The sequence below is a fragment of the Pararge aegeria genome, chromosome 22 (assembly GCF_905163445.1).
Source record: "Pararge aegeria chromosome 22, ilParAegt1.1, whole genome shotgun sequence".
Classification (NCBI taxonomy): domain Eukaryota; kingdom Metazoa; phylum Arthropoda; class Insecta; order Lepidoptera; family Nymphalidae; genus Pararge; species Pararge aegeria.
The window spans coordinates 13,955,176-15,108,608 of NC_053201.1; the positions used below are offsets into that span (position 1 = coordinate 13,955,176).

The 1,153,433-nt window shown below is 37.7% G+C and overlaps 58 protein-coding genes, 2 long non-coding RNA genes, 1 other non-coding gene and 1 pseudogene across 86 annotated transcripts; 29 read left to right on the plus strand and 33 right to left on the minus strand.

The window, feature by feature from the left end:
- Nucleotides 1-316: 316 nt before the first annotated feature.
- On the minus strand, nt 317-6,564 carry LOC120633994. The gene is made up of 4 exons (XM_039904432.1): nt 6,421-6,564; nt 5,474-5,671; nt 4,307-4,471; nt 317-589 (listed from the first exon to the last, which is right to left on the minus strand). The coding sequence occupies exons 1-4, from the start codon at nt 6,518-6,520 to the stop codon at nt 375-377; spliced, it is 678 nt and encodes a 225-aa protein (XP_039760366.1). The 5' UTR covers nt 6,521-6,564; the 3' UTR covers nt 317-374.
- Nucleotides 6,565-21,708: 15,144 nt separating this feature from the next.
- On the minus strand, nt 21,709-50,152 carry LOC120633841 (chitinase A-like). Of its 4 annotated transcripts, none has more exons than XM_039904208.1 (2): nt 50,059-50,152; nt 21,709-23,505 (listed from the first exon to the last, which is right to left on the minus strand). In XM_039904208.1, the coding sequence occupies exon 2, from the start codon at nt 23,495-23,497 to the stop codon at nt 21,836-21,838; it is 1,662 nt and encodes a 553-aa protein (XP_039760142.1). In that variant the 5' UTR covers nt 23,498-23,505; nt 50,059-50,152; the 3' UTR covers nt 21,709-21,835. The 4 variants fall into 4 exon arrangements, with proteins under 4 accessions (XP_039760142.1, XP_039760140.1, XP_039760143.1 ...); XM_039904206.1 differs by lacking the exon at nt 50,059-50,152 and adding an exon at nt 26,648-26,746; XM_039904209.1 differs by lacking the exon at nt 50,059-50,152 and adding an exon at nt 26,657-26,686.
- On the plus strand, nt 49,269-49,387 carry LOC120634006. Its single transcript, XR_005659217.1, has one exon. It is a non-coding gene; the product is annotated as a 5S ribosomal RNA (ribosomal RNA).
- Nucleotides 50,153-77,778: 27,626 nt separating the features above from the next.
- Nucleotides 77,779-82,130, plus strand: LOC120633995. The gene is made up of 4 exons (XM_039904433.1): nt 77,779-77,808; nt 78,257-78,415; nt 80,603-80,785; nt 81,966-82,130. The coding sequence occupies exons 1-4, from the start codon at nt 77,779-77,781 to the stop codon at nt 82,128-82,130; spliced, it is 537 nt and encodes a 178-aa protein (XP_039760367.1).
- Nucleotides 82,131-137,516: 55,386 nt separating this feature from the next.
- LOC120633996 lies at nt 137,517-138,248 on the plus strand. The gene has a single exon (XM_039904434.1). It carries the CDS (start codon nt 137,517-137,519, stop codon nt 138,246-138,248), a length of 732 nt encoding a protein of 243 aa, XP_039760368.1.
- Nucleotides 138,249-140,400: 2,152 nt separating this feature from the next.
- On the plus strand, nt 140,401-143,004 carry LOC120633997 (annotated as a pseudogene).
- A 35,254-nt stretch (nt 143,005-178,258) lies between these two features.
- LOC120633890 (modifier of mdg4-like) lies at nt 178,259-186,781 on the plus strand. 5 transcript variants are annotated; one of them, XM_039904280.1, is made up of 6 exons: nt 178,677-178,963; nt 179,274-179,339; nt 181,401-181,541; nt 182,503-182,679; nt 183,343-183,640; nt 184,567-186,781. In XM_039904280.1, the coding sequence occupies exons 2-6, from the start codon at nt 179,337-179,339 to the stop codon at nt 184,767-184,769; spliced, it is 822 nt and encodes a 273-aa protein (XP_039760214.1). In that variant the 5' UTR covers nt 178,677-178,963; nt 179,274-179,336; the 3' UTR covers nt 184,770-186,781. The 5 variants fall into 5 exon arrangements, with proteins under 5 accessions (XP_039760217.1, XP_039760213.1, XP_039760214.1 ...); XM_039904281.1 differs by having other exon boundaries at nt 178,902-178,967; XM_039904283.1 differs by lacking the exons at nt 178,677-178,963; nt 179,274-179,339 and adding an exon at nt 178,259-178,290.
- Nucleotides 186,782-188,401: 1,620 nt separating this feature from the next.
- On the minus strand, nt 188,402-212,130 carry LOC120633639 (actin-interacting protein 1). Of its 2 annotated transcripts, XR_005659203.1 has the most exons (14): nt 211,961-212,130; nt 210,449-210,661; nt 200,843-200,990; nt 199,523-199,703; nt 198,963-199,082; nt 197,977-198,141; nt 196,946-197,147; nt 195,220-195,348; nt 194,382-194,488; nt 193,413-193,515; nt 192,768-192,940; nt 192,015-192,165; nt 190,903-191,091; nt 188,402-190,870 (listed from the first exon to the last, which is right to left on the minus strand). XR_005659203.1 is itself a non-coding variant. In XM_039903919.1 (13 exons), the coding sequence occupies exons 1-13, from the start codon at nt 211,974-211,976 to the stop codon at nt 190,982-190,984; spliced, it is 1,818 nt and encodes a 605-aa protein (XP_039759853.1). In that variant the 5' UTR covers nt 211,977-212,130; the 3' UTR covers nt 188,402-190,981. The 2 variants fall into 2 exon arrangements, 1 of the variants encoding a protein (XP_039759853.1); XM_039903919.1 differs by having other exon boundaries at nt 188,402-191,091.
- A 1,784-nt stretch (nt 212,131-213,914) lies between these two features.
- On the plus strand, nt 213,915-222,304 carry LOC120633845 (cyclin-J). Its single transcript, XM_039904213.1, has 6 exons — nt 213,915-214,332; nt 215,979-216,089; nt 217,105-217,276; nt 218,887-219,168; nt 219,631-219,787; nt 221,435-222,304. Exons 1-6 carry the CDS (start codon nt 214,222-214,224, stop codon nt 221,937-221,939), a joined length of 1,338 nt encoding a protein of 445 aa, XP_039760147.1. The 5' UTR covers nt 213,915-214,221; the 3' UTR covers nt 221,940-222,304.
- Nucleotides 222,305-223,287: 983 nt separating this feature from the next.
- Nucleotides 223,288-225,167, plus strand: LOC120633606. The gene is made up of 2 exons (XR_005659201.1): nt 223,288-224,193; nt 224,293-225,167. It is a non-coding gene; the product is annotated as an uncharacterized LOC120633606 (long non-coding RNA).
- A 7,296-nt stretch (nt 225,168-232,463) lies between these two features.
- LOC120633733 (protein tipE) lies at nt 232,464-236,207 on the minus strand. The gene is made up of 2 exons (XM_039904061.1): nt 235,741-236,207; nt 232,464-233,452 (listed from the first exon to the last, which is right to left on the minus strand). Exons 1-2 carry the CDS (start codon nt 236,175-236,177, stop codon nt 233,209-233,211), a joined length of 681 nt encoding a protein of 226 aa, XP_039759995.1. The 5' UTR covers nt 236,178-236,207; the 3' UTR covers nt 232,464-233,208.
- Nucleotides 236,208-238,079: 1,872 nt separating this feature from the next.
- LOC120633825 (tRNA pseudouridine synthase A) lies at nt 238,080-250,107 on the plus strand. 3 transcript variants are annotated; one of them, XM_039904187.1, is made up of 9 exons: nt 238,080-238,206; nt 239,117-239,228; nt 239,850-240,008; nt 240,779-240,945; nt 242,629-242,899; nt 245,467-245,566; nt 247,122-247,277; nt 248,931-249,075; nt 249,651-250,107. In XM_039904187.1, exons 2-9 carry the CDS (start codon nt 239,143-239,145, stop codon nt 249,938-249,940), a joined length of 1,374 nt encoding a protein of 457 aa, XP_039760121.1. In that variant the 5' UTR covers nt 238,080-238,206; nt 239,117-239,142; the 3' UTR covers nt 249,941-250,107. The 3 variants fall into 3 exon arrangements, with proteins under 3 accessions (XP_039760121.1, XP_039760119.1, XP_039760120.1); XM_039904185.1 differs by having other exon boundaries at nt 238,123-238,346; XM_039904186.1 differs by having other exon boundaries at nt 238,124-238,265.
- A 15,181-nt stretch (nt 250,108-265,288) lies between these two features.
- LOC120633834 lies at nt 265,289-268,673 on the minus strand. Its single transcript, XM_039904196.1, has 2 exons — nt 268,462-268,673; nt 265,289-266,810 (listed from the first exon to the last, which is right to left on the minus strand). Exons 1-2 carry the CDS (start codon nt 268,637-268,639, stop codon nt 266,131-266,133), a joined length of 858 nt encoding a protein of 285 aa, XP_039760130.1. The 5' UTR covers nt 268,640-268,673; the 3' UTR covers nt 265,289-266,130.
- A 6,241-nt stretch (nt 268,674-274,914) lies between these two features.
- Nucleotides 274,915-276,938, plus strand: LOC120633762. The gene is made up of 2 exons (XM_039904099.1): nt 274,915-275,109; nt 276,214-276,938. The coding sequence occupies exons 1-2, from the start codon at nt 274,929-274,931 to the stop codon at nt 276,918-276,920; spliced, it is 888 nt and encodes a 295-aa protein (XP_039760033.1). The 5' UTR covers nt 274,915-274,928; the 3' UTR covers nt 276,921-276,938.
- On the minus strand, nt 275,108-277,402 carry LOC120633761 (protein ALP1-like). The gene is made up of 2 exons (XM_039904097.1): nt 276,953-277,402; nt 275,108-276,153 (listed from the first exon to the last, which is right to left on the minus strand). The coding sequence occupies exons 1-2, from the start codon at nt 277,249-277,251 to the stop codon at nt 275,268-275,270; spliced, it is 1,185 nt and encodes a 394-aa protein (XP_039760031.1). The 5' UTR covers nt 277,252-277,402; the 3' UTR covers nt 275,108-275,267.
- Nucleotides 277,403-293,568: 16,166 nt separating this feature from the next.
- On the plus strand, nt 293,569-295,779 carry LOC120633832 (protein ALP1-like). Its single transcript, XM_039904194.1, has 2 exons — nt 293,569-293,953; nt 294,828-295,779. Exons 1-2 carry the CDS (start codon nt 293,670-293,672, stop codon nt 295,732-295,734), a joined length of 1,191 nt encoding a protein of 396 aa, XP_039760128.1. The 5' UTR covers nt 293,569-293,669; the 3' UTR covers nt 295,735-295,779.
- LOC120633833 lies at nt 294,011-296,242 on the minus strand. The gene is made up of 2 exons (XM_039904195.1): nt 295,781-296,242; nt 294,011-294,740 (listed from the first exon to the last, which is right to left on the minus strand). Exons 1-2 carry the CDS (start codon nt 295,956-295,958, stop codon nt 294,043-294,045), a joined length of 876 nt encoding a protein of 291 aa, XP_039760129.1. The 5' UTR covers nt 295,959-296,242; the 3' UTR covers nt 294,011-294,042.
- A 12,905-nt stretch (nt 296,243-309,147) lies between these two features.
- On the plus strand, nt 309,148-314,154 carry LOC120633561. The gene is made up of 2 exons (XM_039903770.1): nt 309,148-309,339; nt 313,696-314,154. The coding sequence occupies exons 1-2, from the start codon at nt 309,148-309,150 to the stop codon at nt 314,152-314,154; spliced, it is 651 nt and encodes a 216-aa protein (XP_039759704.1).
- LOC120633899 lies at nt 309,663-313,124 on the minus strand. 2 transcript variants are annotated; one of them, XM_039904291.1, is made up of 3 exons: nt 312,549-313,124; nt 312,392-312,460; nt 309,663-312,153 (listed from the first exon to the last, which is right to left on the minus strand). In XM_039904291.1, the coding sequence occupies exons 1-3, from the start codon at nt 312,598-312,600 to the stop codon at nt 310,175-310,177; spliced, it is 2,100 nt and encodes a 699-aa protein (XP_039760225.1). In that variant the 5' UTR covers nt 312,601-313,124; the 3' UTR covers nt 309,663-310,174. The 2 variants fall into 2 exon arrangements, with proteins under 2 accessions (XP_039760225.1, XP_039760226.1); XM_039904292.1 differs by lacking the exon at nt 312,392-312,460.
- Nucleotides 314,155-315,772: 1,618 nt separating the features above from the next.
- Nucleotides 315,773-317,833, plus strand: LOC120633562. Its single transcript, XM_039903771.1, has one exon. The coding sequence runs from the start codon at nt 315,773-315,775 to the stop codon at nt 317,831-317,833; it is 2,061 nt and encodes a 686-aa protein (XP_039759705.1).
- Nucleotides 317,834-318,473: 640 nt separating this feature from the next.
- On the plus strand, nt 318,474-320,626 carry LOC120633902. Its single transcript, XM_039904294.1, has 3 exons — nt 318,474-318,734; nt 319,076-319,167; nt 320,109-320,626. The coding sequence occupies exons 1-3, from the start codon at nt 318,494-318,496 to the stop codon at nt 320,601-320,603; spliced, it is 828 nt and encodes a 275-aa protein (XP_039760228.1). The 5' UTR covers nt 318,474-318,493; the 3' UTR covers nt 320,604-320,626.
- On the minus strand, nt 319,164-321,287 carry LOC120633901 (protein ANTAGONIST OF LIKE HETEROCHROMATIN PROTEIN 1-like). The gene is made up of 2 exons (XM_039904293.1): nt 320,626-321,287; nt 319,164-320,084 (listed from the first exon to the last, which is right to left on the minus strand). The coding sequence occupies exons 1-2, from the start codon at nt 321,055-321,057 to the stop codon at nt 319,266-319,268; spliced, it is 1,251 nt and encodes a 416-aa protein (XP_039760227.1). The 5' UTR covers nt 321,058-321,287; the 3' UTR covers nt 319,164-319,265.
- A 13,745-nt stretch (nt 321,288-335,032) lies between these two features.
- On the minus strand, nt 335,033-344,688 carry LOC120633860 (MYG1 exonuclease). 3 transcript variants are annotated; one of them, XM_039904230.1, is made up of 7 exons: nt 344,568-344,668; nt 344,369-344,405; nt 342,714-342,832; nt 342,264-342,395; nt 341,006-341,431; nt 336,179-336,319; nt 335,033-335,234 (listed from the first exon to the last, which is right to left on the minus strand). In XM_039904230.1, exons 2-7 carry the CDS (start codon nt 344,372-344,374, stop codon nt 335,072-335,074), a joined length of 987 nt encoding a protein of 328 aa, XP_039760164.1. In that variant the 5' UTR covers nt 344,375-344,405; nt 344,568-344,668; the 3' UTR covers nt 335,033-335,071. The 3 variants fall into 3 exon arrangements, with proteins under 3 accessions (XP_039760164.1, XP_039760165.1, XP_039760163.1); XM_039904231.1 differs by lacking the exon at nt 344,369-344,405 and having other exon boundaries at nt 344,568-344,688; XM_039904229.1 differs by having other exon boundaries at nt 344,369-344,669.
- Nucleotides 344,689-359,473: 14,785 nt separating this feature from the next.
- On the plus strand, nt 359,474-439,284 carry LOC120633828. Its single transcript, XR_005659205.1, has 3 exons — nt 359,474-359,536; nt 360,123-360,309; nt 438,763-439,284. It is a non-coding gene; the product is annotated as an uncharacterized LOC120633828 (long non-coding RNA).
- An 89-nt stretch (nt 439,285-439,373) lies between these two features.
- LOC120633877 (fibroblast growth factor 10) lies at nt 439,374-612,823 on the plus strand. Its single transcript, XM_039904257.1, has 3 exons — nt 439,374-439,593; nt 566,899-567,002; nt 611,980-612,823. Exons 1-3 carry the CDS (start codon nt 439,374-439,376, stop codon nt 612,466-612,468), a joined length of 813 nt encoding a protein of 270 aa, XP_039760191.1. The 3' UTR covers nt 612,469-612,823.
- A 5,684-nt stretch (nt 612,824-618,507) lies between these two features.
- Nucleotides 618,508-620,131, plus strand: LOC120633917. Of its 2 annotated transcripts, none has more exons than XM_039904320.1 (2): nt 618,508-619,058; nt 619,485-620,131. In XM_039904320.1, exons 1-2 carry the CDS (start codon nt 618,678-618,680, stop codon nt 620,034-620,036), a joined length of 933 nt encoding a protein of 310 aa, XP_039760254.1. In that variant the 5' UTR covers nt 618,508-618,677; the 3' UTR covers nt 620,037-620,131. The 2 variants fall into 2 exon arrangements, with proteins under 2 accessions (XP_039760254.1, XP_039760256.1); XM_039904322.1 differs by having other exon boundaries at nt 618,509-618,965.
- Nucleotides 620,132-620,437: 306 nt separating this feature from the next.
- LOC120633681 (calcium uptake protein 3, mitochondrial) lies at nt 620,438-724,710 on the plus strand. Of its 3 annotated transcripts, XM_039903993.1 has the most exons (12): nt 620,648-620,671; nt 667,592-667,665; nt 716,699-716,840; nt 717,459-717,569; nt 717,810-717,857; nt 718,022-718,104; nt 719,526-719,606; nt 720,794-720,937; nt 721,376-721,490; nt 722,080-722,307; nt 723,008-723,165; nt 723,588-724,710. In XM_039903993.1, the coding sequence occupies exons 3-12, from the start codon at nt 716,792-716,794 to the stop codon at nt 723,657-723,659; spliced, it is 1,089 nt and encodes a 362-aa protein (XP_039759927.1). In that variant the 5' UTR covers nt 620,648-620,671; nt 667,592-667,665; nt 716,699-716,791; the 3' UTR covers nt 723,660-724,710. The 3 variants fall into 3 exon arrangements, with proteins under 3 accessions (XP_039759928.1, XP_039759926.1, XP_039759927.1); XM_039903994.1 differs by lacking the exon at nt 667,592-667,665 and having other exon boundaries at nt 620,438-620,671; XM_039903992.1 differs by lacking the exons at nt 667,592-667,665; nt 719,526-719,606 and having other exon boundaries at nt 620,458-620,671.
- On the plus strand, nt 673,376-675,237 carry LOC120633683 (activity-regulated cytoskeleton associated protein 2-like). The gene has a single exon (XM_039903995.1). The coding sequence runs from the start codon at nt 673,800-673,802 to the stop codon at nt 674,553-674,555; it is 756 nt and encodes a 251-aa protein (XP_039759929.1). The 5' UTR covers nt 673,376-673,799; the 3' UTR covers nt 674,556-675,237.
- A 3,784-nt stretch (nt 724,711-728,494) lies between the features above and the next one.
- Nucleotides 728,495-736,309, minus strand: LOC120633802 (protein phosphatase methylesterase 1). The gene is made up of 10 exons (XM_039904157.1): nt 736,126-736,309; nt 735,324-735,525; nt 734,925-735,034; nt 734,394-734,551; nt 734,023-734,113; nt 733,551-733,616; nt 733,161-733,361; nt 732,935-733,092; nt 732,414-732,478; nt 728,495-731,368 (listed from the first exon to the last, which is right to left on the minus strand). Exons 1-10 carry the CDS (start codon nt 736,197-736,199, stop codon nt 731,270-731,272), a joined length of 1,224 nt encoding a protein of 407 aa, XP_039760091.1. The 5' UTR covers nt 736,200-736,309; the 3' UTR covers nt 728,495-731,269.
- A 286-nt stretch (nt 736,310-736,595) lies between these two features.
- On the plus strand, nt 736,596-745,243 carry LOC120633795 (zinc finger protein 436-like). 2 transcript variants are annotated; one of them, XM_039904147.1, is made up of 11 exons: nt 736,596-736,814; nt 737,184-737,442; nt 737,953-738,048; nt 738,475-738,579; nt 738,892-738,948; nt 739,861-740,020; nt 740,609-740,733; nt 741,098-741,217; nt 741,289-741,430; nt 741,891-742,035; nt 742,953-745,243. In XM_039904147.1, exons 1-11 carry the CDS (start codon nt 736,686-736,688, stop codon nt 743,247-743,249), a joined length of 1,635 nt encoding a protein of 544 aa, XP_039760081.1. In that variant the 5' UTR covers nt 736,596-736,685; the 3' UTR covers nt 743,250-745,243. The 2 variants fall into 2 exon arrangements, with proteins under 2 accessions (XP_039760081.1, XP_039760082.1); XM_039904148.1 differs by lacking the exon at nt 738,892-738,948.
- A 292-nt stretch (nt 745,244-745,535) lies between these two features.
- Nucleotides 745,536-750,235, minus strand: LOC120633771 (polycomb group RING finger protein 3). Of its 2 annotated transcripts, XM_039904113.1 has the most exons (6): nt 749,991-750,235; nt 749,062-749,214; nt 748,528-748,670; nt 748,082-748,225; nt 747,490-747,639; nt 745,536-747,451 (listed from the first exon to the last, which is right to left on the minus strand). In XM_039904113.1, exons 1-5 carry the CDS (start codon nt 750,100-750,102, stop codon nt 747,514-747,516), a joined length of 678 nt encoding a protein of 225 aa, XP_039760047.1. In that variant the 5' UTR covers nt 750,103-750,235; the 3' UTR covers nt 745,536-747,451; nt 747,490-747,513. The 2 variants fall into 2 exon arrangements, with proteins under 2 accessions (XP_039760047.1, XP_039760046.1); XM_039904112.1 differs by having other exon boundaries at nt 745,536-747,639.
- Nucleotides 750,236-762,914: 12,679 nt separating this feature from the next.
- On the plus strand, nt 762,915-786,948 carry LOC120633933 (R3H and coiled-coil domain-containing protein 1). The gene is made up of 6 exons (XM_039904344.1): nt 762,915-763,080; nt 768,963-769,984; nt 779,227-779,341; nt 781,063-781,184; nt 781,869-781,961; nt 782,704-786,948. The coding sequence occupies exons 1-5, from the start codon at nt 763,046-763,048 to the stop codon at nt 781,943-781,945; spliced, it is 1,371 nt and encodes a 456-aa protein (XP_039760278.1). The 5' UTR covers nt 762,915-763,045; the 3' UTR covers nt 781,946-781,961; nt 782,704-786,948.
- A 4,275-nt stretch (nt 786,949-791,223) lies between these two features.
- LOC120633563 (probable serine/threonine-protein kinase clkA) lies at nt 791,224-792,688 on the plus strand. The gene has a single exon (XM_039903772.1). It carries the CDS (start codon nt 791,246-791,248, stop codon nt 792,680-792,682), a length of 1,437 nt encoding a protein of 478 aa, XP_039759706.1. The 5' UTR covers nt 791,224-791,245; the 3' UTR covers nt 792,683-792,688.
- A 155-nt stretch (nt 792,689-792,843) lies between these two features.
- LOC120633797 lies at nt 792,844-794,562 on the minus strand. Its single transcript, XM_039904150.1, has 2 exons — nt 793,641-794,562; nt 792,844-793,024 (listed from the first exon to the last, which is right to left on the minus strand). Exon 1 carries the CDS (start codon nt 794,543-794,545, stop codon nt 793,649-793,651), a length of 897 nt encoding a protein of 298 aa, XP_039760084.1. The 5' UTR covers nt 794,546-794,562; the 3' UTR covers nt 792,844-793,024; nt 793,641-793,648.
- Nucleotides 794,563-799,830: 5,268 nt separating this feature from the next.
- On the plus strand, nt 799,831-800,768 carry LOC120633731. The gene has a single exon (XM_039904059.1). It carries the CDS (start codon nt 799,833-799,835, stop codon nt 800,676-800,678), a length of 846 nt encoding a protein of 281 aa, XP_039759993.1. The 5' UTR covers nt 799,831-799,832; the 3' UTR covers nt 800,679-800,768.
- A 3,215-nt stretch (nt 800,769-803,983) lies between these two features.
- LOC120633564 (histidine-rich glycoprotein-like) lies at nt 803,984-804,898 on the plus strand. The gene has a single exon (XM_039903773.1). It carries the CDS (start codon nt 803,984-803,986, stop codon nt 804,896-804,898), a length of 915 nt encoding a protein of 304 aa, XP_039759707.1.
- A 4,876-nt stretch (nt 804,899-809,774) lies between these two features.
- LOC120633821 lies at nt 809,775-812,181 on the plus strand. The gene is made up of 3 exons (XM_039904179.1): nt 809,775-809,833; nt 809,957-810,340; nt 812,047-812,181. The coding sequence occupies exons 1-3, from the start codon at nt 809,797-809,799 to the stop codon at nt 812,151-812,153; spliced, it is 528 nt and encodes a 175-aa protein (XP_039760113.1). The 5' UTR covers nt 809,775-809,796; the 3' UTR covers nt 812,154-812,181.
- A 274-nt stretch (nt 812,182-812,455) lies between these two features.
- Nucleotides 812,456-824,387, plus strand: LOC120633652 (phosphatidylinositol 4-kinase type 2-beta). 3 transcript variants are annotated; one of them, XM_039903945.1, is made up of 11 exons: nt 812,672-812,798; nt 814,781-815,000; nt 815,262-815,380; nt 818,018-818,218; nt 818,658-818,783; nt 818,852-818,949; nt 819,018-819,147; nt 819,343-819,488; nt 819,709-819,784; nt 822,065-822,204; nt 822,268-824,387. In XM_039903945.1, the coding sequence occupies exons 2-11, from the start codon at nt 814,931-814,933 to the stop codon at nt 822,353-822,355; spliced, it is 1,194 nt and encodes a 397-aa protein (XP_039759879.1). In that variant the 5' UTR covers nt 812,672-812,798; nt 814,781-814,930; the 3' UTR covers nt 822,356-824,387. The 3 variants fall into 3 exon arrangements, with proteins under 3 accessions (XP_039759878.1, XP_039759879.1, XP_039759880.1); XM_039903944.1 differs by lacking the exon at nt 814,781-815,000 and having other exon boundaries at nt 812,456-812,798; XM_039903946.1 differs by lacking the exons at nt 812,672-812,798; nt 814,781-815,000 and adding an exon at nt 812,835-813,253.
- A 1,508-nt stretch (nt 824,388-825,895) lies between these two features.
- Nucleotides 825,896-841,120, minus strand: LOC120633565 (protein FAM160B1-like). The gene is made up of 15 exons (XM_039903774.1): nt 840,860-841,120; nt 837,996-838,136; nt 837,712-837,915; nt 837,510-837,644; nt 836,703-836,957; nt 836,431-836,621; nt 836,227-836,332; nt 835,826-835,988; nt 835,018-835,139; nt 834,734-834,799; nt 834,576-834,652; nt 834,161-834,247; nt 831,019-831,334; nt 829,942-830,282; nt 825,896-828,645 (listed from the first exon to the last, which is right to left on the minus strand). Exons 1-15 carry the CDS (start codon nt 840,905-840,907, stop codon nt 828,510-828,512), a joined length of 2,388 nt encoding a protein of 795 aa, XP_039759708.1. The 5' UTR covers nt 840,908-841,120; the 3' UTR covers nt 825,896-828,509.
- Nucleotides 841,121-842,185: 1,065 nt separating this feature from the next.
- On the plus strand, nt 842,186-848,825 carry LOC120633880 (septin-interacting protein 1). Of its 3 annotated transcripts, none has more exons than XM_039904261.1 (10): nt 842,186-842,492; nt 842,977-843,120; nt 843,493-843,689; nt 844,444-844,563; nt 844,842-845,005; nt 845,076-845,460; nt 846,185-846,402; nt 846,465-846,661; nt 847,201-847,586; nt 847,668-848,813. In XM_039904261.1, the coding sequence occupies exons 1-10, from the start codon at nt 842,387-842,389 to the stop codon at nt 848,028-848,030; spliced, it is 2,280 nt and encodes a 759-aa protein (XP_039760195.1). In that variant the 5' UTR covers nt 842,186-842,386; the 3' UTR covers nt 848,031-848,813. The 3 variants fall into 3 exon arrangements, with proteins under 3 accessions (XP_039760195.1, XP_039760194.1, XP_039760196.1); XM_039904260.1 differs by having other exon boundaries at nt 844,839-845,005; nt 847,668-848,811; XM_039904262.1 differs by lacking the exon at nt 842,186-842,492 and having other exon boundaries at nt 842,985-843,120; nt 843,542-843,689; nt 844,839-845,005; nt 847,668-848,825.
- A 2,029-nt stretch (nt 848,826-850,854) lies between these two features.
- On the plus strand, nt 850,855-851,658 carry LOC120633567. Its single transcript, XM_039903776.1, has one exon. It carries the CDS (start codon nt 850,855-850,857, stop codon nt 851,656-851,658), a length of 804 nt encoding a protein of 267 aa, XP_039759710.1.
- Nucleotides 851,659-862,904: 11,246 nt separating this feature from the next.
- Nucleotides 862,905-864,928, plus strand: LOC120633764. The gene is made up of 2 exons (XM_039904101.1): nt 862,905-863,099; nt 864,204-864,928. The coding sequence occupies exons 1-2, from the start codon at nt 862,919-862,921 to the stop codon at nt 864,908-864,910; spliced, it is 888 nt and encodes a 295-aa protein (XP_039760035.1). The 5' UTR covers nt 862,905-862,918; the 3' UTR covers nt 864,911-864,928.
- LOC120633763 (protein ALP1-like) lies at nt 863,098-865,393 on the minus strand. The gene is made up of 2 exons (XM_039904100.1): nt 864,943-865,393; nt 863,098-864,143 (listed from the first exon to the last, which is right to left on the minus strand). The coding sequence occupies exons 1-2, from the start codon at nt 865,239-865,241 to the stop codon at nt 863,258-863,260; spliced, it is 1,185 nt and encodes a 394-aa protein (XP_039760034.1). The 5' UTR covers nt 865,242-865,393; the 3' UTR covers nt 863,098-863,257.
- A 9,635-nt stretch (nt 865,394-875,028) lies between these two features.
- On the minus strand, nt 875,029-881,283 carry LOC120633623 (mitochondrial pyruvate carrier 2-like). 2 transcript variants are annotated; one of them, XM_039903879.1, is made up of 3 exons: nt 881,031-881,283; nt 880,912-880,952; nt 875,029-877,197 (listed from the first exon to the last, which is right to left on the minus strand). In XM_039903879.1, exons 1-3 carry the CDS (start codon nt 881,113-881,115, stop codon nt 876,967-876,969), a joined length of 357 nt encoding a protein of 118 aa, XP_039759813.1. In that variant the 5' UTR covers nt 881,116-881,283; the 3' UTR covers nt 875,029-876,966. The 2 variants fall into 2 exon arrangements, with proteins under 2 accessions (XP_039759813.1, XP_039759812.1); XM_039903878.1 differs by lacking the exon at nt 875,029-877,197 and adding an exon at nt 878,277-879,646 and having other exon boundaries at nt 881,031-881,274.
- Nucleotides 881,284-881,701: 418 nt separating this feature from the next.
- On the plus strand, nt 881,702-883,885 carry LOC120633896 (FERM domain-containing protein 4A). The gene has a single exon (XM_039904288.1). It carries the CDS (start codon nt 881,870-881,872, stop codon nt 883,463-883,465), a length of 1,596 nt encoding a protein of 531 aa, XP_039760222.1. The 5' UTR covers nt 881,702-881,869; the 3' UTR covers nt 883,466-883,885.
- A 3,338-nt stretch (nt 883,886-887,223) lies between these two features.
- Nucleotides 887,224-890,875, minus strand: LOC120633811. 3 transcript variants are annotated; one of them, XM_039904169.1, is made up of 4 exons: nt 890,690-890,875; nt 888,577-888,639; nt 888,031-888,129; nt 887,224-887,353 (listed from the first exon to the last, which is right to left on the minus strand). In XM_039904169.1, the coding sequence occupies exons 1-4, from the start codon at nt 890,757-890,759 to the stop codon at nt 887,280-887,282; spliced, it is 306 nt and encodes a 101-aa protein (XP_039760103.1). In that variant the 5' UTR covers nt 890,760-890,875; the 3' UTR covers nt 887,224-887,279. The 3 variants fall into 3 exon arrangements, with proteins under 3 accessions (XP_039760103.1, XP_039760102.1, XP_039760101.1); XM_039904168.1 differs by having other exon boundaries at nt 887,224-887,362; XM_039904167.1 differs by having other exon boundaries at nt 887,224-887,420.
- A 12,056-nt stretch (nt 890,876-902,931) lies between these two features.
- On the minus strand, nt 902,932-903,795 carry LOC120633569 (myosin-2-like; the record flags this gene model as incomplete). The annotated part of the gene is made up of 1 exon (XM_039903777.1): nt 902,932-903,795. A coding segment is annotated over exon 1 (864 nt), but the record flags the coding sequence as incomplete, so codon positions are not given.
- Nucleotides 903,796-908,384: 4,589 nt separating this feature from the next.
- Nucleotides 908,385-909,248, minus strand: LOC120633570 (myosin-2-like; the record flags this gene model as incomplete). The annotated part of the gene is made up of 1 exon (XM_039903779.1): nt 908,385-909,248. A coding segment is annotated over exon 1 (864 nt), but the record flags the coding sequence as incomplete, so codon positions are not given.
- A 6,034-nt stretch (nt 909,249-915,282) lies between these two features.
- Nucleotides 915,283-916,134, minus strand: LOC120633757 (myosin-2-like; the record flags this gene model as incomplete). The annotated part of the gene is made up of 1 exon (XM_039904092.1): nt 915,283-916,134. A coding segment is annotated over exon 1 (852 nt), but the record flags the coding sequence as incomplete, so codon positions are not given.
- Nucleotides 916,135-923,359: 7,225 nt separating this feature from the next.
- LOC120633571 (myosin-2-like) lies at nt 923,360-924,223 on the minus strand (the record flags this gene model as incomplete). Its single annotated transcript, XM_039903780.1, has 1 exon — nt 923,360-924,223. A coding segment is annotated over exon 1 (864 nt), but the record flags the coding sequence as incomplete, so codon positions are not given.
- Nucleotides 924,224-939,674: 15,451 nt separating this feature from the next.
- LOC120633572 (myosin-2-like) lies at nt 939,675-940,538 on the minus strand (the record flags this gene model as incomplete). Its single annotated transcript, XM_039903781.1, has 1 exon — nt 939,675-940,538. A coding segment is annotated over exon 1 (864 nt), but the record flags the coding sequence as incomplete, so codon positions are not given.
- A 13,151-nt stretch (nt 940,539-953,689) lies between these two features.
- LOC120633573 (uncharacterized protein K02A2.6-like) lies at nt 953,690-956,413 on the minus strand. The gene is made up of 3 exons (XM_039903782.1): nt 955,706-956,413; nt 955,381-955,606; nt 953,690-954,882 (listed from the first exon to the last, which is right to left on the minus strand). Exons 1-3 carry the CDS (start codon nt 956,411-956,413, stop codon nt 953,690-953,692), a joined length of 2,127 nt encoding a protein of 708 aa, XP_039759716.1.
- Nucleotides 956,414-956,875: 462 nt separating this feature from the next.
- Nucleotides 956,876-957,773, minus strand: LOC120633755 (the record flags this gene model as incomplete). Its single annotated transcript, XM_039904088.1, has 1 exon — nt 956,876-957,773. A coding segment is annotated over exon 1 (852 nt), but the record flags the coding sequence as incomplete, so codon positions are not given.
- A 19,181-nt stretch (nt 957,774-976,954) lies between these two features.
- On the minus strand, nt 976,955-977,818 carry LOC120633574 (myosin-2-like; the record flags this gene model as incomplete). The annotated part of the gene is made up of 1 exon (XM_039903783.1): nt 976,955-977,818. A coding segment is annotated over exon 1 (864 nt), but the record flags the coding sequence as incomplete, so codon positions are not given.
- Nucleotides 977,819-995,389: 17,571 nt separating this feature from the next.
- On the minus strand, nt 995,390-996,253 carry LOC120633575 (myosin-2-like; the record flags this gene model as incomplete). The annotated part of the gene is made up of 1 exon (XM_039903784.1): nt 995,390-996,253. A coding segment is annotated over exon 1 (864 nt), but the record flags the coding sequence as incomplete, so codon positions are not given.
- Nucleotides 996,254-1,000,841: 4,588 nt separating this feature from the next.
- On the minus strand, nt 1,000,842-1,001,705 carry LOC120633577 (myosin-2-like; the record flags this gene model as incomplete). Its single annotated transcript, XM_039903785.1, has 1 exon — nt 1,000,842-1,001,705. A coding segment is annotated over exon 1 (864 nt), but the record flags the coding sequence as incomplete, so codon positions are not given.
- Nucleotides 1,001,706-1,010,559: 8,854 nt separating this feature from the next.
- LOC120633578 (myosin-2-like) lies at nt 1,010,560-1,011,423 on the minus strand (the record flags this gene model as incomplete). Its single annotated transcript, XM_039903786.1, has 1 exon — nt 1,010,560-1,011,423. A coding segment is annotated over exon 1 (864 nt), but the record flags the coding sequence as incomplete, so codon positions are not given.
- A 9,138-nt stretch (nt 1,011,424-1,020,561) lies between these two features.
- LOC120633579 (uncharacterized protein K02A2.6-like) lies at nt 1,020,562-1,021,629 on the minus strand. The gene has a single exon (XM_039903787.1). The coding sequence runs from the start codon at nt 1,021,627-1,021,629 to the stop codon at nt 1,020,562-1,020,564; it is 1,068 nt and encodes a 355-aa protein (XP_039759721.1).
- A 4,316-nt stretch (nt 1,021,630-1,025,945) lies between these two features.
- Nucleotides 1,025,946-1,038,516, minus strand: LOC120633580. Its single transcript, XM_039903789.1, has 5 exons — nt 1,037,653-1,038,516; nt 1,028,132-1,028,983; nt 1,026,942-1,027,643; nt 1,026,617-1,026,842; nt 1,025,946-1,026,118 (listed from the first exon to the last, which is right to left on the minus strand). Exons 1-5 carry the CDS (start codon nt 1,038,514-1,038,516, stop codon nt 1,025,946-1,025,948), a joined length of 2,817 nt encoding a protein of 938 aa, XP_039759723.1.
- A 7,439-nt stretch (nt 1,038,517-1,045,955) lies between these two features.
- LOC120633581 (myosin-2-like) lies at nt 1,045,956-1,046,819 on the minus strand (the record flags this gene model as incomplete). The annotated part of the gene is made up of 1 exon (XM_039903790.1): nt 1,045,956-1,046,819. A coding segment is annotated over exon 1 (864 nt), but the record flags the coding sequence as incomplete, so codon positions are not given.
- Nucleotides 1,046,820-1,052,834: 6,015 nt separating this feature from the next.
- LOC120633582 (myosin-2-like) lies at nt 1,052,835-1,053,698 on the minus strand (the record flags this gene model as incomplete). The annotated part of the gene is made up of 1 exon (XM_039903791.1): nt 1,052,835-1,053,698. A coding segment is annotated over exon 1 (864 nt), but the record flags the coding sequence as incomplete, so codon positions are not given.
- A 14,160-nt stretch (nt 1,053,699-1,067,858) lies between these two features.
- On the minus strand, nt 1,067,859-1,068,756 carry LOC120633756 (the record flags this gene model as incomplete). Its single annotated transcript, XM_039904091.1, has 1 exon — nt 1,067,859-1,068,756. A coding segment is annotated over exon 1 (852 nt), but the record flags the coding sequence as incomplete, so codon positions are not given.
- Nucleotides 1,068,757-1,153,433: the final 84,677 nt, after the last annotated feature.

Here is a 1,153,433-nt window from a genome sequence, read left to right on the forward strand (position 1 = left end):
TTTCATATTTGTTTTAGATAAATAGTAAATAAAAAAGAATGGCGATTGCTTTGAGAGGTAGTTGGTCACAAGAATCACTAAAAACAGTTATTAGTGCTGTGAAAAATGTACCTACCTATATTAATTTTCAAAATAAGTATCGCATCGTTCTTATACCGGAATAAGTAACATTGTTATAATCTGTACGATATCGGACACGATTATAACCTCTACAACGGTCGAGCTAAGATTAAGGCATTAGCTTATAATAACTTAATAACTCATAGTTAGCCGAAGAACTGGGTATTTCGACTTCAGAAGAAAATATTCCTTGTGAGGTTTCAAACAGTTTTAATTTTCAATAATACATTTTAAAGTCTAAATAGGTGTTCAGATCACAATATTGATTTCTTAGTACACTCCTCCAGGGGCACGCATTTGCCAGTAGCAGTATCACGCACGGTGGGCTCGTCGCAGTAGCACGCGGAGTAGTCGCAGATCTTTCCGCGAGTATCAAGCTCGGGTTTAGGGTTGGCGCAGGTTGCTTCCGGTTGCTTAAAACCACATCCGGTTGTGTACGCGTGGGTGCCTACCTCGCATTCACGATGGCCTTAAATCAAACACATATCATATATTATCGGAGTTATTAACATGCACCTAACCAAAAACGCGATCGGTGTTTGTCAGGTGGGAGGCTTCGGCCGTGGCGTGCCGCAAAGCGATATACGGATTAGAGTTATTGATTTAATACCCCTACCAGGTGAGCCCGCTACCATCTTAGATTGCCACTTGCCCCCAGTTCGGATAGTAAAGGGCTAACTTTTTTTTTTTTTAATATTCATTTAGTTCGCAAAACTGACAATCAACTGCTTACTCTAATATAAACAATAGCACTGTTTGGCATGTGTATACAATTGTGCCTTCTCGATGCGAACATAGCATGCAAATCCGTTGGGTACATGAGGCAAACAACTGAAAATAATATAAGTATATAATATAAATTATAAAAAATATTGTGGAAATAAAATTACTTAAGCAATCCTGTTGATGTTGGAAAAGAGCAACTACTGAGTTTTTTGCCGGCTCTTCTCGGTAGAATCTGCTTTCCGAACCGGTGGTAGAGTCACACTAACATGCATACTTGACATGTCAAAAGTGCTTATAAAGTAGGCCTGCTTGAAATAAATGAATTTAAATTTGAATTTGAATTGCACTAACTTGTAGTGGAATAAAAAAAAATATGCTATTTCGTAAAATATTAGTAGCTGTTATCAAATCTTGATGTCTGTTCGTGTATTGATCCCGTCGTCTGGTCAACAGAATAATAAAAAAAAAACAACCAATTAAGATAACGTTAAAGGAGTTATTGTTGGTGTAACTCAATAAGAGCACTGATACCTGACCAGCGAATTGGAGTTGCTAATTTTATTGCATTTTAGCTTTATATTTAAGGTTTTTTTTATAATTTTATGCATACCTTAATTTTTTTTTTTTAAATCCACTTTTCGTTTCTATGCAGCTATACCATGGCATCTGTAGATTTTGGTTTAGATTGATTGTTAACTTCGAGAATGTTAGAGTTGAATCTACAAAGTCAAAGATCCAATGTTCCAGCACGTTGGATTCCCAAAGTCCAACGACCCTTGAAGTTATGTAGCCTAATCTACCTTCAAAGAATTATGTCGGTATCTCTAGTTCTTATATGTAGACTGTATCATTCTGATTTGAGCAAGTCATGTTAAGCATTTTTTTTATAGTATTAAATGATGGACCAACAATATTTCTCGCCTGATGGTAAGTGAATATCTAACGCTTATAAACAGAGCAGCGTGCCAGAAACACGTCCGGTTGCTGCCCTTTTTCTAACAACCTGAGGAGAAAGCTAGTAAGTTTCATATAACTGTAAATACACCAGCAACCACTTCATTTAAACCGGAATACAGCGATGCAAGAATTTTGCTTTTCGGCATAAATAAGCATAGCGGAACTAATTATCTGGATGAGCTCCACAAAAAAGCTCTAGTTCAACGAAACATAGCTCTAAATGACTGTGAGCTTATAAAGCTTTCCAATTGTAATAAAATCAATCAGTAAGCATAGTGACCCTTCTCTTACGAGTCACGACTTCTACAAACTTATCACTAGTAATGAGTGGCATCTTCAAATTATATTGGTGATAATATAGTAGTTAAAATATAGCACTCTTAATCGTCCGCTGAGTGACTCGTGGTTCAATTGTAAAAACCATTGGAAGCGTGTCGACTCTCCTTTTTCGTGACATGGCTTATACAAACTTATCGCTAGTAATAAGTGGCCTCTTCAACTTGTATTAGTAATAATACAGTAGTTCAAACAGTATCTCTATGCAATAAAATTGTTTTTATCTTCAAAAACTTAACAACAAGTTGTTAGATATTACAATATGTTGTTGAAATGTTGTTATTAACATACCAGAAAACAGTAAATAGACATATTCTTGACCAGTTTTTCTAGGTGAGGGACAACGCCAACTTTCTAACTCCAGGCTGGTATTGACAATCTCAGGAGGACAATCTTCACTAATATTATAAAGGCGATAGTGAGTTTGTTTATCCTTTACGCTCTAACGAGGACTCCCTGGCGAAACGGTTAGCGCTCTGAATTAAAGTAGGAGGTACCGGGTTCGATTCCCGGCAGGGGCAAATTGGGAATTTATAATTTCTGAATTTTCCTTGGTCTGGTTTGGTGGGAGGGTTTGGCCGTGGCTAGTTACCACCCTACCGACAAAGACGTGCTGCTAAGCGATTTAGTGTTCCGGTGCGATGTCGCGTGGAAACCGACTCAGTGGGCAGTGACCCCGCTTGCTAGGTCCAAGGCTGTGGGTTCGATTCCCCCAACTGGAAAATGTTTGTGCGATGAACATGAATGTTTATTGTCAGTGACTGGGTGTCTTTATGTATATTATAAGCATTTATGTATATTATTCATAAAAAATATTCATCAGTCATCTTAGTACCCATAACAACGCTTACTTTGGGGCTAGATGGCGATGTGTGTATTGTCTTAGTATATTTATTAATTTTCTGCTTGGTCTGTTAAAACCTTACTAGTATGGCGATGTGTGTAATGTCGTAGTATATTTATTTTTTTATCTGCTTGTTCTGTAAAACCTTACTGATATGGCGATGTGTGCCGATGTGTATGGCGATGTGTATCGTAGTATATTTATATATGATAAAATCGCAAAGGATGCAAGGAACGGGACGTGCCGCCCTGCATCAATTATCAAGAGCCGTGAGTGTTTTGCACGCCCTTCTCACCGGAACACTTTGCCGCCAAAATAATTGGCGGCAGTGTTTGTCTCTATCGCTTATAAAAAGAGCAAGCTCCTCGCATCATCAGCCTCAGCTTTGCCTCTACCCACATACGTAAGTCCAGCAATAAAAAACAACATGTGTCGCAATGTGGGTTATTTGTTACCCGAATAGGTAATTAAATATTATAATGTTAAGATTATGTAAAAAAAAAAAAAAATCTACACTATCGCCTTAGGTTTAAGTATTCTGTAATGATAGTGTTAGAATAAGAACATAAATAAATAAATAAAATAAATAAATAAACATGCTATATTTGTTATATTCACACAATAATCAAATTATATAGACACAATATCAATAACTAGTTGTGGCCAAGGCATATTGTATAGTACATTTCTCAAACATATCTTCAGTTGAACTCATTTGGTCATATACAAGTACTTTTCAAAATCATTTACGAACAACCAACAATAATAACTTTTCCCGCGTTAAAGTTCATGTGTTTTTTTTTTAATAAACAGTTTCTGTTTGCAAGCCAATTCGAAATTTAAATTAAACTTTGACTAGTTACCTCCTTGGTTGCCATATTTCGGATTAAAAATATCGTTCCATTTTTAAATTACGCGATAGATATGAGTTTATTTTTTGCGTTAAAGTTCATTTTTTTTAAAACAAATTTTCTGTTTGCAAGCCAATTCGAAATTTAAATAACACTTTTGATTAGTTACCTCCTTGTTTGCCATGCATCGGATTAAAATATATTTTCATTTTTTAATTACACAACAGATATGAGTTTTTTTGGCCGATGAACAGATATGGATTTTCATACAATTTTTGCAGGCCGCTGTTCGCATATATATGACATATAGCAACTTCGATTTATCTCGAAGAAGCTTGTCAAAACAACTCAAATTTCCAAGCATGTTTGAGAAAAGTTACTTTATCACAACACCAAGTTATATAATACTAAACGAATATTTACTTAATCTGCATTCAGTGTCCTATTTTAGTAAAAATAAAAAGCTACTCACATCTTCCCATAACATAAATACAGCCTCTTGGGTAGGATACCGGCTCTGCCATCGATAAACCGACCACGGCGAATAAACACAAAACAAAGATTAGCTTCATTATGGTAGAGGTGCTTTTGAATCGACCGTGTTGTACGAGAGTGCTCAGTTGTGTCCAAAGATGCACTGGTCACTTGACTTTAAATACGACGCCTTGATGTGATAATGACGTCATTAATTGTTATGTCAGTAACAAGCGGTCGCTCGCGAATTCACCCAAATAATAAAACTAAATAAAAAATTTAAAAACCCCGAAGCTGATCAAGCCCTTACTTGTAAAAAAGAAAATGTAATTCAGCATTTTTTGGTTGCGGCCATCTTTGATTTCAAATTTATCATGGGGAATTCTGTCAAACTCACACACACACTCACACTCACATTCAGTGTGAATGTGAGTGTGAGTTTGACAGAATACCCCAGAGTGTGAGTCACATTATTAAATAGTAACAGATAGCTTAATACTATGTTTGAGTAAAAACTCGTACTATATTTTGTATCGGCGGCCACCTTGGACCGATTTTCAACTTACAACCAAAAAAAAAGAAATCATATTCGGGTCATTCATTCGGTAGCTACGATGTCCCAGACAGACATACTCGAACATACGCACACTGACAGGTTAAACTTATAACAACCCGTCGGTTTTGCGTCGAGGGTTGAAAAAAGATAGCAGGAAGACTGGGCTTTTCAATTTTAAATCATTTTTTTAAGGTTTCATTAAAAATAATCCTGTGGAATTAGTTCACACAAGTATGATTTTATTTATAGTTATGTTTTATATTATGTGTTTTATATCTATATCTATAATTTGAGGCTACGAAAGATTGAGATGCATATAGAGTATCAAGTCTTAGGATAAATATATGGTTTATTAATTTTTTCGCGGCATAAAAATTACGAAATATTTTAATGAAAAAAATTTTAGTTTATATTATTATTCAATTTCCGTGGAAACTAAAAGAGAAATCCAATTGAAAACTAATGTATATCTTATTCTCTCCCATACATTTATATGTTTCTTTATCGTGACGCATTTCCGTTTCATCGAGTTAAAAATCACGATCATTAAGTTTCATTTAAAAAAAAAAGTAATAAATGCAAAATATATATATCACAATATTTATTTCTTTGTACATTCCTCTAGAAGCACACATTTGCCGGTAGCAGTATCACGCACGGTGGGCTCGTCGCAGTAGCACGCGGAGTAGTCGCAGATCTTGCCGCGAGTATCAAGCTCGGGTTTAGGATTGTCACAGGTTGCTTCCGGCTGCAAGTAACCACATCCGGTTCCGTAGGCGTGGGTGCCCTCCTCACATTCACTTACGCCTGGAAAATAATGTGACATGTATTCCATAGGTTTTGAAAAATCTACCCCCAAACGAGCCAAACACTGTGATTGTCACAAAATTAAAAACCTACAGAAACCGTGTACACGACTAATATTGAAGCTTCAAAACAAGATTTGAATCTGCGATTGTAAAATTTATAAAATTCATATTTCCTCCAAGTGTAGGTACACTTTAAAATTTAAAAAAATATATATATATTTTCATTGCTTATCTTAATATATATAAAACTCCTGTCACGATGTTTGTCCTCAATGGACTCCTAAACTACTTAACCGATTTTAAATTAAATTGGCACACCGTGAGCAGTCTGGTCCAACTTAAGAGATAGGATAGCTGAGATCTTTAATTATAGTCGCAATTTTATTTTATTGCAAATTATTTGTCTATAATTAATTGACAGTCACATGTTATATATATACTACTATACTCATTTAAGGCTTAGCGATACTGAATACTTTAAAAACAATATCAAACGCAGACGAAGTCGCGGGCAACAGCTAGTATTATATATTTTAAACGCACATAACTTAGAGAAGGTGCGTGCTGGGATTCGAACTCAGATAGTGAATCCGGAGTCTTACCCGTTGGGCTATCACCGCTTCACATAAATATGGACACTTATTTTTTTTAGCCTTGCCTAGAGCTTGCTTTCATCATCCGCTAGATGAAGTATAAAACGCGCAATGAAACGTTTATTTTTATAACTAAGTTAAAATAAATACTCACATTGTCCCAATATATATCTACAGCCTCTTGAATGAGTTTCCTTTTCGGCCATCGAGAAATCGACCACAGCGACAAAACACAAAATCAACATAAACTTCATAATGATAGACGTACTTTTGAATCGACTGTATTATACGAGAGCGTTATGTGTTGTCCCAAGATGCACTCGACAGTTGACTTTAAATAGCTCTGTTTGATGCTACAATGACGTCACTGTGTAATTAAATACCTATTGACCAGATAACCTGTCTCAGCTTGCATGGGGATTATTTCCATCACGCCAATGGAACCGTAATGCGTATGCCGGCGCAAGACCACCCGTGTTAATTCAAATCAGAGCATGCACTTCATACATAAACAAAAGCACGGCCTACTCTAAAATTTTTAATTTGTTTGTTAGTGCTTTCAAGGATTTTTGTGGCGCCATCTAGTTTGGCAATGTGGAGACCACTAACTCGTATAGAAGGGGGAGGTTCCCATTTAATAAGTTATATCTACCCTTTGCTTAACGTAAATGCCAAACGACTTTCAAACAGCGGCTTTCTTCTGCAGTTCAAGTGCGAATTCTTAGTTTTTTCGGTCACGTGTCCAGACGTAATGACGTGTCCATTGAGCGACTTGTGGTTCAAGGTAAAGTAGAAGGTACCAGAGCACGCGGAAGATCACCGATGAGATGGACGGACCAAGTGAAGGCTACAATCGAGGCTCCTCTACATGAATGCGCAAGAAAGGCCACCGTTAGAGAAGAGTGGCGAAGTATTGTCAAGCGAGCCACAACACCCAGATGACGACCACGACCAGTCTGTCAAGACTGAAACGACTAAGAAGAAGAAATGCCAAACAGCTGTTCGTAAACCAAAACACGCCACTCAGTTAAATGTGCGATTGTTTAAGAAAATCATACTCATTTCATAGCCAAATGTTGTCAAACACCTCATTCGAATAGTAGGGTTCCTAGAGGTTTCTCGATTATGTGATAGGATGAGTAAAAAAGCGTACAATTGTAAACAGAGAGAAAACAGAAAATCTAACTAGTTTGCCAGCAATCATAGATTCACTTTCGAGGATCAAAATGCTCAAAAGTCAGAGTAAAATGGAACTTATTTTCATTGAGGCGTAGGTGTTAAATATATATTCCTGTAATTCGAAGGTCGATTGGCGCAGTGGGCAGAGACCCTGCTTTCTGAGTCGGAGGCCGTGGGTTCGATTCCCACAACTGGAAAATGTTTGTGTGATGAACATGAATGTTTTGTTTATATGTTTATTATAAGAATTTATGTATATTTATTGATTTATTAATTCATATGACACACCAGCAATTAATTGTAACTAAATAGAAAGAAACAAATTATGTATTAGAATTACAAATTCTGTCTAGTGCTACTACAATAATCAATTATAGGTGAATACAGCATTATCGTAGTTATCTCCGGTCACAATTTAAAAACTAGAAATAAACTAAAAACTATTATATCATTATATTTTTAACTATATATATTTTTTATTAACTATTACATATTTTTTAATAAAGTAAAAATTGGTTCATTAGTTTAATAAAAAAAATATAATAGAAATGAAATGATTCATGAAAATGTTCATCAGTCATCTTAGTACCCATAACACAAGCTACGCTTACTTTGGGGCTAGGTGACGATGTGTGTATATAAAAAATAAAATGTAACATATAAAAATATATAATTACATCGGCATCCAGGCCCTTCACACCGGAGCACAGATATGTTGATGGTAAAACCAGCCCACCTGTCTATCGGTAAGACAACCTGGCCATCAAACCTAAGACCTGGTTATCCATAATCAAAAATGCTAACCACAAGTCCTGCAAGTCAATTATCATTTATTTTCATTTGTCAAAAATAACGTACCTACCGAAACATAACATCATAATAATAGTAGTAATAAGAAAACGATTTTCTTATCGTTTTTCGAGTGCTTTTTAATGACACAATAGAAAACTACTGGCTTGCTATTATTTGATAAGCGTCATATTATCTCATCCAGTGGCGTGCACAGGGTATCTGACCAGGGTATGCATAAAGCAGGTACATGGCATAAAATGGAAAAATTCCCCTCCAATACGGGTTATATGAAAATAATTTGGGTATGCAGTGCTTTTGTGCATATATGAAGTGCACGCCACTGATCTCATCCCATAACCTAAATAGTCCCATTAAATACTCCTAATAGTACTTCTCCTATAAAATACTTCAGCATCAATCCTTCATCATCATGTCAATCCATTACCGGCCAACTACAGGGCACGGGTCTTCTCCCACAATGAGGGGTTAAGGCCGTAGTCCACAACGCTGGACTCTACGCACCTTTGAGTACATTACGTGGAAGAAAAGTCGTATTATAGTATAAAGGACTACGTAATCGATAAAAAAGCTTGGGTGCAAATTATTGCTCTAACCAGGTTGCTCTTGTAATAATTTTAAATGACATTGTGAGATGGTGATAACAAAAAAAAACAACCGGCTAAGTTTATTGTGGGCTTCTTCTTAGACCAGGACGCGTTTGGAACCCTCGTAGCTTTAGTTTTAAGTTTACGAATGTGGTTATCGCCATCATCTCACTACCGTGTTATTCTTATGTACGCATCAAAAGTGCCACCTATGGGCCTACTTGAATAAAGATATTTTTGACTTTGACTTTGACTTTGACTAGAACTCTCAGGCATGCAGGTTTCCTCACTACGTTTTCCTTTACCGTTGAAGCAAGTTATATTTAATTCCTTAAGGCACATAACTTACAAAAGTAAGAGGTACGGGCTGGAATTCAATCTCGCCCCCGATATTGAAGTCGGCGTCCCACCCACAGAACTATCTCCGCTTTACATATAAGTCTCATCTGTAAACAAACCACCCAAATTCGCCATAAACGATCCGATACCCTAGAAAGTTTTAGGAAGAAAATTGTATGTAAACTAATACAAATAATCTTAATTATAAATTTTAATTTTAATCTTACTAATCAATCTGTTTACTAGCTTAATTCATATTTACATTATTATTTTTAATAATCTATAGTTAAATACTTATTTAAGTTAGCAATTTTTTTTTATATTGTGACCGGAGATAACGATAATGCTGTATACACCTATAATTGATTATTGTAATGGTACTAGAAAGAATTTGTAATTCTAACACATATTTTTTTTTATGAATGTAGTTACAATTAATTGCTGGTGTGTCTTATGAATAAATAAATAAATAAAGAATTTCAAATTTTGTATTTGAAAATCTTCTTTCCATTTTCTATCTTCTTGTTCTCATGTGAATCCGATGTCAATAGGCAGCGTGGTGTTTTCTACCTACCTTGTGTGAGACACTCTGTGCCCAGCAGTTAGGCATTAGATAAAGGGTGATGATTAAATGAGAACCTGTGAGACTTAAAAACACTTCACAATGGGAAAACATATAACATAGCAAAAACATAGCTTCCTTATATCGTTAATTTTGTTGTTTTTGCCTCAAGTTTAATTTGCGTGTGAGTATAACATATATTTATTTACAAATCGTGTCCAGACGGTACGTTGTTGAGCTTCATAAAACAACTTAATCAATGATTTACGGAAACCTGTTTTATAAGATTGTTTATTGATTAAAATTTTATTTACTTGCATCGATGTCTTTATATAGTCATGAGGCACTGTGAGGGCGTAGCAATAAGAAGCAGTTATACCCTTATATTATTACAAATACATACAAATAGGGCTGTCTCCAGTAGATGGAGGTTAGAGTAAATATATTTTTCCCTATGAAGTGCGATTTACAACTTTCGCGGTTATTACACTAAACTTACACATAACTTATTGATAATTTAATGTATGTTTATAAAAATATTTCAAAATTTAAGAAAAATTGTGACTGCAATAATTTCAACGTAATTAGTAAAAATGAACTTGCAGGGCAATGTACTAGGTAACATAAAATTCATAATTCGTTTAAAGGAAATTGCATACTGTTTTACAATAAACTATCCTTTGGCATCTTGGAAATGTCTCCTAAAAAGTTCAAAGTTTGTATTAAACGTAAGCTTATAGAAAAGTATATAAAAGACTACGTAATCGATAAAAAAGCTCGTGTGTAAATAATTTCTCTAACCAGTTTGCTCTTCTAATTGTATTAAATGACAATGTGAAATGGTATTAACAAAAAAGAACAACCGGCTAAGTTTTTTGTGGGCTTCTTCTTAGACCAGGACGCGTTTGGAACCCTCGTATCTTTAGTTTTAAGTTTACGAATATGGTTATCGCCATCGTCTCACTACCCTGAGAAATTACACAGTACAAATTTCTCATGTCATGTATCAACTTATTTCTACTTATCATCATCATATCAACCCATTACTGGCCCGCTACAGGGAACGGGTCTCCTCTCACAATGAGAAGGGGTTAAGGCCGTACTCCACCACGCTGGTTCAACGCGGATTGGTGGACTCCACAACCCTTTGAAAACATTAAGTAGAACTCTCAGGCATGCAGGTTTCCTAACCATGTTTTCCTTCACCGTTGAAGGAAAGTGCTATTTTAATTACTTAAAACGCACATAGCTATCAAAAGTTAGGAGTGCTTGCTGGGATTCGAACCTCGGAAAGTGAGGTCGAGCTCCTTCCCAATGCGCTATCACGCTTTCTATTTATAATATAATAAAATTTAGAGATCGTTTCAGATGCGGGCAAAGGCCTAAGATATCATACTTTATAACATTTATTTATTTTCTGTTCGCAATCAAACAGGTAGAGGTACACATAATATTCAGATCGACTCGTAACTTATCTGTTCGTTTATTTACCAAATAACCGGTCATTTAACAATTTTCATAAGCTTGACTTATAAATAAGTTATAGGTACCTGATCGTTTATTTACTGAAGACCAGTCCCCGAGGTCACCCTTGGCCGGTCGGCCACGTAATAACCGGTTAGCAACTTCTTCCAACGCTTATATAAGTTTATTCACTTCACATCACACGCCTTGAACTTCCAACCAGTTTTGCTAAAACCTTTCCTACTGGTTTTTTTTAATGCACTACGAGATAGCCCTTGACTGCAATCTCAATACTTAAATGGTTTAAACCTGCTTGGCCAGTTATATAGGCTTTCATCTTTCATAAGGTAGAATAATAATTTTTTTACTCCACCCAATCTATAATAATATTATAAAGAAATTTTTATTTTGATTGTTTGTTTGCAACCAAAAGGCTCCGAAAGTTCTGGACCGATTTTAACCACTTCATCACCAAAAGAGAGCTACTCGTAACTATCACGATGTAACATAGGCTATGTTTTATTTTCAAAAAAATTGAAGATCCTTAAAAAAATTAATGTAACTCAAAGTTGCAAAATTTTCCTTTAAAATTATTTTTTTAAGGACTACCTAAACAAATCTTAATTTAAAAATGTCTTTTTAAAAATTACACCCGGCTATTTTACAAGAATACATAACTTAAAAATATGGTTTAAAAACCTAAAAAAAACGCGTACGCACTTGCGGGGCACAGCTAGTAACTTATAAATGCCAAATTGTGCTTGTCTGTTTCTGTCTTTGTCTTTCCTTTACGCCCTCATTACCTGATTTCACTACTTAATTTTTAGCATTGAGTTTTTAGGCCGTAGATTAACATAGGCTACTTGTTAATTTTTAAAACTATAATAGTATTTTTACCTACACTTGACGGCAATGTCTATTTTATAAATTTAGAATGCACATACAAATTTTCGGAACCGACTGGATTTGAACCTGCGACTCTCTGGCAATCGCGCTTTGACCACTATACCTCAAAAAATCCCCCTCCTTTTTGCAGTCGGTTGAAAACACTCAGCCTCGTAAGGTAGATATACGTTTTATATTCCAGAAGACGTGATCAATTACGCAGCGCGTGACAAATTTGTCTCCCGCCGTGTTTGCGCGAAGATATCTCTTCTTGAGATCAGGTATCTCCAAATTGAAATCTTAATGCGGGAATCGCTATTCGTTATCCTGGATGTGTCACCTTGGTTCAGTGTCGGAACTTCTGGACTCAAAGGCACTCTGTAAGCGGCGCCGCACACCGAAGCTACAAGCTATACGCAAATTCTACAATCAGCGTTGGACTACATACAGGCTACAGGGTACCAATGCACTAAGTGGGCAGATGACATAAAATGGATAAAATCTCCAGTAAAAGTTACAAAACTTAAGTTTAGTTTAGTAGTGTGTAGTTAAAACCACACATAAAGAAAACTCTAAAATTTCACTCACAATTGCGGCAATTTTAGCTATCCAACACCTCAAGTGTTGGATTGTAAAAATTGACATAAAAAGTACACAGTGACAACCATACTATCAGTTTTGCTTACATTCAAGGTTAAATGGGGTCAACTGCAAACAGCTATAATACACAGGAATTCATAGTCACGGTAGGGGCGGGGCTCCCTTAGGAGACGAATTAGCTGCCATGCGGCGAATTTACCTTTTATTAATTCCATAGACCAAAAGAACCCCCAATTTGCCAGATGCTAAGAGCAGATTGCTGGCTGCCCAAATTTTGACAACAAACCCTTTGTTAGTTGACAGTTGGGGTTAAAGTGACACGCATAAAGAACTCTCTGAATATATATGTTAATGGATTCTTCAGTGATTGCCTATTAAAGACAAAAAAGGTTACATGAAAGTTGGACGTTAGGTCTTAGGGATTGTTTACCTCTCTGATATGAATTTCAAACACACCTCCATGTGCACTCACACATTTAAAGGAGATTTAAAGTCGAGATGTTTCAGTTTTGTTTTTGCTTACTTGCATACTCAAATGAAATTTATAAGATACGTTATTTGAAATTATAATAAAATTTCTAAATCGAGGATTAGTGTCACTTCTTTATGGTTGGTGTTCTACTTCTTCTTCTTCTTATGGTGCCTTTGGAATGTGGCTTAGCAATAATTGTCGTATTAAATACAAATTATGTGAGTACAGTGTGCGGCCTGACTAAAAGGCCAGATGTATAAACTCGCGGGTAATACTTGTACCTACGTAGTATTATTATTTATTCTCTACTTGTAACAAAACACGTATGAATAGATACAATTGTAGTGTCTATCTGGAATTTCAAATTGAATTTTAAAAATAAAATCTTAAAACACGATTTTAAAAGTAGCGATGTCAGTCCATCCATTACATATACATCTTCACTCAAAATAGCAATTTTCAACATATTTAAAATATACTTAAATAATATATTTATTTTTATTATAATCGTAGGATACGCCGACTATAATATAAAGTAATTCAGCTGTTCTTATCACATAAATAAAAAATATTGTTCTCAGAAATGAGCTGAACGCCTGAATAAAAAATTATACAAAAAAATTGTTTGTGCGTGATTGCTCCTTTGGTTGTTAGGGGGCATTTTGACGTCAAAAAATAGCTTGATGTTGACGTCACTTTAAAATTAGTTAACATTTCAAATATCATGAAGAATTTTAGTTTGATGTAACTCTAAAAATTATTTGCTACACCCATATTATCTGGTAAATCAATCAAACTCAGCCAAATATCACAAGCGCAGAGTAAGGTAATCCTTTGAGGAGTTGAATAAACCCCACTTTTATAACATGATTCCAAAAGGAAATGTAAATGACATTATACTTTATTTTACAGCCATTGATGAATTCCTTAATGATTAAAATGAATATTACATACACATTTATCAAATGCGGTGATACCACGCTCCTTGAAGTTTACTAAGTTACGTGCGTTTTTAATTGAAGCAGTTAAAACATTGCTTGCTTTTTAATATTGAATGAAAACATCGCGAGGAAGCCTGCGAGCTTCTCTTTAAACTTCTGCAAGATATATGAAAGTCTACCAATCTGCTTTTGGCCAACATCCATGGATTACGGAGAGAGAGAAGACAAACATCTGCTCTATAGTTTAATTAGTTTTTATTGATTCTCTTTGAACATTGTTAGTTCATAAGCGAAATTAGCATGTAGTGTTTACTTTTAAATGGTTTTGCATACTCTGTGTAATGCTATATACATTGCACAGAGTATGCAAAACCATTTAAAGGTAAAATTGTTAAGTAATATTATTTTTATTTATGTAAAATCGCTGGTAGATATATAATATATAAATAAATATATATAAATAAATAAACAAATAAATAAATTAATAAATAAAGTGGGAAGAATAAGTCAGCGGTCCTGTTTCCATCAACTTAAGGCGTAGTAGACTGGAACACAGCATTGCGACAATGCTGCTAAGCGGCAGAAATAAGCACGGTGATAGTACTTGGACCTGGACGAAATCTGACAAAAAAGCTCTATTACTGCTAAAATAATGTCTAATTGCTTAAATTAAAACGCACGTAACTCTATATTTTCTTTATAGCTCTTGTGTCATCATATCCACCCATTACCGGCCCATTACAGAGCACGGGTCTCCTCCCACAATGAGAAGGGGTTAAGGCCGTAGTCCATCACGCTGGTCCAGTGTATACTTACTAATTAGTATCGTACGCGATTGAATATGTGCGCAGTTGTCTGGAACAATTAAATATATAATAAAAACTAGTTCGTTACCCTCCAGCAATACATAAAGCAGATGTAAGCATCTGTGGGCTCGAGTTATTGCTTTTCAAAAACAAATATTTCCACAACACGAATGCAAATAGCGATTGACAATCGCTGCTCCGTTATTCCCCTGTACCGGTATTGAAAACTTGTTGCATTTGTGCGGCCAGGAAACGACCGATTCGATTCTATATCTGTTTTAAGGAAACTTAGATAGAAGCAGGCGTTACTTTGCGGAAATCCATGATATATTATGTTAGGAGCATCCTCGGGAGATGTTGACTTAACAATGAATAATTGTTAACAATTATTCATTAATAAATATTAATTGTACAGGTGGACAGGTGGTGTAATTTTACACCACCTGTCCGCTCTCGCCCTAATTCAAAGGTTGCCTGGCAGAGATCGCTAGTAAGCGATAAGGCCGCCTTTTGTATTCTACTTCCATCTTTGTATTTCTATTGTTCTTTTATCTTCCTAACTTCATAGTGGTGTACAAATAAAGAGTTAAATAATAATAATAATGATTTTTTAAATATAGTTCAACGGGTACTTACCACGATATTATTTTTGGATTTGTCGATAAACGAGACAAATCCAAAAATATTATCGTGGTATGTACCCGTTGAACTATATTTAAGAAATGTTAATTAACCACGAAAATCTTAGTTTAAAATCTTTAATAAAAATAATAGTAAAGTCAACATCTCCTGAGGATGCTCCGGTTTCGGAGCGAAACGTTCGTAGAGGGTACATTGCCGAAGATCTGTTTGGTGTGGAGTGTAAGGTTTGAAGAAATTACCAATTACACCATACAGATTCTTCTGCCTTTCGCGGAGTACAGTCAATTAAAATTAATTTTCATAATTAAGGGAAACTTCTTAAGAATCTTTGTGATTTGAAAATCGATGAAACGAAAGTGCGTCACGATAAAGTAACAAATTCTTATTGTACATTCTTATAAATATAATATACTAGTTTATTTTTTTTTTGTTCTATTTTTTAATTTTTTTGATTTTTTCTCAGTTTAATACTGAGCATTGTTGCCCATGCAAAGTATAAGGCTGAGTTTGCGGGCAATTTCTATATTGTTAAATAATAAAGTGGTAATTGCATAGATAAAGAACTTTTAATAACAATAGAGTATGGCAATAAAGTATTCTTATACTACGCTGATGTCTCCCATCAACCCAGATAAATATATATAGAGCATAAATTTCAGAAATTATAAATCAAAAAAGTATATTAGAAAAGAAATGATCTACGTTTCTTAACTATTTTATATCTCTTAACCACTTTTAACCGCGTGATTTGTAGCCCTACATTTACATCAATATCTCGATTCAATATAGCGTGTAAACTAAATGTCGTTAAAACAAAAATATCTTACGTTACAGTTAGTATCAGCGTTACGTATCTGCAGGTGCACTTTAAACGTTAAATATTATGTAGATTCTTATTTTAAGCCAGTTGGAAACTGTAAAAGAGTTGTTTACATCATGAGAGTTCATCACTTTTCAAATTCAAATTCTTTATTTGGAAAAAATATGGTAGGCACCAAACACTTAAATATATAGATGTTAACGTTTGGTGTTTACGCATATTTTGTCGTTCAAACCGTACATTTCAAATCTTTATATATATTTCTTGTGTGCGTGTGTATGTAACCGAACTCCTCCTAAACGGCAGGGTGGCACCCTGGATGGTTTAGATTCACAAATCAGCCTGACAGAGTGCGCTGGGGTCCGCTAATAATAAGGTAAATTAATAAAGCATAATAATATTAAGTATAATATAAGTATAGGTAATTGTATACGTAAAGTGAAAAATTTTTGCGCACTAAAACTTCCTTAACTGAATAAAATGTATATTTTAACAGCCATTTCTTCAAAGCAGGTTTGAATCTTCTTAATGGTAAAATATGTAAGTATATTTTGTGGTAACAGGATGAAATTAAGTAAGATTCGATTACCGTATGATAGGTACAGGTAGGTTTCTTTTCAAACCAGGGAGCGTTTGGAACCTTCCTAGCTTTAGGTTTATTATATTAATAACGATAGGCCAGCGTTTGACGACAATCATGCCCGTTAGAAAGCAATGATGAGGTCTAGGTTGGAGCACGCTTGCCTAGAAAAAGCCTATTCACTCTAGCCTTGAAGGTACTCAAATTATACGTGGCAGGAAACACAGTTGCCGGGAGGGCGTTCCACATCTTAGCGGCACGTATCAGAAACTTGGATAAAAAACGTTTCGTGCGTGTTGATGGAATATCAACCACATAAGGATGCCACGGCTCAAGGTGTTTCGCTGTTCTGTGGTAGATCGGGGAAGGAGGAACAAGATTGTGAAGTTCCTGAGCACACTCACCGAAGTATATCCGGTAAAAACCGATAAACAGGCAACATTAAGTCGGTGCTGGAGACTATGTAATTTCGACTGTGTTAACGAATTGTCGCCTATAGTTCACCTGGCGCGACGATCCACCGAATCTAATGCTTCAAGCTGGTACTTGGCAGAGCCACCCCACAGGTGACTACAGTACAGTCAGTACTCCATGCTTGTTCGCACTTAAACACAGTGCGAGGCGTTGACCTGGCATGAAGTACCGCCTAACTTTAGTTAAAAGTTAAAGTTAAGTTAAGTTTAGTTTCGTTTAAGTTAACGAATACACAATAATAGACAATAATAGAAACCTAAACGTATGAACCTTTCATAAGTGTCTGTGATAGACCTACTTTAATAAATAATTTTTGAATTTGAATTATTACTTACGTACATAGCTCCAGGAATAATTTAAACTTCTTGATGTAGAAAACGAGGATCTCTAGGTTTCTTTTTATTATTTTTATTTTTTGCTATCCAGGTTTTCAATTTTAATTTAAACTCAACTTAGGCTGATTTACAGTTATCTTTTGTTTCTAAAACAATTTATTTTTAAATAAAGTAAAGTAAATACAGTGATTGATATATACTTGTACATAAAACAAAATGTATACTTCACATCTTATTTATTATATTACTAGCTGTTGCCCGCGACTTCATCTGCGTTTGATTTTGTTTTTTTATGTGGCATTAAATTTGGTTGTAGATCTAAAAATATTTAAAGTATTCAGTATCGCTAAGCCTTAAATAAGGGGTTTGCTGCTGTCCGCTGAGGAGTTTAGTTTGAGTTTAGTTAAGTTTGCTAAAAATTAAACACATAACATCTATACGTGTACGGAAAAATTCTTTTGAGTTTATGCTTACACCTTTAAATTAAGACCTGTGATGTATATTATGTGTAATGAGTTAATAAATAAATAAATAAAATAAATATAAATATATAACCTCCAGTACAAAAATAATTATTTAAATCGATTATAATTTGTCGGAGTTATGGTGTAAAATCGTCAAATACTCATCCCCTCACCCAAAAGAACCGAGCTTAATGTCCGGATAAAAAGTATCCTATATTACTTCTAAGACTTCCAAGAATATATGTACAAAGTTTCATGAGGATCGGTTAAGTGGTTCTTGCGTGAAAGCGTAACAAACAAACTTACATTGACATTTATAATATGAATAGGGAAGTAGGGATAGTGAGTATGGAATAAATGTATGTAATGCTGCAATTTAAAATCTACTGTTTCTGATTTAGGTAAGAACCTATTAATATTTTAACAGTTATCATTTTCGAGAAATAACATGCTTCTGCAATTTGATACATCGACTGGGCTGTTGCTCCTAAACACACTAGTAAACTCAAACTATATGACAAATAAAAAAAAGGTTTTAATTGGTAGGGTACTCATAAAACTCAGTACTATTTTTCTCTTTAATTTTTTTTTTTTTTTAATTATTAACAATTCTTAAAAACAAATTAACAAACACTATTAAAAATTTATAAAAAAAAAAAAATACTTCTACTTCTACTCAGTTATTATTATTAGATAGAAGCAGGCGTTACTTTGCGGAATTCCATAATTTTAATATATATAAATCTCCTGTCACGATGTTTGTCCGCGATGGACTCCTGAACTACTGAACCGTTTTAAATTAAATTGGCACACCGTGAGCGGTCTGGTCCGACTTAAGAGATAGGGTAGCTTAGATCCTTAAGTAAAGTCACAATTTTATTTTATTGCAAATTATTTGTCTATAATTAATTGACAGTCACATGTTATATGTATATACAACTATACTCATTTAAGGCTTAGCGAAACTGAATACTTTAAAAACAAAATCAAACGCAGACGAAGTCGCGGGCAACAGCTAGTATATTATGAAAATTAAGCAAATTAAGCTTAATATTCATAATATATATTATAACGCTTACGTATTATTGAACCGCTTTAGCTTAGCTTTTGTTTTCCTCATCCTAAGTTTGCCTGGCAGAGATTTCTACTAAGCGATAAGGCTGCCTTTTGTATACTGCTTCGTCTGTGTTTTTATTCTTCTTCTATATTTTTGTGTATGTTGTACTTAGGAATTTACCAAGCCGGTATAGGATGTCAACGCGGAACTTTTTTGCATCAGTGACTCCTTTTGGATCTCTAGGTCTTGGGTTCGAATCTCGTGTCAGGCAAAACATTGATTTGATTTGTCTATGAAAAAAACTGTGCCAGGCCGACGTTGGAAAAGCAGGGCAGTGTAGAACTTATAATAAAGGCGTGATACCATACTTGAATCACAATGTGCATTGCTGGTTACAGACACAAACAAGTAAGAAAAAACAGTGTATTGTCTTTTTCACGCATTGTTTTGTATAATTATCTTGCATTCCAATCGCATTTGTATTGTTTATTGCATTTGTTCAATCGTCATAATGCATATAACAGTCCCCTGCTGGACTAAAGGGTTCTTCTTATGGGGGGATTTGCCAAAAATCACAACTGAGAGATGAACCTTGCATTGCTTGCGTTCTCCGTTATAACCCTTAGTTCCTGGTACAACACCCGCAGGAAGAGAAGAAGGTGATAAATGTATTCCAATCTGGCATCACCAGTGGGTGCATAGAGGGTATGCACAGGGTATGCAGATGATATAAAATGAAGAAAATCTCCAGTACGAGTTTTAAAAAACTTGAGGATTGGCATTGTAAGAGTTATAAAAAGCCTACCCTTGAGTATATATAACTCGTACTGGAGGTTTTCTTCATTTTATATCATCTGCATACCCTGTGCATACCCTGTATGCACACCAGTAAGCATCACCACAAGATACATTTGTTCATTTTATTATAAGTAAAGCGGCGATAGGCCAGTAGGTGGGAGTGGGAGAACGCACCACTGCCATTTCTAAGCTACGTGCGTTTTAAGTAATTTTTTCAAATTTCACTTGCTTCAACGGTGAAGGAAAACACCGCCAGGGACCTGCATGAGTGGGAGTTCTACATAATGTTCTCAAAGGGGTGTGAAGTTCACCAAGCCGCACTGGGCCAGCGTGGTTGTCATCATCATCATATAAACCCATTACCGACCCACTACAGGGCACCCCACTCCTAACACAATGATATTACGTTACGGGGCTATGGCCGTAACAAACGAATCGGTCGTTGGCGGGCGAAGTTATCAACATCCCCTTACAATTATAAAAACATATATGTATGAACACTTCATAAATGCCTGTGATCGGCCTATATGAATAAAGCCTCCCAACAAGCAAAAGCGGTTTAATATAATTGTCATTCCACCAAAGGGCTAAGCTCGCTACCATCTTTGACTGCATTATCACATACCAAATTTTTGAAATTTTGGTTGAAATTGTCGTCAAGGCCAAACTTGCAGTAAAATTTAAAATTCTGGGGATTGAACCTGGGACCTCCTATTTATAAAACCACAGCGCTCAGTACTGCGAGGGAAGCGCACATCTTATAAGAGTAACTTCTAGGTTTTTCGTAATTCAAAAGATTTTTTAAGTTAGCCCAATATGCCCAGAAGTGGGCCAACTACAGGTAAAGGTATAAAATTATGAGAAGCGAGAATTTTTAGCTTAGATCGTTCATGCCGATGCAATGCAGGTTTGTGGGTTCTTACCATTTTAACAACATTTTCCTAAGAAGTAAGTGATACAAACCGATGTTATGCTTAAAGTTTTTGATACCTCGCTGGCGTTGTGCTGAGCGTTGTGGTCTTATAAGTGGGAGGTCCCAGGTTTGAACCCCGCCCGAAGAATTTGGGAATGTGAAGTTTATGGCTTTTCTCTGGTCTGTTCTGTTTAAAGGCTCTTAGGCCGTGGCTAGTTACCACCTTACCAAAAAAGTCGTACCGCCAAGGGATATTGCATTCTGCTACGATGTCGTGTAGAAACCGTTCAGGTTATATACTTCTAGGCTTATAACTAATATACGGCTAACTGTCTAACAGCGTAGACTGCTACCGTCTTGAATTACATAATCGCTTACCATCAGGTGAGATTGCTAACTTGCAATTGAATTATAGATAGATATACTACGACAATACACACATTGCCATCTAGTCCCAAGGTAAGCATAGCTTGTGTTATGGGTACTAAGATGAATACTGAATGTTTTTATGCATAATATACATAAATACTTATAATATAATAAATACTTATAAACACCCAGACACTGAAAAACATTCAAGTTCATCACCCAAACATTTTAATGTGGGAATCGAACCCACGGCCTGGACTCAAAAAACAGGGTCACTACCCACTTCGCCAATCGGCAGTCATTAAAATAAATATAAAAAGAAACAGGTAAAATAAAAGTGAAAAATAAATATTTACCAGTCTTTATTATAAATTAAGTTCATACATCTACGACCTACTTGAAACCTTCCTTAAAGCAAACTTACTATATAAGATCACATTCACAACTCATAGTTCAATTTGAACTGATTAATTTATGCCTGACTATTGCCGAGCCCCATGTTCATGGCGTTTAATAGATCACCATTGTCAGCGTCCACTTCCCACGCAAAGAGACCGCCTAGCTTGTTATTCCTGACATATTTACCCTTTTCGATAACCGATCTCGCGTTGTCATAGGTCACCAGATCACCAGTCGATGGCCTGAAGACGTAAGGAGCCTGGGCAACACTGTCATAATGGAACTCCCATCTGTTTTGAGCAATTTCGTTGGCAATTTCCCTATAGTCCACTACTCCATCCTGCCATGTACCCTTTACCGGCCCTGTTGCGTTTCCTGTGAAGGGATTACCATCTTTGTATCCGTTGACACCAGTCCAGCCACGGCCGTACATAGCGACACCTACAACAATCTTCTTTGGGTTCACACCTTGAGCCAATAAGTATTTAACACCAAAGTCAGTGGTGTAAGTCTCCTTTGGATTCCATGCGGGAGCATACAGTGGTGTTTGGTGACCAAGAGTGTCATTAGACCAAGCACCCTTGAAATCGTAACTCATCAAGAAAATATGGTCCATATAGTTTTGAGCTTTGCCGTAGTCTACGACCTGGATCTTGTCCCAACCGGAGCTGATAGCAGATGTCAATTCGTATTTCTTGCCAGTATCTACGGATAGTTCGTCAAGCATTTCACGCAACTCCTTCATCAGGGTGACATAGACTTCACCATCTTCCGGGCTTCCAAGATCGGGGTTAGCTCCTTTACCTCCAGGGAACTCCCAGTCAATGTCAACACCATCGAAGAATTTCCAGGTCTGAAGGAATTCTTTCACAGATCCAACGAAACGGTCCCTCTTGTCCTTAGCGGTGAAGAAGAAGAAAGGATCAGCTAGAGTCCAGCCGCCGATTGAGGGAAGAATCTTAAGGTCGGGTCTTCTTTGCTTCAATGACATCAGCTGTCCGAAATTACCCTTGTAGGGTTCGTTCCAGGAAGAGAGTCCTTTTTGAGGTTTCTGCAAAGCTGCCCAAGGATCGTGGATGGAAACCTTGAAGTCCTCTCGACCGCTGCAAGAGCGTTGTAAGGCTTGGAAACTTCCTTCAATTTCTTTCAAGCTGTCGTTGATACCATCTCCACCACATATCGGGATAAATCCGTACAATAGATGGGTAAGATTCGGAACAGGGATGCGGTCAACTGGGAACTTCCTAGGATAAACACCCCATTCCACAAAGTAAGCACCAACGACTTTCCCAGAAGTTTGCTTAAAAGGCTTATTCCTCTCGCCCATGGAATACTCTAAAGGAGGTAAATGACTTCCATCAGTGTCTGCTACCACGATCTCGGTTGGTTCGCAAGAACTGCAGCCATCTGCATTGCAGAGTTCCACTTTCATTTGATATCTGCCCCCTTTTTTAACGGGGAAGGTGGCGGAAGTTGCACTTCCCGCTCCAGACCAATACTCCTTGCCGTTCATCAGAACTTTGGCACTCGTAGCTGGGTCTCCGGACCAGACGTTCCATGTGACAGTGACGTCAGCTGCGTCATGACGTTTGACGAGCTGGTTATAAGCTGTGGCCGCTTGGTTCACTTCTACGATCGCGAATGTTCGTTCACCCCAGCCCAAGTTCGGTTTCCCGGGAGGACCGCACTCAGCAAAAGCGAGTACCGCCGCAAAGATGAACGCCTGGTGCCTCATGGCCGGTTCTAAAAACAAATAAACAAGTAAAAACCCGGGCGCGATCACCGCATTTAAGAGTCGGATGCGTACTGAACTTGCATCTGAGTGGTATCTTTTATATACAGGGAGTATAGTAGGCCAACCGCTAGCACAGAGCAAAGGAATGCCGATTCCGATTTTGAGATGCGTAATAAAAATCGTTAGCTTACTTCTCATGTCCCGGTCACGTTAGTGGGTCGGTCAAGGAGACATTATCTTTTTAATTGTCCGCGCTAATGGATTGTTTTTGAAAATGTCGTGTTAATGAACCGAGCCCGTTATGAGTAAGTGCGGTCGGATATCGGATAGATGAACCGGTGCGACAATCCTGTTCTCGTACTGAGCTACTGGTTGAGCGGTACTTCGTCCCCGTGAGAAAATAAGTACTAACTGCTGCCACAATATATGTAATGTAATATTAGTATATAAAAAAGTTGTAGGAGTAAAATAAGAGGTAAGTTCTACTACAGTTCGGAAGACTCTTTAAATGACTTGTTATGTTTTATTATAAGACCAAATTTGTTAACCTGCAATCAGGCAAATAAAGATTTGAATTTGAATTTATGATAAAGAAGTTTAGATTTAATTGATGACAGAACAAGTACGTAATTTCAATAAATTGACTCATACATTAATCTAATATATTCTATATAACATTAATGTATGAGTAAATTTATTATAGCAGTCATATTTATCTATTTTTAAGGCTCCAATGTTATTTGATCTTATTGTAATTGTTGATTATTGACCCTTTTAATTGTTTCATAGTTAATATATTTATTATTGTAATGTTTTTTCATATATATAAAAGAAACATTGTATGATCACAAGAGTCGTCAACGTGTTGATGATTGATGACAACGGATGATCGAAGATACTTTAATGATGAACTGAAATATCTGTTTATTAGTTTAGAAACGAATCAATAATATTATAACATCCTACGTCGAAAAAATGTACCGGTTTAATTTTGCATATCATTTGCATACTGTGAAGTAAAAGACTTCAACGGGTCTTTATGTACCTCTGGTACAATTTACTGGCGGGTACGAAATAATCTTTGTCCTCGTTGATCTAGTGGTTGGCTAGTTAAATGGATTAAGAGGAGCTGGGTTCGATTCCAGAGTTTGTTTTTTAATTCTCAGTTCCAGCCTGAACTCAGGAAATTTGGGGTGTTTGTTTATTTATTTTTTTCTTTCTTTGCAAATTTAGGTTAAATAAATAATAAATATAACAAACATATTTTTTCTTATTTTTATAAATTAACATATTTTTCATTCTTCTTATGGATTTAAGGTTATTAAAAAAACCGAATTTATATATCGAGTCCGAGTTTAAGAATCCCCAATACTTTTCGATCCGCCGAACCGGAGACGTAACTTGAGACCGCGCCTAACGTTGTTAAACATCACATAGAGTTCGTGAAACTTCTTTTTTCTCTAGGAATCAATTAAATCACTAGGCATCCGATTAAGTCGATTCCTTCGTTTAATGATGACGGGCATGTGCCTCTTAGAGCAAAGTAAGCCAAAAGTCTCTATTAATATCACTTTAAGTAGGTATATTTAGATAATAAATACAAGACAGGGTTTTTTTTATTACCGTAACAAGCAGATGTGCATTGGTCTTTGACGACCACTATGGCGCAGCAATGAGCGCTGCGGTTTTAAATGGGACGTCCCGTTCGATTCCCGGCAGTACAATTTTGTCTGGTTTTGATTGGTGAGAGGCTTCGGTCGTAGCTAGTTACCATCCTACAGACAAAGACGTGCCGCTAAGCCATTTAAAGTGTCGGTACGATATCGCGTAAATACTGATTGATATGACTGCCAACAGGTTAGCCCGTGACCATCTTAGACTGCATCACCACTTATCAGCAGGTTAGATTGCAGTCAACGGTTAACACGTAGTGGAATAAAAAAAAAAGTGGAAATCATTGCCTATAAAGGTTCGCAGGTTACCTTTAATTAATAAGTAAGTATTAAGACATTATTTAAACTTTAGTGCTTAGTTATCGAAAAATGTAGAGGTACTTATAATAAAACTGTAAGTTTTTTAGTTTTTATCAATTTTATTTCGTAGCTCCGTTAAATTTGAACCGTAAAAATGCAATTTTTATTTGAAAAAGTATACTATAAAGTATGTTTTGTCTAATTTTAATGAAGATCTGATAAATATTGTCGGAGATAAAGGACATAACTCTTCAGATAACAGCAATTCGCAAGGCATATGGGACAGCGATCGAATGCATGCGTACCATCCTACTATTATTAAAAATGCTACATAATAGTAATGTCTTAATTTCAATCTGTCTATGTATGTTCCGGGGGCGAGGGCTGGTTATCCTTAACACAGATAAATTCTAGCTAGGGTAGCCAGTTCGTCAACTCATTATATGTGCAATTTTGATGAAAAAAATAAACTATATTATTATTATTATAAAATGCGAAAGTGTGTGAGGATTGATGTATGGATGGATATATGTATCAACTAAAATAATGACAACGTACTAACTCAGTATACATAGTAAAATAATAGTAGGTTCACTAGACACGATGATGTTAGCATCAAATCTCATCTATTCTAGCTTCTCGATTGACTCGCGGACGAAGTCGCGAGGGTCCGCTAGTTATGTTATAAAAGTATTAACTCTAAACATTAAATATAGTAACATATATAATCAATGTTTTCAAACCATACAAAATAACAATTCTGTTCCTTTGAATAGTGGCTGTATTTACTTTCAATAAGTCAAATCTGTATTTCAGAAATCCGCCAAAGCATTCTCGGCAATGAAACTTAGACGGCCGATTGTCGTGGCCAGCGACCCTGCTTTCTGAGTCCAACGCCGTGGGTTCGATTCCTACCACTGGAAAATGTTTGTGCGATGAACATTAACGTTTTTCAGTGTCTGGGTGTTTTTTATAAGTATTTGTGTATTTACTGATGAATATTCATAAAAAATTTCATCAGTCATCTTAGTACCCATACCACAAGGTACGCTTACATTGGAGCTAGATGGCTATATGTGTATTATCGTAGTATATATATATATATATATATATATATATTTATTAAAATATATATATGTTATGTAGTTAGAAAAGACAATTGTTTAAAAAAACTTACCAAACTTACATAAAACTTTTGAAATAAATCTAAATAATACTTAATTATTTTAATTCACATTGTAAAAAACAAATAAATCAAGACATTATCGCACAAAACAATAGTTGCTAATAAGAGTAAATACAGATTAACTATCGCTTACATAGGAAGTGATAAGAATTATTATCAGAATAGATAGTGTTTATGAATCAACTTGAAATTTTCCTTCTATTTCCTTAGTTTTACATGGAAATTTAATGCAATGATTATATACTTAAGAATTTCCTTCTTGCCCGTTGGTCTAATGGTTAGCATGTTCAACTACGCATCACAAGGTCCTGGGTTCAAATCTCAGGTCGGGCCAAAGTTGTTAGTTATTATGTGTTTTCAGTTAGAAGTCAAGAAGTGTCCGGAGTCAAGAAATTGGCGGTATCAACCCCAATTCTAGCTAAACGGGATATCGCAATAATATTGGTTAATATAAATATTAATGTATATCCCTATCCCTACTAATATTATAAATGTCAATGTATGTTTGTTTGTTACGCTTTCACGCAAAAACTACTTAACCGGTCCTCATGAAACTTTGTACACATATTCTTGGAAGTGTTAGAAGTAATATAGGATACTTTTTATCCCGGCATTAAGTCGGTTCCTTTAGGAGATGGGATGAAAGAGTTTGACGATTTTACACCATAACTCCGACAAATTATAACCGATTTAAATAATTATTTTTGTACTATAGAGGTTTTAATATGTGTTTAATTTTGACCAAACTGTGTAGATCTGTTAAATGTGGTTGGAGATAGAGGACAGAACTCCTTAGCGGACAGCAGCAAACCTCTCATTTAAGGCTTAGCGATACTGAGTGCTTTCAATTATTTTAGAACTACAACTAAATTGAATGCCACATCAAAAAACAAAATCAAACGCAGACAAAGTCGCGCGCAACAGCTATACTGTACAATAAATAGTGAAAATATATTATACTAAAAATAAAGTCAAAGTCAAAAATATCTTTATTCAAGTAGGCCCATAGATGGCACTTTTACATTACACGAGAAATGTGTACATGGTAGTGAAATGATGGAGATAACTACATGCGTCAACATAAAACTATTGCTGCGAGGGTTCCAACAGCCCCTGGTCTAAGAAGCCCACAACAAACTTAGCCGGCTATTCTATTTTGCTATCACCATCTCACATTTCCATTTAAATTGTTAGAAGAGCAACCTGGTTAGAGCAATTACACACACAAGCTTCTTTATCGATTAGTAGTAGACATAGTTTTTTATACTTTTTACCTTATACCTTTGAACTTTTTCAGAGACATCTCCAAGACTTCAATGTATAGTATATTGCATATAGTAATATATAGTATATTATTGTTTTTGCTTGGGATTTCTGCCTAATCTTTCGAGTTGAATCATTATAAGGGACAGATTGACCTACTAACCCGAATATCGTATCGTTATCTCAAACAATAATTATTATTTGTGTTTGCAGAGACGGAAGAAGTCATTACAGTAAAACGTTCGTGGAATATCTTATTCGTCATAATATTTTCAAGGTTCCGCAGTAAAACCTCAAACCCACGATCTACGTCTCAAATTATAGGTATATCAACAAATACAGATAAATCATTTATACTCATATATATGATTTATCTGTATATTATGTAGTATTAGTATGTAACGTATCAATTATTTATTTTTAAATTGAATGTTGCACTATCCCGTTTTCCGTACTATACATGCTTCATCAACCAAAGGTTGTCTGGAGGAGATAGCTTCAAGCGCCTTTGCGCATATATATTTATTTACCTTTTGTCTTGTTCAATTTGTTTTATTTTCTGTATGTGCAATAAAAACTTTCTATCTATCTATCTACAGTAACCTAATTTTTCAGATGGAAGATGAATTTAGTAATGTCAAAATCAAATAGTGAGAGATGGCAATAGCTACATACGTTAACTTAAAACTAAAGCTTCGAGGCTTCCAAACGCACAAACTAAGCCGTGTGCTATTTTTGTTGTCACCATCTCACACTTTTTATTTTATTTATAAGTATCAAGATAGACGGAAAACCGTTGTCTATAAACAGAGCAACACATCACAGGGCATCCAAGGAGCACGATCTGCAACATGTCGCTCTGTGTCCATCAATTCGCGTCGTAGTTGTTAAACCTCATGTGCCTGATATAACGCTTGTACGCCCTTCAAACCGGAACAAAGGATTGCAACAATGCCGATTAGTGACAGAAATAAGCACGGCGATAGGACTTCCCCTGACGAGAATTTCACTAAAAGCTCTAATACCACTAAACTATTTAAAACTATTTAAAAAGCCACCTGGTTAAAGCAATCATTCATATCCAAGCTTTTTTATCAATGCTGTAATTTGACGGCCGATTGGCGCAGTTTGGAGCGACCCTGCTTTCTGAGTCTGTGGATGACGACGCTGACTGACTGACTGACGCTGTGGGTTCGATTCCCACTACTGGAAAATATTTGTGTGATGAGCATTAATGTTTTTCAGTGTCTGGTTGTTTAAATGTATATTCTAAGTATTTATGTATATTATTTATAAAAATATTCATCAGGCTTCTTAGTACCCATAACACAAGTTGCCTGTCGTAGTATATTTATTTATGAATAATATACAAAAAATACTTATAACACACAGATAAACATCCAGACACTGAAAAACGTTAATGTTCATAGCACAAACGTTTTCCAGTAATGGGAATCGAACCCACAGCGTTGGACTCAGAAAGCGCGGTCGATGCGCAAGAATATTCATCAGTCATCTTAGTACCCATAACACAAGTTACGCTTACTTTTGTCGTATAATCATTATTAGCTAATTTATTTATTTATCTGTTAGCGCTGTAACAACGAATTTGGTTATCAATGACACACAGATTGAAAAAGGAGGAAATAATCTTGTATGTCTACAGAACCCTACGTTACTCGGGTTCAGATACACACTTGACTGGACATTTTATTATTATTATAATTAAGAGTAGCCCTTGACTGTAATCCGCTGACAAAATTATGAATCAATTAATTTATTAATATTCATTTGTTAGTAGCTGCTGCTCACGTTATTCGTCCGGGTTGATTAGGGTTTTTTACAAATCCCGCGGGAACCGTTTGTGTCCCTGAAATAAAAACTTGTTTAGTTTTGACTTAACTTGATTGAGTAAGTATCATAGTTACTAGTAGGTAAAACTATTGTAAAGTTATTTTAATGATACATGACAATGATACATGTTATATTTATTTATGTTTTTTGTTTTTTTTTTCTTTTTTTTTGTTCTCATTTCAATCTGTATAATTTTATCAACTATGTATTTAAGTAGTGTAATTGGTGTTAACCGTACTGATTGAATTAAAATAAATAAGAAGCCTATGTTACTCTCCATTCTTTCAACTAACTCAAGCGCTGAGTCGAATCCGGCAGGGGCGATTGGGAAACATAATTTTTGAATTTTCTGTGTTCTGATCAGGTGGGTAGCTTCGGCCGTGGACGAAGACGTGCCGCTAAGCGATTTAGCGTTCCGGTGCGATGTCGCGTAAAGACCAATACGGGTATGACTACCAAACTCCCTAACCGGTTAGCCCGAAGTATTCAAAACAGTATACCCACAGCCAGGCGTACAATTATAGTATGTAAAATCAATGTCAAAATTTATTTAATTATGATTATTAATAATTAAAACAAAAGTGAAACAATAAAAAAAACGCGTGTGTACTTTCCTAGTCATTATGAAACAAATAAATTAAAACTAAACAGATTCTTTTGAAACGGTTTTTTATAATATTAGTATGCATGGAATATGATAACAGAAGCCTTTCGCTGCACCCTCGATTAATTATACAATTTAGCATTACACGCTCGTTTGGCTTGTGGCACTTTGTGGCGTTATAATTGACAGCACGGCTTCATCATGCTGACACTTCGATATTTCATTTTATGACACAGAGTGCATCACGCCTTCGGTCGAGGCTTCGGTCGTGGTAAACCATAGTTTAAAAACATTAAGGTATTTAATTAAAAGCGTTGTAAGCGTTGTGATAAGTATGAGCGTCCCGGTTCAATTTCCGGCTGGTGCAATTTGGGAGTTTATAACTTCTGATCTGTATTTTTTTTGATCCCGTCTAGCGGGAGGCTTCCCGCTACCATTTTCGACTGCATCATCACTTACTACCAGGTGGGATTGCTGGCGAGGGCTGTATATAGTCATCATCATCATCAAATTTGACGGCCGAGTGGCGCAGTGGGCAGAGAGCCTGCTTTCTGAGTCCAAGGTCGTGGGTTCGATTCCCACAACTGGAAAATGTTTGTGTTATGAACATGAATGTTTTTCAGTGTCTGGATGTTTATCTGTATATTATAAGTATTTATGTGTATTATATTCATGATAAAATATTCATCAGCTATCTCAGTAGCCATAACACAAGCTACGCTTACTTTGGGGCTAGATGGCGATGTGTGTATTGTAGTAGTAGTATATTTATTTAATAATTTAAAAATAAAAAAATCAACCGATAGACGTCCACTGCTGGACATAGGTCTTTCGTAGGGAGTTCCAAATTCCAAGGTTTTGTGCCGCTTGGATCCATCGGCTACCTGCGACGCGCCTAATGTCGTCCGTCCACCTCGTACCAACGCTGCGTTTACCAGTGCGGGGCTGCCATTCCAGCACCTTGGGACCCCAATGTCCATCCCTCCTCCGAACTATGTGTCCCGCCATTTGCCACTTCAGCTTCGGCAGTATATAGTAGTATAGTGGAATAAAAAAAGGAACCGTACGTCGCGTAATATGAAATTTTCATTATCAATTTGAAAAAGGCAAGAGTTATCTACTTCAAAATGTATTGATAAAAAACTGACTCTTTAATGGAAGGATATTATTTTTATGTCTAAAAATGATGTTTTGATATCACATCTATACTTATAAAAAAATTGGAGTGCCATGTATTAGAATATATATACGGAACATACACCGAAATAATATCTTTTACAATTTTTGTCTGTTAGTCTGTCTGTTTGTTCCGGCTTTTATTTTAACTGACTTCAAAAAGGAGGTTCTCAATTCGTCGGAATCTCTTTTTTATGTACGTTACCCGATTACTCTAAGAACCGATTTAAAAAACTTTTATTTTGTTTTAAAGGGCATACTTTCCAGGTGGTCCCATTTAAATGTTATCGAAATCGGTCGAGCTTTTATTAAAAACACAAATTGTAACCCAAAGTAGTATTTTTTTTTTTTGCTTTTTAGTTCCTGGGCGTAAGTGGAAGTGGGTTTTTTTAAAATAAAATATAAATAAAATTTTAATTAATTCGCTTATTTCTAAAAGACTAGCTATTGCCCGCGACTTCGTCTGCGTTTGATTTTGTTTTTTGATGTGGCATTCAATTTATTTGTAGTTCTTAAAAAAATTAAAGTATTCAGTATCGCTAAGCCTTAAATGAGGGGTTTGCTGCTGTCCGCTAAGAAACTCTATTCTCAATCTCCAACATCATCAGATCCACACAGTTTGGGCAAAATTAAACACATATTATAACCTCTATAGTACAAAAATACTTATTTAAATAAGTTATAATTTGTCGTAGTTATGGTGTAACATCGTCAAACACTTTCATCCCCTCTCCCAAAGGAACCGAGCTTAATGTCGGGATAAAAAGTATCCTATATTACTTCTAACACTTCCAAGACTATGTGCACAAAGTGTCATAAGGATCGGTTAAGTAGTTTTTGCGTGAAAACGTAACAAACAAACTTACATTGACATTTATAATATTAGTAGGGATTGCTACCTATATACTTTAATCTATTTAAGACCAGACCATTTTTTACAACTTGTTGTATTTCTGTATTACTGACCTTTCGCAAGCGGATAAAGCAGTACGTTTTTTTTTTTCGTTTACCATTATTTCAGACTGAAATCTAATTCTTACTGAAATTAAATAACTCTACTTCTCGATAAATACCTCAGTAATTATGAAGAAGAATTGTTAATAATGACAATGCTTAGAAAAACTGGCAATACACGTGATCAGAATAAGGAAATGTTTATCCATATTTGATAAGGATCAGTAACATCGGTGGGCTATCATCAAATTCTAGGGCAGTCGGTTAGCCTAAAAAACCAACAACCGTAAATTAGCATTTCGCGACATAGTAAAAACACATTGTTGTTAGTCTATACTAACATAACAACTGGGAATGTCTGTTTGTTTATTTCAGACCTATACGACTCAATTTTAATATCATTAATTGAATTCAAATTCAATATTTCTTAATTCATGTAGGCCTATCACAGGCACTTATGAAGCGTTCATACATATATGTTTACATAATTGTAAGGGGATGGTGATAATTTCGTAAACCAACTTAAACCTAAAGCTACGAGGGTTCCAAACGCGCCCTGGTCTAAGAAGAGCCCACAACAAACTTAGCCGGGTAATTTTTTTTTTTGTTATCACCATCTCACAGTTTGTTTATTAAGCTGTGAAGCTAAAGCAAAACACCCAAGCTTTTTTATCGTTCAGTAATCCTTAATATTATAATAGGATTTTTCTCGTTGATTACTGCCTTGTTGATCTAGTGGCTAGCATATTCAACTAAAAACAAAGAGTTCCTAGCTTCTACTCCCTGTTCGGGTCAAAAATTATTTAAGGTATTTTTTAATCAAAACATTTTCAGTAGGTATCAGGAGTTAAGAAATTGGCGGTCAACCCCCGTGCCGTAAGCGAGCACGTAAAGCCGTCGGTCCCGGTTAGTGTTACTCAATTGCGGTTAAAGCCCACCAACCCGCATTGGAGTAGCGTGGTGGGTCTAAAACCGTATTTCTTATGAGAAAACAGGCATTTGCCCAGCAAATTGTCATTAATAAGTTGCGGATAGTGATAATGATGATTATTTGATAATTATAAATCACTTTTAAATTCAAAATTCAAAATTCATTTATTTTAAGTAGGCCTAACATAAGCACATTTGAAACGTCAAGTCTGTCTGTGTGTTAAAAGTCAAAAAATATCTTTATTCAAGTAGGCCCATAGGTGGCACTTTTGATGCGTACATAAGAATTACACGGTAGTGAGATGATGGCGATAACCACATTCGTAAACTTAAAGCTACGAGGGTTCCAAACGCGTCCTGGTCTAAGAAGCCCACAACAAACTTAGCAGGTTTTTTTTTTTTTTTGTAGTGACTCTACCACCGGTTCGGAAGGCAGATTCTACCGAGAAGAAGCCGACAAGAACCTCAGCAGTTGCTCTTTTCCAACATCAACAATTTAAATATTACATTTTAAAATTCATTTTCACAAGATAGTGATAGATGAAAGCGGAGCCGGATGCTTCCAAGCAACCTTGTCATATAGCTTCATTCAACGCTAAACACAAACAAAAATACATTCCCGGAATCTTATTTTTCACAAACGACTGACATTATATTTATTCTCGACGTATTATATTGATCGAAGGTCTTTTTTTATCCTGGAAATATACCCAAAACTAATATTGATGAAATAAAGCAAATAGATAGCTTTTATTCTGTAGATATACGTTTAAGTACGGAGTACGGAAGTTAAATACGGAGAGTATCTTGTGGTTGGTCTACCGGATATCTTACGTAATCATAAAGTCCTGGTACTTCGACATAGTGCGGTCAAATATGTTTGGGTAATTTTTCTTTACCGGAATTAGAGAATTGACGGTTTCTATCACGTGCCTATGAGAGCATGTTAAGCCGTCGATCTGGGTTATTGTCATCATCATCATATCAACCCATACTGGCCCTCTACAGGGTCTCCTCCTACAATGAGAAGGGTTTATGTACGTAGTCCACCACGCTGGCCCAATGCCAGTGGCGTGCACGTCATACATGCACAAAAGCACTGCCCAACCCTAAAATTTTTATAAAACTGGTATAAAAGGAGGATTTCTGCCATTTTATGCAATTTACCTGATGCATGCATACCCTGGTAGGAAACCCAGTGCACGCCATTGCCCAAAGCGGATTGCAAGCGAGCGATTGTCACTAACATGTGATAATAATCGTTAAAACCCACAAACCCGCATTGGAGCAGCATGGTGGGACTGAACACAGCGTCTTAAATTCCCCGAGTCAAAGCGCGGACAAAGTCACAAGTTATAGATAGTGGCTTTATAAAGCTTATCGCCCATGTCGCGGATGGGTCGGGCAATGAGAAATCTGGTCCACATTAACATACAATGCGCAGTGGGCGTTATCCACCCGGTGTCGACGACCTCGCGAAGTGCAAGGCGAAATGTAAAGGCTGGTTTAGCATGGAAATTAACTTATTATCCGAACGTTAAAATGTTCTAGTTTTAGTAAGCTTTACAAATAATAAGAAGCAAAGAGTTTCTTCCCACGTGTTTTGTACGAGGCGATTAAGGGAATATAACTAATAAATAAATCCCTATACCTACTAATATTATAAATGACAATGTAAGTTTGTTTGTACAGCTATTCTTGGAAGTGATAGAAGTAATATAGAAACTTTTTATCCCGACATTAAGCTCGGTTCCTTTGGAGAGGGAATGAGTGTTTGACGATTTTACACCATAATTCAGACAAATTATAACCGATTGAAATAATTATTTTTGTACTATAGAGGTTATAATATGTGTTTAATTTTGCCCTGATAAATGTGGTTGCAGTTAGAGGACAGAACTCCTCAGCGGACAGCAGCAAACCCCTCATTTAAGGCTTAGCAATACTGAATATTTTTTTTAGAATTACAACTAAATTGAATGCCACATCAAAAACAGACGAAGTCGCGAGCAACAGCTAGTAAATAATAAATATACTACGACAACACACACATTGTCATCTAGCCACAAAGTAAGCGTAGCTTGTGTTATAGGTTGTACTAAGGTGACCAGTGGCGTGCACTTAATAGATGCACAAAAGCACTGCCTTCCCTAAAATTTATATATACCCCGTATAAGATGAGGATTTTTGCCATTTTATGCATGTTTCCTGCTGTATGCATATCCTGGTAAGAAACCCAGTACACGCCAATGAAGATGACTGATGAATATTTTTATGAATAGGATACATAAATACTTATAATATACATACAAACACCCAGACATTCATGTTAATCACACAAACATTTTCCAGTTGTGGGAATCGAACCCACGGCCTTGGGCTCGAAAGCAGGGTCGCTGCCCACTGCGCCAATCGGCCGTCAAAAATAAAAAACCAAGGTAAGTAATAAGTACCCAAATAATTTTAAATACATGAATACCAAGGACAAGTTTTCTGCACAATCGGCCCCTTGATTCGGTTTTTTTGTTGTCACAATCTCACATTGTCATTTAAAATGATTACAAGTGCAACCTGGTTAGAGTTAGCTCTTTTATCGATCGAGTTCTTTACACTATATAGGACTTTTCTATAAGCTTACGTTTAATACAAACTTTGTACTTTTTAAGAGACATCTCCAGTGCCTCTGAGCCTACCTCTTGACACCGAATTAAAAAACATATAGTCACATAATCGCATAACAAATTGAATGCGCTACTGCTATGTCTATGCCAGCAATTAGCATAGTTATCACATCAAACCACAGACACATTACAAGCTTGGTATTTCGCGTAAACCATGGTTTAGTGCAAAATTCAGCGGATCGTGATCGCGGCGATATTGACAAACAATTTATTGTAGGCCACTAATGTCACAAATGTCACATGCCTAGAGATGGGGCCACAGCTTCGTCTCATAAGCGACTGTGTTTTTTTATAAATAACTAGCGTACCCAGCCCGCTTCGCCGGGCTAGATTTTGCTTTATTTTATTTAAACAATAAACTTACATCATTAAATTTTTAATTTAAGTCTCATAATATATTAAATCATTTATTTCTCTCCGTATTCATTCTCTTCTATTCTCTTCTCGAGCGGGTGAAGATCATTATCTACACCCATGTACACCCAACAATAGAATATCATCATAGTAAATAAAAGCTGTATTTAACAGTTTGACATTTCAAAAATAGGAGTGCTCCGATCGTCACCAACCTTTACAGGATTACTCGCCAGGTCAATCCGGAGATTCCCTGAAAGTTTCATTGAAATCGGTCTAGTCGTTTCGGAGCCTATACGGAACACACCCACACACTATCTCTCAATTTATATAATTGTATACAGTTGTACAATAAACTACCAGTTGATATCTTGGAGATGTCTCTGAAAAAGTTCAAAGTTTGTATTACACGTAAGCTTATAGAAAAGTCCTTTTATAGTATTAAGGACTACGTCAACGATAAAAATTCTTGGATGTAAATTATCGCTCTAACCAGGTTGCCTCTTTAATAGTTTAAAATGAAAATGTGAGATGGTGATAACAAAAAAAAACCGGCTAAGTTTGTTGCGGGCTCCTGCTTAGACCAGGGCGCGTTTCGAACCCTCGAAGCTTTAGCTTTCAGTTGACGAATTTAGTTATCGCCATCAACTCACTTCTATGTCATATTTTACATCTAATATACGCATTAAAAGTGCCATCTATGAGCCTATTTGAATAACGAAATATTTGACATTGACTTTATAATTACAATATTATTGTATTGCGAATTATTTGTTTAGTAGTGCCTAAGAAAACCACAGCACGCGTCGCCTGGTAAAGAAGTTAGTGCTAAAACGACGAACGACCGATTTTATTTTAGCATACGTTCCACTCGAGGCTTCAACCGACTTGAAAAAGTAGGTTATCAATTCGGATGTTGGAAAGAAAGAAAGAAAATAATATTTATATAGTTTTAAGAAGCAGATATATTTTTTAATGCATAACTCCTTGATATGTAGACGGATTTATAAATTTATTTTTTGTTTGAAAGGAGTTGATTCCGAAATGTAAAATTGAATCCAAACGTGACAAACTCGTAATTCATTTGAGGTCACATTTTCAAGCTCTGAGAAACAAAGATAAACTGAGAAACCGCACTATTTAGCAAAAATTGTTACACCATGGCAATAAAAATCTATAATAAACTTCCACCCAATCTCAAAAGACTTTAAATAAAACATTTTATGCAAAACTTGAAGAAATGGTTGCAATGTAAAAATTTCTACTGCGTAGATGATTCTATCTATCTATCGATCTATCTATCTATCTATCTATCTACATAATTTCGCTAATCATTAAGCCAAAGCAGTGGCCTAGGATAATCTCGAGGATGGCCCGACCTTTCTGCATTGTGTTCAGCTCTTTTATATGTTGTTCTTGTAATTAATCGGTTGAATCCGCTTGCGTAATTCAATCGATGTTCGCAAAAAGGGCATTATTCCACTTTACTTACTATAATGTGATCCAATACGTTCTCCACATAATACTTAGGTTTGTTTTCGCGTGCGGTTATTTTAATTTGCTTTGAACGAATTTTTAATTTATATTCTCAAAGTCCAACAGTTTTATCTTTCATGATCCGCAGCCTATTAGTGTCGCAGACCTCATCTTTCCTAGGGGATACGGTTTCCGAGCGTTGACCCACCACGCTACACCAAAGCGGTTTTGTGGGTTTAAACGACTATTACAACGAGAAAGTGATAGTGTGGTTTTGTTCACCGTTTAGAAACTATTTAATTTTTTGTACGAAATTGGAAGATTTATGTAACCTAAATAACAGTGGCGTGCAGTGTTTTTGACCAGGTTATGCATAAAGAAAGAAGAAGCCATAAAATGGAAAACTCCTTCGCATTTATGATTTATACAAAAATGATAGAATAGGCAGAGCTTTTGTGCATGTATGAAGTGCACGCCAATGCTACATAATGAATCAACATCTACTCGTATATGCTATTGTATGTGTTTAACATGCCGGTCAGTGACCTAGTTATTGTATTTACAAAATGAATAATACAATATGACGTCACTGTTTCGTACGCATAAGTAAATCGCAGTGTACTAATGAGGGACGATTTGGTTTGGAGGAAGGATTTGACCACCGATTGGCGCAGCGGGCAGTGACTCTGCTTTCTGAGTCTAATGCCGTGGGTTTGATTCCCGCGACTGGGAAATGTTTGTGGGATGAACACACAGAATTAAGAACATACAGAAGCCGGGCACACGACTAATATTTTATATATTACACGGTCTCTCGAACAAACGGTTAGTCACTCCGTACCATTTAGCAGTAGACAGTCAAATTCAAAATTCAAATCCAAAATTCATTTATTTTAAGTAGGCCTACTTTATAAGCACTTTTGAATGTATGTATGTTTGTAGCGACTCTACCACCGGTTCGGAGATGAGCCGGAAAAACACCCTGTAGTTGCTCTTTTCCAACATCAACATTTACATAAATTTTTCTATCTTGGGAGATGAGAGCGAAGCTGGCTGCTTCCAATCAACCTTGTCATTAAGGAATTCATCAAATGTATAGTAATATTACTGTGTTTTTACACATTTTTTAAATGTATGTATTGGTAGTCAAGAATAATCTTAGGAATCATGTTGTAAAAGCGAATACTCAACCCCACAAAGGAATTCTGCACTTTCGCAGACGATATGCAGATATCAGTAACTATCTAAAATAAATAAATAAATATACTACGACACACACGCACACACGCACACACACGCACACACGCACACACACGCACACATCGTAATATAGCCCCAAAGTAAGCGTAGTTTCTGTTATGGGTACTAAGATAGCTGTTGAATATTTTTATGAATATAATACACATAAATACTATTAATATACAGATAAACACCCAGCCACTGTAAAACAATCATGTTAATCACACAAACATTTTCCAGTTGTGGGAATCGAACCCACGGCCCAGGACGCAGAGAGCAGGGTCGCTACTCTAATGTCTCAGCTAAATGTTCACCATAAAATGGGAAAATGGGAAAAAGTTTGTGAGCTAGCAACATTCCGCGGGTGTAAAGTGCTATATGTGCGCGGGGCGTTTTCAGTTTTTTGGACGCAATACATTTTTATTTATTTATTTGAGAATTTGGGTTAGTATACCTACAGGTCTTAAATATTATGGTTATCTCTTAACCAAATCCCGCTTGACAGCATGATACCTATAATTCAATAATGGCTGAATGAGCATTCTGTATGTTCTTCATTCTATGGATGAACATGAATGTTTTAAGTGTATGGGTGTTTATCTGTTTATCATAAGTATTTATGTATATCTATATATATATATTCATCAGTCATCTTGGTACCCATAACACAAGCTACGCTTACTTTGGGGCTAGATGGCGTTGTGTGTTTTGTCGTAGTATATTATTATATTATTATTAAAGCGGTGATAGCGCCGAGTTCGAATCCTTAATCATATCTAACTTTTCTAAGTTATGTGCGTTTTAAGTAATTAAAATATCACTTGCTTTAACGGTGAAGGAAAACATGGTTAGGAAACCTGCACGCCTGAGAGTTCTACTTAATGTTCTCAAAGGTGTTTGGAGTCTACCAATCCGCACTGGGCCAGCGTGGTGGACTACGGCCTTAACCTCTTCTCATTGTGCGAGGAGACCCGCGCTCTGTAGTGGGCTGGTAATGGGTGGATGTGATGATGGCATATCTTATAAATCAGATAAACACAGGCAATCATTTTAATATCAAATTTAAAAATTAGTCAAAATATAACACAAAAAATGTCAAGTAAGTCGAAAATAATTCTGCCAACAGAGATCTCTCTTAGCTTGCGCTGCGTAAACCGTTACAGTAAGATAAGTTATTTATGTTGGGACTGTTTCTCTTTAACAGTTTAAAAAAAACACTTCTTAATCTCACGGAATATCAAGAATGCAAAGCAGACGAAGTCGCGAGCATCCGCTAGTGTACTGTTAAATCTTTGAAATCGAGTGTATTTCTAACAAGGAATACACTCGATTTCATAGATTTGACGACCTCACTGGCGCAACGGTGAGCGCTGTGAATTTAAGCACGAGATCCCGGCTTCGATTCCAGCAGCAGCAATTTGGGAATTTATAATTTCTGAATTTTATCTGGTCTGGTCTGGTGGGAGGCTTTGGCCGTGGCTAGTTAGTACCCTACTGACAAAGACGTGCCGCTAAGCGATTTAGTTTTCCGGTGCGATGTCGCATAGAAACCGATTAGTATGACTATGTAGAGTATGATGAGTGTTCTATGGGAGTATGACTACCATACTCCCTAACAGGTTTCCCGATACCATTTTAGACTGTATCATCACATACCATCTATGGTTTTTTGTACCATGTTCAAGAAAAAAAATTAATAAATAAATAATATTGTACCTACGTACCATCTAACTGGGCTAACTTGTAGTGGAATAAAAATAAACTAAATATACGTTAAGTACACTAGTGAATTTCTGCAATCATCAATTTAATTATTAAGTTTATATTATATTAACATCACAGTATAAGTAGAGTATAATGGCAATATTTAGAATAAGCAAGTAATCGGAACTAATTACAGCGTCTTTATAAAATAGTTCATCTCAGAGCTATAAAAATAACTCCATGTGCATAACATTATATTATTATGGCACACTAAGATGATGAAATATTTATAATTGTTTATTTATTATTATATATACGAGAACGTTTCTTACTTTACTTTACATGCCTTTTTCGATATTTTTCTTATGTTTGTTTAATCCCAAATAGATTTCCCGATTAGTTAACCTGTACAATTTGATTATATTAGCTTGTCTGCTTAAAAAAACGCGTAAATATTTTGCAAAAATTGATTAATTTATTGATTAGAAATGTCATATAAAAGAGCTATGAATGAAGGATTTTTTTACTTAATAATTTTAAGCCGGACGGAATTTTTTTTCCGCTATCAATAGTCTTAGTTCGGACACTAATAGTCTAGATGTTGGTAATAAAGTAGTTCTAAAGTAGTTCTACTTATAACATACATCATAATCCGGAAATATTCGAAGAAGAGCCATTTTCTCAAAGTCTTTCTATCGGTGCACTCTTTTGAAACAGAGTGTTAGAGCATTATCTATCGTTTAAATAGTATATTTATCACTTGTTACTTATTATTCTGTATTGCATATTTTTGACCTACACCACAATAAAATCATCTTACTCACATCCTGGGGTAGCTGGAAGAGATCTCTTATAGAGCTTTCCTCTGTATTGCGATCCCCACAACTGGAAAATGTTTGTTTGATATATATTAATGTTTTTCAGTGTCTGGGTGTATGTCTGTATTTCATAAGAATTTATGTATACTGTTTATAAAAACAGCCATCTTGGTACCCATAACACAAGCTACGCTTATTTTGGGGCTAGATGGCGATGTTTTTAATGTCGTAGTATATTTATTTATCGATTTATTTATATATTATAAGCTCCAACTTTTCCATAGAGATGTCCAAAGAGAAGTTTATCTTTTGTGTAACAAAAATTACTGTAACATTTTATGACTGGACCGCTGTTTACCTATATTAACATATGTTTTTTTTTTAGTCTTTGACAAAGGGGAAGTGAATCTAGCCTTAAAAGAAAGGTTCGCCCATCAATATACTCTACCTATCCCGATCACTGAGATCATCATGGAAGCGATTGCTATATATTTCTTTAAATTTTACAATAAAAGTGTATTCATTCATTCATTCGTTCATTCATTCATTCATTCATCATTAAACACAACTGGTGGATTTTTTTTGAAAGTTTTTTCAATGCATTGTGAACGCATCTTTACCAATCAGCAAATCCATATGCCCTGCGCTCCAGTTTTCGAGTACCGTTGCGATTATCCTAACTGTTAAAATATGTCTATGTCATGCTACAAGTCGGTTAGTCCAATATCCCATACTATCATTTTCTAGACACAAATGTTGCTTCGTTATCGAATTATTTGGTAGGAATAAAGCTTTCTGTTTCAGAGCTCGTCCGGAGAAGTACTATCGCCTTATGTCGTCGCAAAGAAGCCTTGCTGACGCCAAGCTTACGAGTACATATACACAGTGGCGTGCACAGAGGGTATGCACAGAGTATGCAGATGATATAAAATGAAGAAAATCTCCAGTACGAGTTATAAATACTTAAGGCTAGGCTTTTGTAACTCTCACAATGCCTATTCTTAAGTTTTTTATAACTCGTACTGGAGATTTTCTTCATTTTATATCATCTGCATATCTCTATGCATATACATATGCCTGTAATTACACAAGCGACCTCGCCCTTCAGACCGGAACACAGCACTGCTTGGCAGCAGAAATAAGCATATTGACGCAAAAAAATTGAAACGTTGACGCACAAAGTACTCACTTTTCAGTAGAGCCGAAACAGTTATGTGATTTTAGAAAAATATCGTAAATTTTTTACGATCAAACCGACAAAGACTATATTTTGGGAACAACTTTCTGTTATAATTAGCAATAAAAAGCCGCACCAAAAATAAATTTGGACTGGCTATTTTGCATAATTTGGCAATGGTAGAATTTAGTTCATACAGCATAAACGCTGTAAATGAAATAGACATATGTATGGCGGACTCCGATTATACTTGTCTTCTAATACGTAAAATGCTTTTAAATAACAACCAAATACAAAAACTGCTACCTTTAGTTTCGTATAAACGTTTCGTTTTAATTATATGGATAACTAAAGTGTCTAAACTATTGGCCTTAGACTAAAAAACACATAATTTGGTGTGTTTTAAATTATTAATGATACAGTACTTTTCCGAATGAACTGTCACAAAAAACTCTTTTATTTATAAATGTAATATTCAGCCTTAGTTGGAACGCTAAACAATTTTGTACAGAGAAATCTCCACTATAATTTATATTGATGAAAGTAGAAAAAAAAAATTACCAAAGTAAACTTAAAAGCTTCTATTATGAATAAATTTAATAACTCAATTCAAACAGACAACTAATGACAAACAGGTGTTCACACTTGTACGAGTAGTAATGGCCTCATAAGAAAGCTCAGAATCACTCAGCGGGCGATGGAGAGAGCTATGTGGAGTATCTCTACGTGATCAAATCAGGAATGAGGAGATCCAGACCAGAGTTATCGACATAGCTCACCCAATCGCAAAGCTGAAGGGGAAATGGGTTATGAGTGGGGCACATAGCTCGGAGAACCGATGGACGTTGGGGACCTTCACCTAATAAAATATTTAATTGCTTAGAACGCACATAACTCCGAAAAGTTAGAGCTGCGTGCAGGGTATCGAACTCGGTCCCCCAAAAAGGGAGTCTAAGGTTCCCGGCTAAAATCTTATAGGAACTAATATATTAAGCTGAAGATTTTGTTTGTTTACTTGAAGGCGATGATCTCAGGAACTACAGGTCCAATTTGAAAAAACTGCATCAGCACTTAACACCGGGTAAGATTGCAGTCAAGGGCTAACTTGGATTATTTTTACTATCACCATAATTTAACTTATATAGTTATGAAAATCGTCGTATGTATTGAAAATACTGTTGCATCGCTAAAATGCAAATTGTATGCACGTGAGGTCAACGTACATGTTTATCTAAGAGCGTTGGACTTTTACAAATCACGTTTACCCTCGTTGTAAATACGCGTGAACCATATTCCTTGGATTTAAGGTTCATAATTCAGGGATAAATAGTATTTTGACAGCAAAAAGGAAGTGGCATCTTCCAGATTAAATCGAAGGGACAAATAACGGGATATGTAACGGATCATCATCAAGTAGCACGTCTAAGAGATGTCTAAGAGACTGACGTTACTGTTCATACAGCACTCTACCTTCGTAATCTTTTATATCATTCGTATAGGAGTCAACAAAACTAATTTTTGTCTACCTTGGCCAATAAACCTATGCACGCCGCTGCTAGAAAAGACTATGTCTTTTCTTAGCAGCGGCGGCGTACGTAATTTTGTATTTTATCGGACTTTTTCCGATAAAATACCTGCAATTTACACGCAGCTGCTGAGTTTCTTGCCGGCTTCTTTTCGGTATAATCTGTCTTCCGAACCGGTGGTAGAGTCACTACACACAGACAGACTTGACGTTGCAATAGTGCTTATATTAGTTGAAATAATTTTAATTAAAAAAAAAAAAAAAAAAAGAATTAAATTATATAGAAATAATAGAAAAAATATATATGTTCTACTAAAATATGATCATCATCATCATTAAAATGTTTGGATATCTTTCTTGGGCATTAAAAATTAATAGCTTATGTGTATTATGTTGGCGGTTCTTTTACGATTATAAAACAATAAGTTTTTGAAAATAACCAACGACTAAACACGCCGCGAGTTATGGGGCTGCACCGGAACAACGCAACTTTAATAGCTTCAAGCGGACGAATTTATATAGAAAACCGTAAAAAAGTATACCGAAAAGTCACAATTCTCGATTGTGATACTTTCAATTAGCTGCTGCCCGTGCTGTTCTCCCTATTTAGTTAAAGTTTTCTACATATCCTGTGGGAACCGTTTATTTTCCTGGCATAAAAAGCCTATGTTACTAGCCTAGCCTGTCCACTGCCGCTGTCGAAAATCAACTACGACATTTGTATTTAAATTTAATATTTAACACGATTTTTCAATTTAATATTTTTGATATTTAATAATTATTTTATCTTATTATTATTAACGCTATCGTATTGTTGTATTGTATTAGAAATGCATGTTTTTTAATTAGTTCATTCTGTCTGTGTTAATTGTAATCAATGGTTTGCAATCTTTGCACGCCAGCTAATGGCAATACATTGTGACTTATTAATTGATATTTAAATGGCATCTATGTAAAAGCGTGTGTTATGCAATACAGATCTATCTGATTGGATCACTTTAAAAAAATTACTGTAGCAAAAGTTTAATAGGTGCATCTGGATATGTTTAATAAGAATGAATTAGCAGTGGAAAATTAGGGCCACGCGGTCCGGAACTTAGATTGAAAGCAGAGTTCGTACAAGGTCTCATCTTCGAGCGGAAAGTCGTGATGCTTCTTGGATATGACAAAATAAATTGGAAGGAGAGTGGATACATAATATAAATTATTCCGATTAAATTGGGATTTGAGAAAAATACCATAATTTACAAAGTTGCAAATTGTTTATACTCAAAATTTACGTAATATCTTTGCAGATTACTCTGCTTCCTTATTTGAAAATGTCAGAATATTTTGTATTCAGTTGTCTGTACAAACTTTAATGCAGAAAAAGTCAACTTAATAGTAAAAGTGTATTTAGAATCATGCTGACATGTTTAACATGTTGTAAATTCATTTCTTTCCAGTGTCTAATTTAAACAACTTTTGAAACGATGAAAATAAAGCTTAATTTGCTATGCTCTACGATCCTTACACTCCACACCAAACAGAACTTCGGCAATGTACTTTACAATGACTTAGTAATTGTTATTCTTTACAATTACTAAGTCATTGACTTTACAATGACTCATTAATTGTAAAGGCAACATCTCCTGAGGATGCTCCGGTTTCGGAGCGAAACATGCGTAGAGGGTACATTGCCGACGATCTGTTTGGGGTGGAGTATAAGGATTGAAGAAATTATAAATTACACCATACAGATTCTCCTGCTTTTCGCGGAGTATATAGCAAATTAAGCTTAATTTTCATAATATGTATGTGAATTTTGAAATAAACCCCTAATGTACTCCCTTGGTGGAGGATTTTGCGAAAACACTCAAACACGTTCGCTATTCTTTATTTCCCAAAACTTCACATCCCAAACTTTAGTAATACAAAATTTCATCCCCTTTCCACTCCCTTGCAAAGCACATAGCTTATGTGTTTTACAACAAAATATTCGATATGCCGATACGGAATATGGGTTTCATATAACTGCTATAACACCTAAGAAGTTATCCTACTGCCATCTTAGACTTGGAATTACATTCAAGTGTTGACTTGTACTGGAACAAAAAAGACTAATTCCACGAGGATAACTTTTAGCTTCCAGCAAGGCTAGCATCGGCGGGAGACAATTATCTTCCCGGGGAAAGGATAAAAATGTATCTTCTCCCACAGCTTTATCAACTCTCGGAGCACTGACGCACAAGTTGATATAATATCCAAATAATATATGTGTAATAATAAACGGGGTGAAACTTCTCCTATTCCATGTTCGAAGCGCTTCGTACGCGTCCGCGGTATATCGACCACGTAGGGATGCAGATCCTTACGGTGCCTCGCGGGTCGATGGTAAAAAGGCGAGGGGGGAATTAGATCAAATAGTTCTTGAGCACACTCGTCGAAATATATTCTATAGAATACCGAAATGCAGGCAACCTTGTGACGATGTTGCAATAAAGCTATTTGTGCAGTTGCTGTTAAATAATTTATTACCAATTAAACAAATTTAGTTTAAGAAAATTAATGGTGTTTGCACAAACAGCGCGAAAAGTATAAAACGATCAGGGTTTGATCGTGTCTTTATAGTTGATCCATCGGTCTTTATAGGATAATATAGTCCTGAGACCTTTGAGATAAATCTACGATTACTGCTTCTTGTCTGCGTGCTCGTGAGTATATTATATTTACTTTTTTTTTATGTTAATAAGCCCACCAACCCGCATTGGAGCAGCGTGGTGGATATACTCTTAAACCATATAGGGCATATGCCCAGCTGTGGAACTTTAATAGGTTGTGGATGGATGTTGATGGATAATGTAGGTACGCTGCATAATTTTTGTCTGCAGGAGGCAGGAGACAAAAAATATATCCCGCGATTATATCCCCTGACATGGAATGTAATTAACGTGTCCGTCTGCTAAAATACGGGCAAATGGAATAGGAGAAGTTTCACCCCGTTTATTATTACACATATATTATTTGGATATTATATCAACTTGTGCGCCAGTGCTCCGAGAGTTGATAAAGCTGTGGGAGAAGATACATTTTTATCCTTTCCCCGGGAAGATAATTGTCTCCCGCCGATGCTAGCCTTGCTGGAAGCTAAAAGTTATCCTCGTGGAATTAGTCTTTTTTGAACACATCCAGCAGCACAAATTTGTGAACTGGGTGTCACGCGAAATGAACGCCGACGGTTCAGCTACGCAGTGGATAGGTTTTTTTATCATCGTTTCAACGATATAAAAATATTTTATTGACTGTAAAACCATTAAGAGTATGAACAAAATTTGGTCTTGAAAAACACTGCAAGCTTAACAAACTAAATCAATGGTAGTTACCTATCAACGCACAGCTCAAATCACTAGACGGATTAGGATGAAATTTCGCATACAGATAGCCTAACCTTCCTTTAAAAAATAATTCTTGGAAATTCATTCCCTAACGGGGAAATACGAGCTAGAAATTTAAATATCAATGAATAATTTGATAACGTGAGCAAAACCTTGTATTTATAAGGTAATTTATAACAGAATGCTTTGTATAGGCCAAGCGTTTACAGAATTTACACGTTTTGCCTATACTATACGTGTTGAATTGTACAAATACCCTAATGTACATTAAGTGCTGTGCAATTGGTGCTGTGCACGTGTCAGTCTTTTATCTTCAATAGGGTTGTCACAAGTAAACACATAGAATGTTTTGAATTAGTTTTTATGAAAAAAAAGAGCTTCTATTAATTTAATATTTTTATAGTATTCCTTATGAAATATACTTATGCACCATTCAACAGTATTACATAATTCGATTACACGTTGTATATATTGTTCTGGGTTTCTTACCAGGGTATGCATACAGCAGGACAATTGCATAAAACGCCAAAAATCCTCCTCCTATACGAGCTTTATATCAATTTTAGGGTAAGCAGTGCTTTTGTGCATGTATGAAGTGCACGCCACTGCTAAGCACATATGTCGATATCTTATCGGTTTAACGAACCATTAGCTAGCAAAACATTGCCACTAGTGATGGCTGGATTAATATGGCGAAGGCTTCTTGCCTACTTAACGCGGTAAAGAATAGATTTAAGAAAGGCGACGGACGTTAATATTGCAGCTTTCTGTAACAGAGCTCGTCCCGGGAAGTGCTATCACCCGCGCCATGCTTATTTCTGCCGTCAACAAAAAAGTGAATCATCTCTTAAAATTAGTATTAAAAAAAAAAAAAACAGAATGGTTCTTTCGCTTCAAAGGCCGAAGTTCACGGTGTAATTACACGCACATAAGTCTTACACCCTCAGGTTGATGGACACAGCCGCCATTTTGTAGGACATGTTCCTTGCATGGCCTAAAATTTTGCTCTGTTTATAGACGATGTTTCTTAAATTACCATTACGTGGGCCATCTTGGTTCTTCAATAAGGAAAACCTTGTATTAAGACTATAATAAGAAGAACCAAGATGGCCGACGTACAGAGAGAGAGAGAGAGCACGACATCGACTAGCGTTTATAAATCCATACTTTAAGAACGCGGCATAATTAGTTACCAGCTGACCCGTGCAACTTCGTTGCACCAAATCGGTTATTATCGGAAAACACAAATAAAATGTCATTTTCAAAAAATGATATCGCATCATTATACACCATACAGATTCTCCTGCTTTTCGCGGAGTATATATCATGGATTTCCGCAAAGTAACGCCTGCTTCTATCCAACTTTTCAAACGTCAGTAAGCCTGTGCGAAAGCAGATTCTACCGAGAAGCTGGCAAGAATCTCGGCAGTTGCTCTTCTCCAACATTTAAAACATTTAGAATCATTTTTCTAGCGTATTCATTGCCAACGTCCATACCATGTTGAATTCACCGGTTCTCGTCCGATCACCGAAGTTAAGCAACATCGGGCGCGGTCAGTACTTGGATGGGTGACCGCCTGGGAACACCGCGTGATGTTGGCTTTTTTGTTTTTTTCATAAATGACATTTAGAATTTTTTTTCGTTGATTTTTGTGTAATATTTTTGTACTTTAATGAGTTTAAGTGTTATTTTATTGACACATACAAATAACTGTCATTAACATTCACAGATTTTGGTGAGATACTTAAGATTGCAGCTATATCAGCTACAAACGTGACAACATGAAAATAATAGAACAGGTAAAAACCACCACAACCGAAGACTTCGTCAATTTTATCATTTGGAAATGTCATAAAGCCGATTTATTGAATTTTTAAGAAAAAAAAATTACCTACTATTTAATTTATGTAGGTAATGTTTTAAATAAATCGATGTTTTCTTTTGATAACGCAATGGACATTATATTCCATATTTTTTAAATATCGATACTTTTTTATAGAAGTTCCTGCAACCGCACGCTAAACGGATATTGCCATTTATGTTATAAAAGTAGTTTTTTTAAACAGATGAATTGTTTTATCAGGCTGTATGGTCAATGATCTTTGCCTGAAATGGACGGGCTTGATAAATATCTTGCTATTGTCTTTGTCACCTTTATTGTATCAGTGAGACAGCCATTTAATAGATATTTTTTTCCTAACGAAAAATAATTTTTAAATGAGAAAATGAGGTTTTGGATAAATAGGTAGGATATAGTACAAGAGATAGTCACCTTTTATGAATAACTGTCCGTTCGCAGTAAATCCCTTATAAATCCGACACACATAAGCCACCGCTTGTACTAGGAGACTATGAGAGGAGTGACATATGCGCCGGTCCTCGAAACACTAAAGTCGTATCCACAATAGAACGTCCAGGAAGACCGTGAAACAAGCCAAGGGCTCGCATTAGTATTGCGCGCACGCCTAGCGAGTGATTCCTTTATTTACGGCACAGAGGTTGTGGCGATAATTTGACAGCTTAGCTGTCAATAAAAAACTTCTAGCAAATTCATATTTCTTAATGCAATTTCAATTGGCAGCGACGCTGCTTTCTGCGTCCAAGGCCTGTTTTTGTGATGAACATGAATGTTTTTCAGTGTCTGGGTGTTTATCCGTATATTATATGTATTTATGTGTATTATATTCATAAAAATATTCATCAGCTATCTTAGTACCCAATGTCACTTGGGAACTATAAAAAGGATGAGAGTAAATAGGTTGTTTACTTACTTTCTACGTGCTTATAGTTCCGGCTCAGTGTAATAAAGTACTCCTCAGTTCGTTATTTTAGTCGAAGAACCTAACTTAGCATCGCTGAAGCTAGGAAGCGAAATAAAAGTTATTTTAGGTTATCTGTTTTTAATTTGAAAATAATACCATATATTTATTGTTGAATAAATGAATACTCTTCTATCTAAGATACTGTGTTCACTAAACCAAAGTACGGAATAGAAAACAGCGTCTGCTGTTTTATAGTCCGTATATTCGATTTTATTTTGTGTTGCTTTTAATGTGCTTTTCTATGGGCCTAGGAGCCTGAAACAAATAAAGCAATAAAGAAAAGGAAAATTGACAAATAAATGAATGGAAGAAGAAGAAAAAGGTTAACAAATATTTTGTCATAATGTGGACACAATTTGTGTACCGTACTGCGTGCATTCCTCTTTGTTCTACACATGGCGGCATTGCGATGCGCGTCGCGTACACACAAGTCGCATACAATATAATGTGGATTCGGACTTCTTTTCATCGAACACTGTCAAAAATTTAGAAAGTGTTTGACCGGGGTATACTACACTCTTACTTTCTTTTGGATATTTAAGATAATTATTATGAGTCGTTTACCGATTAAATTATTATGAATATATGTACCCAGCAATTGGACTCTTAATAAAGCTAGGTGATTTTATAGAAGAGAAGGATTATGAGTTTAAACGCTCTGCTAGATTTCATTTTGGCTTAAAGTTGTGATAAATCATATTTTTATAAGTATGTCTGTTTTGCTCTTTCAAATATAGGACGTTATATAAGCGTTGATGCGGTAATAGCCTAGTTGTAGGGGCTTCGTTTTTGTAAGGAAACCTGCATGCCTGAGAGTTCTCCGTAATGTTTTCAAAGGCGTATGGAGTCCACCAATGCATGGCAGACTAGGGCCTATACGCTTCTCATTGCAGCAGGAGACCCGCTTTCTATAATTGGCTGATAACGGGTTGATATGATGATGATGATTTATTTTATCCATGTTTTCCTTCACCGTTAAAGTGATATGTTAACTACTGAAAATCTGTCTGGTGGAAGTCTTTGGCCGTGGCTAGTTACCACCCTAAAACAAAGACATGTGGCTAAACGATTAAGTGTTAAAACCGATTAGGGGTATGACTACCATACTCGCTAACAGGTTAGCCGCTACCATCTTAGACTGCTTCACCAGGTGAGATTGCAATTAACGGCTAACTTGTAGGGGAATAAACAAAAAAAATTAATTTAAAAAGTTAGAGCTGCTTGCTGGGATTCGAACTCTGCCTTCGGAAAGCGAATCTGAAGTCCTAACCACTGGACTATCACCACATAAATAAGTAAACAGAATGTTCATTACGCATTGTGGCAGTGACTTGTCATTTCCATACAAAATTTGCGGAATTACACAATTTTGGTCTTGCGGTTTGGAACTGTCAACGGTACTGTGTACATTTGGTCAATGAAGTTCTTCAAATTTGTCTGTTACTATTATAAATACTCATCATCATCATTTTAACCAATGGACGTCCACTGCTGGACATAGGTATTTTGTAGGGAGTTCCAAAACCCGAAGTCCTGGGCGGCTTGCCTCTAGCGGATCCCAGCGATGAGCCGAAAAGTGACATAGGCTACTTTTTATCCCGAAAAAAAAGTTAAGTTCCTATGGGAAGTACGCTTACGCTTACGCTCACGATCGCGCTCGCGCTTGCTTGCTTGCTTTCTTGTAGTCTTATAACTAACATAGGATAGTGATTTTTGTTTTTTTTACTTACATTATATAAATACACCTACATTTTTATAGGTAATTTGTGATTACTTTATTATTTTTATGATGGTATTTAATTTAATTTGCGTTTCTCTTAATGTCAATTTGCATTATTATTTATTTTTTATGTATTTTAAATGTTAACTTTAATGCATATGGGCTACGCCTGAAATAACAACTTATTATCTGCTTCTGAGTGGTTGCCCTGGTTTTTGAGTCCTAGGCTGTTGGTTCGATTCCCACAACTGGAAAATATTTGCGTGATGAATAAAAATATTTTTCAATGTTTGGGTGTTTCTCTGTAAATTATAAGTATTTTATTAAGTTATTATTAATAAAAATATTTATTAGTCATCTTAGTACCCATAGCACAAGCTACGCTAACTTTGGGGCAAGATGGCGATGTGTGTATTGTCGTAGTATATTGATTATTTATTAAATAAATACAAAGTTGAATCACCCTGTACAGACGATCAAGTTATGCGGCGCGCGTATCATCGCTCCGTTCCGCGTTATTTGTGTAAAGGTGCCCATTCACAGGCAATCTATCGCAGCGATCGATTGCACGCGGATCGCAGCGATCCATAGCTTTGTAACTGCCGTGCAGAGATAATTATACAATCAGCAGCTGCGGTTGAATTTTGCATTCTGAGATAGCATGCGATCTCCGAAAACTCCTACGATGTAGGTATTTGAGTATTTTGAAGACCAGGCGCAGTAAGCTTTGGCTCTTCGTGTAGAAACCAGTGGCGTGTAGTATAGTGTAACTAATTAAATATAATAAAAGTAAAAGTGAATTATAACAATTTAAAATAAACCCCCCGCAGACCAAAAGAAGACTTTAATTCAAATCAGTGTCTAGTAGAATTGTAGTTTGAGTTTTCTTTTATTATATTTAATTAGTGACACTGTGCGAGCGTAAACGCGACTGGCTTGGTTTTACATCCACTAGTGGGTTAGGGATATACTCGTTTATTAGTGATGTCTACTACAAATTATATGGCTTATGGGCTAACTGCCATACCATCTGGAGAGTGCCGCCAAGCGATTCGACGTCACGTAAAAACCGATTCCCCTTGTCGTTTTTGACGTGACGTCGATTTAATATAACTGCCATAAGTCCTAATAGTTTATCCCCAGTGGCGTGCACTTCACACAAGCACAAAAGCACTGCCTAACCTAAAATTTTTGTATGTCTCATAAAGAAGATTTTTTCCATTTCATGCCATCTTCCTTCAATATGCATACCCTGATCAAAAACCTTGTGCACGCTACTATTTATCCCCTGAAAATTTTAGATTGCATCATCACTTACTACCAGGTGTGATCACTCGAGGGCTATCTTGTCATTAAATACCTAATAACCAGTGCAGCGATTACACATGTGGAACTTTATGGGATTTTAATTAATTTCTGAATTTTCTCTGGTCTGGTCTTACTTGCGGTACGAAGACGCAAAGAAAACGATTAGACTTTAAGGTTTAATAGACTGCAGTTGCATCACTTACGACCTCACTTGGTGTTTTCAGTTGTGGGCTTACTTGTCGTGAAGTACAGAATAACAGCGATTGCACAATGCTATTGATGAATGTCTTAATGACAAAGTTGCCTGGGAGCAAGCCGCTCCGCTTTCATCTCACACAAGATAGAACATTGATTGTTAAATTGTAAAACGATGTTGTACAAGAACAACTGCTGAGTTCCTTGCCGGCTTCTTCTCGGTAGAATCTGCCTTCCCAGCCGGTGGTAGAGTCACTACAAACAGACATGCTTGTCGTTTCAAAAGTGCTTATATAGTGGGCCTGCCACTTGAAGAATTTTGTTGTGAAATAACTTTATCAGTGAGAACGTTGCGTGGGGTAGGGATCTGGTACGTCATCTATGTACAAGATGTAATCATAAACATGCTATGTTGTGTACTGACTACTGGTAGGGTTGTGATTGCAACTGAAATAAAACAAAAAAATTGTTTTTAAAATGAATATCATTAATCTATACCTGTCACATAAAATCTGTGTGGTAATAAAAATAAAAATAAATATACTTTGAATTTTTCACCTTTGAATGCACACGTGTGGACGTTTTTGCGATCTGCGTGCAATCGATCGCTGCGACGGATTACCTGTGAATGGGTAGCTTTATTGACGTAAACAATAACAAAGGACTTGCGATTTATATTGTCTGATCTTACTGAATACAAATACGTATGTACAAGACAACACTATTTTAGTAGTTACGTATCGTGATCATTATCAGTTTACAAATGTTTCGTCGACCTCCTTGGCGCAGCGGTGAACGTTGCAGTTTTAAGTTGGAGGTACCGAGTTCGATCCTCGGCATACGATTTGGGAATTTAATTAATTTCTGGTATGGAGGGAGGCTGTGGCTGTTTACCCTACCGAAAAAGATGTGCCGCCATATATTTGGCACAGAAAATATAAAAACGATTCATTCAAAGCTTTTAACAGGCTTATTTTACTAAGGACATACTTTGTGAACACTTCAAAGGCATGTAATAAGAGCATAAGGGCGTGTGAAATTCACCAATCCGCACTGGGCCAGCGTGGTGGACTATAGCCTTAACCCTTCTCATTGTGGAATATTATTATTTACCTGATGATTGAATAAATATTTTACGAGTTTTATAAATCTTTAAAAATTTAGTTGCTTTTGATATTTTATAACCTAAATAATATAATCTTGCGCCTATTAAAATCTGTGAAACCCAGTATGTATAATGAACGTGAGGTTAATTGCGTAACGGACTCGCAATTAGCATGCCATTGTTATTGACAATTAAAGTCAAACTTTTATACTAATAAAGTTAATACTAATGACACGGCGGTACAGGAGGCCTACTGCGTGTTATTTCAAATGACTGTTCATTTGTCATACCTTGACAACCTATCAACCTATTAACGGCCCACTACAGGGCACGGGTCTCCTCCCACAATGAGAAGGGGTTAAGACCGAAGTCCACCACGCTGGCCCAGTGTGGATTGGTGGACTCCACACATCTTTGAGAGCGCTTTGTAGCACTCTAAGGCATGCAGGTTTCCTCACGATGTTTTCCTTCACCGTTGAAGTGATATTTTAATTACTTAAAACGCACATAACTTCTAAAATTTGTGCGTGCTGGGATTCGAACTCTGTCCCCCAAAAGTGAAGTCGAAGTCCTAACCACTGTGCTATCACCGCTTTGCCTTTTCTTCATGCCTTAACTACACTACAGACAATATTATGGGTGAGAGTGAGTTAAAAGGACTGAGAGTAACATAAACTAAACGTTTTTAGTCAAAAAAAAAACAAAAGAGGCTTGTATAAACCTTAATAAACGCCGACGTAAGACGCGTACAACAGCGAGTAAGGATTATAATTCTGAAACAAAATGTCAAAAATATAAACATAATATTGCTTTTTACTGCGATGGAAGTAAACTCAGAGTTCATAATTTACGCTTAACATATAAAAACTCTAGTCTTAATTCTGTTTCACTACATAATATATTTTCCATTTGCTTCTCTTTCGTCGGACGTTTGGCGCAGTGGGGAGTGACCCTGATTTCCGAGTCCAAGGTTTCGATTCCCACAACTGGAAAATGTTTGTTCGATGCACGTGATTCTTTTCCAGTGACTGTGTGTTATCTAAGTATATGTATATTAAAAGTAATTATGTGTATTATTCATAAAAATATTAATCAGTCGGCCATTATGGGTACTAAACCCATAACACAAGCTACGCTTACTTATGGCAATGGTGTGTATGAATGAATGAATACACTTTTATTGTACACCACAGAGAAAATTTACAGAGATACAAATACAACAGCACAATAAGGTAAAACGTACAATTTGGCGATTTGTGTAGTATATTTAAGGAAAGGAAAATGGTTTAGATTCACAAATTAGCCCGACAGATGGCGCTGGGGTCCGCTAGTGTCTTTATATATCAGTGTTATAGCGACTGTAACGTCCAGTAAGGACATATAATAAAGAGAGGTGAATCCACAGACCTGACTATTTCTTTGTCAGTGGGTGAATCGATTGAAATCGTTTACAATTGTAAATGCGATTAATTACGTTGCGCAACAAACCCCACACTCTGAAACAACATTTTCCAAAAGCGCGCACACAATTTAGTTAATCTCCTGACATACGGAACCGTATAAAATTGAAACTAATTGTATTAACTTCCCACGAAATAGTACATTTCTAAATGAATATAATATAAGCTATGTACCCAGCTATGCACGTATATTGTTTGGAATGAAAAGGATATTTGAATTAGAACCAATTTTATTTTAAAGACTGAACAGTGGACTTTAGGAAACAGTATAATTTTCATTTCCTTTTCATAAATGCTAACTTAGCTTTGGTAGATTTTCCGAAATGTAGAAACCGCGTGGTTTTCAGTTCGTTCTGTATTATTAAGGTATTTTGGAGCCGCAATGGTAATCCAAGCGGTGATAGCACATTGGGCTGGAGCTCGATTTCTCTTTCGGGGGGTCGAGTTCGAATCCCCGCAAGCACTATCTATCTAACTTTTCTAAGTTATGTGCGTTTTAAGTAATTAAAATATCTCTTGCTTCAACGGTGAAGGAGAACATCGTGAGGAAACCTGCATGCCTTGGATTTCTACATAATTATCTTAAAGGTGTGTGGAGTCCACCGATCCGCACTGGGCCAGCGTGGTGGACTACGGCCTTAACCCCTTTTCATTGTGGGAGGTGACCCGTGCTCTGTAGTGGGCCGGGAATGTGACGATGATGATGAAGGTAATCCATACCTATTAATAATATAAATGTGAAAGTGAGTTTGTTTTACCTTACTTCAAATACTACCTAAGCAACTTATCGACTTGTATTTTGGGCATAGACTTGGTCGAAAGGACAGAGAGTAATAAGGCTACTTTTTATCCCAGAAAACTAACGATTCCCACGGGATTTGTAACAAACGCGGGCGAAGAACGCGGAAAAAGGCTAATCGTTAAATAATTTGTTAAGGTATATAAAAGAATACATACTCGTACATTATACATAATGTAAATCCTTTGTTGTACATAATGTATGTAAACCACAGAAACTTATATACAAAAAAATATTAAAATTTAATCTTGTTTTTTTTTTATTCTACTACAAGTTAGCCCTTGTGGTAAGTGAATCAGATGGTAGCGGGTTAAACTTGTTTCGACATCGCACCGGAACAATTAATCGCTTAGCAGCACGTCTTTGTCAGTAGGGTGGTAACTAGCCACAGCCAAAGCCTCCCACCGGAACAGATCAGAGAAAATTCAGAAATTATAAATTCCCAAAATGCCCCTCGGGGAGACACGGGCGCGTTTTGAGCCCTTCCGGCTTAGTTTTAAGTTAGCGAATGCAGTTATCACCATCACTAACATAAGTGTTAACATATTAAACATATGAACACTTCATAAGTGCCTGTGATAAGGTCTACGCGAATAAAAGCTTTTTTGAATGTTTAATTTTTATCGTCGAAAGATATCCCCCATTTTAAAAAACAAAATAAGATACTTTTAAACATTTTTGCTTCATTTTAATACTCGTCAGAATACGTTACATAGGTTAGATAGACTCCAAGATGGTATCATTTTCAATAATTAATATCAAAGGTCATAACCACACATACGGTTAGATACAGGAAGTACTAAGCTTCGTCACGTACTGAAATAGAGATATAATAATAATATATCCTATTGTATTCGAATGCATTGTTATTAATTAAATTATATATATCTATCTATATACATATTTTGTTTATTTGCATGTAATATACCGCCAACCATTATGTAATCTTATCTACCGATAAAAACGACTCGCTGAATGTGTTGCTAAGTGCAAATCTCGAGAGCAGCTGAACTTATTTCTCTAATAATTTTTTTAGAATATTCCTTGAAGTACGAGGATGGTTCTAACAGACAGAAAAAATTGCATTCAAAAATTCTATTCCATACTTCCATACAATAAAAGTCAATTTGAACTCTAATACCATATCATAAAGCGTTGATGAAAAGATTCCGGAAAGGCAAAAAGTAACGACGGGTAAACAAATATTACTTAGAATTATTGGAAATAAAACTGGACCCGCTAGGTGGCGCTGAAATTAGATTGTAGTTTTATTTTTTAATATTAAAACCGGTAGTAACCGATTTAGTACAAACTAAGTTGCGCAGGTCCTCTAGTACTAATATATAAAGCTGAGAAGTTTGTTCGTTTGTTTACTTGAGCGCGATGATCTCAGGAACGACTGGTCCAACTAGAAAAATTATTTTAGTGTTGGATAGCTTATTTATCGAGGTAGGCTACAAGCTATATATCTTCACGCTAAGACCAATAGGAGCAAAGCACCTATGAATAATTTTTCCAAAACGGGGTCTTTTACCTTACGACAAATTTGTTCTCCTTTAAAAGTTCTGAAAAAAAGTCCACTACAGAATATATCTATCTTTAGACAGCCGGTTGGCACAGTGGGCAGCGACCATGCTTTCTGAGTCCAAGGCCGTGGGTTCGATTCCCACAACTGGAAAGTGTATGTGTGATGAACATGGATGTTTTTCAGTGTCTGGGTGTTTATCTGTATATTATAAGTATTTATGTATATTATTCATAAAAATATTCATCAGCTATCTTAGTACCCATAACACGAGCTTCGCTTTTGTGGCTAGATGGCGATATTATCGTAGTGTATTTATTTATATTATTTATCTTTTAAAGCTAACTTATACGCGGACGAAGTCGCGATAGACGGCTAGTAATCAATAATTGTAGTAGATCTATGCTTTTTGTTACGGAGCCCTTCCAGGGAAATTCCATGACTATTTCTGCCGAAAAGCAGAATTGTTGCAACTCTGTGTTCTGGTCTCAGGGGCGTGGTTGCCGGTGTAATTTAGTTTTAAGTTTACGAATGTGGTTATCGCCATCATCTCACTACCGTGTAATTCTTATGTACGCATCAAAAGTGCCACCTGTGGGCCTACTTGAATAAAGATATTTTTGACTTTTGACTTTTGACTTTTGAATTGCAGGCACCTTACAGGAAGTGTTCCTGAATTAGCGTTTCGGTACGTAGCAAAGAAACTACTACTGCAGTCTGCAGTCAAGGGCTAACTTATAACGTTTGAAACAAAAGGTTCTTAATCTGCTCTCTTAAAAATTTTTATGGTGTTCAGTGATGTGCACTGGATTTTTGAGCTGGGTACGCATAAAGAAAGAATATAGCATAAGATGGAAAAGTCCTTTCCTTTATGAGTTATGCAAAAATTATAGGGTAAGCAGTGCTTGTATGTAGTGCACGCCACAGATGGTGTTCAAAACTTAAAAATTGAACGTTGACTATTTATTTTTAAATTTTAAATGTATATATTTCTGATTTTAGTTTCAATTTTAACTTTTCTATTATTTCATATATTCTGTTTCTAGTCATGTGAATTTTTAATAAAGTTCTTACTTTAAATAGAAAGATAGTTAGTGTACGGTCATCATAGTTTGCGATTTCTGAGTATACATACCTTATTGTGATTAAGCACTCCATAAAATACAGGTTCTAAACAAAGTTACCCTATCCCACGGGACCACCGCCGTACAAGGTAGTACCTCTTTTTTCCGCTTCCGAGGAGGGCAGCCATCTTGCGTTGCAAATAAGCACGTCATAACTAATGGTTTGTGCTAATTGATTATTTTCTCACTACTCAGCGATGGAAGTTGTTAGATAGATGAAAATGATTCTATTCCACAACAAGCTAGCCCTTATAAATCTATATCATCATCATCATCATCACATCAACCGATAGACGTCCACTGCTGGACATAGGTCTTTTCTAGGGAGTTCCAAGTTCCACGGTACTGAGCCGCTTGGATCCAGCGGCTACTTGCGACGCGCTTAATGTCGTCTGTCCACCTCGTTGGAGGTCGACCAACGCTGCGCTTACCAGTTCGGGGCTGTCATTTCAGCACCTTGGGACCCCAACGTCCATCCTTTCTCCGAACTATGTGCCCGGCCCATTGCCACTTCAGCTTCGCGACTCGTTTAGCTATGTCGGTAACTCTGGTTCTTCTACGAATCTCCACATTTCTGATTCGATAGCGTAGAGATACTCCGAGCTCTCTCCATCGCCCGCTGAGTGACTCTGAGTCTCTCTATATATTTATAATATATATATATATATATAGCGACGCGATAACGTACCGGAACGCTAAATCGTTTACCCGCACGTCTGTCGGTAGCACGGTCAGTAGCCACTGCCTAGCATCTTTTAAAACAACATGCAAGATAATTATGTCTACCGTTACTCGTATTTTTCTAAAGAAATAGACGAGATAATCGGTAGACATAAATCTATCGTGGCGCGCTTGCTGGAACTACCTGACGCCTTTATTAGAAACCCTTTGAAAAACTAATCACCAAACCCAAAAGGTGAAATATTAAATCCGGGTTCTCACGCATGGCCTTCAAAATATTTATTACAAGGTGGATTAGTCGCCGGCGCTGAATGTTGAATCCAACTTGTCAAACGCCGGTCGGCGTAATGAGAAAAGTTTTTTGATCAACTCGCGCGAGTAATAAGTTTGCTCAAGATGTTATGGAGTTCATGCCACTTGTTCTTATTACAAATTGGTTATCTTAATTTATGACTCATCGGAGTGTTTCTCGACCGTGAAACTATTGCTTCATATATTGTTCTTTTTCTATTCAAAGAGATTTTGACGAGTATTTTAATCGGACGAATTCGAATTGAATTTCAGACGGCCGAGTGGCGCAGTGGGCAGTGCGACCCTGCTTTCTGAGTCCAAGGTCGTGGGTTCGATTCCCACAACTGGAAAATGTTTGTGTGATGAACATTTGTTTTCAGTGTCTGGGTGTTTATCTGTATATTATAAGTATTTATGTATATTATTCATAAAAATATTCATCAGTCATCTTAGTACCCATAACACAAGCTACGCTTACTTTGGGGCTGGATGGCGATGTGTGTATTGTCTTAGTATATATATTTATTTATTATTTATTTATCCGGCGCAGCGCAATGCTTTAAAGTAGGAGGTACCGCAATCGCTCCGCGGCACGTGCAATTTGGAAATTTATAATTACTGAATAATATCTCAATTATATTATGTACTTATGATCCATTTGTGTGCACTAGATTATGTAATAATATGTAGTTATTCACTTGTATGCATTTTAAAAATTAGTACCACTATAGTATATTCTCCTCTGCTTTTTTTCGATACGCGTATTGTCTTAGTATTTTTATCTATATATATATAAAAATCAATGCCACTTTTCTTTGTAATTTTATAACTCAAGAACGGGCTCACCTATCCAAACGAAATTTTTAGGCTTTGTTCGGACTATTAAATAGATGGTTTATTTGAAGTTTGCACAAAATCGTTTGAGCGGTTCTTCATTTAACACATTTTTTGTAACTATTCAATAAATGGCGGATAATTTTGTTAATGGGGGACAATCGACAAGTTTAAATTTCAGGTGGGGATTGTGCTGTCAAATTGGAACTTTTTTGACAGTATCAGCATGTTGTTATGTCATTCATGCGGTCATTTAATTTTGGACATGCTTCGATTAAAGCAAATTGTTTTTATAAGAATATGATTTAATAAGAAATTCATCAAATGTAACCTCGCTGTGTTGATGATGATGTTGATGTGTTTTTACACATTTTTAAAATTATTCATCGGTAGGTCTAGAATTACCTTAAGAATCATGTTGTAAAAGCGTATACTTAACCCCACAAAGAAGTTCTGCGCCTTTTGCAGACGATACTGTCCAGTTTTATTTCCAAACTATGTTATTTGCGGCCCGTCGTCGCCGTACGTGTTATTTTATACCCGACGCAACTTCTAAGCGATAGGTTCAATTTGAATAATTAAAAATTAATTTGCTGGTGTATAATCAAACTTAATATTTATATTATTTTATTTCTTTTGCATGCATAATATTAGTAGGATGGTACGCATGCATTCGATCGCTGTCCCATATGCATTGCGACTTGCTGTCATCTGTGAAGAGTTATGTCCTTTATCTCCGACAATATTTATCAGATCTCCATTCAAATAAGACAATACATTCTTAATAGTAATACACTTTCAAATAAAAAAAATATTATTGAAATCTGTTCAAATTTAACGGAGCTATGAAGTAAAATTGATAAAAAAATTCATCCCGTTTTAAACTTATTGTTTATCGGGATAAAAAGTATTCTATATGTTGACCCGGAATCTCAGCTACCATTATGCCAAATTTTATTTAAATCCGTTCAGCAGTCCGTCAGACAGACAGACAAAAATTAAATAAAAATCGGTTTTGGACTCAGTATCGATTATAAAGCATCCCCCGCTCAAAATTTCCAAAATATATTAAATGTACAGAAATTACAGGTATATTATAAGTATAGATTACATATATATTAGTTTTTATTTTATTTGAATTAAAAAAAAGGATTAGTTGCTAGCGCTGAATGTTGAATCCAACTTGTCAAACGCCGGTCGGCGTAATGAGAAAAGTTTTTTTGATCGACTCGAGCGAGTAATACGTTTGCTCAAGATGTTATGGAGTTCATAACACCCATAGTTCATAGCCCCCATCGAAGTGGGCAGACGACATCAAGCGAGTCACTAAGAGCCGCCTGAAGCAAGCTGGTCATCCGTGGATTTTGGACCTCCATACAAAATACCTCTGCCCAGCAGTGGACATCCATCGGTTGAAATAAAATGAAGTAATGAGTCCTTACCAATATTAAAAACAAAACGTTTCGAAAATGTTTCAAACAAAGCCACCACAATATATTTGGAGTGCGCCGGTGTTTCTGAAATAGAGCTTTAGATTTTTATTTCATAGTTTATCGTTGATTGTGGTTTGTCACCGGCAGTCTTTGTCCGCGCTTATAACGGTTTGTTTCACATCCCGTGGAAACATAAATTATTACCTTTTTATCCTAGGGCAAACCTGGGATAAAAAGAAGTCTATGTTACTCTATCTCATTGTTTTCTTTGTTAGGCGTTAGGGAAGGACAAACAAACAAACTTTCGCATTAAAATATTAGGCATAATGTGAATGTGCATTCCTGATCCTAGCGGTGCGGATCAGAAACGAAGATGCGAAGCGCTTCGTACGCGTCCGCGGTATATCGACCACGTAGGGATGCAGATCTTTACGGTGCCTCGCGGTTCGATGGTAAAAAGGCGAAGGGGGAACTAGATAAAATAGTTCCTGAGCACACTCTCTCCGAAATATATCGTACGTATATGTGTTAGTTTTATTTGTTCTTTTTTACAATTTATTTCAGGTTTTTATTAAAATATAACTCTTAGTAATAATAATAACGTTGTTTGCTCAGTTTGATACTGGAGCAGACTGAAAATCAGCGCTGAGCATTGTTGCCAATGCACAGGATAAGGCTGAGTTTGCGGCCATTTTCCTTATTGATTCTAATATATATTTTCTATTTCTTTCGCAACGGAACACTAAATCGCTTAGCGGCACGTCTTTGTCGGTAGGGTAACTAGCCACGGCCAAAGCCTCCCACCTAGCCTCTTGGATAAATAATAAAAACTAGATGCACTGCACCAGTTAGAAATACGAGCGAATAATTTATCCGCTTTACACACCGATACAGCTAAACCACAATTAACGATAAACTGTGAAATAAACATCCAAAGCTCTATTTCAGAACCACTGCCGCACTCCAAATATATTCAGTTTACTTAAAACGGACTAACGATACGTGTAATAAACACTGCTAGCTTTACTTGCTATCATTTTCTACCTCCTATTTACTTAGTGTTTATGCGGAATCGTTGGGTTAAGGTGGCTTTCCACCGGCTTCCGCAACACCGCGTTTTCACGTGGCTTAGGGTGGCGTGCTGCATTTCATTCATTGTTGCGTGTAAGTTAATTTTTTTAATGTTTCGCACTCTGACATGGTGTCGGAAACCTTCTTTGTGTGACTTTTGGTTTGAATAGGTGCCAGCTCACGATTGTCGTAATACATATTTTTTTATGCGAAGTCGCTGTCTTCTGTAGCCCTGAATGCTCTGTCAAATGATGTGAATAGTAGAAAATGATGTATTATTACATATAATCACATTTATTAAAGCGAGGTTACTGTACACTTGAAGAATTTCTTAAAGACAAGTTTGCTTGGAAGCATCCGGCTCCGCTTTTATCTCTCACAAGATATAAAAATGAAGAAGAAGAAGAAACACTTTATTGCACGTATAATATACAGGAAAAGAAACAGTAAGGAGTATACAGTACACAATGTAGACATGCAAAGGCGGCCTTATTGCTGCAAGCAATCTCTTACAGGCAACCTTTGTAGATAGGACTTACAGCAAGAGAATCGAATGGGATAGTGCCAAGAGTGTTGATAGATAAATACCAAAATGTAAATATACAAATACATATATAATTTAAATAAATATACGTAGTAATGAATGTTAAAATGTAAAATGTAAATAGTTGATGTTGAAGACTACAACTGCTGAGTTTCTTGCCCGGTTCTTTTCGATAGAATCTGCCTTCCGAACCGATGATAGAGTCACTACAGTGTTGCTCTTTTCCAATATCAACATTTCCCATAATATTTCTATCTTGCGGGAGATGAACGAAGCTGGCTGCTTCCAATCTAACTTGTCATTAAGAAATTCATTAAATGTATAGTAACCTCGCTGTAAGGGATGTGTATTATTTAAATATATGCATTGGTTGGTCCATTGCCGGCCCACTTTAGGGCAAGGGTCTCCTCCCACAATGAGAAAGGGTTAAGGCCGTAGTCCACCACGCTGGCCCAGTGTGGATTGGTGGACTTCACACGCCCTTGAGCACATTATGGGGAACTCTCAGGCATGCTGGTTTCCTCACGATGTTTCACCATATTTTAGAAAAGTTTGAGTGCTGGGAATCGAACTCAGACCGCCGATACTGAAGTCGAAGTGTGAGCGCATCAAATAAAGTCAATTTAGTAAATATTAAAGAAATTATCTTTATTTCACGCTATAGTGCCATCGTACTAAAGGTACTTAGATACTCACGAGCTGATCAAAAGTTTTCTCATCGCGCCGGCATAGTGTAGAGAAGTTGGAGCGAATACCGCAAGTATAAATACATACCTACTTTTATTTCTGAATTTTCAACTATAACTGAAAAGTTGCAAGAAAAGGCAAACTATTTTGTACTTAGATTTCAGAGAGTGCATTGGAGCAATGTTGCCTGTTTATTGTTTTTTTCACAGCTTATAATTCAGAGAAAGTGCTTTATAAGTTTTGCTTGAAATAAATAGTAAGTCGTTCATTCAGTTTATCAATTTATTGGATGTTTTGGTTATTTTGAAACATTATTTAAAAATTATTATTAGTGTTTTTACCTACGCTTGGAGGAATTAACAATTTTATATTGCGATTACGATTGAGATTGCACTGCAATAGCGATTGTGATTGTGACTGTGACTGTGACTGGGACTGGGACTGAGACTGAGACTGAGAATCAGACTGAGACTGAGACTGAGACTGAGACTGAGACTGAGACTGTGACTGTGACTGTGACTGTGACTGTGACTGTGACTGTGACTGTGACTGTGACTGTGACTGCGACTGCGACTGCGACTGCGACTGCGACTGCGACTGCGACTGCGACTGCGACTGCGACTGCGACTGCGACTGCGACTGCGACTGTGACTGTGACTGTGACTGTGACTGTGACTGTGACTGTGACTGTGACTGTGACTGTGACTGTGACTGTGACTATGACTGTGACTGTGACTGTGACTGTGACCGTCATTGCGATTGCAATTGCAATTACGATAGTGATAGGAATTGTGATTGTGATAGTGAATGTGATTGTGGTAGCGACACCGAAAGCTAAACCGACAGCGACAGCGACAGCGACAGCCACAGCGACAGCGACAGCGACAGCGCCTTATGCCTATCCAAAAAACCACGTCAATCTTAAACTCCGTTGCGCGGATTTTGAAAGAAAAATGCGTATAATAGCAATACTATCCTATAGAAGCTGTTTGCTTTTCCGGGATAAAAAGAAACCTTTGAGCTTTTGCAGACTACATTGTAGGTATCTCTGCCAAATTTTCATGCTGTGTGGCGTTAAAGCGTAACAAACATTCATCCAACTATCCATCCATACATCTATTCTCATAAATCATACATTTTAGAGCTACTTAACGAGCTTTTGTTAATTCCTGCAGTAGTTCAACCTCTAAACACAATTCATTACCAATGCCTATTTATTTGAACTTAAATAAATTATTAATGAATTCTCTATTGTATTAAAAAGTTTACCATAAAGTTTTTGAGGATATTTCCTTTGAACCACATTGATTTGCTTTTACCGGACTGGACGTTGGGGTCCCGAGGTGCTGGCACGGCGTCCCGGTAAATGCAAGTGACATAGCTATCTCCATCGCCTGCCACGCATTGTTCGAAAAATTTGGTTTTTAGGCACTGAGGGATATTGGCCAAAAGATGTGAGTTGGATTCGGCGGCTTAACTCTTTCTCGAAATTGGACTCACTTAACTGGATTATGTGTCCTTGGTATATGTACTCGTCTACATTTTCAAAAGATCCCAACTGTTACTGGGTGGAGCGGAACATGAGCGTTAAATAGAATGTTCGTCTTGCTGAGGTCATTGATTATCGTATTAAGGTCTTCCAGAGTCTCTGCCATTATGACTACATCTTCGGCAAATCGAAGTTGAGTGATGTACTCACCATTGACGGTGATACCAAGCCGGTTCCAATCCAGAAGCTTAAAGACGTCCTCTAACGCAGCCGTAAACAGCTTCGGGGACATAACATCTCCCTGTCGCACTCCTCGCTGCAATTGGATCCGACCAGTAGTCTGTTCCTGTTCAACACCTGGATATACCCGTAGTCTATTCGGCATCTCTGCAGTGACCACAGCCCAGATTTCCATCAAAACAAAGGCTTTCTCATAGTCAACAGACGCTAAGCAAAATGACCGGTGATACTCTTAGGTAACACCACATTACCTTTTTTTTAATTCCAGCTACAATACAAGTTAGCCCTTGACTTCAATCTCACCCGCTGACAAGTGCTGATGCAGTCTAAGATGATAGCGGGCTAACCTGTTAGGGAGTACATCGTGGTACACATGGTAGTCATACCCCTAACACATTTTTTCCATGATCCCAAACAGCACATATTGGATTAATCATGCTCGTTATACACGACATAAATAAAAATCGCCGCGATAAAAGTTGCGATCGCAGCGCGCGGCAGTTGATCAAAAAACTTTTCTCATTACGCCGGAGTCGCTCATTTGACAGTTTAGATCCGACGCCCAGACCGATAAGTTCGGAAAATTTTAAAATTTTCATACCCTAGTATGTTACTATTGGCGCAGTATAAATTCAAAATTCAAAATTCAAATTCAAAATTCATTTATTTCAAGTAGGCCTAATATAAGCACTTTTGAAACGTCAAGTCTGTCTGTTTGTAGTGATTCTACCACCGGTTCGGAAGGCAGATTCTCCCGAGAAGAAGCCGGCAAGAAAGCAGTTGCTCATCATATAATACATAGTAAATACTTACTATAGTCATAGTCAAAGTCAAAGTCGAAAGGCACATAGATGGCACTTGTGATGCGTACATTACATGTAAAATATGACATAAAAGTGAGTTGATGGCGATAACTAAATTCGACAACTCAAAACTATAGCTAACGTAGGGTTCCAAACACGCCCTGGTCTAAGAATAAGCACACGAAAAATTTAGCCGGTTGTTTTTGTTTATTTCTCTTCAAATCACCATCTCACATTGTCATTTGAACTATTAAAGATGCAACCAGGTTAGACCAATAATTTACACCCAAGCATTTTTATCGTTGACGTAGTCCTTTATACTATAATAGGAGTTTTCTACGTTTAATACAAACTTTGAACTTTTTAAGATACATCTCCAAGATATCAACTTGTAGTTTATCGTAAAATTGTATAGAATTTAATTTCAATGAATTACTTATTCTATAATTTAGTCTATTAAATTGCACTGCAGGTTTATTTTTGATTCTAGGCGAGCTGCCTATTTTATTACACTTCGCACAGTGCCAGCGTGGTAGACTAGGGCCTTAACCCCTTCTCATTGTGGGAGGAGATCGTTGCTCTGTAGAAGGCTGGTAATGGATTGATGTAATGATGATGATGACCCGCCAGCCCAATGTCATTAACATTGGCTGTCAATCAAATATAATTTTATTTATTTCTTGAAACCTATTTATTAATTAAAAAAGAATTACCATCACGTTTTCAAATGCTAATCAATTGAATAAAATATATGAGACATATCAAGATATATTTGTCAAAAGTTTAATTATTTAACCACTTTATGAAATTACTTTAACCATTCACACACGTTTGAGAACATAATGGAGAACTCTCATGCATGCAGTTCACTCACGCGGAAAAATATTTTCATCGTAAACAACCAATCGCCTTGAGGTAATGATGTTGATGAAGATTGTTTAGTGCAAGTTTTTCGTAACTTTTCTTTTTAACCCTATATTTTTAACCCGGTTTTAATTATAGATTTATATATTTTATTACATATATATTTTGTTATAGGTTTGAAGCGTCTGCGATTGTATGTGTGTGTGTGTAGCATCGTATTTCCCGAAAGGATAAACCGATTTTGATTTTCTGTTTGATGAAAATCGGTCCAAGATGGCTGCCGCCACAAAATGGCGGATTCCAGATTTTTTCACAACACCCTCAAAATGAGTGTCAAATTGCTTGATTGGTAGAATAATGTACACTAAATTGGCATTCAAGGGTTTTTTAAGTATTAAATTTATTACATGTACACGAGTTCAAGAAACCGGCGTTGAATAAATTGTCAAAGAAAAGGAACTAATAATTGATACGGTGTCTGACAACAGTAGGTACCTAACGGAGTAATTATTTGATTGAACTTATGATTACAGGCGGGAGCCGCTCCGAAAGTTTTCCCATTTGACAAATTGGAACAGACGCCGCTGAAGATAAGACCACGCATTCATTACGCCGCGGCCAGGACTCTGACACTGAGCTTAAGAGCAACATGACTGGATTCGATTTCAGAACACAACAAACCAAAAAGCGACCTAAAATACAACGTTGCCGCTCCTTACACTTTTCCTAGTACGGTTTTTCATTATTGCAACTAGATGGCGCAACTTCAATACCATCTAAATCTTAATTAACTTTCACGCAATCGAATAAGTAAACGTACTTTAAGACTCTGGCAAACGAGTACTAGAAATCGTGTAATTATTATTTTCCGAGCTATCGGCCCCAACTGCCCCGACCATTGCCGCTTCAGCTACGTAACTCTTTTAGCTATGTCGCTCTAGTTCCACTCATCACATCAATGCATTACCGGGCCACTTCAGAGCACGGATCTCCTCCCCAATGAGAAGGGGTTAAGGCCGCAGTCCACTACGCTGGCCCAGTGTGGATTGGTGGACTCCACACACCTTTGAGAACGTTATGTAAAACTCTCAGGCATGCAGGTATCCTCACGATGTTTCCTTCACCGGCCAGCATGGTGTACAACGGTCTAAGCCCTTCTCATTCTAAAAGGAGACCCGTGCCCTGTAGTGGCCGGTAAGTAATAGGTGGTAAGTAATATGTGGTAAGTAATAGGTGGTAAGTAATAGGTGGTAAGTAATAGGTGGTAAGTAATAGGTGGTAAGTAATATCTGGTAAGTAATAGGTGGTAAGTAATAGGTGGTAAGTAATAGGTGGTAAGTAATAGGTGGTAAGTAATATCTGGTAAGTAATAGGTGGTAAGTAATAGGTGGTAAGTAAAAGGTGTAATTATTTCTAGCTACTAAAATGAAATCCGCAGGGTGATAATGTGGATCACGCAAGGCTTGCGACAGGCGTCTATTTTTTATAAGCAATATAAATGTTAGTATTTTAGGCATGAAACACTACGTAGAAAATCTCACACTAGTTACTTACTTTGACCAAATATCACTCTGTATTTACTGGGGTGTATTTACGGGTGCTCCCCCCAATCCCCCTAGCCCCCTCGGTGAGGTATATCTACGTGAGTGGCTAGTTGCTAATATAAATGTGCATTCCATTAAAATCATATCTTCGACCGAGTGAGTACCTAAGTACCTATGCTAAGTACCTACTTTAAGTTTGTATGTAATTAGTAATTTAGTTTGGTGGCCATGCCGGATAATATTCCTCTCCCAAAATAGTCGTAACTGACGATAAGTAGTCGTAAACACACAGGGCGATATTGTGTCCGTCAACGATTCTCCCACAGCGCTTCGAAATCAAAACGTACTCTGAATTATGTTATGTCCCTTAGTAAATAATTGGTTAAATTTAATTTTTTTTTTGATATTTTGAGGAAAGGTTTTTTAATTTCTGTTATGTCGATCAGTTTTTCTGTGCTAATCTTCTGAACGGCTAAACTGAGTTGGATAGGATAAAGTCCTGGCAGGTACTTTAAACTGCAGAAAATATAAAAGTTCTGAGCAGACTTTATTATGATTTATTAATCTGACAAATAAAGATATGTGTTATAGTGAATACAAAATCATTTTCAATTTTTTTACTTCCAAGGCTTACTTATGAATAAGCAAACTTGAACATAAATTAACATATCAACGCTGATTAACCACCCTGAATATACTGGGAAAAGAAAGGATATTCGTTGTAGACATAATAAAGAAAATTCTTACGTTTCCTGATCGGTAACGCCCGCAGTGTATGCCCGTATGTTACCGCACGGAACGGTTGAAATTGTTAGCCGTAAACGTTAGGGAGACGCCTACACGTACAACATAACGCCAGCATTAATGAGAATTTGCGTTTACTACAATACCGAGTGGGGTGGCCATGGAAGGTTATGGATTAAGACATATTCGACAAAATTCAAAAACTTTTTTTTAATATTGCTTTTGTCATTCATATAAAATTCCAAGTTTGTACATATTTAAATTACTATTATTATGAGGAGATGGTGATAACTACATTCGTTAACTTAAAATTAAAGCTGGAAGAGTTCCAAACGCACCCTGGTCTAAGGGAGCCCACAAAAACTTATCCAGTTTTTTTCTGTTAACAAAATCTCAGAGTCAAATGAATATTTTGTTATGAAGTTAGAATCATCATTATCATCATCAATAATATCATTTGATGATCTCTCTGGCTGACCAGCGATATGGTCTTGTAGGTCGAGATCCAGACTAAGAATGTACTGTATTCGTATGAACTGTATTCTTTTAACTAGGCAAAAGAGATTAAACATTTGTATCTTCTCCAACAGCTTTATAAACTCTTCGAGCATTGGCGCACAAGTGAAAATAATATCCAAATATTATTTGTGTAATAATAAACGTGGTTAAACTTTTCAATTTGGCAGGTGGACACGGTAATTCTATACTTCTCTGGGAATGCAATCGGGTTATATCATTTTTGTCTCCTTGCTAGCTGTGCAGGTGATATTGTAGTCAATGAAACTAGAAGAAGAAGAATAAGAATAAAACTAGTTACATATTTATGCTATAAATTCCCAGTCAGGGGGAAAATCTCCAGGCCATGACGGACTCAGCATCGAACATCTCAAGCATGCTGGTCCTCATCTGCCCCGAGTGCTTGCGATGTTTTATAATCTATGCATAGCACATTAGTACCTTCCTGCTGCAATGATGAAGACTATGCTTGTTCCAATTGTGAAACACAAAACTGGGGACATTTGTGACAGGACCCACTACAGGCCGATCTCCCTTGCTACGATTGTTGCCAAAGTGCTTGACAGTTTGCTTGGCACCCAGCTTGACAAATATATAAGCCTACATAATAATCAGTTTGGTTTCAGACCTGGTCTTTCTACTGAGTCAGCCATTTTATGTTTAAAGCAAACTGTCAAATACTACTCAGTAGGGCGAACGCCTACTTATGCCTGCTTTCTCGACCTTTCCAAGACATTTGACTTGGTTAATTACGATATTCTGTGGCAGAAACTAAAGGATACTTATACCGAAGCATTCACCAGGATCTTCAAATTTTGGTATAAGAATCAGATCAATTTCGTGCGATGGTCCGAGACATATTCAAAGCCGTATAGGTTGGAGTGCGGAGTTAGGCAGGGGGGTTTGACCTCCCCAAAGCTCTTCAACCTATATATTAATGCACTAATAGAGGAACTCAGCAGCGCTCGTCTCGGATGTCATATCGATGGCATATGTTTCAATAACATTAGTTACGCAGATGACATGGCACTGCTGAGTGCGTCTGTCTGTGGATTGACAAAACTGTTAGGTATTTGTGAGAACTATGCCAGCAGTCATGGCTTATACTATAAGGTTAAGAAAAGCGAATGCATGGTTTTTGAGGCCAAAGGAAAGCACTGCCTGCCAGTGTACCTGTGATATCCTTTGACCTCAAAGATGATGCAGATATAGAGAGAGAGCGCAGGGCATTGTCTGTGAGGGCCAATATGATCGCGCGCAGGTTTGCTGGTTGTACAGTTCCTGTTAAAGTCACTCTTTTCAGAGCACATCCTTTTACATGAGCAGCCTGTGGATTAATTACACGCATAAACAGTACAGTGCCCTCCGCGTACAGTACAATAATGCGTTCAGGATGCTGATGGGATTGCCTCGGTCTTGCAGCGCGTCAGGGATGTTTGCCGAAGAGCATATAGATTGTTTCTACACGATCATACGAAAACGGTGTACATCCTTGGTGCGCAGGGTTATGGCTAGTTCCAGCGGCCTTCTGAGGGTACTTGCTGGCAGGACTGATTGTCAGTACCTGTGCCATTGCTGCATGGTACATGTGCTTTCCAATCGGGCATGCTCAAAGGGTTTTTATATAAACTATTTCCTTAGGCTAAGTTTACTAACAGTTAACTTTGTATTTTACTAATCATTTATGATTCAAGTCGGCCGAAATAAATGAATTTTATTTATTTATTTAATACTAACTTACTTTCAGGACATATCCTTTGAGACAGTACAAACCGTGGTCACCGTACCCCGGACCGGTATAACTGAGTGGCGTTACCGAAACTACTCGGTCATATCTAGTGCAGAACCGTTGCATGCTAACCGACATGGACAACCGTGTACCTACAACTATTTACTTACATGCTCTTTGGCGATAGGTATCATTATGGAACTCTAACCTTTCGGAGTTATGCGCGTTTTAATCAATGCAACATTCGAAATTCAAGATTCATTTATTTCATGTAGGACTACTTTATAAGCACTTTGGAAACGTCAAGTATGTATGTTTGTAGTGACTCTACCACCGTTCGAAAGACAAACTCTTCTGAGAAGAGCCGATAGAAAACTCAGTAGTTGATCGTTTCCAATATCAACATTAAACAATTCATTCATTTATCAAGTCGATTGTTTTAACTGTAATGTGATTTGTAATTAAATATCTGAAGTAAAGTTGACCTCGAGACAAACTGATGCCCTGTTAAAAACATCGACACCAAAAAATGGTTATTAATAAATACCGGATCCGGACAGAAATTGTGAATAATAACCCATTTTGTGAGAGTTGGAAAAAAATATGTAATCCGCCATTTTGTGGCGACGGCCATCTTGGACCGAGCTAAAAACACTACCGACTAATACACCTTGGAAACCAAAAATAACAAAATCAAAATCGCTTCAGCCGAGTAATATAATGCTAGTGACTGACATATACACAAACACACACACGCACGCACACACATACATACACACACACACACACGCACACATTAACACAACACACACGACCCAACTTAGGAATCGACTCCAGAGTCGAAATGTGATCCGTAGTTCAACTCGAAAACACAATTTAGTTAGCAATTATTATAATGACTTGGATACTATTTCCGCTATTTTAAATGAGACATTAAAATAACAATAACATCGAATATAATATATTCAATTATTTTATAACTTTTATATTCACTCTCTACTTATTAATAACTTAAAAATAAATGAATGTTAGGCTTCAGTTCACATAATTATTATGAAAGGTTGTCTACACACTACAAAGTTTTTAAAACAAATGTCTGTCTGCAGGGAGGCTTCGGTCGTGGCTAGTTACTGCCCAGCGATACGCTGTTGCGTAGAAACGGATTAGGCGTATAGGGTAACCATCTTTATATATATATTTCTTGTACGCGTGTGTATGTCACCGAAGTCCTTCTAGACGGCTGGACGGTTGAATAAATATTTGGTATACGTTTGGGTGACACCCTGCATGGTTTAGATTCACAAATTAGCCCGACAGATGGCGCTGGGGTCCGCTAGTTTATATTTATTTTTGTGCAATTATTTGTACTTTGTCAAGCAATCCGGACTGCACTTTTGAGATTAACATTCATCATCATCACATCAACCTATTACCAGCCCACTACAGAGTACGGGTCTCTCACTGTGAAGCAGTTAAGTCCACCACGCTGGCCCAGTGCGGATTGGTGGACTTCACACACCTTCGACAACATTATGGAGAACTCTCAGGCATGCAGGTTTCCGCACGATGTTTTCTTTCACCGTTGAAGCAAGTGATACTTTAATTACTTTAAACGCAGATCTAGAAAAGTTAGAGATGCGTGCTGGGATTCGAACTCGATTCGAAAGTAACGAAGCCTCAAATCAAAGTCAAAAATATCTTTATTCAAGTACACAGGTGGCACTTTTGATGCGTACATAAGAATTACACGGTAGGGAGATGATGGCGTTAACCACATTCGTAAACTTAAAACTAAAGCTACGAGGGTTCCAAACGTGTCCTGGTCTAAGAAGAAGCCCACAATAAACTTAGCCAGGTGTTTTTTTTTGTTATCACCATCTCACAATGTCATTTAAAATTATTAGATGAGCAACCTGGTTAGAGCAATAATTCACACCCAAGCTTTTTTATCGATTACGTAGTCCTTTTTACTATAATAAGACTTTTCTATAAGCTTACGTTTAATACAAACTTTGGACTTTTTAAGAGACATCTCCAAGTAAATGGTAGTTTATTGTAGAATTGTGTGCAATTTCCTTTAAAGGAATTAATTATTTTTATGTAACCTAGTATGTTGCACTGTAAGTTTATTTTATTACTTCTAATGTTTAAATTATTGCAGCCACATTTTTTCTTAAATTTGGATATTTTTTTATGAACGTACAATAAATTTTTAAATATGTATTTTAAAATCTTTAAATTTATCTCTCAATGACTCTCATGGCTTATGGAATCGGCCTTATATTGGCCACACAAAAGATCTTCGTTATATAAATGAAATCAGGAAACAACTGATGCATATTTCTTTAGTATTAGTCGTACGAATAGTTACTGCTGCAGTTTTTCTACAAAGAAAGTTTGAACAATATAATAATGGTTACTGAATTTAAGAAAAATCTCATATATACAGCTTTCGTTATATGCAGTGTCTCCTTTGTGATCAAACAATGTTACAGTAAAAGGGTAAGCGGTTATAAATTGTTCGTTAGTCTAGTGGTTCGCATAGTAGATTGCCGATTATGGTACTAGGTTCTATTTCTTTTAATAATAAAACGACCAAGCGGTTGGCCCAGCACGGCTAGCATGACCAGCAGGGCTAGCACGGGCAGAAGATAAATATTATATCCCCCGATTATATCCCCTGAAGAGGGTAGATAGGAGGAGTTTACCCCCGTTTATTAATACACATATATTATTTGGATATTATTTCCACTTGTGCGCCAATGCTCTGAGAGTTGATAATGCTGTGGGAGAAGATACATTTTTATCCTTTCCCCGGGGAGATAATTTGCTCCGGCCTATGCTAGCTGTGCTGGAGACAATTATCTCCTTGTGGATAGGATAAAAGTTTATCTCATCCCACAGCTTTATCAATTCTCAGAGCTTTATAATATATGTGTAATAATAAATGGGAATAAGCTTCTATTATTCCATGTTCCCGTTCTTTAGCAGGTGGACACGTTAATTATATATTCCTAGTCAGGTGATATAATCGGGGGTTATATTTTTTGTCTCCTGTCCGAGCTAGCCCTGCTGATGGTGAGTGTAAAACCATATCTTTGTAACAGAGGAAAAGTTCGCAAAGTATGCAAGTAACACATCCGGCAAAGTGCCGCTTTGTGTCCATTAACGTCGGTTTTAACGTCCATGTGCATGTATAGTCCATTCGCTTAGAAACGGTCGCCTGTGTGCCGTGCCGTCTTGGCCCGGGCCGCATTTTATTAAAGGCGCCGCTGCGTTACCAAAGGACGCCGTGTGCGGCTTCCTTTGGTTTACTTAATTTTACTTAATTTGCTATACTCCGCCAAAAGCAGGAGAATCTGTAATGTGTTATTTATATTTTCTTCAATCTTTATATTCCACACCAAACACATCTTAGGCAACATTTCCTGAGGATGCTCCAGTTTTGGAGCGAAACGTGCGTAGTACCCTACATTGCCACATCTGTTCGGTGTGGAGTATAAAGATTGAAGAAATTATAAATTACACCATACAGATTCTCCTGCTTTTGGAGGAGTATAGCAAATTAAGCTTAAATTTCATAATATTTTTTTTATGCCAAAGTCAACAAAACAGAACTTTCCACTACGGCATGGCACTTTAATATAAAATGCCAAATTCTCCTGCCGGTGTACCGACACTATGAAATTGCACAGAATTTATTTAAACCGGTAACCACGCCTTGCAGACCGGAACAAAGCAATAAAATAAATAAAAATAAATAAACTACGACAACACACACATCACAAACTAGCCCCAAAGTAAGCGTAGCATGTGTTATGGGCACTAAGAGTACTGATGAATATTTTATTCGTAAATACTTATAAAATACAGATAAACACACAGACACTGAAAAACATTCATGTTCATCACACAAACATTTTCCAGCTGTGGGAATCGAACCCGCGGCCTTGGTCTCAGAAAGCAGGGTAGCTGCCCACTGTGGCAATCTACTTCTAAAGAGCTGCAGCTTAATTGGAGAAAGCGCTCAGGCCGCGATTGCCCGAGAGTCGCAGGTTCAAATCCTGTCGGTTCCGAAAATGTTTATATGTATTTTTATTTTATAAAATTGATAATTCCTCCAAGTGTAGGTAAAAACACTAATAAACATTATAAAAATTGTAAGTGGGTAGTTTGAAATACCATCGCATCAAAATCGACGGTCAACTGCTGACGCGAGCCGCGGCTATGCCACTGCAAAGGTAACATCGATTCACATACAACTAGATGTTACAACTGAAACTGTTAAGAATAAATAGGTTATTACCTACTAGATTATAAATACTTTATTATACAAAGAATAGAATATTTGTATTTGTAAAATATTTATAGTTACTTTAAGAAAAACTATTTATTTATTCTTTAAAATAATTGTTTTATAAATATAACCTAAAATAAACTATTTAAAACTAAATAAAATCTAAAATGTCCTCGAAACAACCGCAGCGACGCACAGTTCCTTAAGATGCTGGCAGCATTGCCCCTTTGGATGGCCGAACTAATTCGTTGGCCAAGGTAACTGCCCGCTCGAGGATCACCGGTAGACTCAATAACCCTTTTCGATAATTCTTTGAAAAGAGCACTTGCGTCCGGACCCCACGGTCCCAAAGTCTCTAAAGTCTCTACGTTTCATTCTCCTGGCGCTTTCCCTATTTGGGGTTGGCCCTCCTGATACTTGTCCGCCATTTAATACGGTCTTGTGTCATTTCTGGTGTAAGGCCCAGAGTTTTCATGTCATTGAAAACGGTTCTAGTCCAGGTGGTACCTGTTTTGTACCACCTGGTCGACCTCTACCTCTTTTGCCTTCATCTATAGCCATTACTCGCTGTGTCATGTGGCTTACGGTGGCTTACGGTGCATGTGGCTTGTGGTTACTTTAATAATCATAAAAAAATAATTTCAGATGATGTTTTTTAGCATGGAGCGCCCGCAAGTCCTTTTCTTCGACAAGGAATATTATTCAAGCGTAATCTTCAAATCGAAACTCATCAACAGGAGAGATCCAATCCATTATGTCACAGTCAATTATACGTCGAAAAAAGTTATGAACAATGATTTTGAGGTAAATACCTACTTATATTATAAATGCGAAAGTAGTTTGTCCTTGCTAAGCAACCAATCTGCTTGACTTGGCACAGAGTTAGTTAGTAAGGACGGAGAGGGACATAAGTTGTTTTGTTTATCAAAACAATACGACAAGCCTACACGACTTGACGTCCTTTTATTCGATTTGTGTCAATAGATTCGCTTAGTCGTGAGAGTGTCACTGGGTAAAACCAAAATAAAGATTTTTGGGGCCAAAAGGCAATCTAAAAAAAAACAAAAGACGCGACTGCATCAAAACATGTCATCTATATACTTATAATAAAACTGTAACTGGAAGATTTCTGTACATTTAATATATTTTGAAAATTTTGCCCCGGGCAATCGATATTGAGTCCAAAACATATTTTCTGTCTGTCTCTGTCAGTCTGTCTCTGTCAGTCTGTTTGTCTGTCCGGGCATCACGTGAAAACTACTGAACGGATGTAAATAAAATTGGTATAGTGGTAGCTGATATTCCTGGTCAAAATATAGGATACTTTTAATCCCGATAAACAATAAGCTTCTCCCGGGAAATATTTTGAATTTTTTATCAATTTTACTTCATAGCTCCGTTAAATTAGAACCGATTTTAATAATTCTTTTTTTGTTTGAAAGTGTATACTATCAAGCACACAATACATATTGTGTAATTTGAATGAGGATCAGATAAATATTGTTGGAGATAAAGGATATAACTCTTCACAGATAACAGCGAGTCGCAAGGCATATGGAACAACGATCAAATGCATGCGTACCATACTTATATTATAAATGCGAAAGTTTGTGAGTTTGGATGTATGGATGGATGGATGTATGTATGTATGGATGGGCATGTTTAAAATAATCATTATTAAAAAAGTCCGGAAGGCTAAATGTCTAACTGTTAAGACACAAAAACCGCTTTTTGTTATAATTTATCAATCAAAACACGGGTACAATCTTAAGATGGTGACGTTACTATCAAATCCTGATCCAAATAAATAGCTTTTTAGTTAAATTGACGACTACCACTATGCAAATTCCTCTTTAAGTTATTAAAATGGGACCTATCGTTTAGACGTTACGACGGGTATAGAAATGCTAAAAGATATAAAATCCGATAATAGCCGATTTGATGCAGACGAAGTTGCGCGGGTCAGCTAGTATTTAATAAGTTAATTGAATAACTGAAAAGATGGAAACAAGACCCGTATCTTGTAGTGGGCCGGTTATGTGTTGATATGATGAATTTATTTGGGATTTTTTTTTATATTAATAGCGGGCAAACGAGCAAGTGGGTCGCCTGATGTTAAATGATCACGGCCAGCCATAAACATCTGCATCACTAGAGGAGCCACCGATGCGTTGCCGGCTTTAAAGGAATTTGTTTATCCGCTCCTTTAATAACCCTAGATTGTACTTTTGAGGAAACACATAAGATGGGAGAATGTTCCATAATTTGCAAGAGCGCGGTAAAAATGAACTGGTATTTCGAAATGATTTGTATAATCCTAGTTGCCAGTGTTCGCAAACGCTTATCGCGACCGAAGCGGCCTGACTGTGTAGGTATCCTGTACGGCTAGCTTGGGCAGGACCACTATATCCCCGGTTAAAGGATATAAATATATCTTCTCCCACAGTTTTATCAACTCTCAGAGCACTGGCGCACAACTTGAAATAATATCCAAATAATATATGTGTAATAATACACGGGGGTAAACTTATATTCCATATACTCTTGCTTTAGCAGGTGGACACGTTAATTATATCCCTTGTGGGGAATATAATCGGGGGATGTAATTTTTGTCTCTTGCCCTCGCTAGCCCTGCTGGAGTTATATGTTTATTATTGGATATAGGCAGGCGTTACTTTGCGGAGTTCCATGATATATTATGAAAATTAAGCTTAATTTGCTATACTCCGCATCCTCACAATAAACATTGTAAGGTCAACATCTCCAGAGGATGCTCCGGTTTCGGAGCGAAACGTGCGTAGAGGGTAAATTGCCGAAGATCTGTTTGGTGTGATTGAAGAAATTATAAATTACACCACACAGATTCTCCTGCTTTTCGCAGAGTATAGCAAATTAAGCTTTATTTTAATAATACGTTTATTTCTATTAATGGTTTTCCGGCCCTCTTATAACGGTAGCCCGTGGTTTATGACACTATATACTTATTGACAGGTAAGCTTATACTTCTACCAGCTGCTTTCAAACGTATACAAGAGAAGCTTCGTAGAAATACACTACAAGTTATGCGACGTCTTACTGAAGGACCCGATCGTCGGCGAGGCGTTCAGAGAAGGGTATTACAGGGTGCCAGAAAAGGAACGAATGTTGTCCGTACTCAAATGCCCATTTCCACCCGTGAGTTTGTTTATTTTTAATAGTATTCATTGGCTAAGCAGATTGCTCACCTGTCTTATGTAAAAAATGTGTGTGGAAAACCATCCTATAAACACTTCGCTGAGCATGAGTGGAAGTGCAGGCTGCATAAAATTAATTTAAAGGTATATCATTTTATAACAAATTACCAGATGAAATCCTTAAGATTAAGTTAATTCAAAACGTAAGCTTATAGAAAAATCCTATTATAATATTAAGGATTACATGTATGATAAAAAAGCTTGAGTGTGTATTGCTCTAACTTCATAGCTAAACATTAACTCGACTGTGAGATGGTCATAACAAAAAAAACCTGGCAAAGTTTGCTGTGGGCTCTTCTTAGACTGGAGCGCGTTTGGAACCTAGCTTTAGTTTTAAATTAACAAATGCAGTTATCACCATCACCTAACATTAGTGTTAACCAGTTCAATGTATGAACGCTTCATAAGTGCCTGTAATGAGGTCTACATGAATAAAACATTTTTGAATTTAAATTTATGTTTATAGACGCACACTTGACTGCAATCACACCTGATGTTATTGATAATGCAGCCTAAGGTGGAGCGCGCTTGCCTAGAAGATGCCAATTCACTTTTGGTTTGAAGGTACTCTATGTACTACAATATGTAGGTCCAAGGCCATGGGTTCGATTCCCACAACTCACACACCAAAATGTTTGTGTGATGAGCATGAATGGTTTTCAGTGTCTGGGTGTTTATATGTATATTCTAAGTATTTGTGTATATTATTCATAAAAATATTCATCGGGTATCATAGTACCCATAACATAAGCGACGCTTACTATCAGGCTAAATGGCGTTGTCGTAATATATTTATTTATATATTTATTACATAAGGAATCATCATGTAAAAACATTATATCAAAAGAAGCATATTTATTTTACCCTACAAACGAATTCAAAACATTCGAAGCGTTTACTTATGGCAACCCTATTAAAAATAAAAGACCGACACACGCATAGTACCTACGCGACGCTTACCTAATGAAGTGACAGGAGTCACATGATTTTTTGAGTCTCAGAGACAGTACATAATGTACCTCTTAAGCCTGTAAGTATTTCGGTTTTCATTTACACGTTGTATATAAAAAACTATACAAAATGACTAACACTTATATAGTAATATAATAATTTGCTTTCAGGGCTTGTACAGTTATATCGACATGAGGATTAGTCTGGCAGCACTCGTTGATACATTCCCGTTCCAGGAAGGCCGAGTGTATTGCAATGTAACCAATAAGGGCAGACCTACTGGACGTGCTTCTCTTGACTTCCACATCAAACCACTCCCGAAAACCAAAAAATGAACAATAAAATAAATAAATTATTCAAAATTTGTTGTTTTAACAGACTTACATAAAAAAAAGGTTCTCAATTCGTTGTTGTATTTTATTTATGTCTGCTACCCGAGAACTGTCATTTGTGAACCGATTTGAATTTTTTTTTGAACCGGTATACTTCCCAAGTCCTTTAACCAGGTTAACATTTGTTGAAGAAATCCTGGAAAAATCGAGCAAACTCTGCAAATTTTATAGGTATTCCATGCTACTATACAATGTGTGACCTAATTACGAAATACCGTTGAAGGGTGCTTTCATGAGGAATCACCCTGTAAAACCATTAAATAAAAAGAAGCATATTAATTTTTCCATACAAACTAATTAATAACACAGAGCACTCGTGCAAAGCAATCTATAATAAGCAAATGAGACCGGGTTTGAGTGAACAAAGCGACATCCTCTTTTACCCTTCAGTATGGCAGTGGCAATCCCACTTCTGATGTTGGATACACGTATGCACACGTGAAATAAACATGGATATAGAGGCTTTGTCTGATTTGACTGGGCATAAGTATGCAACTTAGAATTATGCGCGGAAGAAAATTAGGTGAAAATGATTATGGGTGAAATCTCGATCTCAAAAATGAGTTAATTATACTGCCACATATGCAGTCATGCACATTTAAGCACTCTATAATAAGCAAATGGGACCGGATTGGAGTGAACAAAGCGACACCCTCATTAACCCTTCAGTACGGCGGCGGCGATCCCACTTCTGATGTTGGAAACCTTTATATTATGCAAACGTGAATTGCTAATGAGCGACATCTCTATTCAATTGCGACATTAAAATGCTGCGCGCTAAATATTTTTGACCAACGATGCAAAAGTAATGGTGCTTAGAGGCTTTTTTGTATGTTTAACTCACCCACCGACAATGGTACCCATCGGTAATCCACTCACATGGTTGGAGGTGACTTTTAGTACGGCTGGTCTGGTGATGCGCTCGACTATAGCCATAGGGAGATTTTCCTCCGAGCAGTGTTTGTGATCGGGGACCGAGGATGAATCCGAAGATTGTCCGAAATGGTCGGACCATTCATCTTTAGAAACTTTTTATAGCGAAACCGTCAAACTTTTTATAGCATAACACTCATCACATAACTTCAGGAGGCAGGTGTTTGAAATTTTTTGGGCGCGGTAATCACATTTTGGTTGAGCCAAAATCATGAAACTCGCGTCATCGTCACTGTACGCCTTCCATGAGCTATATGTAAACTGTTTCTTAAGTCGTATAGTCAGTCTTTATAACCGACTGTGTTGTATACGTGCCCCAAAAGACAATAACTTTCGTCCACGAAAAAGCAAATTATTCGTGGTTACTAGATTTAAAACAAATAAATAAATAAATAGTACATAGATTTAGTTTTCACTTCTGTTGGCAGGTTTTAGCCGGGTGTTTTTTTTTATTATCATTACAATCTCATATTGTCATTGAAAATTATTAGAAGAGCAACCTTGTTAGAGCATTAATTCACACCCAAGCTTTTTTATCGATTTCGTAGTCCTTTATATTATAATAGGACTTTTCTATAAAAAAAACTAAACTCTATACGGATCTCCTACCGCCGATGCCGATATTAGTGTATGACTTCTTATAAAAGTCTTATAGCGACTGTAGCGCCATCTAGTAAGCAACGATGTAGTTCCACAGATTAATAGAGTAATGTTCCAAAGAATTAAAAACACACAGAAATCGTTCACACGACACACGATCACACGAACATTTAAGTATTTTTATATTCCATTTTGCAGTTGATGGTAATTATTTTGCCTCTAAACATTTACCATAAAATGGGACCGGGTTGGAGTGAAAGAAGTTCGTGAGCTAGCAGCATTCCACGGGTGTGAAGTGAGACGTGCGCGGGGCATTTTCACTGCATGCAATAATGGCTGACTGAAAGTTCTGATGTTCTTAATTCTATGGTAGTTTCGATCTTCTTTTCAAAGGGATTATGCTTTGGGGAAATGCTTCCGAGGTCAATAGAGTATTTTTAATACAAAAGAAGTGTATTCGGGCCATATGCAACAAAGGTCCTATGCAATCATGCAAGCCGCTCTTTAAATCTCTCAAATTACTAACGCTGCCAGGTATCTACATCTTAGAATCAGCATGCTTCGTAAAAAGGTACAGAAGTGATTTTTTTGAAATATGCGGAAATATAATTTGACGGCCGATTGGCGCAGTTTGCAGCGACCCTGCTTTCTGAGTCCAAGGCCGTGGGTTCGATTCCCACAACTGGAAAATGTTTGTGTGATGAGCATGAATGTTTTTCAGTGTCTGGGTGTTTATATATATATTCTAAAGTATTTATGTATATTATTCATAAAAATATTCATCAGTCATCTGAGTACCCATAACACAAGCTACGCTTACTTTGGGGATAGGTGGCGATATGTGTATTGTCGTAGTATATTTATTTATTTATTTATTTATTGTACCTTTCAATACCCGTTACCGAAATAAAATATTCTACCCACGATGTAACACAGCACTCGGTTCTAAAAGTTGTTATCATAATATGATTTTGATTTACAACATATTGCCTATAGCTATTAAAGATTTGCCATTTTTGAAATTCAAGGCAAAATTACGTGACTGGTTGGTTGATAAAAGCTATTAGTAAGGGAGTTCTTGGATAATAAAATATAATTATTAGTTTAGTTATTTTTTACTTGACATTCCATGTTTATTATTCCATACAGTAAAATTAATGAAATTTTATTATATTCAGCCGATTATTTTGATTTTATTTATTTTGATGTTTTTTTAATTATTACATAAATGAATTTGTTTAAATTAAGATTTGCATGTCATATATTATGACTAAACATGTATACCTACAATGTTTTATGCAAATAAAAGGATTTGATCTGATTTGAAGGTCTACATTACAAAAAAAAAGTGTGTGCGTGTAACATTTATTTGAAGCGATTGAAGTAAAACTTGTATTATTATTTATTATTTGATGAAAGAGTAAAATGTTCCTGGGACTCCGTCATTTAATTTAATATTCACTATTTCATTTTATATCTTTATGTATATGTTGGATCGGCGGGATTTTAACTTGATCCGTCCGACATCGTGTGGGCAATTTTCAGGTATCGTGCAATAAGAACACCTTTAAATTTGACTCGCTTTGTTCGAACACTGAATTTAACTAATATCGTAATAGCAAACTTTTAAAATAATAACCACTAAGAGAAACGTAGGACAGTTCCGTGACGACGTCTTTCTGCGTTGCGTCCCAACTAATTAATAATCCCAATCTAGTCAGTAGACCCCGTCACGACTCTGTCGAAGCGCGCCAAAACTGTTGATGCATGCTAGCCGCTAGCTGGCGCGTTTGCGTTTCATTTTAGTGTCCGTACTCATTTCCGGCTGCGACATATATTATATTTCTTGTGTGCGTGGGTAGGTCTCTGAACTCCTCCTAGATGGCTGGACCGATTTGAATGAATTTTTCGGTAAGCGTTTGGGTGGCACCCTGGATGGTTTAGATTCACAATACAGCCCGACAGATGGCGCTGGGGTCCGCTAGTTCTATATAAAATTCATTAATATCACTTTCACATTTAATAAATATTTTAAATTAAATATAATAATTGAGAGTAGAAGAATTGAAGGTTAGATCAGCACATGTCAATATTACCTTGTTGATTATTATATTATAGAATGTCGCAATCGTCCGAAAATTTATTAATAATTTATTTATTACAAAAGTAATAATGAACAAGTATATTTAGAGATTTTGAAAAAACTTTGCAATTTGAAATATTTTTTTGAAACTGTTGATTTTTGACTCACTTTGCTATTCACAATAATTGATCCGCTCAAAAATATTGGAAATAAATAATCCTAATCGATTATGATATTTGCCACTAGCTGGCGTATAAGTCAAGAAGCGTGAAGTATACGACATATACTTACGACCAATCCAAATTATTATTTTTAAATAGAAGAAACTACACAGACGTCTGCCGTAAGCGTTACTTCCACCAGAAAAAAAGTGTATTACTGCCTAGTCGTGCCTAAAGACGTTTTACTTCAAAAAATCCAAAAAAAAAAGCCTTGTTAAATATTTGTAATATTATGACCGAATTTATCCTAATTTAAAACCCCCTCAGTTTTATAGGAAGTCGGCTAAGCACATTCTTAGCCATTTTAGCGCTCCTGAAATTCCTATAAGTTGCACAAAGCGTTCGTCATAGAGGTCTCGGCTCCGAGCGAGATCCCATTACAGATAGCCGGTTTACCGGAAACCGATCCACGAGCGCACAGCTTCCTGACTGCTTTACCTTATGCCATTGTGGATGCGCTCGGTGATATTTCGCTAATCTTCGTCCTTTTAGACCATTTCTTTAAAGGCTTTGACAAACTAACGAGAAGTTAATTTAAAGATAATAAAATTTCATCACATATTTTATTTATTTATTTATTTTTCATAGGTAGGTACATGTACAAGTAAAGTAATGTAATGCAAATATAATTATTATACAACCAAAGGCGTACTTCACATCTTTTATTTCATCTACATATTACATCTTAAAAACCTGCATTACAGGCGACAGGGCTTTCCTTATCCAAGACATCCAATCCAAGACATATTTGTTGCCACAAATATGACTTGAACGATTTCAAATCAAATCAAATCAAATCAAATCGTTTATTTGCAGATTGGTATTACATTGTTGGTAGGTACACAAAACATCCGCCTTAGATGGCATGCAAAAAATATATATGATCGTACACTAATTCCTACTTACTATTGCTTCAGGATTTCAACTGAATATATCTATTCAGTTGAAATTCTGAAATCGTTTTGTCTACCTCAGCATTGTCTAATCGCCTCCACGGATTCATTGTCTCGCGGCACCGGGTGAGATCTTATTACAGATAACCGGCTCCCGGTGATCGACCGGGCCGGATAATGCCCGGTTATGATCTCCATTATATGCGAATACATTCAGCATTCGATGAATTGTCTGCTAACCCGGTTCGGCTCATTGAACTTAATATAGGTAGATATTAGTATCATTTGTATATTATCGTCAACCCATTACCAGTACACAAAATGGGTCTTTCGGAATGGGAACAGCTTTGGTCGTAGTCCACAGTCCTGGCCAAGTGCGGATGGCTGGACTAAACACGCCCTTCATAATATTATAGTGTCCGTGCCCATGCCGTCAGTTAAATGAGTGACATTATCAATGTAATTCATAAAATAAATAAAATATACTACGAAAGTTTCGGATTTTTTAAGTAATTTACGTTCACATTTTTCTTTACTTTTGCAGTTAAAATTTACCAAATCAAAATTTTGAACTTAACGTGAGCGAAGCCCCGGGCAAAAGCTAGTCTTCTTATAAAGTCGTCCCAAAGCTTCTGCACGACCAGAAAGAGATCAGGCCCAAGACCGACAGGTAACCGTGCTCTGCGAGGCACGGTGAGAATCACAGCCTGTTTCCAGACCTAGATGGAAAAACCATTAACCAACCCGACCCAGGGATCGAACCCAAGACCTTGAGATATGCAGTCGTAGATGCTAACCACTAGACCATCGAGGCAGTTAGTCTTCCCACAATTAATTAATACATCACGACAATACACACATCGCCATCTAGCTCCCGCCCCCAAAGTAAGCGTAGCTTATGTGGGTACTAAGATAACTTTACTAACTGATGAATAATGTACCTAAATACTACCTCGTCTGGGAAAGTTTTCTTCTTACCAACTGCTAGATCCGTCCATTATAACTATAAAAAAAAAAACACTAAAAACATTCAGGTTCACACCACAAACATTTCCAGTTGTGGGAATCGAACCCACAGCCTCGGAAAGGACAACCCACTGCGCAAATCGGGCGTCGAACTTACTAAATGTCTTGACTCGTTTTAAACCAAACACCATTATAACATGTAAAGTATGAAGGAACCTTTACAGAGATCGAAACTTTACGAAACTTTTGCAGCAACGTAACATATATAATTACGTGGAAAGTATATTAATACGGTGTGTACACGCGAGCTTATGATGTTTGAGTTTATTACCCGCGCGAAATTGAAAAAGTTTGCATCACTCAAGTGCTGTCACTTAGGTTCCTGGGGGTTCGGTGGAACACGTCGCTGACACATTTAACTTCAACTCTTTATGGGTTCAGTATTTTTTATAGTCACATTGACGGACAGCGCAGAATTTTTTTCTACTCTTTAGCTCTAGGCTGCAATATTTTTTTTTTTTATAAATAAATAAAAAAAAAATATTGCTACTATGACAATACACAGATTGCCATCTAGCCCCAAAGTAAGGGTAGCTTAAAGGAAAGATGTAGCTATCGGGAAATTAAGAATACATCTAAAAGTTACATAGAGGGTACTGTTTGGCAGAAATAAACATTTTCTTCGGGATTTTTTTCAATCCAACAATAGTTTTCAACTGATAAAACTAGTCTCAATCTATAATAAATATTATAACGTGTATATAAAGGAAACAATTTAGGTCGTTAAAGAGATTATTCCTGCTAACCTAATTAATCCGCTTAACCCGATAGTTCAAGTTGGCGCAAACAACATAATTCGTTTGTTGCTTTCAATTAATATTTTCCAGTTTCCTTCCCAGCTTAATGGAATTCTGCGAGGCGCTGCATGTACGATTGTGTTATACCTATGTATGTTTGTGTGCTGCGCTTTAATAGGCTAATTTATCAGATATCAATGACCTAAGATAAAAGTTCATTTGTGCTTTTTCTTTATTCAAAATCAGACTTTAAGTTATAAGTAACTAGCTGTCCCGGCGAACTCCGTAGCGCCAAAAATTTTTTTGTTGAATACTATATTTTAATACTTTTAATCTTTTTCGGGACTAAGAATTATCCAACAAATCAAATATCATAAAAATTGGCCCAGCCGTTCTTGAGTTGTAAATGATGTAACTAACAAAACTTGCTTTTATATATGTAGATAATAATTACAAAATAAAATTAATATTTACTATATTGTTGACGGCCGATTGGCGCAGTTTGCAGCGACCCTGCTTTCTGAGTCCAAGGCCGTGGGTTCGATTCCCACTACTGGAAAATGTTTGTGTGATTATCATTAATGTTTTTCTGTGTCTGGGTGTATATATATATATCCTAAGAATTTATGCATATTATTCATAAACATATTCATCAGTCATCTTAGTACCCATAACACAAGCTACGCTTAAATTGGGGCTAGATGGCGATGTGTGTATTGTGGTAGTATACTTATTTATTTATAATAAATATAAGCCGTCTAACTGTTCTCTTATGGGCATGGTAACCAAAATGCTGGCGCTATTGCCCCTTTGAATTGCTAGACTTAGCCGTTGGGCTAAATAAGCACCAGCTCTTGGGTCACCAGACGTCAAGACGACTTTTTGGGACATTTCCGAAGACCATGGGCCCAGAGTCTCAAACGCAAGCGCCGCAAAAGCGTAGTATTTACAAATAACGGAGTATTTACGGCGATTAAGCATTTGAGCAGATTCGGCAGCTGCTGCCGCTTGCTGGGACGTACTCGGCAAGTGAGAAGCTGCCAACGTATCAACGCAGGTCGCATACCACACCAGCGCTCGCCTCATCGACCACGGCCTACCATATAGTCATACCGTCTAAGATAAATAAATTAATAGACATTTGATATTATGTAGACTTACAAATTTTCTAAAAAAAAAAATTGGTTGTCTGTAAAGTCGGCTTACTGACGATAGTTGAACGTGACAACGATGGAATGGTTGCATTTTTCAAAAGTAAATTTTAATTTTATTAGTTTGATAGATATTATCGTTGCTATAAACAATTGACACCACATTCACTTTTCACTGCACTTCATCCTTGCCGAAAACATGTAAATGTATTATTGTATAGAAGCTGTCCACGCGGACGCATCGCTCACTCAAGTAGGAGAGAGACAGATGTCGAACGCGGTGACCGACTGTGCCTCTTTATCGCTCGTTCCGCGCTCTCGCTTGCACTTCAAGCCTTAAATGGAACGCCTCAGAGCGTGGTAACGCCGCACCTGTCATGTTTTTTTATGCGTGCAGCCGGCTCCATCGGATTATAAGACGTTGTCACGTCAATAAAAAAAAAAATTACAAAAACATAATTTACAGATTTCATGTGTCCGAAGGTAGCCGCACTAGGCAGGTGCCTATTTACAAATTAACCTATATGACTTTTTATATTAGTAAAGATTTGTACAATGTAGCAAGCTGTTAGGCAGAATTTGGCTGTCAATCAGTGTTACGGCTTTAATCTGTAAAACTGAAGGATTCAAATATTTCCGTCAACTCATTGAGAAATCCCTTACATGTTTTGCCCATTTAATTTCACAACTTCGGACCTGAGTAAATATTGAACCCAATATTGAATTTGAAAATCTTTCGAGACTACCATAAATAAATAAAATAAGCTGCCAATAAATATGGTATCATTTAAAACATACTTTTTAAAAAGTTTATTTAATTATCGAAATGAATAATTGTTAATTGTTATTTAACAATTATTCATTGTAAAGTCAACATCTCCTGAGGATGCTCCTGTTTCGGAGCGAAACGTGCGTAGAGGGTACATTGCCGAAGATCTGTTTGGTGTGGAGTATAAGGATTGAAGAAATTATAAATTGCACCACACAGATTCTCCTGCTTTTCGCGGAGTATAGCAAATTAAGCTTAATTTCGATAATATATCATGAATTTCCGCAAAGTAACGCCTGCTTCTATCCTAGTTTATTTAATTTAACACCTTTACAGAGGCAGTTTATGTTAGTAAAAAAAAAACTATAGTAAGTTTTTTTATTAAAACTTAAATGATCCAGCTACCTATGATGCAATAATACCGCTGTACCAGAGGGGTAATTATTAATGTCAAAAACATTTTCATGAACTTTAGGAAGCTAAATTTTAATTACAACAGAATTTAATAAATTGTCACGTACAGGGCGTTAACAAATAAAAATTGAAATTATAATTGAGTTTGCGTGGCGACCGAAAACGTTTTGTTATCATTTTAGAGAGAAAGGATTAAAGGAACTAACATTTTATGACATCATCATCATCATTTCAGCAGACGAAGTCCACTGCCAAGTAGACGTGAGGGTTTTAGTAACCAAAAACCTAAAAAACCGTACCGTACCGGGTATAAGTAGTAGGGTTTTTGTGACACAGTCAGTCGTTCGTCCAGGCACTTTCGAGTACTACCGCCCTGCACGGCTAGCATGGGCAGAAGACAATTATCTATCTGAGGCTGTGGCTAGTTACAAGCCTAAAGACAAAGACGTGTCGCTTAGCGATTTAGTGTTCCGGTGCGATGTCGCATAGAAAGCTATTGGGATTATAATTGCCATTCTCCCGGGAAGAGATCGCTCTGTCGCATGTATGTATGTATGTATGTATGTATGTATGTATAAGGCCACCAAATTATAGACTTTTTGTTAAATTTTAATTTATAACTAGCTGTTTGTAGTTGTTTTTTGATGTGGCATTAAATTTATTTGTAGTTCTAAAAAAAATTAAAGTATTCAGTATCGCTAAGCCTTAAATGAGGGGTTTGCTGCTGTCCGCTGAGGTGTTCTGTCCTCTATCTCCAACGACAGTTTGGGCAATATTAAACACATATTATAACCTCTAAAGTACAAAAATAATTATTTAAATCGGTTATAATTTGTCAGAGTTATGGCGTAAAATCGTTAAACACTTTCATCCCCTCTCCCAAAGGAACTGAGCTTAATGTCGGGATTAAAAGTATCCTATATTATTTCTAATACCTTCAAGAATATGTATAAAAAGTTTCATGAAGATCGGTTTAGTAGTTTTCGCTTGAAAGCGTAACAAACAAACTTACATTGCCATTTATAATATTAGTAGGGTTAGGGATAGGGATAGGGATTTTTCAATATAATGTTTATGTGGTGTACAATAAAAGTGTATTCATTCATTCATTCATTCAAAGCTATGCTACTACGCTACGGTACTTGCTACGGTTTTGCGCAGCGACTTCTTGACTCTTCTATTTTGTCTGTCCTCCTCGTGGAGGGTCTAAATCGAATAAAACAAAAACAAACGTAGACAAAGTCACGGGCAAAAGCTATTATTAATCGAACCTTCTAGTAGAAAGTATAGTAGTGAAGTTAATCGCAATACGATAGAAGCAGCAGCGAGCACATTCCTAGTAGTTAGCGGATAGTAACAAAATAATAGAGTCGCGAAACTCCTAATTACCTATCGGGTGAGTTGCCACTGCACGTGAAGCTACAAACAGCTCGTAAGCGTCGGATATTCCTTATTATAAATGAATATTTTAATGAATGGAACAAGAACATTGCTCTACTCTTTTCAGGCGTGGGTGAAGAGAAATTTGCATAGAGAATGTGTTTTGGAAGATATCGTAAAGGTATTAATAATTATTATTAAAAATTTAAAAGCCTTTTTAACATCCTGAATATCTAGATGAAAAACAGTTTAATTTGATGAGTTTATATTTTATGTGACACATTACAATAGAAGCTGTATTAAATTAATTTAATTAGTTTTAATATTTGTAATAAATTAACTTAAAAAAAATATAACATTGCCACAGATTCAGCTTATTACCATTGTATATGCAATATACACGTAATTTGGAATTCCGCAAAGTGACGCCTGCTTTTTTGTTTAAACATAATCCTAGTATTATAAATATTCTGGCTATACTAATGCTAATACGTTTTTATTTTCAAATAGACCTGTAACGGTTATTAAAAATAAGGAGATCTGTAGATCAACCACAGTTACCGAAGTTAAAGCTATTAACAGCCATCACCTTACTATAAAAATCTGATAAATCATTCTGTATGAGTAAAAATAAAGTAAGCGTCTACAAAAGGTGCTAGTAAAAAATAAGATTAAAAGTACGAGTTGGGATAATATTTCTGTTTCTAGTTTATAAAACAATGTTTTATAGTAAAAATTAAAATAAAAAAATGTTTTATTTTAAGTATGTAATTAATATTCATAAGTTTTATTCATAATTGCTACATTCAACACCACCATCAGTATAAAACAAAAACTTGAGGACACATAGTCTGCTAGACTCAGACACTACAACTCAATAGTGATTATATAAAATTCTATAGTGACCAACGATTCAAACGATCATTTGTCCAACGGTCCAACACCTTGGGAATATCCATTTTAGCCTTCCTACATCCACGCATTAGCTCAAGGAAGGGGAAAATTAACTAGGGACAAATTCATTCATCGAAACGGAGACTTCTCGCTCTACTGTCCTCGCCCCTGCATTAATTATGAATTTCTCTCGTTTTCTCTATTAATTATGTCTTTCTCTCGTTTTCTCTTTTAATTATGAGTTTCTTCCGTTCTCTCTATAAATTATTATTGTTCGCTTTCATCAAAGGAATCATTTTGGGGATAGCGAAAGCGTTTATTGCGACAGAATTCAGAAATTATAATTTGAATAACTTCTAGCTAGAATTGTAAAGTTGAGCGGCCAAGCATATTTTACCGCGGTTGCCGAAATTAGCAAATGCCTTTTATATCAATCTTATAGCGACTGTAGCGCCATCTAGTAGGAAACACTGCAGTTTGGATCTTTTTTAATAAGTTATTATTCTATACGAAATTAGTTTTACATTTGAATTGTGAGTATTGACGATTAAATCCTACTAATGTTATGAATGTGAAAGTGTGGATGTTTGTTACTCAAGCACACAAAAACGGCTGAACGAATTTGGATGAAATTTGGCATGCATGCTTTTGCATGACAAAGGCTATGTGATGAAAAAGGCATAGGCTACCTTTTATCCCGATTCCTTAAGTAGTTCCGAGGAAAAAATTAAAAATTGCTTACGAATTCCAAATTTCATTTAGATCACATGATAAATCAAGTTTAAGAATTTCGAGTGAAAAGCCTTTATCCTACTCATTATTTGTAATTTATCTATTTATTTACTAATCGTTTCTTCAAGTAGTTGTTCTATTTATAAATACCTATATACATTTTTTCTATATATATATTTGTTTTCTTGCTTCATTAATCATTATTTTTTATCAGATTTTTTAACTTACTAACTAACTACTTACTTCTTCTTATTATATTTAGAGTACATACTAGATGAGGGCAAAGGCCTCCGCGCTTTTTAGGTTTTTTTTTTTTTTTTGATAAGCGTGTCCAAAGTATTTACATTTGTAATAGTATGTAAAAATTTTTACGTTACGTACGATGTTACGGGAGGTTTAGACGACCTCCGTAGCGCAACGGTGGGCGCTGTGAATGTGTAAGTCCCGGGTTCGATTCCCGGTAGGGGCATTTTGGGAATTTATAATTTCTGAATTTTCTCTGGTCTGGTCTGGAGGCTATTGGCGTGGCTTGCTATCACCCTACCGACGAAGACGTGCTGCTAAGCGATTTAGTGCTCCCAAGCGATGTCGCGTAAAAACCGATTAGTGGTATGACTACCATACTCCCTAACAGGTTAACCCGCTACCATCTTAGACTGCATCATCACTTACCACCAGGTGAGATTGTAGTCAAGGGCTAACTTGTAGTGGAATAAAAAAAAACAATTGATAGTCTTCATTTTATTACTGATGCTATGTTATCAAGCAAATATAATACTTTTGATGAAGACTATCGATTGGTAACATAAATCTACCCGGTAGATTTATCATACCAATCGATAGGCAGGAATTTTATTTGTTAGTATAGCGAGTTCGAGTCCCGGTTAAACAATGCAGTATCTGCAGTTTAATTTTATTTTTTGAATTAAAATGAAGTAAATATTATCTTTTTTAAAATCAAATGTTTACTTTGTTATATATAATAACATAGCTCGGAGAACCGATGTACGTTGGTGTCTTAAGGTGCTGGAATGGCGACACCGCACCGGTAAACACAGCGTAGGTCAGCCCCCAACGAGGTGGACAGATGACAGCAGGCGAGTCGCTGGGAGCCGCTGGAGGCAAGCGGCCCAGGACCGTGGATTGAGGAACTCCCTACAAAAGAGTCCAGCAGTGGACGTCCATTGGTTGAGATCCAATATATAAACTTGGATCACGCGAATCACTTCGTGAAAAATTTAAACAAATAGGTATTCTTACAGTAGCTTCGCAATACATTTATAATAATATAGTCTTTGTGAGGCAAAATATTACTCTTTATAAATCAAAAGCTGAAATTAACAATCGACTTACCAGAAACGGTCATAAATTAGTGATATCTGCATATCGTCTGCGAAAGGTGCAGAACTCCTTTGTGGGGTTGAGTATACGCTTTTACAACATGATTCCTAAGGAAATTCTTGACCTACCAATGCATACATTTAAAAAATGTGTAATGTGTGTAATGTGTAAAAACATACATACTTGACGTTTCAAAAGTGCTTATAAAGAAGGCCTACTTGAAATAAATGAATTTGAATTTGAATTTGAAATGATGAATAACTTTGTAGCGATAAGGCCGCCAAATTGAACCTTCAATCTTACTTGGTCTATGCATTCTTGTTTTCTTTTATATTATATTATTTGTGTGATGCACAATAAAAGTTTATTTATACATTAATTAATGAAGTCTTCTTGCAGTAAAATGTTCCATCTACAATATTTAAGGTACCTACTTCCACTCCGTGTGGAATAGCCGTGGGACGTAAGATCTTAAAGACGCCAAGACGATATCTGCTAAGAGATTGGCTCTAACAACCTAAAATAAGAAGAAAAGTGTATTATTGTTGAAATCCATTAAGTTAAAAGCTAAACAGTAATTAAAACTCGTAAGCTGCATGAGCCACGCTATTCCATTGCGCAGTCTAGACCCATTCTGCTTTAGAACAACACAAATGCGATTTGTCAATGGGTACACATTAAGAATAAATCTTTCTTAGTGCCGCGGTGTCCAGTTTAACTATAATTGTGAGACGTAACATTGATTTGATTTGGAAATATAATTATTTTTAGCTCCCGAAGCAAAAACGACGGGGTGTTATAAATTTGACATGTTTGTGTGTGTGTGTGTGTGTGTGTGTGTGTGTGTGTGATGAACCGATTTTTTTTTCGTTTAAAAGGTTAATAAGTCGGGAGGGTTCTTTGCTATGTTTGATGATTTATTTATGATGGCCGCGGCCTCAAAATGGCGGACACAGATTTGTCACACATTCGAGAGAAATCTTTCTTAGTGCCGCGGTGACTTACCATTAATTTGATTTGAAAATATGATTATTTTTAGCTCCGGGGTGACTTCGGGACAGGGTGTTATAAATTTGACGTGTTTGTGTGTATTGGATAGAAGCAGGCGTTGCTCACATGAAATAAATATATCATTACTTAAATAAACTTAATGATTTACTTATACGTTATAGTTGGTAAACCATTTCTGTTCTGAATGGCTGATTGACGCAGTGCCTGCCTTCTGAGTTTAAGGCTGTGAGTTCGATTCCCACAAATGGAAAATTGTGTGATGAACATGAATGTTTTTCAGTGACTGGGTGTTTAGCTGTATATTATAAGTATTTATATATAAATATATTTGTATGTGTATTTTATGGTTTTTATATATATAAGTATCAGACGGGCCGCTTTACGCTTACAAAGGGTTTGGTTTTAATTTTGTTGGGTCAGTCGCTCGGCCGGTCGACAAACGTGTGTCGTTTTGCGAAAGCTAATTAGGACATAGCGTTATACGAACAAAATTTATTTTTAAGTTTGTTTATTCAGATCTGTTTTCGAGAATGAATAGAGAAATTGAAAATCATTTTTTTTTCTTTAACTGTAATAGACTAGCGCTTGACCACAATCTCACCTGATTGATGGATTGTGCAGATGTGGCCTAAAATATGACGCACTTGCCTAGAAGATGCCTGTTCACTCTAGTGTTAAAGATACCCAGGTTTTTTAAGAATGAGGAAACACAGAACTCGGAAGGGTGTTCCAAACCCCGTATAAGAAAAGAAGATGCAAATCGCTTCGTGCGAGTTTTTGGGATAACAACATGGGGGTGAAAACCCGCCCAGTGCCTTGCAGTGCGATGGTAGAATCTCACAGACCAAATGTTGATAACGTTTATTTTCGAAACTATAAACAGAGCAAAACTTCCCGGGGCATATAAGAAGGCATAACTATATATAGGCATAACTCTTAATGGGAAAATCCCTTTATGGAGCACTGGGTTGGTACACACTCACACACCTAGTGCTCAAGAGGGTACTTAACTTAGGAGATTCCTAATTTTATATTATTTATAGGTTTGACCAATTTTAGTTTAGAATATAGTAAATAAGATAATTGTTATTGTTGTAGCTATGGATTTTTATCTGAATTAAACGTTATTATATAAGGAACATGTCCTGCAATATGCCGCCCTGTGTCCATCAACCTAAGGCGTAGGTGTTAAGCCTCATGAGCCCGTCATTACATAAGAACACAGCATTGCAATTGCTTAACGGCAGAAGTAAGCATTGTTGTAGTGCTTCCCCGGACGAGCTCTGTCACAGAACGCTCGACTGCTACTACAATACTTAGTTAACTTTTCTAACTGTATAACAACATTTGTAATTGTATTATTGGCCTTATTAATTTAAAATGACATTATTACTTTTTTCTGATTATTGTATTTTTATTCTTTAAATTGTAATGTAATTTATAATTTACTAGCTGTTGCCCGCGACTTCGTCTGCGTTTGATTTTGTTTTTAAAGCATTCAGTATCGCTAAGCCTTAAATTAGTATAGTATTAAATTAGTAATTATATTATTATATATATATAACATGTGACTGTCAATTAATTATAGAAAAATAATTTGCAATAAAATAAAATTCTATAATCTCTTAAGTTGGAACCGACTGCTCACGGTGTGCCAATATAATTTTAAATCGGTTAAGTAGTTTAGGAGTCCATCGCGGACAAACATCGTGACAAGAGATTTATATATATTAAGATTTTTTATTTTTAAAAACATTTGCACACTGTCTGTGACAGTCGATTGTGAAGGGTCTGTTTAGTGAAATGTGTACTTGTTATGTACCCACAATTTGGCAAATAAATAAATATTATTATTATTATTATTGATGCAGGTTTCCTCATGATGTTTTTCTTCACCGTTAAACCAAGTGGTATTTGATTGACTAGTACAAATTTGGCAGTAAAACTGTACTATAGGTCCTATTGTATAGTATTTCTGCCTCAACCTGAAAAAATAAAACTCTTTAGATAGCCTATTGAATAGGTTATCTAAAGGGTAAGATGAAATAAACCAGCTCACGAACAAAGTAGTCACTTTATTATTTCCATCATTATGTTTTACTAGATTTACTTACAACACTTATAAACTTATTCTAATCGGACAACCTTCCTCCGCCAAGCCACTTGTCAGCCACACTTCCATACGTCTACGACTTTCCCAGCAATCCCACCGCCAACTCACGTTGACCAATCGGAAGAGAGCTAGAAATTAGCGGTCAACTGACTTGACTAAAGTTATACAAAAATACTAAAATTATTTCCGTTTTAAGTCAATACACCATATTAATATTTACAAAATTAAAGAAATCATTACAAGAGTTTTATTTTTTCGCGAGAAATCATTTGAAAATAAGCTAAAAAGCATTGTTAAAACTTGCTATACACGCGCCACCTGTTATTTATTTAGTAAAAGCTGTTTTAAATTTAAGCTGCTAGTTTTGTATAACACTAACTAGATAATATACTTCTCAGCCGCGCTTTGCTGTAGCTAAACATTAGTGTCTAGAGAAAAACAAAGTTTATTTTTTAAGTCAGATTGGTTTAACCAATTTTCGAAGTAGAATTATTATTTTCATATAACTTTAAAGCGGTTTTTAAATTGTTTCTTCTTGTAAAAAATAATCGGGTGTAACATTTTCAATCAAGTGTATTTTTAAAAACAACTGTTTTGTGTAGGTGAATTCGCTACTTCTTTTAAACTCGCGATAACTTCTACATTACATGTCCGATTGGAGTGAATGAAAAAGTATTTTACTGATATATAAACACCCTTAATGACAGAACTATTCCTTTGAATAAGAATTAATACTGCAATACTAACTAGGTATAATTAGTAGGTACATATAACATATACTCGTATTTCCGCGCGGACTTTTTTGTAGGTAATAATGAGTTCTGAGTATCATGTTAGGTTCGGTTAAATACGGATTTTAAATCACCGTCATCCCACATAAATTATTATTATTAATAAAAATAAAATTAAAATTCTTTATTACTTTAAGAATGTAGAACTTGTTACTTTTATTGATTTTAACTACGTCAAGAATATTAATTAGATTATTAGGTGGTTAGTTGGCTGATTTTAATGAAACCAGCCAATGACATCGATGCAGAAAAACTTCGACCAATCACAACCCGCAGTGGCGGTGGGGTGATTGGACCGACAAAAAAAAGACATCGACGTTGATGACGGGGCAGTCGGGTAGTGGATGGGAAGGTGGAAAGACGAATACAAAAAGTGTGTAATATTAGGAAGAAAAAGGAAAAATCATAATTAAAATACTAAAAGAAGAAAGTTGTGTTTATTTTCACTGACCCTTCAATCATCCATAGTTTTCTCAGCGCTTGTTAAGTAGTGAATTTTATGTGCAAAAGTTATGAAAGGTAACATTATACGCGATTTTATTAAGGACAGGATCTCAATATTTTTTTTAAATTATAACCTATGCTATGTTGCGATACCTTAGCGTTATTTTGGCGAAGGAATGGTTAAAATCGATCCCGTACTTTCGGAGCCTATTGAGAACAGACAAAAAATCTTTCATCTTTATAATATTAGAATGGATAACTGCTTATTTATGATAATTTTATTTTCTCATTCAGTGAAACCGTTTCTGTTGAGAATAAATGTCTTTAAACCTAATTGACGAAGACTTAATTAGTGGGTATTAATAACTGCACCATTACAGCCATTAATCTGACCACAGGTGGTTAGATTTGTTGAAAGCAAATCAAATTCCTCTCAGTAAAACCCCACGTTATGGGGAACAATCAAACCTGTGTTAAGGAGACATTCCAAAAGCGGCTAACGACTCACTTACTCTGAATACCCGTCTCCAGGCTTAGTGATACTAGCCCGCTAAGTACTGTATGATACAAACTGCAGTATTTGATGTTAGTATTTCTTTCTTTCTTCTTGTTTTAAAGCTCGTAGGTCCGACCCGCGGCAGTGGCTAGTTATCACCCTACCGACAAAAGACATGCTGCCAAGCGATTTAACGTGCCGGTACAAAGTCGTTTAAAACCCTATTAGTGTTATAGGGTTTTTTTTGTGTTCCTTCCTTTTTTCCTCCGACATGGTGATCGGAGACTGTTTTAGTCGGTACTATAGTTGGCTTTTTTTTTTTATAAACTGGCACTAGTTTAATATAACTGGCAGACCCCGAAAAGGTTAGCTCGTGACCACTTTAGATCATACCACCACTAGGTGATATCGCAATCAAGGGCTAACCTGTAGTGGAATAAAAAATTGATCCGCTAGGCAGGTTCAATACTCATGCAATAATTTAATTAAGTTTTTAGACTTTGCTGTGTGGTGACGGTTGATAAGAGGACAGTACTGTGGGGTGTGTCTATGTGTATGTGTGTGTGTCTGTCTGTAGCATCAAATTTCCGTACCAGATAAATAGATTTTGATTTTTTTTAAAGGTAAATTAGCCGTGAGTGTTCTTAGTTATGTTTGATGAAAATCGGTCCAAGATGGCAGCCGCTACAAAATGCCGGATTTCATACTTTACACAACTCCTACAATATGGGTATCAAAAAAGGCTTGACTGCTATAGCATTCTACTAGTCAAGCCTTTTCATTTATCTTTCACTTTTCATTTCACTATGATAAGTTTAAAATCCAAGATGGACGTCACCTAAAAATGGCAAATTTAATATTTCGGTTTTCATTTACACGTCGTGTAATATGCTCGCTAAACTTGCGAATGTACACATCGAAAGCGAACCTAAATAGCTAATTTCAATCCGATTTGCTCTCAATTAGAGCGATAGTTCTATGAATTGCGACCGAACGCTGGAATTTCTATGTACCAGTCATGTGGCTTGACTACCTAATGATGAAACCTATAGGGATTCTGTGCTTCAGATGTACAGTGACATTACGTCTTTGATAGCGCGTTACTATCTATCGTTGCTTAATATTTTCCTTTTCCATAGCGCGTAAATACACTTTTACCAATTTTACAGGAGGCTGAGACTAAACAATCAGCCGAGTTGGAAACGCAAATGAGGAGATACGTAGAAAAACTAGAGTTACCGACCCGCCTACCGTCCGTAGCTCAGCGAGTCGCAAAGCTACGGACGATAGCTAGAGACGTTGGGGGTCTTAAGGTGCGGAATGGCGACCCCGCAACGGATCGTAGGTCGGCCCCCAAAAAGGTGGATCAGGCGAGTCGCTAGGAGCCGCTGGAGGAAAGCGGCCCAAGATCGTGGATTATGGAACTCCCTACAAAAGACCTATGTCCTGCGGTGAACGTCAATTGGTTGAAATGACCCTGATGATGGTGAACTAAATATTTGAATTATCAAAAGTTTAAACAATATGTGTGATAACTCATTTATTTCATAAAGATTCTATTTCGCCATTTTGTGATGGCGGCCATCTTGGATTCTTTTCCCTTTCATGTGATACACATATAGGGGAATTGTGAGTTGTTGTTAATCAACATTTTTTAAATATAGTTTAACAGGTACATACTAGAATAATATCATTATGGGATTTGTCGATATTTCGACCACCAAACTTTCAATCGTGTGGACGGTTTTAAGTCGTACAGCTTCTCAATTAAAATGACACGCTGTCAGTGTAGTCGAACAGTTCGTGCAATACCAACAAAGAGAACACGAAAGAGGGTAGTCAGATTCTTCCCGTGACATCCTACTTGACATCTCATCATCTTGATACCATATTTGCGGACTTATCGCTAAATAGCGATGTCCTCCAGGCAACCAAATTACCTATCAAAATATAAATATATATATAGCATAGTTATGTGGGTCCGCATGGATTTCCAGTATCCATTGTTCGAACTCTCAACTGATAATCTCAATTCCGCGCTAACTGCGGTTCAAAGCGGGTTGTAAGTTCGAACCCAAGTTAAATTAAAACATAAGTCAGCCATCAAAGTTCTCATCTCGTGATCTTGGGAGTTTGTGAAACGGAATAATTACCTCGCCGTTGGCCCATGCGGGTCACTCTAACTGTTGAATGGAATATCCTTACTATATGCAATAAAGTCATAATCAAAGTCAAATATTTCTTTGATGCGTTATTATATACAAAATGTGTACATAGCAGTGAGTAGTGATGGCGATAACTACAAACGATTCCTGATAATGTTGAAACAGTAAGAATTAAAAATTAAAATAAAATATTGATTCATGATAGATTCTCAAGGACAGTTTAATTTGATGATGAAAGAGATTGGAGATGCGTCTTGAAAAGTTCAAAGTTTGTATTAAACGTAAGATTATAGAAAATTCCTTTAATAGTATACAGGACTACGTAATCGATAAAAAAGCTTGGGTGTGAATTATTGCTCTAACCAGATTGCTCTTCGAATAATTTTAAATAAAATGGTAGGGGGGTAGGGGTAAGAAATGTCGACACGTTTGGTTAATTTTACGCTTAACAATTAATTATTGTAAAGTCAACATCTCCTGAGGATGCTCCGGTTTCGGAGCGAAACGTGCGTAGAGGGTACATTGCCGAAGATCTGTTTGATGTGGAGTATAAGGATTATAGAAATTATAAATAACACCATACAGATTCTCCTGCTTTTCGCGGACTATAGCAAAATAAGCTTTACTTTTATAATATGACAATGTGAGATGCTGACAACAAAAAAAAACACCCGACTAAGTTTGTTGTAGGCTTCTTCTTAGACCAGGAAGCGTTTAGAACCCTCGTAGCTATAGTTAAAGTTTACGAATATGGTTATCGCCATCTTTATTCTTATGTAATGTAGCCATCAAAAGTGCCACATATGGGCCTACTTGAATAAAGATATTTTTACTTTGACTTTGATTTCTGAAAAATTGTTACGTCATGTGCATTAATTTTTTTAATAAATTACCAACCAACATAAATGTGCTTCTAATGCGCGTGTGTGTGAGTGGGTGCGTGCGTGTTTCGTGCTTGTGTGCTTGCGTGCGTGCGGGTGTGCGTGAGTGGGTGCGTGTTTATGTGCGTGCTTATGAGCGAGCTTGTGTGAATGCGCGCGTGTGTGTGTGTAGTTCTTTATTTAAAAGCTGAATTAGTAAATTGTACACTTTATTGACGGGGGGTTTTCTAAATTTTTAATCTATATATGGATACAGAATTTCATATTCTAACCACTAAACCAACAAGGCAGTTAAACTACATTACTAAAACAGGAGTCTGGAATTGTGAACTAAAACTTTTCTTAAACTCAGTTAAAGGCCTAATATCATCGGATGGTGAGTTAGGGAACCGCTGGCCGCGATTCTCCAACATTCCGAATCAGAATAAGCCCGCAAGCGATTCCAGATATCGAGTTGCTCTTTATCTGTTGAAAGTTTACCTTTGAGGCGACTTTCGCGTTATCAGCGAACCACTGCGGGCTGGGTTTTATATTTAAAGAACCTTACACTACCATTTTGAAGATCTTAGATTAAGTCAGTAGTAGCAAAGCCTTTTGTAAAAGAGTCCAAGCGGGGAAGTGTGCCACGCCATGCTTATTTCTGCCGCTAAGCAGCATTCCTGTTCTCCTGTCTGAATGGCGTAGTTGAGGTGTAATTACGGGCACATGAGCGGCATAAGCGGTGATAACCCAGTGGGCAGGACTTCGCCTATACTTCCGGAGGAGTTCGAATCCCAGCACGCACCTCTAACTTTTCTGAGTTATGCGCGTCTTAAGTAATTAAAATACCACTTGATTCAACGTGAATGAAAACATCGTGTGGAAACCTGCATACCTGAGAGCAGTGGCGTGCATTGAGGGTATGCCCTGGGTATGCAGATGATATAAAATGAAGTAAATCTCCAGTATGAGTTATAAATACTTGAGGGTAGGCTTTCTATGACTCTTTCAATGCCTACCTTTAAGTTTGGGCATACCCTCTATGCACGCCACTGCCTGAGAGTTCTCCATAATGTTCTCAAGGACGTGTGAAGTCCACCACTGGGCCAGCGTAGTGGACCACGGCCTTAACCCCTTCACACTGTGTTTATATGCCATGGTTTTCCACTTACCATCAGGTGGGCCATCGGATTAGTCCGTCAAATAATGCGTCCGTCCGAAAAATAAATGTAAAAATGTACATTGTTGATGCTGAAAAAGAGAAACTGTTGAGTTTCTTGCCGACTTTTCTTGGTAGAATCTGCCTTCCGAACCGGTGGTAGAGTCCCACAAACAGACAGACTTGACGTTTCAAAAGTGCTTGTAAACTTGGTCCACTTGAAAGTTCAAAATTATTGGAGGAATGAGGTGAGCTATGTTAAAACCCTCTTTACCAAGATCAAGGTCCCTTAAAAAAACAAATTATATAAATAAAAAAATAGAGTTGCATTATCACATAAGCCCGAATTTGGCTTTTATTAAAAAAATATATATCTATAAAGATATAATTGATGGACCAAGTAGATGGCCTAGTCCCGCCATATGTTAAGTTAAATAAATAATAAATAAATAAATATACTACGATAATACACACATCGCCATCTAGCCCCAAAGTAAGCATAGCTTTTGTTATGGGTACTAAGGTGACTGAGGAATAATTATATGAATAATATACATAAATACTTATAATATATACATAAACTGAAACTGAAACTGAAAAACATTCATGTTCATCACACAAACATTGTCCAGTTGTCGGAATCGCACCCACGGCCTTGGCTCAGAAAGCAGGGTCGCTGCCCACTGCGCCATTCGGCCGTCAAAAAGTTAATAAGTTAAAATTAAAAGCCCGCTCCTATATATATACTCGCGGAGTATAGAAAAATGTGGTATCGGATGTTATGATACGAATATTATTGAATATTAAAGGAATCACGAGACGGTTAAAATATAAGTGAATTTAGTTTCATACGAAGATAGCAGATAAAAAGACAGAGGTCTGTCCTACATCAAGGCTAGTTTGGGACTGCCCGTTTGTTGTATAACTTTCCTCTGAACACAAACCCTACGGCAATAAAACGATAAAATAGAAATCCTTAAGCCTAAAAATGACCATTCCACACAAATTAAGCTTAACTTTCATAATATGTTATCGATTTCCGCAAACTAACGCCTGCTTCTATCCAATTCGATACTATAAACAATGCAACACAATAAAGGCGTACGTCTTGCAATCAGTGGCGGTACTACCATGGTAGCCGAAAAGCCAGACTTATATTATCTATCGAAATTTTTAATGATAATTCGCGTATGGACCATAATCATAAAATCTTTTAAAGATGAGTTGATTTTCGTCATGAGCACAAAAAGCACTGCCTTATATTGGTCAAATGAGTCAAATTTTTCCTATATGTAATTGGGCTTGCTCTTATTCAAGACCCTAGGAACGCCACTGCTTGCAATGTCCATCACCCTGAGGCGTCGGTGTTAAGCCCCATGGGCCTGTTATCGAAGCGCAACCAAGCCCCATCAATACCGGTTGGCGGCAGAAATACGCATGGCAGCAGTACTGCCCCGGACGAGATCTGTCATAAAGAGCTGTACTAATACAACAAACAACAAACATACAAATAATAAAACTCTTCACCACTTCAGAGCACGGGTCTCCTCCCACAATAAGGAGGGGTTAGGGCCTTCGTCTACCACGCTGGCCCAGTGCGGATTGGTAGACTCCACACACCTTTAAGAACATTATGGACTGGAGAACTCTCACGCATGCAGGTGTCCTCACGATGTTTTCCTTCACCGTTAAAGCTAGTCATATTTTAATTGCTTAAAACGCACATAACTTAGAAAAGGAGGTGCGTTCTGGGATTCGAACTTGGCCTCCCAAAACTGAAGCCGAATTCCTAGCCACTGGGCTATCACCGCTTATTATTAGGATAGATTTGTGCATTTAAGAAGTTTAAATTAAACTTAAACTTTTCTTTGTACTAAGAATTGAAAAGTGAAATAAAACATTTTTTGCAATGTCTGCAAGAATTCGCCAGCAATACTAAATTGGGGACAAATACGAGGAGTATTTGCGAAAAAATCCGTAGCATTGGAACTGAAGATATTCAAACCGAAGAGCGGACCCAAATATATTGTAGTACGTGCAAGTTAATGAAATTATAAAAGACCCATTATTATATAATGTAACGTGATTTTTTTTATCATTGAACATCAAAAGCCCCTTCAATCTTTTCAATGTTTAGCAACTATAACCAACTTTAAATTTGAAATAATAATTGTTCAAAAAACATTATCTTTTTAAAATTTGCATTCAGCCCCAGCTATTCAAATATTTTTTCTACTACTGAAACGACCGAATTTATATCGCCACCACACCGCGCCGGTGATACTCAATCTAGGAAGATTTCAATACACCAAAAATTTACTTAAACTTTCCTGAAATTGTTTTTATAGACATCGCAGTAGGTTAATTGTGACCTACTGGTTCACTGTTGAAAGATGCTGTAAGGAACAACATGGATTTACAGCTTATCATAATAAAAATATTGGTATGATGGATGGATGCCGCGTTCCATCCCTAAGAGATTGAATACTACCACCTTGTGTCTACATCCTCACTGAGTCAGGTGAGACTGCAGCCACAGTTATCCTTTTCGATTTACTACAAACTAGCACTTGTTAAAAAAACAAAAGAATTTAACCAAGATTACGATATTTAGTTTGGTAAAGAGTCAATGTGTGTATGTGTATGTATGTGGGTTTCTTAAAGTTCAAAACAAGCCATAAAAAAAATATTTTACATATATACATTGCACCATAAGTTTATACAAAAACTCGACACTTTTCTTTAAGAATTTGTATCGAACTGAAAATCTAGTAAATTATTGATCAAAGAAGTGTACATGTAATTGGCGAATTAAATATACTATAGCGCATATACGCGTATAAGTTATCGTTATATAGGTTAAAAAAATATAAAGAAACTAAAAAAATATGCTGACTTGAAGAGATAAACGTTTACGTAAACGATAAATTAAGCTATAAGTATGTCAAGCGTTTATAAAGTTATGTGTATATAATGTGCTTGGTTCGACAATCACTTGTGTGCTGAATTAATTATCCTTTTACACTACTAATGTTTATCCCGTCTAATTATCGATAAAGTTTTAATGTCTTTGACTTCCTCGCATTTTATATATTATATCATACAAAGAAATATCGTAGGGGCGTTTTATGACTTAGAGGAAATTTTATGAGGTGTTTTTGAGGAGAAAAATATGGTTATATTGGATCCCTGATTTATCGGCTATCCGATTTCAACATTCCCCTTTGTCGGGTAGCGGTTTACCGTTTTCGGTAAGGACACTGTTATCTAAGTTTTTATATTCGACTCCGACCGCGTACATTTGTTTCCCCGGGATAAAAAAAATACGGCTCTCTAACTTTCACTATGCAAAACCAAGTCTTTCGGGTGATCCGTTGCTGCGTGAAAGTGGATAAAACAACACACGCTTTCGCTTATATAGTCATCAAAGAGGTACGCTTTACCCCGTGTATTTTTCCGTACTATCCCTGACAACGTGTATGCAAACGTATCGTAATAATCGGTTGAATATTTAAGGCTTGAAAGATTAACAAACCAGCCTACGATCGTTTTATAATATTAGTTGGGATTAAGATTATGAATATACTAAGTTACAATTACGAAGTGAGGCAAATTGACGAGGTAGTCTGGGAAAACATGTTTTCTAAATTAGCGGAGTTAAGATTCCACTGCTCAACGAACTCCCAACGCTGCCTCTCCCAACCGGGAGGTTCTGCCCCTAATCACCACGCTGGGCAGACGGGTTGGTGATCGCAGTAAATGGTAGTAGTAGCACAGAGGAAGCTACTGCCCGCTCTCCGTTATATTCCCTTAGTCGCCTCGTACGACACCCGCTGGTAAAGTAAGGGTGGTGACAACTGTATTCTGATCTGACGTCACCACAGCATTTATCATATTAATTTTGGAAGCGGTAATAGCCTAGTGGTTAGGAACTCGGCTACTCTTTTTGAGGGCCGAGTTTGAATCCCAGCACCTCTCACTCTTAATATTATTATTAATTGCTCTAGCTTCATATAAATTTACTGGGAGATGGTGATAACAAAAAAAATAACTTACCCGGCTAAGTTTGTTGTGGGCTCTTCTTAGACCAGGGCGCGTTTGGAACCCTCGCAGCTTTAGATTTAAGTTGGCGAACGAAGTTATCACCATCCCCTTAGAATTATGTAAACCAATATGAATGAAGGCTTAATAAGTGCCTGTGATAGGCCCACATGAATAAAGGAATTTTGAATTTGAATTACTTGCTTTAACTGTGAAGGAAAACATCGTAAGTAAACCTGTATGCCTGAGAGTTATCCATAATTTTCTCAAGGGCGTGTGGAGTCCACCAATCCGCACTGAGCCAGCGTGGTCGACTACGGCCTATACCCTTCTCATTTTAGGAGGACTCCAGTACCCTGTAGTGGCCTGGTGATGGGTTGATGATGAATATGAGCTCTTTCAGATTCATAATGCCCCGGAAAACTACTTTCCTAAGACAGCTAGTTCAGTTTTACAAACTACCGATGCAATCTGTCAAAGTATATTCAGCCAGGAAAAAAAGAATGGCCATAGAATTAAAAGGGTTTATATTAAACCATGTAAGGTGGTGATAACAAAAAAGAACATCCGGCTAAGTTTTTTTGTGGGCTTTTTCATAGACCAGGGCTCGTTTTAAGTTTACGAATATGAAAACACGATCATCTCACTACCGTTTACACATTTCTCATGTAATTAATGTACGTATCACAAGTGTCATTTATAGTTGAACAAAAATATTATTGACATTGACTTTTGACTTTATAATTACAATACGCTTGACAGAAACCGATAGAAGGTATGGATTCCTAATTAGTTTCTCATCGTAATGGAACGCTGAGTCGCCTAGCGGTACGTCTTTTCGGCAAGTAACCACGGTCAAAGTCTGGGAGACTTTGACTAGACCAGACCAGAGACAATTTTAAAATGAAAAGTTTCCATTTTTCATTTCATTTTCTTCGAACTTAGGACCTCCATATCCGTTGTTAAACCAATAATAATTTAATAACAAGAACGTAGGTACATTGAGATTGTATAATATTAAATAGAATCCACTATGTTTTACCAGTCGGTGTATGAATATTTCACATTATTAAAAATGTTACAGTATTATCAAAATTAAGATTAATTTGCTATACTCCGCGAAAAGCAGGAGCAACAATCTCCTGATGATGCTCCGGTTTCGGAGCGAAACGTGCGTAGAGGGTGTATTGCCGAGGATCTGTTTGGTCTGGAGTATAAGGATTGAAGAAATTATAAATTACACCACACAGATTCTCCTGCTTTTCGCGGAGTATAGCAAATTAAGCTTAATTTTGATAATATATCATGGATTTCCGCAAAGTACGCCTGCTATACAAATAAACAAATGTTACAGTATTGAGATTAAATTAAGGAAGTAAGTTCTTGTGTCAAAATATATGTTTTAAATAGATCAATATAAATAGATGTTAGCACGGAATTATGAATGTGCGTAAAATAAAATTTTGCCATGTTAAACTAGCTTGAAATTAGCATTTACTCGATTAAACTTCAAGGATATTTATTTAAGAATGTAAATTCAAGGAAGTAGGTCACGAAATGAGCTTACCTTCTGAGTTCACTTCATGGAATACTAAAAACATTGTTTAAATAACTTATCTGCCTGTATTGTCCTGTGGTGGCTACGAATCACAAGGGCCTGGGTTCGATTCTTGACGGACTGAATTTTACTGAATTACTAAATACGAGAGGTCAAGTTAGTACCCCCTATGGTACAACAACAATAAAAACATAATTTTCAAATTTTCGCAGAAGTAACTTATTTTCTAAGTAGAGAAAATTATACGGAATTGTGTAATAAAGCAGGCTTTCTCCGAACTATGTGCCCTCCCATTCCCATTTTAGCTTTGCGACTCATTGAGTTATTTCGGTAACTCTGGTTCTTCTACGGATCTCCTCATTTCTGATTTGATCGCGTAGAGATACTCTGAGCATCACTCACTCCATCGCCCGCTGAGTGTCTTTGAGCCTTTTTATATGCTCACAATGAACGACGTTTAAATATACTATCTCTTAATCCGTATATCCATCTCTCATTACTTGCATATATTACTCGGGTGCACGATGGCGGAATAAGGTTCTCTTCCAGATGTAAGGAAGGTAATCTCTGAAGGAAGCCGGCCCGCAAACGTCCCCTGGGCTTCCAAGGCGCCCTTCAATCCCTTTACACGGATTGTAGTGTCTGTAACACACGGTTTTGAAGAATATTTTGTTAAGGTATTTTAGTCAATGGAAAGAAAATACAAGAAACGTCTATTAAAATAATGTATCAACTTTCTTAAAACTTTTCGAAACAGGTTTAATAAAGATACGCACGTTAGTTGAAGAACAGTTTCTCGATTCCGTCCAAGATCAGATTTTTAACTACGCGGGAGATAGTATAGTTCACATATGTGTGCGCAAACACAAGGACTCTTTCAGAGAGTGAGGGAGGGAACAACCCACTCTCATAGTATAATAGGAAGGCAGCTCCAACACGCCGAAAAGATCAGACACAGTCAGTGGCGTGCATAGAGGGGTATGCACAGGGTATGCAGATGATATAAAATGAAGAAAATCTCCAGTACGAGTCATAAATACTTAAGGGTAGGCTTTTTAATAACTCTTACAGCGGCAATCCTTAAGTTCTTTCTGACTCGGATAGGAGATTTTCTTCATTTTATATCATCTGCATACCCTATGTATACCCTCTCTATGCACGCCACTGGGTACTGTACAGCTGAACGTGCTCTCCGAGGCACGGGGGTGAATCACCGCTATTTATCAACCTCTGGGCTGGCACTAAGAATTTACTAATTTCTTGATAGAAACATCCAATACTATTCCTTGGCACAACCCGGGGATCGAGTCCAGGACTTCGAATATACTTACCGCTAGACCAACGAGGCGATGAAGGAAGTTTAATTAAGCTTAATTATAAACACACTAGCTTATGCTCGCGACTGCGCCCATGTTTGTATAGGTTTAGGAACAGTTTATTTACCCGGACTTAAAATTATGCAATTTCTATCTATTCAGGATTCAGGATTCATTCTATATCTATCCAAAAGCCTTAAATCCTGGGGGTAATTTTTCCAAAAACAGTCAAACATTTATTTCTTTATGTTATTTTAAGAGCCAAAATACCAAGTTTGATGGAAATGATTTGAAAAATGACAGACTTTCGTACAAAATTTAAACCCCAATTTCGGGAAAGATTTTCATTAACTCCTTTCTTAGTTGCGTCATAAAAGGACCTACTATCAAAATTTCAAGTTTCTAACCCCTGGCGTTGGTTGATATCGTAGCTTTAGGTTTAAGTTGGCGAACGAAGTTATCACAATCCCCTTACAATTATGAATTTCATACATGTATGAACGCTTCAAGAGTGCCTGTGATAGGCCTACTTGAATAAAGACATTTTGAATTTGAATTTGAATAAATCAAATATTGGATAGAAGCAGGCGTTACTTTGCGGAAATCCATGATATATTATCAAAATTAGGCGTATTTTGCTATACTCCGCGAAAAGCAGGAGAATCTGTGTGGTGTATTTTATAATTTCTTCAATCCTTATACTCCACACCAAACAGTTCTTCGGCAATATACCCTCTACGCACGTTTCGCTCCGAAACCGGAGCATCCTCAGAAGATGTTTATTTTACAATGAATAATTGTTAAGTCATCTTAACAATTATTCATTGTGCGTAGGGGTACATTTCCGAAGATCTGTTTGGTGTGGAGTATAAGGATTGAAGAAATTATAAATAACACCACACAGATTCTCCTGCTTTTCGCGGAGTATAGCAAATTAAGCTTAATTTTGATAATATTGAATATATCACTTCAGGACTTTGAATTTTACATATATAGATTACGATTCGGGAATACTGCATAGCGGATTCTGATATAACTTTAATGGAGTACCAAGCGTCTTAACGTAGTGTTTGTGTTCTCATTTGTCGTCGTACCAAAACTGGAATACCAACCGGGATTATTTACTGCGTCAGTAGTAGTTTAAGTAATTAGGTACGCCGCGCCATTTCATAAACGCTGTCAAGACACGTAATTTTAGTCAGTGTTTCCATCTCTGGATAATTACGAGACATAACAATATTGATGATTTGTTTTATTTATCTTTTATTTAATACACTTTGTTGTATACCAAAACATACAGCCAAACTTAAAATCAGCGCTCAGCATAGTCGCCAATGCCAGCATTAGGCTGAGTTTGCAGCCATTTGCTTCATTGTTAAATAACTTGTAAATGAATAATTGGTCAGTTAGCTTAAACATTTTAGTAACATACTAAATCAATGTAATTCGATTGTTTAGTTATACTTACTAATGTGTGTCTAGCAATGAGGAAGGCGATAAAGAGATTTTATTATTATTGTATACTAAATAAACTTAAAAAAAATTGAGAAAAAAAAATGTTTGATATCTTTTTTTTTTAATTTTCAACTGTGTAAATTATAAAAGAAAAACACAAAAACACTGTTAAAAATTAAAAAAAAAAAAAAACACTCCTCCGCTTGCGGGGCTTTTGAGTACCCAAGCAACCGGCGGTCAGCACCCCAGAGTGAGAAACCTCTTCACAATACGTGCCGTTTCAAGGACTACTTGCCTTCTGTATACGACCCTTGATGACCCCAACAACCAAGCAAAAGCTTATTAAAATTTTGTTCGAAGCTTTTCGCGAAAAGACCACTTTTATTAATATTACTATCAAGATAATAATCAAGATAAATAAATATAGTGAGCCAGAACAACATCAATATTCTTACTTAGATACATAGAGAATAATACACTTAAATATACATTACATAAATACATATTTGCTCCGGGCGGAGGATAACACCCCGGCAGGGGAGGCCAGACGGGCGGGGGGGCAGGTCGACAGGCTAAGAAAGCGGCGGACTATCCTAGCCGGGTCCAGCAACACCACTTTCTGCATCCTGGCTGCCAGTGAGCTGCCACGGAACCCCAATCGCGTTAGATAGTGTGCTAGGCTCACTGGGATTAAACCATTCGCAGATATTACTATAGGGATGGTTTCAGTGGACTCCAAGTGCCACGTGTCGGTAACTTCGTGAGCTAGATCGAGATACTTACGTTTTTTCTCGGTCTCAACTCTCACGAGGTTCTCGTCATACGGCATCTTGATGTCCACAAAAAACACCCTAGACTGTGCCCGATCCATTATCACAATCTAAGGCTTATAAGCCAGGATCGTCCTGTCGGTGATAATAGACCAAATTCGGTGATAAAACAGAATTATTATTATACAATGACGATGACGATCATACAAAACTATAAAACGGTTTGTGAAAGCAGTGAGTCCCAACAAATTTCCAACGATAAGACGCTGAAGGAATTGAAGTAATATGCTCCAGAGTGCATACAAGCGCCGCACGAGTATACCATCCACATTCTACATGATAGTACGTAATCTTATACTCGGCTTTGCTACCCGTTTATTTATCTTCGCAGCAAAAACTGGTATTTTCTGAGTATAAGGGGCTAGCTTCCTGCTGATTAATCCGCGTTAACTTAAGGTCGTAACCTTATGTTCTAATGCATTAACGGGCAAGTATAGGTTATCAAAATAAAATTAAAACAAGTTAAATATAAAATCAAAACCCCAAAATTTTAAAAATAAGTTACTCATTTTTGTGTGGCGGCCATCTTAGATTTGAATTTTTCGCTCTACTAGTCAATTCCTTTCATTTTATACCCATACTAGCCGTTTCCAGCCCGCTTCGCTGGGCGAATTGAAAAAGGAAATAAATTACATTTTATGTTTCATTTTTATTTATTTTTTTCATATTTTTATTATTCTCCTTTTTTTTATTTTTGTATGAACATAAATAGGCCCCGCGGATAGAACTGTAAGCATCGATATTGTTTAGACTTACTCAAATTCCAAATTCCATCGATTTAGCCTGTATCTTTCATCCAGGTGATTTTTCTCACTAATATTCATTGTAACTTTCAATGTGCAATCATTTCCGTGCCTTTCTTCCAAAAATTAATAATAATTGACATGAAGAAAAAAATTTGAAATGAGCATTGAAAGTTTAAGTTATAGTCATTGCAAGTCTCATATGTGAAGTTGAAATCTGTCTAGGTTCAAGTGCGACGAATTTTCTGTTAACTAAAATTTTCTCCGTGACATCAATTTTTTATAGAAAATTAATTGTGCATGTTTTTTATGAATTCTATTGGAATAAGTAACTAAATTTCTTTTCCACATCTCATGTGCTTGGAAAATGCATTCATTTTAATCTGTTACATTTCCGCGATCCCGCAATAAAAGAATTCGTCGGTTATGTAGTCTGCAAAAGTAAAATGAATGTAAAATTCTTAGTCCGTTGATTGGATAGCTACATGTAAAGTTAAGTTTTTGAAACCTCTCAATGACTTTTTCTCCGCTGCCATAAAGACGATTGTTGTAAGGAAATACACGAATATCCCTACATACACGAAGATCCCCACCAAATTTGGAGTCTGTAGAAGTTACAGGTTAGAAATAAAAATTTTAGATTTTAACACCCACCCCCGCAATTCCTGTCGGAAGTAGACTTTATTGAAATCCATTTTGAGATGTTCTTTATGTGAATAATAAAAGATTCCTACCATATTTAGAATTTTTAGAAGCTATATTTCGAAATAGAAATTTTTTATTGTTAACTCCCACCCGTGATCGACCCCCGCGAACCTTATTGGAGGTGATTCATTGTAAAATCCGCTCGAAGATCATTTTTATATTACATATAGAATACTCTCACTAAATTTGGAGTCTATAGGAGCTATCGCTTGGAAATTGAAAATTTTCATTGTTAACGCCCCCGCAATCTTCTTTGGGGTGGGATATCGTAAAATTTGTTCATAAATCATTTTTACATCACTTATAGAAAATTCCTACAAAATTTGGAGCTTGTAGGAGCTTTAGCTGGAAAATTAAAAATATTAATTGTTAATACCCACCCCCGCAACCCCCTGTGGGGTGAGCTATCGTAAAATTCGTTCATAGCCTATTTCTACACCTCTTACAGAAGATTCCTACCAAATTTGAAGTCTATAGGAGCTATAGTTTAAAAACGGGAATTGTTCATTGTTAACGCCCCCGCAATCCCCTTTGGGGAATGAATTTCTTAAAATCTATTCATAGCTGACCTCTACATAGCAAAAGTAATATTCCTACCAAGTTTCACGTTTCTAAGTCTTATGGTTCCCGAGATTTCGTGGTGAGTGACTATATAGATGGGAATTCTTCGATTATCATCGAAATTTTTAACTTTTTATCGGGCTTTTTTAAAATTTTCTTACATACAAAACTTTCTCCTGACAATTCTGAAGATAAAAAAAAGCCCAATTGGTCCAGCCGTTCTCCACTACCGTGAGTAGATTCTTAGCTGAATGTAAAAAACCATAATCCGTTTAATACACTCTGTTGAAATCCATGAAAACAAAAGAATCAAGAGAAAATGCTTATCTTTTGTTTTTATTAGCGGGATAAATGTTCATAAAAGTAAAACAGCAATAAAAAAATGAAGGAATGTTGGAATTCAAAAAATAGATAGCCATAAACCATCTAGGAAAAATTTCGCATCGAATGGTGGTAGTTTCATGTCGATACGATCAGTGGTTTAGGCGTGATTGAGCCTCAAACGAAGACCATTTTCATTATATATATATATAGATTGAGGGTGATATGAAAAAAGATGTAATTCGCCATTATGTGATTGCGGCAATATTCACCTATTAGACCGATTTTCAACGAAACTAGCTCAACACACTCCCGAATATGTCATCTTTAAACCAAAAAAACTAAATCATAATCGATATATCCGTTCCGCTACGGTGCCACAACAGAACCACAAACACACACTTTTATAACAACCCGTCATTTTTTCGTTACCTCAGCATGATTTAAATAATAACTAGGTGGAGAAAATTTCAATACCTTTCTTCTGTCTCATGTAACGTAATTACGTGCCTTAAAGTGACCTTGAAATTTTACATTTCATTTTCCATCAAAACGTTATCAAACTAGTGTTAAAGAATTTTACTTTAAAAAATATATCTTTCTACTTATTTATTTATTTTATTTATTATCAATGTTTGAACCAGAAATTGTGATTACAAACAATAATATATGAAGTAAACAAAGGAAAACTTATCTGTAGAGATTGACGTGTACGAGAAATATTATTATAATATAACTAAAACAAGGTTCTACATACTAATACATAAATAATTTGAAAATAAATTACATAGATATTATTTACCTTTCATACTAAATAAATGTATTTTAATACACTCAATGTAAAAGATTTCTTTTACGGAATATTCCTTCTGTAAAATCATCCTAAGCCCCAAAATAAAGACGTGCTACAATTTGTTGATTATACAGAACCGTGTTCAATATCCCTTTACCCGCAAGATCTGGGTAATCAGGGAGAGCACTCTATGTATTGCAAATAAGTGCAAATCTTACTTTTACTTATTGCCGCAAAAAACCTAATTCCGTTCGAGGGGAGACGCTATGTCGAGATGTCTGAAAAAGTTCAAAGTTTGTATTAAACGTAAGCTTATAGAAAAGACCTAAGGACTACGTCGACGATAAAAATGCTTTTTTGTAAATTATTAGGTTGCTTCTTTAATAGTCTTAAATGACGATGTGAGATGGTGATAACAAAAAAAATAACAACCGGCTAAGTTTGTTGTGGGCTTCTTCTTGACCAGGGCGCGTTTGGAACCCTCGTAGCTTTAGTTGACGAATTTTTTTATCGCTATCAACTCACTTGTATGTCATATTTTACATGTAATGTACGCATCAAAAGTGACATGTATGTAAGTATTTAAATAAATAAATATTTGACTTTGACTTTGACTTTGACTTTGACTTTATGAGAAATGCTGAAAACACAACTTTTTTTCTAGTGGTAGACTTCTATAGCCACTTTACCGAAAAAGACGCGCTGCAAAGTTATTTTCGCGTATAATTTCGAGTTACGAAATTGGCGGTGTCAAACCCTGCACCTCGGAGAGCGCGTAAAACCGGAGGTCCCGTAAACCATCAGTAACTTTTGATATGAGTCTTTAACGCCCACCAACCCTCACCGTATCGACATAGTGGTCTTTACACAAAAACCCTGTCTTCTACGACAGAAGAGACCTTTGGGATGTTAATAGGCCGGGTTTCGGATTATATTTACAGCGAATGCTGTATTTTCCCTTGTAAGAAATGCGAACTGCTTTTTTCGACAAGAGCGTCTCCAAAACGTAGTGCTCAATGTAGCAATTTCTCAATTGAAGGCTCGTAAACACAGAAGCCAGGGCTTCTTAGATTTTTCACCCTTTCAACAAATATATATGATTGAGTAATATTCTTATTTATTTCACACCTATTACATCTATTACATAAATAATAAATAAATAAATAAACTACGACAATACACACATCGCCATCCAGCCCCAAAGTAAGCGTAGCTTGTGTTATGGGTACTAAGATGACTGATGAATATTTTTATGAATAGGATACATACATACTTATACTATACATATAAACACCCAGACACTGAAAAACATTCATGTTCATCACACAAACATTTTCCAGTCGTGGGAATCGAACCCACGGCCTTGGACTCAGAAAGCAGGGTCGCTGCCCACTGCGCCAATCGGCCGTCAGTTACATATATTACATTTATTCTGGGTTCAGTTGGAGAGCTGGGTCAGAAATTCTTGAGACTGAAATTAAAAGTATACGGAATTTACTTTGAGTTTAGAAAGTGAGACCTTTAAATTACTATTCGTTTCGTATATAAATCGTACGGGGATCATATCTAGACGACATTGGCACAGTTGTGAGCAGTCTTATGGTGCAGTCCCGGGTTCGTTGCCGACGGGGGAATTTTTTTTATAATTTCAGAATCTTCTCTGCTCTGGTTTTGGTGCAAGGTTTTTGTGCCTATTTACCACCATACCAACAAAGACGTGCTCAGCAAGTAAGCGTTCCAGTACGATGCCGTGTAGGTAAAAACTTTAGGGGTATTGGTGTCATATTTTTAACAACTTCATTACCACTTAGGTGAATGAAAAAATGAATTAAAAAAACGTTGTTAAGCTGATTTTTGTCTTATACTTGTGAATGTCGAATTACTGATTAGGTATCTAATCACCTATACAAGGTTTATTATAAAGGCAATTATTGTTTTATTGCCAAAGCTAAAAACTACAAAAAGTACCTACAGGTTCAATAGAAAAAAATCTGAACTATGAGCACCAAATAAAACGTAGCTTGTACGCCAATCGAGAATTGAAAAAAGTGAAATAGAAATTCTTGACAATTTTCCGACATCGGGAAATTTTCACGACAGCGCTAAATTGGGGACAAATACGTAGTATTGGGATGAGAAAAACTCCTGTGTTAGAATTTTTGATTTCATACAGGCAATAGTCGGAAGCTAGTGGGTTTGTTTCAGATGGTGCTTGATAAATAAAGTTAAAATAATAATTAAAAGATTTTACTACTTCTTTTAGCATATTTAACGTACACACTTATTTACACATTGTGACTTCGTAATTGATATTTAAATGGCATCTATGTAAACGTGTTTATTATGCAAATAAATATCTATTCTATTCTAATCTATTAAAACCTTCTCGTGCTGTGTATGTATATAATGATCCTGTAATAATAAGCATAGAAATTCAACGTCAATGTATAAGAATTAAGACTAAGTTACTATTATAAGTTGTTTAGCCTCATAAAATAAATTAATTAATAAAAAGCTAATAGTCAAAAATGTGGTAGTTATGGCGCGTACTCCTCAAAAGACCTTGGTTTGGACTATTTAGGTTTTTTTATAGTAATTATTATTGACCGACCAATCAGGTTAACCACCTCATGGTAAAAGCCATCTCCAATAAACAGAGCAACACGCAGGATCTGCAAGGAGCATTTAATATATTCTACCCTGTGTCCATCAACCGCAGGCTTGTTAGGCCAGTCATTATACCGGCAACCACGGTCTTAATATTTAAACATAGCAATGATGCTTGGCGGCAAAAATAAACATGACGTTAATACTTCTCCCGGTGAGCTCTGTTACAAAAATTACTACTACTACTACTACTTATCAAAGGGAGATTTATTGCTTTATGATTGAATAAACGTATTTAATCATAAACTTGTAATCCTTAATATTAAACTAACTTTATCTAAGTTGAACAAATCAGAAATAAAGAGAGTAGTCTTTACGAGAACGAGAGTTACCGACATAGCTCAACGAGTCGTGAAGCTGAAGTAACAATGGGCCGGGCACTTGACGGGAGAAAAGATTAACGTTGGGGTCCCAAGGTGCTGGAATGGCAGCCCCGCTGGTAAGCGCAGCGTTAGTTGACCCCAACAAAGTGGACAGGCGACATTAAGCGCGTCGTAGGAAGCCGCTTGACGCAAAAAAACCGTGGAATTTGGAACTCAATCAACAAAAAATTGGAACTGCAAATGACCTATATCCAGCAGTGGACTTGGATCTTCAATCTAAGTTGTGTATACTGAATAATATTTTGCGAGACTTTGCAAAAATTTGAAAATACAGAATCAATGTTATATACATCATTTATTAAGAAGGCAAAATGACAAAATATAAACTTAAATATGCATGAATACATTATGTAGACCGACCTAGGTCGAGTTAATTTGTCTCTTTAGTTGAACTACTCAAAAGTCTGACCAATCACCTTCTCAGAACTTCCCACCGGCTCTTGGAGCATAATTTATCATGTTAGGGAATACTAGTAGCATTTTATGGGTCTTAAGGAAAGTTTACGGCTTGTTTTTTGGGTACAAAATATGATTATATTGGAACATTTGATTTATTGAATTCTATATTCGAAGATTCGCTTATCTCTGAGAGGGTTTCATAGATATCTTGTTTTTGTGCAATGATTTTCAATTTCTACAAATTGTTTCGTGGTTTCTGGCGATTTGTTCATTTTCCGCTACTTTAAAACTGGCTTTTTAATATTGTATGTAAGTTATATTGTATCTAATAAAGCGTAACTGTGTGGAATTCCATTTTTTTTAAATGTATGTCATACTTTAAGACACAGAGTTCAATTAATTGGGAATGGGAAAATACCCATTTTCCAAGTATAAAATTAAAATTGATGATTTTTATACCCTTAATGGAATATTTTTCCGCAAATTTTTTAATTAAATGTCTATAATGTGAAAATAAGTTTCACTTATACCGTGGTTTCATAAAACCACACGATCTTTTTCTTTTTTGGTTTTGCAATAAAGAGTTTAAAAAAAAACAAAACGTCATGTTCATATCATAGTAGACCGCAAAGTAACGCCTGTTTCTATCTAATAAGTATCCGTCCATAAATATTTACGGAGTTCAGCCGAACATTGGGAAAACAGAGATAGTTTATATTATGAATATGAATTCATATATTTATTTGTCTTTTGTGACAACATTGCTTGATACGCGGTGTTACAAGATTTACAATCTCTTGGCTCTGTACCTATAAAGTCTTATTTCTCTGTTAACGGGGCGCCTTCAACAAAAAACCTAAAACAGTTGGTTTAACGTGCCATTAGATTTTGCGTGCCAATAGATTTTTGCGTGCCAGCGTATTTTGCGTGCCAGTGAATTTTGTGTGCCAGTAACTTTTGAGTCACCGATAAAACGAGCGTTTGTATCGCGAGGCAGCCTCGCAAGTCCGCACGGTCCATCAATATGCGGCTAGTGCTTAAATGCGATACAGTTGAAACTATTGACGGATACAAATTTGATTTTGAATCACTAATTAAATTCACTGTACATTTAATAGAATAAAATTTTGTACAAACAATTAATTTGAAAATTAATTAATTGCGTAACCGCGCCGGCGTAAGTGCAAATAATATTCACGCAATTATAATTATAATATCTGATTAATTGTGTTCCCAAATTGTGAAATCACTGACTATTGTGAGAATCTAATAAAATGACATCAAGGCTCATTAAGTTTGATTTGAGTTAGATTGGTTTAAAACAATTACCTGAAACAACAAGATGGCGCCTGTATTCATTAAAATAAGTTTTAGTACCCAAGACTATGTAGTATCATAGTATTTTCCAACGCACAGTGTAAATAATGTTCTACGTAAACCATACCTACACTGAACATAAATAAAAGCACGTTTTAATAATACATGAATGTTATATTATTAGAAAAATACAATATTTTAGCGATTCTTTGTTCATTTCAACATGTATGTCATGGTGGTCAATAGGTCACCTCCTTAGCTCTATGTTGCAGCACTTGTTATGGGGTAAAGCAGCTGATATCGAAACTATATTTATATGGCAGAAAAGAGCTGTACGATATATATATAAACTTAAATCACGCGAATCCCTCCGTGAGAAGTTTAAAGAAATAGGCATACTTACTGTAGCTTCACAATATATTTATAACAATATAGTATTTGTAAGACAACATATTAGTATTTATAAACAAAAAGTGGACATAAACAGTCGACTTACAAGAAATGGTCATAAATTAGTGTCATCTGCATATCGTCTGCGTAAGGTACAGGGATCATTTGTGGGATTGAGTATACGCTTTTATAATATGATTCCTAAGGTGATTTTGGACCTGCCAATGCACAAGTTTAAAGAATTTGTTAAAACACACTTATTACAGCGAGGTTACTATACAATTGATGATTTTTTTAATGACAAGGTTGCTTGGAAGCATCCGGCTCCGCTTTCATCTCTCACAAGATAGAAAAATGAATGTTAAAATGTAAAATGTAAATTGTTGATGTTGGAAAAGAGCAACTGCTGAGTTTCTTGCCGGCTTCTTCTCGGTAGAATCTGCCTTCCGAACCGGTGGTAGATTCACTACAAACAGATAGACTTGACGTTTCAAAAGTGCTTATATTGAGGCCTACTTGAAATAAATGAATTTTGATTTCTTTGATTTTTTTTTCACCGTGCCAGAGGTACATGCCTTTTTTTTGGCGTGGTGGAAAAGCTTTATTTATACCTCCGACCCTTGGGCAGGACGGAGGTTATGTAGGACTCCCCTCTCTAAAGGGGTATACCCAAATAAAAACCACCACAGCATGTCCCTCTCGTTGGCTTTGGTAAAGAAGGTACGTCCTGCTTACGAATACTGCAACGCTGATTTTCAGTGGGGACCCAAGTAAAGACAACTTCGCCTTATCCGTTGAGATTTATTTAAAGAGTTTATGTAACTCCAATCTCAGTTCAAATGAAGTTAGTTTCGATCGGTGAAATTGTGTAATTAGAGTTAAAGAAGCAGTCGCGGAGTTCCAAACGAAGCTCATTTCGTGCGAACTTTTGCAAGATTTAAACCAAAAATCTCATCGTAAATGTGAACTTTGTTAGCGTACAACAGCTTAGCGGAACTGATTTTCTATTTCATTGAGATAGTAAGTTAATCTAATAGTTAGTATGTACAACGTATGTATGTATGAGTGGCGCAGTGGGCAGCAACCCTGCTTTCTGAGTCCAAGGTCGTCGGTTCGATTCCCACAACTGGAAAATGTGTGTGTGATGAACATGAATGTTTTTCAGTGTCTGGGTGTTTATCTGTATATTATAAGTACTTATGTGTATTATAGTCATAAAAAAAATATATTCATCAGCTATCTTAGTACCCATAACACAAGCCACGCTTACTTTGGTGCTAGATGGCGATGTGTGTATTGTCGTAGAATATTTATTTTATTTATTTATTAAACTAAGGATCGCGGGGTTCGGAATTCGATTCCCATATTGGGACAACACTATTTTTTCTTAAAAAAAAAATTATATAGTAATTATCGACATGTGTCGTGCGGTGGTCGTAGATCAGAATACAGTTGTCACCGCTCGTTCTCTTGCCGCGGGTGTCTTACGAGGCGACTAAAAGAATACTGAATAATAAATAAATATACTACGACAGTACACACATCGCTATCTAGCCCCAAAGTAAGCGTAGCTTGTGTAATTGGTACTAAGATGACTGATAATTGTTTTTATCAATAATATACATAAATACTTATAATCCATGTCCCTATCCCTATCCCTATCCCTAGTAATCCCTAGTAATATTATAAATGTCAATGTAAGTTTGTTTGTTACGCTTTCACGCAAAAACTACTTAACCGATCCTCATGAGTCTTTGTACACATATTCTTGGAAGTGTTAGAAGTCATATAGGATTATTTTTATCCCGACATTAAGCTCGGTTCCGAGAGGGGATGAGAGTTTGACGATTTTACACTATAACTCGGACAAATTATAACCGATTTAAATAATTATTTTTGTACTATAGAGGTTAAAAATTTGTGTTTAATTTTGCCCAAACTTTGGTTGGAGATAGAGAACAGAACTCCTCAGCGGACAGCAGCAAACCCTAAGGCTTAGCGATACTGAATACTTTAATTTTTTTAGATCTTAACTAAATTTAATGCCACATCAAAAAACAAAATCAAACGCAGACGAAATCGCGCGCAACAGCTAGTATAGGTATAAAAGAAATTTGTGTTAGTTACACCATTTATAACTCAAGAACTTAATTGGACCAATTTTTAAATTATTTGATTTTTTGGATTCCTCTTAGACGGGAATGGGATTATCAGTATTAAAATATAACATACATTAAAAAAATGATCCCCGGTACGAAATTCGCCGGTTATATAAATGTATTCAAGTCCTTGGCGTACTGAAATCCAATTTTAACTTGCTTAGCTCATGATTACAAAGCCCTTTTTACCCCTTTTTATAAATAATTCTAAGCTTAAATATTTTTTTTTAAATTTGCTTCACTGCTCTGGGATTTCGCATTCTATAACCTGTAGTATTTCCTTAATCTTTTGACAAGTCATAGAAATATAACCTCTAGCATGCGTAAATTAATTACCCATACTAGTTTATGTTTTTTAATTATACGTTAAGCGTCAGTTTGCTAACAACTAAATATGCTTAATCAAACTTTTCGTCTGTAGCGCGATATCTTCCCCAGCTATCTATAATACCTACTGCAAACAACTTATGCTAATATTTTTGTTAAAAACTGCATCGCTTAACTCTCGGGGCTCAGAAGTTGAACTTCGCGCAAACTGAACAAACTTTCAGCAATATGCCGAACCTAATTAAGTCGCTACGGGGAACACATCTTTGAGATCGTTAAATGTATTTTATCAACTCTGCGTACGATTAGAGATATACCGAACAATGTTTTAAGCTGCTGAGTGCAGGCGAATGAGGTTGAAATAACTTAAACTATTATTCATATAGCAGTTAACATCAATAACTTCAAAATGTCAAGTGTGTTCTTTAGAAAGACTGCTATTCATGGTGGATCCTTAATTTTTGTACGCAATAATATAACATGTAAGGAGCGAAAAGATATAGTTAGTCTTTCTATGGAGCGCATAATTGAACTGTCTTGTGTGGAGCTGGAGCGTTTTATAATAGTGTGTGTGTACCATCCCCCCTCAGGTGATTTCAACCAATTCGAGGATGTAATGGAAGATGTCCTTAAGCGATTGTGTATGTCTACTAAAAATGTAATAGTATGCGGGGATTTCAATGTTGATATCTTATTACATAATACTACTACGACTAGGTTGTTAAACTTATTTAAATGCTTTAATTTGAATAATGCTTTCGATGAACCTACTAGAATCACAGCAACTTCAGCATCTTGTTTAGATAATATTTTTTTTAACTGTGATATCTTAGGTAAAACGATATTAAACAATTTAAGGTCAGATCATTGTGGCCAACAAATTACTGTTGTTGGTACAAATAGAAATAAACATATTGTTAAGTACAGGCCGATAACTCAGAGTAAACTGACGCGATTTGAAGGTGAAATATCAGCCAAAATTCCTGCTCTCTTTTTTGAAAACTGTCATCCCGACAATCTTTATCGTACGCTTTTCAATGAAATAGAAAGTGCATTTAATAAAGTATTTACTTTTAAATACATAGATTCTAATAAAAAAATGAGGTTTAGTGATTGGGCGACAATAGGCATTTACAAAAGCAGGGATAAGTTGTATGAGCTATATGATGAAAAACAATACAATCAGACTCCAACTTTCCTTGAATATGTAAAAAGTTACTCCAAAACATTTAAAAATGTTTGTAGACAAGCTAAGTCTCTATACATTAAAGATCGGATAGTAAAATCTGAAAACAAAATACAAACAACCTGGAAAATTGTTAATAATGAATCTGGGAAAACTAAATCTCGAGACGGAAATTTTGAATTAATTATTAATAATAATATGGTAACTACTGATACAGAAGTTGCTAGTACTTTTGAAAACTTTTTTCAGAATGTTCCTATTTTGTTAACAGATTCACTAAATTCCTCACCTACTGCAGCTCAGAATTTATTAAGAGGCAACATTAATGAGTGCAAAGTTTTATTTCATTTCAAACATATAGATGCATCGGATATCAGTAAAAACTTCAAGTTGTTAAAATTAAAGAAAACAGGTGATATATGGGGAATGTCGGTAAAGGTAATATCTCAAATTATTGACGTCATTGCTCCTCTTTTAGCCATAATTTTCAATGAATGTGTTGATTTAGGTACTTTCCCGAACCTAATGAAACATAGTAAACTCATTCCTCTATTTAAATCTGGTAATAAAAATGATATAAACAATTACAGACCTATCTCAATCTTACCAGCTCTTAGTAAGATATTTGAAAAAATTATATTAAATCAACTCTTATATCATTTTAATGTAAATAACTTACTACACCCTGAGCAGTATGGCTTCACTAAAGGTCGTAGCACAACGGACGCAGGCGCTAAACTTATAAAACATGTTTATGATGCCTGGGAATGTTCACAGAACGCCATGGGTGTTTTTTGTGATCTATCTAAAGCTTTCGATTGTGTTGATCATAAAACCTTGCTTCTTAAGCTAAGCCACTATGGTATCCAAAACGTTGCACTAAATTTGGTTGCCTCTTATCTCAGCAATAGAACCCAAAGAGTTTGCATAAATGATGCAAAGTCTCAGGGTTCAAATACCTCAATGGGTGTCCCACAAGGCTCGATTTTGGGTCCTTTTCTATTTTTAGTGTATATAAATGATCTACCGTACCATGTCAGTGGAACATGCGACATTGTATTGTTTGCAGATGATACATCTCTAATTTTTAAGACTGATAGGAGTAAAGATAACTCTGACGAAGTAAACCGTGTTATGTCGCATGTGTCGCACTGGTTTACAGTTAACAACTTACTTTTAAATGCAAAAAAAACAAAGTGTGTCGAATTTATCTTACCAAATGTAAAGAAAATTGATAAAAATATAATGATAAATGGTGAATCACTAAAAATAGAGACTTCCACAGTTTTTCTGGGCGTGACCTTGGATAATAAGCTACAGTGGGGTGCCCATATAGATTCACTAGCGGGTAAACTAAGCTCGGCTGCCTACGCAGTCAGAAAAATTAGACAGATTACTGACGTTGAAATAGCTAGGCTAGTTTATTTTGCGTACTTTCATAGTGTTATGTCCTATGGAATCTTGTTATGGGGTAAAGCAGCTGATATCGAAACTATATTTATATTGCAGAAAAGAGCTGTACGGTCAATATATAAACTTAAATCACGCGAATCCCTCCGTGAGAAGTTTATAGTGTTGTGGGTATTATTACAATAATATACTTATGAGGGTAGGCCTTAAGGTTATTCAATAAATGATTCAGTCATCTTCCAATAATGGTTTGATTTAGACCTCTTTCTATAACATGGTGTCAGGTGTGGAAATATACATTAGTGATAGTGATAAAATATTGAGTTTATGATAATTAATACACGGAAGGATTGCAAAATATCTTAACCTATGCAATGGCGTATGAAAGTCGAGGAGATGGCGTTTACGCGGCGATTCAACAGCCGGCCCCGTTGCAACAAGATGGCAACTTAGCTACGAATTGGAAAGAATGGAAAAATGCATTTGAATACTTTTTGATTGCCACGGGCAAGGATAAAGCGACTAATAAAGAAAAATATGGTTTGTTTATGCACTGCTTAGGCCAGTACGGGCAGGAAATTCTAGAAGAACTCGATTTCACCGAACATGATAAAGATGATTATAAAAAGATATGTGAAAAGTATAGTGAGTATTGCGATCCTAAGAAAAACGTCAACTACGAGAGACATACGTTTTTTGAAACCTATCAGAATGAAAATAATTTTGAAAAATATTTAGGATTATTGAAAAAAATGAGTAAAAGTTGTGAATTTGGATCTTTGAAAAATAGTCTCGTATTGACGCAGTTGATACGTGGACTAAAAGATGTCCACATGAGGGAGAAGCTATTAGCGAGATCGTCAATAACATTGGAGGAGGCCAGTGCCTGGTGTCGAGCGGCCGAGCGAGCGGGCAAGCAAGCGGCGGCGTGCGCCTCGCGCGCCCCTGCGGGTCCGGCCGCGGCGCTCGAGCACGTGCAGCAGCGTGCCCGGCCTCCGGCTGCCGCCCCGGCGCCTGCGGTCGCTGCTCGTGCCGGCTGGCGGGGCCGGCGGGGCCCGGCGGAGTCTTCATATCGGCGTGTCAGTGATAGTGCTTGCGGAAAGTGTGGGTTACGGCATAGTGAAAGTATGCGTTGCCGGGCGTATTCGGTGAAGTGTTTTCGGTGCGATAGATGGGGTCACTTTGCCAAATTTTGTCGCGTGCGGGTTGCGCGCGAGGTAGTAGAGGACCCAGAGATGCTGGATGAGTGTCAGGATGAGTACGACGAGAATGGTGAGCTTCTCATGCACAATATTTCGATCGAAGCTTCAAATGAAATGTATGGTTCATGGTGTGAGACTATAGAAGTAAACGGCATCTTTGTACGATTTAAATTAGATAGTGGGGCAGAAGCATCCGTCATGTCCTTAGGCTCATATGAAAAAGCCGGTTTTGATAAGTCTAAGCTAATTAAGTGCAATACCGTATTAAGAGAAATTAGTAAAAATAAGCTACCTGTGATTGGATATTTTAATGGGTTATTAAATTATAATAAACAGAAATGCTGTGAAAAAAATTACGTTCTAGATAATAATTGTAATAATTTACTGGGCTTAAGGGCATGTGTAACGTTGAAATTAATTGCAAGAGTGCACCAAGTGTCTCTTGAACTTGAAAAATATGAATCGGTATTTGAAGGTATAGGTTGCCTGCCTACTATTTGTAAAATAGTTGTTGATAAAGCGATATTACCCGTTGTGAGCGCCTCGCGAAAAATACCAATGAAATTGCGGCCTCGTTTAAAAGAAGAATTGGACAACATGGTAAAATTAAATATTATTAAAAAAGAAGATGGGCCTACAGATTGGGTGTCGAACATTGTCATTGTCGAAAAACCGGATAAAAAACTTCGCGTTTGTTTAGATCCTCGCAATTTAAATCAGGCCATTAAACGGAGCCATTTTCAGTTGCCCACGTTAGACGAAATGGCGAGCAATCTTTCAGGAGCGAAATATTTTTCGAAATGTGACGCAAAGAATGGGTTTTGGATGATTAAGTTAGAGGAATCTAGTTCTAAGTTGTGTACTTTTTCAACGCCGTATGGAAGATATAGATTTTTACGGTGCAGGACTGCGACACGTGTCAGCGGCACCGCGCGGCCAGCCCTCGGGAGCCGCTGGCGCCGCACCCCGTGCCGGCGCTGCCGTGGGAAGTCTTAGCGGCAGACATATTTGAGTTGCAAAATAAATACTATTTACTCGTAGTAGATTATTATTCTAAATTTGTCGAAGTTGTTAATCTTTCCAATTTAACTAGTGCGTCGGTTATAAATGTATTCAGAGATATTTTCAGTAGATTTGGTATTCCAAAAAGGCTCGTGACTGACAATGCTGGCCAATTCTGTTCGGAACAATTTAAATTATTTACTAATAATTGGGGTTTCACACATGTAACGAGTTCTCCGTTGTATCCCCGGTCCAACGGGCTCGCCGAACGGAACGTTCGGACTATAAAAGCTATGATGTGTAAGTCATACGAAAGTGGCGAAGACTGGAAACTATCGCTATTAAATTTTCGAAATACACCACTTTCTGGAGAAAAGTGGTCACCGGCACAGCTTTTAATGAGTCGTCGGTTAAATACTCGTTTGCCCTCTAGAAATACTCAGTTAAAACCTAAAACTGTTAATCCGCAGTTAATGTTAGACAATCGTGCTGAACGAATAAAACAATATAAGTCATACTATGACCGAGGAACTAAAAGTTTAATACCATTATCTCAAAACGATCCCGTTCGAATGAAACAAAATAAAATATGGGTCAAGTCTCGTATTTTGCGTCCAGCACAAGAAAAACGATCGTATTGGGTACAAACTGAAAACGGTGGCGTTTATAGACGTAATAGGCAACATTTGATGAAAATACCAAGTCGAGGAAACGATGCCGATCGAATTAGCAATTCCCCTGGCTTGGATTGGGATAGTTTTAACTTCGCGCCAACGGGTAATACCACTCCGACCACGGAGCCGAACGTGGCGCGTTCACCGCGACCACCGCCTGCCCATCGGGTAACAAGCAGTGGTCGAGTTGTACGATCGCCCATTCGTTTTGCCAGCGAATATAACTATTAGGTATCTATCTTTGAACACGTTTTAATGCTTTATACTATAAATCCAATGTAATAATCTTAGTCTAAGTGTAATAATCTAAAATATTATTTTAAAATAAATTAGTCTAGCTTTGTCTTAAAATTAAGCTAAGTTTAGATATGTTAATACAATAATAATAATAATAATAATTGGTACATATAGATTTTCATAACCTACTATGAGTGCATGACAAAATATATAATTTTATAGAAAAAGGAAGAAGATGTAATAACGATAATAATGTTACTTACCTATTTAAATATTTTGATCTTAAGGTGATATGTAATTAAATATATTAGACTTATTATAAGGGGGGAGATGTTGTGGGTATTATTACAATAATATACTTATGAGGGTAGGCCTTAAGGTTATTCAATAAATGATTCAGTCATCTTCCAATAATGGTTTGATTTAGACCTCTTTCTATAACATATAGAAATAGGCATACTTACTGTAGCTTCACAATATATTTATAACAATATAGTATTTGTAAGACAACATATTAGTCTTTATAAACAAAAAGTGGACATAAACAGTCGACTTACAAGAAATGGTCATAAATTAGTGTCATCTGCATATCGTCTGCGTAAGGTACAGGGATCATTTGTGGGATTGAGTATACGCTTTTATAATATGATTCCTAAGGTGATTTTGGACCTGCCAATGCACAAGTTTAAAGAATTTGTTAAAACACATTTATTAGAGCGAGGTTACTATACAATTGATGAATTTTTTAATGATAAGGTTGCTTGGAAGCATCCGGCTCCGCTTTCAGCTCTCACAAGATAGAAAAATGAATGTTAAAATACAAAATGTAAATTGTTGATGTTGGAAAAGAGCAACTGCTGAGTTTCTTGCCGGCTTCTTCTCGGTAGAATCTGCCTTCCGAACCGGTGGTAGAATCACTACAAACAGACAGACTTGACGTTTTAAAAGTGCTTATATTAGGCCTACTTGAAATAAATGAATTTTGAATTTTGAATTTTTAATACTAGCTGCCCCGCAACTTCTTCTGCACCGAATCGGTTATTAGAGGTTTCAATATCTTAAAAAACCTAGAAACAAATTGCAACGCTACCCAGGTCCAGTTTTATTTCCAAACTATGTTATTCGCGGCCGGGCGGCCCGCTACATTTTGTGACTTAATAGTCGGCATGACATCTTTAGAAAACTTGGTAATATTTAGCCAATTTACAGAAATAGGATGGTACGCATGCATTCAACCGTTGTGCCATATGCCTTGCGACTTGCTAGTATCTGTGAAGAGTTATGTCCATTATCTCCAATAATATTTATCAGATCTTCATTAAAATTACACAATACATGCTTGTTAGTATACACTTTCAAATAAAAAAAGAATTATTAAAATTGGTTCAAATTTGACGGAGCTATGAAGTAAAATTGATAAAAATTTTCATCCCGTTTCCCGGAAGATACTTATTGTTTATCGGGATAAAAAGTATTCTATATGTTGAACCGAAATACCAGCTACCAGTATACCAAATTTTATTTAAATCCGTTCAGTAGTTTTCACGTGATGCCCGGACAGACAACAGACAAAAATTAAATAAAAATCTGTTTGGGCTCAGTATCGATTATAAAGCATTAAAATTTTCAAAATATATTAAATACAGTAGATACAGAAATCTTCCAGTTTCAGTTTTATTATAAGTATTGATAATAAAATAAATAAAGAATAAATAAATATACTACGACAAAACACACGTCGCCATCTAGTCCCAAAGTGAACGCAGCTTGAGTTCGAATCCCAGCACGCTTCTCTAACTTGTCTAAGTTATGTGCGTTTTAAGTGATAAATATCAGATAAATATCACTTGCTTCAACGGTGAAGGAAAACATCGTGAGGAAACCTGCATGCCTGAGAGTTCTACGTAATGTTCTCGAAGGTGTGTGGAGTCTAGTCTGTGGTGGACTACGGCCTTGCCCCTTCTCATTGTTGGAGGAGACCCGTGCTCTGTAGTGGGCCGGTATTGGGTTGATGTGATAATGCTAATGAAGATGATAATACCTACACTTATATGTACATATGTATATATACATATACGATATATATGAGAAAATGTTATTGAATATGAAAAAAATATGTTAAACTCGACCATATTTCTGACTTAATGGTTGTCCGTTTTACACGATTAACTCAAATTTTCTCGATAGAAAAAAGGGCAAAGTAACCTCTATTAAAAATTTGAAGTACGAGTAGGTAGGTACGTTTATTTACTTGACGTTTCAAAAATGCTTATATTAGGCCTACTTGATTAAAGATATTGTTGACTTTTGACTTTGAATTTTTCTTTATACTTGCAATACTTCTTAACGGGTTAACCCGTCGCCATCTTAGACTTTATCGTCACTTTGAACCAGGTGAGATTGCAGTCTGGGGCTAACACGTAAAAGAATAAACAAAAAATGAAAAAAATATTTATACACTGCAGGTAATTTTCCACGTTTGAAAATGCAAACTTTTAAGATATCTCATGTTAATTAAGTCATGTTACGACATGTCAGGACATGTCTGACGAAATGTGACATGTCCGTGTGGACGTGCGCTAATGAGATGGATCGCCTGACTGTTGAATGTTTGATAAGAGGATTAATGTTACTGTAATCACTGTGAAGCTTGGAAAACAGTTATGTTCTAACATTTAGATTTTAATCTCTCTTCCATGAGAGGGGAGCTCTTTGCCCAACAGTGGGATATTAATAGGTCATGAACGGTAAACAGGCGGAGTTTTTGAAGAGAAAACTTCTATAGGCGCTTTAAGTACTTTTTGAGTACAGAATTAAGAACATACAGAAACCGTGTCCGCGACTAATATTGAAGCATCACAAACCACTCCACTTTCGTAGTGTTTCTCGAATAAACGTGAGTCACTTCATACCATAAATCTGCTTTAATAGTAGATGCCTAGCAGTAGATGTGAACTGAGTCAGGGGTAAAGTATAGCTAGAGTAAAACTAAACCTTTGAATCACCTTCTACTAGCTGACGCTGTTATTTGATATAATGAAAATAACAGACTCAAGTAGATTAATGTTTTGATAAACATTCATCTACTTAAGAGTGTGTTTTTAATTATTTATAATAACACAATCTACGAATTATTAGTAATTACTTACTGATAACAATATGAAATACCCATGTAAATATTTATTGATTACGAGCATGACACCGGGAGGTATTTTTGCATCGCTCGAGTCACACACACACTGAATATCCCGTTTAGGAGTTAGAAGAACCAGAATGATATTGTATTTTACCTTAAAATAAGCAATTAAGCTGCGGGCTACGATATGATCGGAGAAGCTTATTGGATTAATAATAAAGTATTCGAATTCCAAATTTTTAAGACATTATTCCCTACTTTTCTGTACATCGTTTGTATATTAAAGATTTTAAACTAAGATTTTCGTGGTTACTCAACATTTCTTAAATATAGTTCAACGGGTACATACCACGATAATATTTTGGATTTGTCGATATTTCTACCCAGTTGCATAGATCGTGCAACTGGGTCAAATCCCGTTGCACGATTATCGTGGTATGTACCCGTTGAACTATATTTAAGAAATCGTCTGTATGATTGATCTCATATCAGTTGGTATTATGTCTTACTCGTGTGAAGTTATCCTTCTGAAGCGCAAGTCTACTTAGACCATATTACAAGATCTACAAGCTCCGATACAATATTCTCCGGATGATTTGATTGTCTCTATCAGTATTGCATTCCTGCCTATTCTTTCCAGCTATTTAGGTATCTTAATCTCTATAATTAAAGCGCATTTTGCTTCATTTTTAGCTCTATTTCGTCACGACCGGGTTCAGTTGAAGCAAAACACTGCAACTATAGGTCTTCAGAAATAGAAAGCACAAAGAAAGAGAGAAAATCAAGGAGGAAAAGAAGGATCTTAGCTCGAAAAGAAAGAATAATTTTAATCTAAATAATCACATACTGACGGATCTCTGAACGTAGTCTATTGACTGACTTTTAGGAAGGTAGGTAACAAAAAGGTAGGTCCATAATATGGAAAATATTTTGTAACATTGTATTCAACTGCTTTCAAGCTTTCATTTATTTGAGTGTGTTGTTTTTACTGTACATAATTTATTTATTTACAAATTGAAGCACCCCCCCCCCCTTCGCATTTCTCGAATTACTTAAATGATAACAGTGAAAGTGCCGTACTCCATCATTGTACTCACATTCTCAGTGATAGATAGAACTTCTACTCTTTCTTAAAACTACAGGAATAAACTAAGAAAATGGGAGAATCAGGACTTAAATCCGTTCTTTATTTGCTGAGACCTTTAACAATTATTGAAAACTTGTTGGGAAAATTCAGATGTCGTGAGGTTGGCGGAAATATAGACATTTTAAGCAGAAGAATGAAATGTTACAACATCTTCGTAATGTGCCTCTTTGTGATAGGATATTTTATTGATTTAGCAATTTACAGCTTAAACGACACTTCTACTGGCATCGGACAAATTGTGGACTCGGTATATGGCATTGCTGCTTTATCAATGGTGGTACAATACATCATATCAACATTAGTTTTCTTGCAAAACGCCAAAAAAAATGTCCAAATTATAATACACTACATTGATGATATGCTAGATGTCTCAAAGCGTAGACAATTCTACAAGGATACTCGAAGGCACATTGAAATCAGCATATCAATTTTTGTATTCATTTATTTACTTATAGCCATTTACGACATGATTTTTGTTAATAAAGCTGAGTTGTTGAAGGAAATAATACTAACAATAATTGATTTCGAACGACACTTTGATGTGTTGTCATTTTGTGTGTTTATCAAATTAACAAAGGATCGCATAGAAATAGTAAACAATCTTCTAGAAAAGGTTGTGTTTTTAAAAAATCGTAAAAACACTTTGAATATACGGGATATTAGGAGTTTCCAGAATCAGAACGACATTTTATATGGAAATCCTAAAATAATTAACGATTCTATAATTCACACTTTAGCTACGGTTTACGATTTAATCGGTGAACTATGTGATTTAATTAATAAAGTATACAATTTCCAAATACTCAGGGCGCTGATTACTACATTTGTATTCATCATAATCACTATATGGTCATCAATCTACTATATACGAAATTCAGACGTTTCTAGTACTTTACCCCGTATTTTATTGCTGTGTATATTTGATATCATGTCAGTTTGTGTTATGTCTTACACGTGTGAAGTTATCCTTCTGAAGCGCAAGTCCACTAAGATCTTAGTGAACGAACTTATCATGGACTACGACCTTACTAGACAAATGCGTATCCAGGCGAAAGCGTTCATGGAACTAATTGAAGTGTGGCCATTACAGATATCTGCGTACGACATGTTTACTATAGACATTAAGTTAATATTAAAGTTTATAAGCGTGTCGACAACATATCTGATTGTTGTAATTCAAGTGTCACATTTTATCTAAGAACACACTTCTTACACAATATGATTATGGTATATAGGCATGCCATAGTCCATGGATAAGAATATAATAAATAAGATAATAATATATTATATAAAGTGATAGCTCAGTGGGTAAGGCTTCGGCTTACCTTTCAAGGGGACCGAGTTCGGAACCTCTTAAGTCATCGAAGTTATGTGCCTTTTTAATTTAAGCTTTTAAGTATAACTTGCTTTAGCGGCGAAGGAAATCATCGTGAGGAAACCTACATGTCTGAGAGTTCTCCATAGCATTCTCAAGAGCGTGTGTAGACTACCAATACGCACTCAGCATGGTGGACTACGGCCAAAACCTTTCTCATTCTGAGAATAGACAGACCCGAGCCCCGTAATGGGCTGGTAAATGGTTGATGACGATGATGACGATATTATGTGCACTAATAAAATAAAGCTGAATAATAACTTTCTTGTAGAAAATAATATTTTGCCTACCTGCAGTTTTTTCAAGGATGGTTTGGGATATAACATCATTGATCTAAAGAATGACTGGTCTAAAGTAAAAAGTCAACATGCCCATATTGTATATTATATTTTACACACTTCAGGAGTCCGCGCATTTTTACAAATTAGATTTTTAACGAAAATCATTCAAAAAGTACCTACCATGATTATTAATTTAATAATATTAAAAATTTTCATTTACCATCTTGAGTTAAAAATGCAGATGAACAAAAGTTGAACTTACAAATAAGATTTTACAATAACCTAACCTATAACATTCTATTTAAATTCTATTTCTGAAAACTTGTATTTGGCACTGCTACTTTATTTGTTTCTTCTACCTTCTGTAATTGGCTGTAAGTTTTCCTTACCAATAAAATTAAAAGAAAATATATAAATATGATGTGACCCGTTTTATTTCCTTGATTACATAAGGATTCAATTAGGATGTTGTGGAATAGTATTTGACATTTAAACTATTTTAATATGAAATCATGAAGCATAGTCAAATTCTTATCATACTCTATTCGAGAGACCAATAAAGCCACTTTTGATATGGGCATCCTATTTACTAGTATTAAAATATGTCTATTTAAGTTAAAGTGATTGCTGCTCATTACTCAGCTGACATCTAACCTTTATCATTAACGGTCAGTATGACAAATGGTCAGTAAGTTAACTGTCTAAGAGCAAAAGTTAATTTTCTTGAGTGTATTGTTTTAATTGTTTAATCTTTGGACCAACTCTAGGTAGGTAACATATAGGTAGGTCCGTAACATGGAAAATATTTTGTGACATTGTATTTAGCTCTTTGGCTTTCAGACTTTCATTTATTTGAGTGTGTTATTTTTACTGTCCATAATTTCTTCATTTACAAATTGAAGCACCCCCGCATTTATCTAATTACTTAATGGTAACAGTGAAAGTGTCGCACTACATCATTGTACTCACATTCTGAAACGAACCACAACAGTGATAGAACTTCGACTCTTGCTTAAAACAACAGGTATAAACAAAGAAAATGGGAGAATCAGGACTTAAATCCGTTCTTTATTTGCTGAGACCTTTAACAATTATTGAAAACTTGTTGGGAAAATTCAGATGTCGTGAGGTTGGCGGAAATATAGACATAATAAGCAGGAGAATGAAATGTTACAACATCTTCGTAATGTGCCTCTCTGTGATAGGATATTGTATTGATTTAGCAATTAACAGCTTAAACGACACTTCTACTGGCATCGGACAAATTGTGGACTCGGTATATGGCATTGCTGCTTTATCAATGGTGGTACAATACATCATATCAACATTAGTTTTCTTGCATAACGCCAAAAAAAATGTCCAAATTATAAAAATGTTTACCTACATTGATGATATGCTAGATGTCTCAAAGCGTAGACAATTCTACAAGGATACCCGAAGGCACATTCAAATCAGCATATCAATTTTTGTATTTATTTATTTACTTCTAGCCATTTACGACATGAGTTTAATTGAAAAAGCTGATTTGTCGGGTGAAATATTACTAACAATAATTGACTTCGAACGTCATTTTGAAGTGTTATCATTTTGTGTGTTTATCAAAATAACAAAGGATCGCTTAGAAATAGTAAACAATCTGTTAGAACAGGTTGTTTTGACAAAAAATCGTAAAAACACTTTGAATATACGAGACATTAAGAGTTTCAAGAATCAGAATGACAATTTATATGGAAAATTTCAAATAATTAACGAATCTATAATTCGCAGTTTAGCTACTAGTAACGATTTAATCGGTGAAGTATGTGATGAAATTAATAAAGTTTACAAATTCCAAATACTTAAGGCGTTGTTCACTACATTTGTATACATCATAATCACTATATGGTCATCAATTTACTATATACGAACTTCCGACGTTTCCAATACTTTACCCCGTATTGTGTTAATATCTTTGTTTGATATCATGTCAGTTTGTGTTATGTCTTACACGTGTGAAGTTATCCTTCTGAAGCGCAAGTCCACTAAGATCTTAGTGAACGAACTTATCATGGACTACGACCTTACTAGACAAATGCGTATCCAGGCGAAAGCGTTCATGGAACTAATTGAAGTGTGGCCATTACAGATATCTGCGTACGACATGTTTACTATAGACATTAAGTTAATATTAAAGTTTATAAGCGTTTCGACAACATATCTGATAGTTATAATTCAAGTGTCACATTTTCTCTAAGAGGTGTGTTTAAGAACATAATTTTTTTTTCAGTGTCTGGGTGTTTATTTGTATTTTTTAAGTATTTATGTAAATTATTCATCAGTTATCTTAGTAACCATAACACAAGCTACGCTTACTTTGAGGCTAGAAGGCGATAAGCGGATTGTGTTAGTATATTTATTATCATTATTATTTAAAAAAAATAACTTAGTAGGTTTGTGTTTTATGATATAGTTTAGTTTTATACATATCAAAAGATTGCATACTAACATGAAATAATAGGTGTTGATGTAAGTATATCAATGTGCTGAGGGCTGTGGGCTGTGTTAGAGAAGCCAGCCAATAATAGTCGTCAGCAATGTTTGTGGATGCTCCTAAACGCGTAGAAATTTTCCAAGCGATTAGGTGCAAACGCGCAGCGTCCATGATTCTCAGACTTGCGAACAGCACTAACGCCCTCCTGCCTCCTCCTTGGCTTGTTGATTAGACAGTCCTCACTGGAGATCTAGAAACGATTAGTGATTGGAACTAACTTATACCTATATTAATATTGTTAGTAACAAATCATGGAATTTTACTCTGAACTTAAATTTTTGTATTATTATAAAGAGGCCACCGTGTACTATTGAATGATGTATTCTTTATATGCCATAGTACATGGGTAAAAATTGAACATAAAGGATGATATGATATATTCCATAATTGATTTATAGAATAACTGGGAATGTCCATATTGTATGTAATATTGACACACTTAACTCTTAACTTAACTTAACAATTTTAATTACATTCAGAAATCCTTAAGTTTTGTCAAACTAAAAACCCCTTTTATTCAAAAATACCAATAAAGCCATTTTTGATAAATCCTCCCTTATTTTAACATATTATGTGTATGCCAAATTCCTAATTAATCCTACTATAATAATATATATAGATAATATTAAAAATGTGAAAGTGTGTATGTTTGTCACTTAATCACGCAAAAACGGCTAAATGGATTTGGATGAAATTTGGCATGCAGGCTACCTTTTATCCCAACTCCTTCAGTAGTTCCCGATGGAAAATTTAAAATTGTTTACGAGCTAAAGCGCGGGCAGACAGCCTTGAAATTTTGTGTGCATGTCACCTATGCTATGGAAAAGGACATGTACTTTCTATATCAATCTCTCAAATAGACACCGTCTCAATTCCAATCTTGCTTGGCAGACTCAACAACGTAGGTGTCAAGGATATTGCCCTGGACTGGTTCTAAAACTACCTTATGGGTAGGCCAACAATGTGTTAAAATAAATGATAAAACTAGTGACTTTGCTGACATCCCCTATGGAGTCCCTCAGGGTAGCGTCTTGGTTCCAACACTTTTCCTAGTGTATATAAACGTAAATATTACTCTGCGAAATATCACCACAATTCCGCCGTGTCTGTTGTTTTGCGGATGATACTGTCGTTTTATTCGAAGGTTCGAAGTGGGAATACCCCACACAGACCTACAAAATTTATTCTTTAGTTATAGTTTAATTTTTATTTTATTTTATTTTCATATTTTTAGCACTTAAATTTTTATAATATGTAGATTTTATAAAACATAGGTTTAAAATAAACAAGCACCCTATGTAACATCAAAGAGCAACTACTGAGTTTCTTGCCGGCTCTTCTCGGTAGAATCTGCTTTCCGAACCGGTGGTAGAGTCACACAAACATGCATACTTGACGTTTCAAAAGTGCTTATAAAGTAGGCCTACTTGAAATAAATGAATTTGAATTTGAATTTGAATTTGAACATCAGTAAGGACCTAGCCTCTGTAACACAGGTTTTCGTTCTGCAGAGGTTAGGGCATTCATGTTATTATTGTACAAATCATTTTTAGCCTGAATAAATGATTATTATTATTATTTCACAATTCCACATCTCGTACGCTAAACGAACGCTTGAAAAATTGTCTCTTATGATAAGGCATACTCAGCGTCAGCGCACGGCACGATCTTAAATCAGATTGCTCACCAAGAAAAGTGAACTTCTCATTCAAATAAGAGGGAGTTTTTAGATGGAATAACACACAGTACAGAAGTAAGTAGTTAATGCATATACCGGCGACGCCGAATAGGACTGCACTTAAGCTTTTGTCGAAATTCGGAAACATGGGCATATTTGCGATGGCCTAATCTGACCATGACATCTAGTTTGGTAACGTGGAGATCACCACAGAACTTCTCTCCGAGACTGGAAGTCGTACCAGTGACTCGTTCAGTGCTGAGGTGTATTGCGAGAATCGATCAGGGTCGACCGTCGTCAATGTGAAAAATATGACGACGGTCAATGTAATTCATCGGTCCCTGATACTATCACAAATAACTATTAGTAATCGTTTAATATAGATGTCATGTTCTTGAAAGGAGGATTAAGGACTAGGTCAACGATAAAAATGGGCACAACAAACATAGCCGGTTGTTTTTTTTGTTTGTTATCACCACCTCAATCCTTATTTAAAACTATTTAAGTTAATAAAATATTTAATAATTTTAAATGAAGATGTGAGATGGTGATAACAAAAAAAAACCAACCGGCTAAGTTTGTTGTGGGCTTCTTCTTAGACCAGGGCACGTTTGGATCCCTCGTAGCTATAGTTTTAAGTTGACGACTTTAGTTATCGCAATCAACTCACTTCTATGTCATATTTCACAGGTAATGTACGCATCAAAAGTGCCTATTTGAATGAAGAAATATTTGACTTTGAATTTGACTTTGATGGCTATTGATCAAGACCCTCACACATAATCTCAGGTATGGTACCCTCAAATATAAAAAAAATATCGTTTAATCTGACGTCAGCGTGTCCTCTATCTCCGAAAATATTCTTCAAACCTTTACTAAATGAGCGAATAAACTAAACTGAAAATAAATGCAGAAATTTCTAGTGAAAAATAATAATTACCGGAATCTCCTCAGAATTCTTGGAGTATTCGGACAAAAACTGTTTTCTTTTAACCTGAATGTTATAGTTTTTGGGATGAAAGAGTCCTCAATGTTAGCCTAGCTACAAATGAAATCAAATGAAATTTATTGTTAAAATATTAGTCATAGACAACAAAACCAACACAGCATTCTGCGTTGAAAACTTGAAATCATCCAGTAACAGTTTCATTATGAGTACATATGTATTCATAATCAACTTAATTATTTAGCTTCTATAGTTCATTTACTTAAGTGCATTATTGTTATTATTTAAAGTTACTTTAATCTGAAAACGGCTGGGACCATTAATCTAACTTAAACCTTATTGACAACAATATAAAAGGTCCGGTGTAAATACTACAATGACATTTTCAAATTTACCAACAAAGGGATAAGACTTCTGCTTTCATAACTTACAAGTCAAAGTCAAAGTCAAAAATATCTTTATTCAAGTAGGCCCATAGGTGGCACTTTTTATGCGTGGCAAAGTGCATGTGCAAGTTAAACCCGGCCAAGACATATTGACATTCAAAACGTTATATAAACACCACTTTGAGGAAATACATAAAATCATGCATCAGCTATGAAGATTTGCTTTTGTTTAAAATAAAACAACAACAGAACTAAAATAAAATGGAAGGATCAAAATTGGAGTACATTCTGCATGTACTGAGACCTTTAAAAATTATTGAAAACTTGATTGGTAAATTCACATATCGTGAGGTTGGTGGGGATATAGAAGTAATAAACAAGAAAATGAAATATTACACCTTTTTCCTCATGTGCCTCACTGTGTTAACTTATTCCATTGTTTTTGTTAATAACAACATAATATATAGTAGTATTACTGGCCTCGGAAAAATTGTGAACTCAGCTTTGGACATTACCGCTCTTACAATGGTGATACAGCATATCCTATCAACATTAGTATTCTTAAAGAACGCCAAAAACAATGTGAAAATTATAAAAACCGTTGCCTACATAGATAATATTATACAGGTTTCTAAGAATGACCAGTTCTACAAGGATTCCAGAAGACACATACAAATTGGAATATCAGTTTTTATTTTTTTTTATATACTTGTATCAGTTTACGACTTGAGTTTTAATATTTCTAAGAAACCATTGACGAATGAAATAATACTAACAATCATTGATTTTGACCGTTATCTCGGGGTGTTTTCTTTTTGCGTTTTGATCAAAATAATGAAGGACCGATTATGTGTTGTTAACAATATTTTGAAACAGGTCATTGATTCAAAAAATCGAAGACACACTTTGAATATGCGGTTTAGAAATCAGAACGAGCTTTTGCGTTTCAAATTTAAATTAAACAACGATTCTATAATTCGCACTTTAGCTACGGGCTACGATTTAATCGGTGAAGTATGTGATTTAATTAATAAAGTATACAATTTCCAAATACTCAGGGCGCTGTTTACTACATTTGTGTACATCATAATCACTATATGGTCATCAATCTACTATATACGAAATTCAGTCGTTTCTAGTACTTTACCCCGTATTTTATTGCTGTGTATATTTGATATCATGTCAGTTTGTGTTATGTCTTACACGTGTGAAGTTATCCTCCTGAAGCGCAAGTCCACTAAGATCTTAGTGAACGAACTTATCATGGACTACGACCTTACTAGACAAATGCGTATCCAGGCGAAAGCGTTCATGGAACTAATTGAAGTGTGGCCATTACAGATATCCGCGTACGAAATGTTTACTATAGACATTAAGTTAATGCTGAAATTTATAAGCGTTTCGACGACTTATCTTATAATTATAATTCAAGTTTCTCATTTTCTCTGAACTTTGTATTTCATAATATGTGTGTTTTTCTCAGTTGTAACATTGTTATAGGTAAAAAAAAATGCACAATTGATAGATAGATAGATAGATAAATTCTTTATTGCACACAATTTATAATATAAATTGAAAACATAAATACAAGAAGAATAACAATGCGCAAAGGCGGTCTTATCGCTTTAAGCGATCTCCTCCAGACAACCCTTAATGAAAGAAGAACAGGAGTATGGAAACGGGATAGTGCAATTTTAAAAATATATAACATAAACTACATCTACTATATATAACAATAATACATAAACAGCTAATACAAATACAAATAATACAGAAATAAATACATACACATATAAACATATATACAAATATATATATATATATATATATATATATATATATAAATAAATATAAATATACACAAATACATACAGAGCAAATATATTAGTTTATGACTCCGTAGATAAATAATATTCTTTTAAACGACTTTTGAAGATGCTTAATGATTTAGACTGTCTTATGTCTCTTGGCAATCCATTCCAGAGTATAACCACCTTGACTGTAAAAGAATTTCCATACGCATGCGAGTGACTGGCAGGAACATGCAACCTGTTGTCATCCTTAGCCCTCAAATAGCACTGAACATTGCTACCAAGAAAGTTGAATCGCTCTTTTAAATATGGTGGCGTCTGAGGATAAAATAAAATAGAATATAAAAGACAAAGAGCGTGCAAGTTCCTACGTGATCGAATTGGTAGCCAGTTTAACCGAGAACGATACTCGGACACATGATCAAACTTACGTATACCAAAGATAAACCGTATACATACGTTCTGCAGCCTCTCCAGTTTATCGAGCATGGTCTCTGATAAATCCAAGTAGCAAATATCAGCATAGTCTAAAATAGGTAATAGAAGAGAATTAGCTAAGAGAATTTTAGTTTTTATCGGTAGAAACTTCTTCCACCGTCTCAAGTATCCAACAGCGGCAAAAATTTTGCGACTCATTTCAGAAACTTGAGGTACCCAAGACATTGTATTGTCCAAAATTAGCCCAAGGTCTCTGACTGCACTATTCCAAGGTATAACAGTACCTTCAAATAGAACAGGTGGTAACCTGTTATATGATAGAGAGGAAAGGAAATAAGAGCTGCCTATTATAGTTACTTGAGATTTACTTGGATTTACTTGGAGACCAAATGACCGACACCAAGCCGCAATTTTATTTAAATCAGTATTAATATTATCAATGGCAACGGCAAGATTATCAATAGCCGCCGATGCATAAAACTGCAAATCATCAGCGTAAAAATGATAGGACGAAGATAAAACAGATGACACTGAGTTTATAAAAATTGAAAATAGAAGCGGAGAGAGAACACCACCCTGAGGTACTCCGGAAAGAAGTGGAAGAAAGGAAGATAGTTTACTGTCCGAACGAATACATTGCTGACGATTACATAAGTAAGACCGGAACCAGTTGACAACGTGAGGTGAAATGCTGACTGTCTTTAGAACAGCCAAAAGTAGATCAAAGTCTACGTTGTTAAACGCATTACTGAAATCTAAGAGAACTAATACGGTAAGGAGTTTATTGTCGACAGCGAAACGAATATCATCGCAGACCTTGATCAAGGCTGTTGTTGTGCTATGACCACGACGAAAACCGGACTGGAGGGGGCTTAAAATATCATATCTGGTAAGATAGAGGCTAAGTTGCTGATGGACAATACGTTCGAGAACTTTAGACAGAAACGGAAGAATGGAGATAGGCCGAAAGTTTGAAGGATTTACAGGGTTACGAACTTTAGGAATAGGAACTACATATGCTTTACACCACACGGTGGGAAATGCAGCTTAAGTAAGTGATGAGTTCAGTATGTGAGACAATATGGCAAAACACCGTCAAGCGCTGCAATTATCATTCTCCTACTTATCCCATCAACCCCAGTCGCATCAGATTTAATAGCAAAAATATGCTTCTTAACTTCATCGACGGTTGTATCACTGAACTGGAATTCAGGTCTTTCGTGTGTAGGCAATGAGTAAAGATAATTAAGCGTCCCTTGTTTAATTAGCGCATTGAATGCACATTTGGCTATAAAGTGTTTGTTAAGGCTCTCCAAGTCAATGCTTTGCGAATCTTGCTGACGCTGACGACCGATTCCCAGTGAAGCCAGAAATTTCCAAGCTTTGTCGGCATTTTTTTGATCCACTGATGAGTGAATATATTCACGCTGAGCATCTCGACAAATTCTGCTACACCGATTCCGTAGCTTTTTATATTTTGTCAGGTTGGCATCTGTCGGATTTAACTTATATTTACTTTTTGCTTTATTGCGTTTGGACATAAGCAGCTTGGTGCAGGAAGATGCTTAATTTTGATTGGCCGGAGCGGAGCGTGTATATCAAAAAGTTGGGTCAAAAGTGAATTAAATATATTAAGCTTATCATCTACAGAAGGCGTGTATATAATGCTTAATGTGTATGTAATTGATGTATATAATGCTTGTAATTTGTGACAGTTGGCAGTATTAAACTAGCTACGGAGCGATGCGGTAGTTTCATTCTCACTAACCGACATACCAACAATGCTTAAAGAGACGGAAAAATGAGAAAGATCTTTTATAGGCAATCGGAATGGGTCTAATCATAAAGGTTTGAAAAACAGGAATGCCAGGAAGAAGGTAGTATAAACATACTTATATAACCAATATATGTTTATACTATATTGTTGCTGTTTTTTAGTATAAACATATATTGGGTATATATGTTTATACTACATTCTACCTAACCACATAATTTAGAACATACAGAAATGTCCACGACTAATATTGAAGTATCAAAAACCACTTCAGTTTAGTAGTGTTTCTCGAACAGGCGGTTAGTCGCTTCATACAATTTAGAAGTTACCAGCCATTATTTTACCTCTTATGTTCTAACCGTTTGCAATATAAAAAAAAAATAAAAAAAAAAAACAAAAACCCGACTGCGTCAACATCTGCCATCTTTATTAAATTCAATGAAGAACTAAAAACAAGATTTTAAATTGAATATTTAATTCTTGTTTTGAATAATAATTTTGTCGGCGGTATAGCAACTAAATCTCGGAGTGAGATGCGATTCCTTCTTTCGCAGTCGAGTAAAATTTAGGAAAATGGGAAAACTTTGTGACCTTGCAACATTCCGTAGTTGTGTTTTTCGACTTATTTATTCTATCTTGGACAGTAATGCACTGCATGTTCAAAAATCTGTGGCTCAAACTTACCTGAAAACAATAGAAATGATGCTAAAAGTTGTGGTCTTTTAAAATTATTTTGAGAATTATTGTGCAAGTGTATTTATTTTTAAGGGTAGTTCATAATAAAACTAATACAAGTGTTGCGAATTAATGCAAGTGTGAAAATCCCTATCCCTATCCCTATCCCTACTAATATTATAAATGTCAATGTAAGTTAGTTTGTTACGCTTTCACGCAAAAACTACTTAACCGATCCTCATGAAACTTTGTACACATATTTTTGAAAGTGTTAGAAGTAATATAGAATACTTTTTATCCCGACATTAAGCTCGGTTCCTTTGGGAGAGGGGATGAAAGTGTTTGACTATTTTACACCATAACTCCGACAAATTATAACCGATTTAAAATAATTATTTTTGTACTATAGAGGTTATAATGTGTTTAATTTTGCTCAAACTGTAGTTGGAGATAGAGGCTTATTTAAGGCTTAGCGATACTGAATACCTTAACTTTTTTTAGATCTACAACTAAATTTAATGCCGCATCAAAAAACAAAATCAAACGTTGACGAAGTCGCGGGCAACAGGTAGTAAGGAATAAAAGTGTTTTTTTTAATTCAGGATGAAATTTGTTTTGAACAACATTAATTACATTTCGTTGAAATCTAATGAAAACTTAAGTATTTTTATAACTTCAGTTATTTCTTTAAGAATGAATGAATGATAGAATATACTTTTATTGCACACCACAATAAGTAAGTACATATAAAAAGTATAATAAAACAACCTATTTATTCAGCGTTTACTCGTTCACGTTATTTTTCTTACATTCAAGGGGTTTCTGAAAGAAATTTGTCCTCACGTACGTCATATAATATTTCATGTTAATTTTAATCTTTAATTGTTAATAAATAAATCTGGTTTTCGGTTAAATTTTGTTTGAGAAGTGCAAGCAGTATTATTTATAAGACCTTTCGTATCTTGAAATTTAAAAATATTACAGGTGAATAAAAGTACTGCCTACAATTAAGATTTCATTAATTTCATCTTTATATGTCAATTAATCTAAAATTCTTAACCTAACTAATATTATAAATGTGTAATGGGTTTGCTTGTTGGTTTATCCTTCCTTTACGCCCTAACTCAGTAACCAATGGAATTGATTCAATAAGCTGTAAGGATGGACATAGGCTACTTTTATTCCAGGGAAACAAACGGTTCCTGCGGGATTTGTGAAAAATCGTATTAAATGCGAACGAAAAACGCGGGCAAAAGCTAGTTATCATCAAGCTAGGTATTTGACGACCTGCCTGGCGCAACGGTGAACGCTGTGAATAAGTTTTTTTACATACTACATACAACTTTAAGTAGGAGATCCCGGGTACGAATCCCGACAGGGGATTTTGTAAATTTATAATTTTGTCTGGTCTGGTCTGGTGGGAGGCCGTGGCTAGTTAAGCTAAGCTAATGTTCCGGTGCGATGTCGCTTAGAAACCGGTTAGGGGTATCACTACCATACTTCCTGACAGTTTAGCCCGGTGCCATCTTAGACTGCATTATCACTTACTACCAGGCGAAATTGCGGTCAAGGGCTTGTAGTGTAAATAAACATAAAAAGAATTGATATTGAAACTTATTGTATTCAGAAATACACCTTTAGAAGACTCTTTTGATGTAACTATATTTTGTTTTATGCTCTACTTACACTCAAAAAAAAAATTGGTTATTCCTAACAAGATAGTGATTGTTGTGATCAACCATCTTGATTCCATACGAGCCTAACAAGAACATAGATACATCAAATAAAAAAAAAAAAAAAAAAAAATAGTTTATTTGGGTAAATAAAATTACTTTAAACACTAATGGCTGGAGCCTTCTTTTAAGGGTAGTATTACTACCCCTGTGTCAGAAGACACCGCTCTTCCATAACAAGAAATAAACATAAAAACGAGGGTAGGTATACAAACAAAAATATTTGTGTTGATATTAAAAATAATAGACATCTTAACAGAAGAAATTAAGTTAACTAAAAAATGAACATTAAAGAAAAATGACATTAAAATAAGATGATAATGATTGTTACAAATACAAATAAGATGATAATGATTGTTTATCATAATTCAATGGACTGGGCAACTGTATTGCTCCTATTTTTGTTACTTAACTAAGGCATATTCTTAACTGATTCAATTTACGTACTTGTTTAAGCTAAATAATTAAAAATGATCTAATCATACAAAGAAGTAAATAATAATAGAAACAACGTATTTATTTGTTAGAATCAATGAACATACCTACATTGTTAGCTCAATCTATAATGAACTTGCTGCTATAACTAATCAGCTTTTGTTGTTATGTTTATTATCATAATTGTTATAATTTATATAACGTCAACTAAGAGAAAATCTCTCTTAGTTGGCTTTCTTTTTTTAGAGTGTACTTATTTCGGTAAACGTTTGTCTTGCCAAACGTTATCCCTGGCATGTTTCATTATTAATGCTATGTGTCATCACCACCAGCAGTTTCATATAACCCGATAGACGTACACTGCTGGACTAAAAGCCTTCCCAAACAGCCAGTGGCACGCATGGAGGACATGCACAGGGTATGCAGATGATATAAAATGAAGAATATCTCCAGTACGAGTTATAAATACTTAGAGTAGAAATTTAATAACTCTTAAATGCCCCAAAGGTTTTTATAACTCGGCTAAACAGCACGGCTAGCACAGACAGGAGACAAAAATTATATCCCCCGATTATATCCCCAGACAGGGTATATAAATAATGTGTCCCACCTGCTAAAGCACGTCACCATGAAAAAGGAGTAGTTCACCCCCGCTTATATAACACATATATTTTTTGGATACTGTTGTATAGATATACCTATGTGTGCGGGCTGCGACCCACGACGCCCGCCTACCTTTATATTATACTAATCAGTGTGCAAATGGCTGGCTTGTTTTACTGACGTACACGTACGCCCTCCCTTGCTAGATAGAAACACAACAGATACCAAATAAATAAATAAATTATAGTAATATAATAATTGAAGTTATACAGAGGACGCGGCTGCCCACTCTCTGTTATATCCCCCTAGTCGCACGTCACAGCATTGTCATAATACCCGGCGAAGCTTGTTGTGGGCTCTTCTTAGACCAGGGCGCGTTTGGAACCCACGTAGCTTTAGGTTTAAGTTGGCGAACAAACTTATCACCATCCCCTTAAAATTATGTAAACATATAATAGGTAGGTATGTATGAACTTGTAATAAAATCTCTATGGCTATACTATTTGTATCTGGCTGGTATCATTAAAAGTTTAAATTTTACAGAAGATAATTCCAAATTCAAATTTGGAAAATGTGTGATTTTTATTTTTACTGTGAAGATGAGTGAATCTAGAAATTCGATACATTTTAAAATTTTGCTACAAAAAAGGTAAAAATGTTTTGATTTTTTTTTAAATGGTAAGAAATTTTTTCCCCGACCTAATATATATGAACGCTTCATAAGTGCACAGGCACTTATTTTTTCATTTATTTAGGCCTGTCACAGGATAGGCCTAAATAAATAACGAAAATTTGAATTTGAATTTATAGTAACATTAATCCTGTTATCAAATATTCACCATTAGACTAACCTACTTCCGTCCATCTCATTAGCGCACGTCCACACGTGTCACATCTCGTCAGACTTGTCTCAACATGGCTTAATTTACATTACATATTTTTGTGTTAGATCGCGGGAATTTCGGGAATTTGTCTCTTTTGATAACGACTGAGGTTTATAACGACTAATGTTTTTTTGTTTTCGACTTATTTAATACTATTGGCTATTGAATTTATGATTTGTTCATAAAAACATGATTGTCACGAAATACAACCTTACCTTGTGGTAAATGATGATATAAGCCATATAGGGGTATGGCTTTTCGGTTTCTACGAGACATCGTACTGGAACTCTAAATCGCCTGGCGGCACGCTTTCTCTTAGTAGTGTGACAGCTAACCACCGCCTAAGAGCCTCCCACTCCCAGACCGGAGAAAACTCAGAAACTATAAATTCCCATTTTTTTCCTGCTGGGGAAGGAACGGGGACCTTTCACTTATTAGACCATATCGCGCCAGAAAAGTCGTTGAAATTAATAAACAAATAGTAAATAAGTATAGCGATATCGAAATCCTACCACTGGGGGTAGGACTTCGACTTCACTTTCGGGGGAGCGAGTTCGAATCCTTATTTGCGATTCAAGCAATCAAAATATCACTATCTTCAACGGTGAAGGAAAACATCGTGAGGAACTTTATACCTGATAGCTCTCATAATGTTCTCAAAGGTGGGTGAACTCCACTGGGCCAGCGTGGTGGACTACAGCCTAAAACCCTTCTCATTGCTGGAGGAGACAATGCCCTGTACTAGGCCGGCAATAAGTCGATAATGCCCCAAAGTAAGCGTAGCTTGCGTTATGGACACTAAGATGACTGATGAATACTTTTACGAATAATATGCAAAATCAAACATCAAACAAACATTTTTCAGTTGTAGCAATCGAAACCCACATCCTTGGACTCAGAAATCAGGGTCGTTGCGCTACGCCCCAATCCGCCGTCATAAAGCAATTCATGAAGTTTTCCATCAATATACTCTTAGTTCACAAATATAATTATTATTTATATAATTTTCATGACATTTTTCATGTCAAAATTGGCACGTTTAGAAAATTTATTATGACAAAATAAGTACTATAGCTTTAAAGTTTTTGTTTTTCATTTTTGTTTTTATTTTTGTTTTAATTACATTATTATTATTTTTTTTTTCTTTTTTTGTATAATAATTGCTTGCTAGGTACTTACTCCTAAGCAATGTTATCGTGTTATATGTATAACCAAGTTGTGGAAACTTCATTGGTCTATGTGATACAAAAATACGGCATTACTTTTATGTATAATAATACTGTTTGTTTCCCTTGAAAAGCTAATAAATAAAATAAAAATAATGATAGTCTGTTCATCATTGTATTGAAGGTAATCTACTGAAATAATACAAAATACGCAATCACTTATTTCCTTATCAACTGTACAATATATCACGAACCATTAGGGAATAATATATTGTAAAGTCTAAAAATATTGTACAAGATTGTTGGTATGATATTGGTCCGAAATTAAAATGTCGCGTTTGTAGATATTGCCTCGTAGATCTAGTGGTTAGTATGTATAACAACGGATCACGAGGTCCTGGATTCGATTCTCGGGTCAGGTTAGAACTTGTTAGAGTGCTAGGTATTTGCGTTAAAGAATTGTAAGTAAGTCAAGTTGGTAACGCCAACCCCCGTATCTGCTACCATATTAGATTGCATCATCACATACCACCAGATGAGATTGCATGCTAGGGCTACCTATATGTGAGATGGTGATAACAAAAAAACCTGTTAAATTTGTTGTTGGCGCTTCTTAGACCAATCCAACAGGCGCTTCCAATAATCGGACGGACGCTTCATGCATCCCATTGATAGCTCTACATGAATAAAGAATATAAGAATTTAAATTTGAATTTAACTAGTAATAGAGAAAATCCCTGCGCATTTCTTAAATGACCGATTTCCGCAGCTGGCAGTGACCCTACTTTCTGAGTCCAAGGCCGTAGTTTCGATTCCCACGACTGGAAAATGTTTGTGTGATGAAAATTAACGTTTTTCAGTGTCTGGGTGTTTATATGTATGTATATAATCAGTATTTATTTATATTACTCAAAAAAATATTCATCAGTCATCTTAGTACTCATAAAACAAGCTGCGCTTACTTTGGGTCTAGATGGCGATGTGTGTATTGTCGCAGTATATTTATTATTTATTTATTTACACTTACGCAAGAACGTACGCAATACATAATGGCTCAGAGTCACTCATCAGGCGTTGGAGACAGCTATGCTATGAGTATCTCTACTTGATCAAATCAGAAATGAGGAGATACGCAAAAGAACTAGAGTTTATTTATTTATTTAAGAGATTTATTTACATGCATATTACACGTTTTTTAAACATAGCACACACACAAAACCATGGACTGATATATGCACGTCAATGACAAGTGCAAATAGCATTGACAAAGCGTCATGTAAACTTAATTTGCAAAAAATATTTACACAAAATTTAACTCACCGATAAGTGTTCGGTGAGTTTTTTCTAAAAGCTGTGGGTGAGTCATGGAAGATATCGATGCCAGGTATCTTTTTAGATAACTCGTTGTATTTCGCACAAATACGTATAATACGCGCTTGTTTAGAGTTTGTTTAGAGTTACCGACATAGTTCAGGGAGTCGCAATGTTGTCCTGTGCCCATCAACCTGAGGCGTAGCTGTTAAGCATCATTTGCCTGGTATTATACCGGAAACCACGCCCTTCAGACCGGAACACAGCATTATCACCGCTTCGAAATAATAAAATCCCTTAACAAAATGGCAGACACGCAAGATTTACGTAGCATTTAAGTCTGCGATTTCCAAGAAAGGGTTTTCTAGATTCAGCCTTTAATGCCCCGGCCTAGACGCACTGGCCCGTGGAGTTATTAATTAATTGAAATACCATCCAGCCATTGACTGAAAACCCAAAGATACGCAGCTTTATAAATGTTACTCTATAATTAAAACGACGACGTGTTACAAAATCCGGATTTTCGGCCTTAGAGTACTGAGCGCCTAGGCCAAAAGTCCGGACTGATTAAGATATGAATAAGATATTATTAATTTTAATATAATTCTTCAATTGTGTAGTGTCCTCGCTGTAATAAATGTATTTTAATGTAATAATTAATCATTTTATATTATTCATATCATATGATTCAGGGCTACTGAAGACAGCGCCACTCACGCATAAGGAAAAGGAGAAGTTAGTTAAAAAAATATAATTATATACTACGACAATACACACATCGCATCTAGCCCCAAAGTAAGCGTAGCTCGTGTTATGGGTACTAAGATGACTGATGAATATTTTTATGAATATTATATATAAATACTTCTAATATACAGATAAACACGCAGGCACTTAAAAACATTAATGTTCATAACACAAACATATTCCAGCTGTGGGACGAACGCATGGCCTTGGACTCAGAAAGCAGGGTCGGTGCCTACTGCGCCAATCAGCCATTCATAATAGATACTGTAGTTGTTTTATTGTATTTTATATGTTCTTTATGAGCCTAGTTGCCTGAAACAATTAATAATACTAGTACTTCTGTTGATTGAGTACCTCGAATCAAGAATGACATTTGGGACAATTCTTTCCCAATCATTCTTAATACGAACAATAAAACGTGATGACTTGAGGCACTGAAATCGTGAAACGTGGTCGCTTACTACGGGCCTCATAAGAAGATGGAGAACGCTATGCTTTTAGCTTATCGATTCGCGAAGCTGAAGTGGCAATGGGCTGGGCCCCAGTGACGATGGTGATGATCTATAGAATATTACAAATTCAGTTTGGACAGTAGTGTTATCTGTGCTTATACTTCCATGTACTGCGATCACCAGCCCGTCTGCCCAGCGTCCTGAGTTTGGGCGAACCATACCGCTCGGAGAGGCCTTTAGTCCAGAAGTGGGCTATTCAAGGCTATTGCTAACTAAAAATAATAAAAATATATAATAAACTACGAAATAATTAATAATAAACTTTATTCAGCTTCCACACAAAAGAAAACTAATGAAAACTAATTACTAGTTATACACTATATTACAAACTAAATGCCTTATCGAAAGGTGCTTCAGCTGAAAGGCTGCTACCTCAGCATGCTGCTGCAGTATTTGACTACTGCAGCGCTGATTTATAGATGTATAGCCTTGATTGGTCGTCACGGATTTGCCGGGAAAAGTTTAAGTAGATGCGTAGTGAACTTGACAAGGAGAGGGTGTATACGGAAATGTAAAGTTAAATAATATAAATAAAATTATCAAACGATACAATAGAACCACCACCATATAGAAAAGATAAATTATCTAAAACATATAAATACACTGGCCTGTATCGTGCCTATTAAAGTTGTGCTCACTTTTCGCTCGGTTACCTTAAGTTTTTTCAAAAATAGTCTAGCAAAAAGCACTGCAGATCCGAAAAATATTGCAAAGCAACTTTAAATATTTATTGCACATATTATTTTAATTATTAAACATTCCATTCATCGTCTTTTTTTCTTTTTCCCCAGTACCTACGATATGAGTACCATCAAATCAAGAGTGAATAGGCATATTCTAGGCAAGCGCGCTCCACCTTAGGCTGCATCATCGCTTACCATCAGGTGTGATTGCAGTCAAGCGCTCGTCTATAAACATATAAAAAAAAATAGTTCTTGTGCACTTATAATGAGACTGCAATGGTGTGGTTTTTTACAAGTCTCTCATTCCTCACAGTTTTCAGTATATCTAGGGTTTCGGATAATATCATTGTCCCGGGCGGCCATTTTTCTTAATCCCAACGTTTGGCAAATTTTCTAATTACAAGCTCCGACGCCCCGGAGGTTACTCACGTTGCCTTTTATTATATCTACCTTTTCAACCGACATTCAAAAGGAAGATGCTATAAAACAACAATAAAATAACACCCGGCTAAGTATATTGTGGGCTTCTTCTTAGACCAGGGCGTGTTTGGAACCCTAATGTTTCCGATTTTGTAGTTATCGCCATCGTCTTACTACCATGCACACATTTTCATGTAACGAACGCATCAAAAGTGCCATCTTTGCTCATTTTAATGAAGAAATCTTTGGCCTTCACTTTGGTTTAGGTACCTCTCAAGAAGGAAGTCTCTGTTTTCCGACGGGATCGATGGAAAACGATCGGGTGTTTTAAATTTGCTGTGTATGTGTGCGTGTGTCTGTGTGTGTCTATGTGTGTGTGTGTGTCAGTGACATCGTATGCTATTTTGTTCGTAAGGAGAAATAGTCGGGATACTAGCTATGTCTAGCTATGTTTGATGAAATTTGGTCCAAGATGGCCGCCGCCACAAAATGGCGGATTACATCTTTTTCACAACTACCTCAATGTGTTGACCAGGCTAGTAGAATTATGTATTCTCTATATTTAAATCTAAACTTGGGGATTAAATCTTAACTTGCTGGCCGCTTGGTGCAGTGGGCAGCGACCCTGCTTTCCGAGTCCAAGGCTGTGGATTCGATTCCCACAACTGGAAAATGTTTGTGGGATGAACATGAATGTTTCTCAATGTCTGGGTGTATATTATAAGTATTTGTGTAAATTTATATCCTAGTAGGATATTAATACTATATATCCTACTAATATTATAAATGTGTTGATGTTTGTCACTCAACCACGCAAAAATGGCTGAACGGATTTGGATGAAATTTGGCATGCATGTAGCCTTTGACATGGAAAGGAACATAGGCTACCTTCTATCCCGACTCCTTAAGAAGTTCCCGAGGGAAAATTGTTAACGAGCTAAGCCGCGGGTAGACAGCTTTGATATTTGGTATGCATGTCACCTATCCTATGGAAAAGGACATGTACTTTCTATACCGATCTCTCAAATAGTTCCAGTAGTGAGATTTAAAATTGTTAACGAGGGAAAATTTAGACCCAATTCTATAGTCCACGCAGACAATGTCACGGGCAGAAGCTAGTTATTCATAGAAATATACATCCCTCATCTTAGAACCCATTACACACGCTATGCATCTTAGGGCTAGATGGCGATGTGTTTATTGTAGTATAAAAATTCATTTATTCTTTAAAATAATTGTTTTATAAATATAACCTAAAATAAACTATTTAAAACTAAATAAAATCTAAAACGTCTTCTAAACCTCCGCAGCGAGGAACAGTTCCTAAGATGCTAGCAGCATTGCCCCTTTGGATGGCCAAACTAATTCGTTGGCCAAGGTAACTGCCCGCTCTAGGATCACCGGTAGACTCGATAACCCTTTTCGATAATTCTTTGAAAAGAGCTCTTTGTAGTAAATTGATTATATTTTAATATTTACAGTATTAGTAAACTTTCCAGGCAAACGATGTACCGGGATACAACTAGTTAGCAATAAAATGAGAGCTAACTCAATATTGTTTTAGGTTATGTGAGTAATTTCACATACTGTAATATGTTGTAAGTATGTCTGGGAACCACTCTATTCGATGTATCCCGCCCCTTGAGAGATGGTTCTAGAAGCCCAGTATACGTTAACAGTAATTGCTCAGACCACAACTAGTCAGCTATGCGTCCTTGTATTCCTTGAGCATTAAAGTCAAAAATGTCTTTATCTAAATTGGCTTATGGCAATTTTTATGGCGCAACGGTGAGCGCTGTGAATTTAAGTAGGAGGCCCCGGGTTTAGTAGTAGTAAGAGTAATTTGGGAATTTGTAATTTCTGAATTTTCTCTGGCCTGGTCTGGTGGGAGGATTAGGCCGTGGCTAGTTACCACCCTACTGACAAAGACGTGCCGCTAAGCGATTTAGTGTTTCGGTGCGATTTCGCGTAGAAACCGATTAGGGGTATGACTACCATATTGCCTAAAAGGTTAGCCCACTTTAGACTGCATCATCACGTACTACAAGGTGAGATTGCAGTCAAGGGCTAACTAACTTGTAGTGGAACAAAAAACAAAGTTAAAATATAATGTCCGAGTAAGTTTCGGTCTCCGAGAGCGATCCGTATACTTTATACACCCGTAATCATTACATAAATCATTATTAAGAAAAAAATTAAAATGGTGCTGCTGCGGTATCAAATGAATATCAAAAATATTCCAAATTTCGAAATGCAGTGGTAACATTTTTTTTTTTTTATCTCTGACGTAGCCTAGCCTAGCTGCATCACACATCTAGGCAACCTTGTCAATGATGGGTGCAGTATCAATTTCATTTTGGCCGTGGGGACCGTGCGTTCGAGTTCACTTTAAAGAGTTGTAAAAAGTGGCAGTTACCTTGGTCCAAGAATTAGTTTGGCCATCCAAAGGGGCAATGCTGTCAGCATCTTAGGCACTATGCCTCGTTGCGGTGGTTTCGAGGACATTTTTAGATTTCATTGAAGATATACTTCTTTAGCGGCGTTAAGAAAAAATCATGAGTATAAAGATATGAATGCACAAGTTTAATGTGTTAGATGAAAATGTGTTAAAGCACATTCATTACAGCAAGGTTTTAGTATTGATAAAATTCTTAATGCCAATGTTGCTTCGAAACACGCTGCTTTGCTTCTTCCGGGATCATAAGTAGAGTCACTACAAACAGGCAGAACTAACGTTTCAAAGTGCTTTTACCAGAACTACATAAAAATAAATGAATTTTTATTTAAGAGCAACTGCTGACTTTTTTGCCAGCGTTTTCAAGGTAAAATCTGGCTGCTCTATTGGATAGAAGCAGGCATTACTTTGCGGAAATCCATGATATATTACGAAAATTAAGCTTAACTTTGGAGCATCCTCAGGAGATATTGACTTTACAATGAATAATTGTTAAGGTTTTTACTTAACAATAATTATTCATTGTAAAGTCAACATCTCCTGAGGATGCTCCGGTTTCGGAGTGAAACGTTTGTAGAGGGTACATTGCCTGAGATCTTTTTGGTGTGGAGTATAAGAATTGAAGAAATTATAAATTACACCATACAGTTTCTCCTGCTTTTCGCGGAGTATAGCAAATTAAGCTTAATTTTCATAATATATCTGCCTTCTGAACCGGTGGTAGTCACTACAATGAGACAAACCTACCGTTTCAAAAGTTCTTGTACTAGGATACCATGAAATAAAAAAGTTTTGAATTTGATATCGTAAGAACCAACTGAACAAGTTATAACAACAGAAAGCAAAGTCGCAGACTCTATTCGTCGCGTTATGGAGGTAGTCATGAATTTAATTGTTTTGCCAAAATGTCTGTAAACAAGCACGATTGTTTGTGTTAATAAGGTACACATTCATAAAGCGACACAATCCTCGCATGAGGACAGCTAAGCGCAAAGTTCTACTTTGTTATTGTATAAGACCATTGGGTCTATTCAGATCACTAAACTTAATGCTATGTAAATATGCCAAAACTACTATTCCCATATTTATCTTTTAATTGTGTGCATCATAGAGTTAATCTAACTATCCATTTATAATTAGTAGTCCGTTCTCTATCTCCGAGATACTTATAAATTTTAATTGGAATGGTTGTATAAATTCAAATTGAAAACTGAAATGTAAAAAAATTTATCGAATTGGTAGTCGAGGCCTTTTATATTTTATTTTTAATGTTGCATGGAAACGGGTATTACTTTGAGGAACTCCGATGATCATTAGCATTTGGCCAAGAATTTTGCAGTCAAGATATCCGTGTAACACTCCGGTGTTTGAATGAAAGTTAAAGAGAGTAGTTTAGAAGATATGAGATGGTCCTATTTTCTTATTTCCATAGAAGTTTAAAGAAATACAATAGAGGTACCTTGTAATGTGGTTAATTTTGATGAAATATAGCTGATAACTGCCAGAAGGATTTTATTATATTTGGGAGGGATTGTATAGCGTCAGGTCGAGCGTGAAACTCAGCCAGAATAAGCCCAAGAGCTCGATAATATCAGAGGTACGTCAATCTAATGATCTCCTGGGAGTCTGGGACCTCGACATAGGGTGAACTCGAGAATAGTGCATTTAGAATATTAAATCACACATACTTATCTAGTTTTTAGATCATAATAATTTTATAAATGAGAAAGTGTGTCTGTTTGTTTAAAAACTATATTCGGCTCACCCATCAAACGAAATTAGCACAATTTTAGCTTGCATCTATGGATATAGGAAATATCTTTTAAAAATAACCCGCGCGAAATAAAATGTTGCATTTGCTACCTATGCTGCTTACTTCACTGCTTAACTATATTAGTGAAATTTTGCGTAATCGTTTGCATCCAGGCGACGCGACGGTCATAGGATACATTTTATCCCTGTAAAATAAAGGGTGCGCCTGTGAGGGTTTTAAATACCAGCTAGGAACACACAATGTTCATTGTTTTTTTCATCTTTAGTCCCAGACGCAAACGACCCGGTCGTTTGCGTCTTATAAGTTTGACGTGTCTGTGTGTGAGTGTGTGGTTGTCTGGGGCATCGTAGGTCTCGAACGGACAAACCAATTTTTATTTTGTTTTCGGCGAATCAGTACAGAATGTTCTTTGCTATGGTTGATAAAAATCAGTCCAAGATGGCCGCCGACACAAAATAGCGAATTATATATTTTTAACAACTCCCTGAATATGGGATACAAATGAAAGGGCTTGACTAGTGTATAATATATACTATGATACATTCCAAATCCAAGATGACTGCTAGCACAAAAAAAACATTTATTTTATTTATGTATTCATTTAGGCGTGTTGCTCGATATGCCAACATGTTGTTTTAGTCAACATTAATAATATATTGTTTTATTAGAGGATTAATTGTTTGTTTGTTTGTTTTTTACTATAATTGTTTGTAATAAAGCTAAGACAATATTTACACGGAACCGGACGTACAATGACCTAAGGCTAGATCTGTCAAGTGCTTATATGCATTTCTTTAAAGATGATCATCACATCGACCCATTACCAGCCCACTACAGAGCACGGGTCTCCTCCCACAATGAGAAGGGTTTAAGGTCACAGTCCACCACGCTGGCCCAGTGCTGATTGGTGGACTCCACATACCTTTGAGAACATTATGAAGAACTCTCAGGCATGCCGGTATCCTCACGATGTTTTCCTTCACCGTTGAAGCAAGTAAAATTTTAATACAAAAAAATAAACGTGTGCTTACTTATGTACACGCGTTAAAACTTATACTTCTTTGGAGTAACAAGATAAAAATATATCTTTCGCCTTAATCTAACGTTTGTTGAAAAAATTACACTAACAATAGAATTCATATTTAATACATTAAAAGTTTTATTATAACGCATTATCTAGCTATCTCATTATCGTACAACAATGTTTAACTCACATTCAAATTTGCGATTTGGAATGAGCCCGCAGACTTTGACAATTGGAAGTGTAGGTACATTGTCAAAACTTTTTTGAAAACCTAAAATGTTAACTATGCGCGCGCGTCGTAAAAATTTACTCTCATCATTTTTCCCGACGCACCAAAGAAGTATAACTTCCAAAATATAAATATCATTTATTTAAAGATAAATGTAATTTATTTAAATTATATTTATCGTTAAATAGCTGTTGCCCGCGTTATTAGTCAGCGTTTATTACGTTTTGTATATCATATGATAAAATGTAGCCTCGGTCATTTAAAGTAACTCTGTGCCAAAAATCTAGTTGATCGGTTGATTAGTTACGACGTAAAGGAAGGGCAAACAAACCAACTTTCACATTTATAATACTAGTAAAGATCCACGTGATACTAATTTGCTTAAAACGCACATAACTCTGAAAAGTTAGAGGTTTCGAGGAACTACCTGGCGCAGTTCAAAAAAATTCTAAATTCAGAATTCTTTTATTTCAAGTAGGCCTAATATAAGCACTTTTGAAACATCAAACGTCAAGTATGTCTGTTTGTAGTGACTCTACCACCGATTCGAAAGGCAGATTCTACCGAGAAAAAGCCGGCAATGAACTCAGCGTGTCGAGGTATTAACGGGGTTCAATCCCAATTCATAATTTCCAAATTATCTCTTATTTCTTTTGGCGGGAGGATTCGGCCGTTGCTTCTATACGATGCCGCGTAGAATCTAATTAGGTCCACGTTCCGAAGCGCAGAAAAATATGGGGAATATTCATTAAATTAATATTCATTGACCCTAGTTAATAAGACCGACATAATATATTAAAACCGCACCCATCGGCTAATGATAAAACTTTAATTACATTACATCTAGGTACATTTACGCTAAGTAACTCCACTATTTATTCCTCAACCAGTAAGTAGCTTTAGCACAAGATATGGTCGCTCGCAATCGAGGAGTCGATATCGAGTATAAAAATATTTGTACATCGAAGTAAAATTCTTATTCTCATAAAGCTCATATTCGCCTGAAACTCTTTAGCTCGTGTTTTTGACAGTACGTTCGAAAAACATTCGTAATTATTAAGTAATGGTAGAGCTTTTTTGCGACACAGCTTTCCGTGGAAGTACTACCACCATGCTTATTTGTGCCGCTAAGCAGCATTATCGCAATGCTGTGTTCCAGTCTAAAGGGCGTGAGTGTAATTACAGGCACATGAGATTTTACATCTACGCCTCAGGTTGATGGACGCAGAGCAGCACTTCGAAGGATGTGTTTCGTACTCTTATAAGTGTTGCTCTTTTTATAGGGTTTTCCACTTACCATATGGTGGGCTATCTTTTTTTTTAATTAATAAATAAATATACTTCGACAATACACACATCGCCATGTAGACCCAAAGTAAGCGTAGCTTGTGTTATGGGTACTAAGATGACTGATGAATATTTTTATGAATAATATACATAAATACTTATAATATACAAATAAACACCCAGACACTGAAAAACACTTATGTTCATCACACAAACATTTTCCAGTTGTGGGAATCGAACCCACGGCCTTGGACTCAGAAAGCAGGGTCGCCCACTACGCCAGTCGATTCAATTATAATTCAATTATAAATTATAAAAAAAATCGGTAGTAAAGATTTAAGACTCTAAAACAAGTGTCGTTAGGGCCATTTTACTATGGAGGTACAGAGTTTGACATGCGAAAACGATGCTCGATTGCGGGCAAATCTTATACTAAGGCTGCCAAGTACAAACCATTACTTTTCAAGATCGATCACACATCACCCTGTAGCTTTGAAATCACACGTGTTAACATTTAAATTTCAACCTTTAAGCTGAAGTATTAAAGTTGATTTTCTAATAAAACAGTCAAAGGGCACTTCATAAGTTACTTTCATTATAAAATGAACCCTCTACCAGTTTAGAATTAGTTCTATTTGATACACCTACTGATTACAACTGTTGGAAAGAGGTGGCAAATATGTTATATTTCATGTTAGAGCAGGGCGGGATGTAATAGACTTATGTAGATGAAAAGATTAAGTGCAACTGGAATACGAAGAGGTAATTTAAGTTGTACGTGACGGTACTGTCGAGTACAGAAGTGAGGCAACATTTCTTAAGAATATTCTCTAAAGCTTTTTTGGCAGTGTGTGGAACTTGTGGCCTTAATTTGGACTTAAAGATTAATCAAAGGGGGTTAACGGTGTTCAGAATATCTGGGGTAAGTCTAAGCTTAATGGCTTGATGAAGCAGAAATATATAAATGTATTTAACTACTGTTGATTTTTTGATTAGTGAGATTTTTTATTACAAGTTATGACGAAGACGTCCTGAGCAATACTGCATGCCTGAGGGTATTCCGCTAAGTTTTTTATTCCATTATAAGTAAGCCCTGGAGTTCAATCTCAGAGATGGTAAGTGATAAGATGTTAACAGGCTTACCTGTTAAGGGGTATGGCAGTTATACTAAACCATACCCCCGATCAGTTACTACGAGATAACGTACTTGCACGTGTAACCGCTTGGCGGCACGTCTTCTACGATAAGATAATAACCAGCCCAGCCGAGACCAGCCCAGAGAAAATTCAGAATTCACAATATTTTTATCAATTTGACTTTATAGCTGCGTTAAATTTGAACTGATTTTAATATATATTTTTTTAAAGTGTATACTATCAAGCATTGTCTTATTTTAATCTGATAAATACTGTCGGAGATTAAGGACATAAATAACTCTTCACAAATAACAGCTAGTCGCAAGGCAAGTGGGAAAACGATAAATGCATGCGTCCCGTCCTACTAATAATATATTATATGTTTGTGAGGATGGATGTATGTATGTATGTATAAACTGAAATAATGACAACTTACTAACTCAGTATACCACGTAAAATAATAGTAGGTAGGTACATAGGTAGCCACGATGATTATTATGTTAGCATCAGAACTAGCTTCTCGATTAGATAGCTTCTAGTGGATTGATATGATGCTATATTTACTTACTATCCCACCTGGTCCTTTGTCGGTGAGGATATTACCCAGTTAGTCTTAAACAAAGTAACCTTACATACTAAAATGAGCGCAGGCGGGAAAAAGGTTTCGTTTCTGCCCGTAACGGAGAGTTCCCAGGGGGGCCGTGACACACGCGAAGGCCGGAGTTCGTTAAAACGCATAGTTCCTACTAACTACGTAATTTCTTTTTACCGCAACAAGTTTACGCTTTGCGCCATTGATACGGAAAACTGGATTTCCGTCTTGCATGAACAGCAAAACTAGAAGCATATACAGATTTGGAAACGAGGTGGTCACTAAGACTGTATTGTTTGTATCTATTAAACAGATACACATACATTGTCTAACGTACACAAGCAGAAGGGGTAGCTGCCAATCGAGTTCTACCACAGAACAGCGAGACACCGTGAGCGGTGGCATCCTTATGTGGTTGACATTCCATCAACACGCACGAAACGTTTTTTATCCATGTTTCTGATACGTACCGCTAAGATGTGGAACGCCCTCCCGCAACTGTGTTCCCTGCTATGTATAATTTGACTACCTTCAAGGCAAGACTGAATACTCTAACTGAATAACATAGACCTCATCATGGCTTTCTAACAGCCATGGTTGTCGTCAAGCGGCGGCCTAACGTTAATAAAAAAAGAGCACTCCTGTGACGGACAAGACAGACAAATATGACGTACTCGTGACTGTGGAGTAGTGATCCAGTGAATTGTAAGTACAACCGGCCGTGTACCGGCCATTACTACGACATAAAAATAATTTCTAATACTCGCTTTGGGGAAAAGATTATATTGTTATAAAGGTTGTCAATTTCTTTTTAATTATTTTTATCATCATCATCATATTCGTTCTAAACCATTATTTGCCATACACCTAACCTTCCCTTAAGTATTACCGGCCCACTGACCACTGTAGGTACGGGTCTCCCAATTACCACTGCACCTGGGAGCTCTATACTATTTTTAAAATATTGCAACGTTAGAACAGTACGTAGGAATCTTCAGTTTCTCATATCAGCGTTTAGCGCATATAAACATAAACAACAATATTTAGCAAAAGTTTCATTGTAATGCATTCACTTTACGCCCTAACTTCGTGCTACTTAATGCAAATAAAATTTGTGATTTAAGTTTTTACCGCAGGAGTGTACGTACATACTGAGAAACGAAAATGGGGCATGAGGCCTTAGAGGTATATGTTGATTTCATACTTACACTCGTATTCCAAGCAATACTGTGTAATCTCACAGTGGAACCATATTTACGTGCAACGCCCTTGCGCTCTGGTGTTATAAGTGGGGGTCCCGGGATCGATTCCCGGCCGCAAAATTTATAATTTCCGTTTTTATTATCTACTCTGGCTGGTGGCTTTGCCCTTTATTTTTTTTATTTTTTTTTTACGACAATACACACATCGCCACCTAGCCCCAAAGTAAGCATAGCTTGTGTTATTGGTACTAAGATGACTGATGAATATTTTTATGAATTATATATACATAAATACTTAGAAAATACATATAAACACCCAGACACTGAAAAACACTTATTGCTCATCACACAAACATTTTCCAGTTGTGGGAATCGAACCCACGGCCTTGGACTCTGAAAACAGGGTCGCTGCCCACTGCGCCAGTCGGCCGTCAAACAGCATACTGACAAAGGCGTGCCGCCTAGCGATTAAGCATTCCGATGACATGCCGCGTAGAAGCGGATTTGGGGTGACAAAATGTAATATATATGCCATGACCCCAACACATGAGCCTGCTGCCATCTTGGGAAGTGGTGATACCCAGTGGGTAGGACTTCGACTTCACTTTTAGGTGGCCGATTTTGTATCCAGCACTCTCCTCTAATTTTCTTAATTATGTGCGTTTTAAGAAATTAAAATATCACTTGCTTCAAAGCATAGAATGATGCTGCAAAGGAACGGGTACAGTGGTGTTGAAATTGTATTTTACTTGGTTTTTGGAAATCTGCTAAGATACGCCTGCTTCTATCCAACAAAAAAAATGCTTAGAAATGGAAAGTGAACATAGCATTTAAAATCGCGTTTACTTCTGCAATCAAATCCGGCCATGTCACTCTCCTATAACAATAACAACAATCATTTATTTCAGGCTTTACCCATTCAAAAACAATTTAACATAGTACATCAATTAAACAGTTTACAAAATTAAATTGAAAGCAATTAAAATAAATACACAAATTTGGAAAGATATATGTCAAAAAATTAATTAATTAAATCGCATCCAAATCAACCGAATCAAAATTAAAATTAAAAACTAAAATATGCAACGCAACGTAAACGCAATAACCTATGCAACGGTCCCAAGTAAGCCCCCTGTACAAATTCTACAATAAAGCCCTAAAGCAAACATTAGTTGATTTAACACTTCACTGCGCTGTTATGACCGTTACATTATTACCAACGCGAGTTGCACCAAACACGCTACATAGCAAATCAAACACGTTATGTAGCCAAATCGCAGCCTTTGGCTTAAACTATAAGCTTTTAGGGCTCCAGATCACGTGGAAGATCGCCCATGAGATGCGCTGTCCATTACATAAGTGTACCTGTTTAGTTTCTTAATGTTCAGTTTGTTAGTTAATATACATTATATTATCATCTAAATGTTTTACTTAATTGTCTATGACATTATATTTTATACTTTATCTTTTATTTTTTACGATGTCCTTCCTTTGATCTTTATCATACCAACATCACAACAGACAATCGGGTGTGAGAAAGTGAGCGCGAACTGTTACCGCGGCCCTTAGAAGTTTAAATGACTGGTTACAAGAACTACGGTGTGGAGGCAATATTATCTTCCTCACAAGTATCAATTCTTTAATATTCTTATTTTAATTAGCCAAGAAAAGGTGTGCCGGCTGGCTTTGTAAACAATCAATTCATAGATTAAAACCATTGATGTGCTCGTGTGGTATGGTGTTGAACTGTCCCTTTTTGGTAAGTCTAAGTAATATTATATCGAATCGAATTCGACGAAGTCTGGACAGGATTTACATTAAAACCCAGCGACCTAAAATTCGTACATCCTAGCTTAAAGATATTCAACAGTGCCAGAAAGGCAGCTGCCAGAGAGGAGTGGCGACGAATAGTCAAGCGTGCTAAAACGACCACGACCGCTCTGACAAGAGCGAACCGACTGAGCAAAGAAGAACAAGCTTTTAGTAGTAGTAGTAGTAGTAGGCTAAGTATCTGTACGTCTTCCAGATGAAGTACCTGTGTATATAAACCTGAGGCGTGGATATTGCTCATTATGGTATCTTATATCTTTAAACGAGCAATTCTTGTATATATATATAATTGGAATCTCGGAATCGGCACCAACGATTTTCATGAAATTTAGTATTCAGGGGGTTTCGGGGGCGATAAATCGATCTAGCTAGGATTCATTTTTAGAAAATGTCATTTTATTCGTGTTTTCCGGTAATAACCGATTTAGTGCAACGAAGTTGCACGGGTCAGCTAGTATTTATTTATCAACATAAATGTTTCATGCATAACTAAACTGGATAACAATTGAGCTACAAGCTTGAATTATAAAATGCGATGTCGGTTTTCATTATGCTTGATCCGACAAATGTTATTATAAAAAAAGGCCACCAAGTCACATTTCAGAAATGTGGTGGATGTATGCTCACTTAACCCCCCTTTACCATGAGAGAGCAGGCGTGTACCCAGCAGTGGGACGTAATATTGAGGGTGATTGTGTTTCAAAACCATTGAAATCGCTTTAATGTTGTGACTTGTACCACACGCCGTATATCGTGGAGTCAGCGTCGTGACAGGCGCTCCTAAACTCGGCCGGATTCGTGCGAATTTCGGGCAATCCCGGGAAGTTCCGCGCTAGTTCCGGGCTAGTTCCGGGCCAATCAGTCCCGGCCGTTGATATACAATACAACAGAAGATAAATTTATAATTCGGTTCGGTGGAAACTTGGGCTATGTGGAAGACGTTGTTAAGCTTCTGAATTGGAACGGTCTTGGCATAAACATTAACGGCGAGTACGTCACTCAACTTCGTTTTGCCGATGATGTGGTAATAGCAGAGTCACCGGGAGACCTTAATAAGATGCTCAATGACCTGAGCAGAGTCTCTCAACAGGTGGTCATACGAATGAACATGAGCAAGACGACCTTCTTACGAATGAAGATTATGTTTCATATTTCGCTCCAACCTGTCATCGTTAATAGTAACACTCATTCGAATTTATTGATGAATACGTAAACCTAGGAAGCACGATGTAGTTAGGAAGGAAGATTTTTGAAAAACCGTCAGGGGTGAACCGCCGACTTCACCCCTGATGGGCAGGATTTGGGAAACTCCGTGACATCTTCTCGTCCGAAATACCTCAGTGCCTGAAGACCACTGTCTTCAAACAGTGCGTGTTGCCAGTTACGACGTATTGCTCTTGCTCTAACGTTGTTCCTAAGTATGCTCAAAAGAAGGCTCAGGATCCGTAGAAGAAACAGAGTTACCGACATAGATCAAAGAGTCCTAAAGCTGAAGTGGCAATGGGTGGGGCATATAGTTCGGAGAACCGATGGACGTTGAGGTCCCAAGGTACTCGAATGATGATCTCACACGGCGGATATCAAGCGAGTAGCACAGAGCCCGTGGACCTATGTGGCACAATATCTTGGTATTTGGAACTCCCAACAAAAGACCTATGTCCAGCAGTCGACGTCCATTGGTTGACTTGATAATGATAACATAAAAGAAAACATATTTCTAGCAGATGTAGTATTCTTATCATCATCCCTCCTACTTAGGTAGATAGTGCTCGTACGACTGTATATCGTTGCTTACGATAAATATCAATGGACCCAGCTTTAGGAGACTCGCGTCCCCGTGCAAAGTTTATTTTTAAAAGTGGAGGTAATTGATGTTTTGGACTTTCTACTCAAAAGTTGGGCGATCTGTATTGAAGTTAGTTTCCAGTAAGCTTGTGTTTAGTTCTAATGTCTAGGTTCCTATATTTGGAACTTCTAACCATCTTAAAAAAGGAGGATCTCAATTCGTTTCGGTGTGTGTATTACGTAAAAACCATTGATAGGCTAGTGATTAGGACTCTGATTTTCTTTCGGGTCTCCCGTTTTCGATCCCTCCAACTATTCGGAGTTATGTGTCTTTTATGTAATTTAATATATTCTTGCAGTTGCTTTAACGATGAAGGAAAACAACATAAGGAAACTTGCATGCCCGAGAGTGGTGGTTCGTCTACCAATCCGCACTTGGCCAGTGTGCTGGACTACGGCCTTAAACGTTCTTATTCTGAGAGGGCACCTATAGTGAGCCGGTAATGGATTGAAAATGATGGCATTGCGTAATTAATTGTGAATAATTGTGACGCGATTTAATCGATTATATTTATGAGATAGGGTATAATCTCAAGGTTTGACTTTTATAAAAAAGAAAACGTGGCATAATGGGTAGTAAAAGTTCTTATAATTTTTTAATAATAAAACATTTTATTCCAAATTCAAAGTCTTGTTCTACTTCTGATATTTCCAAGTCAAAGTAAAAAATATATTTATCCTAGTAGGCTTGTAGGTGGCACTTTTTATGCGTACATTACATGAGAAAATTGAATTGTTATGGTCCAATTCCTTTTTAAATTTTGTAATATTGTTAAGTCATCATCATCATCATATCAACCCATTACCGGCCCACTACAAGGCACGGGTCCTTTCCGACATTGAGAAGGGGTTAAGGCCGTAGTCCACAACGCTGGCCCAGTAGGGATTGGTGGACTTAATACACCTTTGAGAACATTATGGAGAACTCTCAGGCATGCAGGTTTCCTCGCGATGTTTTCCTTCACCGTTGAAGCAAGTGATATTTTTATTGCTAGAAATGTAGTTAAGTCAGAAAGTTAGAGTTGAGTGCTGGGATACGAATTCGCCCCCCCCCCCGAAAGTGAAGTCAAAGTCCTACCCACTGGGCTATAGCCGCTTCTTTATATTTTATCTGTATAATAAATTGATTATGCACCGTCAATATTTCAACAATTTAAACGTCATTGGCCACGTCACCTCGGGATCTGCAGTCGGATATGCTATTAGACCAACGAGGCATTTATATTGATATAACTTAGCAACCAGTAAACATTGTTCACCTCCAGATAGCGGTGCGACTGATGTCGGAGGTCGATCCGAGGCAGATAGGTCACGAACTCGATCCGTTTGTTTGTTTGTTCGTCATCGCGCGGTAATTGCCCGCCGGACGAGGCCGGAATTTATGATGTACACCAAAATATGTACCTTCTTGTAGTTTCGGTTTATAACTGAAAATGATTAACTAAAAACGAGAACTGGGCTGCGATCATATCGCATTTCGTTAGTTTAAGTTCGTGGAATGGCCGGATTCGATTCCGGTATGCTAAATCAAAGTTAAAGTCAAATATTTTTACTAAATTCTTTAACTTAAAACTAAAGCTGTACGAGAGTTCCAAACGCGTCCTGGTCTAAGAAGAAGCGCACAACATACTTGGCCTGTTGTTTTTTTTTTATCACCATCAAAGTCAAAGTCAAAGTCGAAGTCAAAAATATCTTTATTCAAGTAGGTGGCACTTTTGATGCGTACATGAGAATTCCACGTTACCATCTCACATTGTCATTTCAAACTATTTAAGAAGCAACCTAGTTAGAGCAATAAATTTCACCCAATCTTTTTGATCGTTTACGTAGTCCTTAATACTATAGTAGGATATTTGAACGTTGCAGTTTATTTATTTTTTACAAGTGATGTTGCATTCCAAGAGTCGTCGAGTTTTATAGTTTTTGTGTCTTAAACCTACACTTGGAGGAAATTATGAATTTAATTGAAAAATTTTAGAACGTTAAAACCTTCAGAATTGATTTTATCGCAGTGTAACGTATCACGTATGGATTAACAAAATATAGGAGTGCGCGCTCAAGTAAATAAAAAAGAGTTTTACAGAGCAGTTCTAAAATCGTATCAAAAAAGTAAAACTTGTGCTAAGTTTACTTTCCAGTTCCAGCATTATAACCTCCAGCTAATAAATAAAATAAATAAAAGGTAGCAAAATTACAAGTATGCGTTCACATATTTTTGATTACAACAACGGATAGCCTAGTGGGTAAGGCTTCGGCTTCCCTTTCGGAGTGACAGAGTTCGATCCCTGACCGTTTACTTTTCGGAGTTATGTGCGTTTTTAATTTAAGGAATTAACATGCTTTAACAGTGAAGAAAAACATCGTGAGGAAACGTGCATGCCTGAGAGTTCTCCATAATTTTCTCAAGGTTGTGTAAAGCTTACCAATATGCACCTGGCCACTAACTGCGGCCTAAAACCTGTTCTGAGAGGATACCCGTGCCCTGTAGTAAGTCGGTAATGAGTAAGCGATGATAAGCACAACAGCTAACTTTCATATCATGTAGTGTTCATATACTCATTGATTGAAACCTCAGACAAAAAATTCAAACGTCCAACCAATGAGTTCATAAACACTACCAAATAGGATGTAATCACAACATGCCTCCAAAATAAAACCTCTAACTTCAGAACACTTACTCCAAAAAGAGAATATAACCGGCCCTGCTCCTTTGGGTCGGGGATCTCTACGATGTTTATTATCACGCGGTGGTCGGTGAGGGATGGCCGTACAGAGTAATGTGAACAGCTTTAGCTGATAGCGCAAATGGCATGTCACTCTCGAGTCTCGCAGACGCTGATATATTTTATTTGCGCCGGGAAAGATAAACGGCTGGCTTTCTACTTACAAAAATATTGTCTTGATATGTTGAATTTTAAACCGTCTTCAAAAAAAAGGAGGAGTTTTTCAGTACGGTGGTATTTTCTCATGTTTGTTACCTGAGAACTTTGTCATATTTTGTTTTTGTCTGCTACGGCCGTGGCTAGTTACCGAAAAAGACGTGTCGCATTTCGCTTATCCATTACGATATGTGTTTAATATAAATGCCGTACCCCTAACAGATTAACCCGTTACCATCTTAGACTGCAGTCGACTCCCCTGGATCTTGACCTGATTAAAATAGGACCTATTTTAATCAGGTCAAGATCCAGGGGAAATCGTGGAAACTCTTTAGATATTATAGGCATACCTACAGCGATTTAAGTTACTTATGCATTTTCTTTCAAAAACCATCAGTTGGACAAGTTAAACAGATTATCAAGACCACGGATGGCCTCTTATTCGCTTCAATAATAAAAAGCCAAGGTGACTGACAGACTGACTGACAGACTGACTGACAGACTGATTTATCAACGCACAGCTCTAACCACATGACACAGAAATTTGGAACACAGATAGTTATTACAATGTAGGCGTAACGATTTTTGAAAATTCCAGCCCTAAGATGGTTTAAGGGGGGATTTGTATGAAAATCACATATATTTGTATGATATTCCTTCATTTATGATTTTATTTTTCAAGTAACATCTATGAAACTTTGTTTTAAGGTTTTCGATTAAAAATAAAGGAACTGTTCTGTACGTGTTACAGAAATTTTAAAAATTCCAACTCCAAAAGCATCAAATAGGGAATTAAAATTTGAACCAAAACAAAAACTGCCCGTGAAGCCGCGGGCAAAAGCTAGTCGCTCAAATAAAGAGCTTGTTTATTTGCTGTATACCAAAATCTTTTTTTTTGCTTTTTAGTTGTATAGCAAAATCGGTTTTATAAGACATTTTTTTTTTTATTGGAACTATAAAAGTGTTTAAAAACAAACGTTAAAACGTTAAATGTATGACGGTTACACTAAGTCAGCTGTAATAGCGAGAAATAATAACAACTGAAATAATAACAAAGTGATTATATACTCTGTAGAGATAACATCAGTAGGTCTACTAACGCGTCTACGTTTATCTAGTCTATAGAAAATTTAAAACAACAAAAAGTTTTTAGTAACACGTCGAAAACATTCTCATGCAACAGCGAGTATTTATAAAAATAACTTAATAAACTTGTCGGAGGTGAGATTCTAAAAGGATTTCCAATGTGGACGTTCCCAACTCGACATTTGCAAGCTCTTTAAATACAATGCGAGGCAAAACCCTCGGTATTGCGTGGCAGTAAGGTTTAGAGGGGGGAGTAAGTTAATTTTGTCGGGGAGCTTCGTAAATTATTCGGTCCAAAGCGCTTTGTAGTATTGGAAACGGTCGGCAGACGGCGCGGGCGTCTTTTGTGGGCTTGCCATGAATATGCATCACTGAGGATTGCTTTTTCGGGATTAGAAATACGGAAGATGAATGAATTCTTTTGAAAGTTCAACTCTAACGTTGTGTTTATATCCTCATTGGTGATTGGTAGGATACCTTAGCGTTTTTTATACCTTCTGACTCACTTGAATGTGTACTTCATTTGAATTAAGGCTTTTGGCGGTAGCTAACCTTTTACCTATTTAAACTAAAATTAATTGAATATACCTACTCCTTTAAACAGCAACCTTCAGTGTACCCAGTGTTAAAACATTCGAATATTTGAGACTGTTAATTTTAAATTTAGTAAGTCACTCTATATATCTTTAGAGTATCCAAGAAAATTGCCTGGCTAGTCAAAAAAAAAAGTTACAGTTACGGATGTTACTTTATCAATACATTTCAGTAACGCATTTGATTCCAATCATAAAAATATGTTTTGGGGAAGTGGGGGGAGTGCGAGAGCTCACCATGAGAAAAGCTCCAGAGCTCGTTCGGGGAGTAGTGGGGGACGTTGACCCGAGGGTCTTGCTCCTTCGAGGACGCGGCTCGGTTCGACATTAATCTGATTTGGTGGAGTTTTGGTCTTATTATGGTTTAGTCCGAACGCCTCCGTGACCGTGGTAAGTAAGGCTCCACGTACGTATAACTTTAGAAATCGAGACCCTCTTCTTCGCCGGCGAAAACGCTGTGTATGCTGAGTGTGTCTGTTGTTGGGACATATTGTCAGTAGTTATTTGATCGTCTGGGTCGTCAACGACGTGCTTCGGTCGCCTCCGCCTGAGCCCGACGTTGGGGACGGACTACTTTTTCAAAGTTGGACTTTGGTAATGTTTTCATGTAATGAGCTATGGTGGGAAGATTGAGGTCTCGGTGGAGATCTACGTTGCGCACGAACCACGGGCTGCCCGTGGCGACCCATCACACTAGCGGGCATAAAGGGCAGCTGCCACTCTGGTTTTGTTCTGCACCAATTTCATTATTTAAATGGATTCCTATCAACACAATTAAAAGCATTGCTTTGATTTACCCTAACTAGGTGTACTTAATGGGCCTTATAAATAAACGTGGAATAATATCGGAATAGTCATTCTAGATTATTCCACAGATGTTATTCAGTGTTTTTGTCTCGATCTGACATTTAAAGGGGCCTCCCATAAAGAGTAGAAATCGACTAGGGGTAAAGGTTTAATATAACTGCCATGCTCCTAAAAGGTTAGTGCCTATTTGATTGAACAGAACATGAACACGTTACCCCTATAAAATCTTAGAATTATGACTTAGCACTTGTAGAAGAACAAAACACAATAGATATATTTCAAATCTTTATTTAATAGAGAACTTCCCGGGTTCTGCAAAACCGTGGATACCCTAACGGTTCGCTATTTTATGAAGCTAGGCGACGGAATTTTTCCGATTTGAGAAAAGTAAAATCGAATCGTATCCACTCGATGACCGGCGTTTCTTTGGAATCCAGATTTTTCCAATGCGGCTCTTGACGTTTTTATAATATACTACGCCTGGTTTCTATTTCGAGACCTCGATGGTTTAGCGGTGTAAAGACAGCGTTACCTGAATGGTTGTACATTTGATATTCTTTCAAAGAAAACTGCGAGAATGACAATTAAAAAAACTTAAGATCTAAGTACTCTAACATAATAAAGCTCAAGAGTTTATTTTCAAAAAAGAGGGGTTTTCAATCCTTAGATTGGACAAACCATAGGGCCTGATAAGCAGACCCTAATTCTTGTTCAGGTTTGAGTGAATAAAAAACGTGAACTCAGCGAAGGTTGCATTTGACGAAGTGAATGATGTTACATTATGTATAATTTTGTGTGACAAGTTCCATTGACAGATGACGCAAAGTTCACTGACATTGACATTGATTATTTTCGTACTTGACATTCCACTATGGTTTTAAAGCGCGCCGACAATTTGGAATGTAAAAATGTTATAATATTGAAACTACAATATATTCACATATATATATAATACTAGCTGACCCAAGCGTCATCTGTCGGGCTGATCTCGGGTTGATCTGAACCATCACGGGTGCCACCCAAACGCATACCGAAAAATTCATTCAAATCGGTCCAGCCGTCTAGGAGTTCAGTGACATACACACGCAAGAAGTGAAAGAAGAAGAAGATACAAGAAAAATATATATAAAGATAATCTATTGGGGCTTCCAAAGAAATATACAAAATGACACCGTTTATTTCTTCAACAGAGTGTGAAATAATAAAATGATAAACGGTCTACATACGACAGTCGTCCGTTATACGAGAAAAACTTAGTTTTAAATCTGTAAATGTGAAAAGATAGCCTGGCGTATTGATACGATTTACCAAAACGATCTCCAACCATCAAAACCATGGCCTATAAACAGAGCAATAAATAAAATAAAATATAAATAGCCATCTAGTCCCAAAATAAGCGTAGCTTGTGTTATGGGTACTAAGATAAGTGATGAATATTTTATGAATAATATACATAAATACTTATAATATACATATAAACACACAGACACTGAAAAACATTCATGTTCTTCACACAAACATTTTCCAGTTGTGGGAATCGAACCCACGGCCTTGGACTCAGAAAGCAGGGTCGCTGCCCACTGCGCCACTGGGCCGTCAAATTATATCCTCGGGGAAAGGATATAAATGTATCTGCTCCCACAGCTTTATCAACTCTCAGAGCACTGGCGCACAAGTGAAAAAAATATCCAAATATCAAGCTTCGACCAACATCGTTCAGCTTTCGCTTGGTTGTTGGATCAAGGGTCGGATACAGAAGGCAGTAGTCCTTAGAAACCGCGCGTATTGTGAGGAGGTTCCTCACTCTGGAGCCCTGACCGCCGGTTGCTTGGGCATTCAAAAGCCCCGCAAGCGGAGGGTGGATGTTTTTTTTAAAAAAAATTTAATAGTGTTTTTAATTTTTTGATAAAAATAAAAAAGAATAAATGATTGAACAATAAACGGGGGTTAACTTCTCCTTTTCCATATTCCCATACTTTAGCAGGTGGACACGTTAATTAAATCCCGTATCAGAGGATATAATCGTGAGATATAATTTTTGTCTCCTGCCCGCCCTAGCCTTGCTACAAATTTAATACCAGTAACGTAAGTGGGTAGACGCTGTGTTTCTTTTGGCTACACGAAGTGCAGACAGTGTTGAAAAAGATACCACAGATTAGTTTTAGACATAAGAAACCCCTTTCTGTGATAGAATCTTGCCAGAACGCAGAGATACCATCGGGATTGTTCGCCGCGGTTTCAAGACTATTCGACCTATTTATCGCGCAGACTACAGTGTTGCCAGCGTGTGGTCCGATGCTTTAAAATAACATAAAGTCTAACCTACACCAAAGACACTAAAGAGAAAAGAAATAAGTTAAAATATTTTATTGCATGTCGTGACTACCGACAGTTCGGAATTCAGTTTCTACTGAGAAGCCGGAAACTCCGCCATTTTGAAGTCGGATTACATTCTATATTCACGAATTTTTGGAGAAAATGAAATAGATATCGGCGTTTAGTATTTATGAATAATATACATAAATACTTATAATAAACACCCAGACCACGCAAACATTTTCCAGTTGTGAGACTCGAAACCACGGCCTTAAACTCAGAAAGCACGGTCAATCGGCCGTCAAGTTATTATAGACGTACCAAGCGGATGGCCCACTTGGGGGTAAGTGGAAAACCATCGCTTATAAACAGGGCAACCATACATGCGATGAACAAGTTCATCAACCTGCCAACGAAGTAGGGGGTCCGATTCCCGGCAGAGAAATTTGGGAATTTATAATTTCTGAGTTTTCTCTGGTCTGGTCTGGTGACAGGCTTTGGGCGTGGCTAGTTACCACAAAAAAAAAACCGGGAACCACGCCTTTCAGACCGGAACACAGCATTGCAGCAATGCCGCTTCGCGGCAGAAATACGCGGCACGCACTGTCACAAAGCTTTATTAAGAACTTCTATTTTTGCCCATTTGATATTTGCATAATATGGTAAGAAATTGCTTTTGCGTGTCCTGAAAAGTTGAAAATTTCACTTGCGCTTTATAAAACGAAGATAAAAGATAGTTAATGCTTAGTTAGTAGATTTATTAAATTTTAATTTCAGGTCGTTTTAAAAGTTAAAAAAAAACGTTCATACAGCAAAATAATAATAAATCACAGTTTCTTCTCACCCAAGTCGATGTAGCTGATTCTCGTCAGACCAATGAGTTGGGCCACGTTTTCCCACGTTTGGGCATCTATCACTGCCATTAGGTCAGACTGCATGTACGCTACTTGCTCTAGAAACAATCATTATCATTCATTCGACGGCCGACTGGCGCAGTGGGCAGCGACCCTGTTTTCTGAGTCCAAGGCCGTGGGTTCGATTCCCACAACTGGAAAATGTGTGTGTGATGAGCATAAGTGTTTTTCAGTGTCTGGGGTGTTAATATGTATTTTCTAAGTATTTTTTTATATAAAATTCATAAAAATATTCATCAGTCATCTTAGTACCCATAACACAAGCTACGCTTACTTTGGGGCTAAGTGGCGATGTGTGTATTGCCGTAGTATATTTATTTATATTTATCATTATCATCCGCAGCCCACAAATATATATATATAAACGTCCCACGGTTGGGCACCGAATAGATTGAAAGATAGATAGAAAGATAGAAACGAGGTCATTAGCCTCAGGGTTCAGGCCACCTCTCTGGATAAATTGTTTAAAATCGTTAACCCACCACGCCACTGCATTGCGGCTCGGTGGGCTTTAACAACTTTTATCCCAAAGTCAGTGGTATTACATGGGATCGACGGCTTGACGTAATTTTCGAGGCACGGGGTTTGACACCGCCAATTTCCTAACTCCGGACTGGTACTAAAGATTCTTCAGCAGAAAATAATTTGTTTATTTATTTATTTCTTGGGCCTACCAGCGATTTTACATAAATAAAATAATATTTCTTATCATAAATACATTACACAGAGTAGGCAAAACCATTTAAAGGTAAACATTACATGCTTATTTTGCTTATGAACTTGTACTTTTTTTTATCAATAAAAAAGAAAAAAGATAATAGCAGCAGCAGTAATAAACTAGAGTAATAAACGCATATGGCCGGAAACTGAAACATAATATTTTGCGGATTTTAGAAAGACCAGAACCCTACATACATTACATATGTAAAAAAATGCTGAGAAGTACACCGAATGTTGCTCAGTGTAGGTTCCCAAAATCTGATACTATTTCATTTACATCTTATGTTTCTTTTCCCATTCTGATGATTTTAATTCCAGGAAAATAATATTTTTCAAATATAATTCCAATTAGTAAACACGTAATTAATTTTTTTCATTTTTTAACCTTGATAATAATAACAAACTAACATTAATGTTTACAAAAAATATAAGCCGTCAAAATAGAATATCTCGAAAATGCCAAGTACGACCAAAATTAAATTATGGTTTTTACCTCTCATTTGACTCAAACTATCGAGAATTTTCTTTAAATCCTCCAATTTAGCCTCAATAACTCGGATCGTCATATCAAAAAATTCTAATTTATCGTCCATATCGAATGAATGATTCATTTTTTACTTTTATCTTCAAATTGGTAGCGTAAACAGGATTTACCGCGCTGCCCTATTTTTTTTTTCAATTCGCTTTTTTAAATACTTTTTAGAGCTAGTAAACTAAAGTCTGTTCCCAAACATCCTGACAACAAAAAAAAATATTTAGAACTTCTTTTGTTTTTTTTTCTGTGCACTATTTCTATTATATTATTATCATGTCAAACGTCAAGCGAAATATTGTAATAATTAAAAATATTTAAGGTAAGTAGGTAGCTCTATGAATATTTGAACGTGGATATATATTCAAATTAAAAGTTACGAGCTCTTTTAAATCTTCAAACGTCTGTACGTCGGTAATGAATCAGAACAGTTCACAATGTTGTTTCTACAGAGAATTTTTCTCACAAAAGAATATTAAAGTGAATAAAATTTAAATTTATTTCACGTTGTTTGATCTGCCTATTCATGCATGTAGTAAACAGCGCATCAAAATAAAACAACAGCTCAGCATTTTTTTAATCCGAACTAGGTCAACGCAAAGGCAATTACCAGCAAAAAGCACAAAACTCAATCAAAAACCGTATTTAATCTGTACCCCAATAAATCAGTTTCGTAGAACAATGATGCCAATCATTGCGTCGTTACTAAATCTGTTTTTGGATTGGTTTTGGTATGCGGCGTCACTGAGTGAATGTCATTGGATTTATAAATACAATCAGCTCCAGAAATAGGTGGCTACAGGTTTTCCAGGCGTACCGACTAAAATAAAATAGCCTGGATTCGGTTAACAATAATATTGTCTTATTGTCTGCCGGGCGTTCGGGTTTAGCGCGACTCGCTTATCGATATTTCGCTATAAAACCGTAGTTTCTTTTGATTAATTATGGACGAAGATGATGCCCAACAGTTTTCTTTGCGATGGCATAACCACCAGGTAGGTAAGTATTTTATTAAAACATGTTTACACTATACAGCGTTAATACGTTCTAAACTTTTTTCATAATGTCGATGACATTCTATTTTTGAATTAGATTTTTTTGAACTATGAGTACGTATGAATCGAATCAAGGTTGTTTGTCTGTGTTTTTAAGTTTTTGTGTTACTAAAACGTTTTTTGTAATTAAAATAGCACTGAGTTGAAAATGAATGTTAAGTTTTTGTTTGATTGGTACTTAATTTTTATTGTACTATTTTGTTTTCTATTAATATTGATGATTATTGAAAATATTTCTTAATAATTGCAGATACACTGAGGACCGTGTTATCTGAAGCTACACTGTTTCTAGTCATTGGACACACCTATACAAATGGTACTAGCGACTGCAGCGCCATCTTTATATTACTATACGCTTCCGTAGAACTTTAGTCTGATATCACGCTTTTCTGGCTGTTTTTTTTTTCAAACATATGGCCAGCGTAGACCGTGCGAAAAACTGTGCGAGCCTGCTCAAGAACTTATCCCATACATAAGAATTAAATACCTTCCTTAGCTTATTCATTACCTACCTGGTTATGAGATTACCAAACAAGCAATATTTTCGAGGATCAAATTCATTAACGTCAAGTCAAAGTAAAGTCAATATTTCTCGTTCACTAGAATACAATACTGATTTTCCGTAATTTTTTAATAACATTTACGTTAATGTTAAGGCGTGTATTAAATGTACTCTTCTTTTTAAACTAACTTCTATATTATGTTTATCTAATTCTCCGGTAATTGAAGGAGTATACTCTCTAGGAGTACCATGATTACCTTATCAGGATTTGTTGACGCGAAATAATGGATAGCGAGGGAGTTCCTCAAATTTATTTTGTTTGCACAACGCATGTTTTGAACTGCCTTGAAATGAAATTAAATCTATAAATTGTCCATAAATGAGTAAGTCTCTGAAGTCAATTGTTTTTAAGGAGTATTAAATAGTTCTTTTTGACTATGACTGTCACTACAATGTTTTGATATACGTAATTTAATGAGACTGCCAGCTTACGAATTTCATATTATGAATTTGCAAATAGTGCGTTGAGATAGAATTTTATTGGTTCATTTATCACTATTTGAATGAGATAAGAAAGAGTTTTATTAATTCATTAAAAAGCGCTTAGGTATGCTCTCGCTCCTTTTCGATGCGTGTGCGCTGGCCCTTACACATCTAAACACTAAATTACGCATTCCATTTTTTAAATTAATTTACCTACACATACTAACACCATGTTTACATGATAGAACTAGATAGGTTTGGGAAAGTCCATGATCCTATACATTGCACACTAAGCTTGGTCACTTTGCAGAATTCCATGATATTCATTGAACTTTTGCCATTATGCGACGAAATTAACATCAAAATCTTTCTAGAGATTCGGCAAAGACGATGATGAGGGGGCTCGCTGAAAATCAGTGCTGCGCTTTTTAGTAGATATTTTATTGATAACGATTTTTTGATAAACTGCAATGTTGAAATTTTACACAAATATGTGACAATAAAGACGATTATTCCATCTTTCTTTCAAATCCGTGTGGTTTTCTAGGCCTATTCCTAACCCTATTATCTACTAAGCCCTACGTTGTCCGTATATCCATCAGTCATTTTTTTTTTATTTCTCTAAAAGTTAGCCCTTAACTACAGTTTCACCTGGTGATGCAGACTAAACAGCCGTTAAGGGTATTACAAAACCCATATTTCCCCCCCTAATCGGTTCCTATACAACATCGTACTGGAACTCTTTGTCGGTAGTATATCTTACCTTGGCCGAAGTCTCCCACTAGACGACCAGCTCAGCTGGCTGTATCTCATGAGCTGTAACAATAGTGTGTACTTATATTACTGCTTTTACAAGAAAAAATTAACAGGGAAGAAATATATTTCTTTAGTGTATTTTAATAATGCCAATATCAAATATTGTTTCAAATTCAACCATTGTGCGGTTTTTTTGTCGACATGTCGCTGGTTATTGAAAATTAAGCTTAAATGTTCACATTTACACAATTTTTAATTTTTTTTTGCCATTATATTGTATTTATCTGTTAAATGATCTCCTTTTTTTTGCCCTTATCTCTGCCCAACATTTCTTCTTCTCCCCCTCATCTCACTATCCCTTCCACTTTACAAGCATATTATGCTCTTTCACACAATCCATCTATCATTTACCGTCATCTAATTAATTAAATATTTTTTTATGTGACTCTGCGGCTTAGCTATTTCCATGCAAACATCTGATCCGTTGCTCCGTCAATGAGTAAAAGAATTAAAAAGTAACAAAATATTTCGCACATATAACGCAAAATCACATCGCACGCTTCCAGGCCAGGAAGACGCAAACAAGAGTTACATTTTTGACAGATGTTTGAAGCATAGACAATTTTTTTTTAACAGACAAGTGTGGTCGGCGCTCTGGGGCGGATGCTAGCGACGGGGGCCCTGAGTGACGTGACGCTAAGCGCGAGTGGCGCCTCGCTTCGAGCTCATCGACTCGTGCTAGCGGCTTGCAGTCAATACTTTGCGCAATTGTTTAAGGTAACATCACAAACTTCCAAGCATCACTCTCTTCAGCAATTTTTAAGCAATTAAAATATCACTTACTAGAATGGTGAAGATAAAAGTCCTGAGGAAACCTGCGCGCCTGAGAGTTCTCCATTGTTCTCAGATGGGCCTGAAGCCCACTTATCAACACAACTGCAGCGTGGTGGACTCCCGCCTAAACCTTCCTAATTGTGGTAGGAAGAGACCCCTGCCCTGCAATGGGTTGATATGATGTAAAAGGCACGAACACCACTTTCTCTCAGCTGATCTATCCACCGGCATATGTACAGCAGTATATTACATTGAGTCAGGTCGGCCTCCAGCAATATGGCAATAAATAATGAGTGCGGTGCGGGGGAGTGCGGAGTCCAACCTTTTGCCCGCATCACCTGCGGTTGGGTGACTTGGCTTTGCTTGCGCGCCGATACTTTCAATGAGTATACAGAGTGGTTGACGAACTATTATACTCACTACGCATATGCCACGGGGCTGGCTCTGTCTTTTTTTATATTCCACTACAAGTTAGCCTTTGCATGCAATATCACTTCTAGGCTAACCTTTTAGGGATACGGCAGTTATACTAAACCATACCCCAGCCGGTTTATATGCGACAGCCTCCTGCCATGGCCCAACCAACCTTTCGGTTACATAGGCCGAATCGCGGGAGGGTGCCTGATTCTTGCTCTTGGCGTGTTTCCGGGCCGCGTTCTTAACTCCGAACTCTCAAGTAAGTAGAGTCGTAGTCCCAGAAGGGGTTCTAGGACGTCGACTCTACTTCTACGTCTACTTCAGAAAAGCGAGATTTCTGCTGGCTGTGTGTCCAAGTCGATCTAATAACATCGCGCTCCAAGCTGTACAAAAAATTAAAAAAAAAAAAAAAAACCCCTGCGAACCCGAGCCGAAAGCCACCACTGCGCTACGGAGGTCGTCGCTTCTATAAAGTGTACCCGTGCAGGAAGTGGAAACCGACAATCACACCCTGGTGGTGGTGCTGGGCTGCGACGCGGCGGAGCTGCGGTTGCTACTCACGTTCATGTACACGGGCGAGGTGACGGCGTCGCGCGAGTGTCTGCCGGCGCTGCTGCGGCTTGCGCACACGCTGCAGGTGTCCGGACTCACGGACGCCGACACGGTAAGCCTCAGTTGTACGAGTGGAGTCATATAAAAGCAAGAGGTCACGTACTCAGAATTAAGATCATCATCATTTCTACCAATCGACGGCTACTGCTGGCAGTGGCGTGCATAGAGGGTATGCACAGGGTATCCAGAGATATTAAATGAAGAAAATCTCCAGTACGAGTTATAAAACCTTAAGGATAGGCATTGTAAGAGTTATAAAAAGCCTACCCTCAAGTATTTCTAACTCATACTGGAGATTTTCTTCATCTTATATCATGTGCATACCCTGTGCATACCCTTTATGCACGCCACTGACTGCTGGATATACGAGTAGGTCTTTTGTAGGGAGTTCCACAATCCACGGTCCAGCGAGGCTTGCCTCCAGCGGCTCCCAGTTTAAAAAAAAGTAGATTGTAGAACTGTAGTTTCTTGCCGGCTTCTCCGCGGTAAAATCTGCTTTCCAAACCGCTGGTAGATTCACTACAGACGGGCTTGACGCTTCAAAAGCGCTTATAAACTAGCCCCTAACTGAGCAATCAATCGACTTGATTTTTGCATAGTTAGTTGAAAGGACAAGAGTTACAATCCCAGGAAAAACTAACTCGTATAACCGATTTCGTAATAAACGCGGACGAAGAGAGCAGGCAACAGTTAATAAAGAAATGTTTAATTTCAGAATAACCTACCACAACCTTTCCAAGAGCCAAACGAACCAGAGTCACCTATCAACCTTGAAAAGACAAATATTCCTCCGCATCATGCCAAAAATGAAACAATCGATCCAGAACTCGATAGGCCGTTAAGTGAAACACAGAAAGCATCGGAATATTTCCACGAAACAGCGGGTAGAAACGATAAAGACAAATTAAGCAAGCTGGATCAGATAGTTCAGAATTTGTACAGTACCCATCGAGTTGGAAACTTCGTGGGAACACTGGCAGCACCGACGCTTCCACCAATATCAAGTTTGGGAGGTAAGAATACTCTTTTTCTTATGACAGAGATCTGAAACTTATCAGCTATAGGAACGGAATGTCTTTACCATCGTGTTTTAACAAAAGTCGACTTAAAAATACTGTATGATATGGTTTAAAAATAAACAATACCAGTGCCTATCTATACTATCCATATATAATAATACTGATTGCCAGATATTTGAAACTAGTCTTCATCAGTATCTAAAAACGTACAATATTAATTCTGTAGGAAAAGAACTAACAATAGCGGGTTTTAGTCCGTAAAATAGTGAACTTTATTGTTTGTTACTTCTGTTTATTATTTGGCCAACTCTCTTGGGACTTCAACAAAGTAAAGTCCATTATCGCCCTAGACTTCTGCACAGTTTCCCCGTGTAGACATGAATCTCCTAAAAGCTGATAATATGTCTGGAGATGTCACTTACCGCTTCAACTGAACTGAACTGAACTGTTCTTGTTTTCTTGTAAATGAAAAATCTTTGTGTTAAATTGATACCATACAGTCACTAAATAGCGTTTAAATGCAGCCTCTGTGACCTAAAACCACTTTCTTTAGTTATTAGCATTTGTATCGAAGCAACATCTCATATTTAGATAATTCTTTAATTTAAATAATTTTCCTGGACAATATTTTTTATCCACCAATCCACACTGGGCCAGCGTGATGGATTACGGGCTAAACCCTCCCATGTACAGTCTTCTCATGTAAAGGAGACCTGTTCCTCGATGCGTGCTAGCTTGGGCTGTTAATGGGTTTATAATATATGTTTTGTCCCCATTTAAAGCATTTTTGTACTTGGTTCAGCTTTTTGTGGCAAAGCTCCTTCGGGGAAGTCTCCGTGCCATTATTGTAATAGATGGCGTTCTCTCGATTCCGAGTCGCCTTAGCGCCAGGCGCCGGCTGTCACCGCGTAACGTTGCAGAGCCGCCGGACGAGCGGCGCTGGCGCGGCTCGGAGTGCGGCGTGTGCCACAAGCGGCTCAGCAACCAGTACAACCTGCGCGTGCACATGGAGACGCACGCGGGCCGGCGCCACGCGTGCCGCGCCTGCAGCCACGTGTCGCGCTCGCGGGACGCGCTGCGCAAGCACGTGGCGTACCGGCACGCGGCGCAACACAAGATGTGACGTCACGCGCGCCTGGACATGTTTACGTCTCGATCACAAAGTGGATAGCAAAGGTGGGAATCTCCAAACAAACCTCTATTCCGGTGCCATGTTTACCATACTCTCTCAGAGGTTTGCCCAATGGTTGAAATGTCTGCTCCGATCCGAAGTAATAAAGTAATAAATATTAATTTTCAACGTAGTTTCAACCGCAAGGTAAGTCTAATTAAAACCTCGTTCCGAAACTTGTATATATATCCCGTATGATTGTTCATAGTAGCAATGCAAATATGCCAGGCAGTAGATTAATCATAATGTGGAATAGGCGTTCTTGGCTGAATATTCTTACTGACGCTTGTTCACAACTCATTGGCGCTGCGGTAAGTGCTGTGGGTGTATGAGCACGATGTATTGGATTCGATAACCTAAGCTAAGCAATGAGAAAGAATACCGGTGACTTTTAGTGGTATATTATTTACCATCTTAGACTGCATCATCACTTACCACCAGGTGAGATTGCAGCCAAGGGCTAAATTGTAGCGGAATAAATAATAAATAAAAAGAAACGGCCAATTTACCTCTCTAAGTTCAATCTCAAAATGAAACCCAGATTGGTGAGTTTCAAAGATGATTGTGTTTGTGTTTGATTATTGCTTGCAACAACTCGGACAGCGTGACGTGCTCTCCGGCGTGAGAAACGTACACTATAGAATAAGTATTTTATCTAGTAGCAGCCTTAATGACGGAGCTATTAAATAGTTGTTAATTTTTTTTATTTTGGAAAGCTGTATATGGACCTATTGATGGAAGAAAAGGCCTTAAAGAATAGGTTGGGAAAAAAATCTTTTTTACCCCTCGATGAATGAACCAATGAAAATTTAACAAATATTTAATAGCTTCTTCATGAAGGCACATCTAATGATAAGGATTGTCGATGGGGTTACGTGTAACCCGTGGTAACCCGACTAATTCATAATCCCCCATATAAATAAATGAGTGTGAATCGTTGGGATTTTTCTTTCCCCGTCGAGTCACACCTGGTACTCGTTGGAAGTATTTTTAATTACCATTCCCATAGTCTGTCCCTTGGGTGTGGGAGAAATATTCCCAACGACTCAAGTGTGTCACGATTGGGTGCGACTCGTTGGGAACTCACCGGAAAAACCTATTCCCATATCACATCAAATCAATATTATATCAAGCTATATCAACTAAATAAATATTTCAAGGTCCCAAATAAAATCACAAAATCACTAGATCAGATGGCATGGCGTGCATCTAATTTTTTTAATAATTTTGACCGTTTTATCATATTCCCACTGGACTGTTTTATTAAATGTTTGTTCTGTAACCCGAATTGTAAAGATAATGTAAAAAGTATTTAATGTAAGTTAGTTACGCTATAGTTTAGTATGTAGGTGCCTTTAAATCAACTGTTCAATTTACTTCATCAATAATAAAAGAAAGAAAAAGTATTCAATAACTTTTGCGTAGTAAGGATTATTTGCTAGTCGTGGTCCAGAAAACGATTAGAAACACTATAACGTCAAAGTAAAATGTAACTTATGCATATTGTTTTAAAGCTCAGATTCAGCCTGCGTTCTTAGCGGACGGTAAGCTAAATAAGAATCAGCAAGTACAGAATTTGCGACATTAAAACCAGTAAGGTTAGGTCCATTTTACTCTGACGATAGTGTTTCGGCTACGCCTGCGATCGTCCTATATTCTCTATTGTTTAAACTTGTCTGATAAGGGTAACAAAATTTTCTACACTTCTTAAAGTAAAGTATAAAAAAGTGATATAAAATAATTTAAAAAATTAAACTGATATTTTCTCTATGTTTTTATTACACAACAAAACAAGACAAGTAAGAAAAAATAACTTTATTACCAGGTAGAGATTGCTGTTAACCGATAAGACCGCCTATTGTACCTTTTCTTTTTGTTTTTTTTTGTTCTAATTCTTTGTATTTGGTGTACCATAAAGTGTATATTGATATGATTTGATACTTAAAGGTACTGGTCGTATTAACTTTATTGCGTTTATTATGTTATTTATTTTGTTTTTAAACTTCATAATTACAAAAAGAAAACATAAAGTTTTATTATATAGGTTTAAAAGCATCTTAAAACAAATAGCAAAAATAATATTTATTATTTTACTACCATAACAATATTCTAGTCATACGTTTAAGATTTTAAAATAAAAGACAAAAGCAATTAAAAGACTTAATTTCAATAAATACTCACTTTTTTTTTATTGAGTTTTATTTTGCCGCCCATTCTGCAGGTGTATGCCTGTAATTTCACTGCTCCAAGCATTTCCACCAATCCGCGCTGGGTTTAGGGTAATGTTTTCATATAACACGTATTATATTTGGATTTTATTTCCACCATCTTCCACCGATGCTCTGAGTTGAAAAAACTGTGGGAGAACAATTCGTTATGGATTTTCTGACGAAACGGCGGCGTCATCCTATCAACCCACGGTGGCGTGCACTTCATACATGCACAAAAACGCTGCCTACCCTAACAGTTTCATATAACTGGTAACAGAGGAGGATTTGGCTATTTTATGCCATTTTACTTCTTTATGCTTACCCTTGTCCAAATTCCTGTGCACGCAACTGTCAACCCATTACCGGTCCACTACTACGATGAGACGTGTTTTGTTCTTAGTCTAGCACGCTGGCCCAATGCGTATTGGTGTTCAAAGGCGTGTACTCCACACGCCTTTGAGAACAATGTGGAGAACTCTAGTGCGTGTAATATTCTCAAAGGCGTGTGAAGTCTACCAATCCAAACTTGTTCAGCTTGGTGGACTACGGCCTAAATCATTTTGTATGGCTATTACTTTGTACAATAAACTTCCGGACTGTCACAAAAATTTACCATTAGTAAAATTCAAGCGAGCCATTTTTGATACTCAAAAAAAAAAACTACTATAGTGTAAAAGAATACCTTAGTGACAGCAATATACCTACTTAGTTAATTTTTCTAACTGTACAACAAAATTTGTAATTGTATTATTTGCCTAATTCATTTAAAATGACATTATTACTTATTTCTGATTATTGTATTTTTATTCTTTAAATTGTAATGTAATTTATATTTTATTTTTATAAACATTTGCACACTGTCTGCGACAGTAGATTGTGAAGGGTATGTTTAATGAAATGTGTTCTTGTTATGTACCCACAATTTGGCAAATAAATAAATATTATTATCATTATTATTATTATAAACCCTTCTCATACGAGGAGTAGGAGGAGACCCGTGCCCTGTAGTGGGCCGATAATGGGTGAATATTTTTTTTTTAATAGTTCATGTGTCACGGCTTTTCCCACACACTGTTTTGAGATATCACCAAACTCAGCTATTGTTAAAATGATTTTATTTTTTTTAATTATTTATTAAAATTTATTATTTTTTATAGTTCCATAATGAGGATGTTTTATTTTGTGCGCCTATCTCACCTATCTACTTTAACTAGCTAGGTTAGGGCGCAGGCGTCGTGACAATTTTTTTTATACAATAAATATGGGAACCTCGGGCTATAACGATGTCTTCGTAAAAAGGAAACATAATAAAACAAAATTAGTATCGACATTTGTAGTGCTTAAGGCGAAAAATGACAATTAAACATCAAAAAATATACAAGTGTACACAATTTATTCATTTTATCACTTAAACAACTATAATTTTAGTAGAAACCATGTAAAAAAAAACGACAAAATCCATTAGAAAATAAGGTCGTACAAAAATACAGACTCCGAAGTTTTAATTTTGTTCTTAGCGAGCTACGATCTGAGTTTCAGCATGAGAATAACTAAAACGTGTATAGAGAAGTCTCGGTTTAAAGTCTTTTTTCTATACTTCTGCCATCGGGAGAGATTGCAGTAAATTAAAAAATCAAAAAAAAAAACCGGATATATGGGGAGTCATTTTTTTTATAATAATATATAAAATAAATAAGTAAGTCAATATGATGCACTCAGCAAATGGTGCACGTGATAGTAAGTGGCAAACCATAACCTAATAATTATGTTTTGGTGCTTAAAACAGATTACACTCTACATTTAGTTATTCTCATGATTTTAGTTACAATAATAGGACAAGCTTAAATGCGTTTCACACTTTGGCCACAGACTAAATGCAAATGATAGACGGGATACTCTTTGTCAGATTAAAACCAGTTAAATAATGATACGTCAAATAAGATCATTCGGTGTGACTGAGACTAACATTGTTCAAATCGCTGGGCGCATAATATAATAAAAAACACTTCACAGGAAGTCTTTGAATAGATTCAGAACGCAAATTTGAACATCACCATTTTTTTGCCTTCTCTTACATCTCCAGGAAAAATAAGAACTTTGCAAAACTTTTTTACCGATCCACAATTCGTGGACTACAGCCTCATTTTAAGAGAAGACCCGTGCCCTATAGTGGGCTGTTAATTGGTTGTTAATCTGATCTTTCCTAATTCTTAGGTCAATCAGCTATTGATTTCATTAAGTTTGCCATTAAAAGGCGTATAATATATACAAAACGCAACTAAAAATTTTAATAATTGAATTCGATGAGTTATAAAATATGTTATGTTGTTTAGTAAAAAACGTGATATTCCATATTATGAGATATAAACAAAATATGCAATAGGATTCTTTTAGAGGCCGCTTTATCCCGTATTATATTATTATTTTTCCCGTCTATCATTCTCCTTTAGTCTATGTCGTAACCTAATAAATATAATTAGATACAATCTAAATCTCATACAAAATCGTTTATTTTTATACTTAGTATAATATTAATTATATCAATACTCAATAGGTATTTAACGATAGGACATATCCAATATTGCAAATACTTTAAGCTTCATTCGTAGGTGCGTATGACCGATGTTTTAATTCATTTATTTAATATGAGTGACGGCAGATTAGGATACAGTTTGTCACCATTCTCTTAGGATGTATACGAGGCGACTAAGGGAGAGACTTTTAGTCCAGCATTGGCCAGTTCTATAAAAGTCATCATCATATTGATTTAGCAATAGATAAAATAATTTATTGGAAACATATGCGATTTTAAGAATTTTTTATTATAAAAAGAGTTGCGATAAGTGAAACCCAAGTTAAATTACATGTTTGACACAACTGCCATCTGATTTTCAATACAAGCGGATTTCAAATAAAAATAAAAATGAATATATTTTTAAATAATGTTAGTAAATTACTAAAATTACTTTTCGTGTTGATGTTACACGATAACTTTTGAAATTACCGACTAAGAAAACAGACCGATTGTTAAAAAATCGGTCATGCGCACCGACATAGAATATATAGACTATAAAATTACAGTATCATACAGTACAAAATTTTTGCATCAATAAAGTTAGCCGCTCAGTCGCTAAAATTTGTTGTTAACTTTATAATAAACTACGCTAATTAGTGCGAGTTATCTTTAAGATAAACCAGCCAGATAACTGTTTCGGGCTGACTTGCGCACGACGTTGCTGGCACCATTTAATTAACCGTACAAGTTGCCAGTCCGAGAAAAATACAATCAAAAAGTGGCTTAAGCTATTTTAGCCAATGAGCGGTCAGACTTCAAGAGAACTACTTTTAAATACACTTTGACTTTAAATACAATGTTTTAAAAAAATGTACGCTAACGAAAAGTTATTTGCGTACACATTAGTGAAACTTCTCTGTGTATATATTCATAAATAAATTAAAAGTCACCAAGACCCACTGTCGTACAGCGTCTTAAGTGCTTTTCACTACCAATAAGGTTTGCCCTGTTCCTAAAGGAGTTTCACTTTTTAAAAAATGCTTTCGATTCGATATGTTAGTATCGCGTACAAACGGTTAAAAGTAACTTAACGTGTAAGCAAAATAAATATGTTAGTATATATTATATAGGCTTATAAAACTCTGAGTTTAAACTCTTTAAGGAATCGTGTCACTTTACGATTTATTTCGTTATGCGGCTAATGGTTTACAAAGACTTCAAGTAGTGTGCAGCTTTAATAAAGCCTTTATTTTCTTTATATTGGATTGCGGCTAGACTGCAATCTCACCTGGTGGTAAGTGGCGATGCAGTCCAAGTCGTGAAAAAATCCCAAGGGCCGTTAAAAAAGGGGCATACTACTGTAAAGTTCCCGTGTACATATCGTAAAGTAACTGGATTTCTTGTGAATATTATGAAATAGTTATATGATAAACGAATATCTAAGAAGTTGGCAGGCTCCATATACGCGTGTTGGCGTCCTGCCCCACTGACGACAGGGTCTCGTCGTCCACCCAGGCCAGGCCGGTGATCTGGCTCTGAGGGTGCGCGTCTGTGGAAAGAGACGAGTATTAGTTTGGGTGAAATGAACGTTATATGTGAGGGGGCCACACCAGTGCCTGATTAGGAAAACGCGGGGCCCGTAGCAAATTCTTTAAAAGAGCCCCTGATCTGCTATGGGTTCTTGAGTATAAAGCGGTAAAAATACAATTCAATTCTCAATACGGGCCACACACAATATTAGTTTATGAAAAGACGAAATTAGTAAGTGAAAGACTAAATATTAGTTTTGGGAAAGACACAATAATAGTTGGTGAAAAGACTTAATACCAATGGGGAAAGAAACAGGTTAGTTAAGTTAGTGTAGGGAAATAAACAACTTAAGTGTGGGGACGGACACATTAATAAACAAAGTAAAGTTTGGGAACGAAAAAAGCTATATATACGCATAATACCGCTCTTTAACCGATCGCCTGTAATAGTAAATGATATAAAAGATTTTGTATGCTCCTTAATGAGACATCGAACCCAAGCCGTCAATCAACCCAGTCAATTTTTGCACCCTAATTATCTAAACCCTTTTTTAAAAAGGTATCCTTTACGGTCATTCACTAGAGCGCCATGAATTCTGGGAGCATTGCCAAGGAAGCCCCACTCTTTATCATGACTCTGTTGCCTCTCGCTTGCATATCTCTTGCCTATCTCTTGCCTATCTCTTGCCTATCTCTTGCCTCTCTCTTGCCTGTCTCTTGCCTCTCTCTTGCCTCTCTCTTGCCTCTCTCTTGCCTCTCTCTCTTGCCTCTCTCCCTTGCCTCTCTCCCTTGCCTCTCTCTCTTGCCTCTCTTCTGCCTCTCTTCTGCCTCTCTCTTGCCTCTCTCTTGCCTCTCTCTTGCCTCTCTCTTGCCTCTCTTCTGCCTCTCTCTTGCCTCTCTCTTGCCTCTCTCTTGCCTCTCTTCTGCCAGTTTTCTCACTTACTTTTTACAGCGACGTGCTTGGCTGGCTGCTGCACGCTCCACACGATGATGCTGGTGTCGAGCGAGCCGGAAGCCACCCGCAACCCGTTGGGGCTCCACGCGACACAGTTGACGCGCGCCGTGTGAAAGCCCCACTCCTTGTTGTGCGCCAGCTGGGAACAGTATTAATAATATTTATATTATATATTATTAGGTATCATCCCACTACATGCCAAGGGTCTCGCACCACAATGAAAAGGGTTTAGGCCGTAGACCACCACGCTGGCGTCTTGCAGATCGGTGGACTTCACACGCCTTTTAGAACATTATGGAAAACTCTCAGGCATGCAGGTTTCCTCACGATGTTTTCCTTCACCGTTGAAGCAAGTGATAAAATTTGAGTGTCTATTTGTAATATTGAAATAACTGTTTTTACTCCATGTACATATATGAATATTATATATGTATACGGTACACCAAAATAACATTTTCCAATTTTTGTCTGTCTGTCTGTTTGTTCCGGCTAATCTCTGAAATGGCTGGGCTGATTTTGACGGGCCTTTTATTGGCAGGTAGCTGATGTAATAAGGAGTAACTTAGGCTACGTTTATTTTAGTCAAATTTTTCTATATCATCGTGAGATTGAAAATATTAAGGACACCTAAACAAAACTTAATTCGAAATGTTCTATTTAAAAACAACAATACATAAGTTATGCTTTAAAACAAAACAAACGCGGAGTAAGTCGCGGGCAACAGCTAGTACTAAACAATACCTTATATTCTTCTGTGGTGTACAGGATAAGCTTCCTGTTAGAGTCGCAGGCGACCAGGTAGGTGGAGTCGGGGCTGTACCGCGCATCAGTGATGGCTCCAAGGTGGGTCAGCTCTGTGACCGGGGTGAGCGAGGTCCCTTGGAGGGAGTATATGTGGACTTTGCTGTCAGCACCTGGAAAAAGGTATCATATTTCAAAATCCCGTCTTGGATTGAGTTATTTTTATATTCATATATGTTCAAACAAGATTTTTATCTAATGCAAATTATTAATGTACCTTCCGAAATATAAGATCCGGTTTTTTCTTCCATCTCAGAATTTAGATTAATTATCTCAAGAAACCTCAACATTTTTCCTCCAATGAACATTTTTTTTACTTATAAAATAATATAATATATAATAATAATAATTTATAGAAAAAATTAACAATGATCTAGTTACAATACTGAGAAACTGTACTGCCACTAGATGGCGCACTTTCGATACCATATAAATCGTAGTCAACTTTCACGCAATCTAATAAGTAAACGGAGTTAGAAAATTTCACACTTGGGACTTTTTTTGTGATCTTTTCTTTTTCTCAATAATATTATAATAATTTACATGTATCGATGGAGTGTATCAAGAAGTATTGAGCAATCTTACCACCAACGGCTACATGTTTGGATTTGGGGTCAATCGTAACGCAGCTGGGTTCGTAATTGATTGGCAGCGTGGATTGCTTGCTGGTGCCGACGATCACTGCTAGCTGAAATAAAAAAAATATATTATGGTCGTTATGTCGGCTTGCCATATGTGGAGAAACAGTTAGGCCGGGACTTGATGGGGAGCGAGTGCTAAATAAAATATGTTATACGTGTGAATGAAAACCGAAATAATACTTCACAGGCTTCAGAGGTACATTATAATATACTGTCTCTGAGACTTATCTGTGAAACTTTTAAGTGGCTCTTTTTAACTTTCAGGCTTTTAAGTGGAATGTATAACATTATGAAACAAACAAGTTTTTGTCGGTAGGTAACTCCCATAAGACCAGACCGGAATCAGAAATATAAGAAAAAATAAATTGCTGAATTGCCCTGTTGCGAGTCGAACACGGAACCTCTAACATTGAAGACACCACTGCACCAGGTCTAGCATCTGCTAGACTTATAAATACGACGTTATAAATAAACAAGAGTCAAAAGTCACAGCCCTAAAGTCTCCTACCAGACCAGATCAGACCAGAGATAATTCCAAAATTATAAAATGGTCCCTGTCGGGGTTAAAACCCGGGCCCTCGCTCTTATAGGATACCTACTACGTGGACACGACTAATATTGAAACATCAAAAACCACTCCACTTTAGAGTAGTTTCCAGAACAAACAGTTAGTCACTTTATATCATTTAGCAGTTTAAAGTAAGTTATTTTACCTCCAATGTTCTAAACGTTTACCAAAAACAGGAAAACAAGAAAAAAATTGTGAGCTAGCAACATTCGAGTTTTCACTGTTTTTGAACACAATGCACTGCATACAATAAAGACTTAATGAGGATTCTGTATGTTCTTAAATCTTTGACCACAGCACAGTCCACCGTGTCAGAAAGGTCGTCAATGAGGGATGACAAGTTACCTCTTTAACTGTGGCCACGATGGTGAGGTCCTCGTCAGCGAGGTGGTCCAACGCCCTCGGCTGCGCGCCCAACGGCGTCGCGTCGCTCGTGTACGACGGCACCTCGCCTGGAACAACAGCGGTCTTTACTAAATCATGCTTGGGAATTTGAGCATTATTTTAATAATAATAATAAATCTTTTATTTGAGCATTAGAAGTTACAGTTCTTTGGCGTATCAAGACAACAATCTTTACAAAAATTGTATCTTTCGCCGTATCCTAAAACGCCTTCGCCTTCGCTTTTGTAGAAAAAAACGACATTAACAATATAAAAAAGTTTTGTTATAAAGCATTATCGGACCACAAGTTAACTGAACTTTAAAATTTAAGATTTTTGAACAATTGACTCAATTCACCGGTATGAGCCCGCAGACTTTGACAATTGAAAGTGTCACTGTCAAATTTGTTAAAACAAAAGAACCACCATACCTGTATAGGAAATAAGTTTGGCGTTTACTATAGCGCCACGATGATGGTGATAAAAACACATTCAACACATCGAGGTTACTATACTATTGATGGATTTCTTAATGACAAGGTTGCCAAACATACTTGACGTTTCAAAGGTTAAATTAGGTCTACTTGAAATAAACGAATGTTGAATTTTTCGATTTGTATTTTGTAAATTAACTGTATAAAACGTTAAATAAATCAGGACGAAAATCCTTATTAGATTTAATTCGAATAATTTATCTTAATACTTTGTATTTTTACGTCTGTCGGTTGAAATGATGATGGTGATGGTGATGGTGCTGGTGATGATTATACTTAAAATGAAATGATATTTAATATGTTCACCTTCGGCGCTGGCCACGGCCCTGCGCAAGGTGTCGTCGATGCCGCAAGTGAGCAGTGTCCCGTCTTTGCCGGTCCGCATGCCGTTGACCTGGTTCCCGTGCCCCTGACCCCCGACCCGGCGACCTTCGCCTGAGGGGAAGTCAAAAGCTCAAATAAATAAAAATATAAATATACAACGACAATACACACATCGCCATCTAACCCCAAAGTAAGCGTGGCTTGTTTTATGGGTACTAAGCACGATAGCTGATAATATAATACACATAAATACTTATTACATGTATACAGATAAACACCCAGACACATTTTCCGGTTGTGGGAATCGAACCCACGGCCTTGGACACAGGGTCGCTGCCCACTTCGCCAGTCGGCCGTCGTCTTTATCCTAAGGTTGCCTGGCAGATAAGGCCTCCTTTTGTACTCTACTTGATTAAAAAATGATTAATGATTTATTTTCAATGGTCAAAACGTGGGATCTCAAGTAGTATTTATATGCGTACTGAATTTTTACACGCTTTTCATAGCTTTACCTGTATGTTTGTTTTTAACCAACTCCTTTCGGCTTGATTTTGACCGGCAAACGGTCTGATTTCGCTAAACCTTGTAGATATATCGATGACCAAACAAAATGAATACTAAATAATAATTTGATAAGATTATTCCATTTTACAATTAGCAAAATAAGATTTTTGTAAATTTACATAATTTTCATCAAAAGTCGATATGGAATGATCTTAATTCTAATTTCCAACCATTCTTTAGCCAATTTCTTTTATATTACCAAATTTGATGGTGAATGTTTTACCGATTAATTTTGCTCTAATAAAATAATAGTTCAAGCGCGTTTTTGAGTTTTTCGGACTGTTCATTTATTTTTTATACGTAGTCGAAGAAGTGAAAGACGGAGACAGCTCGAACAGGACGTGAAATTTTCATTCCCTGAAAAGTGTTGCTCTGCGTTGCTCTCTCTGTACACAACGTGTAAGGGATTTACGAAATACTGTTGAAGGATGCATAAGTATATTTCAAAAGGAATCACCATGTAAAAATATTAAATCAAAAGAAGCAGAATATATATATTTTTCCATACAAACTAATCCAAACATTCTTAGTGTTTACATATGACAACCCTATTGAACATAAAAGGCCGACACGTGTATAGTACCTACGCTACGCGACGCGTAGCACATAAAGTTACTTGATTTTACTTTTGCATGTGATGTTAGGGCTGTATCAGATTGCTTTCAGTAATAACTATGGCAATAGTTAACTTACAAACTATTAGCGTTTCGGTTTCACAAATAAGTTTCAGAGATAGTGCATAATGTACCTCTAAAGCCTCTGAAGTATTATTTCCACGTTGTATTAACTTAAAAACAACAGCAGGATGTGTGAGAAATTGGGTTATGGAAGATTAAAAACGACTCGATGGATAGAACTGAATTTAATATTATCCAAAAATATTATTATTATTTTATTATGTTAGGAAGGTAAGTAATAAGTCTGTCACCTAGCAAACTGTGAACAAGAATGAATGAGATGGCGCTGGTACATTACTTTTATAACATGTAACATTCGAAGTACCTTCTCAAATATAATTAATAAATGAAGATTAGTTTTTGTATCTATTTGTAACATAAACCAACAGGATGCAAGCAACTCTGAACAAGATTTCATAATGACAACTGACAGACATTATACCCTTTTAGCCGATAGATGCGTGTACCTGTATCGACATCCCACAGAGTGACAGCGCCGTCGTGGCTGGCGGTGTACAGCCCCTTGCCCCGCAGCGCAAGGCACGTGATGGGCTTGTTGTGGCCGGTCAGCACCCGATGCGGCGTGTCCGGCGCAGACACGTCCAGGTAGTTGATGTCCCCGGACAGAGACACGGACAGGAGGTGCTTCCCTTGCCACAGACAGGACACCTGGAGCGTGAAATGCGGATTGTGATTGACTCATTTTTTATTCTTTACACGAAGTCGTAGTTGACACATATTCTACTAAATCCGATGTCATTGGTGTTACACGGTCAAAATTTGGCAGTGAGACAACTGAGGCCGGTTACAGTTACAGTTTAAAACCTTTTAAACTATTTAATATGGTATATTGAAATTATTGCCAAACATTGGTCTTACAACGATTTAAATGTAAAAGCGAGAGTGTACGAAAATTTATATGACTTTTATTATTTAGTCAATCTGACAGATTTAGTCAACCTGACTAATTTAGTTAATCTGAACAATTACGTCAATCGGACCAATTTAGTCAAGCTGACTTATTTTTAAAACCTTACCAATTTAGTCAATCTGACCAATTTAGTCAACCTGAACAATCAAGTCAATCTGATAAATTGAGTCAATCTGACCAATTTAGTCAACCTGAACAATAAAGTCAATCTGATAAATTAAGTCAATCTGACCAATTTAATCAACCTGACCAATTTAGTCAACCTGAACAATAAAGTCAATCTTACCAATTTAGTTAACCTGAACAATGACGTCAATCTGACAAATTTGGTCAATGTGACCAATTTAGTCAACCTGAACAATAAAGTCAATCTTACCAATTTAGTTAATCTGAACAATTAAGTTTATCGGACCAGTTTAGTCAACCTGACTAATTTGGATAATCTGACTAATTTGGACAATCTGACGAATTCGACCTGAACAATTTGGTCAAGTTGCCCACATCAATGGTTGGCAATCGGACTAAATTGACCATGTTTGGTAATACAAGATGCGAGGTTGCGGTCACCTGCTGGTTCTCGACCGCGACGCCCATGTTGAAGGTGGTGGCGCGCTCCCGGGTCTCCACGTCCCAGATCGCGCACGTCTTGTCCCCGGAGCACGACAACAACTGCTTGCCGTCCGGCGACCAGGCTATGCCGTACACGCCGCCCTTGTGGGCCGGAGAGCCGATCTGACAATTTAAAAAAGATATATTTCAGAATCACCGATTCACCCGACCCAATTAAACTTAATACGCCGTTATCCTGGCAATGATCATTGGTGACAGACGAGGCGAAAACGTGGAAAACAAATTAACTTAGTAGGAAGCACCCGGCGCCGCTTTCATCTCTCACAAGGTAGAACAATGAATGTTAAAATGTGAAAAATGTGTTGTTGGTAAAGAGAAATTTGGGGTGTAATTTATAATTTCTTCAATCCTTATACTCCACACCAATTAGATCCTCGGCAATGTACCCACGTTTCGCTCCGAAACCGGAGCATCCTCAGGAGATGTTGACTTTACAATGAATAAGTCATTACGAATTGTACGAGGAGAATCTGGCTCCTGCTTTTCGCGGTAAAAAGCAAATTAGGCTCAATTTTCATAATATATCATGGAATTTCGCGAAGTAACGCCCTGTTCTATCCAATATCTAATATAAGCACTTTTGAAACGCCAAGTATGTCTGTTTGTAGTGACTGTGCCACCAGTTTGGAAGGCAGATTCTACCGAGAAGAAGCCGGAAAGAAACTCACCGAACACTTATCGGTGAGTTTTTGTGTAAATGACGCATTTAGTTTACATGACGCTTTGTCAATGCTATGTGCACATTTCATTGACGTGCATATATCAGTCCATGTGTTCGTGTGTGTGATATGTTTAAAAAAACGTGTAATATGCATGTTGTTAGTGTTCTAAAATAAATAAATAGGCCTTTAGACTGGAATGGACTGGACCGTTCAAGTCTATTGATTGACGTGTAGAGACTTATGCGCCCCGTAATGTCCTACCTCTCCCTTCAGCTCCGAGGTGGCGCCGTCGTAGAGGAAGATCTTGCCGTCGAAGCCCGCTGAGGCGAAGAGACTGCCGTCCGGACTGTAGCGGACCGCTTGAGCGAAGCGAGTGTGATCCTGCGATAAACACATGTTTCAAAGAGAAAGAACGAAAAAAGAGAAAAGAAAGTAACTTTATTGCACACCAAGAAACACATGCAGCAACCAGGTTTCAGACATTAACCCCGGTATTGGAATCATTACGGTTTCGGTTTCGGTTTTTTTTTAACCCGGTTTTTATTTAATTTCACTCAATCGATTGAAATTAACCGGTTTTAGTAACTTTAGTTACCGTCATAACCACTATGCCCCGTGGCGCGGTGGTATCCATGAGGATTTCCCCACAAAAAAAAAACAAAATTGTTGACTAGCTAACTTCAGGGTGTCGGTTTTTCGTGACGGTGTTCCCGCGCATCGTAAAAATTTACTTCAAAAAAAAGGAGATAGAATATATTCCGTACTAGGACATAGGTTACCTTTTACAAACCGAAGTAAGAAGTTAATCAAGCACGTCTCACCTGCTTGGTGCACTTGAACTTGAAGGGCGGTCCCTCGAACACGGCGATGGTGTTGTCCTCCGAGGCGGTGACGACGCGGAAGGGCCGGCTGGGGCGGAAGTCCACAGAGTTGATCGGCTTGGACTGGCCGCTGATCTCACCCACCGACGTGCCGGTCTCCGCCATGAACACGTGCCCGAATCTGGGGCAAGCGACTTAACGATAATAAATAAATAAATATACTACGACAATACACACATCGCCATCTAGCCCCAGAGTAAGCGTACTCGTGTAATGGGTACTAAGATAGCTGATATGAATAATATACATAAATAATTTTAATTTACAGATAAACATCCAGACAATGAAAAACAGTCATTTTCATCACACAAACATATTCCAGATGTGGGAATCGAACCCCAGAAAGCAGGGTCGATGCCCACTGCGCCAGTCGGCCGTCATCATAATCTCGTCACACTTCCCACAATGAGAAGGGTTTAGGCCGTAGTCCACCACGCTGGCCCAGTGCGGACTGGCGGACTTCACACTTGAGAACATTATGGAGAACTCTCAGGTATGCAGGTTTCCTCGCGATGTTTTGACCGATAAAGCAAGTGATATTTTAATTGCTTCAAAACTTAGAAGTGCGTGCTGGGATTCGAACTCGCCTCCCCGAAAGTGAAATCGAAGTCCTACCCACTGGATCTTGTGCTTCAAACCACGAAGATATGATAACAATAAAAAGCTTTAATAACCACAACAATTATAAACATTTTTGTTATTTTATAATGCATATAATAATTTTCGGAACCGACAGGATTTGAACCTGCGACTCTCGGACAATCGCGGCCTGAGCGCTTTATCCAACTAAGCTAAGGCTTTCCAACCGCAAATCGAAATTAGAAAAGGCCTTTTATATCATTCCTATAGCGGCTGTAGCGCCATCTAGTAGGAAACATTGCAGTTTCGATCTACTTTTTTAAAGGTCCATATTACAATATGAAGGACAAGAAAAACCGACATAGCTCAGCAAGTCGCTGAATGAAAGTCTGCTGAAGTGCCAATGGGGAGCCGATGGACGTTGGGGTGCAAAGGTGCTAAAATAGCGACCTTACGCAGCGTTAGTAGACCCCTGACTAATATTGCGCGGAGCCGCTAGTCCCAAGCGCGAAAGACCATGGTATTTGGATATCCCTACAAAAGACTTATGTCCATGAGTAGATTGGTTGACATCGAGTTGAAGATGATGATATCGATGTTTCTTTTATCATTACTTTTTGCCACTTTCTGCTTCTCTTAGTGGCACTTCGTCTCCTGAAACAGAACAAGAAGGGAGTATACCTTTCTCTGCCTTCCCCGACCACGACCATTCTCTGGCTGTCCGCACTCCACGCGATGTCCTTGATCGGTCCACCGATCGGCTGGAACTCATTCTTGAGGATGTGCTCCTTGTTCACCGTGTCCCAGATCCTCACCTTGCCTGACACATCTGAAAACGAGGCAATAGGGAAATTAGATTACAATGTTTCATCATGGATTTCCTGACGGATACAGACAGACCAGACCAGATTACCAGTCTGTCAGTCTGTCTGACTGACAGACTGGTAATCAGTTTTAGTAATCCTTTTTGACAATATTTTAGTCAATCCCAACCGATTCTTATAGCAATATAAACTATTGCCCGCGTTTATTACGTTTTTATAATCCCGTTGAAAACATTTGTTTTCCCGGGGAAAGTAGCCTATATTCGTCCTGCTCTGTCACCTAACTCAATGCACAAAATTAGCTTAGTTAGGGCGTATTATGAGGACAAACAAACAAATAAACAAACACCCTTCCGCATTTATAATATTAGTATGGATTTATTTGCAACTCAGAAATAGAAACAGATAATACCAGTTTTTAATGAGTGACCTTGGATTGTAGACTTTCACTGGAGTTTACTATTCAAGTTCACTGTCACATATTCGCAACAAAATAATCAATACAGTAAACTTCAGATGTCAGATTGAATTTAGTAGTGCCATCCTTTTCCGACTCTGTCCTGTAGATAAGGATAGCGCTACAAAACTCAATCTTTAATCTTAAGATTTGCATTAGACCTTGTAATGCGTTAACTTAGCTCAGCTACGCAGTCAGTAAAAATTGACTTTGAAAGAGCATTGCATGTTTATATTGCGTACTCACTTTCAGTGTTCTAGAGGATCATCGTGTGACATAGATAGTGTTTTTACTTCAAAAAAGGAAGTTTAACTGTTCATAGACACAATCCAAAAAGCGCGCGTATTTTATGCAATACTTAAATAAAAATTATCATCGTCATCATCAACGCATTAGACCGCCGCACTGTAGGACACAGGTCTTCTATCAGAATGAGAAGGATTTAGGCCGTAGTTCACCACGCTAGCCAGGCGCGAATTAGTGGACTTCACAGAGTATGTCATGGAGCACTCTCAGGCATGCAGGTTGTGGAGCACTCCTCACGACGTTTTCCTTCACCGTTAAAGCGAGTAACATTTAATTCATTCCAAACAAAACAATCACGCTCGAATGAGGAACCGGTTAAAACAAAAATCAATTAGTGGACAGTAAAAAGGTGCCAAATATGTTTAGGTTGGTGACTCGGCCCCGGAGTCAACGCCCTTTATAATAACATGCACTGATGAAAAACTTGTCCTTGGTACCGAAATTATAATATAAAACGACCAACGAAGCGTGTCCGAGTCTGCAACAATATCTGTAACGCTAGTTGGTTCCCCGCATACAATGTCTGAAAGTTTCGTATATGAACTTTATTCCACTACAAAACAATGGCGTGCACTTTTGATAATTCACTTTTTATGTCATCATCATGTCAACCAATGGACGTTGTGACGGCCGATAGGCGCAATGGGCAGCCACCCTGCTTTCTGAGTCAAGGCTGTGGGTTCGAATCCTACAAATGTTTGTCTGATGAACATTAATGATTTTCTGTATATTATTAGTATTTATGTTAGTTAGTTGATGGGATAACTAAATTCGTCAACTTAAAACTAAAGGTACGAGGGTTTCAAATGCGCCCTGATCTAAGAAGAAGCCCAAGAACTGATACGATGCCGTGTAGAAACCTATTAGAGGTCCGGGTTTAATACAACTGCCGTACTCTAGGTGAGATTTCAGTAAGAGCTAACTCGAAGTGGATTAAATATTGGATAGAAGCAGGCGTTACTTTGCGGAAATCCATGATATATTATGAAAATTAAGCTTAGTTTGCTATACTCCGCGAAAAACATTAGAATCTGTATGGTGTAGTTAATAATTGGACGGCCGACTGGCGCAGTGGGCAGCGACCCTGCTTTCTGAGTCCAAGGCCGTGGGTTCGATTCCCACAACTGGAAAATGTTTGTGTGATGAGCAATAAGTGTTTTTCAGTGTCTGGGTGTTTATATGTATTTTCTAAGTATTTATGTATATATAATTCATAAAAATATTCATCAGTCATCTTAGTACCCATAACACAAGCTACGCTTACTTTGGGGCTAGGTGGCGATGTGTGTATTGTCGTAAAAAAAAAAAAAAAAAAAAAAAAAAATTTATTCCATCCTTATACACCACACCAAACAGATCTTCGGCAAAGTACTCTCTACTACACGTTTCGCTCTGAAACAGGAATGAATAATTGTTATGACTTAACAATTATTCATTGTAAAGTCAACATCTCCTGAGGATGCTCCGGAGTATGAGGATTAAAGAAATTATTAATTACATTACATACAGATTCTCCTGCTTTTCGCAGAGTTTAGCAATTTAAGCTTAATTTTCATAATATAGCTGCTTTAACGGTAAACGAAAACATCGTGAGGAAACCTGCATGCCTGAGAGTTTTCCATAAAGTTCTCATACCCGCATTTGGCCAGCGTGGTAGACTGCGGTCTTCTTCTCCTTCTCATTCTGAGAGGAGATCAATGCCCTGTAGTTGACCGGTAATTGATTGATAGTGATGATGATGTTGCGATCTTTGGAAAACGGGGAAAGCCACGGGGAACAGTCAGTCCGTACATAAAATTTAACACCTCGGGAATCTAAACATAGTTTAATCTAACATCGGTCCATTTGGCCAGCATCCAAGCCGAGCCGTATCATTACACGATTTCTAATATCTCGGGTGACAAAACCTAACGCCACGCTCTTATGAAATGGCCCAGCTTGTAACTATTACAAGTGGCTCGTTGACTCAGTGGTTAGAAACTTCGACACACGAACACAATTATGTACTTACGCATAAAAAATATTTTCGCGTTAAAATATAACTTTCCACCAATGTGAATATAATTTTATATCAGGTAATGAATAAAGACTAGATTGGAGATAAAATAGTTCCATGATTTACCCAGATAAGCCAACCGACAACACGAAAATATATAAAATCTTTTGAATTATTTATCAACAAACAGACAGGTTTAGTTTTCAGTAAAAGTTAATAGTCAATAGTTATTAATACATAAACATTAATATTATGCGATACAAATTAATTATCAGATAATGAATTTTCTAATACAAATGCATACGAATTCATAAATTCATTAAAATATTTTACCTACAATAACAAATAAAAGTCAAGTTTTATAATATTTTGTTTTCCACGAATTCTATTAACTGTAGAAAGCCTTATCTACCAGCTAAGTCTTCGTTTTTTCTGAAATCTATTATCATTTGTTGGATTTCTTATACAATCAGAGATCCATGCCTGTTACAGTCTGAAGTCTTTCAAAGGTTGTGATATTTGGATAGCGGTCTATTGGGATGTCGTAGGTAACAATGACTCCATTACATATTAGTGAGCACGGTTGAAAGCGTTGATAGCCCAGTGGGTAGGACTTCGACTTCACATTCGGGAGAGCGAGTTCGAATCCCGGCACGCACCAATAACTTTTCCAAGTTATATGCGTTTTAAGCAATTAAAATATCACTTGCATATCAGGGCCCCAAGTCTGCTATTACAATTGTGTGTCAGTGATCGATCAGTGACTTCATAATTGTCAATTTTGGCATATTTGGTAGTCTGCTAACACAATGGTGTCATTATGGTGTCATTATGATTTTCCGATGGAAAACCACTGACACTTCAATGAACATTTGCTAGTCTGCTGCACAATGACAATTCAATGATCGCACGAATTGGTAGTCTGCTAATATTTTGACAGTTCTATTGATCATTGTGAGACCATTGAGACGCAATTCTGCAGTCATTGCCTTTTAGCAATATTATTGTTGATTACAATTAAATTGTGAAGTGTGAGATCATAATATTCAGATTAAGGTGGAATATTTTTAAGTTGGCTAAGACTATTGATGTTCTTCAATACCATTTGATTAAGCGTAGCAGGCGCCGTCGAGCCCGCAGCTTGCTAAGAAACAATGTAGACTACTTTAGGATATTCCCGATGCGGAATTTATAAAAAAAGGAGTTGCTTGGGAAGCAGACTGTAATGAGTCAAGTGTGGGAGCTCGCTCCACTTAGGCATTCCCAAACCACGGTAAGAAAACAACTTTAATTTTCGTTGCTTTTTAATTAAGTATAGTACCTATATCTCAGAATAAGTTATGATGGCATGGCTGTAATGCTGGTATTTCTGTTGCAGTTACTGGTAGCACTAGCATTTTATGCATCTGGCTCTAAAAAACGATTAACGATTGGGCAGAGAGCCCCCCACAATGTTTCTCAGATCACTGCCTCAAGAGCTGTGGGACAAATAACGGAGGTGCTTAACACCAAATTTAATAAAAAGTGTTAAATGGCCAGAGTGATAAGGATGCTGAAGTGGAGTGATGGATGAAGGAAGAAATTATATTTTACCAGTTATATGCGTACTTTACCAAGAAGAATGCTTTTTCAGCTTCTATGAAAAAAATTACTTCAGATATCATAGATGGGACACATGTGGCAATAATAAGGCCAAATGTTCATGAAAGGCACGATTATAACACTAAGGTATTCCATTCCCTAACTGTTATAATAGTAACTTTAATATTGAACTCATATTTTAATATTATGTGATATATCTAGCCAATAATCTTCAATTTATTTAACAATCTGTGACGCAGATTTAAATATATTGTGCCTGCAACCCAGGCTCTGCTCTTAACTCCAATGTGTGGCAGAGTCACCCACTCAGCCAACACTTAACTCCATTAAATGATAATGGGGCATGAGGTTTTTTTTAGGTATTACTTATTTTAGGTTTTTTTAATTAATTCCAATATAGATTTTTAATTGTCAAGGTTAATATTGGTTGGATTTTCAGGTGAGTTTTTCCTCTGTGGAAAACTATGATGACCACAACTTAAATACTATAGAGGGGAGATACACCACACTACTCTATGCATGAAACTTGTGACTGTATGCAATACAGTAGAGCGCTGTAAAAGTATATTGGAAGAATGTTTCAGGTAAAGTAAATAAAATGCTTTAGATAGCATGTTAGGGTCTCCTAGATTGAAAACTGTAATAAATCATGTACATAGTTTGATGGTCAAGTGTTTTATTTCCAAATATCTTTTTCTGGTAATTGTTTAGAGCAAGTATGCATTATAATGCATACTTGCTCTAAACAATTGCACTGCTGGCAAGATTGCAGATGCATGTTGTGTTTGGCACAATATAAAAGCCACAACACAATTAAAGCAATTCTTCTGCAAGAGGCATTTAACTTTTGTGTGTTATTAAAATTATTTTTATAAATCTATGAGGAGACAAATAATACGAGTTAATAAAGATAAGACACTGAACAATGATTTTTATTTACAGTAATTTAGTTTACAAATGAATACATGTAAAAAATGAAGACTCTTCAGCTGGCTTCCAATAAAAGCAGGAGGATATAATTTCATTTTGAAATCCAAACCTTTATTGTTACCCTTTTTATATTCATTGCAAGAATTATTTATTTTATCTGATGAAGTTCCTTATAGATAGAGGACAGAATTCTTCAACAGATAACAGCAAATCACTTTGTTCGCAATTAGAGCCGAGTTGGAAAGGTCTATCTCATAAGGACTTGGTTCACAGAGACTTCAACTAGTAAACCAGGGTCTGCTTGAAGGTTGGGCACTGCAGCAGGCTCTTGTCAAAAGACTGTGGACAAAGGCATATATTATGAGTATATGTGTTCCAAGGGTTAAACATAGTGTTTTGTCCTATTAATCTATTGTTTTTAAATATTCTACAACAATTTTTTACTCTGTTACAGGGATGCTGGTCACAATTTGTGCAATACCTTAAATGGGTCCACAAGTTAATAAAAGATAAAATTTTTAAAAGAAAATAGAATGGAATGAAAACCTCCTAGCTTTAGTTTTAAGTTAAAAAATGTAGTTAGCACCACCATGATAAGTACAAGTTCATTAGCACCTGTGACAAGCGTACATGAATAAAGAATAAGAATTTTATTAAATTTTTGATTACTCCCCATATTTGTTTTTTTTAATTAAATTACCAGAGATACTGTTGGAAACACACCAATTTGATGCCTACTTAGACTTCATATCATGCTTAAACAGTACAAGATTGCATTACTTACTTTCGCTCTTCAGTGGGAATTTATTTATAAAATTTGAGCGTAGGTACGCAACCCAATGTCGCTTCGCCTGGCAACGTCCGTTATTGGTACAGCTGCAGTGTCCAGGCTGATCTGTCTAACTCTCCAAAAGCAGCGACGAAGTTTGCTCGATGAGGAGCATTTTGTTTGTTTTGATTATAATTTATATATTTTCACTAGCACAAAATAACGTCAATGAAATTTAATGTCAATTCGACAGTTACAGATTAAAAATAATTATTTTTGACAAAATTTGGCACACAAAATATTTGCTTTTTGGGTTCCTTCGATTGTTTTACCAAATGTGATACAAAGTTCGTCTTTAGAACACAAATCAATAACATTTAAAAATATTTCTAATCAAAAATTCGCTTAATTGGACATTATTAATTAATGGTAGTTTTTTTAATTTTACTTCTCAAACACAGTTTGACCAAATGGCAACACTGATTCTCTTTCTACCACAATGCAATTATCATCCAATTACAATCCAATTGTAAGACCATTGTGAATTTAGTAGACTAGCGACTTTGGGCACAATGATAATTGGATTGCAATGGAATGGTGTCATAATGACAAATCTTGTAAAATAGCAGACTTGGGGCCCAGGTCTGTCACTTTCATAAAATATCATGGATTTCCGCAAAGTAACGCCTGCTTCAATCAAATATCCCAGCGAGAGTTCCGGTCCACCATGTCGCGTAGAAACCGAACAGGGGTATGTGTTTATTATAACTGCCATTCACCAAACAGGTTAGCCCGCTACCATCTTAGACAGCATCATCGCTCACCACCAGATGAGATTGCAGTTAAAAAAGTTGGCGCAGTTTGCAGCGGCCCTGCTTTCTGAATCCAAGGCCGTGGGTTCGATTCCCACAACTGGAAAATATTTGTGTGATGAGCATGAGTAATTTTCAGTGTCTGGGTGTTTGTATGTATATTCTAAGTATTTATGTATATTATTCATATAAATATTCATCAGTCATCTTAGTACCCATAACACAAGCTACGCTTACTTTGGGGCAATATGGCGAGTTGTGTATTGTCGTAGTATATTTATTTATTTATTTATAAAGCATAACTAAAAATTTCCACTGGATATAAACCAAAACCACCTGCAGTCTGTTCTCCTCTTTTTTTTTTTTAATTCTAAGGTTGCCTGCCAGAGATCGCTGTTAAGCGATAAGGCCGCCTTTTGTATTCTACTTCTTCTTTCATGTTTCTTTTTTTGTTTATTGTATATATTCTTTGTGTGGTGTACAAATAAAGTGTAATTTATTATTATCTTTTTAGTACGGCAGGGCCACTTACACTAACTAGATATAACTACATAACTTATGGATAAGACAAATTAATGAGAGATGTCACTACACATTTTAAAAGACATGATATTAATATAGTGTACTATAGTGATACTCTAAGAATAATCAAGTAAAGGTTATTCAATATTCTCAGAGTATCTCAACAGTTCACGGAACAATGCTGTCCACCCGTCATGGAATAGATCCCATTGACCAGTGCTGTCCAAGAGCGCATTGAATGAAGACAACGAACGCGGTATAGATGCCATGCTTCGTGCAACAGTGTTACAGGAAGGGACTACGAATAATTGGTTTTATTATTAATAACTAGCTGACCCGTGCAACTTCGTCTGCACCAAATCGGTTATTACCGGAAAACACGAATAGAATGACATTTTCTAAAAATGAATCCTAGCTAGATCGATATACCGCCCCCGAAACCCCCTGTATACCAAATTTCATGAAAATCGTTTGAGCTGATTCAGAGATTCCATTTATATATATATATATATATATATATATATACAAGAATTTCTCGTTTAGATATAAGATAATAAAAACTAATGCGACCGAATTCGCTGGCGCAAACTAGTTCAACAAAATAATGTTTACTAATACAGCATTGCAACAGATAAGGTGATAAACAAGGTGATTCACACTAAAACCTTGGCAACACCTTTATATGGTCATATTTTCTTTAGCCAAGTGTTTTATGCATCAACTGTTTTTCTAAAGGTTAGATGTTTATTTGGCACCACCAGAAGCCTGTGGTACATTTATCAATGGATTGAGCCTATATTTACTAATATTATAAAGAGGAAATATTTATTTGTTTTTTTTGATACATCACTTAGATAACTGATGGATGCTAGGGTCTTATACCTGGATATTAGAAAACGCAGCTTTGGCTTACCCTCCCAATTTATATATTACTAGCGTACCCAGCCCGCTTCGCTGGGCTAGATTTTGCTTTATTTTATTTAAACAATAAACTTACATCATTAAATTTTTAATTTAAGTCTCATAATAAATTAAATCATTTATTTCTCTCCGTATTCATTCTCTTCTATTCTCTTCTCGAGCTGGTGAAGATCATTATCTACACCCATGTACACCCAACAATAGAATATCATCATAGTAAATAAAAGCTGTATTTGACAGTTGACAGTTCAAAAATATGAGTGCTCCGATTTGACCAAACTTTACAGGATTACTCGCCAGGTCAATCTGGCGATTCCCAGAAAGTTTCATTGAAATCGGTCCAGCCGTTTCGGAGCCTATATGGAACATACCCACACACTCTGTCTTTTATATATATACATAGATAGATATATTAAGTATTCATATAACTTAAAAAAATTATTTTGATGAGGTGATAACTGATAGTGCTGATAGCAGTGGGAAAGACTTCACCTTCATTTTCGGGAGGAAGAGTTTCAATTTGAAAATTTGACAGCACAGACAGCAACCCTGGTTTCTGAGTCAGTGAGTTTGATTCCCACAACTGGAAAATGTTTGTGTGATGAACATTAATGTTTTTCAGTGTTTATTTGTATATTGTAAGTGTTTCTGTATATTATGCATAAAAATATTCATCAGTCATCTAAGTTTCTATAACACAAGCTACACTTACTTTGGGGCTAGATAGTGTATTGCTGTAGTAAAAAAAAAATTCAGCATGCAAGCACCTCTTAAGTTATATGAATTTTAAGCAATTAAAATATCTCTTGCTTCAACAGTGAAGAAAAACATTGAAAAAGGTGTGTGTAGTCCACCAATTTGCACTGGGTGGATTACGGCCTTAGCCCCCTTCTTATTATGGGAGTAAGCCGTAAACCGCTTGATACTATGATATAAATTAGGGAACATATTAAGTTATATAGCCTATAGTTATTCTCAACAGTTGGGTTGACAAATGCAAAAATTAATTACAATCCAACCACTAGTTCCAGACAATATTATTATCCAATTAAAAAAAAATCTTTAGCTTTATTATTTGCATAGATAGTCATTTAAATTGTTATGATGTAAATGATTATAATATAAAATGGTACAAAGAAAAAACTTACCTCCGGAAGCAATATAGAAACCGCTTGGTGAGTATTTAGCTACATTCACTTGACAGGAGTGTTCAGTGTACACGTCGGATATTGCTGGATTCTCAATGTCCCTTATAATAACTGAATTGCCATTTGTGTAAAGGAAATTTTTCCCTTTAGGATCTCCACCCAGCACTAAAGGTGTACCGCGCTGCGTCCTAGGCAGTGCCGCAAACGTATACTCTGGAAAACAATAACATTATCAGAACCATGGAACTGAATTAGAATTATGTACTATTAAAAGAGAAACTGCCAGGATGAATAAGATGCACACCATGAATACACAACAAAGGTTGCCTGGCAGACATCGCTACTTAGCTTAGGCATTCTCTTTCTATTTTTATGTTTCTTTTTTTCTTGTATGTACTTTTACTTTATGTGGGGTACAAATAAGGAGTAAAAAAAAGAATAATAATACACAAAAGTGCACTATTTAAGGATGCTTTTGTACAATACTTTGTTGTGTGTCTTTCCATTAACAGCTAAGAACGAAACCAGGCAACGAAAGAAGTAGATGGGACACACACATTCATTGAACATGTCATGTGTAGCTGAAAGCACATCACACATATTGATGTCTTTCCAGAACTTAAAGTAGCCTATGTCCTTTCAACTAACTCTATGCCAAAAACAAAATGATCGGTTGGATAGTTAGGGTGTGAAAGACGGACAAACAAACAAACACACTTTTTTATAATGTTAAGTCTGTTAAGTCTGTTATAATGTAAGTCTTTTTTCATGGCTATACTATTATATAGTATTCCTCTTACTATCTAATAGCTATCTACTATATAGCCTCTTACTATCTTAACCCTTTATATATATATATAATAGTGGCCATTGCCTCTGAACAGAGCAACACTTGGCATACAACAAACACATCCTACAAAGTGCCGCTCTGTCTCAACTTGAGGCTAGGAAGTTAAGCCTCATCTGCCTGTGATCACACCCGAAACCCACTTTAGACGCTAATTTGGATATTGCCATGAATTGATTGAATAGTACTTCCCCATATAAGCGCTGACAAAAAAAGCACAGAAACACAAACTAAAACCCCTGAACTTGAAATTATTCCAAGGAGGCCTACTTAATGAGCACTTTTTAAACGACAAGTCTGTCTGTTCATAGTGACTGTTCCACCAGTTCGGAAGGCAGATTCCATTGAGAAGAAACCGGTAAGAAACTCAGTCTTAAGAAGTCTACTACTAGCCCGGATGCCAGGTTATCGATATTTAATCTGTCAGAGAATGTTGAGCCATCTGAATTCTGAGAACGAATGGATACACCTACAACCATTTGTCGGTTATTAGCCCAACACGGGACAGTTAGACAGATTTATCAGGAGGCTGACTGGCATTAGCCACCCCATTATTCCCCAACAATTTTACTCCGCCATATAGTACCGTTTCATATTTTAATGTTGAATCTACCCATCACGCTTTCGAATTCACAAACGCACATAAAAAGTCAATTAACACTTACTATTTGAATATGACATTTTAATTACACGTATAAATAGTTATTTCACACACTGACGCCGACAAAAATAAGTTAGAATGAGTACTTTTTAGTTTAATTTTACGAAAACAAATTCAGCCGATACAATCCATAGCCTCCCGAAAAATGACGTGACGTGAGTCGTGACGTCCCGGCCAGTGATGAAAACTTGAGAAGACAAACGATGGATACGATTAATCAAATCGATTTTTGTGTTGTTCAATAAATTGACGTTTTAGTTTATGATGGAAGCGTAAAATCCTGGAATGAGTAAAGCAATTAATTGAAATTGACACACTTAATGTATACGTAGCATTGTACCGGGGTGCTGAGTCACTTGGTCGTACGTCAAAATTATTTGCAACCCTCATGAAAGTGATCTTGAATTGGTACTTAGTTAATACTTATAATATAGATAAATATGTAGGTATGTGAGTGGAGATTCAGTACTCGTGACCAGCTTAAACCTGTAAATTTTCATAGCTTAAAAGCTACAAAATAATAAGTTCTACTGTTATACAATTCTATGAAAGCAAAGTAGGCTCACTTTACGAACCCTTAAAAAACTTAAGTCTGTCAGTTTGTACTGCCTCAGATTGGAAGTTAGTAGCAAGATATTCTATATACTCTTTTCCAAACAGCATTTTAAAAATTGAACATTAGTTATTTTTTTGTTCGAGAGCTGTAGTGGAGTCGGCAATGATTGCATGTTGTTTAGACGTCTTATGCCTTGCTATGTCCAAAATAATCTTAAAAAACTAAAACTATAGGAAGTATTAAGTACCTGCATCTTATCCACGAACGCATTCACGTTATCTAAGTTTATATTATATTGATCGTACACCTCTTTTTGTAAACTAAATATTATAGGGCATTTGAGGGTTCCCCGCAGACAGGGTAAAGATCAAAGAAACTGGGACTGGGAAAATTCACGATATATAACGCACCCTTTTTTACCTTTTTTAATATTGCCCAACAACACGTTGTGAATTTAATGTTAAAACCGATGATAAAAATAAAATCGATATAGAATAATAACTTCAAAAATAAAACTCGTCGGTATGCACTAGTGGAAGTGACAATTTATCGTCGCTATGTTGGTAGCCCATTATTTCACGAAATGCCCATATAAGGGTTGGTCCTTCTTGGTGATAACCATGAATGATGGAATTAGTCTGTACTTATGTAGGTATCGACAACAGGAAAGTTTACTCTCAAAATTCCACCCAGAAAACTGAACATTAACGATAGTAAGACTGATTTTATTTAACCAAAAACTTAAAAGCAGCAGCCCTTTTTTTTTCGGCTCGTGAGTAATCTAATGCATTTTTTTTTAAACTGATTAGCAAATTGCTCAATGTCTAATGACTGTTTAATTTTACTTTGATCTTATGCCTGATTAGATAATCCGTATTATTCAATTTTATTTAAAATAACATAATAGTTAATCATTATAAATCAAATTTGGATGGGCATTTTCTAGACAAGCTGACTTCATTATCATTATCAGACTTATTATTCGTTATTATGCGTATATTATGCGTGCGGCTAGAACAAAGAAAATTCAGAAAATATTAATACCCAAATTTTTCTTGCAGGGATCGAACCCGGGACCTCCCACTTGAATACACACGGCGCTAAGTTAAGGAATTCGTCAAATTAATAAATTAATTATTATTTTTTACATAATCTGTAGTAGTTCATAAGTATTCTAAGAGTGTGCGCTAATTTGTTTTGGGTATATTTTAGGATATTGTAGGACCTTCGCAGAATTTTTCATTATTAAACCCATAATTATTAAAAAGAATACTTTAATAAATAATAATTTAAACGATAGCCATTTTTGAACTCTAATTCGCTGTCATTGTCATCTGTCATTCCTCTCGTCAAATCGAAGTGTCATTCATTCCACATTTCATTTCGCTTTTGGTCGCTGTGTTGAATGCGTTGAACTTTTGTACCAGTGCAATGTCAAGCATGTCTCGGAAATTTCATAATGAAAATTCACAGAATTTGCTTTAATGGTGCAATTGCTGTGCAATAAAGAAGCAAAACATGATGAGAAACGCCTCGAGATTGCATGAAGATTGTTTCTTTCTCAAGTTGTGATATTAATTAGCGTATTTATTTGACATTCGTTTCCACGTGGTACCTACATGGAGTTGCTTTAGTGTCATAGCGAAGTCTACGTGTCTAAAATATCGTTTATTTTGTGTTATCATCCGGGATTACATTTAAAGCACGACATGGAGTCGTTAAATATGGCTAAACTTAACCTGTCCAGTGTTAGGAACAATGTGCCCGCAGAAAATGCGCCACCAAAACAAGAAGTTTCCGACTCAAAGTTAGAAACCAGTGTAAGTTTACGATGCGTATCAAAATAATTAAAATAATTTTAACATAAAAGTGTGTTGTACACAAATGAATGAATAATGCAAAGTTTTCACGTGCTCCCAAAGTTGAATTGTGTTTAGTTATGTATGATATTTATTTTGCAATATTTATGTTTCTAACCTTGTTTGCTTGTATTTTTTGGCCAAAATTGTTTCATCATGTCCAGCTAAGCTTAAAGCATATGGTTCGGAAATATGTGTAGTTCATAAAAAGTTGAAGGTTTTGTTAGTTGCATCACATTTTTGCAATGCAATAAAACTTTAATTACTTTAATTGGCGACAACAGGGCAAATCTATATGGTGTTGTTTATAATCTGTCGATTCCTGACTTACAACATGTGCTATGTAGTTGATCAAAATGAAAATAACAACTAAAACCAATTATATATTTATTAAATTTCTCTGAATTCTTACTAATATAATAAATGCCAAAGTGTATTTGTTTTCATCACACCAACTACAAAATTAATTAACAGTTAACAACATTTAATTACAGAAAGAATCTATTGGCTATTTAAGATGAAATGTTTTTGATACAGGTTCAAATAATTGTAGGGTTTATGTTGCTGTTAAAATTTGACATATATAATTGAAAGGAATCCAAATTGTGCTAGCTTTGGGCAATTAGGGTCTTATAAGGAAACTTGGCAAAGTTTTGAATACTAATGTTTTTTCATACTCTGTTAAGTAAAATGTGTTGTTAGTAGAATAGTGGCAAAATTCTGCTAGGCCATAATTTTTTTTAAAATATACCATGTTGGGTCCTTTTGGTTTAACTACAGCTACATAATTACTAGGCTTATATACTATCTATGAGTAATTGAACTTGTGACGATAGATCAGAGAGTTCTAAAGATCCAGATGTTTATTTCTTGTTTTACCATCGGGTAGGGCTAAAAGTTTACAAGTATTGAGCTTTTAAACTCCAAAGTTTTTATTAGCAGCCCATTAGTTGGTTGTGTGTATATGTAACCTCAGTTCATTGGAGATCAAGTTAGATAGCCTCTGTTGTTATCATGTAACATGTAATACTATTCCTTATGATTTAAATTCACTATGCAATGTTGTAACTTGCATTTTTTTGCATTCTTTATATATATATGTTGTTTTTACCAATACTTGAAGGAAATATCAGGTTAAATCAATAGTTTGAAACAATTAATACAAACAAAATACTTAGATAAGTCTCTTTATATTGTATTTTTTTTTATTTTAAATTTTTTTATAAGGAACTCCCATACTTTTAATTTTCATTGTAGGTTAATTTTTTATTTTTTTTTTGCATAGAGGGTATAAATGAGGAGTATAACTTGAGGGTAATTAATAGTTTAACTTATTTCAAATTCTTTCTGAAGTACTCCAATATATAATTGAGTATTCTGAGCTCTTAATAATATAATTATAAAATGCACCTCAGAACAATGTTCTATGAATATTTCAAACATTGTTTTAAATAGGCAGTCTTTCCAATATTTTAGTATTAAGTCAGTTTTTAAGTCTTATAGTATATTATAACTTATTTTTTGTAGATGTTGATTAACACTGCAGGTTGTGAAATGGATAAAAAAAATGAAGGAAAAGAAATTAAACTGTAAACTTTATGTTACAGTCATTGACTGACCCGGAAGAGGATTATCATTGTGAATATCGTGAGGATATATGGAAGACGCTACTGGAACAGGATGCTGAGAAGCCAACTATCCATCTACAATCTCCACAGGTAAATCCAGGTTATCTTTATCTTTAAATTGTGTAAAACCAGGCTGTTCCCGCCATTTGTACGCTTAGATCTTTTAAACTACTTATCAAATTTTAATGCTGTTTTCAGCAATAGAGTGATTCAAGAGGAAGGTTTTTATGTAGTATACATGCATATTACAGGGAAAAAGCCAAGAAATTCAAAGCTTTCTTATGTGATGTTGTAACAAACATATTTTTGTGCGCTGTGGCTTAAAATGGGAAGTCACGGGTTCAACCTCCTTTTGATTTGGAAATTTATTATATCTGAATTTGTTTTAGTGTGGTGGATGGATTCTGACCTTTGCAGCTTACCACTGCCTATCTGTGCATCCAACCCATTCAGTATACACCCCTAATAAAATAAATCTTTATTTTTGTCATAAATTTTTCATCAATTTTATTCATAAAAATGCCAAAATTAATTTAATTAACTTTCATTCTTTCTTTGTGTAGCAAACACAAGTTTTGTCTTTAACTGTATTGATGACTTTATCAACATACTTATGGAGTAATTGTTGTGAAATAGTTAATGCTGATGCATCATGCAATATTACATTAAGTTTATTGTTACATAAGACTAATTTATTAGATTACACACAATTTAATTGAAAAAACATCACTATTGCTATAGTAAAAACAAACTATTTTAAAACTACTTTAAACAGTTATTCATTTTAATATGAATGACAGTCTAAACACAACTTATGGATATTTTCCGTTTTTTTTTATATGTATCATCATATTAACCCGATTCGTAGACTTCACACGCCATTGGGACTTCACACGCCATATTATATGAAGAACTCGTAAGGCATGCAGGTTTCCCCACGATGTTTAACGCACATATTTCCGAAAAGTCAGGTACGGGCTGGGCCTCGAACTTGGTCTCCGCGAAAAGAAAGCCAAAGCCTTCCAATATCCACTAGGCTGTCACCGCTTCCCTAAGACCCTTAGTAGACGGTAAACAGCTAGTAATAATATATATCTGTTTGTAGTTGGAGTTCCGAGGTGCCTTAGTTCAGCAACTGAGAGACGTGACCAAGAAGCTCAGTCTCACGCTTGCCACACTGCACTCGGCCGTTGCGCAGTTAGACTTGTTCATGGACGCACATCGACTGAGAGCGGACAGACTCACCCACGTTGCCCTGGCCTGCCTGAGTCTTGCTGGTAAGTGATAAAGCCAAAAGCATATCAATATTATAAATGCAAAAGTGTTTGTGTGTTTGTCCTTCCTTCACGCTCTGACTAAGGAGCCAATCAACTTGATTTTTGGCATAGAGATAGCAGTAAGGACGTAGAGCAACTATACTCTACTTTATATCCCAGGGAAAAAAAGGGTTTCCATAACGCCCGTGCCCTACTCTACTCTGCGTGTCTTTTATGCAAGTTTAGTACGTCTCGTATAAAGATCGCAAGTGTCGTTTATGCAAGTTAAGTACATCTCGTATACAAGTCGCAAGTGTCGTTTATGCAAGTTTAGTACGTCTCGTATAAAGATCGCAAGGGTCGTTTATGCAAGTAAAGTACATCTCGTATACAGATCGCAAGTGTCGTTTATGCTGGTTTAGTACGTCTCGTATACAAGTCGCAAGTGTCGTTTATGCAAGTTTAGTACGTCTCGTATAAAGATCGCAAGGGTCGTTTATGCAAGTAAAGTACATCTCGTATACAGATCGCAAGTGTCGTTTATGCTGGTTTAGTACGTCTCGTATACAAGTCGCAAGTGTCGTTTATGCAAGTTTACTACGTCTTGTGTAAAGATCGCAAGTGTCGTTTATGCAAGTTAAGTACATCTCGTATACAGACCGTAAGTATTGTTTATGCTGGTTTAGTACGTCTCGTATACAAGTCGCAAGTGTCGTTTATGCCAGTTTATACGTCTTGTGTAAAGATCGCAAGTGTCGTTTATGCAAGTTTAGTACGTCTTGTGTAAAGATCGCAAGTGTCGTTTATGCAAGCTAAGTACACCTCGTATACAGACCGTAAGTGTTGTTTATGCAAGTTTAGTACGTCTCATGTCACAATGTCACAAGTGTCTTTCATGCAAGGTTGGTTCTTCTCGTAATCAGATCGCAAGTTTTTATGCAAGTTTAGTGCCTCTCGTATGCAGACAGAAAGTTTCGTTTATGCAAGTTTAGTACGTCTTGTATACAGCTCGCCAGTGTCATTTTTGCAAGTTTGGTACGTCTCGTATACACAAGTGTTTTTTATGCAAGCCTAGAATTTTATTCGGCCGAATACGAGTAATCAAATAACTTAAAATTCCACTTCTAGTGCAATCCTAACTGCTAACTTGTAAGTGATGATGCAGATGGTAACGGGAAAACCTACAGTTATACTAAACCCCTAAGACTGTTTCTACGTCTTTGTCGGTAGGGCGGGAACTAGCCACAGAAGCCTCCCACCAGACAGGTACAGAAAAATCTTGAAATTGAATATTCCCTACGTAATTTCACAGCGCACATTTTATATGTGTCAGGAGACTCCGGTTACGGAGCGAAACGTGCGTAGAGGGTACATGCGAAGATCTGTTTGGTGTGGAGTATAAGGATTGAAAAAATTGTAAATTACGACATACAGACTTTCCTGCTTTTCGCGGAGTATATTATAGCAAATTAAGCTTAATTATCATGGAATCCCGCAAAGTAACGCTTGCTTCTATCATTCTTCGTTTAGGCGAGTCATGACAGATTGGTCGGTAGTCAGATTCTTTGGGAATGTTTTCGTTGAGGGATTAACCGCAACCTTGCAGGTAATATATCCCTTTGTATTTACAGCAAAAAGTGAAGAGAACTTCAGCAAGGCGCCCACACTCAAAACGCTAGCTAAAGTGAGCGGAGTCCAACTGTGTGGCAAGACGTTCAGGCAGCTGGAGTGGATGGTCGGCCAGCACGTCCGGTGGAGGCTGCTTGCGCCAACCCCCGTCACCTTCGCGTCCCTCCTGGCTCAATATGTGGTGGCCGACTGCGACCTCACCACCAGGCACCCCAAGTTCGTGAGGCGATTCCGGAGGGACGGTGCTAAACTTTTGGAAGCTTATTTGGACCTCACACTGTCTGGTAAGAAGGGGGTACATGATTTATTAATCTTTTTGTCTGAAATTAATTCTGTATTTGGAAAAATCGTAAAACAAGTTACATAAATACTAATAAAATGTAAAGATACAAATACTTAGATAATTTAAATAAAGTTACGTAATATTGAATTAAATGAAGTTTTTATAATTTTTTATTAGTTTTTTTACCTACACTTGGAGGAATTATCAATTTTATAAATTTAAAATATAGAAATGTTCGGAACCGACAGGATTTGAACCTGCGACTCTCGGGCAATCGCGGCCTGAGCGCTTTCACCAATTAAGCGACGACTCTCCTACCGTCGCTGCCAAAAATTAGTATATGCCTTTCGCATCAGTGTTATAGCGAACTGTAGCGTCATCATATATGCATTTTAAATTTATAAATGAAGTTTGAATTTGGAATGTGGTTGCCAGCGTGCGTGAGCCTCTCGTTTGCCCGCAGACGTGCGCCTCAAGGTGGTGGAGTGCGTGGACGTGGGCTGCGCGTGCGTGGCGTGCGCGCGCGCCGAGCTGGGGCTGGGCGCGTGGCCCGCGTGGCTGGCCGCCGCCGCCGGCCGCGAGCGCGCCACCGTGGCGCCCATCGCGCGCCTGCTGCAACGGTAACCGCCTCGCCCCGCCGGCCTATCCCCGGGCAGCGTGCATGCCGTATGAGCACAAATGCACTGCCTACCCTAAAAACTTCATGTAACTCGAACGGAAAGGGGATTTTTACATTTTATACAATTTTATACCCCTCGCAATTTTTCCAGCTTTAAAAAAAAATACTACGGCAATACACACACCGCCATCTAGCCCCAAAAGTAAGAGTAGCTTGTGTTATGGACACTAAGATGACTGACTATTATTTTTTTATGAATAATATACATATTTACTTATGATATACAGATAAACTCCCATACATTGAAAAACATTTATGTTAGTAACACAAACATTTTCCAGTTGTGCGAATCGAACCCACGGCCATGGACTCTCAAAGCAGGGTCGCTGCCCACTGCGCCACTGCATCGGTCGTCGGTAGCTTTATGCGTACCCTGGTCAATAATCTTGTGTACGCCACTGCTGACAAGGAATATAATTAACTTGTCCACCTGCTAAAGTATGGGGTGTTTTAAGTTATCAAAGTTAATTATATTACATTGAATAGCAGAAGTTTACCCCCGCTTATTATTATACATATAACACATATTTGGATATTATTTCCACTTGTGAGCAAATCCGTTGATAATGCTGTGGGAGATTATAAATTTATATCCTTTAACCGGTGGTATAATATGAAACACAATTTTAATGAGGAGTCGTTTTAGACTATGCTAGTTTTGAGTACCTACCCTACCCCACAGTGATGTTATTGCAGTCTAAAGTAACCCTTTTTAATTAATAAACGATTTTTAATAATAATTTTAATTTATATTTAGTTACATGGGAGGGTAGTAGTCATATGGCTAACATTATGTTTCAAAATTTTAAGATGGTTATTCACTAAGGACTCACAAGGGATGGTTAATTAATTCCAACATAAAATTACCCATATAGAACGTCACTTAATTTAAATGTCTCCGTAAAACAACGTACAATGTTCACTACGGACCCCCGCTCTTCCGCCATAAAACGTCCTACGTTGATATGAAACTCACTATCTCGTGAAATAATTAAACAAGAAATATATACTACATAGCATTTAATTAGACTGGGGTGTAGTTACTACATACCAAAAAATCTAAATTTTAAGTCACTGGTTAAGAATTACACAAGTCCAAAACTTCTCTTACTTCTACTGAAAACTATCAATCCTGCAGATAGGACTCAGTTCAGTGGCGTGCACTCCATACATGCGCAAAAGCACTGCATACCCTAATATTGATGTATAACTGGAATAGGAGGAGAATTCGTGCCGTTTTATGCAATTTTCCTATTGTATGCATACCCTGGTAAGAAATCCAATGCACGCCACTGACTCAGTTCTACCGCTGAGTCGATATGTTATGAACGCACCAAATATAATTTATTTTATAAAATTTATTTAATATAATTCATTTATTTTGTTCTTAAAAACTCACAATAAGAATGTTTAAACTTTATATGATGAATCAAAAGGCCTATAAGAAACGAGAGTCGATATCCCTTTTGGTGAGGTCCTCTCACAATGTTTATACCAGCGAAGCGAAACTGAAACTTAACAAAACAGCAAAAAACTCAAACTCCTTGTAAATAAATAATTATAACCAATATTTCTCCGTAACTTACAGGATGATGCAAATATTGAAGTCCCGTGACAACCACGATTCAGAGCTAGATCAAGGGTACAGCAGTGCTAAAACATCACCAAACGTAACACCCTGCACGTCCCCGAGCCACCAGATATCCCCATCAAGTTCCTGCAGCACATCGTCCCGTATAAGCATCATCGACACATCATACCGACAGCATCCAGTAAGGCAAGATATACCAACTACATTTCTCGACCAACATCCCCGGAGGCAAGATGTAACATCAACATTTCTAGATGTCACCGATACCAATTTATCTGATATACCCAATACGGAATACACAAATTTGTACAGATTACCCGTAGATATGACCTGTCAAAGGGTCAATAACCCCGCTGATTACAGGTTCTGTAGGTCAAGCCGGTTGCTGGAGCCGGGGCAGCCGTCCACCAGTGTTGCAGTTAAGCGTGGTTTAGATAATAATGTAGAGTTAGATAGGAAGAGGTATCGTCTGAGTTCACAGCTGTCTCAGGTTGTTCTATGATTGTTTGTGTGTTTGTCTCGTCGGCGACTGTGGTGCTTTGGATGACAGCTGTTTTGTTTTACTTTTTAAACTTAATCGGCAAAATAATAAGAGCTTCCAGCTTTGGTGCAACGCGTGCTTGAGTCAATTCCAACTATGTAAATAGATGTGTCGTTGATAAAAAACGCGCTCTTATAACCAATGTTATTTTTGTAAAGTACCATTGATTGGCTGGGAGATAAACTATGTGTATCGAGGTGACTTAAATCATTTTTTCGGAAGTTTCATTACATACAGCTATGCTAATAACAATAACTTACCACCAAGTGAAATTGCAGTAAAAGGTTAGTTTGCCGTGAAGTTAAAAGAAAATCTATTTTATGTTTGTGACTTAAAAGTCATGAACAAAACAAACGTTCTCGATATTTGATGATGTTGAAAAGGAGAGAGAGTTTCTGCCGGCTCTTCTCAGTGGAATCTGCCTTCCGAGCCGGTGGAAGAGTCACTGACTTGACGTTTCAAAAGAGCTTATAAACTGGAGCCGCTTGAAATGCATTTTGAGTTAGCACTGAATATTCCTCAAAAACCCTCTTTAAATGTGCCTTGAACAGCTGTCATCAAATTTCGCCACAGTCAGACAAAAAGTCCACATTAAAAAAAAGTTTATTTTTATTTTTCTTCTCTGTTTATTGCATTTCGTACTTGCTACACTTTCTTTTTGTTTTTATATACTCTGTTATTTGTTAACGGTCCTTATTTCATATGACATTCAAATTCTAATATACACGACAATTTTTGACTTTTGTGTATATTGAATTTAACGCCACAATGCTTTTTTAAATTGTGATTTCAATGACGTATGGATATAATATAACCAAGGTCAGTGATATGTTATTTCTAGAACTCTAGCGATCTTGACATGTTACTGGCCGAAGATCTAGACGTGGGCTTTCGGCTATACCATTAATAAAACATATTTAGCATTGTTTAGATTTATAAGCTAATATTGAACGTTAAATAAAAAATCGCAATAATTCGGTGTTAAATACGAGGTACTTGAATGATTGAGAATACAATTTTTAATCAGTATTTAATGAATTTAAAAATTAATAAAGCTTTACTGAATTATTGCGATGCGAAAAGCATAATAACTATGACAAAATATATACTTCTAGTTATTCTAATTAGGACGATGATAATTCACTGTAGGTGTAATGATTATACTCTGTATATTATGTTGTTTGGTTTCTGACAGTGTATCAAGCATCTGGTAGCAATCGTGTAATATCACTAATCTTATATCTTTAAACGAGCAATTCTTGGATATATATAATTTAAATATACAGGGGATAAATCGATCTAGCTAGGATTCATTTTTAGAAAATGTCATTTTATTCGTATTTTGCGGTAATAACCGATTTGGTGCAGCTAGTAACTTTAATGCTAAACAAAGCATGATATATAAGAAAAGCAAATAAAAATATGTATCCCAAAATTTTAATAAGATTATTTAAATAAAAAAAGTAGTATCTGTCAAATAAGAAACGAAATAATGGACAGAGTGTAATCACAATTCGCCTTTCGATATTTATTAAAGACTTGTAAAATGTTGACTTTTCAAGTTTTGTACGACGTACTATTGTAGTGTTAGATAGAAACAAATTAGGTCGAATTCACAATCTTATAAAAATAATCATCATATCAACCGATAGACGTCCACTCCTGGACTCTTGTAGGGAGTTTCAAATTCCACGGTTTTGCTCTGGTTGCGCGGGATAGACCAACGCTGCGCTTACCAGTGCGGGGTCGACATTCCTTCCTTAACGTGCATCCGTTCTCCGAGCTATGTGCCCCGTTCATTGCCACTTTTTTTTCGCGACTCGTTGAGCTATGTCAGTAACTCTGGTTACTTATACGGAGCTCTTATTTTTCGGATTTGATCACCGAGAGATACTCCGAGCATAAATCTCTCCGTCGCCATAAAAAATGTATTTTCCTAATACTAAGCTAATTTTTGTATAGTAATGCCCCCATATACCAAATTTGAACAAATTTTGATGTTTTTCAAGTAAAACTTTCGGAACTCAAATAGAACCATAGAAGGCACTTTAAATACGTATAAACAATCAAAATATATCACAGTGAGTTGATTGCGATTAGTAAAAACCTTTTGTTAATAGAAGATTGTGTATTCGACTCCTGTGACGTTGAGAATGGGACGTAGGTCGATTTCAAAATTGTAGGAATTGTAGCAAAACCTTTTACAGCATAAAAGGTTTTGGAGGACAAACGAAAAGCGTACGTTTACGCCTGTTGCCTCATAGACTAAAAACCTGTATGTATAACACAGTTGTCCTTTCTCCATCGTCAGAAGCTTAGTACACCGTTTGCATTTGTACGGGTCGATTTTTAATAAAGGTAATTTTAAACTCATAGTTAGCTTCATAGTTAAACATTTCTATACAGTTCGCTCTTTTGTCTTTGAATTCGTCATTTTCACGAAGTTATAAGGATAAACTTTAAATAGTTTTATTTTGCGATTTGCGTTTCTGTTTCCGCAGTACAGATGTAAAAAAGTTCAATTCCAAAGGAATGTCGTGCAATGTATTTATTGTACTGCTATAATAATAATATACTAACACACAACATGGCCTAGTGAATAAATTAGCATACGTTATCAAGTCTACGCTCGCTCAAGAGCTAGCATGCAACTGCGCAACTGGAAGGAATACAGTTGCGATGAGCGGCGTCTTAAGACTATTAATGTTACTAAATGTCAATAAGATATCTACCATTATTAATTTCTTTAGTGTCCTTTAGAATTACCATCTTATTCTTCTTCGTCGTTTTCTTCATTACTAAAGGTCTATAGCTACCGTAATAGGGAGGCGATTTGAGCGACGGTCAAACCACCGACTAGGCGATCGGCCGCGTGGTATTCACGTGGCGTCCTGGCAGGCGTCGGGCAAAGTGACGAAAGTAGCGTAGAATATTTTTGTAACACAAGGTACAAAACCTGGTGTCGATACGTAGCTGATTCAGGATAGATAGTTATTTTTCTATTAACGATCAATGGTATACTTAGCATGAATCCGACAGAACATTTTTAAAGATCTTTTTTCACTGTAAAAGAAAAATCGATTCGTCATAATGTAAACGGAGTTAAATTTTTTTTCTTTAACCTATATCCCTATTATCTATGCGTTTCGAATAAATTAACTAACTTAAAGTTATTGTGTAATCGAAATAGTACTGCCGTAAATATTTAATATAAGCTATTTTATATAAAGTTAACATATTATCTGCGTAACGGGCCTTGTTTTTGTTTGACATTTAAAACGCTGCTCATTTGTATAGGTCGCATATAAAAAGTGAACTGGCATTAGGTCTGCGCTCGAGTTTTTTTTTAATAATTAATTTAGTAGATCAAAATGATTGCACAGAACATCAATAAACAAATCTTGATGAGCAATGGATACAACAATAATTTCACTTGTGTATCATATCAGTCTGAATATATCGATATTTGCCTCTTTGTATCGATAGGGGGTTTAAAACCACTGCCATACCCGTGAAAGGTTAGCCCGCTACCAATTTAGACTGCATCATCACTTACCAGCAGGTGAAATTGTTAACGAGTATTGGAATAAAAAAAATCCTGGGCCCGGACTAGACGACCTATATCGTGAGGTGGGTTCTTATTGGTAGAATTATAATTCAAATTTTGGGGATGTCAAGATATTGAGTCATATAAAACTGTTATTTTATAATAATGTAATAATCGTCGCTCACTTTGCAGAAATAGTGCTCTTTTCATATGATATGACCTAATAAATAATTCGGTAAGTAAGCCAATTTTGACAGTGTTGATATTGGCGTCACAAAATGGTTTTAGTGTTAATGCGATTATTAAGTCATACAGATCAAGGCCCAGATGCAATGTAAGATTTAAGACTGAATGATAAATGAATGTGCGTTGAAAATGCAATGTAAAGCTGGGCGTGTACACCGTTTTTTACTACGTACTAAGCAAAAAAAAAAACACGCGAAAATAAGATAATAAAATTATCAAAAGTTTTCGCCGTGTAGTAAAAATAAGTTATGCGCGCCTGGCTTAGTGATCAAGAAAATAGCGATAAAAGTGTATTAAAAAAAAATTAATCGTGTAATAAAAATAAGTTATGAGTGTATTACGACTTACTGCTTACGTTAATATTTTTCTTGTAACTCGAAATTTTGTATGTTTGTTCGATAGATGGTTACTGAACCAACTAAGTGCCTTTCCATATAAGCGTTTAAAACGCGCAACAAAAGCGCTGCTAACTGTATTTGTGAATGTAAGCTACGGTGCGCGGGATGACCTTTTTTGAGAGTAAAAATAATAATTAATATTTTATACAATGAACATTAAGCCTAACTATATAATCTGTGAAAACCAGGGAAATCCTTTTTCCTTAATGTTCTATGCTTCTATCCATATAATATTTTATTTATTATTTTTAGTAGCATAGTTGCTACTGTCGCGATTTGTCATCTGATACAAAACGATTCATTAAAAACAAAATATAATAATCGCATTACTGATATAATTGGTATCCACATGACCTTTAGCGTAAATATCGTTGGACTGACTCCTGTTCTACTAAGTACATAAAAGCTAAATGTAATAACCGAGTAGCAACAGCAACTGTCATGTAATTTATAGAGTTATATTCTGTTGCGCAACAGTATCACGTTTGCAGCGCATTTTCGTTGCGTTCGATTTCCTCCAGATAGGGTTGCCAGATGTACCATCGTCTTATGACATTTGGGACCATTTTTAGTTCTTTGATATGTATTCCGTATGTTACCGTTAAGTTACTTCCTCCCGAGAGGAGGGAGAGAATAATCTCTCCCTCCTCTCTCACTCACTCTCTTTCTCAATCCGTTGCCGAGGGCTGCTGTGCCTTGATAGGTATTTATCCAGACCTGTCAACGGTCTCAATGGCGTACAGCATAATCTTAGTCCACCAAAAGAGAGTGGATCACCATGATGATGAAAAAAACACAAACGTATATGTATTTTTAAAATGTTAATTCCGGAACTTTCTCGAATTTACTGGCCATTCAGCAACCCTACCTCTGGACGGTATAACGTCGCACAGTCTAATATGTGGATTGTGGCCAAAGCCGATTTCTTGATGGTATACGTTTATTATTAGATTATTTTTTTTACCCTTTGTTACGATGTTAAGGTGATTTTTTAATTATTACGAGTCAAACTGTGATTTTAGCAGAATTTTGTAGGTTTAGCAAACACTATAATGTGCATTTGTTTTACTGCTGTCAATTTAGTTTTATTGCATGCTCATTCTAAACCTTTAGTTATGAAATAATAGTTACTGTAACCTACAACGGTGAAGCTCGACGTCTGTGGTAATTAAGTCGAATGTCGATTACTCACAGTGTGTGTGTTTTCAACATTCGTATTCTCTTATGTGCCCTGAGTGTAAGTTTTCATGTAAACTAACGTCACAATGTTGTTTTATTAACAGACGTCAACAATTGGCAACTCCATGCAATTTGACTGATTTTACTTACCTCGCGTGTTAAATTGGTTAGCAAGAAAATTTACATTTGTCAGCGCGGTTCGTTAAATGGTGTCAGCAGCGTTTTTGAAAACTTCGCAGTATGACTAGTTTGTCGTGTGTGTCGTGAGCCGTTTAGTTTATTGTTGGGGCTGTTTGTAGATCGCAATATATTCAAAAGGTTAGGATAATAACTAAGTAAGGCACGGAGGCTGCGAGCAAATTTGCAATTTATCTCTGCGCTGTTCCAGGAGCTATCTCAAAAACGAAAATAGGTAATTTATACAAAGTAAACTTAATCGACAGCCAGTTAAGCACGAGTGTAAGTCATCTAAAGGTTTCCTATTAACGGAGTGAGCAATGTTAATATTAAATTCTAAGATTGAGTGAAATTGAAATATAATGTATTTCAATTTCAATATGGTCACTATATATTGTATTTAGTTTTGTAAAATAACAGTTTGGTTTTAGCTCATTTGTTTTCTTTTTTCAGTATTTTTAATAGTTCCAAAGTTTTTAAATGTCTTTATCTAAAACATCACCTTAATATTAATTTCTTAGTATATAATAGTTTAATTTACCTACATAACAGATGGATTATGTAAAATTGTAAATATTGCACTAGATAGTTGAAGTTTTGTTGTTATTTTCATGTGTCTACTGAGACTAGAAGAACAAGATAGACGTTAGAAAGGGCATCATCAGACAAACAAAATTACTCCTATTATTATATATATAAATATATATACTGTTTTAGTATCCATACTAAGGAAAAGTTTCTACATAAACTCTGATCTCAGATAACGAGTGTCGACTGCTGCCAACTTTTCAGTTTGTTTGTGTCGAAAATTTCTGTTACCGACCGATTTCTATCCGCCGTTGCAGGCTGCAGTGATATCGAGTAGCCTAATAGGATGAACTCCGAAATTCGCTATTAGATGGCACTGTACTCGCAGCGATGGGGGTTCAAGTCCAGCCGGTTCCGTCATTTTTGATATATATCCGTCTGACTAAACGAATAACCTCAAACTAAAAGCTTATATTATATAATGCTATTCTTCTGCAGTTGTTGGCCTAGTCTTTGCGTATGCATATTTCGATCTCAGTTACTTGGTACTTTGAGTCTTAGTTTTCTAGAATGTGAGCGCAAATTTACAAAAGGTGTAAATTGTTATAAAATTAAAACGAATACTTCTTGTGCGATACAAACCTTAGCGAATTGTAATAAATTAAACACATTTATTTATTTTTTTAAGGATTGTTTTTGATAACGGGAGCTTTTGAATAAAAAACGTTGATTGTATTTATTTTTATACAGGCTAGTTTTATGCACGGTTAAAGGAAAATTAAAGGAAAGGAAATTAAACGGTATAACAAAAAATAAGTTCGTTATAATATAAGTAAGCACCATTAATGTGCAGTGATCAAAACTCAATTTACCAATACAATTTTATGCATAGAATAAATGTATTAAGTGTGTGAAATAAATAAGTCGGATGTTTTATGTAACGGCCCAAAGGGTCATGTTTATTTTTCGACTTGCACTTAATACCTTTTCATCATCTTTTTCCTTTACAGTGATTTAGTTTATTATAATATAAAATAAATGCAAGGAAATAAATTTTCTAATATTTTTTTTTTTCGTCAACGTTACTTATTTGGCTACGGTATCGCGTATTTATTTATTTTACAAAGGGTGTAGCTATACCGTCTACTTAGTTTACATTGTTTACTCTGTGAAAATATTCGTCCAAAGCTAAACCAATAGAACGCGGCAAAGAATTTAAACTAAAGTTAGATGTTTGCGTGTTATATTATAAGTTAAAAAAAAGATAATCCATCAAAAACATACAATATTATGAAAAAGCTAATAGTCCTGACAGTTTCTTTTCACTCGCACGCAATAACGTCATAATTTGTTTTCATTATTTGTCTCGTTTTGTCAGCTTTGCTTTGACTTATTAATTTGCTTAAAATGTACCTTTTTAACTTTTTTTAACCGCCAGGAAAGGAGTTCAGCTTAGTCTTACTAAACAGTTGTGTACTACAGTCGATCAAATCAATTTAATACTTAAATAATGATTAACGGTAGTAGCTATATCCCTTTATACAGGCTGTTTTTTTTTGGTTTATTTATATCATACTTAAGAATACTGTAAGAGTTTTGTTATGTAAAACTGAAAATACTTTTCTTATTATCAAGTTACCATTGTAAAATTTATTGTAATGTTGATCTAACTTCACCTGTGTTTTATCAAATGCCTGTAGTATAAAATTTGCTTGCTAGCAATCAAGACGTAGCTATCCAGATAGTAAATATTTACAGTCGAATTTTCTGTACCGCTGATTTTTATTTTACACTGTATGCTCTGCGTTAACTAAGAGATTTTATCATGAAGTCATAGGTCACAGTCACAGCCTTTCGTGAGATTTTCTACTAATTTGCACTTTCTCGATAGCAAGTATGTAAATTCTATACTAAGGGTACTGTTGTAATGTATGGTCAGCAAAAAAATATATAACTAAGGACATCGTTATCAATTCGGTTTTTACGCAATTTTTTTAATTCTTTCATAATGTATGGGAAACGATACTGTCATTTTTAAACTTTCAAAGTGTTATTTACATATTTGTGCAGGTGCAACAGGATTTGCGCTATAATTTATTATTCATTTTTTAAGTTAGTCTGAATAGTTCAACTAATGTTAAATTGGAAATATTTTTTTTTGCTGACAGTACTTTTTTAACCGGTTGTAAATTGAAAATAATTATAAGGTGCTTCCGATATTAAAAACTGTATTCCGAGTAGCGGTTGCACACTTATAACAAGGTAAGCGGCGCGTTTTTCTTATATTATTTGACCTAACCTTATAAGTATAAGGTACCCTTAGCAAATTGCGATTGCAAACATGGCGTCAAATCTGGCGGCAAAATTTTAAAAAATTTATCCCGAAGCGCTTGAGCTCAAGTTTTGCATGCACGTTAGGATGTAATTCCAAATGTTTATATGGCGGAATCCCAAAAATGGCCGGCCAATTAATTTTTCAACAACCCTTTGGTGTATGAAAAATTCATATAGGTATCAATCTGCTGAGAAGAACGCAAAAAACTTGTTTAGAAAAACATTCTGCACAAAGCGCTATCTGTAGATATGTGTGCAAGAATTGGAGCTTTAAAACAAGTTTTATACGCTCAATTTTTAAGCTGACTTAGTGTCTCGATACTCAAAAACGAGTTTAATGTACTAGGGGTACAGAATTATAAAACAACACCCGACTCAAATTCGCGTCGTATGTTTGAAATGTGGCCGTGTTAACTTGTTGTATGTGTGTGCTATATTATATAGATAGTTAAACCAAATAAAGCTGATTTTTTGTACTTAACTCCGTTGTTTTTTCTTTTACAACAAATTTTAAATGGTCTCTAATTTTAAAAAGGAAAATTATTTGATGCGTTCATTAATGATGTTTATATTCTCGTGAGAATTAAGTGATAACTACATTCAAATGACTTGACTTAAAATGAAAGCTAGGTATCTAGACGCTCTGCTTACTACCATCAGAATCACTAAATACTGCAATTGTTGCCCTTTCATTTTCTATTCATTAATTTAAATAATACTTATTTTGATCAACTAAGTATAATTTACAACTCTCATTTCTGACGTCCCGCTTTTCATAGGCTGTATGACGTCATGGCAAATCCAATATGGCAGATATCATAGACAAATAAAGAAAATATATTGTATTATAATTCAATATCTACATGTAAATCTGTAACATTTATAGAGTGGTATAAATAAAACAATAATTTATTTATTAATATATTTTATTTTCTCTTCACACAGTAAACTTTTATGTCACATAACTATAATAGATAGGTAGGTACATTTCGGCGCCAAAAAATTCCTGCTCTGTTCTAGTCTTATTACAAACATTACAATTTGACATTTTAAAAATAGAACTTTGTGTAAATTTGGTGCCACAGAATATATCTACTCTGTGATTGGTGCAATGCAATACATTAAGTGAATCTGAACTTCCAAAGTTCAGATTATTCACTGTTTATAGTTCAGAACAATGGTGTCCATTTATTCAGAGTTTTGTAGGATATGTAGACTAGGGTTGCCACGCACAAAAATTGCAATAAATAGATACGCCTTTGCCCTAAGTTCTAGCCGGCAAAAGGTTTCCTAAGAGAAATGCGTGAGCTAACTCATTTAGAATTAGTGCGCTTAGCAGTGATCGATTTACTTAGACAGTAGTAAGCGTATTTACTAGGAACGCAGCCTAGTAGGTATCTTTTTACTTATTTACATTAATCGTTAAAGCAGCGATGTAGGTTTTCAGTTTCACGGCCAGGACATATCTCCGTTAAAAATCTATAGTTATCTACTAAAAAAATAGGAATTGAAGATTCCCTCTTAGAACCTGTTTACTCCTAAGGTGTTTGGGTGTCCACTCGGGGTCTGGATTATTTTCAACCGTGTTGGCTGACAAATTTCTTTATGATAATAAACATGTGTATGTTATGTCATATGTTTTTTTGTATAAAAAATATTAATGCAATTTCGCCTTAATTAAAATGAAAAGACATGACACTATTTATATTTAGTTGTGCTCAAATCACTTAATAAGTTATTAAAAAATAGTTTTTTTATTTATCCTTTTTATGCTACATCTGTGGCAACCCTAATGTAGACTGTACGCGCTAAAAAGGTGAAAATATAGGATCGTTTATAAGCCTTCATTATCTGTCTCATAATGTAAGAAACCTTTCATTTACCAACTTTTTAACTAGCTTTTATTAGCTTTATATTACTTTACATTATTGCTAAATATGTTTTGAATACATAAATAGTTAATTACATAACACAGAAAATCATTATTTATTTTAACATACTTGTTTATTCTTTTTTAATACAACATAAATTCAATGAAAAGTAATGTTGTTTACATTTTAAGATAGGTAAAAATAAATGGACTTCTTGCATTGATCGAAAGTCATTTGCTGTTTGTTCGTTTAAAGAAATCTTGCTACGGCTAACAGTTTTCTTTATTTGATTAAGAAACTCATTTATCATATTTCATTATTTTTTTTTGGGAAGGAGACTCATTTAAATTTTTGCGCAGATAATCTATGGTATCATTTTCAGCCTCCTCTGATGGGACAGCCCTTGAGCTGTCCCGTGTGAATATCACGTTTGGCAGGTATCCTAGCTAAATCTGTATTTTACCTAATGGAAGATTGTTAGCCAATCGGAAGTTTTTCAATCGATTTTTGCATAGATTAATTATTAAAGCTCGGGAAATACAGCTTGATGAGCGTGACAAACGTCATCGAATATGAACTGATATGATTTGGGATTTCACTTCTAAAAAAAACAAACGTGGACCCCCCTATACTCATCTGATCACCACTATATATATAAAATATACAACTATCTATCAAATAGGATAGTTATTAGCATCAACAAGATCGATGATTAAAATTTATAGATAGTTCTACGAACGAATTTCCACATCGTGCCAACCCTAGGGATGCCATTCTGAAATCTACCACGTTAGTCTTATTTCACAAACTTTAACTACCTTCAAAACATTGGTGCTTTTCGCTAGACGTCATTGAAATCATGACTACCGAGTAACTACCGCATTTTGTGACGTCAAGAACGAGTTCTTATGAGAACTTTGAAGTCACAAACGTTTTGTTCAAATGCCGAGTTATCCTAGCCGGTAAACCGCGGTGTCGTCAAGCGTCAGTGTCGGCACGCGTGGAGGTCTGCGCGGGGGACGCCGGCGACGTCTCGGCCTACACTCGCAGTGTAAAGCACAGAGCCCTATCCCTGCACAGCCAGACAGGAAGAGCGGTATTGCTAGAGTTCTGGTAACTGTCGCCACTTGTTCTCCTCTTGACCATCTCGGAACCACCACTTTTGTATCAGCCCGCGACCAGTAGCACGGATACCTGGAGAAAGATCACACGTAAGTTATTTCGTACTTCTATATAAATCTTTCCTCTATATAACATTATATTTTATTAATTTAGAAGTTTACATTAATTCAAATAATAGGAAATAACTGGTTTTTTCCGTTTGTTATGCCTTAACTGAACATAAACTCATGATTCCTTTCTACTGTACACCACGAATTACAGTTGACAATGTACATTAACGTTTAGTTGGCATAACCGTCACTAGATGTCGCTGTGTCGGAAAAACTACAAGGTATCGTTGTGTTCACTCCAAACGTATAATACCTCGAATATGCCAATCAGCTATCAAAAAAGTCCACTGCTGGACTAAGTGCTATTTTTGTCCCCTAAGTCACATGTTGACTATGGGTGTTTAAATGTATGGAACTATTATTAATGTTATATTAATATTGTTATCATTATTATTATTATTCCTATATTCTACGCAATTTACATGAATGATTAATATACATAACCGGCAATAGATGTCCTGCTCTTAATAAATACAAGCTATCGTTGTGTTTACTCCAAAATATCTGATCGATGCTCCAAAATTATAATATATCGAACATGCCAACCGATGGACAAAAGTTTACTGCTAGACTAAAGTTTTATTTTTGTGACTCGTGCTACATCCTGCTGGCGGAGGGATAATATCCATCATCACCATATCAACCCATTACCGGCCCACTACAGAGCACGGGTCTTCTCCTAAAATGAAACTTGGTTCAGGCCTTAGTCCACCACGCTGGCCCAGTGCGGATTGGTGAACTCCACACACATTTGAGGGATACTATTGCTACTTATGATTTATATCTACTATACTGGCAAGGCGTCTTAGTTGACGATGTACATGAAAGTTTAGTGGTCATAACCATCAATAGATGTCGCTGTGTCGGAAAAAATACAAGGTATCGTTGTGTTCACTGCAAACGTATATAGGTACCTAATTGTAAGCGAATATTTGACAGTCAGATTAACGTCGAACCGAGCCGAGGTCCGAGTCCTCGCAGGAGGCACCCTCGGGTCGACGTCTCCCATACTCCCCCCGATGTCGTCGAGCCCTGGGGCTCTTCTCATGGCGAGCTTTCGCGCTCGCCCCACTCCCCCGGTGACGCCGTAGCAACCCCTTAGGAGGTTATCGGCAAGTGTCCTTCCGAAAAAGCAAAAAAAAAGCGAATATTTGACTCCGATGTCGTCGAGCCCTGGGGCTCTTATCGTGGCGAGCTGTCGCGCTCGCCCCACTCAGGTGGTTAGCGACAAGTGTCCATCCGAAAATCGAGATTTGTCGTCCTGATACTCTATATCCATCTCAGTCTCTTGATAGGCTACTTTTCATACCTAACAGTTGTAAGACGCTTAATTATATACGCTGCACTTATTTCGTGGCCAGTACCTACTCTTCTTAAAACTTAAGAGTTCAATAAATAGGACTTGCCTTTTTTCCTACACAACGACCTACCTTTAGGGGAGACCAAGTTCGGTCTCTGAAATGCGCTTCTAAGGTTTTGTGTTTTAAACGTCATAAAACCTGCTTGCCTGAGAGTTCTGCATACTGTTCTCAAAGTCGTGTGAAGTCCTACTAATCTGCACTTGGCCAGCGTGGTGGACGAGGACCTAAACCCTTCCCATTTTGAGAGGAGACCCTTAAGGCACTAGTTCACGTACCATATTATCAAATTCTGATGAATTCATGATACGCGCTACGACCGGTTCGATGTCGACTAGGTTTTTATCCAACCATCAAAGAACTGGTCAATTTGAGGATATTATGCAACGGAAAAGAGACCCCAGTGAGATCCGGTACAAGTTGCAACTGATGATAATGTGATCTAGTCGAGCCAATGATTCGTATCTGGACCCGGCTCTACAGGATCTGGTGACCCTGACTATACCGGACTAGCACAACCTAGCAACCTAGCACTCACTAGCAAACCTGGCCACACTCAGTCAATGATAATCACTTTCGGAAACAGGTAGAGGAGCTGAAATCAGCTTAAAACCGCGTTGGATTCTACTAGCACGGATAGCATGGGCAGGAGACAATTATATCCCCGGAGAAGGGATAAAAATTTATCTTCTCCCACAGATTTTTCAACTCTCAGAGCAATGGCGCGCTAGTGGAAATTATATCAAGATAATAAACGAGGGTATCCTACACCTTTTCCATGTGCCCGTGCTTTAGCAGGTGGACACGTTAATTATATCCCTCATCAAGGGATATAATCGGGGGATATATTTTTTGTCTCTTGCCCTGCAGTAGGAGACTAAAAAGGTATTACCTCGCTCCAACGTATCCGTAACTGAGGGTGAAGTTCTCGCAGTTCACAAGAGGCGGGTATCCACAACCCTTTATGTTTACATACAGCACAGCAGGGCGCCAGTCTTCCGCCTGGGCCTTATACTTCACGTGGAGCTGGATACATTTGTACGCGTCACTAGTGCAGCCTTCTCTACAAGATGCCCAAGTACAGTTGTCCAGGCCAAGTCTGTCGTCCCGCCTTTCAGTCACGCACTCAGCTGGTATTGGGTCGAAGTCAGCGGCTAAAGCGCTTAGCGCCGGATCAGCGTAGAGTGGCACCAGGAAAAGTAAAGCTGAACCACCACCACTTAAAAGCGCTGCAAGCATCACAGTGATGTATTTGGTTAACCGCGCGCGGGCATCGCCTCTTCGGCGCGAAGATCGCACGACCAAACGCTCGGAACTTCCACCCCTCATGGTTTGGTTGCGTCAACCCATTGCCGATGTTAAAACCTTGTCCCAAATACTAGTACCATTATTGGGGAACTAGTACGCCTGCGCGGCATTTTTAACGCATGCGCTGTTAACTTATTAAACGCTTTGTTAAGTTTTTTTTACAACTGTCGCTATTGGCAGAAGCGTGTTGGTTACATGACATCGGGGTTTCGGTAAAGGAAAACCATTAAAAAGTTAGCATTTTTTTTTTAAAAGAAGTAGGCACAAGATTCATATTCAACGGAGTTACAGGATATCTCTATTTCATTTCTGAAGATCGCAGTTCGTGAGATCTCAGTCACTATAGTCAGCAATAAAGAGACAAAGTTTTGTATTGCACGGACCTAAGTATTTATTTCTTTTTTAATTCTTATTCGTATACCTCATAGATACTCCAAAATACTGGATATAATTATGTTTCGCTTCTTTAATAGATTACCGTCAGGTGATATTCATTTTACAATAATTAAATGCTTTTGGAACCGATGCTAGAGTCACTACAAACTGACGTATTTGACGTTAGAGAAGTTCTTTAACTTGTAGGCTACAGCTTGAAATACGGAAATTTAATCGCATGAGATCAGTAAGTGTGTATAGTTTGGAGCTACTGATTTCGCTTTGACCCCTTATTTATGATTCAGTAAGCAGAGAAGTCTTCGGTGGTACTATGTATTATCACTATAGTCGTAAAAATGTAATAGGCCCGTTTTGACAAAATCAATTATATACGGTGTTTTAAAAAATAAGTAAATTTTTTTGGGACGTTAAATAATATTAAAGAATATATCGCGAGTATTCTTTTTGCGCTTACTTTATAGTAGCATGCAATTTGTAATTGTTGCGAAACGTTCCGAAAACAGTTACGTTCTCAGTCTTTTTTTTTATACTACAGCTGCTTTACTGAATATCGAAAATAAATTTTGTGTAGTAATATTTACTGCAAAGAATGTGCTTGGTTCTCAAAATGGGTTCTAAATAAAGAGTCTGAGTTGATGTATCTGACCAAGCGGCACATAACTGAAGCGTCCCCGCGCGCACTGCGCAGTTTTCGTTCCTCATCTTGTAAAGTTGACTGTGCGCTCGTTTAAGTTTGATATATATTGTTTAATATTACGTTAACTATGGCTCTTCTATTTTGGACATAAATTTAAACATAGTGATTTGACTCGATTTTTGTGTTTGTTGTTATATAGTACTAACTCTGTTTCATCATGTTGAAAAGTGGATGTATAATCAACAGCCAGACACGCGTATTGGTTGTGAAGTTAAAGGAATATTTGAACGAACGAACACTTTACAATACATAATAATATCAATCAAGTACTGATACAAACTTGAATTGATTTATTGTGAGTATCGAGTACCGAGTCTTATGGTTCCATAACTAGTTACGTCGCGATGACAAATGTCAAAACGGGCTTATTACTTTTTTACGACTATAACACCTGAAGAAGTTCGTAAACAAAGCCAAACTACCAGCTGCTTTGGGGCAGCGTAAAATCCATTCTTTATCATTGTAGCTTTTTTTAAGTAATAGTAGAGTTTCGTTTGGTAGCAGAAATTAGAAATTTCCTTGCATTCTCTGCGAAGGGTTGCTTTGCTTAGTCCGTCAATTATAACTATAACAAAGTTAAAAGAACTTAAGATAAGCTACTACCCAGGAGGAAAGAAACCCTACGTTTTTATAACGATTATTATTATTAATCAGTTTTTGCAATCTATGTTTAATACATAGTTATTGTATTAGATTGTTCGAATTCTGAGTGGTACTCAGTGTTTAATGCTGACCTGAGACAATTGTGCAGACTATGCCGGCTCTGAGCTGCACTGATTTTTATATCCATGGCTGGCTGCATCTGTGCAAATTTTTGACTTTCCGGTAGTGCGGTCGTGCTATCAAGTGTCAAGAGTCTGTCATATGTCAAATGCACACAGCATGAGCATTGAGCACAAGTTAAAAGATGGCGCTCGGTGTACGAAATTCAAGCTAAGCTAACAACTTCTGTAAAGTGTAATTGGAATTAGTTATTTTTTGTTAGTAGTATCCACATAATTTTTGTACGTATTTAGGTATGTCTGTTCAATTATTTAACTTGCTTGTTAATTCACTTAAGCAGAGTTTTCCCCGACCATCTGATATAGCCAGATCAGGTACGAATTTTACAACAGTTAAAAACACGTGCAATTTGATGCGTTTTTGTTTATTTCATCAGTAATTTCAATAAGTATATATTTTTCATGTGCTTAAAACGCAGGTATGTATTTAAATATTCTTGAACCTTATCGGATGTTCAATACATAACTTTTTCTTACATTAATCAATCTTTCAAATTAATTACCTAACTTCTCTTGTCAGAACTCTGGCCAGATTACCTATCCGCAGGAGTGCTGCCATACTTATGTTACTTTGTTATTATCCATCAAAATAACATCTCAGGTTCAGGTGGAATAATTTAGTCGTACCCTATCACCTCTTGGTATTCTTTCTGTTTACTAGAAGCAGTTATAGCCTAGTGGTTCTTCGGCTTAACTGTCGGGGGGACCGAGTTCTACTACCGGCACGGACTTCGTAACTTTTGGAAGTTATGTGCTTTAATATCACTTGCCTTAACAGTGGAGGAAAAAATCGTGAGAAACCAGCATACCAAAAATCCCTCCATAATGTTCCAAATGTTTTTCAAGTCCACCAATCCACACTTGGCTAGCATGGTGGGCAGCTTCAACCCTTCTCTATCTGGAAGGGGACCCGTGGCCTGCAGTAAGCTGGTAATGGGTTGATAATGATGATACTAAATCAATTGTAAGTCATTCCAGTGCAAAAGTAGTTACATTGAACATTTCAAGTAACTCGAGATAGGTAATAAAATTATTCTTACTTTGTTGAAACAACATCTTTTGAACTTTGATATTTTTCAATACAGGTATACAAATAAGATCAATAGCTGTGATGGAGATGTTAGGAGAGAAAAAAGACGATAATGAAACTAAACCTGAACCAGTGAGGACCAAAAACCACACTAGGTACAAACGCAGGTAACTAAAAGTTATATTCTTATTAAACTATAAGCACTTGACTGCAATCTCACATCATATATCTATTATATATCTGTCACATTTAAAAATTTACAATTAAAATTGTTTGGTCATATATTTATATAGTATATATATATATATATATATATATAATAGTATTTAAAACAAAAGACTTTTCCCTTTTACTGTGTATCATTTGGACAAATGATTAAAAGCATTTTCTTCATATGCATTAACATTACTTGCCAGGCAAGTTTATTTGCTTGAATGGTGTCTGCTCTGCTGAATCTGGAGATAGCCTGTGTGTTAAAACATACTGTGATTCATGAAATAAATAAAAAACAAAACATTGTGCTCTAGAATTAACCTTATCAATTATTTTAAATGACAGTGCACGATGGTAATACAAAAAAAACATCTGGCTTAGTTTTGTGTAATTCATAGAGCAGGGCTCATTTAGAACCTTTGTAGTTTTAGTTTAAGTTTATGAATGTAGTTTTCGCTATCATCCCACTACTATGTACAAATTTTATTACATAATATACGTGCCTATTTGAAATATTGGCTTTGATTTTTGACTTTGATAAAGTAATTGGAAATCTTATAATTTATTTGTTACAGATTTCTGAAACGCCAGTGGGAGGAATCGAATGGGGATAAGAATGAAGATGAATCAAGCGGTGAGAAGAAAGTGTGCGACACACAGTTTGAAAGGATCAAGAAAAAGAAAGTAGCAATGCTCTTGGGCTACTGTGGGGTGGATTACTATGGAATGCAACGGTGTGTAGTTTTCATCTAGATTTTAGAATACAGGTTAAATGCTAGTCCTATTTTAGAATCTAAATAAGGATTATAATTCTGAAAATAACAATAACCTAATCTATAGTCCTAACCACTGGACTATCACCCTGGGCTACCACCGCACCGCATATAACATAGTGAAATATTATTAATAATTAAAACTATTTTTCCTTATAATAATTAGTTAGGTAATATTTAAAAACATGACGTTTCTGTGACTGTTTTCATGAAGGATCTTAAAGTGGTTGTTCTATTAGCATTTACAGGTCTCTCACAGAAACATAACATATTATATGTATGAACGCTTCATAAGTGCCTGTGATAGGTCCACATGATTAACAACTTTTTGAAAACATACCATTTTTAGAACCCTTTTTGAAAAGTTATTGTGTACTAAGTCTAGGACACAAATACAGAAACATTCATGTAGTTCTTCTTAACTGGATGGCACTCTGCTTTTACCTGTATGTAGCTATCAATGAACAAACAAACTGGCACATTTTCATATTTAAATAAATAAATATACTAGAAAATACACATATCTAGCCCCAAAGTAAGCGTAGCCATCATGGGTACTAAGATGACTGATAAGTATGTTTAAAAACCCAGACACTGAAAAACATTCATGTTCATAATAAAACCATTTTTCCAGTTGTGGGAATCGAACCCTCAAAAACTTGACTCAAAAAGCAGGGCCACTGCCCAATACGCCAATCGCCCTTATTTATAACATAAGTATGGATTTCTAGGAATCCTGGAGTTCCAACCATAGAGGAAGAGCTACTGAAAGCCCTGTACGACGCCAATTACATTACCAAGGAGGACTTTGCCACACAGCAGGGCGCCCACTTCCAGAGGAGTTCGCGCACAGACAAGGGCGTGTCGGCCGCCAGACAGGTTGTCTCTCTTAAGCTACGTTAGTATTTAATGTTTTAGACTAGAATAGTTTTTTTGGGCAGTAAATTTGTTGGCTACTCCGCTATTTGTATGCCCTTTAACTCTTTAGCGGCCCACTACAGGGCACGGGTCTCCTCCAACAATGAGAAGGGGTTATGGCCGTAGTCCACCACGCTGGCCCAGTGCAGATCGGTGGACTTCACAAACCTTTGAGAACATTATGGAGAACTCTCAGGTATGCAGGTTTCCTCATGAAGTTACCCTTCACTGTTGAAGCGAGTGATATTTTACTTGCTTAAAACGCATATAACTTTTAAAAGTTATAGGTGCTTACTGGGATTCGAACTCGCCCCCCGAAAGTGAAGTCGAAGTCCTACCCACTGGTGTATGACTGCCGATTGGCGCAGTGGGCAGCGACCCTGCTTTCAGAGTCCAAGGCCGTGGGTTCGATTCCTACAACTGGACAATATTTGGTGATGAACATGAATGTTTTTCAGTGTTTGGGTGTTTATCTATATATTATAAGTATGTATGTATATTATTCATAAAAATTATTCGTCTGTTATCTACAAACTACACTTTGGGGCTAGATAGCGATGTGTGTGTTGTCGTAGTGTATTTATTTATTTTGACTTCCGATTTGTCCATTAATCTGCACTTGTCCACCAATCCGCACTGTCCACCAACCCGCACTGGGCCAGTGCGGTGGACTAAGGCTGTAACCCCTCCTCATTGTGAGAGGAGACTCGTGCCCTGTGTCTGTAGTGGGCCGGTATGGGTTGATGTGATGATGATGATGATAATGATGATAATTATGATATCTATGTCCATTTCTCACCAGGCTAAATCTCATAAACAAAAACTACTAAAAACTGTTTTTTTTGTGCATGCATAAAATAAAATGTAAATGTAGTCTAAAAGTTTGTAAATTAAATTTTAATATCTCTATTTATGTGTTAACCTTATCATTAACATGAAGTATTTTAAAAACACTTTAAAAATATATCAGTGTACCTTAGTACTTAATAAACAAATTTGAATTAATTACCAATAAAAACCTCAAATTATTTAATGTAAAATTAAATTAAAAATAACATTTTACATGAATTAAATATCAAATGAATTTCCATTTTTTTTTCAACAATGCTATATTTATATACAGTAAACTTTTTGTTAAAAGCCTACTTTCAAGGAAACTAAAAGTACAAGGCGTCGAAAAGAATAATGCACGCTAAACACACATGGAAAAGTCTACTTTTTATGCAAATGAAAAATAATAAAATACATTCTATGTATCTTGACATTCTTATGAAAATTGGACTTAATTTGCTATATTCCGCGACAAGCAGGATAATCGATATGATGTAATTTATAATTTCTTCAGTCCTTATACTCCACACCAAACAGATCCTAGGCAATGTACCCTCTACGCACGTTTCTCTCCGAAACCGGAGCATCCTCCGGAGATGTTGACTTTACAATTGTTTATTGCTGACTTTACTATTCATTATAAAGTCAACATCACCTGCTTTTCGCGGAGTATAGCAAATTAAGCTTAATATTCATAATATATCATGGAATTCCGCAAAGTAACGCCTGCTTCTATCCAATCCTTGACATCCTTTACAAATTAGCCTGGGATGGGTGAACTGCAAACTTTTTGACAGAATGAACTGTATTCTAATCTACGCATTTGTTACAGCTCTCGAAGTGAACTTAGATGAAATAAACAGTAGACTGCCCTCTAGTATAAAGGTGTTCAGTATAAAACGCACCACCAACAAGTTTAACTGCAAATCAAAATGCAACGCGAGAACGTACAGCTATACCCTTCCCACCTATGTGTTCGAGCCGAGTTTGAGTGAGGGAGACAGGAAGATGTATAGGATATCCGCTGAGAAGACAACTAAGGTCAATGAAGTGCTCCAAGTATATAAAGGGACGAAGAGTTATCATAATTTTACGGAGAAGAAGTTAGTATATATTTTTTTTTTTAACAAAGTAAAGCGTAGGTTGGTTGGGCTGACTGTTCATCGGAAACAAACACAGTTAAAGGGCCTCTTAACACGTTGGCTGCTGAAAACACAACGTTTGTGTTTGAAAACTACGTAACGCGTGTGCGGCTCGAACACGCTAGGCGTGTTAAAATAAATGTACCTACAAGGATGCGGCCGAACACGCTGGGCGTGTTTTTCCGGCGTTCTGCGAGTGCGGCAAACACAAACGCTGTGTTGTTTAAATATACTGTTAGAGCGGCCTTTACGCAACAAGTGTGTTATACGTTACCGCAAGTACGTTTTATTAAATATTAGTTAAACGTTAACGCAATTACGTTTTATTATATATTAGACAGTATACCTACTTAAAATTCGTTGTTTTGTGAGTTATCTAATCATTATACATGAGTGTTTTTCTTAATAATTCCCATGCCATCGAGAGAATCGACCATCACACGTATAACTAACAAGTTCATATAAAAAACATGTTTTAGACCAAATATTTGCAACAATAGTATAATACCATCGATCACTAAATAATACCCACCTAGATAATTGCATTGTTTTAAAATATTTTATAGGGACGCGAAATAGATATTGATATCGATATAGGATCGTCGTCCTATATTTTAGCATACTCTACAATGTTTTTCTGCAATAAAGATATCCGCAACATAAGTTTGACGTCTATTTGTATCTTTTTTAGTATTTGTACGCCTGAGTTCGCCTGCACTATTTTCATTGGTATCGGTATCGTCAATAATTTATTTTATAAATATCGGTTTGCATTCCATTATACCGACAGAATTACAAAACGATGCATCCGCATCCTTATTTTTTCTTATCGTCTTAAATAAACGTTATCGGTGCGGCCAGCGGTACCAATGAACTACTCAGGAATGAGTTACTATTGTTTCGAATTTAAAAGTAAATTTAACAATGGTTCTGTATATTTACTGGAAGGATTATTATATTTAAAAAGCATATTATTTTAAAATTTGCTTCTTTGTCGGCAATCGGCATTCGTATGTAAGTAGGTATTTAATACTGTTTTTTTACTTATTTATTTATCATGATTCGTAAATGACATTCACAAGTTACACACAGGTTGACGTTGCCGCGATTTTGAATATAGTAAAATAGTGTACTTACCAGATGTAAAGCCACTATATTTAAAGCTCTTTAGAAAATGATTATTTTTGAAAAAAAGAAAATCTGTGTTGACTACATTAAAGTTTTATTCTATTTTATCCAACAAAAAAATACAAATTGCTATTCAAATGCGACAAGTGTTGGGTTTTCATGTTGTTCAATAAATAAATGAGAAAATACGAGTGATGTAATAACACACCTGTTGCGTAAAGGCCGCATAGCTGTCGCGATAAGTTTACACACGCCAGGCGTGTGGGGCCGCATGCTCGTAGCGCCTGTTTCGAATACGCTTCACCAGTGCTGAAAACACGCCTAGCGTGTAATCCTGCCGCACTCGTGTACCGTATTTGTTAATGTTAGGCAGCAGTCAACGTGTTAAGATGGCTCAGAGTCACTCAGCGGGCAATGGAGAGAACTATGCTCGGAGTATTTGTATGTGATCAAATCAGAAATGAGGAGGTCCGTAGAAGAACCAGAGTTGCCGACAGCTTTGCGACATAGCTCAGTTAGTCGCAAAGCTGAAGTTGCAATAGGTGGGGCACATAGCTCAGAGAACCGATGGACCTTGGGGTCTTAAGGTGCTGGAATGGCGACCCCGCACCGGTAAACGCAGCGTAGGGCGGTCCCCAACGCGGTGGACAGACGACGTCAGGCGAGTCGCTTGGAGCCGCTGGAGGCAAGCGGCCCAGGAACGTCGATTTTGGAACTTCTTAAAAGACCTACGTCCAGCACTGGAGATGAATATCATAAAAATAACTAATTACTACGACCGAAACGAACCTAAAATGGCTTTGCAGTTAGTTTATACGCAGTAGAAGTAGGCCAGTAGGGTAGAACCACTACAAGCAAGCCTAGTTCTTGGCATTGCAAGAACAAATATATTATTAAGTCAGTTCCAGAGATTGTGCACTTACAAATACACTTTTATCGCCTTATTTACAAATTTTTGTAATGTGAAACATGTATTTCACTAACTTCATTGTTAACCTTAATGTTCATAAATTTATCTTGAAAAATTACAGACTTCCACACAAAACATTCACCTCGTGTTTAGGGGGGAAATTTAAAAAATGTTAGCTTTATAACTTATAGAAATTAAGTTAAAATGCAGAAAAGATCTTTGTAAAGGTAGCTTCCGAGAATGAGAGATTATTGGTTAAAGATACTAATATAAAGAACTATAGTCTGTAAACCTTGAACGAAATGTTTCACTAACAAATTCATATTTAATATAAGTTTATATAAGTTCATAAATTATATTTAAATCAAATAAGAATTTTTGTAATGTACATCTGACACTGACTTAGTATACGTTTTGGCGAGCTTTAAGTGGCTGTACTGAGGATATAAATAATTAAATAAATAAATTAGAGAATATTAAATTATTTCAGACATTATCAAGATCCATCCTCGCTAAGGTACATGCTGGACTTTCATTTGGAAAGAGTGTTCATTGAATCTGAAATGGAGTTTGCGGAGTTATTAGTTAAGGTGAGTTTTCTATTTTATAACAACTTCAAATAAAGTGGGTCAAGTTCGCGCCCTAAGAAGTCTGTTACAAACATACAAACGTACATGTGAAGCTAATATAAAGCGTGTAAAAAGAGTTTGGATTATGTACGTTCGGGCATATCCGTCATAGACGGATAACCACGGCTAACATTTCGAAATACTGCATAAGGGTGCATACGTATATTTCATAAGGTAAAAATATTAAATCAAAAGAAGCATATATATTTTTCCATACAAACGAATTCAATACATTCTTAGTGTTAACTTATGACAACCGTATTGAAAATAAAAGAGCGACACGCGATAGTACCTACAGTGACCGGAGTCACTTGATTTTACTTTTGCGTCTGATGTGTTATTATACAATTGATGAGTTTCTTAATGACAAGGTTGCTTGGAAACATCCGGCTCCGCTTTCATCTCTCACAAGATAGAAAAACTAATGTTAAAATGTAAAATGTAAATTTTTGATGTTGGAAAAGAGCAACTGCTGAGTTTCTTGCCGGCTTCTTCTCGGTAGAATCTGCCTTCCGAACCGGTGGTAGAGTCACTACACACGGACATACTTGACGTTTCAAAAGTGCTTGTATTAGGCCTACTTGAAATAAATGAATTTTGAATTTTTTTGAATTTTGAATTTTTGTTATGTCTGCATCTAATTCGTTTCACTAAAAACTATGGCAGTGGTTAACTCAAACACCATTAGCGTTTTGGTTCCACAGATAAGTCTCAGAGACAGTTAATAATGTTCTGAAGCTTCAGATTATTCTGATATACATATATCAGATTATTTCGGTTTTAATTTACACGTTGTATTTAAACGATAAATAATGTTCTGTCGTTAATAAAACGGCAATTCAAGGTTACAGCGCCCATAAGATAAAAACCGCTGAGGAACGCTTTTTATTCAACTGCCTAATAATACCAAATAATAATAATTTAAGATGGTGATAAAAAAAGGACACCGGGCCACGTTTGTTGTGGGCTTCTGCGACCAGGGAGCGTTTGGAACTCTCTCACTCACTCTCTTAGTTTTAAGCGTAATGTTGTAACGGGAATTAACTTTTATCTTTTCAAAAAAAGATAATTAATTACACTGAAAATAAAAGAAAGATATTCACTAGGTAGAATGTTTATTCACTTTTTACATACACACTTGACTTTTTGGCAACCGAATAACAACCCTGTTGCGGTTGTGGTCAATGAAGGACTGACGATGATTCCCGTCGCAGTCTTAGCTTAGATGGAATGTGCTGATGTGCTACTTCGCATCAGCCCTTTCAAATGCAAACGAAAGGTATAACAGTACGAATGTAGTCATCAACGTCATCTCACGACCATGTACAATTTTTTATGTAACATACTCATCAAAATTGCCATCTATGGACCTACTATATTTGACTTTGACTTTACCAATTAGGTTATATATCTCTACATAAATAAGTTAAAATCACTACAAACAGTACTTGACGTTTCAAATGTGCATATAGAGTAGGCCTACTTGAAATAAATAAATTTTGAATTGGTGTTCTAGGGTCAGAGCTTCATGCTGCACCAGATAAGGAAGATGGTTGGGCTGATGATAGCCGTGATACGGGGACACACGGACATGGGTATAATGGACAAAGTCTTCGGCAAAGAGAAGGTCATGATACCCACAGCACCCGGCCTAGGGCTGATGCTCGATAAGGTGACTATCCAGGTTTTCTTACCTGTCTCAAAAAATATTATGATAACGTCGGAATGATGAACAAAACCTTCGGCAAAGACCAGGTATTGACGATGTCCCTGGTACAGTGAACTCTGTGGTTTTCAGTGGAATGTCCCGGGTTCGATCCCCGGCAGGGGGTTTTTTATTTCTGAATTTTCTTTGTCTGATCTGGTGGGAGGCTTCGGTCGCGGCTAGCACGTGTTTGTCGGGCCGGCTAGCTTCGGCCCGACAAAGACGTGCCGCTTAGCGGTTTTGCGTTCCGGTATAATGGGTTTCATGATACTACCATACCCTAACAGGTTAGCCTGTTACCGCCTTAGACGGCATCAACACTCATCATCAGGTTAGATTGCAGTAAAAGGCTAACTTGTAGTGGAATAAAAGAGAAAAAAAAAGTTATTATACCCATCATCACCTTGCCTTGGCTGATGCTCGAAGGTATTCATGTCTTCTTTTATTTTAGGGAAGTGTGACCGAATAATACATAACTATTTCGAAGTCACGCTACTTTTATTTGTGAGGCCCCCCGCATAGTACATTTTTATACAAGTGCGGAAAGTTGGTAGTTCCGCACGAGTCTCGAGCTCCCGAAGACAAGACTTTGGACAAATTCTTTTGACTGATAAACGACTTTTTAATACATTTAAGAAGGAATGCCAGCCTTCGTACATAACACAGGCTGCATACATTGGTGCAGAACTCCTCTGCGGGGTTGAGTATACGCTTTTACAACATGATTTTGGTCATAAAAACATTTCTAAATTTAAGAAAAAATATGACTGCAATAATTTAAACATTAAACGTAAAGTAAGAATAAACTTACAGTGCAATATACTAGGTTACATAAAATTCATAATTCATTTAAAGGAAATTGCATACAATTCTACAATAAACTATCCATTGACATTTTGGAGATGTCTCTTAAAAAGTTCAAAGTTTGTATTAAACGTAAGCTTATAGAAAAGCCGTATTATAGTATAAAGGACTAACTAATCGATAAAAAAGCTTGGGTGTGAATTATTGCTCTAACCAGGTTGCTTTTCTAATAATTTTAAATGACATTGTGAGATGGTGATAACAAAAAAAAACACCTGGCTAAGTTTGTTGTGGGCTTCTTCTTAGACCAGGACGCGTTTAGAACCCTCGTAGCTTTAGTTTTAAGTTTACGAATGTGGTTATCACCATCATCTCACTACCGTGTAATTCTTATGTGCGTCAAAAGTGCCACCTATGGGCCTACTTGGATAAAGATATTTTTGACTTTGACGGTAATTCTTGACCTACCAATACATACATGTGTAAGAACACATCTAATACAGTGAGGTTACTATACATTTGATGAATTCCGATTTTAAGCAGCCAGCGTCGCTCTCATCTCCCGCAAGATAGAAAAATGATCGTAAATGTTGATGTTGGAAAATAGCAACTACTGAGTTTCTTGTCGGCTCTTCTCGGTAGAATCTGCTTTCCGAACCGGTGGTAGAGTAACTACAAACATACATACTTGACGTTTCAAAAGTGCTCATAAAGTAGGCCTACTTAAAATAAATGAATTTTGAATTTTACTCAATACTCGTTGACATGTATTTAAAAAAAAAAAAACTAAAAGAAACTAATAAGATAATATTTCAGGTGCACTACGAGAGATATGCCGCCAAGTTCAAGGACTCCCACGACAGCTTGACATGGGAGTCGGAGGACGAGGCTGTTGAGAAGTTCAAACGCGCGGTCATATTCCCCAACATCATCAAGGGGGAGATCGAGGGCAACTCCATGGGTAAGTACATCCCTTACAACTCCATGAGTGAGTGTTTTTAGGGTTTCGGTAACCATAGGGTAAAACGGGACCCACTAAGACTCCACTGTCCGTCCGTCTGTCATGCTGCTGTTAGCTACTATATACTATAGCAATAAATAATTGAAAGGAAGGCTTGAGGGGGCTTCTAAACAACAGACATGTAATTTTTGCCGTTCAATAGACAATCGTACGTAACCCGTCATACGCGGGTTCGACTCACACTTGGCCGGTTTTTTTTATACTTCTAATTCACGGACTAAGCATATGGCTCACCTTATGGTAAGTGGATAGCTTTCAACTAAGTTGTCTAAAACCGAAGCAACACTTCTTAGGGCATGCAGGGAACTGTTACTACACCGGCTGCCACACCCTTAAGACCGGAACACAGAATTGCAACAATGACGCTTGGCGGCAGTACTTTCCTATGTAAATAATTAGCGCCGTCACAAAATGCTCTACTAGAAGTGCGATTCCATTTAACACGTTTCCCGTCACATACTAACAGGTGAACCGCAGATTCATCAATGCAATTTTTGAATATACTCATATTGTAGGTTTGTGGGTCGAGAAAATGAAGAACCATTCCTTCGAACCCTCTGATAACATTTCTGACGAGAAGAACGATATCGGTGAAGCTGGCGGTGACGATGATGATGACGATGACGATGATGACGATAAAGAAACTAAAAAAGGTGTTACAGATGAAGAAACTAAAGATCTTAAAGATATCAGCCAAAATGATTCAGATGTGAACAAAGTGGAAAATTTGGAAACGTTAGAATCGAAAGATACAAGTGTAAATCTACAGTGTGATGTGACGACGCAGAAAGATGCGACCTTATAAATAATAATTCTATAGGCATGACATTAACAAAGAGTAGCTGAAATATTGTATTTATCTAATGATAAAGGGTTCATGTATTATGACAAACGTATTTTTATTTATATTGTAAGCTAGATTGGTAATCATATTCATTTTCAATAAATAAAACAACATCTGCTTCCATCTAATACCTGTAAGTTTTTAGCTCCTTAAAACCCTTTACCCTATATAAACTGGAGTACGTTTTAAACTGGTAATCATTTGCTATAAAATAAAACACAAAGTACAGAAATCAGCCTTATATTTTTCAAAAAAAAAATTAAAAAACAATTATTTAATTATAATTAGTTATTGTTTTATAAAACAATAAATAATTATAATTACATATAATCACAGCCTTGTAAGGTAATTACTTCTTAATTAGTCTTCTTCATAAACCTGACTAAGATCAACACAATTCTTATTAGTAGGTAGATTATACCAAAATGATTCCCCGTTGTATGGCATAGCCGGGCATTGACAGTCAGTTTATTGCGTCAGTCCAGACGTAAAACTGTAGCGTCACTCCAAATGGTTTAGGCCAACTGAATTTCCCCACTCACTGGCGTCACTCTCGGGCTGTTAGAAGGTGTACAACCTATTTGGGCCAAAAAAAATTAATTCTGATTCCGAAGAAGAAACATTAATTGTTGCTTTGTTGCCATATACTCACCAAAAAACCAAGAAAGAATGCTATAGATGAAAGAATGGCTTAAAAAAAGGAATCGATTCACTCGTGTCAATTTATTAAATAAGTCATTGCTATAACCAGTGACTGGCGAAATTATTTAAGGATGGATGAATCTACATATTTGAAGCTTTAAAACTTGTTACTCCATATATTGCTAAACAGGATACTAATATGAGAGAAGCTATTAGTTATGAAGAATTAAAATTGCCAAATGCAATATCTCCACAGTGCCTAGGAGTCATCATTCCAGAAACATGTGAAGCAATACTCAGTGTACTAAAGGATTACATGAAGGTACTATTTAATATACTATTCAATTCTTTGACAAAAACTACGCATTGCGAGCGAACTGACGCCATTGGAGTGACTATCGCACACTCACGGGCAGTTTGGCGTGAAACGCCGGGTTGGATTATGGTAGTCACGGAAAATATCCCGGCGGTCTTCAGTTAAAACTCTGGATTGATGATTAGGTACTCACGATCAAATTTTGGATGGACGTCAGTTCAACTGACGCGTGAAATTGACCGCCCGGCTTAAGGGTTTCAGTTTATGTATGATTGCTGACTTACATTCTTGAGTCTATCTCCTCTTTCTTTCTTTAGTTTTGGAGGCGGTATCCCATATTATATATTTTTGAATCTGAGAAAGTCGAGTGAGTATACTTCATTATGGCTGTCTTGTAATGAATGATGTGGACACCTCTGACGAATGTCACTTCACACATATCACCTAACTAGGCTCTAGGAGAAGAATTTCAAGGTCGTCATCCACATTAACTACTTTCACGGTAATATTCGTTCTCCGATGTAGAAGCGCGGGGCGCGGCGGCATTTGCAGCGATTAGCGGATCCTCTCCACTCATTTTAGGGATTTGGAGTTTATTGTTTGGAGAAAATCTTCAAAATCCTACATGTTTTTTTTTCCTTTTCATGGATTGCTCCACTTGATGATTAAATTCTTCTGCTGCCATGTGCGCGTGACCAACTTCTAAATATTCTAATATAATTGTTTCAAAATTAACTTGGTCTGAACTCACAAGATAGAGTAAATAAGAATAGAACGTCCAGTTTTTATTTTGCGCTGCACAGTTATCTAACCACTACACTATTTGTGACTACATTTTTTAAGTCTTTATTGAGGGCAAATAGCCCTAAATTCTTCGGTTCGTGGTTGCAGAATTACTTAATCTGAATCAGCTACCAAATACGCAGTATCTCAGTTAATGTTTGCGTCATTTTGTTTTTGAACATCTCTTATATTCTTGCCAGGCTGATATCTATTTTCCAGGAAATTTCAGTCTTTTTTCCTTATAATCCAGATTAGATTTGAAAGTAAAGTATTTTTCACACATCTCACACTCTCTTCATGTCCAAGTTTTGTAAAACATACACACACCGGCATATTTAGCGGAACACAAAAAAAGGTTTGATATCAGTATCATTTAAGGTTGCTGGCTGATTTATACGTCATTTAATTTAAAAATAAATATTTTCAAATTAAGAAACAACTGAACATCAAATTTTATGCAATTGTTTTAATTTTATTCAAATAAACCTTATCTGGAGTGAACTTCGAGAATTTCTTATTAAATTATGTCAATTTATTTTTATTTAAATTAAAAAGTTCGCGTTTATTTCATAGGTTATTTTATTTAACATATAGGTTAGGTTATAATAGGATAAATGTTCCATAAAAACATCTCCCTTACTAGTGGATGGTTCCGCATCCGAATCACTCTCTTCCCAAAAAATATCCAAATCTTCTTCATCTGATTCATTATCGCTCACGTAAGTTATTATTTTTTCAGTTAGGTCATCTATGATGTCATCACTTTTCTCATTTTCTTCATCAATATTAATAACTTTGTCGCATAGTGCAGTCTACTCCTGTTCACCCATGCTATTTACTTTTTCCTCCACTAGTTTTACAATATTAGTTATATTATTTGTGACATTTTTTTTCTCCACGTAACCTTTTATGGATGCCCGTGCCATTTCAAGTCGGGATGGTAAGGTGGAAGCCGTAATATTGTGTGATTCTGTTCTAAAATTTTATCAATATTAAATTTTTTGAATTTTTCTTTATGTATAGAAATAAATTTATACAGTTCTGGTTTCAGCATGTCAGAACTGCAAGGGATATCTTTTGCCCTAAGCCATGCCACCATTTTTCTGCCCTTTTGCTATTTGACGTCGGCGCTGCATCCTCTAATTTGTTATGATAGGGTGCATTATCTATCACAATCACTGATCTCGGTGGGAGATTCGACAGAAGTTGTGTGCGTATCCGTTTTTCATAATTATTATAATTCATGTTATCCGGTAATCTCCGGTTTTCGTACCTGCTTTAAACATCAAAAGGCCGTTGGGTACAAATCCTGATTTGGATACAGCATGTACAATTACGACACGTTGACCTTTTGATATCTTTTTTTTTTTAAACCTTTAGTGCTACCATCACTCCATGCCTTCGAAGTGGTATGCTATGAATCGGCATACGATTCGTCAATGTAAACTATCGGTCTTCCTTCTGCGCGATATTTCGTTATTTCACGCAAATATCCAATTCGCTTACAGCTAATAGTTGTATTTTCAATGAAAAATTTGACGAAAGCTTTTTGCGAAACAGGATTTGAACCTGCGACTCTCGGGCAAATCTCTCAGGCCGCGATTGCATTTCCTATTTCGCTAATCCTAAATTCCTAATCCGCCTATTTCATTATTAAGACCGTTTACGAAGAAGCTTAGCGCGGTTTCTTCGGTTGTAGCCATGCGACCTAGTAGAGTGCCATCTTTAATCTCTGCATTGAATTTTTCTATTATTTTGCTACGACACCAATCTATTCTATGAAAATAATCAGTTATGCTTTCTCCTGGTTTCTGAAACATCGACTGTAGTTCCAGATTTAAATGAGAAATTGTTTTCACATTAGAAAAATTTTCTATTACGTATGACTTAAGGTCCACCCATGTAGCATGTTGTTTACAGTGTATGTCAGGTACACTTGGACTTATAATGCTATTTATTGCACAAACTAATAAGATTTGTGTGTTTTCGGGATCTGCTAAGGTAAATGGAGAGTCGCAGGATCTAATGAATTTATATATTTGTTGTGATTGTGTAGTATCAAAGTTTGGGATATATTTCAATAGTGTGCTAATGTCTAGGGACATCTTTCTGTTAGTTTTGGAATCTGAGTTAATGGATGATGAGTTGGTGAGTGTAGATATGCTAGGGTTTTTTTTTTTAGATTAGTTTTTTTTTGGTAGGAGAGGAAAATTTAGCAAAGACAAGTTATGCCATAGGAAATTAGCAAAGACAAGTTATGCCACTTACCACAGTAACACGAAGATCAGGAACATTCTTCGCAGATTCGGCGAATACTATTAAAAGCCTATGGCTACCGTCTTTTTTCTCAAATTTCACGTTTATATTCGTCTTTTAATTCGCGAATGAAATCCTACCGACTGCGTAGAAGGTTGACAAACCCCGCCTCATCAGCTTCGAACTCGCGTGTGGCATCTTCATTTGTGACGCCGGTCTCACCATCAAGAATGAAGGAGTCTTTCCATAGGGGATCATGTTCAGGTGACCAGACTTCCACGACTACAGGAATGTTGTGCATAACATCAGTGATGTACTCTTGTTGCGGGCGTACATCTTCAATTGGCACTGCTTCACCTGCTTAGCAAAGTCAATTGCTTCTTGCACGAAACGGTCTCTACTTTCCACTAAGAAGGTTTTATACCTTTATGTATCCGTATTTCTCAGATACCAGTACAATGAATGGGGAGGTGGTAAGACGCTCTGTTATCATGATAGACGGAACGTGAACTTTAGGGATATAAGTAAGGATAAAGAGCTTTAATTCGTCCATGCACTACAGTCCGTAACGCATAATCCTCTCCTTTGACGTATGGAGATAAGGCGTTCTTAACGCGCTTAGTATCGACACATGCCTTTGTGAAAATATAAGGCAACACTTCACAGAGAGTAGGCAACAGTATGGCCTTACTGTCTGGGAATTGAAATTGCCATCTCCTAGAAATAAGGTCTATCGCCATTTCATCATAGTTAGTCAAATCTTCAAACGAAACAGTATTAACACGTTGACTGCTGCCTAACATTAACAAATACGGTACACGAGTGCGGCAGGATTACACGCTAGGCGTGTTTTCAGCACTGGTGAAGCGTATTCGAAACAGGCGCTACGAGCTTGCGGCCCCACACGCCTGGCGTGTTTAAACTTATCGCGACAGCTATGCGGCCTTTACGCAACAGGTGTGTTATTACATCACTCGTATTTTCTCATTTATTTATTGAACAACATGAATAGCAATTTGTATTTTTTTGTTGGATAAAATAGAATAAAACTTTAATGTAGTCAACACAGATTTTCTTTTTTTCAAAAATAATCATTTTCTAAAGAGCTTTTAATATAGTGGCTTTACATCTGGTAGATACACTATTTTACTATATTCAAAATCGCGGCAACGTTAACCTGTGTGTAACTTGTGAATGTCATTTACGAATCATGATAAATAAATAAGTAAAAAAACAGTATTAAATACCTACTTACATACGAATGCGGATTGCCGACAAAGAAGCAAATTTTAAAATAATATGCATTTTAAATATAATAATCCTTCCAGTAAATATACAGAACCATTGTTAAATTTACTTTTAAATTCGAAACAATAGTAACTTATTCCTGAGTAGTTTATTGGAACCGCTGGCCGCACCGATAACGTTTATTTAAGACGATAAGAAAAAATAAGGATGCGGATGCATCGTTTTGTAATTCTGTCGGTATAATGGAATGCAAACCGATATTTATAAAATAAATTATTGACGATACCGATACCAATAAAAATAGTGCAGGCGAACTCAGGCGTACAAATATTAAAAAATATACAAATAGACGTCAAACTTATGTTGCGGATACCTTTATTGCAGAAAAACATTGTAGAGTATGCTAAAATATAGGACGACGATCCTATATCGATATCAATATCTACTTCGCGTCCCTATAAAATATTTTAAAACAATGCAATTATCTAGGTGGGTATTATTTAGTGATCGATGGTATTATACTATTGTTGCAAATATTTGGTCGAAAACATGTTTTTTATATGAACTTGTTAGTTATACGTGTGATATTCGATTCTCTCGATTGCATGGGACTTATTAAGAAAAACACTCATGTATAATGATTAGATAACTCACAAAACAACGAATTTTAAGTAGGTATATTGTCTAATATATAATAAAACGTGATTGCGTTAACGTTTAACTAATATTTAATAAAACGTACTTGCGGTAACGTATAACAAACTTGTTGCGTAAAGGCCGCTCTAACAGTATATTTAAACAACACAGCGTTTGTGTTTGCCGCACTCGCAGAACGCCGAAAAAACACGCCCAGCGTGTTCGGCCGCATCCTTGTAGGTACATTTATTTTAACACGCCTAGCGTGTTCGAGCCGCACACGCGTTACGTAGTTTTAAAACACAAATGTTGTGTTTTCAGCAGCCAACGTGTTAACGACGTGCTGAATACTGTCCATTGTCGCTTCAAATAGCTCCAATATAGCTATTATGCTCATGGATCCTATTTTGGATCCTAATCTAGGTTCAATCTTCCGGACCAACGAATATTCTGGATGATGTGGATTATTCCAATAGTGTTAGACACAAGTTATGCTGCGTGGGATGCCTGGTTCTGTTAACGCTAGACCCAGCATTAAGATTTCTATTAAATTTTTCTCGCTATCATCGTGCTGAGAATATTCGTTCGAGACAGCAGCTACATACTCACGGTGTCCAAAGAAATCACGTGCGACAAAATCCAATTTTAGGAACGAGATTCCTGCACGCCAGATATCGTCATGACTATTATCACGCACAAAATGAGTATTCCAGCACGCTGGTTCCTTGATATGTCGAGCGCTCTTTCAAATAGCCTGCACGGCCTCAACGGGAGTCATCCTCAATGGAAAGAGGATATTACAATGAGCGGCGCGCCTCCTGGATCTGGGGGCGAGGGGTTCACCTCCACCAAAATTCTTATCAAAGAAGGTTTTTATCTCCTCTCCCATGTGGGCTTACGTCACGCACTGTTTGAGGAGGCCACCAATCACTGTCAAGCATAGGACATGCTCCTTAGCTTTCAAGTAATTATATACTAAGAGACCGGCTTTCATCCCTGCTACCCAATCCTCAACACTATGCCATAGTTGAGGAGAGCAACGTTCGAGGCAAAGCGAGGTTAGGGCGTCTGGAACTAAAATCTCTCTAACCCAATGGTTAGACCCTTTAATGGAACGACACATTTATTTCCGCGAGATAAAGCTCGCGCTAACTTTCGCAAAATTAGCCAATATCTTCATCGTGAACATCCCTAAAGAGACATTTCCATCAAGATACTCTATTACCATCCTAGCTCCATGCCCGGAAGGAGACATAAGCTTGCTAGCTATACAACAACAACCGGAATAAACAAAGCAAAAAGTGCTTCAAAAATGTAGTAAAAGCCGGAGTATCAGGCATAATTTACAATTTTTTATTTTAAAAAAATTACAAATACATGGAACTAAAATTAGATTTTGAAAGAAAAATTAAAATAAAATTATCAAAATTTAAAACTAAGCGTTAATTCCGAAGAACTTAATGTTCCCTTCCAAAGGTACAAAGCTGCATTCTACCCATTCCCCTCCGTTGAGCGTTTCCCAGCTTTTAGTACCTGCATTCAATACCTTCTCAGAATCTTTATCATCCACCAAAGAATCTTTAATTTACTGCATGGGATCTGAACTATAATTGATAGCACTTTTTCCTGTCGATAGATACGAAAGAAATTCTTGTGTAAATGTTCTTTTCCTGAACCCTGAAAAAGAAGGTTTGCTTGTCGATACTGGATCAATGTTTAAACTTTTAGTCAAAAGCGCTTGTGCCATTTTCGACACATATTTAAATTGTATAGGAGCAATAAATATAGGATTTTTCTCACTCCTTTTCAGGAATATGCTGTTCATGTCCTTTCTTTGGTGGAATTTAGGATGATTGGTTATTTGCTGCAGAATGCTCTCTGCGAATCTTCCAAGTATGTACCAAACAGCATGGAAGATAGCTTCTGATGTTAATAAGGGTGATGCTCCTGACCTCATTCTGAATTTGACATCTTTTGCAAAACTATTGTACAACTTTAACATAGGCGATCCAGAAAATCTCCATTGGAAACCATTGCCTTTCTTGGACCACATGTAGAAACAAAGAAGTAGTGGAAAATAAATCTTCTGTGTTGCTCTGGCAGTGGTTATAAGCAATATGTCGCCCAATTCTTTTAGTACTCCTGAGACACTTCCTGGACTGTTTGCTTCTTTAAGGCATGAAATGATTTCGGAGGCCATGGGCAACATTTGGAGGCTTGTACTTAATGCGCTATTGAGTTTAGTAAAGTATTTTTCTTCCATCACCATGAGAATGGCCTGAGCCAACGGACCTAAACTTCTTAACACACCTGTTCTTCTTTCTGGAGGAAACCTAATGCCTTGTAACAAGGGAATATGATGATTAACAAGACCATACTGCGTAATGTTTTGAGTGGTCTCTTTCTCATTGACTTCTATTTTGATCCCTGTAGATTTTATTTTGTCAACCACCGTTTGAATGCTGACTTCCCTTTTGTTAATTGTAGCAACACAACCCAGATATTTTTGGTGGCCCGTTGGATCATTTTCCTTTTTTCGCATACAAGTGAAGACTGTCATTAATACTCCTGATAACTCGTCAGAAATATCAATATCAATGATACCTAATAGAGCATTTTGTGAACAACTTCTCCCAAACCGGCTTCATCCACTATAATTTTTGTAATTTCTATAAATTTATTTATTTCATCATCCCTCACCTTGCTAACATCTACTTATTGTACTCCCTTACTATTTGAGGACAGGCAACATCTAACTTTCGCTTTTCTACCTTACAATATCTCTTTATTTTATGCACAGGTGTGCATCCAACAAATGAACTTATCAGGGTGACAGGCTTATTGTCGTTCCAGCGAACGAGAGCCAGCTTGGTTTTGTCACATACGACCTGTGAATAAGCTCCTCTCTTTTTCTTTTTCATTGCCTTTTCACTAGGCAAAATAGATCCAGCTTCCCTGGTTCTATTGTTACGAATCGTGAAATAACCTTCTTAAAAAAAAAATATACAAATAATTTCTTTGAATTTAACTAAGAATCTAGCTTAATCCTTTATGTTTAAGTGTGATTTGTATTTTTGGCCCTACAAATTACAGATTTTGCTAATTTTTGGTTTTTGTGGATCTCGTTTTTTGGGGATAGATGCCTACCCGTATGGATAGTTGACCCACCATGAAAATACGAGGAAGGATTTTCTTCATTCATTCTATATACCTAAACGAAAAACTCAAACAAACTTTATGAGTTTTGAGGCCAATTGGTGTTTTAGCAGTAGAAAGTTAAATAGAAATTGTTTGAAACATGGGCCTAACAATAAAAAGCAATTTGCAGTTTTAGATTTTTTTTCAATTGTCATCCTTAGCATATAATTCATAATTTTGATCAAATAAAATAATCATACTTAAATTCTAAAATTTTTTAAATCCGGTCATAAAAATGACCTTAACAATTACAGGCCTATTTCAATCTTGCCAACTCTTAGTAAGGTCTTTGAAAAAATTATACTTTATCAACTTTTAAATCATTTTAATGTAAATAACTTACTTCATCCGGAGCAGTACGGCTTCACTAAAAGGCGTAGTACAACGGATGCAGGCGCAAGACTCATAAAGCATATTTACGATGCCTGGGAACGTTCGCAGAATGCCATTGGTGTTTTCTGTGATCTGTCCAAAGCATTCGATTGCGTTGAACACAAAACGTTGTTATTAAAACTAAGCCACTATGGCATCAAAAACGTTGCACTCAATTTAATTGCCTCTTATCTAAGTGATAGAGTTCAAAGGGTATGCGTAAAAGACATAAAGTCTAAGGGATCATCTGCCTTAATGGGTGTCCCACAAGGCTCAATTTTGGGTCCCTTATTGTTTCTGGTGTATATAAATGATCTGCCACACCATGTCAGGGGCACTTGTGAGATTGTACTGTTCGCAGATGATACATCTCTCATCTTTAAGACTGATAGAAACAAAGATAATTTTGACGACGTAAACCGTGCTTTGTCACATGTGTCAGACTGGTTTACTGTTAATTACTTACTTTTAAATGCAAAAAAAACCAAGTGTTTGGAATTTGTTTTGCCTAACGTAAAAAAAATTGATAAAAACATAATAAATGGAGAAACACTTAAAATAGAAAACTCCACTGTTTTTCTAGGAGTGACCTTAGATTGTAAGCTACAGTGGGGTACCCATATAGAAAGCCTAGCGAGTAAACTCAGCTCAGCTGCATATGCAATCAGGAAAATTAGACAGCTTACCGATGTTGAAACAGCTAGGCTTGTTTATTTCGCATACTTTCACAGTATTATGTCCTATGGGATCTTGCTGTGGGGAAAAGCTGCAGATATTGAAAGTATATTTATACTACAGAAAAGAGCCGTACGATCAATATATAAACTTGGATCACGCGAATCGCTTCGTGAAAAATTTAAACAAATAGGTATTCTTACAGTTAGTCCGGTCATTTTAGACATAAAAATAGTGATCAAATAAAGAAAATTCCGACAGAGTCAAATCTTTGTAGAGACCTTAGGTTTACCACAAGGAATAAAGTGTCAAAAGTCCCCATCAGTCCCATGTGAGCTTAGGGACTTATTCGGGGCCCAAGGTCAAAATTTTAGGTTTTTTGGATTTTTCTCGAAAACGGTAAGTTTTATCGAAAAAGTACCTCGGAGCAAAGTTGTAGATCTTAAAATTCTCTATAAAAATGGTTCCCATGATTTTTTCTCTAAGACCCACTATTTCCCAGATATTGCGCTTGTAAGAATCAAGTTCTACATAATATGCACACATTTCCACACCACCTGTGAGGTAGTGTACTCGGCGCATTTTTTTTAACGTGGTATCCCCGGTAGGCCTATTCCACGAACCTTTATGACGTTATTTTCAGGAACAATAATTATTTAATAGTATGAAGATTATTGATATGGGTTACTGAGTTTAACTGTCGTTCTAACTTTTTTTTATTACTTTAATCTGACTCATACTCTTCATATTCAACTTCAACAATCATGTTTTCTTCAATTTCTTCTTGTTCTTCTTCTTCTTCTCCTTCCTGTTGATGAACGCTTAGAAATTGTTCAAATGAAGATGAATCAGTTGTCTCTTCATCAAAATCACATGAATCTTCCTCTATTGTATTTAATTGAACATTTGAGCAAGAGACACCTTGGCAATTGGTACACGCTGGAGAACACTGCAATCCTACTTTTTTACAGCCCCATTTGGCACTACAACCTTTCTTGCAATTGCAAAAAATAGTGTTAAGAAGTTTTTCTGGAGCAGGGGGCAGTAAAGTTCGAATCGGTTCCAATGTATTATTTATCAATTTCCAACCCCAGTCTTCAGGGTTCAGTTCATTGCCTTGCCATGTCTGAACTTGATAGTATACTCGAAACAAATGTTGAGTAGCAGATGCCGATGTTGGAGGAAGACAAGATAGCTGTACTTGCTTTTTGTTTCGTGTATTTTTTACGAATGTTAAATATCTGTACGTATCTATGCAATCATTTTTTTTTGGAGCTCCATAAACCGCAAGAAGAAACCGAATTCCTTTAGTAATTAGTATTTGAGGTGAAGAATTAATTTCTGTAAATACTTTTGCGCAGTCAATCAAATCATTTTTTTCAAATAATTTTAATACTGAATTTTTGCCCCTTCTAAACATTGCTGACGTAGTATCGCATCCGGTTATCGCATGTAAAAATAAAATAAAGTTTTGGCATTTCGGATAAGCTGATAAACTTTTTGAAGAATATATTTCTGTCCGTTGCTGCGCCTTCCCAGGTTTTAAAAAGTAAATAATTTTATCAGATGGAGTCCTTGCAGTGAGTAGTACTAATAAATCAACATCTTCACCCACTACAATAGCTGTATTTCTTGCATTAAATTGTTCTATTGCTGTTTCAATTATGAGGACATCGGCGTCATTAGGAGCTTGTTTCACGGCAATATTTTCAGCTGTTAATTTGTTACTCAACATAGAAATAAAACGAGATTTATTATTAATGTTTGCAAAAAAATGTTGTTGATTAACTGGAACTGTCATAAATTCGTCAAACATTATGTCGGTACCTGAGGATGTTTTTGTAGCACGACGACGTTGTTCTGCAGCTTTTATGTTCTTTGTTGTGTCACTGTAGCCATCAAATACTACCGTAACTGTATGACCATAATGTCTACGTAAATACTGAACATATTTTTCAAAAATTACGTTAAAGGTGTCTTCTCGATCCCACACAACGTGATGTAGTAGATATCCCCCATCAATAACGTAAGCAGCGTTTGTACAATCAACCTCAGCATTGACTGATTGAAAGCAATCGTAAAGAGCCGACTTCATTGTTTTACGCATTCCAGCTGCATCGAAGAGTGACAACGGGTAAGGAGCTAAATCATATGCGAAAAATGTTTTGTCAATTTCATCCTCAAAAGTCTTAGTGACACTCATACGTTGAAATAATAATACTGGGTCTATTGGTACTTCTTCGTCGTGAACTTTCACAGTGCTACTCACAGCTAAAAGAGGAAGTACTTTATCTGTGCGTTTCAATTTTATATGATTGAAAGTTTGACCAGTCATTTTAGACATCGAGGCAATCCCAACTTCACGAGCTTTATGACAATTAATCTTATCGTCACCAACGACTCCTGAAGCAATAGATAAGATTTTGTTAATTTCGGGAAAAGGATCATGTGATGAAAACCAGTCAAGAAGTTTTTTAATATCTTTAGCATCTTTCTTAACTCTCGAATCGCTCGCATCTACATGTTGATCTGTCGTGTCCATTCGAACATTAGCAAGATCTTCCAACTCGTCACACACTGTGTTCATTGCATGCATTCCGTAAACCCATTTGCTTATTACACTTTCTTTTGTACTTCGTCCTCGAGAAATACCACCATCTGTTTTCATGGATTTCATCATTGATTGTCCGATAATCATATCTGTTGAAGTTCCACAACTGAGTTTATCAGAACGTCGAACAGTGAAAAATCCTTCAGTAAACCTTCGATAAACACTAGGATCAATTACCTCCTCTAATTGAAGCATATCCTGCAAGTATAAGTGCGCAGACTTAGCGTAAGGTAAATGCCCCGATGCATGGAAATAAGGAAGCATTTCTTTAACGCAGTTCAAATGAGCTTGCCAATCTCCCATACGTTCAGCTCTTATAAATTCTTTTGCAATGGACACCATCCGAAAATACTGTACCCATAATTGTGCAGTTGGTCCTCGTTTCTGATATTCCATTAACTTTTTATTAAATAAATCAAGTAAAAGTTCAGATATTTCCTTATTATCATTTTCAATGTCATAATATAAAAGAGTTTTATCGAGGATATTTTCCACTGTAATTATAAGATCTGCATCCATAAAATCATCAATAGCTAGTTCTTTTAATATTGTTAATGCTAAAGTGAGCTGAAGTAACGTGTGAGCTCGAACTGCCCTCGCGTAAGCATGGCCATTAAGCATTTTCTCTAAAGACTTAGGAGCATAAATCTCAGAAAGCACTTCTTTTAAACCACTTCCTTGCATAATATAACCTATTGCGCCGAAAAATGACATTAACAAATGAAATCCTCCCAGTCTCACTATAATCTTTGATAATTCCGATCCTTCAGGTGCAGCAGATACAATTTCGCGAGCTTTCGCAAACAGAGGTTGATCAAAAGTAATTATGCAAACTGTATGGTTGTGACGTTTAGCATCTTCTAAAGCACAAAGTAAAGTTGTGTATATCGTATTGTAATTACTTGCAGGCTGTTGAACAAATGGCAGAAATGAAATTTTTGATTTTGAAAAGTCTACAATATTGCTAGTCACGTGTTCAATATAACCATTCCAACCAGGTAAAGGAAAAGCTTTGCATTTTCCATAGAACCATATCACATCAACTTTTTTTAGAAAAGATACTTTTGTTTCATTTTCGTATTCAAAATTTCGCACATTTATTTTGCTATATCCTACTACGCCAGTATTTTGATAAACCTGTATAGGTACATGAGCCTTGGCTGCAAAATCTTTAGCTGAAAGGACTTCAGTTACTCGCGGCATCGGCTGTTCTAGTAATACTGAATCTTTGGGAGTTACAATTTGTATAATACCCATGATATGAAGCGTATTATTACCGTCCAAAGTATTTACATTGATATCAGCATTATCTGCAACATATTGAACAAATGTGGCAGTTTCTGGTGATAAAATGTGAGGTGGGCGACTGAAAACTGCTGCTGCTTCATACTTCATTGTTTCACTGTAAGATGCGCATAAACCAAACGATGAGAAAATTTGTATAAGCCGTTTTGAACCAAACCGCCGATGGAAAAAAACTGAAAGACCCAGCTGTAATTTAGACTTGAAGGATCTAGGCCGAACAGCAGTCATTATGCTATGACTAATATTTGTGCAAACTAACTTTAAATGATCCAAATTATGACGCTTATTTTTAAGAATGATTTGTCCCAAAAAAAAAGATAATGATTCGGGAATATCGTTATTTATATCTTCAAACATTCTACCCGGTGGCGGGTACATAGTATTATCAAACACACAAGATTGAATATCTTCTCGAATAATTTCTGCCGCAGCTTTTAAAGTTTTCCACCTTTTTTCCTTTTCATTCAAGTTTTTGTTATCAGACCAGGCTTGACTTAAAATGTCTTGGTAATTGTCTACAAAACAAATAAATGTTAATTTTCCAGGCTTCTCTGTAATAATAATTCTACTACCATACTTTAATTTCAATCGTATTTTTATAATCCCGTTTTCTAAAGCTACATTTTGGCAAACATTCTTCAGTTCATCTAACGAAAACTTGCAGTCATCGCTACTTTCGATGAAATTGAAAATTTCCTCCATTGCAGAGTTTATAGCCTCACTTTGAGGACGGCCAATTTTACCGCCAGTATTAGGTCTCAGGAAGGATTTGTAACAACTGTCATGGTATTTAGCGTCAGCAGCAACTAAATCATACTGAAAATTAATACGCGCAAAGACCGCTTTTGACACATCATCAGAACGATCTTTAGCTAATTTTAAAATGGAATCTTTGAATGTAAGTGTAGAAACTTTATGAATTTTTCGGCGATAAATCTTCACTTTCTTCTTTTCTGCTTCTTCATCCGCTTCATCGCCACAAAATAAGCAGTTGTTTTTAAAACAAAAGCTGGATTCACTTATTCGCGCTCTAGTATGAGGTGGACTTACTTTTGAAGTACTGGCCTGTTCTTCCTCACGTTGTCTTTTTGATGCAGAGATTGAAGTTTTCCGGGTGTATGATTTTCTGCAATCCACGTGAATTGTAACGGATTTTTGGCTTCTTAAATAATCAACAAACTCATCACTTCTCGCGACGCTTGCATCGATTAAAGTTGGCATTCCACGACTGACCACAACAGTTTCATCTTCAGTAAAAAGTTTATTACAAATAAAGCAAAATTGTGATATTTTTTGTTAAATATTAATCAGCACTAACTTCAATAGTAGACGCTTGTAATAAATACGTATAGTCACTCGAACTGCTCGTTCAACACTAAGGGCCGAAACACATAACGCAAACTGCTTATTTTTGCGGCGCCGCAACGCCAAAATCGGCAGTTGCGTTGCCGCGTTGCGGCGTCGCGAAACAGGGCATTATGGTAGGGTAACCATTTTCTCGTGATTTTTGAGTGTGGATAGACGTCTCTCTGCGATGGATCGTAATAAACTTATTGCTTATTTGTTATTAAGAAGACATTATTCTATCTTAAAAATACGGCAAAGAAGATACTGGATACATCCATTAAGTAAGTGTATGAATCCAAATGGCGAGTTCTTTTCTAAAAAATACGAAGCATTAAAGATAGACGAAAAAAAATTTGTTGCCTACTTTAGAATGAGTATATCATCATTTGAAGAGCTATTAAGCGAGTTATCAAAATATATACAGAAGAAAAAAAATAAAGGAAGGAAACCAGTTACTGCTTTGGAAATGCTGGGCTTAACTTTAAGGTAAAACAAATAGGTTTCTTATTTTTTTTTTATTGATGTTTATGGCACTCGGAATCAAATGTTTAGTTTTATTTGTACCCCTGGCTTTATACACCTGTGGTACTAGCGGGGTGTCGATAAAAATTTTGCATCACTAGTGTTCATGGTTTGGGGGTACCTAGTGGTACAAAGCCAGGTTCAAATGAAACAAGACAGAATCAAATTAAGCTTTTTGCATTATACAATTTTCTTACTTTAAGAATACTTTAATAGGCCTTAAAAAATGTAATGATCAATTTAAGAAAAATCAAACTCCTCATCTTGTGAAACATAGGAAGTAGCTGACGTTTCGTCCAGTAAAAATGGTGAATTTATTGGACGTTGTTGGTTTGATGATGAGGTAGTCCTCTGTTCAGTAATCGAACTTCTAGGAGTAGAAGTGTGGTAGCCACTCTGAACCGTATTATCGTATCTCATAGTTGAATATCCTTGATTATAACCCTGATGCTGATATTCTTGATTATAGCCGTGATGTGTATTTTGATGAATTGAAGGTTGAAGAATGTCCGTTAATATTTGAAGCACCCGACTTTGAAATATCAATGTTTGATTCTCATTTAACGATTGTAGAGATGGTAAAATCCCCTTGAAAAAATGAAAATGTCTATTCTCCGGTGTTTTTAATATTGCCAATAAATCTTCTTCAATATCATCCTTATCATCTGCCTTTCGTTTTCGTGGTTGACTTTTATAACGAGGCAATGCCGTTATTTCATTCTCAATATCTCCTTCCGCTACACATAAACTGGAATCAGTTGCATTTTGTGAAACCTTTTTCAAAAACTGTAATTGTTTATTCAAGTGATATTCTTTAATTTTTGCAGCTCCAGCTCCTGATCGATTGGCATCTTTTAGTTTTTTTTGATATTTAGCAAAATTATCTTTTATGGCCTTCCACTTCTTGACTAAATCATTACCTGCAACAAATAACTTCACAAGTGAAAAATAGTAATAAAGACTAAAATTCCCTAGATTCCATTTATACTACATATAAAATTACATATAAAATTTGATATAACTTTCATAAGTACTTTCGGTCCATCCAATTTCATATAAATGGCTGGCCGCCGAAAAAGAACAATTTTCTGCTTTTTCTTGACTTAGGCAAGTTAAAAACTGATTGACTTTGCCTAGAACAACCATAATGTAAAATATTTCTTGAGTACTTCTTTGAAAAACTACCTGTCTATCTTTGAAAATCTATTCCTTTGGCAACACTATTACCTGCGCAGTTTGAGTTTGATTATACCTACATTTGTATTATTTTATTATTTGCCTACTAATTATTATTTCATTTTAGATTTCTAGCAACCGGCAGTGACTTTAAAACCATGCATACGAATTACTTCCGAGGAGCAAGTACAATAGCAAAAATTGTAAGGACAGTTTGTCGCGCCATATGGAAACATCTATCAAGTCAAAATATACCTCCTATAACAAAACAGGTTCTAGAAGATGTCGCTATTGAGTTTGACAAGAAAGCAAATTTTCCTAACTGCATAGGAGCTCTTGATGGTAAACATGTCCGTATTACATGTCCTGCGCACAGTGGATCACTGTTTTACAATTATAAGGGCTATAATTCAATAGTTTTATTAGCTCTTGTAGATTCTAGATATAGATTCATTTTTGTCGATATAGGAGCGTATGGCAAGGAAAGTGACTCTACCGTTTTCCAGAACTCTAAACTTTATGATTTGATTATGACACGCAAATTACCTATTCCTGTACCAAAGCCTTTACCAGGTTCTCAAAATGAAACTCCATTTGTTTTTGTAGGAAATGAAGCATTCTCAATTTCGAATAACGTCATGCGCCCTTACTCAGGGAAACATTTGTCGGTACAACAAAGAGTTTACAATTATCGACTGAGTCGTGCCCGAAGATATGTCGAGTGCGCTTTTGGCATCCTAGCCAATAAATGGCGCATATTTCATCGATCTATGAATGTGCAATACGAATTTGCGACAGACATTATCAAGGCATGTTGTGTAATGCACAACTTTGTTTTGAATCGAGATGGAGTACAAGCGACCGATGACATTATCTTTGATGATTCTGATCTGCAAATGTTGCATTTGCCCACAGCAAATGAAAATAATTTAAGCCCACATCTAATACGGAATGATTTTTGTAATTACTTTTCCAGTGATGTTGGCGCCCTAAGTTGGCAATTAAACAAAATATGAATGTTCGTATACCTACTCAGTTCAAAATACAAATAATACCTTAATACATTTGATTCAAACTATTTAACATGTTGTGAACTGCGAATAAACAATTTAAATGGCAATTTGGTTTTATTTATAGTATTTGTTTACCTTTTTGAATAAGAGCGCGAGAAAAAATATAATTTTAACTTAGAGAAAATCTTTTGCATAGGGCATTAAAATAAATGGTGTATTTCATATGATTAAAAAAAAAAAGATACATGCTACTTACATTAAACTACAATTTTTACAATTTAAACCGCGGATCAGATTTTTACGTTTTTACTACAGTAAAAATTGTAGTTTTATTGTGAATAGTGATCGCGTAAACCTAAGAAAATACTATGTTACTACTTACCCAGTTTTGATTTTTCGGTTGAGTTTTTTTCCTTGTAATCAACATAAACGATCTCACAAATGCTTTTCCATGCTTCTTGTTTTATAAATTTGTCTTTATAGGTTTCGTCACTAGTATCCCACAAACAACGGTGTTCCTGAACCGAAGATATAAACAGATCGACGTCAACGTCAGACATTTTAATTTTAAAACTGCTTCTCGGTTGACACGTGTTGTTTGCAAGAGTGTTATAAACAAACTGCATCCTTGTCAACAAGTATGACGTCATAACGCTGGAATTCGCGTCGTGCGTTGCGGCGCCGCACCGCTATAGCGCACTGCCGATTTCAGCGGCGCGGCGCCGCAACGCGCTTATGTGTTTCGGCCCTTAAAGAAGCAGGTATACGTGAACGACACCACATGGACAAAAGAATAGGCAGATGTTTTTCAAGGCCAGATGTTATTCAAGTAGAGGGGATTCGGTAAGGGACCGGCGGTCATTTTAGAGTAAATTTTCTTAGAATAGTATAATGTATACATAGAAGAGGCACGAGTAGGCATTTTTGCTTGCTTGAGTACCTAAATATGTATATACGTGGCATATGTGTGCATACTATGTAGAACATGATTCTTACAAGCGCAATATCTGGGAAATAGTGGGTCTTAGAGAAAAAATCATGGGAACCATTTTTATAGAGAATTTTAAGATCTACAACTTTGCTCCGAGGTACTTTTTCGATAAAACTTACCGTTTTCGAGAATAATCCAAAAAACCTAAAATTTTGACCTTGGGCCCCGAATAAGTCCCTAAGCTCACATGGGACTGATGGGGACTTTTGACACTTTATTCCTTGTGGTAAACCTAAGGTCTCTACGAAGATTTAGCTCTGTCGGAATTTTCTTTATTTCAAATGTCTAAAATGACCGGACTAAGTAGCTTCGCAATACATTTATAATAATATAGTCTTTGTGAGGCAAAATATTACTCTTTATAAATCAAAAGCTGAAATTAACAATCGACTTACCAGAAACGGTCATAAATTAGTGATATCTGCATATCGTCTGCGAAAGGTGCAGAACTCCTTTGTGGGGTTGAGTATACGCTTTTACAACATGATTCCTAAGGAAATTCTTGACCTACCAATGCATACATTTAAAAAATGTGTAAAAACGCATCTAGTACAGCGAGGTTACTATACATTTGATGAATTCCTCAATGACAAGGTAGAATGGAAGCAGCCTCGCTCTCATCTCCCGCAAGATAGCAAAATGATTGTAAATGTTGATGTTGAAAAAGAGCAACTACTGAGTTTCTTGCCGGCTCTTCTCGGTAGAATCTGCTTTCCGAACCGGTGGTAGAGTCACACAAACATGCATACTTGACGTTTCAAAAGTGCTTATAAAGTAGGCCTACTTGAAATAAATGAATTTGAATTTGAATTTAAATTTGAAAAACATTTGTTCAACCAAAATAAAAATTATAAATTCTTCTTATAAAATATTAATTTTTACAACAACATACATAATAACAAAAATCATTATTTAAACAAATTAAAATAACACAAGAAAGACTTAATTTTGTAATTCTAATTAAATCATATTTAGCCGGATAGTGCTCTCAGTTTTCCACTTCTTGAGCAATAATTTTTGAAAAGTGTATAGTTTCATGTATGTATTTAATCCAGTCGGATTTAAGGTCGATTCACACATATCATGGTGAACCCACAGTTCCGGCACAGTACCGCATCAGTGATAATTATTCTTTCAAACATTCTCCATGGATGTATTCACACTTGTCAGTGTCAGTGTCGTCTCAGTACCGTCAGTGTCAGTGCCGGCACCGGCCATCACGGACGTGATCGGCGACGACGATATTTTATCACGGATCACTGACGCCGCTGCATCGAAAACAAAATGGAGGAAGAGGTGTTGATTGAATTAGTTCGTGAGAATACTGTTTTGTATGATTTATCTCATGCAAAGTATATGGATACAAAATACAAAAACAATTTGTGGAACAAAATATGAACACAAATGAATGTAGACGGTAAGTCAAAATTTACTTATCTCCAGTGCTATTGTAAAGAGGAAAGATTAGATTATACATCAGTGCATCAGTCATTCACGTTTTTAGTGCTCAACCACTAACACTTCTCAAAAATTACGCGTAAATTTATCGAAAAAATGCCTAAAAGGAAGTCTAAGGACAGTGAGGTCGATTATATTAATTATAAAATAAGAAAATTGGAACGAAAATTGGACATATTACGTACACGTAGAGAATCGTCGACCTCTTCGTCATCATCGGAGTCCCTTATACTACAATATAATAAAGGTAAGATTTTATACAATTCACATTAGAATTGGGATTTACTTACCCAAATCATGATAATAATAGAACGAAATGCGAAGCCTTTTTAATTGCCGATTTTTTATTTATATATACTTTTGCGCTTATAGGAAGTCTTCAAATTGAGGTTTCTTATTCACACCTTTTATTATAAGAATTGGTTGAAGAAAATTACAATAGAATAGAAGAAGATAAACCTTCGGCGTGACTAATAGAAAGCTCGGGATTTCGGATTTGCACCATGCAGCTCAAGCCATTTCGTTTTCATGGTCAAATTATGTTTTAGCTCAAGCTTTTCAGCAAATTGGTAAGCTCACATACGTTTGGATTGTCTATTTGGGGAAAATCCTGCATCTCTAAGCTTTTGAATGTGCTTTACTAGACTTTTTTCGTTGTCAAAATCAAAGATAGCATGTTTTCCTGCGAAAAAAACTACGTTAATAAATCTACGTATTGGAAACTTACAGCAATAAGTTCAATGTTTGTTTTTAAAATCCTGTATAACATGACCTTTTATACATACCCAGTGTCTGCTTCTTTGTATTTTTAGCAGCATAACGTCTTCTTAATGTCGTTGATAGAATTCCAAACTGTCAGGATATTTCGTTTATTCGTATGGTTTTTCTATCCATTTCGTAGAGAACTGACTGCAATTGTTCTGTAGTCCAAGAGTATTCCGCAGACCGGCTCAGGGCCAATTTGCTTCAAAATTCAAAATTCCAAATTCATTTATTTCAAGTAGGCCTAATACAAGCACTTTTGAAACGTCAAGTCTGTCCGTGTGTAGTGACTCTACCACCGGTTCGGAAGGCAGATTCTACCGAGAAGAAGCCGGCAAGAAACTCAGCAGTTGCTCTTTTCCAACATCAAAAATTTACATTTTATATTTTAACATTCATTTTTCTATCTTGTGAGAGATGAAAGCGGAGCTGGATGCTTCCAAGCAACCTTGTCATTAAGAAACTCATCAATTGTATAATAACCTCGCTGTAATAAATGTGTTTTAACACATTCTTTAAACTTATGGATTGGTAGGTCCAAAATTACCTTAGGAATCATATTATTCTTCTCCGAAGCGCCTGTTTTTGCAAGTTCATCGGCCTTTTCGTTACCGATGATACCGTCATGGCCTGGAACCCAACGAAGAATGACCCTGTTAGTTAATGCCCGGGTATTCAGGAATTGTCTGCAGTTTTCTACCAACTTTGAGTTCAGAACCTCAGAAGATAAAGCAGAAAGTGCTGCTTGACTGTCCGAATGAATATAAATGGTTTTGTTTATGTAGTCTTTTAGCAGACAGGTTTCCGCACATTCAATTATTGCGAAGACCTCCGCTTGAAATATGGAGGCGTAGACACCCAGGTTACGGTGAAGCCCTACCCTGGTAGTCTCTTCAAATATTCCGCATCCTATGTTTCTTCCCGACTTTGAGCCGTCTGTGTACCACTTAAGGCTCCCCGGTTTCCAAGTGATCCGATTAATACGATTTGGAATTTCCACAGTATAATGGTCTGAGGAAGTTGATTCTTGGAGTTATTGTGTCCGTTGGCATCCCCAAAACAGGTATCCCAAGAACTGAGTTATGAAGATGCCTCAGTTCCTGAGAGAGTCAGTTTCCTACACCCTTGCTGTTGAGCCTGTACATGCAGGCCTTCGCCTCCTTCTTAACATGTAGGTGAAGAGGAGGAATTTCAATAATTGCCTTGGTGCAATTGATGGCAAGCACGTGGTAATTTTTTCGCCCCGTAAATCGGGATCACAGTACTTTAACTACAAAAAAACATTTTCATTAGATGTTAAAATAAGTACCGCCAAAAAAATTGTAAAGTTAACAATACCAGCCCTGTCCTAATTATCTAGACGGAGGCTTGCGGCTGCACTTGGCCAAATTTATTTATTTTTTATTTTTATTTATTTATTTAAGTACATATACATTAGTTATACATTTAACCCACTTACAGCCAAGGTTATACAAATTAATTTATATACACGTAAAATTTTTACTTAAAAAGAATAATTGGCCATATGTTAGGGTGAATATTTGACTCCTAACTAGATATCTGTGTCTAGGATATCATAATAAATCAACCACGAACTTTCGGCTTATAAGTACTTATTATGTGTATTTTTTGTTGTATCTAACCTGAACATTTAGTTATGTATAAGCAAATGCAAGCACTAATTACCTATGTTGTACATAACATGATAGACCTAGCTGCTATTAAAAAACTAAGAAGACATTAAAATGTGCAATGACACTACAAAACACCACACAAATAAATTAATCACTTTTCTATTACAACACACCAAACGCTCCGAAATTACCCATAGGTACATTAATAATGATGTGTGCTTACCCGCAAATTTTACGGCGAACAGTCGGCGCGCGCGTAGTGCGCCGACGTACAGTGTTATTGTTACAAAGATATAGGGAAATTTTGCAGGAATTGACATGAATAATGGAGATTGAGCGTACTATATAATTTAAGTAATATATGTTTAGTGAATTAAATGAGTTATCCTTATTGTTACATATTAAGGTGTTTTAATTCTATAAATAGAGTTTTAAGTGTATTATTATTATTTTTTTTTTTTTTTTTTTTTTTTCTCCTTTTACTTGTTTAGTTATTCTTATTCCTTCAGTTATTGATATTGTTGTTTGCTTGGTAATAATATAATAAATGAGTTGTGATGTTTCTTATTCTAGAATAGTCAACAGATTTTCAGTTTGTTCATAATCCAGGGCCATTAAGTATTTGTTTATGTATTTTTTGGCTACTGCTTTTGTTTTACCAAATATATCAAGAGATATATTTAATCTGTTATAAATTATGGGTCCAGTGTCACTTTAGGTATAGGACAAACATGTCGGGTCCTTCTTTTTCCTTCAAATTGTTTTGTTATTTCATTATAATCCAGTGTCACGTGTTGTTTTATAGCGATGTTACATATGAAAAGTTGACGGACAGTCGGTAATTTACATTCTTGGTACAGTTGCGCGGTAAAATATCGGTAGGGTTTGAATAGCGAAACCTTCAGTAAGGCACGCTGTGCTCGTACAAGTATTAAAATAGTAGATTTTCCCGCTCCACCCCAAACTGTAATACAGTAAGTAAGTACTGATTGAACTAAAGCGAAATATACTTGCTTTAGTAGTGGTTTGTCTGCGACATGGCGCAGGTTTTTGAATATAAATATAAGCTTTCTTATCCGCAGTGTACCCTTACACCTTATTTATATGGTTTTCCCAAGTAAGGTGTTGGTCTAACTGGACTCCTAGGTACTTTATTTCATTGGTCTATCTAATTAGGGGACAACAGCATTCTCAGCAATCTTTGTTAAGTATATTTGTGGTTGAACAGGAGTGAATCTTTAACTGAATATCTGGCTGAGGGAATTTAGAGTAAGTAAATGTTATGAATTTAGTTTTGTGAATATTTAAAGTTAATAAATTATTGTTTAGCCATTTTCGTGTTTCAAGTGTTAGGCCAGTTTCTGCGTCTGCTAAAAGTTGTTACCATGAGTTACCTGTAAAAAGAATAGCTGTATCATCAGCAACGTTTAGCGCTTTGTATATTAATATTGCAAAGGTCATTGATATATATCTGAAACAGAATGTGCCCTAACACACTACCTTGTGGTACTCCAAACATAACTTGTTCTACATTACTAGTATAATTGTGTATTTTAACGGATTGTGTTCGATTTGACAAGTAACTTTCAAACAGTTTTAGTGGTAGGCCTCGGACCCCACACGATTCCAATTTGGCGAGGAGTATAGGTTTTGTAATTTAGATACCGTGTCGAATGCATTGGCTAGATCTAAGGGCCGCCGTACACGGACTGCTTCAAGCAGTTGAGACCGACTGCTTAAAGCCGCGACCGCGCAGTGAACTATAGTCATTCATTCGCTGCCGTACACACGACTGCTCGAGCAGTCGCGACCGCTTCAAGCCGTCAACTGCATGATGAAATTCCATCGTGCCGTCGACCGCTCGCGAGCGGTTGCGAGGCATACACCGACTGCTCGAGCCGTTGACTGCGCTAGAGCAGTCGACAGCTCTCCGACTTCCCTCTCCCCCCCGCCCTTTGCGGCCTCGCGGCGTCTGTTTTCTCATTTGCCGGCTGTTTTTTGAACATGGAGGGCGTGTGCGATAGTGATGCCCTTATTAGCGCAATTAAAACGCAAGAACTTATTTGGAACTATAAACTTAAGGAACACAGCGACAAAATAAAGAAGAACAATGCATGGGCAATTATTTGTGCCCAAGTAATTGAGAACTTTGATGAAAAACCAGTTGAAGAAAAAAATCAAATCGGTAAGTAAAAAAGTCAGTCATTTAACACACACATTTATTATTTTATTTATTATTAAAAAACAGACTGGTAACAATATAATAGTTGTTTTGCTTCTTATTATATTTTTAATATTTAAAAGAATACAGAGGCTATGTTATACGGACGGCGCCCTTTTGATTTATATCATATTCCATTGCCAATCTAGTTTGCCTTCTTCGCTCACAAAGTAATTAGCAAATTCTTCACGGATTGTTGTTAACATAGGTCCACCTGGACGAACTTGCTGGGTTGAATGTATTATAGAATAAGGAAGACCCTCAAACGTATCCTCAAATTTATTTCCATCTCGTTGTTTTACGTAGTTGTGAAGAACACACGATGATTTTACTATATCCACTGCGAAATCAACGTTGACGTTGAGTGGTCTATGAAAGATCCGCCATTTATTAGCTAATATGCCAAACGTGCATTCAATATATCGCCTCGCACGTGATAACCGATAGTTAAAAATTTTTTTTTTCTCTGGTAAATTCTTGCCACCATATGGACGCATTAAATTTTCCTGCAAGCTAAACGCTTCATCCCCAATAAACACATTCGGTAATAACGGTCCATTTTGTGATATTGCAGAAGGTGGAGGTATATTTAACTTTTTTTCTTGTAACATTTTATATAGACAACTCTCTTCGAAAATAGTCGAGTCAGCGTGCCTTCCATATGAGCCTATATCCACGAAAGTGAACATATGATTACTATCACATACTGCTAGAAGTATTATCGAAAAATAATTTTTATAGTTATAATATGACGATCCACTTTGCGCGGGTTGTATTATTCTAATATGTTTGCCATCAACGGCACCGAGGCAGTTCGGAAACTGAGCATTTTTTTTGAAACCATTTATTATGTCTTTCCATTTATCTTTAGTTAGTTGTTCCATACACATATCCTTCATATGTATCCATATATTTCTGCAAACATCCCTCACTATCTTACCTATTGTTGTTGATGCTATTCTAAAACTATATTGCAAATCCATAAATGTACATCCAGTTGCCAAATACCTGTAAAACATATTTATAAATCAATCAATTATACTAACTTATATTTTTTTGTTGTTACAGCCATGTTAATACAGAAAAAATGGAAAACATTAAGAGATGGATACACCAGATATGCTAAAAAAATTAAACCAAAGAGTGGTTCAGCAGCCCTCAACATTCGGCCATATGCATATTATCAGCAGATGTCTTTTTTAAAGGCAATAATAGAAGATAGACCCGACAAAACAAATAGTTTACAAGAGAGTGAGCACACTGAAATTACGTCCGGAGAAACCGAAAATGGTCAAAATAAAATACCCAGAGAAAGAAACAAAAGAAAATTAACTACTAAAATCACAGATGAGAACGTCTTAATTGAAAAATTATCCAAACGTTTAGATGAAAAAACGCAGAATTCGCGCATTGATAATGAAGATGAAGATAAATTGTTTTTACTATCATTAGTTGGCGAATTCAAAAAAATTAATGAGCATTATAAATTAGATGCTAAGACCGAAATACTTAACGTAGTGAAATACTTTAAAGGGATGACAAATCACACATATCCTTCGAGTTATGGTGACAGGGGATATTCATCGTTTAATGATTATCGTGGACCATGGGGTTATAATACTGGCCCCTCTACCTCTACATCAGTGCCTGGTCCCTCTAGATCAGCAACCGGCCCCTCTACATCAATGGCTGATGACCAAAATTCTCAATTTGAAGACCTTTCATCATGTTCTGTAATGTCCGATGATGTAATTTCCAATATTTTTAATGAATAAAAATTTTAATAATTACTATATATTTTTCTTACCTCAATGTTACTGCTAGTCTTTCTTCAGGTTCGATACTTCTCCTCATAATTGTGTCTTCCCGTTTAATGTGAGACTTTAGTATATTATACAATTCATCAAACGAAGACTTTGACATTCTAAAATAGTTGAAAAATTTTTCTTCATCACTTCTAAGTTCCATAAACAAATGATGGAATTGTCCACGTTGTTCTCTTAATTGCAAAATTGGATGAACCCAAAATTTTCTCTTTTGACGTCGCCGCCGTCGTCTCCGCCTGAGCAGGAGCAGCAAAAGCAGTGCTTCCTCGTCAGAATCCATGACTCGACTGTGGTAGAAAATCAACTGCTCGAGCAGTTGAGTCGTAGCTCGAGCAGTCAACAACCGACAGCTCAAGCAGTCGACGCCGACCGCTCGAGCGGTCCGTGTATTTCACTCAGCCGCTAACTGCTCGAGCAGTCCGTGTACGGCGGCCCTAAGAAAACTCCCAAGCATTTTTTACCTTTATCTAGATTAATATTTATTTCATTAGTTAATGCTGTCACCGCATCCTCGGTTGATTTTTTCGATCGAAAACCAAATTGGCTATGAGAGAGCACCTGATTGCGCTCTAAGTAAGATATTAGTCGAGAATGTAAAACCTTTTCAATTATTTTGGATAGGGCAGGTAAGAGAGATATTGGTCGATAGTTGCTTAGTTGATCTTTATCCCCGTTCTTATGGATTGGATGGATGATTGATTTTTTAAGAGCAACAGGGAAGATTCCAGTAGTAATGCACATATTACATATGTGCGCAATTGGAAAAGAAAGTTCATTTATTGCCATCTTTATTACTATCACTGGAATGCTATCCCAACCTGCAGCAACGTTTTCATCAAGAGAGGTTATTATTTTACGTATTTCATACTCATCAGTAAGTGGGAGGGATAATTGGCACCCTTACCAACTTATTAAAGCCACAGCGCCATTCGAATGCTTAAGCATCGATTTTAAAGGCCCAGTTCCGACTAATACGAATAACCGATACATATTAACAATTATTGATGTATTTTCCAGATTTCCGTTTGCTTTCCCTTGCTCTGACATGAGTGTAAAGACAGTAACTAAGCATTTGAACAACGTTTTCATGATATTTGGGATGCCTAGCTATATACATTCCGACCGAGGAACTTCTTTTTTATTCAATGAAGTAAAAGAATACCTCCATTTGCGCGGTATCGCTACAAGCAGAACTACAGAAATCGCTACAGCTTACAACCCGCAAGGAAATTGACAAGTCGAAAAGCTTAATTCTACTTTATGGAAAGCAATTTAGCTAGGCTTACGCTCACATAATCTGCCAATAGAGTGTTGGAAAAAGGTACTCGACAATGCATTACATTTAATCAGATCTTTGTTGTGCACCTCAATCAATTGCACACCGCATGAACGAATGTTTAAACACACACGCAAATCTCCAAATGGCGGTACTATCCCGACATGGCGTACAAGCGCTGGACAAGTCCTCGTCAAACGCTGTGCTCGAGCAAACAAGTACTTGCCTTTAGTAGTAGAAGCTGACGTAATCGAAGTCAACCCAGATTATTCAATCGTGAAACTGAGCGATGGAAGAGAGACAGCTGTGTCTAACCGACATTTAGCTCCAATAGGTGAAGGGGGAGAAAGAATACGAGACGAACCGAGTCCAGCTGATTATGCTTCAGGAAATCTCAATGGTCAGAAGGCAGAACCTGAGTTACCTGGACCTTCTCAACACAATCCACCTAGAACCCCCGTGCATGAACCGGAACCACCAGAGCCTACTACGCCAATGCGAGAACCAGATAGTCCAACAGTGTGGGGAACACCTGACGCTCCTTCAAATTCAGGGTCACCTGAGTCTCCGCAAGAAGTAGCTACGCGGAGATCTTGTCGAACAAGACTAGTGCCTCAATACTTGCAGGGCTATACCTTTTAGTGGCGGAGAATGATATGAAACTCCTTTGTAATATTAAGTTCGACTCTGTTGATAGAACTTCACAGTAGTTTCTTCTTCATCTTCTTTGAGTTAATGGCTTTTTGTCATGCCTGTACGGCACAGTTTACTTCGACAATGACGGGTGGGTAGCTTGAAGAAAACACAAAGGAGGATGATGGAATTGTCTTGAGACTATTTTAGTTCGCAAAACAATAGCAGGGTTGCGTTTTAGTAACTGTTAATATCAAACATTACAATCTTAATATATATAAATCTCTTGTCTATACAACACATATATTTTTTATATTACATTCAAAAAATATATGTGTTGTTATGCATAAAATGTATTGTATGTAATAGACTAGTGTATTTACAGTTTAATGTTGTTACGTTTAATGAATCTGCATAAGAATTTAACATACGGACTAAACACAAGGATTAATAGACATTTGCAAATTTTGAATAAGTCCATGTAAAATCTGCCGAAGAAATTTCATAGTTGTCCGTAACATCTAAAACATTTTCTATCTGAACTGTTTTTAATCCATCAGAGTTTTTGTTTTCAAAATGTTTCAGTTTCACGAATCCAATTTCATCTATTTCTTCAGAAGATGGAATCTGTTTTAATCTAGGGATGCTTTTCTTTGAAGTAACACTAGACGCCGGAGTAACAACCATTATTCCACCCATTGCATGGAAAGTATTTTTGCCATCAATCGTGCATGCATTATGATCGACATTGTCAAAAACGAATTGAACATATGAATCTGGAGGAACAATATGATTAGCAGGGTCCTTCATAATCGACGCTTCAAAGCGCAAAGTTTCTTTATATGAGGAACACAAACCTAAATTGGATAATGAATGAGTCGATCAATCCTTTCGAGGCATATTTTTTGTAAATCATAAAATCATGTGAATCACAAACCAAGTAAAATTGGGGATAAAAAAGAACGGGGCCTTACAGATTTGATGATGCAATGAGACATTGTGGCCACTTTTTAATCCATCCTATACTACATTATATTTTGTACTTTTTTTTTATTACTCTTACACACAACATTCAAAAAAACTTGCAAAGATTTAGGAACATCCTTAAAAATATTGCCTTCGTCTATATCAAAAGTTTCGTAGTAATTTATATCATATACTTTAGAACGTATATCTTATACGTTCTAAAACAATTATATTATACGTATATGATATAAAACAAAATCAGCAGCCATTTCAACAATTCTAGTTCGTTCGTCTTCTTTACTTTTGAATCTTTTCTCGTACCAGCAGTGCATAGTTTCTTACTTTCAGTACAATTTTTGTATAAAATAATCATGTCCCTTTTAATTAAATGACACTCGATATAGTTTTGAAAATGCTCTTTCAATTTATTTTTAATAGTTGTGTAGTCCGGAAGATCTCCTTATAATCCTTCTTTTATTTCATTTACAGAAAATTGACATTCTGTTTTGTTGTCAACGATATAATTAATAAGATAATTAATAAAATTCTTAGTGGGACTGAAAAAAAGATGGCGCGAAACAACGTTGATTTTTTATGCCGCCAAATATATAACTCGAATGGGTCTAGTAAGAGGAGTTCCTGTTGAATGGCACCTGGACGAATTTGTTGAGTCTCTTGATCTCCCTTCCGGCTGTGGAGAGGTGCTCAAAGCCAGAAGACTTAACCGTAAGCAAATAACAGAAGGCATTGTTGACTTGGGTTCCAATCCAATCGGTAGTCGTCACATTTAGAGGACAAGTTCTTCCCAATAAAATTTACTCTTACCATACATCTCTTCCAGTAGAAACGTACTATTTCCCTTCCATACAATGTGTAAATTGTTGTAGATTTGGTCATACAAAAATCCAATGCCGCTCAAAACCTAGGTGCTACAAGTGTTCACAGCAACATACCGGAGATACTTGCAACATAACTATGGATGATGCATTATGCATACTTTGTTCAGGAGGGCATTTAGCTACTGACAAAAACTGTTCTGAACATACACGCCAACAGTCTATTAAGCAGGCTATGTCTCAAGATAATATATCCTATATTGAAGCTTCTTCCCGTTTCCCGCCTAGCCACCCTTCTTATGCCGAAATATCTAAGCAAATGTTTGCTTCATCTAATAATCATGACTCTGGTCATGAAAATTTCCAGTTTAAATCAATTCCTACACGATCTTACCGAAAAACGGTTATTAGCAGTCCTCGTACTAGACCTAGCCCAGGAAAGGGATACGACCATTAAAAAAGCTCATAAAAATATCATTGGTAACTGTTCATCTTCCCTAGGCAATGGCTGTGCCATTAATCCCAACCATGATCACTCCTACTTTACTAATTCTAGTGACAATGATATCCCTGTTTTAAAAACATCCCTAATTGATCTTTTAGAAAAGATTACTACCCAATCATTACCGTCCAACGTTGCAAATATATTGATAAAAATCATCTCTCTTCTTCATAATGGACTTAGTCACAATTCTACAATGGAACTGTAAAAGTCTACGTAGTAAAAAACATGAATTATCTTTACTAATAAACGAATATAAACCTGCCATTCTTGCCATCTCTGAGTCTTGGCTTAAGCCAGTTTCCCATTTTAGGGTCCCGGGCTTTGCTTGTCTGAGGGATGACAGGGATGATGGGTATGCGGGAAGCGCTATCCTAGTCAGGCGCTCTCTCATCTATTCCTCCATTCCTCTTCCCTCCCACAGTAAAAAGTTCAATGCTGTAGCTGTTAAAGTACTTAATATATATTTCCTCTCTGTGTATATTTCACACCCACATTCATCACTTATCCCAGAGTTGAAATCTATACTTCTATCACTAAATTCCCCTATTGTAGTAATGGGAGATTTTAACTCTCACCACACAGCCTGGGGTTCCCACTCATGTGACGGGTTTGCCATTTTTTTGATGGAACTCTTTGATGAGCTTGACATATGTATTCTCAATAACGGATCTCCGACAAGAAGAGTATACCCAGATCAGAACCCTAAGTCTGCTTTAGACCTATCTCTTTGTTCTCCTTTTTTAGCCTCACTTATGTCTTGGCAAACCCTCCCAAGCTCGCACGGCAGCGATCATTTCCCTATTCTTCTCACTTTGGCCCAAAGGTCGATTCCGTTCAAAGTGTCTAACCCGCTACTTAAGTATAAGCTAACAAAAGCACAATGGCCTGCGTACGCAGATTCCGTTGATAGGTTTATTGATTCTCTCTCAGCTGCTGGAGGTGGTGATTGTTTAATTTACTATGAGCAATTTGTTAAAATTCTGAAATCATCAGCTAACCTCCATATTCCTATAAAAAAGACTGAACATGACTTTTACTCCTCCACCATGGTGGGATGACGAGTGTACAAACATGATTAAAAAACGCAAGGAAGCTGAGTCCTCTTATACAATAAATATGACTCGTAGCAATTTTCTTGATTACCAGCGTACTAATGGTATAACTAGGAGACTTATGTCTAAAAAGAAAAAAAACGGTTGGGTAGATTAATGTGAATCCTTAGATCCCCGTTCTCCCTCGTCCTCAGTCTGGAATAAAATTAAGCGTTTCCGGAACTCTGTAGATAGATAGAGAACTCTACAGATCCTTCATCGAACGATACAAATATCTGGCTTGAAGCCTTTGCAGATAAACTTGCTCCTCCGTATGTCCCTTGTGGAAGTAGCTTTACTCCTTCCTCATCGTTATTATCTGGCAATGAAATGGATGCCCCATTTTCGTTTGATGAACTTCAAGGAGTTCTTTCAAATCTTAAAGATTCAACCCCTGGGGCCGATGGCATACCGTATTCCTTTTTGGTAAAACTTAACGAAAAAGCGAAACATTTTTACCTTGATTTGATCAACAGTTTTTTTTTTAACAGGAATAGTCCCGGAATCTTGGAGAACTCAAGTCATAATCCTAATACGAAAACATGGTAAAGACTCCATGGATCCAAACTCTTACCGTCCCATAGCTCTTTCCTCCACGTTAGCCAAAATTATGGAGCACTTGATAAAAATCAGATTGGAATGGATAGTAGAAAGTAGAGGTTTATTGGCCAAGTCCCAATTTGGCTTCCGAAAGGGACTCGGAACAATGGATAGTCTTGGAGTTATTACGACAGATATTCGAACAGCCCTGGCTAAAGGAGAGTATCTCGTGGGTGTATTTCTTGACATAGAATCAGCGTATGATAGTGTTCTCCTTCCGCTTCTGAGACATAAACTGCATCAGCTGAATATTCCGCCGAGGTTAACTCAAATCATATTAAATCTTCTATGAACCCGAAATATTCTGGTGAAAACCCCTTCTTCTTTTCTTCCCCCCAGAACCATCTGGAGAGGTCTCCCTCAGGGGTCTGTCTTAAGTCCATTGCTTTATAGCATTTACTCCTATGATCTCGAACTGTCTGTCGTAAGCTTTTGCAATGTTCTACAATATGCTGACGATATCGCTCTGTACGTTAGCTCCAATTGCATGGAAAATATCACAAGTAACTTAAACTCTGCATTGTACTATTTAGGCCAGTGGTTATTAGATCATGGTATGTCTCTTTCTATCGATAAGTGCAAGGCAGTAGTCTTTACTCGGAAAAGAATCATTCCAGATGCTAATATTATTTATTTTATTTATTTATTTATACTCTTTATTTGTACACCACTCAAACAAAGAAACAAGACAAAAAAGAACAAACACATGAAGAATGAAGCAGGATACAAAAGGCGGCCTTATCGCTAAGTAGCGATCTCTGCCAGGCAACCTTAGGATTAGGAAAACTAAAAAGAAAACAGATAGGTGGGGTACACTATTTAGTACATACATACAAATATCTACATACTAATACATAAACCAGACTACACAAATAAAAAAAAATTAAAAATACTATTGATAAATATAAAAAAATAAATATACTAATACATATCTTAATATACCATAAATACTTAAATATGAGTTTGAGTAGATAAATAAATAATAATAGTCGTCTTTACTGAGCGAGATAATGAGCCTTAACAGCATTTTTAAATATGCCCAATGACTTTGACTGCCTTATGATCAATGGGAGTGCATTCCACAATTCAGTAGCTTTGACAGTGAACGAATGCTTATAAAACTTCGTTTTGTGGAACGGCATGCTCAAAGTCAGCGCACGACTCGATCTAAGTTCAGACTGCACTCCAAGAAATTTAAACTTCTCCTTAAGATAAGAAGGAGTCTTAGGATTAAATAACACACAGTACAGAAGTGAAAGTACATGAAGATCCCGGCGACGGCGGATAGGGAGCCACTTAAGCTTCTGACGAAATTCAGATACATGGTTTGCGTAATCCAAATATGAACCGAATAGCTAGATTTTGAAGACGCTCAAGTTTGTTAAGATAGTCCTCGGTCAAATTAAGATAGCTTGCGTCCGCATAGTCGAGAATAGAGAGAAAAAGAGAATGTGCTAACATAACTTTAGTCGGGATTGGAAGAATGGATCGCAGATGGCACAGCGACCTAAAAGTGCCAAAAGTCCTTCTACTCAAATCCCTGACTTGCACAGACCACGATAACTCTTTATCAAGATGCAAGCCAAGGTCCTTTACAGAGGCACAAAACGGAATTGTGACACCATTAAACTCAACACTAGGTAGATTTCCCCAATCAACCCTTGACCGCATACCAGGGCTTCCAATAATAATAGCCTGAGATTTAGCTGGATTAACCTTAAGTCCATACTGCCTGCTCCACTCAAAAATTTCATTAAGATCGGTGTTAATAGCAGCAACAGTAGAACCAAGGTTATCAAGGGTTGAATGGCGATAGATTTGGATATCATCTGCATACATGTGATAGAGAGAAGAGATACGTTTGGAAATTGAATTAATAAAAATAGCAAAGAGTAAGGGAGATAACACGCCGCCCTGAGGTACCCCGGCCGCAACATCACACCAGGATGAAGAGGTCTCCTCAATCCGAATGCGTTGCCGACGACCAAACAGGTAACTCCGAAACCAATCTATCACCGATGGAGATATGTTAATGGAGCGCAGGATACTCAACAAGATATCATAATCAACTGAGTTAAAGGCATTACTGAAGTCTAGCAGTATCAATACTGTGAGTTCCTTATTATCCATCGCCCACCGAATATCATCAGTTACTTTTACTAGCGCTGTAACTGTACTATGACCAGCACGAAAGCCGGATTGCAAGGGACTGAGAAGTAAGTTTTTATTAAGGAAAAGATGGAATTGTTCGTAAACTAGCTTCTCAAGAACTTTAGAAAGGAACGGTAAAATAGAAATGGGACGGAAATCAGAGAAAGAAACAGGATTGGCCTTTTTAGGCAGAGGGGTGACTTGTGCATTCTTCCAAGCTTCAGGAAATTTGCTAGTCAAGATGGAATAGTTGAGAATATGGGTAAGAAAAGGGGAACAACATCGAGAATGGGAACGATCATATTACGGCTGACGCTATCAGTACCGACTGCATTCGAGGCGATGGACAATATGCTCTTCTTAACATAACATTCAGTGAAAGTCTTGAAGGTAAAAGATAAAAAGTCAGGAGTTGATGGCGAAGAAAGAATACTAAGAGTACGCTCCTTATTGACACTATCAATTGTATCAGAAGTAGAGAAATGTTTATTAAGGAGTTCAATATCAATGTTGATAGAAGTCTTAGGGGATGATTTACCAACTCCAAGTGACTCAAGAAATTTCCAAGTCTTAGCGGTATCACCGTTCTCGACTGACTTATGGATGTGGCGACGTTGGGCATCTCTACACAATGTATTACAGCGATTTCGTGCTTTATGATACTTTATACGGTTAGCATCGGAATCATTAATTTTATATTATGTGTAATGGTCAACGCATTACCCTCGAAAATAAGGCCAAATTTTTAGGTGTTGTACTTGACTCAAGACTCAATGGCGCGTCTCATGTTCTACACGTCAGTAAAAAATGTGAAAGTGGCATTAAGACCCTCCGTGCATTGTCAGGGGTGTGGTGGGGTGCTCACCCCTACTCCCAAAAACTTCTTTATAATGCCATAATCCGCAGCCACATGGACTATGGGCTCATGTTCTTGACCCCATTAACAAATTGGCAACTGAAAAGCTAAACAAAATACAATACAGATGTCTAAGAATAATACTTGGTGCCATGAAGTCATTTCCCACCAATGCACTGCAAGTGGAATGCGTTGATCCTCCAGTTCAGATAAGAAGCCAGTATTTATCTGACCGCTTTATCTGTAAAGTTTTAGAACTTTCTGCGCATCCGTTATTTGATAGCCTTCGACGTCTATCTTCTATCTTCTGTTGTCAAAACAAACCATGACCTCCCTTTTCTTTTAAACAGTTTTCGTAAATTCACATCTCTTCCTCATCCAATTCAGTCATCTCCAATGATATCCCTTTTTTCTACACCATTCAAAAGTTTGACTTATAAACCATCCATTGTTAATTTAAATATACATAACGATATTATTATAATTGAGGCCAACCAAAGGTTCAATGAAATTATCCATAGTAACTGGCCCGAGTACCTTACCATCTATACGGATGCCTCAAAATTATCTGTCTGGTTGCGTTGGCGTAGCATGTTGGATACCAAAATACAAAATTGGTATTCAATTCAAGTGTCCCCCACAATCTTCAGTATTTACTGGAGAGTCTATAGGTATATTGGAAGCAATCCTCTTTGTGGAAGCCCATAACATAAAACGAACATTAGTACTGACTGACTCCTTAAGCTGCTTACAAGCACTAAAGGATAATCCGTTTCGCTTTAAGATGAGAATCTCCATCATATTAAGGATAAGAGAGGTATTGCAAACATGTCAGCAGAAAGGCCTTACCGTTGTGTTAGGATGGGTTCCAGGTCACTCAGGCATCATTGGTAATGAGACAGCTGACGCCTGGGCTAAACTTGCAACCGAATCGGGTTCTATGACCTATTTTAAAATCCACCCGCAAGACCTTCGTTGCTTAGCAAAATCAGACTTGGAGAAATCTTGGAAATCAGTGTGGGTCGAATCAAAATCGGTTAAAGGAAAACAATATGCTTCAATCCAGCCTAATATCCCCCGAAAACCTTGGTTCTTTATTCATAAAAAATCTGTTCGCTGGGTCACGTCAACTATTAGTCGTCTACGGATTGGACATGCTTGTACCCCAGTACATTTGACAAAAATAAGAGTTCGAGATCATTCTCTGTGTGAGTGTGGCCTGGACGAAGGATCAGTCTCACATATCCTTTTTTCCTGCCCGAAATTGCCCTTTAATCTGTATGATATACTTCCTTCTAAAATTCCTCGACCCTTAAATGTCGAGTGTGTGTTAATGTCAGTGTATAGTCGGTATGTTAAATATCTTATTAAAATAACAAATTAAAACTATGATTTTTATTTTGGATATAAAATTTGAATTCTATTTTATCTTCAAATGATTGTTAAATTCATGCGTACTTAGTTCATTTCACTAACAACTACTATTGCAGGTCGAAGTAATGAAATAGACATTTCTTTTTCTTTACTGACCACTCTAGTTCGTGCCTTTTCCAAGCTACTTGACACTGGCAAAGTACATTGTGCTGTTTTGGCACTACGAAAAGCCATAAATCAAAAGAAGAAGAAGAAGAAACTTCTTAGTGTTTTCACATGCTGAGGTACCCCTTTTTCTTTCTGTTCTTTTGTGATAAAAATTAGCCATACAAACAGTGTGATAATGCGCTTTTACTGCGACTAGATCAGGCACATTTTGCTCTGTATGTTTTGATGTACAATGTTCATATTACAGAGCTTCCCCCTTGTCTCACTGTCTAGTCTAAATTACTATTTGAATTAATTATAGTACTAAAACAAGAACTAGGGTCAATAATAGAAATATTGCTGGTACTTGAAGTACAATATGTAGAGGTGTCAATAGACTTAGTTGCAATACTTGTAACAGTATCATTTAAGTTGTAAGCTAGTAAAGATGCCAAGTGGTGCTTACTTTTCTTAGATGAACTAAAACTATCTCTAGACAATAGGGATGACATGGATTTATTGAGGTCAAAATAAAAAACTGCGTCACTATGACGGCATGTCAGGTTACAAATTAATAAATTTAAATTATATATATGTTCATTCTGCTTTGAACTAAATGTGCCACAGTAAGGAAAGGCACACATAACGAATTTAAAGTTAAATTTAGTTTCAATATGTAAAGCTAGTAATTTATCAATGCATCTAATAATTTGATGCTTTTTGATATTTAAACTGTCTCCTATCAAGAGAACAATATATTTATTTACATCTAAATTGTCACTATTCAAACTATTAATAAGATAATCTAAACTAGCCCCCGGTGAACATCTATTAGTCACTAAGTGATCAAGGTAATGGGTTCATAATAGGTCCAAAACCTCTACCTAACTTGTCGGAAAATATAATTGTCTGTTTTTAGGCATACTTTTAAATAAAGGTGAAGGTTCTGATATGACAGTTGTGAACTGCTCCAGGCATGTTTGTAATTGGTTGGAAGATAATGTATCACATAATTTTAAGTTAGTCATAGGTATCTCACGAGTACAGTTACATTTATTTGCTAAAGACTCAAAGCAACAACAGATTTATATATGAATACACAATGTCTGTAAACCCTGAAAGACCTATTAAACGTAATAAAGAATTCAACCTCCAAGAATTCGGCAAGACGCTGAAGGACGAGACTCAGAAGGCTCAAGATTTTGAAGCACCAATGGGCAATTGGGGACCAGGTTCGACTTCTCTTGCATTACCAGCCACAGTCCAGAAAAGACTAAATTAGCTGAGAGGTAACGGTGATCAAGATGAGGATATAGAGTATGAGGTGAATGAGCCTGAAGAAGAAGTGACAGAATCTGGGGAATCTCCGGGTGTTCAGGTTGACAAGGCTTCTGATCATGACTCTTTGGAAGGAGATAACCTCCTAATCCGATCGAATGATCCAGAGGTCAAGAAGAAAGTGAATGCTATAGTTGACTCAATCCGTAATCAGTTTGACAACAAATTCACTTTGAATCTGATGAAACCAAATTTTATGCCGCTGAAATTGCTCTTTCTGCAAGCCACTCATGTTTTATGTACTGTGTTCGTACATCGGGAAATATTTTTCCAATGAATCTTGCGAATCAATTTTTCAGAAATCAATTGTTCAGAAATCGGTCGGTAATTTTACCCATCCAGTTTCATCTAACTTTTCAGCGGATGGATCTTGAAGCTTTTAAACGCGCATATTTACTTTCAGCTGTACTTTTACAACATTACGCCACAATGGCGATGATTTTAAGCAAGCGTTGATCTCATCAGCTTATGTCGAACGTGGAATGACGGAAAGTTTTTATCTGAAATCACCTGAAAGGACTAACAGAGTGCCGCTAAATAAATTGTCGTTGTTTTTAATATCTTTCAATGTTCATGTTCAACGCCTGTTTTTAAGTCAGAATTAGGTAAACAGGTGTTCAATACAGTGTGTCCGTGTGGATGTGAATTAAGAAATAAGACGATATTATATCCAATCTCATCGCTATACGTAAATGTTTTTGTGGATTTTGATTTACTTTATTTGGTTTTGGTGAAGGAACTGATAGGATGAATTAGTTTAAAGACACTGAACCCATTACACACCTTAGTGTGACGGTAGTTTTTCGAAACATATTTTCTTCTTCCATATTCATATTTTTTTTCCTAAAAAAACTACAAGAAGTCACAGTGCGCACAAAACTGATGTGAAAATAAGAGCGCCGAGAAGAAAGACATGCGGTTTCATTAATGACAGGGTGCCGACTGGCGGTGCGGAAAATTGTCTCAGGTGGGGGTAGCGGGGGAGCTGCCATTTCATAGACCGGTTATCTAGCTAATATAAACATAGTTAACGAGACACGAAATAACGAGTTTCGGTTACAAGGTTACAGTAAAGAACGTGTTGTGCGTACCGACTCTTGCGACTAACCTACTATCAGTCAGTGAATTGATAAGAAATGGAAATAGTGTTCGTGTATGAACCCGACCGATTCATCATAAAAAACAGATTAGGCAATTTAGTTGCGGAAGCTGAACTTAATGTACGCAAGTCTATCTTGCAAAATGAGACTTGCTTGTTATCATCATCAACAGTAGATGGACAAACATGGTATAGAAGGCTTGGACACTTAAACAGCACAGATATGAACAAGGTTTAGTCAATGGAATGGATTACTTAGACAAATTTGTGACAAGTAAGTCTAGCTGTCAAATTTGCTGTGAAGGCAAACAGGCAAGATTACCATTTACTAAAGGTACACGAGCTACAGAAATCTTGTAGATTGTGCACCCAGACAACTGTGTACCGATGGAGTGCAAATTCATTGGTGGTGCAAGATATTTTTTGCTATTCATTATATTTTTTGACGACTTCACCAGAATGACCTTCATATACTTCTTAAAGTGTAAAACTTGAACACTGACTTTTTTTTAAAGAGTTTAAGTCAATGGTGGAGAACTTTCAAAACAGAAAAATAAAAATATTGCGCACAAACAATGGATGTGAGTATTGCAGCAATGATTTAAGAGATTTTTTAAAACATGAAGGGTTAATTAATCAAAAATCAAATGCTTACACACCAGAGCAGAATGGACTCAGCGAAAGAAGCAATTGCACCGTTGTAGAGAGAGCTAGATGCCTACTTTTTGAAGTAGAATTAGATAAAAAAAATTGGCATAAGCTGCAAATACCGCAGTATATCTCAAAAACATTTCTACAGCTTCAGGTATTGAAAAGACTACATATGTGATGTGGTTTGCTAGGAAACCAGATTTACAACATTTACGTGTTGGGAGTCCAATGATGGTGCACACACCAAAAGAAAAAAGAGCCAAGAGTCAAGAAAACATATACTGGTTATAGTGATCATGTCAAAGGTTACCGACTATACAGTAAAGAACAAAGTCACCATAGGGATAGAAAAACTCAAGCGTCTAGAGACAGTAACTGTTTCTCTAGAAAGCACCGATTCAGTGGGGGAGTTGGTAGTGGAATCTGTGGTAAAACATGAACCCTTGAACAAGTCATTTCCCGAGCACCACGCTCCAGGAACGGACAGGTACGGAACCAGGTCATCGCCTGGATCATCGGAGAGCCTGGATGAGTCTATCAGCCGCCTGAGTACCTCGATGCTCGCATGCGCTATGGAGCGCGAGCTCAACACCTGCGGGGCATCGCGCCACACCACCGGCGGCGCCCGCCGAACGTCAAAGGCCTGCTACGTGACCTCCTGGACATCTAAACAAACGCTTCCTCGCCGCTGGCTGATGGGCGCTTGCCAACTTACACTGGTAAGCTCGACCACGCTGAGCGGCGGGCGTAAGCCCCCCTCGGACATTCCAAGCCGCCGCAACATCGCTGATCACCGCGACACATCGCAGGCTTGATGGCGCTGCCGCGACACTACCCGGACATGACACCACGGACCCAACGGTCCCACCCAGTGTCCCGTCTCTAGTTGCAGACGGCGTTGCCACCACCGAAAAAGGCCATCGCCCTGAGCGGTCACCCCGAGCCCCATTAGGGACTCCGAAAGAAGACTAGAATGTTCGGACCTCGATCCCCGAGCACGATTACTCGCACGGAGTAAGATCTTATTGTTACGGTCGAGCATATTTGGCTAGAGAGTGACAGACGTAAGAAGTTTTCGATCCCTTCTGATCTAATTTTTCGAGCATACCAATACCAAGGTAAGGACTTAAACTTTTTGGTGTTTCTTTTTATGCTTGTCATAGTATATTGATGGAAGCATTTTAAATTACCAAAATACCAAAATATTCAATGTATTAAAGGAAAAGAATTAGAGATTGAATTATTTTTAAATCAGTTTAATATTAATATTTTATGTATAACTGAACATTGGTTAAAAACTCATGAATACATGTTTAATTTTGGTAACCATCATGTTGGTAGTTCGTTCACCAGAGTTACTGCAATACATGGTGGCTCATTAATTATATTAAATAAAAATTTGAAATTTAAAAATAGAACAGACATTGTGAGCCTGTCTGTTGAACGAACAATTGAACTTGCCTCAGTGGAATTAGAGCAATTCATTGTTGTTACTGTATATAGACGACCACCCTTATCAAACTTTGAACTTTTTGATCAGGTTATGGATGAAGTATTATATAAAATATCTAAATCGAATAAAAACATTATTGTGTGCGGTGATTTTAATGTCAATATTTTAGAAAGTAGCTCTCAAAGTAGTAGGTTATTAAATCTATTTAAGACCTACGATTTAACTTATCAAATATGTTTATGGAGCCTACAAGAATAACTGCCACTAGCGCCACATGTTTAGACAATATCTTCACAAATATCAACCGAATCACTAAAAATATCATAAGTAAATTAGATTCTGATCACTGTGGTCAATTAATCCAGTTCAAAAATTGGGAAAAAACATTGTCTAAACATAAAATAACTTTTGTGCCTGTGACATCGGACCGACTGGAGAAAATGAGAATAGGCCTTGTTAAGGACCTTCCTTTTTTATCATCTACAATTGGCCCTAACGCAATGTACACTACTTTCTTCAGTAAATTTATTACAATATTTAATTCCATTTTCACTAGTAAGTCTGTCATGATTACTGATACACTAGTTTTCAGTAAGTGGGCTACGACTAAATTGCATAAAAGTAGATAAAGGTTATATGATCTGTACGCGATACGAGAATATAACACCAGTGATGAGTTCAAAAAAAATGTGCAATTGTTTTCCAAACAATTTAAACGCGAATGCATTTTGGCTAAATCAATATTCATACAGAACAAAATAAAAAATAGCAGTAATGTTATAAAAACAACTTGGAATATAATTAATCAGGAGACAGGAAGAGTAACACCTCGAACTAATGACATCAAACTTGATGTAGATAACAAATCAATAACGTCAGCTTTCGAGGTTGCAACTGCTTTTGAAACGTTCTTCACCAACATTCCTGTCTCCACAACAAAATCATTGAAATCATCACCGGACACAGCTCTCTCTTTGTTGAAGTTTAATGTGCCTGAATGTAACGATACTTTTAAGTTCAGACACGTTAGCAGCTCAGACGTTATTAAGGCATTTAAATTATTAAATAATAAGAAAACAAATGACTTGTGGGGCATTTCCGTTAACGTTGTAAAGCCTTTGATTGATATAATTGCACCTGACCTATCATTCATATTTAATAATTGTATAGACTGTGGTGTGTTTCCTGATTTAATGAAACATAGCAAACTAGTTCCGTTGTTCAAATCGGGTAGTACTACCGACCCCTCTAACTTTAGACCAATATCTGTACTACCTACTCTCAGTAAAATCTTTGAAAAACTTATATTAAATCAATTACTTCACTTTTTTAATAAGAACGATTTATTGCACGGGCAGCAATTTGGTTTTACACGGGGTCGCTCAACAACCGATGCTGGTGTTGAGTTAGAAAAAAAAATATATTTGAAGCCTGGGAGAAGTCACGGGACGCACTTGGCGTCTTCTGTGACTTGTCCAAGGCTTTCGATTGTGTACAACATGAAACATTAATCAGAAAACTACACCACTATGGAATTCGGGGCATAGCTCTAGATTTAATGATTTCCTATCTTAATGATAGAATTCAAAAAGTTGACGTGAACGGAAAGCGGTCTAAGGCCGGGTTCCCACTATGCCGGACCGGCAGATCTGCCGGAAACCGGACACCGGACAGAGTGTTCACATTTAAAGCACCTCAGTTGAATTTGGACCTGTGCCCACAATGGACGACGAAATTGTTGTGTTGTGGTGGTGGTGGTACAGAAGGCAAAATAAAAGAAGAAAGTATTGGGTACATCCTATTTTACGGGAAAGATTTACACTAGGGACATTTGAAACATTGATGGGTGAACTTAGAAGTGACGGATCAAAGTTCTTCAATTATTTTCGAATGACAACAACCACTTTTGACGATTTACTGGGACGACTTTCACCAGGCATAAGAGTACGAAATACAAGTTTTAGAGAATGTATTTGCCCAGAACAAAGATTGGCCATTTGTTTAAGGTAAAGTGTGTGTGTGTGTTCTTTTGACAATAAATAATTATTAATTAAAAATGCAAATTAGTCACTTAAGTATTTATTTGTACTCAAATTTAAAACCCTTCAAAATCTAAATATTCTGACTCTTGGGAGTATATGGAATGAGTAGATGCTGTTGGCGAAACTGGATTCACTGGAATTTGGGAAGAAGTTGATGGTATAGGTGTTGTAGAGTATCCAGAGTGTTGATCTTGCGTAGGTGTCGCCTGTTGATTAGGATGTGTGTAGTATCCAGAGCGAGTATACTGATCTGGTCCGGTCATCTGATTATAATGACGCCAATGTCCGTAATTCTCTCTCTCATAATTCCTACTTTTAATTTTTTGCAACATTGTCAGGACGCTGGCTTGAAATTCTAAAGTCTCTTCGATAGTTAAAGTGTTCAAGACTGGTATAATGCCTTTGAAAAAAGAAAGATGATGGTTTTCTTTTTCTGGGTTCATTCTGGAATCCAAAAACTTTGACATCTTCTCATTTACTTCTTTATTATCAATTGTTCTTTTATCTTTAATTAAAGATGAACGAAAATCTGATTCCATGCCTACTTCAGTCTCGGTTCTTGCTTTTTTTGAACCCGACTCATGAGGCGGTCGAGGTTCGGAGACCTTTTTCAAAAACATTAATTGCTCGTGATATAAATAATTTCGTGTCTTTTTGGCCGAAGATCCAGATTTAGACTCATCTTTTTGTTTTTTCACCGTCTTAAGCCATGAATCTCGTATATTATTCCATTTAGTTGAAACCAGTTTTCCTGAAATAAATAAAAAAATATCAGAATTGAATTTATTTATTGGTGACATATAATGTAATATGTAGTAACAAAATATACTTTTTTCAGATATTTAGCTTCAGGATGTTCATTCAAAGAAATACATTACTCATACAGAGTAGGCGTTTCGACAATAAGTAAAATAATAAAAGAAATGAGCAACGTCATTTGGGAAAGCCTACAGACAGATTTTCTTAAGCTGCCTGATACTGAGAGAGAATGGGAGGACATCGCTTTAAGATTCGAAAGAAAAGCCAACTTTCCTCACTGTATTGGAGCAGTAGATGGCAAACATATTAGAATTTTGAAGCCAGCCAAGAGTGGTTCTATGTTCTTTAATTACAAGGAATATTATTCTTTTGTATTAATGGCAATTGTCGATTCAGAGTACCGATTTATTTTTATCAGTGTGGGCTCGTATGGCAAGGAATGCGATTCCACTATATTAAAGGATAGTATATTTTGGAAAAAAATCAATGATGGTACTTTAAATGTACCAAAGCCTCGACCACTTCATACAAACATGCACGAGGAATTACCGTTTATACTAGTTGGCGATGAAGGCTTTGCTTTAACACCTAATCTCCTACGTCCATATGGAGGTACACATTTGAATAATGATAAAAAGATTTTTAACTATAGATTAAGTCGAGCACGAAGGTACGTTGAGTGCGCTTTTGGTATTCTAGCAAATAAGTGGCGAATACTCCATCGGCCTATAGATCTGAACGTAGACACAGCAATTAAAGTAATTAAAGCTTGTACAGTCTTACATAATTTTGTTAGAGAAAAAGACGGTATAAATTTTGAAAGTTACCAAAATATAGAAAATGGACAAGAACAAGAAACGAGACCCGTGGATCGAAATGGGTCGACTCGAGGTGGCCCTAATGCCAATGCTATACGAACAGCATTTACTAATTATTTTGTTTCGGATATTGGTTCCGTTCCGTGGCAGGCAGCAGCTATAAATTAAAATTTGTGAATGCATTTTTATCAATAAAAATATTTAAAAAACTCACCGTACTGTTTTCTTTCTTTTTCTTCCAGTTCATCGAAGTTTGGTTTCAGTATTAAACATACTTCACGCCATGCTGCTAACTTTAAGTTTTTGTCTTTATAGACATCTTCGGTCTTGTCCCACAGAACAGGTCTCTCTTGGACAAGCGTAATTAAAGTTTCTATTTGTATGTCGCTCATGCTACACGTCTACTTTACTCAGAAAATGCGAGCCGAATGAAGTGCGGGGAGAACGGGCGGGGCGGGGCGGGGAACGCGGGTCGAACTGGTTCACATTATTCCGGTCCGGTGATTTTGCCGGCATTTTGTAGTGACAAAACGCTCGGTAAAAATGCCGGGCTCGGCGAAAAAGCCAGACTCGGGATCATGTGAATAGCTTCATACAATTTGTACCGCCACTAGGCCTTCCGGCAATTTTACCGGACCGGGAGATCTGCCGGTCCGGCATAGTGGGAACCCGGCCTAACGGGTCATTTGTGCAAATTGGTGTCCCCCAGGGATCTATATTAGGACCCTTCCTATTCCTCATTTACATGAATGACCTTCCTTACCTAGCTGAGGACAATCACGGGATAGTATTGTTTGCTGATGATACATCATTGATGTTTAAAATTAAACGTCGTGAAAAAAATCTTGACGATGTAAACATATGTCTCGCTAAAGTAGTACAATGGTTTGAGGCTAATAACTTAGCTCTTAACGGAAAAAAAACGAAGGGTATTAAATTCACACTACCGAATGTTAAACAAGTAAAAACCACGACAATCTTTTTAGGAATAAATTTAGATGCTAAGCTTCAATGGGGCCCACATATAAATAATTTAGCGAACAGACTTAGTTCTGCAGCATACGCGGTAAAAAAGATTCGTCATATGACAAACATAGAAACTGCTAGGCTTGTTTATTTTAGTTATTTTCACAGCATTATGTCCTATGGCATTTTATTATGGGGTAATGCTGCTGATATAGATTCTATTTTCGTCCTGCAGAAAAGGGCTGTTCGTGCGATATATAAAATGGGCCCAAGAGAGTCATTAAGGGATAAATTTAAAGAAGTTAAAATAATGACGGTGCATAGTCAGAACATATATGAAAATTTAATTTATGTCCATAAAAATATATCAAAATTTAAAAAGAAAATGCACTGTAACAATATATAAATATTAGAAGCAAAAATAAACTCGTTGTGCAGTTTACTAGGCTACACAAAATTGCAAATTCATTCAAGGGCAATTGTATATTATTTTATAACAAATTACCAAATGAAATCTTTGAGTTGTCTCTCAATAAGTTCAAAGTTTATATAAAACGTAAGCTTACAGAAAAATCCTATTATAACATTAAGGATTATTTAAACGATAAAAAAGCTTGGGTGTGAATTGCTCTAGCTTCATAGCTTAATTTAAATTTACTGGAAGATGGTGATAACAAAAAAATAAATTTACCCGGCTAAGTTTGTTGTGGGCTCTTCTTAGACCAGGGCGCGTTTGGAACCCTCGTAGCTTTAGATTTAAGTTGGCGAACGAAGTTATCACCATCCCGTTACAATTATATAAACAATTATGAATGAACGCTTCATAAGTGCCTGTGATAGGCCTACATGAATAAAGAAATTTTGAATTTGAATTGTGATTTCAAACTCAGTTTGCTAATATTGCTTAAATTATTTTGTCAGGATTGTTTTTTTCCCGTTTTCCGTTATTTATTAGGACTTTCATTTACAATATTAACAGATTGTAACGCGCTGAGGGCTACTTTCACAAAAAGGGACCTTTTACCACGAGTTGCGCGTTGGTGGCTACAATTACAAGAATACGATTGTAATATAATTTATAGACCAAATAATAAAATGGTTCACGTGGATGCTCTTAGTCGAAATCCTGTCCATTCCAGTTATAATGAAAAATCAAATACACGTGTTTTGGCTCTAACTCAAGAAGAAGATTGGTTGTACAGTCTATAATTAACTGACCCTAAACTATGTCATATCCGTGAAGTTTGGTTAGATAGTAAATATAATGATTTAACAGATATCAAAGAAAATTTTCTTCTAAAAAATAATAAATTGTTTCGTAAAGTAAAAAATGAGTTTAAATCGGTTGTACCTAGGGATGCTAGATGGCAAATTTGTCAAAAGAATCACGATGAGATTGGTAATTTTTCTGCAGAGAAAACCCTCTCTAAAATAAAATTGGACCTCCCCAAAATGAAAAAAAATTGTAACTAAGTATGTAAAGGCGTGTATACATTGCGCGTACGGAAAGGAAGTATCTAGGAAAAAGGAAGGTTATTTACATCCTATCCCTAAAATAGATATCCCATTTCACACTGTTCATGTTGACCACCTAGGGCCTTTTGTGAAAAGTAAAAAGGGAAATCTGTATTTACTAGTCTTAGTTGACGGATTTACAAAATTTTGTATGCTTAAGCCCCTACGTAACTTGAAATCAAATCAAACTATAGCTGCACTTACTGATGTTTTTTTTTCTGCATTTGGATTTCCTGCAAGATTAATTTCTGATAGAGGTTCAACTTTTACATCCAAAGAGTTTGAACTATTTTGCAAATCATCTTATATTAGGCACATATTGAATGCCGTGGCTTCACCCAGATCCAATGGACAGGTAGAACGTTACAACCGAACAGTATTAGACGCGTTAGGCTCTTATGCAGATAAACTGGGTGAAACTAAGTGGGATCAAACTTTAGGTAAAATCCAATGGGGATTGAATAATACACTTAATAAAGGCATAGGTAAAACACCGTCTGAAGCTTTATTTGGTAGACTTTTAACACATAGTAGTGAAAATATGTTCAGTGAGACGTTTACAGACACACGAAACTCTACTCAGGATATAGATAAAATTAGATCCGAAATCAGTAGTCATATAAATAAAGATCAAGAACAACAAAAGAAACGGTTTGATGTAGGAAGAAAAGAACCAAAAATTTACTCTGTAGGTGACTTGGTTAAAAAGCAAATAAATTGTAAGGAAGGAAAAAGTAGAAAGTTACTACCCGTTTATTCTAGACCGTATAAAATAACAAAAGTGGTAAAAAACGATAGATACGAAATATCCAGTATACCAGGTTTAAATTTAGGCAAGAAAGAATATAGCAATATATGGGCAGTAGATCAGATACAACCATGGATTAAGACACTCATTGACTGCGACAATGATAGTACAGATACTCGTAGTGAAGAAACTTAAGCAAATTAATTAAAACTATTGCAAGTTTAAAGGAAATCCTAGGTATGAATAAAAAAAAATATATGATTGTTTTAATTAATGAGCCTGAAGAAATTCCGGGCAGACTTGATATAAATATGTGAAAGCCTGAAGAAGTTCCGGGCAGATTTAGAAGAATGTATAAGCCTGAAGATGCGTACCGGGCACTGTAAAACAGTGTTAATTATTTTACATGATTGAATAAATAGATGATTGAGATATAGAATATAAATTTGAATTTTGTGATTAAGTTTAGTAGGATACATATTATGTCATGTAATTAGGTTAGACTAGTTTGAGGACAAACTTTTTTTTTTTGTCAGAATGGCCGAATATAAGAAACTGTGTATATTAGTTATAATAAATAACTTAATTATTCCCTAAATTATAATAATATTGTATTTTCTTTATTTATTTATTAGCAATTTTACATAAATAAATTAATATTACTTATCATATAAACATTACACAGAGTATGCAAAACCATTTAAAGGTAAACACTACATGCTAATTTCGCTTATGAACTAACAATTTTCAAAGAGAATCAATAAAAAAGAATAAAAAGAACAACAACAAAAGCCGAAACAGTTACAAACGGAAAAAAACTAAATTATTATTATAAAAGAAGTTATGATTAAAAACAAAATTAAAATTAGAACTATGTTTAACTACTCTACATACTAAAGAGACTAATTATAAAAAATAAACAATGATTAAGATACTATTAAACTTGGGATGACAGATTGGTTAATTTACTGATGATTATTTTACGAAAAGTGCTATGCGAGTTAAAGTTAATGTCAATTGACTGACTGAATTTATTGTATTATTTACATAACCGAGGGATAGTGGAGTTTGCGCCGAAGACTGTTCTGGTGCGTGGCGGCACGATCGGCGTAATAGCAGCACGCGGATATCTATACGGTACTCTGAAATTAATTTTACTCAGCAAAATGGGGCAATCTAAATTATTTCTTCGCAACCTAAATAAAAACATTAAATCAAGCAAATCTCTTCTTTGGTCAAGATTCAGAATTTTAAAGTATGTCAGTCTTTTTGTATAGGATACCACCTTTTTGTGAATCTTTGCCGAGTATGACAAATACCACATGAATCTCTTTTGAACACGCTCCAGTCTTAAGTAGTGGGTAAAATAATGAGGACGCCACACAACGCTACAGTACTCTAAATGACTGCGCACAAGACTATTGTAAAGACTAATTTTTGTTTTAGCTTCTTTGAAAATTCGACCTTGTCGCATAATAAATCCTAATAGTTTAGAAGCTTTTTTTCATCATCATCATCATTTTATGTTTAAAATCTATCTTGTTCTACCGTTATTTTCTAATATATATTACTGTACAGTCATCAGCAAAGAGGACCATGGGAATATTTGTCGATTTCGGCATATCATCTATTTGTTAATAAGGAAGACAAGTGGTCCTAATATACTGCCTTGAGGAACTCCATGTGTGACCCGTTTATTTGACTCCTGTTACTAAGATAGTATTTTATAAGACTAAGAGCGTTGCCCCTTATACCAAAGCCATTGAGTTTTTTTAAGTAATATGGAGTGATCTACAAAGTCAAACGCTTTTGTGAGATCCATATATAATGCTGATACAAATAACTTTTTATCCATACCAGTCAAAACTTTCTGAATAAAATTGTGAATCGCGAGATTTATACTTTTGTTCTTTCTGAAGCCAAACTGTTGTCCAGATAACATATTGTATTTTTCTAAATAAGAGTAAAGATTCTTATAGATATATTTCTCAAATATTTTAGAAAATATTCATATAAGAGCTATCGGTCTATAGAATGCCATATTTACTTTGTCCTCTTTTTAGGACAAGGGCTTAATAATTGATATTTTTAATTTTTGGGAAAATACACCTTCTCGAAAACAATAATTAATTGAATATGACAGTAATGGAGAAATAATATTAGAAGTCTCTTTGATTACTTTAGTGCAGATATCATCATAACCTGTGCTGTTAGTATTTTTCAAGCCTTTTATAATTGTTGTGATCTCGGCTGGGATTACAGGTTTGAGAAATATAGACTGAACACAATTAGTGTTAAATGTATGACGATGATTACTTTTACCTTTTAAGGAGACACAGAAATTTGCAAAATAATCATTAAAATGCTTCTGCAATTTCAGCTGGTTCAGTAATAATTTTACCGTCATTTTTTATTTGCCGAATATTTTCTTTAGGGAAGTTGCTTTTGGTCTGATTAACTACATTCCATATTGCTTTGGACTTATTTATACTATTTTTGATGTGGTAATTATTTTGGGACGCTTGTGTTAAATTGATTATCTTACTTAAACGCTTAGAATATGCTTTAAAATAATCACTTGTTTGTTTATTTTTAGGTGCTAGCCTATATGACCATAAAAGTCGTCTTTTCTTTATGCAACAACGTTTAATACCTTTAGAGATCCACTGCAGCTTTTTATGTATGGACAATTTTGTTCGAATAATAGGAAAACAGAGATTGTAAAATAACTTGAAAGTATCGTAAAAAACATTAAAGGCTTTGTTGGGACCTTTATGATTTTTAACTTCGGAGAAAGTTAGGGATTGGAGTACCAGTTTAAATTTACTTAAATTATCTTTTGAATAGTCGCGTCTTTCTACAGACCAGTATTTAAGGTAAAAGCTTTTTTTTAACAGGACATTTTAATAGTTGAGCACAGATCAGACATTGCCAAATCAATTACTTGTGCTTTACTATTGTATATATTATGTATAATATTGTCAATGCATGTCCCACTCACTAATCTAGTTGGTTGACAGATTGATATTTTAAGGTTATGGCTAGTTATTATATCTTCAAACTTGTGAGATATGTTATTATTTTTTTAATAGATTTATATTGAAATCTCCACAAACGATTTTCCAACATCAACAATTTACATTTTACATTTTAACATTCATTTTTCTATCTTGTGAGAGCCGAAAGCGGCGCCGGATGCTTCCAAGCAACCTTGTAATAAATGTGTTTGCTGCTGTAATAAATGTGTTTTAACAGATTCCTTAAACTTATGCATTGGTAGGTCCAAAATCACCGTAGGAATCATATTATAAAAGCTCATATTATAAAAAAATTAATATCAATAATACATAAATATATACAATATTGTCAAACCCCAAGTAATACAGAAGGGAATAGGCATGTTAAAGTTCCGAAGATTCAGACAAAAAATGATCTTCAACAATTTTTTTTAAAATGGTAATAGATTTCAAGAGGCAAAGCATTCCAAAGCTTAACAGCCTGAATAGTGAAAAATCGGTGGAAGAAAGATGAATTATGTGAAGACACCCTTAAGATCAGCTTCCTTGCAGTACGGAGAACTTCACCTGGGCGACCAGCGAATTCAAATTTTTCCTTTAAATAAGGCGGATAAGAAGGACCAAACAACACACAGTAGAGAATAGAAAGAATGTGCAAATTCCGGCGAATTCGAATAGGTAACCACTTGAGACGAGAACGAAAATGTGATACGTGGTCATATTTACGTAACCCAAATATGAACCGAATGCTAATGTTGTGAAGTCTCTCAAGACTATGCAATACGAAGCGATAAATAAAGTGCTCCAAGTCGCTTTATCCCCGCAATATTACTAATATCTAAAGTTGGGTTAAAACAATAATATTCATGTACCCTCTTAGTTTTTATTTCTTGTATTTTGTAAGCCATATTCTGTTATTGCGCCACCTTTAATATAAGCACATTCACATTTCTATATACCAAGGTTGTAAATTATTTTCATTTATAGGGAAGAAGGGTTCAATACTTCTTCCTCTTCTTCTTCCGAAGATGAAGAATTGCCTTCTGATCAAGCAGAGCGTGAAGGATGGACTGCAGCGGGTTTCCTGCAGACGCTCCCATTTACCAACATAAACCATTTCAATATTGCTCCAGCTGACTCTGCTATCTTTTTTTTTCAATTTATTGTTTAACTCCACATTTATGTCAAAGTTGGTTACAAGCATTAATTATCATACGCGAATTCGCTTAAAATAAGGCAATATATTCAAGGCAAAAGTCATAAATATGGAGTTGAAAATGTACGTACTTACGGATTCAAATGGCGTAACGCAGAAAATGCATATGTATTATGGATCACATGATATCGAACTTCAGGGCAAAGGTCATGCTAAACAGTAGTGATGATGCTTATAAAAGATTACCTAAATGCGAAGCTCTTTATACTGTCAATTTTTATAATAGTGTGTCACTAGCAGGAAAGCTACTGGATAAACGCACTTATCTAACTGGTACACTTAGAGCCAATAGATTTAGGAATCCAAGTACTACTAAAGCTCAAATCGCTAAAGGTACACTGCTTACTAGATACAATGTCCGTGGCGTATGCGTCACCAATTGCGAACAGGCACAAAAGGAATTTACTCATGAGATCAACTGAGTGAGCATCACTCAGATTTTGTAAATTCTAGTAATAGGCATGCTCGAGTTCAATTATATGAAAAGCGTTGATAGAAAAGATCAAATGCTATGATATAATACATCTTATAAGAAATAAACCAGATGGTATAAAAAAATTATAGTACACGTAATGATCAATGAACAAAGGAAACGAACCGGTGATAATAGAAACGCAAAATCATTTTTCGATTTTCATCTAAAATTGTTTAAGCAGTTATTAAACGTTGACACACTGACTGATAGACAGACAGGCGTTAACAATATTGCTACATAATCGACTGGCACAAAAAAAAAAGACGATATTATACATTTAATAGCTAACTTACCTACATACGCTTCTGGCAAAACTAAACGAAAATATTGCAGATACTGTTTAAATACGCAAAAAATTCGCAAAGCCACCCTATTTTATTGTCCCAGTTGCATTAAAAAACCTGGGCTATGCGTTAAATATTTTGGCGACTATCATGAATATAATATATCGCTACTAAAAATTGGCTCCTTATTATCATTTTGAAATAAGGAGCCAATACAATTAATAATAAATTGTAATATGTCAACTTCAAATTTTGCAATGTCAAATTTGAATTGATAAATAATTGTCATTGGTTTTAGTTTTTGGCAACCTTTTTTTTTTTTTTTTTTTTTAATTCTCTTTTTTTACGTTTTGTTTTTCTTGGATGTCTTATTTTGTGAACAATTTTTCGATTTTGGTGATTTGATTTGCTTTCGGTGTGGGGTTCGTTTTGGCAATCGTAAAATAATAAATCATACATTCAAATTATACAGGATTTCTTTTTACTTGATTATTTACTCAAACACATTTGTTTTCCTTCTAATTTTAAAGCGTACCGTAAATTAGAAAATGGTTAGAGAATTGTTTGCACAGTAAGATGGGTTGGAATGGCGGAGTCTAATTTAATGTATCTCAGAGTATACTATTACGGAGTAGTTAAATTAATTTTCCAAATTAAAGACTCTGTCTTTGTGAGGTGTGTGTAAATTTACTTAATATTTTGATTTTGTTTCTTATGTTTTACCTTTTATTATATATATACATACATAAATGTTTGACATTGACGTTTTGTAGAGTGTGAGTTTTATTTTAGTAAATAATATCTATGTTTTATACTATCTCTTTGGATTATTATAATTTCTTGATGTAATTAAGCGATTTCCTACAAGAACCTGCTGGTGGACAGAATAGTATTATTAAGTGCACGTTACGTGTAGCTTTAGGGAACCCCTTTAATATTTTATTATATTATATATTATTTATTTATCTTCTTTTATTTACTTTTATTTATATATTACTTATAGTATTTTATTATATTGATTTAGTATTTGTATTTGATTATTTATAATGATATAGATGATAAGCTTAACATCTTTAATTCTTTCTTGACAAGGTCAGTCACATATTTGACATACATGCTCCGTTCAGACGTATTAAATTAAAACATCTGCCTGCACCATGGCTGACTAATGATATTAAACTACTTATGACTAAACGCAATACAGCTAAAAATAAATATAAGTTGAACCCTACCGACGAGAATTTATAGAAATATAAAAGACTTCGCAACCAGTGTAGCAGAATTTGTCGAGATGCTCAGCGCCAATATATTCACTCCTCGGTGGACCCAAAGAATTCTGGCAAAACTTGGCAATTTTTAGCATCATTGGGTATTGGTCGTCAGCGTCAGCAAGTGTCACATTTGTTTGATTTAGATTGTCTGAACAAACATTTCGCATCCACGTGGCCCTTCGATGTATCAGTTAAACAAGGTACGCTAAAGTACCTCAGTTTATTGCCAGCAAAAGTTGGAGTAGAATTCCAGTTCAGTACCACAACTGCAGATGAAGTAAAGAAACACATTCTGGCTGTTAAATCAGATGCGATTTGAAGTGATGGTATAAGTAGGAAAATGATTATTATGGCGCTTGATTGTATTCTACAAATATTATGCCATGTGTTTAATTTTTCCCTTACATCAGGTACATTTCCCGTTGTTTGGTGTAAAGAATATGTGATTTCAATTCCTAAGGTCTTCAATCCCTCAACTCTTTCAAACTTTCGACCTATCTCCATTCTTCCGTACCTATCTAAAGTTCTTGAACGTATTGTGCACCAGCAACTCAGCCTTCAATTAACAAGATATGACATCTTAAGCCCCTTCCAATCAGGTTTTCGGCGTGGACATAGTACAGTTACAGCCTTGGTCAAGGTTTGCGACGATATTCGCTTTGTTATTGATAATAAATTCCTTACTGTAATAGCTATCCTAGACTTCAGTAACGCGTTTAACACCGTAGACTTTGACCTACTTCTGGCTATTCTAAAGTCAATAAATATGTCACAACTTGTTGTTAATTGGTTCCAGGGTTACATATGTAAACGTCAGCAGTGTGTACGTTTAGACAAAAAAGTTTCTTCTTTCATTTCACTTAAGTCCGGAGTGCCCCAGGGCAGTGTTCTCTCTCCTCTTCTTTTTTCCTTATATATAAATTCAATTTCTTCAGTTATATCTTCATATCACTTGTACGCTGACGACTTGCAGGTTTGAGGAGGTGTATGTATATATTATAATTATATGTATGTATTTAACTTAATTGTATCACTGGTTGCACTATCCCGTTTTCCCTAACCTAATTCTCTACCATAAAGGGTTGTCTGGAGGAGATCGCTTAAAGCGATAAGACCGCCTTTGCGCATCTTATATATATAGATTTTTTATTGTTTTGTTATTTCTTGTTTTCGCTTTTAATTTGTGCAATAAAGACTTTATCTATCTATCTTTAATGTATACTGCACAACATGCTCGCTAATGTCTTATTTTAAAGCTGTTGGAACAATAATTAACTGACTCTGTAAATTCTGCAAAGAATTATTTGCAGAATTTACAGAGTCAGCTGAAAACATCGAAAGCCATACGAACATAGAAAGAGTAAAAAAACCAGTGGATGCGTCAGGCTACAGCAACTACTAAAGAAATTATAGAGATCATCAACCAAAAAAACCTTCGAATCGAGAAGACTTGTCAATAAATCCACCATCACTACGTAAAATAAATGATGATGAAGATTTTACTGCTATGAAAAATCTTCTAAGCAGTGCGGCCGAAGCACTGAAAGAACGGGGTACAACTGCTGAACTGTGGATCCAGTATTTTAACTTCATCTCAATAGCGATACGATATACTGAAGCTGAGAGACTAGGAAATTGGAATCTGCATTTATATTGCGTTCAAGAAATGTTACTAGTTTATCATGCTGCTGGGCAAATTAATTACGTCAAAGCTATTCAAATATATCTGCAGCAGATTTGTTTTTGTTGTTAATTGCACATAAGAAGACGTTATGGATTTGGGATCCATAACGTCTTCTTCGACTCCTTCGTCTAATATCGACTATTCACTGAGGAAGGACAGTTTCCTGTTCGTAAAACTGATACATCTAGGGCTGGAACATGGACAGACATGACTATTGAACAGATGCTAATGCGTACTATCCACACAGGAGCTCAAGGATTATCACATGGTCGTGGTATAACATGAAGTGTAACGACACGATTTCTAGAAGGTATGCCATAGGCCGTCGAAATTATGAACCAACTAGAGGATTTTGTTGATATAAAATGGGAATCTTTAGATCAACTTGTTGATGTCGCAGCGGCACGTCAAAAACATGACACTAGTGATAAAAAAATATTCAAAACTGATTTCAAATGCAGGAAACCATTCATTCATTCGTCAAAATTATTATCATTCTCCTTCTTCTGATTCTCCTACAAAGCCTGTTGACAGGCTTGGTAGGAGAATCAAGCATCGAAAGGTATTGCGAGCATGGCAAATATGCTAAAAACTAACTACTCTAACCTCCTTATGATGGCCCATACAAGGTGATAAGTAGGCGAGAAAAAGTTTATAAGATTCAATTACCAATCGTTTGAAACCTTAGATGAGGGTACTCCGGGTAGTAATTTAGTTAAAGTTTCAGAACCTGACATTAAAAAGAAAGTTACAGTGGGTGACAACCATATTGCGTTTTCACCCATGCAGCGGAAAGTAACTCGTAGTGGCAGAATCAACAAATTGTGTAATATGTTTTTTTGTACTCAATAACATTAAATGCTTATTTAAAAGTTCGTTTACTTTTACAAAGGTTTAAACATTTTTTTTCAATTTAGGTAACTCTATAGCCGCGTCCAGACCGGCTGAGCGCGGCTCGCAAGTCCCGCTCGCGAGCCAATAGTTCGGCCGGTGTGGACGGCGCTCGGGCTTCCTCGGGCCCACGTTGGCTCGGCCGAGCGCCACTCGGCCCCGAGCCATGCGTTGTCGGTTTTTGCCGATGCTCAAAGGCGGCTTAGTCTGAGCTGCTCGCCCGGTGTGGACGGACGTAACGACATTCGCGAGCCAGTGAATCAAAAATGGATAAAGAAGACAGTATTCGCTTAATACAACTTTACGGAAGCTTCAAAATGTTATGGGATTCGAAAGATCCAGATCATTTAAATAAAAACAAGCGAGAAGATTGCTGGAGGAAGATCTCTAAGGAAATGAAGTTACCTATACCCGAGTTGAAAAAGAAACTTGACTCATTGACAGGTTCATACCGACGCGAAAAGTCAAAGCAGAGAAAAAGTAATATCACTGGTTCAGGTCAGGATTCTTTTATTTAATTATAGTGAATGTTAGATTAGTTAATCTCATTATCAAATATCAATATGTACAACATTTACTATAGGACACACCATAGGAAATGAAAAATAACCTATAACGTCTACATATTTGTTACAGGCGCTGTCGAAATTTATGTATCGAAGTGGTTTGGTTTCAAATATTTTGACTTTATGTCAAATAAAGATGACACAGGAATTACAAAAGAAGGCGGAATAGATAACGTAAGTCCTTTATTTATGTTTATTTTCAAAATTAGTTGAACATTAATATTGATGCTGCCATGGAATTATTCCGTTTGTTACAAAATGTGTTGCTAAATGTAGACGAATATCTTTAGCACTAACATCACCTCTGCGCGGAATGGCCGTTAGAGGTAATAGTGCTGTAGATGGAATATTGTTTCTCCATTGACCTGGAATAAATGAACCATCAACTTCTCTATCATAATATTCTGGTGGAATAGAATAGTTATTTCTTCGTAAGTAATTATATAAATACACTGTTGCTAAGACAACTTTTGTAGCTTTTTCTGGCTCTAGGAGGATTGGTTTCCTAAAGATGCGATTCCACCAATGTGCCGAACTGTGCGGCACTGTAACGCACAGTGTATGACACAAATGTTCACGCTGGTCGACTCACTCCGACAAACAATAACAAAATGTGCGCGAACATTTTAGAAATGTTCGCGCACATCTGTATACTTTTGTGCGCGCACACATGCATGCAATGGACTCCTGTCGACGCGTACACGCTTGTTGTTCGCGAACTCAGTCTTGCTTCCGCTACCGGAGCGAAAACATTTATGTGTACGCGCACATTGTTTGATTAAGTTAAGTATGGATTGGACGAATGATAAAATTATAAAATTTATTCAAGCAATTGAAACTTATCCTCTACTATGGGATTCCAGTCACAATGATTATAAAAATAGAAACAAAAAACACGATGCCACTCTAGAGTTGGCTCAAAGTTTCAATTGTGACTCGATTGAGATAATGAGAAAATGGAAAATTATTTTGGCTCAATATCGAAGAGAAAAGAAGAAAATCGCGGAATCAAAATCTTCAGGTTCTGGTATATCAAACATATACAAGCCAAAATGGTTTGGTTATGCATATTTGAATTTCTTTCATGGAAGGGACGAACCGAATGCCAGTGTGAACTCACTGGACGAAATAAATGAACAGGTACGTTTAAATTTTTTATTTTCAAACCTCTGCTTTTATTTTTAGTTATGCTTTTTACGCTAGTGTTTCTTGCCATGCCACCATTCCGATGTCAGTTTGGAAATAATGTGCAAATTCTTCTCGTATGTCTTTCGCATCACCAGATGGTCTTCTTCCGATATGTCTTAAGGGTAGTAAGTTTGCCATGGGTGCATCGCGCCGCCAACTTCCATCGATAGTGCTATGAGTAATTTGGTTCTCAGTATCAAAACTGCCAAAAGAAGTATAAAGTTGCGCAGACGACTTTTGTGTCATCAAAAAATTATGCAAGTAACAACATGTCAATGTTATTAATTGAGGCCACCAGAACCAGAGTGACCCAAACACAAGCTACTATTATGTGGATATGTGCCAAAATAGTTAAGGTGAAATTTTAAGTAGATGTAATTAAAAAAAAAATCATAGACACTGTATTCAAAATTTGTAAAATATGATATTAGTTATTGATAAAATTTAGATGAACTGTAAAAATAATCAGTATTTTTGTTATTTGTAATTTTTTTTGCAGATAGGCCACTATGGCACTTAGCATTGACAATATATTTATAAACAGTGTATAAATAATAGGCCAATATGTATGAACCTTATCACCTTTTTTATTAATTTAAATGCAAATTGTCATTTTTCAACTTAAATACTACAAATTAAACTCAGAACTAGCTCCTTTATTACTGTGTAATTTTTATTAAACTTTAGATTTATCTTAAACTCATATATTATTAATTTATTATAGTTTTTATTTCAACTTAAGACTATCTTAGGCATAACATGACAAAGTATTAAATTAGCCAGTCAGTTAATCAGTCGAAGAATCACTAATTGCACCATCTAGTTCATTCCCCGCATTGGAGGAGACTTTGAGTTGTTCATAGAAAGGGTGATAGATAGGTGGAACATATTCCAAAAGGCATAGAAGGTCTTTTTTTTTCTCATGGCTGATTTTTCTTCCCTCTGGAAATAAAATCTCGAGTTCAAAGTTTGACGTATCTTTGGATGACCTCTTGCTGAAATTAACCTCTGCGAAAAGAACTTCTGGCTCGTTGGAATATTTGAAGAACATCGAGAATGGATGGCTTTTATTGTACAAAAGCCACTGTATTTTAAGCCATTCAACTTTACTTCGATCAACGCCGATCTTCCTGTTTGTGATATTAGTTTCCAAGGCTTTGGTGGATATAAAGTCATCTCCTTTCATTTCCACAATTTTGAAAGGTTTCTTTTTTCTTGCTGCTAATATCACATTGTTCCAATGTTCGGGAACGTATATGTCTGGGAAATACTTCTTTTGTTTTTCCACCAAGCCAAAAGCCCGGTCGCAAGATGAAAAAGAATGTCCGCTGACCGTAAATTTGTGGTCTATATTTTCCACTGTAAATTGAGGACTAGAAACAATATGCATACATAACGCTGCAACTTTTATGTTGCGGTTTTGCCCGCCACACTGGTCAGAGTACATGATTAGCCTCTTTGTGTGTACATGTTCTCTGATAAATTTTAGGAGGCATGAACCTATTTCTTGTGGTCCCCTGGATGCTGTCGATTCATCCCAGACATACATAAACATTTCGTCTGTACCAGCATTATGAATGCCTAAACAGTAGGTCCACAACTGACGCTTGTAGTAGCAAATACCAGTTGAAATTACTGGTGTTGGGAGAGTCTTCATTAAGTCAAAGATTATAACGGTAGTATCGTTATCCTGCTTCGCATTTTGCATGTCAAGTTTTAAATTTTTCATCGCAGATTCTGCTTTTCGCAAATGAAGTTCTTTGGCGATAGTAAGCTCATTTTTTTTAGAAAGCTCGTTGTTATCGCAAGCGTCAATTTTTACTTTGAAATTGTCACATCGCTTACATGAGTCAGTTACTGGAGCATGAAATGTGAGGTTGAAATTTTCATTAAATATTTTTTCGAATATGTATTTTGAAACTGGTCCTGCAACCTTACTTTTGTATTCAGAGTACATTATTGACAAATTTAAGTGAGGAGGCAAGTACTGTCTCGATTCACTTTTGTGTCTTGTGTAGTGAGAATCATATTTCGGAAAAGTATTGATGAAATCCTTTACTTCGTTTACTTTTGTTTCTGGAGTTTTATTCGACGGAATGTGCCGGCCTCTTTTATCAATGGGAGCGGGATCGCCAAGAGGCTTATTTTTCAGAACCCTTGTAAGGCGTCCGTCCGATACTTTAAAAACTTGCTTAAAAAATGACTTACACACACGAATATGTTTTCCATTCGCCTCTGGTAAGTGATACAATCGAGAAAATTCCTTGGGCTTCGATGTGACGTTTCCAGCTACCCGATCCGATGTGGTATCTCTAACTCTCACATAAGACCTTGCTTTTATCACGACATGTATGAGTGAATATAGGTATGCACTTTGCAAATCAAAATTTGCTAGGGCATAAAACTTTGAAAAAAGTTGTTTTTGTCTGTCATGTACAATTTTGTCATGGCATTTTTGATTACAGGTGCATTGAAGACCTGTATCTATTTGTTTAGCAGGAATGAGAACGCCTTTTGTATTTACGTATGCCTCACCTCTAGCTCGTTTATTTTTTCTCACATTCTTTTTCCATAAACTTTCTTTGCGCATACGCTTCCTTGTATCTTTGTTTGTTGAAAAAGATGGCTGACCCTCTTCATTGTTTTCAGTAGACGAGTCCCCAAGAATGTCTTGTAAACTCCTCGATGAGCTCCTGCTACGTTGTTCTGGGACATACTCAGAACCCGAATCCTCATAGGGCTCCACCGGACTCAATCCAAATATATCTGCAAAAATAAAATTATTAACTAATTATTATAGCGTAAATTAATAGCTAAAATATATAAAAATCAGAAAAGTAAGTAACAACCTACATACATGACGAAAACTTAACATTAAAACTTCTCATAAGCACCCTCAATTTTTTTCAAAAGATCTATCCAAGAACGCCTCCTTCAATAGTCTAATACGCGAAAAAAAAATCCCACATTGTTTTATTACGGAACTCTAAAAACGTAAGCTTACCACGTAAGTCACCTTCAATGTTGTCAGTAGCTTCATTCTCAGTTGCACTCATTGTAGCTTCTGCTGGGTCTGGCCCAAACAAAAATAGTCAATGAAAATACAGTAACAAATTAAATAATAACCTAACGAAAACTCAACATTTAAAACTAAGAATTACCTAGTATGTCATCCTCAATGTTTTCAGCAGCTTCATTCTCAGTTTCAATCATTGTAGCTCCTGCTAGATCTGTTCGAAACAAAAATAGTAAAAATTAAGTTAATTTGTAGGTTACAATTTATTGACATCGAAAAAACAAGAAAATATCTGACTAATAACAGGTATTCTTACCTCTTAAGCTTATTGCTGTACCGCCAACACCTTTCCGCACGTTCACGTAGATTAATAACTAATCTATACACACTTATTGCGTAAAAACACCAGTTTTGTACCCACAACACCAAAAATGTTTACACGTAAGTACCAAAGACCAGAGTGGCCCATGTCACATGAGCCGTAATGGCGGCAGATACTATAGTGACTCAAGTGATCTGGGCCACTATGCTCTATTAATATTCATTTAAGAATCAAAATGCCAGAACAATTTTTTTAACGCCATCTATGATTGTTTACTGAAATTACCTTTGAGCCACTCTGGCTATGAACTTAAGGGTTTGAAAAGGAGCATTGCCGTGGTCAACTAATATATCACAAATTGTGGTTTGGGCCGCTCTGGTTCTGGTGGCCTCAATTGTGCCTTTTCTGGAGCTAACAGTATAGGTTTTCTGAGTACGCGAAATACAGCGGACAAAATGCCAAATACATTTTCCACAACACGTCTCGCTCTGCTCAACCGATAGTTAAATGTTCTTTCTTTTGATCTTTTGTCATGTTGACCGGGATATGGTTTCATTAAATTTATATCTAATGCAAAAGCATCATCTGCCACAATGACATGTGGAATTGGTTTGTTCCTTCCGGGTAGCGCATAAGGTGGAGGCAAATTTAATTTTCCTTGCTGAAGATTAGCATAGAATCCAGTATTTTTGAAGACACCACCATCCGATATTCTTCCTTTACAACCGACATCTACGTACGTAAATTTATAATTTGCATCAACCAGTGCTAAAAGTACAATGCTGAAATCACCTTTGTAATTAAAAAAGTCACTTCCAGTATTCTTTGGAGCTTGAACAACAACATGTTTGCCATCCATAGCCCCAATGCAATGAGGGAAATTCCATAGATGGTCAAATTGACGTTCTATCATCATCCATTCTTCTGAAGTGTTAGGCATCTGAAAAAAGAAATCTTATTATTATTTCAGCTAACACAAGATATCCAGGAACACACAGTGAATGAAGATCAAGAATCTCCTCATGAAAGGCCAGTCGAAAAGTTTAAAGCTCCGAAGAACTCGCAGAAACGTCGTGCTGTCGATGAAGACCCGAGAATTGCTCATGCTTTGTCCATTATGGATAACGTAAACAAGCAGATGGAAGCAAAAAAACATGATGATGACGACATTTTTGCTGCAGCCGTCGCAACGAAGTTAAGGAAAATTAAAGATGAGCGGACGAAGATTTTAGTGCAAAGAGATAATGATAATTTATTGTATGATGCTATTATTGGTACTGGAAAATATACTGCGACTCCAATGCCTTCACCGTATTCAGATTCGTCGAATTCTCAGATCCGAGTTTCAAGTTTTCAGATCCGTGATAATGATGACTCAGATCTTTTACGCCAGAATGACAGCGAAATATTAACTTGGCATGATATGTAATGCAATAAAAGTAACTAAAATTAAATGTCATTTTATTTTCTTACCTTAATATTTTCATTCAACACGCTTATCAACGCCTTACAGGTTTCAGGTACAATCCGAGCAATAAGTTCTTTTGAAACTTTAAATAAATACATTAAACTTGCAAAAGAATCTCCAGTAGCAAGATATCTTAAAGTAATTGCAAGCCTTATTGAAACAGGGACACATTTTCTGTAGTTTGTATCTTGCTTAGCAATAAGAGGACTAACTGCATTGACCAGCAACTCAAAATCTTCGCACGATATTCGAGTGAAATTTTTAAATCCACTCAATGGATCTATTTTTATTTCTTCTACAAATCTATTCGTTTCTTCATTTCGTCGCTGTAGGAAAGGCCTCACCCAACAACGCGGTTTCTTTCTTCGTTTCTTTTTAAGAAGACTTAATAAAACACAAGCTGCAGCACAAAGCACTACGTTTTCCCGCCCGTCCATATTAACAACTGAAGACAGACAACTCTTCTCAGTGAACATGTTCGTGCACAAGTGTGCCATATTGTGCGTTTACAAAAGTTACGCACAACCTTGCCGGTGGAGACAGCAGCTAGACACGATACCAGCTTAGTACGTGCACTGCTGGAGTTTTGCACAAAATGTTTGTAAACAAATGTGCTGCACACTATTTTGGTGGAATCGTACCATAAGGACTCTGTAGACTGAACTTAAAATACAAAAGGCATTTTCAACGACTCTGCGAGCTCTGCTAAGTCTGTAATTAAACTCTTTCTTTGGAACCCGCCTCATGATTACCTTCAAATGGTTTCATAGTATATTTGGTAAGCATAAAAGCTTTGTCGCCCAATATGAAATATGGTATTTTCATTATGTACGGTATTTGTAGTATCTGCTCTTCAGGAATGTTCCGTTGACAGTTTTCTAATTTTCGATATAAAATCGTATTTTTAAAAACTCCGCCGTCGGAAATACGCCCTTTACTTCCGACATTAACAAACAAGAATTTGTAATTAGCATCCACGAGAGCGAAGAGCACTATACTAGGAAAATTCTTGTAGTTGTCGTAATCAGTACTTAGGGGAGAGTGGTCACCATTCGTACAGTTAGTATAACAGAAAAACTAAACAGCACACAAACACGCCATTGCGTGCATAGACATACCGGCCGCCATGTTGCTAGCAGAGTGTCGCGCCAGTCGCACCACGGTGTCTCGGCTGACAAGACGTAAAGTTTATTCGCGCGCGGTGAGTAAATTTTTTACATAAGTTTAATTCGCAATTGTAAGTAGAATTGTTTTGTTTTTGACAAAATGGTGATGGTTAATTAATGTTAAAATTGTTTATTTTGAGCTTTAATTGTTATATTTCTCAAACTAAATTAGAATTTGTATAAAGTTGTGTTTTAATTTTGTGTAAAGCATGGGGTGCATTCGGACAGCCAAACAGGGGGCACATTCGTATGCTCCCCTTTAGATTTTTATGAAATGAAATATAGTAATCTTTTAAAATTATCGTGCAGACAGCACAATAACATATTTTTCCTTTTATGAATCATTCTACTTCTAACAAAATGATTTTTTTTAATTAAATAACCCTTATAATTAATATTTTTTTTGCAGAATCATGGTGCGAAAATATAAAAAAAAGGGTACGCGTACTCAAGAGGTGGATGAAGAGTCCATGAAATTAGCAACTGATGACGTAATTCAAGGACGGTTGTCATATAGGAAAGCCGCGTTGAAATATAACATCAAGACATCGACGTTAGAAAGCAGAGTCAAGAAATTCAAAGATGGCTCTAACACCGATAGACCCCCACGAACATTTCATTCTAAGTTCACAAGTCTACAAGTCTTCTCCTTGGAAGAAGAGACACGCTTAAATGATTACATTATTAATTGCTGCAAAATGCATTATGGGCTAACAACAGTACAAATTCGCAAACTTGCCTACGAATACGCGAAAGCGTTAAATTTAAAATATCCCACGAAATGGGATGAAAACCAAATGGCCGGCTTAGAGTGGATGCGTAAGTATAGAGAAAGAAACGCCAACCTCAGTCTGCGAAAGCCGGAAAATACAAGCGCAGCTAGATCGTTCGCCTTCAATAAGACTGCAGTTCCTGAGTTCTATAGTAATTTGGCTGATGTGTTACAGCGACATAATTTTGCTGCCGACAGGATATTTAACTTTGACGAGTCTGGTGTGTCTACAGTTTTAGAAACTCCTAAAATTTTGGCTCCTAAATCACAGAAACAAGTGGGACAAATCGTGTCGGCGGAAAGAGGCGAATTGATGACATTTGGCGCAATTATTTCTGCAAGCGGAAATACTATCCCTCCGCTATTTGTATTTCCACGTGTACACTACAAGGACCATTTCCTTGAAGGTGCGCCTGAAGGAAGCCTCGGAGCTGCTAATAGAAGCGGGTGGATAAATGCTGACATATTTGTTTCTGTATTGAAACACATACAGAAACACACACTGAGCTCTAAAGAGCACCCAATTTTGCTTTTATGTGATAATCACGAAAGCCATATTAGCTTACAGGCTATCACATACGCTAGAGATAATGGAATCATTTTTGTGTCTTTTCCCCCGCACACAAGTCATCGATTGCAACCTTTAGACGTTGGAGTGTTCGGCCCATTCAAGGCGAAGTTGAAAATAGCGTTCAATAATTGGCATATGTCAAATCCTGGCAAAACAATCAACATTTATAATATACCTAAACTAGTTAAACTTGCATATTTTGAATCTTTTACCGCCAAAAATATTACAAGTGCATTTGAAAAGCCAGGTATATGGCCGTTCAATGAAATGGCCTTCAGTGATGAAGATTTCGCTCCCATTGAAGTGTACGCATCAAATAATTCAGTAAATAGGACATTTAATCCGGATACAAGTACTGTCGCTCTAGAACTACAACCTTCCACCAGCGTGCCATCGACTGAGGCAGATATTCGTGAGCAGTCGCCTTCTCTGCTTCAAAATTCTCTTTTTACCGGAATTGGCGAACCTTCCACCTCTGCGGCTGAGACACAACCTGAACCGAGTGCTTATATTCCCATCACACCAGAAGTCATAAGACCTTACCCTACAGCGGCAAGAACCAGAAAAACCGATAAAGGACGAAAACCGGGTAAATCCCGCATATATACAGATACACCGGAAAAAAATGAACTAGAAGAGAGACATAGACTGAAAGAATTGAAAAAAATAGAACAGGAAAGGAAAGCCAGAGCCAAAGCAGTGAAACGTAGTTTGAAGGAACTTAATTCAAGACAAAAGAAAAAGAAACCTAAGCAAATAGAAAGTGATGAAGATTCAGAGGAAACTGAAGGATCACAATTTAGCTTGCGGGAGAGTTCAACATCTCCAATCGATTTCGAAACGGACGAAGAAACTGATGATCGGAGTATCAATGATAATTTAAATGTGACACCAGAGAAAATCAAAGATAATTGTTTTCTTTTGGTAAAGTTTGCAAAAAAGACTTCTGTTGTTTATTACATCGGAAAAGTTCTCAGTCATTATTCGCCTACAGAGCTGAAAATATCTTACCTTCGGAAGAAACCGGGATCATGGTCATTCTTTTTCCCTGATATAGAAGATATACACACTCTGTATATCAGCGATGTCGCCATGATCCTCCCTCCAACCACGAGCGGGTTGTACAGCTAGAATGGCTAGACTTTTTACTTTTGCAGTTAATTTAAATAATTATAACGTGCAATAACTTCCAAAGAAAGAATCAAATGTAGATATGATTACCTTTAAGTTTAAATTGTCAAAGACTGTACAACAATCTCATAGAAAATGATTGTAAAGATCTCATTTAGACTGATTGTAAAGCTTAGAATTTATCAATAAGTAAACTAAGGATGAACGATTTAATTTTTTGTTACTTTTCTAAAGAAAGATTTATCGACTATGAGTCAAGTCAAACATTATTAGGTTAGTTCTTTAAGGGTGCTCCCTCACCGGGAGCATTCGCGTGTTATGTAACGTTACAGATTTGAGCATTACATCAGTGAAGGAGGAGAACCGAGCATTACAATGCGCACCTTGTAATGATACAAAACGGGCATACATCAGTGAAGGAGGAGAACCGAGCATTACAATGCGCACCTTGTATTGATACAATGTGTAATATCTTGATACAACTTGTAACATCAATGCGCTTCACAGCTTCAGCGGGCGGGCGGGGGGCTTCACTGCCCCTAGCCCCCCGCCCGCCCGCTCAGTAGCCTACGTGACAGTGAAGTGAACGCACGTTGTCATAAAGTGTTTCTGACGCTTCGGAGATTTTTTTGGCGTCACGGACAGTTGTAAATTTAAGTAATGGCTTGGGACAAAGAGAAGACTCTATTATTCATAGAAAAATATAGGGAAATCAGGGAATTATGGGACCCTAAGCATCCTCAACACTTTAATAAAATAATAAAACAAGACGGTTGGGTGAAATTATCGGATCAATTTGGAATAACCGTAGAAGAATGTCAAAAGAAAATCACAAGCCTGTTAGCATCTCTTAGAAGAGAAAAGAGCAAAATGAAAAAAAGTGCTTCAGGAACCGGAAAAGGTGGGTAACATATTTTATTTATGTACCTACATCTACTTTAGTCATGACAATAACTGTGACAAGCAAGGGGTGAGTGTGAGTGGCGGAGAGGTCACATTCCACACGACTCGTGTGTACCTAGGGCATGTTTTGTTTGTTGATGATACCTTCACTATAGGCCATTTGTTTAGAAAAAATGTAAACTTGATTAGAAATGATCTTGATCAATGTTGATTACACTTCAAAACTGGGCATCCGCATACCTAAACAAGTGGACTATAGGTGCCTTCACCATTTATTTATTTATTTATTTATTTATTAATTTATTCAATTCAGTACATATTACATAATCTATATTTCAGGTGCAGAAGAAGTATATACTAGTACCTGGTTCGCATATGCAGCTTTATCATTTATACTGGACAGATATGAACCACGGAAGACAACAGATTCAGTTAGTATATTATGTATATTACATTTAATATCTGTTTACACAGGTTTTAAATATTTTTTAACCTATCAAGGCTAAATAAAGCAGGACATTAATAAACATTAAGCATATTCGTTTTGCCATGGTACTGCTCCTTCTTGCGAACAATAATTACTAATTTCTTCACGTATCTCTTGAGGAACTATTTGTGCTGCTTCTTGTTGTTCATCCAAATCCATTAAACCAGCATTTTCTTCGGTATCAGCCCTCCAAGATCCTGGTGTGATTACTCCTAAATTGTCCCTGTCAAAAGATCCCGGAGGTGTGTACAAATCCCTACTTCGCCGATTTCTTCGTAAGAAGTTATGTAGGTGTGCTATGGCATTAACTACTAAAGTAGCATTTTCTGGTTGCAATAACATGGGTTTCCGCAACACTCGGAAAACTGCTGACATAATGCCAAACACATTTTCGACTACTCTCCGTGCTCTACAAAGTCTGTAATTATAAATTCTCTCCTTTGTTCCTTTACGATGATGTCCTGAATACACTTTCATTATATTTTCTGATAATGCGAAAGCTTCATCCCCAATAAAATAATAAGGAATTTCTTTGTTCCGCATCGGCAATGCTCTTGGCTGTGGTAGATTCAAAGATTTATTCTGCATTTTAGTATACAAATTACAATTATTAAATACTCCTCCATCAGAGATTCTCCCTTGACAGCCACAGTTTATATATATTATATTGTAATTTGAATCCACAGCCGCAAATAGAACTATACTAAAAAAACCTTTAAAATTATAGTAATCGCTTCCACTTCTGTATGGGGCTTGCAGGACTACATGTTTGCCATCTATAGCGCCGACACAATGAGGGAAATTCCACTGGTTATTGAAGTTTTCAGCCAAATTTAGCCAACCATCTGGTATGCTAGGTAACTGAAAAAAAAAACCTTGTTTTAGATTCCTTGTGAACCTGGGACACAAGACTTGCAGGAGACTCGCAACAAGCCACCTGAAAATCCTGATGCACCACAACGGAAAAAAGCGAAGGTGGATGGAAGTGATGAAATAATGCACTCGACTTTCCAAATTTTGCAAGACTTTACTTCTGCTAAATCGGATGAATGCACTACTTTTGGGAAATTTATTACTGAAAAACTCAAGACGTACTCTCAAAATACTAGGGCCTGTGTACAGCACCACATTTCCAATATCTTGTTTAGTGCCGATCGCGGTGAATATGAGTACATGTACCAGCAACATGGATATTGGACTCCTGATTCTCAACTTTCGCGTAATGAATCAAACCATGCTGGACCATCAGGCCTCCAAAGTACACCCTCACCAGCAGCAGTTCCATCCACTGCAGACGCCCAACTTTCTTCGCCTGAAGCCAGTATTAATAGCCAAGAAAGTGAGGGGTTTATGCGTGAATTTGGAGATCTGATTGATTAATAAACTAGATTAATAAACTCACCAGTATATTTTCTTTTAAACATCCAATTATAGCTTCACTCACTTCTTTGATAATACAACTTATAATCTGATTGGACATTCTAAAAGTAACCTGCAAGCTTGAATAAGAATCACCAGATGCGTAAAATCGTAACGTAACAGCTAATCTTTCTTGCACTGTTATTGCTTGTCTATAATTAGTATCTTCTTTTTTAACATATGGTCCAATGAGATTTATTAAGTGTTCAAAATCCGAAGAAGAGATTCTTAAAAACATTTTAAGTTTACTTATGGGTCGGTTGATTCTTTCTAAAATATCCAAACCGCCTGTATTTTGCCGGTTTTGATATAATTCATGACACCAATATCGTTTCTTCTGTGTTTTTTTTTTACGTAAATAACAATGTCGAATTAATATTGCCGCACTCAGCACAACGACCGCTTCGTCTGACATCTTGCTATGAAATGCTGAAAATGCTCAAAGTCGAATCAATATTACATTACACGCAAATACTCGTCAGTCAGGGAGGTAGAATTGTAATGTAATGCTCAAAGACGAATCTATAATGTTACAGTACACGTGAATGCTCCCGGTGAGGGAGCGTCAGGGAGGTAGAATTGTAATGTAATGCTCAAAGACGAATCTATAATGTTACAGTACACGTGAATGCTCCCGGTGAGGGAGCACCCTAATAAATAAATATTTTTATAATAATTAATAAAAATTTAACGACTTTAATAGGCTTTTTAATTACCCTGTATGAAAGTACCCCACCTACTGTACGAACGTACCCCATACGTGGGGTACCTTCGTACAAATATCTTATCGCAGAAAAATTACTATGATTCTTCAACCTTTTGACATAATAGTTTCGGACTTTTTTGTAACAAACTACAATGTATTTGTTACACTTAGGTACATAAACTAGATAAATTCAACAATTAATCATAAATAAAATAAATAAAATCTAAAAAGTGTACGAAGGGTAACCACTTTCCCCTATATTGATGGGCCTTTGAAGAGTTACGTGTTTCCCGTCCATAGCCCCTATAACATGTGGGAAGTTCCATTTTATTTCAAATTCATTTGATACTGCTAGCCATTCTTCTTATGTGGACGGTGTCTGCAAATAACAAATTAAACATTATTTTTACAGAGCAATCCTTCTCAACAACCAGGACCATCACAACAACCTACGCCATCGCCACAACAACCCGAGACATCCCCACAAGAACCCACGCCATCCCCACAAGAACCCACGCTATCGCTACAAGAACCATCGTCATCGCCACAACAACCATTGCCATCGCCACAACCATCGCGAAAGAAAAGACGGCTGAATACGAATGCACAAAATGATTCTCTTGACAATTTATTGAAGGACACAAATGACACATTTTCCGACCGTCTAAAACGTGCGAAATTCGCGTGCGCGCCGCTCTCGCACGTGCGGGTGTCGTGCAGTCCGGTGAGGAGCACACGCTTATGCGAAAATTTTGTTAGAAAATTTGGAAACTCGAAAAATTTTCTCCGAAATTTATTAAATTTATAATTATAAATGTTATACTGAGAGAAACTGAATGCTCAAACCGGCTCACCTTCGCTTGCGAGCCCGGCTCGGAACTTTTCACAAATTAGCTCGGGTGCCACGGCTCGCGAGCAGGAAGTCTGAGCGCGACTCGCGAGCCGCGCTCAGCCGGTCTGGACGCGGCTTATGGTTAATATATAATTTGGAAGACTAGCATAGCTTCATTACATTACACACTGTAGGCCAGTCGTTAACATCTACAGAAATTCTACTTATATACATTTTTTCTTTTAATATTGATTGCTTAGTACATCAGCTCATGATGAGGAACCAACAGAATAAAGAGAAAGTTGTAGTAGCCCAAACAACAACTCGCTGCTTTAATTTGACAGTGGCACATTACTAAATGTGTCATTATTTTTGTAATGTTACCATTCTACCCAAACTAACCTTAAGCATCTTGTGAATAAAACTCATATTCCTATGTATATATTTGGCTAGGTGGCGTGACTGAATGACGTTATCTGATTGGTCGAAATTGACCGCCATTTTGTTGGACATCGACACAACGCCAGTTGCTTAGAATTCTCGCAAGGTGACGCTCGCATTTTCTCTACGATATAGGCACAAAACGAAATAGTTCGTTGTTATTTTTAGAATATTTTCTTAGATAAAGTCATTTTACGTGTTGTGACCATATTCAAAAAGTTTTGATGTGATAGTTGTGTTTTGTTTCACTTAAAGAACGTGGTATTTGGTGTTGTGACAATATCAAAACAAGTAAGTACATAAACTTAATTGCGTATTTCAAAATAAGTTTATATTCAATTATTACTTTTATTAATTTAGGGACCTAATGCGAAATATGTCTGTTTCGTTTTTAAGGTCATAAGTTTTACGATTATTCTTTGCCAAATATGTCACTTTATTGTGCTATTGTTGAATGATTTTTGAACATGCGCCATTATTCAAGATAATATGCAATAAAATAATATTTTTTAATGTGACATTAATTATAAGTATGGTGTTAGGGGATGTGTTCCTATGTTCAGCAGTGGATGTCCTGCGACTGATAATATGATGATGATGATGATGAAGCATGGTGTGGGAGCAAAAAATTATGGATTGAAAATAATACCTTACAATATTATGATCTAATCTTATTATTTTATTCTTTCGCAGTGAATAATAGACGTACTCTTCAGATGTTTAAAAACATGAACATGGAGAAAAACACAAATAATATCAGTTCAGAAGAATTATTGCCAATTTCGGTATCTGATTATGGTCCTGAAAAATACGAAGAAAGGAATGCATTATCACCTTTGCTGGTTGAAAACAAGAAGGTATTTAACAAATTTCCTATAGAAGAACAAGATTTTTGTTCAGACGATAGTGTCAAGGATCCTGACTACGAAAATAATATAATATTAAGTGATTCGGATAGTTGTGAAACTAACATTAATAAAACTTTTTCAACACAACGACAGAAAAGATATTCTAAAACCAAAAAGGTACCAAATAAAAAGTTTACTTTTGATATTCGTAAGCCTTTGCTGCCGTTACAGAACAAAAGAGACTATGTTTCCGAAACCACTCTTCAAACAGCGGATAATAAATTAAACAGGCAATCTGATCGTGATAAAACTGGTCTTGCTGCCCCAACCTCCTCAACAGCTATCGAAATTAACAGCAATATTGAACAGAATCAGTCTGATTTAGCAATTACAAATTTAAACAGCTCTCAACAAAGGTCTAGCTCAAGAATCTCATCTAGTGCCAGTTCTTCAGATTCCAGCAGTTCTTCGTCTTCTGATTCAAGCAACTCATCGGATTCCGAATCAGAAAGTCGTGACGTAGCAGGCGTTATCATATCAGATCCAGTGGTAGAAAATAACATAATATCAGTCTGTCTCTCAAATGAGATTGCACCTTCTAACCAGAATCCTGAAACAAGCTTCAATTCAGAGGCAAATTCCAGAACTATATTAGACACTACTGATCCTGATAATTCTGCAGTCCTTTCACCATCATCAAATACAATAAAATTAACCCGAAAACGTAAGCTAAATCCAGAAAAATGGTTATGCGTACAAGCAAAGACATTGAGAAATAGAGGACAGGAATACACATCAAAATGTGGTAAAATTGTGCCAGAAAAATCAATGAAGACTCCATGTGGTGAGAAGTGCAAACAAAAATGTACGAATAAAATATCAGAAACCCAGCGAAAAGAGATTTTTGATACTTATTGGAGCCTAGGCGACCTGCAAAGACAAAGAGAGTACATATTGAGACATACTTCAACTATTAAACCAAGATATTCTTACAAAGTTCATAACAGTAACCACGGGAATAATAATGCTTTTTATTTGACAGTAGATGGCGAACGTATTAGAGTATGTAAACAATATTTTAAGGCCACCTTAGCTATATCTGATCGCCCTATTAGAACAGTTTTCGAAAAAAGTCAGCCATCGGGATCTTTGGAGCAAGATAAACGTGGGAAACACGGCAACCATCATGCTATAGATCCAGCCATTAAAGAAGGTATTAGAAAGCACCTTGATTCAATACCGAAAATAGAGAGCCACTATTGTCGAGCGGATACTAAACGTGTATACATAGATGGTGGTAAGACTAGCAGATTTGCATCGAGATTATGTGGCTGAATGCCAATCGAAGGGTCTACCGAGCGCAACTTACATTATGTATTATAATATATTTACGTATGAAAATAATATTTCATTTATAATTATAACTATAATTTTACTGTGTGCAATTTAAAAAATAAGGATGTCACTTGTTTTGTTTGGCACGAAGGCCAAGCAAAAAGAGGGGCTGTTGAGATTGGGACTTGCGTTCTGGAGTACATTAAAAATTTAAAACAAACTGCTGATAACCTTGATTCCAAGCTAGATTTAGTGTTCTATTCCGACAATTGTTGTGGACAACAAAAAAATCATTACATAATAGCACTTTATATGTATATAGTTCATCATTTTGATTATATCAACACAATCACACATAAATTTTTAGTTAAAGGGCACACACAGAATGAGGGCTACAGTGCTCATTCTGTGATTGAAAGGCAAATACAGAAAACTTTGAAATCAGGCCCTATATATACTCCAGACCAGTATACCCACATAATTAGGAATGCTAAGAAAACAGGTACGCCATATAAAGTTCACGAACTGAGTCATGATGATTTTATTGATATAAAAAGTTTAGCTACTTCCATAGGCAAAAATTATACTAAAAATACAGAAAAAGAAATAGTTAAAATTACAGATGTTGTCGTTTTAAAAGTGGAAGCAAAAGATACAGAAAATTACTCAATTTATTATAAAAATTCATACGAAAGTGATGTGTTCAAGAAAGTGATAGTTGAAAATATTGGAAAAACAAGAAACAGTAGCACTAGTAATAAAAATATTTCACTAAAGAAAATTTACAAAACTAAAATGATGATATGTGAGAAAAAGAAAAAAGGCCTACTTACTTGGCTAAATAAAAAACTTATTCCCAGATTTTACGCCCCATTTTTTGAGAATCTATAAAAGTATTTTTTCATAATAGTTATAGTTCGTATACCTATGGAGGTACAGACATAGTTTTTTTACCATTTCAGAAACTTATAAGACTATTTTTGTACATAGTTTTACATTTTTTTTTGAAGTTTGTGTTATTTTATTTGATTTTAGTGGTTCAATAAAAGATTGTTTTATTAGAAAAAAGTTTATGTTTTGTTAAAGTGGGCTTGTGGCATTAGTCATACATAATTTGTGGTAGGAGATTGTTATTAAAACATTGTTTCTGTTAAACAGATACTAGCTAATATTTGCAATTTTGGGTGTAGTGTGTATTCTGTAAAATAAAGTAATTTACTAATGAGTATTTTCTGTGATCTTTTTAACGTTGAAGACTGATAGAAAGTTAGCCATACAAAACAAGGTATGCCATTATGTAATAAATATACATAAGTTTTGTATTTCACTTTCTTTAGAATAGCAATGTAATTGTAAATGTTACATTATTTTGAAAAATCCACTCCAAAAGATTTGCATCAAAAATACATGAGTCATTGTATAAAAATTGCTTAGCCTACTACATATTTTGTTCTATTAGGAATAGTGTCATTGTTCACGAAAGGATGTTGTCAAGTTAAAGGTCATTCTATGGTTTATGCCAATGTTGATAATAATTCAATTTTAAACTGTTTGACGTATGTCTGAAGCACGCTATTTTTTACAAGTTTATGTGTTATTTTTGTACTGAAAGAGTTAAGTAGGTCAATAATATAAGAACATTTCTTAGATTATACGTTGATTTTTGCTAATTTCAAAGGATTCCCATTATTAAAATAAAAGATACAAATAAGTCAATTTTTTGTTTTATTTAAACTGCTCTCCTGAAAAAAGCAAATTAAAGCAGCGAACTATCGAAAACGTTACTAATAACACTTATAAAGAATTCGAAGTGATCTTGATAGTGTGGCGGAACGCCGCGCGGTAGGTATTCGGGAGTTTTCGTGGTAGCTCGAGTTCTTTCGGCTGTCGGGATTCGCCAGTGCGTTCGGGACCCTGTCGTAGGCACCACGCGCGTACGCATCGCGGTAACTCGCACACCACGCCGCGTGGTTATGTTTAAATTGTTGATTTGTGTAAGATCTAATATAAACGATATTTCATATATGCGGGTTTCATTTTTATACCAGGAACCCCCATAATAGCAATAGAAACAGTCCGATTAACGTCGAACCGAGCCAAGGACAGAGTCCTCGCAGGAGGCACCCTCGGGTCGACGTCTCACACCTTCCTCCCGATGGCGACCTTCTCATGGCGAGCTTTCGTGCTCGCCCCACTGCCCTGAAGACGCCGTAGCAACCCCTCAGGTAGTCATCGGCAAGTGTCAATCCGAAAAAGTAAAAAGTGATAGCAATAGTAGTTTTATTGTGTGCTGTGGTGTGTTACGTGTGCGTCATGCATTGTCGCAGAAATTTTAAGCGCAGGTGCGCCACCAGCGCACCTGCTGTCTTTCTATAGTTAAAGGCGTAAGGAATAACACAATATACATTTCTTTTTTTTATGTAATAATAATTATTTTGTGCTTAATTGTAATAGGTATGCAAATTGTTTTTGATACCTGAGTGGATAACGTATTGTTATTGTAAAAAGTAAAGAGATAACGTGGGAATTTGTGTGAGTGTTATTTATTTTTTGTGTCATCAGTAATTTTATTGTAAGCAAATGTATCATGTAACTGGTAATATAATAAGAATATGCATGTAGCAGATAATATGCACTTTCAAGATAAAAATAATGTTAAAATTCAAAATTCATTTATTTCAAGTAGGCCTAATACAAGCACTTTTGAAACGTCAAGTCTGTCCGTGTGTAGTGACTCTACCACCGGTTCGGAAGGCAGATTCTACCGAGAAGAAGCCGGCAAGAAACTCAGCAGTTGCTCTTTTCCAACATCAAAAATTTACATTTTATATTTTAACATTCATTTTTCTAACTTGTGAGAGATGAAAGCGGAGCCGGATGCTTCCAAGCAACCTTGTCATTAAGAAACTCATCAATTGTATAATAACCTCGCTGTAATAAATGTGTTTTAACACATTCTTTAAACTTATGGATTGGTAGGTCCAAAATTACTTTAGGAATCATATTATAAAAGCGTATACTCAATCCCACAAATGACTTCTGCACCTTTCGCAGACGATATGCAGATGTCACTAATTTATGACCATTTCTTGTAAGTCGACTGTTTATATCCACTTTTTGTTTATAAAGACTAATATGTTGTCTTACAAATACTATATTGTTATAAATGTATTGTGAGGCTACCGTAAGTATACCAATTTCTTTAAATTTTTCACGGAGGGATTCACGTGATTTAAGTTTATATATTGACCGTACAGCTCTTTTCTGCAATATGAATATAGTTTCAATATCAGCAGCTTTGCCCCATAATAAGATCCCGTAAGACATCACACTATGAAAGTACGCGAAGTAAACAAGTCTTGCTGTTTCTACGTCAGTAATCTGTCTAATTTTCCTGACGGCGTAGGCAGCCGAGCTTAGTTTACCTGCTAGTGTATCTATATGGGTACCCCACTGAAGCTTACAATCCAAGGTTATGCCCAGAAAAACTGTGGAATCTTCCATTTTTAGTGATTCTCCATTTATTATTATATTTTTATTAACTTTCTTTACATTTGGTAAAATAAATTCCACACACTTAGTTTTTTTTGCATTTAAAAGTAAATTATTGACAGTAAACCAGTGCGACACATGCGACATAGCACGGCTTACATCGTCAGAGTTGTCTCTACCTCTATCAGTTTTAAAAATTAGAGATGTATCATCAGCAAACAGTACAATGTCACAGGTTTCACTGACATGGTGTGGTAGATCATTTATATACACCAAAAATAGAAAGGGACCCAAGATTGAACCCTGTGGGACACCCATTGACGTAGCCGACCCCTGCGACTTAATGTCTTTTATGCAAACCCTTTGGGTTCTGTCACTGAGATAAGAGGCAACCAAATTTAGTGCAACGTTTTTGATACCATAATGGGCTAGTTTAAAAAGCAAGGTTTTATGATCGACACAATCGAATGCTTTGGATAGATCACAAAAAACACCAATGGCATTCTGCGAACGTTCCCAGGCATCGTACACATGTTTTAAAAGTTTAGCGCCTGCATCCGTGGTGCTACGACCTTTAGTAAAACCGTACTGCTCCGGATGTAGTACGTTATTTACATTGAAGTGATTCAAAAGTTGATTTAATATAATTTTTTCAAAGACCTTACTAAGAGCTGGTAAGATTGAAATGGGTCTGTAATTGTTAATGTCGTTTTTATTGCCAGATTTAAATAGAGGTATAAGTTTACTATGTTTCATTAAATTTGGAAAAGTACCTCTATCAACACATTCATTAAAAAGTATGGCTAAGTAAGGGGCAATAACGTCTATAATGTTAGATATTACCATTACAGACATACCCCATAAACAACCGGTTTTCTTCTGTTTCAATAACTTAAAATTCTTTATTATATCATATGCAGATATATGTTTAAAATTAAATAAAACGTTGCACTCATTAACGTTGTTCCTCAATAAACTCTGAGCTGCAGTAGGTGAAGAATTAAGTGAATCAGTCAACAAAATAGGAACACTCAGAAAAAAGTTTTCAAGGGTACTTGCAACCTCACTGTCAGCGGTAACTTTATTATCATTAATAATTAATTCAAAGTTTACGTTGCGAGATTTAGCTTTCCCAGTTTCATTATTAACAATTTTCCAGGTTGTTTGTACTTTGTTATCCGATTTTATGATTTGATCCTTAAAGTATAGCGACTTAGCATGAAAGCAAACGTTCTTAAACGTTTTAGAGTACATTTTTACGTGTTGTAGGAAAGCTGGAGTATGGTTATATTGTTTTTCACCATAGAGCTCATACAAATTATCTCTACTTTTGTATATGCCAATAGTTGCCCAATCGCTAAACTTTATTTTTTTATTGAAATCTATATGTTTGAAATTGAATATTTTGTTAAATTCATTTTCTATAATATTAAAAAACGTACCATAAATGCTGTCAGGATGACCGTTCTTCAAGACAAGGGCAGGAATTTTGGATGATATTTCACCTTTGAATCGCGTCAATTTGCTCTTAGTTATCGGCCTACACTTGACAATATGTTTATCTTTGTTTATATTATTCAAAACAGTAATTTGTTGGCCACAATGATCTGATCTTAAGTTGGTTATTATCGATTTACCTAAGATATCACAGTTGAGAAAAATATTATCTAAACACGATGCTGAGGTTGCTGTGATTCTAGTAGGTTCACTAAAAGCATAATTTAAATTAAAACATTTAAATAAGTTTAGCAACCTAGTCGTAGTTGCATTACTAAGTAAAATATCAACATTAAAATCCCCGCATACTATTGCTTTTTTTGTGGATACAGACAATCGCTTAAGCACATCTTCCATTACATCCTCAAAAAGGCTAAAATCACCTGAGGGGGGACGATATACACACACTATTATAAATCGCTCCAGCTCCACACAAGATAGTTCTACAGTGCGTTCAACAGAAAGACTAACTATGTCTTTTCGCTCCTTACAAGTTATATTATTGTGTACAAAAATTAAGGACCCACCATGAATTGCAGTCCTTCTGAAGAACACACTTGACATTTTGAAATTCCTTAAGATAACTGCTGGATGTGCACCAGTGAGCCAATGCTCAGTAATACACAGAATGTGTATATTGAGTTTTTCCACAAACAGTTCTATTTCAATTTCTTTGCCGGTTAAGCTCTGTATATTTTGATGTACAATGTTCATATTGGAGAGCTTCTCCGTTGTCTGGCTATCTAGTTTAAATAATTATAAGAAATTTTCTTAGTACTTGAACAAGTACTTGGGTCATTATCAGAAATATTGGTACCTAAAGTACAATTTGTAAAGTTGTCAATAGACTTAGTTACAACACTTGTAACTGTATCATTTAAATTGTAAGCTAATAATGAGGCTATATGTTGCTTACATTTTTTTGACAGATAAAAAGTATCCCTAGTCAATAACAGTGGTGAAATAAATTTATTCACATCAAAATAAAAAACTGCCTCACTATGACGGCATGTCAAGTTATAAATTAATAAATTTAAATTATAAATTTGCTTATTTCGCTTAGAACAAAGTGTGCCACAGTACGGAAAGGCACACATAACAAATCTACATTTAGATTTTTCATGCAAAGCCAGCAATTTTTCTACACATCTTATAATTTGTGTCTTTTTTACATTTAAGCTGTCTCCTAACAAAAATATAACATTTTTATTTACATCTAAACTGTCTATGTTCAAACTATCAATAAGATAGTCTAAATTAGCCCCCGGTGAACATCTATTAGTCACTGAGTGATCTAGGTAACAGTTCATAATAGGACCAAAACCTTTACCTAGCTTGTCTGAAATTACTAAAGTGTGTTTTTTATGCTTACTTGATAAATTATAATCTAAGGATGTAGTGACAGGAATAATACTTTCACACTGCTCTTGGCAGGTCTCTAGCTTATTAGAGGACAAAATACTACTACTTAAGTCTAGGTTAGCCGTAGGTATATCTTGAGAACATTGACATTTATTTGCCAATGACTCAAAACGAGCCATATTGTAGGTACCTAGAGCTAACAACTCATCAGCTGCCAGAATTTGTTCATCAATCTGCTTTTTTGACAGCTCATATTTAATAGTCATAGTTTTAAGTGAGTCTTCCAGCTGTTGAATAACATCATTTAAGGTTTGGATTTCACTCTCATATTTTTCCCTGCTACTTTGAAAAGAAAGAGAAAAGGTATTTAACTTATTTAACAAAACTGAACGTTCTTTTCTTAGTATCAGGTTTTCACTGCTTTTCTTCTGGTTTTTTACTAATTTTTGAGTTTTTTTTATTATTTTACTAATTCTAATGTATTTTTTTATTTTACTGTGGCTATTTAAAAAGGGGAGATCTATTTGAGGCTTGGTTTTTTTAACACAAGGGCTATCACAAGTCAGATCGATGCACACTGGCATTGTTGAGGATGAAGTAAGTAGTTCATCATATAAGTTATTTGTTGATTGCATTTCAACATTTTGTAATTGTGACTGAAGGTCATCAATAGTTTTATGTGCGCTACATAATTCACCCACCAACATAGTAATTCTTCCTGTTATTTGATATTACTTTGTACGTGGCGGTTTTTTTAAATAGAGCATATTTCACCGAGCCATCTATAAATAAAGGTAAATCAGGATTCCGGGCATCAGGTATTGTCACATACAATCAGAATATTTTTTCTGATGAAGATTTTACCGCAGCTGAAGTCTTAACCCACTCTGAAGTAATTATTCAAGAAACATCAAGTGTCATCCGATCTACGTCTGCTCCAATAGATCTACCATCTATATAATCTGCTACATTACCGTGTAATTTATCGATTACTTTAACACCATCTACATCGTCTGCAGAAATACATCATATGCCGTCAATATCATCCATAGCAGTTGATGCAATACCGTCGCCTTCATCAGCAATGTTAGCTTCCATTACCTATCAAAATTATTCGTGAAAAGGACGTGAGAAAAGGACGAATAAAGCAACACGCAGAAGTTATGACATCAACACCCGCTTATTTGTTTTCTTTTTAGTTTTCCTAATCCTAAGGTTGCCTGGCAGAGATAACTACTTAGCGATAAGGCTGCCTTTCGTATCCTGCTTCATTCTTCATGTGTTTGTTCTTTTTTTTGTCTCGTCTGAGTGGTGTACAAATAAAGAGTATAAATAAATAAAAAATAAAAATAAATAAGATAGCCTTGTTGAAAAAGAAAATAAGAAAGCATTTAGAGCATCAAAAGGAAAACACCTTAGCACGAAGCAGAAACCTAAGAAAGATATTGCGAATAAGGCCAACAGGCGCGTACTTCACGATCTAAACACATCTTCAGAATCAGATATTAGTCTTAATCAGATTTGTGACTATGATGAAGACGATTTGAATAAATGTCGGAGTCCGTTCCTCTTAACTCCGACTTTCCGAAATGTATTAGTGCCAATCATGAAAAGTATGGAGCTTTAGTATCAGTATTTCATCCAATCTTAGCTTCGGACGGTGCATAGAATTCAAAGCTAAAACTGCTAACAAAAAACTTGGCATCCTTAACAAAGTTAAGCGCTACTTCACGCCGGAACAGCTTGCTCAAGTTCGGTCGTGCATGGACTATTTCCACTGAAAGTTTCACCTAATTCTTCCTTCAATGAGAGATGAGATTCTTTTATAATATGATCTGCACACCTTCTTCTAAATATAATCCCAAGAACGAACAAGGAACTATTGAACCTAAACCCTGCCCAGATTTGAGCAAAAATTTGCAAGCTGAAGACTCTAATGCTGGAATGAGTGGACACAGCTCAGGATGATGAATCTAGTTCTGATACTTCGTATAATCTTAATAGTGAATCTGACAGCTCGAATTTACTGTCTGAAGCTTTTTCCGAAGACGAAGGTAGGGATATTATACAAAAGCCCTCTACTAGCATTAATCATAACGAAGACGAGTGGCAAGATATTTCCAATATAACACCCAAATTTGAAGAACATTTTGGTAATAGCCAGATATTTGTACCTTCTGATATCAAGAATCCAGATGAATATTTCAGATTGTTCCTAACAGATGACATAATTGACAACATTGTTCTTGAAACGAACAAGTATGCAACTAAATGTATTGAATCCGACGTTATGCTTTATACTGGAAAAGAAGACAGTGGCCGTGATATTAATCACGCACAAAATGTTTTAAAACTTATCAATAACAACAAATATAAAAAGGGCATAGATTATAGTGACCAAATGTCCTCGTACTACTACACTAAAAAAAGGCCTTAAATTGTACAGAAAAGTGATGATGGAGATGATTTTCGGGACTGCTTTGGTAAATGCATGGATAGTTTATAATATGAATAATGCGACAAAAATGAGTAATTTACAGAAAATATTATAGAAAAACTTACAAGCACCCCTGTTGCTATTGCAAGTGCTGTAGCATGCGCTAATAACTCAATCATTGCATCGTATCGCTTAGAAAAAGCAAGTAAGAAACGAAACTGCGTTGGGTGTTACAACAAACTAAGAGAAACACTATGTAGCAAAGAGGCTGCCAAAAAAGTAAAAAAAGTTATGACCCATTGTGCCCAATGCTCGAAATCGTACTTCCTTCTGTGCTGGCATCTGGTGTTTACAACCCTAAACATTGTCTTGGTTTTTTAAATATGCAAGAAGATTTGGATTTCAGGACTAATAGAATTTTTGATTGTAGTTATACAATGTAAACACATATAAAGCACATATTTAAAGTACAATCCTATAATTTCAGATATTATTAACTTCAAAGGTGAATTGTTGAAAAAGTCGATTAAACCATCGATAACGCACATCAGCAAAGTTTAACGTCCGGCCTATTGAACCCTATACAACACTTTGTAGAAGTAAGAGCAGACGCTGACGCACTGAACGTGTTAAAACTGTATTCTCGGAAATAGGTTTGACAGTTGACCAAATCAGATGAATTACTATTCTAGTTGAAGATATTGCCATACTGATATCGCTCACAGCACTTGGTAGAAAACAAGCAATGTTTTTTTTAAACTATCGAAAGACATATTGTGCGTCACGTTTTATATACGGAGATGTAATTGCGGATAACTTGCTGTGCTTGTCAGGATGTGACACAACTTCCGCTCCTTGCAATATCGGTAAAATAGAATTTGTGATAACCCTGGAAAAACATTCAGAGTAAAATTATAAAAAAAAAGTATAATTTTTTCTTCTCGAATTTCTGAACATTTTCGCTTAAACTTTTTTATTTATAGTTCTACGACAACAAGTTAAAGTAGAGAATTTAATTTGCAAAGAAAAATGCTAACAAGTTACTATGTACGTTTACAATACGTTTTTCATAATTAATTAATCATATATCATTCGATAAATGCAATATTTTAGCGGTTCTTTGTAACTGTCATCATAAATAATAAATAAATAAATATACTATGACAATACACTGACCGCCATCTAGTCCCAAATAAAGCGTAGCTTGTGTTATGGGTACTAAGATGACTGATGAATATTTTTATGAATACTTAATATAAATAAATACTTATAATATACATATAAACACCCAGACACTGAACAACATTCATGTTCTTCACACAAACATTTTCCAGTTGTGGTAATCGAACCCACGGCCTTGGACTCAGAAAGTAGAATCACTGCCCACTGCGCCAGTCGGACGGTCAAATCATGCCTTTTTACGAAAATAAAAACTGGTTAATTTTATTAATAAATTTAGGATATATTGTTCAAAGCATCTTATACAGCGTTCAAGCTGTTTATGGCCATTGCCAAGGCGCCTGTTTTCGTGGTGTTGCCACCGATGAAGCCGGTGCTGTGGCAGAAGATGCAGCCCTTTATACCAGCCGCCTTGCTTAGCTGGTCATCGCGGACTCCCCACCAGCTCTTGTTCAGGGGTTTCCTGTTAAGGAACACATTCATCGTCATCAACCCACTACCGGCCAACTACAATACACGGGTCTGCTCTCAGAATGAGAAGGCCGTAGTCCACCACGCTGGACAAGTGCGGATCACACGCCTATGAGAAGTATACTATTCAATTGGTGTATATGCTATTTTCTTTTTTAATTTTAAGTAAACTTTTTTTAGTAAAATAATTTATTTATTAATGTACTACGACAACGCACACATCGCCATCTAGCCCCAATGTTAACGAAGCTTGTGTTATGGGTAGATGACTGATAAATATTTTCATGAATAATATAAATAAATAAATATACTACGACAATACACACATCGCCACCTAGCCCCAAAGTAAGCTTAGCTTGTGTTATGGGTACTAAGATAACTTTTGAATATTTTTATGAATATAATACATAAATACTTATAATATACATATAAACACCCAGACACTGAAAAACATTCATGCTCATCACACAAACATTTTCCAGTTGTGGGAATCGAACCCACGGCCTTGGACTCAGAAAGCAGGGTCGCTGCAAACTGCGCCAATCGGCCGTCCAAAATAAAATCAAACCTCTAAGGCACGCAGGTTTCCAATATGCATAAATACTTATAAGATACATATAAACACCAACTGAAAAACATTCATGCTCATCACACAGACATTTTCCAGCTGTGGGAATCGAACCCTTGGACTCAGAAAGCAGGTCCGATGCAAACTGCGCCAATTGGCCGTCCAAAATAAAATAATATTAGTTTCCGATTTTTCCCTCATTGTTAGAGTAAGTGATATTTAATTGCGTATAAAGCACAATGCGCCTATAATAGTTCACTGTTGAACTAATATGTTGATCATAATCACTACTTGACCCAGGATTCGAAACCAGGTCTAGCAACGAGAGTAACGAGACACTTGCAGAGGAAAGCAGGAAATAAAGTTACCTGGTAACAAAGCTGTTTGGTTCCACAGGCACCGCTTGGACTCTCCAGGAATCAATTTTATCGTTGAATATTGCAAATTTTATTTCACCAACCAACCCTAATTCCTGTTCCAGGTCAAACAGATGCTCTTTCCACGGGAACCTACAAAAAAACATTAAATTGAAAAAAACAAAAAAGAAAATAAGCTAAGTACAATTCAACACAATCATTACAGTCTGTACCGTTGAAAAGATAAAAAACATTATAAAGCTGCAGCAAAAACACCATACAAACACTGTTGTTATATTGGAATCTTTCTTTAATTTTAAAAGTTTATTTTTATTTTTCTTACCTATATGTTGCTTATAATAAATATTTTGTAAAAATTTCAACTCTGTACCTCTTAAGGTACATGCGTTACATTCTGGCTTAGTAATGAGCCTAAATAAAGCATTAGCAGTGATAGCTCAGGACTTTGGACTTAACTTTCGAGGTGCAGAGTTCGAATCCCACCCACCTCTAACTTTTTAGTTATGTGCGTATTAAGTAATTAAAATATCACTAGGTTCAAGGGTGAAGGAAAACACCGGCATGCCTGGGAGTTCTACATAATGTTATCAAAGGTGTGTGGAGTCCACCAGTCCACACTGGGCCAACGTGGTGGACTACGGCCTTAACCCCTTCTCATTGTGGGAGGAGACCTGTACCTATGTATATGCCTTAACAACAAAAATAAACAGCTCCTTATGAGTGCCGTTTTTACCAGGAAATCTAAGGTATAACAAACAACTGACCCTTGCATTTAGTATATTGTTTATATGTATATTTTTTATACTAGATAGGTTTGCGCTTTACCACTATCGTGCCAGATTGAAAGCAATGACACGATCCAAGTTGGGGCACACTTGGGGGCCTAGAAAATGCCTGGTCACTTTTGCCTTAAAGGCATTGTAGTTGTATGCAGCAGAAAACATGCCGGAAGAGCGTTCTTATTGACTGAATGTCAACCACATAAGGCGATAAGGCTGGCATATATCCGTGTGTGGATAAAAGTACCAAAAAATTAATGATTTAAAGACAAAAAAAAACCATATAAGTATTTTTTTTATATTATATGTGTACGAAGTAAGTATATTTTATTTTATTTAATTTATTATTATTTATCATTTTTGTTAATTTATGTTTATTATTTAAATATTATTTATTTATATATACTTATATATATATTACTTATTTATATTGATCAGCTATACTATGAGTGTGTGTCTGTTTCTTTGTACCTATGTTTAGTTCAACCACTGCACTAATATTGATAATATTTAGAACGGAGTTTACGTTTTGAAGACAAGAAAAGGATAGTTTATACTTTTTGAAAAACATAAACAAAACCCGGCTAAAACAGTTGCCGCTAAGCAGCATTGTTGCAATACAGGCACATGGACAAAGGTTGATGGACAAAGGGCTACACTTTGCGGGATGTGTTCCATGCATGACCTTACAAGTATTGATCTGGGCCCCAAGTCTGCTATTTTACAAGATTTGTCATTATGACACCATTCCATTGCAATCCAATTATCATTGTGCCCAAAGTCGGTAGTCTACTAAATTCACAATGGTCTTACAATTGGATTGTAATTGGATGATAATTGCATTGTGGTAGAAAGAGAATCAGTGTTGCCATTTGGTCAAACTGTGTTTGAGAAGTAAAATTAAAAAAACTACCATTAATTAATAATGTCCAATTAAGCGAATTTTTGATTAGAAATATTTTTAAATGTTATTGATTTGTGTTCTAAAGACGAACTTTGTATCACATTTGGTAAAACAATCGAAGGAACCCAAAAAACAAATATTTTGTGTGCCAAATTTTGTCAAAAATAATTATATTTAATCTGTAACTGTCAAATTGACATTAAATTTCATTGACGTTATTTTGTGCTAGTGAAAATATATAAATTATAATCAAAACAAACAAAATGCTCCTCATCGAGCAAACTTCGTCACTGCTTTTGGAGAGTTAGACAGATCAGCCTGGACACTGCAGCTGTACCAATAACGGACGTTGCCCGGCGAAGCGACATTGGGTTGCGTACCTACGCTCAAATTTTATAAATAAATTCCCACTGAAGAGCGAAAGTAAGTAATGCAATCTTGTACTGTTTAAGCATGATATGAAGTCTAAGTAGGTATCAAATTGGTGTGTTTCCAACAGTATCTCTGGTAATTTAATTAAAAAAAACACAAATATGGGGAGTAATCAAAAATTTAATAAAATTCTTAAATTCTTTATTCATGTACGCTTATCACAGGTGCTAATGAACTTGTACTTATCATGGTGGTGCTAACTACATTTTTTAACTTAAAACTAAAGCTAGGAGGTTTTCATTCCATTCTATTTTCTTTTAAAATTTTTATCTTTTATTAACTTGTGGACCCATTTAAGGTATTGCACAAATTGTGACCAGCATCCCTGTAACAGAGTAAAAAATTGTTGTAGAATAATTAAAAACAATAGATTAATAGGACAAAACACTATGTTTAACCCTTGGAACACATATACTCATAATATATGCCTTTGTCCACAGTCTTTTGACAAGAGCCTGCTGCAGTGCCCAACCTTCAAGTAGACCCTGGTTTACTCGTTGAAGTCTCTGTGAACCAAGTCCTTATGTGATAGAGCTTTTCAACTCGGCTCTAATCGTGAACAAAGTGATTTGCTGTTATCTGTTGAAGAATTCTGTCCTCTATCTATAAGGAACTTCATCAGATAAAATAAATAATTCTTGGAATTAATATAAAAAGGGTAACAATAAAGGTTTGGATTTCAAAATGAAATTTGCTAATTAAAGAAAAAATTATATCCTCCTGCTTTTATTGGAAGCCAGCTGAAGAGTCTTCATTTTTTACATGTATTCATTTGTAAACTAAATTACAGTAAATAAAAATCATTGTTCAGTGTCTTATCTTTATTAACTTGTATTATTTGTCTCCTCATAGATTTATAAAAATAATTTTAATAACACACAAAAGTTAAATGCCTCTTGCAGAAGAATTGCTTTAATTGTGTTGTGGCTTTTATATTGTGCCAAACACAACATGCATCTGCAATCTTGCCAGCAATGCAATTGTTAAATACCAACAGTAAGTTACCAGAAAAAGATATTTGGAAATAAAACACTTGACCATCAAACTATGTACATGATTTACTACAGTTTTCAATCTAGGAGACCCTAACATGCTATCTAAAGCATTTTATTTACTTTACCTGAAACATTCTTCCAATATACTTTTACAGCACTCTACTGTATTGCATACAGTCACAAGTTTCATGCATAGAGTAGTGTGGTGTATCTCCCCTCTATAGTATTTAAGTTGTGGTCATCATAGTTTTCCACAGAGGAAAAACTCACCTGAAAATCCAACCAATATTAACCTTGACGATTAAAAATCTATATTGGAATTAATTAAAAAAACCTAAAATAAGTAATACCTAAAAAAAACCTCATGCCCCATTATCATTTAATGGAGTTAAGTGTTGGCTGAGTGGGTGACTCTGCCACACATTGGAGTTAAGAGCAGAGCCTGGGTTGCAGGCACAATATATTTAAATATGCGTCACAGATTGTTAAATAAATTGAAGATTATTGGCTAGATATATCACATAATATTAAAACATGAGTTCAATATTAAAGTTACTATTATAACAGTTAGGGAATGGAATACCTTAGTGTTATAATATTGCCTTTCATGAACATTTGGCCTTATTATTGCCACATGTGTCCCATCTATGATATCTGAAGTAATTTTTTTCATAGAAGCTGAAAAAGCATTCTTCTTGGTAAAGTACTCAGCATATAACTGGTAAAATATAATTTCTTCCTTCATCCATCACTCCACTTAAGCATCCTTATCACTCTGGACATTTAACACTTTTTATTAAATTTGGTGTTAAGCACCTCCGTTATTTGTCCCACAGCTCTTGAGGCAGTGATCTGAGAAACATTGTGGGGGGCTCTCTGCCCAATCGTTAATCGTTTTTTAGAGCCAGATGCATAAAATGCTAGTGCTACCAGTAACTGCAACAGAAATACCAGCATTACAGCCATGCCATCATAACTTATTCTGAGATATAGGTACTATACTTAATTAAAAAGCAACGAAAATTAAAGTTGTTTTCTTACCGTGGTTTGGGAATGCCTAAGTGGAGCGAGCTCCCACACTTGACTCATTACAGTCTGCTTCCCAAGCAACTCCTTTTTTTATAAATTCCGCATCGGGAATATCCTAAAGTAGTCTACATTGTTTCTTAGCAAGCTGCGGGCTCGACGGCGCCTGCTACGCTTAATCAAATGGTATTGAAGAACATCAATAGTCTTAGCCAACTTAAAAATATTCCACCTTAATCTGAATATTATGATCTCACACTTCACAATTTAATTGTAATCAACAATAATATTGCTAAAAGGCAATGACTGCAGAATTGCGTCTCAATGGTCTCACAATGATCAATAGAACTGTCAAAATATTAGCAGACTACCAATTCGTGCGATCATTGAATTGTCATTGTGCAGCAGACTAGCAAATGTTCATTGAAGTGTCAGTGGTTTTCCATCGGAAAATCATAATGACACCATAATGACACCATTGTGTTAGCAGACTACCAAATATGCCAAAATTGACAATTATGAAGTCACTGATCGATCACTGACACACAATTGTAATAGCAGACTTGGGGCCCAGGTGTTTGGTCCATCAATTATAAATTATAAAAAAAAAAACTAATTAAAACACCGAAAGACTGACGCTGGATAATAAGCTTGTAAAATATAAAATTCCTTTCCAGCTTACCTTTCTTTGAATACCACAATTTCACCCGATTCATGATCTTCGGATCTTTCTTCCAACGCTGACTTGACATAATCCCTCGCTGGAAGCCACACTGATATGAAATAGTTAACGGTGTACAGAAACTCTTCACTAACCAGAGCCATTGCTTTAACGAAAATTTCATCGACATTAGAATTCGATTGGGAATTCCACTCTGGATTTAATCTGTGCACCCTAGCACTAAGATGGGTTCTTATTTTGTACCGCGGCTTATCGTCTGTCAGCGGGACACCATTATCTATAGCGTCCATCTCTTCGACTATGTTCTCGTACACTTTCTTGTATATTAAACGTAGATCTTCTGAAGTCAATAGATGCCCTTTGGGTGCAAGCTGTTTAAGTACATCTTCACCATAGAACGTGTAAACCAATCCCGCTGAACTTAATCTGGGAACAGTAGAATTCATCAATAGCTTATGACAGACCTCTGCACATACGAGGAGCTAAATTCATATTGTACATTATCAACTTTCATTTAGCAGTCGTCAACCACGGCAACTGTGTTTCCTGTCACGTATAATTTGAGTACCTTTAAGGCTAAAGTGAATAGGCTTTTTCTAGGTAAGCGTGCTCCAACCTAGACCTCATCATCGCTTTCAAACGGGCCTTACAAGCCGCTATCGATAATAAAAAAAAAAAAAAAGTTGCAATGCTGTGTTCTGGTTCGGAGGTCAATTAGGTACTTGATTTTACTTATGTTTGTAACTCAGGTGCCTTGTCAGGTTTAAACTTACACCTTATACACTGTTTTTGGATTTCGCAAATGCATTTTGGATTAATTACATTAAAAATAAATGTCACTTCAATAATAAAATAATAAATTTCACTACTCATTTGCGGGTAAACAAGTACCGGATGTCTATACTTTTGCCGCCAGTATAATTACAGGACACATGAAGCCTATGATATACGCCTCAGGTTGGAGAATGTATTCCTTACATGCCATGCAAAGTGATGCTCTGTTTATAGGCGATGGTTTTCCACTTACGTCTGATAGGTCATGTGCTTGATCCGTCAATAACAAATATTTAAAAGATATATTGTATCACTAAAAATCAATCAACAGCATATAACGGTCCACTGCTTGACTAATCGCCTGGTTGCCTATAATCACCACTCCAGGCAGATGTGTTGGTGATCCCGTATCATGCCAGTAGTAGTCCACGTTACTACTAGCATGAAATGGGATCATACTGTTCGCTCTCCATTATATGCTTACTTAATTTTATATTTGTCTCCCAGCTCCGGTCGTAAAGTGCTTAACGTCTCTTTAAACTCCCTCTGGTGGTGATCGTAACGTTTCTTCTGATGATCAAACTCGGCTCCTACATCCACCACTATGTCACAGGTACTGTAACAAATATGCAAGGCTTGCAAAAAGGGTACTAAGGTTATGGGTACAGCATTCATGATAAAGAAATAAAATAGGCAACTAAAATGTAAAAGTGCCTTAACTTTTGTTTTATACACCAAACTTTTACAAACAAAAGATCCATGTTCTGCACTCATACTCAGGTATCTGGTATATGTGATGTCATCGCATAACAAGTTCATTTTATGTTAAAAATTTAAATATACTTGACTTAAAAATAATAATCATTTCTCTAAATTGCATATAATGATAGTTTATACAGTTGTTTTCCTAGGTATGTAAGCTAAACTCAAATACCTGAGCTTCTCTGGGTCCCTACTTCTGACGATTTCAGCATCTTTATATTCTGGTAGCTGCTTGAGCATAAAGCATGCAAGGACCTCATCGCAGTGGAAGACTCCATCATGGGTACCAATCTGTAACAATATAAACCAATATATAATCTCAAGCGTTTATCTTCTTCTTTCCCTGGACTTGTCTCCGTACTTGGTCGGCTGGAACCTTCTGTTGTACTCTCAAGTGTTTATATTATAATGGTTAGGAAGTTTGATACATGACACGCACCTCTAAAACTCATGTGTGTTTTAAGCAATAAAATAACATTTGCTTTAATGGTGAAGGGAAGTATTGTAAGGAAACCTGAGAGTTGTTTATATTGATGTCTCAAAGGACTGTAAAGTCTACCAATCCCCACTTGGCCAGCTTGGTATACTACGCTCCACACCCTTCTCATTCCAGGATTGTAATGAGTTTTCATTTATTTCCTATAATCAAGTATGGTATAGTCTTTTTATATTGCACTATATAAGATTACATAGGTTAAGCAAGTGACTTGTTTATTATCACGTTTTTTTTTTCTTGACATATTTGACAATTAAGTTAAACCCATCGGTACATATGATTTGCTTTATACAGCGTTCCATCAGGCGACCGGTAAGTAGACCCGCTCCTGGTCAGCACCGGCAGCTACGGACCTTCCCTTATTATCACATGTTAGTGATAATAACTTAAACTGGCTGCATATCATTTAATATGGTGCACAGGGTTGGACACAGCCAAATTCTTTAACTTTCAGCCAGTAATGAGAATATTTAATAGAAAAATTTAATTCTTAACAATTAATGTGGCAAGGGATCAGTGCAACTGCATTTGAAATACTACCTTACCAACCAACAGGTTAGGTTAGAATATTTTAAAATGAATAGGTAAATTGAAAGCCATCATCATCATCATCATCATCACATCAACCGATAGACGTCCACCGCTGGACATAGGTCTTTTGTAGGGAGTTCCAAGTTCCACAGTTCTGAGCCGCTTGGATCCAGCGGCTACCTGCGACGCGCTTAATGTCGTCTGTCCACTGCGTTGGGGGCCGACCAACGCTGCACTTACCAGTTCAGGGCTGCCATTCCAGCACTTTGGGACCCCAACGTCCATCCTTTCTCCGAACTATGTGCCCGGCCCATTGCCACTTTAGCTTCGCGACTCGTTGAGCTATGTCGGTAACTCTGGTTCTTCAACGAATCTCCACATTTCTGATTTGATCGCGTAGAGATACTCCGAGCATAGCTCTCTCCATCGCCCGAAGAGTGACTCTGAGCTTTCTTATGAGGCCCATAAAAAATTGAAAGCCAAGCTAGCAAATAAATTGCCTAGCTTGTACAAGTAGAAGTTTTCAAGTAATTCAAATATCACTAATTTAAAATGAAGGAAAACATCTAGAGGAAACCTGCATGCCTGAGAGTTCTGCATAATATTCCCAAAGGCGTGTGGAGTTTACTAATCGGGCCGGTGGACAAGGCCTTAACCTTTTTCACAGTGGGAGCAGACTGTGCCGTGTAGTGGGCCGGTAATGGGTTGATATGATGGTGATTACGTGTAACCAAAGCCATCCACAGGAATCTTAATAGCTTGCCGATAGCTAAAAGTAGAATAAAGTTTTAAAAACTAACCTTCATGTTTTGATATTTTAACAAGTTTATGTTAGCACTAAAATAACGAAAACTGGATTTTTTACACAATTTACTAAGTTTATAAATATTCTTAAACATTACTACACCAAGCGAGCTGTAAGAATAACCTAACCAAGTAGCATGGTTACAGCACAGAGGTTAAACAGATTAACTGTTTATTATAGCAATTATTACTTACAAAAAAGACCAAAGAAACTACAATACACAGTGATTGTAACGGTTCTACCGTTTTTGCTTTAAGTTTCTAAATTTTAGCTTTGGGTATTTTTCTTTATTTCAAAAACAGTCAACACTACTTAGGTTTGTAAAGAAACATCGATGTATCGATAGTTTGATACTAAATAAGTTAAGGCGATAAAAATATTCAACAAATTACCTGAGGAAACTAATAAATGAACTAAACTGTTTTAAAAGAGGTTTTATAAACAAACATCCCTTTTATAAGATTGATGAATATTTAAAATGAAATTAATTGATTGTATTCTATGACATGTGCCCATATTAAGTTATTTGTAATTTATTATTTGTTAACCGTATTATTATTAACATTATTTTATAATAATTGTAAATAATTTTATTGTTAATGTCAATATCTCAATTGTACCAATATTGCGCTAATAATAATTTGCATGCCAATTTACATACCAATTTGGCGCGGTAAAGTTAAGATCTACAAATTTTTCTTCACCTATATCAGCAATGAAATAAAATTGATTGATTGGATAGAAGCAGGCGTCACTTTGCGGAATCCCATAATATCTATATTAAGAAAATCTAAACTGACTTTGCTGTATAGCTAATAAAGCCTAATTTTCGTAATATGATTGATTGCTCGGAAAAATACCAATGTACGATACCTTTTAGTCCATCCTGCATTCATAATAAGTTTTATTAAGTTAAGTGTAAAGAATAATTTAACAAGCAGTAATAGCCCAGTAGGTGGGAGCTCGACTTATCTTTCGGGAGGCCGAGTTCGAATCCCAGCACACACCTCTAACTTTTATAAGTTATGTGCGTTTTAAGTAATCTAACTAATATCACTTGCTTCAACGGTGAAGGAAAACATCGTGAGGAAACCGGCGTGCCTGAGAGTTCTCCATAATGTGTGGAGTCCACCAACTGGGCTAGCGTAGTGGACCACGGCCCTTAATGTTAACCCCTTCACATTATGGGAGAAGACCCGTGCCCTGCAGTTGGCCGGTAATTGATTTGATGATGATGATGAGAGCCAAGCGTAGATCCCCGGCATATTCCTCTTGCGAAGGACTGCTGAGTTATGTGCGTTTTAATCAAATAAATTTCACATGCCTTTTAAACAAAAGCAAAAAGCAAAAGCAAAAACAAAGGAAAAAAAAACAATAATACAGGTTAAAACATTGAGTTGCACGAAAATTCAACTTTTTTTTAAATGACAAAGTTACCTACGTAGGTACGAGTAACTTTAATAAATTTTTGCAAGTAACGTTTATCGTCCAGCCGATATCGATATTCGATCGATCATCGATTTTAATTATTTTAAGTCGCCACACTAGGAACAAATCTTCAAATTATGTTGTCTATGGATTCGTCTAGAAATAATTGGATCTTTCGTTCAAAACTCTTAATTTTTTTTAAACAAATGCATGGAAATTAAAATTAAACGTGAAACGTAAGGTTGTGATATTTTAATAGCAATTTTATATACCACGAACGCCATCTTGTGGCTTTAATATGAAACTTATCTTTTAAACCTCATTTTTAGGTGGCAGTACTAGGATGCGAGTATGGAGGGTAGAGGTAAGGAGGATCATCTGTGTATATGAAAAAGTGTCGTCAAAATGTATTAAATTAGGAGGGCGCCACATTTGCATCAAGGTAACTCTTAAAAGAAGCGCCAAACCAAATATTGTTAGAGTAGGCTTGAAAAATAAACAAGGAAGTAAGGTTATATTTACCACAATATTTTGTACAACGTAAGTTGTTGAAATTCTCAATAATTAACTACTTTAGTCGATAATGACATTAAATTTTTTAACTCGGCTTACTTCAATTCATCTACGATTGCTACATTCATACCATACCCTGTGCATCCACCAGCGCTATTGTGGAGGATTTTTGAACTGTTATTTAGCGCATACAACTGGACACTTTTTCAACTTTTCTCCCATATAAGTTGACTCTCCTTACCTCTACCCTCCATAGGTGCGAGTTAGACAAAAACGCTACACATGACTTCGTCAATTGGCACTTCATACATAATCTGTAAATTACTTTTTTACGAATTATTTTTTCTGTGTGTGTGTAACTCACCATCTTACTTTTTTTTTTGGTAAAGAAGTGCACCCGCATCACATTAGTTTAATGTATCTAATAAAATCTATTAAATATAACCATTGAATTATTTATTATTTGAACAGCTCTCGATTCCCAGCAGTCGCAATTTGGGAATTAATAATTCCTTAATTTTCACTTGTCTGGTCTTTTGAGAGGCTGCGGCCGTGGCTAGCGACCACCAAAGACGTGCCCGTTGAGCGATTTAGCGTCCCGGTACGATGTTGCATATAAATCGCTTAGGATAAGGTAACTGCCATTCTTCAAAACAGTAGATTCGTTAACTGGCTGGCACAAGGAAGAGCATGTATCCAGTAGCCAGCATCCTTGCAGAGACAACGAGAAGACGAGCACGGTTTTTCTTTTGTGTCAAAGATTTTTACATATAACCTCTCCTTAATGTCCGACTTAGATATACTTAACATTACTATTATTGTAGGGTAATGCTGCTGATATTGATTCTATTTTTGTATTGCAGTAGAGGGCTTTTCGTGCAACATATAAAATGGGCCAAAGAGAGTCTTTGAGAGATAAGCTTATGTCCCTAACCAATTTATGTCCCTTTATTAGTGAGTGTATTGTTCATATCCACATTTTTTTTTATAAAAACAATTGTTTGGTATTGCAAAGTTTAAATTATATATTGCGAAACTACTGTAAGTAAACCCTTTTTCTTTAAATTTTTCACGAAGAGATTTATTAATGCCTTTGATAGGCCTACATGAATAAAGAATATTTGAAGTTGATTTTCATTCCCGGGGGCGACATCAAGCGACAAGGAGCCGCTGGACCAGAGTTTTTTTTTAATTATATATTTTCAAATTTATCGAACTTGGAGCCTCCGCTCTCTCACCGCTGCGCCAGATAGGTCATCAAAAACTCGTCAGTGCCGAGTAAAATGTAAAATTTACTAGGTTCTTTCCTTGCTACTATTTAGAATAACGAACGGTATTTATAAAAATCTTAAAATATATAAATCTCCTATCACAATGTTTGTCCGCGATGGACTTAACTACTTAACCGATTTTAAATTAAATTGGCACACCGTGAGCAGTCTGGTCCAACTTAAGAGATAGATAGCTTAGATCTTTAATTGTAGTCGCAATTTTATAGCTATAGCTTTAAAGTATTCAGTATCGCTAAGCCTTATAACAAGTTTCTGTCAATTAATTATAGACAAATAATTTGCAATAAAATAAAATTGCGACTATAATTAAAGATCTAAGCTATCTATCTCTTAAGTTGGACCAGACTGCTCACGGTGTTATATATATATATACTAGCTATATATATAATATAATATATATATATATATATATATACTAGATATATATATAATATAATATATATATACTAGCTATATATATATTTATTCGTCATAAACAGTTTCACTGGACCAAATGGAACTTTTCGAAACAAAAATCACAATACATGTAAAATATAACCTAATCGATAAAAAAAATTTTACATAGATGAGCGCTTGACTGACATCACACCTGATGGTAAGGACTTGGAGGATACAGCTTAAGGTGGAGCGCTTTAAAGGTGGCTATTCACCCTTGATTTGTAGGTACTCATAATGTACGTACTTGTCCACCACGCTGGCCCAGTGCGGATTGGTGGACTTAACACACCTTTGAGAACATTATGGAGAACTCTCAGGAATTCGGGTTTCCCCACGATGTTTTCATTCACCGTTGAAGCAAGTGATATTTTAATTACTTAAAACGCACATAACTTGGAAAAGTTAGAGGTGCGTGCTGGGATTCGAACTCGCCACCACGAAAGTGGAGTGGAAGTCCTACCCACTGGGATACCGCTTCATCTTTTTTTTTTTTAAATTCGTTTAAAATACAGTTTTTTGTTACACCCATAAAAAACCTCGGCACGCGTCGCTTTCCCAGGAACAAAGCTTCCCAGTACCCGTTATGGTGCTATTAAATCATCAGAAATGTGCCAACCGAGGTTTAAGTGGGGCCCGCGCTGTATATGGCCGGGGAATGTTGTTCACATATCGAAAATCAATTAACAGGTTGCCTTGTTTCCGATGACAGAAACGTTTGGGAGTCGCGGCGTCTTTTTATTGTTTCACAGGCAGGTACCTCTAATGTGATTATGAGGTAAACTGGTTGATAAGTCAATTTAAAAATTACACATTGCAGTACCGTTTTACACCTCGGAGTGAGGTGTAGTAAGTGCGGACTGAAAAAAAACTCTTATTATTATTATTATTATTAAACTCTTTATTTGTATACCACAACATTTAAAATATAACAAAAACAGAAACATCGAAAGAAGTAGTAATACAAAAGGCGGCCTTATCGCTTAATAGCGATCTCTGCCAGGCAACCTTAGAATTAGGAAAAAAAAAAAGAAGAGGAGAATAGACTGCTGGTGGTACAAATATTAAAATACATACATGCAAATAACTACATGCCAATACATAAACTAGTGTGCACAAATAGATAAAAAGTAAATAATATAATAAATAAATAAATATAAAAATAAACTAATATATATAATAACAACACTTACATAATTAAATACTTTAACATACAATAAATGAGTAAGTACATATATACATACTATTAAAAGTCGTTAACAATATAATGGGCCTTAACTGCTCTTTTAAATATCGCCAGTGATTTGGATCGTCGTATGCTCAATGGAAGCGCATTCCACAATTCCACAGCTCGTACGCTAAACGAACGCTTATAAAATTTTGTCTTATGATAAGGCATACACAGCGTCAGCGCACGGCACGATCTTACACCAGATTGCTCACCAAGAAAAGTGAACTTCTCTTTTAAATACGAGGGAGTATTTAGATGAAATAACACACAGTACAGAAGAGAAAGTACATGCATATCCCGGCGACGACGAATAGGAAGCCACTTGAGTTTTTGTCGAAATACGGAAACATGGTCATATTTGCGAAGGCCAAATATGAACCGAATAGCCAGATTTTGAAGACGCTCAAGTTTATTAAGCTGATCCTCGGTCAGATTAAGAAAGCTTGCATCCGCATAATCGAGAATAGATAGAAAAAGAGAATGTGCTAGCATAACTTTGGTCGGAATTGGAAGAAATGATTGCAGCCTTCGCAACGAGCTCATCGCCACAAACACTTTCTGACTCAGCTCTTTGACATGCACTGTCCATGACAATTCCCGGTCGAGGTATACACCAAGATCTTTCACAGAGTCACAAAAAGGAATAGCGATGCCATTATAAATAACAGAAGGAATGCTCAGCCAATCAACCCTCGCGATCATTCCTGAGCTACCAATAACGATAGCTTTTGATTTTGCAGGATTGACCTTTAGCCCATATTGCCTGCTCCACTCAGAAATTGCAGCCATATCATTATTTATAGCTGCAATAGCAGAACCAAGATTTTGAAGGGTAGATGAGCGATATATTTGGATATCATCTGCATACATGTGATAGAGAGAAGAGATGTTTTGAGTAATAGAGTTAATGAAAATAGAAAAAAGTAAAGGAGATAACACGCCACCCTGAGGTACCCCAGCCGCTACATCACACCAAGACGAAAAGGACTCGTCAATCTGAATGCGCTGTCGACGGCCATTGAGGTAACTCCGAAACCAGTCTATTACTGATGGAGATATGTTAATAGAGCGTAAAAGACTAAGCAAGATGTCAAAGTCAACTGTATTAAAGGCATTGCTAAAGTCAAGCAGAATAAGAATTGTTAGCTGCTTGTTATCCATCGCCCATCGAATATCATCAGTTACTTTAGCAAGAGCAGTAGCCGTACTATGACCAGGACGAAAGCCAGATTGCAAAGAACTGAGAAGGTTATTCTTATTAAGAAAGAGACTAAGTTGTTGAGATACGAGTTTTTCAAGAACTTTTGAGAGAAATGGTAATATAGAAATGGGGCGAAAATCAGAAAACGACGAAGGGTTGTTTTTTTTAGGTAGAGGAATAATCTGAGCAAACTTCCATTCTTCAGGGAATTTGCTACAGAGAATGGAAGAGTTTAAGATATGGGTTAGAATAGGGGAAACAACGTCAAGAATTGGAATGATCATATTACGGGTAATGCTATCTACACCAACAGCATTCGATGCAATGGATATTATGCTCTTCTTAACATCGCATTCAGTAAAAGACTCGAAGGTAAATGGTAAAAAGTTAGGAGTTGAGTGGGAAGAAAGAATACTAAGAGTACGTTCTTTATCGGAACTATTAATTGTATCAGAAGTAGAAAAATGTTTATTTAGGAGTTCGATATCAACGTTAATAGAAGATCTATGAGATGATTTACCAACTCCAAGAGACTCAAGAAACTTCCAGGTTTTAGCAGTATCACCACTTTCAACAGACTTATGAATATGGCGTCGTTGAGCATCCCTACACAATGTATTACAGCGATTCCGTGCTTTATGATATTTTTCCCGGTTAGCGTCAGTATTATTTGTTTTGTATTTATATTTCGCCGCAATCTTTTTGTCCATTAAAATTTTTATCTCTTCTGATAACCAAGGCGCCGGTAGATGTTTCAGCTTGATTGGTCTTAACGGAGCATGCGTATCGTAGAGTTGCGTTATCAGGGAATTAAATATCTCAATTTTGCGGTCAACTGAGTCAACAGCTGCGATAGCCGCCCAGTCCAGATGACTAGCATCATCACACAAGCGACGGCTGTCAATTCCTCCAAAGTTACGCCGCAGAAGTACCCTCGATTTTGCTTTAAGTGAACGTATTTTATATGAAAGATAAATCAAATCATGATAAGAAAATGCATCGGCAGGACACTGGCCATGCTTAAAGACGAAATCCGGAGAAGATACCATAATAAGGTCAAGAAGAGAAGGAGTACAACCAGGAGAATAATGCGTAGCAGCCAGGGGCAGGACAGACAAATTACAGGATTCCACTGTAGTCAAAAATTTCTTGCTGCGATAATCATTTTTGAGTAAACAAGTATTAAAATCTCCAAAAATAATGGAGTGGCTATAAAGAGGAACTTCTTTCTCTAATAAGGATTCAAATGAACGAAAGTAATCAGAAACGTATGGTGGACAATAGAACACTCCAAGAAGAATTTTGGTATGGGAAATAAGAACTTCAACAAGTAGGTGCTCAGCAGCATCAGTTAAGGGGGGTTGTGAAGACATACTAATAACAGTAAAAGGAATATAAGAACGCAAGTAGATCGCTACTCCACCACCCCCCTTACCAACACGGTCATTGCGAATAAGCCTAAAACCTGGCAGCGAATAAGAGGTAGAAGGTAAACAAGTTTTAAGCCAAGACTCAGACACTAGTATAGCATGTATGTTACGGGAATCAAAAGATGCAAGCATATCAGGATAATGAGCTGGGATACTTTGTGCATTAATATGAATGACATTAAGGTTCTTCAAACAATCTGAGAAGCAAGAATCAAGAGTTTTATCAAGTGGAAGGAAAGATGTACTGTGGAAACTATCATCACTAGACGACATAGACAGAAAAACATCACTGTCCATACTGTTCAACGCCATTGTATAGAATAAAATAATATATCAAATAATAAATATAAAAAAAAAAAAACAATAAAAATAACAAATATAAAGCAATATATATATAAACTTAAAGAGTAAAAGAAAAAAAAGAATACTAACTATGGTATTAATATATAGATTTTCCTAATCCGCCAGCTGCATCTTGAAAATATAAGAATACTAGACAATTAAAACATTTGCACAGAAAATATTGAAGTTAAACAAAAAAAAAACAATTAACAAAACTGCGTATAACAAAATAAAAATAAAACATAACAGTGAGTTGCAGGCCTTATAAAGTCTATGCTTCAATGTTTCTAAACGAACTACCAAATACACGTCAGTCAAAGTCATCTGTCACCGCTTGTCAGATGTCATTGTCAGACATTGAGAGTGCTCTTACCCACAATAACAAAACCTAAATAATTAAATGAAAGTATAAAGTAAACTACAACAAAGAACATAATAAATACTTACTGTCTTCATTGGTAAGAGATCCACAGCAGCGTCCGGGAGGTATACAACGGGTTCCCCGGGCGTCTAACAAAGCCAACAAGAGGGACATGCCGTGGTGGTTTTTAGTTTGGGTATACCCCTTTAGTGGGGGGAGTCGCAAATAACCTACGTCCCAGTGGCGTGCATAGAGGGTATGCACAGGGTATGCAGATGATATAAAATGAAGAAAATCTCCAGTACAAGTTATAAAGACTTTAGGGTAGGCCTTTTATAACTCATACAATGCCTATCCTTATGTTTTTTTAGAACCCGTACTGGAGATTTTTTCAATTTTATATCAGTGGTGCGGGTTTTTGACCAGGGTATGCATAAAGATGGAAGATGGCATAACATTGAAAAATCCTTGCCCTTTATGAGTTATGCGAAAATATGAGTGATTGGAGTGCTTTTGTGCTTGTATGAAGTGCACGCCAATGCTTCGTCCTGCCCAAGGGTCGGAGAAAGCAATAAAGGTTTTCCACCACGCCAAAAAAAAAGACCTACAGCAGGGCTGACACAGCCAGGAGACGAAAATTATATCCCCCGATTATTTCCCCTGACAGGGGATATAATTATCGTGTCCACCTGTTAAAGCATGGGAACATGGAACAGGAGAAGTTTACCCCCGTTTATTATAACACATATATTATTTGGATATTATTTCCTTTGGTGCGCCAATGCTCTGAGAGTTGATAAAGCTGTGGGAGAAGATATAGATGTGTTCGCCGTGCTTGGCAGATGGCCCAATATATACAGATCAGCAAGGCTAGCATAGGCGGGATACAAAATTGTATCCCCAAATATAGAAAAATTCTATTATAATATTAAGGATGCACAATAAATAAGCTTTGGTATGAATTGCTCTAACTTCATACCTCAACATTAGCCAGGAATTTCATGATATCTATATTATGAAAACCAAAACTGAATTTGCTGTAAAGCCAAAGCCAAATTTTTGTAATATGATTGATTGATTCGAAAAATACCGATGTACGATACCTTTTAGTCCATCCTGCATTCATAATATAATGACAGTGTTTAGTCAGTACATATTTGAAAATTTAATGTACGTTCATAAAAACATTTCTAAATTTAAGAAAAAATGTGACTGCAATAATTTAAACATTAGAAGTAAGAATAAACTACCAATTGACATCTTGGAGATGTCTCTTAAAAAGTTCAAAGTTTGTATTGAACGTAAGCTTATAGAAAAGTCCTATCATATTTAAAAAGCTTGGGTGTGAATTATTGCTCTAACCAGGTTGCTCTTCTAATCATTTTAAATTACATTGTGAGATGGTGATACTAAAAAAAACCTGGCTAAGTTTGTTGTGGGCTCTTCTTAGACCAGGGTCGTTTGGAACCCTGTTTAGTTTTAAGTAAATGAAAGCAGTTATCACAATCAATAACATTAGTGTAACATTTAAATGTATGAACGCTTCATAAGTGCCTGTAATGTTTTATTCATGTAGACCTTTTTTCAGATGAATAAAACATTTTTGAAATATCTATAAAATTTAGGGTAGGGTAGGGTAACATTTACAAAAAAAAAGCACACCATACTAAGGCAACAGGTAACTTATTTTTGACGATTTTGCTTTATTTTATTTAAACAATAAACTTACATCATTAAATTATTAATTTAAGTCATAATATATTAAATCATTTATTTCTCTCCGTATTCATTATCTTCTATTCTCTTCTCGAGCGGGTGAAGATCATTATCTACACCCATGTACACCCAACAATAGAATATCATCATAGTAAATAAAAGCTGTATTTGACAGTTTGACAGTTCAAAAATAGGAGTGCTCCGATCGTCACCAAACTTTACAGGATTACTCGCCAAGTCAATCCGGAGATTCCCTGAAAGTTTCATTGAAATCGGTCCAGCCGTTTCGGAGCCTAAGACTCCTTCATTGAAAATAATTAAAAATGGTTTAGACTGTCCTGGTCACTAGCCGATTGCGGAGCGGTAGTTTTCATACGCCTTCGGGAACATTATAGAGAACTCTTTAGCATGCTGGTTTCCTCACGATGATCCTTCACCAAGCTAGTGATGATTAAATGCTCGAAACACGTAACTCCGAAAAGTTAGAAATTCTTGTCGGAGAGCGAACTCGGTCCCCTCGACAGTAGGCCGGTTCGGCCTACTGTCTGTATCCACTAAGCTATTTATCCTTCTAGTATTAGAATAAGAGAATCCAAGTTGTGTTTTAAGATAAACATTATTTCTGCTCTAGTTCTTACTTATTTACTTTAGCCCTGTGCAGTGGCATGCATAGAGTATGCCCAGGGTATGCAGATGATATAAAATTTAAAAAATCTCCAGTACGAGTTATATAAACCTAAGGATAGGCTTTGTTAGAGTTATAAAAAGCCTACCCTCAAATTTTTATAACTCGTACTGGAGATTTTCTTCATTTAATATAATCTGCATACCCTGTGCATACCCTCTATGCACGCCACTGGCCGTGTGGCGACGGCAGATCAGAATACAGTTGTCACCAACCCTACTCTCCCAGTGCGTGTCGTACGAGGCGACTAAAGGTTTATAACAGAGAGCGGGTAACAGCGTACTCAGTGCTAGTACTACCATTTACTGCGACCCCCAATCCGCCTGCCCAGCGTGGTGATTATGGGCAAACCCTTCCATTGGGAGAGGCCTTTATTCCAGCAGTGGACTGTCACAGGCTTTTGACGATGACTAACATTCAATTCGGTTGTTTCTTAGCAACTAAAGAAACCAGTCTATCCGTCTATCCTCCATAGAACAGGCTCGTATTCTCACTATCTTTGTTCACGTATGAGACAATGACTCCATTGAACGTCGGGTTGTCCAAGGAAGAATCGAAGGCACCAGATCACGCGGAAGAACAGTGGCTGTCCCGATGAGTGTGCAAGGAAGGCAGCTGCCAAAGGAGTGGCGATGGATGATCAAGCGTGCCAAAATACTTACGTGTCCTCGACTACGACCGCTTTTACAAGAGCGAACCGACTAAGAAGAAGAAAGGCGGTACGCACCACTGACTTTTCGGAGTAATGTGCGTTTTTTATTTAAGCGATCGAAATATCACTTGTTTCAACGGTTCTCTCATACGCGTGGTGGTCGATGGCATACCATTCTCGGTACCATTTTGGGTGATTGTGAAGATATTTTCTAAAACAAACATTAACGGGACCCTATTACTAAGAGATAGTGAGACAGCTGAATTTTTTACTGTTTCTGCTTTATACAAAAAATTCTAACAGACAGAATAAAATAAAATTTACTCTAATACAACAGACATAAAAGGTTTTCCATTTTTTAAAACAATGGTACGAAACACTTCTGCGCGAGTCTGATTTGCACACTTGGCACAGTTTTTTTAAATTCCTATATTAAATTTTTCCGGACTCCGTTCAACGTGATTTTTTTACTTATTCAAAAAACTACTTAATCCTAAAAACCGGTACATTAATTTTCGTGGTAAAACAATATATTGTATTAGTTTAATAAACTTGCAAATAACTAAGCACGGTATATAATATAGGTATACGGTACACGGTACATAATAGCATAACGTGGTGTAATGGATATCGAGAATTCTAGACTAAAACCATAAAATTTAAGTAGCGATTGAATTCATACGATCGATCTATCCATTTGGTCTGTTAAATTAGTTAATTAAGAGCTTAACTTGAGTAAATAATTTTACCTCAAGTTTAAATTTTACGAACCGACTTAAAAAAAGAGGAGGTTCTCAATTCCACTGTATGTTTGTACTGTTAAGCAATTACTCCGCCAATTATGCAACGATTTTGATGTTTTTTTTGTTTGTTTGGTATCATGCCTCAGAGGTGGGCGCCATTTTAATATGTTTACGGTCTCCTGGAAAAATATCCATTGCGATTTGAGTATTTTTTGATGGCCACTGAAACTATACAACAATAAGTATATAGTATAACGCGGGTTGCGCTTCGCTTAATAGTATATAATATTAGGTAAGAAAGTAAGTGCCGGGAGAACTCCTCAACCATTTTCAAAGCTAAAGTCAAATATTTCTTTATTCAAATAGGCACATAGATGGCACTTTTGATGCGTATGTAACAACAAAATACAAAATATTTACTTAGTAGTGAGTAGTGATGGCGATAACTACATTCGTAAACTTAAAACTAAAGCTACGAGGGTTCCAAACGCGCCCTGGTCTAATAAGAAGCCCTCAAAAAAATCGTGTTCACGAGTTCTTTTTGTTATCACTATCTCACATTGTCATTTCAAAATAAGAAGCAATCTGACTAGAGCAATAGTACAAAACCCAAGCTTTTTTATCGTTTACGTAATCCTTTATACCATAAAACGACTTTTTAATAAACCTTCGCTAAATACAAACTTTGAACTTTTTTAGAGAAATCCCCGAAGATATCAACCGGTAATTGATTCTAAAATTGTATACAATTTTCTTTGAATGTATTGCACTGAAAGTTAATTTTTGCTTGTAACGTTCAAATTATTGCAGTCACAGTTTCTCTTAAATTTAGATATATATTTTTTTCATTAACACCTCGGGTAACAACCCTGGCTTCGGGAAAAACAATATTTTGTAAAAGATGAGTGAGTGGTTGACATTTAGCTATCATAAATTAGACCTATTTATAGGCAAGGATAATTTTTTTTGACAAAAAAATACCGATTTTCTAAAAAAAACAAAAATCGAGAAATAAATATTCGGTGCCATTAAAAAGTAGAAATTACTAGATACTTTCTTTGGTACTATATAAATGGGAACCGTATACAAAGTACATAAACTATACTCATAGAATTAAGAACATCCAGAAACCGTGTAAACGACTAATAGTGAAGCACCAAAAACCACTCCACATTTATTTGGCAGTTCACAGTAATTATTCGTAACGACAACCATAACCAAACCAAACGCTTACCATAAACTGGGAGAATATGGGAAAAGTTTTTAGCTAGAAACATTACGCGGGTCTGAAGTGAGACGTGCTGTGGATGTCTTCTCTGGTTTTTGACACAATGCAATGGCTAAATGAGGATTTTGTATGTTCTTAATTCTTTGGCTATACGTATTAATTTACATTTTACTTGGCACTAACTTAAAAATTTTGTTGAAAATATTTATTTCTTGCTTCTTAGTTGTTGAGTATACGCTTGTATAATATGATTCCTAAGGTAATTTTGGACCTACCAATGCATAAGTTTAAAGAATGTGTTAAAAACATTTATTACAGCGAGTTTAGTATACAATTGATGAATTTCTTAATGACAAGGTTGCTTGGAAGCATCCGGCTCCGCTTTCATCTCTCACAAGACAGAAAAATGAATTTTAAAATGTTTCTTACCGGCTTCTTCTCGGTAGAATCTGCCTTCCGAACCGGTGGTAGAGTCACTACACACAGACAGCCTTGACGTTTCAAAAGTGCTTGTATTAGGCTTACTTGAAATGAATGAATGAAAAAATGAATTTAGAATTTTTGAAATTAGATTTTTTTAAAAACGTCGGTTTTTTAAACCATTCAGAAAAGGTATTTAAACCGCTAAATTTAGGGCTTCCTCGGTTTTCTATTATTAGAATACATTATTTTTTGTGACCTTTCGTGGCGCAGCGTTGAGAGTTATTGTTATAAGTTTCTCTGCACTTACCAAAGGTAGTTGTAGCTACCTTTGGTAAGTGTTTGTATATATGGTATAAGAGTTAGTTCCTACCCCAAAGATGGGCCACCAATTTAGCGTTCCGGTACTTTCGAGAAAATTAAGTTACACACTTAATTTCACTTCCAAAAAAAATCTAGCGAACCGAAAATATGGAGGATGAAATTGTGTTTTTAGATAAATATATTTACACTAATCAAGTGTTTGCGCCTGAAGAAACATAAAGTTGGTATTAGGGTCTGATAGAGATCCAAAAGATTGTTTTACTTTATTTCATGGTATCATCATGATCAAGTATCAGCCCATTACCGGCCCACTACAGAACACGGGTCTCCTCCCACAATGAGAAAGGTTAAGACCGTAGTCCACCACGCTGGCCCAGTGTGGATTGGTGGACTCCACACGCCTTTAAGAACATTATGTAGAACTCTCAGGCATGCAGGATTCCTCACAATGTTTATCTTCACCGTTGAAGCAAGTGACACTTAAAACGCACATAACTTAGAAAAGTTAGAGGTATGCATGCTGGGATTCGAACTCGGCCCCCCGAAAATGAAGTCGAGCTCCCAATGCGCTACCACCGCTCGTATGTAAAAACATAATATCCTTACACTTGCAGTGTTAGGCTTTAATATATACTTATATATATATGCACTATGCATATTAAATTTTGATATATATATTATATATCTATAGTTCTCATGCATTCGGGAACATTATAAAGAACTTTATCAGGTTTTATATATACATAATTGCTTAAATTAAAAACGCAAATAACTCCGAAAAGATAGAGGTGCAGGTTCGTGCCGGAGAACGAACTCGGCCTCTACGAAAGATACGCCGCAGCCTTACACACAAGGCTATCACCAGTCTTAGTACATACATAGAGAAACAAGAACTAAAGAAATAGAGTGTAAATATATAATTATTATGCCTAAAAATTAGCTCTATCTAACTCTACTATTGCCACTTTTTAAAAATAAAAGTATTATTTTCAGGAAATAGTTGCGCTTACGAGCTTTTGGAAGTAGTTTCGCTCAGGCAGTACGATACGACCGCTTTGAATCTCACTCTTACAGTTCCTCAGTATTGCGCGAGACTCGGCACGCGCCGGTCGTGTGATGTCCACGCACGCGAGCACCAAACGCTTACGATAAACTGCTTTCGGTAAAGTGTAACACCACCGAATATTATAGAATATTTAAACAAAATTTTTTTTTTCGTTGAAAACACACCTAGTTTCAGTTGGAAAAGTCTTGGAAAATCTTACCGTAGTTGCATAACATTGCAGACGGCGTGGAAAATGTGTATGAAAATTTCGCATATGCATGTACGTGTGTAGAAGTGTTGTGCGGTCCACGCGGTCGGTGCCCAGTCTGATTTGGACCGATTTCAGTTCAACATGCGGTTACGAAACGCTTCAAGCAAAAAAGTTCGCCGAAAAAAGTTTCGCCTGGCGACAGTAATCTGATAATTTCGGTTCTGTTTTAAAATTTCTTTTTTCGCGCGGCTCGAATTAACCGCCTCATTATTTATTACCATAAATATTATAGCTTCCCGTTAATTTCGCGAAATAATCAGGTCACTATTGCAAATATAATTTTTATTAAAAAAGTTTTTCTTTTAGTTTTTCTATCTTTAATCTATAATTTAATCCGACTTCATTTCCCCCAATAAAAGAGGTTTTGTTTAAACAGTTCTATAATATTTTGTGTGGTGGAATTATAGAGTGACAGTGTTTTGTGCCTTCTAGTTCTCAGGGAAATACTTAAGTATCTGTTACAGTTTGTATGTGTTACCAGTGCAAAGTTACATGGACCGCAAGTGATATCTAAGGTTCCGAGGATTATAGTTACATGGGAACGCTTGGTTATGAAAAATACCTAACACTGAACGGTATTTCGAAAGCGCAACCGATTTGACGACCTCTCCGGATACAAGTTAGTTGAATTCATTAATAACCATACTTAATGTGATTAAAGTTTAGTTTATTAAGTTTTAGATGCGTTTAATTTTCTATTGATTGGAAAAAATATTAACAGGTTTTCTAAATGCGGGGTTCTATCAAAACTTTTGAAATGGATAGTGGCCCATTTACTGTGATGTTAAAAAAAGCAAGCACTTCCATAACTGCTTGCTTAAATTCCGTCAGTAGAAGTTTTGCTTTCCTTTTAAGGAACTATCAAAATTAAGAAAAAGATTTTTTTTTGGAGAGGTTAAAAATATTGAAATAGTCAAAAAATTGATTTACTGGAAAAATATTTTTTTAAAATTGTAACTAGATAATGTCAATTTTTCTTGCGTTTAAATTAAAATTGTTTCATGCGATGAAAAAGTTGAAGTCATTTTTTCTATGAAACTAAAAACAAACTTTGTGGATGTGAGATTGAGTATATATAATGTTGACACACATACAAGGTATTTTAAGTGCGATGAATAAGTTGATATAGATTGTAGATTGATTGGGAAAAGTATTGATTGTCTATACGAGTGGACTGCACTATTCAAAATGTAGAGTCAGAAAAAGTGACCCAAATGTTTGTCTGGCCGGTCTTCGGGCCGTCTTACAAAAACCGCTGAACTGATTTTAATGGATATATTTCTTTTTTTTTTAACATATAACTTTAATTTACGAACGTCATTTAGTTTTAGGATTATAGATAGAGTTAAAAACAAGGTATTTAAAAAAAAGTAGGAGCTGTTTTATGGATATATTATTATAAATACAATATTGATTTAACAACAAACTAGTTCTTTGAAATCCTAAAATAGAATCCTATGACTTTTTTTAGACTTGACATTTGAATAAATTGGGAGATTATTGATATATATTGCCTGTGGTGCAGCGGTTCTCGCTTTGAAATTACAGGTCTTGGGCTCAAATCCCGGCTCGAGTTGGTATATATCTGTGATTTTTTGAGTTCCCTCTGTCGTGGTCATTTTTAGGGTTACCAGGGGGGTGTTGAAATATTTCCTAACCCTAGTTTGGAACTTATAATTTCATGATAGGAAACTAATAGCTGAAACCTAACAACTTTATAAACACCTGTGAAAAACACAAGATATGTTTTAGGCAGCAATTCTTCAAAAAAATATCTTTGAAAAACTTTACGTTTGCAGAAAATCCACTTGCTTTATAAGTTTGTTTAACTGCCTCGTTGGTCTGGTGGTTTGCATGATCGACTGCAGATCACAAGGTCCTGGGTTCGATGCCATCGGGCCAATGAATAGTATTGCTTTCATCAACATCGTCATATAACCACGCTGGCAAAGAGCAGATTGGTGGACTCTTTGAGAACATTACGCAGGTTTCCTCACGATGTTTTCCTTAACCGTTGCTAGTGAAAGCTGATGAATTTTTAATTGCTTAAAACGCACATAACATAGAAAAGTTAGAGGTGTGTGCTGGGATTCGAACTCGGTCCCTGGAAAGTGAAGTCGAAGTTCTACCCACTGGGCTAACGCCGCTTTCTTTTTTATTGGGTTTATCTACCAAGCGTTTTTTAATAGTAGTCCGGAGATTGGAATTTGGATGTGATTCATCTGAGTGCCTCGGAGAGTAAGTCAAGCAGCTGGCCTGATCTCTTTCTGAATGTATCGGAGCTGCTGTCCCCTCGGACTTTGACGACCCCCCTGGCGCAATGGTGAGCGCTGTGAATCTAAACAGGAGGTCCCGGGCTCGATTCCCGGCGGGTGCAATTTGGGAATTCATAATTTCTGAATTTTCTTTCGTCCGGTCTGGTGGGAGGCTTCGGCCGTGGCTAGTTACCATCTTACCGACGAAGTTCCGGTGCGATGTCGTGTAGAACATGATTAGGGGTATGACTACCATACTCCCTAACAGGTTAGCCCGCTACCATCTTAGACTGTCAAGGACTAACTTGTAGCGGGAAAAAAAGGATTATGAGAGTTAGAGAATGGAGAGTGCACACGCGTTTGCGCACATATAGGCACTAGAATATCTCCCGGATAGTTGATAAATTTCCCTGGACATTGAACTCCGTGGCCGAAATTAGCCAAGGAAACTGTTTTTATACTTGTCGAAATAAAATAAAATTTTTGAGCAATCGGTGTTTACGTAGCATCGTTCCAGACCGCTTAATCGCTTGGCGTCACTTCTTTATCGATATGATGGTAACTAGCCACGCCCGAAGCCAGACCAGGGCGGACCAGAGAAAATTATTAATTCCGAAATTGCCTCTGCCGGAGATCGTATACGGGACCTCTCACTTAGAACCATAGTGCTAACCGCTGTGCCTCCCTGGCACAGCGGTTTATTCTGTCAATCTACCTATAGCAATATCATTTCTCTCCATTACAAAACACACTGCTGATACTTTAACTATTTTCTTATTAGCATTTCATGAGGATGAACATGAAATGCTAATAAGAATGAATGTTAAGTAGGACTGCCTCTTTGGTACAGTGCTTAACATGTCTGACAACTTATCGCGACGTCGTGTATTCCATTCTCAAGTCGGGCTAAAATTATCAGGTAATCCGTAATCGGATTTCCAGCTCCAGGAGTTTGGAAACTTGCGTTATCCACCTCCGGGAACACGCTTTCGAGTACAGTAATTAGCACTTATTTCTGAAAAAAAGTTAAAGCCCGCCAACCTACATCAGAGCGGTGTGGTGGGACTAAGCTCTATAAAGCTGATCGTACGAGAGAGGGGGCACACTCTGTATAGTAGTGAGATGATCCCGATAACTACTAACTATTAACTTTGACGGCAGATTGGCGCAGTGGGCAGCGACCTTGCTTCTGAGTCCAGGGCCGTGGGTTCGATTCCCACAACTGGAAAATGTTTGTGTGATGTACATGAATGCTTTTCAGAGTCTGGGTGTTTATATGTATATTATAAGTATATATGTATATTATTCATTGAAATATTCATCAGGCATCTTAGTACCCATAACACAAGCTGCGCTTATTGTGGAACTAGATGGTGATGTGTGTATTGTCGTAGAATATTTATATTTATTTATTTTATACCCATTTGTAAACTTAAAATTAAAGCAACGAGGGTTCCAAACGCGCCCTTCTCTAAGAAGAAACCCAAGAAAAACTGAGCCGGGTTTTTATTTGTTATCACCATTTTACATTGTCTTTTAAAACGGTTAGGCTGCACTGTTAATTTGCTTGATAAAAAAATTATAGTCCAATAAAAGATCAAAAAGAGTACATTTGCGTATGCGTGTCAAATACGCAGTAGTGTGGTTAATGTTTTTTTATTGATTTGGATGTTATATGCGTGATTTACTGTATCTGAGACTTATCTGTGAAACCGAAACGGTAATAGCTTTTAAGTAAACCATTGCCATGGTTTTTACTGAAACAGTAAAATCAAGTGACTCCTGTCACTTTATTAGGTACGCATCGCGTAGCGTAAGTGCTATGCGCGTGTCGGTCTTTTATCTGCAATAGGGTTGTCATAAGTAGACACTAAGCGAGTTTTAATTATGTTTGTATGGAAAAATAAATATGCTTTTTTGATTTAATATTTTACAGGGTGTTTTCTTTTGTATATACTGGTTGTATACAGTACAAGTAGTGGAAATTTCACACTCCTTTAAAAGCGAAATTTTCGTAAAAAGGAGTAGAAAGTTTTAATATACAGATTGTAATATCCTACGATGTCTAGCAGTCAAAACTAAATATATTTAACTAGGTATTTAGATATTAGCATTTTACGAGGATTTACGACAGTGCGCTTTGCATGGTTTTAGCATATTTTACGGTCACGTGTGCATTACGTAAGTGTTTGTATATCCCGTTCATTTCACTAACTATTAAGCGAGAAATAGATTTATAAAACTGAGCCAACGTGTTGCTTTAAAGGGGGCTGGCTTCATCATCATCATCGTTCCGCTATCAGTTCACTAAACTCACTTTTAGAATGAGAAGGGTGTAGGCCATAGTCCACCGCGCTGGCCTAGTGGATTGGTAGACTTCACAAGAACTGAGACCACATTATTTCACGGCCGATTGGCACAGTGGGCAGCGACCCTGCTTTCTGAGTCCAAGGCATTGGGTTCGATTCCTACAACTGGTTTTTTTTTTTTTTTTACAAATATACTACGACAATACACACATCGCCATCTAGCCCCAATTTAAGCGTACCTTGTGTTATGGGTACTAAGATGACTGATGAATATTTTTTATAAATAATATACATAAATACTTAGAATAAACATACTCTAAGTATTTATATACAGATAATATCACCCACACTGAAAAACATTCATGCTCATCACACAAACATTTGCCAGTTGTGGGAATCTGCTGCAAACTGCGCCAATCGGCCGTCTGTTTTGTTTGTTTGTGTGATGAACATGAATTAAATTAATAGAAGCGGTCTGAATTTGATTTTTTCAGCTGGTCTGCCCATCTTTTTGGGGACCGGCCTCTAGGTCTTTTGCCTTCGGTGTTGCCCGTAACTATAATTTTTTCCAGGCTATCATTCCCCCGCCGCATGTTTTAGGTGTTGGATATTTTATAAAGAAAGATTTATTAAACAACTAGCTGTTGACCGCGACTTCGTCTGCGTTTGATTTTGTTTTTAAAGTATTCAGTATCGCTAAGCCTATGAGTATAGTAGTATATATATAACATGTGACTGTCAATTAATTATAGACAAATAATTTGCAATAAAATAAAATTGCGACTATAATTAAAGATCTAAGTTATCCTATCTCTTAAGTTGAATCAGACTGCTCACGGTGTGCCAATTTAATTTAAAATCGGTTAAGTAGATTAGGAGTCCATCGCGGACAAACATTGTGATAGGAGATTTATATATATTAAGATTTGGAACCTATTAGTGTAAAATTACAACAAGTGTTGTGTGTCTCTATAAAGGAAAACATCTTAAGGAAATCTATAAACATATCTTGGGGAATTTCCTGTATATGAATATATAAACTCGAATCCACATCATATAAACATCATTTATTTCCAGTAAACTTCAAATTCAATTTATTTTTTAATGGCTTTTATCAAGGCTACTTTAGTCAGTCTGTTGGTAGTGACTCTACCACCGTTTAGGAAGGCATATATTATTATCAAGAAGAAGCCGAAAAAACTCAGTAGTTGCTCTTTTCCAACATCAACATTTACAAGCATTTTAATCATACAGAAGATGAGTGGATAGGAGTCAAGTCCATCATCATCATCATCATCATTTAAACCAATTGACGTCCACTGCTGGATGGACATAGGTCTATTGTAGGGAGTTTCACAATCCACGGTCCTGGGCCGCTTACCCCCAGCGACTCCCAGCGACTCGCCTGATGCCGTCTGTCCACCTCGTCGGGGCACCTACGGTGCGGCACCTACGGTGGTGCCATTCCAGCACCTTAAGACCCCATCGTCCATCGGTTCTCCGAGCTATGTGCCCTGCCCATTGCCACTTTAACTTCACGACTTGTTGAGCTATGTCGGTAACTCTAGTTCTCCTACGGATCTCCTCATTTCTGATTTGATCACGTAGATATACTCCGCACGCTGAGTGATTCTAAGCCTTCTTATGAGGCACAAGTCTATACGCAACCCCACAATGGACTCCTTTTCTTTCGCAGACGATATGCAGCTATATCAATAGGCCTATCATTTTTTTTATTCCACTTACAAGTTAGCCCTTGACTGCAATCAGTAAGTTGTTGAATTTTGAATTTGAATTGAATTTGAATCAGCATCTACGCGCCGTCGCAGCGGAACACTAAATCGCCTAGCGGCACGTCTCTGTCGGTAAGGTGGTAACTAGCCACCGCCGAAGCCTAACACGAGACCAGACCGAGAAAATTCAAAAATTATAAATTCCCAAACTCCGAAATAAAAAAAGATTGGCCGTAATTAGGTTAGCCAGGCGTCAAATCAATATATTTAAAATTCCAGTAAATAAAAAAAGAAGAATTATAGGTTTTTTTGTAATTTTTTTCCAGTTTATATTTTAATTAAACCATCACTAACTGCTTACTGATATCACAAAAACTATGGCAGCCGGTTTTTTTAATCGGTAATCATGTTTTTATCTATGACCTAGACAGATAATATTCGATTTAAATTATGACTAATGATGCATTTAATATACAACTGAATCAGCGTATTCAAAACTCATTTTATTCGACTAAGCTTCGCTACTTTTAAAGCACTTTTGAAACGTGAAGTCATCAGAAGGCCTCGCTGGCTTCTTGGTAGAAGCTGCCTTCACAGTCACTACAAACAGATATTGGCGTGCGTGCAAGATTATTAACCAGGGTAGGCATAAAGCTAGAAAATGGCATAAAATGGAAAAATCCACTTCCTATTCGAGTATGGGACAGCAGCTCTGACACGACTGGAAAGAGTTCAGGTTTAACGTGCTCTTCGAAACTTGGGGACGAAAAACCTCCAATTTCCAAACTCTGGTTGGTACTAAAACTTTTCACCATACTAACTAAGAATCAGCCCCGCTACTATTTTAGACTGCATCATCACTTACCATCCGGTGAGATTGAAGTCATGGGCTAACTAGTAGCGGAAAAAAAACCAGCTTCATACATCTCTGCTGTAGAAGCATAAATACACAGTCATATTTTTAAAGAATGTGCGGTGATTATTTCAGTCAATAATAAGTTGTTAACCTAACAAGCGCGATGGACGAAGATTCCACCTCCCCCCCTTTTGGTAAGGCGCCCAAAAACGGTCCATTAACAGGCCGGGTCCATTTACAACCTCGCTTTTCTTGCTCACGGTCCAAGTTTGAAAACGCTAATTGGTACGTGTGGTTTTTTGTCCCATAATTTTTTGTATGAGTGAATTGCTATATGTATCATCAGCAATCCGTTACCGACCCGGGTAAGGGTACGGGTCTTCTCTCAGAATGAGAAGCGTAAAGGCCGTAGTCCACCACGTTGGAGTGTGGGTAAACTTTCCACACTTTACCCTTGAGAACATTATTGAGAACACGCAGGCATGCAGGATTCCTCACGATGTTTTCCTTCAACGTTATTTAATTGCTTAAATTAAAAACGCAAATAAATCTAAAAAGTTATTGGAGCGTGCCGGGGCTCGAACTGGGTACCTCAAAACGGAAGCCGAAGCCTTACCCACTACACTATCACAACTGTGAGTATATTTATACAACGTGGATATTCCAATTAGATAATGTTTATAGTTTAAATTGAATTAAATGTAAAGCCGTATGAAATTTTAAATTTATTCATACGACAATCAAACTGTAGGTACTTGAATTTAAATATCAATACAAATTGGCTTCGGATTTTGAATGTAATTTGAATTGACATTGAGTTTTAATAAAATTATTTGAGCTACAATTTGGGTGGTAACCATTTAGTTTGTTGAAGTATTTGCTCAATATTCTAGTGATTAGCATGTTTAACTAAGGACCCAGGGGTGCCTATTTTGATTTCCGAGTCTCCCACGTTAAAATAATTGGTATAACCAGCTTATGCCCCATAGTGGTCAATAAGTTTTTCAACCAATGGTAAAAGATTCAACAAAAAAAAAAATTCTTCCCGTCAGTTTTCTAAATCTAGAGTTTTCATGAATATTTAACTTAAGTGTATAAACAAAACAATGTCATCACCATCATATTGACTTTTTTTCTAAGAATTAATATTTTATAACAAAAAAACGATTGAAAATCACATGTTTATTTCTAGTTTATTTTTGGCATAATATTCGTTTGGCGAATGCTTGGTTTATCAATACTACTGAAATTAATAAATTAAAATGTGACTCCCGAATTAAAATAGCTTTTTAATTGTGAAAGAATTATTAAAATCGGTTTTTTAGTTTTAAAGTCTCATATCAATTAGTAGTGCACAACGCTGGCCCAGTGCTGATTGTTGGTCTCCACACGGAGAACTCTCAGGAGTCTCAGGCACACAGGTGTCCTCACTCCTTCACCAACCAAGTTGAACCAAGTGATATTTTAATCACTTAAAACGCATATAACTTCGAAAAGTTAGAGGTGCGTGCTGGGATTCAAACTCGCCCTCCCAAAATTGAAACCGAAGTCCTAGCTACTGAGCTATAACCGCTTGCCTGGTTATAAAGTTTACAAAATCTTACCTGTTAGTACAGAACACTATTAGTACAGAAGTATATCAATTATTACATTTTATGGCAACTACGAGAGTATATTTCTTCATACATTCTCGAAGTAATAGTTTCGTAGTAGCATCATTTCAGTAGAAGTCCGGAGTAAAAAAACAATAATAGATAACTATTGTTGTTCCAGTTTTGTTGTCATTTATAGATGAAAGAAGCGTTCAACCTGATCTAGGTGACCAGGTGACTAACCTTAGTTAAGTAGGTCTTCAGTCTTTTGCAAAACACGTCCCCGCTCAGCTCATTAAGCTAAAAAATGTATTTCTAAGAGTGCAATCGAGACCTAATAATCCTGCACTCTCAGTTTGTCTGTCCGTTCGTCTGTCTGCCATCCGGCTGTATCTAATGATAGGTGGACAGTCGAATTTCATAATGAATGTATTTCTGGCAACTAATACATGGCAATCGAAAAACTTTAAAATGAAAGAGTTAACCTGAACTCTGTATTAAAAAGATCTCATAAAAACCTTTTAGGTTAGTTTGATCAAATGTATTTGGGGGTCAGGTGTACGAGTAATTCAAATTCAAATATATCTTTATCGAAATAGGCACATAATGGCACTTTTGATGCGTACACTACATGTTTGAACGTACATAACTTAGAGTTACCTCGTTGATCTAGTGGTTATCTCGTTCAATTAAGCATCACGAGGTCCTGGGTTTGAATCTCGGTTCAGGTCAAATATTATTATAAGGTATGGTGTACAGAACGTGAAGCCTACAAGTAATCTATGTGCCCATTTGAATAAAGAAATATTTGACTTTGACTTTGAATTAATATATATTTTGATGAGCCTATTTTAAAGCACGGTGGGCAAACCCACCCTCGTCCTACGTCCTTTTTACTTTGGACAAAATCATGCTGTAATATTTCAGTTTGACATCTAAATCTTATCATTCAACTATACTCGTACCTACTAATAAACTAGCACTGATTTCATTGTGATAAGAAAAGAAAGCATACAGCGATAGCGCGATATAAATTATTATCTCTCCCCCCCACTATATGTCCCCCTTTCTTTATCTGTTACCGAAAACTGACGGAAGTGCGGGTTAGTGAAAACTTGGGAGATTAGTTAAACCACGTAGCACTCTTTGTTTGTTGCATGCAAATATTTATTCTGCTGCATTTTTTCTGGAATAGTTTACTTAACGTGCCCGAACGAATGCCTAGTTCACTGGTGTTATACAATGGTGTAAGTACCAGGTTCAATTCCAAAATTTATACAAGCCAATTAACCTGATCAAAGAACTAATGTCCCACTGCTGGGAACAGGAAGTTTCATTGGCCCCTGGTCCAGTAGAATCACAAGTCTAGAGTGTAACCGTAAACCGAACCGTAAACCGTGGTATAACCGATTTCTCTTTTACTAGTAGTACTGCCAGTAAGTTAAATCAGTAGGACCACAAGCCTTTATGGTTTGAAAGCACAGATTTAGCACGTTAGTTTTAGTAGTAGTAGACCTTTTCGTGAAAGAGCTCGTCCGGGGAAGTACTACCACCATCATGCTTATTTGTGCCGCTAAGCAGCATTGTCGAAATTCCGGTCTCAAGGGTATATGTATATATAGGTTGATGGACACAGGGCAACACTTTTCAGGATGTATTCCTTGCAAGCTCTATTACAGGCTATAGTTTTCTACTTCCCACCAGGTGGGCTACCTGCTTGGTCCATCAATTATAAATTTAAAAAAAACAATACTCCAATTCGGGCTTGCGGGCTTAAACCATTATTACTACATACTCGTATGTTATTAAAAAGCACTTATAAAGAGTTCATACACTTCATAAGTGCATGACGGCCGACTGGCGCAGTGGGCAGAGACCCTGCTTTCTGAGTCCAAAGCCGTGGGTTCGACTCCCACAACTGGAAAATGTTTGTGTGATGAACATAAGTGTTTTCCAGTGTCTGGGTGTTTATCTGTATATTATAAGTATTTATGTATATTATTCATAAAAATATTCATCATCATCTTAGTTTCCATAACACAAGCTACGCTTACTTTGGGGCTAGATGGTGGTGTGTATTGTCGTAGTATATTTATTATAATATTATTATACATTTAACATGTTACGCTAATGTTAGAGATGGTGATAACTGCATTTGTTGCTAGTTATGTTGTTTGTTATTATAACTCCTTGCGCAGTTTTTTTTTCGATTAATATCATCATCTGTTCTTACGCGCTACTGTCTTCGGGCAGTTAACAGCGAATTTGGTTAGGCTATCTAGAACTGAGAGATTGAAAAAAACCGGTGAGAGCCTAGTGGGTAAGAGCATGGCTTTCCATTTGGGAGGACCGACATCAACCTCCGGTACGCATCTCTAACTTTTTGGAGGCATGCAAGTTTAAAAAACAAATATATCATGAGGAAACCTGCAGGCCTATATATCTCCGTTCTCCTCCTCGTTTTGAAACCTGTAATACGTATTGAGGCTGTAACGGGTAAAGGATGATAAAATCTACTCGTAGATACCTCGCCGTATGAGCTACGATGATGTTTTAAAGTTAGAACAGTACCCCCTTCGTGTACCGCAGTAGGGTAAAGGGGGGTCTGGGCCGGTCGCAGTTAATCTGGGTTAACAGTCGCCGGCAATTTGGTACAGGATGGTAAGTTTATGATTCGACCGACGACCCGCTCGCCGCTGCAATACGATTACTTGCAATTTTATGTTGCCAATTTAGTTGAGTTAGTTACAGATTAGATATCACTGATTCCTTAATCCTACTTCCTATCCTACTAATATTATAAATGCGAAAGTCTATCAACGGATGGACGGATGTTTGTTAAATATTGGATAGAAGCAGGCGTTACTTTGCAGAAATCCATGATATATTATGAAAATGAAGCTTAATTTGCTATACTCCGCGAACAACAGCAGAATCTGTATGGTGTAATTTATAATTACTTCAATCCGTATACTCCACACCAAATAGATCTTCGGCAATGTACCCTTTACGCACGCGGATGTTTTGTTACTCTTTCACGCAAAAACTACTGAACTAATTTGGCTGAATTTTGGAATGGAACATTTTTCTTCTTTCTCTCGTGGGGAAATCCTCGTGGATAGCACAGCGCCACAGAGAGGCACGGTGGCGGTGAAGGCATAACTTAAAGGTATATGTTATCTTATATCCACCTTGATAGGAAATGTTACAAATAAAGGTACATATGATATGGATGGATTCCACACGCCTTTGAGGTCATTATGTAGAACTCATGCATGCAGGCTTCCTCACGAAGTTTTCCTTCACCGTTGAAGTAAGCGACTTTTTATTTGCTTAAAACGCACATAACACGGCACAGGTGGAGATAATCATATCAACTCGCATGTAAAGGGTTTAGGTCGTAGAACCACCACGCTAGCCTATTGCGGTTTGGTTGGCTTCACTCGCCTTTGAGACCATTATGGAGAACTCTCAGGCATGCAGGTTTCCTCACGATGTTCACCGTTGAAGCAAGTGATATTTAAATTACCTAAAATGCACATCGCTTAGAGAAGTTAGAGGTGCATGTTTGGACGGCCGATTGGCGCAGTGGGCAGCGACCCTGCTTTCTGAGCTAAGGCCGTGGGTTCGATTTCCACAACTGAACAATGTTTGTGTGATGAACAATGTTTTTCAGTGTCTGGGTGTTTATCTAAATATTATAAGTATTTACGTATGTTATTCATTTAATTATTCATCAGTCATCTTAGTACCCATAACACAAGCTGCGCTTACTTTGGGGCTAGATGGCGATGTGTGTATTGTCGTAGTATATTTATTTATTTATTTATTATGTTGGGATTCTAACTCAGCCCACGGAAAGTGAAGCCAGAATCCTAACCACTCGGTTAGTACCGCTTCAAGTCTAACTTCAAAAGGTGGAGTTGATTTTAGAGGCTACCAGCTCGAAATACTGAATGACGGATAGGGGTAGGGTCAGAAACCTGCACTTTGCCTGCTCAAGTATCTCAGGCCACCGCGCGTTATCTTATCAGTCAGCTCCACATTTTCACTAGTGAAGTCTTATCACTTAAAGTCGCATAACAGTTGTTTTAAGGTTCATATTGTTTTATTTATTCAGGCCATCAAAGATATGTTAATTATTCTCGATTGCCGGCGAATGTTACTTAGTATCTGGATTGAAAACATAATTAATGAAAATGGGAAAATGTGTTTGCTGGTTTGTTTGTTTAATCAATCAACCAGTAGTAACATTTATTATTTGTCGGGTTAAATATCGTTATTATTATTATCGACTCATTGCCAGCCCATTATTGATGGCCGACTGGCACAGTGGGCAGCGACCCTGCTTTCTGAGTCCAAGGTCAATCGGTCGGTCGGTCGGTCGTGGGTTCGATTCCCACAACTGCAAAATGTTTGTGAGATGAACATGAATGCTTTTCAGTGTCTGGGTGTTTATCTTTATAAGTATTTATAATTCATAAAAAATATTCATCAGTTATCTTAGTACCCATAACATACGCTACGCTTACTTTGGGGCTGGATGGCGATGTTTGTATTGTCGTAGTATATTTATTTATTATAGGGCACGCATCTTTAAAAGGATTGGTAGACTTCACACGTCTTTGAACGATGGAGAACGACGTAGAACTCTCCGGCGGCGTGCAGGTCTCCTAACGATGTACTTTTTTAAAACATGACGTAACATTTACTAGCTTGAATTAAAAAAAAACATAGCTCAGAATATTAAGAGTTGCATACCGGGAATCGAACTCGGTCCCCCCGTAACGGAGGCCGCAGTGTTGACCACTATGCTATCATTGCTCTATTACAATAACCTAAATCTAGAGGTTTAATAAAATTGCATGTAGTTCTGTGTTTTTATTGGCTTTAAGCTTTAAGATTTACTATCCCTAAGTTTCGTGTTTCGCTTTAATAAAAATACATAAACATAATAACTTTTTAAACACATTGTGGTAGTGGAATTATAGAAATGCTGACAGACAGACATGTAAAATTATAAGATTTGCTTGTCTGTCTACAAAACCATAAAAAAATCATTTGTAATAATTTAAAGTATTTCCAATAGGTACTTTGTGTTCATTTAGTTTCCTAATCCAATTCGATTGGATTGGAATGGCACGTAAGTTATTATTTCAACACCGTGCCACAATGTGTGTCTATCAATAAACAAGCTCATGTGCGGTAATTCGATAAATTGTATAGTGTCTAACATGCCATTATAAATACAACATATTAGTCTTTATAAACAAAAAGTGGATATAAACAGTCGACTTACAGGAAATGGTCATAAATTAGTGACATCTGCATATCGTCTGCGAAAGGTGAAGAAGTCATTTGTGCGACTGAGTATGCTCTTTTATAATATGATTCCTAAGGTAATTTTGGACCTACCAATGCAAAAGTTTTAAGAATGTGTTAAAACACATTTATTACAGCGAGGTTATTTTACAATTGAAGAATTTCTTAATGACAAGGTTGCTTGGAAGCATCCGGCTCCGCTTTCATCTCTCACAAGATAGAAAAATGAACTTTAAAATATAAAATGTAAATTGTTAATGTTGGAAAAGAGCAACTGCTGAGTTTCTTGCCGGCTTCTTCTCGGTTGAATCTGCCTTCCGAACCGGTGGTAGAGTCACTACACACAGGCAGACTTGACGTTTTAAAAGTGCTTATATTAGGCCTACTTGAAATAAATGAATTTTGAATTTTTGAATTTTGAATTTTGAAATCATTGAGAGACAGTTTAGAGAAAAATTAGATGGGCTCTGAATGCGGTCTTAGCTATCTTCTCACGTCATACAAATGATATCCACACATCATTCTACTATTAATCAGTCTACTTCTGAACTAAGCTATAGGTATACTAAGCTGTAGATATTGTCTAGACCTGAATCTAAACAATATATAAAACTAGCTTCTTTCCTGCGACTTCGTCTGCGTTGACTTCAAAATTAGATCTTAAGCTTCGCTCGTTAACAATTTGTAATCAACCACGGGAACTATTTTACAGATCGGAATAGAAAGTGCATGTCCTTTTCCTTAGCATACTGAATTTCAAACCTGTCTGCGCAATTAGCACGTAAACAATTTTCAATTTTCCCTCGGGAATTAAGTAAGGAATCGAGATAAAAGGTACCCTATGCTCTTTTCCATGTTAAAGGCTACATGCATGTCAAATTTCATCCAAATCCGTTCAGCCGTGTTTGCGTAAAGAGCGGTGATAGCCAGGTGTTCGAGGTGGTGCCGAGTTCGATCCCCGGTACGACTGACTTTCAGAGTTATGCGTGTTTTTAATTTAACCAATTAAAGGTAAAGAAAAACAGCGTTTGGAAAATTGTGTACTTGTTATTTCTCCATTATGATAAAATATTTTTAAGATAAAATAACAACGCGGGAATGAGGCAAAAGAATGTATAAATTAAGATGCAGTTTCGATACACCTATCATCGTAACATAGGTTAATTGTTTATGTAGATCCACGCGTGCTTACGACGAGAGTTTCATCCGGAATAAGGGCTCTAGGCATTAAGAGAAACTTCAATCAAAGATATTAATTAATAGGCACAGTTATTTGGACAAACAAACGGCCAAAATCAATATCGCATGAGAAGCCAATTAACCCAGATATCGACCCATTAGAATGTCGACCGACACACGAAAATAAATTAAAGGGATTGGATTAAGAGATTATTGCGCAATCATTTAAAAAATCATCATTTGATTCAGATTAGTTTATTAGTTTAATACATACTGCCTTCCTACTATGCGCTTGCCCCGTTGGTGTAGTGGTTAGCATCTTCTGCTACGGATTACGGAGGTCCTAGGTTTGATTCCCGGTAGAGTGCGGTGAATACGCAAGTGAACCCCGTGCTCTCAGTTATAGGTCTATCGAGAAATACACAGAGTTTTTAGTGGGTGCAAGTCCCACATAAGTACTCCGTTTCCCCCAACGGAGTGCTATGCGTCAGTTATTTTCTCTGTATAAAAAAAAAAAAGTTTTCATTCCCGGTTACTGAAAGAAAAAAGAAAATAATAGTATTATTTATACATTGTGCCACACTTTACAATGTCAACGACACTAAGGTTCTGTGGCACTACCTAGACAAAATGAGAAACCTATAATTTTTTTTTTTTGCATACTATTTAATTCGTTAAATGTAAAGGGACACAAATAATTTAAGGGAAAAAAACACATTCCAGCAAGTAAAGATATTCTATTCTATTCTAGAAAAAATAGCCAGCTCAGCATTGCTCAGATAAAAAAATAAGTTAAGTAAGAAAGTAACCAAAAATTATAAAGCTTCTAGTTTAGAGTTTTTGTTTAAAATTTTGGCTAAAAGCTAAACGAACGAGAGAGTTTTTCGTTTTAGGAAAAGAGTTCACCGAAAATAGAATTTTTTTCCTGTTAACGAATATCTAAGTATGGTGAGTTTCACACTAAGAGAAAGTGTGTTGTGACTTTCATTGACGCCATTGTTGAACGTAAGCGCCGAGTTCGCAAAGTTTCAGCAACAGGTGATTCAGCCAGCACTGAACCCGGCTCAGACTATTTTTAGAGTTATGTCAATCGTTTGTCACGCTGCGATTTCGCAATGGGTGTAAATGACCGATCTGCCGCCCGATTTTTTATAGGGCTAATTATTTGGCGTGAGGACATTATTTTTTCCGTTTCTTTAGTATGTTTGCGATGTATGTTTTTCACCCTCGACGCAAAAACGACGGGATGGTAAAAGTTCGATGTCTCAGAGTATGTGTGTGTGTGTGTCTGTCTGTGGCATCGTATTTCCTGAACGAATGAACCGATTTTGATTTTTTTTTTTTCGAAAGATTAATAAATTAGCAGGGATTGTTAGTTATGTTAGATGAAAATCGGCCCACAAAATGGCGGATTTTCAGTGTATATCATTCAATATTTATTTATTCATATTCGCTGGCTTAAATACTACCTTTTAATAAACTCGTGATTAGCATTTCGATTGCAGTGGAAATTATTTAGTTTTATCTCATTAATGCTCCATGCCATCGCACTAATTATACCAAACGTCTTCAAAACCGTTCCGAAGGTATCAAAGTGCGCGAGCACTACATAAAGTATGTTAATTGAATTAATTTAAACAATCGTTGACTATATTTGAATAAAGTGACATTTTATACGCCAGTAGAATGCCACAGACTGTATCAAAATATAGATGGAGTGTACAATAAAGAAACTTAGGCTTTTTTGTCTCATCATCACCAAAAGCTTATAACAGTCTTTTGCTGGACTAATGGTCTCTTCCAATGGGAAGGTTTGCCCATAATCACCACGCTGGGCAGAGGGGTTAGTGATCGCTGTAAATGGTAGTAGTAGCATCGAGGACGCTGCTGCCAGTTCCTCATTATATACCCTTAGTCTCCTAGTACGACACCCGCAGGAAGAGGTAGGTTGGTGACAACTGTATTCTGATCTCTCTCTCTTTTTTGTCTAATCCTTACTCGTATTATAAATGCGGAAGTTTAATTGTTTGCTTGTCTTTCCTGTTCGCCTTATTGAACCTAAAAACTTGATTTTTAGCGTTGACCGCAAAAAAACGTGGATGAACCGTTGGCAACAGCTAGTTGTAAATAATTCTTTTTTTTGTTATTTGAATTGGAATACAAATCGTATAAAATGTAGTGGTTTTATCTTGAATGATAATAATGTTTTGTGTCTAAAACTTATTAACAAAACAAGTTTCATATAAATATGAACTTATTCAAAATTACTAACGTCACTTCAGGTGCTACTTATGGATCATGTTAAACTGATTTACTCGCTTTATTATGACTATTCTAATAATTGCGTAACTTTGACAACAGTGCACTGAATTGTCTCATAATAATATGTACGAACATACATAACTGACAACTCCTTCTACCTTTTTGCTTAGTCTGTGTGGAATGCATTAACTGGCAGATAACTCTGGTTTTTCCTCGGCAAGCTATCCAAATGACGGTAAAATGTGAAAAACCGTTCACTCGGTTAGTGATTAATTAAATTTATATGTTAACTCGAGACCAGTAGACTTTGTGACGATTCGTTAAATGCATCAGGTTAAAAATATGTCGAGTTCACGTTAGAAAGTTACCGAAATAAATTTCAGATGCGATGACATGTTTATATCTATCTGATTAATTTTCGAATAAATGATTTTTTTTCTTGGAAAATAAATTTTTGAATGACCTTAAAGGTGCAGTGGTCAGCGCTGTTGTTTTATAATTGAATGACAAGGGTTTGATCCCAGGCAGGTGCAATTTAAGGATGCATACTATCAGATTTTTCTCTGGTCTGGTCCGGTTACCACCCAACCGATAAAGGCTGCAAAGCGATTTAGCGTTCCGGTACGATGCCGCGGAGAAACCTATTAGGGGTATGGATTTAAAATGCCCCTAACTCACACATTTTATATAATACGTAAGGATCAACACGCAACCTTGCGATCATTCTCCAAACTTTGAAGTCTGTTAAAAAGTCAGTTCATGATTTATGTCTCAATTTGAATCGGAGTTAAAGATATTTGATACAAGGTAGGTACATAATTAGGTTTTTAAACGGGCACTTAGTATGCCAGATACTGCGGCCCGATACGCCATGCCGATAACGCGAGTTTAGTGTCCCTCAACATGGAAATAAAATGGCCGCTTTAAAATATAATGAGCCATAGTCCGTAAACCCGCTTTAGAGCAGATTGGTGGGTGTAAGCTCTATATGCCTCTGTCCTTTCAGTCTTGAGCGGGAAGGGCTGTACTTAGCACGGTTTGCATAGGTAGAGACAAAAATTGTATGCACTGAAAAGGGATGAAATTTACTTCTTCATCTGCATTGCAACAGGGATGCGCTGCCTATGTCCCACAGCAGAACACGGGCTTACGCTCTCATAGGAGAGACGGTTCTGCAGCCTAGACCCACCACACTGATCCAAGGTGGGTTGATGATGCATTTTGTCACAAGTTAGTGATAATAGCCGGGACCGACCTAACTCCGAGCTAGTACTTATTGACCCCAACCGGGATGAGTCCGAACTCACGACCTTGTGATGTCTAGTTAAACATGCTAACCGCAACCAACCAACGAGGCATTATCATCTTCATCATCATATCAACCCATTACCGGCCCACTATTGGGCACGGGTCACCTCCGACAGTGAGAAGGGGTTAAGGCCGTAGTCCTCCACATTGGCCCGGTGCGATTTGGTGGACTCCACACACTTTTGAGAACATTACGGAGAACTTTCCGGCATGGTCTCCTCACGATGTTTGCCTTCACCGTTGCGGCAATTGATATTTTACACGCATTGTTTGGCGGCCCTATCACTTCATAGCGATCAGGCCGCTAAATTGTATACGTTGCTTTGTTATACTTTTCTTTTTTTTATGTACTTTTTGTGGTGTGCAATAGAACTATATTCATTTATTCACTCATTTCATTATTTAGATATTATTTCCACCCGTGCGCCCATGCTCGGAGAGTCGATAAAACTTTGACAATATAAACATTTTGTCCTTTTCCCGCGGAGAAAATGTTTCCTGCTTTCGCTAGCTCTGCAGCCGTGGAATACTGGTGGGCTAAGGATAGTGAGATTGATCGTTGTATAGATTTCATGCCCTAATCTTAATTGGAAAGCCAAGCAGATGGCCGTTCTGATTGTTGGGAGAAAGCTATCACCCATAAACTGAGCAACATTTCGCAGGGCATGCAAGGAACACGTCCTAAAAGTGCCGCTCTGTGCCCAGCGTCCTGAGGCGTAGGTGCAGTGGCGTGCACTGAGTTTCCTACCAGGGTGTGCAAAAGGCAGGAAAAATTGATAAAATGGCAAAAATCCTCCTCCTATACGAGTTATATATAAATTTTAGGGTAAGCAGTGCTTTTAAGCATTTATGAAGTGCACGCTACTGCATAGGTGTTATGCCTTAGGTGGGCCTCATGTGCCTGTAATAACACCGGCAACACGCTGAACAAAAATCTTACAGAAATCTTACAGAAAAATCCTATTACAATATTAAGGATTACTTAAACGATAAAAAGGCTTGAATGTGAATTGCTCTAGCTTTATAGCTTAATATAAATTTACTGTGGGATGGTGATAACAAAAACTAAATTTTACCTTAGACCAGGGCGCGTTTGGAACCCTTGTAGCTTTAGGTTTAGGTTGGCAAACGAAGTCACCATCCCCTTACAATTATGTAAACATATATGTATGAAAGCTTCATAAATGCCTGTGATAGGCCTACATGAATAAAGAAATTTTGATTTTGAATTTGACTTTGAACAATGTTGCTTGATGGCAGAATTACGCATGGCTGCAGAGTACTTCCCCGGACGAGCTCTAACTACAACAATAACATCTACTCATACTAAATAACATTTGTACAGAACCTTGTGATAACGTTGTATTTTTGCGGCGGTGAAAAATAAATCTACAAAGCGTACATGGATGGCTCGGAGCGATATTCGCTTCAAAGATTTACGGGCCAAATTAAATTACCGAGTACTTTTTATCTCTTAATTTCACATTATCTTCTTCTAAGAAAGTCATGGGGTGAAGAAAGGTAGGGCTTTTGGGCACAATGTTACGAGAAAGTACGGTTAAGATTATCAAATATAATTTTTGTTTATTTGTTGGATTTTTTCTTTACTTTAAAAGTAACTTCATCTTTCGACCTCCCTGTAGCAGTGGTCGTGTAAGTAAATTAAGATTTCGCAAAGGGCGTAAATATACCCAAAAAAAAAAAATTAAAATACCTTAAGATATAGGCCTTAGAATATAACGCGAGAGGACGTACTTATTTTACTTCTTTTTTAGCATGATGCGAATTCTGTTTTCGGTATAAAATTGAACGATGTTACGATGTTTTTTTTATAAGAGTTAGAGCAAAGACCCACCACGAATCCCTCCAGTGGGATTCAAACCCTCGCCTTAACATGCTCTTCGAGGTACCAATTTACTCTGTGCTGCTACTGAATACTTCTGGACAGAAGAACACGTAGCAACTGTTAACGTTTTCCGGGATTCATACCCTCGTAATACGTAGTCGTATATTCTAAGCACTGCACCATCGAGACATTCGAGAAATAGTGTAAGACATTCGTGTATTAAAAAGGATTTCTTCGCCTTAATTATTGAACCATTTACAAATCTAACATATATCTACCATCATATCTTAAATTTATTATAATAATATATTAATATTAAAGCTTTCGGAATTTGGCTTAATATACAAAATGTAGGTTTACTCACGGCAAACGCATTGTGGACGTTTTTTATTAAATTCTAGTTTCACGTTCCAAAGATCAATAGAAACTATTTAATATTTGCGAATCCATTTTACGCGTCGAAGCCTCGTGTAGGCTAACGATAGGTATAATTAATACGTGGCAAAATTACACTTTATTTTATCTAATATCCAGACTAATAATATTAATGTGAAAATGTTTGCTTGTTACTGCATGCACTTCAAGAGTTAATTTGACATTTATAAGTAAAAGTTGCGTCCTGTCGGTATAAAACTTTTTTAAATATTTTTTTAATGACAAGTTTACTTAAAACTATGTTTGACTAAACTCAATAGAAACTAAGTACAAACAATTAAGTAGCTAGTAAACTAGAAAACTAATACTATAAATAGAATGAAAGAGACAGTAAAGGTTAGGTACTTTGACAGTTTATATTATGAAATATTATATATATACATTTATATATTCACCGCCTACCTCTATTCTGGAGCTGTTTTTTTTACACAACTAATGAGTTGCATGTAAAAGATTGCTATGTAGCGATAAGGCCGCCATATTGTATACGGTAATCTGTGATTTTTTTTCTAGATTCTGTATTTTTTGTTTACCATCATAGTTTATTTCTTCATCCTGAAAAAACACCTGGGAGCACCTAATAATTTATTTTTAAAGTCAAAGTCAAAAATATCTTTATTCAAGTAGGCCTATAAATGGCACTACTTAGAAGAGCAATAATTCACACCCAAGCTTTTTTATCTATTATATAGCCCTTTATAATATTTCCTGAGAAAAAATATCTGGAATTTAGCACGACATATTAAACTTGAAAATATTTTGAACAGAGATAGCGTGATAAACAAAACGTTTAAGCCCTGGAAACGATTAAAAAAAGCGAAACAAATGATGTCGCGTGAAACAGCATGTTTATAAAAATTATATCATTTTGACTTAGGTACAGTTTTTATCACATTTTATGGAACACTATAAACTGGTTGGATCTAAAACTAAATATCCGCTACCTATTCGCTATCTATAAATAAGTTTGGAAATTCTTAAGAAGGCGGGCTTTAAAGTGCGTGAGATAGCTCGTAATACAATAGTGATTTGGCAGAAATTATCGACAGCTGGTGTTTAGTCTTTTTTGTAGGCTTTTCTAGATAATGTTTTATTGTAATTGTAATGGAGGGGTCATTGACATTGCAGTTCTATACTCGAGCAACCTCAAACGCGAGACAATAGCGACTTGTTGCTCGACAAAATGTTTGTTTCGTTAAAGAGTAGGGTAAAAGATGTAAAAAAAAAATCAAAATTCAAAATTCATTTATTTCAAGTAGGCCTAATACAAGCACTTTTGAAACGTCAAGTCTGTCCGTGTGTAGTGACTCTACCACCGGTTCGGAAGGCAGATTCTACCGAGAAGAAGCCGGCAAGAAACTCAGCAGTTGCTCTTTTCCAACATCAAAAATTTACATTTTATATTTTAACATTCATTTTTCTATCTTGTGAGAGATGAAAGCGGAGCCGGATGCTTCCAAGCAACCTTGTCATTAAGAAACTCATCAATTGTATAATAACGTCGCTGTAATAAATGTGTTTTAACACATTCTTTAAACTTATGGATTGGTAGGTCCAAAATTACCTTAGGAATCATATTATAAAAGCGTATACTCAATCCCACAAATGACTTCTGCACTTTTCGCAGACGATATGCAGATGTCACTAATTTATGACCATTTCTTGTAAGTCGACTGTTTATATCCACTTTTTGTTTATAAAGACTTAATATGTTGTCTTACAAATACTATATTGTTATAAATGTATTGTGAGGCTACCGTAAGTATACCAATTTCTTTAAATTTTTCACGGAGGGATTCACGTGATTTAAGTTTATATATTGACCGTACAGCTCTTTTCTGCAATATGAATATAGTTTCAATATCAGCAGCTTTGCCCCATAATAAGATCCCGTAAGACATCACACTATGAAAGTACGCGAAGTAAACAAGTCTTGCTGTTTCTACGTCAGTAATCTGTCTAATTTTCCTGACGGCGTAGGCAGCCGAGCTTAGTTTACCTGCTAGTGTATCTATATGGGTACCCCACTGAAGCTTACAATCCAAGGTCGTGCCCAGAAAAACTGTGGAATCTTCCATTTTTAGTGATTCTCCATTTATTATTATATTTTTATTAACTTTCTTTACATTTGGTAAAATAAATTCAACACACTTAGTTTTTTTTGCATTTAAAAGTAAAATTTAAAAGTGTAATGTCATCCAAACCAAATCTCATCTTGTTTTCATCATCATCATCACACTCACCTATTACAGAGCAGGGGTCTTCTCCCAAAATGAGAAGGGTTAAGTCCTTAGTCCACCACGCTGACCCAGAGCCCATCACCACACCTTCTCAGCCTTTGAGAATATTATGCAGAACTCTCAGGCATGTAGGTTTCCGCACGATATTTTTCATCACCGTTAAAGCAAGTGATATTTAAATTACTTAAAACGCACATAAATTAGAAAAGTTAGAGGGAGGCTGGGATTCGAACTCGGCACCCCGAAAGGGAAGTCGAGCTCCTACTCCGCTGCGCTTTATATACAAAGTAGCTGTTGCCCGCGACTTCGTCTGCGTTTGATTTTGTTTTTTCATGTGGCATTAAATTTAGCTGCAGTTCTAAAAAAAATTAAAGTATTCAGTATCACTAAGCCTTAAATGAGGGGTTTGCTGCTGTCCGCTGAGGAGTTCTGTTTTCTATCTCCAACCACAGTTTGGGCAAAATTAAACACATCTATAGTATAAAAATAATTATTTCAATCGGTTATAATTTGTCGGAGTTATGGTGTAAAATCGTCAAGCCCTTTCATCCACTCTTACTAATGAACCGAGCTTAATGTCGGCATAAAAAGTATCCTATATTACTTCTAACACTTCCAAGAATATGTGTACAAAGTTTCATGAGGATCGGTTAAGTAGTTTTTGCGTGAAAGCGTAACAAACAAACTTACATTGACATTTATAATATTAGTAGGGCATATATAATTATAATATTTATATGCACACCTAGACACTGAAAAACATTTATATTCACACAAACATTTTCCAGTTGTGGGATTCGAACCCACGTCCTCGGTCCCAGTAAACAATAATAAGTCGCTGCATACTGCGCCAATCGGCCGTGTGATTACTATACACTAGACAAATGATTTTACTCGTATATGGTATTTCCTTTATCAGTTATATTAAGTGAGAATAACCTAAAGCTGTCATTTGATACAATGCCTGAAATAAAAGACATATTTGTTTTTTACTTTGATGGCCTTATTTGACTTATAACTTTATTATTCTTGAATTCTGACTTTGACGCACAAAGTACCTACTCGTATTAGCACTCCTTTGTATTTGTTATAGTTTGATTGCGCGTTAGTGAGTTTGTCCTCCAGTAAGAGCGTGCGACAATATTGACATCAATAATGTTTTGTCTTGAGACGAAAGAGTCGGTAGTGTGTTCTTACTCTTAATCGGCAGGCTTTGGTCAAATTAGTTTTGAATGGATTGATTTTATCTCATGGTCGCATTTTAATGATCGGCGACCACTCAGCGGTGCGGGTATTAATTTACCAACAGGAAGTTCTGGGTTCGTTTCCTGGTATCCAATTTAGGCAATCTCCCGAGCGACTATCGCTCAAACGAGTCTCTTAAACGACGGTAAACCATCTAGCCCCACAGTTAAACCTCTCCGGTTAGTAGTTAACAGTAACACAAAAGGCAATGTACTTATTAACTACAATCGAGATGAACCGCCCAGATTATCGCGCTGAACACTTGCCGCAGAGATGCCTATCTGTACAGGTACTGGGTCACAGATTAACGATATAATATGACACAATTTAGCTACCGTACAGTTAGCTAGTATATATAGCTACACATACCCGCAGCTAAATACGTAGACATAGCTAAGAGAACCGATGGATGTTGGGATACCATGGTATTAGAAATAATGGTAGAACAAGAGAATAAAGACGCTCACAATAGACGTTTATTTCACTTCAAAATTCAAAACACAAATGGTCCCCTTACATTTGAGCTTCGCCTTTTTATATCATTGAAAGAGTTATTGTCACCTGTCAATAATCTTACTCATCACATCAACCGATAGACGTCCACTGCTGGACATAGGTCTTTTGTAGGGAGTTCCAAGTTCCACGATTCTGAGCCGCTTGGATCCAACGGCTACCTGCGACGCGCTTAATGTCGTCTGTCCACCTCGTTGGGGGTCGACCAACACTGCGCTTACCAGTACGGGGCTGCCATTCCAGCACCTTGGGACCCCAACGTCCATCCTTTCTCCGAACTATGTGCCCGGCCCATTGCCACTTAAGCTTCGCGACTCGTTGAGCTATGTCGGTAACTTTGGTTCTTCTACGAATCTCCACATTTCTGATTCGATCGCGTAGAGATACTCCGAGCATAGCTCTCTCCATCGCCCGCTGAGTGACTCTAAGCCTTCTTATGAGGCCCATAGTTAACGACCATGTTTCAGAGCCATAGGTCATCACTGGCAACACGCACTGTTCGAAGACTTTCGTCTTCAGGCACTGAGGGATTTCTGACGAAAAGATGGCACGGAGTTTCCCGAACGCTGCCCATCCGAGTTGGATTCGGCGGTTCACCTCCTTCTCGAAATTGGACCTACCTAACTGGATCGTGTGTCCTAGGTATACGTATTCGTCAACAATTTCGAGTGCAGTGTTCTCAACGATTACTGGTTGAAGCGGAACATGAGCATTAGACATAATCTTCGTCTTGCTCATGTTCATTCGTAGGCCAACCTGTTGAGAAGCTCTGCTGAGGCCATCGAGCATCGTATTTAGGTCTCCCAGAGTCTCTGCCATTATGACTACATCGTCGGCAAACCGAAGTTGAGTGATGTACTCGCCGTTAATGTTGATGCCAAGTCCGTTCCATTCCAGAAGCTTAAAGACGTCCTCCAACGCAGCGGTAAATAGTTTCGGGGAGATAACATCTCCCTGTCGCACGCCTCGCTGCAATTGGATTGGTCTCGTAGTCTGATCCTGTATACGAACTGACATAGTGGCGTTTTTGTAAAAACACTGCAACACTTGGATATACCGGTAGTCAATTCGGCATCTCTGCAGTGACCTAAACACAGCCCAAGTTTCCACCGAATCAAAGACTTTTTCATAGTCCACAAACGCTAAGCAAAGTGGCCGGTTATACTCTTCAGTCTTCTGTATAACCTGCCGCAGCGTATGAATGTGGTCTATGGTACTAAAGCCCTTACGGAAACCGGCTTGTTCGGGGTGTAAGTGGGTGTGGCTAGTACCAGTCAGCCTCCCAAATTGCCAACCTCACCTGCACGTGGTGCACCCTGCCGTTTAACCGACGAGGCTCTGGCGACCGACAAGTGGCGGTATAACCACTTCGAATTGGCTAGGCTGAACAAATGGCACAGACCGGTGTCGGGCAGCAGCGACGCCGGGGCGATCAGTCTAGCCCTGCGATGACCAACCCGCCTGCCCAGCGTGGTCATTATCGGGCATATCTTTAATGGGAAGGAGAAAAAAACCACAGCCCCTAGTTCCCGGCGGCCCCGCTATTCCTGGCTCTGGCAGCGGTTATGGTAACGGCGGGGCAAGGGGTGTTAAGAATCTCCGGCAGAGATTCCGCTGCCAACCCCGACGACTTGACCTGGCAACATACAATAATCTTACTATTGCATTACAAATCCTCAAAAGTTGTTATTGTGTAAATATTATTTATAAATCATATTATTAATTTTATCAATTAAATATCACTTTTACAGAGCCATTAAAATATATCTATAATATTTGGAAATAGAACACGTGTTTGATACTATATCCTGTATTGAAATTCAAATAAATACAATATTATTATAATTTATTTATTATTACTAATTAACACAGATTCTTATAATGGTGCTGGAGCTTCGACCTGGCACTGGAAAGCGCAGTGGATGGCAAAACCCCTAGTTTCTGCGCTGTTTGGCTGCCCGCACACAAACAATTTTACTGACAATATTTTTTACCGATACTTCAACTCTTCAATACGCACACAGTCAATATTATTGTCATTATGCAGCATATTGTCAATAATATTGACGTGTGTGCAGGAAGCCGTTTAGATAATTCACAAACTTTCTTACCCAAACTCTTCGTTACAATTCCTACTTTGTTTTTAATCTCATAGCAAATGCACCTACCTACTGTAAGATCGCTAAGCTGTAGTAACGAGTATGTCCATATACAGAACTGATCGCTTTCAACACATTGTTAGTTTGTAACATTCAATTCGAGTAAATGATAAACGATAATGATAATTATGTAATCTTAACATACTGTTCTATTAGAGGCAGGTTGCCAACCTCTTTGGTACACTACTGCACCAAATATGTACAGTTCTTTATGGTATATAGGTTTTATTGTACACGCCTGTATAGTTCCTTATTAATAGGTATATTATAAGTTGAATAATAAGATTTTCGTCGACGGTGCAGTTACGAATATTCAAGTTTTTGGCCACATCTCAAGGAATGAGGGGTCGATTGAACGATTGGTGGTGCAAGGACAGGTTGAAGGAAAAAGGGCAAGAGGGCAGTCACCTACTTGTTAGACGGATACGGTGATATCGCTGACACAGACAACTGTGGTGGAATGCTTTCGACACGCTACCAACCGTCAAAAGTGGAGAAGACTCGCGCGGGAAGCCGTGCAATCCAATGATGCTTAAGGCCATGAAATTCATCTCAGCAGCCACGACCACTCTGCCAAGAGTGCATGACTAAGAAGAATTAATTTAAATCAGCCAGAGCGAACGGTTCGCGTAGTGTGCACATTTTGAAAGTATTGTTTGGTTTGGAGTACAAAGATTGAAGAATGTATAAATTGCACATGATTTCAGCAAATCAAGCCTAATGACATTAAAAGCGGTCATAGCCCAGTGGTTAGGAAACTCGGGGGGCGAATCCCAGCCTGCGCACAGTGCACTTCTAACTTTGTTTAGTCATGTGTGTTTTAAGCTATTAAAATAGCACTTTTAAAACGCCACGTCAGTCTGTTTGTAGTGACTCTACCACAGGTTGGGAAAGCAGATTCTACCGAGAAGGACCGGCAAGTAACTCAGCAGATTGCTCTTTTTCAACATCATTTTACAGTTTACAATCTTTAGAATTTTCTGTGTTGTGAGAGATGAGAGCGGATCCTGATTCCAAACAGCCTTGTAGTTAAAAATGCATGAATCGTATCATCATTACATAAATCCATTACCAACAATGAGAAGTAGTCACAATAGTGTTATAACCACTATTAATTAAATGTGTATATCAAATGTGTAGCTTATTTATTTATTACCAGGGATTTTTTTAACCGAACATGTTAATCACAAGCGACAGAGGATCAACATGTTTCGGCTAATATGACGTATCTGAGGAGTAAATTACCGCGTAGTAAGTCAGCAAGGCATTGAACTCGATACGTAATCGGAAAGCGTTCCGGTTTGTCTGTCGCGTGTTTTGGCCACCGATCGCCTTCGAACACGGTGCTTAAAAACACGCTGAAAACCTACACTCTTTCTTATATACCTAACTGGTTAATTAAGGCCTTTTAGCAACCGAAAGCGAAGCGATGATAGTTTAGTGGGCAGGACTTTGACTTCACTTTCGGGGAGCCGAGTTCGAACCCTAGCACGCAACTCTAACTTTTCTAAGTTTCATGCAATTAAAATATCGCTAGCTACAACGGTGAAGGAAAACATGGTGAGGAAACCTGCATGCCTGAGTGTTCTCCATAATGTTCTCAGGTGTGGTGTGTTAACCCCTTCATTAGTGGGCCGGAATATAATAGTTATATTCCGAGGGGATATAACTGACTTTTAAACAAATCTAAACCGATCTTCTTCTGCTCTGGTGGTTTTCTGCTTTTCTTGTCACTTCTTGCTATTTCCAAGCTCGCGTTAGAAAATTGAAGGCCGCTCAGGTTGTCAAAGTCTTCTGGGACCCCATAACCGATTAGGTTTGATACATATGAATACACTTTTATTGTACACCACAGAGAAAATTTACAGAGATACAAATACAACAGCACAATAAGGTAGAACGTACAATTTGGCGGCCTTATCGCTAAATAGCGATCTCTTCCAGGCAAACTACACATCCATAAAAGGTGAGCCCGTTTCCATCTTAGACTGCATCATAATCTACCACCGGGTGAGATTGCAGTCCAGGGCTAACAGGGAGTCCGTTAAGAGACACCGAAGTTTGTAGTGGGCTCTCCTTGGACCAGGGTGCGTTTGGAACCCTCGTAGCTTTAGGTACGTACGTAATTATGTAAACAAATATATATGAACGCTTCATAAGTGCCTGTGATAGGCCTACATAACTAAAGAAATTTTGGAATTTGAATTTGACATCGGTTTGTTATTAGACCCACTTTCCGAAATTTACCTTTAAAAAGGCTGAGTAGATCTGAACAGATTTTGATGATATTATACGTACTAACCACTAAACCAACGAGTCATTTGATGTAATTTCAAGTAATTCCTTGAGACCTTCAATTGAGATGCAGTCTAGATTCTAAATATACTAGATTAAAACAAATTGTATGAATGTCAGAGTCAACGTACATAAACTTGTAGGTAGGTTGGTAATGAGGTACCCGAGCAGCTTAAGTTCTGCAACAATTTTAGGGCTTATTAAATATAATTGCTTTTAACGACAGTACGAAATGTAGCAAATGTAGGTCTTATTATATAAATTATCCACCTTTGGAATGGTATTGCGGCTTTCGGGACCTCTAATTTAGGTTTTTGGTCTCCAGCTTCACTAACCCGTTTTTAAGGATTAGGTAATTTCATCACCGGGTTTTCTTTTTTTTATTGTTATTTAAAGATACTTCTCATAAATGTTTATACATATTCATTTGAAGAGTGATAACTCTGTTCTGTTCTATTCTGTTCTGCTCTGCTCCTCCTAGCCTATCCTCTCCTCTCCTTTTCTCTTATGGGTATAACTGATAAATATTTTAATGAATAAAATACATAAATATACCTATAAACACGCAGCCTTTGAAAGATATTTCAAAATATTTTGAAGCGTATATGATAGCTGCGTCGTTCGTCTAGTGGTTAGCATGTTTATCTGCGGATGACGAGGACCTGTGCTTGAGTCTCGGGTCAGGCAATAAATCGAGTTTTATCTGACGAGGAATTTCCAGTACCAGCCCGGAGCCAGGAAGTTATGAGAGCACGTTAAGCAGTCGGTCCCGCTTCACTAACATGTGCCAGTAGTCTTTCAAGCCCACCAGCACGCATTTGAGCATTGTGGTGAGTTTATGCTCTTAAACCGTCTCTCCTATAAGAGGGGAGTCCTGAGCCCAGCAGTGGGAAGTTAATGGGCTGCGGATGATAATGGTTATGCATATTTAAGCCATACATTGAAGAAAACTACAATACACTCAGTAACTGCTTTCGTAATACAGGGCAGGTCAGACCGAGGTCAAGAGTGAACCTGCCATTAATATGGAAAAATCTTAATCTTAAACGCTAATCCCTACTGAAGTACCTCGTCGTCTCAAAGCCTCTTAAGGGCTTCTCAAGCGTAAGGCTTGACTCCAGTGGAACTACTGCATGGGTCACACAATATAGGGCATTCCATACCTACAGCCGGTCGTAACATAGGAAAGCCAAAGTCAAATTTCAATATTTAATTTAATTTTGACGGCCGATTGGCGCAGTGAGCGACGACCCAGCTTCCTTAGTCCAAGGCTGTGGGTTCGATTTCCACAACTAGAAAATGTTTGTGTTCAAATTCATGTCTGGGTGTCTATCTGTATATTATAAGTATATTTGTATATTGTTCACAAAAATATTCATCAGTCATCTTTGTACCCATAGCATAAGCTACGCTTAATTTGGGGCTAGATGGCGACGTGTGTATTGCCATAGTAACATAGTATAATAATAAAATTTATAATTAATTAATTTAATTTTTATCGATTTTGAGATGCCTTACTATAGGTACGACCCGGCGTCAGTTCTTGAAAATAGCAGTGCATTGCTCTACTGGGATCGAACGATTATCACTGACAGGTACATTACAGCTAATAGACCTGATATAGTGGTAGTCGATCGATCAGTGCGCTGTGTAGTCATTGTTGACATTACTATTCCACATGACGATAATCTGGTGAAAGCTGAAAAGGAAAAAGTATCTAAATACTTGGACCTTGTTCACGAGATTACCGCCATGTGGAATGTTGAGTCGACCGTTGTTGTTCCGATCGTCGTTTCAGTCAATGGTCTTCTCGCAAAAAGCGAGAAAGATCTTAAGAAGCTTTCGCTTGGTTGTTGGGTCAAGAGTCAGATACAGAAGGCAGAAGTCCCGGTTGCTCGGGAATTCAAAAGCCCCGCAAGCGGAAGGTGGATGTTTTTTTTATAAATTTTTAACAGTGTTTTTTATTTTATTTTTAAGCATTATTAAGAATTAAAAAAAAATGAAAAAGATTAAATAATACAAATTAAAATATGATATTTCTGAATAACTAATAAAATGGAACATGGTAGGGAGAATATGATGGCGATTACTACAATTGACAACTTACAACTTAAGAAAGTTCTTAATGTGTCCAAATAACATTGTGTTTTAAAAAGATGTGTCAAGTTACAATTACTCTTAATTAATTATAGTGCTCCGCGAGTCCTGATACTCTTAATGGTTTCGTACTAAAACTATCAGTTATCAGTTTACCGAACTAACTCAGACTAGCAAAGAGATGTAGCGAAACCGATAAGAGGTATGCGTTTCATATAACTGCCATATGCCTAAAGACTTAGCTTAGCTTAGCCGTTACCATCTTAGACTGCAATACTTACCAACAGGTGAAAATGCAGTCAAATTCTAACTTTTAGTGAAATAAAAAAAAACGTTTAAGACCAAAGAGTTTCACCACTTTTTATTACCTTGGACAGAAGGAAATAGATCTTAGAACAACCAAACTCCTTTAACGCGGGATGGTGGTAGGTACCTACATATATGTATTGAGTCAGATTTTATCTGTACAGGAAATAATAACACAATCTGATTTCATGTTTGCAGTCATATCCATCAATATACAGACACTATACATCCCATCAAATTCATTAGCCGTATCTTTCGTGATCTTTCCAATCTTTGATGCTTGATTCAACTCCGATAAGATCGCTTTCATACTGAGATTTTTTTATCGCACGGCCAATGAATAATTGATATGTAACAAAAGCAAAACGAGGCAGTCGTTAGGACTGCGAACAAAGCGAATACTCGAAACCAATAACTAAAAGAAGTTGTAACTTCAAAACATAAATTTGTTACCAGAGTGGTAAAACCGACAAAGACGTAACGCCAAGCGATGTTGCGTTACATTACAGACTAGAAACCGATTATTGGCCTGGGTTTTAATAATAATAATAATAATAGCCTTTATTGAACAATATTACAAAAAATAAAATATGAAATTTATCCTAATCTAAAGTTACTTAATAATAAACTTAAATATTAAATAGTCTAATTTACACCGATTTTAAAATTGTCTTGCGTTTCCGCAAAGGCCTCCCCTAGAGCTTGCCACACTTTCCTGTTATAGGTCTTCCTCTTCCAGGTAACACCAGCCATCTTTCTAATTTCATCCTCCCATCTAACACACCGCCTCCCTTTCTTTCTTTTATTTTGTCTGGGACACCATTCGCCTGGGTTTTACACACCCTTAATAGTTTAGCCCGCTACCATCTCAGACTGCATCACCACTTATCACTTATCAGTGGAAAAAAGGAAGAGTGGCCTTAGCAGTGAAAAACGCTATACTTATAGCATTAGGCTACTATAATCAATACGAGCTTAGACAAATAACTAAAACAATCTAGCAGCTTTGGTATTACTTGCTCTGAATCATCAGTAGCCAAAAACGGTCCACTGCTGGCCTAAAGGCCTTTCCCAACGGGAGGGTTTGCCCATAATCACCACGCTGGGCGGACGGGTTGGTAGTCGCAATAGACGGTAGTAGTAGCACGGAGGACGCTGCTGCCCGTTTCCCGTTTCCATTAGTCGCATCGCAAGACACCCGTGGGACGAAGAATGGTGATGGTGATGGATGGATTCTGATCTTTGACTTTCACACTTCGACACTTTGACTTAAATACCAGAACTTTTTCATTCGAACGAAAACTAACTGTATCTGACCAAACCGGGTCTGACTGGAGCTAAACCGAGCTGGCATATCCTGACCTTGACTCAGATAGAGTGACATTGAAGGCGAAACCTTATGAAATATATTTTGAAACGCAAATTCTTATTTCTCTATACATGAATGTAACTTTTGGATTTGAACTACCTTGATTACGAGTCTTAGAGTTCACTGTTTAAAAAACCCGCAATAGAAAAAACTGCAGCGCATTCACTTCTGCAGTTTTTTTATTCAATAGTACTTTAGGGCTAAAAAGTTTATATTAAACTCGCTGAATATATACAAATATAATAAAAAAAATTGGGCTACTTTATTAGAACTTTTGAAATGCCAAATCTGTCTGTTTGCAGTGACTAAACGATTAGTTTGGAAGGAAGATTATACCCAGAAAAAGCCGCCGAGAAATTCAGCAGTTGCTCTTTTTATTTATTCAGTTAGTTTCAATTATTTTATGCCCAAATCGTTCATACTTACATAATTTATATAAATTATGTATTTAAAGATTATGCTCAAAACTAACATCGTTAACTTCACGTTATCCCTTTCTATAAGAATTACAATATTATGAAGTTAATCTCGTAAAGTAGCAATGATTGGCTTTTTTACTTAGATTTAGTTTTTTCCTAATACGAGTATGTCCATGAACGGAGCGTCCGCGCGGCGTCGCGAGCCACTCTGAAAGCGCTCTTAAAGTAAGGTATCTGTTTGTCAGTGCGGTTTATTTTTGCCGGGTCGCAAATAGCCCGCGCGGTTGGCCCACTAATCTGTGTCGCGATAACGCTGCGGTTATATTAATACAGTGGCTTGCATTAAGTTTGTCTGTTTGTGGCTTGTATTATTGTGATAACTTAGTGATTAGAGCTTCGGCCTCCCTTTTGGAGGGACCGAGTTCGATCTCCGGTGCCGCACCTCTAACTTTTCAGAGCTATGTGCATTTTGAATTTAAACAGTTAAAACTCAACTGTGTTTCTTTTTTGTAAATTCGTTAAACGATTACTCCGCCAATTATACACCGATTTCAATGATTCTTTTTTTGTTTTATATATCATATATCTGAGGTGGTTCCATTTTAATTCGGCGGCGATCTATAGGAGGGATCCTGGAAAAATAGAGGGAACTCTTCAAATTTTATAGGCATACCTATAGCGATTTGAGTATTTTTTTTATGTAATTTGAGCATTTTCATGGGTCAAATGACGTGGCTCAAACCACGTCAAACTGATGACGAAGGATGGCCACCGAAACTATACAATGATAAGTATTACAATAGTTGCACTTTGATTATGGTATTGCATCTAAGCAATTTATGCTCGTCACAATTAACGAGCTAATGGTGAAGTGTCGGGAGAACTCCTGAACAATTAGCGGCCCGGCTTCGGGAAAGCAATATTTTGTAGAAGGTTATGAGCAGTTGACATTTGGCTATTATAACTTAGATATAATTGCAAACCTACCAACTAAAAAGTGTGGCAAAAATTGTGCCAAGTAAAATGTACTTTTTACTTGGCATGTTGCAGAAAATATTTTTATTAATATTAATATTAATTGTATATACTATGTAGTTGTGGGTACGTACGTCGCATAGTTACAAATTTACTTCTGCTTCTATACAAAGTTTGATATTATATTAGTTAATCTACGATTCAGAAGAAACTACATTGCAAAATTCTGTACTGTACATTGAATAAGAAGAATTATTCCGCTAGGAATATAGGATTGAGAGGAGTTCCTTGACTAGCAGTGGGGAATACAGGCTGACGAATATGTAAATGCATTAATTACAATCATATTCTTACATGTAATCGCACTGGGTAATCATTGGTTAACGATGTGCGACCTTACGGTCAAAATTAACCTGCCTGACATGTCAAACAAATTAACTAATTGACTGTGAAAATGTTGGAATATATGAAGTGTTCTTTGAACCAGTGACAGATGGTAATTTCATAGGATAAACCTTAGTAAATGAATTGTATAAATTTATTCAAGTACATATTTTTTTATGAATAGCTAATAGGATACGGAAAGGTACAGGCCACCTGATGCTAAGTGAAAAACCATCGCTTATAAATAAAAATGGCTGCAACTACACTTCCCTGGCCGAGGTATCACTACTAAAATGTAATAAAATTAAAAAAAAATCGTATCTCCCGAACGGATAAACAGATTTTGATTTTGTTTTTTTTTTTGTTTGAAAGATAATTCAGCGGGAGTGTTCTTTGCTATGTCTGATGAAAACCGATCTAAGATAGCAGCCGCACAAAATGGCGGATTACATATTTTCCACTGCTCCCTCAAGATGGGTATAAAATTAAAGTAAAATAATGTACACTTTATTGAAAGTCAGGAGTTTTTTAATTCTAATTTTTTGTTGTCACCATCTCACAATCTAATTTAAAAAAAGAACAAAAACGTATCTTCTATTGTATCTGAAATTTTCTTTCGACGGGGAAAGTTTAATTACATCGAAAAGCTATGAAGTTACATCAACTATACCGCAATGCCAACAAGATGTTTATTATTGTTTATATTTATGTTTACTCAATTATCGCGAGCTTATACTCATCTCCATTGATAAGAAGCAGTGCCAACTACATGTAGTGCATTACATTGTAACGCAGTCAGCCTTCAAACGTGCCGACCGGAACACTACGGTACAATCCCCCTGTATCTATCCAACTACGTATACGTATTAAAGCTGAAGAGTTTGTGATTTGTTTGTTTGACCGCACTAATGTCTGGAATTATCAGTCGGATTTGGTAAAATTTTATTGAATTTTATAGGACAATTCTTAAGGAAGGTTACAAGCTATATTAAAATCACGCAATGTTAGAAAGATTGGCGTTGGATCGGAGTATATTGTGTAGAATAGCAGCTAAAAATTTAACTGCGAGTATTTATAATACAGATGAAAAGGTTTTTTTTTTTGTTGAACACTCTAAGGTTATATGCTATTTACACATTACTCTACAGCCCTTATTAATAATCGTGACAGTCAAGAAATAGTACAAATACGTATCAGAATATGGAACACAGAAAAAGCCGCGAGGAACCGCTAGTTTAGAATAACATTCACACACATATCGTGTGCTGTTACCACAGAATTAATAATATACAGAATAAACCGTGTACACGTCTAATATTGAAGAATCAAAAACCACTCCACTTTAGTAGTGTTTCTAGAATAAACGGTTCACTTCATACCATTTAGTAGTTGATAATAATTATTTTAACTCTTAATGTTCTAAAAGTTAACCATAAAATGGGAAAAAGTTTGTGAGCTACTGACATTCCGCGGATGTAAAGTGAAACGTGCTCGGGGCGTTTTCACTGTTTTGGACCCAGTTCACTGCAAACAATAATGGCTGAATGAGAATTCATCCTGTTCTCAATTCTGTGACTGAAACGTACATCAATCATAAATGAATTTTGATTACACTTTCATTTTTATGGCTTTTCTACCAAGTGCCTCTTAGCACGTTTGATTGACCTACTTATTTACTTTTGAATATTTTATAGTATTTAGCTACATTTAAACGGTATACTTACTGTAGCTTTATATATATTTATGATAATATAGTATTTGTAACACAACATATTAGTCTATGCGCATGGCATCAATGAAGAATAAATATACTACGACAATACACACATCGCAATCTATAGCAGTAGCTTGTGTTATGGGTACTAAGATGGCTGATGAATATTTTTATGAATAATATACCTTAATACTTGGAATATACATATAAACACTCACAAACATTTTCCAGTAGTGGGAATCGATCCCACGGCCTTGAGCTTAGACAGCAGGGTCGCTGCAAACTGCGCCAATCGGCCGTCTCAAAATTGGGGGAATGTTTTAAAATTTGGATTTTTCTAACCTTACGAGAGCTTCTGCAGCGTGCGTTGCGTAAATGGTTTAAGTTACGATAAAATTATTTATGATAAAGTTTATCCCCTTTAAAAGTACTACAAAAAGCGACAGCAAATGTCTATCTTTGTCTTATACGCGGACGAAGTCGCGAAGGACCGCTAGTCAGTAATACAAATAATGTAAGACTACATGTAAGTCTAATAATGTTCCTAGTATTAAAACGAGATATATATTACTTAAAACCGCCAGACTACGGGTTTTTACTCGGAGACAAAACAATGAGTGCATTGGAACGTAAGTGTTCAACAGTTTTAGAAAGGAAATCTGGTCTTGGGGCCCTAACTCACTTAGCAATACAATAAAGCGGGTAACGGCAGCTAATGTGCATATATTGTGCAACCTCCCATGAACTAAGCATGTTACTTATCTGACGGCCGATTGGCGCAGTGGGCAGCGACCCTGCTTTCTTAGTCAAGGCTGTGGGTTCGACTCCCACAACTGGATAATGTTAGAGTCATGAACATGATTGTTTTTCAGTGTCTGGGTGTACCTCTGTATGTTAAAATATATATTATTCATAAACAAAATATTCCTCAGTACCCATAACACAAGCTACGCTTTCTTTGGGGCTAGGTGGCGATGTGTGTATTATCGTAGTATATTTAATATATTATATTTATCTGACTGCAAGATGCGTTATATTACTTCTGATGATTTCATCATCCTCATATCAACTCATTACCAATCGATTGAATCAAAGCGGTCGTTTCATGTAGCAAAATGTTCGAATTCGGTTCGGTCTTAATTTCGAACAGGGTGCTTTTAAATTTCTTCCTGCAGAAGTAAACTTTCATTAATTTGAATATTACTTACAGTAGTTATATACTTACAGTTAGTTTTGATCAGATAACAATAATTCTCTCTTCAAAAGAAGTAAGCCAATTTTCACCTGATGCCTTACCATGCAGTCTAAGATGATAGCGAACTCGCGTGTTAAAGGTACGGCAGATATATTAACCTACCCGAACCTACCTACCTAAACGAACGCTAAACAACTTGGCGTTACTTCTCTGAGGGTAGACTGGTTGGTTACTAGCCACGACTGAAGCCTCCTACGAGTTATACCAAAGAAAATCGTGAATTTATAAATTTTCAAATTATCTTATCCGGAATCGAGACCGAGACGATCAACCTATTAAACCACTGCGCAACAGGGTGTATAGGTTAATTAAAATCAAAGAGCATTTCCTAAGCGCTTCTCTATGTAATCCACAAACTAATAGTTATATTTTCCGTTAAAGTTCACGTAACTTCATATTTAAAGCTTCCTGTATTAACCTGGGCATGCGTTGGTTTAATTATCCGATTGGTAATGGATTTTATTCAGACCGTTAGTAGTTATTTAAGCTTAGCTTACCTTTGTGTTGAGATACCGTTTGTTTTTATGTAATTAAAAGTAAAGTGGGAGGTCTCGGGTTCTATCCCCAGTAGACACAATTAGAATTTTTTAATAATAAATAAATATACTACGACAATACACACATCGCCATTGAGCCCCAAAGTAAGGTACTAAGATGACTAATGAATATTTTTATGAATAATATACATTAATACTTTTAAAATACAGATATAAACTCAGCCACTGAAAAACTTTATGTTCATCACACAAACATTTTCCAGTTGTAGGAATCGAACCTACGGTCTTGGACTCAGAAAGCAGGGTCGCTGCCCACTGCGTCAGTCGGCCGTCAATTGAATGAATAATGTCTAATTTTTCTCTGGTCTGGTATGCTGGCTTTGGTCGTGGCAAGTTAGAACTGTACCGACAAGATGTAACGCTACGGATCCATTCATTGTACCTGCGACGAACAAAAGTCATTGTGTATATTTACTAACGGTCCCTCGCGACTTCGTCCGCGTATAAGCCAACCTTAAAAGATAGACATATGCTGACTTTTATTTAGAACTTTTGAAGGGAAACAACTTTGTGATACGTGATTTATGGAAACTTAAACTCTGTACGCAGCGTACACAGCGGAAACTCTCATAAGGAAAACCCCAATTTTCAAATATTCTTCATTAGTTCTATGCTTCTATTGGTCTTAGCGTGATGATAAACCCATAGCCTTCCTCGATAAATGGGCTATTAAACACTGGAAGAATTTTTCAAATCGGACTAGACAATTTTTCCTCAGATCAGCGCATTCAAGTAAACAAACGAACAAACTCTCCAGCGTCATGTCTAAAATTAGTTTGAAATTTGCTCCTGCTGGAAATAAAAAAAAGCATTGCTTAGTATTCGCATATTCATATACGTGCCGCTTTAACTTTCTTACTTAAAGGATTGCGAAGGCCGAACGGCGTAAATGAAATTTAACCATGTAGTTTTATCAAAGATAAATTACTATCACAAAATCGAATGCCACTAATCTACACATTTTATTCCACTACGAGTTAGCCCTTGACTGTAATGTCACAGGGTGGTAAGTCAAAGTCAAAGTCAAAAATATATTTATTCAAGTAGGCCCATAAATGGCACTTATGATGCGTACATAACGATAGTTACGATACGACAGTTATATTAAATCCATACCCCTAAGCGGTCTCTACGAGGAGGACCATAAAACATTTAGAAAAACAATACAACCTCTCTTTTCTGTAAGTCGGTTAAAAAACAAGGTTAAACTCCTAATCTCACGCTGATGCAGTTACCATGTCGTATAACTACACCATTTTAATCGAAGGCGAAACCAAAGATAGACTGGTTCAGGCTGTTTTCACAGCCCATTCATCCGTCTTATCATTGCGTTTGTTATCAGTTTCCCCGGTCGCGTACGCGCCGCAACGCCGCGCCGGTTCTAAATCCGCGGCGAGTGCGCGGTGTGCGCACGCGCAGGTCGTTATCCAATTGTTATGTAACGCGCGAGCCGGCGGCGACCTAAAATCCGATCTGCAGCGGCCGAGACGCCGGCCCGATTCCGGTGGACCCAGTGCCAGCGGAAATAGGACGCGATTATCGTAGAGACGTCCGCACGCATCCGGTGGTTTGTTTAACTCAGTAATAAAACCAGAAGCTACATAGGTGTATGCAGATATTAAAGAGTTTGGTTTCCTGTTAAATGAGACTTGCACTACAGTACAAGACTTTTATTTCGGTCTCCGGGTGGAACCTGGGTTGTAGGGATGATGCGAGATGCCGTAGTTAACTCTACTAACTAACTCGATCGAATAGTTATACGCAGGTAGAAAATCTCATAATTGGCACTCTGACCAGAGAAAATTCCTCGAAAGGTTCCGGTTTTAATCCCCAATTTAGAAATTTATAATAACTTATTGTTCTCTGAAGCGGTGTCTCTCCAGTGGATAGGACTTCGAAAGCACATTCGGAAGGCCGGGTCGAACTCCAGCAAGCTCCTCTAACTTTTCTAAGTAAGGTGTTATGTGCGTTTTAAGCAATTCAAATATCACTGGCTTCAACGATAAATGAAAACATCGTGAGAAAACCAGCATGCCTGAGAGTTCTCCATACTGTTCTCAAAGGTGTGTGGAGTCCACAAATCCGTACTGGGCCAGCGTGGTGAACCTTAACCCCTCCTCAATGTGGGAGGAGACCCGTGCAGAGCAGAGCAGAATTGTTCTCTGGTACCGCTGATAGAGGAACCGGCGTGTGCTCAATACAGGGCGGTTAGGCCCAAAATGGGTGGAAAGGATCCGCTAATCGCTGCAAATGCCGCCGCGCCCCGCTCTGCTATATCGGAAAGCGTTTGAGTTAGCAGTTAGCCAGGTTTCAAGGGTATTCAGAATGTGGTCAGGTCGCTATTATTTGCGCTCCGTATCACCTGCACAGATGTCTCGCGTGCCAGATTTATGATATGTAACGTCCCTCGAATGTACACCGATCGTGAACTACCTTCACAGTAAAAAGATAATGCCTGGAGTTAGGAAATTGGTGGTGTCCAACCCAAATCCTTTCAAATACGCCCGTCGATGGCACTTTTGATACGAAGATTTCATAAAAAAAATGTGCTGGCGTTAAGTCGACACTTACTTGTGTTTGAGCTTGTTAGATCGTGGTGGACGCAGCACTCACAACACACACAACAAAACAAAAGGAAGGGAACGTTTTTCCTTTTATACCCCTTAGCAATAGTAAAAGGTCAAGGATCTTTAAAGCATTTAGGTCTCCTCCGTGTTAAAACAAATGATATTTAATTGATTTTAACACACATGCAGGTAGAGATGCGTGCCGGGATTCAAACTCAGGCCTCCCGAAAGAAAGCCCGAAATCCTACCCACTACGCTACCTTTAGTAAAACAATATTAATTATAAAATAGAGTAAAACAGAAATCTTACAAAACCGAATTTTAGTTTAAAGCGAACTGCCCGCTAGTAGATTTGTAATATTCCGATATTAAACTAAGTATTCTAGGTTTCGCTCAGGTTGGTAGACCGCCACGTGTGTTTGGCCACTAAGTAAATACTTGCTTGATCAGTGCACTTGGAAACATACGGGCTTGGATTATGCGCGGCTATGTCGCGTTATTATTCGGATGGAGTTAGTGGAGTTTCAATCAAAGTTAATTTATCTAACGTCCAGCCAGTATGTTTATAGTGACTCTACTACCACGCCGTCGCCTAAGGCAGATTCTACCAAGAAGAGCCGGCAATAAATTCAAATCATTGTTTTTAGTCTGATTATTATAAATTCGGGGCAAGGCAAAGGCTTCGTTTTTCATGAAATAAAATGATATAGAGCTATCACGTTTCCTCACTGCGGAGGGCTACGTAGGGGGTACGTAACGTACTGCTACTCTTAAAGATAATATATGTTTATAGTAAGAATTACGTATACCAGCGGCTTAACGTACACACTCCAAACTCCAAACTTAAAAAATCAGTTATATTCTTGGGTTAACGCTGCTTAACTTATCCAATAAAAGGTCATCTCTATGAGTAGTTAATTAAAGTAACTATTAAATTAACATTCGAGAAATTACGATTTTCATTGTAAAGGAAGCAACATTAACTCTATCAAAAACTTTTAGGCGTTGGGCAGTATTCAATTGATTTATTCAGTTTCATGAAATATCTCTTATATTTACTTCAATTTTGTTTTCTTTCCACTATTAAATTGAAATTTCACTTTTTAGAATTAAACAACATTTTCCTATTATAACGTTAAGGATTACTTAAACTATAAAAAAGCTTGGGTGTGAATTGCTCTAACTTCATAGTGAAATATAAATCTACTGTGAGATGATGATAACAGTAAAGAAAAAATTTACCCGGCTAAGTTTGTTGTGGACTCTTCTTAGACCAGTGCGCGTTTGGAACCCTGGTAGCTTTAGGTTTAGGTTGGCGAACGAAGTTATAACCATCCACTTACAATTATGTAAACATATATGTATGAACGCCTGTGATAGGCCTACATGAATACAGAACTTTTGAATTTTGATCAAATTGCAACACTTTACTGTACCTACGTAAGTATTGAAAATGGTAAGTCTATGAAAAGTTTAACTGTAAATAGTAAAAATTAAATCTAATTACAATCGTTTATTCTCAAAACAATAAGCTATCAAAGAGGCAAAGTTATCCACGACTAAACTTTGTTGCATTTATGTCAACATATTCAAATGTGTGCGCAGTTGAAACAAAATATTTGTGAATCTCTGTACTCTTTGCTGATGTAACGTATTTTGAAACTAGAATTACGTATGTATACTTTTCATTTCAATACATAATACGGAGATATTAGTTCATCCTACTAATATTATAAATGCGAAAATTTGTTAGGATGGATGGATGGATGATGTTTTCACGCAAAAACTACTAAACCAGTTTGACTGAATTTTGGATAACTGAATTGATACATAGGCTTGTTATCTCGGAACAATATTCATTACCCGCAGGATTTATGAAAAATCCAAAAAACCGCGCACGAAGCAGTAAGTAACAGCTGGTAATCCATATTAATACTATAAATGCGTAAGGGTGCTTATTTGTTTGTTTGTCCTTACCCTAACACAGCAACTTATCGATGGATAATGACGGACGGTACGGTTAGGACAGTAAATTTACGTAGGCTAGATTAGGTGCATATTTTTATTCCTGCAAAATAATATCAGTACGGTGTTAAATAAGTATAATTTAAGTAAAATGACAATATAAACACTTGTTCATATAAGTTATTGCCAGTTTACTTTAGACAGTTGCTTTTAAGACAATCGTCAGAGATATTTATACAAGTTTTTTTAGTGTGAGATAGGGCAAGGTGACCTAACTTCATTAAGGGCCATTTAGCTACTACTATAGTGAAAATTGGTAATCAACTTACAACGAACTTGTTTTATTTCACTACAAGTTATCCCTAGACTGCTGTCACCTGTTGGTAAGTGATGATGCAGTCTAAGATGGTAACGGGCTACCCTGTAAGGGGTATGGCAGTTATATTTAACACATACCGCTAGTCGCTTTACACGCGGCATCGTACCGGAACGGTGAAACGTTTAGCGGCACGTCGGTAGGGTGATAACAAGCCACGGCTTCCACCAGCAGGGCCACAAACAAACACTCTATCTCTCTATTCCATTAAGTAAACCTCCTCGGCATCAATTCATACATATTTTATAGACCATTCGTTCACGAGTAGTTGTTCTATTAGCACGTTTGCTCGCGAGTTTCCAAACGGTAAATAACGTCACATGTCCGAGCATGTTACGCCACCGGAGACAGGGTGGCCAATACGTCCATAATTTTCCAGATTGTCCTATTCTTCACGAAGTTGCTACATTATCTGAGGTTTACTCGACTTAAATTTTACGACCGCCTAGCATATAACCACCAAATAGCCCCGTTTGTATACGGCCGCGATGATTGAATAAATAAATAAATATACTACGGCAATACACACATCGCCATCCAGCCCCAAAGCAAGCGCAGCCTGTGTCATGGGTGCCTGATGAATATTTTTTTTTAATGAATAATATAGATAAATACTTATAAAATACATATAAACACCCAGACACTGAAAAACATTCCCGTTCATCACACAAACATTTTCCAGTTGTGGGAATCGAACCCACGGCCTTTGACCCAGAAAGCTGCCCACTGCGCCAATCGGCTGTCAAAATAATTCTCTTAATAAAGAAGCTTTGATTTATATTCGATAAAAAACTAATAGCTTTTTGGATTGAAACTTCTTTAGAATCGTTGTGTTTGATACTCGATGAAACGAAAATGTATCACGATAAATAAAGAAACAGATAAATGTGCAGAGGATGAGAATACATTAAAGATTTTGTTTCCTATTTTAATTAATGACTTACCATGAAAACTGAATAATATGTAGATAAAGAAACAAAACAGAAACACATATATCTGTAGGAAATGTTTTAAGCTTGATACAATATAATGAACCTTTCATTTATCCTAATACTGCTGATACTCTATATCCATCTGAATCTCTCGTACGCACTTTTCAGAAGTTTTACTTCTGTGTGTGAATGAATTGCACAGGGTTTTTCGTATTTTGTTTATCCAAAATGATTGTCACATAACCTGGGCGGTTACGTGGTAATCAATTTTGGCCCGCTGGAACTGTACTAGATTTATTAGCTGATGGTAACAACGAGACAGGGTGCAATGTTACCTATACCCCCTGAACTGTTTTAAGGCAGCATCTGAGTACATAGCTAACTTAATTACCTGTTATATATATCACATCGAGTTAGCGCTAACAAACTGCTATTGTCCAAGAGCTTAGTTAGAAAACATTTACTTAGTAACCCTTATCCTACTTTTGTAATTTTAAATATGGCGACCTTACCTAAGCTGTCTTTTATTGTTTCTTAATACAACTTTATGAAAATTAAAGACAGTTTTGTATTAGCATATTATTATAATATAATATAGTTGGGTTTATCAAAGATTATTTTTTCAACGTGTTTTTTTTAAATAGAGGAGACACAAATGTGCAGAGAAATTTATGATAATAACTTCAAAATGGTAACTTTTAAGTTGAATGGTTCTTTTAATGTTAATATTCAGTTATACACTTTTATATCTATAGTAAAAAGAGGAGCTAATGCGTTTAGTGTAGTTAGGTTGTCTGTTACCACTTTGAAAAAAAAAAACTTCTCGGTGGTATTTGAAGTGGTTTTTGCATGACCTAGGTATTCTCACCATATCCGACATCATGTTTTTAAATATATTATATAGTTCAGTAGTCAGGGGATTTCAACGCGAGGCTGGGCAAGCGAAGCGGTGCAGAGCTGAGAGTGGGGCAATTTGGATATGGGCAACGGAACGAACGGGGCCAAATGCTGGCCGACTTTATGGAGAAGGAGGGCCTCTTTATGATGAACTCCTTCTTCGAAAAGCGGCCGCACAGGAAATGGACCTGGCTGAGCCCCGATGGTTCGACGAGAAATGAGATCGACTTTATCATGTCGACCAAACGGCATATATTCAATGATGTCTCTGTGATCAACAGGGTGAAAACCGGGAGCGATCACCGTATGGTAAGAGGCACATTGAATATAAATGTAAAGCTGGAAAGGGTCAGACTGGTAAAGTCTACGCTCCGGCCTACTCGTGCTCATATCCAAAACCCCGAGAGCTTTCAACTGGAGCTGCAAAACCGGTTTGATTGCCTGGACTGCGATTCTGTGGACGATCTTAACAACAGGCTTGTGGAAACTGTCCTTACGGTTGGGTCCAAGTTCTTTAAGACCCACCGTAAACATAGAACCAAAAAGTTCTCAGCCCATACACTCGGGCTTATGGAGAAGAGACAAGAAATGAGACTACAGTCTTCAAAAGATGCGTCTGAATATCGGCGTATTAATAGACAGATCTCGAAGTTGCAGACGAAAGACTTGCGACACTTTAACACTGAGAAAATTAAAGTCGCCATTGAGCGCAACAAAGGCTCGAAAGTGTTCGCAAGAGATCTGTCTATCGGACAGAGCCTGTTGACTCGCCTGAAGACTGACAATGGTAGTCTCATATCTTCTAAACCAGAGATCCTGAGTGAGGTTGAGAAATTCTATGGACAGTTATACACCTCAACACAAAAGCCTGTTGAAAGTTTGGCTAAAGACCCTAGAGCCAAATTGACCCGACACTTCACTGAAGATATCCCGGACGTCAGCCTTTACGAGATTAGTATGGCTCTCAAACAACTTAAGAACAACAAGGCACCGGGTGATGACGGAATCACAGCAGAACTCCTGAAAGCGGGTGGAAAACCGATACTTAAAGTCCTTCAGCGGTTGTTCAATTCCGTCATTCATCAAGGCACAACGCCAGAGGCATGGCACAGGAGCGTGGTTGTTCTGTTCTTCAAAAAAGGTGATAATACCTTGCTGAAGAACTACCGACCTATCTCGCTGTTGAGCCATGTCTACAAGTTGTTCTCAAGAGTCATTACGAATCGTCTCGCGAATAGGTTCGACGACTTCCAGCCTCCTGAACAAGCCGGTTTCCGAAAGGGCTTCAGTACCATAGACCACATACATACGCTGCGGCAGGTTATACAGAAGACTCAAGAGTATAACCGGCCACTTTGCTTAGCGTTTGTGGACTATGAGAAAGCCTTTGATTCGGTGGAAACCTGGGCTGTGTTAAGGTCACTGCAGAGATGCCGAATTGACTACCGGTACATCGAAGTTTTGAAGTGTTTGTACAAAAACGCCACTATGTCAGTCCGTATACAGGACCAGACTACGAAACCGATCCAACTGCAGCGAGGAGTGCGACAGGGAGATGTTATCTCCCCGAAGCTGTTTACCGCTGCGTTGGAGGACGTTTTTAAGCTTCTGGATTGGAACGGGCTTGGCATCAACATTAACGGCGAGTACATCACTCAACTTCGGTTTGCCGACGATGTAGTCATAATGGCAGAGACTCTGGAAGACCTTAATGCGATGCTCAATGACCTCAGCAGAGTTTCTCAACAGGTGGGCCTTCGTATGAACATGAGCAAGACGAAAATTATGTCTAACGCTCATGTTCCGCTCCACCCAATAATTGTTGGGAACTCTGCACTCGAAATTGTAGACGAGTATATATACCTAGGACACAAGATCCAGTTAGGTAGGTCCAATTTCGAGAAAGAGGTAAACCGCCGAATCCAACTCGGATGGGCAGCGTTCGGGAAACTTCGTGACATCTTCTCGTCCAAAATCCCCCAGTGCCTGAAGACTAAAGTCTTCGAACAGTGCGTGTTGCCAGTGATGACTTACGGATCAGAGACATGGTCGCTAACTATGGGCCTCATAAGAAGGCTCAGAGTCACTCAGCGGGCGATGGAGAGAGCTATGTTAGGAGTATCTCTACGTGATCAAATCAGAAATGAGGAGATCCGTAGAAGAACTAGAGTTACCGACATAGCTCAGCGAGTTGCGAAGCTGAAGTGGCAATGGGCGGGGCACATAGCTCGGAGAACCGATGGACGTTGGGGTCTTAAGGTGCTGGAATGGCGACCCCGCACCGGTAAACGCAGCGTAGGTCGGCCCCAAACGAGGTGGACAGATGACATCAGGCGAGTAGCTGGGAGCCGTTGGAGGCAAGCGGCCCAGGACCGTGCATTGTGGAACTCCCTACAAAAGACCTATGTCCAGCAGTGGACGTCAATTGGTTGAGATGATGATGATGATGATATAGTTAAAGTGTAGCAAGAGCATTGCTGACTTGGTTTATTTAAAAAAAATTAATTTCCTAAACGTTTTTCAAAGTTATTAGAGATAGGTTGGAATAAATTTTATATCGTACCGGCCTTCATTTACGCGAATTTCATAATCAATATTTTATGTTTTAGTCACATCATAAACTGAAACGATGAATTAACAAGTAAATAATATTTTTTTCTTGTACCTTCGATACACCTAATACCTAGTTTGATTGGAATGCGTGATGAAATCAGATATGAGGAGATCTGCCGAAGAACTAAAGTTACCGACATAGCTTAACGAGTCGCGAACCTCAAGTCGCAATAGGCGGGGCACATAGCTCGGAGAAAAGTTGGACTTTGGGGTCTCACTGTATTGGTTTGGCGACCCCGCACCAGTAAACGCAGCGTTGAACCCCCAAAGAGGTGGACAGACGATATTAAACCAGTCGATGGAAGCCGCTGGAAAAGACCTATGTCCAGCAGCGAACGTCAATTGGTTGAAGTGATGACCTATTTTGATTCTATGATATTCTATTTGATATTACACTGATAGGTCACGGGCCTTTCCTCTGATATGGAACCTAGACCCACGACCCTGCGCTAATGCGGATTTGCGCGAAATTTTATTTGGGTGCTAAATTAATGAAACGATGAATGTTTGCTGGCCCGAGAAATGATATTTTAAGGTCTTCCATTAAATTGCTCGAATCTATGCCAAATATTTTGCAGACGTCGCGAAGCTTTGTTATAACGTCCAGACACACTATTATTAATTTTATATATTAAGGTCGACCAAATTGATGTGAAAATATGTACTACCTATATATTCCAAGTTTTGTACATAGTCTGCGTGCGTGTGTGCATGTGTGTGTGTGTGTGTGGGAATGTGTGTGTGGCGTCATTTATTTCAAGTAGACCTAGTTTATAAGGACCACTAGAATAATGTTCACTACATTGATCGGGGAATTAATAATTGTGCGCAAAAGACTTTATCCAAGAGTTATATTTTATGTTATTGTTTGCCCCGGGAAAATTAAAAGTTTTTTGAACCCAGTCTGGCGATGCCATGAACGTATTGTGTAAGGCCAGGATTTGCATAGTCAATGTTCTAAGATTTAGTGTCTTTGTGAATCTGCGGCTATAAATCAAGGAAAACGTGATGATACTGCTCAGGTTTACACGCATTCCTATTTGCACCGTTAGCCAATACGGACACTGTTATGATAAAGGAAAAGGTCGAAATCTTCTGCTATTCTTATGCACCTACTAGAAAAGAAACTAATTGATCAAAGTATATTAGGTACGTCTGATTTATTCAAGAAGTGTTCAAGGTTACTAAATTATATATTCCTACGCACTACCCACTAAAAAATGTGAAAAACATTATTTTAGTTAACAAATCGACGATTCGCTTTTTTCATGCAATATATGCTAAAAAGCAAGAAAAAGGTATTTTCTTGCCTTTTGAAGCGGTGATAGCCCACTACGGCTTCACTTTCGCGGCTAAGCTCGAATCCTAAGACTCCCAAACCTCTAACTTTTCGAAGTTATGTGCGTTTTAAGTAATAAAAATATCACTTGCTTCAATGGTGGAGGTAAAGATCGGTAGCAAGCATGCTTGAGAGTTGTCCATAGTGTTTTCAAATGCGTGTGCGTGTTTCTACAGCATTTCTATGTCATTGCTACGTAAAACTACCAAGTTACTGTAGCATATACTTGTATAACGTTCGATTTTTTTTCTGCTGCATGAAACGACGCAATTAAATGCACTCACGCGGACGAATTTGCAGCAACCGCTACTATGAAAATATCTAGTTTGTAGCAAAACTTTGCGCTATCCAAGACTTTGGCCGCGATGTTTAAAAATCCTGTGTGAATCGTTTGTATTCTTGTAGCTACTTAGAGGCCAAGTTGCAAGCTTTGCATCTGATTGATCTTTATGCAAAGTTTCATAAATATCGGTTTATCTGCTAGGCCGTGTATCCCTATCCCTATCCCTACTAATATTATAAATGTATGTTTGTTTGTTACGCTTTCACGCAAAAAATACTAAACCGATCCTCATCAAACTTTGTACACATATTCTTGGAAGAGTTAGAAGTAATATAGGATACTTTTTATCCCGACATTAAGCTCGGTTCCTTTGGGAGAGGGCATGAAAATGTTTGACGATTTTACACCATAACTCCGAGAAATTATAACCGATTGAAATAATTATTTTTGTACTATAGAGGTTATAATATTTGTTTAATTTTGCCCAAACATTGTGTAGATCTGATGAATGTGTTTGGAGATAGAGGGCAGAACTCCACAGCGAACAGCATCAAACCCCTCATTTATTTAGAACTATAACTAAATTGAATGCCACATCAAAAAACAAAATCAAACGCAGACGAAGTCGCGGGCAATAGCCTGTAGCTAATAAAGGCAACTTTTTAAGGGAATGTAAATAAAAGGTATCCTATTCCTATTTACAAGATGCAAGCTTTATATGTACAAGAATGTGCCAAATTTCATTACGATTTAGAAGTAGCAGAGCTTTTGTGACACAGCTCTTCCAAGCAAGTACCATCGCCATGCTTATTTCTGCCGCTAAGCAGCATTGTTGCATTGCTGGTTTCCGAAGGGCGTGGTTACCGGTGTCATAACAGGCTCATGAGAAAGGCAAACGACTAAGACACCTGGAGGTATCTTTGCATCGTTCGAGCACATGTAGGTCTGAAGTGTATCGATAATGCAGTCGTATTTATATCAAAATACCCACCAACTCAATGTCAAGAACATTGGTTATTAGTCAAATATAATTTTAATTGTTTCTTAAAAACTACCTATTAACTAATTAATAATTATTAGGGTATTTGTAAAATCCTAATCAATTTAATAAAATGTCTGGAAAATATGAATTTGTAGTTATCAAAAGTTTCGTTGTTTACCCACTTTATAAAATTACTGTAACATTTAACACCTACGTTTCAAATTGATTGACACAGGGCGGCATGTTGCAGGACGTGCTCCTTGCATGCCCTGAAGTCAAAGTCAAAGTCAAAGTCAAAAATATCTTTATTCAAGTAGGCCCATAGGTGGCACTTTTGATGCGTACATAAGAATTACACGGTAGTGAGATGATGGCGATTCCAAACGCGTCCTATTCTAAGAAGCCCACAACAAACTTAGCCGGTTGTTTTTTTTTGTTATCACCATCTCACAATGTCATTTTAAATTATTAGAAGAGCAACCTGGTTAGAGCAATAATTTACACCCAAGCTTTTTTATCGATTACGTAGTCCTTTATACTATAATAGGACTGTTCTATAAGCTTACGTTTAATACAAACTTTGAACTTTTTTAAGAGACATCTCCAAGATGTCAATTGATAGTTTATTGTAGAATTGTATGCAATTTCCTTCAAACGAATGGTTGCTCTGTGAAGTGTTGCTCTGTTTATATGCCATGGTTTTCCACTTACCATCGAGTAGGCCATTCACTTGGTCCGCCAAATATAACTATAAAAAAAAGAAACAAAAAAGATCAATCAGACACACTTCAGCATTTATAATATTCGCATGAAAGTATGAATAGGCGAATTCTATTCTAGAAACGACACCAATAGTTTAAAATCATTGAACATGAAGTTCTAAGCTGTAAGAAAATGTTCTCTAAGCGACTGCGGCAATAAAATAGAAATGGAAACCATGTTCGTAATGGCAGACCGTGTTCCAGAAACGTCACATACAATTCCATGAATATTTTACGCCTTTTTGGGTAACGACCACGATCCGGCATGCGACTACTTAACGACACTGCCCGTGATAGCACCGACTATCACTTGAATCTGCAGACTCATAATATTAATGTTTAATTTTTTTTACCTAATGTAACAGTAATCTTATAAAGTGGGTAAATAATTAAACTTTCGATAACTATGAATTCATATTGGCCATATATTTTATTAAATTGATTAGGATTTTTACAACTACGCTTATAATTATTATTTAATTAATAAATAGTTTCCAAGAAACAATTAAAATTATATTTGATCAACAACCAATTTTCGTCAAATTGAGTTTGTGGGTATTTTGATATAAACACGGGTGCATTTTCGATATATTTCAGTCGTACATGGACTCGAACGATGCAAGGATACCTCACGGTGTCTTAGTCGTTTATCACTATGTTAAGGATGCCTAGTGTGAGATTTCCTACCTACGCATAGTTATTCAATTACTTTAGAGTTAACTACGATTTGAATAGAATCTTAAGAGCGCCATCTAGCTAAATATTTTACATACGGGTATTTTATAGTCCACGAAAATATGCGGCTGCCCTGGAACCATCGCGAACGATTTAGTCGGCAACAGGACAATAGCTCGTTTAAAGCATATAAAAAGACAGGAAATCTATTACGTACCTCTTTTTTAGCCTCTATTTATTTAAGTTTTGATAGATTTGCAATGAAAGTAAGGGTGCATCGTATAGGCCATTAGCGTTTAATCACCATTCGCGATTCAGTATTCAATCTCAATGATTTTGAAATTTGAAATCTTCTACTCGAATGGTAGCTGTAACATTACTTACTTATAATAATACTTATTTAACCATTTCTGTCTAGTTGTTAGCATGTTCAACTAGGGATCACGAGGTGCTGGATTCGAATCCTGGGCCAACAATTCTTAGGAATTGTGTCTATAACTGTTATTTTTTTCTTATTTCGATCCTGGCGTTAGGATACTGGCGAGTAAATCCCCGTGCCTCGAACAGCACGTTGCGCTATCGGTCCCAGTAAATATCACTAACTTGCGATTATAATATTTAACGCCTACCAAGCCCCATGGCCAAAACCGTCTTTCATATGAGAGAGGAGGCCTAAAAGGGGGGCGTTAATAGGTACAACCCTTGCTGGATATTATTAAAATGGTCTCTGACGAACACACACTAGTTGCGGGATCGTAGCAATGAATTTAATCGTGCGGTATAAAACCATCCGCGGCGAACAAATAATGTTTAAAAAATGGTTAAAAGCAATGAATAAGTTTCTATAGCTATAGAGTAACACAAAAACTTTTCAATACACTTTTTTCCTTCAAATCATATTTCATAATGTCGTTTATGTAAATAAAAAAATATTAGTCACGATTTATCGTATTGACGGAATTAGATCGTTAAATTTAACAATGTTATACGAATGAATGTTGTAATATTATATATATTTTTGATTATTGTACTAAAAAAAAAATATCCGCCTAGTTTTTAGTGTAGAAAGGCTTAATTTTCCGCTGGTGGCAGCGGTTTAGACCAGCGGTCCTCCAATATTTTCGGTATTATTCCAATATTTTAATCCCATTTGAAAACCCAGCGACATCAAAATTAATTTATTGCGTTTAGGCTTCATATATACAATGAAAACGTCGAGTCTGTCTGTTTGTAGTAACTTTACTATCGGTTCAGGAGACAGATTCCAGCAACAAGAAGCCGGCAAGACACTCAACGGTTTTTCTTTTTCAACATTATGATTTAAAATCAAGAAGTTTTTACTTTTAATTAATTAGAATGTGACCTCCATTGTTATTTAATATTGAAAATTGTTAAAATGATTATCGACAAATTTTCGCACTCCATTCTTGGCGAAATATGATTCATAAAAATTGACATCTATGTAAAAATGTTGCATGTACCAGCAAAGTTGATTGATTGATTAATAACCAAAAATGCAACGGTTGTTGTTGTTCTCCTTCACTGTTAAAGCAAGTTTTATTTAACTACTTAGAACACACATAGGACTGCTTAGAACAAAATAGTACATGTCGGAGATCGAACTCGTTTCCCTCGAAAGAGATGCCAAAGTCTTAACCACAAAACTATCCCTGCTTCCTTAAGAATTACCTTCCTTAAATTGCCTTTACAAACAGAATTTAAAAGCATACATATAAGTACCCACTCAATTTCACAAATGATTTCCGTACCTTTCGCAGCCTATAATAATACGCTATGTCACGAGTTTATGACCGTTTCTAGTAAGCCGATTTAATAAAGACATGCCTGATTCTCATTCTAAAAGTCACGCTAGTTACAAATAAGGGATTCGTAGTTCATCGGGCCATCAGTTACATATTACAATATTTAAATACATTTCTGTACAGGAAATAATAAATCTCCAAAGAAATTATCCTACAAAGGGACATTAAGTAAATTTTACGATTCAATAAAACAGTTTTGTTAAACAAATCGTAACATTAAATTGTTAACTGCTAAGCCAACAATATGGTAATTATTCTAAATCAAATTAACTGTTAACTGATTCACACTTAGTTCAATCATTAATCCTGGAAACCGCCTACGGTTAGCTGCGAAAGGAGGTTATACATCGCCTTTTATTTAGGGGTGTGCCTTTTCTTGTAATAAGAAGTTTCTTAAAGTCAAAACATCTTTATTCAAGGAAGAGGTTCCTTAGATGTCACTTTTGATGCATTATGTACATTACATAAAAGTAAAATTTTAAATTTTAAAAACCCCTTGACATAAATCTGGTTCTTAAAACTAAGAAATTTTCAATAAGTAACACGGAACCAATTTTATAACTTTAAAATGCATATCATAATTTTCGGAACCGACAGGATTTGAACTTGCGACTTTCTGGCAATCTTTGTCTGAGCGCTTTTGACCACTAAGCAACGGGTCTCCAAAGGGAGAGCCGTAGCTTAGTGCTCAAAAAGCATTTTAAATTTATAAAATTGATATTTCCTACAAGTGTAGGTAAAATCAATATTAAAAAAATTTAAAATTACTTGGTACCAAATTTTTAAACCATAGGACATATAGGTGGTCAGATCCCCCATCAACTATTAAAGAGTTGATGATCTTCAAACGGCCGATCAAGATATCGAGGTTACCTTACCCTATACTTTAAGATCATTGAAGTAACACTGTACCATATTTCGAATCGGACAGATCCCCTCATCAACTAGAAACTGGTCGATCATCTTAGTTATAAATATCAGCGACAATTTAGAAATATTTTTAACAACAGTTAGAAATATTTGATTTTACTTTCTTCTAATTTGTGACAGCCCTATGTGCAGTCTATGGTCATCGTCTGTTATCTATGGAAGGCGCACTGACAGAACAGCGATCGTTCGGAAACAGAACCTGCCCCGCGTTAACAAGATCAGATACCAGCGACGCGCTGCCTGACTGACTACTGACTGCTGACTGACTGCCGAGATTGTACACAGCTACCTGAATGGAAACACCCATTGATGGGAGATTTATTTGTGACTAGTGATTGCTCGCGTCTTTTCCCGCGTGTGTTATAAATTCAATCTACATACCAAGTGACAGATTTTTCTCAACTGCTAACTACGTTTTTTTAGCTCTTAGGCGTCAATCAAATGCACAAATAATAAACTCCGTAAGTTTCGTGTGTACAAATCTAGCATCAAGTATTTTTATAGATATACAAAGACGTCCCGCTAAGCGATTTAGTGTTCCGGTGCGATGTACCGGAAACTAATTAGGGCTATAACTATATGATAAGATACTCCCTTACAGGTTAGCCCGCTACCATCTTTACTTTCCACCAGGTCAAGGGCTAACTTGTAGTGGTATAAAAAAATATATAAAAATTTACGGACTTCCGAACTATAACATTGCTGCTTTCATCCTTTAGGGCTGAAAACTTAGAAGTTACTCATATTGCCTTTCTAAAGAAATGGTTTGTGTAAGGCAACAAGATGTTTTATATCCGACAGGTAGTTCCAGAGGTTAGCGCGTTGTAATAAAAAAAAAAAGATGTAAAAGGGAAAATCCTATTCTGATGTAAAAGATTACATAAAATATTAAATAAATTCATTATCATTATGGTTTTAAATAACGTTAGGGGAGGGTAGATGGCAACAAGACCGCAAAACCTTACTAATATTATAAATGTGAAAGTGTGTTTGTCTGTTTGTCCTTCTTTCACGCACTAAGCAACTACAAACATGGTTTTTGGCATAGATTTACTTGAAAGGGCGAAGAGTAAAATAGGCTACTTTTTATCTCAGGAAAACAATAGGTTTCACGGGATTTTAAAACATACATAATAAACGCGGTCGAAGAACGCGGGAAACAGCTAGTATAACAATAAAGTGATCGTTTAACGTCTCTTGCCATGTCCGAGCTAACAATATGGACAGTTACAATTTTGCAAGTGATGAATGTTATACTTACGTGCTAAAATTAGCACATTATTTATATATCTTATTACTTACACAAGTAGTATGCAAAAATAAATTTGAAAGAGGAGTATTAAGTAAAAATATATAAAGTCTCTGAAAGACTAAAAAACATCTTTTTTTATTGCACAGCCAAAAAAAAAACAGTTTTCAATATTCGGACTTAATGCCGAAGCAATTTCTACAACCTTCGGACTTTCTATAAATATCATGTTTTCTTTTATTCCACTACAAGTTAGCCCTTGACTGTAATCTCACCTGGTTAGTGATGATCCAGTTTAACATAGTAGCGGGCTAATCTGCGAGGGAGTATGGTAGTCATACCCCTAATAGGTTTCTACGCGACATAGCCCGTCCCGGAACACTAAATCGCTTAGTCTTTGTCGGTAGGGTGGTAACTAGCCACGGCCAAAGCCTCCCACCAGACCAGACCAGAGATAATTCAGAAATTACAAATTCCCAAATTGCCCCACTGGGAATAGAACCCGGGACTTCTACTTAAATTCACAGCGCTCACCATGGCGCCAAGGAGGTCAAATATGTCTAATAATTAACAATTATTATATAATAAAAAAGCTTGGGTGTGAATTGCTCTAGCTTCATAGCTTAATATAAATTTACTAGAAGATGGTGATAACAAAAAAATAAATTTACCCGTCTTTTGTTGTGGGCTCTTCTTAGACCAGGGCGCGTTTGGAACCCTCGTAGCTTTAGATTTAAGTTGGCTAACGAAGTTATCACCATCCCGTTACAATTATGTAAACAAATATGTATGAACGCTTCATAAGTGCCTGTGATAGGCCTACATGAATAAAGAAATTTTGAATTTGAATTTGAATTTTAATGTGTAAAATTCAATTCTCTCTTTGTTTTTAAGTTAGTGAGGCAAACAAAAAAAATAAACCGAATCGGTATTTACTTAAGTAGAATTTCCGTCGATACAGTACACATTGTGCATATATATATTAATAAATAAATAAAAAAGATTAATGTCTCCTCTCTAGGTTAAAGTCATATCTTACGAATAACTTTGAACCAGTTTCCGTTATTGAAATTGACTGTTACATAGTACAGATATTAAACTCTACAACAATTAAAATAATGTGGTTTTTAACAGTTGAACACTTAAAGGATACGTTTCTGACATTTGGTCATCAATCTCCTAAAGATACTGCGGTGTCGGAGCATTAGTCGTAGTTAAATTGCACCGTACAGATTTTCCTGTTTTTCAAATCGAAAATCAGAATTCTTTATTCATTTAGGCCCATCACAGGCACCTATAAAGCATTCATACATATATATGTTACTGTGATTGTGTAATGTGTATATAATGGAATTCCGCAAAGTAACGCCTGCTTCTAAAAGGTAAATAGTATGTTAAAAATAAAATTCATCCACTCACGCATTCATCACAGAACGCAGACGCGTACGCAAACAATCACTCAAACACACACACACACACACTCACTCGCACAAGCGCGGGTCATCCGGGCACAGTTATATCACTTACTTAAAAGGATGTCCCAATAACAGATCAATGTTATGTAAAACCTTATTATGGATAAAAATAGTTTTCATCAAATCTCCGTAAATAAACGAGCGATCGAATAATTATTTAGTGAATGCAAGAAGCCAATATTTATATTAAGCGACTAATCTTTACGACTGTGGACGTCTACAATAAAATAAAAAGCTATATATCCACCTACCGTTCAATACCTACATCATTTCAATATGGATGCACTTGTCAATTTTGCTTTATAGACGTTTGATTTGCATTAAAAATCGATAACTAAAGACTTGGCACCAAGTTATTGGTGCAACTGGTTTATACGGGCTTATGCAATTGTTGTCATTGGAACAAATTATCACTTTATCTCCAGAGGCAATGAATTAAACAGCGAGCGGCCAGATACAGGGTGCTTGTAATCTTAATATACAGGAGTTTCATAAACGAGGACTGCCTCGTTGGTCTGGTGGTGAAAATGTTCGTCTGCACCTCACGAGGTCCTGAGTTCTATTCCCTGGTCGGGTTGAATAGTATTGGGTTATTGGTGGGCTTAGAAGGTAACTTAAGTATATCGACAAACCCGGCTACGTTTGTTGGCTCGCTTTTAGGCCAGAGCTCGTGATGAACACTTCTAGCTAACAACTGTAGTTATCAAAATTGTATCATCACTAAAGTAAAAAATACAGCTTATGTTTATTTAAATTTTTAACTCCAAATTTAAATAAACATAAGCTGTTTTTTTAAACAAACAGCTTATGTTTATGTACGCAGGAGAGTTCGAGAAGATAATATTGTTTGCTTCATTCCCAATTAGCCTTTGACTGCAATCTCACGTTATAGTAAGTAAGGTTGTCTAAGACGGCAGTTGTATTAAACCCATACCTTGACTAGGTTTCTACGCGGCTTCGTACCGGAACACTGAATCGCTTGGCGCCACTTCGCATTGTAATGTGCCATGGCGCTAAGCGATTCAGCGTGATACTACATACATGAATAAATACAAATAATAATCATTTATATTTGTTTCATCTATAGATAAAAAAGTTGAAGTGACATTCTCTGTGATTTCCAATTGACTGCACTTTATAATACTTATAATGATTATTTGAGTTATAGCACTAAGTACATATAGAATAATCTCCAACATTAATTTTGGTCTTCGTCTGTCTGTTTTTTTGTGTGCTTCTATATTATTTACTTATGAACGATGCTACGTAGAAACCAATTAGAGGCGCCAGGTTATATTACTGCTATAAAAAGTTGATACACTTACTGCTATAAAAAGCGAAAGTGCGTCTGTTTGTTTGTCCTTTCTTTACGCCCTTATTAAGCACACAATCAACTTGATTTTTGGCAGAGTTAGTTGAAAGGACCGACGGTACCATAGGCTTATTTTGATACAAGGAAAACAAACGGTTTCCACGGGATTTGCATAAAAACAGTTATAAACGCGGGTAACAGCTAGTGATATTATAAATGCAATAGTATTTGTTCGTTTAGCACGAGCTAACTATGCGCGCAATCTACTTTATTTTCGGCATCCATTTAGTTGAATGGACGGAGAGTAACCCTGGCTACTGTAAGTCTGGGAAAACCATCAAATTCCCAAGGGTGTTTATTTTTTAAATTCCTCTAAAAGTTAGCTCTTGCCTGCAATCTCACCTCGATAATGCAGTTAACCCTCTACCATCTTAGTTAGCGGGTTAACCTGTTAGGGAGTGTGGTTTGGTTTCTACGCCACCGGAACACTAAGTTAGGACGCTAGGACGTATTTGTCGGTAGGGTGGTAACTAGCCACAGCCAAAGCCTCCCACCTGACCAGACCAGAGAAAATTTAGAAATTATAAAAGCCTAAATTAAAAATCAAACCTGGGCCCTCCTATTTAAATAGACAGCGCTCACCGTTGCGGTGCCTTGCCAGGGAGGTCGTCAAAACAGGATCACAGGAACCTTCGTACTTTGTTACCAGCTAATAAATAAAACTACTGCGCTGCGGCTCCCATTGCTATCTGCGACCAACCTGACTTGCAATCGATAAAAAACTTATTCTTTCGTGACCAGCGTCTTCTATTAATAGGCAGCCTATAAATAGTCCACTTATCAAATTATTGATACGAAGTCTGCCGTCCAGGCGGTTACGTGACAGCGCGGTTAGTCAGTTGGCAATTGGCCGTAACTATTTCTGTTGGATTACACTAAACATAGCTCAATGGACGTCACGTGGGCTAGGAAAGTGGAGTGGCGATCTTGTTTTGTTCATGATTTCTCCGCTCACTTTAGGCACGAATGCCCCATCGTGCGTGGTTTTTCAGGCAGATATTCGGGTCACCATTATCCTCTTTTATCTCCTCTATTTCCTATTTATTCCACTTCGCAGGTAAGTGATGATACAGTCCAAGATGGAATTGGGCTAACCTGTGTTATATGGCAGTAACATTAAACCCGATATAATTGTTTTACGCGTCATCATACCGGAACACGAAATCCTTGGGCGACACGTTTTTGTCACCGTAGTGGTAACCAGCAACCACACCAGCACGGCTAGCATGGGCAGAAGACAATTATGTCCCCGGGAAAAGGATAAAAATCTATCTTCTCTTACAGCTTTATCAAATCTCAGAGCGCTGGCACACAAGTAGAAATAATATCCAAATAATAAATGTGTAATAATAAACGAGGATAAACTTCTCCTGTTCTATGTGTTTGAGCAGATGGACATGTTAGTTATATGCCTTGTCAGGGGTTTAATCGGGGGATATATTGTTTTTGTCTCCTGTCTATGCTAGCCCTGCTGAGAGAATTCAGCCCTGCCGGGAATCGCATCCGGGACCTCAAACACCTCCAACAAGCTCACTACCGCGCCAGGAAGGTCAGCAGAGGAGTCGGAGTCGTTCTCTGCGTAAATTTTGGCACTTTAGGTTCAAACAACCGGTACATTAATATGTACCGGTTATTCTATCTTACTATCTTACTAGTACAGCTTTTGTGACAGCTCTGCCGGTAGAGTTCTGCTTCCGTGCTTATTTCTGCTTCTGTTCCAGTCTGTTGGGCGTGGTTGGTTGGTAATCACATACTCATTAGACTCAACTCCTACGCCCCAGGACACAAGGCGGCATTTTGCAAGACGTGCACTTTGCATGTACTGCAAAGTGCACGTAGCCCTGTTTAATGACAATAGTTTTTCACTGACCACGTCTTTGACTGTCCGGGGTAAACCTTTCTATGTTCATTTTCATGACCGGTACAATGGTTGGTACAACGTAGGTTAGAAACTACAAGCCTTTGACCGCATGCAGTCTATGATTGTAATAGGCTAACCTGTTAGGGTTACATCGTACCGGAACGTTAAATCGCTTAGCGGCATGTCTTTGTCAGTAGGTGAGGTGGTAATTAGGCATTATAATATAATTATGTATATGAATTAAGCGATATCTTTTAGTATTTTCAACTATTCGTATATAGATATCTTCAAAGCCCCAGCTTTGTAAAACACGTTCAAATTTCGTTCAATTGCCGTCCATAGATATCACAGAATTGATAGAGCTAGACTTGAATTTAGACAATTATAACGGGTTTGATGTCGCCGCCATTTTGTAGTGATGGACGTTAAATGGTATGACATGGTGTTACCCGGCAGTGCGCCAGTAATTGAGGGTCCAATCAAGACCTTACATCATCTCTGGCGATCCTTGATTGTGGTATCTTGATTGATAGACGCTTTGACTTTCTTTTCTTTCCTTTTGTGCGGTGACACCGCATCGGAAAACTTAGTGTTTATAGACCCCACAAAGGGGAAAGAAGACACCAAAATAATCGCAGGTAACCGCTGCATTTAACTTAACATAATCAAGATATGCGGAAAGTATGCTCAGGAACTATTAACATTCCTATCCACATTTTTCATATCGAACCGCGAGGCTTCATAAATAATTTCGTAGCAGTAGAAGAGCTTATTGTATTAGTAGTATTAGTAGTAGAAGTAGTAGTAGTAGTAGTAGAGCTTGTTGTAGTAGTCATCACTTCAACCTTGAAGTCCACTGCTGGACATAGGTCTTTTGTAGAGAGTTCCAAAATCCACGGTCCTGGGCCGTTTGTATCCAGCGGCTGCCAGCGACTCGCTTGATGTCGTCTGTCCACCTCGTTGGGGGCATACCAACACTGCATACAACGTTTACCTGTGTGGGGTCGCCATTCCAACACCTTGGAACCCCAACGTCCATCGGTTCTCCGAGCTATGTGCCCGAGCATTTCCACTTCAGCTTTGCAACTCGCTGAGCTATGTCGGTAACTCTGGTTCTTCTTCTTGTTGTAGTAGTATTAGTAAGATTTTTGTAGTAGTGGAGTTTTTTGTCATCGTAAGTAGGTACTACCGCCATGATTATTTCTGCCGCAGAGCAGTATTGTTGCAATGCTATCTTCCGGTCTGAATGGTGTGGTTTCCAGTTTAATAACATTTGGCGGCATTTTGTAGGATGTGTTCTGCCCAATTTTGCTCTGTTTATATGCGACGGTTAACATCTGAAAAATTTGTCATAATTTGAAGGGCATACCCCCACAGGTGGGCATAGGCCTCATCTCTCATGGATAAAAAAACATAAGAGTTTAAATCCTCATCGCTATAAGTTTATAAGTGAGGATACTATGGTAGGGCCGTGAAATTGTCTACAATAACTCTATTAACCACAACTCTATTATTAGAAACAGGCGTTACTTTGCGGAAATCCATGATATATTATCAAAATTAAGCTTAATTTGCTATACTCCGTATAATCACATGTAACCTTTAAATCATAATGCCAAGAACTTGAATTAAAATAGACAACTATTTATGATAGGTAGATGAGCGATTTTGTTTATGATTGTTTTCCCCCCGGAAATTAGTAATCAAGTCCTCACGTCGTCTTTGACTGGCAACAATAAGTATTAATCGTTATTTGAATACGCGGAAACTTTGACTGATCGTTCTCGCTGAAGAGTTCAGTTGTAAGTTAAAGATCCAGTTAAATGCAAACTGCATTGCATTCCAACGACTTATCATCATCACTTCAACAGATTTACGACAACTGCTGGACATAGGTCTTTAGTAGGGGGTCCCAAAATCCACGATACTGGGCCGTATGTTTCCAGCAGCTTTTAGCCACTCGCTTGATGTCGTGTTTCCACCTGGTCGGGGCCGACACTGCGTCAACTTCGAGCTAAATGCACCGTCTATTGCCCGACACGTTGAGCTACCGGTACCGGTAACTCTAGTTCTTGTAAGAACCTCCTGGTTTCTGATTTGATCATGTATTGATACTCCTAACTTAGCTATGTCCATCGCCCTCTGAGCGACTAAGACCTTCTTATGACTCACATTGTACTAACGAATAAATATATTTAAATAGCTGTTACCCGCGTTCTTACGGTCGCATTTATAACAATAGATAGGACTAGTTAAGATTAATAAATATACGCGGCGATAGCTTAGTGGTTAGGACTTCAGCCTTCGCTTTCGGACCGAGTTCGATCGAGGGGTGCGCCCTCAAAACTTGTCATGTGCGTGTTAGCAATTAAATATCACTTTCGCTACAACGGCGAAGGAACACATCATGAGGAAACTAACCATCCCACAGAGTTCTCTATGACGTGCTCATAGGTGTGTGAAGTACACCAATCCGCACTTGGCCAGCGTGGTGGACTAAGGCCTAAACTTTTGTCATTCTAAGAGAAGACCCTTGCCCTGTAATGGACTCATGATGCTTACAGAAAAATCCTTTTGTAATTATTAAGGATAACTTAAATGATAAAAAAGCTTGGGTGTGAATTGCTCTAACTTCATAGCTAAATATAAATGGACTGTGAGATGGTGCTAACAAAAAAAATACCCGGTTAAGTTTGTGTGGGCTCTTCTTAGCTTTAGGTTTAAATTGGCGAACGGAGTTATCCCAATCCCCTTACAATTATGTAATATAAACATATATACCTATGTATGAACGCATACAACAGGTTAGCCCGTTACAATCTTAAACTGCATCATCATTTACGTGAGTTTGTGTTGGTAAATGAGTGATTTAGGGCATGGGGTGTTACACTGAGTATTAAGGAATGTGCCCGTTAAATGGCTAATTAGTGACATTTAGTTGTAGTGCTAAATAACTCACATTATTTTATTAGCGCGTTGACACTAATTAAACTTGCCGTTTTATTTACCGGCTAACGCACTATGCTCCAACTGAATGAAATGACATACTACTTTTTATAAATATATTGTTTTAATACAAACTCACCACGCTTCCCTGAATTTAACTACGATAAACCCATCGATACGATTCATCGAAAACCGTGGTGGCGATATGTATCACCACCATCTTACTACTACGTACACATTATTTATGTATCATTCAAAAGTGCAATCAATTTGAATTATAAAATACTAGCTTCAGCCCGCGACTTTGTCTACATGGACGTCAGAATTGGGTCTAAAGCTTAGCTCGTTAAAAAATTTTCTAACGCTCGGTATAGAAAATAGCTCGGTAATTTTCCCTCGGGAACTACTTAAGGAATCAGGATAAAAGGTAGCCTATGTTCTATTACATGTCAAAGGCAACATTCATGCCAAAATTCATTCAAATCCCTTCAGCCATTTTTCGTAATTGAATAAAAACAACACAAAACATTGAATAACACTTTCACATATATTATATTACTAGTTGTACCCTGCCACGCTTCGCTGTGCCACATTGTGATTGAATGGTTGAGAAAAATAGATAAAAACAATCCTTGATGCGTATTATATATCATGCTAAAATTTCAGCCCGATCATTGCAGAACTTTTTGAGTTTTTGAAGCGTACACAAACCAACATAACATTTTTATATATATAGATATGTGTTTTAGCACCAAAGATGTCCCTCCTACTTCCAGAGGCAACCAGTATTATTTGGAAATTATAGATAGTTGCAATCATTGACTGAAAATCTTACATAGACTCTTCCGCACTTAAAGTTTTAGTAGTAGTACCTATTAAAGCATTTTGTGGCCAAGCTTGTCCAGGGGAGTTTACTCCTTAAATACGATTGTCGAAACATACACAAAAAGAGTTTATTTAGCTGAATAAAGATTAAGACCATATGAAAGTGTAAATTAAAAATCCTGTGCAATTTATTCACACACGGCGGAGGTGTAACTTCTTAAAAGTAGCCTACGGGAGATTGAGGTGGATGTAGAGTATTAGAACTATTAGGATAAATGTAATGTTTATTATTTAGTTTCCATGGTAACAAGAATAGGAAAAAAAAATGAATAATGTTTTCTATCTCACTCTGTCCCATACATTTATGTGTTTGTTTCTTTACCTAGATAATATTCGGTTCCTTGGTAACTTAAATACGAAAAATAAGTTAATAAAACGAAACGTTGCATGTTTGCGCATCACAGTTGCCGGGCATGCAACGTCGCAAAGCGAAAACGTAACGAGGTCATTCATCAGTAGTTTTTACTCCTCACATTTTTCTCATACCGGGCGCCTTATATATGAAAATCGATTCTTAAGGAGTAAACTCCAAAAATATTGCACCAATTTCCCCTCTATTTAAAACCAAACCAAAATAATCCAAACATGTGGTTCAACAAACACGAGAATCCAATAATTCGATGTCATCAATTCAAGTCTCTTATCTTAAGTTGTTAATATACTATCACTTCGGAAAACATAAGCGTTGACCCATATATTTACTGTGTGAATATTACCTTAATTGATGTGCAGATAGCCCTTTATGGAGTGGTTTTCTTGCCTGATCGGGTTAAGATATCTACGGGTTATGTATGGGTTACCGATCAGGCCACTGTAGACTATCCAGTTCCGGATGACCCAGCAGTCGAGGCGTTTTCGAGGTCATATTTCTGAACTTGATTTACACATGACATTCTAATCATGCATATGCTAAAACAAATTTTGTGATCAAATAATTGACACCTAATAACTTGCTAGCCAGTTGCTCGCGTTATTCTTCCGGGTTTTTCTTTTGGTTTGTTACAAATCCCGTGAGATCCCGTGTTTTCCTAAGATGATAAATTTTAGCTAAGTTTGTAGTGGGCTTCTTCTTAGACCAGGGCGCGATTGGAACCCTCGTAGCCTTAGTTTTAAGTTTACGATTGTAGTTATCGCCATCACTACTCACTGCTATGTACACATTTTGTATATAATAACGCATCAAAAGTGCCATCTATGTGCCTATTTGAATAAAGATATATTTGACTTTTGACTATAAGTTACCTATTTATCTGCATACTGCATGACCTGATGAGGTTTCTGTGCTAAAAATCCTACGTCTGTCTCCAGGATGCAATGCAACTATGTACAAAATTGCCAAGATCAGTCTTTTCAATATTCAAAATAATTTAGGCTTAACGTTAATAAGTAGGCTTATTTTATGAGCACTTTAGTAACGTCAATTACGAGAATAAAGAAATAAATAAATATACTCCGACAATACACACATCGCCATCTAGCCCCAAAGTAAGCGTAACTTGTGTTATGGCTACTAAGTTGACTGATGAATATTTTTTACTGAATAATGTACATAAATACTTATAATATACATATAAGCACCCAGACACTAAAAACAGTCATGTTCATCATCACACAAACATTCTCCAGCTGTGGGAATCGAAACCACGGCCTTGGACTCAGAAAGCAGGGTCGCTGCCCACTGCGCTAATCGGCCATCTCCAAAATACGTCGGCCAAAGTATGTCTGTTTGTAGTGACTCTATCATCTTTTGGCCGGACGTACAAAGGAAATAAAAAACATGATATATGTATAGTTATATAATCTGTAATCCTAACTAATATTATTAAAAACGAAAGTGTATTTGTTTGATTTTACTTTCTTGACACCATAACTAAGTAACTAATCAACTTGATTGTTGGGAAAGATTTAGTCGAAAGGACGGAGAGCAGCATAGGCTACTGTTTATCCAAGGAAAACAAACGGTTTTCGAGAGATCCGTACTTAACCGTATATATCGAGGATGGAAAAATGACGGAATTAAAAAAAAATTACAATATATCTTTGAAATATCTATGGGCTTAGATTGGTGTGCAGGGGCCGCAAGTGGCTCGAAACATCTGGAAGCGTTGAGTGCCGAATTCCTCCGTCATAAATTATCGGATCCATTCAAACGAATTTATTTGAATTTATTTATTCGGATGCGATGTGATGCGCTCATTACCAATTGAAAAGAGTTTTGTACTCTTTAGGGTTCCGTAGGATATCTTTATCAAACTAGTTGTCATTGATTGTTCGGGTTGTTTTGTGTATATCTCAATTGTCAAAGTACTGATGCAGTGTTAACATAATGACGTCATACTCAGAATTCATAACTGTTGTATGAAGCTGATCAAAAGAAATTATGAATTTTTTTTAATTTATCTTCCCGGCAAAGTGGTGAGAGGTACCGGGTTCGAGTACCGGTAGGGCTAAATTAGGATTTCATTAGCTATATTATAACATAAGGTTTAAGACCTACCATTGTGGTTGATGGTATTAGAGCTTTGTTGTATGCAATCTCACCAGCTTATAAGTGATGATGCCTTCTAAGAAGATAACGGGCTAACCTGTTTGGGGTATGCTAGACATACCCCTAATTGGTTTCTACGCGAAATCGCACCGGAACACTAAATCGCTTAGCGGCACGTCTTTTTCGGTAGCATGGTACTAACTAGCCACGGTCAAAGTCAACCACCAGACCAGACCAGAGAAAATTCAGAATTTATATATTCCCAAATTGCCCCTGTCGGGAAACGAACCCGGGACCTCTGCTTAAATAGCTGACCGTTGCGCCACCGTGGTCATCAAAGTTTATTGTCATAGTGTGTTGATGCTATGAAAGTTTAATATATTTTACGTAGGTATTCCGAAACCATGAACTTCTTAGCCTCCTACGTCAGTGTTACCGTAAATACGTAAATATTACTGCATCTGCCGCGTCACAGTTTAAACATATCACCGGGCCATTTTCACTAAGCGGTGGCTCTCCGCTGTCACTCAGTCAGTCACTCAGAGTAAATATCGGGTAAAACACGATTTTGAGTGGAAACACTGAAATCTGATGACTCATCTCACGGACACCCGCAAAATCTCAGTGTTTTTTTAGTAGCGTGGGTTTGTAACTGCCTCAAAAGCAGCGAAAGCCTTAGCGGGAGCCGAGATTAATGCCAGGCATGCATCGCTTACCTTTTGCTGTTAGCAATTAAATATTATATGTTTTAAAGTTGATTAAATCGTGAATAAACTTGCATGTCTGCGAAACCTCGATAATATTCTCAAACTCGTGTGGAGGTACTACTACCAACATGCTTATTTCTGCCGCCAAGTAGCATTGTTGCAATGTTGTGTTCTTCTCTGACGCTTAATGTTAAGCCATCAAGGCTTAACACCATCGCCTCAAATGGATGGACCAAGGATATTGCCGCCGTTGGTTCTTCCAGGACCTCCCAGGTTGCAGGACGTGCTCCTTACATGCGTCAATATACATTCCTTGTTTAGACCGTCATCATTGTCATCATCATATAAACCCATTACCGGCCCACCACAGGGCAAGGGTCTCCTCCCACAATGAGAAGGGTTAAGGGCGTAATCCACCACGCTGTCCCAGAGTGGATTGCTGGACTCAACACACCTTTGAGAATATTGTATAGAAGCAGCCGTTACTTTGCGGAAATCTCTGATATCAGGAGATGTTGACCTAACAATTATGAATTGTAATGAGGTGGAGATGATGACTTTACAATTAATAACTGTTAAGTCAACATCTCCTGAGGATGCTCAGGTTTTGGAGCGAACCGTGCGTAGAGGGTACATTGCCGAGGATCTGTTTGGTGTGGAGTATAAGATTGAAGAAATTATAAATTACACCATACAGATTCTCCTGCTTTTTGCGGACTATAGCAAATTAAGCTTCATTTTCATAATAATATACCTTTGAGAAAATTATGTAACTATCAGGCATGCAGGTTTCCTCTAGATGTTTTCCTTCACCTTTGAAGCAAGTGATATTTTAATTACTTACAACGCACATAACTAAGCAAAGTTAAAGGAACTTGAAGTGAGATAGTATCTAGTGTTAAAAAAAAAGTCATTTGGACACATAGATAGATAAAGAGGTGGTACTTGGGAACGCAATTTAGACTCGGTGCATAAGCTTAGGTAGGTAATTAAAATAATATGTAACCCAGCGGGTATTGAGAAATGGCGATATGTTTAATTTAGCGCAGCCTTGCGACGACCTTTTATTTAATTTATCATGTAGGTTAGCACGAATTCATGCTGATACAAGATTTATTTACCAACACTTTAGTTTAGGGACATATACTTTTGTCTCGCGATTTCGTGTGCATCCCCGAAAAAAAAAGTCAAAGTCAAAGTCAAAGTCAAAAATATCTTTATTCAAGTAGGCCCGGCCCATAGGTGGCACTTTTAATGCGTACATAAGAATTACACGGTAGTGAGATGATGGCGATAACCACATTCGTAAACTTAAAACTAAAGCTACGAGGGTTCCAAACGCGTCCTGGTCTAAGAAGAAGCCCACAACAAACTTAGCCGGGTGATTTTTGTTTTTTTGTTATCACCATCTCACAAAGTCATTTTAAATTATTAGAAGAGCAACCTGGTTAGAGCAATAATTTACACCCAAGCTTTTTTATCGATTACATAGTCCTTCATACTATAATAGGACTTTTCTATAAGCTTACGTTTAATACAAACTTTGAACTTTTTGAGACATCTCCAAGATGTCAATTCAAAACACTTTCCGACTTATAAACATTTCTATTTATTAAGTCTCTGTAAACTTCCGTTGTACTCTGTTGCTGCGAATACATGAGGAAATTCCATTAAAGACACAATTACGTTGTTAATATGAGTATAGTTATTATATTGAACAACAAAAAGTAATCCCATTACCAGCCCGAACTTAGGTTGAACCCATATAAATCTTAATAATATTGTCAAACAAAAATAACCTAATATAATCCAACTACCAAAATAAAACTAAATAATATCTAAAACGTCTTCAAAACAATCGCAGCGAGGCATAGTGCCTAAGATGCTGGCAGCATTGCCCCTTTGAATGGCCAAACTAATTCATTGGCCAATGTAACTGTTCTAGGATCACCGGAAGATTCGATATTTCTATGGTTGAATCTGTTAATAATCCCCAAACATTATGGTATTTTAGCCAAATAAATTATACAAGTTTCGATTGAACATTGTGATGAACGTTGCAAGACAACAAGAAATAATAGTGATTAGACAACCGATTGGCGCGGTGGGTAGCGACCCTGCTTTTATAGTCCAAGGCTGTGGGTTCGATTCCCAATACTGGAAATGTTTGTGTGATGAATATGAATGTTTTTCAGTTTCTGGGTATTTATCTGTATATCATAAGTATTATTGTATATTATTCATAAATTATTCATCAGTACCAACACAAGCTTCGCTTACTTTAGGGCTGGATGACGATGTGTGTATTGTCGTAATATATTTATTCATTTTAAAATGGAAATATATTTTACAACAATTTGTGAAAAGAAATATTATCATCATCATGAACATCCAAAAACTAAGAAGGTAGGTAGGTATTTGAAACTTATTGACCTTGAACCTTTATAGTAGATGTCCACGGTGTTTTTGACCTCTCTCTCTTGGTTTGTAGACAACACACGCTTTTTAGAAAAATTATAGAGAACTCTCAGACATGCCAATTTCATCACAATGTTTTTTATCACCGTTAGAACAAGTCATTAACATGCTTACATTAAAAACGCACATTGCCTAGGCGTCTTTTTCATCTACACGATCAGATACGCAATGTTTCAATTTATATTTGCAGCAAACATTAATGGTGACCACGCATGCCCAGATTAAGTACTTACCGAGAACATGCAAACGCTAGGTCATAGGAACGGCTCTGTAACTGGATACTTCAGCAGTAATCTAACAATGCGTATAAAAAACTGGAAAGCGTGGAAAACGTGAGATAAGAGCGCGGCCGATGACCCCGTGACGTTGATAACAGAATTAGCCGGCAATTAGGAAGCCCGCGTATTTGTAGACGAGAGTTTTTTCGGCAAAGATTTGGCAGCCGCGTCGGCGACGGATTTAGAAGCTGTGCTTTGATGTCCACTTCCCGTTATAGGAGCATTGTGTGCGACGTTTCGTCTATGAATGTCAGGAACTGTGACGAGAAAGTGGGAAAGCGAGAACTGCGTAGCTTTGAGTGCTTTAAGGCATCATTTCAAGTTCGGAGCGCGATGCAAACTAGATATATTTTAGAGAGAGCGCTCAAGAACCGCCGTGTGGTGAGGGCAGATCAGAATTCAGTTGTCACCACATCTCTCCTGGTTCGTACAAGGCGACTAAGGGAATATAACAGAGAACAGGCAGCATCGTCCTCCGTGCTGCTAATTGTATTTCTAGCTACTGCCATCTATATTCCGCCTGCCCAGCGTGGTTATTATGGAAAAACCCTTCCGTCGGGACAGGTCTTTAGTGTAGTTTTGTAGTGGAAAGTATTTTTCTACGAATAAGCGGTTTAAATTATTGATATTATCTACAAATTAATAAGTTACAAGTCAATGTCCAGATTCTCCAACCATGTGACGGTCCGAGCAGGGAGATCAAAAAGGTCGTTGGGCAATTACAGGTATGAAAAGATGGGGCAGCGCTGGATTATGTGCTCCATCTTATGATCTTCTTCGCCACAGGCACATGTTTCCAACCCCACTTATGCAAAAAATAGTTGCAGCGTCCATACCCTATTCTTAGCCGACACCACAGGTTACGAGGCAGATGCAAACCCTTGGGTTTCATTGTGGGATCGAAGAGATTCGTTATTGATCCCCGGGTGGCTTTCCATTCTTCTCCAGCTATTTTCTAGGTTAAATGCGTAATTTATAAGCGTAATTTAGGCTACTGATGCTCAAAAACCGCAAAGTATAAGATTAATCAGTTGTAAAGCTTTTTGGACAGAGCTCGTCCAGATGCTTATTTCTACTGCCAAGCATTTTTGTTTTACAGTCTAAAGGGCGTGGTTGGTGATGTACTTATAGGCAAATGAGTCTTAACACCTACGCCTAAGGTTGATGGACACAGGAAGAAAATGGAATTTCTATATAGCATATTTTAATATAACATTAAGTATAATATCCATTCGCGTTTTCATTTTATTCAGTGGAAGTTTGCTGTGGCAAACTATGAGGTAGGTCATAGAAGCGAAATTCTGTTCTTAAGAAATCACGCAGAAACCATCAATTTTTCCGGGGTAAAAGCTAATGTTAAACCAAATCCGTCTCCAAAATTCCATATGGTTCAGTTTCGGAGTGAAGGCATAACAAACATAAATATTATTTATTTATATTATAGTGCGATGATTTCACCAATTCAAACTGAATGGAAATAAACAAAAAACTGTGATACTATTTTTCACAGTTCAGTCACCTCATTATATTTATCAAACACACAGATAATGCACTAAACTTAGGTATTCAGCTGCGAATATTGCTAGTGATTGCTTTTAGCTACCAATAAAATGTTTTAAATAACAACCAGTTATGATAAAAGCCATCTTGAGGCTTGCTACTGGAAACTGGATTAAAATAAATTAGGAGTTAGCAAAATTTGTTACTCGATTTATTAAAATCTGCCTATTTTCTGCGGAAAGTTCAGAAATCCTTTCGGTTATCAATAGAATCCTCAAAGTCATCTAGGATTTACCAAAGTTTTAACATTGTGTAATACATATATGTGAAGAAGTTTAAACTTTAAATTTACGGATTTCCTAAAAAAATGCTTCTGTCAAGAAGAGAAACGGGAAAAAAACAGACCGTTCTGTGAAAAAGAAAGAGGAGAGAAATAAAAAGCTTAGGCGAATCCAGGCTCCAAGAAATGGTTAAATGGCATACCAGCCTAGTCTGTCTATAAATAGCACATAGCTTTTTTATTCCGTATAAAACGGACGGTTCCGTTGGGACAGATCTTTTTTAACAGAACAAAAGATCGACATGTCTTCTTGCATAGCGGGTGTAGTCAGTGGGGTCGGAAAATAACACAATCATCAAAATTTCCACGCAACCGATGTCGCGGGCATCAACTAGTAGTGACATCCCTACTAATATTATAAATGTCAATGTCAGTTTGTTTTTTACGCTTTCACGCAAAAACTACTAAACCGATTCTCATGAAACTTTGTTCACATACTCTTGGAAGTATTAGAAGTAATATAGGATACTTTTAAACCCAACATCAAGCTCGGTTCCTTTGGAAGAGGGGATGAGTGTTTGACGATTTTACACCATAACTCCGACAAATTATAACCGATTTAAATCATTATTTTTGTACTAAAGAGGTTGTATATGTGTTTAATTTTGCCCAAACTGTGGTTGGAGATAGAGGACAGAACTCCTCAGCGGACAGCAGCAAACCCCTCATTTAAGGCTTAGCTATACTGAATACTTTAATTTTTTTTAGATCAACAACTAAATTTAATGCCGCATCAAAATACAAAATCAAACGCAGACGAAGTCGCGGGCAACAGCTAGTATTAAATATTTGTCATTGCTATAATAGCAGGGAATCTCCAATGGTATGGCGACTTCCTGAATCTTGGGTTTTCAAGGGGTATATAAACAAATTCCTGAAAAACAGGCGTCGCATTTGCTTCTCAGGTATGCAGACGTTCAAATGGGGCGGCATCACTTATTATATAAGTAAACACTTTATAAATAAGTATACAACGTGTAAATGAACACCGAAATATCACTTCACAGGCACTTTGTTTACTGTCTCTGAGACTTATGTATGAAACCGAAACGCTAATAGTGTTTCAGTAAAGCAGATACAGCCCTAACATCACATGCAAAATTAAAATCAAGTGATTCTTGTCACTTATTAAACTATAATAAAGGTGCGTGTCGCTTAGGGTAGATATGCGCGTGTCGGTCTTTTGTCTTTAATAGGGTTGTCATAAGTAAAAACTCTAAATGTTTTCAATTAGTTTGTATGGAAAAATTCATATGCTTCTCTTGATTTAATATTTTTACAGGGCGATTGGTTACGAAATATACTTGTGCACCCTTCAACAGTATTTCGTAATTCGGTAACACGTTGTATAAAAAAACATTTTGTGGGCAGTCGAACCTCGTGATTTGTTATCAAGACACCACCTGATAGTCTAACGGAGCAATTAAGACAGAAGTTTCTCTCACTTTTACATAACACGGCACCTATAAACACATATAATACGCGTATTTAATTATCACTTTTACGTGTGGTCGTTGCCTCAGAGAGATGTGCTCGTAATTCTCACTCAATAAATAATCACTCGTTCTAACCTTGACACTGTGTAATTAAAATAAATACCTACTTACGATGTGGAGATAAGTGCATAAGACACTGTCTGTCTTATAAACATGTACTTTTCATTACTATCTGACTGCACCAGAAGGGTATTCTGTTATTGTTTTTTTTAATATACTTTTTAATTATTACAATTTAGCTCTTGACTGCAATCTCATCGGGTAGATAGTCTAACCTGTTAGGGAGTATGAGAGTTAAATTTAACGTAAAATATAAAAAAAAAAAAAATAGAAAGTGGACCGTAACAATATAAGAAGTCAAATAAACTCGTCGTGCAGTTTACTAGGCTAATTCTTACAAGGAAAATTGTATCCCATTTTATAGCAAATTACTAATTCTTAATATTATAATAGGATTTTTCTATAAGCTTACGTTTTATATAAACTTTGAACTTATTGAGAGAAATCTCAAGGATTTCATCTGGTAATTTGTTATAAAGAGATATACAATTACCCTTAAATGAATTACTAATTTTATGCAGCCTAGTAAACTGCACTACAAGTTTATTTGACTTCTTATATTATTATTTTTACAGTCTACTTTCTTTTTAAAATTTGTTACATTTTTATGTACATAAATTAAATTTTCAAATATGTATGTCATAATTTTAATTGCTTTAAATGTATCTCTTAAAGACTCTACTGGGCCCATTTTATATATTGCTCGAACAGCCCTCTTCCGATTACATGAATGATAAAAAAAAGCTTGGGTAAGAATTGCTCCAACTCAAAGGTAAATAAATATTAATTTGACTGTGAGATGTTGATAACCAAAAAAAACCCTCCCGCTAAGTTTGATGCGGGCTCTTCTTAGACCGGGGCGCGTTTGATAACCTTATTGCTTTAGTTTTAAGTTAAAGAATTTGACTTTTGGAATTCAACTGGCAACTTTTGCTATTCAAATACTTTTGCCTCTACACCTCTAGCCTTCACCTCCGATAAAGGTGGCAAAAAAACAAGATCGATAATTAAATGTGGTTAGAGACGTCCATTATAATCGATCCGGTCGTTCCTCACATTCATTCAACGTATCATGTTACTGATTGATGAGTGAGCGGTTGAACTTCATTGGTTCGTGAACGAACAATGCCTGTCATTGACCAATTACGCTCATAATTAATGTTTGGGATACTCGCTGATAGATACGTCTGCGTTAACAATCGAGGTTGCAAATATTAAGCTTTGATTTTTATTAATAGACTTCTCAGATAACTGACTTCTTAGTTATCTAATTAAGGTCTGATGTTATCATTAACCTTGTTTTTATGGTTCCGCAGGATATTTTATTATCAAGTAACCCTTTTGTCCGTATATCTCCAATAGTTATTTTTTCCAAAGGTTCCGAGCAACATCACTAAAATATCATCATAAAAATTATACCATTGCACGGACATGTAATTATTTTTTTTATTCCACTTCAAATTAGCCCTTGACTGCAATCTAACCTGGTGGGTAGGTGATGATGCAGTCTTAGATGGTACCGAGTTAACCTGTGAATATGTTTAATTCAAATTTCATTTATTATATAAGCACTTTTGAAACGTATGTAGTGACTCTACCACCGGTTCGGAAGGCAGATTGTTGAAACCCACACCCCTAATCGGTTTCTAAGCGGCACCGTACCGGAACGCTAATTCGCTTAGGCTTAGCGGCACGTTTTCGTCGATATGGTGGTAACTAGCCATGCCCGAAACCTCCCACCAGACGAGACCAGAGGAAAATCAAAAATTATGTATTCCCAAATTTCCCCGCCTGCCAGGAATCTAAACCGGGCCCTCCGATTCAAACCGTCAAAAATATTCAAGATCAATTTAATAATCCGACTACCTGTTTCACAAAATTAATAAAGAAAGCGTGAACTGGAATTAATTATGTGCTACTCATTATAAAATGAATCGAGAAGCCGTGAGCAGTGGCGAAATGGATTTGTTCTTAAATTGGTGAGTGGTGAGTGGTGACCCACAACCGACATCCGTTATTGCTGGGCGGGAGATGGCTCTGACGAATGACGAAACGAAAATAAACTAACAACGGATTTTATTATTGGTTTTTCGAGAAAGCACGCTGAAAAAGTTAATGATAGTTTTATCTTAACAAAGTATTTGTGTGTCAGTTTTTTGTTATCTGTCAAGATTCCTCAGTTTGATGTATTTAACGTTTGAATACGTCAAAATATAAAAAAACAAAGCGGCCACCAACTCGGCGATTCGTAGACGGCAACTTCAAAGACTCGGCACGTGCTGTACACCCGCAGTGCATATTGATGTATCGTGTTGAACTGATAGCGTAATTTTTTATAACAAACACATGTTATTACGAGTATTCATATGGCATACACTAAGTTTCACCAATTCGCTGATGCTAAGATTATTTTAATTGTGTGCGACAACTTGTTTTCAATAAACGCCCTCTCTTGGGCAAGTAAGCGCTGTGGTCATATAAGTGAAAGGTCCCAGGTTCGATCCCGGCGAAGACAATTTGGAAATTTATTATTTAAAAAAAAATTCTGGTCTCGTCTAGTGGGAGAATTCGGCCGTGGCTAGAAGCCACCGTGACGTGCCACGAAACAAACTAAGCGTTCCGATACGATGCGGCGTGGAAATCGATTAGCGGTACGGTGTCTTATAACTTACATAACACTAACAGGCACCATGTGATACATCATTACTTACCACCAGATGAGATTACAATGGCTAGTTAATAGCGAAAAAGGTGGAAGAAGGTGTGTTAGTCTTACCAGAAACCGTTCGCAAACAAAGTCGCGGGCCTCGCATAGACAAAGGTCATCGACATCGCTTCTTCAGCTGCAAGTCAAATATATGTCAAATTAAGAATTTGATTAATGTAGTGTCTTTTTTTCCGCAAAATTAATGAATAGACTAAAAAAGCGTGCGTGTGAATGAGATAACAATGAACTAAACTATTCCGACACGTGTTGGATGTGACGTCTGTAATTAATTTTGGTAATCCTCCGGAAAGAGCGCGACCATGTTAAAATAGACTTTAAAATAACGGCCACTAAATGGCTCAGACTAAACAAGTTTTTATAAGTTTATTTGACGATCTCCTACTTAAATTCTCTGGCGCAACGGTGAGCGCTGTGAAATTAAGTAGGAGGGCGCGGGTTCGATTCCCAGCAGTGGCAAATTTATGAATTTTCTCTAGTTTGGTGGGAGGCTTTGACCGTGGGTAGTTACCACCCTACCGACAAAGACGTGCCGCTAAGCGATTAACTGTTCCGGTGCGATGTCGCGTAGAAACCGATATGAACCGGTATTAATACCATACTCCCTAAAACGTTAGCCGGCTACCATCTTAGATTAGACTGCATCATCACTTCCCACCAGGAGGAGAGATGGCAGTCAAGAGCTAACTTGTAGTGGAATAAAAAAAATACCCGCAACTTCGAGTTTTTTTATTGCACTCTTTATTTATCTTGTTTTTGAAATTAAAAAAAAAAGATGGTGCAAGGCTGTTGTCAAATGAAACTGGAATTCCAGCTGTCTAACAAATTTCAGTAAGATCTTTGGAGCAATTGAGCCGAATATAGGTGACAAACTAACAAACGAATAGATACACTTTTTATGACGAGATAGCACTCAAATGTAGTTTTTGTGGATTTCTCTTTCCCTTCGTACAAATAAAAAGCGAAAGTCCATAAGAGTTTGATAGATTTAAAAATACACGCCTTGGTAGGAATATCTCCAAAAATTAAGTTTAATTTATTGACGCTGTGTTTGGTCCGTCTGTCAGTCAGTCGGTAATTCAACAGTTTTACAGCTTTTGTGTGAGTGACATTACGATGTTGTTTTATATCGAAACGATGTTTCAGCGAATTTAAAACCAATGTTTTTTTTGTTACATATATATACATATGTAACAACAATTAATTATATAATTTATATTATTTATAATATAAAATATTTAAATATTTTATATTATAAATTTGAATGTGTGGATGTTTGTTACTCTTTACGCAAAAACAGATTTGGATGAAATTTGGCTAGCATGCAGCCTCTGACATGGAAAAGAACATAAGCTACTTTTTATCCCGATTCCTTAAATAGTTCCCAAGGGAAAATTGAAAAAGGTTTACGAGCTAATCCACGGAAGACAGCTTTGAAATTTGGTATGCAGTCGCGGGGAGTAGCTAGTTGTATGATATGTTTTGGAAAGGGCTATTAGGGGTTTTCAGCTTGAAGCCTACATGCTTGGCTTTAAGGATTATTATCCACATAAGGACATTAATTGTCTAACTTGGATCTTGACTTGAAAATTCTAATTATGGAACTCGAGACCTTGCGATCCGTCAAATAACTTAACCACTAGACCAATGAGCCAATCGTTGTATGTCTGCATAAAGTCGTATTTGCCCATAAACTGATCAGCTCCTTGTGATTTATCTCGTAATAATGTTTTGTTATGAAGGGCTCTGGTGTTATATTTGTTTGTTAAATATTATACTATTTCAAAGGGTTTGAGTTATTTGAGTTTCACACTTGGGCTGCGAAGCGAATAATTGTTTAGTTTTGTAAATGGTTTCAACGTTTCCCTCTTTTGTTTTTATTTGTGATCAAACAATTTTAATATTTCGTGCTTTAAATCCTGTCCGTGTGAATGAATCTGGAGCAGCTTCTTAAAATAATTTGTTTGTATATTTTTCTCTGATTTGTTATAAAATACCGTTAGTTGTAGCATACAATATTGTTTGAAGACTTTATATTTGCATGAAAGTTGACTATTACATTATGAAAATTAAGCTTAATTTGCTATACTCTGCGAAAAGCAGGAGAATCTGTATGGTGTATTCAATCCTTAATCGCCACACCAAACAGATCATCGGCAATGTAGGGTATATTTCACCATACAGATTCTCCTGCTTTTCGCGGAGTATAGCAAAGTAAGCTTAATTTTCATAATATATCATGGATTTCCGCAAAGTAACGCCTGCTTCCATCCTATATTCACTATAACATGTGTTTAATTCTTTTGTAATTCAATAATACCAAAGTTCATTCAGCCCAGGTACCCTTTTCTACAAATAGTATTATTACATTACAACATAGTATAAGTTACACACAGACATTAATGTCCGCGCTATTATTAACGCAGACCTATCATTTGTTGCAGATTGTGAGACGGCGCCCGCAAATCGGATCGTCTGTGGCTTCGTGAAACCGTCACGTGTGGTGCAACACATAATGCAACTCATACAAAACAAACACAAACGACAGACGAAACTAAATTCCAACTACTACACCTAGAAATCCAACAATCAACGCCTAAATTGTGCGGTGGCAAAATAATATTATGCTTTATAATTTAGTTAGTGTGACAGTCAATATAAAAGTTACATATTCAGCGTCAGTTTTCATGCACAATAAATTACATTAACAGTGAATAGTTTTAATAGTAATATGCGTGATGATTGGTTCGTGAATCCCGTGAATGTGACTGGTTTCGGAGTCCCGTATCGGGCGCCAAGGTTGAAAGTCCCACATCGGGAGCCAAGTTTCGTTTGTGAAGTCCCACATCGGGCGCCAAGTTTCGTTTGCGAAGTCCCATTTCGGGCAAAAAGTTCAAGAGTCCCGTGTTGGGCGCCAAGATTGAGAGTCCCACATCGGGCGCCAAGTGTAGTACGCGGACCGTCGGTGGGCGGAGTGAGGGGGCGGTCGGGAGGGGTTATGCGCCGCGTCTGAGCAGTGACGGCGCCCGCGCGGCTGCCATGGGCGCGGCGCGACATGGTCCCGCGCTCGCGCCCCCTGCGGCTTCTGCTCGCGGCGCTTGCCCTCGCCTCGTGCGCCGCCGCACCTGCGCCCGAGCCGCGCGCGCAACGCTCGGCGAACCTGAGCCACATTACGGGCACGTCGCGTACAATACAGATGTTCCTCAAGAATCGCTATCTGCAGCTGATGCCGGATGGCACCGTCAACGGCACCACAGACGTCAGCAGCGTTTACAGTGAGTACCTGTACATTTTAATCTTCTTCAGTAATTGATGCCGATAAATATTGTTAAAGAATTATATAATTTGTGCCTTTAGATACTGTGTACGTCTTTTACATTATAATAAAAAATATATTTATTTCAGAGGTTTGAACCCTTTTCTTCTTTAGTAGTTGCAATATAGATAAATTTGAATAAAATGAAACTGCGTAAATTTTTCTAACGACAAAGACGTCTTGCAACTTTTTCCATTATTCATCAGACATCAATATTGTTTAATTCCTTGCCGGCTTTTTCTCGGTACAATCAGCTTTCTGAACCGGTGGTAGAGTCACTGCAAAAAGACATATTTAAGCCTACTTGAAAAAAATAATTTTGAATTTTAATATTTCTCGATTTTTTCGGTAAGGAATTTCGGTAAGGAATTTTATTAATGCACATGAGGAACTGAAAAATAAAATGTAAAAATAAACTCTGTCCACAGCTTTAACATGAAAGCTCAGCGAAGCATTTTAATTGCACTTCTCAATTTCTATAGCATTTCCATGTCGTATTGCGGTTGGAATGTTTCCATTTCCCGGTATGCGATTACGACCCGGCGCGGCGTCGGCGTGTAATGGACACGGCATGAGCAATGTTATGCCGGTCGATATCACCTTCGCGGAAGCTCATTGCGGTTAAAGAAATGACAATACATACAGACTGATATTTACTCATAGCGAACGTATTGTTCGCTATGAGTAAATATCAGTCTGTGTGTAATGTATATCATATCACGATATTAGAAGTGAAAACTTCCTATTGCGCGTCGAGCACTTTTCGGTTGGACAAAAAGCGTGTATCTCGCATCATGTTCACCGAACGCTTTTCCTGAGCTGCATGTTTACTATATATCTACTCTACATCTTTTGGTTTACCATGAAGAGTTAATGACCAATTTTAACTTTAATCATTAATCTAATTCAATAAATTTCACTTCTATCGGTAGCACCCAAATATTTTTTAAATGTTTAATTTTTAATGAATGACAAATTAGGACATGGAAGAAATTCGCACTAACAATAATGGTCAGGTGTGTTTTAAACGATACCCAAATTTCCGTAGACAAACCAAAGAAACACTTTACCATCTTTAATCCGACATATTTAACTCTGATAGTAGGCATGATTTACCTTTGCTGAATTCGTGACACGGAGGAGCTTAGCCTTTTTCGACCTATTTATTATCACCTATTTATTGCATTTCAGTTTTAGGTACTGTTTTCGGAATAATATTAGACAAATAGGTTATCTTCAATAATAATGTGAGATGGTGATTTCAAAAAGAACACCCAGATAACTTTGTTGTGGCCTCCTTCTTAGACCTGGGCATATTTGGAACCCTCACAGCTTTGGTTTTAAGTGTACGAATGCGGTTATCGGATTTTTCTTACTGCCATGTATTACACATTTTTTTGTAATGTACGCATCAAAAGTGTCATCTATGTGCCTATTCAAATAAATAAATATTTGACTCGACTTTGATTATTACTGTGATACAAGAATAGATGAAATCGATATAGGAAAAAAACTATAAAAGTTTAATATATATATATGAAATATAATTTAATTGTAATAAAAATACTAACTTCACAAGGACGTTGATTTAATAAAGCGGAACATTATATTTCATTTAAAAATATAACCCCAAAAGACTTAACAGGCTATAAAATATTTATATAGTATACCTACTTTTGTAAATCAACAAAGACATTTATGTGGGAAACGAGAAAACGGTCGATAAACTTATTTTAATTATCATAAATTTCAAATGAATTCCGAAAATTCAAGCAAATATTTTCGCTAATGGCCGAAATTTGTTTTTTATTATACGTTTTATAGTTTCAATTAATGACGACCAGACGACTGCCAGACGACTGTTGCGTAATACCAACCTGGCGTGGCCGATACGATTCACCATTTAATTCTAAAATAAGTTATCGTCCCTCGTTATAATATCGTATCGGCATACAATTTGCGTTTTATCTCGTTCGATAAAACATGATATGGTATCAATAAGAGGCTTCGGACCTGGATTTTACTCTATCGTTTGTGTTCTATATTCAAAAACGTTTACCATTACGACTCAAAACTCACTGGACACTGATGATGAGAAGCTGTAATTGTAACTACTATTGAAATGTCCGTCAGAATAACAACGTGGAAATTTGCTTTAAAATCCTCTTTCCTTATTTAGATAAAAAGGGTGTATTCTTTTACATGACATGACTGCATATACCTTTAGTCACTCAGGAATAGTTAGGGTGCTAATGCATCCGCCATATAACCGTAACCGTAGCTTCAGATTTCCATCTTTTTCCAACTTTTCAGAATTCTGTTATTTATTATGTCTTGCATTGTTAATATAGTTGCAATTTCAATTTTTGTACCTTTACTGCCGTAATAGTCTACATTAAAGTTAAATAAAACCTAGATTTTGTTAACATTTTTTATTTTTGTTTATCACCCTATTAAAGACGAAGTAGTACCCAACAGTTAGTAACCAGGGTATGTCAATTAAGCGGTAATTTTTATAAACGGTCCACTATATTATAAAATCGTAATTAAAGAACACGCGGTCTATAATTTTATCAGTCTATGGCTCACAGTGACATTAATCATAGACAATAGCAGCATATTAAAAAGCAACAAAAAAAAAAGCAAAATCTAGATAGGTAATTAACCATAGCGTTTGACGCCTAAATAGTAGATAATAACAATACGGCAGATCTAAATGTTTAATCTATTTTGATCTAGGTAATTATAGGCTGGGCTTAGAACTGACTGTCAAATCGTAATAATGACTCAATTACAAGTGAGGTCGCTCCGGGCCAACGCTCGGTGGTCCGATTGTAATCGTAAAAGTGTAATAAGTGCTTCAGTTTCGTATTACGTGTGTTGATTGACATTGGATCTTTATCGTTCAAAGTGTTCAAACAAACAACGCAAGAAGCAAACGTTTGGTGCCAATTCTGTGTCATATACAATTCTAAGTTAAACTAAATTTTTTCAAGTTTCAAAAGATGTCAATATTTCACTATCTTCTTTATAGCATTCTTTTTAAAACCATCATCATCATTCATATTTTGTTTATTTCGAGAATATTTTTGACACTTATAACCCCGGAACATTCCTTAGAAGCTAAATTAAGACAAGGCAATGATAATTGATAAAGTTTTTGGTGATTTATTTAATTGTCATAGTGCTCACCTATTTCTTGCACAACCTTACTTAACCCATCTAAATAAATTCATCATCATCATCATCACTTTAACCGATTTAAGACCACTGCTGGACTTACTCGTAGGTCGTTTGTAGGGAGTTCAAAATCCCATGGTCCTAGGCCGATCGTTTCCATCGGCTCCCAGCGACTCGTTTGATGTCGTCTGTCCACATCATTGGGGGCCGACCAACGCTGCGTTTCCTGTGCGGGGTCGCCATTCCAGACTCTTGGAACCCCAATGTTCTTCGGTTCTCCGAACTACATGCCCCACCCATTACCACTTCAGCTTTGTGGTTCGCTGGGCTATGGAGGTAACTTTGGTTCGTATACGGATCTTCTCATTCCTGATTTAAGATGAGAAACGAAATAAATTAAAAAATGGACATCCATGAAATCTTAAACCATACAGTACATAAATAAAAAAGTGTTAAAACACATCTATTAAGTCAAGGTGGCTATCGAATAAATGGATTTCTTAATGATTAAGATGCTGGAAAGCAATCAGATCCGCTTTTATCTCGCAACATATATATTATAACGTAATAATGCTGCTTAGTTATTAAATATTAAAGTTAAAAACAAAAACTGGAAGCAGATAGATCTGTGCTTTCAAAACTTATGTAAAATAGACTTACTCGAAAAACGATATAATATAATTTGAGTAACTAATGACTTAGAATTTTAAATACTTTTAATAGTGATTAAAATTTGATGACCTTTTTTAAGCATAGTGTTTACGTAGGTATCGTCAATGGAGGTTTGATAGGATGCTTTGCATTAAAGACAATACCAGATTACGAAAATATTATTTAGGTATCATTTGCAAGGGATTGCAACTGTTTGTTCAATTCAACTATAATTTAAAAAGTATTAAGTAAGTATATTAAATATTATAATTTCAGGCAGTAAATTAAAGCAATAAATCAGTCGTAAAAATATGTTAAATGAATACGGTGGTATTTTTAGCTATTTGTCTGTGAACGTGGCCATTAAACAAAATAAGATCAGTAGCAGATAATTGGGTGATTTACTACAATAATATGAATATGTTATTACTTTAAATTAGATGTTAATGGTTCAATGTGTAAACGTTTTTATATCAAAAGAAAAGTTGCTGATGAGCCATTTAAATGTATTCGTATTTATCATACAATCATTCCACCGAGAAAATATAACTTTATTTCGGAATAAACTGTGATTTATTTATAAAAGCAATATAATCAAGGTCGAATTATTTTTAAAAACTAGACCTACTTGACAACATTAATTAATAAATAAATATACTACGACATCGCCATCTAGTCCCAAAATAAGCGTAGCTTGTGTTATGGGTACTAATCTGATTGATGAATATTTTTATGAATTACATTACATAAATACTAATGTACTACACAACATTAGATACAATTTGTTTCTTAAAATAAGTAAAGTCTACTTGTTTAAAAACATTTAACTGATTGGAATAGAGTATTTAGGCTTATTTAGTAAGAGAAGTTACTTTTTCCATTTAATATATCTAAGCCGCTTCAATCTGTTAGATTCAAATACTCAATTGCATCATAATACATTAATAACCGTTGCCAAAACGACTACCATGATTAAGCCATAAAACATCATGTTTATTCCTATTGCCAAATTAAAAACGATTTAATGGTAAAAAAATAGTGTGTGGATAGTAAGAATCGTTTTCGAAATTCATTATGTAACAAAATTAAAAATAGGAACATTTATGCAAAAATGCGTCTTGTGGTGACGACAGATCAGAACACAGGTGTTACCAACTCTCTTCCCGTGGCTGGCGTACGGGCGACTTGGGGAATGTAACGGAGAACGCAACAGCGACTCTACTGCGAACACTGGTCTGTCCAGCGTCCAGCGGAGGGTTTGAGAGAGAGACACACCCACCCATTGGAGAGGCCTTTAGTCCAGCAGTGGACTGATTATGCAAAATTAGCTATAAAGAATTTTGCGTAGTTTAATTATTTTTATTTTAGCTTGAATTTAAATTCACATTTGCAGAATGATGAATGTGGAAATGCAGTATAGTATTTAGTGTTTACGTCTCACAAAGCTCGGACATAAATTTTATTTTTAAGTGCACCTTGTCATCCAATAAATTAGAGGGGTCATTATAAATCACCTACTTTCTGTTGGGATACTTGCTAATGTCGGTTCCTTTTTTTGGGCAAAAGCCGTGATGTTTAGTGTCATCATCAGCATCACTTCAACCGTTTGACATCCTCTGCTGGACAGTGTTTGTAGCATTCCAAACATCCACGTTCTTGGGCCGCTTCTTCATGTGTTGATGTTAAGTGTGAAAACTTTAAATTGTTAATTTTCAAGGGCTGTTCCCCTTGACTTCGTTCTCGTTTTTTTGGATTTTTTTTTAATTTGGTGGCAGTGTTTGCAAACTGTAAAAAAGGCTAATGTAATATAAGTCCCGCGTTTAATTTTACCAGCTGTTTTTCCGTGATAAATATTATCCTATTTCCATCTCCAGAATGTAAGCCACATGTACGCCAAAATATGCCTAGTGGGTGAGGCTTCGGCTTCCCTCTCAGTACGGTTACCGGCATGCCTGAGAGTTCTCCATAATGATCTCAAAGGCGTGTAAAGTTAACCACGCCGCAATTGGCCAGCGTGGTGGAATACGGCATAAACCCTTAGGCTTATTCAGAGAGAAAACCGGTGTGTCCACTACACACCGGAAATGGATTGTTGTTGATGATGATGATGATGTAAAGATTTGCTGGTAAACCAGTCCGATCGATGATTTGATTAGCAAGAATTACATTGTTGTGTAAACCCTTTACCTGTACTGGTTACAAAGTTTCCATTTTCACGCAAAAGGCGTTGATTTTAGAGTCAAGATTCTTAAAAGGAGGAACATTTTGAAAACAATGCAATATGCAGGCAAATAGGCCAAAAATACTTGTAGCATAGAAAATACTAGGTATTGTTCGACCCACGACAGATTAAAGATTATTCACATATAAATAGAAATCGCGTGTCCGATCTGTGCGTGAAGGATTTATGTGCTCCGCGAACCATAAACTACGAGACGTGTAAGTTTTTTTTGTGTTAATAGGTACTAGCTGTTTCCCGCGACTTTGGATCTTTAAAAGCTCCACGGGAAGCGTTTATTTTCCGGGGTAAAAAGTTCTACTTATGTCAATCTCCAGGATGCGACCTATGTGCTTAATTTCGTCAAGAAATTAAGTGTTTGATTAACTCACATAGGTAATACACGAGTAGAAGATGGAGCACAAACGCTATAATATAAAAAAAAATCTAATTCATAAATCATAGAATTAAAAATGTCCAAAAACAATCAAAACGCATAATGATGCTCACAACTTTTTCTCATTTCCCCATTTTATGGTTAACGTTTAGAACATTATATGAAAATGAATTACAGTCAACTGCTAAATGGAATAATGTGACTAACCGCCTTTTCGAGAAACACTCCTAAATTAGAGTGGTTTTTGATGCTTCAATATTAGTTGTGTACACGGTGTCTGTAAGTTCTTAATCCTGTATGTTTCCTGATCTCTCTCTTTAGTCGGTCCCTCATGACTGAGGATGGTGATCGCTGCTATAGCGAGTAATCTTGTCATATCTGATCTCTCTCCATCGGGTCCAATCTTTGGTGATTTGTATTGCCTTATAGAAGGTACGGGCACCAGTTTCTCTTAGTCTGACCACCGGGTTGGAGATCTGCCACGGGGACGTTTGCCTTCTACATTTCCAACCACTATCAACTTTTCAATGCTCTCGTTTCCGCGTCGTATGATATGTCAAAAATAACTAAGGATGCGCTGAAGGCAGATGGTAGAGAGACGTGTTTTCATTTTAAGTTGTGAAAGAATTGATACATTTGTGCGTTTGGCAGTCCACGGTATGCGTAGCATTCGCCTCCAGCACCACATTTCGAACGCATCAATTTGCTGTCTTTCTCTAGCGCGAACAGTCCAAGTTTCTACGCCATAAAGGAAAATAGGAAAGATTAGTGCTTGTACCAGTCGCAATTTGGTTCTATTCGTTATGCTACGATTCTTCCAGATATTTGTTAACCTAAGCATCGCATCCTTAGCTGTCGCTATTCGTCGTTTTATTTCGGAAACGCATGAGCCATCACTAGAGATTAAGGAACCCAGGTACGTATAAGTCTCTACAGTGTCTATACCCTGTATGTTTACTGATACGGGGTCGCAATTCCATCGCAATCTCTTCCTTACTTATTTATACAAAGTTGTAATTATCTAATGTCGATAAATAATCAGAATAGCACTTGCAAAGCTGCGATGCAGGAAGGCATCAGTGTTGTAATCGGCCCGCATATATCGATGGCGACTGTTTGATCTCGACACTTTGATCGAGCTAATCGCTGTGAAGTAATTACGGGAACTAGTCGCCAACAAAAAACATAATTGAACTTGAGGGGAAAACAATAAATTTTGCGAGGGTGTGCATTAGGGTGCTGCTACATTGAGTGTGTCTTTAAAATGGACTATGAGTGACCATAATAAATTGTACTTATTCAGACAATCAACTATGAGACTTTACAGAAAAATAAAATCATATAAAACAAAAAAAATATTAATTAAAGTTTTTGTGTCCGATGACCATGGGCCCATAATTACAAACGCAAGCGCCGCAAAAAAAAGTTCAGTTACCCTGGAGATGTCACTTAAAAAGTTCAAAGTATATACATCGCCATCTAGCCCCAAAGTAAGCGCAGCTTGTGTTGTGGGTACTAAGATAGCTGTTGAATATTTTTATGAATATAATACACATTAATACTTATGTACCTACTAGCTGTTACCAGCGACTTTGTCTGCGTTTGATTTTGTTTTTTTTGATTTGGCATTAAATTTAGTTGTAGTTTAAAAAAAATGTAAAGTACTCAGTATCGCTAAGCCTTGAATGAGGGGTTTGCTGCTGTCCGCTGAGGAGTTCTGTACTCTATCTCCAACCAAAGTTTGGACAAAATGAAACACATATTATAACCTCCATAGTACAAAAATAATTATTTAAATCGGTTATTATTTGTCGGAGTTATGGTATAAATCGTCAAACACTTTCATTCCCTCTCCCAAAGGGACCGAGCTTAATGTCGGGATAAAAAGTATCCTATATTACATTTAACAATTCCAAGAATATGTGTACAAAGTTTCATGAGGATCAGTTAAGTAGTTTTTGCGTGAAAGCGTAACAAACAAACTTACATTCACATTTATAATAGTCGGGATAGTGATAGGGATACAGATAAACACTCAGACACTATACAGAAAAACAATCATGTTCATCACACAAACATTTTTCACTTGTAGGAATCGAACCCACGGCCTAGGACTCAGAGAGCAGGGTCGGTGCCCACTGCGCCAGTCGGCCGTCTAAATAGTTTTAAATGGCAATGTAAGATGGTGATAACGAAAAAACAGTCGGGAGTTCGGTAATGTGGAGACCGCTACAGGCTTCATCTTAGACCAGGGAGCGTTTGGAACCCGTGTATCTTTGTCGAATGTAGGTATGTACATATTTTACATTTAAAATAAACATCAAAAGTGCTATCTTTATTCTATGTTCGTATTTGATTAAAGAAATGTTTGAGTTTGACTTACGAGGTAGGGTCAACATAACACATCAAAATTTAGACACATCCAATTTTTTCCGGGCACTACTAATAATAGTATTGAATTAATGTTAAATTTCAAAGTATACCCTCAATGTAGCGGCACCTTTACGGAATCATGCAGGCGCATCGACGACAGAGAGATTGATAGCCCGGCGGTTTAATATAGCAATTTGCGCCTGTTAGCGACGCGCCGTGACATCATCATTACCGCGCGGTCGGGTAACTGCCGCGCTTTGAAAAATGGAAATTTCACATTTTGAATAACAAATTTCATGCAGTGTTTAACTGGTCGGCCGGTTGAGTTTAATCTAATTGGGATCGCGTGAAGGTTTTAATTGGATATCGGTAGGCAAAGTTTTGAGAAGGGGTTCAGTTTATTCGTTTTGTCTGGAATTCGCAAATTGTGCATACTCGATGTACCTAACTCAGTTGCAAGAAAATCTCTTAAAAAATATTTATTTTTTATAGTGTTTTTTGACATCTTGAATTTAAACTACTTTGTGATCATTTCCAGAGTATTCCGGTGGATTGTGTTGTAACTAATTTTGGCATACATTTGTCCAGACTTATGGTTGGTAAGCTGAATATGTCAATAGCCCTTTAGCCCAGTGGGTAGGACTTCGACTTCACTTTCGAGAGAGCGAGTTCGAATCCCAGCACGCACCTCTAACTTTTCTAAGTTATGTGCGTTTATAGCAATTAAAAATATCACTTGCTTCAACAGTGAAGAAAAACCTCGTTAAACCTGCATGTCTGAGAGTTCTCCTTAATGTTCTTAAAGGTGTATGTAGTCCACCAATCTGCACTGGGCCAGCGTGGTGGACTACGGCCTTTACCCCTTCTCATTGTGGGAACCCGTGCCCTGTAGGGCCAGTAATGGGTGGATGTTATTATAGGCCGCGACGTACGCCGGCAGATTTCAGAGGATGCTCACTCGATTACAGAGGATAAAAGTCAAACAAGTTAACTGTTTTTCTCATGGTTTTTATACAAATGGTTTCCTATCGACATGTTTCAAAATTATGTCTGCTCTTTTTTTCAGCCCTTACCTAGCTACAAATTAAAAATGATTATTTAGGAAGGTGGGGCGGCGGATATTAAGTGGAACTCATAAATAATATTTATTATATTACTTTTATGTATTTTGTATATACTATATATTCAAATTTTATTGTATTAGTATGTAGAATTTTGTTATGATTTAGATATATTAAATATCCTTAGTAGTTATTTTGAAGTATATTGTACATTTATTTGAACTATGCAAACAATTAAATCATCTAACTCTCATCCTGGGGTAGCGTGAAGAGATCTCTTATAGAGATAAGCTTTCCTTTGTACACTTCACGTGTCTGATGTTCACAATCACAATTTATGGTACATAAATAATAAATAAATAATATGCTTTAAAGCTGGAGGAAACCTGCATGCCTGAGAGTTCTTCAGAAGGTTCTGAAAGGCGTGTGAAGTTTCATCTCTCCGCATTGCCGCAATCTGACCAGCTTGGTTGACTACCGCTGACACCGTTCTCATTCTGTGAGGAGACCTGTAGTGGTCTGATAATGAGTAGATAATGATAAAATGTGATACCGAATGTTTGTTGGTATAGTTATGGTATAGTTATGCGGCTATTGCCTAACAAAACTTCGGGTTACCGATAGAATCGAATAGACAGTTTCATCTGCCATAAATTAATGTACCGATTTGAATATTACAAATGGCCATTAGATAAATATAATTAGGATGAAATTACCATCTAAAACAATTTCTCCGCGCAATTGGGTCAAGTCACAAATGTCACAGCGCGTCTGGCGCCCGTCATCGCACTGTTTATCTGCAACACGAAACAACAGACAGACACTTTCTAATACCATTATATTTAGAACTAGCTTTTGACCACAAATCAAAATCCCCGCAGGAATCTTTCGTTTTTCCGGGTTAAAAATATACTACGTCCATTTTTAATTTATAGTTATAATTGACGCATCAAGCAGATGGCCCACCTGATGGTAAGTGGAAAACCATCGCCTATAAACAGAGCGACCCTTTACAGGACATGCAAGGAACACATCCTGCAACATGCCGCCCTGTGTCCATCAATTTGAGGAGTAGGTGTTAATCCACAAGTGCCTGCAATCACACCGGCAACCACGCCCTTCAGACCGGAACACAGCATTGCAGCAATGCTACTTAGCGGCATCTGAAACTAATATTAATTTACTTACTCAGATAAATACAGTTAAATAAATGTAAATATACATGACATAAAAACATTTGACGGCCGATTGGCGCAGTGGGCAGCGACCCTGCTTTCTGAGTCGAAGGCCGTGGGTTCGATTCCCACGACTGGAAAATGTTTGAGTGATGAACACGAATGGTTTTCAGTGTCTGGGTGTTAATCTATATATGGGTGTTAATAAAAATTATTCATCAGTTATCTTAGTACCCATAACACAAGCTACGCTTACTTTGGGGCTAGATGGCGATGTGTGTATTGTCGTAGTATATTTATTATTTATTATTATTATTATTTATCTACCGGTCTAAAGCCTGGCAAGGGCGATCAGACGGCCAGACAGGGGCGACAGATTCGGTCAGGGAGACAGGCGGTGTTGTTGGACTCGCCTATACTAGAATGTAATGTACTTGGCTGCGAGTGAACTACAACAGAATCCCAGTCGATTCAGATGGTGAGCGAGGCTGGCTGGGATTAAACCATCCGCAGAAGTAACGATAAGGATGGTAACCTTGTCAACTAGACCTAAATACTTACGTTATTTCTCTGTCTCAGGCCTCACCAGGTTCTCGCCATACGGAATCGTGATGTTTACCAAAACATCCTCGACTGTGCCCGGTCCATTATGCAGACCTCTTTCAGACATCAGTTTCTTATCCGATTATAAAAAGTGCAAATGTTAATAAGCCTTTACGTTACCGAAATCCTCATTATCCACCTTAGGGAACTTGAGGAAGATCCCGTACGATAATTATATCGATCTTGGAATGCGTTAACGATTAAAAATCGCTTTAGTTACGTCACTATGCCCAAAATAGGATGCTCGGTGTGTCATATTGATTTTAATATCGACAAAGAATAAACAATAATAACAGAGGCTCTGAATTAATTTAGATAAACATTATAAATACTACCCAACAAATAAAAAATCTGTAAATTAATAAATTCGGAGGATCGGGAATTTTTAAAAAAGAAAAGAGGATCGGGAAGGAGTGATTCATGCATACTCACGAAACGTTTATGTTAAACGTTTATCTATTTAATGTTTCAAAATCTGTACCACCGCTTCGGCTATCACCGCACAAATTCCAATTTCCGAAAACATGTTTGTTTGAGACATAGAACAATCAGTTGGGCGGTTGGCTTGGACTTCGCATGCCTCTCTCAAAGCAGGATTCTCTCTACTAAATTTTGTTGGAAAATAAAATGCCAGTATTATATGCAATCTGATCGATGCACATGGCCTACTTAACTTATTTACTAGGCTCCGTAGCTATATGTAGGTGTATAGCTATTAAACACTATCTGAACCGGCGACATCGGGTCAGCATCTGATTTATTGCAACAATGAACGTAAATATGACTGTAGGTAGTTACCAACATAGTATGCAATATGTTTGATCAGAATTAGTACAAGATTCGCTCTCTCGCAATCGAGGAGTGGTTTCCACTATGGAAATATTTGAACAGTGAAATTCATCTTACATTAATTGTATTAAAGCTCTAATTTAAGTATAATTTTTTAGCTCGGGCTTTTGACAGAAAGTTTGTATAACATAAATCGGAAGTACCGGATTTGAAACTTTAAAACGATTGACATTATGTAAATTTTACTTTGTCGATACAGAATTTAAAAATCGCAAACGACTCTTCGATTGCGAGCCAGCAAATCTTGTCCTAAACGCTACAGTATATTTCGAAAATATTGATTTTTTACATAATATATAGTCCAGAGAGTATTTTAAAAAAATACTAAAGAACAGAATAAAATTAATAAACTAGTAGCCTCCCATACAGCAAACGTGATTTTTACCGGAACACTACGTGCGCGATTCCAACTCGCACGTAGCCGTTTTTTCTATTACTTGTTTTGATATGAAACTCTAAAAAATCAATTGCACTGAAATGTTCGGTAACAATACTGTTATTATGCTCGAGTGTTGTCTCACCGCGCAAGCACTCGACAGACAGACGGACGGGCAAAAATAAACACCCGTCAGATGTTCACGCTGGGATATTTTTCACGCTGACATTCGGAATTTCATGGCTGAGTGATACGTAACGTTTGTAGATCACGCCTAGCCATGCTCAGTTTTTATGATTATTCGTTAAAACTGGCTTCAAAAATGGAAACTTCAACTGACTTCCAATTCCAAAAGGATAACGTTATTAATATTTGTTTAAGTTGATATTCTTTATCTAAATGAATCTGCTTGTGGTGGCTAGTCTTTTATTGAAAGCTGAAGCCATTGGTGCAATTAAACTTAATTGACATGTCTAAAAATAGTGCTATCCTGTTCCGCGGGATAAAGTGTGAATGGGGCAACTTTCAAACTGGTCATGCGAACAGCAGAATTAGCAGCATCGGTACAACAGCATCGGCAGTGTCTCCTATTTTGTCTGAATTTAGATAGGTTGATTTATGGGCATATTTGGGGAAATAAAGAATTAAGTTCTGTTCATTGCAATCTTTTAAGAGACTGTCTATATATTCTTCTTTCAGGCAAAACTGAGCAAAAACTGAGCAGTCTTTCAAAACTATAATATTGAAGTAGTTTAATGTACACAAATAATAACTTAATTATTTCTAAAAGAACTAGAATTATGGACATAGATTAGCGAGTTACGACTTTTCAGAGCTGAAGTGGCAGAGCACGGTGGACCGAGAGACATTGGGATGCTAAGCTGCAGGAGTGGTCGCTGTGGACAGACGACTTAAACGAGACGCAATGCATAGCTAGATGCGAGCTGCACGAAACCGTAGCTTGAGGTCGTCCCTATAAAACACCTATGTATAGCAGTGGACGTTGCGGTCAAGATGATAATAATGGCCCACTACAGGGCACAACGGCCTTAACCTCTTCTCATTGTGGGCTCCTTCCACAATCAGAAGGGGTTAAAGCCGTAGTGCACGCTGGCTAAGTGCGGATTAGTGGACTTAGATGATAATGACGAAGATAAATAAGCAAAAACCAAACATCATGCAGATTATATTTCGTTTGTTATAACTTAATAGTTCTGTGCAAATTCCCGTGATATCGTAGCCCTTAAACAACCAGACCGATATCAATGCAGTTTATTTGGAGGCGGGTAAGTTACTAATGATATATCAGTTTCTACAGAGTCTAGTACTTTTTTGCAACAAAAGTCCGCGCATTATCAAATATCACATTTAATTGGTAACGACTGCCAACAGATATGATTGGTTGTAATCTGATCACGTCTTTTGTTTGCTCATCAAGCTCTGGTGCCGAAGGAATGCTACACTGTCTGACATTCTAATTGAATTCGTGATGCGATTGACACAGATTTTGACCTTACAACCACTTGTCAAATGGAAGGTTGGACATACGCAGGGTTAGTTTTTGTATGCTAGTGATTTTTGAAACAAAAAGTATTGAAATAAAATAAACGCTAGCCCGTGATAGCCTGAATAACTTACTAGCCCAGCTGCAGTTAGCAGCAGGGCAGTTATTGTCTTGCACGAAAATCCTTCGGAGATGTATCCTTCAGTTTTAAAGGGAGCATATAATAATTGTCCGTCCTTTGGATTACCCGAATAGCGACCAAGCTTAAAACCTGTACTATACGAACTGTTTAATAATTACTACGCAGCGTTTACTAGATGGAACGATGATATTAAGCGGATCGCAGGGAGCCGCTGAAAGTAAGGTTCGTTTTTAGTTACTTCACAAGACTATCGAAATGGTTTAAATATCCAGTGGAAGTCGGTTGATACCATGATAAAGCGAGTGAAGTCGGCAAAAAAATAATGTCTTGTCAGGCAAGGTTCCAAACCGTTCAGACGAAACGAATAAAATAGAAAACTAATGTGAGAACGTGACGCGGTTGTTTATTTGCAGTGTTGCTATTTTTTGTTTACTTTTAAAATATCGCAAACTGAATTTTACAATTGTGATCTCTATTTTAATTATTTAACAGAACACTATAAACGACTAACTTATTGACTAAAAAAGTCACACATAGAGATTTTAAATTTGCGTTACATGTATCCTGAATAGGTACCTCTTTAGGCTATATCTAAATTTAAATTTCCTTTATATCATTGATTTTGCATGTGTAAGATACACTGAGTACCAGTAAATCAAGAAGAACTTTTTCAGTAAAAAACAATTTATGCATTTTCTGTACTTAACACATACGTGTAAATAAAAACCAAAATAATACTTCAGAGGCTTTAAAGGTATATTATTTACTGTCCCTGAGACTTATTTGCAAAACCGAAACGCTAATAGTTTTTGAGTAACCCATTGCCACAGTTTTTACTGAAAGAAATCAGATACAGCCTGTCACTTTATTAGGTACGCGTCGCGTAGCGTAGGTACTATGCACGAGTCAGTTGAAGTCACTTTTATCTTCAATAGGGTTTCCATAGTATACACTTAGAATGTTTCAATTAGTTTGTATGGAAAAATAAATATGCTTCTATTGATTTAATATTTTTACAGGTTAATTCCGTTACACATTGTATGAAATTTTTTATGTAAAAAGACTTCGCAGTCGCACGGATTTATGTATGTACTCGTAGCTATCGATGACGCCGCGGTCAAAAAACTTAATCTATCGGAACCATTCCTTTCTAAAACTTTTTTTTTCATTAATTAATCTACATGATAATTCAGAGTTTAATTTTTCTCAATTCCAAATTTCACTGAAATCGGTTTTGACGATGTAGCGTGCTGGAGAACCAAACATTGAAACTATCACATTTAGGTATTCTATATAGATCTCCTTTGACACATCTGCACGCTCGTGATCTTTGTCGCTTATTAGCACTTAACAGGTGCATCGACACGCCGCGCGTAAAATACTCAACTCTGCGCATGCGCAAACAGGTCGGGCAACGCGAGACAACTGTCACCCTTCGCAGATAATGATGTCCCAAAATTCGGAAGTTTAAAAATCGTTTCTCTCAAGTAGGCCTACTCAAGAAATGCAGGAACTGCTTTAAAGTATCGATATTAAATAAAAATATTATTAATATCGATTGCGATATTGTCTCTAAGAAATAACATGTCTGTACTCATTTATAAAATCTTATTGAGTTCGGTTTTTTGTACTAGATTCTTGATACCAGCGGTTTCTTTTTCTTAGTTTCAAAATAAGATAAAAAAAAGTGTTTTCAGATAATAAAAAAAGACATTTTATTAACAAATAAAAAAATTATATTTTTATTATTATTAAAATATTTTTAAACCCATTTCCACACAGATGGGAATTGCTATGTGATCACCCATATACATTACAAAGTTATATATTACTTATCATTATGAAGGATTTGAATACAAAATGGAAGAAATACATTCCTCCTGTTAAAAATTCAGGCGGTAAAATAAAACAAAATCTCTCATTTCGCTATTCATACAATACAGCAAAATGCCCGCTTCATAGAGTGCAAGTAAAGATAATAAATAAAATGACATGCACGGTGCCTACTGTCAAGTAATGAACTTATGAAAGCAACGCCGCGTAGGTGGCTAAAGGCCAGTACACACGCTTGCGATGCGGTCTTTCTTATATTTTAACATTAGTTTACGATTTGATTAAAAACAATGAGTAACTTAATATAACTTACAATATAAATGCGACAGTGAGTTTGTTTGTTTGTTTGCCCTTCCTTCACGCCCTAACTAATATAACCAAACTAATTGATTTTTGACGGAGAGTAACATAACAGAGGACGTTTAAAATGTAATTTTGTACGAATCCAAATAAATAATTATTAACACTGCTCCGCTAGCGGCTAATGTTTCGCTTTTTCCGTGGGTTCGTTATATTATTTTAACCACCCACCATTTTGTATGCAAGCAAGTAAAACAAAAAATGATTATTCAAATATGTCCAGCTATTTCTGAGCATTAAAGTGACATACGCACTGCAATTCATTAAAAATATAGATCTTTGGCTAACTTAATCATTCCCAACAGAACAACGTCTGAACGTGAAAAAAAGAACTTTTAATTCAAAAACACGCAGGAAAATAGTCAACTAATCCCTTATAAATTATTCATCAATTAAACCGAGTTTCCTCATTATTTAAGCATTAAAAACAATAAAGTCCCATGACACAGATACCGCGATGGACAGATAAATCCCATAAAATTTCACCTGTACCAATGAAAATTTAATGTCATGGCGATTGTGATCGGCTTTGACGATGAATCAAGTTACTATTTACACTATTTATGGTCCACCGGAGGTGTCAGCGAGGCCGTTCCGAGTAAATAACGAGACGGATCGCGTTACATTACCGTGGGAAAACGTGCGAGTCGTTAAAATTCGGAAAATTTGGAATAATGGCCAAATAAAGACAACTCGATTTATTTGTGACACTCCCGATTTGAGTGCCTTTGGTTTTTTTTCATAACTCTTCGCAGGGTATGCGGACTACATGACCTGCAAATTTCTACCCTGGTTCGTAATCTCATTGGTAACTGCACCCTTCAGACCGGAATACCGCAATGCTGTTTGGCGGCAGAAATAAGCATTGCATTGCATTAGTACTTCCGCGGACGAGCTCGGTCACGGAATGCTCTACGAACACGCGGCGGGGCGAGGTATCCTGAAACTGGTACTACGGTTTTACATTGGCAATTTCACGCGTCTTCGTGGATTGGTTTTTTCCTGGATAAGATGCTGCTTGATATGTAACTCTGAGGCAGTATTCTTCATTATCAACCCATACCAATCCACCACAAAGCACGGGTTTCCTCTCAGAATGAGAAGGGTGTAGGCTAAAGTCCACTAAGCGCCAAATATTGGTAGACTACACACGCCCTTGTGAATATTATGAAGAACTTTTAGGCATGTAGATTTTCTAAGATTATTTCTTTCATTGTTAAAGCATGCGATATTTTAAATTTCATGAAAAGCTCTACGAACACGTCAAAACGCGCTTAGCTCTGAAAGTCAGAAATTACTAGGCTATCATAGATCTTAGGCAGGCTTGCAGATAAGCACTAATTGAAGTTAGATTTTTTTATACGATTCTTACAGACTTAAATGGCATGTTAGTGACATACTTATTGTCACTTATGATATGCTAAAATGATAGGGTTTTAACAGAATATGAAAGCTATGAAATAAAACTCAGACATCAGCTTTTCCGCTTATCTGCACCGAGCCTTACTTACTAACAGGTAGCTTTTCAATTACCGCACGGATCTCTTTGTACAGCTGTCATCGCATTATACGGAACACCGGAGGAATTACTGCTGGTTGTGGGAGCTTAGCCGACTTGTAGGATACGGTATAATGTGTTCAACATAAACTTGGCAGAGCGTAAACGGTGATTCAACCTACTTTAGCTCCCCGATTTCTTACGTCACCAGTGGGTTCAAGAAGCTTTGGAAGTATACTGCCCAATTTCAATCGACAAAATTATAGATCAAGTCTCGCAGCCTACCTTAGGTAGATGCTTCCCCCAATTTAAGGAATTTTCATTAGGATTTTAGAAGACCTACAATTTCCCTACCTACAATAGTATAATATCGTTCAAGTAAAGCCTACGCGATCATTTATTTATCGGTGAGTTGGTTGAATTTTTTTTTCTACAAAACCGTTTAATATATACATATATAAAATAAAATAAAATAAAATTACAATATTATGTACGAACTGTGAAACATTATTTATATAAATGATTGAACTTCATCAATACGTCAGTCACACATCACCATCTAGCCCCAGAGTAAGCGCGGCTAGTGTTACGGACACTAAGATTGCTGATGGATATTTTTATGAGCAATAGATAAACACCCAGGCAATGAAAAACATGTTTATCACACAAACATTTTCCAGTTGTGGAAATCGAACTCACGGCCTTGGACTCAGAAAGCATGGTGCCCACTACGCAAATCGGCTGTCGGTTTAGGGGGAGTTAGCAGAACAGCTAAATGACAGATGCGGAAAGCTTCTAATGTTTTACACTATGTAGATTTTACGTGTACAAAGTCGCGGGCAGCTGGCCCTACTTATATTATAAAGGTGAAAGTGTGGATGTTTATTAATCAATCACGCAAAAACGGCTGAACGGATTTGGATGAAATTTGGCATGCCGCCTTTGTCATGGAAAAGAACATATGCTACCTTCCGGCCTTATATCCTTATCCCGGGAAGTAAGAGAGTTCCCGCGGGAATAAAGGACCTTAATCCAAGCGAACGAAGTCGCGGGTATCTGCTAGTAGAAAATAAAATAGTCTAAAACACTAGATCGTCTAATTAAATCGTGTGTAGGCGCGATTGATTTATGTCAGGAACTCACCCCGCCGCCTCAAATAGAATGTGTTTATCCTGGATTTATGGGCGCAATAAAAAAACAAACCGGCACGTCAAAATGGCGGACCAACGGTGACAGTTGACGATGTTATTAACAGCCACCGAGATATTTCCATTTAGGGTTGTTTGTCAACATCAGATTAATTAGTCTTGCTTCTGGGTCCAAGCTTCGCTTCTCATTGGTGTCAGGTCACCACCCCTCCCTTTCCCGCGGATGTCATATGAGGCACCTAAGAAAAATATAATGGGGGAAGAGCAGATTCTTCTGTGCCGCTACTACCTTCTACTGCGGTCTCAAATTAGTCTACCTCTGGCGTGGTGATTATGGCCAAACCCTTTCTAATGTCTACCAGATTCAAAGTCAAATATTTCTTTATTCAAATAGGCACATAAGTTGATTAAATACAAAATGTGTACATAGCAATAAGTAGTGATGGCGATAACTAAAATCGTAAACTTAAAACTAAAGCTACGAGGGTTTCAAACGCGCCCAGGTCTAAGAAGAAACCCACAACAAACTTAGCCGGGTGTTCTTTTTGTTATCACCATCTCACATTGTCATTCAAAAATATTTAAGAACCATCCTGGTTAGAGTAATAGTACATACCCAAGCTTTTTTATCGTTTACGTAATCCTTTATACTATAATAGGACATTTCTATAAACTATCGCTTAATGCAAACTATAAACTTTTTTAGTGACATTCCCAAGGTATCAGCAGGTAATTAATTGTAAAATTGTATACAATTTCCTTTAAATGAATTGCTTATTTTGTGAAACTTATGATGCGTACATTACATGCAAAATGTGCACATAGCAGTGAGTAGTGATGGCGATAACTGCATTCGTAAACTTAAAACTAAAGCTACGAGGGTTCCAAACGCACCCTGGTCATGATGCTTACATCATGATGCTATGGTATTGGGCCGATAATGGGTTGATATGATGACGATGATGATGAATGCTCGATTGTAAGCTATAATGAGTTTATTGGTGCATTGTGCACTGCATTGTTTTGGTGAAAGTACTAACTTCTTTTGCTGTGCCTGTACCTTCACTTCCGGTGGCATGTTTCCACGCCTTAGCGCTTGCAAGCTTAATTTCAAGCCTGTCTTTATTTTTAATTAGACTTTAACAACCTGTTAATATTATAAGCATCTAGTAAGGTAAATTCTGCTTTGGACCTAAGGCATCAATTCCATTTTTACTCGGATGTTACATTTAAATTTTAAGCAAAATATCGTACCTAAGTCATTGTAGTCCGAAGTAGCTGGATTCGATTGGCTCGATTTGAAATTTATAATTCCTAAATTAGATCTGTTCTGGTCCGATTGGAGACTTCGGTCGTAGCTAGTTTTTACCGTACCGTCAAAGACGTTCGGATTCAATGCCGCATATAACTGCCATACCCGTTACAGATTAGTCCGCTAACATTACTATCAGATGCGATGATTTCGATTTGGGGAATGGTTTTAATATAAAGCCATACCTTAAAAAGTTAGCCCGTTTAAATCTAAAGACTGCATCATCGCTTAACAGCTGTGAGATTGCACTTAAGGGCTAACTTGTAGCAGAACAAATAAAAATATCATGGACTTCCGTAAAGTTACCCAACACTTTGCAAATTTTACCTTGACGTTTAATGTCGAGGATAAAAAATGTGACTCTGATTAATTGATGCAGAAAACGATGTTCGACACGATAAGGTACATAGCTACCTGAACGTTTATATACTGCGGCAACCGTGATGTTTGGTACCAGACCACTGAGAATTATCAATCTTCATTAGCTGCTGATGACCTGCAATTTAAATGGGTTACACAAGGAAGTTTGAATTTTATTTAATCCATACTTATATTATATTTAGCGGTGATAGCCCAGTGGGTAGGACTATGAATTCACTTTCTGGGGACCGAGTTCGAATCCCAGCACGTCCCTCTAACTTTTCTTTGTTATGTGCGTTTAAAACAATTAAAATATCACTTGCTTCAACGGTGAAGGAAAACATCGTGAGGAAACCTGCATGCCTGAGAGTTCCCCATAATGGTCTCAACGGTGTGTGGAGTCCACCAATTCGCACTGGGCCAGCGTGGTGGACTACGGCCTTAACCCTTCTTATTGTGGGTGGAGACCCTTGCCTTGTAGTTTCTCGGGTTGATAGGATATTATATTTTAAAGCGGAAGTGGTGTTTGTTTGATTGTTAGTTTCTTGCCTATGTTCAGCTCAACTGTAGAACCGATCTTGATGATATTTGTCACATATGTACCTTACATCCTGGAGATTAATATTTGTCCAGAGAAAGCGTAGGAGTTACCCCAAGGGATTTAAAAAATTGAATATTTTACCTTTGCATGGCTTGAACGCATAACTTATCTTTGCTGCACAGAAGAAGTTTGCAACCTGGAGTTGGCCAGGGATCGTTATGATCGTCACCATATCGTCCCATTACCTGCCCAATACAGAGCACGGGTCTCCTCCTACAGTGATAAGGGGTTATTGCCCAGTGCGGATTGGGGGACTCTTAACATCGCGAGGAAGTGCATGCCAGAGAGTTCTCCATTATGTTCTCAAAGACGCGTGAAGTCTACCAACCCGCTCTGGCCAGCGTGATAGACTAGGGCCTACGCATTCTTAGAGGAGAACCGGACCCTGTATCGGGCTGGCAAAGGGTTGATAAATTTGATTTTTAATATCTTAAAACATATTCTACGTTAAAAAGTATGAAGATAGTTAAAAAAGGAGTAGGTATAGTGTTAACAGAGTATCGAAGTATGTATTTGACAGATGTTTATTGTGTAGTGTGCACACGCGCTTAGCAACAAAGTGCGGTTTGTTTTTGTAAGATAATACGTAATATATTCCACTTTGGTGTCAAGGCGATAATATTATAATACTGTACTTTGTTCATTATACTATCATAGACTAGCTGCGCCCTATTGTTTCACCTGCTTTTTATTTAATTACGATGCCAACTTTACATTTTTTCATATAAATAAATATACTACGACATTACACAAATCGCCATCTAGCTCCAAACTAAGCGTAGCTAGTATCATGGGTACGAAGATGATTAATGAATAATATACATAAATACTTATATACAGACAAACACCCAGGTACTGGAAAACATTCATGTTCATCAAACAAACATTTTCCAGTTGTGGGAATCGAACCCACGGCCTTGGACTCAGAAAACAAGGTCGCTGCCTGCTGCCACTGCGCCAAAAGGCCGTCATTACTAAACGGGTTACCTAATGCAAAATATTTTTGAAATCAGAGTAATAGCAGGACTTATTGCGATAAGCTGTAGTTTGTTCCGGGATCAGCCCAGCTCTTCTAACACATCCCTAAGCCTTATTTAAGATGCTTTTTGATAAATGATTAATATATTTTTCCTTTTTCCTTAGCAACAAAAAAATTATGTTTTTTTTACAGTACAAGTTAGCCCTTGACTGCAGTCCCACCTGGTGGTAATCGATGATGCAGTCTAACATGGTAGCGGGCTAACCGGTTAGGGAGTATGGCAGTTATATTTAAACCATAGCTACCCCTAATAGTTTTCTACGCGACATTATGGTGCTAAATCGCTTAGCGGCGCGTGTTTGTGGGTGGGGCAGACCAGAGAAAATTCCCAAATCACCCCTACTAAATTCGCAAATCTGCCCTGCCAGGAATCGAACCCGGAACCTCGAACTTAAAACCCAAAGCGCTAACCGCTGCGCCAGGGAGGTCGGCCAAAAATTGTTATTTAACCATAGATAAGTTTCGTTGGACCATGTTCAACAAATTTTTAATCAATAGTAAGCATATTTTAACTCAATAATTTTTTTAATTGGAATTTATTGCCTAAGGAAATGTTATGGTGCTGTTAATCTATTAGCGAATTGGATATTTCGTCACACCGCGGGCTGGTGGGCATTATGTAGGTCCGTAGGTATGTTCCGTTATAATTAAGGAACTGAGATATGATTCGCGTAACGATGTGGTTCAAATAAAAAATAAATTAAATGATAGAAATCGACTCGCGAAAGACCGGTCGGATGACAACAGGGCTGGCGCAAAAGTTTAATTCGCAAATATTTTGTACTATCTGTCGCCCGCGTTTTTCGTCCGCTTTATTACGGTTTTATTACAAATCCCTGGGAGACCGTTTGTATTCCGAGGATAAAAAGCCATTGTTACTCTCCGTCCTTTCAACTAACTCTATGCCGAATCAAACTGTTTGATTGCTTAGTTAGGACGCAAAAGTAAGGATATACAAACAAACAAACATACTTTAGCATTTATAATATTAATATAGAATAGAAGGAGTGACAAGTCAACACGGCGACTTATCTTTGTCCACCAGTAATCCAGTTAAACTTCCTAATGCCTACAATTGATTGTTTTATATGTTTACACAAAAAAAAAGAAAATTCAATTAATAATTTGGTATATATACATTTTAAGTGCGACGGTGCGGGGGTGGTATCAATTCAATCGCGTTCGTTTTATGCACCAGAATAAAATATCAGAAAAGGTACTTCATTTGATCAGCTGCTTCCAAATTTCTCAAATTCATGTAAAACAAGATTTTTTTTTTAAATTTTATTTATAAAGCTTTGTCGTCAATGCCGCGACTATGCCGCTCTGTTAAAGCCACTAATTAATTATATTTAGCTTACCGCTACATTATATAAATCAATTAACTTTTTTGGTAATTTGGATGATATATATATTGCTTAGAGTTAAAGTTGTTCGGATAGATGAAAAGGGCTGTCAATGTTTAAAGATTTACACAAACTCTGTAACCATATAGAAAAAAGCACTTGATACGGAAAATTCAAATTAAAAACATGTGATTATTTTCTCTAAAGTCAAAAGCTCACGTAACGATTACTCATTTTAAAAACAATATGCGTTACGATTAAATACATCATGTTGACACAGTGGTGAATGTTCTTATACATAGGGCGTTCTGGGTTCGTGTGGTGAGGCATTTAAGGGAATATAAAGAGAAAGAGCTATATCTTCCTCTGTGCTACTAGGTACTACCATCTGGGTTCTACTGCGATCACCAAATCTTCCTATTACTACAGGTATTTAGTCCAGCAGTGGACTTTTATAGACTTTTGACGCTGATGATGATTATTGCCTTGTCTGGCCTGATGTGTGGCTTTGGCCATGACTATGTTGTCCAGTACGAGTACCCATAGATTACTATTTGGGGTCTGAGTTCAATATAACTGCTTTACCCCACAAAAGGACTAGACCAGTATACCAGGCAAAAAGCCACGGGCTAACTCTAAGTGGAATAAAAAAGGTAAAGGTTTCAAATCAGTAAATAAATACTATTATAATAAGTTAGTTAACAAGCAACAGAGAGGTGTAAATTGTTTGATTCTGCATCACGTTTGAACCATTTAACCAAATGAGTTGCAAATGTGCGCGGAATGTAAACATGTGTAAATAAATAATTTATGATTTCATTGCGAACGCTTCGCTTGAGCAATTCGCTATTTGTATTGCCCTGGAGAAATACCTTAACACCGTGCTTTTTATCGGTCCTAGATAAATTTACGGGTCATTTCAAAGTTTTTAGTTTAAAGCCTGAAAACCGTTGATAACCGTTGATAAACAAACACAATAAAATTCTTATTTAAATAGTATTTAAATCATTTTTTATTTCATTGTTTTACAGCAATTTTAAACTACTGTTTTTTTGTTTTTAAGTAGTAAAAAAATAAAGGAAGATATAAAAACTTTTATTAGTTCTGCAACATAAAACACTAGAAATATAAACTGGAAAGAGCCAACAAGAGGGAAAAGCCATGGCGAGTTTTAGTTCGGGAATACCTCCTTTACAGAGGGGGAAAGGGGGAGGCCCACGTAACCTCCGTACTGCCCAAGGGTCGGAGGAGGCACCACCGGCCACAACAGCTTTTCCACGACGTCAAAAATAGTATGGCAGTTATATTAAACTGATATATATTTTTATTAGTGATCCTTCAATCCCCCGGGAGAGGCAGCCCTGCCCAGGAGACGTCGTTCGTTAGGAGCTCATTAGTTGCGATCGACGTTAAATATGTGTTGTTTAAAATTTCAAATCGATGGAAACTCTTGCAATTAGAGGGAAAAATGCACTTATTTGTAGTGGCGATGTACCTACGTACTTTGTTCTAGTTTCAGTGTCTTCATCACTTTAAAGAGATTAATTTGATACTTTACTAGCAGTTGCACGCGATTTCGTCCGCATTTGTTTCCATTCTTTTGACGGCCGATTGGCGCAGTAGGCAGAGTCCAAGACCGTGGGTTCGATTTCCACTGGTTAGTGTGATGAAAATAAATGTTTTCAGTGTCTGGGTGTTTATCTATATATTATAAGTATTTATGTATATTATTCACAAAAACAAAATTATTAGTTAGTTATCTTAGTATCCATAACACACGCTACGTTATGTGTGTATTGTCGTAGTATATTTATTTATTTTATTCCTGATGCAACAGTTGGTTTCCCATGAAAAAAAAATATTAACCCATACATATATATGCGTTTCTATCTCTCCGTTGATACTTATATCTATACTATTTTTGTTCGAAATTTGATAAGTGGTAAAGTTTTAGGTGATACTTTTGTATCATAGCAATAATTGACAAAACATGCTGATATCTCACCTGATGGTAGGTGGGAAGCCATCTCATATAAACATAGCAACACTTCGCATGCAAGGAACCCGACATGCCGCCCTGTATCCATCCACCTGGCGTTATCTACGCTTCATGTGCCTGTAATAACACAGACAACCACGCTCTTCAGATATAAGCAGTGGCGTGCACTTCGTACATGCACAAAAGCTTTGCCTACCCTAAAATTTTTGTATAACTGTTAGTTGCGAAGGATTTTTCCATTTTATGGCATCTTCCTTCTTTATGTATACCCTAGTCAAAAACCCTGTGCACGCCACGGGAAATAATCATGGTGGGAGTACTGCCCCGAGCTCTGCCACTAAAAGGCACCTTATAATCACTAACAAGAAAACCTAACTCAAATAAAGTGAGGTGAAGGATATTTACAAGGGGTAGGAACGTTTAGATTCTCTTTGGAATAAAGATGCTGACGCCCAAAACTAATAATGTATCTTATCTTAAAATCTCCGTCAAAGCGGCATACGATCTTTGCAGGGAGACGGTAAAACGGCTTGGGAATTAATTTCTCTAATTAGGTATTTAGTTCTCAATGACACTGGGCACAGTGGAAACTAAATACCTAAGCTATGAAGTTCTTTATGGCGAAATAACTATATTATGTAGCGGTGATAGCTTAGTGGTGAGGACTTCGCCTTCACTTTCGGGAGCCGAGTTCGAATCCCAAGCACGCACCTCTTTTCTAAGTTACGTGCGTTTTAAGCACTTAAAATACCAGTTACTTCAACGGAGAAGGAAAGCATCGTGAGGTAACCTGGATGCCTGAGGGTTCTCCATAATGTTCTCAACGGCGTGCGGACCACCAATCCGCACTGGGACAGCGTGGTGGACACCCTACACCCTTCTCATTGTGGGAGGAGACCCGTGCCCTAAAGTGGGCCGGTAATGGGTTGATATGCTATGTACACATTTTGTATATAATAACGCATCAAAAGTGCCATCTATGTGCCTATTTGAATAAAGAAATATTTGACTTTGACTTTATGATGATGGTGATGGCGAAATATTTTTTGTGGGCTTCTAAGAAATAATCAGATAGTATTTGGAGCCCTTCTAACTTTACTTTTAAATTAGTAGAATTATTATCACCGTTTTACAACTATGACAAAATATGCACTAATACCGTACGAAAATCTGTAAAAGCTTATTTAGGTAAAGAAAGTTTTTTTCTTGCTTTGCTAGAGGATTTTCTTTAGAGGCTTGATTATGTGCAATGTCTGAAGAAATCACTAGACAGCGGATATCTATAAAATTAGTAACTTATTACTAATCTTTACAACAAAAACTACAATTATGTTCGTCCATCACAAATTATTCGATCGGACATTTTTATCGCCCAATTATACCCGTGTAACGTTTAAAACAAATTCCTATTTGAATATTCTAATTAATATTGATTTAGGATCGCCGCCTCGCCATTCTAGGAACTTGAATACTGTATAATATAGGTGTCGTTTATTGGAGATTGCGGTATGCTTGAAATTTCTATTGGTTTTTAAAATTCCTTTATTTTGATACATCGAATGACTACTAATTTGTTAAAGTCATCACTATTATAATCATATCGTAGTTTTCATGTATAAATCTCTTAAAAATGATAGATAAAACACGACCCGTATAGTGTTTTAAAGACTAAGATCAAGATTTTAGAACTGGCGGGTGTTTCTCAGGCTTTTACAGCCTTTGTGCATGGCCAATTCGGCCACGTACCTCCTTTTAATCCTTTGGATGTTTAAAGGGCCGATCCTTTGGGTGTTTGGATGCAGGTTGAGTTTGCTCTAGCTATAAGACCGTCTTTGCATACCGAAATTTGTAAATACGTATTAACGGCTGATTGGCGCAGCGGGCAGCGACCCTGCTTTATGAATCCAAGGCTGTGGGTTCTATTACCTCAACTGGAAAATGCTTGTGTGATGACATGAATGTTTTTCAATATATATTTATATATATTTATATATTTATCTTTATGTCTATGTTTCTATACCTATGTATGTGGAATTTTAGCTCAGACATTGTTGATCTGATTTCAATAAGGTTATTAGTTTTTCCCTTTAGCTGCATTATCACTTAGCATCAAATAATATCACAGTCAAGCACTAATCAGTAAGCCTTAACCTTGATTGCACCAGTAAAATATTAACCTATTAAAATATTAAAACGTGAGTGACAGATGACGCTACACTTATGCCAAATCACGCGTCCATCTTAATGTCACAAATACTTTAAATTTTAATTGCTAATTATGAAGTTTTATTGTTTAACTTAACATGCAGAGTGATTTAACCTAGCTCCTTAGTAACGGCCCGTTTACACGGTACCAGTTTCTTGCCCATTACATTACTATAATTGGCATGCAACGTACGAGTACGTCTGAATGATGTGTTTTCTTGCTTTGCTTATATATCGTGGTAGATTCTTGCTCGGAAAAGTTGAGTTAAATTCAACACAAAATGTAACTTTAAAATTGGTTTCCTTAATTTGTTGCTTAATTTTTATTACCTTAGAAACGTCAAGTTCTTCTGTTTGTGGGCAGATTCTACGGAGAAAAAGGGAGCGAGTTACTCGGCAGTTGCTCTTTTGTGCGATTGACATTTTTACAATTGAGCGCTTGTCAACAATCAAGTTTTTAACAACCATAAGAAATTCATTAAATACTCAGATGAAGGAGCTACTATAAATCAATGATATTATATATATATTATTGCTATAAATGTGATGTGACTTATAACTTTAAAATGAGAGTATTAATCTAAGAGGGTCTTTTATCTGAGGTGCTAATACAAAAGCTATGTTATCACATGACATACAACACAAAACGTCATCGAAAATATCAAGATGTTTTGTTGATGCAGTTTTTACATAAGTTAGCTGATATTTATGTTGAATTCTCATTCGATATTCAGCTACACGGGAATCTACACGTTCTCGTATTTAGACAGTTTTACCTTTTATTCGAGTAGATGTAAATATTAACACCCTAAGTTTTATAATTCTAACAAAAGTAAATATTTGATTACTAGAAAAAAACCATTATATTTATTTAAGTACATAATTATGATACTTTAGTGGTACAAGTTTTTTTTTTGTAATATTTCGTAAATTTACATTACTCATTCACTTTTTCACACCTTGCATGAGGTGATAAAATTCTAATAATAGGAAAGAAATCCTATTTCGGCGTTAAAATACTACGTCAGAGAATTTTGAGTTCTAGCAGCGAAACTTAAGGTATATTTTCGCCTGGTGACACTGACCACCCAAGTCAGGGCATACTGATAACACTGTAGACGCTGATAAGAGTTATCGTTAACACAAATTCTGCCGGATTTCGCGTTACCCACGTGGTGTTGCATGTTGTCTGACTAACATACAGGAACAAGTTGTGACAACAGCTGTTATATCTTTTAACATATAAGTAAAGAGATTTAACTAAAGAACACATAGTATTTATATTGTTTATGATATTATCACGACCTTCTACTCTCATCTTATCAAGAGGACAGTGGCGGGCACTTCATACATGCACAAAAACACTGCATACCCTATAATTGAAATATAGCTCGTAGTGGAGAATTTTTTCCGTTTTATGCAATTTTCCTACAGTATCCATACCCTGGTAAGAAACCCACTTCACGCCACTGCAAGAGGAAGCAATAAAGAGCATGATACAGACCTTTTAAGCATATACTATTTGTCGTATATATAAGATACATGCTTAAATAATTGATGATTCAACCAAGAGCGTGCACTTGGAGAAATATCAAGTATTTAATTACACTAATATAAAAGTTTTTAATTAAAGTAGATATATTTAGAAGTAGATATATATTCTTAAGATTGCATGTTCTTATCCCAATCCGCTTTTGGTGAAAGATTTTCTTGATAGAAGTAGACTAATATTATTTCAAAGTGTATAATTGTCTTCCTACCTGCAGAAATCCCTTAAAGAACAGTTAGTACAAATAAGACAGACAGTGAGACAGACAGGCAGACCACCACTTAAACAACCCCTAACCGATCCTATCCAGGGCACGGTCACCGTGCGCGTGCCGGTCTTTTACCTTCGATACCGTCATAAGTAAACACTTAGAATGTTTCTAATTAGTTTGTATGGAAAAATAAATATCCTTCTTTTAATTTAATATTTTTACAGGGTTATATTCCTTATGAAATAATTGTATATATGCATCCTTCAACAGTATTTCCTAATTCGGTTACACATTGTATAAGCATGAGCTTCAAAGGCAGACACATTCATTTATTTTATCCGGATAAAGGAACGCTTTAGTATTTGTATTTAAATTCAATTTCCAAAGTCTACAAATACGTTTGCTAATCCGGTTTGGCACTCGGATGGAATAAAAAAACGTCAAATAACTTTGCCTATTATATTTTCCGTTAAAACAGGTTATTTCGATAAGATTTCATTGACGTGCCTTCGCATAAGTAATTATATTTTAATCAATTACATGCAGTTATGGGACTTGCTTTACCAGTTTGATGGAAAGAGTATTTTAATGATACACTTTTTTCGTCGGAAATAATGTATTTCGTGACCACCGGGGGCGTGCGGACCGATAAGGTTGCTTATCCATGATGGCTTCATTATCAGAGCCTTACACTACCATAATCATTCTTTATTTTTGTTCCACTACAAGTTAGCCCTAGACTGCAATCTCAACTGGTGATAATTTATGATGCAGCCTAAAATGACAGTCAGCTAACCTGGGTTTAGCAGTTACATTAAACCCGGACTGGAACGATTAGGAACGCTTTGCTTAGCTTAGTTTATTGTGGGCTCTTCTTAGACTCGGGCGCGTTTGGAACCCTCCTAGCTTTAGTTTTAAGTTAACGAATACAGTTATCACAATCACCTTACATTAATGTTAACATGTTAAATGTATGAACGCTTTATAAGCGCCGGTGATGAGGTCTACATGAATAAAACAATTTTTGAATTTGAATTTTGAATTATTCGATAGCTGGTTACCTGGCCCTCACCAGATCAAACCAGAGAAAATTCGGAATTTATACATTCCCAAATTGCCATTGCTGGGGTTAGAACCCGCACCCCACATATTAAGACTACAGCACTTAGTACTGTATTCAGTGCTGACACTACAACTTATCTATAAAAAAAAAACAATTATCTATTTATCCTAACGTTTATTAGCTAAACTGGCAGTTAGCAGGGAATCAAACTTAGGGCGCTGTGATTTTTAGCCGAACGAGCTAGCCACTAGACTATCGAGGCAATTCAAGTAAACCCAATTATTTAAAGTCATAGCCGGCCCCATAATTCCATATCGATCACGGTGACACACTTGCTGGGGAGTGATCCATCACTTTATCTAGTCTGAAATAGCGAGATAAACTATATTTAGGCACTCACTACCTAAACTACTATACCCACTTTCACATTTAATTTTCTGATGCCATATTTTACTTCCATGTTCCGCTTGGCTATGTCCGTTTTAAATTCGTAGATAACTCGGCATAAAAATAAAAATAAAAACTTTTTTTTAATTAAGTTTCTATTATCATTACTCAAGATATTTTCCTAGTTCATCATCTTTATCATCATCATAAAATCGATAGACGTCCAATGCTGGACCCCAAAGTACATCCATACTCCGAGCTATGCGCTCCACCCTTTGCCACTCCAGCTTCGCGACTTGTTGAGCAATGCTACGGTTCTCTTCATTTCTGTTTTAATCACGAAGAGAAACACCGAACCACAGAACTAAGAACATACAGAAACCGTGTACACGTCTAATATTGAAGCATCAAAAACCACTTCAATTTAGGAGTATTTCTCGAACAGGCGGTTAATCACTCCATCTAGTAGTTGACAGTAATTATTTTTCATGTTCTAAGCGATTGCCATAAAATAAGGAAAATGACAAAAGTCTGTGAGCCTAGCATCATTCCGCGGGTGTGAAGTGAGATGTGCGCGAGACGATTTTTTTGGACAATGCACTGCATGCAATAATGGCTGAATTAGGGATCTCTCCGTTCGTAATTGTGCGTTCCGAGCATCTCTCTATACAACTACAGATACCCCGAGTATTTACGATCCTTACACCCATGGAAAATACTTTATTAGATACTAGCTGACCCGTGCAACTTCGTCTGCATCACATCGGTCATTATCGGTTTTAATATCTTAAAAAAACCAAGAACCTAATTGCGGCGCCACCTGATTAACCTCAACCACGCCTATCCACGTCAATCTAAAACTCTGTTGTGCGGATTTTGAAAGATAAATGCGGAAAAAATTGCGATGCTATCCTGTAGGAGCTGTTTGCTTTTCAGGGATAAAAAGAAGCCTATGAGCTAATCCAGACTGTATTGTATGTATCTGCCAAATTTCAGCCAAATCGGTTCATTCTTTGTGGCGTTAAAGTGTAACAAACATCCATTCATACCTACAGCCATCCATCCATACACCCATCCATTTCATTAGTGTTTGTTCTTTTATCGTGATGCACTTTCGTTTCATCGAGTTTAAAATCACAACGATTCCAAAGAGGTTTCACTTCTATAAGATACAAAGGCTCAGGGCCGCTTGACCCCAGCGTATAGTGTAGTGAGTCAACTCAGTATACAGTAAGTCAGGCTGAAGTAAAAAGAAGCCTGCGCTACCGACCACAAAGAAACGTCTTACTTAAACTTGACAACGTACGCACGAGTGAGGGTTTTTTCAACGCTGCGTGTGTTCCCACTGTACTTACGACATTCACTCAATATTATTTAAGTTCAGGATTTGTATCTTTCTTTTGGGTTTGTGTAAGGCCACGAGTAGGGTATCTATAAAGTTCATAATCCTTACTAATATTTTAAACGCAGCGTAGGTCGTCCCCCGAGTAGGTGGACAGATGTCATCAGGCAAGTCGCTGGGAGCCGTTGGAGGCAAGCGGCCAAGACATATGTCCAGCAGTGGACGTCCATTGCTTGAAATGATGATGATGTTGATGATAAATATGAAAGGTGTTAAGCAACTAAGCAACCAATCACCATGATTTTTGGCACAGAATTAGATGAAAAGACGGAGAGCAGCAGAGGCTAGGCAGATTTTCTAGAACCAAACCAAGAACACGGCAACAGCTAGTTTTCTTATAAAATATAATAGAGCATTATTTTTACCGAGCCAATTACAGGTGATCACAAACGGTCTATGATTGGTCGAACGGGTGGCAATGAAGAATACTAACAGTTTTGGATTTTTCGTACATTACATGTTTGCTTGGACTCGATCTCGAAGGGAGCGTTCGTGCAACATTTTATTGTTTGTTGTTTATATAATATTTTTTATTTAAAACGTGATAATGATAAGAGAATCAGATCTCACCTTCCTATCAGTTTTAGTTGCATTAAAAATAATCTAGCTTTAGCTACACTTTTTTAGTCGATAGTTAAGAATTTTAAATAGAAGAGTCTCTAAATATATCATACTTCACTGACACTTAATTTCTTTTGTCTAATTTTCATAAGCGTAAGATATACTTCAAAGACATTTAAAGTATAAAACATGTAAAGTATAGACCTATAACATACTATTAGCATTTAGTTCCCCAAAAAAAAAAGACCGGTATGCATATAAAATGAACATGATGTTACATATGTTTGTTGTAAGATAAATTAAAATAAACCCATTTTTAGTGGTATAGTTTTAAAACCATAATATTTTTATTTTACAAAGTTAATCTATCGATAAATATACCTAGTTACTCTAGTTAGTCGTGCGTCAATGTAAACGCACACGCTTTCCCCGTTTCTTATAGAGTCATCATTAGACGGACCACCGCGGATAAAAACGTATGAATAAATACAGATTTGTAATGTTGAATAGCAAAAGTTTACTTTTTATACGTGCTTTAAATACAATCGAGATTCCAGATCCTTGTAAAACGTTGCCGGAGTAAGCAGTGAGTACTGAGTACGCTTGTTTTAAAAATAAAACGCACTGTCAATGCAAGTACAAATAATTTATATTATGCATTTTATATTAAAAGCGATGCTAGCCTACTGGTTAGAGCTTCGGCCTCCCTTATGGAGCAACCGACTTCGATCCCGTGCACGCAACACTAACTTATGTGCGTTTTAATTGTTCCATTTCAATTTTAGCATTTATAATATATGCTTTAGCTGGGTGATATTGTCGGAAAGGCGTGTGAAATCTACCAATCAACGCTTGGCCAGCAATATGTATTATATATAATACAAGGTACAATTTGCCCTCCATTAACACCAGCAAATTTTCGTTATCGCTAGGAGGTAACCTGTTTTTTTTTACAATTGGTACAGCTAACTACCGTCCTGAAATTGTTGAAGATAAATCATACTACCACGAAATTGACAGTGTCACCTTATTTATACCTTATTAGGTTTTATTTTCCAACGATTTTCACATCGATATCGATTCAGATTTTGCGGAAATATGGAGTTACGTCATTACTAATACAAACAATAATCGTATTCTAAAAGTTGATTGATTAATAATATTGTATAATAGCAGGTTGTCACTTATGTGGCCCCGGAAGTCAGCAGTTTGATGTGGCACAGGCTGCCGTGGCTCACAGCCAGTCAAACCATTTTGGGAAAGCCTTTTTTCCCAGACGTCCCCAAAGGGCGACGTACCGTAAAGGGAGGTGCCGGTGCCTTCTTAGGATATTACGGAGCCTCCTATCATTTGCTGGGGTCGGCCACCGATGGGTTTTAAGTGGGTAAAGATTCCACATAACCCAATTCTCACCCCCCAAGAATTCGCATCTAGTAATCAGGAGATTTAACCCCGTAAACAAAGAAAAAAGTTTGTCCTTTTTTCCTCCTACTAGTAAACTATGATGCAATCTAAGATGGCAACAATCTAACCTGTTAGGAGTATGACAGAGTATGCAAGCAAAATAAAAAATTTATTGATTGATTGATATGTTAAACCCCATAAACCTAATCAGTTTCTACGCAACATCGTACCGAAACGCTAAATGTCTTAGCTTTGTCAGTAGGGTAAATAGTCACGGCCGAAGCAATTGAGTCTGGTGAGAGACCAGATCAAAGGCAATTCAGAAATTGTAAATTCCCAAATCGCCCCTGCTGCGGATTGAACTTATGACCTCCCACTTAAAACCGTAGCTCTGACCACTGCGACCAGGGAGTTTGTCAAAATATCTACCAAAACACACTCTCCGACTTCGGAGCATCCTCAGATGTTGACCCAAGAACCACATTGAATTACAAGGAATCAAGTCCTCAGCAAATGATCTCGGCGCTGGGTAAACGTTCCCTATTTCAAAACACGGCTGGTAATAAAGCGACGGCCCGTTCAAGGAAACTGTTTAGTAGTTATATGATACTATAAACGACCACTAAACGGGCGAGTTAGTATATCATTAGGTACGAGTTAAGTAATCCGTTACAACCGCATGACCAAATTATGGCGGCCTAAAAGTTGAAATACCGCAGTTTCGTAAGTTAAATTACTGGCGTACATTTTAATTATCTTTATTTTTTTTACTAGCGGACCCCAGCGCCATCTGTCGGGCTGATTTGTGAATCTAAGTATGTAATCCATCCAGGGTGCCACCCAAACGTATACCAAAAAATTCATTCAAATCGGTCCAGCCGTTTAGGAGGATTTCAGTGACATACACACGCACACAAGAAATATATATATAAAGATTTGACGGACAAAGCAGACGACCTACAAAGCAATCAAATGGCATAGCATGTCAAAATCCTTCTCTGTTGCCAGTTATATGAAAATGGCATATAACAGGATTATATAATAGGGTAGGCAAGGCTTTGAGTGAGGCCTTGTGCATGTATGCAGTGCACGCCACTGGCGTGGCGCCCTGTTCCAAAGCACCTAAAGCGTACCTACCGCATCCACGCGTGGAAATACTAACCATGGCGGTAATACTTCCCGGACAAATTATGCAACAAAAAGCTCTACTATGTTGTGTATATGTGTTCCTTGCAAGCCTTGCGAAGTATTGCTCAGTTTCTAGGCGATGATTTTTCACTTACCATCAGGTGAGTCATCTGCTTTAACTGGCAATTATTAGCATAAAAAACACAGGTACAGATCATAATAAAATAAACCTTTCGTTAAAAATGTTACCTGAGATCAATACTTTTAGAGAACTGTACCTAAACAGTACAAAAATTACGCAATGACAACCATCATCAGCTGAGTTTATATTTAAGTTAAAATGAATCTGAATGCGTTTGCTGCTTTGTCACGCTTTCAGGTCTTAACCTCGTGAAATTTATAAAAAGAATCCTGGAGGTTTAAAAACGACCGATAAAATCGGGGACGTAATCACGTGCAACAGTTAGTTACTCCATAACTCCATTATCATCATCATCCGCATAGAATAGAGATGATAAGAGTTTAGACCACGCTTGCGCACTACAAACCATGTTGGCGGGCTGAAAACAAAGTATGATTCAATAACTGTTTTCGTGGCCCGCCATGTCCCACCCCAGCACCTCCCAACAGTTACAAGTACATTAGACGTCCCCCACCGGTGTCAAGGTTATTAGGTTACTGTCTTTATCAACATAGGGTTGCCACTTACCAAAAATTTTGCTATGCCAGACGACAAAAAGTTTGTCTATTCGTTACTGAACCTCGATTGTGTTTTAGTTAGCATATTTGACTTCGGGTTACTAGAGACGGGGTTTTCTTTTTAATTAATTCACGGGCCGGGCAAACTTTTTCTGTTTTTCCTAGACTACAAACATTTAAGACCAGTCATTAGACCCATTTTTAGGATTTACGTTAATGAATAAGTTTGAAATATGTTTTTATTTTTAGTCTGTAGCGTTAATAAATGGTAATAAAGTGGGGCACAAACAACTTCCATTTGAATACTCTACGTAGTAGATATATTCCGAGCGCAGCAGTCACCGTTGCCTTCTGAGTAACTACAAACCCTTACATTATGCAGCCCTTAGTTAGTACGAAGTAAAAGTTAACGTTGAGTAATTTCCTTATATAAATTTCATGAGGTTAAAACGTCGCAAAAGCCACAAACAAACCATGATTCATTTGAACTTAAATGTAAACTCAGCCGATGCTATGGTTGTCATTGCGTAAATTTGGTACTGTGTTGGTAGACTTCTCTAAAAGTATTGATCTCAAGAAACATTTGTTGAAAGAAAGGTTTAAATTATTATGATTTGTATATGTTAAATTTGAGATTTTCTGTGCGTGTTTTGGTCTATCATATCCGCCATATTGAATAACATACCATATTAAAAAACCACGGGGCAACCCTAACCTTAATCGGCAGTTTATCTCAAAGAATTATGGTATCATGCCTTGAAGAATGTGTTTCACACCCCATACGATGAGTAAACAGAGTAGTTTTGGAACACCTACTTTTATTTATACTTTTTCTAGACCTGATTCAGAAGCGAAATGTTAGGTCATCTGTTTTGTTTGCAAATTATAACTATAAAGGAATTAAGCAACTGATTTTTTTTCATTAAATTGACATAAATTAAACACCTGTATCATTTGATTGAAGAGTTAGTTAACAAACAAACTGTATAAGACTCTATGATTGAAGGATATCTCACGGCATCCGCCATAACATTTCGATGGCATCCTCTCATCACATTCTCAAAATTGGATTCCAAAATTTTGAAAATCGTTTCACAATCATAAGGATGACAAAGAAGAGAAATATAAATAAATAAATATAAGCAATTTTAAAATAAACAGATAGGTAAGTGCAGTCGAACATCAAGTTTATTGGTGATGAAAACACCAATCAGAATACAATTATAGCATACTGAACTAGCTTTAAAGTAGGACTGTTGGCGCCATTATTAAGAAAAAAAATATAATTAATAATATCAAATCCACAATTAAATTAACTATTTATGAAATAAGAAGCCGGCTAAATACCTCTTGAATTTATTTCAATTCTCCTTTTTTATGGCTAGGCTAAGGTTAAATATGTACTAACTGGGCAGTTTAGGCCAATTTCATGTAAATAGAGAAGGCCAGGAAACTCTTTCTTACAATCTGGTCGTACGTGATGTTTGTACCCAAAATTTAACAAACCAATCAAAGTACGTCAGCCGTATGACGTCACAGAGTTTGGTACCATATGAGTAAATAATTTATAGAATAGTTTTTATTTATGGGAGACGTTTGCACAGACCTACCCACATCGGACAGAACAATGGTCGTCTGTAAATAAATAGCACTTGTGCATATTCTGTTATTTGTAGGATTTTTTGTGTTGCTTTTAATATTTTTGTATTTTGTACGATCGTGTCCTGTGATAGTCTTTTTATTTCCTATTGATATAAACAAGTTTTTTTTCTTTTCATATTTACTTAAAATCCTTCTAAAGTTGATCGTACATACACCTCCTACATCTGTAAGCGCCGCATTATTTTAGTTAAACTTAGAACGATACTTGACTATCTTCTATTGCAGGTTTCACCTTTGACTAATAAATATTTGTTCTTCTTGTTTCTTTTGTTGGCCGTTTTAGAGCAGTTTTATATTATGTCTTCGTTTTGTTAATTTATCGAAATCCTAAATAAAAATATACAAATAAGTCATATGAATCATTAGACATCTGATTAAGCATCCTAGAAAAGTCTAGATTAACAAAACGAGCAATTATCATCGTTATCATCATATCGATCCATTACCGTCCCACTACAGAGCGTCTTCTACAATTAAAAGAGTTTATGCCGTAATCTGGTAAACTCCAAACGCTGTTAATGACGTTATAGAGAACTTAAGAAAGCATGCAGGTTTCCTCACGATGTTTTCCTTCATTGTCGAAGCATGTTATGTTTTAAAAGCTTAAAACGCACATAAATTTGAAAAGTTAGTGGTGCGTGCTGGGATTCGATCTCGGTCCCAGAAAGTGAAGCCGAAGTCATAACCACTACGCTATCACTGCTCCGACAACCGGCATTAGTGACTCTTAAAAGCAACAGTACTTAACAGATATAGAGTACAGTTACTGCTACAGAATCATACATGCGACGCAACGTTTTAACAAATCGTTACATCGAAATAAAGTAGCCAATCAAGTCGCGGTTAATTGCGATCTAACGGTATGTTAATTACAAGTTCATAGGGCTGCAGTAAGACTTGTAAATGTATGTAATTTGTTATGATATGATTTCGTATTTAGGGTTCCGTACGTCAAAAAGAAAATACGAAACCTTTATAGGATCATTTTGTTGTCTGTCTGATCGTTTCAGTAACTCGAGATCAATTTTGGAATAGATAAGTATATAAAATAGTGGTTTAACACCATTGTAATAAAAAAAACCAAAATTATTTTTAGTTCATTTAAAAGGGGAGAAATCAGGAATTTAAAGTAGATAAATATATTGTAGGTGTTTAATTTAAAAGAACTTAACTTGTACATTTGTAACAGATTTTTTATTTTCGTGCAAAAAAATGTTTTCTATTTATCGTACAAAAAATAAAATCAACGCTCTAAATAACATACTTTTATAGATATTAACGATTAACAACTACAATTAAAATTAGTTTTGCCATTTCTCTCAATTTAACTCTTGAATTTATACTTAGGTACCACGATACGTGTAACTGAACTAACATATTATAATGTAAGTAGTCTTAAAAATGAGTTCGTGGAAAGTCCAATTTTATCAACTAACAACGACACGCAATTCCTGAACTATATATGAAGTTATATACCTATAGTACGGAACCCTTGGTGAGCGAGTCGACTCGCACAAGTCCGGGTTCTTTTAATGCGAACTGTCAAATAGGAATGTAGAACATAGATTAATCGACTTATTATGAACAACGGGTAATGTTTTGATTTCATACATCCATCATTGTTGTCCCACTGCTGGGCATAGGGCTCCTTTGTCATAGAAGAGTGTCATTTAGAGCTTTGATAAATATACTACGACAATACACACATCGCCAACTAGCCCCAAAGAAAGCGTAGCTTGTGTTATGGGAACTAAGATGACTGATGAATATTTTTATGATTAATATACATAAATACTTAAAATATAAATATAAATACCCAGACACTGAAAAACGTTCATGTTCATCACACGAATTGAAAGAACACACAGTTTTGGAAATCGGACCCACGGCCTTGGACTCAGAGAGCAAGGCTAGTAGAGCTGGGTCGCTTCCCACTGCGCCAATCGGCCGGCATTCTTCTCGCTCATCCAACGGGCCGGTCCTGTGAATTCTTGGATAGAAATCAGTACCTATTCATTTTTAACCTGCCCTCATCGTCATCAACCGTTTCCGTAGACTTCCTTGTGTCGGACATAATTGGATATAGTTATTTTGTAAGAATTTCCAAACTCAACAATCATATTTGTTTCCAAGGATTTATTATTTATCATCCATGACAAAAAATAAATCGGTCTTCTTTACAATGTTGGTAAAGATATATAAACAGAGACATAATTTACAACATTGTAACTTAATAAATAGTAAACTAAGCAATGCTGCTGCCACACTCCTAATTCCCGGTCCATAAAAAGCGAATATGGCCGATCGCTCGTAAATCCAGATTCGTTAATGTGTTTCAAATTAAATAGTCCACCGCCCTTGATGGTATTACACTAATATATCAGGATTTCTATGATTATTATGTAGGGTGACCAACGGTACCTCAATCCCCTAGATTAAAGATCAAGTTTAAATTTTACTAAATTCCTTTTAAGAAAACATTAGGATACCGGAATGCCAAGCGTGAGCCATCACAATACTTGAAAACAGTTTCGCACTAGATGGCGCTCTTCATATACCATATAAGTTGAAGGTAACTTTTGCAAGATCAAATAAGTAAACGTAGGTAGAAATCTTACACAGGAAACGTATGTAATGTTTCCTTAAAATTAGTGTGATATTTTTTTCATAAAGTAATGGATCATCAATTATGCGAAAATTCTTCAATTATCAAGCGAAAATGGTATATGACTACATGTAATGTATACATTATAATACCTGAGAGTTCTCAATAACGTTCTCAAAGGCGCGTGGAGTTCACGAATCCGCGTCGGGCCAGCGTGGTGGACTGAGGTTTTAAACCCTTCTCATTGTGGGAGGAGACCCGAACCCTCAAGTGGGCCGGCAATGGGTTGATATGATGATGATTATACATTAAAATAAAAAGTGACGACCAAGTTGTTTATATATGTACTCAAATAGATGAATGGTATTTTTTAAATACGTGACGTAGCGTGATTTTGTTAAAGATTAAGTTTTGGAACTTAATTTCGCTTAAAATCCTACACATTAGTTTTCAGTACAACACTACACTTGCTCTGTTGCTTAAATTCCCGGTTTTCTTCACCGTGTCATACTAGTGCAATATTTCGGTATACCGCAATACTTAAAATATATGGTTACCCTATCGCGATTATATAAAGTAACATAGATTTATAGAGTTCATTCTAACAACCCCGCTGCACGCGATTCAGTGCATAAGGATCTTAGTATCGTCTATGGTCTATGGTCTATGCATTTTGTAAAATCAAACTAGGTCTTTTCTACACGCGAAAATTTAGAGTAGAAGTTTACTGATGAACTTTATTGGTTTTCCTTTGTAATAGGTACTCAATTATTTATCTTATAGGTACTAAATTATATATCCTATACTATTTATTTATCTTGATGACTTTTTACTTGTAAACTACAATTACCTACTCGAGTTAAACTGATAGGGGCCATTTTAACTCGAGTAGGTAACATAAATATTCAGTCTGATACGTAGCTAATCTGTCGAATTTAATAAATATAATACGACACAGCGCCATCCAGCTCCAAAGTAAGCGTAGCTTGTGTATGGGTACTAAGATAACTGATGAATATTATTATAGATATTAAATATAAATACTTATAATATACAGATAAACACCCAGACACTGAAAAACATTCATGTGCATGACACAAACAGTTTTCCAGGTGTGGGAATCCACCCGCCGCCTTTGACGCAGAAAGCAGGGTCTCTGCCCACTGCGCCAACCGGCTGTCAATTTGGATATAGTTAGTTATACTTAAAGCTGGTACCTTAACTGCTTCGTTCGTCAAGTGGCTAGCATGTTTAACTACCGATGACCTGACACAAATTACTATCCCATTCATCATCAACAGTCTATAACAGTCCACTGCTGGACTATAGGCCTCTCTTAACTGGAGGATTTGCCCATCACCACCACGCTGGGCAGGCGGGTTGGTGATCGCAATAGATGCTAGTAGTAGCACAGAGGACGCTGCCGCCCGCTCTCCCTTAGTCGCCTCGTACGACACCCGCGGGAACAAGAAGGATGGTGACAACTGACAACTGTCTTCTGATCTGCCGTCACCACGCGGCAAACCTTCCCACTATCCACCCTTTAATTTCCTCCCTCCCTATGATATCTTGAATGACTGACACCTCGACCCCAGCTCATCAACAGTAGCAATAACGTAAACACAACATCCCCATCGCCGTACATAGACCTGCATTTATTTGAGCGAGCACACCTGGCTGAATGAGTTATCGCTCTAGGAAGGCGGAGTGTTTATCGGAGATGTTAACAAGCTATTTATACCCCTCCTGCGCCCGGCTCGCGATTGACGAGGGTTAATAACCCCTTATGGTGTGAACCACTTCATTAAGTAATCATTTTAGCCGCCGTTTTATTTCAAACATGATAATCATGATCTCGGAGGTATTGCATATGTTTAAACTAGTGTCCTCGCTTCGGAAGGTTTCGCCTGGACCATGAGTTCCTTTGCGATTGCCTTGGGGAGCTGGCTTCTCTGATGCGAAGGAGTACTGCGATGGAATCCAACACCCAAGCCGGTGTGGGATTCCAACGCTGTACTTCTATTCGGGACAGAGCTATGCTTTTAATATCTCTATGTGATAAGCAATGTGGAGATCCTTAGGAGGATCAGAGTTACTAGTAGCTCACAGAGTCGCGCAACTGGATTCCAACCCTTGGAAAAAAAATTGATTAAAGGTGCGGGCTGGGATTCGAACTCGGCCCCCCCGAAGTTAAAGCCGAACACAATAAGTATTATTGCAATCCCAGTGTCAAAAGCAATGTCAAAGCAAAGCGTCGATTTCAAATGCAACGCAAGCCCTCAGTTCTCGTGGAAAGTCGTAAACTGCGCCCCATATCAACATTCAAAAGCTTCCACATAATGAGCAACTACTCAACATAATTACATGTAGATATTACAAGAGCCATAAAAACGCTATTCATTTCACATAAAAACAATATCGATAATAACTGGGTATAAAAGGCGACCGGCGGACAGACGGACTTGATAATATTTTATTAGCTATTAACGTTCCAAAACACGGCGGTGAGCAGCCAAAGCGAGAAACATAAAAGTTTTACTACTGCCTAATCTGACATTTCGCTTGGATTTCGCTGAGGCCATCTTGAATATTTATGAGATACCGCGTCGTTTTGGTCACACGCACTTATTATAAAGTCACTTAGATACTAAGTGCATAAAATGAAAACGCTACTGTCGGGAGTTCCATGCCCGGGTTCCATTCCCAGTTGTGTGTTGTGTTGTAATATTTTTTATTTAGGTAGACAGACCAAAGGCACTTAGGAAGCATTCATACATTTAACATGTTACCACTAATGTTAGGTGATGGTGATAACTGCATTCGGTAACTTAAAACTAAAGCTAGGAAGGTCCAAAACGTGCCATGGTTTTAGAAGAGCCCACAACAGTCTTACCCAGGTTCAATTTTAGTCTTAACTACCCTTATTCTTCCATCTTTCTCAAAAGACTTAACAGTCTACTGCTGGTAAAGGCTTCTCCGAATGGGTGGGGTTGGCATCACCACGCTGGGCAGACAGGTTGGTGATATCAGCGTATCCCTTCCAGCTATGTGTTTTAATCATGAACTTCTTTTTCGCACACGTACAAGTGCGATCTCAGCCGAGATGCTGCACTACCTTGAAATCCAATTTTATCTGGTGGCTGGCTTCTGCCGTAGCTAGTGCACCACCCTATCGACAAAGACATGCCACTATACGGTATAGCGTTCCGCTACGATGCGCCGAATCTAGTTAAGGGCATGTGTTTCATATAACAGCCATAGCCCATACGGGCATAGAGGGTATGCACAGGGTATGCAGATGATATAATATGAAGAAAATCTCCACTAAGAGCTATAATAGCTAAAACTGAAGGGTGACTTTTTATAACTCTTTCAATGCCTATCCTTAAGGTTTTTTGTAACTCGTACTGAAGATTCTTTTCATTTTCTATCATCTTTCCGCTTAGTGCCATACCCTTTGCATACCCTATATGCACGCCACTGTCCCATACCCCTATCAGTTTACAATCTTCAACCGCATTTTACTTAGCAGCTGGTGAAATTGCAGTCTAGGGCTAAGTTGTAGTGTAATAAAAAAAATTGAACTGGGAAAAGTCACTTAAAGTTCCAAAAAGCACATTGACATCTGTCTTACAGTCTTAGGAGAATGTTAGGGTAATAGCCTAGTAGTTAAAAAAAAAAAAAATCAAAATTCATTTATTTCAAGTAGGCCTAATACAAGCACTTTTGAAACGTCAAGTCTGTCCGTGTGTAGTGACTCTACCACCTAAAGCTTCGGTTACTCTTCGGGAGGACCGAATTCGATCCCCGGCACGCACCTTTAACTTTTCGGGGCTATATATATTTTTCATTTAAGCAATTAAAATATCACTTGCTATAACGGTGACAGATAACACGGTGATGTAACCTGCATGCCAGAGAGTTCTCCACAACGGCCTCAAATGCTTGTGGAAACTACCAATACCCACTAGGCCAGCTGACTACGGCCTAAGGTTTTTTTCCATTCTGGGAGTCGACCCGTGCCCTGTAGTGGAACGATAATGGATTGATAATGTTCATGATGATGATGATGAGTCACCATCAACGACCCTCACGGTTCTCCTCTCAGAATCAGGTTAGGCCTTATTCAAAGATCAAATGTTTATTGTACATTGACTTTGCAAAGTTTTAATTCCCCTGAAAAGTGTTGGACTATTTTTAATATGGTTACGCCTATCTACCTCTTAAGATAATAGGCCCAGACTGGCAATAGTGACAATTTTTTCACACACCCTTTACTATTTCAATTAATCTCTAGTTTAGTGACTATTAATAAAAAAACCGATTCCAGAGCAGTTAACCGTCCAGTCCTTTAATGCTTTAATACTTCCATTAAATGAAAAAGGCATAAAAATGTTTACGATGGCCGAAAGGAGTTCTTATATCGACATATCGACAGCAGGCTGACTTATCGACAGCTTCCCATTACTATTTTATAGCTGAGAAGTTATATAGCAGTTAACAGATTGCCTGGGAATTAAATTCTTAACCTATAAACACCAAATGTGGAACCAAAATCCATCTGCGGTATATCAAGCTATTGTTATGAATTGAACCAAAAGTATAATAACTTTGACATTGTTTATATTCGATTGCCGAGCTCTAATTATCTATAGCTCAATCCAATAAAAGCCCATGAATATACAAACAAATGAATTTTAAAACATACGTTTTGAAACTTCGACATTAAAGGTTTATGTGTTGGTATCCTCATTGGATATGTGTATGTGTGTGGATTGTATATTCGATAAGAATAATGCGAAAAATTCTTTAAATCCTATCATTGGAGGATGATAATGATACTATAAAAGGCAATATTGATAAAATTTGGAAAGCACTGAGATAGTTTTTACTCTGGAGACAGACTTAAGATATTTTTTATACTGGATGAGCACCCAGAAATGTTGTATTTAAAACGTACCTTTGCTACGCTTAACTAAGCCAAATTATTATTACGATGTGTTTATAGATTGAATCCTGGTATGTACTGATAAAGGATACTTCTTATCCCGGGCAAACGAACTGTAACTCCCGCCAGATTTAATAAAAAAAATGGAAAATCCAAGGATGAAGTCTTAACAGCTTGTATATTACCATAAATAGTGTTTAGATGAAAAAGGTCAGTGACCATGAAAATCGCTGACAAAAATGTCTTATAATCATACGAAAATCATCCAACAACATATCGTAGTCAATTTATCTAAGCCGGTAGCTTGTCGCAATCAGTCAAACAAATCGAAAGTGATTTAACATCTTTATTCTGTAACTTATGGCGACATTAGTCAGGCGTGTTACTGGATAACAATCTAATGTTTCCGATGACGGGAGTATTGAATGAACAGGTTCACAGCAAAATACAAATAACATTTAGTAGTTTAGAAGTGGGCACTAATCAAACATACGATTACGACGAAACATATTTTCGAACATACGAGTAGACTGAATGCAAATAAGTTAGATACGCTCCGCTGTTTTCACGCCTTCGGAAACGAAACAAACGTTTTTGGAAATCGATCCGTTAGTTCCTAAGATTGAGGCGTCCAAACATATAAAACACTTCAGCTTAATAATCATCATCATCACTTCAACCCATTACCGGCCCAATACAGAGTAGGGGTCTCCTCCCAAATCAGAAGGGGTTAAGGCCGTAGTCCACCACGCTGGCCCAGTGCGGATTGGTGGACTCCACACACCTTTAAGAACATTATGTAGAACTCAGGCATGCAGGTTTACTCACGATGTTTTTCCTTTTTCACCGTTGAATTTGTTATCACCGCTCCGACTGGCAGCCTAATAATAATGTATATTAATTTAAAATGATACAATAAACATTAGAACTAGTTTTAATAAAACTACTCGTTATAATAAAGACTGATAAAAACGCAAATCACTAATTCGGTAAGAGAAACGTGGCTTAGTTGGCAAAGCAATCATTTGGCAGAATGCTGGGGATTCAAGCCATGCCAGTTCCCATCTTTTTAGAAGAATTTAGTTAAAAAGTATTTTATGAATTTTTCCGCCTCACTTTTTTTTACTACAAAACATTTTTACAAATATGTACACAGCCTATGTGCTATTCTGGTGTATCAGCTATGGTTCTGTATCTGCTAAGTTAAAAATCCATTTGGAAGTTCTTGCATGGAGTAGAAGTAACAAACATCTCACAAACTTTCGCGTTACTAAGTATTTTTAATAGGTTTTGGCCATAGTCAGATTTTCGTTTCGTTTAAATGTCTGTAACTGTCTTAGTAGCAGCTGACGTAACTCGTTTATTGGTGTATTTATATGTATTGAAAAAAACAGAAAGTAATTTGCGGCGATTATTTTGGTCAGATCGGGATGCTGTCCGACCACTCTTGATTTTTCTTATTGTCTGAACCGGTTACATAATCGTGCGCCATTTTTGTTTGCTCGCGTTTGTGATCTGTGCCATCCTCTCTTCACGGTGAAATTTATTTGACGATTTAATATGTGTTGTTAATTTAAATTCAATTCACAATTATTAATGATAAAACTGTGATATTTTCATTTATAAGTTTACTTAGTTTTGCTGTTTTTAAATATCCTTTTAAAATCATCCAGATTGAGCTAATTTTTGCCAGCAGAAGATATGTTATATTTAACTTATAGACGATATAAATAAATGAGAAATTCTTTTATTTATATCAGGAATTTTTGGGCCCGGTGATAGCTTTGCGGTAAGGAGCTTGGACCTCGATATCTACCTCTTACGTTTCGGAGTTATGAGGGTTTTTAATTTCAGCAATTAAAATATAACTTGCTTTAACGGTGAAGGAACACAGCGAGAGGAAACCTGCACTCCGTGGACTACGGCCTAAACCCTTCTCATTCTAAGGCGACCCGCGGCATATTGCAGTGCAGATATATTTAAGCCAGCATATGTTAAAGTGGTAAAGCCTTGTAATTCGATAGCGCTTTCCCATCTCACACACTACAAAAAATCCCTTTAGAATGGATGAATCGATCTTTCATTACGAGTTACAAAGGTATCGCATATATCACTATCGCAGTGCGTTTCCGTTCACAATAATTCAGTACAAAAGTAAAGAAAACTTATTTAGTTAATGAAAAGGGTACGATCAAAGATCAAGCTCTTAATGATCTTTGCCGAAATGCGACTGGACATCAAGAGAACATTAAAGAACGCTATAAACCCAGTAATAAAGGGTTCCGTAGGATATTAAAATTTTAACTTTCGCAAGACAAAGGTGGTATAGAACTTTCTTAAACTAATTATAATTACATAAAATAGACATTCCATCAATGGTGGTAATTTTCATAAAGGTTAATAGGTATACATTTAATTATGAATATTCAAAAAGTTTTTTTAATCGGTTTTTTTTTGTACCGATCAGTTAAAGAGCGGTTTCATGTATGGTTCCCAAATCGATTTGCTATAAAATTTATTTAGTCTAGATAGATATTAGTATCATAAAAATAAAAGCCTATACATTCGTATTAGAGGGTCCATATATTTAACCGTCCTTGGGGAGAGGAGACGTATTCTTAGCCTCAGGACATTGAAAGGCTGATGGTGATTTTATTTAACTGCAATCACACCGGGTGGTGGTGATTCATTCCGTGATGGCGGCGGTATAATCTGTTAGGGGCATTTCCGTTATATCAAAACCTATACCCGCTTAATCGCCTAGCGGCACGGCTAACTAGCCACGGCCGAAGCCTCCCACCAGTCAAAACCAGAAAAAAATTAAAAAAAATGTCAATTGTCACACGGGACCTCCGCCGGGACCAGGAAGGTCGTCAAAAATAATGAACTTGATCACTTGTAACGAATAACGTTCACATTAAAGGCCTAAAGAACCCTAAGAGCTCCTAAGACGCTGTAGCGTTATCGCGGGCCATAAAACACTCACACGTCGTGACGTCACGCGCACACAATCCTCAAAAATCAACTAACGAACGATTAATGTGGCTAAGAAAAACAATCGGCTTGACTAATGGCGGTACATAGCCTAATTAATTAAACAGACTGGTTGACTGGAGAATTTTCTGTATATTTTTATAGTTTCACTCTGTTCCTAGCTAGGCTTAAGATCAACAAGGTAAAATATTAATATCAGTAGTGAATGTATGAAAAACTGAACTGACTTAAGTTCATATGCTGAAGCATTTACTACTAAGTAGTACTAATGGTTTTAAGAAAACTTTGAACTGACTGCGAGTGATGTGTTTTTTGTGATTACTAAAATAAACTTTTCTCTTTATTTCTTGATTAGATCTACAGCAAATTTAAATAAGAAATCAATTTAGAAACTTAGTGGTCAAGTTCAAGTGGATTTGCGACCAATTCCACGATTTGCATTGCCATTATATAATAAAAATATTGCTATATTTTGGTACGATATAAATAAGGAATATTATTTTCGTCATAAAAAGAAAGAGAGATGACTCACATTAAAAAAGTCCCTTACGTTAAGCCTTAGGACGATTCACTTTACTCTTAAACAATGACATAAAAGACGCATCCATATTAGTCCTCGCCCCTGTTATCTTCTGTGTTGTAAAGGTCCCGCTCATTAGGCCCGCGAACGCAGCCTTTTTTTTCCACTTCAAGTTAGACCTTGACTGCAATCTCACCAAGTGTTAAGTGACGACGCAGTCCACGGAAAAGGCTTACCTATTAGGAGTAAGTCACTTACATTAAACCCATACCCGTTATTGATTTATACGCAGCATCGTACCGGAACGCTAAACCGCTTGGCGGCACGTTATTGTCGGAAGGGTTTAACCACAATCATGGCCGAAGCCAAGATCAAACTTTATCTACATCATTCGATTATCATTGCTGCATGAAAGCAGAACAAAATTTTTGATCAATAATAATGATATAAATAAATGTGTTAAATCCTTTATGTAATGTTTTTTTTCATTAAATTCCATTTACAAAACTTTCGAATCAAACGTTTTTTTACCACCTTTATTCGGACTTAAAAAGTCTAATTTGTTCAGACAAACTCTCTTTGCCAACACTCCAACAAAACTGGAATACTTAAAAAAGCAAAATGGGGTGGCTATTCAAATAATTTATAATTACTCCCACGGGTACAATAATTCAGAGCAAGGCTAGCCCGGGTGGGCTACAAGCAAACAAACAGACGCACTTTATGAGGCATTTACAACATAATTCACGGCATATAGGATAATAAATACAAATAGTTTGGGTAAATGATTTAATAGTTATCCTTCCGTATACGTTAGGGTGGATACGCCTACGATTCTTTTACTAGTATGTCATTTCCTAGTGATATACGGTAGGCCTAGTATTTTTTTGTATCCGAACGTTACATAAAAGTTGAATTCTGTTCTCTGTACGTTTGTGTGGTCTAGAAAAGTGGCTTAAATTCCTTCGTTTATGAAAAAATCGATTGTCTGTAAATTCGGTTCACTGACGATAGTTAAACGTGACAACGTCATAAGATAATACTGATGGAATGGTTGCATTTTTCAAAAGATAATTTAAATTTTATTTGTTTGATAGATATTTTGTATGGATATAGAGAATTGAATTGATCATGTTACATTTATTTGTACGCATAATTTTTTTTACAATGTACATAGTTTCTATCATCATCGTTGCTATAAACAATTGACACCACATTCACTTTCCACTGCACTTCATACTTGACGAAAACATGTAAATGTATTATTGTATAGCAGCAGTCCACGCGGACGCATCGCTCACTCAAGTAAGAGAGAGACAGATGTCGAACGCTGCCGAGCGCGGAGGCCGATTGTGCCTCTTTGTCGCTCGTTCCGCGCTCTCGCTTGCACTTCAAGTCTTAAATGGAACGCCTCAGAGCGAGGTATCGCCGCATGTTGTCATATTTTTTCGTGCGTGCAGCCGGCTCCATCGAATTATAAGACGTAGTCACGTCAAAAAAGATGACGGTGTTATTTATTTACTTTAAAAAGGCACCCATTTTTTTTATTTCGCTACAAGTTAGCCTTGGAGTGCAATCTCACCTTATTGGACCCTAGTGCTTCCGATTACATTAAACCCCTACTCGGATATGACCGATTGTAAGCATGGAAAGTTAAACTTACTTAATTTAAAAGTTAATTAACGCTGACAATAACAATGACAAACAAAAGTACTACTTATAAAATTATAAACATTAAATTTATTTAAACAATACAAAACATACGAGCTTGTTAAAGTAAAAAATGAAAAACACAATTTGAATTGCAGAACTCAGTCATCCCATCCCATAACCTAAATGCTTAGCCCACAGCACCACACCTAATATCCCTATTAAATATGTAAATGTCCATTCTTTGCAACCATGGGATCTGCAAAAACATGGGATTAGCATTTTGGGCAACTACCATATATTTAAGGTTTGATGTGGCCTTTATTACAAGCTTGTATTTAACTTGCCATGTTACTAAGTACGTGTGGGTCAAATCTTACAACTGAATTTTAAACCAATCATCTCTGACTGAGCTGAAATTTAGTATACACGTTTTGTGACATGACAATGCATGATAACTGACTAGCATAATTTTAAATAAAAATGGTTGGCTCCTAAAGATGGCGCCCCAAATATTTTGTATGCACAAGTGCAGTGTATGCTGGGAAAAATATGAATAGGTTTTTATAAGAAATTAAGATAAAAAAAAAACGCAAGTCTGTCTGTTTGTTGGTACTCACCTAACAGTTCAGAACGCAATTTGAACTAAGCAGAGCTGACAAAAAATTTAGTAGATTTTTGGAACGGCAACGAATCGCGATAGTATTTAAATCTTGCGTGCAGATGAAAGCAGAGCCGTTTAATTCCATGTATATTTTCAAAGAAACTTATGCGACGACAGATTTAAAATTTTGAAAAAAATTAATAACAAAATTTAGCCTTTTACGCTACATTTAAAAAGCTCACTTTCAAATATTGTGGGTATGTCCACAAGTCCCTAGCTGGGGCGTATGGCGGGTAAAAATTGTAAATTGAAATCAGTTTAGGTCGCTTACGGCGCGAGCGGTTCACCGTTAAAGCTTACAAATGTCCATTAATCGTAGGATTAATCGATATTTTGGACCCGCGGGCTGGTCCCTACTCATCTGGGTCAATCCAACCTTTTCTTTTTTATTTAGAAGTTGCCAGGGACTTTTGCTTAAAATTTGTGGAGTATAATTTCACCACACACTTTCATTCCCTTTCTTATCAAATATTCATACCTTCTAAAACAAAACTTTCAAATAATCTTTCTAACCCCATTATTCGCCTCTATAAAGCAGAACCCGATTTACCGGATGACAACGACCTTATAGCAATATATCCAAAATATTTAATTGTTTATTGTTCAATAAAACATAGGTACATGTTACATTACATCTGCACAACACAACTTATATTATTCTTATAATGTACTTGGATATACAAGAATTTAGAATCTTTATTATGAAAAAAGTTGCTAAATGACAATTGTCGGTCCACGAAGACGTAATGTCAAGTGGAAAACGATTGCTTTTTAGCGGAACAAAACTTCGCAAGGCATGCAAGGAACGCGTCCTATAATGTGAGCGGAACACAGCAATGCTGTCAACATCAGGTAAGTTGTAGACAGGATAATTAGCGATACAGACTTTATGTTATCTTTAAAATAATCAAAATATTATGAGCTTAAAAGCGAGAGCTATTTAATTCTGTAATTATTATCTGAAATTTCATAAGTTTGTTATAAATAATCAAGGCGAGTGGGTTATATACCGCCACAGTAATGGATAAACAATGCTGCTTAGAGCAGTAAACCACTATCTAACTGCGGCTAAATGGCTCACATATTTCAAATGCTTATAATTAATTAGTTAGCTAGGGGTCCTTGTGTAGTGCCGAAACGGTTAAAACAGAACTACAGTTACGTTTGTAGTTTATTTTAAGTAAAATTCTTCATCTATACAAATTAAACACCCACAAAGTAACTTGAAGTACCTTATTTAATTTAAAAAAAAATTGGTTGCCTGTAAAGTCGGTATACGGGCGAAAGTTTTACGTGACAACGACTTTGAGTGGTAAAATAATTTTAATGTGAATATTCATTCGTATAGTAGGAAGAAGGATGAAATAATAGTAACAATTTAAAACATTTATTTATACAAAGAATTATATTTAAAACATTAATTTATACAAAGAATCTCGCACTGAATTTCATATTAACAAAATTTTATTTTTACCTTTACACATACATACGTATTTATATACAAATATACATACAATAACTTGCAATACATTTGCGTACAATGAAACAGCGTTTACTACAAAGGGACGCGTGCCTTTCACTTTTTATGTCTGTCTCTCTCGCTCTTAGGCGGGCGCGTGCCTCTCACTCGCTCTCATTGTGAGCGCATAACGTGAGCGGAGCGTAACGCAGTTTCTTGAAGTGTCACCCGGCAAACCAATTTATAAGACGTTGTCACGTCAATAAATATACATATATTTTTACTATAGTTCGATATTGCAAGCTCCGCAGCGTTTTATTCATTGCGTAAGAAGGTAATTTAAGGTTTAGTGTAGTGTAAAGTCAAAATGTAGATTTTGACACGTAGAAAGTCATTTAGACGTAGTAGAAATTATGGCACCCGTTTCCATGTATTTTATATACTACGGCAATACACGCATCGCCATCTAGCCCCAAAGTAAGCGTAGCTTGTGTTATGGGTACTAAGATAGGTGATGAATGTTTAGGAATTCTTCTTAGTCGTGCACTCTTGGCAAAGCGGTCGTGGCTTCTGAGATGAATTCCATGGCGTTAGGCATCATTGGATCGCACGGTTTCCCGCGCGAGTCTTCTCCACTTTAACGAAAAATAAGTATATGTTTTTATAAATACCCAGACACTGAAAAACATTCATGTTCTCCTCACGAACATTTTACAGTTTTGGGAATGGAACCCACGGTCTTACGCACTACTCCAATCGACCGTCTAAAGCCGTCTTATACCGGTAACTCAAAAACTTTACCGGCCAACTGGAATTTACAAACGTTCTTAGACAATAAATAATTTATCTGTGTCAAAACAATCCCATCATATTATGCAAAGCCTCTCTCGATGTAGCCATCGATTGTAATATATTAGCCTTTACCTATCTCATACCTAAGCGCTGAGAAAGAGCTTATAGTTACTGCACCGCAATCTAACCTAAAATGGAAAATGTCAAGTTGCGTGTTTATTTGTTTACCCTTACTTGCTTTCTTTACCGTTTACCTCTTGCTAAGCAGATTTTGATGAAATGTTGCGCTAGCCTAGCTAGTTGGCGTTAAATAAATTAGAGTAAAAATGGCAGCTTTTTCGCTTACAGGGATTCTTCCAACTGTAATGGGGATTTAACTAGGTACTAAGAAATAAATAACAGTTTACCTAAAAAAACCTACGTCCAGCAGTGAATGTCCATATGATGAAGAAATATTTTTTTAAATAAAATTGGTAAACTCGCTAATTCACTCATGTAAACTCAGGACCCTCACTAAATAACAAGTAGAACGTAAGACGCATCAACTAAATAACATATTATCATAACGACTAAGATGCCATGAGGTAAAGTCAAAGTCAAAAATATCTTTATTGAAGTATAAGTATAAGTGCCCATGAGTGGCACTTTTTATGCGTACATTACATGAGAATTACATGGTGGCGATAAACATATCCGTAAACTTAAAACTAAAGCTACGAGGGTTTCAAACCCGTCCTGGTCTAAGAAGGAGCCCACAACAAACTTATCCGGGTGTTTATATTTTGTTATCACCATCTCACATTGTCATTTAAAATTATTAGAAGAGCAACCTAATTAGAGCAATCATTCACGCCCAAGCTTTTTTATCGATTACGTCGTCTTTTATACTATAATAGGACTTTTCCATAAGCTTACGTTTAACTTTGAACTTTTTAAGAGACAACTCCAAAATTTCAATGGGTAGTTTATTGTAGAATTGTATGCAATTTCCTTCAAACGAATTGTGCATTTAAGTAACCTTGTATATTGCACCGTAAGTTTATTCTTACTTCTAATGTTTAAATTATAGCAGTCACATTTTTTTTTAAATTATAAATGTTTTTATGAACGTACATTTAATTTTCAAATATGTACTGACTATATGCGATACACTGTCATTATTCAACATTTTTGTCATTAGGTATCTTTGCATTGTCTGAAGTCTCATACAAGTCATTTGCCGGTAAACACCAGGGGAGTGGGGCGAACGCGAGAGCTCGCCATGAGAAGAGCCCAGGGCTCGACGACATCGGGGGGGAGGTGGAAGCGGTCATAGCGCGTATGGGCATTGGGTAGCGCGTGCTCTGTAGTGGGCCGGTATTGTCATCCGGCCGGTAATCAATTGGGTTGATTTGATGATGATCATCATGATGATGGTTTAGTCCGAACGCCCCCGTGACCGTGGTAGGGGGTGAAGTGTATCGAAAATGTACACGTATATATATAAAAATACCCACCGACATGTCACGGACATTCGGTTGTTAAAATACTTATCAATTTTATAAAATATCAAATTATCAAAGTTTAATTATTTACCCACTTTCCAAATTACTGTAACACATGCTTTCTGATTAAGGCGTTTAATGCCACACAAGTAAGTATTCTTGAATGACTTAATCGAGCCCCTAAAATTATACATCACGAAATGTAAACAGCGCAAGCGTGAGACGCCGGGCCACAATTTACATTCGAAATTTTGATAACTTCATCCGAAAATAATCACAGTGTTGCATGTCGGCTACAGAAATGACGGCTCATCACGTCTGCCGACAACATCTTATATTTGGGTTTGGGATAACGAGGAGTGGGGAATCGCGTGTACTATCCCTGCAAAAACCATTCCCTAGCCTAAGATTTTTACAATTCATATTGGCGCCCGGATCTGATATAGTTTGATGGTACTTTCGACACATCTAGCAAAAAAAAATCCTGAAAGAAATGTAGTTGCTTCTGCCCATATCTGCGAAGACCTCTAAACATTATGAGTAGCATAAAGTAAAAACAAACAACAAGAAACATCAAAATAAATAAATTAATTAGACGATAAAAAAGCACCTTTTTATAACGATAGCGGGTAGGCTTGAAGAAAAAACAAAGGTAGTAGCAGAGCTTTTAGTGGCAGTGATCTTCTGCAGGTAAAAGCCTTCTCCAACTTTTCCCATTTTGTAACTGTCGTTGGACAAGGTCATAATTTTTTTTATCTAACTAACATTTATTTAATACCGCAGTACCGCTGAATCCAAGATTTCGTTATTCTACATTAAACCGCAGTGTAGTGCTGACGTTTTTAATATTTAAACCAGACACCATTTGCAAAACGAGATAGGGGCCGTGCGAATAATAAAATCCCAACCAAATTGTTGTTAAACAATTGCCGATGTCACTGACCCCGAGTGAAAGTAATTGACCGTGTAATTGAATATTTTATCAGTATATACCCACTTGCTACAGCACAGAGCACTCTGTACGTAGAGAGCTCACGATAAAAGACAATTGTTTGCATTGTCGTAAGTATTCGTTTGTTGATTAGGTATTCTAAACTACAGAAGGAAAGTTTATGTTAATAAAAGGGGCTTTTGTTTAGAGCAACGCTAATAGGTAGCTACTAACTAAAGGGCTTCATTGCATGGAATTTACTGGATACATAGAAAAACTTAGGCGACTTACACTTTCCTCTGTACACAATATATCGTCATTTATTGATACTATTGTACACAAATCTGTGTAACAAACTAAATTAACAAGTCTGGAAGTTATTAGTTTTCACCAACGACGAACAATGCCTAATAAGTAACGCCTAACCTAAGGAGATTCCTAAGCATACATCAACCGTTGCCCAATAGTTATCACCTAAGAGTTGGTGAAACGGTTTTTTGCTATAGACATCTCCTAAATCAATAGGCATTAGGCGATGCATAGAAACGCATTTAGTTAAAACGGGCATAAGCGCCTTTCACTCATGTGCGATTTTTTAAAAGCTGTATACATATATATTAAATTTCAGCCCAGCCCGTCAAGTCTTTTGAGCTGTGTCCTGATAGATCAGTCAGTCAGTCAGTAAGTCAATTGTTAATTTCCAATTTTAAATTTGATTAAGTTCTATTAAGTACATTGACTTTGAGAAATTTACGGTTGTCAGATATAGAGTTCTTCAAAGTTGATAAGAATATTCTGATCAGATTAAAATAAATTAGACTGTTGATCCATTTAAATGTAATGAATTGTAAACAACTAACCAGTCTAAGAATAACGAGTTTTATAACCAAGAAAAAATAAACTCTATTTCTATACTTAATTAAATTAAAATGTGTTGTTTCTAACAAAAGCTACCCTGTGGTAATCAACCCTCATAAATATAAAAGGGCTAAACCTCATTCTCTGTTCGTAAACACAGGCCTAAAAGATGTAAACTTGTAATGCTGAAATGTTGAAAATTTCACTTATTAACCCCGTTTTACCCCTATTTACCCGTTGGGTTTATTACGCATTCCACTTTTACTGCTTTGCTTCAGTGGGCATCAACCTTTTTATACTAGTACTAGCGGACCCTCGCGACTTCGTCCGCGTATGGGTCAATCGAGGAGCTAGAATAGATCTGATGCTAACATCATAATCATCGTGGCTGTATTTTCGTGATATAAAGTATAGGTAGAGTAAGTAAGTTGTCATTATTTAAGTTGACATATACGTACATCTATCCACCCTACATTTATAATATTAGTAGGATGGTACGCATGCATTCGATCGTTGTCCCATATGCCAGGATATTTAGGATGGTTGTTTGGAACTGGTGATTTTTTCCAGTAGGTTTCCAATAGCGGGTTATTAAAGCTCCTAGAGCAAGAACAGATATATTATTAGCCCACACCTCAGAAGTTAGTTTAAATATGTTGAAAGAAGTCGCATCGCTATTTTTATGCGTACTTAATATCATGGATATGTATTTGGTTAGCGGGTCTGTTGGTGTGTAATATTAGCTATGTGGCATAACGAAAATCGTTCAAAAATCTTTATGTTAGAAGTTGCTGTAGACCATTTAAATTTACGCTGTGCCTTAATTTGCCCAGACAAGGCACAGCTAGTTATTTATGAAACAGTTAAAAAACAATCTTAGAGTTACAGACTAACAACCCCTTACGTTGTTTATGTTAATACTTTATAGATTGTATAATTACCTTGCGTATGGTAAAAAACATAAAGATCTCAAGCATAAATATTGGTTGTAAGAACCTCCTCTTTATTAAGTTAAAATTCGGCCGACCGTGTCCAATGCTTTTCTATTAGGCAATCCAACTGAACCTTATCAAACCAATCCGTCAATCTATATCAAACATTGTGACTTCTGGATATATCTCTATCGGCAGCTCTTAAAGAGACCGTTAATTGCGGGTCGAAGATCAAGCAATATGTCAGTAACTTATATCACTAGCGGCTACTTCAGACTTTTGCCGGCTTTATAGGAACTTGAACTTTATACAACTTACAACTTAAAGGTTATTTTAGTGTCAACGCAACAGGTCTATGTGTAGATATTATATTTTAAAAGACATATTATTGGCTTACATATTTTTCGTACTAGATTTTGGAATAATTTATAATGCCTGTCTTGGATTACATTAAATATGAATTAATGATATTTTTAACAATAAAGTATGTGTTAACAATATAGTATTGCTCTTTATAAACGAAAAATGGATAAAAACAACCGCCTTACTCGAAATGGATTAAAGTTAGTGATATCTGCATATCGTCTGCAAAGGTATAGAAGTTTTTCGTGGGATAGATTATATGCTTTTTTTCCGATTTTATTTCGAAGATTCCGAAGGTAATTTTGAACCTGCCAATGCATAGTTTTAAACAATGCGTTAAAACTCTAAATTTGCGAGTGTTTTTGTGATTTGTGTTTTTTGATTGATTGATGATGGATTGATTTGTTTAGTGACATGTTATTGTTACGTCCTAACATAGTAGTAGGTAAATACCCCCTTTTCAACCTTAATGAATGGAGTCCCGAGTTAGATGACCGGCGAAATATAGATATGAATTGAATGAAATTTTAACTGAATTTTCTCTGGTTTGGTCTGGTGGAGGCGTGGACGTAGTTACCACCCTGCCAACAAAGCCATGCCGAGGAAGTCGCGTAGATGTGATAAAGTGATATAACACCAAACACCGAATAGGTAAGCTCGGTTCCATCTTAGACTGTGTGTCATTACTTACCATCAGGTGCGATTGCATTCAAGGGCTAACATGTAACCGCCTGTTTCTACCTCAATTTAAAAAAATGACGTCACTCAATCGGGTAGGCGTATACAGACCCCAGTTTTTTCTTGTACCAACATCAAAAATAAGGAATGCGATATGCATATGGTGCATCCTACGGGATACCAGGGGTATGTGGGAAGGGGGGGTAACAATTGTTCAACAAATAGGTCGAGGACAATGATCTATTGTATTTTGAGAGGCATTTCTTTGTTAGATGTTTATTTCAAGTTTGTTGTTGGCTTCTTAAACTAGAATGCGTTAAAAATCTTCACAATGTAGCGATCATTTTAAGATAACGCATCTAAATATATGTGTTAAGCACTGATAACCTAGTGGTTCAAACTTCGGCATCTTAAACTGCATCATACCAGTAGATTGCAGTCAAGGCCTAACTTGTAGTGGAATATAAAAAAAGATTTTACTGTGAAGAAGCAGAAAAAGCATTCATCAGTGTAAACAGGCATTATGGGTTACGACCTTTGCTTGTCTCTTGATATTTAAAAAATATTAGACAATAAATTCAAAGAGGTAACAGTTTGTCGTGTTCAGTATCTTGACACGAAAATGGAACAAGGTCGATCTTTACGACCAAAACATTACCGCATTGTTGTGAAGAACAAGTATACGAGAATTCTTTGAGAGTTTTTTAAAATTGTAGTTTTATTTTGAGGTGAAAGTGACGCTGATGGGCCTTGCGTCGCGGGTTGTAGTGTTACAGTAGACACGGGGCGTGGTTATGTTTATAAGAGAAGCGTTTACTGGCTTTGATAGAGTCAGATTTTCAACGTATGTATTTAGGGTTGGTAGGCGGTGATGGACTTACAAATAATGGTCGAGCAATCAATCTAGTCAAACGTTTTTTATTACTATTCAAATACTCTTTGTAGTTGAGTGTTAACTATATCAAATCTCTAAAATAAAAATAAAATACAAGCAGTATTTATTTTAAAGCATGCTCAACAAAACAACTATCAGTGTTATTTCAGTTATCTTAAAACTACTCAAATGCTCTCGACTCATTCGCCACTCACTCTTCTCTACACATTATTTGTTGATAATTTTATAAATGCGAAAGCAGCATGAAAATGTTTAAATAAACAAACAAACCAATAAACTCTATGACGTAATGATGAGCGATATAGCCCCTCGATCCCCGACAGGACCAATCAGGGAATTTCTTATATCTGAATTTGCTCTGGTCTGGTCTGATAAGAGATTTCGGCCGTCGCTTGCTACCACCCTACCGAATAAGTCGTATTACCAAGTAATTTAGTGTTCCGTAACCACGCCAATTAGAAAATGATTAGAGGCATAATATTATTTAATTAAGTTCATTATATATTTAAGTACATTATTTAATTTAATACATTATACAAAGTAAATAATGTATTTAATTAAATATTTTTAAGTAAATTATTTAATTTAATACATTATTTACTTACAATAGATTATTTACTACCATTCATCATACCGGCAACTGAGATGCCAGTCAAAAGACAGTAGACTTAAAAATATACACAAAAGAACCTGCTTTGTCTGGCCAATAAATGAATAGGTAAATAAAAAAAAATTATGTCTATTGCGAGCTTTGTATATGTATCACACATATATAAAATCGCTGCCGCACCCGCTCTGCTTATCCACCATGCGCCAAGTAATCCAATACTGAAGCCAGACGTGCGTTAGAGCTCATCCTACCCGCGGGAAAGTGTATCTGATATTACATCTAGGGCTAGACTTTTTATCCGCCGCCTAGGACATCTAACGTGATGAGCATTGACAGCGGGTGTTTGGTTACGTGGTACTTGGGAAAATAAGACTGACTTACGTCAATTCGTATTTACTAAGAACCGAGGTGACTTTATTTTTTAAAAGGAACAAGATAAAGATATAAAGGGAAAAGACAATCCAAAATTCATTTGCTTTACAAGCACCTTTTAAAACATCAAGTATGTATGTTTCTTGTGACTCTAGCAACGATTCGGAAAGCAAAGTTCTATACCTAGAGGAATCCGGCAAACTCAGAAATCGGCTATTAATGCATAAAATAAGTGTTAAAGTTTTTTTTTTAGTTACCCCTACACTACAATTGAGATTGATTACCGGGTGGTAAGTGATGATGTAGTCTAAGATGGTAGCGGGCTAATCAGTTGAAGGGTATAGCAGTTATATTTAACCCATAATATAAATTAGGTTCTACGCAACATCGTTCCAAAACACTAAATCGCTTAGCGGCACGTCTTTGTCGGTAACTAGCCACGGCCAAAGCTTCCCTCCAGACCAGACCAGAGAAAATTAAGAAATTATAAATTCCCAAAATGCCTCTGACGGGAATGGAACCCGGTACTTAAATAAAGAGCGCTCACCGTTGCGTCCGCTTTGTTGTTTTACGCCCTGGCATAGAGTTAGTTGAAGGATTGAGAGGCTATTGTATACTTTGATCTCAGGAAAACAAACGGTTTCCACAGGCTTTGTAATAAACCTCAATAAACGCTGACGAAAAACGCGTGCAACTGCTAGTAAATAAATAATTTTCTACGTAAACTGCGTTATTCGAAATTGATACAGACTTCTATTTCGCAAAAATGCACTGGATATTAGAACAAAAACGATTTTTTTATTACCTCTTAATGCAAAATATCTTGCGCAACAGCGCAAAAAAAAATTAGTTAAGAAGCCCAAAATCACGACTATCACAAAAATTATGATTATTTATACTAAATAACTGTACACCCGAAATGTTCTCTTAAGCCTTAAAAAATCACAATAAATCAGAGTCATTAGATAAGGAACGTAGGCTACATATTAAAGAACTTATGTAACCGCACTGATAAGCGGTCACTGACCCCGCGGCGACGCCAAAATCTCGATGTGATAGCGCCGCGTTGCAATGTAGAGGATTATTGTGGAATTATATAGATAATTTGCGTAAATTGTTTAATTTAATGTTCACTTTGATAACCCGCCAACCTGTACTGGAACAGCTTCGTGGGTATTCCCATTTGAGAGAAGTTAAAAATTACTAGGGTGTAGACACATACAGTCTTCTTCTTCTGGTGTCTGTATTGCGAGTTGGCCTTCATATACCTAATTTCTTCTCTTTTGCCAAACAGAAAACCTCAGCTACAAGATCATTGGCTAACATGGCATTCTTGGATGTTTCTAAGCCACCACTTTCTTCGTCTCTTTTCTTTTCTACATTATTTTCTTCTGTTATCCCATCAACCTGGATTTCTACAACCTGGACTCCGAAACCAGAGATGTTGACTGTACGATTAAAAATTGTTAACTGTTTCGAGGCGAAACGTACATAGAGGGTACATTGCCGAAGATCTGTTTGGTGTGGATTATATCATGGATTTCTTTTTTTTTTGATGGATTTTTTTGACTACTTGGTTTTTTTTTTTGACTAATGTTGAAGATATTATAAATTACACCATACAGATTCTCCTGCTTTTCGCGGAGTATAGCAAATTAAGCTTAATATACATTTGAATTGTTTAAATCAACGAATTTCAATGTTTATTTTGTCATTTATTGTAATGTTACTAGGGACTACGGCCTAAACACTTCTCTTTCGGAAGGAGACTCGTGCCATGAATTGGACCGGTGATGGGTTGATAATTTACTATTAATCATCACAATATAATTGTAGCAACATTCTGGCAAAAAAGAATATGTGTATAACGATAACACATATTATCTTATATTTGCCAAAAACTTATGTACTTACATTTGAATGGAAAGCATTGAAGAATAATTTTGATAGCACTTTTTTGTGTTTATCTTATCAGTATGGCTTCATTTCTCACGGCAGTTTACATTTGTATAACCTGATTGGGTTTACTATTTATCGGAAAACCGTCTGGTAGTGTTGATTACCTTTGTACAAATAATCCTTTGATAGAAGACGCGCGAGTCACTGTTAGTTATTTGGATTTTACATAATTTTTAATGCTACGGCGAAATAATGTTTATTAAGCTTTAGGTAGAAGCGGTGATAGCGCATTGGGAACGAGCGTGACTTCATTTTCGGGGGGGCGAGTTCAAATCCCAGCACGGACCTCTAACTTTTTCTTAGTTATGTGTTAAGGTAATTAAATCCTTCATTAGCTTGGTGCCGAACGGGCGCACCAAGCTACTGAAGGAGGCGCCACTGACGCGCGCACTCCGTACCCTCAATGTGATAGCCGAGAAGACGGATTTATTTTGTTGCACTCTGAGTGAACTCACAAATATAGCGATTTGGATTTTATCATATACACTATAGTTATATATATTATTAAAATTTACATAACATGCTGCATTGTCGTATTAGGATAACTTTTTCCTGTAATGACAAAAATGTAAGATGGGAATAAATAAATAAATAAATAAAATACTTCAACGGTGAAGGAAAACATCGTGAGGAAACCTGCATGCCTGAGAGTTCTACATAATGTTCTCAAAGGTGTGTGGAGTCACGCACTAGGCCAGCGTGGTGGACTATGGCCCTGCCCCTTCTCATTGTAGGAGGTGACTCGTGCTCTGTAGTGGGATGATAATAACTTGATGTGTGATGGAGCATTAGGTAAAGTTTATTTTGCTGTAGGGCTATTCTTAGACCAGGATTTCTTAGGCACTTTCAGATTCAGATGCACATTCAGATTGTTAGGCACATTTAAAACCCTCCTTTGGTCAAAGTGTGAGTTCTTGTCACCATTATCTCATTATGCAATGGAAAAATTGTATTCACACATTAAAAGGTTGCTATTAGAGGTCTATTCCAATTTTGCATCTATCTACATTTTTTTTTTTAATTCTACCCCTTAACAGACGAAGAAAGTTGAGAGTTTGTGTTTTTTCAAGTTATATTTATGAAAATTTACTAGAGATCTCTTTCAGTGATAAGTTCGCGTTTTTCAGGAAATTTATTTTTATTTTGCCACGTACATACCTACTTCTTAACCCTTTTTATGCATTAAAGTTATAAATTCCGTGCAGGCTTGTGTGGGATTCTAAGTGTGTTGATACTTTAGCATCACACATCCAGGCGACCTCGTCAATGGTGGGTGCGGTCTCTCATAAATGGTGCAAAAATGAAAACTCGAGAGCAATTGCATTTTGGTGCCTTTTTGAGAAGAGACTTTGGGACCAGCTCTGTATAAAGAATTGTCAAAAATAGTTATCGAGTCCTTGGCCAAAGAATTAGTTAGGCCATTTAAGTGACATCTTTAAGCGCTATGACTCGCTGCTGTTATTTCGAAGTTGTTTTGGATTTTATTTTGTTTTATTTTGGCACATAGGTTATTTACGGCCCACCGTTTAAATTTTTATTTTGTTTATAAATAAAGAGTTTTATTTTTTACGTTAGGCTAAGAATAAAGACGTTTTACACAGTTTAAATTTTCTTTTAATCCACTTTTGGTTGAAATACTAGAACACATCTTAATCTTCGGGGATCTCAGAAATCTTCGCAGACGAACGTTACTGGAATTTGCTAGTCATCAATCATCAATAGCCTATTACAGTCCACTGTTGGACAAAAGGCCACTCATAAAGGATAGATTAGTCTATTATAACAGCATATATATATATATATATATATAGAGGATGCTGCTGCTCGTACTCGTTTATATTCCCTTAGTCACCTCGTACGACACCCACGGGAAGAGAATCCGCTTGTATAATATATATTTTTTTTAAATATTTGCTAAAAAGGGAAACTGTCATAAACGAAATGAATATTTATTGTAATTTAAGTATTTTGCTAACATGAATTTTTTAATGATACTTATATTTAGATTTGATGAATAAAATATATGTTACATTTCGGAACAGACTAGCCTATACCCGAGTTATAATTAGTTTGCGCTGAAATTTTCCCAGCAGGCGTTACATAAAAATAAACTGCCCGTAACGCGAGGCCGCTAATGTTATTGTTTCAAATATTTTCATATTCAATATACCGGCTGTTCACCTTTGCGGCAAGGCCATGCCCCGTGGACACACGCCTTAACGTCTTTACCGAAGATATTATCGTTCGTTCGTCTCACTGGATAGACGTCTGTTGGACGTAGCCCAACTAGTTCGAAGATTTAACAATATTTATTACTGGCTCTTGCCCGCTTCCTTCGACCACGTTTATTACGGGGTTGTTACAAATACTGTTGGGAACCGTTTGGTTTACTGGGAAAAAAAGTATTCTTTGTTACTCTATGCCGAAAATCTGCTTAATTGATTGCTTAGTTTGGGCGTCAAGTAATATTATTAACTACTTAAGGATAATTAGAATTTATTTCTACCTCATTGGTCTATTGCTTGGCAATTTTGATTCCGCCGCCCAATTTAGTTCGTTAGGCTATATTGCCTGTTCCCAACCCATTCCCCGGAGAGCTAGTAACGCTGTATTTCCCAGTTCTTGCTTTACGTAATTAAACACATCACAATCTTTAAAGCCCAATAACTCGGGTTCAAGCAGCGTAGTAGTCTCTCTTTCTCTCCTATAAAGATATCGAAGGAGAAGGCTGGGCCCAGCGCTGACTTGTAAATAGGATGATGGTGATTCAATAATACATTACTAAGCAATTTATTAATCCCATACACCAATAATCGGTTTCCACGCGACATCTTACTGGCTCATCTTTGACGGGAGGGGGTAACTAGCCACGGTCGAAGCCTCCCACTAGATCAGAGAAAAATTAAAAATTTTCCCGGCCGGGAATTGAACGAATTAAATAACATAAAATTCAATCATTTCATTTCATTACGTATTAGAATGGACATATGAAGTAACCATTTTCACTACCTAACGTTGTAAATGAGTTCACGATAAGCCTGGTATTATGAGAGAAAGATAAAGAGAAATGTTTCCTATCGGGATGAAGTTTTAAATGTCTCATTTAGTGTTATCTTCATTTATCTTTTTGTCTCACAAGTTTAAGGTTTTGGGTTCAGTTATCTCCTACTGTGTATTTACTACTAGAAGTAAATAACTACCACTACTACTAATTCTAGTAATAACTAGTTATTACTATGTGCATAAAAATAGTATATTACATAATATTTTTGTTAATCTAACTGTGACGTGACTAATTTATTGACTAATGTTTTGATTACCAAATAACAAGGTTAAGTTAGACCGACGGCTTTATTTATAATTTCTTCTTTCTTAATTTTTCCACATCTTTATTTTCTTATTCGTTTTTACAATATTAATTAATTATTAATTATCACTCTTCGCTCAGAACTTATCACTTCTAAATTTATATCAAGCGCAAGTAGGTATAGCGTTCGGGCCTGAATCCCTAATTGGTGCCCTTTTTTTTTTCTTTACATTGTTTTTTTCTCGTGATACAGACCAAAGAGGAAACAAACCTAAAATTTATATTTAAGTTAACAGAAATTACTGAATTATTGTTTACACTTTACTCTACTCTACTTAATAGTTAGATTTTTACAATAAGGTACATTTATCATCATCCGTAAACAATTAATGTTACGTAGTCCTCCATATAACGACTGTATATCATAAAAGCAAATGAATGAACACTTTAAATAACGCGAACAGTACCTACTGGAAGATTCATAGATACACATAGAATTATTATGAGTTTGTGGAGATTTTACATAAATACTTTTCTAATAAATATATATTCTTTTGTTTCAGGTAAGTTCGTATGCTGCACATACATAGGTATAAAATATTAAATACGTATCAACGATAATGTCATAAAGCAATAGTAAATGTAAGTAGGCTAAATAACACAACTATTGGCTTCCCAGTTAGAGGCGTGTAGAATATACTTCATTTTACGACTCTCAGTTCGTCGTGGAAGTAAAATGTGGGATCTAATGGGAGATATAGGTATTCAGATCCAACATATGTTCTACCGGAGATATTAAAGATGCTTCTTCATTCCTTACGATAGTTAATAAACTTTCAGTAAATATTTTGAAATTAGTTGTCTATTTTTTGCCATTTCTGTGGAACTGTTTTATTTAACAACGGTGAAGTTTTGTCATTAATATACATATAGCAGGCAGGTGAAACAATATTGGTTTGTAGTAAAGATGTAAACATAAAATGCGCAAAATTTTACTGAAATCGATCATTGAAACACGCAATTCAATACCGCTACTTCTTTCTGCGTTTGAAGTTAACTTAGATAGGACAATAAAATAAAGTTTTATAGAACAGTAGTTTGAGACATTAAAATTTTTTACATTGTAGTAAATAGAATCAATATTTCTGTCTTATGTTTTATAGATTAAGCAACCTATATACTGATTTAAGCAACCAAGATTTACTCGTACCATGTGATTTTAATTTGCTACGGCAAGTCGTGTCGCCACTTGTTCGTGACATACAAAGGTCCCTGATATGGCAACATGTCGTTATAATGTAAATCGTAGTAGCAAAACGGTCTTCATAAAGCTGCCTTAAGATGAAGTGTAAATTTCTGCCGCGCGGCAGTCGTTTTATCGCCCTGTTCACGCATACCAACAGTGGCGTGCACTTCGTACATGCACAAAAGCACTGCCTACCCGAAATTTGATGTATAATTCGAATAGGATGCAATCTTTCCACTGCATGCATACCCTGCGAAGAAACCCAGTGCACGCCACCGCATACCACCATACCATTAATGTAAATTCTAAATTCGACACTACTTTAAAATTACTTCAATTCGTGATCACGACACACAAAATACACTATTTTACTGCATATAAACTGCAATAAATCCATCAATATTGTTAAGCAAAATCTTTATTTTTAACAACCTCCCTGGCGCAGCGGTAAACGCTGTAGTTTCAAGTGGAAGGTCCCAGATTCGATCCCCGGTTGGAAAATTTGGCAATTTATAATTTCTTAACTTTTTTGTAGTCTGGTCCAGTCTGGCAGGAGGCTTCGGCCGTGACTAGTTACCACTTTACCGACAAATTTGTAACAATGCGATTTAGCGGGTTGTTGGCTAAGTGACGATTTGTCACGTATGCTTGAACGCGACAACCAAGCGTCTGCGGCGCGTCTGCCGCACATAATATCCGCGTCGTCTAACAGCAGCCTAAGTCGATACAACAATATCATAACGTTTTCACTTGCCCCGCTATCCGCATAAATATGGAATAATATATGTTAGCTGTCTTGTTAGCATTCGCTTTTAAGCTGGCGTTGAAGAAATCCTGCTGAGGTAGAATAAGGCCGGAAACACACTCATAAGTTATTACAGGGCATTCGGCGCCGCGACCACGCCTTGAAATTAATCATATTTTTTGTCATCAGACTTACTTTCCCGCGGGTTCTTCTCGTTATCATGTTATAAGGTTGGTCGACTATTACTCGTTAACTTGTAAAGCCTACTACTAGCCTTGTACTTAAAGTAGTGGTTGCTTCTAATTTAAACTTCGTTTTAATTTAAAGTACGATTTTATTAGCCACCGTTTAGCAGCGCTGGGTATAAGTGACTGAAACAAAATATAACACTTTTTGATATGTCTATTCTCTAAACAGGATTACCCCTCAGGTGAATTAGGCAATTGCTTAGGATCTGCTTGCCGAGGATCGAACTCGGTACAGTGAAAAGGTGGCGGTAGTCTTAACCACTAGGCTATCACCGCGCTCTAATAATACCAAAATGTGAAGTGAGCCTTAATCCACTCTACCTTGAAACAGTGTCATGTACCGGAAAATGTGAGATAATTGATTTCATAATGGCCACTTTGCATGAGCTGGCAAAAGGAATAAATATAGAACATTGTGAAGCCTATAACTTGATGTACGTTATGGAAGTCATTAAATTATCTTCACAATGACGTCTTAGTAATTAAATTCTTACGTTTTCTTACAATCAACTTGTTGAAATTTGTTGTTTTAATAAAACTAGTTTTGGATGAATTTGCAGACTACATAAAATGATAAAAATCTCCTGTACAAGTTATATAAAACTTAAGGGTAGGCATTGTAAGAGTTATAAAAAGCAAATTGACATAGAATTCCATAAAAGTTCCGATTTCTAATACGGTGTACGGATCTTCCAAAGTAACGAAAAATGCTAGGATTTCATAGCTCTCTTTGGTCTTTTATAATCTATCTATCGATATATTTTTCGAAAGAAGAGCTTTTCTTTGATACGTATGTTGGTTATTAAGGACCACATACGGTATACCTCGAAATGAAAAGACCATTCGTCAAAAGCGGTTGAGATTTAACGGAGGTGTGGAGAAACATTAAACCCGTAGCTCTGTTTATTATTTTTCCATGAAGTTCGTCATCTCGTCAAAACTGAGACGCTTTAAATATAATTTCATGGGAAAGTCGTTAACTCACTTCCGTCGCCGGGAGATATTTATTTCCGCTATTGCGTGGTTGGTGTCGATAGTCGATCAACCTCTTTGATGATTTTATTAAGAATTTCATGGAAGACTTTGAGCTATCTGTGATAATGTATCTAATCAGGAACAGGTGTTACTTTACTTATTATTACAGAAGGGCTTACGTAGTCGACTACGCTGGTCTTGTGCGACTGGTACACTTCACACGCCTTTGAGAATGTTACGGAATAACTGAGTTTCTTGCCGGATCTTCTCGATAGAGTCACAAATAAAAATAGACTGACTTGGCTTTTCAAAAGTGCAAATAAACTAGGTCAACTTGAAATAAATGAAGTCTCAGGCATGCTTGTTTCCTCAAAGTTAAAGCAAGTGATATTTAAATTGCCTAAATAAAAAATATACATTAGTTCAAAAGTTAGAGGTGCCTAGGATAGTTCGTGTGTTCTCCCCTGCCGGGGTGTAATCCTCCGCCCGGTACAAATAAGAATTTATATAATGTAAGTATTTAATAATATTAATCTTTTTTTTGCTGACTATATATATTTATCACGGGCGTGGGCGTACGTTTCGATAATAATAATAAATAACTTTATTGCACAGCTTAATTACGTAAAAAAAACAAAAATATAGTAATACAGTAAAACATAGTACAACAATATAGTATTACATAGGTAACTTAACAATTTGTAAATTGTAACAAAAATATAGTATTACATAGGTAACTTAACAATATGTAAATTGGCCGCGAACTCAGCATTATGCTGTACATAAGCAACAATACTCAGCGCTGATTTTCAGTTTCCTCCAGCATCCAAATGAACTGAGACGAAAAACATGAAAATTAGAACTACATTAATTAATAATTATATAAATTAAACATCAAATAGCATAAACAAATAAGATGTATACAGAATCATTCACGATTCAATAATCTCGCAGATGATTGGAGTCACGTACGAGCCGCATCATGTGGCAATGTGATGGTAAACGGTGCTTCCACAACGGCGCGTCATTTATCTATATGGTCGGCTGTGCTGATAATCGGAAATATTAGTATTTCAGTTGCACTCGTTAAGACATGTACAATGGACGATACAAGATGTAAAAATACGAATGTTCTCCTGAGGATCTTAAGCCAATGTTACTCTACATCCTTTCAACTAACTCTATGCCAAACATGAAGTCGATTTGTTGCTAAGATAGCCCGTATATATCCCATATTTACCCTGCCAAGCATCGAACCTCGAAAAAGGGTCTGCGCCAGATAGGTTCCTATAGCTAGTTAAATTTTTTTTTATTTTGAACGCAAAATATGTTTAATTTTTTTTTTATTTTGAAGGCAAAACTGACAATCAACTACTTACTCTAATATAAACTGTAGCACAATTTGGCATGAGTATACAATTGTGCCTTCTCGATGCGAACATAGCATGCAAATCTGCAGGGTACATACGGCTGCTGTACAAACAGTTTTTTTTTTTTAAATAATTAAAAATATTAAATACAAAAAAAAAGAAAAAAAATTAATGCGAATATAAACGTACTTTAACTATTTCTTAATTTAAGCTTAACAGTAGGTTTACTATCGCTGAAGATACTATACTATTAATTTGCAACATGTAATTGATTTCCGTCTAGTTCTCTAGTAATACTGAAATAGTCGGTAATAAATAGTAGGTAGGTATAATTCACCCATCTGTGCGCTATAAAGCAGAGACTGTGTGTTTGTGTTTTTCAGCGAGTATACATTATTTAAAGCTATTTCAACTAGTCAGACCGCACCAACCGCTCGTTAAGGGGACTACTATGTCTATTTTTTAACCGACATTAAAATAGAAGGAGTTCATCAACTAAACGAAATTCAGAATAGTTGTTCTGTAAGTTTTATTGAATTTATTTTTTTAAATAAATGAATATGTGTGTCTAATGTGTTCTTTGCATGCCCTGCGAAGTATAGCTCTGTTTACTCCGGATGGGCTTGGTGCATCGATTATTACTGTAAAAAAAAATTAAAAAAAACAGCTCACACAACATAATGTGAATGAACTTTCAAATCTTTGTTGACACGAAAAAATTCTTCTTAATTCGAGGCCCACCATAGCTGGCCCTCAGCCAAAACAAACTAGAGAATTTAACTATGATGCGTCTGTCAAAATGGCCGCCATCTGTTGGAGTCGTTAACTCAAGGTCTGCCTTTGAACCTGCCTTACCTTGAGGATTAGGGTCACCATGACAATACTGTGACCTTGGTATTTGTCATTTTTTATTCGAACTTTCGAATTGGAGCAGCGTGGTGGGTCGAAGCTCTAAAACCGTCTCCCCTATGAAATAGGATGCCTATGCCCAGCAGTGGGACGTTAATATGCTGCGGATGATGATGATCATTATCAGGGTCAACGAAAGGCATGCCATAGTAACAAAAATCGCTAAAATATTGTATTTATCTAATGATATATGATTTAAGATATTCTAAGGGATATTGGCTTTTATTTTCAATGACTGCAAAATGTAGCGATCCGCCATGACAGGTGAAACGCCGAATGACGTCACGTCTACCTAAACACGATTTCGTACAACTTTTACTTCGAAAATCTCTGCACTTGTTATTTGCGTATGTCAAGTATTTTGTTATTTAACTATCAGTTGCTCAGTTTTGGGTTATCAATACAAAAAACCATAATCTTTAACTACAGAACCATAATTTCTAAGGCTACCTCTAATTTGCCCATGCAGTTACGTCTGCCGCCATGACACCCGGCGTGCGTTTTCGCGGGAAATAATTTTGATAAATACAATTTGCAATTTATATCATCGAAACCTTTTAATTGTGCAAAAATAAGATATTTTGTGTATATGGTAGATACCTACTGCCCAACATCATAGGACCGTTTCAAAATTAGAAATTATGCATATTATATGAGGGCCAACTTGTGGTAAAATAATAAAAGATAGATTACCATAATTGTGATAATGGATTTAGTGCTTAGGTCTACTGTTCTGCGCCAATGCGTGTTGGTGGGATTTCAATACACCAGTCTCTACATTGTATATAACCATGCGTCTGTCTGTTTATCCGCTTACTCCTCCTAAACCATGCAACGAATTTCGATGCAGTTTTCACCATGGTTAGATAATTTTTCACAGTGAATTTACATACAACGTGTAAATGAAAACCGAAATAATCAAGTGACTACGTTCACTTTATTAGGTACGCGTCACGTAGCATAGGCACGAAGCGCGTGTCGGTATTTTGATCTTCAATATGGTTATCATAAGTAAACACTTAGAATGTTTTGAATTAGCCTGTATAGAAAAATAAATAAATAAATAAATGGTGGGATTGAGTATACGCTTTTATAATATGATTCCTAAGGTAATTTTGGACCTACCAATCCATAAGTTTAAAGAATGTGTTAAAACACATTTATTACAGCGAGGTTATTATACAATTGATGAGTTACTTAATGACAAGGTTGCTTGGAAGCATCCGGCTCCGCTTTCATCTCTCACAAGATAGAAAAATGAATGTTAAAATATAAAATGTAAATTTTTGATGTTGGAAAAGAGCAACTGCTGAGTTTCTTGCCGGCTTCTTCTCGGTAGAATCTGCCTTCCGAACCGGTGGTAGAGTCACTACACACGGACAGACTTGACGTTTCAAAAGTGCTTGTATTAGGCCTACTTGAAATAAATGAATTTTGAATTTTTTTTGAATTTGAATTTAAATAAATATACTACGACAAAAGTAAGTAGCTTTTGTTATATGTACTAAGACGACTAATGAATATTTTTATGAATAATATACATAAATACTTAGAATATAAATATAAACACCCAGACACTGAAAAACATTCATGCTCATTACACAAACATTTGCCAGTAGTGGGAATCGAACCCACAGCCTTGGACTCAGAAAGCAGGGTCGCTGCAAACTGCGCCAATCGGCCGTCAAATATGCTTCTTTTCATTTAATATTTTTACAGGGATTCCTTATGTTATATACTTATGCACCCTTCAGCGGTACTTCGTAATTCCATTTCACGTTGTATACATAATAAAATGGAAAATGATAAATGATTATTTATCTCTTACGGCTGATTCAATTAAAAAGGAATAGTTCCTTTGCGACGCTATTTAAACTCTTATTTAGTTGTCTCAATTACATCCGTCCTTCAACTAACTGTAAGTCAAAAATCAAGTAGATTGGTTGTGGGAACACATTTATAATATTAACTAGGATTTTATTCGATTTTGCAAACAGCCTCATGGTCACCGGATCATAAAGTCACATTCTGGCCAAATTAGGCGTAGAGTAGCAGTCTGATAGTAGGCTCTGTGCCAACTATTGATACAACCCAGGGGTTATTAGTCAGGCCATTTAGTCAGCCAATTATTTGGTGATATATGAAAAGCCATTCATATATCAGCGACGGGTGAACCGCTTAGTCATTTAACGCAGATATTGGTTTAACTTTTCAGCAAAGTTGTATTAATACGCAGATGTCATTGAAGAGAAAAGTTTGATGTATTTATTACGATAATTATTGGCATGGAATCGTTTTTATAGTTAAGAGAGTTTTTATATCGTTTTTATAGTTAACGGTTTTAATAGAGTTACTTAGTATTGCATAGTGCATTAAAATATTTTAACAGCATATGCACTATGCAATACTTAGTAACTCTATGGAGACGAAACCGCGGGCAGCCGCTAGTTACAAATAAATTATTTATTATTTAATCATAATTTTAATGTATCCTGTTTAGCCTAACTAGAATATAATTGCATACATAAATTAATTACGGGTTATTTTCAACGCGCACACGGCAATGTCATGTGTACAGTTGTTTAATTGGTTAAATGTCATGAGTATGGTTGTTCGATTTGCGTAATGGCGTCGCAGGCGCCACTCGGATTAATGGATACCTGTCACCTATTTAATTATTTCTTTTATGGCTAATTATGTATGTGCTGTTGCCATTTACGATCGCGTATATTATGTTATGTAGTTAAATGGCCTACTCCACGTGATTAGTGTACAAATTGGTTTAAAATTAATCACCGGTTAATTGATGTAGGCGGATTCTAATGCTGATTCGATATTAATTGGATTTACATTCATATAAATGGCATCTATTGTGATCTTGTTATGTTAACAATGTTCATTGGACCTATTTTTAACGACCGACTGAAAAAGTAGAACTGTTACAATTTTTTTTGTTAAAATTCGAGGGCTCTGAGTCTCGTTCGCGGCGACAAGGTGACGAATACACAACATTAATATTTCTATTGTCTTCGTATTAAGACTTTCTATGGATGGCATTTTAGTTTAATCGATTTGTCTAACTGTATGTGTCGGTGTAAGTCTTCGAACAGTGCGTGTTGCCAGTGATGACCTATATTTGTGGAAAACATGGTCGCTAACTATGGGCCTCATAAGAAGACTCAGAGTTACTCAACCGGCGATGGAGAGACCTATGCTCCGAGTATCTCTACGCCATCAAAACAGAAATGTGGAAATTCGTAGAAGAAACACAGTTACCGACATAGCTCAACGAATCGCGAAGCTGAAGTGGCAATAGTTCGGAGAAAGGATGGACGTTGGGGTTCCAAGGTGCTGGAATGACAGCCCCGCACCGGTGGATGCAGCGTTGGTCGATCCCCAACGAGGTGGACAGACGACATTAAGCGCGTCGCAGGTAGCCGCTGGATCCAAGCGGCACAAAACCGTGGAATTTAGAACTCCCTACAAAAGACCTATGTCTAGCAGTAGACGTCGATCGGTTTATATGATGATGTGCTGGTGTTAAACAATGAAAACATTTTAATTCATTAATTTAATCAAACCAAAATCCGAGCTGGTAATGTCGATCGTTGCGACTCGGTAATCGAACCTTGAACCTCGTGATCCGCAGTCAAACGCGACTAGATCAACGATGAAACCAGGTTGGTACTATCGCAAAAACGCTTTAGAATTACCTAGATTAAACTATCAATTAATTCTTGAGCTAAGCTCTGACAGCTTGACTTTAATCAGTCGATAACGTTCAATACAGCTTATATTCCTTCCATTCGCCACGATCTATCCGTTTCGCGAATAAATGTCGTAATTAAAATATTAATTCGTGCATGTTTACGCGCAAACACTTGTTTAACACTTTATCGAAATTAAACTGCAGTTAAGCTGGCAAGATGTTAGCAGTGACGTGTATGACATGGATTAATGTAACTGCTTTCATGATTTCACAGTATTCGAGAAAACTAAGCTAAATTGATTTTAGTAATAGGAAATTAACAGTACTATTCAGTATTCTGCACAGCATAGCATAGCATGGGCATTAGATATTTTCTCCACGGCGAAAGAACGAAATTCGTATGTTCTCCTACAGTTTTATCCACTCTCCAATCATGGCCGCACGGGTGGAAATATTTGCACAGTTTGTGGAGGTATTTTGGCGTTATTGCAGTTGGTGTTATAAATTTGAAGGCCGATTGGCGCAGTGGGCAGTGTCCCTGCTTTCTGAGTCCAAGGCGAGGGTTCGATACCCACGACTGGAAAAAAATTGTGCAGTGAACATGAATGTTTTTCAGTATCTGGGTGTTTATCTGCATTTAATAAGTATTTAAGTATATTATTCAAAAAAAATATTCATAAGTCATCTTAGTACCCATAAATAAGCTACGCTTACTTTGGAGCTTGATGGCGATGTGTGTATTGTCATAGTATATTTATTTGTTTATAAATACTATAGTGATACAATAATCTGCCACGGAAGTGGCGACAGTACTTCCACGGACGAGCTCTGTCACAAAAAGCTCTTCCTTAGTTAGCCCTGTTCTCCGAGACACAGTCTCAACTAGTACGGAAAACAGTTACACTTTTTATCTGTGCAAAATAATACAAATTTGTAAAATTTATGAGTTATGTTTAAGTACTTTTGATTCTGTTTTGTTTTTCTTTATCTATATTAGCTATTATACGAATTAATTAAACTTCTACTTAAGTACAAACAAGGTCACTCGAAATTAGTTTTCATTATAATCCAAACTAATACCTATTAAAAATGCTAAAGTGTTTGTTTGTTAGTTTGTCATTCTTTCACGCAGTAACAGACTACTGAGTTTTAGCAAAAAGATAGTTTATAATCTGAAAAGTGTCAAGGTAATATTTTATACTGAAAAATGCACGGTTTTCATGGAAATCGTAAATTTTCTGGGCAAAAGTCAATTCTGGTGCACTCGCTATTTCTGTACGTTGGAATAGTCGAACGGATTTTGATAAATTACTCCTACAGTTTTTATAAGATTTGGTGTTAGATCTGCGGCCACCCTTTTGGTGGGACCAACTTCTATTCCCGGCACGCACCTCTTTCAAGCTTTCGCAGTTATATTCATTTTTAATAAGCAATTAAAATATGACTTGCTTTCAAAATATAATTAGTTGAGAAGTAGTGGCACAATAGACGTAAAGGGTTTACGCGTGTGGAGTCGCGGGAAGAGCGCGGGATGTGACTAAGTGTAATTTATATACTGAGCATTTTTGTGACGTTAAACTAACGTTAAACCGATTAGTCTGCAGTAAAAGGCACCGCGGTTTATCTCGTTAGCAATGAGATTGACACTTAGCTGTATGAGCCGCAGTCGTTAGTAACGAGTCAATAAATACAAAAAAAAACCATCACAAGTTAGCCCTTGACTGCAATCACACCTGGTGGTAAGTGATGATGCAGTCTTAGGTGGTAACGGGCTAACCTTTTAGGGGTATAGCAGTTATATGAAAACCATAACCCTAAGGCCTAATCAGTTTCTACGCGTCATAGACGTACGTATAACGTAACGCTAAATCTTAGTTACCTCATTACCTCATTGAAATTTTTGCCTGAGATAATTCCGACGGGATGGAGAAAACAACGGTACTCTACGTCACACTCTACACCAAAAACACTTACATTGTTTAATTAAGGCGTGTCGGCGAGATCAATCTCACTTATTTTGCGCTCTCCAATCTGATATGTTACATGTGAAATCTGAACGTATCTATTGAATGAATTACTGACCATAGTGTACATATAAGCACAATATAGTCAACTATATGCTTGGAATTGCGATCTTTTATGTAATTTACTTAGACACAGCCATCGAAATTCAAAGATATGTAAAAGAAATGCTTTCAATATTGAAGGGGTCTAGGAGTAGGTACTAAGAGAGTTATTTTTTACGTCAAAAACAAATATTGCTTTATGGTAAAATGATATAGGTACATAATAAGGAGCATCTGCGAAATTGACTCAAAAAACGGTGATCTCATCCAAAGTTTTTAACTTTCCGCTAAGAAAATTAAAAAATTTCAAAAGTGTTTTTTTGTTTCGAATAACTATTAAACGGCTCTACCGATCGATCCAAAAAAAATAATCAGCTTTTAAGCTTTATAAATCCCGTCGATCGCCGCTGGTCCGCTCAAAATCGGTTGATCCGTTCGAGAGATATCGAAAACGAAAAATTACGAAAAAAGTGTATTTTAGAATAATTTTGAAAATTATCGTCTTAATGATTTGATCTAGAATTCTTCATAAGATTCAATAAGCTGCGTCGAATGCCGCCAACCACGTGAAAATCGATAATTCATTCAAAAGTTATAGCAATTAGAGAATTAAAAAAATAGTGTTTTATGAAACTTCTATCAGACTTTCGAGCTCGAAGAACAAAATAAGTATGGAATTAAGTTGCAGAGATTGCCTTTAGGTCAACCGTTTTCCTAATTTGTTTTTCATAGAAAGGAACTTTAATATAGTACTTTTTCTTTAGTATATCACAAACCATCTGTAAAGTATACTTAGCACCAAAGCTAATTTCTACGAGTCAAAGAGTAAAATGAGAGTTTATCAAATTCCTCTTAATAAGTCGCGTCTCATAATATTTTTGTCAAGTTCGGACACAAATCTCTCGTATCAGATATTTTAGATGATTACTTACTGGTGCAATAAGAAAACACAAATATTTGCATACTAATAACCCGTGGGAATGAAAAAATAAACGAGCCTTTGTATTTGAGTTATAAACTGCGAGCGATACATTAGCTTATTTAAGATACTGAGTATTCCAAATGAAGTTTAAAATGTAAACCTCATATTTAAAGTTTAAATAACATAATAATTATGTTATTTAAACTTTAAATAACATAATATACTTACTATAATAAATAAAGCTATAAAATTCTTTATAACGAAATTACTATATAATACTATATTATGTAGCGGTGATAGCTTAATGGTTAGGACTTCGCCTTCACTTTCGGGGGCCGAGTTCGAATCCCAGCACGCACCTCTAACTATTCTAAGTTATGTGGGTTTTAAGCAATTAAAATGTCACCTGCTTCAACGGTGAAGGAAAAGTGAGAATTCTCCATAATGTTCCCAAAGGCGTGTCGAGTCCAATCCGCACTGGGGCAAAAAATTCTAAATTCTAAATTCATTTATTTCAAGTAGGCCTAATATAAGCACTTTTGAAACGTCAAGTCTGTCTGTTTGTAGTGACTCTACCACCTGTTCGGAAGGCAGATTCTACCGAGAAGAAGCCGGCAAGAAACTCAGCAGTTTTTCCAGCTTTTCCAACATCAACAATTAACATTTTACATTTTATCTGAGAGATGAAAGCGGAGCCGGATGCTTTTCCAAGCAATCTTGTCATTAAGAAATTAATTAATTGTATAGTACCCTCGCTGTAATAAATGTTTTAACATATTCTTTAAACTTATGCATTGGTAGGTCCAAAATTATTAAAGCGTATACTCAATCCCACAAATGACTTCTGTACCTTTCGCAGACGATATGCAGATGACACTAATTTATGACCATTTCTTGTAAGTTGACTGTTTATATCCATCTTTTTGTTTATATAGAGTAGAGTGTGGTCTTACTTACCAGCCTGGTGGACTACGGCCTAAACCCTTCACAGTTTCGTGCCCTGTTTCGGCCGGTAATGGCTTGATTGACCATATTTGTATAAGATATGTTATGTAACCGCCATGTGTGTTTGGTAACCTAACTTTTTGCGGAAGGTTAAGGTAACGGGTATTTAAAGATTTATAATTGCGCTACCAACCCTACGAGCCGAGCAACAAAAAAAAAGTCTAAAATTACATCAAGCGGAACCGAAAAGAAAAGGCGGGTGATGCGACGCAGTGTAACGTAAAATAGCGGATGAAAGTTTCTAAAGAATAAAGTAGCCAAAAAAATATTAGTTTGCAGATCACAAACTTAAGGCACTGATAATCTCTTAGTGTCATTATTGTAATCTGTATTCCTGTACCCAAAATAGAACAGTGGCAATTATTAAACCTACTTTGACTTTGAATAGAATAGAATAGAATAGAATTTGTTTATTTATCAGAACAACACAAACAGACTTACATAAGTCTAAGATTTGTGTCGTGCCAATAAAAAGGTTCTGACTCAGCTTAATGTTCCGGATACTAATGTACACAACGCTGGTATTCTGTCAGTACCTATTTACTTTGGTATAGTGATTTTCCGCGGTATCCTCAACCTTGCGCCGCATTGGAGAGCCGGCAAAAACGTGTCTAATCACATCATCCGACATTCATCCGCGGTGGCGGATCAGTGCGTGACGACTCAATCCCGAGGCTTTTTGCTGCTTGAGGTGTTACCACACGCTTCGATTAAGCACGGACACTCAGAAATCGGTTACTTTAAACTTTTGGTTGCAAGTCCCACTCTTAAAAATTGATTTGTTTGACGTAACGCTGCCATATCTCTGTTGCCCAATACTTATAAAAATTAAGCCTTATTTGCTATGCAAATGCAAAGAGCAGGAGAATCTGTATGGTGTAATTTATGCAATCTTCAATCCTTATACTCGGTACATCGCCATCTAGCCCTAAAGTAAGCGTAGCTTGTGTTGTGGGTACTAAGATGACTTAAAATATATAGATAAACTCCCAAACAGATAGAACATTCATGTTCATTACACAAACATTTCCCAGTCGTGGGAATCAAAAACACAGCCTTGGACTCAAAAAGCAGGGTCACTTCCACTACGACAGACGACCAATCCTCCAAAGCACTATCCTCAGTCCCCTACTCTCTTAGGAGAAAGAGGTACAGTGCACTGCTTCAGTGCGGGTTTACCACTAATAATTGCTTTTATAAAAGTATTAATCGATATTACCAGTTTACCATAACCTACATGTTAACACAAAGCCATTAACTATCCATTTGTGCGAACGCTTTATAATAGCTATAAGAACTCAATGAACAGGTAAACTTAACCTCAATGCATACTAATAATATAAATGAGAATGTTTGTCCGTTTGTTTGTTCAACTTCTGCACCGATCTTTATAATTTTTTTTTCTTTTAATGTCAATGAGTTGTACTTTTTTTAAATAATAATTTCGTTCAGGCGTAGCCCATATACATATATGCCATATATGTGTGCCTGAAATCAAAATTTATTTTTAAACACACAGGAGGACACAGAGATATTTGCGCCTTAGTATTAGATTTGTACGTTCCTAATCATAAATCGGTTTCGTCTATGAATACTCTGTAACGTCAGTTTAAAATGAAATTTATATGTCTGGCTTTAAAGCTCAAATTTGCGTACTTAAAAAAAACACAAGAACAGAATTTTCGACTCTACAGCGAGTGTTATTTAGGTCAATTTTGGTTTGACGTTACAGTGTTTCAGTGTTCGAAAACGACTACACGATTGCGAGCATCCTTACTAATATTAAAAATGCGAAAGTGTGTTTGTTTGTCTTTCCTTCACGCGCTTCATAAGCAACTTTATTTCTGGCATAGAGTTAGTTGAAAGAATGCATAGTAACTTAGGCTTTTATCCCATGAAAACCAACGGTTCCCATGGGATTTGTAAATAACCGTAATAAACGCGGACGAAGACCGCGAGCAGCATATAGTAACATTATAATGATATCGTACGGTAGCCCCCACGGTCGGAGGTGTTGTTTATGTTGATTTAATGGGGTCTGCTCAGTCTAGATCACTACCGTGGTAATGATACGGTAATTGGTGTCATTACCACACCGCGCCGTGTCGAGTACTCAATGAATTGATCCTTGTTAATCTACATAACCTGGTCACCTTATAATCACTCTATTTAACCAACAGTAACTGCGGAAGGGAAGTGTTTTTCGGTGTAAGTATGTGTGTATTTTTGGAGCAATTGGTGGACTACGGCCTTAACTCCTTCTCATTGTGGGACCAGACCCGTGCCCTGTAGTGGACCGGTAATGGTTCGATATGATGAGTAGCCTTTAACAGTCCGCTGCAGGCCTCTCCCAACGGGTGGCTTTGCCCATAATCACAGATAGTAGTAGCATACAGGACTTCTATTCCCTAAGTCGCCTCGTGCGACACCCGGTAGAGGACAAGGGGTGTTGTAAAGGGGGTTGCAGACCGGCGTATGCCACTTTCATGCTTGACTCTAAAAGTTTCCCCTAGGCCTTAACCCAGAATCGAACTCCGAATCATGTGACTCGTACTCGAATATGCTATGTATCATTATACCATAGTTTAATTATTTTTAAGTGTTCACCTTAAGAACTGTTATTTCCTCCTTTATATAGAAAGAGAGGTGGCAGGTACACCCGAGAGAGATACCAGTCACGTGCCTAAAACCAAATTAATAAATCCTCGTATCATATGCGACTACGACCAAAAGGTCGTCAAACTAACTAATTCTGCTTCCTGGTAACCAGTTTAATATTAAATGTTAAGCAATATCTAGAAAGGAAAGCGTTTGTAAATAATCTCAGGTTTCAAACGCGATCCAGAATTCAAACAATCCATAAACTGTGAGTCCAGTTGCCTTTCCATTGCGTCATCTCTTCGTCATCACCGTATTTGCGGCCATGTTACTCAGCAACAGACACCATCAAGGAATTTTAGTGGTCAGAACAAATTGACACGTGTATTTCACGATTAGTAAACTAACCACCGTAGCTGAGACAATCGTTAAATATTTAGGTAAGATTGAAGTAGTCACTCCTCAAAATGGCTCGGAGCCGGAGCAACTTAATATCAAATCATTCTATTCGCCTATTATAGATTTATAAGAGGCAGCCGATGTTGTGCTACATCTTCTTTTTGACTGGTTGGGGTCCGCTTTCCGACATATTGTAGCCCTCTTTACCCGGTCCTTAGCATCAAATCTTTTGAGTCTATTGGCTCTCAGATTTGCGTTCGCGATGTCTACCCAGCGCTTTCTTAAGTCGTGCTATCTCTTTCACTCGATATCAATTCATCACATCAACCCTTTAAATCTCCTCCGACCATGATAAGGCTTTAGGCCGTAGTCCACCACGCTGGTCCAGTACCGATTAGTGAAACATACAATATACAGGCGTAAGAAAGGGAAAACACAGCATCAGCCGTTTTTTATAAATTCATTTCATAACGGTGCAGGCGCATATATTTGAAAAAAATGGTTTTAAGACGGACAATTGCCAGAATTTACACCTAGCACTAAGTAATAATACTGTTTTCTTTGCGTTTTTCCTCCTGTGTTTTGTTGCAATAAAGTTTTCTCTATTCTACTCTATTCTAACTTCACCTTAAAATCACTAAACAATTGTCTTACAAAGGGCACTTAAAACCACTTCAAATATGTTCTCACTTAACATTTTTTAATCGTCTACTTAATTAACTCGTCTTCGCACAGTCGTTACCAACACATCATGTAAGTAAACCTTCTATCTTCGACACCAGTGTCTCCCACACATAAATCCCACATATTATTACAACATTAGTTTATTTAGTTAATGAAGGGAGGGTGGAAATAAATTATGTCTTACAATCAACGCTCGGAGCATCTGCCCGTCACTCCGGGACAATTAGACGAGCAGTGACACTGGAGGATGCGGATGCTATGAGACAACACGCGATGCAGGACATGTGAAAATTGTACTTGAAATAGGTGCTGAAGAAGAATCACGCAAGTGTCAAGACATGAGTGTCTTGAACCTACCTACCTAAAATAATGTTTGCGGACTATCACAGAGTAAGGATAGTCGCCCAGATGCCATGCAAAGCCATCTAGATCCATCAGCCGTGCAGTATATGCTGTGCAAGGAAGAAACCTTACTGGTTTCAGTATTAAGGGAACTTCATATGGTATGATTAAAATTAAGCTTAATTTGCTATACTCCGCAAAGTAACGCCTGCTTCTATCCAATACCTACATATCGTCCTTACACTATCGCAATGCCATCTAGATGATGTCTAAATGAATCGAAATACTATATTTTCTTGACATCGAGCTATTATAGTCAACTTGCAGGCCGTTGGCCGAGTATGCCACTGTTATATCACAGTGGCTAACGACTTTATAAATAATATAATTCAAATCCGAAAAAAAACTGGTGTTAATTGGTGAATCTAAATCGGGTGCCACCCGAACGTATACCAAAAAATTCATTCAAATCGGTCCAGCCGCCTAGGAGGAGTTCAGTGACATACACACGCACACAAGGGATATATATATGAGGTAATATTTGGCGATGTGGCTGGGCCGCATATATCTCAATTATTTGCGGTAATTTTTGATACGGAACTTAAAGGATAACATCAGATTAAGATAGCGGTAAAGCAGTAGGTCCCCGGGACGGTCATTTTCGTTTGACGGTATTTACGTGATTGAAGGTTACTTATTATTCAAAATTCAAAAATTCAAAATTCATTTATTTCAAGTAGGCCTAATATAAGCACTTTTGAAACGTCAAGTCTGTCTGTTTGTAGAGACTCTACCACCGGTTCGGAAGGCAGATTCTACCGAGAAGAAGCCGGCAAGAAACTCAGCAGTTGCTCTTTTCCAACATCAAAAATTTACATTTTACATTTTAACATTATTATGAGTTATTAGTTGTACCCTGCCACGCTTCGCTGTGGCACATTTTTATGGAATGGTTGAGAAATGAGAAACAAAACAAAGCATACATTACATATGTCAGTATCGTGTCATCGTTAAAAACAACTGTAGTTTCGCGGTCGCGGATATGTGACTGATACAAAAAATAGATAAAAACAATCCTTGATGCGGATTATATATCATGCTAAAATTTCAGCTCGATCGGTGCAGAACTTTTTGAGTTTTTTAAGCGTACCCAAACCAACATAACATTTATATATATATAGATTGAAGCTCAAATACGTATGTAAAAATCACGTCAACTTATTGTTGAAATCAGTAGCACTGGTATCGTTACTTGATATCAAAAAGCCGAACAGTTCTTTGTAAATTTGCATGACTAGAAGTAAAAGTCTGATTAATGAAATTTTAGCTCTAGGTGCCCATTTGTTGAGGAAGGCTGTAGACTATGTAGCATTACGCTGTGGCTCATAGTCGATGCGAGTGTAACTGCTTGGCACATCTATTTCTGTTACATTGTTTTCTCTATAGTATTTAAAATTGATATTTGTAAACATTTCGAACAACTTTGTTTTTGAACTTGAATCATATTGTGTTGAGCGTTCTAAATGCGTTCACTTTGAATTTCCTGGCGCCATTTGCAATTAGAATAGCTCATTGAGTATCATTGTGCTCTTTTTGCCGCACAAGTTTACACATTCATGTGATATTTTAAACATATATACCGATTGTCTTAAAAAAACTGCATTAGCAATGGCGCCATTTGCTGCGTACGGAATGCTTTTATGAATTGCAAATAAATTGTTATAATAGCAATATTGTTGTCGAAGCGACATTCCTGGGTTTGCTAATTGATTAAAATTATTAATAAGTGCCGTTTTAATAAACATATCGATGCGGCGATCAAAAGTTACAGTCCATATTTGTAGTGTGCGTATATGATAACTTTATTTATGGTGACATATTACTGTGACAAATAATTATTTATATTGGATTTATGCAGGCGTTACTAAGGGGAATTTCATGATGCGATATGAACCTTAATTTGTTTGTTTTGTTATTTAGTTCGCGACCACAATTCAAATCTCGGTGGCAGACAGGACCGAGATTTATCATTTCTATTTTCTAGATATTGTTTAGTTAAATAATTACTCCTGTTTCAGAACTATGTACTCGTATATCCTTATTTTAGTGAAGGCAAGGTATGTCATATTTCCATATGACATACCTTGCCTTACTAAATGTTTTAGAGATCGCACTGCGAAACCAATCAACGGGCTTTTTTTTCCGCAATTATATAATACTTGCAATGATAAGGAGGTACTTCAAATGTACGCGGCTATACAATCTGTGAACTCACATTTCATTCGGTGCTGAAATCGAACGAAAATTTAGTCCATTTTATCTTTTAACAAAAAAAAACCGTGCATTTTTTGACAATTGCTATACTGTCAAAAAATGCACGGATTTTGTTGCACAGGGCTAAAGCTAGCGGAAATTTGTTTTGTCCTAGTTCTCTTTTGTATTTGTTATCTTTTGTTACCGCATCTTCGTTAAGTGGGTAAATAAATAATCTTTTGATAACTGTAACTTTATATTTTATTAAATAGATTAGCATTTAAACGAATGTGCAAATAATTCTTAATGAACAGTTTTTAAGAAATATTAATACATTATTCAGAGCCAATGTTAATGACATTGTGCCGTAGGGTATTTTGATATAAATACGACACCTCGGTGTTGTATGAGACTAAAACGATGCATAGATACTTCCAAGTGTTATCACTTTTTATTTGTTTTTAAGTGCCTACTTGTTTTCTAAATTGGTTCCTGCAATTTCACTTAGGACGCGCCAATGTCACGTGTATCGATTTGAATACAAATTTATCGATCTTATCGATATCGGGCCGAGATCTGGTTGGATCAGGCGCGGCGGCGTGCGTGGATTTATGCCCTGCGCGCACGCACGTTGCGCGCTGATTTACCGGCGAGGAAGCAGACACACGTGTCGACGGAGCCCGCTGGACACGACGCGGAACAAGCCTTATCGGGACGATAAAATTGTTATACGGGCTCGGAGCGTGTTTGCCGGGCTCGGTTTATTTTTAATCTGCTTAGAATTAAGTTTGAGGGCTGATTTTTCAATCGACAGATATTTCAATCTGAGCAATAAAGAGATTCTTATATTAAAGCAACTGTCAAAACGTCAATTTTGTTCTTTAGTTTGTAATTATTTTACTCTGAGCCTATTAATGTCCTACTACCTCCTTTCTCAGAGTCAGACTACTTCAATGCAGGTTGGTGGGCTTTAACTTTGATCAAAGAGTAAAGTAGTAAAGTATTAAGCTAAAAATTCATATTGGAAGGATTCTTTGTCTATAATTGCGAAATAACTGCTTATACAGAAATACACATTTTTAATATAGGTACATAAATGTGTATTTGGATTACTTATCAATATAATTATAAAAGTTGAAATGAGCACATGCAAAAAATAATTTCTATGGATCTTATAATCATGACGTCACATATCAGTATCATATTACACTAATATTTCTAGTTAAAGAATAAGATATTTTTTACGTTACTTCACAGTAATTTTAAATTATTCAGTACTTTATGGCACATAACATAAAATTTATATTAACTCATATTTTAAAGGTACGTTTATAAATTTATCAATTGTTGCATTTAAGACCTTATGCAGTTAGCCGTAAAGGGTAATATTGAGGAAGAATCATATAATTATTGATTACGGCGAAATGATTACTTGTTCAGATAAATGTCTTAACACAAACATTAAATAAAAACATTGTGTGTAATGCCGCATTTTTTTTTCACTAAACTTGATGTCGTTATTTGAAAGAGAGCCACGAAAAAGACGTTTTTGTTAAATTTAAGTGCTTTTTCACTGTGTTTAACTCACACAACGTATCATAATTGTATCCTATTTTAACACAGCAAATTTTTTTTTCTCTACAATAAGCTGATTAAACAATCGACTTACGAGATACGGAAATAAACTACTGACAACTGCATATCGCCTGGGAAAGGTATAGAAGTCATTTGTGGGGTTGAGTATAATATATTTAATATAACATGATTCCTAAGGTAAGATTGGACCGAGGTTACTATACAATTCATGAACTTCTTAATAAAAAGGTTGATACATCTCTCGCAAAACAAAATAATCATAGTAAAATGCTGATAATGTAAAAGAAAAAAGACTTTTAAAACAAATAGTGAGTTTTTCCGGTTTATTATCGTTAGAAACAGCCTTCCGAAACGGTGGTAGAGTCACTAGAAACACAAATATAAGCACTTTTAAAATTTGTCTGTACTTTAATTATAGAGTGTTTTCAGACTTTTAAATTTGAGTCCTCACTTATATTACAGCTTTGTAACTTACACTGCCATAATGGCATCAACCAAGCCATTATTATCACTGGACGATAATAATAAAAGATTACATTATTCATCAAAGAATAGTAAACCTTTTTGTTACCAAGATACCTACCACCAAATTACCATTGCTTTCACAGTAATATCAATTTATATGATGTGATCTTCAAAACGAAATGCAAGTAACCTTTATAACAAACTATATACTTATCTAAGTACCATCCCTTTCTAGTTAGGGATCCCACCGCTTCTCTAATAAGATCAAGCTGTGAACGAGCCACGTGATATAAATTTCATCTGCGCGTCCCATTCAAATGCTACTCGTACTTCAATAGAGATATCGCATGCTCCGACGTCGTACTGCAGTTCCGTTTAGGTTCTTTTTTAATTTGTAATAGTAGCTATTCCTGTGAATTTATCAAGTATTTAACCAACGACTAATCGGTGCAGTGGTTAGCTTTTTACGTAATTACAATATCAATTGCTTCTACTGTGAAGGAAAACATCACGAGAAACCGGCGAGCCTGAAAGTTCTCCGTAAATGTTCTCAAAGGCGTCTGGAGTCCACCTATCTGCTCTAGGCCAGCGTGAACTAAGGTCTAACCCCTTCTCACTGTGGGATCAGACCCGTGCCCAGAAGTGGGCCGGTTGGGTTGACATGATGATTAGTGTTTGTAACTACACTTGGACGAACTATAAAATGTTGGATAGAAGCAGTCGCCACTGGTGGAATGAGAGCCGTATTTTAGTCGTATAACGCATAGGCCACGTTTGCTGGAAAGTCGCAGGTTCAAATCCTATCGTTCCGATTTTTTTAAATGCATTTAAATAAAACATTTTGAAAGTCTAAGAAATAAAATCATCAATCATTTTCGCGGCTTCGCTGGCCGCACGGTGGCCAGTGATTGGGGTTACACGCCACATATCATTAGGCTGCGTTCGCGGAACCCGCCGCCTGATTGGGTGATGACTGCCGACGTGCGGTATGAAGTCATTATAGCTGATGACTTGTTCAAGAAGTGGAAACTGTTTGAGTAAAGATTTTTATTTGATAATCCTCACTAATGTTATAAATGCAAACGAGTGTTTGTTTGTCCTTCCTTTGCGCCCTAACAAAAAGCACTTGATTTTTGGCATACAGTTAGTTAAAAGGATATAGAGTAAGACAGGCTACTTTTAATACCAGTAAAACAAACAGTTCCCACAGGATTTGTAAAAAACCGTAATAAACGTTGGCAACAGCTCGTGTTATTATAAATATAAAAGTTTGTTTGTTTGTTTTCTTTCTTCACGCCTGCACTGAGCAAATCAACTCGATTTTTGGCCTAGACTTATTTGAAGCGACTTAAAGTATTACAGGGAACTTTTTATCCTAGGAAACGAACCCACGGAATTTAAAAAAATACTTTAATAAATGCGCACGAAGAATGCTGGAAACGGCTAGTTTTTCAATAAAAACCTACAATTATTAAATACCTTATCTCACCTACCCATATTAGAGCAGTGTGATATGTCTAAGCTCTATACCTATCCATCTCTTAGCCCAGCTCTAAAATAATCTTATGACGATGATATTGAATGCAGTATAATAACCAGACAATTTTCAATTAAATAAAGGTGCAGTCTCAATTTTATAGATTGCCTCCTCTCAATCTGGCACGGCAGATAAGATCCTCATTAGCAGATAACCGGGCGATAGTTGGGCGATAGTAATCGAGCTATTTGTCGTGCGCTAAACAGGGCATAGAAATCCTACGTAATTAATTACGAATAGATTAGAAGGCGTTATAGTCTTGCGGAGGACATGGACGCTATAAGGCTTTCTATTAAAATAATATCCGCTTTATTACTTAGCGATTTAGCGTCGTTTAAATGCGGTGATAGCGCATTGGGTAGGAGCTCAACTTCACTTTTGGGGGGCCGAGTTCGAATCCCAGCAAGCACTTCTAACTTTTCTAAGTTATATGCGTTTTAGATCATTAAAATATGACTAGCTTCAACGGTGAAGGCCACTTTTTTGTAGTTATACTCCTTTTGGCGCGTTATTTTGCTAATTTTGACGATGCGCGCGCAATCCGTTACAAAAAACCGACACCCTGAAGTTAACTATAAGGTTTGACAGTGTACACTTTGAATTGTCAAAGTCTGCGGGCGCATTCAATTGATTCAATTGTACATAAATCTCAAATTTTAATGTTGGTTGATATGAGTCTATTAGTATTCCAAATTTATTTATGTGTATTATGCCCATTTCTTGAATTATATAGAAATATATTTTTTGTGATATTTAAATAAACTTTATTTAACTAACTAAAAGAAAATGCGTTATAGTTAAATTTTCAATGTATTGAATACCTTTTTCTACAAACGTAGAATAAGCCGAAAGATTTAATTTTTGAAAAGATTTTTAATTTTAATCTTGTTACGCCAAAGTATTGTAACTTCTTACGCGTGTACATAAGTACACACACGTTTTTTTGGTATAATATAAATAAAGATAAAAAGAGGTCTTCATACACTGAGAAATTAAGACGAAATAATGGCCTACTTAAACCTAACGATCTGTTTGCCGTTACCGTAGTCGGGCATTTACTTATCATACATCACCAGTGATATATGTCAGCGTGCTGGCTTGCGAGCGGGCGGCATAAATCCAGCAAATGCTCGCGGCACGTGTAAATTAATTCGCAGATAATCCAGTTCTGCGCTTCATTAGGAGCTAAGAGTTAAGGCCTATTAAACGCTGAGCTTTCGAATTACGCGAAACGTAGCGAACTCCTACCCGTAGCTACTACATTAATCAGAGTGGAACAACAGCGAAAGGTGGACATTTCACTGTTGAACTGGCTGTTGCTCGCGTTTATTACGGGTTTTAACAAATCCCGTGGGAACCATTTGACTTTCCGGGATAAAAAGTAGCATTTGTTACTCTCCTCCTGTTACAACTAACTGTATGCCAAAAATCAAGCTGATTGGTGGCTAAGTGAAGTACTACAACAATGCTTATTACTGCAAATTTCCTCTACCGGGCATCGAACCCGGGACCTCCATCTTAAAACCACTGCACTTGCCGCCGCGCAAGGGAGGCCTCTGAATTATTAATATATAAATAAATAAATATACTATGAAAATACACACATCGCCATCTAGCCCCAAAGTAAGCGTAGCTTGTGTTATGGGTACTGAGATAGCTGATGAATATTTTTATATGAATACACATAAATACTTATAATATACAGATAAACACCCAGACACTGAAAACCATTCATGTTCATCACACAAACATTCTCCAGTTGTGGGAATCGAACCCACGGCCTTGGCCGTATAAATAAAATATACAATGAACTTTACTAGGAAAACGAGATGTTAAGATCCTGAGGCTTTTATGCGACAAGTCAACCCTAACAATAAAGTAGTAAAGATAAAACTGCAATATACTTGTAAAAATTGAGCAACACAATTATCATGTAGCTTATCATTTATCAGGAAAATAATCGTCGATCAGTGTTATCTCCGGACAAAGCTCGCGGAGAGATCGTTTAAGAGATACGAGGGTGGAATTAGCTCCACAGATCTCGATCTGGCAATAATGGGGAACCACTACGGACAAAACCGTGTATTGTAATTGAGAGATAGAGCTTAATTACTTTGTAGTCCCGTTTACATTATGGCGAAAAGATGGATGGGGCCTATCTTCAGAGGTTTCCCGCCACTTCGCCCGGTCACGATACTGATAAGTGAATTTTTCCCATTTTTAATCCTGTATTCTACACAATATATCCCGAACTCCCACGTCGCATCGCCCGGCCACGGGGCCTTCCTAAGGAATTGAGCTATCAAAAGCAAAATAGATTTTCCCAATGTGACTAGATGTAGAGTTCCTGGTAGCTAGAATTGCCAAAGCGAAGCAGGCAAAGTGCACAGGTATAGTTCTGTGAGATATTAGAAGAGCATTTGACTCTGTATAACATGAATGCCTACCTACTACATAAATCATAAATTGCCTGTAACGTTTCTCAAATTTTTTCAAGCTCGTTAATTCATAACTGGTTAATCATTTATTTTCAGTATCTAAAACAAATCATAAATAACATCTTAACATAAATACCAGCTGGTGTGCCGCAAGGGTCTACATAGGGCCTAACCTAACCTATTCATTTTCTTTATCCTCTAGCCACGAAGGTGAAAATTTGTACTGAAGATAGTTCTGTTATTTTTGAAACTGGAAGTTATATGATAACTTTACTGGAATCTTAACCCCTTTATAGGATATAAGCGCTGGTGACATTTTGTATGAGAACAGCGCACTGGAGACGAATTTATGCTACTTTACAGCCCGTGAGTGTATCAAAGCGTCAGAGGAATCGTACAGACTTTATGTAAACAGCATTTAAGCTTTTACACCACAGCGCGGTCCGATATGATCTCGAGTTTATCTAATAGCTATCTTCCAATGCTTATTACTATGGCTAATGACGGCGAGATGCGCATCGCCGGTGAAATACAACGCGCATTGTACGCTGATGTCATTTCGACACTTCACCACTTTGTTTACGTGCTCTATTAGTTTTCTATATGAAGTTTGGTGTATATGCGATGATAACCTTAGTGGTTAGGACTTCATCTTAACTTTGGGGATTGGAGCCGGGATTCGATCTCACCCTTAATTCGAATCCCGACACGCACCTCTAACTTTTATAGTTATGTGCAATTAAAAATCACTTGCTTCAACGATGAAGAAAAACATCGTGAGGAAACCTGCATGCCTGAAAGCTCTTCATAATGTTCTCAAAAGGTGGGAAGTCCACTTATGCCAATAGGTCATCGTGGTAGACTGGTACTCTGGGAGTAGACCCGTGCTTAGTCGTGGGCCGCTAATGGGTTGATATGTTGACGATGATGGCTATTTTACTAGATAAAGTTTTGGGTAGTTCTGTTAAGCGCTAAGAAACGTCTAACCTACTTTCTTTAAGATTTTTCCCAAAATCTTAATCATGCATTCCTAATATCCGTTACAAAATCACGTCGGGGAATAAGCGCATTAATTCCAACAAACCGTTACAGTATTGAATATCGCTCCACCTATCTGGAACACTAGTAGTTTATACTTTATCGCATATATCTAGTATTACTCGATCACAGCAGACACTTGTCATAGATACTGCGATATTCTAATTACGTTCGCAGGATATAACCTGTTTTACCCCACGGAGTCTCTCCAATTGTAAGGAACGCTTAATATTTTGACAGTCCGTTAGTTTGTTAGCTTGTTTGTTCTGTTCACTCGTACTCTGTTCACTCGTACTCTAAATTTGTTGTGGGCTTCTTCTTACGCGTTTAGAACCCTCGCCACCCTCGCAACCCTCGCCTCGAAAGTTTTATCGCCAACATCTCACTACCGTGTAATTCTCATATAATGTGCGCATCAAAAGTGACACCTACCCTAGGTCCCTATGGGCATACTTGAATAAAGATATTTTTGACTTTGACTTTGGAACTCGGCAGTCCCTAAAGGGGCTCCGAGGCCCTAACCTCTTCCATATAAACATATATAACTGTGAAACTGAATGCCAATTCCCCATATCGACTTTCTAACAATAAACTGCGCCGGTCCCGCGGCGAGCCCGTTTCAATAAAGCCCGTCCATCATCCGAGCTGCCTAATAAGACAGCGATTTACTTTCAATTACGTTTGTCAAACTGGGTGATTGCAGTTATGCGCCCACGACTGACTCGAAGGATCTGACCCTTCCTCGTTGCCCCGAGGGCCCGTACCACTGTCTCGAGAAGCGAGAAAATTCATGCGAGAAAACGATATGAAGAATTAAATTAAAGCTTCTTGGATCATCATCATTAACAATCCATTACTGGCCCAATACAGGGCACGGTTAACTAGTAGTTAAAGCAAGTGATATTCTTATATCATTCGGTTAATTAATTTATGTTTATTTGTTGTTTTGTATTTTTACATATTTTCTACAATTACTTTTAAAAGGTGTAAAAGTTACTGTTAAATATGTACTGATTTTGTGTGTTTTATTTGTTGTTGTTGTTAAATTGTTATCAATGCAAAGCAGAAGGCTGATTTTGCGGTCATTTGTTAAATAATAAATTGGTAATTACTTAGGTAAAAAACTTGTTCTAACAATAGAGTATGGCAACAAAGGATTTTCAATATTATTATTATTTTATAAGGTTTAAAATTAATTTTTATTGCTTAAATTGGCACGTAACTCTGAAATATTCGAGGTGCTTGCGGAGGATTGAAAGAAAGAAAGAGGACCGGTAAGAGATCAGGCGCAGGACTCTCCGAGGTACTGGGGTGGCTCATCGCCTATTTCCAAACTTCGGGCTGCTAGTAAGAATTTCTTGTTGAACAAAAAAAAACAATACTTTTCACTAGCCCGACTCGGGGATTGAATTCTGGCCCTCGTGAACGTGAAATGACGATATGATTTACAATATCTAAATATATGGTTTAGGTAAATTTCTAGAATATCGAAAACTCATTAGGGACCCTTGATAGGGCCCAGGCATTATGCTAATGGGCTCGGAAGGACCGGGAATGGTGCGCTCTGCTGAGCGATAGATCGCGTCCGCAGATAACCAAAATGGCGGAGTGCAATTAAAGCCCCGGGAGCCGCGGCTGCTGGTTTATTGTGCTAATAATCCTATTAAGGTTGCATGCTTGTGGAATCTTCAAATTCTTAAGGCGCAATAACACGCCAATGGTATTGAGGGTCCAAATCGGCCGCATTACTTAATTTATAAACTAATAAGTGTGTCTGGGTGTGTGTAAATTCGTTGACTAAAAACTATAGCTACGACGATTCCAAACGCTGTTTTAAGAAAAAACCTACGAAAACCTAAGCCAAGTAATATTTTTGTAATCTCCAATTTATTAACTGTACTGCAAATTTGCGTCAATTTACGTAAAGATTTTCAGTACAAGTACACTAGTCCTTGACTGCAATCTCACCTGATGGAAAGTGATGATGCCATCTAGCGGTAGCGGGCTAACCTGTTAGGAAGTATGCCGGCTATATTTTAATTTATTTTTATTATTTGCTAAATCGCTTAGCCATCATAAGTAGCAACGGCCGAAGCCGCCCACTAGACCAAACCAGAGAAAATTAAATTCATCCCAAATTGACCCCTGCCGGGAATCAAATCCGGAGCCTCCAACTTAAAACCACAACGCTCTCCGCTGAGCCAGGGAGATCGTCGAAAACGTTTTTCGCTCTAAATCGGGTTATAGAGTGGTGCCATACATCTTACAACCTCTCTCAATAAATGCTCTATCTGACACAAACATTTACGAATAGGACTTGTATAGTTTCTGAGATAAGTGCGGTCAAACATATAAACAGACTCTAAAACTTTTATTATAAAAGTAGATATTGGTACCTAATGGACTCGGACACCTCCTGCGGCGGCCATCGAGCCACACTGCTAGGGAACTCTAAAATCCCAGCTAATAAGTATTAACATTTGTCAATTGAAAGTGACAATATTTTTCTCGTAACGTATTTAAATGAGCGCCGCATCCCGCTGCTAGTTGCCAGCTGATTTAAACAAACTGCATAGTGTTCCCTGTTTATATGTAACTACTAATATACCAGGCCTTTAGCTAAGCTATGGTTAATAATATATTTTCCTATTTTTAGCTTAAAAATTATTACCTATCTATGTAATTGAGTATTGCGTAAGTTTGTGATAGCAGAAATATATATCATACATATCTGTTCTTGTAGATATATATGCGTTTATGCCTGTATATTTGTAGTTATATGTAGCAGTATATGTATGCACGTTTATGTAAGTTTAACACACTTTATGCACCATCGACTTTCCATCTTTTTATCGGGTCCGCAAACTCAGGTGCCTTGAAAAGATCACTTTTAGTGATAAGGTCGCCTTTGTACTAAGTACTATTTTCCTTGTGTTTTTCCTATTGAACTTTATTGTAAAAAAGTTTTTCTATTCTATTCTATATTCTTAGCCAAGTTGCACGGCTAGCCGTCTGCTGGTAACACCCGGAAACAAACAATTTTATATTTAGGTAGTAGATGATAATTAAAAATGCAGACATTATCAATTATCAATTTTTCGCTACGAAGGATTAAAGCTGGGACCTCCCACTAATAAGCCCAGATCGCTTACCAGTGCGCCACTGAGGTCAACAAATCTCACTCTTTTTAAGTTAAAAACTACGCAATAATTTTGAACGTATTTTAATTTGGATTTTAAATTGTATGGCAAAAACTATCCTTAAAGGGGTGAAATGGGGTTGGAAGATGTATGAATTTATTTTAGGAGACAGTAAAATCTACGTCAATAGTTTTTAATAAAATAACAATCTACAAGAAGTCTAAAAAGATTCCGAAAGACGTGCTCGTAGAATAAAGAATAAAAGTTTTCATGGGAAAAATTAATATTGTACAGAAACTGTACGGATACGAACGGAGTCACAGCAGCGACTAGTACAATATAAATCGTGATCGCAGCCGTTTATTCCACGGACCTAAGACCTAGGACCTCATTTATAGGAGTTGTCAGCGTAATAACATAGTTGCGGGAGATTTATGGAGGAAAGTTGGCCACTTCGCACTTGGGGGAACGTTATGAAGACAATAAACTTTATTTATTGGACACTTACTGCCCCAGCGGTGTACTACCTGTTTAACCTGACGATGGAAGTCCTACGTTCGATTACCAGGTGTGAAAAAATGTGATTGTAACAAGACAATAACTTGTATACCTTTCTGCTGCTGATTTGTGCATAAAGGAAAAATAATACTCACCCTGACTAAAATTATAAATGCGAAAGAGTCCTAACTAAACAATCACTTAACTTGATTTTTGATAGAGTTAATTAGATACGGAGAGACACATGCGCTACTTTATTAGCAGGAACACAAAAATTTCCCCGGAGTTTTTTTCAGACGTTTCCAACGTTTCGCACGGCAACAACACATAAGCACACATAAATTCACGACATTTCCTCTGCCTGGGATTAAACCCGGGACCTCCCAATTAAATACACACCGCTCACACCTGTGCCAGAAGGTCGTCAATGGTTGATAACGATAATAATGAGTATGATTTTATTGATTACAAATAATACTAATAAAGTATTTCCCCTCTGTTGCCACGGGGGAGAGGGAGGTATAGCAGTTATATTATTTTTAGTAGCGCCTTCTTAGTAACAACTAATACAAGCCCTATAGAGTACTTCGACTATTAAACCTTGATCATTTCAGACACAATATAATTGGTCAGTAACTACTTGTGGTTTTATAACTTATCCCGCTCTTATTATATCTACTTTTTAAAAAATACTTATATCTTACTTATAATCTTTATTTCTTGAGGGGTTTGGGTTAAAAGGGAACCTATTACCAAGCCTCCGATGTCAGTGTGTTTGTCAGCGGGCTGTATCTAATAAACCATTTAATGTGTGTATTTCTACTGCCGCTATAACAAAAAATTATACGTAGATATAAACAGAAATACATATTGTTTCATAATACAAGCTGAAACCCTTCGTTTGAGTCGGAGTTAAGGAACCATTGGTGCTAAATTGGTTGTCTCCCAAACGTGTAATTAAATAAAGCTTAAAACGTTGGAATAGCGACTTAACAGTTACTCAATATGAATTAATAGCCATCAATCGTGAGCTATTTGAAGGAGTTCATGAGTGTTATCGATGAGTACTTATACCACACTCACGCTCACATCTCAACTTGATGTAAGTAGCCCAGTAATACTTCAAGTTCAAGTGCGCGTCAAATCATGATTTGTAAGCATTTTGCATTGATTGATGTTCTATGTAGTACTCGTTATATTATCTATGCGAATGTTAGTTTTTAACAGACTTCCTTTCCAAATGGATATGTTTTTTTTTTTATTTCAATGTTAGTTTTAATTTTTATGTATGTTTGGGCACAGCTCCGTCATTTATAGACGGATTTGAAAATTTCTTTTTTGTACACAAAGTGCTAAAAGCAATGAAATTTTTAAAATTATTTATTCTCAAATCGCGCCTGTTGAATTCGAATTCGGGACGTGAAATCCTCTTATAAGGCCACTGCTCTTACAGCTTCGACGCGAAGGTCATCAAAACTTTCTTTAATACTTGTATCAATATTCTTCACCTACAAACGCACGAATAAAGTTTTAAACTTTATAAAAAAAATACGTTAAATTTTATTTACTAATCTTTGTGTTACACTAGTGCCACAATAAACACGTGGTCGGTTTTATTTTGTGTAGGTACAGTACATTTTTTTAAGGACTGGACAGATGGCCCACCTGGCACCAATGCCTATAACTAGAGCAATACTTAGCAGGGCTTTCGGCGAACACTTCCTACAAAGTGATGTCCTTTGTCCATCAAGCCGTTGAGCCTCATGTGTCTGTAAATACACCGGCAACCGCGACCTTCAGAACTGTTGCTTGGTGGCACATTCATGCTGATTAGTGGCAGAAAGAGGAATGACGGTAAGCTTTCCCGGACTAGCTGTCTCAAAAAGCTCTCACTTGGTGCACAGAGCAACAAAAGTTAAAACAACGTTTGTTAAAATATCAAGTATGGCAAGTCCAACTATACCCCGTATCCCGCACGTGCTCCAAATAAAAACAACAGCAAACTGAAAATTAAATTCACAAATTAACCAGTTAATAAGCCGTTAACGTTAACGACCCTCTGCTAAATTAAAATAATAATCATTTTAAAACTCTTAATCTCACTAATTAATAACCGAAGCAATTGTCCGTTAGTTTAACTCTAGAGTGCATTATTTAATCACTTCTCTTTGAAGTTTTTGGACTTAACGAAATTACGTATTACGATTAACGAGGACTGTACCAAGTCAATTTTACCCGGCCCTTTAACTCTATTTAGTAAAAATGTATTTAACTTGTGGATACCAAATATATTTTGACCAACCGCTTCCCACGAATTGGTTCAAGTAGAGATCTTTTCGCACTTCTTTTCTTAAAAGTGTCTGATAAAAATAATATATGCAAAAAGGGATACTGCATCTCTACCAGACCACCTACCAGCATTGAAACAGCGTGGTGAGTCTATATCTTCAAACACCTGTATCCTATGAAAGGCAGTGCTCTGCATATGAATGATGACCATTATCATCAATTTGACCGATTGGCGAGTGTTTTGTACGGGGTTTCAAAATCTACATGTTTCCAGCGGCTCTCAGCAACTTGCTTGTTGTCGTCAGTCTACAATATTTGGAGCCGACCAACGCTGCGTTTACCGGTGCGGGGTCGCCAGCACCTTAGCACCCAAACGACCATCGGTTCTCCGAACTAAGAGCCTCGCCTTATTGCCGCTTCTGCTTCCGGACTCGCTGTCATACATCGGTAACTCTAGTTTCTAGTTCTAATCTAATTTAGCGCAATTCAGTTCGGGTTCGGAATCACCATTCCAGCACCTTGGACCAACGTTCATCGGTTCTCCTCGGTATGGATGATCACAATCAAGCTTTATAGCTTTATTGGATGTGTAGGTAGTTCCGAACTGTACGATTGCTAGTCTTCGACTAAACTTCAAGTTTCCCCACGTTTCCCCCACATACATCAAAAGAAACGGCATTCCTGTTATCAAGTCGCCGCTAACTGGAGCGCCCATCCATAATCGACACCGCGCCATCTCTCACTGTCCGAAATAATATCAATTAATAGCGAACTGGGGTTATTACTGGAGATTTTCATAATAGATTCAATTTTCTAGAAAACTGTTAACTACATCCGTTGCTTTTACACTACACGACTATGTTTTGTCTGCGACGCTGTCGTGAATTGAAATAACATGGCCCCTCAGTAGTTTCCCTAACTTTAATTATTTAGAAATTCCCCTGCCAAAATTTTGCATCAAATGTTAAAATTTAAATTTAAAAAATTATTCGTACGACAGGTACATCGGGTTCGAATCCCGGTTCAATCATGCAATTATTTAAAAATCTATGACTGCAGCTTAAATTGGTTTGTAAATTAAAATAAAGTATTCTTTTAGCAGGTAATATATTGTATCAAAGGACAAAGTCGTACCGCCAAGCCATATAATCAGCTTCCTAGTACGAAATCAATAAAGGGTAAGGGGTTTATTCATAACTCGATGGTGAGTGGGAAACCATCACCTAAAAAGAAAGCAACACTGCAAGGAGCATGCAAGAAGCACGAGCTGCAACATGCAGCTCTGTGACCGTCAATCTAAGCCTAATAGGTATCACACCGGCAATCACGCATTGCTATAGTACTTCACATAATAGCTATAGTTCCTACTTCACAGAATGTGGTCTATCGCAATAAGCTCTGCTACTATAAAAACTAACAGCAGAACCTCAGGTTGATGGACACAAGGCTGCTCCTTGCATGCCCTGAGAAGAGTATTTGCTCTGTTAATGGTTGTCCTCATATCATCTATTTATCTTTAATCAAGTATTACTATAAAAAACCCTAAGTATATAGTTTTCAGTACGACTTTGTCGTTAGTAATTCTTCTAGCCACATAAGTACAAAATAAAATACCATATGTATCGGATGTTATGGTACGAATAGTGTTGAATATTAAAGGAATCACGAGACGGTTAAAATATAAGTGTATTTATTTGCATACGAAGATAGCAGATAAAAAGACAGGTCTGTCCTACATCAAGGTTGGTTTGGGACTGCCCTCTGTCTTTTCATACGAAGATAGCAATCTTCGTTTGAAAAAAAATACCCTAATATTTTAACCGTCTTGTGATTCCTTTCATATTCAACACTATTCGTATCATAACATCCGATACCACATAGATATAAATAAAAAAACATAAAAACCAATTCTGGGAATTGAGCCCAGGGTCCGCAGTCATCCTATACATCAACGAGGCACTGACACCCAAGATCGGTTCCCAATTAGTCGCAGGTTGTAAACGTTGGTCGCCATCTATTAATATTCAACACTCTATCACGCCGATGCCGTGGAGTAAATCTTAAACCGATAGCATTGCCTTTTACAGAGTCGAATATCTTCGCGGCCCTAACCGTTTTATCGCCGACAAGATTACCTATTAACGCTTATTTGGCCTGTCGGAATTGAATTTCTTGATATTGATTACCATAATACTGGAATTAATTTGTCAAATCTAGATTTCAAACTGTTTCAAACTCAAACTGAATACAAGTTACTTCATCATTACTACAGGGCACGGGTCTCCTCTCACAATGAGAAGAGGGTAAGGCCGTAGCCCACCACGCTGACTCAGTGCGGATTAGTGAATTCCACACACCGTTGAGAACATTATGGAGAACTCTCAGGCATGCAGGATTCCTCATGATGTTTTCTTTCAGCTTTGTAATAAGGGACATTTTAATTGTTCAAAACGCACGTAACTTCGTAAGGTTGGATTTGGATGGTGCGTGCTTGGATTCGAATTCGGTCCCCGAAAGTCCTATGGTGACTGAAATCCAATTCTAAAGTTTTAAAATATGAAATCTATACCTAAGTAGTACCTAAGAAGGCACCACTTGGGTAAAGATTTCATATTTTAATAATTTAAGATTTGGATTTCAGATATATATGTACTTCATAGACCGATTCTTGAAAAAAAACTATATGTTTAGAATTTTTTTACTTATTACTACAGGCGGACGATGCGACTCGGTGGGTCGTACAATAAAATCTCTGGTTTTAAACTTATAAGCCCTTAAAACCCCAACCTACATATAATAATACATAATAATCTGAATTGCGCTACTATCTATGCCATAGGAAACAGATTTTTTCGGGATAAAAAGTAGCAAACGTCACCTTCTGGCCAATGAACTATTTCTGAGCCAACAAACACACTTTTCCATTTATTATATTAAGGGGGTGACAACAGGCTCCGATATATAAGCGTGGTCGGTGGGTATGGTAACCCATAACACGCCAATTGCGATTTCCGTTAAATATATTTGTATCGGGAACAAGCTATTTACAATTAGGCCAACAATAACACCGCGCCGGCGAAATACCTTTCCGCTAAGTGGCGGCTGGTGACGGGAAACAAACGATTGCCGATATCGATAAAATGCACAAGTATCAGGAGACAATGTGATGAAAGGTTACAAAAAAAAGAACAACAGAGCAGAGATAAATAAAAGAACAAGGGGACCAAAGGTTTAGAAAAGCCCTTCTTGAAGCTTGAAGCATTAATCGCATTACCCTAACCGAAGTATGGCTTAAATAATTTTACTGACATGCGAATACCCTTAGCTACTCCTATTTTAGGTAATACAATGCCATGTCAAAACTTTCGTTTTAAGTTAACGAATATATTAATTACCATCAGCTTACACATATGTATGAATGCTTCATGAGGTACTATATTTTACTAGTCAAAGACAGGTCTACATGAATAAAGAATCTTTTGCAAATCGTATATGAATTTGGTCATCTTACATTCCTAATTTGATTATTGTGAAAGACAAATTCAGTTAATTATGTATTATTTACTATAAAATAACATAGAAGATTTTACATGTAAATGTCAAAGTAGTATTTAGCCTTAAGGTCTTACCGAAAATGTTCCCTATATCCACTCTAAAAGATAAATCTACCAGATAAAACGCAATGGTATTTTACTCTCCCGTATTTTATAAAGTAACTACGTAGTAAACTGTGTCATATCGGTGCCCTATAGGGAACTGAAAGCATCGTATTTCACGCGCCGCTTTTGTTTACAGCTCAATTCGGTTTATCTTAACAGTATTTCAGTTTTAAAGCGATTTGTGCGTTCAGTTGTAACACTGTCATTACTCTTAGCCTGCAAAAACTTCCTCTCTGAACAATGATTATTAAGCTAAATAAAAAACACGTCATTATCTGCGTTGTTATAATTCTCATTATTGGGAATTACGCCTTTAATTGCTGAGGAACTAAATAATTTCGACAGCAATGCGAATTGAATCTTACAAACATTTCTTATCTCTTACAATTTATTTCTTTCTTTATTTTTATTTTTAGATCATTATGTTCTCAAGATAAACCTGGCTGCTTTCTTTGATGCTAAAAAGAAATGCTGAATCGATGCTCGTAGCATTCTCTTCAACATTATATCCTAACAGCGTCCGTATTATATTTTCTACTTTTATAAATTGTAACAGATTTGTTATGTTCTTCTGGTTGTTGTTATATCAAGGAAAACTATTGAATGGAATCTAAATTGGTCAACCATAATTTAAAATTTCTAGTTTAAACCAGATTTTTATAATACTTGTTTAATTTAAAAAACATATATAACCCAGTTAAATTTCGTTCCAAAGAACAGGCGAATTCCTTTACAGCTCAGCAACATAAGATATATTGTCTCATTTTCCGCGGAATAAGACCTTAACTAACGACTATTAACGTCCGGCCGCGTCTCGCCCGTCAACTCATCGACAGATTTATCGATGTTTGTCTGCCAAAACCGATGAACATCACTAATGGTTAATGTTACGTGTTTAAGCAGATTGTATTGAGTATTTATTTTAATTTACAAAAGTTTTCAAACACAATACTTAATGTTTTGTTTTCGTTAATCGTTTGGTACTAAAATGTAACTGATTTGGTTTTAAAATTCAACCAGAGTTATAAAAAGGTACTTAGATTCATCGATCGGAATAGCGATAGCCTAGTAGTGAGCTCTCAACCTCTCGGGGGATCAAGTTCGATCCCCGGCACGCACCGCTAAATTTTCGGAGTTACGTGCGTTTTTTATTCAAGCAATTAAAATATCACTTGCTTTAACGGTGAGGGAAAACATCATGAGAAAACCTGCATGCCTAAAAGTTCTACACAACGTTTTTAAACCACGATTTGTTCACTTCGCATTCTGAGAGGAGACTCACGTCAATATAATGGTAATTCCTAATCTTGAAAAAAAGACGCGTTAACTTGGCTGCCCTTGTAAGACATAAAAAAGTGAGTTGTACAGCGTAGACTCATTGCTTGTGCATGACGGCAGCTATCGGTGATTAACCAGTTGCCGTAACAAGACACTGCAACTTCGGGATCAGTGACTGTGACCAGCCGGTAACGTTGCGCAGCCTCTGTCAAAAGAGTTTATGTTTTAAGCTTTAGTTTCAATTTCTTCGAAAGCCATCGTTATTACTACTAGAACTCAAATTTAGAATTGTATTACAGAACAATTCGTGTGTGTTGTTAGGGATATTATAACCGTATCATTTAGGATTGCCACGACGAAATAGGGTTGCGCAACGTTTACAAACGAAGAAACCTACAATATTATTCTACACGAAATTTTCTGTTTTGTGCTTTATCCCAACTGCGAAAGAGACTATTTTGTGACTTTTAAACATTCAAAAATTTAACACTGAATAGTACTAGTTGAAAAGTATTGATTGTCAGATTACATTAATAAGCATAATGAAAAAGTGAAGTTTCATATTGAGGTATGACTACTTTTTCATCAAAAAACATAAAATCACAAGGTGGTTAGGATATCTACTACAATGATGAATGTAAATCCATTAGTTCTGATTAGATTTAAATTGTTTTCATTTCAAATAATAAGTTATTAAAGACAATACGACCGGCGTAGACAACCAATAATAAAAACAAAGCTATATTAGTAAAATTTATTGTTTAGTTGAATCAGGATGATGGCGCCAACCCTACTTGAAGAAGACATAAAATAGTTGACAAGTTCACAGTTTTAACTTACGAGTATATCCCTCCAGGACATCAGATAACTGCGGCGGCTCACAAACCACTTAGGACCGGATCACACTAGCGACTGAAATACTATATAAAAGGATATAGTATTTACGTCGTCATTATGAAGAATGAGTGCGTAAATACACAAATTAATCAAGTATACCATGGTAAATTTTCAGGTGACTCTACTTTTCTATCAATACAACTATCGACAAAACCTGTAGCAGAAACACAATCGTAAAAATAGAGAGATATCGTGTTATTGACATTGCAGTCAACTAATTGTAGTTGGTAGCTCTGTTTTGAAAACGGCTTCATGAGAAATGTGATTCGCGATTCATGTCATCTTTTTCAAATCTATTTACTACTGTTTAGCAAGACCTATCTTCACATCGTATTTGAGTGATTACAGTAATTCTGGTTATAAGATTACATTACATAGATATATTAAAATGAAATCAGAATCCTTGCTATTGTTCATAAAGGTATGAGTTTCATCCTGTATACCTAATCAGATCCTCATAAAAATGAATGAATTCAAGAAAAGCGAAACTCTAATATTAATGAATGAATGATTTGTTAAAGTTTTGTAAATATATGGAGTAGTATCGCTAGAAAACACCTTTTAAAGTCAGCTGAATTAATAATCAAGATGTGGCACGCAAATGTTCGTGCGACATAATTGTCGCTAGTATGTCCTGACGGCAAAGGATAAATAACAGAAAAATTATACGCATATCCATAGAGATGTTAATTTATTGAGATGTGGTCGATAGTTGGGATTTATGAGAGTGCGGCGCGACCGCGGCCATTAGAAAGATAATGGGTGTCGATAAAACGGGCTCGATATGGGCATGGACATCACTACTATAGGTGTTTAATTTCCCTTGGTATTATTAGGTTTTAAATGTTTGATATTACAATTGCTTTTTATTAGGGTTCCGTACCTGAAGGAAACGGAACTGTGCTTTAGTAAAAGCCTACGAAAAACAACTACCCTTCAATCCTAGGCAGTAACTGCTCAACTGCAATTTTCTTTGGCTAACTGATAGGAAAAGAAAATTAAACAATAATGATGCAGATTAAAAAGGCTAGAGGCAAAAAAAGTCAATTCAATTTATTTGTAGATTGAGTTTTACAGAATATGTATACGTCCTACAAAAACGTCTTTTTACATTTATGCAGGTAATTTTTTATAACAATTGAGATTTAAATGGCATAAGATAAACTTAGATAATATTATAATAAAACATGTAAGTAGTATGCCCCTGGTGGTACCTAGTTGTAACATTCCAATACATTTTTACTTCTACACATCTTGGCGTCAGGCGAATTAAAGTTACGAGACCGCTAGTTAGGGCTATATTCCACCGATTGAAATTGCTACTGTAGCTAGCTTACTTGCCGCTTAAAGTTTTATTACATGATCTACGCGGAGCCTATTAAAATTGCTTGGAAATCACTTTATTACTTACCGTGAAATTAAGTCATCGTCTCTTCTTGCCTACTAATATTATAATTATGTTTTTATAATATTAGTAGGCAAGGTGATTGCTGTGATTTTGTATATTGATAGTTTGAGGGACATAGAGTAACCTAGACTCCTCTTTAACTAAATGAGTGACATCAAAGTCATATTATCTTGTAATGACTAACGAAAATATTAGGAAATGGACTTAGTGTACTAAGCTGATGGGATTATTTTTAACGGCCCATAAAATTCGACTGCTGGAGTAAAGGCCTCTCCCTACAGGAGGGTCTGCCCATAATCACCACGCTGGTCATACGGGTTGGTTATCGTAATAGATGCAGGTATTAGCAAAGAGCTTCTCCCTCCGTTATATTCCCTTAGTCGCCGCGCACGACAGCCGGGGGATGAGGAAGGGTGGTAACAACTGTCTTGTAAGCTACCGTCACCGCACGGCATAGCTGATGGGATATAACAGTATTAATAATAATGAAACACATTTGTGTCACAACTTTTTCCTGAGTTCAGTTTAGTACCTGGGTAGTCAGATTCTGTACCATTCATCTCGTACCTACGCAGTCCCGTCGTGACCACGATCCCTGCAATTGGGTCGAAATATCGACAAATCCAAAAATATTATCTTGGTATGTACCCGTTGAACTATATTTAAGAAATATTGAACTGACAATTTGATGTTCGACACACTTGTTGATCACAGTATTATATCTCGAGATATAACAGCTATCACTGGGGCAAAGTCTTTAGCCACAAGATCTGCGATAGCAAATCCTGATAACACTTAGCATCGAGTGGAACAGGTATGCATTTCCTGCGTCGAGCCTAATTGATACAGTCGACTCCGCCTGCTTTTTACGCCATCAATGCTTTATTTTTAACAAAAATTAAACTAGTCTACCTAACGCATCTGGATTCTGTAAAAGAATTCTCAGTAAGTACATGAAATCGATTGGAGCAGTGGGCAGTTACCTGGCTTTCTGAGTCCAAGGCTGTGGGTTCGATTCCCATAAATCGAAAATGTTTGTGTGACGAAAATTAATGTTTTTCAGTAACCGTTCGCCTAGTCCAGTCTATCTATAATATTCATCAGTTATCTTCGTAACCATTTCAAAAGATTCGTTTACTTGGGGGCTAGATGGCGATGTGTGTATTGACATAATGTATTTATTTATTTATTTGTTCTCTTATAAGCACGCGCAGCCGTTGTTCCCCGTTATTATCAATAACTTGTGATAATAGTCGTTGATACCCGCCAAGCCGCATAAGAGTAGCGTAGTGACTGAAAGCTCCAAAGCTCTGTTTCATATATGGAGGAGCCTTTACAGGATTTATTTAGTATCCTATTTCCTATATCCGGTATCCTATTCTTGCCTATTTACTTTATGAGATTCTCATGTTCACCTACATATATACATTATACACGCTGGATACGAAGGTATATATTGAAATCAGCTTAACATCTATTGTCCAAAGTCAGTGTTACAATTATCGTATTTATGCGCCAATAAAGTCTGAGATAGCCCGTAGCGGCGAGGTTTATGTTTCCACGAAGTATAACGGGTTCGATGTCTGCTCATAACTCTTTATTTTACGGTCCCGAGTCACGGCCGGGACACCTAGTTATAATATATTTGGATTTTAGCCTTTGTTTATTTGACTGGGCAGGTAGGTGCATATAATATATCAATATGTTTTGTGGTTTTGTTTCCTCGGTATAAAGTCTGGCTATTGCACTATGAAAATAATCACGTTGCTCCGTTGCTGCGTGTAAAAATAATTAATCAACATAACACTTTCGCGTGTTTTTTTTACATGATATTAAGTAAGACTCTATCGCCTACAATTAGAGCAACATTTCGCAGAGCATGCAAAAACAAATCCTGCCGCGGTTGCCGCCCTGTGTCCATTTCCTCAAGCGTAGGTTTTAACCTCATGTGCTTGTAATTACACCGGCAACCACGCCCTTCAAACCGGAACACAGCAATAATGCTTGCCGTAACATTGTGTTAACGTTTATATGATTGTATTAAAAGCTAAACAATTATAATGGTGATAGCTAAGTGGTTAGAGCGGGGGACCGAGTTCGATTTGAAGCACACACCTCTTAATTTTGAGAGATTTGTGCATTTAAAATTTCTCTTCTCTCTTTGGGCATCTCCATTGGTTGGCCATAAGCTCAGCGAACTTCTCGCGGTGTTGCGCCAAGCAAAACAATGTTTCCACGCTTACAATATTGGTCCATTCACGGATGTTACGCAACCATGACTTCTTCCTCCTTCCAACACGTCGTTTGCCCTCTACTTTGCCCATCATTATGAGCTGGAGCAGTTGGTATCGCTCATTACGCTTTTTAATGATACGCAGTAACTCCCGGCTTCTGGCGACGCGTTGGAGTACTCTCACGTTAGAAACTTTCTGTGTCCAGCTAATGCGGAGCATTCTACGGTAGCACCACATCTCAAAGGCTTCGAGACGTTTCTGAGTATCGGCTTTTAGAGTCCAAGCTTCAATACCATATAAAACTATCGGCCAGACATAGCAGTGGAGTAATCTTACTCTGAGCTCTATCGAAAGCTTACGGCTATTTGAAATTTATGCAATTAAATATCACTTACTTTAAGGGTAAATATCGTTAGGATACCGGTATGCTAGTTCTCCATAATGTTCACAAAGGCGTGAGAAGTCCACAGATCTGCAATTGGCCAGCGCGGTGGACTATAGCCCAAACCCTTCTCGTTCTGAGAGGAGACCCATGTTGTACGCAGTCAGTTTTGTCCCAGAATTTTAATAAACAACTAAGTGAAAAATTGCCAAAGACGTCACTTTATTGACATTCCCGCGTGTGGGGTCCTGTCAAATCAATGCCTCGCCTGTCAACTCACTGTCGCAACTGTCAGCGGTAATAATAATCTGTCAAAGTTAAAGTAATTGGGCGCGCCCTTCTTGTACAAGAGCTAGTGGAATATTTGGGGAGGTATAGTTGCTTTAAGAAATCTGTAAATCTGTGATAAAAGAAATCCTCTACCTTATCTAAAAATATCAAAGAAAGTTCAGAAATTTCTGATGGGGCTTAGTGGATTTCTGATATAATATTTTTAGATTGACCTACCATTGTTAGCATTTAACAGCCCATTGTTTTGGAAAAACAAAACTAAGGTACAAGAAATTACATAATTTTTTCATGATTGTTATAAAATAAATATACTGCACCAAACTATAGATAATTGTTGTCTGTTGAAGAGTTTCGTGCTCCATCTCTGGAGTATTAAATTAATTCTTTGCCACATGTAAACCACAACTAAACATTGTCTAAGTTAAATTAAAAATAGTTATAGTTAAAGCAAAAATACTTTAAGTGAAAACCTGCGAATTTTTTTTTATAAGAAGTGTGTGTTTGGATCCTGCTTTACTCGTAAAACCAAAATAATCATGAACGAAAATTATGAACCTACACACTTACAACTTTATTCCACGCGTACGCTTATACAAATTCAAATTCAATTTTTTTCGCAACTGCTGAGTTTCTTGCCGGCTTCTTCTCGGTAGAATCTGCCTTCCGAACCGGTGGTAGAGCCACTACAAACAGATATACTTGATGTTTCAATAGGTGTACTTGAAATAAATGAAATTAATTTGAATTTATAATATAAACATATACAATAAACGCGGACGAAGAACGCGGGCAAAAGCTAGTTATTCAATATAATCTTAAGTTTTGTTGCAACATTTCATATTATTCGAGTACCTCCTCCAAACTCTCCTCCAACTCTCGGCCAATAATTTTGATTGATAACAGCTGACTCCAATTCACACTTGTGTTCTTTCGCACTTCATTTATCACAAGTTAATTGATACTCGCTTAATTAACCACTATAGGTGGTGCCAGGGCTCACTCTTTGGAAGAGTGTGTGTGTTATTCTTAAATGAAAAGTTATCAATCGACTGCAGGCACTCCCTGTGATTGATTGCAAAACTTGTGATTGGCTAAACGGGCTTAGCGCCCAAATTACTAATAATAACTCACTGTAAACTCTCGCTTATAATTGCGGTTATATATATATTGACTTTATCGTTAATATAAATTATTATTATTCTAACAAAGCCACGCAATCCCGAAATGTCTACCACTCATCAGATTAATGACCTTAAAGTGTTTAAGGTATTTGAGTAGGCATTTATACGAATGTGTGTGAATTTTGCTTAAATTTGGCACGGCCTATAAAGCGTGTAACATGATCACTTAGGAATGTGACATCCATTTTAAGGTGGTAATTAATAACCGAATGCTACCGACTTTATAATTCATCCATATCTATATATAATGAATTTAAGGAGTCTGTCAGTCTTTATTTCATAATCAATAACTATGATAGCGTTTGTCCTGACTGACTTAAAGATAATCTACAGCCCAAACGGCTGATGGTAGCGTAACTTAAAAGTCACTCGCTTGCATTAACTTCGTTATATTTTGGAAAATGTCAGGTATGCAGGTTTCCTTCCACCCCATGCAGGACGTTCCAGCGTTCCAGCGTGGTGGACTACGGGTCCGGGCCGGTACGATAATAACAACAAAATTACAAAGTCAAAGTCAAATATTTCTGCATTCAAAAAATATATATATAGATGTCACTATTAATACGTGAGCTTAAGGTTATTAACGTAAGGTTACAGAAAAATCCTATTATAATATTAAGGAATATTTAAACGATAAAAAAACTTGGGTGTGAATTGCTCTAGCTTCATAGCTTAATTTAAATTTACTGGAAGATGGTGATAACAAAAAACGAAGTTATCACCATCTCGTTACAATTATGTAAACAAATATGTATGAACGCTTCATAAGTGCCTGTGATAGGCACTTATGAAGCGTTCATATATTTTTCTTTACCGTTTTAGCAACTGATACCTTTTCTCTGCACAAGTACATGAAAAAAGAAATTTTGAATTTTAAATTTGAATTTTTACGTTCATTACGTAAAAAATAAGTACATAGTAGTGAAACCATGGCGATAAATACATTCGTAAACTTAAAACACAAATCTTAAGTATTCTCTTTAGACAGGAAAAACAAACTGCTCTTGCGGAATTTTGTAAAAAACGAAACAAACTCGGGCAACAGTTAGTTTCTAGAAGGCAACGTCAAAATCCGTCAGACGATTAAGTGGTTGGCAAACGGACCTGCACAGACGCAACCATAAAATCAATCACATTTTTATCGGCGGTTTCTCTCGCTCACTAATTTCCCACCACAATTATTATCGTTCCAAAAACTCCTGTTCCAAGTGTCAATTTACTGCATTGTAATAACATTTTCCCAGAAAATCGCGATTCGACTTGCGGCCAGAGAAGTACATTTTAAGTGAAGCGTTCACGAACAAAGAGTTGCCGGGCGGACTTTGCGACTCATTAAATTGGACTTTTAGGGTTCCGTAAGTACAAGGAGATACCTTTAAAACCCTCCTATTGAAGTGCCTCGTCACATAAACCGTGTGTGGTTTGAGATGATTAGAAATTCATAAAAATAAACGGTCAATATATAAACTTAAATCACGTGAATCCCTCCGTGAAAAATTTAAAGAAATAGGTATACTTACGGTAGCCTCACAATATATTTATAACAATATAGTATTTGTAAGACAACATATTAGTCTTCATAAACAAAAAGTGGATATAAACAGTCGACTTACAAGAAATGGTCATAACTTAGTGACATCTGCATATCGTCTGCGAAAGGTGCAGAAGTCATTTGTGGGATTGAGTATACGCTTTTCAAAAAATTCAAAATTCATTTATTTCAAGTAGGCCTAATACAAGCACTTTTGAAACGTCAAGTCTGTCCGTGTGTAGTGACTCTACCACCGGTTCGGAAGGCAGATTCTACCGAGAAGAAGCCGGCAAGAAACTCAGCAGTTGCTCTTTTCCAACATCAAAAATTTTCATTTTATATTTTAACATTCATTTTTCTATCTTGTGAGAGATGAAAGCGGAGCTTTTGATTTTTTTTTTTTCTTTATAAACTCAGTGAAGAAGATCTATTTTACACCGTCCTTGCGTTGTGAAACAGTAAGATTTACTAGTTTCGGAAAAAAGGGAAAAACAATGTTTTGTTTTTCATATTTTTTTTTGGTTAGTATTTAAAATTAGTTTAGATAAATCCTAATTCCTATAGTTCATATATACTACTACTTCAGAAATAGTACAGGCTTAGTATTAGCCTATTCCGTCATAAGTCCGAATTGGCAAATGTCCACGTATCGTAAAATATCTTTCCCACAGAGCGAACATGTGACACACATCCTAGTTCAACTAAACATCACGTGTCGTTTAAAAAAAACACGTAAATATGGTATTATAACTGGTTCTGAGAATGGAAATGTTCCAATGCAGATTGGTGGGCTTTAACACAATGTGTTATGGTCTCTCAGGCACAGTTACGTGAACTTTGAATCGCAGGAATTGAACCGAGGATTCCGTGATCAGTATCTAGAACATGCCAACCTCTTGACTGATGGGGCAGTTATGCGGTTTTCAGTCCTAGCAATCCTACAGACTATGAGAATACTTTAATTAGAGACTTTTAACTATCTTCAAACTTCTCTCCTATAAGACCAAAGATACCAGAGTTACCGACCGACTACATGATAACAACACTTAAGTTTATTAGTACTAGTTAAAAAATAGAAATTCAATCTATTATTTAATAACAATAAAGATTGTGCATATGTGAAAAGCAAACTAGAAATCTTAATTTATTAAAGAAAGAGAAGAGCCTAAGTCATAATTGGAGAACAGAGAACTCGCGGAGAACAGATTTCCTCCATATATTTTTCTTTACCGTTTTAGCAACTGATACCTTTTCTCTGCACAAGTACAGTAGTGGAGGCAAACTAGAGGGCTGTCATGTCATGCCTTTCTTTTTGTTTACGAGGTTAAAAACTAACAAACTGCATTACTATGAAACTCGAGCCCTGAGGTCAATGCCCCCGTTTCTAGACTTGTCTTTTAAAAATTTTACAGCACGCATTGGCACTAAAAGAAAAAGTTTCCGTCGAACACTTCAGCCTATCACAACTGTCCGTATAGTTTTTATAGCTCCTCTATGGTTTTACAGTCTGTTTTAAAAGTGTTTATTGTTTTTTGTAAGCTTCTTCTCGAACCGTGAATCACGAACCATTTTTATGTTTACATATCAAATGTCTAAAATTGTCTGATCTATTAATCCATGAAATGACGAGCAGTTTCTCAAACATGCTATCCACAAGATTGTTGAGCCAGTAGACCTGTAGACCTAGAGTCTAGTACTTATCATGTTCTAGGACCTGGGTTCGATTCATGGTCGGGCAAAAAATTTGGAACTATTGAATTTTCTATCAGCGCCTTCTCAGTTTCAGAGTATTGGTGTTTTCTATCGCTATGTTTTATGAGATTACGCTATGGCCCAGTGATAATCAATAACGTGTGATATTTATGGCGTGTTACATTGGAGACGCGTGGAGGGTTTTAGCTTTAAATCTCTTTGTCCCAAAAGGAACCCTCAATTGCACCTAATAAGCTGAAAGACAGTCGTACTTTTTCATTTCTATTATAATTCCCAGCGTAGCGTCCTACTACTAGGATTCATAGAAAAAAGGATAGGAGTTTAGGCATGTCTTGTCTTGCATTGTCATCAAAAGCTTGATTTTTCATAATACTTTTAATAGTAATAAGACGAACCAAACCGTCGCTTATGAACATAGCAACACTTCGCAGGGTATGCGGAACACGTCCTGCGACGTGTGACCCTGTGTCCATCAACCTGAGGCATCGATGTTAAGGCATCCACGTCATCCAGAGCGGAAAACAGCAATGATGCTTGGCGGCAAAAATAAGCATGGTGGTAGTATTTCACTTCACTAGCTCTGTCACATTTAGCTACAGTTTCACTATTACTTCTAAAACTACAAAAAAGGTCTCAAGAACACATGGCTTGTATATATTTGAATTGCCCGATGACACGTACGTGCTTTCGATTATTAAATTCGCTTGTCAACAAATCCCAATCTAATAATAAGTTAGCAATGCGAAGAACTATAGCAGAAAGTCACAGGTTAATTATAACATGAAAGGTCGCAGTTTACAGTCCGCTGGTTAACTGCCGATAACCGTAATGATGTCATCGCGTATACGTCGACATCGATATTACCTGCTAGAACTCCATATTATAAACACTCCAGTAGAGTTCAAATAAGGTTATGTTGTTAAAGTTTGCACTTCAAAACCACCAAATTCACACTACCACATAGCCCATATGTATTTTAGTTCAATTTAACTGAGACTATGATCTTTTTCCGAACGAGTGTATTTTGAACTTTAGTTAAAATAGATCCAAGTAAACTCTAAAATCCAACAACAAACTATGTATTCCTACTTACTGCAATTTTTCTGTGTATCTCTGTGCATCATTATGAATTCCTATAGGAGATATTCTAACAGGATTTTTGTATATTATTACATCATATACAGATACAAATATTAACATCGTAGTAAGTGTATTGCATTTTTTCAATTCAAAATTAGATCGAAGCCTAACATGCGAAAAAGCTTCGCTTTTATTGCCAGTCCCATAATATTTTACATGTACGTTTTGCATTAAATACATGTGTATGTGTGTGTACATAACAGCCATTCCTTTTAATGTCCATAACGAATGTCACCGATAAATTGAATATTTATTAGCAATTGTATTTCAATATCACGCCTGGTAATTGTATACCGTCGAGTAAGCAAGCGCTGACAAATTGATTGACGTATTACGCAGCGCGTTATCGAGTAAACTCTCCAAATAAATCGTCGTTTTATTCGAACATTGAACTCGAGAATTGCAACTCGAACGTAGATGCAGATGCTATTGGCCTCTGAGTCATGTAATGTTTAGGATGTGATTGCGCAACGCATCCCGCGTGACAGTTTAATGTACAGAAGGAAAACTTAAATTCATTGAAATTAACGGGTATGAAACGAGATGGAATGCCACGTTAAATTTTTGGATAGAAGCGGGCGTTATTTTGCAAAAATCAATGATATATTATGAAAATTAAGCTTAATTGGCCATACTCCGCGAAAAGCAGGAGAATCCGTATGGTGTAATTAATAATTTCTTCAATCCTTATACTCCACACCAAACATATCTTCGGCAATGTACCCTCTACGTAAAATTCATATACGCTCGCCTACCGTGGTCTCCGTACCTTTATTATAATAAATTGATAATAGCGATTCAGTGATTTAAAAAACAATTAGGTATTCGAACGTTTTGTAACCAACGATCCGCATAACTAAGTTTAATTACAAAGGTTCATATGGCTGATATCTAAACAAACTCTGCTCATAATACTGTATCTACATAAACCTATATCAACTCTATTTTTTGCATTTCAAACTTCAGAGAGAAAGTGAAGCACATATTTATAATTAGTAATAGTATTAGTGGCAAGCTAGTGAGAAGTGAATCCTTTTTCATTTCATTACTCCTGGACCAGTTGCCGCAGTAGGTTGCCCGTTGTACGCAGGAACGCTATTGCGGCTTTCGGTCTTAAAATAACTTGCCCAAGTTAATTGCCTCAGAAACGAATAACGCGATATTACGCGTTTTTCGGACATTTGCATATAAGCTTAACGTGTTTTGATGTCTCATCTGCCCCCATGATGAATTTCTGTCATACATAAAATGAGAGGTGTTTGTTTATTGAACCGAGCCCTGTTATCATATAGCACATGTTTAGTCGTCGGTTACAATCTGTTTATCGATAGTCTCGTGACGCGTGCGCACGTCACTAGAGGCGCGCGATACGTGCGCAGGCGCACGTCTCCCGGCGTCAATACGGAACGCGAAAATCTCCGAACAAGGCCGAACGATGACCTCGGTTATGCAGTCATGTTTTGTACATATTGCGGGATATCTTTAGGTAAAATTGTCGGATGAGAAAGTGATTGAGAATTTAACGAAGCGTGAACTAATCTAGACAACTAGATAAAATGCCATTTCTCTATGGCCTCAAGATATGCCAAATACAACCTGCTAACGTTATATCAATACACATCACATTAAGGGGACCCGGTCTAACCCCATAGAAAGCCATGTTATTCAGCCATTAGAAAGGCTAATCCCCCAACAATACGACAAGGATTCCACATGACTGTCCCCGCGTTGTATCAACACGATAAGCTTCATTCACGTCTAATGTACTGAGGAGGTGATAATAAATTAAATCCCCATTGACAGCCAAAAGACATGCTGACCAAATATTACCACCATCTAAGTATCAGAGCACACTAATGACTTTTAGTTTTATAACTTTACTTTATATCTAACACCACTTTTAAAGAACACTCATGAAAAGTTTGAATTGACGTCACAAGTGAAAACGTAACGTGACATAACGGATTCATAATAAAAATAAACAAACAATGGAATTATTCTCTGGCGCGCCATTCGTTTTGATTTAAAATAAATAGTAATTCATTAACCACGATATATCTTGGCCGAATCACTAAATTTTTGTGCTTATCATGTATGTATGTTTAGAACTAATCGTGACAGTATTTGAATTTGGAAATATTGATGACGATTTTATAAAATATTGTAAATAAAAGGACTATGACAAAAATCTAGCTATTAACACAAGTAAATATTATTCAAGACTTTTTTATACACCTGCCAAGTTTACACATAATATATAGATTTTTAGTACATTTAGTATATACCAATGCACCTACTTTTGGTTCATTCAAAGACGATTGTATCAACTTTTTGTCCAGCGGCACGTCACAAGTGTGCTCCTAAACTAATGTTGCTCACGGTGGCCGAGGCTGGCCCTATTTTTGACAGCTCCCAACTTTCACCGTAATTATTATTTATACAGCGCTCCACGCTCTCGTACCAGCCCTTATCTTTGAGTTCATAATTTTCATTACTGCTCAGGGCTGCCTCTTATCGCATAACAGCTTTTGATTACGCTTTGGTCCACATTGGATAGAAGCAGGCGTTACTTTGCGGAAATCCATGATATATTATGGAAATTAAGCTTAATTTGCTATAGTCCGCGAAAAAATATGATACTTAACAATTATTCATTGTAAAGTCAACATCTCCTGAGGATGCTCCGGTTTCGGAGCCTAACGTGCGTAGAGGGTACATTGCCGAAGATCTGTTTTATTGACAGATTCTCCTGCTTTTCTCGGACTAAAGCAAATTTAGCTAAATTTTCATAATATGCTTTGGTCCACGTTTGTTTCCAGGATGGGAACGTTAATGAAAAAAAACATGAAAACTCATGGAATAATAATTAGCCCAGGATGCAAGGTGTCTTAATTTCGCTACAAATTTCAGAAACGAGAAACCCATCTCCTGGAAGTGCCGAGTGCCTATGTATGTCCCAAATTTCATAAATATCGGGTGATCCCAACATAGGTAAATCCATCAATCAGACACACTTTCCCATTTATAATAACAATTTTTCCAGAATTCCCGTTTTTTATTTGTATCTTCAACCCTGAATCGGATAAATTTCTGGTCGTATGCCTTTATCTCCTGTAGATTACGCGCCTGCCTCCGCGGGTGGATACACACTAATCACCTGATTTGCGTCAGACCAGCGTCGAATTGTATTCAATTAAATATTTAAATATCTCATAACATATGACGTCTTCCGACAGGCGGCATGTAATTGGATACCAATGCTTACTTCGTGCTGGTTTTTGGTTAAAAAACATTGACATAAAATATTGAAATACGAAGATAAACAGCTACACATAATATAATATATATATATGTTTTGTTGTACTCTGACTGAACTCACAAAGGTTGCATGCCTCACAATGGTGCATTTGCTACTCTGGTAAAGTTTAGTGTGTAGGTAGGCATCAGTATCTACGCTAGTGCATTAGGAAATTCCTGTAAACTAGTCGTAAGTTAGAAATAAATAAATAAATAACCTTTGGTGCCGATTCACTTCCTTTTCGAACAGTTGCTAAACGGTGGCTACAATCCCCATACAATATTTGCGCTGAGTTGACAACTAACGCTATTAAATTATGCGTTTTGTATGAAGACAACTTGTTGAAAAAGCTAGTGAAACAGACGAGTTGCAGTATGCTGCTGCAACGTTTTACAGAAACTGGGTTTTTCGGTGTGAGCTCGACATTTCAGTATTTTTAACAACGTCCTTAGAGCTACGTCATTAGATATGCAATGCATTAATATATGTAGGGTAGCTTTAATTAAACCATCCTGGTTCAGTGGTGAGCGAGTTGTTTTATAAGTGGAAGATTTTCGAGGATCGATCCCCGGCAGGTCTCCTCCCGCAATGAGAAAGGGTCAAGACCGTAGTCCACCACGCTGGCCCACGCCCCACACACACCTATGAAAACATTAAAGAGAACTCTCAAGCATGCAGGTTTTCTCACGATATTTTCCTTGATCGTTGAAGCCAGTGATAATTTAATTGCATAAAACGCACATAACTTAGAAAAGTTAGTTGTGCGTGCTGGGATTCGAACTCGGCCCGCCGAAAATTAGGCCGAAGTCTTAACGATCACCGCTTCTCAGGGCAAATTTTGTTATATAAACTAAGAATAAATGAGACAAAGAATATACTTTGTGCCATAATCCGACAAGTTATCTCCTACCTCGGAAGATAGTCTTGGTTAAATATTAAATTGCCAAAAATATATAATTTTAAATTTGACTCATTGTTTTCTATTTCACTGCTTCACTTAAAATTTATCTTAGATTTTTGTATATCAGTGTATCATATGTGAACATCAATACAAGGTCGAGTTGTATCTTATAACAGTAGAACTATACGTGAATACTAATCGCTTGGATTTATTGACTTTATTGTACACCAGTGAGACTACATAAAGTGTCAGCTTTCATACAAACGGTACAGTTATTTTAAATGTAATTTGATACTTCTATTATACTCCTTAAGAAATTTATTTTAAATCATAATGTGTCCATACTAATTTTACAAAGCTGAACAATCGTTTGTGTGTTTGAGCGTGTTTATATAATAGTTTCTGAGTTTAGTAGGGCATAGCTCCGACTTTAAGAGTTATATTTCGTTATAACGAGGATGGTATTTAATGTTTTAGTTACAAAAAAAATAGTGCGATCGATTTGTTTAAGTTAATAAGAATAATAGCATTTCATAAAGTTTTTCAATTCTTTAGAATATTATCAAGAGATAATAAGTGCACATTTGATTAACAATTATCCACGAATATTAAAATTGAATATGCATTTGCATTTAGCAAGATATTAAGCAAAACAGTTAGTTAGCTGAATAGTGGATGTTTAATTTTTCAACTTTAATATAAACGGAGATTCATAAAAGTGCTTCGTAAATTGTAGGAAGTTTATGAATTATGTACAACCACGATTACAATACCAATAATATTTTTTTTTTCAACGTCCGGCATGATTTTATTTATTATGAATTTCATTTTTACTAAAAGAGTTTTTAAGTTACTAACAAGAAAATTCTCAGCTGTGAAAATTCTCACATGTTGTGTTTGTAAATTCTTAGTTGCTCTAAATAAAAAATGCTATTATTTTTATTATTATAATACCCCTTATACAACAGTTGCATTAATAACTATTATTATTTTGTAAATAATTATTCTAAAGGGTTTATTTAAATATAGCTAGAGAATAAATTATCAAGCTTTTTAATTAGACGCTTCAGAAAGCAAGAGGGATAAACGTTACTAGTCACAAAAGGGAAGTCACGCGTCAAGTTCAAGTTCAGAGCTGACACTCATCCCGGCGTTTATTAGATTAATAACAACAATTAAGTCACGACGCGTCCGTCCGTGTGTGTGGTCGTCGCGTGACTGACTGCAATTATGGCGGGAAACATTACGCAACTAGCGCCATCTGCAATTTATGTTTACTGGATGTTGTTCTGATTTTGAAATTAAATGTTGATGTTTAACGAGCGTGTGATGAATAACGTAATGTGACATAAATGACATATATAATGTGGTGAACATAAATGACATGCATTATAGTCCGCTTACACACATTGGAGAAGCACCATAGCACCAAATTGCTTATGCATCAGCCTGAGATGTTGATGAAGTTGGTGATGATGCGGAATAATAATTACAAAGGAAAATTATGGACTGGCGATATGTCCACTGTCATAGTATCCAATGAGTCAAAGTTTGGGCATGAGGCTAAGTAGACTTCGGAAAAGACAATGCACCCTAGACTTTGCACGCGAAAAATCTCTTGTTTTCCGAGGGCAAATTACCGAGAATAAATCCACGGCTCGGTGATGAAATAAAACTGTTCAAACACAAAGTACAAAGGAACTAGTCGCTCCCTCGTGACGGAGGATCAGGGCTCCTATAGATACAGCCTACTTAACTTGATGTCTAGAATCTCTTCCGATTCTCAGCCGTATGATACACACTGTAGACTGGATAGTCGAGTGCTTCCGGAACCTGGTCCGACCAACATCATTCGTCATAGATGATTGTTTGATTTTTAACCCCTAACGAAAAAACGACGGGGTGTTATAAGTTTGAGGGGCCTGGGTGTGTCTGTCTGTGGCATCGTATTTACCGAACGGATGTCGATTTTGATTTTGTTTCATACATTTTTTATTTTTATTCCACAAAATTTCATTCGATACGTAGGGAGTGTTCTTAGTTTATTCGACGAAAATCAGTCTAAGATGGCTGCCGCCACAAAATAGCGGATAACATATTTATTTCACAACTCCCTCAATATGTGTATCAAATGAAAGGGCTCGACTAGTAAAATATTTAACACTATTATGATAGCCCGGAGGTTTTGAAACAAAATATATTTGAATATTATAGTAACGTGTATTTCCACAGCAAATCATTGAATCACTTGCCAGAGGACCTCAAAGTTTCGTTGATCCTCAAATTTTTACGCTAAATCAAGAAAAGTATGTCGTTGGAAAACAATTGTTTATTTGTGCTGGTTATGCCAAAGCATATCAGTGATACAATATGAGAGTACAGAGACATCCGATATGTTTATTGATCACACGGTCAGCTTGCGGTTCCGAGTATCCCAGATTCGAAGATTGTTTGTGTTTGTTTGTATAGAATACGTACGCCACTAAACATGACTAATAATGTAACTTGCTATAGTAAATTGAAATACATGACAGTTCCAATTTCGAGACAACCTCAAATATGATTATTTTTCTATTATGTTCTGACTAGGCACCGTCATAATTTTAGCTTCTTTCAATTTATTCCTCAATTCCTCTTGGGCCCATTTTATATATTACTAGCGTACCCAGCCCGCTTCGTCGGGCTAGATTTTGTATTATTTTATTTAAACAATAAACTTACATCTTTAAATTTTTAATTTAAGTCTCATAATATATTAAATCATTTATTTCTCTCCATATCATTCTCTTCTATTAGTAAATAAAAGCAGTTCATAAATAGGAGTGCTCCAATAGTCACCAAACTTTACAGTATTACTCGCCAGATCAATCCGGAGATTCCGTGAAAGTTTCATTGAAATCGGTCCAGCCGTTTCGGAGCCTATACGGAACATACCCACACACTTTCTCTTTTATATATATAGAAGATTTACCCCATAATAAAATCGACCGTTGCACATAATATTGTAAAGTAACTAAAAGTATTATCCATAGATTTGGTAGAGCTTCATGTGACAGGGCTTATCCGGAGAAATGTCGCCACCATGCTTACATCTGCCTTTCATACGTTTTATAGACTTTTAAAATTCTACCTGCTCCGCGTACAACTAAACCAACGCGACAGTTTATAATACGTTTATTTAAAACGGTTAATTTGGTTCTGTAAGCACAACATATGTTATGTGGGAGTTGATGGGCCAGTAAAAGCTGCCGCAGGCGCCGTCAACCCTCAGATCTTCGCCAACTGACGAACATGGCCACCCGCAACATTCATTAATCGATATCACGTTGTGAGGTTGTGCTGATTTAAATTTTATTTTTTTTACCTTCTGTAGCCTCAGTACAAGATGCAGTGATGAAGAGCAACGCTCGCAATCGAGTAGTCGTTATCGAGTGTTAAACTCTTTATCATCAAAGTAAAATGGACCTAATGTCACGCAGTTTAGAGTCGCAAATCCTGTACTTCTGTTTTTTGTTTTGCTAACATTCGCTCAAGACCCTATGTTACTGTTCGTCCTTTTGACTAACTTCATGCCAAAACTCAAGTTGATTGGTTACTCATTAAGGGCATGAAGGAAGGACAAACAAACAATCAAACACAGTTTCTCATTTATAATATTAGTAAGGATTTCGCGACTTCAGAATAATAATTGGAATTGGCCTAACACATAAGTCATACACTTGAAAGTAACTTAATTTAACTTTGGAAAAAGTAAATTAAGAGCTACGGACACATTTCTTCTAAATGTGTAATATATATTAAACGATAAAAAAGCTTGGGTGTGAATTGCTCTAGCTTCATAACTGGTGAGATAATGATAAAAAAAAATTACCCGGCTAAGTTTGTTGTGGGCTATTTTTATACCAGGGCGCGTTTGGAACCCTCGTAACTTTAGGGTTAAGTTGGCGAACGAAGTTATCACTTACAATTATGTAAACATATATGTATGAACGCTTAATAAGTGCCTGTGATAGGCCTACATGAATAAAGAAATTTTGAATTTATATATATCTTCCCTTTCGCCATAGTGGACTGAAATAATTAAATATTACAAAAAATTAAATTATAGTTGTTCCGAATACTTAATAGGACCCACATATTTATAAATGTTTATCTTCAATAAATAATGTAACTTTAACTCTTAGAAACGTGTTATTAATAAATCTCATCCACTAACTGAAATAGTTCAGAGCTCCTCCATTGAATAAATAAAACAGATAAGGAAATCGTGAACCGTCAATATTCATAAATGCAATTGAGTTTTAAATAAAGCGTGTTTCAATATTGCTAATATTATAAATGTGAAATTGTATTTGTTGGTTTATATTTCTTTCAAGCTGCAACAGAGAATGATTAGATGTGATTATTTGCACTGATTTAGTTGATAGACCACAAAATAGCTGTGATTGCGTTTTAACCAGAAAAAGGCACGGTTTCTTTAGGGGAGAAGCGCAAACTGTTACCTCTTCATCAAAAGAGATATAATTAAGTATTCAACTACTACTTACCTTGGGATAATACATAGTACATAAAGATTTGAAAATAAACCGAAAGTATAAAACGAAAGTGAATTTGTAGGTTTGTTCTACTTCTACCGCCAACATCTTAGGACTTCAGCTTCACTACCGGGGGGGGCGAGTTCGAATTCCAGCACGCGCCTCTAACTTTTCTAAGTTGTGTGCGTTTTAAGTAATTATAATGTTACTTGCTGCAACGGTGGAGAAAAATATCGTGAGGAATCCCGCATATCTGAGAGTTTCTATAATGCGCTGAACAGTGTGTAAAAAAGTCCACCAATCCGCACTGGACCAGCGTGGCGGACTACGGCCTAAAACTCTTCGCATTGTGATATGAGACCCGTGCCCTATATTAGACCGGTATTGGGTTGATATGTTGACGATCATGATGATTTAGGGGAATAAAATTGAAGAGTTATATGCCATAAATGCGTACAAAAAAACTCCATATATGCAAAGACGCATAAGGGAGGTATAATAAAACTATAGATATATGATTTCCCCATACCTAACGTTTCAATCAATAAAATGAAAACATCTGTTACTCTACAGACACAATTGCTCGAATTTCGACCACACGCGATTACAATACAGGTTATTTTATCTGATACCTCGACTTTATTACTTACCATCGGATTGGGTTTACGAGCGAAACGTATAAAGCCATCGATAAAAGAGATACAAATTGTTATAAATTACTTTTCCATTATCAGCAACACCCTGTATAGTATCTAGATCGGATCGTGTCGATGGCCACGCCCCTCGCGCCGAGGGCTTCACTTTAATTAAGTTATATCACAGTGTTATTGGTCGTCGGTTTTCGCGGAACAACAAAGGATCAATCTGCAATTAAGATAAGGTTAAATTTGTTATGTAATTTTTCATATTTCGCCGGTTATTTATGAGTTCGTCGAACGTTTTGTAAAAATTGTGTAAAAATAGCGTCCGCCAGTCGTTTAACCATCACGTTTCCATTCACCCAATTGGCTAAAAAGGTTATGTTTTTGCGATATTTCAATACCCATATTTTCATAATTTGTTTTTGGAACGCTTTAACTGATTTTGATGAAACTTTCATAGACAGATAGAAGGTTATATAGGCTTCTTTATACTCTAGGACTCTAGCCCTAAGGGGGCGTAAGAGTGCATTTGACCGTGTTGTTTTTATAGTTACAGACATTCATTATCATCATCATCATCATCACATCAACCGATTGAAGTCCACCGCTGGACATAGGTCTTTAGTAGGGAGTTCCAAAATCCACGATCCTGGGCAGCTTGTTTCAAGCAGCTCGCAGCGATTCGCTCGAGTTTTGTTGATAGGAAATGGAACTTTTAAAAAAATTACAGCAAATCTACCGCGATTGCTGCTAACGCACTAATATGCATTGTTTACGGAATCATTACATCACTCCTATGCAAACCCTCCTCGAAAGGGTTACGCAGACGTATTCAGTTTATGGGTTAACCCACATTTTCTATCGACTGGAAGCTAGTTTAACGCATAGTATACAAAAATGTATTTAAGGATTTTTTTGTTGGTATAAAATGAATTAACAAAGTCGGTTTTTATTTTGTTGTTAAAAAAAAATTACAAACGCCGATAAAGTTGTGGGCAGTAAACGTAATAGTAAGTTGTACCCAGATGTCATTTTATAGAAAATTTTTCAATCTTACGTAAATTTTACCTATTAAATACTTATGGCTAAATATGAACCGGTTAATGGAATCTCGAATCGTTAAAAGCGTTTAGAATTCCCTTTAAACTTAAGAGCTAGTACTTCAGGACATCAGGAAACAGTAGTGCTCACAGAAGTGTTTATTTGGAAACATAACTCACAGTCATTAGCTCGACGCACGTTAGGCAACACCATAAAACGCCACACGTTAAGCCCTTGTACGGAACACCATGAAATGTTTAGAACGCACCGGGATAAGGTGAGGATCTCATTGAAAGACCAAACTTTTGGACGTGTTATACTTACCAAATAATTAATTCGATATGGTGTCCAAAGTCGAAGTACTTTCCCGCAGTTGATCCGCAACTCAGGAATTAAATAACGAGCGTTTCAAAGGCGCCCTTGTCTAAGTAAAGTTTATGAATGTCTTAACTGTTATAATAGACCTTTGTTGGCAAAATTTACATCATGAAGGACTGAAACGTATGGTTACAGTGAAAATGAATGGAAGCATTCGGTTTATTTGCTTATGCTTTGCGAAGTAGTAGGTTTGTTTGTTTCTTAATTATGGCCTCCTCAACCTCTGAATTGATCTTAATAATTTGGCGACGGACATAAGATAGTATTTTTTCCAGGAAAAACAAACTGTTTCCGCAGGATTTTTGGGTAAAACCGAAAAGAAGACAAAAGCATATTACTAAGCTGATAATTCATTGTTTAACTAAAATCTAACATACAATTGCACTGTCCCAGAAAAAAAACGCTAGTTTCTACCCAACACGTTCTACAATCTTGATACCTTTTTGTTTTCGGACAGAATTGCTGCAAGATTGATTATTACTAAAAATGGAAAATAATTTTAATATGTATAAGGAAAATGTTTGTGTGATGAACATGAATGTTTTTAAGTGTTTATATGTATATTATAAGTATTCATCAGTCATCTTAGCACCCATAACACAAGCTACCCTTACTTTGAGGCTAGACGGCGATGTGTGTATTTCCATAGTATATTTATTTTTTATTGTTACAATTTGAATGCCGTATAATGGCAGATTGTAGCACGAAACATTATGTTACCGATTTTATAAGATCTAATTTGTTAACGTGCAATCACGCAAATAAATATTTGAATTAGAATTATAATTAAACCAAGAATACCTTGGCCTTAACAATTTCCATAACGTATGACGGTTTCTTCCAGGAGGTATATTACCTATTTAGAATCCGCGTGAAATTCGCGAGGCATTCCCGAACGTCGCGTCTTGTATTGTTATGCTAACATTACGGCCTACTGTCGCCATTAACGCTTATTCTGGAAGCAGGAGATGTCGAGCTGATGGTGTTTGTTTGATGAGATATGGGATATTGTATACCCGTGTTGGATTTCAAAGGAGTTTGTAGTGAGCAATTATGGGACGGTATGCAGCGTCAGGTAGCTTTGGTTAGTTAAAATATTGCAAACTACCAATTTAGGATTACTGAAGATATATAAAGGTTACCCCTTATGAAGAAATTCTAAAGCATAATGGGTTCTTAACTGTAATATTATGTGCTAATACTTTTGTTGTTAAATACGTGTGAAGTATCCATGAATAGTAATCCTGACTAATATTATAAATGCGAAAACGCCCTGACTAAACTAATAACAGCTTTATTATTAATTAAAAAGTTATTTTAGATATTCTTAAGATTGTTTAACTATAAAATGTTGTTGGAAAACAGTTATCTGCTGAGTTTCTTGCCGGCTCTTCTCAGTGGAATCTGCCTTCCGAACCGGTGGTAGAGTCACTACAAACAGACTGACTTGACGTTTCAAAAGTGCTTATTAATTAGGCCTACTTGAAATAAATGAATTTTTAATTTGAATTTAATACACATCATAAAAATCGGTAAAGCTGTTTCGTAGGAGATTAAAAGCTTCAAGTTTTAAAGAATTTAATTATATTCTTGTCTAAGCTATTTCTTGTTTTAAATTCAAATTAAAATATTCTTTATCTTTAGGCCTATCGCAGGCAACTATGAAGCGCTCTTACATATATGTTTACATAATTGTGTAATGGTGATAACTTCGTTCGACAACTTAAACCTAAACTAAGAGAGTTTCAAACGCGCCCTGGTCATTTTTTTTAGTTGTCTAATGAAGTTAGAGCAATTCACACCCAAGCTTTCTTATCCTTTAAGTAATCCTTTATACTATAATAGGATTTTTCTATAAGCTTACGTTTTATATAATAAACGTTAAACTTTTGAGAGATATCTGTAATATTACTTTCGGTTATCATCGGTGAAGCCATATTAACGCGTCTCTGTCTGTGTTGTTGCAGCGATACTTCAGCGTGCGACGTACAAGGTCGGCCTCCTGACGATCCAGGGGGTGTCCACGTGCCTCTACCTCTGCATGGATGCCTGCGGGTTCCAGTACGCTAATGTGAGTACCTTTACCGTTATAACGACATAGTACTAGGGTACCAGGACTTTGAGCGAGTTGCCGGGAGTCCGGTATTTAAGAAACTACTTTTTTGGTATAACTAGGTTGTAGCGACTAAATAAGACGATCCTTTTTATAAGACTATAGATGACGGCTTGGTACCTATATCGCAGTCGCTATCACCGCTTCATAGGCTATTAATTATTAAATATATTAAAAAATTATTAACTTCATCAATAGATTCTCCAACTAGAGCATTCAAAAATGTCGTCAGTCATCACATAAAAACGCGACAAACATCAAAGAACCAATCAATATTCGTATTTGTTAGAAGACAATTGTTCACGAGGCCATCGTAGTTCACTCACTCGTATGTTTACTGTAACTGTTTACGAGCTAACGTCGAATAAACAGACACACGTCGCTCGCCGTTTGATTCATTAACAACTGTGCCAAGGATCCAGCTTCAGAGCGCAGCGCCAATAAAAACCTGCGATCGCTGATTGTGATTGCTTCACTTTCGGTTCATTAATGTATCAATGATTAAGAGTGATTTTGATTGTTGGCTTTAATTGGTGTGCTCCGAACGCGGCGGAATTGATTCACGCTGATTATTGGTATGTTGGTACACTCATTCCGAAACTAAATATTACTAGTTGTAGCCCGCGACTTCGTCCGCATTTGTTATGGTAGCTTCGTTTAGTCAAACAGGGCCTATTTTTTGGGTTAGTTTTTTTTATGTATGCTAACACTCTTGCGATAAACCCTATCCCTAACCTAAACCCGGCATACGCCTGTAAACCCTTGCAAATTACTCTAAGAGTCCTAAGTGAGTTCAAAAGTTTAGTTAAAATCGGCCCAGTCAACAAGTTAAATAAGAACACTAACACGTGTTGTGTGAACAATGAGAATATTTTTCGAGATTGAAGACAGACTTCTATTTACTTATTTGTATACCGATTCCATAATACTTTGAGTAATACATAATATATAAATGCATAATCTAGAAAAGCTTAGATAACAACATAAGCATCATATAAACATAACCTAACATAGTTATTCAAACTTTCATGATGGAAATCAAAATACGTAAATGAGTTAATCAACAAATTCTACCGCATACCCGGCCATACATAATTTGCCGTTTAACTTATTTACGTCCCTAGTTATCTTCAAAGCTTCCGAACGTAGCCAGGCGTGTGGCGTGCTACGTACGAGTAGGGTGGCCATAGGTACTGTAAGGTAACACACTCGTTTACAAATGATCAAGTTTAGAACCTTCATAGTTTTAATTTAACCAGTGTTATCTCAGTCGTCGACTCGGGTGGGAGAAAATAATAGTTGGTTAGTAGGTTGGTTAGTTAAAGATACAAAACTTGGGATATTATAGGATAATTATCTTTTGCATTGTGCTCTATCTACAAGCTCTTACTTATTTATCACTATACTATTCAAGCGAAGTACCAGGTAAAGATTAGCAGGGCAGGGAGCCACTGGACCCAAGGCGCACAAGACCGTTATATTTGGGACTTCAAACAAAAGACCTAGCAGTAAACTTGTAGTTGATGTTATGATGATGATATTACAAATGAGTGATTAGATTTGAATGAACTTTAGCACGCAGATATGAATCTTTGGACTACAACCTAGGATACCTAGCATTATCCTTCTTATCAATATTGTTATTCTTGCCTGATTTATCTAACTATATCTTTGTTTTTTTTTTTATTATCGCAATTGGGAATCGGCCTCGATCCAGACAAAAGAGAGGCTGAAATGTAAGAAACCACTAGGCCTTTAATATGTCATACGAATCTTTGGTTTTCCCGAGATAAAAACTATTCTATATCAGATCAATGAAGGAACTGAGATGTCCATTTTCGAAAGTAATTAAGTATTAACTAAATTATTCTACCGGAATATTTTGTAAGCGTAACAGCTTGTGGTCGCCCTACATTTACATCCGATGAGCGACCGACACCAGAACACCTTACCCAGCTCCCCACCTTACCCATCATCGGATGACGCAACGATGCGGTACGCGGAAGCATTCACTTTTATAACAAGGCTGCTTACTGACAAGCGCTTTACTTTTTTATACTAAACTACTATGATGCCAAAAACGTTAAAAAGTCAAAGTTATAGATGGATGAAAAAAAAATGTGTAAGTACATAGTAGTGATTGGTTCTTTCATCATAGTAATAGAATTAAATTTGTATTGTTCCAATAAATGACGCGTCTCCATATGAATGAATAATAGTACTATCCGTTATCCAACGTTCTCCGTTTTGTATCCAACCTTCTTCAAATATCTAATTTCAATATCAATGTATTACAAACGGTTTTTACCAGCCTTTTTTTCCCCGCGGGGAAATCCTCATGGATACCACCGCGCCACGGGGAGGCACGGTGATTATGTCGGACTTTTACCGACTAAAACCCTACGGTGTCCCAGTCACCTGGTGGCTGGGCCACGGGAACGCTTTCGCATACATCCGCGATAGCCTAACCTAACTCCTAGGTATGCTGAATGGCACTAGCCTCTCCCTTACACTGCTCAGTGGGACCAAGAGGCTGTTAATAATTCAGATATATGAAATTTGAGCTGACCAAAAGACGCCAGTTTGCATTAAGCCTAAAACTTTGATTGTGATCTCAAAGCAAATCATAGCAACCATAAGTTAACAAGAAGCTACTAATTATTAAATTAAGCCGTGTAATTGTTTTAATTGATGACGTCGTTGATTCCCACGAAAAGGGTTTTATTATAAGTTTAATTAACACGTTTAGTGGGCACTGAGGCACTTGCGGCAGTTATCTAAATAACATCAAAGCTATAAACCCGGAAACACGATGTTAACAAGTTCCACACATGTGTTTTACACCTACAGAAATTAAGTCTTTTCGAATTATTTGATAGCCACTTAATTTTATTTAGGACTAGCTGTTTGCCCGGGTTCGTCGTCCTCGTTTATTACGGTTTTTTTACAAATCCCGTGGTATACAATGGAAATTAAGCTTAATTTGCTATGCTCCGCGAAAAGAGGGGAGAATCTGTACATTATAATATGTAATTTCTTCAATCTTTATACTGCACATCAACCAGATCTTCGGTTGTACTCAATGTACCAGATCAATGTACTCTCTACACTACTCAAATTATCGTTGTTATGCATAAATTGTACCAAACTTTTTACTTGAATAAAGAATAAAGAAAATATTGGCTTAAAGCCAATATTTTCTTTATTCAAGTAAAAAGTTCCATTTGTCTAAACCATTGGTCTAACCTGCAAAGGAGCCCAAAAAATACTCAGCTGAGTCAAAATATAAAATACCTTTTAAATTCCTACTGCAAGTTGTAACACAATACTTTTTCCACAAAGCCGGCGTCATAATAGAACTTTCACCGCTCCGATCATCGATCATCAGACAGATCGATACATTCCTCCCAGATCAGCTCGATAAGCATAATATACAGTAATAGACCGTCATTGTTGATTCACTTTAAATGGCCCTAATATCTCTATGTCCAAACAATAAATATCGATGGATATCGATGCATTTATCGGATTTTGATTTCGAAACGACCTCTCGTCATATTAATTCCATTGAATGCACGTCTTAAAGAACTTCCATAGCCCTCCGTCTGCTATTGCAATTGTGTTGGTGTAACATGTGGTCGAGCAATGATTAATATAACTAATTAAAATAAATAAAATAAAAATTTAAAAGCGACCCTGCTTTCCGAGTACAAGGACGTGGGCTCGACTCCCACAACTGGAAAATGTTTGAGTGATGAACATTCATATTTTTCAGTGTCTGGATGTTTATTCATATATTATAAGTATTTATGTATATTATTCATGACAATCATCATCATTATATCAACCCATTACCGTCCCACTATATCGCACGGTTCTCCTCCTACAATGAGGAGGGGGTAAGTCCACCACGCTGGCCCAGTGCCGATTGGTGGTTATTCATGACAACATTCGTCAGTTATCCTAGTACCCATAACACCAGCTTCGCTTAATTTATGGTTGATTGATACTGTCACTAGATGGCGCTCTTTCGATACCATATCAATCGTAGTTTACTTTCACCCGATCGAATAAGTACACGTAGGAAGAAAAGCCGATTCCTGGCCTGCTTAAACCGACGAGTAACACCGCTGTGCCAGTAGGATAGTTTAGTACGTTGATGTTTTGATGACGGCCGATTCGAATCTACGGCTTTCGTGGACACAAACCAGATCTCCCACAAATGAGCTATTGATTACAGTTCGTTATCTTAATTACCTAATTAATGATTAAAGAATGACTTCACGCTGCGGTTAGAAGAACCATGCCCTGCCGCAACAGTGAGAAACTATTTACCTTTATCATTTGTTAGGATTCACTAAACGACTGCTTCGTTACTCTAGTGGTAAGCAGGTTCGATTCACGGGCTGAGCAAAAAATTTCATCACGAAATTCTCAGTACCAGCCATCAGTCAAAAATTTGTTAATGTGACGCTTGTGAGCGTTCAAGAAACTAACATTTGAGTTAATAAAAACACTAAGTATATTAATTGTTATAAAAGTCGTAGGTCTACAAAAGAAGACTACGATATATATGATACTATAAAAGAAGCTCGGAGATTGGCGGAATCACTAATATTGTAGCCCACCAACTCGCATTGGAGCAATATGGTGGGGCTAAGCTTTTAATCAAAAAATTAAAAAGGAGGCTGGTTCTTTTAAGATCGCCAAAGAATCGACTGAGCTGACTGACTTTTGGAATGAGAACTATACCACCCAAAAGACTAAAACTAGTTCGCAATAACTTTTTATAGGCACTTAAGCCTCCTACACACGGCGCTGGGTCCGGGGTGGGAATTGTTACACTTCCTTATCTCTATAGGGCCGCGATCGATGTAAACAGGTAATATATAGACGCATTACACGTAATGACATGCCTTGCAGCGGATATACACGCTTAATACATTACCGAGCAATAAATTCAATTATAAATATACCTCAGTTATGTAAAGTGATGATCCGGTTTTGAAAAAAACAACGTGTAGTTTTAGCGGATTTCAAAACAGGTAATGGTGGTCAATTTAGAACGTAATTTAATGAATGGAAAACCTTGACTTGAAATAAGTATAACGCACGAAAAATCCAGCACGCAATAAAAAAAAGGTATTAAAAGACTTTAAAAATCATTTATTAGATACCTTTGCGCAATGCAGTAATTATAAGCAACATTAATTAATCTGTATTTATTTATTGCTGATAAAATATTATTATTGGAAGCAGGCGTTACTTTGCGGATATCCATGATATGAAAATTAAGCTTTATTTGCTATACTCCGCGAAAAGCAGGAAATTATATTGTTATAAATTTTTGTTTTGATTTTTTTTTGATATAATATTATTGCTTACTGTGCGAAGTAGAGCAGACAGAGGTCGTCCGGGAAAGTGCTACCGCAAATTTTTCTGCTTGGTGTGGAGTATAAAGATTTGAAGCAATTATAATTTATACAGATTCTCCTGCTTTTCGCGGAGTATAGCAAATTTAGCTTAATTTTCATAACATGAACTTTCTTTTAGACTTTCATTCAAGCTAGATTTAAGAGTAAGTAGGTATAGTTATAGTACAAAAATATATGATATTTGTGGTAGAATATGGAACTGCCTTTTACCCACGGTTGTTTTCTTTTGTTGTAGATATATGTTTATGTCCATGCCGAGACACTTAGTGCCAAAGTTAGATTATTTTACTACTGTGCCGAATGAGTTACATGCGGTTTCTGTAAGAACTAATTTCACGCCTTTGTCTACATAGTCTGCAATAAGGACTTAACTAAGCACCAATATAATGTGGAAACTTTACTTTTTAACAAAGGTCGATGAAATTTAGAGTTTCACGTAATTATCCATCATCATCATTTCAACCAATTGACGTCCACTGCTGGATGGACATAGGTCTTTTGTAGGGAGTTCCACAATCCACAGTCCTGGGCCGCTTGGCTCCAGCGGCCCCCAGCGACTCGCCTGAGGTCATCTGGCCACCGAGTTGGGGGCCGACCTATGCTGCGTTTACCGGTGCGGGGTCGCCATTCCCCTTAAGACCCCAACGTCCATCGATTCTCCGAGCTATGTGTCCTGCCCATTGCCACTTCACACACACACACACACACACTACCACAGCTTCGCGACTCGTTGAGCTATGTCGGTAACTCTAGTTCTTCTACGGATCTCCTCATTTCTGATTATCTAGTGTTTTAGTGTAATTAGTAGTGTTTTAGTGAAAACATCGTGAGGAAACCTGCATGCCTGAGAGTTCTCCGTATTAGGCCAGCGTGGTGGACTACGGCTTAAACCCTTCCCAAAGTGGTAGAAGACCCGTGCCCTCTAGTGAACCGGTATTGAGTTGTTAGGATGGTGGGATGATGTAACGAAATTTGTCTAAACGTGACCTTGAAATTTCAATCGCAGTTTAAAAAAATCAAATCGCCACCTACAAGAAGTTTAATTTCGAAAACAAACAAAACATTTCTCACAAGTAAAATCATTAGCTTTCTATTAGTATGCATTAAAAGTACAATAAATATTGTAGCATCACTCCTCAGTGCGGCGAGCGCGTCGCTGCCAGCATCCAACACATAAGTTATCTTCGTTCCATCTCGCCCGCCCCCGGCACTCCCTGCTACTGCTTGCTAATGATTGAAAACTGTGTTGTTTTTTTCTCTTTGATCTTTACGCGAGTATGTAAGGATTCTTCTCCGTTCGACTTCAACATCTTTCACGTTAAAGGCTTGCCACTTGCCACGTGGCGATTGTTAATTTATTTTATGTTTTAATGGAGATTTAACATATATCTAAGTCAGGCAAAATTGTATGCGATTTCTTTAAATGTAAATGGTGTGATTTAAGGAAATCCTAAAAAGCGGTGCATGAGATACGCAAAAAGAATTTATATCTTGTAGGCTTAGGCGTAGGTCAAGTCAGTCTGTCTGTAGTGACTCTATCTCTACTTAAATAGTATTTATATTTGTTATTTGTCGTAAATAGTAACAATGGTTGGGATTGTGTATACATTCAATCACGTATGTATTGCTATAAAATCATATATATAACAATGAACTACGTATGTTATTACGTGCTAATACAATTTCCTTACTAGCCCACTACTTTTTGCATAATTACATATATTTTGGCCCAGGTATGCTTGCCAAAGTATCATAAAATCTGAAATTATGATTATTGGAGACGGTGTCGTCGCTAGAGAATTAAAATTCCATGAAGAAAAATATGATGGGAAACGTTTTCCACTTTATCTCTCATAGGCCACGGTTTTACGGTCTATCCGATATGGATCTATGGATCTATGGATCCACCATGCTCCTCCAGTGCGGGTTGGTGGACTGAAATGGTCTGTGACAAAACTGTGAGCGACGATTTAAAGTGCTCTTCGAGCCACGGGGATAGAAACCGCCAACATGTGCATGTTTAACAGAAAATCCCCAATCCTTGTAGAAAAATCAGAAATCCAGAAACTCACGATCCGAAGTTCAACATGCTAACCACTAAACCAACGTCGCAGCTACGAGTTGTTTAATCGACAATATAACTTAACCATAACTTACTAACAAGACAACACGACAAACAAGCTTTTAACAGCTAAATCAAGGAAATGTTACGACAAAATAAAACAAGATTTTATAGATTGACCCACTTATTGAGTTGAGATAACACGGAGTATATGAAACCGCACAATACTAGGTATGAAACTGTCATCGATTCTTCAAGCCCACTAATCAACTATGGATCACTGTGAACAGTCAATGTCACAGTTTTATGAAAGAGAAGAGCGTCAACAACTAACAAAGAAATAATCAAACAGACACACTTTGGCATTTAAAATATTAGTGGTGGTATTTATTACTAGGTGTTACCCAGGTTCTTTGTCTGCGTTTTTATACGTTGGTATTCTTTGAATAAAAAGTAGCCTATATTTCCCCCACTAAAAACCAAGATGATTTAAAGCCGGCACACATCGGTGGCTCCTGTAATGCTGCAGATGTTTATAGGTGGCGGTGATCACTTAACATCAGGTGACATACTAGCTCGTTTGCTCGCTATTAATATAAAAAAAAATGCTTCGTTAGGGCGTAGAGTAAGGACAGACAAACAAACACATTTTCGCATTCATAATATTAGAAAGGAAAAATGTACTCAAAATAATTAATATCCGTCAATGTTGTCGAGTGGGTAAAAGACCTCTTCAAATCACTTAGTACATGTCGTCTGCCTTTTACGCCTTTCACGCGCTATTTCATTGCTAGGGGAGTGTCGGCAGTTGTTTGTACTTCCCTTATGAAGATATGGATGGGAGGATAGGTATTAATAACACAAGTATAACCATTTATTAATATTACTGTCGCGCTATTACATCTGATATTAATAGTGTAAAGAAATTTAAGATTGAAGATTCGATTTATATTGTAAAAAAATGAGTTAATAATAATATTATCAGCAATAGTAGGTATAATAAATAAATAAATAAATATACTACGACAATACACACAGCCCCAAAGTAAGCGTAGCTTGTGAAATGGGTACTAAGATGACTGATGAATATTTTTATGAATAATATACATAAATACTTAGAATATACATATAAACACCCAGACACTGAAAAACATTCATGCTCATTACACAAACATTTTCGAGTAGTGGGAATCGAACCAACAGCCTTGGACTCAGAAAGCAGGGTCGCTGCAAACTGCGCCAATTGGCCGTCAAATAATACTTATAAGTGATTGATGAATTGTATGCCTGTTCGAGTGCCTAACAAGTGTGAGATTTCTACTTACGTTTGCTTATATTATAAAAGTTAACTATAGAATAAAAACAGTATTGTCACTAGATGCGCTCTTACGATACCACATAAATTGTAGTTCATGTCACGGCATCAAATCACAAAGCAGTGATAGCCCAGTTGGTAGAAGCTCGTCTTCACTTTCAGGGAGCCGAGTCAGAATCCTAGCACTCACCTCTAACGGATTGGTGGAGTCCATCAATCCGCACTGAGCCAACGTGGTGGAATACGGCCTTACCTACCTACCTATGCAATGATGATGGCGATTATCAATCGAATCAGTAAACGTGGGTAAGAAAATCTCACACACGGACTTCTGGTGATAAGTCATAAAAAGTAAATACGAGTAATTTGAGGAGTTTTAAATTAAATTATTATTTTGATGATAATAAATCCAAATTTATTTTTAAAGATAATCTTACTGAAAAATCTTCACTATGAGTCAAAGTGTGCTGTGACACTTGGCGGCATGTTTGTGTCGGTAACTAGGTAGGGTGGTAACTAGCCACGGCCGAAGCCTTTCACCAGACCAAACCAGAAAATAATCATAATTCAAATTCCCAAATTGCAAAAGCCAGGGATCGAACACAGTAACTTCGCTTACAGCCGAAGCGCTTGCTAAAAAAATATAGAGGAATGAGAGGGCCCAGGTATTCAGATATTCACTTCAATACCAACAATGTTCAGGATGGCACTTAGATCTTTCGTTAATTAACAGTATTATTGAAGCTAAATACCTAGTTTCTCATATTAAAGTATTCATTTTATAAAAGACATCATTAAAGCCCACCAACCTGCTTTAGAGCAGTGTTGTGGGTCGGTACTCTATAAACCTGACTTCCCAAGGAGTGAAATAAAACAACTAGACTGACTCTAATACTGTATATTAGGCTTCTCTATAATTCATATTACTTGTTACCTTCAAATGACTCTACTACCAGTTCGTAATGCTGTCTTCGGCAGAGAAGACCACTGGCAAGAAACTCTACCGTTGCTCTTTTATTCAATCAATTAAAACAACTTATAAACACAATTACAACATTGTCATATGTAATAACGCTAGGCCCTTTGATACAAGACATATTTTAAGACAGTTAAAACATAACTACTATGATCACTTATAACATCAGGACTTTTGGAACAAGTTGTTTGTATAGAGCAACCTCTGCTACATAAACTGTGTGTGTAAAATAATGCTAGGGCTCCATATATGATACCAATAAATAACCCAAAGGATGAGATATACTTATCTGATGCAACATCAGGTACAACCATAGTACCAACAACTTTTAACAACTTATCTCAACTCCATCACCAGTATATACAACTCTTGTTCCGCCACAACAGTATTTCGTTACGTTTATCGTTTCCATTATAAATCATCTATTCCCAATTTGTAACGTTCTATCCACAATACTTTACTTAATCTCCTTTTCTCAATTCATTACTTTAAATCCGTCCTCACTTTTCTTTCCCGCCAATCTACATTGTCAAACTCGCGTCTCCCGCCATAGAGCCTATACTTTTATTTGACAGTCTACTAAAGTCCATTATTCTATTTTCAATACATTATCAATGAGTATACAAACTATGATTTGTTGATATATTTAATATAATCATCAGGTTTATCATAGATAAAGTGCTGTAATTCCCTATTTCCTAACACGCTCACCACTGCGCTAGGGAGGTCGTTAAAACCTTTTCATAAAGCAAAGTTTATAATACAGAAATTTAATGAATGTAACAGCTCGCTTCCGGAAAGCTTTTAAGACGAAACCCAACGTTAATCCATAAGCTTATCCAATTTAAATTATACTTTATATTATTAAAATATGACTTATCTGTGACTTTCTAAATACTCGTAACGATATTCAATTTATCTCGTTACTTATGAATATCAAATCACATTTGTGTATGGAACTGTGCCGAGCGCGGTTTCTGGTTGCATTACCGAGGTCTGCGTTCCCGTTATGTATAGATTCCTTTTAACCTATACACAATCTGGCCCAGCCCTCTGGGCTAGGCTCGAAGGCAATGGATTTAGGACATGCGCATAATGTGTAGTGACCTCAACATTGTGGAGTTTCTAAGATGGTAAAGATTTTATCGTTTGACTAAATTACTCATAGCGGATAACTCATAGCGGAGTAGGTACGAGTAATTTTTCTCCACGAGGTAATGACAAAATGTTTATCTTCTCCCACAGTTTTATCCACTCCTGAGCATGCATGGTACGGGTGGAATAAATATTCAATTTATATACATGCCAAACGACGGACGAGTGGCGCAGTGGGCAGCGACCCTGTTTTCTGAGTCCAAGGTCGTGGGTTCAATTCCCACATCTGGAAAATGTTTGTGTGATGAACATGAATGTTTTTCAGTGTCTGGGTGTTTATCTGTACATTATAAGTATTTATGTGTATTACATTCATAAAAAAATATTCATCAGCTATCACAGTACCCACAACACAAGCTACGCTTACTTTGGGGCTAGATGGCGATGTATGTATTGTCGTAGTATATTTATTTATTTAAACTTAGACTTCTCCTTTTCCCTATTGCCATTCTTTCAACTTTTATCAATCAAATTGTCATTAGATATAATCCTAGCCATGCTGGTTTTTTAACAGCTCATGATGACAGGGGCCGGTCCCTTTCGCAAACCCATCTAGTTACCACCTTGGATCAATGTAACTTAATTATTGTGATAAATGAATTGAATTAAAACTATTGCAAGTAGGCCACACCAGCCTGCTACTAACTGATAAGCTTCTTGTATAAGCTTGTAAAAAAGATTTACATGAAAGTATATACTTCTGCACCTATGTTTTGTTATTGCCTATGTTCGGCTCAACCATTGCACCCATTGCAAAAACTATGATGTTTAAAGTTTGCATCTAGAAGACGACGGAAAGGATATCTTGTAAAAGTTACTTAGAACCATTCTTTGTTACCTGAGCAGCAATTTATTGCTTAAGCAACGGGTCGATATAGATACCTGCTTGAGACTTAGGAATTTAGTCCAGGAAAAAAATGGTTCCCGGGTGATTTTTATAGCACCGAAATAAACGTGGACAACAAAGCATAGATAGGAGCAGCATTCAATATTTTAAGATGAATCCTGCCCCAAATAGAATCCTAAAATATTTTTATCATAATCTACAAAAATCCCCGGTAAGTGCTTTTCCCGCGGTAGAGGAGTGCACGTGACAAATGGACCTGTCACAGATTGATCCCGGGCTTAGCGCTCGCGCGGTTGAGATTTACAAAATGCGCGTAAGGATAACTGGACTTTTATACTGTTGTCCATTGCGAGCGACGCGATAGCTATCCAGTAATACTGCATAGTATTTATAGCTGTATTTATTTATTAGGGACACCAGCAGTTTACAGAAGTACAGAATAGGTGCAATATGATTTATACAAAAGGTGCGTTGGCTTGGCGGCACGTCTAGTTGTCTTGTCGGCAAAATGGTACTACAGCAAAATGGTCAGCCAGTCGCAAACTTTTGTTGTTTAACATTTTCATAATGCACAGAATTGAGACATAGCTCGATCGCTTATCCCGCGCCTGGCTCACTCTATTCCCAGCCCTAAAACCCCGTATCTCAGTAATCCCATTAAAGACGCAACACCAACACGGCAGATAAGCGATGCGACACCATTAATCAGGCAGCCGATTCATTACCCGGTGACGATCGACGATTTGTCATAGACGGCCACCGTGAGATAGGGGGGCAAATTGGTCCTTGCTGGAGTCCTTTTCTTTGTGTCCCGGGACAATTGTCTGGGTTATTTTTAATAGATACTGTCTGTATTATCGCCTGAGATCCTTTTAGGGCTTATGGATCTTCGGAATGCTGTGAGTAATGTTATTTAGTCAAGAGGAATATCTTCTTCGTTGAAAGTATTTGTTTAAATTGGTTCAAATTGTGTGCCTTGAGGTATACCTAACAAAGGGACTTTTAATATTCAAAATAATAAAATGTATGCACAGAACTTTAAACTCATTTTGTTTTCAGTTTTGACATCCTATTGTTAAAATCACAAGAAATAATAGCACTAAAACAAGATAGTTGCGTTATCATAGTGCAATGTATAACCTATAAATAAATACATTTGAAAGAAGTTTGTCCATAATGTCATTGCAGTCTAAATAGTACATAGTTCACCCAAAACTCTTTACTGCCTTTAATGCTGAAAGCATACTATGAACACGCTCAGCATGATTAAAAAACCTCAAATTGTAGTTTTTGCAATAACCAGATAATTGTAACGCAATTTAGTATTAGTTAGATTATCAACACATTCAGACTCATATCAATTTATTAACCAGGTTGTTTTTTCACCACAAATCACCACTTCACCAAACAAATACGAAGTTGAAGGAATGTGGAGCATTAGCTCGGCTCCTTGTTCACCTGTTATCTATTCTTGATTCCCGTCAGTTCGTCCTTTGTTCCCGATTATCTCCTCAATTTAAACTTCATCTAACTGTCAGCCACTAACGGTATGATTGTTCTGTTTTATAATTTCTTTTTATTTCTCATTTTGTGGTACGGTACCGTTTAATGTTACGGTGCGGGGTGGCGTGAGAAGTCAGAGATAGGTGTTGAATAAATATTAATAAAATATAGGTTTGACTTTATTTTTACGTTCCGTTTGATAGTTTTGGGAAAACAACGAGCTTTTTAGATCGTGACTTACAAATAAAATTATATAATGTACAAAAGGTTTGAAACAAGATGTCCTTAATATCGAGCAAGTTATTAAGTTCAAGTTAAATTGTACTTTTCTTTTCAGTCAATGGTCGTCGAGTCCTAGAAAGTCCAAGTTTAAATGACTAAATGTGTCTCTTAGTGGGGATTCTAGCCTTGTGCAGCAATTCCCTATGCTCACTAGATAGTCTCAAGTAACTACTGTCATCCAGTGGGGATCTGCTGACACTGTTGACACCCACTGTTAAAAGCGTTGCTGTAGATTTCTTAGAATGATCATATCAAGTTAAGGCCGTAGTCCGCGACGCCAATGTATCCACATTGGGCCACATTGGTGGACTGCACACACCTTTAGGGACATTATGAAAAAAATTTTGTTGCGTGCTGGAATTCGAACTCGGCCCCTTAAAACTGAAGTCGAAATCCTACCCACTGGGCTATCACCGCTATTATACATTGAAAGCACAGTTCTGAATGCTTTTCTTTCCTCATGCTATGATTACTCACCCTTATTGAACAGTTTAAAAATGAGTTAATTAAAAATAAATTCTTTAAACGTTCAAAAGCGTTAAAGATGTGATTTTCATAGCCAGTCTGACAAATTGTTTGTAATAAAAAGTAGAAAAAAGAAGTAAGCTTGTTCATTGAAGAATTAGGTTATCGCACTCAAAGAGCGCCGGTATCAAATACATCTGTATTGATCCTAATCATAATGTAAACTCCTAATGCTTCTTTATGAAGCAGAACCAGTCAATTAAAAATAGTAGCATTAGTTATAACCAGTCCGTAGATGGCCGGCCATTATAAATAATAAGCTGTCGGTTCCACGTATGTTTGCTGCGCTTTGACGACCTCGGCTATCAGGAGATATGCTTCGGACCACAGCTTATTTGAACTATCGCCTATTGACCATAACTATTTATGAAATGTCGCTTTTAGTTGTAAACGTCTACTACAAATTTAGTGACTGTCTTATTAATGTCTAGCAACTCCCAGTTTTCATATACGACAAGGTACATTGATAAAAATAGTGGATCCAAACTAATATTTTATGAATTCAAATATTATAAATGCGAAAGTGCGTTTGTTTGACCTTCCTTTGCGCCCTAACTAATCAACCAATTTTCATTTGTTTGCATATACAGTTAGTGCAAAGGAAGGAGAGTGACAGGTACTTTTATGAAGTTTGAAAATGTATGCAAATTTTGGTTATCCATAACTTTAAATATAAAAAAAAACAAGCATAAAATAATACTTGAATTTGGTGTAAACCTACATATTTTGTTATATTTTTTCGTAAAAATAAACCATTTCAGTCCTTAGCGATTTGAAGCCTCAAAAAAGGCATAACTTAGTAGATTTCCTTACCTAACATAATACAATGGAATTCCTTTCCCGAAAAAATGATAAATCTATTAGATATAACGCTTAATGATTCGGTTTTCATTATTTAACTTTTTTATTTAATGAAATAAAGTCAACGCAGCATTATAATGACAGTATGAAAATTCGGATCGAGTGATCCATAGATAAGATATAAATCGTTTCTCACTTTCACAACTGAACCTGCGGCCAGCGGATGGACTCTTCGTCGGCGACATTAACGCGTGTTCACTTTCTCCCGCTGCGAGTGAGTGCGAGGTGCAAGTGAAGTGAGGCGACAAGTGACAAGGCCGCAGTTACGTAACAGACGCGATCGATCATCTGTAATCTCTTGCTTCACCGCTTCCTCTACAACTAACATCACTACTGCTACAAAAGATTGCGGTACACCAGACTGCTATAAACGCTGCATTCCTAGTACAACATTTCGACTAAGTATCTTTATCTTATTCTCGCCCTTATGCCATAATGAAGAGTCGTCACGTCTTCTTCGAAAATGAAGACATGGTTTTCTTGGTATTGGCATATTTGTGGTTGCCAAGAGCGTAGGTGCCAGGTGGTGACGGCAGATCAGAATACAGTGTGAATATAAAGGAGAGTAGGCAGCAGCGTCCTGTGGGCTATTACTACCATCTACATACCTACATAACTTTAATCTGTGGTTTTAAGCAATGGACTGTTATAAGCATTTGATGACGAATGTCAATATTCAAGTGGAGTTAAACCTCGACGTGCCTTGCGGGGGACCGAGTTCGATGCACCAGATTTTCGGGGCTATGTGCAGCTTATTGAGAAAGTAGATTTGGGGAATTGGATTATAGTATCACTGTCGAAGCGGTTATAGCCTAGTGATTTAGAACTTCTGCCTTGGGAGAGGCCTTTTGTCCAGGAGTGGTAATGATATTTGTCAACCCTTTTTAAGAATGATTCGTTAATAACAAGAAATTTTTATAATGTATCATCCCATTCTATGGTCGCTCCTTCATTCGGATAGGTAAGTTGTTGATGTTATAGCATCGCAACGAGCTGAACTTTTTTTTATATAAATTGAATTGAATTTATTTTTCTTTTATAAAGTTATGGCCATACCATAACTTTATAAAAGAGAAATAGTATTCCTTTGGTTTCGATTAAAGCGAAACTAAGTTCATCTCACTACATCGCCAGCTTAACCCGGAGCCACGTAACGGGACCTGGGAAAGCTCAGTGTCGGGATTACCGCCATCGCGGCTTCCCTGCGCTAATACCGTCACTTGTCACCCGGCGCCCGCTCAGAAATACTCCACGCTCCGTACACACGCCGTGAGAAACATATTAATAATATTTTGACGCAACGAGCTCAATAGATATAACATACGCTTATGGAGCGGCGCTGAAACCCGTATTCGTTAACACCACCGAGACGAATACCCGAGTAATCGGTCAAAGCTGATTATTAACCTTATAACTTACTATAAACGGGCTGTTGCCGCGTCTTAGTGCGCATTTATTAGGGTTCCTTACGAATCCCGTAGGAACTGTTTGATTTCCTTGGATAAAAAGTAGCCTATACTTCTACGTCCTTTAAAATAACCCTATGCCAAAGATAAATATGTACAAAATAAATAGATTAAATAAATAAATCTATACTTATAATAAAACTGTAACTGGAAGATGTCTGTACATTTTATATATTTTGAAAATTTTGACGGGGGGGTGCTTTATAATCGATACTGAGCCCAAAACAGATTTTTATTTAATTTTTGTCTGTCTGTCTGTCTGTCTGTCCGGGCATCACGTGAAAACTAATGAACGGATTTAAATAAAATTTGGTATAGTGGTAGCTGATATTCCGGGTCAACATATAGGATACCTTTTATCCCGATAAACAATAAGTTTCCTCCGGGAAACGGGATGAAAATTTTGAGCAATTCTACTTAATAGCTCCGTTAAATTTGAACCGATTTCAATAATTCTTTTTTTATTTGAAAGTGTATACTATGAAGCATTTATTGTCTAATTTTAATGAAGATCTGATAAATATTTTTGGAGATAAAGGACATAACTCTTCACAAATAACAAGTCGCAAGGAATATGGGACAACGATCGAATGCATGCGTACCATCCTTCTAATGTTATAAATGCGAAAGTTTGTGAGGAGAGAAATATGGATGGATGTATGTTTATATCAACTAAAATAATGACAACTTACTAACTCAGTATACCACGTAACATAATAGTACGTACATAGCTAGCCACGATGATTATGATGTTAGCATCAGATCTATTCTAGCTTCTCATACTCATATGCGGGCGAAGTCGCGAGGGTCCGCTAGTAATAAATAAATATACTACGACAATCTAGCCCCAAAGTAAGCGTAGCTTGTGTTATGGGTACCAAGATAGCTAATGAATATTTTTATGAATACCTATAATATACAGATAAACACCCAGACACTAAACAACATTCAAGTTCACACACCTCGGACGCAGAAAGCAGGGTCACTGGGTCTAAATTTGGTTCGGCTGCTTAAATTTTTGATTGGTTGATTAGTTATTGCATGAAGGAAGGACAATCGAACTGGCACACTTTCGCGTTATATTTGTAAGGATTACGTTAAGGAAGTGGTGATAGCCTTACTTTCTTGAGGATCGAGTTCAAACCCCGGCTCGCACCTCTAACTATACAAAGTTGTTCTGAGAGAGTTCTCCAGAATCCACCAGAGTCCACCAATCCGCTGGCCAGGTTCATGCTGGACAGCGTGCTGGATTACAGCCTAAACCCTTCTCATTCCCTGTAGTGGGCCGCTAATTGTTTGATAATCATGACTTATTGAGTCTAAAAGAACTTAAAAGTATAATATAAATTGGGTGATAACCAAAATCAGTCTGAAATAAGTCAGCTACCAAAATGAGAAACAAAACTGAGCCCCGAAATAAAGCGTTCTAGATAGTGGCGGGAAAAGGATTAATAGCAGGACTATTATCTAGTCTGTGTTAATAGTGCGTCCTCACAGATGACAACGCGACGCACAAGTAGTTCACTATAAGGGTCTGTGTAGCCACACTGCGTCAGTTTGTGTGATCCCCAAAATAACTTAAAATGTGGTATATAAAACGTTTACACAAGACTCATCTATGAGATTTAAAAATCAATTCATGATCATCAATCTTCTGGAGCCACTGAATTATATACTTTGTGTAAACTTTTTATTTTCAATTTTTCATTCGATTGATTCATTCATCTATTCATTCATTCATTCATCATAATCAACTCAACGGCCCACTACAGGACATAGATCTCTTCTGAGAATAAGAAGGGCTTAGGCCGTAGTCCACCAAGCTGGCCAAGGGACACGCCCTTGAGAACATTATGGAGCGATCTCGGGCATGCAGATTTCCTCAAGATGTTGTCCTTCACCGTTAAAGCAAGTGATATTTTAAATCACGTTAAAATCGCACATAACTCCGAAAAGTTAGATGTAGTTGCTGCAAATCTATTGGCTACAGCGCTCGTAGGTAAAGCGTAGCATACAATGTAAAATCGCTGTAACCAATTTCTTGTGAAGCTTTTTAAAACTTCGTCTTTGTTGTATCTCGTAATTCACCATCCTGTCATCATAGCTCCCTATAAGAAGGAAGGTATGATAGCCAAGCCGAAAGCTAAATACCGTTTTTGATAACATGCTCGCTTATAGTTTAAGAAAGCACCCTTGCTCGAAATAAAACGTAACAAACCGCGCGATCCGTTCTGTAATAAATCTCTGACTTTGACTAAACAGTTTGGCCGTCGCAGGCGCCGCTCGCTCCGCCGTCACAAAAAATGGTGACGCACAAAAAAAAGTGTAAACCGCACCACAAAATAGACATAATTTATCCCCGAATTAACGTCCGCATTGTGTGTTTTCCCTGTAATTTTTATTTACGATTGTTTACCCTATTTTATGTTTTAATACGTCTTATTTATAGCCTTTTGATTTTTGTCCCGGCACAATTTATTCCCTCCCAAGGGCCCAAGGGGTTAAGTTATTTATGGTGTGTCTTGGAATCGACGTTTTCATGACGACGGCGTGGAGTTATTTTCATTGTTAAACGACAGTTAGTATCAGTTTTTAACTGCTATTGTTGTTATATTTATTAAATCGTATAAAACGGTGTAAATCTTTCGGATAGCTGTTTAATTGACAGTACAAAATGTATAACAGTGGAAATCATAAAACATATTTTGGTGCTTCATTCCTTTGAGCCAAATTCAAATTCAAATTCAAAATTTGTTTATTCATGTAGGCCTATCACAGGCACTTATGAAGAGTTCATACGTATATGTTTACATAATTGTAACGGGATGGTGATAACTTCGTTCGCCAATTTAAATCTAAAGCTACGAGGGTTCCAAACGAGCCCTGGTCGAAGAAGAGCCCACAACAAACTTAGCCGGGTATTTTTTTTTTGTTATCACCATCTCACAGTAAATTTATATTAAGCTATAAAGCTAGAGCAATCCACACCCAAGCTTTTTATCGTTTAAGTAATCCTTGATATTATAATAGGATTTTTCTGCGATGGCGATGGTTTTCCACTTACCATCAGGTGGCCAATCTGCTTGGTCCGTCAATTATTACTGTACAAAATAAATGGTCTCTCAAAACTGATGCGTCGATTTTTTTGTTTTGAATGAAAAATTTTGGAAGCAAACTTAATACAGCGCGACCTATTTCGTTTTATTATAACACGCAAGATAAGAAAGGAAAATAAATTTTGTCAACGTAACCAATTCCAGTGTCAAGCTCTTAAAATGTTCTCACCCCATCGCAACTATAACTATAACTTTTATTACTCCGTCGTAAAGTTCACAGAAAATATCATTTTACATTAAATCCAGAATACACATCTCGAACCTCAGTGTCTTTATTTCTAGATATCTTTAGTGATGTGCGGTTAAATAATAAAAACCGTTAAATAGAGATGACTTTAAGTGACTTAAGAAAAACTTTGCGGAAAAAAAGTTAGAAAAAGAAGAAAATTTAAATTTTTTGGGGCTTTTTAGTTGTCAGTTACTGTAAGACAAGAATGGTATTGAACAATTAATTATTTTACTCTGTATGTAAAATATCCACCTCAATGGTTGTCTCAACTAATGTTCACAACTTGAAAAAGGTATCTTGTGCAACTTGTGACTCTAACTCTCTGTCACCAGCGACTCTATGTTACTGGTTTGTTAACGTCTATCCAACCAGGGGAAACATCTATTGTAGGCCCCTTTTCCGAAGCACATTGCACCCTGGTAGCCTTACCTCCACCGACTTACTGTGCTATGCTATAATTGACACAAACCTCCCAACACATTGACCCATTTCAAGATAAGTATTAGACATACATTTATAGTTGTAATATATGTCATTCATTATTCGTTTATATCTTTCAAAGTAATTTAAAAAAAAATCTGAATCGATCTTGCTGTATTGAAAGTGAACTTTTAAAATCAACGCACAAGTTTCGGTTTTAAAACGTTTTCGCCCATCTCTATTTCTGGTGCTTTAGACAAATATCGACAATCTTACATTTTATATGTTTTTTATTGTTGCCCAAGAATCCCTTCCGAGGCTAAGGACGAAAGGAGCCGCTCACAAAGATTAAGGCTCGATTGTAATTCGTTATAAATTTATTAATGATTAATAATGATATAGAATTTTTGGAGTATCGGGTAGATATAATCAGGGTGGGTTATGGAGGTATGTGTGGCGGGAAAAAGAAAAAATCCATGGTATTTATGTACTGTTAATACGGGAAGCGGTGATTTTATAATACAGTTCATCTACTTTATTAGTTTTACTTTCGTTTTACTGCTTTCTCCATCTTAGTTATTTAACTTCGTATTTTTTTTTAAGAGTATCAATGTAGGTACCTACATATTAAATACTATTGTATGTGTTTAATTTTCACTATTCGTAGTATCAAAATGGTTAAGTTAATAAATACGTCTAGTACTGACGCTATCTAGATTCCTCCGCATTTAGTTCGGGCGGTTAAACGTCTCTTATGAAATGACGTGCTTTATGCACTTTTTGTCACTTAGAGTCACTCAGCAAAGTTAGCGAGAGCTATGTTAGGATTATCTCTTCGTGATCAAATGAGGAGATCCGTAGAAGAACATGAGTTACCGACGTAGCTCAAAAAGTTGCGAAGCTGAAGTGGCAATGGGCGGGGCGCATAGTCGAAAGATGCTAGAATGGTTACCTCGCTCCACCGAAATCTGTGTAGGTTTAACCCCGACGCGGGTGCTAAGTAGTGAAATCGAATGAAACATGATGTATTATTTAGTAGTGTTTTATTAGTATTTGATACCCATGCGAAACACTACTAAATAATTTTTTTTTTCCTTTCCAATCGCGGTTCTGATGTACACCGGCAGGGCGCTGGAGTCGAGCGGCACAAGAACTTAGTACCTATTTGGAACACCCTACCAAATCACTAATGTCTAGCAGTGAATTCCAATTTATACATTTGTTTTATTATATTTTGTGAGTCTTATCAATGTTATATTACTTATTCCATTACAGCTCAATTTATGAAGTAGGTACTCGTACAGCACGGCATGAATAAGTAACGGTTCACTTTCTTTACTGCAAGCCTTGCACCTGCGAATTGAATAATCATATCCACTGTAGCGCGGGAGCTGGTGGGCCTTTTAGTTATTGTTATGGTAATTTTCGTGACTTTATAATAGTCATAACTTGTCACTTCTCACGCAAAGTCGTACTTTAGGCTATATTATGTCAGCGGACTAAAACTCGATTTTATCCACTTGTGCATAAAATATTTATTGTTACAATTGATCTTCCGGCTGGGCTGGGTGTTATCTTTTTCATCATGAGGCGTTCCTAACCTTTTTGCCAGGTATTACGATGCAAATAATATAAACAATACTTTGTCGGAGAGAATTAATTAGTAATTTTAAATAAATTTGTAAGAAATAGGCTCTTTCTATGGATTATTTATTAGTACCTACTTTGTTTTATTTTTTATTAAAACCTCTGATGCGAGTGAGTATTAACTTTAATCGAAAATTCGGTAATTGAACCACAGACGACTAACAAATCTCCTCGCAATCGAAGTGTTAAGCAAATGTGCGTGCGTAACTTATCAATACAAGTTTGCCCTTGAGTGCAATCTCACCTAATCGTTGTCGAAGATGGAAGCGGGTATGGCAGTTATATTATAACCATTTTATACATTTTAATAAATACCTACTATCACTTTAACCACACGAATCTGAACGTCTTAGTTAAATTAGTTAGGTTAGGTTAATTAGTTTTTTTGTAAACATTACATCGATCTCATTCTCATCGATTTTTGTCTGATGGGCTATCATCAACCTAGCACTGATAAATATGTGCCACTAAGTTATTCAGAGTTCCGGTACGACGACGCATATAACCGTATGAATATAATTTATTTATTTATTTATTTATTTAAGGGACAATCAACAGGTTACAACAACAACTCTTAAAAACTAAACAAAAAATGAAATAACATATAAATGTAATATTGTAGACCCACTTAAAGACTGCCACAACTTGCAAATAAAAACTATATTGTTAGTTAGAAGGAGAAAAAACGATTAAGAGAGACATGAGCTAGCTAAACTAACACAAAAAAGAGTAAAGGAAAAAAAAAATAATAATAATAACTAAGTTTAAACAGTACCACCGTATTGCGATAGGAAGTGATCCTTTAGTTTTTTTTTAAATATAGGAAGACTATCCCCTATTATGTCTATGTCAAGCACTTTATTAATGCTGTTATACAAAGTTAACAACCTATTAATAGGCGCTGAGACCCCCAGATTTGTTTTCGAGACGGCAGCTTTAAAAGGCATATAATTTTTTACACGACTGAACGGCCTTGGGATTCTGACAGAAACTTTGTAAAGTAGATCAGACGCATCTAGGGCATTATTAAAAAGTCTATATAAAAAACAAAGGTCCAATAGTTTTCTACGATCAGATAGAGTTAATAACTTATAGTGCCGCAGTCTGGAAAAGTAGCTAGAATTAATATTACATAACTTATCACCAAAACTTACATAATGCAGGAAGCGCTTTTGGATTCGTTCAATTCTCATAGAGTGAACATTATAATGAGGATTCCAAGCAACTGAACCATACTCAAGGAGACTCCTTGAAAGAGCGTTAAATAACAATATTTTGGTGTTCGAATTCCGAAAGTCTTTGGAGCTACGCTTAATGAACCCAGTGATTTTTGATGCTCTTTTACATATATTATCAATATGAGGAATGAAACTGAGTTTATGGTCGATGGTGATTCCTAAATCTCTAACACAATTTACATTTTGAACATCATGGCCATTTATACTGTACACGAATTGAAAAGGATGAACTTTTCTATGAAACGAAACACTATAGCATTTTTTATGATTTAGATCCATTTTGTTAGCGATGCACCACTGAGTTAAACAATTTAGATCATCCTGCAATAAGTAGGAGTCATTAAAAGAGTTGATCACTCTAAACGCTTTCAAGTCATCAGCGTAAAGCAAAACTTCAGAGTTAAAACAATGTATTATGTCATTGATGAATATATTAAAAAGCACCGGACCCAGGATGGATCCCTGGGGCACTCCTGAGCGAGCTATATAAGAAACAGAGGATTCAAAGCCTCCCAAAACTACTGTCGTATGTCTATCTCTTAGGTAAGAATCAAACCAGTTAAGAATATTTCCGATAAAACCATAATATTTAAGCTTGTTAATAAGAAGTTCGTGGTCGACTAGGTCGAACGCTTTTGAGAAGTCTGTATATAGTCCATCTACTTGTATATTTCTATCAACATGACATGATATATTATCAATATAAGTAACAAGGTTCGATGATGTAGATCTATGTTTATAGAAGCCATGCTGTCTTGTAGTTAAAATAGACTTCATGTGCCAGTTAATGTGAGGGCAAACAAGTGACTCAAAAATTTTAGAAAATATAGGCAGCTTAGAAATTGGCCGATACTTTGTGATATCCCTTCTATCTCCATCTTTAAAGACAGGTACTATAAGACCGACTTTCCATATATTAGGAAAAATCCCCTCAAATAGCGATCTGTTAAATATGATAGTAAGGGGAATCGCAAGAATCTTAGCACAGTTTTTGATAAAAATAGGAGGAACTTGATCAGCTCCGGCCCCTTTATTTATATCAATATTTAAGAGCATTTTTTTGACATCTTCTACTGAGAAAATTAAATTATCCAAGACACCAACAGAATTCTGTATATTATCAGATATCTTATTAGAAAAGGCCGAAACATTTGAGTTACCTGAAGCAGACGTGTTGTAAACACTGGAGAAATGATTAACAAATTGGTTACATATACTGACGCCATCAGTAAAAGTATGATTATTATAAACCATAGATGCAGGGAAATCACACTTATTATTGCGTCGCTGCTTCAGATAACTCCAAAAATACCTTGTATTGGACTTTAAACTAGCTTCCACCCTATCAATATATTTTTTATAACAAGAACTTATAAGTATCTCACACCTAGATCTCAGCAACTTGAACTCGATTTCATCAAGCGGATTACCAAATTTTCTAAATCGAATTCTATATTTATCCTTTTCCTCGACTCGTTTGATGAGGTTTCTAGTATACCAATAAGGATATTTTTTGTTTTTAATAGGTTTCAATGGTATACGTGTTTTAACAATATCCTTAATTACAGAATAAAAACAGGACACCATGTCATTTACGTTCAAACTGTCAGAGAAAACTTGGGTCCAAGATATTTTTTCAAGGTCTCGATTTACCAAATTATAATCAGCTGAAAAGAAATCTTGTATTTTGTACTTATTAGAGGTGACTAATTCTTCGAATACCAAGTCTAAGGAAATTTCTAAAGGAGGATGGTATTTATCCACCTTACATAAACAAATCGAACTATTAGTAATTTGAATGTTACCTACACTGCTGAGAACTAGATCTAAGATTTTATTAAATGAGTTACGAACACCGTTAAATTGCAACAAATTGTTTTCAGACATAAAATCTATAAGACATGTACCTATATGAGAGTTGTAGTTTTCAGGCAATAGATTGCCTTGGAATGGTTGCCAATTTATCGCAGATATATTAAAGTCACCAAGAATTAAAGTGCGCTCTTGTTCCAGCACTGCAGCAGATGCTTGATCAGTAAATCTTTCTAGTACATCAAATCTAATTGGGGACGGCAGATACACAGTACATAGTGATAAGATTTGAGATACAGATCCAGACTTATATACTATATTAATCCATAGACATTCAGAAGTACCTTCCCACTCAAACATTCTATAACATTTATGTTTTTTCTGCACAGCAATCATAACACCCCCTCCTTCTTGTTTTAAGTTTGACTCAGTGGTTTCACGATCCCGACGGAATAGTTGATACCTTTCATCGATAATTTCATTATCGTATATATTGGAATTTAACCAGGTCTCAGTAAAAGCTATTACATCGTAATCCGAGTTTAAAATTGAGAAGTAAACATCAGAATACTTTGTCTTTATACCTCGTACATTTTGATAATAGATTCGTAACGACGACATTTTGAAAGATATATCATTATGTAAACAAGCAATAAAAAGTTTCACAAAAAATTACCAAACTATACTAAATTATACTAAAGTATGAAAAATGTCTGCATTTTTTATATAAACAACATCACTCGATATATTTTTCCTCATGAAAATATTTCCGTTCCGAGACCAGACAAATTGCCACTGATTTTCCTTTTTAAACTTTCTAGCCTGAGCATGAAGAGCCTTCGCCTCGGGGCTTAGATGTTCCATGATAAAAACGCCATACTTTTCGCCTGCGAGCCCTAGGTGCGAAGTATTAAGTTTATCCTCCTTGGATTTATTTTTATTGAATTTAATTATACTAGCGTAAAACTGGTCTCTTGTAATGGGGCTGAAAAACTTCACCAAAACAGTTCTAGGACGAGGGGAGTCTTTATTGAGTTTCGCTATCCGGGTACATTTCGAAATCTGACCTTCTTTAATGGGGTTCCCCGTTATTTTGCCAATCTGTTCGACCATATTTACCAAGTTTTCATTCCTATGTTCCGGTACGCAATGTATCTCTAAATTACAAGCTCTTGACTCCCTTTCGAAAAGGTACAACCTACTATGAAGATTCCTCACATCGGTACGTAGATCCTCGTTTACTTTTTTCAGGAGATGCATGTCATTCTTGGCTTCATCTAATTCGTGTTTTATCTCGTCATATTTTGATGAAAAAAAGTCAAGAGACTCCTGCATGATGTTAAATTTTTCATCAATTAGATTAAGCAAAGCACGTTTCTGCTCCTCCTGGGACTTAGATAGACTGTTCAGGATGTCAGTTTTAAACGATTGGAAGTCCTGAGAATATTTTGAGGACGTGTTATCAGATACACCAACAAGCTCAACGCCTTTAACGGGCGTGCTGTCAGAGTTTTTAGGGCCCTTCTTACTCACGGCTTTACATGCTGGACATTTCCATGTCGCTTTATATGAAGCTGATAGTTTATTATAATTTTCCTTGGTCATACTTATGCATAAATAATGAAATGTAGAAGCGCAAAGCGAGCATTTTATCAATTCCTTTGACTCAAGGGTAGAACTGCAAGCAACACAAATAAGTGGCATACTGCTTTCTTCGTTGCGCACAAGCGATAATAAACTTTGAAGCGATAGGAACTGCGTTCAGGTTAAGAAGTACCTAACCACGCAAGCGAGTGATGCAACATGCGATGCAATAGATGCGAGTGTACCGCGAGTTGTCGTAGGTCCGGGATAAACTGATTCACCTACAAATTATTGAGTTATTTTTACTTAAAACCACTAAAACGTTTTGGCACTTTAATCACTTTTATGATAATTGTGTTAATTAGCTTTTTCTCTAACTAACAGTATAATTTTTGAACGGAATAAACACGGAAATACACAGTTATCGAATTAAATCGAGGGAACGCGTTGACACCGTGTAACTATTCGACACCCACTGATAATATGCCCCTAACAGCACAGCCTGCTTGGTAGCAGGCTATGCTGTTAGACAACAACTAGGTGAGATTGCACCCAAGCGCAAACTTGTATTGGATATTATTTTTCAAAGTTACACGGGTTGAAGAAATCAGCCGCCAGCTCCCGGCCCGCCAGCCCAGGGAACTGCAGCCTCGCGGACTGGTACACTTGTCGCAATGACAATTTATATCGCGCGCTGACAGTTATTGTGATAAACGCGCTCAATTGAACTAACTCACTCATTTGCATAGTCACCTCGCTGCGTTGCAGATCTGGACGGACCTGAACGGGGATTTTCACTTAAAATCAGCAACTGGCACCTATAGGATCTATAGATAATAATTTTTCACCTACTTTCAATGAAAGATGGTTTGTTCCAGGGCTGCCCATTATAGTGTAATTTTTTTTTTAATTTCATGATACCAAGATAACTTCTAAACTCCTGCTCAGATTTCGATGTATGGTATCCCATAGCATACCCTAGAATTCCGATTCCAATGGAGTATGCAGTGCAGTGTTTTATTGAATTCCTAATTACGTACCAACGTACGTAGCTACTTGTTATAGGTACACCGATTTCTTAAGTGTTTTTTTTGTTTTTGGCTTGCTTTCTGGAGGCGGGCATATGCCTAGCAGGAAAACCTCTTAATTTAAAGGGTTATTAGACGAAGTCGCTCCAATATAGCAATTATCAATGCGAAAGTTTAATTTCTCATTTATTCTTCTTTCACGCAGAAACGGGCCCATCATTAAAAGAGACGAGGAGTTAGCAAAGGCTGCTTTTTGTCTGGTTCTCGTTTTCTTTTATCTGCTTTTGGTGTCGCTATACCTACGAAAATAATTGTGTGTCTTTCCCATTTAAAAAAAACAATCCGCATGGTCCAAATCGCGGGTAAAACCATGAAAAAAAATCTTAAAATTCTAATACTAGCAAGTATATGTTCATTACGTCCTCAGCGTGACAAAGCTAAAGTATCGCGTATCTCGGACCGAGACAGATGATCTGAAGATGATGGAAGGTGCCCCGTTGGCAGACCTCCCACTAGATAGGCAGACAGCACAACCATATCACAGACAGCAAAAACCGTGGGAACACCTACACCTATGCCCAATAATGGACATCTTACGGTTGATATGTTATTTATTTTGTTTTTTTTTTAATTTCTTTATTTTATTACAAGTTAGCCCAATACTGCAATCTTACCTGTTGGTGAGTGATGATGCAGTCCAAGATTGTAGCTGGTTAACCTGTTAAGGGAAATGGTAGTTTTATTTCACCCATACTCCTGTCTTTATCAGTAGGTTGGTAACTAACTAGCCACGGCTGAGGCGTGCCAGCAGAGGGACCAGAGAAAATTCAGAAATTATAAATTCCCAAATTACCACTGCAAGGAATCGAACCCTGGACCTCCAACTGAAAATGGAATGGAGGTCGCATAAAAAGGTTGAATGACTAAATCCAGAACCTTTTACCTTTTACTCAGCTGGAAACTAGTAAAACGAATCGTTAACCGCAAGTTACTTCTAACTGCGGTTCAAACGCAATAATGTAATATTGACGGTTTAAATTCCCATCGAGCGGACGACAATAACACCGTATCGGATCGTAAACTTTATCTCTCCATCCTTTTATTTTACACCTTTGTCCTAACACTGTGTAAACATATTGTGACCACACTTCAAGGAAGCCCGGGAATGTCCTGTACTGAAAGCCTACTTGTATCTCGGGACGCCAGTTTGAACTGATTACATCAAATTGAGTTCAGAGGTACTGAGAGAACACATTTTTCAGTCATAAAAATGTTCGTTATGTTATCACGTGATAACGTTGACTACGTACTCTGTAGACTCTACCAAATTCTAATTTAAAATTCAATATGAAAATTTAAGCACCAACAGCTGTCTACCTCGTAATCAGCGAGATGTCTGGTGTTTATTATTAAATGGCGGAAAATATTACTGAGGACCGTTTACCTATTCGTCTGACATAGATATACACAGCACTTCTGAATTAACAAACGTAACTACGCCTAATTCGGAAATAATATGTGGCCTAAATTAAAAATTAACTTTATTTCATTGATCTTTCTTACAAACAATAAGAGATTTAGTGCAACGTGCGTCTTAGATTACCGGTTTAATTAAAAAATAATATAGGTATTTATAATATTAATTATACGAATAATATATTAATGATTATATACCATATATCAATATTTCTTACATAATAATACATAAATGAAATCCTTATCCTATTTCTATTTTCCTCACGTATGGTCCCCCCTGTTTTAAAAAAAGAGTATCCTTTACGCAACGCTAATGTGTTGTGACCGCAGCTTTAAATAAAAAAAACAAGTGGCTATAAAGTTTTTGTTCAGTAGACTAAAAAATGGGGCTGTAGAGATTTGTCGCTCTATTAATTTGGGTTTATTTTGCGGTGCCTCGTTAAAAGATTAACTCAAGTTAAGACCATACTGAAGGTGATACTCTTTTTATGTTGATGACAAAAAAACGCATCTATTTATAAGACCTCCTATTTAAAAGGTTAATTAATAATGATAAGATTATAGTACTTAGCTCGGAAAACCGATAAGCGTTGGGGTCCCAAGTTGCACAACTCCCTACAGAAGACCTATGTCCAGCAGTGTACGTCCTACGGTTGAGATGATGACGATTACATTGAATAAGAAATAATTATTAGGTGTTAATAATGCGCAATGCCCTGTTAAATTTACTACCAGTAATTTGTCTAATTTGTCTAGGTAATAAATCTCAAAGACTTTTTGTGATGTCAATTTTAACATAACTATCTTAAAATCAGTTTTTAATGCTGATACTACATAAACATTAAAACCTTGATTTGAAATTGATGTTAAAACTATGTTACTAATAAGATCACAGCCGTCTTTGTCACTAATTCCTCTTAAAAAACCGATACTAAAGAGCTGCAATTTGTTGCAAAGCCCGCCAAGCCACATGGAAGCAGCGTGGTCAATTATAGTTCTAGTTATATGCCTCGCTTACTGTCCTCATTATTATAAAGGTCTCTGTTCCGCAAGAGATATTAATTAAGCAGTTTATAGTATGAATTTTCGAGTCACGCGTTTGAGATATATGACTATATTACATATCACTTATATATTATCCCACTGCTACTTTAACTTACCAAGGAAACAGTATAAATCACATTAACAAAAAATTATTGAATAGGTCCTCAGGAATATTTTATTAATATTTGAAATAAATCATTGTATCTTTAGTTAACTGCCTCCAAATATAACTCATTAAATGCGTAAAAATAAATAAAAATAATCTCTTTATAACATAAGAAGATAAAAGATCAAATAAAACAAAAAATATACCTAGATACTTTGCAAATAACCGAACCGAAACCTTTTATTACCTACCTGGATTAAGACAATCTACAGATTAAGCAATCTAATATCAGGCTATCAAATCAAACACCTTACTACGATATAACAACACTAATGCCACTAATAACAGCCTCCTAGTGCCAAAACTCACAGCAATTACTAAGTGGTTCACAAAAAATGGATCGTAAAACCTCCTAAAGGTCAATGCTGTTAGATTCTAAACTATTTATTGTGTATCTAGTGATTAGGTTGTTAGATACACGCATGAGCTAAACTAAGATTGGTCTACATTTACATTAGTATTTGTAGTAGCAAAAAAAATAACGTTCAATATGAGCGCTTCAAAATTTGATATTAGTTTCCCACCGGTACAGACCAATAAATTCCCAAACTGAACATGGCATCGCAGGGAATCGAACTCTGGACCATTGCATCGACGGGAAACCAATCGAAATCGAATAAATGAAAACTAACGAAATTATATCATGGACCCTATTGATTATGGTCATTGGCATATAGTTAGCATGACCAACTGCTACCAGAGCCGGGTCTGTCGAAATTCAGTTATGATAATCTATTCTCTCTATTCTCCTCTTCTTTTTTTTTTCCTAATTCTAAGGTTGCCTGGCAGAGATCGCTATTAAGCGATAAGGCCGCCTTTTGTATTACTACTTCTTTCGATGTTTCTGTTTTTGTTACATTTTAAATGTTGTGGTATACAAATAAAGAGTTTAATAAATAAATAAATAATCATTTTACCAGACGGAAAGTGACGCTCATTTGTCCAACCTCGTACAGCACTTTATGCCGCCCATCAACCCGCATCAAGGCAACATGGATGGTGCGTAGACCATTCACACTAAACCGCTTAGGTTTGCCAGGGTGAAACCGATGAGGTAACATCAAAAACTCGCGTATAATTTATAAACAGCTCTTCTGTATTTTATAAGAATATCTTGTGTTGAATCGATCTGCAGAACTGGTAGTAGATTAATAACCAAAGGAAAAACCAGGTCGTTCATTGCTCAAAAGCTAACTTGAATAAACTACTTCAGGATTTGGATTTTGATGTCCAGCGCCAACCCTAAGGATCATTAGAATGCGTACAGGCTCGGATCGTTAGGATTCGTTTTTACTTCATTAGCAAGCAACCCCAAAAAAAGATTCCGATTAAACAAACACGAATATATTTTGGCAGCTCCATCGGCTATATTTACATGTCGCGATCTCTGATATCTATGTTATTACATATTTACATCTTATTGAACGCAATATATAAACATTTTTAAGGTCTCACTGACGTCTAACTGGATTGGACTCACGGATAGTTGGCGGGTGAAATAGCCGGGATTCACGGACATCCTTATATCAAAGTTTCTATAGACTGTAAACGTAAAACTATAGACTATAAACTAATACTAATGATTACACAAACTATGAAAAAACATTCGGCAAATAGCCAACGGCAGAGGTAACTGTCGGCGGCAGCCATCAACTGCAATAGGTCTCTACACGTGGCTATAGTAGTAGGATCGCTATAGATCAACGCAAGGGTTGCTGCCGAAGCGTTGACGGTCACCGCCGAGGGGTGTAATTGTTTCCTTCCCAAAATGACGTTGGCATCTTGCCGCTCCTTTATTTTAGTACACTTTATAGCTTGTTTATTATTGAAACTGGGATGGTGATAAAAAAATACTTGCTTGTTAGTTTATATAGCTTTAAAGAGGATTTATCATCCCAAACATATGCTATTGTTAGTAACAGAGAAAATAAGCCTAAGAAGAAGAAGCCCATAATATAGCCGCACCAATGATTTAAAGTAAGTAGACAGGAGGAATAGCGACGGACCGGCTGAAATATTTTATTTATAATTTCGCCTTTGTTAAAAACCCCCTGAACCTTTGCTTTTTTTGGGATAAAAAGTATTCTATGTCCTACTCCAGGATGCAAGCTATCTCGATGCAATGTTTCATCAAGATCGGTTTCGTGGTTGAACTGAGCATAGAAAACAAACAAACACGCTTTCTTATTTATAATATTAGTATGGATGATAATCGTATCGTTATCGTGCGTTGAAACTGCCTCCACAAACAGAGATGAATAATTCAAGAGCGGTGTTTGAGACGCTTAACAAAAACATCGGAACCTATCATTAAAGCTGAACCTCGTTATTATTGGTTTAGCAAATTATAATACTCTTAGCTTATTCCTAATACTAATAATCAGGAAACACCAGGCTGGCTAAATGACTAGATTGTTTTATATAATTAAAGAGGAGTGTGGGGCACGGTTAGTTTAAAAGATTAGGTAAACCACGTTTATCTGTCTAAAAACACACTGATAAACTTGTTTGAACATAAGGATTTTTACCTGGAATATTCGTAAAGGTTATCGGATCCCGAGAATTATTTTCTGTTGCTTACTTAAAACTTAGGTACTCAATTACAAGTAGTTAGCTCTATATATAGCTTAATTCCTTTATAAGAGATCTTTAGATGTTATAATATTAGTAAGTAAAATAGCCTAGTGAAGCTGTGATAGCCCAGTGGGTAGGACTTTGACTTCACTTTCGGGGGGTGCTAGTTCGAATCCCAGCACGCTCCTCAACCTTTCTAAGTTATGTGCGTTCCAACGGTGAAGGAAAAGATCGTGAAGAAACCTGCATGCCAGAGAGTTCTACATAATATTATCAAAGGCGTTGGGAGTCCACCAATCCGCACCTTAACCCCTTCTCATTGTGGGAGGACCCCTGTAGTGAGCCAGTACCTAATGGGTTTATATGATGATGATGAAGTAAAATAGTAAATTTTTTTATCCTTTAATGTATGTTTAGCGCTTTTTGGGAAATGCCTATGTTAAATAACTACTTATTCCTTGTGCCCCGTTTGACCTATCTGTTGAATTTAAATTTAATTTCTTTAATGAGTTTTATCAAGAGTGTTTTAGGCCACTATTACAACCGCGATGTGCTAAGCTCCCAAGCAGTGCGAGAGCTAGGCTATGAAATTACGTTATCGCTAAATGGTGCAGCGGAGATAAAAATGTAACACTCACAAACTTAGCTCCCATACTTAACACACACCTATACAAAAAAATTAGTTTTTGAACGCGATGTCACCAGTGCTTAATGCTAAACTTAACTATGAACAGGTAATATATGGTTGATATCAAAGAAATCCTTATCTTATTACAGAACTTGTATGAATAAATTAAAATTACTATCACACGCAATCAGTGCAATAAATTCAGTAAACAGTAATCTTTCCATTACCACAAATAAGATGGCCTGCTGGACTAAAGGCCTCTCCTAAAGAGAGGGTTTGCTGGGGTTTGGTAAACGCATTAGATGGTAATAGTAGCACAGATAATGCTGCTGCCCGCCCTCCCTTATATTCCCTTAGTCTTAGAAGAGGAGGGGTGGAAACAACTCTTTTCTCATCTACCGCCACCACGCGGCGAACTTACCCATTTAACTATTAATACATTAAATAACGACCTGTTTTCTTAAGTAAAAACGATTAATATATGGTTCTGTATCTGTACCAAAAAAGATAATTCCTGAAAGCAACATCAAAGTGGTATGTTTTACTAATCTAAATTAATAGGAGTAGATTGTTAATTTTTTGTGCCGAACTTAAATCGGTAACATGAGTGTAAGTTCGCTAAATTAGGAATCCCGCGGTCTAATTTACGCGCTTCGGGAGTTATTTATCCAGCAATAAATACGTCAATTAGGCCGCTCTGCCCGGGACAGATTTACCGAGCAACTACCGCCCGGGATGAAAAATGTCGGGTGACATGGGCAGGGGCTAAACGACATTTTGTTTTTATGTAAGTGTAGTTCGAATTGGAAATTCCTAGTGCTTATATGCGGGCGTCGGCTAGTTTATAGACTCAACACGTACTGTACACTCGCAGTTTAGGTACATTGGCGCGATTCTGATAATTTGTAATGAATGAGGAACTCCTAACTCATAGTTTCAAAGTAGCTTGTAGGTGCACCTACACGAAGTCAAAGTAAAAAATATCTTACATTTGAACTACATTACATGAGAAGTAAGTACACGGTAGTGAGATGATGGCGATAACCATATTCGTGAACTTAAAACTAAAGCTACGAGGGTTCCAAACGCGTCCTGGTCTAAGAAGAAGTCCACAACAAATTTAGCCGGGTCTTTTTTTATTGTTATCTGAAAGAAGAACAACCTGGATAGAGCAATAATTCACATCCAAGCTTTTTTATCCATTACGTAGTCCTTTATAGTAGGACTTTAATATAAGCTCACGACTAATACAACGAGCTAACTCTCGCTATCTTTGAACGGACAACTGTAAAGAGTTATATATAGCAGGGGTACTTCCTTGTATACAGTAGATTTTGTCTGGTGGGAGGCTTCGGTCGCGGCTAGTTACTACCCTACCGACAACGACGTGACGACAAAGTTGTCGTTTAGAAGCCGATTAGGGCTATGGGCTTAGTATAACTGCAATGCACCCAACAGTTTAGCCCGCTACCATCTTAGACTGCATCACCAGCCACCACTCACCAGCTGCAGGTGAGGTTGCAATCAAGGGTGACTTGTTGTTTGATACGAAAAAATATATATATATATATATCTATAATTATGTAAATAAATAAAATGTACATATGTGTCTTTTTGTAATGTCAACATAACAGCGGTATATTATATTATATATGAAAAAAAATGTAAGTCTTTCTCTATCAGTACAGGCACCTTGCAACTTTGATAAATGCGCCTCGCCCGTTCCCACGCTACATAAAAAGTTTAAGCTTTAATTCTATAAGTAATTAGATCTACGTATGATTTATTTTCAAATCATATTGGAAACAACTCATGCGCAGATGATCTAGCTGAGCAATTTTTCGATCAACCTGACCGAATACCAACCAAATAATTCCCAAGGGAAAACAATAAATCTAGACAAACCACCTACTGACCTAATAGAGCCTGTTAAATTATACCCAGATGATTCGGCAGTCGATCAAAGGCCTGCGGTTAGGGTAACCAGATGAGAAAATTAAAAGGAGAAAAGGCTTGAGGTTCTTTGAAAAATCCTGAGATGTTTTACATGAAGGCTAATTTGAGCTGTGCGTTTAATTCGAATAGTTTAACATGCGAGGCATTTTTTAAAGATCAAAACCTTACTTAAAACAACATTTTCAAACATTAAGCATCATAAAACTGATAATGTAGGTACTTAAATAAATAAGCATAGATTTTAATTGCGCAACTATTAATTACAAAAGGATATGTATATTTGGTTTGTTTAACTTTCTATAAAAGAGATCTTTATAATGATGATCTAATATGCTCTGATAATAAGCTGTATGAAAATTTAAAAAATCCTGAGATTTTATGAGATTTTCAAAATTCATCCACAATCCTGAAATCTTAGGACAAATCCTGAGACATGGTGACCCTGCCTGCGGTCCGAATAAATTAACACTAGATTCGCAGACGACAGTTCGACGTTCGTAAATATTCCCAAAAGCCAAATCCATCAAAATACTTGGAAGTGATCCGTGCTCCGTAGCCCGTGGGGCAGGGGCCCATCGATCTTTGTCCTCGCCGCTTCGGAGAAATCTTCAGAATCGACTCTTTAAATTAGGGCTGCTCTGATTTCGGCGCCATTCGGCAATATTCGGCATTCTTCGATTACACCGTATCCCTTTCAATCGAGGAATTCTGATTTTTTACTTTGGTTTCGTTATTTGATTTCGCTTTGAATCGTTAACATCATTCATCATATTTTTATTGTTCTACTTTCGGACAAGACACCCATAACTCGGCCTCCTCTAACACCTACAGCTTTGTGTGAGAATTAATTTAAGCTATGAAATATCCTTGAGACCCTCTATCTCCTACATGAGGTCGTCAAAGCATGGAGGGAGGTGTCCTACAAGGAGTCGAACTAACGGCTGTATAAACTTATTTAACGATCACTTTATTATTGACAGCTCACAACATTGGGCTTGTTCTTGAAATGGACTCAAAATGGATCCTGCCCCCTCCCCTCCCCAAAAGTCCTTTGAGTGCAGCCGTCAAACGGAACGTCCATCGATTGTTTTCAACATAGATCGGCAAAGATAACCCCTGCACTAGTGCTGCCCTATTGTCCTTTACTTATCGATAGTCCATCTCTATCGATGCTTCGAGTATCGCTTGACCCGGGGGTTGCAGCGATTTATCGTTTAGAAAATAAATGTAAACATGATGGGAATCGGTAGGCCATTTGCATTGGGAATTAGAATATACTCGTTCGGTATACATAGAGATGAGTCGACCGTCACTGGTAGAAATACTTAGTACTCCATAACTAGTATATTTTTCAGACAAAATCTAACTCCAAACTTCTATAAACAAAATGTATGTTATTTCAGTAATACACTAGTCTTCGTTCGGTCATTTAATTTGCCCTCTTATAACTCAGTATTTCCATTATTGGAATCACATACTCTTTAACTTTTTAAAACAAATTACAAATGTAACTTTTTACAGAAATATGTAACAATATGTTGGAAAAGAGCAACTACTGAGTTTCTTGCCGGCTCTTCTCGGTGGAATCTGCTTTCCGAGCCGGTGGTAGAATCACTACAAACAGACATACTCGACGTTTCAAAAGTGCTTATAAAGCCTACTTGAAATAAATGAATTTAAATAAAGAAGACTTTTCTGCCTTTTAACTCAAAACCAGAGTTAACGCGCACTAATAATAATAGCCCAAACCAAAATGGCAGATTTTTTTTGTTTGCTTCTTCTGGTAGGATTTTCATAAGATATCACTGTTTACCCAATACTCCTATCCATTTTATTACGATATTGTATTGCGGTTTATCCGGCTTATGTTTATCTTCAAAATGTGAGCTTTGTACTTCAACAAGATCGTTACAGCCGTCAGCAGATCATTTTTTTAAATATAATATACATATCAATATAAAATAGTAATATAGATACAATTTCGTATTCATCAACACGCCAGCACTGAGATATCGATTAATCAAGTATAAGTTGCCAATAATACGTTTGTTTTTCTATTAGATGACATGTTAATGCTATCTGACGATTTTATCTACGGTTGATACATGCACCCTTAACCCTGATCTGCTTTTACAAAGCATCGTGTTGTAGTGGTAAGTAAGGCTGCTTAACAAAGGCACAAAACAAACACACATATGCGCTTACTAACGTGCAATTGATATCAATCGATCTTTCTAACGTTATACCTTTCCCGTCACGGGTATTTATGTCACTGATAGTATAAAATCACCGTGACTGTGATACTGAGTATTCCATTGAACCCAGAACGTCTCGCCTCTAGATAGAAACCGCCTTGCGGGACCACATTGCTTACGGCGGACATTTATCGCATGCCGCGAGTAAAATCAACACATTTATTATTTATAAGCCATCGGGATCCGCTTGCCTATCACGTGGAATTAAGATAAACCCTTAATAGAGATATTACTTTCTTCATACGCACACATTGATTGCCTTTTTGAGCTTGATAAATTTAACTTAAAATATATATATATAAATAATAATAATTGTTAACTTTCAATCAACGATTCAATTCAGATGTATTTAATTCAATTAGGTTAAGCTTTTTTTTTTACAAAACATAATAATCGTTGACATAAGAAATATAGGTGGAATGAATATTAAAATTATGTTCTTTGGTATTTATTATTGGGAAAGTATTTATGCAACTTTTGATAATAGTTTATAACTAGGAAAATAACAGGATGACTTTTATTTAAACGTTGTCTTTTAGTTTAAATCTTCCAGTGGTACAATTATAGTAAATCATTATGATGTATTTTTAATTCAAGGCTTTATACATTTAGAAATATTTTTTGTAAATAATAATAAAAAGACAAAAAACGCCTTTTTTAGTTTTGTTTTATAGATTCAAACAAGAATATTTACTTTTGCTCCTGAACAGCTCTGTCATAAGCAAAAGGCGTCTTAAGTGATCTCAAGTCAAAGCAAATTACCAATTAAGAAGAAATTTTTAATCAACTCGCAGTAAAATTTACGGTTTACTAATTTTCTAATCGTAAAAACTTTTGATAACTTGTTAACTAATCATTAACAAAGAAATAAAACATCCACTTATAAATGCGTGTTCGCAAACGATTAACGGACGAATTACAAAATAAACCGCCTGTCGCTTAATTTATGACCTTCATAAAAAATATACTCGTAATTAACTTACTATCGAGTCGACAAAACTCCCTCCTCATTAAATGTTTTTAAGAATAAATGAGGTCATATTAATTAGAATATTTTATCGATAGTCGATATCTTGAGTATCAATCTCTAGTTATCTTTCACATCGTCCAGTTTATGACGAGCAACACGGTTAGGAGAAGAGATTGTGCTTTGCACCGATATCATCACAAGTTGTGACGTACATTGTACTTCAACCAAAGTACTATAATCGCGATTATCGGTAGCATGTCAACGTGATTTTCAGTCATTGCCTTCAACGAAAAATTTCAGGGAAACTACCATAAATTTATCTTACTCGTATAACAATAATTAAATTAAAGGTACTTTTCATACTCTAAAAAAACACTGAATATTTATTTGAACACAATATTTTTTTAAACAACATTATCATAATTATATCCTCGGATGGACTCTTGCACACCACGAAGGTTTGCCGATAATCACCGCTGTAGACGGTTAATGATCGCAGAAAATGCTAGTAGTAGCGCAGAGGGCGCTGCTGCCTATTGTTCATTATATTCCCTTAGTCGCCTCGAACGACACCCGTACAAAAGGAAGGATATTCTGATCTGCCGTCACCACATGATACAATTATAATATTAATAAGTTGAGTGGCCCGATGTGTACGTTCTTATAGATTACCTACTTGTATAGCTCAATGTTACGAATTCCTTTTCTACCCATCAAAACCAAGAAGTAGAGGCTATCGCTCTTTTCTGACTTGCGCTAATCGATTTTTCAGTGAGCTTGCATTTAGCAGGCGACAGCTTGTAACAAAGAATAACATAATATTATGTGTGTAAGTATCACCGTCACATATTTTTTCGACCAAATGGTCTTGTTAATCGGCAGTGGGGAACGTTTAATACAAACAACTCTTTCGTGGGTAATCGCTTTTCGGGTTTATGATCTACTTTTCCTGAACAGTGAGTTGGCATCATTGGGAATGGCTGTGCCTGATAACTGTTGTAGGGTTTCCAACACATTCGCAGCAGGACTCTGAGATGTATTAAGCTATTAAGCCGTCTTTGTAAGGATACTATTCGGTACAAAAACTGTATCGGTCGAAAGTGGTTTTCGAGTATCGTTAAATTTACATAAGGTAACAAGGATTTTCTTTTTATTCCACTACAGGTTCGCCCTTGCAATCTCATGGTAAGTGATGATGCAGTCTAAAATGGTAACGGTAAAAACCATATTGATGGTACCATACCTCTCATCGTACCAGAACGCGAAATTGCTTGTCGGCATGTCTTTGCCGTCGGGGATGGAACCCTGAACTTCCTACAGCACTTGCTATTGTATCAGGGAGGTTGCAATTTGTTTTCCCCAAACTTATAATTTCCAATCTTTTTCTAGATCTTTCTCGTCTTCTTAGTACTTGAACGTACATATTAAACGTTCTTCTCGTAACTTGATATCCTACCTCCGCATTCTCGTTTCTGAGCTACATTGAATGTATTAAACGCTGTATTAGATGCTCGCATGCCAAGAACGAATGCGAACGCTAACCAATCCATCACTACTAACCAGTAACTAGCGAACTAACGGATCGTTTTCGCGTACGTTACAATTTGCCGGGCGGATTTATAACGAGATGAGAAAGCGTGCCAGTAAACTATTAGTGCAAATTGGCTTGAGACTCCCTATTATACCATTTTAAACGGCGTTCGCGGAGATAAAACTGTCAGCCAGTCAGCTCGCGCGAGTAGCTAGCGCACGTCGGTAACACATCATCCCGAGGAACGCCCGACGTTTTCAAACGTTTCAAACCAATTGCTTGCACCCTTATACGACCCATGTTAGAGTACGGACTACAATAAAAACGTAGACGGTGTACTGCCGCTATCGCTTTACCGGTTACGGATGTCAGGTGACAATCGGGTGTGGGTTAGCAGAAACGATACAAAACAAAAATAAGGAATTATAGTACTTTTTGTAACATACCCAAACAAAATATTAATAATTAGCTATATTGACCTCAATAAATTGATACTAAGTACAATTTACAAATAAATTAAAAAGACAATAACTTAAAAGTGCGTTGCTCCTTTGTGGTCAATGGCTGACCTCCTTAGCTCCGTGTTGCAGAATCATGGCAGTAGGTAGGACCTGCCAAATATCTACTACTGCAACGCTCATTTGCAGTAGGACTGAAACATACATAAAATAATCTCTTAATATATAAATTGACTAATATCAGCAATCATCATTATCGACTCCTTACCCAGCCGTGCGCAGAAGTGGGTCGCTTAAGGGCACGGCTCCGACGGCAGACCAGATCTATAATTTTATGTTATTAAACTAAATACGTTCTCCATGTATGTTTTTCTGCGATACTACAGCCTCACAGGAGGTAGTTATGAGATCGTATATCCTGACGATTCTAAACGACCTCCTCCTGACGATCCTGACGATAAATCTTCATTGAAAATCATACATTTCCGAAAAGTTACATCTGCTTTGATCCAATCTTCCGTCTATTCGGTTCGGTTTTTTTCCTCTAGTCGGCCGCCATCTTTTCTCTAGTCTACGGCTACAACGGAGTCCCACCGAACAAATTGGCTATTTTATTCATAAATATGTATAGCTGAATGGCCGCGAGGCATAATGCCTCTTAAATTGTCCCCAAGAGTCGGCGTTGGCTTTCTTGCATTATATTCAACTAGCTGTTACCTGCGGCTTTGTTCGGAATGAATTTATTAAGTGCTGTGGTAATTTTCATAATAAAACCTATACATGGAACTGCCTCGTTGGACATATTCTGTCGATCACGGGGTACTAGGTTCGATTTCTGTACGAGAACAAAAATGGATGGGTATTGGAATTTGTTAAAAAGTTCTTAGTCCAGTCCGGAGTTACGAAATTGCCTTTAAATGTAACCCACGTGCGATGGAGAGCACCTTAAGTCGGTCAGTTATTGCTAACGTCTAATAATAAAATAAGTCCGCGAATTCCTTGAATTTTAACAACGTGGAAGGTCTGTACTGTCCAATGCCTATTGAAGGAACTGTGCCGAGCAGTGGGAAAGTTTAGGCTGTGGATGATGAAGTGTCTTAACAGTGCGTGACGCTATAAATGACTTTTGACACCTACACAGGATCGCTATAGTATTTTAAACTTGTTTAATTTTAAAATACCTTTAATTTAATTTTTATTGTTACTGTAACACCTAACCAAGAAGAATTTAATTATGTTTGCGAAAAATTAACTAAACGGGCGACCAGACATTGCGCGCCGCCGGCCGAGGCTTATAAGCAACGGGGCGTTCTTAAGCTCTATATACCTAACTCTTACAGTGGAGTTAGTCCTACAAGAGAGAGTGCCACTCTACATTGACATATTTAAGTTGAACAGTTAAAGACAGAAACATTGTCACATTTATAATGATAGTGTGAATTCAGCATTATTCATTACGCTTCGAAATTATTGCGTATCTGATTTACCGACTGGTAATTTGCTGTATCAGAAGTCCCCGGGGACCGGCTGAGCCGTGAAATATCGGTTAAGGTTACACTCGTTATGTTATAGCCATAGGGTTATAGCTATAGGGTTTAGCATTGAAAATGATAGCTATGTCCTGACACCAAAAAACTATGGAAGCATTAGGTTTATATTTTTTTTCTTACACTACAAACCAGCCCTTGACAACAATCTCACCTGGTGCTAAATGTTGATGCAGTCCAAGATATGAGCGAACTAGCCTGTTAGGGTATCAGTTATATATCAGTTATATATCAGTTATATATCAGTTATATAGCTATTCAATACAAGGTATGAATAGCTATATAACTGATAGAAGGAATCAGTCTAATATTATGAATTCGAAATTATGTATGGATGGATGGATGTTTGTTACTCTTTCACGCAAAAACTACTTAACCAGTTGGACTAAATTTTGAAATAACTAAATAATTAATCTACGACAAAACACACATCGCCATCTAGCCCCAAAGTAAGCGAAGCTTGTGTTATGGGTACTAAGATAGCTGATGAATATCTTTATGAATATAATACACATAAATACTTATAATATTCAGATAAACACCCAGACACTGAAAAACTTTCATGTTCATCACACAAACATTTTCCAATTTTGAGAATCGAACCCACGGCCTTAGATTCAGAAATCACGGTCGCTGCCCACTGGGCCAGTTGGCCGTCAAAATGGAAATGGAGATAGATGGATTAACACATAGGTCTTTAAAAAAAATTTGGTATCCGCAGGATTTATAAAAAACCGCGTACGAAGCCACGGGCAACAGCTGTTTATTTTTCTGGACCATTATATCCAAACATTAATTTTGACTCGCGTACCGACTTCGTTAAACAATAATGAAAGTTCTATAGGATTTATTGGCGTCATTACCGCGCGATAAGTTGAAGCCTGAAGGTTTATTATAAGGCTCGCGATATTTTACAGCTTGTACAAGCTTTTAGCTATTATCTAAGTTTGCCGTAAATTTGCCGAGACTCGTGAGGCTTCCTCTCCAACAATGAGCTGTCAGGATACGAAGTGGCGCCATCAGACCTCCCGCGGAGACGCCGGGGGAGGGGCATTGATGCAATTTCATGGATGTGTTTGACTTGCCTTTGGTAGTTAAATTTTATATTAATGCGATATTAAATCAATTGAAAGTGGTATAACTTAGAGGCAAAAGTGTGTAGTTATAAAAACCATCAATTGTTTGTAATTAGATGGGTAATAATTTATGTTAAGGAATTTATTCCTAAAATTCCGCCAATTCGTATGAGAGCAGAGAACTCTTAACTCCCTTTTTATAGTAATAATTGAGGACCAAACAGATGGTTTTCACCGAAAATTACCTATTAACCATTGAGATAAGAATAGGTTTATGGAAATGGATCATTGAGTCAGCCATTTTTGTATGCAGTGCATTTAGTCCAAACACCGAGACAACGCCCCGCGCACGTCTCTCTTTACACGCGCGGAATGTTGCCATCTCATAATATTTTTCCCATTTTATGGTGAACAATATAAAAGGTAAAATAATTACTACTACGTACTTAAAAAGCTCCTACTACTATATCATAAACGTGTACGTAGGCCGCTGCGCGTTGCTATCACGTGAGATTAGCATTTCGCAGTTCGGTGACGCGACTCTGTACAACAAATATTCGTTGCTCTGAGATTCTGTCCCTACCAAAAATCGTTCAACGCGTCTAGAGAAGTTTATACTGCAATAATCATTATAAATTTTCGATAAGCACGGTAACCCTAACCATAATATTGTCTATGTGTCTACAGTATAAAGTAGGATTACAATCAACATAAACAAAATCTAAAATTATCATAATCAACATCCGCGCTTCATTCCTCAGCGTAGAGTCCAGTTTAGCTCGACCGCTTTCAACGAATCTTGGCTATTTTATCGTTCCTGCGAAGGGAATCCGAATATGCTAATGCTGTCTATTTGCCTGTCTGACTGTTTGTTCGTTGGTCACGCTTACATAATCGTGGTACATTTGAAATTATCTGGCGATTTATTATTGCATATTTCGAATAACACGTTTGAATAATCATTGTTCTAAACAATAGTTTATGCGATATACTTTACGAAGATAACGACTCCGAACTTGCATAGATATTATGTAGAACATATTCCTTCCTATAGCATATATTTTATAGTTTTATTCCTGAATAAAATAGGTAATAATAACAAGAGGTTACCTATGTAAAAATAAAATAATGTTGCGGGCATAAACCCATAATAGACACAAACGCTATGTTTTATTTTGCTCAATTCAAATTGCTAGTCTAGTTCATTTTTCGATTAATTAATTAATTTATTTTTATAAGATTGTTGGAACTTTAGAAATACACCATATTTCCTACTACGTTTTTGAATTAATCCGATATTCGATGGTAAAGGTATAACGGTTAGTAGAACGTATTTTTTTATGTTATCTTTGTGTATTACCATAGATTTATTTGCTCTATAAAGGCAAACGCAAATTTATTTGTAGCACCAGTTTTTCTATTCTTGAAAGTTTTTATATTTACGTATACTCATGAAATAAGAAGTAACATATTAAATCAACGAATAAAATAGTGCGAGTGTGACGTGATATTGCAAATAAAGGATTCCTTATTATTCCTTATATAATTAGCTAAACGCAAAAAATTTTACACTTTAGAAGTTCGAATTCAGCATATATTTTATCTGTGTCTCGTTAAATATGTCTAGCCGTTGGTCCTGGTCATTGTGACTGAAATCCGATAAGCGAGCGATCCTGTGCCCAGCAACGGGACAGTCGTTACTCTGATGATATTCACGATCACGAAATTCAATATCCCCATTCGCTTGTTCCAGAAGGATATCTCGGACGACTGCGTGTTTGAGGAGCACATCGAGGAGAACAACTACAACACGTACTCGCGCATCCGCGGCGGCAAGAAGACGTTCCTGGCGCTGGACAACCGCGGGCGCGCGCGCCGCACGCAGATCCCGGCCAGCCGGCCGCTCGGGAACCTGTCGTACTACGCGCTCACCATGACGCGCCGCTGGGACGGGCCGCGCCCCGCGCACTGCCCGCCGCGCCGCCACCGTGGCAAGCTCAAGCGGCCGCCGCCCTTCCACCGGAACTGCCAACGCCGCGTGCAGAAGCAGAACCTGCGCAAGCGCAAGCACAAGAAAGCGAACGACCCGAAGAAGAAACAGCGGCACCCCAAGGCGCGCAGAAAACACGACAACTCGACGACCAGCACGACGGAGACGTGGGACGAGTCCACCATGTCCACCATGTCCACGACGGACGCGGAGTTTTTTCGGTCAGCCGCGCCGGATGGGGGCCGCGCCTGAGCCTGCTCGCGTTGGGGGCTGCCGTGGCGCTCGCACACTAGCACCGTTCCACCCTACACGAGCCCGAATCTCTCTATCATTCCCATTCAACGCCGTTCCGCGACGAACGGCCCTTGAAATTCACTCGCGTCGCTCTCTTATACGAAATACGAACGACCAATATTGCGACCGCCGCGAAGTAACCCACTTCGTCTTCATTGTGATGTGTATCAAATACTCAATATGATGTCAAATTCGATACGTTTGACAGTAACGAATGATATTATACTACCAAAGCTGAAGTTATCTATCTCAATTTGTATTCCTAGTTCGCTTTAAATCGTAGTTTTATCGGCAAGATTCCAATTGTCTTAGTTATCAAGAAATTATTAACTTAGATGTTATTTGATAACTTAATGATTAATTAACAGACGAATGATTTGCTTCCGAAGTCGAGATATCGTTTGGTATGGTGGAACTGTGTTAGAAGAGGGGGAGGGTTCAGGGTTCCCGCTCGTGGCTACTCGAGGCCGCGCTGTTGGCCTATAGACTAAATATTTTCGGATCCCATCAGACGCGTCTCAAATCTATTTCCATGCTTGTTTCGTGACTGTCTGTTTATTATTCGTATACCATCCGAATCCATTTCCTAGCTGTCCTCTAAATTTACTTTAATTAAATCTAATTCATCCGTTAATGAATCTTATACGGTCTACTGTCGCCGTCACAATTTTATTGTCTCTCAAATGGATCTCAAATGGAAATGATCTTAATTTGTTACAATTATTACGAGTTTTCTACATCTTAACTTTACCCGAAACGTAGAATCACCTTGTCTAATAACAAATATTGTAGATAAATCACGAAAAAAAATCGTACGATGAAAATTGGCCCGAAAGTTACTCGATTGGTCACGAGCAGGGGACTTAGTAAGATTTTGTACTTAGTGGGAAGTGTTGAGGTGTAATTTCATAAGAAATTGACTGAAAAATATGACTGAGTAATGTAGGTACTGTCGGTTTCGGAGTAGGTTATGATAGGTTATGTGCGGCGGACGGCATGCTTCTGTATTCATAGTTATGCGGTCACGAAGCGAGCGATCTTGTGACAAATATTACCCAAAAAAACATCACTAGTATCCATCAAGATAATTTTTTTTCTAGATTTCACCGGTTACTGCAGTAACAAATACCCCCTAATTGGCTTACACTCATGCACTATTGGCTAGAATTGACAGCTTAGGCGCGAGCACCATCACATTTTACCTTATTGCAATTCATTACGGGTACTTTAATCGCAGAACCACTCGCTTTGTACCGCCAAAAATGGAATAAGTGATAACGTATATCAACGAAGAAGTGACTATTAGTAGGTAGTTATATAAAAAAACGTGTATCTAATTTGTAAATTATTTATTTTATTTCCATAGAGAAAGTCGTATTTTGTTAACGTTTTAGTTGATTTTTTTTAATCTCTGTCCCTTTAGTTCGCCCGATGTAAGTAGATATGTAGGTTGTCATACGCTTGTATTTTTAGTGAGCCAATTTATGTGTATTATATTTATAGCCGTTCGGTAACAAAATGGGCCTAGACTTTGATCATTCAGAAGTTTCTAACGATAACTGCATTCTATTTTTTAATAAAAACAATCTAAATCATAATTCTGCAATATTTATGATATGTTTACATAAATGTCTAAGAATTATTCAAAATAGGTAATATAGCACAACTAATAATAGCGCTTTGTGCTTAAAGAAAGGCCACCAATGATTGAGCTGGCAAAGACACTTGTCTTGTCACCCTTGTCTCTCACTGCAATTATCATCAAATTTACTTTACATTATCATTTTATCTCATTTAGATGGCCTTGATACATACAATCACGCAAGTTGGTAGCTTTAAAGTGATCAGAGTGTATGTAGTTTGTATGTGTATGGTGTACGTAAATATTGTGCTTGAATGGACGATTACATTCTTTAGTAATTTCCCTCGCATTCTTGTTATATTATGCGTGATACGTATAATGTTTTTATTGTCTATAACACTGAATCAGCGAACTTAAATATCATTTTCGTACATTCATGGCCTCTGTTGTAACAATTACGTATCCCAATTTATAATTGATTTTTTATGTCGAAAAATAATCATTTCCCCCGTATTTAATTGATCTGAAAATATTCATTTAATGTAATAAAATTGTAAAATAATGTGTTCCACTAAGTAAAGAGCATTGAATTAAGCAACTTCCTTTTTTTAAACGAGATTATAAAGTCAGACAATCCCATTTCTGACTAAGTATAGTTTTTCATCCTAAATTGATGTATTTAATAAAAAAACTAATCTAACTAAAACACTGCCAGTTATTTACAGGGTTACCTTAAATTTTAATATAGACCAATATAAAATACGACATTTTATGATCACAGTTCGCTGATTACAGTAAGTCATATGATGTGAATATGTGCGGCAAGCTTTATGATTGTACCTACGAGTGGCTGAGAGAATGTGTCGAATTAATTTATGATAATATTATGTTACGTTGTATGTAATTGTATAATGGCATGAAAACGACAAATCTGTACACAGTTTACCTAAGCATTTACTTCTAATAAGGGGCAATTAAGTCTAGCGTCCTTCTTGCAAGCTAGCAAGATAATTTAAACGAGACCCGTGCGGTATACTCACTCTTACTGAGACCATTTACATATAGTCATGGGTTATTCAAATTTATTATTTCATTTTTATACAATACACCAAATGTTTATTTAAAGACAAAACTTAATTTTTTTGAAAAATGGAGGTTTCTCTTTAGCTAAACATGCCACGCAGTCCCCAACGATCTGACCTCAGATTACATGCAGATTGGACGCTAGATTTGATAGTTTGTTTGTATTCCCCTCATAATTTTCTAGTGTATCCGTTTTGTCATTTTCACTCGTACATTGCTCAGGTTTGTTATCGATTACCTGACTTGTATTGTAGATAAATTAAAAAACCAATTGATCTTTAGAAAGTAGAAGCAGTATTTCGGTATTGTAAATTATCTTCAGTTACAGTACCTAGTTTTATAGTTTTATATTTGTAATAGACGTTGTAAGAATTGTGTAATTTTGGATCTATTCTGTAGCGATCATCGATTCCTTATCGTTTTATGGACTATTGTTACATACGCACGTATTCAGTTTCATATTTCTCGATGTACACAATATTTACTCGAATAAATAACTAGACACATAAAATGGTATGCAACTATAGATAGCATTTCCAATAAGTCCTGGGATTATTTTTTTTTCTTTTCTTTCATTATTGGTGATAAAGAAGAACTGGAATTTCTATTTAATTAATCTTTGGAGACCATTTTATCGTCATTAAATAAACTTTATTGTCCGAGAAATATGTAACTTTGATGATCACGGCACCTACTTGGTTTTGTAAAAATATGAGTTAATATTATGTTATTTATACGCATGTGCCATAAAATACCTACTTGTAATAGATATACCGACTCAGAGAGTATAAAGTTGTTCATTTTCTTTCGCACAATGTTAATAATAATTATTGTTTGAACAAAAGGCAAAGGGATTCTACACGGGAGTCATTAAGAACTAAAATACTCGTTCATGTCGTCTTAATTTTAATGAATTAATAAGTAAATAAATTATTAATTAACTACTAAGGCGGAGCATCTAAAAAGTTATCTTTCATGTTATTACACAAGTAGTAGCTCAACCAAAGCTCTACTTTCAGTTAAAACTGCATTGTAGAAAAAAATAAATTTAATCCTAATGTAAACTTACTAACACATTACGATAAAAATAAGTTAATAAGGGTGTAGGTTTAACTGAACGTATGTGAGTATTATTAAGGCTCTGTGTGATGTCATTTGTAACCTATATATCACAGTGCAAAAGGTATAGTGGCTAAAAACTTTAAATCAATTTATTAGAATTTGAGTGTTTGACAAGAATATTATCAATTCTTAAATCAATAACTTATAAGAAGCACAGGGCCTTAACCATAAAAATTGGTTGAGAAATCACTCGAGTTAAGCCAAATAAGATTTAAAAATATAAAATATGAATGTAATAATTATAAATGCTGAGTGTTAGTGGAATGCTTATAATCTGTTCCCACCAATATATGGCTCCTAACACCCCACTTTTTTCCCGGGAAAAATACTAACGGGAACGTCACGGGGTCTAACAGTATTACTTAATTAATTTCGATACCTTTACATTTATACAATAATGATTATTATAGTAGCGCAAGAGCTGGTAGCAAATTCTGAGGAAGCAAAAGCTGAAAATATTGTAAAATTACCCAATGTAAGGAAAACTAGACCATTTTTTTATGCTTTTTAAAAAAGTAAAATCATAAGGTGTGTGTGCACAATCGTCTGGTTTTCGTAATTAAATAAGTTAAGGTACTGTATTACAGATGTAGTTTTCCGTATCTGTCAATCGTCTCCAATTTGCCCACCAGCTCTCCAGCTATAATGTATTCGTTGCTAAAGCAGTTTAATGTACAAAGTGAATACTGCCGTAAATTAAAAAAATAAAGGTCATTGAACTTATCTGACGTATGTCAAAACCACCTTTTGACGTATTTAATAGTCTCACCAAAAGATTGATTGAAACTTTTAGACAATAAACTTTTTACAGCCTCTTATACCGAAAGATAAATAAAATGATTCTTAAAATATATTGTGTTGTTTCATTTAAGGTGGCTGTATAATATTATATTTACTGACGAACGGACTAGCATTAGATTGTTATCAGCTGATCTATCTATATCTATGGGCAGAAATGATAAAGTTGTAGTTTGAAATAATGAAGTTTTTAAACGAATTAATCTGTAGAACATCCAATCCGATTGTAAAAATCTTTTCGCATTTCATAGACTAATGCGGGAGGTTGTAGGATATTAAAAATGCTACAAAATTAAGGAGGAGGATAAACTTACAGCTCACAAACTTATAGTAATGAATGTTTTTACAAAATAACCCTGCGAAAGTAACTACTTAGTTAAGAAGAGTTTTGAAATTACAGCATTATCGAATTTAGTCTCTCGATTTAGAGCACATCTTGTTTAAAATCTATGTTACAAAAGTTACAAGATAAAAATTAGCAAATAATTCAAACCGCAGCAGCCTTCACCAACATGATTATTAAATTTCCGAGTTATAAGAACCTCTACCGAAAAAGAAACAACTAACGACTTCAATATGTACATCGATAGAAACGATCTAAAAAACTAATAGGTCATAATATTAAAGACAAATAAAACAGAAAATTTGATTTATCTTTGGCAATAACAAAAACAAAACCTGAATTAACAGAATTTAAGTATTACAAGATCAAAAAACTAGAATTAGGTACGACAATACAAAGCTAAATATCTTGCTAACTATACATAAATGCCAAGGTTGTTCGATTTTTCCTCTTAGGTTGCTCCTCTGGGTGTAAGAGGCATACTCTTATGCCCGTTTCTACTATATATTATACGGATAAGGCGATACCAAAGTAAGTGACACGTAATTAACGAAGATTCCTAGGCATACATTTACCTTTCACTAATCGATTTTCATTAGAAAACTAATAGAAGAATTAGAAAATAACCTAACTTGTTTTAGTTCTTCTAGTGAAAACGGGCATAAAAAATAAATTTTTAGTGTCCAGCTACGAAAAACCTCAAATGAAAGAGCAGAAAATACAGATGTCAACAGCTGATTCTATGCAGATTGGGAAACTTCAGAAACAGCTGTACAACATATCACTGTTTTGCGCTGGTCTTTATTCACAGAAAAAAAAATTAAGCACAATAATCATTTAACCGTGTAAGAGATGGCGCTGTAAAAGTATTGAAGAATAATTTTAAGAATAGGTGCTTTTGACTAAATTAATGGCTTAAATTCTCAATAAAATAATCATTATTTATATATATTATTTACCTACTTCCTTACCATATTATTATAAATTAATACACAGATAAAACATAAAAATTATAATGCAACAAATACAACGCAGCCGCTGACACGAGACGTCAGACGCCATTATCGAGTGAAGGTCGCCGTGCTGCTCGAGTTTCGCTCGATGCTTCATTCGTGGGACGTCGATCGCCATCTTGTTGACTTGTCCGTGATACCAAGAATCGATGCGTTTTTTACTCGGTTACGATTCTATTAAACATCAATATTTAGGCGGAAAATTGATCTGTGATCGGAAATCGATATGAAGAAAACATCGTCTTTAGTTTGGCGGTTTTTCGATCGACTCGAGGAGAATAAACGATGTGTTGCAGTGTTGTGTAAATTATGTGATACGCAGTATAAATATTTCGGTAATACGACGAATTTGCGATCGCATTTAGTGAGTAAACATCCGATTCAGTGGGAGTTGCTCCAAAATGGAACCTTGGACGAGTCGAATATCCGCGTCTTCGACGATGACGAAAGCACTAACCCGAGTACTAGTTCGACTAGACGGAAGAGATATGTAAAGACCTACCAAGACAATAACGTACGTTATTCTGTATCTGTTGATCTCGCTAAAAAAGGAAATAACCGAAACTCCTCTACAGAAAACTCAATACCAGTTATAGAAATACAGCGGGTATTTATGTTCTTAAATAGGTTACACTAAATTGATAACATTTCTTATCAATTGAATCGTTTCTGAAAGTCAATGTTGCCATCGAATTTTTCAGAGACCAATTTTACATAATATTAATTTTTCTTGTGTTGATTAAATAGCTGTAAGCAATGACGGCTGTCGTATCGATTTTGTATTATTTATTACGTAATACAATCTAATAATATCGATTATCGATTGTCAAAATACTGTAAACAGTGTAACCTTATTGAATTTAAATTCAGCAATTATTACTGATTAATCTACTTAATACTAAGTTAATTAGTTATTTGTTTTACAAAGGAATTTTTTAATCATAAATTCAACACAGATACCATTTCATGTTTTAACCTAATAATTTTGGTATGTATTTACTTGGTTTACTAGAAATGTTGTGTTTCATTTCAGGTTGATGTGCTAGAAAATTCAGAAACTGACAATGAACATTTAGTGGAAGGAAATGAGGAGCCAATAAACATAGTCCGTCAGATGCATGGCAGAGCCTCGGATGAAGAATGGCTCAATGAGGAGGTCTACGAGACAGTAGATTACCAACCAAAACGGAAGAAGACTAAGTACAGGACAATCAAAAGAGAAATTTGCTCACCACCTCCAAGCACTCCAAAATATAGAGTTGTACCAAACCATACATATGCAAAACCATTGCCGGAGCGTGTAAGTGTTGAAAGCAGTCAAAGAAAAGACGAGTATTCAGTCTTTGGAGAGTATGTTGGCAACAGACTGCGTAAATTCAGACACCCTCAAGTCAGAGGCAATGTTCAACAGTTAATTACCACAATACTTTGGCAGGCGGAGTACGGGATATATGATAACATAGAGACAGTAAAGAGAGTAATTTTACATTCCGTACAAGAAATGGAAGTGGAACAAACCACAGAACAAACAATAATACACGAGCATGAGATTGTTAAAGAGGGGTCACATGTTGATGAAAACTAAATTAACCAAAGAATATAAAGATCAATTAGTTTGTAAGGTGGAAACATTAAAGTTATGTATATCTTTTAATGCTAATAAAGAATAAATTTATTTTATATCAATTTATTTCATCCCTAGCCAGTTTAAAAGAGATTTATATTTATGAGATTTTATATTTTTATCAAATAATTATTAATAAATAGTCACAGATATAGAGGAGATTTAAGAAAAACAAACCAGGTACCAACAGAATTTTCATTTCTACTTTCAAATTCGTTTGTCAGTATGTAAAAACATTGTTTTGCATTTGTAGGAAATGTAGCTAAGAACAATGAATAATAAATAATGTAGGTAACTATTTGATAGCAGACCGCGCATGCGTGTTTGACACTTGGCTTTGACATTTTTTTCCCCGTCTCGCTCACTCTATGTCAATCAGCTGTTCTACCAACATGGCCACGTTATGCCGTACGACGGGAAAATTATTAGGAAAAGTGCAATTTATACCGGTTTCCTCGCGTAATTTCAGTTCAATAAAGTGCAGTAGATCTTATAAAAATGTGTGGAAGACTTGTGCTTGTGTTTTCGGCGGCGGGATTTTGTTATATGCTGCAAATTACAAGCACGGAGGCACTGTATACGCTCTCAAAGCTAAGGTAAGATTATATTTAGAAACATCAAGGAGCTATTTTTAAACCGTTACAGTTTGTTGTTACTACGTAATGTCATGAAAAATGCTGTTAATATGTATAAGTATTAATTGAACCTAATAAATTACAGGTTATTTCCTTGTTTATATTTCTTATGTTGGCACATGACAGCTAATTTGCAAATGTAAACAAATGATTGATAAGAACTTTTGACCGTGATCCTGATGATGAATCAATTAGGATTACCATAACTATGAGTAAAAACTCTCTGAGCTTATATGCGTGACGATCGGAGTTTCATTCCCAGTAAATTATTTTATATTACAAAATTTATAATTTTAAAATTTGCTCTGGTTTAGGATCGCGGGAGGCTCGAGCTATGGTTATTATAACGTACCGGTTAGAATGGCCATATTAATTATTTCTTTAGCAGTCCTGTTTTCAACAGTCTTACAGTAGGTGACGTCTCAGTGCAAAGACTTCAATGGTTAGGGTAGCAAAAAGATCAAAACTAGACATAATACTCATATAACCACATACTACTGACAATGTACGGTCTTAATTTTACCAATAGAGAGATAGCAGCAATTTAAGTTACCATATAATAATTGTTATTACTAGATGAATATGTGCTCTGCGAAGTTACCTATCTATTTCCACCAATAGTATACTGGATGTGCTCATGAACAATTGTTAGAGAAAAGTGTCAACACCAACTTCCTAATGGCAGACTGGTACTGAGCATTTTAGACATACATTCTGCTTAAAATTACTTAACAATTTTTAGACTGCCCGGGAAAAACAAATATATGTATGTATATACCTACAGTAATTGAAACAAAAGTTTGTGTGTGTTCCGGCTGCACAGATGCTGGATGCTAATGGATTATTATCATCACATCTGTAATGTAGATGGTATAAATGTTTAGAATAGGAGATGAAAAATTGTGAAGAGAAATATATTTACTGAGGAAGTAAAGTTGTGCACAGACACAGTCTTTGCAACCACATGACTCATATTATATGAGTCAAAATGAGATTCTTTAACAATAAAAAAGAAGAAAATTAAATGAATGCAATAAATATGTTATTTTGGTGTATTACATGGAACTTGATACTGAACCCTTTGTGTGCATTTCAAACATGCACTTAAACAGTTTTTTTGTACTAACTGGTGATCATACAACTTACAGGAAACCTTTTCCGTTCTAGGTAAATAGTAGGTAGATAATATCATCTTGAAGTTTGAGAAGGTAGCTGACTGATATTTTGACAGAGGTAAATAATAAATTCCTAAAATCAAGAAATCTTGGGTGGAATTATTTTTTTATTATTTTTGAAGGTATTTATGTATTGTTTTATTTTTTTTATTAACGATAGGCCAGCGTTTGACGACAATCATGCCCGTTAGAAAGCAATGATGAGGTCTAGGTTGGAGCACACTTGCCTAGAAAAAGCCTATTCACATTGGCAGGAAACACAGTTGCCGGGAGGGCGTTCCACATCTTAGCGGCACGTATCAGAAACGTGGATAAAAAACGTTTCGTGCGTGTTGATGGAATATCAACCACATAAGGATGCCACCCCTCACGGTGTCTCGCTGTTCTGTGGTAAAACGACTACTGTATTAAATGGACTACTGTATGAAATTGAAAACTTACTGCCTCGTTGGTCTAGTGATTAGATTGTTGACTGCAGATCACGAAGTTCTGGGTTTGATCACTTTTTTTTTGGTGGGGATATCCTCATGGATATCTCCACGCAAATATTATGTCAGACTCTTACTGACTAAAACCCCACGGCGTCCCTACTCACCGCCTGACGACGGAGCCATGGGAGCCGCCAACGGATATCCGCCGAAGCGAACCCACCTCGGGTTTACGTAAGAGGCGTGCCGGAACAGTAGCCTAGGTTTGATCCATGGGTCAGACCAATGAATCCCTCCTAACTCTTTCACTCCTGACAGATTGGTTGTGGTTGACGGTGATCCATTTTCTTTGGCTAATGCAGCCCCGAGATACCCCTCCACTTGTTACGTTCTTCAGCGTTTCGGGAACATTGGACTATAGAAGTTTGTGTTACAGCTTTTATAAGGTCTGTCCAACGCGTGGGTGATCGACCGCTTGACCGTTTAACTCCTACGTTCCCCTAGACAACGAGTCTTTCCATGGAGTGTTTATTCCTATCAATATGTCCAAAGAATTTGAGGATTCGTATCTGCACAGTCGACGATAATCTCTTTTTGACTTTAAGTCCCAATAAACAGTTAGACGAATTAGTAGTATTAGAATCCCTACACCTGATCTCTTTCGGTGATTTCGGATCTGGCATCCCAACCGACTATGAGAGTGAGGGAATAGAGATAGAGATTCTACGCGTTTTAACGTACTAGTGCTCTATAATATTTCCCGCGTAGTTGGAAACTCTCTGGAGAGTGACAACAGTGGCTGAAATCGGTCAGGGACTGACAGAGGGATATAAATTCGTAGTAGTGTGAGTTTGTCTCATAAACTAAAAGGGCCTTATAAGTAAACGAAGCATGACATCGCAATACTTATCTGTATCCCATTTATTATTACACGTTTATATTTAGTTATTACTTCACACTTGCGCCAATGCTCGGAGGGTTGATAAAACTATAAATAAGAAAAGGTATAACTTGGTTCTTTTTTGGGGGAAAAATGTTTGACACTTTGACACTAAACCATCGCATTTCAATTAAACCATTTAAAAATATTTGAACAGTTTTTTATTTTTTTTATAACACTATAAGTTGCCCTTGACCGCAATCTCACCTGCAGTCTAAGATGGTAACGGGCTAACCGGTTAGGGGTATGGCAGTTACATTAAACCCATACCCCGAATCGTTTTCTACGCGAATCGTACCGGAATGTTAAGTCGCTTTGCCTAACTAGTCAGAGCTGTAGCCTCCCACCACACCACACCAGAGAAAATTCAGAAATTATAAATTCTCAAATTGCCCCTGCACAGGAACGAATGTGGGAAATCTCATGTAAAAATACACGCTCACAGCTGCGCCAGTTAGGTCGTCAAAACTGAGATACATTTAATGAGTTGTTTTCAAAATAGAATGCTAGTATTATCAGTATTGGGACTTGTGCCCGAAACACAAAACACCCGGATGTGTAAGGACGGCGCGTCGCTCGATCACCAACACTCCGCGTCGTAGATAACGTCACTCGCCTCCGCTCATGCGAAGAAAGACTGCCCGACCCTAGGACGGCGATCGTAATCCGCTGGAGTCGATTCGTACCAACATTTCTGCATAAGCAGATTTACTTTTCGACTGGGGTAAAAAATATATAAGGTACAAAATATATCATACTAATATTATAAATACGAAAGTTTGTATTGATGGATGGATCTCTGTTACTCTTTCATGCGAAACTCACTCACTCGCTGAACGGATTTGATAATTCTTTACATATAGACATTTATTTATCTTTATTATTTTGAAGGGGGCACTTTGTGAAACGTATAAACAATAATATTATTCTTATTTGATCACAACACTAAACAATAGTGTTTGCTAATTTACGGTACTGCCAGTCTAAATGAAAACTGCATTTTAGAGCACAACTCTTTAAGAAGTATGTATTTATTATCACGCTACGGCAGAGACGAGCTGAAAATAATAAGTAATAGCGCGGACGGGCGATGCGAAGCGGTAGATGATGAAGACGTGGGTCACTACCATTTTGTACATAATTAATCAGACCACCTGCGAGCATTGACGTAAGAACTCCATCACTGCATCGCCACCCAAACAGGGCACGAACCATAACCCCGCGGCTAAACCCACATCCTGCTCGCCAATATAATTGTGACAAGTATCTATGATTGAATAGTTCACACAAAAGATTTTATTAGCACTTATTGGTGAGTTGTATCAATTATTCATTTGGTTAGTTGTTGCGGTGGCTCGGCCTAGAATTGTTTTCGCGTATTGATTTCACAATGATCATTTCGATGAGTCAAGTGAGGAGTCAGTGAGAATCGTATTTGAGAAATTTCCACGTGTGATATCTATATTTCCGGTCAACTATGATAATTCTATTTAAATATACCTACTTTGGAATCGCAATGATTCTTAAGAATTTGGCAGCCATATGAAAATGGACTCCACTGCTGTAAAACAGACTGTATTAAAGGATTGAATTACCTCTCTAGGTGGACTTAAAAGATTTTATTATAATTTAGTGATAAAAACGGAGCGAACGGCCCAACGTACAAAACACGATTTTCTAACTCCCGACCGTACAATTTTAGTCTGAATCGGGAATTGAAACCAGCATTCGTCGTGATTCCTAGTTAATTCCCGGTAAAAAACCGGGATTAAGGTATCCGAAGTTCTTTGCAAGCTATCTTTGTGCTACATTTTATCAAGATTGGTTTAATTATTTAGCCGAACAGGTAACAAGAAACAATATCGTTATTTAAATCATGATTATTAATGATTATCGACCCATTCCCAGGTCACACTCATCCTCTGAGAGGAGGCCAGGCAAGGAGGTCTCCTCATAGAATGAGGAAGGTTGCCACCACGCTGGCTAATTGCGGACTTAACACACCTTTGAGAACGTTATGGGGCACTCAGCCATACGGGTGACCTTATTTTCCTTCACCGTTAAACTCAAAGTCAAAATTCAAAATTCATTTATTTTAAGTAGGCCTAATAAAAGTACCTGCTTTTAAAACGTCAAGTCTGTTTTTAGTGACTCTACCACCGGTTCGCATGGCAGATTCTTCCGAGAAAGCCGAGAAAGCCGGAAAGAAACTCAGCAGTTGCTCTTTTCTAACATCATTTTACAATTTAACAATCATATCTTGTGTGATATATAAGCAAATGGTAAGATCATTCCTTAAAGTACAACGCACATAACGCTGAAAAGTCTGTTACTCCAAAAGGGACGCCGAAGTTACATTTTCTCTTTAGATTTTTTATTACACTACAGCAAGTGTTTTCTAGAGCACCCGTAGCGATTGGCAAGTGAGGCTGTAGCGAGCCAGGCTCATCTGACCCAGATCTTGGGTGTCGAACGGGGGTGACAGCCTAATCAATTAAGGCGATAAACTGTCCGCTACACACTTCGCGCGAGCGGTACCTACCTAACTCCTAGTAATTCCATCACACATGCGAGCTTGCCCATTAGATGCACTGCCCATAGACACTGATCTGGGTACTGGTCGGGGTATGGGTTTAGCTCTGTAGGAATAAAAAAATAATTAATAAGAATTGAATTAATAGTATCGCGTCTCTCTGGTATTTCAAAGTAAATGCCTCTAAATTTATGATTATTTTGTCGATGATAACTAATAACCTAAATGGCAATCTCGTGCCGGTAAACGCAGCATTGGTGAATCCAAGCGGTCGCTTGGAGCCGCTGGATCCAAGCGGCACAAGACCACCGTATTTAGAACTTTCTACAAAAGATTATTCGCGAAGCTTAAGTGGCATTGTCCGGGGGACATATGATCCGATGGACGTTGGGGTCTCTAGGTGTTGCTGGTGAGCTATGTCGGACTCTTCTACGGATCTCCTCATTCCTCATTCGATCAAGTATAGATGCTCCAAGATCTCCAAGCATAGCTCTCTCCAACGCCCGCAGAGTTTAACCCGCACGCTCCATCGTCCATTGGTTGGCATGATGGCAACAATGAGGAATCAACGACGAAGTTAGGTTGATAACATGAAAACTCACAGTTTGAGCTCGTCACCATATCTGCGTGCGATCGCTCACGTCCGTACCACCATTTCCTTGAAGGAAGATGAATTGATGTCGTCATCTCACAGTTTGCGGTTTCATTTCAATTCCGTCCACCACTTAATGATCATCAACACGCGTGTGGTGACAGCCGCTGACGCCACAAGTAGGTTTGTCCCAGAATCACTGACATTGAGGTCTGGTCTAGGTTCTAATGGGGACATTTTCCTTAACTTGTATCTAACTACTAATTCATATTTTAATGATGATCGATGTATTTTTGTTTATTACCTTATGTCTAATCTCCAAACTTTTTATCTAAATCTGAATTTGAAAGAATCTGAAACGGAATCAAATCTTAAAAAGAGTATTAAATACAAAATTTACAATAAAAAAATTTTAACTGCAAGTTTTTAATACTAATAATATATCTGCTCATTTTTTGGGGAGATGGTTTCAGATATAAACTCACCAAGCTGCTTCATGCGGGTCTTCAAATATTATAATTATCACATGTGGTGGTTATTACCATACAATTGGTATCAGATATTCTACATGAAAAATACTTTAAAAACGAGTGCTAAAAATGTGAATTGTGCTAAAACCGGATAGTCTTACGTTTGAATCAAGTTAAATAAAAGCTTCAAGAAATAATGAGCAACAGTGTTATCTAAAACAAACATGTCTCTGTAACATGTTCGACACAGAATTCCGATCATAGCGACTCAAGTAACATTGCATTCTTTACGGGGAGGTACGTACGGGCACCTACAACAACAAAAAACAAAATGGTAACCTTGGCCGCTGTAACACAACCCTGGACGTCTCGATAATATCGCACTCACGATTAAAAGTAAATCAGTCGACGATGCCCCATTCACTGGTGACCCTAAATTGCGTACAGCCTGGAGATATTACAAACGTTGTATGAGTGGCAGACGGGACAAAGCGCTGAGTCAAGATAAAGGTGTTATTTGGCTACTTTCCACTCTAATGTATGCTAAGTACTTAATACAGAGCGCTAGATTTATCACACCTGCCTCTTTATTTATTAATTTATAGTTAGGTCCAACGAACAGGTAAAAACTATAGTCTAATCGAAACATAAATAATACCAAGTTTTGATTTAAGCCAAAATCCAAAGTGTTTGCACTCAACTTGGAATCTTAAATGAATACAGTGATAGAAACATGAATTAATAGTTAACAGAATTAATAACTGTAACAGCAAAAAAAAAAACATGTAATGGTCAAGATAAGAAGCTATCTAGCTAAATAAATAAAATAAAACATGTTGTGCATTAAGAATAGCTAAATGAAATGAAATGAAACTTAAAAAAAAAAGAAAAAATTGAACTTAATGAAATAAAAACAAAAAACATCTTTATGGTTTCATAAAAAAACTTTTAGGTGTAAAACTGGTGTAGCGGTTTTCACGGCATCCGATTGAGCTAAAATTCAGCATACTAACTCTGTGACTAATGAAGTACCTTCGAGGTAATCTGACAACAGGATGGTTTATGATTTCCGCTATAGTTCATTTGAACCAACAAGTTTGGGCTCATTGAATCGTTGTAAACTAAAGCGCGGCCTAAAATGCAACGGGAACGCTCTATGAACTTTTTCCTTTCCACATTTTATTGCAACCTTTAGTTTCCTCAATAAGATTGTTGTCGTCAAATTTTTTAGAAGCCGTGATAGCCCATGGGGCCCACACTTTGACTCATATTTCGGGGGGTTGGAGTTCGAATCGCAGCACGAGCCTATCTAACTTTCTTTTCTAAGTTATGTGCATTTTAAGTAATTATAATATCACTTCCTTTAACGGTTAAGAAAATCATCTTAAGGAAACCTGCATGCGTGAGAGTTCTCCATATTGTCTAGAAAGGCGTTTGGAGTCCACCAATCCGCACAGGGCCAGCATGGCGGACCTTGGCCTTAAACCCCCTTTCCTTGTGGGAGGAGTCCCGTTTCCTGTAGAGGGCCGATAATGAGTTGGTATTATGATGATGAAGAAATTTAACTTAGCGGTCAAGAACGTAGTCAATAATAATATGTTCAAGAATAATTTACCACTTTTTCGCTGTAAAGAACTTCATAGATTTAATAATAGTTTGAACCGTATTTTGAAATACTCAGCTAAGATATTGAGTATTTAAAAATATCAGGCAAGTCAATTCAAAGTTTTCTGAATATCTGCTCTATCTTTAAGTTACATCTTTGCTTTAATCTCCTACACCTCCAACCCCCAGCAAACAAATAGTCCATAACGCCTATTAAGTGAAGGGTGCTTCTCAGAACGGACCACCGACGTAGCCCATTGATCCAATTCTTTACCAATTCTTTACCGGTCAGCCCGCGACAGCTTTTTGTACAAAAGCCTCAAAGGTTTACGATCATTGTTGTATTAGACAATATAATGGTGTAATTTGTTGTCCATTTTGGTTCTAAACAGCGAAAGTTTTTGTTATAAAACTACCATAAGTTCACTCGAACAAAATTAAATATCTTGTCAGGATTCATTGTGAGAGAGAGTCATCAAACAGCTTTTTACATTTCAAACGTTTACCTGTGACTTTGCGTTTAATTTTAGATGAGAGTATGTATACTTTTTCACACTTTTCCTCCCTTATAATTTATTAAATTAAAGACCTCCATAGTAATTTATTGAAACTATAAATCTAACACCAGTTGTTTATTTGAGTTCGTTAAAATGCCCATTGAATGTCTCTACTATGAAATAAGGACTTTGAAACAATCCTTCAACCTCTTAATTTTTGGACTTAAAAGTAGTCGATATACTTCTTGTCTATCTGCTTAGCAAAATCTTCACAAAATCAGTTCAGCTCCACGAAATATTAGCCCGAATATACGGACAGACTGCGAGATAGGCAATTTTTATAACCGTTGTTTCAAAAAACTGTCCGTAAAATTTGCGTTCCATATTAATAGCTGTAGTTATTTCGAATTCACAGAACCATATTAACAAATTAATTAATACGTATAGATGTGTGTAAAATAAATTGATGTGTATTACAGTATTTCTTTATAGATTAGTATGTTTAAACGTTTAAGACTTTAAAACGATTTCCAAGCCAAAGTTGCGACTTGTTTTCTCGTTTAATACTGTCATGTTAATATCGGCAACTGTCTTAACTCAATGAGAGCAAACAAGTGTCGAATATGATATTGTGTTAATTAGTGCCAAAACGATATATAGGTAGCATAACGTCCTTGATTTAGATGGTTAGTTACCGTGTAGCGACAATTTTAACATCGCAAGTCTTCCTTATTTAAATAATAATATATAATTAATTAACCTAGCCAAAATTATACAATTGTACTTTTGACTAAAATCCGCACTTTGAACTGTCTATTCATCTCCCAAGGCTAGACATACGTATCTTCCCTCATTGTACCCTACATGCTGTGCTGTGCATATGCTGTTTAAACTATTATTACCACATACTATCGATAGTCACAGAGAATTACGGGTTTACGTACTCTTTGAGAAACAGATAAATTGCTAAGTCTCGGAGTAAGTTAAAATCCATACTAATATTATGCGAACATCTAGTTGTAACAAACCCACCTACACACAGACAATTTCAGAATGGGTAAACAAACTCCGTTCCGTCGCTATGTAAAAAACTTGTAAAAAATTATCGCTCAGAATTATAGATCGGGCATCAGAAGCGGGATTATCAGAACCATTATACAGGTTGTCAGGATTGTTTCAATTAGTGCAGCATAGAGTCTGTTCGTAGCTGCGCTAGAGCGCAGGAAGGACGGTCGGCCAGTCTGAATATTTTACCATTGATTTATTGCACTGGCAATTATTAATGAAATATTGTGCGAAGTGAACATGTTCTCAACAAGTTATATTTCCGTATAGGAGATATAGCCGTACCGCTTGTCCCCAGGTTCCGTTAATAGCAGCTATTACGAAGCTCGCGCCCAACTTTCTAGGCTATCGGAGGAATCGTGGAGACCTTTTGAAGGAATGTTACTGGCGCACGCTGACACTATAACACAAAGATGCACAACTGTGCAATTCTATAGAAACCTGACATTAATCATCTAATATTAGATTTGACTATTGTGTGTTGAGTGTACTATTAACAAATAAGTCATCTGTAGTAATGGGTGTGGTCTGTGGTGGTCATTGTAGGGGCGACTTGTTTCGTCAACTGGTACTCGTCCATAGTCATGAAATGATTCGCATGCTACGCTACAAAGAGCGTTCTAAAAGTTTCAAAAGAAATATACAGCTAAAAGAGTGTTTTATTGAAAAGGTCCTACACCTTTAAATTAAGTTATTTCACGAGGCCAAGTAAAAAAATATCGTGAAATTAAAACATATTTTAAATTCTACAAATTCAGCCCTTCGAGTAAATCAATCTGTTTCTGAGAAAAACGATGGCGCCACACGTACGGACGAATATATGGACGCCAAAGTGTTCCGCAAAGGGCTCGGTTTGCCATTATATGTTCGGAACTATGGCAAAGATGCAATTAACACATTTCCACGCTAGCCTGCTCCATATCTCGGGTTATGTATATCAATGCTGACACCTCTAAAATGTGAGAATGGGCAAAATGCATTTCTCTTTCAATTCCCTGATGCCTTTCTATTGCTATATTAACTTTTATGGGATGGGATGTCAAGAGCCTCAGATTAATCGATACGTGATAATTTATTTAAATTTCAACCATTTTACGACTGCGGAAGAATTATTATTTTAGTAATGCTAAGGACATTTAATAGCTGTGATTTAAGAAATATAGCTTCATAACTTATTGAGTTGCGCTGTAAGATTGTGCTGCAAACACTAATTTCAAATGAAAGAAAACCTTTAATATGGACCTTTCAAACAATCTAATATGGCTACAAGATCAATTTAAACTGAGATTCTAACGAAAAAGAGCAAATTTTCAGAGTTATGTGCGTTTTAAACAATAAGATATAAAATCAATTGATATCTTATTGTTTGAAACGCACATAACTCTGAAAATTTTGCGTGCGGCCGGGCATCGAACATGGATTATGTTCGATCCCCGGCCGCACCCGAAAGGGAGGCAGAAGCTTTAACAACTAGGCTATCACTTGCAGAGGATAAAGGTACGCCAGCTTTATATTATATAATAAACCCTCATTGCTATCCCAAATTTCCAAGTAACGTCACGTTATTTTTCCAGACATTCAACCAAAAATCACTTATTCCCTTAAACATTTTCCTAACGCAGGCAATCTCGAAACCCCCAGTCGCAGTCAGTGATCGTCAAGCGAGTGCTAATTCGACGTCCCTTCACTGCAGGCCTCGGTAATTGATTACCTCTGCGTTTGGCTCGGTCAAGTTAATTACAGTTTGAAGAAAAGAGGAAAAATCCAGATATCTGATGTGTTAATCTTAACAAACCTACTACTAAGAATAATCTATTCACAGCCTAAGTTAAATTCGACAGCGTAACAAATCTAAACATATGACTAATATTTTTGCATGCTTTCGCATTTATAACATTAGTGGAGTTGCATTTATAACACAACCAGATCTGGTAGTATAAAACAACGAATATAATTGGTTATATTATATTCGTTATAAGCTCAGTAGTACTCGGTGTACATCTCAACCTCGATCAATAATAAATTAGCCGTGCTGTGTCATCAAAAATAAGATTTCGCTCAAGATTGGCATTCTTTTGTTCTTCATTTCCTAGCCTGTCTCCGTATTTGGCCTATACCATCCGTTGTACGTCAGAGATTGGAATATTTATTGAAAAGCCAATGCTAAACGTCAAAAAAGCAGAAAAAGCAATAAAAGTGACGGAATATCTTATTTTAATTAAGGAAATAGATATTATATTTATTCGTTCAAACGCTCGACAGAAAACAGTCAGTGATGAACAAACACCGACACTTTTCCTGAAAGGTTTGTGTGGGGGCTGCATATCTTGTACAATATAAATTCAAGCATCTCAATCTTAATCCATTGATTCCACTCAATTATCTCCACCGAAAAGACGCCCAGAGTGTCAACCCCGCAAATGTCACAAACAAAACATCGAACTTAATCTACACCAATGGAATTTTTCAATCAACTGCATGAGAACCCTGGTGATAAAGATCATGCCAATGAAAATTAAACCACAGCTATTAGTAATATAGAGTCCAAAGTGATATGACAATTTGAAAAGGTGGAAAACATAATTCCTCCACTTTGAGTCCTGGTGATAAAGATCTTAACAATGTAAAATCAACCTTAATTATAAAACAATTAAGTTGACAATGGTCTGTCGATTTTCCGTGGTGGTAAAAAGGTGAAATGGCGCGTACAATACGTAGGTAGGGTCATTGAAACAAATCTGTTTGGGGGCTTGAGGGCGAAGGGCAAACATCCTAAACATGTCGTAAACTTGTTTGAACGTCTGATGGAACATTAAATAATTGTGTTTGACTGTTTGAATCAAATCGATCGAATGTAATTTCGGTAGGACCCCAGAAGATAATCAGCAGCAGGTTGAGTCGGTGTGCGAAATGTATTGGACAGTTCTTTAAGTACCTACAGGAACTATTTTTGGCGATGTTTATCCATATACTATGATTCTTCATTGAACCAGTCCCATTTAAATTTGATCGACAATCGATATATTATGGCGCCACGAAGTAACAAACTTTCAAATATGAGTTAATCTTTAAAAACAAATTAATTTACGAATGCCTTGTGTTTTGGTTCTATTGTGAACAGACATCACATATTATGTATAGTGCAAGGATAAGACCCCGCTATGGCCGCCGAAACACATTACATTACTGCAGCCAAGTGATTTATTCCAGAACTGTCGATCCCATATCGTATAATACATCATTCCCGGGCTATATTCATTGTATTGTTAAACCTCACCCTCAATCTTATCTGGCTGGGAAAATTTCTATTTTGTTCCTTCTTTTTCAACTCCAAAAAATCCATTCAAATGCTGTGCAATTGAATTTCCCTATTCGAAGCCAACTGTTACGTATGTTTTTACCTTTTCCTTTCTTTTCCTCTTGTAGACTTTTTCGAATACAATTTTGCACAAAGGTTTTAAAGGATGTTTTTTAAATAATGTCTTTATTAGGAAGTTTTCATTTTGTAATATTAAAATACATACATATAAAAGTCAATCGGTCGTAAATGCTCGAAATAATCTGTGAACATGATATCTATCATATTCGCCGATTAGAACGCAATTTAGTGATATCAGCGCTGAATAACTTCGTTCATTGTACCAATAATTCTTCGCTTTATCAATATTCCGGATGTTGGACTTCCACCTGACTTGATATGGTGACTTTGTAACACATACAAGGCCGATTAAATTAGTCATATTGGTTTTTAATATCATCATTGTATGATATTGTAGAAGATTTTGGCCATTAAACCTGTAGTTTCCGTGGTGATGATAGACAAATGAAAATGAAACTTGTATAGAAGCAAGTGTCACTTTGTGGAAGGCTACTGTATATACGAGTAGCTACAATGAATCGAGGTAAGACGGTGTTCTTAAGACTTGAGCATTTTCCATAACTGCGTTGCTCTTATAGGCTTTCGAAATCATAAACATGTTGGTAATCTGTGATTACGTAAAAATCAAGAGTTTTCAAATAAAAAATAAAAAAACCGCATCGAATTGTGAACCGCTGGCCTGTTCTTAATCCTTACTATTATTATAAATGAAACGAAAGTGTGTTTGTTTGTCCTTCCTTCACTCCCTAAATAAGAAACCAATCAACTTGATTTTTGGCGTAGAATTAGTTCAAAGAACGAAGAATAGAGTAACATATACTAGTTTTTATCCCAGGAAAAAAATGGTTTTAACGGGATTTGGAAAGAACCGCATTAAAAACCTCGGACGAAGAAAGCAGGCAACAGCTACTCTGTTAATAAATACGGATGATGACAAAAATGTCGTGGATTTAAAGAAAGCTATCAATAACATTCACCACGGTCAGCCTTGTACAGCGCAGCGCTGCCTCCCGAGGACGACTCCCGGTGAACACAGGCTTCATTACCACGCTAATATTGTTGGGTAACGCGACTATGTTGGGCATCTCGCCGGCGCCGACAGACGACCCGTCATATCGTATCTGGAGATCTTGATTGAGATTTATTGGACACATCGGCTGAGTCGGCGCGCTCGGACTATAGCTCGGGAGTTGCCGGCTGAAATATTTAAAAAAGCACTTGGTATACCAAGTGCTTTTTTAATATTTTGATTATAAATACAACTAGTCTTGCTTATAAATAATTACAATAACATTTCAATTGTTCTTAAAACATTTGAGATAAGAAAGGTAGATAGACATATTGATAAATACATTATTGAATTCAAACTCGTTAGAAATAACACAAATTAAATATAAAAATCAATGAACACAAACTTTTGACACACCACATCCTCATAATTATTTATATTTAATTTATATGAATTAAACTAAAAAATGTATCTACCTCTGTATATTAACGATTTGTCGAAACATCTATCTTAAGTGTATAATTCCTAAATGAAATTTTCCTAATATATCCTATATAAGAATATATATATAAGAATATATATATATCCTATATAAAGTACTAATAAATGTTACATATTTAGGATAGCAGTAACCCTTGGTGTGGATTCGCAAGTAATGTAACTTTATTTTTTGTGAATTTATCTTAATTGTCTGAACATGTATTTTCTTCATAAGGTAAGTTTTTACCCGAACACATATTATATCAAGGCACTGTTCTCTAGCTTCAATTCTCTGTTGCATCACTACCAACGCCGAACGAGCCACTAGCTCCAAGCTAATATAAATCAGTCTTATGTGGTTCTACAGCAATAATTTTACCGTACAAAAAAGTATATCACATTCCTTAAGCCGTTGAGATACGGTCTAAAACGAGGATGCTATTAATTCCAACTGGGGATTGTTCGTCGGCAAATTGGTTATGGACGCACTCTTTCCGGTTAGTGTCGTCCAGTGATTTGTTTTGACCATTCGTTAGCGCTTTTGCTCGACCAATTTGGGAATTAGGAGTTATGAGTTAGCAGAGCACCTCACTGGGTACAAATTGATTGGCTTTAAATTGAGTCCCGAGGCTATTTGCGCTTGTAACGTGGATCGATTTCTTTGTGTCTCATATCGGATGGCTTTTAACGTGTTTGAATTATACTTTTAGATTTGTGCCCGGTTAAGTTTGTTGTGGGGTTTATTTTAGACCAGGCTCGCTTTTAACACTCTTTGCTTTAGTTTTGAGTTACGCAGAATCATCACCTTTGCTTTAAAGTAATCCCTACTAATACTATAAATGTGAAGATATGTTTGTTTGTTTGAGATTTCTTCACGCCCTACCTAACTAACCGATCAACTTGATTTTTGGCATACCTAGAGTGTAGTTGAATAGTAAAATAGGCAGAAAAGAAACGGTTCCCAACAACGGTATTTAAAAAAAAAGGTACAAACGTGGACAAAGAGCGCGGGCGGTAGCTAGTGGACAGCAAATTATTAAAAATATTGAAAGTCTCTGATAAAGGCCTATCTGAATAAAGTAAATACAGTTTTGACTTTTAAAATAAAGGAGGTGACGCATTCTCTGGCGCAGTTTTGAGCGCTTTGGTATTACGTTTAATGAACTGAAGGAATTGTAAAGATAAAACTCGAAATCAAATATTGAACAAGTGTCGAGAAAATTCCTTAACATTAATGCATCTATACAACGATCGATTTTAGTCAACGGTTATACGAAGATATATAGTTACTAACTGTTCGATTAGGGATCGCTTGTTGAATTCAGTTAAATTTTACTGTAAAGTTGACAATACAAGGATATCTCGTGCAATCGATTGGTGCTACATTTACGTTTTAGCACCAACGGTGACATATCTTATGTTCTATGAACCTGCCTTGACACAGTAAAATAATAAGTCTTTGTATTTTGTAGAAGTTTTGTTAAACCCACACGTACAAAACTGTTAAAGAAATGTGAACAATTTCCAAAAGATTTGTAACCATGTTATAGTGGCCACATATCACAACCAATTGGTCTGTTTTACAGCTTTCTCTTGTAAACGGACGCCTGTTGCATTCTTCCGGTTATATACGGACATTGTGACGGTTAATAAACTCCCATTGAGGAATTGTATCAATTCGGGCATATATCGTTTTGTATATATTGCTTTTGTACTTTTATTCGAGATGTTCATTTTTTTCATTCTGTCACTTCATCAAAACTGTTGCTGGCAATAAGAATGCTACACTAATAGGGGACAGTAAGTTAAATTCTTAAAACTCCCTAAGGCCTAAGCAGCTTGGAGCTCGCTTCTGATGGGAGGCTTTCAGTGTATGAAAACTTGCTGACTTATGTGGTAGCATGGTATACGGCAAACTCTTGATGAGTTATTTGTGTGACCATGATACCATCTACATACATACAACGTGTTACCAAATGACGAAATACAGTTGAAGGATGGATACATATATTTTATAAGGAAACACCATGTAACTATTTTAAATCAAAAGAAGCATATTTATGTTTTCCCAATTTAAAACATTCTGAGTGTTCACTTGTGACAACCCTATTGAAGATAAAAGACACGAGCATAGTACCTACGCTACGCGACGAGTACCTGATAAAGTGTCAGGAGTCTCTTGATTTTAATTTTGCATGTGATGTTTAGGCTTGATCTGATTTCTTTCAGTAAAACTATGGCAGTGGTTTACTCAAAAAGTATTAGCGTTTCGGTTTCACAGATAAGTAATAGAGTAAGTAAATAATGTACTTCTAAAGCCTGTGAAGTAATATTTCCGTTTTTATTTACACGTTTAATAGAATACTCCATTGTTATATTCAAAATTAGCGCTAATACTCGTAAGTGTTATTGTTATTTATTGTTATTTTCAAATTACCGCCCTCCCTGTTGCAGTATGGTCTTATAAGGTTCGATCCCTGGCAGCGATTTAGCGTTCCAAAGGTTTTTTTTGGTATTTTTTTATGACTGAAATTTAGCCCTTGGCTGCAATCTTACCTGGTGGTAAGTGATGATGCAGTCTTAGAAGGTAGCGGGCTAACCTATTAGCGAGTATGGCCAGTGGCCACGCCGCTGAGTATGGCAATTATATTTAACCCATATTCCTTTATTATTATCAGTTTGTATGCGACATCGTACCGGAACTTGAAATCGCTTAACGGCGCTTGTAGGTAGGCTGTTGATTAGCCACGGGACACAGCCGAAGCCCACCTGAACAGATCAGACAAAATGTAGAAATTATAAATTCCTAAATTTCCCCTGCCGGATATCGTACTCTGCACCTCCAACTTAGCCACAGCGCTCACTGCAGCGCCAAGGGTCTTCAATAAACGTGACTGTAAAAATCGATTAGGGGTATTGGTTTAATATAAATGCCACCTTCAAGTTAGTCCGCTGCCATCTTAGACTCCACCAGATGAGAGGGCGAGCTTGTCGTGCCACAAATAAAAACAAATAATGCCCGTCTCATCTCAGAGTGTGTACGAGCTCGATGATCGTGCAGTGGGAGCGTCGCCTGCGGCGGCGGCCGGTGGTCCGCGTGTCAGCGCCGGCCACACAGACAAACTGCCGTGCGCTATTGTTGGCACAGCGGACAGTTCAGTTGCTGACGTCATAGACCCCCCCGCTAGCACAAGGCTGTGGAGGAAATCCCTCCACAGTATAATAGTCCACCACGTCTCCAACGGTCTTATGGCGCACATAAACGAGTTATAATAAATGGGGGAAGCTTCTCATATTGATTGTTGCCGTGCTTTGGAAACTTGCAGATAAAGTTAGCTACAATTTTTTGGCTTAAATATTTATTTGCGATATTATGGGTAAACATTTATTTAAAGAGTCCACTGTCACCGACAGTATGCTAATGTTTTGAAATTAAATTATATTTACAACATTATAAGTTACATCATTTAAAAATAAAAATAATCAGAATGGGTAATTATGTCATTTTAAATTAATTAGGCATATTATAATTACAAACAAGTTAACTAAACATTTTACTGTCATTAAGGTTATTGCTGTTAAAAAAATTGTATTTCTTAGCATACCGAAATGGTAGAGTATGTTGAAACAAGAAGATTTATTGCGAATTACATTTTATATACATATTCAAGCAAATAAATATCTATTCTTTTACACATTGTGGGTACAACGGAATATTTGTATGTTCCTACCCAAAAATGATTGCGTTCAGTTAGTTTTGACTTCTATTCGATCTTGATAGAACATATGCTTTATGATTATAGCACACAGGACGCTTGGTTATAATTTTTTTGTTTAACATAAGCTTTAAACTGTTAAATGTGCATCATTTATCATACCTATTGCAAAAGGAGTAGTTATTATTGCTACAGTAATATAACATAAATAGGTGACATTAATGGCTGGTGTAAAACATAAAAAGGTAGTAAACAACGCGTTAGGTTGCGCCTCCGTCACAAATCACGGCCAAAACGACACCGCATCAATTTGAACTCTGTCACGTATCAATGAAACCAGTTTGACTGCCGACTCCAAGAATGACGATTTGCTTTTGTTTGTACACATCTCGCAACTAATGATGGGAGAAAATAAATGGAATTCGTTGATTTATTGCACCATCAAAACTATCGACTGCCGCTTCAAATAGTACAAGGAAAGAATCTTCGTGAGTGACGACGCTATGAGCATTGTTACGACCTGCACAAGTACAAGTTATGGGGCAAGGGAGCCGAAGACCAGACCGCCGCCACGTTCAACCGCCTTAATCGAAATGGACATAAGTTAGTGACATCTGCATATCGTTTGCGAAAGTTTCAGAAGTCATTTATGGGATTGAGTGTATGCCTTTATGATATGATTCCCAAGGTAATTTTGAACCCGCCAATGCATAAGTTTTTAAACACTGTGTTAAAACACATTTAAGAAATCGTGGTTTCTATATGATTGATGAATTTCTTCACGACAAGGCTGCTTGGAAGCAGGCTCAGCTCTCATCTCTCACAAGATAGTGAATTTAAAAGATTGTAAACTGTAAAATTATGTTGAAAAAGAGCTGAGTTTCTTGCCGGCTCTTCTCGGTGGAATCTGCCTTCCGAACCGGAGACTGATGAATCTATGCGAGTTGTTGTGATGCATCCAAAGTAAGGATAGCTTTAATGATAAACAAACTGTGTAAAGGAGGCCTTGGCGAAGGATAGGTTGTCAAGTAACATACCAGAATGCTCCTGAGATCCTTCACTTAATAAATGATAAAATGATACTTCTACTGAAAATAAAACGGTAATACCGATGAACTTTTAGTCTCTTTGGCAAAGCGACTTATATCCAGTTCATTATAGCCATCCGATGATAGACAAGAACATTAAGCTTAATTTGCTATAATCCGTAAAAACCAGGCAATCTGTACTGTGCAGTTTGTATTCTTCAATGTAATTTGTATTCTTCGAGAGCGGCAAGTCACACATACATGCCCGTCAAATATGAGTGACACCTTTGATCGATCCCATACTGTTGCCGAGGACAAACATCTGGATGCGTAGACTGTAAACAATCTAGTACTATTGGGATATTCTCAGCGATTGCAGCATTGGCATGTTGACGAAAATGGCGAATAATGTAACTGATGATGCAGCATGTGATTCAAGTTGTTGACCGAGTGCTAAGTGTGAGATTTTCTACCTGAGTTAACTTACTCGACCACGTGAAAGTTAACTAAGATTTGTATGGTATCGAAGAAGCGCCAACTAGTGACATTCCTGCGAAACAGTGCTGTCACTAGATGGCGCTCTTTTGATACCATAAAAATATCGCTGTTTGCAAAGTAGTGCGAGGTTATGTGGTCGGCTAATAAAGATAAATCTCATTCCATTACGATTCTTGCAAAGTCTAGGATCTCCCAGCTAAATATAGGTATATTTAGTTCGAATAGCCACGATTGTTACCCAGTCATGTTTAGTTCCGTTTACCCATATTTAAGCACGAGTAATTCCTGAGCAGTTATTCTATGGGCCTATTGCATGTTAGGTATATGCAGATGTAGTAGAGATTTTTGTGACGATTTCAGACGTCAAGCAGCATTAAAGCCTCAGGTTTATAGAAAAAGGGCTACACTGTTTAGGACGCTTATTCTAGCATGCTTGCGAAAAGTTGCTCTGTTTATAAGCGGTTGTTTTTCACTTATCACCCATCCAGCACCCACCTAGAAAGCTTGGTTCGTCATTTATCACAAAAAAAAAAACTTCGCATAAGCAAAGCCGCGGAAAAAGGTAAATCATAAGTAAATTCCTATTAAGAAATAACCGTCAAGCGCCGATATGTATAAAAACCCTTCGATACAATATGACAACTTGAATCGCACAAAGGGGTCTGCAGAAGCTGTCAAACTAAATTGCGATCAATCTTGCACGAAGCCGGGGGACAATAGGGGTATATTGATGAGTAGGTGAATGTTGTGCTCACATGTCAATAATTATAACATTTTTTTTAGAGGACGATTGATTAGGGTCTATGCGGGCGGTAATGTTTTTTTCTATTTTTGTGTATTCAAAAAAAAAGTGAAAACACAAGTGTGGTAATTTGAAATAGCACACGCGTTTGTTAATATCTTGTGTGATGAATTTTAAAGTTATGTAATTTGGTCGAAGATACAAGCAAGAGTAAATACAGTCACAGGCTTCTTGAACAAAGTTGTATTATCGACACAAATGTTTTTTTTATTCTTGAAAATTTCTATCGTCATCTTCAGCCCAGCTTTGGGCCAAGAGCTCTTCTTTCGTGGGAGAGGGAATCATAATGGTTGGTTGTAATGCGGATATTTAAAAATAACTAGAAATAAAAGCTTAACGTTATCGCCGAGGAACGCAGGTGTCCAATACCATTTTCCTAACTCTGGTTTGGTACTAAGAATTGCTGTTAAGACCTTGTGAAATAACCTTCCACTACTACTACTACTACTACTATTGACAAGCGAGGCAATCTTGCACCTGCAAGTTTATTTCTTTAAAACCCTTACTGCAGCGAATATTCGAAACTTCTCCCTTAATCTTTGTTCACCCATCACCATTCACTTTATGGTAAAATTTAAGACCATTAGAGGTAAAATAATTACTGTCAACTGCTAAATGGAAGGAAGTGACCTAACCGTCCGGGAAACACTATTAAAGTGGGGTGATTTTCGATGCTATAATATTAGTCGTGTACACGGTTTCTGTACGTTCTGACTTTAGGTATCAAAAGTTTCAAAGAAACAAATTTAGATTATTTTTCAAATTCCCGGGCCATTATTCTAGAAGAACTTTGCTTTGCTAGAGTACTCGCTCGGTTTGATCCAGTTCGCTGACCCTCCGAGTGTGATCATGATACGCTAAACTATATATATAATTGTATATACTGTTGATGTTTTTTTTTTTCACTGCATATTAACAGCGTTTCTTACAAGTGTGCTACAATAACACTCCCTAACTTCAGTAAATCGCCGTGTCAGCTTCGGCCCAGAAACCTATTGGCGATGACCTGGCTTTACTGACGTCAACCACGGATACCTCCGTGCGTAGTAAATGCAGAGCGATCACTATTTGATCTGATATAGAACTGTAGGAACTCAATTAGTTATAGTTTTGTAAATTTTATTGAAAAGTTTGGATGAATTTAAAGCCAATGGAAACAACGCTCGTGTATAATTCATACAAAATCCATGCTAAAACTAACATTATCTGCAGTGATTCTACTACAAGTTCTGAAAACAGATTCTACCTTTTCTAAGATCTACGATACTTATGGTAATACTTACCATCTTACATTACTCAGATATATAGAACAAAATATTAATTTTAAATATTGAATAGAAGCAAAGTACCGCCACTTTGCGGAAATCCGTTAAACAATTAAAATTCTTCAAAGCTTAATTTGCTTGAATCCGCAAGAATACTATTTCTTATCATCCATGTTCTATCTTAACGGCGAGTAAATCTCTCAACTTCTATTTGCCGACGATGTAGTCATAGTGGCAGAGACTCTGGAAGACCTAAATACGATGCTCAATGATCTCAGCAGAGTTTCTGAACAGGTTGGCCTACGAATGATCATGAGCAAGACGAAGATTATGTCTAATGCTCATGTTCCGCTTCAATCAGTAATCATTGAGAGCACTGCACTCGAAATTGTCGACGAATACATGTACCTAGGTCACACGATCCAGTAATGTAGTTCCAATTTCGAGAAGGAGGTGAACCGCCGAATCCAACTCGGATGGTCAGCATTCGGGAAACTTCGTCCAGAATCCAGTCTTCGAACAGTGCGTGTCGCCAGTGATGACCTATGCTTCAGAAATATGGTCGCTAACTATGGGCCTTATAAGAAGGCTCAGAGTCACTCAGCGGGCGATGGAGAGAGCTATTTATGCTCGGAGTACCTCTACGTTATCAAATCAGAAATGTTGAGATCCGTCGCCCCCGCTATTTGTACGCTAAGATCATTTAAACTCAACGGATTTTAATGTAGTTTTCAGCAATACATAGAGAGATTAAAAACTAAGGTTTATATTTCGTAAAAAAGCATATTCTAGTACATCAAATATATCGAGGTGAACCAATAAAATCATAATTACTTTCAAGGTATACATTAGTACAAAGCATCGTTTTTCGTGCATTTTTTGAATGCATCCTAAACCTTGATTGTTCCTAATGACGCAAGACTTTTCCTAATACGGCATCGTGTGTTCACCTGCCCTTATAACAAGGTGTTTAGGAGTCCTCCAGTGGTCCAGAGGGCATAAATAAATACATTACATTATAATTGGGAGGTGGCGGGATCAGTACACGCCGGCGCGGGCAAAAACGATGCCTTTCCTCCCGCCCTTCGCAATGGTGCTTAATACCTCTAATACCGTTACTTTTTAGAAACAGAAAGCCCTTTATAACTTGCGATTTCATAACTGGTTAGGTTTTAGTTCAAATTCAGGAAGTCTACAATGACTAAGAACAGCAGCCGCCTAACTAGGCCATAAACCAATGGAGACCCTGAAAACTTAGTTGTGAAATAATAATGTAGTAATCACAGAAATCTTAATAACAAGACAAAGTTACTAAGATTTCTATGGCAATAATCTAAAAAATCAGCGCTCGCGTTTCTTACGCTCTTTAAACCATTTCGCGTGAACCCGTTAGTTTTTCGCACCATAGAGTAGCATATTAAGTATGGCATTCAAGATAAAAACTTTAATTTTAATAAATAAACATTCAGATGAAGGATTAGGTATGGGCAAAGAAAACAAACAGGGACTGTGATTTAAGTCATTATATTATATATGGCTTTTACCTTTCCACCGTAGGTACTTCAGACTCTTAGGCATGCAGGTTCCCTGACGATGTTTCCCATCACCGTTAAAGCAAGAGATATTTTGCTTAAATTGGTCTTCGTCCGTCAGTGGTCATCAACATCAGTTTTACTTGGCCAAATATTGCTTTTCTCACTTCGTGCTCAAGTTACTTTAAAAAAATACTCAAATATTTGAAGAGCTTCCTCAGTTTTTCCAGGATCTTTTCAACAGATCTTGACCTGATCCAAATGGGATCGGTTGGGATGGAATGGGATAGGGTGGGTCTCAAACAAAAACATTGCATATCAAATCCGTTTATAAACGACAGAGTTCTTAGCTAACACACATTAAAAAAAAACAACCGATTTCACAACCTCCTTCTTTTTCGTAAGTCTGTTAAAAACATACCTTATATAGGGGAAGTTGCCTAAATAAAATTACCGAGTGCCCAGCACTTGAACATGAGCTGCTGGTAATGAAGATGGCGGTGTGACGACGGGAGATCATGAAACAGTTGTCACCACCACTCCTCTCCTCCTCTTCCGTTCTCGGTGTCGTACGAGGCTTCTAAGGGAATATAACAAAGAACGGTCAGCAGCGTCCTCTATGCTACCATCTACTGCGTCGCCAACCTGTCTGCCCAGCTTGGTGATTGTGGGCAAGACTGTTACTGGGTTATTTAGGATGAATAAAGATCCAAGGCTGTAGATTGTTGGTAAGCATCAAATCGTACATTATAAAAGGGGGTAGTCGAGTTGCCCAAATATAAATTAGTAAATCGGCGTCGACATTCCCCGCGCCCGTCCCGTCCGTGCGTCCGTCCGTCCGCCGCAGCAAAAAGCGCGACAATGACTAATTTATTTATGAGAAGCCGCACAATGCCTCCAGATCCTGTCTAAACACGGCGCGATAACAGCCGTCATACTCTTTTGCCCACTATGATACACTACACACAGATATACAGGTTTAATATTTTTTATAGACTTAACTAGCTGGTGCCCCTTTTCTCCGTCCCTGTTTATTAAGGTTTGAATCACGTTGTAACAATTTGTTTTCCTGGGATAAAAAGTTAAAGTACCTGGGATAAGTAGCAGTAACTAACTTGTGCGATAAATCAAGTCGATTGGTTGCTTATTTAGAATGTAAAGTAAGGAGAACAAACAGACAAACAAACACAGTTTCGCATTTGTAATATTAGTATGGGTCCAGTCAGATGGCCCACCTGGTGGTAAATGGAAATCCATCGCCTATAACAGACCAACACTGCAGGGTATCTTTGCATCGTTCGAGTCCATGTAGGACGCATAGATAATGCAGTCGTATTTATATCAAAATACCCACCAACTCAATGTCATGAACATAAATATCTGGCAAATATGAATTTACAGTATTTACCCACTTTATAAATTTACTGTAAAAGTAATTTACTGTGCAAGGAGCAGGTCCTGCAAAGTGCCACCCTGTGTCCACTAACCTGAGGCGTAGGTGTCTCCATATTCGCCTGTCACTAAACCGGCAACCACGCCCTTCAGAACGTTGTTTGTTATCGCCTGTAATATTATTGACAAGGTTGCAGTTTCATTTGAAATAATATTTTACCTGACTAATTTAAAAGACTATATATTTAAGGGCACCAATTTGTACGCATTATCATACTTGCTCTGTCTTTTATTAGCTGTGGTCTGCAATGAAAGCGTAAATTAATTCATTTTATGAACGGTAATGTTTCTCGGGTGTATGTATTGTATTTTATGTATCCTGTATTATTTAAGCTAAAAACCTAAACCTGAACCTAAACCTAAACCGGTGGATAAGTTTTAATTATTAAATTTTGATTCTTATTCAAAATGTGGACAAAGGTTGTTTGTTCCAATAGAACAGTAAAGGGTTTTTAAGTGGCTACTGATTTACTTATAAGGTTACGGAAAATCTCTTTCATTTCCGGATCGAACTGTTTATCTACTAAGAATCCTCAGCTAGAAGTTTGGCAATTATCGTAGTCCACCCTCATCGGAGGACACGTTATACCGTCACTTCGGGTTGTTATTACTATCTTGTACACATTGTACATACACTTGATGTTTTTGAAGTGTTTATAGAGTTCAAAAGAAGGCTTTACTTGAAAAAATAAATTTAGAATTTTTGACTTTCGAAACCCCCCACCTCTTATTAAAGAAGAGCCCGGTGCCCAGTAAAACAAAATAGCCTGGGGATGATTTCTTTACTAGACTCCTTTATCTGGAACAGCGTATCTTGGTTGTTTGTATCGATGCTCCCCATTGATGTTTGCCTGATACCCTAAGCTTAAAGCTATTCAATTTGGAGTCTCATTGAAATGAGTTATAATCTGTGGCGCCGAGGACTATATTTTTGTCGGGCCCCCACTTTTTACACCCTTGAAATAATATGATAATACCTCATCAAAACTAGATGGGTTGCTTTATTAACTGATCCTGTTACCAATGTTTATTTTTTACGCCTCGCGAGTTGGGATGCAAGTGTTGTTGTAAATTGTTAGCTTATTAGGACGCCAGTAGCGACAAAATCCTGCAGCTATTGCGGTCATCATCAGTTTATTAATGTCCCACTGCTGGGCGAAAACACTCTTAGGAGTGAGGGAAAAAGATCCTAGCCTCGCCTCAATGTTTCGATGCAAGTTGGCGGGCCTTAAAGATTGTTATCACTTGTCGAGTACTCCTAGAGGCATGGCGGTGGACATCGCCAATTTCCTAACTCCAGTCTGGTAATGTGAATTTCCTGACCGAAAATACCTTTTTTAGTCACATCCTGGCATCGGGTACAATGTATACATATATACTACTAACTTACTACAGATCTTACGGCAACCTTTCGGTTTACTAAAACTAAGGTATCCTACGCCGATCTCCGGCATGCAAGCTGTCTCCATGCAAATTTTGGCAAAAAATTGCATTGGTAGCGAAGGTTTTATTTTATTTTAATACCGCGAAAACGTTACCCTGCGGCTGTTCCGGGATAAAAAGTATCCTATATTCATCTACTGGATGCAAGCTGTATATGTGCCAAATCTTATGTAGATCGGTGCTGTGATTGAGCGTAACACAGGTATTTTGTTGTAATAAAGCTTTTTGTGACAGAGCTCGTCCGGGGAGGTATTACCGCCATGCTTATTTCTGCCGCTAGGCAGGATTGTTGCAATGCTGTGTTGCGGTCTGAAGGGCTTGATTGCCAGTGTGATGACAGGCACATAAGGCCTCTACGCTTCAGGTTTGTGGACACAGGGCAGCACGTCGCAGGGCGATTTCCTAGTATGACTTGCAAAGTGTTGTTCTGTTTATAGGGTATGATTTTATACTTACTAATAGATAGGCCATCTACTTGGTCCGACATAAGTACTATAATTAAAGGTAACCAATAAACAAATACAAATCTCGTGGGCACCATTTGTTTTCTGAGATAAAAAGTATCCTTACTTTATGCCAAAAATCAAGTTGATTGGAAGGACAAACAAACACTCTTTCACATTTATAATTTTACATTATGGATTAAAATGGGTTTTCAATAATTCCAATTGTACATTGAACACCGTCGTTTCCGGTGCAACGGACATATTTCCAGTTAGTACGAGCAAAATAGTTATTTAAACACATTCTAGTTGTTACAAAGCTTGTAAACAGTCTAGTTTAGGTGTGAAGTAAGTTTGAGTAAGATTAAGGGCGCCTACACCTATCGGCTCCTGATTTATGTTCGTTCCGCGACCCGACTCGCCTCGCCTACACGGTAATGCCAACCGCACGCTTTGCTTGTTGCGATCTTGCGATTAAACGTCGACAAACGTGTTAATTGCTGATTATGTAATCAAGCATAATGCTTTCTAAATGGAAAATGCAAAAACTAATTCGTTTACTTGGAAGTTGACAGTTGTTTGCTTGATTCACTAACAATTTCGGTTTTCTCGTTGTAAAAAGTAGTCAATATTATATACTTTTCACTACGTAAAGTCAAAATTATTTGATTTTTGTATGTTCATCATCAAAGTCTATAGGACTGCCGGACTAACGGTCTCTCCCAACGGGAGAGTTTGCCCATAATCACCGATTGGTGATCGCAGTAAATGATAGTAGTAGCACGTTGAAAGGACGTTGTTGCCCGTACTCCTTTAGATTCCCTTAGTCGCCTCGTACGACACCCAGGAGAAGAGGAGGGGTGGGGACAAATGTATTCTGATCTGATATGAATGTGGCAGTAGTCACATAAAATTAGGTGACGCTGGCTCGTTTGCGCTCTATCAATACATAAATAAATCCGCGGTGTGTTGGAATCCATACATGAGACTGATGTCCAGCAGCATCAATTGATGGACGCCCAGCCCATCGGTCAAGATGGCGAACCATTTAAGGTGTCCGTTAATTTTAAGGAAACGACAGGCGTAAATCTGATCTTTGCCGGTTTTAATTTGATCGTATGACTTTGACAATCTCGCCTCGTCATTAACTTGGAGACCGTCATTATAGTATAAAAATAGCTGTTTCCGCGCCGTCGGTCCGTGCTGACAATAATTACGAGTATGTGTTGAAAGGGAGGACCTACAGATATTCGCGTTTCAGTACACTTTTTAAATTCATTTAGTATTAACGAGCCAGCGTTGGACGAGTATCATGCCTGTTAGAAAGCAATTAAGCCTGAAGTCTAGGTTAAAGCCTACGGATGCCTATTCACTCTTGCCTAGTAGGTGCTCAAGTTATACGTTGCAGGAAACACAGTCACCTGGAGGGCTTTTCACATCTTAGCGGTACGTATCAGAAAAGTTGATTAAAAAAGTTTCGTGTGTGTTGTTAACCACATAACAACTAGGAGGTGAGAGAATTAGAGGCGGACGAATAAGATTAAAAAGTTCCTGGAAACTAAATAGTTTGCCTGCGTCATCGATTCGTCGCCTTTAATTCTTTTAAGGCGAAGATTCACCGAGTCTAAAGCTTCATTGTAACTTGTACAATCATTCATTACAATATTTATTGAAAAACTACTATGATATATAAACGTGATAAAAAGATTAGATTTATGTCTTTGTCTCCAGGATGTGACCTATCTCAGCATCAAAAATCATCAAGGTCGATTAAATGGTTGAGCCATTCCTTGAATAAAAACACTTTTGCATTACAATAAAAAGAACAGCTAGTGAATAAACATTAAATTTTAAAATTCAGATTCAAATTCAAAATTCCTTTATTCATGTAGGCCTATCACAGGCACTTATAATAATTTGTAAGGGGATGGATGTTTACATAAAGTAAGTGAGTGCCTGCATAAGCGATTTTATGTGTGTAGCCCCCAACATGATTTTAATTCATTACGCTAATCGATCATCCTGTCATTCGAGCATTACCGATATCCATACCACCATACTTCGCATTAATGCGAACTTGTGTCTGTTTGTTGGTAAACTGCAGTCTACGTCGCATTATATTGGTTGCTGCTGATCTAGTATCATCGGAGCTCGTTCTAAACAAAGTTACTTGGATGCAGTTGGCTCCACTTTCATTGACACAAGATAAAATACCTACAGATCGCTGAGTTGCTTATCGGCTTCTGAGTGGAATCTGCCTTCCGAAACGGTGTGACGGTAGAGTCACTACAACAAACCCTGGGCTTTAAAAAAGAATCAATGAAGTTGACCATGAAATAAATGGCACGAATAGAGAGCGATCGACGTTTTCTTTAATTGGCCTTTGGAGGGTTTTTGCGGCGGGAAAATATTTAGGTAAACATTTGAAAAACACAAACCTAATTTCCACGCGAATAAAGTCGCTAGCACAAGCTTGTTACCAATAGCGATAAATATGGTACTTCGTGCATACTTAACCGCATCATAGGAAACTAGAACATGTATATTTCCATTAAGGATTGTTTCCCTGTGCGTTTAACGCACTGTTTTGCGCGTATATAAGGCTCGAACGATTAGTTTGCAGTGTCCTGTGTCTGCGGTTATTAATAGACTGTATTTTAAAAATGATTTGTTATATAAGTAATACTCATAATTACCACGTATTACAGCCACAGGTCTAGGTAATTAATATTAATGTAAAATCAGCGATGACTTTGACCGCTGTGTGAAATTCTTTCTAGCAAAAAATCATTCTGTACTTTGCAATAAGATTACATATTATGGAATTGTAAAATGTTGATGCTGGAAAAAGAAACTGCTGAGTTTCTTGCCAACTTATGTTTGCTAGAATCGGTCTTCCGTGCCATTCTAAAAGAGCATATTAAGTAGGCCTATTTGACATGACATGACTAATAATAAAACTGTAACTAGAAGATTTCTGTCTGAACGGATTCGTACTGATATTCTGGGTCAACATATAGGATACTTTGTATCCCAATAAACAATAAGTTTCCTCCGGGAAATGGGATGATTTTTTTTATAAATTTTACTTCATAGCTCCGTTAAATTTTAACCGATTTTGATAATTAGTTTTCTATTTGAAAGTGTATACTATCAAGCATGTATTGTCTACTTTTTATGAAGATCTGATAAATATTTTCGGAGATAAAAGACATAACTCTTTTCAAATAACAGCAAGTCGCAAGCCATATGGGACCACGATCGAATGCATGCTTACCATCCTTCTAATATTTTAAATGCGAAAGTTTGTGAGGATGGATGGATGTATGTATGTATGCATGTATCAACTAAAATAATGACAACTTACCAACTCAGTATATCACGTAAAATAACGGTAGGGTAGCTAGCCACGATGATTATGATGTTAGCATCAGATCTATTCTAGCTTCTAGATCGACTCATACGCGAACGAAGTCGCGAGGATCATCCTATAAAAGTCCACCGCTGGACTAAAGGCCTGGTTTGCCCTTAACCACGACGCTGAGCAGACGGTGTGACAGTAGATGGTAGTACCCAGTAGCACAGAGGTCGCTGCTGCCGTTCTGCGTTATATGACTTGTACTTTAGCATTTTATCCCACTACGCTAGAGACCTACAAAGATATTAAATCGCATACATAGATTAATAAGTAACTACTTTGCAATAATTTATCTCGTAGCGTTACATTATAAACTTTCACAAACAAACGACATTTAAAGTGAAAGTCGGTAAATGAGTGCCAGCTTTAAAGTATAAACCATTGGAAGCGAAGTGAACGAAAACACTCGCGCGATACGGGCTGCGAACAAGTCGCGCGCGGTAATCGAACCTGAAACATTTGCGCGTAAATTATGCTGGGCGCAGTTAACTTTTGATCTAGTGAGTTATATAATCGCCCGATAAGCTAACGCTGAGCTAAAGTTCCACGTTTCATTCCAAAACTTGTACATAAGGAGCGCAAAAATTATTTCATCGTCATCTTCCTCAGTTTATTGGTATCCCACTAGGACATCAGTTAGCGTTAAGAGCTCTTGGATTTATCGATTTTAAAACATCTTTCCGTTTACTCTCCCGGGCAGTAAAGAATTCTATATCAGCTGTCTTTTAGATGTAAAAAATGGATTTGCAAAATTTAGTCAACATTGTTTTTTCTGTTAAAATAGGGATATACGAAAGAAATTTAGTTTTTTAATGCGTCGAGTTCGTTCCCCGGCTGCTTTCCTAGGATGTAAGCAATGGCGTGCATAGAGGGTATGCACAGGGTAGCAGATGATATAAAATGAAGCAATTCTCCAGTACGAGTTGAAAATACTTAAGGATAGGCTTTTTATAACTCTTACAATGCCTATCCTTAAGTTTTATAGAACTGGTACTGGAGATTTTCTTCATTTTATATGATATGCATACCCTGTGCATACCTTCTATGCACGCCACTGGTCATGCAAGCTTATCATTACAAAATAACAGAAACAGTAGGTACATAACAAAAACCTAGATAAAACTGTCTACCGCGATCACCAACCCGTCTGCCCAGCGTGGTTTATGGAATAACCCGCCCGTTGGGAGATCCGCCTTAGTCCAGCCGTGGACTGTTACAGGCTGATGATGGTGACATGACAAGTAGGCCTACTTTATAGGTTACTGGCTGTTGCCCGCGACTTCGTCTACGTTTGATTTTGTTTTTTGATGTGGCATTAAAATTAGTTGTTGATCTAAAAAAAAATTCAGTATCGCTAAGCCTTAAATGAGGGGTTTGCTGCCGTTCGAATTTTTTTGTCCTTAACCTCCTAACTAATCAACCAATCGACTTGGCTTTTAGTATAAGGTTTCTTTAAAAGACGTAGAGTAATACAGGCTGCTTATTCTCCCAGGAAAACAAACGGTATTCACGTTATTTGTATAAAAACGTAATTAACGCAGACGAAAAACGCGGGCAACAGTAAGTTAACTGGTGAACTAGTTTTGATTTAATATTAGGTTTCATGTAGTAATTAAAACTCAATATAAGTACCATTTAATTTTCCATATAAATATTCGCATAAGTTCGTAGATAATAAATGATTTGTTACCTCGGCAATAAAATTTGGGCCAGGCAAATATTGGTCTAATGAAATTGATCACTCCAGCAGCTATCCATTAGCGTAAGATTTATATTCATTAAGATTTACAACCGCGGCCGAACGGCGAAAGAGGTTCATGGTCGAACTGATTGAAAACCACCTAATAACTATACACGAGAAGATATTTAAGTGCTAATCACCATCTCACACGAATTTAATGACAATGTGAGATTGTTATAACAAAAAGAACACCCATTCTTACCCAGGGCGTTTAGAACCCTCGGCGCTTTTGTTTTAAGTTTCTGAATCGCCATCATCTCACTATTATGTAAATATGTTATGTACCTAAGCATCAAAACCTACCTACCTACGCATCTTTATGCATTTTTGTACAATCCTAGAAGAGCCGATAATGGATCAAAAGTAGTGAATGGGTAGCATTCACTACTTTTGATCCATTGTCGGCGATAACTCCGGAAAACATACAAAGTTTTGTCAAAGTTAAAGGGAAGTGGAGAGAATCGTTACACAGCAATGATAAAGGTATGTGTACCTCACCTTACCTTACCGTAAGAGCAAAAATAGCAAAAAATATAAGACCAGAATATGTAGTCCATAATTAGAAATAAGGGGCATATAAGTGTCGGTGCTAAATACTTCCCAAGTACTTACTTTAAATGTATGACACATTTCACAGTTGTTAATATCTCTTACAGAGAACAAGTGTCGAGTGGCTTCGCCTGAATAGCTAGGCGGCTGAGTCTAAAGACAGTAGCCACTTTGACTTGTCTTTCAGTCTTCATTCGCAGTAGGTAAATGTATCGGCTTATAGCTTTTAACGGGTTCATAACGAGAAACCTCGTTGACACGGCCGCGGTTGATAATGAAAATCAAATTGTCACTGAGTGAATTGAATTAATGACTTATAAATATTGCGTCTTCAGTGCTATACAAAATCCAGTATCTCGTTCTTAGGTTAGGAAAAGTACCAAATAGCTCGTTATAAACTAATTTGTGTGCCATATTAGAATATATGTAGATTAAAAAAAGCTTCAAACCATATGAAGATTTACACTGATTAATATCTACGAAATTGCTCAAAAAAACGAAGACAAATTGGTACACCGCGCCACCCAACGCGAGCAAATTGTTTAAAGAAGCGAATTAATTTAAGTTAAGCCACTTATAAATAAAAGATGCAAATCAGGTGGAATTAGAACTGCTCGGCAATTTGCTGATAGAGCCATCATAACTAAGCGCAGACTAAATAATCGTTGCAAAAATTTACTAACATTTCGCTTGAAAAGTATTCCTTTGCAGTGGTTCTTTCTCCGATGTCGACTTTAATTTAAATGTTCTCAGTTTCAATTCATCGGGAAGTATATGCAGCAAAGATTCGGTAGTCGTAGTGCCACCCTCTAAAATAACATGAATGCATTTTTGAGATTGAGAACCTCCTGCGTCAAATAAAACTTTTTGCTAATATTTAGTTTTTTGTTTTGTACATTCTCGGGAACACTAAAAGTCACAGTATATATTAATACACATGTAAATAGAATTATTTAGTATATTATTTTTATGTATTTTGTATATAATACATATTGTATGGGTAAGGGGTGTAAGTGGGTGTGGCTAGTACCAGTCAGCCTCCCAAATTGCCAACCTCACCTGCACGTGGTGCACCCTGCTGTTTAACCGACGAGGCTCTGGCGACCGACAAGTGGCGGTATAACCACTTCGAATTGGCTAGGCTGAACAAATGGCACAGACCGGTGTCGGGCAGCAGCGACGCCGGGGCGATCAGTCTAGCCCTGCGATGACCAACCCGCCTGCCCAGCGTGGTCATTATCGGGCATATCTTTAATGGGAAGGAGAAAAAAACCACAGCCCCTAGTTCCCGGCGGCCCCGCTATTCCTGGCTCTGGCGGTTATGGTAACGGCGGGGCAAGGGGTGTTAAGAATCTCCGGCAGAGATTCCGCTGCCAACCCCGACGACTTGACCTGGCAACATACAACGCACGCACGTTGAGGACCGATGGAAAGGTGATTGAGCTGGAAGAAGTGGTGAGCAAGTTGCGCTGGGATATTATAGGATTGTCTGAAGTCCGGCGAGAGGGGGAGGACTCGATAATCTTGGAATCCGGCAACTTGTTTTACTCGTGATATGCGGCACTTCAATACAGAGCGTATTAAAAATGCCATCGAGCAAAACAGAGGCTCTAAAGTGTTCGCTAGAGATCTGTCTATCGGTCAGAGCCAGTTGATGCGACTGAAGACCAATAATGGTAGTCTTGTCTCTTCCAAACCTGAGATCTTGGGTGAGGTTGAGAACTTTTATGGACAGTTGTACACCACAGTACAGACGCCTGTTGAAGATTTGGCTAAGGATCCTAGAGCCAAATTAACTCGACACTATACCGAAGATACCCCAGACGTCAGCCTATACGAGATTAGTGTGGCTCTCAAGCAGCTTAAAAATGGCAAGGCGCCGGGTGATGACGGAATAACGGCAGAACTCCTGAAGGCAGGTGGAAAACCGATACTGAGAGTCCTTCAGCGATTGTTTGATTCCGTTATTCACCAAGGCACAACGCCAGAGGCATGGCACAGGAGTGTGGTGGTTCTGTTCTTCAAAAAAGGTGATAATACCTTGTTGAAGAATTACAGACCCATCTCGCTGCTGAGTCATATCTACAAGCTGTTTTCGAGAGTCATTACGAATCGTCTCGCTCGTAGGTTTGATGACTTCCAGCCTCCCGAACAAGCCGGTTTCCGTAAGGGCTTTAGTACCATAGACCACATTCATACGCTGCGGCAGGTTATACAGAAGACTGAAGAGTATAACCGGCCACTTTGCTTAGCGTTTGTGGACTATGAAAAAGCCTTTGATTCGGTGGAAACTTGGGCTGTGTTTAGGTCACTGCAGAGATGCCGAATTGACTACCGGTATATCCAAGTGTTGCAGTGTTTGTACAAAAACGCCACTATGTCAGTTCGTATACAGGATCAGACTACGAGACCAATCCAATTGCAGCGAGGCGTGCGACAGGGAGATGTTATCTCCCCTAAACTATTTACCGCTGCGTTGGAGGACGTCTTTAAGCTTCTGGAATGGAACGGACTTGGCATCAACATTAACGGCGAGTACATCACTCAACTTCGGTTTGCCGACGATGTAGTCATAATGGCAGAGACTCTGGGAGACCTAAATACGATGCTCGATGGCCTCAGCAGAGCTTCTCAACAGGTTGGCCTACGAATGAACATGAGCAAGACGAAGATTATGTCTAATGCTCATGTTCCGCTTCAACCAGTAATCGTTGAGAACACTGCACTCGAAATTGTTGACGAATACGTATACCTAGGACACACGATCCAGTTAGGTAGGTCCAATTTCGAGAAGGAGGTGAACCGCCGAATCCAACTCGGATGGGCAGCGTTCGGGAAACTCCGTGCCATCTTTTCGTCAGAAATCCCTCAGTGCCTGAAGACGAAAGTCTTCGAACAGTGCGTGTTGCCAGTGATGACCTATGGCTCTGAAACATGGTCGTTAACTATGGGCCTCATAAGAAGGCTTAGAGTCACTCAGCGGGCGATGGAGAGAGCTATGCTCGGAGTATCTCTACGCGATCGAATCAGAAATGTGGAGATTCGTAGAAGAACCAAAGTTACCGACATAGCTCAACGAGTCGCGAAGCTTAAGTGGCAATGGGCCGGGCACATAGTTCGGAGAAAGGATGGACGTTGGGGTCCCAAGGTGCTGGAATGGCAGCCCCGTACTGGTAAGCGCAGCGTTGGTCGACCCCCAACGAGGTGGACAGACGACATTAAGCGCGTCGCAGGTAGCCGTTGGATCCAAGCGGCTCAGAATCGTGGAACTTGGAACTCCCTACAAAAGACCTATGTCCAGCAGTGGACGTCTATCGGTTGATGTGATGATGATGATGATGACATATTGTATTATACTTTAAATTGTATTCGTATTAGTATGTAGAATTTTGTTAATATTTAGATGTGTTGCATATTTTTAGTAGTTATCATTGCGTATATTATACCTTTACTTGACCGATACCACAATTAAATAATCTTACTCACATCACGGGGTAGCTGGAAGAGATATCTTATAGAGATAAGCTTTCTTTTGTACACTTCATCTATCAAATGTTCACAATCACAATTTATGGTACATAAATAATAAATAAATAAATAAGTCACTCACACACTGTGGACAGACGACAGACTACATCAAAGGACACAAATGGCATAGACATAAAAATATTTAAAAAACTATGAAGCAGACGTCCATCGGTTGAGATGCTGATTGTGGTCAATCTAGAAATGCAGCAGAAAAATGTGCTACAAAACACAAAACATACAAAAAAAATATAGCATACCACCGCTTTTCCTTAGTATCAACTAAGGAAAAGCGGTGGTAGTCCAGTGGGCAAGAGTTCGGCTTGCCTTCAAGAGGACCGATTTCCATCACTAATGATCGCATCACCGATGTAGGTGAAGGAAAACAGCGTGAGGAAACGTGCCTGAGAGTTTTCTATAATGTTCCCCAAGGCGTGAGAAGGCTACTAATTCGCACTTGGCCAGCGGTCGCCTACGCCCTAAACCCTTCTCACACGAGGAGACCCGTGAACTTTAGAAGGCCGATTATGTTTCTTATATGATGATGAAACGTGCTTTATGGCTTTCGCCGAGGATTCCTAAAACCATCAGACTACAAGCAGGCGGATAATGAAGCGTTGCAAAAAGCACACAAACTTAGTAATGACACGTTTGCAGAGATAATTGTATGGCAGCCTATCCGCTGACGTGCATCTACATTATCCCATCCTATTTGGGACGCTCCAATTTTGGACGGTTTTTGCTCAGATGATTAACAATTGTGTTCAGTTCAGAAGACGGATTTTAACGTCCATATTCCACTATGAGTAATTTAGTTCTTATAGTCTTCACCTTCTATCGGTTTTTCTTTAATTTTATACCAAAAAATCGGCAAGACGTTCGCAAACGACAATACTGAAGAAAAAGCTAGCCTATCCTTATATCCTGATAATATGTGTTAAAAAAATGGAACCCGTTAAACATATAACATCGACGTTTTTACTGTCGGGGGTTAAAAATAAATTTACTTACCGCCAGTCTTAACACGCTTTTTTTTACAAACACACGAATGAGAGCTTTAAATCTATAGAATTTGTAGGAAAGCACATACAAATTCTGAGATTCGAAGTTATGTGCGTTTTTTTAAGCTATTAAAATATCACTTGTTTCAACGGTAAAGGGAAACATCTAGGAAACCTGCATGCCCGAGAGTTCTTCGTAATGTACTCAAGGCATGTGCAGTCCACCAATTCGCACTGGGCCAGCGTGGTAGACTACGGCCTCAACACTTCTTACTATGGGAGGAGGCCAAATTAAAAGTTAAAAAGCTGAAGGGTACTTGAGTAAATAAATAAAGTGGTGGAAGATGGTTTATATCTTAAATGTCGCGACCCCTTGCATGGTTTCGCACATTACCGCGGCCGCAAATCCAATTACGCAGCTTAGGTTTACCCAGAAAGATAACCAATGCGTAGAGCGGCTTTTAGGAGCATAACTTTTCAAACAATATTCTTCGATTTAATCATTTATTAAATATGTTACTATGGTTTTCATTCCATATTTTGTTTTAATCATAAATATTAAGGTTTGACAAACGAAACTCTTCCTAATGAAATTGATTTCATTTTTACTATGGATTTAATTCGTTAAACAAAAACGTTCGTATATAACTATATTGTCTTAGTGCAAGATATGTATGACCGAGTGACTACACAAGTTAGAAGTATGGCAGGATTGAGTAAGCCCTTTGCAGTTAATGTCGGGGTCCACCAAGGATCGACTCTTAGCCCGTTCCTATTTAATTTAGTCATGAACCACCTTACAAAAGATATCCAATCCCCTGTGCCTTGGTGTTTACTGTACGCAGATGACATTGTACTTATGGATAAGAACCCAAAAGAACTACAAGACACCCTTCAGAAATGGAGGCTTGCTCTAGAAACCAGCGGCCTACGCATTAGTCGAAGTAAAACAGAGCACCTTGAATGTAATTTTAGCGATAGTCAATCATCCGGTGCGGCAATCATGCTAGATGCACAACCACTACCGAAAGTCCAAAAATTTAAGTACCTGGGGTCTATGTTAACAACAACAGCAACAGTAGACGAAGATGTGACACACAGAGTGAACACCGCATGGCTACGGTGGCGAGCATTATCTGGAGTCCTCTGTGATAACAGAATGCCCTTAAAGACCAAGGGAAAGGTGTATAAAACCGCGGTTCGCCCTGCTTTGTTGTACGGCGCGGAGTGCTGGGCGACAAAAAGGACGCATGAGCAAAAACTGCACGTTAACGAGATGAAGATGTTGAGATAGGCAGCAGGTGTAACAAGACTCGATAAAGTACGTAATGAATACATCAGAGGCAGTTATAAGGTCGCCCCTATAACCGACAAAATGACGGAAGGCAGACTACGGTGGTACGGGCACGTTATGCGGCGCGGTGACGATCACGCCGTGCGAAAAGCCTTGGCACTCCCTGAACATAAAAGAAAAAGAGGACGCCCTGCTTCCACGTGGTGGACGACGGTGGCCAAGGATATTAAAAACGCAAATCTAATTGACGTGACAACCCAAGACAGAGAGTCCTGGCGCAGAAAGACCAGGAGTGCCGACCCCAAATGATGGGATAAGGCTAGGGCAAAGAAGAAGAAGAAACAAAAACGTTCGTAATGTAACGTAAACTATATATTACATACTAGTTGTTGCCCGCGACTTCAGTCGCGTCGAAATTTGGATATTCTGCACAACCTTCAGACCCTATTTGGTACAAACCTATATTAGTATAGATTAGTGACAAATAATAATCTAACTTTTATAAAATTTGCTGTAAAAAGAAGTGAAAGATATACATAAATATAGATATAGCGGTACTTAACAGATACGAGTCATATATATACAACGTGTAAAAGAATTACTGTATATTTTTTAAGTAAAATATAAAATCAAAAAAGCATTTTTATTTTTCCATACAAACTAATTCAAAACATTCTAATTATTTACTTTTGACCTACGCTACGCGACGCGTACTTAATTAAATGACCGGAGTCACTGGATTTTACTTTTGCATGTGATATCAGGGCTGTATCAGATTTCTTTCATTTAAAACTATGGCAGTGGTTTACTTAAAAACAATTAGGTTTTCGGTTTCACAGATAAGTCTCAGAGACAGTACATAATGTATCCTAAGGCCTGTGAAGTATTATTTATGTTTTCATTTACACGTTGTATAGAGGATTTATAATATTTATTTAATTAGTATTAAGTCGTTCTTTCGATTCCAAATTATGGATAGCCAAATATATACTGTTAAACTCACAGGCATACTACACGCAATGCAAAGCGTTTATACAACTTTAATAGAGTTTAACTAACTTATAACATTAATTAGAGAATTTTCAGAATTTGACCTCTCTGTCACTAATTTAAAATTTAAACATCCAAGAGCATGTCAGATGAACTGTAGGTACTTTCCAGGCGTGCGCGTAAATCCTGACGAATCGAAACACTAAATTGTGATCATGGAGGATTATGAGCATACTCGTATTGGTGCGCAGCTGAAGTGGTGAGGGGACTCATAAATTGGTAGTCGACATGACTATTGTCTGTAATATCATTGGCGCGTTTGCGGATTATTGTTATTAATTGACTATCGGCTATTACAATGACTTCCTTATTTCTAACCTTTAAAACATATACATATATATACAACAATGTAATCTTCTGTACATTTCGCGTGTATGTTAGAAGCATAGATGCAAGTAGTATTCTGGCGGTTTACGCGCGTACCTAATAACGTGAAGACTTGATTTGAATTTTGCATTTGTTAACTCAAAAACTATTAGGTTTTCGGAAGCCTCTGACGCTTGTAAAGTATTACTGTGGTTTTCATTTACACGTTGATGTGGGTTCTACATTAAGGATTATAATCCAAGATTAGGCCCAGGCGAAAAACTGGATTTCTTAATATGTATACCGTAAGAGCCTTCCGGAAACTTATAGAAGAAGTGGAAAGTCCAAATTATCCCAGGAAAGTAAGACTATGCGAACCGTACGTCTCTCGAGTCGCGACCATAAATACATTTAGGTGCGTCATAAAACACCAATAACAGCTAACTGTTTTAGTGTCTAATGTGGCACCGCGGAGCCTAGGCGGGCATTTTTACGAGCGACTGGAATTCGCATTGACAGCTCCAATGGATGATTGTTCTCTATTCAGTGATGAGAACTGATTGAAATTTATATGTGGACCGAATTTAACGCCGCTATTTCATGCTAGTTGAAACGCATATAGGATTTTTTGTATATAATGTTAATAAAATATATATATATATATTTCTTGTGTATGTCACTGAACTCTTCCTAGACGGCTGGACCGATTTGATTGAATTTTTTGGTATACGTTTGGGTGGCAACCTGGATGGTTTAGATTCACAAAGTAGCCCGACAGATGGCGCTGGGGTCCGCTAGTAAAATATGTTTCTGCAAGATCCTTAGTCATGAGGTACTATTAATATTAAGCTCAAAAATTGTATTTCACGCAAAATTTTAACGCCTTATCGGAGGCTCGAACCTTACTTATTTGACAGAGATTGGGCAAACCCGAATTTGTGTTTCTGAACCAACAGTGCCGTTGCAAGTTAGCCGTTGTTTCTCCATTTTTACTGAACTAGATCTATCATTATTATTATTATAAGCCTAGTAACTAGTAATATTACTCCACGATTAATCCATGACTGACCGCCTCCACAACAATCCCTCATTGCGCAATGCCGTAAAAACTGCTTCACTCAGGGAACACGTTCCGCCGCTCGGGGTATTTTGTTAACTGTCGCTTTGATATTATTATGACTACCGCGTTAAGTTTGTCAAACAGCAGAGCCCTTGTACGAGCCCGTTGATATGCAAAACCAGAGATTAAAATTAACGAATAAAACCAAAATAACCGATCATTGGTTATTTTAGAGGTATTTCGTGCCATTTACGTTCTCAAAACAGTAAGTGTTGGGGCCATATTGTCAGTACAACCATCATCTTGAGCGAAAGACTAGTACACTTCTGGTAGGTCTTTTGCAGGGATTCCGATTGGCCAGCCGGTTGACGCAGTGGGCAGCGACCCTGCTTATCTGAGCTCGAAGCCGTAGGTTCGATTCCAACAACTAGAAAATGTTTCTGCGATGAACACTAATGTTTTTCAGTGTCTGGGTGTTTATCTGTATATTAAAAGTATTTATGTATATTATTCATTAAAATATTCATCACTCATCTTAGTATCCACAACTCAAGCTACGCTTACTTTGGGCCTAGATGGCGATGTGGGGATTGTCGTAGTATAGATATTTATTTATTATTATTTCATATTCGTGCCGTTTACGTTCTCAAAACATGACATGAGTGTTGGGGCCATACTGTCATTACGACCATCATCTCAAGCGAAAGACGTACACTTCTGGTCTTTTGGAGGGATTCCCATAAGTCAAGGTCTTGTGCCGCTTGTATCGTACGGCTGTTGACAACTAATGTCGTGTCTTGCCTGCAAATTTTAGTGTCATTATATTTTTTCTATGACACGCTCATTTAATGCTTATTCAGTTTTACACTGATATATGAACTAAACTGTAGTTTAGTTGTCTGCCTTTTTAACAGGTACAACCGTTTGAAAGGGTTGCGTGTACACCGGCTGTCACGGAACTCTACTTGGACGGGTTATCAGTTTAGTTGAAAAAATATCTATTACTAGCGGACCCCAGCGCCATCTGTCGGGCTGATTTGTGAATCTAAACCATCCAGGGTGCCACCCAAACGCATACCGAAAAATTCATTAAAATCGGTCCGGCCGTTTAGGAGGAGTTCAGTGACATACACACGCACACAAGAAATATATATATAAAGATATGTGGTCGGCAATAAAGAATGCGCACAACACGTTCTAAAAATTTTCTGTATTAAGCTTCAAGTACCTCAACATTGGCAGAGCATTGTAAACTCTGTAGATCACAGCCGCAAGTAAATCTTTGGTTTCTTTGTATCAACGCCCCAGCACCAGAAGCTAGAAGCTGTAATGGCGTACACGGGCCCCGCTATAGAGATAACATGGATTTATTAATCAGGATGCGATACCGAATCATAACTGCGTTGCGAACAACTAGATGCTATCTGGAAACAACTGGGCAAGTTAACGCATAGATAATGGAATTAATGGTGTTGTGTTATATTTCGTAATCTCTTGTTTGGTGTACCTTAATGGCCGTGACTAATAACTTGGTTACTTTACTTACTATAGTCGTAAAAAAGTAAAAGCCCCTTTTTTTACATTTGTCATCGCGACGTAACTAGTTATGGAACCATAAGACTCGGTACTCGATACTCACGACAAATCAGTTCAAGTTTGTATCAGTACTTGATTTATATGATTATGTATTGTAGAGTGTTCGTTCGTTCAAAGTATTCCTTTAACTTCACAACCAATTCGAGTGACTGACTGTTGATTATACGTCCACTTTTCAACATGTTGAAACAGAGTTCGTACTATATAACAACAAACACAAAAATCGACTCAAATCACTATGTTTAAATCAATATCCAAAGTAGAAGAGCAAAAGTTAACGTAATAGTAAACAGTATATATCAAACTTAAACGAGCGTAAAGTCAACTTTACAAGATGGGGAACGAAAAACTGCGCAGTGCGCGCGGGGTCGCTTCAGTCATGTGCCGCTTGGTCAGATACATCAACTCAGACTCATTATTTAGAACCCAGTGTCGTCAATTCAAAATTTTATTTGCGGCTTTGAGAACCAAGCGCGGCGGCTTTCGATATTTAGTAAAAAATGGTTACAACTCTAGAATAAAAAAAAAAAAGACTGAGAACGTAACTGTTTTCAAAACGTTTCGCAACAATTATAAATTGCATGCTACTATGAAGCAAGCGCAAAAAGATAACTTGCGATATATTCTTTCATATTATTTAACGTCCCAAAAAAATTTACGTATTTTTTAAAACACTGTATGTAATTGATTTTTATTTTATTGTTTCTTTCAGTTTTGTTCCAAGTTACATTCTATGGTCTTGCACAAATGTCAAAACGGGCCTATTACATTTTTACGACTATAATGCTCGCTAACGTAAGAAACTTCAGTCGGGCGATTTAAACATTCATAATGTCATTGTCATCTTGGAGATGTATCTCAAAAGTTCAAAGTTTGTATTATACGTAAAAGTCCTTTTATAGTATAAAAGACTTCTTGGTCTAAAGCAAACCCGGCTAAATTTGTTGTGGCCTTCTACCAGGACGCATTTGGAACCCTCGTAGCTTTAGTTTTAAGTTTACGAATATGGTTATCGCCATAATCTCACTTCCGTGTACTTCTAATGTAATGTGCGCATGAAAAGTGATGCCCTACTTGAATAAAGATATTTTTGACTTGGACCTTGACTTTAAACAGTGTAAGTTTTAACGTTAACAAACGTCACATCCACTTTAACATAAATCCGTAATTTTATATACAGGACCAACGACCTTATTATGTTAAGTGCTGTGATCTTCCAAGTGGAAGGTTTGATAATGGGCATTTTTTAAATTTCGATATCATTTTGAAGTAATGCTGAATTTTCTTCGGTATGAAAACTCAAGGTAGCTCTTTATTACAAAATAACCAATGTCCAAGAAGAAACGAAAGTAAATTTACATAACTTGGAGTACCAATCGACGACGAGGTTTCAAGGTAATGAAAGGGCAGCACCTCACCGGAAAAAGCAGCATGGACTTAAGGCATTAAACAGTGTAGATAACTGCCCATTTGATGGAAGATATTCTCAAGCCGTGAGAGTCTCAGTGAGTTGTGGTACACAGTCGACCCAAGACCAAACGACCTTTAGCCACGATAAGTTTTGGAAATCCCTATAAAAAACATAATAATATGCCCAACTGTAAACGTAAATGAGAGGTATAATTACAAATATTCCATCAAGATAATTATAAAGGCAACTTAACTATTTCTTCGGCGTGAGATCTAGCTGGACTGTATCATAAATCCAAAATGGACGCCAAACGAAACGTTCTAAAACCACAAATATCTTAAGATTAATAGCAAGTTAGGCGTTTCCAGGAACATGTAACATCTGATCTAGGTTTCCGTTATTAGTATTAGCAGCAGAACACACTACCGACTTTTTGTTTAGACTTATCACTGTATAGCTAATTCGAGACGACTCTCGAGAAATCTTGAACTGACAAAATTGATAACCAAATGTACTCGTAGGTCGCGGCATAGTGCCAAGTAGTAGTAAAAACAGACTATAGAAAACTGTGTAATACATACTCATCATCATCATCATCATCAACAAATTACCGGCCCACTACAGGGCACAGGTCTCCTCCCACAATGAGGAGTGGTTAAGGACGTAGTCCACCTCGCTGGCCCAGTGCGGATTGGTGGACCACTTTTAATGTCCAGCAAAGAAAAAACTGTGCTAATTTTGCTAATATTAGCACAGTTTTTTGGCCTAGGATGATAATATTTTCATATTAATATTTTCATTTCTGTCTGTCTGTCTATGGCATCGTATTTCCTAAAAGTGTTTTTAGCTATGTTTGATGAAAGTCGGTACTAGACGCTCCATTATGGCGAATTCCTTTTTTTCGCAACTTCTTTAGTATTTTAAATGAAAGGGCATGACTAGAAAAATAATTTAGTACACCATATTGAAAGTCGGGGATCTTAAATTTTTAATTTTTATATTCTTGTTATATGTAATGTGGTTTCATCAAACTAGCTCCCTACAAGTCAGTCGCACGCTCGTGCGCGCAAGCACTTACCCGTGCTCTGTGTGGTCCGCCCCGCCCACTCGTCGCCGATGATGCACTGCCATCTAGATGCTTCATTAGCCCGACCAGCCTCATTAGCCGCTGATGGCTGGTGCGGCGCGCAGATTGGGAGCTCCCGCGCCGTGCTGACGTGTTACGGTTAGCTGTGGCAGCTCACAGTGCCAAGTGCGATATTTTCTGCCCACTTTTACTTGTTCGATCGCGTGAAAGGTTCTCAGTAGTAGAACTTATTGTGACAGAGCTCGTCCGGTGGATATCGCAATGCTTATTACTGCCGTTAAGCAGCATTGTTGCAATGCTGTGATCCGGTCTGAAGGGCGCGGTTGCTGGTGTGATTACAGGCACGTGAGGCTTAACACCTACTCGTCAAATTGATGGACACAGGGCGGCACGTTGCAGGACTTGCTCCTTGCATGCTCTGTGAAGTGTTGCGATGTATCCGTACGATGATGCAAAAGCCCCGCAGAAAACGATGAGGGGTACGGGTTTTATAGAACTGCCATACTCCAGACTCACAGATTTGTCATGTAAAAACGACGTATGGAAATATAATTTCCCATGGCCGAATAACTCATAACTTTAAAAAAATTATGCTCATAGGAATAACTCTTTCAAGGGTTCCGTAGTCAAAAAAAAATTAAAAAAAAACTTGACCCCACGAAAATCCTTTAATTTTTTTTCAAGTGAAACTCCTTTAGAATAATCGTGATTTAAAACCCGATTATGATGATGAATTACTATTGGATAGAAGCAGGCGTAACTTTTCGGAAATCCATGATATATTATCAAAATTAAGCTTAATTTGCTATGCTCCGCGAAAAGCAGGAGAATCTGTATGGTGTAATTTACAACAATTGTTGTCTTAACAATTATTCATTGTAAAGTCAACATCTCCTGAGGATGCTCCGGTTTCGGAGCGAAACGTGCGTAGAGGGTATATTGCCGAAGATCTCTTTGGTGTGGAGTATAAGAATTGTAGAAATTATAAATTACACCACTCAGATTCTCCTGCTTTTCGCGGAGTATAGCAAATTAAGCTTAATTTTGATAATGATGAATTACGCCATACAGATTCTCGTGATTTTTCGCGCGGAAAATAACGAATGTGGCTTGGTTTTTATAATAAATCATGATGATGTTTTGTCAAAACTTGGTGAAATATGGCATAGACAAAACTTGCAACACAGAATTTTTATACCGGGAAAACACACGGTCCCGGAAAGCAAAGGTGAAATCGCAGACAAGTGCTTGTTAATAAATAGTTCTGCATTTTCAGTTGTGTTGTAGGTTCCTCCTAAATCGCGAATTTCTACGGAATCCATTGTTTAAGTATTCCGACGCACACTTGACCGCGTGTAATTTCAAAGTGTTAATTGGTCACAGCATGCCACAAAGAAAGTAAGAGTCGAAACTCGTTAAGGATATAAATGAAACGACATTACACAATCTATTGTCCAAATTACCATGGAAATGTGTTTATTATCGACGTGCACCAGGAACCGTGGACTATGGAGGACTATTAGCGGACATTACTAACGATTAAACTACAGGGGTTGCTTTCGATATTCATGTGGCAGTCATTTGTTCACACAAAAGTGGTCCCATTCAAGGAGACGAAAATGTTTCTCTTTATTTTTTACTACAAATTAGGCCTTGACTGCAATCTCATCATGTAAGTGATGCTGCAGTCTAAGATGGTAGCGGGCTAACTTGTTAGACCATATAGCAGGTAGGACATATTTGGCGAATTGTTTACTTAACAATTCGGAGCGAAACGAGCGTACAGGGTACATTGCCGAAGATCTGTTTGGTGTGGAGTATAAGGATTGAAGAAATTATAAATTACACCATACAGATTCTTCTGTATTTCGCGGAGTATAGCAATTTAAGAATAATTTTCGTAATATAGCAGGTATTAAACCCATAATTGCTCGACATCGTTCCAGAGCGCTAAATCGCTTAGCCGCACGACTTTTTCGGTAGGAAGGTCGAAGCTTTGCTAGCAATTCCCAATTGCTACTGCCGGTAATCCAACCTGGGACCTCCATCTTAAAACCACAGCGCTCGCCGCTGTAACGCGTAAACGGAGGGATCCATTTGAATGCAATCGTTGTAAGTAACCAGTGGCGTGCATAGAGGGTATGTACAGGGTATATCCCTGTACATATATAAAAACCTTAAGGATAGGCAATTTAAGAGTTATCAAAAGCCTATCCTTAAGTTTTTATAACTCGTATTGGATTAATACAACTCATTTTATATCATCTGCATAACCTGTGCATACCTTCTATGCACGCCACTGTAAGTAACCCTGTAGTTTAAAATTCAAATAATTGGTAGCCTCCCTTCGAAAATGGCACGATATGTCGTGACGTCACGTGGTGCCCGTGAAAGGTTAACCGCCATTTGAGAATCAGCTTTACCTGAGCAACAAGTGCTTAGAAAGTACGCTTAAGTTTTATTGGTTGTAACTGTTTTGTGTTGTTTGCAGGTAATCCCAGCGTATGACTCAACTGGACAAACAAACACACATGCCTGCGTTCCAGGTGGGATGTTTCCATTAAGGTATAAAATTTAATTATCGTTTTACAATAAATAATTGTCCGGGACCCAATAAACGTCCCGCCTCTTGATCTATGGAATACAAATGTTGATACAATTAAACGCATTAAATCGATTATCACGCCAGCCCCGAGGGTTAATCGATTATCACAAATTATTACGATACACCGCGGACTGGTCGTAGGCAAATAGTGACGCACGATCCCATAACTCATTGGGGCCCACTTCGGAGAATGATTTCACCATTAGAAAAATGTAGTTTTAAAGTTTGTTCCCGATCTCACTTCTGAAAGTAATATTAGGGCCGAGCTAAGGTTAAAACCGTAACAGAGAAAGACCTAAAATTATTAATAAAGCCTCCGGAGGGGATCGAATCCCAGATTTCTCACTGATAAGACCACAAAGTTTTTTTTAAGTATCTACCACCCCTTTCCAAGTAGCCTTGAATTAGGAAGTAGGAAAGAGGCAATATTTTTTAGAGACTTCGAGATCTAAATATAAGTGAGAGGTATCGGGATGGAGCGAATATTTCTCTGGTCTGGTATAGTGGGAGGCTTCGGCTGTTGCTAGTTACCATCCTACAAAAAAAAGATGTGCCAAGCGATTAAGCGTTCTGGTGAGATGTCGCGTTGAAACGAAACCCTTGATGACATTACATATGTCACGACTGCGAAGAATTTTTTCATTTAATAACTAGCTTCTGCCCGCGACTTCGTCTGCGTGGACTTCAGAATTTTGTGCTCGCTAACAATTTTTAATCTTACCACGGGATGGATACTAAATTTCAAAGCTGTCCGCCCCCGGCTAACCTCGTAATCAATTTTCCATTTTCCCTCGGGAACTAATTAAGGATTCGGGATAAAAGGTAGCATTTGTTATTTTCCATGTCAAAGGCTACATGCGTGCCAAATTTCATGCATATCCGTTCAGCCGTTTTTGCGTGACTGAGAAACAAATATCAACACTTTGTTTTGTAGTGAGAACAGTTTAGCTACTATGCAAACGCACGTGACGTCGTCAATGTGAGATCGACGACCTCACTGGCGCAGCGGTAAGCGATGTGGGCTAAAAGCGGAGGACCCGGACTCGATCTCCGGCAGCGCAGGAATTCATAATTTCTGAATTTCCTCTGTCTGGTCTGGTAGTCAGATAAGGAAAATAGACAGTAAATAATACTAATACTGAATCTTGCAGCCCTAGGTCAACTATAGTTTAAGAGCCGGCAACATCAAAATTACACCTCATAATTACAATACCGTGAATAAATACAAACATCGCATTATGCTGATCACATTATAATGACTATAATGAACATTATGCAACGTTCTTAATTTAGATTCCGTTTCTAATTATAGTGAGGCCATCTCGCCGGTGCCGACATAAATTGTTCTATCGATAATCGATAATCGACAATCGACACTGTACCGTGGGCGGTGCCTGCTTGTCTCCATGTCCGGTTGTTACGTAACCTCGTATTAGGCGCGAACCAAACGAAGTTGCGTCCGGCGCTGATATAGCGCAGACATGGCATTAGGAGTGGCGCAATCGCAAGCATTCAGGCAAAACCTATTATTCGGTTAGAATATCAGTGTGCCAGCATACCGCCCTCAGTGGGCTAGAAGCTCTGGCTCTCGTAATTTGATTCAAGAGAAATCTGGGATTCAACTCCCCTATGACTGAATTGATTCGTACAATCAATTGATATAAACATCCATGGATGACATTTAGTGCAACCTGTATGAAAAGCATGATTATTTATAGATTTGCAAGAAATTAACCTAATCATTCAAATTATGTAACCATATAAAATTCTGCCTTTTAACGATCCAATTATAATGGACGAAACTAGGAGCAGATTCACATTTCCACTCAAATAATCAGGTAATAAAGAGCTCGATACTATTCTATTGTCTATTATTAATAAGAAATTTGAATGGAATGGAACAGCAAGACTTTCTCGTGGTTCGCGCCTTAGCTTATAAGCGATTTGCATCTATCCACATTCGATCGAATCAGGCGGTTTCTATGGGGTCAAGTTCACGATCGCCGTAACTTTATTAGTGTACAATTTTAACTGATTTGTATAAATACCAGGTTGTGTATGATTCTTAAAGATATAATAACATCCGTCATGATGTACGGATCTCTTTCAGATGTACGGGCGTTACGGATTTTGTCAATTTACCGTGACGTTGATATTTCCTGGTCTTAAAATTATTCTGTCTCTCTCCAAAATGCAAGCTATCTTCTGTGCAAAATAACAAGATCGCTTTTGTTAATTAACGGCATTCAGGGTGTTTTTCCGGGATAAAAAGTATTCAACATCCGTCTATAGGATGCAAGTTATATGCGCCAAATGACATATAGATTTGTACAGTTATAGTGAGTTGAACGGACGTCAATTTTTTTGGTTGTTGGTGTAGATCTTTTAGCGACAGAGCAGTTCCGGTAAAGGATTACCGCAATGCTTATTCCAGCTGGCATACAGCATTGCAGCATTCCGGTCTGCAGGGCGTGGCTGTCGGTGTTATTATAGACACGTGAGGATTAACACCCACGCCTTAGGTTGGTAGACACAGACACAATATTACAAAACCGCTTCTTGGCACTACCGTCGATCTCTGTTCCAAAGTTATAATATAACCAACCATAACCACCGCGCAACATCATCCCAAGGTATTCCAGCGACAAACCTACCCTATTCAAAAATCAAATTTTCTAATTCAAATTCAAAATTTCTTTATTCATGTAGGCCTATCGCAGGCACTTATAAAGCGGTCATACATATATGTTTACATAATTGTAAGGGGATGGTGATAGCTTCATAATTTTTTTTTTGTTATCACCATCTCACAGTCAATTAATATTGGGCTATGAAGTTTGAGTAATTCACCAAACTTTTTAATCGTTTAAACATTATAATAGAATTTTTCTGTAAGCTTACGTTTTATATAAACTTTGAACTTATTGAGAGACACCTCAAAGATATCATTCTGTAATTTGTTATAAAATAATATACAATTGCCCTTGAATGAATTAACAATTGTATGTAACTGCACGACGAGTTTATTTTTGATGCAATATTTATATTGTTACAGTCAACTACTAATAATCGAACGTTATCTTTCTATCCAACTATAAGTACTATAAATTATTGGAAAGATTACAATCGGTTTTTAAAATCAGATAAAACGCTACGATAAAATCTCACGCTATAAAGCATCAATTAACCCATTATTCGTTTATAAGTGTTTCATTATTTCTCTTATGGCACTAAAATGACTCCCTTATGACTGTTATTGAGTCATTATGATCATAAAGGGTCTTATTGCTTTATTGATCATCACGATTTACCGGTGAATTACGGCCCTCGGGCCGCGAAATTTTTTTGCAACGTTTATCCTAGTTGCAAGAGATTTATGGACAAGTACGTACATGTTTATTGCATCCTTATTTATATCTGTTGCCGAGCAGACTTTTTCTTTTCTTTACACGACTGCGGAAGTTTTATAGTTTTCAAATTCTACTTACTTTTTAACGTTCGTCGTGGAGATCTTAGGATCTTAGGGCAACTTAACATCTTGTGACAAAGGAACTGGCTTGCTGTTAATGCGGAAATCCAGCCAGGACTTTTGTCAACATTTAATGCGGACTTGGTTTTATTAATAATTAATTAATTTGGGTCATATAATGCGTTTTATATTTTACTATAATATTTACAACAGTCTTCTTGTATATTATTTTATCAGTAAATATTAATCATCGTCTATCATTACCACAGGACACGGATCTCTTGACGGAATGAAAATGGTTTTTTGTCTTAGTCCACCACGCCAAGTCCAGATTAGTATACTTCGATCGCTTTTGAGAACAGTATGGAAAAATCTAGGGCATATGGGTTTCCTCACAATATTTCCTTCACCGTTCAAAGTGACATTTTACGCTTATAACTTTGAAACCTAGAGGTGCGTCGGGGATCGAACTCCATCCGCCCGTAAGTAAGATCGAAACTCTAACCACTAGGCTATCGCCGCTTAATATCAATACATGTACAAAAATTCGAGTAGGTCTATTTTATAAGCACTTTGAAAAGTAGTTAAAAGTGCTGCGCCGCGCTGGATTATGATGTCATACCAAAAAGAAGCTTACAGGAATCTCAGCAGTTGCTCTTACAAAATCAACATTTTACAATATAACGGTTCGTATCTGTTTTGTATATTCTCTGCATTACTTTTGATAAACACAACGGAGTACCCCGTGGGTGTCGATGACTTGTACTGAAGAATAACAAATTGTTTTATAGAATAAAATTCAAGGTATAAAGTTAAGAGCGTGGATGTTTAGAGGTTTATGGTTTTATACAATGTAGGAATTTAAACGATTTACCTTTTCTCACACCTGTAATAGTCTCAGAGACAAACAGATCTACTACAGCAAAAATACCAACTTGACCAATAAAATAAATGTTTAAACAATGTCGGCCTAATTGTTAGCGTGTTTGACTGCGGATCACGAGGTCTCGGTCTCGATTCCCGATGCAGATCAGAAATACCAGCCCAAAGTTAATACTATTTGTTTTAAATCGCCTGTGGGATGGAAGGCCTGAGCCCTGTGGTTACCTCGATAATAATGTTTTCCGTAGAAGTGGAGGCGTTCAGAATAGAATTAACATATAATTTTTTACGGATATTAAAAAGATTGTCTAAGCATACCTACCGCTCTACAAGAATGTTGACTAAACAGCGTTGATGGTGGTGGCAATGTAGCGGACGTCTCTAGTACATAATTTGGCCTCGTCGTAAAAAGATTGTTTCAATGTTAGGACATGTCTAAAGGACATACTGACATACATAGTTCCTTGAGCAATGACTTTTAGTATGGAAGGCGTTTACGGACAGATAAAATGGTCGTAAAACTTATATATTATGCGCTTGCACGGGTTTCAGTTAAATTCTGAGTTTTGCCCTAACTTCCCCGCGGTGTTTGCATGCACCTAATACCATACGCGGTTCGATTCCTGAGTCAGGCCAAATATTGTTACGTATCTATTAAAGCTATATTTATCTAATACATAACGAATCTAATCCCTTCTCTTTGTGGGAGAAAACCAGTGCCTTATTGTGGGCCGGTAATGTGTTGATATGATGATGATCTAATACCTATTATTATAAATGCAAAGGTTCCGATGGATGTTTGTTGAATGGATCTGGACGAAATTTAGCACAAAAGTAGTCTGAACTCTGGAATAGCAATACTTTCCATTCAGAAAATGTACGGTTCTGTTGCAATAGATTTATTTTGGTTTTCACAGAGCAAGAAATCGTCATCTTGCAAAGTGAATGTACAGGGGGCAGAGAATAAAATAAGCAAATATGCGTCAAATAAGCTAATAACATGACATTTCTATGCACATAAAAAATTTCACGTGAACGAAGTCGCGAGTAACAACTAGTTATTTATACCTACAGGGAACAGGGATTTACGCTCAAATTCTCAGTTCCAATTTCACCGCCAATGCCAACGTTTGTAATTCTATTTTCATGTGAAACGAGAATCTTTGTCGAATAGATGTAGGTATTAACAATACTGCTATCTTTAGGTAAGTATTTTTAACCATATCCAGTAATATGAATATTATTATGCTTTATATTGTTCTAAAATATCTACCTTCTGTTAAAGTTTATTATTTTCTGTCTACTCTGTCATTTACTTGTAACAAGAATAATAACAAGCCTTCTCTCCTCGCGCTCACCGAATACTTTCTCACTCGCACACCAACTATCTGTACCGCTTTACGATACGACAACGAGACATCATCTAGGTAGGAGTGGGGATCGATTTGCAATAACCGACCGCATAACAGAGCAGCGGCAGTGAGTCGGTCGACCGGCTTTAGAGCGATAGCCTCCGCAGTCCTCTAATGTTAATCGGGTGCGGTAGCTCTCTGCAGCCCACTCTGACAACCATTCGAAGTTACGAACGCGATAGCTGCCTGCAGTCCGTTCGTTCACCTCAAGCTTAGAATCCACGTGTTCACGTGACACCAATCTACATTTTGGACATAGGACAAAATTTAAGTTAATTTCTCACCTCAAGAGTTCCATTTAAAGGAATTACGTTAATTAAAATAATAAGAAATGAAAAGAAAACATTCAAAGACGCCAGAACCCTCAGAAGAACAGTTAAATAATCGACATAGTACAGCGGCAAACCAGAAATTCACTCGCTGCCTTTTGCGCTTTAATGGTGAACACAACTATGACAAAGTTGAAGAATTTATTACTGGTGTCGAAGTATTCAAACAAATCTCACAAATATCAGACGAGGAAGCCCTTCTAGGGCTACCGTTGCTGCTCAAAGGCAGTGCCAGTACATGGTGGCAAGGCATACGCTCGGAAGTAAAGGATTGGTCGGCAGCCATAGACAATTTAAGATCATTTATTGACCTAAAGCAACAACCTTACGAAATATATATGGAGATATTCGCCAGTCCACAGGGAGAAAACGAGGAAATCGTTACATTCCTCTGCAGGAAGCGCGCTTTGCTCGGCCAGCTACCAGCGGCCCGCCACAAAGAGGAGGAAGAGATAGATTTAATTTATGGTCTGCTCAAACTCAAGCTAAGAAAAAATATAGCAAGGTCAGCCATTAACACATTTGCGGATCTTTTAGAAAAGGCGCGTCACTTGGAATCATTGGAACAAGAGATCCAAAAGCCTCTAACAGAGACGACTGCTGTTATTAACGCTCCGACTAAAGCTCCGAGAAAAAAACGGAGATGTTTATTTTGTCGCAATAAGGGTCATGTCGTAGAAGAGTGCCGCAAAAGGTTGGCCGAACTCCCAAAATGTGAAACTACAAAAGAGAAGACTTCTGACGTTAAACCAGAGTAACCGGTTATTTCTTGTTACGGATGCGGCGCGCCCGGTGTATATCAGAGTATCTGCGCGAACTGCAAAGACAAGGAATCATCGCCAAAACCAGTATCTTTCTACACAGTGCAGACCAATCTCGGACACCACATCGAGATTCCAACAATTGAGATAAATATAAATGGTGACATTGGTTACGCCCACGTCGACACGGCCGCTCAAAACAGCATTGCAGCTATGCTGTATGACAAACTTCAAGGGATGGGTGTATCGTTCTCAGAAAGACGCACTGATGTAAATCTTGCAGATGGGGTGGTAACGACAAAAAAATTACTTTCCACCACTGTGGATATAACTCTGGGAAATCGCACGGTATCTTTGTCGCTAACCGCGATACCAAACGCTAAAAATAATCGCACACTTCTCGGCATAGACTTCTTAGAATCTGCCGGGATTATACTTAATCTACCCCAGCGTACCTGCTTTATTGGCGATTCTGAAGGGAAGGTTTAATTTATACCAAGTAACTGACGATGGGCTAGTAAATTGTCAGTGTTGTCTCCCATAAAATGTGAAATTCCGTCGCCAGTAAAGCAGGATGCCAGCCTAAATCCTTTCACCATAAAATACCTGTTGGCAACTTACGAACGTAATAACACCTCCATGTGCATTTAAAACACCCTTGTAAAGAATCTTTATCAATTAGGCCTACTTTATCGTATTTCACTTTATTTTTTATTGCATATTATTATATTATTATCAACTAGCTTCGTCCGCGTTTGGTAATAATATCCAGGAATAAAAAAGTAGCTTTTGTTACGCTCCGTCCTTTTACCATAATGTCAAAAATAAAGTTGACTGGATGCACAGTACAAACACTCTTTGCCTTCAGCCTTTCAGAGAGAAAATTTGGTACTTATAAATTTCTTAAATGCCCTGCAGTTGATCGAACTCGGGACCTCCCACTTAAATACCACAGCGCTCGCAGCTGCGCCAGGGAGGTCGCTAAAACTACACATTTGTTACTACAGATGCACAGACAAAGAGGTGTGTGCAGGTATTTGAAATTCAAATGCGATCGCGTTTTTACTGTCGTCCCAAGTGGGCTCGCGTGTCCGAGTGAGATATGGGCGCAGAGCGCTGTACCCACTGACATGAATATGCAGAGTCGCGCGCTGCGCTTGTTTATATTAATTACATATCTCGGGGACTGTTATCATAGCGGCTGCGTATAGGCCTCGGCGATAAGGCTACTTTCGCACCGAGCGATGATCGGCGAGGAAAGGAATCAATCATTTTCAGCTCAGCTTACCGGGGCTAAGCTAAGCTATAAAATCAGAGCTATAAGTACATATTATGTGAATTAGAGAAATTCCATAGAATTCCTCAGTTTAAGGTTGAAAGCTTAGTAAATTTAAACAAATGTATGCCTTCTTCATGGCGCAGTGGGCAGTGATCCTGCTTTCTTAGTCAAAGGCTGTGGGATCGATTTCCACAACCGGAAAATGTGTGTGTGATGAACAGGAATGGTTTTCAGTGTCTGAGCGTTTATCTATAGTTATTATAAGTATTTTTGTGTATTATTCATCAAATTTCATCTTCATCTTGGTGGAGGGTCAGCCTAATGCGCCAGTCTGTAATTGATTACTTGTCAATAGGTATCCTATTAAAAACATTGTTGAAACTCATAGCGACAAGGTTTGCGTTGGTTGGATCACAACATATTAAAATTCTGAGCACTTAGCGAGGTCATAAACATATAATATGTATGTTTAGGGATATTGAAATTGAAATAGCTATAATCGAACTTTGATTAATGATTATATGAGACATAAATATTTATATAAAACGTTTAAAAGCTAGAACATTAAACGGTTGCATAGTCCACATATATAGAAGAATAAAAGTCAAAATCAAAGTCAAATTTTTTGTTGTATAGTAAATTACACTGCAAGTATATTTTTGCTTTAAATAAAGAAAATAACAGTAAGTAATACACAAAAATGGAATAAAATTCAATAAGAAGGTCACTAAATTATAAAATTAAAAAGAAGTTAAAAGGTTAAACGAAACACGAATCCAACAAGATGGCTCCAAAAGTAATTAAATAATATTCGTATTAACTGCGCTCTGGTACATTAGTATAATAATGCTAGCAGTATAACACTAGTATAATATGATGTAATCCTTATCGATTATCAATCTAATCCAAAATCTTCTAATCGAAGATTAAATTCAGTAAGGCTATCCTTTTCCTATTCCACCTTATCAATGAAATGTCTGTTGTGTGTTATTGTGTCAGTCTCTGACTGTTGTATGAGCCCAAGGCCAGGGTTCGATTTCCACAACTGAAAAAAAAATTGTGTGATGAGCATGAATGGTTTTTCGTGTTTATCTGTATATTATAAGTATTTATGTGTATTATTAAAAATATTCATCAGTCATCTCAGTACCCATAACACAAGCTACGCTTACTTTGGGGCTAAATGGCGATGTGTGTATGGTCGTAGTACATTTATTTATTATTTGTTAATGAAAAAATAGCATGTGATTACTTCATTATTTGATCAGAAGATTTAGAATTAAATTTGGGCGCTAGTAACAATGGTCCTACAACAATAGTTTAACGGGAGAGATTAGAACCTCCACCGCTGAGCGATCGCTTCAGTTAGCAGCTGAAGTGAGCGTGCGAGCAGGCTCATTGTGCAGCCACAATGGGCGACGCCGCGCGACAGGCGACCGCGGCGCCCGACCAGCCGGAAGCGACCGATAACAATTAAATAATGCTGGAGCGATTTTAATATGAAACAGCTTGTAGCCGAGGAGATGGCGGCAAAAGATAGGGGCAATATTGACAATATGGTCCAGAAGATGAAACGATAGAGTTCACTTTGAATGTTTATCATGCAGAAATTATCACAATCTGTCCGAGTTATTTCGAGTTATATGTTTATTTATAACACACTCACACACACAAACACACACACACACGCACACACACACATAAATACATACATACATACACACACACACAAGCACACAAACGTACAACCACTTTCGTGTATAATATTGTTTCATTTTTATACACGTTCCATTATTAATATGTATAAGTAAAACGCAAAATTTTAAACAATGTATTAAAACACACTCATTACAGTAAATTGTGATTTGTTGAAGTTGGGAAAGAGCAACTTCTTAGCTTCACGCCAGCTTCTTCTTCATAGAATAAAATTGTTTATTTTTCTATTATTTTATTTATTTATTCGTAATTATAGTATTTTGCTGAGGACCCCAATGATATATAGATATTTTAAGATTTTTCTGCCATTCATATAGTTGCTATATGGGTCTTGTTGCCTGATGAAAATAAATGAAATTAAATAGATAATTTAGATTTTTTATTTTCCAACTTTGAAAGGCAGTTCTTTTACGCATGCATGAAGTGCGCTCTGCCGTTGCCAACGTACCGTTGTAGCCGCGGGCTCCCGGCGCGGTCGAGGCCGCAAGCTATCTGGCCGCCCGGCGCTGTTCGCCATCCTTTACGCGGGCGCGAGATAACCCCCCGTATCGCTGCATGAATGTAAATTTCGCAAGTTCCGTGTGGCCTTTCGTGTACATTACTATTTATCTCGCGCCTTAAGAATGCTTTACACTTGTCCAGTACGAGGAGCCGATAGAAGATGCTATTTCCTGGATTGACGGCTGTGATTAGTGCAATCAGAATAGCATATACTACTCTTGTATTTGTATAGTATGTTTGTAATCTTTCTGTTTTTGAAATCAATACTTTCTTTATATCAACTCGACCTGTAATGCGATCCGACATTTTTGTTACGTGTACAATGCTTTCCAGTATAACGACACGATGGTAATAACTACATTCTGTAGCTATAGATTCCCTTTTTTGTTAAAATAAGAATAGACAATTCTTTAAAAGCTATGAAACATGTGTTTTAACAAGATGGCTGATCTTGTTAAAACACTGGGAAATCGAACTCACTAGATGGCGCTCATGCGATACCATATAAACCGCAGTTTACTTTTACTCGATCAAATATCGTAGTTAGGTGGTCGCACACTTGGCACTCTGAATATTGTTCGCTCGGTGTAAAGTGAAACTTGCCGTAATAAAGGCCCTTTGACGGTGAGTAAAGTGCAAGAAAACATTAGCAGTGCAGCCCATAACAGAAAGCCGTGAGTCATTACAGTTTGACGGCTGTGGGTTTAATTCGGCGCGCGATAAGCGTTGTCTGCACAAAACTGGTACAAAGTGTCTCATTATTGCTGATAAACAGCGGATTTATAGCTGTAACACAGCGATTATGTGTTAACCCGCAGTAATGAAAGTTGGGCGGAACTAATCATTTTCGACCCAGGACCTCGCTATACGCAGTCCATGTTGTTAAACAGCGTTAATCCAAGTCGAATGATGGAAGAGTACAGCCGAAAGCCAGACGCGTTTTCAATCCTATGTTGTCAACATGGATATGCTCGCATGAAACGTTTTGCATTTTTTTTCTCATATGCACGACTGCTTTTGTATTACCTCATGCCGACAGCCTAGGTACCTTTTAAACTGGAACGAACATTAAACTTAAAAAAATATACGTGTAATAACAAACTGGGTTAAACTTTTCCCATTTCCCAATATACCCACTTAATAAAAAACAATGCCAAACCACAACATTCAAATACCTAATTGGTCTAAACTATAACGAAACAGAAAACCTTGTAAAATCAATTATAAATTAGATTACAAAAATAAATAAATAATTGACACGATAACTTGCTAACATATACTCGCAGTCATACACACACACAATTCACACGCACGCACACACACACAGACACACACACACACACGCACACACACACTTCGCCTAGACTAAGTGATAATAATATAATGTAACACTATCATCATTATAAATTTTAGATTTTTTCGGTAAAAAGTACTGACAAATCGAGACTTGCTAGCGCGCACAATAACAAGCTCAGCTTAGTGTGCTCGCTAGCGATATGTTCTGTTGTGACTACAAATAAACTTTTCACACTTTTCATTCCCGGTTTCCGTGCCTTGGCGGGTGGACACGTTAATTGTATCAGGGGACACAATTAGGCTTAGGGAGGGGCAATTATTACCTTGACATAATCGGGGATATAATTTTTGTCTCCAGCCTATTGCTATCAGCGTGCAGGTGAGATTGTAGTCAAGCTAACTTATAGACGAATAAAAAAAAATCAGAAGTTCAACGCCTGCATTGAATTACTTTCCCGTTACCCAGTTCCGCCAATCGGGCCCTGACCGCTGTCGGCAGTATATCACAGCCCGTGTGCTCCGTCACGGCTCAATCGCGCGCCCACGGGCCTTATCGCTGGAGTTACGGGCTCAGCCGTCTGGTCCGTGTGGGAATCGCGTTCCATCGGCAAATGTGTCTGTGACACGTTTATTTTAATTTCACTGTAAATAATGATAATGCAGTCTAAGATGGTAGCTTTCTAGCCTGGCAATATGGCAGTTACATTAAACTTCGAATCCCAAAATATACCCCGCCGGGAATCTATGCTGGCACTTTTACTTATGAGACCACAGCGCTCGCCACTGCACCAGCAAGGTTTTCAAAATCATAATATCCTATCCAGGTACTCTAACTACCTATAAAGCAAGATCAATTGTGGCTGTTTCTTACATATACCTAATGTTTGTGTAGTGTGAATGACTGAACAGCCGCGGACGATCTAAAATACAAAATCTGATGTCCCCCAAGGCTTGACCCTGGATACGTCCATGTGTGCGTACAGTCCACTAAATTCACGACCTGTTAATAGAATTACCTCCTCCATTTGGAATCGTCGGCTCGGTCAGAAGGTCGCCATGACGAGTACCTCTTTATTCGATCAACTTGAGCGCGAGGTGTTGTCTCCGATCGTGCGATCATTTCATGCAGATTCTTTGCTTCATTTCAATCTGTTTTTTTCACTTCTATGAATCTAGAATGATTTAGTAGCAGTTGTAGGTACAGACAACTTTTTGCGACTTAATTAAAAACGACTTAAATTCTAATTGTAATCTAATCTTTATGTACCATTACTATATACTATGTTATTTTTTTAGGTTTTTTTTGTCACGACCTGTAAATAGGATCGACTATGGGCAGATGTGTTCTTAAATATTTTAATTATTTTATGATGATTTCTGAAAAAATAAAATTACGACCACTAGGCGACCTCTAGTAATAATAATATACATAGAACTAGAACACTTAAAAACGAATGTTAGTTGTTATTTATTAAAAAAATATTTTCATATCACTTATTACTGGCCTTACCCAATACTCGAATAAACAGTTCTAGGATCGGTGAGTCCATTTTACTCTCAAACATGAGCAGGATACCATTGAAGCTTTTTTTTTATTCCACTACAAATTACCCAGTGCCTCGACCGTAGTCTATACTGCTGGCAAGTGACGTTATGGCGGTATTTGCCCTTGGGTCGCGTAACTCCCCGTGGCCTCGCCTCCCAGGCCAGTCAATATTCAGAAACAGTAAATTACCAAATTGCCACCTCTAACTTATAAGAACACTCAAAAGGGTAACAATTCTGGTCTCGAGCTGAATATCGAACCCGTAACAGTACGTAACTCACATATGCTATATGAACTACAAAAACGACAGAATTGCTTCATATTCCGGCATATGTAAATGGGATGATTATCACACGCTCGACGACTCTACCACCCGCCTATCGGCGCCGATAGCCCGAGCACGTATAACTTACCCGCGGGAGATACATGCGCACATTCGGACACACGGCTAATCAACGCTTTATCTCGAACACTTAGTTTTGTGTTGAAAGCTCATTGTGCGCCCACGCCGATCATTGCATCAGCTAAATTATGTTCACTTTCTTTTACTCGCAGACGCGACTTTGGCTTACTACCCATTTTATTGATAACCCAAAGACTTGCTTAACAGATGCGTCTTTACTCTAACACGGTCGTACTTTTTTATTTTTTTATTCCACTACAAGTTAGCCCCTGAAAATTCAGAAATTATGAGTTCCCAAATTGCTGCTGACGAACCCCGAACCCGGGACCTCCCACAAAAAAAATTGATGCGACGCGATGGGTTTTATTGATAACGAACTAGCTACGGCTGATGTGTCCTTTTTTTTTTGGCGTGGTGGAAAAACTTTATTGCTACTTCCGACCCTTGGGCAGGACGAAGGTTATGTGGGACTCCCCCCTAAAAAGGGAGTATATCCAAACTAAAAACTACCACGGCATGTCCCTCTTGTTGGCTTTGTTAGACGCCTCCCAAACGTCTACCAACCACCCCAACCGATTGTGAGCGCTCGCGCGCTAACGAGAGAAAATTCAAAAATTGCCTACCGGTGATTGAATTCGGTACCTGCTTAAAACCAGAGCGCTGACCGCTACGTCGTTAGAAAAACAGCGCGAATATAGTATCGAAAGATCTCAAACCACTGAAAAGCTCTAAGCATTCAGTTAATAAAGAACATTGTGCATACTCGTTCCAGAGGACGTCAGTTAGCGATGAGATTCCGCAAGTATTGTCTAATTACAATGAGACACTGACGTACTGCCGCTGCTGCTCATTAAATCACTCACGCCGCCTGACGGCCACTTTGTTGCCGTTTGTATCAAACAAGTAATTCGTTCATGTTCCAATCGCTGCCACTTATAATAAATGAATAAGTAAATATACTATGGAAGCCCAGTGGATGGGACTTCGACTTAACTTTCGGGTGGCCGAGTTCGAATCCTAGGCCCCAGCACGCAGCTCTAACTTTTCGGCGTTAATATAACATGAAACATAAACCCAATTTTAAACCAGAATATAAATAAATAAATAAATATATATTCTAAAACAATACACACATCGCCATCGAGTACCAAAGTAGGCGTAGCTTGCGTAATGGTTATTAAGATAACTGATGAATAGGTAATATTTAATCGAAAACAAATTTTCTAAATTGTTAAAGTAATGCTTAATAAATATTGAAATCGTGATAAAATATATATGCAATAAAAAATGCAAAGGACACAAAGTAAGAAAATGCATTGTTTTATATAGTCTGCTCCGTGGCGCGTTGTTTGATGCACAGATGCACATGTCAGATGGCGTTACGCCACTAACGCCATAAAGCCGCGTTAAACTCCGCCGTGACAGTCGAGGTGCCACAACAGTGGACGAGTGGGCGGTGCAAGAATTTTGATTGAGTTCCGACCACGGGACACCGGAGATTTATCGATCACCCTGTATGTGATCGCTTAATAACCAAGGAACCGGTGGCTATAATTCTCAAACGGTTTCATTATCTGACTGCTAGCTTAACGCTAAAACGACGTCATTAAGTTCAAAGAATGTCCCTTTACTTCACTTTTCTAAAATCAATTCAAATCACTTTAAATACGCTATCTCTACCTCACAATTTTTTACATTGTTACATTGTAATAAGATAAAAGTACTGAAAGTATTAAGCTGAGCTGACAGTTACAGGGTGGTCAAAGGTACATTTTCTATGGATCATCGCACATCCTCAGCGCTGACGACTGCCCTATGATTCTGTCTCCTATTTCCTAGGGCATTCATCATATTCTTTTTAAATTTAAATGGTGTATGACTCAAAACCGGATGAAAAATGATTCCGTAACTCACGACAGGCGTTAATCTTACAATCTTCTTCTTCTTCTTTCGTCAAACGTGTATGCAAAAGTGACTTGTGACAGCAAACATCGCGCGATTTACGCATGTCGCAAGCCTGTTGTGAGATACGTCATCAACGTGCCGTTCGTTTTTCCGTGATTCAAAAGAAAATTATTATATAAATATGTCCTGTCTAGCTCTACAACTATAGATATGCAAAACATCACATTGATTCGTTAACTGAGTAAATACTGTGTGAAATAAATATAAATAAAAAAACACTCATGCAAATTTAGTAAACCAATTTGCCATCAATCTATGTTATAATATTCCCCCTAACACACTTCTACATTTATAAGATTAACAGAGATATCTTTTAAGGAATAATTTCGATTGTTTTACAAATTTATATAGCATATTACGAAATGGGCACTAGCTCCTGGACTACTATATGAGGTAACCTTCCGGCAACTGGTCCCTGCAGGTGATGCAACGCCGCCGGTGTAAGTGTATCAAGTTGGTAATTAGAGTTCTACCGACCTTCACTTGTAGCCCGCAGCAACATGGATTTCCCTGCATCTGCTGTAGAAGACTACAGCCTCTCATGCGCAGGGAACAGCGCGGTTACCTTAGAAATTGGAACCCCCTAGGATCGATGGTTGGCTAGGGCAAGTTTTGGCATTTCAGCATGATCATCTCATGTCATAGGAGAGTGGGATTTAGTGTTAAGGCGCGTTTCTAGTGTATGTTGCCGGGCGTTGGCGGGCTCTAGGATTTTTCAAATTCTAAACTTGCTTTTGCCCGTGGTAATCGTCGGCTTTTATTACGGTTTTTGATAAATCACGTGGTAACCGTTTCCCTTCACCGCTAGCATGGGCAGGAGACAATTATCTCCCCGGATACAAATGTATCTTCTCCAACAGATTTATCAACTCTCCGAGCAATGGCGCACTATTGGAAATGATATCCAAATAATATATGTGGAATAATAAACGGGGGTCAACTTCTCCTATTCCCTGTTCCCGGGCTTTAGCATGTGGACACGTTAGTCCCCTTGTCAGGGGATATAATTTTTGTCTCCTGCCTATGCTAGCCTTGCTGTGATAAAAATAGCCTATGCCCTCTATGCCAAGAGTCAAGTCTATTGGTTGATTAGAAAGGGCGTACAGAAAGGACAAACAAACACAATTTTGCATTTATACTAGTGGGCGGAGCGAGCTTCGGTCGTTCGTTCCTATCGTGCCTGTTAAGCCATATCGCCAAGCCATCCTCATTAACTCAACGAGATGTGTAGCTAATGTTGTAATGAGCGGGAAACCATTCATCAAACCATCCACTGCTGGACAGAGTTTTCGCAGGGATTTCTAAACTTCACAGCCTTGTGCCGCTTGTCTTACTTCGACTCGCTTCCTGGCATCCGTTCAGTTGCCTCAGTGAGGGTGTAAACAACGCTGAATTTTCATATTTTAGTAGAAGTAGAGCTTTTTGTGACAGAGCTCGTCCGGGGCAGTACTACCACCGTGCAAATTTCAGCTGCTAAGTAGCATAGTTGCAATCCTGAGTTCCAGTCAAGAGGGCGTGGTTCGAGGTGTACGTGGTACGGTGGACGGTCTAGGCAGTAAGTCGCTGGACACAAGCGGCTCAAGGCTGTGAAGTTTAAAAATTCCTGCGACTCTGTCCAGCAGTGGACGCCCATCGGCTTAGACATAAACGAGGCACAATATAAATACATTAAATCTTATTTGAACGTAATAAAAGCTCGTAAATCCATCAGACTGCGCATTCCAACGTTTCCAACCCGTCCGCGCCGAATTAAGCGTGACACTCCTCCCCTGGTGTTGACAGATCGCAGCATCGCGTCCCCGCGAGAGATGACATAATTAACGGCTTTGTTTTAGTTATCTTTCATTATTTATATTGTTAATGCTAAAGTAAGTGATGGTTTGGCCAAGGTCCTTTTTTAATTATGCTAAATTAATCTCATCATTATTACTATGTGCGCCCTGCGTTTTCACCCGCGTCAATCTTGGCTCGTAGTGTCACGCTATAAAGCAGATATATAGAACCTAAATAGCCCGTCGGCCAGGTCGAAGGCGAATTTCCTGGCTAAAAAATCAGTATACTAATAAACAGTGACTTTGTACCTACTAATAAAGTCCAGTAAGCCCTAATTGTTGCTTACCTGTGGTAGGATATGGCATTAGAAGAAGATAGAACCTTTCTCGATGAACACTAACTAACGAAAAAATATTTTAATTATTAGAAATAATTCTTGACTAGAAACTCCTGTATCAATCAACTTGAGAACTTGGTCAGTCGTCTGTCGAGTCTTGGTCGCGACCAGCATTGGGTTTACAAATTGATTTACGGTAATGTTAATTGTAACATTACCGTAAATCAATTTGTTGAATAGGCAACTGATTGATGCCTTGTTAAACTGAAAATACAGCCGCCCTTTGTTCCGGGTCTACACACAAAAATGGTGTTTGTTGGTCCGTTTAACTGCGCTACGTTGAGCTGCTAATAGTGCTTGAGAGGATCACAAACATTGAGTCAGTCCGCATTATATCTGCTGCCACGCAATAGGTTCGCTATTCGTATAATAGAGAAGCGACACATTACACTGGAATCTATCGATGTCCGGCACATATCCATCAAAATCAACAAAACATATCCTTAAAATGGCTGGCTACATTGGCTGATACCTGCAGCTATAAAAGTAGTGTTGCACTTTTTATTGAGATTTTGATTTTAAGTAGAATAACACAAAGTATATATTATAACGGTTACTACAGGCTAGTTAAGAGATTCCGGTTTAACCGAATTAAACAACAACGACAAAATTTGGAGGAGAGCCATTTCAGTGCAACCTAACTGCTTGTGGTTCAGCTAATTGTTTCGATCGTGCTTATGACTAAGGCCCTCGGAGGATTAAAACCAAGACAGCTTGCTTGAACGAAAGTACCCGAGAGTTTCACCGTACATAGCCACAGAGCATAATAAATTACACCTCGTTATAGTTTACATAGCTCTAAAGTTTGTAAGTTTAAAACTTAATACAATCAATTATAGTTGCAGTCCCATCCTTAGCAAACTACTCAACTCCACTTATTGCAATACGTGCAAAAATCTTTAACATGTTGACAAATCTCTTCATAATCCGAAAATTCGAAATTCGGTAATATTAGCAGACATACTCGTAGTTCATACTCTCATGATAAATACAAGAACGTGGATTGTTTGGATTGTGACTACGAGATTGTCATGCCCAGACTTCATCGATTAACAAGGACTAACACTGCAGGCGATATCGACAAGCCGTTACATATGTCTCAGACACATCTCTAGTGCAAATGCATAACGTTCTAAGCTTTCAAGATCATAGGAGTTGTTGTAATAAAGTTATCAATTTATTATCTTACCCTTTTAGTTGAATGCTAGGCATCATTTAGCAACATGTCACGTTCAACAAGTTAATAAGGAAATTTAATTTCATTCGCGTACGTCATTCGCATATTGTAATATGAAACCAACTTTTTTTTTTAAATATGCTTGATGATTTCCCGCGACAAATCTCTGAGAATTTTGAGCCCCGCAACGGATTTCGTAGAGGTAGGTAGAGTTTATTTGTGACAGAGCTCGTCCGGAGAGCTATTACCGTCATTATGTATTGTCGTTATTTCTGCTGCCAAGCAGCATGGCTGTGTTCCGGCCTGAAGGGCGTGGTTGCCGGTGTGATTACATGGCACATGAGGTTTCACACCGACGCATCAGGGTCATATTTTAATTATCATCATCATCGTCATTACCGGCCAAGCACAGGGCACGGCTCTCCTCTCAGAATGAGAAGGGTTCAGGCTTTAGTCCACCTCGCTGGCCAAGTGCGGGTGGGTAGACTTCACACGCCGTTGAGAACAATGTGAGAACTCACAGGCATGCAGGTTTTGCTCACGATGTTTTCCTTCACCGTTCAAAACGAGTGTTATTTAAATGTCGAACTCGGTCTCCACGAAAGGAAAGCCGAAGCCTTACCCACTAGGCTATCACTGCTTCGAAAAATTAATATTTAATTGCTTAAATTAAAAACGCACATCATTCCGGGAAATAAAAGGTGCGGGCCGAGGGTCGAACCCCGTCCCCCAAATAGAGGAACTACTACTACCCCGAACTACTAGCCTATCACCGATAAAGAAATTACAGAAATTGAAAATTCCCAAACCGCCCTCACCGGGGAACGAATCGGACGGTGGCAGTTGTAAGGTCACAGCGCCCACAACTGCGCCTCGAAGGTCGTCAAGAATATATTAATTATTTAATTCCCTACACTACCTTATGAGCTGATAATCCTCTAACGGTATCACAGTAATTGCCAAAATCGGATTTCCCGGAATTGAACCCAACAGCCGGCGCACACTCCCGAGCCGCAGGGAACAGTGGAGGAGTGGTACTTAACATATTATGATGTTGTGTAAACCCGGAGCAGCGTTCAAATATTATAATGTGGACGACAATAAATTGCTGTGACGTACGCCTTTCTCTTGTTAATGTTAATAGCGCACCTAGCTGCAGCCCGCACAGTTAGACATCCCCAATTATGTTTAGAAAAGCTCCAAAACATTGCTGTCATAATTATTTGTTAGGTGAAAACAGTTATTTTAATATGCGTAAGAAACATTTTGGTTGTACTGGAAAAACGATTAAAGATTTATTATATACCTATATTTACAGGAAAAAAATTATATATTGTTCTCAAATATCACTGAACACATCAATATAATTCATTGTTAATTCCACTATTATCCGTGCCCGTCGGTGCTTCAGAAATTTTTCAGTTTAGTAGTTTCTATAAATATATTTGAGCGTGAAAAACACTTGAGTTACTATTCCGACGATATGCTAGGTTTATGAATATTATTCTAATACTTTAAAATGCTTTCTTAATTTAAGTCAGTTGCTGTCTATTGACGTCTTCTGTCCTTTCTTTATCAGAAAGAGAAATGTATTGTCACAATTTATAATAATGTTAGTTTACATTTACAGCAGGACAGACAACACCGACATACATTAAAGCTATAAGTCGCGAAGATATATAATATATATATATCTTCGCGACTTTGAGCCTTCTTATGAGGTATGGGCCTTATAAGAGAGCTCAAAGTCAGTCAGTAATTCTACATTATCAAATCATAAATGGGAAGAACTAGAGTTACCGACATAGCTCAACGAGTCGCCAAGCTAAAGTGGCAATGGCCCCAAGGTGCTGTAATGGCGACGCTGCAATTGTAAACGCAGCGTTGGTCGACTCCGAACGAGGAGAATAGACGACATCAAACGAGTCGCGGTGCGCCGCTGGATACAAGCGGCCCAGGATCCTGGATTTTGGGCCCTAGAAAAGAAAAGAAAACCTACTCGTATTTCCAGCAGTCAACGTCATTCAGTTGAAGTTATGATGATAAATTGTGCATATTTTTGTACCAACTCGTGTATTTGATACAAACCCCAGCGCCCAGTGTCAGTATAATGTATCCAACGACGTACAACATTTGTATCATGAATAATACCTAACAATGAGAAAAAAATAATAATCTGCATGTTATTTGGTGATTCTAAAGTACCTAACAATTCGATTTTTTTTTCTAATTGTTAGGTATTTTAGAAAACACCAAATAACACGCAGGCATGTTTCCCATCGTTGGAAGTTTCTAACGAGGTGAGGTATAGTCAGTCAGTAATAAACGACAAGTAACAGAGCTCTTATCTGCTATCTAATTTGTGTAATGTACGACAAACGCGTCTGCTCGCTTAAGGCGAATTGTCACGTACCACGTGCCATACTCATTTTCTCCCCTAATATGGAGTAGATAATTGAAACTGACTTAGTGTTTTGAGATATTTAAGATTTGGATTCAGTTGGCCAATTAGCGAACTAGTAAGTTGTGATAGTTAAGTCGTAAGAATGCCCGGCAACTTGAACTTCAGGAATCATGAATTAATATCTATAAGGCTGAGAGCTAAGTTTTTTTTATAGTAACAATTTTAAACCAACGCCTTGGAACAGATCAACACTTCACAGGCCATGCAAGGAATGTTAAGCCTAATGCGCCTGTAACTACACCGGCAACCACGTTCTTTAGACCAGAATACAACATTGCTGCGACAGAAATCATTGCGGCGATAGAACTTCCTCGGAGGAGCTCTGTCACCAAAAGCTCTAATACTAGATATTGACAGTTCCAAGAACAATTAAGTACTAATCATAGTCACGGCACTGCGAGCCCTTCGCTCCGCGTAACTGGGGTTAAATAGATTTAGTAACAACTACTTAGTGGAACTCTAATAACTATTTACAACCGTTTATCACTTATTACTCTCTTGTGTAATTTGTAAATAATAATAATTCATTCGCTTTAGAGCGGTTAGTTCATGTGAAGATTCCCCTTAAACATTCCTTTTGAAACTTATTGCCTCGGGGTTCAGAGTTGAAGCAGATTACTTCAAGACGTGACAAATACCGTCACAGCCATTATTGCTGTGTCAAGTCACCTTATTTATAGACCCGCGCCCGGAGTCCCCTGGGATCATCCGGGGTTGAAGCTGGGAGCTTTCCCGAAGCCCCGCCGTGGCGTCAAACCGCTGTCAATGAAGTGTTAAGGTTACATAAGTGATTCTTAGTGCCGCCAATGCCTGGGGGACCATTAGTACAGATCAGTAGGTATCAGTAATCCATTAGGGATCGCAAAAAGTGACAGTTAATAGCGACAGTTTTACGTAAATAATACGTAGGTATCCCTCCAAAAACAGATCCTTTTAACAGATTTACTAAAATAATTTGATGAGTATAGTTGTTTTACGCATCTTTTTATCATCCGACCGCAAGGCTTCGTAAAGATCTGCACCATTGCGTAGGTACTTGATATGCCATAGACACGTTCCAAGTACTGATCATAAAGATCAAATACGAATCATAAAGATCTAGAACTCCCTGCAGGATTCCGTATTCTACACTTAAATCTAACATATAAAAAACCTGAAAATCAAATAGTCGATGGGCACCATAAAGTCAAAAACATAACTACTTACTTATCCTCTCCTCCAGATGCACCATGTACAAGCATTATACACCATGTACAAGCCCCATTGTATGGTGACGCGTAGCCTGTGGTTTTAACCTGAAGGAACCGGGTTCTATTTCCGGTAGGGGCAATTCAGGATATTGGCTTAATATAACTAAATAAATAAATAAATATACTACGACAATAAACACATCGCCATCTAGCCCCAAAGTAACCATAGCTTGTGTTATGCGTACTTAGATGAGTGATGAATATTTTTATGAATAATATACATAAATACTTATGATATACACATAAACACTTAGACACTGAAAAACATTCATGTTCATCACACAAACATTTTCCAGTTGTGAGAATCGAATCCATGGCCATGAACTCAGAAAGCAGGTTCGCTGGCCACTGCGCCATAAGTACTCCCTGATAGGTTAGTCGCTACCATCTTGGACTGCACCATCACTTACCACTAGATGAGGTTGCCATCAAGAGCTTATTTGTAGTGGAATAAAATAAAGCAAGTGCGTGTTAAACGCGTGGCCGTAATGTCACAGCGAGCTAGTTAGCGGTGAACCGGCGGTGCACATTTACCGACGTGGCCGGCGCTAAATCGAGAGATTAACTGCCTCAAAACTGCGATTTACGGCGCGGGTTGGCGGATACGCACACTCCGTGATGTGTACCCGCGGGCGATTACGCTAGGCACGGTCGCACTGTGAAGTGAATCGGGAAGTATCGATGCTGGTCGGCTTTGCTGCAACGACACAGCGCAAGAAACAAGTACCCTTTTGAAGTACGGCTACCATGACGGTGACATGACGTTCGCTAAATAAATAAACTATGATGTTCCTATTTAGCGAGACCAGCCGCAGGTGCAAATACTCGACAATATCGTCTTCCGATGAAGAGTTTATAACTCTAACAAGCAAGTATTTTATAGTGTTTTATCCATTTTTAATCTGATTGTCAAAATACATGTTATATAATACTTAGTTCTAAATAAGACGTTTCGCCATCGTCAATAGCCTATAACAGTCCACTGCTCTCCAACGGCAGGAATTACCCATAATCATTATGGACGGTTACGTGATCGCACAGAGGTAGTAGTAACACAGAGGTCGCTGCTGCCCGTTCTTTGTAGTATTCCCTTAGTCCTCTCAAACTACACCGCGGTAACAGGAGTGTTCAACGTCGCTGGACAGCATCAGCAGCCCAGTTCAGACTAGGTGGGCGATTTGAATAGATACCAAAAGAACGAGTGAAAGTTATAGTGTTTTTGTAAATAGAGGTAAAATTAGGCAATCGTAATTATAAACGACACCCTCCTACGAGAAGTTGCTTCAACTTAAAGCTGAGACCTAATAGACTGAGTATAGATTATACCTATTACAGTAAGAATAAATCCATACAGAATTCCGACGAAGTTTTCTTGACAAACCAATCAAGGGCGTCGAATAATTGAAAACTGCTAAGCTTTTCTCTTGCCTATGGAAGTGTACGTACCGATATAGTCGGGACATCGATATAATACAAACCAGTATCACTAACGTTAGCCCGCCTAAACAAATACAGGCTGACTCTCCGCGGCTACAAGATCATCGCCGCGAGCGTACACGGCTGACTGATAATCGATAAAGGCCTTTATTGCTCGGAATCGATATTTAATACAGTCACCATGCATATTTCATGGGCTACCGGCGGCGAGAGCGATGGGCGGTTAGCTCATAAAAATAACTTATTGGCTGTTGTAGTTGCTTAGACTTTAAATGCCTTTCAAAAATTTCGTGTCGTTCAGGTACTCCGATTACGGTGCCGTTTTTGGCTAAGTTTTACTTAAAACCTGAAAGAGAAATAAGCCAAATGCTACTTTTACAATTACCTTGTACAAACCCAGCGTTTCCTAGATACTCTTCCAGACAGTTTTAGACACCAAAAACAGTCTTTGGAAAAAACGCTTTCATGTTATAATAGATAAAGAAGTCACAAATTACAGGTTGAAGGTCCATTTTTCCAAAGTTAAAGTCAAATATTTATTTTTTCATAGAGAATATGTACGTTGTATATAGTAGAGAGATGATGGCGAGAACAGCATTCGTAAACTTATAACTAAGCCACGAGGGTTCCAAACGTGCCCTGGTCTAAGAAGAAGCCTTTATAACATAGTCATCAATAAACTATGATGCTGCAATGATCATGTTAAAGTTTTCCAAGAGCGCGCCACCTCACACGGCCCTCTTTTCGCTTTCAACCACCTGTGGCCCAGCCAGCCATTAATAATATAATTAATTTTGAATACTTTAGTATTCCTGCGGATTTCCTCGTTACAAGCTTGAACTAGAGAGCGACTTCCAACATTAAATTTAAAAAAAGAAGCCGGCAAGAAACTCAGCAGTTGCTCTTTTCCCAACATCAATATTTATATTTTCCAACATAACATGCTTCATAGCGATCTTGTGAACGATCGACTGCCAACGTCTGCACGCGTCTGTACAAGATCATTGTTGAAAACCACGTAAATGACTAAACTAGCTGCCGGGAAAATAAACTTGAAAATTAACGCATTCATTAAAGGGGAAGGAAGTTGTCCTGAATTACAGTTTTTAGAATTCGGCTAATTCGAACTCCGTCTTAAAAAGTTCTACTACAAGTACAATCCTTACTAATACTTTAAAAGCTAGTCTGTTTCTAATTTACTTGATCTTTAGCATAGAGTTAAATTGAAAGGACGGAGAGTATTATAAGCTACTTTTTGTCCAAGGAAAACAAACTGTTTCCACGGAATTTGTAAAAACCCGTAAACGCTACTACATGAATAAAGATGAAGTTTCAAAAAAAGCGAACGCTAGTACAAGTGCGAGGCTCCAAACGCCACAAACATGTCGGAGTCTGCCCGTCCGCAGCGGCACCCCCTAAATCACCTGCCGCCATTAACCATATCGCGGCGTTCAACTAATGCGACACAAATATTTGTACAAAGGGCACTGTTTAACCCGGCACGGAGATTTATCGCGGGGCGCGCTGTGTTCCGATTACAAACGAAACGTAAAAGAGTTGATATTATATTATTCCCATGCACCTCTGTGATCGGGTACGGACTAAATGAAGGATAGACGGAACACGGGGCCACAACAATAAATTGTAACATCTCGAGAGACCCAGTTTAATTCTAATTAAGTAGTTCTATTTTCACTAATACTAAAGACGTGTAATAATTATTGTTGACAACTAAATACAACAATTAAAGTAAATGAGTAATGTGTGGTGAAGGCAGATAAGAATGCAGTTGTCACCACCCCTCCTCTTGTTTCCCCGGGTGTCGTACGAGGCAACTTAGGGACAATAACGGAGTACGGGCAGCAGCGTCCTCTGTGTTTCTACAACCATCTACTGCGATCACCAACCCTTCTGATCAGCGCGAGCGTGGTGATTATGGGCAAACCCTCCCGTTGGGAGAAGCCTTTAGCCCAGCAGTGTACTGTAATAGGTTGTTGATGATTATGATGATGGAATGAATTATGGCTGTGTATTAGCCTGGTGGTTAGAGCTTCGGGATCCCTATCGTAGGGCCCGAGTTAGATCGCCGTTCGAGTTCTACGCGTTTTTAATTCAAAGCAATTTAAATATGACTTGTTTTAACGGTAAAGGAAAACAATGTAAGGAAACCTGCATGCCTTAGAAAAGAACATAACTTTTTAAAATTATATTCTAACTTCTAACTTGATTCTAACTTGCCCCCCAAGAAAGCGAAGTCGAAGTCCTAACCTTGCTATCACTGCTTCCACTTCGTATATTTTATATGCGAACGTGTGTCTTAGTTTGATATTCTTTCACGCCATGGAGCAAAATCGACGTGATGGTTTGCGTAGTGATAGTGACACAGGCAACCCACACTGTTGAAGTGGGACGCTACAAGTACAGGAAGAAAAAATGCAATAATTCTTACGGGGTAGGATTTTGATTGAATTGTATTCTTAATAATTGAAGTTTATCATGAACCTTTGTTTACAGGCGGAGTGAAGCGTCCATCTGTTTTACTTAGTCTGTGCGATCGGGTAACCTGAGACGAATTGCATATTTCTCCGGCTATCTTCAGTATATCTTCTATATCTGACGGCGTGATTAAATAATCGCATCTGTAGATGGCACCTTTTATATCGCCTAAGAATAGCTTATGAGAATTCATGCGAGATAACATCGAATAAAGAAATCCATCCATTCATATTGTACCGGGCAGTAATGAACTGAGAAAAAAAATGTCTTTAGGTTTCAAAGACATTTAATTTCAAAGGAAACAGTAGATTATCTTTATTTATGTCTATATCGTGTATTTAGATGTGATCCCGTTTTAAAGTTTTTGTACTCCACGTTTTGCATATTTCAACACGGAGCTGAGAGTCACCTGAGTCTTATCTTTTTTTTTTCTGAAGCGGCCTATTTCCAGCGAACTGTCGTTACGTAAACTAATTGACTCAAAAACTGTTGTTTCGATACTGAAAAAAATTACTTGGGCGTGTTATTATTTTATCAACTCATTACAAGCGCACTACAGGGCACGAGTCTCCTCTCAGAATGAGAAGAATGTAGGCCGTAGACCGTAAACCACCACGCTGGCCAAAAGAGGTTTTGTAGACTTCACGATTGAGAACTCTCAAGCATGCAGGTGCTCTGACTATACTATTATTGCTATTTCATTTGTCAAACAAATCTAAAATCCAATCAGCTATATAGCTGCTGTTATCTTCAAACATAATTCCTAAAATAAAGTACCAAATAAAAAGGTGAACATAAAACAAACCCGGAATCAGTCTGGACACTGGAGAGAGCGTTGGCAGCTGCTTTGCTTGTTGTTGATCAGAGATGATTTACGACTACGATCCACGAATCTAAAATCATATCAGGTGAAACAACTCTGCGTGACAGCAAAACGGACACAATTGTGCAAGGCTTTACCACCCTTATATATAAAGAACAGTGTCTAGAATCGCATCACGGGAAGACAAAAGCGGCTGGAGACCGATCAGCGTACAAACTTGAAGCACAATATGTAATGCAAGTGTTAAGTATCGCCTCCCGCGGGTCGTAAAGCGTCGGGCAGCTCAGAGAATGTAATTCAGACGTTTTAATTATTGTCGGACTGTTCTGGATCTTTATACGCGCCTGGATCGTCCGTGGTGTACTGTTATGATAGTTAGGTGTGAGGTTTTTTTAACTTCAATGCGTATACCTTTTCATACTACACAAGTAACTATTTATCTCTTATACTTTTGGTAGAGTGGTCGTGGCTTACTAGATAACATACATGGTGTCATTCGTCATTGGTTTTTGATTGCACCGCATCAGATTTGACTAAGTTAACTATTTTATTGCAACTAATATGAGCAAGATAAATTCTGCTTTCACCTTTTCTCACAGCTTTCTCGAACCCTTGGGCTCGATTCTGGTGCTATCGTAAATTTTCATGTATGCCTCGTTAAGCACATAGACTATAGAGCAGTTATTTCCGGTTATTATCTGTTGCATATTATTGCGGTAATGCTCGTGAGGACATCAGTACGTTAAAGAGTATGATGACGAAAAACTCATCGCTGCGATACAGAAAATATGTTTGTCAGTTTGTCTCGCTCTTTGTAAAATCCTACAAGAACCATTATTCAGTACGGGCTTAAAAAACATCCTTTTTACTTATCCGAATGCAATCTTAATCTTTTCCTAATTTTATCAAACGGTTCAGTGGTTTAGACGTAAAAAGGTAACAAACCGAATTACTTTCGAATTTACAATACCTAGTTGTTGTGTTACGGGTTTACATAAAATAACACACTGAGACACTTTATATATAAAACATTTAATTACAGAGACATTACAGAGACATTACAAGTTAACCACAGCTAATTACTGCAAGCTAAAACTAATTCTACGTTATGCCTATATACTAAAAGCCTAATTAGTTTGGACGCCAGGAGAGTTTTTTGATGAAGGATCGGAACTCTGCCAAAAACCAGTGGACCTCGGCTAGCTGATCTCAGGGCTTTAGTAATTTTATAGTGCCAGGGTTAAAAAGGGCATTTCTTCAGGCTACGACAATAGAAAGAATATTTTAAGCACAAAAGTATGCAAAGCTAGGCAAATAGTTTAATCTACAAAACAATTTGTGCAGCTTACCCCTTTTTGGAACACAAATCTCACTCACTTAATTAACGACCGCACATTGCAAATCGATCATAAGATTTCTTGATAAAATCAAAATAGCTCAAATAACGTAATTATATCCACCAAATATCGTTCTGTCCCATTAGACAGCTGACCGCTAAATGGCCGTGACCGCACATCGTCTCCGCGATATGTGAAAACAAATTATAAAACATAAAAAGTAGAAAAAGTACAACTTTTAGACTAGGATTCGAACTCGGATGCGGCGTCATACGTCTGGCCGCTCGACCACTGCGCTGTCGGCTATCGCAACGACCGGCGTGAAAATAAGAAACCAGTACTACTAAGCTAATACCTACATAATAGTTGATTGGTTTTTTTAAATTCCTGAATCGTTTTCTTGCTGGGCAAAGGCCTTATTTCGTCAGGATTGGCGCATTTGTTGAACATGTAAACAGATAACTTTTGCATTTATAAAACGAAATTTAGATTAGTGCAGATTACTGTTGTATCTTTAACTTTGAATGAAATCAGGGCTTTACTCCAGCACAAGCAGCCCGCGGCAGTGGGCAGTGCGGTGAACATTGTGATTATTTCGTTGCTGCGGACGTTCGCCAACGCCGCACGCTTGTTAGCGCTTACTTAGCGAATCAGCGGCACCTGCCAGCACCCGGCAATCTACACTTCGGTCTGAGGGAATTATGGGGGGAAATTATACTGCGCACTGACTTACTGTAATTCCAGCCAGTTGAATACGCATGAAATGCTTACAAACTTGATATTAATGTTGGAATAACAGCTTAGGTTTATAATGACGTGCGCAATTGATGGTTTAGTGCTTTGATTTCAATATTTAAGTTATATTTAATCATTGTTTTTTTGCCTGCTTAAGTACTCAGCTGCGAAATCGCAATACAGTTCGTAGATTGCACTATTGATTTGTACATTACATAAAAAATATATACTTAGAAGTGGGATAATGGCGACAACTGCATTCGTAAACTTAAAACTAAAGCTGCGAGGATTCCATACGCTTTTATACAGGCTACCTGTTAGTGATCGTTACATAAGCTGCGAAGTAGCGTAGTGGGTTTAAGCTTAATATCCTATGAAATATTACGTCTCTGGACATTAAGGTAACTTATGAACGATTCGTAGGCAAAGGTTAATATGATGATAACGCTCAAACTAGATGATGTATACTCGGGGGTTGTACCTTCGTGCAGTTTAAACAAATGAGGCTTGGAAAGTATCACAATGTTTTTTATCAGGAAAATACTCGAGACCAAACTCGTGGATCTATAAACTTTAGCGGAGATTCTTATACCACCTTTCGACGTCTAAGGAGCATTGAGCATCAAAACAACTCAATGTTCTATCCTCCAGAGGAACCGAATTTCAGCATCAGATTCCAGTAAGTGCTTGAAAAATAGATAACATGCTGGAAAGTTTCGAATCAAATTAAATTAAAGATTGTAAAAATATTTTACGAAACTTTAACAAATACGAATCCTTTGAAATATATAACCTAACCTAACCTACATGTTATTTCCTATGAGCTTCAGTAATAAAGAAAATGAGTTTCCCCATCATAGCAGTTTATTTATGCCACTGCATTCAACGCGTTGTAAAACACTATTATTGGTAATTACCTAATCTAAATGCTGTCTACTGAACATTAAAGCCGAGTTAATGGTACGAATGATCACGATGCTGGTAACATGATCGTAGGAAATTAAATTACGTCTAAACCTACTGCGTTAAGGATGGTTTCCAATTTACGATGGTGTGGCATCATTGCAACAATGTGTTTGGAAAAACATCTCAGAAACAGAAGCCTATTCAGATTATTTATAATTACTTAACTTAAAACCCGAATGCGTTAATGAAATTATCTTAAAAGTCTCTGTTTTAACTAAACTTTAAACATTATCCTCGCAAACAAAATGCGAACTCATTGTTAAATCAAAGCTGAGTATTATTATAACGGAAAGAATTGCTGTTAATAAGAGCTCCTGCAAATCAAAAACCCCCACATATAACCAGGAGTATATACTAGTTGTTCGAGTCTCTTAGGAAAGTAATCATCTTTCCCACCTGACTGACTACTGACTTTATCAGTTATTTTGTGACTCCGAATGTGATATTCGTAGTCTAAGATGTACATTTTAACTTTTGGAGTTTGATTTCTTGTGTAAAATTCAAAATTGATTATAATTTTTTAAGACTAATGTAGTTTATCATTCAGATCTCATTCTCGCAATCATTTTAAAATCATGTCTTCAGTCTTCCTCCCTTTTTATCTCTGCAGTCAATTGTGCCGGAAAGCGTCTCTCACTACGCTTTATCGTCCACGGTCCTCCACCTTAGGACTTTCGTATTTCAACGGCTATTGCACTTACTACAAGCATAGCCTGCTAGTTCCCTTTGCAAATAGTTGATGGCTTGAACTTTGGTCCTTCCGCAGATCTCTTTGTTTCGAATTGGGTCTTTCAGGAAAACTCCCCACGCCCCTCAGAGAAGCTAAATGATTTTATTTAAATATGATTTTAGAATACAAAATTTTCTTTAATCTACAAGTTATTTACAATGTAGAGTTCCAAACAAGTGAATTCTTTGACAAATAGCTTCCAAGCCCGCATGCTAGTTACCATCGCGTCGATAAATGTAGCTCACATTTCACAAAGTCTAGTTCGCACCTCGACCACTTCACCATTGATGGCCGCAGATTAGTCATGATAACGGCGGCACCACGTACCAGATGTAATTAGCGTAACTAGCTGCAACTGATGGCTGATGTGGGTCAGGCTTAACGAGATATCTAGTTATTAGTATCACGAAGTCGACGAAATTAATCCTCAGTTGTATCATTTGCTGGCCAATTAAGCAATGTGTAATCAGCTAACGAGTATGCCATTGAAGATCCGTTGGTTCTTTTGAGTTGTTCTTAGCCGTGATGTGAAGAATACAAAAATAAAGATATGTTTGTGTGTATGACACTCACATACCATCCTAACCTCGATTAGTCGCGCTGTCAGCAGCGACCCACAAACCTATTGGAGAAGACCTGGATTCACTGACGTCAATCACGTAGAAATGCAGAACCACCACTATTTGATCTAAAATCGATTGGTTTTCACACAATTATTAGTTATAGTTTTAATTTCCACCGACAAAAAAATGTAGGAAGCTCTCAACTCAGCTGTGTTTTTTTTTGTATTTTAATGACCATATTTTTGTATGGCACTTCATACCTCAGAGGTGGTCCCATTTTCATTTGGTTAAGATTTATTGGAGGGATCCTGCAGAAATCGTGGGACATCTTTAAATATTATAGGCACACCTACAGCAATTTGAGCACACATTTTAAAGGAATTTTGTCCATCTCTTTTGAAAAGCACCATATTGTCAGGATGATGAAGACCATGGATGGCCCACCGGAACGATACAATAATTAGTATAACAGATCGCGCTTGGATTATGGTATATGGCTGCTAATCAATTTATGCTCGTCAAAATAAACAGCTGATAAATAAATAAATAAAAATAGTTTATTTCGGTATGAAACAAAGTGGCATCAATATATCGCTGAAGCCTTCTTTTAAGAGTAGTATTACTACCCCTGTGTCAGAAGACTCCGCTCTTCCATTACAATTAAAATAAACTTAACAAAATACATTAAAATGAAGGTAGGTAAACAAACAAAATAAGAGATACAATGCTGATGGTGAAGTGGTGGGAGAACTCCTCAATTATTAACACCTTGGCCTCGGCAAAAGCAATATCTTGTAAAGGGATATGATTAGTTGACATTTGGCTATTTTTACTTAGATAGTTGCACAACCACCCACTAAAACGTGTTAAAAAAATAGTTGACCTAGAAACCCAACTTTGTTAATAAAACAATTGAAAATCTGTGCTATAATGCAAGAAATATAAATTTTGTTGGCCTATTAAAGTGGTGCTGACTTTTCGGTCGATAAGCGTAAATTTCTTGTATAAAAAATATTCTTTAAAAAAACAAACATGCTTTGCTTATCGGTAACATTCTGCAAACAAACTTCTTCGAATATAAGTTGTGCACATAATCCCTACTAATATTATAAATGTGAATGTAAGTTTGTTTGTTACGCTTTCAAGCGAAAACTACTAAACCGATCTTCATGAATCTTTTTATACATATTCTTGAAGGTATTAGAAATAATAAAGGATACTTTTTATCCTGACATTAAGCTCGGTTCCTTTGGGAGAGGGGATGAAAGTGTTTAACGATTTTACGCCATAACTCCGACAAATTATAACCGATTTAAATAATTATTTTTGTACTTTAGAGGTTATAATATGCGTTTAATTTTGCCCAAACTGTGGTTGGAGATAGAGGACAGAACTCCTCAGCGGACAGCAGCAAACCCCTCATTTAAGGCGTAGCAATACTGAATACTTAAATTTTTTTTAGAACTACGACTAAATGCCACATCAATAAACAAAATCAAACGCAGGCGAAGTCGCGGGCAACAGCTAGCAACCATTAATATTGTAATAATATTAATGGTTTCATGATTAAAAGTTTCGTTATAAATCTTTGTCATTGATCGACCACTGAGACACGATTGCAATAGCAGTCTCGGAGCCGAGACTAAAGAGAATTCAGAAATTATTATTTTCCCTGTAGAGGTGCAGACCCGGGGCCTCACCACTAAAGTACAGGCTTCACCGCTGTGCCAAAAACGTCGTCTACGCTGTTACAAGCAGTTCTGCTTTCACAGCTATTCACAGATATTCAATAAATCCAATATCCTTTAGATATAAGCTTTTTTTTATTTATTTCTTACAATTATGAATCTTGAGGGAATCTTAAAGTAGGTCAGATTTTGTAATGGCATAGTAATTTAAGGACAAACAACCTATTTTAACGAACGATTAACGGCTTATCCTTATTAAAGATTATTACCCTGTAAGTAGATACCTTATCACTGGCTTCCGTGTCGAAATATCCCTCATCCTCAATATGATATCATGCTGTAGTTTGTGTGCATTTACGTCTTACCGATATTTCAGTGTCCTTCGGTTCCAACAACGAAGTTATAACATTATTAAGGATTTATATTTACATATCGGTATCAATGTGAAAGTGTGTATGTTTGTCCTACCAATCAACTTGATATTTGGCATAGAGTTAGTTGAAATATACTCACTTTTGAATTACAAGATTATCTCTTAGATTTTGTTTGTTGAGTCTAATATGCCTATAGCATAGCATATCGTTTGCATGATTCATGGTGTTTAATTTGTACCTATCTTACGCGGCGTTCAAGATCGCCTCCAGCGTGTATTAAGTATACTATACATTTATTTCCAAATAAACTTTCATTCATTTCATTATTTTGATTAAAACTCGAAAGCACGGAACTAAATCTTACATATGCTGTTTCAAGCAACTAAGCTTCGTGGTTAAATCACTCGTGCTGTAATGCCGCTAGTATCTCACGCGGCTGCGGCCGAGAAATACCGATGGCTTAGGGCCGAGACACTGGCGTAGTGCCAGCTTGCCATGTAGCCGAGCAGCTGATTCTTTTCTGGGCTTTTCGCGTTTGATGGGCTGCCGTACTGGTGGGAACGAATTGTTTTACATATTACAATATCGGTAGTTTAATTTTCGTCCATTCACAAATGCTCGTAATTCGTTAGCTGAATCGCTACGAATTCCGCATCCACTATGTGTGATGTACTATTTACAAAGAAGGAGGAGGTTCTCAAGTCCTCAGATAGCTATTTGAGTATTTTTTTAGAAAAGCACAATTTTGTCAAGTATAACTGATGATGCAAACCACGGACGGACACACAATGATAGTTATTACACTGCTTGCGTTTCGATTATGGTATATAGTAGCTAAGCAATTTATGCTCGTCACAATAAAGGAGTTGATGATATAGTGCCGAGCGAACTCCTCAAGCATTAGAGCCCCGGCTTTAGGAAGAGCAATATTTAGCAAAAGGTTATGAGTAGTTGACATTCTGCTATTATTACTCAGATATTATTGCAAACCTACCCATTAAAAAGAGGGAAAAAAAAACAAAACAAAAATAACAAGAAATAAATGTTTTCTACAACATTTTTAAGTCGGTGCCAAGTCAAAAGTAGATTGTTACTGGTACTTTCCTTGTTTATAATATATTAAAAAGAATACGAAATATTTGTTCTATACATACCTTTCTTATTATCAGAAATGCAGATTTCGTTCCGATGTTTTCCTTCACTGTTGAAGCAAGTAAATTTTTTAATTCGTTTAAACGCACATAACTTCACACACACAGAAAAGTCAGAGGTGCGTGCTGGGATTCGTGGTCGGCCAATGAGAGAGAAGTCGAAGTCCTACCCACTGGGCTATAATCGCATTAATAATGAAAGAACACAATAGAAAGCCCTCTATGAATAGCCAACTAATGAAGTAGCTATATTAAGGCAGAGTGTAGCTATCACAGTAACGTCCTGCAATGGCCGAGCTCATCACCATTTAGATAGCCGGCGTCGTTAGGGTATCTTGGTCGAGAGGCGCGGCTCAACCAGCCGTAATGTATGGCAGGGTGTCAGCTACCAAGTGTGAGAACGTGCCCGATACCGTAAGCCTTTACATATTCACGCTGTTGAACCCGCGGTAATCTTATCGGCGGGGTGTACTACTGATCGGTTACAGTTAAAGGTTTAAGTTGTAAAGAAGCTGTAATTAACTGAATGCGATTGGCTTTTTTAACCGTACTCACTTGGGGGCTTACTATCATCGCTTAAAGCAGTATTACTTTAATATTGCTAACGTTTAGTAATAAAATGAGAGGAATTTAAAAACACTGGTTCTTCCGATAGAAGTAAGGCCCCAGGTCTTTTACATTGGCAAATGAAGTACATACTCCGTACCGTCTAGTTGGTTAGCATCTCCGACGACGGATCACGAGCTCGAATTCGGGTCGGGCTGAGAATTAGTGAGTATTGGATAATGACTCCGTACATATCCAATATTCGTCATGTTCAGATAGTTTCGCGAATCGTCAGGCTTCTTATTGATTATCTTATTAATACCTATTTATTCTATACTTATAATAAAACTGTAACTGGACGATTGCTGTACATTCAATATATTTTGAAAATTTTGACCGGGGGATGCTTTATATTCGATACTGAGTCCAAAACCGATTTTTATTTGATTTTTTCGGTCTGTCTGTCTGTCCGGGCATCACGTGCATAACTATTAAGCGGATTTAAATAAAATTTGATATAGTGGTAGCTGATATTCCGGGTCAATATATAAGATACTTTTTATCCCGTTAAACAATAAGTTTCCTCCGGGAAATGAGATATAAATGTATATCAATTTTACCTTATAGCTCCGTTAAATTTTAAAACAGATTTTAATAATTCTTTTTTTATTTAAAAGTGCATACTATCAAGCATGTATCGTCTTATTTTAATAAGGATCTGATAAATATTGTCGGAGATAAAGGACATAACTCTTCATAAATAACAGCAAGTCGCAAGGCATATAGGACAACGAACAAATGCATGTATATATATCATCCTACTAATATTATAAATGCGAAAGTTTGTGAGCATGGATGTATGGATGTATGTATGCATATATCAACTAAAATAATGACAACTTACTAACTCAGTATACCACGTAAAATAATAGAGGTTACATAGCTAGATGATTATGATGTTAGTATCAGATCTGTTTACGCAGACGTAGTCGCGAGGGTCCGCGAAGATATTTGAATGTGTTCATTTATAACTCGAGCAATCACCGGTTGAAAGAATTTAACAATAGAAGCGGGCGACATTACACCAATTTTAGTGAAAACTTTTTTTCATAGTCGAATAGTACTTGATCATGTTCAGATATCGTCAACCAAGCAATAAATGTAATTTGATAGTTTTCGTTAAAAATGACTAATTACTGCTAGTAACATCTGCTCAGTAAATTATGGCCTAATTTTAACATTAGTTTCTTATATATCATCCATAAAAAATAATTGTGATAAACGCATCAATGAGTTAAAGAAGATTACAAGAATTTTTAAATGTCTTAAAGGTCTGAGCTGTCGGAAATTTGGCCTTTAAACTTAGTCGTTCAAAAAAATATAATGCCAGTCTAGTTGCTACCGCATCTTAAGCCAGAGTAACGTAGTGTTTGGATACTCATTGTCTATATACAATGAAATAAAAATTCAAACGTAGTGTTTATGTCCTCATTGCTATGAAGTTTGAATTATTTTATCAATTGCTTTTTGGAGTAGTCGAGCAAAATTTTAAAGTTTGTAACGCAAGCCCGACTTTTTTTAACAACAAACTCTCTACACGGAAAACTTTCAAAAATAGTTTGAAGCAAGTAACATATTGATTCAATTTTTTAAAGTCGCAAAAGTAAACACTATTGACCTAGGTATAGAAGGCACTTTTTGACGTCTACATGCGAATTTATCATTGCAGTGAAATTATGACGAAACTAAAGAAACGTTAAAGGCATTGTGAAATATCTTTACCGTTATTACAACTGAATGTTACAGAAGGTCAAGGGCCCCATCGAATTACGAAGACAATCAAAAACGTTAGAGTCGCCGATAAGAGACCAGCTCCCAATAATTTATTGCATTATGGCGATGTTTGCATCTAATTACCATCGGTGACACTGACGCTTCTTAGTGAGTCGCTTTGAGCTTCTTAATGTATGCTTTAAGCAGATGGCCCAAATGATGATGAGTGGAAATCCATCTCTTATAAACAAAGCTCCAGTCCGCGGGCCATAAAAGAATACGTCCTATAAAGCGCCGCCCTGCGTGGCCCTTAATTATACCGCCATTCAGACCGGAACACAACAATGCTGCTTGGCGGTAGAAATAAGCATTAAGTTAGTTACTTCGCTGGACGAGCTCTGTCACGAAACTCTACTGCTACTACCGTGGTATGTTACCTACGAGCTGTAGCGTGCACTGCTGTTTGTACAGTCATTAAAAAAATATTAAGCATGTATGAAGTACACTGAACTAGTGAGAATTTTTTGCAAGACAATAGTTTATTTAATTGTACTTAAGCGTTTGTTTATCACTTTCATATTTGCATAAAAGTACTGCCTACTAAAGATTCTCAAACTCGCAGTACAATAATGATTGCACCATTTCGTCTTTTTAATGCCCAGGTTAGGCTGCAACACCCCGTGCTCGCCGATGTCAACGTACCCAGCGTTATTTGGTATACATCCAATGTATTTCTCTTTCATAATATTAAGTAGTAGGTAATTAGGGCCCGCTGACATAAAAACAAAAGATACACAGCCGTTATTCTTAAAGTAATTTGTACTTACTAATGATGAATAAAAATGGCGTTAATCTTTTAGTTTAACCCTTCTAGATTGAAACCCTATTTCATGTGCTTGTTCACGAGATACGACGCGAAACTAACGGATGTACGCGAGTCAGATGCTATAACGTGTATAAGTGGTCGAAATGCGTAGATGGTGGTTGTCGTATCTTCTCATCTTGGTGAATTATCTTCGCATATACCGTCTATGTGTGGTATATAGCGACATAGCATTGGGGCCCTGACTGCACCTGGCGTCAAAGCAACGGTACCCGGGCGCGGGATGTGACGCAGGCTGTATGTAACGCGATCCCGCGGAACACTGTGTCGGTGTGTCACCGATGCACACTCGGGGAGACAAGTTCTTTGTTTATTACGGTTTTTCACAAATCCCTTGCGAACCGTCTGTTTTGCTGGGATAAAAAGTGGCCAACTAAACTAGACTATATGACAAAAATCTAGTTGATAGGTTGCTTAGTTAGAGCATTAATAAAGGAGAAACAAACAAATAAAAGAACACATTTTCGCTTTTGTAATTTGATCCTGAATTGACCCTGCTGGAATTCACCATCATCGACCCATTACCGGGCCACTGAAGGGCACGGGTCTCCTCTCAATATGAGATAGGTTTAAGTCGTAGTTCATGCTGACCAAGCTGCAGCCAGTTACCAACAAAGACGCGCTATAGGGCCCGTAGGTAAATAGCAACGGCTGTAGAAAAAAAAACGCACGATAGAAGTGAAAACCGCTAACGACACACACTAACCTCACTATGTAAACTATTGGATAGAAACAGGTTATTTTGCAGAATTTAATGAAATATTATGAAAATTAAGCTTAATTTGCCGAGTTCACCCGATCGAGCCTTTCATCTCAGAGCGTGTCGTTTAAGCCTTATTTACCACTTAATACCACGGATATATTCTTCTGGTGCGGTGCGCCAGAAGTTTCACTTTAAAACCAAAAGATAGACAGAAGTTATTCTGAAAGTGCTTTTAATAACTTACTCTGGTCTAGTGGGAGGCCTCGGCCGTTGCTGGCTACCGCCAAGCCATTAGAATTCCGATTCGACTAAGGGGTTTGTGTTTAATATAACTGCTATACCTCTAACAAGTTAATACCCGTTACCATGCTTGAACAATACAACTGAGGTTGCGATTAAGGCTAACTTGTAGTGAAATAAAAAATTAAAAAACAGGCCAAGTGCGAGTCGGACTCGCGCACGAACAGTTCCGTACCATAAAAACGGCAAAAAACACGCGTTTTTTGCCGCTTAAATATTTGTTTTATTTAATTTAAATATGTATATATTTTTAAAGAGAATATATAATTAGCAAGCGTCTATCTCTTATCACTCCCAATATCAAGCAAAAACGAGCAAAAAAAAAACTTATTCCTTCACATTTGTTGTCCCCGTAAATTTTTATTGCCGATTCTGGATTTTTTTAGTATTTGTTGTTATAGCGCAACAGAAATACATCGTATGTGATAATTTCAACGGTCTAAGTATCTCGGTTCATGAGATGCGGCCTGGTGACAGACGGACACACATCCAGTAGACCGACGGACAGCAGGTTATTATTAATGAAGTCCCGTTGCAACCTATGGCTACGTGCCTAAAATAAAAAGTAATATTGTCGTGAACTACCCTTTGGGTACCTAAAATAAAAAAAATGTGTAAGTAATGTTCTCAACTACCAATGTTCAACAAATAAGCATGAGAGAAGTACCGTCCGACTGTACGCAGCCACTCGTATCTAGACTTTCTCTGTAACCCAAGGAGTAGCGATTTCACGTCAGTGTCACAGTGAGTTACTCCGCGCCTGCGCACTGCCCACCGCGTCGTGTCGCTGCATCGAACTTACTTATCCCTTTCCTATACATAAAACCTTTGTTTCATTGATCTATGATTACCGAGAAACGATCAAAACATGAAAATGTTAGTTTGCCCCCATGTACTAGTGACGTCACCTGTCGATCGATTGTCGGCGAACTTTTGGCGAGCGTAAAGCTTTCTGATTGGCTAATTCAACCAAAAGCAACAATTATCAAAATTAAGCTTAATTTGCTATACTCCGCGAAAAGCAGGAGAATCTGTGTGGTGTAATTTATAATTTCTTCAATCCTTATACTCCACACCAAACCATGATAAATCCATGATAATACATCATGGATTTCCGCAAAGTAACGCCTGCTTCTATCCAATATTTAAAAGCAACAATTGCGATAGGCACTTGTATAACAACTTAACTTAATTTTAAATTTGTATTTTACTAACCATTTATGATCCAAGTCGGTCGAAATAAATGAATTTAATTTTTTTAAATTTAATAATTTTGCGAAAGTCAATGTTGTACAATAGTATTTAAGCTAAAATTGCGCTATCCTCCGTAAGTCGACTAATTTTATTTGCACACAGTTAGTTGTATACTTTGTATCCCGGGCAAGCAAACGGTTCCCATGGGATTAGTAAAAACTGTTATAAACGCGGACGAAGAACGCGGGCATCAGCTAGTTGAATCATAATTTGTTAGTAAGCTGAGTTAAATTCCATTGCACAATTCTATTAGCAGCAGATTTAGCAGCCGCTGTGTCTAGGGTTAGGTAATATCAGTGGTGCGAAAGGTGAATTTATCCGTTTAGTGGCTGCGTGATTTACAACGCGCCCGATATAGATGTCTCATGTCGGCCGCTAAGGGTAGCAGCGGCGGTTATTGATCATTTGACAGTATAATTCGTTGTTTATTGTTGGAACTTATTGCTATAACTTCTGCTTGATAATGCAGCTTGGATACTAGCTTTTGCCGGCTTCTTCGCCTGGGCACTTGGTTTTCAATCTAAACGTAGCCTATCTCACTCCCTGGTAAGAACCGGGAATATGACGGGCGTTGTATGTGATAAAAGCTGAAGCCGACGCACACAAGGTAAATTTTCCTTCAAACCTCCAAATTGGGCCATTAACTGAGTCCAGTTAACATTGCCTACCCATCGCAATCGATTATTTTTTGCTGCTACTATCTCTCAAATAAACTCTTCCTAAAGACGAATACGCGGGTAAAGCTAGTAACAAGTAATTATAAAAAAAACAAGATATGACGGTGTACAGACACACATTGTTTGCTCATAGTTGGAAATGAATACTGAAGCTTTCATATTTTTGATAAATGATATTTCAAATCAGTCGTATTTGTGATTTGAATGTCTTTTTGGGTCCAAGCGACCTATGTGAAGCTCGACTTTAGCTCTCTGTTCGGTTGATCGGAAACCATATTATTGTCTGGGCGGGGTGAAGTTGCTGCGGCCGACAGTGTGACGTGAGCCGAATATCAACTACTTAACTTTTAATTGGCCTTTGGTCGCCTTGAACAAATCCGTAGAATTTTAAGACCACTCTTAATGCCTTACTTCCAACAATGCGTGTAGCCAGTGACGACTTATGCCTCCGAATCATGGTTGCTAACTATGGGCTTCATTACAAAACTCAGTCACTCACCTGAGTACAGAAGCGGTGATAAATAAATAAATAAATATACTACGACCATACACACATCGCCATCTAGCCCCTAAGTAAGCGTAGCTTGTGTTATGGGTACTAAGATAGCTGTTGAATATTTTTACGAATATAATACACATAAATACTTATAATATACAGATAAACACCCAGACAATCATGTTCATTACACAAACATTTTCCAGTTGTGGGAATCGAACCCACGGCCAAGGACTCAGAAAGCAATGTCGCTGCCCATTGCGCCATTCGGCGTCAAGTGATAGCCGAGTGATTAGGGCTTCGGCCTCCTTTTCGGTGGGACCAAGTTCGCTCGTGCTATTAAATATCACTTGAAAACATATCGAGAAGATCTGCACGCCTCAGAGTTCTCCATAACGTTCTCAACAGTGTGTGAAGTCTACCAATCCGCACTTGACCTGCATGGTAGACTACGGTACACCCTTCTCATTCTGTGAGGAGACCCGTGCGGTGTAGTGGGCTGGTGATGGATTGATAATGCTGATGATGAGTGTCTCTACGTCATCAGGTTATAGATGAGGACACTCGTTGAAGAGCCACAGATAATTATATTGGTCCCGATTTCTAAAGTGGAAGTAGCAATAAGCGAGACACATAGCTCAGATAACGGATGGACGTTAGGGCTCAAGGTGGTCACGCACCGAAAAATGCAGAGTTGTTAGACTCGTCATAGGTGGCCAGACGGCTCCAAACGAATTGCAAGTAGTGGACACAGGTGGTACAAGACTGCTAGGTATTTGAAAGTTCGTACAAAACTTACCCCTCCCTATCTCATCGGAAGTCTATTGATTGAAATCATAACAATTAGGTTTTATTAACGGGTGTGCAGTTTATTTATGAAGCTATTTTTAAATACCTTAAGTACCTAAACTAACGAATTTAGCGTACCGGTACGGTTCCGTGTAACGTGTAGAGGCGCGAGACCTCCCGTCGACTCGCAACACTCGGCGCGGCCGAAAGCGAAACAAAAGCAATTCGAGACAACAGAAACACGATATACGGAACACTGTTCCGCGTTCGCCACCGAAATAGTTATCGGAAGAAACTAGGGTTGACACTTGTAGTGATAACGCCTGGTGGAAAGATTACTAATCCATCGTACCACTCGGAATCAATCGATTTCAATAGGGTTTATGGTTTACATTATAAATTTTGGAGAGATTCCGTTTTATGACTTGATTAATTTCTTTACATGAGAAGGGAGGAAAGAAAAACCAAAGAGCGACACATTGTTAGAGCATTTGCCTGGTTGTAACTTCTGCTCGGCTAGCACTTTCTCTGCCCGGGAAAGGAATTTAATGTTATCTTCTCCATCAGGTTCATCAACACACCCAGCATTGGCGCACAAGTGAAAATAATATCCCAATAATATAATATGTATATGTGTAATAATAAACGGGGATAAACTTCTCCTATTCCCTGAAGCCGTGCTTGGCAGGTGAACAAATAAAAAAATATCCAAATAATATATGTGTAGAAACGGGGATATTATTTCCACTTGTGCTCCAATGTTCTGACAGTTGATAAAGCTGTGGGAGAAGATAATTTTTTATCCTTTCCCCGGGGCGAAAATTGTCTCCTGCCCATGCTAGCCGTGCTGCAGAGAATACAATTTTGTCTCCCGACGTGTATCGTATCGTACAGTTATATTATGACTTAAGATGTTGAGAAGGTACAGTTTACATTTGGACAGTTAAATAACTAAGCCTGCGTCAGCCCTAGGTCCCAGTGGCCAGTCTATTCTTGGCGCTGTCCTCAGGATACCTATTTAAGTCATCACAGTACACGTGGCGTCTGCTCAACGGTGGTCTCAGCTTATGGTGTTGAGCATCTATGGTCTGAGAACTACACGCTTTTTCTTAAGACTTCGCCTGCTTTTCCTGAAGGTTTTTTAAACCTTATCTTACTGTCTAGTTCTTTAATTAAGTATCTCTATCAAAATCACGTCGATAATTTGCTCCGTTGCTCCGTGAAAGACTGTTTTTTAAAACTTATATCGAAAAATGCACTAGCACTTAGCAGATAAAAATTTTGTTTTTAAATTTCTAGGTTACTTACTTATTAGCTTTTGTATTTTTCATTTGCTTAAGTCTTCGAACTACGCAATGTGTTTTGTTACTGTTTAAGTTGCAGCATACCCTCCCTACCAACAATATCTTTTCTCGCATACCTACATTCCGAGCATGACTGTTGTTTCGTTTTATTTTAGTATTTATGTACCTAATCTGTCATTTAAGAGGAATTTGCAGTCCTGACAAGTCGACAAGTCTTAATGGTGCGAAGAACCTACAAAATATGTTATATTTTTGTTTCAATAAATAAAATAAGTAATAAATAGCGAAACTATCAGTTAATGAGAATTATATTATTTCGTTATATTGGGTTAATTAACTCTATACGCTAATAAGATACTTATGCCGAAACTAAGTAGTGCAAGAAGAAGACAAAACACGCCCAAATGATTCAATAACATATTTGAAAAGTAGTACCTATAGCTTTTTGTGCCATTGGTGTTCCGATCTGAAGGGCGTGGTTGCTGGTGTAATTACAGGCCTATTTGGCTTAAACCTACACCCCATGTTGATGGAACATGGCGGCACGTTGCAGGTCGTGTTCCTTGGATACCCTGCGAAGTGTGGCCCTGTTAATAGGCGACGGTTAACAATTTACCATCTTTTCGACCCGACAATTACTTATATAACAATGAAAATTAATTTAAAAAACCCCTAACAATATGTTAAATCTACAATATAATCTGCGATTTAAAAGTAAAGAGTCCTGTGTAATAAAGACGAGTGAAGCAACCCTCAGGTTGTATGTCGATGTACCGCGTTAGGGTCGCGGGTAGATTTATCGCTATATTTGTGACAAAACGGCTATTAGGAAGACGAGGCCGCGATTTTTTTGGCCTGATTTATTAGCCCACCAGCCCGCCCCGCCGCTGTCCGGCGGCAGGCGGCTAATTTACTGCAGGGGTTGTTTTAAATTGTATAAAACGCAGGTAGGTTTATGGTTTTTCAAATTTCTTAAACTTTTTTTGTATCGATTTTAGAAAGATAATTCTTAGGCTAGTGGATAATGTCATAGCTGTAGCACTTTCTGGGTACCTAGTGAGCATAATCGATAAGGAGACGAACCTATGCCGTCTTGATTCGTACTCGTAAACAACTAGATAAACGAGGCAGTAGAGACTTTAAATACATATTAAAAAACCAGTAGTGTCACAAGCTGTTGAAGAATGTTAATATCGACAATAACATACAATAATGACCGCTGCCAGGCGCTGAATAAATAACGACGACAGCCTCTCACACGCGGCGTAGAGTTACTTGGCTGCGGATGTTTATTGAATTGTCTTTGTAGTACCCATCATAACTACCGAAATATTAGTAAAACTACTTTTGGAACTTGGAAATGATTCCGTATATCAATTTTTCTTCGTTAAGGCATTAATCGATTTCCCAAAATATACCAATTGAGTAATTCTTGGCATCCATTCTGTTATGTTTTGATGTACAATAAAGTGTATTTTCATTTAATTCCATTCATTTATACTCTTTACTAGCGGTTGCCCCTTTCTTGGTCCGCACTTATGGAGGGTTACAAATCCTGTGGAAACCGTTTGTTTTCTGGGATAGAAAGTAGCCTTTACTTCTCTCCGTCCCTTTGACTAACTCTTTGCCAAACACCGAGATGATTGGTTGACTTTGAATTTGAATCCAAAACATTCTGAGTGTTTACTATATATCTATTGAAGATAAAAGACCGACACGCGCATAGAACAAGACGCTTGCCTAATTTAGTGCCAGGAGTCACATGATTTTAATTTTGCATGTGATGTTAGTGTCTGTAGCTGATTTATTTCAGACAAAAACTATTAGGTTTTCTGTTTCACAAATAAGTCTCAGAGATAGTACATAATGTACCTCTAAAACCTGTGAAGAATTTTTTTCGGTTTTTATTTACACTTTGTATAGGTAGGTCTACTACAAGTGAAATAATAGAAAATAAACACATAGACAGAAACAGAATGCAAGATTTATCGTTGAGTAGCGATCGCTGCCATGCAACCTAAGGATTAGATAAACTCCAGGAAAAACACTGCAGTTTACTCTACAACGGGTTTCTAAACAAACTCACATGCTGGAATCCAGTTTATGTGCTTAAATTGCTAGAGCTCGTGCCAGGTCCGCTTAATGATTAACGCTCAAGAACTCTGTTCGCGGTCTGTTAGCGGCTATCCTGCCATGGTCTGCATACGGATTCCATCGTTACGATTTCTCTCATGGATAATCAAACTCTCATTCTCCTACTTAGTGCACAGATGACAACGTACCAGGTCCTTGGGACTTCCCCTTCAGCTTTCCCTAAGTCGATAACCATGGACTCGGATCTTGTACATATGTGCTCATTTCTGACTTCATTAAACATACTCCAAGCATAGTTCTCTTCTTAGATTCTTCAACTATTAAGGCGTCGGTTATGAAAGTCCACCAACTCGCATTGGAGCAGTACGATGGTCTGCTCCATCTCTTATTTTATACTAATATATAAAGCTGAAGAGTTTCTTTGCTTGTTTATTTGAACACGATGATCTCAGGAACTAGGTACTGGTCCGATTTAAAAAAATATCACTATGTAGGATAGTCCATTTTCCGAGGTAGCCTATGGGCTCTAAATCATCAGGCTATGACGAATAGGAGCATAGAACCCATGAAGAATGTTTCTAAATAGGGTTATTTTTCCTCTTGAGAGCTTGACAAAGAGAGAGAGAGGGAGTAACCATGTAAGAAAAAGTTGTTCCCCTTTAAAAGTTCAAAGAAAAAGTCCACGACAGCATTTCTATCTTTTAAGGTTGAAGAAGAAGTCGCGAGGGACTGTGCCCAGAAGGAGGGCGTCGATCGGCTGATGCTTATTACGTTAGCTTATTATTCAATATCGTTTCTACCTAGATATACTGAACATGAAGCAGGTAAACTTATTCAAAATAAATAATAACCTTTCATTGGTTCTGAGTAGTTTTATTGATAGCCCCTGGCGCCCTCTTTGAATGTATTCTAACAGGACGCCAAAGGCTCTTTACGGTACCGCAGTATCGCGTACTACTTAACGTAAGTTGACGACTTCATCATATATCTCCACAAAGATACTAAGCAGGCGCAAACGCTAAGCAGGACGCCGGGGACCGTCGGCCAACGTGCTTTATCACCTTACTCAATTTCCACCTTCGTCAAATAGCCCGTACTTTATTAGTAGGATAACCATTAATATATAATCACTTTGATTGAATTTTTAACTCTTCACTCTTAAGTTTAAATGTGTATTGGGCTAAGTGTAAGGCATTTTACACCATTACCGGCCCACTACTGGGCACGGGTCTCCTCCCACAATGAGAAAGGGTTAAGGCCGTAGTTCACCACGCTGGCCCGGTGCGGATTGGTGGACTCCATATACCGTTGAGAAAATTATGTAGAACTCTTAAGCAAGCAGATTTTCCCGCGATGTTTTCCTTCACCGTTGAAGCAAGTGATATTTTAATTTCTTAAAAAGCACATAATTTAGAAAAGTTAGAGGTGCGTGCTGAGATTCGAACTCCGCCCCCTGAAAGTGCAGTTGAGCTCTAATTGAAGTGGTTAAAAATATATCAGAGGACAGAGGAGGCATGCTCGGCAATAAAACATCGCTAGCCTAAGCCTGGATAAAATACAAAAGCAGTTTGTATTTTCAACGACTAGTCCTAGACTAGTCGTTGAACCAACCGCGTGGTCACTGCGCGTATGATTAGTGGTAATGTGCTCAACCGGTAGCCGTTAAAGCCGGGCCTCATAACCGTGATGCATGGCGGGGCCGCGTGATGGACGGCCTCGAAGACGCTGCATCGCTCTCACGACACTCATGTACACATATTAACCTATTAGCTACCTGGACCTTATACAAGATCTGCCTTAGTACAAGATATAGTCGCTCGCAATCGTGGAGTCGTTTTTGAGTATGGAAATACTTGAACATCAGTGTAAAGCGGATCTTATTTGCATTCGGTAAAGCTCAAATTTAATGAAGCGGTGGGTAGGATTCAACTTCTCTTTCGGGGGGGGGGGGGGGGGGGAGTTCGAATCCCAGCACGCACCTCTACTTAACTAAGTTATGTGCTTTTTAAAAAAATTAAAAAATCACTTGCTTGAACGGTGAAGGAAAACATCGTGAGGAAACCTGAGAGTTCTCCTTCATGTTCTCAAAGGTGTGTGGAGTCCACCAATCCGCACTGGGCCAGCGTGTTGGTTGACGGCCTTAAATCCTTCTCACTATGGAGGGAGATCCGTGCCCTGCAGTGGGTCGGTAATTACTAAGCTCGGGCTTCTGACTGAATGTTTGTAAAACAAAAATCAGAAGTACAGGATATGCGACTCTTAAACGAGTGACATTAAGGCTTACTTTGACGATACAGAGTTTTATTCTCGAAATCGACTCCTCGACAGCGATTGAGCAAATCTTGTGCTAAGGCTAAAAGGATAGAGTTAGTGACATGCTATTCCTTTTCTCGCCATAAAGCATTTGTACATACAGATTTGTACAACATACGATCCATACTTTACCTGCGTACAATTTCTGACAAGGTTTTTTCTCACTAAAACTTTAATTATAAGAATCTACGCGTCGCATCGCCCGCCCGTTCATCGACTCTTAAGAAATCTATATGAGACTCTTTAGCTTAATTATAAGTACACCTTACGATTCTAGTGTTACAGTAATTTTATAAAGTGGGTAATTAAACTTTTGAAAACTATAAATTCATATTTGCCAGATATTTTATTCAATTCATTAGGATTTTTACAAATACGCCAAAAAATTATTATTAAATTAATAAATAGTTTTCAACAAACAATTAAAATTATATTTGATTAAAAACCAATGTTAATGACATTGAGTTGGTGGGTATTTTGATATAAATACGATTGAATTATTGACACACTTCAGACTTCAGTCCATGGACTCGAACCATACTTCCCAGTGTCTTAGTCGTTATCACTGGTACTGATACTGATATACTGTTAAACTGTTATACTGGTATACTGATATTCTGGTATACTGATAAAGAAATGACTTATGAGTAATTGGATTTTGAATTATACTTTGACTTTAGTTATTTACAACTAAGTTATAGTCCAATGATTTAAATACGATTTTAAACTGTGTTTTGTGTTAAATCTTTTTAGTTTAGCGGTTACTATGCAAAGGCCAATGTAGGAAGCAGTCCGCTTACACAAGCATCCTAGTTGTTAGAATATCTTGTAGCTCCTTCAGTTTTGTGACAATAATACTTTAACTGCGAAATTAATTTTTAAAGTTGGCATACTGCGTCGCATCTTCAGCAGTACTAATGAAAATCTTTCCATTGCTGCAGCAACCGGACGAGCTGGCGAAGTCGGTGAAACTGACTTCCCGAGAACGAAGGTTCATCAAGTTTGCCAGCGTGGAGTACGGCGGTCAGCTGTACATGACCCCTCAGGACTTCCTGGAGTCCGTCGTGGAGCAGGAGCCGAGACGTGAGTACACTCAACATATAATTCATGGAGTGGAGAAGGGACATGCCACTTTTAGGAATAAGAAGCTAGGAAAAGACAAATATCTATCAGTTTTTGTCAGACAAATTAGCTCTTACCACCAATAAAGCAAACCCCTACAAATAGAGATAAAGTTGTAATGAAATTATGGAAGTTATAATTATCTTCCATAATTTTAACCGCTATGTTACGCCATAAACTTTTTCAGTCACTAAATCGGAAACTGAAAGAATGAAATATCTACTTGAGCCCTAAATAATAATCTCAGTAGGTAGAGGTCCTGCTTACTTACTATCCTTGTTACTTAACATAAGAGATAAATAATCGCCTAAAATGGTAACCTAAAAATGGAAATTTCGTTCCTTTTTAGTAGTTGGATATTTTATCCAACTACAACGGCTGATCAACCGTTCTTATTTGACAATTGAACTGCATTACCATCGAATTGTTGCAAAATATTAAAAGCTTTCGAGACACCAATGTTGATGTCCACGATAGATCAAGCTACACTGTCAGCAAGACTATATTTTTTTTTCCATATGAAGATTTTTTTCAAATCAATCTTTGTAATGATTTATTTTTCTTTCTTCCCACATCCAGCTCGTCTTAAACGTCGCATCCTCACTGCCAAAGAGATCGACCAGCTTCGTGACCAGGTTCCGTCGCTGAAGAAGGGCTCGCCACAGATGTTCCGCAACATGAGGGATAAAGGTAAGGGAAACTATTTTTTTAAACACTTTATTTTCCAGTTTGACCTCCTAATTGATAATTCACATATTGATAATTGTTAATGGTAGATAGATATTGATAATTCTTTTGCAATGATGATTTTGGGCCAACAATTGTTTATTGCCTTTATTGTTTTCATAAATATGTGCATTTTTTGATACAATGAAATTTTGATTTTTACTGAGCTTTTTGTCAGGCATTATATAACTATTTTTTTTTCAGGAATCATCTCTTACACGGAGTATCTGTTTCTTCTCTCAATTTTAACAAGTGAGTACCCTGTACAGCTTTTTATTTAGAGTATAGTTTTACTAAGAATCATAAGCTTTAGTCCGTGGCTTTTTATTTATCCTTGTCGGACAGTAGTGCAAAAAGCCTCCTTCTTTGCCTACCATATCTAAAATTTGTTTATAAATTAAATTTGTTTATTTCAGAACCAACTTCGGGCTTCCAAATCGCTTTCAACATGTTCGACACTGACGGCAATCAAAGAGTGGATAAAAATGAATTTCTAGTCGTGAGTAATGAGTTTCTAGTAGAGTGAATAGTACATATAAGATAAGATTATGGACATAATAGAGGGCCATTTAAAGCGCGGGTACGAATTGCGCAGACTTTGAACTTGCTTAATACCGCTCTCAGGTTATTTAAAGTATGTGGACTATGGAGTAGTTTCCTCTTTTGCGACGAGAGGTGTGCCATGTTGTTGTAAGCTTTAGAATAGAATACCCGCTTGTACTCGCACAAAGTCTTTGGACTTTATCCTCTAGAATCTAGAAACCTCTACATGTATGTCATAGTTTTATTATTTCACAAATAATTCTAAATAGTCTCTAATAATTCTGAAATCTCAAGACTCACTTAGTTATAAATGATTAGTCTTATAAATGACTGGATTACTTTCAACCTCCTTTATTTTCGCCAGATATTTTATAGTTTGCATTTTTGTAATCTGCCTTATAATTTTATGATTTCAGCACTCCTTGTCAGTATTCTTAAGCTGTTGTTCCATATATTTTGTTTATATTTTTTACGTTATTGCACGTATTTTGTACCCTACACTGCTTAGATCCAGCGCTTGCTCGGGGGGTCCCTCAAGGAGCGCAAAGACCTGGATGCGAACAGCGAGAAAGCAGTGAGTTTGTGTGTTCAGGGATGAGCTTCTCGTGCTAACTACAACGATAACCGCAGTTAAACGATGTTAAACTGTAAAAATATCAAAATGTAACACTTCTAAGAGGATTCCTTTGATATTCACGAACATTGATGAATCATGAAGAAATTTTGTGTTGCTTCGCTATCCAAGTTCCTATGTAACATTGTATTTTCTATATGCTGTTCAGAGTCAACTTATCATAAATAGATTTGTAACGATTATTTTCTTCATATTTAGATTCGTGTTTGATGTGCTTTGTTTATGTTTTTTTTTGCATAATTTAATATATTTTTTACCTATATGCCCAGTAGCTCTACCAAGGGATTTTGGAGATTTTAGCAAGCCTTCTTGGAAAGTACTTCTCGAAATCAGCACATACTTATACTAGATGCTAATAAAAGTGGTAATAATCGTCGACCGGTTGCAATTAAAGCTGCCAATTTCAATTGCAGTAAATCAAAAGCTAGTCAAGCAGCTGGTAGGTCAAAGCTCTAATCCCTATCCCTCATGATAGAAGAAAGAGGCCGAGGTTGATTAAAATAAATGATAATATACCATCACCATTTAGATGCAAAGCTGTGATTTTTCTTGTCCATTCCATTTTTCAAAAGCGGATGACCCCTAATTTGACAAATTCGGTTCCGTTGCGAAATAACACCAACAACAAATGACGAGGAACGCTTTTCATAAACTATCTGTAAGGAAAAATGAATAGTACGGTCAAGGGGCCGTACGTTACCATAACCGGGCTTTAATTGTATACTCTGTGGGTGATATTGTAGCTGCTTGCCATAGCCCCGTCCACCATGCTGAAGAGCAGACTCGAGCAAGCGCAGGCGCCGAAGAAGCCTCAACCGTCCACAGTAAGTCAGTGGCCTCGGGCTGCGTTCGTGTGGGGCTTAACGGAAGTTAACTAATGTTTCTTCTTTACTCGTGTTACTTTGTGATTGTATAAATATGTTGTCGCTGTTTGAGTGTTTTGTCGATAACTACAGATCGAATAACGTCTTTATTCATTAGCCTTAATACAAGTTGTTTTCGAGCATAAAACTCTGTATGGTGAATGTCACTCATTTCAGAGTCGCAAGTCCAGTATTTCTGATGTTTGTTTTACAAAGGTTTTTTTCAAAAGCCTTTTTTTTACTTTTGCCTAAAGAATTTTAGGCAAAAGTGAGTTAACATTAGATAAACAACTCATGGATTGCGAGCGAGCAAATCTTGTACGAAAGCTACTGTGGTTCAAAGTGTGGTTCCTGAGTAATATTCATCGCAACAAAATATATAAACGGCTGAACTTTAGATAAGGTCAAGCGTTCTTAATGATCTGAGATCTTAAACTCCTAATAGCCGGCTATTGTAATTTCAAACATTTATATAATACAACCTTTGAAGATTATTAAATTTGTTAAATTCTTAAGAAGCTTATAAATTTTTGGTCTAACAGTATTCCCTCAGTTGAGATTGGTTGGGTCTGATTTACAAAGATTCGATCAAAACAACAACCAACAGAATTGTATGAAGTCTTAAGTTTTAAAAATAACTGCGAGCTCTTCTAGATTTTTTGCCGAATTGTTAAGCTAACTAACTTTAACGTTACAGAAAGGTTAGATTGCAAGATGTGTGTTTCGAAAAATTTTAGTCTTGCTATTGGCTGGTGATCACTAGTTATTTGTTTTTCTATCTAATATTGTTTTGTTTTTTTTTTATTAAACAAGCTTCTTTATTTCAATGGATATTTATTTACCCTTTTGAAATTGATTTTTTCATACGTTGTCATTGTTAAATAACCTTACTTAATGCACCCTGATATTTTAAATGTCTATAAAAGAAAAAAAAAACTATTCACTTTTTATCCTTTATGTCTCATTAAATTCGCTATTTTAAATGATGGCAATGTTAAATATACTCTTATATATATGTGTAGACAATAACAACTATAAATGGTTACCTACCAAAAATAAAAGAACAAATCTATTTCAAAACTATAAACAACTCTAAACCTCATAAATCTCTTCATATCTTTGAATCCAACTTGTTCCTGTCATTTCAGATGGAGAAGATCTTCAGTTACGCGTGGAGAGGCAAGAGGGGAATGACCGAAGAGAGCCCGGCGGAAGGCAAGGGACCTCAGGACACCTACATTAATGACGACCAGGGGCTGCAGAGGAGACACAATGTTGATACGTTGTTACAGGTGAAGATCAATAAATCTTTAAATAAATCTTTAAATATTCTCGAAATTTTTCTAGCAAGGCAGTTCTGAGCTATATTTCTCGCAAAACGTTATTGAAAATATTAATATCGAAAGGTATTCAGTTTCAGATTTTGAACTTATTTATAAAATATATATTACCCTTTTCAAATTGAGCATACCTACCATCGAATACAAGGTCCTAAATATAAAAATTCTGTATCTTAGTGCTTACAAAACTCAAAAAGTAGTCTATGGATTGATTTAGAACCCATTATAAACTACACCGGCTTAGCTAATTCGGTCTCAGCCACAAAATTTACGTAACGAAATATCCAAAAGGATTGTTATAAAGATCATCTTGCAAAGCTTCAAGCGCTCCAAGACAAAACGCATCAAGATTTATCACTAGATTAATAAAGGACTGCCATTCATTCACAGGTCCACTTTTTCGGTAAGAAAGGCACAAACGATCTAAAGTTTGAGGGTTTTCGACAGTTCATGGAAAACTTACAAACCGAAGTTCTTGAGTTGGAATTCTGCGAGTTTTCTAAAGGTAATTTTGAAGTATAAAAACATTTTTATTGTAAAAAAATAAGATTTTATCCAAAGCGTTTAAATTCTTTAGTCATGGATTAAATTAAAAAAAAATCGCTACTTAGTTTAGTGAAGTTTTCAAAAGCTTAAATTGTTAGCTAGGTGTTCCACAGGGATACTACTGTTCCCATCATTTCTGCTAGTTTATATTAACGATGCCTTCATCTTACTATTTCAGTTGATGTTAACAGAATTTTTTATTTTAAATACGTTTAATTTAATTAGAAGAGGATTGTATATTAAAAACCAACCGATTTTACACATTTTTAGTGTTCAATCTGCGCTTATTATATATAATTTCAAGTTCAACTTCTGTGCTTGAATAAAAATGAATGAATGAATACACTTTTATTGAAAAAAAAGTAGTTACAAAGATATAAATACATATCAAGAGAGTACAATTTGGTGGCCTTATCGCTACATAGCGATTTCTTCCAGAAAAATATTAAAGAGTTTTGCGATTACACTGCATGTTATTAATTTTCAATGAGGAAAGAAAGCTCATAATATATCAGCAATTATTTTACAAAGGTAAATTTCTCCTTAAGGACACGAAACGATCTCCGAAGTGGACTTCGCGAAGATCCTCCTCCGGTACACGTACCTGGACACGGACGAGTACGACATGTACCTGGACAGGCTGCTGGACAGAGTCCGGGACGAGCGCGGCATCACCTTCGAGGAGTTCAAGACCTTCTGTCAGTTCCTCAACAATCTGGAGGACTTCACCATCGCCATGAGAATGTACACCCTCGCTGATCATCCGATATCCAAAGGTAGCGTGCCCTACTTCTTAACTTCTAACTTCTTTTTGCCCACGATAAGCCCGATGAAAAGCAAAAATAATCATTTCGATTATAATATCATCATCGTTAACGCATTACCAGCCCACTTCAGGACACGGGTGACTCTCGGAATGAGAAAGGTGTAGGCTGTAGTCCACCACGTGCGGGTTGGTAGACTCTCCACGCCTTAGAGAACGTTATGAAAAACGAAGGTCTTCACACCATGCTTTTGCCATTAGGCTGACATTAAAATAATATTCATAATATATACACCCAAGTGGAAAAAAATAAGCAGAACTCGTTACTTTTTTAAATAATTTATTTAATTGTCTTAAATAAGCGAAACATACTCTTCCATGATTATCCTTAGATATTGTTATGAAGGTCATTAATATAAATGAGGAACTGAAAAGGTCCTAGTGTAGACCCCTGAGAGGCCCTGGTCCTCCTAAGCTTTAAATATTTACACCAGTGTCGGACACCGTTTCGGTGTTCATAAAATATTGTTGCTATTTGTATTAAGTTAATGAGGTTGTTATACTTTCCGATATAAACAATGAAACTGCTGCTATAATTGATGTTGTTGCTGTGTTTTAAAACGACGGGATGTTATAAGTTTGACGTGTCCGTGTGTACGTGCGTGCCTGGGGCATCGTAGTTGGGTTGGCCACAAACTGGGTTCTCTGCGCAGACGAGTTCCACCGCGCCGTGCGCATCTGCACGGGGCAGGCGCAGTCGCCGCACGTGGTGCGCACGGTGTTCGCCATCTTCGACGCGGACGGCGACGGGCTGCTGAGCTACAAGGAGTTCATCGCCATCATGAAGGACCGCCTGCACCGCGGCTTCAAGGTACTCGACCTTGCGGTTCCGCCGCACGAAATATTTCACAGATAGAAGGACCATCAATTTCAAATGTAGTTGATCATCGTCATCGTGCACGATGCAGGTTTCCTCACGATGTTTTTCTTCGCTGTTAAAGAAGGTGATAACTAATACTTAAAACACACGTAACATAGCAAATTTAGAAGTGCACGACCCGCGCATGTCTCTCTTTACAACCGTGGATGTAGCTAGCTCAAAAACTATTTCCCATTTTCTCATTTTATGGTAAACATTGGAGATAAAATACTGTCAACTGCTAAACCTACACAGAGACTAACCGTTTTTCGGGAAACACTACTAAAGTGTATTGGTTTCTGATGCCTATTTGTCATGTGCACGGTGTCTGTATGTTCTTAATTCTGTGAACAAAATAAACCGTATTTTTCCAGTCGTACGCGAAAAACGAGGGCTGGGAAGCTTTCAAATCGTGCGTCAAACAGGAGATGAAGAGTTCCGTGTGAACCATCTGCGCTGAACCTGCCCCGCTGTGTGCTCTGCACTGCTCTACCATCACATAGTTACACTTCGCACAAGCTGTTCAAACTAATAGTTAAATACATTTATCAAAGGCATATACTCTACTACTTGAGTACTACTACTCTTAATTATGACTGCCAACTTGGATAAAAAATGACAAAATTTCCTTTGTGTAAACTCTATGTTTTCTTACGTGTCTTATGATGTAAACAAGTCACATCTTTTCACAAGTTTATTTTAAAATAGAAGAAAAACTAATATTTTGAAACAAATAAAATAAAGAGAGATATTCTTTACAAATGAAGGCTTTCATTATATTTTATTATGTTCAAAACGATTTTTACTCTAAAATGTAAGCAAAAGGGAGTTTTGACATCTATTTATACAAGTTACAGGCAGATAGAGGTAGGTATTAACATCTCAAGTTATAGAGCATATTTAAGATTTTTTTTAAAACTTATATTAATTATTACACCTTTGATAAAGTAGCAAAGCACAATAGATTATCTTGCCTACGCACAATTTACCTAGGCTTAAAAAAAAAACTTATGAGTCACCGCTATGTTTTATTTTATAAGCTGTGTGTTTGTAGTAACTACCGCCGGGTTGGTAAACAGATTGTTGTTGAAATCGGTCTGCTTCCAACAAACCTTGCCATTGAGAAATTCATCAATGATATAGTGACATTTTAATAAGTGTGTTTTAACCATTGTTTAAACTTTGCATTTGCATTGGTCCAAAATGACCTACAGATTTATTTGATTAAAGCAATATTAAAATCCGCAAGTGCTTCTGCGGATCATAAGCAGATGTCACCAGTTTATGTGCACCATGATTGTTGCCGTGCCGTGTCAATAAAATAAGCAACAATGATTTTGTAAACAAACTATAATATTACCGGTGATTACTAATTTATAAAATACTTAGTCCATTACAGGTGAACAAAATGTCCATGAGCATTGCATAGAATCAAGCGTAACTTTGAGGAATTCCATGATATATTATGAAAATAAAGCTTAATTTGCTATACTCTGCGAAAAGAATTTTTAATCTTTCAATTGTTAATAATAATTGTTAAGTTAAACCAAGTCGACATCTCCTGAAGATGCCCCGGTTTCGGAGTGAAACGTGCGTAGAGGGTACATTGCCGAAGATCTGTTTGGTGTGGTGTGGTGTGGATTGAAGAAATTATAAATTACATCATACAGATTCTCCTGCTTTTCGCGGAGTATAGCAAATTAAGCATAGTTTTCATAATGTTCATGAGCATCAATTCTATTCAATTATCCGCTGAATAGTCTTTTAGAATAAGAGTTTTTTGGCTTCATTTAGCAAAAGGGTACTTTCGTGATACTTATCAATGTTAATTTCGTGGGACTATCAAATTCTAATTTTATTTTTTGAAGTTAGGTCCAATATACTAGCACTTCTGAAACATAAAGTCTGTCTGTTTGTAGTGACTCTACCACTGGCTCGAAAGACAGATTCTGCTAAGAAGCCGGCCTTCTTGCCGCAACTGGTGAATTTCTACTCAGCAGTAGCTGTTTTACAACATCAGCGTTGTACAATTTAACTATCTTTATTCTATCTTGTGATATACTACGACAATGATATCATAAACTATCAAATTTTCGGAACGTGCAAACTTGTAACCTATTTATTATTTACACAGTTATATATTTATTTATTAATCATCGATGCCAAAGTCGTATTAGCGCTGTGCGTTACTCGTCGCAGTTCCACAATTCAGATCTGTCTAGTAATAGTCAATGTAAAGTCTGGAAGCTAGTCTATTGATGTTTGCGTGGGAAATACCACAACTGATGTGTTACGGAGCAAGTTCGCAGCATGGGCAATGCTGACGTTTACTGACTGACTCAAGTAAAGTAACAACTAACATTGCGCTCTCTATCTAACTAGCTTTTTTGCTGTGGTGTACAATAAAAGTATTTTCATTCGTTTATAAATCACCTTAATTTGCTATAATCCTCGAAAGTCAAAGAAATTATAAATAAAACATTGTCCAGTTGTGGGAATTGAACCCGCAGCCTTGGACTCAGAAAGCAGGGTCGCTGCCCATTGCGCCAACCGGCCGTCAAATGAAAATGATGTGTCGTTTATAATTTTCCATACGTTACACACAATATATTATAAAACACGCTCTCTACGCATGCCTGTGATGTGCTCTTTAATAACATGTAAAGTGTACCTACCTAATAAGAAAACTAAGAATACTGCACAGATTTTTAAAATTACCTGCACTGTCTGTGTTGCAAACTTGGACCGTAACATAAACGAGTTAATCGCACTCCTTGACCAGACTTTACTATTAATTAATATGCCTATATATATATATAACCTGCAATTTGTATTGGCTTGGTTGATCTTCTATTTATCTAATACATAACCTAACCTAACAATTATAGATTTTAAATGTTATATTGAATTTTAAACAATAATTGTGGGAATTGTGTATCGTATTTTTGTTGTTTTTTCTTTGCGTTTTAATATTGCAATAGTTTAGTTTAATGCACTAGTTTTGCATTTCGTACTTAAATTTAGTAACTTTGCCATTAAATAGTCTTGAAGACGACCTAGAAACGTTTAGTTACAATGATCTTGAAAAGATTTATTTAATTCATTGTGTAGCAAAGTATTTCAAATAATAGGTACAATTTATTTATTTATTACGTTAATTTTAAGTCAAGAGATTTCTAGATTAATTTGTATTAAATAATCTGAATTATAAATTCATTAAAATTGTCTTATGAGTTCCCGAACACTCTTGTGTTTAACCGCTGGAGGTTTAGACCCGCAAGATCTGAGATCTCGCAAACACAACTAACCGCACTGCCTGGTCTGTAGCGGTCTTGCGATGCGTTTAAAAAACGCAGGTACACTTTCAGAGCATTAAACATGGTATAACATTGGAGTGTTCCAGTGTATTTTCACGCGCTTGAAGGCGCTGTCAGTTGGGCATGTCTAAAAATTGTTATTCCGTCGTTATGCTACGTTTATTTATAACGCTCTGAGACTTATTTGCCTTAGAATGTGTAAAGGTGTTATTATTATTTATTATTATAAAGGTATACGGCCACGCATGCTCATGATAAAAGCGGAATTTCATAACTATAGTAATTTTGTATAAAGCAATGTTGTGCTATCGAGTACTAAACAATCTCTTGAAACAATAGTGCATGCTATGTATGTCAAATATCTATAATAGCAAGCTCATAATAGAAAAGCTTCGATGAGCGTGTGTGCCAGAACCTTTGTTAACCAAGTGTATGAGAACATGTAACTATTATGTATTATAAATTATATCAATTTATTGACATTGCTTTTTTGCCTCCTTCATTTTAAATACTGTTATCTTATAATTTAAAAACATAACTTAGTAATAAGTATTAATTTACTATAATATAACGCCATAATTTAATCTCGTCTCATAATAATATCCGGTGAGGCGTGTGATTGTATTTGCTAGTCGTTTCCAGTGAGTTGTATTTTAGATTCCTATTTATAAAATCGAATGTAATTGCAAAAATGTAGTATTTTTTTTCTATTATAATAAAGTGTGTTAACAACCACGCTTGTTTCATTACCTGTTTCAATGCGTAAGGAGGTCGGGGTTTTTTGACGTGACAACGTCTTATAACACACGAAAAAACATGACGTATGCGGCGTTACCTCGCTTTGAGGCGTTCCATTCAAGGCTTAAAGTGCAAGCGAGAGCGCGGAACGAGCGACAAAGAGGCACAGTCGGCCTCCGCGTTCGACATCTGTCTGTCTCCTATTTGAGTGAGCGATGCGTCCGCGTGGACAGCTTCTATACAATAATACATTTACATGTTTTCGGCAAGGATGAAGTGCAGTGAAAAGTGAATGTGGTGTCAATTGTTTATAGCAACGATAATATCTATCAAAGGCATCAAAAAGGGGATGAAAATTTTTATGAATGTTTCTGATTTTTTAAGTAATTTACGTTCATATTTTTCTGTTAGCAGCACACATTTTTTTAAACCTTTGTAGTTAAAATTTACCAAATCAAAATTTAAATTAACGTGCAAAGCTAGTTTTCAATTACAGATTTTCATTATTTGATTCTTTAAATGGTCGTACATCAAACAAATCCTCCATGATCAGTTAACAAAAAGTATCCTTTAACTATTGCTAAAATTTATTTTAGAGTAAAAAAATTGGTTGTCTGTAAAGTCGGCTTACTGACGATAGTTGAACGTGATTTTCAAAAGAAAATTTTAATTTTATTTGTTTTAGAGTTGGAATTTTCGAAATATGTGAAACACGTATTTCTTTATTTTTAATCGAAAACCTAAAATTTCATGGAATTAACTTGAAAAATAAATTGATAAATAAAGGATATTATAGAAAATTTCATCCCCAATTTAACCCTTTTCAGGTTGGAATTTTCAAAAATCCTTTCTTAGCGGTTGTTATAACTATCTGTGTGCGAAATTTCAGCTGTGCGTTGATAGATCAGTCAGTCAGTCAGTCACCTTTCCCTTTTATATATTCTTAATGCCCCTTGTTTATATCAGGATGTTTCCACTAACTGCACTACTATAAGGCGATCTGAAGTTTCTGGATTAAACTGATTATTATTAATATCGGGTACTATAATCGTCCTAGAAGTGTCACTGAAGGAAACGTCAGAAAAGTAATATATACAGAAGTCACCTCTAAAATAACAATTCCGTAGTTTGTAGATAATAACATTATTATTGTTGTTAACGTAATTGTTTCTTGGGTGCGGGCGCGTCCAAGGGTTAACGTATAAAGTAAAAAACAATTGTTTTCATTGACAATATTTATTAATTTTTATAAACATAAATTACACTTTGAGAACATCTTTAATACTTCATAAATAGACCATGTATTACAAACTACTACTCGTTCTTCGATAATCACAATTAATAAATGACGTTCGGAACGTAGCTTAGCATCGTGGGTCGTAGGTTCGATTTCTTCTCCAACAGCCGAATACTGTTAAGTCAACAAACGTGAAACAAGATGCGCCTTATATTTGAGACGAGCTTGACCTATAATTGAGGAGTGTTCAATAAGGAATGTTGCTTGAGCACCAAAGCCCGCGTGGATGCCTATTTGAACCTCGATCGCTTCTCATCATAAGTCTATGAAGTCTATGGAGGCGCGAGGGATATGACCAAAAAAGATATGTTTTCACGGGGGCGAGTGAATATCGACCACATCCAGTGATTGATCCGATTAGTGAGTGCTTTCTACCGCTGGAGGCGCGGCGGTGCAGTAAGTAACCAATGAACTGGATCGGTTTTTAGATAGAAGACACTCAAAACGAAACAAACCCAATGAACAAAAAAATATAAAACAAGAACAATCCTTCAAATTGTGTTAGCCGAAAATAAGAGAGAAAAAATATATATATCAAAAAATTAGGGACTCTTGTTCCTGGACGGAACAAGCAGTATTCGGCCGTATGTTGGCTGTCCAACAAGCTTGAGTGTACGTTGGTGGTGGCGCAAGAGAGCTTCGCTATATAGCGCCACTCGGTCATCGCACAAACCGTTGGAAGCAGCCATAATCAAATAACCCCCGAATTTAACTTAAATACCAAAACTCATTAAATTAATAGCCAAGACTAAATATATTTTAAGTACAAGCTAAAATACAACCGGTATGATGATAGAATTTCAAAATCACTGACATAGAAAAACTAACCCTTTATCACTTAGTGAAGGTTGTCATAGCCAAAACCCAGCTATCACCATCTTATCATTTGTGGTTTTCTACACGAGCGTCAAACAAGCACTTTTCTTGGTCTTGTTTAAAAAAATCGAAGATTATATCTAAAGAATTCTAAATTCAATAATAATAATACTATTATATATACTAATAATAATATTATTATATTTAATATAACTGGTAGACAAAGATATACCCAAAAGAAGAAACAAAACGTTCGCGGCTCCACTGCGGTTTGCGTGCGACCAATCACAACATGGTTTAACTAAACCTTCCGGAATATTTAATAAATGCAAATGAAATAAAATTAAGTTAGTAAGCTTAGTAAAATAATAAGCCATGTTTTTTTAGTGTTTTATTTTTATAACTTCTTTGTTTTCCATATGATGCAAAAAAAATGTTGTTTGTATCCTCTTTGCTATCAATTTATTGTATTATTTCTACCAAAAACCAATAAAGGAAGTTAATCTCACTGCACTTAGAAATATATTAGTAAGAAAATATGATAGCAATACTTTTTTGAATATTCCTATAGCATCAAACAGTTTATAAACGTTAATTTTTCCAATAGTTCCAATAGTTCCAATGGTTCCAATGGTTGACAGACTCCTGCGGTTCTCACAGAATTCCGTGACCTGATTAACTTTCCTAACTCATAATGATTTTGGGCTTTTCTTTAAAAAAAAATACTCTTAACATTCGTATTGCAGTATAGTAAAAGGTATACTTATTACATTATTATATTTATTTCATGAGCAGTAATGTTTGTTCATTTAATTCATACATAACTTAAAAATAAATAGATTTCTCTTTTCTTCCTACCTACGGTTTTACGCATGGACTCGCATCGTCTACAACTTCACTTGAAAATGAAATATTGATTGAAGGCAATTGCATAAATTGTTACAGGACCTTGCGAATGACTTCTGACAACTTTTTCCTATAAATTTAAATTCTTACTGTAAATGTAAACTTATTGTAAAATCTCATCTATTCTTTTATATTATCAATAAAATGACTGAAATATTTAAGTTAATTAAAGAGATCTGTATGTTTGAACTGCCAATTAGCTAGCTTAGCTAGCGAATTACGTTTATTGCGGAAGGTTCTAGCAAAAATTAACATTGACGTTCTAGCATAAACGTTTTTTTTGCATGAGAATTGAAAAAAAAATGTTATTATAAACACAACATTTAAAGTCCCAAGTTTAATTTGCTACTGCAACTCTTAAGGCAAATTGGCATTTATTTTAGCCGCAATTGTAGTTATGCAGTATTTTCCTTGCTCGGGAAGCCTAGTATGAGATTTTCTACGTACGTTTACTTATTTGATCGCGTGATTGTTAACTACGCGCCATCTAGTGGCAATACCGTTTCCCCGTATCGTCACTAGATGGCGCTTTTTCGATACCATATAAATCGTAGTCAACCCTCACGCTAATGTATAAGTAAACGTAGGTAGCAAATCTGCCGCGTGGCGACTGAGGAAATACAGCGGCCAGCAGCTGTGCTACTACAACTATCTACTGCGATCATCAACCCGTCTGCCCAGCGTGGGGGTTATGGGCAAACTCGTCGGGAGAGGTCTCGAGTCCAGCAGTGGATTGGTGTAGGCTATCGATGAAGTAGAAAACCTCACTGGACCCTCCGATGTAGAAAGTGTGCCTAAACACTGCATAATTATCGCGACGCTATGCCATATTTATTTGTAGCACCCTAAACGTCTCAAACTAGTTCAATAAAGTTAGGGTCGTTTTTAACAACGTGCAATTTTGAAGTGTTCTTGTGTATAGTCAGTTGTGGGTGTTAAGGTCAACGACAAATGGTGCGATGCGCGGCGGCAGGTCCGCGACTCAGCAGCCGGGTGCGGACCCCAGTTGCAGCGACTCCCCGCAGGCCGTGGGCGCCGTGAGCCGGTGACGAAGCGCGAAGGCGGCCAACACACGCGCCACCTGCCACCAAGAGGAACCCTTATCATCATCTTCAACATCAAGCCATTACCGGCCCAATGCAGGGCACTCCTCCCACAGTGAGAAGAGTTCAAATTCAAATACAAAATTTCTTTATTCATGTAGGCCTATCACAGGCACTTATGAAGCGTTTATACATATATGTTTACATAAGGTGATAGCTTCGTTCGCAAACTTAAACCCTAAGCTACGAGGGTTCCAAACGCGCCCTGGTCTAAGAAGAGCCCACAACACGCTTAGCCGGGTAAATTTTTTTTTGTTATCCCTATAAAATACCACCACAGTAAATTTATATTTAGCTATAAAGCTAGAGCAATTCACACCCAAGCTTTTTTATCGTTTAAGTAATCCTTAATATTATAATAGGATTTTTCTGTAAGCTTACGTTTTATATAAACTTTGAACTTATAGAGAGACATCTCAAAGATTTTATTTGGTATAAATAATATACAATTGCCCTTGAATGAATTTGCAATTTTGTGTGAAGACGTCATAAATGTGCAGTTTACTAGGTAAACTGCACATTTATGACGTAGTCCACCACGCTCGCAAAGTACGGATTTCTGGACTCTACATGCCTTTGAGAACATTATGGAGAACTCTCAGGCATGCAGTTTTCCTTCACCATTGAAGCAAAAGATATTTCAATTGATTCGAACTCGGCCTGTCCAAAGGTGAAGTCGAAGTCCTAACCACTAGGCTATCACGCTCATACGCAAACTACGTATATATTTTATTTTCCTTTATATAGTTTGTACCCTTCATACAATATTTTATGACTCGCAATCGAGGAGTTGTTTCTGAGAATTGAAACACTTAAACATCAGAGTAAAATTGATCTTATGACTATAACGTTCAAATTTGCTTGCAATTCTTCAGCTAGATCTTTTGTCAAAACATTTGTAATCAGAAGTACGCGATTTGCGCCTCTAATCCGAGTTAAATAAGGAAGATTTACTTTGACAGTATAAAACTTTAAAAACGATTCCTCGAATACATCAAGTAGCAAGAATAAGCCAGGCCCCACCTCAGCCGGGGAGTCTTCGTGCACTGCGTGTCCGCACCGCGTCAGCACTTGCATCTGGAACTTGCCTGAAATGTATTATACATATTTATTAGGAGCTTGCGGAATATTAGGCATTATAGCTATTGACCTTTGCCTCGATATTTAAAAAGCGTTGGCGAAAAGTCAAGTGTCATGTTAGAGACGTGCTTATGTCAGTTACAAAAAGTGAGGTGGCATTCGATTTATTTTAACATATGCGATTTATCGAATCATAATCGATTTTTTTCCAAGCCAAGTTTAGGTGACCACAGGGTGTTTAGGTGTAGGTAGAACAAACGATATTTTAAAACGTAAACGTTTTCGGACGATTCCCCATAAAGATATTCAATAATTTTACCCTTAAAGACTAGATTTTAGTATAAGTTTGGCATTCTTTTACTACTCGTGCCGTCATTGCAGCCACTTGGCCCCGAATGAGGAATTTGCACAGCACTTTTATTGAAAATTGTGACGAATGAAACATATAATGACAAGCCGCTCACCTTGCATCTGCCCCACGGTGAGCGCGCGGTCCAGGCCGTCCAGCGAGGCCAGCAGCAGCAGGCGCGGCGCGCGCGTGGCCAGGAAGGCGGCCGACAGCCCCCCGAACCAGCCCGCCCAGTGCCGCTCCGACAGCGCCAGCGGCACGCGCCAGCCGTACCTGCGGGCCACGCCTTGTACATCTCGCCACTCCCCGCCCGGGCCCCCGGTGTCCTCTCGCACACTCACCGCATGGCGCCCGCCTGCGCTGGCGGAGGCTTCGCGAAGGAGTCCCCCTCCCCGTGGCCCGCGCCCGCGTCCGCGTCCCCCCCTTCGCCCTCCTCGGCGATGACGTCGGCGCGCACGCCGCGCGTGTTGGGCAGCAGGGGGGAGGGAGGCGCGCTCTGGTAGTGCTCTATCTCGTTGGTGGCCAGCTCGCCGGTCGCGCAACTGGAATGGCACAGCAGAATTGATCAGTAAATAAAGAAAAATCAGAAACGATCATTATTTACGAAAAATTCGATTCCCAGTTATAAAACTTTTAGTAAATTACTAGGTAAAATAAAAATGAAATATAAGTAAAGTTCCTAACATAGAGAAATAATGCATAAGAAGCAAGATACATGAATTATCACTCACTTGACAATTTGACTAGGCATGGATACGCGAGCCGACTCCACATTCCTCACTTGGCCACTCCGCACGCTGGAAAATAAATTATTAAACAAACTTTATTTATGATTTATTGTCAAAGAACATTCACAATTATTTATTGCCAAAACACTAATTTCAACATTCTCTTTAAGCTGAAGGCATTGGCTTATAGTGAGTAGTTATGTTAAACTGAATCAATGGCCACATGGGTGACAATTCAAACGTAGCTTATGTTTATTTAGTTTCCTTGGACTATTTGAACTTTGCATCTTAAGAGTGATTTATTTTAAATTATTTATAGATTTATTCTTAGTAAGTGAGTGCTATCAGCATTAACACTCGCTGTATGTCACTTGTAGCTCAAAAAACAAACATCCTGTAAGCATCAACAGCAGTAACTGAAAACTTAAAAATAGCATTTCCAAACAAGCTATTAAAGGAATGGAACAAAACTTACCACCACTCTATAGCATGTTCTATACTGTTGAAGTGCGTGGGTCGGCTGCGTAAGAAACTTTGCATACTAGCCAGAGCCTCCATCGCTGTACCTGTTTCATTCACAGTAGCTACATTAATATAGAATACTTACTCCATACATAACCTTAAGCTGCAGGATGCGGATATATGCAAAATCCATTAAGATGTGATGAAAACACTTGACTGTTTCTTGCACTTGTAAACAGTTTTGCTGTCAAAGTCAAACTTTCTTATTCCGATAGATCTTTTATTCTTTAAGTGAGAAAAGTCTCAAAGCCCAAGATATAGATTATGTAAATAAACATGTTACTATTATTTTAATTGTTATAGGCAAATTAAAAAGGCAAATACCTTCTACAACATCAATAACAGCAACACCCTGGACGTAGGGCTCCAGAGACGGCAGGTGCGACGCGCGAACTGCCACCGCCCCGCCCATGGAGTGCCCCAGGAGGATGATGGGCGGCATCTCCGTGTCGAACAGCTTAAGCAATACTTGAGCCACATCGCTGCCACATTAACACAGTACCATTGCCATAAATAAACTCTGCCAAGGTTTATTTTAATTTGTTAATATAGGTCCACAGGTTACTTACTAAATGTAAATTATTTTGAATCACAGGTTACTTACTTACTAAATGTAAATTATTTTGAATCATAATCACTTAAAACTATTGAACTAATGGAATATCCAAATATCATTGTTTAGCTGACATCTACTTATATCCATTTATTATACTATTTGCTTACTATAACTGCATATGTCATGTAGTATATAAGTTTGCATTTGAGCATTCAGTCAGAAGGCTTTCTAGTATTTTCTTCACAGAGAATTTAGACTACTTTATTGTGAAATTTTGAACAGATTATATAGTAACTCACTTGACCAATGTGTCAATGCTCAAATCATCAGAATCCTTAGCCTTGGTCTCCCCATGCCCTCGGATATCCATGGACACAACTTGGCAGTGAATCAGGCGTGTTATTTCTTCCTGAAAAATATAAAAATTGAAAACATTGTAAAATTTTTACAATGTTAAATTTTATGTTATTTAAATCTTTCTATGTCATTAGGTATTGTAAGAGGGGTACCCTCCTTTATCTCTGAAGATTTCTATCGGATTCTCATCAAGTTTAATAGAGCAAACAATATAGCAAACTTAGAAATGACTAAACAACCCAAGTCAAATAGATAAGTTTCTTCTTTTAAAACAAGCTGGTGAAGAGTCACAATGTTAGTGGGAAAGGGTGTTAGGAATAGTGCACATATGTTGTACCTACTGTAAACAAAGCCCAGCTGAGACCAGAGTATCCTCCGCCATGCAGAGTGACAATCCTTGGCTGCTCAGGGTGCTCAGGCTCTGGAGATAAATACACCCGGAACACACCAGCCTCTATCTCCACATCTAGATATTTTTCAAAGTAGTTTTTCCATGATATTGGAGAGTAGTCTTTGCGACGAGACCCACCAAAGGGCGCCAATCTAAATGTAAAATTACATGTTAAAAGACCTATTCCGTTTTTTTTAATTAGTCTGCTTTTCCCTATTATTCGTGTTTGGATATAGCTGTAGATAGGTGTCATGTTGTTCTACATAATGCAAATTAACCCACGCAAACTAACCCTTGCACCATATCGCTGAATTAATGAATAAGAATATGTATTGCCCACTAAACAATCATTTCATTCTTTGATGTGACTCAGAAATGGTAAGTGCATTGCATCGCAATTGTATTTTACTTCTTTAGCCTGCTTTTGCACCTACACACATTCACTAATGAGTATGAATGTTCTTTGAACTTATTATGGTAAAATTAATCTACAACCTTTCTAATGTCGGTTGCTAGAAGAAATAGGCCTTTGAATAAGCATATTATGAGGTATTTTTAATTAACTAGAACAAAGTAATAGCGGCTATTAGTAAGCCAAAGATAAAGTATGATTTCAGGTATCAATAGTCAACCACTTAGCCAAGTCTCACAATAATACCTTAAAGAAAACATCAATACTATCAGCGAACACAATATTATTATAATTTAATCGGTACAACTTTTAAGCGGTTCTATTCTTACAATCTACTTACTTCGATATACCGGATGTCCTGGGCATTTTCGGCGGCAGTTTGTTCTTCATTATAGTCTTCTGTAATGATGACATCTTAAAGTTTAAGCAATAATTTAATAAATTAGTTTTATAATTTAGAAAGTACGGATAATATGTTATTTTATGTGAATTAGTAAACAACGCGCCTACATTTATTTCTGACTTATTTTCTATCAAAACAAAACGTCAATGTCAGTTAATTGCGTTCTTTTCTAAAATCTATTATCGTAGTGATGCGCAAAAAATTTAAATCGATCGATTACTTTTTTTATTGAATCATAATCGATTTGGCAATTTTAATGACGTTTAATTAATTTTTAATATTATTTTTATCCCGTCCTTTACTAAACATTGACAAGCGTCAATCTCAATGACAGATGCTCTGTAATTTGACATATTTATAATTTTTTCGTCTATGTTTTTTTAAATCAAATAACAACAAAATAAAACAAGCGTTCTTTACCAAACAAACAAATATTTTTAAACAATTAGTGCTTTAATAATATTATCAAACTATTAGTAAGTTTTACGTCGCCTACCATGGATTTCAAAACCATATGCAGAATATGCCTGGAATCATCAAAACAAACTTACGATATATATACAAGTTATTACCTTAAAAGAAATATTTTATACTGCGAGATGTTATCAAATTGTACTAAGCTTAAGGTTGGTTGTTACTTCACATACATATTTCATTACTGTAACTTTTTAAAGAAATCTTTCGTTGAGGTTACAAATTATAGCTAAAATAAAACTTAAAATACCTAACTGTAATTTTGCTGTTCTTCGTGTTAGCAAATTACTAGTTTAGGAATCAAGGTCTTCTGACTTCTCAGATTGCCTTTTACAATGTTGTCTTTACAATGACCTTGTGAACCTGAGGATGATGGTCTAAAAACTAGATGTCCACTACCTGTGTACCAGGTAAAACAATGAAGCCCACTGAACAATGATTCCAATGTAAGAATCGGCAGTTTGGTTAGGAAACCAGATCCTCCTTATGGGGACTTTTCAAAAGATTGTATTCACTTCCAGCCAGTTGAAGAGGATGGACTTCCTCGCCTAATTTGCAAAGAATGTTGTCGTCAATTAAAAAGATCATACGCATTCAATATTCAATGTACAGAAAGTGAGCAGACATTACGACATTATTTAGAGCACACTGTAATACCCAAAACAGAAGCATGTGTGACACACACAGTGAGTGTTGAGGTGAAGAGCGAGGACTATGGGGTGGACCAATTGGAGCTGATGCTGAAAGAGAACAAGGTGTTTGATGATGGTGTTAAGTCTGGTGAGTGGAAATTGATTTTCAAGTAATTATGAAGCGTGAACAGCACATACAATAATCCAATTTTAAGAGTTAAAAATGTAGTTCATATTTATAACTTTGAAATATTCAAATAGGTCATCTTAGAGGTTTACCTAATATGTTATCCTCAAAATCAATGAAAGCCTTGTACTAATTGAAAAGAACAACGGCTGAGTTGCTTGCTTCTACTTGTAGTACATTTACTAAAATAAAATTTTCTACAAAATGACACCTGATGTTCCAATTATAAAAATGACTACTTGATGTTAATTAATTTTTAATTTAAATTCTGCCTTTGCTAGATGCGTTGCTGTCCTATATTGCATGACATTTTCAGAATAACTTAAAATAACATGCTTGTTCATTTCCAAACTCAGATTATGTTTCTACAATACAACAGGGGTCACTTTACAGGGACAAAACTATTGGCCTTGCGTATGACGGATCCAGTAAATTAATATAGAAGTTTAAAAAAAATGTGTGTAATTTCAGAACCTGTAAATATAAATGGTACAGATGACAGTTGCTGGGATGCAGATGATGACAACATGGCACTTGGTGATATCAAGCTTAAAAAAACATTAAAAGGTTAATGAAGATAACTTTATATGTGTATGATTTGTGATAATTTTATCCATAACATAGTTTTCAAAAAAAATTTAACTGTTTCTCTAAATTGAAACTTCTCTTAATTGCACAATGCTCGTAAGATCTTAAATAAAAACGTGTCTTAAAATTTAACTATTATATATATAAAAGTATTGCCACATTTATTGCAAATGCAGGTTAGTCTGTGAAAAGCCTACAAAAAGCACTCAGCCCTCAGCTGAAAATGTATTTATTTATTTCTATCAAGACTACAACAGAATTGTGAATTGGGTTATGTACTAATAATTATATGATAACATAATATGTTAAAAGAAAATAAATACATAGTGTCCAAAAAATAACAAAGCAATCACTGTAATAATGTGCTTGTGTTTATTAATAAGTATTAATGTTTATTTCTCACAGAATCAAATCACAATTCAAATGAGAAGGATGACAAACTATGGGAATCTAGAACAGACTTTGATGATTTATTATATGAAGACCGTTCACCAAAGAAAAGTGTCAAAGGTACATAACATGTTAGATATAATTCATGATAAGATGACCAACCAGACTGTACACCATGTCTTCTTCAAACTTCAGACTTGTTTTGGTTTGGCATATTTTTTACGGCCAACAGTCTACCCTCTCGATTTTTTTTAGTTTTTCCCCACCCGCACCTCTTGGGTTCAAAGGGGCTGTAATTCCCTTTTTAATCGCAATGTCAGTTAGAGCATATACAGGAGAAGTTCTTGTAACGTTAAATCTTTAATTAATGTGATCACATGTAAGTGATAATAACACCCTCTTATGTTAGCTAATGCTAAAGTTATTTTGTAGTACTTGTAAATGGACAAGCAAACGGGTTGCCGAAGAAAAGGGGAAGGAGAAAAAAAGGTATGTTAAAACCAATAATGCATAATGCATGCATGTTTTTACTTGAGAGTGGAGTTCTGAGTGTATCAGTGCATATCTAATATGAGAACTCGTGTAAACTCCGACTAAACCTTATTATTATGAGTGCCTTTACTAGCAGTGCTCAACCAGCTTGTAGCTGAAAACCATTGGTAACTTTCGGGTATGGACTAACTAAGATTTCAATATAACCGGCTGAGATATAATATAGAGTAAGTTTATTTGCTTATTGTTAAAATTAGACAGATTAGCTTAACAAATAATGTGGTGGACTTTTAACTATTTAATGACATTCTTCACTTAACAAATTTCATCGTCGGTCACTCCACATTCACCGTCAACGAGTCAACATCGACAGAGCGTTTCCAACAAGTGGACACGCCGTCGCGTCGTACACTTGCCTTAGACTATTTTCACAGTTTTTGTAATAATTACTTAATACTTCATGGAATAGAGCTTCCATACTCTAATTTGGGTGGAGCTGGTAAAGAGTAGTTATAGTATTCGAAGAGATTAAGTCTGAGCCAAGTTAAAATTTCACTCACAACATTCTCACAATGTCAGCCTTAGTCACTTTCGAGCCCGAAATAAATACACACGTAAATAGAAAAGTATTACAACGACAAGCAATTGCGTATTCGGGAAGCAGTCACAATCTTTTAGTTTTTTTATATCGAGTATATTTATCTAAATAGATGAATAAGACTAACTTCATGTTTCATTATAGATAAGATCTTTTTGTTGCGTCTGATTGATAAAATGCATTTTACCAACGTATCATAATTCGTACGCAATGTTTATATTATACGTAGAGCTAAATGGGCTCGCTCTAGTACACAGCGTCAGTGGCAGCCCGTGCGCTCGCTAGGCCTCACGGTTACCCGATGCCCGCAGAGTGCGCACTGGCCGAGGCTCCGCTGCCCGACAGCAAGATGCCGTCGCAGTGCGACGTGTGCGGCAAGATCATCAGCACCAAGAGCAACCTCAAGGCGCACAAGATCTGCCACACCGACAGCCGGCCCTACAAGTGCGCCGAGTGCCCCGCTTCCTTCAAGTGAGTTCTGCATGTTTGGTAAGGCTTAAAAACTGAATCTCTTGAATTTCTGGTCCACTCCATTCTTTCCATGTTTCCGCTCGGCTTCAAAAGTGATGCATTCTAAATGTGGTTCTACTCCAAGACGTTGCGTGTCCTATAGACTTAGTAACGCACAAACTTTTCTATCCTTAAAGAAGTAAAGATCTAACTAAACTCCTGTTTCCATTCCATGCGCTCAATTTTAAAGTTTAAGTTTTCCAAATGGATTTGCAAAACATGCTTCCTGTCATGCTTTAGCGATTAAAACTATCACAGATGGGTGCCCGCCGTTAGTCACGAAGACGAGTTCTCAAGGTGCTAGAGTGACGCATCCAAAATTATTATGCCACATCAAGCTAGTCGCAGCCATGACACTGTATGATCCACTGTATGACTGATGAGCATGGCAATATCTACAAGAATACCTCTCCAGCAGACGTCATTCTGTCTGTGTTCAATTTCGTCAGGATAAGTGCAGTTTTTGTACCGAATATAGGTGATTAACATGTAGACACACTTTCGTATTTATGATATTCCTACGGTTCAACATTTGTGGTATATTTGCAGAGGCCACAGCGCGTTGTTTCAGCACAAGCGGGTGCACTCGGGCGAGACGCCGTACCACTGCGAGTACTGCCCCAAGCAGTTCAGCCGCCGCGCCGGCCTCGTCAACCACATACGAGTGCACACGGGTAAGCGGAGTGGCGGCCTCCGAACAGCCGCGGTGGCCGGAAAGCTGCTGGTTCGGTCAGGAGGAGTGCATCGAAGGTGCGGGATGCATGAGTGTGGGTTTCCGGATCATCGAGCGATTCGGCGAGAGAATCGAACATGGAAAGAATCGGCACGCGACGATCGCCTTCCACCTCGTGCAGTGCTTTCGCTGCACGGTTGTTTTGGAGGGTACCCGGTGTAGGGTGCCCGGCCGGATGCCGAAGGAGGGGGTGTCTCTCCTTGTGATGGAGGGCTTATTTTGGTATCCATTTTTTTATGGTACCCATTTGAACAGGTGTAATGTTGTAACGATGCAGAGACTAGATTCATCTTGCTCCATTCCAGGCGAGAAGTTGTTCAGCTGCACGATCTGCTTCAAGGACTTCGTGCAGAAGACGCAGCTGTCCATCCACATGAAGAGGCACAAGGGAGACAAGACCTTCCTGTGCCAGGTCTGCGGAAAAGGTAATGTTTAACCCTCGGCTCGACTTTCGAAATCGGCAGGGTGTCTCGGGTAATTCGGTCTGTTCTTCCAGGTTTCCCGATAAAGTCGGACTTGCGCGTGCACCAACGCACCCACAACGGGGAAAAGCCCTACTCCTGTCACTTGTGCGAGAAGACCTTCGCAACCTCCGGGAACCTCTCCATCCACATCAGGATACACAACAAGGAAGTCAGGTAACTAGCACAAATCACTACTTCATGATAGGGGTTTGCACAACGTTTGTTCTCCCTAAATTATTTATAAGCCGTCCAATGACTATAAAAGGAATCTTTCACAGGAAGATTCTGCATTTTCAAAAAGGTGTGATGCGACGCGACGAGGCATCATCGATATAATGATTTATTACAATTTCTCGGCTCCTACGGGTCGTAACGTGATGTTAAATAGTGTTATAAAGTAACGGTTGTATTAGTGTAAGTGTTTGTAAGTAAACCTAATAAATAAAATAAAATAAAGTATTCGACGGGCTATCAATTACAAAAAGATTTTCCAATCCACATTTCACTGGTGGTAAAGCCGGTGGGTACAAAGGTAGTGCTCCGAGTTTTCTCATCAGCTTTACTATTAGCGCTGATGCGTTCGTTTAACCACGAGTGGGTTGTGAGTGTGGCAGTAACGCCCGCGTGGCCGCAGGTACAACTGCAAGGAGTGCCAGCGCGGGTTCGTGACGTGCAGCTCGTACAACGTGCACCTCAAGCGGCACAAGGGGCAGCGCGACTACCAGTGCGAGTGCGGCAAGACCTTCTACACCTCCTCGGCGCTCAAGCAGCACAAAGTGGTAACCGCTTACCTTCGTATCGCTAGCTCACCTGTTTGCTCGCTTCGATGAGCCGAAGCTGACGGCAGCCTCGGCTACTTTAAAGACTCCGCGCATGCTGTACACCCGCAGTTCACATTGGTAGGTCTGTGTATTCACCGCTGTGCAAGCGGAAAAGCTCATACACTCGAGCTCATGGAGGGAGGGAGGAAATAGATGAAATTATTAACGTATGAATCCGGGCACTTTAGCACCGAGCAAATTAAGCAAAACAATGTCTCGAAACTTTCGCACGAGCTATCCATCTATCGGGCAGAGCCTGTTGACAGCACTGAACACCGAAAATTATAGTTTCAATTCCTCCAAACCTGATATCTTGAGTTTGGTCGAGAATTTCTATAGACAGTTATACACTTTGAAGCTTGTTGAAGATTTACGACGCCCTGCACCGGTAAGCGCAGCGTTGGTCGACCCCTAACGAGGCTGACTGACGACATCGAACGAGTCGGGGAGCTGCTGGGAACAAGTGACCCTAAGCCCACCAGCAGTGGACGTGATCTAGGGCATACAAGCATAATCAAACCTACCGCTTTATCGCTTTGATTGTTGTTTCTTATGCGTGACGTATATTAGTCGCAGGGGAATGATGAAATCAGGACCAGAATGAGTCGTTTTTGAGTATCGAAACACTGTAACGTCAAATAACCTCGTCGAATAGTCGCGAATTTGTAAACCCGCTTTTTTAATCTTACAAAAGCGTAGATCTTTGGACGAGTTTGCGCTTGAAAAGAAGATTCATAATTTCCATTTTACTTCGACGTTACGGAGTATCGACAGTCGGAACCGACCTTCGATTAGGAGCCCGCAAATGGGCGCAGGGTATGAACGGTCGAGTCTCGAGCGTCTCATTGAACTTTTTGCAATCCCGCGATGCACAGGTGCACACGGGCGTCAAGAAGTACCAGTGCACGGTGTGCGAGCGCAAGTTCTCGCAGACCAGCCACCTCAGCCGCCACTTCCGCAAGGAGCACGCCAAGCCCGGCGCGCCGCTGCCCGCCGCGCAGCACTACCGCCGCGTGCTGCCCGACGAGCAGCACTACCGCCGCGTGCTGCCCGACGAGCAGCACTACCGCCGCGTGCTGCCCGACGAGCAGCACTACCGCCGCGTGCTGCCCGACGAGCGCGCCGCCGGCGTGTTCGGCCGCGCCGCGCGCGTCAAGTGCGAGGCCGACTGACCCGCGCCCGAGGCCGACGGCTCCGCGCGTTGAACCCGGCCCGATCCTGAATATGAAACCACGCGCGCGTTGCGTTTCTACCAAATCGGTCAAGTATAGGGAGCTGAGACACAAAAACGTACAGAAAATTATCAAGGTCATGTGCCAAAAGGTACTAGCACCCCACCACACACACGTATCATTTAAACTCAAATTACAGAAACAATTATAAGTTCAATGTTGTCAAACTTAAATATTTGTAACGACCTGAAACACATTAACCCATATAACTGTGTGTGTGTGTCCTTTTTCGCCACAGTAATCTGTGACCCCATTTTTACTTGCATGTGAACACAGCTGATTATATGGCTGTCACCGTATTATTAGAATATTATTTTTTAAAACGTCCCAGGAAAACTATTGGGACAAAATTTATATCATGTGTATTTTTAATACTTATGTTATACTATGCCCCGCGGTTTTTCCCGCCGTTTAATTTAAATGAAAGCAGATTATTTATAAAGAAGAGAATCAAACAAATTCAGCAGCATGGCATATAGTTCCACAAAATTAGCTGGCCCAGTGTTAGTGTCGCAGCGGTCAATGTGAAGATATCCACCAACTGATCTTCTGATAGTTTTATATGGCGTCAATTAGTTGTAGGCTACCGGGTCAGATAAGTTTCTTGTACTGTTATATAAAGGTTCTAAAATGTTAATGCAAATCGAGTACTGAATTATCATAAAAAATTTATCAAAAAGCGGTGTTATGGTTGAGACTTCGGCTTCACTTTCGGGGCGCCGAGTTCGAATCCCAGCACGCACCTCAAACTATTCTAAGTTATGTGCGACTAATGACAATATTACATCAACTTCAACAGTAAAGGAAAACTTCGCTAGGAAATCTGCAAGTCAGTGAGAGATAGGCATGCCTGAGTGTTCCCCATAATGTTCTTTAAAAGCGTGTAGAGTCCACCTCCGCGCTGGGCCTCATAATGATGATAATGTATTAAAAATGTTTGGAAATAATTGGAAACCTTATAAGTGTGTTTGTTTGTTTGTCCTTCCCTTATGCCCTAACTGTACAACCAATCAATTTGATTTTTGGCAAAGTTATTCGAAAGAAAGGGGAATAACACAGGCTACTTTTTATCTCAAGAAAACGAACGGTTCCCAAAAACACGTATGAAAAACCCTGGCAATAGCTAGTAATAATATAAAGATCTACATGTCCCTTTTTCTATTCTTAACACATGTTGTGGAAGTAAAAACCAATCAAACATAAGCGAAGAAAAATATGGTAAGTATACAAAATGTAGAGTACAGTCTAGTCTAGCCACCGGAGCAGGAATCTCATAGAACGCCTACTTCTGACAGAGTACCTGAGACTACAGTACGCGCCGTCTAAGATGGCCATTCAGCCTATTCAATGGGGAATTTTGTACAGAAGACTCGGAAAGTCAACGTTTACTTATTCGATCCCGTGAAAGTTAACTTTGATTTGTAAGGAAAAAAAAGCGCCATCTGTTCATGTTTCCATGTATTGTAATAAGATGGCGCTCTTTCGATATCGTGTAAATCGAAATTAAATTTCACGCGATCGAATGGCACTTAGGTCGGTCAGATTAAATCGAGCTATCTGTGCAACTTTTTATGAAAATGTAATATTGGTTAAACTGCTACCGCTTTACCCCTAGCATTCAGAATGGGTAACTAAAAATCAAAATAGAGCATCATGACATATAGGCGTGATTGACGTCAAGCGCTGGTCTTTATGTTTATAATAAATAATACCTTTTTATAAAAGGAAAATTTAATTTAGAATATATCTACCACCAGATAAAAAAAAAAAACTGTATCCAACATTGCTTTTGTGATGGCATTAACTTTATTTTAAGTGATCTGATATAATTTCTATTTATTTAATTTATTCTTGTTACCTTTGGAATGCGGTAAAATATTGACTATGTTAAGTGAAATAAATCTTTTACATGTGTTTGCTATACTTACATTTCCTTCGTTTGTAAAATATGATATAGGCATATCATATTTTATTATTCACCCGAGTATACTTTTGGAGGTAAGGTATACTCCTCTTTTATTTAGGAGCATAAAAAAATATTAGTACTCGTACTTTTACCAGCAGAACCCAGTAGAAACTACACTCGTGACAATATTGTGGCACTTCAGAAATTATGAATTCCTGAAATTGTTCTCACCGGGAATCGACCACGGGACCTTCACATGTAAACGCCAACAACTGAGCCATAGATCCAATCATCAAAGAGAGACTCAATAACGAACAAGATGTAGTCAAATAATATATTTCACTTACAATTATTCAAATAATTGGTTTCTATACATTTTCTAACATAAACAAATCGTTGACTGATTCGTGATAAATCAGGGATTAACTGTATCCCTGTATGAGATTAGCACGCTTGCAATAGAGTCCTTTTCATGTGTCGAACCACTTAACGACTCAGTAAAATAGAATATACTCTTGTTTTAACCGCATAAGTAGTAAATGTTAACTACTTATGCGCACTTCGTTTGTAAAATATAATTAGTGCATTACATGTTTCTATACCCAAAAACGACTTAGATTGCGAAGCGTGCAGACACTGACTATAGCATCCAAATCATAACAAGTCAGATTTTGAATGCTACAGAGTCACGGCCCTGGGCCAGTATAAAAAAGACACATTGCAATATAACAAAAAAAAAATACTTCCATAAAACAAAATAACAAAATCTGAACTAAATAACTGGTCAATTGCGTGTTGGGACACGCAGGGGTACCGTAGTCGTGACCACAAATACTTTTAATCTAAATTAAATAGTATTTTTTTAAAACAAAAATGTTTTTGCTATTGATGTTTGTCTCTCTATATCAATTTTAAGCGTTACAGTTTCAATGGATGCTCAATAAAATTCTTGTGCTCTACAGACGAAGGAGATCACGAAGCTATAAGCATTCCATGCTCGACTACGAAGTCCCAAAAATATTATTTTCATTAATAAAATTTAGTTTAGTAACAACTAAACACGGAGTAACAAATGAGGCAAAACGCACATCGGGAGTCCGGTGGCGCGATATTCAGTAATGGAGACGTGACGTCATCCGCATTTCTTTGGCGATCGGAATTCGTTATTCGAATTCAGTATGAATACTAAATAGTTGTATAAATATGCTTTCCAATGTTATTTTGACAGTGAAAAAGTTTTAAATGGTTTTTTTTATTTAAGTAGGGCATGAGCCCTTCGTATAAAAAAGAACATTTTGTACGAACAAAATGTTAGTATATTTAAGTCGAGCGGGCAAAAACACGTATACTTAATGCATTTCAGACGAAGAACTGCCAAAATAACATCGGAAAGTAATAATCCATATATCGACTGCAATGTGCGTTCCGCATTTCGCTCCTTATTAGCTAAACGTATAAAAAGTTACTAATTTTCAATTTATTATATCCTTAATAGTAATGTTTTCACTTTATAAATATTCGTGTACAGTTCCACCAATTTTTTGTGTTACATTTAAAATATTCGATTCGATATTAGACACGTGCTGTCTCGCTTATAACGTTTGTGTAAGCAGCATCCAATGGCGGAGGCAGATTTTGGCGGGTGCGTTCTCATTGGCTAAAATGTTTCTATCTTAGAAAACTAGTGGAACTGTACCTTTATGACAGGAAAGGACGACTTAACTTCTACTACACCGATTCTGATGGAACTTACTGTTATAACGATATCTATCTATTTTTACAGTATGTATACTTTCAATGGTCATCTGGTACTATCAATTTATATTATAGTACAAACCCGATTAAAGCTTAACTCAATCTCATCGGATGGTAAGTGACGATTGGAACATTGCGTCTTCGCATTGCTGGGGCAACGGGTGGTGGAACCCTCCTATCACATCAAACCCGAGCCAATTTAGACAAAAATCATCCTGACTCAGCAAAACTGACTTTGATAATTTTGAGATAATTCCAACTTTTTTATTAAATATTAAACTCTCACTTTTCTTTCAATATCAGCAATTCATGGCATTTAAGTAGGTTTGTACTACAGTATAAAAACATTTAAATAGCTATTATTTGTTTTGTTTTTTACATCTCAATAAAACTAACTGCCGTTGGACAAATGTGTTGTTTCAAGTAGTCAATCGAGATCGAGTGCGTGCGTGCGTGCATGCCGTGCGTGCGTGCGTGCATGCCGTGCGTGCGTGCATGCCGTGCGTGCGTGCGTGCATACCGTGCGTGCATGCCGGGGTTGGTCTACAGGTCGATCTTGGGCCGGTACTGTAGCCGCAGCGGCGGGTCGCGGAACCTCCAGCGCGTGACGTACACGAACTTCAGCGTGTGGTCTTTGCCCAGCAGCTCATCGTTGCACAGGATGTCGATCTGCAAACACACAGTCTATTATGTATATTATCATATTTACCTTGCTCCTGGGTCTGTCTCCAGACTTAGCTATGGTACATAATATTATCATGATAAAAGTTGCAAAATTTTTAACTTCTTCAATCTCATAAAGGTAGTTTAACAAAGTAACCATAAATGTACTCAGACATGAAAACAACTGGGTTGATCCTGATCACCTGACCAAAGAGCTGTAGGTAAAGGGTATAAAATATTGTTCACCTTTCTCTAATAATTGTATCTCAATAGTAACAATTGTGACGAAATAAAGTAATATTAATGCAAAAATATTGACTGGCATCAATCCCAAAAAAAATTTTATATTAATGCACATGACTGCAAGATGGAATAAAAGTTAAATCAGTTCTAAAGTGTGGTTGAATAGTATTACTATAGTGAGAAGATTTATTATGAATATACTCACTTCTCTATACTTGTCCATTCCATTCAATACTTTTTTAGCTACAAATTTCTTAAGGTGCGTTATAGTGGCCTGCGCTGAACACCTGATAAAGCTGCGTTTTAACGTACGCAGCGATGTAGATATGCATTCTAAACAGACGTTAACCTGGAACAAAACATTTTAGTTGAATTAAATAGGTAAAATGATAGACCGAGGGATCTATGCGAGGCAATGAGCTAAGAATAGGATATTCTTATTGAGGGGTTGCACACATTGTTTATTATTGCTTTAGGAGTAGTTAGCTCCATTGTACTTTATCATGTACAGGCCTGAAGACAATCAAACACATAACTTATAATTGAATATGCTATGCATACCTACATGTAACTACATCAAACTAATGAGCACTAAATAAATAATACTACAAAGTAATTGAACAGTAAATAAATAATATAAAAAAAATGTACCTGTTCATCTTTCCTATGTGAGTCAGTGTTATCCGGCTGCTCCTGTTCATCTCCCGCACCTGGTTTGTCAGCTGCTAGAGCTGCATCTTTGGGGCACGGTAGCCCTCTAGCTCGGTAGAAATCTCTCTCCCTTTTTATTTCATCTGCAAGTACATATCATGCATACATTAAATTCTCTAGACATGCAAATACTTCAAGCCTTAACAGAGAAAAAGCAGCCCAGGATTTTGGTATGCCCTGCAAAAGATCTTTGTCCAGCAGTGGACATCAATCAGTGAAGTGATGCTGATGAAGATTTATATGAACATTGCAATGTCATAGTAAAATTAATCTGTTGTGTTTTAAAAATTGAAGAACTTTCAAGAAATTTTGTGAAACAAAAATCAATAGTATGCCTTTCAAACCAGACTAATTAGGACCATGCTATTTTGAGGAGTGCTTGGATTGATATATGTTACCAATATGATTTGCACTGTCTTAACCCGGCCATTCCTTAACTTCTTTCTAATATTTCTTTATTCCGAATGAACTCACTGTCCTGCAGGTCAGGCACCAGTTTGTAGACAATGTCTTGCATGGTGCGGTCGAAGCTGATGTACTGCAGCGGATGGGACTGGTGGATCACTATGTTGCATGTTGGACACGTATTGTTCTCCTCTAGGTGCTTCACCAGGCAGCTCTTGCAGACTGGAATGTAGGAAGACCAAGTAGCATCAATGTATTGCTTTCATTATTTATGAAGTCTCTAAATGTATATAGGTGCCATTGCAATTTCACCACACAATTGCTCTTTCTTCATTACATTCAAAATTTTGATTAGGATTCTTCCATCCTTTGGAAAAAAGTAACCTTGTAAGGATTCGGCAAATTGGTTGCTATTTCATCTTTCACAAGATAGAAAAATGAATATTCAAATGTAAATTGTTAATGTCAGAAATGAGAAACTGCAGAGTTTCTTGCAAGCTTCTTTATTGTAGAACCTGCCTTCTGATACATGGTAGAATCCCTACAAACAAACTTGATGTTTCAAAAGTGCTTATAGAATAAGCTTATTTGAAATAAATTAATTTTGCAGAAGGGTTGAAGTGGCAACCCCATTACACACCAACAACCCTTTGTTCTATCAAGGCGGAACGATTCTAAACCAAACCCACACTATGTTTATAAGTGAAAATATTTTTTTCTTCCTTACCTTACCCTTAACCTTAGCTTATGATAAAGTGAAAGACTAGTAATAAATTAGCAAATAACGAACTAATTACATACATTTTAGTTCTAGATCAATAGATTTAAATAAAATACTAAGTGTTCTGCAAGAAATTAGGTTAGCAAAATATTTCCAGCATAAATTTAAATCATAAATCGAAGGTGTTAACAGGACTAGACTTTTTTAATTTGGAGATAGTTTCTTATCGTACTACTAATTACTAACTAAAAGCTAAGATACAGAGTTGTATACTAACACGTATGTAGGCACTCCGTGACGGTCGTCGCGTCGATGAAGTACCCTCGGCAGATCTTGCAGGTGATGTGGCTGTTCAGGGTCTTGAGCTTTATCCTCCTTTCCATTGTCATCACTAACTAACACTATACATTACACACTACATCTAAATACTAAATTGAAAAGGAAAACTAAGGGAAATGAAAAGAAAACATGAGTGTAGAAAATTACAATCGCCAAACAAAATTATTGACGTTAGTGACGTTAAGTAAGAAGGTGCCAGATAAGAAAATAAAATGACAATGGTAATGGTCGAAAGTTAAAATGCAAAATCGGTAGATTTATTCCATTAATCGATACTTTATAATTCTATCTATAATAATTTGAAAGATTTCTAAAATATTTCAATTGTGCAAAATTTTGTTTAATTTTGGTAGATTGGCAGGTGAGGATTGGCATTTCAATAAATTAACTGAAAAACTATTTGCTTCGAGAACACAATATGATAGTTTCATCAACGAGATTAAAACTTTTTTAATAAATTCAGTTTAAAGTTGAAAAATGAAGCAAAACTGAGCGAGCAAGGAACTTTAGCAAAATTTGATAAATAGAATCTTAAATCTATGTAGGGCAGCATTAATGCAGTTCAGCCTTCCATTTCGGAATACATCGTACTCAAAATAAAAATTAAAAATAAAATAAAAATAAAAAAGCGTTTTATTTCCTGTAACTTACATTTACATTCCTAAGATAGTTTAAAGTTAGTGTTTTTATTTTTCGTTTAATTAATATTTATTGTAATAAATGTTAGTTTATTACAAGAACCCCAGATTAGGTAAAGGCCTCCTTCAACGATGTCCATTTTTCTCTATCCTTTGCTACTTGAGCCCAGTTTGGGCCGGCTATTTTTTTGATCTCGTCCTCCCACCGTGTCACTGGTCTCCCTCTTGGCTCTTTTGCCTTCTGGGCCTTTCCACAGAGTTGCTCTTACGGTCCACCTCTGGTCTGTAAGCCTAGCTATATGACCTGCCCATTTCCACTTCAGTTTTAATGCATAGCTCAAGTCATTTGTTGCTTTTGTTATGGATCTTATTTTTGTATAGCGTACTTTATCAAGTTTTTTTATGCTGAGCATGCTGCATTCTAGTCCTCGCTGGCAGGTGTTGATTTTATGTTTTGATTTGGCCGTAAATTTCCATGTCTGGCATCCGTATGTCAGGCAAGGTAGGAGGCTAGAGTTCATGATCTTTGTTTTTATTTTTACAGGCATGTTACTTTAAAAAATTCTTTTAGGCTCCAATATTTATTCCACGTTTGTTGAACTCATCTTCCTATCTCTATGTCATTATTTGTTTTATCAAAACTAATTGTTTTTCCCAAGTATATGTATTTTTTCTGTGTATTCTAGCGGGCTTCCGTTAATTAATATTGGTATCTTGAAACTGTTTGTCATGGTCATATTCTTAGTGAGATTGATTTCCAAACCTACATCTGCGCTGGCTAACTGTAAAGATTTGGTACAATTATTTCCCATATTTACCTATTTTATTTTATGTTCTAAAATCGATTCAGAAATCGATTTACTGGTAACGTACTGAAACGTTCGTCTGTTAATCACTATTTAGTAGTCTGTGCGCTTGTTTGCTTGCTAATGTCAGTGTTAAAACTGTCAAACGCGATGAAAAATTGAAAATGGACGACCGATAGTTTTCTTTTGGCACGTGAATTTGAATATTATTTTTTATTAATTTCACACAAACAGCCCGCCGCCAAACTGGGTGCCAAAACGGTGGAGCGCTTCCTCAACCTAGCCGACGAAAATTTCGTCGAGGATGTCAACGAAGACCTAAAATGTTTCCTTGCCGAAAAAAAAGTTGACAGGTAAACATTATTTATTTGGTTCGTTTCTGTTTTAGTTTCGCTATATACGTAGGCTTACGTGAACCATTTGTAATGTGGATATATTCGCGTGTGCTATTATTGTAATTTGGGTTGTTGGTTGCAATATGTCGGTTGGGTTTTCAAGGTTAAGCGGCTCAGCGCACACAGCCGCAGGACTCGATCAAGCGGAGCCGCCGAGAGTCGAGGTACGATACCTTGGACGCTTATAACTGTACACCGCTCTGTGCGTGCAAAAAGTTTTTATTTGACGTCATACGCTCGATTCACGAGCCAATCTATTAAATTTATTTGTAATATTATATTATAAGGAGTGTTTATGAGCGCATTTATGCAATTTATATTTATTTACAATAACACAATTATTTATTTTTATTTATTTTATTTATACACTTTATTTGTAAACTACAAATAGTAAAAAAAAAAAAATCAATGGACACAACAAAAATAAACTTAAAAAGTAGGATACAAAGGGCGGCCTTATCGCTTAGTAGCGATCTCTTCCAGGCAACCTTAGGATTAGGAAAACCAAGGGAAACCGATTGGTGGGGTGTATTATTATTATATACATACTTACGAACAATTACACACTAATACTTATCAAGATTACACCCATAAAATATTAATAATAATAAATATAAAAAATAATAAACTAATATATACTAAAACATACTTAAATATGAGTAAGAGTTAATCACTGTCGTCTTTATTGTTCAAGATAATGGGCTTTAACAGCATTTTTGAATATGTCTAGTGACCTTGACTGTCGTATGCTTATTATTTTATTATTAATTATTGTTGAAGGCTTGTGTTTAAAAATGTTTAAAATTATTTTTGGGACAAGAAAATAACCAGGACTATTATGATCAGTCTGTATACTCAATTTGAATCAAGTGTTTACTGTTGAGCTGTTAATGTCTGGTTTAGTAGATATATGTCTACCATATTGGAACATCATCACAAGTTTTCACATGTATGATATTAGTGGAATAAAAAAAATACAAGGTTAAATCCTACTGCTAAGAAGAAGCTTTGTTATGCATTAAAGTATTTATGGCAGCATGCTAATTATGCATATGGCAATGTGAAAACACTTGTAAGACACACAATCTTGAAGCACAATATGAAATAAGAATGTTTCAATTGTTTGTTGCTGAGTGAAAAGTAAATAGGTGAAAATGTGTTCAAATTTATTGTTAGTTTGACATCCACAATTAACTAAATAAATTCATACCATTGTAATGGTTTTTCCTGTTAACCTAATAGTTTGAAGGAGTGGGGTTGGACTGAAATTTCAATTAATTCTTATTGAAATATTATATAAAGTTTACATTAACATAGTTGAAAGACATTAGTGCCAATTAAGTTTCACATAAATCTCTAAACGTAATTGACTAGTCATAAAATATTGCTCTTCTTCTCAAGGGGAATTTGTGAGAAAGCTAGTACTACTATTGGAGCTAATAATTTTATTTAGTTTAGTGCACAACAGAATTGGCAACATTGTAAATTAACTGTACTATTATTATAAATAATTTTAAACTTGATTATATAAATGTATTCATATAATGCAATGCAAATTAGATTTTTATTCTGTGTAAATCATTGCTACTCATATTTCTGGCAACATAATTTGCTTATTTTTATAACAATATTTAATGGCCTAATTGTTACTTTGTTCTGTAAGTTCTACTTAGTAATGAATTGTTACTTCGTCTGCAATTAGCTACTTACTGGTTGTCATAAATCAAAGTGCACTGATAAAGAGTAACTATTGAGCTGCCACTAGGAAACTGGTTTTACTTTACTTGTTAATTTATATTAATCAGCTAAAATATTTTGGCAGAAATTTGGAAGAAATTTGGCACTAAATTACTCTAGCTTTTAATCTACAAAATGCAGTGGGCAAAATAGATTTGAATAAGAGCTGTATTCAGAGTTTTGATTAACTAGATATTTCAAATAATAAGTGAAATCAAACTAGAACAAGAGATAATGGGTAGAGCTACCCTTTGCACTGTAGCACTACAGAGTGCTAGTCAATGCGTCTGTCCGCTGCCCCTGTGCGGCAGCAGCAGTAACGCTTGCGTGTCCGCAGCGTGCTGCTGTTCCCGCCGGTCAGCAACTACCGGCGTTTCCTGGTGCACCGCTGCGTGGAGTCGCTGGGCCGCGCAGACCTCGCCACCTTCTCCATCGGATTGGGCGACCAGCGGCGCACGGTCGTGTGCTACCGGGACCGGCTCTTGAGGCAAGGCCTACGATTAATTTTAGTTTCAAATTGAACAATGTAGTAGTAGACTTTTTGTTTTAGAAGTTGTCTGGTGAAGTATTGTTTCTGCCGCTATGCAGCATTGAAGCGCCTAGTTGCTGGTGCACATGAGGCCTCTGCACGGCTAGCGAAGGCAGAATATTTTTCCCCGGGGAAAGGACATAATTGAACAGTTTTATAAACTCCGAGCATATAAAGGGGGTAAAATTCTAGGGTAAAATTCTATTATTCTCTGTTGCCGTGCTTTCTCCTGCGTCTGTCTCCTGCCTAAGCTAGCCATGCAGGTTGATGGACACGGGGCATCACCTTGTAGGACGTGCACCTTGCATGCCCTGCGAAGTGTTGTTCAGTTTATAGGTGATGGTTTTCCTTTTACCTGCTCGGTCCGTCAATTATTACTAGACAAAGAAATTGCACCCTTTATACGCTTTTTTCTTTTTGACATGTTACCTGAAGTACTTGAAAAAAGAGTTGTAGAGTGTAACTTCGTAGGCGGCGATTCAATAATTATGTTAGGAAAAGAATAATTTATTCGAGACTGAAATGACAAGGACGCGTCGCGTTGCACAGGAGAGTAGATAGATATATAGAGGAGAGAAACAGAAAGCACAGAGAGCGGGAGAACCTAACCTGAGCTGAAGCCCTATATGTATTTGTTCCATTTTTGTCTGTCAGTCAGTCTGTCGTGTCATGCCTCCATACATTTTTTAAGACCTCTTATACATTTTCTGCGCGATTTCGGGGGCAGCCCATGAAAGCTACCATGTCCATTATGAGATAAAAACCGTGCTAACTATGGATCTAATAACTCGTTTCTGTCTGTAGTGATGCGGCGTGCGCGCGGCCAGCCATGGGCCTGACACAGGAGCGGGGCGAGGCCGAGCTCGCCGATAGCGGTAAGATTTGATTTGGATTCATTCACTGTCACCTTCACAGACCAGCAGGCTTAGCACAAAACAGCAGGCTTAGCACAAAAATTGTTCGCTCGCAATCTAGACGTCGTGCACGCGTATGGAAATACTTGAACTTGAGTAAAATTCCTATACGCATTGGGTTAAAGCTCAATTTGCCTACAATTCTTTAGCTCGGGCTTTTGGTAACGTTTATAAAACAAATATCAGAAGTGCAGTATTTGCGACGCTAAATCGAGTGATTTTAGGCCCATTTTACTTTTACGATGCAGAGTAAGATACTTGAAAACAACACCTCGATTGCGAGCGAGCCAATCTTGTACTAAGGCTACAAGTAATAACTATACTGTAATCGCAATATAATTAATACCAATTTTTTATGTAAGCTAAAACCCAAAGTGTGAGCACACAACTTGAATTTTTGAATGAAGTCTTACAGAGTTAAGAAAATTAATCAATAGTTACAAAATTTAAAAGCAGTGATATCAAGATAACAAGCTAGCAAGCAAAATACAGGAATTTAGGAATTAATCAGGAAATAAAAAAATAAAAAAGATTACATAAATAATACATATTACTGCTACATTTGCCGTTAAAGCGTCACATCAAACTGCAGCAAACTCTGGTATGCATTTATTTCTTTCGACTCTAGTAGAGATTAGTCAAAATGGTGACGCTCTAAGTTTCTGAAACCATCCATATTTTATCATGAATTATTAATATTACCGCAATGATTTATGCTCATATTATTATGTACATATAGTTATATCCATAAATCTTCGCGGTTATTTCTAACAACAACAAAAATGCTGTAATAGTTATTATGCACGAATTGAATGTTAAATAATAGCTAGTTTACGAGCGCTGAACGCTCGGCCTACGATCAATTATAACACGCCGGGCGCGGTCACCCGCGGCCGCTGTTGAGTAACACCATTCTGTAATACAACGCAATGTTCCAGCTAGCGATATCAACTTAGCCCCAATAACTCGACGGCATAAGTTGGGCATGTCAACATACCCTAACACACGCAACACACAAGGATCAAGGATAATATAAAAAACCGGCCATGTGCGAGTCGGACTCTCTTACGAAGGATTCCGTATCTATAAAAACGGCAACTGACTATCTATCACACAGAGACAGAGAGACAGACAAACAGACAGACGGACGGACGGATGGACAATGGAGTCTTAGTAATAGGGTCCCGTTTTACCCTTTGGGTAAGGCACCCTAAAAACTAGTGATTGACTAAGACAAGTTCTGCGTAACGCCATCTGACTTTTTCAATATTAATTCACAAGAAATATAATTTTACGAGGAATAAATCGGTAATGGATTGATATGTTAATTTACTACGGAATATGACTTAAAATTATAATAAGCATTAACGTCTAATAGATAAACAGTTATGTTGGCAGCAACAAAAACGTAACTTAGGTATAAAGGTAGATAGATTTAAAATTGTCTTTGTGACCAATTTAATAAATGATTTCCATACACCACTAACAAAAGGAATGTCATCAAAAACACACGAAATATTCCCCATAAAGTCGTGAAGCTTATTTTATCAGATCCATAGAAACTTTCAGCCATGTTCAGGCATTGACGTACACACCAAAGCAATTGGCAAAGCATAGGAGATAAAATCCAATAGGCCTAAATTTATTTGAGCACTTTTAACACGTTGTCCGTTTCAAGAACGTGAACAGGATTCAAAGGACTCTATTCTATTTACAACAATTACATAATTATTCTATCCAGGAAAGCGTAGCACCGCGCGATTAAGACTTCGACTTCACTTTCGGAGGGCCGAGGTCGAACCCTGGCACGCATCGTTTTAAGCAATAAAATATAACTTTACGGTAAAAGAAAAAATCGTGAGGGAAACTACATGCCTGAGGGTTCTCCATAATGTTCTCAAAGGCGTGTGGAGTCCACGAACTCGCACTTGGCCAGCGTGGCGGACTACGGCCTACACCCATCTCATTCTAGGAGAAGACCCGTGCCCTGTAGTGGGCAGGTTATGAATTGATGATGATGATGATGATGAAAATGTTGTTTACCCCTTCTCGAGGCGAACGGCCTGTCATTGGTTTGTGTACATTTGGTCCGTGCATAAATCGGCCGCTCTGTAGACACAAGCACGTTCACAATGAAGCAGTGACCCGCTAGAAGAACACTTCCTTTGTTCGTGTAACGATCATTTGATGTTACGAGCTATTGAGCAAACCGCGCCGAAAAAGTGACGGCATTTCGGCAACATTCGTCCTTCACAATGCCGGCGGTGACATAACGCGTGTTGCAAGCGCGCAAGTGGAGTGCCCGGCGGCCGCGGATGTGGGTCGCGGCCCGCCATCGCCGGTGAAAGTAGCACGGTGGACGCCAGTGCACTCCGCAGCCTCCGCAGACTATCAGTGCGTACTACAGGGGAGGCATTCGAGGAACCTTCCCTTTGGATCTGCTGGCCTCGTTATATTGTTGCAGAACTGAGATTGAGCTTCACTCGAGTCTTAGAAAGCCTAGTTTGGTTGGAGGCTTCGGCCTTGGCTAGTTTCAACCCTATCGGCGAAGATGTTTTGTCAAGTGATTAATCGTTCTGGTACGATACCCCTTACAGGACTTCCGGCTAGTAACTTAGACTGCATCGCCACTGCATGATAATGAGATTTCAGTGTAGGGCAAACTTCTAGTCCTAGTAGAATAAAAAAATATATGTCAGACCTATCGTTTCTTGTGATTGTGGTTCAAAACATTGTTGGTAGAATTGTTTGGGCACCGAACTTATGATTATCACATTATTGGCCGAATGATAGAAGTCCGAAGTCTCGGAAAGCGCTGTGCTCACATTGCTGCTGACAACATTAGAAGTGAATAAATTAAAAACGTGGATCGGGTATTGAGGTTAATGTTTGTTTGGTTAGTGGTTTTGAATTGCAATAACAGACAGGTTTTTAGAATTTAAATTACTGCAGTTTGAGGGTCGGTCGTAAGAAATATGCCAAAACCGAAATAACACGAGATACCGAGATAAAGAAAATTCTAGCACTACTTATAACGAGAGATATGAGCAAGAAGAAAAGAAGGAGTAAAGAGTGGGTTCTAACTTCAAACTCTTTCTAAATTCCGTCTTTTTAATTTAATATGAAATAGTTATCGACAATGGCAAGAATTCAGTTTTGGTAAATTTGATTTTAACAAAAGTACGCTTATTCTCTTTTCTAGACGAAACTTCTGAATTTGTAGTCCACATGACAACTCATTCCATTATTATTAACACGACTATAGTAGCCATAGTAGACATAGTTCCTACGTCTGCCTTACATTTGATTCTGTAATCAGAAACATGACAAATGGTTTTCCCAACAACTCGAGACATAACAAACTTACGCGGATTTATGTCAAAAGCCTCTTACGAGCGAGTAGCTAGTGAGACCAGTTCTGACATTTGCTTTACTTCGTTGAAAGTATTTCTCTTAGTAGCAACATAAGCTGGCCGCTATGAAACAGGTCAAAAATATTTCTAGTTATACCAATAATAGTTATATTTGATCTTTCACATCATCATCTCAGTCGATGCCACTGACGCTTATATTGTTAGAAGTCTTTTGCCGTTTAAACAAGCCGCTACCCGAGCCTTTTTTTTGATGACGCATAGCGGGGATAAAGGGTCTTGGAGAAAGTTATGGAGTCTCTTAGGCACGCAGGTTGCCCGTGCAAGTGATATTTTCATTGGTTTAAAAGTTAGAGATGCGTGCCAGGATCAAACCCGGGAGACCCTGATGGGAGGCTGAACCCCTAACCACTAGGGGCATCTTTAAACAGAGCTTCATCAATGACCTCGCGTGGCCTCCGGACTGATAGTCGGTCGGTTTCGCTTCAGCGGAGAAATAAAACTAAAATAAAATGAATGCTTTACTTTGTACACGTAAGTATAAGTAGATTGGGTAACTACATTTTTAATTAAAGTAGGAAAAAATTAAAAAATATTGTATGTATGTGCGTAAATACTGTATTGTACACCACAGAAACTTGTAGTTATGACGTAAAAATATAACTTCGATATAAAATATTATCCTAAAACTACGAGTTGCCTCGTGCCTACAATAATTAATCACGTGTTCCGACTTCTGTCCCCTCGGTAGAAATTCGTTAGAAACACTACAAAGTAAATTTTGCAAGAGTCTAAAACTCTAAACTTGTGTGTTGCAATAGATTGGCTTTCGGCGCTTATAAATTTCTTCCTTAATTATGTTCTGCAATTCTTTTTTTTAATCCCTAAGGAAAAATCGCGTTTCGTTTGCGTTTATTACTCACTGTTTTTCTTACTTATTCCGTCAACCGTTTGTTTCACTGGAATAAAAACTTATGTTACACTCCGCCCTTTCAACTAACTATGCCAAAAATACAGTTTATTAGTTTTATCAAGGGTTTGTCCTTGACAAACACATTTCGCATTTATAATATTAGTATGGACGTCAAACCTACCTGCTGAGTTTTATCTCATTCCGAACCACCAGGCAGACTCATAAACACAATATTTGTACTCGTATAAAATCTCGTACTGTATTTTAATGAAATCCGAAAGAACTGAACTTTGTGGGTCAGTTTTGGTGCATTGGAATCGGCGCCAGAATTGTATTAGCACCTCAATTAATCGTGTATTCAGTACACAAATGTTTTGCCGGTGAATGCTCGAGCTATCCAATAGCTCGAGCATTCGTCGTTACGTCAGACAATAAAACATGGCGAATGTTGCCACATCTAGATTACTACATGGAAAATGGAAATGGCCAATATGTACACTGCGGCACAGTTTACTGAGCGTACAGATCGGAAAGCCTTGTGTATGGGGTTACAGACAGCCCACTTACCTTCTACGTACCTACTACAGAAAGGTACATACTAGCACGCCAATTACACAACCACAAAAACACATACTCACAAGAGTTAAATGTTAAATTTAATTTCACTTCAATGTTGTTTTTTTGTAACACTAAAGTGTTTAGCTAGCTAAGCATTGAGCTTCATTCCATTTCAATTCATAAATGAATTATAGTTATTGTATTATATTACGATGAAGGAAAACAGCGTAAAGAAATCTGCATTCCTGAGAATTCTTACCGTTCTCAAAAGTGAAGTCTTGGCCAGCGTAATGGGCTATGGTCTAAACCCTCCTTAAAAGAAGACTCGTGCCCTGTATTGGGCTGGCAAAGGGTTAATTATAATGATGATGACGATGATTATATTATAATGATTGCGAGTATTATGCGTTGTAATGTTCAGTGGCTCGAGGGCCTGCTAGAACCATCGCACTTGCGCGGGCACGTGCAAAACCGAATACTAGGTACTCGGTTCTGCAACTTATCACGTTAACTTAACTTAATTAATCTGCCAAATTCGCATGCCGTGATCACATTTGGACAGTAGGTCCCTTATTTTTTCCCTACAAGTTAGCCCTTAGTGTTGCATCCTAAGATGGTAACGGGCTAACCATTCCCCTAATCGGTTTCTACGCGACATTGTACGCTCAAAAACTTTGTCGGTAGGGCTGAAGAGCACCGACCGGACCAGACCAAAGAAAATTCTGAAATTACTATCACAGGGATCGAACCCGGGACCTCCGACTAAAAAACCTCAGGGAGGTCCTTATAAAATAACACTTTCACGCTAACGTGGGTGTGACACCGAGGCTACTGTAGCGTTCTACACCGCGGCGCGTGCTGTCGCGGTAGGCCGGTATGCGGCCGCGCTTCACGCTTGACCGGTTGCTCAAGCGTTTCCTGATGTGTGACGTGCTACGTTTTTATGGCTTTTATTCGGATTTTCCCACTAAGCTTATATGTTTTTCCCGGCCTTACTGTTGCGTGGTTTACAAGTTTAGTTTAGTAGCTTTTGTTTTTAAGTTTACCACTGAAGTTACCGCCAGCATTTCACTACACACTTTTATATGAAACTTCTACGCTGGTGAATACCAAACGCCACTTAATATTTAGAATGAAATTAAATACAGTTCTAAACGTTCGCGCGCTGCTGGGTGGACCAGTCAGCAAAAAACATAACATATAACTTAAGGTGTTCTAATTTTAGGCCGTTAGTTTAGGTTTAGCTGAGTTACAAATAGCGAGTGCTAAAGAATGTTAGTACTATGAGCATACACCTAAATAAACTTGTTACACAATTAAAGATCGTACGAGTGATAAGAGAGCGTACGTTTACATCGCACATCTATGCACACCACCAATCATTCTTAATTAATTATGTAACAGAAAATCCTTTTGAAATTTACACAATTTTTGTGTATTCTCTGTAGACTACTCGGAAACTAAAGCTGCAACGGAATTTTAGCAAGTCTTATTATATTCCTCTTTGAGCTTACCTTAACCTCCTTACCCATGTCACTTCAAATAGACCAACAGACCTGACGTTTCAAAAGTGTAGGTATTGAAGTTAAAGAAAACATGTCACTTATATAACCCAAAGGGACTTTTGCCACGACTATTTGTGAACTATAAAAAAGCTCAAGATTAATCACTTGCTAATGTTTTCTTTGTCAATACGTTAAAAATCAATTAATTCCATATTAATAGTGCATGGTAATATTATCACCATCCTTACCTATCGATAGCTCGGGTATCCCGGTAATCCTCTTAAATCCTCTTAAATCAGAGACAGGGAATGTAATATGTATGCTTGCACGTACAAACAATGCCATAACGCATAGTAGCCTCATATCAAACAAATAATTACAGTACCATTAGCATAAGATTTGCACGTTCGCAAACGAGGAGTCGTTTCGAGTAACTTGAACAGCAGAATAAAATGGATCTTATCGGCATTGCTTAAAAGCTCCAATTTGCCTGAAACTCTTCAGATTGGGACGGAACGTTTGTAAAATAAAAGCTAAAGAATTTGAGCTTTAATTCAATGTAAATAATATTAATTTTACTGCGATGTTTAGGTATGTCCATTCTCGAAAACGCCTCCTAGATTGTGAGCAAGCAATCTTGTACTAATGCTACAACACTCGGGTAAAGATGTGCTCGTAACGCGTGGGAGCGTGGGCGGCAGCCTCAGACGTTCACTGTTGATGTAACGCCGAGTGCGCGGCGCTGGTTTGTGGGACGCGCTTCCGCGTCTCGCTTTCCGGGATGTAGCTTAGCTTGGCCCTCGGTGGAAGGAGCGACACCATTGATCAAATTCACAATTCATTTATTTCGAGTAGGCCTAGTTTTTAAGCACTTTTGAAACGTCAAGTCAGTCTGATTGTAGTGACTGTACCGGTACCGAGAAGAAGTAGCCAAGAAAATCAGTACGATACCCTTTTCAACATCATTTTACAGTTTAACAATCTTTATAACTTTTCTTGTGAGAGATGAGAGCGGAGCGGCCTGCTTCTCCTTCTAATATTTTAATTTAATTTTCTGGTAATTTGTTGCGCTTTCATGAGCAGTTCTAACTTTTAAAGTTAGCTACAGCATGAAGGTTGCAACAAAATAGCCCTTAAAATCTTACCCGTAGGAACCGTGCATTATCCGGGATAAACAATGTTATATCACTCCTGGGCCCGAACTATAAATAACCTCAACCCACTGCTCGTTGCTGCGTGAAATAAGATATCACAAAAGAACTCACATTCGCATTTATAATATTAACTATCAACGTCCTAAAAAATAATTTCCGCCCGGACATGGCGGCGCGTCGGCTGCTGTGTCGTAGTAAATAGGACCTTCCTGGTGCCCTATAGGTGCGGGTGTGTTATGTGTGCTTGTGTAACAGATGCGGCGGGCTGCAGGGCGGCGCGGGCGCAGGCGCAGGAAAAGCTCCGGTGAGTGCACGCTTCCTACTCCACTCGTTGTCCGACCGTGCCCGAGCGAGGCCGTGCGCCACTGTTCGCGATCTAGCGCTGCGATAATACATAACACGCGGAATTGTGTTTGTGCAGTGATTGTTCGGACCTTATCTGCTTGTGGTAGAGGCGGATTTTGTGTCTGTGTATGTCGACCTTGGAGAACACTGACGTCGATACCGAGTGAGTATGATATGATAAGGGTTTTCCACGGCATTAGATCTTGGTGATTCTTAATGATATTTCAAGTTTTACGAATTTGCATTTGAAACTCCTGTATTATTTTTCAAGATCTGGAATGTCACCCAACATTCTTCAATACGGATGTAAACAGGTAGGCCTATGGTGTGGCCTAAGGAAGAAGCCTTAAACCACATCTGCCTAATTGTATATAGGTACTCAATACAAAAAGTGGGTACCTATAATATTATGCGGGACGTTTATGGCAAAACTTCAAGCGCATGAGTCAAGTTTTTTTCCTTGTATTTCCTATTCTTAGTGGACGACAGCTCTAGCAGATAATAGCTCTGGTAGATAATATTTTTTACGAATGCCAAGTGTAAAAGAAGATGACAAATAATAAAGTACTAATCCCGTAAAATTATAAGGAAAAAAAGCTCTTAGGTAAATTTTCCACGGCCAATTGAGTTGAAAGTTTAATTTGGAGTTATGATAATTTGCTGATCTATATTAGTATCGAAAGAAAAATGTCCCAAGAAGCATCTTGGCACAATTGAAATCGGTTTCAAAATTGTTGTTTAGTAACTTTCTGTTTCAGTTCCAGTGTATATCGATTTAAATCAATTGACTATTCCCACAACATCGCCTGCATACAATGTGTGACTTCGCTAGGTGAAAAAAACACAAGGCGACCTATGCCCGTTTCTACAAAACAAGCTACCTTCTAAATATCTTTAACTTCTAGAATAGAATTTTCTCCCATTTGGAGTGTATTTTGTAGGATAAAAAGCATTACTCCTTGTATAATAAGCCCTAACTAAAAGCTCACAAAGCTGTTAAATAGCTGGCAAAGAAGGTAAATTAAAATTGATATAAAGTTACGCTTACACATAAACAATTACCGTGTCTACGTAGCAACTGGCTATCCTTGAAGCAGTCGCCCTGCAGGTAGAAGTTATCCTATCGGTTCACTTACAGATGTTTTAATTCATTCAGTACAATCAATTCGCGTAATTTTTAAATACGGATATAAAATAATAAGCTTTAGCAAATATTGACATTAACCAAGTGTCCACACATATGGTAACGCTTATCTGGCGTCACTTATTTGTTATTCTGTATCATCATATCACTACAGGTCACGGGTCTGCTCCCACTATGAGAAGTGTTGAGGTCGTAGTCCGCCACGCTGGCCCAGTGCGGATTGGTGGTTGGCATGCAGGTTTCCTCACAATGTTATCCGTCACCGTTGAAGATATTTTAATTACTGAAAATGCGTGCTGGGATTCGAACTCGGCCCCCTGTTAGTGATAGCGAAGTCTTAATCATTAGGCTATCACCGCGTTATTCTGCAAGTAATAAAATATTATAAAATTATTAATAATAATAACGTTTTCGCTAGTAATATGATTCATCATCATCATCCGCAGCCTGTTAACGTCCCACTGCTGGGTACAGGCCTAGGTTTTAGACCCACCACGTTGCTCCAATGCGGGTTTCTGGGTGGTGTTTAACAAATTCGCACAAATAAGTGATAAAAACTGAGACGTTCGACTTAACTTGCTCTCCGAGGCACGGGGGCGGACACCGCCAACTCCCTACACAATACCTTAAATTACGTTGCTCTCTTGGATAATTTAATTTTTTCGGTAGAAGATGTCAAAAAAATCTCTTAAGAATTGACATAAATAAAGGGGCTGGAGCTGATCAAGTTCCTCCTATTTTTATCAAAAACTGTGCTAAGGTTCTTGCGATTCCCATTGCTATCATATTTAATAGAACGCTATTTGAGGGGATTCTCCCTAAGAAATGGAAATCAGTCGTATAGTACCTGTCTTTAAAGACGGAGATGGAAGGGATATCACAAAGTATCGGCCCATTTCTAAGCTAAGCCTATATGTTCTAAAATGTTTGAGTCACTGGTTTGCCCTCACATTAACTGGCACATGAAGTCTATTTTAACTACAAGACCGCATGGCTTCTATACACATAGATCTACAGAGCCTGAGCCCCCTGAGCCCGATCTCAGTAAGTTAGTTATAATAAAATCTTAATTGAAATGGGGCTCATTTTGATTTGGCGATGATTACAGGTATTAGGGTACATTGGATTTTTTTTTAATTAAATAAAATAAATATGTTATAGTAATTTCACATTATAAGAATGCCCTGTCAATGACTCCAATAGTCCAGTGACTGTTGACACCGTAACAATTAAAGATGCTTTAGTTTAATCGCTGCAAGTAGAATATTAAATGAATGCCAGTTTCTTAACCTTGCGACAGCATTTATGTTTTTGTTCTACCATGAAGCATCAAACAAATAATGGTTACCTATTTTTATATTACGATTATTCAAATGACTCACTAGTAACTTAATTTTGGGTTAGTAAGGTTTAGTGCACTTTATTACGTTGCACATTTTTATTACTTAGTACTTGAACTCTTGTTTTATTCATTGCAGTTAGTGCTCTTTATAAAAGAGACTGAAAATATCCCAGATGCGATATGTTCTTAGTTCGCTGATTTTCCGAGCGTGGCATTTTACCACTGTCCCTAAGCCAGCTTTCAGCTCTCTGGCAGACTTCCGGATGCCGTTATTTCCTGCAGCACTGCAGCAACCCAGTCAGCATTATCGATAAAAACATTGACTTTGGTTATTCGGTATAACTATGTAGGTACTTCAAGGCGTCGTTGATAGCACGGCGTTGGTAGCACGTGGACGAACGGAGAGGCAGACAACAGCTACATCTCTTAAGATCAAGAGAAGGGAGTATTAGGGAACCACCTAAATATCACTAAAATCTACCTATTTGATTTAGAGATATAAGTATTTTCAAGTAACTGATAGATTTCAGTTCAAGGTCAACGCTCATTTATACAATCTACAGTATGAAATTGAATATGATCTAAAAGCGTACCCCATTAATACATTCTATTTTCTGTACATTTATTTAATCTTCATCATCCCCTTAACGGTCCACTACGGCGCACGAATCTCTCACGATGAGAAGGGCGGAGCCCACCACGCTGGCCAAATGCGGGATTGGTAGACTTCACACAACCTTGAGAACATTATGGAGAACTTTTAGGCATGCCGGTTTCCTCACGATGTTTTCCTTCACAGTTCAATGATATTTTAATTGCTTTAATTACATTTGAAACGCACCTAACTCCGAAAATCGCGCTATAATTTATTTATTATACGAGTATTATTGAAAAATATGTTGGTGATATAGCGCAACTGCGTAGTTACCAGAGCGATTACGTTCATTGACTGATTAGTGCGCTGATTGATCGCCGTGTCATCAGCATCGACATTAGCATTCAATTAAGGATTACATTCGTGTCTGTCTTTACGTTAGTTCCTTGCTTTAATTTTTTTTGAATGTTGCGAATTGCGATGGCATTGGCCCACTTATGTAGGGCATTGAGATTTCTCTAATGTTTTAATCTATATGATTGTACGCGTGTGATAAGCGATGTTTAATACCGCCGCTAGTTGTTTAATTAGATTTCGGTAACATTTGAATACTAAATTGTAACTAGGATTCCTCTGACCGGGAGATTACTACCGTCGGTAAAAGCAGTAATATTCCAATATTGCTGACGCTCGTTTTTCATAGTTATCCTATTTTAGGGACGTCGTTTATGTCATATTATGAAACTGTTTTTAGCGATGGTGATAAGGCCCCTGAAATACTTTTCTAGTTTCCACCAATTAATTTTTATAAAAAACTCATAATGTTACAATTAATATTGAAAGTTGGAAAATTTCCATCTCCAGACGTTCACTTATTGTTCCAAATTTTTTAATTTATATTGTAGTTATTTAAGTTGAACTTTTAAGTTATACCAATTCTTGTTACTTATTTATACTACCCATATTTTTATCTTTGGGGTAATTTGATTCAAAATCACTTTTTGGAACAGCTACAACAGATTTCATTATCATCGATGCAATACTTTTCCAAAAGTTTAGCAACATTGTATCGATTCGAAGTACAGATGTTGACACTGGGGGCCGCTAACCCGGTTACGTCATTTAATTCGTTTAACATTTACGGCTGCCGTGTCGATAACACATTACTATCTTGAACTTGTTTCCTCATATTCGTTAATCGTTATAGTATTTCACGATTATTACATTTTTAATTACTACTTATCGATATGTATTACAAATTAAATAAAAGTTTCAAAAAACCCAAATGTAATCAATTACTCAATATATAGGAATAGTTCATTTGGATAATTTTATTTGAACAATAATATATTTACAAAAACATATGTATTCATTTATTTCAAGTAGGTACCAGTGCAACCTCGATGTATAAAAAAACGGGAGGGAAAAAGTAAATAAGTATTCGTTATATCATGTTTTGGCCATTGTTATATTAGGTTGGTCTCAAATTGGTTATAAAGAAATAAAAAAATCTATTCACCTCAATATAGTTTTTGATAGTTGACGAGGTTTTTGTTTGACAAAATTCGTTTGTTGATAATTGAAAATGCGTTATTTAAAATAGGTTGTTAGAAAAATTGTAAAGGTATATTTTACGTTGACTCTTATGGACAATTCAAGTGCATTACGATAAATTTGTGAAAGACGTTTATGTTTCTGTCGGTCTTTCAAATCAAATAAAATCCTTTTATTTGCATAAAACATTGTAGGTATAAATGTTTAGTCATAACATATCAAACGCAAATCTTAATTTAAACAAATTCATTTATGTAATAACTAAAAAAAACATAATAATATATACATATATTTCTTCGACTTCACTTTCGAGGGGCAGAGTTCGAATCCCAGCTCGCCCCTCTAGCTTGTCTCAGATATGTGCGTTTTAAGCAATTTCAATATATCTTGCTTCAACGGTGATGAAAAAAAGCGTGAGGGAACTTGCATGCCCGAGAGTTCTCCATAATGTTCTCAAAGGTGTCCGACCATCCGCACTAGGCCAGCGTGGTGGAATACGGCCTTAACCCCTTTTTATTGTGGGGCCCGTGTTCTGTAGTGGGCCCGTAATGGCTTGATATGATGATGATAAAAGTACTACTCAGATTCTTATTAAAGTACTTTCTGCCTCATAACCAGTTCTCTGCAACTTAACTCGGAAGTTTAGGGCTCTAAAAATTCACCCAAGAAAACGTCGATGACCACGTTTCGGTCATCGACCTTCACGAGGTTTACTGCGATCTTTGATTACATTGAAATAGAAGTATTTGGCGTTGGCGCAACAGTTCCCGCGTCTCCAAGCGCACCAACACGCGCAATGTCAAAACAAACAAAACATTAGAATGCTTCGGCGCGGACTCCGTGTCGAAAGTGTGCCGAGTGAGAGGCTATTACGACGCGACCTTGCCCCCCTTGCGTTACGTCGCGCGCACTGAGCCGATACCCCAGCAGTGGGCCACGCGGAGGCTGAACCGCGATCGCGTCGTCCGTACTGGGATTATTTTGTAGTTTTGACTTGAAAAATACCTAAGTCAGGTATTCTTCAAGTTGGTATTGAAAAAAAAATATGTATCGGTTGATTTATATGTATTGCATAATTTGTAAGAAATAAATCTTCGTAATGTATTTCACATTAACCTATTAATAATTACTAAGAAACAAATTCACTTCAATACACTTTGTGACCGAATCCAGTAAACATCATTCTCATTCAAGAACTCGTGACAATTCATAAATTGTTCCGAGTCATTCACGCAGAAACTAGACTACACGTTATTATCAATTTACATAACGCCTTTATTACTCGTTACTCTTTAAATCTCATTAGCCATTGTGTTACGATACTCGCCGCTGGACGATCAAAAAGTGATATCCAGCTTACGCAAGCGCGAGCGAGTGGCGTCGCTAATGTCGCTTCGCTTCGTGCCGCAGGTCCGGCTCCGCCAGGCCGCGCCGCCCCGACCGCGCCGTGTACGTGCCGCGAGCACTGCGCGCGCCCGACGCCGACGACGCCCGGCCGCCGGACACCCGGCCACCGGACGCCCGGCGCGCCGACAGGAGCCCCCGCTCGCCCGCGCCGCGCGAGCCGGCGCCCGGCACGCCCCGGCGCGCGCCGCACAAGCAGTTCTGCAACGTGTACACGCCGCCGCCCCTGCGCGACAAGCCCGCGCCCGCCGAGCCCCCCGGCGACGCCGCCGGCGACGGCAGCTTCAGAGTAGCGGCCGACGGTGACAATTTCTATATAGGAGATTACTTCGCCAACGGCCAGTTAGGATTCTACAGGCCGACCTTTTACGACTACGGCTCGAACTACGACGAGAGCTGGGGCGCCAATGAGTCCGGCGACCTGACCATGGCCCTGCGCGACGCCCCGGGCGAGCGGCTCGACAGTATCGACGATATCATCGATCGCGACTATTTATACCGCAAGGACGAGGATGCGGAGGCCGACGAGTTGAAGCGAGCGTCCCAGGAGATCAACCGAAGCGGCAAGCGAATCATAAAGCAGAGTTTCGACTCTGACGTCCTAGTCATATCCGACCCCGTCGAGGAGGCGCCCGGCCCCGAGAGAGCGAGCCCGGCGGACGGCGCCGCGGAGGCGGAGCCCGAGGCGAGCCGCGAGGCGCCGCCGGAGGCGCGCGCGGCGCTGCGGCGCGACGAGAACGACTGGGACGCCGTGTTCGACGACAGCGGCGAGTGCCTGGACCCGTCGCTGCTGGAGGAGCTCACGGCCACGGTGGGCCGCGTGAGCGTGAGCCGCGCGCGCCGCGACTACGCGCCCTACCGGCCCGGCGACGAGGCCTTCGCGCACGTGCTCGAGGTGTTCGACTTCCCCGCGGACTTCCACACCAACGACCTGCTGGCGATGTTCAGCGAGTACAAGGACACGGGCTTCGAGATCAAGTGGGTGGACGACACGCACGCGCTCATCGTCTTCAGCAGCGCTAGAATAGGTGAGCGTCCTTTTGTTCTTTGCCTCGGAAAAGGGCCTCAGGCTCCTTGATCCGCCCCTTGAATAACTCTCATAGTTATGAGAACACATTAGATCTAACAATGTTCACAAATTGCTAGTGCGCGGTAGAAATGACCTGGTGTGGTGAAATTTATTTTTACGAAGTAAGACAACAGGTCAGGAAGCGGGACCGAAACACTCCGTTTCATAGTTTTGCTATTTTCTAAGTATCGTTATCATTTTACGCGATTTCTAACCTACTGTAAAAATAATTGTTTTGTTCCGCCATACATGCTACATACGTTTCGCCTCTTTTTGACACCTCATGACGTATTCCTTTTGATCGTCATCACGCCCAGAACTTTGTCATACTTTGAAGTGTTTAATTTTGGTCGATTCCAGATTTTTCTCTTCATCGTTCCATCACGATGGGTCTTTTATATTACGGAATCGACCTTTTGATATCCCTCGTGACGCCTTCGCTTCTTTTATACATATTTGTGGAAATTTAATTGCAATGTTAAAACGTTGCGAATAAAATGTATTATAAATATGATTGTCTTATCAGACATCAAACTGCGTTATCGTGGAGTAGCGGAGGAACTCCCTGCTCGCACCACTCTTGCGATACACGCGGTCGATGTCGTGAGATATATAATTATCTTGACTGATTCACACAATTTGGATTGTCTTGTTTGGAATGCGTGTGGGAATATAATCAAACCACATTTTATTTTGAAACACTACACTGTCTTAATCCGCTTGCGTAGCGATATCGCGTAATCCGCTTATTTATTCATTTATAGTCTTTGTTTGCTCATAATTCTAGTTACGGAAACAAAATAAACTAAAATATACAAGTAAAATAAAAGGCGATCGTCAACCTTAACATCTTCAACAATCAACATCAACTGTGCTTACAGTAAAGTTCAATTGAAAAAGAGGTCTTACACAATGTTATAACAATAATTCACACAAACCCAAAATTAGGAAAAGCACAGTAAAGTAAAAACCCCGGCTCCGTTACCACTCCTTACTATTCGTTTGCCGCTAAATGTGATGCCTACCAATTACAACTAACTAGGGTTGAAAAAAATTGGAATTATGATTTTCCGTGACTAATCACTTGCAGAGGATTTGTTTAGAATGTAAGCATTTCGTGAAGCCGCGTGAGCTAACACATCGTGACTCCGATGCCATGCAGCCTAGCGCGTCGGCAATCTTTAATGCCCATTCAAATGTCATCCGTGAGGCAATCCGCCGCCGCCGCTTGCAGTTGCATAAATGGGAAATGCGGCCGCTTTATCTATCGATTTGCGTTATAAAAAAAATAAATAAAAATAAAAATAGTTTATTTGGGTAAATAAAATTACTTTAAACACTAATGGCTGGAGCCTTCTTTTAAGGGTAGTATTACTACCCCTGTGTCAGAAGACACCGCTCTTCCATAACAAGAAATAAACATAAAAACGAGGGTAGGTATACAAACAAAAATATTTGAGTTGATATTAAAAATAATAGACATCTTAACAGAAGAAATTAAGTTAACTAAAAAATGAACATTAAAGAAAAATGACATTACAATATATTTAAAGTGTAAAGTAATTCGCGTGCGTGTTTGTGAGTATGCGTGAGGGTGTGAGTATGCGTGTGGGTGTGTGTGTGTGTGCGTGTGCGTGTGCGTGTGCGTGTGCGTGTGCGTGCGTGTGTGTGTGTGTTTTAACCTCTATAATTGTTTTAATATTAAATTATGCGTTTTAATAGCGATTCCACTTCATTATAATTTAATGTTAATAGAAATTTATTTAATATTTCTTTGCATGCATGCAATTTTTGCGGATATATTTTAAGTTTTCTGTTAATCGTGTTATATAAGTAACTTGATTGCGAGAAATATTGATTTCGCGCAAAAACAGTTCTGGTGCGAAGAGGTTTTGCCACAACAAATCGATTACGTTTATTTAAAGCTATAAACGGTAAAGATTTGTGCCTTCTAAGAACTATGTTCAAAACATATAGCTGCCTGACTGAAAGTATCCCAGAGGTGGAGTAGAGTTGTGAAGTAGGGAACAGATAAGATTTAAAGAACATTACTTTTAAAAGAGATCGTTGGGCTCTCTCTAGCTCAATAAATTTCGTTTTGGCTGCACCACCCCAGACTGTTATACAGTAGCATATAATTGATTGAACAAGAGTTATGTACACCGTATTCAAAATTTTTTTAGAAGCTATATGTCTCAGGCTTTTGAATATCCATATTAGTTTCCTGATCCTGTTAGAGACTAAATCTATATGAAAATACCAAGTCATTCGTTGATCTAGCACTACACCGAGGTACTTAATAGTCGAAACTTTCTGTATAACCGGGCAGTCACAGATCGCGTCATTGCGTAACTGTCCGCATGTATGAATCTTAAGTTTAAGATGTTGACCTGGTTGTGTACATTCACGGATAGTAAAACACATATATTTAGTTTTTTCTGTATTAAGCGTCAAAAGATTCCATACCAGCCACTTAGAAATGTCCCTGAGCCCTCTCTCAGCATGACTGTGAACTTCTTCCCAAGAGTTGCCAGTGAACACAATGGCAGTGTCATCTGCGTATGAGAAGATTTGTCCATGTTGTAGCTTTAGATTACACAGTTCATTGATATAGATTAAAAATAAGGTTGGACCCAAAACACTACCCTGGGGGACGCCATAATTAATATCTATCTCCCTACTAATATATCCATCAATCTTGATTACTTGGGTACGCTCACTCAGATAGCTCTTAAACAAAGACAATATCGTATCCCTTACACCAATAGATTCGAGTTTTTTGATAAGAATGGGCACCGAAACAGTATCAAAAGCTTTTCTAAGATCAAGGAAGACTGTGAGACATTTTTTTATTGCTATCTAACTGTTTTACGATGAGAGTACTAAGTGCTGATACAGCATCTTCTGTAGACTTACCTCGTCTGAATCCGTATTGGCATTCAGATAATATATTGCGTTGTTCTAAATAATTAAGCAGTCGTATGTTGATTATTTTTTCAAGAACTTTGGAGATAGCAGGTAATACTGAGATCGGTCTAAAGTTACTAACATCATTAGTGGTTCCCCCCTTATGGACTGGTGTAACAATCGATTTTTTTAAGATAGCAGGAAAATTTCCTGTACTGAAGCAACGATTAACAAAGTGCGCAATGATGGGAGCAATCAAATTGTTAGCTAGTTTAAGAAATTCTGTTGGGACATTGTCCCACCCTGATGCACTACCCGTTTTTAGATTCACAAGTATGTCACTAACTTCCTTAAAATCAGTTTCAAGGAGGCCAAATGATGAATAATGGGAGTAGTTAGAGGTGATGAGCCTAGGTGGCTTTTGTTGCGGATTATTTAGAAGGAAGGGTTATGTGTTACATTTAAAAAGATTCTTTTTCGACCGCATTCTGGCATATTCTAGCCCACTGCCCGTTTTATTGGCGTTGAGATGCGTTCGCTGTGTCTACCTAGCCAGCGCTCTTTTGTGCGACCGCGATTTTTAACTTTAGGGACCGCAATGATGAGGCATCGGTTACCAACCTTACTTTCCGGTCCCCGTGCAACATGGCTGTACCATTTGATACATTTTAAAAGATTATTCTTGGCAAAGACTTGCAGAAATTTGACCAAGCGTCCAAGCAATGAAGCTTTAAGAGTCACCTTCACCGACGCGGTTGCTCAATAAATCGTATTTTGCAGTGATAAGCGAACTTATTCAACTTGAGTTTTGAAATCACGACAACTAAAGTAGGAACACGCATTTATGATTACAAACTAATATGCGAGGTGCTTTTGTGTGTCGGATGTGCAACTACGATGTGGAGCTGTGACGCAGTCTATAGAATAAAGCGTTCCTATTCACATTCATTCATAATGAGAATTATACGAAGTCCTCAGGCATTTATGAGACAAAGGATTGTTAGCTTGAAGTCCACCGTAAAAAATGCTTCTGTAACGACATTTTCTGTGTGTACACACACTGGGTGCAAGATAATCAAAACTTTATACATTTCAGCTTTAAAATGCAAGGAAAAATAAATAATGCATATATAATGTATATGTCGGCGATACGCCAGGGTTTTCACGCTCGGTGTCCATTATAATAAAATATCACGTAGTTTATTTTCGCACAATTGCTAGTATAGAACAGAACCGATTTACATAAATTAAACGCTTTTATAGTTTCCTTACAATGGCTAAAACGGATATAGCAAATACAACTTCTTTTGAAACAAACAAATAAAATTAGGTACTGCAAAATAATTCTTAAAATATTCCTTAATATTTATAATTTATAATAAATAAATCAATTTAAATTACTTAAAATGATTAATCATTTATATAATACAGAGATTTGTTCATTTAATTGCAACAAACATTAGTCAGTCTAAAGATGGCGCCGCAGGCCAGATTTAAAATGAATTTAATAAAATAATAAAGTTTGATACAGAAAAATGATATTAATTCTATAAGATATTAATTTGAACATTTTCACAGTAAATGAAGTAGTTTAACAATAAATGGAACATCAAACATCTTGAAAACATTCAAACAGTCAAAACAGTGTCTATTAAATATCAGGCCCTAATAAGTAGCGGTTTTATGTTTACAAATAACTATTTGAATTTAAATCTGATATATTTCAGATATTTTTATTATAAAATATTCACTTTAACGATAAACTAAAACATAAATATCAATAGTCGCCAATTATTGCCGACAGGTGGCGATTTGCGCCCATATATACCTACATTATTTATTTTTCCTTGATTTTATACACCGATTTTTTTGAGATGAGAGAAATTATTGAAGAATATTCTTTATATTCGGTAGGTGAAGCTTTTGAATAGGTTCCATTATTTTAAAGAGCATAATTTATTACGAAACAGATTTTTATTTTTATTAAACTGCATATTTTTCAAATTCTCTTAAGATAAATTAAAAAACAAGATTGCGTTTGCATGGGCCGGCAGTTTGATTCCCTCTTTCCCTTTCTAATTTTTAGAAATAACTTCAATTTAAAGTAATGGCTTTTAGTGACTGTTTTGAAAATAAATTATGTTTAGAAAGCCGTGATGGGCATACGTTCTTGTGTGAGAAGAAACTTGTACCCAATTTTTATTTATTTATTTATACTTTTTATTTGTACACCACATCGAGCTCAAAAAACAAAAAAAAAAGAACAAACACTTTAAGAATGTAGTAGGATACAAACGGCAATAGTGGACCATGAAGAGCTAGGATGGTGACCATTATGAATACGTTAAGTTACAGCGACTCGTCGATCCAATGTGCGGCGCGGAGACGTCTCAGCAATCGTAACTTTCGATTTCGCGCGCGAGGTCGGGGCGCGCGACCTACTTTAACCAATTTTTATTCCAAACACGATCCAAGCCGCCTTGAACTTGACAGCCCCGAGCGCCGCTTACGACTTACGACTCTTAAATAATAATGATAATGCTTTCATAATACTACGTTTATTGAGGGCAACGATCAACATCGATGCTTTGGATTCGTGCATTTAATGGAAGTTAAGGCTTGGCTGCCACCGCAGCGGCTGCTGAGTGAAGGAGCTGTCTTAGATGGAAGGGATAGGGCAACTAGTGAGGCCTTTTATGGTCTTTACCTTTAGCGTTACGCGCCATCGCACGCCGAATCGGTTTCTACGCGACATCTTAGCGGCACGTCTTAGGCGATAGGGTGGTAACTAGCCAGGTCCAAAGCCTACCACCAGAAATAACGTATACTCTTCGAGGGCACGTATGCAAACTGACGTGAGAAGTGTCCGGAACCATGACGCTAGTAACACCAACAATGGTGCACATTTTCCCGCGGCGCGTCATCCGTCATGTTGTTGATTGGAACGTGAAGTAACAAGTGACAATAAGTCAACAATTGGAAGCTGGAAGCGCGTGTTTTGTTACTGAATGACTTCCACGTGATGGCGGGAAGTGCTTACTGCATTGTGTTCGCGATATGTGATCATTGAAGTGGGCTTTTTATGATCATTTGCGTAAGGTTCTGTAATTAAATGTGTCGGCAATGGGTTGACGATGATGTTGACGTAATGCATGATTCCGAAACGATGGAAAAGTGTATTCAATAAATTTACCGTTTCAAAGACCTTGAAAGGTCCAACACATACTGAAATCAGGTGCCTTTGTTCTCCTAGGTCGTCAACATCATATGAGATACTTTAGACTTTCTAACAACCATGATTTTGTGTCGTATCTATCAAACAACTTTATGCGTCATCGTCTTTTGACATCGTCTGTCCACTCAGTTAGTTAATAAACAACAAAATGAGCTTTTAAGTTTTTAAAGTGCAGATAACAATGTTGTTCTCGATGATTATCGGTAATCAGATAGTTCGCCTTTAGTTAATCCTATATTGCAAGATTCCCCGCCGGTCTCACTGCCGCATTGCATCGTATTACTCAACTGTTGCCGGCAACCAGCGCACGCCAAAGTGGGTTACGTCGGTTTGGTTAGTAGATAAATGTAGCTTTATTTGTACTTACGACACTATCACTTAAGTACCTAATGCACTTATATTTTAACAAGCAAGGTAGTCTGTTTTGCGTTTTTTCGTTTTTTTGGTTTTTCATTTTCAAGGTGAACCACCTACTGCGGGGTGAATCACTTGAGTATCAGATATTATGTATATCTTTTAGGGAAGTATTAATATTCAAAGTAAACTGCACGCAGAAGCGAGGCAGCTAGTAGCGCGCTGAGGTAAAGGTAAATAGCAATACAAACACACGGCCTACTTAGCGGTCGGCGTGCGTCGGGTCGCTGGCCGGTGACGCAACGCCGCGCATGTGGGCCTGCCGCCTTACTGACCCCAACACAAGCGCGGGCTGGCGGGTTTTCACCTACTTACTCGAGTTTCAGGCCACACAAATAATGAAACCTGTAATAATATTCAAATAATCTACTACAGACATAGTTTGGGAGGTTGAATCCGAAGTTAAGTTTAGACCAATATTTAAGTTTCAATAATACCTTAAAACACCCATTACATCGAGGTGATAATTATAATTATTTCATTTCTTAATCATTTATTTGCAAAAAAATATATGAAATTAAAGATATTGCTAAAAGCTGATGTAGAACAATATATTAGCCCATCTAAAGGCACGCAAATTTAAACAAAACAATTAAAAAGGTTACTAGTATAATTGAGGAATTTCTTGATATTAGTACGTCAGTTTGCCTCAATTTTTTCTCGCACTCTTTTGTAAATTGTCGAAGATTACCATAACATTAAAGTTGGAAAGGGCATTTGCCGAGTTTCGTATTGGATGCTTCTCGCAAGAATCTTTCTTCCAAACTCCAATGTGGTAACAGTAGTACTAGTAGTATTTCTTCGAAAGTAAACAACAATTGATGAACCAAGGTCAGCTTGGAAAGCCATCGCCTTTAAACAGGGCAAAATTTTCAGGCGTGCAAAAAACACGTCGTACGAAGTGCCGCTCTATATCCATGGAGCTGGGGCGTAGGGGTTCAGCTCCGTTGTGCCTGTAAGTGTAGCGGCAGACCGAAACATAGCGATGCTGCTCGGCGGCTCAAATGAGTATTGCGGGCGAACTGCTCCGGACGAGTTCGGTCACTAAAAGATCTACTGATACGAAATGAATTAAGATTTTTTCAGACAGCACACTAATGTTAGACCAGAGATATAATATTCCATACTTGTACGTGGGATGAATTCGAAATATTTTTCTTGCTCGCATGGGAGTGGTTTGCAATTCGCCCTTCCTGTCGGTCGGTTTTTAAATTGCGATAGGTATGCATTTTTAGCACTCGTTCGTTACTTCTAGTAGTAGACTAGTAGGAAACGTTGCGGTTAAATCTACTTTCAAAGATCGTCAGACTCGGGACCTGATCTGACCTTAGACTTGGCATGTGCTAAACTATAAATAGCACATGAATGACATTCAATTTCCATTCTTCTTAACAAGGTAATAACCTCGTTTTGTCAATCGTTCTCAATAATTGTTCTCAAAAATATACTGACATTAGCATGAACGATAGATCAGCGTGATCTCTTACGGAGGAAGACTAATCCATGGTAGTGTTAAATACTTCATAATTTGTTATAATGCTTAAAAAGAAATAATACCCATTAATTGACTTTAGTTTATTAGTTCAGTCAGCTCTCCATCGGGCATCGAGTGCGTATGACTAATGAGTCGAATGGGCCGCGTCGCCGCGATTACGTGACGGTCATCCTATTATAGAGTGGCCCTACTCGATTGACCGATTAATTCATCATCTGCGATCAAAGGTGGTCGCTTACAATGCATACAAACAAGGCTAAGTATTGAAATAAGATCATTTATAATGCTATTCATTTTATTATGCTTAAATTGATTAAGTGTTTGATTATTTCCGGCAAAACAAGAATTTAGCTACATGTAGGTACGATAATCATTTTCAAATTTAGTAACGTCGTGGATAATAGTTGATATTTCCAGGAAGACATTAGTGCGCTATGCGAATGTCATGAGGTGGAACAAGAGGTAAAACGGATTCCTTGATGTCGCGCAGAAATCTTAGGAACCCACTAATGGCTTTTGTTTGGTAATGTATCTACATAATTCGAAATCTCTCTCAGAAAATGAGGCAATTTGACCATCGTACTTACATAATAAATATCAACAAATCTATGTATCTATATATGTTGGGTAAACTATATCTACGCTGCTAGCCGTGGTTTATGTCTTATCCCACGTACATAGAGGGTGAACGGCAACAGGAAATTGCCCCCGATTAGCAAATACTATCCTGATTTGTTATTGGAACGAGAATTCCATGAATGTGTTCGGTGCAATTTATATTCTCTTTAATATTTATCATCATCATCATATAAACCCATTACCGGGCACGGCTGTCTTCCCACAATGGGTTAAGGCCGTAGTCCACCACGCTGGCCCAGTGCAGATTGGTGGACTTCACACACCTTGAGAAAATTATTGAGAACTCTCAGTTATGCTGGTTTTCTCACGATGTTTTCTTTCACCATTACGCACCGCACATAACTTAGAAAAGTCAGAGGTGCGCTGGGATTAGAACTCGCCCCCCGAAAGTGAAGTCGAAGTCCTACCCACTGGGCTATCGCCGCTTCTAGTATTTATCCTCAGTACGTCTTAAGAGTACGGTTGTAGCTATGTAGTGGTGTAACGTGTAACGGTGCGCGCGCTGTTACAGCGGCGGAGGTGCTGGCGGCGCCGCGCTCGCTGGCGCGCTGCCGGCCGCTGCACGCCGCCACGCTGGAGTCGCGCAACAAGGCCAAGAAGTGCGCCGAGTTCCTGCAGCCCTACCGGTACGGTCGCTCGCCACGCGCACGAGCCGTGCCTCACATATCTTAATATATATAAATCAACTGTCACGATGTTTGTCCGCGATGGACTCCTAAACTACTTAACCGATTTTAAATTAAATTGGCACACCGTGAGCAGTCTGCTCCAACTTAAGAGATAGGATCGCTTAGATCTTTAATTATAGTCGCAATTTTATTTTATTGCAAATTATTTATCTTTAATTAATTGACAGTCACATGTTATATATATACTACTATACTCATTTAAGGCTTAGCGATACTGAATACTTTAAAAACAAAATCTAACGCAGACGAAGTCGCGGGCAACAGCTAGTTTCTTATAAATTTGATTCATCAGTAGTCTCGTGATTCATTAAACTTACAATTTATTCGGTATTAATATTTCAGTAAAATTTTATATCAAATTTAATATAAAATATTATACGGTAATTTTTTTTTTCCCTAACAAATCATATAGTCTATTAAAAAATATTTACTAACAGAGTAAAAACACTTACTAACTAGCCATTAATGCAATTTTCTCTTGAACGCATCAAAAGGCAATTCTCAATTGATCAGGCAAATTGTTGTAAATTTTAATAGACATACAATAACAATTTTTGTAAAAGGATGCAGCTCTTGATACAGGAAGTAAGTTTGTTTAGATGTCTGTTAAGGTATTTAAATTTACCGCCTGGCTTTTCTCTGTGAAAATATCTGTCACATTTTTTCGAACAAATAGGCTTATTTCGTAAATGTACACGCACGGCAGCGGGAGAATTAATTTTATTTAAACAAAGGCCGACAAGTATCTAACATTTGCCCCATATGACCAATCCATATCTTAATGACGAGAGGACGAATGTATGATATGCCATTAGAGCAGTCTCTTCACGTACCGTTTTGGATAGGCGCGTACGGAGATATACATACTGGTTAATTTTTTTTACTAACTTCTTCTTCTTTCGGTTAATGGCTTTTTGTCAACTTGTTTTTACTAACTTTGTCAACATGTTATTTACAGGAAAGGGTGTTGCCTAAAGTAATGCAAAGAAAATTATCAACTAGCGCTTCTTTAATAATCTCATTAATATAACTAATAATTATATTATTCGCCTTTTCATTTTTATTATAATATTGCATGTACATAGTTATTTTTTATATTTTCTACCAGCCAGTTGTTTGTGTCATTTACTGTACGATTGATTCGTAGGCTGATATGTTAAATGGTATTTACATTGAATTACAATGGGAATGTCATCAGCTAAAAGAGTACAATTATTAGAAGTAATGTGAGGTAAGTCATTATTGTAAATTCTGAATGAAAGTGGACTTCTCTTCTAGAATACTTCTCGTTTGTTATTTAAGTTTGGTTAGAAAACTTTTAAGCCATTCGTTTGCTAGACCTTACCATATTTATCGCATTCGTTTAAAAGCTTTTCGTGACAGACATAATCAAAGCTCGAAATCGACAACAACTACTAATGTGATGTCAAAAAACTTTTTAATTTCCAATTGTTTAGCTCGGGCTTTAAACAAAATGTTAGTGGAACAAAAATCAGAAGCACTGATTCCGAGACTCCAAAACAAGTGATATTAGTACAGTGAATATTAAGCTCGATCTGCTATACTCCGCGAAGCAGTCCCTTCGTTGTGCGCGGTGCGGAGTAGCAGGCAATCCGGGCTCTAGGTGCGTGTGAATAAGCGTGAGTTTGGCGTGGCAGGCAGCGGCCCGAGACGTGCACGGCGCTGGCGCGGCGCCTGGTGTCGGGCGCGCTGGGCGTGCGGCTCAGCACGGCGCCGCAGGAGCGCGCGGAGGAGCGCCGCCTCCTCAGCCGCGCGCGAGGTGAGCATGCGGCGCGCTCACACTTTCTGCTGATTTTATAAGCCCGATTTAGGGACGACGGCCTGCTATACATTTACTAGCGTCATTTAGCCACCCATAGGTTAACCCGCTACCGCCTATCCGTTTTCCGGACGGAGGTTATGTGGGACGACGGAGGTTATGTTGGTATAAGGCGACTGTGTATTCTACTACTTTCCTCGTGTTCCTTTTTTTTTTTTTGTAAATGAAAACCGAAATAATACTTCACAGGCTTTAAGAAGTACATCATTACCTGTCTCTGAAATTTAAGTGTAAAACCGAAAGCCTAATAGTTTTTTTTAAGTAAACCACTGCCATATTTTTACCAAAAGAGATCAGATGCAGCCGTAACATCACATGCAAAATTAAATCTTAGGTACGCATCGCGTAGAGTAGATACTATGCGCGTGCCGGTCTTTAACTTTTCGGTCTACAGATAGGATTGTCATGAGTAAACACTTTTTTGAATGTTTTTGTTTTGAATTCGATTGTATGAAAAAATAAATTAGCCTCTTTTGATATCATAGTTTTACAGGGAAATATTATGCATCCATCGACATTATTTCGTTATTTCGTTACACGTTGTATATTAATGATGTGGTATACAAATAAAGAGTTATAATAGTGTCGAACGTGTAAACTCAACCTCTCCTCATCCCGTTGCAGAGAAGAAGCGCCAGGCCGCGTTGCACAAGGAGGCGGCGTGGGACGGCTCGCTGGCCAACACGTCGCTGGACGCCTGAGCGCGCGCCCCGCCTTGTACGTGACCGCGTCTGTCCTCACATCGACCCATTGCCGGCCCACTACAGGCACGGCTCTACTCCCACAGTGAGAAGGGGTTAAGGCCGTAGTCCACCACGCTGGCCCAGTGCGAATCGCTGGACTTCACACACCTTTGCAGGTTTCCTCGCGATGTTTTCCTTCACCCTTCCTTGAAGCAAGTGATATTTGAATCAATTAAAACGCACGTAACTTAGAAAAGTTAGTTTAGTAGCTAGTAGTAGTAGTTAGGGATTCCAACTCGACCCCATAGTCTATCACGTGTGGAAAACTCTGGCGTGCTGATTTCCTCACGAACCTTACCTTTACATGATATTTTAAATTACTAAATGTTTTTATCACACGTTCAACGTGATAGTCTTGACCTAAATCTGGCTTCACGACACACGAAGGAAGGCTCAGAGCTTAAAGCAACCTACCTTGACGTCCCTGAAACAAGCGTTACGATACAAAACCGTCTACAATCTTAACAAATATTACAAATACGAAAGTCAGTTTGTTTGTTTGTCCTTGCTTCACGCCCTTGCTATATCAATAGACTTGATTTTTGGCAAAGAGTAGTTAGAAAGGACGTAGATTAACATGGGCTACTTTTTATCCCGGAAAATACCCGGTATAATATCCCGGTTCCTACAGGTTTTGTAAGGACCTATAATTAAGTGACAGACAGTAAGAAGCCCTCGTTATGTTTGACTAACGTTGTTTATCCCCCGCGTTTCAGGACGGGGCCACCGATGAAGCTGTCTACGCGGCACCCGCCGGCCGACCAGAACTGGGCCTTGCCATTCCTTAAAGTAGTCATATTTTAGAATGACCTTGAAGCCCTGAGCTTAAGGAATGTAATTCTGAATTAAAACGCCAACAATACTAAAATAATACTGCTGTAAGCGATGCCGGAAACTGCAATTTACTAAACATAGTCTTCACTTGCAGGAAGTACCTTCTGGCACATTTGATGCCGCGCACCTGGTGTACTACTTTTTTTTTTCTAACTTGTCTTATAATGTAAACAATCGTATTTAATTTGTAAGGCAAGTAAGAAACAAAAGACTTATACGTACTTGGGTACGGAGCGTGAGTTGTCGCGTGACACTTTGACGAAGGCTAACCCGCGGTGGCATCTGCGTATTGCGTGCGACCAATCACAAATAGCCCTTTTTATCAAAAGTTTTGATTCGCCACTTGCAGGGCGCTAATTTGGATGCCACCGCGTACGCCTTAGTCTTACTTGAATTCCTTTCATTACTTCAAAACAAATTACAAAATACGCATGTCCCGACGCATTGTGGGTCTAGTCGTTTGGCTACTGCAACCTTACTAGCACGAAAAGTTCTAAGGCTATAACGGCCTCTAATAAAATAATAATGGCAGGCAAAGCATTCGTAGTGCGGGACATTTCTGAAGGGCATGTCCTGATGTCGGAAGTCCCCGCTATGTCGGCCAATGGAAATGCGCCCCAACAGAGAATAACTCTGTGCTAGTACACAACTATCAAATGTGTCACGCGGTACTTGCTACGTGAAATATATTATAATGTTAAGAAGCTCTCAAATAGATATATATCTAGTATAATTTTACATAGTCTAAAGAAATACTACGAATAGCTATTTTTAGAATGATATCTAGTTAAGTGGAAACGGGCAAGAGGTTTCGGACCGTATTCTGTACGTACTAAGGTTTAAAATAATTATTTGTGTGTGCGCAGCATCGGCGTTGCGTATTTATGATCGAACTTTTTAAATTTTCTTAGTATGCGATTCGCACGCAATCGATAGTCGTATTTGATTTTTGTCCTTTAGAATCTAGCGAATATTACGAAGTAAAACGAACCTTATGTGTCTCGTTATAAAGTCGTAAATTCTGTACTAGTAATAATAATCGTTTCATTTTACTTCACGACGTAACACACTGCGAATCCCATGCTAAGAGGTAGATATAAATATAATTATGATTACTAACGAATTGAGTGATATCAACGATATTCAATCAGATCATATATTTTAAACGAATCGTCATTATGAGGATAGTAATTTGACAATACACGAATCGAAATTATTCTTGCCGAGTTACGATAATTCGACGAATAATAACGGCAGCGATTATTTTATATACATTGAACGTATCAATGTGAAAGATGCTTAGAAGTCATGTAATAAGTTATAACTAAAGAATCTGTCTAAGGAGACGTGTGGAAAAAATAGCACTAAATTTATTTTCATAAGATAGGACTATTTCGTGATATTATTATGTGAAACGAAACGAGATTACATTTTTATATCCTTGCCACTTGTCAATTGTCTTGGGTATACGATGACTTTGTAATAGCAATTGTTTATCGAAGCGGCGGGCGCGTCCGTCGATGGACACCTTGTATTTTATAGGGATTTATTACATTGAAATTTATAACAAAATACAAAATGGAAATTTTAATAATTTTAGAATTTTAACTTGCTAAACTTTAGTGTTGGAATTTCGACCATGATGGCATATGATTATGATCTTGATTTAGATTGATCATTGAACGATTCATAATATTGATCTGAAATATTCAATTATTTTATAACCGCGAACTTTAGTCTTAATTTCTGACTAGCATGATACTCATTAACACTAAAGTTGATTAGAATATAATTTTTAGTTACCTAAGTTTAGAAAATGTGAAGTTTACGTGGACATTTAACCGAAAAGATTAATGTCAACTTAATTAAGAAACTGATAAGTTTATAAACAAACTTCCAACTGATAGTTTTACTTAACGTTAAATGTGAACGTGTGTTGATTGAACTATATTTTAACATCGCTTTTTTTTTCTTATCAATAATAAAGTTAAACCTTCAAAAAATTTAAATGTATATATATATTATATACATTTTATTTATCTATATTTTCTTTATAAAATTTTGTATGAGACATTTTTAAAGAATTTTCTATAAAAATATTAAAGGAAATTTCGATTAAATAGTAAATGTACTAACACTGGCAGTATCACCCCTGCTTGAAACACATAGTTTGTGTCGGTAACCACACTGCATGGTACCACTACATAAGGATCAAGTCGTAAGGACTCAAAAATAACTCTAAGACTACGCAGTAAATTGCAATCCAGCTTTCGTGGTTTTGTTTGCCGTTTCATTTACAAAAATCACATTGCTGACGCAAGCAAATATGTGCCGAATTACAAGGCGCAAGAGTTTGGTTTCGTATGCCGATGTATTTTAAATTCTCGCCGGTATGTAACGCGTGAATATCTGCTGAAGTATTGTGTAAGGGGTGCTACTGTGCTTAAAATTAAATAAACCGAGTGATTTTTTGAGCCAAAATTACATTTTTAGTATAGGAACGGTGAGGCTTCGGCCGTGCCTAGTTACCACCCGACCCGACCATACCGAGCTTAGCTTAGCGTCCCGGTACGATGTCGCGTCGACATCGATTAGGGTATGGGTTTAATATAACTGCATACCCCTAACAGGTCAGCCCGTTACCATCTTAGACTGCATCAACACTTACTATCAGGTGAGATTGCAGTCAAGGGCTTGCTTGGAGTCGAAGATAGAAGTATGACTTTATGGAAGTCCATGACATTCATTATGCACTACCTATTCTTAATTGGCTAATCCACGTCAGCTTTAAAAACGTGCATAGACAGCGTATGTCGGGAGATATAAAGATTAAAGAAATGATAAATAACACCGGATATATAGTAATGTTAAAAGCAGTTGGGGTAAATTTATATTACGATGCCCATCTCAAACAATCACTCGGTATAAATAAATTACAAAAGTGATTAGATGTCTCCATCATTGTTTTGTTCTCCTGTCTGTTTTTGTCGCGTTAGTATGTATTGTAATACCAAATATTAGTAAGGCATAATATATTGTAAGTTATCGCTCACTTGTGTTATCTGAGAGAGCGCGTGCCGTCCTGAGGGGCTGTTTCAACGAACCTAGAAGTGTAATGCTGCGTGAATTCTACATCTATGAAATAAATGTTTTGTAGTTTCAACTTCTATAGTGTAACTTTTCTGGCACATTTCTGAAATTAACTATAAACCATCCACCACACGCCTGTCACCTAGTTAGGCTCTAGCAGAAATTTCTCTCGTTTTGTTATTTGAGATAGATAAATGTATGTGCCTACTTCCGGCTTCTTCTTACAGCCGTGCCAAAAATTTTACTATGCTCATTACTCCGTTTTCTGTTACCACCCTATAGCTGCTGTGAATACCGTGCCAAATCCTTGCAGTGCGCAATAGGCGTTTTTACGTGCCCATACCGACGCGCTTTGTTACAAAACTTGGGCGTCGTGCCAACGCCCCCTCTGAACGGGCGCCTCTCGGCCACGTGTTCAGTTGTGAGTTCGTGCCTTTGCGTGTCTAGTCAGCAGCGGCTCCGGACCTCGCCCGCCAGTGCATTGTAATGTTAAGTTAGGGAATTGCGATTTTATACTGAGCCTGTACATTTTATTGTCTTGAAATGAAAGTGACTTTGTTAAAATACATTATTATAACTTGTATTTAAGTAATATGTTATTACAACGCTATCTAATTAAACTTATATGCCAAAGGGTTGGTGTATATGGCCAAGACATTTTCAACTATTAACAAAACAGTTGATACTTTGATTGTCTTTTTAGTCGCCATATTTGTTCTTAAAATATTATTACGCCCAAAACTAAGAAATGAAAACACAACTGATCACCTTTTTTACCCAGTAAGGTTTCAAGCCAATGGCTTTGTGGGATTGCTGTCCAAAGCTCTACTGACCTCGCTGTCTTCCAAGAGAGTGAATGGACAGCTGAAACCCAGTGGAATGTAAACCTTACAGTTGTGCTATTTATAAAGAAGAAGTCACTTTTGTTTCGACGATGCTGTCCACAATTGCCAACCAAATAAATTCTCAATCTCTATGATCTTGAATAAATAAACATGTAATAAACTGTGATTTATGCAAGCGATGCGTAAACGATATTCTGTTTTTGAGTCTGATAAAGGCATGTTATTGACAAACCATTTTAGGGCATTAATCTAGTAAGGTAGTTTTAATAAGAAGTATTTTCGGGAGCTTTGAAAATGGAATGTATTATCTTCCGTGTTCATGCATAACATATTTAAAAGGTTACTATATCGCAGTCTTGAAAGGAGATATTAAAAATGGCTTTTGGTGTCATTTTTTAAATTTAGCAGCGCGAGTGACCACACGGAAAGAGCTCGTCGAAATAATTTTGAACACAAATTTCCATCTCCCGGAAATCTTTCTTAAAAATCCCCTTATCATATTTCATATTATGACGCCGCACACACGGAAGGAGAACATTCGGTCGCACGTTATTGGAGTGTAGAAAAATCGGTACTCAAAGTTTTGGGTTTACATTCTTAGTGAAAGGTACTGGGTACTAGCTTTTGCGTACTTGGCCACTAGTTTATGTAAACCTGTGCAAATATGTACCAGCGAATGTCTGTCTGTGCAGTGCGAAGTAATGAAAAACATATCACACGTCTAATGCGGCTCATCGGATGGATTTACTTGCGATTCAATGTTTAAGTAATTGTGTTCAGAGACCCCGGTGTGAGTTTTCGAGTTACCCGAGGTTGTATCTCACCATCTCAACAACTAATGGGCATGTATTTTGAAGGACATCTCTCTTCACGCTATGGTTCCAGTTAAGGACTTCTTGCGATCAATGAATCGCAAGAAGTCCTTAACTGGGGCTTTTTCATTTTTATTTATTTGACAGATTGACGCGCCGTTGTTGAAGCATTTAATAGCGCGACGTGTAAAATTTGCGATTTTAGCATTGATAATTAATGTTCTAAAAGATTGTCGGAAGAGTTGCTATGTGATGTGCGCGAACTTTGATGGTTCCGGCCTAACTGTTAATTTGCCACTTGTGTGTGAAGCCATCTCTTTAAAACTATGAGAGTCGAACATGTGGGCTACTACCGGATGGCGGGCTAGCATGCTACGTGTTCGAGACGTCGCGCAGTAACAAGGGCAACTGTTCAATGGTGCCAATTCTGTAGTACATTAATATCTGTGGGAAAATTTATTGGATTTTGTGAAAATAGTGCTTTCCTGTTCCAGGCCGATACAGTGTGAAAAGGACAGTACTAGTTTTTAGTCGGTAGAATGGTGCCGACCAGGGTCGTGCTGAGATATAAAGCCTGAATATTGGGCGTTGTTTGGTATCCAAAGCGAACCAAAATACCATTTAGTTGTTACGCAGAAAAATTTAAATATATTTTTTTTTATAAACGAAAAATAAGGAATGAATGCAAATAAATGTAATGTGTTGTCGAACCGTCCACAGAGATCATTATAATAGTTAATGTTTCGAGCAACAATCACAAACTGTTTTAACATTAGCGTAAGTAGTCGCCGCGCCGAGCCCGGCGCGGGACACTCGGCGACGGTCACTATAAAATATATTTGAAAAAAATATTTTTATATTCCTTCAGTTTTTTAATTTATAAAATAAATAGTCAAATATATTGCGTAGTTTTATTTGTAGTTTTAATATAATAATTACCCTTTAGAATCGTTACTAATATTAAATAATATTTAATACAAAAGAAGTGTATTCGGGCCATATGCAACAAAGGTCCTTTGCAATCAAGCAAGCCGCTCTTTAAATCTCTCAAATTACTAACGCTGCCAGGTATCTACATCTTAGAATCAGCATAGAATCAGCATGCTTCGTAAAAAGGTACAGAAGTGATTTTTTTGAAATATGCGGAAATATGTACCTTTCAATACACGTTACCGAAATAAAATATTCTACCCGCGATGTAACACAGCACTCGGTTCTAAAAGTTGTTATCATAATATGATTTTGATTTACAACAAATTGCCTATAGCTATTAAAGATTTGCCATTTTTGAAATTCAAGGCAAAATTACGTGACTGGTTGGTTGATAAATGCTATTACTCGGTAAGGGAGTTCTTGGATAATAAAATATAATTATTAGTTTAGTTATTTTTTAATTGACATTCCATGTTTATTGTTCCATACAGTAAAATTAATGAAATTTTATTATATTCAGCCGATTATTTTGATGTTTTTTTAATTATTACATAAATGAATTTGTTTAAATTAAGATTTGCATGTCATATATTATGACTATACATGTATACCTACAATGTTTTATGCAAATAAAAGGATGTTGATTCGTCCTTTTTTCTCGCAGCAACAAAGCGATTGTTTGACGTGACGTGCCTTAGTGTTTTGCACAGATGCAAAATCATGTTTTTCAGTCATATTTTTGTCTTAAAGTGGAGCGGCCTGCTTCTTCCAAGCAGCCTTTTCATCAGGAAGAAGGAAGTAAGTTCACATTTAAGCAAGGGTTACTAAAAAATTACTTTCGCTGTTTCATAAAAGCATATACCAATCCCAACGAACTTGTGTACTCTTTTCTCAGACTATATGCAGATCATCATCACATCAACCCATTATCGGCCGATTACAGGGCACGGGTCTCCTCCCACAATGAGAAGGGGTTAAGGCCAGAGTCCACCACGCTGGCCCAGTGCGGATTGGTGTACTCCACACACCTTTGAGAACATTATGTAGAACTCTCAGGCATGCAGGTTTCCTGACGATGTTTTCCTTCACCGTTGAAACAAGTTATATTTTACTTGCTTAAAACGCACATAACTTAGTTTAGCGGTGTGTGCTGGGAGTCGAACTGGCCCCCCCCAAAAGTAAAGTCGAGCTCCTACCCAATGCTGTGTTCTATTTTATGCAGATATCACCACTTTATGTCCGTTTTTAGTGTCATAACAAATTTTTTTTCATAATTTATTTTAATTTATTGTTTCTGGTAAGTATTAATTTCGGTGATTCCTGTGGTCTCTGCGGCTTTGATGGTCCAGATTCTATGCCCAGATAGATATCCCAGCAGTTTTAGAAAATACATAAGTACCTACCTATTTTCTACGTAGGCTTAGATCAAATTGGATAGATAGCTGTTATGTTATTAAGAACAGTAGGTACCTAAGTACTGGATGCATACTATCATCCACCTACTTAGCCTCTCTGCTTCTTATTTTGAGAGTACCTACTATCTCGTTACGACTAATCGGATATTTGTTCCTTACGCAACGAATTTCCGGCACTTTATTTCGACTGTTGTGGTATACCTATATGGTAGGGAACCATGCCCACTGCCGTAACCCTACCGAGTCGCTGACTTGGGCTAGCTCGTCTGCGTATACCGTGGCTAATGTCTGGCTAGGAAATATACCCAAAACAAAATACCTACCTGCACAGTAGTACCAGTAAATAGCTGAGCATGATTGTAAGAACGCGTTTCAACCCTGGCCCCCCGCCGCGGCTGCCAGCACGCTTGTCGAACAAACCTCATTACACGTGCTTTGTAAGCGTCTCTTTGTTACCATTTAAATAATAATTTCCGAGCTGATAGGTACAACTAATTGGAAGTGGTGGCCTTCGGCGCGGCAGCTTACATACGGTTATTATTATCGGGTTTTGCAAGTGCACCGATTGTCTCCGACTCAATGGACAACATTATTGCGTTGGGAAATACAGGAATTTGAATACTTGTTAAGTAAGTAGGGATCTTTTAAGGTTGACTTATACGCGAAAAATAAATAAATGTTATGCAGTAATTTAGAAATCTCTGATTTCTGAGTCCTAGGACGTGAGTTCGATTCCCACAACAGGAAAATGTTTGTGTCATGAACATGTATATTTTTAATTATATTTTTCAGTGCTGGGTGTCTATGTGCATATTACCTATAAGTAGTTATGTACAAAAGCTACGCTTACTTTGGGGCTAGAAGAAGATTGGTGTAGTATACCTAAGAATTAATATCATTATTATTTATTTCTGTTGGTTAATATAAGTACAAGAACATTTTCTGTAACCAACTCACTCGTGACACAAACCCAACATTAATTTTTAGTTCCGATCCGGACATCGGGATCCATGTTCATCACGAGTTTCACATGTGCACCAACTACCGCTAGGGAAGGCAGTTCTGCATGTCACCGTGTAAATATATAAAAAAAAAAAGTATGTACCTATCTGATAGTAGGTAAGTAGGCAGTTGTGTCTAATTAATAGCCAACAAATAGTTTTCGTACAATACACAGGACATTTGTTAATATTTTGACCGGTGCTAGCTATTGTGATTTGAAACAATGACCCGCAGTGTCAACAAACAGTTGATATAAACAACGATAGATAACCAATTTCCAGTACAAGCAAAAGGTTGCGAGCGAACCCACGCCTTATGTAGTCAGCGATGAGGCGGGCTCTAGTGGTGCTGTGCCTCCTAGCTCGCGTCAGCGTACAGATGCAGGCGGTCCAGCGATACTTCGTGGCCCGGAAGACCAGGTCCAACTCCACGCCGGTCGCCTCGGGCTACGCCTACAGCCAAGTCGGTAATGGACCCCCGACCCTCGAATCTTTTCATAACGGGCACTTTACTAAGCAAAATCTTAACGTCGTGAAAAATGCAAAGGATAAGCTTCTAGATAACGGAATTGCGAGCAAAGGGACATCCAGGGAATCACATCCTACGTCAGTTAACAAACTATGGCCAGAGAGAGGTAATGCGTCGAAGAAACCTAAATTTTCACCAAGTAGCTTGATGAAATACGATTCTATTTTTCGTACCGATGAAGAAGACCTACGCACCGATTTCAACAATGTTTATGATATTTGGCCTTTCTTCTTTCACAATTTACAAGAACACGATTATAATCCGAAGATTATTGCGGTAGAAACCGAGAAGGCGATAGACAAACGATTTGCTGTTCCAAAGCCGAAAACCGAAAAAATTATACCAGTTCATGAAACTGTCAACGACACCGATGACTCTGAAAACAAAGCTAAATCCGATATCGATACTAAGCATACTGAGATAGCAACGTCTGATAATCCCATTATGGGTAATCAACCTTTTTTCTCGTATGTGTTAAATGACTACTTTGATAAAACTAATGATGATGACCCGACTACATTCAAAGGGCTTACGTGGGGGAAAGAATTCGATCATGAAATGCGTTTACAAGATATCGACACCGTTAAGAGAAAAAGACGATTAGAGGAAAATAATCCTCACTCTAGTAGCGAAGAAAGTACCAACACATACAAAGGGCATAATGCATTACGAGAATCGTTGAATAATAAAGGCCGCGATGGGTATCGCGAATCTGAAGCTAGTAAAAAAGGTAATGATAAAAGGCACAGCTATGATGGTAATTACGAGTATAATGGAGAAAATTATAGAGGATTCAAAGATTTTGTTGATTCTTTTGCGAACAAATTTGGATTAGAAGAACATGACAGAGAGGCTAACTACAACAGAAAAAACAATGCAGATAAAGGTGAAAAAAAGAAGGGATTTCGAAAAGTCTACCATAAAGACGAATATCAAGAACATCATGATTTTTTCGATAACACAAATAATAATGAAAATCTTGAAGAAAATGGTGCATCCAAGGTTCATATCGGTGCTTCAGAGGGATTGTTGCGGTCCCTGGCAGGCGCAGCGACAGGAAATGATAAAAGTAAACTCAGTAACGCTGAAAACATGGAGAAAAAACAGTATGAAACCAACCATGAAGATAAAGAACGATATAATGGAATTGAACGAGAACTCGACCAATATCGTGATGTCGCTAAATATACAGCACTAAGCAACAATGCTGATTATGTGGATCGTTTAATGATGTGATTATTTTTGTATGATTAATCAATAACACTCATACGAGTGTTATTAATGACAATGGTTTTTAAAGGCTAGGAATTAGAAAGTAGAAATATAAGCAAACGTATTGTGTTAGTGATTTATTTTGCAGAATTTGATAAGTTGAATTTGTCTTCACCAATCAGTGCATTGCATGTCCTAAGTGGGTACCTACTACAATATTTAAAGATTTTATATATTTTTTTGTAATAAAATTAAGATAATGAACCCAACTGTTTACCACCATTATATTATCCGAAAGGTTTCTGGTCTTCTGAATCTTTATCCAGATATATAGGTATTACGCGATGTAGGCTTTATCTACGAGTAGGTAGAGGCCGCACTACGGTTTTTTCCAGCGAGCGGTTAGCCGCTATAACCGCAAAACCGCCCGAGAATCACACACTACGATTAAAAACCGCGAAATTGCTTCCAATTTTCGCAGTATTGAAGATGGATTTCAAGAGAGCAGTATGTATTGTTGCTCTAATACTAAGAAATAGAAAAAGAAGACGTCAGCGTAAATTTCGCAAATATTGGGTCCATCCACTCACTAGTAGTAAAGTAGTATCATACAAAGCTGGTCTTTTTTGTACTTCCACTATGATTTTTTGGGATAAACTTTAATATTGTGGATCGTGTGAAACAGACTCTGACTCGGTCGACGACATAGTTACAATAGCGTGACCATACAACCACTCTTCACGGCGGTCTGCCGAATACTGGCAAAAACCGCCCGCGGTTAACGCGATAGTGCGTGCGCGCTAAGTAAGTTCTATGGATTACAAATTATAGCACGGTTTTTACCCGCGAGCATTTTGTAACATTCCACGGTTTTAAAATCAGTCGCGGGAAAAAAGTGAGGCCGTTTGTATTAGTTTGCTTGACTCACAAAATCACACGTTTAAAAACCGCGGCGGTTCAGCCATAATGCGGCCTAGCACTAACTCCAGGCTAATTGTTGGCGATTACATCTTCGTTTAATTTTTCCAATGATGAATATGACAGGGAAAACAGAGGTAAATATGACAATGCTTTAAACATAAAGCCGGGACTTTTTTCTCCTAATTTATCCGCATACGTGTCAAAACTCAACGGAGATAATCTCGCCGTTCTAAGAGTTTGTTTGAATTTATCATCCTTGCTGTCTTCATTCTCGTCACTGACAAGATTGCCCGTGGTGATAGATATTTTATTGATTTCTACTGATTTAGCTCCCGTAGCGAATTCATCATCATACTCTTCTTCTTTCATTTTATCTGCGACTGCTTTTCTCGTTAATTTAATCGACGGCTTACCTTCGTTGTGCGGCAAAACTTTAATCTGGCTAAGAACAGGTGTCGGACGCGATTTTTCTATTTTGGGTGGGTTTCCTTTTAGTCGTTGTCTGACCACTTTCACTCTTACTCTCGATTCCAGGGGTTTACCTCTTCCGGCAAACTCATCGTGATTCACGTCAAAGTCATAATCATCAACGCTGAAGTCTTCATCTTCGTGTTCGATAGAATCTGGGAACCTATTCATAAATCTCGTTTTAGCTAGATAATCCTCCTCGCTTCCGGTATATGTGAACTTTGGGATCGGCTTTTTAAGGAGAGTGACCTTCGGTTTAATTTGAGTTTCCAATTTCGTTACGTTGATAGGTTTCACGGTGTTTTCATTAGAAAGTCTCGGATTGCGAATATTTTTGGTACATAAATATGCGATGTTGCTATAGCGGCCGTCTTCTTTGGAAGACGATATTTTCCTGTCGAAGTCTTCTGCTACGTTTTTCTCAACGGCGATCTTGCTGAGCAGTTTAGCATTTACTAAGTATAATAGATAAGGTATCGTTAACAGGAATGTTTTCATAGTTCCGAGAGGCGCGGCGCGCGCGAGCCAGTTGAATGCCAACTATCGCGCGAACATTGTTTTACATTAATGAAAACACTCCAGTGTTGCTGGTTATTGTTTGCGAAACAAAACAACCTGGGAGAAATTAATATCACGTTATTCATAGTGATTGTTTAGATAATATTGGGAGTCACTCGCTGGTATCTGCAAGCTAGGACTTTGTACAACATGCCGTCATCATCAAGCTGATAGCCCACAGCTGGGCATAAATCATTATTCGCTCATCAACAAGTTCAAAGAAGAGTTAATTCTTAATAAAGCTCCTTAAAATATGCTCATTCGTTTCGGAATGCTGTGTAAAAAAATGTATTGAAAAGACTCACATAGCACAAAAAACTGCATTGTTATTAGCAAATTAAGATGAAAAACGATAGCATTCGTTTTTCATCTCCAAAACAGCTCCAAGAGTCCAAATGATAGTTTTATTATCTGAACCCTTTCTTTTTGATACGACAATTGAATGCAGATTAAGATTGACTAGTAGTAGGTACAAGTGGCTGTAGAGTATGCGTGAAGATATTTAATTTTGGAGGGCTCTCTATAAACGATACTGAAGCCATAACGACTACTATATACATGTATGTCTGTATCTTTACCTCGCATTACGACGAAACCACTGAATGAATTCAGATAAAACTTGGATTCTTTTTATCTCGAAATTGAGCACCTTGACAGTGACAATTTTTAACTCGGGCAAACGTAAATCTTAGTAATTTCAATAATTCTTACTGCCGTTTTTATTATCAGTGTACTTTGTTTCATTTTGTGAAGATACAATCATTCACATCAGGAGTATGAGTGTGGCATTATATTTTCCAGTTGTATTGTTATGCGTTGACGGTTGAACGATAGGTTTACTGAGGATTTTGTTTTATCTCCAATGATATTCATCAGATCTAGACGAAATTTGGGCAAACTTAAACTATAGTATAACCTATCCAGTGCAAATTTGTAAATCGGTTAACATTTGACAGAGTTATGGTCATAAATCGTCAATTCAATAGTTTCACCCCGACGCGCGGCCCAGATGCAGACAGACATCTTCAATGTACCTGTTACAGTTTTATAATAAGTAGTTATATAAGTATACTAGCGGACCCGCGCGACTTCGTCCGCGAATGAGTCAACTTCAAAAAGTAGTCGTATGTTGTCGCGGACTGTATTCTTACTACATATATCTATAGTTTGGCGAAACGTTTACTGTTCACGCATCGCACGTGTTAGGAAATAGGGAATTACAGCACTTTATCTATGATAAACCCGATGATTATATTTATAAATATAAACAAATGATAGTTTGTATTGATAGTGTATTAAAATTGGAATAATGGTAGTAGACCAAATCAAAGAAAAAGTAGGTATATGATCTATTGGCGGATGACGCGAGTTTGACAAGATCGATTGGCGGGAAAGAAAAGTGAGGACAGATTTAAATTAATGAATTGAGAAAAGGAGATTAAGTAAAGTACTGTGGATAGAACGTTACAAATTGGGATTTATAATGGAAACGATATACTTGACGAAATATTGTCGTAGCGAAACAAGAGTCGTATGTACTGGTGATGGAGTTGTTAAAAGTTGTTATTACTATGGTTTTATCTGATGTTGCATAAGATAAGTATATCTACTCTCACTCATACCTTTGGGTTATTTAGGTATCATATATGGAGCCCTAGCATTATTTAATAAAAACAGTTTATGTAGCAGAGGTTGCTCTATACAAACAACTTGTTCCAAAAGTCCTGATGTTATAAGTAATAATAGTAGTTATGTTTGACCGGTCCTCAAATATGTCTGGTATCAAAGGGCCTAGAGTTATAACATATGACAATGTTGTAATTGTGTTTATAAATCTTGATTTAATTGATTGAATAAAAGAGCATCGGTAGAATTTCTTGCCAGTGGTCTTCTCTGCCGAAGACAGCATTCCGAACTGGTAGTAGAGTCTTTTCAGGGGAACAAGTAATAGGGATTATAGAGAAGCTTAAAATACAGTATTAGAGTCGGTCCAGTTGTTTTATTTTACTCCTTGGGGAGACAGGGTTATAGAGTACAGAACCACAACACTGCTCTTATGCAGGTTGGTGGGCTTTAATGATATCATTTATAAAATGAATACTTTAATAGGAAGGAAGAATAATAGTCATGAGAATAAATAATTACCGCTAAGAAACTAGGTATTTAGCTTCAATAATACTGTTATTTATGAAAGATCCAAGTGCCATCCTGAATATTGTTAGTATTGAAGTTAATATCTGAATACCTGGTCATCCATCCCTCTATTTTTTTTAGCACACGCATCGAAATCTCTCCAGAAATATATTTTTTGTCGTAGCGTGATGTTATACAGACTTAATTGATTCTACCAATCCAAAAAAATATCTAAATCGAAACAGCATTTTCTGAGATTAGCGCGTTCAACTAAACAAACTCAAAAGCTTCATAATATTTCAACTATGCCTATCTAAAAAAGCCACGTCAATTTAAAACTCCGTTGCGCGGATTTTGAAAGACAAATGCGGAAAAAAGCGATGCTATCCTGTAGGAGCTGTATGCTTTTCCGGGATAAAAAGAAGCCTATGAGCTATTCCAGGATGGTACGCATGCATTCGATCGTTGTCCCATATGACTTGCGACTTGCTGTTATCTGTGGAGAGTTATGTCCTTTATCTCCGACAATATTTATCAGATCTTCATTAAAATTAGACAATACATGCTTAATAGTATACACTTTCAAATAAAAAGAAAAGAATTATTACAATCGATTCAAATTTAACGGAAGTATGAAGTAATATTGATAAAAATGTCATCCCATTTCCCGGAGGAAACTCACTGTTTATCGGGATAGAAAGTATTCTATATCTTGACCATAATCAATCAAGAATATCAGCTACAACTATACCAAATTTTATTTGAATCCGTTCAGTAGTTTTCACGTGATGCCCGGACAGACAGACAAAAATTAAATAAAAATCTGTTTTGGACTCTGTATCGATTATAAAGCATACCCCGGACAAAATTTTCAAAATATATTAAATGTACAGAAATCTTCCAATTATAGATTTATTATAAATATAGATATCAATATATATATTGATAATTAAGTAATCTTGCAAGGATGGACGCAAACTATATCTGGGCCAAATTTTATCAGGATTGGTTCAGTCGTTGAATCAAATCAAGAAATAGATACATCTGTGTACTTAAAATAATTTTAGTATGGATTGATATAAAAATATATAAACATCTATTGAAGTATAAAATCAATTCATTTCATTCATCGGATTTCTTTTTTGCTCTTCTGATTTGAACGTTCGGCATCCGGAAACAAATTGTACATCAATGTAACGTACATCAAATCTCTCTTGTACATCAATGTAACGTAACAAGGCTTCGACGAATTGCTCCTAAGACAGCGAGGCACATGAATGGAGCGCGGTATTGACCCTGGCAAGTGCCGGCCGCTTGTTGTTCGTGCGAGGAATTTGTTTACATGTTTGCTGTCGATGTAAACAGACAACATGCCCGCTATAAGATGAGCGCTGGCCAGCAGCGCCGGCAGTCGTCACTCGAGATGCACGTGTTAACGGGACTGGTGCTGCTGACGCTCGGGCCCGCCAGCCCGGCGCGCGGGCTCCGCGTGTACGACGACGAGCCGGGTTTCGGCTACGTGGCGGGCGCGGCCGCCGAGCCGTCCGCGCGCAAGATGCCGGCGCACAAGAAGTACTACATCAGCAACGCGCTGCGCAGCAAGAAGCTGGTCAACGAGCGCGCCGTGGACTCGTATTTCCGTCTGCTGCGCGCGCCCCCGGGCTCCCCGCGCGTCGGCCGCGTGGCGCGCCCGGAGCGCCCGCGCGCCAACCGGCTCGCCCCGCAGAGCGACACGGAGCCCCTCAAGCAGGCGCGCCAGGAATACTTCAGGAAGCACCGCGTCTACGAGAAACAAATGCCGCACTCCGACGGCAACCCGCCTGCGATCGAAGACAACTTTCAAAAACCAGCGAATTGGGGGAACGAGCCCCGAGCCCCCGTGCCGAGCCGGCAGCGCCCGGCGCAAGCGACGCCGGTAATGGACACGGTCCTGTACAAAGCCAACGGCAACGGCGACCGAAACGTCCAGGCATCGTCGCGCGGCTTCACAGATAGAAGTTCAGACAAAATAAAAGAATACAGGAAAAGAGATGCGATTGTCAACGCAACTAGCCCGCGAGAAACGGACGGGCTCGGTGATAGCATCCACGAAAGCGCTCCCGGCAACAAGGATGGGTATAATCGAGACAGTTACAGCAAGTTCGAAAGACATGAAGCGCCGGCAAGGATCGGCGAGTTCGGCGAGGGCCCGCAGGGCTGGAACCGTCCTTACGCGCTCTTCTACCGCGGGCCCGGGCTGCCGGCGCGGGAGCCCGGGCGTGCCAGCCACGTCGCCATCAACACGGGCCGGAAAGCGCCCAGGACGATCGGGGCCCTCGCAGCGACCGATCAGTTCGCAACCCTGTGAAACCTGAACCACTTTAATGCTACTGTCAGTAGCGCGTATGACTGCGCGTTTTGCGCTGTCATTAAATACTCGTCTTACATTTTGTTAAATCAATATTTTTTGTTTAATCACGGTTGAAATAGTATACGAAACCTTTTTTGATCTGTTTCCTCAAGGAGATTATAATAATTTTAATAGGTACATTTGTCTTTTTTCTATCCTAACCTTTATAAATTATTTGTGGTTATAATTTGTACGTTAAAATTGAAATATAAATTTGTATGTTCTGAGAGGAAGATTTTAAGTATATGAGTCACTTAAGCTCTATCTTTCAGAACATGTCTGAATAACATAAAGATGGTCTATGAACAGGCAAAATAAAACTTAGATCCACGTTATCGGGGGCTACACCCCGGGTGAGATGTCGAGCACTAAGCATACGTTCGCTCCTAAGGATATCGTTTTATTAGAAATGCACATACCTACCCAATAGATATTGTTTTTAATTTCAAAATTGCAGTTTCGTTGTATTGTTTACATACAGTACTATCGACAGATGTCCTTCGCCGCCAGCATCGAGCGTCAACTGGGACGTGTCGTCGGCGGCTGCTGCGTGCGCGCTGTCGAGTGCTATACTTTAGTTTTTCATTATCATTGACACCGAAGACTATTGCACAACTCGAGAGCGCTAAATCGATCTCCTGAATGTCAAGCGCCGCTTTATAAGCGAGCGCGCTGACCTCCGCCCCATTGCCGCCCGGACCGAGCATGCTGACACACGTGCTGCTGCTATCGCTGCTGGGCGCGGGCGCCGCGGTGCGCACGCGCGAGACGGTGCGGCGCGTGGTGCTGCTGCGCACCAGCGGCTCCGACCTGGCGCCCGCCGCCAGCGGCTACATCTACAGCAAGGGCGGCGGCCGCGAGAGTGTGGTGGCCATGGCCGAGCGCGAGGTCATGGCGCACCTGGCCGACATGTCCTCCGCCGAGCGCGTCATCCCCGTCACGGAGCAGGAGGAGCCCGCCGACGGGCTCGCCGACGTCGACTACAAGAAGATCTTCGACGACTACAGCGCCGGCTACGGCGGCGGCCGCGCCTACGACGACTACCTCGAGAGCTTGAAGCGCTTTAAGGGCGGCCGGCGTCGCGACTACGACGCCGGCAGTGCGGAGGGCAACGGGGACGCAGGCAGCTACCACAAAGCCAAGTTCGAGAGCTATTCCATTACGGGCGACCACGAGGGCCACGATGACGACGACGCTCATAGCAAACTCTACGACCAGCACAGTCGCGGAGTCGATGAGGAACGCAAAGGTACAGAAGACGACTCCCGGATTTTTCATAAAGTCTACGAGAATAGCGGCGAGACAAACAACCATAAATACCTCGGTGAAAGAGTCAAAGCATTCCCAGATGAGCATCAATATTATGGATCAAGCGGTAGAGGACACAAATACGGTTCTTATAAATCTAAAGAACCCGAAGCTAAACAGGCAAATGCCGGAGCCGCGAGTGCGGCGTCCGCAGGACAGGCGCCCGCCGAGCAGCCCGAAGGCGGCGCCGCGGACGCGGACCGCGCCGAGCGCAGCAGCTTCGACTACAAGGTTGAACACTGACGACGTGCTACAGATGTTTGTTATAGTTTTGTTAACTTTTGTAAATACGTATTCGTTGTAACTTATAAGATAAAATAAGCCATAAACTCACAGAGGATTTCATTATTTCTGTCGTGTTATCAACACTGAATCCGTTCGGCGATGCCAATTAAATTGTTATCTCTATTATTTTTCGTGAGCTCTACCGCACGCCAAGGAATCGAAGTTGATAATATTCTACCCCAAGAAACAAAAATTCATTTACAATTAATTAATAAAAGCTCGAAAGATCACTAATGAAGTGATGTTTGAGTGAAGCTCGAATGAAGGTAAATGTTTCATGTCGCCATGGTATCGCATCATTCTGGACCCATTACTGGCCCGTTACAGAGCGCGGCTCCACTCTCCAAATGAGTATAATAAATATATATATATATATCGAAGTATATATATATATCGTCACCTTTTAACTTTTAAGCACACATAGATATCAACCTAGCTAGTTTATTTTCGTAAACAGAATGTATTTAAAATCGAACTAAGTTTAAACTTAATGAAAAGTTGGTGGTTAGGTTTAAGTAGTAGGAGAGATTTTTGCGAATGAGCTCGCCCGGGGAATTACCTAACACTCTTCCGCCAAGCAGCATTGTTGTGCTCCGGTCCGAAGGGTGTGGTGGTAGAACGTGCTCCTTGCATGCCCTGCGAAGTGTTGCTCTGTTTATAATTATAATTGGATTTTCACTGTTCACCAGCTGAGCCATATTATTGGTCCTTCCATTTTATTTATTACCATAAATGGTAGCCGTAATATAAAATATCGTCATATATACTATTACCGTTCCGCTTGAACTTGATTTCTATCGAAGAGAGATAGGTACGAGTATGTGCTGAAACTGGCAGTTTAACCTAGTCCTAGTTTAAAAGTAATGTGAAATTCATCAAATAAACCTGTAGAAGGCACTTTTCCATTGACCTCCTTGGCGCAGAGGTGAGGTGAAGGCTCAAGCTTATAAGTCGAGGTCCCAGGTTGGATCCCCGGCGAGTGCAATTTGGGAATTTAAAAGTCAATTAAAAAGTTATTTTCTCTGGTCTGGTCCATTGGGCTTTTTTTGGACTTGCCCGTCGTCGCTTGCTAGCATCCTACTGACGAAGGCGTAGAGGTCAAGCCATTTTAGCGTTCCGATATTTATTTATTTATTTAGTTATTTATTTATATGATGCCCCGTAGCAACCGATTATAGGTGACGCCCTAAATAAATAGCACATTACCTGCTTGAGGTGTGCTGGGGATAAAACAAAACAAATAGTATCTCAGCCGATCAGCTAACTAAGTAGGTACAACAAGGGTAATGTTGAAGGCAGCAACTTATCACACAAACCGAGTGATGCGTCATGTATGCACAACCACCAAGCACAACTCCAGACTTCATACAAGTTTAATGATTAGAAGAAACATAACCTCAAATGTTCATATTTTGACAGCACATTTTTAGCGACTTAGGCCCGTTAAGTACTTTAACAGACTGTTGGTGTAAACGAGTGTCCTTCCACGCGCCAACAAGTGATTATCTTTCCTGACGGGCCGCTAAAGTTAATTGCTGATGTATAGGTACGTTAAATATAGGTAACAGATGATTAGTGACGGTTCATATGTCAAAATGGACACCATTAAATAAATATAGTTTGAGAAAGTTTAGATAAAGACTATTGTATATCGAGATGGTTTAAGAGCATAGACCCACCATGCTTCCCCAAAGCGGGTTGATGGTCTTTAACGATTATAATCGGATGGACGTGCTTTTCGAGGAATGGGAATGGACAAGACTGTGTTTAGGCTGGATTACCTAATTACGGACTAGCTCAGAGAATTTCTTAATAAAAAACCCAATACTTAAAATTTTTTGGTTCGAACCGGGAATCGAACCGGGAACTCGATGATACTTAGTTGACCAACCTAACAGTTCATTCATATGGCTATATAATTCCTCACTGTGATATTTAAATCCCAGTATCTCTATAGAAGTATACATAGAACTCAGGGCGAAAAAAAGAGCAAAGAAAGTAGGTATACATTAAACATTTTTTTTTAGAAACGTAATGTTGTGTAAAAAGTTAAAATTAATCCCTCTACAAATTTTTGATTATATGTAGTGAACACTAACATACGGAAACTTTTTTGTCTACTACTAGATATATATTTTAGTTATTAGTTTCTATTTCAGCTCGCCGCTTCGCAATATATACACGTTCCTATGGATCTTTACTTTTTCACTAAAGTAACAAATGTAATCCTTGCTTCGTGAAAGATGGATACAGCAATAAAAATACATTTGTGGCATCACCCGTGCGAGTTATTCGTGTATAGTATTCCGTAAAATTCCATGCTAAAATAAATGCGAACTATGCTGCGTGAAAAAAGGAAAAAACAATAAAACACACTCGCATATAGGATACCGAAAGGCAGGCAACCTGTGCGCCGTGTTACAAAGTTTTCTACGTTTTCCAAATTATGTGCGTTTTAGTCGAAGAAATATACTCGCTGTGACAGCGAAACAATGAAGGAGAAACATTTTGGGGAAACATGCCAGTCTGGGTATAACTATATAATGTCCTCAAAGGCATGTGAATTCACCAACCCGCTAACCTGTAGCGGGACGGACTTCGGTCCGAACCATTCTCATTACGAGAGGAGACCCGCGCCTGCAGTTGGTCGGTAATGGGTTGAAGCCTCTGTGGTGAAAAGAAGTTTATAAGAGTGGGCACGTATTCCGATATTTACGAATCAGTATAAGTGCAAGTTTAATAAAGATGGTTTCTATAAAAAAAATAGAGATCTGGATTGTGCGCACGTGTTTCTTATACACTTATTGGTTGACGCGTGCAGCAACACAACTACAAGTCACACATTCAAGAACACTTTTATTTATTAAGTACTTGAGTTATTGTCAAATTAAACGGTCACATTAGGTCTTAGCATTTCTCGCATTTACATTATTCACGAGTAACTAAAACTTGGGCTGAGCTTCGAGATAAATCACCGGACCTAGCGCTGTGCATACTTCGGCTCATTAAACGATCGGTAAACAAAAACCAGCTGACGCGAGCGGGCGGCGAGCGATCGCGCGTCGCTACACAATAAACCATTTTTTCATGACCGCTGTCTTTGTCACCTATCAACCTCGTGACTATCTGGTACATGGCTACGAGAAAGGTACCAAGCGCGCTCGCGAGGCGCGAGCCTCCTTTGTGAGCGAGCCACATATAAAGGTTGGGCAACGGGTCTTCGAAGTATTCCAGCGCAGCCAGCTGAACGCGATACACCCATCATGAGGACCGCAACTATCTTACTGTGCGCCGTGGCCTGCGCGGCGGGCGTGCGCGTCGGGTTCGCTCCGCCCGCCTCCAGCTACGTGTACCGCAGCGACAACGGCGGCCCGCCCAGCCTGCTGCAGCTGGGGCCCGCCTTCGCCGCGCCGCCCGTGCCGCTGCCCTACGTCAACGCGCAGCCCATCGCCATCGAGGACGCGGAAGAGGATGCGGAACACGGCTTCGATGCCGACGACGACGACGATGGCGACGACGACGACGAAGCTGGCGTCGAACACGCGCACGAGGCCGGCGGCGGCGCCCGCTATGGCGAAGAACACCGCGCCGCGCACGGCGAGAAGGGCCACAAGGGCTACGCCTCACGCGCGCACCACGCCAAGGGCTCCGCCGGCGAGCACGCTGACCAGCACCACGAGGGGTATTACCACGAGAATAAGGGGGAGAAAGGCGCCCACCATGACGAAGCGGACGCCCACGGCGCGCACCACCAGGCCGGGAAGAGCTACAAAGGCGGCGACCACGGCCACAAGCAGCACTTCAGCAAGGGCGAGGACGTGACCGGCTACCACAAGGTGTTCAGCAAGGATGAGTTCAAGAAGGACCACGACTTCTACGACGAGGCCGCCAAGGACGGCCACTTCCAGAAGCACGGCTACCACAAGGCTCACCACGGCGCGGAGAAGGGCGCGCACACGAAGGGCGGCCACAGCGGCGCGGGTTTCGCGCGGGGCGCCCACGGCGACGCCGGCTTCCGCACCGCGGGACGCGTGGACGAGGCGGACGAAGACCACTCCGCAGAGGAGGGCGCCGACGCCCACTACCGGCGGCACGAGGACTACGGCGAGAAGGGCGCCCGCGATCACGCCCGCGAGTACGCGTTCGCGGAGGGCGACGATGGCGACGACGAGGAGTGAGCTGCCCCAAGGGTCGAGCCGATGACATCGATCCATCGTGATGTGTTCGGTTGCGAGCCCCGCGCCGGCTGCTGTACGTTTTAATTTATTATCCTATGATACTCTTGGTTATTTTGTTATGTTTGATATGCTGCGACGAGGCTGTAAATATTTTTATATTTCGTAAATGTAAATAAAAACCTACATACATATAACTGGCATTTTTAATATCATAATTTTAGTTTTTTTTAAGCTGCCTTCCATATTTGAATAATTTTATTTCTGATTAACGAGTTTTAAAAAGTATTATTACACAGGGTTTTTTTACCTACTGTAAGTAGATACACATAAAGAGGGGAAAAAATAATTATATTTGTGTTCGTTAGAACCTATCTTGTGGTGGGTCCGCTTCGGTGGATGCACTTCCACCCTTCAGATCTTTTGTAGGTACTCACCGCCTTCTTAAATCCTGCTCACCCTAAATAGCTTAGAATAGTACCCTATTCTAACGAAAATATGAAAAAATACCAAATGTTTATAACAACTGACATAGGAAGCAGATTTGCAGCTCCTGCTGCCAAATATAGGAATAGGACTTCAAATCGTTTTGGAGACTTTAAATCTTAGTCGATTCCGTTATTTAAACACTTTTAAGATTTGCGATAATCCCTACTAATATTGTAAATGTGAATGTAAGTTTGTTTGTTACGCTTTCACGCAAAAACTACTGAACATCATGAAACTATGTACACATATTCCTGAAGGTATTAGAAATAATTAGAATGTTTTCTATCCCGAAATTAAGCTCAATCCTTTTGGGAGAGGAGACGACATAACGGCGTCAAATGATGGCCGATTTAAATAATTACTTACTTACTTTTTTATATAAGAATACACAACTTGAAAATTTCAGTAGAATTACACCTAAATTGAATGCCACATGTCTTTCGAAAAACAAAAACAAACGCAGACGAAGTCGCGGGCAACAGCTAGTAGTAAAAATTTAAAAAATTTTAACTGTCATTGAAAGGTGGCCTATTCTTCGAGAACCCGTTCCAATTTAGGGTTTGATCTCGGTTGGCAAATAGTTTTAAGTTTTAGAGTTTAAGTTTCCTTGAAAACATTGTCTACATTTATATGATAGTACTTGATTAATATAATACACAATCTTTCGCACTCTCTCATGTTATCTGTCCTGAAGGGTAATCTTTTCCCACACTTCCATCGACTCTCCCAGCATGGGAGAACGGGTGGAAATAATATCCAAATAATTTTCCTCGTCCCTTTTGCGGTGATTTGGCAGGACACGTGCATTTTATCCCTTGTCAGTGGATATAATCGGGTGATAACAATGTTGTCTCCCGCCGATGCTAGCCGTGCTGCCTTTGCTAACAGAGCTGCTGTACCTATTAATGATATTATGTAGGCGAAAGGCATATCATTCCGTAGAGCCTTTATGAGCAGTGCCGGATTAACCAGGTAGCAAGAGTAGCAATTGCTACGGACCCCGCGTTAAAGAGGGTCCCGTATATTTAATACAACTCATCTCTGCCTGACTTACTGACTGACACACACACACACGCCCACGCACATCGACATCGCCTATAGTAATAAATAGTAATTACCCACAAAATTGTAACCTATAAATAGGAAATACCTACGTATTGTATTTAAGATACGTATAAAGTATTGAATTGTATTTTTACCACTGTATACTTAAGAACCCATAGCAGATCATGTCCTCTTTTAAAGAATTAGCTACGGGCCCCGCGCTTGCTTTATCAGGCACTGCTTATGAGAAGGGTAGGTTATTTTAATGTAGGGGTATCTACCACAGATTTAAGATTACCGTTTGGCATCACAGAAAAACAATAGTGTTAAGCTTTTCTGTGTGTACGGTCATTTTACGGTACGGTTACGGTACAGTTACGGTTAGTAAAATAATATGAAATTAATTAGACACAACCCTGAATATTTTGGAAATCGATTTACTTTTAATCAATCGAGCAGGCGTAGTTTAATTAAGTATGCCTACAATCGATTAAACAGTAATAGTTTTAATTGGCATACAATAAAATGAGATGTTTGCGCGTAAATCATGATACTTACTTTAAAAATCATACATATATAACAAAATGTGTTGAATGATAAACTAATAAGGAGTTTAGTAATAGGTAAATAAATAACAAATTAACATCTCAAAATATGATCACTGAATTTTTCACTACAAAGCCTTACTTAAGCAGTAACATAGATTACGTAGGTACAACTTTTGATAAGTCTCCATACAATCTCTCTGTGGTTTAAGATCTTTATTTCTCAAAATAATTACAAAAAATTCGCTTAGTTGAGAAAACATTAAACTTAAAAATAAAACAGTGAGCGTACACTATAGAAGGTACATATAAATCTGTAATGCATAACTTAATGCAGCTAAAAGAACATGTTCGTACAATCGGGTATATTCACAAATATTACCGAGCAACGTTGCAGTTTCGATCTACTTTTTCAAAGGTCCATATTATAATGACACACGTTTGAAACAAGAGATGACACATTGCTTTTTTTTTATATTATCGAAACTGCAACGTTTCCTACTAGATGTCGCTACAGTTGCAATAAGACTGATGTGAAAGGCATATACTAATTTCGGCATCGACGGTAGGAGAGCCGTAGCTTAATTGGTGAAAGCGCTCAGGCCGTGATTGCCTGAGAGTCGCAGGTTCAAATCCTGTCGGTTTCGAAAATTTTTATATGTATTATTATTATTATTATTGTATGTATTTGTATTCTGATTAAATTTTTATTTTTGCTGCTGTGCCCCATAACTCAATTAAGTAATCGATATTTGGTTTAACAAGAGAGTTATATACAGTGAAGACAACGAAGGTTTAACTTTCTACCGCTATTCTACACAATATATCCAGAACTACCACGCGACGTCGTCGCCTCGCTCGCCTACGCCATTACTACGTTGTTTGGTTCCAATAGGTCTTAGAGTGATGTTAAATACTTAACTACTTAATAATCTCTCTCAATAATTGGGTTATCATATGCAAAAATAGCGCGTTTTAAAAAAACCAACTCTTCAGCTTTATTATTAGTACAGATAGTTGAAATAGCATATTGATTCAGTTTTCTTAATTTTTTTTTAATGCTACTTTTTAACTGAAGTAACTGATGTAGTAAATTTAAAAGTTATAGTATTTAAGTGCAGCGGGTACATTTAATTAAAAAGAATGAACATGATTTCGTGGTAGAGCGCTGATAGCCTAGCGGGTAAAGCTTTTAACGGTTAAGAGAAATAGCGGGGAAACGAGCGCCTGAGAGTTCTCCATAATGCTCTTCGAGAGCGTGTGCAGTCTACAATCCGCAATTGGTCGTTGTGGTGGGCTACGGCTCCCTCACGGGTCCCTCAGAATGAGAAGGGTTTACTTCTCATTCTGAGGGACCCGTGAGCTGCATTGGCCCGGTGATGAGTTAATAATGTGACCCAGTGAACTCTGATGATAATAATGATGATTTCCTGGCGAAAAATACGTACGCTGGTAAACAAATTAATAATAATCTTGATGATAGATATCGTCCGATACCGGCAAGACGATTGCTCATTTAAGTCAATTAAAGTGCAGCTAGGCGGAACCGAGAGATGAGGAATCTCGTGAAAAAACTTATCCTTGTCTGCGAATTTTCTGCTAAGGCTATATAAACTAAGCAGATCGCATGTATGTCAGTGTCGTAACCCACTTCGATTGTGCAAGATCAGACAAAAACTCTAAACATGCAGAAGAAATTGTTTTTTGTGCTGCCACTGACATCGATTTTTTGCTGGGCCGATTCGTTGCCGGTTGATTTAGGTTCATTGGAGTTTGATAATCTTGACACCGATATATCCAACTTGAAGTACGAAGTTCAAAATGGAGATTTGGATGACTTTTTCAAACCTTCCGAAAAGGAAAATGAGAAAAAGTCTCAAGATAGCCCGAAAAGTAGAGACAACGCATCTGAATTTAAGAAGAAAAGTTCTGACTCCAAGGGTGTTAAGGTAAAATTTGACATCGAGAATTTGAAAAAGTTTCTCAAACAGGCTGGATTACACGATATTGGATCCTATGACGACGGTGCCATTTATGCCATAGCAAAAGGTTTATCTAAATCAGGTGTTGGTATAACTGGCAACGAAGACAGGAAATATAGAAAAGGCACGAAAACCAAAGGATTTCATAAGATCTCTCATAAAGATGAGTACAACAAAGAAAAAGAATTTTACGAAGAAGATGAAACTAGTGGCGTGATAAAGAAAAAAGGTGCAAAAGGTGTAGGGTTTAACATAGGCGCTGGTGCGGGAATAAAACAAGGCTACTTTCACCATGATCGTGCAAAGGGATTATTCGGTAAAGAAGGTTTTTCGAATAAAGGAAAATCGAAAAAAGAAGATGAAGGGTTCAGTGATTCTCAAGGATTCGATGCTTATTTTAACAGCGAATAGTGCGAGTTTTACAAATAAGTTTACGTTTCAAATATGAATTAGAGTTAATATAGTGGTATTATTTGTCAGGTTTGCAATATGACTAATTTCTGAATGTTACGAGGTTTCCAGTAATTTATTGTTCGTATTTAGATTGTATTTAATTTAAAGAGATTTTTATTGAATTACTTTGTGGTTTTATGTGCTCCGAAAGTACAATAAATTAAATTAAAGATTTCTTTTTTACATCGAAAAAAAGATTTTCTTAAAACTAAGCGGAACCTATAAATCACTCAAAACGGAAATGCATTCATAATTGAGGTAGCTACACATTTAATATGCGTAACCGTTATCGAGTGTATTTAAAAGGTTTCAAAACTAAATATGAAGTTTAAATTATGTAATTTATTATTTCAGCTACACGTTTAAGTTATTTATTAAAATAAAAATTATGGGGTGGTTAAAGAATAAATTCCTTAAAATATGCGGTAAGTTTATATAATTTTAGCTCATAGATATTTTTCAGTATTAAAAATACTTTCGTTTTAGAAAATTTATCAAATAATGTATAAAACTATTTTGTAAAATTATCAAAATTATTTTGGTTTCAGCTATATTAATTTTTGAATCCGCTAGCAGTATATATTGCTTACATGTAGTTCCTACGTCGTATCCCTGTTGCGATAATATAGGTTCAATATCAAACTTTGGTACTGGTGTGATATCTACTCCAGTATATCCACTCAATCTGGATTCTGAAACTGATCCCTTCAAAAGTGGCCAAAAAGCATTCGGACTTGTGATGCCACCACCATTTGCACCCGACGATGATACAAGTGCTGGATATCAGACCAAGGCCTACAGTTGTTCCTTGATACCGTGTCTCGAAGAAGAAACGACAGGGACAGTGTGCGCCTGCAATTTTAATACGGGCAATGTTGTTACTTTTAAAAATAGTTGCGATGTAAAAAAACACAATTGTCGCTTTAATACAGGTAAGAGTTTGTTCAGTACGAAATAACTTTGCATGAATAAGGCTTTTACGATATCGTTGCGGTGAAAGTCTTGTGGTAAGAACATCAGCTTCTCTGTCGGGAGAGTTTTCCATAATATTCTCAAAAGCGTGTGTCTACCAATGTGCACTTGGCCAGCTTGGTGCAGTACAATCCTAAACCCTTTTCATTCTGAGAGGAGAGGAGAACCGTCTCCTGTAGTGGGCTGAAATGGGTTGTAGGTTATGATGATATTGAAGTGCATTTATATGTTCAAATTCAAAATTCAAAATTCAAATTCAAAATTCATTTATTTCAAGCAGGCCCAATACAAGCACTTTCGAAACGTCAAGTCTGTCCGTGTGTAGTGACTCTACCACCGGTTCGGAAGGCAGATTCTACCGAGAAGAAGCCGGCAAGAAACTCAGCAGTTGCTCTTTTCCAACATCAAAAATTTACATTTTACATTTTAACATTCATTTTTCTATCTTGTGAGAGATGAAAGCGGAGGCGGATGCTTCCAAGCAACCTTGTCATTAAGAAACTCATCAATTGTATAATAACCTCGCTGTAATAAATGTGTTTTAACACATTCTTTAAACTTATGCATTGGTAGGTCCAAAATTACCTTAGGAATCATATTATAAAAGCGTATACTCAATCCCACAAATGACTTCTGCACCTTTCGCAGACGATATGCAGATGTCACTAATTTATGACCATTTCTTGTAAGTCGACTGTTTATATCCACTTTTTGTTTATAAAGACTAATATGTTGTCTTACAAATACTATATTGTTATGTGTGTGAGGCTACCGTAAGTATACCAATTTCTTTAAATTTTTCACGGAGGGATTCACGTGATTTAAGTTTATATATTGACCGTACAGCTCTTTTCTGCAATATGAATATAGTTTCAATATCAGCAGCTTTGCCCCATAATAAGATCCCGTAAGACATCACACTATGAAAGTACGCGAAGTAAACAAGTCTTGCTGTTTCTACGTCAGTAATCTGTCTAATTTTCCTGACGGCGTAGGCAGCCGAGCTTAGTTTACCTGCTAGTGTATCTATATGGGTACCCCACTGAAGCTTACAATCTAAGGTCATGCCCAGAAAAACTGTGGAATCTTCCATTTTTAGTGATTCTCCATTTATTATTATATTACTAACTTATTAACTAACTTATTTATTATTAACTTTCTTTACATTTGGTAAAATAAATTCCACACACTTAGTTTTTTTTGCATTTAAAAGTAAATTATTGACAGTAAACCAGTGCGACACATGCGACATAGCACTGCTTACATCGTCAGAGTTGTCTCTACCTCTATCAGTTTTAAAAATTAGAGATGTATCATCTGCAAACAGTACAATGTCAGAGGTTTCACTGACATGGTGTGGTAGATCATTTATATACACCAAAAATAGAAAGGGACCCAAGATTGAACCCTGTGGGACACCCATTGACGTAGCCGACCCCTGCGACTTAATGTCTTTTATGCAAACCCTTTGGGTTCTGTCACTGAGATAAGAATGATGAGATATGAATTTAAATTAAATATCTTTACACACATAGTTTTCATTTAAATAAATCCAATACAATTTTCAGCATCAGCAATCGATTCTAAAACCTTTTTGTGAATAAAGTGCCCTTTTTTTAGTTACTTTTAGTTTTGGATATTGTGTAGCATAAATATTTATTTTCAGCATTCAAGGTTATTCTAAACGAGATTTGCCCGTGGGAATTTGAATCGAGGCGAAGTAATAAAATATTTGAAGTAAATTATAACGATCCTAAATACTATAATAAATAAAAATTAAATACAACATGAACAAAGAAAGGATCTTTTTTTATGACTGTAATTGATTCAATATTTTGCGTTCATTGAAACAAACTATATAATATTATAAAAATAAATTAAAGAAATTGTTGAGTATTTAATGCTTTTTGCTCTATTTTACCTTTCAACTTTTTTTCAAAAAAATAACATTACTATTATTAAATGGAATCGATTTTTATGTCAATTAAAAATAAATTCAATCACTATCGAAAAAAAACATTAATGTCTATGCTAAATGAAGTTTGTCACTTTAACTGTCAATAACTGAACTCTATAGTCTTTGAATCGTAATGAATTGAAGTTGAAGTGTTTGTGTAAATGATTGTGAAACAAAGAATATTATAATACGAAATAGATGAGGTTCGGTAGAGGCAACCTCTTGAACATTACTCATGAGTACGGAAGAGACTCTGTTGAATCTCGATTTCGACAAACATCCCACGACGAGTACGCCTCCCGATGACGGCGTGGTATCTTTGTCGAGTAGCACCGAGGACATTTGCTTAGTGCCGGAGGTCGGCTTCGAAGGAAACGTGGATTCCCCGGGCGTCAACCGGGAGTCGCAGCCCCTGCTGGGCGGCCGCGGCGACCTGGACCTCTCCTGCAACCACTTCCCAGGTACCAGGCCGCCTGGGCGGCCGCAACTTATCTCGCCCTTAATACCCCGTACGACGCATATGGTTATCAGTATCAGTCGCTAGTATCTGCGGCGACACTTGTGCGTCTTCCCCTAACACTGCAGGGCTTCCTTACACCAACTAATTATCAATACTAAGTCATTACTCATACTTTGCTTCCACAAATTTTAAATAGATGCAGTCCTTGACATTAAAACGCATTTTTCCATGTTAAAATAATGTTACTTGTTTGTTTGAAATCTTTTTTGGTAGCAGTTTGACCCAACTTCAGTATGTTTTTTTAATCATAAAGATGTAAATGTCTATTCATGTTTACACTATGGTGAACATAGGCACAGATTAGATTTTCATGTCAATTTTCAGTGGATCGTAACAGCTGTGTGTTCATAATATTTGTGTTCCTAGTTATCCGGATGGATTTGTTATTTGAGTGCAGTGAGTTGTTTTTATTAAGCATATTGATATTGGGTTGCTTTTAATTTGATGAATAATATGAAATGAGAAATAAGAGTATTAAGAAAGTTCTCCATATGGTAGGGTATCAAAACATATCCTATCCAAATTACAAAGATTTTATTATAATAATATATATTCTATAGGTTGCTGTTGTAATGCTAAGATTATTTTCATTGATTTAATATTTCTGTGTATGAATGTTGTCAGAAACAAAATAGTTATGAAACATTTGTACCAATAAACACATTTGGATAAACTGCCACTGATTTTGTAATATCAGACTCTTAGTTAACTCAAATTACCTATATATTGAAAAAATGTTAACTAAAAAATCAAACCAGTTTCACGAATAATTATTATTATTTCATGGTCAAAGATAAAGACTATAATGCAAGAACCAACCAAGAACCTTTGAGTAGTTTAGATCCAAATATATTCCCTAAATTGAATGAACAAATGCAATGTTTCATTTTTCTCTAATTCTTATCTAAATAATTACATTTAGGTAGTACTTAGGTTTGAATTATTATTTGTGTTATCTGTAATACTTGACCTCTGAAGTAATTATTTAAATATAATACTGCAGAGGCTTGAGTAAACTTTGTAGATGATTGTAATTTCATAACTAAGCAAATGAAATGATATTTTTTAGAGCTATTGTGAAATATTACTACTGCATAAGCAACTTTGTCATCTTGTCCATCATTTTTCAATAGACTTTATCAATAAATGTGTATACAGGGTTAAATAAAAAATTAAAGATAGCTCTCTGCCTGTACTTGCTTACATTAAAACTAACAATTTTTTTTTTACTGGATAGATTGTGAAATATTAAATATTTTACAAAGATACTCTACTTGTTACTTAACAGCACACAAACCATGACTTGCATGCTCACAGTGGTTTGGCATCAGTAACAGCGGACTATTGTGACTATTTGGCTGATCATGAGTATTTGGTTTTACAGTGTGTTGTCACTTTACAGAACAATTTAATCCTGTTTATGGAACAAATAACAAGTAAGCAACAAATGCTATTTATCTTCTCACCCGGTGGTAAATAGATTTATGACAGTAGTTCCAGAGATTAGGATTATTATTCCACATTGATAAGCTTCATCTATAGACATAGTTAGCCACAGCAAGCTTCCTCGAAATTTGATAATACTAGCTGTAGCCCACCGTATTGATATGATGATAAGCATGCAGGATGCAGCTAATTTTGAAATAAAAAGGAAAAGACTTACAAGTGGGTAAGCCAAGATATTCAAAGCCCTTTTTGTGAAGTTAAAACTTTATCGGAAATCAGTTGTTACTGTGATTTTGTAGACTCTTACTGGATCGATGATTCACGCTGCCTGTGTGATAGCGGCGTAGACGCTCCTTAATATAAGATTTGTATGCCCACAATCGTTAAGACACAGAGTATCAACAATAATGACAGAGTACAATGGAGCTTATCAATCTCGTGTTGAACGTTCATATTCGCCTACACTTGTTGACCCAGAATGGCTGGAAGGTGGAGCACGAGCCGCGTTTTGTCACCTCATCAGGTGTGCGAAAACCCGACATCATAGCCGCGGCTAGCGCCATATTGGACGCACACGTAACGCACGCAGAGCTCGTCCAGTTGGTAATCTGGGACTGCCTAACCCGAATGCGTCCGAACGACGCACGATCTCTTCTGCTGGGGTCACCGAGCCACGTCTTCGAACGTGTACAGGCCTGTAAGGATTTGTTGTGATTGTTACATAGAGGTAGTTTATGGGCTAGTGGTAGGTAAATTATGCCCGAAAAATGCAAAATTCGTATGAAATATGAATGTTCTTCATACTAAAATGGCTGAACGGATTTTGATTAAATGTACCAAACCAATAGATATTGTTTGGTCTTGGAATAACAAAGGAATACGAGGGTTGGATAATTAAGGCATACAATTTCCGCGTAATATTAAGCTACTCTTAACAGCGCGTGTACGATGTCCGCAGATGACCCTCAGTTCAGCGAGCTGGTGTGGCAGGCCGAGGTGGCTATCGACAATGGCATCTTCCCGGAGAGGATCTACCAGGGCTCCAGCGGGTCCTACTTCGTCAAGAATCCTGGCGGAGTGAGTGCAGTCCAGTTTATTTACAGCGTACGCAGGGCGATCTATTCACGCGCGGATTCGGATTCTTTATACCGCTTAGCTAAAATCCAGAGGCCGTAACACACGCGAGCCGTAGGGAAGGTTTGTAATATAAATGGGAAACATAAAAGACCGATACGTAACATTGTAAGTCTGTGGATTTAGCAACGTCCACATGTCACGTCGGAAACTGCCTAAGGCATGAAAACTCGGTCTTCCAATGCTCGTAAACCTGCTTAGCAGCTAGGTAACGCGTGTTAAATGCATTGCCGGTGGAAGTTTGCTACAATTACGTTAAACGCTCCTATTAGTTCAGCCTGATTGTAATCGATATAAGTACATTCGAAGGTAACAAATTAAAAGAACTATAAACTACTTAATAAAAATTTCTGAACAAAATAACGTTCGCAAAAGCCTACAAAGTAGATGATTTAATTTAATTTATAACGTATGAAGTCCAGAAATGGAATTTATTTTCCTACCGTGTATTTACGTGTGTTTAATTTTTTATATTGGCTTTACAGTCGATTTAAACAGTCTCGTTCACACACATTCATTTTAACCACTTTTTGCCGTTTTGTTATGAGGAAGTCCCGGGTTCGTTACCGACAGGGGGAATTTGTGGATTGATACTTTCGCGGTATCCAAGTTAGCGTTACTGTGTGACTCAGTAAAAGCCGATTAGGGGTATGTACCATCAATATAACAGCCACCATCACTTTGTCTTTTTGATGACCTCCCTAGCGCAGTGTTGAGCGCTGTGTGGAGGTCCTAGGTTCGATCCCCCGTATAGTCCGCCTATTCGAGAATTTATAATTTCTGTTTTTTTCTGTTGATGTGGTCCGATGGGAGACTGCCGTAGTTAGTTTCAAGCCTACCGACAAAGAAGTGCCGCCAAGCGATTTAGCGTTCCGGTACGATGCCGCGCAGAAACTGATTGAGTTGCTTTACCCCAAAACACGATAGTCCGCCACCATCTGAGACTGTGCACCACCACTACGAATTCAGTTAAGGGCTAACTTACAGCATGTTAAAAAAAACTAACCTTTATTATGGTAGTTACGCGGTACAGGACTACCAACGTCAGTATATCTTAACTGTTAAACAGATATCCTTTTACGATTCCATTAGTGGAAAAATTGTATCTGCTCCCGAGCTCAAACGAAGCTGCTATCGTCTACGTCAGTAAATGAGTCCAGAGCAGCCTCGTGCCACGGAGCACAGAGTAAACGCCTTTGCGGGGTTGAGGGCGCCCGGAGCCCGGCGTCCTCAGTTGGTGTAAAGGTGACAAGACTGCGGGTCTGATTAGTTTTTTTGCTGGTATTTACCATGTCGTCTCCCCGTGTTGCACGATATGCCGGCCCGTCGCGGTAAAAGTTCGTTCAGGTGCTAACTGGTAGTTAATGTAGTAGTAGAGGTTTTTGCGACAGCGCTCGTCCGCAGAGGGCAGCACGTTGCAGGACGTGTTGCTGGCAGCCCTACGTTGGTTTTACTTTGTAATAAGCAATGGCTTTTCACATACTAAAAAAACGTGTCGCCTCAATACTAAAGCGACGTGTACTAGAGAAGGAATTCCGTAATGATTTTACATTCATATGTCTATCCAATTTCATATTTGTATATCCGCATTTAGTTTTGTATCCTTAACAGCTCTGGCATATAGTCTCTCGGTCAAATTATACGATTTGTGTAGGTTTAATGCGAAGACCGAACTTTATTCCAACCGTACCGTAACCGTAAAAAATTAGACAGCTGATTATTGACAGATCATGTGATCTCATTAGGATCACGTCTTCTTTCAGTCACCTGCAGACCTATTGCTGCTAATTTTGTTAGGCTACTCATAGATCGTTATGTATTCGAATTCTGAACCGATGTTCACGAAGCGCACGAAGTTCGAGTAGTCATAAATTGATTTGGAATATAACCTAAATATTTTTTGTCATTGGAAAGATTGAATTCTAAAGGAAATAATTCATTTTATATAAGCAGCAGTTACCGATCTCAATTGTCGAGCATCTATGAATCCCGAACGCAATTCTAATGAACTGTTCGACAAATTAATATCCCGCTCCTGAGCTAGCAAATGAATACGATTTAATTACACAATCGCACCTCTGTTTTGAACTGCAGGGATATTGTATTAGATTCGGCCGTCGCGGTTCAGTAGGCTATCATATCGCTAGTAGCGCGAGGTCGTGGCCGCGCGGCCGCTCGCTGAACCGCGGAAACTTGATATGCCAAATGTGAACGTCCATGCCGTATTAGACGGGCCCAATTTGCTGTTATCGATTCACGATTATAGTTCGCGATATGATAGCTTTGCTAGTGCGGGGTGGTACGTAGATTATTTTGCCATTATTTCATTTAATCTCGAATCGCCTAATCTCATAACTAGCATACAAACTGAACGATAAAATATAAAACACTATATACACACACTAATAACGAAAATAATATATTTTGTTTGTACACGTTTGCTTGCTTCGACGAATTCGGGCAAAACTATATAAAATTACTGCGAAACATAGCTTAGCTCCAGAAACAAGCAAGGTTGCGGAAAGAAAGTTGTGCGAGACATATGGCGGCCATATTTGTAATATTTAGTCCCCGCGGCAGAAAATCATCGGCGTGTTCAAGCCGAAGGACGAGGAGCCGTACGGGCGCCTGAACCCCAAGTGGACCAAGTGGATGCACAAGCTGTGCTGTCCCTGCTGCTTCGGCCGCTCGTGCCTCATCCCCAACCAGGGCTACCTGTCCGAGGCGGGCGCCAGCCTCGTGGACGCCAAGATCGGGCTCGGCGTCGTGCCCGACACCAAGGTGAGCCGACCTCCCCTCACGAACATGGCTTCTACAAGCAGTGTAAAACAACCCGAACACACCTATGCAAATCTCTATAAATATATCTTCAGTATCAAATGTGCCTGGAGACATATCTCAATGCTACTTAAATCCTTTACAGCAGTAAGATGTCTAGGATTTAACGAGCAGACGGCTGTGGGTGCAAGGTCATTATATCGTGTAGTCAGTTTATTATTGCAGTGCCAACAAGATTATAGATTGTGTGATTGAAATCCCTGCACCAGCTGAAAAAGTACTGATAACCCTCAACAGGAGAGATAGGTGCTAGTAGGGAGGAACATCGCTATTTCTCTTTATCGGGAATTTTGCGCGATGAGCGCATTTCATTTGCTGAAAATAAAAATGTGTCTGCCGATCGCAGCGTATGGTCAATAAACCGCCAGTGTGCTGTTGGCAGGTAGTGAAGCTGGTGTCGGAGACCTTCAACTACCTGCGGATCGACCGCGAGCGCTCGCGGCTCAAGCGCGCCATCACGGAGCAGTTCCCCAACCTGCGGTTCAACCGCATGGGCTTGCCCCCCAAGGTCGGTATCGCAGCCGGGAGTCGTGCGACATGTCGGCGGGCGAGGCTCTAACGCGGTGCGTGTTGCAGGTGGGCTCGTTCCAGGTGTTCGTGGAGGGCTACAAGGACGCGGACTACTGGCTGCGGCGCTTCGAGCAGGAGCCGCCGCCGCCGCACGTCATGCGCAAGTGGGTGCCGCGGACTCTGCGAGTGGTCGCCACTTGGCGCACGAATACACGACACGGGCTTTCTGCAGGTTCCAGCTGCAGTTCGAGCGGCTGGTGGTGCTGGACTACATGATCCGCAACACGGACCGCGGCAACGACAACTGGCTCATCCAGTACGACGCGCCCGACTCGCGCCACGCCGCCATGACGGAGCCCTCGGTGAGCCCCGCCGCTGCTGTAAAAATACTAGGCTCAACTGTGATAACCTCGGACCAAATATTTGCGAGAACTGCTGAGATACTTGTATACACAACCACTAATTTCTTGTAACTCCTGTAAAGTTAACATTAGGTAAAAGTAAGATTCACGACGTTTTCTTAGCAGAGGATTAACCGGTGATCGTTTCGTCGTCAGGAATGGAACGGCGGGTCGGAGATCCGGATCGCGGCCATCGACAACGGCCTGGCCTTCCCCTTCAAGCACCCCGACTCGTGGCGCGCCTACCCCTACCACTGGGCCTGGCTGCCGCAGGCCAAGCGTCCCTTCAGCCAGGAAACCAAGTCGGTGACGCTACTGGCCGCCCGCGCGCATCACACACTACACCGCACTCGCACACCACACATCGCACGCTACACGTGCACGCGCACACCACACCGCACGCGCACATCACACACCGCGCACGCATGCCACACACCACACGTGCACGCGCACACCACACACCACACCGCACCGCACACCACATATTCAAGTCGCATGATGCTCAGAGCGCGGCTGTTGCAGGGAGCTGGTGCTGCCGCTGCTGTCCGACATGGGCTTCGTGCAGGAGCTGTGCGACGAGCTGCACGTGCTGTTCAAGGTGAGGAGGCGTTTGTGGAGCTCCATACTAACAATGGTTCAGGGTGGCATCACTATTATTCTTATCATTCATTGTTACCTTTAAAGGACTCTACTACGAGTTCGGAATGCTGTCTTCGGCAGAGAAGAACCGAAATCATTAATACCAGACTCCTAAACACAATTATACATAGTGTCTTACATTATAGCGCCAGATCTTTTGATACAATACATATAAACTGTGTCAAACCTAATTACTTTTAAACATACCTTATATAGCATAGCACCAGGGTGTTGTGATCGAGCTGTTTATAATATGCAACAAACCTGATATTATAAACTGTATGAAATTCAAAATTCATTTATTTCAAGTAGGCCTAATACAAGCACTTTTGAAACGTCAAGTCTGTCCGTGTGTAGTGACTCTACCACCGGTTCGGAAGGCAGATTCTACCGAGAAGAAGCCGGCAAGAAACTCAGCAGTTGCTCTTTTCCAACATCAAAAATTTACATTTTATATTTTAACATTCATTTTTCTATCTTGTGAGAGATGAAAGCGGAGCCGGATGCTTCCAAGCAACCTTGTCATTAAGAAACTCATCAATTGTATAATAACCTCGCTCTAATAAATGTGTTTTAACACATTCTTTAAACTTATGGATTGGTAGGTCCAAAATTACCTTAGGAATCATATTATAAAAGCGTATACTCAATCCCACAAATGACTTCTGCACCTTTCGCAGACGATATGCAGATGTCACTAATTTATGACCATTTCTTGTAAGTCGACTGTTTATATCCACTTTTTGTTTATAAAGACTAATATGTTGTCTTACAAATACTATATTGTTATAAATGTATTGTGAGGCTACCGTAAGTATACCAATTTCTTTAAATTTTTCACGGAGGGATTCACGTGATTTAAGTTTATATATTGACCGTACAGCTCTTTTCTGCAATATGAATATAGTTTCAATATCAGCAGCTTTGCCCCATAATAAGATCCCGTAAGACATCACACTATGAAAGTACGCGAAGTAAACAAGTCTTGCTGTTTCTACGTCAGTAATCTGTCTAATTTTCCTGACGGCGTAGGCAGCCGAGCTTAGTTTACCTGCTAGTGTATCTATATGGGTACCCCACTGAAGCTTACAATCCAAGGTCATGCCCAGAAAAACTGTGGAATCTTCCATTTTTAGTGATTCTCCATTTATTATTATATTTTTATTAAATTTCTTTACATTCGGTAAAATAAATTCCACACACTTAGTTTTTTTTGCATTTAAAAGTAAATTATTGACAGTAAACCAGTGCGACACATGCGACATAGCACGGCTTACATCGTCAGAGTTGTCTCTACCTCTATCAGTTTTAAAAATTAGAGATGTATCATCAGCAAACAGTACAATGTCACAGGTTTCACTGACATGGTGTGGTAGATCATTTATATACACCAAAAATAGAAAGGGACCCAAGATTGAACCCTGTGGGACACCCATTGACGTAGCCGACCCCTGCGACTTAATGTCTTTTATGCAAACCCTTTGGGTTCTGTCACTGAGATAAGAGGCAACCAAATTTAGTGCAACGTTTTTGATACCATAATGGGCTAGTTTAAGAAGCAAGGTTTTATGATCGACACAATCGAATGCTTTGGATAGATCACAAAAAACACCAATGGCATTCTGCGAACGTTCCCAGGCATCGTACACATGTTTTAAAAGTTTAGCGCCTGCATCCGTGGTGCTACGACCTTTAGTAAAACCGTACTGCTCCGGATGTAGTAAGTTATTTACATTGAATGTAGTCAAAAAGCTCCCTGTGTGACATAAATATGCCCAAGGAACATAAAGATATACTTATTTGAGACTACGAGCTGTAAAAAGGGAGGTGGAATAACATTAGTCACCGTTATTAGATATTACTCATGATAACCTTTAGAAAACCGTTTTTCTTAGGAACCACGCTTTCTACAAGTATCTTTATAATCAATTATAGAATTACGAATTATGTTACACGATCCCTACATCGCACGAAGAGGAAAAGGGAACGTAATACTTATCTTAAACACGAGTGATTTATAAAAGTCCCTCCAAATTGGAATATCTTGCTCACCGTTTACCTCGTTTACCCGTCCACTGCTATTCTTCCTCGCCCGCCAAAATCCCGCGCCCTAACACAGATCACGTCACTTTTTCGAAAATCGGAAATGGACTATAGTTATATCCGTCGAGGACTATGAATATGAGAATGTTTATTTAAATAAAGTGGTCTCATTCCCTATCCCCCGCGCGCGTCGCAGAAGGACCGCGGCTTCGACAAGGGGCTGTTCGAGCGCCAGATGTCGGTGCTGCGCGGCCAGCTGCTCAACCTGTCGCAGGCGCTGAAGGACAACAAGAGCCCCGTGCAGCTGGTGCAGATGCCCGCCGTCGTGGTGGAGCGGTGAGTGGCGGGCGCCGCGCGTGCGCCGTGACCCGCGCCGCTGACCCGCTGGCTTGCCCGCAGGTCCAAGGGCGGCTCGTCGTCGGCGCGCTTCTTCGACTCGTTCCAGCAGCGCTTCCAGCACAAGTCGCCCTTCTTCTCGTGGTGGTGATCCCGAGCGGCCAGGCGGCCGCGCCGGCGGAACTACGGCGTACGGTTTTGTTATTGACCATTAGTTATCGCAATGTTATACCGACTGTCGCAGTCTGAATCGGAAGCGCGCTCGCCGGGACGGGGTGTGGCGGCTCATAGCGGCCGCACCCCCCGAAGGGCGCGGCGTACTACAGCCCCTACTTTACTCGGTGTACAAATTAAAAGAATTGTTGAATTATACTCAACTTATTTATTTGAAAGGGCTCGCAACGCGGTAAAAATTCGGTACATTTTGGAAACTACGTTATTAATAGCGATTTCGTTCGAATCGATCTCGGTTTAACGGAATCAGGGAACGAAATCCATTAACCGATTAACAAACAGTGAGCGTTGATTGAGTTGATTGACCGCTCGTATTCGATATGGATTTTTATCGTGTAAGAAACCGATCAAAGAGCAGCTTTATATAAACTTGGTTTCACCTGAATTAATATTAGTCATTGAGAAAAATATTTTAATCTCTAAGTTTCTTAGCTTGTTGCCAGTTCCGGCATAGATTGTGCAATGTCGAAACTCGAGAGCATTCATAGGAATATTAACTTCAGCAGCCAACCGCGCGCCTCAGACTGACATCCTCGACAGTAACAACGTTGCGTTGTAAAACGGACGCGTCAATATTTAACTGTATGCGTCACGTAAGTTAAAACTGTCAGTGTTGTACTGAGGGCGCGTGTGTGATCGGACCCAGCGAGTCGGAGCTTGTCTCAGATGTTATGTTATTTATTTATCGTAAGTTATATCGAACCCGGGCGAGCTTTCACTGCGCATTCCTGACCACTATCGTTCAGGGAATAAGGTCAGAAGTGCCGTGAGTCGGCGAACGTGTGATTTATGGAAACTTTGATTTTATGTGAGTTGCCAACATTACGTTTACAAGTACGGCGGAGTACAGTAATAATTGAAGCATCCGGCTTTAATGAAAGTAGTTCTGTAAAATTCATTTCGTTTTGGCACCTCCCACAAAATCATAGTTTACAACAAGATGTAATATGCTAATTCGTGTGACTGTTCATAGATAACATAGTAATATGTAAACTACTAGCGTATGGACATTGTGGGAACTGTCGGGCGACGGCTCTCGCACACCGGGACGTTCCTAGGACTTTCCTGCAATCACTAGTACATTTCGTATGGACCACTGCACACTCGCAAATAAATGATTGCTGGAGGATTCTCGCAAGGCAATCCTTGTTTCGGCTCGACCCGCCCCGTGTCCGCGAGCCTTAAGGAACCAGTATCGCAAGAACGCGGTTTTTCTTCCATTTATAAATAAACTAGTGCTGCCCGCGCGCGCCTCTCGTAGTTTTAAGAGCGTCATAAAATATTCCACTTATTGTTGCTGTAACTACATTCAGTACACGTGACGCCGGCCGCTCTGTACCAGGCTGCCATACCAGGCTGGCCGCCGCGAGGGCCGCGCGGGACTGAACAGGTTCACATTATCCTAGACAAAATAGATAGTTGAATTGACTTTACTTCTATTATAATAAATATACAGTGCAAAGCATTATTGTATTTATATCGAGTCATTTATTGTTAATTGTGTACTTGTGATAAGTTTATGTGTGGTCAGTTCAAATTGTTTTTACGTTATAACCACACCAATTATACATTTTAAATTATTGATTTCCCCGTGTAGTAGTGGACGACTACCGGATCCGTGTGATACCGACTCTGGACCTTATTCTCTTTTGTATTGTAATCTTAACTCTCTTAACCACCATTGGAAATAATAATGAGTAGAGACGTCAAGTGGCAACGTGTTTATTACATTAAGGAATAAATTTTTTACATTATTAAGATTTCAATGTCATAGAGAACCAAGGCCGAGTAATAGGGTTAACATGCATAATCAAAATGCAATCGTGCGATCTTTTATATTTAAAACTGTTTCTAGCTCTGTATGGAGAATCTATGTATATAAGCATACGTATAATGATTGTATAATTGGCAATTTGTATCTATTATATAATAAATAGTTTCAAAAGCTGGCTGTTACTTTACCTACTAGTTAAATTATTACATAAACGCTTTAGGCTTCAAGTTTAAAACACAAGGATATGATGTTGTATCTGCACATATTATATGGTAGTAGCATATCGCATTACATTGTTAAATAGCGCGTAAGTAGGTACATACTAACTGAATTTCGACAACAAAATTAACTAAACTGGTGTTTAGTTAATTTTGTTGGTCCTAAAACTATTTTGTTTCTCTTTAATTGATGCACTAATGAAAAATTGCATTCCATAAAGTTACGTACTTGGGCGGTGTTAGCTTTAGACAGTTAAAATAGTTACTTACGCGGTATGAGACTATCAACTATAATATTTCCATGCACTCGTTCGTAGTGACGTTCTTTCGACGTTTTCGGTTGAATCGATTTTAAGAACTTCGTATTTCGCTTCGGCAACCAAGATGAACTGAAATGTAGGCGCCATCGGGTTACACTGCGGCGAACAGGACACGCGCTACGACGATCCGATATTATTTTTATATAATGTTGTAACCACAAACATTTGTCACGGTGGTTCAATCAATGTAAGTACTATCATATCTCAGAAATTTGAAGTTGTTCAAGATGTCTCATCAAGTTAACTGAACTAGCTGTAATGCAAATGAAGTGAGAATGTTTGCGAGGTACGCAGAAGTATCACCATTATGTCTCGCAGTGCCTCAGTAAGTACCACTAATAATTCACCCTCATCGTTAATCTCGGCAGTCATTGTATGAAGCGGTGTGGGGCGAGTTTGACGTCACAGAATGCATTTCGTAGTTAGGTCGTCTATAATGAGAGCACTGTGCGACTTTGTGGTATGTTAGTGCTAGATTATTTAAGATAAAATCTTCAACTTTAGTTGTTCGCACACTGTCCGAAGACTCACAACGTGGTTCCCGCCCACTGAGAAGTTTGCAAAAGCAGCGGACGCGTCACAGAACTTCTAATATTGTAACCAAAGTGCAAAATTTATTTCATTGGGCCCGATTTCTGTTTTGTCATCTAAACATCAGTCTTAGTGATATCGAGCAGTCTTTTTCGGGTAACTTTGTAACGTCAACAAAAATTGCCTTAAACTCACTCATTTTGAGGCCAAATCCTGTAAATCTGATTTTTGTCTAAAGTCAAAACTAAAGAATTGTAGGTCATATTCAGCTTTAAAACATTGCTAATAAGATCTATTTCACTCCGATGTTCTCTGATCGCGAGCGAGCAAATCTTGTACTAAGGCACACAGATATCTGAAAAAAACATCTATCTTGTATAAACATTCAGGTGCGTGAATTAATTGCGTCTGGCTTGTGCTGGTGACGTCATCGGCGTGTCGTTACGTCGCAGCAGTGTGCGATCAGCTGGATCTAATGTACTATAGGATCAACTTGAAATATAAAATTAACTCTTTGTTTCTTTTATATATTCATATGTAACTATTGCATCTAAATTAATCATTCAATTCGAGGGATATATTAACGTCAAAAATAATCTTTGTTTTGTAAGATGACGGAAGAACTACATGATGAAATTGAATCATTTTTGTTTTCATCTACACGTATGGAAATGTAAACACGTAATATTATTAATTCTTTGAGTTGTATGGCTGGCTGAAGAGCGCCTCATTAAAATATTTAAAGGAAGAGAGAACTTGCAAAAAGGGAAGCGAGCAAGCCTTTACTTTCAGTAGAATCTATACTTTATTCTAAGTTTGGTCGGTATTAAGACAAATCTCAAAAAAAAGTTAGTTTTTTACAGGGAACAATGTATAATGAATAGTTATTTTAGATGGATGGTTTCTAAATGTGAGAAGCATCTGTAAATCGGACATAGGGCCCAGCAAATGCCGAATTATCTGAGAAATTCGATCTAGCAGTTGGTAAGAAAGGTCTACGTTTGTAAATAGTTTTAACTAAATTGTTTTAAAGTTAATTTATGTTTAATCTACTATAAATACATTATTATTTCAAGAAAAATATAATCGCCATTACATTTTTACAGTTGTTTAATTTCTTTTGTCCAATAATGTGTGGCGGCAGCGGGCGGTTGATATACGCCGGGACTTAAGTTCTCTTTTTTTAATGATGATAAATGCATATATCATCATTCAGTGGGTCTGCAGTAGGAGCACATATCCACCACTTTGCTGTAATGTGAGTTGGCGGGCTTTAACGATGCCGTGTTCTTTATAATAACCGCGAACGACTGTTGAACGTGTTATCGCAACTCTGGACGCGCATTAGAATTTTTGTAATGAATCGACTTAACATTATTTCGCTGGCACCGCGACAGAGATAACAACAGGTATATTCATTCATACATTTGCCATAGTGGTGCAATTTTGAATACGTGTATGTCGGAGGACCGACATAGGTACAGCGGACCCCACTCCGTATTCCCTGGTTATTATTTCTGATGCGCTCAGCGGACTCTCAGACTGCCGCCGGCCACTATGCGTCTGGAAATGCGATTAAAAACCTCGTTCAATCACCAAAATGAAAATACCATATTTTTATTAACGATTGTATTTAACAAATGCTTCACAGTTGTACTGTGGCAGTGGCGGCTAGCGCCTGCGTCGGCCGACACGGTCGGGTCGGACACCTCGCGCGAGCCCGCCTGTTCATAAACTTCTGATCGCAACACGCAACACGCAAGAGGTGTCTACATACATCACCAAAATCATTTCGGGGGCAATTTCGTAATGACAACTCTTACATAACTAGTGCTAACAATATACCTACCTCCATTTTTAAAAATCGACTTAAGACGTTGGGATAGGTATTTTGTTTCCACTCCTTATGTATGAATTTACGTTGGGCGAGAATAATAAGCTACGCTCCGCCCGCGCCGCGCCAACACCCCGGAGGTCACACACGAAGCAAGCGGGTGGACAGACCCGATTATGTAGTTGGAACACCACGTCCAGCGTCGGATACGCTTGAATGCTACAACTAAAAGTAATCACAAGTTATAGTGTGCTCAAGTCGTAACTTCGTTCTTTTGATGAACGAAATAAATACATTTCAAAAGGAATATTTCACAAATATAGCTTCAAAGACTAGAGGTCCGTTAATGTGACGCCCGCTTTAAAATAAAATATTTATTAAAAAATAATAAGTTTATACAAATGCCATCGGAAGCTTATTCTTCATAATAAAAATATATTCTAATTTATTAAATACTAATGCTATCGTAGAATATAAAAACAAGAACAATACTCGAACGACTTCGTAACAAGACGTCGAAGACGCACCACCACTCATAAGTTACTACTGCGTGAACCTGCGGAGATTGTGCTACACGTTAAAATATTTAAGCCAAGCACAATTACACGCGAAAAATTTTCATTCGCTAAACGTAACGGGCGAGATACCTCATGTCTCCTGTTGTATTTAAAATCTAGATGCAAAGCAACTACGCCTATGTTTGTTGGTTTTACAGCCGTTTTTCGCGTTAGATATTATGCGCTAAACAATAATGTCGATGTAACTTATAAATGGTAGAACAGTGATAACTATTTTATACATGATATTCGACTGAAAACAAGCGCTTTAACAATATTACAATCGGACTAGTTTAGTGACAACTAAATTAAATAAATAATTCAAAACACCTCCCGGCGACTGGCATCATGAATAACAATCATAACGATCACAATGTGTTGGTAATCATGTAACATGTATCCTTAGTACACGTTCGCACATCTCGAAAGTGTTTAAGGCTGTCGTGAATAGATAAGCACAATCGCATCCACACGACACCCGTCTCACAAAAGTTGCGTTTGCGCGGCGGAGACGCAACGGATATATCCGAATGCCTGACGCTGAAAAATACGTTGCTTGCGACCCGCCGGTAGCGTGGGATCACTTAGGGCCCTTTTCCTGTCACTTCTACCCGCATCTGGTCCGCATGTGCGCCGTCACACGCACGCGGCCATTGAACTGCTTGACAAGAAAAAGGCCCTTAGAAGTTTTTCGATTTGTGTTAGTACAATTTGTACAAGGCCTCTGTTACATTGCACGAGTACATTCCCTTTATGTGTGCCACATAGCAACATCCACGTTCGAGTGAACTGAGGCGAGAGTACATATCGTAGGTGGCCGCTCAGCAGCACCGGCCGCTATCGGGCCTCGCTGCCCAGCTGCTGCTGCTGCTGCTGCTGCTGGTGCTGGTGCTTGACGAAGATGATGGCTGCGAGCTCCTTGCAGAACTCCTCCAGCACGATCAGCGTTTCCAACAGCTGGTTATTTTCACCGCTAAAAAAAGGAATATCATTTATTTTACACCGCCCTATCCCACTCGCGCCTTCGAGGAGCTACCCCCGCCAACCCTATAATGTTCCTGACTAAGCCACGCCCACGATGCGGATGCTTGTTTTTCATCTCTAGTTAACGGCAATTCAGGACAGCGAGTTTGCGGTAATTCGAGGGAATGCACATTTTTCAGAGGTACAACAGACAGTCTTGTCAGCTCTTAGTGAAATTATAGGGAAGGAACTATAATAATGCGTAAGCATTTGGACTTTATTGAACAGTGGGTTGCCTGCGTGGGATCAGATGTTCATAATGCGAAACTTCGGTTTAAGCATCGAATGGCGGATCATCCATAAACCTAGTGTGAAGGTGCCTCCATACGAGGATTCAACTTCCTGGAGCGCTTATGCGTGCAGCAACTCCATGCAATCGGTGCAGGTATCGGACGGACAGACGAACAGTGCGTGACCGCTCTAACTGTTAAGGAGCTTTAGGAGGCACTGAATCCCTATATGGAATACAACATCTGAAGCATGTATTTGGCGCCCAGCTACGCGATTAGATTCCAACGATCGAGTATTAGATTAGATAGTTATAGTTATTAGAGTCGATAGAGTTCAACGATCTGGAGAAGCATTAAAACATTGTGCGTTGGAAATAGTAAGATTTGTTAGAATAACGTTTCCATCGGCCAACGCGAAGGCTGTCGTTGATGGAGTTTGATATCTTGAAGTACGAGTTGCTGTTAGATTTCGTAACAATGCCTAAATGCACTAAAGCAAGCTCGCCTTGGAAGTCGATGCAGAGAGACAAGAGGTTTGGCCAAACTTAGTCAAAGCTGACTTCATTCAAGAAGAAAATCACCTATCAATTTCTTACCACCTCCTGTCAACCGATACCCTTTTTGAGGGAGATGCTAGTACCGATGTAAAGCTGAAATTGGGGACGATTGCATCTCGGGTCTGGACTCGATGAAGAAGTACAACCGTAGAACAGATGACGCTAATTGATTTTTTAAGTTTGGCGAAGATGTAATCTTCGTAATACGTGATACCGACGGTAAAGTGAAATGGCTTAAAAAATCGACATATCGGTAAAGTCGCCATCGAAGGGTATCAGGAACGGATGCGCGCTCGGCGAAGGCATACTTTCTAGAGCAGCGGCCCAGAGATCGAACGAATGCGGTAAAGCCGAAGGAGGTTTTAAATCTGGACGATCACGAACTCGGTTACTAAACAAATGTTCTATGTCAAAACTGTACGAGTGCGAATGAAGGCGCCGGAACCGACTATGGCTCACCGGTCGTCGGAGGGCTCGTCGCCGAGCAGCCGCGAGCGCGCGCGCGCCAGGCGGCGGCGGGTGTGGCGGCCGGGCGGCAGCGCGGCGCGCAGCTGGGCGGCCACGCGGCGCAGCGGCAGCAGCAGCGCGCGGCCGGGCGGCAGCAGGCGCGCGGCCAGGCCGGCGTGCGGCAGCAGCGCCAGGCGCGCGGCCAGCGCGGTGGCGTGCAGGTTGACGCGGTAGGGCCGCTCCGCCATGCCGCCCAGCAGCCGCAGCAGCGCGCGCAGCAGCGGCCCGTCCGGCGGCGCCGCGCCCGCGCCCGCGCGCCGCCAGCCGTGCGGCGCCGTGACGTCCAGCCACAGCTGCAACGCCGCGCACACTCCCACCGTCGGCGTAGGCTCATCGCGTCGGCCGGCCCGGGCGACGCCGGGGGCGACCGAACCGGTCGGCTGGACGGTTTCGATTCGCGAAGAGCCGTCGGGAACCGAACGGCGGCTCCTTCTCGTGTATTTATATAAATAAATTACGTCCGAGTAAAACTTATCAGACGGGTGGAAAGATTTTGTCGGCCCGTTTTTGGCCTCGAGCATTAAACGACGGTCACATCTTTGGGCTCGAATAATCTTTCGATATAATTGGAACTTCGGTCTATAAAATTTGAACACTCAAAGCTGTCGACGCCCGGATAGAGGATGTAGCGACAAATTTGAACCTAACCTTGTGAAAGAAAGTAAGCTGAAGATAAAAATTTCCGATTAATACCCTCGTTTCTCATTTCGGTTGCACTTAGAGTGTAACAAACCGAGTGACCCACAATAGGTGAAACATTTTGATCCTAAGGACTTTTTATAGCTTCTAGAACGGAATGTTCTGAAGAGTTGTTTAAAATAATACCTTCATCAATATTTTCTGATCGGTTCAGAAAATTTTGATGATGCATTGAAGTAACAAATTTCATCGCCTCGATGGCTAACATGACCGGGCCGTTTCTATCCATGCGCGATGAATGAAAAAAATGAGAGGGTAGATAAACAGTTACGATCTCAAAATCAGGCAACGCAGTAGAACAGCGGAGAGGTCGCAGCCGCGGGCGGGTACCTGGTAGTGCCGCTCTGCGTCGTGCACGTACTGCTCGTAGTCGGCGCCCAGCGGGTCCGACAGCAGCTCGCGCGGCAGCAGCAGCAGGAAACTGCGCCAAGCAAACACCACGTGTACCGGCTGCAGTGCACGCACACAGACACCACGTGTACCGGCTGCAGTGCACGCACACAGACACCACGTGTACCGGCTGCAGTGCACGCACACAGACACCACGTGTACCGGCTGCAGTGCACGCACACAGACACCACGTGTACCGGCTGCAGTGCACGCACACAGACACCACTGCACTGCTTCAAACATTGAAACCTTGTTTCAATATGTACATATCGTATCCGACAAACAGGAAAAGATATACATCCTATTCAGGAACAAAGTGATAATTCATCGATTGGCCTTCCGTAACATACTCATATTATACCTACGAAAGTGATCGTTGGTTTGTAATTCGACCACGCAGTGCAACGGAGCAACGGATTGGCGTGATTTATTCACAGATAATGAGTAAATGGGTCGGAGAATGAAATCAGATCGAATCCTGTAACTCCAACTTCACGCATTTGTAACATAAGTAGGGTAGCAGCACAAAACACAAGCGGACGGATTTTGTTTGCTTTAGATTAGACATTTTTGGAAATTACCAATTCCAAAACATATGAAACATTACCAATCTTGAATTAAATCTAAAGTAAGCAATTTTACTGAGCACTTTTAAGGTTTTTACAAATAAAAAAATCGAAGCTGTTCTATTTTATTTTATCACATAATTGATAGATGAAATCAAAAGCAAAGCATGAAAAGTTTTTTTTTCTTAGAAATTTAAAAAAATATTACTACAATAAATTCGTTACCAAATAAAAAAAACCCGCGAAAGTCACGGTTTACTTTAAAAAAAAAGTTTATTCAAAAACAAAACATAAAAACTAATAAGTGCAGTATTCTAGAATCATATTAGGTAATTAACTTTTGAAAATAAAATTACATTAATTGCTAGCCCAAATTAACATAAACTTTTTTTATAGATTTACCATATGCTTGTGCAATACATATACATAGGCTGTCAACTGTCAAATAGTCCCTAGCTGAGATTGCATAGTATCGGCATCATTATGATTATATTTGAAAAAAAAAGAATCAATTTTATATGTAATTTCTAAAATTTATTTAAAATATCTCCCTTAAAATTACCAACAACAATAATACGCCATTTTCAACATAATATTTCACTCTAATAAGGTATAACAATTATGTTTAATTGCTAAAAAAAATTACATTTATACCTTACATTTAATAAAAATCCTGTAGGTGGCTAAGTGATTTATTACACTTAGTAGTGTTATATAATTACTTACATATGAATGGAATACAAATTTACATATTATTTATTAGTATAGAATGGCCATTTTGTTAAAATTAGGAAGCTGAGCAACAATTAATTCTCATTTCGAATGTCGGATTAAATTTTACTAACTGTATAAAATTTACCGCTATTATTTCGCCCTATTTATTCACAATACATTATTTTTAACTCTGAAAACTTTTTACACAAACGTGTTAATGCAAATATAAATACAAACAATAAAAATCATGGCTCTCTCCGCTCATTCGGTTCGAGATAAAGTTTGTACTTAGAATGAAAGCATCAACACTCTGCTCTGATATGTCGCATCTATTTATTGTTTCAAATATTGTATTGTTTATAGTCACAACTTATTCTAGCATAAGAATCGCCCACTAACACGGACTGTACCGTGGTCGTGTTCGTACCGAATTATTTTGAAGTAACGCCTCAACGAGGGTACGGTAAGTAAAGCCAGGCCGTCCTATCCTTATCAACAGAGTCTCAAGAAAAAAATAGCACGAATATAATTAATTTTCGATTAGATTGATTATGACTCTAGGGCATTAGTATCTATGGGGCTGGTGGCGAGTACGGCAAAGCTGTGTTTGAAGCTGTGAACCTTTTTACGAACGTTTGTTTCTGAGACGTATATCGTAGGACAGTCCCCACCGTGACCCCAACCGTTGCAAAAGACGATTGTATGTTAGAAATCCATTTCAAGTTTTTAGCGTTTTACAAGCGGTTATTAGTGCGGATCGCAACAGCTGTAGCCTGGAAGCGGTAATAGTCTAGTGGTTAGAGCTTCGGGGAGCCCGGCACGCACTTCCATCTTTTTGGAGTATTGTGTTTCTATAGTTAGTTAAAGTATTCCTTTTTATTTTAAGCAATAAAAAATGTATTTACTGGTAAAAGGAAAATAGTCTGAGGAAACGTACAGTTTACTAAAAGTTCTCCATAATTTTCTTAAGGGTGTGTAAAGAAGTGTGTACCTCTAAAGCCTCTGAAGTATTATTTCGGTTTTCATTTACACGTTGTAAGCAATGTGGCTCTCTTTTGTTCCACCCCGTGGCGTCGCTAGTGTACGAACAAAACGACCACACGCGCGTAACGAAATGTGTTTAAACGTGACACGACCTTGAAATGCCACACGTCAGCAATCAACGTCTAAATAGATTCAATCGATAAAATTTTATTGTTTTATTATTGACCAATAATGAAAATGCACCGCTAGTCTGAAACATGTCAGAAGCTGTCCCGAATTAAATTTCTTTTCTGCAACGTGTTTGGATATTTGATTATTATTTTGACAACCTTCTTCGAGATAAATCGTAATAGCTGTACTGGCCAAATACATGCGAGCGGCGGCCAGGAATCGTGCTTTCAATTCATATCTGTCGTGGTTTAAATTACATGGTAAACTTACAGCTGCTAAATTTTTTGTTTAAATCTACACTGGCTTTTAAATAGCTGTTTATTGAAAATTTAAAAGCGGGAAAATCTATCGTTGTACTTTCGTTTCTGCCCGGGTACTACTCAGTTGTAGAGGCTCGGCCACGACATATAACGTTCGTTCGGCCGCGCCTCTCTCGCGGCCGCTGCAGTAATGTGTTAAAGACTAAGAACCCAGCGCGGCACGCGTGGCGCAGGCGCCGGCGCCGCCGTCGTCGCGCGGCGTGCGGCGCGGCTACTCGCAGCGCTGCCGAATGCGCGCGCGCAGCCGCACCAGCCGCCTAGAACGGAACAGCGGTCAGCGGCGGCGGCGGCTCGCGTGCCGGCACCTGCGACTGGGCGGTCGCTCACCTGGCGATGTCCCGCTGCAGCGCGGGCGGCGGCGGCGCGGCGCCCGGCGCGCGCAGCAGCTCGCCCACGCGCCGCGGCAGCGCGTCCCTGCGCACGCGCACGCGTCACCGGGCGGCAGGCGCACGTCACCGGGCGGCAGGCGCACGGCACCGGGCGGCAGGCGCACGGCGCCGTGCGACTGCCGCGCCGTTACGAGAGCGGGATCTTCTGGAGCAGCTCTAATTTATATTAAGTGAACAGATACATTTTCATTCTTGTATTTTCTTGTACATTCTCGGTGCCGAGTTTACCTAACGATAGGTTTCGTACTGCTCGGTTTCGACGGTTTTCTAGACGTAGAGGTAGATGTTTAAAACTGAGAGTTTAGCCGGTCGCACCGAAGACGCGCGCCGGTCGCCCGGGCGCACGGCCTCACCTGTTGAGCTCCCTCTCCCGCGAGAAGGAGAGGTCGTTGAGGCGGTCGCGCTCGTCCTGCAGCGGCTCGGGCTCGGGCTCGGCGGGCGCGCAGGGGGCGGGGCCGCAGGGGGCGGGGCCGCAGGGGGCGGGGCCGCAGGGGGCGGGGCCGCAGGGGGCGGGGCCGCACACGCGCGACAGCACGAGCCGGTCCATGCTGTGCTCGGTGCCCTTCTCGATGATAACCTGTGGCGATAGGCTCCTTCGTAATAAATCTATTGTATCTAATGTACCTTATTAGACATTTGAGTGCAAGTTTACTTTCTTGTTATGTCGTTTGACGGCCGGGATACCGCAACAGTTACGAGTTGTAAAAGTCCTTAAATGACTTTTCCCATCGATAATTACTCAACTAAAGATGACAATACTCAAAGGCGACCGGCCAGACACTGCGCGCCGCTCACCTCGAAGAAGCGCAGCGTCTCGAGCGTGAGGTCGTGGTCGTCGGAGAGGCAGTTGTCCACGAGCGCCAGCAGCAGCGGCCACTCCGGCAGCTGGCCCTCGCCCACCAGCCAGTTGGAGAACTCTGCGGCGACAACTGCCCTTAGGTGCTGCGTACTTTGGTCAACCCGCGAGGTTGGCATTATGGGCTGTGATATTCCGACAGGTTTCGGATCTGTTAACTCGATAGTTCCAAATAATTACTTATTTTATGACTTAATAGAATTTTAAAACTCTTTGTTTTTCAATAATAGCCATCATTCAAAAACATAAAGACATAATAACTAATTACTTTAAATTGGTGGTTAAAAAAATTACTTAAAACTTTATTTTGCTATTGGGTCTAATGTAATGAAATGTAATGTAATGTAATACACCAATATAGAAAGGGAACCAAAAATAATGCCAATGATATTCTGTATAGGTATCCCAAACATTTCATAACTTCGATAGCCTCGTGGTCCAACGCATGCATCTCCAACTTTTCAGAGTTTCTTTTTAATTTAGTTAATTAATTAAAATATTATTTGCAAACGTGAAGCAAAACATCGTGAAGAAACTTGAAAGCCTTATATATAGGTCTCTACTAGCGTGAAGTTTACTTTATCGCAATCGGCCAGGGACTGCGGACTGCGGTCTATACCTTTTTCAACCTGAGAGGTGTGCCGTAATCTTTGGATAGTGATGAGAGCGAATATAAAGACTATTGAGAAGGAATGAATAAACCGAGCTGCAGTAGTTTGCGTCTAGGCCCACAACTCGGCCGCCCACCGTTGATGAGGTCGGCGGAGTCCACGACGCGCAGGCTCTTGGCCAGCAGCGCCGTGGCCAGCAGCGCGCGGCGCGCGGAGCCGCCCAGCGCCTCGGCCGCGCGCTCCAGGAAGTGCGAGCGGAACACGCGCGCCAGGTGCGCCGCGATGCTGCGGTGGCACTCCTGCGGCGGGCCAGGAGGCGATGAGGAAACAGAGTGACGTAATAATCAAGTCATTTTTAAATAAGCGCAAATTTAGTTCTTTCCGGGTGGGACATCAGCAGATGAAAGTTTACTGTAAATGTACGTTCCTTCCGATTATATATTTTTGCTCCTTATGAAATTTAGCAGTACACCAATATTTTTTAATTTCTTAAGAATGAGATATTCTTTCAGTTAGAAGATCCCTCAACGCACTTACCTTCATAAGAGTATCGCAGTAGTCCAGCCAGGAGAAGAAAGCCGTCAGCTGCCTCCCGCCGGGACACCGACCCACGGTCTGCTCGCAGAACTCCGGAGAGACGTAACTGACAAAAAGTTTAAGAATCGAAACATTATCTAGGTTCGTCGCCGAGAATAGCAGTGTACTGCAACCATCATTTTTAGATTCGATCGCAGCACTCACGCCCAGGTGATGTTGAGCCGGTCCACGTCGGCGGGGTCCAGGTCGTGCGGGACGGCGCGGAACTTGCACAGCAGCTGCTCCACCACGCGCTCGCACGCCGGGCTGGCGGTCACCAGGTTGGCGATGTCGTCCTCGGGCAGCGACGACACGATCATGATGCCCTCGCACGCGCGCAGCACCACCTGGTTGTCCTGCCGTCGGGAACACTACTGCTACATTGCCGAGTATCCGGCCACTCGAGCGAGCGGTCGGCCCGCCCGTGCCGCACTCACCGCGCTGTGCAGGTAGGCCAGCAGCAGGTCGATGAGCAGGAACTTGTCGGAGTCGTCGGGCAGCGCGCGCCGGCCGGCGGACGCGCCGTCGTCCGAGCCGCCGCCCGGCTCCGGCGCGGGCACGATGGCCACGCGCACGCGCGGCGCGGCCGCCGACAGGTCCACCTCGAACAAGGGGTTCTTCTTCGGCGTCTCCGTTTTACTTCTGAAGGGGAAGAGCTGCCGGATGTCTTCCGGCACGCTGAGCAGGCTCGCCTTGTCATTCGACACGAATATTGTAAGTAGGACGACTGTATGGGTTCGTTATACTGATTTAGATTTCTGATATACAAAGTGTGTGTGTAGTGATGAAATGGATCAAGTAGCTACATGTTGTGGTGTTAAACGAGGGCGCATCTTGTCTCTTCTTCTATTTAACTTGTACTTAGAGACTACCTCTGAATTACCGGACGGCAAAGAATGGGGTGTCGAGACAGTTAAGATATCAATTATATCAGATACGCAGTTCTTAGTTCCTACAGCCGATATCTATAGTAAAACTTCCAGCATCTTTGACTCTGATTCTTCAACTGAGATTAAAATATTTCAATGTAAACATGGCTATAAAATTTGAGGATTTTCATCGATTTAGTGACGATAGTTAGTAGATATGTTGCAGTTAATTTGTTCGGTGACAGTGAATTTCGCTAGCGTAACTTTCTATCAACAATATTACACGATGCTTTCATTATTCATCTTCCTTTGCCGAATCGTACGTACGTAACTGCCGGCTGGTGAGAAATCGGATTCGATTGTTAGCGCGCCTACCTCCACGTGCGGCGAGGTGAACACGTCGGCCAGGCCGGGCTCCTGGCGCACCAGCCCGCACAGCGTGAGCAGCAGCTCCACCTCCTCGCGCTCCGTGGGCGACGCCGCGCTCTCGCTGCACTGCACCAGCATGCGCTGAGCGGAATTCGTGTCGAATGTATTGCCAGGCCCGGCCGGCCCCGGGCGCGGAGGCGGGGGGTACCTGCAGCGGGCGGTACACGCTCTCGCGGCGCAGGCTGGGCAGGCGGCGCAGCAGCGCGGCGGCCAGGCGCAGCGCGGCGGCGCGCGCGCCGGGCGGCCGGTCCGCGCGCGCCAGCGCCGCCAGCGCGTCCGGCAGCGCCACGCGGCGCCGCAGCACGGCCTGCAGGCACGCGCCCGCCGCGCCGCCCTGCTCCTCCGCCAGCAGCTGCAACGTTCGACTCTAGAGTGCTGCATCCGGCGAGAATTGCGATGACTCGTATTGGCGAGGATTCCTTCCGAATGTACCTGCAACATTTGATGCAGGTGGTGCGGCAGACGGGTGTCCTCCATTTTTAACTTGCCGCTCTCGTCGTAGGTCCGGTAGAAGTTCACCACCATCTTCCAGTGGTACTCGAAATCCTCCAGTCGAGAAGGTGGTGGCGCCAGCTGCACAAACGGTATACTCTTTCTAGCGGTCGAGTTCATCTGACGAAGGCCGCTTTACCTCTTACCAAATTCTTTATTTGAAATGCTAAGTTTGATGCTATGGTATATATATGCTACCCCATTCCTAAAGGTAAAAAGTTGGTCGTAATGTTTTGAGCTGTTCACGGTCAGTATCTGTAAGCCTACCGTCGAGCCGGACCATTGATATTGTTCATTGTATTATATTTATTTATTTATTTATCCTACTAATATTATAAATGTGAAAATGTGGATATTTGGATGTTGGTACTCGATCACGCAAAAACAGCTGAACAGATTTAGATATAATTTGGAATGCATGTAGCCTTTCAATTATGGATGTAGAAAAAGCAAGGCTTGTCTTGATCTTATTATGGAGCAAAGCTGCTCATATTTCAGACAAAAGCGGGACAGTAAATATATAAACTTAAATCATGTGAGTCCCTCTATAAAAAAATTAAAGAAATAGGTATACTTACGGTAGCCTCACAATATATTTAAAACAATATACTATTTGTAAGACAAAATATCTTCTTCTATCTATATATATATAATGAAAATGGTCTTCGTTTGAGGCTCAATCACGCCTACACCACTGATCGTATCGACATGAAACTACCACCATTCGATGCGAAATTTATCCTAGATGGTTTATGGCTATCTATTTTTTGAATTCCAACATTCCTCCATTTTTTTATTGCTGTTTTACTTTTATGAACATTTATCCCGCTAATAAAAACAAACGATAAGCATTTACTCTTGATTCTTTTGTTTTCATGGATTTCAACAGAGTGTATTAAACGGATTATGGTTTTTTACATTCAGCTCAGAATCTACTCACGGTAGTGGAGAACGGCTGGACCAATTGGGCTTTTTTTTTATCTTCAGAATTGTCAGGAGAAAGTTTTGTATGTAAGAAAATTTTAAAAAAGCCCGATAAAAAGTTAAAAATTTCGATGATAATCGATATAATCACTCACCACGAAATCTCGGGAACCATAAGACTTAGAAACGTGAAACTTGGTAGGAATATTACTTCTGCTATGTAGAGGTCAGCTATGAATAGATTTTAAGAAATTCATTCCCCAAAGGGGATTGCGGGGGCATTAACAATGAACAATTCCCGTTTTTAAACTATAGCTTCTATAGACTTCAAATTTGGTAGGAATCTTCTGTAAGAGGTGTAGAAATAGGCTATGAACGAATTTTACGATAGCTCACCCCACAGGGGGTTGCGGGGGTGAATATTAACAATTAATATTATTAATTTTCCAGCTAAAGCTCCTACAAGCTCCAAATTTTGTAGGAATTTTCTATAAGTGATGTAAAAATGATTTATGAACAAATTTTACGATATCCCACCCCAAAGAAGATTGCGGGGGCGTTAACAATGAAAATTTACAATTTCCAAGCGATAGCTCCTATAGACTCCAAATTTAGTGAGAGTGTTCTATATGTAATATAAAAATGATCTTCGAGCGGATTTTACAATGAATCACCTCCAATAAGGTTCGCGGGGGTGGGTGTTAACAATAAAAAATTTCAATTTCGAAATATAGCTTCTAAAAATTCTAAATATGGTAGGAATCTTTTATTATTCACATAAAGAACATCTCAAAATGGATTTCAATAAAGTCTACTTCTGACAGGAATTGCGGGGGTGGGTGTTAAAATCTAAAATTTTTATTTCTATCCTGTAACTTCGACTCCAAATTTGGTAGGGATCTTCGTGTATGTAGGGATATTCGTGTATTTCCTTACAACAATCGTCTTTTTGGCAGCAGAGAAAAAGTCATTGCGAGGTTTCAAAAACTTGACTTTACATGTAGCTATCCAATCAACGGACTAAGAATTTTACATTCATTTTACTTTTGCAGACTACATAACCGACGAATTCTTTTATTGCGGGATCGCGGAAATGTAACAGATTAAAATGAATGCATTTTCCATGCACATGAGATGTGGAAAAGAAATTTAGTTACTTATTCCAATAGAATTCATAAAAAACATGCACAATTAATTTTCTATAAAAAATTGATGTCACGGAGAAAATTTTAGTTAACAGAAAATTCGGCGCACTTGAACCTAGACAGATTTCAATATTTATGTTCATACAAAAATAAAAAAAAAGAGAATAATAAAAATATGAAAAAATAAAATAAAAATGAAACATAAAATGTAATTTATTTCCTTTTTCAATTCGCCCAGCGAAGCGGGCGGGAAACGGCTAGTTACTCTTTATAAACGAAAAGTGGATATAAACAACCACCTTACAAAAAATTGACATAAGCTAGTGACATCTGCATATCGTTAGGTGTGTAATATGTGGTATTGAATATATGCTTTTATAATAAGATTCCCAAGGTAATTTTGGACCTACTAATGCATAAGTTTTTAATGTGTTAAAACACATTTAATAAATTGTGGTTACTATACAATTGATGAATTTCTTAAAGACGAGGCTGCATGGAAGCAGGCTTCACTCTCATCTCTCACAAGTTAAAAAATTTATTATATTTATATTTTTTTCACCGTGTACTGTAAAATGATGTGGAAAAAGAGTTTCTTGACGGCTTATCTCGGTGGAATCTGCCTTCGGAACTACCAAAAGAGGCACTACAAGCTGATTTAATTGACGTTCCAAAAGTGCTTATAAACTGGGCCTACTTAAAATAAATGAATTTTCAATTTTGCATTTTACTTACAACGTCCGCGGCACTCTGCAGAACTTCGGAGAATCGGCCTAGCATCATTTATACGGTCTATTTAACACCATGACACTAAATCCAAGCTGGCGAGGATAATAGGGTTAGAGAATACATTCACGTAAATTGATGTTCGTTTCTAAAGCATTTTTAAATACCTAATTGAACTCCACAAGTAAAACATATTTTTTTTTTATTTATTTGTAAAATGTCAAAGTCGCAATTCGCTCGGACTTACATGCCTTCTGTGTCCACAGATTAATGATAAGTCATAGAAAACTAGTGTCATGAGATTAATCTTGGTAGACAGTAGGCATAGCTACTTGACACTGGCAAAGTACATTGTGCTGTTTTGGCACTTAGAAAAGCCATAAATAAAAAGAAGAAGACAGACTTTGATTTCTGGCTTATCATAGTGCCAAAACAGCACAATGTACTTTGCCAGTGTCAAGTAGCTTGGAAAAGGCATAAACGAGAGTGGTCATTAAAGAAAAAAAATGTCTATTTCAGAACTTCGTCCTGAAGAAGTAGTTGTTAGTGAAATTATTTAACCGTTTTAAATATGTGAGACTGATCTTAGGTCCAGGCCACACTCACACAGAGAATGTTTTGCCAGTAGACTTTATTTGTGGCCTTAGGTCTTAAGAATATTACTATGTTTTTTCGTTTAAAAATTGTTCTTAGCAAATAGCCTTATCATATAACTTGATAACAATTGTATAGTGGTATTGATATTAATACATTGAATCAAATAAACAATTCTGCTTTAAAACAATGTTGCTTAAAATTGAAAATTTTTAAATATGCATTTATAATTTATCTACAATAGAACACTTAAATATTTTAGGTATTCGAAAATTATGTCCTATATCTGAGTCGAGAAAAGGTAAATATTTATTTAGTGTATGGAGGTAAGAGTGTCATCTGTGTATATGAAAAAGTGTCGTCAAAATGTATTAAATTAGGATGGCGCCACATTTGCATCAGGGTAACTCTTAAAAGAAGCGCCAAATATAAATATTGTTAGAGTAGGCTTGAAAAATAAACAAGGAAGTAAGGTTATATTTACCACAATATTTTGTACAACGTAAGTTATTGAAATTCTCAATAATTAACTACTTTAGTCGATAATGACATTAAATTTTTTAACTCGGCATACTTCAATTCATCTACGATTGCTACATTCATACCATACCCTGTGCATCCACCAGCGCCATTGTGGAGGATTTTTGAACTGTTATTTAGCGCATACACTGGACACTTTTTCAACTTTTCTCCCATATAAGATGACTCTCCTTACCTCTACCCTCCATAATTTAGTGGTATGTGGTGGTACCACAGATTACTAAAGTTACTTAATAAAAGCCTGGATATTTTATATTTATTCACTGGAATTACTGGTCTGTGGTAGTAGGCACTAGGGACGTAAATAATGCTTCCCATATCTATTTGTTCAATTTTTCAATTCAGAAAACTAGAATTTCAAAACTACTCTTTAATGTAGTGTGTTAAACACTTCCTCCAATAATGTCCGACGACGAGGTTATACGCTTCGAGATCACCGACTACGACTTGGACAACGAGTTCAACCCCAACAGGAGCCGCAGGGCCAAGAAAGAACACCAAATATATGGTATGTGTGTCGTTCGTATATTCGTACAATCCTTTCCAACGGCGACGAAGGTAGCCTACCGCCGGCTGCGCATGTAAATTATATTTATTATATTTCGCGCTTCCAGAATATACTCTTGTAGGCAGATTCAGTAAAAAAATATTGAATAAAGCAGCCTTATGAAATCACTGCTGCATGAACATACTTTTTAAATAAACACAGATCGGCCTCTAGCCCCAAAGTAACCGTAGCTTGAGTTTTGGGTGACCCAAGATACGCTTACTAAGATGAGTGATGTATACTTTTATGAATAATTTACATAGAAATTATACAGAAGCACCTGGACACTGAAAAACATTAATGTTCATCACACAAACATTTTCCAGTTGTAGGAATGAAACCTGTGGCTTTTGACTCGGAAAACAGGGTTGATCAAGACATCAAGTGACATCTAGGAGTGATTTTTTTTAAATTAATTTCTAATGCATTTATTATTCTGTTACAGGCGTGTGGGCCAAAGATAGCGATGAGGAGGACAATGAAGACAACATCAGGAGGAGGGTTCGCAAACCCAAGGATTTCTCTGCACCCATTGGCTTTGTGGCAGGTGGGGTGCAGCAGGCTGGCAAGAAGAAGGAGGACAAGCAAGGTCACTTGCATTGACTTGTTAGAGTGCTGTTGGAGTTTAATCCCTTTGTTAGGATTTAAGTTGTGATAGCTCAATAGTTACAGCTTTGGTTTCCAGGCTGACACACCTCAACTTTTCAGAGTTATGAGCATTTTTAATTCAAGCAAGAAAATGGAACTTTCTTTAACTGTGAAGGCAACATTGCGAGAAAACCTGCATGCCTAGAATTCATTGTAATGTTGAACTACAGATTAAACTCTTCTGTAATTCTTAGAGGACACCTGTGCCACATAGTGGCAGGCCGAAATAAACAGACACTGTGAAATTAATTATATTAGTAAGGATGTTAATGTAACAGTTGAGAAGGTTCTAGAAGTATATTTTTACTTGTAGAACTAGAAAAGTCAGAAGCATCATCATCAAAGTCGAAATTCGTCGATAGCTCTGATGAAGATGTGCCGGCCCCGGAGGAGAGCGACACGGCGGGCATCCGGCGCGCGGGGCAGGGCATGCGCACGGCGCGGCTGGGCGGCAGCGTGGGCACCTGGGAGAAGCACACCAAGGGCATCGGCGCCAAGCTGCTGCTGCAGGTCAGTGCCGCTGGCCAATACGGGTGCACAGTGGTATACTTGTTGTAGTGGTCACATTGTACATAGCACAAGACCGTTTTCTTCAGGCATCGTACACATGTTTTAAAAGTTTAGCGCCTGCATCCGTAGTGCTACGACGGTTTTACTAAAAACCATACTGCTCCGTACCGTAAGTTATTTAGTAAATAATAATAATATTTGCATTGAAGTGATTCAAAAGTTGATTTAATATAATTTTTTCAAAGACCTTACTAAGAGCTGGTAAGATTGAAATGGGTCTGTAATTGTTAATGTCGTTTTTATTGCCAGATTTAAATAGAGGTATAAGTTTACTATGTTTCATTAAATTTGGAAAAGTACCTCTATCAACACATTAATTAAAAAGTATGGCTAAGTAAGGGGCAATAATGTCTATAATGTTAGATATTACCATTACATACATACCCCATAAATCACCAGTTTTTTTTCTGTTTCAACAACTTAAAATTCTTTATTTCAGGGATAAAGAGTAGCATATGTTATGCTCCGTCCTTGGGCTTACTCTATACCTGCAACCAAGAAAACAGCAGCAGAAAATTCTAGGCTGGTACCAAGCAATTTGTAACCAGGAATAGTTTGAATAAACTAAGTGGGTCGAAAGTGCTAACTAACATGGCAGTTGTAAATCAGCAAGGCAATATAAATAATAAGTGATTGTTTACTAATTAAATACATTATGTGAAATGATGAGTATGTGTGATATGTGTTGTTGCAGATGGGCTACCAGCCGGGCAAGGGTCTCGGCAAGGACCTGCAGGGCATATCCGCGCCCGTGGAGGCCACCGTGAGGAAGGGGCGCGGGGCCATCGGAGCTTACGGTCCGGAGAAGCTCGCCGTAAGTGTTGTCGATCCCACTCGCCGATACCAGGCCGCGGCATCGAACCCTTTCAATCATACTTCCACTCAGTACTAAGTATCTGAGCTCGTTTTAGATATTTATGAATAAATATAACAATTTAAGGCACAGTATTGACACTCGGTATAACTCTCGAGTGCGTACTCGAGAGTTATACTCTTTTTGCCAAGCTATAGTAGTAAGGACGGTGCTGCCGCCCGCGGGGTGGTGCGGGTGGTGCGGGTGGTGCGGGTGCTGACGGGCCGCTGTTGCAGAAGGCGAAGCAGGACGAGCAGCGGCGCAAGGAGGAGCAGGAGGAGCAGGAGAAGGGCTCCAAGAACAAGTCCGGCAACTGGAAGAAGTCGCACAAGGGCCGCTACTTCTACAAGGAGGCGGCCGACGTCATCCAGGAGGGCCAGCCCACCATGCACGCCGTCAGCAGGTACGTCCGCCCCGCGGCCCCGGCCGAGCGCCGCGGGCTCACGCGCGGGCTCACGTGCGGGTTTGCGCAGCGCCGCCGCGTGCAGCGCGCCCGTCATCGACCTGACGGGGCGCGCGCGCCGCGTGCTCAGCGGCTACCACGCGCTGCGCGCCGCCGCGCCGCGCTTCGAGCACGAGCCGCGCCGCGCCTGCACGCGCTTCGCCGCGCCCGCGCTGGCGCACAACCTGGCGCTGGCCGTGGACTGCTGCGAGCGCGACATCATCGCCAACGCGCGCGAGCTGCGCGCGGCCGACGACGAGCTGCTGGCGCTGCGCCGCGACGCCGACGACTGCGCCGAGCGGCTGCGCGCGCAGGACCGCCTGGTGGCGCGCCTGCACGCGCTGCTGGAGCGCGCCTCCGCGCTGGCGCGCCCCGCCTCCGCCGACGCCGCGCTGGCCGCGCTGGCCGACCTGCAGGTGCGCGCCATTCGTTTGGAACGGAAACACCCGCGACTCGCTAAGGCGTTCGATTGTGTTGTACATGAAACGTTAGTCAGTAAACCACACCACTATGGAATTCAGGGTGTAGCTCTCGACTTGATCGGTTACTACATGCGCGATAGGGTACAGATGGTGGACGTTAATGGAAAACGGTCTAATGGGTCAGTTGTGAATTTTGGTGTTCCACAGGGTTCTACGGTAGGACCCTTCCTATTCCTTATTTACATTATATATACACCTTCCTTACCTTGTTAAGGACAATCACGGGTGGTATTGTTTGCTGATGTCGCATCGCTTATGTTGAAAATTAATAGACGTGAATTAGCTTTTGACGATGTAATCAACTCTCTCGCTAAAGTAGTATGGTTTGAAGTTATTAATTTGGTTTTAAATGGAAAAAAACTAAGTGCATAAAACACATTACCAAATGTTAAACATGTAAAAACCACTACACTACTTAATAATAAGGAATTTAGTCCGGTGGATACAGCAGTATTTTTAGGCACAACGTTAGTTGCTAAACTTCAATGGGGCCCTCATGTAAATAATTTATCTAACAGGCTTAGCTCTGCTGCCAAACAAGTTATCGTGCGTGTACGCACGATTATCAAGTTTACGTTCCTAGCGTTAAGGTTCATTATTACAATATTAGTATGAGTCGTCCGACCTCACCGGAGAGAGAGCTGGCGTCGCATTGCAGGAGCAGTTCCCGCTGGAGTACGGCGCGTTCGGGCTGGGCGGCGTGGCCGGCGGCGTGGCGGCGCCGCTGCTGCGCGCGCTCACGGACGCCTGGAGCCCGCTGGACGCGCCCGCGGCGCCCGAGCCCGCCTTCCGCCGCTGGCGCGCGCTGCTGGACGAGGAGGCCTACGCGGCGCTGCTGGCGGACACCGTCGTGCCGCGCCTGGCCGCCGCCGCCGAGTGAGTGCCGCGCGCCGCCAGCGCCCCGCGCCCCGCGCCGCACTCACGCTCGCCGTCCGCAGGCAGTGGAACCCGCGCGAGCCGGAGCGCATGCTGCGCGCCGTGCAGGCGTGGCGCGAGGCGAGCCCCGCCTGGCTGCTGCGCGCGGCCGTGGCGCGGCACGTGGCGCCGCGCGTGCTGCACGGGGTGAGGGCGTGGGACCCCACGCGCGACCCGCAGCCGCTGCACGCCTGGGTGCTGCCGTGGCACGAGCTGGCGGGTGAGCGAACCCCTCGTCTAAGCTATCGGCGCCCCGGCACAGCGGCACGGGTCTTCCTCATCATGTGTCCTCCTTCTCTATGCCAGGATGTTTTAAAACTTCGCTGTGGGTATTTCCAGAACCGGGATTGCTCCCGGACCGGGGGTTTCGGACATAGATAATATAGTGCTCACCTGATTTGCACTGCATGTGGGTCTGTTCGACGAGCGCTATTTTCTCCTTTGGCGCGTGCAGTTCTCGGAGCCTAGAGACGGCCCGACCGTCCGGGCACTATAGCTTTAACACCCCTTCGCTGAGGAAGGCTTTCCCCTAAAAACTAGAGCACGGGATCGTTCCAGATTGTGGTTTTCTTGAAGCGAATAATATTTCTTTTGAACGCTATTCGCTTCCCGCTGTGAACCGCAGTAGCGGTTCGATCGCCTAGACTGCGATTTTCGGGATGATTTTTAGTTGGCTCTTAAGCTCTTTTAGACCCACCGAGCGAAAAGAACCACAAGGTGAGGTCGGGTAATGACTTCGACGGACGTGCCCGCCCGCAGGCGAGGCGCTGGCGCGCGAGGTGTACCCGCTGATCCGCGCGCGGCTGGCGGCGGCGCTGGCGGCGTGGCACCCGGCCGACGGCAGCGCGCTGCCGCTGCTGGGCGCGTGGCGCGCGGCGTGGGGGCCGGCGCTGGCGCCGCTGCTGGCGCAGCACGTGGCGCCCAAGCTGGAGCACTGCCTGCACGCCGCGCCGCTGGAGCTGCTGGGCGCGCGCGCGCCGCCCGCCTGGCAGTGGTGCGTGCAGTGGCTGCCGCTGCTGGGCGCGCCCGGCGTGGCGGCGCTGGCCGCGCGCGCGCTGCTGCCGCGCTGGCTGGCCGCGCTGGCCGCCTGGCTCAACTCCGCGCCGCCGCACGCCGCGCTGCTGGCCTGCTACACCGACTTCAAGGTGCGCGCAGCCCGGCATACGTACGCCACTCACTGTCGCGCTCCCCGCCCGATGACTCACGGTACCCTTCCGCCGTTCCAGAAAACGTTCCCCGAGGAGGTGCTGCGCGAGCCCGCCGTGCGCGACGCGTTCCGCAAGGCGCTGGACATGCTGAACCGCGGCTGCGACGCGTCGCCCGCGCCCGCGCCCGCGCCCGCGCCGCCCGAGCCCGCGCGCGCGGCCGAGCCGCAGCGCAGCTTCTCGGAGCTGCTGCAGGCGCGCTGCGCCGAGCGCGGCGTGGCGTGCGTGCCGCTGGGCGGGCGCGCGCGCGACGGGCGGCCGCTGCTGGCGGTGGGCGCGCTGCAGTGCTACGTGCTGCGCAACGTCATCATGCTCTCGGCGGACGGCGGCCGCAGCTTCGCGCCCGTGCCGCTCGAGCGGCTGCTGGCGCTGGCGGCCGAGTAGCGCGCGCCCGCTTGCATTGTTTCCGTGTAAAGTGAGTTAAATAGTGACGCATACTATGAAAGTGTTGAGTTTTACCAATATATAGCATTATTTTTTGTATAAAACTAATAATACATTACGCCTGAAAAGAGATGTATAATTTACATTATGGCACAAATTCCTTTCCCATTTTTTAACCGACAGTATTTTACACAATTTACCATAGAGTAAAAATGTTCCACGTCCCAAGTCACACTCGACCGTTTCTATCTAAAAAGAAAACGTTATAATTATTACCAATTTTTTTTAAAACTAATATTTATTATGTTTAAATTTCGTTAAAAAAATATATATGTACTGATAAAATAAATATTGCGAGGCAATTAAAAGCTTTTCACTGCTTCTCATGTTCTAAATTTTCATGTCGAAGTAAAATGGACTTAATCCCACTTGTTTTGAAGTAGCGAATCCTGTGCTTCTGATTTTGCACACGTGAAAAGTCCACGCTGAAGAATTGTAGGCCAATTTGAGCTTAAATGGAATACAGATAAGATTCATTTTACTCCGATGTTCCAGTATTGCATTACTCGAAAACGAAGCGGGCGAGTATTTCTTGTTCTGCTACCGACATAGAATTTTGTTGTGTATTATCTAATGTCTGAACTAGGCAAGACAACAGCAGTGGCATTTATTTATAGAAAATATTTCTTTTATCGAATGAAGAATTGCATCTTGAATATTTTGCAAAAATAATTGGAAATTGTATAAGTGTAATTTAATTCTTATTCAATTTAAACATTTATTTTTATTTATTTATTTAAGGGACAATAAACAGGTTACAACAACAACTCTTAAAAACTAAACAAAAAATGAAAAAACATATAAATGTAATATTGTAGAACCCACTTAAAGACTGCCACAACTTGCAAATAAAAACTATATTGTCTGTAAGAAGGAGAAAAAACGATTAAGAGAGACATGAGAGTACTCATAAGCTATAAGATCCATCAGGCTGTGACATAAGCTTGACGAATCTAGCACCGCGAACAAAAACATACATTTAGAATAAATTAAAAAAACAAATACCTAAATTATATATAAAATAATATTAAAAATGTTGACAAAATATACTATAGAACAAAACTAGCTAAACGAACACAAAAAAGAGTAAAGAAAAAAAATAATAACTAAGTTTAAACAGTACCACAGGAAAGGGTAAATATAGGAAGACTATCCCCCATTATGTCTATATCAAGCACTTTATTAATGCTGCTATACAAAGTTAACAACCTATTAATAGGCGCTGAGACCCCCAGATTTGTTTTCGAGACGGCAGCTTTAAAAGGCATATAATTTTTTACATGACTGGGACGATAGAGTTAATAACTTACAGTGCCGCAGTCTGGAAAAGTAGCTAGAATTAATATTACATAACTTATCACCAAAACTTACATAATGCAGGAAGCGCTTTTGGATTCGTTCAATTCTCATTGAGTGAACATTATAATGAGGATTCCAAGCAACTGAACCATACTCAAGGAGACTCCTTGAAAGAGTGTTAAATAACAATATTTTGGTGTTCGAATTCCGAAAGTCTTTGGAGCTACGCTTAATGATCCCAGTGATTGTTGATGCTCTTTTACATATATTATCAATATGAGGAATGAAACTGAGTTTATGGTGATCACTAAATCTCTAATACAATTTACATTTTGAACATCATAAACATTTTACAATGGAGCCCGTTCTGTTAACTAAACTGACAGGCTTAAAAGTACCTACTGCTGACATGTTCACTCTATCTCCTGGAAAAGGACAGCACCATTTTTAAAGATTTTATAGAATTTTAACATGCAAATTTATTTTGTTAAGATGTTTGTACAACAGAATGGGGACCATATATATTTTAATAAATAGTTGTGTCAGTGTGTATTTTGACTAATTCTGACTAGGTGTGTCGGTCGACTCAATAAAAGTAAGTAAAAGTTAAATATGTTTTTGAAGCGGTTATGTTGATTAAGAAGTTGCGATAGCAATCGCTCTCTATCTTAAATTATCCTAAGATAAATATAATCTTCACTGTTTTATGTGATATCGGAAAGTGCTCGCACTACAGAAGTTGTCTAGTGGTTATAAAATACATGTGAACAATGGTATTCACCGTTGCTAGAGTGTCACATCATATACATTGGTGTGGCTAGTCTGTCTTTACCGAGGGAAAGATACAACTGAACTTTTAGCCAAGTAAGTGCTTAGCATCTGTTCTAAGCATTACATTTCCTTAAATAGACAGTACTTTAGTATCTGCTTTTGTTGAAAGTCAACCTAATACTAAGCCAATAATCCAGTGTTGTTTTTTTCCTTTTGAGCTATTCCGCTACGTGCGCTGCAAAAACAGTTAAAGTTACGATAAATTCATGTGTGACAAAGTTGTTCCCATTAAAAGTACTATTAGGACAGGATTAACGGATTATTCAAATAAACTGTGCAAATAATGGACAAATAACCGCCATATAAATCATCAAAACAAAAACTATAATAACTGTTCTAAAACAAACAAGATTGAAGTGGAAATCAAACTATCGTCATTTTTAATCGTCAATCCGTGAAATATTTAGTGCAAAGAAGGACGTTACTAGTAAAAAGTGAATAATGAAATTATTATAACCTAGAAAATAAAATTGCAAATCACTACACATAAATTTTATTGATAATGCCATCTAGTGGCGGATGTCCGAACTAGATGTCCAATTGGCTGCGTACGCGCGTCAACTTGATAGCAAGCGACTACACTTGGGTTGCAATACAACTGCTCACCACTAGAGGACGCCAATAGTACGTAAACATGGAGCATGTTATGGAAATCCTTAAAAAAATCCAAGACGATCTATGCAACCAAAAACAGGAAATAAAAAACATGCAAGAAAATATCACTAAAGCTATTAACGACAATATTAACCAAAAATTTACAATTATGGAAGATAGAACAAGCAACCTGGAAATAAAAATAAATCAGCAGCAAAAAACTATAGATTATTTAGAAAGACAGGCTAGAAAGAAAAATCTCGTATTCTATGGAGTAGAAGAGACCGAGCAGGGATACGAGGAATTGCAAAATACACTATTACGTTGCATAAGAAATTATATGAAGATTACCATCGAACAATCTGAAATAGAATTTGTGAGAAGACTTGGCAAAAAAGAGAACAAGATAAGGCCTTTATTGGTAACATTTACGACACTAGGGCGGAAAATCGAAATTTTAAAGAAAAAAGGTGCACTGAAGGGCTCAGTCGTTAACATTAAAGAAGATTTTCCACCAAATGTTTTGCTGAAGCGTAAGGAACTGCAAGAAGAAGTAGAAAAAGAACGTAAACTCGGAAGAAATGTTGTATTACGTTATGACAAAATAGTAAGATTGCCAGGAAATTTCAAAAATAGGAATTACATGTCAGATACAAGGAAACAAAAACGAAATCTGTCAGCATCCCCAGAACACCAAATTACCTTAGTCAACGAAAGCAATGCCAGACAGGTATCAAAGAAAAATAAAACAAATAATATTACATCCTACATGAACAACATAACACTGAAAAAAGGATTAGAGTCCAGCTCGACTGAGAGACACACACAATCAAAAAACGAGTAAAAGAAGCCCCTCTACATCTCCCAATACGGCTTGTCACCGCGGGGGATAAAGACTACAACCCTCCATCCCTAATACAAAAGCTCTACATATGTACCTACAATGCAAAATCTCTACTATCAGAAGAAAGGTTACTTGATTTTAAGAGAGCGATTTCGAAAATAAAATACGACATTATCGGCCTTGCTGAAATACGAAGAATTGGTTATAATATTAGAGAAGAAAAAGAACACATTCTCTGCTATTTCGGCGAGACAAAAGGTCAATACGGAGTCGGATTCCTTATTAAAAAAGAATATAAGCTAAATATTGAGAGCTTTATTGGAATCTCCGAACGCATTTGTATCCTAAATCTCAATTTCAACAACACGAAACTCACTATTGTTCAGGTACACGCGCCAACTGTTGATGCAAGCAACCAAGAAATCGATAATTTTTACCACCAACTCCAGACTGCACATTATCAATATACTAACCAAAAAATAATATTAGGCGATTTTAATGCCCGTGTTGGACAGCGAGTACCTTTTGAAGAAAGCATACTGGGAAAGTTCTGCTACGGAAATAGAGACAAAAGAGGTGAAAAACTACTCCAGTTCTGTTGGGAAAACAAACTATACATTACAAATAGTTTATTTAAAAAAAACAATAAAGCTATGTGGACGTGGCTCTCGCCAATGAAAAGAAGAAGTCAAATCGATTACATATTAATCAATAGAAAGGAAAACATCTCAAACTTTGAAATTATATCAAATTTAACGTTTCCTAGCGACCATCGTCTCCTACGATGCACATTAAAAATCGCGCCTATAAAGAAAAGTAGAGCAAATTTCAAAAATTATAAAACTAAACTAAATACTTTAGAAGAAAAAGAACAATTCGTGCAAACCTTAAAAAATAATATAAATGAAATTGAACTAGGAGAAAATGAAAATGTAGAGTCACAATACAACAAAATTAAAAATACAATACTCACCAGTTTAAGTTCAATTAAACAGAAACCAACAAAAAAACGGGATAATATCCCTGTACAAATAAAATGTCTTATCGAAAGAAGAAATTTATTAACTCGGAAGAAAAATCTGACAAAACAAGAAAAAGTTGAACGTACATACCTCTGCAAAAACATCTACAAATTATTGAAACGGGATCGCATGGAACGCAGAATAAAGGAAATTAAAACACATCTTGAATCAACCGGAAGTTTAAAGAGAGGTCTCAAAAATCTTGATACCTCGAAACAATGGATACCTTATATAAAAGAAGATATAACTGGCACGAAAATATCAACAAGATTTAAAATAATAGAAAACGCAACAAAATTTTTCCGCAACTTATACTCGTCAAGAGATGCTCCCACTGAACTCGAAACGACCAACCAGAACTCTACTACTCTTGATAGATTCTCTACACATGAGTTAACAAAAAAAATTGAATCGCTAAAAACCGACAAAAGCAACGGACCCGATGGAATTCCAAATGAAGCACTAAAATTGGGAAAAATTATACTAGCGCCATATATAACAACGTTATTTAACAAGATTTTAAATGACAGAACAATACCCAACGAATGGGCACAATCTGATATAATCCTGCTTTATAAGAAAGGAGACCCTGCCAATATTAGTAACTACAGACCAATAAGCCTACAACCAAACATGTACAAATTATTTGCTTCTTGTCTTGAGAACCGCCTTGCAATATTCACAGAGAAGTTTCAACCACCGGAACAAGCAGGCTTCAGAAAAAACTTCTCAACAACAGATCACATCCACACTTTAAATTTGATAATAGAGAAATATATAGAGCAAAATAGACCACTCTACCTAGCTTTTATTGACTATGCCAAAGCCTTCGACTCTATATCACATAAAAGCATATGGAAGGCTCTACAGGAATGCGAGGTACCATCGGAAACTATAGATCTCATAAAGGACATATACTGCAAAAGCAAAAGCCGCGTAAAGTTAGAGAGACATGGCCCTGAAATAGACATTTGTAGAGGCGCCAGACAGGGTGACCCCCTCTCGCCTAGAATTTTTATAACTGTGCTCCAAAGTATAATGAAAACTTTAAACTGGGATAGAAAAGGAATCAATATTAATGGGAAACTACTCAGTAATCTCCGATTTGCAGATGACATCATACTCTTCTCTGAAACAGCATCTCAATTACAGGAAATGATTAATGAACTAAATAATGTCAGCAATACGATCGGCTTAGAACTAAATACTCTGAAAACCAAGGTCATGACAAATCACCACGTTATACCGATAAAGGTTAATAAAAACACCTTAGAAAACGTTCTAAGTTATGTTTACCTGGGACAACTAATATCTTTCTCTAAGACCAGACTCGAAGATGAAGTTAAAAGACGAGTTAACATAACTTGGAATAAATTCTGGAGCAATAAAGAAACTTTAAAGTCAAAACTCCCTTTAAAGCTAAAGAAAAAAATAATGGACTCTTGTTTATTACCCTGTCTTACGTATGGCTGCCAAACATGGATTTATAATAATAAAACTAAAAATAGAATACAAGTATGTCAGAGAGCGATGGAAAGGAGTTTGCTGAATATAAAACGAATATACAGAATAAGAAATACAGAAATAAGAAAAACAACAAAAATAATAGATGCTTTAGTACATTCTCAAAAACTAAAATGGAAATGGGCGGGTCATATTGCACGTATGGACAAGGAAAAATGGACAAATAGAGTAACCACCTGGCAAGGTCCAACAGGCAAAAGGAAAAGAGGTAGACCGAAAGAAAGATGGGTTGACGAAATAATAAGAAAAGCCGGTGAATATTGGTTAACTAAAGCAAAGGACAGACAGTCGTGGGGAAAAATGGAGGAGGCCTTCACCCGTATAGGGGTCCATAGTGAAAATTGATTTTATTATTTATTACTAAGAATTTAATATATATATATATATAGATATCATTTTTATGCATGCACATATTATAATGTATTAATAATTGATAAAAATGTATTATGGAAATAAAGAGGCTATAATAATAATAAAAAATAATTTGTCCTATCTCCGGACATTGGGAAGGTCTTTGCCATTTTTGTCTCTCTTGCAGCAGATGAAGATATTCGCTAGACCAACGTTTCCAAAAATGTTGTGACATTTTCTGAATCAATTCCCACCGATCTAATGTGTTAAGGTTTATATTTTCGTAGCTGGTTTCAGATCGTCATAGTTGAATCACCAATCAAAAAATGAGCAAGCGTTAACGACATTCCCATGGGTGGACTTAGTAATCATCCGGATGACTTATCCGGATGATCAGTAAGTCCACCGATGGGTCTTGAATTCAAACATGCTTCAATTTGGGTTAATAGTGTTAACAATATGCTTCCTTTCTTTACACTTCCCTTTTCGTTTAAATCTCTTATTTCGTCGTTCTTGTTCATTTCTTTGCTTTCGAGATAAATTGTTTTATTTGTCTTACTTTCATTTTTCAGGTTTAGAAATATTCGGCATTATGAAAGCACTCTTATCATTTTGTTTAAAGTTGAAAATCTTTAATAAATTGGTTAGTCCTGTAGTTCATAGTGAAAACTATTGAGTCTTTTGTTATTTCTATCTTTCAGAAAACGTGGGCCTTGCAACCAGAACTGGGCAGTAGCAATATCACACGGTTGTATCCCACGGGAAGCAGGATTTTCCTTAGAAGTAACATGACACCAAACGTGATTATCCAATAAAATTTGTATTTCTGATACTCTATTCAGTGGCGGTACTACCATACAAGCCGAAAAGCCGGGCTTGCGTTACAATAAATATCTCTTCAAAATTTTTCTCGACTATTCCGAAATGAAATTAACAAATTAATTAAAACTTGATAGCAATGAGGATATAAATACAATGTTTTAACTTTTGCTTAATAATGTATATACTCTTTGTCTACTGCAAGCACTACGTTACTCTAGCAGGTAGTCTCTGTGGTAGCAACCAGCCGAACGGCGCGGCGTCGCGCCGAACTATCACTATCGCGCTCTTCGCGTGTCTTCGTATGCGATCGGAGGCCCCGCTTTGTCTCGCTCACACTCATTTGCTTATATGGGGCTTTTATTTTACTGCCCTCTCTCATAGAAATTTCAATGTATTTAGCAGAGACAATCTAGATTAGGTATTTAATAATTTGGTATGGATATCAAATGCCAGATTGCTAGTTGAAGTTAGTGAAGATGACCAGCGAGCGAATTGAAACAACTTCACGCGTGTTATTTTTTGCGTTACAACTAGTTGACACTTGACAGATTCATTATTATTGATTAGTAACTACTTAGTTAGGAGTTTATTATTGTTTTTTTGGGTTGAATAGTGCATTTTACTGGTTTGTTTTCTTAAAAATTATAGTAAATATTGTTAAATATGAGCTCAATTTGTGTGCAAATAGTTTCTGTGGCGAAATCAAAAAATAATTGGCGAACAACAGGTAAATTTTTGCATATTTTTTTTCTAATGAAAATAATGGTTGAAACGCGGCTGGTTACGACATAAATTACCAGGCATCATAAGATTTAAAGAGAGCAGAACTCAAAGAAACACTTGGGATTACTATGATTACTTTTTAATTTTGGCAAACATTGCATAGAAACTTCTTTATCATAATTCGCGTGCTGACCCTAACCGTAGTGTTTTTCGAAGATTTGTTGATATGGTTTGTCATTTAGCACAACCAGAATGGTGACTTAGAGATCATGACGAGTTAAATTTGTCCTTTAGGTAACTGGGCTTGCTCAAATTCAAAACCCTAGGAACGCCACCGACTCTATTTGCTACAAAATGGGTTGTCCTTCTATCCATGCTAATGTAACAGTAGAGTCTGTATAAGCGTATATTTGGTATTTTAGTATTTTTAAATTGGTTGCCTGGCTTTGGCTTCCTGTGATAACAATTTAGCTAGATGAGCTGCACTCAATTCTAGTGGTGCAACTGAGATTTGTTTAAAAGGTCCAACCTTAGTTTTACTTTCTAATAATGTGATCTTAATTTTTCCTTTGGTCAATAACCTTGGCATATACAACAGCAGCGTAAGCTACCATGGATGCATCAGCAAATCCAGACAGTTCTACAGATGTTCTAGTTTGGTTAGGATTTAACCAACGGTCTATTTCAATATTTTGTAAATTATCCAATTGAGTTCGGTAGGCTTTCCATTCATCAAGTAGAGTTGGTGGAAGCTGCTCGTCACATCCCGAGTTTGAAAGCCACAATTTTTGCAAAAATATCTTTGCATCAATTATGATGGGGGCAAGCCATCCAAATGGATCAAATAATCGTGCCACATCTGACAGAACCTTATAGCCTTAATAACCTTATATTATTTGATGGGATTCTAGTAATTCTAACTATAAAATTACGTTACATATAGTCCCGTCGTCCCCGTTATCTATTCTCGCTAAAGGGGCGTGCGATTTAAATATAACTTAAAAATGGGTGCAAATGCATCTCGGGTAATTCCTTCATAGCCCAGTCATATTAGGGCTTTCACCTCGGAATGAAAGATAATAAGCTGCAAATTGGTATGAACCTTTGTTTTGTCATTCTAAATGTTGTCTCAAAAGTCACAATCGTTATCGTGTCCGCGTCTCAAGATATTGAAGGTCAAGGTCACAAAAATCGGTTTTTCGCGAATATCTGGCTTCCTATCGGCTAAATGAGATTTGCATTTATTATAAAAGTTGTAGGCTATAAAATTCCCTACAACTTTTGTTTAAACTTTTTTTTCATACGACCAACCGTTTTGAAGGTAGAGCGCGAAGTGCACATCGTACAGTCATATACGGCCTAATGCAAGGTCAAGCGTGAGTTATGGTTATCAGTACGTTATAAAGTCAATTATTTACTTGGAAATTATAATTATTAAACAATGCCTATTATTTATGTACTAACTATTAATTATTTATATTTAATTAAAGTAAGTAACTTGATTATTTATATATAATTATTCATATTTAACTATTTAAGTATAAAATATTATTAATTCTGGATTATATATTTTAGTTTTATTTTAAGTTAAAATGATAGTAAGAGTATATATTTTACACATATTTTTATTTATTATTAAATACGGCATAATATACATTTATCAAAATGTGAGTTCAAATATCAAAAGTATCTTTGTTGATTTTAATTGTAATGAAATTGGAAATGGAAGCTAATTATCTTCTTCTTCTTCGTCTTCTTCTTCTTCTTGTCGCTCAAAAATGTTCGATTCATTGTCATCATCCTCATTATCTGTCATGTTCATCTCCAAACCTTCCAGAATATCGGGATCATATGTATTTTCTTCATCGGGATTACTTGGATACAGTGAAGCGTTGAGGCAAGCTTGTCCGTTGCACTGGCCGCAAGCTAAAGAACATTGTAGCCCTGATTTTCTGCATCCACAGCGGGAACCACAACCATTTTTGCAATTGCAAAATATTACGTTTAGTAGTTCGGCTGGTACTGGAGGTAATAACGTTCGTATGGGCTCCAGGATTTCATTTTCAAGCATCCAGCCCCATTCTTGAGGTTCTAAGTCCTTCCCTAACCACGTTTGAATCTGGTAGTAGACACGTTTTATGTGTTGATGAGCTGCTACACTTGTTGGTGGAAGTGTTGACAGTTGTACAGGTTTATTTAGTTTTGTAAATTTGATGAATTGCGTGTAGCGGAAATGATCAATGTTGTCCTCAGATTTTGGAGCATTATATAATGCCAACAAGATGCGCACTCCATTTTTTAATAATGTTTGTTTTGGGCAGTTTTCTTGTTGAAATACTTCCACCAGTTTATCTAAATCAGGAATTTTTTCCAATGCTCTAGTAACAGTTTTTTTTCCTTTTTTAAATAGCGCAGAAGTCGTGTCACAGCCACTGAATGCGTGTAAAAATAAAATGTGCTTTTTAGTACGAGGATATTGGTCAAAACTTTTAGTAGAATATATTTGTGTTTTGACATTGCCTTTGCCAACTTTTTTCAAAAAAAATTCCTGATGATGTGACTGAGTACGTCCAATTAAAATAACGAGCAAATCGATATCTTCTCCTATGATGACAGCAGTCTTTTGATGTTCTGATAAGGCCTATTGCCTTATCAGAACATCAAAAGACTGTCAATGATGAGAACATCAGCATCATCTCTGGCTTGTTTTGTTGTGATATTAACAGTTTTAAATTTTTCAACAAGCATGTCGATAAATTTTTTTTTATTAGACCGATTTGATAAAAATTTTTCTTGACTGATTGGCACAACCATTGTTTCGTCAAAACAAACTTCATATGATTTTGAAAGTGCAGCAGTTCTTCTTCGTTGTTCCAGTGCTTTAATATTTTTACTATAGTCCGAATATCCGTCAAATACAACAACAATTGCTGAGCCATAATGTGTTTGTAAATATTTAATGTACTTATTTAAAATAATAGAGAAAGTATCGTCTTTGCTCCATACGACGCGATGCAGAAGAAATCCACCATCGATGATGTATGTTACATTATTTTCATCAAGATCGATAACGACAGGCATCATATTGTCATATAATGTTGCTTTCGTGGTTTTTCTCATGCCATTACTATCAAATAAAGATGTCGGATACGGGCTTAGTTCATACTGAAGATATTCTTGTAAATTACTTTCAAATTTTTTGCTTACAGTTATTCTCTGGAAAAGTAACATTGGATCTATAGAAACTTTACAATCATTAATTTTGACAGATTTGTTAATGGCTGAAAGCGGTAAAACCTTATCGACGCGTTTTAACTTTATTTCGTTGAAGTTCAAACCAGTTATCTTTACCATAGATTGCAATCCGATTTCATGGGCTCGGTGACAATTAATTTGGTCATTTCCAACGATTCCTGAAGCTAAGGATACCAACTGATTCGTATTTGGAAAGGGATTATGAAGCGTAAACCAACCAACCAGTTCATTTACATCAGTATCATCCCTTTTTATTCGTGAATCTCTAGCATCAACATGTTGGTCCACAGAATCTAAAGAAATGTTACAAAACCGTTCAATTTCTTCACAAATTGTATTCGTGGCATACATAGCATATACCCACTTACATAGAACACTTTCTTGTGTACTTCGGCCTCGAGATACTCCTCCTTCTGTCTTCATAGATTTCATCAGACTTTGCTCGATTACCATGTCTGTCCATGTACCAGAATTGAATTTTTCTGTTCGTTTTACAGTAAAGAATCCGTTTTTAAAGTTCTCAAAAGCCTGTTGATCCATTGTCTCCTCAAGTTTTAACATATCTTGAAGATACAAATGAGCTGATTTCGCATATAGGAAATGACCACCAGCATGAAAATAGGGCAGCATTTTTCGCACTGCATCCAAATGTTCTTGAAAAAGTCCCAGCCTTTCAGCGCGAATGAAATCTAGGGCTATTGATACCATTTCAAAATATTGCACCCATAACTGTGCCGTGGGACCTCGAGCTTTTAATTCTTTTAGTTTATCCTGAAATTGATCAATTAACGAGTTGGAGCTGCTCGTACATCCTTCAACATCTTCGTAGGAAACATCGCGACTAGTTATCTGTTCAATTAACTCATCTAACACACAATTTTCAATTTTCATCTCTTCAAAAATCTTTATTGATAATGCAAGTCGTAATAATATATGGCCTCTGATACTTCTTGCATAAGCGTGACCATTCAACATTTTGTCGACCGAATTTGTAGCATATATTTTACTTAAAGCTTCCTTGAGACCACTACCGTCCATTACATGTCCTATGCATCCAAGAAAAGACATGAGCATATGAAATCCTCCAAGTTTGACAACTGTTTTAGACAAGTCTGAGTTTGCATCTGACGCAGCAACCATTTCACGTGCTTTTGAGTACAGGGGCTGATCAAATGTAATTATGCACGTTTTTTGTTGATGTGACTTGGCAATATTTATAGCACTATGTAAAGTTGTATAAATTGTGTCTAAATTACTGGCAGGATGATCAATGAAAGGTAGAAATATAACCTGAGAAGTTGAAAAATTTTGATTATTTTTCGTAAGTTGTTGAAGATAGCCATTCCACCCTGGCAACGGTGAAAGATTCTTCCATTTTCCGTATAACCACAACAAATCAACTGCATTAATTTTTTTTTCAATCAGTACTTGATCATCATGTAGATTTTGGACTTGAATCTTGCTGTACCCAGGTACAACTGGCTTTTCATATGCTAAAAGAGATACATGTGATATTGCTGCTAACTCTTTTGCACTCGGTTTAGTTGTACATTTTTTTATGCGATCATCATAAATTACAGCATCTTTCGGAGTAATTATTTTTATCATTCCCATAACGTGAAGAGTATTATTACCGTCAAGAGTACTGACATTAATATCTGCATTGTCTCCAACATATTGTACCAACGCACCAGACTCTGATGGTAAAATACGAGGTTGTGGATGGTAAACTGATGAAACTTCATACTGTATGGTATTACTATATGATGCAGCAAATCCTAAAGATGATAAAACATCCAACAATTTTTTAGACCCATATCTTCTGTGAAGAAATACGGAAAGGCCCAACAGTAGCTGTGATGAAAATGAACGTTCTCGTATCGAAGCCATTATTGCGTGGCTAATAGATGTGCATTTCGTTTTTAAATGATCTACTTGTCCTTTTCTATTTTTTAATATCATTTCTTCCAAAAAATGTGATAATGTTTTTGGTATTTCTTCATTAATACAATCTAGCATTTTATTCGGAGGTGGATACGTTTTTGTTTCAACTACAGATGATCTGATGTCTTCCCTAATAATAGCCGCAGCAGCTTCTACAATCCGTAGACGTTCTTCTACAGGAGTACTTTTTTTATTTTCGTACCAAGCTTTTGATAATACGTTAAGCTGTGTATCACGGAAAGATATAATTGTAAATGATCCAATTTTTTTTGTGATTATTATATCAGTTAAATACTTTTGTTGTAATTTTGTAATAATTGTCTTATCGTCAGGTATGTATTCCGTAGGGGCATCTTTAAGTTCTTTCAAAGTAAATTGAGAATCTTCATTATTTTCTATATAATAAAAAATCTCCTTCATTGCTTGAGTGACTTGATCATCTTGGCGAGGCTTTTTATCTGCAGATGGTACTCGGGTTAAAAAGTTGGTATAGCAAATAGTATGATACTTTGCTTCAGCAGCGATCAAATCATACTCGTAATATATACGTTCCTTTACTAATTCTCCTAAGGAATCGTTTCGTTCTTCTGCTCTCTTAATTACGTTGTCTTTGAATGCAAGAGTACTTACATTACTTATTGTCCGTCTATACTTTAATTTTTTTTTCTTTTCTGCTATTTCATCAGCTTCTTGGCCACAAAATAAGCATAACTTTCCAAAATCAAAGACTTCATTTCGTTTTTTACGAGGTGCACTTGACGTTGAAGGTTCACTCTCATCTGTGCGTCGTTTTGATGCAATAATAACATTTTTACTCGTGTACACTTTTCGACACTCGGAATGCACATTTACAGAACTTAAAGTATTTAAATAGTCTATATGTCCATCATTTCTTTCAATACTTGCAGTTTTTAAAGTTTGTAAACCACGTACGACATTCACAGAAACACCTTCTGAAAGTTTCTTATCACATATAAAACACAAATCAGCCATAGCTCTTAAAACCGTACGTCCGTAGTTGCAACGGTACAATTTCAAACTAACGAATAATCTTGACTCATACAAAGTGGAGAGAGTGGCCTTGAATACTATAGAACATCTGTCCCGGCAATGAATAGAAAAGGGCATAGGGTAGGGACAAGTATTTCCAGGTATATAAGTATTGAGAAATTTACGCGTTTTAAAGAAAAGATATATAATGTCGTGTTAACTTAAAATAAAACTAAAATATATAATCCAGAATTAATAATATTTTATACTTAAATAGTTAAATATGAATAATTATATATAAATAATCAAGTTACTTAGGGCCGCCGTACACGGACTGCTTCAAGCAGTTGAGACCGACTGCTTAAAGCCGCGACCGCGCAGTGAACTATAGTCATTCATTCGCTGCCGTACACACGACTGCTCGAGCAGTCGCGACCGCTTCAAGCCGTCAACTGCATGATGAAATTCCATCGTGCCGTCGACCGCTCGCGAGCGGTTGCGAGGCATACACCGACTGCTCGAGCCGTTGACTGCGCTAGAGCAGTCGACAGCTCTCCGACTTCCCTCTCCCCCCCGCCCTTTGCGGCCTCGCGGCGTCTGTTTTCTCATTTGCCGGCTGTTTTTTGAACATGGAGGGCGTGTGCGATAGTGATGCCCTTATTAGCGCAATTAAAACGCAAGAACTTATTTGGAACTATAAACTTAAGGAACACAGCGACAAAATAAAGAAGAACAATGCATGGGCAATTATTTGTGCCCAAGTAATTGAGAACTTTGATGAAAAACCAGTTGAAGAAAAAAATCAAATCGGTAAGTAAAAAAGTCAGTCATTTAACACACACATTTATTATTTTATTTATTATTAAAAAACAGACTGGTAACAATATAATAGTTGTTTTGCTTCTTATTATATTTTTAATATTTAAAAGAATACAGAGGCTATGTTATACGGACGGCGCCCTTTTGATTTATATCATATTCCATTGCCAATCTAGTTTGCCTTCTTCGCTCACAAAGTAATTAGCAAATTCTTCACGGATTGTTGTTAACATAGGTCCACCTGGACGAACTTGCTGGGTTGAATGTATTATAGAATAAGGAAGACCCTCAAACGTATCCTCAAATTTATTTCCATCTCGTTGTTTTACGTAGTTGTGAAGAACACACGATGATTTTACTATATCCACTGCGAAATCAACGTTGACGTTGAGTGGTCTATGAAAGATCCGCCATTTATTAGCTAATATGCCAAACGTGCATTCAATATATCGCCTCGCACGTGATAACCGATAGTTAAAAATTTTTTTTTTCTCTGGTAAATTCTTGCCACCATATGGACGCATTAAATTTTCCTGCAAGCTAAACGCTTCATCCCCAATAAACACATTCGGTAATAACGGTCCATTTTGTGATATTGCAGAAGGTGGAGGTATATTTAACTTTTTTTCTTGTAACATTTTATATAGACAACTCTCTTCGAAAATAGTCGAGTCAGCGTGCCTTCCATATGAGCCTATATCCACGAAAGTGAACATATGATTACTATCACATACTGCTAGAAGTATTATCGAAAAATAATTTTTATAGTTATAATATGACGATCCACTTTGCGCGGGTTGTATTATTCTAATATGTTTGCCATCAACGGCACCGAGGCAGTTCGGAAACTGAGCATTTTTTTTGAAACCATTTATTATGTCTTTCCATTTATCTTTAGTTAGTTGTTCCATACACATATCCTTCATATGTATCCATATATTTCTGCAAACATCCCTCACTATCTTACCTATTGTTGTTGATGCTATTCTAAAACTATATTGCAAATCCATAAATGTACATCCAGTTGCCAAATACCTGTAAAACATATTTATAAATCAATCAATTATACTAACTTATATTTTTTTGTTGTTACAGCCATGTTAATACAGAAAAAATGGAAAACATTAAGAGATGGATACACCAGATATGCTAAAAAAATTAAACCAAAGAGTGGTTCAGCAGCCCTCAACATTCGGCCATATGCATATTATCAGCAGATGTCTTTTTTAAAGGCAATAATAGAAGATAGACCCGACAAAACAAATAGTTTACAAGAGAGTGAGCACACTGAAATTACGTCCGGAGAAACCGAAAATGGTCAAAATAAAATACCCAGAGAAAGAAACAAAAGAAAATTAACTACTAAAATCACAGATGAGAACGTCTTAATTGAAAAATTATCCAAACGTTTAGATGAAAAAACGCAGAATTCGCGCATTGATAATGAAGATGAAGATAAATTGTTTTTACTATCATTAGTTGGCGAATTCAAAAAAATTAATGAGCATTATAAATTAGATGCTAAGACCGAAATACTTAACGTAGTGAAATACTTTAAAGGGATGACAAATCACACATATCCTTCGAGTTATGGTGACAGGGGATATTCATCGTTTAATGATTATCGTGGACCATGGGGTTATAATACTGGCCCCTCTACCTCTACATCAGTGCCTGGTCCCTCTAGATCAGCAACCGGCCCCTCTACATCAATGGCTGATGACCAAAATTCTCAATTTGAAGACCTTTCATCATGTTCTGTAATGTCCGATGATGTAATTTCCAATATTTTTAATGAATAAAAATTTTAATAATTACTATATATTTTTCTTACCTCAATGTTACTGCTAGTCTTTCTTCAGGTTCGATACTTCTCCTCATAATTGTGTCTTCCCGTTTAATGTGAGACTTTAGTATATTATACAATTCATCAAACGAAGACTTTGACATTCTAAAATAGTTGAAAAATTTTTCTTCATCACTTCTAAGTTCCATAAACAAATGATGGAATTGTCCACGTTGTTCTCTTAATTGCAAAATTGGATGAACCCAAAATTTTCTCTTTTGACGTCGCCGCCGTCGTCTCCGCCTGAGCAGGAGCAGCAAAAGCAGTGCTTCCTCGTCAGAATCCATGACTCGACTGTGGTAGAAAATCAACTGCTCGAGCAGTTGAGTCGTAGCTCGAGCAGTCAACAACCGACAGCTCAAGCAGTCGACGCCGACCGCTCGAGCGGTCCGTGTATTTCACTCAGCCGCTAACTGCTCGAGCAGTCCGTGTACGGCGGCCCTTACTTTAATTAAATATAAATAATTAATAGTTAGTACATAAATAATAGGCATTGTTTAATAATTATAATTTCCAAGTAAATAATTGACTTTATAACGTACTGATAACCATAACTCACGCTTGACCTTGCATTAGGCCGTATATGACTGTACGATGTGCACTTCGCGCTCTACCTTCAAAACGGTTGGTCGTATGAAAAAAAAGTTTAAACAAAAGTTGTAGGGAATTTTATAGCCTACAACTTTTATAATAAATGCAAATCTCATTCAACCGATAGGAAGCCAGATATTCGCGAAAAACCGATTTTTGTGACCTTTGACCTTGAATATCTTAAGACGCGGACACGATAACGATTGTGACTTTTGAGACAACATTTAGAATGACAAAACAAAGGTTCATACCAATTTGCAGCTTATTATCTTTCATTCCGAGGTTGACCCCTTTTTTTACCTAATATGACTGGGCTATCAGGCTAATACTTGGTATCTACTCTCAGTAAGAGGTACCTAGTTCATTTGTTCGCGTGGAAGAGTTCTCTATGTGTTGAGGTGGTGATGTCAATGTTTTTTTATATTTTTATGTACTTTTGTTTGGTGTAGATATAACAACATTTCATTCAGTCACGACTGCTCTTGTTGCGGAGCCAGACTCCGAGGACGCGCGGCCGAGTGGACAATCGTACCCGCGTGCAAGCCACAGGTGTCACCGTGACTAATTCACCAAACACTCTCATCTCACGGAAATATTTGAATAATAAGTCTTAAATAATACAAAACCGACTTCGGTACGTGTATTATGCATTGTCATAGCCCGTCCACACGCTGGCTGAATGTCACAAACACAAAACACAATCAAACAGGGCATGCTATGTTTGGAGAACGCGTTAGTACATTCCGGATGAGCAAACAGGGTGGACGAGTTTGCGGCAGCCATTACTTGACTAAGTCAACGCGACTTACCAGTGATTTTATTTTAAAAAAAAGTTGTCAATAAAAAACCGACTTTGTTAAACAACTAGAAATAAATATTTTCTACAACAAGCCTATGTCAAGTAAAATGTAAATAATACTGAGTACCTATACTAAGTAAATATCTATACTTATAATAAGTCTGTAGCTGGAAGATTTCTGTACATTTAATGTATTTTGAAAGTTTTGACCGGGGGATGCTTTATAATCGATACTGAGTCCAAAACTGATTTTTATTTAATTTTTGTCTGTCCGTCTGTCCGGGCATTAAGAGAAAACTACTGAACGGATTCAAATAAAATTTGGTATAGTTGTAGCTAATATTCCGAGTCAACATATAGGATACTTTTTATCCCGTTAAACAGTAAGTTTCTTCCGGTAAATGGGATGACATTTTTTATCAATTTTACTTCATACCTCCGTTAAATTTCAATCGATTGTAATAATTATTTTTTTATTTGAAAGTGTATTATACTATTAAGCATGTATTGTCTAATTTTAATGAAGATCTAATAAATATTGTCGGAGATAAAGGACATAACTCTTCACAGATAACCTCGAATGCATGCGCACCATCCTGGAATAGCTCATAGGCTTCGTTTTATCCCGGAAAACCAAACAGCTCCTACAGGATAGCATCGCTATTTTTTCCGCATTTGTCTTTCAAAATCCGCGCAACGGAGTTTTAGATTGGCGTGGCTTTTTTGATTGGTGTACTTGAAATATTATGAAGCTTTTGAGTTTGTTTGATTGAACGCGCTAATCTCAGAAAATGCTGTTTCGATTTCGGTTTTTTTTGGATTAGTAGTATAATTAGGGATGTATAACATCACGCTCCGACGAAAAATATCTTTTTTGAGAGATTACGATGCGTGCGATGCGTGAACGGTAAAAGTTACGCCAAACGACGGAAATATGTGGTAAGTATATCGGAATTTTTTCTTTAAAGTCCTATAAACAGTCCGCGAGAACATACGACTACTTTTTGAAGTTGACTCATTCGCGGACGAAGTCGCGCAGGTCCTCTAGTCGTAGAATAAAGTTATTTCTTGCTTTTTAGTTGTTCACTTCTTCTAATATCGATTTTGCATGTCGTAGGTTAAATGCAAGGCGTAAACCTCCCTTTGCGTGGGCTAGATGGAAGACAAGGTATTCGGCAAATAACTTTTTACCTCGTGCGTGCAATGCTGAAAGTAACAGCAAATTTTGTGAGACGGACATTTTTCATGTCAAAATTGGCACTTTTAGGAAATTGATTACGGCATTTAAAGTTTTGTTTTTCTTCTTTGTTTTAATTGAATTTTTTTTTGTATAATTTTCCCTTGGTAGGTACTTATTCCTAAGCAATTGTGATTAATGTTATCGTATTTGTACTTATAACTAAGTTGTGGAAACTTCATTTGTTTATGTGATATAAAAATACGGCATTACTTTTGTGTAATAGTAGGTACTGTTTGTTTCCCTTGAAAAACTAATAAATAAATAAATATATATTACACATTTAGGTTTTATCATAGTTCAGCTAGTAGCTGACCCACGCAACTTTGTCTGCACCGACTCGGTTATTAGAAGTTTTAATATCTTTAAAACACCTAGAAACGAACTGCAGCGCTGCCTAACAGGTTTAGTTTTATTTCAAACTATATAATTCGCGGCCGGGCGGCCCGCTGCATTTTTCTTGCTTTTGGCGATTCTATACCCGTCGCAACTTCTTACCGATAGATTCAATTAAAATACTTTAAAAAGGAATTTGCAGGTATATAATCAAAATTAATGTTTACAAAACTATTTTATATCATGATAGGAATGTCAACATCTTCAGATTATACCCGTGTTTTGAAAGAAAAATTATAAAAAAAGCAGTTATTGTGACTTAACCATAACAGTTAGACATAGGTATAGCCTCGCGGATTCTTTTGTAGTTAATCACGGTTACTTTAAACATGTAGTACTTAATTTTTATGTATCATCAATCATTTTCGCGGCGTACGCCATTAAAATTCTAAGTTGATGTGACATCTTTAGAAAACATCTTTATATTTCAGCCAATTTACAGAAAACCATAGTAAAATAAACACTAATACCATCCACCAACACTTATAACCATCCATCCATACATCCATCCTCACAAACTTTATCATTTATAATATCAGTAGCCCTGGTACTCATGCATTCAATCATTGTACAGTACGCGCGGCGAGAGTTTGGCTTTGACCGTTATTGCGCAGAAATCAGAAATTGGGTATCAACGGGCAATTAGCGGGGTGTGGGGCGGGTGTGTAGGCGCACGCGGTGCTCTGATTGGCGCTCCAGTCGTTCCCTGCCTCTCGCATCGATACGACGTACCGCGCACTCCTGTTGTACAATCACGTTCACAAGTGAATTGCTATTTTCGTTAATTGTTTATTGTTGTCGATTGTTACTATTTGTTGAGTTTGTTTGTTTAAGTTTGTCAGTTAAGTTTTTTTTGTTAAATATTAAAAAGTGATTTGAAAATGCGTAAAAAAAACATTGTTTTAAAAAGGCAAGCACGGAAAATGATATATGACGTGAATTGCTTTTTAAAGAAAGAAGCTGACGAATGTGTCGATTCACTGAAGCAAATTCGAAGTCAGATTGAGGAAGTTGCTTCTTTACTCAGTCAGTCGGAGAATAACCAAACTATACAGACTATGCAGGTAATGAAAACGGAAACTGTTTCTAAATTAAATTGTGTAGTCAGTAAATTAGCTAAAATTCAAAAACGGACATCGGAGGCCACTAAGACTTCAATTGGAACTGTAAAAAATATCGCAAATCAAGCCAAGAGTTCCGATTTGCTAATTACTTTCAGAACACCTGGAAAAAAACGTCCCAGAGCTAAACCAGTTACGAATATTGATAATTTTGACCAAGGTATTATAAAAAGATGTATACACAATTTTCACAAGACGAATAATGAACTTCCCACCATTGGGAAACTAAAAAAGAAACTTGAGGAAGATATAAACTTTAAAGGGTCAGAAACAAGTCTTCGTGTAATTGTAAAGGAGTTAGGATTTCGCTGGAAAAAAACAGAAAACAACCGTAAATTACTAATAGAAACATCGAATATCCGATTACAACGCATTGAATATTTAAGTAAAATAAGAAAATATCGACAAGAAGGAAGACCCATTGTTTACACAGATGAATCCTACGTAGATTCATCGCACTCAACAACCAAAGCCTGGAGCGATGGCCCTACGGAAGGACTAAAAAAACCCATTTCTCAAGGACAACGAGTCGTGATAGTCCACGCAGGATCTGAAGCTGGGTTTATACCAAATGCTTTATTAACTTTTAAAGCCGGCACCAAAACAGGGGACTATCACGACAACATGAATTACGTGAATTATGAAAAATGGCTTAGGACACAATTAATTCCCAACCTACCACCCAATTCTGTAGTGGTTGTCGACAACGCTTCATACCACAATAAACAATGGGATTTAGCACCGTCCTCCAATACCAAAAAAGCCGATATGCAGAATTGGCTAACTGATAAAGGCATACAATATGATTCAACAATGCTCAAGCCACAATTGTACAACTTGATAAAAGCTAATAAAGAAAGATTTAAAACTTTTTCAATAGATCAAATTTTAGCAGAAGCAAACCATAGCATATTGAGATTACCGCCTTACCATCCAGACCTCAACCCCATAGCTAGCAAAAATGTTAAATGGAATTTACAAGAATGTACCAAACTTATCAAAGAAAAAGTATCCTTAATGGGTGCCCAGGAATGGGGAAAAATATGTAAAAAGGTAAAAGATATAGAAGAAGAGTACGTCAAGAGTGACCATGTGGTTGATTTACTTACCGAGCAATTTATAATTCGCGTCGATGATAGTTCCGAAGACGATGATTCTGATGATGGTTATGAAGATGATGATGATGACAACTGCAACCGAGGAAGCCCTGAACCCGGACCCTCAACAAGCAAAAGACGTTGCACAATTTCGTGTCGCGGCAGCACCACTGGACCATGCGGTGATTTCATAGAAGGCGTTAAACCTTTAACTGATTCAGAATCTGAATAGCACTGCTGCTAAGACTTTTTTTTAATGTTAACTTTTGTATTTAATAATTATTTTAAGTTTTCTTTTGTTTGTATGTACCAATTTTACATGTATCTTGGAATAAATAATTTTATTAAAAAACAATTATTTAGAATTTTCTGTACATGAATTTTGACCCACTGAAATATCCAACCTGGTACATAAAAAAGGAAAAGTATTGTGTGCGTGACAGTACACATCATGCATGATATTTAAGATAATGATAAATTAAACCAGATTGCGGCGGTTCGGTAGCAAACAGCGTTGAGCCCACACGTGACGTGCGGGTAGTCGCTGACGCTCGCGTACTTCACGTAAGAATTATGCAAATACATAATGAAACGTTGACTCGGCAAACAAGGCTTTATGAATGTTTTCCAAGGTTATGTGAGAGAATATTTACTTGACTGCACGTTACATGCACACTTCAGGAGTACTATGTATAGGGTGTAGTTTTGTAAATCTATCTTTTACCCCTACAAGAGACCTATGTCCAGCAGTGTACGTCAATTGGTGGAATTGATGATGATGATGATTATATTTTAGATGTTGCATTAAGCTTGGTAAACCTGTTTAACTTTAAATTAATACTACACATTAAGGTACTACATAGGTATTTGTTTCAATTGTACCTATTACGTTATGGAAGAGGGGCCGCCAGCCACAAGTGCTACTGGTAATACTAGTGACTTACTAGGATGGTACCAATTTCTATTTGTTATTTTCGACTCTGTGAACTGGATGAATATTTTTTGATTTGATTTTTATTATAGTTCGGGAGCGGACCGTACATTTGGCCCTTGAAACCGGATTTTATTTGAAATCGCGTTTTTCAATGCAAACGGCCTTATCCAACAGATTAACGAAGTTAGAGAATTTGCCTGTGCACGCCAACTAGACATATTCCTAGTGCAAGAGACCTTCCTTAAACCTTGCAATCGTACGCCTAAAATATCAAATTATAACGTTATTAGAAACGACAGATCCCACTCCGTTTTGGGTGGCACTTTAATATATTTTAAAAGGTCTCTTCACTGTACTCCTCTCGAACCTCCCGACTTAATCAACATAGAAGCATCCCTTTGTCAGGTCAGTATGACCGGCCATACGTCGGTCATCATAGCATCTGTATACCTCTCTCCCTCTAAAGACTTGCTGGAAAGTGATTTCCGTGCACTTCTAGCTCTAGGCGGCTCCGTCATCTTATGCGGAGATCTTAACGCCAAACATACCAGCTGGAATTCCCTTGCCTTAAATACACGAGGACGACAACTATACAGACTGTACAACCTCTGTCCCGACCTAAGCTTTGATATCTTAGCCCCGGACGAACCCACTCGCTACCCGTTTAAAAATAACTCAAACGACAGACCAGACGTACTGGACATAGCTATTCTAAAGAACGTCGCACTCCATGTGCATTCTTTAGAAGTGCTACACGAGCTTAGCTCCGACCATCGTCCCGTCCTACTCCAGCTAGGACCCCCAGCCGATACTCCCGTTTCGACCAAAACCATCGTAGACTGGAAAAGTCTGACAGACAGACTCAAGACGCTCGAATCTGTGCACCTGTCCGAAATCCCTGAATTTATAGACTCAGTAGAAGATGCCAAATGTGCGGTATCTCATTTTGTGAAGCACATTAGTGAGTCACTGAAGGACTGTTCCCGTACAATTCCCAACGACTTAGGTCGTAGAGAATTGCCGGCGGATGTCCGACAGCTGCTGACACGTAAAAATGCCCAAGCTAGAGCCCATGCCCGTTACCCGACTGACGACAACCGGAGGAAACTCTGGAAACTCCAAAGAAAACTCAGGGCTCGCCTTGATATTCTGAGGAGCGACTCATGGGACAGAAAGCTAGGGGAGCTCACGCCATCCCATACTGCGTACTATGGCCTAGCGAGAGCTCTCAAAGCCGACCAAATCTCAGCCACCCCTCCGCTCTTACGCCCAAATCTCCCACCCGCCTTCGAAGATTCGGATAAGGCCGAATGCCTCGCAGACACAATAGAATCCCAATGCACTCCGAGCAATGTGTCTATAGATCCCGACCATGTTAGGCTAGTCAATAGTAAACTTGGTAGCCTTGGTATCCCGTCTCCCGACAGCGACCCTATAGCTCCCACCTCCGTCGACGAGGTCCAAGCGATTGTCAACAAGCTGCACTCAAAGAAAGCACCCGGTCCCGACAACATCACCAATAAAGCATTAAAATGCCTCCCCCCACAACTATTTTACCTACTGGTACTAATATTCAACGCCCTTCTGGCAGGATGCTCTTTCCCCAAGGAGTGGAAAGAGGCAATAGTTATAGGTATACGCAAACCTGGCAAACCCGCCAATCTCCCTACCAGCTACCGCCCGATTAGTCTACTCAACTCCTTAGCAAAGGTTTATGAGAGAATTATACTGGCCCGACTCAAAGCCATCGTAGAAGCAAAAAAGCTTCTCAACGACGAGCAATTCGGCTTTCGAGCCAAACACTCTAGCATCCACCAAGTGCACCGCCTGACGGAGCACATATCCAGAGGTCTCTTTGAAAAAAGATACCCGCTGCTCACAGGAGCAGTATTCTTCGACGTAGCCAAAGCTTTCGACAAGGTTTGGCATGCGGGCTTAATATATAAGCTTCACGACCAGGGCATCCCAGACAGAATCTTGCAACTGCTAAGAGACTACCTGAGCGATCGCACCTTCCGTTACCGGATAGATGGCACTCTGTCATCTACCAGACCCATACGAGCCGGAGTCCCTCAGGGCTCTGTTCTATCACCCCTCCTATACGCGCTTTACACTAGCGACATACCAAAGAGCCCCTACGTAGAGCTAGCCCAATTTGCGGATGACACCGCCCTCTATACAACATACCGAACCATACCTCGCATCATATCCCGCCTCCAAAAGGCCATCGAGCGCTTAGGCGCTTGGTTTCGCCAATGGAGGATAGAGGTGAATCCGGATAAAAGCACAGCAGTGCTTTTCACTGGACGAGCCCGCCCTGACCTCAGGGACAAAAGGGACCTTAACTTATTCAACCGTCCTATACCGTGGCAAAAGACAGCCAAGTACTTGGGTGTAACTTTTGACAGTCGCTTTAACTTCGCAGATCACATTAGCGCAGCCCGTAACAAGGCTGCCTTCGTTCTCGGTAGACTCTACCCCATGTTAAACAGACGTAGCAAGTTGTCACTTCGTCATAAAGTGACACTCTATAAAACCTGTGTCCGCCCCATCATGTCATATGCGAGCGTCGCCTTCGCGTTTCGCCCTCCCTCCGCATATAAGAGATTCCAGACTCTCCAAAACCGCTTCATGCGCAACGCTACTGGGTGCCCCTGGTTCGTACGCAACGTCGATCTCCATAGAGATCTCAAACTCCCCACTATTGCTCAATACTTTAAAAAACTCTCGAAAATCTACTTTGAGAAGTCTATCCGACATCCCAACCCTCTCATAGTTGCGGCTTCTTTTTACTCACCCAACCTTAGCGCCACTCTCAACAAGAGGAGGCCTAAACATATCCTTCACGACCCTGACGATCAGATTACTACTGACAATGCTCCCTATCAGAACACACAATCAACCTATGCACAGCGTCTTCGCCGGCGAAGACGAGGTCCCCGACTTCTAACGTCAACCGGACGTGGGCTCGCACCACGTTCTCGGAAGCGTGCGGATTAATCACCGTCCGTAACCCTTTCACTCCAATCGTCGCCTGAGCCGAGGTTCGGCCTCACATGAGGCGCCCTCAGGCCGACGATCCCTTCGCTTCTTCGAGCCCTAGGGTTCAAACTCTTCCTGGCAGAGCCCCATTCCGAGGCTCGCCAACAAGCCCGCGTTACGCTGTTAAAATCATTAGGGTTAATCAGCTACACACAATCCGAAAAAAAAAAAAAAAAAAAAAAAAAAAAGGATTTTATTTGGCGGGTAGTGTTATGTGTTTAGAGGTATTTGGTCACCACCTGCTATATCTAATGTTAAGGCAAAAAGAAATACAGGATTTCTCTATGAATACGAATTATCTTTTCCGCCATGCAGATTAAAGGCACGTGCCGATCCCCCCGAGTTCACTTTATCTACTGGTAGGACCACGATAGGGGACCACTATCGGTATTCGGTATACCTCTGTCATTTGAAGACCAGCCCAAGTTTTCTCTTTAACAGATCGATAAATAAGAGACTTTGAGGTATTCGTGCTTAAGGTCTTATTTATTTCTAACGACTTAAAATGTATGATACTTTCTATAAGTATCTTTAATAGCTATAACGTTGGTTATTTCGAAATGACAGATAGTAAGACGCAGTAGGTATCCCATTTTATAGATATGAATATGTACTTACTTGTATACGCTTAGTAAATATATGTTTTATGTCATAATAAAATTATATCGCTGTAATACTAATCGTAGTAGGTAAGTAGGTACCTAGTCGTAGAGTCGTGGCCTGTGCCGACGTGACCGCCGGCCGACCTGCGGCGACCCGTGATAAGCCCCTTAGCTACAACAACACTTAAATAGAAACCAATATTATACAATCAACTTTATTTATTTAACAATACAATTCATATTGAAAACATAATATAACGTAACATAGGTAAATTATAATATTATTGTGGCACATGTGTAACAATTAAAAATAATTATTTATATTAACCCTACTTCTTTTCTCAGGATAATGGCTTCGCACACAGAGCACAAATATTTCGCCTAAGTACACGATAAAGGAGCATTCCTCAAAGGAATTTTAGAAGACCTGTCAATTTTGTTTCTAGGTGTGTGCGAAAGAAAATTGACACCTTGCATGACCTAAATTACTAAAACGGTTACTTTCTCGTTTCACAGCGGCATTCCAGTTCGTGTCCAATTGACCAAACTATTCGTTGACAAAAAACAGATTAAACGGAAAAACAACTCGTGTCACAATTAAAGATAGTAATGGTAGGTATTACTAAATTCAGTACAGAAACACTCTGACCCCAGATCCCCAGAGATTTATGGGGGGCAAATTGGACGTAGACACCGACGAAAAAAATTTGCTTGACCAAGCCATTGCCCACACAGGGTTGTAGAGCTAGAACTTTAGTGATGCAGAAACACTACTCTACAAGTGGGTACCTTATTTTATTAGCTGTTTCAATACTTACTGCATTATTATTTTATGAAAAATTAAGCTTAATTTGCGAAAAGCAAGAGAATCTTTATGGTGTTGTTTATAATTTCTTCAATCCTTATACTCCACACCAAACAGATCATCGGCAATGTACCCTCTACGCACGTTTCGTTCCCAAACTGGGGCATCCTGAGGAGCCCTGAGTCCTGAGGAGTCAGGACCTGTCTGGGGATCTGACCGTATTTATAATTTGTACTATCACGGTATTAGTAGGCTATAATATTCAATAGGTAGGTAAGTACTGCGCAGGTATACTTAGAGTTTCTACTTTATGAGTAGGTTTCCCCATTATATTAATATAGAATATTTGATGTAAGAAGACTGTACAGAATTGAACAGCATAATTTCCAGAATAGTCATTCATGACATGAACCCAGTGCATAAAACAATGGCTGTGAAACCATTATAACGGATACACCGTTTTGTGACATGAACATAATAAAACTATTGTTGGAAACAAGTCAACCGACACCCAGCCGCCGCGTAGATATTTGCAATAAGATTGAGGTTTGTGACTGTGAAGCAAACCGGCTCTCGGGTGCTTGTCATTTGTCTTACGAATACTATAGTTTGATAAAGGTATGAGTCTGGCTTTATTAGTGCAGCTTATTCAGCAAGTATTAAACAACATCAGAACAAGTTTAAAAGCCAAAAGACAGGTAGTTTCATGATGATTCGAGTGTTAATTTGAGTTTTGTAATGCTGTCCGCACACAGCGAGATAATTCCTATCTGTACCTTCACACACGTTTAATACACATTGACGTAAACATAATTTTAAAAAAAATGCGGAAGATATGTATGCATAGTATTCCCTACGATAGGCACCTAAAATTCTTATAAATTTTCTAAAATGCGAAATTTCTAAAATGGACGCGCTTTTTTATTTATTTGAAATATGATACGAAAACTTCACAACAGAGGATCCGTACTTCAAAATACAATCAGCTAGGTACTACAATTAGTAATGAACTCGTTGATAGAATGCGTTATGCAGGCGAACAAAAACCCGCCAGCAGATTCGTAGCGTGCTCTGTACTCAGAATGACATTGAAATCGTCGCGCAGAACAAGCCAGTGGGATTGGACAGTGCTTGTCTGAACAGAGAAATGTGGGTTATTTCTTGCCGGCAACAAATACCCCTAATGTAGTGCATATTTATTTTCCTTTGAAATTGAATTTGAGAAGAATTTCAATCGCAGAGCAGCAACCTTTTTTAATTTTTTTGGATGTCAATAAAGAAAAGGTTTTTATTTATAAGCAGGCAAAAAATGGTTTGAAATCCTGTACTCCCGCATAGTTGGTTACGATTTCAATGTCATAAGCAGGTGTTGCCGCGGTCGGTCGCCGTCACACGGCGCCCAGCCGCGCGGCTCGCTGGAAGCGGTACGCGCGGAAGCACTGCACGGCGTTGGCCAGGCCGAGCGAGAAGTTGCACACCGACAGCGAGTAGTTGATGGGCCGGATGACGAGGCAGTAGCGCGTCCAGATCAGGCCCGTGGCGGCCAGCGTGGCCGACTGCGTGGTGGACACCTTGCCCAGCGGGCGCCGGTACTCGTCCAGCGAGGCCAGCACCAGCGCCTGCAACGCGCCGCCAGGCGGGGGTGAGCAGTGACTTACAGCAAGCGAGTGCCTGCTACAGAGAACTAAATACTGCGTTGCAGTGCCGGCCACTAAAGAAAATGAACCTTGCCTCTTTGGATTCTTGTGCTTATGATCACACACCCATCAAAATGTTACCTTATAGAATTCAATAGCGTGATCCCAAATTTTAATGTTTATAGACGCGCTCGTTTACGTGCCCCCTGCATGCACACGTGTTACAGTCCGTGAAATACACGATTCAGGTACGAAAATATCTTCACAACAAACTATCGATTCATTACGACGAGTTGGCCCCAGACTTTTATTAAGGAGTTCGAACAATTGGACTCACCCACACATCCGTTTTTTTTTTTTCAAAGTAGCGGTTACGCAACGAAACCAACTTGTTTCATTCATGTTGGTTTCGTTGCGTTCAATAGCTGGAGTCAATTTAAAGAAAATAAGACTATGAGATATCTCATAGAGCTTCAGGCTTCCCAAATATATAGAAGCTATCAAAGTGATATTTTCGGCGTAATGGTTGCTCTGGATACAGCAGCAAGAGGTCGATCCCAGTTGTGTTGCCAAAATAAGAGACCTACAATTTTCTTTTAAATAACTTTTGATTCGCGCTTATCTTGTCCCTTTTGTGACGTCTTTTTGATTTAAATTTCCGTAACATCTTCCTAATGCAAAGTCACTAATTTTACCCGTCGCGTTATGTGTAGAGGTTCATTAGTTGATAGATGTGCGATCAGCCCTAAAAATTCATTTTGAAGCAACCAAATGCATTGCAACTGCATATTAAAAAAGCGTTTACTTACTTATCTAAATATTATAAGCACAAAAGTAATTGTTATCAAACTGACTTGCAACGATAGCATTAGGTGGTTTAAATTAAAACCCTCGAGTATACCAGCATTCAGAAATACACTCGCTGAATATATTGTGTGACGTACCTTCAGCCCTCACGCCATGCCGGGTGTCCCACACCGATGCGGATGAGACACAAGCGGGTAATGGAATGGCCGGCAACCGGTGAAACTGATGTGGTGGAGAAGAGGAAGAAAATAAACTGAACCAGTACAAAAATATATTTATCTATTGAAAAATCACGATACAAAAATAGTCAACATGTGTTTTTATAACAGTTTAATAAATAGTCAGACAACACGCGGCGGGGACCCGTCACCGAATGGGTTCAACATCACACTGCTCGTGACATGTATACAGTATGTGAATGACAAACTAGGATCTAGGAAGAAATTGCTTTATTCAATTGCTATTTTATGAACAAGGCGACAATGCTGCTGCTTTTGGATTAAAAGAATTATCCAAAATAATTTTAAACTTCCTTTAAATTGTACCTACTACAAATCTACAATGTGGCAGCCCCGCGATACGCGTATGCGTCGGCACTTAGTCGCCTCACTCAACAATAACCAAACCTCTTATCACAGTTCAACGCGCACCTTCATTAAACTATTATTTATTTATATATATATTTTTTTAAGTACAATAAAAATATTTAGCGAAACTCCGTTTGTTACGAACGATTAACAGTGTTCACTACTATACCGCGATTTTCTACCAGATTTCCATTGATGCTTGCATCTCTACTACTTTTTAAGTTATTAATAAGAGAATAAATAAATAACAATTAATAAACACGGCACCTAATTCGCCGACAATGATTTACTGACTATTAACTACAAATCGTGTCATTTTATTGAGGTATTTCAATCAGGCCTCGAAATCGGAGCGAGCGCACTTTTCGTCGGAGTGGTCGGCGCGATTAACAACGAACTAGTGAACTTCGCGGTCCTTCCATTGGCTGACATACATAACATGCTGATGTCGCACTCATGACGAACGCAATAAACTCCGCATTCGCATTTCCTAAGCGAGCTCTTTGCTGTCGATAGTACAGCGTCATTGGATGTTCAGTACGAAATGTATAATATAATAGGTTGGTGCGACGTACGACGTCATTAGAGTTTCTAGCAATCGACGTCAAGATTGAAGTGCATGGATACATCTTGTCAAATCAGATGATCGCACAACAATCATTTGAAAATCTGCCTGGTTCGCTTATCACCTGGGAATTGCTATAATAGTGCTATAATCATTGTAGTACATTACGTATCAACTAACTCTACCGGCCACTAATTAGGCACGCACCGGACGAGCGTGCGGTCAGCACGGGCGCGGCGTTCTACTGCGGCTTGGCCTTGAGCGCGCGCTGGTGGCGGTAAGCGCGCCCCATCTGGTACAGGTTGGTGACGGCCACGAACACGTTGACCGCGAACAGGCTGTAGTTCTTGGGGATGATGACGAGCGAGTAGCGCGACCACACCAGCCCCGTGGCGGCCAGCGAGCCGCACTGCGGCAGCGACAGCGCCTCCACCGGCCGGCGCAGGTCGCCCAGCCCCGCCAGCACCAGCCCCTGCGGGCGCGGGCACATGAACACGCGGCCGACCACCAGGTGCCATGCTATATGGCCTATGCCCGTTATTATGAGTCACTTTGATGAAGTTAATGCACTGTGATGGTGTAACGAAAATGCAGACAACACTTGCAGTGTTCGGAGATGAGGTTCTGGCCTGACATCACACATATTATAGTTTAATCTCGAACTGGTTGTAAATTGATCATGAATGAATTATAAATTATTATATTTCATTAATGCCTCTATAACAAACTACAAACTCATATCATAAATTTGACTTAGAAGTTTCTTAGTATATCTGAATGCATGGGGCAGCCTCTACCAACCAGATTATCCTTGATAATAGTTAGAATAGAACCTATACTGAGCATTCAATTTCAGATGAACTGTGTTTGTGATTACTGGTGCAAGTTGCAGCTTAATTCTACCAGTGGAAGTTACAAATTCTGATTCCAAAATACACCTACACATTCAGCTAGCCACAGCCCCGCCAGCATCATCTGATTTGAGCTACTAAATAAACAGTAGAAATGAACCATTTTAATTGCAATGCATAGTAGTAGTAGTAGTGGCCACAAGTTCACACTGTCAACGCAAAGGGCACTTGCAATTACATTTTAGTATTATTAATATGTGGCAGCTTATTACTATGAGATAGTTGCTATCTGGGGCATGATTAGGTATTAGGTTAAAACTGATGCACAACAAATTTGGCCAAACAAGCATATTATATAATATTAGGAGTTGAGGTTGTATGTGCACTGCAGTTGCACTCTTCGAATACTATGTTGTAACTGTCCTGTGGCACATCATTCATTTTAAATATGTTACTCAGGTTGAGTAGGCAATTTTAACAATAACAGCATTATTAATAACAAATATAAAATGGTTTCTTTATTCTTGCATGTTTTTAGAAATATGGATTAAACAAGTGTGCCAAGTGAATAAGCTCACAAATCCTTACACAACAACCTCTTTACAAATTTCAAAATGTATTTATTTCAAGTATGCCAACTACTTTGGAATAGTCAAGTCTGTCTGTTTGTAGTAACTCTACCATAACTAGTGTCCTTACAATAGTAGTATTAGAACGAAAATTTTTTTTACTGGCATTCCAAAACATGCACCGATTGAAGGTAAATTATTTCTTAAATATGAAACTCAGATAGTTTAAATTCCACAAAATTAGCATGCACAAACTCTGTGGAGAGTGACCATGACGCGAACCGACCCTATAAACATAATATTGTACACTGACATACCCATTTGAAAGCTGGGGCCCAGAAGAAGATGGTTTTGGGACCTGCAAAGGTGACATAGTCGCATTAGCATGGCGGTGGAGCCCTGCGGCGCGTGCCATGGCACGAGGCACCGTGCTTACCCGCGTCGTGCTCCCACAGCGGCCGCAGTTTGGACGGCACGAACCTGTCGGCCACAGCTACCACCGCCTTGTACACTTTCGACATGTTCGACTCAATTTGCTAACAGATTGATTAAAATTTTTATTTTTAATAACGCTGGGTTACATGACCATTAGAAACGGCCGTGATCGAACCTTGAAATGATAAATATAAATTGTAATTTCTTCCGCCAACGTCTACGCAAAAGTACAAATTGTCAAGTCACCAAATGTCAATTTGTCAGTTGTCACTTGTCAGGTGGACATTGGTACAGATCTATAATCACAATCAGAACAGATTTTTACTATTGATTTTTCGTTAGTTTTCGCTTGTAGGTATTTATTTCATGATATGATTTTGTAATAAATTTATTGTTAAAAGTTTAAGTTGCTTTAAATGACAAAATGTTTAATATTTTCTTTGTACGTATAGTATGGCACAATTGTACGTTCAATATAATAATTAAATAAACTAACAAATTCAAAAGAGATTATTTATATAGTTACAACCAAGATTCAGTTAACAAGGGCTTACCCGCTTAACGCTTAAATAATTTTATTTCATCAGATACCTCTGTCTGATTAATTGTCCGATACTATTTGATGTGAAGTGTGAAGACTACACGATGTCACTGATCGCATCCACAGGATCTAGAAAATAAACATGGCGTCTAATTCATTATTGTGAATGTGTCAGTGTCGTCAAGAATAATTGCTTCTTTGTTTATTTTATTTTTTATTTTGTTTCTTATTTATATCTTATTCGTTCGTATTTATTTGTTGAGACTTATGTTTTGAGTGCTAATCATTTCATTTCTAATATGGGTACGAGCACCATGGGCAGCGATCTTCATTCCGACAAGCAGGACAAGCTCCTGAAGCTGCAAGCCAGGAAGAAAGAGCTGGAACAGATGCTCTCTTCCAAGAACGAGGAGCTGTACAAGCTGTGCGTGCAGGAAGTGCAGCTGACCGGAGTCATGCCGCCCGAAGCGCCCCTGAGCCCCGACGCGCCGCGCACGCGCCTGCCCAGCGTGCGCAGCGACGGCGCCGACGAGCGGGACGGCGCCGACGGCTCGGCCCGGCGCCTGCGTGCGCCCGACGCCGAGCCGGGCTCGCGCCGCCACCCGGGCCACCGCCTGTCTACGCCCGCCGCCGCGGGCACCCGGGTGCTGCGCCGCCCCGACACCAGCTGCTCAAACTTCTTCCCGTCGCCGCCGCACGAGCGCAGCGCCGACACCTTCTCTATGCACGCTTCGCACACCTACCCCGCGCTGGCCCCGCTGCCGCCAGAGGGCGCGCGCGAGTCCCCGCACCGCCCCCACGCGCTCACCGAGTACTCTAACAAGATCTACTATAACTCCCCCACCGAGCCCTACGGCGCTACCCGCCTCCGCGAGACACACTTCAGCTCCAGCCACCCCGACATCACCGCGCACTATGCGCACGGCCCCGCACCGCCGCCCGCGCCGCCGTCCGGTGCCGCGCGCCACACGCCCCTTCTTTACCAGTACGCGTCGCACTTGAAGGCCCAAAGCCAGCACCTGGGCGGGTTGAACCACCACCATCAGATGCAAGTGCACTCCAAGCGCAGAACGGATGGTGTTCGTAGGAACACACTGCAGCGCACTCAGACTTACCACCTCACCTCCCACAGCGAGTACAGCCAGCACCTGGACAATATCCTGCCGCACTACCAGCACCGGTCGCAGCCCGACATACAGGAGCAGCCCCCGGAGCGCCGGCTCGTGGAGAGGAGCATCCCCGTGCCGAACACGCTGCCACTGCGCGAGCGCGCCTCGCGACTCCCGCTGCACATGCAGCTACAGGTGTCTACGGACGAGCTCGCGGACGAGCGCCGCGCGCCTCACGAAGCGCTCAGCCCTCTCAGCCACTTGTCTGGCTACTCCCAGAGCAACTATGACTCGGTGAGCATGAGCAAGTTTTCTCCATTATCGCAAATGGATGGCAAGGTAAAGGAGAAGCATTGGTATGAGACGTCGCTGGACTCTCCCAGCAGGAGTGAGGGGCCTGCGCTGAGAAAGAGTGCCAGCTTGAAGCGCACACCCAGCATAGGTAACTCTCAAACATATGAAATAATGATCTCTTCGGGACGTCACTCGGCCCTGCAGAGCCCTGGTGCCGCGCACAGCCCGCCCGTGCTGTCGCCCGGTGCTGTTTCGCTGGAGTCGCCCCAGAATATGACTGTCATAGAGCAGGGTAAGTGTATCCCATACCGAGAGGAGACTAAGCCATTTGAGATGTCAGACTTCTATAAATACTCCACTAAGTTCCGGCAGGCCAATGCTCCCAAGCCAGTGGCAGCCCTGTCCGCTCACCACTCTAACACTGTGTACAACAAAATGCCCCTAGAGTTGCCCCCGTTCAACCACGACCAGTGGCATGGATACAGTAACTGAAATCAAAATAATTTTCTTTTTTACATAATATACACAACCTCTCCTTACCAATAAAATAATGGTAAATTGCAGTTAAGCACATCATAGAAAGGTTAAAATAATGCAAGTGACCTGGCTTGGCTTAAACAATTGCCTGCTTTTTATTGGCAATATTATTTCTTTGAAGTTTTCCTTAGTCCTAATTAGTATTTAAAAGAAAAGATGGCAGGATCTCTACAATATTCTATTATGTATATTTTAGTTTGATTTGAGTTCCTTGTGTGGGACAGTAGACAAACTATGGGAAACCATATACCTAAATATGTATTAAAATAATATAATTAGTACAGTGTAAGTATGTACAATACTTAGACTGTACTAATTATATATAACACAATCAGGGCCATATTAAAATATTTATAAAGATGGTAATTTATAAAATGGGGGTAGATATGAATGAGATGTAATAAAAAACAAACTGTGATATTTTTATTCTAAAGATATTCACTCAAAATATATATTTGTTATATCTTAACCAATTAATATATAATCTGGGTTTTCAAAAGTAAACTTAACTTTAATACCTACCTTGAGTAAAGGTACAACTAAATAGGTAATTTCATCAGGTGCCCTACATTGTTATTATTAATTTAATATTCTTAATGAAACAAACATGTAATGAGATATATGTATATTAGTATATTTAATGTTAAAGTTTGACAACAAACTAAAAGCTTGGTACTGCAAGGATGGCACTTAGTTTGTTTGCTACCAACTACTTTCTTGTGCTAAAAGCAGTTAAGCAGTTTAACATGCTCAAACATGGTTTGTTCCCACTGCTATTGACCCAGATATTAAAGCTATGCCTCTTGCAACTATCTACTATGTCTTGAAATTCAAGATGTTAAAAGTGGTACCTGTTACAATTTGTAGAAGTATATTATGTTGGTATCATTTTCTAAAGTCAGTAATAGAGGACTGTTCAACGAGGAGGTAAAGCAATGTCTTACGCTGGTGTTGCATCTAGAATTTAAAGAACAATTCAAAATGAAGACAGCTTTAACCCTGAGTTGAATACTCTACTTTCACACCTCGCAAAACAATAAAATTAAGTTATGGAGGTATTTTTTTTACAATCCATACTCTATGGTTCGCGCTTCACAGGCTCTGGTGACTGACAGGGCGTCACCATACGTTATAGCAATATAAGATTGTAAAGACTATTTAGACACGCCGTGCGCCATCGCGCATATTCCTTATTCTAATCATAACTCCAGTACAACAATTCTTACCCCCTAAGCGTAAAGGATGAATTGACGTACTTGACCTTTCAATACTAGGCTATGTCGAGCGAGTCGTGTGATAAAGATATTTTGTTCACTTCAATTTGACTCCCATTTTCTGTTTAAAATTCAGGTATAGAGCCCAGAGAGCCTTTGCCTAGAAAGACCGAATCCTCTTTCCCCGTGCGCTATATACACTAAACGCTAGATGGATACTCACTTGGGTGTGTTGAGGAAATTATTTTCACGCCACTTTCCAGTTTTGGAAGCTGGAGTGGCAGTCTGGCGCCTGCTCCAAATAGTCTGTTTATATTATACTTGCCGTTGAATGATTGTGAGCCTAAAAACTTTGCCTTTTACTACGTCGTCCATAATAGTATAGTATACGATGATACGATTCGTTTAATGTACATATATTATACATATCTATTGTAAATTATTGTTATAGTTAAGTAGAACAAATATTTGGACGTCACGCCGGGCAGCGACGGGTGTTCTAGGACCAATGGGAAATCCCTTGGTTGTTTATTAGAAATGAAACACCGACGTCAAAGGGCGCCGGGAATTGTAAATATATTTTTATACATGTTTATATGACACGTTTTCTTATTTTCCATTTATTCGGTGGGTAGTGCTATAAAACTAAACGTGTACATAATTTTACTTACTTAAGAGTATCTTATACTACACGGGCAGTGGTATAAAACACTTGGACCCTCAAAAACCTTTACATTTCTGCAGTATGGCGCACCTCGCTAGCGTGCGTGGTTATCGAGCATGGAAAGAATACGTAAGAGTAAACGTCACATACGATGAACATTGTATCTCAGCTTAATCTGCTATAATCCGGTGTAACTGTACAGATTTGTTTGATGGATACCGATGTGATTATTCTTTTGGTTTAATTTTGTATACGAAACACGCACAGGTTCTCCTAAAAGCTTGCTCACCTAGCAACGTACTAGGTCTAGCTACTTCATTTCGATTGAAAAATATATAAATTAATCAGTACATACTCGACGTTTTCGGGGATTCGAATCAAGTTGACGGGAATGTAACGGAGATCGGGCAGCTGCATCCCGGCGTGCTGCTTGTGGGCAAAGCCTCCCGTTGGGAACAGGACTTTGGTTCAGCACTGGACTGTCATAGGCTGTTGAAGATGAAGATGATGAAGCTTCATCTTTGTTGTGCACGAGTCAATACCCCCGTATACTAAATTTCATGAAAATCGTTGGAGCTGGTTCCGAGATTCCAATTATATATATACAAGAATTGCTCGTTGAAAGATATAAGATGTGTATGGAGTAAATATTTTAATATAGACAGACGTTTGTGACCGGCATTTATTATTAAAATTGAACTTCTGAACTTAACATGTGTTTCGATGCTCTATAACTATAATAACGTTTGCGAGGTATGCATTGTCGTATCTAATGTAAGACTCAACAGGAAAAAATTAGTGTCCTGCGAGACGCGACCTGTGTCCTGGCGTGTCGACGTCTAAGTTGATAGTTTGTATCGTGTACGTGATAGCAAGAAAACAATTTTGAATTATTGCTGTTGCAATTAAAAATTGCGGTTATCGGAAATGGGATGGGAGAAATTATTTTTGTAACTTGTTTATAAGTGATTAGTGCGGAGAGCACAGATTTATTTAGGTTTAATAAAGTTTTTAACAAATTGTATGTTTTATTGAGCTGCTCCTGAGCACGAGGCGCGTGTTTTTATGTGTGTTTCTTTTAATACTGTCCAATATTTACTACCATACCGTGACTATGTTCAACTCAACTGCAGAACCGATTTTGATGAAATTTTGAACCGAGATAGCTTGCATCCAGGAAACCCCAAATAGATTATTATCAAGGTAGATTTAAAATACTCATAGTTTTGAGCTAATGAATTTCAGAATGTAAAAAAAATGGCCCCATCTCCCTCATACGCGTATGTATACTAGATACGCGTATGAGTTCTCCGCTCAAATATTTTTTTATCAATGATTTGATAAAGTGAAGAGATTGTTTGGTTGAACGCGCTAATCTCGGTTCGAGTTGGAAAAATCTTTTTGTTTTGAATAGTCCCATTTGTTGTGGAAGACCGAAGGCTAGATTATATAACTACGAAAGTAAACCCAGAGTGACTTCTAAGCGTGTTCTCCGAGACACTGCGTCCAAAAACCCAGTAGTCCCGTCAGTCGACTGCTGGGAATGACTGTCCACTCCACGAGCGACGGCGCCACTTCCATGAATCTGGGCTTACTAAACATCTCTTGAAAAGGTAACCACTCCTTAGTACTATTACAAATTAAAAAGTGTGTCTGTTTGTCCCTGCTTCACGCCCTAGCTAAGCAACCAATCAACTTGATTTTTGTCACGAGCTATTTGAAAATCTCGAGAAAACAAACGGTTCCCACGGGATATGTAGAGCGCGGACGAAGAACACGGGCTATTGAAGAATAAAATCTTCAGTTACATGTAATAGGTATATTGTATTTTTTATATTAATGCCAGGTCATATTGTAGGTAGCGTGTCCGCCGGGCTGCGTCGCGCAGGCGTCACGGGCGCGCGAGCTTCTCAAGCAGGTCTCGCAGCCGGCCGTGCAGGGAGAGGTCGCCCCAGCTGTCTCGCGCTGGGAACACTGCTCACCATCAGCATCATCATCACTTCACCATGGACGTCCTCTGCTGGACATTGCTCTTTGGCCGAGGTTTTTTTTATTAATTTAGTTTTTTCACATTTTTATGTAATAGGTGTTTAAACTTATTAATTTTTTAACAATTTTTGATTTTAAACTGCTTGGGGAGGGGTAGGCTTTCCAAGGGGTGTTATCCGGGAGATAATCAAAATCCACGATCCTGGGCCGCAACGTTCTACAACTACTATTACTATTGGTACTAAATTGTGGTATCATACGTACATGCATTGATTTAATATGTTACTACTGCATACATGCAATGCATCTTTGCCCAAGAATTGTCCGAAACTACCTACCTACTCATCTGATTGAGAACATTATTTTTGTTCTTTAACATTTGCCTGCTCCATCTTAGGGAACCGTTCAAGTTTCATTAAAAACGTAATGGAAGTTTTTGATGATATTAAATAATATATCTTAAAACCAACTTTATAATGATAAACCAACTTGAAATGATGGTTTCATCAGCATAATTTGATTCCCAGTGTAAATAAAAAACTCCTATGATTTGCGCCAGTGTGCGGACATGTTTGCTGGATGAGAAGTTAGAGCGGAAAGTCCAGCCGCCCGGGCCAGCGGCGTGCTCCCCTGGGCCCAGGTCGGCGACTCACCTGCGGAGTCCCGCGCGCCGCCGGCGCAGGCCGAGCCCCCCGCGCCGGCGCAGCGCTTGCCGGGGCTGAAGTCGCCGCTCACGAAGTCGTCGTCGCGCCCTGCAAGCACAGCGCCTGTCAGCCGCCGCTCGCAACACCCGCCACTCCAACATTATCTCCAGGGTACAAAACAACTTTTTTTTTATGTACTTTTTGTGGTGTGCAATAAAAGTATATTCATTCATTCATTCTTTCAACAATGTCTTGGGTTCCGTAGAAAAAAGCCAGTCTCTCTTGCGCACATCACGTTGAATTAACTTTTCCATATCCAAATTATATTAATTTCGTATTAAAGTGGACAAAAATAAGATAAACTTAATGTTACCTTCTTCATAGAAAGTTACTTGGTCTATTGCGTGAAAGTTACTACGATTTATATGGGATCGAAAGAGCGCCATCTAGCGACAGTGCGGTTTCCCAGTGTTGTAACTAGATGGCCCCTTCGATACCATATAAATAGTACTTAACTTTCACGCCATCGAATAAGTAAACGTACGGGGTACCCACCGGCGCCCTGCAGCTGGCCCGACACGCAGCCCTCGTCCCACACGTTGGCGCAGCGCGCGACTCCTGCAACGATGATGTGGAGTAGTTTTGCTTGTAAACAAATATTATGTAAATTACTTTAGAAAGTTAATAGCAAAAACATCGTGTGTTTCGAATTATTGTATAAGTACGATTGGTCTTTCGTAAAGTAACGCCTGCTGCTTATTTCAATCTAGCTGTTGCCCGCCACTTTGTCTGCGTTAACTACGGTTTTATATAAAGCCCACGGGAACCTTCAGCTTTCCCGGGGATCTTTATAGATATAATAAGTACTTTAATCATGTCGTACAATATTTTTATGTACTACACACACCGGCATATTTAGCGGAACACAAAAAAAAGGTTTGATATCAGTATCATATAAGGTTGCTGGCTGGTTTATACGTCATTTAATTTAAAAAGAAATATTTTCAAATTAAGAAAACAACTGAAAATCACATTTTATGTAATTGTTTTAATTTTATTCAAATACACCTTATCTGGAGCGAACTTCGAGTATTTCTTCTTTCTGAGTTGGATTTAAAATTTCAGTGAAATACTGTTTTTTGTTAGTTTTTTTTAATCGCGTATCTTTCTGGAGTTGAGGACTGAATTGTGCCCCAACGGAGTTTGCCAGGGCATTCGAAATGCGTAGAAATGGTCAAACCTACCGAATGATATCCAGAGATCTTCGTCGACCAGTTTCAACGATCCATCGCAGTATTCAACGGTTCAGGGAGACCGGTACTTATGTGAGAAGAGCAGGAAAAGGCAGAAAAAAACGCACTTCAAGTAGGGATGATCGTTTCATTCGGCTTCGTGTACGTAGGTACCCCCGTTTGACGGCCGTCCAAACCCGACATGAGTTAGAAGCAGTGCGGGGTGTAACCATAAGTGAGCGTAGGGTACGAAGAAGGTTTGAAGAAGCAGGTTTGGGTCATTTGTGTCCGCCAAGGCTTCCAGGTAAATCATCGTAGAAACAGGTTAACTTTTGCTCTGGAACATCGACTTTGGAACGCGGACCAATGGAGTAAGGTATTGTTTAGTGATGAGTGCAGAATTCTCTTAAATCAAATTGACGGCAGGCAAAGAATATACTGACGCAAAGGATACGATACATTCAGACAAATTTTGAAACTACAGTTGCATACGGTAGTGGATCAATAATGGTTTGGGCGGGCATTTGTTTGGGAGCTCGCACAGACTTGGTAGTGCTTGACAGAGGGATTCTGACTGCAGACCGCTATATCAGGGAAGTTTTAGAAGAAAATGTCGTACCGTTTGCCCCATATATCGGTGACGATTTTGTTTGTATGCAGGATAATGCTGGGCCGCATACCGCTCGGGTAACTCAAGCTTTTCTTAATGATATGAATATCACTGTTATGGAGTGGCCAATAGAGCACGTTTGGGACTTGCTGAAAAGAAAAGTTAAGTCCAGAATTCCAGCTCCTGCCAATGTGGGTGAACTGCGAATTTCGGTACTTGAGGAATGGCGGAGACTATCCCAGGAGACTATGCCTAGACGGGTAGAAACTTTAATTAGAGTACGTGGAGGAAATACGCGATATTAATCACCATTTTTCTAATTTAATTAATTGTTATTTTAATATTAATTTTCACTTTTCCCTGTTACATGAAAAGGTCCATAATGTACCATTTTTCACAAATAGCCTTTACTCGCAAAATCTGTTCTTAATGTGATCTCATTTTAAGTAAAACAAATGAAACTTTTAATAACAAAAGAAGTGTAGTAAGTAGATTTTAAAATAAAACCATACTTTTTTAATTATGGACCTTTTTTGTGTGTTCCGCTAAATATGCCGGTGTGTATATGGATAATGAATTTCATAGACAATATGTTGCTCTTTTTGGTTATATTATTGCAATTTTCTTGAGGGACTCTAATTTTTGTTGAAATAAAAAATTATGCCTTTATTACTTCGTGATAACTAAGCATTCTATTGGTGCAAAAAATATTAAAATCGGTCCAGTAGTTTCGGAGCATATTGGATACAAACAAACAAAAAATCTTTGCTTTTGATAATAATAGTCTAGATGGCAGCAGACATCTCAAACGTAGCAACCGCTTCACCTGCCATCCGCGGCGTACTCGTCACCGCGTTGTAGAGGGCGAGCAGCGTTATTCCGCACAGCAACTTCATTTTCCCGATGCACGTTGTTTCCGCTCGCAAGTTGCAGGAAGACCTCACCACGACTAAGTTGGCACGACCTGATCACCGAACAGCGAGCCGAACTTTTATACCGGATTCAAGTGACTAGCCAGAGTTTATCATTCATACTTTCATTAGTTTGAAGTGGTGCTCGATGCAGGCCACTCGAGATAACGAGGAATAACCAAACTTTGATCGTGATAATGGTTATTACAGTTGCGAGCTCAGTGTGGGATTGGAAATTATAGTACAGACGCAGGCAGACACTTTATATTCACCTTTTCTGTGTTACGCACAGCATTCTACCAGAACTTCCGATATAACTTTTTATCTACGTATCTTACGCTGCGCTCCGTAATTTTATGATTTTGTAATTTAACGGACATAAAATAAACAATTTTTGCCTTAAGATACAGTTCTAGATGTTCGTAGACACAGACTATTCATTATCTTGTCTATCTAGTAGGTACCTACTTATAATCTATCTATGCTTATAACAAAACTGTAACCAGTCCAATTTTGTAAATTGAATATTTTTTTTTATTGGTGGGCACTCTATAACCTATACTGAACCTGTATACTGAGTCTGTCTGCACCTGGGCCGCGCATAACGCAGAACACTACTTAATGAATTTAAATGAAACTTCTCACGATTTGAGATCTTACTACGAGGTATATACTTTTTATCCCGCAATTCAGTTCAGTTCTTTTGGAAGAAGGGGTGTAAAAAAATATTTTTGTACTGGATAGGTCATACTATCAGTTTACTTTTGCCCAAATTTCGTGAAGATCTGACGAATATAATTAGAGATAGAGAACAGGACTCCACAGCGCACAGCAACAAACCTCTCTTTATAAAGGCTTGACAATTCTGAATATGTAGAGAGTTGCCACTTTTATGAGGACTTCAGTTGTACGACAAAATAAAAAACCTTAAGTTTATAAATCAACCAACGATGCCATTTCAATTCTTCCTTTAACGATTACTATTCTTTAGTAGTGACATGAGCTGAGACTGATGGATACAAAATTAACTTTCAGATTTCCTAAGATGGACACCCATCTTTTTTCTGACTTGGGTCAACGATATTTGCAGTCATTTGTTATAGGGAATAAAGAATGTTATAAATGAGGCAAAACGGGAATAGTTCTTCGCGCGTACATGTGCGATTGACAATGTCTACGTGATTGAATGCTCCAAAGGATTAATGACTGCAGCTGGAAATAGGTATTTATTATTTTAGTGAACCTACTAGAATCACAGCAACCTCAGCATCATGTTTAGATAATATTTTTCTCAACTGTGATATCTTAGGTAAATCGATAATAACCAACTTAAGATCAGATCATTGTGGCCAACAAATTACTGTTTTGAATAATATAAACCAAGATGAACATGTCGTCAAGTGTAGGCCGATAACTAAGAGCAAATTGACGCGATTCAAAGGTGAAATATCATCTAAAATTCCTGCTCTTGTCTTTAAGAACGGTCATCCTGACAGCATTTATGGTACGCTCTTTAATATTATAGAAAATGAATTTAACAAAATATTCAATTTCAAGCATATAGATTTCAATAAAAAAATAAAGTTTAGCGATTGGGCAACTATTGGCATATATAAAAGTAGAGATAATTTGTATGAGCTCTATAGTGAAAAACAATATAACCATACTCCAGCTTTCCTACAACACGTAAAAATGTACTCTAAAACGTTTAAGAACGTTTGCTTTCATGCTAAGTCGCTATACTTTAAGGATCAAATAATAAAATCGGATAACAAAGTACAAACAACCTGGAAAATTGTTAATAATGAAACTGGGAAAGCTAAATCTCGCGACGTAAACTTTGAATAAATTATTAAAGATAATAAAGTTACCGCTGACAGTGAGATTGCAAGTACCTTTGAAAACTTTTTTCAGAGTTGTTCCTATTTTGTTGACTGATTCACTTAATTCTTCACCTACTGCAGCTCAGAGTTTATTGAGGAACAACGTTAATGAGTGCAACGTTTTATTTAATTTTAAACATATATCTGCATATGATATAATAAAGAATTTTAAGTTGTTGAAACAGAAAAAACCGGTGATTTATGGGGTATGTCCCTAAATATTTATGTATTGCCCCTTACTTAGCCATACTTTTTAATGAATGTGTTGATAGAGGTACTTTTCCAAATTTAATGAAACATAGTTATACCTCTATTTAAATCTGGCAATAAAAACGACATTAACAATTACAGACCCATTTCAATCTTACCAGCTCTTAGTAAGGTCTTTGAAAAAAATATATTAAATCAACTTTTGAATCACTTCAATGTAAATAACTTACTACATCCGGAGCAGTACGGTTTTACTAAAGGTCGTAGCACCACGGATGCAGGCGCTAAACTTTTAAAACATGTGTACGATGCCTGGGAACGTTCGCAGAATGCCATTGGTGTTTTTTGTGATCTATCCAAAGCATTCGATTGTGTTGATCATAAAACCTTGCTTCTTAAACTAGCCCATTATGGTATCAAAAACGTTGCACTAAATTTGGTTGCCTCTTATCTCAGTGACAGAACCCAAAGGGTTTGCATAAAAGAAATTAAGTCGCAGGGGTCGGCTACGTCAATGGGTGTCCCACAGGGTTCAATCTTGGGTCCCTTTCTATTTTTGGTGTATATAAATGATCTACCACACCATGTCAGTGAAACCTGTGACATTGTACTGTTTGCAGATGATACATCTCTAATTTTTAAAACTGATAGAGGTAGAGACAACTCTGACGATGTAAGCCGTGCTATGTCGCATGTGTCGCACTGGTTTACTGTCAATAATTTACTTTTAAATGCAAAAAAAACTAAGTGTGTGGAATTTATTTTACCAAATGTAAAGAAAGTTAATAAAAATATAATAATAAATGGAGAATCACTAAAAATGGAAGATTCCACAGTTTTTCTGGGCATGACCTTGGATTGTAAAGTTTAAGGGGGCCATATAGATAGCACTAGCAGGTAAACTAAGCTCGGCTGCCTACGCCGTCAGGAAAATTAGGCAGATTACTGACGTAAAAACAGCAAGACTTGTTTACTTCGCGTACTTTCATAGTGTGATGTCTTACGGGATCTTATTATGGGGCAAAGCAGCTGATATTGAAACTATATTCATATTGCAGAAAAGAGCTGTACGGTCTAAAATCTATACGCAATCTTGTATTTCTATCATCTTCTTTTTTATATGCCAGAGTTACTGGAGCAGCAAATGGGCTGTAAGAATCCTCAATCAAATTCCTCTTCAATAGTTTTGATATTTGATTTTCTATTTCACTTCTATCTTCAGGTGTGCATGTATGGGCGTTTGTAACAATATTTATCCACCATCAAGTCAATATGAGCTTCATAATCTCGAACTGTACCAATATCGTATTTATCTTTAGCGAAGACCGCTTTGTATTTTTCAACTAACTTATCATTTTTTGATTGCTGGTCTAGGTCTAGATGATTTACTGACATTTCAAATCCATCTAAGTTTATATGTTCATTGAAATTGATCTCACATTTATTCGTATATTTAGTGTCTTTGTCATCATTGTGTAAATCAGATTCTTCTTCATTTTTGTCAACTAGTATATTAGGAATTTTGACATTATTTTTCATTGTAATATTACCTTTATTTTCCTCTTCATTTGAGGTTACTTTCCTTTCTTTGGAATTTTTGCATTGTGCGATCTCTAATTCTTCATTCTGGACTAATTTGAAACGTTTAATGCAATCCAAACCAATCAGAAAGTCGTAATTAAAATTTTCTTTATCTACTACGAAAACTTCCATATTTTTTTCAATATTAAAAATCTTTATTTTTAGTGTCACCATGCCTTTTGTTCTCTTCTCACCATTAATAGTCTTCAAGTTAATTTTTTGGATATTACTTGCATTTTCTTTTGGCTGTATCTTTAATAATCTTGCATTAATCAATAATACATTTGAACCAGAATCGTAAATTCCAAAAACATTTAAAGTATCATTCAATAATAACTTAACTCTTATTAATGGTGGAACTTCTAGTTTTTTGGATTCTCTTCGTTTAATTCTATTTCCAATTCTGAGTTATTTACTGTTTTTATAATTGATTTTTGATTTTTACCTTTAAACCAGCAATTTTCTTCGAGATGGTAACGACTTCCTCTTTTCTCACGTACACAGAATTTACATGGGTATTTCTCTTCAATTTTATTTGATTTGGTGTTGACAAAGGTTATATTTTTTTATCATATTTATTTTTATCAACCAAATGTTCTAATCTTCCTATTTCACTATAAAGATCCTCCGTGCTTTGTAACGTTCTTCTGTCAATTTTATCAGCCTCATAATGAGGTAAGCCAAATGCTATAAGGTCTAAAAGTGTCCCATGTGTTCCACTCAGATTCAACTGTAAGCTTCATTAGCATGCAGCTGTACCAATCTACACTGGAGTTTTCCATAAAATTTTTTACAATTTAAATTTTCTTTTTGTCTTCATTTATTTGGAAACGTTCACATTCTTTATTGAAATCTTTAATCCCCTGGTAGGCATTTGAGTTCTTGCCAGTAAATTTATCGATAATGAAATCTTTTGCAATTTTTCCCAAGTTGTCAGTTTTAAATTTTGCTTTTTTATCTTCAAGAAATTTCTCTAAGAGTTTTCCAAGGTTTCATTTGACGAACTAGGTATAGATTCACTAGTACCGTCTTTTCCCAAAATTTCTTCTAAGTAAAAATCATTAAACTGTAAGTTTTGTTCCTCATCTAAATATATTTTTGAAATATCATCAGTCAAAGTTATCCACACTTTCCTTCTTTGATGTCTTTTAGAAAAAGATTTTTTACCTTGGCATAGTTAGGAGTATTAATAATAACTTGATGTTGATTTACAGGCTGTAACTCGTCTGGTATACGAAAAATCTGCCCTGTTGGTGTAGCTATCGAGGTTATGCATATGACGTTCGATTTTCCATCTTCAGTTGGTTTAACAACGAAATCGAACCTCAACCTTTCCATGTTTTGTGGAATACTTGCGTAAAATGTTGTTTTATAATAATGTTTATAATACTCCCTTCAATGGGTAGTTGAAATAAAGACTATATTGCGTTTCTGTGAAAATACAAGAAACAACATTTAAAGCCCTTACTTCAGGTCTTTAAAATCAAAATAATTTCTTCTTAAACATCCTTTTCTTTATGTCACTTATCACTGTAAAAACATTGGTGACTTTCAGAAAAGGTTCGATATATGAACTCGAGAAAAGAGTTCTTTACATATATGTATATAATTTTTGACTGAACTGAACCATTACATATACATGTTCTAACCTAAATCTAGTTTTAATTCCGTTACACTTTAGATTCAAGATTTAATCTGAATATTAATTGCATTAATACACTTTAAATATTTTAACGAGGTAAAATTTAAGGGCATTGAGAGTCTGGTGCCAGTGGTTGATTAGATGCACACACTATACTTTTTATAATTATCCTATACAAGTACCAGTACAATTACTGGTAATGACATAGAGTTGAGTTTGAGAATTATATATATTTCAAAAGTATCGAATAATCAATACACGAACTGCCCACACACTTGTAAATATAGACGCGCAAGGTCGTTACACGAACCGCTTACTATTATAGTAAAGTACTATGCAAACACATATTACATATACGCAATAAGGGAACTTTAAATTAGAGATTTAACCCTACCACACCCGTCTGTCTCATTCTGAAAACTATTCAAAATAATTGCTATTTTTCATTCTCATTCAAATATAAATAATAGTAAATAATATATAATTTTCGACTGAACTGAACCCAAGTAAGTGCCCGGCCTGTGGCCGGGCACCCCTCGTATTCATGTTCTAACCTAACCTAACCTAAATCTAGTTTTGACACCTTTAGACTTTAGATTCAAGATTTAATGTGAATATATGCATTAATAAAAACTCATTACTATTTTAATACTAGTTATGCTGCAGTTGATGCACTGATGAAAGCCAGATAGCTAGATCAGTGTTTAGTTAGTCGTAGTTGCCGGTGGGCTGAGGTCTAAAGGAATCCAAACTAGTTTTAAAAGGTTTGGATAGGTTAGGTTAGCTTAGAACATGAATAAGACGGGTGCCCGGCCGCAGGCCGGTCACTTAGGTTCAGTTCCGTTTAAAAAAAAAAAAAAACAAAAAACAAAACGTACCAATACAAAGTACTCTTATTCATATTAGAAGATATTGTAAAATAACAATTAATTTATTTATTTTTTTTTTTTTTTTTCACTTACACATTAGGCCCGTCGCGCCGCGCCACTACTATATGGGGCGAAGGTGCGAAGTCGACGGCGACGACAAAGTACCGAGTCTAAGGAGACTGATGGCGGCGCCACACAGTGGCGTTATGTCTCTATAAAAGTGGTGGTCTTTTATTATGTTATTTATTAATGGTATTATTTTAATATCATATCAATATTGTACCCCGCACAGGGGGGAGGTACGGGTAGGTAGTGACGAAAAATAACGATACGGGACTCTTACGAGGTCTCGCAATCGGAATGAGTACACTTTAAATATTTTAACGAGGTAAAATTTAAGGGCATTGAGGGTCTGGTGCCAGTGGTGGTTGATTAGATCCACACACTATACTTTTTATAATTATGTGGCGTTATGTCTCTATAAAAGTGGTGGTCTTTTATTATGTTATTTATTAATGGTATTTTTTTAATATCATATCAATATTGTACCCCGCACGGGGGGAGGTAGGGGGGTAGGTAGTGACGAAAAATAACGATACGGGACTCTTACGAGGTCTCGTAATCGGAATGAGTTTCTGCGACTAGCATTGTTTGTCGCGGGTAACGGGGAATCAGGGTTCGATTCCGGTGAGGGAGCCTGAGAAACTGCTACCACATCTAAGGAAGGCAGCAGGCGCGCAAATTACCCACTCCCTGCACGGGGGGGGAGGTACGGGTAGGTAGTGACGAAAAATAACGATACGGGACTCTTACGAGGTCTCGTCATCGAATAATCAATACACGAACTGCCCACACACTTGTAAATATAGACGCGCAAGATCGTTACAAAAACCGCTTACCATTATAGTAAACTACTATGCAAACACACATAACATATACGCAATAAGGGAACTTTAAATTGGAGATTTTACCCTACCACACCCGTCTGTCTCATTCTGAAAACTATTCAAAATAATTGCTATTTTTCATTCTCATTCAAATATAAATAATAGTAAATAATATATAATTTTTGACTGAACTGAACCCAAGTGCCCGGCCTGTGGCCGGGCACCCCTCGTATTCATGTTCTAACCTAACCTAAACTAAATCTAGTTTTGACACCTTTAGACTTTAGATTCAAGATTTAATGTGAATATATGCATTAATAAAAACTCATTACTATTTTAATACTAGTTATGCTGCTGTTGATGCACTGATGAAAGCCAGATAGCTAGATCAGTGTTTAGTTAGTCGTAGTTGCCGGTGGGCTGAGGTCTAAAGGAATCCAAACTAGTTTTAAAAGGTTTGGATAGGTTAGGTTAGGTTAGAACATGAATAAGACGGTTGCCCGGCCGCAGGCCGGTCACTTAGGTTCAGTTCCGTTTAAAAAAAAAAAAAACTAAAATCAAAACGTACCAATACAAAGTACTCTTATTCATATTAGAAGATATTGTAAAATAACAATTAATTTAATTTTTTTTTTTTTTTTTTTTTCACTTACACATTAGGCCCGTCGCGCCGCGCCACTACTATATGGGGCGAAGGTGCGAAGTCGACGGCGACGACAAAGTACCGAGTCTAAGGAGACTGATGGCGGCGCCACACAGTGGCGTTATGTCTCTATAAAAGTGGTGGTCTTTTATTATGTTATTTATTAATGGTATTATTTTAATATCATATCAATATTGTACCCCGCACAGGGGGGAGGTACGGGTAGGTAGTGACGAAAAATAACGATACGGGACTCTTACGAGGTCTCGCAATCGGAATGAGTACACTTTAAATATTTTAACGAGGTAAAATTTAAGGGCATTGAGGGTCTGGTGCCAGTGGTGGTTGATTAGATCCACACACTATACTTTTTATAATTATGTGGCGTTATGTCTCTATAAAAGTGGTGGTCTTTTATTATGTTATTTATTAATGGTATTTTTTTAATATCATATCAATATTGTACCCCGCACGGGGGGAGGTAGGGGGTAGGTAGTGACGAAAAATAACGATACGGGACTCTTACGAGGTCTGGTAATCGGAATGAGTTTTTGCGACTACCATTGTTTGTCACGGGTAACGGGGAATCAGGGTTCGATTCCGGTGAGGGAGCCTTAGAAACTGCTACCACATCCAAGGAAGGCAGCAGGCGCGCAAATTACCCACTCCCTGCACGGGGGGGAGGTACGGGCAGGTAGTGACGAAAAATAACGATACGGGACTCTTACGAGGTCTCGTCATCGAATAATCAATACACGAACTGCCCACACACTTGTAAATATAGACGCGCAAGATCGTTACACGAACCGCTTACCATTACAGTAAACTACTATGCAAACACACATACCATATACGCAATAAGGGAACTTTAAATTGGAGATTTTACCCTACCACACCCGTCTGTCTCATTCTGAAAACTATTCAAAATAATTGCTATTTTTCATTCTCATTCAAATATAAATAATAGTAAATAATATATTATAATTTTTGACTGAACTGAACCCAAGTGCCCGGCCTGTGGCCGGGCACCCCTCGTATTCATGTTCTAACCTAACCTAAACTAAATCTAGTTTTGACACCTTTAGACTTTAGATTCAAGATTTAATGTGAATATATGCATTAATAAAAACTCATTACTATTTTAATACTAGTTATGCTGCTGTTGATGCACTGATGAAAGCCAGATAGCTAGATCAGTGTTTAGTTAGTCGTAGTTGCCGGTGGGCTGAGGTCTAAAGGAATCCAAACTAGTTTTAAAAGGTTTGGATAGGTTAGGTTAGGTTAGAACATGAATAAGACGGGTGCCCGGCCGCAGGCCGGTCACTTAGGTTCAGTTCCGTTTAAAAAAAAAAAAAACAAAAAACAAAACGTACCAATACAAAGTACTCTTATTCATATTAGAAGATATTGTAAAATAACAATTAATTTAATTTTTTTTTTTTTTTTTTCACTTACACATTAGGCCCGTCGCGCCGCGCCACTACTATATGGGGCGAAGGTGCGAAGTCGACGGCGACGACAAAGTACCGAGTCTAAAGAGACTGATGGCGGCGCCACACAGTGGCGTTATGTCTCTATAAAAGTGGTGGTCTTTTATTATGTTATTTATTTATGGTATTATTTTAATATCATATCAATATTGTACCCCGCACAGGGGGGAGGTACGGGTAGGTGGTGACGAAAAATAACGATACGGGACTCTTACGAGGTCTCGTAATCGGAATGAGTTTCTGCGACTACCATTGTTTGTCGCGGGTAACGGGGAATCAGGGTTCGATTCCGGTGAGGGAGCCTGAGAAACTGCTACCACATCCAAGGAAGGCAGCAGGCGCGCAAATTACCCACTCCCTGCACGGGGGGGAGGTACGGGTAGGTAGTGACGAAAAATAACGATACGGGACTCTTACGAGGTCTCGTCATCGAATAATCAATACACGATCTGCCCACACACTTGTAAATATAGACGCGCAAGATCGTTACACGAACCGCTTACCATTATAGTAAACTACTATGCAAACACACATAACATATACGCAATAAGGGAGCTTTAAATTGGAGATTTTACCCTACCACACCCGTCTGTCTCATTTTGAAAACTATTCAAAATAATTGCTATTTTTCATTCTCATTCAAATATAAATAATAGTAAATAATATATAATTTTTGACTGAACTGAACCCAAGTGCCCGGCCTGTGGCCGGGCACCCCTCGTATTCATGTTCTAACCTAAATCTAGTTTTGACACCTTTAGACTTTAGATTCAAGATTTAATGTGAATATATGCATTAATAAAAACTCATTACTATTTTAATACTAGTTATGCTGCTGTTGATGCACTGATGAAAGCCAGATAGCTAGATCAGTGTTTAGTTAGTCGTAGTTGCCGGTGGGCTGAGGTCTAAAGGAATCCAAACTAGTTTTAAAAGGTTTGGATAGGTTAGGTTAGGTTAGAGCATGAACCTAAGGAAAGGAAAAGGTTCGGAAGGCAGATTCTACCGAGAAAAAGCCGGCAAGAAACTCAGCAGTTGCTCTTTTCCAACATCAAAAATTTACATTTTATATTTTAACATTCATTTTTCTATCTTGTGAGAGATGAAAGCGGAGCCGGATGCTTCCAAGCAACCTTGTCATTAAGAAACTCATCAATTGTATAATAACCTCGCTGTAATAAATGTGTTTTAACACATTATTTAAACTTATGGATTGGTAGGTCCAAAATTACCTTAGGAATCATATTATAAAAGCGTATACTCAATCCCACAAATGACTTCTGCACCTTTCGCAGACGATATGCAGATGTCACTAATTTATCATTAGTAATCTATATGTTTGAAATTGAATATTTTGTTAAATTCATTTTCTATAATATTAAAGAGCGTACCATAAATGCTGTCAGGATGACCGTTCTTAAAGACAAGGGCAGGAATTTTGGATGATATTTCACCTTTGAATCGCGTCAATTTGCTCTTAGTTATCGGCCTACACTTGACGATATGTTTATCTTTGTTTATATTATTCAAAACAGTAATTTGTTGGCCACAATGATCTGATCTTAAGTTGGTTATTATCGATTTACCTAAGATATCACAGTTGAGAAAAATATTATCTAAACACGATGCTGAGGTTGCTGTGATTCTAGTAGGTTCACTAAAAGCATAATTTAAATTAAAACATTTAAATAAGTTTAGCAACCTAATCGTAGTTGCATTACTAAGTAAAATATCAACATTAAAATCCCCGCATACTATTGCTTTTTTTGTGGATACAGACAATCGCTTAAGCACATCTTCCATTACATCCTCAAAAAGGCTAAAATCACCTGAGGGGGGACGATATATACACACTATTATAAATCGCTCCAGCTCCACACAAGATAGTTCTACAGTGCGTTCAACAGAAAGACTAACTATGTCTTTTCGCTCCTTACAAGTTATATTATTGTGTACAAAAATTAAAGACCCACCATGAATTGCAGTCCTTCTGAAGAACACACTTGACATTTTGAAATTCCTTAAGATAACTGCTGGATGTGCACCAGTGAGCCAATGCTCAGTAATACACAGAATGTGTATATTGAGTTTTTCCACAAACAGTTCTATTTCAATTTCTTTGCTGGTTAAGCTCTGTATATTTTGATGTACAATGTTCATATTGGAGAGCTTCTCCGTTGTCTGGCTATCTAGTTTAAATAATTATAAGAAATTTTCTTAGTACTTGAACAAGTACTTGGGTCATTATCAGAAATATTGGTACCTAAAGTACAATTTGTAAAGTTGTCAATAGACTTAGTTACAACACTTGTAACTGTATCATTTAAATTGTAAGCTAATAATGAGGCTATATGTTGCTTACATTTTTTTGACAGATAAAAAGTATGCCTAGTCAATAACAGTGGTGAAATAAATTTATTCACATCAAAATAAAAAACGGCCTCACTATGACGGCATGTCAAGTTATAAATTAATAAATTTAAATTATAAATTTGCTTATTTCGCTTAGAACTAAGTGTGCCACAGTACGGAAAGGCACACATAACAAATCTACATTTAGATTTTTCATGCAAAGCCAGCAATTTTTCTACACATCTTATAATTTGTGTCTTTTTTACATTTAAGCTGTCTCCTAACAAAAATATAACATTTTTATTTACATCTAAACTGTCTATGTTCAAACTATCAATAAGATAGTCTAAATTAGCCCCCCGGTGAACATCTATTAGTCACTGAGTGATCTAGGTAACAGTTCATAATAGGACCATAACCTTTACCTAGCTTGTCTGAAATTACTAAAGTGTGTTTTTTATGCTTACTTGATAAATTATAATCTAAGGATGTAGTGACAGGAATAATACTTTCACACTGCTCTTGGCAGGTCTCTAGCTTATTAGAGGACAAAATACTACTACTTAAGTCTAGGTTAGCCGTAGGTATATCTTGAGAACATTGACATTTATTTGCCAATGACTCAAAACGAGCCCTATTGTAGGTACCTAGAGCTAACAACTCATCAGCTGCCAGAATTTGTTCATCAATCTGCTTTTTTGACAGCTCATATTTAATAGTCATAGTTTTAAGTGAGTCTTCCAGCTGTTGAATAACATCATTTAAGGTTTGGATTTCACTCTCATATTTTTCCCTGCTACTTTGAAAAGAAAGAGAAAAGGTATTTAACTTATTTAACAAAACTGAACGTTCTTTTCTTAGTATCAGGTTTTCACTGCTTTTCTTCTGGTTTTTTACTAATTTTTGAGTTTTCTTTATTATTTTACTAATTCTAATGTATTTTTTTATTTTATTGTGGCTATTTAAAAAGGGGAGATCTATTTGAGGCTTGGTTTTTTTAACACAAGGGCTATCACAAGTCAGATCGATGCACACTGGCATTGTTGAGGATGAAGTAAGTAGTTCATCATACAAGTTATTTGTTGATTGCATTTCTACATTTTGTAATTGTGACTGAAGGTCATCAATAGTTTTATGTGCGCTACATAATTCACCCTCCAACATAGTAATTCTTCCTAAAGCTTCATCATAAGTAGATATGCATTGGTTAAAAGAACGCACTGCCTCCTGGAGTTGGTTGCGCTCCTCTAAGACCAGAGTGTGAGCGCTATGTAGGTCAGCTAGTTCACCCTTTAGCTGGGAGTTCTTGGCAATAATTGATCTCATTTCCACTTCACTGTCATCTTGTTCCCTCATTAAATCAGCATTTAGTTGTTTCAGTGACTTTAGTTCACTGAGGGCATTTTTAAGTTTTAATTGCTCTTGCAATGCAGCCGCTCTTCTGGTTAGCATTGTTGGCATCATTTTATAGCACTTCGCCCTGAAACACAGCAAACAGTATATGTGAGTGAAGGAAATTAGATAACCTACAGAAGAAAGAGAAAAGGATCAAAAATATATGTATATATATTATGAAAAAGTTATAGGAAATAGAGATAAATACTAAGGAATATTACAGATAGTATACTAGGAAATACAATAACATACTAATTAGGGATATCTTTAAGTGATAGAAATAGCAATTTTAGCAAAGAAAACTTTGAATCACAACTTGTAAAATAAGGTTTATTTGGTTGTGTATTTTTGTCTGAGACAGTTTAATTAATTCTTCAACTATACTTCCACAAATCCGTCAAGTAAAGCGAGAATGAGTCTGTCTAAGTGTGTGGAGGGACGTCTCTCGTGAGTGTTACGAGAATAACAAAATAAAACAAAAATTTGAAGTAGGGAATTGGTTATCAACTAGGATATTGTTATGGCAGTGTTATTAACATAAGAAAAATGAAAGCAATACTCCCCAGGTACATCCCATGGACGTAAAATGTACGTCGTTTGCTTATAACAGTCGTTGGATTTTGAAATCCCGTTGTACGAAACCTCCTGTCAGACGGATTTTCGATTTACGTGGTTTATATGGTCACTGTGTAATACACGAACTGCCCACACACTTGTAAATATAGACGCGCAAGATCGTTACACGAACCGCTTACCATTATAGTAAACTACTATGCAAACACACATAACATATACGCAATAAGGGAACTTTCAATTAGAGATTTTACCCTACCACACCCGTCTGTCTCATTTTGAAAACTATTCAAAATAATTTCCTATTTTTCATTCTCATTCAAATATAAATAATAGTAAATAATATATAATTTTTGACTGAACTGAACCCAAGTGCCCGGCCTGTGGCCGGGCACCCCTCGTATTCATGTTCTAACCTAACCTAACCTAAATCTAGTTTTGACACCTTTAGACTTTAGATTCAAGATTTAATGTGAATATATGCATTAATAAAAACTCATTACTATTTTAATACTAGTTATGCTGCTGTTGATGCACTGATGAAAGCCAGATAGCTAGATCAGTGTTTAGTTAGTCGTAGTTGCCGGTGGGCTGAGGTCTAAAGGAATCCAAACTAGTTTTAAAAGGTTTGGATAGGTTAGGTTAGGTTAGAACATGAATAAGACGGGTGACCGGCCGCAGGCCGGTCACTTAGGTTCAGTTCCGTTTAAAAAAAAAAAAACAAAAAACAAAACGTACCAATACAAAGTACTCTTATTCATATTAGAAGATATTGTAAAATAACAATTAATTTAATTTTTTTTTTTTTTTTTTTCACTTACACATTAGGCCCGTCGCGCCGCGCCACTACTATATGGGGCGAAGGTGCGAAGTCGACGGCGACGACAAAGTACCGAGTCTAAGGAGACTGATGGCGGCGCCACGCAGTGGCGTTATGTCTCTATAAAAGTGGTGGTCTTTTATTATGTTATTTATTAATGGTATTATTTTAATATCATATCAATATTGTACCCCGCACAGGGGGGAGGTACGGGTAGGTAGTGACGAAAAATAACGATACGGGACTCTTACGAGGTCTCGCAATCGGAATGAGTACACTTTAAATATTTTAACGAGGTAAAATTTAAGGGCATTGAGGGTCTGGTGCCAGTGGTGGTTGATTAGATCCACACACTATACTTTTTATAATTATGTGGCGTTATGTCTCTATAAAAGTGGTGGTCTTTTATTATGTTATTTATTAATGGTATTTTTTTAATATCATATCAATATTGTACCCCGCACGGGGGGAGGTAGGGGGGTAGGTAGTGACGAAAAATAACGATACGGGACTCTTACGAGGTCGCGTAATCGGAATGAGTTTCTGCGACTACCATTGTTTGTCGCGGGTAACGGGGAATCAGGGTTCGATTCCGGTGAGGGAGCCTGAGAAACTGCTACCACATCCAAGGAAGGCAGCAGGCGCGCAAATTACCCACACCCTGCACGGGGGGGAGGTACGGGTAGGTAGTGACGAAAAATAACGATACGGGACTCTTACGAGGTCTCGTCATCGAATAATCAATACACGAACTGCCCACACACTTGTAAATATAGACGCGCAAGATCGTTACACGAACCGCTTACCATTATAGTAAACTACTATGCAAACACACATAACATATACGCAATAAGGGAGCTTTAAATTGGAGATTTTACCCTACCACACCCGTCTGTCTCATTTTGAAAACTATTCAAAATAATTGCTATTTTTCATTCTCATTCAAATATAAATAATAGTAAATAATATATAATTTTTGACTGAACTGAACCCAAGTGCCCGGCCTGTGGCCGGGCACCCCTCGTATTCATGTTCTAACCTAACCTAACCTAAATCTAGTTTTGACACCTTTAGACTTTAGATTCAAGATTTAATGTGAATATATGCATTAATAAAAACTCATTACTATTTTAATACTAGTTATGCTGCTGTTGATGCACTGATGAAAGCCAGATAGCTAGATCAGTGTTTAGTTAGTCGTAGTTGCCGGTGGGCTGAGGTCTAAAGGAATCCAAACTAGTTTTAAAAGGTTTGGATAGGTTAGTTTAGGTTAGAGCATGAACCTAAGGAAAGGAAAAGGTTCGGAAGGCAGATTCTACCGAGAAAAAGCCGGCAAGAAACTCAGCAGTTGCTCTTTTCCAACATCAAAAATTTACATTTTATATTTTAACATTCATTTTTCTATCTTGTGAGAGATGAAAGCGGAGCCGGATGCTTCCAAGCAACCTTGTCATTAAGAAACTCATCAATTGTATAATAACCTCGCTGTAATAAATGTGTTTTAACACATTATTTAAACTTATGGATTGGTAGGTCCAAAATTACCTTAGGAATCATATTATAAAAGCGTATACTCAATCCCACAAATGACTTCTGCACCTTTCGCAGACGATATGCAGATGTCACTAATTTATCATTAGTAATCTATATGTTTGAAATTGAATATTTTGTTAAATTCATTTTCTATAATATTAAAGAGCGTACCATAAATGCTGTCAGGATGACCGTTCTTAAAGACAAGGGCAGGAATTTTGGATGATATTTCACCTTTGAATCGCGTCAATTTGCTCTTAGTTATCGGCCTACACTTGACGATATGTTTATCTTTGTTTATATTATTCAAAACAGTAATTTGTTGGCCACAATGATCTGATCTTAAGTTGGTTATTATCGATTTACCTAAGATATCACAGTTGAGAAAAATATTATCTAAACACGATGCTGAGGTTGCTGTGATTCTAGTAGGTTCACTAAAAGCATAATTTAAATTAAAACATTTAAATAAGTTTAGCAACCTAGTCGTAGTTGCATTACTAAGTAAAATATCAACATTAAAATCCCCGCATACTATTGCTTTTTTTGTGGATACAGACAATCGCTTAAGCACATCTTCCATTACATCCTCAAAAAGGCTAAAATCACCTGAGGGGGGACGATATATACACACTATTATAAATCGCTCCAGCTCCACACAAGATAGTTCTACAGTGCGTTCAACAGAAAGACTAACTATGTCTTTTCGCTCCTTACAAGTTATATTATTGTGTACAAAAATTAAAGACCCACCATGAATTGCAGTCCTTCTGAAGAACACACTTGACATTTTGAAATTCCTTAAGATAACTGCTGGATGTGCACCAGTGAGCCAATGCTCAGTAATACACAGAATGTGTATATTGAGTTTTTCCACAAACAGTTCTATTTCAATTTCTTTGCTGGTTAAGCTCTGTATATTTTGATGTACAATGTTCATATTGGAGAGCTTCTCCGTTGTCTGGCTATCTAGTTTAAATAATTATAAGAAATTTTCTTAGTACTTGAACAAGTACTTGGGTCATTATCAGAAATATTGGTACCTAAAGTACAATTTGTAAAGTTGTCAATAGACTTAGTTACAACACTTGTAACTGTATCATTTAAATTGTAAGCTAATAATGAGGCTATATGTTGCTTACATTTTTTTGACAGATAAAAAGTATGCCTAGTCAATAACAGTGGTGAAATAAATTTATTCACATCAAAATAAAAAACGGCCTCACTATGACGGCATGTCAAGTTATAAATTAATAAATTTAAATTATAAATTTGCTTATTTCGCTTAGAACTAAGTGTGCCACAGTACGGAAAGGCACACATAACAAATCTACATTTAGATTTTTCATGCAAAGCCAGCAATTTTTCTACACATCTTATAATTTGTGTCTTTTTTACATTTAAGCTGTCTCCTAACAAAAATATAACATTTTTATTTACATCTAAACTGTCTATGTTCAAACTATCAATAAGATAGTCTAAATTAGCCCCCCGGTGAACATCTATTAGTCACTGAGTGATCTAGGTAACAGTTCATAATAGGACCAAAACCTTTACCTAGCTTGTCTGAAATTACTAAAGTGTGTTTTTTATGCTTACTTGATAAATTATAATCTAAGGATGTAGTGACAGGAATAATACTTTCACACTGCTCTTGGCAGGTCTCTAGCTTATTAGAGGACAAAATACTACTACTTAAGTCTAGGTTAGCCGTAGGTATATCTTGAGAACATTGACATTTATTTGCCAATGACTCAAAACGAGCCCTATTGTAGGTACCTAGAGCTAACAACTCATCAGCTGCCAGAATTTGTTCATCAATCTGCTTTTTTGACAGCTCATATTTAATAGTCATAGTTTTAAGTGAGTCTTCCAGCTGTTGAATAACATCATTTAAGGTTTGGATTTCACTCTCATATTTTTCCCTGCTACTTTGAAAAGAAAGAGAAAAGGTATTTAACTTATTTAACAAAACTGAACGTTCTTTTCTTAGTATCAGGTTTTCACTGCTTTTCTTCTGGTTTTTTACTAATTTTTGAGTTTTCTTTATTATTTTACTAATTCTAATGTATTTTTTTATTTTATTGTGGCTATTTAAAAAGGGGAGATCTATTTGAGGCTTGGTTTTTTTAACACAAGGGCTATCACAAGTCAGATCGATGCACACTGGCATTGTTGAGGATGAAGTAAGTAGTTCATCATACAAGTTATTTGTTGATTGCATTTCTACATTTTGTAATTGTGACTGAAGGTCATCAATAGTTTTATGTGCGCTACATAATTCACCCTCCAACATAGTAATTCTTCCTAAAGCTTCATCATAAGTAGATATGCATTGGTTAAAAGAACGCACTGCCTCCTGGAGTTGGTTGCGCTCCTCTAAGACCAGAGTGTGAGCGCTATGTAGGTCAGCTAGTTCACCCTTTAGCTGGGAGTTCTTGGCAATAATTGATCTCATTTCCACTTCACTGTCATCTTGTTCCCTCATTAAATCAGCATTTAGTTGTTTCAGTGACTTTAGTTCACTGAGGGCATTTTTAAGTTTTAATTGCTCTTGCAATGCAGCCGCTCTTCTGGTTAGCATTGTTGGCATCATTTTATAGCACTTCGCCCTGAAACACAGCAAACAGTATATGTGAGTGAAGGAAATTAGATAACCTACAGAAGAAAGAGAAAAGGATCAAAAATATATGTATATATATTATGAAAAAGTTATAGGAAATAGAGATAAATACTAAGGAATATTACAGATAGTATACTAGGAAATACAATAACATACTAATTAGGGATATCTTTAAGTGATAGAAATAGCAATTTTAGCAAAGAAAACTTTGAATCACAACTTGTAAAATAAGGTTTATTTGGTTGTGTATTTTTGTCTGAGACAGTTTAATTAATTCTTCAACTATACTTCCACAAATCCGTCAAGTAAAGCGAGAATGAGTCTGTCTAAGTGTGTGGAGGGACGTCTCTCGTGAGTGTTACGAGAATAACAAAATAAAACAAAAATTTGAAGTAGGGAATTGGTTATCAACTAGGATATTGTTATGGCAGTGTTATTAACATAAGAAAAATGAAAGCAATACTCCCCAGGTACATCCCATGGACGTAAAATGTACGTCGTTTGCTTATAACAGTCGTTGGATTTTGAAATCCCGTTGTACGAAACCTCCTGTCAGACGGATTTTCGATTTACGTGGTTTATATGGTCACTGTGTAATACACGAACTGCCCACACACTTGTAAATATAGACGCGCAAGATCGTTACACGAACCGCTTACCATTATAGTAAACTACTATGCAAACACACATAACATATACGCAATAAGGGAACTTTCAATTAGAGATTTTACCCTACCACACCCGTCTGTCTCATTTTGAAAACTATTCAAAATAATTTCCTATTTTTCATTCTCATTCAAATATAAATAATAGTAAATAATATATAATTTTTGACTGAACTGAACCCAAGTGCCCGGCCTGTGGCCGGGCACCCCTCGTATTCATGTTCTAACCTAACCTAACCTAAATCTAGTTTTGACAACTTTAGACTTTAGATTCAAGATTTAATGTGAATATATGCATTAATAAAAACTCATTACTATTTTAATACTAGTTATGCTGCTGTTGATGCACTGATGAAAGCCAGATAGCTAGATCAGTGTTTAGTTAGTCGTAGTTGCCGGTGGGCTGAGGTCTAAAGGAATCCAAACTAGTTTTAAAAGGTTTGGATAGGTTAGGTTAGGTTAGAACATGAATAAGACGGGTGCCCGGCCGCAGGCCGGTCACTTAGGTTCAGTTCCGTTTAAAAAAAAAAAAACAAAAAACAAAACGTACCAATACAAAGTACTCTTATTCATATTAGAAGATATTGTAAAATAACAATTAATTTAATTTTTTTTTTTTTTTTTTTCACTTACACATTAGGCCCGTCGCGCCGCGCCACTACTATATGGGGCGAAGGTGCGAAGTCGACGGCGACGACAAAGTAGCGAGTCTAAGGAGACTGATGGCGGCGCCACACAGTGGCGTTATGTCTCTATCAAAGTGGTGGTCTTTTATTATGTTATTTATTAATGGTATTATTTTAATATCATATCAATATTGTACCCCGCACAGGGGGGAGGTACGGGTAGGTAGTGACGAAAAATAACGATACGGGACTCTTACGAGGTCTCGCAATCGGAATGAGTACACTTTAAATATTTTAACGAGGTAAAATTTAAGGGCATTGAGGGTCTGGTGCCAGTGGTGGTTGATTAGATCCACACACTATACTTTTTATAATTATGTGGCGTTATGTCTCTATAAAAGTGGTGGTCTTTTATTATGTTATTTATTAATGGTATTTTTTTAATATCATATTAATATTGTACCCCGCACGGGGGGAGGTAGGGGGGTAGGTAGTGACGAAAAATAACGATACGGGACTCTTACGAGGTCTCGTAATCGGAATGAGTTTCTGCGACTACCATTGTTTGTCGCGGGTAACGGGGAATCAGGGTTCGATTCCGGTGAGGGAGCCTGAGAAACTGCTACCACATCCAAGGAAGGCAGCAGGCGCGCAAATTACCCACTCCCTGCACGGGGGGGGAGGTACGGGTAGGTAGTGACGAAAAATAACGATACGGGACTCTTACGAGGTCTCGTCATCGAATAATCAATACACGAACTGCCCACACACTTGTAAATATAGACGCGCAAGATCGTTACACGAACCGCTTACCATTATAGTAAACTACTATGCAAACACACATAACATATACGCAATAAGGGAACTTTAAATTGGAGATTTTACCCTACCACACACGTCTGTCTCATTTTGAAAACTATTCAAAATAGTTGCTATTTTTCATTCTCATTCAAATATAAATAATAGTAAATAATATATAATTTTTGACTGAACTGAACCCATGTGCCCGGCCTGTGGCCGGGCACCCCTCGTATTCATGTTCTAACCTAACCTAACCTAAATCTAGTTTTGACACCTTTAGACTTTAGATTCAAGATTTAATGTGAATATATGCATTAATAAAAACTCATTACTATTTTAATACTAGTTATGCTGCTGTTGATGCACTGATGAAAGCCAGATAGCTAGATCAGTGTTTAGTTAGTCGTAGTTGCCGGTGGGCTGAGGTCTAAAGGAATCCAAACTAGTTTTAAAAGGTTTGGATAGGTTAGGTTAGGTTAGAACATGAATAAGACGGGTGCCCGGCCGCAGGCCGGTCACTTAGGTTCAGTTCCGTTTAAAAAAAAAAAAACAAAAAACAAAACGTACCAATACAAAGTACTCTTATTCATATTAGAAGATATTGTAAAATAACAATTAATTTAATTTTTTTTTTTTTTTTTTTCACTTACACATTAGGCCCGTCGCGCCGCGCCACTACTATATGGGGCGAAGGTGCGAAGTCGACGGCGACGACAAAGTAGCGAGTCTAAGGAGACTGATGGCGGCGCCACACAGTGGCGTTATGTCTCTATCAAAGTGGTGGTCTTTTATTATGTTATTTATTAATGGTATTATTTTAATATCATATCAATATTGTACCCCGCACAGGGGGGAGGTACGGGTAGGTAGTGACGAAAAATAACGATACGGGACTCTTACGAGGTCTCGCAATCGGAATGAGTACACTTTAAATATTTTAACGAGGTAAAATTTAAGGGCATTGAGGGTCTGGTGCCAGTGGTGGTTGATTAGATCCACACACTATACTTTTTATAATTATGTGGCGTTATGTCTCTATAAAAGTGGTGGTCTTTTATTATGTTATTTATTAATGGTATTTTTTTAATATCATATTAATATTGTACCCCGCACGGGGGGAGGTAGGGGGGTAGGTAGTGACGAAAAATAACGATACGGGACTCTTACGAGGTCTCGTAATCGGAATGAGTTTCTGCGACTACCATTGTTTGTCGCGGGTAACGGGGAATCAGGGTTCGATTCCGGTGAGGGAGCCTGAGAAACTGCTACCACATCCAAGGAAGGCAGCAGGCGCGCAAATTACCCACTCCCTGCACGGGGGGGGAGGTACGGGTAGGTAGTGACGAAAAATAACGATACGGGACTCTTACGAGGTCTCGTCATCGAATAATCAATACACGAACTGCCCACACACTTGTAAATATAGACGCGCAAGATCGTTACACGAACCGCTTACCATTATAGTAAACTACTATGCAAACACACATAACATATACGCAATAAGGGAACTTTAAATTGGAGATTTTACCCTACCACACACGTCTGTCTCATTTTGAAAACTATTCAAAATAGTTGCTATTTTTCATTCTCATTCAAATATAAATAATAGTAAATAATATATAATTTTTGACTGAACTGAACCCATGTGCCCGGCCTGTGGCCGGGCACCCCTCGTATTCATGTTCTAACCTAACCTAACCTAAATCTAGTTTTGACACCTTTAGACTTTAGATTCAAGATTTAATGTGAATATATGCATTAATAAAAACTCATTACTATTTTAATACTAGTTATGCTGCTGTTGATGCACTGATGAAAGCCAGATAGCTAGATCAGTGTTTAGTTAGTCGTAGTTGCCGGTGGGCTGAGGTCTAAAGGAATCCAAACTAGTTTTAAAAGGTTTGGATAGGTTAGGTTAGGTTAGAGCATGAACCTAAGGAAAGGAAAAGGTTCGGAAGGCAGATTCTACCGAGAAAAAGCCGGCAAGAAACTCAGCAGTTGCTCTTTTCCAACATCAAAAATTTACATTTTATATTTTAACATTCATTTTTCTATCTTGTGAGAGATGAAAGCGGAGCCGGATGCTTCCAAGCAACCTTGTCATTAAGAAACTCATCAATTGTATAATAACCTCGCTGTAATAAATGTGTTTTAACACATTATTTAAACTTATGGATTGGTAGGTCCAAAATTACCTTAGGAATCATATTATAAAAGCGTATACTCAATCCCACAAATGACTTCTGCACCTTTCGCAGACGATATGCAGATGTCACTAATTTATCATTAGTAATCTATATGTTTGAAATTGAATATTTTGTTAAATTCATTTTCTATAATATTAAAGAGCGTACCATAAATGCTGTCAGGATGACCGTTCTTAAAGACAAGGGCAGGAATTTTGGATGATATTTCACCTTTGAATCGCGTCAATTTGCTCTTAGTTATCGGCCTACACTTGACGATATGTTTATCTTTGTTTATATTATTCAAAACAGTAATTTGTTGGCCACAATGATCTGATCTTAAGTTGGTTATTATCGATTTACCTAAGATATCACAGTTGAGAAAAATATTATCTAAACACGATGCTGAGGTTGCTGTGATTCTAGTAGGTTCACTAAAAGCATAATTTAAATTAAAACATTTAAATAAGTTTAGCAACCTAGTCGTAGTTGCATTACTAAGTAAAATATCAACATTAAAATCCCCGCATACTATTGCTTTTTTTGTGGATACAGACAATCGCTTAAGCACATCTTCCATTACATCCTCAAAAAGGCTAAAATCACCTGAGGGGGGACGATATATACACACTATTATAAATCGCTCCAGCTCCACACAAGATAGTTCTACAGTGCGTTCAACAGAAAGACTAACTATGTCTTTTCGCTCCTTACAAGTTATATTATTGTGTACAAAAATTAAAGACCCACCATGAATTGCAGTCCTTCTGAAGAACACACTTGACATTTTGAAATTCCTTAAGATAACTGCTGGATGTGCACCAGTGAGCCAATGCTCAGTAATACACAGAATGTGTATATTGAGTTTTTCCACAAACAGTTCTATTTCAATTTCTTTGCTGGTTAAGCTCTGTATATTTTGATGTACAATGTTCATATTGGAGAGCTTCTCCGTTGTCTGGCTATCTAGTTTAAATAATTATAAGAAATTTTCTTAGTACTTGAACAAGTACTTGGGTCATTATCAGAAATATTGGTACCTAAAGTACAATTTGTAAAGTTGTCAATAGACTTAGTTACAACACTTGTAACTGTATCATTTAAATTGTAAGCTAATAATGAGGCTATATGTTGCTTACATTTTTTTGACAGATAAAAAGTATGCCTAGTCAATAACAGTGGTGAAATAAATTTATTCACATCAAAATAAAAAACGGCCTCACTATGACGGCATGTCAAGTTATAAATTAATAAATTTAAATTATAAATTTGCTTATTTCGCTTAGAACTAAGTGTGCCACAGTACGGAAAGGCACACATAACAAATCTACATTTAGATTTTTCATGCAAAGCCAGCAATTTTTCTACACATCTTATAATTTGTGTCTTTTTTACATTTAAGCTGTCTCCTAACAAAAATATAACATTTTTATTTACATCTAAACTGTCTATGTTCAAACTATCAATAAGATAGTCTAAATTAGCCCCCCGGTGAACATCTATTAGTCACTGAGTGATCTAGGTAACAGTTCATAATAGGACCAAAACCTTTACCTAGCTTGTCTGAAATTACTAAAGTGTGTTTTTTATGCTTACTTGATAAATTATAATCTAAGGATGTAGTGACAGGAATAATACTTTCACACTGCTCTTGGCAGGTCTCTAGCTTATTAGAGGACAAAATACTACTACTTAAGTCTAGGTTAGCCGTAGGTATATCTTGAGAACATTGACATTTATTTGCCAATGACTCAAAACGAGCCCTATTGTAGGTACCTAGAGCTAACAACTCATCAGCTGCCAGAATTTGTTCATCAATCTGCTTTTTTGACAGCTCATATTTAATAGTCATAGTTTTAAGTGAGTCTTCCAGCTGTTGAATAACATCATTTAAGGTTTGGATTTCACTCTCATATTTTTCCCTGCTACTTTGAAAAGAAAGAGAAAAGGTATTTAACTTATTTAACAAAACTGAACGTTCTTTTCTTAGTATCAGGTTTTCACTGCTTTTCTTCTGGTTTTTTACTAATTTTTGAGTTTTCTTTATTATTTTACTAATTCTAATGTATTTTTTTATTTTATTGTGGCTATTTAAAAAGGGGAGATCTATTTGAGGCTTGGTTTTTTTAACACAAGGGCTATCACAAGTCAGATCGATGCACACTGGCATTGTTGAGGATGAAGTAAGTAGTTCATCATACAAGTTATTTGTTGATTGCATTTCAACATTTTGTAATTGTGACTGAAGGTCATCAATAGTTTTATGTGCGCTACATAATTCACCCTCCAACATAGTAATTCTTCCTAAAGCTTCATCATAAGTAGATATGCATTGGTTAAAAGAACGCACTGCCTCCTGGAGTTGGTTGCGCTCCTCTAAGACCAGAGTGTGAGCGCTATGTAGGTCAGCTAGTTCACCCTTTAGCTGGGAGTTCTTGGCAATAATTGATCTCATTTCCACTTCACTGTCATCTTGTTCCCTCATTAAATCAGCATTTAGTTGTTTCAGTGACTTTAGTTCACTGAGGGCATTTTTAAGTTTTAATTGCTCTTGCAATGCAGCCGCTCTTCTGGTTAGCATTGTTGGCATCATTTAATAGCACTTCGCCCTGAAACACAGCAAACAGTATATGTGAGTGAAGGAAATTAGATAACCTACAGAAGAAAGAGAAAAGGATCAAAAATATATGTATATATATTATGAAAAAGTTATAGGAAATAGAGATAAATACTAAGGAATATTACAGATAGTATACTAGGAAATACAATAACATACTAATTAGGGATATCTTTAAGTGATAGAAATAGCAATTTTAGCAAAGAAAACTTTGAATCACAACTTGTATAATAAGGTTTATTTGGTTGTGTATTTTTGTCTGAGACAGTTTAATTAATTCTTCAACTATACTTCCACAAATCCGTCAAGTAAAGCGAGAATGAGTCTGTCTAAGTGTGTGGAGGGACGTCTCTCGTGAGTGTTACGAGAATAACAAAATAAAACAAAAATTTGAAGTAGGGAATTGGTTATCAACTAGGATATTGTTATGGCAGTGTTATTAACATAAGAAAAATGAAAGCAATACTCCCCAGGTACATCCCATGGACGTAAAATGTACGTCGTTTGCTTATAACAGTCGTTGGATTTTGAAATCCCGTTGTACGAAACCTCCTGTCAGACGGATTTTCGATTTACGTGGTTTATATGGTCACTGTGTAATACACGAACTGCCCACACACTTGTAAATATAGACGCGCAAGATCGTTACACGAACCGCTTACCATTATAGTAAACTACTATGCAAACACACATAACATATACGCAATAAGGGAACTTTCAATTAGAGATTTTACCCTACCACACCCGTCTGTCTCATTTTGAAAACTATTCAAAATAATTGCTATTTTTCATTCTCATTCAAATATAAATAATAGTAAATAATATATAATTTTTGACTGAACTGAACCCAAGTGCCCGGCCTGTGGCCGGGCACCCCTCGTATTCATGTTCTAACCTAACCTAACCTAAATCTAGTTTTGACACCTTTAGACTTTAGATTCAAGATTTAATGTGAATATATGCATTAATAAAAACTCATTACTATTTTAATACTAGTTATGCTGCTGTTGATGCACTGATGAAAGCCAGATAGCTAGATCAGTGTTTAGTTAGTCGTAGTTGCCGGTGGGCTGAGGTCTAAAGGAATCCAAACTAGTTTTAAAAGGTTTGGATAGGTTAGGTTAGGTTAGAACATGAATAAGACGGGTGCCCGGCCGCAGGCCGGTCACTTAGGTTCAGTTCCGTTTAAAAAAAAAAAAACAAAAAACAAAACGTACCAATACAAAGTACTCTTATTCATATTAGAAGATATTGTAAAATAACAATTAATTTAATTTTTTTTTTTTTTTTTTTCACTTACACATTAGGCCCGTCGCGCCGCGCCACTACTATATGGGGCGAAGGTGCGAAGTCGACGGCGACGACAAAGTACCGAGTCTAAGGAGACTGATGGCGGCGCCACACAGTGGCGTTATGTCTCTATAAAAGTGGTGGTCTTTTATTATGTTATTTATTAATGGTATTTTTTTAATATCATATCAATATTGTACCCCGCACGGGGGGAGGTAGGGGGGTAGGTAGTGACGAAAAATAACGATACGGGACTCTTACGAGGTCTCGTAATCGGAATGAGTTTCTGCGACTACCATTGTTTGTCGCGGGTAACGGGGAATCAGGGTTCGATTCCGGTGAGGGAGCCTGAGAAACTGCTACCACATCCAAGGAAGGCAGCAGGCGCGCAAATTACCCACTCCCTGCACGGGGGGGGGAGGTACGGGTAGGTAGTGACGAAAAATAACGATACGGGACTCTTACGAGGTCTCGTCATCGAATAATCAATACACGAACTGCCCACACACTTGTAAATATAGACGCGCAAGATCGTTACACGAACCGCTTACCATTATAGTAAACTACTATGCAAACACACATAACATATACGCAATAAGGGAACTTTCAATTAGAGATTTTACCCTACCACACCCGTCTGTCTCATTTTGAAAACTATTCAAAATAATTGCTATTTTTCATTCTCATTCAAATATAAATAATAGTAAATAATATATAATTTTTGACTGAACTGAACCCAAGTGCCCGGCCTGTGGCCGGGCACCCCTCGTATTCATGTTCTAACCTAACCTAACCTAAATCTAGTTTTGACACCTTTAGACTTTAGATTCAAGATTTAATGTGAATATATGCATTAATAAAAACTCATTACTATTTTAATACTAGTTATGCTGCTGTTGATGCACTGATGAAAGCCAGATAGCTAGATCAGTGTTTAGTTAGTCGTAGTTGCCGGTGGGCTGAGGTCTAAAGGAATCCAAACTAGTTTTAAAAGGTTTGGATAGGTTAGGTTAGGTTAGAACATGAATAAGACGGGTGCCCGGCCGCAGGCCGGTCACTTAGGTTCAGTTCCGTTTAAAAAAAAAAAAACAAAAAACAAAACGTACCAATACAAAGTACTCTTATTCATATTAGAAGATATTGTAAAATAACAATTAATTTAATTTTTTTTTTTTTTTTTTTTACTTTCACATTAGGCCCGTCGCGCCGCGCCACTACTATATGGGGCGAAGGTGCGAAGTCGACGGCGACGACAAAGTACCGAGTCTAAGGAGACTGATGGCGGCGCCACACAGTGGCGTTATGTCTCTATCAAAGTGGTGGTCTTTTATTATGTTATTTATTAATGGTATTATTTTAATATCATATCAATATTGTACCCCGCACAGGGGGGAGGTACGGGTAGGTAGTGACGAAAAATAACGATACGGGACTCTTACGAGGTCTCGCAATCGGAATGAGTACACTTTAAATATTTTAACGAGGTAAAATTTAAGGGCATTGAGGGTCTGGTGCCAGTGGTGGTTGATTAGATCCACACACTATACTTTTTATAATTATGTGGCGTTATGTCTCTATAAAAGTGGTGGTCTTTTATTATGTTATTTATTAATGGTATTTTTTTAATATCATATCAATATTGTACCCCGCACGGGGGGAGGTAGGGGGGTAGGTAGTGACGAAAAATAACGATACGGGACTCTTACGAGGTCTCGTAATCGGAATGAGTTTCTGCGACTACCATTGTTTGTCGCGGGTAACGGGGAATCAGGGTTCGATTCCGGTGAGGGAGCCTGAGAAACTGCTACCACATCCAAGGAAGGCAGCAGGCGCGCAAATTACCCACTCCCTGCACGGGGGGGGGGAGGTACGGGTAGGTAGTGACGAAAAATAACGATACGGGACTCTTACGAGGTCTCGTCATCGAATAATCAATACACGAACTGCCCACACACTTGTAAATATAGACGCGCAAGATCGTTACACGAACCGCTTACCATTATAGTAAACTACTATGCAAACACACATAACATATACGCAATAAGGGAACTTTAAATTGGAGATTTTACCCTACCACACCCGTCTGTCTCATTTTGAAAACTATTCAAAATAATTGCTATTTTTCATTCTCATTCAAATATAAATAATAGTAAATAATATATAATTTTTGACTGAACTGAACCCAAGTGCCCGGCCTGTGGCCGGGCACCCCTCGTATTCATGTTCTAACCTAACCTAAACTAAATCTAGTTTTGACACCTTTAGACTTTAGATTCAAGATTTAATGTGAATATATGCATTAATAAAAACTCATTACTATTTTAATACTAGTTATGCTGCTGTTGATGCACTGATGAAAGCCAGATAGCTAGATCAGTGTTTAGTTAGTCGTAGTTGCCGGTGGGCTGAGGTCTAAAGGAATCCAAACTAGTTTTAAAAGGTTTGGATAGGTTAGGTTAGGTTAGAACATGAATAAGACGGGTGCCCGGCCGCAGGCCGGTCACTTAGGTTCAGTTCCGTTTAAAAAAAAAAAAACAAAAAACAAAACGTACCAATACAAAGTACTCTTATTCATATTAGAAGATATTGTAAAATAACAATTAATTTAATTTTTTTTTTTTTTTTTTTCACTTACACATTAGGCCCGTCGCGCCGCGCCACTACTATATGGGGCGAAGGTGCGAAGTCGACGGCGACGACAAAGTACCGAGTCTAAGGAGACTGATGGCGGCGCCACACAGTGGCGTTATGTCTCTATAAAAGTGGTGGTCTTTTATTATGTTATTTATTAATGGTATTATTTTAATATCATATCAATATTGTACCCCGCACAGGGGGGAGGTACGGGTAGGTAGTGACGAAAAATAACGATACGGGACTCTTACGAGGTCTCGCAATCGGAATGAGTACACTTTAAATATTTTAACGAGGTAAAATTTAAGGGCATTGAGGGTCTGGTGCCAGTGGTGGTTGATTAGATCCACACACTATACTTTTTATAATTATGTGGCGTTATGTCTCTATAAAAGTGGTGGTCTTTTATTATGTTATTTATTAATGGTATTTTTTTAATATCATATCAATATTGTACCCCGCACGGGGGGAGGTAGGGGGGTAGGTAGTGACGAAAAATAACGATACGGGACTCTTACGAGGTCTCGTAATCGGAATGAGTTTCTGCGACTACCATTGTTTGTCGCGGGTAACGGGGAATCAGGGTTCGATTCCGGTGAGGGAGCCTGAGAAACTGCTACCACATCCAAGGAAGGCAGCAGGCGCGCAAATTACCCACACCCTGCACGGGGGGGAGGTACGGGTAGGTAGTGACGAAAAATAACGATACGGGACTCTTACGAGGTCTCGTCATCGAATAATCAATACACGAACTGCCCACACACTTGTAAATATAGACGCGCAAGATCGTTACACGAACCGCTTACCATTATAGTAAACTACTATGCAAACACACATAACATATACGCAATAAGGGAGCTTTAAATTGGAGATTTTACCCTACCACACCCGTCTGTCTCATTTTGAAAACTATTCAAAATAATTGCTATTTTTCATTCTCATTCAAATATAAATAATAGTAAATAATATATAATTTTTGACTGAACTGAACCCAAGTGCCCGGCCTGTGGCCGGGCACCCCTCGTATTCATGTTCTAACCTAACCTAACCTAAATCTAGTTTTGACACCTTTAGACTTTAGATTCAAGATTTAATGTGAATATATGCATTAATAAAAACTCATTACTATTTTAATACTAGTTATGCTGCTGTTGATGCACTGATGAAAGCCAGATAGCTAGATCAGTGTTTAGTTAGTCGTAGTTGCCGGTGGGCTGAGGTCTAAAGGAATCCAAACTAGTTTTAAAAGGTTTGGATAGGTTAGGTTAGGTTAGAGCATGAACCTAAGGAAAGGAAAAGGTTCGGAAGGCAGATTCTACCGAGAAAAAGCCGGCAAGAAACTCAGCAGTTGCTCTTTTCCAACATCAAAAATTTACATTTTATATTTTAACATTCATTTTTCTATCTTGTGAGAGATGAAAGCGGAGCCGGATGCTTCCAAGCAACCTTGTCATTAAGAAACTCATCAATTGTATAATAACCTCGCTGTAATAAATGTGTTTTAACACATTATTTAAACTTATGGATTGGTAGGTCCAAAATTACCTTAGGAATCATATTATAAAAGCGTATACTCAATCCCACAAATGACTTCTGCACCTTTCGCAGACGATATGCAGATGTCACTAATTTATCATTAGTAATCTATATGTTTGAAATTGAATATTTTGTTAAATTCATTTTCTATAATATTAAAGAGCGTACCATAAATGCTGTCAGGATGACCGTTCTTAAAGACAAGGGCAGGAATTTTGGATGATATTTCACCTTTGAATCGCGTCAATTTGCTCTTAGTTATCGGCCTACACTTGACGATATGTTTATCTTTGTTTATATTATTCAAAACAGTAATTTGTTGGCCACAATGATCTGATCTTAAGTTGGTTATTATCGATTTACCTAAGATATCACAGTTGAGAAAAATATTATCTAAACACGATGCTGAGGTTGCTGTGATTCTAGTAGGTTCACTAAAAGCATAATTTAAATTAAAACATTTAAATAAGTTTAGCAACCTAATCGTAGTTGCATTACTAAGTAAAATATCAACATTAAAATCCCCGCATACTATTGCTTTTTTTGTGGATACAGACAATCGCTTAAGCACATCTTCCATTACATCCTCAAAAAGGCTAAAATCACCTGAGGGGGGACGATATATACACACTATTATAAATCGCTCCAGCTCCACACAAGATAGTTCTACAGTGCGTTCAACAGAAAGACTAACTATGTCTTTTCGCTCCTTACAAGTTATATTATTGTGTACAAAAATTAAAGACCCACCATGAATTGCAGTCCTTCTGAAGAACACACTTGACATTTTGAAATTCCTTAAGATAACTGCTGGATGTGCACCAGTGAGCCAATGCTCAGTAATACACAGAATGTGTATATTGAGTTTTTCCACAAACAGTTCTATTTCAATTTCTTTGCTGGTTAAGCTCTGTATATTTTGATGTACAATGTTCATATTGGAGAGCTTCTCCGTTGTCTGGCTATCTAGTTTAAATAATTATAAGAAATTTTCTTAGTACTTGAACAAGTACTTGGGTCATTATCAGAAATATTTGTACCTAAAGTACAATTTGTAAAGTTGTCAATAGACTTAGTTACAACACTTGTAACTGTATCATTTAAATTGTAAGCTAATAATGAGGCTATATGTTGCTTACATTTTTTTGACAGATAAAAAGTATGCCTAGTCAATAACAGTGGTGAAATAAATTTATTCACATCAAAATAAAAAACGGCCTCACTATGACGGCATGTCAAGTTATAAATTAATAAATTTAAATTATAAATTTGCTTATTTCGCTTAGAACTAAGTGTGCCACAGTACGGAAAGGCACACATAACAAATCTACATTTAGATTTTTCATGCAAAGCCAGCAATTTTTCTACACATCTTATAATTTGTGTCTTTTTTACATTTAAGCTGTCTCCTAACAAAAATATAACATTTTTATTTACATCTAAACTGTCTATGTTCAAACTATCAATAAGATAGTCTAAATTAGCCCCCCGGTGAACATCTATTAGTCACTGAGTGATCTAGGTAACAGTTCATAATAGGACCAAAACCTTTACCTAGCTTGTCTGAAATTACTAAAGTGTGTTTTTTATGCTTACTTGATAAATTATAATCTAAGGATGTAGTGACAGGAATAATACTTTCACACTGCTCTTGGCAGGTCTCTAGCTTATTAGAGGACAAAATACTACTACTTAAGTCTAGGTTAGCCGTAGGTATATCTTGAGAACATTGACATTTATTTGCCAATGACTCAAAACGAGCCCTATTGTAGGTACCTAGAGCTAACAACTCATCAGCTGCCAGAATTTGTTCATCAATCTGCTTTTTTGACAGCTCATATTTAATAGTCATAGTTTTAAGTGAGTCTTCCAGCTGTTGAATAACATCATTTAAGGTTTGGATTTCACTCTCATATTTTTCCCTGCTACTTTGAAAAGAAAGAGAAAAGGTATTTAACTTATTTAACAAAACTGAACGTTCTTTTCTTAGTATCAGGTTTTCACTGCTTTTCTTCTGGTTTTTTACTAATTTTTGAGTTTTCTTTATTATTTTACTAATTCTAATGTATTTTTTTATTTTATTGTGGCTATTTAAAAAGGGGAGATCTATTTGAGGCTTGGTTTTTTTAACACAAGGGCTATCACAAGTCAGATCGATGCACACTGGCATTGTTGAGGATGAAGTAAGTAGTTCATCATACAAGTTATTTGTTGATTGCATTTCTACATTTTGTAATTGTGACTGAAGGTCATCAATAGTTTTATGTGCGCTACATAATTCACCCTCCAACATAGTAATTCTTCCTAAAGCTTCATCATAAGTAGATATGCATTGGTTAAAAGAACGCACTGCCTCCTGGAGTTGGTTGCGCTCCTCTAAGACCAGAGTGTGAGCGCTATGTAGGTCAGCTAGTTCACCCTTTAGCTGGGAGTTCTTGGCAATAATTGATCTCATTTCCACTTCACTGTCATCTTGTTCCCTCATTAAATCAGCATTTAGTTGTTTCAGTGACTTTAGTTCACTGAGGGCATTTTTAAGTTTTAATTGCTCTTGCAATGCAGCCGCTCTTCTGGTTAGCATTGTTGGCATCATTTTATAGCACTTCGCCCTGAAACACAGCAAACAGTATATGTGAGTGAAGGAAATTAGATAACCTACAGAAGAAAGAGAAAAGGATCAAAAATATATGTATATATATTATGAAAAAGTTATAGGAAATAGAGATAAATACTAAGGAATATTACAGATAGTATACTAGGAAATACAATAACATACTAATTAGGGATATCTTTAAGTGATAGAAATAGCAATTTTAGCAAAGAAAACTTTGAATCACAACTTGTAAAATAAGGTTTATTTGGTTGTGTATTTTTGTCTGAGACAGTTTAATTAATTCTTCAACTATACTTCCACAAATCCGTCAAGTAAAGCGAGAATGAGTCTGTCTAAGTGTGTGGAGGGACGTCTCTCGTGAGTGTTACGAGAATAACAAAATAAAACAAAAATTTGAAGTAGGGAATTGGTTATCAACTAGGATATTGTTATGGCAGTGTTATTAACATAAGAAAAATGAAAGCAATACTCCCCAGGTACATCCCATGGACGTAAAATGTACGTCGTTTGCTTATAACAGTCGTTGGATTTTGAAATCCCGTTGTACGAAACCTCCTGTCAGACGGATTTTCGATTTACGTGGTTTATATGGTCACTGTGTAATACACGAACTGCCCACACACTTGTAAATATAGACGCGCAAGATCGTTACACGAACCGCTTACCATTATAGTAAACTACTATGCAAACACACATAACATATACGCAATAAGGGAACTTTCAATTAGAGATTTTACCCTACCACACCCGTCTGTCTCATTTTGAAAACTATTCAAAATAATTTCCTATTTTTCATTCTCATTCAAATATAAATAATAGTAAATAATATATAATTTTTGACTGAACTGAACCCAAGTGCCCGGCCTGTGGCCGGGCACCCCTCGTATTCATGTTCTAACCTAACCTAACCTAAATCTAGTTTTGACACCTTTAGACTTTAGATTCAAGATTTAATGTGAATATATGCATTAATAAAAACTCATTACTATTTTAATACTAGTTATGCTGCTGTTGATGCACTGATGAAAGCCAGATAGCTAGATCAGTGTTTAGTTAGTCGTAGTTGCCGGTGGGCTGAGGTCTAAAGGAATCCAAACTAGTTTTAAAAGGTTTGGATAGGTTAGGTTAGGTTAGAACATGAATAAGACGGGTGCCCGGCCGCAGGCCGGTCACTTAGGTTCAGTTCCGTTTAAAAAAAAAAAAACAAAAAACAAAACGTACCAATACAAAGTACTCTTATTCATATTAGAAGATATTGTAAAATAACAATTAATTTAATTTTTTTTTTTTTTTTTTTCACTTACACATTAGGCCCGTCGCGCCGCGCCACTACTATATGGGGCGAAGATGCGAAGTCGACGGCGACGACAAAGTAGCGAGTCTAAGGAGACTGATGGCGGCGCCACACAGTGGCGTTATGTCTCTATCAAAGTGGTGGTCTTTTATTATGTTATTTATTAATGGTATTATTTTTATATCATATCAATATTGTACCCCGCACAGGGGGGAGGTACGGGTAGGTAGTGACGAAAAATAACGATACGGGACTCTTACGAGGTCTCGCAATCGGAATGAGTACACTTTAAATATTTTAACGAGGTAAAATTTAAGGGCATTGAGGGTCTGGTGCCAGTGGTGGTTGATTAGATCCACACACTATACTTTTTATAATTATGTGGCGTTATGTCTCTATAAAAGTGGTGGTCTTTTATTATGTTATTTATTAATGGTATTTTTTTAATATCATATCAATATTGTACCCCGCACGGGGGGAGGTAGGGGGGTAGGTAGTGACGAAAAATAACGATACGGGACTCTTACGAGGTCTCGTAATCGGAATGAGTTTCTGCGACTACCATTGTTTGTCGCGGGTAACGGGGAATCAGGGTTCGATTCCGGTGAGGGAGCCTGAGAAACTGCTACCACATCCAAGGAAGGCAGCAGGCGCGCAAATTACCCACTCCCTGCACGGGGGGGGAGGTACGGGTAGGTAGTGACGAAAAATAACGATACGGGACTCTTACGAGGTCTCGTCATCAAAATCAATACACGCACTGCCCACACACTTGTAAATATAGACGCGCAAGATCGTTACACGAACCGCTTACCATTATAGTAAACTACTATGCAAACACACATAACATATACGCAATAAGGGAACTTTAAATTGGAGATTTTACCCTACCACACCCGTCTGTCTCATTTTGAAAACTATTCAAAATAATTGCTATTTTTCATTCTCATTCAAATATAAATAATAGTAAATAATATATAATTTTTGACTGAACTGAACCCAAGTGCCCGGCCTGTGGCCGGGCACCCCTCGTATTCATGTTCTAACCTAACCTAACCTAAATCTAGTTTTGACACCTTTAGACTTTAGATTCAAGATTTAATGTGAATATATGCATTAATAAAAACTCATTACTATTTTAATACTAGTTATGCTGCTGTTGATGCACTGATGAAAGCCAGATAGCTAGATCAGTGTTTAGTTAGTCGTAGTTGCCGGTGGGCTGAGGTCTAAAGGAATCCAAACTAGTTTTAAAAGGTTTGGATAGGTTAGGTTAGGTTAGAACATGAATAAGACGGGTGCCCGGCCGCAGGCCGGTCACTTAGGTTCAGTTCCGTTTAAAAAAAAAAAAACAAAAAACAAAACGTACCAATACAAAGTACTCTTATTCATATTAGAAGATATTGTAAAATAACAATTAATTTAATTTTTTTTTTTTTTTTTTTCACTTACACATTAGGCCCGTCGCGCCGCGCCACTACTATATGGGGCGAAGGTGCGAAGTCGACGGCGACAACAAAGTACCGAGTCTAAGGAGACTGATGGCGGCGCCACACAGTGGCGTTATGTCTCTATAAAAGTGGTGGTCTTTTATTATGTTATTTATTAATGGTATTATTTTAATATCATATCAATATTGTACCCCGCACAGGGGGGAGGTACGGGTAGGTAGTGACGAAAAATAACGATACGGGACTCTTACGAGGTCTCGCAATCGGAATGAGTACACTTTAAATATTTTAACGAGGTAAAATTTAAGGGCATTGAGGGTCTGGTGCCAGTGGTGGTTGATTAGATCCACACACTATACTTTTTATAATTATGTGGCGTTATGTCTCTATAAAAGTGGTGGTCTTTTATTATGTTATTTATTAATGGTATTTTTTTAATATCATATCAATATTGTACCCCGCACGGGGGGAGGTAGGGGGGTAGGTAGTGACGAAAAATAACGATACGGGACTCTTACGAGGTCTCGTAATCGGAATGAGTTTCTGCGACTACCATTGTTTGTCGCGGGTAACGGGGAATCAGGGTTCGATTCCGGTGAGGGAGCCTGAGAAACTGCTACCACATCCAAGGAAGGCAGCAGGCGCGCAAATTACCCACTCCCTGCACGGGGGGGGAGGTACGGGTAGGTAGTGACGAAAAATAACGATACGGGACTCTTACGAGGTCTCGTCATCGAATAATCAATACACGAACTGCCCACACACTTGTAAATATAGACGCGCAAGATCGTTACACGAACCGCTTACCATTATAGTAAACTACTATGCAAACACACATAACATATACGCAATAAGGGAACTTTAAATTGGAGATTTTACCCTACCACACCCGTCTGTCTCATTTTGAAAACTATTCAAAATAATTGCTATTTTTCATTCTCATTCAAATATAAATAATAGTAAATAATATATAATTTTTGACTGAACTGAACCCAAGTGCCCGGCCTGTGGCCGGGCACCCCTCGTATTCATGTTCTAACCTAACCTAAACTAAATCTAGTTTTGACACCTTTAGACTTTAGATTCAAGATTTAATGTGAATATATGCATTAATAAAAACTCATTACTATTTTAATACTAGTTATGCTGCTGTTGATGCACTGATGAAAGCCAGATAGCTAGATCAGTGTTTAGTTAGTCGTAGTTGCCGGTGGGCTGAGGTCTAAAGGAATCCAAACTAGTTTTAAAAGGTTTGGATAGGTTAGGTTAGGTTAGAACATGAATAAGACGGGTGCCCGGCCGCAGGCCGGTCACTTAGGTTCAGTTCCGTTTAAAAAAAAAAAAACAAAAAACAAAACGTACCAATACAAAGTACTCTTATTCATATTAGAAGATATTGTAAAATAACAATTAATTTAATTTTTTTTTTTTTTTTTTTCACTTACACATTAGGCCCGTCGCGCCGCGCCACTACTATATGGAGCGAAGGTGCGAAGTCGACGGCGACGACAAAGTACCGAGTCTAAGGAGACTGATGGCGGCGCCACACAGTGGCGTTATGTCTCTATAAAAGTGGTGGTCTTTTATTATGTTATTTATTAATGGTATTATTTTAATATCATATCAATATTGTACCCCGCACAGGGGGGAGGTACGGGTAGGTAGTGACGAAAAATAACGATACGGGACTCTTACGAGGTCTCGCAATCGGAATGAGTACACTTTAAATATTTTAACGAGGTAAAATTTAAGGACATTGAGGGTCTGGTGCCAGTGGTGGTTGATTAGATCCACACACTATACTTTTTATAATTATGTGGCGTTATGTCTCTATAAAAGTGGTGGTCTTTTATTATGTTATTTATTAATGGTATTTTTTTAATATCATATCAATATTGTACCCCGCACGGGGGGAGGTAGGGGGGTAGGTGTGACGAAAAATAACGATACGGGACTCTTACGAGGTCTCGTAATCGGAATGAGTTTCTGCGACTACCATTGTTTGTCGCGGGTAACGGGGAATCAGGGTTCGATTCCGGTGAGGGAGCCTGAGAAACTGCTACCACATCCAAGGAAGGCAGCAGGCGCGCAAATTACCCACTCCCTGCACGGGGGGGGAGGTACGGGTAGGTAGTGACGAAAAATAACGATACGGGACTCTTACGAGGTCTCGTCATCGAATAATCAATACACGAACTGCCCACACACTTGTAAATATAGACGCGCAAGATCGTTACACGAACCGCTTACCATTATAGTAAACTACTATGCAAACACACATAACATATACGCAATAAGGGAGCTTTAAATTGGAGATTTTACCCTACCACACCTGTCTGTCTTATTTTGAAAACTATTCAAAATAATTGCTATTTTTCATTCTCATTCAAATATAAATAATAGTAAATAATATATAATTTTTGACTGAACTGAACCCAAGTGCCCGGCCTGTGGCCGGGCACCCCTCGTATTCATGTTCTAACCTAACCTAACCTAAATCTAGTTTTGACACCTTTAGACTTTAGATTCAAGATTTAATGTGAATATATGCATTAATAAAAACTCATTACTATTTTAATACTAGTTATGCTGCTGTTGATGCACTGATGAAAGCCAGATAGCTAGATCAGTGTTTAGTTAGTCGTAGTTGCCGGTGGGCTGAGGTCTAAAGGAATCCAAACTAGTTTTAAAAGGTTTGGATAGGTTAGGTTAGGTTAGAACATGAATAAGACGGGTGCCCGGCCGCAGGCCGGTCACTTAGGTTCAGTTCCGTTTAAAAAAAAAAAAACAAAAAACAAAACGTACCAATACAAAGTACTCTTATTCATATTAGAAGATATTGTAAAATAACAATTAATTTAATTTTTTTTTTTTTTTTTTACTTACACATTAGGCCCGTCGCGCCGCGCCACTACTATATGGGGCGAAGGTGCGAAGTCGACGGCGACGACAAAGTACCGAGTCTAAGGAGACTGATGGCGGCGCCACACAGTGGCGTTATGTCTCTATAAAAGTGGTGGTCTTTTATTATGTTATTTATTAATGGTATTATTTTAATATCATATCAATATTGTACCCCGCACAGGGGGGAGGTACGGGTAGGTAGTGACGAAAAATAACGATACGGGACTCTTACGAGGTCTCGCAATCGGAATGAGTACACTTTAAATATTTTAACGAGGTAAAATTTAAGGGCATTGAGGGTCTGGTGCCAGTGGTGGTTGATTAGATCCACACACTATACTTTTTATAATTATGTGGCGTTATGTCTCTATAAAAGTGGTGGTCTTTTATTATGTTATTTATTAATGGTATTTTTTTAATATCATATCAATATTGTACCCCGCACGGGGGGAGGTAGGGGGGTAGGTAGTGACGAAAAATAACGATACGGGACTCTTACGAGGTCTCGTAATCGGAATGAGTTTCTGCGACTACCATTGTTTGTCGCGGGTAACGGGGAATCAGGGTTCGATTCCGGTGAGGGAGCCTGAGAAACTGCTACCACATCCAAGGAAGGCAGCAGGCGCGCAAATTACCCACTGCCTGCACGGGGGGGGGAGGTACGGGTAGGTAGTGACGAAAAATAACGATACGGGACTCTTACGAGGTCTCGTCATCGAATAATCAATACACGAACTGCCCACACACTTGTAAATATAGACGCGCAAGATCGTTACACGAACCGCTTACCATTATAGTAAACTACTATGCAAACACACATAACATATACGCAATAAGGGAACTTTAAATTGGAGATTTTACCCTACCACACCCGTCTGTCTCATTTTGAAAACTATTCAAAATAATTGCTATTTTTCATTCTCATTCAAATATAAATAATAGTAAATAATATATAATTTTTGACTGAACTGAACCCAAGTGCCCGGCCTGTGGCCGGGCACCCCTCGTATTCATGTTCTAACCTAACCTAACCTAAATCTAGTTTTGACACCTTTAGACTTTAGATTCAAGATTTAATGTGAATTTATGCATTAATAAAAACTCATTACTATTTTAATACTAGTTATGCTGCTGTTGATGCACTGATGAAAGCCAGATAGCTAGATCAGTGTTTAGTTAGTCGTAGTTGCCGGTGGGCTGAGGTCTAAAGGAATCCAAACTAGTTTTAAAAGGTTTGGATAGGTTAGGTTAGGTTAGAACATGAATAAGACGGGTGCCCGGCCGCAGGCCGGTCACTTAGGTTCAGTTCCGTTTAAAAAAAAAAAACAAAAAACAAAACGTACCAATACAAAGTACTCTTATTCATATTAGAAGATATTGTAAAATAACAATTAATTTAATTTTTTTTTTTTTTTTTTTCACTTACACATTAGGCCCGTCGCGCCGCGCCACTACTATATGGGGCGAAGGTGCGAAGTCGACGGCGACGACAAAGTACCGAGTCTAAGGAGACTGATGGCGGCGCCACACAGTGGCGTTATGTCTCTATAAAAGTGGTGGTCTTTTATTATGTTATTTATTAATGGTATTATTTTAATATCATATCAATATTGTACCCCGCACAGGGGGGAGGTACGGGTAGGTAGTGACGAAAAATAACGATACGGGACTCTTACGAGGTCTCGCAATCGGAATGAGTACACTTTAAATATTTTAACGAGGTAAAATTTAAGGGCATTGAGGGTCTGGTGCCAGTGGTGGTTGATTAGATCCACACACTATACTTTTTATAATTATGTGGCGTTATGTCTCTATAAAAGTGGTGGTCTTTTATTATGTTATTTATTAATGGTATTTTTTTAATATCATATCAATATTGTACCCCGCACGGGGGGAGGTAGGGGGGTAGGTAGTGACGAAAAATAACGATACGGGACTCTTACGAGGTCTCGTAATCGGAATGAGTTTCTGCGACTACCATTGTTTGTCGCGGGTAACGGGGAATCAGGGTTCGATTCCGGTGAGGGAGCCTGAGAAACTGCTACCACATCCAAGGAAGGCAGCAGGCGCGCAAATTACCCACTCCCTGCACGGGGGGGGAGGTACGGGTAGGTAGTGACGAAAAATAACGATACGGGACTCTTACGAGGTCTCGTCATCAAAATCAATACACGCACTGCCCACACACTTGTAAATATAGACGCGCAAGATCGTTACACGAACCGCTTACCATTATAGTAAACTACTATGCAAACACACATAACATATACGCAATAAGGGAACTTTAAATTGGAGATTTTACCCTACCACACCCGTCTGTCTCATTTTGAAAACTATTCAAAATAATTGCTATTTTTCATTCTCATTCAAATATAAATAATAGTAAATAATATATAATTTTTGACTGAACTGAACCCAAGTGCCCGGCCTGTGGCCGGGCACCCCTCGTATTCATGTTCTAACCTAACCTAACCTAAATCTAGTTTTGACACCTTTAGACTTTAGATTCAAGATTTAATGTGAATATATGCATTAATAAAAACTCATTACTATTTTAATACTAGTTATGCTGCTGTTGATGCACTGATGAAAGCCAGATAGCTAGATCAGTGTTTAGTTAGTCGTAGTTTTTTTTTTTTTTTTTTTTTTTTATTAACGATAGGCCAGCGTTTGACGACAATCATGCCCGTTAGAAAGCAATGATGAGGTCTAGGTTGGAGCACGCTTGCCTAGAAAAAGCCTATTCACTCTAGCCTTGAAGGTACCTAAATTATACGTGGCAGGAAACACAGTTACCGGGAGGGCGTTCCACATCTTAGCGGCACGTATCAGAAACGTGGATAAAAAACGTTTCGTGCGTGTTGATGGGATATCAACCACATAAGGATGCCACCGCTCTCGGTGTCTCGCTGTTCTGTGGTAAAACGGGGAAGGGGGAACAAGATTGTGAAGTTCCTGAGCACACTCACCGAAGTATATCCGGTAAAAACCGATAAACAGGCAACATTGCGTCGGTGCTGGAGACTATGTAGTTTCGCCTGCGTTAACGAATTGTCGCCTATAATTCTCCTGGCGCGACGATCCACCGAATCCAAAGCTTCAAGTTGGTACTTGGCAGAGCCACCCCACAGGTGACTACAGTACTCCATGCAGGTTCGCACTTGAGCCTGGTACAGTGCGAGGCGTTGACCTGGCGTGAAGTACCGCCTAACCTTATTGAGGATACCAAGTTTTTTAGCTGCCACTTTGGCTTTGGACTCGATGCATTTGCCAAAATTGAGATTGGATGAGATGTTGACACCCAAGAGCTCAATATGGTCGCTAATTGGTACGGATACACCCCGGAAAGTGGGAGCCAAGGTGAAAGGGCTCTTTTTTGCGGAAAATAAACACGACTGCGTCTTGGCAGCATTGAACTTAACCAAATTGGCGTCACCCCAATCAGACACCTCTTTTAGAGTCAAGTTAATACGCTCCACCAAGGACTCTCTATGCTCAAGGATATCATTAGCACTGGCCCTAGGGCTGGACAAGTACCTCTCCGTAACGGTGCTGTCATCAGCGTACCCAAAAAGATTGGGATTCAAAAGATCGTTGATGTGTAGCAGAAAGAGAGTAGCGGAGAGGACAGATCCCTGAGGAACACCGGCATTGACAGCCATGAGGTTAGAAGAGTGGCCATCGACAACCACTCGAAAAGACCGTTCCCTCAAAAAATCAGATATCCAGCTGCAAAGGCCAGCAGGTATTCCGTAAGCAGAAAGCTTACTGAGAAGGCCGCCGTGCCAGACCCGATCAAAAGCCTTGGAGATATCCAGAGAGACAGCAAGTGCCTCACCGTGTTTCTCAATGGCTTCGCCCCATGTATGAGTGGCATACACTAGAAGATCACCAGTAGACCGGTTCTTACGGAAACCATACTGTCGGTCTGATATAAGATCGTTTCCTTCTAGGTATGAGAGGAGCTTGTTATTGAGTACACGTTCCATAGTTTTACAGAGTATGGACGTGATGGCAATAGGTCTGTAATTGGCCGGGTCCGCACGACTACCTTTCTTGGGTACTGGCTGCACATTCGCAATCTTCCAAGATTTTGGGACTTGAGCAGAATTTAGAGAGAGTCGAAACAAGCGTGTCAGCACAGGAGACAACTCAGGAGCACAGTTCCGCAGGACAACTGCAGATATACCATCTGGGCCACTGGCTTTACTCACGTCAAGGTTGCGAAGTGCTTTTAAGACCTCGTGCTGGTGTATATGGATCTCAGACATGACTGAGTCGCACGGTAGAAGGCGCGGTGGGGGGGTACTTCCAGCATCCAGACGCGAGTTTTCCGCAAACAGAGATGCAAGGAGATTTGCTTTTTCTGCTGCAGACACTGCCAATGACCCGTCAGGTTTCTGCAAGGGCGGCAGCGAAGAACGACAAAAGTTTGCCTCGACCGACTTCGCGAGTGACCAGAAAGCTTTACTACCACTGGGAAGAGCAGCTAGTTTACGTCCAATGCGATTGGTGCGGCCGAAGCGAGACTTTTTGAGGACCCGCTTGTAGGATTTGGCGGCAATATTGAATTCTTTTTTCTTATCCCTGACGTCCAAAGCCTTATGAGCACGAGCATCCGCCCAAGCTACAAACGCAGACTGTTTTCGTGCCTCTGCACTGGCACATTCAGCGTTGTACCACGGGGGAGTTTTGCCAGCTAGTGATACGTCAGAGAATGGTATGAAGAACTCCATTGCCTGACGTATCACGCCTGATATAGCTTTCTCACAGCTCGAAGGGTCTTTGGAAGAGAAACAAATTTGCCGCCAAGGATAGGATGCAAAGAAATGACGCATCTCATCCCAATCTGCCAACCTGTATCGCCACACTCGTCTCTTAACAGTGGAATCAGAGGCGGGAGGGTAGTAGTTTGATACAGACTTCACCAGACAGTGGTCGGAAGTACCTAAGGGAGCTGAAACTGACACCGAAAAACTGTCTGGGTCGGTTGTTAGCAGAAGGTCCAAACAATTGGGTGTATGACCGTTAACATCAGGTATCCGCGTGGCTACGTGAACGAGCTGAGAGAGATCTAACGATAATGCAAATTTGCGCGCCTCTCTCCCAGCATGATCGGTTTTCTGGTACGGGTATAGCCACTCTTGGTGGTGGGCATTAAAATCCCCCAGAAATACAAGCCTAGCAGTCGGATACCGACGCTGAACGGTATCTGCCCTTTCGCAGAGATAGTTGAACAGCTGAGTGGTCTCCTGGTCGCCGCTATGCGAACGATAGACGCACGCATAAATCGTACGCTCTAAACCCGTATCTACCAAGCACCACAGAACAGAGAAGTTTGGTACCTCCAAATTACGGAGACGTTGGCAGCAGATGTTGTCTCGAACGTACATGCAGACCCCTGCGCGAGGTTTAAAATTGTGCTCAAGCGAGTACCCGGGGTACTGCAGGTATCCTACATCTGCAGGACTGACTATTTGCGTCTCCGTAAGGAAAAGCATATGCGGCTTAGAGGTCTCAAGATGGTGATGAACCGCGTAGAGATTGGAGTGCAGTCCTCGAATGTTAGAGAGGTGCACTGTGAATGAGAGGTAGTGCAGCCGCTGTGTAACCTTACTTCTTTTTCTGTTACGCTTCATTATTATGTGGGGGTAGTGGATAGGTAGGGGAATTGGAAGTTGTACGAGATGCAGCATTTTAGATACCATGACCTTCGTCACCGCGACGCTGATGGTAGACTCGACTGGAGACCGCGGGGACGCCCGAACCCCCCTGGGAATCGCCATCGGGACCTCTCTCCGGTCGCAAACCGGCACGATGAAGGCCATCCCAGGATTTTTCGCGAGGTGGCGGGGCAGCCTTTCATAGGTGGCTAACCTACTAATTGGGCCCCCTACTTCCTGCGGTCGGCCAGCGGTGCACCGTGCTTCGGATCCCGCTGCTCTCCAAATCGAGACGCCCGGCGCCATGACAACACGGATCAAAACCTATCATCAAATGCAGCACAACTGTACAAACCCATTTCCCCTCAATTAGCTACTACGAGCATCGCTCCGGAACACGACCAGTCGTATGACACAGTAAATCGTGACACATGGCAAATCATTTAGCGGCGCGGCTTTGCTCGCAGGGTGGTATTTCAAGCCACGGACCAAACCTACCACCTTTGTTTTTGTTGCTCATTTTGCACCACCCAGGGGCCACGTGTAGGGTAACGAGGGTTCCAACCTGTCTTTGGTAAAACCTACGGACGCGAGCAACTCTGACCCCCAAAATTGCCGGTGGGCTGAGGTCTAAAGGAATCCAAACTAGTTTTAAAAGGTTTGGATAGGTTAGGTTAGGTTAGAACATGAATAAGACGGGTGCCCGGCCGCAGGCCGGTCACTTAGGTTCAGTTCCGTTTAAAAAAAAAAAAACAAAAAACAAAACGTACCAATACAAAGTACTCTTATTCATATTAGAAGATATTGTAAAATAACAATTAATTTAAATTTTTTTTTTTTTTTTTTCACTTACACATTAGGCCCGTCGCGCCGCGCCACTACTATATGGGGCGAAGGTGCGAAGTCGACGGCGACGACAAAGTACCGAGTCTAAGGAGACTGATGGCGGCGCCACACAGTGGCGTTATGTCTCTATAAAAGTGGTGGTCTTTTATTATGTTATTTATTAATGGTATTATTTTAATATCATATCAATATTGTACCCCGCACAGGGGGGAGGTACGGGTAGGTAGTGACGAAAAATAACGATACGGGACTCTTACGAGGTCTCGCAATCGGAATGAGTACACTTTAAATATTTTAACGAGGTAAAATTTAAGGGCATTGAGGGTCTGGTGCCAGTGGTGGTTGATTAGATCCACACACTATACTTTTTATAATTATGTGGCGTTATGTCTCTATAAAAGTGGTGGTCTTTTATTATGTTATTTATTAATGGTATTTTTTTAATATCATATCAATATTGTACCCCGCACGGGGGGAGGTAGGGGGGTAGGTAGTGACGAAAAATAACGATACGGGACTCTTACGAGGTCTCGTAATCGGAATGAGTTTCTGCGACTACCATTGTTTGTCGCGGGTAACGGGGAATCAGGGTTCGATTCCGGTGAGGGAGCCTGAGAAACTGCTACCACATCCAAGGAAGGCAGCAGGCGCGCAAATTACCCACTCCCTGCACGGGGGGGGAGGTACGGGTAGGTAGTGACGAAAAATAACGATACGGGACTCTTACGAGGTCTCGTCATCGAATAATCAATACACGAACTGCCCACACACTTGTAAATATAGACGCGCAAGATCGTTACACGAACCGCTTACCATTATAGTAAACTACTATGCAAACACACATAACATATACGCAATAAGGGAGCTTTAAATTGGAGATTTTACCCTACCACACCCGTCTGTCTCATTTTGAAAACTATTCAAGATAATTGCTATTTTTCATTCTCATTCAAATATAAATAATAGTAAATAATATATAATTTTTGACTGAACTGAACCCAAGTGCCCGGCCTGTGGCCGGGCACCCCTCGTATTCATGTTCTAACCTAACCTAACCTAAATCTAGTTTTGACACCTTTAGACTTTAGATTCAAGATTTAATGTGAATATATGCATTAATAAAAACTCATTACTATTTTAATACTAGTTATGCTGCTGTTGATGCACTGATGAAAGTCAGATAGCTAGATCAGTGTTTAGTTAGTCGTAGTTGCCGGTGGGCTGAGGTCTAAAGGAATCCAAACTAGTTTTAAAAGGTTTGGATAGGTTAGGTTAGGTTAGAGCATGAACCTAAGGAAAGGAAAAGGTTCGGAAGGCAGATTCTACCGAGAAAAAGCCGGCAAGAAACTCAGCAGTTGCTCTTTTCCAACATCAAAAATTTACATTTTATATTTTAACATTCATTTTTCTATCTTGTGAGAGATGAAAGCGGAGCCGGATGCTTCCAAGCAACCTTGTCATTAAGAAACTCATCAATTGTATAATAACCTCGCTGTAATAAATGTGTTTTAACACATTATTTAAACTTATGGATTGGTAGGTCCAAAATTACCTTAGGAATCATATTATAAAAGCGTATACTCAATCCCACAAATGACTTCTGCACCTTTCGCAGACGATATGCAGATGTCACTAATTTATCATTAGTAATCTATATGTTTGAAATTGAATATTTTGTTAAATTCATTTTCTATAATATTAAAGAGCGTACCATAAATGCTGTCAGGATGACCGTTCTTAAAGACAAGGGCAGGAATTTTGGATGATATTTCACCTTTGAATCGCGTCAATTTGCTCTTAGTTATCGGCCTACACTTGACGATATGTTTATCTTTGTTTATATTATTCAAAACAGTAATTTGTTGGCCACAATGATCTGATCTTAAGTTGGTTATTATCGATTTACCTAAGATATCACAGTTGAGAAAAATATTATCTAAACACGATGCTGAGGTTGCTGTGATTCTAGTAGGTTCACTAAAAGCATAATTTAAATTAAAACATTTAAATAAGTTTAGCAACCTAGTCGTAGTTGCATTACTAAGTAAAATATCAACATTAAAATCCCCGCATACTATTGCTTTTTTTGTGGATACAGACAATCGCTTAAGCACATCTTCCATTACATCCTCAAAAAGGCTAAAATCACCTGAGGGGGGACGATATATACACACTATTATAAATCGCTCCAGCTCCACACAAGATAGTTCTACAGTGCGTTCAACAGAAAGACTAACTATGTCTTTTCGCTCCTTACAAGTTATATTATTGTGTACAAAAATTAAAGACCCACCATGAATTGCAGTCCTTCTGAAGAACACACTTGACATTTTGAAATTCCTTAAGATAACTGCTGGATGTGCACCAGTGAGCCAATGCTCAGTAATACACAGAATGTGTATATTGAGTTTTTCCACAAACAGTTCTATTTCAATTTCTTTGCTGGTTAAGCTCTGTATATTTTGATGTACAATGTTCATATTGGAGAGCTTCTCCGTTGTCTGGCTATCTAGTTTAAATAATTATAAGAAATTTTCTTAGTACTTGAACAAGTACTTGGGTCATTATCAGAAATATTGGTACCTAAAGTACAATTTGTAAAGTTGTCAATAGACTTAGTTACAACACTTGTAACTGTATCATTTAAATTGTAAGCTAATAATGAGGCTATATGTTGCTTACATTTTTTTGACAGATAAAAAGTATGCCTAGTCAATAACAGTGGTGAAATAAATTTATTCACATCAAAATAAAAAACGGCCTCACTATGACGGCATGTCAAGTTATAAATTAATAAATTTAAATTATAAATTTGCTTATTTCGCTTAGAACTAAGTGTGCCACAGTACGGAAAGGCACACATAACAAATCTACATTTAGATTTTTCATGCAAAGCCAGCAATTTTTCTACACATCTTATAATTTGTGTCTTTTTTACATTTAAGCTGTCTCCTAACAAAAATATAACATTTTTATTTACATCTAAACTGTCTATGTTCAAACTATCAATAAGATAGTCTAAATTAGCCCCCCGGTGAACATCTATTAGTCACTGAGTGATCTAGGTAACAGTTCATAATAGGACCAAAACCTTTACCTAGCTTGTCTGAAATTACTAAAGTGTGTTTTTTATGCTTACTTGATAAATTATAATCTAAGGATGTAGTGACAGGAATAATACTTTCACACTGCTCTTGGCAGGTCTCTAGCTTATTAGAGGACAAAATACTACTACTTAAGTCTAGGTTAGCCGTAGGTATATCTTGAGAACATTGACATTTATTTGCCAATGACTCAAAACGAGCCCTATTGTAGGTACCTAGAGCTAACAACTCATCAGCTGCCAGAATTTGTTCATCAATCTGCTTTTTTGACAGCTCATATTTAATAGTCATAGTTTTAAGTGAGTCTTCCAGCTGTTGAATAACATCATTTAAGGTTTGGATTTCACTCTCATATTTTTCCCTGCTACTTTGAAAAGAAAGAGAAAAGGTATTTAACTTATTTAACAAAACTGAACGTTCTTTTCTTAGTATCAGGTTTTCACTGCTTTTCTTCTGGTTTTTTACTAATTTTTGAGTTTTCTTTATTATTTTACTAATTCTAATGTATTTTTTTATTTTATTGTGGCTATTTAAAAAGGGGAGATCTATTTGAGGCTTGGTTTTTTTAACACAAGGGCTATCACAAGTCAGATCGATGCACACTGGCATTGTTGAGGATGAAGTAAGTAGTTCATCATACAAGTTATTTGTTGATTGCATTTCAACATTTTGTAATTGTGACTGAAGGTCATCAATAGTTTTATGTGCGCTACATAATTCACCCTCCAACATAGTAATTCTTCCTAAAGCTTCATCATAAGTAGATATGCATTGGTTAAAAGAACGCACTGCCTCCTGGAGTTGGTTGCGCTCCTCTAAGACCAGAGTGTGAGCGCTATGTAGGTCAGCTAGTTCACCCTTTAGCTGGGAGTTCTTGGCAATAATTGATCTCATTTCCACTTCACTGTCATCTTGTTCCCTCATTAAATCAGCATTTAGTTGTTTCAGTGACTTTAGTTCACTGAGGGCATTTTTAAGTTTTAATTGCTCTTGCAATGCAGCCGCTCTTCTGGTTAGCATTGTTGGCATCATTTTATAGCACTTCGCCCTGAAACACAGCAAACAGTATATGTGAGTGAAGGAAATTAGATAACCTACAGAAGAAAGAGAAAAGGATCAAAAATATATGTATATATATTATGAAAAAGTTATAGGAAATAGAGATAAATACTAAGGAATATTACAGATAGTATACTAGGAAATACAATAACATACTAATTAGGGATATCTTTAAGTGATAGAAATAGCAATTTTAGCAAAGAAAACTTTGAATCACAACTTGTAAAATAAGGTTTATTTGGTTGTGTATTTTTGTCTGAGACAGTTTAATTAATTCTTCAACTATACTTCCACAAATCCGTCAAGTAAAGCGAGAATGAGTCTGTCTAAGTGTGTGGAGGGACGTCTCTCGTGAGTGTTACGAGAATAACAAAATAAAACAAAAATTTGAAGTAGGGAATTGGTTATCAACTAGGATATTGTTATGGCAGTGTTATTAACATAAGAAAAATGAAAGCAATACTCCCCAGGTACATCCCATGGACGTAAAATGTACGTCGTTTGCTTATAACAGTCGTTGGATTTTGAAATCCCGTTGTACGAAACCTCCTGTCAGACGGATTTTCGATTTACGTGGTTTATATGGTCACTGTGTAATACACGAACTGCCCACACACTTGTAAATATAGACGCGCAAGATCGTTACACGAACCGCTTACCATTATAGTAAACTACTATGCAAACACACATAACATATACGCAATAAGGGAACTTTCAATTAGAGATTTTACCCTACCACACCCGTCTGTCTGATTTTGAAAACTATTCAAAATAATTGCTATTTTTCATTCTCATTCAAATATAAATAATAGTAAATAATATATAATTTTTGACTGAACTGAACCCAAGTGCCCGGCCTGTGGCCGGGCACCCCTCGTATTCATGTTCTAACCTAACCTAACCTAAATCTAGTTTTGACACCTTTAGACTTTAGATTCAAGATTTAATGTGAATATATGCATTAATAAAAACTCATTACTATTTTAATACTAGTTATGCTGCTGTTGATGCACTGATGAAAGCCAGATAGCTAGATCAGTGTTTAGTTAGTCGTAGTTGCCGGTGGGCTGAGGTCTAAAGGAATCCAAACTAGTTTTAAAAGGTTTGGATAGGTTAGGTTAGGTTAGAACATGAATAAGACGGGTGCCACTTAGGTTCAGTTCCGTTTAAAAAAAAAAAAACAAAAAACAAAACGTACCAATACAAAGTACTCTTATTCATATTAGAAGATATTGTAAAATAACAATTAATTTAATTTTTTTTTTTTTTTTTTCACTTACACATTAGGCCCGTCGCGCCGCGCCACTACTATATGGGGCGAAGGTGCGAAGTCGACGGCGACGACAAAGTACCGAGTCTAAGGAGACTGATGGCGGCGCCACACAGTGGCGTTATGTCTCTATAAAAGTGGTGGTCTTTTATTATGTTATTTATTAATGGTATTATTTTAATATCATATCAATATTGTACCCCGCACAGGGGGGAGGTACGGGTAGGTAGTGACGAAAAATAACGATACGGGACTCTTACGAGGTCTCGCAATCGGAATGAGTACACTTTAAATATTTTAACGAGGTAAAATTTAAGGGCATTGAGGGTCTGGTGCCAGTGGTGGTTGATTAGATCCACACACTATACTTTTTATAATTATGTGGCGTTATGTCTCTATAAAAGTGGTGGTCTTTTATTATGTTATTTATTAATGGTATTTTTTTAATATCATATCAATATTGTACCCCGCACGGGGGGAGGTAGGGGGGTAGGTAGTGACGAAAAATAACGATACGGGACTCTTACGAGGTCTCGTAATCGGAATGAGTTTCTGCGACTACCATTGTTTGTCGCGGGTAACGGGGAATCAGGGTTTGATTCCGGTGAGGGAGCCTGAGAAACTGCTACCACATCCAAGGAAGGCAGCAGGCGCGCAAATTACCCACTCCCTGCACGGGGGGGAGGTACGGGTAGGTAGTGACGAAAAATAACGATACGGGACTCTTACGAGGTCTCGTCATCGAATAATCAATACACGAACTGCCCACACACTTGTAAATATAGACGCGCAAGATCGTTACACGAACCGCTTACCATTATAGTAAACTACTATGCAAACACACATAACATATACGCAATAAGGGAACTTTCAATTGGAGATTTTACCCTACCACACCCGTCTGTCTCATTTTGAAAACTATTCAAAATAATTGCTATTTTTCATTCTCATTCAAATATAAATAATAGTAAATAATATATAATTTTTGACTGAACTGAACCCAAGTGCCCGGCCTGTGGCCGGGCACCCCTCGTATTCATGTTCTAACCTAACCTAAACTAAATCTAGTTTTGACACCTTTAGACTTTAGATTCAAGATTTAATGTGAATATATGCATTAATAAAAACTCATTACTATTTTAATACTAGTTATGCTGCTGTTGATGCACTGATGAAAGCCAGATAGCTAGATCAGTGTTTAGTTAGTCGTAGTTGCCGGTGGGCTGAGGTCTAAAGGAATCCAAACTAGTTTAAAAAGGTTTGGATAGGTTAGGTTAGGTTAGAACATGAATAAGACGGGTGCCCGGCCGCAGGCCGGTCACTTAGGTTCAGTTCCGTTTAAAAAAAAAAAACAAAAAACAAAACGTACCAATACAAAGTACTCTTATTCATATTAGAAGATATTGTAAAATAACAATTAATTTAATTTTTTTTTTTTTTTTTTCACTTACACATTAGGCCCGTCGCGCCGCGCCACTACTATATGGGGCGAAGGTGCGAAGTCGACGGCGACGACAAAGTACCGAGTCTAAGGAGACTGATGGCGGCGCCACACAGTGGCGTTATGTCTCTATAAAAGTGGTGGTCTTTTATTATGTTATTTATTAATGGTATTATTTTAATATCATATCAATATTGTACCCCGCACAGGGGGGAGGTACGGGTAGGTAGTGACGAAAAATAACGATACGGGACTCTTACGAGGTCTCGCAATCGGAATGAGTACACTTTAAATATTTTAACGAGGTAAAATTTAAGGGCATTGAGGGTCTGGTGCCAGTGGTGGTTGATTAGATCCACACACTATACTTTTTATAATTATGTGGCGTTATGTCTCTATAAAAGTGGTGGTCTTTTATTATGTTATTTATTAATAGTATTTTTTTAATATCATATCAATATTGTACCCCGCACGGGGGGAGGTAGGGGGTAGGTAGTGACGAAAAATAACGATACGGGACTCTTACGAGGTCTCGTAATCGGAATGAGTTTCTGCGACTACCATTGTTTGTCGCGGGTAACGGGGAATCAGGGTTCGATTCCGGTGAGGGAGCCTGAGAAACTGCTACCACATCCAAGGAAGGCAGCAGGCGCGCAAATTACCCACTCCCTGCACGGGGGGGGAGGTACGGGTAGGTAGTGACGAAAAATAACGATACGGGACTCTTACGAGGTCTCGTCATCGAATAATCAATACGCGAACTGCCCACACACTTGTAAATATAGACGCGCAAGATCGTTACACGAACCGCTTACCATTATAGTAAACTACTATGCAAACACACATAACATATACGCAATAAGGGAACTTTCAATTGGAGATTTTACCCTACCACACCCGTCTGTCTCATTTTGAAAACTATTCAAAATAATTGCTATTTTTCATTCTCATTCAAATATAAATAATAGTAAATAATATATAATTTTTGACTGAACTGAACCCAAGTGCCCGGCCTGTGGCCGGGCACCCCTCGTATTCATGTTCTAACCTAACCTAAACTAAATCTAGTTTTGACACCTTTAGACTTTAGATTCAAGATTTAATGTGAATATATGCATTAATAAAAACTCATTACTATTTTAATACTAGTTATGCTGCTGTTGATGCACTGATGAAAGCCAGATAGCTAGATCAGTGTTTAGTTAGTCGTAGTTGCCGGTGGGCTGAGGTCTAAAGGAATCCAAACTAGTTTTAAAAGGTTTGGATAGGTTAGGTTAGGTTAGAACATGAATAAGACGGGTGCCCGGCCGCAGGCCGGTCACTTAGGTTCAGTTCCGTTTAAAAAAAAAAAAACAAAAAACAAAACGTACCAATACAAAGTACTCTTATTCATATTAGAAGATATTGTAAAATAACAATTAATTTAATTTTTTTTTTTTTTTTTTTCACTTACTCATTAGGCCCGTCGCGCCGCGCCACTACTATATGGGGCGAAGGTGCGAAGTCGACGGCGACGACAAAGTACCGAGTCTAAGGAGACTGATGGCGGCGCCACACAGTGGCGTTATGTCTCTATAAAAGTGGTGGTCTTTTATTATGTTATTTATTAATGGTATTATTTTAATATCATATCAATATTGTACCCCGCACAGGGGGGAGGTACGGGTAGGTAGTGACGAAAAATAACGATACGGGACTCTTACGAGGTCTCGCAATCGGAATGAGTACACTTTAAATATTTTAACGAGGTAAAATTTAAGGGCATTGAGGGTCTGGTGCCAGTGGTGGTTGATTAGATCCACACACTATACTTTTTATAATTATGTGGCGTTATGTCTCTATAAAAGTGGTGGTCTTTTATTATGTTATTTATTAATGGTATTTTTTTAATATCATATCAATATTGTACCCCGCACGGGGGGAGGTAGGGGGGTAGGTAGTGACGAAAAATAACGATACGGGACTCTTACGAGGTCTCGTAATCGGAATGAGTTTCTGCGACTACCATTGTTTGTCGCGGGTAACGGGGAATCAGGGTTCGATTCCGGTGAGGGAGCCTGAGAAACTGCTACCACATCCAAGGAAGGCAGCAGGCGCGCAAATTACCCACTCCCTGCACGGGGGGGGAGGTACGGGTAGGTAGTGACGAAAAATAACGATACGGGACTCTTACGAGGTCTCGTCATCGAATAATCAATACACGAACTGCCCACACACTTGTAAATATAGACGCGCAAGATCGTTACACGAACCGCTTACCATTATAGTAAACTACTATGCAAACACACATAACATATACGCAATAAGGGAACTTTAAATTGGAGATTTTACCCTACCACACCCGTCTGTCTCATTTTGAAAACTATTCAAAATAATTGCTATTTTTCATTCTCATTCAAATATAAATAATAGTAAATAATATATAATTTTTGACTGAACTGAACCCAAGTGCCCGGCCTGTGGCCGGGCACCCCTCGTATTCATGTTCTAACCTAACCTAAACTAAATCTAGTTTTGACACCTTTAGACTTTAGATTCAAGATTTAATGTGAATATATGCATTAATAAAAACTCATTACTATTTTAATACTAGTTATGCTGCTGTTGATGCACTGATGAAAGCCAGATAGCTAGATCAGTGTTTAGTTAGTCGTAGTTGCCGGTGGGCTGAGGTCTAAAGGAATCCAAACTAGTTTTAAAAGGTTTGGATAGGTTAGGTTAGGTTAGAACATGAATAAGACGGGTGCCCGGCCGCAGGCCGGTCACTTAGGTTCAGTTCCGTTTAAAAAAAAAAAAACAAAAAACAAAACGTACCAATACAAAGTACTCTTATTCATATTAGAAGATATTGTAAAATAACAATTAATTTAATTTTTTTTTTTTTTTTTTCACTTACACATTAGGCCCGTCGCGCCGCGCCACTACTATATGGGGCGAAGGTGCGAAGTCGACGGCGACGACAAAGTACCGAGTCTAAGGAGACTGATGGCGGCGCCACACAGTGGCGTTATGTCTCTATAAAAGTGGTGGTCTTTTATTATGTTATTTATTAATGGTATTATTTTAATATCATATCAATATTGTACCCCGCACAGGGGGGAGGTACGGGTAGGTAGTGACGAAAAATAACGATACGGGACTCTTACAAGGTCTCGCAATCGGAATGAGTACACTTTAAATATTTTAACGAGGTAAAATTTAAGGGCATTGAGGGTCTGGTGCCAGTGGTGGTTGATTAGATCCACACACTATACTTTTTATAATTATGTGGCGTTATGTCTCTATAAAAGTGGTGGTCTTTTATTATGTTATTTATTAATGGTATTTTTTTAATATCATATCAATATTGTACCCCGCACGGGGGGAGGTAGGGGGGTAGGTAGTGACGAAAAATAACGATACGGGACTCTTACGAGGTCTCGTAATCGGAATGAGTTTCTGCGACTACCATTGTTTGTCGCGGGTAACGGGGAATCAGGGTTCGATTCCGGTGAGGGAGCCTGAGAAACTGCTACCACATCCAAGGAAGGCAGCAGGCGCGCAAATTACCCACTCCCTGCACGGGGGGGGAGGTACGGGTAGGTAGTGACGAAAAATAACGATACGGGACTCTTACGAGGTCTCGTCATCGAATAATCAATACACGAACTGCCCACACACTTGTAAATATAGACGCGCAAGATCGTTACACGAACCGCTTACCATTATAGTAAACTACTATGCAAACACACATAACATATACGCAATAAGGGAACTTTAAATTGGAGATTTTACCCTACCACACCCGTCTGTCTCATTTTGAAAACTATTCAAAATAATTGCTATTTTTCATTCTCATTCAAATATAAATAATAGTAAATAATATATAATTTTTGACTGAACTGAACCCAAGTGCCCGGCCTGTGGCCGGGCACCCCTCGTATTCATGTTCTAACCTAACCTAAACTAAATCTAGTTTTGACACCTTTAGACTTTAGATTCAAGATTTAATGTGAATATATGCATTAATAAAAACTCATTACTATTTTAATACTAGTTATGCTGCTGTTGATGCACTGATGAAAGCCAGATAGCTAGATCAGTGTTTAGTTAGTCGTAGTTGCCGGTGGGCTGAGGTCTAAAGGAATCCAAACTAGTTTTAAAAGGTTTGGATAGGTTAGGTTAGGTTAGAACATGAATAAGACGGGTGCCCGGCCGCAGGCCGGTCACTTAGGTTCAGTTCCGTTTAAAAAAAAAAAAACAAAAAACAAAACGTACCAATACAAAGTACTCTTATTCATATTAGAAGATATTGTAAAATAACAATTAATTTAATTTTTTTTTTTTTTTTTTCACTTACACATTAGGCCCGTCGCGCCGCGCCACTACTATATCGGGCGAAGGTGCGAAGTCGACGGCGACGACAAAGTACCGAGTCTAAGGAGACTGATGGCGGCGCCACACAGTGGCGTTATGTCTCTATAAAAGTGGTGGTCTTTTATTATGTTATTTATTAATGGTATTATTTTAATATCATATCAATATTGTACCCCGCACAGGGGGGAGGTACGGGTAGGTAGTGACGAAAAATAACGATACGGGACTCTTACGAGGTCTCGCAATCGGAATGAGTACACTTTAAATATTTTAACGAGGTAAAATTTAAGGGCATTGAGGGTCTGGTGCCAGTGGTGGTTGATTAGATCCACACACTATACTTTTTATAATTATGTGGCGTTATGTCTCTATAAAAGTGGTGGTCTTTTATTATGTTATTTATTAATGGTATTTTTTTAATATCATATCAATATTGTACCCCGCACGGGGGGAGGTAGGGGGGTAGGTAGTGACGAAAAATAACGATACGGGACTCTTACGAGGTCTCGTAATCGGAATGAGTTTCTGCGACTACCATTGTTTGTCGCGGGTAACGGGGAATCAGGGTTCGATTCCGGTGAGGGAGCCTGAGAAACTGCTACCACATCCAAGGAAGGCAGCAGGCGCGCAAATTACCCACTCCCTGCACGGGGGGGGAGGTACGGGTAGGTAGTGACGAAAAATAACGATACGGGACTCTTACGAGGTCTCGTCATCGAATAATCAATACACGAACTGCCCACACACTTGTAAATATAGACGCGCAAGATCGTTACACGAACCGCTTACCATTATAGTAAACTACTATGCAAACACACATAACATATACGCAATAAGGGAGCTTTAAATTGGAGATTTTACCCTACCACACCCGTCTGTCTCATTTTGAAAACTATTCAAAATAATTGCTATTTTTCATTCTCATTCAAATATAAATAATAGTAAATAATATATAATTTTTGACTGAACTGAACCCAAGTGCCCGGCCTGTGGCCGGGCACCCCTCGTATTCATGTTCTAACCTAACCTAACCTAAATCTAGTTTTGACACCTTTAGACTTTAGATTCAAGATTTAATGTGAATATATGCATTAATAAAAACTCATTACTATTTTAATACTAGTTATGCTGCTGTTGATGCACTGATGAAAGCCAGATAGCTAGATCAGTGTTTAGTTAGTCGTAGTTGCCGGTGGGCTGAGGTCTAAAGGAATCCAAACTAGTTTTAAAAGGTTTGGATAGGTTAGGTTAGGTTAGAGCATGAACCTAAAGAAAGGAAAAGGTTCGGAAGGCAGATTCTACCGAGAAAAAGCCGGCAAGAAACTCAGCAGTTGCTCTTTTCCAACATCAAAAATTTACATTTTATATTTTAACATTCATTTTTCTATCTTGTGAGAGATAAAAGCGGAGCCGGATGCTTCCAAGCAACCTTGTCATTAAGAAACTCATCAATTGTATAATAACCTCGCTGTAATAAATGTGTTTTAACACATTATTTAAACTTATGGATTGGTAGGTCCAAAATTACCTTAGGAATCATATTATAAAAGCGTATACTCAATCCCACAAATGACTTCTGCACCTTTCGCAGACGATATGCAGATGTCACTAATTTATCATTAGTAATCTATATGTTTGAAATTGAATATTTTGTTAAATTCATTTTCTATAATATTAAAGAGCGTACCATAAATGCTGTCAGGATGACCGTTCTTAAAGACAAGGGCAGGAATTTTGGATGATATTTCACCTTTGAATCGCGTCAATTTGCTCTTAGTTATCGGCCTACACTTGACGATATGTTTATCTTTGTTTATATTATTCAAAACAGTAATTTGTTGGCCACAATGATCTGATCTTAAGTTGGTTATTATCGATTTACCTAAGATATCACAGTTGAGAAAAATATTATCTAAACACGATGCTGAGGTTGCTGTGATTCTAGTAGGTTCACTAAAAGCATAATTTAAATTAAAACATTTAAATAAGTTTAGCAACCTAGTCGTAGTTGCATTACTAAGTAAAATATCAACATTAAAATCCCCGCATACTATTGCTTTTTTTGTGGATACAGACAATCGCTTAAGCACATCTTCCATTACATCCTCAAAAAGGCTAAAATCACCTGAGGGGGGACGATATATACACACTATTATAAATCGCTCCAGCTCCACACAAGATAGTTCTACAGTGCGTTCAACAGAAAGACTAACTATGTCTTTTCGCTCCTTACAAGTTATATTATTGTGTACAAAAATTAAAGGCCCACCATGAATTGCAGTCCCTCTGAAGAACACACTTGACATTTTGAAATTCCTTAAGATAACTGCTGGATGTGCACCAGTGAGCCAATGCTCAGTAATACACAGAATGTGTATATTGAGTTTTTCCACAAACAGTTCTATTTCAATTTCTTTGCTGGTTAAGCTCTGTATATTTTGATGTACAATGTTCATATTGGAGAGCTTCTCCGTTGTCTGGCTATCTAGTTTAAATAATTATAAGAAATTTTCTTAGTACTTGAACAAGTACTTGGGTCATTATCAGAAATATTGGTACCTAAAGTACAATTTGTAAAGTTGTCAATAGACTTAGTTACAACACTTGTAACTGTATCATTTAAATTGTAAGCTAATAATGAGGCTATATGTTGCTTACATTTTTTTGACAGATAAAAAGTATGCCTAGTCAATAACAGTGGTGAAATAAATTTATTCACATCAAAATAAAAAACGGCCTCACTATGACGGCATGTCAAGTTATAAATTAATAAATTTAAATTATAAATTTGCTTATTTCGCTTAGAACTAAGTGTGCCACAGTACGGAAAGGCACACATAACAAATCTACATTTAGATTTTTCATGCAAAGCCAGCAATTTTTCTACACATCTTATAATTTGTGTCTTTTTTACATTTAAGCTGTCTCCTAACAAAAATATAACATTTTTATTTACATCTAAACTGTCTATGTTCAAACTATCAATAAGATAGTCTAAATTAGCCCCCCGGTGAACATCTATTAGTCACTGAGTGATCTAGGTAACAGTTCATAATAGGACCAAAACCTTTACCTAGCTTGTCTGAAATTACTAAAGTGTGTTTTTTATGCTTACTTGATAAATTATAATCTAAGGATGTAGTGACAGGAATAATACTTTCACACTGCTCTTGGCAGGTCTCTAGCTTATTAGAGGACAAAATACTACTACTTAAGTCTAGGTTAGCCGTAGGTATATCTTGAGAACATTGACATTTATTTGCCAATGACTCAAAACGAGCCCTATTGTAGGTACCTAGAGCTAACAACTCATCAGCTGCCAGAATTTGTTCATCAATCTGCTTTTTTGACAGCTCATATTTAATAGTCATAGTTTTAAGTGAGTCTTCCAGCTGTTGAATAACATCATTTAAGGTTTGGATTTCACTCTCATATTTTTCCCTGCTACTTTGAAAAGAAAGAGAAAAGGTATTTAACTTATTTAACAAAACTGAACGTTCTTTTCTTAGTATCAGGTTTTCACTGCTTTTCTTCTGGTTTTTTACTAATTTTTGAGTTTTCTTTATTATTTTACTAATTCTAATGTATTTTTTTATTTTATTGTGGCTATTTAAAAAGGGGAGATCTATTTGAGGCTTGGTTTTTTTAACACAAGGGCTATCACAAGTCAGATCGATGCACACTGGCATTGTTGAGGATGAAGTAAGTAGTTCATCATACAAGTTATTTGTTGATTGCATTTCAACATTTTGTAATTGTGACTGAAGGTCATCAATAGTTTTATGTGCGCTACATAATTCACCCTCCAACATAGTAATTCTTCCTAAAGCTTCATCATAAGTAGATATGCATTGGTTAAAAGAACGCACTGCCTCCTGGAGTTGGTTGCGCTCCTCTAAGAATAGAGTGTGAGCGCTATGTAGGTCAGCTAGTTCACCCTTTAGCTGGGAGTTCTTGGCAATAATTGATCTCATTTCCACTTCACTGTCATCTTGTTCCCTCATTAAATCAGCATTTAGTTGTTTCAGTGACTTTAGTTCACTGAGGGCATTTTTAAGTTTTAATTGCTCTTGCAATGCAGCCGCTCTTCTGGTTAGCATTGTTGGCATCATTTTATAGCACTTCGCCCTGAAACACAGCAAACAGTATATGTGAGTGAAGGAAATTAGATAACCTACAGAAGAAAGAGAAAAGGATCAAAAATATATGTATATATATTATGAAAAAGTTATAGGAAATAGAGATAAATACTAAGGAATATTACAGATAGTATACTAGGAAATACAATAACATACTAATTAGGGATATCTTTAAGTGATAGAAATAGCAATTTTAGCAAAGAAAACTTTGAATCACAACTTGTAAAATAAGGTTTATTTGGTTGTGTATTTTTGTCTGAGACAGTTTAATTAATTCTTCAACTATACTTCCACAAATCCGTCAAGTAAAGCGAGAATGAGTCTGTCTAAGTGTGTGGAGGGACGTCTCTCGTGAGTGTTACGAGAATAACAAAATAAAACAAAAATTTGAAGTAGGGAATTGGTTATCAACTAGGATATTGTTATGGCAGTGTTATTAACATAAGAAAAATGAAAGCAATACTCCCCAGGTACATCCCATGGACGTAAAATGTACGTCGTTTGCTTATAACAGTCGTTGGATTTTGAAATCCCGTTGTACGAAACGTCCTGTCAGACGGATTTTCGATTTACGTGGTTTATATGGTCACTGTGTAATACACGAACTGCCCACACACTTGTAAATATAGACGCGCAAGATCGTTACACGAACCGCTTACCATTATAGTAAACTACTATGCAAACACACATAACATATACGCAATAAGGGAACTTTCAATTAGAGATTTTACCCTACCACACCCGTCTGTCTCATTTTGAAAACTATTCAAAATAATTTCCTATTTTTCATTCTCATTCAAATATAAATAATAGTAAATAATATATAATTTTTGACTGAACTGAACCCAAGTGCCCGGCCTGTGGCCGGGCACCCCTCGTATTCATGTTCTAACCTAACCTAACCTAAATCTAGTTTTGACACCTTTAGACTTTAGATTCAAGATTTAATGTGAATATATGCATTAATAAAAACTCATTACTATTTTAATACTAGTTATGCTGCTGTTGATGCACTGATGAAAGCCAGATAGCTAGATCAGTGTTTAGTTAGTCGTAGTTGCCGGTGGGCTGAGGTCTAAAGGAATCCAAACTAGTTTTAAAAGGTTTGGATAGGTTAGGTTAGGTTAGAACATGAATAAGACGGGTGCCCGGCCGCAGGCCGGTCACTTAGGTTCAGTTCCGTTTAAAAAAAAAAAAACAAAAAACAAAACGTACCAATACAAAGTACTCTTATTCATATTAGAAGATATTGTAAAATAACAATTAATTTAATATCGCGCCGCGCCACTACTATATGGGGCGAAGGTGCGAAGTCGACGGCGACGACAAAGTACCGAGTCTAAGGAGACTGATGGCGGCGCCACACAGTGGCGTTATGTCTCTATAAAAGTGGTGGTCTTTTATTATGTTATTTATTAATGGTATTATTTTAATATCATATCAATATTGTACCCCGCACAGGGGGGAGGTACGGGTAGGTAGTGACGAAAAATAACGATACGGGACTCTTACGAGGTCTCGCAATCGGAATGAGTACACTTTAAATATTTTAACGAGGTAAAATTTAAGGGCATTGAGGGTCTGGTGCCAGTGGTGGTTGATTAGATCCACACACTATACTTTTTATAATTATGTGGCGTTATGTCTCTATAAAAGTGGTGGTCTTTTATTATGTTATTTATTAATGGTATTTTTTTAATATCATATCAATATTGTACCCCGCACGGGGGGAGGTAGGGGGTGTAATGTACTTAATAAAACGACGGACTATCGCAGAATGGTTTATTGGTAGAACAACATAATGAAGTGCGGGCTAATTATTAAACTACCTACATTACACTGCTCTTCTCCAAATTTAACTATTGGATTTACATAAAAGCCAATAAAAAAAAACGAAATATTTACATCACTTAATTAATTACAATTTCATCATCTTTTTGACCCGCGGTCTTAATGCCATACGAAGAGGACTATTCGTATTGGGAATCGCTTGAGAAGGTGAAGGTGCCTTTACTAGCTGATTTTCTGTATCTGTTACAGGAGACGAACCGACAACAGAATTATCGAAACTTTTGAACGCTTCATCATTCATCTCTCTTTCTCCCGAGTTTTCATTATCCACCATGCCTGTTAAAGTATACCTAGATTTTTTATAATTTTTGTCAAGTATTTGATCAACGTGTCTTCTACTAGTACGATTGTCATCGTCTGTTTTGACAACATAGGAGACGGGACCGGTTCTATCCAACACTACACCTTCCTTCCATTTTACTAAATTATTATTATAGTTCCGGACCAGAACCCGGTCTCCAGTGCTCATTTCTCGCAATGAGCCACCGCGACGTTCTTCTTGACTTGATTGTTTATCGCGAATGACATCTCTGGTATTCGGTCGTAAAAGATCTAACCTGCCGCGTAACCTGTGTCCCAAAAGTGCTACGGAGGGTTCTTTTTGAGTGGTACAATGTTCTGTATTTCTATATGTAAATAAAAATGTACATAACGCTTTTTCTAAATTCACGTTTTCGATTATAGCCTTCTTTAATACTAGCTTTACAGTTTTAACAACGTTTTCAGCTGCACCGTTACTCGATGGATGATATGGGGCGACTAATATTCGCTTGATTCCATTCTTATTCAAATAATGTAAGTATTCGGATGAAGAAAATGGTGGACCATTGTCGCTCACAATGACCTTGCATAGACCGAACCGGGCAAATATTTTGCGCAGGCAAGATATAACGGTAGCTGCCGAAGTATTTGGCACTGGTTCCACTTCCAACCATTTGGAATGAGCATCTAAAATAACTAAATAATATTTATTACGAAACGGACCTAAAAAGTCAACATTCAACCGCGACCAAGGCTCCACCGGCCACTCCCACGAGTGCAGCGGCGCGGGCGGCGGCTGTGCGCGCAGCGCGGCGCAGGCGGTGCACTCGCGACACACGCGCTCAATATCGGCGTCCAAGCCGCTCCACCACAGATAGTTCCGAGCCAGCTGTTTCATTTTAACAACGCCTATATGCCCGGAATGTAATTCGTCTAACACAGCGGAGTGCAAACTGGCAGGGATAATTACTCTATATCCCCAAACCAAGCATCCCTGTTCTAAAAAAATATTTTCCCGCCTTAAATGATATTGTTTGTAACGATCCGATTCAATTTGTTCGGGCCATCCGAACTTAACATACCCTACAATTTTGTTTAAAGTAGTGTCTTTAGCAGTTTGATATTTAATTTCGTGAAACGTTATAGGCAATTTGTCCTCTATAAAAAATAAATAACTATTATTTCCGTTATTACTACTTGAAACGATACTTTGACGATTAACGTTTTCTTCTAAAGGCAAACGAGACAACGCATCTGCGAAACAGTTTCTAGCCGAAGAAATAAATTCGATGTCAAAGTTGTACGCAGCTAAGCGAACTGCATATCTCTGTAAACGGCTAGCCGCCGTTTGCGGAATACCTTTGTTTTTACCGAAGATATAGCTTAAAGCCTTATGATCGCTGCGCAAAATGAAATGCCGACCAAACAGATACTTATCATGCCTGCTGACTCCAAACATTATGGCTAAGGCTTCTTTATCTAGCTGCGAATAATTACGCTCGGCCTCATTAAGAGTACGCGAGGCGCAACTGATAAGACGTTCCGATCCGTCGGAGTAGCGGTGCGTGAGAACCGCGCCGAGTCCATACGCGCTACTGTCCACCGACAACAGCAACGGTAACTTGGGATCGTAGTGTGCTAGCACAGGCGAACTACTGAGAATGTTTTTAACTCTTTTGAAGGCACTTTCACATTCGCAACTCCAATACCATTTTACATTTTTCTTTAGTAAATCGTATAAAGGTTTTAATACAGAACTCATGTTAACACAAAATTTATTGTAAAAGTTAACGAGACCAATAAAACTTTTTAATTGCGTTACGTCTTTCGGTGATGGCGCCGAAACAATAGCTTTTATCTTATTTGCATCAGTGTGTAGACCCTTTTTATCAATTTTGTATCCTAAGTATGTTACACTGTCCTTAAAGAATTCACATTTAGACCAATTTACTCGCAACCCGGCCTCTTTTAATCGGGCTAAAACGGCACGTAAATTTTTGCAATGAGTCTCTCTGTCTTTGCCAGTCACACAAATATCGTCCTGAAAAGCTACAGTAGAGGATAAGCCACACAGAGTTTCTTCGATCAACTTTTCAAAATACTCAGGAACACATTTTATTCCAAAGGGTACTCGCTTGTAAACGAAGGTGCCTATGTGTGTAGTTATAGCGGTCATGGGTTGCGAGTCCTCCGTTAATAACACTTCCTGATAGGCGTGGGACAAGTCTAATTTAGAAAACTGTTCGCCTCCCCCAAGGGTAGCAAATATATCTTCAATTTGTGGAAGAGGATAATGAAAATCTTTTAATAGCGGATTAATAGTGACCTTAAAGTCTCCACAAATACGAATGTCTCCATTTTTTTTTATTATAGGAACAATAGGCGTACCGTAATCAGAACGGTCTACCTTATAAATGACGTCATCTCGCTGCAACCGCTCCAACTCGCGCTCGACCGGCGCGCGAAGTGCGAGGGGAAGCGGGCGCGATTTAACGAAAATTGGAGTCTTGTCAGCTAAATGCAACTGCATTCGAGTTTTAAAAGTCCCAAGCCCATCAGCGAAAACCTCGGGAAATTCTTTCCTTAATAATTCTATAGTATTATCATTTTCGCATCTTTCGGATAAATTATGGCAATTTGTGATATCGATTTGTAAAATTCTTATCCAGGCACGGCCTAGTAAAGGAGGGCCGCCGTTTTCAACAACATACAACGGTAATTTATACAAACGATTTTTACATTGTACATTTACCATAATATATCCCAGAGGTTCAATAACACTACCTGTGTAAGATCTTAACCTTAAATTTTTATGTTGTAAACAAACGCTAGAAAAATGATTATCATAAAAATGCTTTGAAATTACAGAGATCTTACTACCAGTATCTATTTCAAATTTAACTACAGACTTTTCTACGTTTAATTTGATATAATACGGGCCGTCATTACCCTCGCAAATTATATTATAAAAATCTAAAACACTGTCATCGGAATCATTAAAAAACAACTGACCTTTTGTGTTTTTCTGTATAACCGCATCACTACACTTATCAACATTACCGCACACGACCTTCAGGTGGCCCCTCTGCCCACACGAATCACAGCTGTAGAACTTGTAGCGGCACCGGGACGGCGGATGCCCGCTGCGCCCGCAACGCCAGCAGCCGCGCCGTGAGCCCTCGAGGCTCAGCGCACCGGCCCTGGCCGCCGCGTCTGCCTGCACGCCACCCGCTCCCTCGCGCCGTTTCATGCGCCCGCGCTCCGCGCGCGCTGGTGAGGATCTGATGCGATGCAGCCCTTCCGAGATGGCGCTGGAACTCGCCCCGGACGCTGCCTCCGCTGCATGTCTCTCCGCTGCCTCGAGCGCCAATGCGAGTTCTATTGCTCGCTTATAATCGATGTTCCGCTCGGCAAACAATCGTGACCTCATATCTTCACTTTGAAGGCCAGAAACAAACTGGTCTCTCAAATTTACCTCCAAAGAATCCCGAAAATTGCAATGTTTGGCGAGATGTTTTAGACTTTTCAAATAATCACTCACTATCTCCCCTTGCCTTTGCTTCCTTTGCCGGAACATATGTCTCTCTGCGATCTCCGACCTTTGTGGCTCCAAGTGGTCTTTGACAATCTTCACTAATTGTTCAAACTTCTTGTCTTCCGGTAAATCCGGGGAACACAAGTCGCACATCAATTCGTAACATGCAATGCCGACATGTGTTACCAACGTGGCCACGTGTAAATCTTCACTGATGTTATTTAACGCAATAAATTGCTTCACCCGACGACAATATGCATCCCAGTTGTGGGAACTAACGTCAAAAGGCTCGATTTTACCAAAAGGCATGATTTTAATTAAAATAACCGACTGCGCCAAAATGTAATGTACTTAATAAAACGACGGACTATCGCAGAATGGTTTATTGGTAGAACAACATAATGAAGTGCGGGCTAATTATTAAACTACCTACATTACAGGGGGGTAGGTAGTGACGAAAAATAACGATACGGGACTCTTACGAGGTCTCGTAATCGGAATGAGTTTCTGCGACTACCATTGTTTGTCGCGGGTAACGGGGAATCAGGGTTCGATTCCGGTGAGGGAGCCTGAGAAACTGCTACCACATCCAAGGAAGGCAGCAGGCGCGCAAATTACCCACTCCCTGCACGGGGGGGGAGGTACGGGTAGGTAGTGACGAAAAATAACGATACGGGACTCTTACGAGGTCTCGTCATCGAATAATCAATACACGAACTGCCCACACACTTGTAAATATAGACGCGCAAGATCGTTACACGAACCGCTTACCATTATAGTAAACTACTATGCAAACACACATAACATATACGCAATAAGGGAACTTTAAATTGGAGATTTTACCCTACCACACCCGTCTGTCTCATTTTGAAAACTATTCAAAATAATTGCTATTTTTCATTCTCATTCAAATATAAATAATAGTAAATAATATATAATTTTTGACTGAACTGAACCCAAGTGCCCGGCCTGTGGCCGGGCACCCCTCGTATTCATGTTCTAATCTAACCTAACCTAAATCTAGTTTTGACACCTTTAGACTTTAGATTCAAGATTTAATGTGAATATATGCATTAATAAAAACTCATTACTATTTTAATACTAGTTATGCTGCTGTTGATGCACTGATGAAAGCCAGATAGCTAGATCAGTGTTTAGTTAGTCGTAGTTGCCGGTGGGCTGAGGTCTAAAGGAATCCAAACTAGTTTTAAAAGGTTTGGATAGGTTAGGTTAGGTTAGAACATGAATAAGACGGGTGCCCGGCCGCAGGCCGGTCACTTAGGTTCAGTTCCGTTTAAAAAAAAAAAAACAAAAAACAAAACGTACCAATACAAAGTACTCTTATTCATATTAGAAGATATTGTAAAATAACAATTACATTAATTTTTTTTTTTTTTTTTTCACTTACACATTAGGCCCGTCGCGCCGCGCCACTACTATATGGGGCGAAGGTGCGAAGTCGACGGCGACGACAAAGTACCGAGTCTAAGGAGACTGATGGCGGCGCCACACAGTGGCGTTATGTCTCTATAAAAGTGGTGGTCTTTTATTATGTTATTTATTAATGGTATTATTTTAATATCATATCAATATTGTACCCCGCACAGGGGGGAGGTACGGGTAGGTAGTGACGAAAAATAACGATACGGGACTCTTACGAGGTCTCGCAATCGGAATGAGTACACTTTAAATATTTTAACGAGGTAAAATTTAAGGGCATTGAGGGTCTGGTGCCAGTGGTGGTTGATTAGATCCACACACTATACTTTTTATAATTATGTGGCGTTATGTCTCTATAAAAGTGGTGGTCTTTTATTATGTTATTTATTAATGGTATTTTTTTAATATCATATCAATATTGTACCCCGCACGGGGGGAGGTAGGGGGGTAGGTAGTGACGAAAAATAACGATACGGGACTCTTACGAGGTCTCGTAATCGGAATGAGTTTCTGCGACTACCATTGTTTGTCGCGGGTAACGGGGAATCAGGGTTCGATTCCGGTGAGGGAGCCTGAGAAACTGCTACCACATCCAAGGAAGGCAGCAGGCGCGCAAATTACCCACTCCCTGCACGGGGGGGGAGGTACGGGTAGGTAGTGACGAAAAATAACGATACGGGACTCTTACGAGGTCTCGTCATCGAATAATCAATACACGAACTGCCCACACACTTGTAAATATAGACGCGCAAGATCGTTACACGAACCGCTTACCATTATAGTAAACTACTATGCAAACACACATAACATATACGCAATAAGGGAACTTTAAATTGGAGATTTTACCCTACCACACCCGTCTGTCTCATTTTGAAAACTATTCAAAATAATTGCTATTTTTCATTCTCATTCAAATATAAATAATAGTAAATAATATATAATTTTTGACTGAACTGAACCCAAGTGCCCGGCCTGTGGCCGGGCACCCCTCGTATTCATGTTCTAACCTAACCTAAACTAAATCTAGTTTTGACACCTTTAGACTTTAGATTCAAGATTTAATGTGAATATATGCATTAATAAAAACTCATTACTATTTTAATACTAGTTATGCTGCTGTTGATGCACTGATGAAAGCCAGATAGCTAGATCAGTGTTTAGTTAGTCGTAGTTGCCGGTGGGCTGAGGTCTAAAGGAATCCAAACTAGTTTTAAAAGGTTTGGATAGGTTAGGTTAGGTTAGAACATGAATAAGACGGGTGCCCGGCCGCAGGCCGGTCACTTAGGTTCAGTTCCGTTTAAAAAAAAAAAAAACAAAAAACAAAACGTACCAATACAAAGTACTCTTATTCATATTAGAAGATATTGTAAAATAACAATTACATTAATTTTTTTTTTTTTTTTTTCACTTACACATTAGGCCCGTCGCGCCGCGCCACTACTATATGGGGCGAAGGTGCGAAGTCGACGGCGACGACAAAGTACCGAGTCTAAGGAGACTGATGGCGGCGCCACACAGTGGCGTTATGTCTCTATAAAAGTGGTGGTCTTTTATTATGTTATTTATTAATGGTATTATTTTAATATCATATCAATATTGTACCCCGCACAGGGGGGAGGTACGGGTAGGTAGTGACGAAAAATAACGATACGGGACTCTTACGAGGTCTCGCAATCGCAATGAGTACACTTTAAATATTTTAACGAGGTAAAATTTAAGGGCATTGAGGGTCTGGTGCCAGTGGTGGTTGATTAGATCCACACACTATACTTTTTATAATTATGTGGCGTTATGTCTCTATAAAAGTGGTGGTCTTTTATTATGTTATTTATTAATGGTATTTTTTTAATATCATATCAATATTGTACCCCGCACGGGGGGAGGTAGGGGGGTAGGTAGTGACGAAAAATAACGATACGGGACTCTTACGAGGTCTCGTAATCGGAATGAGTTTCTGCGACTACCATTGTTTGTCGCGGGTAACGGGGAATCAGGGTTCGATTCCGGTGAGGGAGCCTGAGAAACTGCTACCACATCCAAGGAAGGCAGCAGGCGCGCAAATTACCCACTCCCTGCACGGGGGGGGAGGTACGGGTAGGTAGTGACGAAAAATAACGATACGGGACTCTTACGAGGTCTCGTCATCGAATAATCAATACACGAACTGCCCACACACTTGTAAATATAGACGCGCAAGATCGTTACACGAACCGCTTACCATTATAGTAAACTACTATGCAAACACACATAACATATACGCAATAAGGGAGCTTTAAATTGGAGATTTTACCCTACCACACCCGTCTGTCTCATTTTGAAAACTATTCAAAATAATTGCTATTTTTCATTCTCATTCAAATATAAATAATAGTAAATAATATATAATTTTTGACTGAACTGAACCCAAGTGCCCGGCCTGTGGCCGGGCACCCCTCGTATTCATGTTCTAACCTAACCTAACCTAAATCTAGTTTTGACACCTTTAGACTTTAGATTCAAGATTTAATGTGAATATATGCATTAATAAAAACTCATTACTATTTTAATACTAGTTATGCTGCTGTTGATGCACTGATGAAAGCCAGATAGCTAGATCAGTGTTTAGTTAGTCGTAGTTGCCGGTGGGCTGAGGTCTAAAGGAATCCAAACTAGTTTTAAAAGGTTTGGATAGGTTAGGTTAGGTTAGAACATGAATAAGACGGGTGCCCGGCCGCAGGCCGGTCACTTAGGTTCAGTTCCGTTTAAAAAAAAAAAAACAAAAAACAAAACGTACCAATACAAAGTACTCTTATTCATATTAGAAGATATTGTAAAATAACAATTAATTTAATTTTTTTTTTTTTTTTTTTCACTTACACATTAGGCCCGTCGCGCCGCGCCACTACCATATGGGGCGAAGGTGCGAAGTCGACGGCGACGACAAAGTACCGAGTCTAAGGAGACTGATGGCGGTTATGTCTCTATAAAAGTGGTGGTCTTTTATTATGTTATTTATTAATGGTATTATTTTAATATCATATCAATATTGTACCCCGCACAGGGGGGAGGTACGGGTAGGTAGTGACGAAAAATAACGATACGGGACTCTTACGAGGTCTCGCAATCGGAATGAGTACACTTTAAATATTTTAACGAGGTAAAATTTAAGGGCATTGAGGGTCTGGTGCCAGTGGTGGTTGATTAGATCCACACACTATACTTTTTATAATTATGTGGCGTTATGTCTCTATAAAAGTGGTGGTCTTTTATTATGTTATTTATTAATGGTATTTTTTTAATATCATATCAATATTGTACCCCGCACGGGGGGAGGTAGGGGGGTAGGTAGTGACGAAAAATAACGATACGGGACTCTTACGAGGTCTCGTAATCGGAATGAGTTTCTGCGACTACCATTGTTTGTCGCGGGTAACGGGGAATCAGGGTTCGATTCCGGTGAGGGAGCCTGAGAAACTGCTACCACATCCAAGGAAGGCAGCAGGCGCGCAAATTACCCACTCCCTGCACGGGGGGGGAGGTACGGGTAGGTAGTGACGAAAAATAACGATACGGGACTCTTACGAGGTCTCGTCATCGAATAATCAATACACGAACTGCCCACACACTTGTAAATATAGACGCGCAAGATCGTTACACGAACCGCTTACCATTATAGTAAACTACTATGCAAACACACATAACATATACGCAATAAGGGAGCTTTAAATTGGAGATTTTACCCTACCACACCCGTCTGTCTCATTTTGAAAACTATTCAAAATAATTGCTATTTTTCATTCTCATTCAAATATAAATAATAGTAAATAATATATAATTTTTGACTGAACTGAACCCAAGTGCCCGGCCTGTGGCCGGGCACCCCTCGTATTCATGTTCTAACCTAACCTAACCTAAATCTAGTTTTGACACCTTTAGACTTTAGATTCAAGATTTAATGTGAATATATGCATTAATAAAAACTCATTACTATTTTAATACTAGTTATGCTGCTGTTGATGCACTGATGAAAGCCAGATAGCTAGATCAGTGTTTAGTTAGTCGTAGTTGCCGGTGGGCTGAGGTCTAAAGGAATCCAAACTAGTTTTAAAAGGTTTGGATAGGTTAGGTTAGGTTAGAACATGAATAAGACGGGTGCCCGGCCGCAGGCCGGTCACTTAGGTTCAGTTACGTTTAAAAAAAAAAAAACAAAAAACAAAACGTACCAATACAAAGTACTCTTATTCATATTAGAAGATATTGTAAAATAACAATTAAATTAATTTTTTTTTTTTTTTTTTCACTTACACATTAGGCCCGTCGCGCCGCGCCACTACTATATGGGGCGAAGGTGCGAAGTCGACGGCGACGACAAAGTACCGAGTCTAAGGAGACTGATGGCGGCGCCACACAGTGGCGTTATGTCTCTATAAAAGTGGTGGTCTTTTATTATGTTATTTATTAATGGTATTATTTTAATATCATATCAATATTGTACCCCGCACGGGGGGAGGTAGGGGGGTAGGTAGTGACGAAAAATAACGATACGGGACTCTTACGAGGTCTCGCAATCGGAATGAGTACACTTTAAATATTTTAACGAGGTAAAATTTAAGGGCATTGAGGGTCTGGTGCCAGTGGTGGTTGATTAGATCCACACACTATACTTTTTATAATTATGTGGCGTTATGTCTCTATAAAAGTGGTGGTCTTTTATTATGTTATTTATTAATGGTATTTTTTTAATATCATATCAATATTGTACCCCGCACGGGGGGAGGTAGGGGGGTAGGTAGTGACGAAAAATAACGATACGGGACTCTTACGAGGTCTCGTAATCGGAATGAGTTTCTGCGACTACCATTGTTTGTCGCGGGTAACGGGGAATCAGGGTTCGATTCCGGTGAGGGAGCCTGAGAAACTGCTACCACATCCAAGGAAGGCAGCAGGCGCGCAAATTACCCACTCCCTGCACGGGGGGGGAGGTACGGGTAGGTAGTGACGAAAAATAAAGATACGGGACTCTTACGAGGTCTCGTCATCGAATAATCAATACACGAACTGCCCACACACTTGTAAATATAGACGCGCAAGATCGTTACACGAACCGCTTACCATTATAGTAAACTACTATGCAAACACACATAACATATACGCAATAAGGGAACTTTAAATTGGAGATTTTACCCTACCACACCCGTCTGTCTCATTTTGAAAACTATTCAAAATAATTGCTATTTTTCATTCTCATTCAAATATAAATAATAGTAAATAATATATAATTTTTGACTGAACTGAACCCAAGTGCCCGGCCTGTGGCCGGGCACCCCTCGTATTCATGTTCTAACCTAACCTAAACTAAATCTAGTTTTGACACCTTTAGACTTTAGATTCAAGATTTAATGTGAATATATGCATTAATAAAAACTCATTACTATTTTAATACTAGTTATGCTGCTGTTGATGCACTGATGAAAGCCAGATAGCTAGATCAGTGTTTAGTTAGTCGTAGTTGCCGGTGGGCTGAGGTCTAAAGGAATCCAAACTAGTTTTAAAAGGTTTGGATAGGTTAGGTTAGGTTAGAACATGAATAAGACGGGTGCCCGGCCGCAGGCCGGTCACTTAGGTTCAGTTCCGTTTAAAAAAAAAAAAACAAAAAACAAAACGTACCAATACAAAGTACTCTTATTCATATTAGAAGATATTGTAAAATAACAATTAATTTAATTTTTTTTTTTTTTTTTTTCACTTACACATTAGGCCCGTCGCGCCGCGCCACTACTATATGGGGCGAAGGTGCGAAGTCGACGGCGACGACAAAGTACCGAGTCTAAGGAGACTGATGGCGGCGCCACACAGTGGCGTTATGTCTCTATAAAAGTGGTGGTCTTTTATTATGTTATTTATTAATGGTATTATTTTAATATCATATCAATATTGTACCCCGCACAGGGGGAGGTACGGGTAGGTAGTGACAAAAAATAACGATACGGGACTCTTAGGTCTCGCAATCGGAATGAGTACACTTTAAATATTTTAACGAGGTAAAATTTAAGGGCATTGAGGGTCTGGTGCCAGTGGTGGTTGATTAGATCCACACACTATACTTTTTATAAATATGTGGCGTTATGTCTCTATAAAAGTGGTGGTCTTTTATTATGTTATTTATTAATGGTATTATTTTAATATCATATCAATATTGTACCCCGCACAGGGGGAGGTACGGGTAGGTAGTGACAAAAAATAACGATACGGGACTCTTAGGTCTCGCAATCGGAATGAGTACACTTTAAATATTTTAACGAGGTAAAATTTAAGGGCATTGAGGGTCTGGTGCCAGTGGTGGTTGATTAGATCCACACACTATACTTTTTATAAATATGTGGCGTTATGTCTCTATAAAAGTGGTGGTCTTTTATTATGTTATTTATTAATGGTATTTTTTTAATATCATATCAATATTGTACCCCGCACGGGGGGAGGTAGGGGGGTAGGTAGTGACGAAAAATAACGATACGGGACTCTTACGAGGTCTCGTAATCGGAATGAGTTTCTGCGACTACCATTGTTTGTCGCGGGTAACGGGGAATCAGGGTTCGATTCCGGTGAGGGAGCCTGAGAAACTGCTACCACATCCAAGGAAGGCAGCAGGCGCGCAAATTACCCACTCCCTGCACGGGGGGGGAGGTACGGGTAGGTAGTGACGAAAAATAACGATACGGGACTCTTACGAGGTCTCGTCATCGAATAATCAATACACGAACTGCCCACACACTTGTAAATATAGACGCGCAAGATCGTTACACGAACCGCTTACCATTATAGTAAACTACTATGCAAACACACATAACATATACGCAATAAGGGAGCTTTAAATTGGAGATTTTACCCTACCACACCCGTCTGTCTCATTTTGAAAACTATTCAAAATAATTGCTATTTTTCATTCTCATTCAAATATAAATAATAGTAAATAATATATAATTTTTGACTGAACTGAACCCAAGTGCCCGGCCTGTGGCCGGGCACCCCTCGTATTCATGTTCTAACCTAACCTAACCTAAATCTAGTTTTGACACCTTTAGACTTTAGATTCAAGATTTAATGTGAATATATGCATTAATAAAAACTCATTACTATTTTAATACTAGTTATGCTGCTGTTGATGCACTGATGAAAGCCAGATAGCTAGATCAGTGTTTAGTTAGTCGTAGTTGCCGGTGGGCTGAGGTCTAAAGGAATCCAAACTAGTTTTAAAAGGTTTGGATAGGTTAGGTTAGGTTAGAACATGAATAAGACGGGTGCCCGGCCGCAGGCCGGTCACTTAGGTTCAGTTACGTTTAAAAAAAAAAAAACACAAAACAAAACGTACCAATACAAAGTACTCTTATTCATATTAGAAGATATTGTAAAATAACAATTAAATTAATTTTTTTTTTTTTATTTTCACTTACACATTAGGCCCGTCGCGCCGCGCCACTACTATATGGGGCGAAGGTGCGAAGTCGACGGCGACGACAAAGTACCGAGTCTAAGGAGACTGATGGCGGCGCCACACAGTGGCGTTATGTCTCTATAAAAGTGGTGGTCTTTTATTATGTTATTTATTAATGGTATTATTTTAATATCATATCAATATTGTACCCCGCACAGGGGGGAGGTACGGGTAGGTAGTGACGAAAAATAACGATACGGGACTCTTACGAGGTCTCGCAATCGGAATGAGTACACTTTAAATATTTTAACGAGGTAAAATTTAAGGGCATTGAGGGTCTGGTGCCAGTGGTGGTTGATTAGATCCACACACTATACTTTTTATAATTATGTGGCGTTATGTCTCTATAAAAGTGGTGGTCTTTTATTATGTTATTTATTAATGGTATTTTTTTAATATCATATCAATATTGTACCCCGCACGGGGGGAGGTAGGGGGGTAGGTAGTGACGAAAAATAACGATACGGGACTCTTACGAGGTCTCGTAATCGGAATGAGTTTCTGCGACTACCATTGTTTGTCGCGGGTAACGGGGAATCAGGGTTCGATTCCGGTGAGGGAGCCTGAGAAACTGCTACCACATCCAAGGAAGGCAGCAGGCGCGCAAATTACCCACTCCCTGCACGGGGGGGGAGGTACGGGTAGGTAGTGACGAAAAATAACGATACGGGACTCTTACGAGGTCTCGTAATCGGAATGAGTTTCTGCGACTACCATTGTTTGTCGCGGGTAACGGGGAATCAGGGTTCGATTCCGGTGAGGGAGCCTGAGAAACTGCTACCACATCCAAGGAAGGCAGCAGGCGCGCAAATTACCCACTCCCTGCACGGGGGGGGAGGTACGGGTAGGTAGTGACGAAAAATAACGATACGGGACTCTTACGAGGTCTCGTCATCGAATAATCAATACACGAACTGCCCACACACTTGTAAATATAGACGCGCAAGATCGTTACACGAACCGCTTACCATTATAGTAAACTACTATGCAAACACACATAACATATACGCAATAAGGGAGCTTTAAATTGGAGATTTTACCCTACCACACCCGTCTGTCTCATTTTGAAAACTATTCAAAATAATTGCTATTTTTCATTCTCATTCAAATATAAATAATAGTAAATAATATATAATTTTTGACTGAACTGAACCCAAGTGCCCGGCCTGTGGCCGGGCACCCCTCGTATTCATGTTCTAACCTAACCTAACCTAAATCTAGTTTTGACACCTTTAGACTTTAGATTCAAGATTTAATGTGAATATATGCATTAATAAAAACTCATTACTATTTTAATACTAGTTATGCTGCTGTTGATGCACTGATGAAAGCCAGATAGCTAGATCAGTGTTTAGTTAGTCGTAGTTGCCGGTGGGCTGAGGTCTAAAGGAATCCAAACTAGTTTTAAAAGGTTTGGATAGGTTAGGTTAGGTTAGAACATGAATAAGACGGGTGCCCGGCCGCAGGCCGGTCACTTAGGTTCAGTTACGTTTAAAAAAAAAAAAACACAAAACAAAACGTACCAATACAAAGTACTCTTATTCATATTAGAAGATATTGTAAAATAACAATTAAATTAATTTTTTTTTTTTTATTTTCACTTACACATTAGGCCCGTCGCGCCGCGCCACTACTATATGGGGCGAAGGTGCGAAGTCGACGGCGACGACAAAGTACCGAGTCTAAGGAGACTGATGGCGGCGCCACACAGTGGCGTTATGTCTCTATAAAAGTGGTGGTCTTTTATTATGTTATTTATTAATGGTATTATTTTAATATCATATCAATATTGTACCCCGCACAGGGGGGAGGTACGGGTAGGTAGTGACGAAAAATAACGATACGGGACTCTTACGAGGTCTCGCAATCGGAATGAGTACACTTTAAATATTTTAACGAGGTAAAATTTAAGGGCATTGAGGGTCTGGTGCCAGTGGTGGTTGATTAGATCCACACACTATACTTTTTATAATTATGTGGCGTTATGTCTCTATAAAAGTGGTGGTCTTTTATTATGTTATTTATTAATGGTATTTTTTTAATATCATATCAATATTGTACCCCGCACGGGGGGAGGTAGGGGGGTAGGTAGTGACGAAAAATAACGATACGGGACTCTTACGAGGTCTCGTAATCGGAATGAGTTTCTGCGACTACCATTGTTTGTCGCGGGTAACGGGGAATCAGGGTTCGATTCCGGTGAGGGAGCCTGAGAAACTGCTACCACATCCAAGGAAGGCAGCAGGCGCGCAAATTACCCACTCCCTGCACGGGGGGGGAGGTACGGGTAGGTAGTGACGAAAAATAACGATACGGGACTCTTACGAGGTCTCGTCATCGAATAATCAATACACGAACTGCCCACACACTTGTAAATATAGACGCGCAAGATCGTTACACGAACCGCTTACCATTATAGTAAACTACTATGCAAACACACATAACATATACGCAATAAGGGAGCTTTAAATTGGAGATTTTACCCTACCACACCCGTCTGTCTCATTTTGAAAACTATTCAAAATAATTGCTATTTTTCATTCTCATTCAAATATAAATAATAGTAAATAATATATAATTTTTGACTGAACTGAACCCAAGTGCCCGGCCTGTGGCCGGGCACCCCTCGTATTCATGTTCTAACCTAACCTAACCTAAATCTAGTTTTGACACCTTTAGACTTTAGATTCAAGATTTAATGTGAATATATGCATTAATAAAAACTCATTACTATTTTAATACTAGTTATGCTGCTGTTGATGCACTGATGAAAGCCAGATAGCTAGATCAGTGTTTAGTTAGTCGTAGTTGCCGGTGGGCTGAGGTCTAAAGGAATCCAAACTAGTTTTAAAAGGTTTGGATAGGTTAGGTTAGGTTAGAACATGAATAAGACGGGTGCCCGGCCGCAGGCCGGTCACTTAGGTTCAGTTACGTTTAAAAAAAAAAAAACAAAAAACAAAACGTACCAATACAAAGTACTCTTATTCATATTAGAAGATATTGTAAAATAACAATTAAATTAATTTTTTTTTTTTTTTTTTCACTTACACATTAGGCCCGTCGCGCCGCGCCACTACTATATGGGGCGAAGGTGCGAAGTCGACGGCGACGACAAAGTACCGAGTCTAAGGAGACTGATGGCGGCGCCACACAGTGGCGTTATGTCTCTATAAAAGTGGTGGTCTTTTATTATGTTATTTATTAATGGTATTATTTTAATATCATATCAATATTGTACCCCGCACAGGGGGGAGGTACGGGTAGGTAGTGACGAAAAATAACGATACGGGACTCTTACGAGGTCTCGCAATCGGAATGAGTACACTTTAAATATTTTAACGAGGTAAAATTTAAGGGCATTGAGGGTCTGGTGCCAGTGGTGGTTGATTAGATCCACACACTATACTTTTTATAATTATGTGGCGTTATGTCTCTATAAAAGTGGTGGTCTTTTATTATGTTATTTATTAATGGTATTTTTTTAATATCATATCAATATTGTACCCCGCACGGGGGGAGGTAGGGGGGTAGGTAGTGACGAAAAATAACGATACGGGACTCTTACGAGGTCTCGTAATCGGAATGAGTTTCTGCGACTACCATTGTTTGTCGCGGGTAACGGGGAATCAGGGTTCGATTCCGGTGAGGGAGCCTGAGAAACTGCTACCACATCCAAGGAAGGCAGCAGGCGCGCAAATTACCCACTCCCTGCACGGGGGGGGAGGTACGGGTAGGTAGTGACGAAAAATAACGATACGGGACTCTTACGAGGTCTCGTCATCGAATAATCAATACACTAACTGCCCACACACTTGTAAATATAGACGCGCAAGATCGTTACACGAACCGCTTACCATTATAGTAAACTACTATGCAAACACACATAACATATACGCAATAAGGGAACTTTAAATTGGAGATTTTACCCTACCACACCCGTCTGTCTCATTTTGAAAACTATTCAAAATAATTGCTATTTTTCATTCTCATTCAAATATAAATAATAGTAAATAATATATAATTTTTGACTGAACTGAACCCAAGTGCCCGGCCTGTGGCCGGGCACCCCTCGTATTCATGTTCTAACCTAACCTAAACTAAATCTAGTTTTGACACCTTTAGACTTTAGATTCAAGATTTAATGTGAATATATGCATTAATAAAAACTCATTACTATTTTAATACTAGTTATGCTGCTGTTGATGCACTGATGAAAGCCAGATAGCTAGATCAGTGTTTAGTTAGTCGTAGTTGCCGGTGGGCTGAGGTCTAAAGGAATCCAAACTAGTTTTAAAAGGTTTGGATAGGTTAGGTTAGGTTAGAACATGAATAAGACGGGTGCCCGGCCGCAGGCCGGTCACTTAGGTTCAGTTCCGTTTAAAAATAAAAAAAACAAAAAACAAAACGTACCAATACAAAGTACTCTTATTCATATTAGAAGATATTGTAAAATAACAATTAATTTAATTTTTTTTTTTTTTTTTTCACTTACACATTAGGCCCGTCGCGCCGCGCCACTACTATATGGGGCGAAGGTGCGAAGTCGACGGCGACGACAAAGTACCGAGTCTAAGGAGACTGATGGCGGTTATGTCTCTATAAAAGTGGTGGTCTTTTATTATGTTATTTATTAATGGTATTATTTTAATATCATATCAATATTGTACCCCGCACAGGGGGGAGGTACGGGTAGGTAGTGACGAAAAATAACGATACGGGACTCTTACGAGGTCTCGCAATCGGAATGAGTACACTTTAAATATTTTAACGAGGTAAAATTTAAGGGCATTGAGGGTCTGGTGCCAGTGGTGGTTGATTAGATCCACACACTATACTTTTTATAATTATGTGGCGTTATGTCTCTATAAAAGTGGTGGTCTTTTATTATGTTATTTATTAATGGTATTTTTTTAATATCATATCAATATTGTACCCCGCACGGGGGGAGGTAGGGGGGTAGGTAGTGACGAAAAATAACGATACGGGACTCTTACGAGGTCTCGTAATCGGAATGAGTTTCTGCGACTACCATTGTTTGTCGCGGGTAACGGGGAATCAGGGTTCGATTCCGGTGAGGGAGCCTGAGAAACTGCTACCACATCCAAGGAAGGCAGCAGGCGCGCAAATTACCCACTCCCTGCACGGGGGGGGAGGTACGGGTAGGTAGTGACGAAAAATAACGATACGGGACTCTTACGAGGTCTCGTCATCGAATAATCAATACACGAACTGCCCACACACTTGTAAATATAGACGCGCAAGATCGTTACACGAACCGCTTACCATTATAGTAAACTACTATGCAAACACACATAACATATACGCAATAAGGGAACTTTAAATTGGAGATTTTACCCTACCACACCCGTCTGTCTCATTTTGAAAACTATTCAAAATAATTGCTATTTTTCATTCTCATTCAAATATAAATAATAGTAAATAATATATAATTTTTGACTGAACTGAACCCAAGTGCCCGGCCTGTGGCCGGGCACCCCTCGTATTCATGTTCTAACCTAACCTAAACTAAATCTAGTTTTGACACCTTTAGACTTTAGATTCAAGATTTAATGTGAATATATGCATTAATAAAAACTCATTACTATTTTAATACTAGTTATGCTGCTGTTGATGCACTGATGAAAGCCAGATAGCTAGATCAGTGTTTAGTTAGTCGTAGTTGCCGGTGGGCTGAGGTCTAAAGGAATCCAAACTAGTTTAAAAAGGTTTGGATAGGTTAGGTTAGGTTAGAACATGAATAAGACGGGTGCCCGGCCGCAGGCCGGTCACTTAGGTTCAGTTCCGTTTAAAAAAAAAAACAAAAAACAAAACGTACCAATACAAAGTACTCTTATTCATATTAGAAGATATTGTAAAATAACAATTAATTTAATTTTTTTTTTTTTTTTTTCACTTACACATTAGGCCCGTCGCGCCGCGCCACTACTATATGGGGCGAAGGTGCGAAGTCGACGGCGACGACAAAGTACCGAGTCTAAGGAGACTGATGGCGGCGCCACACAGTGGCGTTATGTCTCTATAAAAGTGGTGGTCTTTTATTATGTTATTTATTAATGGTATTATTTTAATATCATATCAATATTGTACCCCGCACAGGGGGGAGGTACGGGTAGGTAGTGACGAAAAATAACGATACGGGACTCTTACGAGGTCTCGCAATCGGAATGAGTACACTTTAAATATTTTAACGAGGTAAAATTTAAGGGCATTGAGGGTCTGGTGCCAGTGGTGGTTGATTAGATCCACACACTATACTTTTTATAATTATGTGGCGTTATGTCTCTATAAAAGTGGTGGTCTTTTATTATGTTATTTATTAATGGTATTTTTTTAATATCATATCAATATTGTACCCCGCACGGGGGGAGGTAGGGGGGTAGGTAGTGACGAAAAATAACGATACGGGACTCTTACGAGGTCTCGTAATCGGAATGAGTTTCTGCGACTACCATTGTTTGTCGCGGGTAACGGGGAATCAGGGTTCGATTCCGGTGAGGGAGCCTGAGAAACTGCTACCACATCCAAGGAAGGCAGCAGGCGCGCAAATTACCCACTCCCTGCACGGGGGGGGAGGTACGGGTAGGTAGTGACGAAAAATAACGATACGGGACTCTTACGAGGTCTCGTCATCGAATAATCAATACACGAACTGCCCACACACTTGTAAATATAGACGCGCAAGATCGTTACACGAACCGCTTACCATTATAGTAAACTACTATGCAAACACACATAACATATACGCAATAAGGGAACTTTCAATTGGAGATTTTACCCTACCACACCCGTCTGTCTCATTTTGAAAACTATTCAAAATAATTGCTATTTTTCATTCTCATTCAAATATAAATAATAGTAAATAATATATAATTTTTGACTGAACTGAACCCAAGTGCCCGGCCTGTGGCCGGGCACCCCTCGTATTCATGTTCTAACCTAACCTAAACTAAATCTAGTTTTGACACCTTTAGACTTTAGATTCAAGATTTAATGTGAATATATGCATTAATAAAAACTCATTACTATTTTAATACTAGTTATGCTGCTGTTGATGCACTTATGAAAGCCAGATAGCTAGATCAGTGTTTAGTTAGTCGTAGTTGCCGGTGGGCTGAGGTCTAAAGGAATCCAAACTAGTTTAAAAAGGTTTGGATAGGTTAGGTTAGGTTAGAACATGAATAAGACGGGTGCCCGGCCGCAGGCCGGTCACTTAGGTTCAGTTCCGTTTAAAAAAAAAAAACAAAAAACAAAACGTACCAATACAAAGTACTCTTATTCATATTAGAAGATATTGTAAAATAACAATTAATTTAATTTTTTTTTTTTTTTTTTTCACTTACACATTAGGCCCGTCGCGCCGCGCCACTACTATATGGGGCGAAGGTGCGAAGTCGACGGCGACGACAAAGTACCGAGTCTAAGGAGACTGATGGCGGCGCCACACAGTGGCGTTATGTCTCTATAAAAGTGGTGGTCTTTTATTATGTTATTTATTAATGGTATTATTTTAATATCATATCAATATTGTACCCCGCACAGGGGGGAGGTACGGGTAGGTAGTGACGAAAAATAACGATACGGGACTCTTACGAGGTCTCGCAATCGGAATGAGTACACTTTAAATATTTTAACGAGGTAAAATTTAAGGGCATTGAGGGTCTGGTGCCAGTGGTGGTTGATTAGATCCACACACTATACTTTTTATAATTATGTGGCGTTATGTCTCTATAAAAGTGGTGGTCTTTTATTATGTTATTTATTAATGGTATTTTTTTAATATCATATCAATATTGTACCCCGCACGGGGGGAGGTAGGGGGGTAGGTAGTGACGAAAAATAACGATACGGGACTCTTACGAGGTCTCGTAATCGGAATGAGTTTCTGCGACTACCATTGTTTGTCGCGGGTAACGGGGAATCAGGGTTCGATTCCGGTGAGGGAGCCTGAGAAACTGCTACCACATCCAAGGAAGGCAGCAGGCGCGCAAATTACCCACTCCCTGCACGGGGGGGAGGTACGGGTAGGTAGTGACGAAAAATAACGATACGGGACTCTTACGAGGTCTCGTCATCGAATAATCAATACACGAACTGCCCACACACTTGTAAATATAGACGCGCAAGATCGTTACACGAACCGCTTACCATTATAGTAAACTACTATGCAAACACACATAACATATACGCAATAAGGGAGCTTTAAATTGGAGATTTTACCCTACCACACCCGTCTGTCTCATTCTGAAAACTATTCAAAATAATTGCTATTTTTCATTCTCATTCAAATATAAATAATAGTAAATAATATATAATTTTTGACTGAACTGAACCCAAGTGCCCGGCCTGTGGCCGGGCACCCCTCGTATTCATGTTCTAACCTAACCTAACCTAAATCTAGTTTTGACACCTTTAGACTTTAGATTCAAGATTTAATGTGAATATATGCATTAATAAAAACTCATTACTATTTTAATACTAGTTATGCTGCTGTTGATGCACTGATGAAAGCCAGATAGCTAGATCAGTGTTTAGTTAGTCGTAGTTGCCGGTGGGCTGAGGTCTAAAGGAATCCAAACTAGTTTTAAAAGGTTTGGATAGGTTAGGTTAGGTTAGAGCATGAACCTAAGGAAAGGAAAAGGTTCGGAAGGCAGATTCTACCGAGAAAAAGCCGGCAAGAAACTCAGCAGTTGCTCTTTTCCAACATCAAAAATTTACATTTTATATTTTAACATTCATTTTTCTATCTTGTGAGAGATGAAAGCGGAGCCGGATGCTTCCAAGCAACCTTGTCATTAAGAAACTCATCAATTGTATAATAACCTCGCTGTAATAAATGTGTTTTAACACATTATTTAAACTTATGGATTGGTAGGTCCAAAATTACCTTAGGAATCATATTATAAAAGCGTATACTCAATCCCACAAATGACTTCTGCACCTTTCGCAGACGATATGCAGATGTCACTAATTTATCATTAGTAATCTATATGTTTGAAATTGAATATTTTGTTAAATTCATTTTCTATAATATTAAAGAGCGTACCATAAATGCTGTCAGGATGACCGTTCTTAAAGACAAGGGCAGGAATTTTGGATGATATTTCACCTTTGAATCGCGTCAATTTGCTCTTAGTTATCGGCCTACACTTGACGATATGTTTATCTTTGTTTATATTATTCAAAACAGTAATTTGTTGGCCACAATGATCTGATCTTAAGTTGGTTATTATCGATTTACCTAAGATATCGCAGTTGAGAAAAATATTATCTAAACACGATGCTGAGGTTGCTGTGATTCTAGTAGGTTCACTAAAAGCATAATTTAAATTAAAACATTTAAATAAGTTTAGCAACCTAGTCGTAGTTGCATTACTAAGTAAAATATCAACATTAAAATCCCCGCATACTATTGCTTTTTTTGTGGATACAGACAATCGCTTAAGCACATCTTCCATTACATCCTCAAAAAGGCTAAAATCACCTGAGGGGGGACGATATATACACACTATTATAAATCGCTCCAGCTCCACACAAGATAGTTCTACAGTGCGTTCAACAGAAAGACTAACTATGTCTTTTCGCTCCTTACAAGTTATATTATTGTGTACAAAAATTAAAGACCCACCATGAATTGCAGTCCTTCTGAAGAACACACTTGACATTTTGAAATTCCTTAAGATAACTGCTGGATGTGCACCAGTGAGCCAATGCTCAGTAATACACAGAATGTGTATATTGAGTTTTTCCACAAACAGTTCTATTTCAATTTCTTTGCTGGTTAAGCTCTGTATATTTTGATGTACAATGTTCATATTGGAGAGCTTCTCCGTTGTCTGGCTATCTAGTTTAAATAATTATAAGAAATTTTCTTAGTACTTGAACAAGTACTTGGGTCATTATCAGAAATATTGGTACCTAAAGTACAATTTGTAAAGTTGTCAATAGACTTAGTTACAACACTTGTAACTGTATCATTTAAATTGTAAGCTAATAATGAGGCTATATGTTGCTTACATTTTTTTGACAGATAAAAAGTATGCCTAGTCAATAACAGTGGTGAAATAAATTTATTCACATCAAAATAAAAAACGGCCTCACTATGACGGCATGTCAAGTTATAAATTAATAAATTTAAATTATAAATTTGCTTATTTCGCTTAGAACTAAGTGTGCCACAGTACGGAAAGGCACACATAACAAATCTACATTTAGATTTTTCATGCAAAGCCAGCAATTTTTCTACACATCTTATAATTTGTGTCTTTTTTACATTTAAGCTGTCTCCTAACAAAAATATAACATTTTTATTTACATCTAAACTGTCTATGTTCAAACTATCAATAAGATAGTCTAAATTAGCCCCCCGGTGAACATCTATTAGTCACTGAGTGATCTAGGTAACAGTTCATAATAGGACCAAAACCTTTACCTAGCTTGTCTGAAATTACTAAAGTGTGTTTTTTATGCTTACTTGATAAATTATAATCTAAGGATGTAGTGACAGGAATAATACTTTCACACTGCTCTTGGCAGGTCTCTAGCTTATTAGAGGACAAAATACTACTACTTAAGTCTAGGTTAGCCGTAGGTATATCTTGAGAACATTGACATTTATTTGCCAATGACTCAAAACGAGCCCTATTGTAGGTACCTAGAGCTAACAACTCATCAGCTGCCAGAATTTGTTCATCAATCTGCTTTTTTGACAGCTCATATTTAATAGTCATAGTTTTAAGTGAGTCTTCCAGCTGTTGAATAACATCATTTAAGGTTTGGATTTCACTCTCATATTTTTCCCTGCTACTTTGAAAAGAAAGAGAAAAGGTATTTAACTTATTTAACAAAACTGAACGTTCTTTTCTTAGTATCAGGTTTTCACTGCTTTTCTTCTGGTTTTTTACTAATTTTTGAGTTTTCTTTATTATTTTACTAATTCTAATGTATTTTTTTATTTTATTGTGGCTATTTAAAAAGGGGAGATCTATTTGAGGCTTGGTTTTTTTAACACAAGGGCTATCACAAGTCAGATCGATGCACACTGGCATTGTTGAGGATGAAGTAAGTAGTTCATCATACAAGTTATTTGTTGATTGCATTTCAACATTTTGTAATTGTGACTGAAGGTCATCAATAGTTTTATGTGCGCTACATAATTCACCCTCCAACATAGTAATTCTTCCTAAAGCTTCATCATAAGTAGATATGCATTGGTTAAAAGAACGCACTGCCTCCTGGAGTTGGTTGCGCTCCTCTAAGACCAGAGTGTGAGCGCTATGTAGGTCAGCTAGTTCACCCTTTAGCTGGGAGTTCTTGGCAATAATTGATCTCATTTCCACTTCACTGTCATCTTGTTCCCTCATTAAATCAGCATTTAGTTGTTTCAGTGACTTTAGTTCACTGAGGGCATTTTTAAGTTTTAATTGCTCTTGCAATGCAGCCGCTCTTCTGGTTAGCATTGTTGGCATCATTTTATAGCACTTCGCCCTGAAACACAGCAAACAGTATATGTGAGTGAAGGAAATTAGATAACCTACAGAAGAAAGAGAAAAGGATCAAAAATATATGTATATATATTATGAAAAAGTTATAGGAAATAGAGATAAATACTAAGGAATATTACAGATAGTATACTAGGAAATACAATAACATACTAATTAGGGATATCTTTAAGTGATAGAAATAGCAATTTTAGCAAAGAAAACTTTGAATCACAACTTGTAAAATAAGGTTTATTTGGTTGTGTATTTTTGTCTGAGACAGTTTAATTAATTCTTCAACTATACTTCCACAAATCCGTCAAGTAAAGCGAGAATGAGTCTGTCTAAGTGTGTGGAGGGACGTCTCTCGTGAGTGTTACGAGAATAACATAATAAAACAAAAATTTGAAGTAGGGAATTGGTTATCAACTAGGATATTGTTATGGCAGTGTTATTAACATAAGAAAAATGAAAGCAATACTCCCCAGGTACATCCCATGGACGTAAAATGTACGTCGTTTGCTTATAACAGTCGTTGGATTTTGAAATCCCGTTGTACGAAACCTCCTGTCAGACGGATTTTCGATTTACGTGGTTTATATGGTCACTGTGTAATACACGAACTGCCCACACACTTGTAAATATAGACGCGCAAGATCGTTACACGAACCGCTTACCATTATAGTAAACTACTATGCAAACACACATAACATATACGCAATAAGGGAGCTTTAAATTGGAGATTTTACCCTACCACACCCGTCTGTCTCATTTTGAAAACTATTCAAAATAATTGCTATTTTTCATTCTCATTCAAATATAAATAATAGTAAATAATATATAATTTTTGACTGAACTGAACCCAAGTGCCCGGCCTGTGGCCGGGCACCCCTCGTATTCATGTTCTAACCTAACCTAACCTAAATCTAGTTTTGACACCTTTAGACTTTAGATTCAAGATTTAATGTGAATATATGCATTAATAAAAACTCATTACTATTTTAATACTAGTTATGCTGCTGTTGATGCACTGATGAAAGCCAGATAGCTAGATCAGTGTTTAGTTAGTCGTAGTTGCCGGTGGGCTGAGGTCTAAAGGAATCCAAACTAGTTTTAAAAGGTTTGGATAGGTTAGGTTAGGTTAGAACATGAATAAGACGGGTGCCCGGCCGCAGGCCGGTCACTTAGGTTCAGTTCCGTTTAAAAAAAAAAAAACAAAAAACAAAACGTACCAATACAAAGTACTCTTATTCATATTAGAAGATATTGTAAAATAACAATTAATTTAATTTTTTTTTTTTTTTTTTTCACTTACACATTAGGCCCGTCGCGCCGCGCCACTACTATATGGGGCGAAGGTGCGAAGTCGACGGCGACGACAAAGTACCGAGTCTAAGGAGACTGATGGCGGCGCCACACAGTGGCGTTATGTCTCTATAAAAGTGGTGGTCTTTTATTATGTTATTTATTAATGGTATTATTTTAATATCATATCAATATTGTACCCCGCACAGGGGGGAGGTACGGGTAGGTAGTGACGAAAAATAACGATACGGGACTCTTACGAGGTCTCGCAATCGGAATGAGTACACTTTAAATATTTTAACGAGGTAAAATTTAAGGGCATTGAGGGTCTGGTGCCAGTGGTGGTTGATTAGATCCACACACTATACTTTTTATAATTATGTGGCGTTATGTCTCTATAAAAGTGGTGGTCTTTTATTATGTTATTTATTAATGGTATTTTTTTAATATCATATCAATATTGTACCCCGCACGGGGGGAGGTAGGGGGGTAGGTAGTGACGAAAAATAACGATACGGGACTCTTACGAGGTCTCGTAATCGGAATGAGTTTCTGCGACTACCATTGTTTGTCGCGGGTAACGGGGAATCAGGGTTCGATTCCGGTGAGGGAGCCTGAGAAACTGCTACCACATCCAAGGAAGGCAGCAGGCGCGCAAATTACCCACTCCCTGCACGGGGGGGGAGGTACGGGTAGGTAGTGACGAAAAATAACGATACGGGACTCTTACGAGGTCTCGTCATCGAATAATCAATACACGAACTGCCCACACACTTGTAAATATAGACGCGCAAGATCGTTACACGAACCGCTTACCATTATAGTAAACTACTATGCAAACACACATAACATATACGCAATAAGGGAACTTTAAATTGGAGATTTTACCCTACCACACCCGTCTGTCTCATTTTGAAAACTATTCAAAATAATTGCTATTTTTCATTCTCATTCAAATATAAATAATAGTAAATAATATATAATTTTTGACTGAACTGAACCCAAGTGCCCGGCCTGTGGCCGGGCACCCCTCGTATTCATGTTCTAACCTAACCTAAACTAAATCTAGTTTTGACACCTTTAGACTTTAGATTCAAGATTTAATGTGAATATATGCATTAATAAAAACTCATTACTATTTTAATACTAGTTATGCTGCTGTTGATGCACTGATGAAAGCCAGATAGCTAGATCAGTGTTTAGTTAGTCGTAGTTGCCGGTGGGCTGAGGTCTAAAGGAATCCAAACTAGTTTTAAAAGGTTTGGATAGGTTAGGTTAGGTTAGAACATGAATAAGACGGGTGCCCGGCCGCAGGCCGGTCACTTAGGTTCAGTTCCGTTTAAAAAAAAAAAAACAAAAAACAAAACGTACCAATACAAAGTACTCTTATTCATATTAGAAGATATTGTAAAATAACAATTAATTTAATTTTTTTTTTTTTTTTTTCACTTACACATTAGGCCCGTCGCGCCGCGCCACTACTATATGGGGCGAAGGTGCGAAGTCGACGGCGACGACAAAGTACCGAGTCTAAGGAGACTGATGGCGGCGCCACACAGTGGCGTTATGTCTCTATAAAAGTGGTGGTCTTTTATTATGTTATTTATTAATGGTATTATTTTAATATCATATCAATATTGTACCCCGCACAGGGGGGAGGTACGGGTAGGTAGTGACGAAAAATAACGATACGGGACTCTTACGAGGTCTCGCAATCGGAATGAGTACACTTTAAATATTTTAACGAGGTAAAATTTAAGGGCATTGAGGGTCTGGTGCCAGTGGTGGTTGATTAGATCCACACACTATACTTTTTATAATTATGTGGCGTTATGTCTCTATAAAAGTGGTGGTCTTTTATTATGTTATTTATTAATGGTATTTTTTTAATATCATATCAATATTGTACCCCGCACGGGGGGAGGTAGGGGGGTAGGTAGTGACGAAAAATAACGATACGGGACTCTTACGAGGTCTCGTAATCGGAATGAGTTTCTGCGACTACCATTGTTTGTCGCGGGTAACGGGGAATCAGGGTTCGATTTCGGTGAGGGAGCCTGAGAAACTGCTACCACATCCAAGGAAGGCAGCAGGCGCGCAAATTACCCACTCCCTGCACGGGGGGGGAGGTACGGGTAGGTAGTGACGAAAAATAACGATACGGGACTCTTACGAGGTCTCGTCATCGAATAATCAATACACGAACTGCCCACACACTTGTAAATATAGACGCGCAAGATCGTTACACGAACCGCTTACCATTATAGTAAACTACTATGCAAACACACATAACATATACGCAATAAGGGAACTTTAAATTGGAGATTTTACCCTACCACACCCGTCTGTCTCATTTTGAAAACTATTCAAAATAATTGCTATTTTTCATTCTCATTCAAATATAAATAATAGTAAATAATATATAATTTTTGACTGAACTGAACCCAAGTGCCCGGCCTGTGGCCGGGCACCCCTCGTATTCATGTTCTAACCTAACCTAAACTAAATCTAGTTTTGACACCTTTAGACTTTAGATTCAAGATTTAATGTTAATATATGCATTAATAAAAACTCATTACTATTTTAATACTAGTTATGCTGCTGTTGATGCACTGATGAAAGCCAGATAGCTAGATCAGTGTTTAGTTAGTCGTAGTTGCCGGTGGGCTGAGGTCTAAAGGAATCCAAACTAGTTTAAAAAGGTTTGGATAGGTTAGGTTAGGTTAGAACATGAATAAGAAAAATTTGGTGTGGCAACACCGCCTATAACAGCTGTTCAAAGATCTCTGTACTTTATTTTGTTATTTTAATTTATTTTGTGTGTTTTTAGTGCCCAAATCCAATTTAATCGCCTAATTAATATAATAAATAGTAGTATATATTAATAGTTTAAGTGTTAAAAGTGCGTAAGAAAAGTTTTCGTCGATGTAAACAAAGTGACAGTTAGGTTAGTAAAACTTGAATTTTAAACTTCTGTTTTGGTTTTTTTAAAGAGTGCTAGTAGCTGTTTTGGCTTTGAAACAACTATTTAGCGCATAAAAAACACATACGTGTATATGCAATTGCCCGTTATCCAAGTGTAACGCTGCAATTGTTATAACAATACACTGCAATACCGAAACCTACCTGTCATTTCGCATTCTTTGGGTGATTACTCCTTGTTTCATTAATTAATTAATTACAAAATGATGACCCGCAGAGCCTTAGCGCGCCAGGAGCAATCCAAATTACAATTGGCCCTGAAAGAATTAAAGGCAAGCAAGGAGCTATGCACCCAATTGAATAATGAAAGAGACGAAAACGAAAAGGAATTATTAGAAGTCCTTGGGAATAATAATAGACTAAAATTAGAACTATCGGATTTGCACATAAAGTATGTAGACATTGTAGAAGAGCGGGATAGACTTCAGTTATTAGTAAATAGGTTTGATGAGTGCCGTGCTGAGTATGAGGAGGCTCTGAGCCAGATTACTACCCTGCAGCGGGAGCTAAGTGATGCCCACCACCAGATCACCAAACTGGAAGATGCAGCCCATAACACAACAGCAATACACACTCAAAGCCTATATGAAGAATTAGTTGATAGGGCCCCACAGTTGGTTACTGCTGCTGCTGACATGTCTACTGCTAATACCAACTTCTCTAATTTATTGATAGTCAAATCAGATACAGTAGTCAATCCCTGCAGCAGTAGGAAACTAAAAAAGTATATCAAAGTTAACCGATATATTAAAAAAACACAGAAACTGTTAAAAGTACATAAAAATTCTGTTAAATCTCTGAAACCAAAGAAAGAACGTTTAGAATTATTGAATGAAATTAAAATGTATAGTTCACAGTTAGAAAGTAATAGATTAAGTTATGAATCTGACACACAAATCCTAGAAGCACAAATAGCCAGATTGCAGACTTCTTTACGTACACTGGCAGTAAAGTTTGATATGTATCAAAGGCAAATGATATCTGAGTACACACAGACTTCAGATGAATGGCATAAGACAGAACAACCCAGTGGTAAATTAACTTCACTATCTACCCATAGTTTTGATAGTATAGGCAGTCATCCCCAGTTTGTGTCATCAGTGTCATCACCCTCTAATGTGAGAAAGGTGTGTGTCAGGTTAAGTAACTCAAAATCACAAAACATAAATATTAATAATAATTCCTTTATTGAAGCAAATGCTCATAGTAGCAGTTCAATAAAAACAATTATGTACAGCGATGAAATTGGATGTAACATGGGCTTATATCTTAACTCTCAGTTGAATGGACACACAGTTTTGAACTACTGTTTACCCAACTCAAATTTAAAAGCTATTGTAGCTGCAATTTGTAGAAATAGGAATATGTTTGACTGTAAAACTAATTTAATTATCATAATGGGAAATAGAGGGAATGTTAACAAACCTGAGCTGATTAAACTTATTGATTCTTTAAATACATTAAATGTAAATAGTATTGTATTATACACATTTCCTTATTTTCATAACTTGCCACACCAAGAAAATACTATTAGGTATAATTTAAATATGACTTTGTACAATTTATGTACATATAATAATAAATTTCATGTTATAGACTTTAGCAAATGTGCTAATCCTACTTATAATTTGTACCGAGATAGATATTACCTATCACACTATTTTAAACAACAGATAGCTGTTTCGCTATCGTATTTTTTTACCATAACAGCCAAGAACTTGGCTAAACCAGCTGCTTTTATTGAGCAGTGTAATAGTTTTGACATGAAAACCTTGGAAATTATTCCAAGTCATTTTAGTTTAAACTAGTTAAGGAGACAACAGAGGCTTTCTCTTGCTTAGAAAAGCAGACAACTGAGTCTCCCTCAGGCATATATGAAAAAAATTATAGTAAGGGGTCGCACAATGTACTATTAAACCAAAAATATAATAAAAAATCTAATTCTAATTATATCAACTTGGTTCACCAAAATATTCAATGTATTAGAGGAAAAGACTTAGAGATTGAATTATTTTTAAATGATTTTAACATTAGCATTTTATGTATAACTGAGCACTGGTTGAAAACCCATGAATATTTGTTTAATTTTGGTAACCACCAGGTTGGTAGTTCGTTCACCAGGGTTACAGCGATTCATGGAGGCTCTTTAATTTTATTAAATAAAAATTTAAAATTTAAAAACAGAAACGATATTGTTAGCCTTTCTGTTGAACGGACAATAGAGCTAGCCTCGGTTGAACTAGAGCAATTTATAATTGTTACTGTTTATAGGCCACCCTTGTCAAACTTTGAACTTTTTGAAAAGGTAATGGATGAAGTGTTATTTAAAATATCAAAGTGTAATAAAAAGTTAATAATATGCGGAGATTTTAATGTAAACATTTTAGAAAATAACTCTTTAAGTATCAAGTTATTGAATTTATTTAAAACTTACAATCTATCAAATATGTTCATGGAGCCCACAAGAATAACTGCTACTAGCGCCACCTGTTTGGATAACATCTTTACAAATATAATTCCTATAAGCAAAAATATTATTAGTAAATTAGACTCTGATCATTGTGGTCAAATTATTCAATTTGAAAATGTGAAGAAAAATGTTTCTAAACGTAAAATAACATTTGTTCCTGTAACATCCAACCGCATAGAGAAAATGAGATATAGCCTAGTAAATGACCTCCCATTCCTACCCTCAGGGGCGACTCCAAATGCAATGTACAGCTCCTTTTTCAATACCTTTAATAGACTATTTCATTCTATATTTACTAGTAAGTCGGTTGTGATTACTGATACATTAAATTTTAGTGAGTGGGCGACAGTTGAACTTCATAAAAATAGGCAAAAGCTGTACGAATTGTATGCTGAACGTCAATTTAACACTGGTGATAAGTTTGGGGATTATGTTAAATTGTTTTCCAAGAATTTTAAACGCGCTTGCCACTTAGAAAAGACGCGATACATCAAAAATAAAATTAAAAATAGCAGCAATGCAATCAAAACTACTTGGAACATAATTAATGAGGAGACGGGAAGAGTAACACCACGAAATATTAATTTTAAACTTAATGTAGATAATAAAGCCTTAACAACAGATTTCGAGGTGGCTACTGCTTTTGAAACCTTCTTTACCAACATTCCCGTCTCCACAACAGAATCATTAAACTCTTCACCAGATATGGCTCTCTCTCTATTAAAGGAAAATGTGCCTGAGTGTAACCATTCTTTTAAATTCACGCATGTTAGTGGCTCTGACGTTATTAAAGCCTTTAAATTATTAATTAATAAAAAAACAAATGATCTGTGGGGCATTTCCGTAAACGTTGTCAAATCATTAATTGATATTGTTGCACCCGATTTAGCCTTAATATTTAATAATTGTATAGATTGTGGTGTGTTTCCTGACTTAATGAAACTTAGTAAAATAGTTCCATTGTTTAAATCGGGTAGTACTTCTGACCCCACTAACTTTAGACCAGTATCCGTACTACCCACTTTCAGTAAAATCTTTGAAAAACTCATTTTAAATCAATTACTTTACCATTTTCATAAGTATAATTTACTTCATATTAAGCAATTTGGTTTCACACGGGGTCGCTCAACAATCGACGCAGGTGTTGAGCTAATACAAAACATATTTGAAGCCTGGGAGGAGTCACGTGATGCACTTGGTGTGTTCTGTGACTTATCTAAGGCGTTTGATTGTGTTCAACACGAAACGTTAGTTAGGAAACTACACCACTATGGAATTCAGGGTGTAGCTCTAGACTTAATGAGCAACTATCTACGCGATAGAATTCAGAAAGTCGACGTGAATGGAAAACGGTCTAATGGATCAGTTATGAAAATAGGTGTCCCACAGGGGTCTATATTAGGACCATTTCTGTTCCTTATTTACATTAATGACCTTCCTTACCTTGCCAAGGATAAACACGGGATAGTTCTGTTTGCCGATGATACATCACTGACTTTTAAAATAAATCGACGTGAACTAGCTTTTGACGACGTAAACAACTCTCTCGCTAAAGTGGTACAGTGGTTTGAAGCTAATAATTTGGTTCTTAACGGAAAAAAAACCAAGTGTATAAAATTCACTTTACCTAATATTAAACACGTGAAAACCACTGTACTACTTAATAATGAGGAACTGAAACTGGAGGATACGACAGTTTTTCTAGGAATAACGTTAGATTCTAAACTTCAATGGGGCCCTCATGTAAATAATTTATCGAACAGGCTTAGTGCTGCTGCCTATGCGGTAAAGAAGATACGCCATATGACCGACGTAGAAACTGCTAGACTGGTATATTTTAGTTACTTTCACAGCATTATGTCATATGGAATTTTACTTTGGGGTAATGCTGCTGATATTAGCACTATTTTCGTGCTGCAGAAGAGGGCTGTTCGTTCTATCTACAAAATGGGTCCGAGAGAGTCATTGAGAGATAAATTTAAAGATTTTAAAATAATGACAGTGTATAGTCAGTACATATTTGAAAATTTAATGTACGTCCATAAAAACATTTCTAAATTTAAGAAAAAATGTGACTGCAATAATTTAAACATTAGAAGTAAGAATAAACTTACAGTGCAATATACTAGGTTACATAAAATTCATAATTCGTTTAAAGGAAATTGCATACAATTCTACAATAAACTACCAATTGACATCTTGGAGATGTCTCTTAATAAGTTCAAAGTTTGTATTAAACGTAAGCTTATAGAAAAGTCCTATTATAGTATAAAGGACTACGTAAACGATAAAAAAGCTTGGGTGTAAATTATTGCTCTAACCAGGTTGCTCTTCTAATAATTTAAAATTACATTGTGAGATGGCGATAACAAAAAAAAAAAAAAAAAAAACACCCGGCTAAGTTTGTTGTGGGCTTCTTCTTAGACCGGGACGCGTTTGGAACCCTCGTAGCTTTAGTTTTAAGTTTACGAATGTGGTTATCGCCATCATCTCACTACCGTGTAATTCTTATGTACGCATCAAAAGTGCCACCTGTGGGCCTACTTGAATAAAGATATTTTTGACTTTGACTTTTGACTTTAAGACGAGTGCCCGGCCGCAGGCCGGTCACTTAGGTTCAGTTCCGTTTAAAAAAAAAAAACAAAAAACAAAACGTACCAATACAAAGTACTCTTATTCATATTAGAAGATATTGTAAAATAACAATTAATTTAATTTTTTTTTTTTTTTTTTTCACTTACACATTAGGCCCGTCGCGCCGCGCCACTACTATATGGGGCGAAGGTGCGAAGTCGACGGCGACGACAAAGTACCGAGTCTAAGGAGACTGATGGCGGCGCCACACAGTGGCGTTATGTCTCTATAAAAGTGGTGGTCTTTTATTATGTTATTTATTAATGGTATTATTTTAATATCATATCAATATTGTACCCCGCACAGGGGGGAGGTACGGGTAGGTAGTGACGAAAAATAACGATACGGGACTCTTACGAGGTCTCGCAATCGGAATGAGTACACTTTAAATATTTTAACGAGGTAAAATTTAAGGGCATTGAGGGTCTGGTGCCAGTGGTGGTTGATTAGATCCACACACTATACTTTTTATAATTATGTGGCGTTATGTCTCTATAAAAGTGGTGGTCTTTTATTATGTTATTTATTAATGGTATTTTTTTAATATCATATCAATATTGTACCCCGCACGGGGGGAGGTAGGGGGGTAGGTAGTGACGAAAAATAACGATACGGGACTCTTACGAGGTCTCGTAATCGGAATGAGTTTCTGCGACTACCATTGTTTGTCGCGGGTAACGGGGAATCAGGGTTCGATTCCGGTGAGGGAGCCTGAGAAACTGCTACCACATCCAAGGAAGGCAGCAGGCGCGCAAATTACCCACACCCTGCACGGGGGGGGAGGTACGGGTAGGTAGTGACGAAAAATAACGATACGGGACTCTTACGAGGTCTCGTCATCGAATAATCAATACACGAACTGCCCACACACTTGTAAATATAGACGCGCAAGATCGTTACACGAACCGCTTACCATTATAGTAAACTACTATGCAAACACACATAACATATACGCAATAAGGGAACTTTAAATTGGAGATTTTACCCTACCACACCCGTCTGTCTCATTTTGAAAACTATTCAAAATAATTGCTATTTTTCATTCTCATTCAAATATAAATAATAGTAAATAATATATAATTTTTGACTGAACTGAACCCAAGTGCCCGGCCTGTGGCCGGGCACCCCTCGTATTCATGTTCTAACCTAACCTAAACTAAATCTAGTTTTGACACCTTTAGACTTTAGATTCAAGATTTAATGTGAATATATGCATTAATAAAAACTCATTACTATTTTAATACTAGTTATGCTGCTGTTGATGCACTGATGAAAGCCAGATAGCTAGATCAGTGTTTAGTTAGTCGTAGTTGCCGGTGGGCTGAGGTCTAAAGGAATCCAAACTAGTTTTAAAAGGTTTGGATAGGTTAGGTTAGGTTAGAACATGAATAAGACGGGTGCCCGGCCGCAGGCCGGTCACTTAGGTTCAGTTCCGTTTAAAAAAAAAAAAACAAAAAACAAAACGTACCAATACAAAGTACTCTTATTCATATTAGAAGATATTGTAAAATAACAATTAATTTAATTTTTTTTTTTTTTTTTTTCACTTACACATTAGGCCCGTCGCGCCGCGCCACTACTATATGGGGCGAAGGTGCGAAGTCGACGGCGACGACAAAGTACCGAGTCTAAGGAGACTGATGGCGGCGCCACACAGTGGCGTTATGTCTCTATAAAAGTGGTGGTCTTTTATTATGTTATTTATTAATGGTATTATTTTAATATCATATCAATATTGTACCCCGCACAGGGGGGAGGTACGGGTAGGTAGTGACGAAAAATAACGATACGGGACTCTTACGAGGTCTCGCAATCGGAATGAGTACACTTTAAATATTTTAACGAGGTAAAATTTAAGGGCATTGAGGGTCTGGTGCCAGTGGTGGTTGATTAGATCCACACACTATACTTTTTATAATTATGTGGCGTTATGTCTCTATAAAAGTGGTGGTCTTTTATTATGTTATTTATTAATGGTATTTTTTTAATATCATATCAATATTGTACCCCGCACGGGGGGAGGTAGGGGGGTAGGTAGTGACGAAAAATAACGATACGGGACTCTTACGAGGTCTCGTAATCGGAATGAGTTTCTGCGACTACCATTGTTTGTCGCGGGTAACGGGGAATCAGGGTTCGATTCCGGTGTGGGAGCCTGAGAAACTGCTACCACATCCAAGGAAGGCAGCAGGCGCGCAAATTACCCACTCCCTGCACGGGGGGGGAGGTACGGGTAGGTAGTGACGAAAAATAACGATACGGGACTCTTACGAGGTCTCGTCATCGAATAATCAATACACGAATTGCCCACACACTTGTAAATATAGACGCGCAAGATCGTTACACGAACCGCTTACCATTATAGTAAACTACTATGCAAACACACATAACATATACGCAATAAGGGAGCTTTAAATTGGAGATTTTACCCTACCACACCCGTCTGTCTCATTTTGAAAACTATTCAAAATAATTGCTATTTTTCATTCTCATTCAAATATAAATAATAGTAAATAATATATAATTTTTGACTGAACTGAACCCAAGTGCCCGGCCTGTGGCCGGGCACCCCTCGTATTCATGTTCTAACCTAACCTAACCTAAATCTAGTTTTGACACCTTTAGACTTTAGATTCAAGATTTAATGTGAATATATGCATTAATAAAAACTCATTACTATTTTAATACTAGTTATGCTGCTGTTGATGCACTGATGAAAGCCAGATAGCTAGATCAGTGTTTAGTTAGTCGTAGTTGCCGGTGGGCTGAGGTCTAAAGGAATCCAAACTAGTTTTAAAAGGTTTGGATAGGTTAGGTTAGGTTAGAACATGAATAAGACGGGTGCCCGGCCGCAGGCCGGTCACTTAGGTTCAGTTCCGTTTAAAAAAAAAAAAACAAAAAACAAAACGTACCAATACAAAGTACTCTTATTCATATTAGAAGATATTGTAAAATAACAATTAATTTAATTTTTTTTTTTTTTTTTTTCACTTACACATTAGGCCCGTCGCGCCGCGCCACTACTATATGGGGCGAAGGTGCGAAGTCGACGGCGACGACAAAGTACCGAGTCTAAGGAGACTGATGGCGGCGCCACACAGTGGCGTTATGTCTCTATAAAAGTGGTGGTCTTTTATTATGTTATTTATTAATGGTATTATTTTAATATCATATCAATATTGTACCCCGCACAGGGGGGAGGTACGGGTAGGTAGTGACGAAAAATAACGATACGGGACTCTTACGAGGTCTCGCAATCGGAATGAGTACACTTTAAATATTTTAACGAGGTAAAATTTAAGGGCATTGAGGGTCTGGTGCCAGTGGTGGTTGATTAGATCCACACACTATACTTTTTATAATTATGTGGCGTTATGTCTCTATAAAAGTGGTGGTCTTTTATTATGTTATTTATTAATGGTATTTTTTTAATATCATATCAATATTGTACCCCGCACGGGGGGAGGTAGGGGGTAGGTAGTGACGAAAAATAACGATACGGGACTCTTACGAGGTCTCGTAATCGGAATGAGTTTCTGCGACTACCATTGTTTGTCGCGGGTAACGGGGAATCAGGGTTCGATTCCGGTGAGGGAGCCTGAGAAACTGCTACCACATCCAAGGAAGGCAGCAGGCGCGCAAATTACCCACTCCCTGCACGGGGGGGGAGGTACGGGTAGGTAGTGACGAAAAATAACGATACGGGACTCTTACGAGGTCTCGCAATCGGAATGAGTACACTTTAAATATTTTAACGAGGTAAAATTTAAGGGCATTGAGGGTCTGGTGCCAGTGGTGGTTGATTAGATCCACACACTATACTTTTTATAATTATGTGGCGTTATGTCTCTATAAAAGTGGTGGTCTTTTATTATGTTATTTATTAATGGTATTTTTTTAATATCATATCAATATTGTACCCCGCACGGGGGGAGGTAGGGGGGTAGGTAGTGACGAAAAATAACGATACGGGACTCTTACGAGGTCTCGTAATCGGAATGAGTTTCTGCGACTACCATTGTTTGTCGCGGGTAACGGGGAATCAGGGTTCGATTCCGGTGAGGGAGCCTGAGAAACTGCTACCACATCCAAGGAAGGCAGCAGGCGCGCAAATTACCCACTCCCTGCACGGGGGGGGAGGTACGGGTAGGTAGTGACGAAAAATAACGATACGGGACTCTTACGAGGTCTCGTCATCGAATAATCAATACACGAACTGCCCACACACTTGTAAATATAGACGCGCAAGATCGTTACACGAACCGCTTACCATTATAGTAAACTACTATGCAAACACACATAACATATACGCAATAAGGGAACTTTAAATTGGAGATTTTACCCTACCACACCCGTCTGTCTCATTTTGAAAACTATTCAAAATAATTGCTATTTTTCATTCTCATTCAAATATAAATAATAGTAAATAATATATAATTTTTGACTGAACTGAACCCAAGTGCCCGGCCTGTGGCCGGGCACCCCTCGTATTCATGTTCTAACCTAACCTAAACTAAATCTAGTTTTGACACCTTTAGACTTTAGATTCAAGATTTAATGTGAATATATGCATTAATAAAAACTCATTACTATTTTAATACTAGTTATGCTGCTGTTGATGCACTGATGAAAGCCAGATAGCTAGATCAGTGTTTAGTTAGTCGTAGTTGCCGGTGGGCTGAGGTCTAAAGGAATCCAAACTAGTTTAAAAAGGTTTGGATAGGTTAGGTTAGGTTAGAACATGAATAAGACGGGTGCCCGGCCGCAGGCCGGTCACTTAGGTTCAGTTCCGTTTAAAAAAAAAAAACAAAAAACAAAACGTACCAATACAAAGTACTCTTATTCATATTAGAAGATATTGTAAAATAACAATTAATTTAATTTTTTTTTTTTTTTTTTTCACTTACACATTAGGCCCGTCGCGCCGCGCCACTACTATATGGGGCGAAGGTGCGAAGTCGACGGCGACGACAAAGTACCGAGTCTAAGGAGACTGATGGCGGCGCCACGCAGTGGCGTTATGTCTCTATAAAAGTGGTGGTCTTTTATTATGTTATTTATTAATGGTATTATTTTAATATCATATCAATATTGTACCCCGCACAGGGGGGAGGTACGGGTAGGTAGTGACGAAAAATAACGATACGGGACTCTTACGAGGTCTCGCAATCGGAATGAGTACACTTTAAATATTTTAACGAGGTAAAATTTAAGGGCATTGAGGGTCTGGTGCCAGTGGTGGTTGATTAGATCCACACACTATACTTTTTATAATTATGTGGCGTTATGTCTCTATAAAAGTGGTGGTCTTTTATTATGTTATTTATTAATGGTATTTTTTGAATATCATATCAATATTGTACCCCGCACGGGGGGAGGTAGGGGGGTAGGTAGTGACGAAAAATAACGATACGGGACTCTTACGAGGTCTCGTAATCGGAATGAGTTTCTGCGACTACCATTGTTTGTCGCGGGTAACGGGGAATCAGGGTTCGATTCCGGTGAGGGAGCCTGAGAAACTGCTACCACATCCAAGGAAGGCAGCAGGCGCGCAAATTACCCACTCCCTGCACGGGGGGGAGGTACGGGTAGGTAGTGACGAAAAATAACGATACGGGACTCTTACGAGGTCTCGTCATCGAATAATCAATACACGAACTGCCCACACACTTGTAAATATAGACGCGCAAGATCGTTACACGAACCGCTTACCATTATAGTAAACTACTATGCAAACACACATAACATATACGCAATAAGGGAGCTTTAAATTGGAGATTTTACCCTACCACACCCGTCTGTCTCATTTTGAAAACTATTCAAAATAATTGCTATTTTTCATTCAAATTCAAATATAAATAATAGTAAATAATATATAATTTTTGACTGAACTGAACCCAAGTGCCCGGCCTGTGGCCGGGCACCCCTCGTATTCATGTTCTAACCTAACCTAACCTAAATCTAGTTTTGACACCTTTAGACTTTAGATTCAAGATTTAATGTGAATATATGCATTAATAAAAACTCATTACTATTTTAATACTAGTTATGCTGCTGTTGATGCACTGATGAAAGCCAGATAGCTAGATCAGTGTTTAGTTAGTCGTAGTTGCCGGTGGGCTGAGGTCTAAAGGAATCCAAACTAGTTTTAAAAGGTTTGGATAGGTTAGGTTAGGTTAGAGCATGAACCTAAGGAAAGGAAAAGGTTCGGAAGGCAGATTCTACCGAGAAAAAGCCGGCAAGAAACTCAGCAGTTGCTCTTTTCCAACATCAAAAATTTACATTTTATATTTTAACATTCATTTTTCTATCTTGTGAGAGATGAAAGCGGAGCCGGATGCTTCCAAGCAACCTTGTCATTAAGAAACTCATCAATTGTATAATAACCTCGCTGTAATAAATGTGTTTTAACACATTATTTAAACTTATGGATTGGTAGGTCCAAAATTACCTTAGGAATCATATTATAAAAGCGTATACTCAATCCCACAAATGACTTCTGCACCTTTCGCAGACGATATGCAGATGTCACTAATTTATCATTAGTAATCTATATGTTTGAAATTGAATATTTTGTTAAATTCATTTTCTATAATATTAAAGAGCGTACCATAAATGCTGTCAGGATGACCGTTCTTAAAGACAAGGGCAGGAATTTTGGATGATATTTCACCTTTGAATCGCGTCAATTTGCTCTTAGTTATCGGCCTACACTTGACGATATGTTTATCTTTGTTTATATTATTCAAAACAGTAATTTGTTGGCCACAATGATCTGATCTTAAGTTGGTTATTATCGATTTACCTAAGATATCACAGTTGAGAAAAATATTATCTAAACACGATGCTGAGGTTGCTGTGATTCTAGTAGGTTCCCTAAAAGCATAATTTAAATTAAAACATTTAAATAAGTTTAGCAACCTAGTCGTAGTTGCATTACTAAGTAAAATATCAACATTAAAATCCCCGCATACTATTGCTTTTTTTGTGGATACAGACAATCGCTTAAGCACATCTTCCATTACATCCTCAAAAAGGCTAAAATCACCTGAGGGGGGACGATATATACACACTATTATAAATCGCTCCAGCTCCACACAAGATAGTTCTACAGTGCGTTCAACAGAAAGACTAACTATGTCTTTTCGCTCCTTACAAGTTATATTATTGTGTACAAAAATTAAAGACCCACCATGAATTGCAGTCCTTCTGAAGAACACACTTGACATTTTGAAATTCCTTAAGATAACTGCTGGATGTGCACCAGTGAGCCAATGCTCAGTAATACACAGAATGTGTATATTGAGTTTTTCCACAAACAGTTCTATTTCAATTTCTTTGCTGGTTAAGCTCTGTATATTTTGATGTACAATGTTCATATTGGAGAGCTTCTCCGTTGTCTGGCTATCTAGTTTAAATAATTATAAGAAATTTTCTTAGTACTTGAACAAGTACTTGGGTCATTATCAGAAATATTGGTACCTAAAGTACAATTTGTAAAGTTGTCAATAGACTTAGTTACAACACTTGTAACTGTATCATTTAAATTGTAAGCTAATAATGAGGCTATATGTTGCTTACATTTTTTTGACAGATAAAAAGTATGCCTAGTCAATAACAGTGGTGAAATAAATTTATTCACATCAAAATAAAAAACGGCCTCACTATGACGGCATGTCAAGTTATAAATTAATAAATTTAAATTATAAATTTGCTTATTTCGCTTAGAACTAAGTGTGCCACAGTACGGAAAGGCACACATAACAAATCTACATTTAGATTTTTCATGCAAAGCCAGCAATTTTTCTACACATCTTATAATTTGTGTCTTTTTTACATTTAAGCTGTCTCCTAACAAAAATATAACATTTTTATTTACATCTAAACTGTCTATGTTCAAACTATCAATAAGATAGTCTAAATTAGCCCCCCGGTGAACATCTATTAGTCACTGAGTGATCTAGGTAACAGTTCATAATAGGACCAAAACCTTTACCTAGCTTGTCTGAAATTACTAAAGTGTGTTTTTTATGCTTACTTGATAAATTATAATCTAAGGATGTAGTGACAGGAATAATACTTTCACACTGCTCTTGGCAGGTCTCTAGCTTATTAGAGGACAAAATACTACTACTTAAGTCTAGGTTAGCCGTAGGTATATCTTGAGAACATTGACATTTATTTGCCAATGACTCAAAACGAGCCCTATTGTAGGTACCTAGAGCTAACAACTCATCAGCTGCCAGAATTTGTTCATCAATCTGCTTTTTTGACAGCTCATATTTAATAGTCATAGTTTTAAGTGAGTCTTCCAGCTGTTGAATAACATCATTTAAGGTTTGGATTTCACTCTCATATTTTTCCCTGCTACTTTGAAAAGAAAGAGAAAAGGTATTTAACTTATTTAACAAAACTGAACGTTCTTTTCTTAGTATCAGGTTTTCACTGCTTTTCTTCTGGTTTTTTACTAATTTTTGAGTTTTCTTTATTATTTTACTAATTCTAATGTATTTTTTTATTTTATTGTGGCTATTTAAAAAGGGGAGATCTATTTGAGGCTTGGTTTTTTTAACACAAGGGCTATCACAAGTCAGATCGATGCACACTGGCATTGTTGAGGATGAAGTAAGTAGTTCATCATACAAGTTATTTGTTGATTGCATTTCAACATTTTGTAATTGTGACTGAAGGTCATCAATAGTTTTATGTGCGCTACATAATTCACCCTCCAACATAGTAATTCTTCCTAAAGCTTCATCATAAGTAGATATGCATTGGTTAAAAGAACGCACTGCCTCCTGGAGTTGGTTGCGCTCCTCTAAGACCAGAGTGTGAGCGCTATGTAGGTCAGCTAGTTCACCCTTTAGCTGGGAGTTCTTGGCAATAATTGATCTCATTTCCACTTCACTGTCATCTTGTTCCCTCATTAAATCAGCATTTAGTTGTTTCAGTGACTTTAGTTCACTGAGGGCATTTTTAAGTTTTAATTGCTCTTGCAATGCAGCCGCTCTTCTGGTTAGCATTGTTGGCATCATTTTATAGCACTTCGCCCTGAAACACAGCAAACAGTATATGTGAGTGAAGGAAATTAGATAACCTACAGAAGAAAGAGAAAAGGATCAAAAATATATGTATATATATTATGAAAAAGTTATAGGAAATAGAGATAAATACTAAGGAATATTACAGATAGTATACTAGGAAATACAATAACATACTAATTAGGGATATCTTTAAGTGATAGAAATAGCAATTTTAGCAAAGAAAACTTTGAATCACAACTTGTAAAATAAGGTTTATTTGGTTGTGTATTTTTGTCTGAGACAGTTTAATTAATTCTTCAACTATACTTCCACAAATCCGTCAAGTAAAGCGAGAATGAGTCTGTCTAAGTGTGTGGAGGGACGTCTCTCGTGAGTGTTACGAGAATAACATAATAAAACAAAAATTTGAAGTAGGGAATTGGTTATCAACTAGGATATTGTTATGGCAGTGTTATTAACATAAGAAAAATGAAAGCAATACTCCCCAGGTACATCCCATGGACGTAAAATGTACGTCGTTTGCTTATAACAGTCGTTGGATTTTGAAATCCCGTTGTACGAAACCTCCTGTCAGACGGATTTTCGATTTACGTGGTTTATATGGTCACTGTGTAATACACGAACTGCCCACACACTTGTAAATATAGACGCGCAAGATCGTTACACGAACCGCTTACCATTATAGTAAACTACTATGCAAACACACATAACATATACGCAATAAGGGAGCTTTAAATTGGAGATTTTACCCTACCACACCCGTCTGTCTCATTTTGAAAACTATTCAAAATAATTGCTATTTTTCATTCTCATTCAAATATAAATAATAGTAAATAATATATAATTTTTGACTGAACTGAACCCAAGTGCCCGGCCTGTGGCCGGGCACCCCTCGTATTCATGTTCTAACCTAACCTAACCTAAATCTAGTTTTGACACCTTTAGACTTTAGATTCAAGATTTAATGTGAATATATGCATTAATAAAAACTCATTACTATTTTAATACTAGTTATGCTGCTGTTGATGCACTGATGAAAGCCAGATAGCTAGATCAGTGTTTAGTTAGTCGTAGTTGCCGGTGGGCTGAGGTCTAAAGGAATCCAAACTAGTTTTAAAAGGTTTGGATAGGTTAGGTTAGGTTAGAACATGAATAAGACGGGTGCCCGGCCGCAGGCCGGTCACTTAGGTTCAGTTCCGTTTAAAAAAAAAAAAACAAAAAACAAAACGTACCAATACAAAGTACTCTTATTCATATTAGAAGATATTGTAAAATAACAATTAATTTAATTTTTTTTTTTTTTTTTTTCACTTACACATTAGGCCCTTCGCGCCGCGCCACTACTATATGGGGCGAAGGTGCGAAGTCGACGGCGACGACAAAGTACCGAGTCTAAGGAGACTGATGGCGGCGCCACACAGTGGCGTTATGTCTCTATAAAAGTGGTGGTCTTTTATTATGTTATTTATTAACGGTATTATTTTAATATCATATCAATATTGTACCCCGCACAGGGGGGAGGTACGGGTAGGTAGTGACGAAAAATAACGATACGGGACTCTTACGAGGTCTCGCAATCGGAATGAGTACACTTTAAATATTTTAACGAGGTAAAATTTAAGGGCATTGAGGGTCTGGTGCCAGTGGTGGTTGATTAGATCCACACACTATACTTTTTATAATTATGTGGCGTTATGTCTCTATAAAAGTGGTGGTCTTTTATTATGTTATTTATTAATGGTATTTTTTTAATATCATATCAATATTGTACCCCGCACGGGGGGAGGTAGGGGGGTAGGTAGTGACGAAAAATAACGATACGGGACTCTTACGAGGTCTCGTAATCGGAATGAGTTTCTGCGACTACCATTGTTTGTCGCGGGTAACGGGGAATCAGGGTTCGATTCCGGTGAGGGAGCCTGAGAAACTGCTACCACATCCAAGGAAGGCAGCAGGCGCGCAAATTACCCACTCCCTGCACGGGGGGGAGGTACGGGTAGGTAGTGACGAAAAATAACGATACGGGACTCTTACGAGGTCTCGTCATCGAATAATCAATACACGAACTGCCCACACACTTGTAAATATAGACGCGCAAGATCGTTACACGAACCGCTTACCATTATAGTAAACTACTATGCAAACACACATAACATATACGCAATAAGGGAGCTTTAAATTGGAGATTTTACCCTACCACACCCGTCTGTCTCATTCTGAAAACTATTCAAAATAATTGCTATTTTTCATTCTCATTCAAATATAAATAATAGTAAATAATATATAATTTTTGACTGAACTGAACCCAAGTGCCCGGCCTGTGGCCGGGCACCCCTCGTATTCATGTTCTAACCTAACCTAACCTAAATCTAGTTTTGACACCTTTAGACTTTAGATTCAAGATTTAATGTGAATATATGCATTAATAAAAACTCATTACTATTTTAATACTAGTTATGCTGCTGTTGATGCACTGATGAAAGCCAGATAGCTAGATCAGTGTTTAGTTAGTCGTAGTTGCCGGTGGGCTGAGGTCTAAAGGAATCCAAACTAGTTTTAAAAGGTTTGGATAGGTTAGGTTAGGTTAGAGCATGAACCTAAGGAAAGGGAAAGGTTCGGAAGGCAGATTCTACCGAGAAAAAGCCGGCAAGAAACTCAGCAGTTGCTCTTTTCCAACATCAAAAATTTACATTTTATATTTTAACATTCATTTTTCTATCTTGTGAGAGATGAAAGCGGAGCCGGATGCTTCCAAGCAACCTTGTCATTAAGAAACTCATCAATTGTATAATAACCTCGCTGTAATAAATGTGTTTTAACACATTATTTAAACTTATGGATTGGTAGGTCCAAAATTACCTTAGGAATCATATTATAAAAGCGTATACTCAATCCCACAAATGACTTCTGCACCTTTCGCAGACGATATGCAGATGTCACTAATTTATCATTAGTAATCTATATGTTTGAAATTGAATATTTTGTTAAATTCATTTTCTATAATATTAAAGAGCGTACCATAAATGCTGTCAGGATGACCGTTCTTAAAGACAAGGGCAGGAATTTTGGATGATATTTCACCTTTGAATCGCGTCAATTTGCTCTTAGTTATCGGCCTACACTTGACGATATGTTTATCTTTGTTTATATTATTCAAAACAGTAATTTGTTGGCCACAATGATCTGATCTTAAGTTGGTTATTATCGATTTACCTAAGATATCACAGTTGAGAAAAATATTATCTAAACACGATGCTGAGGTTGCTGTGATTCTAGTAGGTTCACTAAAAGCATAATTTAAATTAAAACATTTAAATAAGTTTAGCAACCTAGTCGTAGTTGCATTACTAAGTAAAATATCAACATTAAAATCCCCGCATACTATTGCTTTTTTTGTGGATACAGACAATCGCTTAAGCACATCTTCCATTACATCCTCAAAAAGGCTAAAATCACCTGAGGGGGGACGATATATACACACTATTATAAATCGCTCCAGCTCCACACAAGATAGTTCTACAGTGCGTTCAACAGAAAGACTAACTATGTCTTTTCGCTCCTTACAAGTTATATTATTGTGTACAAAAATTAAAGACCCACCATGAATTGCAGTCCTTCTGAAGAACACACTTGACATTTTGAAATTCCTTAAGATAACTGCTGGATGTGCACCAGTGAGCCAATGCTCAGTAATACACAGAATGTGTATATTGAGTTTTTCCACAAACAGTTCTATTTCAATTTCTTTGCTGGTTAAGCTCTGTATATTTTGATGTACAATGTTCATATTGGAGAGCTTCTCCGTTGTCTGGCTATCTAGTTTAAATAATTATAAGAAATTTTCTTAGTACTTGAACAAGTACTTGGGTCATTATCAGAAATATTGGTACCTAAAGTACAATTTGTAAAGTTGTCAATAGACTTAGTTACAACACTTGTAACTGTATCATTTAAATTGTAAGCTAATAATGAGGCTATATGTTGCTTACATTTTTTTGACAGATAAAAAGTATGCCTAGTCAATAACAGTGGTGAAATAAATTTATTCACATCAAAATAAAAAACGGCCTCACTATGACGGCATGTCAAGTTATAAATTAATAAATTTAAATTATAAATTTGCTTATTTCGCTTAGAACTAAGTGTGCCACAGTACGGAAAGGCACACATAACAAATCTACATTTAGATTTTTCATGCAAAGCCAGCAATTTTTCTACACATCTTATAATTTGTGTCTTTTTTACATTTAAGCTGTCTCCTAACAAAAATATAACATTTTTATTTACATCTAAACTGTCTATGTTCAAACTATCAATAAGATAGTCTAAATTAGCCCCCCGGTGAACATCTATTAGTCACTGAGTGATCTAGGTAACAGTTCATAATAGGACCAAAACCTTTACCTAGCTTGTCTGAAATTACTAAAGTGTGTTTTTTATGCTTACTTGATAAATTATAATCTAAGGATGTAGTGACAGGAATAATACTTTCACACTGCTCTTGGCAGGTCTCTAGCTTATTAGAGGACAAAATACTACTACTTAAGTCTAGGTTAGCCGTAGGTATATCTTGAGAACATTGACATTTATTTGCCAATGACTCAAAACGAGCCCTATTGTAGGTACCTAGAGCTAACAACTCATCAGCTGCCAGAATTTGTTCATCAATCTGCTTTTTTGACAGCTCATATTTAATAGTCATAGTTTTAAGTGAGTCTTCCAGCTGTTGAATAACATCATTTAAGGTTTGGATTTCACTCTCATATTTTTCCCTGCTACTTTGAAAAGAAAGAGAAAAGGTATTTAACTTATTTAACAAAACTGAACGTTCTTTTCTTAGTATCAGGTTTTCACTGCTTTTCTTCTGGTTTTTTACTAATTTTTGAGTTTTCTTTATTATTTTACTAATTCTAATGTATTTTTTTATTTTATTGTGGCTATTTAAAAAGGGGAGATCTATTTGAGGCTTGGTTTTTTTAACACAAGGGCTATCACAAGTCAGATCGATGCACACTGGCATTGTTGAGGATGAAGTAAGTAGTTCATCATACAAGTTATTTGTTGATTGCATTTCAACATTTTGTAATTGTGACTGAAGGTCATCAATAGTTTTATGTGCGCTACATAATTCACCCTCCAACATAGTAATTCTTCCTAAAGCTTCATCATAAGTAGATATGCATTGGTTAAAAGAACGCACTGCCTCCTGGAGTTGGTTGCGCTCCTCTAAGACCAGAGTGTGAGCGCTATGTAGGTCAGCTAGTTCACCCTTTAGCTGGGAGTTCTTGGCAATAATTGATCTCATTTCCACTTCACTGTCATCTTGTTCCCTCATTAAATCAGCATTTAGTTGTTTCAGTGACTTTAGTTCACTGAGGGCATTTTTAAGTTTTAATTGCTCTTGCAATGCAGCCGCTCTTCTGGTTAGCATTGTTGGCATCATTTTATAGCACTTCGCCCTGAAACACAAACACAGCAAACAGTATATGTGAGTGAAGGAAATTAGATAACCTACAGAAGAAAGAGAAAAGGATCAAAAATATATGTATATATATTATGAAAAAGTTATAGGAAATAGAGATAAATACTAAGGAATATTACAGATAGTATACTAGGAAATACAATAACATACTAATTAGGGATATCTTTAAGTGATAGAAATAGCAATTTTAGCAAAGAAAACTTTGAATCACAACTTGTAAAATAAGGTTTATTTGGTTGTGTATTTTTGTCTGAGACAGTTTAATTAATTCTTCAACTATACTTCCACAAATCCGTCAAGTAAAGCGAGAATGAGTCTGTCTAAGTGTGTGGAGGGACGTCTCTCGTGAGTGTTACGAGAATAACAAAATAAAACAAAAATTTGAAGTAGGAATTGGTTATCAACTAGGATATTGTTATGGCAGTGTTATTAACATAAGAAAAATGAAAGCAATACTCCCCAGGTACATCCCATGGACGTAAAATGTACGTCGTTTGCTTATAACAGTCGTTGGATTTTGAAATCCCGTTGTACGAAACCTCCTGTCAGACGATTTCGATTTACGTGGTTTATATGGTCACTGTGTAATACACGAACTGCCCACACACTTGTAAATATAGACGCGCAAGATCGTTACACGAACCGCTTACCATTATAGTAAACTACTATGCAAACACACATAACATATACGCAATAAGGGAACTTTCAATTAGAGATTTTACCCTACCACACCCGTCTGTCTCATTTTGAAAACTATTCAAAATAATTGCTATTTTTCATTCTCATTCAAATATAAATAATAGTAAATAATATATAATTTTTGACTGAACTGAACCCAAGTGCCCGGCCTGTGGCCGGGCACCCCTCGTATTCATGTTCTAACCTAACCTAACCTAAATCTAGTTTTGACACCTTTAGACTTTAGATTCAAGATTTAATGTGAATATATGCATTAATAAAAACTCATTACTATTTTAATACTAGTTATGCTGCTGTTGATGCACTGATGAAAGCCAGATAGCTAGATCAGTGTTTAGTTAGTCGTAGTTGCCGGTGGGCTGAGGTCTAAAGGAATCCAAACTAGTTTTAAAAGGTTTGGATAGGTTAGGTTAGGTTAGAACATGAATAAGACGGGTGCCCGGCCGCAGGCCGGTCACTTAGGTTCAGTTCCGTTTAAAAAAAAAAAAACAAAAAACAAAACGTACCAATACAAAGTACTCTTATTCATATTAGAAGATATTGTAAAATAACAATTAATTTAATTTTTTTTTTTTTTTTTTCACTTACACATTAGGCCCGTCGCGCCGCGCCACTACTATATGGGGCGAAGGTGCGAAGTCGACGGCGACGACAAAGTACCGAGTCTAAGGAGACTGATGGCGGCGCCACACAGTGGCGTTATGTCTCTATAAAAGTGGTGGTCTTTTATTATGTTATTTATTAATGGTATTATTTTAATATCATATCAATATTGTACCCCGCACAGGGGGGAGGTACGGGTAGGTAGTGACGAAAAATAACGATACGGGACTCTTACGAGGTCTCGCAATCGGAATGAGTACACTTTAAATATTTTAACGAGGTAAAATTTAAGGGCATTGAGGGTCTGGTGCCAGTGGTGGTTGATTAGATCCACACACTATACTTTTTATAATTATGTGGCGTTATGTCTCTATAAAAGTGGTGGTCTTTTATTATGTTATTTATTAATGGTATTTTTTTAATATCATATCAATATTGTACCCCGCACGGGGGGAGGTAGGGGGGTAGGTAGTGACGAAAAATAACGATACGGGACTCTTACGAGGTCTCGTAATCGGAATGAGTTTCTGCGACTACCATTGTTTGTCGCGGGTAACGGGGAATCAGGGTTCGATTCCGGTGAGGGAGCCTGAGAAACTGCTACCACATCCAAGGAAGGCAGCAGAGGTACGGGTAGGTAGTGACGAAAAATAACGATACGGGACTCTTACGAGGTCTCGTCATCGAATAATCAATACACGAACTGCCCACACACTTGTAAATATAGACGCGCAAGATCGTTACACGAACCGCTTACCATTATAGTAAACTACTATGCAAACACACATAACATATACGCAATAAGGGAACTTTAAATTGGAGATTTTACCCTACCACACCCGTCTGTCTCATTTTGAAAACTATTCAAATAATTGCTATTTTTCATTCTCATTCAAATATAAATAATAGTAAATAATATATAATTTTTGACTGAACTGAACCCAAGTGCCCGGCCTGTGGCCGGGCACCCCTCGTATTCATGTTCTAACCTAACCTAACCTAAATCTAGTTTTGACACCTTTAGACTTTAGATTCAAGATTTAATGTGAATATATGCATTAATAAAAACTCATTACTATTTTAATACTAGTTATGCTGCTGTTGATGCACTGATGAAAGCCAGATAGCTAGATCAGTGTTTAGTTAGTCGTAGTTGCCGGTGGGCTGAGGTCTAAAGGAATCCAACTAGTTTTAAAAGGTTTGGATAGGTTAGGTTAGGTTAGAACATGAATAAGACGGGTGCCCGGCCGCAGGCCGGTCACTTAGGTTCAGTTCCGTTTAAAAAAAAAAAACAAAAAACAAAACGTACCAATACAAAGTACTCTTATTCATATTAGAAGATATTGTAAAATAACAATTAATTTAATTTTTTTTTTTTTTTTTTTCACTTACACATTAGGCCCGTCGCGCCGCGCCACTACTATATGGGGCGAAGGTGCGAAGTCGACGGCGACGACAAAGTACCGAGTCTAAGGAGACTGATGGCGGCGCCACACAGTGGCGTTATGTCTCTATAAAAGTGGTGGTCTTTTATTATGTTATTTATTAATGGTATTATTTTAATATCATATCAATATTGTACCCCGCACAGGGGGGAGGTACGGGTAGGTAGTGACGAAAAATAACGATACGGGACTCTTACGAGGTCTCGCAATCGGAATGAGTACACTTTAAATATTTTAACGAGGTAAAATTTAAGGGCATTGAGGGTCTGGTGCCAGTGGTGGTTGATTAGATCCACACACTATACTTTTTATAATTATGTGGCGTTATGTCTCTATAAAAGTGGTGGTCTTTTATTATGTTATTTATTAATGGTATTTTTTTAATATCATATCAATATTGTACCCCGCACGGGGGGAGGTAGGGGGGTAGGTAGTGACGAAAAATAACGATACGGGACTCTTACGAGGTCTCGTAATCGGAATGAGTTTCTGCGACTACCATTGTTTGTCGCGGGTAACGGGGAATCAGGGTTCGATTCCGGTGAGGGAGCCTGAGAAACTGCTACCACATCCAAGGAAGGCAGCAGAGGTACGGGTAGGTAGTGACGAAAAATAACGATACGGGACTCTTACGAGGTCTCGTCATCGAATAATCAATACACGAACTGCCCACACACTTGTAAATATAGACGCGCAAGATCGTTACACGAACCGCTTACCATTATAGTAAACTACTATGCAAACACACATAACATATACGCAATAAGGGAACTTTAAATTGGAGATTTTACCCTACCACACCCGTCTGTCTCATTTTGAAAACTATTCAAAATAATTGCTATTTTTCATTCTCATTCAAATATAAATAATAGTAAATAATATATAATTTTTGACTGAACTGAACCCAAGTGCCCGGCCTGTGGCCGGGCACCCCTCGTATTCATGTTCTAACCTAACCTAACCTAAATCTAGTTTTGACACCTTTAGACTTTAGATTCAAGATTTAATGTGAATATATGCATTAATAAAAATCATTACTATTTTAATACTAGTTATGCTGCTGTTGATGCACTGATGAAAGCCAGATAGCTAGATCAGTGTTTAGTTAGTCGTAGTTGCCGGTGGGCTGAGGTCTAAAGGAATCCAAACTAGTTTTAAAAGGTTTGGATAGGTTAGGTTAGGTTAGAACATGAATAAGACGGGTGCCCGGCCGCAGGCCGGTCACTTAGGTTCAGTTCCGTTTAAAAAAAAAAAACAAAAAACAAAACGTACCAATACAAAGTACTCTTATTCATATTAGAAGATATTGTAAAATAACAATTAATTTAATTTTTTTTTTTTTTTTTTTCACTTACACATTAGGCCCGTCGCGCCGCGCCACTACTATATGGGGCGAAGGTGCGAAGTCGACGGCGACGACAAAGTACCGAGTCTAAGGAGACTGATGGCGGCGCCACACAGTGGCGTTATGTCTCTATAAAAGTGGTGGTCTTTTATTATGTTATTTATTAATGGTATTATTTTAATATCATATCAATATTGTACCCCGCACAGGGGGGAGGTACGGGTAGGTAGTGACGAAAAATAACGATACGGGACTCTTACGAGGTCTCGCAATCGGAATGAGTACACTTTAAATATTTTAACGAGGTAAAATTTAAGGGCATTGAGGGTCTGGTGCCAGTGGTGGTTGATTAGATCCACACACTATACTTTTTATAATTATGTGGCGTTATGTCTCTATAAAAGTGGTGGGCTTTTATTATGTTATTTATTAATGGTATTTTTTTAATATCATATCAATATTGTACCCCGCACGGGGGGAGGTAGGGGGGTAGGTAGCGACGAAAAATAACGATACTGGACTCTTACGAGGTCTCGTAATCGGAATGAGTTTCTGCGACTACCATTGTTTGTCGCGGGTAACGGGGAATCAGGGTTCGATTCCGGTGAGGGAGCCTGAGAAACTGCTACCACATCCAAGGAAGGCAGCAGGCGCGCAAATTACCCACTCCCTGCACGGGGGGGGAGGTACGGGTAGGTAGTGACGAAAAATAACGATACGGGACTCTTACGAGGTCTCGTCATCGAATAATCCATACACGAACTGCCCACACACTTGTAAATATAGACGCGCAAGATCGTTACACGAACCGCTTACCATTATAGTAAACTACTATGCAAACACACATAACATATACGCAATAAGGGAACTTTAAATTGGAGATTTTACCCTACCACACCCGTCTGTCTCATTCTGAAAACTATTCAAAATAATTGCTATTTTTCATTCTCATTCAAATATAAATAATAGTAAATAATATATAATTTTCGACTGAACTGAACCCAAGTGCCCGGCCTGTGGCCGGGCACCCCTCGTATTCATGTTCTAACCTAACCTAACCTAAATCTAGTTTTGACACCTTTAGACTTTAGATTCAAGATTTAATGTGAATATATGCATTAATAAAAACTCATTACTATTTTAATACTAGTTATGCTGCTGTTGATGCACTGATGAAAGCCAGATAGCTAGATCAGTGTTTAGTTAGTCGTAGTTGCCGGTGGGCTGAGGTCTAAAGGAATCCAAACTAGTTTTAAAAGGTTTGGATAGGTTAGGTTAGGTTAGAACATGAATAAGACGGGTGCCCGGCCGCAGGCCGGTCACTTAGGTTCAGTTCCGTTTAAAAAAAAAAAAAACAAAAAACAAAACGTACCAATACAAAGTACTCTTATTCATATTAGAAGATATTGTAAAATAACAATTAATTTAATTTTTTTTTTTTTTTTTTTCACTTACACATTAGGCCCGTCGCGCCGCGCCACTACTATATGGGGCGAAGGTGCGAAGTCGACGGCGACGACAAAGTACCGAGTCTAAGGAGACTGATGGCGGCGCCACACAGTGGCGTTATGTCTCTATAAAAGTGGTGGTCTTTTATTATGTTATTTATTAATGGTATTATTTTAATATCATATCAATATTGTACCCCGCACAGGGGGGAGGTACGGGTAGGTAGTGACGAAAAATAACGATACGGGACTCTTACGAGGTCTCGCAATCGGAATGAGTACACTTTAAATATTTTAACGAGGTAAAATTTAAGGGCATTGAGGGTCTGGTGCCAGTGGTGGTTGATTAGATCCACACACTATACTTTTTATAATTATGTGGCGTTATGTCTCTATAAAAGTGGTGGTCTTTTATTATGTTATTTATTAATGGTATTTTTTTAATATCATATCAATATTGTACCCCGCACGGGGGGGGGAGGTAGGGGGGTAGGTAGTGACGAAAAATAACGATACGGGACTCTTACGAGGTCTCGTAATCGGAATGAGTTTCTGCGACTACCATTGTTTGTCGCGGGTAACGGGGAATCAGGGTTCGATTCCGGTGAGGGAGCCTGAGAAACTGCTACCACATCCAAGGAAGGCAGCAGGCGCGCAAATTACCCACTCCCTGCACGGGGGGGGAGGTACGGGTAGGTAGTGACGAAAAATAACGATACGGGACTCTTACGAGGTCTCGTCATCGAATAATCAATACACGAACTGCCCACACACTTGTAAATATAGACGCGCAAGATCGTTACACGAACCGCTTACCATTATAGTAAACTACTATGCAAACACACATAACATATACGCAATAAGGGAACTTTAAATTGGAGATTTTACCCTACCACACCCGTCTGTCTCATTTTGAAAACTATTCAAAATAATTGCTATTTTTCATTCTCATTCAAATATAAATAATAGTAAATAATATATAATTTTTGACTGAACTGAACCCAAGTGCCCGGCCTGTGGCCGGGCACCCCTCGTATTCATGTTCTAACCTAACCTAACCTAAATCTAGTTTTGACACCTTTAGACTTTAGATTCAAGATTTAATGTGAATATATGCATTAATAAAAACTCATTACTATTTTAATACTAGTTATGCTGCTGTTGATGCACTGATGAAAGCCAGATAGCTAGATCAGTGTTTAGTTAGTCGTAGTTGCCGGTGGGCTGAGGTCTAAAGGAATCCAAACTAGTTTTAAAAGGTTTGGATAGGTTAGGTTAGGTTAGAGCATGAACCTAAGGAAAGGAAAAGGTTCGGAAGGCAGATTCTACCGAGAAAAAGCCGGCAAGAAACTCAGCAGTTGCTCTTTTCCAACATCAAAAATTTACATTTTATATTTTAACATTCATTTTTCTATCTTGTGAGAGATGAAAGCGGAGCCGGATGCTTCCAAGCAACCTTGTCATTAAGAAACTCATCAATTGTATAATAACCTCGCTGTAATAAATGTGTTTTAACACATTATTTAAACTTATGGATTGGTAGGTCCAAAATTACCTTAGGAATCATATTATAAAAGCGTATACTCAATCCCACAAATGACTTCTGCACCTTTCGCAGACGATATGCAGATGTCACTAATTTATCATTAGTAATCTATATGTTTGAAATTGAATATTTTGTTAAATTCATTTTCTATAATATTAAAGAGCGTACCATAAATGCTGTCAGGATGACCGTTCTTAAAGACAAGGGCAGGAATTTTGGATGATATTTCACCTTTGAATCGCGTCAATTTGCTCTTAGTTATCGGCCTACACTTGACGATATGTTTATCTTTGTTTATATTATTCAAAACAGTAATTTGTTGGCCACAATGATCTGATCTTAAGTTGGTTATTATCGATTTACCTAAGATATCACAGTTGAGAAAAATATTATCTAAACACGATGCTGAGGTTGCTGTGATTCTAGTAGGTTCACTAAAAGCATAATTTAAATTAAAACATTTAAATAAGTTTAGCAACCTAGTCGTAGTTGCATTACTAAGTAAAATATCAACATTAAAATCCCCGCATACTATTGCTTTTTTTGTGGATACAGACAATCGCTTAAGCACATCTTCCATTACATCCTCAAAAAGGCTAAAATCACCTGAGGGGGGACGATATATACACACTATTATAAATCGCTCCAGCTCCACACAAGATAGTTCTACAGTGCGTTCAACAGAAAGACTAACTATGTCTTTTCGCTCCTTACAAGTTATATTATTGTGTACAAAAATTAAAGACCCACCATGAATTGCAGTCCTTCTGAAGAACACACTTGACATTTTGAAATTCCTTAAGATAACTGCTGGATGTGCACCAGTGAGCCAATGCTCAGTAATACACAGAATGTGTATATTGAGTTTTTCCACAAACAGTTCTATTTCAATTTCTTTGCTGGTTAAGCTCTGTATATTTTGATGTACAATGTTCATATTGGAGAGCTTCTCCGTTGTCTGGCTATCTAGTTTAAATAATTATAAGAAATTTTCTTAGTACTTGAACAAGTACTTGGGTCATTATCAGAAATATTGGTACCTAAAGTACAATTTGTAAAGTTGTCAATAGACTTAGTTACAACACTTGTAACTGTATCATTTAAATTGTAAGCTAATAATGAGGCTATATGTTGCTTACATTTTTTTGACAGATAAAAAGTATGCCTAGTCAATAACAGTGGTGAAATAAATTTATTCACATCAAAATAAAAAACGGCCTCACTATGACGGCATGTCAAGTTATAAATTAATAAATTTAAATTATAAATTTGCTTATTTCGCTTAGAACTAAGTGTGCCACAGTACGGAAAGGCACACATAACAAATCTACATTTAGATTTTTCATGCAAAGCCAGCAATTTTTCTACACATCTTATAATTTGTGTCTTTTTTACATTTAAGCTGTCTCCTAACAAAAATATAACATTTTTATTTACATCTAAACTGTCTATGTTCAAACTATCAATAAGATAGTCTAAATTAGCCCCCCGGTGAACATCTATTAGTCACTGAGTGATCTAGGTAACAGTTCATAATAGGACCAAAACCTTTACCTAGCTTGTCTGAAATTACTAAAGTGTGTTTTTTATGCTTACTTGATAAATTATAATCTAAGGATGTAGTGACAGGAATAATACTTTCACACTGCTCTTGGCAGGTCTCTAGCTTATTAGAGGACAAAATACTACTACTTAAGTCTAGGTTAGCCGTAGGTATATCTTGAGAACATTGACATTTATTTGCCAATGACTCAAAACGAGCCCTATTGTAGGTACCTAGAGCTAACAACTCATCAGCTGCCAGAATTTGTTCATCAATCTGCTTTTTTGACAGCTCATATTTAATAGTCATAGTTTTAAGTGAGTCTTCCAGCTGTTGAATAACATCATTTAAGGTTTGGATTTCACTCTCATATTTTTCCCTGCTACTTTGAAAAGAAAGAGAAAAGGTATTTAACTTATTTAACAAAACTGAACGTTCTTTTCTTAGTATCAGGTTTTCACTGCTTTTCTTCTGGTTTTTTACTAATTTTTGAGTTTTCTTTATTATTTTACTAATTCTAATGTATTTTTTTATTTTATTGTGGCTATTTAAAAAGGGGAGATCTATTTGAGGCTTGGTTTTTTTAACACAAGGGCTATCACAAGTCAGATCGATGCACACTGGCATTGTTGAGGATGAAGTAAGTAGTTCATCATACAAGTTATTTGTTGATTGCATTTCAACATTTTGTAATTGTGACTGAAGGTCATCAATAGTTTTATGTGCGCTACATAATTCACCCTCCAACATAGTAATTCTTCCTAAAGCTTCATCATAAGTAGATATGCATTGGTTAAAAGAACGCACTGCCTCCTGGAGTTGGTTGCGCTCCTCTAAGACCAGAGTGTGAGCGCTATGTAGGTCAGCTAGTTCACCCTTTAGCTGGGAGTTCTTGGCAATAATTGATCTCATTTCCACTTCACTGTCATCTTGTTCCCTCATTAAATCAGCATTTAGTTGTTTCAGTGACTTTAGTTCACTGAGGGCATTTTTAAGTTTTAATTGCTCTTGCAATGCAGCCGCTCTTCTGGTTAGCATTGTTGGCATCATTTTATAGCACTTCGCCCTGAAACACAGCAAACAGTATATGTGAGTGAAGGAAATTAGATAACCTACAGAAGAAAGAGAAAAGGATCAAAAATATATGTATATATATTATGAAAAAGTTATAGGAAATAGAGATAAATACTAAGGAATATTACAGATAGTATACTAGGAAATACAATAACATACTAATTAGGGATATCTTTAAGTGATAGAAATAGCAATTTTAGCAAAGAAAACTTTGAATCACAACTTGTAAAATAAGGTTTATTTGGTTGTGTATTTTTGTCTGAGACAGTTTAATTAATTCTTCAACTATACTTCCACAAATCCGTCAAGTAAAGCGAGAATGAGTCTGTCTAAGTGTGTGGAGGGACGTCTCTCGTGAGTGTTACGAGAATAACAAAATAAAACAAAAATTTGAAGTAGGGAATTGGTTATCAACTAGGATATTGTTATGGCAGTGTTATTAACATAAGAAAAATGAAAGCAATACTCCCCAGGTACATCCCATGGACGTAAAATGTACGTCGTTTGCTTATAACAGTCGTTGGATTTTGAAATCCCGTTGTACGAAACCTCCTGTCAGACGGATTTTCGATTTACGTGGTTTATATGGTCACTGTGTAATACACGAACTGCCCACACACTTGTAAATATAGACGCGCAAGATCGTTACACGAACCGCTTACCATTATAGTAAACTACTATGCAAACACACATAACATATACGCAATAAGGGAACTTTCAATTAGAGATTTTACCCTACCACACCCGTCTGTCTCATTTTGAAAACTATTCAAAATAATTGCTATTTTTCATTCTCATTCAAATATAAATAATAGTAAATAATATATAATTTTTGACTGAACTGAACCCAAGTGCCCGGCCTGTGGCCGGGCACCCCTCGTATTCATGTTCTAACCTAACCTAACCTAAATCTAGTTTTGACACCTTTAGACTTTAGATTCAAGATTTAATGTGAATATATGCATTAATAAAAACTCATTACTATTTTAATACTAGTTATGCTGCTGTTGATGCACTGATGAAAGCCAGATAGCTAGATCAGTGTTTAGTTAGTCGTAGTTGCCGGTGGGCTGAGGTCTAAAGGAATCCAAACTAGTTTTAAAAGGTTTGGATAGGTTAGGTTAGGTTAGAACATGAATAAGACGGGTGCCCGGCCGCAGGCCGGTCACGTAGGTTCAGTTCCGTTTAAAAAAAAAAAAACAAAAAACAAAACGTACCAATACAAAGTACTCTTATTCATATTAGAAGATATTGTAAAATAACAATTAATTTAATTTTTTTTTTTTTTTTTTTCACTTACACATTAGGCCCGTCGCGCCGCGCCACTACTATATGGGGCGAAGGTGCGAAGTCGACGGCGACGACAAAGTACCGAGTCTAAGGAGACTGATGGCGGCGCCACACAGTGGCGTTATGTCTCTATAAAAGTGGTGGTCTTTTATTATGTTATTTATTAATGGTATTATTTTAATATCATATCAATATTGTACCCCGCACAGGGGGGAGGTACGGGTAGGTAGTGACGAAAAATAACGATACGGGACTCTTACGAGGTCTCGCAATCGGAATGAGTACACTTTAAATATTTTAACGAGGTAAAATTTAAGGGCATTGAGGGTCTGGTGCCAGTGGTGGTTGATTAGATCCACACACTATACTTTTTATAATTATGTGGCGTTATGTCTCTATAAAAGTGGTGGTCTTTTATTATGTTATTTATTAATGGTATTTTTTTAATATCATATCAATATTGTACCCCGCACGGGGGGAGGTAGGGGGGTAGGTAGTGACGAAAAATAACGATACGGGACTCTTACGAGGTCTCGTAATCGGAATGAGTTTCTGCGACTACCATTGTTTGTCGCGGGTAACGGGGAATCAGGGTTCGATTCCGGTGAGGGAGCCTGAGAAACTGCTACCACATCCAAGGAAGGCAGCAGAGGTACGGGTAGGTAGTGACGAAAAATAACGATACGGGACTCTTACGAGGTCTCGTCATCGAATAATCAATACACGAACTGCCCACACACTTGTAAATATAGACGCGCAAGATCGTTACACGAACCGCTTACCATTATAGTAAACTACTATGCAAACACACATAACATATACGCAATAAGGGAACTTTAAATTGGAGATTTTACCCTACCACACCCGTCTGTCTCATTTTGAAAACTATTCAAAATAATTGCTATTTTTCATTCTCATTCAAATATAAATAATAGTAAATAATATATAATTTTTGACTGAACTGAACCCAAGTGCCCGGCCTGTGGCCGGGCACCCCTCGTATTCATGTTCTAACCTAACCTAACCTAAATCTAGTTTTGACACCTTTAGACTTTAGATTCAAGATTTAATGTGAATATATGCATTAATAAAAACTCATTACTATTTTAATACTAGTTATGCTGCTGTTGATGCACTGATGAAAGCCAGATAGCTAGATCAGTGTTTAGTTAGTCGTAGTTGCCGGTGGGCTGAGGTCTAAAGGAATCCAAACTAGTTTTAAAAGGTTTGGATAGGTTAGGTTAGGTTAGAACATGAATAAGACGGGTGCCCGGCCGCAGGCCGGTCACTTAGGTTCAGTTCCGTTTAAAAAAAAAAAACAAAAAACAAAACGTACCAATACAAAGTACTCTTATTCATATTAGAAGATATTGTAAAATAACAATTAATTTAATTTTTTTTTTTTTTTTTTTCACTTACACATTAGGCCCGTCGCGCCGCGCCACTACTATATGGGGCGAAGGTGCGAAGTCGACGGCGACGACAAAGTACCGAGTCTAAGGAGACTGATGGCGGCGCCACACAGTGGCGTTATGTCTCTATAAAAGTGGTGGTCTTTTATTATGTTATTTATTAATGGTATTATTTTAATATCATATCAATATTGTACCCCGCACAGGGGGGAGGTACGGGTAGGTAGTGACGAAAAATAACGATACGGGACTCTTACGAGGTCTCGCAATCGGAATGAGTACACTTTAAATATTTTAACGAGGTAAAATTTAAGGGCATTGAGGGTCTGGTGCCAGTGGTGGTTGATTAGATCCACACACTATACTTTTTATAATTATGTGGCGTTATGTCTCTATAAAAGTGGTGGGCTTTTATTATGTTATTTATTAATGGTATTTTTTTAATATCATATCAATATTGTACCCCGCACGGGGGGAGGTAGGGGGGTAGGTAGCGACGAAAAATAACGATACTGGACTCTTACGAGGTCTCGTAATCGGAATGAGTTTCTGCGACTACCATTGTTTGTCGCGGGTAACGGGGAATCAGGGTTCGATTCCGGTGAGGGAGCCTGAGAAACTGCTACCACATCCAAGGAAGGCAGCAGGCGCGCAAATTACCCACTCCCTGCACGGGGGGGGAGGTACGGGTAGGTAGTGACGAAAAATAACGATACGGGACTCTTACGAGGTCTCGTCATCGAATAATCCATACACGAACTGCCCACACACTTGTAAATATAGACGCGCAAGATCGTTACACGAACCGCTTACCATTATAGTAAACTACTATGCAAACACACATAACATATACGCAATAAGGGAACTTTAAATTGGAGATTTTACCCTACCACACCCGTCTGTCTCATTCTGAAAACTATTCAAAATAATTGCTATTTTTCATTCTCATTCAAATATAAATAATAGTAAATAATATATAATTTTCGACTGAACTGAACCCAAGTGCCCGGCCTGTGGCCGGGCACCCCTCGTATTCATGTTCTAACCTAACCTAACCTAAATCTAGTTTTGACACCTTTAGACTTTAGATTCAAGATTTAATGTGAATATATGCATTAATAAAAACTCATTACTATTTTAATACTAGTTATGCTGCTGTTGATGCACTGATGAAAGCCAGATAGCTAGATCAGTGTTTAGTTAGTCGTAGTTGCCGGTGGGCTGAGGTCTAAAGGAATCCAAACTAGTTTTAAAAGGTTTGGATAGGTTAGGTTAGGTTAGAACATGAATAAGACGGGTGCCCGGCCGCAGGCCGGTCACTTAGGTTCAGTTCCGTTTAAAAAAAAAAAAAACAAAAAACAAAACGTACCAATACAAAGTACTCTTATTCATATTAGAAGATATTGTAAAATAACAATTAATTTAATTTTTTTTTTTTTTTTTTTCACTTACACATTAGGCCCGTCGCGCCGCGCCACTACTATATGGGGCGAAGGTGCGAAGTCGACGGCGACGACAAAGTACCGAGTCTAAGGAGACTGATGGCGGCGCCACACAGTGGCGTTATGTCTCTATAAAAGTGGTGGTCTTTTATTATGTTATTTATTAATGGTATTATTTTAATATCATATCAATATTGTACCCCGCACAGGGGGGAGGTACGGGTAGGTAGTGACGAAAAATAACGATACGGGACTCTTACGAGGTCTCGCAATCGGAATGAGTACACTTTAAATATTTTAACGAGGTAAAATTTAAGGGCATTGAGGGTCTGGTGCCAGTGGTGGTTGATTAGATCCACACACTATACTTTTTATAATTATGTGGCGTTATGTCTCTATAAAAGTGGTGGTCTTTTATTATGTTATTTATTAATGGTATTATTTTAATATCATATCAATATTGTACCCCGCACGGGGGGGGGAGGTAGGGGGGTAGGTAGTGACGAAAAATAACGATACGGGACTCTTACGAGGTCTCGTAATCGGAATGAGTTTCTGCGACTACCATTGTTTGTCGCGGGTAACGGGGAATCAGGGTTCGATTCCGGTGAGGGAGCCTGAGAAACTGCTACCACATCCAAGGAAGGCAGCAGGCGCGCAAATTACCCACTCCCTGCACGGGGGGGGAGGTACGGGTAGGTAGTGACGAAAAATAACGATACGGGACTCTTACGAGGTCTCGTCATCGAATAATCAATACACGAACTGCCCACACACTTGTAAATATAGACGCGCAAGATCGTTACACGAACCGCTTACCATTATAGTAAACTACTATGCAAACACACATAACATATACGCAATAAGGGAACTTTAAATTGGAGATTTTACCCTACCACACCCGTCTGTCTCATTTTGAAAACTATTCAAAATAATTGCTATTTTTCATTCTCATTCAAATATAAATAATAGTAAATAATATATAATTTTTGACTGAACTGAACCCAAGTGCCCGGCCTGTGGCCGGGCACCCCTCGTATTCATGTTCTAACCTAACCTAAACTAAATCTAGTTTTGACACCTTTAGACTTTAGATTCAAGATTTAATGTGAATATATGCATTAATAAAAACTCATTACTATTTTAATACTAGTTATGCTGCTGTTGATGCACTGATGAAAGCCAGATAGCTAGATCAGTGTTTAGTTAGTCGTAGTTGCCGGTGGGCTGAGGTCTAAAGGAATCCAAACTAGTTTTAAAAGGTTTGGATAGGTTAGGTTAGGTTAGAACATGAATAAGACGGGTGCCCGGCCGCAGGCCGGTCACTTAGGTTCAGTTCCGTTTAAAAAAAAAAAAAACAAAAAACAAAACGTACCAATACAAAGTACTCTTATTCATATTAGAAGATATTGTAAAATAACAATTAATTTAATTTTTTTTTTTTTTTTTTTCACTTACACATTAGGCCCGTCGCGCCGCGCCACTACTATATGGGGCGAAGGTGCGAAGTCGACGGCGACGACAAAGTACCGAGTCTAAAGAGACTGATGGCGGCGCCACACAGTGGCGTTATGTCTCTATAAAAGTGGTGGTCTTTTATTATGTTATTTATTTATGGTATTATTTTAATATCATATCAATATTGTACCCCGCACAGGGGGGAGGTACGGGTAGGTAGTGACGAAAAATAACGATACGGGACTCTTACGAGGTCTCGCAATCGGAATGAGTACACTTTAAATATTTTAACGAGGTAAAATTTAAGGGATTGAGGGTCTGGTGCCAGTGGTGGTTGATTAGATCCACACACTATACTTTTTATAATTATGTGGCGTTATGTCTCTATAAAAGTGGTGGTCTTTTATTATGTTATTTATTAATGGTATTATTTTAATATCATATCAATATTGTACCCCGCACGGGGGGGGGGAGGTAGGGGGGTAGGTAGTGACGAAAAATAACGATACGGGACTCTTACGAGGTCTCGTAATCGGAATGAGTTTCTGCGACTACCATTGTTTGTCGCGGGTAACGGGGAATCAGGGTTCGATTCCGGTGAGGGAGCCTGAGAAACTGCTACCACATCCAAGGAAGGCAGCAGGCGCGCAAATTACCCACTCCCTGCACGGGGGGGAGGTACGGGTAGGTAGTGACGAAAAATAACGATACGGGACTCTTACGAGGTCTCGTCATCGAATAATCAATACACGAACTGCCCACACACTTGTAAATATAGACGCGCAAGATCGTTACACGAACCGCTTACCATTATAGTAAACTACTATGCAAACACACATAACATATACGCAATAAGGGAGCTTTAAATTGGAGATTTTACCCTACCACACCCGTCTGTCTCATTTTGAAAACTATTCAAAATAATTGCTATTTTTCATTCTCATTCAAATATAAATAATAGTAAATAATATATAATTTTTGACTGAACTGAACCCAAGTGCCCGGCCTGCGGCCGGGCACCCCTCGTATTCATGTTCTAACCTAACCTAACCTAAATCTAGTTTTGACACCTTTAGACTTTAGATTCAAGATTTAATGTGAATATATGCATTAATAAAAACTCATTACTATTTTAATACTAGTTATGCTGCTGTTGATGCACTGATGAAAGCCAGATAGCTAGATCAGTGTTTAGTTAGTCGTAGTTGCCGGTGGGCTGAGGTCTAAAGGAATCCAAACTAGTTTTAAAAGGTTTGGATAGGTTAGGTTAGGTTAGAACATGAATAAGACGGGTGCCCGGCCGCAGGCCGGTCACTTAGGTTCAGTTCCGTTTAAAAAAAAAAAAACAAAAAACAAAACGTACCAATACAAAGTACTCTTATTCATATTAGAAGATATTGTAAAATAACAATTAATTTAATTTTTTTTTTTTTTTTTTTCACTTACACATTAGGCCCGTCGCGCCGCGCCACTACTATATGGGGCGAAGGTGCGAAGTCGACGGCGACGACAAAGTACCGAGTCTAAGGAGACTGATGGCGGCGCCACACAGTGGCGTTATGTCTCTATAAAAGTGGTGGTCTTTTATTATGTTATTTATTAATGGTATTATTTTAATATCATATCAATATTGTACCCCGCACAGGGGGGAGGTACGGGTAGGTAGTGACGAAAAATAACGATACGGGACTCTTACGAGGTCTCGCAATCGGAATGAGTACACTTTAAATATTTTAACGAGGTAAAATTTAAGGGCATTGAGGGTCTGGTGCCAGTGGTGGTTGATTAGATCCACACACTATACTTTTTATAATTATGTGGCGTTATGTCTCTATAAAAGTGGTGGTCTTTTATTATGTTATTTATTAATGGTATTTTTTTAATATCATATCAATATTGTACCCCGCACGGGGGGAGGTAGGGGGGTAGGTAGTGACGAAAAATAACGAGACGGGACTCTTACGAGGTCTCGTAATCGGAATGAGTTTCTGCGACTACCATTGTTTGTCGCGGGTAACGGGGAATCAGGGTTCGATTCCGGTGAGGGAGCCTGAGAAACTGCTACCACATCCAAGGAAGGCAGCAGAGGTACGGGTAGGTAGTGACGAAAAATAACGATACGGGACTCTTACGAGGTCTCGTCATCGAATAATCAATACACGAACTGCCCACACACTTGTAAATATAGACGCGCAAGATCGTTACACGAACCGCTTACCATTATAGTAAACTACTATGCAAACACACATAACATATACGCAATAAGGGAACTTTAAATTGGAGATTTTACCCTACCACACCCGTCTGTCTCATTTTGAAAACTATTCAAAATAATTGCTATTTTTCATTCTCATTCAAATATAAATAATAGTAAATAATATATAATTTTTGACTGAACTGAACCCAAGTGCCCGGCCTGTGGCCGGGCACCCCTCGTATTCATGTTCTAACCTAACCTAAACTAAATCTAGTTTTGACACCTTTAGACTTTAGATTCAAGATTTAATGTGAATATATGCATTAATAAAAACTCATTACTATTTTAATACTAGTTATGCTGCTGTTGATGCACTGATGAAAGCCAGATAGCTAGATCAGTGTTTAGTTAGTCGTAGTTGCCGGTGGGCTGAGGTCTAAAGGAATCCAAACTAGTTTTAAAAGGTTTGGATAGGTTAGGTTAGGTTAGAACATGAATAAGACGGGTGCCCGGCCGCAGACCGGTCACTTAGGTTCAGTTCCGTTTAAAAAAAAAAAAACAAAAAACAAAACGTACCAATACAAAGTACTCTTATTCATATTAGAAGATATTGTAAAATAACAATTAATTTAATTTTTTTTTTTTTTTTTTTCACTTACACATTAGGCCCGTCGCGCCGCGCCACTACTATATGGGGCGAAGGTGCGAAGTCGACGGCGACGACAAAGTACCGAGTCTAAGGAGACTGATGGCGGCGCCACACAGTGGCGTTATGTCTCTATAAAAGTGGTGGTCTTTTATTATGTTATTTATTAATGGTATTATTTTAATATCATATCAATATTGTACCCCGCACAGGGGGGAGGTACGGGTAGGTAGTGACGAAAAATAACGATACGGGACTCTTACGAGGTCTCGCAATCGGAATGAGTACACTTTAAATATTTTAACGAGGTAAAATTTAAGGGCATTGAGGGTCTGGTGCCAGTGGTGGTTGATTAGATCCACACACTATACTTTTTATAATTATGTGGCGTTATGTCTCTATAAAAGTGGTGGTCTTTTATTATGTTATTTATTAATGGTATTTTTTTAATATCATATCAATATTGTACCCCGCACGGGGGGAGGTAGGGGGTGTAATGTACTTAATAAAACGACGGACTATCGCAGAATGGTTTATTGGTAGAACAACATAATGAAGTGCGGGCTAATTATTAAACTACCTACATTACACTGCTCTTCTCCAAATTTAACTATTGGATTTACATAAAAGCCAATAAAAAAAAACTAAATATTTACATCACTTAATTAATTACAATTTCATCATCTTTTTGACCCGCGGTCTTAATGCCATACGAAGAGGACTATTCGTATTGGGAATCGCTTGAGAAGGTGAAGGTGCCTTTACTAGCTGATTTTCTGTATCTGTTACAGGAGACGAACCGACAACAGAATTATCGAAACTTTTGAACGCTTCATCATTCATCTCTCTTTCTCCCGAGTTTTCATTATCCACCATGCCTGTTAAAGTATACCTAGATTTTTTATAATTTTTGTCAAGTATTTGATCAACGTGTCTTCTACTAGTACGATTGTCATCGTCTGTTTTGACAACATAGGAGACGGGACCGGTTCTATCCAACACTACACCTTCCTTCCATTTTACTAAATTATTATTATAGTTCCGGACCAGAACCCGGTCTCCAGTGCTCATTTCTCGCAATGAGCCACCGCGACGTTCTTCTTGACTTGATTGTTTATCGCGAATGACATCTCTGGTATTCGGTCGTAAAAGATCTAACCTGCCGCGTAACCTGTGTCCCAAAAGTGCTACGGAGGGTTCTTTTTGAGTGGTACAATGTTCTGTATTTCTATATGTAAATGAAAATGTACATAACGCTTTTTCTAAATTCACGTTTTCGATTATAGCCTTCTTTAATACTAGCTTTACAGTTTTAACAACGTTTTCAGCTGCACCGTTACTCGATGGATGATATGGGGCGACTAATATTCGCTTGATTCCATTCTTATTCAAATAATGTAAGTATTCGGATGAAGAAAATGGTGGACCATTGTCGCTCACAATGACCTTGCATAGACCGAACCGGGCAAATATTTTGCGCAGGCAAGATATAACGGTAGCTGCCGAAGTATTTGGCACTGGTTCCACTTCCAACCATTTGGAATGAGCATCTAAAATAACTAAATAATATTTATTACGAAACGGACCTAAAAAGTCAACATTCAACCGCGACCAAGGCTCCACCGGCCACTCCCACGAGTGCAGCGGCGCGGGCGGCGGCTGTGCGCGCAGCGCGGCGCATGCGGTGCACTCGCGACACACGCGCTTGCTAAAAAAATATAAAGAATGGAAAGCCATGGTAGTCAGATATTTCTTTCAATACCAACAATGTTCAGGATGGCACTTAGATTTTTCATTAATTAACATTATTATTGAAGCTAAATACCTAGTTTCTCATATTAAAGTATTCATTTTATAAAAGACATCATTAAAGCCCACCAACCAGCTTTAGAGCAGTGTTGTGGGTCTCTCCTCTATAAACCTGACTTCCCACGGAGTGAAATAAAACAACTAGACTGACTCTAATACTGTATATTAGGCTTCTCTATAATTCATATTACTTGTTACCTTCAAATGACTCTACTACCAGTTCGGAATGCTGTCTTCGGCAGAGAAGACCACTGGCAAGAAACTCTACCGTTGCTCTTTTATTCAATCAATTAAAACAACTTATAAACACAATTACAACATTGTCATATGTAATAACGCTAGGCCCTTTGATACAAGACATATAAGACAGGTCGAACATAACTACTATTATCACTTATAACATCAGGACTTTTGGAACAAGTTGTTTGTATAGAGCAACCTCTGCTACATAAACTGTCGGTATAAAGTTATGCTAGGGCTCCATATATGATACCTAAATAAACCAAAGGATGAGATATACTTATCTGATGCTACATCAGGTACAACCATAGTACCAACAACTTTTAACAACTTATCTCAACTCCATCACCAGTATATACGACTCTTGTTTTGCCACAACAATATTTCGTTAAGTATGTCGTTTCCATTATAAATCATCTATTCCCAATTTGTAACGTTCTATCCACAATACTTTACTTAATCTTCTATTCTCCATTCATTAATTTTAAATCCGTCCTCACTTTTCTTTGCCGCCAATCTAACTTGTCAAACCCGCGTCCCCCGCCATAGATCCTATACTTTTATTTGACAGTCTACTAAAGTCCATTATTCTATTTTCAATACATTGTCAATGAGTATACAAACTATTATTTGTTGATATATTTAATATAATCATCGGGTTTATCATAGATAAAGTGCTGTAATTCCTTATTTCCTAACACGGCCATTCTGACAAGTACTTCGTTCTCGAAGTACATAGGGTTATTCTTTTTTAGGTATATGTTTTGTATCATAAGTCCTTAGGTACATAGAATATCCTAACAAGTACATAATCTTATGTACACCTCTATAACGTTAGTTTAAATGGTATATAAGCACAAATATCATCAAATCAGTTACATTCTGTATACACTTTTATCAATAAACTGTAAACAATATTCTATCAAAAGATAGGCATAATCAAAACATTTTATACAAAAGTGAAAGAGACCAAAAAAAAAAAATTTCATTAAAATTCCACACCGTTTTACATATTACAACAATATAATACTTCTAATAAAGTAAAATGATTAATTTTCAACAATGTAAATCAAAAATACTCATTTTCATTTATCTTGTACATTTTAACATGTACAATCACAATCCAAATATTTCCATCTCAATATAAATCTCAAACAATTTATCCTTTTGCCTCTAGTCCAACTTTATCAAAATATCCACACAGGTAATTGTATTTCCCATAAATTCTGTCATTAACATTGTTAGTCTCATTTAGTCACAGATGCAATCGGTACAGTCTAATAGTCAATCCAATATATACCAAAACACCAACACCCACTGGTGATATCAACAACATCATCACTCTCAAGTGATATCAATAACGTCATCACCCACTGGTGATATCAACAACATCATCACTCTCAAGTGATATCAATAACATCATCACCCACTGGTGATATCAACAACTTCATCACTCTCAAGTGATATCAATAACATCATCACCCACTGGTGACATTCATATTTTTTCCACTGTCCAAGTCAAGTAATATATAAGATAAATATAAGTAAATTAATATAAAAACGCTAAGATGGAATTATTTCTATTAGTTTACATCTTTTTTTTTTATCATCTCATCATAAAAGCCAAGGTTTATGTTTAATTGTTATTTCTATTATTCAAAGATTATTTCAATCTAAACATCAATTAAACCACCTGTTTAACAGAATATAATCTAATTATTTATAATGCAACTAATATATTTTCCTTTGCAGCAGCAACATTATTTTGTTTATACATAATTGTATTTTATTTATATCATTTTTAAGAACTTCTCTCAACATCATACTGAAAGATCTCTAACCTAACCTAACCCACAACATTTAAGCTGACTCCTAATACTTTTCTTCACACAACCCAACATATAAACTATTTCATTTAGTTATTCAGTAGTAATTTTCCCTATATGTATTGTTCTGATACATAATCATATTCTATTCTATTCTACCAACAAAATATTTTTTTTTTTGTTTTGTTTTGTTTTGTTTTATGTGTATTCTTTTATATGTTCTGAATAATTTACATAATCTCTCCTATCTCGGCTTTCCTGACAAGTACTTCGATCTCGAAGTACATAGAAAAGTTCCTTAATAAAAGTTAACAGCTCGGCTAACCTGACTAGGTAATTATTGAAAACTGAGCACACAAACATAAATTAAAAATTAACACACATTCAATTTGGCTAACCTGACTAGTTGCTTAATTTAAACTTGAAAGCTTGTATGTAATAAATAAGAATTATAAGAAAAATCTATTACACATTACGTTCGGCTAACCTGACCAGTTAATTTATTTTAACCTGGACAGACTAATAAAATAAAACCTAACATAAATTCTATTTGTCTAACCAGACTGGTTAAATAAAATTTGATAATTCAAATTTATCAAACTTATTACACATTCTGTTTGGTCAACTTGACTTGTTGGTTTTCACAAACAAACTTAAATCAATTATATTTTGGACTTAATCATTTCAGCAAAATATACAAAGAGCCACTAGTCCATATCAGTTTCAGGTAATAAGTACTATCTTTCAAAAGTAGAAATCACAAAAAGATAAAATAAATAAAAATATCACATCAATTGGTTCCCCAAACCACATATCCTTCAATGGAATTTTACCAAGTCTGGTGCTCTGTCTCCAGAGTGTTTCTGTTTTAGCACATACCAGCTATTAGTTAGACATCATCAAAAACATCAAACCATGTACTATATCCACATTTGCCGGGATGGTTATTAATTGGTTCCCCGGACCACATATCCTTAAATAGAATTTCAACAAGCATGGTGCTTTGTCTCCAGAGTGTTTCTGTTTTAGCACATAGCAGCAAAAAGTTGAGGCATCATCAAAAACATCAAATTCTTTATTATGTCCACATTTGACGGGATGGTTCTAAAAAAAGTAAATCTGCATTAGAGAAAGGCATAAATTGGACATGAATAGGATCCCACTTCTGATGCTAAAAAAATATAAAGAATGGAAAGCCATGGTAGTCAGATATTCCTTTCAATACCAACAATGTTCAGGATGGCACTTAGATTTTTCATTAATTAACATTATTATTGAAGCTAAATACCTAGTTTCTCATATTAAAGTATTCATTTTATAAAAGACATCATTAAAGCCCACCAACCAGCTTTAGAGCAGTGTTGTGGGTCTCTCCTCTATAAACCTGACTTCCCACGGAGTGAAATAAAACAACTAGTAGGCTTCTCTATAATTCATATTACTTGTTACCTTCAAATGACTCTACTACCAGTTCGGAATGCTGTCTTCGGCAGAGAAGACCACTGGCAAGAAACTCTACCGTTGCTCTTTTATTCAATCAATTAAAACAACTTATAAACACAATTACAACATTGTCATATGTAATAACGCTAGGCCCTTTGATACAAGACATATAAGACAGGTCGAACATAACTACTATTATCACTTATAACATCAGGACTTTTGGAACAAGTTGTTTGTATAGAGCAACCTCTGCTACATAAACTGTCGGTATAAAGTTATGCTAGGGCTCCATATATGATACCTAAATAAACCAAAGGATGAGATATACTTATCTGATGCTACATCAGGTACCACCATAGTACCAACAACTTTTAACAACTTATCTCAACTCCATCACCAGTATATACGACTCTTGTTTTGCCACAACAATATTTCGTTAAGTATGTCGTTTCCATTATAAATCATCTATTCCCAATTTGTAACGTTCTATCCACAATACTTTACTTAATCTTCTATTCTCCATTCATTAATTTTAAATCCGTCCTCACTTTTCTTTGCCGCCAATCTAACTTGTCAAACCCGCGTCCCCCGCCATAGATCCTATACTTTTATTTGACAGTCTACTAAAGTCCATTATTCTATTTTCAATACATTGTCAATGAGTATACAAACTATTATTTGTTGATATATTTAATATAATCATCGGGTTTATCATAGATAAAGTGCTGTAATTCCTTATTTCCTAACAGGCTCAATATCGGCGTCCAAGCCGCTCCACCACAGATAGTTCCGAGCCAGCTGTTTCATTTTAACAACGCCTATATGCCCGGAATGTAATTCGTCTAACACAGCGGAGTGCAAACTGGCAGGGATAATTACTCTATATCCCCAAACCAAGCATCCCTGTTCTAAAAAAATATTTTCCCGCCTTAAATGATATTGTTTGTAACGATCCGATTCAATTTGTTCGGGCCATCCGAACTTAACATACCCTACAATTTTGTTTAAAGTAGTGTCTTTAGCAGTTTGATATTTAATTTCGTGAAACGTTATAGGCAATTTGTCCTCTATAAAAAATAAATAACTATTATTTCCGTTATTATTACTTGAAACGATACTTTGACGATTAACGTTTTCTTCTAAAGGCAAACGAGACAACGCATCTGCGAAACAGTTTCTAGCCGAAGAAATAAATTCGATGTCAAAGTTGTACGCAGCTAAGCGAACTGCATATCTCTGTAAACGGCTAGCCGCCGTTTGCGGAATACCTTTGTTTTTACCGAAGATATAGCTTAAAGCCTTATGATCGCTGCGCAAAATGAAATGCCGACCAAACAGATACTTATCATGCCTGCTGACTCCAAACATTATGGCTAAGGCTTCTTTATCTAGCTGCGAATAATTACGCTCGGCCTCATTAAGAGTACGCGAGGCGCAACTGATAAGACGTTCCGATCCGTCGGAGTAGCGGTGCGTGAGAACCGCGCCGAGTCCATACGCGCTACTGTCCACCGACAACAGCAACGGTAACTTGGGATCGTAGTGTGCTAGCACAGGCGAACTACTGAGAATGTTTTTAACTCTTTTGAAGGCACTTTCACATTCGCAACCCCAATACCATTTTACATTTTTCTTTAGTAAATCGTATAAAGGTTTTAATACAGAACTCATGTTAACACAAAATTTATTGTAAAAGTTAACGAGACCAATAAAACTTTTTAATTGCGTTACGTCTTTCGGTGATGGCGCCGAAACAATAGCTTTTATCTTATTTGCATCAGTGTGTAGACCCTTTTTATCAATTTTGTATCCTAAGTATGTTACACTGTCCTTAAAGAATTCACATTTAGACCAATTTACTCGCAACCCGGCCTCTTTTAATCGGGCTAAAACGGCACGTAAATTTTTACAATGAGTCTCTCTGTCTTTGCCAGTCACACAAATATCGTCCTGAAAAGCTACAGTAGAGGATAAGCCACACAGAGTTTCTTCGATCAACTTTTCAAAATACTCAGGAACACATTTTATTCCAAAGGGTACTCGCTTGTAAACGAAGGTGCCTATGTGTGTAGTTATAGCGGTCATGGGTTGCGAGTCCTCCGTTAATAACACTTGCTGATAGGCGTGGGACAAGTCTAATTTAGAAAACTGTTCGCCTCCCCCAAGGGTAGCAAATATATCTTCAATTTGTGGAAGAGGATAATGAAAATCTTTTAATAGCGGATTAATAGTGACCTTAAAGTCTCCACAAATACGAATGTCTCCATTTTTTTTTATTATAGGAACAATAGGCGTACCGTAATCAGAACGGTCTACCTTATAAATGACGTCATCTCGCTGCAACCGCTCCAACTCGCGCTCGACCGGCGCGCGAAGTGCGAGGGGAAGCGGGCGCGATTTAACGAAAATTGGAGTCTTGTCAGCTAAATGCAACTGCATTCGAGTTTTAAAAGTCCCAAGCCCATCAGCGAAAACCTCGGGAAATTCTTTCCTTAATAATTCTATAGTATTATCATTTTCGCATCTTTCGGATAAATTATGGCAATTTGTGATATCGATTTGTAAAATTCTTATCCAGGCACGGCCTAGTAAAGGAGGGCCGCCGTTTTCAACAACATACAACGGTAATTTATACAAACGATTTTTACATTGTACATTTACCATAATATATCCCAGAGGTTCAATAACACTACCTGTGTAAGATCTTAACCTTAAATTTTTATGTTGTAAACAAACGCTAGAAAAATGATTATCATAAAAATGCTTTGAAATTACAGAGATCTTACTACCAGTATCTATTTCAAATTTAACTACAGACTTTTCTACGTTTAATTTGATATAATACGGGCCGTCATTACCCTCGCAAATTATATTATAAAAATCTAAAACACTGTCATCGGAATCATTAAAAAACAACTGACCTTTTGTGTTTTCTGTATAACCGCATCACTACACTTATCAACATTACCGCACACGACCTTCAGGTGGCCCCTCTGCCCACACGAATCACAGCTGTAGAACTTGTAGCGGCACCGGGACGGCGGATGCCCGCTGCGCCCGCAACGCCAGCAGCCGCGCCGTGAGCCCTCGAGGCTCAGCGCACCGGCCCTGGCCGCCGCGTCTGCCTGCACGCCACCCGCTCCCTCGCGCCGTTTCATGCGCCCGCGCTCCGCGCGCGCTGGTGAGGATCTGATGCGATGCAGCCCTTCCGAGATGGCGCTGGAACTCGCCCCGGACGCTGCCTCCGCTGCATGTCTCTCCGCTGCCTCGAGCGCCAATGCGAGTTCTATTGCTCGCTTATAATCGATGTTCCGCTCGGCAAACAATCGTGACCTCATATCTTCACTTTGAAGGCCAGAAACAAACTGGTCTCTCAAATTTACCTCCAAAGAATCCCGAAAATTGCAATGTTTGGCGAGATGTTTTAGACTTTTCAAATAATCACTCACTATCTCCCCTTGCCTTTGCTTCCTTTGCCGGAACATATGTCTCTCTGCGATCTCCGACCTTTGTGGCTCCAAGTGGTCTTTGACAATCTTCACTAATTGTTCAAACTTCTTGTCTTCCGGTAAATCCGGGGAACACAAGTCGCACATCAATTCGTAACATGCAATGCCGACATGTGTTACCAACGTGGCCACGTGTAAATCTTCACTGATGTTATTTAACGCAATAAATTGCTTCACCCGACGACAATATGCATCCCAGTTGTGGGAACTAACGTCAAAAGGCTCGATTTTACCAAAAGGCGTGATTTTAATTAAAATAACCGACTGCGCCAAAATGTAATGTACTTAATAAAACGACGGACTATCGCAGAATGGTTTATTGGTAGAACAACATAATGAAGTGCGGGCTAATTATTAAACTACCTACATTACAGGGGGGTAGGTAGTGACGAAAAATAACGATACGGGACTCTTACGAGGTCTCGTAATCGGAATGAGTTTCTGCGACTACCATTGTTTGTCGCGGGTAACGGGGAATCAGGGTTCGATTCCGGTGAGGGAGCCTGAGAAACTGCTACCACATCCAAGGAAGGCAGCAGGCGCGCAAATTACCCACTCCCTGCACGGGGGGGGAGGTACGGGTAGGTAGTGACGAAAAATAACGATACGGGACTCTTACGAGGTCTCGTCATCGAATAATCAATACACGAACTGCCCACACACTTGTAAATATAGACGCGCAAGATCGTTACACGAACCGCTTACCATTATAGTAAACTACTATGCAAACACACATAACATATACGCAATAAGGGAACTTTAAATTGGAGATTTTACCCTACCACACCCGTCTGTCTCATTTTGAAAACTATTCAAAATAATTGCTATTTTTCATTCTCATTCAAATATAAATAATAGTAAATAATATATAATTTTTGACTGAACTGAACCCAAGTGCCCGGCCTGTGGCCGGGCACCCCTCGTATTCATGTTCTAACCTAACCTAAACTAAATCTAGTTTTGACACCTTTAGACTTTAGATTCAAGATTTAATGTGAATATATGCATTAATAAAAACTCATTACTATTTTAATACTAGTTATGCTGCTGTTGATGCACTGATGAAAGCCAGATAGCTAGATCAGTGTTTAGTTAGCCGTAGTTGCCGGTGGGCTGAGGTCTAAAGGAATCCAAACTAGTTTTAAAAGGTTTGGATAGGTTAGGTTAGGTTAGAACATGAATAAGACGGGTGCCCGGCCGCAGGCCGGTCACTTAGGTTCAGTTCCGTTTAAAAAAAAAAAACAAAAAACAAAACGTACCAATACAAAGTACTCTTATTCATATTAGAAGATATTGTAAAATAACAATTAAATTAATTTTTTTTTTTTTTTTTCACTTACACATTAGGCCCGTCGCGCCGCGCCACTACTATATGGGGCGAAGGTGCGAAGTCGACGGCGACGACAAAGTACCGAGTCTAAGGAGACTGATGGCGGCGCCACACAGTGGCGTTATGTCTCTATAAAAGTGGTGGTCTTTTATTATGTTATTTATTAATGGTATTATTTTAATATCATATCAATATTGTACCCCGCACAGGGGGGAGGTACGGGTAGGTAGTGACGAAAAATAACGATACGGGACTCTTACGAGGTCTCGCAATCGGAATGAGTACACTTTAAATATTTTAACGAGGTAAAATTTAAGGGCATTGAGGGTCTGGTGCCAGTGGTGGTTGATTAGATCCACACACTATACTTTTTATAATTATGTGGCGTTATGTCTCTATAAAAGTGGTGGTCTTTTATTATGTTATTTATTAATGGTATTTTTTTAATATCATATCAATATTGTACCCCGCACGGGGGGAGGTAGGGGGGTAGGTAGTGACGAAAAATAACGATACGGGACTCTTACGAGGTCTCGTAATCGGAATGAGTTTCTGCGACTACCATTGTTTGTCGCGGGTAACGGGGAATCAGGGTTCGATTCCGGTGAGGGAGCCTGAGAAACTGCTACCACATCCAAGGAAGGCAGCAGGCGCGCAAATTACCCACTCCCTGCACGGGGGGGGAGGTACGGGTAGGTAGTGACGAAAAATAACGATACGGGACTCTTACGAGGTCTCGTCATCGAATAATCAATACACGCACTGCCCACACACTTGTAAATATAGACGCGCAAGATCGTTACACGAACCGCTTACCATTATAGTAAACTACTATGCAAACACACATAACATATACGCAATAAGGGAACTTTAAATTGGAGATTTTACCCTACCACACCCGTCTGTCTCATTTTGAAAACTATTCAAAATAATTGCTATTTTTCATTCTCATTCAAATATAAATAATAGTAAATAATATATAATTTTTGACTGAACTGAACCCAAGTGCCCGGCCTGTGGCCGGGCACCCCTCGTATTCATGTTCTAACCTAACCTAAACTAAATCTAGTTTTGACACCTTTAGACTTTAGATTCAAGATTTAATGTGAATATATGCATTAATAAAAACTCATTACTATTTTAATACTAGTTATGCTGCTGTTGATGCACTGATGAAAGCCAGATAGCTAGATCAGTGTTTAGTTAGTCGTAGTTGCCGGTGGGCTGAGGTCTAAAGGAATCCAAACTAGTTTTAAAAGGTTTGGATAGGTTAGGTTAGGTTAGAACATGAATAAGACGGGTGCCCGGCCGCAGGCCGGTCACTTAGGTTCAGTTCCGTTTAAAAAAAAAAAAACAAAAAACAAAACGTACCAATACAAAGTACTCTTATTCATATTAGAAGATATTGTAAAATAACAATTAATTTAATTTTTTTTTTTTTTTTTTCACTTACACATTAGGCCCGTCGCGCCGCGCCACTACTATATGGGGCGAAGGTGCGAAGTCGACGGCGACGACAAAGTACCGAGTCTAAGGAGACTGATGGCGGCGCCACACAGTGGCGTTATGTCTCTATAAAAGTGGTGGTCTTTTATTATGTTATTTATTAATGGTATTATTTTAATATCATATCAATATTGTACCCCGCACAGGGGGGAGGTACGGGTAGGTAGTGACGAAAAATAACGATACGGGACTCTTACGAGGTCTCGCAATCGGAATGAGTACACTTTAAATATTTTAACGAGGTAAAATTTAAGGGCATTGAGGGTCTGGTGCCAGTGGTGGTTGATTAGATCCACACACTATACTTTTTATAATTATGTGGCGTTATGTCTCTATAAAAGTGGTGGTCTTTTATTATGTTATTTATTAATGGTATTTTTTTAATATCATATCAATATTGTACCCCGCACGGGGGGAGGTAGGGGGGTAGGTAGTGACGAAAAATAACGATACGGGACTCTTACGAGGTCTCGTAATCGGAATGAGTTTCTGCGACTACCATTGTTTGTCGCGGGTAACGGGGAATCAGGGTTCGATTCCGGTGAGGGAGCCTGAGAAACTGCTACCACATCCAAGGAAGGCAGCAGGCGCGCAAATTACCCACTCCCTGCACGGGGGGGGAGGTACGGGTAGGTAGTGACGAAAAATAACGATACGGGACTCTTACGAGGTCTCGTCATCGAATAATCAATACACGAACTGCCCACACACTTGTAAATATAGACGCGCAAGATCGTTACACGAACCGCTTACCATTATAGTAAACTACTATGCAAACACACATAACATATACGCAATAAGGGAACTTTAAATTGGAGATTTTACCCTACCACACCCGTCTGTCTCATTTTGAAAACTATTCAAAATAATTGCTATTTTTCATTCTCATTCAAATATAAATAATAGTAAATAATATATAATTTTTGACTGAACTGAACCCAAGTGCCCGGCCTGTGGCCGGGCACCCCTCGTATTCATGTTCTAACCTAACCTAAACTAAATCTAGTTTTGACACCTTTAGACTTTAGATTCAAGATTTAATGTGAATATATGCATTAATAAAAACTCATTACTATTTTAATACTAGTTATGCTGCTGTTGATGCACTGATGAAAGCCAGATAGCTAGATCAGTGTTTAGTTAGCCGTAGTTGCCGGTGGGCTGAGGTCTAAAGGAATCCAAACTAGTTTTAAAAGGTTTGGATAGGTTAGGTTAGGTTAGAACATGAATAAGACGGGTGCCCGGCCGCAGGCCGGTCACTTAGGTTCAGTTCCGTTTAAAAAAAAAAAACAAAAAACAAAACGTACCAATACAAAGTACTCTTATTCATATTAGAAGATATTGTAAAATAACAATTAAATTAATTTTTTTTTTTTTTTTTCACTTACACATTAGGCCCGTCGCGCCGCGCCACTACTATATGGGGCGAAGGTGCGAAGTCGACGGCGACGACAAAGTACCGAGTCTAAGGAGACTGATGGCGGCGCCACACAGTGGCGTTATGTCTCTATAAAAGTGGTGGTCTTTTATTATGTTATTTATTAATGGTATTATTTTAATATCATATCAATATTGTACCCCGCACAGGGGGGAGGTACGGGTAGGTAGTGACGAAAAATAACGATACGGGACTCTTACGAGGTCTCGCAATCGGAATGAGTACACTTTAAATATTTTAACGAGGTAAAATTTAAGGGCATTGAGGGTCTGGTGCCAGTGGTGGTTGATTAGATCCACACACTATACTTTTTATAATTATGTGGCGTTATGTCTCTATAAAAGTGGTGGTCTTTTATTATGTTATTTATTAATGGTATTTTTTTAATATCATATCAATATTGTACCCCGCACGGGGGGAGGTAGGGGGGTAGGTAGTGACGAAAAATAACGATACGGGACTCTTACGAGGTCTCGTAATCGGAATGAGTTTCTGCGACTACCATTGTTTGTCGCGGGTAACGGGGAATCAGGGTTCGATTCCGGTGAGGGAGCCTGAGAAACTGCTACCACATCCAAGGAAGGCAGCAGGCGCGCAAATTACCCACTCCCTGCACGGGGGGGGAGGTACGGGTAGGTAGTGACGAAAAATAACGATACGGGACTCTTACGAGGTCTCGTCATCGAATAATCAATACACGCACTGCCCACACACTTGTAAATATAGACGCGCAAGATCGTTACACGAACCGCTTACCATTATAGTAAACTACTATGCAAACACACATAACATATACGCAATAAGGGAACTTTAAATTGGAGATTTTACCCTACCACACCCGTCTGTCTCATTCTGAAAACTATTCAAAATAATTGCTATTTTTCATTCTCATTCAAATATAAATAATAGTAAATAATATATAATTTTTGACTGAACTGAACCCAAGTGCCCGGCCTGTGGCCGGGCACCCCTCGTATTCATGTTCTAACCTAACCTAAACTAAATCTAGTTTTGACACCTTTAGACTTTAGATTCAAGATTTAATGTGAATATATGCATTAATAAAAACTCATTACTATTTTAATACTAGTTATGCTGCTGTTGATGCACTGATGAAAGCCAGATAGCTAGATCAGTGTTTAGTTAGTCGTAGTTGCCGGTGGGCTGAGGTCTAAAGGAATCCAAACTAGTTTTAAAAGGTTTGGATAGGTTAGGTTAGGTTAGAACATGAATAAGACGGGTGCCCGGCCGCAGGCCGGTCACTTAGGTTCAGTTCCGTTTAAAAAAAAAAAAACAAAAAACAAAACGTACCAATACAAAGTACTCTTATTCATATTAGAAGATATTGTAAAATAACAATTAATTTAATTTTTTTTTTTTTTTTTTTCACTTACACATTAGGCCCGTCGCGCCGCGCCACTACTATATGGGGCGAAGGTGCGAAGTCGACGGCGACGACAAAGTACCGAGTCTAAGGAGACTGATGGCGGCGCCACACAGTGGCGTTATGTCTCTATAAAAGTGGTGGTCTTTTATTATGTTATTTATTAATGGTATTATTTTAATATCATATCAATATTGTACCCCGCACAGGGGGGAGGTACGGGTAGGTAGTGACGAAAAATAACGATACGGGACTCTTACGAGGTCTCGCAATCGGAATGAGTACACTTTAAATATTTTAACGAGGTAAAATTTAAGGGCATTGAGGGTCTGGTGCCAGTGGTGGTTGATTAGATCCACACACTATACTTTTTATAATTATGTGGCGTTATGTCTCTATAAAAGTGGTGGGCTTTTATTATGTTATTTATTAATGGTATTTTTTTAATATCATATCAATATTGTACCCCGCACGGGGGGAGGTAGGGGGGTAGGTAGCGACGAAAAATAACGATACTGGACTCTTACGAGGTCTCGTAATCGGAATGAGTTTCTGCGACTACCATTGTTTGTCGCGGGTAACGGGGAATCAGGGTTCGATTCCGGTGAGGGAGCCTGAGAAACTGCTACCACATCCAAGGAAGGCAGCAGGCGCGCAAATTACCCACTCCCTGCACGGGGGGGGAGGTACGGGTAGGTAGTGACGAAAAATAACGATACGGGACTCTTACGAGGTCTCGTCATCGAATAATCAATACACGAACTGCCCACACACTTGTAAATATAGACGCGCAAGATCGTTACACGAACCGCTTACCATTATAGTAAACTACTATGCAAACACACATAACATATACGCAATAAGGAAACTTTAAATTGGAGATTTTACCCTACCACACCCGTCTGTCTCATTTTGAAAACTATTCAAAATAATTGCTATTTTTCATTCTCATTCAAATATAAATAATAGTAAATAATATATAATTTTTGACTGAACTGAACCCAAGTGCCCGGCCTGTGGCCGGGCACCCCTCGTATTCATGTTCTAACCTAACCTAAACTAAATCTAGTTTTGACACCTTTAGACTTTAGATTCAAGATTTAATGTGAATATATGCATTAATAAAAACTCATTACTATTTTAATACTAGTTATGCTGCTGTTGATGCACTGATGAAAGCCAGATAGCTAGATCAGTGTTTAGTTAGTCGTAGTTGCCGGTGGGCTGAGGTCTAAAGGAATCCAAACTAGTTTTAAAAGGTTTGGATAGGTTAGGTTAGGTTAGAGCATGAACCTAAGGAAAGGAAAAGGTTCGGAAGGCAGATTCTACCGAGAAAAAGCCGGCAAGAAACTCAGCAGTTGCTCTTTTCCAACATCAAAAATTTACATTTTATATTTTAACATTCATTTTTCTATCTTGTGAGAGATGAAAGCGGAGCCGGATGCTTCCAAGCAACCTTGTCATTAAGAAACTCATCAATTGTATAATAACCTCGCTGTAATAAATGTGTTTTAACACATTATTTAAACTTATGGATTGGTAGGTCCAAAATTACCTTAGGAATCATATTATAAAAGCGTATACTCAATCCCACAAATGACTTCTGCACCTTTCGCAGACGATATGCAGATGTCACTAATTTATCATTAGTAATCTATATGTTTGAAATTGAATATTTTGTTAAATTCATTTTCTATAATATTAAAGAGCGTACCATAAATGCTGTCAGGATGACCGTTCTTAAAGACAAGGGCAGGAATTTTGGATGATATTTCACCTTTGAATCGCGTCAATTTGCTCTTAGTTATCGGCCTACACTTGACGATATGTTTATCTTTGTTTATATTATTCAAAACAGTAATTTGTTGGCCACAATGATCTGATCTTAAGTTGGTTATTATCGATTTACCTAAGATATCACAGTTGAGAAAAATATTATCTAAACACGATGCTGAGGTTGCTGTGATTCTAGTAGGTTCACTAAAAGCATAATTTAAATTAAAACATTTAAATAAGTTTAGCAACCTAGTCGTAGTTGCATTACTAAGTAAAATATCAACATTAAAATCCCCGCATACTATTGCTTTTTTTGTGGATACAGACAATCGCTTAAGCACATCTTCCATTACATCCTCAAAAAGGCTAAAATCACCTGAGGGGGGACGATATATACACACTATTATAAATCGCTCCAGCTCCACACAAGATAGTTCTACAGTGCGTTCAACAGAAAGACTAACTATGTCTTTTCGCTCCTTACAAGTTATATTATTGTGTACAAAAATTAAAGACCCACCATGAATTGCAGTCCTTCTGAAGAACACACTTGACATTTTGAAATTCCTTAAGATAACTGCTGGATGTGCACCAGTGAGCCAATGCTCAGTAATACACAGAATGTGTATATTGAGTTTTTCCACAAACAGTTCTATTTCAATTTCTTTGCTGGTTAAGCTCTGTATATTTTGATGTACAATGTTCATATTGGAGAGCTTCTCCGTTGTCTGGCTATCTAGTTTAAATAATTATAAGAAATTTTCTTAGTACTTGAACAAGTACTTGGGTCATTATCAGAAATATTGGTACCTAAAGTACAATTTGTAAAGTTGTCAATAGACTTAGTTACAACACTTGTAACTGTATCATTTAAATTGTAAGCTAATAATGAGGCTATATGTTGCTTACATTTTTTTGACAGATAAAAAGTATGCCTAGTCAATAACAGTGGTGAAATAAATTTATTCACATCAAAATAAAAAACGGCCTCACTATGACGGCATGTCAAGTTATAAATTAATAAATTTAAATTATAAATTTGCTTATTTCGCTTAGAACTAAGTGTGCCACAGTACGGAAAGGCACACATAACAAATCTACATTTAGATTTTTCATGCAAAGCCAGCAATTTTTCTACACATCTTATAATTTGTGTCTTTTTTACATTTAAGCTGTCTCCTAACAAAAATATAACATTTTTATTTACATCTAAACTGTCTATGTTCAAACTATCAATAAGATAGTCTAAATTAGCCCCCCGGTGAACATCTATTAGTCACTGAGTGATCTAGGTAACAGTTCATAATAGGACCAAAACCTTTACCTAGCTTGTCTGAAATTACTAAAGTGTGTTTTTTATGCTTACTTGATAAATTATAATCTAAGGATGTAGTGACAGGAATAATACTTTCACACTGCTCTTGGCAGGTCTCTAGCTTATTAGAGGACAAAATACTACTACTTAAGTCTAGGTTAGCCGTAGGTATATCTTGAGAACATTGACATTTATTTGCCAATGACTCAAAACGAGCCCTATTGTAGGTACCTAGAGCTAACAACTCATCAGCTGCCAGAATTTGTTCATCAATCTGCTTTTTTGACAGCTCATATTTAATAGTCATAGTTTTAAGTGAGTCTTCCAGCTGTTGAATAACATCATTTAAGGTTTGGATTTCACTCTCATATTTTTCCCTGCTACTTTGAAAAGAAAGAGAAAAGGTATTTAACTTATTTAACAAAACTGAACGTTCTTTTCTTAGTATCAGGTTTTCACTGCTTTTCTTCTGGTTTTTTACTAATTTTTGAGTTTTCTTTATTATTTTACTAATTCTAATGTATTTTTTTATTTTATTGTGGCTATTTAAAAAGGGGAGATCTATTTGAGGCTTGGTTTTTTTAACACAAGGGCTATCACAAGTCAGATCGATGCACACTGGCATTGTTGAGGATGAAGTAAGTAGTTCATCATACAAGTTATTTGTTGATTGCATTTCTACATTTTGTAATTGTGACTGAAGGTCATCAATAGTTTTATGTGCGCTACATAATTCACCCTCCAACATAGTAATTCTTCCTAAAGCTTCATCATAAGTAGATATGCATTGGTTAAAAGAACGCACTGCCTCCTGGAGTTGGTTGCGCTCCTCTAAGACCAGAGTGTGAGCGCTATGTAGGTCAGCTAGTTCACCCTTTAGCTGGGAGTTCTTGGCAATAATTGATCTCATTTCCACTTCACTGTCATCTTGTTCCCTCATTAAATCAGCATTTAGTTGTTTCAGTGACTTTAGTTCACTGAGGGCATTTTTAAGTTTTAATTGCTCTTGCAATGCAGCCGCTCTTCTGGTTAGCATTGTTGGCATCATTTTATAGCACTTCGCCCTGAAACACAGCAAACAGTATATGTGAGTGAAGGAAATTAGATAACCTACAGAAGAAAGAGAAAAGGATCAAAAATATATGTATATATATTATGAAAAAGTTATAGGAAATAGAGATAAATACTAAGGAATATTACAGATAGTATACTAGGAAATACAATAACATACTAATTAGGGATATCTTTAAGTGATAGAAATAGCAATTTTAGCAAAGAAAACTTTGAATCACAACTTGTAAAATAAGGTTTATTTGGTTGTGTATTTTTGTCTGAGACAGTTTAATTAATTCTTCAACTATACTTCCACAAATCCGTCAAGTAAAGCGAGAATGAGTCTGTCTAAGTGTGTGGAGGGACGTCTCTCGTGAGTGTTACGAGAATAACAAAATAAAACAAAAATTTGAAGTAGGGAATTGGTTATCAACTAGGATATTGTTATGGCAGTGTTATTAACATAAGAAAAATGAAAGCAATACTCCCCAGGTACATCCCATGGACGTAAAATGTACGTCGTTTGCTTATAACAGTCGTTGGATTTTGAAATCCCGTTGTACGAAACCTCCTGTCAGACGGATTTTCGATTTACGTGGTTTATATGGTCACTGTGTAATACACGAACTGCCCACACACTTGTAAATATAGACGCGCAAGATCGTTACACGAACCGCTTACCATTATAGTAAACTACTATGCAAACACACATAACATATACGCAATAAGGGAACTTTCAATTAGAGATTTTACCCTACCACACCCGTCTGTCTCATTTTGAAAACTATTCAAAATAATTGCTATTTTTCATTCTCATTCAAATATAAATAATAGTAAATAATATATAATTTTTGACTGAACTGAACCCAAGTGCCCGGCCTGTGGCCGGGCACCCCTCGTATTCATGTTCTAACCTAACCTAACCTAAATCTAGTTTTGACACCTTTAGACTTTAGATTCAAGATTTAATGTGAATATATGCATTAATAAAAACTCATTACTATTTTAATACTAGTTATGCTGCTGTTGATGCACTGATGAAAGCCAGATAGCTAGATCAGTGTTTAGTTAGTCGTAGTTGCCGGTGGGCTGAGGTCTAAAGGAATCCAAACTAGTTTTAAAAGGTTTGGATAGGTTAGGTTAGGTTAGAACATGAATAAGACGGGTGCCCGGCCGCAGGCCGGTCACTTAGGTTCAGTTCCGTTTAAAAAAAAAAAAACAAAAAACAAAACGTACCAATACAAAGTACTCTTATTCATATTAGAAGATATTGTAAAATAACAATTAATTTAATTTTTTTTTTTTTTTTTTTCACTTACACATTAGGCCCGTCGCGCCGCGCCACTACTATATGGGGCGAAGGTGCGAAGTCGACGGCGACGACAAAGTACCGAGTCTAAGGAGACTGATGGCGGCGCCACACAGTGGCGTTATGTCTCTATAAAAGTGGTGGTCTTTTATTATGTTATTTATTAATGGTATTATTTTAATATCATATCAATATTGTACCCCGCACAGGGGGGAGGTACGGGTAGGTAGTGACGAAAAATAACGATACGGGACTCTTACGAGGTCTCGCAATCGGAATGAGTACACTTTAAATATTTTAACGAGGTAAAATTTAAGGGCATTGAGGGTCTGGTGCCAGTGGTGGTTGATTAGATCCACACACTATACTTTTTATAATTATGTGGCGTTATGTCTCTATAAAAGTGGTGGTCTTTTATTATGTTATTTATTAATGGTATTTTTTTAATATCATATCAATATTGTACCCCGCACGGGGGGAGGTAGGGGGGTAGGTAGTGACGAAAAATAACGATACGGGACTCTTACGAGGTCTCGTAATCGGAATGAGTTTCTGCGACTACCATTGTTTGTCGCGGGTAACGGGGAATCAGGGTTCGATTCCGGTGAGGGAGCCTGAGAAACTGCTACCACATCCAAGGAAGGCAGCAGAGGTACGGGTAGGTAGTGACGAAAAATAACGATACGGGACTCTTACGAGGTCTCGTCATCGAATAATCAATACACGAACTGCCCACACACTTGTAAATATAGACGCGCAAGATCGTTACACGAACCGCTTACCATTATAGTAAACTACTATGCAAACACACATAACATATACGCAATAAGGGAACTTTAAATTGGAGATTTTACCCTACCACACCCGTCTGTCTCATTTTGAAAACTATTCAAAATAATTGCTATTTTTCATTCTCATTCAAATATAAATAATAGTAAATAATATATAATTTTTGACTGAACTGAACCCAAGTGCCCGGCCTGTGGCCGGGCACCCCTCGTATTCATGTTCTAACCTAACCTAACCTAAATCTAGTTTTGACACCTTTAGACTTTAGATTCAAGATTTAATGTGAATATATGCATTAATAAAAACTCATTACTATTTTAATACTAGTTATGCTGCTGTTGATGCACTGATGAAAGCCAGATAGCTAGATCAGTGTTTAGTTAGTCGTAGTTGCCGGTGGGCTGAGGTCTAAAGGAATCCAAACTAGTTTTAAAAGGTTTGGATAGGTTAGGTTAGGTTAGAACATGAATAAGACGGGTGCCCGGCCGCAGGCCGGTCACTTAGGTTCAGTTCCGTTTAAAAAAAAAAAAACAAAAAACAAAACGTACCAATACAAAGTACTCTTATTCATATTAGAAGATATTGTAAAATAACAATTAATTTAATTTTTTTTTTTTTTTTTTCACTTACACATTAGGCCCGTCGCGCCGCGCCACTACTATATGGGGCGAAGGTGCGAAGTCGACGGCGACGACAAAGTAGCGAGTCTAAGGAGACTGATGGCGGCGCCACACAGTGGCGTTATGTCTCTATCAAAGTGGTGGTCTTTTATTATGTTATTTATTAATGGTATTATTTTAATATCATATCAATATTGTACCCCGCACAGGGGGGAGGTACGGGTAGGTAGTGACGAAAAATAACGATACGGGACTCTTACGAGGTCTCGCAATCGGAATGAGTACACTTTAAATATTTTAACGAGGTAAAATTTAAGGGCATTGAGGGTCTGGTGCCAGTGGTGGTTGATTAGATCCACACACTATACTTTTTATAATTATGTGGCGTTATGTCTCTATAAAAGTGGTGGTCTTTTATTATGTTATTTATTAATGGTATTTTTTTAATATCATATCAATATTGTACCCCGCACGGGGGGAGGTAGGGGGGTAGGTAGTGACGAAAAATAACGATACGGGACTCTTACGAGGTCTCGTAATCGGAATGAGTTTCTGCGACTACCATTGTTTGTCGCGGGTAACGGGGAATCAGGGTTCGATTCCGGTGAGGGAGCCTGAGAAACTGCTACCACATCCAAGGAAGGCAGCAGGCGCGCAAATTACCCACTCCCTGCACGGGGGGGGAGGTACGGGTAGGTAGTGACGAAAAATAACGATACGGGACTCTTACGAGGTCTCGTCATCAAAATCAATACACGCACTGCCCACACACTTGTAAATATAGACGCGCAAGATCGTTACACGAACCGCTTACCATTATAGTAAACTACTATGCAAACACACATAACATATACGCAATAAGGGAACTTTAAATTGGAGATTTTACCCTACCACACCCGTCTGTCTCATTTTGAAAACTATTCAAAATAATTGCTATTTTTCATTCTCATTCAAATATAAATAATAGTAAATAATATATAATTTTTGACTGAACTGAACCCAAGTGCCCGGCCTGTGGCCGGGCACCCCTCGTATTCATGTTCTAACCTAACCTAACCTAAATCTAGTTTTGACACCTTTAGACTTTAGATTCAAGATTTAATGTGAATATATGCATTAATAAAAACTCATTACTATTTTAATACTAGTTATGCTGCTGTTGATGCACTGATGAAAGCCAGATAGCTAGATCAGTGTTTAGTTAGTCGTAGTTGCCGGTGGGCTGAGGTCTAAAGGAATCCAAACTAGTTTTAAAAGGTTTGGATAGGTTAGGTTAGGTTAGAACATGAATAAGACGGGTGCCCGGCCGCAGGCCGGTCACTTAGGTTCAGTTCCGTTTAAAAAAAAAAAAACAAAAAACAAAACGTACCAATACAAAGTACTCTTATTCATATTAGAAGATATTGTAAAATAACAATTAATTTAATTTTTTTTTTTTTTTTTTTCACTTACACATTAGGCCCGTCGCGCCGCGCCACTACTATATGGAGCGAAGGTGCGAAGTCGACGGCGACGACAAAGTACCGAGTCTAAGGAGACTGATGGCGGCGCCACACAGTGGCGTTATGTCTCTATAAAAGTGGTGGTCTTTTATTATGTTATTTATTAATGGTATTATTTTAATATCATATCAATATTGTACCCCGCACAGGGGGGAGGTACGGATAGGTAGTGACGAAAAATAACGATACGGGACTCTTACGAGGTCTCGCAATCGGAATGAGTACACTTTAAATATTTTAACGAGGTAAAATTTAAGGGCATTGAGGGTCTGGTGCCAGTGGTGGTTGATTAGATCCACACACTATACTTTTTATAATTATGTGGCGTTATGTCTCTATAAAAGTGGTGGTCTTTTATTATGTTATTTATTAATGGTATTTTTTTAATATCATATCAATATTGTACCCCGCACGGGGGGAGGTAGGGGGGTAGGTGTGACGAAAAATAACGATACGGGACTCTTACGAGGTCTCGTAATCGGAATGAGTTTCTGCGACTACCATTGTTTGTCGCGGGTAACGGGGAATCAGGGTTCGATTCCGGTGAGGGAGCCTGAGAAACTGCTACCACATCCAAGGAAGGCAGCAGGCGCGCAAATTACCCACTCCCTGCACGGGGGGGGAGGTACGGGTAGGTAGTGACGAAAAATAACGATACGGGACTCTTACGAGGTCTCGTCATCGAATAATCAATACACGAACTGCCCACACACTTGTAAATATAGACGCGCAAGATCGTTACACGAACCGCTTACCATTATAGTAAACTACTATGCAAACACACATAACATATACGCAATAAGGGAGCTTTAAATTGGAGATTTTACCCTACCACACCCGTCTGTCTCATTTTGAAAACTATTCAAAATAATTGCTATTTTTCATTCTCATTCAAATATAAATAATAGTAAATAATATATAATTTTTGACTGAACTGAACCCAAGTGCCCGGCCTGTGGCCGGGCACCCCTCGTATTCATGTTCTAACCTAACCTAACCTAAATCTAGTTTTGACACCTTTAGACTTTAGATTCAAGATTTAATGTGAATATATGCATTAATAAAAACTCATTACTATTTTAATACTAGTTATGCTGCTGTTGATGCACTGATGAAAGCCAGATAGCTAGATCAGTGTTTAGTTAGTCGTAGTTGCCGGTGGGCTGAGGTCTAAAGGAATCCAAACTAGTTTTAAAAGGTTTGGATAGGTTAGGTTAGGTTAGAGCATGAACCTAAGGAAAGGAAAAGGTTCGGAAGGCAGATTCTACCGAGAAAAAGCCGGCAAGAAACTCAGCAGTTGCTCTTTTCCAACATCAAAAATTTACATTTTATATTTTAACATTCATTTTTCTATCTTGTGAGAGATGAAAGCGGAGCCGGATGCTTCCAAGCAACCTTGTCATTAAGAAACTCATCAATTGTATAATAACCTCGCTGTAATAAATGTGTTTTAACACATTATTTAAACTTATGGATTGGTAGGTCCAAAATTACCTTAGGAATCATATTATAAAAGCGTATACTCAATCCCACAAATGACTTCTGCACCTTTCGCAGACGATATGCAGATGTCACTAATTTATCATTAGTAATCTATATGTTTGAAATTGAATATTTTGTTAAATTCATTTTCTATAATATTAAAGAGCATACCATAAATGCTGTCAGGATGACCGTTCTTAAAGACAAGGGCAGGAATTTTGGATGATATTTCACCTTTGAATCGCGTCAATTTGCTCTTAGTTATCGGCCTACACTTGACGATATGTTTATCTTTGTTTATATTATTCAAAACAGTAATTTGTTGGCCACAATGATCTGATCTTAAGTTGGTTATTATCGATTTACCTAAGATATCACAGTTGAGAAAAATATTATCTAAACACGATGCTGAGGTTGCTGTGATTCTAGTAGGTTCACTAAAAGCATAATTTAAATTAAAACATTTAAATAAGTTTAGCAACCTAGTCGTAGTTGCATTACTAAGTAAAATATCAACATTAAAATCCCCGCATACTATTGCTTTTTTTGTGGATACAGACAATCGCTTAAGCACATCTTCCATTACATCCTCAAAAAGGCTAAAATCACCTGAGGGGGGACGATATATACACACTATTATAAATCGCTCCAGCTCCACACAAGATAGTTCTACAGTGCGTTCAACAGAAAGACTAACTATGTCTTTTCGCTCCTTACAAGTTATATTATTGTGTACAAAAATTAAAGACCCACCATGAATTGCAGTCCTTCTGAAGAACACACTTGACATTTTGAAATTCCTTAAGATAACTGCTGGATGTGCACCAGTGAGCCAATGCTCAGTAATACACAGAATGTGTATATTGAGTTTTTCCACAAACAGTTCTATTTCAATTTCTTTGCTGGTTAAGCTCTGTATATTTTGATGTACAATGTTCATATTGGAGAGCTTCTCCGTTGTCTGGCTATCTAGTTTAAATAATTATAAGAAATTTTCTTAGTACTTGAACAAGTACTTGGGTCATTATCAGAAATATTGGTACCTAAAGTACAATTTGTAAAGTTGTCAATAGACTTAGTTACAACACTTGTAACTGTATCATTTAAATTGTAAGCTAATAATGAGGCTATATGTTGCTTACATTTTTTTGACAGATAAAAAGTATGCCTAGTCAATAACAGTGGTGAAATAAATTTATTCACATCAAAATAAAAAACGGCCTCACTATGACGGCATGTCAAGTTATAAATTAATAAATTTAAATTATAAATTTGCTTATTTCGCTTAGAACTAAGTGTGCCACAGTACGGAAAGGCACACATAACAAATCTACATTTAGATTTTTCATGCAAAGCCAGCAATTTTTCTACACATCTTATAATTTGTGTCTTTTTTACATTTAAGCTGTCTCCTAACAAAAATATAACATTTTTATTTACATCTAAACTGTCTATGTTCAAACTATCAATAAGATAGTCTAAATTAGCCCCCCGGTGAACATCTATTAGTCACTGAGTGATCTAGGTAACAGTTCATAATAGGACCAAAACCTTTACCTAGCTTGTCTGAAATTACTAAAGTGTGTTTTTTATGCTTACTTGATAAATTATAATCTAAGGATGTAGTGACAGGAATAATACTTTCACACTGCTCTTGGCAGGTCTCTAGCTTATTAGAGGACAAAATACTACTACTTAAGTCTAGGTTAGCCGTAGGTATATCTTGAGAACATTGACATTTATTTGCCAATGACTCAAAACGAGCCCTATTGTAGGTACCTAGAGCTAACAACTCATCAGCTGCCAGAATTTGTTCATCAATCTGCTTTTTTGACAGCTCATATTTAATAGTCATAGTTTTAAGTGAGTCTTCCAGCTGTTGAATAACATCATTTAAGGTTTGGATTTCACTCTCATATTTTTCCCTGCTACTTTGAAAAGAAAGAGAAAAGGTATTTAACTTATTTAACAAAACTGAACGTTCTTTTCTTAGTATCAGGTTTTCACTGCTTTTCTTCTGGTTTTTTACTAATTTTTGAGTTTTCTTTATTATTTTACTAATTCTAATGTATTTTTTTATTTTATTGTGGCTATTTAAAAAGGGGAGATCTATTTGAGGCTTGGTTTTTTTAACACAAGGGCTATCACAAGTCAGATCGATGCACACTGGCATTGTTGAGGATGAAGTAAGTAGTTCATCATACAAGTTATTTGTTGATTGCATTTCAACATTTTGTAATTGTGACTGAAGGTCATCAATAGTTTTATGTGCGCTACATAATTCACCCTCCAACATAGTAATTCTTCCTAAAGCTTCATCATAAGTAGATATGCATTGGTTAAAAGAACGCACTGCCTCCTGGAGTTGGTTGCGCTCCTCTAAGACCAGAGTGTGAGCGCTATGTAGGTCAGCTAGTTCACCCTTTAGCTGGGAGTTCTTGGCAATAATTGATCTCATTTCCACTTCACTGTCATCTTGTTCCCTCATTAAATCAGCATTTAGTTGTTTCAGTGACTTTAGTTCACTGAGGGCATTTTTAAGTTTTAATTGCTCTTGCAATGCAGCCGCTCTTCTGGTTAGCATTGTTGGCATCATTTTATAGCACTTCGCCCTGAAACACAGCAAACAGTATATGTGAGTGAAGGAAATTAGATAACCTACAGAAGAAAGAGAAAAGGATCAAAAATATATGTATATATATTATGAAAAAGTTATAGGAAATAGAGATAAATACTAAGGAATATTACAGATAGTATACTAGGAAATACAATAACATACTAATTAGGGATATCTTTAAGTGATAGAAATAGCAATTTTAGCAAAGAAAACTTTGAATCACAACTTGTAAAATAAGGTTTATTTGGTTGTGTATTTTTGTCTGAGACAGTTTAATTAATTCTTCAACTATACTTCCACAAATCCGTCAAGTAAAGCGAGAATGAGTCTGTCTAAGTGTGTGGAGGGACGTCTCTCGTGAGTGTTACGAGAATAACAAAATAAAACAAAAATTTGAAGTAGGGAATTGGTTATCAACTAGGATATTGTTATGGCAGTGTTATTAACATAAGAAAAATGAAAGCAATACTCCCCAGGTACATCCCATGGACGTAAAATGTACGTCGTTTGCTTATAACAGTCGTTGGATTTTGAAATCCCGTTGTACGAAACCTCCTGTCAGACGGATTTTCGATTTACGTGGTTTATATGGTCACTGTGTAATACACGAACTGCCCACACACTTGTAAATATAGACGCGCAAGATCGTTACACGAACCGCTTACCATTATAGTAAACTACTATGCAAACACACATAACATATACGCAATAAGGGAACTTTCAATTAGAGATTTTACCCTACCACACCCGTCTGTCTGATTTTGAAAACTATTCAAAATAATTGCTATTTTTCATTCTCATTCAAATATAAATAATAGTAAATAATATATAATTTTTGACTGAACTGAACCCAAGTGCCCGGCCTGTGGCCGGGCACCCCTCGTATTCATGTTCTAACCTAACCTAACCTAAATCTAGTTTTGACACCTTTAGACTTTAGATTCAAGATTTAATGTGAATATATGCATTAATAAAAACTCATTACTATTTTAATACTAGTTATGCTGCTGTTGATGCACTGATGAAAGCCAGATAGCTAGATCAGTGTTTAGTTAGTCGTAGTTGCCGGTGGGCTGAGGTCTAAAGGAATCCAAACTAGTTTTAAAAGGTTTGGATAGGTTAGGTTAGGTTAGAACATGAATAAGACGGGTGCCACTTAGGTTCAGTTCCGTTTAAAAAAAAAAAAACAAAAAACAAAACGTACCAATACAAAGTACTCTTATTCATATTAGAAGATATTGTAAAATAACAATTAATTTAATTTTTTTTTTTTTTTTTTCACTTACACATTAGGCCCGTCGCGCCGCGCCACTACTATATGGGGCGAAGGTGCGAAGTCGACGGCGACGACAAAGTACCGAGTCTAAGGAGACTGATGGCGGCGCCACACAGTGGCGTTATGTCTCTATAAAAGTGGTGGTCTTTTATTATGTTATTTATTAATGGTATTATTTTAATATCATATCAATATTGTACCCCGCACAGGGGGGAGGTACGGGTAGGTAGTGACGAAAAATAACGATACGGGACTCTTACGAGGTCTCGCAATCGGAATGAGTACACTTTAAATATTTTAACGAGGTAAAATTTAAGGGCATTGAGGGTCTGGTGCCAGTGGTGGTTGATTAGATCCACACACTATACTTTTTATAATTATGTGGCGTTATGTCTCTATAAAAGTGGTGGTCTTTTATTATGTTATTTATTAATGGTATTTTTTTAATATCATATCAATATTGTACCCCGCACGGGGGGAGGTAGGGGGGTAGGTAGTGACGAAAAATAACGATACGGGACTCTTACGAGGTCTCGTAATCGGAATGAGTTTCTGCGACTACCATTGTTTGTCGCGGGTAACGGGGAATCAGGGTTTGATTCCGGTGAGGGAGCCTGAGAAACTGCTACCACATCCAAGGAAGGCAGCAGGCGCGCAAATTACCCACTCCCTGCACGGGGGGGGAGGTACGGGTAGGTAGTGACGAAAAATAACGATACGGGACTCTTACGAGGTCTCGTCATCGAATAATCAATACACGAACTGCCCACACACTTGTAAATATAGACGCGCAAGATCGTTACACGAACCGCTTACCATTATAGTAAACTACTATGCAAACACACATAACATATACGCAATAAGGGAACTTTCAATTGGAGATTTTACCCTACCACACCCGTCTGTCTCATTTTGAAAACTATTCAAAATAATTGCTATTTTTCATTCTCATTCAAATATAAATAATAGTAAATAATATATAATTTTTGACTGAACTGAACCCAAGTGCCCGGCCTGTGGCCGGGCACCCCTCGTATTCATGTTCTAACCTTACCTAAACTAAATCTAGTTTTGACACCTTTAGACTTTAGATTCAAGATTTAATGTGAATATATGCATTAATAAAAACTCATTACTATTTTAATACTAGTTATGCTGCTGTTGATGCACTGATGAAAGCCAGATAGCTAGATCAGTGTTTAGTTAGTCGTAGTTGCCGGTGGGCTGAGGTCTAAAGGAATCCAAACTAGTTTAAAAAGGTTTGGATAGGTTAGGTTAGGTTAGAACATGAATAAGACGGGTGCCCGGCCGCAGGCCGGTCACTTAGGTTCAGTTCCGTTTAAAAAAAAAAAACAAAAAACAAAACGTACCAATACAAAGTACTCTTATTCATATTAGAAGATATTGTAAAATAACAATTAATTTAATTTTTTTTTTTTTTTTTTTCACTTACACATTAGGCCCGTCGCGCCGCGCCACTACTATATGGGGCGAAGGTGCGAAGTCGACGGCGACGACAAAGTACCGAGTCTAAGGAGACTGATGGCGGCGCCACACAGTGGCGTTATGTCTCTATAAAAGTGGTGGTCTTTTATTATGTTATTTATTAATGGTATTATTTTAATATCATATCAATATTGTACCCCGCACAGGGGGGAGGTACGGGTAGGTAGTGACGAAAAATAACGATACGGGACTCTTACGAGGTCTCGCAATCGGAATGAGTACACTTTAAATATTTTAACGAGGTAAAATTTAAGGGCATTGAGGGTCTGGTGCCAGTGGTGGTTGATTAGATCCACACACTATACTTTTTATAATTATGTGGCGTTATGTCTCTATAAAAGTGGTGGGCTTTTATTATGTTATTTATTAATGGTATTTTTTTAATATCATATCAATATTGTACCCCGCACGGGGGGAGGTAGGGGGGTAGGTAGCGACGAAAAATAACGATACTGGACTCTTACGAGGTCTCGTAATCGGAATGAGTTTCTGCGACTACCATTGTTTGTCGCGGGTAACGGGGAATCAGGGTTCGATTCCGGTGAGGGAGCCTGAGAAACTGCTACCACATCCAAGGAAGGCAGCAGGCGCGCAAATTACCCACTCCCTGCACGGGGGGGGAGGTACGGGTAGGTAGTGACGAAAAATAACGATACGGGACTCTTACGAGGTCTCGTCATCGAATAATCAATACACGAACTGCCCACACACTTGTAAATATAGACGCGCAAGATCGTTACACGAACCGCTTACCATTATAGTAAACTACTATGCAAACACACATAACATATACGCAATAAGGAAACTTTAAATTGGAGATTTTACCCTACCACACCCGTCTGTCTCATTTTGAAAACTATTCAAAATAATTGCTATTTTTCATTCTCATTCAAATATAAATAATAGTAAATAATATATAATTTTTGACTGAACTGAACCCAAGTGCCCGGCCTGTGGCCGGGCACCCCTCGTATTCATGTTCTAACCTAACCTAAACTAAATCTAGTTTTGACACCTTTAGACTTTAGATTCAAGATTTAATGTGAATATATGCATTAATAAAAACTCATTACTATTTTAATACTAGTTATGCTGCTGTTGATGCACTGATGAAAGCCAGATAGCTAGATCAGTGTTTAGTTAGTCGTAGTTGCCGGTGGGCTGAGGTCTAAAGGAATCCAAACTAGTTTTAAAAGGTTTGGATAGGTTAGGTTAGGTTAGAGCATGAACCTAAGGAAAGGAAAAGGTTCGGAAGGCGATTCTACCGAGAAAAAGCCGGCAAGAAACTCAGCAGTTGCTCTTTTCCAACATCAAAAATTTACATTTTATATTTTAACATTCATTTTTCTATCTTGTGAGAGATGAAAGCGGAGCCGGATGCTTCCAAGCAACCTTGTCATTAAGAAACTCATCAATTGTATAATAACCTCGCTGTAATAAATGTGTTTTAACACATTATTTAAACTTATGGATTGGTAGGTCCAAAATTACCTTAGGAATCATATTATAAAAGCGTATACTCAATCCCACAAATGACTTCTGCACCTTTCGCAGACGATATGCAGATGTCACTAATTTATCATTAGTAATCTATATGTTTGAAATTGAATATTTTGTTAAATTCATTTTCTATAATATTAAAGAGCGTACCATAAATGCTGTCAGGATGACCGTTCTTAAAGACAAGGGCAGGAATTTTGGATGATATTTCACCTTTGAATCGCGTCAATTTGCTCTTAGTTATCGGCCTACACTTGACGATATGTTTATCTTTGTTTATATTATTCAAAACAGTAATTTGTTGGCCACAATGATCTGATCTTAAGTTGGTTATTATCGATTTACCTAAGATATCACAGTTGAGAAAAAATATTATCTAAACACGATGCTGAGGTTGCTGTGATTCTAGTAGGTTCACTAAAAGCATAATTTAAATTAAAACATTTAAATAAGTTTAGCAACCTAGTCGTAGTTGCATTACTAAGTAAAATATCAACATTAAAATCCCCGCATACTATTGCTTTTTTTGTGGATACAGACAATCGCTTAAGCACATCTTCCATTACATCCTCAAAAAGGCTAAAATCACCTGAGGGGGGACGATATACACACACTATTATAAATCGCTCCAGCTCCACACAAGATAGTTCTACAGTGCGTTCAACAGAAAGACTAACTATGTCTTTTCGCTCCTTACAAGTTATATTATTGTGTACAAAAATTAAAGACCCACCATGAATTGCAGTCCTTCTGAAGAACACACTTGACATTTTGAAATTCCTTAAGATAACTGCTGGATGTGCACCAGTGAGCCAATGCTCAGTAATACACAGAATGTGTATATTGAGTTTTTCCACAAACAGTTCTATTTCAATTTCTTTGCTGGTTAAGCTCTGTATATTTTGATGTACAATGTTCATATTGGAGAGCTTCTCCGTTGTCTGGCTATCTAGTTTAAATAATTATAAGAAATTTTCTTAGTACTTGAACAAGTACTTGGGTCATTATCAGAAATATTGGTACCTAAAGTACAATTTGTAAAGTTGTCAATAGACTTAGTTACAACACTTGTAACTGTATCATTTAAATTGTAAGCTAATAATGAGGCTATATGTTGCTTACATTTTTTTGACAGATAAAAAGTATGCCTAGTCAATAACAGTGGTGAAATAAATTTATTCACATCAAAATAAAAAACGGCCTCACTATGACGGCATGTCAAGTTATAAATTAATAAATTTAAATTATAAATTTGCTTATTTCGCTTAGAACTAAGTGTGCCACAGTACGGAAAGGCACACATAACAAATCTACATTTAGATTTTTCATGCAAAGCCAGCAATTTTTCTACACATCTTATAATTTGTGTCTTTTTTACATTTAAGCTGTCTCCTAACAAAAATATAACATTTTTATTTACATCTAAACTGTCTATGTTCAAACTATCAATAAGATAGTCTAAATTAGCCCCCCGGTGAACATCTATTAGTCACTGAGTGATCTAGGTAACAGTTCATAATAGGACCAAAACCTTTACCTAGCTTGTCTGAAATTACTAAAGTGTGTTTTTTATGCTTACTTGATAAATTATAATCTAAGGATGTAGTGACAGGAATAATACTTTCACACTGCTCTTGGCAGGTCTCTAGCTTATTAGAGGACAAAATACTACTACTTAAGTCTAGGTTAGCCGTAGGTATATCTTGAGAACATTGACATTTATTTGCCAATGACTCAAAACGAGCCCTATTGTAGGTACCTAGAGCTAACAACTCATCAGCTGCCAGAATTTGTTCATCAATCTGCTTTTTTGACAGCTCATATTTAATAGTCATAGTTTTAAGTGAGTCTTCCAGCTGTTGAATAACATCATTTAAGGTTTGGATTTCACTCTCATATTTTTCCCTGCTACTTTGAAAAGAAAGAGAAAAGGTATTTAACTTATTTAACAAAACTGAACGTTCTTTTCTTAGTATCAGGTTTTCACTGCTTTTCTTCTGGTTTTTTACTAATTTTTGAGTTTTCTTTATTATTTTACTAATTCTAATGTATTTTTTTATTTTATTGTGGCTATTTAAAAAGGGGAGATCTATTTGAGGCTTGGTTTTTTTAACACAAGGGCTATCACAAGTCAGATCGATGCACACTGGCATTGTTGAGGATGAAGTAAGTAGTTCATCATACAAGTTATTTGTTGATTGCATTTCAACATTTTGTAATTGTGACTGAAGGTCATCAATAGTTTTATGTGCGCTACATAATTCACCCTCCAACATAGTAATTCTTCCTAAAGCTTCATCATAAGTAGATATGCATTGGTTAAAAGAACGCACTGCCTCCTGGAGTTGGTTGCGCTCCTCTAAGACCAGAGTGTGAGCGCTATGTAGGTCAGCTAGTTCACCCTTTAGCTGGGAGTTCTTGGCAATAATTGATCTCATTTCCACTTCACTGTCATCTTGTTCCCTCATTAAATCAGCATTTAGTTGTTTCAGTGACTTTAGTTCACTGAGGGCATTTTTAAGTTTTAATTGCTCTTGCAATGCAGCCGCTCTTCTGGTTAGCATTGTTGGCATCATTTTATAGCACTTCGCCCTGAAACACAGCAAACAGTATATGTGAGTGAAGGAAATTAGATAACCTACAGAAGAAAGAGAAAAGGATCAAAAATATATGTATATATATTATGAAAAAGTTATAGGAAATAGAGATAAATACTAAGGAATATTACAGATAGTATACTAGGAAATACAATAACATACTAATTAGGGATATCTTTAAGTGATAGAAATAGCAATTTTAGCAAAGAAAACTTTGAATCACAACTTGTAAAATAAGGTTTATTTGGTTGTGTATTTTTGTCTGAGACAGTTTAATTAATTCTTCAACTATACTTCCACAAATCCGTCAAGTAAAGCGAGAATGAGTCTGTCTAAGTGTGTGGAGGGACGTCTCTCGTGAGTGTTACGAGAATAACAAAATAAAACAAAAATTTGAAGTAGGGAATTGGTTATCAACTAGGATATTGTTATGGCAGTGTTATTAACATAAGAAAAATGAAAGCAATACTCCCCAGGTACATCCCATGGACGTAAAATGTACGTCGTTTGCTTATAACAGTCGTTGGATTTTGAAATCCCGTTGTACGAAACCTCCTGTCAGACGGATTTTCGATTTACGTGGTTTATATGGTCACTGTGTAATACACGAACTGCCCACACACTTGTAAATATAGACGCGCAAGATCGTTACACGAACCGCTTACCATTATAGTAAACTACTATGCAAACACACATAACATATACGCAATAAGGGAACTTTCAATTAGAGATTTTACCCTACCACACCCGTCTGTCTGATTTTGAAAACTATTCAAAATAATTGCTATTTTTCATTCTCATTCAAATATAAATAATAGTAAATAATATATAATTTTTGACTGAACTGAACCCAAGTGCCCGGCCTGTGGCCGGGCACCCCTCGTATTCATGTTCTAACCTAACCTAACCTAAATCTAGTTTTGACACCTTTAGACTTTAGATTCAAGATTTAATGTGAATATATGCATTAATAAAAACTCATTACTATTTTAATACTAGTTATGCTGCTGTTGATGCACTGATGAAAGCCAGATAGCTAGATCAGTGTTTAGTTAGTCGTAGTTGCCGGTGGGCTGAGGTCTAAAGGAATCCAAACTAGTTTTAAAAGGTTTGGATAGGTTAGGTTAGGTTAGAACATGAATAAGACGGGTGCCACTTAGGTTCAGTTCCGTTTAAAAAAAAAAAAACAAAAAACAAAACGTACCAATACAAAGTACTCTTATTCATATTAGAAGATATTGTAAAATAACAATTAATTTAATTTTTTTTTTTTTTTTTTCACTTACACATTAGGCCCGTCGCGCCGCGCCACTACTATATGGGGCGAAGGTGCGAAGTCGACGGCGACGACAAAGTACCGAGTCTAAGGAGACTGATGGCGGCGCCACACAGTGGCGTTATGTCTCTATAAAAGTGGTGGTCTTTTATTATGTTATTTATTAATGGTATTATTTTAATATCATATCAATATTGTACCCCGCACAGGGGGGAGGTACGGGTAGGTAGTGACGAAAAATAACGATACGGGACTCTTACGAGGTCTCGCAATCGGAATGAGTACACTTTAAATATTTTAACGAGGTAAAATTTAAGGGCATTGAGGGTCTGGTGCCAGTGGTGGTTGATTAGATCCACACACTATACTTTTTATAATTATGTGGCGTTATGTCTCTATAAAAGTGGTGGTCTTTTATTATGTTATTTATTAATGGTATTTTTTTAATATCATATCAATATTGTACCCCGCACGGGGGGAGGTAGGGGGGTAGGTAGTGACGAAAAATAACGATACGGGACTCTTACGAGGTCTCGTAATCGGAATGAGTTTCTGCGACTACCATTGTTTGTCGCGGGTAACGGGGAATCAGGGTTTGATTCCGGTGAGGGAGCCTGAGAAACTGCTACCACATCCAAGGAAGGCAGCAGGCGCGCAAATTACCCACTCCCTGCACGGGGGGGGAGGTACGGGTAGGTAGTGACGAAAAATAACGATACGGGACTCTTACGAGGTCTCGTCATCGAATAATCAATACACGAACTGCCCACACACTTGTAAATATAGACGCGCAAGATCGTTACACGAACCGCTTACCATTATAGTAAACTACTATGCAAACACACATAACATATACGCAATAAGGGAACTTTCAATTGGAGATTTTACCCTACCACACCCGTCTGTCTCATTTTGAAAACTATTCAAAATAATTGCTATTTTTCATTCTCATTCAAATATAAATAATAGTAAATAATATATAATTTTTGACTGAACTGAACCCAAGTGCCCGGCCTGTGGCCGGGCACCCCTCGTATTCATGTTCTAACCTTACCTAAACTAAATCTAGTTTTGACACCTTTAGACTTTAGATTCAAGATTTAATGTGAATATATGCATTAATAAAAACTCATTACTATTTTAATACTAGTTATGCTGCTGTTGATGCACTGATGAAAGCCAGATAGCTAGATCAGTGTTTAGTTAGTCGTAGTTGCCGGTGGGCTGAGGTCTAAAGGAATCCAAACTAGTTTAAAAAGGTTTGGATAGGTTAGGTTAGGTTAGAACATGAATAAGACGGGTGCCCGGCCGCAGGCCGGTCACTTAGGTTCAGTTCCGTTTAAAAAAAAAAAACAAAAAACAAAACGTACCAATACAAAGTACTCTTATTCATATTAGAAGATATTGTAAAATAACAATTAATTTAATTTTTTTTTTTTTTTTTTTCACTTACACATTAGGCCCGTCGCGCCGCGCCACTACTATATGGGGCGAAGGTGCGAAGTCGACGGCGACGACAAAGTACCGAGTCTAAGGAGACTGATGGCGGCGCCACACAGTGGCGTTATGTCTCTATAAAAGTGGTGGTCTTTTATTATGTTATTTATTAATGGTATTATTTTAATATCATATCAATATTGTACCCCGCACAGGGGGGAGGTACGGGTAGGTAGTGACGAAAAATAACGATACGGGACTCTTACGAGGTCTCGCAATCGGAATGAGTACACTTTAAATATTTTAACGAGGTAAAATTTAAGGGCATTGAGGGTCTGGTGCCAGTGGTGGTTGATTAGATCCACACACTATACTTTTTATAATTATGTGGCGTTATGTCTCTATAAAAGTGGTGGTCTTTTATTATGTTATTTATTAATAGTATTTTTTTAATATCATATCAATATTGTACCCCGCACGGGGGGAGGTAGGGGGTAGGTAGTGACGAAAAATAACGATACGGGACTCTTACGAGGTCTCGTAATCGGAATGAGTTTCTGCGACTACCATTGTTTGTCGCGGGTAACGGGGAATCAGGGTTCGATTCCGGTGAGGGAGCCTGAGAAACTGCTACCACATCCAAGGAAGGCAGCAGGCGCGCAAATTACCCACTCCCTGCACGGGGGGGGAGGTACGGGTAGGTAGTGACGAAAAATAACGATACGGGACTCTTACGAGGTCTCGTCATCGAATAATCAATACACGAACTGCCCACACACTTGTAAATATAGACGCGCAAGATCGTTACACGAACCGCTTACCATTATAGTAAACTACTATGCAAACACACATAACATATACGCAATAAGGGAACTTTCAATTGGAGATTTTACCCTACCACACCCGTCTGTCTCATTTTGAAAACTATTCAAAATAATTGCTATTTTTCATTCTCATTCAAATATAAATAATAGTAAATAATATATAATTTTTGACTGAACTGAACCCAAGTGCCCGGCCTGTGGCCGGGCACCCCTCGTATTCATGTTCTAACCTAACCTAAACTAAATCTAGTTTTGACACCTTTAGACTTTAGATTCAAGATTTAATGTGAATATATGCATTAATAAAAACTCATTACTATTTTAATACTAGTTATGCTGCTGTTGATGCACTGATGAAAGCCAGATAGCTAGATCAGTGTTTAGTTAGTCGTAGTTGCCGGTGGGCTGAGGTCTAAAGGAATCCAAACTAGTTTTAAAAGGTTTGGATAGGTTAGGTTAGGTTAGAACATGAATAAGACGGGTGCCCGGCCGCAGGCCGGTCACTTAGGTTCAGTTCCGTTTAAAAAAAAAAAAACAAAAAACAAAACGTACCAATACAAAGTACTCTTATTCATATTAGAAGATATTGTAAAATAACAATTAATTTAATTTTTTTTTTTTTTTTTTTCACTTACTCATTAGGCCCGTCGCGCCGCGCCACTACTATATGGGGCGAAGGTGCGAAGTCGACGGCGACGACAAAGTACCGAGTCTAAGGAGACTGATGGCGGCGCCACACAGTGGCGTTATGTCTCTATAAAAGTGGTGGTCTTTTATTATGTTATTTATTAATGGTATTATTTTAATATCATATCAATATTGTACCCCGCACAGGGGGGAGGTACGGGTAGGTAGTGACGAAAAATAACGATACGGGACTCTTACGAGGTCTCGCAATCGGAATGAGTACACTTTAAATATTTTAACGAGGTAAAATTTAAGGGCATTGAGGGTCTGGTGCCAGTGGTGGTTGATTAGATCCACACACTATACTTTTTATAATTATGTGGCGTTATGTCTCTATAAAAGTGGTGGTCTTTTATTATGTTATTTATTAATGGTATTTTTTTAATATCATATCAATATTGTACCCCGCACGGGGGGAGGTAGGGGGGTAGGTAGTGACGAAAAATAACGATACGGGACTCTTACGAGGTCTCGTAATCGGAATGAGTTTCTGCGACTACCATTGTTTGTCGCGGGTAACGGGGAATCAGGGTTCGATTCCGGTGAGGGAGCCTGAGAAACTGCTACCACATCCAAGGAAGGCAGCAGGCGCGCAAATTACCCACTCCCTGCACGGGGGGGGAGGTACGGGTAGGTAGTGACGAAAAATAACGATACGGGACTCTTACGAGGTCTCGTCATCGAATAATCAATACACGAACTGCCCACACACTTGTAAATATAGACGCGCAAGATCGTTACACGAACCGCTTACCATTATAGTAAACTACTATGCAAACACACATAACATATACGCAATAAGGGAACTTTAAATTGGAGATTTTACCCTACCACACCCGTCTGTCTCATTCTGAAAACTATTCAAAATAATTGCTATTTTTCATTCTCATTCAAATATAAATAATAGTAAATAATATATAATTTTTGACTGAACTGAACCCAAGTGCCCGGCCTGTGGCCGGGCACCCCTCGTATTCATGTTCTAACCTAACCTAAACTAAATCTAGTTTTGACACCTTTAGACTTTAGATTCAAGATTTAATGTGAATATATGCATTAATAAAAACTCATTACTATTTTAATACTAGTTATGCTGCTGTTGATGCACTGATGAAAGCCAGATAGCTAGATCAGTGTTTAGTTAGTCGTAGTTGCCGGTGGGCTGAGGTCTAAAGGAATCCAAACTAGTTTTAAAAGGTTTGGATAGGTTAGGTTAGGTTAGAACATGAATAAGACGGGTGCCCGGCCGCAGGCCGGTCACTTAGGTTCAGTTCCGTTTAAAAAAAAAAAAACAAAAAACAAAACGTACCAATACAAAGTACTCTTATTCATATTAGAAGATATTGTAAAATAACAATTAATTTAATTTTTTTTTTTTTTTTTCACTTACACATTAGGCCCGTCGCGCCGCGCCACTACTATATGGGGCGAAGGTGCGAAGTCGACGGCGACGACAAAGTACCGAGTCTAAGGAGACTGATGGCGGCGCCACACAGTGGCGTTATGTCTCTATAAAAGTGGTGGTCTTTTATTATGTTATTTATTAATGGTATTATTTTAATATCATATCAATATTGTACCCCGCACAGGGGGGAGGTACGGGTAGGTAGTGACGAAAAATAACGATACGGGACTCTTACGAGGTCTCGCAATCGGAATGAGTACACTTTAAATATTTTAACGAGGTAAAATTTAAGGGCATTGAGGGTCTGGTGCCAGTGGTGGTTGATTAGATCCACACACTATACTTTTTATAATTATGTGGCGTTATGTCTCTATAAAAGTGGTGGTCTTTTATTATGTTATTTATTAATGGTATTTTTTTAATATCATATCAATATTGTACCCCGCACGGGGGGAGGTAGGGGGGTAGGTAGTGACGAAAAATAACGATACGGGACTCTTACGAGGTCTCGTAATCGGAATGAGTTTCTGCGACTACCATTGTTTGTCGCGGGTAACGGGGAATCAGGGTTCGATTCCGGTGAGGGAGCCTGAGAAACTGCTACCACATCCAAGGAAGGCAGCAGGCGCGCAAATTACCCACTCCCTGCACGGGGGGGGAGGTACGGGTAGGTAGTGACGAAAAATAACGATACGGGACTCTTACGAGGTCTCGTCATCGAATAATCAATACACGAACTGCCCACACACTTGTAAATATAGACGCGCAAGATCGTTACACGAACCGCTTACCATTATAGTAAACTACTATGCAAACACACATAACATATACGCAATAAGGGAACTTTAAATTGGAGATTTTACCCTACCACACCCGTCTGTCTCATTTTGAAAACTATTCAAAATAATTGCTATTTTTCATTCTCATTCAAATATAAATAATAGTAAATAATATATAATTTTTGACTGAACTGAACCCAAGTGCCCGGCCTGTGGCCGGGCACCCCTCGTATTCATGTTCTAACCTAACCTAAACTAAATCTAGTTTTGACACCTTTAGACTTTAGATTCAAGATTTAATGTGAATATATGCATTAATAAAAACTCATTACTATTTTAATACTAGTTATGCTGCTGTTGATGCACTGATGAAAGCCAGATAGCTAGATCAGTGTTTAGTTAGTCGTAGTTGCCGGTGGGCTGAGGTCTAAAGGAATCCAAACTAGTTTTAAAAGGTTTGGATAGGTTAGGTTAGGTTAGAACATGAATAAGACGGGTGCCCGGCCGCAGGCCGGTCACTTAGGTTCAGTTCCGTTTAAAAAAAAAAAAACAAAAAACAAAACGTACCAATACAAAGTACTCTTATTCATATTAGAAGATATTGTAAAATAACAATTAATTTAATTTTTTTTTTTTTTTTTTCACTTACACATTAGGCCCGTCGCGCCGCGCCACTACTATATGGGGCGAAGGTGCGAAGTCGACGGCGACGACAAAGTACCGAGTCTAAGGAGACTGATGGCGGCGCCACACAGTGGCGTTATGTCTCTATAAAAGTGGTGGTCTTTTATTATGTTATTTATTAATGGTATTATTTTAATATCATATCAATATTGTACCCCGCACAGGGGGGAGGTACGGGTAGGTAGTGACGAAAAATAACGATACGGGACTCTTACGAGGTCTCGCAATCGGAATGAGTACACTTTAAATATTTTAACGAGGTAAAATTTAAGGGCATTGAGGGTCTGGTGCCAGTGGTGGTTGATTAGATCCACACACTATACTTTTTATAATTATGTGGCGTTATGTCTCTATAAAAGTGGTGGTCTTTTATTATGTTATTTATTAATGGTATTTTTTTAATATCATATCAATATTGTACCCCGCACGGGGGGAGGTAGGGGGGTAGGTAGTGACGAAAAATAACGATACGGGACTCTTACGAGGTCTCGTAATCGGAATGAGTTTCTGCGACTACCATTGTTTGTCGCGGGTAACGGGGAATCAGGGTTCGATTCCGGTGAGGGAGCCTGAGAAACTGCTACCACATCCAAGGAAGGCAGCAGGCGCGCAAATTACCCACTCCCTGCACGGGGGGGGAGGTACGGGTAGGTAGTGACGAAAAATAACGATACGGGACTCTTACGAGGTCTCGTCATCGAATAATCAATACACGAACTGCTGCACGAAAATACATTTAAGCTGTCTCCTAACAAAAATATAACATTTTTATTTACATCTAAACTGTCTATGTTCAAACTATCAATAAGATAGTCTAAATTAGCCCCCCGGTGAACATCTATTAGTCACTGAGTGATCTAGGTAACAGTTCATAATAGGACCAAAACCTTTACCTAGCTTGTCTGAAATTACTAAAGTGTGTTTTTTATGCTTACTTGATAAATTATAATCTAAGGATGTAGTGACAGGAATAATACTTTCACACTGCTCTTGGCAGGTCTCTAGCTTATTAGAGGACAAAATACTACTACTTAAGTCTAGGTTAGCCGTAGGTATATCTTGAGAACATTGACATTTATTTGCCAATGACTCAAAACGAGCCCTATTGTAGGTACCTAGAGCTAACAACTCATCAGCTGCCAGAATTTGTTCATCAATCTGCTTTTTTGACAGCTCATATTTAATAGTCATAGTTTTAAGTGAGTCTTCCAGCTGTTGAATAACATCATTTAAGGTTTGGATTTCACTCTCATATTTTTCCCTGCTACTTTGAAAAGAAAGAGAAAAGGTATTTAACTTATTTAACAAAACTGAACGTTCTTTTCTTAGTATCAGGTTTTCACTGCTTTTCTTCTGGTTTTTTACTAATTTTTGAGTTTTCTTTATTATTTTACTAATTCTAATGTATTTTTTTATTTTATTGTGGCTATTAAAAAAGGGGAGATCTATTTGAGGCTTGGTTTTTTTAACACAAGGGCTATCACAAGTCAGATCGATGCACACTGGCATTGTTGAGGATGAAGTAAGTAGTTCATCATACAAGTTATTTGTTGATTGCATTTCAACATTTTGTAATTGTGACTGAAGGTCATCAATAGTTTTATGTGCGCTACATAATTCACCCTCCAACATAGTAATTCTTCCTAAAGCTTCATCATAAGTAGATATGCATTGGTTAAAAGAACGCACTGCCTCCTGGAGTTGGTTGCGCTCCTCTAAGAATAGAGTGTGAGCGCTATGTAGGTCAGCTAGTTCACCCTTTAGCTGGGAGTTCTTGGCAATAATTGATCTCATTTCCACTTCACTGTCATCTTGTTCCCTCATTAAATCAGCATTTAGTTGTTTCAGTGACTTTAGTTCACTGAGGGCATTTTTAAGTTTTAATTGCTCTTGCAATGCAGCCGCTCTTCTGGTTAGCATTGTTGGCATCATTTTATAGCACTTCGCCCTGAAACACAGCAAACAGTATATGTGAGTGAAGGAAATTAGATAACCTACAGAAGAAAGAGAAAAGGATCAAAAATATATGTATATATATTATGAAAAAGTTATAGGAAATAGAGATAAATACTAAGGAATATTACAGATAGTATACTAGGAAATACAATAACATACTAATTAGGGATATCTTTAAGTGATAGAAATAGCAATTTTAGCAAAGAAAACTTTGAATCACAACTTGTAAAATAAGGTTTATTTGGTTGTGTATTTTTGTCTGAGACAGTTTAATTAATTCTTCAACTATACTTCCACAAATCCGTCAAGTAAAGCGAGAATGAGTCTGTCTAAGTGTGTGGAGGGACGTCTCTCGTGAGTGTTACGAGAATAACAAAATAAAACAAAAATTTGAAGTAGGGAATTGGTTATCAACTAGGATATTGTTATGGCAGTGTTATTAACATAAGAAAAATGAAAGCAATACTCCCCAGGTACATCCCATGGACGTAAAATGTACGTCGTTTGCTTATAACAGTCGTTGGATTTTGAAATCCCGTTGTACGAAACGTCCTGTCAGACGGATTTTCGATTTACGTGGTTTATATGGTCACTGTGTAATACACGAACTGCCCACACACTTGTAAATATAGACGCGCAAGATCGTTACACGAACCGCTTACCATTATAGTAAACTACTATGCAAACACACATAACATATACGCAATAAGGGAACTTTCAATTAGAGATTTTACCCTACCACACCCGTCTGTCTCATTTTGAAAACTATTCAAAATAATTTCCTATTTTTCAGTCTCATTCAAATATAAATAATAGTAAATAATATATAATTTTTGACTGAACTGAACCCAAGTGCCCGGCCTGTGGCCGGGCACCCCTCGTATTCATGTTCTAACCTAACCTAACCTAAATCTAGTTTTGACACCTTTAGACTTTAGATTCAAGATTTAATGTGAATATATGCATTAATAAAAACTCATTACTATTTTAATACTAGTTATGCTGCTGTTGATGCACTGATGAAAGCCAGATAGCTAGATCAGTGTTTAGTTAGTCGTAGTTGCCGGTGGGCTGAGGTCTAAAGGAATCCAAACTAGTTTTAAAAGGTTTGGATAGGTTAGGTTAGGTTAGAACATGAATAAGACGGGTGCCACTTAGGTTCAGTTCCGTTTAAAAAAAAAAAAACAAAAAACAAAACGTACCAATACAAAGTACTCTTATTCATATTAGAAGATATTGTAAAATAACAATTAATTTAATATCGCGCCGCGCCACTACTATATGGGGCGAAGGTGCGAAGTCGACGGCGACGACAAAGTACCGAGTCTAAGGAGACTGATGGCGGCGCCACACAGTGGCGTTATGTCTCTATAAAAGTGGTGGTCTTTTATTATGTTATTTATTAATGGTATTATTTTAATATCATATCAATATTGTACCCCGCACAGGGGGGAGGTACGGGTAGGTAGTGACGAAAAATAACGATACGGGACTCTTACGAGGTCTCGCAATCGGAATGAGTACACTTTAAATATTTTAACGAGGTAAAATTTAAGGGCATTGAGGGTCTGGTGCCAGTGGTGGTTGATTAGATCCACACACTATACTTTTTATAATTATGTGGCGTTATGTCTCTATAAAAGTGGTGGTCTTTTATTATGTTATTTATTAATGGTATTTTTTTAATATCATATCAATATTGTACCCCGCACGGGGGGAGGTAGGGGGTGTAATGTACTTAATAAAACGACGGACTATCGCAGAATGGTTTATTGGTAGAACAACATAATGAAGTGCGGGCTAATTATTAAACTACCTACATTACACTGCTCTTCTCCAAATTTAACTATTGGATTTACATAAAAGCCAATAAAAAAAAACGAAATATTTACATCACTTAATTAATTACAATTTCATCATCTTTTTGACCCGCGGTCTTAATGCCATACGAAGAGGACTATTCGTATTGGGAATCGCTTGAGAAGGTGAAGGTGCCTTTACTAGCTGATTTTCTGTATCTGTTACAGGAGACGAACCGACAACAGAATTATCGAAACTTTTGAACGCTTCATCATTCATCTCTCTTTCTCCCGAGTTTTCATTATCCACCATGCCTGTTAAAGTATACCTAGATTTTTTATAATTTTTGTCAAGTATTTGATCAACGTGTCTTCTACTAGTACGATTGTCATCGTCTGTTTTGACAACATAGGAGACGGGACCGGTTCTATCCAACACTACACCTTCCTTCCATTTTACTAAATTATTATTATAGTTCCGGACCAGAACCCGGTCTCCAGTGCTCATTTCTCGCAATGAGCCACCGCGACGTTCTTCTTGACTTGATTGTTTATCGCGAATGACATCTCTGGTATTCGGTCGTAAAAGATCTAACCTGCCGCGTAACCTGTGTCCCAAAAGTGCTACGGAGGGTTCTTTTTGAGTGGTACAATGTTCTGTATTTCTATATGTAAATAAAAATGTACATAACGCTTTTTCTAAATTCACGTTTTCGATTATAGCCTTCTTTAATACTAGCTTTACAGTTTTAACAACGTTTTCAGCTGCACCGTTACTCGATGGATGATATGGGGCGACTAATATTCGCTTGATTCCATTCTTATTCAAATAATGTAAGTATTCGGATGAAGAAAATGGTGGACCATTGTCGCTCACAATGACCTTGCATAGACCGAACCGGGCAAATATTTTGCGCAGGCAAGATATAACGGTAGCTGCCGAAGTATTTGGCACTGGTTCCACTTCCAACCATTTGGAATGAGCATCTAAAATAACTAAATAATATTTATTACGAAACGGACCTAAAAAGTCAACATTCAACCGCGACCAAGGCTCCACCGGCCACTCCCACGAGTGCAGCGGCGCGGGCGGCGGCTGTGCGCGCAGCGCGGCGCAGGCGGTGCACTCGCGACACACGCGCTCAATATCGGCGTCCAAGCCGCTCCACCACAGATAGTTCCGAGCCAGCTGTTTCATTTTAACAACGCCTATATGCCCGGAATGTAATTCGTCTAACACAGCGGAGTGCAAACTGGCAGGGATAATTACTCTATATCCCCAAACCAAGCATCCCTGTTCTAAAAAAATATTTTCCCGCCTTAAATGATATTGTTTGTAACGATCCGATTCAATTTGTTCGGGCCATCCGAACTTAACATACCCTACAATTTTGTTTAAAGTAGTGTCTTTAGCAGTTTGATATTTAATTTCGTGAAACGTTATAGGCAATTTGTCCTCTATAAAAAATAAATAACTATTATTTCCGTTATTACTACTTGAAACGATACTTTGACGATTAACGTTTTCTTCTAAAGGCAAACGAGACAACGCATCTGCGAAACAGTTTCTAGCCGAAGAAATAAATTCGATGTCAAAGTTGTACGCAGCTAAGCGAACTGCATATCTCTGTAAACGGCTAGCCGCCGTTTGCGGAATACCTTTGTTTTTACCGAAGATATAGCTTAAAGCCTTATGATCGCTGCGCAAAATGAAATGCCGACCAAACAGATACTTATCATGCCTGCTGACTCCAAACATTATGGCTAAGGCTTCTTTATCTAGCTGCGAATAATTACGCTCGGCCTCATTAAGAGTACGCGAGGCGCAACTGATAAGACGTTCCGATCCGTCGGAGTAGCGGTGCGTGAGAACCGCGCCGAGTCCATACGCGCTACTGTCCACCGACAACAGCAACGGTAACTTGGGATCGTAGTGTGCTAGCACAGGCGAACTACTGAGAATGTTTTTAACTCTTTTGAAGGCACTTTCACATTCGCAACTCCAATACCATTTTACATTTTTCTTTAGTAAATCGTATAAAGGTTTTAATACAGAACTCATGTTAACACAAAATTTATTGTAAAAGTTAACGAGACCAATAAAACTTTTTAATTGCGTTACGTCTTTCGGTGATGGCGCCGAAACAATAGCTTTTATCTTATTTGCATCAGTGTGTAGACCCTTTTTATCAATTTTGTATCCTAAGTATGTTACACTGTCCTTAAAGAATTCACATTTAGACCAATTTACTCGCAACCCGGCCTCTTTTAATCGGGCTAAAACGGCACGTAAATTTTTGCAATGAGTCTCTCTGTCTTTGCCAGTCACACAAATATCGTCCTGAAAAGCTACAGTAGAGGATAAGCCACACAGAGTTTCTTCGATCAACTTTTCAAAATACTCAGGAACACATTTTATTCCAAAGGGTACTCGCTTGTAAACGAAGGTGCCTATGTGTGTAGTTATAGCGGTCATGGGTTGCGAGTCCTCCGTTAATAACACTTGCTGATAGGCGTGGGACAAGTCTAATTTAGAAAACTGTTCGCCTCCCCCAAGGGTAGCAAATATATCTTCAATTTGTGGAAGAGGATAATGAAAATCTTTTAATAGCGGATTAATAGTGACCTTAAAGTCTCCACAAATACGAATGTCTCCATTTTTTTTTATTATAGGAACAATAGGCGTACCGTAATCAGAACGGTCTACCTTATAAATGACGTCATCTCGCTGCAACCGCTCCAACTCGCGCTCGACCGGCGCGCGAAGTGCGAGGGGAAGCGGGCGCGATTTAACGAAAATTGGAGTCTTGTCAGCTAAATGCAACTGCATTCGAGCTTTAAAAGTCCCAAGCCCATCAGCGAAAACCTCGGGAAATTCTTTCCTTAATAATTCTATAGTATTATCATTTTCGCATCTTTCGGATAAATTATGGCAATTTGTGATATCGATTTGTAAAATTCTTATCCAGGCACGGCCTAGTAAAGGAGGGCCGCCGTTTTCAACAACATACAACGGTAATTTATACAAACGATTTTTACATTGTACATTTACCATAATATATCCCAGAGGTTCAATAACACTACCTGTGTAAGATCTTAACCTTAAATTTTTATGTTGTAAACAAACGCTAGAAAAATGATTATCATAAAAATGCTTTGAAATTACAGAGATCTTACTACCAGTATCTATTTCAAATTTAACTACAGACTTTTCTACGTTTAATTTGATATAATACGGGCCGTCATTACCCTCGCAAATTATATTATAAAAATCTAAAACACTGTCATCGGAATCATTAAAAAACAACTGACCTTTTGTGTTTTTCTGTATAACCGCATCACTACACTTATCAACATTACCGCACACGACCTTCAGGTGGCCCCTCTGCCCACACGAATCACAGCTGTAGAACTTGTAGCGGCACCGGGACGGCGGATGCCCGCTGCGCCCGCAACGCCAGCAGCCGCGCCGTGAGCCCTCGAGGCTCAGCGCACCGGCCCTGGCCGCCGCGTCTGCCTGCACGCCACCCGCTCCCTCGCGCCGTTTCATGCGCCCGCGCTCCGCGCGCGCTGGTGAGGATCTGATGCGATGCAGCCCTTCCGAGATGGCGCTGGAACTCGCCCCGGACGCTGCCTCCGCTGCATGTCTCTCCGCTGCCTCGAGCGCCAATGCGAGTTCTATTGCTCGCTTATAATCGATGTTCCGCTCGGCAAACAATCGTGACCTCATATCTTCACTTTGAAGGCCAGAAACAAACTGGTCTCTCAAATTTACCTCCAAAGAATCCCGAAAATTGCAATGTTTGGCGAGATGTTTTAGACTTTTCAAATAATCACTCACTATCTCCCCTTGCCTTTGCTTCCTTTGCCGGAACATATGTCTCTCTGCGATCTCCGACCTTTGTGGCTCCAAGTGGTCTTTGACAATCTTCACTAATTGTTCAAACTTCTTGTCTTCCGGTAAATCCGGGGAACACAAGTCGCACATCAATTCGTAACATGCAATGCCGACATGTGTTACCAACGTGGCCACGTGTAAATCTTCACTGATGTTATTTAACGCAATAAATTGCTTCACCCGACGACAATATGCATCCCAGTTGTGGGAACTAACGTCAAAAGGCTCGATTTTACCAAAAGGCATGATTTTAATTAAAATAACCGACTGCGCCAAAATGTAATGTACTTAATAAAACGACGGACTATCGCAGAATGGTTTATTGGTAGAACAACATAATGAAGTGCGGGCTAATTATTAAACTACCTACATTACAGGGGGGTAGGTAGTGACGAAAAATAACGATACGGGACTCTTACGAGGTCTCGTAATCGGAATGAGTTTCTGCGACTACCATTGTTTGTCGCGGGTAACGGGGAATCAGGGTTCGATTCCGGTGAGGGAGCCTGAGAAACTGCTACCACATCCAAGGAAGGCAGCAGGCGCGCAAATTACCCACTCCCTGCACGGGGGGGGAGGTACGGGTAGGTAGTGACGAAAAATAACGATACGGGACTCTTACGAGGTCTCGTCATCGAATAATCAATACACGAACTGCCCACACACTTGTAAATATAGACGCGCAAGATCGTTACACGAACCGCTTACCATTATAGTAAACTACTATGCAAACACACATAACATATACGCAATAAGGGAACTTTAAATTGGAGATTTTACCCTACCACACCCGTCTGTCTCATTTTGAAAACTATTCAAAATAATTGCTATTTTTCATTCTCATTCAAATATAAATAATAGTAAATAATATATAATTTTTGACTGAACTGAACCCAGGTGCCCGGCCTGTGGCCGGGCACCCCTCGTATTCATGTTCTAACCTAACCTAAACTAAATCTAGTTTTGACACCTTTAGACTTTAGATTCAAGATTTAATGTGAATATATGCATTAATAAAAACTCATTACTATTTTAATACTAGTTATGCTGCTGTTGATGCACTGATGAAAGCCAGATAGCTAGATCAGTGTTTAGTTAGCCGTAGTTGCCGGTGGGCTGAGGTCTAAAGGAATCCAAACTAGTTTTAAAAGGTTTGGATAGGTTAGGTTAGGTTAGAACATGAATAAGACGGGTGCCCGGCCGCAGGCCGGTCACTTAGGTTCAGTTCCGTTTAAAAAAAAAAAAACAAAAAACAAAACGTACCAATACAAAGTACTCTTATTCATATTAGAAGATATTGTAAAATAACAATTACATTAATTTTTTTTTTTTTTTTTCACTTACACATTAGGCCCGTCGCGCCGCGCCACTACTATATGGGGCGAAGGTGCGAAGTCGACGGCGACGACAAAGTACCGAGTCTAAGGAGACTGATGGCGGCGCCACACAGTGGCGTTATGTCTCTATAAAAGTGGTGGTCTTTTATTATGTTATTTATTAATGGTATTATTTTAATATCATATCAATATTGTACCCCGCACAGGGGGGAGGTACGGGTAGGTAGTGACGAAAAATAACGATACGGGACTCTTACGAGGTCTCGCAATCGCAATGAGTACACTTTAAATATTTTAACGAGGTAAAATTTAAGGGCATTGAGGGTCTGGTGCCAGTGGTGGTTGATTAGATCCACACACTATACTTTTTATAATTATGTGGCGTTATGTCTCTATAAAAGTGGTGGTCTTTTATTATGTTATTTATTAATGGTATTTTTTTAATATCATATCAATATTGTACCCCGCACGGGGGGAGGTAGGGGGGTAGGTAGTGACGAAAAATAACGATACGGGACTCTTACGAGGTCTCGTAATCGGAATGAGTTTCTGCGACTACCATTGTTTGTCGCGGGTAACGGGGAATCAGGGTTCGATTCCGGTGAGGGAGCCTGAGAAACTGCTACCACATCCAAGGAAGGCAGCAGGCGCGCAAATTACCCACTCCCTGCACGGGGGGGGAGGTACGGGTAGGTAGTGACGAAAAATAACGATACGGGACTCTTAAGAGGTCTCGTCATCGAATAATCAATACACGAACTGCCCACACACTTGTAAATATAGACGCGCAAGATCGTTACACGAACCGCTTACCATTATAGTAAACTACTATGCAAACACACATAACATATACGCAATAAGGGAGCTTTAAATTGGAGATTTTACCCTACCACACCCGTCTGTCTCATTTTGAAAACTATTCAAAATAATTGCTATTTTTCATTCTCATTCAAATATAAATAATAGTAAATAATATATAATTTTTGACTGAACTGAACCCAAGTGCCCGGCCTGTGGCCGGGCACCCCTCGTATTCATGTTCTAACCTAACCTAACCTAAATCTAGTTTTGACACCTTTAGACTTTAGATTCAAGATTTAATGTGAATATATGCATTAATAAAAACTCATTACTATTTTAATACTAGTTATGCTGCTGTTGATGCACTGATGAAAGCCAGATAGCTAGATCAGTGTTTAGTTAGTCGTAGTTGCCGGTGGGCTGAGGTCTAAAGGAATCCAAACTAGTTTTAAAAGGTTTGGATAGGTTAGGTTAGGTTAGAACATGAATAAGACGGGTGCCCGGCCGCAGGCCGGTCACTTAGGTTCAGTTCCGTTTAAAAAAAAAAAAACAAAAAACAAAACGTACCAATACAAAGTACTCTTATTCATATTAGAAGATATTGTAAAATAACAATTAATTTAATTTTTTTTTTTTTTTTTTCACTTACACATTAGGCCCGTCGCGCCGCGCCACTACCATATGGGGCGAAGGTGCGAAGTCGACGGCGACGACAAAGTACCGAGTCTAAGGAGACTGATGGCGGTTATGTCTCTATAAAAGTGGTGGTCTTTTATTATGTTATTTATTAATGGTATTATTTTAATATCATATCAATATTGTACCCCGCACAGGGGGAGGTACGGGTAGGTAGTGACAAAAAATAACGATACGGGACTCTTAGGTCTCGCAATCGGAATGAGTACACTTTAAATATTTTAACGAGGTAAAATTTAAGGGCATTGAGGGTCTGGTGCCAGTGGTGGTTGATTAGATCCACACACTATACTTTTTATAAATATGTGGCGTTATGTCTCTATAAAAGTGGTGGTCTTTTATTATGTTATTTATTAATGGTATTTTTTTAATATCATATCAATATTGTACCCCGCACGGGGGGAGGTAGGGGGGTAGGTAGTGACGAAAAATAACGATACGGGACTCTTACGAGGTCTCGTAATCGGAATGAGTTTCTGCGACTACCATTGTTTGTCGCGGGTAACGGGGAATCAGGGTTCGATTCCGGTGAGGGAGCCTGAGAAACTGCTACCACATCCAAGGAAGGCAGCAGGCGCGCAAATTACCCACTCCCTGCACGGGGGGGGAGGTACGGGTAGGTAGTGACGAAAAATAACGATACGGGACTCTTACGAGGTCTCGTCATCGAATAATCAATACACGAACTGCCCACACACTTGTAAATATAGACGCGCAAGATCGTTACACGAACCGCTTACCATTATAGTAAACTACTATGCAAACACACATAACATATACGCAATAAGGGAGCTTTAAATTGGAGATTTTACCCTACCACACCCGTCTGTCTCATTTTGAAAACTATTCAAAATAATTGCTATTTTTCATTCTCATTCAAATATAAATAATAGTAAATAATATATAATTTTTGACTGAACTGAACCCAAGTGCCCGGCCTGTGGCCGGGCACCCCTCGTATTCATGTTCTAACCTAACCTAACCTAAATCTAGTTTTGACACCTTTAGACTTTAGATTCAAGATTTAATGTGAATATATGCATTAATAAAAACTCATTACTATTTTAATACTAGTTATGCTGCTGTTGATGCACTGATGAAAGCCAGATAGCTAGATCAGTGTTTAGTTAGTCGTAGTTGCCGGTGGGCTGAGGTCTAAAGGAATCCAAACTAGTTTTAAAAGGTTTGGATAGGTTAGGTTAGGTTAGAACATGAATAAGACGGGTGCCCGGCCGCAGGCCGGTCACTTAGGTTCAGTTACGTTTAAAAAAAAAAAAACACAAAACAAAACGTACCAATACAAAGTACTCTTATTCATATTAGAAGATATTGTAAAATAACAATTAAATTAATTTTTTTTTTTTTTTTTTCACTTACACATTAGGCCCGTCGCGCCGCGCCACTACTATATGGGGCGAAGGTGCGAAGTCGACGGCGACGACAAAGTACCGAGTCTAAGGAGACTGATGGCGGCGCCACACAGTGGCGTTATGTCTCTATAAAAGTGGTGGTCTTTTATTATGTTATTTATTAATGGTATTATTTTAATATCATATCAATATTGTACCCCGCACAGGGGGGAGGTACGGGTAGGTAGTGACGAAAAATAACGATACGGGACTCTTACGAGGTCTCGCAATCGGAATGAGTACACTTTAAATATTTTAACGAGGTAAAATTTAAGGGCATTGAGGGTCTGGTGCCAGTGGTGGTTGATTAGATCCACACACTATACTTTTTATAATTATGTGGCGTTATGTCTCTATAAAAGTGGTGGTCTTTTATTATGTTATTTATTAATGGTATTTTTTTAATATCATATCAATATTGTACCCCGCACGGGGGGAGGTAGGGGGGTAGGTAGTGACGAAAAATAACGATACGGGACTCTTACGAGGTCTCGTAATCGGAATGAGTTTCTGCGACTACCATTGTTTGTCGCGGGTAACGGGGAATCAGGGTTCGATTCCGGTGAGGGAGCCTGAGAAACTGCTACCACATCCAAGGAAGGCAGCAGGCGCGCAAATTACCCACTCCCTGCACGGGGGGGGAGGTACGGGTAGGTAGTGACGAAAAATAACGATACGGGACTCTTACGAGGTCTCGTCATCGAATAATCAATACACGAACTGCCCACACACTTGTAAATATAGACGCGCAAGATCGTTACACGAACCGCTTACCATTATAGTAAACTACTATGCAAACACACATAACATATACGCAATAAGGGAGCTTTAAATTGGAGATTTTACCCTACCACACCCGTCTGTCTCATTCTGAAAACTATTCAAAATAATTGCTATTTTTCATTCTCATTCAAATATAAATAATAGTAAATAATATATAATTTTTGACTGAACTGAACCCAAGTGCCCGGCCTGTGGCCGGGCACCCCTCGTATTCATGTTCTAACCTAACCTAACCTAAATCTAGTTTTGACACCTTTAGACTTTAGATTCAAGATTTAATGTGAATATATGCATTAATAAAAACTCATTACTATTTTAATACTAGTTATGCTGCTGTTGATGCACTGATGAAAGCCAGATAGCTAGATCAGTGTTTAGTTAGTCGTAGTTGCCGGTGGGCTGAGGTCTAAAGGAATCCAAACTAGTTTTAAAAGGTTTGGATAGGTTAGGTTAGGTTAGAACATGAATAAGACGGGTGCCCGGCCGCAGGCCGGTCACTTAGGTTCAGTTCCGTTTAAAAAAAAAAAAACAAAAAACAAAACGTACCAATACAAAGTACTCTTATTCATATTAGAAGATATTGTAAAATAACAATTAATTTAATTTTTTTTTTTTTTTTTTCACTTACACATTAGGCCCGTCGCGCCGCGCCACTACCATATGGGGCGAAGGTGCGAAGTCGACGGCGACGACAAAGTACCGAGTCTAAGGAGACTGATGGCGGCGCCACACAGTGGCGTTATGTCTCTATAAAAGTGGTGGTCTTTTATTATGTTATTTATTAATGGTATTATTTTAATATCATATCAATATTGTACCCCGCACAGGGGGGAGGTACGGGTAGGTAGTGACGAAAAATAACGATACGGGACTCTTACGAGGTCTCGCAATCGGAATGAGTACACTTTAAATATTTTAACGAGGTAAAATTTAAGGGCATTGAGGGTCTGGTGCCAGTGGTGGTTGATTAGATCCACACACTATACTTTTTATAATTATGTGGCGTTATGTCTCTATAAAAGTGGTGGTCTTTTATTATGTTATTTATTAATGGTATTTTTTTAATATCATATCAATATTGTACCCCGCACGGGGGGAGGTAGGGGGGTAGGTAGTGACGAAAAATAACGATACGGGACTCTTACGAGGTCTCGTAATCGGAATGAGTTTCTGCGACTACCATTGTTTGTCGCGGGTAACGGGGAATCAGGGTTCGATTCCGGTGAGGGAGCCTGAGAAACTGCTACCACATCCAAGGAAGGCAGCAGGCGCGCAAATTACCCACTCCCTGCACGGGGGGGGAGGTACGGGTAGGTAGTGACGAAAAATAACGATACGGGACTCTTACGAGGTCTCGTCATCGAATAATCAATACACGAACTGCCCACACACTTGTAAATATAGACGCGCAAGATCGTTACACGAACCGCTTACCATTATAGTAAACTACTATGCAAACACACATAACATATACGCAATAAGGGAGCTTTAAATTGGAGATTTTACCCTACCACACCCGTCTGTCTCATTCTGAAAACTATTCAAAATAATTGCTATTTTTCATTCTCATTCAAATATAAATAATAGTAAATAATATATAATTTTTGACTGAACTGAACCCAAGTGCCCGGCCTGTGGCCGGGCACCCCTCGTATTCATGTTCTAACCTAACCTAACCTAAATCTAGTTTTGACACCTTTAGACTTTAGATTCAAGATTTAATGTGAATATATGCATTAATAAAAACTCATTACTATTTTAATACTAGTTATGCTGCTGTTGATGCACTGATGAAAGCCAGATAGCTAGATCAGTGTTTAGTTAGTCGTAGTTGCCGGTGGGCTGAGGTCTAAAGGAATCCAAACTAGTTTTAAAAGGTTTGGATAGGTTAGGTTAGGTTAGAACATGAATAAGACGGGTGCCCGGCCGCAGGCCGGTCACTTAGGTTCAGTTACGTTTAAAAAAAAAAAAACAAAAAACAAAACGTACCAATACAAAGTACTCTTATTCATATTAGAAGATATTGTAAAATAACAATTAAATTAATTTTTTTTTTTTTTTTTTCACTTACACATTAGGCCCGTCGCGCCGCGCCACTACTATATGGGGCGAAGGTGCGAAGTCGACGGCGACGACAAAGTACCGAGTCTAAGGAGACTGATGGCGGCGCCACACAGTGGCGTTATGTCTCTATAAAAGTGGTGGTCTTTTATTATGTTATTTATTAATGGTATTATTTTAATATCATATCAATATTGTACCCCGCACAGGGGGGAGGTACGGGTAGGTAGTGACGAAAAATAACGATACGGGACTCTTACGAGGTCTCGCAATCGGAATGAGTACACTTTAAATATTTTAACGAGGTAAAATTTAAGGGCATTGAGGGTCTGGTGCCAGTGGTGGTTGATTAGATCCACACACTATACTTTTTATAATTATGTGGCGTTATGTCTCTATAAAAGTGGTGGTCTTTTATTATGTTATTTATTAATGGTATTTTTTTAATATCATATCAATATTGTACCCCGCACGGGGGGAGGTAGGGGGGTAGGTAGTGACGAAAAATAACGATACGGGACTCTTACGAGGTCTCGTAATCGGAATGAGTTTCTGCGACTACCATTGTTTGTCGCGGGTAACGGGGAATCAGGGTTCGATTCCGGTGAGGGAGCCTGAGAAACTGCTACCACATCCAAGGAAGGCAGCAGGCGCGCAAATTACCCACTCCCTGCACGGGGGGGGAGGTACGGGTAGGTAGTGACGAAAAATAACGATACGGGACTCTTACGAGGTCTCGTCATCGAATAATCAATACACGAACTGCCCACACACTTGTAAATATAGACGCGCAAGATCGTTACACGAACCGCTTACCATTATAGTAAACTACTATGCAAACACACATAACATATACGCAATAAGGGAACTTTAAATTGGAGATTTTACCCTACCACACCCGTCTGTCTCATTTTGAAAACTATTCAAAATAATTGCTATTTTTCATTCTCATTCAAATATAAATAATAGTAAATAATATATAATTTTTGACTGAACTGAACCCAAGTGCCCGGCCTGTGGCCGGGCACCCCTCGTATTCATGTTCTAACCTAACCTAAACTAAATCTAGTTTTGACACCTTTAGACTTTAGATTCAAGATTTAATGTGAATATATGCATTAATAAAAACTCATTACTATTTTAATACTAGTTATGCTGCTGTTGATGCACTGATGAAAGCCAGATAGCTAGATCAGTGTTTAGTTAGTCGTAGTTGCCGGTGGGCTGAGGTCTAAAGGAATCCAAACTAGTTTTAAAAGGTTTGGATAGGTTAGGTTAGGTTAGAACATGAATAAGACGGGTGCCCGGCCGCAGGCCGGTCACTTAGGTTCAGTTCCGTTTAAAAATAAAAAAAACAAAAAACAAAACGTACCAATACAAAGTACTCTTATTCATATTAGAAGATATTGTAAAATAACAATTAATTTAATTTTTTTTTTTTTTTTTTCACTTACACATTAGGCCCGTCGCGCCGCGCCACTACCATATGGGGCGAAGGTGCGAAGTCGACGGCGACGACAAAGTACCGAGTCTAAGGAGACTGATGGCGGTTATGTCTCTATAAAAGTGGTGGTCTTTTATTATGTTATTTATTAATGGTATTATTTTAATATCATATCAATATTGTACCCCGCACAGGGGGGAGGTACGGGTAGGTAGTGACGAAAAATAACGATACGGGACTCTTACGAGGTCTCGCAATCGGAATGAGTACACTTTAAATATTTTAACGAGGTAAAATTTAAGGGCATTGAGGGTCTGGTGCCAGTGGTGGTTGATTAGATCCACACACTATACTTTTTATAATTATGTGGCGTTATGTCTCTATAAAAGTGGTGGTCTTTTATTATGTTATTTATTAATGGTATTTTTTTAATATCATATCAATATTGTACCCCGCACGGGGGGAGGTAGGGGGGTAGGTAGTGACGAAAAATAACGATACGGGACTCTTACGAGGTCTCGTAATCGGAATGAGTTTCTGCGACTACCATTGTTTGTCGCGGGTAACGGGGAATCAGGGTTCGATTCCGGTGAGGGAGCCTGAGAAACTGCTACCACATCCAAGGAAGGCAGCAGGCGCGCAAATTACCCACTCCCTGCACGGGGGGGGAGGTACGGGTAGGTAGTGACGAAAAATAACGATACGGGACTCTTACGAGGTCTCGTCATCGAATAATCAATACACGAACTGCCCACACACTTGTAAATATAGACGCGCAAGATCGTTACACGAACCGCTTACCATTATAGTAAACTACTATGCAAACACACATAACATATACGCAATAAGGGAACTTTAAATTGGAGATTTTACCCTACCACACCCGTCTGTCTCATTTTGAAAACTATTCAAAATAATTGCTATTTTTCATTCTCATTCAAATATAAATAATAGTAAATAATATATAATTTTTGACTGAACTGAACCCAAGTGCCCGGCCTGTGGCCGGGCACCCCTCGTATTCATGTTCTAACCTAACCTAAACTAAATCTAGTTTTGACACCTTTAGACTTTAGATTCAAGATTTAATGTGAATATATGCATTAATAAAAACTCATTACTATTTTAATACTAGTTATGCTGCTGTTGATGCACTGATGAAAGCCAGATAGCTAGATCAGTGTTTAGTTAGTCGTAGTTGCCGGTGGGCTGAGGTCTAAAGGAATCCAAACTAGTTTAAAAAGGTTTGGATAGGTTAGGTTAGGTTAGAACATGAATAAGACGGGTGCCCGGCCGCAGGCCGGTCACTTAGGTTCAGTTCCGTTTAAAAAAAAAAAACAAAAAACAAAACGTACCAATACAAAGTACTCTTATTCATATTAGAAGATATTGTAAAATAACAATTAATTTAATTTTTTTTTTTTTTTTTTCACTTACACATTAGGCCCGTCGCGCCGCGCCACTACTATATGGGGCGAAGGTGCGAAGTCGACGGCGACGACAAAGTACCGAGTCTAAGGAGACTGATGGCGGCGCCACACAGTGGCGTTATGTCTCTATAAAAGTGGTGGTCTTTTATTATGTTATTTATTAATGGTATTATTTTAATATCATATCAATATTGTACCCCGCACAGGGGGGAGGTACGGGTAGGTAGTGACGAAAAATAACGATACGGGACTCTTACGAGGTCTCGCAATCGGAATGAGTACACTTTAAATATTTTAACGAGGTAAAATTTAAGGGCATTGAGGGTCTGGTGCCAGTGGTGGTTGATTAGATCCACACACTATACTTTTTATAATTATGTGGCGTTATGTCTCTATAAAAGTGGTGGTCTTTTATTATGTTATTTATTAATGGTATTTTTTTAATATCATATCAATATTGTACCCCGCACGGGGGGAGGTAGGGGGGTAGGTAGTGACGAAAAATAACGATACGGGACTCTTACGAGGTCTCGTAATCGGAATGAGTTTCTGCGACTACCATTGTTTGTCGCGGGTAACGGGGAATCAGGGTTCGATTCCGGTGAGGGAGCCTGAGAAACTGCTACCACATCCAAGGAAGGCAGCAGGCGCGCAAATTACCCACTCCCTGCACGGGGGGGGAGGTACGGGTAGGTAGTGACGAAAAATAACGATACGGGACTCTTACGAGGTCTCGTCATCGAATAATCAATACACGAACTGCCCACACACTTGTAAATATAGACGCGCAAGATCGTTACACGAACCGCTTACCATTATAGTAAACTACTATGCAAACACACATAACATATACGCAATAAGGGAACTTTAAATTGGAGATTTTACCCTACCACACCCGTCTGTCTCATTTTGAAAACTATTCAAAATAATTGCTATTTTTCATTCTCATTCAAATATAAATAATAGTAAATAATATATAATTTTTGACTGAACTGAACCCAAGTGCCCGGCCTGTGGCCGGGCACCCCTCGTATTCATGTTCTAACCTAACCTAAACTAAATCTAGTTTTGACACCTTTAGACTTTAGATTCAAGATTTAATGTGAATATATGCATTAATAAAAACTCATTACTATTTTAATACTAGTTATGCTGCTGTTGATGCACTGATGAAAGCCAGATAGCTAGATCAGTGTTTAGTTAGTCGTAGTTGCCGGTGGGCTGAGGTCTAAAGGAATCCAAACTAGTTTAAAAAGGTTTGGATAGGTTAGGTTAGGTTAGAACATGAATAAGACGGGTGCCCGGCCGCAGGCCGGTCACTTAGGTTCAGTTCCGTTTAAAAAAAAAAAACAAAAAACAAAACGTACCAATACAAAGTACTCTTATTCATATTAGAAGATATTGTAAAATAACAATTAATTTAATTTTTTTTTTTTTTTTTTCACTTACACATTAGGCCCGTCGCGCCGCGCCACTACTATATGGGGCGAAGGTGCGAAGTCGACGGCGACGACAAAGTACCGAGTCTAAGGAGACTGATGGCGGCGCCACACAGTGGCGTTATGTCTCTATAAAAGTGGTGGTCTTTTATTATGTTATTTATTAATGGTATTATTTTAATATCATATCAATATTGTACCCCGCACAGGGGGGAGGTACGGGTAGGTAGTGACGAAAAATAACGATACGGGACTCTTACGAGGTCTCGCAATCGGAATGAGTACACTTTAAATATTTTAACGAGGTAAAATTTAAGGGCATTGAGGGTCTGGTGCCAGTGGTGGTTGATTAGATCCACACACTATACTTTTTATAATTATGTGGCGTTATGTCTCTATAAAAGTGGTGGTCTTTTATTATGTTATTTATTAATGGTATTTTTTTAATATCATATCAATATTGTACCCCGCACGGGGGGAGGTAGGGGGGTAGGTAGTGACGAAAAATAACGATACGGGACTCTTACGAGGTCTCGTAATCGGAATGAGTTTCTGCGACTACCATTGTTTGTCGCGGGTAACGGGGAATCAGGGTTCGATTCCGGTGAGGGAGCCTGAGAAACTGCTACCACATCCAAGGAAGGCAGCAGGCGCGCAAATTACCCACTCCCTGCACGGGGGGGGAGGTACGGGTAGGTAGTGACGAAAAATAACGATACGGGACTCTTACGAGGTCTCGTCATCGAATAATCAATACACGAACTGCCCACACACTTGTAAATATAGACGCGCAAGATCGTTACACGAACCGCTTACCATTATAGTAAACTACTATGCAAACACACATAACATATACGCAATAAGGGAGCTTTAAATTGGAGATTTTACCCTACCACACCCGTCTGTCTCATTCTGAAAACTATTCAAAATAATTGCTATTTTTCATTCTCATTCAAATATAAATAATAGTAAATAATATATAATTTTTGACTGAACTGAACCCAAGTGCCCGGCCTGTGGCCGGGCACCCCTCGTATTCATGTTCTAACCTAACCTAACCTAAATCTAGTTTTGACACCTTTAGACTTTAGATTCAAGATTTAATGTGAATATATGCATTAATAAAAACTCATTACTATTTTAATACTAGTTATGCTGCTGTTGATGCACTGATGAAAGCCAGATAGCTAGATCAGTGTTTAGTTAGTCGTAGTTGCCGGTGGGCTGAGGTCTAAAGGAATCCAAACTAGTTTTAAAAGGTTTGGATAGGTTAGGTTAGGTTAGAGCATGAACCTAAGGAAAGGAAAAGGTTCGGAAGGCAGATTCTACCGAGAAAAAGCCGGCAAGAAACTCAGCAGTTGCTCTTTTCCAACATCAAAAATTTACATTTTATATTTTAACATTCATTTTTCTATCTTGTGAGAGATGAAAGCGGAGCCGGATGCTTCCAAGCAACCTTGTCATTAAGAAACTCATCAATTGTATAATAACCTCGCTGTAATAAATGTGTTTTAACACATTATTTAAACTTATGGATTGGTAGGTCCAAAATTACCTTAGGAATCATATTATAAAAGCGTATACTCAATCCCACAAATGACTTCTGCACCTTTCGCAGACGATATGCAGATGTCACTAATTTATCATTAGTAATCTATATGTTTGAAATTGAATATTTTGTTAAATTCATTTTCTATAATATTAAAGAGCGTACCATAAATGCTGTCAGGATGACCGTTCTTAAAGACAAGGGCAGGAATTTTGGATGATATTTTACCTTTGAATCGCGTCAATTTGCTCTTAGTTATCGGCCTACACTTGACGATATGTTTATCTTTGTTTATATTATTCAAAACAGTAATTTGTTGGCCACAATGATCTGATCTTAAGTTGGTTATTATCGATTTACCTAAGATATCACAGTTGAGAAAAATATTATCTAAACACGATGCTGAGGTTGCTGTGATTCTAGTAGGTTCACTAAAAGCATAATTTAAATTAAAACATTTAAATAAGTTTAGCAACCTAGTCGTAGTTGCATTACTAAGTAAAATATCAACATTAAAATCCCCGCATACTATTGCTTTTTTTGTGGATACAGACAATCGCTTAAGCACATCTTCCATTACATCCTCAAAAAGGCTAAAATCACCTGAGGGGGGACGATATATACACACTATTATAAATCGCTCCAGCTCCACACAAGATAGTTCTACAGTGCGTTCAACAGAAAGACTAACTATGTCTTTTCGCTCCTTACAAGTTATATTATTGTGTACAAAAATTAAAGACCCACCATGAATTGCAGTCCTTCTGAAGAACACACTTGACATTTTGAAATTCCTTAAGATAACTGCTGGATGTGCACCAGTGAGCCAATGCTCAGTAATACACAGAATGTGTATATTGAGTTTTTCCACAAACAGTTCTATTTCAATTTCTTTGCTGGTTAAGCTCTGTATATTTTGATGTACAATGTTCATATTGGAGAGCTTCTCCGTTGTCTGGCTATCTAGTTTAAATAATTATAAGAAATTTTCTTAGTACTTGAACAAGTACTTGGGTCATTATCAGAAATATTGGTACCTAAAGTACAATTTGTAAAGTTGTCAATAGACTTAGTTACAACACTTGTAACTGTATCATTTAAATTGTAAGCTAATAATGAGGCTATATGTTGCTTACATTTTTTTGACAGATAAAAAGTATGCCTAGTCAATAACAGTGGTGAAATAAATTTATTCACATCAAAATAAAAAACGGCCTCACTATGACGGCATGTCAAGTTATAAATTAATAAATTTAAATTATAAATTTGCTTATTTCGCTTAGAACTAAGTGTGCCACAGTACGGAAAGGCACACATAACAAATCTACATTTAGATTTTTCATGCAAAGCCAGCAATTTTTCTACACATCTTATAATTTGTGTCTTTTTTACATTTAAGCTGTCTCCTAACAAAAATATAACATTTTTATTTACATCTAAACTGTCTATGTTCAAACTATCAATAAGATAGTCTAAATTAGCCCCCCGGTGAACATCTATTAGTCACTGAGTGATCTAGGTAACAGTTCATAATAGGACCATAACCTTTACCTAGCTTGTCTGAAATTACTAAAGTGTGTTTTTTATGCTTACTTGATAAATTATAATCTAAGGATGTAGTGACAGGAATAATACTTTCACACTGCTCTTGGCAGGTCTCTAGCTTATTAGAGGACAAAATACTACTACTTAAGTCTAGGTTAGCCGTAGGTATATCTTGAGAACATTGACATTTATTTGCCAATGACTCAAAACGAGCCCTATTGTAGGTACCTAGAGCTAACAACTCATCAGCTGCCAGAATTTGTTCATCAATCTGCTTTTTTGACAGCTCATATTTAATAGTCATAGTTTTAAGTGAGTCTTCCAGCTGTTGAATAACATCATTTAAGGTTTGGATTTCACTCTCATATTTTTCCCTGCTACTTTGAAAAGAAAGAGAAAAGGTATTTAACTTATTTAACAAAACTGAACGTTCTTTTCTTAGTATCAGGTTTTCACTGCTTTTCTTCTGGTTTTTTACTAATTTTTGAGTTTTCTTTATTATTTTACTAATTCTAATGTATTTTTTTATTTTATTGTGGCTATTTAAAAAGGGGAGATCTATTTGAGGCTTGGTTTTTTTAACACAAGGGCTATCACAAGTCAGATCGATGCACACTGGCATTGTTGAGGATGAAGTAAGTAGTTCATCATACAAGTTATTTGTTGATTGCATTTCTACATTTTGTAATTGTGACTGAAGGTCATCAATAGTTTTATGTGCGCTACATAATTCACCCTCCAACATAGTAATTCTTCCTAAAGCTTCATCATAAGTAGATATGCATTGGTTAAAAGAACGCACTGCCTCCTGGAGTTGGTTGCGCTCCTCTAAGACCAGAGTGTGAGCGCTATGTAGGTCAGCTAGTTCACCCTTTAGCTGGGAGTTCTTGGCAATAATTGATCTCATTTCCACTTCACTGTCATCTTGTTCCCTCATTAAATCAGCATTTAGTTGTTTCAGTGACTTTAGTTCACTGAGGGCATTTTTAAGTTTTAATTGCTCTTGCAATGCAGCCGCTCTTCTGGTTAGCATTGTTGGCATCATTTTATAGCACTTCGCCCTGAAACACAGCAAACAGTATATGTGAGTGAAGGAAATTAGATAACCTACAGAAGAAAGAGAAAAGGATCAAAAATATATGTATATATATTATGAAAAAGTTATAGGAAATAGAGATAAATACTAAGGAATATTACAGATAGTATACTAGGAAATACAATAACATACTAATTAGGGATATCTTTAAGTGATAGAAATAGCAATTTTAGCAAAGAAAACTTTGAATCACAACTTGTAAAATAAGGTTTATTTGGTTGTGTATTTTTGTCTGAGACAGTTTAATTAATTCTTCAACTATACTTCCACAAATCCGTCAAGTAAAGCGAGAATGAGTCTGTCTAAGTGTGTGGAGGGACGTCTCTCGTGAGTGTTACGAGAATAACAAAATAAAACAAAAATTTGAAGTAGGGAATTGGTTATCAACTAGGATATTGTTATGGCAGTGTTATTAACATAAGAAAAATGAAAGCAATACTCCCCAGGTACATCCCATGGACGTAAAATGTACGTCGTTTGCTTATAACAGTCGTTGGATTTTGAAATCCCGTTGTACGAAACCTCCTGTCAGACGGATTTTCGATTTACGTGGTTTATATGGTCACTGTGTAATACACGAACTGCCCACACACTTGTAAATATAGACGCGCAAGATCGTTACACGAACCGCTTACCATTATAGTAAACTACTATGCAAACACACATAACATATACGCAATAAGGGAACTTTCAATTAGAGATTTTACCCTACCACACCCGTCTGTCTCATTTTGAAAACTATTCAAAATAATTTCCTATTTTTCATTCTCATTCAAATATAAATAATAGTAAATAATATATAATTTTTGACTGAACTGAACCCAAGTGCCCGGCCTGTGGCCGGGCACCCCTCGTATTCATGTTCTAACCTAACCTAACCTAAATCTAGTTTTGACACCTTTAGACTTTAGATTCAAGATTTAATGTGAATATATGCATTAATAAAAACTCATTACTATTTTAATACTAGTTATGCTGCTGTTGATGCACTGATGAAAGCCAGATAGCTAGATCAGTGTTTAGTTAGTCGTAGTTGCCGGTGGGCTGAGGTCTAAAGGAATCCAAACTAGTTTTAAAAGGTTTGGATAGGTTAGGTTAGGTTAGAACATGAATAAGACGGGTGCCCGGCCGCAGGCCGGTCACTTAGGTTCAGTTCCGTTTAAAAAAAAAAAAACAAAAAACAAAACGTACCAATACAAAGTACTCTTATTCATATTAGAAGATATTGTAAAATAACAATTAATTTAATTTTTTTTTTTTTTTTTTTCACTTACACATTAGGCCCGTCGCGCCGCGCCACTACTATATGGGGCGAAGGTGCGAAGTCGACGGCGACGACAAAGTACCGAGTCTAAGGAGACTGATGGCGGCGCCACGCAGTGGCGTTATGTCTCTATAAAAGTGGTGGTCTTTTATTATGTTATTTATTAATGGTATTATTTTAATATCATATCAATATTGTACCCCGCACAGGGGGGAGGTACGGGTAGGTAGTGACGAAAAATAACGATACGGGACTCTTACGAGGTCTCGCAATCGGAATGAGTACACTTTAAATATTTTAACGAGGTAAAATTTAAGGGCATTGAGGGTCTGGTGCCAGTGGTGGTTGATTAGATCCACACACTATACTTTTTATAATTATGTGGCGTTATGTCTCTATAAAAGTGGTGGTCTTTTATTATGTTATTTATTAATGGTATTTTTTTAATATCATATCAATATTGTACCCCGCACGGGGGGAGGTAGGGGGGTAGGTAGTGACGAAAAATAACGATACGGGACTCTTACGAGGTCTCGTAATCGGAATGAGTTTCTGCGACTACCATTGTTTGTCGCGGGTAACGGGGAATCAGGGTTCGATTCCGGTGAGGGAGCCTGAGAAACTGCTACCACATCCAAGGAAGGCAGCAGGCGCGCAAATTACCCACTCCCTGCACGGGGGGGGAGGTACGGGTAGGTAGTGACGAAAAATAACGATACGGGACTCTTACGAGGTCTCGTCATCGAATAATCAATACACGAACTGCCCACACACTTGTAAATATAGACGCGCAAGATCGTTACACGAACCGCTTACCATTATAGTAAACTACTATGCAAACACACATAACATATACGCAATAAGGGAGCTTTAAATTGGAGATTTTACCCTACCACACCCGTCTGTCTCATTCTGAAAACTATTCAAAATAATTGCTATTTTTCATTCTCATTCAAATATAAATAATAGTAAATAATATATAATTTTTGACTGAACTGAACCCAAGTGCCCGGCCTGTGGCCGGGCACCCCTCGTATTCATGTTCTAACCTAACCTAACCTAAATCTAGTTTTGACACCTTTAGACTTTAGATTCAAGATTTAATGTGAATATATGCATTAATAAAAACTCATTACTATTTTAATACTAGTTATGCTGCTGTTGATGCACTGATGAAAGCCAGATAGCTAGATCAGTGTTTAGTTAGTCGTAGTTGCCGGTGGGCTGAGGTCTAAAGGAATCCAAACTAGTTTTAAAAGGTTTGGATAGGTTAGGTTAGGTTAGAGCATGAACCTAAGGAAAGGAAAAGGTTCGGAAGGCAGATTCTACCGAGAAAAAGCCGGCAAGAAACTCAGCAGTTGCTCTTTTCCAACATCAAAAATTTACATTTTATATTTTAACATTCATTTTTCTATCTTGTGAGAGATGAAAGCGGAGCCGGATGCTTCCAAGCAACCTTGTCATTAAGAAACTCATCAATTGTATAATAACCTCGCTGTAATAAATGTGTTTTAACACATTATTTAAACTTATGGATTGGTAGGTCCAAAATTACCTTAGGAATCATATTATAAAAGCGTATACTCAATCCCACAAATGACTTCTGCACCTTTCGCAGACGATATGCAGATGTCACTAATTTATCATTAGTAATCTATATGTTTGAAATTGAATATTTTGTTAAATTCATTTTCTATAATATTAAAGAGCGTACCATAAATGCTGTCAGGATGACCGTTCTTAAAGACAAGGGCAGGAATTTTGGATGATATTTCACCTTTGAATCGCGTCAATTTGCTCTTAGTTATCGGCCTACACTTGACGATATGTTTATCTTTGTTTATATTATTCAAAACAGTAATTTGTTGGCCACAATGATCTGATCTTAAGTTGGTTATTATCGATTTACCTAAGATATCACAGTTGAGAAAAATATTATCTAAACACGATGCTGAGGTTGCTGTGATTCTAGTAGGTTCACTAAAAGCATAATTTAAATTAAAACATTTAAATAAGTTTAGCAACCTAGTCGTAGTTGCATTACTAAGTAAAATATCAACATTAAAATCCCCGCATACTATTGCTTTTTTTGTGGATACAGACAATCGCTTAAGCACATCTTCCATTACATCCTCAAAAAGGCTAAAATCACCTGAGGGGGGACGATATATACACACTATTATAAATCGCTCCAGCTCCACACAAGATAGTTCTACAGTGCGTTCAACAGAAAGACTAACTATGTCTTTTCGCTCCTTACAAGTTATATTATTGTGTACAAAAATTAAAGACCCACCATGAATTGCAGTCCTTCTGAAGAACACACTTGACATTTTGAAATTCCTTAAGATAACTGCTGGATGTGCACCAGTGAGCCAATGCTCAGTAATACACAGAATGTGTATATTGAGTTTTTCCACAAACAGTTCTATTTCAATTTCTTTGCTGGTTAAGCTCTGTATATTTTGATGTACAATGTTCATATTGGAGAGCTTCTCCGTTGTCTGGCTATCTAGTTTAAATAATTATAAGAAATTTTCTTAGTACTTGAACAAGTACTTGGGTCATTATCAGAAATATTGGTACCTAAAGTACAATTTGTAAAGTTGTCAATAGACTTAGTTACAACACTTGTAACTGTATCATTTAAATTGTAAGCTAATAATGAGGCTATATGTTGCTTACATTTTTTTGACAGATAAAAAGTATGCCTAGTCAATAACAGTGGTGAAATAAATTTATTCACATCAAAATAAAAAACGGCCTCACTATGACGGCATGTCAAGTTATAAATTAATAAATTTAAATTATAAATTTGCTTATTTCGCTTAGAACTAAGTGTGCCACAGTACGGAAAGGCACACATAACAAATCTACATTTAGATTTTTCATGCAAAGCCAGCAATTTTTCTACACATCTTATAATTTGTGTCTTTTTTACATTTAAGCTGTCTCCTAACAAAAATATAACATTTTTATTTACATCTAAACTGTCTATGTTCAAACTATCAATAAGATAGTCTAAATTAGCCCCCCGGTGAACATCTATTAGTCACTGAGTGATCTAGGTAACAGTTCATAATAGGACCATAACCTTTACCTAGCTTGTCTGAAATTACTAAAGTGTGTTTTTTATGCTTACTTGATAAATTATAATCTAAGGATGTAGTGACAGGAATAATACTTTCACACTGCTCTTGGCAGGTCTCTAGCTTATTAGAGGACAAAATACTACTACTTAAGTCTAGGTTAGCCGTAGGTATATCTTGAGAACATTGACATTTATTTGCCAATGACTCAAAACGAGCCCTATTGTAGGTACCTAGAGCTAACAACTCATCAGCTGCCAGAATTTGTTCATCAATCTGCTTTTTTGACAGCTCATATTTAATAGTCATAGTTTTAAGTGAGTCTTCCAGCTGTTGAATAACATCATTTAAGGTTTGGATTTCACTCTCATATTTTTCCCTGCTACTTTGAAAAGAAAGAGAAAAGGTATTTAACTTATTTAACAAAACTGAACGTTCTTTTCTTAGTATCAGGTTTTCACTGCTTTTCTTCTGGTTTTTTACTAATTTTTGAGTTTTCTTTATTATTTTACTAATTCTAATGTATTTTTTTATTTTATTGTGGCTATTTAAAAAGGGGAGATCTATTTGAGGCTTGGTTTTTTTAACACAAGGGCTATCACAAGTCAGATCGATGCACACTGGCATTGTTGAGGATGAAGTAAGTAGTTCATCATACAAGTTATTTGTTGATTGCATTTCTACATTTTGTAATTGTGACTGAAGGTCATCAATAGTTTTATGTGCGCTACATAATTCACCCTCCAACATAGTAATTCTTCCTAAAGCTTCATCATAAGTAGATATGCATTGGTTAAAAGAACGCACTGCCTCCTGGAGTTGGTTGCGCTCCTCTAAGACCAGAGTGTGAGCGCTATGTAGGTCAGCTAGTTCACCCTTTAGCTGGGAGTTCTTGGCAATAATTGATCTCATTTCCACTTCACTGTCATCTTGTTCCCTCATTAAATCAGCATTTAGTTGTTTCAGTGACTTTAGTTCACTGAGGGCATTTTTAAGTTTTAATTGCTCTTGCAATGCAGCCGCTCTTCTGGTTAGCATTGTTGGCATCATTTTATAGCACTTCGCCCTGAAACACAGCAAACAGTATATGTGAGTGAAGGAAATTAGATAACCTACAGAAGAAAGAGAAAAGGATCAAAAATATATGTATATATATTATGAAAAAGTTATAGGAAATAGAGATAAATACTAAGGAATATTACAGATAGTATACTAGGAAATACAATAACATACTAATTAGGGATATCTTTAAGTGATAGAAATAGCAATTTTAGCAAAGAAAACTTTGAATCACAACTTGTAAAATAAGGTTTATTTGGTTGTGTATTTTTGTCTGAGACAGTTTAATTAATTCTTCAACTATACTTCCACAAATCCGTCAAGTAAAGCGAGAATGAGTCTGTCTAAGTGTGTGGAGGGACGTCTCTCGTGAGTGTTACGAGAATAACAAAATAAAACAAAAATTTGAAGTAGGGAATTGGTTATCAACTAGGATATTGTTATGGCAGTGTTATTAACATAAGAAAAATGAAAGCAATACTCCCCAGGTACATCCCATGGACGTAAAATGTACGTCGTTTGCTTATAACAGTCGTTGGATTTTGAAATCCCGTTGTACGAAACCTCCTGTCAGACGGATTTTCGATTTACGTGGTTTATATGGTCACTGTGTAATACACGAACTGCCCACACACTTGTAAATATAGACGCGCAAGATCGTTACACGAACCGCTTACCATTATAGTAAACTACTATGCAAACACACATAACATATACGCAATAAGGGAACTTTCAATTAGAGATTTTACCCTACCACACCCGTCTGTCTCATTTTGAAAACTATTCAAAATAATTTCCTATTTTTCATTCTCATTCAAATATAAATAATAGTAAATAATATATAATTTTTGACTGAACTGAACCCAAGTGCCCGGCCTGTGGCCGGGCACCCCTCGTATTCATGTTCTAACCTAACCTAACCTAAATCTAGTTTTGACACCTTTAGACTTTAGATTCAAGATTTAATGTGAATATATGCATTAATAAAAACTCATTACTATTTTAATACTAGTTATGCTGCTGTTGATGCACTGATGAAAGCCAGATAGCTAGATCAGTGTTTAGTTAGTCGTAGTTGCCGGTGGGCTGAGGTCTAAAGGAATCCAAACTAGTTTAAAAAGGTTTGGATAGGTTAGGTTAGGTTAGAACATGAATAAGACGGGTGCCCGGCCGCAGGCCGGTCACTTAGGTTCAGTTCCGTTTAAAAAAAAAAAACAAAAAACAAAACGTACCAATACAAAGTACTCTTATTCATATTAGAAGATATTGTAAAATAACAATTAATTTAATTTTTTTTTTTTTTTTTTCACTTACACATTAGGCCCGTCGCGCCGCGCCACTACTATATGGGGCGAAGGTGCGAAGTCGACGGCGACGACAAAGTACCGAGTCTAAGGAGACTGATGGCGGCGCCACACAGTGGCGTTATGTCTCTATAAAAGTGGTGGTCTTTTATTATGTTATTTATTAATGGTATTATTTTAATATCATATCAATATTGTACCCCGCACAGGGGGGAGGTACGGGTAGGTAGTGACGAAAAATAACGATACGGGACTCTTACGAGGTCTCGCAATCGGAATGAGTACACTTTAAATATTTTAACGAGGTAAAATTTAAGGGCATTGAGGGTCTGGTGCCAGTGGTGGTTGATTAGATCCACACACTATACTTTTTATAATTATGTGGCGTTATGTCTCTATAAAAGTGGTGGTCTTTTATTATGTTATTTATTAATGGTATTTTTTTAATATCATATCAATATTGTACCCCGCACGGGGGGAGGTAGGGGGGTAGGTAGTGACGAAAAATAACGATACGGGACTCTTACGAGGTCTCGTAATCGGAATGAGTTTCTGCGACTACCATTGTTTGTCGCGGGTAACGGGGAATCAGGGTTCGATTCCGGTGAGGGAGCCTGAGAAACTGCTACCACATCCAAGGAAGGCAGCAGGCGCGCAAATTACCCACTCCCTGCACGGGGGGGGAGGTACGGGTAGGTAGTGACGAAAAATAACGATACGGGACTCTTACGAGGTCTCGTCATCGAATAATCAATACACGAACTGCCCACACACTTGTAAATATAGACGCGCAAGATCGTTACACGAACCGCTTACCATTATAGTAAACTACTATGCAAACACACATAACATATACGCAATAAGGGAGCTTTAAATTGGAGATTTTACCCTACCACACCCGTCTGTCTCATTCTGAAAACTATTCAAAATAATTGCTATTTTTCATTCTCATTCAAATATAAATAATAGTAAATAATATATAATTTTTGACTGAACTGAACCCAAGTGCCCGGCCTGTGGCCGGGCACCCCTCGTATTCATGTTCTAACCTAACCTAACCTAAATCTAGTTTTGACACCTTTAGACTTTAGATTCAAGATTTAATGTGAATATATGCATTAATAAAAACTCATTACTATTTTAATACTAGTTATGCTGCTGTTGATGCACTGATGAAAGCCAGATAGCTAGATCAGTGTTTAGTTAGTCGTAGTTGCCGGTGGGCTGAGGTCTAAAGGAATCCAAACTAGTTTTAAAAGGTTTGGATAGGTTAGGTTAGGTTAGAGCATGAACCTAAGGAAAGGAAAAGGTTCGGAAGGCAGATTCTACCGAGAAAAAGCCGGCAAGAAACTCAGCAGTTGCTCTTTTCCAACATCAAAAATTTACATTTTATATTTTAACATTCATTTTTCTATCTTGTGAGAGATGAAAGCGGAGCCGGATGCTTCCAAGCAACCTTGTCATTAAGAAACTCATCAATTGTATAATAACCTCGCTGTAATAAATGTGTTTTAACACATTATTTAAACTTATGGATTGGTAGGTCCAAAATTACCTTAGGAATCATATTATAAAAGCGTATACTCAATCCCACAAATGACTTCTGCACCTTTCGCAGACGATATGCAGATGTCACTAATTTATCATTAGTAATCTATATGTTTGAAATTGAATATTTTGTTAAATTCATTTTCTATAATATTAAAGAGCGTACCATAAATGCTGTCAGGATGACCGTTCTTAAAGACAAGGGCAGGAATTTTGGATGATATTTCACCTTTGAATCGCGTCAATTTGCTCTTAGTTATCGGCCTACACTTGACGATATGTTTATCTTTGTTTATATTATTCAAAACAGTAATTTGTTGGCCACAATGATCTGATCTTAAGTTGGTTATTATCGATTTACCTAAGATATCGCAGTTGAGAAAAATATTATCTAAACACGATGCTGAGGTTGCTGTGATTCTAGTAGGTTCACTAAAAGCATAATTTAAATTAAAACATTTAAATAAGTTTAGCAACCTAGTCGTAGTTGCATTACTAAGTAAAATATCAACATTAAAATCCCCGCATACTATTGCTTTTTTTGTGGATACAGACAATCGCTTAAGCACATCTTCCATTACATCCTCAAAAAGGCTAAAATCACCTGAGGGGGGACGATATATACACACTATTATAAATCGCTCCAGCTCCACACAAGATAGTTCTACAGTGCGTTCAACAGAAAGACTAACTATGTCTTTTCGCTCCTTACAAGTTATATTATTGTGTACAAAAATTAAAGACCCACCATGAATTGCAGTCCTTCTGAAGAACACACTTGACATTTTGAAATTCCTTAAGATAACTGCTGGATGTGCACCAGTGAGCCAATGCTCAGTAATACACAGAATGTGTATATTGAGTTTTTCCACAAACAGTTCTATTTCAATTTCTTTGCTGGTTAAGCTCTGTATATTTTGATGTACAATGTTCATATTGGAGAGCTTCTCCGTTGTCTGGCTATCTAGTTTAAATAATTATAAGAAATTTTCTTAGTACTTGAACAAGTACTTGGGTCATTATCAGAAATATTGGTACCTAAAGTACAATTTGTAAAGTTGTCAATAGACTTAGTTACAACACTTGTAACTGTATCATTTAAATTGTAAGCTAATAATGAGGCTATATGTTGCTTACATTTTTTTGACAGATAAAAAGTATGCCTAGTCAATAACAGTGGTGAAATAAATTTATTCACATCAAAATAAAAAACGGCCTCACTATGACGGCATGTCAAGTTATAAATTAATAAATTTAAATTATAAATTTGCTTATTTCGCTTAGAACTAAGTGTGCCACAGTACGGAAAGGCACACATAACAAATCTACATTTAGATTTTTCATGCAAAGCCAGCAATTTTTCTACACATCTTATAATTTGTGTCTTTTTTACATTTAAGCTGTCTCCTAACAAAAATATAACATTTTTATTTACATCTAAACTGTCTATGTTCAAACTATCAATAAGATAGTCTAAATTAGCCCCCCGGTGAACATCTATTAGTCACTGAGTGATCTAGGTAACAGTTCATAATAGGACCAAAACCTTTACCTAGCTTGTCTGAAATTACTAAAGTGTGTTTTTTATGCTTACTTGATAAATTATAATCTAAGGATGTAGTGACAGGAATAATACTTTCACACTGCTCTTGGCAGGTCTCTAGCTTATTAGAGGACAAAATACTACTACTTAAGTCTAGGTTAGCCGTAGGTATATCTTGAGAACATTGACATTTATTTGCCAATGACTCAAAACGAGCCCTATTGTAGGTACCTAGAGCTAACAACTCATCAGCTGCCAGAATTTGTTCATCAATCTGCTTTTTTGACAGCTCATATTTAATAGTCATAGTTTTAAGTGAGTCTTCCAGCTGTTGAATAACATCATTTAAGGTTTGGATTTCACTCTCATATTTTTCCCTGCTACTTTGAAAAGAAAGAGAAAAGGTATTTAACTTATTTAACAAAACTGAACGTTCTTTTCTTAGTATCAGGTTTTCACTGCTTTTCTTCTGGTTTTTTACTAATTTTTGAGTTTTCTTTATTATTTTACTAATTCTAATGTATTTTTTTATTTTATTGTGGCTATTTAAAAAGGGGAGATCTATTTGAGGCTTGGTTTTTTTAACACAAGGGCTATCACAAGTCAGATCGATGCACACTGGCATTGTTGAGGATGAAGTAAGTAGTTCATCATACAAGTTATTTGTTGATTGCATTTCAACATTTTGTAATTGTGACTGAAGGTCATCAATAGTTTTATGTGCGCTACATAATTCACCCTCCAACATAGTAATTCTTCCTAAAGCTTCATCATAAGTAGATATGCATTGGTTAAAAGAACGCACTGCCTCCTGGAGTTGGTTGCGCTCCTCTAAGACCAGAGTGTGAGCGCTATGTAGGTCAGCTAGTTCACCCTTTAGCTGGGAGTTCTTGGCAATAATTGATCTCATTTCCACTTCACTGTCATCTTGTTCCCTCATTAAATCAGCATTTAGTTGTTTCAGTGACTTTAGTTCACTGAGGGCATTTTTAAGTTTTAATTGCTCTTGCAATGCAGCCGCTCTTCTGGTTAGCATTGTTGGCATCATTTTATAGCACTTCGCCCTGAAACACAGCAAACAGTATATGTGAGTGAAGGAAATTAGATAACCTACAGAAGAAAGAGAAAAGGATCAAAAATATATGTATATATATTATGAAAAAGTTATAGGAAATAGAGATAAATACTAAGGAATATTACAGATAGTATACTAGGAAATACAATAACATACTAATTAGGGATATCTTTAAGTGATAGAAATAGCAATTTTAGCAAAGAAAACTTTGAATCACAACTTGTAAAATAAGGTTTATTTGGTTGTGTATTTTTGTCTGAGACAGTTTAATTAATTCTTCAACTATACTTCCACAAATCCGTCAAGTAAAGCGAGAATGAGTCTGTCTAAGTGTGTGGAGGGACGTCTCTCGTGAGTGTTACGAGAATAACAAAATAAAACAAAAATTTGAAGTAGGGAATTGGTTATCAACTAGGATATTGTTATGGCAGTGTTATTAACATAAGAAAAATGAAAGCAATACTCCCCAGGTACATCCCATGGACGTAAAATGTACGTCGTTTGCTTATAACAGTCGTTGGATTTTGAAATCCCGTTGTACGAAACCTCCTGTCAGACGGATTTTCGATTTACGTGGTTTATATGGTCACTGTGTAATACACGAACTGCCCACACACTTGTAAATATAGACGCGCAAGATCGTTACACGAACCGCTTACCATTATAGTAAACTACTATGCAAACACACATAACATATACGCAATAAGGGAACTTTCAATTAGAGATTTTACCCTACCACACCCGTCTGTCTCATTTTGAAAACTATTCAAAATAATTTCCTATTTTTCATTCTCATTCAAATATAAATAATAGTAAATAATATATAATTTTTGACTGAACTGAACCCAAGTGCCCGGCCTGTGGCCGGGCACCCCTCGTATTCATGTTCTAACCTAACCTAACCTAAATCTAGTTTTGACACCTTTAGACTTTAGATTCAAGATTTAATGTGAATATATGCATTAATAAAAACTCATTACTATTTTAATACTAGTTATGCTGCTGTTGATGCACTGATGAAAGCCAGATAGCTAGATCAGTGTTTAGTTAGTCGTAGTTGCCGGTGGGCTGAGGTCTAAAGGAATCCAAACTAGTTTTAAAAGGTTTGGATAGGTTAGGTTAGGTTAGAACATGAATAAGACGGGTGCCCGGCCGCAGGCCGGTCACTTAGGTTCAGTTCCGTTTAAAAAAAAAAAAACAAAAAACAAAACGTACCAATACAAAGTACTCTTATTCATATTAGAAGATATTGTAAAATAACAATTAATTTAATTTTTTTTTTTTTTTTTTCACTTACACATTAGGCCCGTCGCGCCGCGCCACTACTATATGGGGCGAAGGTGCGAAGTCGACGGCGACGACAAAGTACCGAGTCTAAGGAGACTGATGGCGGCGCCACACAGTGGCGTTATGTCTCTATAAAAGTGGTGGTCTTTTATTATGTTATTTATTAATGGTATTATTTTAATATCATATCAATATTGTACCCCGCACAGGGGGGAGGTACGGGTAGGTAGTGACGAAAAATAACGATACGGGACTCTTACGAGGTCTCGCAATCGGAATGAGTACACTTTAAATATTTTAACGAGGTAAAATTTAAGGGCATTGAGGGTCTGGTGCCAGTGGTGGTTGATTAGATCCACACACTATACTTTTTATAATTATGTGGCGTTATGTCTCTATAAAAGTGGTGGTCTTTTATTATGTTATTTATTAATGGTATTTTTTTAATATCATATCAATATTGTACCCCGCACGGGGGGAGGTAGGGGGGTAGGTAGTGACGAAAAATAACGATACGGGACTCTTACGAGGTCTCGTAATCGGAATGAGTTTCTGCGACTACCATTGTTTGTCGCGGGTAACGGGGAATCAGGGTTCGATTCCGGTGAGGGAGCCTGAGAAACTGCTACCACATCCAAGGAAGGCAGCAGGCGCGCAAATTACCCACTCCCTGCACGGGGGGGGAGGTACGGGTAGGTAGTGACGAAAAATAACGATACGGGACTCTTACGAGGTCTCGTCATCGAATAATCAATACACGAACTGCCCACACACTTGTAAATATAGACGCGCAAGATCGTTACACGAACCGCTTACCATTATAGTAAACTACTATGCAAACACACATAACATATACGCAATAAGGGAACTTTAAATTGGAGATTTTACCCTACCACACCCGTCTGTCTCATTTTGAAAACTATTCAAAATAATTGCTATTTTTCATTCTCATTCATATATAAATAATAGTAAATAATATATAATTTTTGACTGAACTGAACCCAAGTGCCCGGCCTGTGGCCGGGCACCCCTCGTATTCATGTTCTAACCTAACCTAAACTAAATCTAGTTTTGACACCTTTAGACTTTAGATTCAAGATTTAATGTGAATATATGCATTAATAAAAACTCATTACTATTTTAATACTAGTTATGCTGCTGTTGATGCACTGATGAAAGCCAGATAGCTAGATCAGTGTTTAGTTAGTCGTAGTTGCCGGTGGGCTGAGGTCTAAAGGAATCCAAACTAGTTTTAAAAGGTTTGGATAGGTTAGGTTAGGTTAGAACATGAATAAGACGGGTGCCCGGCCGCAGGCCGGTCACTTAGGTTCAGTTCCGTTTAAAAAAAAAAAAACAAAAAACAAAACGTACCAATACAAAGTACTCTTATTCATATTAGAAGATATTGTAAAATAACAATTAATTTAATTTTTTTTTTTTTTTTTCACTTACACATTAGGCCCGTCGCGCCGCGCCACTACTATATGGGGCGAAGGTGCGAAGTCGACGGCGACGACAAAGTACCGAGTCTAAGGAGACTGATGGCGGCGCCACACAGTGGCGTTATGTCTCTATAAAAGTGGTGGTCTTTTATTATGTTATTTATTAATGGTATTATTTTAATATCATATCAATATTGTACCCCGCACAGGGGGGAGGTACGGGTAGGTAGTGACGAAAAATAACGATACGGGACTCTTACGAGGTCTCGCAATCGGAATGAGTACACTTTAAATATTTTAACGAGGTAAAATTTAAGGGCATTGAGGGTCTGGTGCCAGTGGTGGTTGATTAGATCCACACACTATACTTTTTATAATTATGTGGCGTTATGTCTCTATAAAAGTGGTGGTCTTTTATTATGTTATTTATTAATGGTATTTTTTTAATATCATATCAATATTGTACCCCGCACGGGGGGAGGTAGGGGGGTAGGTAGTGACGAAAAATAACGATACGGGACTCTTACGAGGTCTCGTAATCGGAATGAGTTTCTGCGACTACCATTGTTTGTCGCGGGTAACGGGGAATCAGGGTTCGATTTCGGTGAGGGAGCCTGAGAAACTGCTACCACATCCAAGGAAGGCAGCAGGCGCGCAAATTACCCACTCCCTGCACGGGGGGGGAGGTACGGGTAGGTAGTGACGAAAAATAACGATACGGGACTCTTACGAGGTCTCGTCATCGAATAATCAATACACGAACTGCCCACACACTTGTAAATATAGACGCGCAAGATCGTTACACGAACCGCTTACCATTATAGTAAACTACTATGCAAACACACATAACATATACGCAATAAGGGAACTTTAAATTGGAGATTTTACCCTACCACACCCGTCTGTCTCATTTTGAAAACTATTCAAAATAATTGCTATTTTTCATTCTCATTCAAATATAAATAATAGTAAATAATATATAATTTTTGACTGAACTGAACCCAAGTGCCCGGCCTGTGGCCGGGCACCCCTCGTATTCATGTTCTAACCTAACCTAAACTAAATCTAGTTTTGACACCTTTAGACTTTAGATTCAAGATTTAATGTTAATATATGCATTAATAAAAACTCATTACTATTTTAATACTAGTTATGCTGCTGTTGATGCACTGATGAAAGCCAGATAGCTAGATCAGTGTTTAGTTAGTCGTAGTTGCCGGTGGGCTGAGGTCTAAAGGAATCCAAACTAGTTTAAAAAGGTTTGGATAGGTTAGGTTAGGTTAGAACATGAATAAGAAAAATTTGGTGTGGCAACACCGCCTATAACAGCTGTTCAAAGATCTCTGTACTTTATTTTGTTATTTTAATTTATTTTGTGTGTTTTTAGTGCCCAAATCCAATTTAATCGCCTAATTTATATAATAAATAGTAGTATATATTAATAGTTTAAGTGTTAAAAGTGCGTAAGAAAAGTTTTCGTCGATGTAAACAAAGTGACAGTTAGGTTAGTAAAACTTGAATTTTAAACTTCTGTTTTGGTGTTTTTAAAGAGTGCTAGTAGCTGTTTTGGCTTTGAAACAACTATTTAGCGCATAAAAAACACATACGTGTATATGCAATTGCCCGTTATCCAAGTGTAACGCTGCAATTGTTATAACAATACACTGCAATACCGAAACCTACCTGTCATTTCGCATTCTTTGGGTGATTACTCCTTGTTTCATTAATTAATTAATTACAAAATGATGACCCGCAGAGCCTTAGCGCGCCAGGAGCAATCCAAATTACAATTGGCCCTGAAAGAATTAAAGGCAAGCAAGGAGCTATGCACCCAATTGAATAATGAAAGAGACGAAAACGAAAAGGAATTATTAGAAGTCCTTGGGAATAATAATAGACTAAAATTAGAACTATCGGATTTGCACATAAAGTATGTAGACATTGTAGAAGAGCGGGATAGACTTCAGTTATTAGTAAATAGGTTTGATGAGTGCCGTGCTGAGTATGAGGAGGCTCTGAGCCAGATTACTACCCTGCAGCGGGAGCTAAGTGATGCCCACCACCAGATCACCAAACTGGAAGATGCAGCCCATAACACAACAGCAATACACACTCAAAGCCTATATGAAGAATTAGTTGATAGGGCCCCACAGTTGGTTACTGCTGCTGCTGACATGTCTACTGCTAATACCAACTTCTCTAATTTATTGATAGTCAAATCAGATACAGTAGTCAATCCCTGCAGCAGTAGGAAACTAAAAAAGTATATCAAAGTTAACCGATATATTAAAAAAACACAGAAACTGTTAAAAGTACATAAAAATTCTGTTAAATCTCTGAAACCAAAGAAAGAACGTTTAGAATTATTGAATGAAATTAAAATGTATAGTTCACAGTTAGAAAGTAATAGATTAAGTTATGAATCTGACACACAAATCCTAGAAGCACAAATAGCCAGATTGCAGACTTCTTTACGTACACTGGCAGTAAAGTTTGATATGTATCAAAGGCAAATGATATCTGAGTACACACAGACTTCAGATGAATGGCATAAGACAGAACAACCCAGTGGTAAATTAACTTCACTATCTACCCATAGTTTTGATAGTATAGGCAGTCATCCCCAGTTTGTGTCATCAGTGTCATCACCCTCTAATGTGAGAAAGGTGTGTGTCAGGTTAAGTAACTCAAAATCACAAAACATAAATATTAATAATAATTCCTTTATTGAAGCAAATGCTCATAGTAGCAGTTCAATAAAAACAATTATGTACAGCGATGAAATTGGATGTAACATGGGCTTATATCTTAACTCTCAGTTGAATGGACACACAGTTTTGAACTACTGTTTACCCAACTCAAATTTAAAAGCTATTGTAGCTGCAATTTGTAGAAATAGGAATATGTTTGACTGTAAAACTAATTTAATTATCATAATGGGAAATAGAGGGAATGTTAACAAACCTGAGCTGATTAAACTTATTGATTCTATAAATACATTAAATGTAAATAGTATTGTATTATACACATTTCCTTATTTTCATAACTTGCCACACCAAGAAAATACTATTAGGTATAATTTAAATATGACTTTGTACAATTTATGTACATATAATAATAAATTTCATGTTATAGACTTTAGCAAATGTGCTAATCCTACTTATAATTTGTACCGAGATAGATATTACCTATCACACTATTTTAAACAACAGATAGCTGTTTCGCTATCGTATTTTTTTACCATAACAGCCAAGAACTTGGCTAAACCAGCTGCTTTTATTGAGCAGTGTAATAGTTTTGACATGAAAACCTTGGAAATTATTCCAAGTCATTTTAGTTTAAACTAGTTAAGGAGACAACAGAGGCTTTCTCTTGCTTAGAAAAGCAGACAACTGAGTCTCCCTCAGGCATATATGAAAAAAATTATAGTAAGGGGTCGCACAATGTACTATTAAACCAAAAATATAATAAAAAATCTAATTCTAATTATATCAACTTGGTTCACCAAAATATTCAATGTATTAGAGGAAAAGACTTAGAGATTGAATTATTTTTAAATGATTTTAACATTAGCATTTTATGTATAACTGAGCACTGGTTGAAAACCCATGAATATTTGTTTAATTTTGGTAACCACCAGGTTGGTAGTTCGTTCACCAGGGTTACAGCGATTCATGGAGGCTCTTTAATTTTATTAAATAAAAATTTAAAATTTAAAAACAGAAACGATATTGTTAGCCTTTCTGTTGAACGGACAATAGAGCTAGCCTCGGTTGAACTAGAGCAATTTATAATTGTTACTGTTTATAGGCCACCCTTGTCAAACTTTGAACTTTTTGAAAAGGTAATGGATGAAGTGTTATTTAAAATATCAAAGTGTAATAAAAAGTTAATAATATGCGGAGATTTTAATGTAAACATTTTAGAAAATAACTCTTTAAGTATCAAGTTATTGAATTTATTTAAAACTTACAATCTATCAAATATGTTCATGGAGCCCACAAGAATAACTGCTACTAGCGCCACCTGTTTGGATAACATCTTTACAAATATAATTCCTATAAGCAAAAATATTATTAGTAAATTAGACTCTGATCATTGTGGTCAAATTATTCAATTTGAAAATGTGAAGAAAAATGTTTCTAAACGTAAAATAACATTTGTTCCTGTAACATCCAACCGCATAGAGAAAATGAGATATAGCCTAGTAAATGACCTCCCATTCCTACCCTCAGGGGCGACTCCAAATGCAATGTACAGCTCCTTTTTCAATACCTTTAATAGACTATTTCATTCTATATTTACTAGTAAGTCGGTTGTGATTACTGATACATTAAATTTTAGTGAGTGGGCGACAGTTGAACTTCATAAAAATAGGCAAAAGCTGTACGAATTGTATGCTGAACGTCAATTTAACACTGGTGATAAGTTTGGGGATTATGTTAAATTGTTTTCCAAGAATTTTAAACGCGCTTGCCACTTAGAAAAGACGCGATACATCAAAAATAAAATTAAAAATAGCAGCAATGCAATCAAAACTACTTGGAACATAATTAATGAGGAGACGGGAAGAGTAACACCACGAAATATTAATTTTAAACTTAATGTAGATAATAAAGCCTTAACAACAGATTTCGAGGTGGCTACTGCTTTTGAAACCTTCTTTACCAACATTCCCGTCTCCACAACAGAATCATTAAACTCTTCACCAGATATGGCTCTCTCTCTATTAAAGGAAAATGTGCCTGAGTGTAACCATTCTTTTAAATTCACGCATGTTAGTGGCTCTGACGTTATTAAAGCCTTTAAATTATTAATTAATAAAAAAACAAATGATCTGTGGGGCATTTCCGTAAACGTTGTCAAATCATTAATTGATATTGTTGCACCCGATTTAGCCTTAATATTTAATAATTGTATAGATTGTGGTGTGTTTCCTGACTTAATGAAACTTAGTAAAATAGTTCCATTGTTTAAATCGGGTAGTACTTCTGACCCCACTAACTTTAGACCAGTATCCGTACTACCCACTTTCAGTAAAATCTTTGAAAAACTCATTTTAAATCAATTACTTTACCATTTTCATAAGTATAATTTACTTCATATTAAGCAATTTGGTTTCACACGGGGTCGCTCAACAATCGACGCAGGTGTTGAGCTAATACAAAACATATTTGAAGCCTGGGAGGAGTCACGTGATGCACTTGGTGTGTTCTGTGACTTATCTAAGGCGTTTGATTGTGTTCAACACGAAACGTTAGTTAGGAAACTACACCACTATGGAATTCAGGGTGTAGCTCTAGACTTAATGAGCAACTATCTACGCGATAGAATTCAGAAAGTCGACGTGAATGGAAAACGGTCTAATGGATCAGTTATGAAAATAGGTGTCCCACAGGGGTCTATATTAGGACCATTTCTGTTCCTTATTTACATTAATGACCTTCCTTACCTTGCCAAGGATAAACACGGGATAGTTCTGTTTGCCGATGATACATCACTGACTTTTAAAATAAATCGACGTGAACTAGCTTTTGACGACGTAAACAACTCTCTCGCTAAAGTGGTACAGTGGTTTGAAGCTAATAATTTGGTTCTTAACGGAAAAAAAACCAAGTGTATAAAATTCACTTTACCTAATATTAAACACGTGAAAACCACTGTACTACTTAATAATGAGGAACTGAAACTGGAGGATACGACAGTTTTTCTAGGAATAACGTTAGATTCTAAACTTCAATGGGGCCCTCATGTAAATAATTTATCGAACAGGCTTAGTGCTGCTGCCTATGCGGTAAAGAAGATACGCCATATGACCGACGTAGAAACTGCTAGACTGGTATATTTTAGTTACTTTCACAGCATTATGTCATATGGAATTTTACTTTGGGGTAATGCTGCTGATATTAGCACTATTTTCGTGCTGCAGAAGAGGGCTGTTCGTTCTATCTACAAAATGGGTCCGAGAGAGTCATTGAGAGATAAATTTAAAGATTTTAAAATAATGACAGTGTATAGTCAGTACATATTTGAAAATTTAATGTACGTCCATAAAAACATTTCTAAATTTAAGAAAAAATGTGACTGCAATAATTTAAACATTAGAAGTAAGAATAAACTTACAGTGCAATATACTAGGTTACATAAAATTCATAATTCGTTTAAAGGAAATTGCATACAATTCTACAATAAACTACCAATTGACATCTTGGAGATGTCTCTTAATAAGTTCAAAGTTTGTATTAAACGTAAGCTTATAGAAAAGTCCTATTATAGTATAAAGGACTACGTAAACGATAAAAAAGCTTGGGTGTAAATTATTGCTCTAACCAGGTTGCTCTTCTAATAATTTAAAATTACATTGTGAGATGGCGATAACAAAAAAAAAAAAAAAAAAACACCCGGCTAAGTTTGTTGTGGGCTTCTTCTTAGACCGGGACGCGTTTGGAACCCTCGTAGCTTTAGTTTTAAGTTTACGAATGTGGTTATCGCCATCATCTCACTACCGTGTAATTCTTATGTACGCATCAAAAGTGCCACCTGTGGGCCTACTTGAATAAAGATATTTTTGACTTTGACTTTTGACTTTAAGACGAGTGCCCGGCCGCAGGCCGGTCACTTAGGTTCAGTTCCGTTTAAAAAAAAAAAACAAAAAACAAAACGTACCAATACAAAGTACTCTTATTCATATTAGAAGATATTGTAAAATAACAATTAATTTAATTTTTTTTTTTTTTTTTTTCACTTACACATTAGGCCCGTCGCGCCGCGCCACTACTATATGGGGCGAAGGTGCGAAGTCGACGGCGACGACAAAGTACCGAGTCTAAGGAGACTGATGGCGGCGCCACACAGTGGCGTTATGTCTCTATAAAAGTGGTGGTCTTTTATTATGTTATTTATTAATGGTATTATTTTAATATCATATCAATATTGTACCCCGCACAGGGGGGAGGTACGGGTAGGTAGTGACGAAAAATAACGATACGGGACTCTTACGAGGTCTCGCAATCGGAATGAGTACACTTTAAATATTTTAACGAGGTAAAATTTAAGGGCATTGAGGGTCTGGTGCCAGTGGTGGTTGATTAGATCCACACACTATACTTTTTATAATTATGTGGCGTTATGTCTCTATAAAAGTGGTGGTCTTTTATTATGTTATTTATTAATGGTATTTTTTTAATATCATATCAATATTGTACCCCGCACGGGGGGAGGTAGGGGGGTAGGTAGTGACGAAAAATAACGATACGGGACTCTTACGAGGTCTCGTAATCGGAATGAGTTTCTGCGACTACCATTGTTTGTCGCGGGTAACGGGGAATCAGGGTTCGATTCCGGTGAGGGAGCCTGAGAAACTGCTACCACATCCAAGGAAGGCAGCAGGCGCGCAAATTACCCACACCCTGCACGGGGGGGGAGGTACGGGTAGGTAGTGACGAAAAATAACGATACGGGACTCTTACGAGGTCTCGTCATCGAATAATCAATACACGAACTGCCCACACACTTGTAAATATAGACGCGCAAGATCGTTACACGAACCGCTTACCATTATAGTAAACTACTATGCAAACACACATAACATATACGCAATAAGGGAACTTTAAATTGGAGATTTTACCCTACCACACCCGTCTGTCTCATTTTGAAAACTATTCAAAATAATTGCTATTTTTCATTCTCATTCAAATATAAATAATAGTAAATAATATATAATTTTTGACTGAACTGAACCCAAGTGCCCGGCCTGTGGCCGGGCACCCCTCGTATTCATGTTCTAACCTAACCTAAACTAAATCTAGTTTTGACACCTTTAGACTTTAGATTCAAGATTTAATGTGAATATATGCATTAATAAAAACTCATTACTATTTTAATACTAGTTATGCTGCTGTTGATGCACTGATGAAAGCCAGATAGCTAGATCAGTGTTTAGTTAGTCGTAGTTGCCGGTGGGCTGAGGTCTAAAGGAATCCAAACTAGTTTTAAAAGGTTTGGATAGGTTAGGTTAGGTTAGAACATAATTAAGACGGGTGCCCGGCCGCAGGCCGGTCACTTAGGTTCAGTTCCGTTTAAAAAAAAAAAAACAAAAAACAAAACGTACCAATACAAAGTACTCTTATTCATATTAGAAGATATTGTAAAATAACAATTAATTTAATTTTTTTTTTTTTTTTTTTCACTTACACATTAGGCCCGTCGCGCCGCGCCACTACTATATGGGGCGAAGGTGCGAAGTCGACGGCGACGACAAAGTACCGAGTCTAAGGAGACTGATGGCGGCGCCACACAGTGGCGTTATGTCTCTATAAAAGTGGTGGTCTTTTATTATGTTATTTATTAATGGTATTATTTTAATATCATATCAATATTGTACCCCGCACAGGGGGGAGGTACGGGTAGGTAGTGACGAAAAATAACGATACGGGACTCTTACGAGGTCTCGCAATCGGAATGAGTACACTTTAAATATTTTAACGAGGTAAAATTTAAGGGCATTGAGGGTCTGGTGCCAGTGGTGGTTGATTAGATCCACACACTATACTTTTTATAATTATGTGGCGTTATGTCTCTATAAAAGTGGTGGTCTTTTATTATGTTATTTATTAATGGTATTTTTTTAATATCATATCAATATTGTACCCCGCACGGGGGGAGGTAGGGGGGTAGGTAGTGACGAAAAATAACGATACGGGACTCTTACGAGGTCTCGTAATCGGAATGAGTTTCTGCGACTACCATTGTTTGTCGCGGGTAACGGGGAATCAGGGTTCGATTCCGGTGTGGGAGCCTGAGAAACTGCTACCACATCCAAGGAAGGCAGCAGGCGCGCAAATTACCCACTCCCTGCACGGGGGGGGAGGTACGGGTAGGTAGTGACGAAAAATAACGATACGGGACTCTTACGAGGTCTCGTCATCGAATAATCAATACACGAATTGCCCACACACTTGTAAATATAGACGCGCAAGATCGTTACACGAACCGCTTACCATTATAGTAAACTACTATGCAAACACACATAACATATACGCAATAAGGGAGCTTTAAATTGGAGATTTTACCCTACCACACCCGTCTGTCTCATTTTGAAAACTATTCAAAATAATTGCTATTTTTCATTCTCATTCAAATATAAATAATAGTAAATAATATATAATTTTTGACTGAACTGAACCCAAGTGCCCGGCCTGTGGCCGGGCACCCCTCGTATTCATGTTCTAACCTAACCTAACCTAAATCTAGTTTTGACACCTTTAGACTTTAGATTCAAGATTTAATGTGAATATATGCATTAATAAAAACTCATTACTATTTTAATACTAGTTATGCTGCTGTTGATGCACTGATGAAAGCCAGATAGCTAGATCAGTGTTTAGTTAGTCGTAGTTGCCGGTGGGCTGAGGTCTAAAGGAATCCAAACTAGTTTTAAAAGGTTTGGATAGGTTAGGTTAGGTTAGAACATGAATAAGACGGGTGCCCGGCCGCAGGCCGGTCACTTAGGTTCAGTTCCGTTTAAAAAAAAAAAAACAAAAAACAAAACGTACCAATACAAAGTACTCTTATTCATATTAGAAGATATTGTAAAATAACAATTAATTTAATTTTTTTTTTTTTTTTTTTCACTTACACATTAGGCCCGTCGCGCCGCGCCACTACTATATGGGGCGAAGGTGCGAAGTCGACGGCGACGACAAAGTACCGAGTCTAAGGAGACTGATGGCGGCGCCACACAGTGGCGTTATGTCTCTATAAAAGTGGTGGTCTTTTATTATGTTATTTATTAATGGTATTATTTTAATATCATATCAATATTGTACCCCGCACAGGGGGGAGGTACGGGTAGGTAGTGACGAAAAATAACGATACGGGACTCTTACGAGGTCTCGCAATCGGAATGAGTACACTTTAAATATTTTAACGAGGTAAAATTTAAGGGCATTGAGGGTCTGGTGCCAGTGGTGGTTGATTAGATCCACACACTATACTTTTTATAATTATGTGGCGTTATGTCTCTATAAAAGTGGTGGTCTTTTATTATGTTATTTATTAATGGTATTTTTTTAATATCATATCAATATTGTACCCCGCACGGGGGGAGGTAGGGGGTAGGTAGTGACGAAAAATAACGATACGGGACTCTTACGAGGTCTCGTAATCGGAATGAGTTTCTGCGACTACCATTGTTTGTCGCGGGTAACGGGGAATCAGGGTTCGATTCCGGTGAGGGAGCCTGAGAAACTGCTACCACATCCAAGGAAGGCAGCAGGCGCGCAAATTACCCACTCCCTGCACGGGGGGGGAGGTACGGGTAGGTAGTGACGAAAAATAACGATACGGGACTCTTACGAGGTCTCGCAATCGGAATGAGTACACTTTAAATATTTTAACGAGGTAAAATTTAAGGGCATTGAGGGTCTGGTGCCAGTGGTGGTTGATTAGATCCACACACTATACTTTTTATAATTATGTGGCGTTATGTCTCTATAAAAGTGGTGGTCTTTTATTATGTTATTTATTAATGGTATTTTTTTAATATCATATCAATATTGTACCCCGCACGGGGGGAGGTAGGGGGGTAGGTAGTGACGAAAAATAACGATACGGGACTCTTACGAGGTCTCGTAATCGGAATGAGTTTCTGCGACTACCATTGTTTGTCGCGGGTAACGGGGAATCAGGGTTCGATTCCGGTGAGGGAGCCTGAGAAACTGCTACCACATCCAAGGAAGGCAGCAGGCGCGCAAATTACCCACTCCCTGCACGGGGGGGGAGGTACGGGTAGGTAGTGACGAAAAATAACGATACGGGACTCTTACGAGGTCTCGTCATCGAATAATCAATACACGAACTGCCCACACACTTGTAAATATAGACGCGCAAGATCGTTACACGAACCGCTTACCATTATAGTAAACTACTATGCAAACACACATAACATATACGCAATAAGGGAACTTTAAATTGGAGATTTTACCCTACCACACCCGTCTGTCTCATTTTGAAAACTATTCAAAATAATTGCTATTTTTCATTCTCATTCAAATATAAATAATAGTAAATAATATATAATTTTTGACTGAACTGAACCCAAGTGCCCGGCCTGTGGCCGGGCACCCCTCGTATTCATGTTCTAACCTAACCTAAACTAAATCTAGTTTTGACACCTTTAGACTTTAGATTCAAGATTTAATGTGAATATATGCATTAATAAAAACTCATTACTATTTTAATACTAGTTATGCTGCTGTTGATGCACTGATGAAAGCCAGATAGCTAGATCAGTGTTTAGTTAGTCGTAGTTGCCGGTGGGCTGAGGTCTAAAGGAATCCAAACTAGTTTAAAAAGGTTTGGATAGGTTAGGTTAGGTTAGAACATGAATAAGACGGGTGCCCGGCCGCAGGCCGGTCACTTAGGTTCAGTTCCGTTTAAAAAAAAAAAACAAAAAACAAAACGTACCAATACAAAGTACTCTTATTCATATTAGAAGATATTGTAAAATAACAATTAATTTAATTTTTTTTTTTTTTTTTTTCACTTACACATTAGGCCCGTCGCGCCGCGCCACTACTATATGGGGCGAAGGTGCGAAGTCGACGGCGACGACAAAGTACCGAGTCTAAGGAGACTGATGGCGGCGCCACACAGTGGCGTTATGTCTCTATAAAAGTGGTGGTCTTTTATTATGTTATTTATTAATGGTATTATTTTAATATCATATCAATATTGTACCCCGCACAGGGGGGAGGTACGGGTAGGTAGTGACGAAAAATAACGATACGGGACTCTTACGAGGTCTCGCAATCGGAATGAGTACACTTTAAATATTTTAACGAGGTAAAATTTAAGGGCATTGAGGGTCTGGTGCCAGTGGTGGTTGATTAGATCCACACACTATACTTTTTATAATTATGTGGCGTTATGTCTCTATAAAAGTGGTGGTCTTTTATTATGTTATTTATTAATGGTATTTTTTTAATATCATATCAATATTGTACCCCGCACGGGGGGAGGTAGGGGGGTAGGTAGTGACGAAAAATAACGATACGGGACTCTTACGAGGTCTCGTAATCGGAATGAGTTTCTGCGACTACCATTGTTTGTCGCGGGTAACGGGGAATCAGGGTTCGATTCCGGTGAGGGAGCCTGAGAAACTGCTACCACATCCAAGGAAGGCAGCAGGCGCGCAAATTACCCACTCCCTGCACGGGGGGGGAGGTACGGGTAGGTAGTGACGAAAAATAACGATACGGGACTCTTACGAGGTCTCGTCATCGAATAATCAATACACGAACTGCCCACACACTTGTAAATATAGACGCGCAAGATCGTTACACGAACCGCTTACCATTATAGTAAACTACTATGCAAACACTTATAACATATACGCAATAAGGGAGCTTTAAATTGGAGATTTTACCCTACCACACCCGTCTGTCTCATTTTGAAAACTATTCAAAATAATTGCTATTTTTCATTCTCATTCAAATATAAATAATAGTAAATAATATATAATTTTTGACTGAACTGAACCCAAGTGCCCGGCCTGTGGCCGGGCACCCCTCGTATTCATGTTCTAACCTAACCTAACCTAAATCTAGTTTTGACACCTTTAGACTTTAGATTCAAGATTTAATGTGAATATATGCATTAATAAAAACTCATTACTATTTTAATACTAGTTATGCTGCTGTTGATGCACTGATGAAAGCCAGATAGCTAGATCAGTGTTTAGTTAGTCGTAGTTGCCGGTGGGCTGAGGTCTAAAGGAATCCAAACTAGTTTTAAAAGGTTTGGATAGGTTAGGTTAGGTTAGAACATGAATAAGACGGGTGCCCGGCCGCAGGCCGGTCACTTAGGTTCAGTTCCGTTTAAAAAAAAAAAAACAAAAAACAAAACGTACCAATACAAAGTACTCTTATTCATATTAGAAGATATTGTAAAATAACAATTAATTTAATTTTTTTTTTTTTTTTTTTCACTTACACATTAGGCCCGTCGCGCCGCGCCACTACTATATGGGGCGAAGGTGCGAAGTCGACGGCGACGACAAAGTACCGAGTCTAAGGAGACTGATGGCGGCGCCACACAGTGGCGTTATGTCTCTATAAAAGTGGTGGTCTTTTATTATGTTATTTATTAATGGTATTATTTTAATATCATATCAATATTGTACCCCGCACAGGGGGGAGGTACGGGTAGGTAGTGACGAAAAATAACGATACGGGACTCTTACGAGGTCTCGCAATCGGAATGAGTACACTTTAAATATTTTAACGAGGTAAAATTTAAGGGCATTGAGGGTCTGGTGCCAGTGGTGGTTGATTAGATCCACACACTATACTTTTTATAATTATGTGGCGTTATGTCTCTATAAAAGTGGTGGTCTTTTATTATGTTATTTATTAATGGTATTTTTTGAATATCATATCAATATTGTACCCCGCACGGGGGGAGGTAGGGGGGTAGGTAGTGACGAAAAATAACGATACGGGACTCTTACGAGGTCTCGTAATCGGAATGAGTTTCTGCGACTACCATTGTTTGTCGCGGGTAACGGGGAATCAGGGTTCGATTCCGGTGAGGGAGCCTGAGAAACTGCTACCACATCCAAGGAAGGCAGCAGGCGCGCAAATTACCCACTCCCTGCACGGGGGGGAGGTACGGGTAGGTAGTGACGAAAAATAACGATACGGGACTCTTACGAGGTCTCGTCATCGAATAATCAATACACGAACTGCCCACACACTTGTAAATATAGACGCGCAAGATCGTTACACGAACCGCTTACCATTATAGTAAACTACTATGCAAACACACATAACATATACGCAATAAGGGAGCTTTAAATTGGAGATTTTACCCTACCACACCCGTCTGTCTCATTTTGAAAACTATTCAAAATAATTGCTATTTTTCATTCTCATTCAAATATAAATAATAGTAAATAATATATAATTTTTGACTGAACTGAACCCAAGTGCCCGGCCTGTGGCCGGGCACCCCTCGTATTCATGTTCTAACCTAACCTAACCTAAATCTAGTTTTGACACCTTTAGACTTTAGATTCAAGATTTAATGTGAATATATGCATTAATAAAAACTCATTACTATTTTAATACTAGTTATGCTGCTGTTGATGCACTGATGAAAGCCAGATAGCTAGATCAGTGTTTAGTTAGTCGTAGTTGCCGGTGGGCTGAGGTCTAAAGGAATCCAAACTAGTTTTAAAAGGTTTGGATAGGTTAGGTTAGGTTAGAACATGAATAAGACGGGTGCCCGGCCGCAGGCCGGTCACTTAGGTTCAGTTCCGTTTAAAAAAAAAAAAACAAAAAACAAAACGTACCAATACAAAGTACTCTTATTCATATTAGAAGATATTGTAAAATAACAATTAATTTAATTTTTTTTTTTTTTTTTTTCACTTACACATTAGGCCCTTCGCGCCGCGCCACTACTATATGGGGCGAAGGTGCGAAGTCGACGGCGACGACAAAGTACCGAGTCTAAGGAGACTGATGGCGGCGCCACACAGTGGCGTTATGTCTCTATAAAAGTGGTGGTCTTTTATTATGTTATTTATTAATGGTATTATTTTAATATCATATCAATATTGTACCCCGCACAGGGGGGAGGTACGGGTAGGTAGTGACGAAAAATAACGATACGGGACTCTTACGAGGTCTCGCAATCGGAATGAGTACACTTTAAATATTTTAACGAGGTAAAATTTAAGGGCATTGAGGGTCTGGTGCCAGTGGTGGTTGATTAGATCCACACACTATACTTTTTATAATTATGTGGCGTTATGTCTCTATAAAAGTGGTGGTCTTTTATTATGTTATTTATTAATGGTATTTTTTGAATATCATATCAATATTGTACCCCGCACGGGGGGAGGTAGGGGGGTAGGTAGTGACGAAAAATAACGATACGGGACTCTTACGAGGTCTCGTAATCGGAATGAGTTTCTGCGACTACCATTGTTTGTCGCGGGTAACGGGGAATCAGGGTTCGATTCCGGTGAGGGAGCCTGAGAAACTGCTACCACATCCAAGGAAGGCAGCAGGCGCGCAAATTACCCACTCCCTGCACGGGGGGGAGGTACGGGTAGGTAGTGACGAAAAATAACGATACGGGACTCTTACGAGGTCTCGTCATCGAATAATCAATACACGATCTGCCCACACACTTGTAAATATAGACGCGCAAGATCGTTACACGAACCGCTTACCATTATAGTAAACTACTATGCAAACACACATAACATATACGCAATAAGGGAGCTTTAAATTGGAGATTTTACCCTACCACACCCGTCTGTCTCATTTTGAAAACTATTCAAAATAATTGCTATTTTTCATTCTCATTCAAATATAAATAATAGTAAATAATATATAATTTTTGACTGAACTGAACCCAAGTGCCCGGCCTGTGGCCGGGCACCCCTCGTATTCATGTTCTAACCTAACCTAACCTAAATCTAGTTTTGACACCTTTAGACTTTAGATTCAAGATTTAATGTGAATATATGCATTAATAAAAACTCATTACTATTTTAATACTAGTTATGCTGCTGTTGATGCACTGATGAAAGCCAGATAGCTAGATCAGTGTTTAGTTAGTCGTAGTTGCCGGTGGGCTGAGGTCTAAAGGAATCCAAACTAGTTTTAAAAGGTTTGGATAGGTTAGGTTAGGTTAGAGCATGAACCTAAGGAAAGGAAAAGGTTCGGAAGGCAGATTCTACCGAGAAAAAGCCGGCAAGAAACTCAGCAGTTGCTCTTTTCCAACATCAAAAATTTACATTTTATATTTTAACATTCATTTTTCTATCTTGTGAGAGATGAAAGCGGAGCCGGATGCTTCCAAGCAACCTTGTCATTAAGAAACTCATCAATTGTATAATAACCTCGCTGTAATAAATGTGTTTTAACACATTATTTAAACTTATGGATTGGTAGGTCCAAAATTACCTTAGGAATCATATTATAAAAGCGTATACTCAATCCCACAAATGACTTCTGCACCTTTCGCAGACGATATGCAGATGTCACTAATTTATCATTAGTAATCTATATGTTTGAAATTGAATATTTTGTTAAATTCATTTTCTATAATATTAAAGAGCGTACCATAAATGCTGTCAGGATGACCGTTCTTTAAGACAAGGGCAGGAATTTTGGATGATATTTCACCTTTGAATCGCGTCAATTTGCTCTTAGTTATCGGCCTACACTTGACGATATGTTTATCTTTGTTTATATTATTCAAAACAGTAATTTGTTGGCCACAATGATCTGATCTTAAGTTGGTTATTATCGATTTACCTAAGATATCACAGTTGAGAAAAATATTATCTAAACACGATGCTGAGGTTGCTGTGATTCTAGTAGGTTCACTAAAAGCATAATTTAAATTAAAACATTTAAATAAGTTTAGCAACCTAGTCGTAGTTGCATTACTAAGTAAAATATCAACATTAAAATCCCCGCATACTATTGCTTTTTTTGTGGATACAGACAATCGCTTAAGCACATCTTCCATTACATCCTCAAAAAGGCTAAAATCACCTGAGGGGGGACGATATATACACACTATTATAAATCGCTCCAGCTCCACACAAGATAGTTCTACAGTGCGTTCAACAGAAAGACTAACTATGTCTTTTCGCTCCTTACAAGTTATATTATTGTGTACAAAAATTAAAGACCCACCATGAATTGCAGTCCTTCTGAAGAACACACTTGACATTTTGAAATTCCTTAAGATAACTGCTGGATGTGCACCAGTGAGCCAATGCTCAGTAATACACAGAATGTGTATATTGAGTTTTTCCACAAACAGTTCTATTTCAATTTCTTTGCTGGTTAAGCTCTGTATATTTTGATGTACAATGTTCATATTGGAGAGCTTCTCCGTTGTCTGGCTATCTAGTTTAAATAATTATAAGAAATTTTCTTAGTACTTGCAGAAGTACTTGGGTCATTATCAGAAATATTGGTACCTAAAGTACAATTTGTAAAGTTGTCAATAGACTTAGTTACAACACTTGTAACTGTATCATTTAAATTGTAAGCTAATAATGAGGCTATATGTTGCTTACATTTTTTTGACAGATAAAAAGTATGCCTAGTCAATAACAGTGGTGAAATAAATTTATTCACATCAAAATAAAAAACGGCCTCACTATGACGGCATGTCAAGTTATAAATTAATAAATTTAAATTATAAATTTGCTTATTTCGCTTAGAACTAAGTGTGCCACAGTACGGAAAGGCACACATAACAAATCTACATTTAGATTTTTCATGCAAAGCCAGCAATTTTTCTACACATCTTATAATTTGTGTCTTTTTTACATTTAAGCTGTCTCCTAACAAAAATATAACATTTTTATTTACATCTAAACTGTCTATGTTCAAACTATCAATAAGATAGTCTAAATTAGCCCCCCGGTGAACATCTATTAGTCACTGAGTGATCTAGGTAACAGTTCATAATAGGACCAAAACCTTTACCTAGCTTGTCTGAAATTACTAAAGTGTGTTTTTTATGCTTACTTGATAAATTATAATCTAAGGATGTAGTGACAGGAATAATACTTTCACACTGCTCTTGGCAGGTCTCTAGCTTATTAGAGGACAAAATACTACTACTTAAGTCTAGGTTAGCCGTAGGTATATCTTGAGAACATTGACATTTATTTGCCAATGACTCAAAACGAGCCCTATTGTAGGTACCTAGAGCTAACAACTCATCAGCTGCCAGAATTTGTTCATCAATCTGCTTTTTTGACAGCTCATATTTAATAGTCATAGTTTTAAGTGAGTCTTCCAGCTGTTGAATAACATCATTTAAGGTTTGGATTTCACTCTCATATTTTTCCCTGCTACTTTGAAAAGAAAGAGAAAAGGTATTTAACTTATTTAACAAAACTGAACGTTCTTTTCTTAGTATCAGGTTTTCACTGCTTTTCTTCTGGTTTTTTACTAATTTTTGAGTTTTCTTTATTATTTTACTAATTCTAATGTATTTTTTTATTTTATTGTGGCTATTTAAAAAGGGGAGATCTATTTGAGGCTTGGTTTTTTTAACACAAGGGCTATCACAAGTCAGATCGATGCACACTGGCATTGTTGAGGATGAAGTAAGTAGTTCATCATACAAGTTATTTGTTGATTGCATTTCAACATTTTGTAATTGTGACTGAAGGTCATCAATAGTTTTATGTGCGCTACATAATTCACCCTCCAACATAGTAATTCTTCCTAAAGCTTCATCATAAGTAGATATGCATTGGTTAAAAGAACGCACTGCCTCCTGGAGTTGGTTGCGCTCCTCTAAGACCAGAGTGTGAGCGCTATGTAGGTCAGCTAGTTCACCCTTTAGCTGGGAGTTCTTGGCAATAATTGATCTCATTTCCACTTCACTGTCATCTTGTTCCCTCATTAAATCAGCATTTAGTTGTTTCAGTGACTTTAGTTCACTGAGGGCATTTTTAAGTTTTAATTGCTCTTGCAATGCAGCCGCTCTTCTGGTTAGCATTGTTGGCATCATTTTATAGCACTTCGCCCTGAAACACAGCAAACAGTATATGTGAGTGAAGGAAATTAGATAACCTACAGAAGAAAGAGAAAAGGATCAAAAATATATGTATATATATTATGAAAAAGTTATAGGAAATAGAGATAAATACTAAGGAATATTACAGATAGTATACTAGGAAATACAATAACATACTAATTAGGGATATCTTTAAGTGATAGAAATAGCAATTTTAGCAAAGAAAACTTTGAATCACAACTTGTAAAATAAGGTTTATTTGGTTGTGTATTTTTGTCTGAGACAGTTTAATTAATTCTTCAACTATACTTCCACAAATCCGTCAAGTAAAGCGAGAATGAGTCTGTCTAAGTGTGTGGAGGGACGTCTCTCGTGAGTGTTACGAGAATAACATAATAAAACAAAAATTTGAAGTAGGGAATTGGTTATCAACTAGGATATTGTTATGGCAGTGTTATTAACATAAGAAAAATGAAAGCAATACTCCCCAGGTACATCCCATGGACGTAAAATGTACGTCGTTTGCTTATAACAGTCGTTGGATTTTGAAATCCCGTTGTACGAAACCTCCTGTCAGACGGATTTTCGATTTACGTGGTTTATATGGTCACTGTGTAATACACGAACTGCCCACACACTTGTAAATATAGACGCGCAAGATCGTTACACGAACCGCTTACCATTATAGTAAACTACTATGCAAACACACATAACATATACGCAATAAGGGAGCTTTAAATTGGAGATTTTACCCTACCACACCCGTCTGTCTCATTTTGAAAACTATTCAAAATAATTGCTATTTTTCATTCTCATTCAAATATAAATAATAGTAAATAATATATAATTTTTGACTGAACTGAACCCAAGTGCCCGGCCTGTGGCCGGGCACCCCTCGTATTCATGTTCTAACCTAACCTAACCTAAATCTAGTTTTGACACCTTTAGACTTTAGATTCAAGATTTAATGTGAATATATGCATTAATAAAAACTCATTACTATTTTAATACTAGTTATGCTGCTGTTGATGCACTGATGAAAGCCAGATAGCTAGATCAGTGTTTAGTTAGTCGTAGTTGCCGGTGGGCTGAGGTCTAAAGGAATCCAAACTAGTTTTAAAAGGTTTGGATAGGTTAGGTTAGGTTAGAACATGAATAAGACGGGTGCCCGGCCGCAGGCCGGTCACTTAGGTTCAGTTCCGTTTAAAAAAAAAAAAAACAAAAAACAAAACGTACCAATACAAAGTACTCTTATTCATATTAGAAGATATTGTAAAATAACAATTAATTTAATTTTTTTTTTTTTTTTTTTCACTTACACATTAGGCCCGTCGCGCCGCGCCACTACTATATGGGGCGAAGGTGCGAAGTCGACGGCGACGACAAAGTACCGAGTCTAAGGAGACTGATGGCGGCGCCACACAGTGGCGTTATGTCTCTATAAAAGTGGTGGTCTTTTATTATGTTATTTATTAATGGTATTATTTTAATATCATATCAATATTGTACCCCGCACAGGGGGGAGGTACGGGTAGGTAGTGACGAAAAATAACGATACGGGACTCTTACGAGGTCTCGCAATCGGAATGAGTACACTTTAAATATTTTAACGAGGTAAAATTTAAGGGCATTGAGGGTCTGGTGCCAGTGGTGGTTGATTAGATCCACACACTATACTTTTTATAATTATGTGGCGTTATGTCTCTATAAAAGTGGTGGTCTTTTATTATGTTATTTATTAATGGTATTTTTTGAATATCATATCAATATTGTACCCCGCACGGGGGGAGGTAGGGGGGTAGGTAGTGACGAAAAATAACGATACGGGACTCTTACGAGGTCTCGTAATCGGAATGAGTTTCTGCGACTACCATTGTTTGTCGCGGGTAACGGGGAATCAGGGTTCGATTCCGGTGAGGGAGCCTGAGAAACTGCTACCACATCCAAGGAAGGCAGCAGAGGTACGGGTAGGTAGTGACGAAAAATAACGATACGGGACTCTTACGAGGTCTCGTCATCGAATAATCAATACACGAACTGCCCACACACTTGTAAATATAGACGCGCAAGATCGTTACACGAACCGCTTACCATTATAGTAAACTACTATGCAAACACACATAACATATACGCAATAAGGGAACTTTAAATTGGAGATTTTACCCTACCACACCCGTCTGTCTCATTTTGAAAACTATTCAAAATAATTGCTATTTTTCATTCTCATTCAAATATAAATAATAGTAAATAATATATAATTTTTGACTGAACTGAACCCAAGTGCCCGGCCTGTGGCCGGGCACCCCTCGTATTCATGTTCTAACCTAACCTAACCTAAATCTAGTTTTGACACCTTTAGACTTTAGATTCAAGATTTAATGTGAATATATGCATTAATAAAAACTCATTACTATTTTAATACTAGTTATGCTGCTGTTGATGCACTGATGAAAGCCAGATAGCTAGATCAGTGTTTAGTTAGTCGTAGTTGCCGGTGGGCTGAGGTCTAAAGGAATCCAAACTAGTTTTAAAAGGTTTGGATAGGTTAGGTTAGGTTAGAGCATGAACCTAAGGAAAGGAAAAGGTTCGGAAGGCAGATTCTACCGAGAAAAAGCCGGCAAGAAACTCAGCAGTTGCTCTTTTCCAACATCAAAAATTTACATTTTATATTTTAACATTCATTTTTCTATCTTGTGAGAGATGAAAGCGGAGCCGGATGCTTCCAAGCAACCTTGTCATTAAGAAACTCATCAATTGTATAATAACCTCGCTGTAATAAATGTGTTTTAACACATTATTTAAACTTATGGATTGGTAGGTCCAAAATTACCTTAGGAATCATATTATAAAAGCGTATACTCAATCCCACAAATGACTTCTGCACCTTTCGCAGACGATATGCAGATGTCACTAATTTATCATTAGTAATCTATATGTTTGAAATTGAATATTTTGTTAAATTCATTTTCTATAATATTAAAGAGCGTACCATAAATGCTGTCAGGATGACCGTTCTTAAAGACAAGGGCAGGAATTTTGGATGATATTTCACCTTTGAATCGCGTCAATTTGCTCTTAGTTATCGGCCTACACTTGACGATATGTTTATCTTTGTTTATATTATTCAAAACAGTAATTTGTTGGCCACAATGATCTGATCTTAAGTTGGTTATTATCGATTTACCTAAGATATCACAGTTGAGAAAAATATTATCTAAACACGATGCTGAGGTTGCTGTGATTCTAGTAGGTTCACTAAAAGCATAATTTAAATTAAAACATTTAAATAAGTTTAGCAACCTAGTCGTAGTTGCATTACTAAGTAAAATATCAACATTAAAATCCCCGCATACTATTGCTTTTTTTGTGGATACAGACAATCGCTTAAGCACATCTTCCATTACATCCTCAAAAAGGCTAAAATCACCTGAGGGGGGACGATATATACACACTATTATAAATCGCTCCAGCTCCACACAAGATAGTTCTACAGTGCGTTCAACAGAAAGACTAACTATGTCTTTTCGCTCCTTACAAGTTATATTATTGTGTACAAAAATTAAAGACCCACCATGAATTGCAGTCCTTCTGAAGAACACACTTGACATTTTGAAATTCCTTAAGATAACTGCTGGATGTGCACCAGTGAGCCAATGCTCAGTAATACACAGAATGTGTATATTGAGTTTTTCCACAAACAGTTCTATTTCAATTTCTTTGCTGGTTAAGCTCTGTATATTTTGATGTACAATGTTCATATTGGAGAGCTTCTCCGTTGTCTGGCTATCTAGTTTAAATAATTATAAGAAATTTTCTTAGTACTTGAACAAGTACTTGGGTCATTATCAGAAATATTGGTACCTAAAGTACAATTTGTAAAGTTGTCAATAGACTTAGTTACAACACTTGTAACTGTATCATTTAAATTGTAAGCTAATAATGAGGCTATATGTTGCTTACATTTTTTTGACAGATAAAAAGTATGCCTAGTCAATAACAGTGGTGAAATAAATTTATTCACATCAAAATAAAAAACGGCCTCACTATGACGGCATGTCAAGTTATAAATTAATAAATTTAAATTATAAATTTGCTTATTTCGCTTAGAACTAAGTGTGCCACAGTACGGAAAGGCACACATAACAAATCTACATTTAGATTTTTCATGCAAAGCCAGCAATTTTTCTACACATCTTATAATTTGTGTCTTTTTTACATTTAAGCTGTCTCCTAACAAAAATATAACATTTTTATTTACATCTAAACTGTCTATGTTCAAACTATCAATAAGATAGTCTAAATTAGCCCCCCGGTGAACATCTATTAGTCACTGAGTGATCTAGGTAACAGTTCATAATAGGACCAAAACCTTTACCTAGCTTGTCTGAAATTACTAAAGTGTGTTTTTTATGCTTACTTGATAAATTATAATCTAAGGATGTAGTGACAGGAATAATACTTTCACACTGCTCTTGGCAGGTCTCTAGCTTATTAGAGGACAAAATACTACTACTTAAGTCTAGGTTAGCCGTAGGTATATCTTGAGAACATTGACATTTATTTGCCAATGACTCAAAACGAGCCCTATTGTAGGTACCTAGAGCTAACAACTCATCAGCTGCCAGAATTTGTTCATCAATCTGCTTTTTTGACAGCTCATATTTAATAGTCATAGTTTTAAGTGAGTCTTCCAGCTGTTGAATAACATCATTTAAGGTTTGGATTTCACTCTCATATTTTTCCCTGCTACTTTGAAAAGAAAGAGAAAAGGTATTTAACTTATTTAACAAAACTGAACGTTCTTTTCTTAGTATCAGGTTTTCACTGCTTTTCTTCTGGTTTTTTACTAATTTTTGAGTTTTCTTTATTATTTTACTAATTCTAATGTATTTTTTTATTTTATTGTGGCTATTTAAAAAGGGGAGATCTATTTGAGGCTTGGTTTTTTTAACACAAGGGCTATCACAAGTCAGATCGATGCACACTGGCATTGTTGAGGATGAAGTAAGTAGTTCATCATACAAGTTATTTGTTGATTGCATTTCAACATTTTGTAATTGTGACTGAAGGTCATCAATAGTTTTATGTGCGCTACATAATTCACCCTCCAACATAGTAATTCTTCCTAAAGCTTCATCATAAGTAGATATGCATTGGTTAAAAGAACGCACTGCCTCCTGGAGTTGGTTGCGCTCCTCTAAGACCAGAGTGTGAGCGCTATGTAGGTCAGCTAGTTCACCCTTTAGCTGGGAGTTCTTGGCAATAATTGATCTCATTTCCACTTCACTGTCATCTTGTTCCCTCATTAAATCAGCATTTAGTTGTTTCAGTGACTTTAGTTCACTGAGGGCATTTTTAAGTTTTAATTGCTCTTGCAATGCAGCCGCTCTTCTGGTTAGCATTGTTGGCATCATTTTATAGCACTTCGCCCTGAAACACAGCAAACAGTATATGTGAGTGAAGGAAATTAGATAACCTACAGAAGAAAGAGAAAAGGATCAAAAATATATGTATATATATTATGAAAAAGTTATAGGAAATAGAGATAAATACTAAGGAATATTACAGATAGTATACTAGGAAATACAATAACATACTAATTAGGGATATCTTTAAGTGATAGAAATAGCAATTTTAGCAAAGAAAACTTTGAATCACAACTTGTAAAATAAGGTTTATTTGGTTGTGTATTTTTGTCTGAGACAGTTTAATTAATTCTTCAACTATACTTCCACAAATCCGTCAAGTAAAGCGAGAATGAGTCTGTCTAAGTGTGTGGAGGGACGTCTCTCGTGAGTGTTACGAGAATAACAAAATAAAACAAAAATTTGAAGTAGGGAATTGGTTATCAACTAGGATATTGTTATGGCAGTGTTATTAACATAAGAAAAATGAAAGCAATACTCCCCAGGTACATCCCATGGACGTAAAATGTACGTCGTTTGCTTATAACAGTCGTTGGATTTTGAAATCCCGTTGTACGAAACCTCCTGTCAGACGGATTTTCGATTTACGTGGTTTATATGGTCACTGTGTAATACACGAACTGCCCACACACTTGTAAATATAGACGCGCAAGATCGTTACACGAACCGCTTACCATTATAGTAAACTACTATGCAAACACACATAACATATACGCAATAAGGGAACTTTCAATTAGAGATTTTACCCTACCACACCCGTCTGTCTCATTTTGAAAACTATTCAAAATAATTGCTATTTTTCATTCTCATTCAAATATAAATAATAGTAAATAATATATAATTTTTGACTGAACTGAACCCAAGTGCCCGGCCTGTGGCCGGGCACCCCTCGTATTCATGTTCTAACCTAACCTAACCTAAATCTAGTTTTGACACCTTTAGACTTTAGATTCAAGATTTAATGTGAATATATGCATTAATAAAAACTCATTACTATTTTAATACTAGTTATGCTGCTGTTGATGCACTGATGAAAGCCAGATAGCTAGATCAGTGTTTAGTTAGTCGTAGTTGCCGGTGGGCTGAGGTCTAAAGGAATCCAAACTAGTTTTAAAAGGTTTGGATAGGTTAGGTTAGGTTAGAACATGAATAAGACGGGTGCCCGGCCGCAGGCCGGTCACTTAGGTTCAGTTCCGTTTAAAAAAAAAAAAACAAAAAACAAAACGTACCAATACAAAGTACTCTTATTCATATTAGAAGATATTGTAAAATAACAATTAATTTAATTTTTTTTTTTTTTTTTTTCACTTACACATTAGGCCCGTCGCGCCGCGCCACTACTATATGGGGCGAAGGTGCGAAGTCGACGGCGACGACAAAGTACCGAGTCTAAGGAGACTGATGGCGGCGCCACACAGTGGCGTTATGTCTCTATAAAAGTGGTGGTCTTTTATTATGTTATTTATTAATGGTATTATTTTAATATCATATCAATATTGTACCCCGCACAGGGGGGAGGTACGGGTAGGTAGTGACGAAAAATAACGATACGGGACTCTTACGAGGTCTCGCAATCGGAATGAGTACACTTTAAATATTTTAACGAGGTAAAATTTAAGGGCATTGAGGGTCTGGTGCCAGTGGTGGTTGATTAGATCCACACACTATACTTTTTATAATTATGTGGCGTTATGTCTCTATAAAAGTGGTGGTCTTTTATTATGTTATTTATTAATGGTATTTTTTTAATATCATATCAATATTGTACCCCGCACGGGGGGAGGTAGGGGGGTAGGTAGTGACGAAAAATAACGAGACGGGACTCTTACGAGGTCTCGTAATCGGAATGAGTTTCTGCGACTACCATTGTTTGTCGCGGGTAACGGGGAATCAGGGTTCGATTCCGGTGAGGGAGCCTGAGAAACTGCTACCACATCCAAGGAAGGCAGCAGAGGTACGGGTAGGTAGTGACGAAAAATAACGATACGGGACTCTTACGAGGTCTCGTCATCGAATAATCAATACACGAACTGCCCACACACTTGTAAATATAGACGCGCAAGATCGTTACACGAACCGCTTACCATTATAGTAAACTACTATGCAAACACACATAACATATACGCAATAAGGGAACTTTAAATTGGAGATTTTACCCTACCACACCCGTCTGTCTCATTTTGAAAACTATTCAAAATAATTGCTATTTTTCATTCTCATTCAAATATAAATAATAGTAAATAATATATAATTTTTGACTGAACTGAACCCAAGTGCCCGGCCTGTGGCCGGGCACCCCTCGTATACATGTTCTAACCTAACCTAACCTAAATCTAGTTTTGACACCTTTAGACTTTAGATTCAAGATTTAATGTGAATATATGCATTAATAAAAACTCATTACTATTTTAATACTAGTTATGCTGCTGTTGATGCACTGATGAAAGCCAGATAGCTAGATCAGTGTTTAGTTAGTCGTAGTTGCCGGTGGGCTGAGGTCTAAAGGAATCCAAACTAGTTTTAAAAGGTTTGGATAGGTTAGGTTAGGTTAGAACATGAATAAGACGGGTGCCCGGCCGCAGGCCGGTCACTTAGGTTCAGTTCCGTTTAAAAAAAAAAAAACAAAAAACAAAACGTACCAATACAAAGTACTCTTATTCATATTAGAAGATATTGTAAAATAACAATTAATTTAATTTTTTTTTTTTTTTTTTTCACTTACACATTAGGCCCGTCGCGCCGCGCCACTACTATATGGGGCGAAGGTGCGAAGTCGACGGCGACGACAAAGTACCGAGTCTAAGGAGACTGATGGCGGCGCCACACAGTGGCGTTATGTCTCTATAAAAGTGGTGGTCTTTTATTATGTTATTTATTAATGGTATTATTTTAATATCATATCAATATTGTACCCCGCACAGGGGGGAGGTACGGGTAGGTAGTGACGAAAAATAACGATACGGGACTCTTACGAGGTCTCGCAATCGGAATGAGTACACTTTAAATATTTTAACGAGGTAAAATTTAAGGGCATTGAGGGTCTGGTGCCAGTGGTGGTTGATTAGATCCACACACTATACTTTTTATAATTATGTGGCGTTATGTCTCTATAAAAGTGGTGGTCTTTTATTATGTTATTTATTAATGGTATTTTTTTAATATCATATCAATATTGTACCCCGCACGGGGGGAGGTAGGGGGGTAGGTAGTGACGAAAAATAACGATACGGGACTCTTACGAGGTCTCGTAATCGGAATGAGTTTCTGCGACTACCATTGTTTGTCGCGGGTAACGGGGAATCAGGGTTCGATTCCGGTGAGGGAGCCTGAGAAACTGCTACCACATCCAAGGAAGGCAGCAGGCGCGCAAATTACCCACTCCCTGCACGGGGGGGGAGGTACGGGTAGGTAGTGACGAAAAATAACGATACGGGACTCTTACGAGGTCTCGTCATCGAATAATCAATACACGAACTGCCCACACACTTGTAAATATAGACGCGCAAGATCGTTACACGAACCGCTTACCATTATAGTAAACTACTATGCAAACACACATAACATATACGCAATAAGGGAACTTTAAATTGGAGATTTTACCCTACCACACCCGTCTGTCTCATTTTGAAAACTATTCAAAATAATTGCTATTTTTCATTCTCATTCAAATATAAATAATAGTAAATAATATATAATTTTTGACTGAACTGAACCCAAGTGCCCGGCCTGTGGCCGGGCACCCCTGGTATTCATGTTCTAACCTAACCTAACCTAAATCTAGTTTTGACACCTTTAGACTTTAGATTCAAGATTTAATGTGAATATATGCATTAATAAAAACTCATTACTATTTTAATACTAGTTATGCTGCTGTTGATGCACTGATGAAAGCCAGATAGCTAGATCAGTGTTTAGGTAGTCGTAGTTTTTTTTTTTTTTTTTTTTTTTTATTAACGATAGGCCAGCGTTTGACGACAATCATGCCCGTTAGAAAGCAATGATGAGGTCTAGGTTGGAGCACGCTTGCCTAGAAAAAGCCTATTCACTCTAGCCTTGAAGGTACCTAAATTATACGTGGCAGGAAACACAGTTACCGGGAGGGCGTTCCACATCTTAGCGGCACGTATCAGAAACGTGGATAAAAAACGTTTCGTGCGTGTTGATGGGATATCAACCACATAAGGATGCCACCGCTCTCGGTGTCTCGCTGTTCTGTGGTAAAACGGGGAAGGGGGAACAAGATTGTGAAGTTCCTGAGCACACTCACCGAAGTATATCCGGTAAAAAACCGATAAACAGGCAACATTGCGTCGGTGCTGGAGACTATGTAGTTTCGCCTGCGTTAACGAATTGTCGCCTATAATTCTCCTGGCGCGACGATCCACCGAATCCAAAGCTTCAAGTTGGTACTTGGCAGAGCCACCCCACAGGTGACTACAGTACTCCATGCAGGTTCGCACTTGAGCCTGGTACAGTGCGAGGCGTTGACCTGGCGTGAAGTACCGCCTAACCTTATTGAGGATACCAAGTTTTTTAGCTGCCACTTTGGCTTTGGACTCGATGCATTTGCCAAAATTGAGATTGGATGAGATGTTGACACCCAAGAGCTCAATATGGTCGCTAATTGGTACGGATACACCCCGGAAAGTGGGAGCCAAGGTGAAAGGGCTCTTTTTTGCGGAAAATAAACACGACTGCGTCTTGGCAGCATTGAACTTAACCAAATTGGCGTCACCCCAATCAGACACCTCTTTTAGAGTCAAGTTAATACGCTCCACCAAGGACTCTCTATGCTCAAGGATATCATTAGCACTGGCCCTAGGGCTGGACAAGTACCTCTCCGTAACGGTGCTGTCATCAGCGTACCCAAAAAGATTGGGATTCAAAAGATCGTTGATGTGTAGCAGAAAGAGAGTAGCGGAGAGGACAGATCCCTGAGGAACACCGGCATTGACAGCCATGAGGTTAGAAGAGTGGCCATCGACAACCACTCGAAAAGACCGTTCCCTCAAAAAATCAGATATCCAGCTGCAAAGGCCAGCAGGTATTCCGTAAGCAGAAAGCTTACTGAGAAGGCCGCCGTGCCAGACCCGATCAAAAGCCTTGGAGATATCCAGAGAGACAGCAAGTGCCTCACCGTGTTTCTCAATGGCTTCGCCCCATGTATGAGTGGCATACACTAGAAGATCACCAGTAGACCGGTTCTTACGGAAACCATACTGTCGGTCTGATATAAGATCGTTTCCTTCTAGGTATGAGAGGAGCTTGTTATTGAGTACACGTTCCATAGTTTTACAGAGTATGGACGTGATGGCAATAGGTCTGTAATTGGCCGGGTCCGCACGACTACCTTTCTTGGGTACTGGCTGCACATTCGCAATCTTCCAAGATTTTGGGACTTGAGCAGAATTTAGAGAGAGTCGAAACAAGCGTGTCAGCACAGGAGACAACTCAGGAGCACAGTTCCGCAGGACAACTGCAGATATACCATCTGGGCCACTGGCTTTACTCACGTCAAGGTTGCGAAGTGCTTTTAAGACCTCGTGCTGGTGTATATGGATCTCAGACATGACTGAGTCGCACGGTAGAAGGCGCGGTGGGGGGGTACTTCCAGCATCCAGACGCGAGTTTTCCGCAAACAGAGATGCAAGGAGATTTGCTTTTTCTGCTGCAGACACTGCCAATGACCCGTCAGGTTTCTGCAAGGGCGGCAGCGAAGAACGACAAAAGTTTGCCTCGACCGACTTCGCGAGTGACCAGAAAGCTTTACTACCACTGGGAAGAGCAGCTAGTTTACGTCCAATGCGATTGGTGCGGCCGAAGCGAGACTTTTTGAGGACCCGCTTGTAGGATTTGGCGGCAATATTGAATTCTTTTTTCTTATCCCTGACGTCCAAAGCCTTATGAGCACGAGCATCCGCCCAAGCTACAAACGCAGACTGTTTTCGTGCCTCTGCACTGGCACATTCAGCGTTGTACCACGGGGGAGTTTTGCCAGCTAGTGATACGTCAGAGAATGGTATGAAGAACTCCATTGCCTGACGTATCACGCCTGATATAGCTTTCTCACAGCTCGAAGGGTCTTTGGAAGAGAAACAAATTTGCCGCCAAGGATAGGATGCAAAGAAATGACGCATCTCATCCCAATCTGCCAACCTGTATCGCCACACTCGTCTCTTAACAGTGGAATCAGAGGCGGGAGGGTAGTAGTTTGATACAGACTTCACCAGACAGTGGTCGGAAGTACCTAAGGGAGCTGAAACTGACACCGAAAAACTGTCTGGGTCGGTTGTTAGCAGAAGGTCCAAACAATTGGGTGTATGACCGTTAACATCAGGTATCCGCGTGGCTACGTGAACGAGCTGAGAGAGATCTAACGATAATGCAAATTTGCGCGCCTCTCTCCCAGCATGATCGGTTTTCTGGTACGGGTATAGCCACTCTTGGTGGTGGGCATTAAAATCCCCCAGAAATACAAGCCTAGCAGTCGGATACCGACGCTGAACGGTATCTGCCCTTTCGCAGAGATAGTTGAACAGCTGAGTGGTCTCCTGGTCGCCGCTATGCGAACGATAGACGCACGCATAAATCGTACGCTCTAAACCCGTATCTACCAAGCACCACAGAACAGAGAAGTTTGGTACCTCCAAATTACGGAGACGTTGGCAGCAGATGTTGTCTCGAACGTACATGCAGACCCCTGCGCGAGGTTTAAAATTGTGCTCAAGCGAGTACCCGGGGTACTGCAGGTATCCTACATCTGCAGGACTGACTATTTGCGTCTCCGTAAGGAAAAGCATATGCGGCTTAGAGGTCTCAAGATGGTGATGAACCGCGTAGAGATTGGAGTGCAGTCCTCGAATGTTAGAGAGGTGCACTGTGAATGAGAGGTAGTGCAGCCGCTGTGTAACCTTACTTCTTTTTCTGTTACGCTTCATTATTATGTGGGGGTAGTGGATAGGTAGGGGAATTGGAAGTTGTACGAGATGCAGCATTTTAGATACCATGACCTTCGTCACCGCGACGCTGATGGTAGACTCGACTGGAGACCGCGGGGACGCCCGAACCCCCCTGGGAATCGCCATCGGGACCTCTCTCCGGTCGCCAACCGGCACGATGAAGGCCATCCCAGGATTTTTCGCGAGGTGGCGGGGCAGCCTTTCATAGGTGGCTAACCTACTAATTGGGCCCCCTACTACCTGCGGTCGGCCAGCGGTGCACCGTGCTTCGGATCCCGCTGCTCTCCAAATCGAGACGCCCGGCGCCATGACAACACGGATCAAAACCTATCATCAAATGCAGCACAACTGTACAAACCCATTTCCCCTCAATTAGCTACTACGAGCATCGCTCCGGAACACGACCAGTCGTATGACACAGTAAATCGTGACACATGGCAAATCATTTAGCGGCGCGGCTTTGCTCGCAGGGTGGTATTTCAAGCCACGGACCAAACCTACCACCTTTGTTTTTGTTGCTCATTTTGCACCACCCAGGGGCCACGTGTAGGGTAACGAGGGTTCCAACCTGTCTTTGGTAAAACCTACGGACGCGAGCAACTCTGACCCCCAAAATTGCCGGTGGGCTGAGGTCTAAAGGAATCCAAACTAGTTTTAAAAGGTTTGGATAGGTTAGGTTAGGTTAGAACATGAATAAGACGGGTGCCCGGCCGCAGGCCGGTCACTTAGGTTCAGTTCCGTTTAAAAAAAAAAAAACAAAAAACAAAACGTACCAATACAAAGTACTCTTATTCATATTAGAAGATATTGTAAAATAACAATTAATTTAATTTTTTTTTTTTTTTTTTTCACTTACACATTAGGCCCGTCGCGCCGCGCCACTACTATATGGGGCGAAGGTGCGAAGTCGACGGCGACGACAAAGTACCGAGTCTAAGGAGACTGATGGCGGCGCCACACAGTGGCGTTATGTCTCTATAAAAGTGGTGGTCTTTTATTATGTTATTTATTAATGGTATTATTTTAATATCATATCAATATTGTACCCCGCACAGGGGGGAGGTACGGGTAGGTAGTGACGAAAAATAACGATACGGGACTCTTACGAGGTCTCGCAATCGGAATGAGTACACTTTAAATATTTTAACGAGGTAAAATTTAAGGGCATTGAGGGTCTGGTGCCAGTGGTGGTTGATTAGATCCACACACTATACTTTTTATAATTATGTGGCGTTATGTCTCTATAAAAGTGGTGGTCTTTTATTATGTTATTTATTAATGGTATTTTTTTAATATCATATCAATATTGTACCCCGCACGGGGGGAGGTAGGGGGGTAGGTAGTGACGAAAAATAACGATACGGGACTCTTACGAGGTCTCGTAATCGGAATGAGTTTCTGCGACTACCATTGTTTGTCGCGGGTAACGGGGAATCAGGGTTCGATTCCGGTGAGGGAGCCTGAGAAACTGCTACCACATCCAAGGAAGGCAGCAGGCGCGCAAATTACCCACTCCCTGCACGGGGGGGGAGGTACGGGTAGGTAGTGACGAAAAATAACGATACGGGACTCTTACGAGGTCTCGTCATCGAATAATCAATACACGAACTGCCCACACACTTGTAAATATAGACGCGCAAGATCGTTACACGAACCGCTTACCATTATAGTAAACTACTATGCAAACACACATAACATATACGCAATAAGGGAACTTTAAATTGGAGATTTTACCCTACCACACCCGTCTGTCTCATTTTGAAAACTATTCAAAATAATTGCTATTTTTCATTCTCATTCAAATATAAATAATAGTAAATAATATATAATTTTTGACTGAACTGAACCCAAGTGCCCGGCCTGTGGCCGGGCACCCCTCGTATTCATGTTCTAACCTAACCTAAACTAAATCTAGTTTTGACACCTTTAGACTTTAGATTCAAGATTTAATGTGAATATATGCATTAATAAAAACTCATTACTATTTTAATACTAGTTATGCTGCTGTTGATGCACTGATGAAAGCCAGATAGCTAGATCAGTGTTTAGTTAGTCGTAGTTGCCGGTGGGCTGAGGTCTAAAGGAATCCAAACTAGTTTTAAAAGGTTTGGATAGGTTAGGTTAGGTTAGAACACGAATAAGACGGGTGCCCGGCCGCAGGCCGGTCACTTAGGTTCAGTTCCGTTTAAAAAAAAAAAAACAAAAAACAAAACGTACCAATACAAAGTACTCTTATTCATATTAGAAGATATTGTAAAATAACAATTAATTTAATTTTTTTTTTTTTTTTTTCACTTACACATTAGGCCCGTCGCGCCGCGCCACTACTATATGGGGCGAAGGTGCGAAGTCGACGGCGACGACAAAGTACCGAGTCTAAGGAGACTGATGGCGGCGCCACACAGTGGCGTTATGTCTCTATAAAAGTGGTGGTCTTTTATTATGTTATTTATTAATGGTATTATTTTAATATCATATCAATATTGTACCCCGCACAGGGGGGAGGTACGGGTAGGTAGTGACGAAAAATAACGATACGGGACTCTTACGAGGTCTCGCAATCGGAATGAGTACACTTTAAATATTTTAACGAGGTAAAATTTAAGGGCATTGAGGGTCTGGTGCCAGTGGTGGTTGATTAGATCCACACACTATACTTTTTATAATTATGTGGCGTTATGTCTCTATAAAAGTGGTGGTCTTTTATTATGTTATTTATTAATGGTATTTTTTTAATATCATATCAATATTGTACCCCGCACGGGGGGAGGTAGGGGGGTAGGTAGTGACGAAAAATAACGATACGGGACTCTTACGAGGTCTCGTAATCGGAATGAGTTTCTGCGACTACCATTGTTTGTCGCGGGTAACGGGGAATCAGGGTTCGATTCCGGTGAGGGAGCCTGAGAAACTGCTACCACATCCAAGGAAGGCAGCAGGCGCGCAAATTACCCACTCCCTGCACGGGGGGGGAGGTACGGGTAGGTAGTGACGAAAAATAACGATACGGGACTCTTACGAGGTCTCGTCATCGAATAATCAATACACGAACTGCCCACACACTTGTAAATATAGACGCGCAAGATCGTTACACGAACCGCTTACCATTATAGTAAACTACTATGCAAACACACATAACATATACGCAATAAGGGAACTTTCAATTGGAGATTTTACCCTACCACACCCGTCTGTCTCATTTTGAAAACTATTCAAAATAATTGCTATTTTTCATTCTCATTCAAATATAAATAATAGTAAATAATATATAATTTTTGACTGAACTGAACCCAAGTGCCCGGCCTGTGGCCGGGCACCCCTCGTATTCATGTTCTAACCTAACCTAAACTAAATCTAGTTTTGACACCTTTAGACTTTAGATTCAAGATTTAATGTGAATATATGCATTAATAAAAACTCATTACTATTTTAATACTAGTTATGCTGCTGTTGATGCACTGATGAAAGCCAGATAGCTAGATCAGTGTTTAGTTAGTCGTAGTTGCCGGTGGGCTGAGGTCTAAAGGAATCCAAACTAGTTTTAAAAGGTTTGGATAGGTTAGGTTAGGTTAGAACATGAACCTAAGGAAAGGAAAAGGTTCGGAAGGCAGATTCTACCGAGAAAAAGCCGGCAAGAAACTCAGCAGTTGCTCTTTTCCAACATCAAAAATTTACATTTTATATTTTAACATTCATTTTTCTATCTTGTGAGAGATGAAAGCGGAGCCGGATGCTTCCAAGCAACCTTGTCATTAAGAAACTCATCAATTGTATAATAACCTCGCTGTAATAAATGTGTTTTAACACATTATTTAAACTTATGGATTGGTAGGTCCAAAATTACCTTAGGAATCATATTATAAAAGCGTATACTCAATCCCACAAATGACTTCTGCACCTTTCGCAGACGATATGCAGATGTCACTAATTTATCATTAGTAATCTATATGTTTGAAATTGAATATTTTGTTAAATTCATTTTCTATAATATTAAAGAGCGTACCATAAATGCTGTCAGGATGACCGTTCTTAAAGACAAGGGCAGGAATTTTGGATGATATTTCACCTTTGAATCGCGTCAATTTGCTCTTAGTTATCGGCCTACACTTGACGATATGTTTATCTTTGTTTATATTATTCAAAACAGTAATTTGTTGGCCACAATGATCTGATCTTAAGTTGGTTATTATCGATTTACCTAAGATATCACAGTTGAGAAAAATATTATCTAAACACGATGCTGAGGTTGCTGTGATTCTAGTAGGTTCACTAAAAGCATAATTTAAATTAAAACATTTAAATAAGTTTAGCAACCTAGTCGTAGTTGCATTACTAAGTAAAATATCAACATTAAAATCCCCGCATACTATTGCTTTTTTTGTGGATACAGACAATCGCTTAAGCACATCTTCCATTACATCCTCAAAAAGGCTAAAATCACCTGAGGGGGGACGATATATACACACTATTATAAATCGCTCCAGCTCCACACAAGATAGTTCTACAGTGCGTTCAACAGAAAGACTAACTATGTCTTTTCGCTCCTTACAAGTTATATTATTGTGTACAAAAATTAAAGACCCACCATGAATTGCAGTCCTTCTGAAGAACACACTTGACATTTTGAAATTCCTTAAGATAACTGCTGGATGTGCACCAGTGAGCCAATGCTCAGTAATACACAGAATGTGTATATTGAGTTTTTCCACAAACAGTTCTATTTCAATTTCTTTGCTGGTTAAGCTCTGTATATTTTGATGTACAATGTTCATATTGGAGAGCTTCTCCGTTGTCTGGCTATCTAGTTTAAATAATTATAAGAAATTTTCTTAGTACTTGAACAAGTACTTGGGTCATTATCAGAAATATTGGTACCTAAAGTACAATTTGTAAAGTTGTCAATAGACTTAGTTACAACACTTGTAACTGTATCATTTAAATTGTAAGCTAATAATGAGGCTATATGTTGCTTACATTTTTTTGACAGATAAAAAGTATGCCTAGTCAATAACAGTGGTGAAATAAATTTATTCACATCAAAATAAAAAACGGCCTCACTATGACGGCATGTCAAGTTATAAATTAATAAATTTAAATTATAAATTTGCTTATTTCGCTTAGAACTAAGTGTGCCACAGTACGGAAAGGCACACATAACAAATCTACATTTAGATTTTTCATGCAAAGCCAGCAATTTTTCTACACATCTTATAATTTGTGTCTTTTTTACATTTAAGCTGTCTCCTAACAAAAATATAACATTTTTATTTACATCTAAACTGTCTATGTTCAAACTATCAATAAGATAGTCTAAATTAGCCCCCCGGTGAACATCTATTAGTCACTGAGTGATCTAGGTAACAGTTCATAATAGGACCAAAACCTTTACCTAGCTTGTCTGAAATTACTAAAGTGTGTTTTTTATGCTTACTTGATAAATTATAATCTAAGGATGTAGTGACAGGAATAATACTTTCACACTGCTCTTGGCAGGTCTCTAGCTTATTAGAGGACAAAATACTACTACTTAAGTCTAGGTTAGCCGTAGGTATATCTTGAGAACATTGACATTTATTTGCCAATGACTCAAAACGAGCCCTATTGTAGGTACCTAGAGCTAACAACTCATCAGCTGCCAGAATTTGTTCATCAATCTGCTTTTTTGACAGCTCATATTTAATAGTCATAGTTTTAAGTGAGTCTTCCAGCTGTTGAATAACATCATTTAAGGTTTGGATTTCACTCTCATATTTTTCCCTGCTACTTTGAAAAGAAAGAGAAAAGGTATTTAACTTATTTAACAAAACTGAACGTTCTTTTCTTAGTATCAGGTTTTCACTGCTTTTCTTCTGGTTTTTTACTAATTTTTGAGTTTTCTTTATTATTTTACTAATTCTAATGTATTTTTTTATTTTATTGTGGCTATTTAAAAAGGGGAGATCTATTTGAGGCTTGGTTTTTTTAACACAAGGGCTATCACAAGTCAGATCGATGCACACTGGCATTGTTGAGGATGAAGTAAGTAGTTCATCATACAAGTTATTTGTTGATTGCATTTCAACATTTTGTAATTGTGACTGAAGGTCATCAATAGTTTTATGTGCGCTACATAATTCACCCTCCAACATAGTAATTCTTCCTAAAGCTTCATCATAAGTAGATATGCATTGGTTAAAAGAACGCACTGCCTCCTGGAGTTGGTTGCGCTCCTCTAAGACCAGAGTGTGAGCGCTATGTAGGTCAGCTAGTTCACCCTTTAGCTGGGAGTTCTTGGCAATAATTGATCTCATTTCCACTTCACTGTCATCTTGTTCCCTCATTAAATCAGCATTTAGTTGTTTCAGTGACTTTAGTTCACTGAGGGCATTTTTAAGTTTTAATTGCTCTTGCAATGCAGCCGCTCTTCTGGTTAGCATTGTTGGCATCATTTAATAGCACTTCGCCCTGAAACACAGCAAACAGTATATGTGAGTGAAGGAAATTAGATAACCTACAGAAGAAAGAGAAAAGGATCAAAAATATATGTATATATATTATGAAAAAGTTATAGGAAATAGAGATAAATACTAAGGAATATTACAGATAGTATACTAGGAAATACAATAACATACTAATTAGGGATATCTTTAAGTGATAGAAATAGCAATTTTAGCAAAGAAAACTTTGAATCACAACTTGTAAAATAAGGTTTATTTGGTTGTGTATTTTTGTCTGAGACAGTTTAATTAATTCTTCAACTATACTTCCACAAATCCGTCAAGTAAAGCGAGAATGAGTCTGTCTAAGTGTGTGGAGGGACGTCTCTCGTGAGTGTTACGAGAATAACAAAATAAAACAAAAATTTGAAGTAGGGAATTGGTTATCAACTAGGATATTGTTATGGCAGTGTTATTAACATAAGAAAAATGAAAGCAATACTCCCCAGGTACATCCCATGGACGTAAAATGTACGTCGTTTGCTTATAACAGTCGTTGGATTTTGAAATCCCGTTGTACGAAACCTCCTGTCAGACGGATTTTCGATTTACGTGGTTTATATGGTCACTGTGTAATACACGAACTGCCCACACACTTGTAAATATAGACGCGCAAGATCGTTACACGAACCGCTTACCATTATAGTAAACTACTATGCAAACACACATAACATATACGCAATAAGGGAACTTTCAATTAGAGATTTTACCCTACCACACCCGTCTGTCTCATTTTGAAAACTATTCAAAATAATTGCTATTTTTCATTCTCATTCAAATATAAATAATAGTAAATAATATATAATTTTTGACTGAACTGAACCCAAGTGCCCGGCCTGTGGCCGGGCACCCCTCGTATTCATGTTCTAACCTAACCTAACCTAAATCTAGTTTTGACACCTTTAGACTTTAGATTCAAGATTTAATGTGAATATATGCATTAATAAAAACTCATTACTATTTTAATACTAGTTATGCTGCTGTTGATGCACTGATGAAAGCCAGATAGCTAGATCAGTGTTTAGTTAGTCGTAGTTGCCGGTGGGCTGAGGTCTAAAGGAATCCAAACTAGTTTTAAAAGGTTTGGATAGGTTAGGTTAGGTTAGAACATGAATAAGACGGGTGCCCGGCCGCAGGCCGGTCACTTAGGTTCAGTTCCGTTTAAAAAAAAAAAAACAAAAAACAAAACGTACCAATACAAAGTACTCTTATTCATATTAGAAGATATTGTAAAATAACAATTAATTTAATTTTTTTTTTTTTTTTTTTCACTTACACATTAGGCCCGTCGCGCCGCGCCACTACTATATGGGGCGAAGGTGCGAAGTCGACGGCGACGACAAAGTACCGAGTCTAAGGAGACTGATGGCGGCGCCACACAGTGGCGTTATGTCTCTATCAAAGTGGTGGTCTTTTATTATGTTATTTATTAATGGTATTATTTTAATATCATATCAATATTGTACCCCGCACAGGGGGGAGGTACGGGTAGGTAGTGACGAAAAATAACGATACGGGACTCTTACGAGGTCTCGCAATCGGAATGAGTACACTTTAAATATTTTAACGAGGTAAAATTTAAGGGCATTGAGGGTCTGGTGCCAGTGGTGGTTGATTAGATCCACACACTATACTTTTTATAATTATGTGGCGTTATGTCTCTATAAAAGTGGTGGTCTTTTATTATGTTATTTATTAATGGTATTTTTTTAATATCATATCAATATTGTACCCCGCACGGGGGGAGGTAGGGGGGTAGGTAGTGACGAAAAATAACGATACGGGACTCTTACGAGGTCTCGTAATCGGAATGAGTTTCTGCGACTACCATTGTTTGTCGCGGGTAACGGGGAATCAGGGTTCGATTCCGGTGAGGGAGCCTGAGAAACTGCTACCACATCCAAGGAAGGCAGCAGGCGCGCAAATTACCCACTCCCTGCACGGGGGGGGGGAGGTACGGGTAGGTAGTGACGAAAAATAACGATACGGGACTCTTACGAGGTCTCGTCATCGAATAATCAATACACGAACTGCCCACACACTTGTAAATATAGACGCGCAAGATCGTTACACGAACCGCTTACCATTATAGTAAACTACTATGCAAACACACATAACATATACGCAATAAGGGAACTTTAAATTGGAGATTTTACCCTACCACACCCGTCTGTCTCATTTTGAAAACTATTCAAAATAATTGCTATTTTTCATTCTCATTCAAATATAAATAATAGTAAATAATATATAATTTTTGACTGAACTGAACCCAAGTGCCCGGCCTGTGGCCGGGCACCCCTCGTATTCATGTTCTAACCTAACCTAAACTAAATCTAGTTTTGACACCTTTAGACTTTAGATTCAAGATTTAATGTGAATATATGCATTAATAAAAACTCATTACTATTTTAATACTAGTTATGCTGCTGTTGATGCACTGATGAAAGCCAGATAGCTAGATCAGTGTTTAGTTAGTCGTAGTTGCCGGTGGGCTGAGGTCTAAAGGAATCCAAACTAGTTTTAAAAGGTTTGGATAGGTTAGGTTAGGTTAGAACATGAATAAGACGGGTGCCCGGCCGCAGGCCGGTCACTTAGGTTCAGTTCCGTTTAAAAAAAAAAAAACAAAAAACAAAACGTACCAATACAAAGTACTCTTATTCATATTAGAAGATATTGTAAAATAACAATTAATTTAATTTTTTTTTTTTTTTTTTCACTTACACATTAGGCCCGTCGCGCCGCGCCACTACTATATGGGGCGAAGGTGCGAAGTCGACGGCGACGACAAAGTACCGAGTCTAAGGAGACTGATGGCGGCGCCACACAGTGGCGTTATGTCTCTATAAAAGTGGTGGTCTTTTATTATGTTATTTATTAATGGTATTATTTTAATATCATATCAATATTGTACCCCGCACAGGGGGGAGGTACGGGTAGGTAGTGACGAAAAATAACGATACGGGACTCTTACGAGGTCTCGCAATCGGAATGAGTACACTTTAAATATTTTAACGAGGTAAAATTTAAGGGCATTGAGGGTCTGGTGCCAGTGGTGGTTGATTAGATCCACACACTATACTTTTTATAATTATGTGGCGTTATGTCTCTATAAAAGTGGTGGTCTTTTATTATGTTATTTATTAATGGTATTTTTTTAATATCATATCAATATTGTACCCCGCACGGGGGGAGGTAGGGGGGTAGGTAGTGACGAAAAATAACGATACGGGACTCTTACGAGGTCTCGTAATCGGAATGAGTTTCTGCGACTACCATTGTTTGTCGCGGGTAACGGGGAATCAGGGTTCGATTCCGGTGAGGGAGCCTGAGAAACTGCTACCACATCCAAGGAAGGCAGCAGGCGCGCAAATTACCCACACCCTGCACGGGGGGGAGGTACGGGTAGGTAGTGACGAAAAATAACGATACGGGACTCTTACGAGGTCTCGTCATCGAATAATCAATACACGAACTGCCCACACACTTGTAAATATAGACGCGCAAGATCGTTACACGAACCGCTTACCATTATAGTAAACTACTATGCAAACACACATAACATATACGCAATAAGGGAGCTTTAAATTGGAGATTTTACCCTACCACACCCGTCTGTCTCATTTTGAAAACTATTCAAAATAATTGCTATTTTTCATTCTCATTCAAATATAAATAATAGTAAATAATATATAATTTTTGACTGAACTGAACCCAAGTGCCCGGCCTGTGGCCGGGCACCCCTCGTATTCATGTTCTAACCTAACCTAACCTAAATCTAGTTTTGACACCTTTAGACTTTAGATTCAAGATTTAATGTGAATATATGCATTAATAAAAACTCATTACTATTTTAATACTAGTTATGCTGCTGTTGATGCACTGATGAAAGCCAGATAGCTAGATCAGTGTTTAGTTAGTCGTAGTTGCCGGTGGGCTGAGGTCTAAAGGAATCCAAACTAGTTTTAAAAGGTTTGGATAGGTTAGGTTAGGTTAGAGCATGAACCTAAGGAAAGGAAAAGGTTCGGAAGGCAGATTCTACCGAGAAAAAGCCGGCAAGAAACTCAGCAGTTGCTCTTTTCCAACATCAAAAATTTACATTTTATATTTTAACATTCATTTTTCTATCTTGTGAGAGATGAAAGCGGAGCCGGATGCTTCCAAGCAACCTTGTCATTAAGAAACTCATCAATTGTATAATAACCTCGCTGTAATAAATGTGTTTTAACACATTATTTAAACTTATGGATTGGTAGGTCCAAAATTACCTTAGGAATCATATTATAAAAGCGTATACTCAATCCCACAAATGACTTCTGCACCTTTCGCAGACGATATGCAGATGTCACTAATTTATCATTAGTAATCTATATGTTTGAAATTGAATATTTTGTTAAATTCATTTTCTATAATATTAAAGAGCGTACCATAAATGCTGTCAGGATGACCGTTCTTAAAGACAAGGGCAGGAATTTTGGATGATATTTCACCTTTGAATCGCGTCAATTTGCTCTTAGTTATCGGCCTACACTTGACGATATGTTTATCTTTGTTTATATTATTCAAAACAGTAATTTGTTGGCCACAATGATCTGATCTTAAGTTGGTTATTATCGATTTACCTAAGATATCACAGTTGAGAAAAATATTATCTAAACACGATGCTGAGGTTGCTGTGATTCTAGTAGGTTCACTAAAAGCATAATTTAAATTAAAACATTTAAATAAGTTTAGCAACCTAATCGTAGTTGCATTACTAAGTAAAATATCAACATTAAAATCCCCGCATACTATTGCTTTTTTTGTGGATACAGACAATCGCTTAAGCACATCTTCCATTACATCCTCAAAAAGGCTAAAATCACCTGAGGGGGGACGATATATACACACTATTATAAATCGCTCCAGCTCCACACAAGATAGTTCTACAGTGCGTTCAACAGAAAGACTAACTATGTCTTTTCGCTCCTTACAAGTTATATTATTGTGTACAAAAATTAAAGACCCACCATGAATTGCAGTCCTTCTGAAGAACACACTTGACATTTTGAAATTCCTTAAGATAACTGCTGGATGTGCACCAGTGAGCCAATGCTCAGTAATACACAGAATGTGTATATTGAGTTTTTCCACAAACAGTTCTATTTCAATTTCTTTGCTGGTTAAGCTCTGTATATTTTGATGTACAATGTTCATATTGGAGAGCTTCTCCGTTGTCTGGCTATCTAGTTTAAATAATTATAAGAAATTTTCTTAGTACTTGAACAAGTACTTGGGTCATTATCAGAAATATTTGTACCTAAAGTACAATTTGTAAAGTTGTCAATAGACTTAGTTACAACACTTGTAACTGTATCATTTAAATTGTAAGCTAATAATGAGGCTATATGTTGCTTACATTTTTTTGACAGATAAAAAGTATGCCTAGTCAATAACAGTGGTGAAATAAATTTATTCACATCAAAATAAAAAACGGCCTCACTATGACGGCATGTCAAGTTATAAATTAATAAATTTAAATTATAAATTTGCTTATTTCGCTTAGAACTAAGTGTGCCACAGTACGGAAAGGCACACATAACAAATCTACATTTAGATTTTTCATGCAAAGCCAGCAATTTTTCTACACATCTTATAATTTGTGTCTTTTTTACATTTAAGCTGTCTCCTAACAAAAATATAACATTTTTATTTACATCTAAACTGTCTATGTTCAAACTATCAATAAGATAGTCTAAATTAGCCCCCCGGTGAACATCTATTAGTCACTGAGTGATCTAGGTAACAGTTCATAATAGGACCAAAACCTTTACCTAGCTTGTCTGAAATTACTAAAGTGTGTTTTTTATGCTTACTTGATAAATTATAATCTAAGGATGTAGTGACAGGAATAATACTTTCACACTGCTCTTGGCAGGTCTCTAGCTTATTAGAGGACAAAATACTACTACTTAAGTCTAGGTTAGCCGTAGGTATATCTTGAGAACATTGACATTTATTTGCCAATGACTCAAAACGAGCCCTATTGTAGGTACCTAGAGCTAACAACTCATCAGCTGCCAGAATTTGTTCATCAATCTGCTTTTTTGACAGCTCATATTTAATAGTCATAGTTTTAAGTGAGTCTTCCAGCTGTTGAATAACATCATTTAAGGTTTGGATTTCACTCTCATATTTTTCCCTGCTACTTTGAAAAGAAAGAGAAAAGGTATTTAACTTATTTAACAAAACTGAACGTTCTTTTCTTAGTATCAGGTTTTCACTGCTTTTCTTCTGGTTTTTTACTAATTTTTGAGTTTTCTTTATTATTTTACTAATTCTAATGTATTTTTTTATTTTATTGTGGCTATTTAAAAAGGGGAGATCTATTTGAGGCTTGGTTTTTTTAACACAAGGGCTATCACAAGTCAGATCGATGCACACTGGCATTGTTGAGGATGAAGTAAGTAGTTCATCATACAAGTTATTTGTTGATTGCATTTCTACATTTTGTAATTGTGACTGAAGGTCATCAATAGTTTTATGTGCGCTACATAATTCACCCTCCAACATAGTAATTCTTCCTAAAGCTTCATCATAAGTAGATATGCATTGGTTAAAAGAACGCACTGCCTCCTGGAGTTGGTTGCGCTCCTCTAAGACCAGAGTGTGAGCGCTATGTAGGTCAGCTAGTTCACCCTTTAGCTGGGAGTTCTTGGCAATAATTGATCTCATTTCCACTTCACTGTCATCTTGTTCCCTCATTAAATCAGCATTTAGTTGTTTCAGTGACTTTAGTTCACTGAGGGCATTTTTAAGTTTTAATTGCTCTTGCAATGCAGCCGCTCTTCTGGTTAGCATTGTTGGCATCATTTTATAGCACTTCGCCCTGAAACACAGCAAACAGTATATGTGAGTGAAGGAAATTAGATAACCTACAGAAGAAAGAGAAAAGGATCAAAAATATATGTATATATATTATGAAAAAGTTATAGGAAATAGAGATAAATACTAAGGAATATTACAGATAGTATACTAGGAAATACAATAACATACTAATTAGGGATATCTTTAAGTGATAGAAATAGCAATTTTAGCAAAGAAAACTTTGAATCACAACTTGTAAAATAAGGTTTATTTGGTTGTGTATTTTTGTCTGAGACAGTTTAATTAATTCTTCAACTATACTTCCACAAATCCGTCAAGTAAAGCGAGAATGAGTCTGTCTAAGTGTGTGGAGGGACGTCTCTCGTGAGTGTTACGAGAATAACAAAATAAAACAAAAATTTGAAGTAGGGAATTGGTTATCAACTAGGATATTGTTATGGCAGTGTTATTAACATAAGAAAAATGAAAGCAATACTCCCCAGGTACATCCCATGGACGTAAAATGTACGTCGTTTGCTTATAACAGTCGTTGGATTTTGAAATCCCGTTGTACGAAACCTCCTGTCAGACGGATTTTCGATTTACGTGGTTTATATGGTCACTGTGTAATACACGAACTGCCCACACACTTGTAAATATAGACGCGCAAGATCGTTACACGAACCGCTTACCATTATAGTAAACTACTATGCAAACACACATAACATATACGCAATAAGGGAACTTTCAATTAGAGATTTTACCCTACCACACCCGTCTGTCTCATTTTGAAAACTATTCAAAATAATTTCCTATTTTTCATTCTCATTCAAATATAAATAATAGTAAATAATATATAATTTTTGACTGAACTGAACCCAAGTGCCCGGCCTGTGGCCGGGCACCCCTCGTATTCATGTTCTAACCTAACCTAACCTAAATCTAGTTTTGACACCTTTAGACTTTAGATTCAAGATTTAATGTGAATATATGCATTAATAAAAACTCATTACTATTTTAATACTAGTTATGCTGCTGTTGATGCACTGATGAAAGCCAGATAGCTAGATCAGTGTTTAGTTAGTCGTAGTTGCCGGTGGGCTGAGGTCTAAAGGAATCCAAACTAGTTTTAAAAGGTTTGGATAGGTTAGGTTAGGTTAGAACATGAATAAGACGGGTGCCCGGCCGCAGGCCGGTCACTTAGGTTCAGTTCCGTTTAAAAAAAAAAAAACAAAAAACAAAACGTACCAATACAAAGTACTCTTATTCATATTAGAAGATATTGTAAAATAACAATTAATTTAATTTTTTTTTTTTTTTTTTTCACTTACACATTAGGCCCGTCGCGCCGCGCCACTACTATATGGGGCGAAGATGCGAAGTCGACGGCGACGACAAAGTAGCGAGTCTAAGGAGACTGATGGCGGCGCCACACAGTGGCGTTATGTCTCTATCAAAGTGGTGGTCTTTTATTATGTTATTTATTAATGGTATTATTTTTATATCATATCAATATTGTACCCCGCACAGGGGGGAGGTACGGGTAGGTAGTGACGAAAAATAACGATACGGGACTCTTACGAGGTCTCGCAATCGGAATGAGTACACTTTAAATATTTTAACGAGGTAAAATTTAAGGGCATTGAGGGTCTGGTGCCAGTGGTGGTTGATTAGATCCACACACTATACTTTTTATAATTATGTGGCGTTATGTCTCTATAAAAGTGGTGGTCTTTTATTATGTTATTTATTAATGGTATTTTTTTAATATCATATCAATATTGTACCCCGCACGGGGGGAGGTAGGGGGGTAGGTAGTGACGAAAAATAACGATACGGGACTCTTACGAGGTCTCGTAATCGGAATGAGTTTCTGCGACTACCATTGTTTGTCGCGGGTAACGGGGAATCAGGGTTCGATTCCGGTGAGGGAGCCTGAGAAACTGCTACCACATCCAAGGAAGGCAGCAGGCGCGCAAATTACCCACTCCCTGCACGGGGGGGGAGGTACGGGTAGGTAGTGACGAAAAATAACGATACGGGACTCTTACGAGGTCTCGTCATCAAAATCAATACACGCACTGCCCACACACTTGTAAATATAGACGCGCAAGATCGTTACACGAACCGCTTACCATTATAGTAAACTACTATGCAAACACACATAACATATACGCAATAAGGGAACTTTAAATTGGAGATTTTACCCTACCACACCCGTCTGTCTCATTTTGAAAACTATTCAAAATAATTGCTATTTTTCATTCTCATTCAAATATAAATAATAGTAAATAATATATAATTTTTGACTGAACTGAACCCAAGTGCCCGGCCTGTGGCCGGGCACCCCTCGTATTCATGTTCTAACCTAACCTAACCTAAATCTAGTTTTGACACCTTTAGACTTTAGATTCAAGATTTAATGTGAATATATGCATTAATAAAAACTCATTACTGTTTTAATACTAGTTATGCTGCTGTTGATGCACTGATGAAAGCCAGATAGCTAGATCAGTGTTTAGTTAGTCGTAGTTGCCGGTGGGCTGAGGTCTAAAGGAATCCAAACTAGTTTTAAAAGGTTTGGATAGGTTAGGTTAGGTTAGAACATGAATAAGACGGGTGCCCGGCCGCAGGCCGGTCACTTAGGTTCAGTTCCGTTTAAAAAAAAAAAAACAAAAAACAAAACGTACCAATACAAAGTACTCTTATTCATATTAGAAGATATTGTAAAATAACAATTAATTTAATTTTTTTTTTTTTTTTTTTCACTTACACATTAGGCCCGTCGCGCCGCGCCACTACTATATGGGGCGAAGGTGCGAAGTCGACGGCGACAACAAAGTACCGAGTCTAAGGAGACTGATGGCGGCGCCACACAGTGGCGTTATGTCTCTATAAAAGTGGTGGTCTTTTATTATGTTATTTATTAATGGTATTATTTTAATATCATATCAATATTGTACCCCGCACAGGGGGGAGGTACGGGTAGGTAGTGACGAAAAATAACGATACGGGACTCTTACGAGGTCTCGCAATCGGAATGAGTACACTTTAAATATTTTAACGAGGTAAAATTTAAGGGCATTGAGGGTCTGGTGCCAGTGGTGGTTGATTAGATCCACACACTATACTTTTTATAATTATGTGGCGTTATGTCTCTATAAAAGTGGTGGTCTTTTATTATGTTATTTATTAATGGTATTTTTTTAATATCATATCAATATTGTACCCCGCACGGGGGGAGGTAGGGGGGTAGGTAGTGACGAAAAATAACGATACGGGACTCTTACGAGGTCTCGTAATCGGAATGAGTTTCTGCGACTACCATTGTTTGTCGCGGGTAACGGGGAATCAGGGTTCGATTCCGGTGAGGGAGCCTGAGAAACTGCTACCACATCCAAGGAAGGCAGCAGGCGCGCAAATTACCCACTCCCTGCACGGGGGGGGAGGTACGGGTAGGTAGTGACGAAAAATAACGATACGGGACTCTTACGAGGTCTCGTCATCGAATAATCAATACACGAACTGCCCACACACTTGTAAATATAGACGCGCAAGATCGTTACACGAACCGCTTACCATTATAGTAAACTACTATGCAAACACACATAACATATACGCAATAAGGGAACTTTAAATTGGAGATTTTACCCTACCACACCCGTCTGTCTCATTTTGAAAACTATTCAAAATAATTGCTATTTTTCATTCTCATTCAAATATAAATAATAGTAAATAATATATAATTTTTGACTGAACTGAACCCAAGTGCCCGGCCTGTGGCCGGGCACCCCTCGTATTCATGTTCTAACCTAACCTAAACTAAATCTAGTTTTGACACCTTTAGACTTTAGATTCAAGATTTAATGTGAATATATGCATTAATAAAAACTCATTACTATTTTAATACTAGTTATGCTGCTGTTGATGCACTGATGAAAGCCAGATAGCTAGATCAGTGTTTAGTTAGTCGTAGTTTTTTTTTTTTTTTTTTTTTTTTTATTAACGATAGGCCAGCGTTTGACGACAATCATGCCCGTTAGAAAGCAATGATGAGGTCTAGGTTGGAGCACGCTTGCCTAGAAAAAGCCTATTCACTCTAGCCTTGAAGGTACCTAAATTATACGTGGCAGGAAACACAGTTACCGGGAGGGCGTTCCACATCTTAGCGGCACGTATCAGAAACGTGGATAAAAAACGTTTCGTGCGTGTTGATGGGATATCAACCACATAAGGATGCCACCGCTCTCGGTGTCTCGCTGTTCTGTGGTAAAACGGGGAAGGGGGAACAAGATTGTGAAGTTCCTGAGCACACTCACCGAAGTATATCCGGTAAAAACCGATAAACAGGCAACATTGCGTCGGTGCTGGAGACTATGTAGTTTCGCCTGCGTTAACGAATTGTCGCCTATAATTCTCCTGGCGCGACGATCCACCGAATCCAAAGCTTCAAGTTGGTACTTGGCAGAGCCACCCCACAGGTGACTACAGTACTCCATGCAGGTTCGCACTTGAGCCTGGTACAGTGCGAGGCGTTGACCTGGCGTGAAGTACCGCCTAACCTTATTGAGGATACCAAGTTTTTTAGCTGCCACTTTGGCTTTGGACTCGATGCATTTGCCAAAATTGAGATTGGATGAGATGTTGACACCCAAGAGCTCAATATGGTCGCTAATTGGTACGGATACACCCCGGAAAGTGGGAGCCAAGGTGAAAGGGCTCTTTTTTGCGGAAAATAAACACGACTGCGTCTTGGCAGCATTGAACTTAACCAAATTGGCGTCACCCCAATCAGACACCTCTTTTAGAGTCAAGTTAATACGCTCCACCAAGGACTCTCTATGCTCAAGGATATCATTAGCACTGGCCCTAGGGCTGGACAAGTACCTCTCCGTAACGGTGCTGTCATCAGCGTACCCAAAAAGATTGGGATTCAAAAGATCGTTGATGTGTAGCAGAAAGAGAGTAGCGGAGAGGACAGATCCCTGAGGAACACCGGCATTGACAGCCATGAGGTTAGAAGAGTGGCCATCGACAACCACTCGAAAAGACCGTTCCCTCAAAAAATCAGATATCCAGCTGCAAAGGCCAGCAGGTATTCCGTAAGCAGAAAGCTTACTGAGAAGGCCGCCGTGCCAGACCCGATCAAAAGCCTTGGAGATATCCAGAGAGACAGCAAGTGCCTCACCGTGTTTCTCAATGGCTTCGCCCCATGTATGAGTGGCATACACTAGAAGATCACCAGTAGACCGGTTCTTACGGAAACCATACTGTCGGTCTGATATAAGATCGTTTCCTTCTAGGTATGAGAGGAGCTTGTTATTGAGTACACGTTCCATAGTTTTACAGAGTATGGACGTGATGGCAATAGGTCTGTAATTGGCCGGGTCCGCACGACTACCTTTCTTGGGTACTGGCTGCACATTCGCAATCTTCCAAGATTTTGGGACTTGAGCAGAATTTAGAGAGAGTCGAAACAAGCGTGTCAGCACAGGAGACAACTCAGGAGCACAGTTCCGCAGGACAACTGCAGATATACCATCTGGGCCACTGGCTTTACTCACGTCAAGGTTGCGAAGTGCTTTTAAGACCTCGTGCTGGTGTATATGGATCTCAGACATGACTGAGTCGCACGGTAGAAGGCGCGGTGGGGGGGTACTTCCAGCATCCAGACGCGAGTTTTCCGCAAACAGAGATGCAAGGAGATTTGCTTTTTCTGCTGCAGACACTGCCAATGACCCGTCAGGTTTCTGCAAGGGCGGCAGCGAAGAACGACAAAAGTTTGCCTCGACCGACTTCGCGAGTGACCAGAAAGCTTTACTACCACTGGGAAGAGCAGCTAGTTTACGTCCAATGCGATTGGTGCGGCCGAAGCGAGACTTTTTGAGGACCCGCTTGTAGGATTTGGCGGCAATATTGAATTCTTTTTTCTTATCCCTGACGTCCAAAGCCTTATGAGCACGAGCATCCGCCCAAGCTACAAACGCAGACTGTTTTCGTGCCTCTGCACTGGCACATTCAGCGTTGTACCACGGGGGAGTTTTGCCAGCTAGTGATACGTCAGAGAATGGTATGAAGAACTCCATTGCCTGACGTATCACGCCTGATATAGCTTTCTCACAGCTCGAAGGGTCTTTGGAAGAGAAACAAATTTGCCGCCAAGGATAGGATGCAAAGAAATGACGCATCTCATCCCAATCTGCCAACCTGTATCGCCACACTCGTCTCTTAACAGTGGAATCAGAGGCGGGAGGGTAGTAGTTTGATACAGACTTCACCAGACAGTGGTCGGAAGTACCTAAGGGAGCTGAAACTGACACCGAAAAACTGTCTGGGTCGGTTGTTAGCAGAAGGTCCAAACAATTGGGTGTATGACCGTTAACATCAGGTATCCGCGTGGCTACGTGAACGAGCTGAGAGAGATCTAACGATAATGCAAATTTGCGCGCCTCTCTCCCAGCATGATCGGTTTTCTGGTACGGGTATAGCCACTCTTGGTGGTGGGCATTAAAATCCCCCAGAAATACAAGCCTAGCAGTCGGATACCGACGCTGAACGGTATCTGCCCTTTCGCAGAGATAGTTGAACAGCTGAGTGGTCTCCTGGTCGCCGCTATGCGAACGATAGACGCACGCATAAATCGTACGCTCTAAACCCGTATCTACCAAGCACCACAGAACAGAGAAGTTTGGTACCTCCAAATTACGGAGACGTTGGCAGCAGATGTTGTCTCGAACGTACATGCAGACCCCTGCGCGAGGTTTAAAATTGTGCTCAAGCGAGTACCCGGGGTACTGCAGGTATCCTACATCTGCAGGACTGACTATTTGCGTCTCCGTAAGGAAAAGCATATGCGGCTTAGAGGTCTCAAGATGGTGATGAACCGCGTAGAGATTGGAGTGCAGTCCTCGAATGTTAGAGAGGTGCACTGTGAATGAGAGGTAGTGCAGCCGCTGTGTAACCTTACTTCTTTTTCTGTTACGCTTCATTATTATGTGGGGGTAGTGGATAGGTAGGGGAATTGGAAGTTGTACGAGATGCAGCATTTTAGATACCATGACCTTCGTCACCGCGACGCTGATGGTAGACTCGACTGGAGACCGCGGGGACGCCCGAACCCCCCTGGGAATCGCCATCGGGACCTCTCTCCGGTCGCCAACCGGCACGATGAAGGCCATCCCAGGATTTTTCGCGAGGTGGCGGGGCAGCCTTTCATAGGTGGCTAACCTACTAATTGGGCCCCCTACTACCTGCGGTCGGCCAGCGGTGCACCGTGCTTCGGATCCCGCTGCTCTCCAAATCGAGACGCCCGGCGCCATGACAACACGGATCAAAACCTATCATCAAATGCAGCACAACTGTACAAACCCATTTCCCCTCAATTAGCTACTACGAGCATCGCTCCGGAACACGACCAGTCGTATGACACAGTAAATCGTGACACATGGCAAATCATTTAGCGGCGCGGCTTTGCTCGCAGGGTGGTATTTCAAGCCACGGACCAAACCTACCACCTTTGTTTTTGTTGCTCATTTTGCACCACCCAGGGGCCACGTGTAGGGTAACGAGGGTTCCAACCTGTCTTTGGTAAAACCTACGGACGCGAGCAACTCTGACCCCCAAAATTGCCGGTGGGCTGAGGTCTAAAGGAATCCAAACTAGTTTTAAAAGGTTTGGATAGGTTAGGTTAGGTTAGAACATGAATAAGACGGGTGCCACTTAGGTTCAGTTCCGTTTAAAAAAAAAAAAACAAAAAACAAAACGTACCAATACAAAGTACTCTTATTCATATTAGAAGATATTGTAAAATAACAATTAATTTAATTTTTTTTTTTTTTTTTTCACTTACACATTAGGCCCGTCGCGCCGCGCCACTACTATATGGGGCGAAGGTGCGAAGTCGACGGCGACGACAAAGTACCGAGTCTAAGGAGACTGATGGCGGCGCCACACAGTGGCGTTATGTCTCTATAAAAGTGGTGGTCTTTTATTATGTTATTTATTAATGGTATTATTTTAATATCATATCAATATTGTACCCCGCACAGGGGGGAGGTACGGGTAGGTAGTGACGAAAAATAACGATACGGGACTCTTACGAGGTCTCGCAATCGGAATGAGTACACTTTAAATATTTTAACGAGGTAAAATTTAAGGGCATTGAGGGTCTGGTGCCAGTGGTGGTTGATTAGATCCACACACTATACTTTTTATAATTATGTGGCGTTATGTCTCTATAAAAGTGGTGGTCTTTTATTATGTTATTTATTAATGGTATTTTTTTAATATCATATCAATATTGTACCCCGCACGGGGGGAGGTAGGGGGGTAGGTAGTGACGAAAAATAACGATACGGGACTCTTACGAGGTCTCGTAATCGGAATGAGTTTCTGCGACTACCATTGTTTGTCGCGGGTAACGGGGAATCAGGGTTCGATTCCGGTGAGGGAGCCTGAGAAACTGCTACCACATCCAAGGAAGGCAGCAGGCGCGCAAATTACCCACTCCCTGCACGGGGGGGGAGGTACGGGTAGGTAGTGACGAAAAATAACGATACGGGACTCTTACGAGGTCTCGTCATCGAATAATCAATACACGAACTGCCCACACACTTGTAAATATAGACGCGCAAGATCGTTACACGAACCGCTTACCATTATAGTAAACTACTATGCAAACACACATAACATATACGCAATAAGGGAGCTTTAAATTGGAGATTTTACCCTACCACACCCGTCTGTCTCATTTTGAAAACTATTCAAGATAATTGCTATTTTTCATTCTCATTCAAATATAAATAATAGTAAATAATATATAATTTTTGACTGAACTGAACCCAAGTGCCCGGCCTGTGGCCGGGCACCCCTCGTATTCATGTTCTAACCTAACCTAACCTAAATCTAGTTTTGACACCTTTAGACTTTAGATTCAAGATTTAATGTGAATATATGCATTAATAAAAACTCATTACTATTTTAATACTAGTTATGCTGCTGTTGATGCACTGATGAAAGTCAGATAGCTAGATCAGTGTTTAGTTAGTCGTAGTTGCCGGTGGGCTGAGGTCTAAAGGAATCCAAACTAGTTTTAAAAGGTTTGGATAGGTTAGGTTAGGTTAGAGCATGAACCTAAGGAAAGGAAAAGGTTCGGAAGGCAGATTCTACCGAGAAAAAGCCGGCAAGAAACTCAGCAGTTGCTCTTTTCCAACATCAAAAATTTACATTTTATATTTTAACATTCATTTTTCTATCTTGTGAGAGATGAAAGCGGAGCCGGATGCTTCCAAGCAACCTTGTCATTAAGAAACTCATCAATTGTATAATAACCTCGCTGTAATAAATGTGTTTTAACACATTATTTAAACTTATGGATTGGTAGGTCCAAAATTACCTTAGGAATCATATTATAAAAGCGTATACTCAATCCCACAAATGACTTCTGCACCTTTCGCAGACGATATGCAGATGTCACTAATTTATCATTAGTAATCTATATGTTTGAAATTGAATATTTTGTTAAATTCATTTTCTATAATATTAAAGAGCGTACCATAAATGCTGTCAGGATGACCGTTCTTAAAGACAAGGGCAGGAATTTTGGATGATATTTCACCTTTGAATCGCGTCAATTTGCTCTTAGTTATCGGCCTACACTTGACGATATGTTTATCTTTGTTTATATTATTCAAAACAGTAATTTGTTGGCCACAATGATCTGATCTTAAGTTGGTTATTATCGATTTACCTAAGATATCACAGTTGAGAAAAATATTATCTAAACACGATGCTGAGGTTGCTGTGATTCTAGTAGGTTCACTAAAAGCATAATTTAAATTAAAACATTTAAATAAGTTTAGCAACCTAGTCGTAGTTGCATTACTAAGTAAAATATCAACATTAAAATCCCCGCATACTATTGCTTTTTTTGTGGATACAGACAATCGCTTAAGCACATCTTCCATTACATCCTCAAAAAGGCTAAAATCACCTGAGGGGGGACGATATATACACACTATTATAAATCGCTCCAGCTCCACACAAGATAGTTCTACAGTGCGTTCAACAGAAAGACTAACTATGTCTTTTCGCTCCTTACAAGTTATATTATTGTGTACAAAAATTAAAGACCCACCATGAATTGCAGTCCTTCTGAAGAACACACTTGACATTTTGAAATTCCTTAAGATAACTGCTGGATGTGCACCAGTGAGCCAATGCTCAGTAATACACAGAATGTGTATATTGAGTTTTTCCACAAACAGTTCTATTTCAATTTCTTTGCTGGTTAAGCTCTGTATATTTTGATGTACAATGTTCATATTGGAGAGCTTCTCCGTTGTCTGGCTATCTAGTTTAAATAATTATAAGAAATTTTCTTAGTACTTGAACAAGTACTTGGGTCATTATCAGAAATATTGGTACCTAAAGTACAATTTGTAAAGTTGTCAATAGACTTAGTTACAACACTTGTAACTGTATCATTTAAATTGTAAGCTAATAATGAGGCTATATGTTGCTTACATTTTTTTGACAGATAAAAAGTATGCCTAGTCAATAACAGTGGTGAAATAAATTTATTCACATCAAAATAAAAAACGGCCTCACTATGACGGCATGTCAAGTTATAAATTAATAAATTTAAATTATAAATTTGCTTATTTCGCTTAGAACTAAGTGTGCCACAGTACGGAAAGGCACACATAACAAATCTACATTTAGATTTTTCATGCAAAGCCAGCAATTTTTCTACACATCTTATAATTTGTGTCTTTTTTACATTTAAGCTGTCTCCTAACAAAAATATAACATTTTTATTTACATCTAAACTGTCTATGTTCAAACTATCAATAAGATAGTCTAAATTAGCCCCCCGGTGAACATCTATTAGTCACTGAGTGATCTAGGTAACAGTTCATAATAGGACCAAAACCTTTACCTAGCTTGTCTGAAATTATTAAAGTGTGTTTTTTATGCTTACTTGATAAATTATAATCTAAGGATGTAGTGACAGGAATAATACTTTCACACTGCTCTTGGCAGGTCTCTAGCTTATTAGAGGACAAAATACTACTACTTAAGTCTAGGTTAGCCGTAGGTATATCTTGAGAACATTGACATTTATTTGCCAATGACTCAAAACGAGCCCTATTGTAGGTACCTAGAGCTAACAACTCATCAGCTGCCAGAATTTGTTCATCAATCTGCTTTTTTGACAGCTCATATTTAATAGTCATAGTTTTAAGTGAGTCTTCCAGCTGTTGAATAACATCATTTAAGGTTTGGATTTCACTCTCATATTTTTCCCTGCTACTTTGAAAAGAAAGAGAAAAGGTATTTAACTTATTTAACAAAACTGAACGTTCTTTTCTTAGTATCAGGTTTTCACTGCTTTTCTTCTGGTTTTTTACTAATTTTTGAGTTTTCTTTATTATTTTACTAATTCTAATGTATTTTTTTATTTTATTGTGGCTATTTAAAAAGGGGAGATCTA

What these genes read in the sequence shown, in the direction of transcription:
- LOC120633652 (XM_039903944.1), top strand. Translation starts at nt 812,573, where the DNA reads ATGAGTACGGAAGAGACTCTGTTGAATCTCGATTTCGACAAACATCCC. An exon ending in CTCCTGCAACCACTTCCCAG is followed by an intron (nt 812,799 to 815,261) that starts GTACCAGGCCGC and finishes CGATGTCCGCAG; the next exon opens with ATGACCCTCAGTTCAGCGAG. An exon ending in AGCTGCACGTGCTGTTCAAG is followed by an intron (nt 819,785 to 822,064) that starts GTGAGGAGGCGT and finishes CGCGCGTCGCAG; the next exon opens with AAGGACCGCGGCTTCGACAA.
- LOC120633762 (XM_039904099.1), top strand. Translation starts at nt 274,929, where the DNA reads ATGGAGGGCGTGTGCGATAGTGATGCCCTTATTAGCGCAATTAAAACG. An exon ending in TGAAGAAAAAAATCAAATCG is followed by an intron (nt 275,110 to 276,213) that starts GTAAGTAAAAAA and finishes TTGTTGTTACAG; the next exon opens with CCATGTTAATACAGAAAAAA.
- LOC120633834 (XM_039904196.1), bottom strand. Translation starts at nt 268,639, where the DNA reads ATGTCTGACGTTGACGTCGATCTGTTTATATCTTCGGTTCAGGAACAC. An exon ending in AACCGAAAAATCAAAACTGG is followed by an intron (nt 266,811 to 268,461) that starts GTAAGTAGTAAC and finishes TATTTGTTGCAG; the next exon opens with GTAATGATTTAGTCAAGAAG.
- LOC120633845 (XM_039904213.1), top strand. Translation starts at nt 214,222, where the DNA reads ATGGAGTCGTTAAATATGGCTAAACTTAACCTGTCCAGTGTTAGGAAC. An exon ending in ACTCAAAGTTAGAAACCAGT is followed by an intron (nt 214,333 to 215,978) that starts GTAAGTTTACGA and finishes TTTATGTTACAG; the next exon opens with TCATTGACTGACCCGGAAGA. An exon ending in GGCCTGCCTGAGTCTTGCTG is followed by an intron (nt 217,277 to 218,886) that starts GTAAGTGATAAA and finishes TTGTATTTACAG; the next exon opens with CAAAAAGTGAAGAGAACTTC.
- LOC120633899 (XM_039904291.1), bottom strand. Translation starts at nt 312,600, where the DNA reads ATGATTGAAACTGAGAATGAAGCTGCTGAAAACATTGAGGATGACATA. An exon ending in CATTGAGGATGACATACTAG is followed by an intron (nt 312,461 to 312,548) that starts GTAATTCTTAGT and finishes TGTTTGGGCCAG; the next exon opens with ACCCAGCAGAAGCTACAATG. An exon ending in CATTGAAGGTGACTTACGTG is followed by an intron (nt 312,154 to 312,391) that starts GTAAGCTTACGT and finishes TTATTTTTGCAG; the next exon opens with ATATATTTGGATTGAGTCCG.
- LOC120633731 (XM_039904059.1), top strand. Translation starts at nt 799,833, where the DNA reads ATGCTGACACACGTGCTGCTGCTATCGCTGCTGGGCGCGGGCGCCGCG.
- LOC120633841 (XM_039904208.1), bottom strand. Translation starts at nt 23,497, where the DNA reads ATGAGGCACCAGGCGTTCATCTTTGCGGCGGTACTCGCTTTTGCTGAG.
- LOC120633802 (XM_039904157.1), bottom strand. Translation starts at nt 736,199, where the DNA reads ATGTCATCATTACAGAAGACTATAATGAAGAACAAACTGCCGCCGAAA. An exon ending in AGGACATCCGGTATATCGAA is followed by an intron (nt 735,526 to 736,125) that starts GTAAGTAGATTG and finishes TTTTACATTTAG; the next exon opens with ATTGGCGCCCTTTGGTGGGT. An exon ending in GCGCAGGCGGGCGCCATGCG is followed by an intron (nt 733,093 to 733,160) that starts GTGAGTGTGCGA and finishes CGTGGCCCGCAG; the next exon opens with GTACGGCTGGCGCGTGCCGC.
- LOC120633573 (XM_039903782.1), bottom strand. Translation starts at nt 956,413, where the DNA reads ATGCAGTTGCATTTAGCTGACAAGACTCCAATTTTCGTTAAATCGCGC. An exon ending in CGGCGCCATCACCGAAAGAC is followed by an intron (nt 955,607 to 955,705) that starts GTAACGCAATTA and finishes GATTTACTAAAG; the next exon opens with AAAAATGTAAAATGGTATTG. An exon ending in TACTCTTAATGAGGCCGAGC is followed by an intron (nt 954,883 to 955,380) that starts GTAATTATTCGC and finishes ATATTTTTTTAG; the next exon opens with AACAGGGATGCTTGGTTTGG.
- LOC120633563 (XM_039903772.1), top strand. Translation starts at nt 791,246, where the DNA reads ATGAGGCGGGCTCTAGTGGTGCTGTGCCTCCTAGCTCGCGTCAGCGTA.
- LOC120633763 (XM_039904100.1), bottom strand. Translation starts at nt 865,241, where the DNA reads ATGGATTCTGACGAGGAAGCACTGCTTTTGCTGCTCCTGCTCAGGCGG. An exon ending in AGACTAGCAGTAACATTGAG is followed by an intron (nt 864,144 to 864,942) that starts GTAAGAAAAATA and finishes TATGTTTTACAG; the next exon opens with GTATTTGGCAACTGGATGTA.
- LOC120633564 (XM_039903773.1), top strand. Translation starts at nt 803,984, where the DNA reads ATGAGGACCGCAACTATCTTACTGTGCGCCGTGGCCTGCGCGGCGGGC.
- LOC120633567 (XM_039903776.1), top strand. Translation starts at nt 850,855, where the DNA reads ATGGAGCATGTTATGGAAATCCTTAAAAAAATCCAAGACGATCTATGC.
- LOC120633890 (XM_039904279.1), top strand. Translation starts at nt 178,913, where the DNA reads ATGGACGAAGATGATGCCCAACAGTTTTCTTTGCGATGGCATAACCAC. An exon ending in TGCGATGGCATAACCACCAG is followed by an intron (nt 178,964 to 181,400) that starts GTAGGTAAGTAT and finishes TTTTTTTAACAG; the next exon opens with ACAAGTGTGGTCGGCGCTCT. An exon ending in ACTTTGCGCAATTGTTTAAG is followed by an intron (nt 181,542 to 182,502) that starts GTAACATCACAA and finishes GTACCCGTGCAG; the next exon opens with GAAGTGGAAACCGACAATCA.
- LOC120633797 (XM_039904150.1), bottom strand. Translation starts at nt 794,545, where the DNA reads ATGAAAACATTCCTGTTAACGATACCTTATCTATTATACTTAGTAAAT.
- LOC120633933 (XM_039904344.1), top strand. Translation starts at nt 763,046, where the DNA reads ATGTCGACCTTGGAGAACACTGACGTCGATACCGA. An exon ending in AACACTGACGTCGATACCGA is followed by an intron (nt 763,081 to 768,962) that starts GTGAGTATGATA and finishes TTCGTGCCGCAG; the next exon opens with GTCCGGCTCCGCCAGGCCGC. An exon ending in CCTCCTCAGCCGCGCGCGAG is followed by an intron (nt 781,185 to 781,868) that starts GTGAGCATGCGG and finishes ATCCCGTTGCAG; the next exon opens with AGAAGAAGCGCCAGGCCGCG.
- LOC120633901 (XM_039904293.1), bottom strand. Translation starts at nt 321,057, where the DNA reads ATGTCAGACGAAGCGGTCGTTGTGCTGAGTGCGGCAATATTAATTCGA. An exon ending in GTTTAAAAGAAAATATACTG is followed by an intron (nt 320,085 to 320,625) that starts GTGAGTTTATTA and finishes TTTTTTTTTCAG; the next exon opens with TTACCTAGCATACCAGATGG.
- LOC120633995 (XM_039904433.1), top strand. Translation starts at nt 77,779, where the DNA reads ATGTCCTCGAAACAACCGCAGCGACGCACA. An exon ending in AACAACCGCAGCGACGCACA is followed by an intron (nt 77,809 to 78,256) that starts GTTCCTTAAGAT and finishes AAATAATTTCAG; the next exon opens with ATGATGTTTTTTAGCATGGA. An exon ending in TTATGAACAATGATTTTGAG is followed by an intron (nt 78,416 to 80,602) that starts GTAAATACCTAC and finishes ACTTATTGACAG; the next exon opens with GTAAGCTTATACTTCTACCA.
- LOC120633896 (XM_039904288.1), top strand. Translation starts at nt 881,870, where the DNA reads ATGGGTACGAGCACCATGGGCAGCGATCTTCATTCCGACAAGCAGGAC.
- LOC120633681 (XM_039903994.1), top strand. Translation starts at nt 620,444, where the DNA reads ATGTCAATCAGCTGTTCTACCAACATGGCCACGTTATGCCGTACGACG. An exon ending in ATAAAAATGAATTTCTAGTC is followed by an intron (nt 718,105 to 719,525) that starts GTGAGTAATGAG and finishes GTGATATTGTAG; the next exon opens with CTGCTTGCCATAGCCCCGTC. An exon ending in ATGTTGATACGTTGTTACAG is followed by an intron (nt 720,938 to 721,375) that starts GTGAAGATCAAT and finishes ATTCATTCACAG; the next exon opens with GTCCACTTTTTCGGTAAGAA.
- LOC120633771 (XM_039904113.1), bottom strand. Translation starts at nt 750,102, where the DNA reads ATGACAATGGAAAGGAGGATAAAGCTCAAGACCCTGAACAGCCACATC. An exon ending in CACGGAGTGCCTACATACGT is followed by an intron (nt 749,215 to 749,990) that starts GTTAGTATACAA and finishes CCTACATTCCAG; the next exon opens with TCTGCAAGAGCTGCCTGGTG. An exon ending in GAATGGACAAGTATAGAGAA is followed by an intron (nt 747,640 to 748,081) that starts GTGAGTATATTC and finishes GTGTGTTTGCAG; the next exon opens with ATCGACATCCTGTGCAACGA.
- LOC120633639 (XM_039903919.1), bottom strand. An exon ending in GTCGGGGAAGGCAGAGAAAG is followed by an intron (nt 199,704 to 200,842) that starts GTATACTCCCTT and finishes CGCTTGCCCCAG; the next exon opens with ATTCGGGCACGTGTTCATGG. An exon ending in AGTTCAAGTGCACCAAGCAG is followed by an intron (nt 199,083 to 199,522) that starts GTGAGACGTGCT and finishes TGTTTATCGCAG; the next exon opens with GATCACACTCGCTTCGCTCA.
- LOC120633562 (XM_039903771.1), top strand. Translation starts at nt 315,773, where the DNA reads ATGGTGCGAAAATATAAAAAAAAGGGTACGCGTACTCAAGAGGTGGAT.
- LOC120633821 (XM_039904179.1), top strand. Translation starts at nt 809,797, where the DNA reads ATGGGGTGGTTAAAGAATAAATTCCTTAAAATATGCG. An exon ending in TAAATTCCTTAAAATATGCG is followed by an intron (nt 809,834 to 809,956) that starts GTAAGTTTATAT and finishes TTTTGGTTTCAG; the next exon opens with CTATATTAATTTTTGAATCC. An exon ending in CAATTGTCGCTTTAATACAG is followed by an intron (nt 810,341 to 812,046) that starts GTAAGAGTTTGT and finishes ATTTATTTTCAG; the next exon opens with CATTCAAGGTTATTCTAAAC.
- LOC120633764 (XM_039904101.1), top strand. Translation starts at nt 862,919, where the DNA reads ATGGAGGGCGTGTGCGATAGTGATGCCCTTATTAGCGCAATTAAAACG. An exon ending in TGAAGAAAAAAATCAAATCG is followed by an intron (nt 863,100 to 864,203) that starts GTAAGTAAAAAA and finishes TTGTTGTTACAG; the next exon opens with CCATGTTAATACAGAAAAAA.
- LOC120633623 (XM_039903879.1), bottom strand. Translation starts at nt 881,115, where the DNA reads ATGTCGAAAGTGTACAAGGCGGTGGTAGCTGTGGCCGACAGGTTCGTG. An exon ending in GCTGTGGGAGCACGACGCGG is followed by an intron (nt 880,953 to 881,030) that starts GTAAGCACGGTG and finishes TCACCTTTGCAG; the next exon opens with GTCCCAAAACCATCTTCTTC. An exon ending in GGGCCCCAGCTTTCAAATGG is followed by an intron (nt 877,198 to 880,911) that starts GTATGTCAGTGT and finishes GGCGCGTTGCAG; the next exon opens with GCGCTGGTGCTGGCCTCGCT.
- LOC120633902 (XM_039904294.1), top strand. Translation starts at nt 318,494, where the DNA reads ATGGCTTGGGACAAAGAGAAGACTCTATTATTCATAGAAAAATATAGG. An exon ending in TGCTTCAGGAACCGGAAAAG is followed by an intron (nt 318,735 to 319,075) that starts GTGGGTAACATA and finishes TCTATATTTCAG; the next exon opens with GTGCAGAAGAAGTATATACT. An exon ending in CACGGAAGACAACAGATTCA is followed by an intron (nt 319,168 to 320,108) that starts GTTAGTATATTA and finishes ACCTTGTTTTAG; the next exon opens with ATTCCTTGTGAACCTGGGAC.
- LOC120633996 (XM_039904434.1), top strand. Translation starts at nt 137,517, where the DNA reads ATGAGTTTAATTGAAAAAGCTGATTTGTCGGGTGAAATATTACTAACA.
- LOC120633917 (XM_039904320.1), top strand. Translation starts at nt 618,678, where the DNA reads ATGAAGAAAACATCGTCTTTAGTTTGGCGGTTTTTCGATCGACTCGAG. An exon ending in CAGTTATAGAAATACAGCGG is followed by an intron (nt 619,059 to 619,484) that starts GTATTTATGTTC and finishes GTTTCATTTCAG; the next exon opens with GTTGATGTGCTAGAAAATTC.
- LOC120633860 (XM_039904229.1), bottom strand. Translation starts at nt 344,467, where the DNA reads ATGTTTAAGAATATTTATAAACTTAGTAAATTGTGTAAAAAATCCAGT. An exon ending in TAAAATATCAAAACATGAAG is followed by an intron (nt 342,833 to 344,368) that starts GTTAGTTTTTAA and finishes ATATTGTTACAG; the next exon opens with ATTGGTACCCATGATGGAGT. An exon ending in CCAAACAGCTTTGTTACCAG is followed by an intron (nt 335,235 to 336,178) that starts GTAACTTTATTT and finishes GTTCCTTAACAG; the next exon opens with GAAACCCCTGAACAAGAGCT.
- LOC120633880 (XM_039904260.1), top strand. Translation starts at nt 842,387, where the DNA reads ATGTCCGACGACGAGGTTATACGCTTCGAGATCACCGACTACGACTTG. An exon ending in GAAAGAACACCAAATATATG is followed by an intron (nt 842,493 to 842,976) that starts GTATGTGTGTCG and finishes ATTCTGTTACAG; the next exon opens with GCGTGTGGGCCAAAGATAGC. An exon ending in GCCGTGGCACGAGCTGGCGG is followed by an intron (nt 846,662 to 847,200) that starts GTGAGCGAACCC and finishes GCCCGCCCGCAG; the next exon opens with GCGAGGCGCTGGCGCGCGAG.
- LOC120633683 (XM_039903995.1), top strand. Translation starts at nt 673,800, where the DNA reads ATGAAAAGAAAACATTCAAAGACGCCAGAACCCTCAGAAGAACAGTTA.
- LOC120633733 (XM_039904061.1), bottom strand. Translation starts at nt 236,177, where the DNA reads ATGAGGGGTGGAAGTTCCGAGCGTTTGGTCGTGCGATCTTCGCGCCGA. An exon ending in TACGGATACGTTGGAGCGAG is followed by an intron (nt 233,453 to 235,740) that starts GTAATACCTTTT and finishes ATCTTTCTCCAG; the next exon opens with GTATCCGTGCTACTGGTCGC.
- LOC120633877 (XM_039904257.1), top strand. Translation starts at nt 439,374, where the DNA reads ATGGTCCCGCGCTCGCGCCCCCTGCGGCTTCTGCTCGCGGCGCTTGCC. An exon ending in AGACGTCAGCAGCGTTTACA is followed by an intron (nt 439,594 to 566,898) that starts GTGAGTACCTGT and finishes GTGTTGTTGCAG; the next exon opens with CGATACTTCAGCGTGCGACG. An exon ending in GCGGGTTCCAGTACGCTAAT is followed by an intron (nt 567,003 to 611,979) that starts GTGAGTACCTTT and finishes CGCTTGTTCCAG; the next exon opens with AAGGATATCTCGGACGACTG.
- LOC120633561 (XM_039903770.1), top strand. Translation starts at nt 309,148, where the DNA reads ATGAGAAAATGGAAAATTATTTTGGCTCAATATCGAAGAGAAAAGAAG. An exon ending in TGGACGAAATAAATGAACAG is followed by an intron (nt 309,340 to 313,695) that starts GTACGTTTAAAT and finishes TTATTATTTCAG; the next exon opens with CTAACACAAGATATCCAGGA.
- LOC120633811 (XM_039904167.1), bottom strand. Translation starts at nt 890,759, where the DNA reads ATGAAGTTGCTGTGCGGAATAACGCTGCTCGCCCTCTACAACGCGGTG. An exon ending in GAGTACGCCGCGGATGGCAG is followed by an intron (nt 888,640 to 890,689) that starts GTGAAGCGGTTG and finishes TCATCGTTGCAG; the next exon opens with GAGTCGCGCGCTGCGCCAAC. An exon ending in CGGCGCGCGGGACTCCGCAG is followed by an intron (nt 887,421 to 888,030) that starts GTGAGTCGCCGA and finishes CCTCGGCCAAAG; the next exon opens with AGCAATGTCCAGCAGAGGAC.
- LOC120633833 (XM_039904195.1), bottom strand. Translation starts at nt 295,958, where the DNA reads ATGAGCGACATACAAATAGAAACTTTAATTACGCTTGTCCAAGAGAGA. An exon ending in AAAAGAAAGAAAACAGTACG is followed by an intron (nt 294,741 to 295,780) that starts GTGAGTTTTTTA and finishes TATTTATTTCAG; the next exon opens with GAAAACTGGTTTCAACTAAA.
- LOC120633795 (XM_039904147.1), top strand. Translation starts at nt 736,686, where the DNA reads ATGGATTTCAAAACCATATGCAGAATATGCCTGGAATCATCAAAACAA. An exon ending in TGATGATGGTGTTAAGTCTG is followed by an intron (nt 737,443 to 737,952) that starts GTGAGTGGAAAT and finishes GTGTAATTTCAG; the next exon opens with AACCTGTAAATATAAATGGT. An exon ending in GCTTAAAAAAACATTAAAAG is followed by an intron (nt 738,049 to 738,474) that starts GTTAATGAAGAT and finishes TATTTCTCACAG; the next exon opens with AATCAAATCACAATTCAAAT.
- LOC120633565 (XM_039903774.1), bottom strand. Translation starts at nt 840,907, where the DNA reads ATGATGCTAGGCCGATTCTCCGAAGTTCTGCAGAGTGCCGCGGACGTT. An exon ending in ACGCAGAGCGGCACTACCAG is followed by an intron (nt 830,283 to 831,018) that starts GTACCCGCCCGC and finishes GCGGCGTTGCAG; the next exon opens with CTGTGGCTGGACGTCACGGC. An exon ending in GACGAGCCCTCCGACGACCG is followed by an intron (nt 828,646 to 829,941) that starts GTGAGCCATAGT and finishes TCCTTTTTTTAG; the next exon opens with CGGTGAAAATAACCAGCTGT.
- LOC120633761 (XM_039904097.1), bottom strand. Translation starts at nt 277,251, where the DNA reads ATGGATTCTGACGAGGAAGCACTGCTTTTGCTGCTCCTGCTCAGGCGG. An exon ending in AGACTAGCAGTAACATTGAG is followed by an intron (nt 276,154 to 276,952) that starts GTAAGAAAAATA and finishes TATGTTTTACAG; the next exon opens with GTATTTGGCAACTGGATGTA.
- LOC120633579 (XM_039903787.1), bottom strand. Translation starts at nt 1,021,629, where the DNA reads ATGGCTTTCCATTCTTTATATTTTTTTAGCAAGCGCGTGTGTCGCGAG.
- LOC120633825 (XM_039904185.1), top strand. Translation starts at nt 238,268, where the DNA reads ATGTCTGTTCAATTATTTAACTTGCTTGTTAATTCACTTAAGCAGAGT. An exon ending in TTGCGGAGTTATTAGTTAAG is followed by an intron (nt 245,567 to 247,121) that starts GTGAGTTTTCTA and finishes TTGGTGTTCTAG; the next exon opens with GGTCAGAGCTTCATGCTGCA. An exon ending in TAGGGCTGATGCTCGATAAG is followed by an intron (nt 247,278 to 248,930) that starts GTGACTATCCAG and finishes ATAATATTTCAG; the next exon opens with GTGCACTACGAGAGATATGC.
- LOC120633580 (XM_039903789.1), bottom strand. Translation starts at nt 1,038,516, where the DNA reads ATGATGCCAACAATGCTAACCAGAAGAGCGGCTGCATTGCAAGAGCAA. An exon ending in CATTGGCAAATAAATGTCAA is followed by an intron (nt 1,028,984 to 1,037,652) that starts TGTTCTCAAGAT and finishes ATTTTGGCGCAG; the next exon opens with TCGGTTATTTTAATTAAAAT. An exon ending in CGGCGCCATCACCGAAAGAC is followed by an intron (nt 1,026,843 to 1,026,941) that starts GTAACGCAATTA and finishes GATTTACTAAAG; the next exon opens with AAAAATGTAAAATGGTATTG.
- LOC120633832 (XM_039904194.1), top strand. Translation starts at nt 293,670, where the DNA reads ATGGACGACGAAATTGTTGTGTTGTGGTGGTGGTGGTACAGAAGGCAA. An exon ending in AGATTGGCCATTTGTTTAAG is followed by an intron (nt 293,954 to 294,827) that starts GTAAAGTGTGTG and finishes TACTTTTTTCAG; the next exon opens with ATATTTAGCTTCAGGATGTT.
- LOC120633994 (XM_039904432.1), bottom strand. Translation starts at nt 6,520, where the DNA reads ATGAAGTTTATGTTGATTTTGTGTTTTGTCGCTGTGGTCGATTTCTCG. An exon ending in TAGATATATATTGGGACAAT is followed by an intron (nt 5,672 to 6,420) that starts GTGAGTATTTAT and finishes ATTATTTTCCAG; the next exon opens with GCGTAAGTGAATGTGAGGAG. An exon ending in GCTTCTAGAGGAATGTACAA is followed by an intron (nt 4,472 to 5,473) that starts AGAAATAAATAT and finishes TCAAGTGACCAG; the next exon opens with TGCATCTTTGGACACAACTG.